This window comes from Gorilla gorilla, chromosome 3, assembly GCF_029281585.2.
Source record: "Gorilla gorilla gorilla isolate KB3781 chromosome 3, NHGRI_mGorGor1-v2.1_pri, whole genome shotgun sequence".
NCBI lineage: Eukaryota > Metazoa > Chordata > Mammalia > Primates > Hominidae > Gorilla > Gorilla gorilla.
This window is the reverse complement of record NC_073227.2, coordinates 20,755,417-21,862,062: the sequence shown is the minus strand read 5'-3', so window position 1 is coordinate 21,862,062 and position 1,106,646 is coordinate 20,755,417. Positions and strand designations below refer to the sequence as shown.

Genomic DNA, 1,106,646 nt, shown 5'->3' with positions numbered 1-1,106,646 from the left:
ACTCCAGCTCCCACTTGTGAGTGAGAACATGCAGAGGACACCCTTTTTCTTTATGAGGTCGGGGCAGGACTGGAACAGAACTCAGGCTGTTCCAGCCATCTCCCTCTTTATCTCAGATGCTACATTCCTGGCACATTCTACAGTTATTCTTGAGAACTACAAGTGGAAAAGCAGTAAAAACTGGGTTGGTCCAAGGCCACCTGGAGCACTGTCCTGCAAAGAGTAATTCATTCCTCTCTAGTTGAGTGCATTCAAGACATAACACGTGTAGACATAACACGTGTAAAAGTGTCTACCACTCTCCTTATTTTCAATAGCTATTTGTTTCTTCTAGACAAATTTCACACTCCATTAGCTCTGACTTCCCAAAACAAAGCTGTGTCAGTGATGGCAAATTTGTGACATTTGTGTTCCTCAATGCCCCCTCCTGAGCCTTGAAGGATATGGCTAATCTACTATGTCACTCTTCCCTGCTGACCCTTAAAATCCATCTCAACACAGTACTCCCTGAGGCTGCACCACTTCGTGAGAGCTGGGCATGAAAGAAAACGTATTTGCCATCCTGGCCTATGTCATATTCATCTTTGCTTTGGCTGTAGTATCTGGTACAAGCACTTGTCAAGCTTGTGAGAAATGAAAAAAGAGCTGATATTTATTTCACATCTAAACTCAACACACTGAAGCTGGAGATTTTTTTACATGTCGTCTCTTAAATCCACACACAAAAAATTCTGTGGGGGCTCATGCCTGTAATCCCAGCACTTTGAGAGGCTGAGGCAGGCCGATCACAAGGTCAGGAGATCGAGGCCATCCTGGCTAACACGGTGAAACCCCGTCTCTACTAAAAATACAAAAAAAATTAGCCAGGCATGGTGGCGGGCGCCTGTAGTCCCAGCTACTCGGAGGCTGAGGCAGGAGAATGGCGTGAACCCGGGAGGTGGAGCTTGTAGTGAGCCGAGATCGCACCACCACCCTCCAGCCTGGGCAACAGAAAGAGACTCCATCTCAAAAAAAAAAAAAAAAAAATTCTGTGGGGGGAAAAGAAGCATAATTCTTGTTAAGAAATAAAAAAATCAAGCTTATTTAAATAAGAAATACCTGTCCACAGATGACGGATGGTTAAGCCAAGTTTAAATCCAGGTTTGCCTGCCCCAGATGCCCAAGGTCTGTCCACCATGGCATGCCACACTTCATCAACTATGGACACCCAGTGCAAGTCCAACATTAAGAAAGTAGATATGTTCTCCCTTCCTTGGCACTGCCTATGGAGGCGGCAGCCATCTCCTCCTCAGCATCATGGCCAACTTCATACCCCCTGTGAAGCCCAAAATAGTCAAAAAGAGAACCAAGAAATTCATCGGGCACCGGTCAGACTGATATGTCAAAATTAAGCGTGACTGGCAGAAACCCAGAGGTATTGACAACAGGGTTCATAGAAGGTTCAAGCTCCAGATCTTGATGCCCAACATTGCTTATGGGAGCAACAAAAAAACAAAGCATATGCTGCCCAGTGGCTTCCAGAAGTTCCTGGTCTACAAGGTCAAGGAGCAGGAAGTGCTGCTGATGTGCAACAAATCTTACTGTGCTGAGATTGCTCACAATGTTTCCTCCAACCACCCTGGCCAGCTTTCTTTGGAGCAGTTATCTATTGGACAGATTGGGGTCCGTTAAAATTCTAAAGTATTTCCACTGATAAAAAACAAGCCTAGAATCCAATGAACTATCAGTCTTTCTCAAGGCGTGATGCAGGTCCCACTAGGGAGATACGAGCTTATATGTGATACATGCATGAACATTTTAAGTTTTCATAGTTATATTTATTTTAAAGTCTATTAGGAAAAAATATATAACCATCACATCAAATATGTGATTTCATTGATATTATTGATTAAGATGAGGCTACATTTAATTGAACCGCAAAGCCATCATGGAAAGGGCCACCCAGCTGGCCATCAGAGTCACCAACCCCAATGCCAGGCTGTGCAGTGAAGAAAATGAGTAAGCAGCTCATGTGCATGTTTTGTGTTTAAATAAAACTGTAAACACACACACACACACACACACACACAAAACAGAAAAAAGAAAGTAGATATGCAATATCTACTGTCTTCCCTCAACAATAAAATCATCCAGAATTCAGAATGAGAAAAATAGATGTGTTATCCTATTAGAAGTGAGTTAAAAAGAGGATATAGGAAATTATTTCATGCCAAGAAGTAAATAAAAATAAGTGAGTTCTGATGGTTAAAAAAGAGCAAGACAGAATCAACAGCCTGCAAGACTAACAATTCACTGGCTGCTAATTCTGCAGATTGGCTTTTCAAATACAAGCACATTACGGATTCTGCTAATGGAGCCAAAAGCACCTTCTCTAATTCCAAGTGAAGTGCAGATAGCCGCTCTCTGCCGAGCCTTGTTTTTCTTGCTTTCATTTTGGTTTGCTTCCTGTGGGTTTCATGTACCTCATCAGAAACTGAAGATGGGAAAACAGAGCTGCCCCCTGACCAAAGTAAAGCTCTCGTAGGGAGGGCCAAGGGGACACACCGAGCACAGACCTCATGCATGTCAAGGCCACTGTTTTGAATCTGAAAGTACACATTGTAATGCCCTCTCTGCTGAGGAGGACATGACCACAGAGAGGAAACAAGAGAAAAGATGGGGAGGAGGAGGGATGCTAGAATGTCAGAGCCAGGAGGGCCTGTGGAGGTCACTTTGCCCATTTTCCCAAATGTCAATCATGTTGGCCATAATCCTATACCACCTGTACTATTACTTACTTATTCTCTTCCTTCAAGTAAGCTCACTCATTCAATTAAATGTAGCCTCATCTTAATCAATAATATCAATGAAATCACATATTTGATGTGATGATTATATTTTTTTCCTAATAGACTTTAAAATAAACATAACTATGAAAACTTAAAATGTTCATCCATGTATCACATATAAGCTTGTATCTCCCTAGTGGGACCTGTCCCACACCTTGAGAAAGACTGATAGTCCATTGGATTCTAGGCTTGTTTTTTAGCAGTGGAAATACTTTGGGGTTTTAATGGACCCCAATCTGTCCAACAGATAACTGCTCTGAAGAAAGCAGGCCAGGGCGGCTGGGAAATCTGGCCTCTTAGCATCTACATTGCTGACCACCTTGCTCAAGACCCCAGAGGTCACTTGGCTCAAGGCTCAATAAGAAGCATTTGAGGCTAGGCACAGTGGCTCACACCTGTAATCCCTGCACTTTAGGAGGCCAAGGTGGGCAGATCGCCTGAGGTCAGGAGTTCGAGACCAGCCTGGCCAACATGGCGAAATCCTGTCCCTACTAAAAATACAAAAAATTAGCCGGGTGTGGTGGCATGTGCCTGTAGTCCCAGCTACTCGGGAGGCTGAGGCAGGAGAATCACTTGAATCCAGGAGGCAGAAGTTGCAGGGAGCTGAGATTGTGCCACTGTACTCCAGCCTGGGCAAAAGAGCAAGACTGTCTCAAAAAAAAAAAAAAAAATTTGAAACTCTGTTCCAGCTCCAGCTCTTGTTTTACCGAAAAGTAAATTAAACCATGAAGAAGAGAAATGATGACAAGAGGTTGCACAGAAAGTTACTGCACAATAGATCTGGAAGCCAAAGTCCTTAATGCACATCTAGAGATCACGGCACTACCCTGTACCCTGGAAAATCTTCAGCATGGGCCAAAAAGATGGCACATAATCTTCCTCCACCTCTCTCCCTCCACACCTACTGGTTTGAAGAAACATTTGAGCTGAGAGGAGAGGAAATCTGTGGCTAGGTAGAAAGGCAATGAGGTAGAATTTGGACAATTAATTGCTAGGGTGCTACTCGGGCTGAAAGTTGTTTGGACTGAGAATAGAAGACCAATGCATGGGAGTGTCAAGCTGACAGACACAACCCAAATGCACCTGCATCATGTGGACACCTTTGTTTCCCCAGTTTTCTTCAACTGGCTGATGCATCTAGAAATGCACCCAAATGCCCAAATCCTACCTGAGAAGCTCTGAAGAATAATTTGATGCAAATTCTACACCTTGACTCCTTTCTCACCTGCAGCTGCTCCCTCACCCACCTCTGTCCAGCCATGCCCCTCTAGCATCTTTGTGGGGTCTTTATGTTTAGGGACATCCAGCATCTCCATGTAGAGCAAATTTTCCATTGCAGCATCTTCAGGTCTCCTCCCCATCCATCGTGCTGATCCACACAACACAGGCAGTGCAGCCCATTCTGCTGGTGATGAAGTCTTCCTCCTTCAAAGGCTGGAGAGGGGGTCATAAATAATAACACTTTAATAGTTTTTCTCATCCACCACAGCCTAGTTCAATATAAGAAATCATTTTCCAACAGCCAGAACTTCCCCCAAAAAGCTGAGTTGACCACTACACACAATGATGTGCCTCCACCACTAGGGGATTGCTTGAAGGGGCACCATTGGGAGATTCTGGCCTCATATGAGGAATTGCACCGAATGACCACTAATATCCCCTTCCAACCCTGTGTTCTCTGGTTCTACAAGGGTTTTGTGGCCTTTGGGTCACAGTGAGGGGGATTATGAAATATACGGCAATTTGGGGGAGTATTTTTGATTGAGAAGCATCTTTGACTCTGGAACAGGAATCAGGAAACCTTTTTCGTAAAGAGCCAGAGGGTACAAATAAGTTCTTATTGCAATTATTCAATTCTGTCATTGTAGCATGAAAGCAGCCATAGACAATATGTAAACAAGTAAGGGTTGTAATATTCCAATAAAACTTTATTTATAACACAAGTGGCAGCTGCGTCTTAAATCATTTCAAAATAAAAAGTTAATAAATGCTGACAGCAGGTGAGATTTGACCTGTTGGCTGAGGTCGGCCAACTCTTGCTCTGGAGGAAACCTGTCTACCTGGATAGCTCCCCTCTTCCTTCCTGCTTCACCCAGTCAATCATTGAGTGAGCCTAGTCAGTACCACCTCCTGAATATTATGCGACCACCCATAAGAGAGATAAGCCAGTCTCCTTAGGTAATCAAACCCACGTCATCCATGAGGGAGGATCCCAAACTGACCTCCCCTTTTAGAGACATGCACACATTTCTTAAAATGTCAATGATCCAGCCTGGGCAACTTGGCAAAACCCTGTCTGTATGAAAAATACAAAAATTAGCTGGGTGTGGTGACACATGCCTATAGTCCCAGCAACTTAGGAGGCTAAGTTAGGAGGATAGCTTGAGCCTGGGAAGCAGAGGTTATAGTGAGCCAAGATGGCACCACCAGTGCACTCCAGCATGGGTGACACAGTGATGCCCTGTCTCCAAAAAAAAAAAAAAAAAAAAAAAAAAAAAAAAATCAATGGTCAGTAAAACTCCAGGTTGGAAGTGTTTTAGTCTTTCAATCAGGAGAACTATTGTCTATTTAGAAATGCTAAGTACAACCCTCCTCCCTTCCAGATTCCTAACTAATAGAGGGCAGAGGCAAGGAGCTCCATGAAAATCAAGAGACAGTACTACACTTCCGTTAGGGAAGGCAAGTACAGAATAACTCCAGTACTTAGTGTTTTGGCTTTACTCTGTTGGAGAACATGGATGAATACAGACCTTCTCCAGTATTCTCCTCAACCCCTGAAGACCTTTAGGCCAATCCAGAGGAAAACCAAAGCTCAGGAACCAACCCGAAGTCTACCTGAGCAAGAGCCGCTTTCTTGAATTTCTCTCATAACCAAAGCAGGAGACAGCAAGAGAGCAAGTACCACTGATCCCACAGCCCTGCATTTCAATGCAGAGGCCCCATCACCCTGGTTACTGTGACCATAATCTTAGTGGTGATGTGGTGAGAACCTGGAATCCACTGGATTGTATTGACCAGAGGTCAGGGCCACTACACTGACTACAAGAAGGGGGCAGGAGGAGTAGGAGTAGGGACGTTCACTGCCCACAGGGGCAATTCTAATGAGATGCTGATTAGCTTAACCAATTAGCAACAGTGTCAGTAATAAAATATTGCAAATTGATCTATCTACATCTTATCTCATGTATTATTCTCAACAACCCCGGGAGATCAACATTCATATCAACGGTATTTACATATAATGAGTTTACTAGTGGAGAATGAATCCTAAAACTGGTTGAAACTAAGAAAACCTGGGTGTTTCATATGTTCATGGTGAAAACTTGAACTTACCTTTGGAGTCGTCCCACTGTTCTGGAAATAATCACTCAGTGATCCCTTTGAGTTACACCTGGGTAAAGTAATTTCATTCCTACCCACTGGTTTTGGAATAGGGACTTTTTATTATTGGATATGCAGCTTGGAAACAGCATGGGTTTAGAAGAAGCTGATAAGTAAATTGATGAAAGATCCTTTTTCATGCTTTTTTTACATATATGAATCTACACATATATGTAGAAGGAACCAAGGACGCTTCCGGAAGAAGAGAGTTTAGTATTTAACTATTTATTAGAACACATCTGATGGACAAGAGTGGACCCACCTGGGGCCAGGTGGTGGGAAGAAATGAAAGAAAATCACCAAGAGGAAGAGGGAGTGTGGTCTGGGCAACCCAGACCTATGTTTCTGGAACAAAATGCTGGTTCTAGGCAGTAAGTGGATGGTGCTGTAACTCATTGCAGTGTGGCTCCGCAGGTGCTGAGCTGTGCCTTGGGAAGCCTGGCTTCACTTAGGTGAAGTGGAAGACCTGACCTCTTACGGTCAGGTCTTATGGTCAGGTCAGGTTACCTCTTATGACATTGATCAACTTACCATTTCTAAGCTTCTGTTTCCTTGTCTGTAAAATGATGATATTAATGATACTGTCAAAGCAGTTTCTCAGATGAATACTCTCTTCCCTGGCAACCCAGGCCAATTGGGGAGAGTATTCTTGACCAAGGATTACCCAGAGAAAGACCAGCAACCACTGTTCTCAGATGAACCACTGCAAAAGCTGGCATTTCTCCAGACCACGAGGCCTTCCAGCTTCAGCAAGGGAACAAGGATCTCAGTAGCTATTTTTCTCATCTGCAGAACACCATCAGGGGTTCTTGGGCATTCCATGAAAGGGCTCCTGAAGACAAGAAGTTAGAGATGACTGCACTGCCTGCCAATCTGAGCAGGTGGAGGGTTGGAGTTACAAAGTGACCGTTAGCAGTGGTTAGCAGTGAATTGTTTTGTATTTTGTATTTACATAAGCTGTTGTGGTCCAGGGACATCCAGGTAATGAGCATGGGGGCCAGACGGGGTCCACAGAGGCTTAATAAGAGAAGCTCAGCAGTTCTTAACACTCACTACACATAGTATTTCACAGAGAGTTTCTAAAATAGATGGATGTTTGTGCTGAAACCTAGTCCAATTGAATCAGTCTTTTGGAGCAGAGCCCAGGAATTAACTATTTTTGAAAAGCTCCGCAAGTAAATATAATGTGTAGCCAGGTTGTGAAGTACAGAGCTAACCCAAGACAGATAAAGAGAGAGAGAGAGAAAGAGAAAAAAAAGAGATGCATTTTGTAGATCAGGAAGCTAAAGATTAGATATTCAAATGACCATCACAAGGTCATTCAGCTGATAAGTAGCGGAATCACATGTCATATTCAGGTCTGTCTGATTGCTGACCACATACTGATTTAACTCTGACATGGTCTCTTGGGGATTCTGGAGAATGAGGAGAGAAACTGACAGACAAAAGGGAGGAGAAAAGCACACCTTCTCCAACCTCAGCTTTCTCCTTGACCTGAAAAAAAAATCCTTGCAGTAAATAAAGGGGGAATCTTGCATACAGACACAAAATACTATTTCTGCATGTCAATGAAAAGCCATCCAGCCTAAATCAACATATTTCAAGAAAAGTCTCTTCTCACACCCACCCCTTCCCCCCACCACCACTTATTTATAGCTGAAAAAGTTGTCAAGCTCAATACACTTGGGGTATCACTGGAAGGCAGGCACTGAAAGGAATGGAGAAAGTATGTGCCCGGTGTGACTTGGAATGTACTGGAACCACACCTGTAATGGGGCTCCCAGCCCACATAGAGCACAGGCAGAGAGCGAGCGAGATATTGAGAGAGAGAGAGACCTCAGTGGGAAAATGCTGCAGATCAGACTGGTTCAGAGGCATCAGACATTACCAGAAAGGCCTTTATGAAATAGTCGTTTACAAGTGCTCTCTGTTAAATCAAGTTTAGCATAAAGCTGCCTCCTTACATATTTTAAGTTCAGCCTAAGGATTTCTCTGTACATCATGAACTATAACAAGTGGAGGTGTAAACGACCATAACCTACGCTTGTGCCAGTCACGAGTTTTGGTCAAGCAAATGTACAACTGTTCAAACCACGTTCAAATAAAGCAAACACCAAGCTGTAGCCAAACCAATTCTGTAACTCACTTCTGTTTTCTGCACCTCACTTCCATTTTCTGGGCATCACTTTCCTTTTTCTGTCCATAAATCTTTTTCCACCACGTGGCTGTGCTGGAGTCTCCAAGCCTACTCTGGCTGGGAAGACTGCCCGATTCGCAAGTTGTTCGTTGCTCAATTAAACTCCTTTAAATTTAATTCGGATGAAGTTTTTCTTTTATTACCTCTGAGCATGTGTGAGAACTTACTGAATAATATAATTAGAGCTATTATTTATGGACAGCCAATGCACCAAGTCTTCAGCAAAGACTTTAATGGGAACCATATCATTTACCACCCCATCCCATCCCCAACACCCCCCACCCCGCAGCCCACACACAGATACATCTACACACAATGAGGTTGGTGGTATTATTCTTATTGTAATGATGATGAAACTGAGCCCTAGAGATGTAAGTAAACTGATCAGCCCAAGTCCCAAAGCAAGTAGTTATGGAGCTGGTATTCAACCCTAGGGGGAAAAATGATAGCAAACCTCATTTGTTACTAGGAGTGTGGGGTCGATTTGACTACAGAACTTCTGGCAATTTCTGATGGCAGTAAAAATGCAGGCAAGAAGCCAAAAAAAAAAGCCTATTGGCAGCCTCCCCTCTTTCCCTACCTTCTCCTTGTCCTATAACTAGGAAAAAAACAAGGAGAACCTGCAAGGCACTTGCACTGGTGTACTGCTATAAGCAGATTGAGAAGGTCTCCAGAGACTATAGGAACTCAACTGGCTTTACCAAAGCACCTGCTTTACAGCTCCCTCTCTTAACAGCCTGCTTGTTTCAGGCCCCGTGTGGAATGCAGTCCCCTAGTCAGTTGAAACCAGTTTCTGACAGACCCTAGCAACTTACAGATGAACCCAAGTGAACTTTCCTCATTACCATGCTAATGTCTCCCGCCCAGAAGGAGCTATAAAGCAGAGGACCTATGTGCTGGCGTGATGACTCACTGCATCTGCGCCACTGGGACCCCTTCCCTGCATGAGATGACGCACTCTCTCCCCCTCCATCGCACCATAAAACTCTCCTGTCACTTTCCCTCAGGGAGACACTGCTTTGGAGAACACTCCCAGTGCTCTCCTTACTTGTGATGAGTAATAACACTCCTATGGATCGAAACCTGTGTTCTCGTGGAGAGTTGTTGGTTGCTTGCCAGGAAAATTAACCCGAGTTTTGTTTGGGTAACATTGCTAAGTGTTTAAAAACAGACTCTATGGGGAAAGAAAGCCCTGATCTGTGGCATTTGCCAGTTTCTGTGGCATAAATACAGCCACCATGGCCATTTTAAAGCTACAAAGTTGTCATGAACTATTTCATAAATTTCCTGAAAATGTAACAGGAGTTGATTGAACTGACTCCAGTACACCATGGAATTGATTTCATTCTAAGAATATAATGCTCGTTAGTTAGAAAAGGGATCCCCCATCCTCCAGTCCAAAAGCATCCAGATTGTTTTAGCATCCCTCAGTGATCTCATTCAAGGTTCTTCTCACAAGAACCAATGAGTAATTTACTTCAGCTCAGCAGACCCACACAATCTGGTTGAGTTGATTGCCATAAGCCATATACACTAATGAATTAAAGCTCCAGCCTTGATGGGCTGAAGATCCAAGGAAGTGGCACTCTAGACCATAAAAATAGATTAAATGGCTCTTGATAAACTGGAGAAAAGTTTCACCCAAGTCAAGATTGGGTTCAGTTACTGAAAGAGCAAATTAGAACTTTTAAAAGTTAGAAAGCAGAGTGAGAATGAACTGCACACATACATCTTGGGCGCAAAAAGAAGGCCCCAATGAATCACAGACTACCAGTCTTTACAAATCAATATGAAATAAAACAGATAATAATGGGATTCCAGTAAAAGAAATGAGTGCTTCTTTTTTTTTACTGGAGACTGAGACCTCTCGGGTTCAGATTTGCTTTGTTGCTTCCTAGAATGCTGGGTTAATTTGCTCTTCCTGTGGGAAAGTACGATGGAGTGCTTAAATGCACAGGCTATGGTTTTCTTGTCTGTAAAATAGTGATATTAATAATACTGTCAAAGCAGTTTCTCAGATAAATTCAATGGAACATTGACAAACGTTTTATTTCAAACTTGGTGGAAGGGAAGAGACTTCAAAAAAAAACTAGTTCAAAAATTTACTTTTGGGAGGAAAAAATGACTTAATAAATACTATTCAACTGGCATTTGAAAAGAGGAATATCTGGTTTAAAGATTATTAGGACAGCATAAGGCTTAAAGAGTGTTGTGCCCTTAAATGTCTGATTAAAGGTTACTGAACACATCTAAAAAATAACAGCAGAGTGGTGCCAATCTAGCTGCCCAGAAGGACTCTAAATCTCATTGAAATCCATCAGTAAGGCCAGGCATGGTGGCTTATGCCTGTAATCCTACAACTTTGGGAGGCCAAGGTGGGCGAATCATGAGGTCAGGAGTTCGAGACCAGCCTGGCCAACATAGCAAAACCCCTTCTCTACTAAAAATACAAAAAATTAGCTGGGCATGGTGGTGGGCGCCCGTAATCCCAGCTACTCGGGAGGCTGAGGCAGGAGAATCGCTTGAACCTGGGAGGCAGAGGTTGCAGTGAGCCGAGCTCGCGCCACTGTGCTCCAGCCCAGGTGACAGTGCGAGACTCCATCTCAAAAAAAAAAACTATCAGAAAAATACTACAGTGCTTTATCAGGAATGCTAGATCCTTCCCAAAGAGGCTGAAAATCCTATTAGCCTACAAAGTTCTGCCCCAGCTCAGGTTTGGGATAATTTCCTTTCATAGTAACCATTACATAGGGCTGGTGTGAGGATTAAATGAAATGGCAACAGCTAACATACACTTGGGTGTTTCTCTTGTGCCAAGACTGGCAATGAGCTCCTTACATCTGATATGAAGTCATGCCACTCCCCACTTTAAAATTTTTTAGGGGCTTTGCATTGCACTTAGTACAAAACACACTTCCTTATCCTTGTTTTCAAAGCCCTACATGATCTAATTTCATCCACTACCACTCTGCCTCTTGCCCATTAACCTCAGCTGCAATTACCTTATTTATGTTCTTCAAATACATTAAGCTGATTCCTGCCCCAGGACCTCAGCACCAGCTCTTCTCCCTGCCAGGGCTGCCCCTCCTTATTTTCTCATGGCTGATTTCAATGTGACGTTCGGAGGTGAGAAAGGCCTACCCTAACCTGTAAGTTGCTATCCAGTCACCCTTTATCATATCACTCCACTTAATCTTCTACAGAGTACTTATCTCTATCTGATATTTCAGTTGTGCATTTCTTTTCTGACTAGCAATTCCAGTAGAATGGAAGCACCTTTAGGGAAAGGGCTTTGTCTGTTCTGCTCAACTGCTTCCTCTCCCATTCCTAGTACAACACCTGGCACATAATAGGAGCCCAAAACATATTTGTTGAATGAAAAAGTGGTCTCAATCAACCGTCCCTAAAACCCTATGGCAAGGTCTGTTATTGTTACAATTTCACAAGAAAAACGGCATAGAGAGGTTGAGCAATTTGCTCATGGTCATAAGCTAGAAAATAACAAAGCTGCAATGCAAAGCTGAAATTCAAAGACCCCAGGCTTCACCTCTTCATCCTTATGCCTGTAAAAATAAACTTCTTCACCGATTCTTCCTGTTTTATATTAATATATTTCACATTTAGTCTAAGAAATTGAAATATGTCTGCCTTTGCTTTAGATTTCATTTAAATTAGTTCCTCTACCATTCATTAATCAAAGAGCTAATGTTTTCTGTAAATTAAGAAAACGGAATATACCCATGAATGTCTGAATATATATTTTCTTATGACTGATCTTGAAAATTAAGCTGCTTATGACTTGTTCCTGTCTTCTCCCCATCATGTGGTTCAAGGCCATTTTCTCCAGAGTGCTTCATTGGTTAGCTTACCCCATCTCAGCCACCCTTCTATTAGGTTGGTGCAAAAGTTATTGCGGTTTTTTTCCATTGAAAGTAATGGCAAAAAAACACAATTACTTTTGCACCAATACATAAATGCACATCATTTTCTACCACTTTGTCCTCATTTCTACTTAACCAACTACTCCTGTTGTATTTTTTATATGTATTGTGTATATAAGAAGCATGTTTTATACTTACAATTAGCACATTGGCTCCCAGAGACTGGGGCACATGCCCACTGGGCTTCCTATCCTAAGCACATCTACATGGGCACCAACAAGACGGTAAGAATCCCTGTACAGTTGCCTAAAAACAGAAAATGTGAATATATAAATAAAGTACATCTCCTTCTCCCTTCTCTGTTGAAATGCTTTAATGAAAAATTGTTTAACCACCATTATAATTTGTTCAACGTATTTGCCACATCAAAGTGCATTTCTAATAACTTAAAAGAGTAGAAACTTAAATTTGTGTCCAATCAAGAATCATAGCTGTCACTCAGTCTTTTTGTAATGATTATTTGAATCTCACCTTTCAATCATCGTCTCTTATTCTTGACACAGAAAAAGGGATTCATTTAATCACAATCATTCCACTTAAATATAAAAATGTACAATTGTCAATTTAGTATTCATTATCTAAAATAATCACTGATGAGTATTTTTATTCACTTTTCTCTCAAGAAATAGGCATATCTTCTTTTCTTTTATTATTTATTTATTATCTTAAAAAATGAACAGCCTAATTCCAACTTTTGAGGCATATGGTTAAAGTCCATAGAAATCATTCCTGAATCAAATCTTTCTACCAAGACAGTTCTTGTTTTAAAAGACTTGTCCCCATCCAATCCATGGCCTCGAGGCACCAGTATGAAAAGAACAATCCACCTGGCTTGAAGAATATCAGACTTCTATTGATGTTTTGATGCACGCCAGTACTGGTGTGTCAAGCCAATGTTCAGTTTGCTTATAAAGGGGTAAATGATGCTGGTAAATGTTGACATTCACTAGATGCCTATCCACACTGCACAATTCCTCACAATCCCTTCCTGTGTTAGTTTCCACCCATTACCATAATAATGCGCATTTCCCATTAAAAATAGGACTTTTATTAGTTGTGAATTTGTTTCACATAATCAAATGACAGTAGAAACAAGCATACCTGGCCCTCAGGAATATGTGGACCGCAGGCAGGGTGTTCGTTGTCCATCCTCATCTGTGCTTCGCTCTGTGGATTAGTGGATTTTTTTTTCTTGGCAGATTGGCTTAATACACATGACAGAGGATCTGGTTATTACCGACTCCAGACACCTGCTTAGAATGTAGCTGAGATACCAATTACCTTCAAAAATCCCAAGGAAGGGTTCTAATTGGTCCATCTTGGGTCAGGTCCTCATCTCCAGCCTATTCCCTGTTGTCAATAGACTTCTTTGTCTTTTCCTAGTTTTCTACAAGAAAAACTTTCTTTTCCTAGTTTACTAGTAGTCTACTTATTCTCTACAATTTAAGTTGTAATCAAGACAACTTACATTTAAAATATGGCCAATAAAATTAGATGTTAGGTAAGCTGGTCACCCTGACTGGACCCCCACAGCAACACTTCAATTTGTTGACCATAGTGTGGGGTCCAGCCTTCAGTCTTGCAAGGCAAGAGGTGACTATCAGTACAAAAAGAATAGATCTGAATCCTGGGTGGTTTCAAAATTCGCCAAGCTCTTAGGGTTTTATGCATAAAAATCATTCATGGGGAGAGATATAACTACCAAGTAGACAGCTTCCTATATTTACTACTCAGCACTTTTTCTTCCTATAGGCAAATCCAAATGTGAAGCCAAATGTGATCCAAAAGTTACTTAACAATCACAGAATCAGAGGAGAAATGAATGAGATCATCTTAATGGCTGGCACCCAATAGCAAATGCATGCTCTCCAGAGACAGTGCCAATTCTAGACACTTTGAATTCCTTCCTTTCATATATGCATGCCAACCACCTCTTACTCTTAAAACACAAAACAAAACAAAACAAAAAAAAAACAACTCTTCAAATGTAGAACACAATCTTTATTTAGGTATACAAATTTTTATTTATATTTAAATAAATCCCTCCCAGAATTTCTACCCAGATGATCTGGATTAGATTCGAGATATTCAGATAATACTACATCATTTCTAGAGACCTCCCTCCAATTTCTACTTTTCCTAATTTTATTCCTGGAGATGTGACTTTCAGTTTTCAGAATACCATGTACCATCTAGAATATTCAGGAAACACACACACACACACAGACACACACGTTAAGGCTATTTTTAAAATAAGAACAATTTTCACAAAGCCTAAATGGAAAATGCTAAATGCAAAGCTTCTTTCCATCTTTATAAGCATATAAAAGATACCTTGCATTTCAAGCCATCTGCAATATTGACATCTCAATTTTCAAAATAGCCAGCAATTCAGTAGCATTAATAGGCACAGGCTACCTAACTTCATAATAAATCTTACTTTTATAAATCTGATTGCTATCACTACCAGGAGTTTAAACCTTATGAGCAAAGAAATGTATAAAAATTAATGGTACTTGCATAAAAGGAGTATCATCTTACAAAAAAAAAGTTCAAACTAGCAAGTATGGTTTCAATAAAACTTTGTTTATAAAAACAGGTAGACTGGATTAGGCCTGTGGGCTGTGATTTGTCTAGTCCAGTGTTTCTCATATAGCGTTCTATCAGCATTCGTTAAATGCATTTGTTAACAATGGAAACTCTCAGGCTCTGTCCCAGACCTATCCAATCAGGGACTCAGGATGGCGCGCCTAGCACTCTACTAGGAGATTTTGGTGTAGGCTAAAATTTGAGAACCACTATTAGTCTTCCAGATTACCCACAGAGGAATCTCCCATCCCATAAAGTATTAATAACTAACGTGACTGATAGGTCCAACTTCACCAAATACCCCCCACCACTCTATTTCCCTCCTCTTCTGAAGTTCCTACTCCAATATCCCAGGGGCTTATGTATCCCAATCCTCGTCTCAGTTGACATTACTCCTGTCTTGCTGCCCCAGACACATCCTCCTTTTTCCCACCAACTAGAACTTGGCCACTCTCTTGAATTCTGCAGCTCCTCAAGGTAATATATTCTCACAAAGCCACCATTTCCAAAGCACCCCTACCCTACAACACTCCCAGACTGGCAGGGAGCTGAAGTTTCCAGTCTCTGCCAAATGTCCCAGAATCACCCTTCGTCCTCTCTGCCTTACCGTCCCCCTGTACCACTCCACTTCTATGCCCTGACCCTAGGGCAAGTAAATTCTTTCAAGGGAAAAATCAGTACCCGCTTTTCACATTAACATTGTATAACACTCTGCAGCCCCACCATCATGGTAGTCCTGCCTTATTTGAGGTTTTGCTTTCTGCAGTTTCAGTTACTCATGGTCAACTGTGGTCTGAAAATATTAAATGGAAAATTCCAGAAACAATGAAAACATTTTAAGTGTTGCACCATTCTGACAAACATGCTGAAATCTTGCACCATACCATGCCATCCCTTTGTCCAGCATATCCACTCTGTGTATGTTAGCTGCCTGTTAAGTCACTTAGCAGCCATCTTGGTTATCAGATCAGAAAAAAACATAATATACACAGTATAGACTTTTGGGGTTTTTGTTGTTGTTTTTGTTTTTGAGATGGAGTCTGACTCTATCACCCAGGCTGGAGTGCAGTGGCACGATCTCGGCTCACTGCAACCGCCGGCTTCCGGATTCAAGCAATTCTCCTGCCTTAGCCTCCCAAGTAGCTGGGATTATAGGCACGTGCCACCATACCCGGTTAACTTTGTATTTTTAGTACAGATGGAGTTTCACCATGTTGCCCAGGCTGGTCTTGAACTTCCGCCTTCAGGTGATCCACCTGCCTCACCCTCCCAAAGTGCTGGGATTACAGGTGTGAGCCACGGAGCCCAGCCCATGGTATAGTTTGGTCCTCCACGGTTTCAAGCATCCTCTAGGGGTCTTGGAACATATCCCCCATGGATAACAGGGCACTACTATACTGCAACAAAAACAGAATATGTGTGACCATGCAGCTTGCATTGGAAAGACAATAATATTAACACATGTCCTCTCCCCCTCCTCCTATGTTTTCCGTTATCACTGAAAAACGAACTTTCAAAGTTTCTACCAAGCTTTGGGTTGATGGAGATTTAGGAAATATTGATTTCCCTTTGATTATGAAAAGCCTAGTCAGGAATGGAGATGCCAAAGAGTGGGGATCCCATGGGGGTACAAGGGGAAGAAAATAAGGAAACAACTCTGACAAATAATCAGATGGGATCCCTGGGGTTAGGAAATCAATGTTTGACTTTCACTGGACAAGCTCACAGAAGCAGTCTGGAGGACTGGGTAGGGGTGGGGGACAGGCTGGACTGTAGAAAGGAGAAGAAATTCCTGACAAAAACCATTTGTCAGGAATCTGGTGCCTAACCATACACATGGCTACCAGTAACAGGGGCCATCATCACCTATTGTTGCTTCCCTAATTCGCAAACTATAAACTCTGTCACCTTGACATCAGACTTGGGGAACAGAATGAGAGTCAATCCTGTTAGGGGAGAAAGTACCTGACCTTTGTTGGAATGTTCTGAACTCAGACAGGCATAGAGTAGGAGAATGATGGCAGTTTCTTTTGTGAAGATCTCACCTCTTCTATGCCCTAACTACTGCTAGAAATTATATACTCTTTTCCTTTCAGCCGGAACCGCTGTCTTCCAGTAATTCGCCAAAATGACGAACACAAAGGGAAAGAGGAGAGGCACCCGATAGATGTCCTCTAGGCCTTTTAGAAAACATGGAGTTGTTCCTTTGGCCGTGTATATATGAATCTATAAGAAAGGTGAGGCCAGGCTTGGTGGCTCACACCTGTAATTCTAGCACTTTGGGAGGCCGAGGTGGGCGGGTTGCCTGGGCTCAGGAGTTCAAAACCAGCATGGGCAACACAGTGAAACCCCATCTCGACTAAAAATACAAAAAATTAGCCAGGCATGGCAGGGCACACCTGTAGTCCCAGCTACTCAGGAGGCTGAGGCAGGAGAATTGCTTGAACCCAGGAGGCAGAAGTTGCAGTGAGCCAAGATAGCGCCACGGCACTACGGCCTGGACGACAGAGTGAGACTCTCTCTCCTGTCTCAAAAAAAAAAGTGATATTGTAGACATCAAGAGAATGGCTACTGTTCAAAAAGGAATGCCCCACAAGTGTTACCATGGCAAAACTAGAAGAGTCTACAATGTTACCCAGCATGCTGTTGGCATTGTTGTATACCAGCAAGGGCCTGATTCTTGCCAAGAGAATTAATGTGCGTATCGAGCACATTAAGCTCACTAAGAGCCGAGATAGCTTCCTGAAACACATGAAGGAAAATGACCAGAAAAAGAAAGAAGCCAAAGAGAAAGATACCTGGGTTCAACTGAAGGGCCAGCCTGCTCACCCAGGGAAGCACAGTTTGTGAGAACCAATGGGAAGGAGCCTGAGCTGCTGGAATCTATTCCCCACGAATTCATGGCAAAATAAGTGTTAAAAAAATAAAAGACCTCTGGACTGCAAAAATGTTTCTCTTCGGCTGGGCGAGGTGGCTCATGCCTGTAATCCCAGCACTTTGGGAGGCCCAGGCAGGCAGATCATGAGGTCAGGAGATCGAGACCATCCTGGCTAACACAGTGAAGCCCCGTCTCTAATAAAAATACAAAAAAAATTAGCCGGCCATGGTGGCGGGCACTTGTAGTCCCAGCTACTCAGGAGGCTGAGGCAAGAGAATGGTTGAACCTGGGAGGCAGAGCTTGCAGTGAGCCAAGATCGCACCACTGCACTCCAGCCTGGGCGACAGAGCAAGACTCCATCACAAAAAAAAAAAAAATAAAATAAAAAAGTTTATCTTCATTGAGTAGAAGTGTGGTGTCTTCTCCCTTAAAGAAATATTTAAAGCACATTTTAATTGTGTCCTAATTCATTATGTAATGTCTTTACTGTTCAAATTTAACGTATTTCTTGCTGAAAAATGTGAGGTAGCTTATTGTGGAACAAATTACTCAATTGGTTAGAAAATGGCAAGATACTATTTATGAAATATTTGTACTGGTTTGAATATAGTCCCTGTAAATCATCATGGAAGAAATAAAATAATTTACCAAAAAAAAGAAATTATATACTCTTTTCTAGAGAGACAATCAGGAGGAAACACAGCAAAGACGTCATTGGTAGGAAATGCCGACTGCTTGAAGCAGTCTTTTAAAAAGATTTAAATGTATGCTTTTTGTTGTTGTTTTTCGGGTATTTAAAACACTCATCCCTAGGACCTGTATTCATACGAAAAGAAAATCACCTTGGAACAGCCAAGGCAGTGCAGATCGGTGACCCAGATTCTTTTCAATGTATCTAGAATATTTTTCAAGGCTACAAAATTGTTCAAGTTGCACTGCAACCAGTATAATGTGTCTACCCAGTGTAACTTGAACTCAGAGATACAAAGATGTATCTTTTAGATACAGTGTGTGTTATTCAATAAGGCAATTAGGGCACATTTGAGAAAATGGATTGTGAACTATTATGAAGTTCTCATCTTCTTGCATTGTAGAAAACATTTAAGATTTTCTATATACTGTTCACAAAACAAATTATTTATTAGCCACTGACCCAATTCATTTTTAGCAGTAAATACCTTATCATCTCATTAATTTTTTAAACTTGGACATTATGCCTAATTAAATTTGTAAAGTTTTTCAGAACTTTTATGGATGATTTCTACTTAGTTATTCCCAAAAAGCTGAATAAATTTGATTCACACATCCAAATATACCAAAGAAATACCATGTCTTTTTATCATACTACACACTTAAAAACTTATAAACTTAGAATATAGCAACATATATTATATTGCATTGTTGGTAATTAAGTAAATGTTGTAGTCTCACCTTTTCATAACTAATTTTTATTTTTTTATTTTTATTTTTTTTTTGAGACCCAGAGTCTCACTCTGTCGCCCAGGCTACAGTGCAGCTGTGCGATCTCGGCTCACTGCAAGCTCCGCCTCCCGGGTTCCCGCCATTCTCCTGCCTCAGCCTCCCAAGTAGCTGGGACTACAGGCGCCCGCCACCACGCCTGGCTAATTTTTTGTATTTTTAGTAGAGACGGGGTTTCGCTGTATTAGCCAGGATGGTCTCGATCTCCTGACCTCATGATCCGCCCATCTCAGCCTCCCAAAGTGCTGGGATTACAGGCGTGAGCCACCGTGCCCGGCTCATAACTAATTTTTAAAATGACTAAAACATTTATATTTTACGCTATTTTAGTCTTGTAATCTTGACTGCCTTTTTTTTTTTTTTTTTTTGAGACAGGGTGTCACTCTGTCACCAAGGCTGGAATGAAGTGGCACCACCATAGCTTATTGCAGTCTTAACCTCCTGGGCTCAAGCAATCCTCCCACCTCAGTTTCTCAAGGTCTGCAACATCACACCTGGTTACTTTTTTGTTTTGTTTTGTTACTGGTCTTGAAGTGGCTTCAAGCCACCCACCTGCCCCAGCCTCACAAAGCTCTAGGATTACAGGGGTTTGCTGCCACGCCCAGCCTTGACTGCGTATAGTAATTAATCTTTTAAGATTCATATCCATGACTTTCTCCTCTCTGCTATCTTCATCAAACTCCTCAAAACACACAGGATACTCTGAATTGAAACAATGAAGTCAAATTGTTTCTGATTTAAAGTAAATCTGATTTTTCTAGTTTGACCATGAAAATGGGCTCTGTTAATTAGGTTATAAGGTAAACATTTAACATTCTTAACAAACCTTTTTTTTTTTCTTGTTTTTGAGAAGGGTCTCACTCTGTTGCTCAACCTGGAGTGCAGTGGCCCCATCATGGCTCACTGCAGACTTGACTTCTTGGGCTCGGGTGATCCTCCCACCTAATCCTCCCAAGTAGGTAGGACTACAGGTGCACGCCACTACACCCCCTAATTTCTTTTATTTTTTTGTAGAGGTGGGGTCTTGCCATGTTGCCCAGGCTGGTCTTGAACTCTGGACTCAACCGATCCTCCCACCTCAGCCTCCCAAAGTGCTAGGATTACAGGCGTGAGACACTGTGCCCAGTGACAAAGATTTTGAACTTGAATGAGCTAAATCTGCAGTTGCAAATTTTGACAAAAACATAATTTAACCACCTGATAACAAAAATAAATCTTATCCAAAACTATTTATGAAAATGAAAAATGTTTAGATATTCTCCAAACTTTCAGTATATCAGGTGAAAGGTACACCTCATTGAAAAAATCAGATCTAATTCATAGTCATTTGGTATCTTGGTAAAACCTATCTGGTATATTTCCCAGAATCTGAAAGAGTGAAAAAATAAGGATTAAGTAAACAAATCCTTTGGCAAGCCAGGTGGTTTTCAGCTCTTTGCTTTCGATAAAATGGAAGGAGGGCCTAACTGAAGTCAGCTCATAGATCATCAAATCTAATTTTTTGAGGTCAAGAATTGAATGATATTGCTACAACAAAACTCTTCCATTCCTAGGCACAGTACTTGTTTATATGAACAAGGTTTCTCAGGGCACACAGCTATAAAAATTACAAATAGGAATAGAATTGATGCTCAACCCTTCTTTTCCTACTAATAAGACATATTCAGCCACAGATGTAGGAACTTTAAAAAGCAACAATATGCATTTTTCAATAAAGTTACATATACTATTTAGTAATTATGAAATTTTCTAATATTTATGTTGCTTTGACCACTAATAATAATTTCAAAGATGATGCAGTCGAAAAGCAGGTGATTTGCTAGCTGTGTAATCTTACTCAACACACTTAATTTATCTGAGCCTTGGTTCCCTGATTTGCAAACTGGGGACAGTAATCAGACCTAGCTCTTAGTGTTTGTCCAAAGATTAAATGCGTTAATACATGTAAAAACACTTAACGCCACGCTTGGTACATAATATGTGCTATAGATGTTTTACCTGCTATAATCATAGTAATCAATAGCAAATCTCCTAAAAATAAAAGCCTGTCGGTTTGTCTTCACAGATAGGAAGAAGGGGCTGGAGGGATCGGGTCTAATCCACAGGCACACTGCCAGAAACAAGGGACCCCCACGGGGAAATGGGATGTGCAGGCAGAAGAGAGACAGAAGGAACTTGGAGCTACCTGCTGGGACAAGAATAGTGCAGGATCACAGCCTAAGAACGAAGAGGGTTGGGCGAAGTTAGAATGAGCAGACCCACGTAGGGTTCGCATTATAAATGTCTATGGATCTCTATGCACCGCTCCGGGAAACTGGAGCAAGAGAGGAAGGCCTAAAACGCCGTCACGGATGAAGCGGGGCCAGAAACTCACTACCCCCGCTCAGACCTAGGGCCCCAGGTGTCGCGCGGGTCGAAGCCCTAACCTCCAGGGACTCCAGACCCCTGCCGGTGACCTAAACCCCACAACCCGCGACCAGCACAGCCTTGTCGTCTCCGTCGCCACAGTCGCCGCCACTTCCGGCGCAGCTCGGCCTCGCGAGGGCGCTTGCGCCCGGCGACGGTCGAAACTGGCTCCTCGCGGCCTCCGTCGCCGGACTTTCGTCAATGTTGTCACCGTCTTTTCCTCCTTTCCCCCAGTTCCCTTTCACTTCCGGGGTTGCTCTGGATCCGCTGGTTCCGTAACAACATCCCGTTGGCTTCCCTCAGGCGGCGGGACCAGTGCAGCCGCCGCCTCCCAGGATCGTCCGCCGGTCAGGGCCCTTGCCCTCCCCGGCACAGGCCACCATGGCCACCAACCCACAGCCGCAGCCGCCTCCTCCGGCGCCGCCGCCTCCCCCGCCGCAGCCGCAGCCACCGCCGCCGCCGCCGGGCCCCGGGGCTGGCCCCGGCGCGGGCGGGGCGGGCGGCGCGGGTGCGGGCGCCGGGGACCCGCAGCTCGTGGCCATGATCGTGAACCACCTCAAGAGCCAGGGGCTCTTCGACCAGTTCCGCAGAGACTGCCTGGCCGACGTGGACACCAAGGTTAGGAGCGCGCCGGGTTTGGGGGTCTGCGAGGGAAGGGGAGGACCCAAGGGCGCGCTTCTTTTGCAGTGGCTTCCTCTTGGAGCTGCAGCTGTGTGCCACAGACTGTGCAAAGCACAGAGTGTTCATTCCTTAGCATGTCCTTTGGTTCGTTTTACCGACTGGTGTTTAAGTACCTACTACGTGCCAGTCATGGTTTCGGCGCAGTGATTACCCCGGTCTGATGAGCAAGACTAAGGCATTGTTCTTACAGGAACTGGTTTGGAAACAGTGGCGCTAACAGTAGCCAGTTTTGTATTCATTCTCATATCTGATGATTTTACTTTGTATCGAAGTTATGTTTGCCTTCTTTCTTGAAGGTTTTTGGGCGGTAAGGGCCTTTATCCTTTGGAGAAATGACTAAATGGTAATTGAATCAAGTTATGTGTAATATGCTTTGCTGGACATCGTGGGGGTGGGAGCGCAAAGATAAGGAGGCAAACCTGAGACAGGACTTTAGTATTGTTTCTAGCAGTGACTGCCTGATTTAGGTAACTTAGGCCATGTCACCATTCTAAGGTAAGAAGGGACAGGAAGGTGGGGTAGAGAGAACCGAGTCATTCAGTGGAGAAAAGATGCAGGAGAGGTGATAGCAGATACTGAAGTGGAGAAAGGACAGGAAAGAGAGCAGATTCAGGAGAGTAGTGTAGAGAAGGGAAAGGTCAGCAACGAGGTTCCCTGTCCAGAAAGAGGCTGGAAAGGGGAAGGGATTTTGTACCAAATGTCAGAGTGAAAGGGACATTAGCAGGAACAAGTAAACTTAGCTGGATTGGCAGAGAATTAGCCAAAGACACCAGGAAAGAGCAGTCAGTGAGATGGATGGAAAACCACAGTACAGTCTAGAATTCTGGAAGCAGAAAGCATGTTGGAAAATTAACTGGTTTGTAGGGGTTGTTTTTGTCTGCTTGTTAAATCTGGTTGGGTCGATTGGATTGGAGTTTTGATGAAATGAGGGTTTCCTTTTTTTTTTTTTTTTTTTGAGACGGAGTCTCGCCCTGTCGCCAGGCTGGAATGCAATGGCATGATCTCGGCTCACTGCAACCTCCGCCTCTCGGGTTCAAGCGACTCTCCTGTCTCAGCCTCCCAAGTAGCTGGGATTACAAGCGCACGCCACCACGCCCTGCTAATTTTTGTATTTTTAGTAGACACAAGGTTTCACCGTGTTGGCCAGGATGGTCTCGATCTCCTGACCTCGTGATTCGCCCAGTAGGCGTGAGTCACCGCGCCCGGTCGAGGGTTTTCTCGTAGTGTGTTTAGTTGTTCTGAGGAGCTTTGTATCTTTGAGAAATGCATGTTTACAACATCCACAGTTTCTTCTAAAGCTTTCAGGTGAACTGCACACAGTTCCACTATGTCTTCTGGGGAAACTCTCTTGAATATCCTGGTACATCTTCCTTTATAAGGACTCATACTGGGCCCACTATGTAAAACGTGGTTTTTCAGGATATTGGAGGTTTTGCACCACAGAGAATTCAATTCACCTGGGAGTGTTCATCTATTTAGGAAGTATAGTTTTTTTTACTTTTGTCTTCAGGAATATGCACTGCTACCTTTTAGAAATAATTTCTATTGCCTTTATTATTTTTGTTGTTATTTAATGGGAAAAGGTTAGACATGGCCAGGTAAATGTTACCAAATAAAGTTGGTTATTCGTATTCAACAAGTGGAATTTTTACTTTGCTGTTCTCAGAAACCCATGAATCTGTGTGTTATCATTATGTATACAAATTAAAAATTGTAATGTACTGCTGCAATGTCTAAGGCTCAACTTTTTTATTATCCTAGTCCCACAAAATGTTATTGGTATGTGTCTATAATATCCCTGCCAGACCCTTCAAAGTAAAGGATTAAAACCTTTTTTGGAGGGAAGGAGGGAAGCACAGTATCTCTGATCATCTAATGAAAGTTAGGACCTTCTCTCAAGAAAAATGCGCAAGTAACACATTAAAACGCTGTTTTTCTACTTCAAAATGGTCCACTATAGGCAATTTCATGAGAATCAATCTAATAACATATACAGTTTCAGTGAGTTCAGGAACCATGGAATAAGAACCTATTTTAATGTTCTTAGCCTCTTTTTTGAGGTCAAGAATTGAGTGATATTGTTACAACAAAACTCTTCCATTCCCAGGCACAGTACTTGTTTATATGAACAAGGTTTCTCAGGGAACATGACTATAAAAATTAGAAATAGGAATAGAATTGATGATCAACCCTTCTTCTTCTAGTAATAAGACATATTCAGCCACAGATGTAGGAACTTTAAAAAGCAACAACACGGCCAGGCACGGTGGCTTATGCCTGTAATCCCAGCACTTTGGGAGGCCGAGGCGGGCGGATCATTTGAGGTCAGGAGTTGGAGGCCAGCCTGACCAAAATGGTGAAACCCCATCTCTACTAAAAATACAAAAAAAGTAGCCATGTATGGTGGCACATGCTTGTAGTCCCAGCTACTCGGGAAGCTGAGGCAGGAGAATTGCTTGAAGCCAGGAGACAGAGGTTGCAGTTAGCCGAGATTGTGCCAGTGCACTCCAGCCTGGGAGACAGAACAAGACTTGGTGTAAAAAACAAAAATTTTTAAAAAGCAACAATACACATTTTTCAATACAATTGCATATACTACTTAATAATTATGAAAATTTCTAATATTTCTTTTGCTTTGAGAAATTAGAACTGAAATGACACCCTCCCAGACAAAAAAGGACACTCAGCTATGGTTGAAGTTCTGGTGCTCAGACGCTAGCTTAAACTCTCCCACAAAATCTCTCTCTCTCTCCCCGTCCCTGCCACTAACCTCTGTACCTGCTCCTGGTTATGTTACAGGTTATGTTCTGGTGCTTCCTTTACCCCATGACTCTCTCCTTCTCTTCCACTCCCTTAGTTAGCAATTAGGTAGATTTTAATTTGATTTAAAAGATTTTTTCTCATTGAATACCATTTTATACTTCATTTTCTTATTTGAAAAAAAAAATGTATTCCCCCCTGCTTCCCAAAAAGCCAAAGTTTTCTTCATCAGAACATAACATTCATATCAATATGATGAGTGGGCCAAAGTAGAAGATTCCCTGTTCATGCAAAGAACCATCACTTTAATGGAATCCTTGAGTTTCATCTGCCGCTTGAACCTCAAAGACTGACCTGCTTTCTATCAAAAAGTCTTAACTTGTAGCATATAGAGTTATAGTGGATTATGTCTGTCACATGCATATTTAAGAATGAAGACATTTGATACCTGCCAGGTGCTAAGAGCAAAACTATCATCCAGTTTAGTGTGTTTAAACCAGGATGAGAAGTACCAAAGTCTGCTGCTACACCAGAAGACCATAGAACCCCCCTCCAAACTGTCCAGGGTCATTGATAGTCTTTAACCAGGAGAGAGATCTGACTGTAACAGACCAAATCAGCCCTTCCCACCCAAAGAAATGGAACCATGGGCAATCCTAAGCTCCAACTACTGCAAAGACTCCTCCGTTATAGACTACCAGTTTCCAGATCTCTGGAGCAAGCTTAGTGGTTACAAAGCCATTCTGTCTCCTTTGCACTGATTAGCATCTGGAGCGTGTGAGGAGGGATGATCAAGAGGCCCTTCAGGGAGCTCACCAGCCAGGTAAATATGGTACCTCTCTTGTCAAGTAAGAAAGTCTGATTTTTTGGACACTTTCTTAGTTATAAATGGCCCCTGGTCAATTTATTCACCCAACAAACATTCACTGAGCAACTCTTATGTACCAGTCATTTTTTTAGGTGCCAGGGATACAGCAGTGAACCAAACATCCCACTGTTATGGAGCTTACATCCTAATGGAAAAAAAAATAGACAACAAATAATGTATGGTAGGTCCTATGGAAAAAAGCAAGATGAGGGATGGATGGGCTTACTGTTTTATTTCGAGTAAGCTGTTCAGGGTAGGTTTCAATGTGATGATACTTGAGGCATCTGTGAAGGAATTGAAGGATCTATGCAGCTGTCTGGGGCTTGAGCATTCCAAGAAGAGAGCATAGCAAGTATAGAAGAGCTGAGACAGACCCACTAAGGGGAAAGTGACAAGAGGTGAGGTAGGTATGCCTTCACAGATCTGGCAGGTCTTGGGAGCCATCAGAAGAGCTTGGCTTTTACTCAAGCTCAGAAGCCATTGGCAGGTTTTGAGCAAAAGAAGGACATGATCTGACTTCCATTTCAGATGGGTTGACCACGTGTAATAGCTTCCCCTTTCTTGCTAAGTTGTGATTTGAATGGGTCAATAAATTACATGGTTACCTGATTTTTAGAAGACTTAACTTTGTTGTAGGTAAGGATAGAATTCTGCATGAGGCCAGTTGTTATAAATTCAGACAGATGAGAATGCCTTGGAACAGAATGAGGTCAGTAAAGGTAGTGGGAAGTGGTCAGATTCTGGGTGTATTTTCATGCTACTGTTGAGAGAATTTGCTAATAGTATGCAGGTGAAGTAGAAGACAAAGGGAGGACTCAAGGATAGCTCTAAGGCTTTTCACCAAAGCACTGGAAAAGGAAGAAAGGGTGTAAGTATGTGTAATATGTGTGTGTGTGTATATATGTGTACATGTGGGTACATATGTGTTCCTAGGAGAATACTTCTCAATGAATACTTAATATTTCTCTAGTTGCTCAACTTTTTACTGAAAGGAGAGCTTGAAAACAAGGAAAATTACCTGTTGAGTAGTTCAGATTTGAACTTGTTATGGGAAGACTAGACTAGAATGCCAAATGCATTGTGATGTTAGAGCCTAATGAATGTGTGTTAGATTTGGGAATGCCGGAAAGAAGAATTAGGCCTTAGAATCATTGGGGAGAAAGAATTAAGAATTAGTTTTAGGGCTGGGTATGGTGGCTGACACCTGTAATCCCAGCACTTTGGGAGGCCGAGACAGGTGGATCACTTGAGGTTAGGAGTTCAAGACCAACATGGCCAATACAGCAAGACCTTGTCTCCACTAAAAATACAAAAATTAGCCAGGTGTGGTGGCGCATGCCTGTAGTCCCAGCTACTCAGGAGCCTGAGGCACTAGAATCACTGGAACCCGGGAGGTGGAGGTTCCAGTGAGCCGAGATCGTACACCACTGTACTCTAGCATGGGCAATCGAGCAAGACTCTGCCAAAAAAAAAAAAAGAATTAATTTTAGTTCATATCGATTTTGGATAAATGGACAGGCACATAGGAAATGATCATGTAGGACAGGAAATAAGTATCAGCAAAGGCCTGAAAATTGGAACTGATGAAAGGACATCAGAGGGATAAAATGTTTGTCATTCTGTGTTAGAGATAGTTACCCGTTCAGCTAACGACTATATTTTAATTGCTCATTTGCCAAGCAGTGTGATAGGCTATATGAAAACAAATTGTAAGAGAGATAGAGGAGGAGGCTTACACATCAATGGAGGATAAATATGCCTTGCTCCAGAAAATACAATGTAGTGCAAGAATTGCTCGAATGGTAGCATGCAGAGAAAACAGTAGGAGCATGGATGAAGAGCCCATAAGCCTACCTTGGGTGTCAAGATGATTTCACAGATTAGGGTGAGCTCTGAAGGTGAGAAGTTTGTCAGATGGACAACCAGAGGGAATGGTAGTTGCAGGATGGTAGGTGCACATATGAGAATTTCTCACTGGAGTATAAACTTTGAAGCTAAAAGGAGGCAAATGGCAGAAGGTGAGGCTATACAGTGCTTGCTTAATATCAGTCAGGGACACTCAAACTCATCCACATTAAAAGCTGTATAGAAGAAAGGTAGAAAGAACATCAGTGTTGGGAGACAGCCTCTAGAAATGGAGTGCAGTCCTGAGTGCGTGGTCACATATTCCTTCCAGGCAATGCCCCTTCAAGTAGAGATGATGTAATATGTGTTCCCCTCCATGTTCCCCTCAGGGAGCACATCAGCGGTTCTCAGACTCAGCACTGTCGACATTTGGGGCTGGATAGTTCTTTGCTGTCGGGGGATTGTCCTGTGCATTGTAGGATCTTCAGTAGCATCCTTGCCCTTGACCTACTAGATGCCAATAGCACTCTCATCAGTTGTAACAACCTGAAATGTCTCCAGACATTGCCAAGTGTCCCTTGGGGGATGGGAGTGAAATCCTTCTTGGTAGAGAACCATTGCCTTACCTCAGATTTAATGCCTAGCTCAAGTAGTTGTCCCTCAATAATTTCTCTTGGGTCTATGCCATTAGCTGGTTTCTGCCACCCCAGTACAGACCTTCCTCACTGTAGTTTATTGCATGCTTTCCTAAAGTATTTTGTGTCTCTTTACTCTTGCACTGTAGGATGATTAACCATCAGAAAGCTTAGCTGTTCTATCACTCTGCCCATATGTGCAGTGGGCTCCCATTCTCTACCCTGTAATTCCAAACTTGTACAAGTAACCAAAGCCTTTTAGCACCTGGCCCCAACCTCTCTGTCTTAACCTCATTTCTCTGCTTTTTGTATTCTCTTCTATAGCCAAATTGGACCACCAATTTGGAGGCTCACTAAATGTTCCTGGCTTCCAGTTTTCTCGTCCACTTGCTCTTTGTTTACATTGATGGTATGAGCAAAGCCAGCCATTCCCATTCCCAGCTTCCTTGTGCAATTGATTTTTCCAGCTCAAATGGCACATTTTCAATGAAGGCATGCTTCCTCAGCTCTTCTCCCTTTTTTACTCCAAATCATCTAATAATAACACTTGTTTGTGTCTTATTTTCCAGTCCTTTGTCTATAAATAAGAGGTGTATCTTTCTTCTTTATATTCCTCATATCTCCAAACACCTTGTCTTACACAAAATAAGTAGTATTTGAATGAGCGTAAGTTATCTTGAAGCAGAATTGTCAGAAACTGTGAAACTTTGTTGTCCCATGGTAAAAATACTTTTCTGAGAGGTGAATATTGATACTGTATAACATTGAAGACTTACCTTTTTTTTCTCTCTCTAGCCTGCCTATCAGAATCTGAGACAGCGTGTTGACAACTTTGTTGCAAATCACTTGGCAACTCACACATGGAGTCCCCATCTCAATAAGAACCAGCTAAGAAACAACATTAGACAACAAGTCCTCAAGTAAGTCTCAGAAATAGAGTTCTGGGCAGGTTTTAAATGTCCTAACCTACTTTGCCTGAAAGCGGCGGCATCACATACATGTTTGTTCACCTAATGATGTTGACAATTTTACTAGATTTGGTGTGGCTATTTCGTGTGATGTAGCATAATTTTGGATTTGGGTCTAATCACTTCACATGTTCTTATACATTTTAACAGTCTGATTGTTCCTATAGACCTTTGGAAATATTTGAAGGAAGGAAATAACAGTATGACTTTCTAAAAAATCTAGATATAATATTAATAGATGATATATACGGTTGCCTTCACAACTATTTTCTTGACCCTAAGAGAGCAAGCAGGCTTTATTATTCTTATTTTACAAATAAAGACATTAAAGATTACTGAAATTAAAATATTCTCTCTTGATTTGAGGCCACGTCTTCTTTTAATAGAGTGCCCCCGTCTTTTGCATTTTACTATGACTTTTAACTGCTGTTTATGAATGATATAGCTCCCCACCTCCCCTCAAAGTGTTTGGACTTGTCAGAGCCATTTTGAGTGAACATAAGGTAACGACAATTATAAGAACTCGAATATTTGGAGCATCCTTAGGAAACTAGATTTACGGTCTTCTACTTTTTTTTTTGAAGAGTCTCATTCTGTTCCCCAGGCAGGAGTGCAGTGGCATAATCATAGCCTACTGCAGCCTCAATCTCCTGGGCTCAAGCAGACCTCCCAACGTCATCCTCCTGAGCACCTGCCACCATGCCCAGCTTATCGTATTTTTTTGTAGAGACAGGGTCTCATTATGTTGCCCAGACTGGTCTCCAAATCCTAGGCTCAAGGGATCTTCCCTCCTTGGCTTCTGAAAGTGCTGGGATTATAGGCATGGGCCACCTCACCTGGCCACTACTTGTTCTTGAATGTAAATATTTGCAAAGACAAGAAAGCCTTCTACCCTTGCTATACCCCTCAAAAAAAGGGTGACTAAGTTATTTAGAGAGCATCCAGTCTCCCTGACTTGACGAGTATTTATGTTCAAGTACATCTTTGAGAATGAAGTGTAGCTTTTTTTTTTTAACAGTTAAACAAATCTGTTTTATACCTGCCACCTCTTAATTTCCTTTTGTCCCATAGGAACCTCTCGAAAGCCTATCTAGTCTGATAGTTTCAACCAACAGGAAGCCCCACAAATCAAAATTCACACCCTAACTAAAAGACAAACCTATGTAGCCACAGGTAATACTAGAAACCAGAAGCCTGGGGGCTCAGACAGTGTCTCCTTGCGCATAAGAGAAGAGGGAAATTCACAATAGCTTTGTTGTCTACATTTTAAAGGATGTCTGAGGAACCTGTAAAAGAGTCCAGGTGAGATCAAAAGATGCCATTAGAAGGCTGCATAATAATACCTGGTGGGAAAAGGTCAAAGCTGTTTCTAGAAAAAGTAGAAACAAAAAAGATCTATTGGGTGACAGGCCCGCTGCCTGTAGTTTCCACAAAGGCTTTCAAAGAGAACAATGACCAAAATAGCTTAGGACTAGGGGATAAGGGAGTGGAGGTAGCGTAGAGCACCCCTTCACACACATTTATACAGAGCCCTACTGATTACTTTCATTCAATGATTTGCATAGCCACCTCCCTGTTCACAAATGATTGCATTGCTTTAAAAGCATGTTTTTTTGGGAGTCTGGCATTTTTTTTCTTCATATATTGACACTCAGATTGAAGGCAAACTTCTTAGAATTGCATTTACTTTTATAGCATATAAAATCTATAAGGTAAGGGAGCAGTCATTCTTTTATTTAAGGGAACTAAGTCTTACACATGTGAAAATTAAGCACTTAAAATTATTGCTGTACCAGTAAGCTATTGTGATCACAAAATCATGTTTGGTGCGAGGTCAGGGGTTCTTGTGGCTGTGTCAGTGATTAAATGCTGGAGCAATTTGCCTATGAGTAATGAGGAATCTCTTTTTCTGGAGACATTTTGAAAGAGGGAAGACAGCTGCCTTCTCTTGGATGATACTGAGAGTAACATTTTAAAGCTTCCTTAAAGAGATTATTTAGTTGTGTTCAATCTGAAGATATAGGGGTGGACTAGCCCCTGTAAATAAATATAATTTCAAACAGTTTTTCATACGTATGCTTTGAGACATACTCACCTGACTCCATTAGGTTGAGCTATTTGCACTTGCCATTTTTCTAAGACAAAAATGGTCTAATACCAGTAATTTCAGATGGTTCAACTTAATAGCTGATCTGCTGACTCAGTAGGAGGGAAAATTTTATTCTACTTAAGCTTTTATTTGTACAACAGAATCTGAAAATCCTAGGTAACTGAATAATGAGCTTAGCTAAACATAATTTGAAAGGAAGACAAGGAAGTAACTTTAACCAGAAAAACGCCAGCTGTTGGCATTTTGGCTTTGCCGTTGACCTAGGGCTATAGCTTCTCCCCACTTGGGTGAGGCAGTTATGGCCGCTAAGTGCAGTATGATCATTGGTACTGGACTCCATTCCATTTTTCTGTAAGATCAGAGCTGACCTCTGTGTGAGAAAGGACTAAAGTAGAAGTGTTTTGTTTGTTTGCAAAACAAGAGGCTAGAACATAGGCAAACAGAGAAAGAGACTAAAGCAAAAATTTGGGAGTGGATAGTTTAATTTTTTTTTGGTACTTTTTTTTCTATTTTCTTTTTTTTTTTTTTTTTTTTTTTTTTGAGACGGAGTCTCGCTCTGTCGCCAGGGTGGAGTGCAGTGGTGCCATCTCAGCTCACTGCAATCTCTGCCTCCTGGATTCCAGCAATTCTCCTGCCTCAGCCTCCCAAGTAGCTGGGATTACAGGCACGTGCCACCACACCCAGCTAATTTTTGTATTTTTAGGAGTTTCACCATGTTGGCCAGGATGGTCTCGATCTCCTGACCTTGTGATCTGCCCGCCTTGGCCTCCCAGAGTGCTGGGATTACAGGCGTGAGCCACCATGCCCGGTCCTTTTTGTACCTTTTTACTTGTACCCTAAAACCTTTTTTAAGATTGCTTTTTCTTATTTCTTTTCTACCTACTACATTTTAAATACACCTCTAAGATGTAACAGTGTTTGCAAGATTTGCATTTTTTTTGTAATCTTTAAAAAGCAGGTAACCTACTTTGTGCTGAGTTGGCTCATTTTTCTCTATGGCCCACATAAGTAGAATTATAGTTTCACAAGGCGACAAGGTGCTTCCAGAAATGAAAAACTAATCCATCCTGCACTCCAGATGGAAGTGCACTCGAAAATAGCATTTGTAAAGTGTAAGGAAAGATGGCTCCTCATCCATTCCATAGAGAGCAATTGAGGCTTAGAAGCTAGAAATGACTAGCACTTTGATCTTCCAGCACTATCCCGACTACCTTGACTCCTCCACTTCTTTTTTAGAAAGAAACAAGATTTAAGTGTGTTTCTTAAAATAAATTCATGTTCTCTTATTTTACTCAGATGCCTTTGTGCAGAAGCACATTTCACAGATTGTTGTCCTCATCGCTCTTTTGTCTCTTGTATATGATATTTCCTTAACTCCATGTATCTTTCTTCCCCTTCTCTTCTGTAGAAATGAAGACTTGGCTCAAATGTCTTCTCCTTTATGAAGCACTCCTAAATTATCTTCGACATATCTAATAATTTCTTATTCCTCTAATAAGCAAATAATTTCTTATTCCTCTCTTTTCCTATAGTACATGTTATGTACTAGTGCCTGTCATCTCATGTCTTAATTGTTTGTGTCTACATCCCCATCCAGAACAGGGACCAGGTCAATTTGTAGCTGTCAGTGGCCAGCATAGTGCCTGTTATATAGAAGACACTTATAATGTAATTGTTGAATGAATAAATCATCCAGTTTTTACAGCAGGAAGATAATAGAAAGCCAGAAGTCTTGTTTCTCCAAATTTTTTTCTCTAAAGTTTTCCTTCTTTCATTTTGCAATTTGATGAAATTATATTTTGTATGTGTTGCTTTTTTTCTGGGGACTCTAATGCTTATAAAAAGCTTACATTTTTTCTGTTAAAAAAAGTTGTAGAGACCATAGGTTTATTTTATACCCGGAACTCAGCTTTTTAATGAGCATATTCCTATATGCCATGAGCAGAGTAGGGGTGAGATAAGCATCACCTCTATACTGGACCCTAGGCAGTGTACTGTGTCTAGTTCTAAGGGTGTTTTGTTTTGTCTGTTTCAGTATTTCCACTAGTGACACAGTGGTAGAAAAGTTTACAGACTTTTATAGTATGGTGTATCTAAATGCTACTGTAGCATGAAACTTAGTTTCCATTGTCTATCTATATCCAAGTAAATGGATTGGGACAATTTAAGGTTGGATGGATGGATAGATAGATGACAGATTATAGAGTGTTATTTTAAAGTAATTAATGCAAATAATATATTATTTTTTCACCTTTCCATAAATTATCTTGTGTTTCAGATCAGGAATGTTGGAGTCTGGTATTGACCGAATTATTTCTCAGGTTGTGGACCCAAAGATCAACCACACATTCAGACCTCAGGTAGAGAAAGCTGTGCATGAGTTTTTGGCCACGCTAAATCACAAAGAGGAAGGAAGTGGCAACACAGCTCCCGATGATGAGAAACCAGACACTTCCCTTATTACACAAGGTGCTTTGCTTTTACTCTTGGTCAGTTCCATTGTTTTTCTTCTTGAACTGAATATCAAGTTAGGGATACTTGGCTCTTTAACACATTTTTTAATTTGGCTATTCCAGTGAAATTGTACTTTAAATATCACCTAAATTCCTCAATTGCCATAACATTTCCTTTTTTAGATTAATAAAAATAATAAGCATTTTAGTAATGTGATGTGTGTGTGAGTATGATAATAGAATAACTAAAATAATTAGAGAATATAGTCTTTTTCTAGGAAGTAGACAACTCCTCAGATTTGCATGGTGCCCTCCCTAAGATAATATATTAGAGAGGTAGATAATTCAGAATATGGTATATACTAGTACTGGTACCTGAAAGTCTAAAAGAATATACAGATGGTCTGCACAGCATATGCATCATATAAAGATGACAATGGCATGTGGTATTGATTTAGCAGAGGTATTTTCCTTCTGATTAAATGTATTCTAAAACTTCTGTTTTTCTTTAAGGTGTTCCTACTCCTGGGCCCAGTGCTAATGTAGCCAATGATGCCATGTCGATATTGGAAACCATAACTTCTCTTAACCAAGAAGCCAGTGCTGCTAGAGCTTCAACAGAAACATCAAATGCTAAGACCAGTGAGAGAGCATCAAAAAAACTTCCATCTCAGCCAACCACTGATACTAGTACTGACAAAGAAAGAACTTCAGAGGACATGGCTGATAAAGAAAAATCTACAGCTGACTCTGGAGGTGAAGGACTGGAAACAGCCCCAAAGTCTGAAGAGTTTAGCGACCTCCCCTGTCCAGTCGAAGAAATTAAAAATTACACAAAAGAGCATAATAATTTAATTCTGCTAAATAAGGATGTTCAACAGGAAAGCAGTGAGCAAAAAAATAAATCAACAGACAAAGGTGAAAAGAAGCCAGACAGCAATGAGAAAGGAGAAAGAAAGAAAGAAAAGAAGGAAAAGACTGAAAAGAAATTTGATCACTCAAAAAAGAGTGAAGATATACAGAAAGTTAAAGATGAAAAACAAGCAAAGGAAAAAGAAGTAGAGAGTTTAAAACTTCCTTCAGAAAAGAACAGTAATAAAGCTAAAACTGTTGAAGGGACAAAAGAAGGTATATAAAAACTTGCAAACATCTACAAAGTTTAAAGAACAGAGTATTTTGGGATCAGGGAAGTATCAAATTTGCCTTCATATTTTAATAAGTTTATTTAATACTTTTGGAAACTTATATCCCCTTTGCTTAAGAAAAAAAGCAATAAATATTTGTATTTTTGTATACTCATAGATCTGTTCACAGAGTAAATTAACAGAAGTTATTAATTTATAATTTGTCTTATAATTTATTCACATACATTATTTTAAGCAACTTAGTTCATAGTTGGATATCCTAATCTTTATTAGGTAGTAAATACTTCAGTTACTTAAAATTCATTTTATTATTATATCATACATTATAAATTAATAGTTTAGTTATTTTTACAGAAGTCTACTTTGCCTTTGTATTTTCTTGAAACCACTCTGCCTTGTTTGATAGTTTGACACGTATTTAAAGCAGAAAATTTTAAGTGTAATTTAGTAATTGAGCTCTGAGTATGTTCTTATAATAAGATGATTTTTTTTTTCTGTGTTTTATTTTCCTCTTGAAGATTTCTCTTTGATAGATTCTGATGTGGATGGACTTACAGACATCACAGTTAGCTCTGTTCATACCAGTGACCTTTCATCTTTTGAAGAAGATACTGAGGAGGAAGTTGTAATGTCTGATAGCATGGAAGAAGGAGAGATTACGTCAGATGGTAAAGCATTTTACATAATAATGCCTCTGAAGCATCCTGTCAAGCATTATTTGTATATTCTGATGGCTATATCCTGAGAAACAGTGTGGTATAGTAGCAAGAGCATGGGGTTTTGTAGTTGGAAGATTTGTTTCTGAGTCCCAGCTTCAAAGTTGTCTGTCTGAGCAAGCTTGGTAAGTTACTAAATCTCAACAACCCTTGGTTCTTCATTCCTCAACACTATCCCCTAGTATGATTATTAATTTAAAATTTAGAGGAGATAAATATATGAAGATGCTTTTTATTTGTGTGTGTCACATTTGGGGGCAGCGTAGTCCACAACACTGCCCTCAATTAATGGCACCAGTTGCAAGTTCAGGGTTCCCTAAGACCACCTTTAGATTTGATGATTTGCTAAAAGGGCTCATAGAACGTAATTACCGAAAGGTGGTATACTCACAGCTGTGGTTGTTTACAGTTAAGGTGCTCAGATTAAAATCAGCCAAGGGAAGAGGCACACAGGGCAGAGTCCAGGAAAGTTTCAGACAGTAACTTCCAATTGTTCCCCCTTGAATTACTTCCTCTGCATTGATGTCTGACAACATATGCAGAATATTGCCAACCCGGGAAGTTCACCAGAGCCTTGGGATCCAAAGTTCCTACCGAGGCTCTAGCATGTAGTCAGAGTTGGCTGCCCATATGGCTGATCTCAGTCTCTACCCCCTCTAGAGGTCAAACTCTTACTCCATGACCCAACACTCCGACCCTAAATCACATCGTTAGACTGTTTAGCTTGACTCAAGAGCCTTCGCACTCTGAAACACTCCAGTCAGGCATAGCATTCCAGAGGCTTAGAGATTACCTCCCAGAAGCTAATGGTAAAGGCCAGACCTCTCTGGGCAAGGCTGAATTTTTTATAATACAGTTTGTTTTTCAGAAAACCCCTCCTGAGCACTTCCTGTCTTCCAGGCACTGTGCTAAGGACATTCGTGTAATAACTCCTGTAGTCCTCAGAACCACCCCAGGAAGTAGGTACAGACAAGGAGACAAAGTCACAGAGAGACCATGTCTTGTCCAGTTATGTAGCTAGTGAGCGCCAGTGCAGATTTCAAACCTGAGTCTGTGCTTCTTACCAATATCTTATGCTGCTCTTACCACATGATTAAATTCTGTTTAGGACTATTAGTTTAATAAAAATATTGAGTTTTATTTGCAATTGCCTGTAGAGAGCATCTTATAAATTTGTTGCCAGCTTTCAGATAGGCTACCTAGAGAGAAAATCAGAGAGGAGAAAAAGTATAAGCTTTTAACACCATAGAGGTATTTCTCAGTGCCTCCCATTTTTTTTTCTTCAATTTCACAAACTAAAAAAAGCAGCAGCAGTAATTCCTAATTGTCATATCTGTCCTCATGAGGTCAGTTCTGCATTACCTGTGTAGGAAGAGTGCTCCCTATCCTGTGAACACTCCACTTTCTCTGCCCTAACTAAAATTAATTCTTGTTGCCTTTTTGGGTCTTCTTAAGTTTTTTCCTGGTAAGACTAGATTTTATATGTATGGGATTTAAAAAGTGAGAAGAAAATGGCTATTTTAAGAGTACATGGTAGGAAGTGAAAACCTTGTTTACTTTTTTTTCTTCTTGCTGTGTCAAAGCGAAGCAAATTACCTTCCAGTTATTAATTCCCACCTCTTCCCTAAATGAGAAATTCAGAGGTGGTCATTAAAATCTCAAGTTTATTTTAAAGTACAACTTCCAGTGGATTTGTTGAACTTAACAATGGTAAAGCATAAATATCAAGTCCAGTGACAAATAAGAATTGTTTGTCAAGAGAACACTGAGGCGCAGATGGAGGCTGTTAGGCTGAGAGAGAGCTCCAGTGCCTTGGGTTCCTACAAAGGCAAACTGAAGCCCAGTCTAAATAGTAAAACAGAATTTAAACCTAGCTCATCAGAAACCTCCAGTTAACCTCTAACTCTAGGGACTTTCCACCAGATCATATTCAAATAAGGCAAACACCTGGCTGCAGCCAGTCCAGTCATGTGTCTCCTCTGCTTTTGTGTTCAGCCTGTGAAAGCACACTGCTGGTGTTGCGAAGCACAGCTCTCAGAACCTCTCCTGGTTCCAGTGTCTGAGTCATGAATCATTCTTTGCTCCAGAAAACTCTGTTACATTTAATTTGTCTGAAATTTTCCTTTTAATAGCATAAGTAACTATAATGTCTAATTTTTCTTTGTCTTATTTATGTGTGAGAAGCTGATAAGAAATAAAAATATGAATTATAGCTTTTAAAAGTCAATTTCTGAAATTTTCACATCCTGATATTTCCCCTTTTGGACCTCCAATTCATGTTGCCTTTACTGCTTGTACAGCATAATGTTGATTTTATGCTAATTCACAGACATACTCCTCTTTCTATTAACTTTCTTACAGATGAAGAGAAGAACAAACAGAATAAAACAAAAACTCAAGCTAGTGATTCTAGTGAAGGAAAAACAAAAAGTGTACGGCATGCGTATGTCCACAAACCATATCTTTACTCAAAATACTATAGTGATTCTGATGATGAGCTTACTGTAGAACAACGACGACAGTCCATTGTAAGTCCAGTTTGTTCTGTTATTTTAACCTACTACATCAGGTTAAGAAACTTAAATAGTCTATCTGCAAGGTACTGATGTGCATATGAAGCAGAGACATACAGGATTTGCCTTCAGGAAACTTGTCATTTAACTAGGTAGAGTAGATGTAAACATGTGACAGAGATGTTTGTGTCATCATTACTAATACAAGTGAATATCCCTTATCCGAAATGGGTGGGACCAGAGGTGTTTCAAATTTTGGAATTTTTCACAATTTGGAATATTTGCATATACATAGTGAGAAATCTTAGGGATGGAATGCAAGTCTAAACATGAAATTCCTTTGTGTTTCTTATATGTATATGCACATAGCCTGAAGAGTATTCGATACAATGTTTTTCATAATTTGATGCATGAAACAAAGTTTTGACTACATTTTGACTGCCACCTGTCACATGAAGTCAGGTGTGGAACTTTCCACTTGTGACAGCATGTCAGTGCTCAAAGAGTTAAGATTTTCAGATGAGGGATGCTCAACCTGTAGTAGTGAAACTGGTAACAACCTGAATGCTTCACAGTATGGAAATGTTTAAATCAAGTGTAGATCCAGTCCTGCAAAAATATGGTATGCAGCTATTAACATACTATTGATATGGAAATGCTATTTACCTATTTCTTGGATTCAAAAATATTTCCAATTATAAAATGTACCACTGAATTAATAACAGCTTTTTAAAGAAAATTACTACCTTATTGTTACATATGTATATTGGTTTTAAGATAGCTTACAATTTCAGAAACATTAAAATATGAAAAGTTGTAAAATATGAAAAGTTCAGAATCAGGAAATATTGTCACATAGGAAAATGATTTGAAGAAACTACCCCAAAATGCTAGTAGTGATTAGCCTTCCCTTAAGGCTTATCTTTTGAAAACGTTACTTGGTTAGAAGTTATGCACCTGCTTAGGATTTTTGGCACTCTGAGCCAGAAAGAGATAGTAGGAATAGCACAATGACTGTGAATTCTTTCTGCTGTAAAAGACAACAGCTGCAAGTCCTGAGTCCCTTGGGTCCCAAGCGTATAACCAGCAAGTCATATATGTTGTAGAACTAGCCTATCACTTGAATTTTTATTTCAACTGTTTTCTATAAGAATAGTTGAAAAGTTATAAAAACCTACCTATATATACTTGATGTTCATAGATATTTTCACAGCTATCTTTTTAATTGAAACAACCAGCTTATTTAATCACTTTTCCCCAAAATAATACCTTTCCCTTTCTTTAATGGCATTCTTAAAGAGTAATGGCAAATTTTCACATCTGTTTCTTTTATTCTGGTAGCTTCTAGATTGAAACATACACATACATATGTATGTATACACACACAGATAAATGTGTGTATATATATATGTAGTGTATGTGCATTTTTTCAGAGCCCATTAATTTGTAATCTGAAGGGTATACTAAAACTTTAAAAAAATACAATTTTTCAGTGTGTTTTTGCCTTTGCCTAATAATCTGTTAGGGTATTTTGTGGTTTTAGGCCAAAGAAAAAGAAGAGAGGCTTTTAAGAAGGCAAATCAATAGAGAAAAACTTGAAGAAAAACGAAAACAGAAAGCAGAAAAGACAAAGTCTTCAAAAACCAAGGGTCAAGGTATAGATGTCAACTTTTAATATTTTAAACTATCTCATATATTTCATTATTTTCTGGGTACTCTTATATTACTTATGAGACATGAATATAAAATAAAATGATCTAGTCTCAAATGTGGAAGATTTCCTTACGTTTTAATCTCATGTGTTTTGTCATTTTTCTTTTTTATTATATTGCTAAATCTAAATTAAACATTTTACCAGATACCAGCTTATGCAACTCATTTGTTAGCAGTATATTTTTCTGTAATGATTGAATTATCACTGGAAAGTAGATTGTTAACACATAAGTTAGCAACCCTTGCTGGTGATTAATGAAATTAATCTATGCTTATGTTAACTAAAATGTCAAACATTTCCCTGTAATATTGTGTTGAACAAAATTGTATTCCCTCTGGGCACTAATCCTATGTAATATATGAAATCACACATACACACACTTATGTGATCATTTGAAATAAGAGAGATAAGACTTCTTCATCCAAAATATTATGTCTATTCCAGCACAACTTAAGAATATTAAAGCCATTTTGGCTTTAACAATGATTAGAAAAATCTTAATGAAAAATTAATATTACATTGTTTGTAAAACTTTTCTGAAATACGTTTTATTGATTGCTTCTTTTCTAGGCAGGAGTAGTGTGGACTTAGAAGAATCATCAACAAAGAGTTTGGAACCTAAAGCCCCCAGAATTAAAGAAGTCCTTAAAGAACGGAAAGTTTTAGAAAAAAAAGTAGCCTTAAGCAAAAAGAGAAAAAAAGATTCAAGGTACATATTTTATCTGGTCATGTTTCCCTTATAACACTCCCCTGCGTGCTTTCAGAAGAGAGGAATTGAAGTGACAGTAAAGAGTTGTACTTTGGTTGTGTATGTTACTGCATGTTTATGAAGGACCTTAGGGTTTCATATTTAGTATCAAAATGTTAATATCTATAACATTTCTAAGTAGTGTATCCTAATCTTTTTGGGTGTCCCAGATCTTTTTGATAATTTGGTGAGAGCTTTAGACCCTCTCCCCTGAAAAATGTACATGCATAAGCTAACAATTATCCCTAGACTTTCAGAGTTTATGAATCCTCTAGAAGTTCCCTGGAGGTATTCCTCTTGTTGGTGTTCAGTAACCACTTATTTACAATTATTATTTCCAGTCTTTCCATGCCGTTATTTTTACCAGTATTCCATAATTCTCCCCCAACCCACAATCTGGGCCAGATTCCTTGTTAACACTGCATTATCATCGTTAACTTTTTAAGAATTAGAAAGCTAAAGAGACTCTTGAGGGTAGCTATGAAGTCATGTGAGCCATGGGCTGCAATTTTGCTATTCCATCAAGTTGCATTTATGTAAATTTATCACAGACTTCAGGATAACTGATTTGATAATTTGCAGAACTTGGTAAGAGTAGTAAGCTCTCAAATTTCTTACTATGATTACATCTCATCCTTATTTATCTGAATAAATAAGACTGCCCTCTTTACTCAAAAGATAGTAATTTTGAAGTGTAATTATAGCCCATTAAGCATTCATCTTTAAGCAACAAATTAGGAATTTTTGTTTCAGCTGTACTTTCCTTTAGCACCAAGAACAGTTCACGCCATGTTTGGGATTGTGCTCTCCTTTGTTGACCAATAATTGATAGGATTTAAATTGAAATGTAACAAGTCTCCATTTATCGATCAAGTGTATAAATTATAGTAAATGGCTGGGCGCGGTGGCTCACGCCTTTAATCCCAGCACTTTGGGAGGCAGAGGCGGGTGGAACACATGAGGTCAGGAGTTTGAGACCAGCCTGACCAACATGGTGAAACCCTGTCTCTACTAAAAATACAAAATTAGCCAGGCATTGTGGCGTATGCCTGTAATCCCAGCTACTTGGGAGGCTGAGGCAGGAGAATTACTTGAACTCAGGAGCGGAGATTGCAGTAAGCCAAGATGGCGTGATTGCACTCCAGCCTGGGCAACAAGAGCAAGACTCCACCTCAAAAAATAATAATAATAAAATAAGATAAATAAAAATTATAGTAAAGGAAAGATTTTTATTGTTTTCAACCTTCCTGAAAAATTTTCGTATTTGATTCACGCTTTATATTTGACTCTTTCCCCCTTAGGAATGTTGAAGAGAACTCCAAAAAGAAACAGCAATCTGAAGAAGATTCCAAAGAAACCCTTAAAACAAGTGAGGTATGCCTTAATAAAACCTCATTTCAAATGCTGTTTTGTTAGATATAGGCTGTTTATTCCTTTGGAATAAAACTTAGAATGTAATTTGACTTTTTTCAAGTCAAATAAAAAGTCAACTTACATTCAGCATTTTTGAAACCCCATTTTGTTATGCCCCAAATTGCCCATTTTGTTGAGTTGATTTATATATTTGTCGTTTATCTAGGTAATAGCTACTTTTCTTCTCTTTTCCCATTTCTTATAATTGCAATAACAAAAATGCCAGTAAGGACAAAAAAAGAAAAATGGAGGCTAAAATTAAAATCTAAAATCCCTCCACTATAACAAATTATCCTTTTTATTCCCTTTCATTCCTTATCCACGGGTCCACATAATTTTTTAGAGTACAAGTAATCTGGCAAACTGTTTTTAACATTTTACTCATTTCATGTTACCTTCTAGGCATCCTAATTATTTAATGATTGTCTAGTGTTACATTTAATGTACATACCATAATTTATTTAAGCATGTCCTTATATTTTAGCGCTTAGGTTGTTTCCAAGATTTGATCATTTTAAACAGGAAAAGTAACGTACAATGTTTTCTTCCCTCTTTCAGGATTATTTTCGTGGGACAAACTTTTGCTTTCACTGTCTTAAAATTCTTTTTTACAAAAACCACATTATCTGTAGTTCTGTAGCTAAACTATCTTAATATTTCCAGAGGGAAAAAGCAATGTTAGTGATTATTTGTTCATCATCAGCAAACATAAATTTAATTTATTTACTCAGAAATTAAAGGCATATTTAGAAGTATATAGTGATGGCTTAATGACATATTTTTAAATATTTAACTTTCTTTTATGATAATTCTCTATAAGAAATTATCTCATAAAATAGTATTTACATTGCTTAGAATTAGTTTTTTATTGTGAAGTTGATGCAAACTCCTGTTAGTTCTTTGAGGAATTTTATTTTAAGCTATTTAATAAGGTCTTGTTATGTCCTGGACCCTGTTATTAGTAGAAGTACATTAATCTTTGTGTTGACATTTAAGGAGATGAAGTGTTAAACTGACCTAGAGGCACAAAGGTCCGTCTGAACTTTGGCCCATTATTTGCATAAGAATAATTATAGCTAGTAGTCAGTGAGTATTATTGAAGTGGATTTAGTCAACATCCACTCATTAATATTAATCGCCTACTTAGTGCCAAACCACAGGGCCAGAAGGAAGGTTTAGATGCTCTTGTCTCTCCGTATCTTTTTTTCAATACATAAACATATACGTGTTATATATGATATGGTTACTGTGAGTTATTGTGTACATTTGAAGCTTCATGTGTAGAATGTTGTACAAGTAGCCTAAATTCATGAGGTTTCCATACATAATTCAGCTTTTTAAATTAAAATATAGGAAATCTATATTTCAGTATATTTCAATTTTAAATTGCCTTCATGTATTATGTTTTTGACTGAAAAGGACATTTGACTGTCATTTATTCAGCTCATTTACTACTGAGTACTGGGCATTAGTGAGCTCTAGTGATTCAGAATTGAAGAATTCATAGACAAATCAGTGCCTGTGATATACTGGAAGGAGTACTAGACTCGGAATGAAATAATCTAAACTCATTTCTAACACACCTACTTGTGGTCTGAGTGTCAAGTTATAGAATCATGCTGAGCTACAATTTCCTGATGTTTTAATGGCATATTTTTAAGTATTTAACTTTATTTTGTGATAAATCTCTATGAGAAATAATCTCATAAAATTGTGTTCATATTGTTTAGAATTAGTTTTTTTATTGTAAAATATGGTTGTTGCAAACTCCTGTTAGTTCTTTGAAGAATTTAGCTTCTTAAAATCAAGTTAATAATACCTATTTTTTAAAATCAGGTGAGTTTTTGACACCTACACAGGCTGTTTGTAAGAATTAAGTAAGATGTTACATATGTGGCAGCACTCAACATATTAAGTCCACCCAAATGTTATGTTTTAATCTAAAAATTGATTTTGGTATTTCTCATATTTTAACCTTTGTTTTCTTTCAGCATTGTGAAAAGGAAAAAATTTCTTCTTCAAAGGAGCTGAAGCATGTTCATGCAAAAAGTGAACCAAGTAAACCTGCCCGGAGACTTTCAGAGTCTTTGCATGTAGTTGATGAAAACAAAAATGAATCCAAAATAGAAAGAGAACATAAAAGACGGACATCTACCCCTGTTATCATGGAGGGGGTACAGGAAGAGACTGACACAAGAGATGTAAAAAGGCAAGTAGAACGCTCAGAAATTTGCACCGAAGAGCCCCAGAAACAGAAAAGCACGCTTAAAAACGAAAAGCATCTAAAGAAAGATGATTCTGAAACACCACATTTGAAAAGCCTACTTAAGAAAGAGGTGAAATCCTCCAAGGAGAAGCCTGAAAGAGAGAAAACTCCATCGGAAGACAAATTGTCTGTGAAACATAAATATAAAGGTGATTGTATGCATAAAACAGGTGATGAGACTGAGCTTCACTCTTCTGAGAAAGGTTTAAAAGTAGAGGAAAATATTCAAAAGCAAAGTCAACAAACAAAGCTTTCTTCAGATGATAAAACCGAACGAAAAAGTAAACATAGGAATGAAAGGAAATTATCAGTATTAGGCAAAGATGGAAAGCCAGTTTCTGAATATATTATAAAAACAGATGAGAATGTTCGTAAAGAAAACAACAAAAAAGAGAGACGCTTGTCAGTTGAAAAAACTAAGGCAGAGCACAAATCAAGAAGGTCAAGTGATTCTAAAATTCAGAAAGATTCTCTGGGTTCCAAGCAACATGGTATCACATTACAGAGAAGAAGTGAAAGTTATTCGGAAGATAAGTGTGATACGGACTCCACTAACATGGATAGTAATTTGAAACCAGAAGAGGTTGTTTACAAGGAGAAACGACGAACAAAGAGCTTGTTAGAAGAGAAACTTGTGTTGAAGTCTAAATCAAAAACTCAAGGCAAACAGGTAAAAGCTGTAGAAACAGAATTACAAGAAGGTGCCACAAAACAGGCAACCACTCCAAAACCAGACAAGGAGAAGAACACAGAAGAAAATGACTCAGAAAAACAGCGTAAGTCTAAAGTTGAAGACAAACCTTTTGAAGAAACTGGTGTTGAACCTGTATTAGAGACTGCTTCTTCTTCAGCACATAGTACACAGAAGGATTCTAGTCATAGAGCCAAGTTACCATTAGCAAAGGAGAAATATAAGAGTGATAAAGACTCCACTTCCACCAGGCTTGAGAGAAAGTTGTCAGATGGCCACAAAAGCAGAAGCTTAAAGCATAGTAGTAAAGACATAAAAAAGAAGGACGAAAATAAATCAGATGACAAGGATGGTAAAGAAGTTGACAGTAGTCATGAAAAGGCCAGAGGTAATAGTTCACTCATGGAAAAGAAATTAAGTAGAAGGTTGTGCGAAAATCGGAGAGGAAGCTTGTCACAAGAAATGGCCAAAGGAGAAGAAAAATTAGCAGCAAACACTTTGAGCGCTCCCAGCGGTTCCTCCCTTCAGAGACCAAAAAAGAGTGGTGATATGACATTGATCCCTGAACAAGAGCCAATGGAAATTGATTCTGAGCCAGGTGTTGAAAATGTGTTAGAAGTATCTAAAACCCAAGACAACCGCAATAATAATTCTCAGCAAGACATTGACTCTGAAAATATGAAACAAAAAACTTCTGCCACAGTTCAAAAGGATGAATTGAGAACTTGCACAGCAGATTCAAAAGCAACAGCTCCAGCTTATAAGCCAGGCCGTGAAACAGGAGTTAATAGTAATTCTGAAAAGCATGCCGATCATAGAAGCACCTTGACCAAGAAAATGCATATCCAAAGTGCTGTGTCCAAAATGAACCCTGGGGAGAAAGAACCCATTCATAGAGGAACTACTGAAGTGAATATAGATTCTGAAACTGTTCATAGAATGTTACTGAGTGCCCCATCAGAAAATGATAGGGTACAGAAGAATTTGAAAAACACAGCTGCTGAAGAACATGTTGCTCAAGGAGATGCCGCTCTTGAACATTCCACAAATTTAGACTCCTCACCATTCTTAAGTTCAGTGACTGTTGTGCCTCTGAGGGAATCGTATGATCCAGATGTAATTCCTCTGTTTGACAAAAGAACTGTTTTGGAAGGTAGCACAGCCAGCACCTCCCCTGCGGATCACTCTGCTCTCCCTAACCAAAGTCTGACTGTTAGGGAATCAGAAGTCCTTAAGACAAGTGACAGCAAAGAAGGTGGTGAAGGTTTCACAGTAGTAAATACACCAGCAAAAGCAAGCATCACTAGCAAAAGACACATTCCAGAAGGTCACCAGGCTACTTTATTGGATGGTAAACAAGGAAAGGTGATCATGCCTTTTGGAAGCAAGTTAACGGGCATGATTGTGGAAAATGAGAATATTACCAAAGAAGGTGGCTTAGTGGACATGGCCAAGAAAGAAAATGACTTAAATGCAGAGCCCAATTTAAAGCAGACAATTAAAGCAACAGTAGAGAATGGCAAGAAGGATGGCATTGCTGTTGATCATGTTGTAGGCCTGAATACAGAAAAATATGCTGAAACTGTCAAACTTAAGCATAAAAGAGGCCCAGGTAAAGTAAAAGACATATCAATTGATGTTGAAAGAAGGAATGAAAACAGTGAGGTAGACACCAGTGCTGGAAGTGGCTCTGCACCCTCTGTTTTACACCAAAGGAACGGACAAACTGAGGATGTGGCAACTGGGCCTGGGAGAGCAGAAAAGACTTCTGTTGCCACTAGTACTGAAGGGAAGGACAAAGATGTCACCTTAAGTCCAGTGAAGGCTGGGCCTGCCACAACCACTTCTTCAGAAACAAGAGAAAGTGAGGTGGCTTTGCCTTGCACCAGCATTGAGGCAGACGAAGGCCTCATAATAGGAACACATTCCAGAAATAATCCTCTTCATGTTGGTGCAGAAGCCAGTGAATGCACTGTTTTTGCTGCAGCTGAAGAAGGTGGGGCTGTTGTCACAGAGGGATTTGCTGAAAGTGAAACCTTCCTCACAAGCACTAAGGAAGGGGAAAGTGGGGAGTGTGCTGTGGCTGAATCTGAGGACAGAGCAGCAGACCTACTGGCTGTGCATGCAGTTAAAATCGAAGCCAATGTAAATAGCGTTGTGACAGAGGAAAAGGATGATGCTGTAACCAGTGCAGGCTCTGAAGAAAAATGTGATGGTTCTTTAAGTAGAGACTCAGAAATAGTTGAAGGAACTATTGCTTTTATTAGTGAAGTTGAAAGTGATGGAGCAGTTACAAGTGCTGGAACAGAGATAAGAGCAGGATCTATAAGCAGTGAAGAGGTGGATGGCTCCCAGGGAAATATGATGAGAATGGGTCCCAAAAAAGAAACAGAGGGCACTGTGACATGTACAGGAGCAGAAGGCAGAAGTGATAACTTTGTGATCTGCTCAGCAACTGGAGCAGGGCCCCGGGAGGAACGCATGGTTACAGGTGCAGGTGTTGTCCTGGGAGATAATGATGCACCACCGGGAACAAGTGCCAGCCAAGAAGGAGATGGTTCTGTGAATGATGGTACAGAAGGTGAGAGTGCAGTCACCAGCACGGGGATAACAGAAGATGGAGAGGGGCCAGCAAGTTGCACAGGTTCAGAAGATAGCAGCGAAGGCTTTGCTATAAGTTCTGAATCGGAAGAAAATGGAGAGAGTGCGATGGACAGCACAGTAGCCAAAGAAGGCACTAATGTACCATTAGTTGCTGCTGGTCCTTGTGATGATGAAGGCATTGTGACTAGCACAGGTGCAAAAGAGGAAGACGAGGAAGGGGAGGATGTTGTGACTAGTACTGGAAGAGGAAATGAAATTGGGCATGCTTCAACTTGTACAGGGTTAGGAGAAGAAAGTGAAGGGGTATTGATTTGTGAAAGTGCAGAAGGGGACAGTCAGATTGGTACTGTGGTAGAGCATGTGGAAGCTGAGGCTGGAGCTGCCATCATGAATGCAAATGAAAATAATGTTGACAGCATGAGTGGCACAGAGAAAGAAAGTAAAGACACAGATATCTGCTCCAGTGCAAAAGGGATTGTAGAAAGCAGTGTGACCAGTGCAGTCTCAGGAAAGGATGAAGTGACACCAGTTCCAGGAGGTTGTGAGGGTCCTATGACTAGTGCTGCATCTGATCAAAGTGACAGTCAGCTCGAAAAAGTTGAAGATACCACTATTTCCACTGGCCTGGTCGGGGGTAGTTACGATGTTCTTGTATCTGGTGAAGTCCCAGAATGTGAAGCTGCTCACACATCACCAAGTGAAAAAGAAGATGAGGACATCATCACCTCTGTAGAAAATGAAGAATGTGATGGTCTCATGGCAACTACAGCCAGTGGTGATATTACCAACCAGAATAGCTTAGCAGGGAGTAAAAATCAAGGCAAAGTTTTGATTATTTCCACCAGTACCACAAATGATTACACCCCTCAGGTAAGCGCAATTACAGATGTGGAAGGAGGTCACTCAGATGCTCTGAGAACTGAAGAAAATATGGAAGGTACCAGAGTAACCACAGAAGAATTTGAGGCCCCCATGCCCAGTGCAGTCTCAGGAGATGACAGCCAACTCACTGCCAGCAGAAGTGAAGAGAAAGATGAGTGTGCCATGATTTCCACAAGCATAGGGGAAGAATTCGAAGTGCCTATCTCCAGTGCAGCAACCATCAAGTGTGCTGAAAGTCTTCAGCCGGTTGCTGCAGCAGTGGAAGAAAGGGCTACAGGTCCAGTCTTGATAAGCACTGCCGACTTTGAGGGGCCTATGCCCAGTGCGCCCCCAGAAGCTGAAAGTCCTCTTGCCTCAACCAGCAAGGAGGAGAAGGATGAATGTGCTCTCATTTCCACTAGCATAGCAGAAGAATGTGAGGCTTCTGTTTCCGGTGTAGTTGTTGAAAGTGAAAATGAGCGAGCTGGCACAGTCATGGAAGAAAAAGACGGGAGTGCCATCATCTCTACGAGCTCGGTGGAAGACTGTGAGGGCCCAGTGTCCAGTGCTGTCCCTCAAGAGGAAGGCGACCCCTCAGTCACACCAGCGGAAGAGATGGGTGACACCGCCATGATTTCCACAAGCACCTCTGAAGGGTGTGAAGCAGTCATGATTGGTGCTGTCCTCCAGGATGAAGATCGGCTCACCATCACAAGAGTGGAAGACTTGAGCGATGCCGCCATCATCTCCACCAGCACAGCAGAATGTATGCCAATTTCCGCCAGCATTGACAGACATGAAGAGAATCAGCTGACTGCAGACAACCCAGAAGGGAATGGTGACCTGTCAGCCACAGAAGTGAGCAAGCACAAGGTCCCCATGCCCAGCCTAATTGCTGAGAATAACTGTCGGTGTCCTGGGCCAGTCAGGGGAGGCAAAGAACCGGGTCCCGTGTTGGCAGTGAGCACCGAGGAGGGGCACAACGGGCCATCAGTCCACAAGCCCTCTGCAGGGCAAGGCCATCCAACTGCTGTTTGTGCGGAAAAAGAAGAGAAGCATGGCAAGGAGTGCCCCGAAATAGGACCATTTGCAGGAAGAGGACAGAAAGAGAGCACTTTACACCTCATCAATGCAGCAGAGAAGAATGTATTGTTGAACTCCCTTCAGAAAGAAGATAAGAGCCCAGAGACAGGGACAGCAGGGGGCAGTAGCACAGCAAGTTATTCAGCAGGAAGGGGCTTAGAGGGGAATGCTAACTCACCTGCCCACCTGAGAGGACCAGAACAGACGTCTGGGCAGACGGCTAAGGATCCCTCTGTCAGTAATCGCTATTTGGCAGCAGTAAACACCGGTGCTATAAAAGCTGATGACATGCCACCTGTTCAAGGGACCGTGGCTGAGCATTCCTTTCTTCCTGCTGAGCAGCAGGGGTCTGAAGACAACTTGAAAACCAGTACCACCAAATGTATTACTGGCCAAGAATCAAAAATTGCTCCTTCCCACACAATGATCCCTCCAGCTACTTACAGTGTAGCTCTGTTGGCTCCTAAATGTGAGCAGGACTTGACTATAAAGAGTGATTATAGTGGCAAATGGACTGATCAAGCATCTGCTGAGAAAACAGGAGATGATAACAGCACAAGGAAATCATTCCCTGAGGAAGGAGACATAATGGTTACTGTGTCTTCTGAAGAAAATGTGTGTGACATAGGTGAGAATCTGTACCTAATTGCAAATTTTAACATTTACAAGGATGATTGTACAACAGAGTGCATTTAGGACAGTCTTCCAAAAGATGGTTTTGGTTCCAGAAAGATAAAATATCTATAATTTTTTTTCTCATATCATAATGTTGCAAAATAACTCTCATCAAACTTGAAGGTCAAACTTCTCTAAAAGCTACTTGTGTTTAAAAGTTTAAAGCCTTTGGCCCATTTCTCATGTGTGGGGAGAGAAAAAGCAGGAGGCTGAGGCATGGGAAGTCCACATGTTATTTACATGACTGCTGCAACCTACTAAACCTCTTTGATCTACAGGTTTTTTGTCAATCAAAAAGAAGAATACCCTACCACAACCCAATGAAAGCAATATTTTTTTTTTACCACCCTCATTTTACAAATGAGGAAATAGGGTCAGAAAATTTAAATAGCATTCATGGTCCTCGGGTGACTTTTAGAGGAAAAATCAGTTTCTGAGCCTCCATTTCTTGTTGTATAAAATGCGGATAATAAGATGGGATGATAATACAAAGGCAAACACGATTCCAACCCTCATCTGATCATAGGTTTGCAGTATTTATTTGTTCAGTCTGTTAGTTCCTTTGAATCAAAGGAGCATGGCATGTTATTTTTAACTGAGCCTATTTTTCAGGTGAAATGAGTTTCTAGTTTAGAATATATTTGAAAATGAAAAGAAACATTTTTCCCTGCTGACAGATTTTGGACAGTGCTGGTCTTTTAGAAATAGTTAATAACTTTCAAAGATATTATCTCAGTCATGCCTTATACCGTCCAACTTCAGATACTTTATATCAGTCCAGATAGGAGAAAAGTGGACAGTGACACTTTAAAGCATGACAATTGCATAGACTGGGATTAAGCACAGGATACTGTAGGAACCAAAGGGTCCTCATGGGCTGGACTTGAAGGGACAGAGGAATTCTTTTCCAGTCTGGCTATATAAATTGTAGCATCCTGGACTTTTAACTGAAATAGACCTTAGCCATCATCTAACCCAGTCTCAGGAAGCTGAGGCTAATAGATTTAGTCTTGTTCATTATAGAGACTTAGGAGACTTTAAGAAATGCTCCAAGGGTTGAAACAAGTAACTTTACAAGTTTCTGTTGAATTTAGCCTGGAGTAAATTGAATGCTCCAGAAGTTTTTATGACTCAATCATTGCTACAATTACTCATTCCTCCTTTTTTCCTGAAGAAGTGAAAAAAGAAGGGTTTCCACAGAAGCTTCTACACAATCTACAGAAGGATATAAGAGGCAAGACCAGAGTAGAACTGAATCTCTCCACCTGAGAAAATTTTTTCTTTTTGTCTACCTCACAGTTTAACTTTGTGTTCAATTTTTCTGTGTTCAGTGTGAAGCAAGTAAAGTGAATCTGTTAATAAATCACCTTTACTGAGAATAGACCTTAGTGACTCAGAATATTTTTAAGGACAAACTTGATGGAGATCACTGCAGAAAAATACTTGGAAATGAAGATGTCTCCACAGATAATACTTTTGTCATTCTTTCTGGGCAGTTATCTTACTGTGCAAATAAGAATTTCACTCACCCAAAATGAGCAAATAATCCCTGCCTTTCATCCAGATTCTTTTTATACAACATATTCCTTTTGATCATTTTCTACTGACAGCAAAATAAACCAGAAAAGGAAGGTGCAACAGCATGTCAGATAACCACATTCCATTACTTTTTGACCCCGGATGTATTTTGCAAGCAAATTCTTAAACTGTACTAAATGGCTTGAATTTTATTAGGCAATGAAGAGTCTCCATTGAATGTTTTGGGAGGATTGAAACTGAAAGCCAACTTGAAAATGGAGGTATGGCTTATAATTCAGCTGTGCTGAACTGTAAGTGATTAAATACTGTTTCATCACATATACACATATATATACTTATGTGGTATATAGGTCCTGTTCTCATTGTACTTATGATATTTAGTGTTGTTATTGCCATATCCTGTGGGGGGAAAGCTAAGAACCTCAGTAATCTTAGTAAATAGCGCTATCATCAGTTCCATTTACTCAAGCCAGAAACACAAGAGTCACCCTCAGTTTCTCCGTCATCCCACATTTAATCTATCGCCATTTCTTACAGGTTCCATTTCCAAAATATAACATGAGTCCATCTATTTCTATTTCTACAGTCATCACCCTAGGCTAAGCCACTACTTCAGTAGCCTCTCCATTAGGCTTATTTCACTCCAGCCCTCCTCCAGTGTGATTCACACAGTCCTGCAGGTAGTCATTAGAAACATAACTTAGGCCCTGTCATTGCTCTGCTTAAAATTTGTGGTGGCTTCCCATCATGCTTAGAATAAAATCTGCTTTTTTTTTTTTTTTTTTAAGCATGGCTTTGATGCTTTACACAGTTTAGTCTCCATATCCTCTTTCTAGCCTGATCTGAAGGCACCATCCAAGTATATGTGACAAAACAGCAGTGAACATGGGGGTTATGAACACTACAGAGGAAACACAGCTTGCCCAATAGTAGCAATAGGCAGGTAGACAGGAGGGCTTGCAAGGAGGACACTGGAATAGAATTTTGAAAGTAGAGTGGAAATTTCCCAGAAAAGAAAGAAAAGAGCCTTCCAAGCAAAGAGAATGTTGTGTTCTAGACTCAGAGACAGGAGGGCACGTGGAGTGTCTCAGGCGCTGCAGTGGTTCATGGTGAGCTGTGGTGAGACTTAAGCCTGGAAGGGAGTGGGAGCTCATCAGGAAGAGTCTTGTGTGGTGTGCTGAGTTGGGGTTTTACCTTTAAAGCAATAGAATACCCATTGATGGATGAAATACGAGATTAAATTGATTTTTTACTTGGCTTTGTTTTTAAAGGTTGATGTATTTATTTTTAAGTTTTGTGTACTCTTGAAAATAGGCTTTTATATTGTTTCAGGATGCTGGGGTTTTTTTTGTTTAATTCACTTGAGATTAGTCTTCTTGTAAAAACCCCGGTTAACTTATTTTTATGGTGCTTTGGATTTTTTAGGCTTATGTGCCTTCAGAGGAAGAGAAAAATTGTGAAATTCTGGCACCACCAGAAAGTCTGTGTGGGGGAAAGCCAAGTGGAATAGGTGAGCTCCTTAGAATGGTTGTTCACATTGTTTTTGTTTTTGCCTTGCATGTGGTTTTACCTTTCTAAAAATCAATAGCTGATGCATAGTAACATACAGCCTCTATTAATTGGCCTCTCACTTTTTAAAATAGATTAGGGAGAATTCTTTACTATTTTATTTTTAACGTACACTTTTCCTCATGAAATGTCAATCAACATTATGTAGGGTAATTGTTTAAATCTGATTACCCCCAAATAATAATGCAAAACGAAAGTTGTTTTGGAGCAAACGCTTGCTCTATCCCAGAAATGTTTCTCCATACCCCTGCCTGTCCCCAGACGCTATTGCAGCTTACTTCCAAAAGGCTAGTCTGAGCATAAGGGCCCACTTTACACCATCTGCTCTTGTCTCTTGCTCAGGCTTTTGCCCCAGTGGCTGCACAGATACTGCTCTCAGCTTATATAACCTCATCTCAGTCTCTCTGTGCAACATTCTTCACTGTGGACTACAGATTTTAAGGGAGAGCCTCAATATCAGAAAGGATAAAGGCAGGAGCTCTTAAACGTTTTGGTCTCAAGGACCAAAAATTACTGAAAAATTACCGAAGACCCCAAAGAGATTTTGTTATATGGCTTATACCTGTTGACGTTTGCCAAATAAGAAATTAAAATTGAGAAAAGTAAATATTAAGTCACTATTAATTCAATATAATTAACTCACTATAAGTTAACAACTCTTTTTTCATGAAAAATGGCTAGATTTTCCAAAAAACCCAATTAAGTGATAAAAGTGACATTGTTTTGCATTTTTGCAAATCCCTTTAAGTCTGGCTTAATAAAAAACAGCTGTTTCTCATATCTGTTTTCACATTCAGTCCTGTTGCTATTTATTGTTTTGGTTAAAGTAAATGAAGAAAATCCAACATTACAGATAGACGGTTGGGTTTTTGTTTTTTGTTTTGTTTGAGATGGAGTCTCACTCTGTTTGCCAGGTTGGTGTACAGTGGCGTGATCTTGGCTCACTGCAACCTCTGACTCCCTGGTTCAAGCTATTCTCCTGCCTCAGCCTCCTGAGTAGCTGGGATTACAGGCACACACCACCATGCCCAGCTAATTTTTGTATTTTTAGTAGAGATGGGTTTCACCATATTGGCCAGGATGGTCTCGATCTCCTGACCTCGTGATCCGCCCGCCTTGGCCTCCCAAAGTGCTGGGATTACATGCATGAGCCACTGAAAGCCACTGCGCTCGGCCAATGGTTGGGTTTTAGTAGCCTTTTCAGATAATTATGGGTACATCTTAGCCTCTGGAAAATTCCATTGAGCACTCATGAGTCTGTAAGACAAATAATGTTAGTTTGGCCCTTGTGGATTCCTTGATGGAAAGCCTCAGGAATTCCCCAGAGAGGCTGGACCATACTGGCTTAAGGAAATGGAAATGAGAAGAACTGTGACAGTGAGGAATTATTTCTAATTCGTATTGCAAACATGATTGTGTATTTTCTTCTGTTTCCCACAATATTTTTTTCTAAGTACTAGGAACTATAGAGTATGTGACCAAATTTAAGCCAGTCCTCAATTTTTTTCCACAATGTTAAAATGTCCATGCAAGTCAGGTGGAGTAAACAGTCAGGGTGATTTTTGTTGTAAATACTTAAAACAAAAAACTCTATAGGCATTTGCTTAAAGGGACTTTATTAGCTCACAAAACTGAAAAATTCAGGTAAAGCATAATCCAAGAGGATGCAGGTAGCTCCAAAGACACATCTAGTAGAAACTCCGTTTTATATCTTCTTCCTTATCCCCTGAATAAGGGTCATTGCTTTCTCATTCATAGCCTCTACTTTTAGCTTTGGCTTACCATTCCTGGCCAAAAACCTGAGACTTATTCTGATTTAGCATAAGTACATGTGTCCACCCTAAACAAATTACTGTGACCAGAGGAATGTAGCTTACTAGTTAACTTAAGTCAGGTGCTGTGTTCCTGGATCCACATGGTATTCCAGACCACAGTCTGGGCTCTTGGGAAAGGTGCCAGGAGGGCAACTGTAATGTCTACTGTAGTTGGATTGGCTCTTTAAATTATTTCCCTGACAAACATCAAGTCTGCTACCTGTGAGTACTAGGGAAATCAACATGGAAATGACTGATGGAAATAAGTCATTCACTGAAATCAACGTGCAAATAAGTAAGGTACTATAATAAAGATACGTACTTGACTGTGGGAGTCAGCTTCCCTGAGGTGGGGCCTCAGGGAAGACTTGTGTTGGCTCAATCAATCTCTTCCCCCACCCCCTCTCCTTTAATTATAGAAAGTAAGATATACAGAAATGCATAAAAAGTTTCCCACTCCCTATGAGTAACCACCTTCAGTACAATAAAATTATATTTATATTGTTATAGAATTTTTTTTCACTCGACCATGTATTGCAGGCACCCATCATTACTTTATTAGCATATACAGATCCACTTTCTTTGTTTTGATAGCTAAATAATCATCCCTAATACCAATTTTAGGTCTTTTAATGGCCTCGGGGTTTCTACTGTTACAGGGCTGCAACAAACTTTCATAATGCATATCACTACATGTGTTTTACCAAGTATTTTCATAAAATTGGATTGGGGGAGGGAGGGTCAAAGAATATACAGGTTAAGTATCCCTAATCCAAAAGGCTTGGGGTCAGAAGTATTTCGAATTTCAGATTTCTTAGGGTTTGGGAATATGTGCATTATACCTCATTGAGCATCCCGTATCTAAAAATTCAAAGTCAAAGTTCCAGTGAGCCTTTCCTGTGAGAGTCATGTTGGCACTCAAAAGAATTTCAGATTTTGGAGCATTTCAGATTTCTCATTTTTGAATTTGGGATGCTCAACCTGTATACGTTTTGAATTTTTATAAGTACTTGTTACTCATTTGAGGCTAAATATTGAATAATGAGTAGGTATGCATTAGGTGTACAAGGCAAAGAGAAGGGCAGTAGATGTGGAATGATTCAGATTAAGTGAATAGTGCATAGAAATCCTCACCCATGACTATCTGGGGAGGTTTGGGGAGTGGGAGCAGTTGAGTACCTTCTTACACAAAACCATCTGAAAGGGTCTCAGAAGACTCGTAAGAAGTGTCAGCCAGTCCTGGAAGACCACACCAAGACTTGGTAAGTCATTTATACTGACATGTTAAAACCCTGAAGATGACTAATCTATTCAAAACTTGGAAAGATACATTAGTTAAAATGTGCATGGGTGTTTTATACTACAGATAATTAACGTCTCATTTGTTAATTGTCAAGAAGCTAACATTTTTGGGTTCTGAAATCCGTTGTTCCCACAGTTATATTTCAGATAACTTTACTGTGTTTAGGTACAGTTCAGTAAGAGATCTACTTACGTAAAAGGAAGTTGTTTAAAAGAAAAATGTGTGTTCTGTCATTGTTGAGTAGAAACAGTAGACTTTGTACTTCATGTTTCCAAAGAATATAAACAGACCATTGCTGTTTGAGGGGATAGGATCTAACTTTTCATTTGACGCTATTATTTTAAATGAACCAGTGTTATACTGCAGCTTAACAGCTACATTAAGGTCTTTTACTTTTTTTTCTAAGCTTCAGATCACCAACATAGTTAAATCACCATAGTGATGTAATATACCACTGCCATTATTATAAAAAATGCAGGTAACATTAATTTATGTTGTCTTTTTCTGGTAGTATATTCTGGTAGTACAACATGGATTGATTGTGGGAAATAACTGGTCAGATTTTTATAATTTATGAAAGCAGCTAAGCCACTTGGTGACATAGGATAGGTTCCCTATCCTAAAAATCTTCAAATTTGTTTCTCTGCATTTCAGAAACAATATTCGGTTTCTTTACATCTCATTTTTATTTTTGAACAGCTGAACTCCAGAGGGAGCCTTTGTTGGTGAATGAATCACTAAATGTAAGTCACTGTAATGGTTTTGATTTTTGTGGTTATTGGATTTTTTTATTTTATTTTTTTGGAGAGCTATTGAGGAGGAGCCATCTGAAGGGGTTGCCTGTGTATTTCTGTAGTAGCCAGGAGGCATTTGGTAGTGTACTCTTCATTTGAGTTCAGCATCCTGACAGCAGCTTTCACTAGCTCTTTTCCATGTTCACCTATACCCACTGACAAAGAACTTTGAACTTTCTATTGTTTATTATTATAACGGGATTGAAAATTAGATTTTGATGTCTTAAATCATCCTGGTGCTATAGACAAAATAGATTTTAGTTTGAGAATTAAATTTCACTTTATGTTTTTAGAAAGCTTTTCTAAAGATACTAACCTGTAACTGCTATGTGTACATATTTTTTCCCAGATGTGGCTCTCATAATCCCGTTCATTCTTGAAAGAGTCTTGTTTTTGGTCTTTCTGTCTTAATGTATTTATAAGGAACCTTGTATTGTACCAGGAGTGAACATTTTATAAAATGTTTCCAAATGTGCAGACAACTGCATTCTTTCCAATGCTCCTAGAGAAATTGGGGTACTATCAGTGAACCGCGGGATCAGAGTACTTCCTCATCAAGCACCCTGTTTTGTAGCTAGAAACTCATACACCATATGCTGAATAAGAAGAAGGAGAAAAGCACCACTTGGTGTGGTTCCAGTTTGCCATCCAAGAGTTAAAAAGATTATGGCTGGGCACAGTGGCATGGCCTATAGTCCCAGCTACTGAGGAAGTTGAGGTGGGAGGATCATTTGAGCCCAGGAGTTTGGGTCCAGCCTGGGCAACATAGCATAATTTTTTATTTAAAAAAAAAAAATTTTTTTTTTAATAAAATACACTTTAAAAGTTAAAAAGACTTTAAATGGGGTTGGAGCTTACCGAGCCAGCTGGCATGTTCTCCATCCTACCTCAGTCCCTTGAGTCCACCAGCAGCTGTCTTTTCCCCAGTCGAGCATAAATGTCCTTTCCAAATTTGTGCAAAAGTCTGTAGCTGGGACTTAGGATATTATAGGATATTCTGAGCCTTTCCCCTCAGTTTAAAAAAAGAAAAACAGTAGAATTGATAAGATTTGCCAAATAGGAAATCTTATTACAGAATCCTATAGAGTTTTTAAATAAAGAAGAAAGAAAATCATGCAGGATTTGGATGGGAAGGGAAATTTATGGAATTCAGAAAATTTTTCTCTTATTTATTCTTACTCTTTTGCCATGGCTGCTTTAAGGACAGGCAGAATAAGCACAATAATTTGTTAAACTGAAACTTTTTCAAAAAGAAGATGCTGCATGCTTTTGAGCTTCTGAGTGAAATTAAAAAGAATATGTACCCCAATTCCTTTTGGCATTTGTACAAATAGCCAGGTTATGTAAATTACCTTCTCTCTTCTTTCTTTTTGCCTTTAAATTTTTTGTGAGACTATCCATAAATATCTTTTATATTGTATATTTAGGTTGAAAATTCAGGCTTCAGAACAAATGAAGAAATTCATAGCGAATCTTATAACAAAGGAGGTAAGTTAATGAATTTCATAGTTATAGTTTTAATATTATAGTTACCATTTATTGAGTGTGGTCTGTATACCAGGCCTTGTGTTAATTATTTTACATACTTTCTCTCATTTAATTCATAAAAATTCAGTAAAGTGATGGTTAACAGCATCAGGAGTATAGTTGAGGAGAACGAGTCTTAGGCCAGGTGACTTATTCCAAGCCATACAGCTTAAAAGTGACGTCTTGCTTTAAATAGCTACTAGAACTTTGCCATTAATCTCCCAGTTGACTCAATCCAACATAAATACAAAACGAATAGCCCCCTGTGGATTGCAAGTACCCAACTGTGAAATGTGTTAACTTCTGACAGGCAGTTTAGGATGGTAGCATATCAAGGATGTCACATTTATGTGGGTCTTCTCCCAGGAGTGAGGTCTGGTGGCCACACAACCCGTGCAGGCTGCCAACTCTGAACAGATAATTCCCTTCTCAAACAGAACACAGAATTTTCTTGATGCCTACTAATTTTGTTAATTTCCTATTATAGGAGTGGGGAGAGAGGCTTATTTACTTAGACAGTTATTTTTATAACATATACCATATTTCAAACAAAAGTAAAGCAGTAATAAACACCTATGTGCCCCCAACCTAGTTTTGCCCTATCTTACAATTTAATATATTTGCTTCACATACCTTTTAAAAAATGTTAACAGTTATGGTGGAATCCCCATTTACACCTTCCCAATCCCAATCTCTTTCCCTTTAATCCCACTCCAAAAGGAACCACTATTCTGCATTAATTATATATAGGTCCATAAACAATACGTAACCTATGTTGCCTGCTTTAGGTAAATATGTGGTCTCATGTTACATAAACCCTCCCCGCCTTATTTGCTCATTCAGCAGCGTTCTAAGATTTTGTTCTGTTGATTTGTATTAACTCTAATTATTTTAATTGCTTTTGAATATACCACAGTTAGTATTTTTTGCTTCATTTGTACGTTATTTTGCACATGTAGGTATTTTGAAACTTTTCCCAATTACAAAGAATGCTACTGTGTATGTTCTCATACCTTTCCCAGTGCTTATGTAGTGTACTTGTAATTCTGGGTATGGAATTGCTCAGTTATAGGCACCTCTTCAACTTTACTGCATGTGCTAAATTAACCCCAAGTGGTGTACCAGTTGTCACTCCACACCATCTCCCATATTTGGTATTGTTTGGTGAATGTTTGTTAGCCTGATGATTATGATGCAATGATTCATTATTTTCAGTGATGCTTCTTAATACTGTGTTGCTACACAAACTGGGGGGAAGGGCCTTGAAGTCTTCTGTGTAAAGTCCAGTGTTGTTACCCCAGACATGTTAATGACCTTCTTGAACCCCATTCCCTCACATCTACAAGTGGAAAAAAGGGAATTTAACTGACAGAGTTGTGTGGAGGATCCCATCAAAAATCATTTGTGACTATCTACCACAATGCCCTGTATATAACTGGTACTCAATAAAGTTACTAACTCAGTTTTCTCCCAGCCCCCTAACACATACCTAAAATAAGTATTGGAATATAAAAATATTTAAGATTTTTTTTTCTTTTTTGTATTTATTACTCAGAGATATCCAGTGGTAGAAAAGACAACGCAGAAGCCATAAGCGGTCACAGTGTTGAAGCAGATCCTAAAGAGGTGCATTTTAATAAACTCAAGTGTTTGATATTTTATACATAATATTTTCACTGTACACAAAGAAGGGCTTTAGAAAGGCTTTACTTCTTTGTATAAATTAAATATTAAATGGGTATACTGAGAGTTCCACATGTCACTTTTACCTGTATATGCCCTTTCAATGTTTAGGCAATTTGGCAGTTCCCAGGACTGTTTGGAAGTGCCCATGTTGTACAGTCAGAATGGTTTTTCATGCACCTTTCATCAACCATAAGAAGTCCATTTTTAGTAAGCCACTAAGACAGTAGAAAAATACTAATTGTGATGTGCCATCAGTTGTAAGATATATATAGCTTGACTTCAGAAATGGTGAAATGATAAATAATTTTTTAAATGCGTTTTATAATTATTGAAATATAGTATGTAGGTAGAAACAGCATGTTTTGTATGAATTTGCATTCAAACCCAGAAAAGAGACTAAAGCTTACAAAATTAGTCTAATCCAAATCTAAATATCAAGTGTTCTAGATTTTTTTTTTTTTTTTTTTGAAACAGTCTCCCCCTGTTGCACGGGCTGGAGTGCAGTGGTGTGAACGCTTCTCACTGCAAGCTCCGCCTCCAGGGTTCACGCCATTCTCCTGCCTCAGCCTCACAAGCAGCTGGGACTACAGGCACCCGCCACCACGCCCAGCTAATTTTTTTCTGTATTTTTAGTAGAGACGGGGTTTCACCGTGTTAGCCAGGTTGGTCTTGATCTCCTGACCTCGTGATCCGCCCACCTGGGCCTCCCAAAGTGCTGGGATTACAGGTGTGAGCCACCGCACCCGGCCAAGTGTTCTAGATTTTTAAAAAATTTATATATCAACTTATTCCAAAGGTTAGAATCTAGTACAGTGTGCTCCTGTTTCAGTTTATTTGAATAAAGATTCTATGGCCTTTGATATAGTCATTCTTAATTCCAGGTTGAAGAGGAAGAAAGGCATATGCCTAAAAGAAAAAGAAAGCAGCATTATCTCTCTTCAGAAGATGAACCAGGTATTTATATATATGTTTCTGTTTTAGACATCTTTGAAAATCATTATTTTTATATCCAAAAGGGTGAGCCAAAAACATAGAGAATTTTTGAGGATAGTAACTGTCTACTTCACAAGTCTTGAGGCTAATTTGTTTCTAGACTGGCTTGATACCTCCAGAGTCCTTTCTGGACCCCAATCTAGAAACTAGATTGTTTCCTGCAGAAGACCCAACCGCTGGATCTCAGACAAAGACAGGCTCTCTCTGGAACCACACGCTGGGGCCCAGCCATGTGCCACTACAGTCTGTATTTTATATCATAAGCAGATGCCCTACAGAGCTAGTGAAGCACTTTAGTCCAAAAGTGCCTCTGACACCCATTCTGTGCTTCATACTGTTGATTTTCTCATGGTCTGTAACGGTGCCCTCTAGTAGAACTACAGTGATGGAAGTCTTGTACATTTATTTTGTCTCATACAGAAGCTACTAGCCACATGTCACTATTGAGCACTTGAAAGTGGTCAGTAGAAATGAAAGACTGAATTTTTAATTGTTTTTTAATTATTTTATATTTCAGTAGCCACATGTGGTTAGTGACTATCATGTTGAACAGTGCAGTGACCTTTAATACTTGACACAAAGGAGAAGTTCAATACTTACTGAATGACTACATGAGAAAGAATGAGTGAAGAATGAAATATTTATATTTTATATTATTTGGTAGCAATTTAATGAGTTCCTGATGTATTCAGGTACTATCCATGGTACATTATACACATTCCCATTTAGTCTTTACAATAAACCTGTAAGTTAGGTGGTGTTGTCATCTTATAGATAAAGAGATTAAGGTTCTGAAAAATTACGACTTTATCTTCACCACATAAATCTGATTCCAAAGCCCATGGTCTCAATTACTAAGCTATACCTCTTAGGTGGTAACTCATTTAGAAAGTTAAAGTATCTCTGGAAACTATACGCTAAGCCCTTCCCATAGAACCCACTACTTCATTGGTGTCATGTGAACATATGGGCATTTTTGTATTTTGTTTTATTTTTACTTTGCCAGGGCGAAAGGCAAGTGTTCAGTGCTCAAATCACATGATATTATAAATATAGAGTAACTTTTGGCTTCTCTGTATCACAGGCCTAAGAAAGAAGGCTCAAACAGTCTTAAAATAGAACTATGCATTTCATTTTTCATTTAGCTTTTGTTCCTTTGTGATTCTGTCTAAACTGATTTATAGATGATAATCCAGATGTCCTGGATTCCAGAATAGAAACAGCACAAAGGCAGTGTCCTGAAACGGAGCCACATGACACAAAGGTATTTTTTCCACATATTAGTTTTAAGTTTTGGGTGGGGGTAGGGAGGCCTAATTACAGCATTGTAAATACTTATTATAATATTTTTTTCATTTTACTATCCCTCTTTATATGTCTCTAATAATAATCACTTTATTATAAAAGGTGTCTATTTTTTAGTCTCCTCCCAAAAATCAAATGTTGCACTTTATAACTCTTAAACTGCAAGATCGTGTTAATTATTACAATTTAGGTATAACATTGCTTAGGTTTTTGTTCAGTAGTAGTATTGATTTCTTGAGGTTTCTAAATGCTTTCTTCCAAAGTATAATGTGCTTTATCACAGATATACTTGCACCAAAATATTGAAATACAGTTATTATTAGTACTCTGCTCTCTAGCTTACCTCCTGTATTAGTCTGTTCTCATGCTGCTAATAAAGACATACCTGAGACTGGGTAATTTATAAAGGAAAGAGGTTTAATTGACTCACGGTTCCACACGGCTGGGGAGGCCTCACAATCATGGTGGAAGGCAAAGGAGGAGCAAAGTCACGTCTTAACATGACAACAGGCAAGAGGGCATGTGCAGGGGAACTCCTCTTTATAAAAGCATTAGATCTCAGGAGACTTATTCACTGTCAGGAGAACAGCACAGGACAAACCTGCCCCCCAATTCAATTACCTCCCACTGCATCCTTCCCACTACAAGTGGGGATTATGGGACCTATAATTCAAAATGAGATTTGAGTGGGGTCACAGCCAAATCATATCACCTCCTGCCTCTAAAATCTGGGTACTCTAAGGATTGGCCTCACCATTGCCTTTTTTCCTATGGTTTTATTTTCATCTTATGACTCACAGAACCTCCTCACAAATTTGTATTTGTGTTCTGCCGTCTCTTGTTGTAGGCCCAGATTGTTTCATTCCCTACTAGATACCTCTTCTTGGGTGTTCTTCCATTTCTGAGACTCAGTACTCTAAAATTTCTCATTATCTGTCTAAAGTAGTTCCATCTTTTCCTCTCTCTTTCCCTAATTTATATTTTTATAAATTATTAAACGCCTTATTCCAAAACTGTTTAAGTCCAGTTATGAAAATATTTGAGCTGACTTCCAGTTCTCTAAAACCAGACTTTGGTCTCTTTTTTTCCCCAGTAACCGAAGAACTAAATAAAAAGTAGGAAAAGGTTTAATAACCTAAGAGGGAAAATGGCATATTGTCATGAATTTTAGTTGGTTGTGACCAAAGGAAGAAACAGGCTCTTAAACTATCCCTCACCCTGCCCTGTCCAAAATCAAAAATCCTGAGACAATACTTCTAAATTTGAAGAAAAGCAGATTGAAGGGGTATCATTTTATTTTCTCTTAAATTTCGTGATTTTTTAATGTTAAATTTAAATAAAATCAATTTATTTTCATTAAGCAGTTTTATAGACACAGTATTTTCAGTTACTACAAAAGAATCTTACATGGAAAGCTGTCTGCAATAGCATTTATTTAATATCATCTTAATATTAGTAATTTTTGGACAGTAAATTGGGAGTGATTTCATCATTTCTGTTAAAGTTTTCTGTGTAGTAAATATGTACCATTTTATAAAATCAATAAAGTCATTATTCTAAAATGTGTATAGTAAGACCAAAAGAAGACCAAAATTGAATACGTGAAAAAATTCCAGGCACTGGAAAAATAAAAGCAGGAAATAAAAAGTGAGTTGCATGCGTGTCATCAGGATCTGATTAAGTGCTTACAGGACCAAGTGTTGGCTCTGAAAGAGCCAGTTCAAAAACAGAAATGCAGTTCGTCCAATGGTTTGAAGACTTGTGCAGGACATCTTCAGCCCACTATTGAAACAGATAAAAGTGTAGATGTTCTGGCTGAAATGAGGGAGAAGACCCCAGAAACTTCTGCCTGCTCCTAAACTCCCTCCAACACACACACACACACACACTCTCTCTCTCTCTCTCTCTCCCCGCCACACACACACACATGCTGCCTCTCTCCATCTCACACACTCTCTCTCTCTCTCTCTCACACACACACACACACACAGCACTTGAAGAGGTCCTGAGCTGAAAATGGCAGTGCAGCATGAGTGTCTCAGTGAAGCCTCAGTGTTGATGTGTTGATAACAGAGCAAATAGGTTTCTCCTTGGCTTTCCCAAACGAGTTGACCTTCCATCCTCTAAATCAACACCCTCCCAAATTGGATGTACGACAAGCCATCAGAATGTGAGAAGAAATGGTAGAACCACGATTTATATATGCCTTTTATCTAAAAATCTTAAAAAGTAATCTCTACTAATATTTACTGTATAGATTGTTGGCCCTGGTGCCATCACTGAAAGTGAGCTCTCCTCTGACATCACCTGTTAGTCTTGCACATTATTGCATGTCTTGGACCTAGTTATGTAGTACTGTCAAAGTACCTTAAGGGTAGCTGGGAGTCCCACAACACAGAGGACTTGAGAATGAGCCCCTCACTTGTTTGTTCACTTTCAGCATTATATGACTTAATAGTTTACAGATGCTCAACTAAATGAATTTGCAGAGTTTGTTTACCTTGTTTTAATTGAATTGACCCTCCCAATACCGACACTGGTTTGAAGTTTCGGCAAAAATAACCACAACAAAAAACCCCATAAGACAAAGATAATATTTGTAATGCAGATACAAACAAATAATAAGAGAAATGGCTGAGCTGACACTTCTTTTACTAGGAAGTAGCAGAAGCTCTGTGTCATCCTCATTGTTAGGTAAAAAAGAATGAAGATCTAATCATATCTGACATGAAGTGGGCCAGAAATTCCACTGTTTCAATAGACTGTGTGAAATGTGGAGTTGCTTTTATATCCATCCCCTTCCAGTCCCTGAAAGGCTGTATCAAAATCCAATGACATTGAATGCATCCAAGTAGGGAAATCGGGGGTGAGTGCATTTCATTATAGACCCCTTTAAATTTTGAACCACAAGAATATATTTCTATTAAAAAATAAGTAAAATTAACATTAATAGAAATGAGGATTTACAATTTTTTATAATAGGCCATTAAAGTAAAATTAAAGCTTTAGTTTCCTATTTCATCTTGATCTTATTCTACTTTATGTATTTTTGTTTATATACTATATTAGTATTATAGTTGAAACGTTTTGGCATTTCATGCTGAGAACTTTCTTGCCACTATGGGGGGATAATTTAATTGCTGAAAGATCACTGCTCCAAGTCAGCCCATCTGGATACCCAGAAATTCCCTTTGGCACCTCCCAAATTATTGCTTCCCCACATCTCTCCCCTCCATCACTCCACAAAGATAAATATCTGTTGCCAATATCTGTCCATTCTTCCTTTGGAGTTTGTCTTAAAAAGACAAAATCCAAGTAGAGGGAGGAGAAGAACAATTTCTATTTTGCAGGAAAGAAAATGGCCTTGATATTTTATACTTGAACCTTATCTCATGCTTTTCTGTTCTCAGAATGTTTATTTTTTTTATAGTCTCACTAGCAGCAATAATAGTTACACTTCAAAAACATTTTTTAAAAACTATCCTTAAAAAGAGCTAGGAAGTTTTTTTGAAATAGAAAGGCAAACTTGTGTGGGGAGGATGAATGGACGAAGGCTTCAGTTTGAAGAAGGTTCTAGTCTTTTTCAACTTCTCTATAGGAAGAGAACTCCAGAGATCTGGAAGAATTACCTAAAACCAGTCCTGAGACAAATAGCACTGCCTCAAGGGTCATGGAAGAAAAAGGTGAGTAAAATATCTGCTTGGGTAAATTGACTGAGCCTTCAAAGCAGCCAGCATATCTCTCAACCGAAATGTCTATTTTGCTCATTTACTTTTCCTGTATAATAAAGTGCCTCATGCTTAAGATTAATAGGGCTAGGGAATCATTTTTAATTTGGATCCTGCTATACCCAAAGTGTGCTGTTTACTAGTCACCCAAACTCAGGCTTGTTAATTTTGATGGTAGAAACATGAAAATGGAGTGTGTGGTTATGTGTGGCTGCAGCTGTGTAGGTCACCTGGGTAAAGGTGGGGAAGGCTGACCATGGTCACTAGCAGTGAACAAAGTTCTTCTTTTCTACAGATGAATATAGCAGCAGTGAAACTACTGGTGAAAAGCCAGAGCAGAACGATGATGACACCATAAAATCTCAGGAGGTGAGATGTGCTTTTCATATTTATTTGTTCACAATTATTTAAGCACTAACCAAATTAAATTCATTAAATACTGTTATCTTGAGTTTTTCTTAAGTACTTTGAAGAAGCTGCGGTTTTTTTAGTGCAATGGAACACCATTTCATACAGTGCATTTTATCAGTGTCATTTTGATTAATTTTGTTCTCTTCATCTTTGTTTCTTCAAAACGTTTGTATGAGACGCACTTATGTCATAGCCAGATAGGATCAGCTTAGTGCTCTACATCAGCGGCAATGTCAGGTTCCTGGCCTGGCAATGCTGAGCTGCCAGGCCAGGCACATGGCAGCAAACAGGAGGCTGTCTGAGCCATGGAGTCCAGCTAGGATGAAATAGGAACAGCAGCAGGGTGTGCAGAAGGCATGCAGGGAATACTCGAGGGGACCTAGTTCATGAGGCAAGGTCATGGATTCCTGGAGGCTGCATGCACAGACAGAGCATCCCAGCCCTGCCTGCTGTAAGCCCATAGATTTTCAGGGAGCCTGTGGAGCAGAGAATTGCAGTGGCTTGAGACTGAGCACCATAAATCAAGAGACACAGCCTGTGCACTAGCCAGGTCTAGATAACCATTGCCAGGTTTTCCCATTGTTAAATCATTTGTTGTTGTTCTCACTTCTGTCTGTATGATATATTCAGTGGACCCCTTTATTTTTTATAAGGGTATCATTTGGTCACAACTAACTTGGGCCAAATCCCAGTTTAAATGGACATACATACTTATTACAGAAGTAAAAGGTTACACTTTGATTACTTCATTGTCTCAAAATCCTCACGGCTCCATTAATTTATGACAGTTAGTGATATTTATCAGGTTGAAGAAACAATGGTGAGATCAGTAAATAAAACACTAAGCCTTACATCACATATTTTTAAAGTGACAAAGCTAGGATTTGAGCTGTCTTAGACAGGAACTCTAAATCTGATTTTTGAGAAAACTTTGTATAATAAAGGATAAAAATTTTTTTCTTATTGCTGTTGTTGTTTTTTATTTCCCCCTTAGGAAGATCAGCCAATAATTATTAAAAGGAAAAGAGGAAGACCTCGCAAATACCCTGTAGAAACAACGTTAAAAATGAGTAGGTACTTGGTGTGTTTTCAGTTCACACACAAGAAATTTTCGAACCGATTTTCTAAGTGAATTTTTTTTTTTTTTAGAAGACGACTCCAAAACAGATACTGGCATTGTCACTGTAAGTAACTGCAAAACATGACAATTTCAAATACTTGCTCTTAACCTGAAAAACGGTATAATGCAATATCTAGTATTTTGAACTTTATTTTTTTAAGTACTTGAAAAGCTTTAAAAGACTGAGTAACCATTCATATATTTTGATTACTAGTATCTTTGTGTAAACAGAGTTATATTAGTTGTTCTTCATTCTGATTCCATTCTAATTCAGGAGTTTGATTATTTAAAAATTATCTAGGGATTTATCTTCTTGTTGCCACCCTTGGTTAAAATATACAAATTAGCTATTTTATATGATTTTGAGATAGTGGCTTCTTTATAGAGACTTGTGAGTTGTCTTGCCATCTTACTACTTTCTTTGGAATTCTTTTTGACCTAAAATATTCACTGAGTTCAGTGCAGGAAACTCCTTAGTGATATTTTATGTTTGAACGTTCTTTGTCTTTGACCCTGACGTATACCCACCAAAATCATTGTATCAGGATTCCATCGCATGCATTTCAATGGATTATTATAAGGAGGACATTACAAGAAGAGCATTGTAAGGAGGACAGACGTGTGTTCACTGACCTAATAAAAGAACATGGGATTCAAGCCTCAGCTTTGTCACTTATCCCGAGACCTGTGACTTAGGGCCAATCATGGGACCCTCTGGTGACTCAGTTTCCTTGAATATGAAGTGGTATGATGCCTGCAGTACTTATCTCATAGAATTATTATAAGACAAAACCAGAGAAGCACATGTGAATGTATTTAGCAACAATGGTTTGCCTTGGGAAACATTAACCACAGTGGCCATGCTGCATTGCCTCACTTCTCATCCTGTAGCATCACAAAAGGGAAGTTACTTATTGGAAAGTCTGTATTTAGAAGCTCAGGCATCCATGTTTGCTAGGTATACTTAATCAATTACAGAAAATAGGTCTCAAATATGCCTATGTAAATAAAGATCCTATACCACCTTTACATCATTGATTGCATTTCTATGTGATGATTATAAACTGCTGATGTAAAATTTTTGTTTGTTTGTTTATTTAAACATAGGTAGAACAATCTCCATCTAGCAGCAAACTGAAAGTAATGCAAACAGGTATGTACCTACAGCATTCCTCTGTGTTATCTGAGGGAGGGGCAGGAGAGGCTGGCTGTTGGAGAAGGTTTGGAACTTCCATTCTGCCTCTCATTGAAGTGGGTGGCCCCCTTGGTAAAAATAATTGTCCTTGTATCTGGGAGAGACTATATCTATTGGCTTACAGAGCCCAGGACTCAAGAATTGAAATTGTTTTGACTATTTTTCTCCTCATTCCAAGGAGAAGAATATATTCCAAAATGTTGATAATGATTAGCTCTGGAGGGTGGAATAATGGGAGCATTCCATATTATTTGTCAATATTGCTTGCATTTTCCAGATATTTTTGCAATGTGTATGTATGCATTTTGTGGTCTAAAATTTTTTACATAAAACAAGAGGCGCCATTAGTGAGCTTTGAAGTGTTGATATCAACAACAAAGATTAATGTGACAGCTATTTTGTATCAAATAAATAGTATGGTCAGATTGAGAAAGTACATATTCTGATCAGCAAATAAAGCAAATAGGTAATATATAGTTGTTTCCACATTTAACTATGTGTGATCGTACTTCATTTTTTCTTGTGTCTTGGTAAATTAAGGTTCATTTATTTTTTGAAAGAGGAAGGAGATTCTGCACGTTTGGTCTTAACCAGTTTTTATTAATAATTTTGTAGTATTTTGAATCCATGCAAGAAATCTTTATAACTTCAGTCCCCTTTAAGGACTCCAATTAAAGCTGTGTTATTCAGAATGTTTTCTGAATGTGGGTAAAATGATGACCATTTTAAGATAGTCCTCTTTGTTGACATTTCTATTGGGTTAACTTTTTCATCTTCATTGGTATTTTAAACTTGCAAAAAAGGACAACTACTACAGTCACTAAAAAGAAGTACCTTTGAGTTTTTGAGTGCCTGATGAACATCCCCGTAATTTCAGCTTCAACTAGTGCATTGAACTAATCTTTACTTTTCTTACCATGATACAGTCTCAGAAAATTATAACATCTGCAGAAAGCAAATGCATAAAGAATGTATGTATGCACCCTACAAACAGGTCATAAAATGTACTTTTTTAGCTACCATGATGTATTTGGAGTCAAAAGAATTCTACCTGTCACTCTACTTGTTAGTTATGTGACTCTAAACAAATTACTCAAGCCTGGTTTGTTCAGACTATAGGCTGGGATCATAATACCTGCAGAGCTACATTGAAATTGAAAAGTCCATATTAGCCAGGTGTGGTGGCTCACACCTGTAATCTCAGCACTTTCAGAGACCTCCACAGGAGAATCACTGGAGCCCAGGAGTTGGAGGCTGCGGTAAGCTATAATTGCACCACTGCACTCTAGCCTGGCCAACAGAGCAAGACCCTGTCTCATAAAAATAAAATAAAAGTACCAGTTATATATCCTTATTCAAAATGCCTAGGGCACCAGAAGTGTTTCAGATTTTGAATTTATTCAGATTTTGGAATATTTGCATTTCCCAGTTGAGCATTCCTAATCAAAATTCAAAATGCTGCAATGGCATTTCCTTTGAGGGTCATGTTGGTGCTCAAAAAGTTTTGGATTCTAGAACATTTTAAATTTTGGATCATCAGATTAGGGATGCTCCGCCTGTATATCATTCCAACTTGCAGTTACTGGTACATATTGTGGGCTCCTTATATGCCCCTTTTTTCTTCTTTTTGGGGGTCAGAACATTTAAGCTGAAAGGGAATAAAAGTAGTCTAACCCAGCCGGGCGTGGTGGCTCACACCTGTAATCCTAGCACTTTGGGAGGCCAAGGCAGGCAGATCACCTGAGCTCAGGAGTTCAAGAGTAGCCTGGCTAACATGGTGAAACCCCGTCTCTACTAAAAATACAAAAAATTAGCTGGACATGGTGGTGGGCACCTGTAATCTCAGCTACTCAGGAGGCTGAGGCAGGAGAATTGCTTGAACCCAGGAGGCGGAGGTTGCATTGAGCCAAGATCACACCACTGCCCTCCAGCCTGAGTGACTGAGTGAAACTCTGTCTTAGAAAAAAAAAAAGTAGTCTAATCCAACTTCTTATTTTGCAGCTGAAAAAACTGAGGGTCAGCAAATTTAAATAAAATCTGAAATGAAAACTTATGTTTCGTGACTCACAATCCAATGTGATCTCTGCTAGGTATTCTGATTCTATCTTTGCTTGACTGATACAAAATAATGATGAAATGTATAACAGTGTATTAATACTGATACATTGACAGACAAGCCAGGCTGATTGTTGAAATTTAAATTTACAGTAATAAAATATTAATGCAGAGATTTCCCTTTTCTTAAAGATGAATCCAATAAAGAAACAGCTAACCTGCAAGAAAGAAGTATAAGCAATGTAAGTGTTAAATTTCTTATCAAGATATGTTGTTTAGAAATCAACTTAAATGCTCAGCTGACCACCCTTTTGACTTTAATTTTATTGCTTCTAGGATGATGGTGAAGAAAAAATAGTAACAAGTGTGCGTCGGAGAGGAAGAAAACCCAAACGTTCTCTCACTGTATCAGATGATGCTGGTATGTTTCTAGCAAATTCTTAATAAGTCTTATTGTTTCAAAACCACCTTTTTAAAGAGTTTTTCTTTGAGGAAAAATCCAATGGGTACAGCTAATATTAATATTATATAAATATGTGTGAAATAGGTCTAATCCCATGTCAGAAATGGTACACCCCAGATGCTTTTCTAAGTACATGTCAATTTTTTATGAACGCTGGCTGTGAACTGCATATGTAAACTATCCAAAATGTGTTTGAGATTAAGTTAAACAGTTGTGAATTGCAAGTGCTGAAACAAAAAGGAAGTGGAAAACCATTTCTCTGCCTCCAAGTCCCTAATATCCTAAGTTCTAAACTCCATGACTCTCTCTCTTGGAAGTATCTTTGGGAATTGTAAAATCCAGGTGTTACCCTTCTATTTGAACAGAATCCTCAGAGCCAGAAAGAAAACGCCAGAAATCAGTTTCTGATCCAGTGGAGGACAAGAAAGAGCAGGAGTCTGATGAGGAAGACGAAGAAGAGGAAGAGGACGAGCCTTCAGGAGCCACCACAAGATCCACCACCAGATCAGAGGCTCAGAGGTAATGGGGGCAGCACAGAGCTGCCAGAGACCTTCACCAGCTTCTCCATCTGAAAACTGCTCTGGGTTTCCTGGGATTCTCTTTGAACTGAATCATTCATGCTGCAGTGGAAGTTCTTCCCTTTCATTTTTATTGTTAGCAGTGGGCACATAGTTCTTGGAGAACACATTTTCTGTCCTAAACCGTTTTGGGGGATTGCCTCAAAGTCTTTACCAGGTTTTAAATGCCTATTTGGTGGAACCCATTCAATTCCTTACAAATATTTTTTGAGCATCTGCCATCCTTCAGATGTCGTATTGAGCACCATTCATGAATATGGACATACATAAAACATCATCCCTGTTCTCAGCATACTTAATTCAACCCAGAAAGCAGGAGGAACCAGGCCCACGCACCACCGTCATCACATGCATCTCACCAGTGCTATGCAATAGGTTGATCATAGGAAAGTGCCCAAATTTGACCATTTTTGAGGTAATTTCATATATTTCCCAAAATGTGTTCTCTCAAGCCCTATTGTAGCCAGAAACCTCTGAGAAAAAGAGTACCACGGTCAGATGAGTTTGGGAATGTCATTGAATTCTCTCTCCTTCCTCAGTTACATGTTCATTAAAATATTAAGGGTTTGGCAAACTCCAGGGCTGGGCGCGGTGACTCACGCCTGTAATCCCAGCACTTTGGGAGGCCGAGGCAGGCGAATCACGAGGTCTGGAGATCGAGACCATCCTGGTCAACATGGCGAAACCCCATCTCTACTAAAATACAAAAATCAGCCAGGCATGGTGGTGGGTGCCTGTAATCCCAGCTACTCGGGAGGCTGAGGCAGGGGAATTGCTTAAACATGGGAGGCGGAGGTTGCAGTGAGCTGAGATGGCTCCACTGCACTCCAGCCTGGTGATAGAGCGAGACTCCATCTCAAAAAAAAAAAAAAAGGGTTTGGCAAACTCCTAAAGGAAAGAAGCCTGTTGAACTTTGTTTAAACAAGCATTATTTGCTGATACCCCTTTTCTGTTGTTGGCCTATATCATTATACCTGTTCACATCATCCAGTGTTCCTTTCCCCATGGCACATTTGAGAAATGGTACATAACTGTGTTGTCTCATCCTAACCTTGTTAATCACTTTCCCAAACATGAATATTTTCCAGGCTGAGCACGGTAGCTCATGCTTGTAATCCCAACACTTTGGGAGACCAAGATGGGAGGATCACTTGAGCCCAGGAGTTTATGAGACCAGCCTGGGCAACACAGGGAGACCCCATCTCTACAAAAAAATTTAGAAAATTAGCTGGGCATGGTGGCATGCACCTGTAGTCCCGGCTACTTGGGAGGCTGAGATGGGAGGATCGCTTGAGCCCAGGAGCTTGAGGCTGCAGTGAGCTCTGATCGCACCACTGCACTCTAGCCTGGGTGACGGTGAGACTCTGTCTCTGAAAAAATATATATTTTTTTAATTTTTAATTAATGTGATTTACAAACTATTAATCTTGGTATCATCTTGTTTAATTTCATTATTCAAGATTGATCAAAAAGTTCAGGAAGATTTATTTCAAAAATAACACTAACAGCATAATATGATAGTATCTTGTGTTTACATAAAGAACTAAAATCGGGGCTGGGCACAGTGGCTCACGCCTGTAATCCCAGCACTTTGGGAGGCTGAGGCTGGCGGATCATGAGGTCAGGAGTTCGAGACCAGCCTGGCCAATATGGTGAAACCCCATCTCTACTAAAAATATAAAAAATTAGCCGGGTGTGGTGGCACGTGCCTGTAATCCCAGCTACTTGGGAGGCTGAAGCAGGAGAATCGCTTGAACTCGGGAGGTGGAGGTTGCAGTGAGCCGAGATCACGCCATTGCACTCCAGCCTGGGTGACAGAGTGAGACTCCCTGTCTCAAAAAAAAAAAAAGCAATAACAAAAACTTAAAATCAATCTGTTTCTAATTCCTCCAAACTTAACACAGTATTAGCCTTTTGTGCCATGGTTTGATTTCTCAAAGAATCAGATTTTAGAGCCAAAGGACTCTAGAAGCCCACACGGCTAAAGTTATAAGGTGGTCTCATATTTGTTTTTTAGGTGGAGCAGCTCAGATAAATAGAAAAGAAGTCACAGAATCCAAATTGCTGCTGCTAGGAGAGGGTGAGGGTGCTGGAGCCCAACACCCATGCATTTGGGTATAGCATCCATCCCACCAGAATTACTGCTTCCCTTTAAAACAGTTGTGGAAAGTAGGGCTCAACTCAGAGAAAGTTCCATAGGCCTTCTAGCCATCTTCGAGTGAGTGTCTAGAAATTGATCTCAGATTTGCCTTTTATAAATTCTTTAAAAATAAATCTTATTTGATTTATATGGTTCTGTAATCACCTGGATTATCAAAGCTCTTCCTTCATGCACTTTATAATATAAACTTTTGATTTACAAATGAGTTGTTTTCTCTCTAGTTTAGATTCCTTGGCATTGGTTGATCAGTCCCAGGGCTCTGGTGTCTTCATAATTTCACAAATTGTCTGAGTTGGGTGGGCTTTCAGTGGTCATGTAGTACCAATAGCCAGTCAGTGCCTGAGTCACTGCACCTGCAGCTCCTCTGAAAGGGTCTTCCTGCTTTTGCATGGACCTCAGTGGCAGGGAAAGCCACATCCTCCTTAGCATTCTCTGACTTATGTTCAGTAGAAGCTGGCCTCCCTGTGGCTTCTACTCTTGATTCTAGTTCGACTTTCAGAACCTTCTGTCTAATTTTCCCTTACGTATTTGAGGGCAGCTTCCAGGTCTTCTCTGCTTGCTTATTGAGCCCCTTCATCATCCCTGTTTGTGCTCATCAGTTACCTTTATCCTCTTTTAGAAGCAAATGTGCAGCTGGGCGCAGTGGCTCATGCCTGTAATCCAAGCTACTCAGGAGGCTGAGGCAGGAAGATTGCTTGAGGCTGGGAGTTCGAGACCAGCCTAAGCAACATAGCAAGACCCTCTTAAAAGAAAAAAATAAATTAAATTAATAAAAAATAAAAGAGGCCACGCACAGTGGCTCACACCTGTGATCCCAGCACTTTGGGAGTCCAAGGCTGGTGGATCACTTGAGGCCAGGTGTTCAAGACCAGCCTTGCCAACATGGTGAAACCTCATCTCTACTAAAAGTACAAAAAATAGCTGAGCATTGTGGCAGACTCCTGTAATCCCAGCTACTTGGGCAGCTGAGGCAGGAAAATTGCTTGAACCCGGGAGGTGGAGGTTGCAGTGAGAAGAGATTGTACCACTGCACACCAGCCTGGGTGACAGAGCGAGGCTCTTTCTCAAAAGAAAGAAAGAAAGAAAGAAAGATAGATAGATAGATAGATAGATAGATAGATAGATAGATAGATAGATAGATAGAAGCAAACTCTGTATACCAAGTGTGGTCTAATGAATCCAGAAGAGGACTGTTCTACCTTATTTTCTGGATATTGTTCTTCAGTGTGCATCCTCATTACTGAGCCTCAAATTGAAAAATACACCAGCTAAACAAGTTCCTTTTTCAGTGTTTTTACTGGAACCAGAATTCCTTATCTGATTCTTGTGCAGTTGACTACTTGGGCCTTAACACTTAGCCTTGTGAATTGTACTTTCATTAATCTTGGCCCTTTATAATACCCTGATGAGCTCTTTTGTAATCTTTATTTTGTCGGCCAGTATATTTTCTATTTTTCGCAGATACATTTTTTTTCTAAATCACAATAAAATATCATGCACAGTAAGAACAAAGATAGTGTCACACAAGCAGAGGTAGTTGTAGATGACATTAAGATCGACTTATCAGCAGTGGTCAGGAAAACCAACCATTTTTCTGATTTTAGTTCCTATTGTTCTGACTTGCCCACAAGGAGCCTCATACTTCCTACAGAGTTCCAGGGACTGGAGTATTCAGTGCTACCATTGCCCAGTGTTTCTATAATCTGTTTCAGAAAGCAACATAGCAAGCCATCTGCACGTGCAACATCCAAACTTGGCAGCCCAGACACAGTTTCTCCTAGAAATCGCCAAAAATTAGCAAAAGAGAAGTTACCTACCAGCGAAAAAGTTAGTAACTCTCCCCCATTAGGAAGGTAAGTCCCTGCTTACACTTCAAGTCATTTTTAACCCCCTAAGACTATTTTTGGTAAAATAATGCTTTCTTCCTAACTTCCTTTAAGATTTTGTCTCACCAAATAACTGTTTTTGGGGATCATTGGTTTCCAAGAAGAATAGGAAGGGCTGCAGGTGTCTGTGTGGCCTCACCAGTCTGGCCTTGCCGCAGTGGACTGCCACACAGGCTTGTCCTTGACACCTGTGAGCCTTATCTGCCTTCTCCCATCCACCAAGACCAAAGGCAAGGCAGTGTGGTAAAGCATTTAACAGCCCAGAATCATTTCCGTTTTAGCTAGAGCATTGGAGAGGTGATGAGGTGATAAAGCTTCCTCTTTCAGGCACGGCCCCTGCCAGCTTACACCTTTCACTGCAGCCTTACTGGTCTTACTGCTTCCCAGAGGTGGTCCTGAGCCTTCCTTTCTTGCCTTTGCTTGAGCCAGTGAGTGTCCTCACCACCAGCACCCCTAGTAAGTCAGATCCTTTCCGTCCCGCTTCAGCCCATTTTCATCTCTTCTTGCTGCACTTCTGGTCAGTACTGGGCACTTGAGATGCCACATAGCATTGGTTTGGTATATTCCTTTTATTTACCCCTCTGAGCTCTAGGTTTCTTTCTTGAGATAGGAATTTATCATACTTTCTATACATCATATTCAAAAATAAAAGACTCTTCACTGTACACAAAAACTGTTTTGACCTCTTACCACATTTTCATCTTCACAGCATACTTGTATGTATGTGCTGTTTTCCGCACATTCTAGAAACGAAAGCAAACTATAGTGCCAGGCAGTTTCACATACATGCTCTCATTTAACCCTCAGTGAGTGAATTGTAATAGTTACTCTTATTTTATATGTGAGGGAAAGAATCTCAGGAAGGTTTCCATGCATACTACTCAAAATTGAACATGCAGTCGAATCACTTGAGGCTGTTGGTAAAATGCAGATCCTGGGTCTGTAAGTCTAGGCTGGGGCCTAAGAGTTGGCATTTCCAACAAGCTCCTCAGTGACCAATGCCCCTCCTCACAGACCACATTCTGGATGGACTAGAAGGGCCTGTATAAACTACGAAGCTCACATGGCTGGGGAGAAGCAGCCTGACTCAGAGCTTCTGTTGGTTGCCACTTGGCCCCCAGCACAATACTGCGCACGGCACCTTTACTGAAGAGGTGTTCATTGAGTGGCTGGTGGCTTTCCATGGAAACAGTTTGAAATGGATTATCAACAAACACATTTTCAGTCATTGTCAACACATGCCAAAACCACATCATCTGCAACAATTTTTGACTCAGTTTATTTACTTTTGCTGTCAAACAAGAAACGTAAGACGTGTCTTCATATCACTAAGAGTCCCATTTCTCCATCTCCTGCAATTTTGGTTTTCCAAGTCTTTGATTCATTGACAGGACATTTACTGCCCGCTTGCCATGTGTTGGGCATTGCACTAGGCACTGGAGTTAGAAAAATGAATAAATCTCAGCAGCTGCCCTAGAGAATCATCGTGTCTAATGGGAGAGATATATGTGTGTAAGACTTTCAAACTTTTTTGGCAACAACCCACTATAAGAATATTTTGCAATACAGCTGGTGCTCACATTCCTGCTGCTGTAACTGAAACAAAATTTCATGAGTCAAATTTAATAGATGTGATATGAGTGGTATTTTCTGTTGTGTCCTATTAACATGTTGTTTTAAAATATTGATTGTAACTTGCAGTTTGAAAAAACACAGCAGATAAATCACAATGGTAAATGCTGTGGTAAAGACCTAAAGTCTTCATATCAATAAAGTCGCATTTCTCTGTGGGGGATTCCAAAGATGGGGCATCTTGCTTTGTGATGTGGAAGGTGCAGGACTACAGGCCCAGATGGTGCACAAGTAGAAGGCAGAACTATAAAAGGCTCTGGATGATTTTCTCCTGAAAGCATCAGAGACCCAAGAGGAACTTCATACATCTCTAGGACAGTAACATGATTAATTGGAGTTTCCAACAAATAATTTTAACCACAGACTATATCAACAGGGTATGCTGGTGATAGGGAGATTGGTTAGAATGTTCTTAGAATGTTCTTCTGAAATTCCCGTGCCTTTTCTAACACAGCTATTTTCTGTAATACTGTGCTACGAAACATGATTTTGCACTTGGTCCAGCCTAGATTGCAGTCCTGCTGTGTTCTTGCTAGTTGTTTGAACTTGGGACAGTCTGTATATTGGTGGGACCCGCTGTTGATGTCTTTGTTTTCTAGATGAAAGAACTAGGGCCCAGAGAAGGAAGTGGATTTGAGCACCATCAGCACTTAGAGTGTGGTAGAGCTGGAACCAGAGCACAGGCTTCAAACTTCTCTTCCAGTGTCCTGTGTTTGTGTGTGAGGTTGACAGCAAATAACCAATTAGTTCAAGCTCTTCGCGAGGTAGCTCCTTTTCGTGTATAAATGTTACTGGGTTTTTCTCTTCTTAGCTATCAAGTTCAAAACTCTTCTGTTTTTTTAAGGAACTCCCAAGTTATTTGAAGCAGCTGCTTTTAAACCTCACCATTGCCTTGACTTTGCTTAATGCAGATCAAAGACACAGCTCTCCCCTTCTATCAAGCGCAAGAGAGAAGTCAGCCCTCCTGGGGCCCGAACAAGAGGCCAGCAAAGGGTGGAGGAAGCCCCTGTGAAAAAAGCGAAGCGATAATCCTGACCACTGCTGCCCTAGGCTTATGGAGGAACACGGTGGAGAGGAAAGAGACATGCCTTGGTGGCCATAGGCTTCTCTTTAACCAGGAAAAAGATATGCATGTGCTGTAAGTCCCTAGGTGCAAGCTTTTTCTTGTTATGTTTTAAACAGCTTTATAAACTATTGTTCATAGAAGATATTATGTACATTTATTTCAGATAAAGGACAATAAGTTTACTTTGTATCTGAACTCAAAACAAAGTAGTTGTATATTTTAACATTCAAAATTGGGATTTCCCAATGTGACACATCATGAATGCAAACCCCTCCAGCCCATCAGACGCCAGGCTGCCTACTGGTAATCTGTGTATAGTATATAAACATGTAAAAATAGGTTGTATTTTACTCTATGTATGATGCTAATCAATGAACACTTTATTTATTTTACAGAGAAAACTTATCTGTGAACTTTACTATATATCTGTTTATTTTACTTATTATTTTTTTTTAAATAAAAAGGGTTTTAAATGCTATGCAGTCATTAGTAGAAAATTTTTTAGGACTCTGCCTGCCCTGTAACTATCTTAATATGATCTGGCAGAAACTCGCATGTATCCAAGTAAAGTAGTTTAGCTAAAGAAAGGTTCTTCATTGCTTTTCTGTTCACAATTGTGGCTCTGTTTTTTAAGAATGTAACTTGTTTTTAGATTATACTTGCATCTGTGACTTTACTACCAGCCGCATTGACACAAAACAGGTTCTGGTTCAGGTAAAGTTGCGTCAGTCACCTGCAGCAGAAATCCCTCTTCATTCCTCTTCTCTGTGTTCATTCCTCTTCTGTGCTGTTCTGAAGCTTCTACCAATACTCTTTCCATATTGTCTTTTTCAGTGAAGAGAAATGCATTCAAGATTAGGTCCCTCCTGTCTATCCAGTTTCAGGATTTTATGTTGTTTTATACACAGTTATTTCAGTATAGAAACTGGCTTTATTGCCAAGTGTTTTTTTAAACATGTTTTAACTCTCATATGAGCAAACTGTCCAACTTCAGTTTTTCATAAGATTAAACTTCTTACGATCAAATTTGTCTCTTGCAATGATGTGATGAGTTGCCAAATAATTGAGATTATTTTAAAATGTTTTGTTCATATTCTTGTTTTATAATTAAAATTTACATTCAGTGTGTATGGTTTTTTTTTTATTTTGACTCTTAATGTAAGGTGGATATTTCTGTCATTTTACATGGTTTCTTACTGAGATTTTATATATAAATTATAAAATGTTTACCAAAATTTGAGTGGTAAGAATTTTATTTGTGTGTTTTAAAATGTGTCTGCATGAAAACCATTTCTTCTCTCTAAATAATTGGTCTTAGCTGTATCATTCCATGCTCACATTCAAATTGGAGTCAGTGATGGCCTTTCGGTAGAACTGAACTTGGAAGAACTGAACTTTAGATCCAGAAAGGCCCTTAGAGATGAGGAACATGAGAGTTTCTCATTTTTATGTATATGGATGATTTTTAACCAAAACTCAAAAATCTAAAGTGATTTGTCTTAAAAGTAAGAAATGCAAATCAAAGCCACAGTGATGTACCATCTCACACCAGTTAGAATGGCTTTTATTAAAAAGTCAAAAAATAACAGATGTTGGCAAGAAAAGGGAATGCTTATACACTGTTGGTAGGACTGTAAATTAGTTCAGCTCTTGTGAAAAGCAGTTTGGAGATTTCTCAAAAAATTAAAATTAATTACCATTTGACCCAGCAATCCCATTACCAGGTATATGCCCAAAGGAAAGTAAATTGTTCTACCAAAAAGACATCTGCACTTACATGTTTATCACAGCACTACTCACAATAGCAAAGACAAGGAATCAACCTAGGTGCCCATCAACAGTGGATTGGATAAAGGAAATATGGAACATACACACCATGGAATTCTCTGTAGCCATAAAAAGGAACAAAATCACGTCCTTTACAGCAACACCGATGCAGCTGCAGGCCATTATTCTAAGTGAATTTACTCAGGAACAGAAAACCAAATCTAAAATACAAAATATAAGTAAAAAATGTAAAAAGTAAAAGGGTAGAAGCTGAACTAGTTTCCAAGGTTCCTGATTCCTTTGGTCACAGTCTTTGCACTGTCAGTTTTAGATTGGTTCACCAGGAGTGCATTCTGAAAATGCAGTCTTACTGTGACACTGATGTTATTCAGTTTAGTAATGGCTGCTGTGGGCATGACCCTATAGGGACCGAGTAGTTGGAGTGTGAAGAAATGCTGCCTCTCGATAAAACTGGAACTAAATCGTGGAAATAAATGAAAAATTTTATGATGGGGAAGTCAGTTAGACCACATACCTTCCAATGGTTCTAATACAAGACTTTGGAAATAGGTGGAAGCAATTCTTAGTCATCACAATGATTTGCTACTACTAGTATAGAGCAGAAGGAAGGAGGTCAGGAATGCCAAACATCCTGCAATTTACAGGACAGTCCCTGACTCCAAAAAAAAAATATCCAGCCTAAAATCCAGTAGCTTCCACTAACTCACTGAGAAGCACTTGCAGACCATCTCCAGATTTGACATTTCTCAGGCCTTGGCTTGTTACCACTGCCACTGCCTCACTGCTTCTCCATGAGCAACCTGAACAAGAGCCCACCTGCTCTTCCCAACCCAGAGTTGAGACAAGGCTAGGAGGATCACACAAGACTTAGTGAAGGCAGCAGCGTGCCTTGTGACTGAGGGCCATGTGGCTTACAACGATGGCCGGTTCCTCCTCAGCTGAAGTAGGTCATCCACAACCACAATCCTTCCCTGCCTGCTTCAGGCCTCTTTCCTCAGGGTGGTACCACTTGACCCCTACGACCTAGACTTTACTTAAATACTAGAATCTATTAACTGAGGTTTACCATAACCACACCAATTAGGAATGGCCATCAGGTAACACTCCTCTTCCCAATGAGATCTCATGGCAAGTTGGTGGCAACACAGACTGAACTCTTTGTCTTCTAACCCCCAGGCCAGGGCTCTTTATATGAAAGTCCATGGGAAGGAGGCATTGATCTTTCCACCTCAACAGCAGGCTCACTGCTCTTAGGACCATAATATATCAGAGCCCTTCCCCAAACATCTCTGCCAATGATAAAACCTAACTGATTTGAGGTCAGAGGGAGATAGTTCTAACTAGAAGAAATGCTGGGAAAGGTTGCTTTTTTATTTTTTGGTTTTTTGGATTTTAGGATGTCTTGTTCGTCATTTGTACGAGAGTACCTTACATTTACTAAAATTACTGTGTAGCCATCTTTGTATGACTTAAATCAAGAACAAGATGCTTTTCAGAATACACTGACAGATACTGTTCTCAGGGGAAGAAAATAGTTCTAGAACCAGCACTTTTCCCACTGAAACTGCTGTGCTGGGAAAGGACACATTTGTTGAGCTACCACTCTGCCCAGCACTAGGGACTCAAATGTTGGCTCAAGTCTCAAGGGCACAACCACATGAAGCAAACAGCTGGGCTGCACTTGCATTGTCACAGAACAGCAAACGGGAGAAGAATACCTTCCTTAAAGAAGCAGGACAAAGGACTAACTCCTGGCAGATCAAGGGAGGAGTTTATTTTTAAAAGTGTAAAATGGAGTTTCAAGCAAGGTTGGAACCTAAAGAGAGTATTTTGGAAGCTGAAGAGCGGGGACGACTGGAGACAATAATGGATGCCATTTTTACCAGTAAGTCAACCTTTCAGAAACTTCCTGGAGGAAGATACAGACAATACTATCAACATATCTTGGCATTACACAAAACACTAGTTCCAAGAGATGCTTCCTCACATGATAGCCCTTCTTGGAAGTTCGTTGTGCACATTAGCAAATATAAATTCTAAGAAATTATGAGAGGAATCAGGTTAACTTTGTTGAACCCAGAATTTTCCAAGGTTATTAAAGCTTAGAATACCTGCTTTCTTTCCCTAAACCACACACACAGAAACTTATTTAACATCCATGGAAATTGATGTTGCACAAAACTTTGAAAACCCTTAAGAGTTTCAGAATAGCCCTGTGAAAGAGTATCATACACCCAATTTCATAGTTGGGAGAATTTAAGCACAAGGCCATTACGTAGCTTGCTTAAGAACATACATATGAAGCATAACTAGGATGGGAACCAAGGTCTTGTTTGAGGATATCCTCCACTTCATTCACCTAGCGAATGCCCACAACAGATCTAAGTGGAAACAGCTTTCCCTTGACATTCTCTTGGAATATGTTTGATTTAAAAAAAAAAAAAAAAAATTGCAGCGGGCATGGTGGCTCACACCTGCAATCCCAGCACTTTCGGAGGCCAAGGCAAGCGGATCACTTGAGGTCAGGAGTTCGAGACCAGCCTGTCCAACATGCCAAAACCCCATTTCTTATGAAAATACAAAAATTAGCCGGGCGTGGTTGTGCGTGCCTGTAATCCCAGCTACCTGGGAGGCTAAGGTGGAAGGATTGCTTGAACCCAGGAGGCAGAGGTTGTGGTGAGCTGAGATTGCTCCACTGCACTCCAGCCTGGGAGACAGAGGGAGACTCCATCTCAAAAACAAAACAAAACAAATGTTATAAAATCTTAATTTTTATTATGTAAGCAATGTTTTGATTGTAGAAAATTAAAAATAAACAATAAAGAGGAAAAAAATCACTGGTAGTCCCAAAGTCAGATATTATCACTATTAACAGTCTGATGTGTAATTCTTCCAGGCTTTTTTCTATTTACCTATATGCAGAACTCATATACTACAAATCATTGAATCTAAAATGCTATTGACTATAAAATGCCCATGCACCATTACTTTGTATACTATTAGGAAAGAGAAACACCGTAACACAAAAATTAATGATATTCTTAATGGCATGCATGAATCAGTTATATCAGCTTGTTGCTTTAAGATGTCTCTCCTCAGTTACAAGGGATTTGGTGATTTCTCCACCTTTAGCTATATGATTTGTCATGTTTTAGGCAATTCTTTGCATATATCTCAGGAACAAAATGTAACAACATCACCTACTTGTAGATATCTTCCTTTCTTAAGTCACAGAAAGCACTTGGCCGTTGCTTTCTGAGAAAACATAGAATCATACTTATTTCTCCTTTCCAACACTGAATATTGGCCTCATTGATATAAAATGTATTTCTCAGTCCTGTGCCTTTCCGAGTATACAGTAACTCTGTTTTGATGCCAAGTCATACTCTAACCTTTTAAAAAACTGTAATTGGTGTTTAAAATCAAAGGATCTAGAACCAATGATATACATAATTCAGTTGAAGTGATATATGAATAGTTAGGAACAATATCAGGCATGGCAATGACAACTATATCATAATTGTCGCTTGTTCAATAGCAATTTCAAGACACATTCTAACTTCAGAGCTGTTAAAATACAGGGGAAAAAGCTGCCTTTGAATTAATGAAATAGTAGATTCTTTTTTACATAAATGAGATTTTACATATCCACCTTTTTGCCCTTTTAAAAAATATGTCCATCCCGGGGCCGGGCACAGTGGCTTATGCCTGTAATCCCAGCACTTTGGGAGGCCGAGGCGGGCGGATCATGAGGTCAGGAGATAGAGACCATCCTGGCTAACATGGTGAAACCCCATCTCTACTGAAAAAAAAAAAAAATACAAAAATAAAATATGTATGTCCATCCCTTATCCCAATTGTACCACTCTTTTTCCCCCTCAAGATTACTACCATTCTAAATAAAGGTTTATTATTTTATAGCTGTTTATCAGTTTTACTACATATGTATATATCCCTAACAATATATTCAGTTTTAAATTTTTTTGCTTTCCAAATAGAATCATTTTTTGGATCATTTGAGACTTGCTTTTGTCTTCTACATTATGTTTTAAAATTCATCTGTGTTAATATGTATAGCTCCAGTTGGATTCATTTTCACTGCTGTACAGTATTCCATTGAAGGAATATATATTATCTCAGTATACTAAGCCATTCACCTCTTACTGGTCCTTGGATTATTCACAGATTAATTTGCTTTGTTTTAAACATTTTTATGAAGCTTCTCTATGGTAGAGTTTCCTAAACTTACAAATTTTGTTGTACATATAGAAAGTGGTATTTGTAGGCACAGGATATAAGTGGAAGGACCAGGCTGGTTGCTGCCTAAAGAGACTATCAGCCTGTTAACCAGAAAAGCAGGCCACTCAGCTACTTTGAAGCCAGGGAATTAATATATCTTTACACCTGCATCCATTCTTTGCACTAAGATATATACAGCTTTCTGCTCCATGGTACAACTGCTAATTCCTAGGATAAGCATATTTTCCGTTTTGGAAAATAATGCCAAAATTTTTCCCAGATGCTTGTACCATATTGTACTCATACCAGTAGTGTTTAAAAATTACTTCGCTTTCTAATATTGAGTAGTACAGGACTTCTTGATTTTCGCCTATCTAGTAGGGATAATATATCTCATTGTGGCCTTTATTTGCATTGGTTACAAGAAGGTTGAGCATGCTTTCATGTGCTTATTTTCCAACCTTATTTCCTCTTCTGTGAAATGCCGGTTCATGGTTTTTGTCTATTTTTCCATTTGGTTATTTGTGTTTTCCTTATCAACTTTTAGGAGTTCTTTACATATCTTTATATATTCAGGATATTAATCCTTCATGTATATGTGTTGCGAACATATCCCTTCCCCAAACACACACACACACACAAACACACACGGCTTATGTTTTCACTTTCTTTATGGTACTTTTTGATGAATGGTTTTTAACTTTAATGTAATTGATATAAATTTAGTCTTGTGGCCAGCTTTTTTTGAGTCCTAAAGACTCAAGATCAAATAGATATTCTAAAAGTTTTAATGTTTTGCCTCACATTTAGTAGACAGAGAGGAAAGGAAGAGCTTTGGCAGCAAGCCAAGTATATAAAAGAATCTATGTCAAACTCTCCCAGGTACCCCTAGATACTAAAAGATGGTCCAAGGCCAGAAGGCATCTTGCTGAAGACAACTCTCCACCTGTTTCTTGAGTCCTCCTCATGCAGTCTGGACTGGCTGCCATCTCATCCTGGAGGCTCCTCTAATCATTGTCCTAGGGTTACCCTTCACTTCTCTTCCCATTGGATCTCCTAATACCTGTATCCTATGTCTTCCTCTTGCTTGTGTACTCCTGTATTTTACTGAAGCACCTGTAACATTCTGAGCAAAGGTCTATGCAGTAGCATAAAGGATTAACTGTTAAATCAGACTCTTGAATCAGAGATCTTACCGAGCATCAAGCTTTACAAATAAGTTCAAGGATATAAGTAGTTGCTAGGCACAAGTGAAGCACACAGGTCCAAGCTAGCCAACTTATTCCCAGGCCCTTTCTCATCAGGACACACATGTGCCTAGATTAAAACTTGAGGTCTCAAAAAAAAATCTGGGGCTCCATTACTTAGAAGAAAGCCATTTCAGTCACAGAACTTCTCTATTCAGATGGCTATATAACTTGTGTGATACTTTCGAGGGAGCCATGTCCCACATATAAATAGATTCTAAGGGATTTTATTTGGTTTTTTGTTACCATAAGCAATTCTGAACAGACCAGGTATATCTTGCTAAAAGCATTTCATAAGTGCCAACTCTCCTACTAGTAAACACGATTAGCTGTTTTCCTGGAGGTCTATCATTATTAGCAAGTTTACAAGGATTCGTAACTAAAGGTCACCTTTCTTTCAGAGGGGTGTACCCCTGGTATTGGATGCAAGGCCTGATTCTAACTATATTCATGTTACCATATTATAGGAAATAAATTTTGGACCTTGTTTCAGTTATGGTCCAGTCAGTTATTAGAAACTGCACCAGCTATTTGAATAAATAACTGCTGTTTATTTTAATGTGTCCTCCAAAGTTCATAGGTTGGGAACTTCATCCCCAGTGCAACAGTGTTGAGAGGTGGGACATTTAAGAGGTGATTAGGTCATGAGGGCAATGGATTAATGTCATTAACATGGGAGTAGGTTCGTTATTGTGAGAGTGGGTTTGTTATAAAAGCGAGTTCAGCCCCCCTCTTGCTAGCTCATGCTCTTTCCTTTCTGCCTCCCACTTTCCATCAAGAGATGGCTCAGCAAAGAGGCCCTTGAAAGATGCCAACCCTTTGATCTTGAACCTCCCAGCCTCCAGAACGATAAGTAAATCTCTGTTCTTTACAAAGTACCCAGTCTGTGGTATTCTATTATAGCAGCACAAAATGGATTAAGACAATACTTTAATGGGAACTAGTTAAATAGCTATTAGAGAACTAAGAGGGGAAACGGTAACACTGATATAATACAGAGTTATTTCTGAAAGCAACCAGGACTATCTCCGGGCTTGGAGAACAGAAAGTAAAAGATTGAGGTTATTAGAAGTTTGAAGAAGAAGCTCCAGGGCTGGGATTTAGAACCTAAGGAGAGGTGCTACCCAGAGAGTGCTGGTTATCTTTGAGAGAGGACAACGTGGCTTGTCCTAGGAGAGTGGGTGGAAAATTGGAAACTGGAACAAAGTGCAACTGCCATCATCTGCCATTACTGAGATGAAGAACTATTGCTGGAGTGATGCTAACAAAAGAGTGACCAAACAAGAAATAAGACGTCTTTTCAACCTCAGCCTTCTGGACTTCTTCAGCATCCCCTATTGACTGAACTTAACAGTGGTCCTGCTGGCTAGGGAGAAATCTGGCTTGCAGAATCCCAATCCTAGCACTGTAAAGCAGAATATAGAAGAGTGAGTTTGGAGTTAAGAGACAATAGCTTAACTATCAGCACAGCCACACTTCTGACTCTTCTCATCTATCCCATCTTTGAATACATATTTCAACTTCAATATAACAAGAACAACCTGTGGCGGCCAGGCACGGTGGCTCACGCCTGTAATCCCAGCACTTTGGGGAGGCCGAGACGGGCAGATAACGAGGTCAAGAGATTGAGATCATCCTGGCCAACATGGTGAAACCCCATCTCTACTAAAAATACGAAAAGTAACCGGGCATGGTGGTGTGCACCTGTAGTCCCAGCTACTTGGGAGGCTGAGGCAGGAGAATTGCTTGAACCTGGGAGGCAAAGGTTGCAGTGAGCCGAGATCATGCCACTGCACTCCAGCCTGGCGACAGAGGAAGACTCCATCCAAAAAAAAAAAAAAAAAAAACCTGTGGCTAGTGGATATCGCTTATTCTTTAGTAAACCCAGCAGTGCACATTAAGTGTGCAATTCAAGTATGTAATTAATCCAGCATATGGGTGTTTCGCTGCAGTAGGGTCATTATAAGTACCTAATATTGCCATGCTATGTAAAGTGGAAACTCCAAATACATTTTCCAAATTCTCCAGAAATCATTTGTGTCCTCATTTGCTCAGTTTACATCTGAAGGATCAGCTTCTCAATTAGCTTTTAAGTAATGCATTCCTCATGACCACTAGTAGAATTTGTTCAATGCTGTTTTAAAAAATGTCATTGATATGGTTTGGCTCTGTGTCCCCACCCAAATCTCATCTGAAATTGTAATCCCCAAAATCCCCACCTGTCAAGGGAAGGACCTGGTGGGAGGTGATTGGATCATGGAGGTGGTTTCCCCCTATGCTGTTCTCATAATAGTGAGTGAGTTCTCATGAGATCTGATGGTTTTATAAGTGTGTGACAGTTCCTCCTACACATGCTCTCTCACACCTGCTGCCACATAAGACGTGCCTGCTTCCCCTTCTGCCATGACTGTAAGATGCCTGAGGCCTCCCCAGCCATGCAGAACTGTGAGTCAACTAAACCTCTTTCCTTTATCAATTACGCAGTCTCTGGTAGTATCTTTATAGCAGTGTGAAACAGGTTAATAAAGTTATCCTTTCCAAAATTAGTTGTTCTTATTTGAAGACACCAACTTGTCAGTCTTCAATGAGTCTTACTTAAAATAGTTAAACTTTTTTTCAGCCAAAAATAAGTACAAGAAGAGCTTCCCTTTCCTTCTTTGAACATTGATGTTAATTTCATCCTTGTCATTTTGGGTTCTCCGGCTCTTCAAAAAATTATTTTCCAGTAAACACTGACGGAGTGTCAGAGGATATAACTGATCATTTCTAATTCCTAAAAGTAAATCGATGGGAACCTACTGGGCCCCTACTTCCTTCTGACCCAAATGCAGATTGACTTTAAAGAGATGACTTGGACAGAGGTGCCTTTGCTTGTCCTTTTGATGCTTCACTCACAACTCTTTTTGACTTCACAGGAAACACACATCCCCATCCCCACTTCACCTGCATTTGTGTAAGGATTCCTCTGAAGGCTCCTCAGACTTCCTCCTTTGACAGTTGCCAGGACAGCTCCAACCCATCTGTTCATCTGACATTCCATTAAGCCCGTGCGTTACCACAATATCCTGTTTTTCCCTTCCTGTTTCTAGCCACACTTACTCAGATGGAATGACAGAGTTTGCTGCAAATTCCTTGACATAAATCTCTCCAGTGAGCTTTCTCCCCTTACCTTAAGCCTTTTTTTTTTTGGAAAGCACAGCCCTCTGGCCCTTTCTCTTTCAAATCCCAGTCCAAAATATCCCATAATGGAAATAAACATCTCCAAGTTAGGCCCCAGAATATGATTTAACAACAACAAAAGAAACTAAAATATGCTATTCGTGCTAAAAGGCTGAGGGAACAGCAATGTTACTTAGAATGATGGCGAGTTAACACACATTTCACAGAGCTAGCTGTTTTAGCAGGGATCCTAATGTAGTGACCATGATCAGGGTGAAAGGGAGCAAATCACTTGACCTCTCTACCTCTCAGAAATTCTGATACCTGCCCCGCCAATCTCATGGGGTTGTACTGAGGGTAAAATAAGACCGTTCATTTAACAAATATTTGCTAAGAGCCTACCATGTGCCAGGCCCATTCTAGGCCCTAGGGACGTGACAGTTGAGTCATCTAAAACATTGCATTTATGAACTTCCATCATATGGTTGCATGTAGATTTAGACTGGTTGTTCTCATTGCTATATAATATCCCATTCTGTGAGTATACCACATTTGATTTATCCATTCCACTGTTGAGCATTTGCATAATTTCCAGATTTGGAGCTGTTATCAAAAAATGAGGCTATGAACATTCTGGCATATGTCTTTTGGTGAACTTATGTATGCATTTCTGTTGTGTCAATTCTCTTTTAATCTGGCTAATCATGTCAAAGGAAGGTCCAGGTTGGTGCTAGCATTCGGTGACATCTCTGTAGCCCTTGTCAATGTGTCCTTATAACAAATAGCCAACTTCATGTCCAGAGCCTTCAGCATCACACTGTAGCTAGCTAGAGATTGTAAACACTGTTTTATTTATTTAGTTAGTTTTGAGATAGGATCTTACTCTGTCACCTAGACTGGAGTGCCATTGCTTGATCTTGGCTCACTGCAGCCTCGAACTCCTGGGCTCAAGGGATCCTCTAACCTTAGTCTGCCAAATAGCTGGGACTAAAGGCACGTGCCACCATGCCCGGCTAATTTTTTTTTTTTTTTTGAGATAGGGTCTCGCTATGTTACCCAGGCTGGTCTCGAATTCCTGACTGCAGGCAATCCTCCCAATGTGCAGGGATTACAAGCGTGAGTCACCACACCCAGCCCCAAACATTGTTTGGTCTGCATTTTTTTTTTTTCTTTTTAGAGTCGGCGGTCTCACTCTGTCATCCAGGCTGGAGTACAGTGGTGTGATCATAGCTCACTGCAGCCTCAACTTCCTGGACTCATGAAATCCTCCCATCTTAGCCTCCCGAGTATCTAGGAATACAGACACAGACCACCATGTCTGGCTAATTTTTATGCCTTTAGAGATGAGGTCTTGCTATGTTGCCCAGACTAGTATCAAATTCCTGGCCTCAAGAAATCCTCTTGCCTCAGCCTCCTGAGTAGCTGGGATTACAGGCACAAACCGCCTCCTCCAGCTTGCTTTATTTATAAGTTTAAATTACATATGGCAAGAGATTAATTGTACTCTATTTACTTATTATGTATAAATATATCTATATTACTCATACGTTATTTATATAAAGGTTCCTTAGAAAATAAGTTCTTATCAGACTTAACAGCAAATTAGAGATGGCAGAAAAAAGAATCAGTAAACTTGAAGGTATATCAATTCATCTGGCAGTTTTTAAAAGTAAGTCATTTTAAAAGATCCATCTGTCTCACCTTCTCAAGGATTTTCCTACTGCAATTTTCTCTTCTGTCTTGGATTATCAATTGTCACTCTCTATTGGCTTACTTACTAGCATGTATAACAGTATATTATACTATCTTCTATCTAAAAATAAATCTCTAGAAGCAGGATCCCCTCCATCTTCCATCTCACTGCTTTGCTCCTCTTCATGCCAAATTCTTTAAAGAGTTACCTGTATTCACTAACTCTGCTTCTACCTGTACTATGTTCTCCTCAATGCATTCCAATCTGATATGCTCCCTTCACTCTGCAAGATGGTTTCTATCAAGGTGACCAATAACGTCCATTTTACCAAACCCAAGGGCCATTTCTCTATCACATTGCTTGACAGCAGCACATTTTACCACTGATCATTCTCTCCTTATGGCAACAGTTTCCGGTCTCAGCTTCCTCAAGTTCCAACCTCCCCTGGTTCTCCCTACAAAACTAATGATTCCTTCCCAGTTCCTTTGGGTGAATGTCCCTCTACTAATAAATCTGTAAATGTTGAAAGACCCTGGTTCCTGCACCTGTAGTTCTCTCTGGCCAGGCTACAATCATTTTCCTAGGTGACCACATCCAGTTCTATCAATATCACCTATCATCTTAGTGCTCCCAGATTTCTATTTCTGGCATTGAACTTTTCTTGAAATGTCATTTTCACTGCTGATTATTTTACACCTCCAAATGGATGTCTAATAAGCATCTCAGACGTAATACATCCCAAACTGAACACCTGCCTCCCACCCTCGCTCCCACCAAGTCTTCTCAGGTCTTTCCTACCCAGATCAATAGTACCACTACTCACCCAATCTCCTAAGTCCAAATCCAGGAGATACCTTGGATCTCCTAGAGTGAAGGACTCTTTCCCTCATCTCCATCTAATCTATCTAGTCCTTCAAGAATACTGACAACTCACAGAATGGGAGAAAAGATTTGCAAACTATGTATCTAATAAATGATCAACATCCAGAATATATAAAGAATTCCTGAATCTCAACAACAAAATAATAAACAACTAAATTCAAAAATGAGCAAAGGCATCATCACTGGCCATCAGAGAAATGCAAATCAAAACCACAATGAGATACCATCTCACACCAGTTAGAATGGTGATCATTAAAAAGTCCGGAAACAACAGGTGCTGGAGAGGATGTGGAGAAATAGGAACACTTTTACACTGTTGGTGGGACTGTAAACTAGTTCAACCATTGTGGAAGACAGCGTGGTGATTCCTCAGGGATCTAGAACTAGAAATACCATTTGACCCAGCCATCCCATTACTGGGTATATACCCAAAGGATTATAAATCATGCTGCTATAAAGACACATGCACACATATGTTTATTGTGGCACTATTCCCAATAGCAAAGACTTGGAACCAACCCAAATGTCCATCAATGATAGACTGGATTAAGAAAATGTGGCACATATACACCATGGAATACTATGCAGCCATAAAAAAGGATGAGTTCATGTCCTTGGTAGGGACATGGATGAAGCTGGAAACCATCATTCTCAGCAAACTATTGCAAGGACACAAAACCAAACGCTGCATGTTCTCACTCATAGGTGGGAATTGAACAATGAGAACACTTGGACACAGGAAGGGGAACATCACACACCGGGGCCTGTTGTGGGGTGGGGGGAGGGGGGAGGGATAGCATTAGGATATATACCTAATGTAAATGACGAGTTAATGGGTGCAGCATACCAACATGGCCCATGTTACATATGTAACTAACCTGCACATTGTGCACACGTACCCTAGAACTTAAAGTATAATAAAAAATAAAAAAGAAAAGAAAAAAATGAGCAAAGGACTTGAATAGACGTTTCTCCAAAGAAGATATACAAATAGCCAAAAAGTACATGAAAAGATGCTCACCATCACCAGTCATTAGGGAAATGCAAATTAAAACCACAATGAGATGCTCTTCATAATGATTAGAATGACTGCTATCACAAAAACAGAAAATAACAAGTATTGGTGAGGAAGTAGAGAAATTAAAATCCTTTTGCACTGCAGATGGGAATGTAAAATGATACAGCCGTTATAAAAACAGTATGGAGGTTTCTCAAAAAATTAAAAATAAAATTATATTATCTAGCAATTCCATTTCTGAGTACATATCCAAAAGAACATTAAGCAGGATCTCTAAGAGATATTTTCACACACATTTTTATTGTAGTATTATTCAGAACAGCCATAGGAGGGAACTAGATCAGAACCTGAATACTAGCAGGCAGGGACCACTGGGGGCCATTTTGGAGGCTGGCTACCATACGAGGTACCTCCATTATATAAATGAGAAAATTAAGGCTTAGAATATTTAACCAATTTGTCCAAGGTTGCATAGCTATTAAGTGGTGCCATTATTACATAATTATAATGTATTCAGCAACTTATTTTCCTTCATAAATGGATGTAAGATTATAGAATGTAAAACTTCTTTAATGTTTCTATCACTTGAATTCTGAAATAGGTCTTTGCTTTAAAACTATAACAAATATTAATTAGGCTAAAAGCAATATATCATTGCAAAAGACTTTTTCAAAGTGCTTATACATATATTATGGCATTTTGAACAACATCACTGGGTTCTAAAATAGAACCCATTTTTCGTTTTTAGGAATCTTTCAAAATTTATTTTAGTTCAACAAAATATCCTAAATGGTAATGTTGCAACCTTGCTCCTTCTTTCATTTTGCTGTAAGTTTCCATTTTAATATTTCATATTAATTTATTTTGATAAATAGTGTAGTTAGAAGTCTTAACCCAGTTCATAAACTGTCTTCTCCTCTCCACCCCCACCCCTGGTAACAACCGTTTTACTCTCTATCTCTGTATATTCAATTTTTTTTACGAGTCTATATATAAATGAGACAATGCAATAAAAAAAATAAGAATAGCCAAGAAGTAGAAGGGGCATTAATTCAACCCAAATGGACGAATGAGTGAATAAAGTGAATAAAGAAAATGTGATATATACATGCAATAGAATATTATTCAGCCTTCAAAAAGAAAGAAATCCTGCCACATTAATGCTACAATATGAATGAACCTTGAGGGCATTATTGTAACTGAAATAAACCAGTCATAAAAATATAAATACTGTATGATTTCATGCATATGAAATATCTAAAGTAGTCAAACTTATGCAAACAGAAAGTATAAGCTTGGTGGTTGCCAGGGGCTGGGGTGAGAGCGAAATAAGGAGTTGTTGTTCAATGAGTATAGAGTTTCAGTTTTGCAAAATAAAAAAGTTCTAGAGATCTGTTCCACAACCATTTGAATAGGTTCAACCCCACTGAGATGTACACTCAAAAATTGTTAAGATGGTAAATTTTATGTCATATGTTTTCTCCTACCATTAAAAAAATATAAAATAAGAAGCGTTGGGAGGATGTGGAGAAATGGAATCCTTGTGCACTGCTGATGGGAATGCTAAATGCTGCAGCTGCTGCGAAAAATCATATGGTAGTTCCTCAAAAAATTAAACAGAATTATCGTATGATCAAGCAATTACATTTCTGGGTACACACACACACACACACACACACACACAGATGAAAGCAGGGTCTCAAAGGGATATTTGTACATCCATGTTCATTGCAGCATTATGTACACTAGTTGAAATGTGAAAGCCACACGTGTCCATTGACAGATGACTGGATAAACAAAATGTGGCATACATAGAGAATGGAATATTATTCAGCTTTAATATGGAAGGAAATTCTGACACACGCTACAGCATGGATGAACCTTGAAAACATCATGTTAAATGAAATGAGCCAATCACAATAGGACAAATATTCTGTGATTCTACTCATATGAAGTACTTAGAGTAGTCAAATTCATAGAGACAGAACATAGAATAGTGGTTGCCAGGGTCTGGGGAGAGGGGGAAATGGGCAGTTAGTGTTTAATAGGGAAAGAATTTTGGTTTTGCAAGATGAAAACGTTATGGAGATGGATGGCAGTGATGATTGCACAACAATGTACTTAGTTTCTGATGTGCACACTTAAAAATGGTTAAAATGGTAAATTTTTTATATTTTTTTTTTACTTGTAGGATATTTTAAAAAGAATAGTGCCAAAATAGGTGGCAATTCTGGCCATTCTCTCCATCTCCAACACTACCTAATCCAAGCCATCATCATCTCTTGTTTGGACTCTTGCACGAGCTTCTAGTTTGTCTTCCTGATTTTCCTTTTTTCACCCCACAATCATCTTGTCATAGAAAAGCCAAGGTAATTTTTTTAAAATGTAAATCATAGTCTGGTTCCCCTTTGTGTACAATTTTCCATGGTCTCCCATATACTTAGAATAAAGTTCATGCCCTTCACTGAGGCTTAAAAACCCTGCTTGATCTTGGACTCCAACTCTCATCACTCTGCCTCTCTCCCACTGTCCTCCGGCCACAGGAGCAAGCTGTTATGTCTGTGAGAACACTATGACTGCATCTTAGTCAGCTAGGGTTGCTATAACAAGCATACCATAGACTGGAGTCTTAACATTTATTTCTCACAGTTCTGGAGGCTGGGAAGTCCAAGATCAAAGTGCTGGTAGATCCAGTGTTTGGAGACAGATGCTTTCTTGTTGTATCCTCACATGGCAGAGAAAAAGAGAGAGACAGAGACAGAGAGAAACAGATAGATGGGGGAGAGAGGGAGGAAACAATTCTCTCTTGTCCCTTCTTGTAGGGGCACTAATCCCACTCATGAGAGCTTCACCTTCATGACCTAATTATACCCTGAAAGCCTTATATCCTAATCCCACCACACTGGGGATTAAGATCTCAATCTATCACTTTGAGGAGAACACTTTCAGCCCATAATGGAGGTTCCCACCTAATGTTTATTGCACTATTTCTTCCTCTCTCTGAAAATCTCTTTCTCAGTCTTCACAAGGTATCTCTTTCAGATTTGAATCTCACCCATGAAAAGTAGCCTTAAGTCACCCTCTATCATATCACTCTGTTTTTTGTTTCTATTTTCATTTTTAGCTTTTCTTTTACATACAGAGGTACATGTGCAGGTTTGTTATATAGGTAAACTCATGTCATAGAAGTTTGTTACACAAATCCATCACCCACATATTAAGCCTAGTACCCAATAGCTATTTTTCCTGATCCTCTCCCTCCTCCCACCCTCCACCATCAAGTAGGCCACGGTATCTATTGTTTGCCTCTTTGTGCTCATGTGTTCTCATCATTTAGCTCTCACTTATAAGTGAGAACATGCAGTATTTAGTTTTCTGTTCCTGAATTAGTTTGCTAAGGTTAATGGCCTCCAGCTCCATCTATGTTCCCACAAAGCACATGACCTTGTTCTTTTTTATGGCTGTGTAGTATTCCGTGGTGTATATGTACCATATTTTCTTGTCCATTCTATCACTGATGGGCATTTAGGTTGATTTCATGTCTTTCCTATTGTGAGTAGTGCAACAGTGAACATATAGGTCCATATGCCTTTATGTTAGGACAATTTATATTTCTTTGGGCATATGCCCAGTAATGGGATTGCTGGGTCAAATGGTAATTCTATTTTTAGCTCCTTGAAGAACCCCCACACTGCTTTCCACAGTGGCTGAACTAATTTACACTCCCACCAACAGTGTATAAGTGCTCATTTTTCTCTAGCTTCTGTTATTTTTTGACTAGTAATAGCCATTATGACTGTTGTGAGATGTTATCTCATTGTGAGTTTGATTTGCATTTCTCTAATAAGTGATACTGAGCTTTTTTTCATATGCTTGTTGGTTGCACGTATGTCTTCTTTTGAAAAGTGTCTGTTCATGTCCTTTGCCCACTTTTCAATGGAGTGTTTGTTTTTTGCTTGTAAATTTAAGTTCCTTATATATGCTAGATATTAGACTTTTGTCAGATGCATAGTTTGCAAATATTTTCTCCCATTCTGTAGGATTTGCTCTGTTGTTTCTTTACTCTGTTGTTTTGTTTATTCTGTTGATAGTTTCTTTTGCTTACATAAGCTCTTGAGTTTAATTAGATCCCATTTGTCAATTTTTGCTTTTGTTGCAATTGCTTTTGGCATCTTCATCATGAAATCTTTGCCCATTCCTATGTCCAAAATTGTATTGCCTAGTTTTCTTCCAGGACTTTTGTAGTTTTGGGTTTTACATTTAAGTCTTTAATCATCTTGAGTTGATTTTTATATGTGGTGTAAGGGAAGGGTCCAATTTTAATCCTCTGTATATGGCTAGCCAGTTATCCCAGTACCACTTATTGAAAAGGGTGTTATTTCCCCATTGCTCATTTTTATCTGCTTTATTGATGATCAGATGATTGTAGGTGTGTGGCCTTATTACTGGGCTCTCTATTCTGTTCCATTGGTCTATATGTCTGTTTTTGTACCAGTACCACACTGTTTTGGTTACTGTAGCCCTGTAGTATAGTTTCAAGTCAGTTAGTATGATGCCTCCAGTTTTGTTCTTTTTGCGTAGGGATCGCCTTGGCTATTCAGGCTCTTTTTTGGTTCCATATGAATTTTAAAATAGTTTTTTCTAGTTCTGTGAAGAATCTCATGATAGTTTAATAGGAATAGCATTGAATCTAGAAATTGCTTTGGGCAGTATAACCATTTTAATGCTATTGATTCTTCCTATCCATGAGCATGGAATGTTTTTACATTTGTTTGCGTCCTCTCTGATTTCTCTGAGCAGTGTTTTGTGGTTCTTATCATAGAGATCTTTCACCTACCTAGTTAGCTGTATTCCTAGGTATTTTATTCCTTTGTGGCAGCTGTGAATGGGATTACATTCCTGATTTGGCTCTTGGCTTGGCTGTTGTTGGTGTATAGGAATGCTAGTGATTTTGGCACATTAATTTGGTCTCTTGAGACTTTGCTGAAGTTGTTTATCAGTTGAAGGAATTTTGGGCAGAGATTATGGGGTTTTCTAAATATAGAATCATGTTGTCTGCAAACAGGGATAGTTTGACTTCTTCTCTTCCTATTTGGATGCCCTTTATTTCTTTCTATTGCCTGATCACCCTGGCCAGGACTTCCAATACTATGTTAAATAGGAGAGGTGAGAGAGGGCATCTTTGTCTTATTCTGATTTTCAAATGGAATGCTTCCAGCATTTGCCCATTCAGTATGATGTCAGCTGACATCACTCTTTTTAAATTTTCTTCATAGTATTTATTACCACCTGATGTTTTTTTCATTGTTTTGTTTAGGCATTTGTCTATTTATAGGTGTTCTTCCAACAGAATGTAGCCTGTTGAGAGTAGGAGTTTACAAGACCTTGAACTACAGATCCTAGAATAATGCCTAACACAAAATAAGAACTAGCTGGAAATTTCCCAAGGAGAACTTGGCTTAGCACTGCAAGGGCTTTCAGAATAGTGTTTTAGAGAAAAAAATATATAATAAATCCAGAAGACTTTCATTTTGTTTCACAAGCATCTGAAACTCAGCACAAGCAATTGACCACAGCATGTGTCTCTTTACCTATTCAAGCTGGCTCCTCCCCCTGCTCTCCTCCTCAAGCCCCCGAATACAAATGCCATCCACCCACTGTCAAATAGACAACCTAAATAAGAAAATAAAACCCTTCCAGGCGCGGTGGCTGTAATCCCAGCACTTTGGGAGGCTGAGGCGGGCGGATCACTTGAGGTCACGAGTTCCAGACCAGTCTGGCCAATGTAGTGAAACCCCTTCTCTACTAAAAATACAAAAATTAGCCAGGCGTGGTGGTGCATGCCTGTGGTCCCAGATACTCAGGAGTCTGAGGCAGGAGAATCGCTTGAACCCGGGAGGCAGAGGTTGCAGTGAGTCGAGATTGTGCCACTTCACTCCAGCTTTGGTGAGAGAGTGAAACTGAGGTTTGTTTTCAGTGCCGGAAATTTCTGATCTTTAGGGTGAAATACCTCAGTTTCTATCATGAATAAATTAGTTTCTAAAAAACCATTCCTAGCCGGGTGCGGTGGCTCACGGCTGTAATCTCAGCACTTTGGAAGGCTGAGGTGGGCGGATCACCTGAGGTCAGGAGTTGGAGACTAGACTGGCCAACACGGTGGAACTCTATCTCTACTAAAAATACAAAAATTAACCAAGCGTTGTGGCGGGCACCTGTAATCCTGGTTACTCGGGAGGCTGAGGCAGGAGAATCGCTTGAACTCGGGAGACGGAGGATGCAGTGAGCCGAGATTGAGCCATTGCACTCCAGCCTGGGTGACAAGAGTGAGACTCCATCTCAAAAACAAAAACAAAAACAAACAAAACAAAACAAAACAAAACATTCCTTTGGCGCCAATAAAACACACAGGGATGCCTGTGCCCTAAATGATCATCCAGCGAGAGCTTTGGTTATATACTCACAGCAAGCAGCTGTGGAATGCAGGATAGGGTAGGAGGTGGGCCAGGGGCTTGCTGTGGCCTCCGTTCTGAAACTGATCCCAACATGCCCGCGTCCTGCTCCAGTCCCTTCCCCTTGGCCCTGGAGCGAGGTGAGTCTTCAGTGGAGGTGTTGATCGTGCCTGGGTGAGTTTTTTTAAAATGAAACATCTCCGCTGTTAGATCTCTGGCAGCGCGAGGCTGTGTACACGAAACTAGAAGCAAAACAGTCCGTTTCGTGTACTACTTATTCCAGTACCTCCCCATAAAAGTACGCCCAACCCTAGAGGGATGCCCGCTAGGTGGCTCTCGTCCTCCACCATACGCAGGCGGGTTCGAGGCTGGCACGTCTTTTTAACACCCTGAGAGGTGATCTCCAACCCTGGCTTTTTAGGTAAGAAAACTAAGCCCCAAAGAGGGTCTTGCGTGAGGTCACTTGGCTACGTCTCAGAACCGCGCGCACAATCTGGTTTCTGAACCTAATGAGTTTCCATCACCTGGCTGTCTCACTCTACACACGGTTTAGTTTGTTGATTATAATAAAATGGTGTGTTTCCTTCTTTCTACACAATGAGGTTTACGTTCAGATCCGCAGGCCTTGGTGTGATTTGTTTTCAAATGCGTGGAACAGAAAAAAAGTCATTAGATTTGTCTAAATTTTTTCTTTGATTACCTTAAATCCGAACGAAGCTCCTTTTCCAAAGAATAAGCAATTAAAAATGGGTAAGGTCTATGATGGGAAACAATTAATAAGGTTAATGAGAAAAGCCGATTAGAGTAGAAAATCCAACTGGATTTGACATCACACAAAGCCTGATTTAAATCCTGACTTAGCCACTTACTGATAGTCAGGAGTCTCAGTTTCTTCATCTGTAAAACGGGCATAACAATGTTTTCTACTCATTCCAGTCCCAAGGGTGTGTACATTCAATGAAACAATAGGCTTTGGTTCCTGGCACACTGTCAGTGAGCAATATTTGTTAAAATATAAAACTACCTTTTATATTATTATTTATAGTATTATAAGCTGGCCAGTTACAATACAGCCTCTCTCTGCAGTCTGATATATTTGGATCGTGTGCATGAAAAACGCTGCAGGGCTCTGGATTACTCAGGAACGCAGGCGCGGGTGCTGGACGCTTGGGATGCTTAGGCAGTTTGGATCGCCCTCGGGAGTCTGCGGATTGGGACCGACGGTCAGTGCTGGGCGCGACCTCTGCCTGGACCTGGCTCTGGGGAGCCTGCAACGCTGCCCCTCCCTCCCCTCGCCCCCGCCCCCACCCCAAAACACACACACACACCCTTCACTTGCTCACTCAGTGAAGCACCGGCTTCAGAAGGCACCGGGTCCAAACCCTCGTTTTAAAGGACTGGAAGCTAGAGAAGGCAGGTGACTTCAGTCAAGGTCACCGGCATCTGAGGGACGAACCCCGCATGGCCTTTCGTTGCTGGGCAGCACCCGGCGCGCGCGACCTCCGGCCGCTGGCGTCAGGGAAGGCGGCCCAGGGCACAGGTGGCGGGCGTCGGGGGCGAGGCGCGCGGTGGCGCCGCCAGGAAATCCCGAGCCCACTGGGCGCCCCCCTCGGGAGCGCGGGCACGTGCGCAGCAGCTTCCGGCGCGCCCCCGAGGGCCGGGGCTTCCCCTTCCCCGCCCCCTTGGCTTTCGCAGTCAAATCCCGCTCTTCGCCCGCCGCCCGCGGAAGTCTCACCGCGCAGCAGCACCCCCCAGCCCGGGCGGTTCCGGGGACCGAAAGGCGCGGCGCGTAGGGGGCCCGTAGGATCCAAACTGCGGAGGAGGAGCAGGAGGAGGGAGGAGGAAGAAGACAAAGGTGTGGAGGAGGAGGGGAGGGAGGAAGAAGGAAGAGAGGCAGAAGACTAGGAAAAAATGGGCCCGTGGGCGCGGAGGGGGCGCGGCGGGGTAGAGAGGCGCGGACGCTGAGCGAGCCCGGTGCCTCTCGAAAGCCTCGCCGGCCGCCCGGCCGGGCCGCGCAGCTCCGCCAACTCCCGGGCCGGCCCAAGCCCGAGCGTGGCGCCCGTCGGGAGGTTGCAGAGTTTCTGGAGCTCACAGCTGAGCCCGAAGGAAGTCGCCCTCGATGGGCAGGAAGCGGGACCCAGGCACGCCCGCGCGGTCGCGTCCAGATCTGCGGTCCTCCGACAGACGCAGGCCTGCTGCGCCTTCGCCACACACCGCCACTCTGGGCCTGGACTCCGTAGTTACGCCGGGATATCTCTGGGCATCCAACCACCTCCCCTCCCCCACAGTCTTTTCATCTCCACCCGACCCCTTGCTAGGAGCAGCTTCTAGTTGCAGCTCAAGACCCGCGAGTTCACCCTCCGCGCCAAGCACCCAACTCCCGGCTCTGCCTACAGTCACCCACAGACCTAATGATCGACTAAGCGCCGTAATGGCCCGAGATGACACCAGGAGACTCCCTTGCTGTGCGCCTCCGGAAGACGCGGAACGTAGCCCCTTTCTCACACTCCTGGGACACAAAAATACCCGACAACTCAAAGTCGCCAAACCACATCTTTTCATGCTTTGAAGACTTCTGCCCAAGGCTGTGGCAGGAGTATGTCCAACTGTGATTTGGGATTCTTTTTAAACATCGAATCAAAGGGAAGAGGGGAGGGATTCGCAACTAAATGGTAGCTGTTTTCAAGCAAGTCTTTACGTAGCCCCAAACCTACTCTAGTATTCGGTGATTCAGCCCCAAAACATGTCTGCCTGCCTTTATGTTCGGATCTCACTCCATTATTTGTCAGCACCAAGTCCTAAACCCACAAAGCGATCGCTGTACGGGACACCAAACCCATACCTGCCCGTCCCCTACCTTCCAGGCAACCAGTGTCAATCTCCTCACTATACATAATTCCCAACATCCCTGCCCGAAGTGAGGAGAACGGTAATTTAAATAATACAGCGCGGGAGGAGAGGACACACTGTTTTTGAAAGACTGTAAGCATTCTGCTCTGTTCCACTCTGCGTCCTTACACTTGCTGAGCACTGACACCAAATTTAAATGGCGTTCCTTCAAAACTGATGTAAAGAGCTGTAAAGGGCAATGACCTCAAGTGGATGTTTTTTCCCAGGTACCCTACAAGGTTTGCACAAAGCAAGAAAGCATCATGTAGCCGAAATGCTGAAAAGTATAGATGCTGCAAAACCTCATTCTGAGACTGAGAACTATGAATAGTCAGTGTATTTCCTTCTGCGGTGCAGAAAAAGAACAACCAAAAAGAAAGCAACAAGGGGAGATGTTATTTATTTTAATGACACCAAAACTACCAATCCTAGCAATTTAATAAATTAAAATCATACTCCTTTAAATGTATTTAATGGTTCAAGTTTGTGTATTTGGTGTTAACTCTCTGGTAAAGTTTATGGAAAACAGTGAAGTACGTTAAATGAGCAAATTTTATATTAAAAAAGGAATAACACATTTAAAAATGTTTTTATATACCCACAATATTTGTGTTTCTTAGCTTGGTTCCTACTATTACATAATACAATGCATTTCTTATTTTTTAAAAAGCAAAAAGTGTTGTCACTTCTGGATCACTTTATGGTAATTCCTAGGTATACTTCTAAGCAAACAAACATATCTATTTATAATTTTATTCAACTCACAAGTAAGAGATATTAAAAAAAACAAATTGAAAGTTTTTTTTTTCTTCCTGATGCAAAACTTAACAAACTCCAATTAAATTCAATATTGGTCTGCCAGGGAAACGACCATAAAATTTACAGAAATTCTCCCAAAGATGCCTTTCAATTCTTCTACTGACTTTAGTTCTAACTATACCATTTTTTTCTAATTCCTCTATAAAAATCGAATCAAATCAAAGACGACGAGGAAAGAAAAATATTTCTAGAGTGATCTTAATTAACTGATCATTTCAGCAAAGAGCATTAGCAATGAAGAAGCGGCGAAACTGTAGGGAGAAAAAAAAGATGCATTTTGTTCTTCGTGTTTATAATCCTTCCTAGAGAACAGAAACTACGAGCATGATTTATGGAACTGCATTATCTTGGATTTTCTCCGCAGATTTGACTCAACTTAGTATCAGTGTTCTGTTAAAGCGCTGGAATAAGTGGATACATCTGCAGAGGTAAGAAACGTGGTTTGGGGCGGATGAGCCTCCTTGTTGCTGGAGGGTGCTTCGAGGACCAGGCTTAGGAGAGAAGGGGTTAAGTCAGACCCTGTCTTTAGCGGCGCAACTTGCCCGGTTTTGTCTGTTAAAGTCAACGTCGCCCAACTGGAGCCAGCCAATGGACGGCCGGGAGCGCCCGGGACAGCCCAGTGGAGGGGTGTGGCCTCAGGCTGTCACTCAGCAGTGAGGAATGACACCCGGGCGGGAGGGGGGTGGTACAGTGGAACGCAAGGGAAGGAAAGAGAAAAGAAACAGATAAAACCAGGGCAGGGGGTAAAAAGGTGCCCCGCGCCTCTCGGAATCCAGCGGCCGCGGCCGCGGCTGCCGCCGCCGCCGCCGGGGGTGGGCTCCGGAAGAGCCTGCCCAGCAGGGAAGGGGAGGACGGGCCAGGAGCGAAATCCTGCAGGCGAGGAAGGGACAGACGCGCAAAGAAAAAGTGACTCGGGCCGTGCGCCCCGGCGGCGCTCGGGAGGGGACTGCTGCCACGGAGGGGCCCCCGCCAATCCTCCTTCACGTCCCCCGAGGGGGCAGACCCCAGCCCGCCCCTAAGGGCGAGAAGCGATGAGATAATCCAGCTGAGCTGCGAAAGAAGAGCGTCTGGCTCTGGATTCGGGGGGAGGGGGTCTCCGGGCGGGGTGGGCCTCTAAGGTGGGGGCGAGGGTCGGCGCAGATCCTGGGACGGAGTGGGGCGGGGGCTGCTGGGCCGCGCAGCAGTGGGCGGCGGCGGCCTCGCACACCCAGCTCACTCGCGCTGCGGCCGCCGGCGCTCTCTGTCCCGCTCGGAGCTGCTCGGCGCCCCAGCTGCCCGCCCCGCCGGCCGCTCCGGCCCGCGGCGCAGATGGCTGTGCGCGGCGCCAACACCTTGACGCCCTTCTCCATCCAGGCGATCCTCAACAAGAAAGAGGAGCGCGGCGGGCTGGCCGCGCCAGAGGGGCGCCCGGCGCCCGGGGGCACAGCGGCATCGGTGGCCGCGGCTCCCGCTGTCTGCTGTTGGCGGCTCTTTGGGGAGAGGGACGCGGGCGCGTTGGGGGGCGCCGAGGACTCTCTGCTGGCGTCTCCTGCCGGTACCAGAACAGCTGCGGGGCGGACTGCGGAGAGCCCGGAAGGCTGGGACTCGGACTCCGCGCTCAGCGAGGAGAACGAGAGCAGGCGGCGCTGCGCGGACGCGCGGGGGGCCAGCGGGGCCGGCCTCGCGGGGGGATCCTTGAGCCTCGGCCAGCCGGTCTGTGAGCTGGCCGCTTCCAAAGACCTGGAGGAGGAAGCCGCGGGCCGGAGCGACAGCGAGATGTCCGCCAGCGTCTCAGGTCTGCTGCGGCTTCGCGGGGATGGGGGCCGGGCTGAGGGGATGGACGCGGAGGGCAACCACGCCGAGTGGGGTGGTCGGCTTGAGCACCCTGCGCCCTGGGGCTCGGAGGCTGGCCAAATCCCGAAGTTCTGCGCTCTGGCGCGAGCTGCTCTATCACTTCGGGAACTGAGCCCTCGAGAGACCGGTGTAGCTCCTCAGAGCCCTGCGTCCTGGGGCGAGGCCTGAGACATCCTGGGCCAATGTGCATTAGACTGGGTTGGGAGAACCGCTGCCCCTTGCGTTCGGGAGTCTTTGAGTTCGTCGCCAGTGCTTTCTGCCGTGTCTGTCCCCAAATCCCCAAAATCAGGGAAGCGGAAAAGTGAGGGGTTCAGAGACCTCAGGTAACCAGTGACCTAGCTCTGGACCAGAGACCTGCCAGTTCAAGGTCCCAGGGCCGGGCCCCACAGTAGGTGGATAGGTGGTGAAGAACACCTCCGAGTGGGCCAGAGCTGAGAATCTGCAGAACTAGAGCTTTGGGGAAAGGGCTGGTTTGGCTTTCTCAGACCCCAGGTCTGGGAGAGCAGCCCTAGGCCGAGGATCACGGATTGGGTCTTTAGTTCATCCTAGAGGCAGGAGAGAGGCCTCCTCAGCCGTGGCCTGTCCTGTCCTGTGGTCTGGAAGACCCGGGTGCCCGCCCTAGTTGGGTACAAGCTTCTGTAGGTCTCAAGCACAGGGGACCGCTGGACCTTTCTGCTGGAGTTCTTCGGAAGGGCGGGTACGAGACCGAGAAACTGGTGTGGGATCAGGGTCCAAAAACTCGATGCAGGGGCAACCCTCCCTCTTTACTCTCCAGTCCATCCTCTCATCTAAGGCCTCGGCTCAGCCTGTTTCCATGTCTCTCACAGCAATCCCAGGCGGCTGAGGGTGAAAGATTCTAAATACCTTTGGCCCCAGGATCCGCCTCCACCTTCCCTTACCTGCACCAGACAAGTGTGTGCTGCGAGGACGCGCGCGTGTGTGCGTGTGAACTAAGTGTGGAGAGGCGCGTGAACCCAAGCAGAGAGACGGAAATGCAGTCTAGAATCCCAATGGTCAACGCTGAGAGCCGGGAGGGCTTTCGCGGATGCTCGGGTCGAGTGCCCCAAGTTACTGAGGGGAGCCTGGGGCCCAGAGAGGGTGGGGAGCTGGTCTCGACAACACAGCGTTGACACAGCGGCTGACTCTGCCGCCCTCCCCAGAAGAGGCCTAGATGGGATTACCCAGTGGGGCAAGATTCTAAGACTGGTCTCCCGGGCCCAGGGCCTCCCAGACCTCCGCTCCGCTTGAGTGGGATCAAAGTGTATTTCCGCCCCACTCCCGTGACCCCTGCAGTTGAGGCCCGGCCTCACCTCGTCTGTGGCGCTGACAGTCTCTTGTTTCTGTTCCCACCGGGGTCCGCAGGCGACCGCAGCCCAAGGACCGAGGACGACGGTGTTGGCCCCAGAGGTGCACACGTGTCCGCGCTGTGCAGCGGGGCCGGCGGCGGGGGCGGCAGCGGGCCGGCAGGCGTCGCGGAGGAGGAGGAGGAGCCGGCGGCGCCCAAGCCACGCAAGAAGCGCTCGCGGGCCGCTTTCTCCCACGCGCAGGTCTTCGAGCTGGAGCGCCGCTTTAACCACCAGCGCTACCTGTCCGGTCCCGAGCGCGCAGACCTGGCCGCGTCGCTGAAGCTCACCGAGACGCAGGTGAAAATCTGGTTCCAGAACCGTCGCTACAAGACAAAGCGCCGGCAGATGGCAGCCGACCTGCTGGCCTCGGCGCCTGCCGCCAAGAAGGTGGCCGTAAAGGTGCTGGTGCGCGACGACCAGAGACAATACCTGCCCGGCGAAGTGCTGCGGCCACCCTCGCTTCTGCCACTGCAGCCCTCCTACTATTACCCCTACTACTGCCTCCCAGGCTGGGCGCTCTCCACCTGCGCGGCTGCCGCAGGCACCCAGTGAACCCGCTTGGGCTGAGGCAGCGAGTGATTCCCGCGCTCCGGCTCCGGACCGGCGCTGACAGCTGTAGGCTGTAACCTGCACGGGACGCCCCGCCAAGGAGGCACCTGGAGGTGAAACCCAGCTCCAGCTCCCGTTAGCCAGGACTTGTCCCCTGGCAGCTGGGCTGAGTCTGCCCCGAGGGGGCGCCTTTTTCTAATTTGAACAGAGGCACCCTATGGCCTAGGGGCCCTGATCGCCCACCTGTCTGGAAGCCCCTGGGCTCTATTTATTATGACGACAATGTTGGAATTAAATTTTGATTCGAATATGTCTGCCTGGGGGTGGGGTTTTCCCTGAGCGGGAACTCCTGGAGACCACATAGCCTGAATCCTCAGAATTTCAGGCCTGCTGGGAGCTTTCTGCACTAGGCCACACTAGTTCATGGTATCCATGCTACCAATCTATGTGTATCTACATATCTTTTATTTTTGGAAATTGCATTTGTAACCAAGGGGTGCGAAACCCTGGCAGTCCCAGGCAGCACCAGGCCAGGGGTTGATTTGAAACGTGAAGGATTGGGTTTTCAGGCCCTCTGCTCCACCCCTCCTGTGTGTCAGAGCTAGGGTGGGGTGCCCGATTCGGGTGCTGAATGTAAGGAGGGGAGCCTCCAAGTGTGGTGCAAGCCGGGGGTCTCCACATCTTCCTTCTCTGAAGTCCAGGTACCTGCACAAGCAGGAAGCGCCTGGGAGCCCCGGAAGGAGGAGAGCGCACACCCAGGCAGCCCTCTGCGGAAACTTTCCTTGGTTTCTTTTTATTTGTGTAAAGGAGGTTAAGACGTGTCGCACTTTTCAGTTGTTTGTATTCAAATGACGATTATTTTTCTACTCAATGTGAATATCCCTGGCCAGCCTTTCCACGGCGCCCACCGCAGTGCCGCTGCCTGGCCCTCAGTCTCTACCTTCCGCCCTCTGCGACTCCTGTGCTCTGGCCCGGGACTCCCCTATCCGCCCCTCACTTACCCTTAAACAGGTGATCCCAGCTGTCTTGGTCAACCTCGCCGCTTTTCGCCTCCTTAATGGCACTGTGCACTCAACTAGAGTATTAACTGTAAAAAGATTTGTGAAGTTTGGAAGCTCTATTCGCTGTATTTTTTCTTTAATTTATAAACTTTTAGTTTAACATGCCCTCCTGGACGCCGCGTTTTCTCTGAAACTGTCTTTTCCCGACTTTTGGGGAACCAGTAAGGCGAGCTGGAAATAGCTGGGGCTTTTTCCAACCTCATTTCAGTCTCGGACCAAGGATGCTTAGTCTCTCCTGGGAGCAGCCCTGCTGCCCGCCCACTCCTCAGGCAGGTTATAAACCTGGGCAGCTCAGAAAAATCATGACTTCGGGGGCTTTGCAGGAGTCATGGATGAATCCCACTGAAACCGGGAACAAATTCCTAGGATTTCTCCCCATCCTCCCTGTGAGCATTGGTTTCAGAGCCTAGTAAGAGTCCATGGTTGAACCCCCAGCCAATGTCCATCCCCCATCCCAATGTACCGACCCTTTCATCTCCCCTCACCCCACCCCACCCTGTTCTCTGCTTTCGACTTTAGGAGCGTTTCTCTACCTTATCTAGTGTTTAGTTTTGAGAGTGGTTTAGTGAAAACTCCCGCTAAAATTCTGAAGCGATTAGTTGCAAACCAGGCGTGAATAACCTGTCTCTCGGAGAAGGGTCACCCGAGCGTTTTCCTCGGACGGGTGCAATTGGGGCTCTACAAGGTTTCAATGCGCTTCCCCGCACTCAGTGAAAGGGCGTCATTTGGTACGCGCCGAAGCCCACCCGGGGAGCAGAGAATGGGCAGGGCACCGTTATTTATTACCCCATTTTACAGATGATCATACGCAGCTGGCGCTCCCAGACTCCCCAGAATGCTACGGATTCACTGGAGCTAAATGCTCACCTTCACTGGCAGCTCAAGCCGAGTTCCCGGCGAGCAAGGAAGAGTTAATGCCACATTGCGGGCGTTGAGGCCTCCAGTCCGCTGGACCCGAGTCGGGAAACACCAAAACCCTGGCCGAGGCTTCTTTCAATTTCACCTGGGGCCGAAAGGTCGATTAGCTCTCCAAGGCAACCGCGACTTTTCCCAGCCCCCGGGCCTCCAAGCTTTGGTACCCTAAAGGCCTTGGCCTGGGGTCCCTCAAGCCCTCGGATCCGGCCCGGGCGGAGCGTGGTGACCAGCGTTTTACAAAATTATCCCCGCTTCCAGAAACAGCAAAATGTAAAGGGAGAAGCAAAGGCCCTCGGGATATGCACACTCCCACCCGGTCCCCCACTGGAGTCCAACTACCTTCCATATGGTTCTTGCAATCATCTCGTTTCTTTATAAATGCAATCATCTCGTTTCTTTACAAAATGCTTTACAGTTCTATTTAAATTATACAATTAATCATGACTGTGTTTTTCTTGTAGAGAGTTGGAACATTTCCGATAATACTAGAATCTCCTCCCTTCTTCTCCCCAGGGATCACTACTTACTGAGGGCTTTTTTAGGAGGAGGGATTTTCTCCCTTTCTGAAAAGGCAGTTGCTTGTTGCTGCGTCTTAAGAGGGTAGTTTGTTCTCCATCTTTGCCGATTGGGCGGTGAAAGAATCCGGGAGTTTCTTTAGAGTAGGAAAAGCCACGGAGGTCCCGGTCGCACCCCTGGCGGCTCCATCTTCCACCGCAGACTCCACCTACCCTGCGGACCCGGGCGCCCCTTCCCTTTCTCTCCCACTCTCGGGCCCCCTGCCTGGGCCAGCTCCGCGGACTGGCTCCGGCTGCCCGGGGAAAATGACTCAAATGAATTCAGTTTGATCCAGATTATGGCTGTTTCCCTCCAAGCTGTCCCGCGGTTTGCCTTGGCGAGAATGCCCTGAGGTCTGATTCTGGGAGCTGGAGGCGGCCTCTGGGTCCAGCCTGTCCTCCAAGGAGTTCTCGCCGCATTTTGCGACCCAGACCAATGTCTTTACCTGGGTCTTCTGCCGCAGACGCGGCTCCCGTTGAAAATTTGCAGTATTACTTTCTTCCTTTACTTTCTCCTCTATCCTCTCTCCGCCTTTCTCTCTTTTTTCTTTCTTTTTTCTTTTATTTGGAAAGATGAAGAACAGTCCTGCTCCCTACTCGAGGGTATCTTTGTTCACCCACTGCCTGCATCCCTGTGCTGCGCTGAGCCCTCTCAGCCTTGCTACTGCTTGGTCCCCGGAGCAGTAGCAACTGCCGCCTGGGCCCAATGAACCTTGGGCCTCTTCATCGTTCTCAGTCCCTTTGGCGGTTAGCGAATCTTAGAACTTGGCCTTGGGGATTTTCGAATTAGATCCACCCACTCTACAGATGGGTAAACCAAGGCGAGGGGAATGGCTGGTAAAGGGGGCGGAACACCATGTCACTTGCACTGAAATTGGTCCCAAGGATTCAGGCCGAGCCCACAAATCTTACTCCCAGCAGCAAATTTGGGATCAACCAGCTGCCAAATGTAGCTGGTGGGTCTGCGTGTGTGTATGTGTGTGCGCATGCGTGTGTGTGAGAGAGAAAGAAAGAAAGAAAAAGAAAGAAAGAAAGAAAGAAAGAAAGAAAGAAAGAAAGAAAGAAAGAAAAGAAAGAGAAAGAAAGAAAGAAAGAAAGAAAGAAAGAAAGAAAGAAAGAAAGAAAGAAAGAAAGAAGAGGGAGAGAGAGAGAAACAGACCTGGCTAGTCCCAAACCACATCTCATTTCAAGAGATTGGGTATGAGGGCCTCTTGGATCGCCAGAGAGTATCTTAGATGAGCACGGTGAGTTGAGACTGGTTTCCTGTTTAGAAAATAAATGGTTTCCAGGCTGCACCGAATCCCAGCACCCTCACTGCTCCCCCACGCTGGGAAAGGTGACAGGGTGACAGTGAAACATCATTCGAGAAGATTGTAATCGGGCTCAAACACGAGTGCCTGCCCTCTGAGTTGGGGCTCAGGCATGTCAGTGCCCAGAACCCTGAGAAACTGGGCCCGTGGAAGGGTGACATCTGGGGGCTTTTGAGGAGAGGGGAGTGTGCTGAATGCCGGCTCCTGGTTTCCTCTCAGGGAAGCGCTCTGGAGCAGACCCCGGCAATGGCACACTGAGCATCCTATAGAGGCAGAACCTCATCCCGGGTCTTCAGAAGTCCTGCCAAGCGGGGGTTCTAGGGCTCTAACTCCCTAACCGGCCGCTGGAGCTCAGCACCAGCCAGGCCAACAATCCACTCTCCTCTACCCACATTTCAGTCCGTGTTTGGGAAGAAAATGTGGAATATGGCTTTCTCAACGCAAAGTTCACGAAGTTTAACTCGCTTTACAGAAAGGCTCCTGCGTTGCAGAGGGAATATGAACAACAGAGAGAATCAGACAGTTCTCCTAAACCGGGGAACTGTCGAAGGAGCTCCTGGACCCCAACGGAGGAACAAGGGGCGTTTGGGCAGCACTCTTTCCCAGAAGCGTGGCAGATCCAGGCAAGGGCCCAGGCAGCTGCCCGGGTACTGCAGGGCTTCAACCTTGCAGGCCACCCACTTCAGCCTGCCAGCCACCTTACTTGGCAACCGCACAGACCTGCGTGGGGACTCCAAGAGATGCCAAATGCTTGATGGCGCTTTGTAAGTCGGAAAACGCTGAAGGCAGGTAGCTGCGCCGCTGGTTGCAACCGCTCTGGGCCCACAGCTGCTGCGGAAACCACCGCGATGGGTGAAGGCCCGACCGTAGCCTCGAAGGAAGCAGCAGCAGAGGCTTCTAATCCGAGGGAGGGCCGGGGGAGCAACCAAACAATACTGAACAATAAGAAGAACAACAAAAACAACTCCATTCGTTTGTCTGGAACGTTACAGGTGATGGGTTTTCCAAATCCTGTTCGGATCCGGTTCGCAGAGGCTCCCTGTAGCCTGGTGCACATGACATCCATTTTACAAATGGGGAAACGGAGGCTTAACGAGGTGATGTAACTTATCCATTGCCGCAGTTCATTTAGAAGCCAAGTCATGGTCGTCCAAAGCGTATGGCAGGGTAGATTGTCCTTTCGTGCTGGCATCTGCCAGCTTTGTTTCTGGAATGGCCAGATCACAAAAGTGTGCAAACATTTTGAAAACCATCAAACACTGTACAACTGGTATGAGCTCATTGTTATTTTTACTATTATTATTATTATGAACTTCTGGGCAATGCTGGATTGGCTGGCGTAAAGCAATCTGCCTCGAACTCCTGTGTCCTTCAGGGGATTGCAAGGGTCCTGTAGGTTGCTGAGCTTAGGATCTCTCAAAGGTCTAGAGGCCCTGGCCTCTGCCAGTTTTTGCTCTCCCGATACGTTTTAGAAAGGAAGAAATGCCAAAGTACGGTGCAAAAAAATTGTGTTGTGTTATACACGCTTACATCACCTAATAAACAGGGGGTTTTGTAGTCACATACAGGACTTATTCAACCTAAATTGGGTCGTTCAAATTATTAAAGCATTTATAAAAGATTGATTCCCAGGCCCCTGCAGGCAGGGGTGGTCTAGTGTGGGGTATAGGTTTAAGTTGAACCATGAATTTCTTTTAAACATGTTGGGTGTATATCTGAGGTTGTGCCTGCTATGAAGAAAACGTCAAAAGTCTAAATGTGGGGCAATTCTGGAATGTAAGAACTGGGCAAATGGTCCTGCAGCCCCGCACTCCACCTTGAGTCCTGCCGTTTCTGCTTTTTGCTTGGAGGCGGTCGGGAAAAGGTAGGAGCGCGGCTTCTGGCCACCCAGAGCCGACCCGGAATCTGCGGCCACTGCGAAATGCACCACTCTGTTCCTGTTGGAATTTAACGGTTTAAAGGGAACGCACGGTAGCTGCGGGAGTGAGGGTGTCACCTTCCCTTGAGCCTCCCGCGAGGTAAGCTCGCTCCTGAGCTCAAATGTTTCCTCCAAGCTTGCGTGAACGTGCGTGACGAGTTCTCCAGGCTCAAAGCCCGCTCTCATCAGCTTTCCCTCCCACTCCATGCCCCTGCTCGCAGTCCCTGGTGCCGCCAGCCGTCGCGGTTTGTGCGCCCGCGGAGCCAAGAGCACCTAGTCTCCGCAGCCCTCCTGGTCCCCTGTGAGCGCCTGCATTAATCCGCACTGCTTCTGCAATCTCGACTTTAAACTCTCGGCATGAGGATCCGGCGCTGGGTTCTGTGCTGCGGACCTGGGGGGCTTTTTGGTGAGTTCTTTCTGTCTCTGTCCCGGCCCCCTTCTGTGGCTACACTCAGCCTCTCTCCTTAGGACCTTGGTGTGTGCCCTTGCGCCTAGGGGGAGGATGCACGATGTGAAAACTTCTCTGCTGCCTGCACACTCGAGAGTGGGAGGTGGTCGAATGGGGCTCAAAGACCCCATAGGTACATGGAGTAAGGCCGCCTGAGGACCTGAGGGGGCTCCTCAGGTCTGAGGCAGCTCTACCACTGACTTGGTGAATTTTACGCAATTAACTTCTCTTCTCTGGGCCCCCATTAAAAAAAAAAAAAGTTGTAAGACTCCTGAGTAACGCTCGGAGTTCAGACTCACCTCTGGCTTGTAGTGGAGTAAAGGACAAAGGCTTTTTACTTTAAATATTGAGTCGTGCCTTTCCTGAGCACAATTTTTGTTTGCGCGAGGGGGTCGGGGGGTTGTTATTTTAAAGATTTGGGTCGCCCCAAGTTGCTGCCCCGCAGATCTCCCCAGGAAGGTCACTGTATCTTTGGGCCTCCGCCATCAGCCTTCCTGGGCCTGAGCGGTCAGCTGTTTCGGAAAGTCCAGGTTTTCCTCGGGGAGGACTTCAAACTCACTGCGCTCGGTAGGGAGAAGGCCTGAGGCTAATCCTCCTCTGTGGCCGCACCAGTCTCTGGAGAACCGGTGAGTCCCCTGTCCTTAGATGAAAAACGCGCTAAGACAAAAAAAAAAAAAAAAAAAAAAAAAATCCCAAGTGCTTTCTCGCCAGTGGTCCACCAGAAAGAGAGGGTGGGCAGCCCGCTGTAAAAAGAGAGCCAATAAAGCCGCTCATTTTAATAAGCTCATTAACATTTTTGAGTGGCTTTCCTTGTGCGCACCAAGGCCTCCCAGGGAGGCGCGGGAGAGCTGGGCAGCGGGGTGATTGCGCACCAACACCCACAAGCACAAGCGCGCTGGGGTGCCACCGCTTTCCGCACAGAGGACCTGGCCGGGCAGGAGTGGCTGGGCAATGCCCACAATGCCAACTCGGAACCTCAGCGTCCCCCAGCGGTCCAACCTCATTGTGCGCCGCACGCTGGACTGTGGCCATTGGAGATTACCAGGCTGCGTGGGTTCAGAGGTCGCTAAGGAGCTTGGGTGACCATATAAATGGCCCTGAATTGTCCCCGAAGCTTCGAGGGATTGGCAGGCCTGGGGATTGTCCCGGTCTACTTCCTTTTGGCTTGTGTTTTTGGGAAGGGCGTCAATGGATTTGATGCTCTTGAGAATTCAAAAACCAAGTAGTAAATCTGCTCACACACACGGGTCGAGAGTATTCCTGCCAAAGTCAGGCTGCAGCAGGACGTCCTCCGTGTGCATCCTGGACGGGGTGCAGAGCTGTCACCAAGGTGACTGGCTTCCAGGAATCCCTGTTTGCGGAGGAGGCCGGGGGCACTGCCCCTCCTCTTTTCCGGAGAAGTTGAGCAATGCATTCTTGGACCCTAGGACTTCGAGAAAGGAAGCTAGAGACACACCCACACAGAGGTGGTGAGAAAGAAAAAGACGTTCCGGGGCAGAGCAGATAGAGAGAGCGGGCTGCAGGGAGGGCCTCACTTGGCCAAGTTCTCCATATGCCTTCAGGTACTGATTTGCAGGTCTTAGGTCTTCACTGAGTCACCCACTCCCCTAGTTTGAACTAACAGTCCCTCCTGAGCAGGTCCCAGGGTCCTGACCCTTATCACCTGGGCTCAGTGTCGGGCTCTGCTGCTGTCTGGCCTAGGGACCTCTGGGAATACAGGGATGGGACCTCATGCACTTACTACCGCCACAGCGCATCTAGCACGGGGTTTGTTGCTTTTTGGCGTCCAAACCATACCGGAAGAACACATGAATAAGGCCAGGATCCTTCAGCTTCATCTATGTCTGTTGCCATCACACCTTTTCCTACCTACCCCTCTGAGGGCCTGGAGACCCTTGCAAAGCTGGTGTGGGGGCGGCAGGACCAGCTAGCAGTCTCCAAGCCTGGCCAAGTTCTCATTCTTGTTCTTCTGGACTGCTGGGGGCGGGTCCTCGGGGGCAAAGGCCCAATGCAAGAGCCAGACTTGTTTCTGGGTCAAGTTCTCCGGCCTCAGCCCTCAGAATTTTTCCTGGCGCCTAGGCAGGGAGCAAACCTCATATGCCATCATTTCATACTTGACCGCATTAAAATGCACATAACTTCCCCTGACCAGCTAAGGGCTGAAAAACAAGGTCCCTGAAAATACACTCCCCGTTTCAGGTTCATATTGGAAAATGGTTTTAAAATCGGAAAGATACTGTGGTGCAGTGTGGCAGCTGGGGTGTGTGAAGACACCCTGGGAGTGGTTGTGGCTGGCAGTGGAGTATGGGGACTGTGCTGGGGTGGCCGAGGCGTGGGTGGGGGGCGGGGGGGGGGCCGGTGCAGGGAGGGGGAGGAAGGGAGGCAAGGTGCGGGAGGGGATTAGACCTCTTGGGGTCCTGGCAGAGCAGCTTCTCCCAGATGCCTTGTTGAGGTTAGCGGGATTTAGACCCCCGTACCCATTGGGATCACGAGCTTAAGCCAGTGCTGCATGTTGGAATAGTTGTTTTCCAGCAATTGCCCTTGCTCTCTGGATTTCCAGCGCAGGGTTTGACACATAATAAGCCCTGAAATGTTTTCAGAGGAAATATTCCTACCTGAAGCATTTTAAGTTTCAAGAATGGATTCTCCACGCGGGCGCAGTGGCTCATGCCTGTAATCCCAGCACTTCAGGAAGCCTAGGCCGGCGGATCACTAGGTCAAGAGATCGAGACCACCCTGGCCAACATGGTGAAACCCCGTCTCTACTAAAAATACAAAAATTAGCTGGGTGTGGAGGTGTGTGCCCATAGTCCCAGCTACTCGAGAGGCTGAGGCAGGAGAATCGCTTGAACCTGGGAGGCAGTGAGGTTGCAGTGAGCCGAGATCGTGCCACTGTACTCTAGCCTGGCAACAGAGCGAGACTCTGGATGGACACCACCTCAAAAAAAAACAAAAAACAAAAAAAAAGAAAAAAAGAAAAACAAAAACAGAACAAAAAAAACAAAACCAAACAAACATAAAACAGATTCTCTGCCGCCACTTCTTTTGAATCTGAAGGCAGGTAGTATTGATTCCCTGAGAGTCAGAGAAGCAAAAGAAGCTGATGACTCGTCCAGGAGCAATCATCTGGAAAAGCTGAACCCAGCGACTCAGGCCTGACATCTTTTTGATACTCCAAGAGGGAAGGCAATGAAAGCTTCCTCCTGAAAAATCCCCATTGAAACAGAGGTGGATCTGGAGCCAGGCTTTCCTGAAGACCTAGTTCACAGTACTTTGCTGAAAAAATGAATACCTCCGTTTACAAATACAAAGATGGGGTAGTGAAAGAATTACATGCTTCTTGAGTATTTGGCACCACTAAATACTTGTAGCCTAGCTGATAATAAGTTTTGCAAAGTTAAACAAGGACATGTACCATTTAAAAAATATATTTACGAAGATGGTAAGAGGTGGACAGAAAGTGTGGAGAGACTGTAACAAAAGCCCAAACAGTGAGAAGTCAGCCCCCACTGGAAACCTTTGATGTAATAGGTTATGTGTATCCCATCCGCAACTGCAATTGTGGTTTAAAAATAAATTCAATATATAGGCTTTTAAGGTTTAGAAAAGAAATACGTTGAGGGGGAGCTTCATTTTCCAGGGCATTCCCTCTGTCCAAAAGAATCTGCAGAAGAATTTTTAAAAACAATTCTTTCCTAAGATGTCTAATATTTTATTTATATTATTAATTGTTTTCCATGAAATACTGCCTGCAGTGAGGCACTTCCTAAATACACTTGTCTCATTTATAAGAGGCTTGAGCCCTGCTGTCAGGGCTCAGGCCTGAGGAGAATTCAAGCCAAGCACACATTGGGAAGGTGGCCACAGGATGCAGGAAGGAGAATTGGAGTCCTGTCCTTCAAAAGGTGGCCAGACTGGGGAAAATCTCAACAATGAGCTCCGAGGAAATGCGTAAACAGAGATTTCTTTAAAGAGAAATATCTTTGTTGTGAAATCCTTGTCTGTTCTCTCTTTCCTTCTTTCTTTGCTCGTTCATTTATTTAGTGCTCAGATATTCAGCAAAAGTAGCTGAAAGCCTACTCTGTGCCAGGGATGCAGAGAAGAAAGATTGCCTGCTTGGTGGAGTTTACAGTCTAGTGGGAGACAAGAAATGGCAGTGCCAAAAGAAAAATAAAATATGCTGCGTATTAGCGCCTGTGAGGCGCAGTATTATTTAGGCAGTTAGTGAAGGAAGGTCACTGGAATATCAGATGTTTGTAAGAGCGCTTTTTGCGGCTGCCGATCCTAAGGCCATGTCACTATCTCTCTGTCTCCATGTCTGCCTGACTGATCGTCGCTATCCTGGACTTAGTCTCTGTCCCTCTGTGTCCCTACGTTTCAGTCCTGATTCGCTGGTTGCCAAAGGCAGGGCGGTGGGGGCAGACGCCAGGCCCCAGCTCTGGGTGCTAGCCGTTCCTCCTTACCCCGCCCCCTTTCTTAACGACCGGGCCTCTTCCGGAGGCCTGCGGCAGAGTCGCCTAAGCATTTGAATGTACCTCAGCCCTAGGACCCTGGCGCCCTCGGAAACCGGATCTGAGGTCCGGATCACTAACGTTCAGAGATGCGAGGGAAGCCGAGAAGTTGCCGAAAGGGGCTGAGAGCTGCTTCTCCTTCTCCCTGGGCAGCAAACCTCCAAGCCTGTGCGGGCCAATCTTTGCATCCTGGTAACCAGCGCTTTATTTAGCGCCTAATCGCTTTCCTGTCCTGCAGTAAGTGCTTTCCATGAATTATTTCATTCATTCCTTCCAGCAGCTCAACTTCCATTACCCCACTTTGGGGATCAACACTACCCTGGCCGCGGCTATTTCCGGTGGAGCTAGGGTTCGAACCTAGTCTGTCTGGCTCCAAACTACTCAGCGCGGGCCACACGTGCGTTGGTTTCCCCAGGCAGCGATAAGGGTACCATTTACACAGGAGAAAAATGAGGCCCGGAGAGAGTAAGTGACTAAATGGGCATCAATGTGATGTCAGGCACAGAGCTGAATGTTTTACCTTTAGCGCATTTCATTTTCCTGAGCCCTTTGAGAGGTGGAATTTGAGGGTCCATAGGAACCACGAAAAAGCCAGATAGAAGACTTAGTGGGTTGAAGCCTTGCAGCTCCAAATGGCAGAGTGGTGAACAGGCTTTGGTGGCAGGGCCAGGCTTATCTTCCACTTCTGCTTCTTCCCAGCTTCCAGACCCTCGGATGAGTTCCCTAAACTCAGGCCCTCATTCTCCCCTAGGAATAAGGAGACTCATAGGTCGGCTTGGAGAGAAAAGGAGATAATGTAGTTAAAGCCCTTTGGAGTGGGTGCATGGCACAGAGCAAGCTCTTAAAAGATGATCAGGCACACAAGGCTGGATGGAACCCGCCTTTCTAGACCCTGCTCAGCCTCTTCTTCCCTTCCTTCCTGTCTGCGGAAGAGGGAGATGATCTTTCCAAAACTCCCTACTGTGAATAGTAAATGGCTTTTTTTTTTTGTCTCCAGTGGAGACCGGGGCAGCAGCCTGAAAGGGAAGGTTTTTAATCCTGGCTTCATTTACCACGTGCCACTCCTTGGTGACAGTGCAGATCCTAGTGTGCAGGTAGCTCTGGCGGGCCTCACAGGCAAGGCGGAGGACCCAGGGCAGTTCTTCCTACCTGGGGTGACAGAAAGGAGGGTACAAGGCCCAGCAAGGCACATCAGTTGCTCCGTGCTCACCCTCCTCAGTTTCAGAGATTCTGGCCTCCTTGCTTAATGCCTGATTGGCAAGTTTCCCTGTTCTGGGCACTCAATCCCAATGCTTCAGCCCCAACACACACACAAACACACACACACACACACACACACACACACACACACACTGCAGTCCCCACCAGTTCACCAGGGTAAGGCAGAGACTGGAGCTCCAGGAAAGGAAACAAGGTTGAACAGATCCTGCGGTTTCCACGTGCTTGCACTGACCATACCTTTCGGTGAATCCTGGGGAGAACCCATGAAGTGAGTGGGATTATACCTTTTTTACAGAGCAGCAAGCAAAGTTCAGGAGGGTCAGGTGACTTGGGCAGGGTCACACAGCTTGGAATTGGTGAGGCGGGAACTGGCCCGGGGGACCTGTGGGACTTCAAAGCCTCCAGTTAATGTTTGCGACGCCTCTGCGCCCCTCCCACTCCTAGGGTGGGGACCAGGCTGTGGGAAGAGGAGGGGAGAATCCCACAGGGGTGCGGGGAAGGGAGTATTAATTCTCTGGACAGTTTCCTATTAAGAAAACACCGACTCCGGCTGCCTCCTCCCGAGTGCCGCCGCTTGGCCTCCTGAAGGCGAGGCCTGTGTATTTGTAGTTTGATTCTGCCCGTCAAGGCTAATTTCTCCCTACAACTTAATGGACTCGGCTTGACATGCGTAATGATTCCTAATCACGAACATTATTTTCGCTAGCGCGGAGACATGTTCCAGTTGTTGTGACAGATCGCATTTCAGCCATAATGACGGAAAATTACCATTTCTAATTCTCCGGTTTTTGACACCTAAATCCACAGACCATATGTGGCGGCGGGAACTCTGGGCCCGACGGTCCTCCTTCCCCGCCGCAGCGAAGCTGTGCTGTCGCCCAGGGCTTCCACCCCCGAGCCGCGCCCAAACGGGTGGAGTGGGAGGGGCCCACGGGACGGACCCAACTTTAGCCTTTGAACCCCTTCCTCCAACCTGAGGGCCCCCTACACCAAGGAGCAAAAACCAGAGCTTGGACGGGGCCTCAGAGACTGTTGCATCTTCCGTGACTTGTTTTATAGATGGAGACTGAGGGGCAGAGGAGAGTGCAGCTTATCCAAGATCTCAAGGCTAGTAATTGGTGAGAAAATTCTGCACAGAACGATTCCCAGAGGTGAGACTGTTTTTGTCCTTCAGCCCGGGAAAGGCAGACCTGGCTCCCTCCTTTTATTTGCAAGCCTCAAAACCATCAAGCCAGGCAAAGGTTTTTTTTTTTTTTTTTTTTTTTTTGCGGGGGTGGTTTGGAGGGTGTTTCCGGGAAACATTGACAACGTGCCAGGAAATTTAGGCACAGAGAGGGTAAGTAATTTGCTCAAGATCACAGCGCTAATACGAGATGATGCAATTCACCTTCCTCTCACTTTCGGCACTCACACAAACCAGGTGTGAATAATTATGGCCACTTCTGGTGTGAGGAAACTGAGGTTAGTAGACGGAAAGCCGAAACTAAGACTCTCACATCCGTGTCCCCGCGTGTTACCCAATTTAGTAGGTCCAGGGGATACTGCGAACCCTACTATATACCAACATTTTGTAGGTTGTTTTGGGGGTCACTTCCTCTCCCCCATTCCTCCCTCCTCACCCTCTACCCACTTGAAGCTAGACTCCGGGCGAAGCTCTTGAGATACAGAAGTAGAGACGTAACCCCATCTACCAGGGCCTCACTGTTTAACTTGAAGTTCTAATATAGATCAATGCATTTTTTTCTTGGGGAGTAGGGAGATCCACGCGGGGGCCAGTGGAGTTAGCTCAGAATTTACTAACCCTGCTTTTAGGAATACATCACAGAACCTCAGATACTGCCTGTGTAAATGGGGTTAAAGATGCCCCACTCCAAAAATGGTTGCAAGCTCGATATGGCTCCTTTCCAGACACTCGAAGGGCGCGGACCTTCGCTGAGACGCCACCCACGCAAGTGGAGGAAGCACTTGCGCCACTGCTGAGCGGTTGGAAGGGGAACACTCAGCTACGCCCCAGTCAGGCAAGGAGGCAGGACCAAAGCCCTGAGCTCTCCGGAGGCTGGCGGGGAATCCCGAGAGGCTATCTGTAGTCCCGGCTGACCCCTGAGCGGGTGAGGGGGCGGGGGGCGGGATGTGGGGGTGGTGGGGGGCGTTGAGCGCTGAGAGGATGTTGTGGGCGAGCCGCAGGCCCTCCCTGCGTAGCCCACCCTGAATTTGCGGGCGCAGCTCGAGTCTCAGAGCACTTCTCCTTGTGTAAAAGCAGCGATGACCCACGAGGGTCAACGAGACCAGGTGCCCATTAGGGAAACAGAGATGGAGAAGAAATCACGCGCCAAGGTCTGAAATTCGGCGTGGCTCTCACTCGACATCTCCCCATTGTCGCCACCCGTGCACCCGCCTGCAGCGGCACACCGGGCTCGGTGCTGCACCTGCCTCCTGGCGCCTGCGCCACTGCCCCCTCGCGGGTCCCACCGCGCAGGACGCCCCTTCCTGCTTCCGACGTCTGCTGTGGATCACACGCGGTCGCTGCCAAAGCCTCCATTTCGGTTCTGACCCAGTGACTTTGGGGACGCCCAGGGAGGAGATGTGGAGAGGATGTGGCCAAGGTGAACCAGCCAGTGTAAGTGCTAATGCTTCTGGCTTCTCGGTAACACCTACCCTGCCCCACCACCCAAATCGGGCCTTGATCAAAAAAGAAGCGTCTTGACAATACATTTTTAGACATAAATAAGTTGAAGGTGCCCACGGAGGGAGGTTGAAAACATTTGATTATCAGGACAGAGTAGAAGCCTGTTTGGCTCATCCTTTTGGCCAGCTCTAAAGCAGCAGTGGACACTTCTTTGCGATTTTGCAAGGATGTTTGTGAATGCGCTTTGTAACTCCTAGAAAACAGGCAAAAAACCGTGAGTGGATGTAGTCGCACCGCTGGCACCTGTAAGAACGCGCCCTAAAGCTGTGGAAAGTCTGGTCTTACTGCTATTCAGGTTCCAGGCACACGTCTTAAGCCTCAAACCTCCAAGAGATGCCTTAGCTGCTCATTTTACTGGTAAGAAGACGGAAGTCAAGCCTGAAGATAGTGGCTCTGCTGTTTTCTTTAGGCTGCTTGAAGCTTTAGATAAGCAGAAAAATTCCATCAAAGAAATCCTTGTATGTAAATTGGGAGAAAAAGATATGATGAATATTAATGCAGAGGCCTCTGAACAAACGGAACCTCCATTTTCACATCCAGCACAGGATCATTTGCAGCCAGACAACCTGAGAGTCAACCCCAACTCTACCTTTTACTAATTGCATGATATTGGGCCTCAGTTTGCTCATCTGTAAATTGGGTGCAGTGATAGAATCTATCCCACAGGGTTTTGCTGAGCATTAAATGAGTTTAAACTTGTAGATGGCTTAGAATAATGCCTGGCATATAACAAGTACTCAGTTACTGGCCCCTGGTGTATATAGTAAGTACTCGATATACATTAACTATTTTTCAATGACACCACAGCTCACCTGGGAAGGAATCTCAGGTATTTGCCTGAGATTCAAGCAAACAAATATGGAAGCTACCAAAGGCTCATGAAGCCTGAAGGATCCTTGCAGAGAGATGTTCTAAATGTTGCCTAGAAAAGCAGTTTGGAGGGAGGCCTCTCCAGTCAGAGGTCTGGATGCTAAGTTTAGCTCTGCCACATATTAGCCAGGTAATTTTGAAGTAATAAACAATCTCTTTGTGCCTCCATTTCTTCTTGTGTAAAATGAGGGGCTGTTGTGAAGATTAAATAAATACATGTAAAGCATTTAAAGCCAGACCTGGCAGAAAGGGTGCTTTATGTTTGCTTTAAAAATATATATGTACAACATTTTTCTCTATGCCTGACATTCAGTAAGAGCTCACTATTGTCAGCTCTTATTCCTTCTTGGTATGTAAGCGGCCTTTACAGACATTACCAGTGTAGGGAAAGATGAGGTAGTTAGTAAACGTTCTGGTAATTGTGTGTGATTGCTCAGAGACAAGGACTTTAGGGATATAATCTGAGTTCAAGACTGACAAAACCACTCACTAGCTGGGTGGCCTTGCATCAGTCACAGCCTGGCGGAACTGGCTGCCACCTGTTCAAGGAAGATAACAATTTCCACTTAGCAGAGGAGGCTCCAGAATTTCCCTATAGGAAGAGATTGGGGTCTGGGGGATGGTTGGAAGCTTGTCTTCAAGCTGTTCTGGCAGAGAAAACAGGCTCTTGTCTTAGATTGATTGTACGCTTGTGATCTACTGGAAGGACTTCAGGACATGGAGCGTTGCTTTAGCTGCCCTTTGCTGCCCAACCTATTCCTAAAGGGCAAATTGCTATGCTAACATTCCTATTGTAATTATCATAATTCCCCAGATCTCTGGGTGAGGCAGAAAGACTGCCTTAAAGTCTGATTGAGAAATTGAGTGGGACATTTTGTTCTTAGTCCTTCATAAGAGGCCAGTGGAAGGGCAGAATTCATTTGGAGTTCACAAATGTCCCTTCTGGGAAGGCAATCCTGATCAGAAATCCTGATTCTTATTCCATCTTATCAACCACTTACTGTGTGAGTGCCAGGTATGGAAAGATCCACAGGCTTAGTATCTATTTTGTAGACTGAGATTAAAATCATGTAAAATGGTTGGCAGTGTGCTTGGCGCACACTGCTGGAAAAATGGGAGTTCCTATATTAAGTCAGATCATAAATGCCTGAAAAAAGGGTGAGGCGGCCAACAGGACCTTCTGGGACATAGTCACAAGAAGGCTCAGGTGTATTTTTAAGCCATCCCAGAAAAGCTTTCAAAGCACTTGTGAGGCAGCTTCTGTCCATTTTACTGAATAACGTCCTGAGGCAGAAGGGGCTTTTCAACTGGAATTTCCCTCCCTCTCTGAGGCTACTCTGGAAATTTTAATTTAAAAGCTCCTCTTGGCGCTTGCTCCCCGGCTCCCCAGTGCTCAGCGCTGGTGTCCGGGAAAGCTGGGAAGAGCCATGCGGTTGGAGGCCCCTGCGGCCCCTCCTGGCTCCGTTGCGTCTGCGGAGGTGGTTAGTTCTGGAGCACTTCAGTCTGCGCCGAGTGCGGACCTCACTGACTAATCGCCTCGGCGCGTAGCGGCGACCCAGCGGCTTGGGAGAGCGAAGGGGGTCACTGTGCTTTCAGCTTTCCCGGCCTGTTCCGGAGAGCCCAAGTTTGGCTTCCGCAAGAGCACCTCGGCATGCCGCCTCGTCCTTCGGTTCTTCACGTCTGCATCTCCTCCCTTTGGTCCTAAGGAAAGGTTGTCAGCAAGACTGGGGGACACATGCGCGGTCTGAAGCCAGGTAACACGACGATAATTGTTGAGCTTTCCATAGGGCCAGCCCACCATGGCAAGCTATCTATGCCCATTAGATAATTGGTCTCGTCCATTCTATGGGGGTTGTAATATTACCACTCCCATTTAATAGTTGAGGGGGCCGAGGTACCAGGGACTGGATTTCTCCATGGTCCTACAGCTAACCAAGTGATGGACCCTGAATTTGAAACTCGTGTCTGGCTTGAGAGTTCCCTTCCCTATCCAGGCCTGTCTGCTACCTTCTCCTGTGTTTCAGGACCCAGAATGGTGCCTGGTATCTGGTAGGCTTCTCTGAATATTTGTGGAAAGAGAAGGTATCGTTCTCCTACTGTTACAGATGGTGAAGCAGCTTGCAAAGAGAACATTTCTTTCTCCAGGGCACGGAGCGAGTGAGCGGAATTGCTGAGCTAATCCTGGCCTCTCCAAAGGGAGGAGGCCAGGAAGAGGCCCAAGCCCGCGTTGGCGTGCGTCTTCCCCTCTGCGTCTCGAACGGGAAACGGTGATCACAGTGGCTCAGAGCCGCTAGCCGGTCACACCTTGCCTTCAACACCCGGGTCCTTCTTTCCCAAGCAGGGCACTGGATCTGTGACATCCGCATAGAGACAGGGCTGATTGCACTCGAGACCCGGCTCCTCGACGCTGAGGGTTCTCGGCCTGGAGGGAGGAACATGCGGATTTAGTTTTAGTTCTATCACGCTCCAGTTACTCACCACTGACTTCACACTTTCCATTCCCTAAACGCGGGATGTCCAAGGTGCCGGAGGCCGAGAGCGCGAGCCGGGAGTGTAGGGCTGCTCCGCGGCGGCAGCGCGATCCCATTGATGATTCCAGCAGAAAGGACAAGGCCAGGAATCTGGACGCCCGTGTAGAGATTGCGGTAGCCAGCACCGGTGGAGTGGGTGGGTGAGGGGCATAGCCCTGGCACCCGTGGAGTGGAACCCCGCGATGGGGAGGGACGGGGGCTCAATGGGATAAAATGGGCTAGTGGCCGCAGGCGGGGCGTGGTTTGGATGGGATGGGATTGAGAGGGGCAGCGAGGGATCCTGAGAAGGCCACCTGGCAGTACCACGCAGCCAGGCCAGTGTCCCGCGCCCCCCTACCCCGCACCCCCCCACCCCACTTCCCTCTCGGCAGAAGCAGCCCCAGGTGAAGCTGGCTGTAACCGGCTTCTGCCCTCGACACTGGGAGCTCTCTTTCCGCCCCGCAACAATCACCCCATTCCTCCGAACGCCAGCAAGTGCGGGGGGTGGGGGCAAGTGCGAGATAAGTTGGTTCAAGTAGGCGGGAGAGGGGACCGTGAATTTCCCACATCCTAGCAGCGCTTGACCGTGCCGGACGCTGCGTTTGCGGAGGAGCCACGTCCTGCGTGGGTCCTTGAAAAGCCCCCAACCTTCTTTCTGCCGCAGGTCCTTCTGTGAAGACGGAGCTGGTAATGTCCACCTCGTGGTGAAGCTAAAGAGGGATGAGGGCGCTTCCAAAATGAAAAAGCCCGGTGCAGTGTTAGGGCCTTGCAAGCCCCAAACTTCAGCGCGCGAGAAAATACAGTGGAGAGATTGCTTGGTTTCAGCAGATGAGGGCGAGGCCCAGAGATCTGCACTTTTACTTTTCGGGTGGTCCTGGTGCATGTGGTTCGGGACCTCACAGCAAAGCCTAAGGCTGTAGGGCGCGTAGGCAAGCGAATGGATGGTGTCTGGCCTCTGCTCGATCAGCGTGTTCTGGGGGTCACTGTGCCATGGGCGCTGGGAACACGGCATGCCCAAGGCCTCCTCTCAGGGAGGTGATCGTTTATCTAGCTGGGCGTCAAGCCTGGAGCCAGGACTCTTCATTTAAGCCACTTTCTCCTGCGAGGCCACCACAGCAGCGAAGTCCGTAGCCCCAAGGTGCCTCCTCGAGCCCCTGCTCCCGGGACCTCTCTCGGCCTCCCAGTAGTTTTCGCATCCTTAAGCCTCGTGGCGCACGCTGTGCTAGGCCCCGGCAGCCCTGGCGCCCCCAGATCTCCCAGAGGAGAGGGAGCTGCCAGGCGCCACGGCTTCCCTGGGGCTCTGAGCGCTTTGGCGAGCGTCTTTGCAGCCACCCAATCCGGGTGCGGTCTTAGAGGGGCGACAAGGCATCTGCCAGCTTGGGGCAGGGGCGAGACGGGGGTGTGGATGGGTGGACGGCAGCCTGCTGAGTGTTGGGGGTCGAGTTCTGCCTCACTAGGACTTTGCAGCGGTTTGCCCCGGAGCACAGTAGCCTGGCTGCGGCCGACACCCGGAGGCCGCCTTCTTCTTGCGGAGAACCCCGGCGTCGCTTCCTGCCAGCCTTGGCGGGCGGGGGTCACGTCAGGCTTCCCAAGCCGGCGGGTTTGCGCCTTGCCTCGCTGCCAAGGAGAGCCACCTGCGGAGGCCTGTGGCGAGTGCCGAGCTGAACCCACACCTGGAACGTGCTTCTCCCCAGTTCCCTTCTCAAAGCCCTTTCCTTGCAGGTCTGAAATGGAGCTAGAGGCTCTGCCTCTCCCTCGGGAGGAAGGTAGGGAAGTTGTCAGGGATTCACAAGCAGACAGTGTTTGCTCGCCTTTACCTATCCAGGTGAATTATTTGCGGTGATTTCTCATTTCCTTCCCCAAAGAAAACCATGTCCTCCCATCTTTCCATCCCTTTTCCCTCCTTTAGCTTAAATGCTTATGAAAAATTAATGGAAAAACATCTTCAGTGGCCTTTGGCTTGTCCTAGAAAAACAACCCAAACCCAGAGCTCACTAGTAATAACGAAAACTTTAAAATTCAACTCTTTATTCCAGGCTTCCCTAGTTTTCAAACTGACAAACATGTTTGGATTTCAAAATATCAAACTCGGTATCTGGCTGTTGTACAGAGATAACTTGGGTGAGGCATGACAAAATGTGAAATGTTAGTGCCCATAGATTTGGAACATTCCATGGGGCTTTTTCCTTTTGCTAAGCTATAGGCTTGCCGAATGATCATGCTAGAATTGAAAGTTTTGTGTTAATATATTGGCAGTTTATAGGGGAAAAAAGGTGGAATATCGAGCTCATGAAATTCAGTAAGAATACCATTAGAATTTTGCCATATTTGTCGTTCCCCCTTGGTTTCTTTTACATGAAATTCCATATAAAATATAAACTATTTATATAAGTTTGCAGTTTTACACTAACCAAAAATATAGAGAATTAAACAATTATGGAGCAAATATAGGCATATTAATTAGCCCACCTTGTACATGCACCTATATGTTCTACATGGCATTTTTCATTACTACATGAGCTGTTAAATATATAAAGTAGGTACATTTGTGGGCACATTAACACACTATGAGAACTTGAACTTGTTCATTTCCTGGCTTTTATGGGCCTGGTTGGGCTGTGTGGGCATGCTTTACACATGCTCATGTGCCCTGAACTCCCATTGACTTCTAGAGTCCCACCTCCATGGATGGAGGGAGGCAAATAGAAAATGGCAGCATTGAGTGTAAGCTGGCCAAATCTGTGTTATCTGCATATGAGTAATAATAACTGCATCCCACAGTGATCCTGGCCCCAAGACATAAGGAAGCTCTAGACTCCTCATGACACTGGGCCAGTGTCCCTTCCTTCACCAAGTGGTCATTTCAGGGACCACATGGGAAGTCCATCATTATACTGGAAAGGTTTTTGTTGCTGTTGTTGTTTTGTTCGTTTGCCATTGGCTTGCCTGAGCTATACTCAAAACTGTGTTATAAATATGAAAACTAAATTGAGGCTGCCCTGCTCCCTTAATGCAAATGAGTTTGAAATAATTTTAACCCCCTCCTCACACAAAAAGCCATTTGTACCTTTTATGTTGGATTTCTATACTCCTTTATTCTCAATCATAAAATTGAAAATAATTGTAATAAAATAATTATATCCCTAGAAATGGATTTCTTGGTAAAGAACAGGCCTGACATAGAAATAAATACTCTTGGGTAATGATGGGTGTTGCAGTGTAAAAGAATTTATATTACCTGTATTTAAAAAAATTGCTTATGTGTTCAAGAGAACTGAAAAAAAACTGTACGAACTACTATCTCCCATATATATTTTTCACAGATTTTTGTTTTATTTTGTTTTTAGTAAATAGGAGTCTAGCAAAAAAGTAGTTTGAATCTGGAATTAAAATTAAAAATAAGACTTTAGAATTCTACTTAACTGTGGACCATGTAAGAAAAAAATTAAAGTCAGCTTCAAGATGAATCTTGAAATAAACGTTAAAATACCATTTGGTTTACATGCAAGTGGCATAAAAAGAAAAACATACTTGTTTTTAAGATGGCAAAAGGCTGGGAGAAAAGTGAAAAATGCCATTTTTCATTTTTATGTTCTGCCACAGGAACAGATAACCAAATATTTTGGAGGGAAAAAATCATCATTTTTTTGTAGAAGAGTATTTTCTTGCATGATCCAGGTTTTCACCTTTTACCTGGTATGTATAGGCAGTGTATGATTAATCAATTAACATCTGAATTAAATATTGATAAGTGAGCTTTAAAAAATATGTAAATGGTCGTTTTGCTCTAATTATCCTATTTAATTAAAAAAAAAAAGTCCGCTTGAATATAGAGGTAACACCTGCCATTAACTAGTGCTTGCTTCATGCTAGGCTCCATGCTTGGTGTCTTCCACATATTGTTTCATTTCCTCCTTAAGAAAGTTGTTGAGATCATTCCCACTTAACAGATTAGGAAATTGAGCCTTAGAGAGTATAAGTGACTTCCTTAAGGTCATATAGATAGTAAATAGTAAGACTAGGATCAATTGACTTTGTGACCTAAATTTTAGCCACTACTCTAAACTGCATCCTTCCATTGATATGAATAGCCATGTTTCACTGAGAAGACAAATGAATTCACAGAACCTTGATATTTTATAAAAAATGCTTACTAAATTAAAATGGTTCAAGTTGAAATGGTAGAATTGGCTATGAACTTAGACTTTGAGAAAAATGACCTGGCTTTCAAGAAGGTGGTCTTATTTGCTAGGCCTAAAATGTTTTACTTTACTGTTCTGTTTTGAAATGTTATTTTTTGGAACAAAACCAGTGGTAAGGTTTAGAAATGGAAATGCCAATATAAAGGACAAATTGCTGGAACTTTTTCAAGCTATAAACCAGAGGGAGCTCAGCTGGGAAAATTAATATGCATATCAATTTCATGTCAGACAGTTCATGACACCGATAGATTTTGTGTAGTCTCTCTATTGAAAAAATATATTTTAAAAACATTTGTTTGCTAAAAAGTGTAACTCTAAGGTTCACATTCCCTGGCTTGTGTACTGAAGATATTCAGCGTTTGAGTGTTAAGAAGAGCTGCGAATTAATCCCTGAGACAAATTCCTTCCATTTCCAAGTCTGCCAATACAGGATTTTCAGAAAGGAGAGTTGACCAAGGAAATTAAACTCCCTTTTACTATGCAGATGTCAAGAAAGAGCATACTCTTCAAAGCGAAGCTATGAAACACAAGAATTTTTTCTTCACTTTGAAATATATTTTCCTCTTGAAGTTCTTTCAAAGTTTTAGTTTCTTTATTCTTTGTTACTCTGCAGTACTGATTATTTATACCCGAGGAACGTAATGTAAAGGCAATTTAAAAATTTGGCGACAATCTCTAATTCTCTACAACTGAAAAAAAAAGTAATTGGAATTAACATACATGCCATTAAAGGGTGGGTTTTAAATTTGGTCCTAACAGTCCCAATATTTAGAAATGGCAGAATTATTTTGCCATCGAAGATTCTTTATTGAATAGTATTTATTGAATGCGATGAATGCCTGTTAAGCAGGTTAATGTGCTGCCTTTTTAATAGGGAGCTTTTCTACTGGCTTACCTTCCATAGGCATGCATTGGAGTTGTTTTTCAGTGCCGTGAGAGCTAATGAAGGCCAATTTAGAGCAATTTTCTTGAAGATTGCTGCTCAGCCCTGTCTGACTTGTAATTCCAACACTTATGCCAGGCTGAAAGGAGTAGCAGGAGGTTAGTAAATACAATTATATTAATATTGATGTTATTTTAGTTACTTAAAGTTCAGTTATCTTGAATGCAACCAGTCAGATTAATAGAGACCATATATATCCAATGCATATATTACACCAATCAACCTAGCATTTAAACAAACATTGAAATCAAGTGTTTGAGAAAAGGTTTCAAAATAATGTTTAGCCTGAGCTCGCCCTGAGCTAATGACTGAGGGCAAAAGATCCTCTTCTCTTATATTTTTTACTCTAAACTAAATTTTTTACATTTATTAGTCAATGAGTCATTGGCATTTGTTATCTTAGATATGTCACTGCTATGTTTACCATACTTTTTGAAAAAGTGAGATTATCTTACTCTGTTATAGATATTATTTTCATCCACATATTCTGAGCAGTGTGTACTATTTCAGAATGGACTTTTTAACAGGAAAATCAAGTAACTTAAGTTGTAGAGAATGAACATACATAATTCAAATAGAGGCCCGTTATGTGATGTTGGCACAGTGAAAACTCAGTAGGGTTCCTTTAGCTCAGTGATTTCATTATTCAGGAGGAAAACAGAGAGAAAAGATGACTTACACATTCTCCTTTTATTTTGTAGCCTCTCAGACATTTTCAGATTTCACCTTTCATTTTAAAAACAAAAATTTTCTAGGCCTCTTTCCAAACTATTTAATTCACCTCTGGTAACTACAAATAAAAAATGAGGTATAAATTGCTTTTAAAAACTTAGAAAGGTATTACTAAACATATTATTGCATCAGACTTAATTGGCTATAATATATTTTATGCCTTCAGTTCTTTTGAGACAAAAATGAAAAAAAATTGTCTTAGAAGCAAAAGACACAAAAGTGATTTCAAAGGCAATGATTAAAAGGTAATTTTACAAAATAAGGTTTTTGTTGTTGTTGCTCTTCCTTATTTTAAATAATGTCACCTTGTCTAAAAGAGGATAAAAAGTTCCAGGGTGGACAGTTTAAGGTTATCTAATTTGCAATCAAAACTAATGCTTAGTATTTGTAAATTCTTTTGTAACTTTTGAGCTGTAAAATGGAGATTATTCGGTTTATCAAAGACATTTTGTGGGACTTAACATACGGAAAGAAAATGGACTATGAGTGTCACATAAATTTTGACATATGAAGAGAATTACTTAACCTGTTTTGTCTCCAAGTTGCAATTTATATCAGCACATTATAATTTGTCCTTTTATATGAATGCCACAATTATAGAGATAATTTAAATAATATTTAAAATGAATCAATTTGAATTTTCAAAGTCACTAATTTGCATTTAGTACAATAACTTAATTTTTCATATTTGAATAATGGCAAGGTAAATCGGCATGAATTTTCTACTTTCGGACTCTTTTTCCCATTTTGTATTTTGACTTAAATACAAAACAAATGCATTCTAAAAATTAAAACTTTGAGTTTGGCATTCAAAATTTCCTTGAATATTAAGGAAAAATTAGATATTCATAAGTGTAGTGAGCATTTTTTTCTGATGCTCATTTGAAAGGAATATTGGATTAAAATTGACAGGAGTTTGAAGACATTTTATTAAAGGTGGTTCTTATAAAGCTGTGAGAACACATCCCGTCAGAGTTTCTCCTTGTCTTTGCATTTACATGGAAAATAAGGAAGTGTGTATAATTTATTACTATTAAGGAACTTTATGAATGGTCCTTCTCATATTTCCCCCTTGGAAGCCATTAGATAATCTGTTTTTGTAATACTGAGTCAAACATTTAGTTTAATATTCTTTTTCAGAACAGACCACATAATCATAGGATTATTAGACATCTCATAATTTTTAGAGGTGTCTAAAACCCATGCAGGTTTATTCCTGTGCTGAGAGTTTCCTAAATTACAATCTTTAATTCTTGTTCTCAAAAGCAAACAAACAAAAAAAATGTTACCCAAGATGCACATAAAACATGCATTAAAGGGGTTTCCTACTCTATGTTTTTTTATTATCCCTCTACCTTACCACCCACCAGTGTTGTGGATTTAAGAGAGTCGACATAATTGAGTAAGTAAATTACCAAAAAACCAGGCAGCTGCTGCAGACACCTAGCAATAGACTGTACCTTGGATCTAATGTTCTCGTATTAGCACTACAACAAGCAGAAAGGGGCTCTTAATTATGTCTTGCTTTATAGGAGCACAATAAATTCCTTTTGTTGATCTTACTGCAAACTCAATGGTGTTTTTGTGCAGTGTTGAATTAAGAGATATCAAAAGTCATAGATTGAAGGATTATTCTGAGTATTTAAGGAACGTGTAAGTAGGTAGTAATGAACCCCCTACACAACCAAATCTGCTCTTCTGAATGCAAAAGTACCAGTTATTCAACATTTCAAACTGACAGCTTGTAAATGTAAATTTTATTAAATGCACAGCAATAAAAATTTGTAGGTTTCTGTCACTTTGAATTTTAGTGGCTTAAAATGAGGCCTCTAGCCTTTTAAATCACAGCAGGTAAAAGCAGAGCTCTCTAGCATTCAGCATTTAAAAACTGGAACCTTTTTAGGTTTCACTATGTGCATTTGCTCACATAATATCCTTTGCAGGATTCAAGAATGGATGTGTTATGTCACTAACAGGCCTGCATTTTCCATCACCTTTATATCACAGTTCACAAAATGTTTCTCTTACAATTCTGGGAGAGAGAGAGAGAGAGAGAGAAAGAGAGAGAGAGATGAAGTGGGAGAGATTTAAAATTCAATTATTTAAAATAAATAAGAGATAAAAAGAAAAATTTTAAGAGAAATAAGAAACAGTATCATAATATTTCACAGCATGGTTTAATTTGTACATTTTAAAAAACTAGTCAAGCTCATTCTTGTGCAGATTCTGGAATATAAAACTGAAGTCATATAAAATAAGCATATAGTAAGAAAATATTGTGGAGGACAAAATCTTGCTTAAAATTTTATAAAGATTTCTAAAACTTAGAAAGAAAATTTAAAACATGCATATATCAAGGCTCAGTTTATTGGCCAAAATGATAATTGATTTTTTCATTTAAGGAAAGTCCAATGCTAGATTTAAATTACGATTGTTTTCTATGTTCTAGCTTTGGTTAATAACAGGAACATTTCATTTCTATATTTTTTGTCCTACAGAGAGGTAGCTTTTTTTAATTTTTTTTTTTTAATGTAAAGACTGGGTCTCGCTATGTTGCCCAGAGAGAAGCAGTTTCAACTGATACCTGACAAATGTCAGAGTTTAAACATAGTAATTGAATATGCAGTTTGTCAAGTGATATTACTTTACCTTGGTGAATACTGTTGCTATAAATGACTTTTCTGATGAGACTTATGAGAAAGCATTTGGCCACCTGCAGTTGTTAAATATCCCCCTGGCACTTTTTCTAAGAGTTGAAGTATTACCCCGTGTTTTGGCCACATTCCAGTTTGGGCTAATGGCATTCGTCCTCGGGAAGTTTCCTTTGCAATTTTAATTGGATTTGACCCTTTTCTTCACTGTAAGGAGCCTTCCCTTGAAACAGTCCCATTCTGGCAGAAAGAGAGCAGACAATCATCCTTTCTTTGGCTAAATTTTTGGAGGGTATTACAATGCATTATCAAAGTGAATTTCAACATTGTACATGAGTATTAGAGGGCTTTAGTAACTATAATTACAAGTATTATGCGATGTATGCATAGACTCTTCTTTCAAAATATTCACTTTTAGGGTACCTTAAAGGATGATGTAAAGCAACTATTTTAACTTCAGACTCAACAGCTTGTTTTTAAAATTGTGGAAACCAAAAATCCCTTACAATAATTTATACATATTTAAAAAATATGATTACCAAGATAGTAATCACGTTTTAGAAGACTAATTCTCCTTTCCATATTAAAAGCCAAAATCCTTTCTCAGAGACCAGTGTGGATCAACTAACATCTATTTGAAACTATTACAAGTTGAGTACTTCTTGCTGTTGCGACATCTACTGAATCGAAATTAGAGTTAAGTATAAAGGACATACTGAATAAGTTCTTAAGGTTTCCTTAGCTAACATGTTTAAATTTGAGGGACAGTCATTTCTGAGATTTTTTTTTTTTTGAGACAATGTCTTACTCTGTCACCCAGGGTGGAGTGCAGTGGCATGATTACAGCTCACTGCAGCCTCGACTTTCTAGGGCTCAAACAATCCTCATTCCTCAGCGCCTTGAATAGCTGGGACTACAGGCATGCACCACAACTCCCAGCTAATTTTTTAACTTCTGTAGAGACAGGGTTTCACCATGTTGCTCAGACTGGTATTGAACTCCTGAGCACAAGCAATCGGCCTGACTTGGCCTCCCAAAGTGCCGGGATTACAGGTGTGAGCCACTTCACCTGGCCACTTTTGAGAATATTTCTATTTCTGGTTTCTCACCTTCCTCTATCACTTCAGGTTGAATTGGCTGCCAAGGTCAACCCCTCATCTTATAAGGGTTACCAATAGTTTGGCGGACCACTGTGGAAGAGAGAGAGGTGGAGTTAAAATAGAGGAATGGTCCTCACAATCATGGCATTTCAGAGCTGAACTTTCGGATTTCACATTTAGTAACTTTACATTAATCTACTTTATATTTATTATTTTTCCCTCAAATTACATAAGTAATATGTGGCTATTAAAAATACATAAGCTGTATAAGGTAAAGTAATTCGCTTTCTTCTCCCCTGCCCTGCTTTCTTTCCCAATCTTAGACAGGTTTCTTTGGTTTTTGTCCTTCCAGACAGAAATACGTTTTCGTACATAGTTTCGTGTGATTTACTTTACAAATAAATGGAATCATACCATACCTTTTAAGCAAGTTGCTTTTTTTGTGCGTTGCAGTATTACTTAAAGAGCTTTCTATAATTAATACATATAGATATATCTAATTCTTTTAAATTGGGGCGTCCATACTATTAAGCACCCAACCCTCAAATTGCTGAATATTTCATTATTAGAACCATGTCTCTCAGATGCCCCTTTTTATGCATATGTGGTATTACTTCTCTGGAATAAATACCTGTTGACTGTGCTGCAGTTACCTTGTTTTGTGACTGAGGCAAACTGTCCATAAAGATAAAGTGATCTATCTAAGGATACACAGTTTTGGCAAAGCCAGGACCAAAGCCCAGATCTCTCAACATTTAGTTTACTGAACTTTCTGTTTGATATCATGTATAGTGGCCACTCTGGTGCTTTGCCCATATTCTTCGTCTATTGTAAGTGTCCTTATCCTCAGAGGTTGGGGCGTCAGCTTTCAATAGCTCATGGGTGCACCCCTCACTGAGAATTGTTCATGGCTGCAGGGCACTGTTTTGGCCAAGGTTATGCTTCCTTCCAGAGCTTCTCCCATGATAAATGATTCACTGATGCAGGAATAGAAAGATCTGGCTCCTTTGGTTCTATTTGGAACAACTTTGAAGAGCCGCTCCAGCTCCAGAGCACCTTGTAGAAGGGCTGAGACCTCAGCTATAACTGTATTCAGGAACAGCTTCTCACTCTGCCCATTTGGAACTTTCTTACAAGAACGCCTCACAGGAGCACTTGCCAATAAAACTTCTGCAAATGACTCTCTGGCACAGAGTCTATTTCCAGTGTAGAGGAGAAAAAAATTTATTTTCCTACCATTCTATGTTCTTGGCTGGGCCCTCTATAACAAAAGACAGAGTGATGAGAGAAAAACAAACAGAAGTATATTAACATGTATATTTCAAATATACATGGGAGAAAATCAGGGATGAGTAACTGAACAAGGTAGCTAAAATTTGAGCTTATGTACTACTACCTTTGGCTAAAACAAAGGAAGAAGGTTTGGGGAGGCAAGTTACAGGAAGGTGACCAGGAAAACTAGAATGTGGTTTGTAATGCAGATTTAAATCAGTGACTGAGACTCTTATCCATAAAGAAGGCACCAATTTAAAACTGCATTACAGATTTAAGAGAGGAGTACAGAGAGGGAGACAGCCTCACAAATGGTAATTTCCTTTACAAAAGATAACTTACACTCTGTTTTCAGAGCTTTTCCTGTCTGTGTTGTTGTCAAAATAATCAACTCAAAATAATTATGCTAAAGATGCATGTTTGCGGTGCCATATTTTGGTCTCTTACACTAGAGAACACAATTCAAGACACCAGATGGTTTCCCATAGGCCTTTCTGAATGTGAATTGGAAGTGGAGCGACAGAAAAAGAAATGATGTTTCGAACTGGTGATGTCAATGGAATGAGTAATTCCTGTAGAGTTTAGAGCCACCATTAAGGCTAAGCATCGACTTAGCCAATACTGGAAGAAAAGGTGCAGAAAGGGAATAAAGAATGAAAAGGATATGTAAAGATGAGGGAAGCTGCTTCAAATCACTTTTAAGAAGAGAGAGAATAAACATCAAATATTAATAAGTGAATATATGGAGAAATTTTGTTCACCAGCATACCTTTTAGGTATAGTACTATATTTAGGAATAATATAATAAGTGTGATGCTTTCCCATTCCCCCACCCCCACCCCATACACACACACTCAACTCTAACACATAGATGTAAGCTGACACCAAAAACACAGAGAGGGAGAATGATTGGGATACAGACAGAGGAAACTAAAGTTCTAGCAGAAATGAGAAAGAAAGAAAAGGAAGACAGGGTAGTTGGCTGCTACACAGAATAAGACCAAATGGAGAGATCCAGGTTAGAAGGGAAGCTCAAACAACTTTTGAAGGAAGGATAGTGTAAAAGAAGATTTGTGGCCGGGTGTGGTGGTTCACACCTGTAATCCCAGCAATTTGGGAGGCCGAGGCGGGGGATCACCTGAGGTCAAGAGTTCGAAACCAGCCTGGCCAATGTGGTGAAAGCCCATCTCTACTAAAAATACAAAAATTAGCCAGGTGCAGTGGCAGGTGCCTGTAGTCCCAGCTGTTTGGGGGGCTGAGGCAGAGAATCGCTTGAATCCAAGAGGCAGAGGTTGCAGTGAGCTGAGATTATGCCACTGTACTCCAGCCTGAGTGTCAGAGCGAGACTCTCTCTCTCTCTCTCAAAAAAAAAAAAAAAAAAGATTCGTCCCCAATGGAATGAACAATTTAAACCGTGTTGCCATCACTCCTTCTCAGACTACTGTTCTTCCCTATACAGGACCCTATCTAATAACCCTGCCCCCAGCTCAAGTTGATTTGACCTGGAATGAACCCCTGAGCCAAACTGAGCCAGTCAGATTCTTTCCATCAATAATCTGGAATTGGGATTCACTCAGAGACAGATAATTCATTAAAACAGCAATTGGAGTTACAGTATTGTAAGTCTGAGAGCTGGGGCATGGCTGTCTTCCAGGATGGGACAAGGAAACAGAGAATACCAGGATGAATAGAGAGAGTGGATTGGAATAAATTACATAAATGAAGAAAAATTAACATGAGAGGTAAAATACTCTCGGGTTTCCTTATGGATATCTGGGTCCTGCTTAAAGTCTCTTGTGAGGCTTAGCTGTATTCTTGTCCTTTGGTTTTGTAGGACATTCTTGTAGCCTGGTGACAAATTACTAACTCTATTTTTTTTTTTTTTTTTTTTTATAGACAGGGTATCACTCTGTTGCCCAAGCTAAAGTGCAGTTACATGATAATGACTCACTGTAACCTCAAATTCCTGGGATCAAGTGATCCTTCTGCCTTGGCCTCCTGAGTAGCTGGGACTACAGATGTGTACTACCATGCCTAACTTTTAAATTTTTTGTAGAGATGGGGTCTTGCTATGTTGCTGGTCTCAAACTCCTGGCCTCAAGTGATCCTCCCACCTCGGTCTCTCAAAAGTGCTGGGATTACAGGTGTGAGCCACCGAGCTCAGCATATACTACTACTTTAATAAAGATTTTAAACCAAGGGTATTGGTACTAGGGGTTGGGTTGCAAACATTAACCCTTTGAAGAAAATGTAGAATTGGCTTAGTTGAAACGATATGAAATAGGAGTGAATAATGAGGATTTATCCTGAGTGGGCCAGGGAAATAGCTTGATTTTGTTTCACAGATTTTCACTAATGATGATCAGAACAGGAAGGAGAAAAATGCCAAGAGAAAACCATTTAGCATAATCCTATAGAGACCAATAGAGAAAATAACTGGATATGGAAACAAAAATCCAGTGAATTTCAGGTCAAAAGTGTTCAGAAAATAAGTTGATAAAAATATCAATGTCTTCAGATGGAGAAAATATAAGAAGTAAAACATGCATTCACTGCAGTGTCTAAAAAAAGAACAAAAAGAAGTAAAGCAAAATTCACATTTTAGTGTAATTAAATATGAGAACGTATAAGTGAAAAAATAAAGTGTAGAATGGTGTATACAATATTTATGTTAAAAAATGAAGGGATGGTGTATTAGTTTCCTTGGGTTGCTGTAACAAAGTACCACAAATTAAGTGACTTAAAACAATGGAAATTTGTTGTCTTACAGGTCTGGAGGTGAGAAATGCAAAATCAAGTTGTTAATAGAGCCATAATCCTTCTGAATGCTGTAGGAGAGAATCTTGCCTTGCCTCTTCCAGCTTCTGATAGCTCCTGGCATTCCTTGGCATTTGGTAGCATAACTCCAATCTCTGCCTATGATTCTAAAGACTGTCTTCCTCCTGTGTATCTGTGTTTTCTTTCACATGGTATTCTTCTCTCTCCTCTTCTTATAAGGACACTGGTTATCTAGAATTAAGGGCCCACCCACATAACTTCATCTTAACTCCATCATCAGCAAGAATCTCATTTCCAAATAGTCACAGGTACTAAAGATTAGGGCATCAACATATCTTTGTAGAGGATGCAGTTCAACCTATCACAAAAGGCATGTTAATATATATTTCATTATTAAGTAGACAAATGTTTGTCTTTTTGGTTATTTAATTATTTTAGAGACAGGGTCTTGCTCTGTCTCCCAGGCTGGAGTTCAGTGGCCTGATCATAGCTCACTGCAGCCCCAAATTCCTGGGTTCAAGCAGTCCTCCCACTTGATCCTCCTGTATCAGCCTCCCAAGTAGCTGGGCCTACAGGTATGCACCAGCTAACTTTTTTTAATTATTTTTTTAGAGATAGGGGTCTCACTCACTATGTTGCCCTGGCTGGTCTCAAACTCCTGGAGCTGCAGCTGGAGCAGCCAGGATGTAGGGAACATTGTCTCAAGCCAGAACAGGGCAGGGGGGCCCTAGGCCTGGCCCAGGAAATCATTCAGTTCTCATAGGCCTCAGGGCCTGTGATGAGAGGGGCTGCTGAGAAGATCTCTGAAATGCTTTTGAGGCCTCTTGCCCATTGTCTTGGCTATTGGCACTTGGCTCCTTTTTAGTTATGCAAATATTTCTAGCAAATGGTTGCTCCACATCCTGCTTAAATTTCTCTCCCAAGGAAGCTTTTACTTTCTTTGCCACATGGGTAGGCTGCAAATTCTGCAAACTTTTATGCTCTGCTTCCCATTGTATAAGTTCCAACTTTAAGTCATTTCTTTGCTCCTGCATCTGAGCATAGGTTTTTAGAAAAAGCCAGGACAGATCTTGAATGCTTTTCTACTTTTTTTTTTTTTTTAATGTCAGATACTCTAAATTATCACTCTGACATTCAAACTTCCACAGAACCTTAGGTCTTGAATGCTTTTCTACCCTTTTTTTTTTTTTTTCTGTCAGATACCCTGAATTATCACTCTGACATTCAAACTTCCACAGAACCTTAGGGGCAGGGCACAATGCAGCCAAGTTCTTTGCTAAGGCATAACATGAGTGACTTTTGCTCCAGTTCCTAATAAGTTTCACATTTCCATTTGAGACCTCATCAGCCTGGCCTTCACTGTTCATATCACTATCAGCACTTTGGTCACAACCACTTAACCAGTCTCTAAGAAGTTTAAAACTTTACCTCATCTTCCTGTCTTCTTCTGTGCCCTCCAAGCTCTTCTAGCCTCTACCCATTACCCAGTTCCAAAGCTACTTTCATATTTTCAGGTATCTTTACAGCAATGCCCCACTCTTGGTACTAATTTCCTGTATTAGGATGTTCTTGTAATGCTGTAAAGGAATATGTGAGACTAGGTAATTTACAAGAAACGTGGTTTAATTGGCTCACAGGTCTGCAGGGTGTACAGGAAGCACAGTCCTGGAATCTCCTTCTGGGGAGGCCTCAGGAAGCTTTTACTCATGGCAGAAGGGGGACAGGAGCTTGCACATCACATGGCAAGAGCAGGAGCAAGAGAGAGTTGTACAGGAGTTGCCACACCTTTTTAAATGACCAGATCTTGTGTGAACTGATCAAGAGCTCACATATCACCAAGGGGATGGCCCAAGTCATTCATGAGGGATCCACCCCCGTGATCCGAAGTCCTCCCACCAGGCCCCACTTCCAACATTGGGGATTACAATTCAACATGAGATTTGGATGGGGACAAATATCCAAAGTATATCAGGCATTAATCCTTTCATGAGAGTGCAGCCCTCATGACCTAAAACACTTCCTATTAAGCTCCACCTCCCAACATTGTTGCATTGGGGATTAAGCTTCCAACACATGCTTTTGGGGGACACATTCAAACCATAGCATCTATATTTTGGGATTTGACATAAAAATTTAAATAATGCCAATTTGCTATTTAAAATGATCACACTTAGTCACTGCAATTTAGAAGGCAGTGATTCAGAGATGTAATTGTTTAAATAAAATGGTCAGTAGGAGAGATGTGAAGGGAAATCTACAAACTCAAGGACAAATGCCAAAAAGAGGATTTTTGACAATGAAAGAAAGAGAGAAAAATAAGTATTTGTTGTAAGAACAGATTCCAGTTTGCAAAGCCAGCTGGAAGCTAAGAGAATTTGTTCTTGATAGACTACATACAGGAAAACTGGCCAGACAGAGTTTAGCAGGGTGGTTAAGGAGGACTCTGAAGACAGACAGGACTTGGTTTGAATCTTTGCTCTGCCATTTTTATCAAGGTAACCTTAGAGAAGTCTCATCATCAACCTAAAATTCACCATTCTCATCTATAAAATGGGGATAGTACCTATTTCATAGAGTTGTTAAGACATTAAATAAGCTAATATGCATCACCTAGCAAAGTGTCTAGTCCATAAAATAAGGCCAAGTATAAATAAATAAAAGTAGAAAACTCAAAACTCCATTTTAATTCTAAACAATTGGGAAAATTAGCGTGAAATTAAAATTTTAAGATGGCTCTCAATATCCCCACACCCTAGTTTATACGCCTTGCATATGACTATGATGAGATAGTCACTCCCGGGATTAGACTCTGTTCTAAGGTACAATTGACTTAAAGAACAGATTATTCTGAATGGACCTAACCTGATCAGCTGAATCCTTAAAAGGGACTGTGCTTTTCCTAGTGAAAGATTTCAGAAACATGAGAGGGATTCAACACAAAAAAAGATTCTCTTGTTGGTTTTAAAGATGGAGGGAGCCACAGGGTAAAGGAAGCAGTTGGGAAAGTTGCCCCTAGCTGCCAGCCAGCAACAGAATGAAGCCTTCAGTTCTACATCTGCAAGGAACTGAACCTTGCCACAGCCACAGGAACTTGAAAAAGGACACTGGGCTCCAGATGTGAAGGTAGCCTAGCCATCACCTTGATTTCAGCCTTGTGAAACCCAGAGTAGAGAACCAGTTATATCGTGCAAAGACTTCTGGCCAAGAGAACAGTGAGCATAAAAATTGGTGTTGTTATAAGCCACAAAGTTTGTGGTCACTTGTTACGCACTGAAAGAAAACCAACACATTTTTGTTTTATAACTGATAGGATCTTTGGAAAAGTGTGACCATGCCCTTTGGAATTTGGAATTTGGAGATGAATATAATGTTTTTTTAACATTATTATAAAATGCTGAACTATTATCTAAGTTAGTTAAATCAGTTCGCATTTCCATCAGTAGTGTATGATAGCTCCTCTACATCCTCTTCATGATTTGGTATTGTTAGACTTTTAAATTTTTTCCCATCTGCTAGTTACAAAGTGATAACTGCTATTTTAAATTACATTGTCTTGATTTCTAGGAAGATAAATACATTTTTATATGTTTATTGATGATTTGAATTTCTCCTGTTTCAAAGTACCCATTCTAAATCTACTGCTCATTTGCTTATGGATATATGTCATACATTCTGGGTACAAGTAAGTCTTTTTTTGGTTTCTTATTTAGATGTAAAAATTCTATCTGCACTACAAATATTCTTCCCCACTCTGGCTTGTCTTTTCACTCTCCTTGTGGTATCTTCTGATAGACAGAAGTTCATGATTTAAAGTAGCTTTATCAATCACATTTTTATTTATAACAATGCTTATTATGTTTGATTTATGAACTATTTCTTTCTTCTGAGGTAATACAAATATTTTTCCTGTATTAGCTCCCAAAATTGTATAGTTTTGCTATTTATGTTGAAGTCTTTTACTTGTTATGTGTAGGGTGTTAGGTAAGGGGTTCAGTTTCATTTTTCTTTTATTTGATTAGCCAATTGAACCCCCTCTTAAAACAGCCTATATTATTTAAACTTTTTGTTATGAAAATTTTCAAGTATATATAAAAGTAGCCTTGTATATCTTTTCTCAGATATATTCTTAAGTGCATGATACTTATTACACTATTGTGAAAGTTACCTTTGCCTTTTTATTTAATTTTCTACTTAGTAGCTGGTATATAGCAACTAACTGCATTGATTTTTGAGTATTGATTTTTGTACCCAAGAGATTTGCTAAACTCACGTTTTAAAGTTAATAATTCATCTATAATTCTTTTGGATTTTCAGTGCACATAATTATATCAGCTTTGGATAATGAAAGTTTTATTTCTTCATTATAATTACTTCTTTTTCCAAAGTTATGTTACTAGCTAGGATTGCCAATATATCATCTTAATCTCAGTGGGAATACTTCTGACATTTTACCACTAAGTATAATATTTGTTGTAGACTTTTTGTAAATTACTTTTATCAGGTTAGGGGAGTTTCTATTTCTAGTTTGCTAAAAGAATTTTTGAAAAATCATGAATACATGTTGAATTGTACTGAATTATAACTATTTCCTCCATCTATTGAGATAGTCATAATTTTTATTCTTTAATACATTACATTATTTACTTTTTTAAACTTTTGAGATGGGGTCTCACTCTGTCACCTAGGCCAGAGTACAGTGGCATGATCATAACTCACTGTAGCCTCTACTTCCTGGTCTCAAGTTATTTTCTCACCTCAGCCTCTCAAGTAGTTGGGATTATAGGCACCTGTCATTATGCCCACCTAATTTTTAAATTTTTATTTTTTATTTTTTTGCAGATATGAGGTCTTCCTATGTTTCCCAGGGTGGTCTCAGACTCCTGGACTCAAGCAATTCTTTCACCTTGGGCTCCCAAATCTATGGGACTATAGTCATGAGCTATCATGCCCGGCCACATTATTTAATTTTATAATGTAAATGTAAGCCAATCTTACATTCCTTTCCTTTGTCATGGTCTCACTATGTTGCCCAGGCTGGTCTGGAACTCCTGGGCTTAAGTCGTCCTCCCACCTCAGCCTTCTAAATAGCTGGGACTACAGGTGCCCACCACTGTGCCCAGCTATGACTTTAAACCACTTTCACTCCACTTATGCCTTTCTTTCTTGAGCTTATATGTTATTATTGTCATGTATTTTAATCCTACCCTTTCAAACACCACAGGATATTATTTTATATACTCAATGTTCACTTATTTATCCACAAAATTATCACTTTCTTTGTAATTCACATGGGATTGGTTTTTCCATCTAAAATCTATCTTTTAAAATTTCCTTTCGAGTGAGTCTAATGGTGGTAAATAATTTTTTAGTAGCCTGAAAATATCTTTATCTCCATTCTTGCATAACATTTTCTCTGTTTATAGAAATCTAGAATATTATAGATCCCATTTCTGAGTCTGAATTTCACTGTGGCTGTTGAGAAGTCAGCGGTTAGTATGCCACATCTATAATGATAATCCAACTTTAAGGCCCTCTCTGACTTTGAGGTTCTGCATTTTCGTAGGATGTGCCTGGGTGTGGATTTCTTAATTTTTTTTTTTTTTTTTTGTTCAGAGACAGGGTCGCCCAGTCTGGTGTGCAGTGGTGCAACGATGGCTAACTTCAGCCTTGACCTCCAGGTCTCAACTGATCTTCCTACCCCCTGACTTCAAGGGATCCTCCAGCTTCCCAAAGCATTCGGTTTACTGACATGAGCCATGGTGCCGTACTCAGATTTTTAAAAATTTCGCTTGTTTGAGATTCACTGTGATTACTGAATAAGTAAATCAATATCTTTCATCAATTTTTGAAAAACTCTCACCCCTTATCACTACAAATATTGCATCACCCCTATTTTTTCTTTCACTGTATTCTGTAACTAAGATTGAATATTTGTTAGTCACTTTATTCTACGTGTCTTTCAACATTTATTTCATGTTTTTCTTCTATTTTTGTGCTCCATTCTGGATACTGTCATATAGATCATCTTCTAATTAAAAAATTCTTTTTTCATCTGTGTTAATTCTGTTGTGTGTGTGTGTGTGTGTGTGTGTGTGTTTTATTCTTTTTTAAGAGAAGGTCTCACTCTGTAACCCAGGCTGAAGTGCAGTAGTGTGATCATGACTCACTGTAACTTCAAACTCCTGGGCTTGAGTGATCCTCCCATTTCTGCCTCCCGAGTAGCTGAGACTACAGGTGTGTACCACCTCACCTGGATAATTTTCTAATTTTTTGTAGAGACGGTGTCTTGTTTTGTTTCCTAGGCTTGTGTTTTTAATTTCAATTATTTTAATTTTTGTGTTAAGAAATACTATTTGATTTTTTAAATCTGCTACTTGCTTTTTAATAAATCCTTACAAGTATGTTCAAGCTTGTCTTTCATTTCTAAACATAATAAGCATGATTTCTTCATTGCCTGTGTGAACAATTTCATTATATTAGTCATTTTAGATGTTCATGCTGTTTGTGGTTTCAGCTAATTGTCATTTACAATGCTTTATTTCCATGTGTTCAGAGCTATCTGCGTCTGTCAACTGCCCATTTTTCTAAGAAAATTAACTGGATTCTCTGTGGCATAGACTAAAGGTGCCTTCCTCCAGAAATGATTGCTTTTATTTCTTCTGTAAGTCTAGGGGCATTAAGATTGGAGACCCACTTTCAGCTAATTGTTGGCTTGAATTTCATCAGTGATGTAAGTGTCATATGTCCTCCCTCCTAGTTTGCCTTTTAACTTTGTTTACGGTGTTTTTAAAAATTGAACTAAAGTGTTTTTTTAATTTTAACATAGGCATATGTTAAAATATTTAAATATTTCTAACTAAACATACCCGTCCTTCATAGTTTTGTTTGTATGTCTTAAGACTTCCTTCTCTACTCCAAGTTATATATTCTTTATTGTCATCTAAAATATTATAAAGTTTTGATTTTCTCATTTGTAAAATATTTTTATTTACACTGTGAGATAGAAACTTTATTTTTTTCCCTATAGATATCCATTAGTCCAAGTACCATTTACTAAATACTTAATCCTTTCCTCACTGAATTGAAATACTAAATTATCATGTATGTCTGAGTCTTTCTGGGTTTCTACTCTGTTCTACTGATGCCTTTACCTCTATGCTGTCTGCAGGCCTTCTTCTTTTTCAAAATTATTTGACAACCAAAATTTGGGATCATTTTTTCAGTACCACATTAAAACAAGATTACAATCTTAATTGCAATTGAATTTATGTGACTTTATATAGAATTGGGACTATTTTACCATAATAACTATTTTTTTTTTTTTTTTTTTTTTTTGTGACAAGGTCTTGCCCTGTTGCTTGGGCTGGAGAGCAGTGGTGCAATCACAGTTCACTTCAATCTCTAACTCTTGGGTTCAAATGATCCTCCTGCCTCAGCCTCCCAAGTAGCTGGGACTACAGGCATGTGCCACCATGCCCAGCTATGTCCACAATGTTTTTGAACATCTTTTGTTTCTCATTACCTTACAGTTTTTGTGTTTGTGAATGATATCGTTTTTCTTTATACTTTCTGGTTGCTTTCACTGGTGTAGCTGGTGTTTAGAAATATCACTAATTTTTGTATGTTGATCTTGTATCCAGCAAGCTTAATGAACTCTTTTTGGGTCTATGAGTTTATTAAGAGATTTGCTTGTCTTTTCTATCATGGTGATCATATCATCACAGAGACAGTGTTGTCTTTTCCTTTGCAATGTTTCTTCCCCATATGGTGGTGAATACAGAAGATAATAGCAAGCAAACTTGCTTATTTATTCCCAATTTAGAAATGCTTCAAAAGTTTTCCCATTTGGCGTGATGTTTACAGAGGCTTTTGCGAGTTATTTTTAAAAATCAGATTAAGGAAGTTTCCTTCTATTCTTCATTTTCAAGAAGTTATTATTTTTTAAAATCATGAGTGAATACAGACTTTTGTTGAATGCACTTTAGGTCTCTGTAATTTATTTTAATGAATAGATAGAATTTATTTCAGAAATTATTAACTCAATGTACTAAACAACATTAATAGGAAAAATACTCACTAAAAAGTTTGATAACATTTAGTATTTATTTAGAATTAGGATTAGAAAGAAAATGTTTTAATGTTGAAAACTTTCCCTCTGATAGTGAGATGATACAAGGATGCCCACCATTTATACAGCACTGTTCTATAGTTATTATTGGTCCCTGTAATATTGAGTTAAATTCATTTGTCTTTTCAAGAAGACCTGAAGTCATTTACACCCATAGTTTCAGTTTTATTTATTGCTTTTTTTTTTTTTTTTTTTTGAGACTGAGTTTTGCTCTGTCGCCCAGGCTGGAGTACAGTGGCGTGATCTCGGCTCACTGCAACCTCCATCTCCCGGGTTCAAGCAATTCTCCCACCTCAGCCTCCAGAGTAGCTGGGATTACAGGTGCCCACCACAACGCCCGGCTAATTTTTGTGAAATTAGTAGAGACAGGGTTTCACTATGCTGGCCAGGCTGGTCTTGAACTCTTGACCTCAGGCAATCAACCCACCTCAGCCTCCCAAAGTGCTGGGATTACAGGCGTGAGCCAACGCGCCCGGATATTTACTGCTTTAATCTTCTGATTCACTATGATTTGCATCTTGAATTGTTTTTATACTTTCTCTATTTAATCTTATATGTTCATAGTAGAGGAGATTGCCTCAAATCAAAAGCTTCTATAAGCTTTTAACTAAAAATCTGATAGGTGTATTGTGTTGAATTAGGACCCAACCCCACAAAGATATACTCATGTTCTAACCTCTGGAACCTATGAATGTGATCTTACTTGAAAATGCATCTTTGCAGAAGTGATTCAGTTAAGAATCTCAAGATGAAATCATCCTATGTTATCTAGGTGGGCTGTAAATCCAACAAGTGTCCTTCCAAGAGACACACAAAGGAAGAACATAGGGCAGATGGAAGAGAAGGTCAAGTGCAGATGGAGACAGAGACTGGAATGATGTAGCCACAAGCCAAGGGGTGCTTTCCCCTAGAGCCTTCGACAGCTTGATTTGGGACTTACTACCTCCAGAACTGTAAGAGAATTGATTTCTGTTGTTTTAAGCCACTCAATTTGTGGTAATTTGTTGTGGCAGCCTTACGAAAGCCTAGTGAAGTTGGCATTCTTTATTCTGATTATTGATTCTTTTTCTATTTTACATGTTGTAAACCTCTTCTATAGTCTGTCATCCTTTAAATTTGCATAGGGGTGATTGTCATCTCTTTTCATACAATAAGAGTCTCATTGCCTTCTAAAACATCCCTTTTTTTTCTGGAATGATTTGAATTCTTTTTCTGAAATTAAGGTAAAGGAGGACACATAGTGATCTTGTGGAAGGGTATGTTTAGTTAGAAATACTTAAAGTAGAGAAGTTAACATCGTCTCCGCATAAGCACAAATCAACTTCATATTTGACCTAACATTATTGACAGTATTAAATGAGGAAGGACTGAGCCCATTCACGTGGAACACGAACAGGACATTCTTATTATCCTAGCAGAATCAGGGAGGGAAAATAAGTCTGTAAGATTTATGGAAAGGCATCTGAAAATCTATACAATCAGGTAGTCCTCAGGTGAACAATTCTGTATATGTTCCTCTGTGTGTTTTAAAGAGCCGTTTCATTTCTAATATTTAAGATGTGACTTTTCCTAACTCTTAGTATGATATATAACTTGGTATTTATAAATATTTTCCTTTGTACCTTTTACCTGCGAAATCTCAAATAATGTGGCTCCACTGTTAATAGATAACTATTTAGTAACTGAAAAATTAAGTGTATTATCGAATAAATAGAAAATCATTTTCAAGGTTTCTAGGATGGGTTTTAAATTGCCAGTACACTCTGAAGGCATGAATCTCCCCTGCGTGGGTCACCAGTCAAGGACCTGCACGTGCATTCACATCATTAAGTATTTTTCTCATTAACTAAGAAGAATATTGATCTTTGGGTGAGGGCTTTGGAGAGGAGAAGCAGGAGTCTTGTAGCTTACTGTGTCATACAGTGGAGCTCTGAGATAGGTATTTTTCCCTTCAGTACTTCAGCCGTGACCTGAACTACTGGAGTTCAGCTTCAACATAATTGCAGCACAGCAAGGAGTCCCTTCTGGAAACCAGCTGCTTGATCAGGGATTCATTTATCAGGGGGATTATGACTCCAAACATTTTTCTAGACTGTTGTGGCCATTTAAAGGGGGAAAAAAAGAGGAGTCTGGGGAACTAATTAGGAAGGAGTGGCTCCCCTCAGAGTCTTGACCTTAACCCTACTAAGAAAGTATGGGATTTACTTTACCTAAGTAAGGAAAGAACATAAATAGTTGGCAAAAATGCTTTGTGGTATGACTTCCAGCAAGTAATGAATTGGCCTGATACAGAGAGAAACATACACACACACATACACACACGTGCATGCATGTACACACCTATAAGAAAAACAACAAATGCTTTAAAATTGCAATTAAATGTATCATTATGACATATGTTATTATTTTGTATTTTCCTGGTTACAAGAAAAATAGATTAATTTATGATTAGCATATAGAGGATTTAATCTGTGACTAGCATATACAGGATATAACCTAAAAACTTTTTTTTCACATTTTGGTAGGTTATGGAATGTTAATACAATGAATTCAGGTGTCACTTTCTATTATTCTGCTTAGAATATTGTGTTTTGCTTATGTGCATTTAATGTCCTTCATTAATTCTAGAAAATCCTCAGTCTTTACATTTCAGCATATTGCCTCTTCCATATCCTTTCTCTCTTCTCTTTCTTCAACTGTAGTTGCATGTTACACCTTCCCAGGTTATTCTCCATGTTTTTCAATCTCTCTCCCATTTTAAAAAAATATCCTGATACATCTGTGGTACATTCTGGGTGATTTCATCATATTTATTTTCCAGTTACTGAGCTGTTTCAAATGTACTACTTAATCCAGTCACTAAGATTTTAATTTCAATGATTATAATTTTCATTTCTAAAAGTTTCATTTAAAACAGCAACAGAGGTTTAGTTTGAAAAAGTTTTTGGTTTAGTGTTGAGAAGAACTTAGAGCTTGTATACAGTTTGCAGAATTGCAAAAACTTCAGAAACTTGGCTTTTATTGACAGCATTGTCTTGTCCTCTCCCTTGCATTTCTTTAAAATACTAGTATTTTGATCTTCATAATACCCTTGTGAAGTGTTTACTCTTACTACTATTTTATGGGTAACAAAACTGAGGCTAAGAAGCCTACCCAAGGCCTATAAATTAGTAATAAGTAGAGCTGAAATCAAATTCATGTTTTATTTCTCTCCTTATAGCCATATTTTTTCTTCTTTAGGTATATATTGTTAAATAGTTGTCATGAATATACCATGGAGTAGTGGAGGGTCAAGTAACTAGGGAAAGATGTGCTAAATCCATTATATAAAAATTAAGATTTTTTTTGGGAAAAAGCTAAGTAGGCTTAGCCCAGGATAACTCAAAATATTTCAGTTTCAAAGTAATTTCTTTTTCCTACTTATTTTGTTCATGTCTATGAATTTCCTCACTTCTTGCTTTATTTTTTCTATATTTGTATCCCTTCTTTCGGGGTCTTATATTCTGTAAAGTAATTCACAAATTGCAGTTTCTAATATTTAAGATTTACTTCTTACTTTTGTTGGATCATTATAAAGATGAAGTTAGACAATATAAGCTAAATTTCCTCATGAGGTGTCTGCTTCATAATGGGTACTCAAAAAAAAGAGGAATTGGAAAAATTCTTTCATTTGCAAAGGCAGCATAAATACTAATCAAATAAAGTCATAATTCACCTTGGTATCCCTCACAGCATGTATCAATCAGGTTTCTCTGGAGAAACAGAACCACTTTGTGTGTGTGTGTGTGTGTGTGTGTGTGTGTGTGTAGTGACAGAGAGCAAGAGAGAGAAGAATTTGAAAGAATTGGTTCATATGATTGTGGGTGCTGGCAAGTCTGAAATTTGTAGGGCAAGCCGCTGGCTGGAAACTCAGGCAGGATTTCTAGACTGTTACAGTTTTAAGGTAGAATTTCTTCTTCTCCAGGAAACTCGTTTTTCAAAGTTAACTATCACACAGCAGGTAGTATTAATCTATGGCTTTGTGTATGCAGGGGCTATATCTAGTGTTTTTATTGAATTCAGTTAAATTTCTTCAGGAAAATGATTCTCCTGTATCATACCAAACTTTAATTTATCCACATTTAGTCAGAAAGCTTACTCTTTCTGCCTTTACTCACCTCGCAAAAAAAGATATTTGAAAATATTAGCATCACTGGTTTAACTGGATAGGTTGCCATCGCGAAGGCTTTATAGACAAAATTCATTTGAATATTTATGTACTAATGTGCTTACTTGATATGAAAACGAGACACTTTAATAAAAGGTTCTAATATAGATTTAGTGTTATACTAAGCACTGTATATGTATTGATAAGCTTTTTAATAATCCTATTAAGTACTATTACTATAATCTCTATTTTATAGGTGAGAAAACTGAAACTCACAAAATTTAGATTACTTGTCCAACGTCATAAACATGACTACAAATGTAAATCAGATCTATTCAAATCTATGCTACTGCTTTAACCACCACGCTTGAGCTTCTCTTCATGTTCTTATGATACTAATTTATTTTAGTAATAATGACTAAGGCACTGAGAAAGTTTTAAACATTCTGAATCAAAACATTTGTATATCATAATACTGAGATCCCCATATATTTAAGGAGAAATTGAAACCTTTTGCATATGAGCCCTTCTATAATGAGGATTTAAGTATTAGAACTAAGTTTCTTAACTATGCATATGATTTATTTCTTTTCTGGAACTTTTAAAAGTAGGGCTTCTAAAATAATATTTTATGTGATATTAGTTATATTAGTTCTATATATTAGTAAATATTATTTAGAAAATGGGTTCTTTGGTCAAATAAGTTCAGGGAATTTCCAGAAATGTATTTGACTAAATAACCCTTTTTCAAGTAATGTTGGGTTGTAAAAGGTCAACAGAGATTATTTATTGCAGTATTTCTCACAATATAGTCTGTTCAAGTGCATTGTCACCTTCCAAAAGTAGAGTAGCTATAGCTGTTTTCAAACTAAACAGCAATTCATTGGACTAATGTCCAAAGAACTCACTTTTGGGAAATGCCCTCTCAAAATTAAGATAACACTTTATAGCAGTATCTCACTTGTCTGAATGTCTTAAACTTGAATTTTACAACGTAGATAAACTGAAAACCCAGATGACATAGCTAAGGACCATCATAGATAAAGCAGTTATGCAATGGAGGAGGGCTGTATAAAACAAGGTTTCAGAAGAGATCAAAGTAAAGGATATTAGGAGTTAGAGAACATTTGCAGCGCTGCCATTCCATGGACTCCGGAAATGCCATTTCCCTAGTACCACTGGAATCTTTATGCCGGCTTTTGATGGTGAAGGAAATTCACACCTTCAAAGCTCCCACAATCAAGCTTCAAATAATGTTTTGTGTTTGTACCACAACTCCTATTTTTCAGAACACTTCTACACATATTACCTTATCTAACCATGCCAGCCTTGCTGGTGAGTTGTGATAGGTCTGGTTTTTACAGCTGTAGAGGTGATTTGAGAACTCTTCTGCTCTACAGATTTTTGGTTTTGTCTGGAGCTATGCTTTAGGAATCAATGAAGCACGTCCCCATGCAATGAGGCAGAACTGTGGACAGATGGAAAATTGCAGCTCACAAACCAGTTTGGGGTTCTGTTACAAGCAAGAGTTATTTCTTTTCAAACAAAGGCTTTTAGATGATTATTAAACTAGCAGGTTTTGTATGTATTAGCAGAATATACTAATCATATGACAAAGTTCTCATCTACCTACTGTGAAAAGGACTGTTGTTTATTATTCGTCTTTTGTTACTGTTGAACTATTTTTATCCTTTCTTTTCCATTTTTAAATCAAATTTATGTTCACTGTAACAAATTTCATACAATATCGAAATGTTTAAATGGAAAGGGATAGTTCTCTATAATCTCACTACTATTAATAGCTATTCATAATTTGGTTTGTATTAGTCTAGATATTTTATATGCATTTGCTATCAATTATATATGTATATATTTATAATTATATAAGAAAAACATACAGAAGATTGTACACATCAAGTTCATAGCTAAGTGAATTATAAGAAAGAACACACATCCATGTGACCACCATCCAAGTCAAGAAATAGAATGTTATCAGTAATTCGAAAGTACTGGTACCTCACTCATAGGTAGCCAGTACTTTACTTCTAATACCAATGTTTTGTTTGTTTGTTTGTTTTTACCTTATGAAAACAGATTCACAGAAGATGTTCTCACTTGTGTCTGGCTTCTTTCACCTAACATATTGTTTTTTTTTCATATTGTAATATGTAGCAATTCATTCATTTTCATTGCTGTATAATATCCCACTGTGTGAATATGCAACATCTCAATTGTTGATGGACGTTTAGACTGGTTCCAGTCTTGAGGTATTATGCATAATACTGCCATGAACATTCTTGTACATACCTTTGGTTGCATTTTGTTTGGGTAGATACTAAGAAATCAAACTGCCCAACTGTAGGTTGTGTATATTCAGCTTTACTAGATGATGCCAAACAGGTTTACAAAGTGGTTACAGAAATATATACTCCTATCAGCAGTGCATGGAAAATTTAATGGTTTCACATCTTCTCCAATTCTTGGCAATATCAGCCTTTGTAACTTAACCATTTTGGTGTATGGGTAGTGGTAACTTATAATAGTTTGCATTTGCATTTAACTGATTACTAATGAAGTTAAGAACCTTTTCATGTTATTGGCCATTTCATGAAGTGCCTATTCAAGCCTCATGTCGAACATTCTATTGGGTTATTTGTGTCAATTTCTTATAGCTGCAGGTAAACTTTCCAATTCTAGATACAAGTGTCTGCATTATATGTACTGAAAATATTTTCTTCTGCTCTGTGGTTTTCATTTTAATTTGCTTAAATGTATCTTTTGATGAGAAGAATTTTAAAATTTCAATGTAACTCATTTACTCAACTTTTCCTTTAAAGGTTGGTTTCTTCATTTCTTCTTTAAAAAATCTTCACCCACTGCAAGGTCGCAAAAATATTTCCCTATGTAATCTTTTAAGAAGTTTCTCACCTTCAGACTTAGCTTTATGAAATGGCCAGAACTGATTTTTCAATATGGTATCACGTACGATTCAAGATTCACTTTTGTTCTAAATGACTATCCAATTGGCCCAAGACAATTTATTGAAAAGAGGGCCCTTATGCTGGGCATGGTGGCTCCCACCTATAATCCCAGCACTTTGGGAGGCTGAGGCGGGTGGATCACAAGGTCAGGAGTTCAAGACCAGCCTGACCAACATGGTAAAATCCCGTCCCTACTAAAAATACAAAAATTAGCCGGGCATGGTGGTGCGCACCTGTAATCCTAGCTACTCGGGAGGCTGAGGCGGGACAATTGCTTGAACCCGGGAAAGGAGGCTGTGGTGAGCTGAGATCGTGCCACTGCACTCCAGCCTGGACGACACAGCGAGACTCCATTTCAAAAAAAAAAAAGAAAAGAAAAGAAAAAAGGGCCCTTTTTCACTGCTCTGAAATGCCAACTTTGTGATGAATCAAGAAAACAATATATCTCTCGGAACTCCAATTATACATTTCATACATGTTTCTTACCGTATATTCTGTATTTTCTATTCCATTGTCTTTGTGTCTGTTAGTCTGAATATTTTATTGACTTACTTCTACCTTATTATTTCTCTCTTTGGCTATGTGTAACCAGGCATAACACTTATTTATTGGGTTAACTTAAGTTATTATATTTTTAGCTAATTTCCATTTGGTTCTTTTTTATAATTTGAACTTCCCAGACCAAATTCTCAGTCTTGTCATTTAATCCCATAAATATATTAGCTGTTTAAAGTTCATGGTTTATATCTCCATAATTTAGGTCCCTGTGCCATATTTCTTTTGTTCACAATTTCTTTTGATTTTCAGTCAGAAAGTCTTGAGTTCTTCAATGCAACGTTTTTGATTGAGTGCCAGATATTAATTATGGAAAATTATAGAGATATTTTTCTATTATCTTCTTCCAGAAAGAATATGCTTTTACTTCTTGTATGTGATTCACTTAAGAAAATTAGCAACCCGAGATTATCTTAATGAAAAATTGAGATAACCAAAAATTTGGCTTCACTTCCTATGGGGACTGCCTATTTCTGGTTCACTCACTCTTTCTTCTAAGACGTAGCTTTTCAGGGTCCCAACCCAAAGAATGTAGGCTGGTTTACTAAGGCTCTTTCCTCCTTGGCGTGGCCTGAACTCCCATGTTTACTCCTTCTCCTCCCAGTTTTATGAGGCTGTTAAAAATGCTACTTATCCTATGTCTCAATTCTACTTCCTGAATCAGCAGATACTATCTGGGGCAGTTGCCCCTAAAGCTGTCTCCTGCTCTTTGGGCTTTTTTCTTCAACTAAATCTTAGCCCCATAAATTCTCATGTCATAATTTGGTAACTCTGATAATTTCAAGCAGATTAAAAAATATTATGTCTAGATTTTCTGGGTTTCCTCAGCAAGAAGACTGGCACAAATCTGTCTTTGCTGGAAGTTTACATGATCCTAATAGTGCTTTTGGCCACATGAATATTTAAAATTTTATGTACACACATTATCAGTCTTTAATTTAGTGACTTGACCTTCATGCTATGCTTAGAGGAGTTATTTCCACTTCAGATTACAGAAATCTATGCACTTTTTTTCTAGTTTGCTGTGACTTCATTTAAGAAATATGATTTAACTTCATGTGGAATTCATTTTGAAGAAATGAGAAAATATTGTTTTAAAAATTACCCCCATGTTTTCCCCACTGATTAGAAATATCGCCTTTACTAACCAGTTAATTTCTTTGTATATTGAGACCTTTCTAATCTTTTCTGTTGGAAAAAACCCATCTATTTCAATGCCTAGTCCACACAGTTTTAGTGTTAGTTTAATAATACTTTAAAAAATATCTGGAAGTTCTTATTTCTTTTTAATACTTGAAAACTTAGGGAAGCTTCACTTATTTTTCTTTTAGATATATAGCAAATAATTTAATAAAGTTATGAGTAAGTTACATGGCATAATAATATAGTGAATACTTGTGAAATCATCATCTGTTATGGTTTGACTGTGCCCTCCAAAACTTCTTCAAACTTAATCACCAAGGCTGTATTGAAAGGTGGGGCCCTTAAGAGGTGATTGGATCATGAAGGCTCTGCCTTCGTAAATAGACTTATCCATTCATGGATTAATGTGTTAATGGATTAATGGATTATCATAGGAGAGAACTGGTGGCTTTGTAAGAAGAGGAACAGAGCCCTGACCTCATACGTGAGCACACAAACACATGAACACACTCAGCCCTTTCTCCATGTGATACTCTGTGCTGCAAGAAGGCTCTTACCAAATTCAGCCCTTTGACCTTTGACTTCCCAGCCTCCATAGCTGTAAGAATTAATTTTTTTCTTTATGTATTATCCAGTTTCAGGTATTCTGTTATAAGCAACAGAAAATGAATTAAGATAACACACAACCTAAAAAAAAATTATAACCTGTATCTCCTTTTCTGTTTCTTCTTTTCCATCTTCTTTTACCTTCTTCTTTATGGACAGTTTTATTACTCATACATGTACATGTATAAGTATATATACATTTACTTTTGTGCTCTTGTTTTAGAGCTTGATAAATATGGTATCATACATTAGGTAATCTTCACCCCCCCTCTGCCCAACTCAATATTGTATTTCTAAGATAAATCCCCGTAGCTGGAGTTTATTCATTTTCCCCTGCTATATAGTATTTCCTTGTACGAATATGCCAAAATCTATCCACTTTGTTGTTGAATGGCCTTTGGATTATTTCTCTAATGAAAATGAGCCTACGACAATTTTTGCACGTTTCGCCTGCTGCATTTTTACACGAGATTTCCAGGGTACGTACCTAGGAGTGCAATTGCTGGGTCACCAGGCTATGCACATCTTTTAACTTTACAAAGTAATGACAAATTTCTTTCTTTCTTTGTTTTTTTGGGAGGGAGTCTCACTCTGTCGCCCAGGCTGGAGTGCAGTGGCTCAATCTTGGCTCACTGCAACCTCCGCCTCCCGGGTTCAAGCGATTTTCCCGCCTCAGCTTCCGGAGTAGCTGGGATTACAGGCACCCACCATCATGCTTGGCTAATTTTGTTGTATTTTTAGTAGAGATGGGGTTTCACCATGTTGGCTAGGCTGATCTTGAACTCCTGACCTTGAGTGATACGCCCACCTCGGCCTCCCAAAGTCCTAGGATTACAGGCGTGAGCCATGAGCCACCACGCCTGGCCCAAGACAAATTGTTTTCTAAAGTGATTTCATGTATTCCCTTTGTTTGTTTTTGTTTTTGTTTTTGTTTTGGATGGTGTCTGGCTCTGTCGCCCAGGCTGGAGTGCAGTGGCACGATCTCAGCTTTCTGCAACTTCCACTTCCCAGGGTTCAAGTGATTCTCCTGCCTCAGCTTCCCAAGTAGCTGGGATTACAGGTGTGCGCCACCACTCCCAGCTAATTTTTGTATTTTTATTAGAGACAGGGTTTGCCCATGGTTGGCCAGGTTGGTCTCGAAATCCTGACCTCAGGGTGATCCACCCACCTCGGCCTCCCAAAGTGGTGGGATTACAGGCATGAGCCACCGTGCCCAGCTGGTTTCATGTATTCTCTGCAAGGAATGTGTCAGAGTTCCCACTGATCCACATTCTCTGCAACAACTGGTATCATGCAGATTGTAAAGGTATGTACTGACTTATTGATGGAGCTAGTAAGATCAAAACTATAGCTTTTTGTTTTTGTTTTTGTTTGTTTGCCAGCTTGCGTCCTTTTGGTTTCTGCTAAGGTTGGGTACATGAGAGAGTTTGGAAAGTAGGAGGAGGCATAAGGGACTATCTTTCTTGTTTGTTTGGCATTCTTGTCAATGTAATTCCAAATATGGGATCTCACCTTAGCAGCAGCAGTTGGTTATAGCTGTGGTTTTCTAGTTTCCACCTTCTTTCTAACTTCACGAATGAGCATCACTATTGTGCTCACTTGGAGGCATGAGAAGCAGCTGAGCAATATTCTCTTCTCAGAGGTGAGTTCCAGCTCTGTGGGAACCCTCCTCTGATCTTCCAAAGTATGGCCAGTAGCAGCCAATGGAACATCCTCCTCAGAATTCTCTGTCTTGCTCCTTGGGTCCTTCTTCTGTACTCCTGAAAAACAGTAGCAGTAAGGCAAAAGTCTGGGTCCTAACTCTCTAGTTTGTCTCTTTCAGCTTTGAAGTTAGGATAACCCCTACCACTTTCTTTCGTTCCTCTAGTCTAACAGGTAAGAGGTAGTAACTGCCTCCTGCAGTAACTTTGTGCTACACCCCTGTATTTCCTTTTATTTTTTTCTGTACTTCAACACCATGTAACAAATTCTCCATATTAATTCTCTCTGTTAACATAACTTTATGTTTTTCATTTTTTTGACTGATATATTGTTTGACTTCTTAGTTTTTGCTAATCTACAGGTATGAAATGGTACCTCATTAAACCCTTTTTGTGCTTTTCTGGTTACATTAAGAAGGGCTGAATATTTTTGTATGTGTTTATTGACCACACTGTTTCTTCTTCTGTAAAATGTCTTTTAATTTTATTTGCTCATTTTTCTGTTTTTTTTTTCTTACTGGTTTGTAGTTCTTTGGAGGTTCTGGATACTAATTGGTATAAGTTTTATGTGTTGAATGTATCTCCTCCTAGTTTGTGGTTTATACTTTCACTTTATCGTATATTTTGATAAACAGTTTTAAATTTTAATAAAATTTTCTTGATGTTCTTTTATGAAGAATTCTTTGTGTCTTCATTATGAAATTCTTCTCCATCCTAAGATAAGAAAGGCAGTCTCCTCATGGTATTTGAGGTTTCTTTCACATTTAGATTCGTATTCAACTGGAATTTATTTTTTTTTGTGTATAATGAAATGTAGAGTTCCAATTTCATTTCTTTTCCTATATGTTTCCAACTGTCACCCCTTTCCTCTTTGATACACTACTGGATACGCTCTCTCATATATAAAGTTTCATGTATCTGGCAGCCTATTTCTTGGCTCTCCAATGTTATTGTGGTGAATTTGTTTATCCTTGCACCAATAATATACTGTATCTTAATTATAACTTTATACAAAGTCTTGATATACGGTAAGGAAAGTTCTAGGATCTTCTTCTTCTGGAATATCTTGCCTGTCCTTGGATCTCTACCTTCCATATGTGCCATTTCAAATTCTATGAAAAATCTTATTAGAATTGCATTAACTTTGTAGATCATTTGGTAGAATTGATATATTTTATTGTTTTTCTATCCATGGATATGAGATGTCTCTCCATTTATCTAGTTTTTATTTAATGTATTTTATTGTTTTTAAAATTTTCCCCCATAAAATACAATATTTGCTTTGAGATTAATTCCAGACATTGCACAATACAGTTGCAATTATAAATAGTCCTAAAAAAGTATGTTGCCCATTAATGATCCCTTCATGTCTTGCCCCTCCTCTTGCTTCTCCTGGCTATTGTCATGTGTTTATTCTTACACATGAAGTTCAGCATCATTCTGTCAACCAGAAAAAAAAAAAAAGTCAGGAAGGTTTTGATAGAAAGTGGGCTCTCTCTCTATATATATATTTATGTGTATATATACATATATTTATGTGTGTATATATATATATATATTTTTTTTTTTGAGACGGAGTCTTGCTCTGTCACCCAGGCTGGAGTGCAGTGGCGCGATTGGCTCCACTGCAACCTCTGCCTCCCGGGTTCAAGAGATTCTCCTGCTTCAGTCTCCCAAGTAGCTGGAACTACAGGCATATGCCTCCATGCCCAGCTAATTTTTGTATTTTTAGTAGAGACGGGTTTTCACCATGTTGGCCAGGATGGTCTCAATCTCCTAACCTCGTGATTCGCCCGTCTCAGCCTCCCAAAGTGCTGGGATTACAGGCGTGAGCCACGACACCTGACCGGGCTTAATATATTTTTGTGTACGGAAGTCATGTTTTTATAATGGTGACAACAATATGTGAAAATTGAAGTTTCAAGTAGAGACCATGAGATATAGTAGATGAGCTACTCCTAGATTAAATCATCAAATGCAGATGTCAAAACTTATGTCCAAGAACCAGTTCCATGACTGTTGTTGCATGCCTCACCCATCTCAAGAGTATAAAATGTAGATGGAGGATTTGTTTTTTTTTTTTTTTGAGAGAAGAGTGCTAATTGTGGACAGAGATTTCCTTTGGAAGAGTGGTAGGCTGTACTGAGGAGCACTCATCATAGTATTCCCAAATTGGGAACAACCTGTATGTCCATCAACAGTACAGTGGATAAATTGTAGTGGATTCATACAATGGAATAGTACATGGCAATAGAAAATATACACTTCTGATGCACATAACAACATGGATGACTTTATAGAATACTATTGAGTGAAAATAGCTAGATGCCAAAGAGAACATACTACCTGTAATCTATTTGTATGACGTTTACAAGCTGGTAAAACTAATGTACAGGACTAGAGATCATAATAGTAATCTTTGAGGAGGTAATAACCGAGAGGTGGCATGAGGGAGTCTGCTGGGATTCTGAATTGTTCTATGTCTTGATTCAGATGGTGGTTAAACATACAACATGCACATGTATATCTATGTAGATGTGCATACAACCCATGGGAGAACAGAATTTTAGGAAGAAAGCCTTATTTTTTTAAATTTTGTCCTCAAGGAGTTTAACAAACCAATTAATTCTAGGGATTAGTTCTATATTTTTCTTAGTTTTTCAGCAGAACTATAGAAATACAGAAATACCAAGTGTACAACCTGGAAGCATGGCCAGTATTTAGCCTTACTCAGACATTAGTCCTAGGATCTACATCTTCAAAATTGTGAAATAGTGCAAAAAGATGAAGAAAACTGATGGATGACATTGGATTTGTTAAGAAGATGTCAGAGACTGGTAGTTTCTGAAATTAGTTCCTTCCTTGATTCATTTACCATTTTCCCACCTTCATTAGTGATGAATAATAATGTTAAGATATTTTTACTCTATTTCATCTGTCACCTGTTTTACTATCTTTTTAATGTACCAGAATCTGAAATTGTCTTGATGATTTACTAAATATCTGTGTTCATCCTTATATTAGTTATCTATGGCTATTGTAAAAAATTACCATAAACTTGGTAACTTAAAAGAACATAAATTTATTCTCACAGATCTTGAGGTCATAAGTCCTAAATCAGTGTCACTGCACTGAAATCAAAGTGTCAGCAGGGCTGGGCTACCTCCAGAAGCCTGAGGATAATTTGTTTTTTGCCTCTTCCAGCTGCTAGTGGCTGCCAGCACTCATTGGCTAGTGGCTGCATCATTCCAGTCTCTGTCTCTGTGGTTATATTGCCTTCTCTCTTATAAGGATACATGTGATTGCATTGAGGGCCCACCAAATAATCCTGGATAATCTTCCCATCTGAAAATCCTTAACTTAATCACACCTGAAAGATGCTTTTCCAAATAAGGTAACATTTACAGTTTCCAAGGATTAGGACCTGATATCTTCATGTGGCTATTATTCAGCCTACATATCCCTCTACCAGAATGTAAATTCCATGGGAACAGAGCTTTTGTATATTTTTTTTCACTTATGTGTTTTCAGTGTTTACAGAAGTTGTGAACAAGAATGCCTGGTACACAGTAGACAGTCACTAAATATTTGTAAATTTAATTAAGTTTTGTTTGTTTGTTTATTTTTGGAGACAGGGTCTCATTGTGTCATCCATGCTGGAGTGCAGCGGCATGATCACTGCTCACTGTAGCCTTGACCTCCCAGGCTCAAGTGATCTTCCTACCTCAGCCTCCCAAGTAGCTGGGACCACAGGCGCCTACCACTATGCTTGGCTGGGTAATTTTTGTTTTTTAAAGTTCTTTTAGAGACAGGATCTCCCTATGTTGCCCAGGCTGGTCATGAACTCCTGGGCTCACGTAACCCTCCTGCCTCGGCCTCCCAAAGTGCTGGGATCACAGGTATAAGCCACCATGTCTAGCAGTCACTAAGTATTAATGAATCACTTTGATCATCTTCCTGTGGAACGGGGAGTTTTCGTTTTATTGAGAAAGACATACCTATTACCATTAGCTGTAATTTATAGTGATAAATTTTGGCTCATCATCAGAGATAATATTTTAATAACCAGGCCTATCCATCTACAGGCCAGGTTGCTTCATAAAGGAAGAAACTCCTTGAATGTGGACGTATTCAAATAAGGTTTGAATAATCATCTGTTAGAGATGCTATAAAAGATATTTTATACAATGTCTAGAATTCTTATAAACCTTTTGTCTATTAGTTTTAAAATGACTGAAGACCATTCCTCTAATTTTTGACCCTGTTAAGAGCATTGTACATGAGAATCCACAAAGATATATTCTTTTTGGTGGATCAGCTCTATGTTTCTTTAGGATGTCAGAGTATCATACTGGAAGCTCTCAATGCTAACATGGTCCTCCTCACATAGAGTTTTTTTCTCTTTTTCTTTATAAAAATGGCTCTAAGTCTTTAAATTCTAACTTTTAACCCAGAAACTTGCCATATGTGTAAAATATGACCACTAAAATAGTGCAACTTTTTGTTTTATATAACACTATCCTATTGATGTACCCATATCCAAATGAATGTTGTCTCTCAATCAAAGCAGTCATCTCAGAAATTGATGAGTGGAAAATGAGAAGCTCTCTTCTAGATTTCCCTTCATATAAAACCACATATGAAAATCAGGCCTATGAGTTCAGCTAAATCTAGTTTTTGGCCGAAGTAGTTATGTCAGTTGGAATTTTTTTGTTTGTAAGTAACACAATTCATCACCAAAGTACCATATTATTATTTCCCATAACAAGAAACCTAGAAGATAGAGTGAACAAAGTGTAGTAGTTCCAAAAATCCTGTTCTTACCCAATAATGACAGCAAAGGAAGGGAGGAGGAGGACTCTCCTGTAACTCTCCTTTTTTCTTTTCCTTTTTTTTAAATGGTGGGGGGAGGGTTCTTTTACAACTGTCTTCCAAAGGACACTGTCTTCTGTCTCATTAGTCCGGTGGATCACATAGCCAGCTAAGGAAGACTGGAAAAGAAATTGTCTTGCATTTTAACTGTCCTCATGGACAAGAAGGGGTTAAGTCTGTCCTCACTGGAAGTAGATTCTTCACACTAACAAGTACATATCCTCTTTCTTCTAATTCTTATGAACAAATCTGGTGAATAGAAAATTGGTGGTGGCAATGGTGGTGGGGGATTGGGGAAAGAATTGGGTACTAATACTTAACTGGGTACCTATAATTGTGGGCCAGCCCTCTCTGCAGATGAAGAGACTGAGGCTCTACATAAGAAACTTGTATAAGGTAAATTGGCTAGAAAGTAGTGACACTTCCAACACGGACCATCATCTAATTATGATGATGATGAGGGTGATAATTACACTGGTTAATATTGAGTGCTTACTACACACCAGGCATTGTGCTATCTACTTTATGCCGATTATTTCATTTAATTTTCAAACCTACACAAAGGCAGTAGTTTGTTTTACAGATGAACAAACTGAGGCTCGAGGACAGATATCTAGTAAACCTGTGATTAAACTCCAGTGTTGCCTCTAGGTCTGGGCATTTCTTTACACTGTTCTGCTTTCCTGTTCTAATGCCCATATGGTCTCCAAGACTACTGCCTCTGGGCTAAGCATTTTGTTAACTTAAGATACTTCATCTGCAAAACGGGGATAATTATACTTTATAATTCCTAATAGTAGTAAAGGTAACAATAAATTTTAAGTGATTAACAATGAAACAACCATAGCAGGACAGCATTATTATTTTTGAATTTACCTCACTAAGTTGTAAATTTCATTTATGCCGTTTACCTAACGCTCCTGGACTGAGATTATCCAGGGCAGCAGTTCTTAAATTTTTTGGACTCAGGGCCTCTCTATAATGTTAAAGAATTACTGTGACCTCCAAAGAGCTTATGTTTATGTGGGTTACACCTATCACTACTGCATTGAAATGAAAACTGAGAAATGTTTAAAAACAACAAACGCAAGCTCCCTTAGCTGCCAGTGATGACGTCGTACACAAAGCGTATCCTCCAGGAAACGGTATACTAGTGAGAGAAGGAACGTGAGAAAGACAGACAAGGTGTCCGTATTATTATGAAAATTGTTCTGAGGTCATCGGGATTTCCAGAGGTCCCTAGACCACACTTTATGAGAACTGCTGCCTTAGGGTAAAGATGGGGTGCCAGGAGGTTGGCGCTCAGTAGCGTCTGATGAACGAACCATGGGAGCCTGGGGTTGTTCAGATGAGGAAACCAAGAGTTAGGCCGAAATAAGCAGCGCCAGAGCTCCACTGTATTCACGGCCGCTACTGAGGCTTCCCAGCAGCCTCGGCCCTTAGCAGCTGTCCCCTCATCCGCCCCGAGGTACCCTCTTCACTGGTCCGGTTTTTCAGGGGCCCTCTCTGGCGCTCTCCGCCAGGCTACGGGAGTCCCGGGTGCCCGGAGACAGGCCCCGCCCCGCCGCCGGTCCTCGAACTCCTGGCTGCCAGGCAACCCTGGCGCGTAGCCCGGGCGTCACTGCTCCACCCCGTCAGGCTGAACCATTCCCTTCAGAGACTTTCTTAAGAGGGAAGGAGAAAAGGGAATTTGATGGAACGCCTGAAAGCTGCTCTGCTCCCGTTTTCTCTCCTTAATTTGAACGAACACTTCTTTTCTTCTTCTAGCCAACTGTCTCCTGAAGGGCAACGCAGCGCCTCGCCTCTCCCGCCGGAATGTCCCCCACACCAGTCCAGGGCCGCGAGTGGTTCGGCTCGTCAGGCGGGGCCGCCGGTCGGCGCGGGTTGGCTCTGAGGCGGGGGCGCGCGCCCGACGTGCGCGTAGGGGGCGGGGCCGCGCGCAGAGGGCGGGGAGGTGGGCAAGATGGCGCCTGCCGAGTGATTCTCCTCGGATCCCTCCTGCCGGCGCGGAGACACCGGGGCGGGGGTCCTGCCGCAACTACCTCCCTTCCTCCTCTCCCCCGCCCCCGGAGCCTTCCTCCTTCCCTTCCCCCCTCCACCTCGAGGGGCGGGCCTGGTTTCCGGGACACCATGTCGGACTCTGAGGAGGAGAGCCAGGACCGGCAACTGAAAATCGTCGTGCTGGGGGACGGCGCCTCCGGGAAGGTCAGTCCTCGAGCAGGCCCGCCGTCCCAGGCCTGCAGGAACCCCGGCGGTCCCCGGCCTCCTCCCCGCCGCCCGGCGTCGCCTCGTTACCCCGAGCCCTCGGGCTTCTAGGCCCGGGCCCTTCTGGTTGTGTGGCCTGAGGCCGGACACGAAGTGGGCGCTTGGTGAAGGCCGACGAGAGCTGTCCAGCTCCCCCTTAAAAAAGAGTCACTTCCTAACTCCCCGCCTGGATTGCGAACTCCTGCAAGACTCGGGCCAGCCTTTCAGCTTCCCGCCTCTCAGGACTGGCAGGGATTTGCCAAGGCATCTTAGCTCCTCTTACTTGTAGTCCGGGTCACACTTACTCCTCCCCTCCCACCCCCTTTACCGTTTCTGATGTTTCTACTGCACCGTGAGCTCCCAGGAGCGTAGCTCTGGAATCAGTATTCCCCGGGTGAGAATTGGGGCTCTGCCACTTAGTCGTCGGGTCATTGGAGGGCAAATTGCTAATCAGTTTAAGCTTCATCTGTAAGATGGGTATTGAAAAGGGCCGCCGCAAAGGGAGAAATGTGAAAATACATATTAAATGTGAAAATACACATAAAACCTTTAGAGCACAGTGTCCACTCAGTACACTCTAGTTGCTATTTTAATATCATACCTGTTCATCACCTCTGTTTCCAGCTCAGCACTCGATATAAGCAGTCAGTCAACAAGTGTTTATGGAGCTCCTGTTATGGGCAGGATGCTGAGGGTAGAACTGCTTGCGTGACAAAAGGGATCCCCTGGTCGAATGAATGAATGCGGGCTTGAGAATATCAGGCAGCGTCAGTCTTATTATCTCCTAAGCAGGGGCTCCTACCCCAAGGTTGTGGAACTCCTGAAATGGAGTAAACACTGCCCGGTACGTGCTCTGGGGAGAGGGTCCATAAGATCTCAGAGGGGTCTATGATCCCTCCACCAGCAAATAGTGAAGAGCCTCTACCCGGATGCCTTCTTACCCATGCTTCTGTCAAAGGCGCCAACACTTTCTGGGAATATTGCTAAAGTTTATCACCCCTGTACTCCCCTTCCTTATCCCAACCATAGTCTAAAGAAACCCAGGCTTTTATTTCCTGTTTAAGGCTTCACATTTCCCTGTTGCTGGTTGCATTTCGGACCCTGGTTTCTCTGGTGACGACTTCTCTTTGCATCCTCCCTGACAGTTGGCACCGCCCAGATACCTGCTTCTGCCTTTGGTTCTGACATTTGAGTTTCGAGGTCACCTGGGAAAGATGTAAAATTTTATATGCAAAATTTGGAGTATTTTGTTGTTTCTTTCTTGTCTTCTTGGATCCTTTGTTACAGATTTTTAAAGCTGAGGAAAACAATATGCTATGATTACCTTTAAACGTTGGGGGAAGAAAGGAACTTGGGGTAACTTTTCTTTATAAAGTATATTAATTTTTGTATACTTAGTAAACTTTTCGAATGAATGAATTGCTATAAATAAATCATCATTGTTTCTAACACCTTTATTCAATAAAAAGTTTGTTAGATTTTTATAGTTTTCTCATCATTTAGATTTGAAGGCCGTCTAAGGTTTTGGCTCTTAAATTTTACTGTATTCAATTCATAACTGATCTTATTTCCCATTTAAAATGATAATGACAACTCATAACAATACATTTGTAAAAAGACACAAAAATTGCTGGTTATCCTATATGCTATCATAATTCTTTAAACTGTTGTTCATTTTTCTAACAGTATTTATTGTACATATATTACTTAGTGAAATTTGTTCATAATTTTACGTCTGAGTTTTTTATTTAGCCTATCATACACGTTTCCCCTTTGTTGCTAATTTAGTGTGAATAATTATGGTTTTTTATCTCTGTTTAAAATTTTTTCTTGTATAGGACAGGATAATTTTTTCACTTCCATGTTTTTGAATTAGTATTATCATTCTGCTTCAAAGGATAACAGTAATATTTTTTATGGTGCTCTGACTTAATCTTCATAATCTTGACTAAATAACTTATTTTAAAACTGTAACAGCTTTTTCTAACAGGAACTTCCAGACACAAACATCTGACACCTAACCTTCTTTCATTATTCTTAAATCAAGAAGTTTTTTCTCCATACCCTATTCAGTTCTCAAATACTTGGCAGCCACCAACATTCCCATTCTTTTTCCTTTATTGTTCTTTTCTTTGTGAACTCAGCCTCTCTTTCATTCTTACTTGTATCCTGATTTAACTCTTGGCTCTTTTTTCCTAGCATTTGTTTTTCCTGCTCAATCTAACTCTGAGCATTTTTCAACACACTGACAGATGCAATAGAGTATTGAGATGATGACTAACAGTTTCTCCAAGAGAAGTTTAGCTCCTCCCTCCAGTATCACGTGTTTCTATTTCTTTCCTTTTCTGATTCATATTTTTTCTTTTATTGCATAATCTCTTAAGAGCTTTTTGAGGCAAAATATTCTTTTTTTTTTCTGTCTTTTCAGTGTTTGTAAATGTAGCATGGTTAAAAAATGTTAGTAGAAATTTACCAAATCAAAAATGTTAGTAGAAATTTTCCAAATCAAAAAATATAAAGATTCAGATAAAAATATTTCCGATATGGGAGCTAGTTGTTCACTTAATACCTGTAATTAAGAAGGGTATTTATACAGTGACTTGAGAAATTATTGAATGTGAAAGGTAGCATGCAGTCTAGATAAGTGAAGAGAAAGTGACCCCCACTGATTCAGTTGATTCTCTGTTCAATTTTTATCTCAAGACATCGGGAGATGATATAGTAAGAACTTACTTTAATACTCTGTATGTTCCCAGTAACCTGTATTTTTGACAGTTTATACTCGATTCCAGTTGAAAATCCTAGCTTTATGTTTGCCTCAAAAGTGTGAAAGCAGGGCTTTCGAAATCTAGAAGTCACTTTTTCAGGAAAAGAGACTTTCTTAGAATTTTTCTGAATATTCCTTAACATGAAAATATTGAACTCTGAGATTCTTTAAAGTGAAAAATTATCTCAAATGACATTACCTGAATGTTACACATGCCTTGAGTTTCTCTTTGACCTTTAAGTATTTCAACCATCAGTCTATTAAATATTTTGAAATATCTGTAATAGTATAAGTAGTGATAGTTATTTTTTTCTAGAATTCTGAACCTCTTCAAAGATGATTTTGTGGTCTAAGTTAGATAAGATCAGTAGAATAATATAGTGTAGATGAGAAACAATAGTCTGTAAAAAGAAATACCTATCTTTTCAATTCTGATCTCTCAGTTTTGATATTGTTACATGTGTCAAAAATATAACAAATGTGTTTGTTTCTAGATGTCTAGCAGAATACCCTTCATATGGTAGGGCTCAACAAATACTTGGCCAATTATCTTCGAAATTTATTACAAATGCTGGGTATTTAAACACAAAAATATTTGGAGTTATGGTGTCCAAATTGCCATTTGTGTGAAAAATATGGTTCTGTGTAAAAGGAATTTTAGATGATCTTGCTAAAAGGAATTGAAGTTTGGCCAAATTTTCTTTTGCGCTATTGTGCTACTTATGTCATAAGGAACTGTAATAAGCTATCTTGGAAATTTATCTTAGTTTTCATTATTTTAAGAGTTGACATGTAATTTTAACTTTTAAAATAAAAAACGGCTATTTTCTCTTAACGTAGGGAGTCTGTCTTGAAGAGCATAAAAGCTTAGTGAAGTTGCCTTTCTCTCTTTTGGAGGAAGTTTATAAATAAAAATAGTGCATTTAAAATGTTTAAGAATTTGTTAAGTTATTGTTATTCAGTTGTTACTAGAATAATTATTCTTTTGCTTTGATAAGAAATGGTACTTTAAAAAGAAAACTCCAGAGTTTTTGACTAAAACTTTCAGTTTCTATTAAAAAACAAATGTATATCTGTTCTGGTTATGATAGCTTGTGACTTCTTGGCATTGTGGTTCTTGGATGGAAAATATTCATTTTGTCTGCTTTATATTAATCTTAAAAATACGTTTATTTAAGAGGTACATATTGTCACAGTCTTTCTTTAGAGTCATTTTCATTTAGCATCTTTAAAAATAAAGAAAAATTACATACGGTGCTTTTCTTGTGGGAAAAAGAAAAATTCTGTAAGCAGATTTCTCCCTCCTTAATGAATGCTTCTTATTATTAGCTTAGTGCTCAGCTACCCTCAGAATATTTAACCTCAGAAGCTGATCTAAGTTAGATTAGATCTTTAATTATGTTTTAAAATAATTCAGATCTTTATTTATTTATTTTTTAGTTTTTTTTTCTGTTGATAACTCTCAAATTATAATTTTCAGCAAGGAAAAGGATCTTGACAAGCAGGGGATTTAAGGAGATCTAACTCATTAGTTCGTTGTCCCTACCGATAGCTGCTGGCAAGTGAAATTTACCTGGTGGTGTTAAGTCTCTCCCCTCCTTGTAACTGATTAGAACTGCTTAAATTTGCTTGTTGGATTAATTGCAGTATACGTGTTAAGATTCCTTAAGATTTATAGTGGTCTTATGATTACATTTCTTTAATGAATTAATTTTGACATTCTGTGCATCAATTTTTTAGACCTCCTTAACTACGTGTTTTGCTCAAGAAACTTTTGGGAAACAGTACAAACAAACTATAGGACTGGATTTCTTTTTGAGAAGGATAACATTGCCAGGTAAGAGACTAAAAAGTCTTAACGTAGAAGATTATAAAAAAATCTTAACAATAAGTGGCGTAAGAAAGAAATGTGTAAAATTTTGGGGCTGCTTCTACATGAAGATGTATATAATCAGTAAATTTATCTTAGGGATGTTAACTTTCATCACAATCTATCATGAAGGCATATTGTACATGGGTATAAGAAAAAGTTTATATACTCTCCCACTCCTTCCCTGTTTTTGGCTACTATACATTTTTTGAGGATAAACAATGGTTGCTTATAAAATTGTGAAAAGCTTTTAAAAAATTAAGTGCTATACATTTGTCAACAGATATTGTATTAACAAAATGTGAAAAGATTGGGAAGGATTATTTTTTTAAAATATTATTTTGATTTGCCTCTGTTTTAGTTTTTTGTTTAAAGTTGGAACAGAAGTATAATGTAGCTATGGAACTTCTGTGCTCTAATATGTGAATGCTGTTTTATGCAAGGCAGCATGAAATTGCTGGCATTTAATAGACCACTAAAATTTAGGGTCCCTAGGCACTCATAAAAATACAGTTTGAGCATTCAAGATGTTTCACTTCACCATGCAAAGAAACTATTTAGATGCCAGTTGCAGCACATTTTGTGGGAAATACGGGGAAATAATAACAAAGAAAGAGTGGTTTATGTTTTAAGTTAGTTTCTGAACAATTGGGGCTTTAAAATGCTGTCCTTTCAATTTCAATGGTTAAATTATATGTTTAAAGTATTTTATTAAAAGCAGTTTATCTTGATTGACTTTATAAACCATCCATCCCTCTCCTCTGTGAGGAAGCACATTTGGAGAAAACGGTTGCAAGTGTAATGTCAGATTCATGTACTGAAATGTGAGTGATGCAGTGGGAAGGGGTTTAATACATTCCAATTATTATTGAAATATGTTAACCTCTCAGACACCCCATCTATCAGACAACTCCCCATGAAAGTTTTAGAGTAGGTAATGAAAACTCTTGGTAATGGAGGTATTCTTCTTATCTCCTTAGTAATATACTCTGCTATATTTTGTGATAGTTTGTATTTGGCTACCAGTGAAAAATAGATTAGGAGATATCCCATGAGAAAAAAAAGAATTCCAATTTTTCCATTACTGGGTTATTGTTCAGCAAGAGGTTTAAGGAGAAACATATGCGTACTTTGTTTCATTTGTATTTTCTTTTATTGTATCCAAAACTGAAAATGTCATTTTAATTTTATTATTCTCACTCTTATGGATAATCTATGCTGCATTCAGAATACTTAACAGCAGTCACTAGCTGAATACATACACAGATCACATAATATAGATGCTGGAAGCTTATTTTTGCAGGAGTTTTTTTCACAGATGCCAGTTGTACACAGAGAATCTCAATATGGCATTTCATTATTAGCTATTTTGTTTTGATGCTTAATTTGAAAAGCCACCAACTTTTTGTCTCATTACTTTTAATATTTCTCATTTTTTAGTTGAAAAGCTTAAATAAACAAGTACCTACTCAAATATTAAAAACAAAGACTGGTTTTTAGACATTTTATACAGGCGATATGATGATTTCTGACCTGTGGCCCAGCACTACCAATTTAAAAATTTTGATTACTTTGTAAAAAATATATGATATTCTTGAAATCGAGATTTATAGTATAATATTTTAGACTTAGTACTTAGGTTAAAAAATGACATTAGGGCATGTATACTAATGAATGTATATTTTAATTTTCCTAATTAAGTTTTTATTTTGATGGCAAAGTTCCAGAAAAAAACTTCTATTTTTTTTAAGGCAGTTGGTTTTATGCTGCTTAACAGACTCAAACTTATGGTAGAAATTTCAATAAGAAAAAATATTTTAATGTATTTTGTTTTTATATAATTAATAGGTATATTAAGAAATGAGGTGAATAAATTACAAGGTTTATAATTATCCTTTATATACTTTAATGTACATTCATTATAAGTGTCAAATGTAGGATGATTAATGTATCATTAGCTGAATAAAACATTACAGGTAGCTTTATTGAATTTATAGCATAGTCGGTGAATCTAATATTTGTTACTAGTCTGGTAATTCCTCTGACCAGTTAGATTGTTAGGGGTGTAAACCTCCTGTCCATCTATTTACATTCTCTTCATGCAAGTTTTCAAGATCATTACTTTGCAAATACTCATCCATTTTAGTATATTTCATGATCCGGTATGCTGTATAGTCTGGATGCAACCACTGTGCAGATTTTACTGCTTAAAATAGTGTATCTGTTAGTCAGAGATTCTGCTGATAGAGCTTCTTAAGAGCCTTAGTCAAAATACTTTCAGGAAGCTTGTGGGTACAGTCCAGTAAACAGCGTTCTACTGTGAAAAAGATTTCTAAGTCTTTAGTACAAGAAGTGGGCAGACTTGTGTTTTTAGTTCCATCTTGACTATGCAGCACTTTAAGTAAGGTTAACCAAGGCACCAAGTGTACTTTTACAAGGTCACTGTTGAACCCTCTTGGTGGCTTTAATTCATACCAAAAGCAACTTACCTGTGTTTTGTCACCTCATTTATTTTATTTTTTCTCCTAGTTACATGTCATTTCTTACAGAGGAACAGGAATTTTGCAGCATTTTGTGTTTGGGATTAGATTTCTGACAATTTCCTTAATGTTCTTTATTGGTTGGAAATTTGTATTAGATAGATTCTTGATTTAAACAAAATTATAATATTATTTGAATATTCTTATATAGCTTTATAGGTATGTCATCTTGAAAATATACTAGGAGAATTCATATGTTTATGCCTGCAAAAATGAAAATGAATATTGATTTGAATCATACCCTCATGGGATTTTGCTCCTCAAATAAGGAATCCACATTTTATTTTTAGTTTTATGTGTTAATAATCCTAAAATTAAAATGTGGAGTTAAAAATATATTTCTAGATATAAGAAGTAATATTAAAATATCATTTGTTGAAACTAAAGATAGTCATTTTTTGTTAGCATTCTATATTAGTGGACTATCAGTAATTCATAGCTGTTTTTATTTCTGAGTCACTGGAATTTGTATGTTAAAAAATACAGGCAAACACTGATAACAGGGTTTATTTAGAAAGGCATGCATTTAAAAAGTATCCTCAACACATGACTATGAACCTCTTAGATGGGAGACAGTTGGATAGATAGATGATTTAGGGTCTTGATATGATTGTAGTCAGAATTTGAAAACATGTAATGAAGATCATGTTCCTAAAATTACCGTCAAAGTGTTCACAACACCTAATTCAGATAGGATCTGAATATCAGAACTTAAAGAAAAAAGCTTTATATTTCTTGATGTGAGGTTAAGCAATAAGGACTATTGGCTCTGAGAAAAATGGGATTAAACACCTTTTAGCACTTACTAAGTATTGCCTAAAATCTTACTCTGTAAAAGTTAGTATTGTTAAGCACTGTCTTTTGAAGTAATCAAATAACTCTAAAGAGTTGTGCAAGTAAAATAAATAGACTACTGCCTGCTTAGGGGTTTCTGAAACTATTTTATATACTTCTTAGTGATGGCTAGCCCTTTCTCATCTGCTTCATTTGAGACAGCATTATAGAAGAATTCAGCCTTGAATCTCAAAAAATTTAGATTTTTGAGAAATTCGATTTGTACAAGTTTTTGGACAAATCTTAGTCTGTGACATTTTGGTTTTCATATTCATAGGGCTTTAAGAACATTTTGGTCATTAGTCTAAGTGTTGAAAGTGTGTGTCCGTGGTAATAATGATGGTGATAAAACATTAGCGCTCATTAATGCTAATGGAAGTTCCTCATGGAAATCCTCTGCACGGTGGCAGATGGAACAACCTGTGTTTAAATAATGGAAAGATTGTAATACAAACCCACCAAAATTTAGAAAACTGTGCTGGTTAATCAAATGTCTTTTTCTTTTCAGTTGCATAGTTAAATGGTATGACTAACGTTCTCTGATTTTAGTATTTTATGTTGGCTTATAAATTTATATCTTTATAATCTTTTTTTGAAGTGAGATCATTTTTCAGTTTCTAATCTTTTATTTTCTTTTGATTTGCAAATCATTCAAAAAGTGCTAATTGAAACTGGAGAAAACTGCATAACTTTATGAGGGGAATAGTTTAAAATGTTCAACTAAAAAGCATAGTTTGGCTTTTGTAAGCGTACTCATCAGTTGCATTGAGAAGGGAGAATAGCTTATCTCATAAATTTTTGTATCAACCAAATATTTTATAAAATGCACAAAAGGATTTTTAAAGATTGCCTTTTAGAATGCTTTTACAATGCTTGTATGGGGAAGATGATTAGTTACAGTATTTTGTGAAGGCTTGGAAGTATACATAGTTTGTTTAAATGGAAATACTTTGAACAGGTTTGAAAGCATTGTAATATTTAGTGATATACATGGTATGTATTCTACGTTTGTTCTGAATAGGGCTATCAAATGCGTTTCTATTTTGTGGGTTAAATTTGAAAACGTAATTTTTTGACTATGTTTGCCATATCCTGTAGTAGCTGACAATCACATTATAAAAAGATTCATTAATTTGAGCTGAAATTATGGGTGCATTTTTGTAGTTTGCTATTATTCCATGAGTTTTAGAAGCCACAGAGTTTAGAACCTACGACAGAATTCATATGTATAATTGGATGGTTGAGTATATAAAACTTCAGTTTTTATTTTTAAAGTATATTTCTTGCTCCATGGACATGTGCTTCATTCTGTTCTCTAAGAAAAACATTTTTCTAAGGCTTAAGTTTACAAATTAAAGCTTACTTTATTTTCTTTTGTTTTGAAGGTGATTGTAAATATGGTTCCATGGAAATGGAGTAAAAAGATAAAACTAGATTCTCCACCATGATTTCTTTTGACGTTGTTTTTACAGTTCCAAATATCATGTGAGCCTGCACATAAAGGCAAATTGGGCTCAGAGTTTCTTATTGTGACTTAGTATTCTGTGATACTGTGTCAGTTGTTGTATTGTTACTTAATTTTTTTGGTATTCTTATTTTTATATTCATTTTTTATATTCTAGGAAACTTGAATGTTACCCTTCAAATTTGGGATATAGGAGGGCAGACAATAGGAGGCAAAATGTTGGATAAATATATCTATGGAGCACAGGTATGATATGAATTCTGATTATTCCAGTATTGAAAGTATACCACTTACAAGCACACATGCAAATCTACTCCCAAATGCACACACACGCATACATTCTTTCTAACTTTTTATCTGATATGTAGAGAGAATAATTTTATATTTGTGCTAGTTCTTTGGTTTCATGCTCTCCTAATTATGTTTGGAGTGATTTGGGTGAGGGAACTGGAAAACTCTGAACAGCTTTCGTATGTTATTTATATTACTAGGTGTTATTGTTAGCAGTTCAATAAATGCAGTGATAAATGATATTTTGATATGTATTAGCTGGTTTTGTTATAGTGACTGCTTTCAAATAAACTGAATGAAAAACACAGGGATGAAAATTTAACTTCATTTTAAGTTACAAGGACTGAAAGTATATCTATATGTCTATGTTTTTGTGCAATGAATATTGATAGCTTCTCAGATTTAATAGATATGTCTGTATTTTCTATCAGATAACTAAATATGACAGTGTATATGTGAAACACATACAATAATTTACTATGATAATGCTGTATTTTCAGAAGAAAATCCATGTAGAGCAAGAAAAATGAAAGTGAAAAATGACCTGAATAATTACATAAATTTGGCAACGTGAGCTTATATTCTCCATGAGCTTATATTGATATAATTTATAAGATTTTAAATAAAGTTATACAAATAGAAAATACACAGGGTAGTAATATACTTTAAAAGTTAATCATTTCTCTCTGAGCATGTTCAGTGAAGAATTGTCTTTTTAATATTTGGCAGATTGCTTTTGATTAAATGACAGACTTTAGAAATGCAGTAATACCATTGAAAGTAATCATCTGATGAAGTAGAGAATATGGTATATAGCCGAATATTAAGTACGTTGTGCTTACTGAGCTCTGTATGTAATACTTGATGTGCTATTTCTTTATTTTTGCTTTTTTTCTCTACTTTTAATTAGTGTGTATCTTCTACATCATCTGGAGACTTAGGGGTAATAGTAAAAATTTCTAGTTCTTTATTGGAGTTTGGTATTTTAAGTGAAACAAATACAGCTTGGTTATGTGGAAACATGTTGGTCATAATAAATGATTCTATAGGATGGAGATGTAGTATATTAAGCACTCTGCTGTACAAAGTTTGGTTCATGTCAAATACCGTTGCCTTGATTTTGGATGAAAAATAGATTCTGATTTATTTTGTAAAATATTCAGAGAAGGACAGTATGGCTATAGAGGCTAATATGGTTCTGAATCACATGTAAAGGCCCCAGAGTTTTGATTTTTTGCATTGCTGATGCAGAGATTTGGCTCTTAAAGCTCTTATCTTTTATACATTGTTCTTTGTCTCCTGCAAATTTTTTCTGTTCACATTTATAGCATTTTCTTCTGTGGTTAAGTGACTTGATATTTTATGCATGTTCATTTTTCTCTTAAAAAGTACATCTCAGAATTTTGTGTATGGCTTTTTTGTTTTATTTATTTATTTATTTATTAATTTTCTGTTTTAAACTGATTAAAGTGGATACTAAGCTAGAGACAACTTGCTGGACAGAGATTTGTGGGAAGCCACAGTTCTTGTTTCATTCATGTGGTTGATAACATGGGAAAATAACACTCTTCTCTTTGTTCCATAAAATCTGTCTTCAAGGCTACATATATGATTTTAAGAAAATGAAGATTAGATCTAACTTCTAATGAAATTTGCCTCTTGGTGTCAAATAGAATAGTCTTTTATGATTTATAGGTGTAACCAGAGTTAGTGGAGAACAGGAGGACTTTATGCATTTCAGGGTAAATAATAATATATAATTCAATTAATATATTTTTCTTCACTTAAAAATTAGGGGAGTATTATGCCCATGTGTTGAATTCTGTTAATTCTATCTTCAAGTCATTTAAAAATTTATTATCTAATTTATTTAAATTATTTGAAATTTATTACTATTATATAAAAATTAATATTGATGTGAAATTTGTGTATTATAAAGTTAACCATTCTAAAGTGTATAATCAGCTAGGTGCAGTGGCTCATGCCTGTAATCTCAGCTAACTGAGAGGCACAGGTGGGAGGATCACTTGAGCCCAGGATTTTGAGGTTGCAGTGAGCTATGATCACACTACTGCACTTCAGTCCGGATGACAAGTGACACTCCATCTCTAAAAAACAAAATAAATAAAAAAATAAAGTATATAATCGGTATCATTTAGTACACTCACAATATTTTGTGACCATTTCCTTAAGTCAGTTTTTGACAGTACATATTTTATGTTATTACAAAGCTGCCTACAGTAAGCAGACATTAATGAGAACATTTGTAGAAATTTCAAGAATTTCCATCTTTTTTGAAAGTCCATAAGTTTAGTAAAATGTCTTCATTATTTTTTAAGGTACTTTCTTGGGAGAAAGTGAATGTTATAGTTCTTAGAACTCGTTGTATAAGGTTTCTATCTTGAAGGTACATATCGACTTTTTTCTCTTTTGGTGGTGCATTTTATCGTTTACACTTTATGATTGCTGTGACTCATATTATAAGCATGTACTGTGTTTTTATTAAACAATAATTTAGTACAGTATTTCTGAGAAATTCATGGATCTTTTTATGAAATTGTCTGACAAAACTGGGAATTCTGAGATGATGAAATGCATTGTCAAAAATAGATGATAGGGCATGGTGACAGGCACCTGTAGTCCCGGCTACTTGAGAGACTGATATGGGAGGATCACGTGAGCCCAGGAGTTTGGGGCTGGAGTGAGCTATGATCATGCCACTTTACTCCAGCCTGGGCGAAAGAGTGAGACTCAGTTTATAAAGAAGAAAAAAAAAGGATGATAATATAATAACTTTTTTCTGCTTTCCAGAGATTCCAAATAAATGCTATGTTAAGTACATAAAGTACATTGACCAGTGGTCTATTTTGTTAAACTATTTTTAAATTCTATATCCAGGCTAGAGAAGCTGTGACTCACTATTTACTACTATAAATTGGAGAAAATGTTACTTTTCAAAACCAGTGCTTTCAAAAACATCCTAATAGCATTTTAATAAGCTCAATATCTTTATATAATCATATAATTATTCTTCAAAGTACATCTGTATTGCTTCTGGAGTTATAGATGCTTTATATTACCTATCTCATGAATACTTTGGATTTTGATATACTACAGGACAGAAATCTTCCACAGAGATGTTGAGACAAGCTTTTTCAGGATATCAGTTTAATGTGTTATTTAGGGTTTTGTTTTAGGTTCTCTAACTTCTGTATTGTGTATAGAAAGAATTATACATGTCTGGGTCATTAAACTAGTCAATCTGTTTCTTTAAAGCATTTCTTAACATCTGCGTAGAAGTTTATATGTAGGCTGGGAGTTAACTTGGATCCAAATAAAACTGATTATTTTACCCTCTTCAGTCCCTTTGCCCCCAGCAACATTAAATGTTAGCAATAGCCTGTTGAAAGTGTTGATGAAAACTAAATTGAATTGACACCCCAAAAAGAATTAGTGAGGTATTTTGACAAGAACTAGTTCTAAGAATTGAAATATATCCCAGTTAAATTCCCAGATTTTAAATTAACTTAAAAATTTCTAGGAGTCTTTAGAAAGATGTTATAGGGGATTTTTCATAGTGGTTAGGAGCAAACACACAGTACATAGTGTTTAGTGCCCTGTAACCTGTGGCTGACAGAGGCTAATAACAAACCTCAGAGAAGGACTGGATGTTTCATTTTTGTAGCTCTTTCTGTCCTGGAATCTAAGTGGTTTGCAAACACTGACCCACTGAGCATAAACTCAATGAAGTGTAGTCACTTGTGAGGTAGAACATAACTACTATTGTGTGCCAGTGGCCCCACACAGATGAGCCTACTTTTTAAGTACCAACGAAAGGATTTGGTGCCTACATGACAGCTATGGAGAGAGTGCATCTCAAAACTGGACTCTCCAAGACCTTCTGCTCTCTTTTACTGTAAGTTTTTTAGTTGGATATTTGCCAACTTATAACTGATTATGTTTGTAGACTTTCTTTGTGTTAGTGTTTCTTACGGGTTATACTTATAAAGCAAGATCTATGTTGTTATGGCTATTATATAATCTGTATGATTTAATTCATTTCTATATGTAACTAAATAACTAAAGCAGATTATTTGTCTTGTGTATCAGAGAGAAAACAAATAACCTGCATTTTGGGAATGGGAGAACCTTTCATTTTTTGAGAAGGTTAAATAGTGTGTGTACTGTGTTTAGCACGTGTTACACTGAAGAACTATTATCTATGCAATGCTTTACAAGACTGTTACTTGGTAGGCACCAGTGTTTGTTCTTTCAAAACTTCTGTCAAGTCCAGGCCATTGGGTCATTCCTGTAATCCCAGTGCTTTAGAGGGCCAAGGTAGGACAATTGCTTGAAGTTAGGAGCATGAGACCAGCCTCAGCAACGTAGTGAGACCCTTTCTCTACAAAAAAATTTAAAAAATTACCTGGGCCCTGTGGTACACGCCTGTAGTCCTAGCTACTAGAGAGGCTGAGATGGGAGGATTATTTGAGCCCAGGAGTTTGAGGCTGCAGTGAGCCATGACTGCGTTCCAGCCTGGGGAACAGAGCAAGACCCCATCTCTTAAAAAAGAAAATTGCTGTCGATTATTACCTTGAAAATGGCATCCATTTGATTTACTCACTCATCACGCTTATTAGATATGGTAGTAAGTGAAATAGATGAAAACAAAGTACTATATAAACTAACATTATATAATACTTACTAAAAATCTTGAAGTTTACAAAATACTACGGATGGTAGTATTTTCTTGGAAGTGAAGTTGGAGGAAGGCAGTTAAGGCATAAAATGAAGGAAACTATTGTTGAAGAGGGATTTATTAAACTTGAAATCTGATTTCCAAAGGTCATGTAAAAGATTTGGGAAGAAGAACAGCAGCTGGAACGTAAATTGAGAAGTGGAAGGAAAGGATGGTATGGGGATGAAGACATGAAGACATAGGAGAGAGATAAATGTCAGATATGTGGTTGATAACAAAAGTTATCTGGGACATGAGACATGGTGATGGATTTAGATGACCATAAGATTGCCAAGAAAATTAGATCCAGGAGTTCCCAAGTAGATTGCAAGATATATTCCATGTTTGAGGAAGTTTTACTTTCTTGTGGCTTGGAAGATTCCAGTAGTTTTCTGGAAGGGGTCAGAAGAGTTCTGGGTTGATTGACGTGGTCAGAAACTTAGGGATTTGAGGGTGCTTGTATTATGGCTCCTGAAGAGGTGAGTACTTAGAGGTCTGGCTTTGAGGCTGGTGAGTAGAGGCCCCGAGAGTCAATAGTTTTGGTAATGTGTGTCTTTTAAAGATTTGGTCCATTTTATTTATATTGTCAAATTTGTGGTCACAAAGTTGTTTATATTATCTTTTTAATGTCTATGGGATCGGTAGTGAAAACCCATATTAATTAATGTTGTTAATATGTGTCTTCTCTCTCCCTCCCTTTGTTTTTGGTTAGCCTGACTAGAGGTTTGTCAATTTTATTGATCTTTTTTTTAAAAAAAAAACAGCTTTTGGCTTTGTTGATTTTCTCTGTTGTTTTCTTCTTTAATTTCAGTGATTTCTTCCCTAATTTTTAATTACTTTCTTCTACTCGCTTTAGACTGAAATTACTCTTCTTCCTCTAGTTTCCTACAGTGGAAGCTTAGATTATTGATTTTTTTGCTTTTCTAATATATGCATTCAATGCTAAACACTTTCCCTAAGCACTGCTTTTGCTGTATTCCACAAGTTTTGGTAGGTTGCATATGTTTTTTTTTGGTTCAAACTATTTTAAAATTATTTTTGAGACTTCTTTGATGCTTGTGTTATTTAGAATATGTTGTTTAATCTTCACATACTTTGAGTTTTTAAAACTATTTTACTGTTACTGATTTCTGGTTATAGTTTGAGAATGTGGTTTGTGTGATTTCTGTTTTTACAAACATATTAAGGTATATTTTATGGCCCAGAATGTAGTTTATCTTGATGAATGTACCATGAGAGCTAGGGAATAGTACGTATTCTAATGAATACCGTAGTCTATAAATGTCAATTAGATGAAGTTGATTGTTAGTGTTGTTCAGATCAACTGTACCCTTACTGATTTTATGTTTGCTTAATGAAAAAAGTCTTCAACTCTAGGGGGATCTGCAGATTTGGAACTCCTTGCAGTTCTGTCAGTTTTGGCCTCTTATATTTTGATGCCCTCTTATTAGGTGCATATATAGAGAGGATTGTTATGTCTTCTTGGAGGACTGACTTATTATGCCAGTCTTTAAACTTGATAATTTTCCTTATTCTGAAGTCTGCTTTGTCTCAAATTATATAGCTACTCCAACTTTCTTTTCATTAATGTTTTCATGCTATTTTTCTATCCCTTTACTATTAACCTGTTTGTGTCTTTATATGTAAGGTCAGTTTTCCGTAGGCAATATATAGTCAAGTCTTGTTTTCTCATCTCCTTTGACAATATCTCTTTTAATTTGTGTATTAAATTCACATACAAAGTGTTTATTGATGTAGCTGGGTTAACATCTGTCATGTTTGTTTTCTATTCTTTGCACATGTTCTTTGTTTCTTATCCCCTCTTTTTCTGCTTTCTCTGGTTTTATTTGAGTATTTTCTCTCCTGTTTTAGCATATCAATCATACTTCAGAATTTTTTTAGTGATTGTTCTAGAGTTTGCAATATACATTTTTAACTAAATTTAGTGTTAAATGACACTGTATTGCTTCATGTGTAGTGCAAGTCCCTCAGAATATTCTCAGTTCATCCTTTTTGTCCCTTATGGCATGACTGTCATTCATCTCACTTATCTATATGCTATAATCATCCAGTGCATTATTATTACTTTAAACAGTTGTATTTTATATCAATTAACAATAAGAAAAATAATTGATATTATGTTATCTTCATTTTTTCCTTTTGTGATACTCACTTTTTTTCATTCTGTATGATTTTATTTAAAAAATGTTAAATTTTATTGTAAACTGGAAGTTTATAATCGGTTATATTTATGGAGTACAGAGTGATGTTATGATTTATGAATACAATGTGAAATAATTAATTGAAGCCAATTAGCATATTCATTATCTCAAATACTTACAACTTTTTTATGTTGAGAACATTTGAAATTTAGTCTTTTAGCAATTTTGAAATGTATGATATATAATAATTATTAACTGTTTTAACCACACTGTGCAATAGTTCTCAAAAAAAATCTTTATATCTCCTGAGATTTTGTACCCTTTGACTATACTAGCCTCTGCATCCACCAGTCTACTCCCTACTTCTGTGAGTTTGATTACTTCAGATTTCACATAAGTGAGAACATGCGACATTTGTCTTTTTGTGCCTGGCTCATTTCACTTAGCTTAATGTTTTCCAATTCTATTCATGCTGTTGCAAATGAGAGACTTTTCCTTTTTTTAGGTTTATGGTATTCTGTTATGCATATATACATCATTTTCTTTATCCATTCATCTGTTGATGGACACTTAGGTTGATTACATAGCTTGGCTATTGTGACAGTGCTGCAACAAACACGGGAGTGCAAAAACCTCTTTGACAGACTGATTTCAGATCTTTGGGTAAATACACAGAAGTAGGATTGCTGGATCATATTCTTAGTTTTTTTGAGGAACCTCCATACAGTTTCCCATAATGGCATTCTTATTTACATTTTCACTGAGAGTGTACAGAGGTCCCTTTTCTCTATATCCTCACTGATACTTGTTATCTTTCATCTTTTTGATAATAGCCATTCTGACAGGTATAAGGATAATTTATTTTGCTTTTAATTTGCATTTCTCTGATGATGTTCAGCATTTAAAAAAATATATCTGTTAGCCATTTGTCTTCTGAGTAATGTCTTTACGGGTCTCTTGCCAATTTTTAAATTTAGTTTTTTGTTTTGCTTTGGAGTTGTTTGAGTTCCTCGTATATTTTGGATGTTAACCCCTTATTGGATGTATGACTTGAAAATATTTTAATTTGTAGGTTGTCTCTGCACACTGTTAATTTTTTCCTCCTTTGCTGCTTTTTAGTTTAGGGGAAAGCTTTTTAGTTTTCCCCTTTGCTTATTGCTTTTGTTGTCTGTGGTTTTGGAGTCAAATTCAAAAAATTATTGCCCAGACCAATATTTTGTAGTTTTCCTCCATACATTTTCTTGTAGTAATTTTGTAGTTTCTGTTCTTACTTTGAAATCGTTAATCAATTTCGAGTTGGTTTTTGTATATGTTGTGAGATAAGGGTCCAATTTTGTTCTGCATGTGGATATCTAGTTTTCCCAAAACCATTTATTGAAGAGGCTATTCTTTTTCCATTGTGTATTTCTGGCTCTGTTGTTGAAAAATCAATTGACTGTACATGTATGGCTCATTTCTGGACTCTCTAATTATGTTCTGTTGGTTAATGTGTCTATTTTTTGCCGGTACCATGCTGTTGTAATTACTATAGCTTTGTAGTATAGTTTCAAATCAAGTAGTTTGATGCCTGCAGCTTTGTGTGTGTGTGTGTGTGTGTGTGTGTTCATGATTGCCTTGGTTATTTGAGCTTTTTCATGGTATTCATTTTTTTCCTATGTAGAGTTTAGTTTCTGACCCATATCATTTTCCTTCTCCCTGAATAACCTCTTTTAATGTTTCCTTCAGAGCAGGTTTGCTGACAATGAATGCTCTCAGTTTTTGTTTTTCTGAGAAGATCTTTATTTCTCCTTTACTTTTGATAATTTTTATGGGTATAGAATTCTAGGTAGTTTTTTTTTTTTAAATTTTCTGTCAGTACTTTAAAATTTCACTTTGTTCTCTTCTTATTTGCATGGTTTCTGATGAGGTATTCTCTGTAATTTTTATGCTTTTTCATTTATAGATAAGATATTTTCCCTATTCTTCTAGCTTCTTTCAAGATTTCTCTGTTTTTTTTTCTTTTGAGCAATTTGAATATATGCCTAGGTATAGATTTTTTGGTATTTATCCAAATTGGTGTTCTCCGAGATTCTTAAATATGCGGTTTGGTGTCTAATTAATTTTGGCAGTTTCTTAGTGGCTGTTACTTCAAATACTTCCTAAACTTGATTCTCTCTTCTTCTGATATTTCAGCTATGCATATGATGTACCACTTGGGACTGTCCCACTGTTCTTTAATGTTCTGTTTTATTCGCTGTTTTTTTCTTTTTGCATTTCAGTTGTAGAAGTTTCTATTATCCTGTCTTTAAGCTCAGTGAGTTTTTTTCCTATGCCGTGTCCAGCAATGTACCCAACAATGGCATTCTTTATTTCTGTTATAGTGTTTTTGATATCTAGCGTTTTGTTTTTATTATCCCTTGTTTTATTATCCCTGTCTGTGCTTGCATGTTGTTTTCTTTTTCCTTTAGAACCCTCAACATATTAGTCATAGTTACTTAAAATTGCCTGTCTAGTAATTACAAAATCTGTTTCATATCTGAGTCTTGTTCTGATGCTTGCTTTCTTTCTTCAAATTACCTTTTGAAATTCCTTGTAATTTTGTATTGAAAGCTGGACATGATATACTGAGTAATAAGATTCAGGTAAATAGAATTTTAGCGTGAGGCTTTACACTGTGCTGCATTTAGTGTTTACTTTAGCTGTGGGTGCCAGAGGCATTGATTCCTCTAGCATCCTTGTTTTTGCCTCACAGTCTTTTTTGGTGTCTCCAAGAACTCTTTAGGTGAAATCTGTCTTGCAACTCTTTCAGATGTTGGTGCCCTGGTGGTGTTGTGGTAAAGTATGGGGGAGGAGAAGCATACTACATTCTTATGATAAAGTTTTAGTCTTTAGTGGGCTTGTATTTCGGGACTGTGACCTTCACTAGTGTTTCTTTGCTCCTCCCAGTTAGATGAGACAGACTGGCTACAGGGGGCTGGAGTTGGGAACTTCCCTTTCCAGATGGAATACAATGTTCTGATTAAGCCATTTATTCTGCAGAGTATGCCTTTTTTATGGATAATGCTCTGGGCATATTTCACAATGGTTACTTTTTTCCTCTCTTCATGCCAGAGCCTTGAGAGGATCTTTCTTGGCTCTTTACTGATAATCTGGTGGGATATCTGAATCTGGTGGTATATCCATGCAAGTGTGGAGGTAGCCCCTAAGACTGAGGGGGCCCCTAGGAGTTCCTCACTATTAAGCTAAACCTCAGTCAGCCTCCAGCAGTTCGTCAAAATTATCATTACTGTTTCTAGTGGCTGCTACTCCAGGTAGGCAGATCTTGGCTGTAACTTTTTGGATTTGTTTGTCTCTCCAGATTTCAGGGTGATGATTTGCCTTGCAATATCAGTTTTCTGATCAGTCCAAGAAAAGTCACTGATTTTTCAGTTTGTTCTGCCTTTTTCTTATTGTAAGGTCAGGAGTGATGACTTTCATGGTTTTTTTTTACATGTCAGAGCTGAAAGTGAAGGTCCTATAATTCCTTTTATATTTTAATATTTTTAGTTTTCTCACTTTTTCGTCTCAGAATTTCACCACAGTGGTACTAATTATGATGGCAAGAACAAGGAAAAATAATAGTTTTTACATTATAAATGGTACTGATAATATGAACAGGGAGATGTTTGTGTTGCTAGATAGCTAGGTGAGTGAACAGGAGTTTATCCTTCTATATTTTTTATGAATATTCCTGGAAGATTTCTAGGAATCACCAACTGAAAAATGTTGGGACCCATTTGTCTAGACCAGAGATTGGCAGATTTTTCCTGAAAAGTGCTAGATAGTAAATATTTTATGCTTTGCAGGCCATGTTGTCTCTGTTGTAGCCACTCAGCTCTGCAGTTGTAGCACAAAAGCAGCCATTGATAATACTTAAACAAATGATTGTGACTATATTTCAGTAAAAGTTTATCTACAGATACACAGTGTGGGCCAGATTTGACCCATGGGCCATAGTTTACCAATTTGTGGTCTAGAACAACAGTTTTTAATGTTTGTTCCCTATCTCTCATCCTGTACTGATTATCAGTAGATGGTGGCCATGTTTTATTTGCATATATTTTACCATATTCAGGTATTATCCCATGTTGGGATAAAGGGTTTCATATATTAATCAGAAGGGTTCAAAAAGTCTTAAGTGGCATAGGTCTAGGCTTTATTTGTGAGTTTAAAACCTACCTCAAAGTTGCCATGAAAATGTGATTCTTGTTCACTTAGTATGATAACAAAAAAAATCTACAATTGCATGTGGTATGTTAATTTTAAAATAAGTACTTTTATTATTTCACTTTATAATGTAGGCATATCAGGTATTTTAAAAGTGAGGTAACAAATGTTGCCCAAGATCAATAGATGGGGCCAGGACTGGAATCCAACAGCAACCTGAGTTCCAGCGTAGAGCTCTTTTCAACAAATAATTTATCACCCATGGCAGTTGGAGGTGGGGCCAGTAGATTGAAGATTAATCTTCTTCAGATATCAGTTCTGGGGCTTCATTCTTAATAAGAAAGTGAGATACTCTTCGTTTTAGATAATTCTGTGTTGGGCATTATTTCAAAGCGTCTTGGAAGACAGACAGATGTTCAAGTGACCAAAATGAACCAGACGAGTGATTTTGCATATTATAGAATATTTAAAGCCAAAGGGATCTTAGAGACCATCTAACTCAAATATCGAATTTTAGAGATAAGAAACCTGAGACCTGGAGAAGCTAGGTAACTTGGGGGCCAATATGGTTTAATAAACGAGAATAATAATCCTGGAAGGTCATAACAGAAGTATGCTAGGGCTGGCTTGCTCTAGCTTCAGAGAGTTAATTGTTAAATTTTTAGCAGTTTTTGTGAGCCAGTTATTAAAAACTTTCACGATGAAAAATTATGTATAAAGTAACACATTATATTAAAACAAAGGTATTATATGCCTAATCTCTATCACTAATTATTTTAGTATGTATTTCTGTTATCTGTGTTCTTGAGGTTGTTTACATCTGCTGTATCTATATGGTGGAAATGTTTTATAATGGTGACCTCCCCAACTCTGTTCAGTGGTATCACATTGATAGCTTAAAAATGACCGCAGGCTAGCATTTGCACCATGAAAATTGGCAAAGATTATGGCAAACTGTCACCCCTGCTGGGCCCTGAACCCCAAGCCAATTGATTAATATTTACCAGTGTCTCACTAGTTATGACTACTGTGTTCTATAATTGTTTGTGTGTTTAGTTTTGCTGCAAGACTGTGAGTTCCTTATGGTTTGGAACTTAAATCTGTAGGAATCCAGCACAGTGCTTGGAGTTTAGTTGACAGACAAATGTTTTTAATTATTTAGTCTTTGGTTCAAATCCTGGCTCCATCACTTACCTATCAGTATGACCTTGGTTATTTTAACCTCTGTTTATTGTTTAAAATGGGAATAATAATACCAGCCTTTCATGATTGGTGTGAGGATTAATGAGGAGACCTTGACGTGTGTCTGGTATACAATAGGTGCACAAAAGTAGTTGATTACTACTGTTATAACCTAAGAAGTCGACATAAATGCCATTAGGGTCTGGGCTTATACTGTATGTAGAGCTTTGTGTTAAGTGTTTGACCACAAACTGGATGAGAATCAAGAATGTGGTAGTTATTTCTGTGTGCATATATACTTCTCCTTCCCACACAAAATAATGAGATAAATTAAAAGGAATATGATATATAAGAGGCAGGAAGCAATCCTTCTGTTGTATTTGGCATTGCTGAGACTCTTAGTACAGTATTACGTCCAGTTTTACATTGCTTATTTTAAAGAGGATGTCAGAAAACTATATGTAGTGTGTCCTGGGAAGAATCAACAACTATGATTAAAGGGATAGAAAAATAGGCCCTTCGAGGCAAGTTTAAGGAACTGAGTCTGTTTACTCTGGAAAGGAGATGGTAAAGGAGTTACTTAACTCTCCTCAAGTATATGAAGGGTTAGTTTAAGACAGATACTCTCAAGGTCTCCAAATGCACAGTGGACTAAAAGAGGAAAATCGACATTTCATTTAAAGAAAATTGTGTTAAACACTTAAATTGTCTATCAAGGGATATCATGGAATCTCTGTTTTTGAAAATATTTAAAAAGAGTAGCAGCAGATGATTATTTATTGAAAGGTTTAAATGTTTGACCTCATGAAAGTGAGAGGTAGGATTGTAGATGTTGTAGCCTTTTCTACTTCTTTGATATGATTTTCTTATATTTACTGTAACTTACCAAGCATATTCCAGATATCTTATTGGAAGACCACTTACAATTTTGATAAAATTATGTTTTAGCTTGCATTGCATCTTAGTTGCTGGATTTATCTTGAATGAAAACATTCAGTATTATCAATCTGCTAGTAAGCAATTTAAATGGAAGTTTATATATAAAACACTACACATTTGTATTTTTATACCCATTTTGACATATCTGAAGCATTACTGAAGTATTCATTAAGATTTTTTCACCAAATAATACATTACAGATATTTTGTAACTCTTTTGTGACAGGGAGTCCTCTTGGTATATGATATTACAAATTATCAAAGCTTTGAGAATTTAGAAGATTGGTATACTGTGGTGAAGAAAGTGAGCGAGGAGTCAGAAACTCAGCCACTGGTTGCCTTGGTAGGCAATAAAAGTAAGTTATTACTGTTTGTTTATGTATGGTACAGTTTACTTGCTGTTGTGGACAGAATGTTTGTGTCCCCCCACCACTCCCAATTTATATGTCAAAGACCTAATCCCCAAAATGGTGGTGTCTGGAGGTGGGGTTTTGGGAGGTAATTAGGTCATGAGAGTGGAGCCCTTAAGAATGACATCTGGCAGGGCGCAGTGGCTAATGCTTGTAGTCCCAGCACTTTGGGAGGCCAAGGCAGGGGGATTGCTTGAGGCCAGGAGTTTGGGACAAACCTGGCCAACATGGTGAGACCCTTGTCTCTATTTAATTAAAAAAGAGAATGGGATTAATGCCTTCATAAGAGACATGAGAGAGATAATTCTCTCTGCCATGTGAGGATAGGCAAGAAGGTGGCTGTCTGCGAACCAGGAAGAATGCCCTCACTGGATACTGAATCCGTCAGTACCTTGATCTTGGACTTTAGTTACTGAAGTTTGAGAAATAATGTTTGTGGTTTAGGCCATAGTCTATGCCATTTGTTATGGCAGCCCAAACAGAGGACTTATTGAGACATTTGCCTATCCTGTAGTTTTAATTCCTACAAAGAAATATTTGATATTTGGAAACAGCTTTTCTGGAGTGAGCAAATTATTTGAGTAGAAAATTCCTAAGAGTGTGTACAATCTTTTCAATAACTGTTTTGATGCGTGGTCTATTATAACTGCTCCGCTGCTTTGGTCAATTCCTGTGAAGGTAAGTTTAGTTCTGACAGTGTGTGTTTTGGCTTCCTGTGGTCTAAGAAAGCAGCATGGATTATGAAGAACAGCAACACAGCTGCAGATTTTATGATACTGCATTGCAGTTTCAGCTCTGTCCCAGAGGTTTTGAGCGATGCATTTCATTAAATGATCTCCTATTTTAGGGAAGAAAGAAGTGTCTACATTGGAATTTTATATTCATTGTTTCTTGCTCCTGTCTCTTATAAACTTCCTCTTCTAAATTTTTGGTTTTTTTCTGAAATATAATTTTTTTTTTTTTTTGAGAAAGAGTGTACTAGGGAGAAGAGTGGTTCTTGGTGAAAATTATGGGTTTGTTAGTAATTTTGAGACCTGTCTCAAATGATAGATAGCAGAGAAAAATTATAAAACTGAACTCAGTACATGACTGGTTTTTGGTTCCTAGTTCTGCAATGCAGTGACTTAGAAAAAGAGACATTAATAAAGGTTTTCAAATATAGTCATGTGTTGTTTAACAACAGGATATGTTCTAAGAAGTGTATTGTTAGGCAGTTTCATTGTGTGAACGTTATAGAGTATATATTAGGGTTCTGTAGAGGGGCAGAACTAATAGGATAGATGTATATATGAAAGGGAGTTTATTAAGGAGAATTGACTCACATGATCACAAGGTAAAGTCCCACGATAGGCCATCTGCAAGTTGAAGTGCAAGGAAACCAGTAGTGGATCAGTCCGAGTCCCAAAACCTCAAAAGTGGAGAAGCCAACAGTGCAGCCTTCAGTCTGTGGCTGAAGACCTGAGAGCCGCTGGCAAACCACCAGTGTAAGTCCAACAGTCCAAAAGCCACAGAACTTGGAGTTTCATGTTCGAGGGCAGGAAGCATCCAGCACAGGAAAAAGATGGAGGCCGGAAGACTCAGCAAATCTGCTTTATTCTAGCCATGCTGGCAGTTGATTAGAGAGTGCCCACCCAGATTGAGGGTGAGTCTGCCTCTCCCAGTCCACTGACTCGAATGTTAATCTCCTTTGGCAACACCCTCACGGACACATGCAGGAACAATACTTTGCATCCTTCACGCCAATCAAGTTGACACTTAATATTTACCATCACATAGAGTGTATTTACACAAACCTATATGGTATGGCCAACTACACACCTAAGCTGTATGGCACAGCCTATTGCTCCTAGGCTACAAACTTGTATAGCATGTTACCATACTGTAGGCAGTTATAACACAATGGTGAGTATTTATGTGTCTAAGCATAGAAAAGGTACAGTAAAAATACGGTATAAAAGCTCCATTATAATCTTATGGGACCACCATCATATATGTAGCCTGTCGTTGATAGAAACATTGTTATGCAACACATGAATGTATGTGAAATATTATATGATTCGTTGTTTTCTAACTTATTTGAGGTCAGAAAAAGAGAAAATGATTTCAGATTTTACCACGGAAGGTTTAGGTCAGGTATTATTTCCTGACAAGAGTTGTTAAATCAATACCTACATACGTTACCAAGAGAATTATCTTTTCCAAAGGTCTTTAAAAATGTAGTACATTTTTTTTTCTCTGTAATTGTTTAGGAAGCAGTGCTTCCTGAAAGACCAAACCAAGATTTCTGCATTATGTGGCTTTGCACACTAGATGAGCATTTAATAAGTTCAAGCTTAATTTAAAACCATGATGACACAGGTGTGAATGTCATTTCTCTGAGGAGTTAAAAATACAGGCATTATCATACTATCATACACTCTGGAAAATGGTATTACATATCATAAAATGTTATGGCTTGGGTAGAAATTGTAGTTTGCTTTTTTAAAAGCTTTAGTTAAATTTTGCTCATCTGTTTTGCAAATGATTCTTTTTAATTGAGTGAATCAGATGCTTTTCAGTTCATTGAAAATCCGCCTTTGACAAATCATGTTTTGATGAGCTTACGTTCTGTTTCTGGGTTCAGCTTCTCATTTTAGTTGTCATACAAAGCATTGGCTTATATTATGGTTAAGTATGTGCTTTATTGGAGGTTTCGCATTACCTTATGAGAAATTATAGAGTGTTTGTGGGAGAGGCGTTATGATTTGTTTTAATTTTTTTCAGGATATAATCTAACTACCACTAGGGATAATGTGTAGTGGTACATAATTATATACATTATGTTATATGTATGCTATCCTGTGAGGCATCCATCATTGGTCACTGTCAAAGACAGGCTGTTAGAGTAGATGGGCTATTGGACTGGACTGGTGGTGGCATGCCCATGTTCTAAAAAAAAATATTTGTACAAGTTATTTGAATTTATGCAAGAAATTAATACAGTGTTATGTTGGAGATTTAATAGCATAAAAGACAAGAGGTTTTTTTTTCTTTTTCTTTTTTTACTTTTGGCATAGCTGTAACCCCTTTGTATGTATTTATAATACACTCTTTCAGTATGAGATTATATATTAGTATATGCAGTCACACAGAATGTTATATATGTAAGATAAAGACATTATAGATAAATATTTTCCTGAATATTATTTACTACATAATCTGTCACTGGCCCAATTTCATGTGATCATGTAATGAAAGATCCTTCTGCAGTTAAGCCTATTAGGGCTTTAACCCTAAGTCTCCTGAATATATTTTAATTTCTATTTCCAAATTAATGTTATATTGGTATGGTATAATAGTATGTACTTATTTTCTTTTGGGAGGGATATAATTATATTAAAAAGCAATACAATTAACAAAGATTTTTCACACTGGTTAAAGGCAAAGCAAGAGATGTGATGGAAAGACATGTGAAGCTGGATTATTATACTCATTACATAAACATAGTGATCTTCTTCCTCAATGTGGTTTTAAAATTTATCATTGTGTCCCTTTCTTTACCACTTAGATAGAATGCATATGTTGAAAAGAAATGTGTAGGCTGTGGAAATACTGGTAGCAGTAGCCAGCTTTTAGTTACAGTTAGTAGAAGGAGGGAGAGAAAAAGAGAGGGTGAATACACATTTCCATACAAGTTACAGGATTATTTGCTTTTTATTAAAATATATTAAACCTTCAGAAATTTGGGCTGAGGATAGAGGATATTCTGATTATGGACTTATTTTTATTAAAAGTTAAATTTTATGGTTAACTATCCAGAGTAACTAGAGTAGGTTAATGAAATGGCAAATAGAGGAAGAGATTTCTTTTAATGAAATGAAAGAATGGCAACTAGTACGTTAACTATTTCAATATATAATTCTTAAAAATGTACAGTTATTAAAATGAATTATTCCGTGTTCTATTTTTAAAGGCTATCAGATGCTAATTAGTGTTATTTTGTTTTACTATTTAAGTATTAAATGAAATAATGAGGTCATAGAGCTTTGGATTTAGACAGACTGCTTACAAGCCCAATTTCTTCATTCAAGAGCAGTGTGACATCATACAAGTTACTTTACGTTTTTATGCCTCAGTTTCCTGCATCTGGAAATCAGGGTAATAGTTTATGTTGGATAAAGCTGATTTAAAGATTAAATGAGATATTGTGTGAAAAGCACTGTACTTGTGGTCTTTTGCATAGTAAGTGCCCAGTAACTATGAATTAGTTTATTAACCATAATGGCCTTCTAAAAGTACTGAGCATAGATAGCTTCAACTTGATTTATCACAAATTGCAAATTAGTAGAGCTAAAATTCATGTTCTGTGAAACTTTCCTGGAGAAAATGTTTATTAGAGAATTTCCTTATTACCATCTTATTTCTGTTCTCCCCTACCCCACCCCACCAGAGATTGATAGTTCTTATATTATGTGTTGGGTAGGGCCATTCTTTCATTGAACATTTTTGAGAATCTGCTATGTGTATTAAGCTAGCCATTGTAAATTTGCTGAAAGGTTGAGACAAAGAGAGTCTTTAAGGAGTGATGGGAACCTGCCAACCTAGATCTTAATCTTATTCTCTGCCATCTTCAAATTAAAAAAAAATTTCTTTGTTTTGCTGTGTCTGGTTGTTGAGATTAATAAATACACTTATGGACTTTAGCAAGATGAGTGAATAGAGACACCTGGCACTTGGTGATCGGAAGCCCAGAAGGGCAGTGTGGAGACACCCAGCCTCTGCAGCTCCATCTCCCCTGTCCAGATCAGATTGGTCCAGAGACAGGAGAGACTTCTCCTTGTGGGGAAAAGGTAAGCAGAAGCTTCCTACTCGTCCCCATTGCCACCACAAACATCTACATTCCTTACTGCAGGAGAATCCCACAGTTCTTGCAAGTCCTGACTCTAGTTTGGAGAGATCCTAGGAATTCACACAGCTGCCTTGCTCCGGATTACTAGCACAAGATGTGCATTCCTCACTCCCCACCTACCCCTTGTGAGTCAAGCTGCTGCAGCATGGTGCCATCTTGAGACGAGAGCCACCTCTGGGGTGTGCACTCTTCTGGGGGTCAGTAGCCTTTGGACCTCTCCAGCACTGGGATTCCATCTTCATTCCACCAAGCCCAAATGTGTGGCTGAACACCACAGCCTCAGCTGCTCAGAGCCTGGGCCCGTGATCGGCTGTGACTCTGGTCCTGCACAGCAGGGAAACCAATCCCCACTGCTCACACTCAAGTAAGAGGAAAATTCTGGCAGTCCTCCCCAGGGCAAACCTGCCCTTGAGCCAGCCAAACTGCTGTGTACCTTCCCCTCAGCAGGTGAGATCCTTGGACCACTGAGTGGCTTACATACCCTCAGGCTGGTAGAGTGGCTATGTGTCTGTGCCCAGGTCCCGAGAAACAGCCCATTGGGTGACTTCTGGCAGACACAGCTCCAGGCTGACCGAGCATCTGTGTGTCTGCATCCCCTGCCTGAGAAACAGCTCCATAGGCTGCCCCTGGCAAATACATCCCCAGGCTGACCTAGCAACTGTGCATCCTTGTCTTAGGTCTGAGAAACAGCCCCATGGGCTGCCCCTACCAAATATCCTCCTAGGCTAGCCATCAATATTCTGGGTCTGAGAAACAACCCTGCAAGCCACCTCTGTCAGAAATGCCCCTAGGCCAGCTGAGCAGCTGTGTGCACCTGTGCCAGGCCTGAGAAATAGCCCTGTGGGCTACCTCTAGCAGACACACACCCAGGCCAGCTGAGAAGCTGTGTAGCCATGTACTGGACCTTAGAAACAGTCCTTGGCAGGTACTCCCCCAGGCTGGACTAGCAGCTGTGCACCTATGCCCCCAGCCAGAATAACAGACTGCAAACCAGACCTTAAGTTGGCCAACTTACCATGTGCATGCATGCACCCTGACCTGAGAAACAGCCCAGCAAGCCCACCCATGGCAAAGTTGCACCATCGCTGCCACATACTCTCTCAGCCTTGGCCACCGAGCTACTCATAAATGTCATGAATGTGGATTACAACTGAAGAAACTGCATAGAGAAACACTAATGTGTCCAACTAGAAACAAACCCAATGCACCTTCACTAAACTGACACCCAGGGCCCATCTATATGAGTAAGTCTCTTCTTGTCCTACTCCATAAAATTAGAAGAGGTGACTCTTCCACCAGATGCATAGAAATCAACATACGGACACATCAAACATGAAAAAGCAAGGAAACGACACCTTAAAGGTATATAATAATACTTCAGTAATAGACTTTAATCATAAGAAAATATACAAAATGCCAGAAGTGGAATTCAGAATAATAATCTTAAGGAAAGTCAGTGAGATACAAGAGAATATAGGTAGAAAATTCAACAAAATCAGGAAAATAATTCATGATATGAATGAGGAATTCAACAGAGAGATGGATATAACCAATAACCAATCAGAAATCTTAGAGCTGAAGAATTTAGTTAATGAAATAAAAAATACTATCAGGAGCTGCAACAACAGATTTAGACCAAGCAGAAAAAAGAATTCTGCAACTTGAAGACAAGCCTTTTGAAATAGCACAGACAAAAATAAATAACTAAAAAAAGAAAAAAAATGAAGAAAACGTATAGGATTATTGGGGCAAAAAATATAGGATTATTAAATGAACAAATAATTATATTATGGAAGTTCCAGAAGGAAAAGAGAAGAGAAAAGTTGTAGGAAACTTATTTATTGAACTAATAGCCAAAAACTTCTTAATTTTGAAAGGCAGATGAACATTCACATCCAGGAAGCTCAAAGAACCTGAAGTAGATTTAACCCAAAGAGGTCCTCTTCAAGGCACATTATAGCCAAATTGTCAAAAGTCAAAGAGAATTCTAAAAACAGCAAAGAGTAGTGTCAAGTCACATATAAGGGAATTGCTAGTGGACTAACTGTGGATTTTTCAGCAGAAACCTTACAGGCCAGGATAGAATGGAATTACCAATTGAAAGTTCTGAAAGAAAAAAAAAAACCTGTCAGCCAAGAATATTAGAATATTAAACCCAGCAAAGCTGTCCTTTTTAGACAAGCAAGAACTGAGAGAATTCATTGTCACCGGACTGGCCTTAGAAAAAATTTTCAAGGTACTCTTACATCTGGAAGTTCAAAGACAGTAACCACCATCATGAGAACATGTGAAACTATAAAACTTGCTGCTAGAGCCAATACACAAAGGAAAAAGAGAAAGAAAGAAATCTTTCCCAACAGAAAGCCATTCAACTATAAGAATAAGCAATAAGGAAGTAAGGAACAAAGGGTATACAGAACAACCAGAAAGCAGTCAGTAAAATGACAGATATAAGTCTTCACCTGTCAATAATAACTTTGAATTTAAACTAATTACATTTCTTATTTAAAAGATAGACTTATTTAATATATTAAGACAAATAAACAAAACAAGACCCAACCATATGCTGCCTACCAGAAACTTAAAGACACACATAGACTGAAAGTGAAAGGATGGAAAAAGATATTCCATACAAACAGAAACCAAAAGCAATCAGGAGTAGCTATACATAAATCAGACAAAACAGACTTCAAGTCAAAAGCTGTACAAAGAGACAAAGGAGGACATTATATAATAATAAAAGGATGAATTCAGCAAGAGAACATAACAATTGTAAATATATACATATCTGATATCAACACTCAAATATATAAAGCAAATATTAAATCTAAAGGTAGAGATAGACTCTAATACAGTAATAGTTGTTGACTTCAGCACCCTACTGTCAGCATTGGACAGACAACCTAAACAGAAAATCAGCAAATAAACATTGGATTTAAACTGCATGATAGACCAAACTGCACCTAACAGACATTTACAGAACATTTCACCTGCCCAACAACTACATAATAAACCTTCTTTTCATCAGCACCAGGAACTTTCTCAAGGATTGACCCATGTGTTAGGATACAAAATAAGTGTCAAAAAAATTTTAAAAAATTGAAATCATATCAAGTATCTTATCTGACTATATGGAATAAAACTAGAAACCAACAGTAGATGAACATTCAAAACTATACAAATAAATGGAAATTGAACAATATTCTAAATGACCAGTGGGTGAAGGAATAAATTAAAAAGGAATTTTAAAAATTTCTTGACAGAAATGAAAGTAGGAACACAATATACAAAAAGTTATGGGACACAGCAAAAGCAATACTAAGAGGCAAGTATGTATCAATAAATGCCTGCATCAAAAAGCTGGAAGGATTTCAAATAAACTGCAATGAATCTCAAGGAAATAGAATGCAAGGACAAACCAAACCCAAAATTAGTAGAAGGAAAGAAATAATAAAGATCAGAGCAGAAATAAATGAAACTGATACTAAAAAAACAAACAAAAAAAGTTTCAACAAAACAAAAAGTTGTTTTTTAAAGATATAATCAACAAACCATTAGATACACTAAGATAAAAGGGAAGACTCAAATAAATAAAATCAGAAATGAAAAAGAAGATGTCACAATAGATACCATAGGACCAAAAAGGATCATTAGAGACTCCAGTGAACAACTATACACAGTTTTGAGCTTAATAAATAAATAAAGCAAGCAAGCAAGCTGAAGATCTGACTGCTAAAGTTGAAAACATACTACAAAGCAGTAGTAAGCAAAATGGCACAGTACTGGCATTAAAACAGACACATAGACCAACGAAATGGAATAGAGAATACAGAAATAGATTCACATGTTTACAGTGAATTGACTTTTAACAAATGTTCAAGAACACTCAGTGGGGAAAGGACACTCTCTTCAATAAATGGTGCTGGGAAAATTGGATATCCATATGCAAAATAACAAGACTAGACCTTCACCTCTCACCCTATACAAATACAATAAATATAAAATCAATTAAAAATGTATCAAAAACCTAAATGCAAGATGTAAACTAAAACTACTAGAGGAAACATAGAGAAAACACTTCAAGACATTTGTCTGGGAAAAGATTTTATGAATAAGACCTCACAAGCATAGGCAACAAAAGCAAAAATAAACAAATGGGATTATTGCAAATTTAAAAACTTCTGAATGACAAAGGAAACAACCAACAGAGTGAAAAAGTAATCTACAAATTGGGAAAAAAATATTTGTAAACTACTCATCCAACAGGGGATTAATAACCAAATTATAGAAGGGATGCAGACATCTCAACAGCAAAAAACCAAAACAAAAGACAAAAACCAAAAAAAAAAAAAACCCACCCCAAAAACCTAATCCAATTTAAAAAATGCGCAAATGGTCTGAACAGACAAAAGAAGGCATAGAAATGGTCAACAAGTATATGAAAAAAATGTTCCAACATCACTAATCATCAGGGAAATGCAAATCAAAACCACAATGAGGTATCATCTCACCCCAGATAGGATGGCTATTATAAAAAATACAGAAGAAATAACAAATGCTGATGACAATGTGAAGGAAAAGAACTCTCATACACTGTTAGTGGGAATGTAAACAGTATGGATGTTCTTCAAAAAACCACAAATAGAACCACCATATGGTCCAGCAATCCCACTGCTGATTATTTATCCAAAGGAAAGGAAATCAGTGTATCGAAGAGACATCTGCACCCCCATTTTTATTGCAGCACTATTAATAATAGCCAAGATATGGAATCAACCTAGATTTTCAACAACAGATGAATGGATAAAGAAAATGTGGTATATTTGCATAATGGGATACTATTCAGCCATAAAAAAGAATGCAATCCTGTCATTTGTGGCAACAAGAATGTAACTGGAGGACATTATGTTAAGTGAAATAAGCCAGGCACAGAAAGTTAAACACCACACGTTCTCACTTACATATGGAAGCTAAAAATAGTTGATCTTATAGAAGTCACAAATAGATCATACTAGAGGCTGGGGAGGGTAGGGGAAAGTAAGGGTTAGGGAGAGATTTATTAAAGGATACAAAATTACAGCTAGATATGAGTAATAAGCTCTAGTGTTCTCGACCACTGTGGGAGGACTATACTTAACAATAGTATATTGTATGATTTCAAGTAGTTAAAAGGAGGATATTGATTGTTTCTAACACAAAGAAATGATAAATGTTTGAGATGATGGATATGCCAATTACACTGATCTGATCAGTATACATTATGTATAGAGAGCAACATCACCATTAATATGTACAATTATTATACCTCAGTTTAAAATATTGGAAAAAAATAAATACAGTTATGTTCAAATCTCCATCGAAGGCCATGCTTTTATTTTAGTGAGGTAAAAAATAAATTTCTGTTAGGTAAATTTCACAATGGGTAAGAGGGTTAGTCATTGATATATTCTGTGCATATCACAGAAGTTTGGCTGAAATTTAACAATCTCTTCAACTCTATGTGGTGTGAGATGTCTGAAAAGCTACAGATGCAGCCACATAAACACCCAAAAACAGTTATATTTTCATATTAGACAACTTCTGCAAGGCAGGGAACCAGGCCTAATACTGGCCTTCCTGGCTTTTGCCATCTTGCTGTTCCAGCATTGGGGCACTCTCACTTGGTAAGAGCCTGCACTATGGAGCCTAGAGATTTTTTAATTTGTGTCCACCTAAGGGCTTATCATAGGTGAACCTGGCCATGGCCTAATGTACACTATCACATCTCATATAAACTACAACAGTAGCTTCTTAAGTGGTCTTCCTGCCTAGACTTGCTTTCCTACAGTTCTGTTCCCAAATTGCAGATCAGATTATAAGACTTCTCTGCTTAAAACTCTTTGGTTGGATTACATCAAATGAAATCCAAACTCCTTACCCAAATTTACCAATGTTAGGGGATTGAGCTCTTACCTACTACTCAGACTTCATCTTCCACATGCTTCTTCGCCCATTGTAAGTGCAAGGCATGTTTATTTTTTTTTCTGTTTCCAAAACATTCCAAATTCATTTGTATCATACTTAGAATTTCCTGTGCTTGAAATGATTTTCCCTCTTGTCTTTGCTTTTAGGTAGCTCAATTTTGTCATTCACATCTCACCTTCAACATCATCTTTTTAAAGTTGTGTTCTAAAGGAGCCACCCAGTCTTCCTTTCTGTCAAGCCATTAAGTTTCAGTTATCTGCATATTCTTATTGTCATCTGATATATTGTTTCTTGTCTGTATTTCCCCGCTAAAATCTAAACTCTGAAAGCTAAGGATCTCATCACTTACAACAGTGCTTTAACTAATACCAAATGAATGAATAAAAGCCTTTTCATGCAGACTATTGGAATTATAAGTGTTTATGGCCCTGGATGTGTTATTCAGGGAAAACGATTTTTTTAATGAGGGAAAATACATATGTAGATAGGGAATCCATTAGATGGCCTTTAGGGCCAAGTGGCCTATTGAATTCCACCCTGATGAATAATGTCAGAGGGAGTTCCATGGGAAATACATCATAGTTTTATACTAGATCATGTTTGAAATAAAATTTCATGGATTTTATGTTATAATTTTAGGTTAAATAAATATGAAAGACTTAGGAAGTTTGCTTCTTAAATCCTAACTTGTGGCTTTTACATATATGTTAGAAGTCTAAGCTTTTGACTTTTTATTTACAATTTTTTGTGTTTAGTTAAAAAATCATAATCTGCACTGAATTACAGTTTTAATTTTTCAGTGTTTCAGGCAAGGGTATAATTGAAATGAAGTGGAAATTCAGGAATATTAACTTTTAAAAAATTAATTTTTAAAAAGATTAACTTTTTAAAAAGATTAATTTTAAGTTCAATGTTTTATAACCACATGGCATTTTAATTTGTCATTTTGTTATTTTCTATCTTTAATCCGTTATGCCTTTATACTATCTGATCCATCAGCTAGTTTCTCCCCTGACTAGCTAACATTCTCAGTTGGATAGATTATAAACAGAATTAACAGGGGTTACATAGAAGCTGCCCTCTTCCTGATTTATAGCTTCTTAGTTAGTGGAGGGGTGGTGGTTATCGGTAACTTGTATTGGGGGTGGGAATTACCATGCTCCAGTATAGAGTGGATGGATGAATGATTTCTACTCTTAAAGATGTTAACCAGATCCTTTTGCAAATAAAGACTAATAACTCAGATTTTTAAACAATCTTCATGACAGATGAGGGCATAGAGAAGAGTGCATCAACACTAATTAAGAATGTTGAGTGTATATTCTTCTTAACAGTGATTGATAGTTCTTGGAGTACTATCTCTGCCCAGGAAGTGATGTTTTACATTGGAAAGTTTAAAGGTTACGTTTTAATGTACCCTATAAGTTGTGTTCCCTGAACTCAGTGAAAATGTATTAGTAAAATAAGTAAACTTCAAGTTGAAAATTTTACTTATGGTCTCAATACAATTATCAGCAGGCTTTTAAAAGAGACTTTTTTCCTCAGTAATAGGGAGGTATAAGAAATGGTTATATGTCCAGTTTGAAAACCATTGGAATTTATATGAAATTACTTGCCTATACTGTGACTCTTTTGAGTCTTCAAAAATTCTTTATCTGTAAAATAGACATATGAAACTATTAAATTGGTAATATTTAATTTATTTTGAAGGATTCATATCAACTTGTATAAAATTCATCACATATAATATTATACCAAAATGAACAAGTCATTGTTACCAATTTGTTTAAGAGAGCTTATAATTTGTGAAGCATAAACAGAAACTCTTTCGGGGATTTGAAAAGTTCATTCTCTTTATACATTTTAAGCTAAAACATTCTGCCCTTTTAACCATTTCTTTTAGTACTTTGCTTCTTTTTTGTTCCAGATAATACTAATCCCAAAGTATCAGAACCAAGTGTCTTTTTCAGATGGAGCTAATATTTCTGTCTCTATTGCTGCTGCTGCTGCTGCTTTTTCTTTTTTTAACTTCTTTTCACATGTAAATTTTTCAGATAGAAGTGTGATCATTTACTTACTGGAACATACTGAGATCATTCTATATATTGAAAGAGAAAGTATTTTGTTATATATACTTAAAGCTGTTCCCTCACATGATACTTCACACTCCTATTGTATTTTAAGGACATGTTGATAGCATTTCAAGTTTAATTGGCTGAGTAGTATCTTGAAATCAAATGCATAAGCTTGCCTTCAGACTGTTGTTGTTACTGACAACTGTTGGGGAATAAAATACCAAATGAGTGCTGTTTCATAATATCAATCAAAAACTGTTTTTCATCTGACAGTTGTTGTAGTGATGTTATTTTGTTATTTCATAGTTACTTTTTTGGATAGCCTACCCCAAACCATTTTGACAGTACTGTAATTTACTTTGTCTAAGCAGTATTATGGTTTTTGTGGTTATGTTTTCGTTGGTTTTGGAGGAGTTGTATAAGCATTTTGATCATAACAATTTGTTTATGTGATATCTCTCCATCTTCTTTTTGTCATAATAGAGAAGATTTATTAAATGCTAATGAAAGCATAATTCATCTTATTTGTTTTAGGATGAATCTTTGATTTTAAATTTTAGAAGAAATTATTAAATGTTAGTATCAAATAAAGAACACAGAGCTATAGAAACATTTCTTTGTGAAAAAGGAATTTGGAAAATTTTATTAATATAATTTAAGCCCCTTTAATAATGTATTTTAGTCTGTATTTGCAGTGGTTGTGGAAAAAAGCCAAAATAATTGAAAGGAATACTAGACTGGGTATCAGAAAACTTTAGATATTTTTCTAGGTGCTGTAATTTTATCAAGTTACGTGAGGTTGGACAATTCCCTTAACCACTTATGGTCATCCTCTTGTATAAAATGAGAGGATACTACTGAGTAATACCTAAGTATCTTTGACTCCTAAAATTTGATGACCCAAACTATGTTTAGTTTAAAGTTGCTTAATTGAACATGGTTATTGCCAGACAGTTTTAAGAGCATTTAATTTTAACTTCATTTGTAGTTTAAACCTTGTCTTCTTAGTTTTTGCAGAGATGACTGTTTGGCTGTATTTTATCATTCAATTGTTAGATTATTAAGATCCTGTTTGCATGTATAGTGTATGATGGATAGGTACATATACATCATCATAATAAATATAGCTATTAATAATAATAAATCTGGATTTATTGAATTCTTACTATTTGCCAGGCAAACCCTGGACATATGGCCAACTTTAGGGTATTTTGGGGGCTCTAAAAATCGCTTTTTTAAAAAAAAATTTAAATTGTTCCTGAAGTTAGAATTTAAGTATTTTCCACTTTATGTGACGTTGTTTTCTGAAATTTCACATGAATGTGTAGTTTTGCAGTGTAAGTAAATCAATTCAACAGGTATGGTCTTTCTCTCTCTCTCTTTTTTTTAATAACAGAAATTTATTATCCCAAGGTTGAGAGGTACAAACCAGGTTCAGAAATATGAAACTAAGGCGCAGGCAGGGCTCTTTAAGATATAAAGAGGGAAGGATCTAGGAAAAGGACAGATCAAGAAAGACTTTGTGGGCCATCGTACGGGCTTTTGGCTTTTACTGCAAGTGAGATGGAAAGCCTTCAAAGGTTTTGAATAGTGTGCAGTGATTTAACTTGTATTTGGAAAGGATCACTACGGCTCTTGTTTTGAGAGTATGCTATAGTGGATAAGAGTAGAAGCAGGGAGAGCAGATAGGAGGCTTTCGATGTAATCTAGGTGATAAATAATGGTGGCATGGACCAGAGTGATAGCAGTGGAAGTAGTGAGAAGTGGTTGGCTAGGAATAATAGATTCTCTCACAGTTGGTTGTGGAGTAGAGGGGAGAAGAAGCAACGTAATGCCAAGATTTGGGGCCTAAGCATCTGGCAGGCTAAAGTTGCATTTACTGAGATGAGTAAAACTGTAAGAGGAATAGGTTTTGGGTAAGGATTAAAAGTTTGGTTTTAGATATATTAAGTGTGAGGTGCTTATTAAGCATATATGTGGAGATGTTTAGTAAGCAGTTGGATGTATGTATCTGTAATTCCAGGGTAAGATGTAGTCTAGAGGGAGGGGCCAAAATGACCGAATAGAAACAGGGTCCTGTCTGCAGCTCCCAGCGAGAGGAACACAGAAGGTGGGTGATTTCCGCATTTGCAGCTGAGGTACCAGTTCATCTCATTGGGACTGGTTAGGCAGTGGGCGCAACCCACGGAGAGCGAGCAGAAGCAGGATAGGGCATCGCTTCACGTGGGAAGTGCATGGAGCCGGGATCCCCCTCCCCCAGCCTAGGGAAGCGGTGAGGTCCTGTGCTACCTACCCCGGGTGCTACGCTTTTCCACAGATTTTTACAATCCATGGATCAGGAGATTACCTTGTGAGCCTACACCACCAGGGCCCCGGGTTTTAAGTACAAAACTGGGTGGCTGTTTGGACAGGCACTGAGCAGCAGGAATTTTTTCATATTCCTGTGGCACCTGGAACTCCAGTGAGACAGGAAAACTGTCCACTCCCCTGGAAAGGGGGCTGAAGCCAGGGAGCCAAGCGATCTTGCTCAGTGGGTCCCACTCCCACAGAGCCCCGCAAACTAAGAACCACACTAGCTTGAAATTGCCACTGCCAGCACAGCAGTCTGGAGTCGGCCTGGGAGGACCAAGTTTGGTTGGGGGAGGGGCTACCGCCATTACTGTGGCTTTAGTAGGCGGTTTTCCCGACGGTGCTAAGGAGACTCGGAGGTTTGGACTGGGCAGAATTCACCACAGCCAGCAAAGTGACTGTGGCCAGACTGCTTCTCTTAATTCCTCCTTACTGGGCAAGTCATCTCTGCAGGAAATCCAGCAGCTCCATTCAGGGGCTTACAGATAGAAATCTCATCTCCCTTGGATAGAGCGGCTGCAGACTCAGGTTCAGGGGACTTAATCTTTCCTGCCTGCTGGCTTTGAAGAGAGTGGCTGATCCTGACAAGGGAGATTCTCCCAGCACAGCGTACCAGCTCTGCTAAGGAACAGACTGCTCCCTCAAGCAGGTCCCTGACCCTGTGCCTCCTGACTGGGAGAGACCTCCCAACAGGGGTTGACAGACACTTCATACAGGAGAGCTCCAGCTGGAATCAGGTCAATGCCCCTCTGGGATGAAGCTTCTGGAAGAAGGAATAGATAGCAATCTTTGCTGTTCTGCAGCCTCCACTGGTGATACCCAGGCGAACAGGGTCTTGAGTGGACCCCCAGCAAACTGCAGCAGACCTGCAGAAGAGGGGTCTGTTAGAAGAAAAACAAATGGAAAGCAACGATAACAACAATATCAACAAAAAGACCCCACAAAAACCTTATCCACAGATCAACAGCCTCAAAGAGCAAAGGTACATAAATCCACGAAGATGAGGAAAAACGAATGCAGAAACGCTGAAAATTCCAGAAGCCAGATGCCTCTTTTCCTCCAAATGATCGCAACACTTCTCCAGGGCACAGAATGGGGCTAAAGCTGAGATGGATGAACTGACAGAATTAGGCTTCAGAAAATGGGTAATAATGGACTTCGCTGAGCTATAACCCAATGCAAAGAAGCTATGAACATTGATAAAAGGTTACAGGAGCTGCTGACTAGAATAACCAGTTTAGATAGGAACATTAAAGACCCGATGGAGCTGAAAAACACAGCATGAGAACTTCGTGAAGCATACACAAGTATCAATGGCTGAATCGATCAAGCAGAAGAAAGGATTTCAGAGTTTGAAGACCATCTTGCGGAAATAAGGCATGCAGACAAGATTAGAGAAAAAAGAATGAAAAGGAATGCACAAAACCTCCAAGAAATATGGTACTATGTATAAAGACTGAACCTACGATTGATAGGGTTACCTGAAAGAGATGGGGAGAATGGAACCAAGTTGGGAAAAACATTTCAGGATGTTATCCAGGAGACCTTCCCCACCTAGCAAGACAGGCCGACATTCAAATTCAGGAAATACAGAGAACACCACTAAGATACTCCACAAGAAGATCAACCCTAAGACACATGAGGTCTAGAGATAAAAGTTGGGGAATATATTTAGAGCCACTGGGATTGGATGACCTTAAGGAGTGAGTTTAAAAAGAGATGAGGTCTAAAGATTAAGCTTTGGGTTACACCCATGTCTTATTAAAACCACAATTAAATATCACCACACACTTCTTAGATGGCTGTTATCAGAAAGACAAAAGGTAAGTATTGGCAAGAATGTGAAGAAAAACAAACCCTTGTATACTGTTCGAAATGTAAATTAGTACAGCCATTATGGGAAATAGTGTGGAGGTTCCTCAAAACATGTGATCCAGCAATTCTAGTTCTAGTTATATATTTAAAGGAAATGAAATCAGTGTGTTGAAGAGAACTTTTACTCCCAAGTTCATTGCAGCATTATTCACTATAGCCAAGATATGGAGTCTGCCTATGTGTCCATCACTGGATAAATGGATAAAGAAAATGTGGCGTATATATATATATTTGTATACACACACGCACACGAATACTATTCAGCCTTAAAAAAGAAGGAAATCGCGGCTGGGCGTGGTGGCTCAAGTCTGTAATCCCAACACTTTGGGAGGCTGAGGCGGGTGGATCATGAGGTCAGGAGATCGAGACCATCCTGGCTAACACGGTGAAACCCCGTCTCTACTAAAAATACAAAAAATTAGCCGGGCATGGCGGCGGGCGCCTGTAGTCCCAGCTACTCGGGAGGCTGAGGCAGGAGAATGGCGTGAACCCGGGAGGCGGAGCTTGCAGTGAGCCGAGATCGCGCCACTGCACTCCAGCCTGGGTGACAGAGCGAGACTCCGTCATGATAAAAAAAAAAGAAGGAAATCCTGTCATTTTTGACAACATGGATGAACTTGGAGAACATTATGCTAAGTAAAATAAGCCAGGCACAGAAAGACAAGCACTGCATGATATGACTTGTATGTGGAATCTAAAAAAGTTGAACTCTTAGAAACAAAGAATAGAATAGTGGTTGTCAGGGGCTGGGCCAGCTGGAGACAGTGGGTAGATGTTGATCAAAGGGTACAAAGTATCACTTAGGATGAATAAGTTCTGGGGATCTATTGTACAGCATGGTAACTACAGTTAATAAAAACATAGACGTGAAAATTGAGAAGAGAGTAGTTCTTTGTAGATCTTAAATGTTCTCACCACAAAAAATGATAAGTATGATAAGCGAGGTTATGGGTGTGTTAATTAGGTTGATTTAATTGTTTACAAGTATACACATGCCAAACATCATATTGTCCAAGGTAAATATATACAATTTTTATGTCAGTTATACCTTAATAAAGCTGAGGGAAAAATAAGCACCTCACTTAGTGCTTATGATTTAGTAGCACATAAGATTATGTAAAAAGCATTTTGGCCAGGTGCGGTGGCTCACACCTGTAATCCCAGCACTCTGGGAGGCTGAGGCAGGTGGATCATGAGGTCAAGAGATGGAGACCATCCTGGCCAACATGGCGAAATCCTGTCTCTACTAAAAATACAAAAATTAGCTGGACGTGGTGCCGTGTGCCTGTTGTCCTAGCTACTCAGGAAGCTGAGGCAGGAGAATTGCTTGAACTCAGGAGGTGGAGGTTGCAGTGAGCGGAGATCGTGCCACTGCACTCCGGCCTGGTGATAGAAGGAGACTCCATCTCAAAAAAAAAAAACCAAAAAAAACCAAAAACAAAACCTTTTATATTACACACATAGTTGTTGTTTTAAGATTTTTATTTTTTCTCTTTCATAGCCCTAACTTGAAGCTCAACAATTGTTTTGAAAATTAAATTATTAGCTCTAGCTAATCTCTTAATTTTCATTCAAAATTTCAAGTTTAAAAGATGAGAAATGGTAATTTCCTATAAGGATATTTATTTTATACTATGTTCTGCCACTTTGATATCTCTAATAGAGGGAGACAGTGTGGATACTGGTTAAGGACACAGACTCTTAATCAGGACCACATCAATTCTGATACGGGTTCAGTTACTAACTGTGTGACTGTGGTAAGGTCCCTACCCTCTTTGTACCTTAGTTTTCTCATCTGTAAAGTGGGACTAATTATAGCACCTACCTCATAAGGAAATTATTGTACGAATTTAAACTATATAAAGCTTCTAGAACCATATCTGTTATATAATAGTGCTATATGTGTTAGTTGTTATTGTCTTCCCCATTCTTGCTTCAAATCCTGTCTTCTCTTATGGGTAATGGGAGGAGGTCCTGCTAAAGATATATATTTTTCTAATATAAAGATTTAAAAATAAAAAACTTGACAAATATTATGAAATATCTATGAAATACATAAATAATGATTAAAATTTTGGTTATAATTAATATTTAGAAGCCAAGCCTTCATTTAAATTATAGTTTAGAAGTTTTTTTTTTTTTGGACATTTGCTTAAATTCTGCTGATGGAGGTGATATAATTTGATGTCTAATCTGAATGGTGAAAGCTCTTGTGCTATTGCCATGAATTTTTATCTCAAGTTTATTTTGCTATGCAGACACGTGTATAATAAAAAAAAAGATGCTGCATAAACCATCATTTGAGTTTGAATGTGCTTCTGTTTTTGGTTGAGGTACAGATGTTATTTCTGGCTGTGTCCTTCATACTTAGCTCTTCTTACAACAAATGGAAAGTCCTTAATTGTACCTGAGGGAATAGTTAATCCACAGTGGACATATGGTGGACAAAAGCTGAGTCTACTAAATGAAATAAAATTATAAATGGTGAACGTGAGTGCCTACAAAGTCTTGCAGCCATGTAGGATTGACTATTTGAGATTACCCTGTTTTATGTATAACATAGTTCTTTTTTGGTGAGTTTGTGTGGTATATGTATTATAAATTTGATTTTAAAACGTGCTCTCAAGTTATGTATAAAGCATATTTATCTTTTTCACTGTTCATTGAGTTCATGATGTGACTTTGATGTCAACAATAGAGGACGATGAGCTCACATTTTTGGAAAGTTACTGCTCTTTTGATTGGGGGCAGTTAATTAGCATTAACCCAGAACAGCTCTTGGGCTTTATGGACTTGGGTGTTATGTGGTTGCACTGCTCCAGCTAAAGGTTAAGTATTAATGGAAAATGGTCACAGCCCTTTTACTTAAAGAAAACATGTTACTTGTAAGTTTTCTTTTGATTTTACTTTTACAGTTACATTGAATGTCTTCATTCATTTAGCCATCCATAAAGCAAATATTGTTGCACATGCAATGGATAATAAGTCTTTTTAGGATTGCTTGTGTGGTATGTCACAGATCATTAACTGCAAGTAACCACCTGACTTGAGGGAAGCCTGGAAGCATCATTATAGTGAAATAAGCTTTTATTTAGGTATCACTGTAGCACATTGGTTTACAGAATTGTCACCAATGGCTACTTTGAAAATATATTGTCATTATCATTTAAGGAATGGTAGAGATTAATTGCTGTAGACTGTAACAAAGTTATGTTGATTACAGTGGAAAATATAAGAAATATTGTGGTCTGTAATTACTTTTTAAAGGATTTTTAGGTAATTAGGCTAAATCGAGTGATTCTTTAGGATGCTTTCAACTTTGTGTATGATTGAATATATGTATTAAAGGCATGTTTTCAGTTTTCCTTACTTTGAAATGCCTTTAAATTAAGAAGCATAGCAAGAGCGTAGCAAACTTTATGTAACTATTTAACACAGTTAATGCATATTAACTTTCCTTTGTGAGTACATGGCATTATGTTCATCTTACTTCCACAACAAGACTTTAAGTCTACAAAAGAAAGACAACATCTAATTTAGTACTTTTGTATCACAGGGAGGGAAAAAATCAAGGATTTTTTCCTTCTTTCCCATTTATGTATTCAAACCCTACCAATTTTGCAAAGCTCCCGTTTGAGTTCCACATTCCTAATCTGAAATCTTATTCCACATTCCTAATTGATTGGTTTCATCCTAAGGCCTTTCTCAGTGGCATGTATGTAGCTGTCTTCTCCTTTTGTCTTCTCATATTTTTTTTTTCTGTGCATGTCTGTGTCCTTATCTCTTCTTACAGCGCTAGTCATAGTGAATTAGGGTCCATGCATATGGTCTCATTTTACCTTAATTACCTCTTTAAAGGCCCTGTCTCCAAATGGACTCACATTCTGAGGTACTAGGTATTAGGGTGTTAACATTTAATTCTGGGGTGATACAATTCAGTCCACATCAGAGCCATTGTGATCTGATGTTATAAATAAATCTCACATAATCATAGAATGTTGAAGCTAGAAGCATGTAGAAAGGTAATACTTTCTAATCTTGTAATTTTATTTTCTAACGAGGAAACCAAAAATAGAGCCCTTTGGTATGAAAAAGGGAATTAAATTTTTAGACAGTTTTTACATATATAAAAATATTGATTATTGTGATTAATTTGATTACTTAAGTTATTTAAATAACTTTTTTGATAATAGTAGAATCAAATACAGATGCTGTGCAAATTAAATAAGAAAATGTAAATGTAAAAGTAAATGGTGCCTCCTCACTTTTTTTTCTATCCTCATACTTCTAATGGATGCCAAAAGAAGAGTGAAAGTGAGTTGATTCCAAAAGCTTGGTTATTTCTCTTCTTTTTGAACTATTACTTTTCTAATGACTTGTATCATGCTTAATAAATATGAAGCATATGAAATATCTTTAAGTTATTTTTGGAAGATGAGGTATAAATTAAGAATCTATTGGACACAATAAATTCATATTGTTACAATCTTTCAGTCTCTATATAAACAAAGGTTTTGATTTAGATACTTTTTTTCCAAGTGGATTGTCCTGGAGAAAATTTTTAGGTGTAGCAAGGCAGTCATGACACATTTAATATGTTATGATTAGTTGTGTTCTGTATTATGAATAATTTACTAATAATGTAGATGGAAATATATAAATAATGCTACTTTGTATTCTGATATAATTTCTAAAGAGAGAAATGGATGGAGATAACAGCTAGTGCTTTGGGAATCGTACGTATATAGTTGTGTTTGAGGGCATCATGGTACTAGGCTCACTCTTTGGGTGATGGGTTCAACAGAAGCCCAAACCCCAGCATTATGCAATATGCTCATGTAACAAACCTGCATATATGTGTTCTCTGAATCTAAAGAAGATAACAACAACAAAAAATGGATCAAAGGCCTAAACTTAAGGGCTAACATCATAAAAATCTTAGACGAAAACATAGGTATAAGTTAACATGACCTTGGGCCAAGTGCTTATGCCCGTAATCTCAGCACTTTGGGAGGCTGAGGCAGATGGATGGTTAGGGGCCAGGAGTTTGAGACCAGTCTGGCCAACATGGTGAAACCCCATCTCTACTAAAGATACAACAATTAGCTGAGCATGGTGGCACACTCCCAGCTACCCATGAGGCTGAGGCATGAGAGTTATTTGAGCCTGGGAGGTGGAGGTTGCGTTGAGCAGAGATTGTGCCTCTGCACTCCAGCCTGGGTGACAGGGCGAGACTTTGTCTGAAAAACAAAAACAAAACCAATATGACCTTGAATTAAAACAACAAGTGCCTTAAATACTTAAATATAAAACCTAAAGCACAAGCAACCAAAGAAAAAATATTACATCAAAATTAAAAATTTGTGTGCATCAAAGGACATTAGCAAGAAGATAAAAAGTCTGTAGAGAGAGAAAATATTTACAAATCATGTCTGATGAGTATAATATCCTATAGAAAATACTTGAACCTCAACAATATAAAGACAAATAACTCAATTTAAAAATGGACAGCAGATTTGAACATACATTTCCCCAAAGAAGGTATACAAATAGCCATTAAGTACATGAAAAGATACTCATCATTAATCATTGGGAAAATGTCAGTGAAAACCACAGTAAGACAACATGTCACACCCAGTAGGATGGCTATAATTAAAAAAAGAATAGAATAACAAGTGCTGGTGAGGCTGTGAATAACTTGGAACCCTCATATATTGTCCAGTAGAAATGCAGCTGCCATGGAAAACAACTTGGCAGCTCCTCAAGAAATTGCAGTTAGGCAGCGCCTCAAAAAGTCAGAGTTACCTTATGACCTAACAGTTCTACTCCTAGGTATCTTCCCAAGAGAAATGAAAATGTATGCCCACACAAAAATTTATATACAAATATTCAAAACAACATTATTCATAGTAGCCTAAAAGTAGTAACAGCCCAAATTTCTATTAACTGAAGAATGGGTAAATTGGAAACAAAAAGTAATATTATTCAGCCAAAAAAGGAGTAACATACTGATACATGCTATAACATGTATGAATCTTGGAAAGATTATTATAAATAAAAGAAGCCAGATAGACAAGGCCACCCATGTATTTCATGATTCTATTTATAAGAAGTGTTCAAAATAAGTAAATCCATAAAGACAGAAAAAGTAGATTGGGGCTGAGGAGAAAGCAAGAAGGGGAGGGAAAGGTAGTGACTACTAATATCTATAGGGTTTACTTTTGGTGTGATGAAAATGTTCTGGAATTAGATAGTGGTGATGGTTGCACAACCTAGTGAATATGCTAAAAACTATACACTTTAAAATGTTCAACTTTATGACATGTGAATTACGTCTCAATTTTGAAAGATTGTATAACTATAACCTTAAACAATTTAAAAAATAATATGGTTTATAGTCTTATAGGGTGATATAAAGTGTTTTGATTTGTATTTTACCAATCTGGATTAATACATGGACAACAAAACTTTGGATCATGCATACGAAACTCCAAGATCCTCTCTTAATCTTTTAATTTTTCTCCAATACATTTGACTTAGGGTAATGGCCTCCAGGTGCATCAATGTTGCTGCAAATGACATGACTTTATTCCTTTTTATGGCTGTGTAGTATTCTATGGTGATTATTTACCACATTTTGTTTATCCAGTCCACTTTTGATGTGCGCCTAGGTTGATTCCATGACTTCACTATTGTGAATAGTATTGTGATAAACATAAGAATGCAGGTATCTTTTATGGATGAATTATTTTCCTTTGTGTAGATAGTAGTGGGATTGCTGGGTTGAATGGTAGTTTTATTTCTAGTTCTTTGAGAAATCTCTGTACAGTTTTCTGTAGAGGTTGAACTAATTTCCATTCCCACAACAGTGTATAAGTATTTCCTTTTTTCTGTAGCCTCTCCAATGTCTGTTATTTTTTGATTTTAAAATAGCCATTCTGATTGGTGTGAGACGGTATCTCATTGTGGTTTTAATTTGTATTTCTCCGAAGATTAGTGATATTGAGCATTTTTTCAGGTTTGTTGGCTGCTTGCGTGTCCTCTTTTGAGAAGTGTTGTATGTCATTAGTCCACTTTTTGTTGTGGTTATTTTTTTTTTCCTTGACTTAAATTCCTTACAGCTTCTGGATATTAGTTCTTTGGCAATGCATAGTTTGCAGGTATTTTCTCTCATTCTGTAGGTTGCCTACTTACTCTGTAGACAGTTTATTTACCCATGCAGAAGGTCTTTAATTAAGTCCGATTTGTCAGTTTTTGTTTTTGTTGCACTTGCTTTTTGAGGTCTTAGTTATAACTTTTTGCCTATGCCAATGTTCAGGAGGGTTTTACCTATAGTTTCTTCTAGGATTTTTATAGTTTGAGGTCTTATATTTAAGTCTTTAACCCATCTTGAGTTGATTTTTGTATGTGGTGAGAGGTATATGGCTTCTGTATATGGCTAGCCAGCTTTCCAGCACCATTTGTTGAGTAGGATATCCTTTCGCCATTGTTTATTTTTGTCAACTTTGTCAAAGATTAGTTGGTTGTAGGTGTGTGGCTTTATTTCTGGGTTCTCTATTTTGTTCAATTGGTCTGTGTGTCTATTTGTTAACCAGTACCATGCTGTTTTGGTTAGCATAGCCTTATACTATAGTTTGAAGTTGGGTAATGTGATGCTTTTGTTGTTCTTTTTGCTTATGATTACTTTGGCTATCCAGGCTGTTTTTTTTGGTTCCATATGAATTTTAGAATTGTTTATCTAATTCTATGAAAAATGGCATTGGTAATTTGATAGGAATTGCTTTGAACTGGTAGATTGCTTTGGGTAGTATGGTCGTGTGGTCATTTTAACAATATTGATTCTTCCAATCTTTGAGCATAGAATGTTTTTCCATTTATTTGTGTCATCTGTGATTTATTTTAGCAGTGTTTTGTAGTTTTCCTCAGAGATCTTTCACCTACGTTGTCACATGTATTCCCAGGTATTTTATTTTATTTTATTTTAGTTTTTTTCAATTTTTATCTTTTTTTTTTATTATACTTTAAGTTTTAGGGTACATGTGCACATTGTGCAGGTTAGTTACATATGTATACATATGCCATGCTGGTGCGCTGCACCCACTAACTCGTCATCTAGCATTAGGTATATCTCCCGATGCTATCCCTCCCCCCTCCCCCCACCCAACCACAGTCCCCAGAGTGCGATATTCCCCTTCCTGTGTCCATGTGTTCTCATTGTTCAATTCCCACCTATGAGTGAGAATATGCGGTGTTTGGTTTTTTGTTCTTGCGATAGTTTACTGAGAATGATGATTTCCAATTTCATCCATGTCCCTACAGAGGACATGAACTCATCATTTTTTATGGCTGCATAGTATTCCATGGTGTATATGTGCCACATTTTCTTAATCCAGTCTGTCATCGTTGGACATTTGGGTTGGTTCCAAGTCTTTGCTATTGTGAATAATGCCGCAATAAACATACGTGTGCATGTGTCTTTATAGCAGCATGATTTATAGTCATTTGGGTATATACCCAGTAATGGGATGGCTGGGTCAAATGGTATTTCTAGTTCTAGATCCCTGAGGAATGGCCACACTGACTTCCACAATGGTTGAACCAGTTTACAGTCCCACCAACAGTGTAAAAGTGTTCCTATTTCTCCACATCCTCTCCAGCACCTGTTGTTTCCTGACTTTTTAATGATTGCCATTCTAACTGGTGTGAGATGGTATCTCATAGTGGTTTTGATTTGCATTTCTCTGATGGCCAGTGATGATGAGCATTTTTTCATGTGTTTTTTGGCTGCATAAATGTCTTCTTTTGAGAAGTGTCTGTTCATGTCCTTTGCCCACTTTTTGATGGGGTTGTTTGTTTTTTTCTTGTAAATTTGTTTGAGTTCATTGTAGATTCTGGATATTAGCCCTTTGTTAGATGAGTAGGTTGCGGAAATTTTCTCCCATTTTGTAGGTTGCCTGTTCACTCTGATGGTGGTTTCTTTTGCTGTGCAGAAGCTCTTTAGTTTAATTAGATCCCATTTGTCAATTTTGTCTTTTGTTGCCATTGCTTTTGGTGTTTTAGACATGAAGTCCTTGCCCATGCCTATGTCCTGAATGGTATTGCCTAGGTTTTCTTCTAGGGTTTTTATGGTTTTAGGTCTAACGTTTAAATCTTTAATCCATCTTGAATTGATTTTTGTATAAGGTGTAAGGAAGGGATCCAGTTTCAGCTTTCTCCATATGGCTAGCCAGTTTTCCCAGCACCATTTATTAAATAGGGAATCCTTTCCCCATTGCTTGTTTTTCTCAGGTTTGTCAAAGATCAGATAGTTGTAGGTATGCGGCGTTATTTCTGAGGGCTCTGTTCTGTTCCATTGATCTGTATCTCTGTTTTGGTACCAGTACCATGCTGTTTTGGTTACTGTAGCCTTGTAGTATAGTTTGAAGTCAGGTAGTGTGATGCCTCCAGCTTTGTTCTTTTGGCTTAGGATTGACTTGGCAATGTGGGCTCTTTTTTGGTTCCATATGAACTTTAAAGTAGTTTTTTCCAATTCTGTGAAGAAAGTCATTGGTAGCTTGATGGGGATGGCATTGAATCTGTAAATGACCTTGGGCAGTATGGCCATTTTCACGATATTGATTCTTCCTACCCATGAGCATGGAATGTTCTTCCATTTGTTTGTATCCTCTTTTATTTCCTTGAGCAGTGGTTTGTAGTTCTCGTTGAAGAGGTCCTTTACATCCCTTGTAAGTTGGATTCCTAGGTATTTTATTCTCTTTGAAGCAATTGTGAATGGGAGTTCACTCATGATTTGGCTCTCTGTTTGTCTGTTGTTGGTGTATAAGAATGCTTGTGATTTTTGCACATTGATTTTGTATCCTGAGACTTTGCTGAAGTTGCTTATCAGCTTAAGGAGATTTTGGGCTGAGACAATGGGGTTTTCTAGATATACAATCATGTCGTCTGCAAACAGGGACAATTTGACTTCCTCTTTTCCTAATTGAATACCCTTTATTTCCTTCTCCTGCCTAATTGCCCTGGCCAGAACTTCCAACACTATGTTGAATAGGAGTGGTGAGAGAGGGCATCCCTGTCTTGTGCCAGTTTTCAAAGGGAATGCTTCCAGTTTTTGCCCATTCAGTATGATATTGGCTGTGGGTTTGTCATAGATAGCTCTTATTATTTTGAAATACGTCCCATCAATACTTAATTTATTGAGAGTTTTTAGCATGAAGGGTTGTTGAATTTTGTCAAAGGCTTTTTCTGCATCTATTGAGATAATCATGTGGTTTTTGTCTTTGGCTCTGTTTATATGCTGGATTACATTTATTGATTTGCGTATATTGAACCAGCCTTGCATCCCAGGGATGAAGCCCACTTGATCATGGTGGATAAGCTTTTTGATGTGCTGCTGCATTCGGTTTGCCAGTATTTTATTGAGGATTTTTGCATCAATGTTCTTCAAGGATATTGGTCTAAAATTCTCTTTTATGGTTGTGTCTCTGCCCGGCTTTGGTATCAGAATGATGCTGGCCTCGTAAAATGAGTTAGGGAGGATTCCCTCTTTTTCTGTTGATTGGAATAGTTTCGGAAGGAATGGCACCAGTTCCTCCTTGTACCTCTGGTAGAATTCGGCTGTGAATCCATCTGGTCCTGGACTCTTTTTGGTTGGTAAACTATTGATTATTGCCACAATTTCAGCTCCTGTTATTGGTCTATTCAGAGATTTAACTTCTTCCTGGTTTAGTCTTGGGAGAGTGTATGTGTCGAGGAATTTATCCATTTCTTCTAGATTTTCTAGTTGATTTGCATAGAGGTGTTTGTAGTATTCTCTTATGGTAGTTTGTTTTTCTGTGGGATCGGTGATGATATCCCCTTTATCATTTTTTATTGTGTCTATTTGATTCTTCTCTCTTTTTATCTTTATTAGTCTTGCTAGCGGTCTTTCAATTTTGTTGATCCTTTCAAAAAACCAGCTCCTGGATTCATTGATTTTTTGAAGGGTTTTTTGTGTCTGTATTTCCTTCAGTTCTGCTCTGATTTTAGTTATTTCTTGCCTTCTACTAGCTTTTGAATGTGTTTGCTCTTGCTTTTCTAGTTCTTTTAATTGTGATGTTAGGGTGTCAATTTTGGATCTTTCCTGCTTTCTCTTGTGGGCATTTAGTGCTATAAATTTCCCTCTACACACTGCTTTGAATGCGTCCCAGAGATTCTGGTATGTTGTGTCTTTTTTCTTGTTGGTTTCAAAGAACATCTTTATTTCTGCCTTCATTTCGTTATGTACCCAGTAGTCATTCAGGAGCAGGTTGTTCAGTTTCCATGTAGTTGAGCGGCTTTGAGTGAGATTCTTAATCCTGAGTTCTAGTTTGATTGCACTGTGGTCTGAGAGATAGTTTGTTATGATTTCTGTTCTTTTACATTTGCTGAGGAGAGCTTTACTTCCAAGTATGTGGTCAATTTTGGAATAGGTGTGGTGTGGTGCTGAAAAAAATGTATATTCTGTTGATTTGGGGTGGAGAGTTCTGCAGATGTCTATTAGGTCCGCTTGGTGCCGAGCTGAGTTCAATTCCTGGGTATCCTTGTTGACTTTCTGTCTCATTGATCTGTCTAATGTTGACAGTGGGGTGTTAACGTCTCCCATTATTAATGTGTGGGAGTCTAAGTCTCTTTGCAGGTCACTCAGGACTTGCTTTATGAATCTGGGTGCTCCTGTATTGGGTGCATATATATTTAGGATAGTTAGCTCTTCTTGTTGAATTGATCCCTTTACCATTATGTAATGGCCTTCTTTGTCTCTTTTGATCTTTGTTGGTTTAAAGTCTGTTTTATGAGAGACTAGGATTGCAACCCCTGCCTTTTTTTGTTTTCCAGTTGCTTGGTAGATCTTCCTCCATCCTTTTATTTTGAGCCTATGTGTGTCTCTGCACATGAGATGGGTTTCCTGAATACAGCACACTGATGGGTCTTGACTCTTTATCCAACTTGCCAGTCTGTGTCTTTTAATTGGAGAATTTAGTCCATTTACATTTAAAGTTAATATTGTTATGTGTGAATTTGATCCTGTCATTATGATGTTAGCTGGTTATTTTGCTCGTTAGTCGATGCAGTTTCTTCCTAGTCTGGACGGTCTTTACATTTTGGCATGATTTTGCAGCGGCTGGTACCGGTTGTTCCTTTCCATGTTTAGCGCTTCCTTCAGGAGCTCTTTTAGGGCAGGCCTGGTGGTGACAAAATCTCTCAGCATTTGCTTGTCTGTAAAGTATTTTATTTCTCCTTCACTTATGAGGCTTAGTTTGGCTGGATATGAAATTCTGGGTTGAAAATTCTTTTCTTTAAGAATGTTGACTATTGGCCCCCACTCTCTTATGGCTTGTAGGGTTTCTGCCGAGAGATCCGCTGTTAGTCTGATGGGCTTCCCTTTGAGGGTAACCCGACCTTTCTCTCTGGCTGCCCTTAACATTTTTTCCTTCATTTCAACTTTGGTGAATCTGACAATTATGTGTCTTGGAGTTGCTCTTCTCGAGGAGTATCTTTGTGGCGTTCTCTGTATTTCCTGAATCTGAACGTTGGCCTGCCTTGCTAGATTGGGGAAGTTCTCCTGGATAATATCCTGCAGAGTGTTTTCCAACTTGGTTCCATTCTCCCCGTCACTTTCAGGTACACCAATCAGATGTAGATTTGGTCTTTTCACATAGTCCCATATTTCTTGGAGGCTTTGCTCATTTCTTTTTATTCTTTTTTCTCTAAACTTCCCTTCTGGCTTCATTTCATTCATTTCATCTTCCATTGCTGGTACCCTTTCTTCCAGTTGATCGCATCGGCTCCTGAGGCTTCTGCATTCTTCACATAGTTCTCGAGCCTTGGTTTTCAGCTCCATCAGCTCCTTTAAGCACTTCTCTGTATTGGTTATTCTAGTTATACATTCTTCTAAATTTTTTTCAAAGTTTTCAACTTCTTTGCCTTTGGTTTGAATGTCCTCCCGTAGCTCAGAGTAATTTGATCGTCTGAAGCCTTCTTCTCTCAGCTCGTCAAAGTCATTCTCCATCCAGCTTTGTTCCGTTGCTGGTGAGGAACTGCATTCCTTTGGAGGAGGAGAGACGCTCTGCGTTTTAGAGTTTCCAGTTTTTCTGTTCTGTTTTTTCCCCATCTTTGTGGTTTTATCTACTTTTGGTCTTTGATGATGGTGATGTACAGATTGGTTTTCGGTGTGGATGTCCTTTCTGTTTGTTAGTTTTCCTTCTAACAGACAGGACCCTCAGCTACAGGTCTGTTGGAATACCCTGCCGTGTGAGGTGTCAGTGTGCCCCTGCTGGGGGGTGCCTCCCAGTTAGGCTGCTCGGGGGTCAGGGGTCAGGAACCCACTTGAGGAGGCAGTCTGCCCGTTCTCAGATCTCCAGCTGCGTGCTGGGAGAACCACTGCTCTCTTCAAAGCTGTCAGGCAGGGACATTTAAGTCTGCAGAGGTTACTGCTGTCTTTTTGTTTGTCTGTGCCCTGCCCCCAGAGGTGGAGCCTAAAGTGGCAGGCAGGCCTCCTGGAGCTGTGGTGGGCTCCACGCAGTTCGAGCTTCCCGGCTGCTTTGTTTACCTAAGCAAGCCTGGGCAATGGCGGGTACCCCTCCCCCAGCCTCGCTGCCGCCTTGCAGTTTGATCTCAGACTGCTGTGCTAGCAATCAGCGAGACTCCGTGGGGGTAGGACCCTCCGAGCCAGGTGTGGGATATAATGTCGTGGTGCGCCGTTTTTTAAGCCGGTCAGAAAAGCGCAATATTCGGGTGAGAGTGACCCGATTTTCCAGGTGCGTCTGTCACCCCTTTCTTTGACTCGGAAAGGGAACTCCCTGACCCCTTGCGCTTCCCAGGTGAGGCAATGCCTAGCCCTGCTTCGGCTCGCGCACGGTGCGCGCACCTACTGGCCTGTGCCCACTGTCTGGCACTCCCTAGTGAGATGAACCCGGTACCTCAGATGGAAATGCAGAAATCACCCGTCTCCTGCGTCGCTCACGCTGGGAGCTGTAGACCGGAGCTGTTCCTATTGGGCCATCTTGGCTCCTCCCCTATTTTATTTTTTGTTACTATGGCAAATCTGATTTTGTTCTTGATTTGGTTCTAAGCTGGAACATTATTGGTGTATAGAAATGCTGATTTGTGTACATTGATTTTGTATCCCGAAACTTTACTGAAGTCTCTTATTGGGTCCAGGAGTCTTTTGGAGGCATCTTTAGGGTTTTCTAGGTATAGGATTATGACGTTGGTGAACAGTGACAGTTTGACTTCCTCTTTACTGATTTGGATGCCCTTTATTTTTTTCTCTTGTCTGATTGCTCTGGCTAGGACTTCCAGTATTATGTTGAATAGGAGTAATGACAGTGAAGTTCCTTGTCTTGTTCCAGTTCTTGCGGGGATTGCTTCCAGTTTTGCCTGTTTAGTGTGATGTTGGCTGTGGGTTTGTGATACATGGCTCTTATTATTTTGAGGCATGTTTCTTTGATGTCTAGTTTGTTGCAGGTTTTTATCATTAAGCGATGTTGCATTTTATTGAATGCCTTTTCTGAATCTATTGAGATGATCATATGGTTTTTGTTTTTATTTCTTTTTATGTGTTGAATCACATTTATTGATTTGTATATGCTGAACCATCCTTGAATGCAGGAATAAAGCCCTTTTAGTGAATTATCTTTTTTATATGCTGCTTGATTTGATTTGCTACTGTTTTTGTAGAGGATTTTTGCTTCTATGTTTATATTGGCCTGTAATTTTCTTTTTATGTTGTTCTTGCCACATTTTGTTATCAGGACGATACTGATTTCATAGAATGAGTCAGGGAGGTATCCCTCCTTGACTTTTTGGAATAGTTTCAGTAAGATTGGTACCAGCTCTTCTTTGTATGTCTAGTAGATTTTGGCTGTGAAATGCATCTGGTCCGCGGCAGTATTTGTTTAATATATTTTTTATTGCTGATTCAGTTTTGTAACTCGCTTTTTGTCTGTTCAGGACTTTAATTTATTTCTGGTTTAATATTGAAGGTTGTGTGCTTCCAGGAATTTATCCAATTCCTCTAGGTTTTCTAGTTTGTGCACATGGACGTGTTTGCAGTAGTCTTTGGGGATCTTTTGTAGTTGTGTGCTGTCAGTTTTCTTCTGCTACCTTTGTGTTTAGTTTGTTCTTGTTTCTCTAGTTCCTTTAGGTGTGACATTAGTTGGTTAATTTGAGAGATATCTTTATTCTTGATGTAGGCATTTAGTACCATAGCTTTACTCTTTGCACTACTTTTGCTGTATCCCAGAGGTTTGGGTATATTATCTATTTTCATTTATTTTAAGTAATTTTTGGATTTTTTTTTGCCTTAATTTTGTTTTTTACCCAAAAGTCATTTAGAAGCAAGTTGTTTAGTTTCCATGTATTTGTTTGGTTTTGAGAGTTCCTCTTTGTATTGTTTTCTTTTTTCTTTTTCTTTTCTTTTTTTTTGAGACGGAGTCTTGCTCTGTGCCAAGGCTGGAGTACAGTGGCATGATCTCGGCTCACTGCAACCTCCACCTCCCGAGTTCAAGTGATTTTCCTGCCTCAGCCTCCTGAGTAGCTGGGATTACAGGTACCTGCCACCATGCCCGGCTAATTTTTGTACTTTTAGTAGAGACAGGGTTTCACCATGTATGCCAGGCTGGTCTCAAATTTCTGACCTCAAATGATCCTCCCAGCTCGGCCTCGCAAAGTGCTGGGATTACAGGAGTGAGCCACTGCACCTGGCCTGTGTTGTTTTCTAATTTTATTCCATTGTAGTCTGAGAAGATGCTAGATATGATTTTGATTTTTTTGAATTTTTTGAGACTTTATGACCAAGCACATGGCAGTATTAGAGGATGTTCCATGCATAGATGAGAACAATGTATATTCTGTGGTGGTTGGGTGAACTGTCTATAGACTATGCCAAGAGTCTAATTTAATTCCTTTGTTAGTTTTCTGCCTTGATCTGTTTAATGCTGTCAGTGGGTTGTTGAAGTTCTTCACTACTGTTGTATAGTTTTCTGTCACTTTACTTAAGTCTGGTGATATTTGTTTTATAAACCTGTGTGCTTCTATGTTGGGTGCATATGAATTTAGCATGGTTAAATCTTGTCAAATTGAACCCTTTATCATGATGTAATGCCCTTTTGTTGTCCCAACTTTTATTTTATATTTGGCGGGGGCGCATGTGTAGGTTTCTTAAATGGGCATATTGCATGATGCTTAGGTTTGGGGTATGATTGATCCCATCAGCCAGGTACCGAATGTGGTGCCCAGTAGGTAGTTTTTCAGCCTTTACCCCACTCCATCTGTCTCCTCTTTAGTAGTCTCCAGTGTCTTTTTCTCCCTTCTTTACGTCCATGTGTACCCAGTCTTTGGCTCCCACTTGTGAGAACATCTGGTATTTGGTTTTCTGTTTCTATGTTAGTTCATTTAGGATAGTGGCCTCCAGTTGTATCCATGTTGCTGCAAAGAACATGATTTAGTTCTTTTTTATGGCTGCATAGGAGTCCATGGTGTATATGTACCACATTTTCTTTATACAGTCCACCATTGATGGGCATCTAGGTTGATTCCATGTTTTTGTTATTGTGAACAGGGCTTCAATGAGCATATGAGCATATATATATATTTTTTGGTAAAATGGTTTATTTTCCTGTAGTTATATACCTTCATAATGGGATTGCTGGGTCTAATGGTAGTTCTGTTTTTAGCTCTTTGAAAATTCTCTAAACTGCTTTTCATAGTGGCTGAATTAATTTCCGTTCCCACCAACAGTATATAAGTGTTTCCATTTGTCTGCAGCCTCTCCAGCATCTATTATTTTTTTTAACTTTTCAATAATAGCTGACTGGTGTGAGATTGTATTTCATTGTGGTTTTGATATGTATTTCTCTGATGATTAGTGATGTTGGGCATTTTTTCTTATGTTTGTTGGCTACTTGTCTGTCTTTTGAAAGTGTCTGTTAATGTCCTTTGCCTACTTTTTAGTAGGGTGTTTTCGTTTGTTTGTTTCTTTGTTTTGCTTGTTGAATTAAGTTCCCTATAGATTCTGGGTATTTGACCTGGATACATAGTGTGCAAAATTTTTTTTGCCATCTTGCAGATTGTCTGCTTTCTGTGTTGATAGTTTTGTTGTACAAAAGCTTGTTAGTTTAATTAGATCTCACTTGTCCAGTTTTGTTTTTCTGTTGCAATTGCTTTTGAGGACTTATAAATTCTTAGCCAAATATAATGCTGTTCTTTGTCTATTTTTTTTTGAACTGTTGTTGGTTTAAAGTCTGATTTATCTGATAAAAGAATCGCAACCCCTGCTCTTTTTTTTTTCTTTTTTTTCTTTCATTTGCATGATAGATCTTTCTTCATACCTTTACTTTGAGCCTGTGGGTGTCATTAGAGGTGAGATGGGCCTCTTCACAGCAGCATAAGGTTGGTTCTTGTTTTTAAATTCAGTTCCTTGTTACTTTAAATTCCGTTTCTGTTTTTTTTTTAATTCAATTTGCCACTCTGTGTCTTTTACATGGTTTAGGCCATTTACGTTCAAGGTTAATATTGACATATGAGGTTCAGTTTTTGTCATAGTATTGTTAACTAGTTTCTTTCTAGTCTCGATTGTGTAATTGCTTTAAAGTGTCTTTGAGCTTTTATGATAGCAAGTATTGTTCTTTGGTTTCTATGTTTAGAACTCCTTTGAGCATTTCTTGTAGGGACAGCCTCATGGTGAAGAATTGTCTTAATGTTTACTTGTCTAGAAAAACTTTATTTCTCCTTTGTTCATGAAGCTTAGTTTCCGAGATATGACATTCTTGACTGGGGTTTTTTCTTTAAGAAGTCTAAAAATAGGCCCCAGTCTCTTTTTGCTTGAAAGATTTCTGCTGAGAAGTTCACTGTTAGTCTGATGGAATTCCCTTTTTATGTAATTTGACCCCTTTCTCTAGCTGCCTCTAAGATTTTTTTCTTTTGCATTGATTTTGAGTAATCTGATAACTATATGCCTTGGGGATGGTCATCTTGTAGAGCATCTCCCAAGAGTTCTCTTAATTCCTTTCTCTGGATGTTGACCTCTCTTGCAAGATTAGGGAAATTTTCCAGAATAATTTCCTTAACTATGTTTTCTAAGTTTCTTACTTTTTCTTTTTCTCTCTCAGGAATGCCAGTTTGTCTTAGGTTTGGCCACTTTATATAATCCCATATTTCTTGAAGGCTTTGTTTCTTAAAGTTCTTTTTTGTTTATTTTTGTGTGACTGGGTTAATTTGAAAGACGGGTATTCAAGCTCTGAAATTCCTTTTTCTTCTTGGTCTAGTCTATTGTTAAAGCTTCCTGTTGTATTTTGAAAACCCTGTACTTAAATTTTCAATTCCAGAGGTTCCACTTGGTTTTTTCTTAATATAGCTATCTCATCTTTCATATCCTAAATTGTTTTTCTGGTTTCTTTGTATTGGATTTCAGCTTTCTCTGGATCTCAGTGAGTTTCCTTGCAATCCATAGCTTGAATTTTTCATCTGTTATTTGAGACATTTCAATCTGGTTAGGATCCATTGCTAGAGAGGTAGTACTATTCTTTGGAGGTGTCAAAACACTCTGCCTTTTTGTACTGCTTGAATTCTTCTGCTGATTCCTTCTCATCTGAGGTATTGTCGCTTCTTATTTTTGAATTTGCTGTTGTTTTGTTGGGCTTTTTACTTTTTTAATTCTTTTTTTCCTTGAGGGTATTACTGTAGTGTATATTGTGTATGATTGTTTGGCTTCGTTTCTGGGTGCTTTCAGGGGACCAAGGCTCTGTGTGGGCTCCTTGGTTGTGGGTAGTTTCTGTGTGGTGGCTTTCTCAGATGCTGCTTGTTGTAGCGATATATTGGATATAAGGGCTGACACACTATCTCCTGTGGGCCTGATGGTGTGGAGGTCTCCAGAATCTTATCTCGTGGACTAACACTAAGCTCTTCTGGTAGCAGGTTTTTAATTTCATGGTGCAGTTCTGGGTATAATCCAGTAGATGGCGCTTAAAAATAAGAGCTGGCAGGTAGGCTGGTGCCATGTGGATGTGCCCACCCTGATGGGGTTGGTGAGAAAATCGTGAGGGCGTGCACCAAGGTCTTGGGAGAAGGGGCAGCGGGTGCACCAGCTCTTCATCTTGAGCCCTTAGGAATGTGATTTGCTTCTTTATCATGCCCTTGTTGCAGGGCTCATAACCTTCAGTTGTTTCTGGATTCAGTGTGGCTGTGGGCCACAGATAAGCCTTTCTGACTACTACTACTAAAATGGGGCTGAGGAGACAGAGCTTCTTTTCCCAGTCTAGGGCAGGCAACTCTGTGTTCTGTCCTCTGTTGCTGGGTTGCTGCCACTTTTTGTAAGAGGGTGGTGTTCAGCTCGTCCTTTGTGAAAGCCTGAGTGGTCATGGGCTGACGGTGGAGCTACCATGAAAAGCACAAAAGACACTTTCTTTGAGGCATGCCCACTAGCCTGTGGCAGGAAGAACACTGCTGCCTCCACAACAGTGTACTGGGGGAGGCCAGGAGATGACCCTCTCTCCACGTCTCTTCATGGGTGTCAGTGCTGGCCCATTCAGTGGTTGGTGCTGCACCCATTTCCTTTGTCCCAAGGTGGGTTTTGGTGGGCTGCTCTTCCCTCTTCCTTTAGGGGTAGCACAGGCTTAGGGTTAGATCTTTGGGGTACCACAGCTCCCTGGGGAGCTTCTGGTCTCCTGTGCTTGCCAAAGTCAGTGGGTTATGGGTGTATTTGTGGTGCATCTGGTGAGACAGTGGCTCAAGGGTGGAGATACCCTTGGCACCATGGGTGGAGATTGCTAGGCAGGGTTGTGGCACCATGGGTGCACAACCATCATGACACCCACTGTCTCATTTCAGGTCTGAAGGGAATGTGGGCACATCTGTGCAAGCTGGTCACCTGGTTCTCCATTCCCGCTAAGTACTCAAATCGCCACCAATAGTGTTGCCCTGGGTCATGAGGACAAAGAGTCTACCCAACAGTTTGGTGGTCAGCAGACTGTCACAGAGGTGAGGGGAGTGGAGAAGCACCCCCACCTACCCTTTCCATGGGACTCTGAGTTTCTTGGGTGTCAATCTCTGTTATCCTCATTCTGCTTTCCTTTTTTTGCACCCCAGCTTCTTCCTTTAGGCATTCCAACAGATCCTGCTCCCTTCCTTTAGTTTTCCTTTTGGAATGTGTCTATTCACTGATACCTTTGGTCTTCTCTCTGAGGAGAACTGACACCCGATGTCCCTAGATAGCTGTTTTCTGCTCCTTGTTCTCTTTTGATCCATTTTGAGTAAAAAAAAAAAATTTTTTTTAATATGATGTGAGCAGGGGTTCTGTTTTTTTGCATACAGATATCCTATTTTCTCGGCATTATTTGTGGAAATGACTATGCTTTTCCCACTGAGTGGTCTTCACATTCTTGTCAAAAATCAATTGACTACAGATGTTTGGGTTTATTGCTGGACTCTCACTTCTGTTTCATTGACCTATATGTCTGTCCTTATACCAGTATAACACTGTCTTGATTACTGTAACTTACTGTAGATTACTGTATCAGTTTTAAAATTTATTAGATTAGTATTGAATAAACTAGATTACTGTAGTAAGTTTGAAATCAGGAAGTGTGGTTCTCTCTACTTTTTTCAGATTGTTTCGACTATTCTATGTCCCTTACATTTCCATGTGAATTTTAGGATCAGCTTGTTATTTTTCTGTGAATAAGTCAGCTGGAAATTTGATTGGTACTGTGTTGAAACTGTAGATCAGTTGGGGAATATTGCCATCTTTACAATATTTTCTTCCGATCTATTAACATGAGAAGTCTTTCTATTCATTTAGTTTTAAAATAATTTCTTTCAATAATGTTTTTTCACTTTTGAAGTATAAAATTTGCACTTGTTTTGTTAAATTTATTCCTGTGTAATTTATCATTTTTAATGCTGTTGTAAAGTTGTTAATGGAAATGCTTTCTTAATTTCATATTTGAATTGTTCATTGATAGTGTATAGAAGTAAAACTGATATTTGTATGTGGAACTTGTATTCTACAACCTTGCTGAACTAGTTTATTTCCTCTAATAGTTTTTTTTGTGGATTCTTCAAGATTTTCAATATATAAGACCATGTCATCTGCAAATAGAGAAAATTTTACTTCTTCCTTTTTAATATGGATGCCTTTTAATTTGTTTCTTGTTTAATTGCCCCAGCTAGAGCTTCATTGAATAAAGAGTGAAATTGGCCAGGTGCAGTGGCTCATTCCTGTAATCCCGGCACTTTGGGAGGCTGAGGCGGGTGGATAACTTGAGGTCAGGAGTTCAAGACCAGCCTGGCCAACATGGTGAAACCCCTGCCTTTGCTAAAAATAAAAAAAATTAGCTAGGCGTGGTGGCAGGCGCCTGTAATCCCAGCTACTCAGGAGGCTGAGGCAGGAGAATCACTTGAACCTGGGAAGTGGAGGTTGCAGTGAGCTGAGATTGTGCCACTGCACTCCAGCCTGGGCAACAGAGCAAGACTCTGTCTCAAAAAAAAAAAAAAAGTGAAATTAGAGTATTAGAATTTTTGCCAAATGCTTCTTCGGCATTTATTTAGATGATCATTTATTTTTTTCCCTTTATTTCAGTGTTATTATGATATATATAGGTATAAATCTCTTTGAGTTTATCCTACTTGGAATTTCCTGAACTTCCTGGATGTGTGGATTAATGTTTTTCACCAAATTTGGGAAGTTTTTGGCTGTTATTTCCTCAAATAACCTTTCTGCTTTTTTCTTTCCTCTACTGGAGAGGAATACTTGGTGCTCTCCCACAGTTTTTTGAGGCTTTGACAATTTTAGTTCACTTTTTTTCTTTCTGTTCCTTAGACTATAATCTCAATTGATCTATCTTCAAATCCTCTGATTATTTCATCTGCATTCTAGAATCTGCTGTTGCGCCTCTCTTTAAAACTTTCATTTAAAAAGTGCTTATTGATTAGTTCAGTGATTTTCATCCTTTCTGGATGTTTCTGACTGATTTTTATCCTGTTTATTGCTCATATTTTATTGTACTTTACATGTGTAATACCCTTTTATTGAGTCTTGAACATTTTATACTCTTGAGGACTGGATTTTCTTCTTTTTTACTTTGGCAGACACTTATTTGTGGCTTGATACTTTAAGGCTTGTTTTCATGCTTTGTTAGGGTGCTTATAAGGGAGGAGACCACCCCTCATATTGTCTTATGCCCAATTTCTGCCTCCAAAGAAAGAAGAAGTAAAAACTGAAAGACAGAAATGAAATCCACAGGCAGACAGCCCGGCGGCGCGCCCTGGGCCTGGTTAAAGATCGACCCCTGACCTAACTGGTTATGTTATCTACAGATTCCAGGTATTGTATGGAAAAGCATTGTGAAAATCCCTGTTCTGTTCCTTTCTGATTACTGATGCATGCAGCCCCCAGTCATGTACCCCCTGCTTGCTCAATCCATCACGACCCTCTCACGCGGACCCCCTTAGAGTTCTAAGCCCTTAAAAGGGACAGGAATTGCTCACTCGGGAGCTCCGTTTTTGGAGACGTGAGTCTTGCCGAAGCTCCCAGCCGAATAAAGCTCTTCGTTCTTTTAACTCGGTGTCTGTGGGGTTTTGTCGCGGCTTGTCTTGCTACACTTGCATTCTAGGGTTACTTTAGCCCCATTCCAAAGGTGTTACTCTTCTCTGTTCTCCACTGAATGCCCTGAGCATTCAATGAGTTTCTTCCTCTCTCCCAGGTCTGTTTGCATTCTGGGAATTTTTCTGATTGCAGCTTCCTGGTTCTTATTTGTTCAATCTCATGGAGTTCTGCCATATTCACGTGCAGCTTAGTAGTAAAAAAATATACTGAAGGAAACCCATACAGATTTCTGGACCTTTTATCTCTGTAGATCTCTCATTTTTGGTAATTTGCGCTGCACAATCCCATGTGTTTCCACTAATTTTTAATTGTTACGTTGGCTTCCTCTATTTGCAAGCTCATACATACTCTCCTTGTTTTCTCCTCTTTAGTAGGTCTAGAAAGTACCTGTAGGTAGAAGGAGTGACTATAAAGCTTACCTTGTTTGTTTCTTGTCTCAGGGATCACATGCTTGTCTTATCTGACGTTCATTGTGTGAAATCAATTGCATTATATATTTTGTCCAATTTGCCATTTGTTTATAGCAAGAGGAAAATCTTGTCCTAGTTATTGTGTCAAAGCTGGAAGCAGTAGTATTTTAAGAAGGCCCTTAAGTCTTCAAATATTTTATATCTTCAGAATGTTCATATCAAATACAATATAGATTTCACCTACCCACCTTTTGGGGTAGCTGTTTTAATGAAGAGAATTTCAAAAACTAGAAACAATGAGAAAAACCTCAATAATGGAAAAGTTTGCTTTAAAATATCAGGTCTATGGGGAATTCTGATCATTTGGATCATGAAACAGAGCCATTTTCTTACACTATACACGTCCTGATTTCAGGCAAAATAAGGAGGTAGAGGAGGATGTTAATGATGATTAATAACCCACACAAACCAAACTTTTATTAGGCAGTTGCCTTGAAAACTCAGACCTCTAAAGTACATGTTATATTCTCTGAATCAAATTAAACTAGGTGTATGGGTGAAAATATTCTCATTAGTCATAATCTTGAGAGTAAAGGTTACCAACACTAAAACTAATAGTAAAATATTTTGAAGGTCAGCCAAATGTTTTGATTAACCCTGTTGAATGTGAATGTAATCTCATCAGTATAATAAGGTAATATATTTATTTAGCAAATACCTGTTGAGGACCTGTTATTTCTAGGAATCATGCTAAATACTAGGAATTAAAAATGAATAAGGCATAGTTTCTATTCTTAAGGGCCTGATAGTTTTCAAGGTATAGCCATAAAAATATGAGGAAGGTTGGATTTGTAGTATTAAAAATGGACAGTTGCCAGTTTATGGACATGCAAGGGAAGGTGGGATATTAAATGTGAATCAAAGTAAAGGATCAGTACTTTGTAAATATTTTGGAGCAAAAGTCAAAGCTGTAGACATGGATATAGCATGCTTTGAGGTCTTTTGAAAGCATCTATTTTTTTTTCCTCATAATTCTCATTGTTTCAAGTTGTCCCTTCATGGTCTCCTCCTCAGAGATTCGTTTCTGATGTTGCATCCTCATTAGTGTGTGAATCTTATAAAATTGGATGAGATGAGCTGGTAACCTGAGACTAAGAAGAGGATGAATTTCTTTTTGCCCTGCCTTCCTCAGTAAGGCTTTTGCATTGAATCTTTATGAAAATCTCATGAGAATTTTGTCAAAAAGATGAAAATGTCAGAGATGATCTCCAGTTTTAAGTTAAGCAATTAGGCAAATTTTTGTTCTCTTCATTTTAGAATATTATCTCAAGTTTAAATCTCCAGAGATAAATTTGATGGTAATACAGCCATAAAACTTAAAGTTATCAATGTGATGTTTAAAATCTCATCTTGCTTTTAACCTAACCTTTAATTTCTTTTTCTTTTATATTTCACTGCTATAAAACAAGCAGGTGTTGAGCAGGAATGGTTGCAGGAAGTAGTACCTCAAAGTGCTAATCCTATGAGGACAATCACATGTGTATTGTTTAGAATTGATGCAGTTCCAAACTATGATTGCTGTACTGTCATATTTTTGTTGCCACAGAACTTTGTATACATGTGTTACAGCCAAACCAAACCAAACAAACAATACAACTAAAGCAAATATAAGCAACTAAAGCAACAGTACAACTAAAGCAAAACAGAACAAGACTGCCAGGGCCTAGAAAAGCCAAGAACTTTGCCAGAGGTTAAATTAATCCCCCTATAATGACAGTATCTTCAAGATCTTGAAGAAATGCATATGGACCAAATTTGCAGTTTGCTAAGAATTTCTCCTTTTCAATTGCATGTGTACATATGTGTGTGTATGCATGCACACACCCAGCCACAACTTTAATGTAGGATCTTGAGTCCTTTTCATGATGCTAGATTGAATATACCAATGTTGGGGTTTCTGAAGCAGAAATATTGTGTTAAATTATTGTGAAGGACTTCTAGGAAACAGTGTTTGTTGAAATAGTTTTACATGGAATTCAGTCTTTAATTTTAGTATTAGTTTAAGGGAACTTCTTTGATTCCAGAATCAATTGCCTGCTTGCTGATCTTCTTGATAAAATTCATATTGTAGCATCAAATAATTTCTTAAAAGTACTACATTTGGTACACTTCTAAAACATCAAAAAATGTTTCTTGTCTAGTTTTGATACCAAGAGTGGTGGTATCAAAAATCTTTGATACTGAGTGTGTAACTCTGGAATCCAGATGAAGAAAATGTTCCAAGGAGGAAGGATTCAATATGTCAAATGCTGCTGATAGGTAAATAAAAGAAGATCAATAATTTACTGCTGGATTTAGCAACAACTCATTTCTTATCTGTATAGAGCAATTTTGGTAAAGTGGTGAAAATAAAAGCCAGATTAGAATCAGTAAGTGTAGATGATTCTTCTGAGGAGTTTGTTTTAAAGAATTCAGGTAAATTGAAGTGGAGGTGGGGGTCAAGAGTTTTTAAATTGTTTTGCTTTCAATTTTAAGATAGGAAAAATATGTTTGCATGCTGATAGAAATGAAATAATAGAGAAATTGATGTAGGAGAGAGAGGGTAGAATTGCTGGAGTGATGTCATTAAGTAATTGAGAAGAAGGTAGGATCTAGTGTACAAAAAGAGGGTTTAACTTCAGGAACATGGATCACTTATTGGTTCATAACAGAAGTATAGGCAGTTGCCTGTATACTATGTTCGGTGTATAGATCTGTGACATTTGGAAAGTCTCTTGACTCTAGTTTCTCAGTGAAATAGGAACCCTAGTCTTTTTGTATGGGTTGAATTGTCTCCTTCCAAAAGAGATGTTGAAGTCCTAGCCACTAGTACCTGTGGGTGTGATCTTATTTAGAATTAGGGTCTCTGCAGATGTAATCAAGTTAAGATGAGGTAATATTTGATTAGGGTGGACCCTAAATCCAATGACTTATGAGAAGAGAGACATTTTGGCTGAGACCCAGACACACAGGAAGAAAGTTATGTGAAGATGGAGGCAGAGATTGGAGTGATGCAGCTACAAGCCAAGGAATGCCAAAGTTTGTGGGTAACTGCAAATAGCTAGGAAGAGGCAAGGAAAAATTCTTCCTTAGAGCCTTCAGATGGCACTTGGCCCTGTCAACATCTTGATTTGAAGTGTGAGAAAATAAATTTCTGTTGTTTTAAGCCACACAGTTTGTAGTACTTTCTTATGGCAACTTTACGAAATACAGTCTTCAACTGAAAATGAGGAAAGGATTGATACTTGATTTCTCATAGATACTTAAAAAACTTTTCGTTTTTTCGTCCAACACTTTACATAATAGTAAGCTTCCTTGACATTTTTATTGGCCGATGAATAGAATGTTTTTAGCTTATTTTTAACGAACAGAGCATTTGTTATACATTCCTAAGCTTTTTACTAGTCTTGGTATAGTTTTTTTTTTAAACTTTTGTACCTCCAAGCTTATGACTTTGTCCAAATAGGTTTTCAAAAAGCTGGTTGCAGCACTTAGAACTGATAGAACTCCCCTTCCCTCCCCAGTGATCCACTGTAGAATCAGCTTATAATTATTGCTTTGATATTTTTCAATATCCTATTAAAAATATCAAACATACAGAAATGTTGGAAGACTTTTACAGTGAACACTTACTTGTATTTTCACTATCTAGAGCACAGGTTGGCAAGCTTTATCTGAAAAGGGCCAAATAACAGATATTTTAGGCTTCAAGGGCCCTACAGTGTCTGTTGAAACTCATCAGCTGTCCCATTGTAGTGTAGAAGCAGCTATGGACAATACCTAAATGAATGAGTATGGCTGTGTTCCAACAAAACTTTATTTATCGACACTGACATTTGAATTTTATATTTCACATCATGAATTATTGTTTTGACTTATTCTCACCTTTATTTTTTTTTTTCCCCAAGACGGAGTTTCACTTGTTGCCCAGGCTGGAGTGAAATGGCGTGATCTCAGCTCACTGCAACCTCCGCCTCCTGGGTTCAAGCGATTCTCCTGCCTCAGCCTCCCGAGTAGCTGGGATTACAGGTACCCGCCACCACGCCCAGCTAATTTTTTGTGTTTTTAGTAGAGACGGGGTTTCACTCTGTTGGCCAGGCTGGTCTCGAACTCCTCACCTCAGGCAATCCACCCTCCTTGGCCTCCTAAAGTGTTGGGATTACAGGCGTGAGCCACTGCGCCTGGCCTCTCACCTTTTTTAAAGGTTACAACTGTTCTTAGCTCATGGGCCATAACAAAAAGTGGCAGATTTGTCCCACAGACTACAGTTTGCTGCCCCTGATCTAGAGTCCACAATTAAAAGGCTGCTTTGTTTGCTTTTTCATATATGTATCCATCTAAACATCCTTCTATCAGTCTAGTAGTTGACCCTCTCTTTGATGCATTTCAAAATAAGTTGCAGACACTATACTTTAAATACTTCCTCGAATGTATCATTACTTAGAGTTTAATTTTTTCTTTTGAGGTAAAATTTACATTGAAATGAAATAAAGTTTGTGTACTTTTTTTGATAGGCATTTTATTTTCTTTTTCATTTTTAAAAATTATACTTTAAGTTCTAGGGTACATGTGCACAACATGCAGGTTTGTTATATAGGTATACATGTGCCATGTTGGTTTGCTGCACCCATTAACTCGTCATTTACATTAGGTATTTCTCCTGATGCTATCCCTCCCCTGTCCCCCATCCCATGACAGGCCCCTGTGTGTAATGTTCCCCACCCTGTGTCCAAGTGTTCTCATTGTTCAATTCCCACCTATGAGTGAGCACATGCAGTGTTTGGTTTTCTGTCCTTAAGATAGTTTGCTGAGAATGATGGTTTCCAGCTTCATCCATGTCCCTGCAAAGGACATGAACTCATCCTTTTTCATGGCTGCATAGTATTCCATGTTGTATATGTGCCACATTTTCTTAATCTGGTCTATCACCGATGGACATTTGGGTTGGTTCCAAGTCTTTGCTATTGTGAATAGTGCCGCAGTAAACATAGGTGTGCATGTGTCTTTATAGTAGCATGATTTATAATCCTTTGGATATATACCCAATAATGGGATGGCTGGGTCAAATGGTAATTCTAGTTCTAGATCCTTGAGGAATTGCCACGCTGTCTTCCACAATGGTTGAACTAGTTTACACTCCCACCAACAGTGCAAAAGCATTCCTATTTCTCCACGTCCTCTCCAGCATCTGTTGTTTCCTGACTTTTTAATGATTGCCATTCTAACTGGCATGAGATGGTATCTCATTGTGGTTTTGATTTGCATTTCTCTGATGGCCAGTGATGATGAGCATTTTTTCATGTGTCTGCTGGCTGCATGAATGTCTTCTTTAGAGAAGTGTCTGTTCATATCCTTTGCCCACTTTTTGATGGGGTTGTTTGTTTTTTTCTTGTAAATTTGTTTAAATTCTTTGTAGATTCTGGATATTAGCCTTTTGTCAAATAGGTAGACTGCAAAAATGTTCTCTCATTCTGTAGGTTGCCTGTTCACTCTGATGGTAGTTTCTTTTGCTGTGCAGAAGCTCTTTAGTTTAATTAGATCCCATTTGTCAATTTTGGCTTTCGTTGCCATCGCTTTTGGTGTTTCAGTCACGAAGTCCTTGCCCATGCCTATGTCCTGAATGATATTGCCCAGGTTTTCTTCTAGAGTTTTTATGGTTTTAGGTCTAACATTTAAGTCTATAATCCATCTTGAATTAATTTTTGTATAAGGTGTAAAGAAGGTATCCTGTTTCAGCTTTCTACATATGGCTAACCAGTTTTCCTAGCACCATTTTAAATAGGGAATCCTTTCCCCATTTCTTGTTCTTGTCAGGTTTGTCAAAGATCAGATGGTTGTAGACGTGTGGTGTTGTTTCTGAGGCCTCTGTTCTGTTAGATTGGTCTATCTCTCTGTTTTGGTATAGTACCATGCTGTTTTTGTTACTGTAGCCTTGTAGTATAGTTTGAAGTCAGGTAGCGTGATGCCTCCAGCTTTGTTCTTTTTGCTTAGGATTTTCTTGGCAATGCAGGCTCTTTTTTGGTTCCATATGAACTTTAAAGTAGTTTTTTCCAATTCTGTGAAGAAAGTCATTGGTAGCTTGATGGGGATGGCATTGAATCTATAAATCACCTTGGGCAGTATGACCATTTTCACAATACTGATTCTTCCTATTCATGAGCATGGATTGTTCTTCCATTTGTTTGTGTTCTCTTTTATTTCATTGAGCAGTGGTTTGTAGTTCTCCTTGAAGAAGTCCTTCATATCCCTTGTAAGTTGGATTCCTAGGCATTTTGTTCTCTTTGAAGCAATTGTGAATGGGAGTTCACTCATGATTTGGCTCTCTGTTGGTCTGTTATTTGTGTATATGAATGCTTGTGCTTTGCACATTGATTTTGTATCCTGAGACTTTGCTGAAGTTGCTTATCAGCTTAAGGAGATTTTGGGCTGAGACGATGGGGTTTTCTAAATATACAATCGTGTCATCTGCAAACAGGAACAATTTGACCTCCTCTTTTCCTAATTGAATACCCTATATTTCTTTCTCTTGCCTGATTGCTCGGCCAGAACTTCCAACACTATGTTGAATAGGACTAGTGAGAAAGGAACCCTTGTCTTGTGCCAGTTTTCAAAGGGAATGCTTCCAGTTTTTGCCCATTCAGTATGATATTGGCTGTGGGTTTGTCATAAATAGCTCTCATTATTTTGAGATACGTTCCATCAATACCTAGTTTATTGAAAGTTTTTAGCATGAAGGGCTGTTGAATTCTGTCAAGGCCTTTTCTGCATCTATTGAGATAATCATGTGGTTTTTGTCATTGGTTCTGTTTATGTGATGGATTACATTTATTGAATTGCATATGTTGAACCAGCTTTGCATCCCAGGGATGAAGCCGACTTGATCTTGGTGGATGAGCTTTTTGATGTGCTGCTGGATTCGGTTTGCCAGTATTTTATTGAGGATTTTCACGTGGATGTTCATCAGGGATATTGGTCTAAAATTGTCTGTTTTGTGTGTGTCTCTGCCAGGCTTTGGTATCAGGATGATACTGGCCTCATAAAATGAGTTAGGGAGCATTCCTTCTTTTTCTATTGATTGGAATATTTTCAGAAGGATTGGTATCAGCTCCTCTTTGTACCTCTGGTAGAATTTGGCTGTGAATCCGTCTGGTCCTGGCCTTTTTTTGGTTGGTAGACCATTAATTATTGCCTCAGGCTCAGAGCCTGTTACTGGTCTATTCAGAGATTCAACTTCTTCCTGGTTTAGTCTTGGGAGGGTGTATGTTTCCAGGAATGTATCCATTTCTTGTAGATTTTCTAGTTTATTTGCATAGAGATGTTTATAGTATTCTCCGATGGTAGTTTATATTTCTGTGGGATCTGTGGTGATATCCCCTTTATCGTTTTTTATTGCATCTATTTGATTCTTCTCTCTTTTCTTCTGTATTAGTCTTGCTAACGGTCTATCAATTTTGTGGATCTTTTGAAAAAACCAGCTCCTGGATTCATTGATTTTTTTTTTTTGAAGGGTTTTTTGTGTCTCTATCTCCTTCAGTTCTGCTCTGATCTTAGTTATTTCTTGCTTTCTGCTAGCTTTTGAATGTGTTTGCTCTTGCTTCTCTAGTTCTTTTAATTGTGGTGTTAGGGTGTCGATTTTAGATCTTTCCTGCTTTCTCTTGTGGGCATTTAGTGCTATGAATTTCCCTCTACACACTGCTTTAAATGTGTCCCAGAGACTTTGGTACATTGTGTCTTTGTTCTCATTGGTTTCAAAGAACATCTTTATTTCTGCCTTCATTTCATTATTTACCCAGTAGTCATTCAGGAGCAGGTTGTTCAGTTTTCATGTAGTTGTGTGGTTTTGAGTGAGTTTCTTAATCCTGAGTTCTAATTTGATTGCACTGTGGTCCTTAGAGACAGTTTGTTGTGATTTCTGTTCTTTTACATTTGCTGAGGAGTGCTTTACTTCCAACTATGTAGTCAATTTTGGAATAAGCTTAATGTGATGATGATAAGAATGTATATTCTGTTGATTTGGGGTGGAGAGTTCTGTAGATGTCTATTAGGTCTGCCTGGTGCAGAGCTGAGTTTAACTTTTGGATATCCGTGTTAACCTTCTGTCTCGTTGATCTGTCTAATATTGACAGTGGGGTGTTAAAGTCTCCCATTATTATTGTGTGGTAGTCTAAGTCTCTTTCTAGGTCTCTAAGGACTTGCTTTATGAATCTGGGTGCTCCTGTATTGCGTGCATGTATATTTAGGATAGTTGGCTCTTTTTGTTGAATTGATCCCTTTACCATTATGTAATGGCCTTCTTTGTCTTTTTTGATCTTTGTTTTTTTAATGTCTGTTTTATCAAAGGCTAGGATTGCAACCCCTGCTTTTTTTTGCTTTCATTTACTTGGCAGATCTTCCTCTATCCCTTTATTTTGAGCCTATGTGTGTCTCTGCACGTGAGATGGGTCTCCTGAATACAGCACACTGATGGGTCTTGACTCTATCCAATTTGCCAGTCTGTGTCTTTTAATTGGGGCATTTAGCCCATTTACATTTAAGGTAAGTATTGTTATGTGTGAATTTGATCCTGTCATTATGATATCAGCTGGTTATTTTGCCGGTTAGTTGATGCAGTTTCTTCCTAGCATTGACGGTCTTTACAATTTGACATGTTTTTGCAGTGGCTGGTACTCGTTACTCCTTTCCATGTTTAGTGCTTCCTTCAGGAGCTCTTGTAAGGGAGGCCTGGTGATGACAAAATCTCTCAGCGTTTGCTTGACTGTAAAGGATTTTATTTCTCCTTCAGTTATGAAGCTTAGTTTGGCTGGATATGAAATTCTGGGTTGAAAATTCTTTTCTTTAAGAATGTTGAATATTGGCCCCTACTGTCTTCTGGCTTGTAGAGTTTCTGCCAAGAGATCCGCTGTTAGCTGATGGGCTTCCCCTTGTGGGTAACCCAACTTTTCTCTCTGGCTGCCCTTAACATTTTTTCCTTCATTTCAACCTTGGTGAATCTGACAATTATGTGTCTTGGGGTTGCTCTTCTTGAGGAGTGTCTTTGTGGTGTTCTCTGTATTTCCTGATTTTGAATGTTGGCCTGCCTTGCTGGGTTGGGGAAGTTCTCCTGGATAATATCCTGAAGAGTGTTTTCTAACTTGGTTCCATTCTCCCCATCACTTTCAGGTACACCAATCGAACGCAGATTTGGTCTTTTCACATAGTCCCATATTTCTTGGAGGCTTTGTTCATTTCTTTTTACTCTTTTTTCTCTAAATTTCTCCTCTTGCTTTATTTCATTAATTTGATCTTCAGTCACTGATACCCTTGCTTCCACTTGATTGAATCAGCTATTGAAGTTTGTTCATGCCTCACATAGTTCTTGTGCCCTGTTTTTCAGCTCCATCAGGTCATTTAAGGTCTTCTCTACACTGTTTATTCTAGTTAGCCATTCGTCTATAATCTTTTTCAAGGTGTTTAGCTTCCTTGCGAGGGGCTCGAACATCCTCCTTTAGCTCAGAGAAGTTTGTTATTACCAACCTTCTGAAGCCTGCTTCTGTCAGCTCGTCAAAGTCATTCTCCATCAAGCTTTGTTCCGTTGCTGGCGAGGAGCTGCAGTCCTTTGCAGGAGAAGAGGTGTTCTGGTCTTTAGAATTTTCAGCTTTTCTCCTCTGGTTTCTCCCCATCTTTGTGGTTTTATGTACCTTTGGCCTTTGATGCTCGTGACCTATAGATGGGGTTTTGGTGTGGATGTCCTTTTTGTTGATGTTGATGCTGTTCCTTTCTGTTTGTTAGTTTTCCTTCTTAGAGTCCAGTCCCTCAGCTGCAGGTCTGTTGGAGTTTGCGGGAGGTCCACTCCAGACCCTGTTTGCTTGGATATCACCAGCGGAGGCTGCAGAACAGCAAATATTGCTGCCTGATCCTTCCTCTGTAAGCTTCGTCCCAGAGGGGCACCTGCCTGTACGAGGTTTCGGTTGGCCCCTACTGGGAGGTGTCTCCTAGTTAGGCTACATAGGGGTCAGGGACCCACTTGAGGAGGCGGTCTGTCCATTTTCAGAGCTCAAACCCTGTGCTGGGAAAACCACTGCCCTCTTCAGAGCTGTGAGACAGGGACCTTTAAGTGTACAAAAGTTTCTGCTGCCTTTTGTTCAGCTATGCCCTGCTCCCAGAGGTGGGGTTTACAGAGGCAGCAGGCCTTCCTTGCAGAGGTGTGGTAGGCTTCACCCAGTTTGAGCTTCCTGGCCGCTTTGTTTACCAACTCAAGCCTCAGCAATGGAGGATGCCCCTCCCTCTGCCAGGCGGCTGCCTTGCAGGTCGATCGCAGACTGCTGCACTGCTAGTGAGCAAGGCTCTATAGGCATGGGACCTGCTGAGCCATGCACAGGATATAATCTCCTGGTGTGCCGTTTGCTAAGACCATTGGAAAAGCGCAGTATTTGAGTGGGAGTGTCCCGATTTTCCAGGTACAGTCTGTCATGGCTTCCTTGGCTAGGAAAGGGAAATCCCCCAACCCCTTGTGTTTCCTGGGTGAAGTGATGCCCCGCCCTGCTTCGGCTTGCCATCCATGGGCTGCATCCACTGTCCTACCAGTCCCAATGAGATGAACCATGTACCTCAGTTGGAAATGCAGAAATCACTGTCTTCTGTGTTGATCACACTGGGAGCTGCAGACCGGAGCTGTTTCTATTTGGCCATCTTGGAATGGAATCTTCGTTTGTGTGCATTTAATGAGTTTTGACAGATCATATACTTATATAATCTAAGTTCTTATCAAGATATAGAATATTACCATTACTTCAGAAAGTTTGCATTCAATCTTCATCCCCACCCCCATTCTTAATTATTTACTCCATGGGTTGGTTTTGCCTGTTCTAGAATTTCATATAAATGGAATCATACATTATATTGTTCTGCCTTTAATTTTTCTCTGCATTTCTATTCTCTTAGAATTTATCTTTTAAACTTGGCTATGTTGTTAAACATACTGTGTCCGGAATTGGTGGGTTCTTGGTCTCACTGACTTCAAGAATGAAGCCGCGGACCCTCGCGGTGAGTGTTACATTTCTTAAAGGCGGCGTGTCTGGAGTTCGTTCCTTCTGATGTTCGGATGTATTCGGAGTTTCTTCCTTCTGGTGGGTTTGTGGTCTCGCTGGCTCAGGAGTGAAGCTGCAGACCTTCGCAGTGAGTATTACAGCTCATAAAGGCAGTGTGGACCAAAAGAGTGAGCAGCAGGAAGATTTATTGCAAAGAGTGAAAGAACAAAGCTTCCACAGTGTGGAAGGGGACCTGAGCAGGTTGCTACTGCTGGCTTGGGCAGCCTGCTTTTATTTTCTTATCTGGCCCCACCCACATTGGTCCATTTTACAGAGAGCTGAGTCTGTTTTGACAGGGTGCTGATTGGTGTATTTACAATCCCTGAGCTAGACACAAAGGTTCTCCAAGTCCCTAACAGAGTAGCTAGATACAGAGTGTCGATTGGTACATTCACAAACCCTGAGCCAGACACAAGGTGCTGATTGTTGTGTTTACAAACCTTGAGCTAGATACAGAATGCCGATTGGTGTATTTACAATCCCCTAGCTAGACACAAAGGTTCTCCAAGTCCCCACCAGTCAGGAGCCCAGCTGGCTTCACCCAGTGGATCCTGCACTGGGGCTGCAGGTGGAGCCGCCTGCCAGTCCCATGCTGTGCGCCCGCACGCCTCAGCCTTTGGGTGGTCTTTGGGACCAGGCACCATAGAGCAGGGGACGGTGCTCATCGGGGAGGCTTGGGCCACACAGGAGCCCACGGGTGGCGCGGTTGGAGGGGGTGGGGGAGGCTCAGGCATGGCGGGCTGCAGTCAGCTAAGGCCCGGCAAGAAATCGAGCGCAGCGCCGGTGGGCCGGCACTGCTGGGGGACCCAGCACACCGTCTGCAGCCGCTGGCCCAGGTGCTAAGCTCCTCATTGCCCGGGCCGGCAGGGCCGGCCAGGCGCTCCGAGTGCGGGCCCGCTGAGCCCACACCCACCCTGAACTTGCGCTGGCCTGCAAGAACTGCGCAGCCCCGGTTCCCGCCCACGCCTCTCCCTCCACACCTCCCTGCAAGCTGAGGGAGCCGGCTCCGGCCTCGGCCAGCCCAGGAAGGGGCTCCAACAGCCCAGCGGCGGGCACTTCCTCAAGTGCTGCAAAAGTGGGAGCTCAGGCAGAGAGGCCCCGAGAGCGAGCAAGGGCTGTGAGGGCTGCCAGCACGCTGTCACCTCTCAATACTACTTACATATTTTCAGCATTTATATGTGATTGTGAATTGAGTCAGCATATTTTAAAAAGTCAGTCTCTGATATAGTCTCTGTTGATGATGTGATTATATCTGCAATTAATGATTCTTCTTCCTTACCTATAGCTTACGTCTTATTTTTATCTTACTGAATTGTCTAAAATTCTTGAACAGTTTTGAATAACTACTGTGATACCAAGAACCCTTAATACTGACTTTATAAGAATTGCCTTATTTAGTATTTTATCATTAAGTAGGAATTTTGTTTTTGGCTTCTAATTGGTATTCTTTATCAAATTAAGGAAGTTGGTTTTCATCCTGTCCTATTCATCTTCATATTAAGAACATGAGTTAAATTTTATTTAATGAAGGCATATATGATGTGTTCCTCATTTTGCTTATTCATAATGGATTACATAAAAAGATCTAATTTTAAACCAGCCTTGTAATTCCTAAATTAAACTTTTTTTGTCACAGCATATTTTCTTTTATATATTGCTAGATACAATTTAATGTTTTATGTACAATCTTTGCTTTTAAATGAGATTGCCCTGAAGTTTGTACCAGCCTTGTCTGGTTTTAGTACCAAGATTATGTCAGCTTCATAAATGAATTGGGAAATACCCCATATGTTTCTGTTTACTGTAGTTGGTTGAAGTGACATAGGAACTATATTTTTGGAAGGTGTGGTATAACTTATTTATAAAATATCAGGATTTTGGTACCTCTTTTAGAGTTAGATCTTTTACTACCTGTTATAGTTCCCCTTTGATATGAGAATTTGGTGCTGCTTCTTTTATTCCCAGTCAGTTTGGGTTATTTATATTTTCATGGATGATTTGATCTAGATTTTTGAATTATGGGTGCATGGCCAAATGACTTTCCCTTACAGCTTAAGTGTCTGATCTTCAATTAAACAATGTAGCTCTGTTCCCGTGGTAACCTGTTAAGGTAGTATGTGTCGATAACATTACTGCAAAACATTTTTATGATAAAAATGAACCTGATTAGTTAATAACAGCTGGACTGGGAGGGACCAGAGGTGAACTATAAATACTGTTAGAAACCGTAGCTTTTGGGCTTTTCTGAGCGCGGAGACTCGTGCGTGGCTTGTCATTTGGAGGGGCTCTGGAATCTTTGCTTATGGAATGTTACAAGAGAAATTGGCTCTTGTGGGACGGGGCTTCTGAGCTAACCATATACCCATGTGTCATTGTCATATGCTCATATTTGTGCTGTCACTTGAGGAGAGAATAACTCCTAGACTGCTGTGTAATCTGTAGTTTCCCTCTGAGAAAGACTAGATGCTGGCCAGCTGGCAAGCTATAGTTCTTGTCGTCTATATTTTGGAATAGACTTATGCCAAATGTGGCCTGTGGTCATTTTTGTGGGTCTGAACATTTTAGCACAAGTTTATTGGAATAAAGTTATACTTGGCATTCTCTCTCTTTAAAAATCCCTTCCTCATCTGGGATTATATCCCCTTTTTTCCATTCCTAATTTATAAAAAAACTGTCTCTTGTTTTCTTATTTATTACTATCTTTTGTTTTTATACATCATGCATAATTTTTAAAACATTCATTTTCTCTCTTAAAACGTTATGCTTTTTCTCTGCGGGTTCATTAATTTTGGGTTCATTTTCTCTCTTAAAACTTTATGCTTTTTTCTCTGCGGGTACTATTAAAGAGTGTGACGAGAGCCGAGTAAAGAGTAGTCTTCTTTTTATAAAGAAGGGCTGCTAGGATCTTTATTCCTTGAGTTACTGCATGTGCAGAAATATTCTTGGTTTTAAGTTTAAATAACATACTGGCTGGACAGCAGATTAGTTTGCCACACTTTATTTCCTTCAGAAGTCTGTGTCACCATGCTGTTTTTCAGTATTGAATTTCAAAAAGTCCAAGGAAAGTTTGATTTTTTAATATTATAATTAATGACTTAAATTTTTTGTCAGTATGTCCCAAAGGTTCTTTCTTAGATTTCAAGATAAGATACATTGATATGTATTGATTATTCTGTATCTGTTTATTGGGGTGGAGAGATTGATGGATAAAATATACCTTTCAAACAAATAGATTTAAATCCTTCCATTTTTTTGTGAAATTATTTTTTTCTCTTCCGTTATTTTTTCTGGGACACCAGTTATCTGCATATTAGATATTTGCTTGTCTTCTATATTTTTTTCTCTCCTTTTTACACTTTTTAAATTTTTATTTCCTTGTAGTTGTATTTCTCAATCTTGTCTTTCATGTCCCTTATGTTTTCAGTAGTGTCTTTTTCTGCTGCTTCTAATTTAGCTTTGATTTCTTCAGTATCTTTTTAAGCTATTTGCTCAGGTTTCATCACTTCCTATTATCTTACCATAACTTCCCTGAGTTTTTGTATCTCTGCTTTCTTGTTTTATAGAAATAGTTGTGTAATTAAGTTTTAAAAATATATGGTAATATTTAGTCACAACTTTCATTTGCTCCATGGCTACTCATTTCCTGTAAGTCTCTTTGTCTTTAGTTTTTTTCTTATTCTTTTTGTTTTCTTGTTGTGCCTTTGTATAAAGTCTGTGCTGATTCCTGTATTATTATTCTTCACTTTTTAGTGAGGTAAATTTTTTCCCGCAGCAACTCACCTTCCTCCTACTCCCCCAAATCTTCCCTACTTCTCTCTCCTTTTTTGCCAGTCTTTTTAAAGAGGCTCTTAGAACAGAGAGGTCAAGTCCATGTTCTAGGTTAAGAATAATTTTTCTTACGACACAGGGTTGTTTGTGTGAGAATATATATTTTAATTGTTTTTCCCCCCAGCCACAGATTGACATTAGATAGTTGCTTGCAGTGTATAGATCCCCACTTCTACTCCCACCCCCAGCTCTCCTGAATATATGAACAGATTGCTTACTAGCAATCTGAGCATTGATGCTTTGGTCTGTTGTGATCTAGGGAAACTCTTGCGGCCACCTGGATCTCAGAAGTTCTAGATGTTCTAAAGGAGTTTTCTGTGTTTTGCAGTCTGGATAGCTCTCCTCTGTTAGCTTTTACGCTCTTAACCATAGTCATCCTTTCTTGATTTTACATGTGTCAGCCCTTTTTGTTTACCTTGACTGAATTTGCTCCCTTCTTCAACAAATTGTGGTGTAGGGGCTGTAGATGATGTTTCATAGGTTCAGCAAAGGAGAAATTTTCATTTTTTTTTTTTTTTTTTTTTGACTTTTGAATGGAAAACTATCTGACCCTGACACAGTAAAATCCTAAAAACATTTTAGAATAATTTTGTCTCTCATAATTTATATAGATAAAAGCCTTGTGTTTTGTCTTTGCCTGTTAAGTGGGTTATTGAATTCATTTCATTAATTAGATCATGGTATATTTGATCTTATTTTTCAGTCTATTATTTGTCTAATATATTTTTCTTTTTTCTCCTCCCTTGTTTTTGCAATCAATTAACATTTTAAAAACTTTTTTTTTCTCCCTAGAGATTTGGAAATTTTTCTTTTAAATTATATTCTTTATTTTCCAATTATAATTAATCTGATTTTATTTTTAAAATATGTTTTAACAGTAAATTATTCTTAAATAACATTTAATATTTGTGTTAAATTATTACATTTAATATGTAATTTGGAATTTCCCTAGCAACATAAACAATCAGTGTCTATAGCCTTCAGCCAAAATAACACAAGTATGCTTGTACTTTTGATTTTTACCTTCTACTTCATATTTAGATTTTTGTTAATCTTAATTTTTCTTGTCAGATTGTTATTAAGTTTACATTAGTTTTACAATATGCTTCATATCATATCACATATCACTGGGTTTCCTTGGCTTCTTTTTTCATCAGCTTTGTTTGCATTCAATGAACTTTTTAATGGACCAACTTTTTGTTTTGCCTGAGTACATCAGCTATTTATTCACAAAAGTTGTATTAATTAATGTTTCTTCTATCTTTGTTGTCTGAAAATTTATTGTTTTGCCGACATTTGAACAATAGTTTGGGCTGTTTTTTTGTTCAGAATCTTTTTCTCCTTATAACCTATAGTCATTGTTCTGTTGTGTTTTGGTATTTAATATTGAAAATGAAAAAAATCTGATAGTAGTCTTGATTCTTATGTATTTTTCCCTCTCATTGAGTTTATAGGATTTTTTTCTCTGTTTCTTTGGAGTATTGGGAAATTTATCATGTTGTTTGGATCTTTTTAAAATTAATGCCTGTGGTATCTGGATGGCTTTTATCCGTCTTTAAAACCTGTGTCTTTATATCAGCATGAAAATTTAGGTGCACTTGTTTTATTATTTCTCCCTTTCTTTTATTTTTTCTTTCTATTACACGGGCATTTGAGCTGCCACAGACATTCTTTATGGCTCCTAAATTAACCAGAACAGTACAGAGACCTTTAAGTTCTACAGACTTTTCTTATTCCTATTTAAATATGAACATGGAACCTTCTTTTCCTTACCTTAGCCTGTTCTTGCCTTATTTTTACAATGTTGATTGTAACGCTACCACACACACAGTTTTTTCTGTTTTTTCTTTTGCATTGTTATTTTCTTTATTGACTGTTTGCTTGAGGGTTGACAGCTCTGTGGCCTCACGTTCATATTTTTGATTGTTTAAGATCTGATAGGAGCTGATAAGGCTTTTAAAATTTATTACCAAGGTACCTGTTGAGTTTTATTTATTTATTTATTTTTTTGCAGCTCTTATCTTGAAAGCAAACTTTCTAAGTTATTACCTTAGAAATTTTTTCCTGAATGCTGACTTGTGAGGTTTGCAATATATTTCACCCTGATTATAGAGTATTGGTAACATACCGGCAATCAGGCTTCTAATGGTAGGTAGGTACTAGATTGGCAAACTAAGACCCTTATCCGTAGTAGGAGTCAGGAAGGAATTTCCTTGGACTGATTTAGGGGATTTTACTGCTCTATCCAGCTGTTCTTCCTTTATACCTGTTTATCAGCTTATTGTTTCATGGGGATACTATATTAGACTGTTCTTACACTGCTATAAAGAACTACCTGAGACTGGGTAATTTATAAAGAAAAGAGGTTTAGTAGACTCAAAGTCCCGTAGGCTGTACAGGAAGCATGGCTGGGGAGGTCTCAGGGAACTTACAATCATGGTGGAAAGCAAAGGGGAAGCAAGCATGTCTTCACATGGCAGTGGGAGTAGGGGGAGGTGCTACATACTTTTAAAACAAGCAGATCTCATGAGTATTCCATCACGAGATAGCACTAGGGGGATGGTGCTAAACTATTAGAAACCACTCCCATGATCCAGTCACCTCCTACCAAGCCGCACCTCCAGCACTGAGGATCACAATTCAGCATGAGATTTGGGTGGAGACACAAAGCGAAATTATAGCAGGCAGGGACCTGTTTCTTTCTGTGGTGGCACTGTATTTGGTTAATTTGGCTAAAGTGGAAATATGTTTCCAAAATTTCTTCATCTGTATTGTTCTGGTTAGCATTGGTCACAAAGACATTTTGCATGATTTATAAGGAGGAAGTGTTAGGCATGCTTTTTGACCCTTTGAGGGTCAGTCCTAAGTAACAGGTATGGTAGTAGCTCTCACTCCTTGTAACTGATTTGCTAGCTGACCTTATAGATGTGAGAAATCATGTGGACCAGCAGTTCCTGCATTTCCTCCAGCTCCTGCCAGATCTCTCCCATCAGCTTCTCTGAGTACTTGCACTGCTTGTGCAGCTCCCCAGTGATTGGTGCAAGCTTCTCTCATAGGTCACCCTTGGTATCAGGATTAGAGTTGGTGAGAGCCAGGTGTGAGTTCAGGTTTGTCATTGCTAGTTCTTGTTAACAACTAACATTCAGACATATTTTTACGTTATGCTATAGACATATAATGTATTATGATGGAATCAATTATAATGTACCGCCTAAGACTTATCTTTTTTGGTGAGTGTGAAATTTGAGCACCTTTTTCAGTGACAAGTGATTCTTCGTTGAAATTGATTTCAGTGTCTTGTTTTTTCATGATTATTTACTATCAGAGGTAATGTATTTTGCTTTTTGAGGGTGACTTGGATTTGTTTGAAATAGGCAGAATTGTTTGTAGGAATACTGGTTAAGTAATGTCACTTTTGACCCCAGATGAGATTTTAGTATAATGCTTTATTTTCCTCTGAGGTGCTTATGTCTAAAAGACAGTATAATAAAGCAAATAGAGAGGTCCCAAAATATTAAATTTTAATTAGAATTACTATTAAATATTTGTGGAATAACTTCATAACTTCTTAGCATGCAAGATATCATTAATATGCTTTTTAATTAACTTATCAACATATATTTATATCATTGAAATGTTAGCATGGCAAATTATTTAAAATATATCATTTGTATAATGTGTTCTAAAACATTGATGGAGTGGGAATTATTCTTTAATTATTTTGTAATGCTTTTTTAGGATTTTAAAGTAGAGAATGATCAGTATATAGTCAATTTATAAAATTTAGAAAATTCAGAAACTTATGAAGAAAAAAAATCACTCATACTTGCATCTCATACAGCCAATCACTTGTTAGTACTTGAATTTTTTTCATTTTTTTTGCACATGCAATTTTTTTCCCTCAAGGATTTTAGCCTGCTTTTTTTTCTTGTTATGCAGAGTTTTAAAAAGCTCTGTTTTGCTATTCCAAGCAATAGAAAAAGTGGGACTCCTCCCTTAACTCATTTTATGAGGCCAGCATCATCCTGATACCAAAACCTGGCAGAGACACAACAAAAAAAGAAAATTTCAAGCCAGTATCCCTGATGACCATCAGTTTGAAAATCCTTGATAAGATACTGGCAAAGCAAATCCAGCAGCACATCTAAGAGCTTATCCACCACGATCAAGTCGGCTCCATCCCTGGGATGCAAGGGTGGTTCAACATACGCAAATCAATAAATGTATTCCATCACATAAACAGAACCAATGACAAAAACCACATGATTATCTCAATAGGCGCAGAAAAGACCTTTGACAAAATTCAACAACCCTTCATGCTAAAAACTTTCAATAAACAAGGTACTGATGGAACGTATCTCAAAATAATAAGAGCTATTTATGACAAACCCACAGCCAATATCATACTGAATGGGCAAAAGCTGGAAGCATTCTCTTTGAAAACCAGCAAAAGACAAGGATTCCTCTCTCACCACTCCTATTCAACATAGTATTGGAAGTTCTGGCCAGGGCAATCGGGCAAGAGAAAGAAATAAAGGGTATTCAAATAGGAAGAGAAGTCAAATTATCTCTGTTTGCAGATGACATGATTGTATATTTAGAAAACCCCATCATCTCAGCCCCAAATCTCCTTAAGCTGCTGAGCAACTTCAGCAAAGTCTCAGGATACAAAATAAATGTGCAAAAATTGCAAGCATTCCTGTACGCCAATAATAGACAAACAGAGAGGCAAATCATGAGTGAACTTCCATTCACAATTAAACTCCCATTCAAAAAGAAAATAAAATGCCTAGGAATACAACTTACAAAGAATGTAAAGGACCTCTTCAAGGAGAACTACAAACAACTGCTTAAGGAAATGAGAGGACACAAACAAATGGAAAAACATTCCATACTCATTCATAGGAAGAATCAATATCGTGAAAGTGGCCATATTGCCCAAAGTGATTTATAGATTCAATGCCATCCCCATCAAGCTACCATTGACTTTCTTCACAGAATTAGAAAAAAAACTACTTTAAAGTTCATACGGAACCAAAAAAGAGCCCATATAGGCAAGACAATCCTAAGCAAACAGAACAAAGCTGGAAGCATCACGCTACCTGACTTCAAATCCTACTACAGGGCTGCAGTAACCAAAACAACGTGGTACTGGTACCAAAACAGATATATAGACCAATGGAACAGAACAGAGGCCTCAGAAATAACGCCACACATCTACAACCATCTGATCTTTGAGAAACCTGACAAAAACAAATAATGGGGAAAGGATTCTCTATTTAATAAATGGTGTTGGGAAAACTGGCTAGCCATATGCAGAAAACTGAAACTGGACCTCTTCCTTACACCTTATACAAAAATTAATTCAAGAATGATTAAAGACTTAAATGTTAGACCTAAAACCATAAATACCCTAGAAGAAAACCTAGGCAATATCATTCAGGAAATAGGCTTGGGCAAAGACTTCATGACTTCATGACTAAAACCCCAAAAGCAATGGCAACAAAAGCCAAAATTGACAAATGTGATCTAATTAAACTAAAGAGCTTCTGCACAGCAAAAAAAACTATCATCAGAGTGAACAGGCAACCTATAGAATGGGAGAAAATTTTTGCAAATCTATCCATTTGACAAAGGGCTAATATCCAGAATCTACAAGGAACTTAAACAAATTTACAAGAAAAAAACAACCCCATCAAAAAGTGGGCAAAGGATATAAACAGACACTTCTCAAAAGAAGACATTTATGCGGCCAGTAATTATATGAAAAAAGCTCATCATCACTGGTCATTAGAGAAATGCATATCAAAACCACAATGAGATACCATCTCATGCCAGTTAGAATGGCGATCTTTAAAAAGTCAGGAAACAACAGATGCTGGAGAGGATGTGGAGAAATAGGAACACTTTTACACTGTTGGTGGGAGTGTAAACTAGTTCAACCGTTGTAGAAGACAGTGTGGCGATTCCTCAATGTGAACCAGAAATACCATTTGACCCAGCAGTCCCATTACTGGGTATATACCCAAAGGATTATAAATCATTCTACTATAAAGACACATGCACACCTATGTTTATTGCGGCACTATTCACAATAGTAGAGACTTGGAACCATCCCAAATACCCATCAATGATAGACTGGATAAAGAAAATGTGTTATATACACACCATGGAATACTGTGCAGCCATGAAAAAGGATGAGTTCATGTCCTTTGCAGGGACATGGATGAAGCTGGAAACCATCATTCTCAGCAAACTAGCAGTGTAACAGAAAACCAAACACTGCATGTTCTCACTCATAAGTGGGAGTTGAGCAATAAGAACACATGGGCACAGGGAGGGGAACATCACACACCGGGGCCTGTAGCGGGGTGGGGGGCTAGGAGAGGGATAGTGTTAGGAGAAATACCTAATGTAGATGACGAGTTGATGGGTGCAGCAAACCACCATGGCACGTGTATACCTATGTAACAAACCTGCATGTTCTGCACATGTGTCCCAAAACTTAAAAGTATAATAGTAATTTTAAAAAGGCTCTGTTTTGTAGAGCTACCTAGAGTTTCCATTGATTGGATTTCCCATACTTTTCTCATTTTTCTATTTGTAATTATTTTTGAACTTAAAAAATAACTTTTACAATATATTATAAAGGTGAAAATGAATCAGAAGGCAAACTTAAATGAATAATAGATCTCAGTAAACCAAGAAAGTGAGAGAATTGGCTGTTGAGGAATAGAAAATTCTTGTTAGTGCTCTAACATGAAAAGCTATAATGTTTATTTGTTCTAAATTCTCACAGTGTAATCTTCCTCTGTTCTTCAAATAGTGAATATTCTGAAAAATGGAAATCAGGGTTCAGTAGTTCCTCTTTTATTGCTCTCCCATGATTACAATATTTATTGAGAAATTTATGAATTTTATTCATAAATGCTGATTGTATTTCTGACAAATATTGGGAAGGACGCTTGTCAAGTTTTCTGATTTAAAGTTTTTAATCTTGTAGTAGTCAGTGAAAGGAGTCTATGTTATGAGTTTCAATTAGGACTAGATGATCCATTAACATAAGAACAGTTACCTATCCAAAGAACTGTAGTTTTCAAGTATATTATCTTTAGTTTCTTTAATTTACTATAAATTTCTTATAGGCTGACAGCTTTCTTTTACTGCTTTCCAGTATCAACTCGTATTTTTATTGTTTCAGCTTCATAGAACATATTGCACCCATGAGATATACTTCTCGGGCTTAATTTTAAATAAGCACAATGTGCTATATGTGTTTCAAAGTTAAAATGTATCATTTAGTAATATAACCCAGTAAAAGAAAGAAGGACTGCTAGTTTTAAATCAGATATTCTTAGATTGGGATTTTGGCTGTGTTTTTCTCCTCCCAATTTAGAAAATTTTCAGCTGATCTTCCAGCACAAACCATTTACTTCTCAAGTATGGGTTTAAATTCTCGTTAGGAGACAGAGATAGTCTACACAAATATGTTGGATCTTTTAAAAATAAATACCTGAATGTGGGGTTTAAAAATCTTTAGGAGTGATTATTAAATTCTGTTTTAGAATTTTCTGTAATTTGGGAATAACCAAAAAAAAAAAAAAAAGTACAGAGTGACAGTTCCTTCTTAACAAAAACGAAACAAAATGGTGGGTAACTGAAAACCAACAAAAAAACTGGTTAGTATTGTTAAAAGATATTAACTGAATTTGTTCATTTTAGTTTCTGTAAAAAAAGTATTCTTTGGTTTAAAAATGGACATCAGAGTTGATTGGTATAATTTTGTTTCCTTCCATATTCCAACTTCCTCCCTACCACTGCCATGTATATATCCATAAGTTATAATTTGATATGCTAATATATTGAGACAATGAACTGAATTCTTTGCAGTGGAGATGTTTGAAGCCTAGAATATTTCTAGGTTTGAAATTAAGCTCCTTCTTTCTTCAGGATTTTTTCCTTTTTATGCAGTATAGTTTATTGATCATTATTCTATATTTTGATAAGAATTTGTGAAAATTGATTAAATTTTGTATTTAATTTTAGATTGAGGAATGGATTGTTCCTCTTTCAAAAGTGGTTTTCTGTTAGGAATATCTTTACTTGTAACTTTTCCTTAAGTAGATCCATTATTTATTTTATTTTATTTTATTTTATTTTCTGAAATGGAGTTTCGCTCTTGTTGCCCAGGCTGGAGTGCAATGGTGTGATCTCGGCTCACTGCAACCTCTGCCTCCCAAGTTCAAGTGATTCTCCTGCCTCAGCCTCCCAAGTAGCTGGGATTATAGGCATGCGCCACCCCGCCTGGCTAATTGTGTATTTTTAGTGGAGATGGGGTTTCTCCATGTTGGTCAGGCTGGTCTCAAATTCCTGACCTCAGGTGATCCTCCCGCCTTGGCCTCCCAAAGTGCTGGGATTAGAGGCTTGAGGTACTGTGCCCGGCCAAGAAGATCCATTATTTTTTTAGAGAAATCATTTTCTTGAACAGTTGTCTTATTATTTATTTATTGGCTTATTGTCATATTGAACTAGCACCATCTTCTGAGAGTTTGTTACATTACAGTTTAATATTAAAATCTAAGGAATATTTTATAATTGAGACAATGGTTTCATTTTTATGAGAATTTAAAAACTTTTCTAAAATTAATTTGGCTAAATGCATTTTGATGATTATACATGTATAACTATGTTGGAATTTGACTTTGTTCTTATGTATTATAAACATTTGGACACATTCAATTTTCTTAGATTTTAAAGTATTCATTCATTTATTTACTCATTCATGATTGCCTTTTATATACTAAGCATAATGGTAGGAGACACAGTATGATAGCATTATCTTAAAATGATGTACTTGGTACGCCGGGGCACTTTACAGGAAGCAGTGGGCAAGGAAGATTTTATAGCATACATAATACTGAAACAGAATCTTAAGCAATATGCAGGAATATGCCATAAAGAGAAGGGTGAGAAAGGACAGTCTAAGAAGAAATAAAAGAATGAATAAAACTGCTGAAGTTAGCAAATAGTCTGGAATATAAGGGGACTTCGCAACATTTTGTGATAAGTGGAACAGAGTGCAAGGCAGGAACAGTTGAGAAATAGACAAAATCGTTTAAGGAGTTTGGATTTTTCACAAGAGCTATAGAAAGCCACTAAAGGTTTTTGAGCCAGAGGTATAGACACAAGTCAGCAAACTATGACCCATGACCTGTTTTTCTATGACCTGCTATCTAAGAATGCTTGTTACATCTTTTAATCGTAGGAAAAATGTAAACAAAACGTGTAATTTTTGACACCTGAAAATTATATGAATATCAAAATTTAATGTCCATAAATAGTTTTATAGGAATAGAGCCACACTTATCTGTTTCTGTCTTTCCTAGGATTGCTTTTTCACTAAAAAAGCAGAATTCATTAGTTACTTCAAAGAATATGTGAGCCAGGGGCCGGGTGCACTGACTCACACCGGTAATCCCAGCACTTTGGCAGGCCGAGGTGGGTGGATAATCAGAGCTCAGGAGTTCGAGACCAGCCAAGGCCACATGACAAAACCCCTTTTCTACAAAAAAATACAGAAATTATCCAGGTACAGTGGCATGTGCCTGTGTTCCCAGCTACATGAGAGGTGAGGCGGGAGGATAGCTTGAGACTGGGAGGCAAAGGCTGCAGTGAGCCGTGATCATGCTATTGTACTTCAGCCTGGGAGAGAGCGTGAGACCCTGTTTCAAAATAATAAAAAAAAAATAATATATGAGGCAGAAAGCCTAAAATATTTACTATCTGGCCCCTTACAGAAAATGTTTGCTAATATCTGGTCTAAATATATCAATTAAAATATAGAAATAATCATATTGGATAGAAAAGCAAGACCCAACTACTATATACAGTCTATAAAAATCTACTTTAAATATGAAGATACAGGTAGCTTAGAAATAGTAGGATGGGAAAAGGTATATTTTGCAAAGACTAATCAAAAGAAAGTTGAAGTAACTATATTAACATGAGAAACAAGGAATTTAGTAGAGATAAGGGAGGACATTACATATTGATCAAAGGGTCGGTTCACAAAAAGGTATAACAATTCTAAATGTATATAAACGCAGCAGAACTTGCACAAAGCAAAAACTGATAGAACAGAAAGGTTAAATAGACAAATCTACCATTGAATCTGAGATTTCAACAATCCTTTATCAATGTCTACATGTTTTATCAATAACTGGTGTAACGTGTAGACTGAGAATCAGTAGGGATATAGAAGGCATGAACAACATCGGTCAGCTAGACCTAATAGACATTTATAGAACGTTCCATCTGACAACAGAAGAATATATGCTTTCAAGTGCAGATGAAGTATTTATCAAGATAGACCATATTCTTGCATATAAAAAGAACATTAACAAATTTAAAAGAATTTAATGTCTTCTCTGACAATAATGGAATTAAGCTAGAAATCAGTAACAGAAAAACATATTTGTAATATTCCCAAATATTAAGAATTTGAACAACTCCTAAACAGCCTGTGGGCCAAAGAGGAAATACATTGAATTGAACAAAAATAAAAAGACTACATTTAAAACTTTATGGCATGCTGCCAATGCAGTGTTTAGAGAAATATGTCTAGCATTATTAAATGCTTATACTTGAAAAATGAAGTTTTCAAAATCGGTGATCTAAGTTTCCACCTTAAGAATATCGAAAATGAAAGGCAAGTGAGCAGAAAAAGAAAAAAGTAAAGGTAAGAGTAGAAATTTAAAAAATAGAGAAATCAATGAAATCAAAAGCTGATTCTTTGAAAAGATTAATAAAACTGATAAATCTCTAGCCAAAATGACAATTAAAAAAAGAGAGAACATACAGATTACACTGTCAGGAATGAAAGAGAAGAAATCATTACAAATTATTAGGCATTAAAGGGAATGTAAGCGAATATCACAAAACTATTTACTTCTGTTAATTGACAATTTAGATTAAATGAACACATTCCTTAAAATTTTTTTTTTAATTATTATACTTTAAGTTCTGGGGTACATGTGCAGAATGTGCAGTTTTGTTACGTAGTTATACACATGCCATAGTGGTTTGCTGCACCCATCAACCTGTCACCTACATTAGGTATTTCTGCTAATGCTATCCCTCCCCTAGCTCCCTCCCCCCAACAGGCCCTGGTATGTGATTTTCCCCTCCCTGTGTCCATGTGTTCTCATTAAATGAACAAATTCCTTTAAAGACACAAACTAAGTTCACTCTAGAAATAGATAATCTGAATACTTCTGCATTTATGAAAAAAATTGAATTCATAATTTGGAATGTTTCCACGAAGAATACTACAAAGAATACTGTGGATCCAGATGGTTTTACTGGTAAATTCTACCAAACATGTATGGAAGAAATAATACTAATTATATATAAACTTTTCCAGAAAACCAAAGGTGTTGGAATACCTCCCAACTTATTTTATGACACCAATATAATAATCTATTAAAATCAGATAAAGACACTGTAAGAAAACTACAGACCAATATTCCTCATGAACATAAATACAAAAGATTCCTTTACAAAATATTAACAAATTGAATCAAGCAATACAAAGGGTACTATATTATGACCAAGTGGAGTTTATCCTGGAAATGCAGTGCTGGTGTAATATTTGAAATTATTTAATGTAGCTTACCATATCAGTAGGCTAAATAAGCCATATGGTGATCTCAACAGAAACATAAAAAGCATTTGATAAAATTCAGCATCCATTTATAGTTAATAAAAGTCTCAGCAAACCAGGAATGAGAAAATGAGAAGAAACTTCTTCAACTTCATAAATGGCATCTGTGAAAACCCTACAATTAATGTCATACTTAATGATGAAATAGTGAATTTGCTTTCCACCTAAGATTAGGTACAAGGTAAGGAGATTCACTTCCACCTCTCCTATTCAACACTATTTTTAAGGTCCTAGCTATTATAAAACTGCAAGAAAAAGGTATATAAAACATACAAATTGAAAAGGAAGAAATAAAACTACAAAATTCTCAAATGATAAAACAAGACCTAAATGAAAGACAGCAAACACCATTTTCAAGGATACAAAGACTCAATATTATAATTAAGATGTCACTTCTCTTCAGATTGACTTATCCATTCAGCATAATTTCAGTCAAAACTCCAAATGGTATTTGTGTGTGGTATTTAAGCAAACTGTATCTAAAATGTATAGGGAAGATTAAAAATCCAAGAATAAGAATATGCTTCTGAGAAGCATTTGCCATGCCAATTATCAAGACTTACTAGCAACAGCTTTTATAAAGACAATAGGGAATTCATCCAAGTAAACAGGATTGAGACACTGGAAACAAATCCTCACATAAGTGGAACTTGGATATTATAGTGGAGGTGATATAGAAGATCTTTGAGAAAGAAGAGAATGCTTAATAAGTAGTCCTAGGATAGCTGTTATTTTTATAGAGAAAAAGAAAATGGATATTACCACGCACAAAAATCAGTTCCAAATAGATTAAGGGCTACAATGTTAATGGCACAACTTTACAGAATAAAAAAATAAAAGAATATCTTTTCTACTTAGAGTGTGGAAGGGTTTCTTAAACAATACATAATTGCTAAATTTAAATATGGGATATATTAACTACAGAAGATAAACATTTGTTTCTATGAAATGATACAGTAAAGAATTAAAGACAAGCCACAAACTGGGAGAAGGTGTGTGTAACACAAAATAACTGAAAAAGACTGGTATACTTTTTCAAATCTACAAGAAAAAGGCCGTTCATTAAAAAAAGGACATAAAACATAAATAGAAATTTCATGGAAGAAGAAAGACATATAAATATAAGTGCAGTCTCATCACTAATCAAGGAATGCAAAATAAGAACATGAGATTCTTATGCTTTCTAGATTGGCACAAATCTAGAAGACTAAGAATAACAAGTGACAGATAATGTCAGTCTACAGGAACTCATAGTCACTACTAGATGGATTATAAATTGGTACAGCTACTTTGAAAACAATTTGACATTCTGCAAAGTTGAACATTCATAGAGTATGATTCAGCAGTTCTCTGCTATGTATATCTTAGACAGCTAGGCATATTATCAGGTGACATGTACTGAGTAAGAATATTCATGGCTTTGTTGTTAGTATCTTAACAGTTGGGAACAACTTGTGTTCATCAATTGGAGAAAATATTTATAGATTGTGGTAGACTTATAAAAAGGTATGTTATATGGCAGTACAAATGAATGAACTATATATATACTTCATTGGGATGACATGGATGAAACAATATGCACGAAAAATGCCAGACGCAGATGACTACACATATGAAGAGAAAGCAGTGTGATAGCTAAGAATACAGACCCCGGAGCTAGACTGCCTTGGGGGTGAGTTGTGGCTCCACTACTTACTAGATGTGTGCCCATATATAAAGTCTTTTATCCCTTTCTCTGCACCTCAGTTTTCTCATTTGTCAAATGATGTTTGTAGTGAGGATTAAATGATTTAATATGTGTAAAATGCCTATAGAATAGTGTGATGCTGGTAAGTGCAATTCTTATTACACTGAATTCTGTTGTGATTGGGCAGTTTTCTGTTTACTCTTTACTTTGTTGTTGCTTTAGATAATGTTCTATCACTCCCCATCTTCCAGTAGGGCTAATTATAATATATGGTCATTGTTGGTAATGGGAAAATATAAAGAAGAATTAAATAACCATAATATAATTGCCTAATTGAGGCAATCCTTTTTTTTTTTTTTTTTGAAACGGAGTCTTGCTTTGTCACCCAGGCTGGAGTGCAGTGGCGCGATCTCGGCTCACTGCAAGCTCCACCTCCCGGGTTCACGCCGTTCTCCTGCCTCAGCCTCCCGAGTAGCTGGGACTACAGGCGCCCGCCATCACGCCCGGCTAATTTTTTATATTTTTAGTAGAGACGGGGTTTCACCGTGTTAGCCAGGATGGTCTCTATCTCCTGACCTCGTGATCCGCCCATCTTTGCCTCCCAAAGTGCTGGGCTTACAGGCGTGAGACACCGCGCCCGGCCGACAGTCTTACTATGGCTTGTGTACTTTGTGAGATGCCAGGGTATGCTAGTGTCTAGGTAAGACAAACACACTCTTTTTTTTATGCAATTCTATGTATAAATGGTATAAGTGAACTTGGGCCTTATTGTATCTACCTAGTATGTGGAAGTTTGCAAATGAACCTCTGTAGCACTGTGCCAATTTGAAATTGTCTGATAGGAATTCCTGTGGTAAATGCCCAAAACATGAATAAAATAAAAAGACAGTTTATTAATTTTCCAGTTCCTTTAGGCTTTTGATAATATATGCACAAATTTTATATAAGCAACAAAAGTTGTAGATAGCCACAAATATAAAAAAGATTTACTTACTAAATAGTGCTTTTAGACCTATTATTTCCTCTAACCTGAGGCAAGAGGAGAAATAGTTATGCATTATCCATTACTAAAAGGGATTTGGGTAACCTAATTGATGAAATTGAGGAAATAATGTGAATTCTTACTTGCTCCCTCCTCTGTCTGCTTGATACTGGCTGCTGCTCTTGGTGGTGTTTTGGTGACTCTTTTGAGTTATGAAGATTCATTATGATCCCCTTAGAATCTTTATAGGTTGGTTTGTGGATATGTATGTGATTGTACACTATAAACGCAATGCAGTTTGAGTAGGAAAATCTTGCAGCAATATGCAAAATCTATAGAAGTGCTGGAGAATTGCTAGAAGCAAAGAAATTAACAAATGAATATCTGGCAGAGTCAGGTGATAATAATTGTAGAGAAAATCCGCAAGTTTCATGACATGTTTAGATAGGTCACAAGAGTATGATTTGAGGATTTAAAGGATTAATCATGGTCCTTGTGAAAAATAATAAAAACCATGAATAAATATTACAACAGTGACCTTTCTTTATGATCATGTAAGAAATTGGATTTGAAGAGAAGAATGTCATATTGTTATATTTTTAGTAGGACTTTTATAATTAGTAGGAATATATGTTAGTAGATTTAAATTTAAATTTTAATGGAAACTTTTATATATGTTCTTCTGTTTTACATACAGAAGAATATGGAAAGTGGTTTAAAGAATAACTATTCCCAAGTCATGAAATAGAGCATTGCTAGCACCCCAGAACCAAACAGGTGCCTTTATCCATCTCCTTCTACCTTCAGAAGTAACTGCTATCCATAGTCTTGATCTTTTTCTTGCTTTTCTATTTTCATAATATGTGTATGTGTCATCAAATAATGTTGTTTTTCCATTTAATATTTTTATATAAATGCAATTATTTATGTGTATTCCTTTGCATGTTGCCCTCACCGCCTTTGTGAGATTCATTCTTATTGTGGTGTGAAACTCTAGTTCATTAGTTTTCAGCCCTGTGTAGTATTCCTGTAAAATGCAGCCATGCATATTATTTTAGACACAAATGATCATTTGTATTTATTTTAAGAGCCTAAAAATATTTCTCTTCACTCAACAAATACTTTGTGAGTGGTTGTTTTATTATGTGCTTTGTTAATTTGTTGGTTTTTGTTTTTAGCTGCATGTAACAAAACAACCAAATAAGTATAGGCTAAAAGTAGCAACCTTATTATCTCAGAATATTTGACTTCATAAAGTCTTAATTTCTATGTCTCAAAACCCTCATGAAACGTTTAAAAGGAGAATGCCAACCTAAGGTGAATGTTTGGAATGAATATGGCAGATATCCTTAATATACAAAGTGCTTACACAGATTGATAAGGTAAACACTTAAAACCCAGTTTCGAAAGTGGGAAATAAGAGGCATCTTATAAAGAAATGTAAAAACTAGTATACAGGAAAATTTTTAAACTACATTGAGGTCTTTAAATTTATACCAGAAACAAAAGTACTTTCTCTGATGAGAACTTTTTTCTTCATCTGTTTGTGGAACACGTGGATTTTCCAGGCAGTTATATTTGTAAGAAGGTTGGTTTAAGAATCTACAGAGTCAAAATCAAGTTCTGCTAATTTTTTATTTTCTTGCATTAGCAATTCTTCTAATATGGCATGATTTACTATGTCATCATAGAAAGACAGCATTAGAGAGTGTACATGGCAGGGTAAAATTAAACACATGCTCACAATCAAATTAATGTATTTCATCTGTCTTCAACTAATAACAATCTGTCATGTTATCTATCTGAGTAGGGGCATAAACAGTTTATTTTGTGTTTGGAGTAACTTCCTGGAGGTAGTTAATGTGACAAGTAGTTTGTTTGAATTGAGTATAACCAGATCAACACTCAAGATGTTTCCTTGATAACCTAAAAATTACTGTGAAATCTGTACAAGTGCTATATTTATATTTTGCTTTTACTTCTTTTAAGTTAGACAGTGACATTTTTTACTATTTTGCTTTTACTTCTTTTAAGTTAGACAGTGACATTTTTTACAATCATTTCACTGAGAATACTCTGTTCCTGCCATTATGTATGGACTGAAGAGCAAAAATAGTTTATAATTTTAATTTTTTTTCCATCGACAGCAAGTAGACATTAATAATACAATTAATTGATAATATATTCCCTTTTTAAAATACTTGGAATAACATTCTGGTTTGAATGAAAAAGTCTTGTTCATTATAGAATATGTTCTTACAGCATGTTGAAAAATAAATACTTGGGAAACTAGGAACATTGTAAAGCCTCAGGCCAGAGTAATATAGATACTCTTACAAAGTGCTTCAGAATTTTAAAATTGTACTTAAAACTTCATAACATTTAGTCTGATCAGTAGCTCTGATCTGTGAAATGTACAGAGCTGATACAAATCTATCAGTAGCTCTGATACATTTGATATGTCTAGTTTAAAAATATTTATTACATTTAATACTGTATCTTTTAAGACTGTTCTCTCCCTTGTTATCAGTAGTCGTATAGGTGGATGCAGTGGAGATCCTGAGTAAGGAATCTTGAATGCCAGTAAACAAATAGTACCTAAAAAGAAAAGTAATTGTATACTTGGCTGTTTGTATTAGTGTGTGTGTGTTTTAGAAGTCAAAGTGTATATATAATTTTAACCACATGTGAATCAAATTTAATAAATTATTAAGGGAATTTTGCTTGTTATGTTTGGGCTAATCATGGATCATTTTTAAACTTTATGTAATTTCACATGAAGTTTCACAACTTGTATGTACAGCTGCAGGTTCTTTTTAAATAACTGTGTAATCAAGTGATAAGGCAAAGCATATCTTATGTTCGGTAATGCTTATGGGCCAGTTTTTATGATTTATTGTTACTAATTAATACTTTTAATGTTTTACAGATATAAAACCAGCTATATCATAGTGCATATTTTTAAAGTAGTGATTACTTAAAGTTTGTCTTTATTGTTTTAATTAAAAATCTAAATAAAACTTAGACTGTTAAGTGACTGTTAATTCATCCCTAAAGTTGATGTTCTTTCTTCATTGAGAACCTCCAGCTGGATTTGAATCAGATAGCATAGTTCTAATTCTGGTGCTACTGATGACTAGATTTGAGACTTTCGTTAAGTCATTCTAAACCTCAGTTTTTGTGTGTGTGTGAAATTGGAATAATGCTTACCTATTCGCCAAGGTTGTTATAAGGCCCCAAAGGGTTTTGTAAATGTCTAAACAGAGTTAGATTGTTTCAAAAGTCTCTTAAAGTGGTTTCTCTGCTTGTTTTTTTGTCCTCAGACATCCTTTCTCCTCATGGTAGCTAGAGTAATTTTTTCAAAATGCAAAATCATATTGTGCTGTTGGTTACAACCTTACAATGGTTTTCCATTATTGTATTTGAGTAATATCCTCATTATGCTATAGGTACCACTCTTGCTTATTATACTTCGTTTTCCTCAATTGTACTCCGTCTTTTTCCTTTTCCAGGTTTTCATCCCTGTCCCATTGACTAAAACAGTTTTTTCGTCCAACTACCTCTTAATTTGTTTGGTTTATTCTTACCCTTTAGATCAGGGGTTCCCAACCCCTGGGCCATGGACTGCTACGGTTACATGGCCTGTTAGGAACCCAGCCATACAGCAGGAGGTGAGCAGTGGACAGTGAGCATTACTGCCTGAGCTCCACCTCCTGTCAGATCAGCAGCAGCATTAGATTCTCATAGGAGCGTGAACCCTATTATGAACAGCACATGCAAGGGATCTAGGTTGTGTGTTCCTTATGAAAATCATTACTAATGCCTGATGATCTGAGATGAAGCAGTTTTACCCCAAAATTATGCCCCCCTACTACCCCATCTGTGGAAAAATTGTCTTCCGTGAAACTAGTCCCTTGTGCCAAAAAGGTAGGGTCCACTGCTTTAGATCTCAGATCAAAGAGGTCTTCCATGGCTATCCTATGTAAAATTGTCATTGCTATCCTGATTCCTACTCCTCTCTTTCACTCTGTTACTCTCTTATCTGGTCGCCTCCTCCACTTTCAGATTATGATAATTGTAGTAATTGACTCATTTATTTACATGCTCACTTATTATTCTTTCTACCTCATTAATGTGAGGGTAAAGATAATGTCTATATTGCTCCCTAATTTATCCCTTGTGCTTACTAGCACAGTACTTGACATATAATAGGCGGTCATATTTATTTAATACATTCGAAGTATTGTTTTACTTCTTTTAAAGAAGTGCATGTACTGTTTTTTTTTTTTTTTTTGTAGCCTGTGATTTTATAGCTCTACAGTTAATCTGAATAAACTTTAGGTTGATTAGTGTGCAGAACTGTAGTAACTTTCAGGAGGAAAAATAATCAGCTGCATGTATATAATATGTATAAAACTTGCCATCTTCTATTTTTAAAGTTATGATATAGTTAATTATTTATGCATACAAGATGGGTAAACTGAAGAAAATGTCATAATCAGAAAACCTATAGGAGGGTAACATTTTTTGTCATTTAAAATTCCTTTTAAATAGATTCTAAATTTGGAACAAAGAGTTTTCAGTCCGTGTAGTCAATGAAAGTAATTTAAATCCAACAAGGGAAAATGTAAGGTTTGCTGATATATGTCACCTGCAAGAATTCCCTTTTTGTGCTTATATATATATTTTTCTTGGGTAAGCTGGAATATGTGAGTAACTTGTAGATGATCACCTATTCGCATGTAAACTTCTTAACGCACACAAAACCCTTAGGCCTAGGCCCTGCTGATTTCACTAGCTCTTGGAAGCCAGGTTCTTTCAGATGCTTTTGTACATATTCCTTTTGAGAAGAATGTACATCCTCTCTATCCTTAAGGCTATCTGACTAATTTTTTCTCCTCTTTCAGTATGTAACTGAAGCATCACTTTCTCTGTGACATGGCTTCTATCATCCCTAAGCAGTTGTAGAAGTTTCCTGTCTCTGTACTCCTGTTATAGATTGTCTTATACAGATCTTTGTTACTCTCATGATTTCAGAATTTCATTATATAGCATCTTTTTACTTGTGTCCCTCTTAGCCTTCCCAGCTTTTAGCACTACATAAATAGTTGGTGAGTAAATAAATGCACGGACAAACCACAATGACACTAGCTAATACTTATTGAGTATATGCCAGGCACATACAATATGTCTTGCTATATGCTAGTCATTGCTTTTTGTGTATTTATTCATCTTATCCATTATAGCAACCTTATGAGATAGGTATTGTTATTGTTCTCATTTTATAGGTGAGAACACTTACTATATTTATTGTTTACAGCATTATGTTTTTAAATATGTGTACATTGAGTAATGGCTAAATCAAGCTAATTAACGTATGTATTTCCTCACATAATTATCATTTTTTTTGTGGTGAAAACACTTAAAATCTATTCTCTTAGCAACGTTCAAGAAAATACTTATTTTTTTTTGTGGTGAGAATACTTAAAATCTATTCTCTTAGCAACTTCCAAGAATACAATACCTTATTATTAACAAGAGATTACAAGTGCTGGCCAGGATATGGAGGAAAGGGAATGCTTGCACGCTGTTGGAGAGTGCATTCTTTATCACTCTGCACTACTTTCTTTCCAGATGAATCTGTAAATAACTGAAGAACTATAACTATATTCAACCCAAGTTTCTTCTGTATTTACCTTAATGCAAAGTCAAGAAAAGTTATTTCTTGTATGGGACAAATTCTTGTATATAATCTATCATCTCTGGATCGGTAAAATAATAACAGAGGTCATCTCTTGGGATATGAAAAAATTTTACTGTTAGGACATTTTGTTTATAAAGATATTTGATATAATGTAATTTTAATCAGAATTATTTACTATTTAATATCATAAACTTCCTGTTACTCATCAAAATCTGTCTCTATATCCTAATATACAGGCCACTTTATCCTGGAAGTTATCCAAGTGAATAAATTCTGAACCATCACATAAATTTAGAGAGTTAGTGTTCCACTAGAACCAGCTGGGCCAAATGGAGGATAAAAGTGACAGCTTTAGATTCAGAATTTTTTAAAAATTTATACTTTAAGTTCTAGGGTACATGTGCACAACATGCAGGTTTGTTACATAGGTATACATTTGCCATGTTGGTAAATGTATACCTAATACATTCCTAATGTAATGAAATTCCTAATGTAAATGCCTCATCATTTACATTAGGAATTTCTCCTAATGCTATCCCTCCCCCAGCCCCCCACCCCCCGACAGGCCCCGGTGTGTGATGTTCCCCACCCTGTGTCCAAGTGTTCTCATTGTTCAGTTCCCACCTATGAGTGAGAACATGCGGTGTTCGGTTTTCTGCCTTGTGATAGTTTGCTGAAAATGATGGTTTCCAGCTTCATCTGTGTCCCTGCAAAGGAAAAGAACTCATCCTTTTTTATGGCTGCATACTGTTCCATGTTGTATATGTGCCACATTTTCTTAATCTAGTCTATCATTGATGGACATTTGGGTTGGTTCCAAGTCTTTGCTATTGCGAATAGTGCCACAATAAACATACATGTGCATATGTCTTTATAGTAGCATGATTTATAATCCTTTGGGTATATAGCCAGTAGTGGGATCACTGGGTCAAATGGTATTTCTAGTTCTAGATCCTTGAGGAATCGCCATACTGTCTTCCACAGTGGTTGAACTAATTTGCATTCCCACCAACAGCGTAAAAGCGTTCCTATTTCTCCACATTGTCTCCAGCGTCTGTTGTTTCCTGACTTTTTAATGATCGCCATTCTAACTGGTGTGAGATGGTATCTCATTGTGGTTTTGATTTGCGTTTCTCTGATGACCAGTGATGATGAGCGTTTTTTCATGTGTCTGTTGGCCGCATAATGTCTTCTTTTGAGAGTGTCTATTCATATCCTTTGCCCACTTTTTGATGGGGTTGTTTGTTTTTTTCTTGTAAATTTGTTTAAGTTCTTTGTAGATTCTGGATATTAGTCCTTTGTCAGATGGGTAGATTGCAAAAATGTTCTCCCATTCTACAGGTTGCCTGTTCACTCTGATGGTAGTTTCTTTTGCTGTGCAGAAGCTCTTTAGTTTAATTAGATCCCATTTGTCAATTTTGGCTTTTGTTGCCATTGCTTTTGGTGTTTTAGACATGAAGTCCTTGCCCATGCCTATGTCCTGGATGATATTGCCCAGGTTTTCTTCTTGTGTTTTTATGGTTTTAGGTCTGACATTTAAGTCTTTAATCCATCTAGAATTAATTTTTGTATAAGGTGTAAGGAAGGGATCCAGTTTCAACTTTCTAGATATGGCTAGCCAGTTTTCCCAGCACCATTTATTAAATAGGGAATCCTTTCCCCATTTCTTGTTTTTGTCAGGTTTGTCAAAGATCAGATGGTTGTAGATGTGTGGCATTATTTCTGAGGCCTCTGTTCTGTTCCATTGATCTATCTCTCTGTTTTGGTACTATTACCATGTTGTTTTGGTTACTGTAGCCTTGTAGTCAGTTTGAAGTCAGGTAGTCTGATGCCTCCAGGTTTGTTCTTTTTGCATGCAGGCTTTTTTTTTTGATTCCATGTGAACTTTAAAGTAGTTTTTTCCAATTCTGTGAAGAAAGTCAATGGTAGCTTGATGGGGATGGCATTGAATCTATAAATTACCTTGGGCAGTATGGCCATTTTTCATGATATTGATTCTTCCTATCCCTGAGCATGGAATGTTCATCCATTTGTTTGTATCCTCTTTTATTTCCTTGAGCAGTGGTTTGTAGTTCTCCTTGAAGAGGTCCTTCACATCATTTGTAAATTGGATTCCTAGGCATTTTATTCTCTTTCTAGTAATTGTGAATGGGAGTTCCCTCATGATTTGGCTCCCTGTTTGTCTGTTATTGGTGTATAGGGATGCTTGTGATTTTTGCACATTGATTTTGTATCCTGAGACTTCGCTGAAGTTGCTTATCAGCTTAAGCAGATTTTGGGCTGAGACGATGGGGTTTTCTAAATATACAGTCATGTCATCTGCAAACAGGAACAATTTGACTTCCTCTTTTCCTAATTGAATACCCTATATTTCTTTCTCTTGCCTGGTTGCTGGGCCGGAACTTCCAACACTATGTTGAATAGGACTGGTGAGAAAGGAATCCTTGTCTTGTGCCAGTTTTCAAAAGGAACTTCCAGTTTTTGCCCATTCAGTATGACATTGGCTGTGGGTTTGTCATAAATAGCTCTTATTGTTTTGAGATATGTTCCATCAATACCCAGTTTATTGAGAGTTTTTTAGCATGAAGGTTGTTGAATTTTGTTGAAGGCCTTTTCTGCATCTATTGAGATAATCATGTGGTTTTTGTCATTGGATCTGTTTGTGTGAAGGTAGATTCAGAATTTTAATTTGTTGCTTCTGAATAAAAGCTGTAAACCTCAATGAAATGAAAACAAAACATGGTACTAAAATATCTATGCATGTAGTGATATATGTGTTCAATTTGCCTTCAAATAATCTGAGAGTGGTGGTATGGATGAAATAGGATTGGTCATAACTTGACAATTGTTGAGGGTAAGTGATGGGTACTTCAAGAGTCATTATACTATTTACTTTTGTATAAATTTGAAATTTTCCATTAAAGTATTTCAGAGTGGTGGATTATCAATAACTGTAGCTTTGGAAAGCTATGTTTTTTCAAATTGTGGTTAAAAAACTACAAAATTTACCATCTTAACCATTTTAAGTGTACAGTTCAGTAGTGTTACTGTAGTCATATTGTTGTGAAACAAATCTTCAGAACTTTTTCATCTTGCAAATCTGGAATTCTATAGCCATTAAACAACAACTTCTCTTTTTCCTCTGCCTACATCCCCTGGCAACCACTATTCTACTTTCTGTCTCTGAATTTGACTAGTTTAGTTAACCTCATAAGAGTGGAATCATATGATATTTGCATTTGGTGACTTGCTTATTTCACTTAATGTAATGCGCTCAAGGTTCATCCATGTTGTAGCATGTGACAAGATTTCCTTTCTTTTTAAGGCTGAATAATATTCCATTGTATATATATACACTGCATTTTGTTTATCCAGTCATTCATCAGTGAACATTTGGATTACTTCCATCTCTTAGCTATTATGAGTAGTGCTGTTGTAAACTTGGATGTGCAAATAGCAAATATCTCTTCAAGACCCTGCATTCAGTTCTTTGGGATATATACCCAGAAGTTGGATTACTGGATCACAATCGTTCTATGTTTAACTTTCTCAGAAACCCCATACAGTTTTCTGTAGCAGTTGCACCACTTTACAGTCCCATCAACAAACATTAGTGTTCCAATTTCTCTACATCTTTTTCATCCTTGTTTTTTTAAATTTGGCCACCTTAATGGTGATATTTCTTTGTGGTTTTGATTTCCATTTCTCTGATGATGTGTTATCTTTGAGGAAATATCTATTCAAGCCTTTTGCTTATTTGTAAATTGTGTTTTTTGTTGTTGAGTTGTAGGTGTTCTTTATATATTCTAGATATTAACATTTTGTCAGATATATGATTTGCAAATATCTTCTCCCATTTTGTAGGTTGTGTCTTCACTGTGTTGATTATGTGCTTTGATACACTGAAATTTTTAAGTTTGATGTGGCCCTGTTCGTCTGTTTTTTCTTTTGTTTTTCTGCATTCGGTGTCATGTCCAAGAAATCACCACCAAGTCCAATGACCTGAAGCTTTTTCCCTGTGTTTTCTTCCAGGAGTTTTACAGTTTTTGGTTTTTATGTTAAGGTCTTTAATTGATTTTGAGTTAATTGTTGTGTGTGGTGTAAGATAAAGGTCCAACTTCATTCTTTTACATGTGAAAATCCAGTTTTCTCAACATAATTTGTTGAAGAGATTGTCCTTTTCCACACTGAGTTGTATTGGCCTCCTTATAGAAGAGCATTTGGCCATATATGTGAGGTTTATTTCTGGGCTTTCTATTCTATTTGGAAGACTACATTTTAAACTAATAAACTGTTGCTCTTAATTAGCATTGCTTTTATGGTGTATCCGACTCTCCAAGTAAATCTTGCTGTCTGAAAGCAGAGATGTTAGAATAACACCATGTTTGTTAAAAGATCTTACAAAATACTGAATGATAGTGATGGGTGAAAATTGACACTGGGAGTTCTTGGGTTATCAAGTTTATAATTTGACCTGGGGAAAGTCAGGGAGGAAAGATGAGCAGATCCCTCAACAAGTTTTGCATTGTGGGGACAATGTCTTTAGAAGCACATATACTTTTTCTGGCATTCGAAAATGGTGGTGCTATCTTTTCAGAATTGTATTTTCATTCCAGTCAAAAGTATCCACTCCATGCAAATAAAATTTTTTTTGAAATTGAAGAATCAATCATGTTGAAAACATACATTTTTTTCTTTAATTCTTCACAGACAGCTATTTTCTTCAGATTTCATTGTTGAAGGAGAATCTAGCAAATACCAAAAGATGTCATGTTCAAGCCATCTGTACTTTTACCTAAATGTGTAGCAAACCTCCACACTGTATAATTACTTCTCATACTTCAGCATTGCTTTCCTTATATCTTCCAACAAACTGTGTTGACAATGAAGTATGGATTTTTGTTTTTGTACTATTTTCCATTATCACTTGAGCCATTAAAGGGCAACAGAAATAACATTTCTCCAATGGTACAAGTTTTGTTAATGTTTTTCCCTAATATGTAAAAATGTAAAATAGGCTTCACAATTTATAATTAAATTTAATGTAATTTTATGACTATTTGATTACATGTGAGATGACCAGAATAGCAGAGACAATTATGATGCTTAGATTTTCATTGTCTTGCTAATCATGTTAACTTCCTATATTTTCTTTTAACTTTTAAGTTCGTGGATACATATGCAGGTTTGTTACATAGTTACACTTGTGTCATGAGAGTTTGTTGTACAGATTTTTTCATCACCCAGGTATTACACTAAGTACCTATTAGTTCTTTTTCCTGATCCTCTGTCCCCTCCCACCCTCCATCCTCTTGTAGGCCACAGTGTCTATTGTTCCCCTCTATGTGTCCATGTGTTCTCATCATTTTTCTCCTACTTATAAGTGAGAACATGTCATATTTGATTTTCTGTTCTTGCCTTAGTTTGCTAAGGATAATGGTCTCCAGCTCCATCCATGTTCCCACAAAGGACATGATCTCCTTCTTTTTCATGGCTGTATAGTATTCTATGGTGCATATGTACTGCATTTTCTTTATCCAATCTATCAATGACAGGCATTTAGGTTGACTCCATGTCTTTGCTATTTTGAATAGTGCTGCAAGGAACATACACTTGCAAGTGTTTTTAAGATAAAATGATTTATATTCCTTTGGGTATATACCCAGTAATGGGGTTGCTGTGTTGAATGGTAGTTCTGTTTTAAGTACTTGAGGAATCACCACACTGTTTTCAACAATGGTTGAAGTAATTTATACTTCCACCAACAGTATGTAAGCATTCCCTTTTGTCTGCAATCTTGCCAGCACCTGTTATTTTTTGGGTTTTTCCGTTCTGACTAGTGTGTGATGGTATCTCCTTGTGGTTTTGATTTGCATTTCTCTAATGATCAGTGATGTTGAGCTTTTTTTCATGTTAGTTGGATGCATGTATGTCTTCTTTTGAGAAGTGTCTGTTCAGGTCCTTGGCCCACTTTTTAATTGAGCTGTTTTTTTTCTTGTAAATTTGTTTAAATACCTTATAGATGTTTGATATTAGATCTTTGTCAGATGCATAGTTTGCAAACTTTTCTCCCATTCTGTAGGTTGTCTGTTTACTCTGTTGATAGTTTCTTTTGCTGTGGAGAAGTTCTTTAGTTTAATTAGGTACCATTTGTAAATTTATGTTTTTGTTGCAGTTGCTTTTGGCATCCTCATCCTGAAATATCTGCCTGTTCCTATGTTCAGAATGGTTTTGCTTAGGTTGTCTTGCAGGGTTTTTTGAGTTCCTTGTGTATTCTTGATATTAATATTTTATCATAGTTTATAAATATTTTCTCCCATTCTGCAGGTTATTTCTTCACTCTGTTGATTGTTTCTTTTGCTCTGTAGAAGGTTTTTGTTTGATATAATTCTGTTTGTCTATTTTTGGTTTTGTTGTCTGTGCTTTTGAGGTCTCATCCATAAAAATCTTTGCCCAAACCAATGTCTGTAAGCATTTCTCTTGTTTTCTTCTAGGAATTTCACAGTTTCTGGTCTTAAATTTAAGCCTTTACTCCATTTTGAGTTGATTTTTGCTTATGGTGAAAGGTAAGAGTCTGTTTTTATTCTTTCGCATGTGGATGTCATCATGAGGTTAGCTGGTTATTATGCAGACTTTTTTGTGTGGTTGCTTTATAGTATCACTGGTCTGTGTACTTAAGTGTGTTTTTGTAGTGGTTGATAGTGGTCTTTCCTTTCCATATTCACTGCTTCCTTTAGGAGCTCTTGTAAGCCAGGTCTGCTAAGAATTCCCTGAGCATTTGCTTGTCTGAAAATGATCTTATTTCTTTTTTGCTTAGTTTGGCCAGATATGAAATTCTGGGCTGGAATTTCTTTTCTTTAAGAACACTGAATATTAACCCTTCTGGCCTTTAGGGTTTCTGGTAAGAGGTCTGTTAGTCTTATGGGCTTCCCTTTGTATGTGACCTGACCTTTCTCTCTAGCTGCCTTTAACATTTTTCCTTTTATTTCAACCTTGGAGGATCTGATGATTATGTGTCTTGGGGATGATCTTCTCGTGAAGTATCTTACTGGGGTTCTCTTCGTTTCCTGAATTTGAATGTTGGCCTCTCTAGCTAGGTTGGGGAGATTCTCATGGATGATATCTTGAAATATGTGTTCCAATTTGCTTCCAGTCTCCCCATCTGTTTCAGGGACACCAATGAGTTGTGGATTTGTTCTCTTTACATAATCTCCTATTTCTCAGAGATTCTGTTCGTTCCTTTTCATTCTTTTTCCTTTATTCTTGTCTGACTTATTTCAGGAAGCCAGTCTTCAGGCTCTGGGATTCTTTCCTAAGCTTGATCTATTCTGCTATTAATAGTTGCAATTGCATTATGAAATTACTGTAGTGTATTTTTCAGCTCTATCAGGTCAGCTACATTCTTTTCTGTACTGGCTATTTTGTCTGTCAGCTCCTGTATCATTTGGATCTTCCTTGGATTGGGTTTCAACATACTCCTGCATCTCAGTGACCTTCGTTTCTATCCATATTCTGAATTCTTTTTCCGTCATTTCAGCCATCTCAGTCCAGTTCAGAACCCTTGCAGGAGAAGTAGTGCCGTCATTTAGAGGAAAGAAGGTACTCTGGCTTTTTCAGTTGTTAGAGTTCTTATGTTCATTCTTTCTCATCTTTGTGGGCTTATGTTCTTTCAGTCTTTGATGTTGCAGATCTTTGGACTTTTTTTCTTTTGTCCTATTTGATGACCTTGATAGTTTGATTGTGGTATAAAGTGGGTTCAGTCAACTGGCTTCATTTCTGGAAGATTTTAGGGGGCCAAGCCTCAGCTCCCAGCTCCTGGACTGCATGTTCTAAATCTGGGGGACTTGTATCCAGCCCCACATTTGTTCTCTGACTCCTCGAGGTTAGGAACCCACTGTGCTGGTGGGACCTACGTATTCCTGGACCACTGGTCATTACACTTCAGTAGGTGGTACTAGCCAAAGTGTTTCGTAAGGCAGCAGCAGTGGGATTTGTCCTTGTTTGCATGTGCTAGCAGCAGCAGCAGCACGGTGGGGTACATACTCATCAACTGCAGCAGGGTGCTAGCAGATGCCTGCCTCCCTGCAGGCATTCACAGCAGCAGCAGAGGCAATACTGCTTTGAGGGCCCCTGCTGGCTACTGTGCTGGTGGTGGTATTAGCATGGGGGTCGGGTGCTGGCGGGTGCAGGTCTGTGCCTGCCCTCTGTGCATGATCACTCAGGTGGGGTGGCTGCTCAGGGTAGGGGAGGTCCATTGTTCTCCCTTCCTAGTTTCACTCTTGCGGCAGTGTTGGTGCAGGGGTGAGGCTCTGGAGGTGGTGGGGTTGGCAGGGTTCACTGGGGCGAGGGAGGCTGGTGCGTGGCGGTGAGTACTACTTTCCACCAGTCAGGTGCAGTGCACCAGTGCAGGAGTATAATGTGGACCCCCAGTACATCCAAGACTGCACTGCAAGCAAGTATGGCCAGGCTGGGACCTCAGGAGAGGGCAGCAGACCAAGGGATGCTGAGGTTGGACTAGCGCTGTGTGATAGGCAAGACTGCCCTGCATCATTCAGGTCTGACAGTTCCCCTAGGGCTAAAATCTCCTGTGGGAGCACAGGCACGCCTTACATGGCGTCAGGCAAGATGGCATGTGCGGGGGAACTGCCCTTTATAAAACTATGAGATCTCATGAGAACTTATTTACTATCATGAGAACAGCACAGGAAAAGCCATCTCCATGATTCAGTTACCTTCCACCAGGTCCCTCCCATGACCTGTGAGGATTATGGGAGCTACATTTCCAGATGAGATTTGGATGAGGACACAGCCTCCCAAGATGAGATTTGGGTGGGGACACAGCCAAACCATATCACTACCTGCCACAATACCTGGCATATAATAGATGCTCAATAAATGTTTGTTGAATAAGTCCTTTTTTTTTCAATTGAACAATGGTACTACTAGTCTTTCCGTGGTTATATTTGTTAGGAAAAAAACTTTTGTTTGAGTAGTAAGTGATAGATGGAGATTTGGAAGGAAGGAGAGAGAAAGAGAAATAAAAAGCAATAAACCATTAGAAAAAACAAATGTACACACACATTAAGTGACACAACTTTTATTTTTATTTATTTATTTTTTAATGGATGGTGATTTCAATGGGTGGCGATTTCAATGGGGATTTTTCCTCGCGACAAGATTTGTTCTTACTCTTGTTGAATTAGAAAAGTTAGCTTCAATATTTTGATAAATTGGATATATAAATGTCAGTGCTAATAGCTTAGTATTTTAGTCTTCCACAAATTGATGCCTGTGGTATCTGGACATTCCTTGCCTGTTCTTGTAAATAAGGAGATAGTGATGTTTAAGGAATAGCACTCTGGCCAGAAGAGCAAAAAAGCAAAACAAAGCAAAACAAAAAGACCAGGTGCTGTGGCTCACGCCCGTAATTCTAGCACTTTGGGAGGCCGAGATGGGCGGATCATTTGAGGTCAGGAATTCAAGACCAACCTGGCCAACGTAGTGAAACCCCATCTCTACTAAAAATACAAAAAATTAGCCGGGCGTGGTGGCAGGCGCCTGTAATCCCAGCTACTTGGGAGGCTGAGGCAGGAGAATTGCTTGAACCCGGGAGGCAGAGGTTGCAGTGAGCCGAGATCATGCTGTTGCACTCCAGCCCGGGTGACAGTGCAAGACTTTGTCTCAAAAAAAAAAAAAAAAATTCCATATTTTCCAAGGTAAGCAATATAAATGGGGCTCAGGAATACCCCATTAGATTAAAAAAAATCTCCTAGAGAGAGAACCCTTGAGCCTACAAACTAAAGACTTTCAATATAATTTTAAATAAAGTCTTTTATGTAGTATGAGTGCATTTTTTAGTTGATAATCAATTGGCACTATTATGTAGGCTTAGTAGATTTGCAAATTTACAAGTTTTTACAAGTCAGTTGGGTCCCTTCCTCAGGAAATCAGTTTAAGTTTTTTTTTCCCATATTGACTCAAAGAGCCTAGTTGTCCTTAAATCCTGTGAATATATTTGCCTTATAATTTGACGGCATTGAATAAACACCCTTATAGGGTCTGTAGTGTTGTAAAAAGAGAAACTGTTAAATAAAGAATCACATTTGGAAAAATAGACTGTGCTGGATAAAACCAGTATTGGATATGAGTATTGTGCTTTGCTTTAAAGCACCTACAACTATTTAAGGAAATACATCCTTGCCCCTTACTCTCAAAATGGATACTCTAGATGGAAAACAACTGAACTATGTCTTTGTGAAATTAAAATATGGGTATAAATTAATGTAAACACACAATGTAATATTGATCTCTTAAGCAGAAAGTTATGTCTTTGTGCTAACATTCAAGCTTATAGAGATTACAGAGCTAATTATTAAAGTAATTAAACTGTTTCAAGCCAAATATGCTTGGGTAAGTACAACTTGCCTTCAATTAATCACCATGTTTAAATATACTATATTAAGTAGATCTTTGTTGAGCATCATCAGTGTGCCTGAACTTATACAGATGATAATAATTAATGATAGCGCACTTTTTTTTAGCACTTATGTGCTGGTCTTTGTGCATTATACATAGATTAATTATCAAATAACTCTCTACAAAATAGGTATATTTATTATTCCCAGTTTATAGATGTGGAAACTGAGTCATAAAGAGGTTTAATAAATTGTCCAAGGTTGCACAGCTAATGTCGAAGCTGGAATATAATATTGGAATATTGGAATATAAATATTCCAATATTGGAATATTGGAATATTGGAATATATTGGAATATAAATTTAAACATGTTAAAAATGTTTTGATAGACTCTAATATTGAATTATTTTCTCTCTTTAACACCTTTCTAGTTGATTTGGAGCATATGCGAACAATAAAACCTGAAAAACACTTACGGTTTTGCCAGGAAAATGGTTTTAGTAGCCACTTTGTCTCAGCCAAGACAGGAGACTCTGTAAGTAAAATAATGAATACTGTATGTGATGTTTTCCTTTTATTTACTAACATTCCTAGGAAGTATACTTCCATTATTTAACTTTTGGAGCAAATTAATTCCTATTGAAAACTTGAAATTCCTTGGATTAGATATAACATGTTTATTCTGGTTATATTACTTTTATAATTTATTTAACATAATTTTAGTTATTTTTAAAAGGGGAATTAAAATGAATATAAACCACCGGTAATGTCAGTATCTAGAGATAACCACTCATAACCTCATATGATTCCATCTAGTCTCTTTTCCTGATGCTCACACTAGTGCTGCTGCCTGTGGCTAGGAGATGGCATTCATTGAGTGCTTACTTTATTATAGATATTGTACTACTCTGATTATCTCCATTTTATAGATGAGTCTTAGAGAAATTATGTAATGGGGTCCAGATTACACGGCTAATAAGTGGAGGAGAGAGGATTTGTGAAGGCAAATAGTGACACTCTGGGGCTCACAGTCACAACCCTATATTTATTTTTAAAAATTAAGATTATAATATAGAAATAATTTTATATTTTACTTTTTACTTAATATTTTTATTGTTCCCATGTCATTTAATAATAGATTGAATAATTCATTTAATAAATGTTCAGAAATTTATTCAATCTTATTCTTATTGTGGAACATATAGGTTGTTAAGTTTTGAACATACTGTTCTAATGTAAAATTTTGTCCGTAAGCTTTTGGTGTTTTGATTATTTTCTTTAGGTAGATTCCTTGAAAGGAGATTGAAACATTGCCAAATCACCACCAGAAAGACTAAATTCATGCTATCACCAGCATTGTATGATTGCCATAACTACATCCTTTTAACATTCAGGATTTATCTATGTATTTATTTTAAAATCTTTGTCAAATTGGTAGGCCCCAAAAAAGAAAAAAGATACTTTACTATTTAAATCTGAATTTCTTTGATTATAATTGAGGTTGAAATTTTAAAAGTTTTATTAGTTATTCACTTTCTGCTTTTTCCTTGTTATAACTTTCTATTGCATTTGGAAATTTTCTATGACCATTTTTATATTATTGCTAATAGTCATGTATCATAATTTTTTCAAATAATCCTCACTGACCCCCATTTGACTATTTTTCCAGTTGACATTTTTCAACTAAAAGAAGTTTGAAATTTTTCTGTGGTTTAAGATTTTTGGTGTTTTTCTCTGTAATATCCTTTATAGTTTTACACCTAAAATAAATAATATGATGGGGGTTTATTCTTTCTTTTGGTAAGACCCATTAAAAAATTTGGCCTCCTGGAATCCTTTCCCCTCAGACAATGTGAACATGGGCACATACTCACCCATCCATGCCTTTTTAAAAAATGTAATGTCAATAATTGTAGATAAACTCATCCATGGATTCACTGGGCTTCTACCCTCACTTAATCTTCCCAGGGGCTTTTTTTTTGCCATTTCAGAATTATTTTAACTTGTAGTATTTTAGCTTGTTTTTTACCACTTAGTATTTTTTTGCCACTTAGTGTTTTTTGTTTGCTTATATTGAACCACTATTAAAAAACTTCATTTTTTTTTAAGTGGTACTTTGAAATGGTTTGTTCTTATGAAATTACTTTAAGACTTGTAATCATTTCTAGCTCCAGGTAACTTTCTCATTGCTTGAGGAGATGAGCTCCTGGGTTGCTATACTTTCTCTGATATTCCTGTGTCATAATTCTTAGTGATTTCAGTATCCTTGTTTCTCCCTGATGTCACCTTAGTCACTCTTGTATACCACAGATCACGTCATTACAAATTACTGTGGCTCTTCTGTTATCTCAGTATCAGGCATCCTAATCACTAACCACCAACCATCTTCTATTTCACACCTTTGAGTGTCCTAACACAACCATTCTCAACCCTAGCAAGACCTACAAGACATTGATCCTAACACCTTTGCAAAATCTTAACCTCTTTTCATGTCTTCATTTGTCTCTCTTCTGAACTTAAATCTCATGGCCAGTCCAAATCATTGCCATGCATATACTCTCAGTTTCCTTTTCCCTCTTTCATTTTGTCAGATCCGCTTGGCTAAACCTTAATTCTGGTTTAAACCAAGTCTCCACTTTTTCATGGGTGTACCCATGAACATGACCAGAGAAAAACACAGAGGCATGCTGGAGTTTTCACTTCAAGTTCACAATCACTAATCTCAAGTGGGCCCTTAATGCTGCTCAGTAATTATGCTCTATATCCCTAGTCTATCACCTCTTCCCCTCATCTAGGTGACTTTTTTTTTTTTTTTTTTTTTTTGGAGACAGAGTTTCACTATGTCCTCTGGACTGGAGTGCAGTGGTGCGATCTCAGCTCACTGCAGCCTCCGCCTCCTGGGTTAAAGCAATTCTCTGCCTCAGCCTCCCGAATAGCTGGGATTACAGGCACCCACCACCACGCCTGGCTAATTTTTTGTATTTTTAGTAGAGATGGGGTTTCACCATCTTGGCCAGGCTGATCTTGAACTGACCTCGTGATCCACCCGCCTCAGTCTCCCAAAGTGTTGGGATTACAGGTGTGAGCCACTGCGCCAGGCCGATGACTATTTCATAGCTTCTCTTCTCTCTTCAGATGTTCAAACTATCCTCCTCTATTCTGTCAGCTGATGACCTTGTTTCCTATTTTATAAGAAATTTGAAACAAACAGAAGACAACTTCTACATACTGCTGCTACCAGGTCTAACCTCATCCTACTTACCCCATCTGTTCTCATATCTTCTGTCTTCTCTGTGGTTACTATGGGATCCATTCTAGCTAGGGCCAACTTCTCCATTGTGTACTAGTCCCATTTATCTTTGCTGAATCAAGGATATTGCTTTAGCAGTTCTCTCTGTTTCATATGTATTATTTTTTTTCATCTACTGGATTATTATTTCAGCACAGAAAATATTATGACTTCTTTTATCTTAACAAGAAAACTCTTGATGCCGCATTTTTTCTCTAGCTGTTGCCTTATTTCCTTCCTTCACTTTCCAGTGGATGTTTTAAAGAATTGTCTCTAGTTCTTCTTTTGCCAGTTTCTCTTCCAGTTCCAGCAGACTTTTGCCCTCAGTATTTTACCCAAACTGCTGTTATTCACGTCATCAATGGCCTCCTTTTTGCTGAATCCAATGGTCAGTACTCAGCCCTCATCTTATTTGATTAAGTAGCAACATAAATAATTGCTGATCACTCTCGTCTCTTTGAAATACTCTCTGCACTTAGCTTCCAGGTTACAACGCCTCCTGGTTTTCTTCCTGCTTCACTAACTACTCTGTCAGTCCCCTTGACTAATTTTCTTACCTCTCCAGCCAACTAAGGTTCAGTCCTTTGATAATCTCTTTTTCTACACTTATTCCCATAATGGCTTTATTTAGTCTTCTGGCTTTGCTCAGGCTTTTCCCCTGAACTGTAGACTCTTATATCCAACTGCCCGCTCAGCATCTCCTCTTAGATGTCTAATAGGCTGCCCAATTTAACATGTTTAGAACTGAGCTCTTGATATTCCTTCCTCAAATCTCTCACAGTCTTCCTCACTTTAATAAATAGCAGATCTACCAGTTGCTCAGGCCAAAAAAATTTTGGAGCCTTTCTTGACTCCTCTTTTTCTCTCACACCCCACATCTGTCACCAAATCCCCTTGGCTGTACTTTGAAAATATATCCAGAACCTGGTGACTGTTTCTTACTTTGTCCACTTCTACCGCTTTGGTTCAGCCTCCATAATATTTTACATTAGTTTCTTTGCTGATTCTGTTTTTGTACACTTGGTCTCCTATAGTCAATATTCAATACAAACAACCAGACTAATGCTGTTAAAATAAAAGTCACATTGGGCCACCCTCCCATGCCTTCCATTTCATTTGGAGTAAACGCCAAAGTCCTTCCAGTAGCCTACCAGATTTTACATGCTTTGTACTCCCTTCATCTCTTTGCTCATCTTCTTTTATAACCACTCTTTCTCTCCACTCCACCACAGTACTTTTCCTGTTGTTCCTTGAACATTGACCATCAGTGAACTAAAATATGCTTCTTAGGGTACAAGTGGCATAAGGCTATCAGGAATATGTATCCTTTTTTGTTAGAAGGAAAAATTAATAAAGTTTTGATAAATATTCTATAAGCATGTGATGAATAGGGATAAGAATATGGTAGGACATTTATGAAGAAAAGATAAGTTATACTACAGTAAATGTCAGGATTGGAACTCTAGTAATTACAGCGGACCTGACATAAGCTAACTATGTGTGGAAAGGCTATTTATAGAAAAATATTTGTCTATTTTTGTTTAATCGCAATGGCATATATTTTTCCTTTGCTCTGAACTGATAAAATATAGTAAACAGTACCAAGTTGCTTTACTCAAGATACATGGAGAATTTGTTGGAATGATATGAAAGGCACAGAGAGTATTAAAGTGTTAGAAACTAAGACCTTTTGAGATAGGCCAAAGGCGGCTAAAAGGACCAAGATAAAACCGACAGTGAAAACCTGGGTTGGTAAAGTATAGATTATTTTTATCTTCTTCAGGAATTATGGGAGTTTTTATACTAGTAAGTAAGATTGTTTTGTTGTTTTTTAAAGTGGTAGCTGTAATCATCATGTTAAATCTTTCATGTGTGTGTTTAGAGAAAATGATCAATTCATTGAATTGCATGGAGTTTTAAATTATGGCTTTATAATTTAAAAATTATTATATTTAAAATGTTGCTACATTTGACAAATAAAGCTATTTTTGGAATCACCTGCTATATCATATTTTTGCAATTATTGCTGTTTATCATTTTTAAGAAAATTCTGTTTATTTGAAAATAACTTAAGCATGCCTCTTTTAAATCATTTAAACCCATTTTTGTTATGTAGGTCTTCCTGTGCTTTCAGAAAGTTGCTGCTGAAATCCTTGGGATCAAATTAAACAAAGCAGAAATAGAACAGTCACAGGTGATTACCTTGAACTTTATATTTAAAAAATTAATGAATTTCTTACAAGACATTAATTTTCACCCATAAATTCTTTCCCATTTATGCCTTCTGTGTACATATCTCTAAAAGCTTTGGGAATAGATTGTATGTATGAATCAGTGTTTATTGCAGAAGATGGAGAATGTTAACTTTTTGCCAAATTATGATACCCTTGAAACCTCATTTTGTCTCTTTTGTTGGGAAAAAGATACTAGTATAAGAAAATTTTTATTAGTGGTTAACTAATGAGTTAAGGTGCTGACCACATTGTTTGGCACTTCTTTATTTAAATCCTTTTGGAGCCTCTATTCAATTTTAAAACATCCTTGACTGTAGTGATATTAGTTTTTGATGTTATTTTATTGTCAGTTTAGTAGTGTTATTAATTAGTAAGGATTTCTATGTTTTTTCACTATTCCTAGATAGTTTTCTTAGGCTAAGAAAAAAACGTGCATAGCGGCAGCCAAGAAATTTAAAGTACCACTGTAATTTCCCACTAATTCATGTGTTTGATAGAATGAAAAATCAGAGTAAGAGCCTATAAAGTTATGCTTCAGAAGTGGTTTGGTTAGAAGTAACAAACTAATTACATTTTTGCTCAATTTCTTCCACCCCATTCGCACCCTGTGCAACTAAAAAAGTATAATTATCTTTTCCCATCTTTAAATTTTTCTTTAATTCTTTTAGAGTTAGTTCTGTATCTTTTTCTCATGGTCTCTCTCTCTCTCTCTGTGTGTGTGTGTGTGTGTGTGTGTGTGTGTGTTTTAAAACAATTGAAGCAAATATTTGAAATTGTTACACTGATATGGCTGTTTCTAAGACTTGATTAAAACATTTGAAACTCTAAACGTTTGCTAGTTTTAATTCCCATCATTCAAAGACATTTGTTTTAGCACTTGGTATGGCCAAATACAGTGCTAAGATACTTTGTGATGTTTAAATAGCTCCCAGACACAGAAAAAGTGGTTACTCGTTTTGGGCCTAGGAGAATATAAGAAAGAGAAGTCACCATGATTTGCTTGATCACACAGACCTTGGATCCCAGAGGTCAAGTAATTCCTTTGCTTTTTAGCTTCTCTGTCTAAATAATGTTTGTCTCTGCTTAGTTAGAGAGTCTGTGATTATCATAAGTGATTTATTGGTCATACATTGTAAACTCAGTATAGTGGTGGGTCTAAAAAAGAATTAAAAGACTTTAAAATGTCCCTGCTTTCAGTAAAGAAAATTAATAGGTTATGTGCCAGGGGGACTGTGTTATCTCAGTTATCCTCATAATAACTCCCTGGATCAGGTGAAATTTTATCATTTTATGATCAGGAAGCTGAGACTGTGGAGAGATTCAGTAACTTGATCACTAACCATTAATTGGGCAGTGGTGGAGCCAGAATTTGCATCCAGGTCTCTCTGACACCAATGCCCTTGGTATTTCCACTCTGCCATACTGGGGGAAAGTGTACTGGGCAGTTTGGAGTGGGAAGGGAGAAAATGGCTGAAAGAGGAGCTGGTATGAACAATATACCTGGGTAGAAAAGGTTAGGTTGTATTTTGGAAACAGAAGAGCAGTTTGGTTAAAATAAATGACCATTTGTGTTAGAGTATAAAGAGTTTGAGAACAGATTTTGGGGATTTATGAATGCCAAGTTGATTAATTTTATTAGACCTGTAATCATTTTGAGGTAGGGCAATAAATGAAACCAGTTTTTAGGTAGAATTAATCTAATCGGATATTTTTATATGTCGTTGGATGGGAGGGAGATTGAGGTAAGGAGACTGAGTTACTGCTACCATGTGAAAAAGGCCAAAGTCAAGATGGAATGGAAAGGTCGGATGGATGTAAGGGAGATTTTAAAGAAGAACCAATAGGGCTTGTGGAATTATTGGATAGGAGAGGATAGAAGTCCGAGATAACCCTGAGGTTTCTTGCCTGGAGGAATGAAGACAGGAGAAACCCAATGATTGGTTGTCTTTCTGAAAGGGGGAATGGTGGGCTGGTGCTTCACAGGTGAGAGGGCTGCACTGAGGAAGGATTCCTTGTACTGCCTGAGCTGTGCAGCGGTGATCAGATACAAGGAGACCTCTGGAGAAATGAAACAACTGGAGGCAAAATTTGGGGGAAGCTTTATTAACATTAGGTCCCTCGTGTTGCAAGATCAACAGGGTTACTATTTTGACTTTAGATATGGGCTTAATATCCTAGCGTATTTTAAATAAACAGATATTAGATGTGTTAACTACATACTTCCCTACCCTCCCTGCACATCTACCTTGTTTATTATGCTTTGAGGTTTAATTCTATCTTCAGTTTGTTGGTGGCATTTACTCTTAATGCATTCATTTGAAGGTGAATTCAAGTTACTGCAGCACTCTTCTGTATGTTTGTCAAAATTCTTTGTGTATAGCAAGAATCCTTATTAGTCTTTCTTGATCCTGATGAATTTGGTGTTTTTGCCAATTAAATTATTGATTTTACAATTCATATTTCTCAGTGGAAACATTTTGGCAAGTTCATCTAAAAGACTAAGAAGTGCAGATTATATATATATACACACATATATACACACACACACATACATACATACATACATATATACATACACACATACACACTGCATGTGGTTGTTGCGACATTTGAAAGATTACTGGGGGGATTCAAGGGAATGTTTGAAAGTACTTTGTATTATTCTATAGAGAAGGAGTTAAATGGCAGACTCACCAGTCCCATTGATGTTGATGCTCTACTATAATAATTTAGTTTGTGACATAAATATTTACAATGAGGTTTTAGTCCTAGTTTCATTCACTGACTATTTAAAGAGATTCTGCTAGTTTATTTCTAACCTAGATTGCTCCTATTTGGGAGTTATATAAAATGAGTTATCAACACACTTTGCAAGCTTTGCAAGGAAGAGGAAGAGAGAGAAAAGAAAGTGAATGCAGTTTATTAACACAGTAACCATATTTTGAGGGTCTGTGTAATGCCAGGGGGCCACACTAGAATCTGGGGATACAGAAATGAATAAGAGAAAGTCCCTATCCTCAAGGAGCTCCCAGAATAAGTGGGGCAGCCAAACATTTAAACAAAGAACACTATAGATCCATTTTTCACAATTCCCAATTTGATTAATAGTTTCATTTGCATCATTTATGTAGTCTTCCCCTTCTCCACTACCAACCATTATCCTCTAAGATAGTGTAAGAATTGATACTGTTGTTAACAAGTGTTCTAGTTTCCCAGGTTGTTCAGATTTTTTATTTGCAAAGTACATAGACCTTTAGGAGAAAAAATAAATTTACAATAGCTGTTGTTTAGGAAATCCAGCAATCAGCTCTTTAAGAATGCATTAGATAATTGATAAAGAAAAAGCATAGTCCTTTCAGTCCTGTCTTGTGTCCTTCAGTCTGAATTGCAAGGAAGTTATGCCATATCTACTTGGTGTTAAGAGTTCTTAATACATTTTTAAGCCTCAGCATTTTTACTTGCCAATTAATAAACTGTGAATTTCTACTTGGTTTGAACTAGGTATGTATTAGTTTTTAAAAAGACCAAAAATTTCTATCATGTCTGAGATATTCATTAAACTTGCTAAAAAGATATATTCCTTATTGTCCCCTCAAATTATTTTCAGACTGTATCTGAAAGTATCTCATGTAGGGCTTGGCATGTAATAGACATGCTCAAGATTTTAGTTATCTTAATTGGCATATCATTGTACAGTACAAGTACCCATTTAACCTTTGGTATTAAGAATCCTTTCTGCTTTTTAGCTTTACCTGAATGTTGATCTTCCTCAGGTTCTTCTTACCCACATGTTAATTTTTTACGATCATTTTCTCCAGTATGTTTATTAAAACTGTACTGGGATTTCTTTCTTATCCTAAAGACCACTTGTTTTCTTGAGGAGGATATTTTCTCATTTTGTACATACTACTCTAACCCTCAGATATTGAACGTTGCTTAATGGATTTTCATATTACATAACATTTTTTCTTTTTCCTATTCACCTTTTAAATTAATTTTTTAAAGAAAATTTCAAAACCAGATGGGACTTTAGAGATCATGTAGGTAGACCTTGTTTTTATAGATTAGGAAATTGTGAAGACAGAAGACGTGAAATAACTTGCCCAATGTTTTGTTACTGGCAGCATATAACGGCCCATTCGTTATATAGAAGAGTAGCTTTTAAAAAACTCCCACTCTGTGCAAAGTACTGTGCTTTTTAACGTTATATCCTATATCCATGCTTTAAATTGTATTCTGTAATCTTGTTGCACTTTGAATGTATGCCAGTCAGAATATTCTGTAGTAGTTTACACATCTGTTTTCTGTGCTAGACTCTTAGCATCTCAAAAAAACAGAGATTATGCATTATTTACCTAAATGTCTGCAATATCTGGGATGGTGGTTGGCTTTGAATGAATGACAGTGACAGATGTTTTAGCCTTCAGGGTGTGTTTACTCCATAACCTGGCCATGACAAACTATGGCTTTTGCACAGAGTCCATCTATACTCCTTACACCTTGTGCCCCAACCCATAGGTTGCTTTCTTGCTTATGCCCTCCATGGCTACCACTTCCATTTCCAGTATACACTTGGCAAATGCTCTTTGAAAATATCAGGGTTAAGCTTGTATTCACCCATATAACTCTTTTCCTCTTAGGGCCACTTCATTATTTTCATTTCATCAACTAATAGCAGAGAATAATTGAGTGTGCTTTGTGGCTCTAAAAATAAAGGTTGGTATTTTATAGGTAACATTTTCTCTAAAAACATCAATAAATGGCTTTTAAATAAGCTGACTACAGTGAAACCACCTACCATGAAGTTTATGACATGGAAATTATGTTTTTCTAATCATAGAAAGTGAAATTTGGAATCTGCAGAGCCTTGGTTATGGCTTACAGTTCGGAAACATTTTACAAAGCTTTATGTCAAAGAGTCAAAGCCCCTGAGAGTGATGCTGTCTTGTTAATTCTTCATTAATTTGATGAAAATTAATAATGAAATCCAAGTCATTTACATTAGTCAGTACTTGGACCAAAATGTTTTGAGCACAGGACAGTAATCTGGTTGTGTTTATAGGATAAGACTTAAACCAACATTTTGTTGGATTAATGAGTTGCTTACTGATTATGAAAATCCCATCTCTTCATTGTAACCCATAGTTTGGCATGAAACAGTTAGGTTTGGGGAGGTTAGATAATGGTATACAATATTTCACTGATGTACCCCCCGACTCATACCTCATTTGGCAGTTGGTAATGCTTCTGTTGATAGCATCAGGCAGAGTGCCTAGTAAATCATGAGTCTTGTCCAAAAGTTAATGCTGCTTGTTGCTAAAGAACTTAAGCAGAAGCCATCCAAGGCTAATATGTTCGTATGCCTCAGCATCCTATTCATTTACTCTCAGTTGTTTATAGGATCTTTATTTATAAATGTAGTCACAGACAGCAGCTCATATTAAGATGCTTTTCTATCTTAATAAATTAATAGATGCTATTATGAAGGATGCGTGTCCCAAAATAAGTTATTTGCAATCACATGGATAGCGAGGATAGGTCTAAATCTAAAATATTTGGGTAACATGTTATCTGTGTCATACATATTTGTCACATATGGTCTTTTTATCCTAACGGTGGCAGCAATTAAGAATATAACAAGGTAAAAATAAATAGTTTCTTATTTAGTAAAACTCTTAGATATTTGAAAGCAACAGTTATTGTACTTAAATATTGTACCTTGTGATTTTTTTTTACATGACCTGCAACTGCATTTTGAACTTGTTTGTTTCTGTATGGAATTTGGAAGTATGGAGGTTAGGATCGGGAGGAATGGGGGAGCGAGCATCATAAGGAAGTCTTGGACAAGTAATAAATAGTATTAAATATAAAAATTGTAAATGGCATATGCCTTCCTCTGATGTCTTCATTCCTCTCCCCACCTTCAAAGATAATTAATTACTCCTTCCTCTGTGTTCCCACAGCATATTATAAGTCCACTAGTTAAGTGTTTAACTTGTATGGCAATTAGTTGTATATGTGTTTCTCTTTCCATTAGGTCCTCAGCAACTTGTGAATAGATTCTGTGTAAGTCGCCCATACTTTCACAGTATAGAGCGACTGGCACATAGTATATCTTCAGTAAAGCTTGTTAATGGAAATGGAATTAATCCTTTTATTGCACTTTAACATAGAAAAACCTCATAATTCTTCACAGTCTTCTGAAATTCTGGGCATTATATATGTTATATATAATTGTGTTATCAAAAATGGAACTTACAATTTGGGAAGTTCAGTGGTCATATCTATTTCAGTAATTAAATACAATTACAAAGAATAATGTTTCTTGGGTCTTTGTTCCTTTCCTTTTCTTTCCTTTTGTATGTGTACATTCTGCTGTTTGTGTGTGCGTGTGTGTGTGAGACATGTTTACATGTATATGTTAATTTTATTTTTCTACTTTGGTGTTTCCTTCTATATTCAGTCATTGAACATACTTTCCATTTTGTCTTCTTTTTTTTAATTCTTTTTTCTTTGTCTCATTTATGTTGTATGGAATTGACAGCGTATTGTCAGGGCAGAAATAGTGAAGTACCCGGAAGAAGAAAATCAACATACCACCTCTACTCAGAGTAGAATCTGTTCAGTACAGTAGTGCAGGTATTAAGTGATAAATTATTACAGTTTGGGGAGGTGGGAAGGGAGAACCATTGAATGCTATCTTGTTCTTTATTCCCTATGAATAGGGAAGTTCAGATGATTATTGTACATTATTGGAAGTTAATATCATGTCTACGTCTTGATTTAGAACTAAAAAGTTGGTCCTCTGCCAGGAGACATGAATTAAGAAATTGGGAACAAATTAAAATAACATTTCAGTTACTTTTAAACATATTTGTCTTTATGGTTGTGTTTATTACATGTGCAGTGAAGTGGAGAATTGAGGCAGTTATTTCATTATTCATTCCTTACCATTTTTCCTGAAATAGCTTGGTAATTGAAAGAGTATTTTTAAAATTTGCCTTGAATTGCCCTTCTTTGTCTGCTTGTGTGTGCAGACTTTGCAGAGTTGAAAACAGTAAAGGATTTGTTTTAAAGTATTACTTAGAGATGAATATTAAGCATATTGCTAAGTGTATCATTTTAGATGTTCCTTGAAGTGTGTGTTAGAGGGAAGGAGGGAAGAGTTAAAATTATCTTTTGGTTTAAATTATTTTAAAAACATGAATATGAAGTAATTTTCTAAATTTTTTCATCATACTCTTTTTTGTTAGAGTTGTATTCATAACCAATAGTGAGCCATTTGGAAATAGGGATTTTGGAGGAAAGGTTTAGAAATTGGAAAAGATTTAAAAATGGGTTGCTCAGAATATTTCTGCTTTATATGTGAATCCTCTTTAACATTTAAATGTCTTCTTACAAACTCACAAACTGCTGTAAACATTCAATGAAGAGTTTTCGCTAAATATAATGGCTTATGGAAATATTAATCAATAATGCTATTTTTTACTTTGAAATGATGAGTTCTTTTCTATGATTTAAAATATATGTGAATGATTAATTTATTTTGCTCTAAATTATTATCAGGGTTTAATTTTTCATTATTGATTTGTCAGTTTTTCATTAGACTTACAATAACCTCAAGTTACTGTCATAAAACCAGGAACAACTCAGTAGCTGAGTTGCCATTCTCTTCTTGAAAAAAAAAAAAATCCATTCTTCATTTGTTTGTCTGGCTTATTCTTTTAATATCAACTCCTGCTTCATTTATGGTGTCCATCATCAGAAGTTCAGCAAAGTTCAGAAAATAAAAATATACTTTAAGGAGCTCTTTCTAAATGTTCTGATGTCCTGATAATAACTCTGTTTTCTTTTATGACAGAGGGTGGTGAAGGCAGATATTGTAAACTACAACCAGGAACCTATGTCAAGGACTGTTAACCCTCCTAGAAGCTCTATGTGTGCAGTTCAGTGAGCGCATTTTTCTTTTGTGTTGATAGTTCTGGCTGCCCTTCACCTCTGGGTGGGCCCGAGGACTTCTAGGAACTTGTTTTATCAGTGACCATCTCTGTAGTTCAGTTAACACTTTACTCCCAACTTGCTTCATCATTGCTATTGCCTCACAGTGGCAGGCAGCTCCTTGGATTTGAAAGAATTCAACTTTGGGACCACACACTTTGAATTCAAAATGGAAAACCCATTCCCTGGAATTAGACTGCTTCATTGCAAAAGAATGATGTTGCTTCTTTGTATGTCCTTGCTTCTTTTTTCATTGATGTAAATTTTTTTAACTTAATATGAAAACTATCCAAGTCTTGATCATCAGCCAGGATTTTGCCACAGCAGTTTCATTCTCTTATCGGAACTTGTATGTGTCAAAGTATACTTCAGAGTGCAAACATTAAGCAAGTAATATATTTTACCTACAGATACTTATGAAGACATTCTTTCGCTATCTATCGTGAGTAGAAGTATATAAAGCTGTTTCTAACTGAAAATGCTTGAAGTAAGCCTGTAATAGAAATATTTTTTCATTTTTTAAAAAGGGGCCTAAATTGTTTATATTGTAGTTTGTAACTCACAAAGTAGTGAGTATTTGATATTGTATTTTTATTACTGTATCGTTGTCGTTATGTATTGTGTAATACTCAGGTTTGAAGGCTTTCTGAATTCTGATAAATGTTCAGCTGATGCTCCACATGGAATTTCTCTTGCAAACTGCATAAGAGTACTCCCGAGACTGAGTTATGACATTGTGGATCAGACTGTACCTGATGTTCAGATGTTTTTCTTTCACAAATAAACTTATTTAAATTACTTCTTTTGGCAATTTTCTTTCAAACGTCTTCCTTTTTGTTACAGAAAGGCAGTGTGCATTTGGATACAAAATTAGTGATTCTGTGAAGTTTGGTATATAGTCAGTCACTTAGAATTGTTAGATTATTTTGTTGGACCAATTAAAATCCAGACTCCATAGCTTGGCATTTCAGGGGCTCCACATCAGCTGCCTCCTGCCTTTCTACCTCTTCTCATGCCACTCCACTGTACCATCATCACTTCTCTGCAAACAGAGCTATGGACTCGTTCCTATTTGCTTTGTGATGCTCCACAGGACTCTGTTTGTCTTGGTCATAGTTGTGTTTTTTTTTTTTCTTTTGTGCTAAGACACGGTGCCTGGCATGACTGGTGCTCCATATTTGCTACATTGAAGTGGGAACAAAAGCCACCCTTCCACAAAGCCAGTGCTTGTCTCCACAGCTCACAGTTCCACATCAGTACCTCTCTGATAGCCACTGCCCCTTTCTGCTTTGAATCGCTGCTATTTATGCCCCTGTTTTTTTTATTGTTTAACAATCCATGAGCTCATTGAAGGGCTGCTCTGGTCTCTTCTCTCTCATGTCTCTTATGGTGCCTGGCAGCGTGCCTTTGTCATAGATTTGCCACAAGTGTGTGTAGAAATTTGGATACCTAATTTTAGAGGTGTAAGGGATTTTGGAAAACTTTGTTCCCTTCCTTACATGGCTAAGGAAACCGAAGTGTGGACAGAAAAAGTAACTTGCCAGAGATCATTAAATCATAGAGCTAGACTTGATAGATCTGTCTCTAGGCTGAGAAATTAAAAAAAAAATAATTAAAAAATTTTGAAAACTGTGACTCTACTTGTTAGTGGGTCCAGCCTCTTTCTATTTTGATTTTTATATTTTTCATTTTATAATAATTTAGCAGACTTTTAAGACCTTCAAGTGATAAACCCTTCAAGCTATTGCAGCTTATCTTCCTAATATGTGCAGGCCAGTTGACTAGGGATGTTAATAGAATATAAAGTTGAATAAATGAGCTCTCAACCCTCGAGGACTTTACAATCTAGTGGGAGAGATGTTTGTTGTTATTGCTGCTATTTTAAAAGCTGTGATTGATTGAAGCCTTCTATTAAACTAAACTTGCCCAAGGCTTTACATTTAGTAAAAGGTGAGGCCATGCTCCGCTTGGTCATTTTGTGTTGATTTCACCTCCATCTATGTGAAAACTGAAGGATTTAAAAAAAATTTTTTTCCGGCCAATACGATTACTACAGTACGATAAAGTATGACTTCACACATATGTATGAATTTCAATTTGCAATTTCAGAGAGAAATTGCAAAAGGTCTACAAGACCGAATTTTTTTAGTGGTGTGTTTATAAACTTAGAGCACTGCGTGGGACTGAGCAGGGGCCAGGGAAGAAAATGACGTTGGTAGGCGTTCTTTGGCCTGAACATTTCTAGGTATTTGTTACATGGACTGTTTTACTTTCACACCCGTCTGTGAGAGGGGAATTATTGCCTCCTCTCATAGAGGAAACCGAAGCTGAGACTAAGTGATGATACGAAAGGCCTTCCTTCAGTAAGGGGTAGAGCCAGGGGCTACACAAATTGGTTCTGTGACAGAATGGACTACGCTGGTACTGGTTTTAGGCTGCCTTTCATTTGTGAAGATCACATAACTGACGCCCTTCCTGAGAGTTAAATAGGTCTTAGTTTAAGCTGTTCTTTTGAGAAGTGGCGATGGGCCTGTGTGGTCCATCCGCCCTCGCACAGTGACTACCTTGACCAGTAGCATGTGTCCACAGGGGCTGGTGGTGGGAAGTTTGCCCTCTGATCACTCAGATGAAACAGGAATTGCCCCTCTGTACCCTCCTGCCTGCCTTTAGTCTCGTTGGCATTATGTCTCTCCCAGCTGAGCATGACTGGTCATTGAGAGCCTTTTGCCTCAAGGAAAGCAGATGCAGTACAGCATATGGCCAAAGCGGATTTCTGAATTCCATATTACAATTTTCCCCATACCTCGGGTTTTATTTTTGAAACAGAAATGCAGGATTCATGCTTATTTTACTTTGTTACCTCTCCTGTCTGTAGTTTTTAATTTAAAAAATTACAAGTCTTTCCATCTAGTTTTAGGCACTTTGTCTCCTGAAGACACATGCTATAAAGTTTCAAACACATTGTGGTCACTTCTGCTGCTTATTGAGCTTTTGAAAAACACAAAAGTCTTCAACCAGAACTGGTCATTGGATGCTGCCTTTCAAGTGCACCCTATATTATGTGTGGCCAACCACTCTGGAGTGGTTTTTGGAGTGGCCCAAAGAACTCCTGTGACTGCTTTATTATTCCAGGAGGAGGTAAGCCAGGGCCCTTTAAAGTTGATCACTGAAACAATGTGATGGAGCAGAATAGTTTGTGTGTGGTCTAAAAATAGAAAAGTTTTCTGGCCATAACCTGTGCTAGTGGTTGCTGTAATCTCGGATATCGTGAACAACAGTTGCAAGATTTAAAGGAAACTGAAATGCAGACCTGTTTAACATTACGGTAGACATCCATGGGTCACCTCCCCAGCACACATGTCGCCTCTCCAAACAGTTTCCTAATTTCCTGATAGAACCCTCCCTCAATTTTCAACTGCTTCTAGCTCCTCATGAGGGAGTCCTCACTGAATTAAACCCATCAGGATATTAAACCCCCTCGCCCCAGTAATTCGCTCTGAAATGAACTGATAACTCCATCATAGCTAATGAAATTGGAGGGGACATTTGCTAAGGTTTCTGAAAAAGGAAAGAAAAAAGAAATGTTTGCCCCCATAAGTTTTCAGAAGACTCTTTGCCAGCTGGACTGGAATGAGAAAGGCTGTGGCTCTGAGTGACACTGGCAGCCATCTTGAGGCCTCAAGGGGAGAGCTCGACCGAGGATGGTGCTGATGACAAGAAAGCAGAGGTGGAAAGTGGCGATGATCGAAGTCCCTGTCACCATCTTTGAGCCCTGGATCCAGCCATGCCTTGAACTGTTCAGCAGAGAGTTAATTTTTATTTATTTATTTATTTTTGTCATTTAGACCAGTGTTATTTTATTTTTTGGTTACTTCTTATATTGGCACCTATTATGTACTAGGGCCTTTGCTTGGTACCAAAAACAGAGATGAATATGATCTGTGTTTTGCCCACAAATTCATAGTCTAGGACTCATCAAAATATAATCAGATTGTTACATGCTGCAATCAAACTAATATAAGAAGATGTAACTTAGCAGTGAGTGTGGGAAAAAAACAGGAATTTCAAATAACAGGAAACAGGGATGACAGTGTAACACAGTTGCTCTCACAAACTAGCATAATCGTAGCCTGCATTAATTAGGTGTGTGCATATGAATCACCTGTGGATCTTGAGTCAGTAGGTGTGGGGTGGGTCTGAGGTTGTGCATTTGTAACAGGCTCCCAAGTCATGCAAATGCTACTGGCTTTTGGATTACACTTTGAATTGCAAGGGATTAGACCATGCCTGTATGGATGCCCCTCTTTAAGGGGATAATAAGTCACATTCAGAGTATAGTGAGGGGATTCAATGTCATAGGAAATAGTGGAAGGAAGACAGTATGTTTAATATGGAAAAGAGAAGGCCTCACATAGACTCTGCTGATAGTCTTCAAATAAATAAGAGAGTGTGCTTTAGAAAAACATTGTATTTGTACTATAGGACCTAGAGTACCCCAGAAATAGGAGGGGTAGAGAGAGGCTATGGGAAGATTTCCATTCAGCCTAATAAAGAACCTTGAAAACAGTTGCTTCCCAAAGATGGAAGGGATTGCTTTATGAGGTTTTGTATCATGTTGCAGGGTTTTAAACTTACAAGCCTTCCGGGGCTAGGTGGTAAATAAATATAACAGAGGTTAAGAGTGTAAGACCATAGGGAGTGGTGGGGATTGACAAGCTGGAGAGCATGTGCCCTGCCTAAAGTCATTTTGATTCAGTTTTTAAAGTTATATTGACCAGCTAAAAACTATGTATGGATAGGGCCACGACTAGCTTATACAGAGCTTTTGTGCCAGTTAGAAAAAGTATGTTTCCTCCTCAAGTCATTTTATTTCCTTCTTTTAGAAAATTGTCTATTTCTTTTTAAAAACAAGGCATTTTATTGTCCTGGAAAATGGGTGATAAAAGTACAACATTGGTGGCCCTACGGTTGGTAGGACCCTATGGATGGACTAGATTCATAGCCCTATGGTAGTAGCCCTATGGATGGGCTGGATTCAGCCCTCTGGAGCCCAGGTTACAACCCTTCTGACTGTAAACCTGTTTCTGGATGTAAAGCTGATGAAATTAGGAGAGAAAAGTATTTGTCTAACATTTTCAGAGAGCAAAATCATAGTGTTCAGGCTAGGAAGGCCCTAGGAACATGGGAGGCACAGCGTCTACCCTCGGGGAGGTTTGGGGCTGGAGGAGGAAGCAGGTAAGTTAGCAGGGCATTGTGGCACTCGAGGTATCAAGAGAGAATCCATCTGTGGTATGTGTATTCAGGGCAGACAGCAGGTCAGTTCTACCTAAAGAGTAGGGGGACAGATTTAATAGAGGAGGTGAGGCTTGGAGAGAAAACCTTGAGTGTAACAACCTTCACATTGTAGCATCCTCTCTCCTGGGAAGTGAGCCTTTCAGTAGAGGAGGGCCCTTTGGGCTGAGCTCAGAAGCACGTACATTCCATTTTGCCTAGCCTTTTGTAGCATCAGTTTTTCATGCTGGAGAGCTGGAAACGAGGAAAGGCAGACTATTTGTTTTAAAGCCCTTCTTCCAAGTCATATTGAATGTTCTTAGGCCTCCCACATGGTAGATTGAGGCTGACTCAGGCCTGTAGGCTGGGCAGAGATCACTGGCACAGCCTGTACACCAGCCTTTAGCTGCCCTCACCTAAGCCTCTTGACTTGGTCCCTTAATCCTTAATTAATCTGGAATCCACAGGTTACACAGGGATATGATTCCTAGATACTGTGACTCTCGAGCCCCTTCTCCTTTCCCACTACTGCTGCTTGTGTCCCCAGATGCCTGGACTTCTCCAACAGCCTTTCTCTTTAGAGACCTCCACAATCTGCTGAATACACAGCTGTGTTTAGGTCACTTTTGCATTCACAACCCCTCAATAGCTCCCTACTTCCTTTCCCATCAAAGGAAGACAAATTCCTCAGCCTGACATTCAGAATCTTCTTAACATCTTCCCTACCCTTCTTTCTAAAACATCTGTTCGTCTTCAACTCTGGTGAGCACTTTGCTCTAGCAAGTGGTTCCTCAGTCTGCATCTTTGCAGAGATTTTCTCTACGGGAGGAAAGACCTTGGATAGGGCAAGGTAGAAAACCTGCTTTTTCTCCTAGCTCAAAAACCAACTCCATGTATGACTAGTCAAACCACTTAACCTCTCTGGGCTCAGTTTTCTCATCTGAAAAAAACAGGACTTTGGACAAGAGCAGGGATCTGGGACCTATTTGTTGAGTACAGTTATATGCACTCTTTCTCATCACTATGGCTTATTTATTATGGGTGCAGTACAGGTGCACTGAGCTCTTTGTAAGCATTTTCTCATTTCACATAGGTGGTAGTCAGCCTTCAAGATGGTTCCAATGGTCCTTGCCTCCTGGTATTCACCTTTGTGAATCCCCTCTCACATTAAATCAGAACTAACCTGCCATCCATAGAATACTTACGGATGTGGTGTGTGATTTTCGAGGCGAGATCATAGAAGGCATAGTCAACTTCCTCCTTGGCCCCTTCAATTGCCCCTTCGGAGGAAAGCCAGACACCATGCTGTGAGGACACTGAAGCAGCAATGTGGAGACCGCTATGGAGAGAAGACCTCCCACCAACAGCCACCACCAACTTGCCAGTCCTTTGTTAACAGCCAGCTTGGAAGCAAATCTTCCAGCCCCAGTTAGGCCTTCATGTGACTGCAGCCTCACCAAAGACCCAGAACTAGTTGAACTGCCCCCCAAATTTCTGATCCAAAGAAACTATGAGATAATAAATGGTCATTGTTGTTGTAAGCCCCTAAGTCTTTGAGTAATTTGCTTCACAGCAATAGATAACTAATACCATGGGTATTTGTATTATCTCTGACAGATGAGGAAAATGAGGCTCAGAGCAACTGAATAGCCCATCTGAGGTTGTGAACTGGTGAGTGATGGGAAAGGGATGCAAATCCAGGTCTGCCTGACTTCTCACCCATCACGTTATACGCCTCATGCCGCAGTGTCCCCCTGTCAGGTTCAGAGTAAGTGCTTATTACATAGTTTCAAGTGAACGAACAAACTGTTTTCATGACTGAATATATAAATCAGTTACACAAGTATATATTTAGAAAAGGAGCCCATAAAAATAAAGAATGAATATTTTCAATCTCATTAAATCAGGTTGAATTTTCCTGTTGCTTAGGACTAATTTCTTCAAAAAGGTTAGTCTCCTAAAATGAAAACTTTATGCTCAAGAATAAAGAACAAAAAAATTTTAGTCTCCAATGAAAGTAATCCTATTATTTGTTCTGATTACATAAATATTGTAAAATAATACACAGAAAAATAAATTAGAATCACCCCCTCTCCTGCTCAATATTACTAACGTTTTGGTTAAAAGCCATCTTCCAGGTTTCTCTCTAGATATAAATACACATATCTGGAAGCTATATTTACACGTAAGTTGCATTATATTAAATAACTAATTTGAAATTTGCTTTTTTCACTGAGTGATACAAGCATTTTTCTACATCCCTAAGTATACATATCCATCATTATTATTGACTTAATGGTTTTCAAGTATATAGTTTAATGATAATTTAGTTCATCATTCTCCTATGTCCCCAAGTTTTCACTATTATTAGAAACTATGTTTTGTTGAACACCGTATGTATATCTTTCTATATTTTCTTTTATATATTTACCCTCAGGATAAATTCCTAGAAGTAGAATGGCTTGTTCAAAGAGTATTTTGAAAGTATCTTGTATCTTCATAAATTTTGCCAAACTGTCTTTCAGAAATATTGTCCTAACTTATATTGCTAATTGCACATGAAAGTGTCCACTTCCCTGTGACCTTGGCAACAGTAGAAACAGTAAATTCCGCATGTAAAGTTTAGTGGGTGTGCTGACCTGTCTGGTCTCCTACACGGCACTGATGAGAACTGACTTTCGTCAATAATTGTGAGCAGAGGCAGATATGATCTTTGCACGGTAGTGAAGATCCATGCCTAGAGGGACGTCTTCTTGTGCCTCTATTTTGGTCTGAACATATTTTAGTAATGTCAGATTGTTTCTTTTACAGCCAGTAAATATCCTTAGAAACCTTTCATTCAAAATCGTTTATTCTAACTTGAGTTGTATAAAGTCATAGCACACCAGTGGCTTATTAAAACAAAAGTAACCAACCTTCCATATAAGGAGGCTTTGTTTTCCTGATGTTTTTCTCCCTTCCTCTGAAGCCTGCTTGTCAGAAGTTACTCCTCTTACACCCCCTTGCTTGTATATCATACCTCCTTCTCTGGTAGCACTGTTATGCCATCCTGCAGCCATAAGGCTACTTGTCCCATTTTCTTTTAGACCATGAACTCTCTAAGGCCAAAAATCTGGCGCCTGGCACCAAAGATGTCCCCAATAAAAGTTTATTGAATGAATAAAACCTATCTATATTGTAGGTTGTCATGAGTAACTAAACAGCCCATGGAGTGAGCTGGCAAGAGCTCTGTCATGGAGACAGTAAGCTGAAGGACTAAACTTGTCTCAGCCACTCATTTGAGTGACCTTGGGCAGATTCTTCCACCTGTGTCAGGCTCTGTTTCTTTCTGCAGTTAGTTTGTTGAGTGATATCAATGGTCTCCAAACCTGGTTGGTCATCAGAATCACCTGGAATCCTCACTGGGTGCAGGGCTCTGGGTTCTTTTAAGAACCACCGGACAAACTCATCTTTATATCTACCTTTCCATTACTTGACCAAGAACATATTGTCAGCAGTGAGCTTCAGTTGGCAAATCTATAAAATGGGGATGATAACCATGGTGGCTGCCCTGAGAACTTCATGGGGCTGAGGAGAAGTTCTAATTATGGGGAGAAGGACCTCGAAACATAGCAGTTCTAAACAAGTATGTGAACTGCTGGTCTTTTCTGTCTGCTTTTTTCAATGGGACTTGGAGTGCAGTTTTGACTAAACAACCCTAATTGAGAACTCGTGGCTCCCTTGATTATGGATAGGAAATCCTTTGCTGAGGCCCTGTCTTTTGCTTCTATCACTAGCAGTCCAGATTCCCTTGAAATATTCCCTCCCTTGCGGAAATCCGCTCTAACCTGGGTGTGGAAGATTATCTCTCTCCAGCTTCCCAGAGACGCTTGGCTCTTGAGCCAACTTAACCATTTCTTCTCACTCCACTCTCCCCCTTCTGTCCCTTACTCTGATCCTCTGACTTTTTGTCAAATTTGTCTTCCACTTGGCAGGTGGCCCACTAGCAGAATGGCTAGCTTCCCTATGTTGGGTCAGGGTATAGGGATGATGCTGTAGAAAGCTGCCAGAATGCGGAGCAAACCAAGATGTGGGTGCTGTCTCATTACTCCTTTCACAACCAAGTACAGAAGGACCTCATCCTGTTTGGTTTTGGTTCTGTCTTTGGAGGCCCACCCCTGAAGACAGTTGAAGATGAGGAACAGAAAAGGGAAGATAGAGGGAAGGGCTGAAAGATTTATCAAGTAGCTGCTGTGCACCAGGTTCCATGCTGGACCCTTTGTATATATTTTAATAACAGCCAACCTTGATAGCACTCCTGGTTTGCCAGGCAACTTACACAGAGTATCTGATTTAATCCCTGTCCCAGGCCTGAAGTGAGAGTTGTCATTCTCATCTTACAGATCAGGAAGCTGAGACTTGGAGGAGGGAAATGTCGTGTCCAAGGTCACACGGTCAGCAAGAGCCAGAACCAGATTTTGAACCCTGACCTTACTGATTCGAGTCTGTCCTGCCTGACAGAAATGGCATTTTTTCAGGCTCCATATTTAGCATTCAAATTTCCAGAGAAAGACCTGAACCTAGAATGGGATTTCTTTTCAATTTTTGGAGCCAAAATTATTTTAATTTTATGGCTAGGAAAATGTAAACTTACATTTTCAGCAGACCAGAGATGATAAAGTATGCATTTGTCAAATAAAATTCTTTGCTGTGATAAAGTAAATCATTCCTTGGCGTTGTAAAAAATTAGGCCTCACTTGAACTGTTTTCACTTCGGCCTTTGCTAATATTTCTGTTATCTCCATTAGGGATTACAATGATGAATGCCTTTTATTCGCATAGTTAAGCACTTCAGTGAATGTGTGAACACACAGAGCTTCATAAGTCATAGGGAGATGAAACAACATGGTCACCACAAGAAATATCTTGACAGTCTGACAGATTGGGGTTAGCATCCTGTCTCTGCCACTCATGCGCTATATGACCTTGGCCAAATTCCTTAGCTTTTCTGGTTCTCAGTTTCCTAATGTGTAAAATATGGATAATAATACATATCTCCCTGGGTAATTTTAAGGATGGAATGAGATGACTTACTTATAGCACTTTGCACTGTATAATACCTGGCATGAAGTGAATGCATAATAAATGTCACAGTTATTATTGGAATAATTCTCAAGGCAACTAGTTATTTAATGGCAATGCCCAGGGTTCACTGAACTTAAAGTTTTTTGGCCATCAAGACTGAGTCTAGGTCGTCTTGTTCCGTGAGCCCCAGCTGCTGATGTACTTGTGCCCCTCTTAGAAATAGTGCAGGCAGTAAGCAGGTGAAATTCATTAGTAGCTATCTGTTGAGATTATTTTGGCTGCAAATAATAATACCCAACTTAACATGTCTTAAATTAAGAATATTAATCGGCCGGGTACGGTGGCTCACGCCTATAGCTGGCAGATCATTTGAGGTCAGGAGTTTGAGACCAGCCTGGCCAACATGGTGAAACTCTATCTCTACTAAAAATACAAAAATTAGCTGGGTGTGGTGGTGGTGCACACCTGTAATCCCAGCTACTTGGGAGGCTGAGGCAGGAGAATTGCTTGAACCTGGGAGATGGAAGTTGCAGTGAGCCAAGATTGTGCCACTGCACTCCAGCTGGGTGACAGAGTGAGACTGTCTCAAATATGTGTGTGTGTATATATATATATATCACCTCTCATAAGAAGTGTGTTCAGGGTAAGGTGATCCCAGAGTTGTTTAATTAACCTGCCCAAAGATTCCACCAAGTTCCCATTTTCTTTCCTTTCTTTTCTGCCATCCTTAGCCTGTGGCTATTAGGCTGGCTCCTTCATGATCCCAAGATGGCTGCAATAACTCCAGGCATCACATCTTTATATCACAAAATGCAAAGGTCAGAAAGAGGAAAGATGGCTCATCCTATCCTCACATCTCTTTCAAAGACAGGAAATAAATTTCCCCAAAGCCCCACCTCCCAGAAGATCTCTCATCAGTTTTTTGGGCCAGAATTTTATCAAATGTTTATCCCAGACCAGTGGTAAGGGAAATGGGCAGGGCCAGCAATTCTCAATTCTAGCTGAGAACAAATTGGGGACCTTTTAAAATAATTACAGATGTCTAGGTTCTGCCCTTAGAGGTTGATTTAATTGGGTTAAATTAAATTTAGATTTAATTTAATTTAGTTTAATTGGGTGAGGCCTTGTACACAGATGTGTGTGTATGTGTGTGTGTGTGAACATGTATACACTCTGGGGAGCTCTGATGCGCATGTAAGATTGAGAACCATTGGTTTAGACCATCGAAGTTTCACCTTCTGGGAAAGAGAGCATTTTAGCCTTCACTGAAGCACATGGCCACAGGATAGCTGGACCAGATTGCCGTTCTAGAAAGAGGACCATGACTACTGGGTGAACATCCAAAAGAATCTGAAAGAAGCAATGGGACAGGAATGGATAACCTCTCCCACTGAGACCGTGCAGTCCTGGAGTGAATGATAACCCCTAAAGGAATGAAATGCTTTCCAGTCAACCAGCACTAGAATCAGTGAAGCTGCTTATTGTTGAAAATGCATATCCCTGGGCTAAACTACAAATCCACAGTCTCTAAATCTCTGGGAGTTTGCACTTTCCACAAGATCCCTAGTTGATTCTTATGCTCACTGATGATTAAAAATAGTTGCCTAGTGGATTTCACTGCCAGCCCAATCACCACAAGCATTCTGGAAACAACAAACATCTCCTTCTCCTAGAAAATTTAGGATATCTGGATTAGGCCATGTCGTATTGTGAAAAGAACATGTGTTCAAATCTGACTGATCTGAGTCTGAATTCCAGTTCTGCCACCTGTACATTGCACCATTTTGGTTAACATCGTCTCTTTGAGCCTCCATTGTCTTATCCACACAATCAAGAGAGTAATACCTACTTCTTAATTTTGAGATTAAATGAGATCAAGGAAATGAGAGCAGTTGACACAGATTAGGGCACAATGGATGTCAGTTAGAATTTGGGTCTTCTAACTTTCAGGCCCACACTGCCTCCCAAAATAGTTTACCGAGGTTCTTCCAAAAGCAATAGAATGGGAGCACTATGCCCTAGGCTGCAAAGAGCCAAAGCATTGAAGTTGAGACACTTCCCCAAAGTGAAATTGCTTGGTGTTTTAGCCTTAAGGAAAAAGCCTTCCTGGGAAAGCAAAGCTAAAAAACTAAAGCTTCCTGGAGGGCCAATTTTTTTAGTCCAGATCAGAAAATGTAATGGGCCTGCCCTGGAGTCTCTTTGGCTTGTCTGACATGGTTGTGACCTGAATACATGATCAAAGCAACAACAGTACTGTTCCTCTGGGTTGTTAGGCAGGAACCTTGGCATGAATTGTTCAGAAAGGGTCATAGGCAGGGTTGGGTGGAAGGTTTTCTATCACTATTTAGGAAAGAGTGAAGTGTGAGGTCTGGCTGTATTCAAGGCTATGCCAGACTCCAAAGAGCCCATGCTTAACTGCTTAATGGAAGCTCTGGGCTTGGCCAGCCTCCTCCCTGTCAACCCGGTGGCCTCTCTATCTGCCTACTGTACAGGGAAAGAGTCAAGTGTAAACTAACACTTCATGTAAATGGGCTGTCAGGTCACTGAACCAATATGTTACAGTTAATCTGTTAAAAACAGCAAGGTCCCCCATTTGTAAACATCCCCTTGATAAGCTCTTCATAGCATATACAACCTAGGAAAATGAATGGCATCCCACCAGCTGCCCTGGAGTCAATGCCCCTCTGTGCTCGTCCAGATGACCTCTCATTTCAGCTCAGCCCAGACTATCCCAGTCCAATTCATGTGGACACACCTGAGCCGAGCTCTGTACTGTTCCTGGGGTGGGGGTCAGGGGTTCCCAAGGGAGAGCCAGAGAGAACCTCCAGCTTTAAATGACTTAGATAATGGGAGATGTGGTAACTTTGGAATACTGCCTGGTGTAAAGGCCGGAATTGTGGACTGAAAAGTTGCGCACCCCTGGCCTTGGATCCTAGTTCCCAAGCTCAATGCTGTATGGCTTTGCCAAGTTAATGAGTCACATCTCATATGTTTTTAACTCCTATGGATTTAACTCCATGCACGTAGTAAAAGAGAGTGAGGAGAGAGACTGCTATAAATAGTGTGGATGATTTTGACTTCCAGTCTATTCAGTGAACAATATAACCTGGAATGAGAGGTGGGAGATGTGGAACTCAGTTGTCTGAGTCAGTTTTGGTCCTTGCTTGTCACTTATGCCATTAATATCTTGTGTTGGGTGTGATTCAAGTATTTAGGGCATACATAGTTGGCTATAGGACTTTTTTGCCTGGCTTGCTAACTTCAGAATCCAATCCCTGTGTAAGATTGGATTTCATTCTATCTACCCAACATAGTGGTGGCACTTGTCAGGCCATATTACGTCATTTTCCCTTTTAAAGTGGGAGGCCCTTTGAGGGAAGAATCTGGTTCTTCAATTTTCTGGTTCTCTTGCTTCCCTTCTCTCCCAGAACCTAGCACAGAGCCCTGTACTTAATAAATAGTAAAATTAGCACTTGGTGCCTACAGTGGTCCTCTCTGCCCCTACCTCATCCTTAAATGGAAGCAAAAGCAGGAGTACGCCAGTGTGACTCACCCTTTCTAGCCAAGGTGGTCAGCTCAGGGCTGAATCCATTTCTAGGATTACAGAACTTAAGAATAACACAGTGGCTTGGAAATGAAAGATGGAGGTAGAGCTTTTGATGGCATTCAAATCCCTGGTTCCATTGTGTCCTGGAGTTCAAACATGTATCTATGCTTAAGTTCTCTGAGGCCCAGCAGCCATGTAAAAAGCTCATAGGCTTACCTAAGCTAGTTCGGGGCAGGTTTCCTTCACTGCAACTAAAATAGTCCTAAGCAACACAATAATTTAGATTATTAAATGGTCCTGTGTCACTTGCGTCAAGAGTTCAAGATAGACTCATTAGCAGGGATTCTCAGAGCAGTCCTGCCTTAAGAATAAAGTTTGTTTATTCTTAAGTGGCCACAGAGCTGAAACAATTAGTTGATAGTCATAGGCCCAGGCCATCACTTGTTTGAACCAAACCTTATACAAGTATACTCTAGAAATGAAAATTCCTCAGGCCAACCATTGCGATGCACTGGTTACCTGTCCTCAAACATAAGTAAAGGATGAAGTGTAGAGACTGTTAGCTTTGCTTTCCCAGGAGGACTTTTTCCTTAAGGCTGAAACACCAAGCAATTGCATTTTAGGGAAATGTCTCAACTTCAGTGTTTTGGTTCATTACAACCTAGGGCATGTCACTCCCATTCTATAGCTTTTGGAAAAACTTCAACAAACTATTTTGGGAGACAGTGCGGGCCTGAAAGTTAGAAGACCCAAATTCTAGTTTGCTATATGATTATGAACAATTTGCTTCATCTTCCAGGCCCTCCATTTACTGGTTTGTAAAATGAGGGCATTAGATTAGGAATGAAACATAAGTTTTGTCTGGCCGTCTGCCTTCACACTTGCCAGCTAACTCCACTTTACCTTCCCACCCAAATTACCATGTAATGTTCAGTGCACAAACTCACAAACTAAGGAATGAAAGAAATATTCCTTTATTTTTGTCTGAAGCCCTTCTTGTACCTGTGTGTTCTGTCTCATTTATTTTCCCAGGGTCAGGAACAAGTTCTGGAAGCTTTTTAGAGAGGCAGGTCCATTTGGTCTTCACAGGCATCCATCTTCACCAGCATCCACAGAGACACCCCCATTATCCTGTTTCATCCTCAGTCATTGGTCTGAACAGGTTGCCTTGGAGATGTCTCATTGCCCTGAGTAAGGGTCCTTCAAGCCAGCAGTTCTGTCCTCTACCCCTGGGCCACTCATGACACATGTGTATCATTCTGATGCTACCAAGGCAGTCAGACTTGAAGAAATCAGTGGGTTGTCTCAGTCTGATTGCTGAGACATCTCCACAACCATGTCTATATTCAGACCTTGCTGCTACCCTGGTTCTGATCCAGGTGAAGAGGAATAAATCTCCCTTTCTCTCGGATCCAACAAAGTGTCTTTGGGACTCATTCCAAGAATCAAACCCAGAGCCTTTTTTCAGAGACACTGCACCTCTTCCCACTCCTCACTTTCCTTCTGACTCACTGCAATTTCTTAAATTGGAGTATCTTTATCATGCAGGTGTGCACCTCTGTGTAATTCCTTTTGTCCATTTTGCTTTCTCCTCAGTCTATTATCTATGCTGAATCTTATCAATTTCTTTCACAACCTAGGATCTTAACACTGAAAACCTAAAAAGACACTTTTTTGGCCTTTTTTTTTTTTTCATGTAACTTCCCTAAAATAATGGACACTGACTGGTGCTACTTTTGATGGAATACGAAGAAGGAAGGCACACATGTAAATAAGAATATGAGAATAAAAACCCAGTTCATTTTTCTAAATATTATCCCACAGCACAACAAAGTGAAGTGTGAGCTGTGCTCCAAAGGAAGCACTCTCCCCATTTGCATCAGTCGGCATCTCAGTTGCAAACAACAGAATCCACTGTGTTTTAAACAGAGAAAACATTAATTCATTGCCTTCAGAGTCTTTGGGAGGTCCAGAGAGCCATGCTCAGGGATAATGCAAGCAGGAACACTCACATCACATCCCTCCATGGTTCACAGCTGCGATCTCATGGTATTGGGGCCCAGATACCACAATTGACACCATACATGAATACGGGGCACTATTTCTAAGATCTCTGCCCCTCTGCTGAAGTGTCTCTGCCATATGCTGCTATTCTCACCCTGAAGTTGATTCTGCGTGGCACCTCATTCCTCACATTGCTCCCTCTGGATAGAAAGAACATGTCTGATGGACAGAGCTGAGGTCATGTGATGATGTCCTAACTGTAAGGAAGCCTGGGAAGAGAAGCTTTCTGGCTTAGAACTTGAAGAGGTGGGACTCATAATGTAGGAAATTACCAGAAAGTGGGAAAGATATTCAAAAGATGATGAGTGCCATTGATAACAAGTGTCACAATGCTCTTCTTTGCAGCCAAGCTCAATATTTGACCTGCTCTAGGGAGATTTCCCTGCATAAGTCTCTATCATATGCTTCCTCTCTCCAATTTGTCATAGCCTTTATAGTCTGACACTATAGGGTTTTATTCTCACTGCTGGCTGATATGGTCTATAACACGTCCGCAAGCTGGCATAGTCAGTTTAGTTTAGTCAGTGTTAGTCAGTGTTCTGACTCTAAAATAAAAGATGACTTGAGAACAACCTTGTTATGCCTGCTAACTCTGGAGACTAAATCTATGTTCCTGATTGTAATTGTATTGGTTTTGTAAAAAGACATAGTATTACCCTTTTTTTTTTTTTTGCTTCTTCCATGTGCTAGGCACTTTTATAATAATAAAAGCCACTTAGGCTGGGTTCAGTGGCTCACGCCTGTAATCCCAGCACTTTGGGAGGCAGGTGCGGGCAGATGACCTGAGGCCAGGAGTTCAAGACCAGCCTGCCAACATGGGGAAACCCTGTCTCTACTAAAAATTTAAAAATTAGCCAGCCATGGTGATGTGAATCTGTAATCCCAGCTACTTGGGAGTCTGAGGCAGGAGAATCACTTGAACCCAGGAGGTGGAGGTTGTGATGAGCACTCCAGCCTGGAGTGTCGCCTGGGTGACAGAGCAAGACTTCGTCTCAAAATAAAATAAAAGCCATTTATTAAACAAAGTGTCAAATGGAACATAGGCTAACTTCAGGGCTGACTGGCACCTCGGGCACCTGCCCTATGGTGAGAACAGGTTTCCAGTGGTTTGGCCACAGGTCTCTGGACACACTGACTAAAAACTTGTATTCATGCCAGGGCAACCTTCACATTCTCCAGGGGAAGGACTGTGAAAGAAAAGGTGAGGAGATACTTACGAGGCAGAAGAGAAGATTTCATCATGCGTTAACTTGAAGAATGGGAGAAAGATTTCTAGGGAAATCTTTAGAGGGAAGTGCTGCCTGAAGCTCTGATTCTTGGATAAATTCATGTAAAAGAATGAGAACTATTGCAGATGGAAAATTTGACTGTCGAGTCAGTCCAATTTTAACTGTTTTTTAGAATTTTCAGAATGAAGTTAAGAAAATTGTAGAAAACAAAAATGCACTAGAAGCACCCACAAAACCTCTATACCTTAATGGTTGTACCTCACAGTTGGTATTAATATTTTTATTCTAGAACTTGTATTTATAATCTTCCATCCTTTTCACTTCCTGTCAGTTTGTAATGCCTTTTAAATATGGCCAAATAGTTTCATAATTATTATTTTTAATGAGTTAAAATGTTTCTTTGAGTAAATATGTCATAATTATACAACCTTTATCCTATTTTTGGAGACAGAAGGTTTCCTCAACTTTTTAGGTATGGTAAATGATGCAACTTCCATCCTCTACACTCACAAATGAGTCTTCCTGCCCACCCTGTATTTGCTCAGTCTCAGGCAAAGCTGCATCACCCATTCTGTCTCAGGCCATTACCTCCACATGTGTTGCCAGTCTCCTGCCTGTATGAGGTCTTACAGAGTATTCAATCCCCTATCTCTCCTATATTTTCAACTCTGAAACACCTCCAGTCATGTGTGAGGCTTTCCTGTCTTAAAATAAAAGGTTCCCTTGGCCTTGATTCTCCCTCTTGCCCCCAGAAACCCTCCACTCAAGCCCGGGTTGCATCTCAGGGCATCCTGGCTCCTGTCCCTTCCAGCCCATGGGAACTGCCCTTGCAAAGGCCCCCAGAGGGCTCATGCTGACCTTTCTCAGGCTATATCATAAGACTTGGCTTCTTCATCTTATGATATCCCTGCATCCTTGGCTTCTGCTCCTCTCCAATGGCTCTGTGTCTTCAGTCTCTATCTCCTTGCACATGTCTGCCTTTCCTTACATACTGGTTCTCCCAAGGATCCCATTCTTGGTTTACTTCTCACCCAAGAGATGTTCTCTCTTTCTCTGGAGTTTTATTCATTCTCAGTTTCAACCACTCTCGGTGTCTTAGGAGTCTCCAGAGAAACAGAGCCAATTAGATAGATAGATAGATAGATAGATAGATAGATAGATAGATAGATAGATGACAGATGATCTAGGAGATTAATTATGGGAATTGGCTCATGTGATAATGGAGGCTGAGACACCCCAAGGTACTACTGTCTTCAAGTAGGAGAATCAGCAAAGTCAGTGGTGTCATTTGGTCTAAGGCTTGAGAAACTGGGAGGTGGCTAATGTAAGTCCTGGAATCCAAAGGGCTGAGAACCAGTAGCTCCAAGGGCAGGAGAAGATGGATGACCCAGCTCAAGGAGAGAGAGTAAATTCACTCTCCTCTGCCTCTGTGTTCTATCTGGGCCCTCAGTGGATTGTGTGATGCCCACCCACATCGGCAAGGGCAGATGTTCTTTACTCAGTTTACTTACTTAAATGCTGCTCTCTCTGGAAGCATCCTCACAGACACACCCCCATAATGTCTACCAGCTATCTAGGTGTCTTTATCCCTCTCAAGTTGACACATACAATTAACCAGCACACTCAGTGAGTTGCTAACTCTGAAAACCTCTATTGCTAATTCTAACCTTTCTCCTACCTTATCCTTCTCCTATAATCAGGCTTCCATCCTTCCATTTTGCAAATATTTGTCAAGGCCTTTTGTGTGCCAATATTTTTTCTAGATTGCATTCAAAGACAAATCAAGCAGAATCCTCCATGAAAACTCATACATCCATTTGCGGTTGGATATCTCCAATTGAATGACATACACTCAACTTACATTGAACTCATTCTATAACTCTTCTCCCACACAGATCAGCTCCTCCGCCTGTGCTTAATTAATGGCACCACCACCCAGCTAGTTGCCCAATCCAGAAACACAGGGGTTATTCTGGGCTAGCTCTAACCTCAATCCCTATATCTTCATGATTCAGTCAACAAATATTCCTGAATCTCTATGCTAGCCCTCTCCCCTCCCACCACAGCTATGTCCTTTGTCTGCATCCAGTGCTTATTGTTTTGCAATGACCTCTTAATGGATCTCGAGGCCTCTAGGATGATTCCTAAACACCAACATGGCTATGCCACTCCCTAATGAAAATTACCAGTGGCTTCCCATTACATGTGGGATACAGTCCAGTTATCCTAGTATGATGTCCAGGTTCTCTCCTGGCTTACCCCTCTAGCCATCTTTCTGCCTTCTGTATCTTACACTTTACGGGTTGTGACACTGAACTACTTGTAGTTTAACCTGTTTATTGCTTACTAGATGCATTTCCTCTTTTTCTATAATGACCTTTTCTACTTTCTCACCATCCAGTTCCATTTTTTTTCTATAAGCCCAACCTCAGGCATCTTCTGTAGAAAGCTTTTCCTGATCTCTCCTTTCCCACCTCCCTGGGCTTAGCTTCAGGTTCTGTGTGATCCTAGTAGCCTGTACGTCTCCTTTTAACTATACACATGATGTTGTTTATCTGTTTATATGTCTGTCTTCCTTAGGAATTCAAATAAATGTTGAATACATTCATTTTAAAATCCTATATGTGTGCCTAGCAATTCTATGTTAGTTACTCAACACTCTTGTTCAGTATAATTTGGTGGGTTTTTCATCATAAAACCAGGGGAGAAACATGTCTGCAGGATTGTCCAAGATTTCCCAACTGGACAGAGAATTGCTACTTCACCTTTGACCTCTCAACCTCTCATCCCAGTCACTGACTTTGAGACCACAGCAAAGCTCCCAGAATTTCAAGCACTGGACAGTCTCTGACCAACAGATTAATTTTAGAGTCATTGAAATTCTGCCAACTCTGGGGGGAATGATTGGGAGCCAGGCTGACAACCAGCAAAGGAGGAAATTACTCTCTGTCTCTTTCAAGATGAGAGAGTTGTAACCACGGTGCCTCCCCCGGTGATGCTGTTCAAAAAACATAAATTTAATACTTTTATGAAACTCAATCTTCTAACCATAAGCATTTCAGGGATCTCTTTGATGTTCAGGAAAAGCAGCCTGGTGCCAGTGTCTTTTGCACATATGGTGAGGACCCCGCCTTGCACATGAGCTGAGAATTTTGGGTCCCCCAACGCTCTGGAAGAGTTATATTTTGTTTAAATGATTCAACAAACATTTATTTAGCCCCTACCATGTTCAAAACACGTTTTTTTCTTTCCCCTGGAGAATGAGCACAGATTTCTGAATCAGACAAAAGCAAGTTCAAATCCTCTCTTGGCCCCTAACTGGCCACAGATCGTTAATATACCCCTGGATGACTCAGTACTGGTTTCCTCATCTGTGAAATGCCGTTATAATATTTACCTTTCAGGAAAATATCAAGGATTATGTGAGGTAGAATAAGAAAGAGGCTGCCTTGCCCTGTGCCTGATACCTAAATGTTTATTTAAAAGAGAAACCAGGAGAATCCAACTTTGTATAAATATTATTTGCATTAACAAATTGTGGCTTTACTATAAGAAGCACGTTCAGTAAGAAGACTTTACAAACCATTATGGATGCATCAGTTAGGAATGTAGTTGGCTGCAGAAACAATAAGCCAGTGGCAGGCCAGTAAGTGTTTAATAATGGACTCTCTGGGGGAAAAATAAATCTGATTTTTAGTGTTTACTGATTTCTGTAAAGTAAATACTCCCACCAAGGCTGATTTCAAGCTACCAATGTGGTGTCACTGAATGCAGAGTTGGGAAGATATATGGTATCTAGTATATGGTATATAGCAATGAAGATATATGATATCTCCACCATTCATACACAATAGATGCACATAAACCCAAGAGCAGAGAGAACAGACTAGAGCACAGTTATAGATAATAGTACATTTTGTGAAATATTTAGGAAGCAATGAGTTTTTGAGTATTTACAACCTTCATTTTAAATATAATTTAATTGTAAGATTCCACAACTTAATTTTTAATAATATCTGTGTTAACAATTGACTATAAAGTTCTGAAAAATTTAACAATTACCTTTCACAAGTTGATGAGAGTCAGCTCTGACACACTACTACATAAAATCCTAGTATAGTGACTTAAACACAACACATTTCCTTTGTTTTGTGTGACAGGAAGTTCAGGGATGAACATCTGAGGGCTGGTGGCTCATCAGGAACCAAGACTCTTTTTTTCTGCTCTGATATCCCAAGCACAAAGGCTTCATCCTTATTCAAATGGCTTCCAGATTGCGAGGTGGCTGCCATCCACTCCATGTCTGCATGCCATGGAGCAACAAGGGAGGAGGAACAGGGTGAAGTGTGTTTATTTGGTAAAAGACACTGTATTCGTTTCCTATTGCTGCCATACTGAATTATCACAAAACTTAACGCAAAACAACAGTGGCTAAAAACAACGCACATTTGTTATCTTATTGTTCTGGAGACAGGAAGTCCTTTGTTAGGAGGGATGGGCTTCTTCTGGAGGCATTAGGGGAGAATCTGGTTCCTTGCCTTTTCCAGCTCTAGAAGCCACCCTAATTTGTTGGCTCATGGGCCTTTTTTGTGTTGAAAGCCATCAATGGACAGTTGAGTCTCACATCACAGCACTCCGACTCTGCTTTTGTTGTCACTTCTCTTCCTCTGACTCTTCTGCCTCCCTTTTCCACTTATGAAAACCTTTGTGATTACATTGGGCCCACCTGGATAATCCAGGATAATCCCCCTGCGTTAGTCCATTTGCGTTGCTAAAAAGGATTCCCTGAGACTGGGTAATTTATAAAGAAAAGAGGTTTATTTGGCTCATGGTTCTGCAGGATGTACAAATATGGTACCAGCGTCTACTTGGCTTCTGGTGAGGCCTCAGGAAGCTTCTAATCATGGCAGAAGGCAAAGGGGGTGCTACTGTGTCACATGGTGACAGAGGGAGCAAGAGAGAAAGGGAGGAGGTGCCAGACTCTTTTAAACAACCAGATCCCACGTGAACTCATAGAAAACTCACTCATTACTGCAAGGACAGCACCAAGCCATTCATGAGGGATCGATTCCTATGACCCAGACACCTCCCACTGGGCCCCACCTCCAACACTGGAGGTTGCATTTAAAGATAAGATTTGAAGGAAATAAAACATCCAAACCATATCACTTACCATTGAAAGATCCTTACCTTAATTCCAGCTGCAAAGTCCCTTTTGCCAAGGAAGGTAACATATTCACACGTTCCGGGGATTAGAATGTGAACAACATTGCGAGTCATTATTCTGCCTGCCACAGACACTCTCCTCAGGGACTATTTTCCATATCTCACTGTCTGGAGGTGTGCTGCCACGAGGCCACCCCTAGTTGCATGGCAGGCTGGGAGAGCAAGTTTTAGCTTTTAGAGCAATTTTGAAAATGTAGGTAAGACATTAAGGGCTGGAAATAATATTTGAGTCACCCAACCAATATTGGCTGCCACACTAGGAAATAATACATAGTCAAATGGGTCTACACCTCATAGCCTGCTGCTTGACTCAATGGAATTATGTTTTAAAAATAGACTATTATCCCAAATTAATAATTGTTGGGCTGACTATACCGAAGGTCATTGCTCACGCATGCTTCCTTTCTTCCTCTCCACCTCTTCCCCTCTCTTCCCCTCTCTTCCCTTTCCCTCCCCTCCTTTCTCCTCTCCTCCACCTCTGTGAGCCTGCAAGTTTCCCAGTCTGTCTTTTGACTTGTAGTAGACCAAAGACATTAGTTTCTATGCTCACTTTTGTGTCTGACACAGAGTGGTGGGATGTTGTTCACTATCCCTTCAAATTATGGAACACGGAATCGAATGCAGCATTTTCACCAGTTGCCTTCATCAATCCACAATTAATCATGTTGGAAAATTTATCCCACATAACTCTTCTGCCTGTTTTTCAATTTTTGGACATTTTAATGAGAGAGGACATTGGATAAGGGCTTAGGCAGCCACAGACATCTGATAGCCAGGTATGTTGACTTAAACAGTAGAGTTACCTACAGGGAGGAAGAACTTTATGGTTCAGGCTGATAAAATAGCTCCTTACTGGCTTTGCCATGGTACCTGAATTTTTCAACATGATAGGAAGTATGGCATGTTGTTTCTACATGACAGGAAATATAATATTATTATTGAAAGATCTTTTGATTTCCAACTTGGCCACTGTAAAGAGGATAGACTCTAAAAGAAAATGGTCTTGTGATGTCACTTAGGTAAGTCTCCAATAGGAAAAGAGTAGATATTGGAACAAGAACCAGATAACATTTTTCATATTCCATAGGAGTGTTGACAGTATCCACCATGCCATTGAATGTTCCTTTTATAAAAAGGTGAGACATTTTAGAATTTACTACCCACAAAAGCTTTACTTCACCTCCAGAAACATAAGTTTAGATGTTGAAAACAGGAGGTGTTTCAGTTACACGCTTGGCATCTCTATATAGTGCTAAGGTTGGAGGAGGCCTGGAAAGAATTTTCAAGGAAGACATATTATAGACTTCCTTCCCCTTCGAGGGATTCATAAACAAGGGCTTCATAAACATATGGAGTGATGTGAGGAGTTTTTGCTGTTGCTTCTCTTTCTTGTAAACCACATGTGCTGCATATATGAAGCCAGCATCTATGAGAGATAACTGAACAGGATAAGAAGTTTGTTGACAAAATACCTGGCCCCTGGAGTAGGCTCCAAGTCTCTAATGGTGCCTCCAGCCACTCAAGACAGCAGGGGCTTAACATTTTGACATTGTTGTCTAATTTTTCTTTGTCTCTTCCTGTTCTCTGCCACTTGGTGGTAGCCTAGGTTGCACAGGATCATATGAATCCACTTAATCACATCTGCAAATGAGAGCCTTCGAAGTGTAAACTTTATTCATCAGTGTGATTTAAGCCACATCTTGGTGACAGGGCATCCATCTCAACAAATGGCATAGGGCCAGCAAAAGTCAAAGACTCAACCAACATGCATGATCATTGTTCAAAGACATGTCAAAATGAAGGGAAGTACATTTTAAACATTTTGGTATATACATAACATAAAATTTACTATTTTAACTATTTTTAATTATGCAGTTCAGTGGCATTAAGTATATTCACATCCACTGTTGTTCAACCATCACCACCATTTATCTTCAGAACTTTTTCAGTTTCCCAAACTGAAACTCTGTCCCCATTATACACTAGTTTTCCATTTCCTTCCCTTCAGCTTCTGGCAACCACCATTCGGCACCATCCTTTCTGTCTCTATGAATTTGACTACTCTAGGTACCTCAAAGTTAGTAGAACTATATAAGATTTGTCCTTTTGGGTCTGGTGTATTTCACTTAGCATAATGTTTTCAAGGTTCATCCACATTGCAACACATGTCAGACTTCCATTCCTTTTTATGGCCAAACAATATTCCATTGTATGTATATACTCTATGTTGCTGATCTATTCATCTGCTATGCGGTATAATCTCATTGTGGTTTTGTTTTGTGTTTACCTAATGATTAGTGATGTTGAACGTCTTTTCTTGTGCTTATTGGCCATTTGTATGTCTTCTCTGGAGAAATGTCCCTTCCGTTCTTTGCCTATTTTTCAGCTGTTTTTTTTTTATTGTTGTTGTTGAGTTGTATAAAGTACAGATTCTCGAATTATAGACCACGTAACAATGATAACCATGACTTGGAGAGTATTAATTAACCAACAAACTGACCTACCCACCCTTCCCTCATTTCAAGCCCAGGGTTATAAAGTATCATTTACATCGATGCGTGTCTGCAATCTTATTTCAACACCTTGACAGTCACCAGGTGTTTCTGTAAAAAGGCATCCGTACAAACTGTAGCATCTGTTTAGAAGTAGGGAATCCAGAGAGGAGGGAAATTTAGAAATCTGGCAGCTGGTCTCAGTTTGAATATTTAATGTCAATTTGGACAGTGGGCCTGAAATGCTAGAACCCAAACAAAGATTTCCATGTTCTAATTATCTTCCGACCACTGTTGTGCTAAGCTGTACTTGGCTTTCCTTACTGGCACTTCAACTCTCCAGGCTGTACCATTTTGAGGGAAAACAGGGTGGCTCTCTGCATAAAATGCCATGGAATATGAAAAGTAAAGCAGCTTTGTCTGCTTTACCAGGGGAAAACTCCAGACTTTCTCAGGTATCCTTCCAAGTTTTCCAAATAGTTCTGAGAATACTGAGAAGCAGGTACATCTTGTATGCTCTAGAACCTGTTCTCTTGGAATTGTTGCCTTCAGCTTGTTCCTCTACCACTCTTGATTTCTGAGGCAGCATGTCTTCTGCCCAAGCTTTCACAACAGCTGCTAATACCACCAGTGCCTGCATCAAGGCTGCAGAGACTGGTCACAAACACATCATGTCCAACTGCTGCCTAGGCCTTTGGCTTCAAGGTTTCAGACACCTTGCACTTAACTTGTCTTATGCTTTTAACTTGTATTGCTCTTTTACAGCATCTGCCTTACCACAAATCAGGCCTGAGCCCTGTGTACAAGACTAGGGGCTGTCTGATAACATGAGCGGCCCTTAGACCCCCTACTGATGCGAACACATTGCTCTCTGGCCAAAGTTGCAGAAAGGAGTGTACAGTCCCTAGGGTGAATTTTTCCCTACTAGGATACTCTTATTTTCTCCCGTATTAAATGATATCCTGTTGGGTCCACACTCTTCCTCCATCATTGCCAGCTATGAATAAATCTCAGGGTGGGGATACAGACTGGGATCCTACTCCATGATTTTGAAAATAAAAATACTATATTTCAGCTACAGTTATTCATTCACTAATTTTTCTCTTGAGATGAATCTAGCACAAAGGTACTTCCATGTTTTAAATAGCAAAATCTAAATTTTATTTTTCCAATGAGAATATTCCAACATATTCTGGCATTTCATCTTAAAATTCTTTGCTTTGCTTTTTAATAGGTTTACATATACATATTAACACATTCATTTCCAAATGCTCCTAGGGAGATTGCTGAACTAGAAGATTGAATTGAGATTGGAGTCTTCCTGGAATAAATAAAAGAACAGCCACTAAAGGGTAATGTGATACACTTATTATTCTGCCAGGCTCCTCTGCATACTATTCTAACAAACTCCTTGGGTGAATAAGAAACCAAAGCTAGTCTTTATAACACTGGGACTCACAGATGGGGGATGGGAAAAGTGCTGTGCTCATGGAAAAAATATTTCATTTGTTGACTCGGCTTTAAATTGTATTACAGTTGAAAATGGGAGAAGCACTTGTGGTTAATTTAACAGATCTATTAGTGAAAGGACCCTTAGAAATCTGTCAAAACTTTTTATTATATAAATAGGGAAATTTTTCAGATGGGAAAAATAACTTGCTCCAACTCAAATCGTAAGAGCCAAATGTCACTTGTTCATCATTTTGTGGCCAAACAACTCTATGCAGGTTGTTCTGAATCATAATTATTATCCTTGGACTGTTTGTTAATGGTTGTTACTGACTATTAATGGTCTGTGGTGTTTACCTTCCAAGGGTCTAACATTTTTACATGTAAAAGAACCTCATAGCGTAGGAAGAAGAAGGTTTCGATGGTAAAATCAACCCTAAGGCCACCTTGTAAACTCAATGAGCAGGGGCTCTTAACCTGAGGTTCTTAGAAGGGCTTTAATCTGCTGGGTGCGGTGGCTCACACCTGTAATCCCAGCACTTTGGGAGGCCGAGGCGGGTGGATCACCTGAGGTCAGGAGTTTGAGACCAGCCTGGCCAATGTGGTGCAACCCCTTCTCTACTAAAAATACAAAAAAAAAAAAATAATTAGCCGGGTGTGGTGTCAGGTGCCTGTAATCCCAGCTACTTAGGAGGCTGAGGCAGGAGAATCACTTGAACCCGGGAGGTGGAGGTTGCAGTGAGCCCAGATCATGCCATTTGCACTCCAGCCTGGCCAATAAGAGTGAAACTCCGTCTCAACAACAACAACAACAACAAAAGGGCTTTAAGCTTTGATATTATATGCATTAAGCTCTTGGAATTATATAAATTATGCATGGGTAGTTATATGCATTTTCTTTAGAGAGGGTATCTGTTTAATTCTGGACTTTCTTGGCTGGATAAGACAAATCTTGAACATAAAAGTAATTTATTGGCTTATTTTCCTGGAGCTCATATCCGACTCTGTAACAGCTTCCAGCGTGGCTGAATCTAATTGCGTTGTTTCTGTTTTTGTCTACCTTGCAACTCAGTTTGCCCCTGACTTCATTCTGATTTGGAGATCTTTTTACTTTGTGAACAAAAAAGCCACAAGGATGACTCCACACACTCACACCTCTCAGCTTGGTACTACCCACTGGTAAGATGACTCTCAGTCCCCACATGGGTCATATAGATGGCCATCACCACTCCCTGGGTCTAGGGTGTTGAGCCATTCTGGTTGATCAGCCTGAGTCATCTTTGCACCCTTCCTCTAAACATTGATATTGACATTCCTACAGAACACATAGAGTGGGGGAAGAGTTCTCTAAAGGTACCAGGAGAAGGGGGTTGGGAAGCACATGGAGCAGATAAAGCTCTAGCAAACAGATTTCTGTGGGGTCCACCATTCCCCAGATTCTCAAGGGATCTGTTTCAGAAAAGTCAACGAAAGTGTTCTTAGGAGTAAGGGCTGTATTATGGGTCTCCCAGTAGATTACAGAGTACTTGGTTTTCACACAGTAACATATTTTTTCATCTATACGATTGTGCTTTGAATACTCCCTCTGCAATATAAATGCGTTTGGCCTTTGGGTTCACTTCATCTGCACAGCCTACTGATAGGAAAGTTGTCAATTTACTTGGAATAAATAAAGACAATTCTGTTTTCTGTAAAATATAATTTGCACATGATATGATTTGATCATGGCTGCCCTTCTGTGAATGTGCGTTCCTGAATGACTGTCACGAATTTTATCAGTCAGAACTCAGGAGAGCACTAATCCAGAGAGATGTCAAATCCACAGTTGTTTGTTCTTGGCCTCGGTCTCAGTGCCTGGGAATTCTTCAGTAGCAGCACATGCACCATGGCTTAATACCTTTACAGAATTATGTGAACACTCAACTTTTTGGCCTTTCTTTTTGGAATTAAAATAAGTAATATTTTAGGCCATTCTAAAGTGGGGACTAATCTTTCCCAGGACTGATAAAATACTTCTCCCAAGGAAAATAGAAATGAGACAATATTTTGTGCAGAGGGGGCCTTCAAAGAGAAAAGAGTCGGCTTCCATTGCTCTTAATTAGGGGGTCTATTTTAATCCTCCATTGAGGCTCTTTTTGATGGCACATTAGGGTCCTTGGGAAGGATATTAAGCTCCAGGATATTCTGTGTTGGAGGTCAAATGGGATGAGTTGGCATGATTGAGCAGCAAGGAAGAGAGGAAAAGTGGGAAAAGATCCTGAAAGCCAGGTGTATTGGTTCCAGTGCTGGTCAACCACTTTGTCTGAGGGGAGCAATGTTGTATCAATAGCCCACCAGCTGTCCAGTCCTTCATGGAGTAGAGTTCTATAACTGGGAGAATTCTACCTGCTATTTCCTCAGGACAACTGTAACATTCAGGGGACCTGTGGATACCTAGGTGATAAAGCTATATTTCTCAACTTTGGGTGGAAACTGAGCTTTTGGGCTTACCCTGAGCTGTGATAATAGGGAAGGAACTTTACTTTCCATATGCAACATTTTCAATTGAAAATTGCAGGGACTGTGCAATTGACTGTGCAGGAGAGTCGATTACCAATGTCAGCGCCATTCCCATTCATCTGGGATAGACTCCATGCTCTTCCCTAAATCACAGGGGCTGAAGCCTGGGGATGATATTTTCCAGAATTTCTTGCAGCAAGATTTCAGATTAGAATTAATCCATGAAGGGCCCTAAAGTGTGATTAGAAAGTGGGCAGATGAGATCAGATGGGTTCAGGGTGGGAAAAGATCTGTGGAAGGACACAATATTACAGCTAGATAGGAGGAATAAGTCCTAGTGTTCCATACCACTGTAGGATGACTATAGTTAACAAAAATATATAGTTTCAAATAGCTGCAAGGAAGATTTGAGACGATGAATGTGCTAATGACCCTGATTTGGTTGCTCTAATTTATACATACAGAAACATTACTATGTACCCCATGAATATGTTCAATTAAAAGTAGTTTATAAAATAGTCCAAAAAAAGAAGAAGAGCAGAAGCAAAATCAGTATTATTGCTCCTCTGGCAGTTGTGGGCAGATGCATGGGTTTTGGCCTTTGCTTGTGAGCCTCTGCAGTGGCCTGCAGGTGTTAACCTCGAATGACCTGTCTCTTGCTGCTGGCAATTTTTCTATCAGTGATTGTTCTGAGACTTCTTTTTGTATAAAAATGACATATTCTTTATTTTGCATACTGTAATTTCAGAACAAAATGAACAAAATAAACAAAAAACCTCATAATATATAACATCCAATCCTGCTATCAGAGTAGGGAGGGAATGGGGGCTTGACACCCTTGTTTCTTGCCTTCAACACAAGTACAGGAGAGAAAAAAAAAACACTAGACATCAGCAGGGGGAGCAAAGTGGGCACTCGATGATGCCATGGGATCCATGGGGACACTTTACAATGGCGAGTTTTCCAACTATGAACTCTTAATCTACTTCTTCCATGCGAGATGCATCACGCATCCTCGTCACCCTCAAGAGGGGTGATCTCATCAGGAACCACAGCACTGTGTTCCTCTGCTGTCACTTAATCTTCATCGATACCTAGACCTAGCTTGATCATGCAGTAGATGTGGTTGGAATGGGTCTGGGGATCCTCAAGGGAAAAGCCAGAAGACAGCAAGGCAGTTTCTAACGGCAGCACCACCAGGTCCTTGACTGTCTTGTCATTCTTGTGTGCCTCAGCCTTCTGCTGCAGCGTCTCCACAATGGGGTGGTTGGGGTTCATCTCCAGGTGCTTTTTGGCCATCATATAGCCCACGGTGGAGTTGACCCGAAGTGCCTGGGCTTTCATGATCTGCCCCATATTGGCTGTCCAGCTGTAGGTGCTGGTCACAATGCAGCAGGATGAAGACACAAGCCTGTTGGAGACTGTCACCATCTCAACCTTCTTATCTAAGGTTTCTTTCATGAACTTGCAGAGGTTCTCAAACTTTGCCTTCCTCTCTTCCATTCTCTTCTTCTCCTCCCCATCCTCAGGTAGCTCCAGGCCCTCCTTGGTAACTGAGACCAGGCTCTTCCCATCAAACTCCTTGAGTTGCTGCACACGTAGCCATCAATGGGCTCGGTCATATATACCACCCTGAAGCCCCGCTTCCATACTTGCTCCACAAAAGCTGAGTTGGCAACCTGCTCTTTGCTCTCACCAGTGATGTAGTAGATGGACTTCTGTATCTCCTTCATGCGAGAAACATACTCTAACAAAGATATCATCTCATCTCCAGACTGGGAGGTGTGATAACACAGCAGCTCAGATGGGTGGCATCAGTTAGTGGAGTCCTTGTGGATTCCAAGCTTGAGATTTTTAGAGAATGCCTCATAGAATTTCTTGTAATTCTCCTTGTCTTCCACCAGCTCAGCAAAGAGCTCAAGGCACTTCTTAACAATGTTTCTGTGAATGACTTTCAAGATTTTGCTCTGCTGGAGCATTTCTCAGGAGATGTTCAGGGGAAATCCTCAGAGTCAACCACACCACGGATAAAGTTGAGACACTCTGGTATCAACTCATCACAGCTGTCCCTGATGAACACACGATGGACATAGAGTTTGATGTTGTTCTTTTTCTTCTTGTTCTCAAAAAGATGAAAGGGAGCCTAATGAGGAATGAATAGCAATGCCCTGAATTCCAACTGACCTTCTACAGAAAAGTACCTGACTGCCAAGTAGTCTTTCCAGTCATTGGTGAGGCTCTTATAGAATTCTCCATACTCCTCTTGGGTGATGTCTTCAGTGTTTCCGGTCCAAATAGGCTTGGTCTTGTTTAGTTCTTCCTGATCAATGTATTTCTCTTTGATCTTCTTAGTTTTCTTCTTCTTATCCTTACCACTGTCATCCTCCTCATCTGAACCCACATCTTCGATCTCGGGCTTTTCTTCATCATCTTTATTTTCCTCTTCTTTCTCACGTTTCTCTTCTTCTGCCTTACCATCACTAATTTCTTTCTCTCGTTCCTTCTCCAGATAAAGGGTGATGGGATAGCCTAGGAACTGAGAGTGCTTCTCCACTACTTCTTTGACCCGCATCTCTTCTAAGTACTCTGTCTGATCTTCTTTAAGGTGGAGGATCACTTTGGTACCCCTACCAATAGGCTCACCATGGTCAGCACACACAGTGAAGAAACCTCCAGCAGAAGACTGCCAGGCATGCCATCATCATTAGGCTTTGTGATCACAACCACTTTCTCTGCTACCAGGTAGGCAGAATAAAAGCCAACACCAAATTGCCCAATCATGGAGATGTCTGCACCAGCCTAAAAAACCTCCATGAATGCTTTAGTACGAAACTTGGCAATGGTTCCCAAATTATTTATGAGATCAGCTTTGGTCATGCCAATGCCTGTGTCTACCAAAGTCAGGGTATGTTCCTGAGTATTGGGGATGATGTCAATTTTCAGCTCTTTACCACTGTCCAACTTGGAAGGGTCTGTTAGGCTTTCATAGCGAATCTTGTCCAAGGCATCAGAAGCATTAGAGATCAACTCCCAAAGGAAAATCTCCTTGTTGGAATAGAAGGTATTGATGATGAGAGACATGAGTTGGGCAATTTCTGCATGAAAGGCAAAAGTCTCCACCTCCTTCTCTCCATGGTGCACTTCCTCAGGCATCTTGAAAAGAAAAGGCTTACACGTATTAAAGAGCAAGGTGGGCTGGCTCTCCAACACATAGGCAGCACAAACGCTGTGCCAGAGTGACTCCAGAGCCGTTCTGTGACTTTTTCAACTTCCAGGTCCTCCAAAAGCTGGGGAGAATCTGAGAGCTGGAGGGAGCTCTCTCTAGTTCTTTCCTCCTATCTCTTCTAAGGATTTTGTTAGCAGCTATGTCCCTTTTTATGTGAAATACGTGGACTGTATTTTTCTTTTTTATTTTATTTTTATTTTTTAGTTTTTATTATTATTTTTATTATTATACTTTAAGTTTTAGGGTACATGTGCACAATGTGCAGGTTTGTTACATATGTATACATGTGCCATGTTGGTGTGCTGCACCCATTAACTCGTCATTTAGCATTAGGTATATCTCCTAATGCTATCCCTCCCTCCTCCCCCTACCCCACAACAGTCCCCAGAGTGTGATGTTCCCCTTCCTGTGTCCATGTGTTCTCATTGTTCAATTCCCACCTATGAGTGAGAACATGCAGTGTTTGGTTTTTTGTCCTTGTGATAGTTTGCTGAGAATGATGGTTTCCAGCTTCATCCATGTCCCTGCAAAGGACATGAACTCTTCATTTTTTATGGCTGCATAGTATTCCATGGTGTATATGTGCCACATTTTCTTAATCCAGTCTATCGTTGTTGGACATTTGGGTTGGTTCCAAGTCTTTGCTATTGTGAATAATGCCGCAATAAACATACGTGTGCATGTGTCTTTCTAGCAGCATGATTTATAATCCTTTGGGTATATACCCAGTAATGGGATGGCTGGGTCAAATGGTATTTCTAGTTCTAGATCCCTGAGGAATCGCCACACTGACTTCCACAATGGTTGAACTAGTTTACAGTCCCACCAACAGTGTAAAAGTGTTCCTATTTCTCCACATCCTCTCCAGCACCTGTTGTTTCCTGACTTTTTAATGATTGCCATTCTAACTGGTGTGAGATGGTATCTCATTGTGGTTTTGATTTGCATTTCTCTGATGGCCAGTGATGATGAGCATTTTTTCATGTGTTTCTTGGCTGCATAAATGTCTTCTTTTGAGAAGTGTCTGTTCATATCATTTGCCCACTTTTCGATGGGATTGTTTGTTTTTTTTCTTGTAAATTTGTTTGTGTTCATTGTAGATTCTGGATATTAGCCCTTTGTCAGATGAGTAGGTTGTGAAAATTTTCTCCCATTTTGTAGGTTGCCTGTTCACTCTGATGGTAGTTTCATTTCCTGTGCAGAAGCTCTTTAGTTTATAATGAGATCCCATTTGTCAATTTTGTCTTTTGTTGCCATTGCTTTTGGTGTTTTAGACATGAAGTCCTTGCCCATGCCTATGTCCTGAATGGTATTGCCTAGGTTTTCTTCTAGGGTTTTTATGGTTTTAGGTCTAACGTTTAAGTCTTTAATCCATCTTGAATTAATTTTTGTCTAAGGTGTAAGGAAGGGATCCAGTTTCAGCTTTCTACATATGGCTAGCCAGTTTTCTCAGCATGATTTATTAAATAGGGAATCCTTTCCCCATTGCTTGTTTTTGTCAGGTTTGTGAAAGATCAGATGGTTGTAGATATGCGGCATTATTTCTGAGGGCTCTGTTCTGTTCCATTGATTATCTCAATAGATGCAGAAAAGGCCTTTGACAAAATTCAACAACGCTTCATGCTAAAAACTCTCAATGAATTAGGTATGGATGGGACGTCTCCCAAAATAATAAGAGCTATCTATGACAAACCCACAGCCAATATCATACTGAATGGGCAAAAACTGGAAGCATTCCCTTTGAAAACTGGCACAAGACAGGGAAGCCCTCTCTCACCACTCCTATTCAACATAGTGTTGGAAGTTCTGTCCAGGGAAATTAGGCAGGAGAAGGAAATAAAGGGCATTCAATTAGGAAAAGAGGAAATCAAATTGTCCCTGTTTGCAGATGACATGATTGTATATCTAGAAAACCCCATTGTCTCAGCCCAAAATCTCCTTAAGCTGATAAGCAACTTCAGCAAAGTCTCAGGATACAAAATCAATGTACAAAAATCACAAGCATTCTTATACACCAATAACAGACAAACAGAGAGCCAAATCATGAGTGAACTCCCATTCACAATTGCTTCAAAGAGAGTAAAATACCTAGGAATCCAACTTACAAGGGAGATGAAGGACCTCTTCAAGGAGAACTACAAACCACTGCTCAAGGAAATAAAAGAGGATACAAACAAATGGAAGAACATTCCATGCTCATGGGTAGGAAGAATCAATATCGTGAAAATGGCCATACTGCCCAAGGTAATTTATAGATTCAATGCCATCTCCATCAAGCTACCAATGACTTTCTTCACAGAATTGGAAAAAACTACTTTAAAGTTCATATGGAACCAAAAAAGAGCCCGCATCGCCAAGTCCATCCTAAGCCAAAAGAACAAAGCCAGAGGCATCACGCTACCTGACTTCAAACTATACTACAAGGCTACAGTAACCTGGAGTGTATTTTTCTGACTGATGCTGACTCTCCTTAATAAGATTTTACATAGGTAAGCAAGTCTATGAGTGAGACAGAATGTGAAACATCAGATGTTTCAGAAAGACAGGAGCCTGAAGAGGGCTTTGGAAAAATATAACCTGCCATAAATATTGCTTTTGATAAGGCAGCTATTTGCGGGACAGAGAGGCTATCAGCATTTCTAGGCAGTCACTGGTTCATGTGAAAGAATGTACAAAATTTGGAGTGCTACAAAAACAAAACAAAACAACTCAGAATACTGTTTTGTTAATGGAAATTCCTGAAAGCAAAGCTCAACAAAATCTTGGGAGGTGGTGATACTTGAAAGTCAAAAGTGATTCTAGAGGATTTTAAGGAGAGAGGGCCAAGAAAGAATTTTACAATCTCCACTGGTCTGGGGATGCTCCCTTACCTTTTTCAGCCCTATGTGCAAATGCTCTCTTGTCAGCAGGGTCCTTGCTGAATGTTGTTTGCAATAGCACTCACCTTTCCCCTCCACCTTCACATCTGGCCCCAGCTTCCATCTCAGCTTCATGTTTCTCCATGATATTGGTGGAGTGTCTTGACTACAAGTTGTCCAGGTTTTTGGTGTTTTGAACAACGAATTGGACAAAATGCACAGGAAAGCAAGGAGAGAATGAAGCAATGAAAGCAGAGATTTACTGAAAATGAAAGTATACTCCATAGGGTAGGAGTGGGCTGATCAAAAGCTCAAGGGCCCTGGTTACAGGATCTTCTGAGGTCCAGATATTCTCTAGAGGTTTTCCATTGGCCACTTGATGTACATCCCATGCAAATGAAGTAGTGGCCCGAGATCAGTCTGCTTGATTGTGGAAAGCAACCAATCAGAGGCTGAAGTTACAAATTTATAACCATGCAAATGTCTAATTGCCAATTAGAGGCTAAATTGAAGTTACAAAGTTACACGCCTATGCAAATGAAGACTTGGCACACAATTAGTCTGACTGGTTGTGGAAAGCAACCAATCAAAGGGACTTTCAATTTTCCATCTGCCATGCAGTAAAAGGGGAGGGAGGGAGTTGCAAAGGGAGTAGCCTCTGGTCCTTTTGTTACTTAGGCGTGAAAAGTTGGTGTTTTCCTTTCAATTTAGTTCTAGGAAGTCAGTGTGAATCAGCTTTAGGTTCCCTGCCTCCAGACCCTATTCTTCTGCCTCAACCATGGTACATGGAACAATCTGATACACTAACTATGTATTTTGCTGCTTGTCTCTCCCCGCTGAATTCCATAAAGTTAGACATGTTGGTCTGTTGTGTTTCAGTGCCATATCCTCAATAACTTAAATTGTACTTGGCACCTAGAAAGCACTCAATAAATACTTGTCAAACAATTGAACCCCACTGCCCAAGATATAACCACAGCTAATTTGTTTTCTTTCCTTCTTATATAAATGTATATTTAGCAGTTCTATATGGAGGGAATCTTGGATTCTTAGTTTGTTTCTATTTATATTTTTCCCCGACTCAGCCTGAAGGAGTGTACCTCAATGGAAAAGAAAATGAAGATGCTCATTATTTTTCAAGGACTTTAGGTGTGGCGTGGATGGGTGAGTGTAGCATGGTACTTAGCACTTGGTTAGTCTTCTTGCCCTGTTTCTTGCTGGGCTCTTATGATGGTGTCTGAAAAGGGAAAGATACAACAATTAAAAATAAAGTAAAATTACGTGTTGCTGAAATGCCTGAAAGATGTTGCTTAATGAGACAAAGCCATACAGATAGTAGGTATTTCTTCTACTTTAGGAGGCAGCAATCTGGCTTCTCCAGGCTGGGGTTAGGCACAGGGGCCTGAGTGTGAGCCAGGGGATCCATCACCTGGAGCAGGAAGTGGCAGAGGGTGTCACCTGAGCGGGTCCAGCAGGGGAAGACAGCATGACAGGCTCTGTCCCACAGCCAAGAGGACTTGCTTTCCAAACAACAGCCTGTATTTTTTCAGGCACACAGGAGACACTCTGTGACTTTCTGAATGGGTTGAAAGGAATTTAGGAGGCAGGGGCTCCCGCAGAGCCTGACAGTCCTGTTTTCTCACTATTATTGTGGACTCTATTTCGCTGTCAGGCTCGGGTGGCTTGAGAAGCCACAGATGATACCTTTGCTGCTGCTGCTACTGCAATGGTTGCAGATACTTTACCATGTCCCTTCCCCCACCTGGTGTCACCCCTGTTCTCCCACCAATATGGTACTATGGCACCTTTTAATATGGCTGCTGAAGGGAATGTATTATGCTGATTAGATACTTGGTTCTCTTTAAGTTCTTTGTCAAAGTGGTATTATTGAGCTCTAATTTGTCAGTAAACACAAATCCTAATTGGAGGTCCGAAATCTTATGGCAACACGTGTTGTCCAAACAATCCACATGACTGAGAACAGCCCTGTCTGATAGAACTTTCTGCACTGAGGAGTGCAACAGCCACCAGCCGCATGTGGCTGTTGAGCCCTTGTACTGTGGCCAATGGGATAGAACTGGAATTTAAACTTTATTAATAATTTTAATTAATATGAATTTAAAATGTTAGTATCCACATATGGTAGTGCAAATCTAGAATATACATTTATGTTTTAAAGACTATAAATGAAAACACAACAATTAAATGCAAATGTAATTATTGGAGGACAGTAGTCTAGGCGACATCTGGCTTGAGACCTTCTGTACTTTGTTCTCATGAACATGTGATGATTTTGATGGCTGATCCTTGATATTTAGGAAAGGGATGCTTTTGTCTCATCCCAGGAAAGGGATAAGCTTATTTGCAAATTAAGAAAATGACCACAAGGTAATCCCAGCACTTTGGGAGGCCAAAGTGGGTGGGTCACTTGAGGCCAAGAGTTCAAGCCCAGCCTGGGCAACATGGAGAAACCCTGTCTCTACAAGAAATACAAAAATTAGCCAGGCATGGGGGTTTGCTCCTATGGTCCCAGCTACTTGGGAGGCTGAAGTGGGAGGATTACTTGAACCGGGGAGGTGGAGGTTGCAGTGAGCTGTGGTTGTGCCGCTGCATTTTAGCCTGGGCAACAGAGAAAGACCCTGCCTCAAAAAAAGAGAAAGTGACCACAGGATAAAGAAATTGTTATTAGTCAAGGTTCTCCAGAGGAACAGAACCAATGGGAAACACACACACACACACACACACACACACACACACACACACACTCTAAGAGATTTATTATGAGGTTGGTTCACATGATTAGGGAGACTGAGAAGTCCCATATCTGCTGTCTGCATGCTGGAGACCTAGGAAAAGCCGGTGGTATAGTTCCAGTCTGGGTCCAAAGGCCTGAAAACCAGAGAAGTCAATAGTGTAGGTTTTAGTCCAAGGGCAAGAGAAGACCCACGTCCAAACTCAGACAGGCAGGAAGCAAAAGGGGCAAATTCCTCTTTCTTCTGCCTTTTTGTTATCAACACATTGGAAGATACCAGCCCACACTGGGGAGGGCAATCTACTTTATTGATCCACCAATTTAAATGCCAGACTCATTCAGAAACCCCCTCACAGGCACACCGAGAAATAAAGTTTAATCTTGGCACCCCATGATGCAGTCGACAGGGAATTTACTTTCATACCATCCATCCAGTGTATCAGCAAGAGACGGATTCTCTGGATGTGCTGAACCAGTTTCTAAAACTCAAAGACTGATGACCAGAGCCGGGATCGTGATGCATTCCAGCAGGAGATCCCCCCTGAGGGCCCGCAACTGGCTGGTCACTGTGTGATGTCATCTCGACTTCACTGCCTGTAACTGTTTTTAAAAAAATCAGTGATAATCACTGTAACTAAGAAGACAATTACTGCATATTGAATTGCCACTTTAGACCAGGCATTCTGCCAGGTGTTTCACTATGAGTCATTTTAGTTTTCATTTAATTCAAGTTTGCAATGAGCAGTAATTTTACCCTTATGTATACATGAATCAACTGAGCCATTCTGCTGTGGTCTCGTAGCTAGAATGAAGCACTTGGCCTTGAACTTGGGACTTTGGTTCCCAAAGACAGGATTCTTCTTCTGTGCCACCTTGACACCAAAGATGTGCTGAAGGTAGCTTGGGGAAGTCAGGAAATGTAGTTTTATGCACTTGCATTGAAATGAGTGAGCTCTTCTAAAGCAACAAAGTATAAACTACCATAGTTCCTCTAAAGCATACACCCACTTAGCTTTTCGGCTTCCATTTTATAGAGCATATGTTTAAAATGAGATCCTCTGCAGAGTCCTCTTGTGAGCACTTTCGTTGTCTTTGAGAGATTTATCAAAAGATTCTTGTTTCTACCAGGCTCTTGTCTACAAAGAAACTATTTGTTGTTCACAGAGGCCCTCCAGTTGCAGGATGGGGGAAAAACCATAGTATTTCCTGGATAGTCTGAGTGAGCCAGAAGTGGGTCCTCTGGGCACACAGGTTATATTTGATCTTGGACTTTGCTCAAGTGTCAGAATGCCAGAGCAATGATGCTGCCTTTTGCAGCTGTACAATAAAAGAGACACAAACCAGATATTTGATGTGACTAGAGGTAAGGGAACAGAGTGGTTGACTTTTTCCCAGCAGTCCTGGCCCCACGAATTGTGGGTGGGTTATTGACAATAAGCAGAGAATGCTGCTGAGAGGAGGCATTCCCAGAGCATCTGATGTGATGTTTTCGTTTTGAAGACATGCTTAAGTCACCTTGGTCTTCAATCTGGGGAGAAGCCTGATGTGATTTGGCTGTGTCCCCACCCAAATCTCACCTTGAATTTTAGCTCCCATAATTCCCATGTGTTGTGAGAGGAACTTGGTGGGATACAATTGAATCATGGGGGCAGTTTCCACCATATTGTTCTGATGGTAGTGAATAAATCCCATGAGATCTGATGGTTTTATAAGGGGTTTCCCCTTTCGCTTGGTTCTCATTTGTCTTTTTGCTGGCCGCCATGTAAGACATCCCTTTGCTCTTTCTTCCTCTTCTGCCATGATTGTGAGGCCTCCCCAGCCATGTGGAATTGCGTGTAAATTAAACCTCTTTCATTTATAAATTACTGAGTTTCAGGTATGTCTTTATCAGCAGTGTGAAAAAGGACTAATACAAAGCCCTTCTGTGATGTGCTACGTGTGATCACATTCCTTTGAGCTTCCTCTGAACAGATTCTGGATAGTGCCCTCAGAAGTGCTTCTGACTCAGATTTTACTCAGCAACCATTTGGATCTGAGATGAGCTTTCTTTATTTTCAAGAGTCCTTTCTGGCTGAGTGGGTTGTGGTGGGAAGAGTGTGGATTTTGGAGTTGGGCAAACCTGGTGTTCATCCTGTCAATGTCCTTGCTTAGCCCTATGACTTTGGGGAAGTCATTTCTCCTCCAGCTTTATTGAGGTGTAATTGACAAATAAAAATTGTATATATTTAAGGTGCACAATGTAGTGACTTGATATATGTATACATTGTAAAATAATTATCAGGGTCAAGCTAATTAACACATGTATCACCATTTTTTGTGTATGTTATGATAATGCTTAAGATCTACTCTCCTAGCAAGTTATAAGTGTACAATACAACATTATTAAGTATAGTCATGCTGTACATTATATTTATGCTGTACATTAGATCCTCAGAAATTATTCATTTTATTTCTGCAAGTAGGAAAGTCATTTCTGAATGGACAACTGTAATAGAGCCTTCTGGTATTATCCATATCTAGTTATTAGACCATGGAGGCGAAACAAAAACTGAGAAGCTTTAAAAACACAGTAATCAGAAGCACATGTTTCTTAGCGGTCCTAGTGCTCATGCCATCACATGTCATGTGGCTTCTGGGAAACTCCACTGTACCCTTGTGAGGAGATGAGAATGAAAAAGGCAAATAACATGTCAGTATTATTAAGAAAGAATTTTGACCTTGCAGACTCTGAAAGGATCTTCAGCACCCCAAGGAGTCCCCAGATCACACTGAGAACCACTGTTGTAATATTTCAAATCTGTTTTAAATACAGATACCTCCGAGCCTTTGCACAGGATGTTCTCTCTGTCTGCAACACTCTTCCTCAGAAATTTTCATCTCCCACTCCCTTAGCACCTTTGCATAAGAAAGGTCTTTGCTACCTTTCTTAATAAAGCTTATCCTGACCACCCCATTCAAGTTGCAATTACTACCCTCCTACCATCACCACTCAAATTGTTCCTTATTCTGCTCCGTTTTTTCCACAGCACTTACCACCTTTTAATAGTATATTATTTATTTATTGTAATATTATATAATTTACTTATTTACTGTCTATTCCTGTTAGAACATGAGTTTCCTGATGGATTATTTTGTTCATAGATCTATTCCCAGCAACTGTAACCATATCTGGCTTGTAGTAGGTGCTCAACAAATATTTCTGGGAAGGAAGGAAGGAAGAGAGAAAACTCCATGAGATTAGACATGTTTAAAAAATATTTTTATTGACGAATAATTGTATATATTTATTAAGTACAATGTGACATTTTGATATATGTATACATTGTAAAATGTTTAAATCAAGCTAATCAACATATCTATCACTTTACCTACTTACCGTTTTTTCATAGTGAGAACATTTAAAATCTACTCTTTTAGTAACTTTTAAGTGTAGAATACATTATTATTAAGTATAGTTGACATGTTGTGCAATAGATCATGAAAACTTATTCCTCTAGGCACTTTTTTTTTTTTTTTTTTTACTTTAAGTTCTGGGATACATGTACAGAACATGCGGTTTGTTACGTAGGTATACATGTGCCATGGTGGTTTGCTGCACCTTTCAACCCATCATCTAGGTTTTAAGCCCCGCATGCATTAGGTATTTGCCCTAATGCTCTCCCTCCCCTTGCCCCCCACCCTCTTGACAGTTCCCGGGGTGAGATGTCTCCTCCCTGTGTCCGTGTGTTCTCATTGTTCAACTCCCACTTATGAGTGAGAACATGCGGTGTTTGGTTTTCTGTTCCTGTGTTAGTTTGCAGAGAATGATGGTTTCCAGCTTCATCCTTGTCCCTGCAAAGGACACAAACTCATTCTTTTTATGGCTGCATAGTATTCCATGTGGTATATGAGGCACTTTGTTTTATCTGTTGCTATTATCTCCAGTGGCTAGAACAATTCTGTGAGCATACTGGTGAATGAACGAATGAACAAAGTGAAAATCCAGTCTTTTTAGGTTGTCAGATCCCATACTTAAAACCTCTAGATCTTAGAGATGATTCAGAAAGTTTTTACTGGGCCATGTTTTACTAGTGGTGGGATGAAATACAAGAGTTTCTGCGTGCTTTTAAGTCTCATTTTACTTACTCATTTATTATCAAAGGAAGCATAAATTGAATGAGGATGAAAAACCAACAGATGCACCTGGCCTGTAGGTAGCCTGGAACCCAGCAATGTTAGTTCCGTTTCTTTTTCTTTATTTTTTTAAATTATTCATTTTTAATTTTTATATTTTCTATTTTTTTTGAGACTGAGTCTTGCTCTGTCACCCAGGCGGGAGTGCAGTGGTGTGATCTCGGCTCACTGCAACCTCCGCCTGCCGGGTTCAAGCGATTCTCCTTCAACCTCCCAAGTAGCTGGGACTTCAGTGAGTACCACTATGCCCGACTAATTTTTGTAGTTTTAGTAGAGACAGAGTTTCACTGTGTTGGCCAGGCTGGTCTTGAACTCCTGGCCTCAAATGATCTGCCCGCCTTGGCCTCCCAAAGTGCCGGGATTACAGCCATGAGCCACCACACCTGGCCCAGTTCCCTTTCTTTTTCTTCTCATTTTCCTCTTTGTTTTTTGTGATCTTAGTGCTAAGAGGGCCTGCATTCTAAGGTGTTCGGGCCTTCTTAGAAGAGAATGCCTTTGAAAGCTGATCAGCAGGGCAAGTCGAGTCTTGAGTATAAATGCTGTTGCTAAAAGCCCATTAAAGTTGGCCTGAAAACTGCGGCATGAGGTGCCTTAAAAGAGCAAAAGGCCTGCCACTTCCAATCAAAGCTGGTTTTCTCTTTGACCTCTCTTACAGTTCACTTCTCTGCACTTCCCTAGGGCATGTGTGTCAGAAGCCAGTGGCAGCCAAGCAGTGAGTGTTAGGAGTGAAGTCTTATCAGTTGTTAGCAATTGCCACGCAAATGTACAAGGTCGGCATTGTCATTTCCACATATGTTAGGTGGTAGAAACAAGGGCTCGTTGAAAAAGAGCTCTTTAAATGCCAATGTCTAAATTAGATACTAACTTTAATGGTCCTTAGACTTTTTTATGTTTATCATAATTATTTCTGTACATTCTTCCTCTGGAGTCATTCTTTTATTTCTATTATAAGTCCACATTAGACTTGCATCATTCATTCAAGGAAGGGAGAATGTAGAAGAAAGACTAGGCAAGACTTGTACCTAAATGATAAAAGATCTGTGCTGTCACTGCTGCTCACAGGGACCACTCCATGGGAGCTTACTTTGTGTCAGACTCTGGTCTAAGCCTTTACATACATTAATACTGTACATTTATATATATATATATGAATAACTTTAATGCTTATAACAAGGCAACTGGAAAAATATTATTATCATCTCTATTTTACAGATGAAGAAAGTGAGCACAGACAGGTTAAGTAAATTGTTCAAGGTCACACAGCTTGTGAGCAGGGAAGAGGTTTCCAGCCAGGATTCAGAGCCTGGATGTTTAACCAGTAGAGATTGAAAAGATGAAAGATTCTGGAATTCTATTATACTGAGGGCTATATGGCTTTCATGTGGAAAGAATGTGGCAGTTAAGATGGTGACCTGAAAGGATAAGGAGGATTGGACAGGTAGAGATGGGAGAAGAAAGGGCACTTTACAGAAATGTTGTCCAGTAGCACATTCTGCAGTGTTGAAATTGTTCAATATCTGTCTCATCCCATATGGTAGCAACTAGCCACATATGCCGATTGAACACTTGAAATATGGCTGGTGTGACTTAAGAATGAACTTCTAACTTTGTTTAATTTTAATTAATTTAAATGCAAACAGCCACACATGAATAGTGACAGTCATATTGATCAGTGTAGCCATAGAAAACACCAGCATAATGATCATATCGTAGGATACCAAGAGTCCTTTATTTGTAGGTGTGAGTAGGCTGAATGAAGGATAGTAAAAGAGCTGAGGGAGAAAGGCTGATGGTTGTCTGATGACAAATGTCATAAGAAGAATCAGATTTATTCTGAAGACAATGAAGGGCTGGTCAAAATTTCAGATCTGGAAAATAACTTGATAAGCCATGTGCTTAGGGAAGAAACAGAGGGCAGGATACATTGACAGATGAACAGGTGGGAACCTGGGTGGCAAAGCTTGACAGTATTGCAATCAGAATTCTTTATGAAGACTTTTAGTACTATTTTTAGATTTATTATACAAACCAGGGAAAAATAATTGGTAAATAACTTAGGTAGTGTCTTATTTTTCATTCTTTTGGGTAGTGTAGCCTTATTTGCTCAACTGTAACTATAATGTTTAAATCTTAGCACAAACTGTTTATTGCAAGTAACCAGCATGAGTGGGCTTAAGCAAAAATGGGTCATTGTTAAAAAGACAGTTAGGTAGTTCTTGGAATCCAGGAGCAGTGGGGCTCTGAAGGGACTGGAATTAAGAATTGGAAAGTGAGCAGGAACCTAGGCAGTCCTTATTCTCCTCTCATTTTTGCCTCTTTGTACATCTGTTTTTATTCTCTCTCCGCCAGTTGCTTGCCCTGCTTCTCTCTACTGCAGTGGGAAAATGATGACTATTTTCAAGGTCTTGAGTTTACATCTCCTCGGTTGCAACCACATGCAAAGACTGTCTCAGAATCCTAGTTCAAAAACAAGGAGCTTGGATCAGGCATCCATTTTGGTTCCAGCAACCACAGACAGAGATGTAGAGTCAGAAACACAAACATGTTTGCCAGGGCAGCAGGAGAGGAGGTGAATTCTCAGAAATAGAAGGTCTTTGTGACTTGGGCAGTAGCATAAATGGTGCTTATTACAGTTCACTATTGCTATGAAAATGTTGACTGAGCTTGGGTCCCTACTGAGAAACACAGAACTAATAGGCATTTGGGCCTACAATAAATACAGACGGGAGTTCAAGCCACAATGAGAATTGGCAGTCAGAATTTAAACAGAACCCTGACTGATCAGCATTGCTAATTTTTCTTTCCTGCTGAGCCCATTAGCTTATCTTTGGTCTAATTTTTGTAACGTATGCTCCAGTCTTAGAAAAGCATTTTCCCATGGTTAGGATAAAGACTGCTCCTGATATTTCACAAGTTACACAGAAAGTTTCTGAGCACTTTATAGTACAAGAAATAAGATCTCAGAGATTGGTCCTTATTTTGCAACATAATGGAAGAAGTACAGAAATGACTGCCACATGTTGAAAATCACCTCTCATATTTCAAACACCTTTTTAAAAAGGTGCTGAAAATTAATTATATATTAATAGTAGTAAATGCAAGTAGAATTATTTAAATAGAAGTTTGGAGAAGGTAGAGACCATGGTGGTGTCCCTCTCATGTTATTTTGAGAAGGACAATGACTCTGCCATTTTAGGCATGCCTTAATCCTTTAAGAAACCAGGTGAGAAAAGTGCTACATTTACCACTTGTAGAGTAAAAAGATATTTTTTAAAATATAAAACAATGTAGATTTTTAGGGTGTGGGCTCTGTAAGCATGAGGTCAAGATTGGAAGGAACAGGGTCATCAAGATGGCTGACTAAAGGTGCCAACACTCACCTACTCCATAAAGAAGAACCAAAACAACACATAAATAACTGTACCTTGAATAGAGTGTCTAAGGGAGAACACTGGAACTCAGCAAAGAAGAGATGAAAACCCTCTGAAGCACAGAAACTCAAGATGACAACATAGACAAGGAAGCAAAAACACCCAGCTGAAATTGGCTTGGAACCAAGAAAGACTTTCCACTGTGGGGAAAAAGGTAAGCTGGGGAAAAGATCTCCAGAATTACCCATTACCAATGTGAATACTTGCAATTCCAGCTACAGCAGAGCCTCATAATCTTGGCAGGCTTTGAGCCCATTGCAGGAAGCTGCCTGGAGTTCATGTGGGTGCATTACTCCAGAGAAGGAAGTCATGCTAGGTCCTCCTCACACTCCACCACAACACACTCCCTGGAATGCAAGTTTTTATGGCTTGGTGCCATTTTAAAAACAGAACCACTGCTGGAATCCATTCTGTTCTGGAGCCAAATACCATCTGCATCTCCACATTCTTGGGGTTGTGCTATCATTTCACCACACCCTCAGAAAAAGCTGAAATGCCATGGACCCAGCTAGAACCAGCAGTACAGCTGCAACATTGGTACCTGAATACACACAGCACCCTATGCTCCAAGTAATGGGCAGCTCAACACAGTGAAGAGGAGGCCCCTAAGACTGAGACAGCTGACACATACTTTCCACAAGGTCTGAGAACTGGCACAAGAACTTGTCCAATGCCTGCAACTGCCAGCATTCTCACTCTCTGAACTGCCTGAGCCACAGTGCATTGTTTGCACTCTTCAGTGACTTGGATACAGCCCACCGGATGCATGCTACCACCAATAACCTTGCCCCCACAACCAGTGTATCCACTGTGCCTGGCACACCCCAACTCCACCAGGGCTTGAGAAGTAGCCTGATTGAGAGCCCCCAGCCCCAGCAAAGCCACACTGTTGCTTCCACAAACACCCACAGTCTAAGCCACTGAGGCATTTGCAGATACTGCTGACATTGATAACAGCCAAGAAATCACAGGGAGACTACGCTACTGCACCCACCCAGAACCAAAGCCAAAGTGCCTTACCCAATCAACAGTGTAGGACACATCTATAGGAAAAAGTCTTTCCCTATGAAAACTACTCCATAAAAGTGGAAGAGGCAACTTTCACCAGATGTGCAGATATTGAGAGATATAAAAAACTATGAAAAATCAAGGAAATATCATACATCCAAAGGAACACAATCATTTTCTAGTACCAGACCCCAAAGAAAAGAAAATTGATAAAATGCCTGAAAAGGAATTCAAATAGTGATTTTAAGGAAACTCAGAGACATACAGAGAAAACAAATAGACAATTCAATGAAATCAGGAAAGCAATTTATGATCTGAATGAAAAATTCAACAAAGAGGTAGATATCATTTAAAAAACCAAACAGAAATCTTGTGGCTAAATAATTCAATGAATAAAATAGAAATACAATTAAGAGCTTAAACAATGACTAGATCACACAAAAGAAAGAATTTCTGAACTTTAAGACAGGTCTTTTTTATAGCTGCATAGTATTCCAAGGTGTATATGTGCCACATTTTCTTTTTTCAGGCTATCATTGTTGGGCATTTGGGTTGATTCCAAGTCTTTGCTATTGTGAACAGTGCTGCAATAAACATACGTGTGCATGTGACATGGATGAAGCTGGAAACCATCATTCTCAGCAAACTAATACAAGAACAGAAAACCAAACATTGCTTGTTCTCACTCACAAGTGGGAGTTGGACAATGAGAACACATGGACACAGAGAGGGGAACATCACACACTGGGGCCTGTCAGTGGGTGGGAGTCTAGGGGAGGGATAGCATTAGGAGAAATACCTAATATAGATGATGGGTTGATGGGTGCAGCAAACCACTATGGCACATGTACACCTATGTAACAAACCTGCATGTTCTGCACATATATCCCAGAACTTGAAGTATATATATATATACACACACACACACACACACACACACACATATATACACACACACACATATATATATATACACACACACACACACACATATATATATATAGAGAGAGAGAGGTCTTTTGAAATAACCCAGTGAGACAAAAACAAACAAACACAAATATTGAAAGCCTATGGGGTTTATGGGACACCATCAAGTGAACAAATGTTATGTAGTTAAAGAAGAAAAGGAAATGGGAAAAGACATAGAAAACGTATTTAATGAAATAATAACCAAGAAATTCCAAGCCTTGGGAGAAATATGGTCATCCAGATTCAAAAAGGGAATCTGTGATTCAACCCAAAAAGGCCCTCTCTGAGGCAAGTCATAGTCAAATTCCAAAAAGTCAAAGACAGAATTATAAAACAACAAAGAAAAGCATCAAGTCACATGCAAGGAAATATCCATTAGACTAACAACAGCTTTCTCAGCACGAAACTTACAGGTCAGTAGAAAATGGGATAATATATTTAAAGTGCTGAAAGAAAAAAAACTCAGCCAAGAATACTATGATCAGCAAAGCTATCATTCATATATGAAGGAGAATTAAAGTTTTTTTAGACAAGCAAAAACTGAGGAAATTCATCACCACTAGACTAGCCTTGCAAAAAATGCTTAAGGGAACCCTACATTCAGACATGAAAGGGTGATAACTACCATCGTGAAAATACACACAAGTATAAAACTTACTAGTAGGGAAAATATATAAATGAGAAAGAAGAAGGAATAAAATCTTATCACCGTAGAAACCCACCTAACCACAAAGATGAAAAATAAAAGACTAAGAAAGAAACAAGAGATATACAAAACAACCAGAAGACAACTAACTAACTGACATGAGTAAGTCCTCGCCAATTAATAATAACCTTGAAAATAAATGGATTAAATTCCTAAATTAAAAGTTACGGACTAGATGAACCGATTAAAAATATCCAACTATATACTGCCTAGAAGAAACTCACTTCACCTGTAAAAACACTGAAAGAAGATACTGAAAGAGAAGGGATAATAAAAGATATTTCATGAAAATGAATACCAAAAATGAGTAGAAGTAGTTAGATGAAATATACTTTAAGACAAAAATTGTAAAAACATACAAAAAGGTCATTATATAATGCTAAAGGGGTCAATTAAATAAGAAGATATAATAATTGTAAATGTATGTGCACCCAACATAGGAGCACCTTGATATGTAAAGCAAATGTTATCAGATCTAAAGGGAGAGATAGACTCTAATACGATAATAGTTGGGGATTTCAACAACCCACTCTCAGAATTGAGCAAATTATTTAAACAGAAATCCAACAAAGAAACATCAAGTTTAAATTGCACAGTAGACCAAATAAACCTAACAGATGTCTACAGAACATTTCATCCACTGGTTGCATTGGGGAGATATACCTAATGCTAGCAGAATACATATTCTTATCAGCACACGGGACGTTCTCCAGAATAGACCATAAGTCAGGCTACAAAACAAGTCTCAACAAATTGTTTAAAAATTAAAATCATATCAAGTGTTTTTTCTGACAAATATGAAATAAAGCTAGAAATCAATAACAAGCAGAACTTTGGAAATTGTACCAAAACATGGAAATTGTACCAAAACATGGAAATTAATGGCCAATGGGTGAAGAAAGAAATTCACAGAAAGAAATTAAAAAATTTCCTGAAATAAATGAAAATAGAAACACAACATCAGAACTTATGGGATAGAGCAAAAATAGTATTAAGAGGGAAGTATATAGCAATACATGCCTATATTCATTAAGAAAGATTTCAAATAAAAAACCTAATAATGGATCTCAAGGAATGAGAAATAGAAGAATAAACCAGTCGCTGAATTAGTAAAGAAACAGCAATGATCAGAGCAAAAGTAAAGAAAATAGAGACTAAAACTCCAGAAGATCAACAAAATAAAAGGTTTGTTTTCTGAAAAGATTAAAAAATTGACAATACATTTTCTAGATTAACTAAAAAAAAGAGAGACATTCCAAATAAATAAAATCAGAAACAAACACATTACAACTGATGTCACATAAATACAAAGAATAATTAGAGACTGTTATGTACAATTATATACCAACAACTTGTGAAACTAGAGAAAACTGATAAATTCCTGGACACATACAAACTACCAGCATTGAACTAGGAAGAAATAAAAAATTTGAACAGACCAATAATGAGTAACAAGATTCAATCTGAAAAAAAAGTCTCCTAAAAAAGAAAAGCCCAGGACAGGAGGGCTTCATGGCTGAATTCTATCAAACTTTAAAAAAAATTTTTTTTCTCAAACTTAAAAAAAAATGAATGAAGGAAATTATTCCTAATTTGTTCTATGAGGCCAGGCCAGCATTACCTTGACACCAAAACCAGGCAAGGACACAATGTAAAAATAAAACTACAGGCTGATATGTATGATAAACATAGATGCAAAAATCCTCAAGAAAATGCTACAAACCAAATCTAACAGCACGTCAGAAAGATTATATGCCATGATCAAATGGGATTTTTCCCAGGGATGCAAGGAGATTTCAACCTATGCAAATCAATAAACATGATACATCACATCAATAGAATAAAACCCAAAAACCATATTATCATCTCAATAGACACAGAAGAAACATTTGATAAAATTTAACATTTATTCATGATAAAAATCCTCCAAAAATTAGGTATAGGGGAAATGTAGCACAACACAATAAAGGCCATATATGACAAACCTACAGCCAACATCATGCTGAACAGGTAAAAGTTGGAAGCTTTCTCTCTAACAACTGGAACAAGGCAAGGATGCCCACATCAACACTCTTATTCAAGATAATATTGGAAGTGTTAGCCAGAGCAATATGACAGGGAAAGAAATAAAGGGCATCCAGAATGAAAAGGAAGAAGTTAAATTGTTCTTGTTTGCAGATGACATTATCTTATATTTAGAAAAACCTAAAGACTTAAAAAAACTTCTTGAACTGATAAAAAATTCAATAAGGTTGCAGGATATGAAATCAACATAAAATAATCAGTAGCATATCTATACACCAATAATGATCTAGCTGAAAAAGCAATTAAGAAAGCAATCCCATTTACAATACTACAAAAAAGTCTAGTAATAAATTTAACCAAGGAGGTGAAATATTTCTATAATGAAAACTATAAAACACTGGTGAAAGAAATTGAAGAGGACACACACACACACAAATGGAAAGATATCCCATGCTTATGAATTGGAAGAATTAATAGTGTAAAAATGAGCACTGTACAGATTCAACGTAATCCTATTAAAATATCGATAACATTCTTCACAGATATAGAAAAAAATCTTAGAATTTATATGGAAACACAAAGGGCTTTATATAGCCAAAGTAATCCTGAGCAAAAAGAACAAGGCTGGAGGCATCACACTACCTGATTTAAAAATATGCTGTTCTACAAAACTTTAAATCACACTACCTGATTTAAAAACATGATATTCTACAAAGCTATAGTAACCAAAATAGCATAGTACTGGCATTCAAAAAGATACATAGACCAACGGAACAGAATAGAGAACACAGAAATAAGTCCATGTATTTACAGCCACTTGATTTTTGACAAATTCACCAAGAACATGCATTAGGGATAGGCCAGTCTCTTCAATAAATGATGCTGGGAGAATTGGACATCACAGAAAAATAAAAATAGACTCATCTTTCACTATAAGCAAAAATCAACTCAAAATGGATTAAAGGCTTAAATTGAAGACCTGAAACTGTGAAACTACTAGAAGAAAACATAGGAGAAATGCTTCAAGACATTGGTCTGGGCAAAGGTTTTTATGGATAAGACCTCAAAAAGGCAGACAACAAAAGTAAAAAATAGACAAATGGAATTGTATCAAACGAAAACCTGCACAGCAAAAGAAACAATCAACAGAGTGAAGAAATAACCTGCAGAAAAGGAGAAAATATTCACAAACTATGACAAAATATTAATACCAAGAATACACAAGGAACTCAACTCCACAACAAAAAATCAAATAATCTGATTAAAAAGGCAAATGAACTGAATAGATATTTATCAAAAGAAGATATACAAATGGCCAATGGGTTTATAAAAATGGTCTACATCACTAATTATCAAGAAAATGTTAATCAAAACCACAATGAGATATCATCTTACCCCAGTTAGAATAGCTATTATTAAAAAGACAAAAAATATCAAATGCTGACAAAGATGTGGCAAAAAGGAAACTCAAATACATTGTTGGTGGGAATGGAATTTCATACAGCCACTATGAAAAACAGTATGGAGATTCCTCAAAAACCTACAAATACATTACCATATGATCCAGCAATGTCATTAGGGGGTATATGTCTAAAGAAAAGGAAATCAGTGTGGCAACAAAATATCTGCAATCCCATATTTATTATAGCACTCTTGTAGCACTATGAAGAAAACACAGGAGAAATACTTCAGGACATTGGTATGGGCAAAAATTTTTATAAATAAGACCTCGAAAGTACAGATAACAAAAGCAAAACATAGACAAATTATATTATATCAAACAAACACCTTCTGCATGGCAAAAGATACAATCAACAGAGTGAATAAATAACCTGCAGTATGGGAGAAGATATTTGCAAACTATGCAAAGTTTGTACATGTGCAATGTAGCATGTGGATTGTGCATGTGGACTGTAGCACCATAGCCAAGATACAGATTGAGCTTAAGTATCCATCAACAGATAAGTAGGTAAAGAAAATGTGACACACACACACACACACATACCCAATGAAATACTTTTCAGCCATAAAATTAATGAAATACTCTCATTCACAGCAATATAAATAAGTCTGGAGGACATTAGATTAAGTGAAATAAGCAAGGCACAGAACAGCAAGTACCACACAATCTCACTTATATGTGGAAGTTAAAACAAATTGATCTTATAGAGAGTAGAATAGTGGTTACTAGATCCTGGGAAGGGTAGAGGAGAGAGCAGGATGGCAAGAGTTTCGTTAATGAATACAAAATTACAGCTAAATAGGAGGGATAGTTCTAGTATTCTAAGCACCTTGGAGTGACTATAGTTAACAATAATTTATTGTGTATTTTTATATAGTTAGAAGAGTGTATTTTTAATATTCCCAATGCAGAGAAATGATAAATGTTTGAGGTGATGGATATACCAATTATTCTGATTTGATCATTACCCATTGTATACATGTGTCAAAATATCACACTGTACCCCATAAATATGTATAATAACTATATGTAAATTAAAAATAATTTTTAAAAGATGAGAAGGAACAGAAACAAGGAGTGAATGCCAAGGTTAAAGGACCAGCATTTTTAACTCTGCCATATTTATATGAAGGTTACATATACTTTGCTCCAATTTAATGATCTTCACAGCCTTTATCTATGGTTCATTTACTTACTCAGCAAATATTTCTTGAGCATCTACTATGTGTCAGGTGCTATTCTAAGCAGGTGAGAAATATCAGTGAGTAAAACAGAAAACATTCTTACCTCCTGTATGCTTTCATTCTAGTGTATGTTGACACCATGGGGGAATACATACAATAAACAGTAAGCATAAAGAATAAGTAAATTATGTCATATTTCAAGGTAATGCTGTGGGGAAAAAAGTAGGGTGGGTTAAGGGGATCAGGAGTCCTTTTGGTAGAAGGATGAGTGGGTTGCATTTTAAACATGGTCATCAGCCCAGACGCTGTGGCCCACACCTGTAATCCCAGCACTTTGGGAGCCCGAGGTGGGTGGGTCACCTGAGGTCAGGAGTTTGAGACCAGCCTGACCAACATGGTGAAACCCCATCTCTACTAAAATTAAAATAATTTAGCTGGGTGTGGTGGCAGGTGCCTGTAATCCCAGCTACTTGGGAGGCTGAGGCAGGAGAATCTCTTAAACCTGGGAGGCGGATGGAGGTTGCAGTGAGCCGAGATCATGCCATTGCACTCCAGCCTGAGTGACAGAGTGAGACTCCGTCTCAAAAAATAAATAAATAAATAAATAAATAAAAATAAGCATGGTCATCAAGGTAGAACTTATAGAGAAGATGACTTTTGAACAACGATTTATAAGAGATAAAGGAGGAAATGATTTGAGTACCTGAGTAAAGACCATTCCAGGCAGAGGGAAAAGCCAGTGCAATGCCCGGAAGAGGGAGACTGGCTGGAATCTTCAAGCAACATCAAGGAGACTGATGTCGTTGGAGTGCAGTGAACAAGAGGGAATATATAAGATGTAGTCAGATAACTGAAAGGATGGGTGGACAGCACTGAAGTGGGGCAGATCATTTAGGGATTTTGAGGCCACTAGAAGGTCTTTTTTACTTGAAGTGAAATGAAGAGCCATTGAACAGTCATGAGCAGAAGAGCGATGTGATCTGACCTATGAAATTTTAGAGGTATATTTTACCTATAGTAAAATGCACAGGTTTCAGAGTATCATTTGATATATTTTGAAAAATGTGAAATCTATGAGACCATTACCTAAGTCAAGATATAGAGCATTTCCCTCTAAATTTCTCTCATTACCCTTCCTATGGTCTGAATATTTGTGTCACCTTAAAATTCATATATGGAGGCCTAATCACCCAATTAGACAGGAATAATAGGTTGGGCCTTTAGGAGGTGATCAGGTCATGGGGGCGGAGTTCTGTTGTAAAGGATTGGTACTTTAAAGAAGAGGCTAGAGGGAGCTTATTCACCCTTTCTGCCTTTTGAGGACATAGGAAGTGCCATTTATGAGGAATGGACCCTCACCAGACACTCAATCTGCTGGTACCTTAATCTCCCCAGTCTCTAGAACTGTAAACAATACATTTTTCTTATTTATAAATACTCAGTCTAAGACATTTTGTTATACCAGCGCGAATGGACTAAGACAATCCTTTATTGTTTTTATTATTTCATTATGTGTATTATTTCCTTCTATTTTCTTTGTATTTAATTTGCTCTTCTTTTCTAGCTTCTAGAAGTAGTGGTTTAGATTAGGGTTGACAAAAGTTTTTTTATAAAGGTCTAGATGATAAATATTTTAGGCTTTTGGGGTCATACACTCTGTTGCAACTGCTGAACTCTGCCATTGTAGTGCAAAGCTGTCATAGACACTGTGTAATCAACTGAGTATGGCAGTGTTCCAATAAAACCATTAACAAAAATAGGCAGCAGACTGAATTTGATCTGGAGGCCATAGTTTGCTGACCTCTGGATTAGATCATTGGTTTTTGAATCTTCCTTCTTTTTTATTTTTGCCATTGCATTTTTTTAGTTTTAAAATTTCCATGTAGTTTTTCTATTTCCTTATTTATCTGCTAGATTCTCATTTGTTTCGGGAAAGTTTATAATTGTTCAATGAAGCACGCTCATAATGGCTGATTTAAAATCTTGGTCACATAATTTTATCATCGGTGGTCATTTTGATGTGGGTATCTGTCGTTTGTCTTTGCTCATTCAAGTTGAGATGTTCCTGGTTCTTGAAATAGTGATTTCCTATTGAAAGCTGGGCATCTTAAGTGTTATGTCATGAGAGTCTGGATCTTAATTAAATCGATTATAGTTAAACTCTTCTCTGTTAAACACCACTGTGGTGGGAGAGGAGGCAGTCTACCTTCTTCTCTCCACCATTCAGAGTTTTGTCACTTTTTTTTTTTTTGTATGGAATACCCAGGGGTTTGGCCGTATTTAGTGGGAGAAATAGGGAAGAGGACACATGCTGCATCTTAAGAGAATGCATTTAATGTATCCATTTGTTTATTTATTTTGAATTAAATTTTTAAATCTTTTTTAAGTTCAGGGGTATAAGTGCAGGTTTGTTATACAAGCAAACTTGTGTCACGGGGGTTTGTTGTACAGATCACTTCGTCACCAAGCTATTATGCCTAGTACCCATTAGTTATTTTTCCTGATCCTCTCCCTCCTCCCACCTTCCACACTCTGAAAGGCCCCAGTGTGTGTTGCTCCCCTCTGTGTCCACGTGTTCTCATCATTTTACTCCCACTTAAAACTAAGAACATGTAGTATTTGGTTTTTCTCTTCCTCCATTAGTTTGCTGAGGATAATGGCCTCCATGTCCCTGCAAAGGACATGATTTCATTCTCTTTTATAGCTGCATAGTACTCCATGGTATATGTGTACCACATTTTCTTTATCCAATCTGTCACTGATGGACATTTAGGTTGATTCCATGCCTTTGCTATTGTGAATAGTGCTGCAATAAACATACGTGTGTGTATCGTTATAATAGAACAATTTATATTCCTTTGGGTATATACCCAGGAATGGGATTGCTGGGTGGAATAGCATTTCTGTTTTTTGGTCTTTGAGGAATTCCCACACTGTCTTCCACAATGGTTGAACTAATTTACACTCTCACCAACAGTGTATAAGTGTTTCTTTTTCTCTGCAACTTCACTAGCATCTTTTTTTTTTTTTTTTTACTTTTTAATAATAGCCATTCTGACTGGTGTGAGATGGTATTTCATTGCGGTTTTCATTTGCATTTCTAATGATCAGTGATACAAGCTTTTCTTCATATGCTTGTTAGCCACATGTGTCTTCTTTTGAAAAATGTCTGTTCATGTCCTTTGCCCCTTTTTAATGGAGTTGTTTTTTTTTTCTTGTAAATTTAAGTTCCTTATAGATAGACCTTTGTCAGATGCGTAGTTTGCAAACATTCTCTCTCCCATTCTGTAGGTGGCCTGCTCACTCTGTTGATAGTTTCCTTTGCTATGCAGAAGCTCTTTAATTAGATCCCCTTTGTCAATTTTTGCTTTTGTTGCAATTGCTTTTGGCATCTTTGTCATGAAATCTTTGCCCATTCCTATGCCCTGAATGGTATTGCCTAGATTGGCTTCCAGGATTTTTATACTTTTGGATTTTACACTTAGGTCTTTAATCCATCTTGAGTTAATTTTTGTATATGGTGTAAGGAAGGGGTCCAGTTTCAATCTTCTGCATATGGCTAGTCCATTATCCCAGCATCATTTATTGAATAGGAAATTCTTTCCTCATTACTTATTTTTGACGGATTTGTTGAAGATCAGATAGCTGTAGGTGTGTGGCCTTATTTCTGAGTTCTCTATTTTTTTCCATTGGTCTATGTGTCCGTTTTTGTACCAGTAACATGCTGTTTTTGGTTACTATAGCCCTGTAGTATAGTTTGAAGTCAGCTAGCATGATGCCTTCAGCTTTGTTCTTTTTGCTTAGGATTGCCTTGGCTATTTGGGCTCTTTTTTGGATCCATATTAATTTTAAAATAGTTTTTTTCTAGTTCTGTGAAGACTTTCAATGGCAGTTTAATAGGAATAGAATTGAATCTATAAATTACTTTGGGTAATATGGCCATTTTTATTATATTGATTCTTCTCATACATGGACATGGGATGTTTTTCTATTTGTTTGTGTCATCTCTGATTTCTTTGAGCAGTATTTGTAGTTCTCCTTGTAGAGGTCTTTCACCTCCCTAGTTAGCTGTATTTCTAGGTATTTTATTTTATTTTATTTTTTGTGGCAATTGTGAATAGGGTTGTGTTCTTGATTTGGCTCTTGGCTGACTGTTGGTGTGTGGGAATGCTAGTGATTTTTTCACATTGATTTTTGCATCCTGAGACTTTTAAAAAGTTGTTTATCTGCTTAAGAAGCTTTTGGGCTGAGACTATGGGGTTTTCTAGATATAGGATCATGTCATCTGAAAACAGGGATAGTTTGACTTCCTCTCTTCTTATTTGGATATCCTTTATTTCTTTCTCTTGCCTGATTGCCCTGGCTAGGACTTCCAATTCTATTTTGAATAGGAGAGGTGAAAGAGGGCATCATTGTTTTGTGACAGTTTTCAAGGGGAGTGCTTCCAGCTTTTGCCCATTCAGTATGATGTTGGCTGTGGGTTTGTCATAGATGGCTGTTATTATTTTGAGGTATGTTCCTTCAATACCTAGTTTATTGAGTTTTTTTTTTAACATGAAGAGGTGTTGAATTTTACTGAAAGCCTTTTCTGCATCTGTTGAGATTAAAATGTGGTTTCTGTCTTTAGTTATGTCCATGTGATGAATCACATTTATTGATTTGGGTATGTTGAACCAACCTTGCATCCTAGGGATAAAGCTGAGTTGGTTGTGGTGTATCAGCTTTATTATGTGCTGCTGCATTTGGTTCACCAATATTTTGTGGAGGATTTTTGCATCGATACTCATCAAGAACACATATTCATTTAATGTCATAAATTTCCCTCTAAGGAATGTTCTAGTGGAATCCTATAAATTTTAACATATTATGTTTTCTTATTATCATTTAAATGAAAATATTTTTCCATTTTTTTAAAATTTCTTGTTAAACCTCTGGATTACCTAGCAATAATTTACAAATATTTAGGGATTTTCTAGATGTCTTTTGTTATTTATTTCTAATTTAATTCCAGTGTGGTTTGAGAATGCACTCTAAATTCATTATTTCTTTTGAATTCATCGAGACTTGTTTTATGGTCCAGCATATGATCTATTGTAGTTAATGTTCCATGTGTTCCTGAAAAGCAAGTATATTCTGATGGTCCTGGATGTGGTAAATGCCAGTTAGGTCAAGTCAGTTAACGGTGTTGTTCAACAAATGAAACATTCAAATTTAAACCCAGAGCATAGGGATGATGACATGTTGGTTGTTTACCGAGGAGAATTGGGATACATTGACTTTGAAGCAGTTTTCATGGTGGTTGAAGGGGTTTCAGGTCTCTTTAATGCATTACCCCTCAGTTGCCAGGAAGCTATCTTTACTTAGTGCCCCATTGCTTAATACTCCCTATGTCCGGTCAATAGATGAAGTTCAAGTCCCCTTAGCTCACCTCCAGGTTACTATGTGACCAGGTTACCTGGATATCTTTAGCCCTCATCATCCCCACCCTACCTCCCCTGCACAGAGACCACTGTCCTTCTCTTTTAAATGCCTCATAGGTCTCTACACGCCTGTGTTTCTCTCTCCTCTAGGTCTTTGCATAGAATTTTTATCTTCCTGGAGTGACTTTCTCATGAGAGAACACCTCATCTTTCAAAAGCCTGCTTAGTAGAGCCTTCTGCGATGCTCCTTATAAAGAATGAATCTTGTCACTATTTTCTGGAGGATTTTGTAAATATCCCATTATAGAACTTCAGCAGATAAGCCAAGGGAATCACCACTATGTGCTGGGCACTGTGCCAGGGGCTAGGACTCACAGGTGAATAATATTTGGTTTCCGCTCTCAAGAAGTTTGTGGCTTGGTCTTCTTACTATGCCATAATGGAATTTTTAGCATATATGGCTATCTCTTGCTAAACTGCTTCCTGCTACACCTAATGGGGACAGACTTCTGCCTTCTAATATTTCTCTTCTGAGCACCTAGCATCAGACATGACACATAATAGGGGCTTACACACAAGACCAATCAAGTCATGCTGAGAATAACACGTTCACTCTTAAGACTTGTTACCATCAGTGGTGGATTTGAGGACCAAATTTATACCCTCACAAATTAGAACTAGTTCCTCTATATTCTGGAATTATACTTAAAGAGTCATGCACTATAGGAACTTCTTTGAGAGATCAGTTAATTAATCCAATATTTCTAAAAATATGCTTTTATGTTGGACTGATGGAATACAAGATAACTTTTGGTAGTAGATGGATTAATTTTTTAATATTTATTTTGAATGTACATTAGAAAAATATACATGGCATTCTTATGATTTCACAGATTTTTTTTAACAAGTGTCTAAGCATAAAGACAAACATTACATAATTATGTTTTCAAAAATAGAACGGGTTATAGGAAGGAATGGTAGAAATCATGAAGGCAGTACATGAATGAGAACAGTTTACTTATTTTATAGATGCCTAAACTAAGGCAAGAAAGAATTTTACTCAGGGTCCCAGGGCTTGAGAGTGGCCAAGCAGGAATTAAGTCTCTGACCACATCACCCTGGTTTCCAGTTGGAGAACTTTCTGGGCCGTGGTCCTAGCTCCGGGTGGCTGCAGAGAGAAGGACAGACTGGAGTGTAGGAATTTGGGTGTAGGCACCAGGTGTCCCATTTGGAGCTGTGGAAGAGTGTGGGAAAGAAAGAGGAAACCAAAGGGAACAGAGAGGACTGGGGTGTGATAATAAGCCTTCAGTTTCAGCTGGATAGCCGACACCGGTGGGTGGCCTCACCCCTGGTTAATGCTCCTCTCTGCAGGGCCGGGGTAGAAGCTTTGCTTCAAGAGAGGCTGCTGCCCTTACCTGCATATTAATGTCAGTAGACCCTGGTACCAGAAAAAGGCCAAGTGAGAGATTTTTTTTTCATTCATATCCAGACAGTGTCTCTTTTCAATTTTGTTACACCATGTAGTACTTTTTGGTGTCTTTGGAATAGAGGTATGTTTTCATCCTGCTGGGGAAACTTTTCTTTGGGGATTGGATTGGAAGGGATAGAAGAAAAGAATCCCACTGTCCTTCTGTGTGCTGCACCCCACCCCACCCCTGCCAAAGACTGCAGTGAAGAGCAAACTTGGCTCTACCCAGAACTAATTTTTGAGAGGCATCTGACCTCATCTTTGGGGATCTGTGAGCTATCTTTGTGCTGGAGTTGGCTAGCTCTCCTTGGAGTGAATGTTGATTTTGGGTTCCTTGATTTCCTTGGAAGGGTCTCTTCTTGAATGGTTAGATCTTTTAATCCAAGATTTAATGCCAAAATACCTGCCCTCCAGGCTCTCACTGGAGAGCACTGCATTTTTCATTTGTTCAATAAATTTATATTAAGTACTTGTAAGTCAGGTGCTATCCTGGGCCATAGGGATATGATGGAGAAAAAGCAGGTAAGATCCTTATCCTCTTCTGTTCTGGTGGGGAGACACCAATACATGGATAAATGCATAAATAGTGTTCAGATTGTCATTGGCCATGACAGGTGAGCTGGCAAATGATGGAGAGGCCTGTTTTAGAGGGGTGGGCAGACTCTTTGGAGGAAGTGACTGTGAATTGTGACCTGCAGAATAAGGGGGCAGCGGCCACATGAAAAGATCAGGATGGAACCCTCTCAGAGAGTGAGCAAGTACAAGGGGTGGGAGGTGGGGGAGAGTTTGGCATCTTTTCCAAAGGCCAGTGTGGCTCGAGTGGCGGTGGGAAGAAGACCCTGGAGAGGTGAGCAGGAATTAGACTGTGCTGATCTTTGCAGGCCATGGTAGGGAGACTGGACTTTTGTGAGAAGAGCAGCAGGAAGCCTCCAAAAAAATCTGTAACAGTGCTTATGGAGGAGGAAGTGGGCAGTGCAGCTCTGCTGGGGCTGACTTAGTCCCAAACATCAGAAAAGTGGACTTGAGGCTGTGTCATCTTGTCCTCTCTGTCCTGCTGGATTTTGAGTAATATTTGCATCTTATATAGATAAACTCTCCAATATTAGCCTTGTAGATCTCATTCTATATAATGAATCTTTTTGAAGATTTAAAGCTTTGTTTGAAATAAGTCCAATGAGAAATTTCCTTTAGAGTCCAATACTAGGAAAAATTATTCCATCTTCTGAAAAACAGTATGTGTTTTTACTTCTCTTTGACATAAAAACAGCATAGAACTGCCTTTAGTTTCCTTTCTTCTTTGGTTGCCTGGATGCTCAGGGTAAAATCTACAACCCCTGCCCCCCAAACAGCTGTAATATAGCCTTCATGATCTGCATATTCGGATTTTCCTATTTTAGTCTTGGCTTCAGTTTGGGAAAAAAAAAATTCTTCCAGTCCTGATTTTTTTTTTTTTTCAAACCCTTTCTGTATTAAAGCAGGCATACATTTCTTTCTTTCTTTTTTTTTTTTTAAAGCTCACTTTCACAAATGGTCCTCTTAATGAATAATGCTGTCCTGCTGTGGCCCAGGCCAGAATCCTTTCCATTCTTTGGCTTCCTAAATTCCCACTTTGAGGGCCAAGGAGGTCCCATGTCCTCCAAGAGCCCCTCTGAATTGCTGCTGCCCTCCAAACTCCTGCAGCTCCTCTGATGAGCACCATGCTGCTTAGTCCTGGGCCAAGCTCTGACTTGCATTTTTCTTAAATTGTTTCTGGTATGTTAGTCTTCTCTTTCTAATTAGATTATATTTTTAAAGTCAGGGACCAGAATGTAATAAAACTCCCATTTACTGAGTGCCTATTCAGTGCTAGTCTTTATAAAAATTTGCTTCCTAATGCTCTCAGTCTATGAGGGAGGGATTGTTTCTATTTATAGACAAGAAAACTGAAATTTGGAAGTTGACTGTAAATGTGACCAGAGTACAAGTGGGTAGAGCTGGGAGTCACACCCTGCCTGGCTCCAAAGCCCATATCCCTGGGGCCACAGCATTCTTCACATTTCTGAACTTACCGTGGGCTCCCAACAAAAGCTGCCTCTCATGTCACCATGGGGCCATCTCCCACCTTCTTTTTGTGGCTTGAGGTTCTTCCAACAGAGAGTAGATTTTCATTTAGGGCAAGAAATTATATTCTAATGCAAATAACCCTACAAAAAAGTCACATTCAACACTTCAACATAGAGTTTTCAGGCACCTAATGGGAACTGGGTCCCATCTCAGATGCTTGGAAGGATACAGAGGTGAATAACACATGGTCTCTGTCCTCAAGGAGCCCATAGTCAAGGGCTCAGAGTAGGTTCTTTCCTGAGCATTTGCTTTAGGGGCAGTGAGAGGGTGCTGCCCTTGTTAAAGTGACAGAGAGTCAGGGGCAGGTCGAGAGGCCACTGGTCAAGACCTGGGTTATTCTTCAGTTTATTCATTCAAGAGGTATTTACTGAGTGAGTGCCTGGTGTCAGCCAGGTTGTTCCTTGCACTGGGGAGATGGTGAGGAACAACCCATGTCTACATCCTCATGGAGCTGATGGTCTGGAATGGATAGAAAGATCAGGAACAAAACAATTAAATAGACCATATTCTACATGAGGGGTTGATATGTAGTGTAGGAAAGTAAAGAGGAAAAGGGCATATATATGTGCATGAATGTGTATGTGTGTAGGGGGGTGGGGAGCAGCAATTTTCAGTTCAGGAAGGCCTCACTCAGATGGCGTTTGAGTAAAGAACTGAAGGAGTTGAGAAAGCGAGCCACAGGGATCTCTGGGAGGAAAAGCATTCCAGGCAGAGGGGAGTGATGGTGGGACAGGCCTGTGGCAAGAGTGTGGCTGGCATGTTGGAGGAACAGGCAGGCAAGTGTGCCTGGACTGAAGTGCATAAAGAGAGAGCAGTGGGAGATGAGGGCAGGGATGAGGGCCAGATAGCTCCGCACCTGGTAGTCCCCTGTAAGGAGTTTGGTTTTCACTCAGAGAGTGACTGAGAGTCACTGGAGGCTTTGAGTGGAGGAGGAACATGACATAACTCACTACCTATGTCTGCCGGGTTGAGAATGGACCTAAGTGGTGCTATGCAATGAATTATGTCCCCTCAAAATTCATGTGTTGAAGCCCTAACTCCCAATGTGATAGTAATTGGAAGTGGGGACTTTGGGAGGGAATTAGATTTAGATGAAATAGTGGAGATGGGGTGCTGATGCTGGGATTACTATCCTTATAAAAAAGGGAAGAAAACCAGAGCTCTGTGTCTCTGCCCGGTGAGGACAGAGACAGAAAACGTCTGTCTGCAGCCCAAGAAGAAAGCCCACACCAGGAACCGAGGCTGCTGGCACCTTGTGCTTTGACTTCCCAACCTCCAGAATGGTGAGAAACATATGTCTGTTGTTGAAGCCACCCATTCCGTGGCATTTTGTATGGCAGCCAGAGCTGACTAAGACAGTGCGGCAGAGCTGAAAGCAGGGAAACCCATGGGGAGATAAATGATGGTGGAATAGAGTGTAGCAGGGGAGGTGGTGAGAAGTTTGATTCTGGATATATTGGAAGGGAGTGATATGGGTTGTAAAACAGCAGATTAAGGATAACTTTGAGGATTTGGACTGATACCATGGAAGGATGGAGTTGCCATTAATGAGATGAAGATACCAGGATGAACACATCTGGGGGAAAAGAACAAAGGCTTATTTGTGGGTATGTTAATATTGGACAACTATTAGCTATTTTAAGCAGAGATGTTGAGCAGGTTGGGGGTATATTTGTGTGGAGTTCAGAGGAGAGGCTCCAGACTGGAGACAGAACCTATGCTAGGATTCTAGCACCAGCATTTGGGAGATTCATATACTCTGAGCCTTATCTTCCTCATCTATAAAATAAACATAATAATACCCTTAATAGTAGAGAGAAAGAGGGAGGATAGAAAGGACAAATGGCTGTGATGTTTAAAAAGGTTTTGCTTTGTACAAATGCAAAAGATTGTCATCATTTCCCCATCTGCCCACTTACCAGTGCAGGCAAGTGAGGTCAATTTAAGGCTTACTCTTTTCCTCTCCTCTCCTCTTCTCTCCTCTCCTCTCCTCTCCTCTCCTCTCCTCTCCTCTTTTCCCCTCTCCTCTCCTCTCTCTCTTTCTTTCTCTCCTCTTTCTTTCCTTCTTTCTTCAGGGTCCTGCTGTCATCCAGGCTAGAGTGCAGTGGCTCAATCTTGGCTCACTGCAACCTCTGCCTCCTGGGTTCAAGTGATTCTCGTGCCTCAGCCTCTTGAGTAGCTTGGATTAAAAGCGTATGCCACCACTCCTGGCTAATTTTTGTATTTTTAGTAGAGTTAGGGTTTCACCATGTTGACTAGGCTAGTCTCGAACTCCTGGCCTCAAGTGATCTACCTTCGTTGGCATCCCAAAATGCTGGGATTACAGGCGTGAGCTACCACGCACAGCCAAGGCTGTGCTTTTCAAAATACACCCCAGGTTCTGCCTACATTAGAAATGTAGATTTTTTTTTTGTTTCTCCACAAGAAATGCAGATTCTTGGCCCATTTTGACTTACAGAATCAGAATTTCTGAAGATGGTACTCAGGAATTCATTTTCCTGCCTCTCCCCTGGCTAATTTTCATGCACCCAAAAGCTTAAGAATTATAGGTATATAGAGAAAAACACTTCCACCAAGATGAGGACATCTTAGATTATAAAAAGTTTAAGTTGCTTCAGAGTCTAAAGAAAATTTCTTTAAGAAGTGAATATGCTTAGAGGATAAGCAGTGTCTTCTACCATGCAAAGGTAACAGGCTAAGTTAGGAGTGGCTGGAAGACATGGGCAGGCTGACCTCTGGGTGGGGGCACAGGAGTGGGTATTAGTCAGGCAGGGGTCAACCTGAGCAAATCAGGGGTGGTAGAACCTGTTAGTGGTACAAAGCATGACCATGGCCAAGTCAGGAAATGCAAATTAAAGTTTTAAAAGTGAGCATGAGGCTAGAAGCTGAATGGGCTGTTATTAGGATACAGCAAGAAAGCAAAGTCAGGAACAAAGGAAGAGAGTCCAAGAGGGGCCAGAGGGTGGGCCTAGAAGGAAGGCAGCTGGTGGTGCTTGCACTGGCTTCCATTGACAAGATGCACACAAGTGGGATGGGCTGGTTTCATGATTAGAATGAAAGCTCTCTGAGGGCCAAGTTCTCTCTGCAGTAGATTAGCCCAGGGTGATCATGCTAGAGGTGCAATCAGATCCATCTCATTCTTGCCCAGCCCCAGCGGCTAGGCCTTCTTGCAAGATCAGCTTTTCTTTTTTCTCCTCAGTTCCTGCCCTCTTCTTGCTAAGTGCTCCTCACCACCACGTAGGTGGCAATTGATCCATAATAGACATGTTTTTATAATAGTAATAGTACCACTTTCTGCAAAAAAGAGCAATGCAATTTTGTTAATGAAAGTCATGTGTTGAGACAGGGTTGGATGGGAACTTCTGGATCTGGCTTGGCTCTGGCTCAAAACCTTCCGGGAAAACACAAACTTTCAGGGACACACCCAGAAAGCCCCATTTACCTCTGTCAGGCCCATCTGCTTTGCATTAGAAAAACAGTAACAACCCTCTCCCAGTGCCCTTTCATAAATATAAAATGTGTAATAAAATAGTTATTAGAAGGTAATCAATGGTGCTAATGTTTTCTTTTGTGAGGACAGTGATGGTAAATTCCCACGTAATCCCATCAGCAGCTGGGTCTGCAGGGAATCTTTTCTGTGTGACTGGCCAAAGCCCACTGTGCTCTATGGCTCTTGGTAGGTCAGAGGACAGGACCCCTGACATTTCCCTCTCATTTCCAGTTCTATAGATCTTCATTCACATTGGTGAGGAGTGAGAAGATTGACTTCAGGGTTCCCCCAGGGGAAAACCATACCTACTTAGTAGCTTTAAGATTGGAATGAAATGAATTAACATTGATAAAGGGTTTAAGCCCTAAATATGAATCATATTGCCAGGGCTTAGTTCCCCTTTCCTCACGTCCCCATCTTACCTCATTTAAATTGTTGGGATAGTGCATGGCAACTGGAAGAATATTAAGTAAATTAAAGGCACTTTTCAAGAAAGTCCAAACTTACCCTATTGAGGAAGCCTACGTGACTTTCCCTTTCCCTCTCAAAGCATTAATTGAAGGTCCCTCACAATTCAAAACTTAATCAAATAAGATAACCTACGAAGGCTAGTAGGGCTTGATCCATGGTATGTGCTCGGTATGTGTTACTTTAAAAGGCTTTGTTAGATTTTATTTTTTGACTTATTAATTTAAAATAATGATATTTGTCTTTATCACCAGATTGCAAAATCCTTGGAAATAAAAAACTGTGTATTTTTTTCACTTCTTCTTTTTTTTTTTTTTTCCAGTATCCAATAAGGTATTGGGTGCATAGTAGAGATTAATAAATGTTTCTTGATTGGTCAGTGATGGCAACAACCATATTTAATTGTTTATATATGTATATTTATTTTAAGTTCTGTAAACCTTTATTGACAGGCATTTTGCCAGGTACAGAAGAAACTCATATAATAATATGAGCTTTGAGAACTTACTCCATGCTAGAACATTATGGGTATTAACCCTTTAATCCTCACAATAGTCTTACAAGTGTCTGACTCACAGACTAAGCAATGAAGATAATATGACTATAGCACAGTGCTCTTAACCATTGCAACACAGCTGTTTGATGAGTACCTGAGGTCTGGTCCTGCCTCTCAAAGGGCTTCCCATCAAATGTGAGTGAGGGCTGGGAGTGGAAGAGATAGGTAAGTAGACATATGCTGGTATCATGATGTTTAGTGGGATGGAAGGCTGAAGAGACTGGCAGGGACCATATTCTCAGGGCCTTGAATGCTCAGGGAAAAGTTGGGTCAGCTGGCCTGGAAATTCCATAGAATGAATTCCATAACCTTCAGAGATCTCTTCTTTGTTTGCTAATGATGGGCTTCATTTTTCCCTTGTGAAGTCAACTGGCAAAGTTGAGGAGTTGCCTGGGTGTCATGTTGGAATCACAGACTCTGAGAGCTGCATTCCTTAGAAGGTGTGGTTGGGCTCCCATTCAATGTACTCCTCCTGGGAGAATGACACCTATCTTTGCTTATAATATGGTTTGGCTGTGTCCCCACCCAAAATCTCATCTTGAATTGTAATCTGAATTGTAATCCCCACGTGTTGGGGGAGGGACCTCATGGGAGGTGATTAGATTTTGGGGCATTTCCCCCATACTGTTCTTGTGATAGTGAGTGAGTTCTCATGAGATCTGGTAGTTTTATACGGGGCTTTTCCCCACTTTGCTCCACACTTCTCCTTCCTGCCTCCATGTGAAGAAGGACATGTTTGCTTCCCCTTCTGCCATGAGTGTAAGTTTCCTGAAGCCTCCCCAGCCATGCTAAACTGTGAATCAATTAAACCTCTTTTCTTTATAAATTACCCAGTCTCAGGTATGTCTTTACTAGCAGTGTGAGAATGGACTAATACAGCTTACATGCTCTCAGTATTGAAGACCTCACCACTTCACCAGATGGCCTATTCCATCACTGGACAGTTCCAGTCCTGAGCTAAAATAATTATCTTTCAACAATAACATGATGGTGCTCTGCCTTTTCCCATATGTCAGCTCTTTCTGGGTTCCCTGAAGCATGTCTTCTCCAAGGCAACATTTACAGATCCTTTTATTGTTTCTCACAGGATGTGCTTTCTAGACTTCATTCATCCCTTTATTCATTCAACAAACAAACACTGGGTTAGATTCTGGGAATGCAAAGATGGTTTAAACCTTGGCCTGCCATCAAAGAGTTTACAATAGTTAGAGAGAGAGAGACATCAAAACAAAGATTCCCTGGGCAGTTTGATAGGAGTGACACAATGGCTGCTCAGGTGAGGCCCTGCAGGAGCACAGAGGAGAAAATCCTTCTCCTAGGAATGTTATCTTCTGGGCCTCTCTAATGAAAGTGCTCCCCCTGGCTCCTTCCTTAAAGTGCCTCCATTCTTTTCTTTACATCCTCTTGTCCCTGGAAGTCATCACAAAAACCAATGGCTTCAAGGAGCCCATACATGCAAATCAACTCCAAAATCCCTCTCTCTGGTTCAAACACCTCTGCTGAACTCCAGATCTGGTTGTTTATGTGCCTTCTGGATCCCACAATTGGTGATCCCAGAGCCACTTCCAGCTCAACACATCACCAACAAAATTCACGTCCTTTTCCCCAAAACATTCTCAGAGAGGTTAAGGCAACTTGGACTGTCAAAATCCTCACTTTTTCTGCCACTTGCCACAGACTTTGGGATAGGAAACGAGATGGAAGATACCCAGTCTTTCCCTCTTGTTTTGTGTATTTTCTCTGTGGTGCCCTCTTCAACCAAACTCCATTCAATATTTCAGTGCCCCTTTCTGGGAGCCTCTTGTGTCAGTAAGAAACCAAAGCTGGTGACGTATCCTTCCCTGAGGCTTTGGACAGCTTCTGCATGTGAACCATGACAGCAGAAAGATGTATTCTCTGGGCATAGAGGCCCTTTCAACCCTCACTAGACATACAGTCCTGTTATTCTTTTATAATAGCTTTCCACCAGATACTGAATCTGTTTTAGTCTCCAATGTATCCCCTGGTTTGGAGTAGCACTTGGCTTATAGTTGATACTCAACATCTGCTTAGTGGTTGAATGAATTCTGTCTCTATACCAAGCCATAATATTTCTTTGAAAGTGCATATATTTAAAAGTGAGCCTTAGAATGCTGAGTTTGAGAGTCAGGCCAATTTTTGAGATGCAATTCAATTCCACATCCATTTATTGAGCAATTACAGTGTCCCAGACACTGTGCTGGATATGGGGGTTTCATCTAGGAATAAGACACAGCCAGGGGTTTCAGGCAGCTCATAGAAGATGAAGGTAGGAAGTGGCAGGAGAGGTGGGACAGTGCAACACAAGAGCTGTATGGCAGTGTTATTGGTGCAAGATATGAAGTGCTGACACAGGGGAGAGGAGGGGGCAACTAACTCTGTGGGTTTGAGGGGAGGTTAGTGGGCTGCCGAGGTTCGGCTCCACAGACCCTGAGTTCCTCAGATGACTTTCTGAGCGCTGAGGATGCCTTTCTCCGTCTCTCTTGGGTGGAGATGAAACTTCTTTTAGTTTCATCTTTCACCTTAAAGACAAGTAAAATCTCGAATTAGAATACTTTAGAGAGAAAGAGCTGTGAGAAACATTGAGTCCCCTGGATTTCCATCTTCCTTTTCGTAGCGGAAACTCCAACCTAAATCTTACCAGGATACCCATTTTGTAACATGGATCCAACCAGAGTCTCTCTGACAGCTTGAAATCCCTGATCTAGGCCAACTCTCATTTTTCAGGTGAGAATAATGACCCCTAAAGCCCCAGAGCACACGATTGGCAACTTTGCAGTGGCGGAGGATCTGAGTCCATGGCCCTCGCCCTGCACCCGGGTGTGGGCGGCTCAGGTTGAGAGCCTGTGGGACAGCCCATCCCGCCTGAGATTAACCATCAGGTGGGAAAAGCAATTACATTTTGCACAAGCCAGATCTGCTCGTCCCATTCTCCCTCCCTGCAGGCGATGTCAAAACACGAGGGCAGGATCCTGCTTCTTCTCACGTTTTAAAAACATACAGTAGACTTGTGTTTACAATACTGCCAAGGGATATGACGCGGAACGGCAGAGCGCACCGCCCCCTGGAAGGAGCCACCCTCTCCTCGCCGTGGCTCTCTCCTTCCACGACCACAGCGCTCTCCTTTGGGCTCCAGTTCAGAGATTCTTGCCAGGGGATGTCGCTGAGCTTCAGGACTTAAACAATACTATATGTTGTGCGAACAAACAGCACCAATAATGATCTGCCCCTTGGATCAGAGCCATGGCTGTCTGGGTCACCCAGCCTGGGATTCTTCCGGTGGGGAAAGCAGGTTAGGAATCAGAATTCCAGTTCCAGACCCCGTTTTGTGCTTCTGTGGGGCTTACACATGGGCTTTTTAGTTTTCTTGGCCTCAGCTTCCCCATTGGAGAAATGACAGAGCTATGAAGCTTTGAGCTCATCCACCGGTTTTCATATTTGTGTGTGTTGCAGTGAGATTTCTTTTTGAAATGGAGTCATGCAGGCAAATTTAAAATATAAAATTGATGAAAGCCAAACGTTCTGGTGAAGGCAGGAGGAGACGTCTGGGTTACCATCCCTTCTACTCTGGGGGCTCTTCACATTCTCTCTGTGGATTTCTTGGGTCCTCAGAACATGGTTGGATAGATGAGCTTTCAGATCCTTCTGGCTCAAACATTCTGTGATCCCATAAAAATGCTATAAATGCTAAGTCACAGTTGTGATTGTAAAAATATGTGTGTGTGTGTGTGTGTGTGTGTGAGGGAGAGAGAGATTACAGATTACAGATTATAATTGGGCATTTTATTTTGATCAAGACATTGTATTTTTAACTTATTTTTTCTTGATTATAAAGGTAAGACATATTGATTCTTAGAAATCAGATTACTATAAAATAAAAATCACATGAAATCTTGCTCTTCTGAATTGAAATTATGTTGAAAGATGTCTCTGCCACTTACAGGACGTTCCAGGTTAAATGAGCGCAGCTTAAAAGACAAATGGCTGAGGCCACTTGGCTTTGCTGTTTGGGAGATGATCATATTTTCTTTCATCTGTGCATTCCTTAACAGTAAACAAATTATGTCTGTGTACTGTGACCCAGTTGATTCTTAAAACCAAAGGGAAGAGAAAGATAAAGGAAATGTGTTTCAGAGAGAGAGAGAGAGAGAGAGAGAGAGAGAGAGAGAGAGAGAGAAGATGCCCAAGATCACACAGTGAGAAAGGGAGGAGCCCAGATGAAACCCCTCAGGTGGCTTCTGTCTGAGACAGCGAACCCTTCCCTCACTGCTGCTTGGATTCCTTTCTTTCTCTTCATCTTTCTTTTGTTTTGCTGCAATGCTGGGCAGGAGCTTTGTGTTTTCATCTTGACCTGGATTGCCACCTCTACCCCAAATTTATTCCTACACCAATTCCCTGTCCTCAGTTCTCCAGTTCATATCTCAGACTTTCAGAGACCAGGAGGAGAGCAGCTTTGAAAGCAAATTCACTATAGGATAAATGATGAATGTGGTCATTGGCACTTAACACCAATACCATCCTTCTGACATGTGCCATCCTGCACCACATAAAGAATGACAATTCCCAGACTCCCTTGCAGCTAGAGTGTGAGCTATGTTTCAGTTAGTAGATACACTTGCTTGACATTTGGAAGGTGGGAGTGAAGCAGCAGCTCCCTGTAATTGGTGGCAAATCAAACACAAGTCAAGAAAGCTTTCTACTTCCCCTTTAAAGTGTTTGAACGGGCCCTTTGAGGTCAACTCCTTGAACAACCATCCTCTGCCATACACATGATCTCATTGACTTTCCTGAGTTTCACTTAGTTACCAAGCCATAAAGTGGAAGTAAGAAGAATATCTACTTCTAGGGGTTTTTAAAGTCAAATGAGATGATGCCAGGGAAGTAGTCACATGTGGTTGACAGTATAGGAGCTGAGAGATTTAGTTCCTTTTTCACTCTTTGCTCCAAGCCTTGACAAACCGTACCCAGGGATCCAGTCCCTGCCTGAAGTAAACTTAAAGCCAATACTGGAACAGTGTTTCCCAAACTGTTCCACAGAAAACGTATTACCATCTCCTCAGATACTAGGGTTCCAAGCACACAGTTTGGGAAACACTATCCAAGAATATTATTCCCAGAGAGAACCTTAGAGATCTTTTAATTTACAATCCGTTATTATAGGGAGACTGAGGCCCCAAAAGGGAAAAAGACCTGTGTGAGGTTACCTAGCAAGCAACTTGCAGGAGCATCCTGGTCTTCTAATTTTTGAGTCAAAGTTCAGGTGCAGTGGCTCACTCCTGTAATCCCAGCACTTTGGGAGGCTGAGGTAGGAGAGTCACTTGGGGCCAGGAGTTTGAGACCAGCCTGGACAACATAGTGAGACCTTGTCTCTAGAAAATAAAAATCAAATAATTAGCCAGGCATGGTAATGTGTATCTGTAGTCCCAGCTACTCAGTAGGCTGAGGTTGGGAGGATCTCTTAAGCCCAGGAGGTTGAGGCTGCAGTGAGCTATGAACATGCCACTATCCTGCAGCCTGGGCAACAGAGCAAGATCCTGTCTCAAAAAAAAACTTAAGGTCAAGAGGAAAAGTTACCAAATTTCTCTGAGCTTTAACTTTCCTATCTGTAAGATGGTTATAATAATGCCTGTTCTTCCTACCACATGTGGGATAAGTGACAATAAAATGTTATTGTGAAAGTGCTTTAGAATATATAAATATATGGGGGGAGAGAGAAGAGACATCCACACACACACAAGCACATTTAAAAAGACTTTATGCAAAAGTACGGCTTTGTTAATGATTTGATTTTGATTTGTTAATTTTGATTTTGATTTGTTGATTTGTTAATGATTTGATTTTGATTTGGTAATTAATTAACCACAGATTTATTGAGCACCTGTCAGTTACTATTTCAGTGCTGGCCATAAGTGGAGAACAAGAGAGACATGGTGGCTGCCTTCCTGAGCTGATATTCCGAACGAGGTGGAGCTGGATGGCAGAGGGAGAGACAAAGAGGACAAATATACAACAGATAAACAAGAGAACGTTGGAAAGTGCTGAATGCACTGAAGAAGTTAAGTAGGGTGTTGCAATCAAGAGAGATGTGGTGATTTCAGACCAGGTGGTCAGGACGGCCTCTCTGAGTGGGACCTTACATTGGTCTTGGAAGCACATGGGAGGGTCTAGGAGCAGAGCAGTTCAGGCAGATGGGGGGCTGGAGCAGAGGCCTTAGGTGAGGCAGCAGTCATGTCAGCTGAGATCCTATAGGGAAAAGGACCCCACATCGCTGAAGGCCCTGTAGCCCAGGGCAAGTGGCACGGAGAAAGGGAAATGGGTAGCAGTTTGGAGACCTAAGTTCTAATCCTAGCTTTGCCACAAAGTAGCTGGGTTGCCTTGGACACGCCATAGTATAGCCCTGGCCTCAGTTTCCTTATCTGTCAAATGGGAACACAAATCCTGCCCTTTCCTAGAGGTACGCTATGAGGGGGCATGGAGTAGGCGTGACCTGCCCTCAAACACCCAGCTCCCATATGTCCATGTGTAGTGATAAAAGCCAATCTGTCTTAGGCCCCTCCAGGAGTCTGGGCTGCAGGGATGAGGGGCCTCCAGGCCATCCACCCGCATGCACAATGCAAGCTCTGTGCTGGCCCCATGGACAACAGGCGCAGGAGAGAGGGTCTGCTTTTTCTTTTCATGGACTTGAGGCTTCAAGCCTTTGGACTGAGTGCCAACAATAATTCATCAGGAACGCTTTACAACTCAGCATTACAAAACCTGTTAGGAGACAGATCGCCCACAGGACAGCCTTTGAGAAGGAAATGTGTTCAGGGCTGGTGACCTCAAGATGATTAATGATTTTTAACAGGATGAACTCTGTCCTCCCCCTCCCATGTACTGTGTTCGCACTCCCTGCCTCCCCTGACTTGTTTGCAGGAGAAAGGGGAGGGTGAGAGGGAGGAGGGGAGGGGAAGGAATAGGTGGGAGCAGGGGATGCTTGAAGGCAAAGCCCACCAATCATAAGGAAAATGCAGGAATAAGAGCACTCTGTCAGAAATGCAGAAATGTCTTATTGTTATTGTTTTACTTTTTCTTTTTTTTGGCAAACACAGCATTGGAGGCTTTATATATTGAAATCTGTGTAATGTGTCACAACTCCAGTAAGCTTTTTTGTGTTAGGCTTTTTGCACAGTGCCTTGCGCTTTCAGCCATTATTATTATTATTATCACCTCTCCATCCCCATGGACACAAACCTTGATGTTATTGAATGTGGGATGTGTTGGAAAAGATAATGATGATTTTAGTTTTTGATTTTTAAAGTCATGGTAACTTGACTTTTATGTTACTAGATTTAAAAAATTACAACAGTGATATATGCAGTTTTAACAAACCAAAAATACAGAGTTACTGGAAGAAAAATTTCTAATCTTTCCTTATACCCTTCTTTAGTCTGAAACCCCTGAGATCATCAATGTCAAATCAGGACAATCCTTTGTAGTACTGTATACATATTAATCCAGAGTGATGTCCTCATATATGATCCTATAGAACATGGATGTTCAGCTGCAAACCAAGAATAATGGCAGGCGTTTACAATTTTGTGGGAAAAGCAAATTTATGATGATAAGGAGATGATAGCTAATATTTATTAACTATTTATATTAAAGATACTCTTACATTAACAGTATTCTTTAGAGTACCTTTATATTAAAGGTACTCTGTTCCAGTGTATTACGTGTGTTATTTAGATGATAATTACTATTTATTGATTATTTACATTAAAGGTATTCTGTTCTAGTGCATTATATGTGTTATTTAGATGATAATATTTATTGGTTACTTACATTAAAGGTACTCTATTCTAGTGCATTACGTGTTATTTAATCCTCATAATAGCCATTGAAGGCATTTAGAAATATTCTTCCCACTTCACAGATGAGGAAACTGAGCTATGCAGTCAGCTTGGAAGTCTTAGAACCAGGATTGGAGTTCAGGAGGTCTCACTCTCAGCCCTGTGCTCTGCTGGATGAGCTTTTCTTAGTTTTAAGTCTTTCTCCTATAATCTTTCCTAAAACTCTGTTGACCTACCTGAATGTCTGCTTGCAAGTCTTTACAGACAGCAAAATAAATGAGAGAGTAGCAAGTGAGTGATTAAGGATGAAGGTTCCGCTCCCCCATACCCACTGTGATGGCTACTTCCTCTGTGGATCCTCATTCTGGGTGAGACTCAATTTCATGAACGTGTATATTTATCTGCTCCTAGAACTGTTTGTAAAGTCTCATTAACTGTAAAACCACTTCTTGATATCTTGCCTGACTTTCAGGTGCTTCAGCAACATCGAAACAAGTTTGAGAACCACTCAACTTGACCCTGAGATTTTGTATGAGATGAGGTGTGTAAAACTCACTCGTCAACATGCATCTTGTGATTGTGTTATAAAAGCAGCCAAAAGGTCAATATACAGCAAAATTTTTAAGAGCACGTTATTTTTTTAACCATTTATACTTTCAGTTTTTTTTTTAATTTTTATTTTTTCCTTCCAACTTTTATTTTATGTTCAGTGGGTACATGTGCAAGTTTGTTACATGGGTAAACTGCATATCATGGGGGTTTGGTGTACAGACTAATTCGTCATACAGGTACATGAGCAGAGTACCCTATAGGTAGGTTTTTGATCCTCTCCCCCCTTTTACTCTTTACTTTCAAAGAGGCTCCAATGTCTATTGTTCCTTTCTTTGTGTCCACGTGCACTCAATATTTAGCTCCCACTTATAAGTGAGCATGTGGTATTTGGTTTTCTGTTCCTGTGTTAATTTGTTTAGGATAATCCTGCTGCATCCGTGTTGCTGCAAAGGACATAATTTTGTTCTTTTTTTACGGCTGCATGGTATTTCGTGGTGTATATGTACCACAGTTTTTTTATCCAGTCCACTGTTGATGGGCATCTAGATTGATTTCATGTCTTTGCTATTGTGAATAGAAGAGCACATGATTTTGAGTTAGGATCTTGTTAAAATTATACCTCCTCCATATAGTAATTATGTGACGTTGAGACTCAGTTTCCTCACCTGTAAATTGGAAATAATTGCACCATTTACTTTATAGGGTCGAAATCAGGATTATTGGAAATAATGTCTGTAAGTAAAACACTTAACACAGGGTGTGGCATATAGTAAGGACTTAATGCATAGTAGCTGCTGTCAATGAAATCATTGATTTATGATATCTGCTCATATTTTTCCCTCTACTTCACTAATCCAGTTGGAAGAGCCATCATCTGAAATTCACTGACAGTTTCACTTTAGACTGAGTTGATATTACATGACCTTTTGCAAGTTTTACAGACCTTGATGCAACTTGGCAGACATTATGGAAAAAGAAAACTGGGCAACTTGTAAAGCACATCATCTGTATACTTTTTAATTGAGGAGCCAGAAGCTAGGAGAGAGGCATGGAGATTCTTTCTGACAGCTATCAGAAGGAGCCACCCTAACAACACCTTAATGGGTTACTCCCACATTGGCCAGATCCTGTCGAATGGATCAGTTGAGGTGGGAGCTTTAGTTTAGTTGTTGGATGAGATGTGTTTGTTCTAAAATAGTTACTAGGCTGGGCCACCCTTTGGAGGATAGAAAAGTTCAACCTAAATGTTAAACATGCATGCTTAGTCTCTGAGGAATAAAGGGCTATGGGTGAATGAGAGTTTGAACTCGGTTTTCATGGTTTTAGGGGGAGACCTCTCCAGGTTACTCTGGTAATGGGAGGTTTATTTTAAGGAACTCACAGTGGACACACTTTCACAGGAATGCTAGTTTAGCCAAATAAGCAAGATGTTCTTGATCGCACAGTCCATCAGTAAAAATACTTGAGACTGCGTGCTAATATACAGCTCTGTGTGTGTATGTGTACACTTACTTATAAATTATGTACTATTATAATGTACAAATGTAGCTAGTATCATTAGCTAATATTTCAAAGTGCATTATCCATGAGTGAGGTTCCTCATTAATGATAGAGGATCTAACTCTATGTTTCAAATAGTCTTTGTATCAGTTTTCTGGGGGCTGTCATAACAAAGTACCACAAATTGAATGGCTTAACCAACAGAAATTTATGAAGAAAGGCAGACCCTGCTGGTGAGGTGGGAAGGAGTGAGTTGTAGCTGTTTGCCACAGGTACGGTTGTAATTGCGGTGATGGGAGCAAATGCAGGCAACAGAGGTATCACTTGGAGAGGTCTATCTTTAGTTCATCTTTTTCCTTCATTCCTACTTCTGCTGCTTTGGTATTGCATTCATCTTGTATCTCTTGGTCCCTTCCAGCTGGTGTCTCTATCTCTAGGATTCATATCCCACTCAGCAGGTTGAGTGATTTTTTGTCTAAAACAGAGTCCACCACACTGGTCCCTGCTCTTTTGGTGTCCAGTTGTCTGTAGGAGTGGGGCTACCACAGGGATGACAGTCGTATGGGCTACTGCTCAGATATGCCAGGCTGGGGATTAACTGTACTTCCCTAAGAGTTAAGAAAGAAAGCACATCAGAATGGAAGTGAAAACATTAACATTTTATGAAGGATGGCCTTAAATATGCTCTATTATAAAATAAAATAAAAGCAAGAGAAAATCCAAGATGGCTGACAAGATGTAACCAGGAAGTGCCCCTCCCACCAAGAGACAAGACCATGGAGAAGAACAGTACACTCTGAGCAGATCTTTGGAAGGAAGGCATTGAGAGTAGATGGAGGGAGGACACAGACCCTGGGCTGAAGGAAGAGGAAGCTGGAAACTCTGCACAAAGTTGCTGAGTACCAGAACTTGTTCCTGGCCCCAAGTGGCTCCTGGGAAAGAGGTAAGTTAAGTAGGCATGGAGTGGCCCGTTCTCACCACGGATCTCTGGAATTCCAGCTGCAGAAGACTTCATAACCCTGATGGACATTTGAGTTGACAGGGAGAACTTCTTGGAGAATAAGCAAGAACCAGACTCCAAGCCTGTGTGGAGCCCAGTGTTTGGAGTTGGCATGGCTGCAGTGGAGCATAGCCAGGGATGCCCATTCCTCAAGGTTTGCCATGCTCTTCTAGGTGGCTTTGGCCTTTGTTGACTGTCAGACATGGATGAAACAGGGCTATCTTGCCTGTGGGATGAGACCAGTTTGATCTGAGCACCCTCTATCTGCTGGCCCCTCCCAGGGTCCCTGTGACTGGCCACACCTGCATGCAGTACAGCCTCAGCTGCCCAACTGGGGTGCTTCCCAGTGGCCCTCTCCATAGCATCTTCACCAGCAAACCCTGCCTAACCATCAGAGAGCTTTGATAGAGACATCCCTGCCCTCATGTGCTCACCAACAGCTTCCCCTACTCCTTTGCCAGTGTGTGTAGATCTTGCCACCACTACCCTGCCCCTGCCTTCAAAAACATGAATGCAGAGACCCCACAGTGCTGTTGCCCTGCTGCTGCTGGTGTGTGCACCCAAGCATGGATCTTGCTTTTGCTAACCCCAACAAAGCACTTTTGCTGGCACTCCCCATCAGAGTGTTGTTGCCAGTGAACTGGAAATACCTTGGCCCCTCCTTGCTCAACTACAAGGGGCTAGAGAACAAAGCCATGGGCCTGGTCCAAGTTCTCCAGAGTTAGAGCATGCAGCCCAGGAGTACTGAGCTGAGCCCTGGCCTCCTGAAATCATCCAGAAACAATGGCAGTTGACTGAACTTAAATTATACAACAGTCACACCCTCAAGGGCTTAGAAAAATATATAAAAGCAAAAAGCCCCATCCAAAGGAAAGCAACTTCAAAGATTAAAGGAACAGCCCACACAGAGGAGAAAGAATCAGTGCAAGAACTCTGGAAACTCAAAAAGCCTGAGTGCCTTCTTTTCTCCAAATGAGTGTACTAGCTCCCCAGCAATGGTTCTTAAACAGACTGAAATGGCTGGAATGACAGATGTATACTTCAGAATTTGGATGACAATGAAGATCATCGAGATTCAGGAGAAAGTTGATACCCAATCCAAGGAATCTAAGGATTCCAGTAAAATTATAGAACAGGTGAAAAATGCAGTAGCATTTTAAGAAAAAAACAAACTGATCTGATAGAGTTGAATAACTCACTGTAAGAATTTCATACTATAACCCTAAGTGTTAATAGCAGAATAGGCCAAGCTTAAGAAAGAATCTCAGAGCTCAAAGACCAGTTCTGCAAATCAACTCAGTCAGAAAAAAAGGAAAAAAAAAAAGAATGAACAAAACATCAAAAAAATATGAGATTACATTAAGAGACCAAACCTATGACTCACCAGTGTCCCTGAAAGAGAGGGCTATAGAGCAAGCAACTTGGAAAACATATTTGAGGATATTGCTCATAACAATTTTCCCAACCTTGCTAGAGAGGTCAACATTCTAATTCAGGAAATTCAGAGAAACCCTGCAAGGTACTAGACAAGATGACATCCCCAAGACACTTAATCATCAGATTCTTCAAGGTCAATGCAACAGAAAAACTATTGAAGGCAGCTAGAAAGGCCTATATTCAGCATTCTTAAAGAAAAGAAACTCTAACCAAGACTTTCACAACCAGCCAAGAATGCTTCATGAGAAGCCTGAGTGTCTTTCTCCGTAGCTTCCTAAGCTAAGGAGAAATAAAATCCTTTACAGACAAGCAAATACTAAGGGAATTGGTTGCCACCAGACCTTTCTTACAAGAGATCCTTGAGGGAGTGCTAAACATGGAAATGAAAGACTATTACCAGCCACCACAGAAACACACATAAGTACATAGACCATTGACACTATAAAGCTACTACACAATCAAGTCTACATAACAACCAGCTAACATGATGACAGGATCAAATTCACACATGTAAATATTAACCTTTAACATACATTGGCTACCCTGCCTGCCCCCACACTTAAAAGACACAGGCTGGCAAATTGGATAAAGAAGCAAGACCTAACTGTATGCTGTCTTCAAGAGACCCATTTTACATATGATGACACTCATAGGCTCAAAATAAAGGGATGAAGAAAAATCTATCAAGCAAACGGAAAACAGAAAAGAGCAGGAGTTGCTATTCTTATTTCAGACAAAACAGACTTTAAACCAACAATAACAAAAAAGGACAAAGAATAGCATTGCATAATGATAAAGGGTCCAATTCAACAAGAAAACTTAGCTATTCTAAGTATATATGCACCCAACATTTGAGCACTCAGATTAATAAAACAAGTTTTTAGAGATCTGTGAAGAGACTTAGATAACCATACAATAATAGTGGGAGATGTCAATACCACACTGACATTATTAGACAGATCCTTGAGGCAGAAAACTAATAAAGACATTGTGGACCTAAGCTCAGCACTTGACCAAATGGACCTAAGAGACATCTATAGAACTTTCCATCCAACAACAACAACAACAACAAAATATACATTCTTCTCATTTACACATGACATATACTCTAAAATCAACCACACATTTGGCCATAGAACAGTTCTCAACAAATTCATACCAACCACAATATCAGACCACAGTGCAATAAAAATAGAAATCAATACTAAGAAGATCTCTCAAAACTATACAATTACATGGAAATTAAACTATCTGCTGTTAAATGACTTTTAGGTAAATAATAAAATTAAGGCGGAAATCAAGAAATTCTTTCAAACTAATAAAAAAAATACAACATTTCCAGAATCTCTGGGACACAGCTAAAGTAGTGTGAAGAGGAAAGTTTCTAGTGGTAAATGCTAACATCAAGATCTCAAATTAATAACCTAACATCGCACCTAGAGGAATTAGAGAAACAAGAGTAAAACAACCCCAAAGCAGGCAGAAGACAAGAAATAATGAAAACCAGAGCTGAAATGAATGAAATTGAGATGTGATAAAACATACAAAAGATTGGCCAGGCACGGTGGCTCATGCCTGTAATCCCAGAACTTTGGGAGGCTGAGACGGGTAGATCATGAGGTCAGGAGATCAAGACCATACAGGCTAACATGGTGAAACCCCGTATCTACTAAAAATACAAAAAATTAGCTGGGCGTGGTGGCAGGCACCTGTAGTCCCAGCTACTCAGGAGGCTGAGGCAGGAGAATGGCGTGAACCCTGGAGGCGGAGCTTGCAGTGAGCCGAGATCGTGCCACGGCACTCCAGCCTGGGAGACAGAGCGAGACTCCATCTCAAAAACAAAACAAAACAAAAACAAAAACCATACAAAAGGTCAATGAAAACCAAAGTTGGTTTTCTGAAGGAATAAATAAAATTGATAGACCACTAGCTAGACTAATAAAGTAAAAAAGAGAGAAGATCCAAATAATCACAATCAGAAATGACAAAGGAAACATTTCCACTGATTCCACAGAAATACAAAACACCCTCAGAGACTATTATGAACTAGAAAACCTAAAAGAAATGACTAAACTCCTGGAAACATGCAACCTCCTAAGATTGAACCAGGAAGAAATTGAAACCTTGATTAGATCAATAATGAGTTCCAAAATTGAATCAGTAATAAAAAAACTACCAACCAGAAAAATTCCTGAACCAGATAGATTCACAGCCGAGTTCTACCACATGTATAAAGAAGAGCTGGTACCATTTCTATTGAAACTATTCCCAAAAGTTGAGGAGGAGGAAACTCCTCCCTAACTCATTTTATGAGGCCACAATCATTCTGATACCCAAACCTGGCAGAGACACAGTGAAAAAAGAAAATCTCAGGCCAATATCCCAAATGAACATAGATGCAAAACTTCAACAAATTACTAGCAAATCAAATCTAGCAGCACATCAAAAAGCTAATCCACCACAATCAAGTAGGTTTTATTCCTAGGATGCAAGGTTGGTTCAACACACACAAATCAAAAAAATATAATTCATCACATAAACAGAACCAAAACCAAAAACCATACAATCATCTTAAAAGATGAAAAGGCTTTTGATAAAATTCAATATCCTTTCATGTTAAAAACCTTCAACAAACTAGGCATTGAAGGAACATACCTCAAAGTAATAAGAAACATATATGAAAAACCTACAGCCAACATCATATAGAATAGGCAAAAATGGAAACATTCCCCTTGAGTACAGGAAAAAGACAAGAATGCCAATTCTCACTACTCATATTCAACATAGTACTGGAAGTTCTAGCCAGAGCAATCAGGTAAGAGAAAGAAATAAAAGGCAGCCAAATAGGAAGAGAGAAAGTCAAACTATCTCTCTTCCCAGATGATATGATTCTATACCTAGAGAATCCCATAGTCTCTGCCCAAAGACTCCTAGATCTGATAAGCAACTTTGGCAAAGTTTCAGAATACAAAGTCAATGTACAAATATCAGTAGCATTTCTATACAACAGTAATATCCAAGTTAAGAGCCAAATCAAGAATGCAATCCCATTTATGATAGCTCCAAAAAGAATAAAATACCCAGGAATACCGCTGACCAGGGAAGTGAAACATCTCTATAACAGGAATTACAAAACACTGCTCAAAGGAATCAGAGATGACACAAATAAATGAAAAAATATTCCATGCTCATGTATAGGAAGAGTCGATATTTTTAAAATGGCCATAGTATCCAAAGCAATTTACAGATTCAGTGTTATTCCTTTTAAACTACCGATGACATTCTTCACAGAATTAGAAAAAAAACTGTTTAAAAATTCATATGGAATGAAAAAGGAGTCTGAATAGCCAAGGCAATCCTAAGCAAAAAGAACAAAGCTTAAAGCATCACATTACCCAACTTAAAATTATACTACAAGGCTATGGTAAGCAAAACAGCATGGTACAAAAACAGACACATAGACCAGTGGAACAGGTTAGAGAACCCATAAATAAAATCACATACCTTCAGCTATTGATCTTTGACAAAGTTGACAGTAATAAGCAATGGGGAAAGAACTCCCTATTCAATAAATGATGCCAGGATAATTGGCTAGTCATATGCAGAAGACTGAAACTAGACCCCTTCCTTTCACCATATACAAAAATTAACTAAGATTAATTAATAACTTAAATGTAAAACCTAAAACTAAAAACCCTAGAAAACCTAGAAAATGCCATTCTGGTCATAGGCTTTAACAAATATTTCATGACAAAGACTCCCAAAGCAATTACAAAACAAAAATCGACAAGTGAGACAGACCTATTTAAACTAAAGAGCTTCTGTTCAGCAAAATAAATTATCAACACTTTAAAGAAACAGTTTAGAGAATAGAAGAAAATATTTGCAAACTATGTATCTGACATAGGTATAATATGCAGAATTCATGAGGAACTCAAACAAATTAACAAGTAAAAAACAAATAACCTCATTAAAAAGCAGACATGGGACATAAACAGACATTTCTCAAAAGAAGACATACATGTGGCCAACAAACATATGAAAAAATGCTTCAGCATTACTAATCACTGGGAAATGCAAATTGAAACCACAATGAGATACCATCTCACAACAGTCAGAATGGCTGTTATTAAAAAGACAAAAAAATAACAGTGGCAAAGTTGCAAAGAAAAGGGAACAGTTACCTACTGCTGGTGAGAATGTAAGTTAGTTTAACTACTGTGGAAAGCAGTTTGGAGATTTCTCAAAGAATTTAAAACAGAACTACCATTTGATCCAACAATCCCATTACTGAGTATATATCCATGGAAATATAAATTGTTCTACTATAAAGACACATGCAAATTTATATTCGTCACAGCAGTATTCACAATAGCAAAGATATGGAATCAACCCAGATGCCTATCAATAGTGCATTGGATAAAAAAAATGTGGTACATAGATACCATGGAATACTATACAGCCATAAAAAAGAACAAACCATGTCCTTTTCAGCAACATGGATACAGCAGGAGGCCATTATGCTAGGCAAATTAATGTAGAAACAGAAAACCAAATACCTCATGTTCTCATTTATAAGTGGGAGCTAAATATTGGGTACATATGGACACAAGAGAACAATAGGCATCAGGGTTTACTTGAGGGTGAAAGGTGGGAGGACTGAAAAACTACCTATCGAGTTTTATGCTCATTACCTGGATGAGGAAATAATCTGTACACCAAACCCTCATGGTATGCAATTTACCCATGTAACAAACCTGTGCATGTACCACCTGAACCTAAAATAAAAGTTGGAAGAAAAAATGAAATAAAAAAGCTTTTTTTCTTTATTTTCTTGTGATACAACCTCCTGACTAACCAGTGTGTTGCAGCCTTGTGGTGGAGAACTACCTACATCAGCACAGAATCCAAACTCCCTGGGTTGGCCAAAGATGCCCTTCATTATTTGGTAACTGCTACAGTTACAACTTTGACTTTGGTGACTCCCAATTTACCAGTATTTGCACTTACTTTGGTAACCACCTTGCTCTAAGCTGGGTCTGTGGCTGCTTCAACATGGCAGAAGTGATGCTGTCATATTGGTTTCAAGTGTAGCTAGTAATTGACATGGCAGCTTCCATATCCTCATTCTTGGGATGCTTGCTCTTGGAATGCTTTATTTTGGAATTCATCTTCCATCAGTGGAGCAGCCCAAGCAGCCATGTGGAAATGACCATGGGGAGCAGAACTGAGGCCCCAGCTCCCATCCCTAACTGAGCTTCCACTGAAGCCTCCAGATGACTGTAGCCACCTCAGGGGCTTGGCCAACACTACATGGAACAGAAGAACTGCCCAGTCAATGTGTAACTTACAGCAGGTAATATGTTATTGCTGGAAGCCACTCAGTTTTGCAGTGGTTTGTTCCTTGCAATAGAAAAATAAAATAGAGCCAACTGACCTTCCCTAGTGCTGTCAACCCATCTCTCCCCTTCTTCCCATCCTGTGCTTTAATCAATTTGAGTGACTTGTCAGTAATCAAATCAGCCACTGGGCCTTTTCACTTGTTCCTCTCTTGGCCCAGAATGTCCTATCCTCCCTTCTCTACAGAGAAATTTTCTATGCATCAAGACAAATGTCACCTCTTCTCTGAAGTCCCCTTGACACATTCTTTTTCCTTCCAGGCAGCATTAGTATCCCTACTCTGTGCCCCATGGCAGTTTATGTGTTCTAGAATGTTATATAACCTATAGTTGAACCTATTATATTTTAAAAAATACATTGAATGGCTTGTCCATCCTCCTAGGAAGTGAATAGGAGTCATGGGTGTATTAGAAAGTAGCATGGGCTCTGGGTAAAGACATTTCTGGATTTGAATTCCAGTTTCTAAACTCAGCAGCAAGAGTTTATTTGGATACCTCTTTAAGCTTCAGTTTTCTAACCTGTAAATGAGGGTAATATTTGCCTCCTCTTAGGGTCACTGTGAAGATTAAATTGTACTGCTGCATGTCAAACACCTGTCACAGCAGCTGGCCTATCAGATGTTAAGGAATTCTAGAAAGATTCCCACCCTGTCATGATTCAATGTTAAGGATGACAACTCACCCCAGGCACCTTCTCTGGCCTCTCCCTCATCCCACATACCTCCTGTTTTAGGTGTCCTGCCTTGTGCTCTTGTAATCCCCCTCCTTACTGTGGTCATGGATTTTATCACACTGTGAGCCATCTCCATTGACAGGGAGCTCCTGCAGGTAGGCACCCACTGTTTCTTGTTACTATTTCCTCAATCCCAGCAAAACAGCATAGCACCCAATACCTGGTAGATGTTCACTAAATACATCTTGAATTAATAGTCTCAAAATCTAGGATTTTATGTTGGACTACAGCTGAGTTAGGGAACTGGGGCAGTTTCCCTGCTTTTGAGTCAAGATAGTTTAATGTATTCTATTGGCCACATTCTGTTGATGAACTCATGTTGTTGAGCTTAGCAAATGTAATAGGGCTACCTGGGGGAATTTTAAAGGTATCATCAGCAAAAAAAGAGCTGCTTTTGTGTGAACTTGAGTAAGTCCCATAACCCAGTGCTTCATTTTTCTCATATTGAGGCATAGGATCTGTGGGATCTTTCTCAGTTCAAGCATTCTGATTTATAACTGTTTTAAATTTAGTGAAATCTTTCTAATCTTAGATTCCACGGACTTAATGTTTCTCACCTCCTGTCAATTCATCAGGAGCTTTTAGGAAAAGATTTGTAGCAGGGATCCTAAGTTGTCAAAGAGAATGTTTTATAACATTAAATAATGATGATACATTAACTATGATATTTTACAGAATCAGGAAATATTTAGCTTATGTAAATGAGTGGAAACGCAGACAAATATTTTTGTAGAAGCCACTTGATAGTGTTATTTATCATCTGGAAAAACTGAAAGCACCCTAGAAGTCCAACTTTAAGAATGGTTGGGTAAGTTTCTAATATATGAATTAACTAAAACTGAGCATCTGCTCAGTGCTGGCCATGTCCTTGGTATCATTTAGTACAGATAACCCTTCCAGGGTCTCATGGTTTTGTGAGAGCAACATCAAGTGAACAGAGACAAGTTTCCCAAGTGGGGAAGTATGCAATATTATGGGGCATCCTTCCCAGACGTCAAGGCGGGAGAGGCAAAACTTGTGGGATCAGGGAAGATTTCCAGAGGAAATGCAGGCACTTGTGTTTTAGACAGAGACAAGAGCTTCTGCAAAGGCCACCTGGGAAAGGTGAACTAATGCATTTTGGAAACAGAAAGATCCTCATGTGGCTGTAGTGCAGAATATGGTGTTTTGGAATCATAAGGGATGGTGCTATAATGGTAACCATGGTAAAATATTTTGATTCCTCCTGTAAGAAATGGGGAAGCACTGAAAGTTTCTTATTTTTTCTCCTCCCATGAGAAGAGAAAACCGTATTTGTGAAAAACTTTCAAGGATAAAGGAAAATAAATATGATAGGATATTAAAACAACAAAAATATTACATAATTCTGTATCTACTGTGATCTGTTTTATGTAAGGATAAACAGTATGCATGAGAAAAAGCCTGAAGAAAATAATGGCAGATGACAGCAGTGGTCTCCTTTGGGTGGTGGGAAAATGGGTCACTTTTCTTTCTGTGCTTTTACTGTTTCTTATACTGTCTAAATTTTCTTTCTCTTTTTCTTTTTTTTTAGACGTAGTTTCACTCTTCTTACCCAAGCTGGAGTGCAATGGTGTGATCTCAGCTCACTGCAACCTCTGCCTCCCGGGTTCAAGTGATTCTCCTGCCTCAGCCTCCCAAGTAGTTGGGACTACAGGAGCCCACCCCCATGCCTGGCTAACTTTTGTATTTTTAGTAGAGACAGGGTTTCACCATGTTGGCCAGACTGGTCTCGAATTCCTCACCTCAAGTGATCTGTCTATCTTGGCCTCCCAAAGTGCTGGGATTATGGGCATGAAACACCGTGCCTAGCCTCTTATACTGTCTAAATTTTCTACTGTATGCACGTGTGATTTGGGGTGTCAGAAAAATACAGAAAAAAGATCTTGAGGTTGATGAAAGATAAATGCTGTCCACACATTTGTGGAGCCTCCAGGTGTCCTGGTTTTGGACCCATCCTGAACTGACTTTCTCTTGGGGCTTTTCCCCCAGGCAGAGTGGGGGCTGGCATGTGCCTCCCCTCCATTTGTGTCTTGACCAGGGCTGTGCGGTATGTCTGAACACAAGCCTCACTTCTGCCTAAAGAAAACGAGAGGTTTAGACAGACCAGAGAGATCTAGTGAGGAATGGTTATGGAGTGTGGGGAATTCAGGGAGAGGCTGGCATGAACAGTTAAGCACTGCTGAGGAGAGCTCAGTCTCTGTGGGCGCCACTGAATAAAGAAGAAAGAAAGAGAAGTGGGCCCTGACACAGTAATGGGCAGGAAGGATACAGAAACAAGATAAGGACACAGAGAGGAACAGAGGAAGGAGAGGGATAAGGAGAGAAAGAGGCAGAACTAAATAGAGAGGTAACACATCAAGGTGTGTGCAGTAAATGTGTGCATTTTTTTTTTTTTGTATATGGACTCTACCTCCATAAAGCTAAAAAAAGGATCATAGATGAAAACTTAACATGCGACACTGTGAAATTTTTAACGAAAACACAGGAGAAAACTTTTATAACCTTGGGTTTGTGATTTGTTTTTAAATACAATACCAAAAGCGAAGTCGATAGAAGAAAAAAATAAGTTGAATGTTACAAAAAATAAAAACTTCTGCTCTAAAAGCAGTGGTGCTGCAGGGTGGGAGGGCAAGAAAGAAAGACAGTGAAAGGATAGAAACATAAGAGAGACAGAGATGAATAGAGGAGGGAGTTATAAGGCCATGGAGAAAGAGAGACAAAAATGGAAGCAAAAGAGGCAGCAAGGCAGGCGCTGACTGGTAACAACAGGATTAGAAAGGCAAAAGCTGTGGACACAGAGACACTGTAACCAACAGCAGAGGACGGAGGAGCTGGAGAGAAGGAGGGTAGATGCTCAGACCCAGAGATGATCTGGAGACACAGAGAGATGGAGATAGAGATAGGGCTGGCAAGAAAGGCAAGGATGGGATGATGGTGAGCAAAGAAAGTTTTTGCAAGACACATTAAAGCAGTGGTCCTCAACCTTTTTGGCACCCAGGACCTGTTTCATGGAAGACAATTTATTCATGGATGGTGCAGGTGGGGACGGTTTTGGGATGAAACTGTTCCACCTCAAATTATCAGGCATTAGTTAGATTCTCATAAGGAGCACACGACCTAGATCCCTCACATGTGCAGTTCACAGAGGGTTTCGTGCCCCCATGAGAATCTAATGCCTTCCGTGATCTGAGGAGAGGTGGAGCTCAGGCAGTAATGCAGTAATGCTTGCTCACCTGCTGCTCGCCTCCTGCTGTGTAGCCCAGTTCCTAACAGGCCACAGACTAGTACCAGTCCACAGCCCAGGGGTTGGGGAATCCTGCATTAGAGGACCTTTGTTTTCTGTGTCTGCATGGTAGTTCTGAGCAAGAACGTTTCAAAGACATGCAGACGTGCAAACGGCTTGTACTGAAACTCATTTCTTTCCTAGTTGCACTCTCAAAATGTTAGCAATATTATAACAAGATGAGAAAACTATTTGTATAGCCGTTTACGATTTATGCATCTCTTTAATTTCATCATTGTTTTACCCAATCAGTAGTCTTTTAATTAGATTTTTAGTGCTCATTTTACTTATGGAAACTGAGGCTCAGAGAGGCTAAGCACCTTGTCCAGGTGGCATAACTAGCAAAGAGCTGAACAGCAATGAAAACCCCAGCTGTCTGTTCTCCTAATTTAAGGCATTGGTGGCTATTTCATTTTCCTGTCTGTTGTCAAGACTTTAGTGAGCTAGGTGCATAGGGGCTTCTGAAAACAATTGAATGTATCAGTAGTCATTAAACACCAACTGTGTGCAAAGGTATTGGAGAGGTAGTAATTCAGCTAATCAAGATTTGATTTCTATCCTCAAAAAGCTTATGGGAAAACTAAATTAATGAAAATACACAAAATTAACTCAGCTCTCCCTTGGGACTTCAGGTAGACTTAGTTTGAAGATCCAGTCTTTTTGGTGGTGAGAATCCAGAGCCTTTTCTTGAAATTTCTGCAAATTCTTGATCATCCTTCTCATGGCCTCCTCTGTTTCTGCTCCTGCAACTCTGGGTACCATCTGGGATTGGATCTGGGCCAACTGGGAAACAGACCTTGGCTCCTTTGTCATTTTATTTATTTTATAAAATCTACTCGTGTGGGTACATTTTGTGGGTTTAGTAACTTTAAGAAAGATTTGAGAGTAAAGGATAAGAATTCTGGTTTTTAGCACCCAGCTTTTCCCACCTTGTAGGCTTCCCACATTAGGTTTGATGTTTTCTAAATCCCCCACCACAGACAGGTCTACACCCCATTGTACATGACTCCCTTAGTGTAAAAGGTTCAAGCTCACTTCATTTGAACCTCAACCTCACCTGGCTGGCCTAAACTTCCCCAGATCTCCTGATATTGAGGGAAATGCATTTTCCCATATTTCATTACACATGAAACAGTCAGAGACCCACCAAGGTATCAATGATGAGGTCACTGTGAGGCAAAAGGAAATGAGGATGATGGGAGCCAGTGGGGCAGGAGCACTGGAGGAGATGGCACCAGAGATGGGTTTCTCGAGAGCTTCCAGAGGTCTCAGAAGGGAGGCAGAATGTGCTCCTTAGGATGTGCAGGCTACTGGGACAATACCCAACCCATGCTCTTCTTTCTCTGCATCATTAGATCCTGGCTGGAGGGTAAGAGATGCAATTCGTACTCAGTCCTGGCCTGGAGACTTTTCTCTCCCTGAGCAGTTGGCTGGGAATGGTAGGAGGTGGCAAGGAAGCTTGCGCTTGTCTATCTGGAGGGTCTGAGCTCTCTCTGTTTTTGTTTTGTTTTGTTTTGTTTTGTTTGAGATGAAGTCTCACTATGTTGCCCAGGCTGCAGTGCAGTGGTGTGATCTCAGCTCACTGCAACCTCCGCCTCCCGGGTTCAAGCGATTCTCCTGCCTCAGCCTCCCGAGTAGCTGGGATTACAGGCACCTGCCATCACGCCCATCTAATTTTTGTATTTTTAGTAGAGACTGGGTTTTGCCGGGTTGGCCAGGCTGGTCTCGAACTCTTGACCTCAGATAATCCACCCACCTCGGCCTCCCAAAGTGCTGGGATTACAGGCGTGAGCCACCGTGCCCAGCTGAGCTCTCTCTTATGTATTTACTTTAACTTTCAGAACTAAGAAATCAGTCTCTCCCCAGACTAAGACAGAAAGGCAAAGGTGTTCATGTCACATCTGTTTCCAGCTGCCTTTTAGCATAGCTCATCCTTTTACACATTGGATGGCTTGATATTTACCAAATGCAACAATGCATGCAGCCCTGAATGGAAAACACAACAGCCTGATTCCTGTCTCCAGGGCCTCCTTCCTGGGAGGGTATGATCTCACTCGGGGACCCTTGAAGTCCTTGGGCATGTCTGTCTTCTGTGTGCAGCCAAGTGAGTTTTTTGTTAACATGTGTAAAAAATGTTCCTGAAATATGTCCGCAGGCTTTCCACTGACTTCTGCTAACACAGGTGTTATGTCTTCTGGCCCGGGCCAAATCCACAAGTTTACATTTTAATTTTTCAGTCATTCATTTTGATATATGCTTAATATTCATCAGTCGTAAGTGAGTTTTAAAAATAAGACCTTAGAAAACAGAGGGAGAAGAAAAACATGCAGGCAAGAGTGCTGGGTTAGAGTCCAAAGACCTGGGCCCTGGGCTCCTCCGCAGCCTCATCCTGCATGTAACAACTTGGGCACCTCGATTTTGCTGACCTCCATATCCACATCTGTGAACTGTGGATAACAATAATCTCCTCTTACTACATTTACAGGCTAGTTGCTGATGTACTTGGGAGTGCTTTGAAAACTTTAATATATGAGACAAATAATACTTGTTAAGCACTCTTTGCCAGGAAATGTGGGAAGCATGTTGCAGAAATTATTTAATTGAATTCCACAATAACCATATGTGGTAGGTACTATTAGTTGTATACAGGTGAGGAAACTGAGACTTTGGGAGATTCAGCAAATTATCCAGGATCATACATTTTACTAAGAAAATATTAATATAAGCCTTTTAATCCTTTAACGCATCAGTTTTTTTATCTTTCTTCCTCTTTTTCCTCTTGTTTTTCTTATTCTGTTCCTCTTTCTCCTCCTTTTTTTGGTCTTGTTCTTTTTCTCTTCCACCACCATCTACTCCTTTTTCTTCTTCCTCTGCTGCTGCCTTCCTTCCTTGTCTGTGTCCCTCTCCTCCCTCTACTCCTCCTTCTTTTTCTTCTTCCTCCATTTTACTTCCTCCTCCCTCCTTTATAAAGTGTATAGGGAGCCAGGTGCGGTGGCTCATGCCTGTAATCCCAGCCCTTTGGGAGGCGAAAGCGGGTGGTTCACAAGATCAGGAGTTCGAGACCAGCCTGGCCAACATGGTGAAAGCTCGTCTCTACTAAAAATACAAAAATTAGCCAGGTGTGGTGGCGAGCACCTGTAATCCCAGCTACTTGGGAGGTTGATGCAGAAGAATTGCTTGAACCCAGGAGGTGGAGGTTGCAGTGAGCTGAGATCATGCCATTGCACTCCAGCCTGGGTGACAAGTGCAAGACTCCATCTCAAAAAATTGTATAGGGAAGTGTGATAATCTTTAGAGCTGTTCACCAAATGCTTCTCCTCATGGTAAATGTGTACTTCCTGGTCCTTTTTGAAATCAGCTATGGCCATGACTTGCTTTAGCCAATACAATTTGAACAGAAGTGGCCTGTGTCCCTTCTGGGCAGAAATTTAAAAATCCAGTGCAGATTTTGCACATTCCCTTTTCCCGTTTGCAAGCATAGATTTGGTGAAGCATCCCTCAACTTAGATGGCTGAGTGATTAGGATGACAGAGCCCTCTTTCCATTCCCTCCCATATCTACCTGCACTGGAAGTGTGCATAAGGGCAAAATATTAATGTGTTTGTACCTCAGAGATTTTGTGGCTGTTTGTTACTGCAGCATAACTGAGGCCATCCTGACTGATATGAGACACAAACCTGCTTGGACAAGCAGTAACCGGGAAAAGAGTGGATTGTAATAGGAATAGTACTGGTTGGAGTGGGAGTCCCAGATTTGTCAACTTATGTGGTGAACTTGGGCATCTCAGTTTATTATACTGGAAATCAAGGAGGAATAGATCCCTATTTCTCAGTCATGCTCTGGAGACAGAGCTCTTGAAGGTCCTAGTATTCCTAGCAGAATTCAGGAATTATTGTGTTAAATGAAAAATAACTGTTCATTACATTCTGCTAAGTCTCATTCATCTAAAATGAAATAAAGACAGGAGACAAACATTAAATATGGTAGAAAACTGCTTTTTAGGAAAACTTAAATTCAATAATTATTAATATACTTATTTAATTCCCCCTCACTCAAACCACACTACCTACAAACTAGGAAGATTTTATGAATTTTTGGATTTCCTACTGGAGCATCTTGCCTAGCACCAAGACAGAAGCATTTTGTGGGGCTGTGATTCAAGAATTTCCAGACTATATGAATGATTTCCTATTTCTTTTCTGCTATCATGCCCCAGAATTCTGAGTCTGTGAATCCCAAACCTTTCCTAACGTGTTTTTGGAGCTCTCTTTTAGCGAAAAATGCCACTTGTGGCTAGTGAGGTGATAGATGACTGAAATAATTGACTCCAAAGACTTACAAAAAATGATAAACAAGCTAGTTAAGAAAACAGAAAGACAGGCCAAGGTGCTTGTAGGTAGAGTGAGTGAGGAGACAGGTATAATGTGAACTGCAGAGTGAGCACTGGTGGTTCCAGGTCTCTCCATTTCTCCAGATGGGCCTACTTCTGTCTATTACCTTGGCCACTGTCTACTCTTATCTGATCTGTTTTCCTAATTTCCCCAAAAGTATCCTTGCTGCCCAGGGCCAGGACCAGGGTGAGGTAAGGTAGGGAGCTGGGGCATCACATTTAAGTAAGCACTCACTCTAAGGTAGAGGGAACAGCACACGTAAAGACCCTGGGGCAGAAGTGGCCTTGCATGCTCAAGGAATGGAACGGGCCAGTACATTTGATGTGTTGTGGGAAAGATGGGAGATGGGAACAAAGTCCAGATTACGCAGTGCCTTGGAGACCACAGAAAGGGCTTCAGATTTTACTCAAAGCACAGTGAAAAGATATTGAGGAAGCTTTTGCAGAGGAAAAACATGGTTAGATAAATATTTTAAAAATATTGTTCCATCTGCTCTGTGGAACATAGTGTGGCAGGGGCATGAGTTGACCAAAGAAGACCAGTGAGAGGCCACAGTGATATTCAAGGTGAGAGATGCTGGTAGTCTGAACCTGGGTGAAAGCAGGAAGAAGAGGACAATTGCAATATGTATTTTGATGAAATAAAAATATGTAATTGATTTCATTGTTCAGACATTGTTGATTATTTGAATGTGAGTATGTATGTGTGTATAGTGGGGAGGGTTTGGGGAGGGAATGGAAAGGATCATTAACTCCTTGCCTAAGTGAGAAGACGGGGATGCCACAGACTGAGGAGAGAAGTGGGGCAAGGGAGGGGAGGAACAGGTTCAGACTTGGGGCAATAAATCAACAAGACTCTTCTAGGCATTCTATGTTTGACGTAATGATTAGGCATCTGAATGAAGCTGTCAGATAGATAACTAGAGTGTGAGGAAGAGGCAAGGGCTGGAAGTATAAATTTGGGAGTGAACCACGTAAAAACAGATTATATTTAGGAGCAATTTCTGTTTCTGGCCAAGGTGGAATAACAGGGACCAGATTTACCTTCAACATAAGAAAATGGAAAACTGTAGAGAATATAAGAAAATGCTTTTCACATGCTAGACATTAGGCAATGCAGGGCAGTGATCCCTGAGAGTAGGGAGGCACGTGAGGTGAGCTATGATTTTCCCTGCTTACTCCCTGGAGATAGTTTCCAGGATGTGGCGCAGGGACGGGTGAGCTGAGCAGTCTATGGTTTCCCTAGTTGAGATGACAGAGCTGGGAGTTCTGGAAGGCCAAGGCGAATGGACGCTTGTGTTGGAGAAGGGAGAACTGCATAGAGGGAATGTGCTGGTGATCTACAGTGGACCCAGCTGGCCTCAGGGCTGCCTCTGCTTCTGGCTGACCCAGACAGCAGTTTGATATCTGCTACGTAGCTTTCTTAGTCACCTTTTATGCATGAAGTCCCAGGTTTCATGCATTGAGTCTGATGCTGGATCCCATCACACTCCGTGGGCCTCTGCCCATCTCAGTTATGAAGTCTTGGTTGCCCCTGCTGGCTTTTGGCCCAGTGCTCTATAGATCTCACTTCTCTCACCACTTATTGCTAGGTGCTTCTCTTCCACGTGTGGCCTACAGGGGTGCATACCTTGTTGAAAAATATGATTATTTTTTCAAGTCTTTCACCTCCTTTGTTAGATGCATTCCTGGGTATTTTTTTTGTAACTACTGTAAATGAGATTGTGTTCTTAATTTGGTTCTCAGCTTGAACACTGTTGGTTTATAGAAATGCTTCCAATTTTTGTACGTTGATTTTTTATTCTGAAACTTTACTAAAGTCATTTATCAGATCTAGGAGTCTTTTGGAGGAATCTTTAGTGTTTTCTAGGTATAATCATATGGTCAGTGAACAGAGATAATTTGAATTCCTCTTTTCCTCTTTGGATGCCTTTTATTTCTTTTTCTTGCCTAATTGTTCTGTCAAGGACTTCCAGTATTATGTTGAATGGGAGTGGTGAGAGTGGACATTCTTTTCCTGTTCCAGTTTTTAGGGAAAATGCTTTCAGCTTTTGCCCATTTAGTATAATGTTGGCTGTGGGTTTGTCATAGATGGCTCTTATTAATTTAAAATATGTTCCTTTGATGCCTAGTTTGTGATAATTTTTATCAAGAAGGAACATTAGATTTTATCAAATGCTTTTTCTGCATATATTGAGATAATCATATGGTTTTTGTTTTAAATTCAGTTTATGTAGTGAATTACATTTATTGAGTTTCATATGTTGAACCATCCTTGCATTCCAGGAATAAAGCCCACTTGATTTTGATGAATTATCTTTTTGAGGTATTGCTGAATTCAGTGTGCTAGTATTTTGTTGACAATACTGATGAAATAACTCAATGATGACACAAACAAATAGAAGTACATTTCATGATTGTGTATTGGAAGAATCAATATTTTTAACATGCCCTTACAACCCAAAGCAATCTTCAGGTTTTTTTTTTTTTTAATTTATACTTTAAGTTCTGGGATACATGTGCAGAACGTGCAGGTTTGTTACATTGGTATACACGTGCCATGGTGGTTTGCTGCACCCATCAACTGGTCACCTACATTAGGTATCCCTAATGCTATCCCTCCCCTAGCACCCCATCCTACAACAGGCCCAGTGTGTGATGTTCCCCGCCCTGTGTCCATGTGTTCTCATTGTTCAACTCCCACTTACGAGTGAGAACATGCAGTGTTTGGTTTTCTGTTTTTGTGTTAGTTTGCTGAGAATGATGGTTTCCAGCTTCATCCAAGTCCCTGCAAAGGACATGAACTCATTCTTTTTTATGACTGCATAGTATTCCATGGTGTATATGTGCCACGTTTTCTTTATCCAGTCTATCATTGATGGGCATTTGGGTTGGTTCCAAGTCTTTGCTATTGTGAACAGTGCTGCAATAAACATATGTGTGCATGTGTCTTTATAGTAAAATGATTTATAATCCTTTGGGTATATACCCGGTAATGGGATTGCTGGGTCAAATGGTATTTCTGGTTCTAGATCACCGAGGAATCACCACACTGCCTTCCACAATGATTGAACTAATTTACACTCCCACCAACAGTGTGAAAGCATTCTAATTTGTCCACATTCTCTCCAGCATCTGTTGTTTCCTGACTTTTTAATGATCACCATTCTAACTGGCATGAGATGGTATCTCATTGTGATTTTGATGTGCATTTCTCTAATGACCAGTGATGATGAGCTTTTTTTCATATGTTTATTGGCCACATAAATGTCTTCTTTTGAGAAGTGTATGTTCATATCCTTCACCCACTTTTTGATGGGGTTGTTTGGTTTTTTCTTGTAAATTTGTTTAAGTTCTTTGTAGATTCTGGATATTAGCCCTTTGTCAGATGGATAGATTGCAAAAATTTTCTCCCATTCTGAAGGTTGCCCATTTACTCTAATGATAGTTTCTTTTGCTGTGCAGAAACTCTTTAGTTTAATTAAATTGAATTTGTCAATTTTGGCTTTTGTTGCCATTGCTTTTGGTGTTTTAGTCATGAAGTCTTTGCCCATGCCTATTTGCTGAATGATATTGCGTAGACTTTCTTCTAGGGTTTTTATGGTTTTAGGTCTTATGTTTAAGTCTTTAATCCATCTTGAGTTAATTTTTGTATAAGGTGTAAGGAGGGGACACAGTTTCATTTTTCTGCATATGGCTAGCCAGTTCTCCCAACACCATTTATTAAATAGGGAATCCTTTCCCCATTTCTTGTTTTTGTCAGGTTTGTCAAAAATCAGATGGTTGTAGATGTGTGGCGTTACTTCTGAGGCCTCTGTTCTATTCCATTGGTCTATTATCTGTTTTGGTACCAGTACCATGCTGTTTTGGTTACTGTAACCTTGTAGTATAGTTTGAAGTCAGGTAGCATGATGCCTCCAGCTTTGTTCTTTTGGCTTACGATTGTCTTGACTATATGGGCCCTTTTTTGGTTCCATATGAGCTTTAAAGTAGCTTTTTCTAATTCTGTGAAGAAAGTCAATGGTAGCTTGATGGGGATAGCATTGAATCTATAAATTAATTTGGGCGGTGTGGCCATTTTCACAATACTGATTCTTCATATGAATGAGCATGGAATGTTTTTCCATTTGTTTGTGTCCTCTCTTATTTCCTTGAGCAGTGGTTTGTAGTTCTCCTTGAAGATGTCCTTCACATCCCTTGTAAGTTGGATTCCTAGGTATTTTATTCTCTTTGTAGCAATTGTGAATGGGAGTTCACTCATGATTTGGCTCTCTGTTTATCTCTTATTGGTGTATAAGAATGCTTGTGATTTTTGCACATTGATTTTGTATCCTGAGACTTTGCTGAGCAATCTTGAGTTTTAGTGCAATTCCTATCCAATTACCAGTGTAATTTTAATAAAATTAGAAAAAGTAATTCTAAAATTTATACAAAACCAAAGAGCCTGAATAGCCAAAGGAATCCTAAGCAAAACAAAAACAAAATAAAAACAAAAAACAAAATAAAAAAAAAAACCCAAAGCCACAAGTATCACATTACCCAACTTCAAACTATACCTCAAGGCTATCGTAACCAAAACAGCATAGTACTGCCACAAAAATAGATATATAGACCAATGGAATAGGTTAGAGAACCCAGAAACAAAGTCACATACCTACAACCAACTGATCTTTGGCAAAGTTGACAAAAATAAACAATGAGGCAAGGAAACTCTATTCAATGAATGGTGCTGGAATAACTAGTGAGTCATATGTAGAAGAATAAAACTAGAACACTACCTCTCATGATATACAAAAATTAACTCAAGATGGATTAAAGACTCAAAGGTAAGTCCTCAAACTATAAAAATCCTAAAAGAAAACCTAGGAACAACTCTTCGGAACATTGGGCTAGGCAAATAATTTATAACTAAGACCTCAAAAATGAATTCAACAAAAACAAAAACAAAAACGAAAAGACAATTGGAGCCTAATTGAGTTAAAGAGCTTCTCCACAGCAAAAGAAGCCATCAAGAGAGTAAACAGACATCCTACATAATGGGAGAAAGTATTTGCAAACTATGCATCCAACAAATAACTAATATTTAGACTCTATAAGGAATATAAACGACTCAACAAGAAAAAACAAATAGTCCCATTAAAAAACGGGCAAAGAGCATGAATAGACACTTCTCAAAAGAAGACATACAAGTGGCCCACAAACATATGAATAAATGCTCAGCATTGCTAATGATGAGAGAAATGTAAATTAAAATCATAATGAGATATCATCTCACACTAGGCAGAATGGCTATCACTAAAATGTCAAAAAATAATAAATGTTTGTGAGAATATGGAGAAAAGGGAATGCTTTTACACTTTTGATGGAAACGTAAATTAGTTCAAACCTGTGGAAAACAATTTGTAGATTTTTCAAAGAACTAAAAATAGAACTACCATTTGACCCAGCAATCTCATTACTGGTTATCTACTGAAAGGAAAATAAGCCATTCAACAGAAAGGCACCTGCCCTCATATATTTATTGCAGCATGATAGCAAAGTCATGTATTCAACCTAGGTGCCCCAAAATGGTGGATTGGATAAAGAAAATGTGGTACATATACTCCCTGGAATACTATATAGTCAAAAGAAGAATGAAATTGTGTTCTTTGCAGCAACATGAGTGCAGCCGGAGGCCATTATCCTAAGTGAACTAATGCAGAAACAGAAGATCAAATATTGTGTGTTCTCACTTGTAAGTGGGAGCTAAACAATGGGTCCACATGGATATAAAGATGGAAACAATAGACACTGAGGATTCCAACAGTGGGGGAGGAGGAAAGGAGGCAAGGGTTGAAAAATTACCTTTTGGATACTATGTTCACTATTTGGGCAATAGGTTTAACCCCAGTATTATGCAATATATCCATATAACAAACCCATAGAGGTACGCCCTGAGTCTAAAATAAATTTTAAAAAATATCTTTTATGTCTGCTGTTGCTGTTTTTATTTAGACAAGAATGAGTGTTTAAATATTACTTCACTCTCGTCTTGATTGGCAAGTAATGGAACAATCTCAGTCTTTGTCTTCCTGGATCTTGCTGCAGTGTTTGATCCTCTTTCTTGACATGCAGTCTTCTTCTAGCTTTCATGATACCATTTCTCCCAGTTTTCTTTTACCTCCCTGGCCTTTCTCAGTCTCTGTTAAATGCTCCAGAGATCCACCCTTGGCAGTCTTTCACCCAATTCCACTGCTGCAGGTGCTTTATCATTGCTACTGACTCCAGCTCAGGCTACTCTACTTGCATGTTCCTTAGGCACTCCCACCTCAACAAGTTCAAGATCATTCCCTATAACATTCCCCTCAAAGCTGCTCCTACACCTGTATAATCTAGTGTGGTAAGTGGCACCCTATAAAATCATATATTTAAGATAGAAACTTGAGTGCTATAACAGATTCCTCCTTTAAAAAATATCTGGCTCAGCTACTCAATCACTGTCTCATCAGTTTTGCACCTGTAACCCACTTGTATCTTGGACTGTTGGCTCTTGTCTCAATGTGAGCCTTGAATTGTAAACATAGACAAATAAACAGCAGTCTGGAAACAAAAAAAGCAGGACAAATAAAAATGAAAACATTTTAAACTATTACTTAATCTTCTAAAGAATCCCCCCAGAATATCCCACCCATAATGCACAGCGAACTTTGAAATATGCTTTTCTCATTTTTGTCTTTCTCTGTTTTTATCTTTATCTGTAGCTACATGTCTTTCTCCCTCTATCGTATACCTGAAGAGCTCCTTTTTTCCCTTTCCCTGAAAAACTTCCTCTCTTCAACCCCAGCTTGTGACTATCCCCAAACCCAAGATCTTTTACTACCCCTTCTCTTTTGTTGTTTCATGGTTTACTCTGGACTCTTTCTGATGTAAATCAATTCCATAACCTTCTGTACCTTTCAGACTTCTCTCTCATTCCTACTGCTTTTAGCATCACAAAAGACTAAGAATTGAGTAGATTCACAGACGTGTTCTTGGAAAGGAGTGATGTATTAAAGAGGAAAAATGCATTTATTTCAAATTTAATATTTTTCTTTATTTACTGTCCAAACCCAGTCAAATTTCTTTCCTGTTCATTCCCTTCTCTCCATTCCTGGCTGTAACAATTATAGCCCAGTGTCAAGGACTGTGAAGGGACTGAAATTTCCTCCTAATTGTAAGTGAACGAGACAAACTATCACAGTTTCATGGATGCTGGTAGAAGACTCAAGACCGAGGAGTCAAACACAAAGGACAATTTATTGTTCACAATATAAGCAGTCGCCAGTGTCAGCATTATTGTGTCATTTTCCCGAGCACCGATTCCCACAGGATAATGCACAGAGAGCCAGAAGACACCTGCATACACAGTGAGGTGCAGAGCAGGAGAGATATCCTGAGTTTAGGGAGGAAAAGCCTTTTATGATGGGTCGTAAGCATGCCTACTCTTTGCTGCAGAGCAGGGGAGAGTTAGATACTACCGCTATCTTCCACAGCTGTAAGCACACCTTTCTTTTTTTCTGGAGGAGACACTATCTATTATCTCCCAATGCTGTTCAATATACAAAAACCCTTGAAGAGATGGTCTGGAACAGAGAGCAATCAAGGCCTCATTTACAAGACTTGTAGAAACATAAAGAGACCCATGAAGGATTCTCTCTCCTCACCTCCTCAGGACAATTGACATTTATTGTCGGAATATTAAAATATCTGCCCAAATGCCCAAGTTGTTCCAAGTCTTACCCTCTTCCAACGCATCCTCCCTCTGCTGCAAGGGTAATCTTTCATAATGCAAGTAGTGTCATGCAAGTAGCATTGCTTACAATTATTCAATGACTGCTTATTTTCTACAAGATAATTTCCGTAATGTGCCACATAAAACATTTTTTGATTTGACATTTGCCTACCTTTTCAGTCTTCTTTTCCATCCTGTACTGAAAATATTTGGCATTTAAAACATGATTATAATCTTGCATTTAATATTATAAATAACTTTTGGCGCTACTTCTACAAAGAAAGCAATTTACAAGTTATTGGACTTGAGATGGCCTTTGTAAACCTATAAGCTATTCTTAGTAAAGTCCACTTCAAATTCTATTTGTACTGTTTGTGTGTAAATATGTGTTTTGCTGTGTGTGTTAATGACAAAGGAATTTAGAAAGAAAATTACTCTGTAAGACCAACAAATAGAAGTACTATATATTCTCTATTTATTTATATTTTTTCTACAAGTATTCTAGGCCTTGCATAGATCAACCGTAGTCGAACTTGTCTCCTGTCTGATTCTAACAATGACCCCTTGCTCTGGTTTGCCACTGGGGTTTAAAACCCCTCTCTCAAGTTCACACAACTGTCCCTTCAGGGGCTTTGCATTTTTTCTCAGTCTGAGCTCTTTTAGACAAATGTCAGTTTTTTTGCCATTAGCCTTGTGAGAATTCCTGAAAATAAATAAACAGCTTGGAGAAGGAGAGCCACTCTGGGAGCGGAGAATATGAGTCAGTGCCATGGTTGGTGGGGGGAGAAATGAACTTTTAGCTTATGTTGTGGGTCTCTTACTTTGAGACTTGACGCTGGGAGTGGTCTTGGAGTCCTGCTTCCTGACATCTACCCCCAGACTGAAGTCCGTGCCAGGAAAGGGGTGATAAACCAGAGTTTATGGGGACCATTTATGATATATTGACATGTTGAGGTGATCTTTATAACGATTTTAAGCTTATTGATTTTTAAGAAGGATTGAAGCATTTTATATCTGTTGCATCAAGAGAAACCCAGGTCTCCTGTAAAATGGATGTAACTCCACTGCCTCCTATTTCCCATTACAATCCATGAAGGATTTATTATTCCTGCTACTCACTGAGTGACGTCGGGTGAGTCACTGTCTGAGCTTCAGCTTCCTATCCATAAAATGGGAATAGCAATGCAATGGGATTGTTGTGAAGATTGAAATAAAACAAACAATGTTATATGGAAGTGTTTTAAGCTATAAAATGCTATAAAAAACTAGGAATTTGTGTTCTTTGGCTCCTGAAGTCCAAACATTCTGTCTTATGCTACTGAGGTTTATCTTCCACCTCCAGCAGATTTATGTTCACAGAGCAAAAGTCGTGAACATTTATGAAAATGTGTTTTGTTTTTTTTTTTTCCCTCAACTGTGGGGAGATGTTGGCCAAAGTGTAGGAAGTTTCAGTTAGACTGCAGATCTATTTTACAGCATAGTGACTATAGTTAATAATCATGTATTGTACAATTGAAAATTGCTAGGAGAGTGGATTTAAAATGTTTTCATCATAAAAACTGGTAAGTACATGAGGTGATGGAGATGTTAATTCAATTGATAAGTCATTCCACATTGTATACATACATCAAAACATCAAGTTGTATACCATAAATATATCCAAGTTTTTATTTGTTAATTAAAAATAAAAAATAGTAAGAATACAATTAAAAGAAGAGTTTTGCTATTTTTAAAAACTGTATACATGTAATTTAAAAAGATGGGTAGTATTAGTATTAATTTTAGTTCTTTCCCTGGAATAGTATAAACTTGAGCAGGTTATTATCCAGATTTGCCTCTTCACTCTTACTAGACTATGAGGTCCTCAAGGGCTGCAATTATCTTTTCATTCCCCAAGTTCAGCACAGTGTGTCTATGAGTGGATTGTCAGTAAATGTTCATTAAAAAAAATGTACAAACTGCAACTTCTCCATCTTTAAAGAATGAGAATGGGGGCTGGGCGCAGTGACTCACACCTGTAATCCTAGCACTTTGGGAGGCCGAGGCCGGTGGATCATGAGGTCAGGAGTTCAAGACCAGCCTTGCCAACATGGTGAAACCCTGTCTCTACTAAAAAATACAAAAATTAGCTGGGCGTGGTGGTGTGCGCCTGTAGTCCCATCTACTTGGGAGACTGAGGCAGGAGAATCGCTTGAATCTAGGAGGTAGAGATTGCTGCGAGGTGAGATTGCACCACTGCACTCCAGCCTGGCAACAGAGCGAGACTCAGTTTTAAAAAAAAAAAAAAAAGGGAAAGAGAGTGGGACTCTATCAGGTTTCTTCTAAGCAAGGCGTGTGACTCATCGGTCAGTTGTGAAGGTGGTAGAGTAAAAAATTAAAGTCAACTACACATAGCAAGGTAGGGATTGCTTTGTGAAACCTGTTTCAGCTGTGTGTGTATGCGTGTATGTTTGCGTGTAGTGTATACAAGTGGCAGAATAGATTTCTTACTGTTCATTGTGGCCAAAAATGTGTGAAAAACAGTGGACTGGTCCTTCTATCCCTAATGTTACATTACAGCTACTACCACCATCATAATATTTTATTTTATTTATTTATTTATTTTTGAGACAGGTTCTCGCTATGTCGCCCAGGCTGGAGTGCAGTGGCACGATCTTAACTCACTGCAAGCTCAGCCTCCCGGGTTCACACCATTCTCCTTCCTCAGCCTCCCGAGTAGGTGGGACTACAGGCATCCGCCACCACGCCCTGCTAAATTTTGTATTTTTAGTAGAGATGGGGTTTCACCGTGTTAGCCAGGATGGTCTCGATTTCCTGACCTCGGGATCCACCCACCTCGGCCTCCCAAAGTGCTGGGATTACAGGCGTGAGCCACTGCATCCAGCCTATAATATTTTATATTTGATTACTACTTTACATTGTACAAGTACTGTTTATCTGTTTATACCCCCCCTCATATAGTCCTCTGTTACAACCTAGGGTGGGGAGGAATATGTTATTACTCTTTCCATTCTTCTTGTGGTAGAGGAAAGACTTGTATCCACAACTTCCCCTTCTAGGATGGACTGTCTTTGTTTGGAGAAACATTGAAGTAAGTCCTGGGAAGGGTGGCTGAGGAAGACATGCTCTGAGGACAAATGGAACAGGTTACCGTCTTCTCCAGGTGAAAATGTTGTGGGAGGCAGGTGCCTAGGTGTGGAGAGAGGCCACTGAGGCTGCCTGGAGGAGGGGAAAAGCTGAGAGAGATAACCCTTAAAGTAACCCTTGGAGAGTACGGGTTCTTTAGTGGAATGTTTGCATGATCTGACCTCCTTCCCAGGGCTCTACCAGTCTTTGGATAAGATCTTTGCAAAACCATGAACTTCCAGCTGTGACTGAATTTCTTGTGGAGTCTGGCACAGAAGTCGATGTCTTCATCAAGTAGTTGCCAAAGTCAAAGCAGAAACAGCATGTATGGATGAAGAGACAGTGAGCATCTGGGTTATATAAAGATGAAGACACTGAGGGTCAGGGAGGCTTTCTGACAGAAGCTAAGTATTGACTACAGGTGCTTAGTATGCTTGGAACTAGATGACATGGAAGGATTAGTTCAATTTTGTTTCTTTTTAACTGGTATGGCTCTATCTCTCTTGGTCATGACGTAGTGTTTTCTTGAGATTCTGTTGTGGTATCAGCTATGGATGGGTACATGAGTGGGGTAAAAATGATTCACACATGAGTGGGCAAAAGGTCAACAAGAAAGCCACAGCCTGCCTCAGGCAGGGAACAAACATGTCTTTATCTCTCTTTTTTTCAGTACTGGAAATAATACAGAATTGTTGATGTATGTACAGTTGGGTGGAATTTTCTGCTAGTGCTGAAAACCAGGCAATCCATATTATGTCTCCTACTACTGCACCACAGAGATGAATAGTGAGACGTCGCCCTCAAGTTACAGATAACTGCAGCAGGCATCTTTGCGGAGTGTCTACTGGAGGATGGAGGGTGTCCCTGAGTTTTATCATTGTAAGGAGCTATGCTATAGCTATTATATTAGGAAAGCAACAGTAAGTACCATAAAAATACATCTTAAAAAACCCAAAACAAACAAACAAACAAAAAAAACTATGCAATTTCAGACGAAGAGATAAAATTCTCATCAATTAGGCACTTGAGTCCCAGGGTCTGTTTCTACATCAAATGTCTGTTCCTATGCAGACTGGGTTAAAAACAGATTATCATGGGACATTGAGAGGACTTGAGACTGTAGTATTAGGGCAGCAAAAAGGTGCAGGCACTGAACAGGCTCTGATCAGAGAGGCAGGGCTAATGTCAAACCTCCTCTGTCCTGCAATGATTCCCAAATTGCTGTAGTGGTGGGGGGTAAGTGTTGCAACTTCCAGGAAGACTTTATCAAGTGACTTCTGCTTCCCCAATCCTGAGAGATTTTAGTAAATTTCCCCCCTGTGTCATCCCTCTCCCTACCTTCTTTTCCCTTATCTCAACTGGCTGAAAATTACTACATGCAAAGGAATATTACTCATGGGCATGTGTTTTGTTTTTAACAGCATGGTGGCATGAAAAAGTCCAAGAACTCATGCATTTTTGTAGTGTAGACATTGTTTTATATCACATGTGTAGAGACCTGCATAGAGTTCTGTTTTCCATGGATTTATTTACTCTTTTTATTTTTCAGACAGAGTCTCGCTCTGTCACCCAGGCTAGAGTGCAGTGGCGTCATCTCGGCTCACTGCAACTCTGCCTCCTGGATTCACATCATTCTCCTGCCTGAGCCTCCCAAGTAGCTGGGACTACAGGCACCCGCCACCACGCCCGGCTAATTTTTTTTGTATTTTCAGTAGAGACGGGGTTTCACCATGTTAGCCAGGCTGGTCTCGATCTCCTGACCTTGTGATCCACCTGCCTTGTCCTCCCAAAGTGCTGGGATTACAAGCGTGAGCCACCGCGCCTGGCCTGGATTTATTTACTCTTAGCAACTCCTATCAGGTATAAAGATCTTCACTGACTGCTGGAGTTGTTTGTTGTGTCCAGAGTGGGCAAATCAGGTGAGCAGCTTCTGCCCCTGAGAGAATCACACCTGAGCAAGGCCAACTCTTGTTGAGGTGCTCTACAGTTTACAAAAACACCTTTGTAAACCCCCAAATGCTGTTCAAATGTAATTGGAAATTATTTCTGCCTGGCCCCAACCGTCTTCTACACTCAATCAGTCACTGCATGCACAGTGGTCTCTTTATGAAATTCCCCATCCTGCATTTATGAGTATGTAACTTGATACAGCTTTTTGGTGCCTTCTTTGTCTGTAGGTAAATAGCTCAGGGGGAATTTACAAGCCTTTCCCCATGCCCCAAGAACAGTCATCACCAACCTGTGAGTCTTGGATTGGGGCTTATCCCATGCATTCACGTCTTTTATTTCTGAACCTCACAGAATCCCTGTGGTAGGATAATGCCTATTTTATAAGTAAGGAGGTAGGATAATGCCCATTTTATAGGTTAAGAAACACAGGTTGTAAGAGGGCAAGCTACTTGTTCAAAGGCTTTAAGTTGAGGTCCACTGACCCCCAGCATGCCCCAGAGAGTCATTAGACTGTCAACCTATGAGGTCAGGAATAAGATCTGTCCTGTTGATTGTTGCAACTTCAGAATGTAGTGTGGACCAGTGCTCAGTAATGCCTGCAGAATGAATGAATGAGGGAATGAATGAATGACTGAGTGAGGATCAGCTGCAGTGTTCAAATCCCTCGGCACCTAGCCTGGTGTCTGTCAGGCAGTAATGCTCAGTGGGTATTTGCTGCAAGGATGGGTGAATAAAGAAATGTGTGGGTGCCTCTCTGAGGGTCTGACATGGGGGCTGGAAGTTCTGTGCTCACTTCTCTGCACTCACCTCTAGGTTTTGCAGCTAAGGATATGTCTTTGGCTCATTTTTGACTCTTTCTGATAGTCTAGTAGAAGGCTCACCTGTGGTGCCTGGGAGCCTCGCTGGGCTCAGCACACACAGTGAGGCAGCAGGAACACACACCTGTCAGAAACATCTTTCCTCTGCAGAAAGCAGACCTGGAATGTGACTTGAGCCTCCCAGAAATACATTCTCCCCACCTCCATCTCCTGGGGCTATATGTGGGAATCTTCTACCCCATAGGCCAGCAATAAAAAAATCAACTTTCCCTCTTAGAGAAGGGGCATCTCTGGGAGCTCCAGTCCTGAGGCCTGGGTCTTATTTATTGCCAGCCTGCTTCAGAGCTTCCAAATCCCAGGGAGGCCTCACTGCTCTGCTCCAAATCTTCAAAGGACTGTTGATATTTGATCTCCTGTCCCAATTAATCAGCTGCTCCATGCATTCACAATGTCATCCCTGTTTGCAACTGCATGGTTGGAATGCTTTTCCTTGATGTGGCTTTGCCACTTCTATGCTGAAGGAATGAGAAAAAGATACACTCTTCTTTTGTCCTGCCTGTTCTTCCTGTGTCTGGAAAACGCAGACTGCTTTTGGATCTACTCCCACTGCCTAGGGTTCAGCCTTACTTTCCCACTTTCTGGCCAGTTGATGACTCAGTTTCTTTGACCATAAAATGAGGACCCCAGGACTTGTCCTGCCCATCATGCTAAATATTGGTTTTCTTTTGAATTATTTTTGCTTCCAGGACATGTCTAAGAGTGGCTTGTTTCAATAAACTTTTCTTGTCATTTCCCATTTTCTCCTTAAATGATTAAGGTGCAAATGGTTGATGCTAACCAAGGATTGATGGATACGGTAATTACTCAGTGCCAAACTTTTTAAGAAGCTACCCCCAAAAGGTCTTTGCTCATTCTTTGAGTTTCTAAGGGGGAATGAGAGGCAGTTAACATCGTTCACACCTACTATGTGTGGAACATATTAGCCTGTTTGTGCATGAGCTCTTACATAACCTCCAGGGCAGTTCCTTGGATAGCATAATGATCCTTTTGTGTTGCTGAAAACACTAATGCTCCATGAAACCAGTAAATTTTTGAAGCTCATGCTATGAATATGTGTGGAAGTAAGGGATGCACCCACATCTCCCTAACCTCAAAGGTACAACTGTCATCTCTGCCTTATCCATCTTTCCAGAAAGAAATGAATAATAGACTACGTGTATGAACTAGTATCATCAATGCCATCAGGCCTTGTGCCCAAGGGGATCTACATACAATCTTTTGAAACAGGATTAAGTTACATGATTTATCATGTTGTCCAAAAGGAAGAGTTTCTGTACATTTTGAAAGGAGAAGGTGCTGAGTGTGTGCCCATGTGTAAGCTCATGAGTTGTGGCATTAATATTAATATAAAATAATACATAATTACTAGAAATAAATATTAATTAAAATATTAAAAATAATAATATTAATGAACACCTACTATGAGCCTGTGATAAGTATCTCATTTAATCCTCTCAATAATCTTCCCAGATCAGTATGCCATTTTATGATATTTTCAATTTTAGCATGACAATTTTCAAACATATGGAAAACTCGAAATAGCATAATAAGCACCTATGTTTTCCTCATCTAGATTAGCAGTAATGCTCAATTTTCTACATTCATTTTTTTCCCCTGCTAAATTATTTTGAAGTATACTTGTTGTGAGATTTCATTCCTAAATATTCCAATATGTATTTCTAAGGGGTAAGGGATTTTCCAATATAATTTTAGGACTATTATGACCTTAAGAGAAAGTTCCCCATATTAAGATGAGAAAATGTTTAGAAATGCATTGAGCTCCAGCCAAGTAGACTATCTTGGGGCCCTGGAGCATGGCCCATTATTTCCTCATCATGCTATGTGCTGAGTTAAAGAACTTCAGTTTTGGAGGGTGAATTCCTGAAGTGCCAAGTTAGGAGGGACTGGGGATAGTGGTTAGAGAGAGTATGACCTGACTTCAGCCTCTAGGTTACACCTGTATTTGATGCTTTGCATTTTTCATCCCTGCATTAGTCTGTTCTCATGCTGCTGATAAAGACATACCTGAGACTGGGTAATTTATAAAGAAAAAGAGATTTAATGGACTCACAGTTCCACATGACTGAGGAGGCCTCACACTCATGGCAGAAGGTAAAAAGCACGTCTTACATGGCAGCAGACAAGAGAGAGAATGAGATCCAAGTGAAAAGGGTTTCCCCTTATAAAACCATCTGATCTCGTGAGACTTATTTCACTACCATGAGAACGGTATGGGGGAAATCACACCCATGATTCAATTATCTCCCACCAGGTCGCTCCCACAACACGTGGGAATTATGGTAACTACAGTGCAAGATGAGATCTGTGTGGAGACACAGCCAAACCATATCAATCCCCTTTCACACACATTATGCCACTCAAAGTGCAGATAATTTTTAGGCCCTCTGCTCCAGTGAGAATCTGGGCAGCATAGCTAGATGTGGCCTACTTCAAACTTAAAAATCTTTCCTTAAGAATACTGTTTATCTTTAAAAATATATAATTCCTGCTTCATAATCTCTCCACGTGTGTTTTTAATATGCACTCATGAATTTATTTGCTCATTTGTGCAACAAATATATATATATTTGTATTTTTAGTAGAAACGGGTTTTCACCATGTTAGCCATGCTGGTCTCGAAATCCTGACCTCAGGTGATCTGGTCTCAGCCTCCCAAAGTGCTGGGATTACAGGCATGAGCCACTGTGCCCGGCCAAAGAATATTTTTTTGAGGACAAACTATGCCCAAGCACAGATACATGTTCGTGAACAAGTCAGACTTAAGTGATGGGTATTTTTGTTTTGAGGCTGCCGATCTCAAGAAGCAGAAGGTGTCCAAGGGCATTGACCAATGCACCTGTCTGGTGAGGCACTGTACTTGTTAGTTAACTGCTGGTGGCTCTTCGTCTAGTTGGCAGAGAATTGAATTCATTAGTTATTCACACAGCTACTGTGTATTGGACTTAATAGTGAGACTTTGAGATGAATGAAGTTGGTTCCTGGGCTCTGGAGAAGGCAGATGTGTAGTAGACTAATTATACCATAATGTTATAGGGCTCTTTGGTGCTCACAACCTCCAGTCTTGTGTTTCATAGGATCTACTATAATTCATTAATTCATTCACTTAACATTTATTTATTGAGAACCTCCATTATACGTGCTGGAGATAATGAGCAAAGTAGACTGAGTCCCTATCCTTGTGATGCTTACCTTCTGACATGGAATCATATTAATCCCTTTCACAAAACTGTGTTTGCTAAGTGGCTTATAGTTTCACAATGCTTACATACTTATCTAATTTTCATACAGTATTCCATGGGCTAGGCAAGGTAAGTCTTCCAGTCCCAATTTTACAAGAGAGGAAATTGAAGTTCCAAGAAATTAAAAGGCTTGTGGATAAAGCAACAGACTCAGAATTTCAAGTAATGCTCTTTTTTTCTCCATCACATGAATACGCATACTGGAATACCTGGGCCATGTGTTGCCCTAGGCTCTGTCCTGGGGATACAAAGAGGACTGATCCTGAATATATAAATTTAGTCCCAACTATTCTGAGATTCAGTCTCATAATAAAGCCAACAGAGAACATTTAAGTCTCTTCCTCTCTCCTTTCCTGTATTCATTCCTTCCCTATTTTCCTCTTCAGCACCACAATTCAACCACTTGGTCAAACCCACATTCTAGGGTTAGCCTTAGTTTCTCTTTTATCACATTTACCTCCCAGATCTTGCCAACTCAGCTTCCTAAATAATTTCTGAATGTATCCAGTTCTCTCCATTGCCACTGTGACCTTCATAGTCTAATCACCATTTTCTCCCATTTGGACCTCTGTACTACCCTCCAAGAGATGTGCTGGTACTGTCCTTGCCTTCCAAAATGCAGACTATGAACGTTGAGAAAACAAGTCATTGTGCTTCTCTGTTTAATATCGTATAAATAACTCAATTCCTCTTAGAACAAAATCCCACGTCTTTCCTATGCCTTACAAGGTACTGCATAAGCTGATTTCTTCCTTCCTTACATGCATCCTCTATTATCCCCTTCTCTCCCTGAGATTCCAGCTACACTTTCATGCACCCACACTGGTGCTCTTTCTGACCCATGAGAACTCCAAGCTGATTTCCATTTTAGGCCCTTTGAATGAGCTGTTCCCTCTGCCTGGGTTGCTCTTTCCCTTGATTTTTACCTGGGCCAGAACCCTCTTATCACCTGATTTCCAGATTTAATGTCACTTCCTTAGAACGGCCTTCTTTGACCACCCTATCTAAAGTAGACTCCAGTACTTTATCATGCCACCCTATTTTAATGTTCTGCAGTGTACCTATCGCTATCTCATATTCCGTCTTGTCTACTGGCTTGCATACCTATTGCCTGTATTCCCTAATGGAACATAAGCTTCAGGAGAGTGAGAACATTGCCCATGTTCTTTAATCTCTGTATCCTCAATGCCCAGAACAATAGTAAGTGCCCAAAAAATATTTTTTGATGGAATGAAATAAAGAAGTCAGGACTGTTGCTCTCCAACTTCGAATAAACTTTACCAGCTCATTGCTTAAAGCATTTGGTTGTAGAATCTGACCAGGTCAGAGCCCATGTGCATAACTCTTTGGGACTGGTAAAGGAGCAGTCTGAGAGGTGAAAGCACTAATTCTCCATTATGAACCTAGTGAGTGTTCTATTGGTAAATCTTGTCACTGGCTTTTAGGTAATAAATATTCAATGAGGAGCCACTTCAGGTTCAGTGGTTGCAAGTTTGCTATCTTAAACTCAGGTAATAACTCTGACATGAAATGTAACCACTTTATGGTAGAGCTGAGAAAGTGATACTCAGGGACATGAGTTAACCTGCTCACAGTTACATGTCTAGTGAGAGCCAGAGCTGGGATTCGAACCCAGGGCCATCCTACTTGAGTCATCATCTTGCTCTACTGCCCTGAAAGCCAAAAACACACTTGACAGCAGGTCTTTTCAAGTTGAAGAAAAAAATATACAGGTGACCAGGAAAGCCAGGACACATCGGAGTGGTTGGTATTGAGACCTGTGGTGTGAGCAGAGGAATCATCTCGGACAACCCTTCATTTGAGTGTTGTTTCTATTTTAAAAGAGCAATTCCCCTACAGGGTTTGGAAGGGCCTTCCTTAGAGAGGGCCCAATTACAGGGGCGCCACATTCAAAATGCAAGAATGCCTGATTTGTGCTTTTTTAAACAGTAAAAAGAGCTCTGAAACATATTAAATTTTTATGAGGTGTGTTGCTGACTAAAAATTTTTTTGAGCAAATAATGATACAAAAAGAGTAGACCACATACTTAAAATTAAAACCTCCAAACAAGAAAAATATTTATTAAATAAACTTACACCAAGCCACAGTGACCTTTTGAATAGGCTTTCTTCCTGAAATATTGAGCCAATTCAATTTTTGGAATAATTTTAGTCAACAAGTTGATGGGTCGTTATTAGAGAATGACAACGTGGGAGGTGTCACCTATTGTCGAGTGGGAGAATCCTGGCCTCAGAGTGAGAAGATCTGGTGAATCTAATCCTGTCATTAACTGTGTGACCTTGGGAAGCTGGATAACCCCTTTAGACTACAGTTTCTCCATCTTTAAAATGGAGATATAGTATATCACCTTGCTGCCTCTTAAGGTGATTATGAAAATCAAATGACTAATGGATGCAAAAGCACATTGAGAGGCATAAAATACTTATTTATGATATTAACAGAACTAGCTAATTATTCTAGCAATACTAATAAGTGGATTTATTTGCAATGCCCAAGAGATGGAGGCTTTTATTCTTAGAAATTATTTCAATTTCCAAGAACTTTCAAGGCTTTCATCCTAGGACACATCATATTTGTTATTTGGTCCCCGATGCAAATCTTATCTATTTCCTTGGGCATGGCTATTTGCCAGACTTCTAAAAATTCTTGCCTCCAGCTTTTTTTTCCCTCCAGGTCATCCTGTTATCTCCATGTTATCTGCCAGCTCAAACATATTCCATGATTCCCTATTGACCATCAAAAGCCTACTTACTATATGAACTTCCAATTTGATCACCTCAGTTATCCATCATTCAGTCCAACTTCGCTCCAGCTAGATGGACTTATTCTTTAACTTCTGTGTATACATTATATTTTTCCATTGCTCTAGCCTGAATATTTGTGTTCCTTCAAATTCATATGTGAATCCTAACTCCTGAGCTTATGGTATTAGAAAGTGGGAACTTTGGAAGATGATTAGGTCATGATGAAAGAGCCATCATAAATGGGATAAGTGCTCTTTTAAAATGTACTCCAGAGAGCTGCCTCACCCCTTCTACCATGTGAGGACATGGCTAAATGGTGTCATCTGTGAAGCAGAAAGGAGGCCCTTGCAGACATTAAATCTTACGGTGCCTTGTTCTTGGACTTCCCAGCCTCCTGAAATGTAAGCAGTACATTTCTGCTCTTTATAAGCCATCCTATCTAGGACATTTTGTTATAGTAGCTCCAATCTTTATATCTGCTGCTCCTCTTCCTGGGAATACTCTCCTTTCTCCCAAATGTCTATCTCAGGCTTAGCCTGAGGCTGCACCTTTCCTGCTATTCTTCCATTTTTTCAATTATTTCATGACTTTGGTCACCTCTTGTTTGATGCATTCTTTCATTTATCTATTGAGAGCCTGGACAATCAGGCTTTTCTTCAAAGTTTTCCCAAATTAATTTTAGTGGCAGTGCTTTTCAAGTCCTTGACACAGCTCACAGTAAGTAATATATTTTACATTAAGGCTCAGTACACACACACACACACACACACACACACACACCACACTTAAAGTAAAAAAAAAAAATCAAGAAGCATAATGATCATTATGTACAACAGACCCTGGTGTTTTATTCTATTCTTGTCCCTCATTTAAAAAATCTATTTGCAACCTACTACATTGATTTTACAACTCACCAATGGATCGCAACCTGTGGTTTAAAAAACACTAATTGACAGTATTAACTTTATGAATAGAATTATTTAAAGGCCTGGCTCTTGATTTTCAAACCTAAGCTATTGGAGTTAAAATAGAAGTTTTCTCTCAAGATTTGGTCTTGCATTTGAAAGTCTTGGCTTTATAGGCCATTTTCTATATTATGAGTTAATAATAACTTATTTAGAAATTCCATTCATGACTTTGATTATCTCCTGGGGCAATGGATGCCACTGATCCAGGAAAGCAAAGCCTCAGTTATTTTGTCAGAGTTTCTTTTTGTCACATATTCATTGCTGGTGGTGGAATTTGAAAAGGCCCAACAAATAGCATTTTTCTTCCCTGACCGAGTTACACCAATTTGAGATGCAGAGGCAGGAATCAGGTGGAAAGGGGTCAAATATCATCTTTATTCTTGGCCAAGCTGTTGGAATACATGGTTTGGGTGCTAGAACCCAGTAAGCTTGCTTAAATGCCCACCGTGAATAAAATTACTCTTGCAGGCATGAGGAGCACTAGGGAGCCACAGCCTCACTCATCCCCAAAACCAGGTTTCTTGCTTCACTAGAACTTGATGACATTTTTAATTGTTTGGATTAACCAACCCTACAATTCTTCCACCTTTGGATTTTCTTTATATGTAAGATCATAAAAATATTCCTTATTTTAGCAAGTAGAATTGGGATTTTCTGTTACTTACAGTTCAAATCATAAAAACAGGGCATGTTAACCTAGGGCTGAGAAACCACTGTGGGCAACTATGGGATGTTACATAACATTATCTTAAATGGAAAATAAAGGGAACTTTCTTTTAATTAATTCTATATCACTTATGTCTCCCTTTATGAGTTCTAAATTATTTATTTGCTACCTTAGTTTAGAAATATTTATTAATTGATTGGAAGCATGGTAAATAGAACGGAATCACCCTTGATCTTTGAACAAGGATTCCCATAAAACTACCATGAGACAATGATTCTCATACTAAAAACTCCCTTGACTGTTACTGCACTTGGTTTCAGTCTTATAACTTCATTTCTTTTTCATAGACATACCTCAATTTTTTTCTTTTGCTTTCTTCATCTTTTTATCTCTTTTATTTTTTCTTATTTATCCTTACAAGTATTTAAATAAAAGTCACCAATATTTTCCTGATTTTGAAATACAGTGAGCTCTTTTAAAATCCCATATTTCTTAACCACTCCCTACAGTTAGGTACAATTAATCACCCCTTCCTTCTCATCTCTAGTTTCAGTGGCACTATGTTAACCTGAGTTTCCATTTTATCTCTTGGGTCACTCCTTCTTATATTCCTGTATGGCTCTTTCTTTTCTGCTTGATGTTAAATGTTGGTGAGTCTTAGAGATCTGCCTTTGCCCCATTTTCTCTTCTCATTGTATCCATTCTCCCTCCATAATCACCTCTATTCTTGAAACTCTTTAGGCTGATGACTATTAAGTTTACATTTCTGGCTAAAATCTCAATAAATAATCATTTAATAAATGGAATGAATGAAAACAAATTCTATTCTACATCTAGAATCAAACATCAAAGGTACTTGGACTTTCATTTTGATGTCTCATAGCACCTAGAATCCAGCACATCTCAATAAAGAGTCATCTTTTCTTCCTCCCTAGGTCCTACTCCTCTTCCTGTGTTTCCTGTCTCAGTCAATGACTTCTAGAAGGCTAGAAACTGCCCTGAACTACTCCCTTCACTTCTCATTTAATTGCTTACCACCTGCTGTCAGTTCTAGCTACTAAATGTTGGTCAATTTTTCTCCTCTTCACCTTACCTATTGTCACTCTGTTCAGAGCCTTAGCATGTCTTGCCTAAAATATACCATTGGACCCTCAGCTGGCCTGCCATCCTCTAATACTGTCACTTTTCCTTTGATTCCTTCATGATCAAAGTGTTAACTTTACACATTGTGTTTTATCAACTATAGGATAAATTTTATAAGCAGCATATAAGTGCTCATAATATGACCCCAGCACATTTATTTTTAGGTCTATTCATAGGAATTTAAAATCTTTTTGTTATTGCCAAAGGGATTTTTATATTATATTTTATAATATATTATTTTTGTTATATAGAAAAATTATTTAAAAATATGTTTTTCAAAATTGGTCATATTATTGAACTATCCTATTAGTTCAACAGTTTTTCATTCAATTACTTTTGTGCTTTACAGGTATGCTATAATATATTTTGTAAATAAATATATCTCTCTCCTCTATTTTTAACATTTATAAGTTATTTCTTTATTGCAGTGTATGGTATTGTTTAAAAGTTCCGTAGAATGATAAATAAAAGTAGAAGTACTCATTGTTCTTGTCTTATCCTTGACTTTAATTGGAATTTATCTGAGGTACCACAATTGGGGATGATTCTGTTAATTAATTTTAAGATCAATACCATTTATCTTGTTAAGGAATATTCTATTCTCTTTAATTAAGATTTAAGATAAACAATGAATTTAAAATTTTATCACATAATGTTTAAACATTTGTTGAAATAAATGTTTTTTTCTATTAATTTATTGAGGTGATCAATTATATATAAACAACATGTTGTTACAGATAACGTATGAATCTGGAGCAACATTAGCTGGGAATTGGTTTGAGGAACTGGGAATACCAGAGTCTTATCTCAAGTTATTTCCGCTCTTCCTAATGAAGTTTCTAAGAAGAAAATATGCACAAGGGATAATTACAAAGAAGATCATATTATAATTTAAAGAACCCTGGAGGGTAAGGGTGGGCCATAGTAAACACCAACTTTTCCTAAGTTGATTTTGCCTGCTAAAGCAGGCAACTGTTCTTTCTATTTTTATTGTACTCAACACCCAGCCCATGTGTCAGATCTTTACACTCTTGTCCCATGAAAATAAAACATAGAAGAGAATAGATAGTGTTCTTTGGAGAAAGGCATAAGTTAGCTTGTGAGTTCTATTGCGTAGATAGAAAGGAATAAAATGGAAGGCAAGTCTATTGGAAATATTTCCTAATATTAAGGCAGTCTCGCTTTCTGGAATAAATTTGTTAATGAATCCTGTTGGTTCTTCAAAAATACGTCCAGGATCCGATATATTCTCAACACCTCCACTATTCCATCATGGTCCTGGGAACCATCGCCTCCTGCCTGTATTGTAACAGTAGCCTCCACAGTGCTCCATTGCTTTTGCCCTTACCCTGAAAATCTATTTTCCACTCAGTATCCAGAGCGACTATTTTAAATTAAAACATAAGTCAGATTATGCCACTCCCGTGCTTAATATCCTTCCATCATCCCTGTCTCACTTGCAAAAGCCAAGGTTTTTCCAATGGCTTATAAGTCCCCACCTGAGTTGCTCCCCAATACCTCTCTGATTTTGTGTTTCCTATTCTCTCCTTGATCACTACAGCTGCATTAGGCTTCTGGAGTACACCAGGCACATTTTACTTCAAGATCATTCTTCCTCCTGCCTTGGATAGTTTCCTCACATGCATGTGGTGATCAGTACTCTGCTAAATTCTCAACATACATCCTTTGAAGATCTTCAGAATTTTCTCTCTGGACAGTTCTGTTCTTTCTGATACTCTTTCCTAAAAACTTTAGTGGCCTTGGTCTCTCCAAACTCTCAGCATCACATTCTCAAATCAGCTCTGTCTCTGTTCTTTCTCTCTGCACCCCAGTCTAGAGACTCTCCAAGCAGTAACCTCACTTAATTTGTTTTCTGTCACTCAGGGATCACTGCCATTTGTCACCAGTGACTTGAAAACCATTGTTTCATATACTTCCCCCCACCCAGATTTTTAGTTATTTTAAATGGAAGGGTAAATCTGGTTCCTGTTATACCATATTGCCTAAAAGCAGAACCCCTCAGCACTTCTTAATTCGCTATCCTGCTTTAGCTTTTCTCCATAGTGCTTATTAACATCCAACACATTCTCTATGTTACCCATTTATTTACCTGCCATCTGTCTTTCCCCTCACTAGAATGTAATTCAACAAGGGATCTGTACTTGTTCACAGATGTATCTTTGGACCTAGATCAAGGGTTGGCACATTGTAGGCACTCAGTAGTTATTTGTTAAATGAATGGAGGAAGAATGTACTGGAACCAGGAAGAATTTACTCAGGACCATTAGGCCATGGTTCTACTTCTACAAGAAATCCCCAATGTCAGCAGGATCTGCTTCTAAGGACTGGATACTCAGTCAGTGGCAAGAGTCTATCACCTCCTCCATCAACACTTCTCTTTGTAGAACACGTTCTCCCTCCTCTTGCCATCTCCCATAAAGGGCTTTGCTTACCCAACACTCCTTAGCTGGATCACAACTCTGAGAAGCATAGCTGGAAGGTTTTAAGTTTCGTTTCAAAATATAATCATTTTACAACCAAGCATATATGTGTATGTGTTTCTTCTCTACACCCAAACCTAAGCAGCTGCTACTTAATCCTCATCTCTTTCTTTGTATAAAACATGCATGTAAAAGGCCTTTTTAGCTCATGAGGGTGGAAGTTCAGGTGGGAATGAATCCAAGGGAAACTTTGGACTCACTCAGCAGGGGTGGGCTAGCTGAATAACAGCACCTTTCCCCACAGACTTCCCCTTGTCATAGCTCTGTGCAAGGATTTCCCATCTGTCAGCTGGTGCATCCAGCAGTTACTCACTTGAGGACTCTAAGTTAAGTGTGGCATGTGTGGGAGTGTGTGCATGTGTGTGTGTGCGTGTGCGTGTGTGTGCATGTGCGTGTGTGTGCGTGTGTGTGTATGTGTTCATTGGAATGTGTGGGGGTTTCTGGGACAACTTTTCTCTACTTTTATTTTTATCTGCCTTTCGTTTAGTCTCTGCCTTTGTCCCACTTTGATTTTAATTTTGGTCTCAGGCTTTTGTCATGGGAGTCTTTGCTTTATTGGTTCCTTTTCATCCTTAGGTCTCAGTTCAAATGTTTCTTCTTTAGAGAGAAATTTTCCTTTCCCACTGATTAATAAACAAGTTGCTCCTGTTTCTATCATTCCATTTACTCTCTGCATTGCAGTTACAGCATTCTGTAATTATTCAGTTTATTTATCTATTTACTTGTCTCCATCTCTGTATATAAAATCCACAGGAAGAAAAGCCTTGTTGGTCTTATTCACTTTCTTTTATCTTGTGCCTTGCATAGGGCCTGACACATAGTAAATGCTTAGAAAATATGTACCAAATTAATTAATTGATTGATTCACTAAGGGAAGAAGGGACAAGAATACTAATGAGACTATGCAGAATTGATATGGAATTGCACGTATTTGTATGGCTGGGCTAAGATCTGCAAGGGCGAAGGGGAGATTTAAGGCCAAATCAAGCAGGCCTTGTATACTCTGCCATGACCAGGATTGGGCTTTATTCTGGAGATAATGTGAATCTATGGAAGGACCTACATAAGAAAAGATGAAGTCAGTTTTATGTTTCAAAATGATCAATGTGTCTGGGGGGGTGAATGGATTAGAACAGAATCCATGCTGCAAAGGGACCTGTTTGGACACTGTTGAAGTTATCTGGGTAACAGATGATAAAACCCCTACTTAAGGCCAACAGCAGTAGAAGCAAAAAATATTTGAAAAACTTGAGATAGGAAAAACAAGTCTTGATTGAAAGTGGGCAATGAAGAAATTGGAATAAAAAAGAGTATAAAGAGCAGCCAGAAGCTTAAGTGGGCCAAACAGAGCAAAGAAACACTGACATAAAATAAGTCTGGTTTGGGTATCAGTGAAAGTGGTAGAATAAAGGCCTCTGAAAGTCCTCTCCTCCATAAAAGCAATAAGAACAAGGGCAACAATTTTCAGAATTAACTTTTTTAAAAAACTGTAGACATTAATAAAAGATTTGGGGAAAATTCAGGGAACATTTAAGAAAAGCAGCTGAATTTTGGTATAAAAACCTGATATGAACAGTGCAGTATTAATTTTTCCTATTCTCATCCCTTCATTTCCAGCTCCATGGTAACCTTGAAAACCAACAAGCTATGACCACAGTAAAAACTTGAGACTTGGTTGCCACTAGAGGGGGCAAAAGAGGGTTGGAACTCTTTCAAAATCCTGTTTCTGGAGAATTTGTTATTTTTTTTGACCTGCCTGGTGGTTCCCTGGAAGACCCCATTCTCAAAGTAGTCTTATTTAACTGATTCAGAGATCATCTAGTATGAATAGCTTTTTTCTTGGGGTCATTTATTGAAAACAATTAAGAGCATTTGTTTAGATTATGGCTGCCTGTGGTAGTGAATAATAGTTGGGGCAAATAATAGCTTAACAGGAAATGCTTGAAATTGATGTCCATAAAGCGCTCTGAAGAACTTTGACACATTCCTGAGAATCTAGAAGGCCATGTGCATGCTGTGGTATGTATGAACGTTCAGGGAATGCTTGAGAAGGCTCTAAGCTCTCACCAGTGTCTCACTTTGAGGCTTCACTTAGGGGAAAGTGAAAATTAAAGCAGAGTAGTTAACTGTCTAGCTAAATGTTGAAGGCATGTTCAATATGCATGTAGAGCCATTTGTCAAAGATTTGGGGGCTTATTGATTCCAGGCACTTAAGGACATCTCTGTCCAATTGACAACTATGTTAACAAAGCAGAGACTTCTGTGTTGGTACATGTAAAAGAATGCAGATTTTACAGCACTAGTTCAAAAAATTACTAAATAAACAACAGCAATAACAACAAACAGTAAAAACAACAAACCCTGGTTGGGGGCAGGGGGTAGAATCCAGAATTGCCATATTACCTAAAATGTTCAGTTTCGACAAAAATTATGAGATATGCACAGAAACGAGAAAGTATGACTCTTACACAGGAAAAAGCAGTCACTAGAAACTGTCTTTGAGGAAGCTCAAATGTTGGACTTCCTAGACAAAGACTTTAAATCAGCTATTTAAAGTATATTCAAAGAGCTAAAGGAAAACATGTCTAAAGAAATAAAGGAGAGCTGAAGAATGAGTTTTCAACAAATTGAAAATATCAGTAAAGATAAAAATGATAAAAAGCAGCCAAACCAAAATCATGGAGTTGAAAAGTGCAATAACTGAAATAAAAAGTCACCATGGGGGCACTTGAACAGGTGGGAGAAAGAATATACCAAGTTGAATGCAAGTGATTGAAATTATCTGGTCTGAGAAACAGAAAGGGAACAGAGCAACAAAAAATGAAAGGAGCTGGATAGACCTGTGGCATACCAATATACACATAATAGGAGTCTTCAAAGAGGAGGATGGGGAGAGAGAGGGGGGGAGACAGAGGAAGAAGAAGAAGGAGGAGGAGGAGGAGAGGGAGGAGGAGGAGGAGAGGGAGGAGGAGGAGAAGAAGAAGAAGAAGAAGAATGAGAAGTGGAAGGAGAAAGAAGATGGAGAAAGAGGGAGAAGAAGAAGAAAGAAGAAAAAGAAGAAGAAGAAAAAAGAAGAAAAAGAAGAAACAGGAGGAGGAGAAGGAGGAAAAGAAGAAAGAAAGAAAAGGAAAGAAAGGAAAAAGGATGAGAAGTGTCAGCAGAAAAAGGGAAGTAGAGGAGAGGAAAGGGGAGGAGAGAGAGAAAAAGGGAAAGGAGAATGGGTGGATTGGATATTTGAAGAAATAATGGTTGAAAAGTTTCCAAATATAATAAAAATATATTAATGTAGACACCCAAGAAGCTCAATGAACTCCAAGTAGTGTAAACTTGAAGAGATTCACGCTTAGGCACATCACAATCAAACACAAAGACTCTTAAAAGCAGCAAGAGAAAAGTGAATGGCCACGTACAAGGGGCCCTCAGTAGGATTAATGGCTAAATTCTCATCAGAAACTGATTCTGGAAGTTAATTGAATGTTTATTCAAAGTGGTGAGAGATAATACTGTGAGCCAAGAATTCTGTGTCCAGTACAACTATCCTCCAAAATTGAAGGTGAAATTAAGATATGACAAGATAAACAGAAACTGAAAAAATGTGTCACTAGCAGACCTGTTGTACAACAAATACTAAAGGAATGCTGTAGGCCAAAATAAATGACACTAGAGAGTAACTCAAATCTGCATAAAGAAATAACATCAGTAAAGGTAACTAAATAGGTAAATATAAAAGACAGTGTAAATGTATTTTTTTGTTTGCAAATTCTTTCTTCTGTATAATTTATAAGACAATTGTATAAAGCAATAACTATAAATCTATGTTGATGGTGGTACAACACATAAAGGCAATTTCTATGACAATAACTGCACAAAGGAGGGATGAGGGAACAAAGTTTTATATACTATTGAAATTAGGTTGATATTAATCTGAGCTAGACTGTTATAAGTTAAAATACAATACTGTAATGACCAGAACAACACTAATACATGACTTAAAAAAAAAGTGAAAGAAACAAGGGGATTAAAATAGCAGACTAAAAAAATACCTACTTAACACAAAAGAATGCAATGATTTAAGGATAGAGAAACAAAAAAGACATAGGAAATGGAAAACAAATAGCAAAATGGCATACATAAATCACACCTTATCAGTAAATACATTAAATGTAAATGTATTAAATACTTCATTTAAAAGGCAGGGATCCTCAGAATGGATAAAAATTATCTAAATATATGGTGTCTACAAAAGACACGTTTAAATTCAAAGAAGCATATAGGTTGAAAGTAAAATAATTTAAAAATTTATACCATCCAAACAGTAACCAAGAGAGCTGAGTGACTACATTAATAACAGACAAAAAGGCTTTAAGTAAAAACCTGTTACAAAATACAAATAATGGCATTATATATTAATAAAAATGTTAATTTACCATAAGATATAATGCTTATAAACATATAACTAAAATCAACCTGAAAATAGTGTCCCACAGCACATGAAACAAAAACTGACAAAATTGAAGGAAGATACAGGCAATTCAATAATAATAGTTGGAGATTTCAATGCCTCAATTTGAATAGGACAATTGGGAAGAAGATCAGTATGGGACTAAACTACTTCATCAATGCTAAAATTCAACTAGATTTAATAGGCATACATGGAACACTGCCCAAAAAAAAAATCAGAATAAAATAAGTCTGAAGTATGGAATCCCGTATGAAAAATGTAATGAGTTGGGACTGAGAATAATTAGAGAGTAGAAAATAGGAAGCCAAGATGGGTTTAAGCTAAAGGAATTTGTAAAAGGCAAAGTGGTTCACATGTTTGTGTCTTCAGATCTTGAAGACATCCAGCTGAGTTTTCTGACACGATTTTCTTTCATCAGGATACACCCCCTACCCCCACTTAATCACCCAAGTCATAACCTCTCCTTCCCCTTTACAGATAAACCCTGGTGTCTAACACATTCTACTTTCATCTCTACCCTCATCAAGAGGTAAGCTTGCAAAAGTGTTGAGACTTTGAAAGACTGAAGATAAATAGCTCAGAGATATCAAATTTGGAAGTATTTAAGAGATTACTAGCCAGTTCTAAGAGGATGGCACCTAAACTGGCAGTCCAGAAACTGCCAGTGTGTTCTAAGTACTCTGACTTGCATTTAAAGCATAGGTTTGTTTTCCATTGCAATATAGAGATTCAGCACTATCCATGCCTATGGGTGCCTGAGAATTTTGGTACAATGGTTAAATGCTAAGTTTTCCCTGTAGAACCACATGTGTATAGGGAATTAATTCTGCCACTTAACATATGTGTAGTATTGCACAGCTTAATCTCTTTAAGCCTTAGAATCTTTATTTGTAATAATAATAATGTCTATCTCATTGTGATGTTGTGAGAATTAAATGAAATAATATTGTAAACTATTTAGCTGAGTGTCTTTTGTGTAAGGAGTTAATATCCTTATCCAGATTAAATGTTCTTCAAAGGAACTCAGCCTCCTTAGACTGGGATTTAGATCTCTGTCCAGGAGAAATCATTCTTTTAATTTAGGCAAATTTTTTTCTGGAGCCTTATTGCAACTGGTCAAGCTATATTAGAAATGAAAACCTATTGTACTAACCGCTCCCCAAGGACTCATTCCTCCCTGCTAATGTAGTCCAGGGAGCAGAGGCATGAAATAGTTAAATAGGAAAAATTCTGACTTGCTCCACACAAGGCAAATGCTTATTAACATTACACAGGAAATATCAAGTCACTCTGCTTCCAGCCAATGGAGCAAATCCATTTGTATGTTAGACCTCCCTCAGTTGACCATTTTACAAAAAGTTGTCAAATATAAAACTAGCCTTTTATTACCACAGCAAAAAAGCTTAGAGAAAAGCACAAGCTGAAGCTGAAAATATGACCTTGACTCAGGAAAGGAAGTGGCAGATCACCAGAGAAGAGAACAATGTGAGGCCCTAAGAGGATTAACATAGCCTGGAGGAAGACAAAAAATCCAGAGTGGACCAGAGCTGGGAGTCTTTCTTTACTCTGTCCAGCTAGAAACTTTCTAACATTTCTTAGCAAGGAAGAACTAAAATTGATTGTTTTTTTAATGGATACAAGCTTAGATTGTCAATGGAGAGAACTGTAGCTAGTTTTCAACGTAAAGCATGGAAGTCAATCTTTTAAAATTAACTGTTATTATAAAATCCTGAGTTTAAGACCCCTCCAGGCATTGCTCTATAGAGACACCTGAGCTGCTTGAACAGAACTGTCTATTTCAGTTAAGATTCTGGTGCCAGAGTGAGGAAAACCATGTGGGGAGCAGTTTTCAGAGTACTTCTTTAGCCAATTTACTTCTGCTTAATGACAACAGAGGACTTATTCTCTTGTACACCCTCTGTGTACTCCACTGTAATGAGAAACCCAGACAAATAACTTCTTAAGGTACCCCAGGTTCTAGAAGCCTCCGATACTGCCATAACATTGACATAAAACTTTTAATCCCCACCTGGTAGTGAATCTAAGTAGCAAAAAAAAAAAAAAAAAAAAAAAAGCAATGTGAAGTGAGTTCCTCCATCCTGGGGGAAGGAAACTCAAACAATTTCCTAGTGACCTCATACAGCTTGGGCACAGAAAGGAGTAAGGAATAAAAGGTGATAGAAATAAGATTTACATTGATATATTAGGTGAGGGTTACTGGCCGTGGTCTGCCTTTTCAGTGGAGTCAGAAGCTGCTACAGGATATTTTACCAGTTACAACCTACGTATGTGAGAAGGAGCCTCCTATTGGGAACTTTTCCAAGGTCTAATAAAGCTGTGCTTTGCTCTTTTTGACCTTGGCCCAGGGACAGGTAAGTCCCACAACTTCTACCACCTTATAAACACTGAGATGGGCCATGAGAAAGGAATATAGAGGCTCTATTTAGAGGATTAGGTCAACAAGCAGGCAGAAAAATGTCAAAACCACTAATCTAATTTACTGATGCTCTTAATGGGAGAATATAGGAAAATTTTTTGCCATGTACTACAAATATGCCTTCAGCATCTTCATCCAGAGAACCCCAAAGTTAAGGAACTGCACAAAGAACAAGTAGTGTTACTGACCCAGGCAGAGAGTGGAAATGAAGGGAAGAACTCAGAGGTGAGCTTGGGTAACAGGCTTCTCTCCTTTCCTTTCCTTTCTCTTCCCTTCCCTTCCCTTCCCTTCCCTTCCCTTCCCTTCCCTTCCCTTCCCTTCCCTTCCCTTCCCTTCCCTTCCCTTCCCCTCCCCTCCCCTCCCCTCCCTTCCCTTCCCTTCTTCCCTTCCCTTCCCTTCCCTTCCCTCCCCTCCCCTCCCCTCCCTTCCCTTCCCATTTTCTTTTCTGTCTCCCTTCCTTCCTCTCTCTTTCTTTTGTGTTTTAGATGTAATTTGAGTGTTTACTGTATACCATGGTACTATGTTAAGAATTAGTAATAGAAAGATTAATGGTGCAAGTCTTGCCATTGACTTATTAAAAGAATTTTATCAAGAACCTGAGTAATGACTAATGAACAACACCTAGTTCCTACTCTTTGAGAACCCTCAGTTTGCTTTAGCCAACAATGTGCAATATGGTGGATAAATGGGTACAGTATCACAGGAATAGAGGAAGTAAGTCACTTTCCAAGGGCAGTGAGAAATAGTTAACTAACATGATGACAGTCAAACTGGGTGAAGGTTGATTTGGAGATTTTTATGTGATGGTGTGGAAGGAAGACTTTCTGGCCATGTGGCATGGTATGATAATACAAAAAAGGGTGGTGGCTTTGGAGAATGGTGTGGTGTTTAGTCTTACTGATCCACAGGGTTAGGAGGAGGATGTAGGAATTATTAGAAGATAAAGCTGGTTATATCTGCTTGGTGCGAGATAATGGAGGGTCTTCCCAATTAAATTCTTCAGAATTAATTCTGGCCATAGGAGATCAGAGGAGCACTTAAGTAGGGATGGAGTGGGGTGAAGACTTGAGTTGCTTTGCATTTTACAAAGATCATTCTGATAACTGGTGGTGGTTGGAAACCAAGAGATCAGATAGAAAGTAGTTGCAGTGGTATGTGAAAAGAGGGGTGTGGGAGTGAAGCAGGACAATGATGAAGGGACAGCACTCTCTGTCCACAAGAGGAAATAGACATGTGTATGATTAACTGTAATAGAGTTTGGAGTAAACACAGAGAATTAAAATGAATGCAAGGGGCACAACACCCCTAATGTTGAGGTTCTTTCTAAGCAACTCTTCATGGGCAGAAGCCTTCTTGATGAAAGAAGTCAAGTGACAACTGCCAATAAGTCTTAGATAAATCTCAACATAGTAGATACCCTGGAGCTTCTGGAAAATCTTAAGATCAGTTGACTAGCAAACAGATTAATAACAAAGATCTCTTTTCTGGCACTAAGGGAATTTTTATGGCTTTCAGAAGCCCTTCTTACAAAAACACCCAGAACAAAATAAAATTGACATTTTTTTTTGCTTTGTCCTGGAAGCTAATGGTGGTTTTGAAGAGGATAGAGAGAAAGTCTGTACATCTAAGCTGACCTCTCAGTCAGCTGTACTTGCAAACCTCAGGCCTTAGTTTCCCCATGGATGTGAATGGTCAGCAACACTAGGTTCTTCTAGTCCTAGCTATGCTACTTAAGTAATTTATGGCTGTGGGTGCGTAACCTCCCCTCTCAGGATGAATCCGTAACAACAGGAGGTTGTAGTAAGTGCTCTTTTAGATTTTCTCTGAAATGCTTACTCTTTGTCACTCTGGGTCTAGCCTGGCATGCACTGGGAGTCCCAATAAAGGTTTGAAACACAAGAATAAATAAATGGAGCCAGGTGCCTTGGTGAGATCACTTGAAAGATGTTAAATGCTCATATTACAAAGCCCTGGGGCAGCCTCCCTGGTGGCAGCATCCCTTAAGGTTTATGTCTGTTTTCAGGGTGACATTCTTCTCTCAAGGTTATGGGGATACAGGAGGTGAGAGAAGAGTTTATTCCTGAATCATGGAAATGAACACACTGAAATCAGATCTTCCTTCCTGGTGTGGATTTGTTCCCAGGTGTCAGCCTGCAGAGTTGGGTCACCAACCAGTTGCAATGCTGCACAGGTTGTATTTTTTTCTTTGCAACATTCGGTGGAACGTTTCAGGCTGGGGTGAGGGGAGGATTATCTGAACCAGATGTTTGGGGGCTATCTCTCTGACACAATTGAGGAATTAGTTTTAAGTGATTATCCATGTGACCAGTCTTGGAGCACTCACCTTTCTGGGCCAGGAAAGCAGGGCTTGGCTGACTACATTCTAAGGAGAAGAAGCAAGGGGTGTTGAGGGCTGTGTGCATGGATATACTTGTGCTTGGAGACTGTTTCCAGAAAACGGTTCATGAGTCAAGTAAAACCAGCTACAAGGGGTTCCCCGGAAGATGGGTCTCAGATAATTCTGAAGAGACCTAGAGCCAGTGTGGCTGAGGAATTGTAAACTGATTCTATGTGCTCAGGATAGCACAGACTTACACGAAAGTCACTCTTAGGAGGAACTACTGATGGCTAAGGGGGGGTCCTGCAGGAAAAACTACTGAGAATGAACCTGGTTGCTGAACGTGCCAGCTGAGGAGGTGTGGTTAGGTGACAGTCAAAGGCCACCTATCCTGCTACCCTCCCAGCCTTACGTAGTCTCTATAGCCTTGGTTCAATGTGAAACTCAAGTTGTGCTTAAGATACCAGGCAGAGAGGGGTAAGGAATCCTATATTGACTGATATGAGCCTCATGGTGTGAATAGGGGCTTTGAATAAAAACTACATAGAATTCTACAAGAGAAAGGCACATTTATTGCATACATGGATTCATGTCTTTTGATTTGCATCTGCAACAAAAATGAGTACAATGAAGTGAGAGAGTTGCAGTGGCTGGAAGCCCCAGTGGGGTGTTTCAGGCACACTAAAGATGGAAAGGCTTCACAGACAAGGCCAAAATCAAGATTAAAAGATGGCTTCAGCTTAGGTTTTAACACTATGCCAATAAAAATCTGCCCTTTGCCCCTTATGTTAACCTCAAAAGGCTATATACAAAGAAGATGACTTTAAACCTGTAATGGCGGATTTTGGCTTCCATGGGAGGAAATACACAAGGCATTATTCTGCTCGTCTTTATTCCCTCTGTCCTCTCTGGCCTGCAGTGGAGCATATTCCCATTTTCCTCGTGCTCTATGGGAGGGAGCATAAGACATTTCACTGGAGAGCAACAGCTCATTGAGGGAGGGTGGCGTTCACTCTGAGTCATCCTCGTTGAGGCTTTGTGGGTTTGGTTTTATTCAGCCTGTGTTGCCATGACAAAGTACCATAGAGTGGGTAGACTAAACAACAGAAATTTATTTGTCACCTTTCTGGAGGTTGGGAAGTCCAAGATCTTGATCTTGGTGCTGGCCAATTTGGTTGCTGGTGAGAGCTCTTTTCCTGACTTGCAGACAGCCACCTTCTCACTGTGTCCTCACATGACCTTTCCTCAGTGCTTGAGGAGAAGGAAAGCGTGAACTCTGGTGTCTCATTCCTTTCTTATAAAGACATTAATCCTGTTGGATCAGGGCCTTACTCTTATGATCCTGTTTAACCTTAACTACTTTAAGTTAGGCCCTGTCTCCAAATGTAGTCATTGGGGGTTAGGGCTTCAACGCATGAATTTTGATGGCACAAACTTTCAGACTGTAGTATCATCCCTGTGTGTGACTAGAATATAGGACACCAGAGGGTGGGCGGAGAGGAGAAGTATTGGAACTTCTTTCTTCTACCCTCTAGCAGGCAGGAACACTGTTTGCCAGCATGCCACTTTTGGTTCTTTACCAAGACCGAAGGAATTCTGAGCCATTTTTATGGGTAGAGCACTGTAATATGTTCTTAATATATTAACATTTTAAATCTCACAACAACCTCATACTGAATAAACCATTAGTATTCCAACCTAACAGCTTGTAGATACAGAAAGGTTAATGATCATACAACACCAAGACTTATTCTAAGCATGTTATATGGGTTAATGCATTTAGTCTTCCCAATACCCCTAGGAAGTTATGAAAAAAAAATTAGCCAACCCTTAGAAATCAGGCAAAAAGAGGGTTGCACGTTCTTTTAAAGTCACACTCAACATTGTCAGATGAGACTGCTGTGACAAGCAGAATAATAGCTCTCCAAATATGTCCACACTCTAATTCCTGGTTCCTGTGAATTGTTGTGTTACAGGTAAAAAGGACTTTGCATATGTAATAAAGCTGATAGAATTTAAGATAGGGAGAATATCTTGGGCTATCAATGTGGACACAATCTGATCAATTGACCCTTTAAAGGCAAAGAACTTTCTTCAGCTGGTGTGCATCAAGAGCAGAAGGGGAAGTCAGAGATTCGAAGGGCGGGAGGGACCTGAGCTGTGTTGTTGGAAAGGGGCACATAGAAAGCAGGAGAAAAAAATGCAAACAGCCTCTAAGAGTAAGGCCACCTGGCTGAAAGCCAGTAGAGAAACCGGAAACACAGTCCTACAACTAAATATCATGGAGCCTACAAGTGCTTTCTTCCTAGAACCTCCTGATTAGATAGAGCTCAACTGGTTGACACCTTGGTTTTGGTCTTAGAAAAGCTGAAGCAGAGAAACTAATTGAGCCGACCTGGATTTCTGGCCTACAGAGCTGTGAGATAATGAATTTGCGTTTTTTTGTTTGTTTGTTTTTTTGTTTTTAAAGCTGCTGTTTACAGTAACTTGTTTCAGCACCAACAGAAAGCTAGTACATTCACTTGAGAACTCTCTAGGGCCAGTGCTGTCCACTAGAACATTAAGCTATGGCCGAAATGCTCCATTCTATCCTCTCCAATACAGAAGCCACTAGTCACAGCTGGCTACTGAGCACATAAAATGTGGCTACAGTGACTGAGAAACTGAATTTTCAGTTTTATCTATTTCTATTTAACTTACATTTTAACTTAAACAGCTACATGAGGTTAGTGGTTACCGTATTTGACAGTGCAACTGTAGGGTGTGTACCCGTATGTCACTTACTATTGACTAAATAGGGCCCAGACTCTTTAAATTATTCATCAATGTGTAAGTTTTTGTCTGATAGAGATGTAAATGTTTTCTGTCTAGTGGAAAAGATAACTCCAAAGCTTAGGAACATATTTCCTATATGACATTAACCAGTTTTGTATCTAATCTAACAATCTTATTCTGATATTCTAGTGTCTATAAAATGTCAGTTCTTCAAATGCTCTTTGAACTACTTTTACCCTGTTGGTTTCCTACTTAATGAGTTAGAGCTTTGACATCTGTGCAATCTATATTTGTATGTGTCACATTTTTAAATTTTCTGTGAAAATTATGCTATTATTAGATGCTCCTATTATCCTTATTTTACTCATGGTCAAACTGAGACACAGAGATGTTAAATCATTTTTCTTTTTTTTTTTGAGATGGAGTCTCGCTCTGTCGCCCAGGCTGGAGTGCAGCGGCGTGATCTCGGCTCACTGCAAGCTCCACCTCCCGGGTTCACGCCATTCTCCTGCCTCAGCCTCCCGAGTAGCAGGGACTACAGGCGCCTGCCACCATGCCCGGCTAATTTTTTTTGTATTTTTAGTAGAGACGGAATTTCACCGTGTTAGCCAGGATGGTCCCAATCTCCTGACCTCGTGATCCGCCCGCCTTGGCCTCCCAAAGTGCTCTGGGATTACAGGCGTGAGCCACCGTGCCCGGCCTGTTAAATCGTTTTTCTAAGGTAACATAGCTGATGAGGTACAGCCAGTATGACTCCAGAGAGCACACTCGTAACTAGTGCACAAAAATGTCTTGGTTTGTTTGAACATTGATTGAAAAACACAACATCAGGGCATCTATGGGGTATACTTCCTGGAATGTGTTTCAAGGGAGCCCTGGAAACAGTGAATGTTCATAAGGCAGAGAAATGCCTGGCTGTGTGGGGTAGTTAGAAGCATGCAGGGTCTAGCACATGAATATTTGAAGGTTGTGCTAGGGAAGGGCTGAGGCTATTTCGTGCTGGCTGTTTTTCTTGATCTGCTAGGGCTAAGTTATTTTGGCTTGGTCTTGGTGAGGAAGCTGTAGAGAGAAGGCATCAGAGCTAACAGCAGTAATTTAACAGTTTCCCATTTCATGTGTTGTGACATCCATTTGCAGAGTTACACCCAAAACTTGTTGGAAAAGATTTCCCTCCTCCCATCCTGATAACGTAAGTTGATGGAAGTTGTATTTCTCTGGGAGGTGGCAAATCTATGGAAGGGTGACTTGATCTGTTGCTCTAGCCATGTGTCAGGAAACTCTACCACCAGCAGATGAGAGATGCTCTGCTCTCCACAATTAGTCTAACTTTGGGTTTCCCCATGCTTCTGTGCTACTTTCAAGCCATGGTCTTTGGGTGACATTTGATAACTCTGTCCATTTCCCTTAGAATTCCAAAGGTTATTCTCTTAAAGGTGGACCACTATGAAACCGACTTTATCTTAAAAAGAGAATTGATTTGTGAAGTATATGGACTTTTATTTATTAATAATTAACAATTAAAAATCATATATATTTTGGGGTACAATGTGATGTTTCCACACACACACACACATTGTGGGATGATTAAGTCAAATTAATTAAAATATGTGTCACCTCCCATACTTATCTTTTTTTGTGCGTGGTGAGAATATTTATAGTCTACACTCTCGGCAATTTCCAAATACACTCTACGTCATTTATTATCTGTAGTCACCATGCTGTACAATAGATCTCCAGAACTTACTCATCCTGTCTAACTGAAACTTTGTACCCTGTGACCAGCATCTATTTGCCCTCTTTCCCAGCTTCTGGTGACAATCAGTCTATGCTCTGCTTCTGTAAGTTGACCTTTTTTAGAGTTCACGTGTAAGTGAGGTCATACAATATTTGCCTTTCTGTGCCTGTCTTATTTCACTTAATGTAATGTCCTGCAGGTTCATTCATTTTGTGGCAAATGACAAGACTTCCTTCTTTTCTTAGGCTGAATAGTATTCCATTGTGTTTGTATACCACATATGCTTTATCCATTTATCCACTGATGGACACTTAAGTTTTGTCCATATCTTATGTATTGTGAATAGTGTTGCAATGAACATAGGAGTGTGTATAGCTATCTTTTTGACATACTGATTTTATTTCCTTCAGAAGTAGGACTGGTGAATCTTATGGTAGTTCTGTTTTTCAATTTTTTGAGAAACCTCTATACTGTTTCCATAATGGCTGTACTTACACCCATTAACAATGAACAAGGGATCTTTTATCATCACATTCTTACCAACACCTTTTTTCTTTGTGATAAAAGCCATTCTAAGGGGCGTGAAGTGACATCTCATTGCACTTTTAATTTGCGTTTCCCTAATGATTAATGATGTTGAACATTTTTTCATATACTTGTTGAACATTTATATGTCTTCTCTTGAGAAATAGACATTTCTATACTTAAACAGACATTCCAGTGCTTCACACACTTTTTATTTACTTTTTCATTTTGTTTTATTTTAAAATTATTTTAAGTTTTCAATTTAATAGATGTTAGAGTACAAGTGGTTTTTGGTTACATGGATGACTTGTATAGTGGTGCGCCATGGGATTTTAGCATACTCATCATCCAAGTGGTGTACCTTGTACCCAATAGGTAGTTTTCCATACCTCACCCTCCTCCTGGCCTCCCCTTTTCTGAGTCTCCAATGTTCATTATACAACTCTGTATGCCTTTGTGTACCCACAGCTCAGTTCCCACTTATAAGTAAGAATATGTGGTATTTGGTTTTTCATTCCTGAGATACTTCACTTAGAATAAGGGTCTCCAGTTCCATCCAAGGTGATGCAGAAGACATGATTTCTTTCTTTTTTATGGCTGAGTAGTATTCTATGATGTATATATACTACATTTTCTTTATCCACTTATTGATTGATGGGCACTTAACTTGATTCCGTATCTTTGCAACTGTGAATTATGCTGTGATAAACGTATGTGTGCAGTTATCTTTTTGGTATAGTAACTTCTTTTTCTTTGGGTAGATACCCAGCAGTGGGATTGCTGCATCAAATGGTTGATCTACTTTTAGTTCTTTGAGAAATCTCCATACTGTTTTTCATACAGGTTGTACTAATTTACTTTACCACTTACTGTGTATTACGCATTCCCTTTTCACCATGTTCCCACCAACATCTATTGTTTTCTTTTTGACTTTTTAGAAATAGCCATTCTGGCTGGGGTAAGGTGGTATCTTATTGTGGTTTTAATTTGCATTTCCCTGGTGATTAGTGATGTTGAGCATTTTTTCATATTTGTTAGCCATTTGGGTATCTTCATTCGAGAAATATCTATTCATGTCATTTGTCCACCTTTTAATGGGATTGTTATTTTTTTTTTGCTGATTTGAGTTCCTTTTTAGATTCTAGATATTAGTCCTTCGTCAGATGCATAATTTGCAAATATTTGCTTCCATTCTGTAGCTTGTCTGTTTACTTTGATGCTTATTTCTTTTGCTTAGCAGAGCTTTTTAATTTAATTAGATCCCATTTATTTATTTTTCTTTTTGTTATATTTGCATTTGGGGCCTTAGGCATAAATTCTTTGCCTAGGCCAATGTCCAAAAGAGTTTTTCTTAGGATTTCTTGTAGAATTTTTATAGTTTCAGATCTTAGATTTAAGTCTTTAATCTATCTTAATTTTTGAGTATGGTGATAGACAGAGATTCAGTTTCATTCTTTTACATGTGGCCATCCACTTTTCCCAGGACCATTTATTGAATACGGTGTCCATTTCACCATTTATGTTTTTGTATGCTTTGTTGAAGATCAGTTGGTTGTAAGTATTTGGCTTTATTTCTGGGTTTTTGATTCTGTTCCATTGGTGTATGTATCTACTTTTATACCAGTATCATGCTGTTTTGGTAACTATAGCCTTGTAGTATAATTTGAAGTCAGGTGATGTGATGCTTCCAGATTTGTTCTTTCAGCTTAGGATTGCTTTGGCTATTCAGGCTCTTTTTTTGTTCTATATGAATTTCAGCAGTGTTTTTCTAATTCTGTAAAAAATGATGTTAACATTTTGATAGAAATTGCATCAAATCTGTAGATTGCTATGGGAAGTATGGTCATTGTCATGATATTGATTCTTCCAATCCATGAGCATGGAAACTATTTTCATTTGTCTGTGTCATCTATGATTTCTTTCAGCAGTGTGTCGTAGTTCTCCTTGTAGATATCTTTCTCCTCCTTGGTTAAGTGTATTTAATTTTTTGTTGCAATTGTAAAAGGGATTGAGCTCTTGATTTGACTCTTAGCTTGGTCATTGTTGATGTATAGCAATGCTATTGATTTCTGTACATTAATTTTGTAATCTGAGACTCTACTGAATTCATTTATCAGATTAGGGAGTCTTTTGGAGGAATCTTTAGGATTTTTTAGATATAAGGTCATATCATCAGCAAACAGAGATGGTTTGACTTCCTCTTTTCCAATTCAGATGTCCTTTCTTTCTCTGGCCTGATTGCTCTGACTAGGACTTTCAGTACTATTTTAGGTTGCCATTAAAAGTAATGGCAGAAACCGCAATTACTTTTGCACCAAACTAATATGTTGAATAGAAATGTTGAAAGTGGGCATCCATGTCTTGTTCCAGTTTTTAGGGTAAATAGTTTCAACTTTTGCCTATTGAGTATGATGTGGGCTGTGGGTTTGTCATATATGGCTTTTATTATTTTGAGGTATGTCATCTATGCTTAGTTTATTGAGGTATTATTTTGAGGTATGTCATCTATGCTAAGTTTATTTTTATTATAAAGGGATGCTGGATTTTATTGAATGCTTTTTTTGCATCTATTGAGATAATCATATGGTTTTTGTTTTTAATTCTGTTTATGTAATGAATCACATTTGTTGATTTGCATATGTTGAACTGTCCCTGCATCCCTGAGATAAAACCCATTTGATCATAGTGAATTATCTTCTTGATGTGCTATTGGATTTGGTTTGCTAGTATTTTGTTGCGGATTTTTTGCATCTGTATTCATAAGGTATATCTGTCTGTAGTTTTGTTTTTTTAATGTCCTTTCCTGGCTTTTGTATTTGGGTGATACTGGCTTCATAGAATGAGTTAAAAAGGATTCTCTTCTTCTCAGTCTTACAGAATTATTTCCGTAGTATTGGTATCAATTTTTCTTTGACTGTCTGGTAGAATTCAGCTGTGAATCAGTCTGGTCCTGGTTTTTTTTGTTGTTGTTGTTGTGTTGGCAGTTTTTTTAAATTACTAATTCAATCTCACTGCTTGTTATTAATCTGTTCAGAATTTCTATTTCTTCCTAATTCAAGCTGGTGGGTCGGGGGGGAAGTGTTGTGTGTATCCAAGAATTTATCCATTTACTCTAGGTTTCCTAGTTTGTGTGCATAGAGGTGATCATAAGAGTCTCAAGTGATCTTTTGTATTTGTGATGTCAGTTGTAATAGCTCCATTTTCTTTCTCTCTCTCTCTCTTTCTCTTTCTTTCTTTCTTCTCTCCCTCTTTCTTTCTTTCTTTCTTTCTTTCTTTCTTTCTTTCTTTCTTTCTTTCTTTCTTTCTTTCTTTCTTTTCTTCTTCCCTCCTCCCTACCTTTCTCTCTCTCTCTCTCTCTCTCTTTCTTTGTCTCACTCTGCCACCCAGGCTGGAGTATAGTGGCACGATCTTGCCTCACTGCCACCTCTGCCTCCTGGACTCAAGCGCTCCTCCTGCTTCAGTAGCTGGGAATACAGGCACATGCCACCAAGCCTGGCTAATTTTTAGATGGGGTTTCGCCATGTTTCCCAGGCTGGTCTTGAACTCCTGAGCTTAAGTGATCTGCCTGCCTCAGCCTCCCAAAATGCTGGGACTACAGGCGTGAGCTACCATGCCTGGCCTCCTGTTTTCATTTCTAATTGAGCTTGAGTTAAACTATCTTCTTGGTTAATCTAGCTAATGTTCTATAGATTTGCTTACCTTTTCAAAGAACCAACTTTTTGTTTCATTGAACTTTTGTATTTCTTTGTTTCAATTTTTTTGGTTTCGACCAAATGAGGTTCTTCTTTGATCTTTGTTATTTCTTTTCTTCTGCTAGCTTTGGGTTTAGTGTGTTCTTGTTTCCCTAGTTCCTTGAGGTGTGACATGAGGTTGCCACTTTCTGAACTTTATGCTTTTTGATATAGGTATTTAGTGCTATAAACCTTCCTCTTAGCACTCCTTCCTCTTATGACTTGCATGGGGCCTGTAGTCCTTTTGTATTGGCCAATTTCTTCCATTTGAAATGGGTGTATTTACCCAATGCCTGTACTCCCATTGTGTCTAGGAAGTAACTAACTTGCTTTTGATTTTACAGACTAGTAGATGAAAGGGACTTGCCTTGTCTCAGATGAGACTTTGGACTTGGACTTTTGAGTTAATGCTGGATAGAGTTAAGACTTTGGGGTACTTTTGAAAGGGCACGATTGTGTTTTAAAATGTGAGGACCTGAGTTTTGGTAGGGGGCAGGGGCAGAATGAAATAGTTGGGCTGTGTCCCCACCCAAATCGCATCTTGAATTGTAGTTCCCCTAATGCCCACGTTTCATGGGAGGCCCCTTTGGGAGGTAATCGAATCATGAGGGCAGTTTCTACCATGCTATTCTTGTGACAATGAGTAAGTTCTCACAAGATCTGATGGTTTTATTAGGGGCTTCCCCTTTCACTTGGCTCTGATTCTTCTTCTTCATGCCACCACATGAAGAAGAACATGTTTGCTTCTCCTTCTGTCATGATTGTAAATTTCCTGAGGCCTCCCCAGCCCTAAGGAACTGTAAGTCAATTAAATCTATTTCCTTTATAAACTACCCACTCTCAGGCATTTCTTTATAGCAGCATGAGAATAAACTCATACATGTGGTCTTATTTCTGAGATCTCTGTTCTGTTCCATTGGTCTATGTGTCTGTTTTTGTATCATTACCATACCGTTTTTGTCACTGTAGCCTTGTAGTAGAGTTTGAAGTCGGGTAATGTGATGTCTTTAGTTTTGTTCTTTTTGCTTAGGATTGTCTTGACTATACAAGCTCTTTTTTGTTTCCTTATGAATTTTAAAGTAGTTTTTTTCCTCTGTGAGGAATGTCAATGGTTTTTTAGTGGGAATAGCATTGAATCTATAAGTTACTTTACAGAAAATGGCCCCTACCACCAATTATCATGATATTGATTCTTTCTATCCATGAGCGTGCAATGTCTTTCCATTTGTTTATGTCCTCTCTGAGTTCCTTGAGCAGTGGTTTAGATTCTCCTTGAAGAGGTCTTCATTTACCTTTTAATCTGTATTCTTAAGTATTTTATTCTCTTTGTAACAATTGTGAATGGGAGTTCATTCATGATTTGGATCTCTGCTTGTCTATTGTTGGTATATAGGAATGCTTGTGACTTTTGCACATTGATTTTGTATCCTGAGACTTTGCTGAAGTTGCTTATCAGCTTAAGAAACTTTGGGGCTAAGGCAATGGGGTTTTCTAGATATAGGATTATGTGATCTGCAAACAGAGACAGTTTGACTTCCTCTCTTCCTATTTGAATACCTTTATTTCTTTTTCTTGCCTGATTGCCCTGGTGAGAATTTCCAAGACTATGTTTAATAGGAATGCTGAGAGAGGCCATCCTTGTTTTGCCCAGTTTTTAAGGGGAACACTTCCAGTTTTTGCCCGTTCAGTATAATATTGGCTGTGGATTTGTCATAAATGGCTCTTATTATTTTAAAGTATGTTCCATCAATACCTTGTTTACAGAGAGTTTTTAACATGAAGGGAAGTTGAATTTTATCAAAAGCTTTTCTGCATCTATTGAGATAGTAATATGGTTTCTGTCTTTATTTCTGTTTATGTGATAAGTTACATTTATTGATTAGTGTATGTTGAACCAGGCTTGCATCCTGGGGATGAAGCCAACTTGGTCATGGCGGACAAGCTTTTTGATGTGCTGCTGCATTCGGTTTGCCAGTATTTTATTGAGGATTTTTACATCGATGTTCATCAGGGATATTGGCCTGAAGTTTTCTTCTATTGTTGTATTTCTGCCAGGTTTTGGTATCAGGATGATGCATGATGCTGACCTCATAAAATAAGTTATGGAGGAGTCCCTCCATTTCAATGGTTTGGAATTGTTTCAGAAGAAATGATACCAGCTCCTTTTTGTATTTCTAGTATAATTCAGATGTAAATCTGTCTGTTCCTGGTATTTTTTTCTGTTTTTGTTTTTGTTTTTTGGCTGGTAGGCTACTCATTACTGCCTCAATTTCAGAACATTTTATTGGTCTATTAAGAGATTTAATTTCTTGCTGATTTGGTCTTGGCAGGGTGTATGTGTCCAGGAATTTGTATATTTCTTCTATATTTTCTAGTTTATTTGCATAGATGTGTTTATAGTATTGTCTGATGGCTGTTTGTATTTCTGTGGAGATGATGGTGATATCTTCTTTATCATTTTTAATTGTGTCTATTTGATTCTTCTATTTTTTCTCGCTTATTGGTCTAGCTAGTCTATTTTATTTAATTTTCTTATTTTTTCAAAAAAACAGTTCCTGGATTCACTGATTTTTGAAGTTCTTTTTTTGTGTGTGTGTCACTCTCTCCTTCAGTTCCACTCTGATCTTAGTAATTTCTTGACTTCTGCTAGCTTTGGGGTTTGTTTGCTTCTCATTCTCTAGTTCTTTTAGTTGTGATGTTAGGGTGTTGATTTAAAATCTTTCTCACTTTTGATGTGGACATTTAGTGCTATAAATTTCCCTCTTAACACTGCTTTAGCTGTGTCCCAGAGATTCTGGTCCATTGTGTCTTTGTTCTCATTGGTTTCAAAGAACTTCTTCATTTCTGCCTTAATTTCATTATTTACCCAGGAGTCATTCAGGAGCAGGTTGTTCAATTTCCATGTAGTTGTGTGGTTTTGAGTGGGTTTCTTAATCTTGAGTTCTAATATGATTGCACTGTGGTCTGAAAGACTGTTTGTTATGATTTCAGTTATTTTGCATTTGCTGAGGAGTGTTTTACTTCCAATTATGTGATCAGTTTTAGAGTAAGTGCCATGTGATGACAAGAATAATGTATATTCTGTTGATTTGGGGTGGAGAGTTCTGTAGATATCTATCATGTCCACTTGATCCAGAGCTGAGTCCAAGTTTTGAATATCCGTGTTAATTTTCTGTCTCAATGATCTGTCTAATAGTGACAGTAGAATGTTAAAGTCTCCCACTGTTATTGTGTGGGAGTCCACCTTTCTTTGTAGGTCTCTAAGAACTTGTTTTATGAATCTGGGTGCTCCTGTGATGGGTGCATATATATTTAGGATAGTTAGCTCTTCTTGTTGAATTGATCCCTTTACCATTATGTAATGCCTTTCTTTGTCTTTTTTTATCTTTGTTGGTTTAAAGACTGTTTTGTCAGAAACTAGGATTGCAACCCCTGCTTTTTTATGCTGTCCATTTGTTTGGTAAATTTTCCTCTGTCCCTTTATTTTGAGCCTGTGATCTTTGGACGAGAGATGGGTCTCTTGAATACAGCACATGGATGGGTCCTATCTTGATCCAGCTTGTGATTCTGTGTCTTTTAATTGGAGCATTTAGCCCCTTTACATTTAAGGTTAATATTGGTATGTGTGAATTTGATCCTGTCATCATGATGCCAGCTGGTTATTTTGCGCATTAGTTGATGCAGTTTCTTTATAGTGTCATTGGTCTTTGTACTTCAGTGTGTTTTTGCCATGGCTGGTACCAGTTTTTCCTTTCTATTTTTTGTACTTCCTTCAAAAGCTCTTGTAAGGCAGACCTGGTGGTGATGAATTCCTTCAGCATTTGCTTGTCTGAAAAGGATTTTATTTCTCTTTCACTCTTGAAGCTTAGTTTGGTTGGATATAAAATTCTGGGTTGGAAATTACTTTCTATAACAATGTTGAATATTGGTCCTCAATCTCCTCTGGCTTGTAGGTTTTCCACTGATAGGTCCACTGTTAGCCTGATGGACTTCCTTTTGAGGTTACCTTGCCTTTCTCTCTGGTAGCCCTTAACATTTTCTCCTTCATTTTGACCTTGGGAAATCTGATGATTATGTGTCTTGGGGTTGATCTTCTCAGGGAGTTTCTTACCGTTTTCAATTTGAATGCTGGCCTGTCTTGCTAGGTTGGGAAAGCTCTCCTGGTTGATATCCTGAATTATGTTTTCCAATTTGGTTCCATTCTTCAAGTCTCTTTCAGGTACCCCGATCAGTCATAGATTCAGTCTTTTTACATAATCCCATACTTATCAGAAATTTTGTTCATTCCTTTTTATTTATTTTTCTCTAATCTTGTGTACCTGTCTTATTTTAGCCAGATAATCTCCAAGCTCTGAAATTCTTTCCTCTGCTTGGTCTATTCAGCTATTGATACTTGTGGTTGCATTATAAAGTTCTTGTGTTATGTTTTTCAGCTCCATCAGGTCATTTATGTTCCTTTCTAAACTGGCTATTCTGGATAACAGCTCTTGTAAGGTTTCACCGTTGTTCTTAGCTTCTTTGCATTGGGTGAGAACATGCTCCTTTAGCTCTGTAAATTTCATTATTACTCACTTTCTGCAGCCTACTTTTGTCAATTCATCTATCTCAGCCTCTGTGCAGTTTTGTGCCCTTGCTGGAGAGGTGTTGCAATAATTTGGAGGAGAAGAGGCACTCTGGCTTTTTTAGTTTTTGGTGTTTTTTTCATTGATTCTCTTTCATCTTCATGAGTTTATCTAGCTTCAATGTTTAAGGCTGCTGATCTTGGGATGGTTTTTTTGTGGGGACTTATTTGTCGATGCTGTTGTTGTTGCTTTCCATTTGCTTGCTTTTCTTTTAACAGTCAGGCCCCTTTTCCGCAGGGCTGCTGTGGTTTGCTGGGGGTCCACTTCAGATCCTATTCATCCTCACCAGGGTCCCTCTTGCACCTGGAGGTGTCACCAGTGGAGGCTGCAGAACAGCAAAGATGGCTGCCTGCTCTTTCCTCTAGGATCTCCATCCCAGAGGGGCACTATATTAGTCAGGGTTCTCTAACAGGACTGAACCAATAGGAGATATATATACATACATACATATACATATATGTGTGTGTGTGTGTATATATATGTGTGTGTGTGTGTGTGTATATATATATAATTAACTTAGACGATCACAAGTTCCCACAATAGGCTGTCTGCAAGCTTGAGGAGCAAGGAGGACCACTCCAAATCTCAAAACTGAAGTACTTAGAATCTTATGTTTGAGGGCAGGAAGCATCCAGCACAGGAGAAAGATGTAGGCTAGGAGGCTAGGCCAATCTCACCTTATCACATTTTTTCTGCCTGTGTTATATTTGCTGGTGACTGATTAAGGGTGGGTCTGCCTTCCCCAGCCCACTGACTCAAATGTTAAACTCCTTTGGCTACACCCTCACAGACACACCCAGGATCAATACTTTGCATCCTTCAATCCAATCAAGTTGACACTCGGTATTAACCATCCCAAGTCCACCCCTTGTCAACTTGAACCCATACACATCTCCTGCGATCATACATAATCTTCAAATAAAGACAATAATAAGGTCATAATTATGCCTAACATGATACAACTATCCTTCATGCAACCGGAACTGCAGCAATCCCCAACCCAAATACTGTTACAGAACGTTAACAATACTTAAATGCCTATATGAAGTCAATAAACTTATGTCACATGATAAAGGAAGAGGAAATAAAATGAAGATATTTTCTTAGGACAAGTGTATACATGCACAAACATGTTTTTAATAAAAGAAGGAGGAAATATTCATGATATATATAGTCCTCATTTCTGCAGCTGGTCACATGGTCATAGTTGGTATTGATGACTACCTTCTTCTACTGCCCATTCTGTATTCCCTTTGCCTTCAGCAGGCTCCTCAGCAGGTTGTGGTTTTTTTCCTGGTGGAGTGACCCAAATATCCATTCCTGAGGGGTCTGGACCATTTGTAGTCCTGCCTGGATTGGGCTCCTCCTTCTGGCAAAAAAGATTCATCAGAGTTTACACACTCAGTGACCCCAGCTTCATCAGGGTCCTCGCACATGTCCCCATTCCAAGTTGCAGGGTCCCATTCTTTTGCAACCAATGCCCTCACTTTAACAATATACACCTGGTGAGGCTGTGCATGCATCTTTCATTTCAGGTCAGCCACTTGTATGATAAGAGCTTGCGTCTGTTTTTCCACAATTTCAGCTCTTTGCCTATGGGAGATAAGACTCTCACTCAGGGCAATCTTAGCAGATTTGAGGCTCAGTATCTGCTTCTGAAGCCGGGAGACAGAATCGGTGAGTTCTTCATTTTCTTTCATTGTTTTGTCCACTGAACTTAGGAGCAACCAACCAGCTTCATTATGTTCCTTGGTTCTCCACATATGGCCAAAGGTGTTATGTATAGAGTCACTAAACTCTGCCTCTCATGAGCAGTGAATCAAGAATGTCAAATTAATTTATTTTGCATAACTCTCTAAACAGTTCACACCAAGGACTACCAGTGTTCTCCATACTATTAGAAGTAGAGTCCTTAGCATTTCGGGGTCTAATCATATCAAGCAACAAACACCCTACTCCTGGTAGCAAAATCTGTATTAGTCAGCGTTCTCTAAGAGGCAGAACTAATAGGATATATATCTATATCTATCTATCTATATGTATTGTGTGTGTATAGATAGGTAGATAGATAGACAGGAGCTTATTAAGTATTTACTTACACAATCACAAAGTCCCACAATAGGCTGTCTGCAAGCCTGAGGAGAAAGGGGAGCCAGTCTGAGTCTCAAAACTGAGGAACTTGGAGTCTGATGTTCGAGGTCAGGGAGCATCCAGCATGGGAGAAAGATGTAGGCTGCGAGGCTTGGCTAGTCTCGCCTTTTCACATTTTTTCTGCCTGCTTTATATTTGCTGGCAGCTGATTAGATGGTGCCCACAAGATTAAGGGTGGGTCTGCCTTCCCCAGCCCACTGACTCAAATGTTAATCTCCTTTGGCAAGGCCCTCACAAACACACTCAGGATCAATAGTTTGCATCCTTCAATCCAATCAAGTTGACACTCAGTATTAACCATCATAGGCATCAACTAATGCCAGCAGGAACTCTACTGTATAAGGTGTTTGGTGACCCCTGTTGAGGGGTCTCACCCAGTCAGGAGGCACGGGATCTGGGAGCTGCTTAACGAAGCATTCCAGCTACCTGCTGGCAGAGCGGGTGTGCTGCGCTGGTGGGAATCCCACTTGTCTGGACTGCCTGGAGTCCTCAGAGCCAGCAGGAGGAAAGACTAAGTTTGCTGATCTGTGGATACCACGGCTGCCCCTCTCCCCAGGGGCTCAGTCCCAGGGAGATCAGAATTCTGTCCCTAAACCCCTGGCTGGAGTTGCTGAAAATCCTGCAGGGAGGCCCAGCCTGGTGAAAAGGGATAGGTCAGGGTCCAGCCTAAAGAGGCAGTCTGGCCATGATCTGCCACAGCTGTTGTGGTGCGCTTGGGATATTCCTCCTGACTCCAAACCGTTGAGTCTCCCTGGCATTGGCAGGGGAAAGTCAGCAGACTGGAACTGCCTTAATGACTGCTGCCCCTCCCCTCTGGGAGCTCAGTTGCCTTAGGCTGAAGGGAGCCATGGTGATGGCCACTGACTCTTCCCTGGGGAGCTCAGTTACCTTAGGTAGCAGACAGCGGCAGTGATGGCAGCCACCCCTCCCTCAGGAAATCAGTAGTCTTAGGCAGCCTCCAGCTGAGTGGCCGCCAAGAATCTGCACAGCTCTGTGCTTGGATCCCAAGGCCCTTGTGGCATGGCCCCATGAGGGAGATCTCCTGATCCGTATGTTGCACAGACCCATGGAAAAAGCATGGTTTCCTGGGTGAGGTAGCATAATCACTCACCACCTCCCTTGGCTGGGGGTGGGAGCTCCCCTTGCCGCATGTGGCTCCCGGGTGGGCCATGGCACCACCTTTGATTTTCCTCTTTCTCCATGGGTCGCACCAACCACCTAGTCCATCTCAGTGAGAGAACCTGGATATCTCAGTTGCCAGTGCAGAATTCACTTGCCATTTTCATTCTTCTTGGTGGGAGCCTCCGACTCCAACTGTTTCTAGTCGGCCATCTTGGCCCCTTCCCCTGATGGTTTTTATTGAAAATGTCTATCTGTTTAGAAAAGTTTTCATTCATATCCTGAATTTTAAAAAAATGTCTTTATATTGGCTTTTACCTTTCTCTTGTATTACCTTGAGTAACTTAATGATCAACCTTTTGAATTATTTCTCTGGTATTTCAAAGATTTCATTTGGTTTGGATCCACTGCTGGAGAGTTAATGTGATCTTTTGGGGATGCTATAGAACCACATTTTTTCATATTGCCAGAATTACTTTTTCTGGTTTCTTCTTATGTGGGTAGACTATTTCTTGTAATTATTCTTAAATTTATTTTTGATTTTATTGGGTGTTTAAAATTTTTTTTTCCCCCGAGGATGTGACTTATAGTTTATTGTCATCTAGTTTCAGCTCTAGGTACTTTCAGCGGCAAAGACTCTGTATATGTTTCTTGGTTATAGAGAATCTTTGTGCAATGGCTTTCATACATACTGCTTGTAGTAGCAATGTGTGGGGTGTGTGAGCAGATTCGCTGTCTCCTGTGGGGCTAGAATGTTTGCCCACTTTTTAATTGGGTTGTTTTCTTGCTATTGAGTTGTTTGCATTCTTTAAATATATTGAGTATTAACCCCTTGTTCCGATGTATGCTTTGCAAATATTTTCTTCCATTTTCTAAGCTATCTCTTCACTTCATTGATGATTTCCTTTGCTGTGAAGAAGTTTTTAGTTTTATGCAATTTCATTTGTCTATTTTTGCTTTTGTTACCTGTACTTTTGGGGTTATAGCTAAAAAAATCTTTGTTATGACTGATGTCGGGTTTTTTTTTACTATTTTATAAGTAGTTTTACAGTTTCAAGTCTTATATTCAACTCTTTAATTCATTTTGATTTAATTTTTATATATGGGGTAAGATAAGGGTCCACTTGTATTCTTTTACATGTGAATATCCAGTTTTCCCAATATTATTTATTGAAGAGACTGTCCTTTTCCCATTGTTTGTTCTTGGCATCTTTGTCAAAAATAAGTTGACCATAAAGGTATAAATTTATTTCTGGGCTCTCAGTTCTGTTCTGTTGAGCTATATGTCTTGTTTTTATGCCATTAAGATGCTGCTTTGTTCACTACAGCTTTGTAGTAGACTTTGAGATCAGGTGGTGTGAGGCTTCCAGCTTTTTTTTTTTTCTCCTCAAGATTGCTTTGGCTATTTAGGGTCTTTGTGTTTCCACTCAGATTTTAGAATTTTTCTTTTTATTTCTGTAAAAAGTGTCATTGGGATTTTGATAGTGATTGCATTGAATTTGTAGATCGCTTTGACTCATATCTATTTTTGCAAAGGGATAAAAGATTAAAAATGTTTTTTGAGGAACACATGGTATCAGTGAGAATAGCTACTATTTTGGGGGCTTATATCACATGATAAGCACACACTTACCATTTTATCTACATCGTCTTACTTTTCACAAAGACCATAAGGAGTATTTTCTTCCATTCTGTAGATAATGAAACAGAACTATAGGAGTTGATGTGGTAACAAGGGTAGGATGCACCTCTTGCTGTGTATAACCCAAAGCCTGTGCTTTCTGTGTATTATATAAAGTATAAAATTAAGCTTAGGATTCACTTTTGTGTTCCTCATACCTAACACAATATTTCAGTTTGTTGGTGCTTCGTAAATATTTGTTGAATAAGTGCTCAGTGATTGAAAAGTATGCAATTAATTAATTCATTCTTTCTTTATTCAATAAATATTTATCTGGCACTGGCTGTGTGCTGGGTGCTAGGTGCTTTGGCTTAGAAACTAGGGGTACAAAATGAAACAGATGCTTTCACCGCCTGTAAGGAGCTCATGGTCTGAGGCAAAGGGCAAGGGGATTTTTCTTATTGAGAGCTTATCAGTTCTGATGATACCAATTCAGATACAACTCTTTAATAAATTTATGAAAATTATAATTTTCAGTAGGCTGATTATTATTATTTTTATTATGTCTTCCCTTTTCATCCCTGATCTTAGAGTTAACATGACACTTCCCAGACTTAACATGTACATGACCCACCTGGGAATCTTGGTAAAATTCAGTCTCTGATTCAGTTGGTCTGGAGTAGAGACCAGAAGACTGCATTTCTAACCAATGCCCAGGTTATGCTCAGGAGCTTTGGGGCTCAAATAAATCTTTAAGAATTAAAATGATAAAATGTCACCCTCTCTACTGTGCAAGTTCCACTGTTCTCTGTTCTTTTGCTGCAGAGGATGGAAATACAATACTTATGATGGAACCCTTAACTGAAATATTATGATTTCGTTGTATTCTTAGGCTAAGCTAAGAAACAAACAGCATTAGAAATTTAAGGGCCGCTTCTCTGTCAGTTTTGCTAGGCTATAAGTTTGGCATGTCACCAAAGTGTGGTATATCAAAGCTTTGTTTTTCCTCACATCCCTGTTTGCCTTCTTCACCCCTGTCTTTACCGTCTTCAGGGGTCAGTGGCTCTGACAGATGTGGATTAGGGTAACTCAATTAGGACCAATATACCTGCATCACTTTCAACATCTGGCTGATACCCATTTTCAGAATAAATATATCATTTTATTTTTGGTAAAAATGCTTTTCAGAGGAATATGAAAATTACAATGGGAAATTGTGGCTGGCAAGGGAAAAGAACCATTTTGGGTAATATCTCTCATAATTGGAGTAATTTTGACAAACTCAGACATTGTAGAATTCCCACACATCCTCTCCCGCAACCAACTCCCTACTCCCAACGGGTCAGAGAGGAGTGCTTTCTAGCAGGCAAAAGCCTAAGCTATTCTTCCTTCTCTGGTCCACAGAAATGATGTTGAGATTCATGGCAGTCAACCTTACTGTTCCAAACAAACATGTTTTATTCCAATGACCAATTAGAAGTTTTATGGCTTAAGCCAGGAGCAGGGTAGAGCTGAGGCCAGGGAGTTGGGCATAGTATTGAATCATAACTTTGTTTTTGATTTCTACATTGACATAAAATGTGTACTATATTCTCTGGGAACAATTTGATCAATAACTTAGGCTAAAAGTAGAGCAGATTTCTTTTAGTCACCTGTTCATATTGGGAACAGTTACAAAAATGGTTTTTCCTTTTAAAATATTGGGTTACCCTGTGATCTCTGACATCATTGATGCCTGGTGCTCTTATAGCAGGGGAGGGCTTTTTGTGATGTTGATGTGCATATGTGTACATGTGTACATGTGTGAAGATGTGAACCTGCCAAACCCCCCCATGCTAGTCTGGTGTGTTCATGTTACTAAAGCAGCCCCTTCAGTGGTCTTAGGTCTCAAGGGTGCTGGTGTGGAGACTTATCTTATGGATTCAAGTATCATTGGTAGAGTTGTTTGTTCCTACAAGAGGAGGGGTGATGTCAGCAAGTGCTGTAGAACCAGACGGACCTTAGTTTGGATCCCAACTCTGCCACTACTGTGTTATGTGGACAGCACTAGGGTGAGGCAAGGAGGACTTGTAGGATGTACATTTTAAGGTGGTCACACTCAGGTGACAACGTTGCACAACACTGAGGGTGCATATCTCCTTTAATTTTGCACTTAGCTGCCTTGCTTTCCTTACCCTAGTATGGCCCTGGTGTGTGACCTTGGACGAGTCACTGGTCTCTGTTTCTATTTCCTGATCTGTAAAATGGGTGTGATAAGAATCATCTCATGGGATTGCTATGAAGCTTGAATTAAAAAAATTTAAAATTTATTGACAAATCGTCTGCGTCTGCGACCAAAAAATGGTAGCTATGATTGATTTTTTTTTTTTTTTGAGACAGTGTCTTGCTCTGTCGCCCAGGCTGGAGTACAGTGCCGTGATCTAGGCTCACTGCAACCTTCACCTCTGTATTCAAGCGATTCTCGTGCCTCAGCCTTACGAATAGCTGGGACTACAGGTGTGTGCCACCATGCCTGGCTAATTTTTTGTATTTTTAGTAGAGACGGGATTTCACCATGTTGGCCAGGCTGGTCTGGAACTCCTGACCTCAGGTGATCTGCCCACCTCGTCCTCCCAAAGCGCTGGGATTACAGGCATGAGCCACCATGCCCGACCCGATTGATTTTAATTAATCTATTGCTGGGCATCTTGGCTAAACCCCCTTTAGGATAGCTAGAGTTAATTCCCTTTATCCTAAGGAGGAAAAACAGAATTGAGGAATATTTAGAAGTGCCTTCTTTTAGGATATTTTTTTCTTTTGAGTTATTTTTTTTTAGGAAATAATTTATCTAAAAGCTAGTGGTACACATTTCAACTACTCACATTCAAGCATAAAGTGTTGCACCAGTAACGCCAGGAATGAAATGTGTGTGTATATAGTTACAGGCAAGGCAGGTCTGGAGACTCCCCTGAGAGCGAGCACTTCATTTTCAGGAGGCCGGGAGACCGAAAGTCTCACCCGCAGAGTGAAGCACCCCGTGACTTAGGCTGGATGCATAAAGCGCCTGCTCTCCCCTTGGTCCAGGATGGAGCCAGAATGCATTGCCAGCTCCGACTGATGGTGCCCCATCACTGTGATCACTCACTTAGCACACACTCACAGCAGCTTAAATTTCTACTTGAACAGCCGTGCACTTTTTTTCTTCCTGCCTAGTTTTTCTTTTGTTTTGCTTTTGGTGGGAAGCTGACCAAGGCATTCATGGTGGGGATGAAGAGGGAAATCTGTTAGAATACTGGCGTGGTAAGATGAGAAGCTCTGAGGGGCTTGATTCTCCCAACTGATATTCTTGCCATGTTGCTCTGAAGAAAATAAAGCCTCATGATTTTTTAAACTCCCATTTTTATTTTACACAGTTAACTACATAAAGACCAGTTAACTACTGATTCCGCTGGATACCCTCTTCCCTCTTTTACATTTGGCTTCAAACTTGGTTGCTAAGGGACAATGACAATGATTGAGTTATATTCTTTACCTCTATTCCATCTGAATGTTTTTTGCCTATCAATGTAGGGGTTCTCTATTTCAGTTTCTTGATCTTTAAAATAGATAACTTAAATTCTGGATTATCCTTTTGTAGGATGAACAAATTCTGAAGCCACTCTGTGTGTGTGTGTGTATGTGTACATGTGTGCGTGTGTATGTGTGTGTGTGTGTCTTTGGGGAATGTCTCCTAGACTTGGAGGCTATCATAAGCCTATGTTTATTGATTGATTTACAAGCTATGCATTCAGTTCTAGGCTAATTATCATTTAATATGAGTCAGGACAATTTCACTGCTCTCTAGTCCTGTTTCTGTGTCAGACATTGCTAATCAATCACTGCACTTTTTTGTTAAGCCTGGATTCTTGCATTCTGGAGCTCTATACAGCCCCTACCGATTGATCAGACTTGTTTTACAGAACGGAACTTCTTTGCTACTCTGAGCCTAGAGGGTCTGAGAAGGGGAAGGAGAAAACTTTCTTGGCCTGGAGAAACCTGGCAGCTAGTTTGATAGGTGAGACCGATGTAATACCATTTAAGTAGATGTCAAAGAAATGCTTAACAAATGTACAAAGACATGGGAGATCGTGGGGGCATAAACTAAGATCCCAATAGAAATTCAGAGAAAGCCCATCTGAGCTGGAGGATGTCACTTAGGTGGCCAGCTTCACTGGGATCATTCAGGTGGTGTTGGAGGGCAAGTGAAGGAGAGGCAGAGATGAACTCCCAGACAGGGAGAGCTGTGGCAGGTAAGAGCCCATAGTGGGGATCAGTGTGAGGTTGACGATGGTCATTAATTGTTGTTAAGATAAAAATACATGTTACTCAATTAAAAAATATGTAAGTTAGATTGATCTATTTTGATTAAATGTGACTAAATTAAAGACTATGCTAGATCTATCTACTTTAAATGCTTATTTAATTGTAACCTACATGTAAATTTATTCTCAACACTGTTAAGAGCCTTTGGTCAATTATACATATGAAATTTTATACCTGGGCACCTGGGACAGATTAATATAGTGCAAAGAGCAGGGTGTCTTAAATTAGAATAGAAGAAAAACTGGGAAGTTATACAAAGTAACTTCTAATTATCAGACACTGTCCTGGGCAATTTGCATATGTCATTTAACTGATTGATTTATTCAGCTATTTGACTACCTAATACACGCCCTGTGCTGGAGGCAGGGACCCAAATAGGAAAGAAATAGACCTTCTCTAAGACTGTCTCAGTCTAGTGAGGCAGAAAGTCTCATAAGCAAACTATCGGTAACACCTATATTACACTTGCAGGTAACTAGAATGTCAGAAACATGAAGGGTACACTAGGGAAAAAAATCTCTCATGTCCCTATGAGTTTTATGGAGTAAATGTTACTATCTCCATCTTATAGATGAGGACACCTAGGCTCGGAGAGTTGGGAACTAGTCAAAGACTCCAGTTAATCAGTCACGGCTGGGAACTAACCCTCCACCTGAAGCTCTTTCCTAAAAGTGGATCGCTTGGATTCAGGCCTAGCTTTGTTACAAGCAAGGGCGGGAGCATATCGTTTCACTTCTCTGGGCCTCAGTTTCCCCTTTTGTTAAGGTAAGAAGCTGAGATGTGATAGTATCTAAAGTTCCTTTCCTCTATAATATGGGATAACTCACCTGTAGTCCAGATTTGATCTCAGTTTAGCACCACTTTTGGAAAGTTATGGGCTGCTCCTCATATTGTACAGACAAATTCTCTCTGCTCAAAGACCTGATAGGTATTTCTCAGAACAGGAGATAGTTGCCTTTGGTGAGGGCTCTAATCCAGGACCATTCATTTTTTAGCCTGGCTTTACTGATGTGTAAATGGGAATTAAAAAGGCCTGCTTGTAGGGCTGGGAAATAAAAGAGAAGTAGTTTAAACTGTTTATGAGCTATAGCTTTATGATGTCTTTTCCACATTCTCTCCTTTTTTTGGCTGGAGATTTTCCCTAATTGGGGGCATTTGTTTTAGAATTTGGCATCTCTGAGCCTTGAGAAATGGAGCGTCTTTATTAAAGAGCAGAGTATGCCACAGGCATCTCAGGCCAAATGGTTTAGACTTCTCTCTCAGGATTCAAGTTGTAATTAGGGGTGTAGATTAATTGTAACAAGGTGTCAGAAAATGGCTCATAAATAAATATGACAAACTGAACTCAACACACTGAATTTATAAAAAGTTTAAGTCAGATTCCTGAACCAACATGGATCCTTCTGTGTTTCAGCTGAAAGCTAAATTTGTGCAAAGCTTTGCATGAAGGCAGTCCCAACTGGCAGGAACTTGAAACATAACCCAATATGCTGCCCTAATGGGGAAATAGAACAGACTGCTTATTGGGGTCATTTGTAAAAAGAATATATAATCATTTTCTAATCTCTCTGATACATATTTCTACAAATAACACTGGGGACAAGTGAAAACTTTTATGGTTCATAAGGAATCAACTCCATGAAACATGAGTTTCAGACTGGGCTGGCCTACACATGTCTGAATCCCAACAGAATCTTTGAAAATAAGCACAGGCTTCCCCAGAGATATCAGAGGTCTCTTATCTGTCCTGTGTTTTATGCGCCTTCTTTTCTCCATGCCTCACAGCAGACAAAGACAACCAAAGAAAATCGAGCCAATTCAACATTTGCTACATTTATTCTTTCTCTCTAATTCAAATATAGTATTCAAACAAAATGTTCCCTCTCTCTCTCTCTTGTTTTTTTGGCTTGGCCAGAGTGAAAATGCTAACTCATTTTAAAGGGAAAGTAGGCGGTCATAAATGGCAGTGTGGTGTTGTGGAAAAAATAAGAATGGCTTTGGATTTGTGCCTGGCCTGAAATGTTGGCTGCTCTTTCTACTAGTTGAGGGAAGCTCTGGCATGCTACTGAATGTCTCTATGCCTCCATTTCCACCTCTGCAAAATGGGAAGGATAACAACTAGCTGGTAGATTTGTTGTAAGAATTAAATGATATCATAAATTATATATTAATGAAAAATTTCTCCCCCAATCCTTAAGGTTTTGATGGTTACATACAGTAAAACCACGGTGGCAAGAGAAGCAAGAGACAGAAATGCAAGGAAATGGGAAGGGATTGTATTTCTTCTGGGCTGGAATATTCAATTGCTAGGTAAGACTCTCCTGAGCTCCCTTCCTTGCAGCTGGCTACCTTTGAGGCTGTGGCTGCCTCATTAACCTGGTCCCCAGGGTGAACTCTGATTAGCCGAGCCCTCTGCTGACCTTGATGGACATGTAGTGTGATCAAAAAAATAGATCTCTGCCACTTATTTTTTTTTTTTTGAGACAGAGTCTCGCTCTGTTGCTTAGGCTGGAGTGCAGTGGCTCAATCTCAGCTCACTGCAACCTCCACCTTCCTCAGCCTCCCGAGTAGCTGGGATTACAGGCACGCGCCATTACGCCCGGCTAATTTTTGTGTTTTTAGTAGAAGCCGGTTTCACCATGTTGGTCATGCTGGTCTCGAACTCCTGACCTTGTGATCTGCCCGCCTTGGCCTTCCGAAGTGCTGCAATTACAGGTGTGAGCCACCGTGCCCAGCCAGATGTCTGCTGCTTTAAACCACTAATATTTGGATGTTGCTTGTTATCACAGAAGAACGTAGCCTATCCTCACTGATACAGTTCATCTTCAGATTGCTGAATTTCTCTTTTTTGAAAATCATGTATCTTTATGGTAGACCATGTTCATCATCTTTCAAGTTTCTGCTCATAAATTCTGCGTGTACTATTTGGAACAATAGAGTGATTTGGCAGTGACATGTCCAAGAGAACTCTTCTCAACGGCAAAAACTTTTTAATTATTTGAAGTAAGCAATACTGAGTTTTTTGGCCAGTATGTGCTCCAGGAAGGCCAGTCAAGGTTCTCTGAAAAGACATTTTATTCTGACTTTATATGTTAAGGTCTCTTTGCTTTGTATATCTGATCTTAATTCTCCTTTGGAATGTAGATTTCATATTTATCCAATTAATGGCTTTGTTTGAATTTTTATAGGCATCTCAAACTTACCTTGGCTAATGCACTGCTAATTGTTTCTGAAGTTGTACACCACCCACTCTGCACTTGCTCTCTGCTAAAGTTCAAATGAAATTTCAATTCCTTACTTGGCCTACAAGACCATGCCTGTCTCTGATTCCTCCATCCTCAATCTCCTCCTTGTACACTAGGATTTAGTCAAACCGACTTTACTTCTGATTCTTTTTTTTTATTTGAAACCTATGTTTTATTTTATTTTTATTTTAATTTTACTTTAAGTTCTGGGATACATGTGCTGAATGTGCAGGTTTGTTATATCGGTATACATGTGCCATGGTGGTTTGCTGCACCCATCAACCCATCATCTAAGATTTAAGACCCGCATGTATTAGGTATTTGTCCTAATGCTCTCCCTCCCCTTGCCTCCAACCCCATGACAGGTCCCAGTGTGTGATGTTCCCCTCCCTGTGTCCACATGTTCTCATTGTTCAACTCCCACTTATGAGTGAGAACATGCAGTGTTTGGTTTTCTGTTCCTGTGTTAGTTTGCTGAGAATGATGGGTTCCAGCTTATTCATGTCCCTGCAAAGGACATGAACTCATTCTTTTTTATGGCTGCATAGTATTCTATGGTGTGTATGATTCTTAAACACAGACATGTCATTGCAGTCTCTGGTTGTCTCCATGTTCTGGCTCCTCTGCTTGGCTCAATACTGGAATATCCAAGATGTTTGTGTAAGTTTTCACAGTCTGCCTCCTCATCTTTCCTTAGAATGTAAGTTCACTGAGGGCAGGGACTCTATTGTTTTCACTTCTGTATCTAGAAGTGAAAGGTCTAGAAGAGCACTTTCCTAAAACATAGAAGATGTTAGTAAATACTGGTGATGTAGGCTTGGGTAGGCACAGGAGTGTAGCTATGCAGGAATTATGTATGTGAATGCTCCTTTCCCCCATGACAACTTTGAGGGCAAGGAATATCTATTGTCTGAAATATAGCAAGTGTTTAGTGAATTCAATTAATGACATTTATTAAAGGAATGCCTATTAGGAGGTATTAGGAGCTAAGGCATTGGGCACAGAATGAGTCTTATCTCAGCCTGACCCCCAAAACTCTCAGGATCCGATAATATCTACTCACAGTTTTCAATTATTGTGTACATTTTATGTATCAGGCACTGCAAAATGCAGTATATGCATTGTCCCATTTTACCCTCATGCCTACCCTATGGAATGTGTTTCCAAATATATCCTGGCTTTTTCTCCTTTGGAACATGGTATCATGGCACTTCCTGATCCCCGTATTGGTGGGTGGGGCTTTGTGACTAGTTCTGGCCATGAACTATGAGCCAAAGTGGCAGTGGGGCACTTGATTGCCACCTAGAGGCCTTCTGGAACTCATGTTCCCTTTGGCACAGCCACCAGAAATTTATGAGCCCTACCAGCCTGAGCTCCTGTTGATGTGAGGAACAGAGCTCCTGAGCTGACCCATGGTGGACATCAGTATGATCAAGGAACACCCCCATTGATATTTCAGGACATGGAGAGCTGGGGATGATTTGTTACTGCAGCATAACGTAGCACACCCTGACTGATTTTAGATGAGATACTTTATGTTTAGAGAGGTGACTTGCCCAGAGTCACTCTACTAGCAAGTGGGCCACCAGGACAAGACTATTTTTTACTGTTTACATGGTCACTGTATTTTTGACAAGTACATAATGTAGCTGGTACAAATTTTACTAATTGGTTTTGTAAGGAATGTCATATTTTTAACTTCGCTAAATCAGTCTTAATCTGACTTCAACCTCCCATCTCACATACTGGTGGGAAATTCAGGTTCACTGAGGAAATTCAATGTTACTCTGATTATTGGGCCTCTGCTTTCTCTTCCCTGGAATTTCATCTCTGGAAGGCATAGTTTTGAGAAACCTACTTGATGTCATGATTATCCCTAATGGGTTGCATGGTCCCTGAACTCCTGGAGACATTACTGGCTCAGTGCCCCACTTAGGCATAGGAATGAGCTCAGTCCTGAATACTCTTGGGTCCAGAGACTAGATCCCTCAAAGGTCCTGAAACCTCCCTTAGGACTGCAAAAGAGGGGGCTTTACATTCCCATTACTCTTCAGATCTCAGTGTTCTTCCCTGCTTCTTCACTCTGTTCCTCCCTCTGTTCCTTCCCCCAATCTTTGTTGAGTGCCTACTGTAAGCCAGGCACCACCTTTCAGGTTGAGGATAGAGAAGGGGGAAAAATAGAAATTCCCACCCTGATGATGCTCAGTGGCAAGAAGTCAGAGAGACAGATAATAAATGAAACAAATAAGTGAATTGTATCAAAATTTGAAAGTTTGATGATACAGAGAAGCAAAGTAGGGAAGAGGGATGAGGGTGTTAGGAGGAAGTCAGGGTGGGCCTCACATTTTGCTCAAATGCAGAGAGCAGGTGATAAAGTCAACTGGGGGCTGTCTGGAAGCAGAGACTTTTAGGCAGAGGGAAAGGGACCTGCAGAAGCCAAGGGGCTGAGGCGGCCGGCAGGTGTGCCTGGGAAGAGCGAGGGGCCTGGCTGGGAGTGAGATGAGGGCTCCGGGGCAGATCAAACCCCACCTTTTATTTGGAGGGAGGTGGAAGCCACAGAAGGATTCTGCACTAAGGTGTGATGTGATTCGATTTCCATTTTAAAATATGGGTCATGGTATACAGGGCAAGAGCGGCAGCAGGGAGACCACTTAGGAAGCTTTTCCAATAATTTCTTTCTAGTACTGAGCCACTTCCTCCTCTGTCCCCTTCAAAGGCCCCCTGCTCTCTTCCCCCCACCATCCTGGAGAGTTGGCTGCCCTGTCTAAAGTGAAGATTTTTGCAAAAACCAGAAGGGACCTCAGCACCTGCAAGCACCTTCTGAATGAAGTGTGGCCCCTGAGGTTAAGGGATGCGATGTTTAGCTGACCTTGGAGAGAGAGGGAAAAGTGCAAAGACCAAAACACAAAAAGACCTCATTCTTTCTGAATATTTTAAGCAGCAGCAACAAAACGCTAATCATCTCAATAAATATTCTGCCCCACAGATGTTGAGTGTTAACAGGAGCTCAAAGTTGATATGGGTACCTGAAGAGGTAGAAGGAAGTCAGGAAGAAAAAAAGTCATGAAAGAGAAAGAGAGTGTGTTTCTGTGTAAGTGTAGGTGTGTAGGGGGAGCCTCTTAAGGAAATTAAGGTAGAGTTCCAAAGGTAAGGTATTTCTGATAGTGTTGTCAGGTGAAATGCAGAAGGACCAGTAAAATTTGCACTTCAGAGAAGGAGCAAATGATTTTTAAAATGAATTTGCTTCTAGTGTTTCATGGAATGTAGGCTGAAAATATTTATTGTTTTCTGAAATTCAAATTTGCATTTTTATTTGCTAAATCTTGCAACTCTAATCTCACATGATGTTGATACCAGCCATGGCTGAAGATTACAGCCTGATTCCCCAAAAATGTGTATCCTCTAGATAAAGAAAAGGGGCTGAGGAGAATGGTATTCTTGGTAGAGGAATGATATCTGAACAATGGCAGGGCTTGGAATAGCCTGGCCCATTTTGAGGTGAGAGAAGAAGAAAATCACGTAATTGCATGAATGCACTTCGCCAAGTGCCTATGTGTAAAATGTACTTCAGGTCCATTGTTTTCTCCTTTCTTACTTTCCCTCCATCTAGGAGAAACATATATTTGTTAATGACCAGTGCTAACATCAACAATGACATGGTTTATTTGTCTGTACATTGCATTTTCAATTTAATTTGATAGTTGGGATATGGTTACTTCATGAAAAAAACATCCCAGTGTTTTCTCTTGGGTCCTCAGATGGTGTATATTAAATTAAACATTCACCTAAGCATTGTTGACACAAGAGGAAAGTTTCTGACTCAAAGGACCCCAAACCGGGAAAAGGAGACTTCAGATGAATGGGGTATCTCTCTCCCTGTTACACAGGCAGGGTCTCCTGTGGCCATTTATTGTTGATGGGCGAAAACAGCCATACTTGAGGCTGGTAACTATCATCTACCTACTGGGAAGCCCATTCATAACACAAGCATTTCAGATGTTTCCTGCATAGAGCATTTATCCTTTTAATACTTGACCTATAGCACACATGTGTGATGACTCTCATCTATAATGTGTTCTGGCTTCATGGACTTCTCTTTGCTCCAGTGGAAGCTATTTTAAGGGACTTTTCTTGGACTCATGAAAATGCTCAGTTTAAAGGAGAGTCCCTGAAGTGTCTGTCTCCTTAAATTTTCCATACTACAAGGAAATTGGATGTTGCACATCATCCAGTTTGTTCAACTTTGGCTGGGTAAGCATTTATTGAATGCCTTCCAGGTGTTAGCCCCTGGGCTTGGGAGACAGGATGGGGAAATGGGAAGGCCTTTGGTTATTTCACAGATCATGATTAGAATTCAGGTTTCAAAGAAATTTCTCTCTGACACTAGCTAGTTTTGATTATAAACTAGGATGTCAGTCCTAATCCTAATAATGCAAATACTAATACTAAGCTGATACTTATACTGACACCAGTGCTAATACTTCTACTAATACTGATGCAGATGCCGATAGCAATAGAATTGCCAATAGCAATTCCAATAGCAAGACCCATTCAAATACTGTGTATTAGTCAGGGTTCTCCAGAGAAGCAGAATCCACAGCATATATATAGAGAAAAAAAATATAGAGAGAGTTGTGTATATAGAGAGAAAAATATTTAAGAAATTGGCTCACACAATTATGGAGACTGGGAAGTCCAAACTCTTCATGGAAGGTCAGCAGAGTTGAGAGTGAGGGAATAGCTAATATGGAGTTCATGTCTGAAGGCCATCTGCTGACAATAGTCCTCTTATTAGAGGCAGATCTGTCTTCTCTTCTACTTAGGACTCCAACTGATTGATTGAGGCCCACCAACAGAATAGAGGCAGTCTGCTTTACTCAAAGTCTACTGATTTAAATGTTAATTTAACCCGAAAATGCCCTCTCAGAAACATCCAGAATAATGTTTGATCACATACTTGGACATTGCATCCCAGCCAAACTGACACATAAAATTAACCTTCACACACTGCTACTGATACTGACACAAAAATAGTGTATTAATGCTATATCAGTCAGGGTTCCACTAGAGGAACATAACCAGTAGGAGATGTGTATATAGACGTATATATTATATATCACACATAGACACTACATATGTATGTATATACGTATAAACACACACATCTATATGTTGAGAGAAAAAGATTTCTTGCAAAAAAATGCCTTACAGTCATTGTGGGGGCTGGCTAGCCAAGTCTGAAATCCAGTGTGGCTATCAGGGATGACACTCCAGTCCAATGGTAGAATTGTTTTTCCAGGAAATCTCAGCTCTGCTCTTAAGACCTTCCCACCAACTGAATCAGGCCCATCCGGATTTATTTTTAGGATAATTGTTACTTAAAGGCGACTGATTATAGAGATTAATCATATGTACAAAACACATTAGCAACAACACCTCACTTAATGTTTGATTGACCATTTGGGTGCTTTGGCCTAGCCTAGTTGGCACGTAAAACTGACTGTCACAAACATATACAGTTGGCCCTCTGTATCTGTGGGTTTTATGTCCGTGGATTCAACCCACCACAGATTGAAAATATTTAAAAATTGAGCCTGTACTGAACAATGGCAGAGTTTTTTTTCTTGTCATTATTCTCTAAACAATATTGTGTAACAACTATTTACATAACATTTGCATTGTATTATGTGTTATAAATATTCAAGAGATGATTTAAAGTATATAGGAGGATGTGCTTAGGTTATATGAAAATACTATATCATTTTATGTAGAGGACTTGAGCATCTGTGGATTTTTGTATCCATGGGAGGTACTAAGACCAATCCCCCATGGATATTGAGGGACACTTGCCTAAAGTAGTAAGCACTGTACTTGGCGTATATATGCCAGTCATTTCTAGTGAGAATAGTGAGAGATACAAAGGCAGACTGTATATTAACCTTGATTTTAAGAAGCTTATGATATAGTAAAGAAGATATGATTAGACACAAGTATGTACATGACTAGTCTATAAATAAACCAACAGCTTACACTTACTGAACCTTAGGATGCACTAGTCACTGTGTGAAGAGCCTCACATAAATTTTTGTTAAATTTGTTTTTTTTTTTTTTGAGACAGAGTTTCACTCTGTTGACAAGGCTGGAGTGCAGTGGCACAGTCTTGGCTCACTGCAGCCTCAACCTCCTGGGCTCAGGTGATCCTTCTGCCTCAGCCCCCTAAGTAGCAGGGACTACAGATGTGTGCCACCATGCCTGGCTAATTTTTGGATTTTTGTAGAAACAGGGTTTCACCATGTTGCCCAGGTTGGTCTCACACTCCTGAGCTCAAATGATCCACCTGCCTCAGCCTCCCTAAGCACTGGGATTACAGATGCAAGCCACTGCACCCAGCAGGTTTTACGTTTATTTTTTATACCACTCTATGAGATACATGCTATTTGTATTTTGAAGTGGAGGGAACTGAGGCTTGGGAAATTTAAGATATTTGCTGAAGATCATGTAGCTAACAAGTCCCAGAGCGAGGACACTCACCTGGAACAAACCAGCTGTCTTAGCCAAGATAGAAAGAGCTGCATTTGGCAGCAAGGAAGCAGATGAAATGCTCAGGAGAGAGTCAGAGATGGGACAGTCTTGGGGGAGATGGGACAGTCTTGGGGGAGGTGGCAGCGAGCCAGGCCTTATGATGGGGGGAGGACTTGGGTGGCTAGAACTGAAATGAAGGGCTGAGGAGGGGCAGGGGCCTCTCTCAGGAGGAGGCCAAAGACCTGCAGAGAGGACATATATGTGAGAAGCGGGGGCCATTGCCCAGTGGCATTGTCCTTCATCAAGGGGATGTGAGAGATGAGACAGGATGCATGGACACAGCAAATTTGGTGAAATCTATCAAATTCATGACATTTTTGTGTTTTTGAGTAGATTTCTCAGGGAAACCACCAAGGAACTGAAATTGGTAGCTAGGTTATCAATGGGGCCGCTGGAGAAGCACGTTTAGACCCGGAACCCAGGAGGCTGAAGCCATTCGTGGTGTGGTTAATTAATGTTAATGGTAACAGTGAGAAGGAAGAGAAGATGAGGGTGAAGAAGGAGGGAGAACTCTGAGAAGGTCACTTTTGCACAGCCTGTAATTTTTGTGGCTCATTTGTAGGAAAGTGAGCTTGCATGATGTGCTCATGTAATGTGTAACGTTTCAGGACACGTTCTCATTGTTTTCTTAAGTTCCTAAGCCATAAGAAAAATCACGGAAAAATGGAGGATTTGAGTATCTGAAAGCTGTTAGTCCAATTTGGCTGAGGCAGCTTTTTGGGTGCAAAATTTATAAAATGCCTTGAAAGTATTTTCCACGGCACATTCGGTGACTTCACTCAAGTCCTGCTTAAATGGTCTATTTTGGTTTTGAGTTCATAAAGCCCCTCTCTGCCCCCCTCCTTTCCCTGCTCAGGTTCACGTCCAGATAAAACAGCTAGCTCAAATATGGTGTAAAAATACAAGTTCCTTTTAGCCTGGCCTTTCATGCTGCGCCCCAAAGTGTGCCTGGGTGTTGAAAGTGAAAAGGGGTGGGGCTGGGGGAAGGTGTTTTTCCAGCTCAAGTTATGAGAGTGGGCACTTTCTTGAGCTTGTAGTGAGAGCAATTGCACCATTGCTGCAGTGGAAGGCATTCAGGATGATGCCTGCGTGCAGTGGTCGGTTGAGAGCTGGAAAATCTGCCAAAGTCAGCAGCCGGAGTAAGTAGAGTAAATCAAGTTAAGAGGGAATGGGACAAGATTTTGGAAAAGGAAAGAATACATGGGTCAAACCATTAACCAGACCTGCAGGGTTAAGATGATGAGATATAAATTGACTGGTATTTCCTGGGTTTAGGAAAGGAAGTCTGGATGGGATTTATATCTGGTCCTCTGGCCCTTGAAGCTCTCTGGTGCCTCCCTTCCCCACCCGCCTGCCTGCCTGCCCAGTGGGCCTCAGGTGTGGGGCAATTAGAGCAGGACAGGGCGCAAGCCAGAAAGCTCTGGGTTTTGCAGCTATAAATACATTTATCCAACCTGTCATCCTCAATTAGTCCTGGAGTACCCATAATGCAATGCTCTTCATGCAGGCTGCACTGAGGACTCCATGGGGCTCTCAGACCTCTCCTTTCTGACATTTTTAAACCTTTGCTCTTCACATTCTGACAAACATCTGTGGAACATGGCTCTGCCCCTGTTGGAACCCTGACAGCCAGAAATAATGGCAACGTGGGGCTTTGTGAAAAGGGATTGTGGCTTCAAGCAAGCATGGAGGTTGGTTTGGTCACAGAAGGACACTTCTCCTCTTACCTGGTTTTGCTGACTCAGATCTTGGCAGAAGAGCTGTGCTGGAGTCCATGTTGTCCTGAAGGATGACAAAGCATTTTTTTTACTCATCTGTTTTTTAATTTTTTTTTTTAATTTTCCAACTGTCTTGTGACAGAAGTAGCAGTGCTTCATCTTACAGATCAGGAAATTGAAGCTTAGAGTGTTTAGGTGTCTTGCCCATGGTCACACAAGCCAAATGCAGCAAAGGGTGGATTATGAGGTTGATATAATTATCCCCATTTTACAGATAAGTAAACTGAGGCTCAGAGATGCTAAAAAAGTAATACAAGGGAAAATGGCGAGTGAATGTCAGAGCTAGGTCTTAAACACAGGTCTGTCTGACTCCATGGCTCAGTGAACTCTACCAGCTCTCAAGCCCTGTCCTCCCCAGTGCTGTCCTCCTGCAAAATGCCTGACAAGGACTCAGGAAGTGAGGAACATGGTTGCTGCTTCTCTTACCCACCCCATACACATAGAACTGCTCTATGCTTTGCTTCTCATGATCGTTCTGTTATGTATCTATGCATTCATTGATTAATTCACTCACTCAATCATCACCAAGTGCTCATTGTGTCAGAACCTGAACTGGGTGCTTGGGACCTACCTGTCAATAAACTCCAAACCTAGAAGTCAGGCTTGATCCTTGTTTTTCCTTATTCTCAATATCTCCACACCTACTCCATTTCTGATCCTGTCAGTACCACCTCCAGCCTGGAAGCCATTCCTTTCTTTCTTCTCCAAAGCTACCGTCGTAGCCCAATACCTCATCATTTTAGTGATAGCCTCCTAACTCCTATGTCCACTAATCCACTCCCCACACAGTGGCCAGAGTGGGTTTTCCAAAAGCTAGATAGGCGCATTTTACTCCTGTGCTTCAAATTACCCAGTGGCTCTTCCTTGCACTTGGGAAAAAACAACAAACAAACTCCTTACCACAATGGGTAAGACCTTTCATAATCTGCCCCATTCCCATATATCACTGATCTCATCTCCTAGCAGTGCTGCTCATGCTCTCCCTCCTGAGCTCATCACACTGGCATTGCATTTGTCACAGCTTTGACCCCAGCCATCCCCCTGCCTGGAAGCCTCTTTACTGCAATGTCTTGCCGCTGGCTCCTTCTTATCATTTATGTCTCGGGTCTAGTGTAGACTCTTTCTAGAAGTGTTTCTTGTCATCCTACCTAAATGAGCTGCTCCATCTTTTGCATTCCTCTATTTTTGATTCTCTGGTGTCATTTATCACTCTCTAGTACCATTTGCAATTTGTTTACTTACTTTTTCTGCCCATTAGAATGCAATTCCATGGGGCAAAGGCTGAGTCTTCACTGCTGTATTCTCAACACCTAAAACAATGTTTGTATGTAGTAGATAGTAAATATTTGTTGAACAAATAAGATGCATAGTTATGATCCCTGCCTTTATAGAGTTTACAATCTGGTTGGAAAGAGGAAAACATTCAAGTACAGTATTTGTTAATATTACCAGATGCTTGCTAACCCATTTCAGAGTCTCTCTCTAATTCTGACTGCTGTTTTCAGCAGCTGTGCTTTATCTCCATTGCTTCATGCTGGCTCCAAGTGCCCTTTGTTCACATTTCAGGAGAAAGGAATCAGAGCATAGCTACTCAACAGATTTTTTGATTGGCCAGTCACTGTGAAAGACCTGCAGATAACTAAAACTTGAACATCCCTGTTCTATGGAACCTAAAGACGCAAATCTTAATGTCCTTTGTGAGCTTGCACCTAAAAGTCCTAGTTCTGCTCTTTGTAGTCTCCTAGAATATGTCTGAAGTCCTTTCTGCATGAAACCTCTGAACTAATACCTGTTCATTTTCAAAATTTTGTAAAACAGTCAAGTATAAAGAAGAAAATAAAATTACCTATACCCCCAACTGCCAGAGATAAAGGATATTAATGGTCTTTATCCTTCCTATATAAATCCATCTGTCTCTATCTGTCCATCTAGAATTTTTCACAAATTTGGGGTCATGAGGTGTATACAAAGTGGTATGTTTGCAGAACAGGAGAATCAAAAGGAGAGACTGGAAAGAGATAAGGGCCGTGAGGCCAGGCTCATGTAGGGCCCTGTAAGCCACAGGTGAGAAGGTAGGCTTTGATTCTAGGTGCAATGGGGAGCCATTGGAGAAGTTAAAGAAAGGGAATACCACAATAAAATTCATGTTTTGCACAGCCCACTCCCACTCTTTTCCCACAACGGAGGCAGGAAGTCAGTTAGGGGCAGTTACGGTAGTCAGAGTGAGAGATGAAGGGATGAGAAATTGAGAGGTGGACAGAAGTGGCAAAATGTAGAGGACTTGCTACTGGATTGGCTATTGGGATGTAAAAGAAAAGAAGAAAATCTTTATTGGCTTTCATGTGATGATGCTCTAGGTATTCTAACTATTTTAAGAATTGCATCTGATTAAAGACACATTCAAAGATATTAGAAAAGATTTGCAAACTTAGCAGACAAGGCTAGAACCTGAGCTGCAAGAGTTTGATATATTGCCATGATTAACTACTTTCATAAGAAAAGATGATGATGATTTGATCACTTCATTTTAAGAAGGGGGAGGTGCGTAGGTGTCAGTAAGGGTCCTTCTGTCCAAATAAGCATGATTAACTTCAATTATGGCAGCCTTTGGAGAACTGTGCCAGTCTTTTAGTGTGTTTCAAAGTATTTCATTTAGACATTTAGAAAAACATACATCTGTATTCATAGTAATGGTTACTGTTCTGATTTATAAGTTCTGTTCCACTGTAAATCATTCAAAACTCAAAAATTAAATTTTATGGCATAACACTTCGATGGCTGTATGCCTGAGCAAAGGGCAGGAGGAATGCAATTTTTCTTACTGCCAATTACGATTGGACTTCTTTTCGTTATGTCTTTAAGAAAAAATAGAGCAGATGGTTTAAGTGCCATGTATAAGAGAGGCACACTAATGCTCTGTTAAGAAAAACATTCAAAACTTGACTTTTAAAAAATGGTATGCTTTTCATCATTGGCTCAATCTTATTTAGTTTTAGAATTATGTATCCTAAGCATACTAAAAATTTAATATAAATTCCCATGTCTAAGGCATAGATGGATGTCTGTGGGACTTGGCCATTTAATTGCTTTGGGTGCAAACATGAATTATTCAGTTATACCTACATGAGCAGGAGTGGGTCTTTATACAAATGCGCCCTCTCTTTCCTGACATTGCACAATTCTTTCTTCATACATATTTTTCCCTCCCTTATAGGAGGATGGGATTAGTTGGGCTTCCTCATTTGAGGGTCGGAAGGAAGCCACATTTATTGAATGACTACTGTGCTCTAGGCCTGGGCAGGCTCCTTTATATGCCCTCTCATTGAATCCTCTTTACAATCCTGGAGTTGGGCCTAAGAGTCCTAGTTTTACAGATGGTAAAACAAAGTTAAAAAGGTTCAAAGACTTATTTGCTTACTTACCAGGGGCCATGGTCTGAATATTCGTGTCCCTTCAAAATTCATATGTTGAAATTCCAACCCACAAGGAAGGGGCACTTTTGGGAGGTGAATCACGTGAGTAGAGATTTCCTGCGCGGAATTAGTGCCCTTAGAGGAGAGACCATAGAGAGCTCCCCTGCCCCTTCTGCCATGTGAGGACACAGTGAGAAGGCATCTTCTACGAGGAATAGGCCCTTATCAGACCCTGAATCTCCCCTGCTGCCACCTGGGTCTTGAACTTCCCAGACTCCTCAGCCATGAGAAATAATTTTCTGTTGTTTATGGTATTTTGTTATAGCAGCCTGAATGGGTGGAGACACAGATTCTGAATGAAAGACTCAGGATTTGAACTCAGACCCATTGGGTGCCACCCAGTGCTATTTCCTCTTCACCATGCTAGAAATGAAATGTGGTCCCTTGTAGCCACTGTTCTCACTTTCAGCTGAAGCCACCACCATGTTCCTGCCTGTTGGCCTGGCACATAATACTTGAGGATTCCTTTCTTAGAGGAGATTTAGTGTTGTAATTTGCTATCCAAATAGTTAGGGGGAAAGTAAAGGAAAACTGAAAAGAAGTAATTTAATCAACATTCACTGGGCAAGTTCTGGACAGCATGCTCTTTGCTGGGGGAAGTGTTTCCAGGGGTTACTAAAATGGGTTCTGTGAAGTCTCTGCTTGGCGGACAATGCTAGTCAGAGGGAGAACTAACTGCAAAGAAAATGCAGTGATTTTGTGATAGAGGCTGGGAGCAGGGAGAAGATAGCAGACTATTTTGCTTAGGCTTGGGGAAGGAGGGCTTCATGGAGGTGGCATTTGGACTGGACTTTGAAGATAAGTAACAGAGAAGGAGAGCAAGGAGGATGGGAGTTTAGGTTCAGGGACCAGCCCGAGGTTTGCTTGCCCCTGAGTCGTTGAGGATGCGTGTGTTTACTTGTTCTCTTATCTCTTGCCTCTTGCTCAGGGAGAAGATTCTGTCAGGTTCTTGTCTAAGAACAGAGGAGGTCAGAGCCTGGAGACTGGGTCTGGGATTGTGTCCTGAGGAGACACAGGTTTCCAGAGAAGCAGGCTCACCTTATGAACATTGAGGTCAGTTACAAGGAGAGTCTGATGCCCAGCTGCTGTGCTGAGCTGGATGGCCAATGAGTGCTGTCAGTTTACCAAACTCTGGCCATATATAGATCATTTATTTTAGCTTGGAACCACTGTTATTATATATTTTATGAGAATATATTTATATAAATTTACATTTCATGTTGATATGAGTAAAAATATTTTGCATCCCAATAATCATCATCACAATCACAATACTCTCTCTCTCTGTGTGTGGTGTGTGTGTGTGTGTGCGTGTGTGTGTGTGTGTATTTAGAGACAGGGTCTCACTCTGTCATTCAGGTTGGAGTACAGTGGTGCTATCATAGCTCATGATGGGCTCAAACTCCTGGCTTCAAGCAATCCTCCAGCCTTGTCCTCCCAAAGCACTAGGATTATAGGCACATGAGCCACTGAGCCGAGCCTATGGTATACATCAGTCAAGTGCATATTTATCACGGCTTTTTAAAGACATCCACATATCCCTTTATTTACAACCTTCATTGTTCAAGAAAGGATTTGCAAAGATTAGACAATATTTCTAGAGATAATAAACTTAAAATGAATTGGAAAATTTAGGCAAAAGGAAAATAAAAGTCAAAAAAGGAGATGGTACCAGAAATGGTGTTGGTACAGAAAAGATATGCAATAATATCCTGTACTTTTGTGAGAGAGAGGGTTACAAATTTGATTCTAAAATTTTGGTAGCTGGTGATACTATTTCATTAGATTGGTTATTTAATATGACACTTACCATTCTCAACAAGAATATTATTTTCCATGTTCATATATCACCCCCCATCCTTGACTGAGAACCCCCTGGGGGCAGGGCCCATAGTGCATTCATCTTTGTACCCAATGCGTTATATGTTAAAATGATTGAAAGAAATGAATGACTAGATGGATAAATAGGTAATTTGGACAATACAATTAGTATTGTTCCCATTTTACAGATGAATAAGAAGGGGTGGATCCAGGTCAGAAGTAATGCCATTTAACGCCTAGTTCAGTGCTTTAGCTTCTGAATCCATGATCATTTTTGTCCTCAGTCAGCCTTTGCAAATTCTGCAAATGTTGAGGAATGAGGTGTTACTCAGACAAGGCTGAGCTGTTTGTTGCACATGTCTGCATTTGGCTGAAATGTGTATCATGGGACACAAGCTCTTTGATATTTTCATTTTATTTTCTGGGTTTCTTTTCTTAAAGTGGGGAATTTAGTTTCTCTCAGCCTTTGTTCTTTTTCCATAATCATGCATTGCCGAACAGCTTTTCTTCAATGACCATCACACCAAATAGCAAATATTAAAGAGGGAATATCAATGAGTTTGTGAATCATGTGGTGTTTATGTAGAGAATCTTCCAGAACACATAGGCTTCCAGAATGTGCAGAGTTCTGCAATCTATTAAGGCTCTCTAGTGTAGTTATTATCTTTTAAGTCAGTCTTTGCAGCCACTTTGACTTCAATGACTATAAACACTCTTACACAATAGGTACCTTAAGGCAACAGCTTGTGCCAGCCCAAGTATTGCAAATGCTCTCAGTCTCATGTTTGGTTCTTCCAAGAAAAATCTGGATTCTGGGCTGATGGATCAAAAGTTATTTTCCGTGAGCAGAAAACAGAGTGGAACTTTTAACCTTTGCTTCATACATTCCAAGCAAGGAGCATATCCATCTTTTTGTATTCTTAATGCAAAGGAAGTATTTATTTTATGGGGACTATTAAAATGGGTTTCCTATGCAATGTGCTTTCTAGAACACAGACCATGTATATTACATAAAACAGACATACTCCCATCCCAGGAGAATATCTGGTCTTCTCACCCCTCTGAGCTTTGATCTTGACAGAGTGATGCTTTTGCCTCTAGCTGGAAGATTCATAAATCTGAGGGGAGGAAGAGGCTGACTTCTTGGCTCTTCTCTCTCTTAGAGACTCACGCTCAATTTATCAAAGGCTCCTTCCATGAACACGCCTGTAACACCTCAACATCCTTGTAAGGATTCTGTGAGCTTTTCCCCTCTGCCCTTTTGGGTTTTAAAGACTGACACAGCTTCTGGTATGAAGGGGATTTGTGAGGTTAATGGGATACCACTAGGAGGTTTAAGTTTTTGCCTGAGTGTGTGTTGAATGGCGACTTAAGAGGAGTGTGTACTTTTGTTGCAAGATGATTCTTTAAGCTGAGATGGGCTATAATAAGGGCCTGGGCTTGTGTTTTCTGCAATAAGAGGATCTCTTTCAGGCAGTTGTCCTGGGGCAATGTAGCCCTATTCTAATTTACTCATAAAATTTTGACTCTGGAATTTTATCTTTCAATTTTAAACATCTCTTACAAAGCCCACTGAAGTCCAGAGCCCTGGGATTTATAACGAGAAAACCTATTTTTGCTGAACTTCAATTTTTCCAAGGAGATCAATAAAACTCTCCCAAGTCAGACATTGTGCAGAAACATTCTGATTTCTCTCTTTTACTCATTTTGCTGAACTTCCTCTTCTCCTAGGCCTTAAGGTTCATCTGCCCGAGTTTGCCTGACTTTAGCATCTCCCTGACACTACAATAGGGTGTTTTGGGTTTTGTGAAAGGTTGGTGTGGCAGAAAGAGTTTTGAAGCTAGGTAATTTTGGTCATAGTTATGGCTTAGTCATTTCCTAGCTCTGTAGTTTTGAACAAGTTACTTAATTCTCTAGTTTTAAAAAAATTCTGTTGAAGAGAATTAATAATCCTGGCTTTGCTGGGTTGCTGTGTAGATGAAATGAGATAGCACATGAAGAGGCCAACACAAAGTAGGCACTCAGTGAATGCCACTTTTTTGCTTCCTGTGACATTGAAGGAAGGGTTAGAGTAAGAGGAAGGGGATGGTCAGATTTGTGTTTAGAGCCATCACTCTGACTGTGCCATCGTGTGCATTGGAGGGGTGTATGAGTCACCTTTCGCTGTGTAACAAATTAATTTAAACCCTTCAGTGGTTTAAAACAACATACATGCATTAGCTGACAGTTTCTGTGGATCAGGAATCCAGGAATGACTTAGCTAAGTCCTCAGAGTTTCTCATGAGGCAGCAATCAAAGGGAAAGCTCAAGTGGGGAAGAACCGAAAACTCACTTCCTGGCTTGTGTAGTGGTTGTTGGGATTCAATTCTTCGTAGATTATTGGATTTCAGACCTTAGTTCCCTTTTGGCTTTCAGCTGAAAGCCACTCTCAGTTTCTTGCCACGTGGGCCTCTCCATAGGGCAGCTCAGACATTGCAGTTTGTTTTATCAAAACCAGCAAGGAGGAGAGTATATCAGTAAGGCAAAAGTCAGAATCTCGTGTACCCTATTCATGGAAGCAGTACTCCATCACATTTGCTATACTTTATTGGGTAGGAGCAAGTCACTCAAGGAGTTGAGCTTACACAAGGAGAGGCGATGTCACCAGGAGGTGGGAATCATTGGGGGCCATCTGAGAGCCTGTCCGTTACTGAGAGTGTAAGTGAGAGATAGAGATGCCAAAGTTAGAAGACTGTTGAGCCTCCCAGGTAAGCAATGGCAGTCAGAACAAGGATGGTGACAGTCCGAGTAGAGAGAGAGGCACATATAAGTCATTCATTTAGGAGACAGATGAGATGGGAATGATAAAGTGAGGATAAAGGTAGCTCCCAGGTTGGTGGCTTACTCATCTGTGGATGAAAGGTGATGAGAATCTCTAAAGGGGAATTAAGAAGGTTGAGAAGTGTTTGGGAGGGGCAAAATGATGAGTTTAGTTTTAGTCCTATGTTTTAGAGACTACAGCTGTCATGTTTGTGGCAGGGCTGGAAAGCCTGGCAGTCACTCCTGTTCTAATGAAATGTTATGTGGAATCCCAGAGTATAAAACAATAAAGACTGGAGTTGTTCTGGTTGACTCTAGGATGGAGATCTGTGGGGTAAAGCCAGCTGAGACCCCCTTCTCCTCTGCAGCAGTTCCTTTGGAACCATATTGGTTTTGGATTTAAATATACTGACTTGGGGTTTTAGCTACTCCACACATCCTTTTTAAATCAGTATGGTATAAACTGTTTTAAAATAGTACAGAAGCAAGGGAGGGTACTGGAAATTAATAAGCTTTTGTGCAAACTGCAAGTGTTGAGAATCTGTGTGTACAGAACAGACTTTTCCCCTCTCTAGGTAGAGCCCTGTAGCAAATAAGGCTCTATGTATATGACTTGAGATGACTTTATCTCTCCGTTTCTCCTGTGATCCTAAGGAGACCATAGTTTTCTGAAAAGGAGGTTTGGAATCATTGCTTCTACCTACTAGACTCTGTGATCTGCCTACCCAGTTTTATGGTTAGTTTCTGAATTCACCTTTCGCATACTCTTCAGCTTTTCATGTAGCTCTAATGGGAAGTAATTATTATCTTATTATTTCAGTGTATCGTCAACTATTGCTACATAACTAGCAACATAAACTCTCATACAAAAATCAGCATTTATTTAACTTGCATGTCTGCAGGTTGACTGAAGGTTGGCTGAGCTAGATTGGTCTGACTACTTGCAGATAAGCTACAGGTTGAGGTAAGGTCTGTTGCATGTATCTTTCAACCTCCTTGGATCAGTAGGACAGCCACATTGTATTTTTTTTTGATTGTGATGTTAAAAGCATGTGAAAGCACATATTGCTTAAGCATATTTTTTTTTTTTTTGAGACAGAGTCTCGCTCTGTCCCCCAGGCTAGAGTGCAGTGGTGCGATCTCTGCTCACTGTAAGCTCCGCCTCCTGGGTTCACGCCATTCTCCTGCCTCAGCCTCCCAAGTAGCTGGGACTACAGGTGCCTGCCACCACACCCAGCTAATTTTTTGTAATTTTTAGTATTTTTTATGTGTTAGCTAGGATGGTCTGGATCTCGTGATCTCGTGATCCACCCACCTTGGCCTCCCAAAGTGCTGGGATTACAGGCGTGAGCCACCACGCCCAGCCCTTAAGCACATGTTTAAGCCCCTGCTTGTGTCACATCTGCTAACATCCTGTTTATCAAAAGAAAGTCACAAGTCTAAGTCCAAAGTCAAGGTGCGAAAGTACAGTCAGCCCTTTGTATCAGCAGCTTCAACCAAATCCGAATAGAAAATATGGTATTTGAGGGATGTGAAGATACAACAGAAGGTTGACTGCTCATACCCATGGGTTCTGCAGGGTAGACTATGGGACCTGAGCATCTACAGATTTTGGTATCCTGGGAGCGGAGGTGGCTAGAACTAATCTCCCCTAGATGGTGAGGAATGATTGTATACTTCCATTTATGCTTCAGGGAGGGAGTGAATATCTTTGAACAGTAATGTATCATCCTTAGTAAATTACATAAAGAGTGTGAAAATTCTTAAGATCTGATATGTGATAAATACCTAATAAATATTAATCTATATTCTTCTTCCTTCCTCTTCAACCTTGTTCTTTTTCTTTCAGTTTTTTTTTTTTGAGACAGAGTCTCCCTCTGTCGCCCAGGCTGGAGTGTAGTGGCACGATCTTGGCTGACTGCAAGCTCCACCTCCCAGGTTCACCCATTCTCCTGCCTCAGCCTCCCAAGTAGCTGGGACTACAGGTGCCCGCCACCATGCCCAGCTAATTTTTTGTATACTTTAGTAGAAATGGGGTTTCGCCGTGTTAGCCAGGATGGTCTCGATCTCCTGATCTTGTGATCTATCCGCCTGGGCCTCCCAAAGTGCTGCGATTACAGGGGTGAGCGACTGTGACCGGCGCTTCGTTTTCTTTTTACCTATTCCCCATCTAAGCTCTGTCTTTTTGCACACAGTTGACCCATATAAGCAAACAGCCATGGTTTTTAAGTGGTTGACACAAGTATGAGATTGTTATTAAACTGTGAACCACTCCCCACATTGAGAGAAATGCCTCAAAGGGATAAAGAATCACTTTAGGGAATTAGAATGTGGTTTTTAGGGACCTGAGCATGAATTCTGGTTGTACTAAGTCCTAGCTTGTTTTACTATTCACAGTTCAACTGGAGAAGTGGAACTGGTAGAAGATTAAGAGAATTTACTGTAAGGAATTTACTTACCTGATTGTGGGAGATGCTAGGCAGATCTGAAATCCATAAGGCAGGCTGTAATGAAGGGCAGAGGCACCTTGCAGGCAGGAGCTGAAACTGCAGTCCACAAGCAGAATTTCTTCTTTGCCTGGGAAGCCTCAGCTCTGCTCTTGAGGCCTTTCAACCGATGGAATTAGGCCTACCCTGACTATTTAAGACAATCTTTACTCAAAGGCAACTGAAACAGGAACTAGTCGCATCCACAAAATAATTTCACAGTAACACCTAGATAGGTGTTTTATGGAATAACCAGGAACTATAGCCTAGAAACGTTGACCCACCAAAGGATTGTCATGCTGGGTAAATTTGGGGAAGCCTCTGGTTCCTTATCTAGAAAGGCGGAAGTGAGAATACCTACCTTGCAGTGTTACCAAGGATTAATTGAGATAACTTGCTTCTTTTTCCATTCCTTCTGTCCCTTCTTGCCTTACTTCAAGCTTTGCTATGAAGACAAACCTGCCCATCTCTACCGAATTGTAACATCTTAGTGATGCTGAACTTTTCATGATAAAGAAAGTGGAATTCACATTTGTGCTGAAAATGTCCATTTTGCTATTTACTAACATCCAAATAATTCCAAATTCTTAGTCTGTGTGGGTACAAAGTTTGCTTGAAATCTATGTAAGTAATGAATTTCACCAAAGTTCTGTAAGTTTACTGACATAGACTGTCACATGCATATGCATATGTCATTATCAGTGATTCAGGTTATTTCAGGGAATATGGGAAAGTGTTTCTGATGATCAGAATCCCACACAGACAGTGGACCGAGGAAGAAAACCAGGCCGGGGTGAAAGCTGACAGCAGAGGAAGCTATGGATTCCATAATTTTTTCAGGATTATAAAAATGATGAAGGGAGCCAGGTGTGGGGATCAGATGTGGCCTGTCACTTCTCCCCTATGTACTGTAATTTCCCCTTCTGCAAAGATGAGCATGTTGGCTGAGGTGACCATATAGTTTGCTGTCTTATCTGGTGTACTTATGATGGTGAAAGAGGGCATTGTTAATGATCATTCCAGGACATTCGCTCTAAATTGGCTCTGTCCAGGTTGTACTGGGTCCTGTGGTCACCCTCACATTGAATAAGTTCCATGAGCCCATGAATCTCTAGGGAAGATGAACATTTACTAAGCCCCTTCCATATGCCAGGTCCCTTACATATCATATAATTTACATACCCACCAAATATTGAAATGATCTATTTGAGGTTTGCCTTTCCCACTGGTCTCGGCACCCCTCAACATCAGGGCCACATCATGCTCTGTACAGTGCTTGGCATGGGAGAATTTTCCATCAATGTGTGCTGAGACCCCTTACTTCTCACATAACCCTGTGGTGTAGGGAGTCATATTTCCTCCCTGGGGTTGGGGCAAGGGAGGCGTGCAGGGATTTCCACCCTGGGGAGGGTGAGCCTGTGGCATGTGCCAGGCTGCCAGTCAAAGCTGTGGTTCTCTGGGCTCCAGGCCTGGGCTTCTCCCACAGGCACGTTAGCTCTGATTGATATTAAAGGTCGGGCAAGGTCCTTTATAGGCCACGGGAAGTGAAGCTTAGTTCTTGCCAGGGGAGTTATTATGGCTGGTATCACAGGATTTACAGGCCCCTGGAACCATGTCATGGGGCTTTTGAGTTTAAATGGAGGCAATTCATAGGATCCAGAAGACCTGTAATGTTTATAAGAATCGCACAGTTAATTCTCAGGTGCCTCAATTCAAGCCTTCGTTTCTCGGCTGTTGTAAGATCCAGGCTGTCAAAGTGAGTATCATGCTCTAATTTCTGCGAGAGACCACAGAACTAAATACAATCTCAACACTGAGCTTACAACACAATTCTCCAGACTACTCTGAAAACGTGAAAAATGACCTTTATTCCTATTGTTATCCTAGCTCTTAGAGTAAATCAAAGCTTACTGCCAAGACATGGAACTTGAGAAATTACAGTAAATAATGTAATTTTGGAAGACAAATGAAATATCAAATGTTTAGTAGGAAACAGCCTGGAATTGTGTAACTGACTATCAACTTTATGTTTATAATGGTTTAAATCTGTGTGTGTGTGTCTGTGAGAGTGTATATATGTGTGTATGTGAGTGTGTATATGGTTGATGTATGTATGTGCATATGTGTGTGAGTGTGCATGTGTGTATTTGTCGGGTATGTATGTGTTTACATATGTGTGTATGTGTGTGAGCATGTTTGTGCATGTGTGAATGTGTATGTGCATATATGTGTGTGTGTGTATGTGTGTGTGTCTACTTTCACTAGAGACATCAGGGAAGCCCTCTCTGAGAAGCTGACACTTTGTATGAGGGAGACAGCCATGCAAAGACAGAGGGGTTATTAAGTTCAAAGCCCTCAAGCTGGAAATCAGTGTGCCATGCGCAGGAATATACTGAAGGGCAGTGGGGCTAGAACAGTGTTCCAGGTCGGGGGAGGGGAAGAGATCAGAGGAGTTGCAGGCTTAGATCACACAGGATCCTATAAGAACTCTGATTTTGACTAAGGCTTATGAGACACCTTTGGAGGATTTTGAGCAGGAAGCTAATATATTCTGACTTAAAAAATACCACTTCAGCTTCTGTAGGAAGGCTAGAGAGAAAGCAGGAAGGCCAATTAGGAGACTGCTGCTGGAGTCAAGAAGGGATTTGTGTAGGAGGAAGTGCTGAAGATAGTGGGAAGGGCCTAGACTTGCATTCTACTTTGGAGGTCAATAACTATGCTGATGAATCGAATGTGAGGGGTGACAGAAAGAGAAGAACAAGAGATCATGCCTAGGTTTTGGTCAGTAGAGCAAGGTAGTCAGTGCTACCCTTGGCAAATATGGAGAACACTAGCAGCAGAACTAGTTTATGGCTGGAGGGTGGTGGAAATCAAGAATTCTTTAGCCAAGTTAACTTTGAGAAGCACCTTCCCTTCTATTCCCTGCCCTCCCTCCCTAAACTGATTTCCTCTTTTTTCTTTTTCTTCTTCTATTTCTTCCCTGAAGGCCTACCCACTATTTTGGATGCCAGAGGAGAAAGTGACAGAATGGAATTGTTGCTTTCAAGTAACTGATAAACTAATGGGAGTGGCAGATGCATAAATAGTGTGGGGTATTGAGATAAGTGCTCTAATAAAGGTTAACTCAATTACCATAAACAGAGAGGGAAGGAAGTAGCTAGCTCTGGTATCTGCAAGGAATCACATAAAAAAAGATAACATTTCTTGAGTTGTCTGAGCTCTCCTATCTTGTACTAAAATTCTTTACATTTAAATTTTTTTATTATACTTTAAGTTTTAGGGTACATGTGCACAATGTGCAGGTTTGTTACATATGTATACATGTGCCATGTTGGTGTGCTACACCCATTAACTCGTCATTTAACATTAGGTATATCTCCTAATGCTATCCCTCCCTCCTCCCCCCACCCCACAACGGGCCCTGGTGTGTGATGTTCCCCTTCCTGTGTTCATGTGTTCTCATTGTTCAGTTCCCACCTATGAGTGAGAACATGGGGTGTTTGGTTTTTTGTCCTTGCGATAGTTTGCTGAGAAGGATGGTTTCCAGCTTCATCCATGTCCCTACAAAGGACATGAACTCATCATTTTTTATGGCTGCATAGTATTCCATGGTGTATATGTGCCACATTTTCTTAATCCAGTCTATCGTTGGACATTTGGATTGGTTCCAAGTCTTTGCTATTGTGAATAGTGCCGCAATAAACATACGTGTGCATGTGTCTTTCTAGCAGCATGATTTATAATCCTTTGGGTATACCCAGTAATGGGATGGCTGGGTCAAATGGTATTTCTAGTTCTAGATCCCTGAGGAATCGCCACACCGACTTCCACAATGGTTGAACTAGTTTACAGTCCCACCAACAGTGTAAAATGTTCCTATTTCTCCACATCCTCTCCAGCACCTGTTGTTTCCTGACTTTTTAATGATCACCATTCTAACTGGTGTGAGATGGTATCTCATAGTGGTTTTGATTTGCATTTCTCTGATGGCCAGTGATGATGAGCATTTTTTCATGTGTCTTTTGGCTGCATAAATGTCTTCTTTTGAGAAGTGTCTGTTCATATCATTTGCCCACTTTTTGATGGGGTTGTTTGTTTTTTTCTTGTAAATTTGTTTGAGTTCTTTGTAGATTCTGGATATTAGCCCTTTGTCAGATGAGTAGATTGCAACAATTTTCTCCCATTCTGTAGGTTGCCTGTTCATCTTTTACTAAAATTCTTATTCCATTCTTTTGATGCTTAACTTTTAACCTGGCAGCTGCTCATTGATTCTTTGGTTGTATGCATTCTTATATTTCCTGGATTGAGATTCTTGTTACCCTCCTGGCTAAGTTTCAGCCTATTCACTTCAGAGTAACAGCCAGCTGAACCTGACCTCTGGTTCCTGTCTTCAAGCACATGTTCCTGCGAGTGGACCCTCGTGGTCCTGACCTCATGGGCAGGGTTTGGGGAAGGCTTTACGGAAGAAGGTGAGTCTTGAAGAAAGCATAGGAATAAGCCAGGCAAACAAGGCAAAGTCCTCATGGTTGCCTGGCTCCACCTCTGGGTGTAAAAAAGCACAACACCTTTCTCCTTTGGTACATGGCTTCTCTCCGCCAATTGCCACTAGGGAGAATAAATGATTAAAGTTGTGTAGTAAGAAGGCAGCATGGTCTAGTCTGCTAGGTTTTAGGCTAAGTACAAGAAGATGATAACAAAGGTACTTAGGATATTTCCAGCTTTTGAGGAATTCGACGTTCAGCAGAGGGAACAGCCAGGTAGATTGTTGATCCTGTGACCTGTGATACCTGTTGCAGTCAATCTCTCTCTCTATCTCTCTTCTCTCTCTCTCTCTCTCTCTCTCTCTCTTCTCTCTCTCTCTCTCTCTCTCTCTCTCTCTCTCTCTCTGTGTGTATTTATTATGGGAATTGGCTGACATGATTATGAAGGCTGAGAAGTTCCATGATCTGCCATTTGCAAGCTGGAGACCCGGGAAAGCCAGTGGTGTCACTGAGTTTAAGTTGGAAGGCCTGAGAACCAAGAGTGGGGCAGAGGAGAGGATAGGGAGGTGCTGATGTAAGTTCTGGCATCTGAAGGTCCAAGAACCAGGAGCTGTGAAGTCTGAGGACAGGAGAAAGTGGATGTCCCAGCTCAAGAAGAGGAAGCAAATTTATCCACTTGCTGCCTTTCTGTTCTAACCTGCTCTCAACAGATCGGACGATGCCCACACACATTGCTCAGGGCAGATCTTCTTTAGTAAATCCAATGATTCATGCTGATCTTTTCCAGAAGCACCCTCACAGACACACCCCAAAATAATCTTTTAGCAGCTACCTGGGTATCTCTTAACCCAGTTGAGGTGACACATGAAACTAACCATCACACCTGGGGGCACTGGGGAGGAAGAACTAAATCTCCTGGGGAAATCTGAGGAAGTTGCCAAAGAAGAGAAAATAATTAGTTTGGACATTGAAGGATGGAGATGAGAGAAGAGGATGAATTCCAGTCAGAGGAAACAGCAGGTGCAAAGACACAGAACTAGGAGAGGCGTGCATTCAAGGACTGGTGAGGGCTGGGCACAGTGGCTAATGTCTGTAATTCCAGCACTTTGGGAGGCTGAGGCAGGTAGATTGCTGGAGTCCAGGAGTTTGAGACCAGCTTGGGCAACATGGTGAAACCCCATCTCTACTAAAAATACAAAAAACTAGTGAGATGTGATGGCATGCACCTATAATCCCAGCTATCCAGGAGGCTGTGATGGGAGGATAGCTTGAGCCCAGGAGGAAGAGGATGCAGTGAGCTGAGACTGCACCATTGCACTACAGACTCCAGCCTGGACAATAGAGCCAGACCCTGTCTTAAAAAAAAAAAAAAAAAGGACTGGTGAGAAGCTGAATGCCGAGGGACTGTAGGGGATGGAAAGGGGATGTAGATAGAAAGTAGATTAGAATCAAATTGCGTAGAAACTTTAGTGCCATACTTGAGAAAGAGGTCCGAGCCACCTGTACAAAATGATGAGCCTGATAAGCCTCTAAGACAGCTGTGGGTGTTAGTATCCCTGACACCTCCCGTGTTGAATTCCTCAGGTAGGGGGCAGGCAGAGGCTATTCTCCTACCACCTGGGGACTTTTGTTGAGATGTAGCACTGTTTGTTTAATAAATGAATGAATCTACCAATTGATCATTCAACTCTGTGAAAATAAAGTTTTGTTTTCCTTGATTTATAGCTTCATAGTGCCTTGTATTCTATGGATGTGTTCCAAGCATGTGTAGTTTTTCTGTTGTGGAAAGTTATCAACTCCTCCCTCCCACTTCCTTCCGTTCCCTCCTATTTTTTCCTTCTATCTTTTGTTTTTCCATACACTTTAATCAAGCACCTATTAAGCATAGTTTCAATGCTATCGAAGGACACATGATACAATGAGGTCAGTGTACCAGGTTTATCATCTGGGTTCATATTCCTGCTCCTTTACCTTGTAAGCTGTCACTTAATCCTTTATAGTCTTTACTGCTCTGAATTCTATCCTGTGGATGATAATACTTGATTTTAGGATTTGTTGGGGAAACCAAGCATGGGAGATATTTAATGAGCACTGATTAAATTGGTTAAATAATAATGAAATGTTTTTAGGCCAGTATTTTTAAATGGTATAAATTGGAAAGATTTTTTTCAGGATTAATTCTATGTAGGGTATTCTATATGTGGTAAAATGTCAAGTTGAAGTATTTGAATAATTCTATTAAATTCTATAATAAACGAAAAGAACCTGGAATAATGCTTGGCACATAGTCATTGATGATCAAATTTTAACTTTTATTACATGATTATCCACAGCAGTAAGTTCACTTGTTCTTGCTCTAATGAAAATTGTGAGTTAGGTGAATTACCTCTCAAATAATTTTTCCCTCCAAAAATGTGCATTCCATAAATTGGTCTTATTTGATCTTTAAGTCAACAAAATGTGTGTGTATATACATATGTGTGTGTATCTTTAAGTCAACTAAATGTGTGTGTGTTTGTGTGTGTGTGTGTCTGTGGGGTGTGAAACCATGTCAAAAAAGAATGGGAGGCAGTGGTAGGAGAGCTACAAGCTGATTGTTCAGCAGTAGCCACTTTTCTTCCCTTCCCATCATGGATGGAATATACTTCTTAGCCCTTTTGATGCTGAACTTGGTCATGTGGCATATTTTGGCCAGCTGAATGTCAGAGGATGGAAAATGAGCAGAGACCTAAGTGTGCTTGTATAAACTGGCTTGGCTTTCATTTCCAGTGATCACCCTGAAAAGAGCATTCCCCAGGAGAATGAGAGACATGTGGTGTGGGCCTGAATCTTACCTGTGGCCTGAAGGAGGGTTGCCCCAGCTGACCTGTGGACCCCTGAGCATGAGAATACATGTTTATTAGTGGTAACCACTTACATTTTGGCTGTCTTGCTATGCTGCATTATTGAAGAAAATAATGCATTAGTTGACTAATGTGCTGCACCTGCATCTTTCTTATCTGGTGATTGGGACTCTGCATCTCCGTGTTCTCAGGCAACCCTACATCGCTCCATGCCTGTAGCTTGAACTTTGTGGACCAACTTTTATATGATTTCACACTAACCTAAACAAAATCAGCTCTTCAGTTTTATAGGTAGAAGTTATCATAAAGTCATTTAGTCCAACTTTATTGTTTGATAAATGAAGGAGGCAAGAGAAAAGACAATTCGGTAAAGTCTTGCTGTTCTTAGAGGCTCAGAGAGGATCCAGGCATTCTGGACTGCCCTTCTGTGTGTCTTTTCATTTTGCCAAATGACTTTTAATTTCATGAATTGGGTGTTTCCAGATGCTGCAAATCGACTTTTAGCACTGGAAGAAGAGTCGATAAGCAGACGAGAAGAGAAAGTGAAAGCCCCAGGGAATTGTGCTGCTCAAAGTTGAATGAAAGTGATGGGTTGGTCAGGCATTTGCTGAGGCTGGAAATAAAGATTCTTCTGAAGTGTACAATAATTGGACTTGTTCAAAGAGTTTCTCTGGGAAGAAAAAGATGAAATTAAACCGTGGAAATTTTTGGCCAAGTCATGAAAACACATTTTCCAAAAGAGCTGTTAATTTGACAGTGGAATGAGTCACAGCCCATGGGCAGGTCTGAAAGTCCCATCAACTGAATTACTGAAAACTTAACTGGACAATAAAAAATGTATGGTTAAGGCAACCATCCCTGAAGGGCTAGGCCAGAGAGACACCGTGTCCCTGTTTGAACTTTTCCTTTGTATTTTCAGTCCAAATTAACATGGAAAATTACCTGATACTTCAGATCATGAGAGTAGCAGGGCCAGATTATTTCAGGATGGGAGGTGTTTCCTATTTCACTTGTCTTCAGGGTCAAATTCATTGAATGGTGACCAGACTTTCAATGTTGCTATGACGGCAGGTCTGGCACTAACTAGTTGATAGTTGGAAAATAAAGTTTCTCATGGAACTTAAACCTTGAATTTCCCAAGTTATAGAAAGGTATGGTACCATTTAATAACAATGGCACCTGAGTGTAACTTGCTAAATAGAAGTGGCCAAGAGTGATATTTAAAATCTAGTTTTATAAGCATTTTTCTTTAAATGTATAGCGGTCCTTCCACTACCTCCTCCTTCATTATTGGTTAAAAAGAAAAAACGAGGTGTGGTTCTCACATCTTGACACACTATGAAAGGCCTGGTAGCTCAGCTCAACTCTTAACTCCTCCGGGAAGCCCTTCCCACCTCCTTGGTTCAGGGAAGGTAGGATGCTGGCAGCAATGAATTCCTCTCTCTTTTTTTCTTTTTTTTTTTTGAGACAGAGTCTCACTCTGTCACCCAGGCTGGAGTACAGTGGCATGATCTCAGCTCACTGCAACCTCCGCCTCCTGGGTTCAAGTGATCCTCCTGCCTCAATCTCCTGAGTAGCTGGGATTACAGGCACCCACCACCATGTCCATCTACTTTTTCTATTTTTAGTAGATATGGAGTTTCTCCATGTTGGCCAGGTTGGTCTTGAACACCTAACCTTAGGTGATCTGCCCACCTCAGCCTCCCAAAGTGCTGGGATTACAGGTGTGAGCCACTGCACCTAGCCCAGTGAATTCCTCTCTTTCAGGGTATTCATTTCAGTCTATAACTGTGTATTCATTCATATGATTATTTCATTAATGTCTGTCTTCCTCATTAGTCTGTAAGCCTCTTACTTAGTAGAAGGCTCAATAAGCATCTTTAATTCCAAGGGAAGATGAACTCTCTTAGTTTTCATTTACAATTTCCTTTGCTTAGGCTGAGCGTGTTCTCTCATGCCTGTAATCCCAGCACTTTGAGAGGCTGAGGTGGGAGGATGGCTTGAGTCCAGGAATTCGAGATCAGCCTGGGCAACATGATGAGACCCTATCTCTACAATAAAGAAAGAAATAAACAAACAAATAAATCCATAAATGAAAAATTAGGCAGGTGTAGTGGCATGTGCCTGCAATCCCAGCTACTTGGGAAACTGAGGCAGGAGGATTGCTTGAGCCTAGGAGTCTGAGGCTGCACCACTGTACTCCAGCTGGGGTGATAGTGTGAGAACTTCTTTCAAAATAAATAATGCAATAAATTTAAAAATAAAAAATACTTTATTTTTCTTCATCAGGCATCTTTCTATACCACTCCTTGTGTATCTTCTAACATAGACTCTTCAAAGGCTAGTATTGTCCTCAGGCTAAGTTCAAACTGCTGCATGTGGCCCTGAAGACTTCCTATGCCAGGAGCTCTTGCTACCATCTAGATTATTCCCTTTCCCTCTACTTCCTACCAGGAACTCAACCTTCCAGAAGCTTCTGAATATCTTCCATTTCTCCAATGGAAGGCAGTGATTGCACTCTGTCTTTTCCTCCTACCTCTATCTTGCCCGTGTTTCTCTCAGTTTCCATTAGTTTCTTGTGGCCACATTAACAAATTATCACAAACTTGATGCTCAGAACAACATAAATTCATTCTCTCACTGTTCTGGAACCCAGAAGTCTGAAATCAAGGTCTCCACAGGACTGTATTTCCTCTGGAGACTCTAGGAAATAATCAGTTGCTTGCTTTTCCTGCTTCTGGAGCTGTTGGCATTCCTTAGCTCCTGGCTACACCCCTCTGCTGTATTTTCACATTGCCTTCTCCTCTGTGTGCCTTCTCTGTTGTCGATCTAGTTTACAAGGATACTTGTAGTCTGATAAGAGCCCACCTGGAAATCCAGGATAATCTTCTCATCTCAGGATCTTTAATTACATCTTCAAAGACCTCTTTTCCACATGTGATAATATTTATAGGTTCCAGGGATTTGGGTGAGGGCATGCCTTTTTTTGGGGAAGGGGCACCATTCATCTCACTACAGGCTTTGATATTTTTTTCTTATGAATCTAAATGACTTATTTTTTTCTCTATAATGCTTAATTACCCTTTGCTGTATTTCATTAAAAACATTTTTGGCAATTAGTGGTTTGTCTTTTAATTCCCTTATATTATACTGACTTGTGGTCCTGTAGAATTCATGCCTGACTAGGTTATTCTTGAGGTACACTACAATGCCCAACATTAATTAAGAAGACTCCCAAACCTTATGCACGTCTCTAGAAAAGTTAAAGGGGATCCTGTTCCTAATGTTCACAACATGTTTCCTATTTTCTTTTTACATCTTTCAAGTTTTCTCATGCCCTACACTACTCAAAGACTTCATTCTCCAAAAATTCCCCTCTCTCACCAAAGTGTCTTTCTTCCCATTTTAGAAATGATAGAAAACTTTGAATAGGGGTTGTGAGTCACTCAATATAAAGACTTGTTAATTTTATTAGGTATGATAACATGGAGATTATATTATATCCTTATCAGTAGAGATGAACACTCAAATATTTGCAGGTAGAATGACATGATTTCTGAAATTTGCTTTTACATGCTCCAGCCACGAAAGGAGTGGTGGTGGGAATTACATAAAATAATATCCATACGATGTTGATAAATGTAGTTAGTGATGGATCCATGGGGGATCCATTATACTCTTCTCTCTACTCTTGAATATGTTTGAAGATAACCCTTTCTCCTGCCAACCTGTCCTCAGTTTTTACTCTGCAGATTATCCTCATGTCTCCCTTACTCCTCGCCCTCTGGTCTCATTCTTCTCTATCCACTTACTCATTTTGTACCCTAAAGCCTTGGAGCAAACAAAGCTGAGCCCATTACTTCTTAGGAGGAGGTTGAGAGGAGAGGACAAAATCAAAACACAATTGCCCACAGTCTCTTTGGCAGCCGTGGGGTAGTCCATGAACATTCCCATATTAATACTTTTTTATATTACAATAAAAATTTTTAACCTTCACCTAGTCAAATCTATAGATCATGCCTTTTGCATCTTCACTGATTACTTCAAAGCTTGAAAGGTTGCATTTAGTTCAGATGATATGGTCTTGGACTCATTGATATCTTTCTTTGATATTTTAAAGACATTTATTCAAATCAACAGAAATTATTTGAGGACCTGCTGTATTGTGGGTGCCATAATGAGAACAAGGGATATAGAAATAAAGCCACAGGCCCAGACATTAAGGATGTCAGTGTAGAAGGGAAGATAGACAAGAAACAAATATGTGGCATATAACACGGTAAGTGGAAATGTGTAAGTTTGTATACACCTCAAAACTAGCAAGAAGGAGGAAAGCATCTATACCTTTAAATACATAAAGCTGGCATTTGAGGCCCTGCAATTAGTTCTCTACATGACTTATGTTCAATGCTCATAATAACCTTTCAAGACAGATGTTATTACCGTGCAGAAGAGGAAACTGAGGCTCAGGAAAGTTAAGACCTTGTCCAAGATCACAGTTAGTAAGTGGTAGATATGAGGTCCTTTTCATAGTTTTCTTTTTTGAGTACTTGAATTTTCAAACATTTGCTTTAGTTGATACTAACTTTTAAAAAGTATGCCGGGCATGGTAGCTCATGCCTGTAATCCCAGCACTTTGAGAAGCTGAGGCTGGTGTAACCCTTGAGTACAGGGATCCAAGACCAGCCTGGGCAACATGGTGAACTTTCTTTACCAAAAATAGAAAAAATTAACATGGCATAGTCCCAGCTACTTGAGAGGCTGAGATGGGAGGATCCTTGAGCGCAGGAGGTTGAGGGTGCAGGCTCACTGCATCACCAAATGGGAGAAAATTTTTGCCATCTATCCATCTGACAAATGGCTAATATCCAGAATCTACAAGGAACTTAAACAAATTTACAAGAAAAAAACAAACAACCCCATCAAAAAGTGGGCAAAGGATATGGACAGACACTTCTCAAAAGAAGACATTTATGTGGCCAACAAACATGAAAAAATGCTCATCATCACTGGTCATTAGAGAAATGCAAATCAAAACCACAATGAGATACCGTCTCACACCAGTTAGAATGGCGATCATTAAAAAGTCAGGAAACAGCAGATGTTGGAGAGGATGTGGACAAATTAGAATGCTTTTACACTGTTGGTGGGAGTGTAAATTAGTTCAACCACTGTGGAAGACTCTAGTGATTCCTCAAGGATCTAGAACCAGAAATACCATTTGACCCAGCAATCCCATTACTGGGTATATACCCAAAGGGTTATAAATCATTCTACTATAAGGACACATGCACACATATGTTTATTGCAGCACCGTTCACAATACCAAAGACTTGGAACCAACCCACATGCCCATCAATGATAGACTGGATAAAGAAAATGTGGCATATATACACTATGGAATACTATGCAGCATTAAAAAAGGATGAGTTCATGTCCTTTGCAGGGACATGGATGAAGCTGGAAACTATCATTCTCAGCCAACTAATACAGGAACAGAAAACCAAACAATGCATGTTCTCACTCATAAGTGGGAGTTGAACAATGAGAACACATGGACAAAGGGAGGGCAACGTCACATACTGGGGCCTGCTGAGGTGGGGGGGCAGGTAGGGGAGGTATGGCATTAGGAGAAATAACTAATGTAGATGAAGGGTTGATGGGTGCAGCAAGCCACCATGGCATGTGTATGCCTATGTAACAAACCTGCTCATTCTGCACATGTATCCTGGAACTTAAAGTATAATAATAATAATAAAAGACCAAAGAGACAGTATTTCTGGGATGAAAATTGGGACTTCCAAAGAAGTCATCCATCACAGTAAATTCCACATGGACCAAGTATTCATCAATTTATAATACCATGAAAACACTCGAAAGAAATGCAGGTAATTCTCTAACTTCTAGATGCATACTACCTTTCTAAGCAAACAAAACAAAACCCAACAAACAATGGGAGGAACTGCAAATGTAAAAGAATATGCTAATTTACCAACATATTGAAAATTTCTACATGTCAAAAACATATGCCAAATTAAAATGCGAATGAGAGTGGGAAAAGATTTTCAATACAATTACAAAGTTTTGATATCCTTAATAAAGAGTTGATATTGCTCTCCAATATACCCAGCTCCTCACATTAACAGGGGCTAAACAAAGAATTAATTAGACAATACGCTTCTCCCAATACATTTAACAGGATCACCAATAGCAGTGGGAAGAAAAAGCAAATTATTGAAAGTTGGTGGTGAAATGCCTGTTGAAGAAGAAAGCTGTCTTGTGTTTAGAAAAAATCATTTACAGGTCATTTAGTTCTGACAAGCTCTGTTTTCTTTTTTTTCCTTATATTTTTACATCACTGGTATAATCTCTATAACAAAATCTAATACTTTACAAACCCAAAGAAATTAAACAGTCGTTCTGAAAGATTCTCCAGCCACCTGATGCCACCCAGCCACATGTGTCTGTGCTTGTTGTCATCCTGTGACTGTTTTCTCCATCTGTGCCTCCTTATCAAATCCTTCCAGGAGTAAATCCAGATTGATCTCTGTGATAACACATTTATTATGTATTATTAGGTTGGTGCAAAAGTAATTGCAGGTTTTGCCATGACTTTCAATTGCAAAAACTGCAATACTTATGAACCAGCCTAATATTTTTGAAGATTCTGTGAATTAATTGGGCTCAGCTGGGCAGTTCTTCTGTTTCACATGATATTGCTTAGAGTCAAAGACATCCAGAAAAGCTAATCCAGAGCTGGAACCTGCAGGATGGCTCATTCTGTCACTGGCAGCTGGGCTGGCTGTTGGCTGTGAGTTCAGCTGATGTGCCTGGTCTTCATCATATGGGCCTCTCTGTGAAATTGCTTCGGCTTTCTCACATAGTGGTGGTGGGATTAAAAAAAAGGAGCCTTCCAAATACATAAACAAAAATGTTGTGAGTCTCTTAGTGCTTAGACTTGCATGTTACTGTATTAGTCTGGCTCTCCAGAGAAGCAGAACCAATAGGGTGTGTGTGTGTGTGTGTGTGTGCATGTGTATGTGTGTGTGTATACATATAAAGAAATTTATTAGAAAGAATTTGCTTATGTGATTACAGAGGCTGATAAGTCCCAAGACCTGTAGGCTGGAGAACCAAGACAACCACTGGTATCTTTCCAGTCCAAAGGCCAACAGGCTGGACACCAGGGAAGGGCTAATGTTTCAGTTAAAGTTCCAAGGCAGAATAAAACCAATGTCGCAGCTCAAGGAGTCAGGGATGAGAAATTCCCTCTCATGAGAAGATCAATCAGTCTTTTTGTTTAATTCAGGCCTTCAATGGATTGGATGAGGCCAGCCCACATTAGGAAGAATAATCTGGTTTACTCAGTCTACTGATTCAAATGTCAATCTCATCCAAAAACTCCTTCGTGGCACACCCAGAATAACATTTGACCAAATGTCTGGGCACCCTGTGGGGCAATGGTTAACATAAAGTTCACCATTGTGGTTATGTAGGTCGCTTCTGCCACAGGCTATCAGTCATAGCCTATGAGAAGCCCAAATTCAAAGGGAATGGAAAGAGACTCTACTTCGTCAGAGTCTGTGTACTTCACAATAGAAAGGCAATGAAATCTGCGTAAAGTGTGGATGGCTGGATCTTACCTCATACCTACTAATTTAGAATCAAGAAGATGAGGCCAAGGAATCTACATTTTTACAAATCTTCCTTGAGTATTATTGTGTCAATCATAGTTAAAGGGCTCATGTCCTGGGCAATGGGAAACAATCTGTCCAAGGATTTGAATTCTTCAATCCACATTTTTCTTTAGGATTTAGACCTTTGTATCTGGCTGTACTGTCTCTGCCTTTATCTTTATTTCTGCTTTTCTTACTCCGTGTCGGTGTTGTCATCTCAACAAGAATCCACTTCATTACACAAAAGGATGGCAGTTTCTCTATTTCTTGTTTGGCCATTTTCTCTTCAACCTTGAGAGGTTTAAAATAAACTTAACTCTTAGAATATTTTATAGAAAAGTTACAAAAATAATATAGAGTATGCCCATATACTTCTCACCCATTTTTCTCTATCTCTAGCATGTTAGCGTGGTCCATTTCTCAAGACTGATATAGTAATATAATTACTATAAGATATAGTAATTATAAGCTCCAAATAAAGTCTATAGTTTAGTGAATATATTATAGTATAATATACATGAGTTATATTATACTATTCTATTCACTAAAATATACACATATAATATCTACATGAATATATGATTATATTTACATTCTATTATACTATTCACCAAAGTATAGATTTCATTTGGAGTGAACTAGTTTTTCCATAGTGTCTTTTTTCATATTACAGAATCAAATCTAGGAAATAAATTTATTTAGTCATTAAGTCTCCTTAATCGCCTCTGGTCTATGGCAGTCTCTCACTTCCTTGCTTTTTCATGATCATGACAGTTTTGAAGATAAATGGTCAAGTGTTTTGCAGAATGCTCCTCAATTGGGGTTTGTCTATTTTTTTTTTACATGATTAGATTGGGCTTTTGTGATTGGGAGGGAGAATTCTACAGAGGTGAAGTGCCCTTCTAATCATATCATGTCATATCATGTCATATGATGTCAAGAAGTACATGAGGTCAAAATAACTTATCGCTGGTGACAGTAACATTCACCACTTGATTAAGGAGGTGCCTGCTGGTTTTCTCCACTATAAAGTTACAACTTATCTCTTTCCATATTCCATTCCTTGGAACTGAGTCACTAAGTCCAGCCACACTCAAGGGGAGGGGAACTAAACTCTACCTCATGGAGAAGAGAGTATTTACATGTATTATTGAGAATTACTCTGTAAGGAGGATTTGAAATAATACATATTTTGTCATTTAGATCCAGGAATTTTCAGAGTAGGGATATTGAATAAAATGGATAATTATAACAGTGTTGCTAAGGACAAACTGAAGTCCACTTCCTCCAACCTGTACAATAACTACGTGCCTTTTTTCTTTACCTAGGCCTGTAGCATAGGAGCTATCTCTAGGATCTATCAAAATATCCCTTGCTGGCTTGATAAAGATTGTTTCCTGAGTTCTAAGGGGCCCCAAGCAAGCTGCCTAAACCAGACTTTTACCAAGTGAAAAAGACCATGCCACAAAAAGTACAATTGCCAGCGTTTCCATGGAAATTGGAATACAAAGAGGCGGTTTGCCTGGAGAGGTCTGTTTATTTTATTTTTTTTTTAAAACTATCAAGAATAACACTTTGAGATGTGACATTCTGTTTTCACAAGCGCACTCAAGGTGTCAGACAGAGCCCAATTTTATATTCCTTGAAAACAGAGCGTACTGTAGTGTTTGTCGGACTTTTCAACATGTCACTTTCAACCAATTTTATATACAAATGGGTTACAGTCCCATGAAAATATTCAGAAAAAGAGGAAACTGTTTCAAAAAGGAGTATTAAGTATTATTACATCGAAAGCCATTCAGAGTGGAAAACCTTCCCACTCGGCTTCCAACCTTTCTGAGGCCCAGGGAACCAGAATATTTGCATAAAATGGCAGAGTCCCTCTTTACCATCCAATGGTCTGAGGGGAACCGCTTATGAAATTGGCCATTCTTCTCCCCTCCTTTACGATCATGCTTGCTTTGGTGATATGATCTTGGAGACGCTGTCAAAGGCACACTTGTCTGCTTCCCTCTTGTAGTATGTGTTTCAGTTCTCTCTTCAATATGGCTCCGGGAGGCACGGGCTTGCCCCAGACCAGATCTTCGGACCTGGGGAGAATTTATTACATGAGATTTATTGAGAACGTTGGATTACAGGGTATTCCAGGAGTCATTTCCATCTTTGAAATAACATATTCATTTAGAGTACCGAGGGCTTGCTTCTTAGATCTGTCATTTTAAAATATGTTTCCTCTCGCACCGATGCAGCTTTGATGCAACCACGTCTGAGCAGCAGGCTTTCAAGGCAGTATCAAGACAAGAAGGGGGATAATTTAAGGTGACAGGGCCAATTTTAAAACAGAGGCCCAGTGTTTCTTATTTTGAGGACTGGGCTCAAACTGAGGTACTTTGTGGCCTCTAGAGCTTCTTAGAGAGTTTCTCAAGTTTTACTCTCTACTCCCAAGAAAATGAGGCTTTCTACCAACAGCACAGATGGAATCTTTGCCCTGAGCAGATTTCACAGACTTCAAATCTAGGCTACCATGTGAATTAGGGGAGGTTTTTGTTGACTCCCCTGACTTTATTTTTCCCTCTTGGCAGACTCTTTGCATTGTAAATATTTTGGACACATGTATTCTGAAGTACACATGTAATTTGTGCTTCAAAATGAATGTGCCCAACATTTATCTTACTGACTTATTTATTGAAGTGAGAGTCAGAAATGGAATCACCATGGCCAACTCTTGGAGTAATCATGACCCAGGTGGAGGAGTCACACTTTCTCTCCTATAGACAATTCCCTTTTTTCTACCATCCAGGCATATCTGTTGTAGTACTTAAGGCAGTGGCCCCCCAAAAAGCTATGTTCAAATCTTAGCCCCCAGTACCTGCAAATATGACCTTGTTTGAAAAAAGTGTCTTTGCAGATGTAATTAAAGATCTCAAGATATGATTATTCTGGATTAACTGAGTAGACTATAAATCCAGAGACATGTGTCTTTATAAGAGACAGAAGAGGAGAAGGCATAGATACAGAGGAGAAGGCAAAGTGAAGATCCATGAGAAGATGGAAGCATGGACTGGATTTGTGCTTCCACAAGCTAAGGAACACCTGATAGCCCCAGAAGCAAGAAGAGACAAGGAAGAATCTCTCAGGATCTCCAGAAGGAACCAATCCTGCCAGCATCTCCATTTCAGACACCTGCTTTCAGAACTGTGAGGGAATAAGTTCCTGTTGTTTTCAGCCACTAAGTTATGGTAATTTGTTCTGGCTGCCACGGGAACTTAGGACACCTGTGCTCTCAGCAGCATCTTACCACTACTGACTCTTGGGAAACCTGTTTTATTCATTTACTTTGCACTTACCATAGACTAGGCTCTGGGAGCATACATACCAATACAGGATGTCAGTGAATTTGAGGGGCTTACACTCTGGGAATGACGGAAAAGGGAAATGGGCCTCTAATAGCCTTAATAAGCTGCATCAGACACCTGCTGATGCCTAAGCTAACCTGTGCCTTCACACCTCTATGCCTTTCCTATGGAAGGATTTCTCAGCCTTGAAATTACTGATGTTTGGGAAAGATAAATTTTTTGACTTGGGACTGTTCTGTGCATTGTAGGACACTTAGCAGCATCCGCGGCCTTTACCCACTAGGCACTAGTAGCAAGTCTATTCTTCTCTGTTGTAACCATGAAAAATGTGTTCAGACCTTGCCAAATAGGTATCACCTGGGGGAGCAAGGCTGCTGTTGGTTGAGAACCACTGACCAATGGCATTCTACGCCTGGAATGCCCTCACGTCATTGACCAGCTGGCAAACTCTTGAAGCCTTTCTTGATTCTCAAAGCTTGGTGCCTCTTCTCCTTCATGCCTGTGGAACTTTGTGAGTGTCAACTTGATTGGATTAAAGGATGCAAAGTATTGATCCTGGGTGTCTCTGTGAGGGTGTTGCCAAAGGAGATAAACATTTGAGTCAGTGGGCTGGGGAGGGCAGACCCACCCTTAATCTGGTGAGCACCATTTAATCAGCTGCCAGCAAATATAAAGCAGGCAGAAAAAATGTGAAAAGGCCTAGCCTCCCAGCCTACATCTTTCTCCTGTGCTGGATGCTTCCTGCCCTCGAACATTGGACTCCAAGTTCTTCAGTGGTGAGACTTGGACTGGTTCGCCTTGCTCCTCAAGCTTGCAGACAGCCTATTGTGGGACCTTGTGATCATGTAAGTTAATACTTAATAAACTTCCATATATATATATCCTATTAGTTCTGTCTCTCTAGAGAATCCTGACTAATACAGCAATGATCTTACTTTCTGCATCTTTCTGTCTGCACCTCTGCCTTCCTGCAGAACTTGAAGTTTTGCAAAAAGAGGTGTGTCTTTGCATCTCTGTTTTCCCCTACACTTAATATTTGTTGTGATAAGAATGAAAGACCTACCAGAGTCACACTGTGAGGCCCCAAAAGGAGACAGATGTTCAAGACCCAGCTACTGAGCACTTCATTACTAGAAAGGGCTTTGTCTCCAAACCTCAGTGTAGCCTCCTGAGGCACTGGACTGGGTCTTATGTGGACCACAAAGGCTTCTTTTGTGCCCCTGGCCTGAGGCCAGCAATTTGAGCAGCTTGGGCAGTTGGTGAGATCCCTTTTCCCTGAGCCAGCATTCCCTAAGCTTGTTCTGTGGCTCAGTAGCCCCTTGAGATGGTCCTTGAAAAAAAAGGATGTTCATGGTTGTAGACATTTAAAAAAACTTGCTTCCTAGATTTCCCTCTCAGCAATTTACACTGCATATTAGTAAAGAGTAAAGATTAAGATATTTGTTTCACATTACTTAGATCGATTTTCTAAACTTATTGGACCATGAAGCCTAAAGCACCTAAGAAATTTGTATGTCATAATATAAATCTTAGGAAATGTTAACTTATATCCACACCCTAATCTGATATGTCCAAGGCAGCAATCATACACTGACCCACATTGTTCTTAGATTTAAACTAACATCTAGAAATCAAGAGATTTTACATAAAAAATGTGTCCTGAGGCTTTAAATTCTTTTCCCTTTTGGTGTGAATTGGCTGGAGCTGAATGGTGTCTGCTAAGTTGAAATGAGAAAAGTGTTCTCCAGGTCATCCAAATACCCACCATTCCCTTTTATTTATCTCCTGACAGGTGCCTCTTATTACATACTATGCTCTCAGTTTTGCTGTAAGTAGAGGAGTACTGCTGTCTTGGCAATGGAGATAGAGGCTTGGAGGTTGTGTTTCAAGAAACAAGGAGAGCAGGCATTTGATTTTCTTATATCTGGGCAACATCACTGTTTACACTGGGATTTGCATGCTTTCTGTAGAGAAAGACAAAAATGGGAAAAAAGCTCCAGGCAAAGCTCATCAAGGGAATTAAAAGACCCCTTTACTCGACGGCCTGAAGCTGCACATCTCAGCTTTCAGAATTCCCACCAGAAGTGGGCTGCTCTTCTACTCCCTTGGAGGAGACTCTTTGTAGAGCCTCCCCTAAATAGGGAATCCCCATTCCCCAAAATGAGGAATCTTTGGGGCTGATATAATTAGATGGCTGGATATAAGGAGGGGGACTTCCTTCTTGCTGGACTGGATGGTGCAGGCACAAATCAAGAGACTGGAAGTTGTAGGGTGTGTTGAGCACATTTGTGGCAAGACCCGTGGAGAAGCTCTGATGAATTTGTAAATTTGCTGGACTGTAGTAATCATTTTACTACATACATGTATATGAAAACATCGTGTTTCATACACCATATGAATGGTGTTGTACACCATAAATATATACAATAATAAAATAAAGAGAAATTGTTACATGGGTCTAGGGGAGACGAGATAAAGATTTGGCAATGAACACAGGAAAGGGTAATGGGAGACACAGTTCATAACGTTCCACAGGATTGGATAGATATTAGCAGATTCTCAGTTATCCCTTTCTGATACCTAAAACTTACAGATTCATTCACATTAAGGTGCAATGACAATTAGAGAACTACAAAGACTTAAACCTAAGAAAATGTCTCTAATGGAGGAGTAGCAGGCACCAGAAAGAGGCTGGGGGTTGAGTGGGGTGGGGGGGGAACCTTAAATGTAGACTCACCTTTTGTGTTCCTGTGGCCCGACTGAGGGACTAGGTGACACAGATTTTGTGTTTTCAGGCCAGCTGGGCATCTGGCCTTGGGAATCAAGGACAATGATAATGCATTCTTCCTAATTTCACCTTCAGGAAATTGTTCACTTTCCCATGAAAGAGTTAATGTGGCTCCTCAATGCAACCATGCAATTAAAACGTCATTCCGACACTTGGCTCCAGGTTTTAAAGGGCCTCCAATAAGACCTTGTGGGCCCTTTAGGGAACGAGATAACATTGTTATTGGTGTGAAAGGAGGGTGAGAGAGCACAGGGTCATGGTCTACCCAGGGAAGATAAATCTTCCCATGCTGAGCAGAGGCCTGGCCATTTCCCTGTGATGTGGATTTTATATACAGGATCTGACTGGAGATTCATTAAACCATTCCCATTTTAGCCACCCGTGCCCATGAAGGCAGATCTGTGCAATCTCATATTCCAGGAAGTCATTGTAACATCGCAGGCCAGTGGAACTGACTGGTCTGACAGGAACACACAAACAACCAGGACAGGGCTGCACCCCGCATCCCCCTGCCGTGTTTATTTAGGAGTGGAGCTCCATTAAGTGCTCTGTGATGGCCTTCTGATAACACCCCCACCTTTGGAGTGCCAGCCAGAACTGGCTGTCTGCCCTCAAACGTGACAGCTGACATTTTTGGATACACTTAAAGATGGGCTTGTTCACCACAGTGCAGAGGACAGAAACCACACATTCTGAAGTTATAGCCCCTCTAGCTCATTCTTAGGGCGTTCATTTATGTGGCAGGTCTCTTTCTCCTGTGATAGTATTGTAAAACTTGATGCTAGGGTTTTGGCAAACATTTATTGAATGTGTAAGAAAAAATCAGATGATAAAATACATGGACTTTATTAATAGTGTAAACTTTGAGGGATATGGAGGTGAGGCAGAGACCCCAAATTCTTACCATCTTAAACTTTGATTCTTAGGAGTCAAGGATCTGAAGCTTTGAAGAGTAAATTGTGGTTTTAAAGGCCTTCTTCCTAAGTTGTATTCCTGTTGGTTCCCTCCGAGGTTCCCAATGCTTTCCCCACCCTAATGTCATCCTCATGCCTTTATTCATTGCCCCAGTCTCCTATCCTGCTATCTTTGTTTTTTTTTTCATTAATTTACCTAATATTACCCATGTACCTGCCCTGGTACAGGGGATACTGCAGTAAACAACCCAGAAAATTCCTTGCTTTTGTGGAGTTGAAATTCTGAGGCAGGGCAGGAAGAGAGATGGGTCATGTAATAAATAAGTAGTCAATGAAGAAGAATTTTAAGAGTGATGAATGCTGTGGAGAAAATCAAACAGTGATATGAAAGGGAGTAGTGGTAGAGAGGATGCCTGATTTAAGTTGGGTAGTCAGGGAAGGCCTCTCTTAGGAGGTGACACTGAGCTGAGATGGGAATGGTAAGAGGGAGCCATGTGGCTTGGAGGTAGATGGTCCATTTGGAGAGGAGCCAATACCTCAGGCAGGAGAGGGCTTAGATTGGTTGAGAAACACTGGAGGCCTGGGAGTCAGGGAAGGTGTGAGCCTAGGGGGTGTGGAGGAGGTAAGGTCAAGGAACTAGGGGGAGCCAAGGTTGCTCAGGGCTGGAAAAGTCATGGTTAAGGGACTGAATTTTATCGAAGATACAAAGGGAAGCCATTTAACAGGTTTAAGCAATGGCATGATATGATCAGATGTACATCAAATGAATACTGTGTCTCTGATCTTTTTAGGGCCCAATTCAAATGTAGCCTGCGCTGTGAAACATTTATAGGCAAACTGAATAACTCCTGGAGTGACTGTTGCCTGGTTGGAGGACCTGGTCTTCCCATCCCACTGCCTGTGAGCCCTGGCAGGGTGGGGATCATGCCCTGATTAGCTCTGCTTCTCCGTAGTGCTTTGCACATATTACCCAGTCAATAAATGTCTACTGCATTGACCTTAATTACAAGCTCCTGGAGGTTAGTCATGTTGCCCAATTTATATTGTAAAATTCCAAAGGGCCCTTAATAAAAGTTCTTTGATGGTGAATTGGGCTCTTGAAGCAGCGTTATTAATGGATCTTCACACAGGTGGCTCCTAACAAATCGGGAGCTAATTAGTGTTAACTCAACCAAAAGAATTTATTCAAATTACTTCCCTTGGTCAATTAGTTTCCTGCAGATGATTTTAGCATGTTTCTTAAATGTTTCAGTGTTCAGGCAATGAATTCAAGATTAAAAGCCCAGACTCCGTGTTGTAGGTCCCAGAAATAACGTACATTTTAATGGCTGCTTCCCCAACTTCAAAATTAAACATATTGCATTCTTGGGAGTACGATTTCAGCTTCTTTACATTTATGACACAAATGGAGCCATTCGCCCTCACTTCAGTCTATAAAGGCAAGACTCATTAGAAGGAGGAAATTTCCTTTATCATGAGTAGGCCACGCTCACATGATAAAAAATGTCTCCACTTCTCCCACCTCCTTCTCCAAACTTCAATTCTCATTTTAAGCAGTTCCCACATAGACTATTTATCTTCCACATTTTCCCAACTCTCAATGGCACCATTATATCCTTTATTTGGAATCATAAAACTTTGAGAATAAAAAAGAAGCAAATTAATCCTCCCAGGGGGGAAAAGGAAGACGGGTCCTGCCAGCTTTTAAATTGTAGGACTGGACTGGCCTGGAAACACAGTTTTCTTTTTCAGCAACTTAGCTGGTGGGGGGAAATGAATGGTTATGACAGTGAATCCTGAAATAAAATGCAGAATTATGCAAACACGTTAAAAACTGACATCTTGAAATAAAAACTGTTGAAAGCCTGAGGAATAAACAATGCGGGCTGGAATGGGAACCTTTCGAAGCTACAAATGGGATACTCTGCTTTTATTATTCACAGTGGAAAAATAACCTCCATCATGATGTGAAAACCACAATTTCCTTTATTTGTGGATCATGCCAGATTAAAAAGCATTCAGGGAAGAAGTGCGGCTGGGAGAGTTGAATGCTGTCCGGAGACGCAGGGACTGAGTGTCCAGGATCCTGTCGTGGACGCTGGCTTGCTCCATCCAATTGCATAAGTCACTTAACCTCCTGATGACTTCTTTCCCATCATCAGGCTGGAATTAAGGAGTTGGCCTTCCCTCTGGGGCCTGGGATCTGGATTTCCTAACTGCCAATTGGATAACATGTTTTGCCTTGCAATTTGCTCTAAGGAGTCTCAAGGTTGTTGTGAAAACAAATGATAAAAGTCAGTTAACAAGCCGACTGCCACCAGAACAGCCAATGAGAAAACGCAAGGCCACAGAGTGCCTCAAAGTGAGTCTCCAGGTTCGGGGTTCTGGAAATAGATTCTACAACTAGTAAAGCCTTTATTTTATTTTATTTTTTAAAATTACTTTTTAAATTGGGTCATACAGTCACTGGATAATTGGTGAATATTGTGTTCTCATAAAGTAAAATGAAAATCATTGAGGTGAGAAACAGTATACATGTATAATAGTAAAGTCCGAAGGATCTTGGGGATAATCTGGTCTAGACTTTCACTTTGCAGGGGAGGAAATTGTAGATGCAGAAAATTTAAATGACCTACCTGAGCTTCTGGAGCTATAGATCCAATGGATACTGTCAGCTTTGAAACATAATTGTGACTGTGATTTAATTGCTCCAATAAGTTGATGGAGAATCTTCCAAGAAGGCTGATAATTCTGGAATTTTTAAAAGAACAGTCAATTTGATATAAGCCGGAGAGATCCCTACACAATATTGGATAATGTCTTTCATTATAAAAGAAGTGTTTAAATCTTAAAGGAAGCATCTTTTAGAAAAGCGAGGAGGGCACAGATGTTGACTGCAATGTTTAAATTGCAATAATGTTTAAGTTTAATCTAAATTTTTCCATTATTTCCTTCCTCCCTTCTTCCCTCCGTTTCCTCCCTCCCTCCTTCCTTCTTTCCTCTTTTTCTCTCTTTCTTCCCACATTTTTTTTTTAATTTGAAGGAAAGTTCTGGAGAGAAATTAGAGTAAATCCAGGCCATGGTGACCTAGCATTGAGAGAAAAACTGAGAAAGTGAAGAGAGTCACATGGTGGAGAGGAAAAAGCTCCCTGTGATTTACTTTGACTTGTTAATTTTCAGAAGGAAATTAATAAAATTGATTCCAGCAAAGACTCTAAGTGGACAAATAGAAGAAAAACAGATTGAGAATTGTGAATATTTAGGGCAGAGAGAATGTTCTTAGAGAAATCTTTCCCTTAGGGAGAAATAAATATTTAGGAGAAATCACTAACTCTAAGGGTCGTTAAAGCAAAGATCACTCATAGGATGGGAGCAACCCCCCCCCCCCCACCAACTATTAATTCCAATTCCTAGACTTGGTGGCAGTGACATGATTAGTTATTGTGGGTTCTGGAAGAAAGCAGGACCTTTGGCAATAAAGCCTTGGAAATATGTATTTTTAAGTACTATAAAAGATGTGAAAAGCAACTTTTCTTTTCATCCTGGGGACTAGAAATAATACACCTGCAAGGACAGATGGATGGCATAATGTTGACATTCAATGGGGCATTAAACATTTTGCACCACGTTTGTGGGGTTTTCCTGTCATTAATTCTAGGTAAAATAAACTTCTAAAAAACGTTTTGTTGTGTTTTTGGATCGCGTTTATTTTCCACCAACTTGTTTTTCTTTGCCCTTTTCTCCTGCCAGCTTTTTGTGTCCATTATGTTTTCTTGTGTCCATCATGCTCTTGGCTAATTTCCTAGCTGGCCTCCCTCAAGCTATGAGGCCTTTCTTTTTCCTTCCCCTCTTCCCCTGGCGTCCTTTTTTTTCAGTCCTGCGGCACGTGTTCAGGCCTATGGCAGGGTCAGATGTGGTTGGTTCCGCTGGCCGGAGTCACTGTGGTTTGCCTGTGGCGCCCTGGGATTGGCAGGGTCTTGAAAAGACTGTTCAGGGCCTGCAAAGATTGAGGCCACCTGAATCTCTGTGTTATGAGGGTATCCATTCTATAATTGACTGTGATGGCAAGGCCTTGCATTTCTTCCTAGTTGAATTTGTGGACATCCACCTTCATATTTTTTTGCCTCCTTTAAAAAAGTCTCCTTTCCCATAAGCAGTACACACACTTTTCCTTTTAAATCGGGTCAAATTTACAGCTAAGGGAGGAAGGATGGTGTTTTGGAAAGAGCAAAGGAATGGGAATCAGAATACCGGTGTCTTTGTTCTGCCACTCACAGAGTGCCTGTGGCACGTCAGTGAAGCCACTGAACCCTCTGATGTTCAGTTTTCTGAACGGGATGTTCTCCTGAGACATATAACATAGCCAAACTCTCCCTTGGGCTCCAAGAATGTAGAATAGGGAAGTAAGAGAGTGCAGCAAGAATGGAGCTGAGCAGGACACAGTCGTGATTAAATGGAACTGAAACTCCAAGGGGTAAAATGTACCCTGATGATCTAAGGCCAGTGGCTTATAGAGTGTGGTTCAGGGACTAGCTCTATGGGGCTCCTTGGAGCTTCTGTGAAACATCTATCAATTCACTCAGTCAATGACTATGGGATACTTACTATGTGCCAGGCTCTGTCCTAGGTGCTTGGCACGTAGCAGCAAACAGAAAAGACACCTCCCTGGTGTCATGGGACATGAGGATTAATATTCATAAGTAAAGAGTATTTCAGGTAATTAATATTTTGGGGAGTGGTAGTGCTAAGAAGAAAGTCAAGCATGTTAAAGGGAGTAAGATGCGATTGCTTTATATAATGTGGTTAGAGAAGGTCTCCTTTAGGAGGCGGCATTGGAACAGAGAACCAAATGAAGAGGAGCGATCCTTGTTACTGTCTAGGAAAGGAGCATTCCAGGTTGGGAGAACAGCTAGTGCAAAGGCGTTGAGGTCACAGGTAAGTCTGAGGAATAGCAAACAAGACCAGTGTGGCTGGTGCAGAGAGGGTGGGACTCCGGGGCTCTACTACCACATCTGTGACTGTGTCCACAGGCTTAGAGTTGGGCTACAGTCTGGAAGCTAAAGAGGTACCCCAGTTATTTCTCCTGCACATTTAATACTTGACCCTAAAGCCTGGTGACTGGGTAAGAGTTGATGGATCTTCTAACTCTGGATCCTCTGAGTCCCTTAGGCCAGTCATTGAGCACTGTATTGACGATGGATCATATATGATCTTAATAGTCTGTGTTAGCTTCACTGGAATCTTGTTTTGGTATTTGGGGAGCAATCTCCCCCTCAATTACAGAGAATTCACCATCATTACTGTTGGCTGTCACTATGGACATTGGGCCATTTCCTGGGTTTCAGGTCTCTTCAAATCAGCATTGGGGCAATGAAGACATGTTCCCTTTTCCCACCCAGTGCAGATGCTCACACTGGATTTAAGGAACACTCGAGTAGTCACTTGGACCCTGAAATCCACTGAGAAATGTGTGTCAAGTTTACTTAACTGAATTGATCCAACCGATCCAATGTAATTATGGACTCTTCCGGCTTGTGATGATGGGTAACTGAATGGTGCCTATTGAACTGGGAAGTAGGTTGAGCAGTTCCATGAGTTTCTCCACTTCACAAACGACTCCGAGGGTGTGGCAGTTTATCCTCATATCTTTGTTAAGACCCTTCCCAGCCCCAGGAAAAGATCCCTTTTAATTCCTGGACACAAATAACCAGGCATTGGGGAAAAAGTATTGTTTGTTGCATTAAGAACATTAAAGATCAGAATTTAATAGGCCCCTCACTGGCTGGTTAAACATAGGGTCATCTTAGCTACCCTTCACAAAGACAAACTTCTGGAAAAGAGGTGTCCACTTTCATCTGAGTGGTCTTGTTCTCATGGACCCCCATGATAGAGGCTAGACTGCCTAGTGAACAAACAAATGTCTCGTGGCTTCTCATGCAGAAAATGTTTCCCAGATGCACAGCCATCCCTCTGCTCCCTGAGGTTGCTTTTGCAGCTGTGATGTCAGCTGTGGGCTTTGATTCACAAGGCTTCTCAGCCAGGAGTCTCTCCTCTCTGCTGTCAGCAAACCCCACTGTCCTTCAGGCTCAGCTAACCCTTCTACCTTCCATGAAGATGCCTCAGATATCTCCCTTCCCTGCCTCTTCAGAAGCCCTGGAGCAGTCCCTGGCTACACCCACCACTTTGAACTCACAGTATGGTCCTTTTCATGTTCCCTCTCCCTCTCTTGGGTGAAAGTATCTTATAGTGGGAATTCCGAGTTTATCTTGCATGACCAACCATCAGACCTTTTCCCCAGTCGTTGTTTCTTGAAGCTGTGTCATTTTCTTTTGGGTGTTCCCAGTGCCAGCATGGTGACACATCATGGGTGATCCTCAAGTATATGCTGCCAACATGAGTATAATGAGCTAAATGAATTTAGGTCTAGTACAGATGGTATGTCCGGCACAGGATTTATCACTATGTTATGAAGAGCTAGTACAAAGAAACCAAAATGCTATCAGCATACCAAGAGGTGCATGTATAAAAGACAAGATGAAGTAATTCAAAGCCATTAGATTAGTAAGCAATCTGTGGCTTTACTAGTTAAAGTAAAATGAACATGCCTTTTGCTTGAAATTATGCATGCAATGCTGGCAGCAGCATACACTGGTGCTTGTGATTGCATGTTGGTGGTGTGTATTATGTCATAAAACATTCACATGCTTTGACACAATAATCTTGCATCTGGGAATTTACAACAATAAAATAAAAAATAACGAGAAAAACTACAGTTTTTTAAATGGCTATGCTTTTTACAATCTTAAAAACGAAGCTGCAAACTCCATATCCAATAACAAAGGGTCAGATAAAATCTGATACATATATATTCTGTGGAATACTATACAACCCTTATGGGGCCAGGCACAGTGGCTCACACTTGTAATTCCAGCACTTTGGGAGGCTGAGGCAGGAGAGTTGTTTAAGGCCAAGAGTTCAGCACTAGCCTGGGCAACATAGGAAGATCCTATATCTAAAAATTTTTTAAAGGATTGGCTGACATGGTAGCCCATGCCTGTAGTCCTAGCTACTCAGGAAATTGAGGTAGGAGGATGGCTTGAGTCTGGAGTTCCAGACTGCAGTGAGCTATGATTGTGTCACTGCCCTCCAGCAGCCTGGGCAATAGAATGAGATCCTGTCTCAAGAAAAGCATTTATGGAGGTTTTGTATAAATTGAACTGTAGTTTTAACTATAATGTCTAATGATAAAGCAGCAGAATATTTTCATCATTCAGTAGCTACACTGACTAGAGGAAGGAGGGCTGAGTTAGAAGAGCTGAATTCAATGGGTGAGGGCATTTTTTGGCTTGTATTTTTTACCTTCCTTATCCTTGTATTTTTCATCTACAAAATGGGCAGGAAGATTTTTATGTCCTAGGATGAGATACGTGTGCAAAATCCAGGGTCTGAGCATGAAGGGTATTCTCAATGAATGGAGATATTATTATTAGCAAAGTTTACTACATGGATAATCCAGTCCAGGAGCCAAAACTCTGACAAATAGCTCAGGATGAGTGGAAGAAAATGGGCTTTGATGTCTCTCACAACTGCAGTGGGAATTTTAGGAGGGACAATTTGCCAAGAAGATGGGGCAGGATTTGAAAGGATTTGGGAGGATGGGGAGTGGTGTGCAGAGAAAGTTGTAGGAAGGAGGGTTGGCCCAGCCTGGTGAATGAGGCAGGAATCTGTATGGGTTGTGGGGAAAGGAATGAGCTGGCTTAATTAGTAGAGAGGGGTGTTTATGTTAGAGAGTGGTGCAATAGTTGTGGTGGGCAAGATTCTAAAGTTCTTTGTCTGTATCCATATTTTAAAGGAAACATCCTCAAGCGAAGAGAATATTTATGTGGTAAGGTAATTCTTGGCAGAAGACAGAAGCCTCTGAAGCTTACTGATGGAATGGAGGGAGTCAACAAACTCAGATCTGACTCTCTGCATCCCTTTGTATCCCAACACCTTGTCAGGAAATAATCTAGGATCAGTCATTTGCATGTCAGTGTGAATTCAAATCTACTCATTCCTATTTTCAATAATCATCAAAAACTCATTAAAGATTTATTTGAAGTATTTGCATTTTGAATCTCATTGTTTACTATAGAATGAAATACATTATTTTATGTGACAGGAATTCCAAGCAATAGGGACTGTGGGAAGAGGCGCACATTTCGTGCTAACATTGGATATGTAAATTGTCAATAACTCTGTCTACATATAACTCACCCCAACATACATTTATCACTTTGCTTAGTTGCTCATTAATTTATTCAATCATCTATTCATCCATCCATCCATCCATCCATCCACCCATCCATCCACCCATCCATCCACTTATTCAGCAATATTTTACCAAGCATGCATCTTGCGCAGTGCCAGGCATTGGGGTTATAGAAGTGACTGTGATGTAGTCTCTATTCTTGAGGGTCTCAATGGAAGATTATGCTTGAAAACAGACCTCTTCGAATACTTTGCAAAATATTTTCTGTGTAGAGTTAACAAGATGAAAGAGTGAAACAATAAGAATATTCATGGGTATCTCTTGTCTAGAGTTTTTGAGCACAATGGATAGCCATGAGCCAGCTTACATAGGCCTCCAAGTCGGATATTGTGTGTAAGGCTCCTCAACATTTGGTCCCCAATACGTTCCTCTCCTCCTGCTGCTCCTCACCACGTGTAATCCACATTCAAGTTTTCCTGAACCAGCTTTTGCTCCTGACCATGCTAACATTTTCTCACCTCTGTGCTTTTGTGAACATGCTACCTATGTATTCTCAGTCTGGAAAATTCCTCTCCTCATCTTACTACTCCTTCCCAATCCCATTATCATACCATTTTCTCTCAGAAGCCTTCCTGGTCCTTCCCAGGTAGAACAAGCCCTTATCTCATATGCATTCAAGAGAACTTTAGAGGTTCCCCTGAGCATCACATAAAATAGCAGACTTGGGGTGAAATGGCAAGCGAGTGTGATTCCAAGGGTGACAGATTTGACCCTGAATCCTGGCTCTGACCTCACAGACTGCTTGACCTAGGTCTGGTTATCCTTTGTCTCTAAATTCTTGCCTTTCTGATCTGTAGAGTAGGTAACCAGTAATGCCCCACTGAGTTACTGTGGGGAGAACGGAGGTGTTGTGAAGAGAGAAGCAGGCCTCTGCCTTGCCCATGTGAATGCTCTTGCTCACCTGGCCTCCCATTGTTAGTCTTGGTGTCTCTGGTTCCATTATGGTGCTGCAACTGCCTAGAGGACAGAGACCACTGATGACCACGTTTGCATTTCTGTTGGCATCCAGCACATACTTGCTTCCGAGAAGCAATACAGCATTGTGGCCAGGATCAGGGATGCTGACACTAGACTGCCTGGGCGATGCCTGATGCTACCATTTGCTAGCTTTGTGGACTTGGGGAAATTTTTTGCTCTCTCTTTGACTTGGTCTTCTCATCTGTCAAATGGGGATAATAATAGTTCCTGCCTCATCAAGATGTTATGAGGTTTACATAAGAGCCTGGCCGTGGTAAGCCCTCATCAAGATTGGCTATTATTAGTAGGTGCTCAAGAACTGTTTATTGAAAGGCCAATGAATAGATTTTAGTGTGCGATAGTTTCAGGAAGTCTGGCTAACATGAAGGTGTTTATTTGGTTCGGAATGCCTGTTTCTTGACCTACCTATAATTAGTTTCTATTGCTAGGTTATTATTAATTCGAGAGGAATTACTTTCCTGTGATGGTCAATGTCCTAAAATACTGCATGTTAAAGCTACTGATGCTTCTAACATCAAAGTGGAAATTATTTTGTGGGTTTTAGTAATATGGATGAGTTCTAAGGTGAGTAGTTGGTTAAAAGTAGAGGTTTTCCTATAAAGCAGTGACCAGAAATATCTGGCCGTGGTCTCTGGGGAATGTTTGAAAACATTCTCTTCAAGTCTTAATTCTTCTATTCTAAAAGAATTTATGCTGCTGGCCTTTTGTGGAGGAAATTCAACTCTATGGTTAAACCTCTGAGAAAGAGGCCTGTCTTATTTTCTTGTTTCCCGTTTAACTTCCCGAACAATTCTGGGCCTATTGCCTTGACCAATAAAGACCTGTACATTAATCGTTTAAAAAAGTGAAGTGTTTTCGTCTTCCTAGCCTAAAACTCATCCTCTGAAATTTTCATGTGATCATCTCTGGACCCTAAGGAAAGCATTATCAATCATTTATTTATACTTTTTATTTTTGATTATGAGATTTAAAAAAATGTGAAACAACTTTTTTTTTTTTTTTTTGAGAGAATTGCTTAGGGAGACCTGTGACTGGATACCATCTCTGCCTTCAGTGAGTTGAGTGACCCTAGTCACACCCTTGATTGCTCTGAACTTCCACTTCATCGGCTGAACGTGAAGCAGTTAGCGATTCATCGTGATAATGGGCACCGTTTTGAACGCTCGCCATGTGATGGCACCGTGCTAAGTCAGAAGCACCCTTGCATTAGCAGCACTCTTGCATTTACTTTCCGTAACAGTCCCCAACAGTAGCTTCGTTTACCCTCCTTGTGTTACAAGTGGGGAATATGAGTCTACAGGAGTGCAGACATTTGCCAGAGGTGTAAATAACAGGCTCAGGATTGGAGCCCAGGCTTGTTTATATTTCATGAACCTATGAATAATCATTGATTGGTGACAAAGAGCCTTAACATGAATGGGGTTTTTCAGGAAGGATTAAGAGGTGACTTTCCTAGTATATTAAAAAAGTACCTCCTCCCCTCCCTCCTTCACTTCTTCCCGCCCTTCCTCCTTTCCTCCTCTCCTTTCTTTTTCCCCTAGAACTCCTTCAAATCCTCTCTGGCTTCTCTACTTTACTGAGTGGCAAGGTTCTCTGCTTACTCTCCGACTATGGTACCTTGTGCTTCTCCTTCGGTGTACTTATTATAATTGTACTTCAATAATTAATTATTCACCTAGTTGTTTAATGTCTGCCCCTGGCTAAAATGTAAGCCCTGCAATCACAGGGATATCTCTGTATATTCAGCCTGAATAGAGTTCTCCTAGTCCAGTAAACTAGCCCCACAAAAAGTGTTTGTTAAAAGAATGAAAGAATGAGCACCTACTTTGTGTCCCACAGTGGGGGAGGTCAGAATAAGGGAAGATGAGTAGATGATGAAAGATAGTAACATTTCCATGCAACACCAGGGCTTTCTAATTATATACTTTCCCTGCAGTGGGTGGTAGTGAGACAGTAAGCATGCTTCATTGAACGCCAAAGACTGTTCTGCAGGAGTGTTCTAAAAGACACACTCTGAATTGGACGGGAGGTCATGTTTGATGAATGTTAAAGTCCCTTACAATGTGAACATTTGTTCATTAGTTTATTTGTTTGTTCATTCAGTCACTCTGTTAGGCAATCATTACTGCCGCAAGCATTTACTGAACACTGTCCTAGTTGCTGGTGGCATAATTGTGAATAAGAGCTGATCATCTAGTAGAAAAAAATACTAACTGCCATGTACCAAGTACCTTTCATGAGTCAGACAGTGTTGATGCATTATCGATGGTCTTCACAATGATCCTGCAGGTTTTTATAATGTTGCTGTGAATGAGAAAACAGACTCAGGGAGGTTAAGTGACCTGGATAAGATCAGGCAGCTAGAAGGTAGCAGAGCTAGGGCTTGACTAATAGTGATTTTAGAATTCCATGAAAATAAAACAAAGTGCAACTTCAGAGTGGGTAGCATGTTTCTGAAACTTTGAGAATTAATAAAGAAACCTGTTCAGGTATTTGTGCAAAATTTGCCTTTTAAGGTGCTGCATTGATGCACAGAACCCAACTTCTACATTTAAGGAGGTATCTCTGTAGATGGGAAGAAATGCAGGCATGCTATAGCTGGGATGCGTCCCTCAGATGGCTTCATGGAGGGGTCACATGGACATACCCTGATAGGAAACAGAAGACCCACAGATGGGTGGGGGTTAAGGAGAGAGAGCTTTCCAGGCAAAGAAAAATAAACATATAAACCTTTTATTTTGAAGAAGAAAGGGTTCTATGTTGCTTTTTGATGCTATACTGAACATTCACCGTATCTTTCCTCATCCCCACTTTGGTGACAATACTGAATGATAATATTCCCTCTGGCTGCACATGAAGAACATTTTAGAAGAGGGTAAAGTGCATTTAGACAACTGTTACCTATCATGATTGAAAACCGGACAAAAAAACTAGCCAGCAATTAGATAATTTTTTCGCCATTGAAGCCCAAATAGGGTTGTGTGGCAGCCTAAGCATGGGTTGAGTGTAAGGAGCTCTGGGTTCTGGCACCAATGTGTCCTAGCTGTGGGATCTGGGTGTCTTAGTTTGTTTAAGCTGCTATAACAAAATACCATGAATGGAGTGGCTTATAAACATGAGACATTTATTTCCTGGTGTCTGGATGCTGGGAAGTCCAAGATTAAGATGCGAGGAGGCTCCGTGTCTGGTGAGGGCCAGCTTTTTGGTTTATAGATAGCCCCTTGTCACTGTAGAGGCAGAAGGGAGAAGGCAGTGCTCTGGGACCTCGTTTGTAAGGACATTAATCCCATTCATGAAGGCTGAGCCCTCATGACCTAATCATTTCCTGAAGATCCCACCTCCTAATACCATCACCTTGGGGGGAAGGTTTTGACCATATCAATTTCTGGGGAATACAAACGTTCAGGCCATAGCACTTTTTCATGTTCAATAATTTTTCTGTGTCTTTGCTCCTTATCCCCAAAGTAAATGGGGTAGACCAAATCACAGGATTTTGACTATGCTACGAGAAGCTACAGTGATTCTGGGAAAATGCCTTGTGGAGCAATGTGAAGTCTGAGGGGGATGCTGAGGTGGAGAAGATCTGTTTCCCCAATGCCTGCTTTAATCCAAACAGTTCTGCTCTTATGTGCCTTCTCCATTGGCATCTTGCTTAAGATTTCATTTGAACAAAGGTTCCAGTTCTTTAAAAGGGATGCACTGGGCTCCAGGCACTATGGTACCTCCAAGCCCTCTTCCACTAACTCTGTGTTTGGCTAAGGCCTTTGAACTACCCTTTACTTTAGAGTCACTTCAGTTATTTTAGAGACGTGCAGGCCTGCTCACAAAGTGCTGAGAACTGGGATTTGGCTTTGGATCAGGAATACTGGTGCTATCAGTGTGGGCTGGGGTTGGAGCCACAGGGCCTTCCAGAGAGTGACTTTCTGGAAAGATGTGGAGGAAATTTAGCAAGTCATTAAGGAAACGACTGGTGAGCAGTTCGTGATCTGTGGCCAGCATTGGCTTATTTGCATGACGGATGGTTGAAATAGGATCCTACCTGTAGCTTCTCCTCCGATGGCTCCAAGCCAGCCCCTCCGCAGTCTGTTGTGACTCAAAAGCTTCAAGGTCTCCATGCATCCCAGATTGCTGGGACAACTACACATTGGGTGGGCCAGAGTCTGAGGGCATCAAAGAAGAAAGGATAGACCCAAAGAAAGATGTCCTTTGTGGTTTTTCTCTCTGACAGATGGAAGTCTGGGAAATGCTATGCTAAACTCCATGTAAAGCGGTTTCACTGAATATAGCTCAGTGACTGGGCTGTGTGACTCTAGACAAACTACTAAACTCTTCTGAGTTTCCAATTCTTCATTATAAAACAAGAACAATTGTATGCACTTCACAAGATGGTTTCAAATTTTACATGATAGAACACTGATGTGGCACTTAGCGTAGAGCCTGCTATAAAGAAAAGCAGTTTTTCTTTTCCTCCATTATTTGGTTCTCTGGGACTTCACTCTTTATTCAATTAAAATGGTGATAAAGACAATAAGTGAAGGTGTCACTGGCTTTTGTGCTTGAGGACAGTGGCTATATGTGAAGTGTGTGTGCATGCTGGTGTATGTCCTATGTGCTCAGATATTACATAGGAATCATAGAAATAGATATGTTTGAATTTAGGCTGTATAGTGTTGTGTCTTTTCCAACTGTGACAAAGAGATAAGAAAATCCTTGCAGTCAGGACATGCCAAGCTCTGCTCATTTATTTATTTAAGGAGTCCTTGCATGTCTTCTCCATGTCAGCCATCATGCCAACTGCTGAGGATGCACACAAGATTCATAACTTAGTGGAGATGACTGGAACAACTGGATGAATGCTTATCCACCCCTTCATCCAACAAACACTTATTCAATGTCTATTTTACGTCTGGGATTGTTCTAGATGTTGCTAGAGATTGAAAGAAAAAAAAGATTGGGTCTTTGCTCTGAAGAAACTTATATCCTGCTAAGAGGAGGAGTAATTTGTAGCAGCAATAGTTACAGCACTACCAGCAGCTCATGGAGAGCTCTCCTGATTCAGGCTTTATGCTTGTATGACCCATTTGGTCCTCACAAGTGGTCCTTCTGCATAAAAAGGCTGTTTCCAAGGCTGACTTGACAGCTGTAATATCAGAAATACAAAAGACTAGTAAATTTCAAATGAGACTAACTCTCATTCAAATTTTGTTTTAAATACATTAAACAAAGCCAAATTCAGCAGGCCCACTAGTCACCCATGTTTCTTATCTGACTTCATTTCCAGTTCCATAAAATGGAGAAGACTGTCCTCAATTACATCAGTGAGGAACCTGAAGCTCACAGGGATTTTATGTCACTTGCCCCAAGTAGCACTGAGCTTTCTTGGCAGAGCTGAGGATCGAGGCGGGGGCACTGGCAGCAGCAATTCAGGGGCTTCCAGGAGGAGCCTGGCCTCTTACAGCCTCACTTAGAGAAAATGATACTCCCTGACTGATCGTATTCTTGTTTTCCCACTTCTATCCTCAGGAGCAATTCTGAATCTCTTTAGAGTCATCTCTCTTTGGTGGCCAATAACCCTTTTTTCTGGTGACTGTTTCTGTTTCGATCTCCTGTATTCCAGCTGCCTTCTCGGCTGTGGCTCAATAGATCATTTCTCTCCCAGCCTTATCCATTGAGATAGAGTCTTTCTATCCCACTGGGTCTATTTTTTATTTTCCAAAAGCTCTATGTGCTAGAATTTTAATACTGGAGCCTGTTTCCCGGTTGGGTCTTGTCTCAGCTAGCCAATGATATCATGTTTCTTTTAAACACATGGCCGGTGTTTTCATTCTCTTCCACATTTGGATGCTGTTTATGGCTTCTGTGAGGGAAAGGTTAATTTCCCTTCTTGGTGTCTGATTTTCTTCAAAGACATAAATAGCTGGCTTGGTTTAGTTGGAGTCAGATATCTTTGTGTTGACCTAAGCTCTCAGAGCCTCTGAATAATGCTCAATAATGCTTGACCAATAATTTGGTAAGCATGTTTTGCAGTGATGGCTCATATTTATTTTGGCATTCAAGTCCTATTGTGCCTACCTCTGTCAAAATCTTTTGTGTCTGCTCTCTTCTCTCCATCCCCAAAATTCCTCTCCCCATTCAGGATTCTGTGCCTCTCTCAGGCAACCACTGTGGCCTTATAAATGATCTAGCTGCAATTCTTTCCCTGTGTCCCTCCATCTCACCCATTTATGCAAGGTGAATCTTCTGGAAGCACAACTCTGATCCTATCACATATCTGCTCAGAAACCACTCATGACTTCCCATTCCTTAAAACATAAAGTCCAAATTTTTATATAGGTCCTCAGTTCAACCTTGAGCTTTCTGTGAGACCTTGTTAGTCTCTAAGTCAAGCAGAACATCTGGGAAGATCAAGTCTTCTAAGAAGTAGTTTCCTTAACTGGTATCTTCTTGCCAATATGGTTATGGTATTCTCTCTGCCTAGGATATTTTTCCTCTTTTCCTACATCTGTCCAGAGCCTTGGTGTCCTTCAAGACTCTGCTCAATCCCATCCCCTCCAGCTGGTGCACACCCATCTTCCCCAGGCCACCCCCACATCTCTGTGTCATTCTTCTTCGTGGCTGTGGTGATGTTTACCAGCTAACTGGTTTCTGATCATTTCATCCATGAGCCACAAAATCTACCAAATACACTATCTCTTCAGTTGGTCTGACTGTCAAACTTGACTTCAGATTATAAACTGGCTACTTTATACTTAAAGCTGACATAAACTTTTCCACCTAGACCCTTATAGGCTAGAGACCAGTAAAAGATTATGGTCGGTGAAGCAGGTATCTCAGCAAAGCTTTACTTCCTCTGGCCTAAGCCTGATCAAGGGATGCCTGTGCAAGCACGTAAGGCTCAGACCCTCACACATCTCCACCAGCTCATCCAAACTCTGGCTACACGCACAGTCTGCAGCTGGACTACCCTACAGGCTGAACTAGGCACTTGGAAACACTGTTTCAGGCCGGGCATGGTGGCTCATGCCTGTAATCTCAGCACTTTGGGAGGCTGAGGTGGGCAGATCACCAGAGCTCGGGAGTTCAAGACCAGCCTGACCAACATGGAGAAACCCTGTCTCTACTAGAAATACAAAATTAGCCAGGCATAGTGGCGCACGCCTGTAATCCCAGCTACTCGGGAGGCTGAGGCAGAAGAATCGCTTGAATGCAGGAGGCAGAGGTTGTGGTGAGCCAAGATCATGCCATTGCACTCCAGCCTGGGCAACAAGAGTGAAACTCTGTCTCAAAACAAAAAAGAAAAAGAAAAAGAAAAAGAAAGCACAATTTCTGTCCCTTGAGGCTCTTCTGAATTCACTGGCAGTCTCTTCGGCTCTTTCTCATTTATTGCCATCAAGCTGTGTCCTGGGCATGCTCCTTCACTCATTGCACCTGGTGTCCATTTCCATATCCCTCCGCTCCCCACCTGCTGCCACCATGCTGGGGGCCTTCCGTGTTTACACATGTGTGCTGTTGCACTCCTTGTTCTCTCATTTCCTTGCTCTTCTCACTTCTAGTGGCTTCCCATCCAAGCCACTTCATTCACCCACTTTGGTGGCTACACCCTAGGCTTGGTCATATTCTGGAACTTGTCCACCTTGGAAGTCATAAAATTCACACCTCCCACTCTCTGACCACAACCTTCCTCTCCTTCCAACTCCTTTCCTCGCTTACTCCCAACTTTCTGGTTCTTCAGTTGGAACCTCAGGTTCCTGGACCTTCTACTTTGACCTACACTATCTGCTGCTGTTATCTTTACTCTAGTCCCTATTTACACAGATCCCATTGTTTGTCACTTCAGCAATTCTCTTCACTTTAATGCCGTGGCTCTGCAGTCTTCCTGTCACATGTATATCACAAACTAACCACAGGAAATTCCAATCATCTGCTTTATCTGCACCCCTAGCCAGGATGTTGAATTCCATCAAGGGAAAATCTCCAGCCTGCAGGTCAAGATCGCTATAAATTAATGCATTTAAATTAAGGCACCTCAAGAGATGCCTCAATGCTGCCCAGAAACTACATGCTGCTTCACTTTTCAGGTTTCTTGTTTGTTCTCCAGTAGATATTTCTAACACTCTTCTCTCTTTTTAAACCTCCACCTCCACCTGTAGTAATGCTTATCACATAAAAAAGTAATCATCTCCACTTTTGGTTATGAAACCTAAAAACTGGCATGCATCCTTGCCTTGCCTTTCCTCTTTAAAATGTTCTCGGCGGGGCGCGGTGGCTCACACCTGTAATCCCAGCACTTTGGGAGGCCGAGGCAGGCGGATCACAAGGTCAGGAGATCGAGACCATCCTGGCTAACATGGTGAAACCCCGTCTCTACTAAAGAAATACAAAAAATTAGCCGGGCGTCATGGCGGATGCCTGTAGTCCCAGCTACTTGGGAGGCTGAGGCAGGAGAATGGCGTGAACCCGGGAAGCGGAGCTTGCAGTGAGCCGAGATCACAGCACTGCACTCCAGCCTGGGCGACAGAGTAAGACTCCGTCTCAAAAAAAAAAGAAGTTCTCATCCAGCTTTTCTGACCCTCTCATGACCTTCCTGTTTCATGTATTTCTTCTCTGATGCTTTTGTCGACAACCTGTTTTCTTGATTGGTGCTTCCTATCAGCATGTAAAAATATTCATTTATTTCCCATTATTTAAAAAGTCAACAAATATTTTCTTATACTTTCTTAACTCTGTGTGTCTCTCTACCTACCACCCTCATCCCATCTGTCAAGGATATGGAATCAGAACCTGGAGGAACAGGAGGAAGTTCCATTTGAATTGAGCATGTGATGCTGGGGTGGAGGGTGGAGAATGATGCTTAGTAAACATCAGTTAAACTGCATTAAATGAACAGAGGTTTATAAGGGGCCAACATTTTGTTGAGTAAATATGCCAAATATTTGCTAGCTACCCAGAAATATGACAGCATCATTGCTTTCAAAGAACAGATCATCTAGTTGGAGAAAGGAGTTATCAACCCTTGAAAAGGTGGCAGCACAGGGGAGATGCAAACTGACCTGACTCAATTTTGAATATGTATCCTGGATCTGATCCTTTCTTACTACCTCTCTCTCACTATGTTGTTTTAATTCAGTATCTTCCTTCCCTGCATTATTTTATTAGCTCCCCTAGTTGATTTCCCTGCTGATATTCTTTCCTCACTTTGCAAATTTGGCTTTTAAAATACAATCATATGTCACTTAACCACTGAGATACCTTCTGAGAAATGTGTCATTAGGAGATTTCATTATTGTTCAAACATCACAGAGTGTACTTACACACACCTAGATGATATAGTGATATGGTTTGGATGTGTCCCCACCCAAATCTCATCTTGAATTGCAGTCCCCATAATCCCCACATGTCGTGAGAGGGACTCAGTGGGAAGTAATTGAATCATGGGGTTGGTTACTCCCATGCTGTTCTCATGATAGTGAGTGAGTTCTCACAACATCTGATGATTTTATAATGGGCTTTTCCCCTTTTGCTAGGCACTTATCTCTCCTGCCACCATGTAAAGAAGGACGTGTTTGTGTCCCCTTCCGCCACGTTTGTAAGTTTCCCGAGGCCTCCCCAGCCACATGGAACTGAGGTCAATTAAATCTCTTTTCTTTATAAATTACGCAGTCTCGGGTATTTCTTCATAGCAACGTGAGAACAGACTAATACATATAGCCTACCACACACCTAGGCTACAAACCTGCACAGCTTGTGATTTTTGTATCTTAATATATCTAAATATAGAAACAGTACAGTAAAAATATGGTATAAAGGATTTTAAATCCTAGTGGATGCTGGGCTTAATAACTGGGTGACAGGATGACCTGTGTAGCAAACAACCATGGCACACATTTACCTATTTAACAAAGCTGCATATCCTGCACATGTACCCCTGAACTTAAAAGTTGGAAAAAAAATTGTTGAGGGAATTTTCATTACTAAAATAGCAAAGTAGATGTGAATACAGTCAAAGAAACATTTTGTTTTACAGTTGTTTACATTGTTTAGCAATGACTAATATATATATGTATGTATGTATATATGTATATGTATATGTACATATATGTATATGTATATGCACATATATGTATATGCACATATATGTATATGCACATATATGTATACGCACATATGTATATATGTATATATGTATATATGTATGTATATGTATATGTATATGTATATGTACATATATGTATATGTATATGTATATGTGTATATATAGCCATTCTCCTGCCTCAGCCTCCCAAGCAGCTGGGATTACAGGCACACGCTGCCATGCCTGGCTAATTTTTTGTATTTTTTTAGTAAGAGATGAGGTTTCACTGTGTTAGCCAGGATGGTCTCGATCTCCTGACCTCATAAGCCGCCTGCCTCAGCCTACCAAAGTGCTGGGATTACAGGCGTGAGCCACCGCGCCCGGCCTATTTTTATGTAATTCATAGTGTTACAATATAAGAAAAAATAAGTCAGTTAAAATATCTGCCAAATTATCAATGAGATACTGTAATTTTTATTATCTTCTTTTATAAATGAGTCATTCATTAAAGTATCCTAAAATTGTTAATTTTGTTAACAAATTTAATTTTACTGTATAAATTATAAATGTCGATTAGACTAACCCCCCCTTAAAATAAAAAGAGAGTTATGTACCTGATGAACCACTGTAACACCAAAGGGTTAAACTTAAGGGTGATGTTAATTCTGTAGGAAATCATCAGCTTTGAAAATTTTGTGTCTTCAAATTATTGAGAGGCATGCAATTTAGTAAAATCTTACAAAAAAGAACAAATGAAAAAAATTTAAAAAATGATATACCTATATAGGACATTTACCATGAATTGAGCTTACAGGGCTAGAAGTTGCACTGAGTGAGTCAGTGAGTGAGTGGTGAGTGAATGTCAAGGCCTAGGATATTACTATACATTACTATAGACTTTATAAATACTGACACTTAGGCTATGCTAAATTTATTAAAAATATTTTCTGGCCAGACACAGTGGCTCACGCCTGTAATCCCAGCACTTTGGGAGGCTGAGGCAGGCAGATCACTTGAGGTCAAGAGTTTGAGACCAGCCTGGCCAATATGGTGAAACCCCATCTCTACTAAAAATACAAAAATTAGCTGGGCATGGTGGTTCATGCCTGTAATCCCGGCTACTCAGGAGGCTGAGGCACGAGAATTGCTTGAACCTGGGAAGTAAAAGCTAGAGTGCAGTGAGCCGAGATCATGTAGCTGCATTCCAGCCTGGGTGACAGAGTGAGATTCCGTCTCAAAAAAATTTTTTTTTTAAATATCTTCAATAATAAATTAATCTTAGCTTATTGTAACTTGTTACTTTATACATTTTTAATTTCTTAAAAAAACTTTTTGACACTTATAATAACACTTAGCTTATAACTGAAAAACATTGTATAGCTGTATAAAAATATTTTATTTTTTATATTTTTATTAAATAAGCTTTTTTCTTTTTTTAGTTTTTTAAAATTACTTTAAAAAATTGTTTTGGTTAAAAAGTAAGACACTAACACACACATTAGCCTAGGCCTACACTGGGTCAAGATCATTCATATTACTGTATTCCACCTCCACATCTTGTCCCGCTAGAAGGTCTTTGGGTTAGCAACATGCATGGGAGTGTCATCTCCTATGATAACAAGGCCTTCTTCTGGAATACCTCCTCCAGGACCTGTCTGAGGCTGTTTTACACATAACTTTTTTTTTTTGAAAGTAGAAGGAGTATATTTTAAAGTAACAATAAAAACTATAATATAGTAAATATAGAAACCAGAAACTTGGTTGCTTATTATTCAAGTATTATGTACTGTACATATTTTTATATTTTTGTATTTTTTATTTTTCCAAGACAGAGTTTTACTCTTGTCGCCCAGGCTGGAGTGCAGTGGCATGATCTCGGCTCACTGCAACCTCTGCCTCCGGGGTTCAAGCGATTCTCCTGCCTCAGCCTCCAGAGTAGCTGGGATTACAAGCACCTGCCATCATGCCTGGCTAATTTTTATTTGTATTTTTAGTAGAGACGGGATTTTACCATGTTGGCCAGGCTGGTCTTGAACTCCTGACCTCAGGCGATCCACCTGCCTCAGCCTCCCAAAGTGCTGAGATTACAGGCATGAGCCACTGCACCTGGCCCATATTTGTATGTGCTATACTTTTATGTGACTGGCAGCTCTGTAGGTTTTTTTATACCAGCATCACCACAGACACCCGAGTGATGACATTACGAAGGCTACAATGTCACTAGGCAATAGGAATTTTTCAATTCCATTATAAACTTTTGAGACCATCATATATGTGCTCCATCATTTTCCAAAACATTGTTATACAGTGCATGACTGTATATCAGGTCCTGTCTCTGATCTGCTCTGATATGGTTTGGCTCTGTGTCCCCACCCAAATCTCATCTTGTAGGTCCCATAATTCTCACATGTTATGGGAGGGACCCGGTCGGAGATAATTGAATCATGGGGGTGGGTCTTTCCTGTGCTGTTCTTGTGACAGAAAATGGGTCTTGTGAGATATGATGGTTTTAAAAATAGGAGTTTCTCTGCACAAGCTTTCTCTTTGTCTGCCACCATCCATGTACAATGTGACTTGCTCCTCCTTGCCTTCTGCCATGATTGTGAGGTCTCCCCAGCCACGTGGAACTGTGAGTCCAATTAAACCTCTTTCTTTTGTAAATTTCTCAGTCTCAGGTATGTCTTTATCAGCAGCGTGAAAAGGACTAATACAGTAAATTGGTACCAGTAAAAGATACCTGAAAATGTGGAAGCGACATTGGGACTGGGTAACAGGCAGAGGTTGGAACAGTTTGGAGGGCACAGAAGACAGGAAAATGTGGGAAAGTTTGGAATTCCGTAGAGGCTTGTTGAATGGCTTTGACCAAAATGCTGATAATGATATGGACAATGAAATCCAGGCTGAGGTGGTCTCAGACGGAGATGAGGAACTTGTTGGGAACTGGAGCAAAGGTGACTCTTGCCATGTGTTAGCAAAGAGACTGGAGGCATTTTGCCCCTACCTTAGAGATCTGTGGAACTTTGAACTTGAGAGAGATGATTTAGAGTATCTGGTGGAAGAAATTTCTAAGCAGCAAAGCATTCGAGAGGTGACTTGGATGCTGTTAAAAGCATGTAGTTTTAAAAGGGAAACAGCACAAAATTTCAGAAAATTTGCAGCCTGACGATGCAGAAGAGAAAAATCCATTTTTTTTTTTTGAGAAAATTCAAGCCAGCTGCATAAATTTGCATAAGTAGCAAGGAGCCCAACGTGAATCCCCAAGACCATGGGGAAAATGTCTCTAGGCCATGTCAGAGACCTTGATGGCAGTCCCTCCCATCACAGATCTGGAGGCCCAGGAGGAAAAAGTGGTTTCGTGGGCTGCACCCAGGGTTCCTGTGCTATGTGCAGCCTTGGGACTTGGTGACCTGTGTCCCAGCCACTCCAGCCATGGCTGAAAGGGGCCAACGTAGAGCTCAGGCTGTTACTTTAGAGGGTGGAAGTCCCAAGTCTTGGCAGCTTCCACATGGTGTTGAGCCTGCGAGTGCACAGATCTCAAGAATTGAGGTTTGGGAACCTCCTCCCAGATTTCAGAAGATGTATGGAAATGCCTGGATGGCCAGGCAGAAGTTTGCTACAGGGGGTGGGTACTCATGGAGAACCTCTGCTAGGGCAGTGCAGAAGGGAAATGTGGGGTTGGAGCCCCCACACAGAGTCCCTACTGGGGCACTGCGAAGTAGAGCTGTGAGAAGAGGGCCACCATCCTCCAGACCCCAGAATAGTAGATCCACCAACAGTTTGCACCATGTGACTGGAAAAGCCTCAGACAATGCCAGCCCAGGAAAGCAGTCAGGAGGGGGAGTATACCCTGCAAACCCACACGGGCACAGCTGCCCAAGACCATGGAAACCCACCTCCTGCATCAGCATGACCTGGATGTGAGACATGGAGTCAAAGGAGATCATTTTGGAGCTTTAAGATTTGACTGCCCCACTGTATTTCAGACTTGCGTGGGGCCTGTAACCCCTTTGTTTTGGCCAATTTCTCCCATTTGGAATGACTGCATTTACCCACTGTCTGTACCCTCTTGTATCTAGGAAGTAACTAATTTGCTTTTGATTTTATAGGCTCATAGGTGGAAGGCACTTGCCTTGTCTTGGATGAGCCTTTGAACTGTGGACTTTTGAGTTAATGCTGAAATGAGTTGAGACTTTAGGGGACTGTTAGGAAGGCATGATTGGTTTTAGAATGTGAAGATATAAGATTCGGGAGGCACCAGGGGCTGAAGGATATGGTTTGGCTCTGTGTAAGATGTGACTTGCTCCCCCTTGCCTTCTGGCATGATTGTGAAGCCTCTCCAGCCACATGGAACTGTGAGTCCAACTAAAGCGCTTTCTTTTGTAAACTGCCCAGTCTCAGGTATGTCTTTATCTGCAGCATGAAAATGGACTAATACATGCCCAAAACACCCCCCATGGATGCCAGTCTTGATCACAGTACAAGTCAAATCCTCGCTATGATCTGCACCCAGCACTGACCTTCTGATGTCATCTGTTGGCCTCTATCTTACTCATTTTGCTCCAGCTCCACAGACCTCCCTGCTGCTTCTTCAATGCACCAAGCAGCCTTCTGCCTCAGGGACTGGGTACTCACTACCATTTCTACCTGGCAGGCTATTTCTCCAGATATCTCCTTGGCTGCTCTTTGATTTCTTTTAGGTCTCTGCTCAAATGTCACCATATCCAGGAGTCCTTCCCTGATAACACTACGTAGAAAATGATGCCCTACTCTCTCCTTATCCCTTATCACCTAACCTTCTTTTATTTCTCCTCTAGCACTTATCACCATCCAGCAAGTGATTATTTTTTTCATTTATATATTTTCTTGTCTTCCCATTATAACAAACTTCATGAGGCCAGGGTCTTGGTCTGGTTTGTTCCTTAATGCATCTCCAGACCCACATAATAATCACCCAATAAATGGTGAGTAAATGAATAATGAATGACAAAAAAGAACCTAGCTCCATCTTGCTCTGTGTGTGTACTCATTAATTCGGCAGATATTTATCAAGCAACTACTGTGTAGTTGATACTTGATAACTAATATCTTTGAGGAGCTATGCAAGAAGTAAGCCACAGAAACAATCTGAGTGTTTCTCTGACAACCAAAGCAGACCAAGATGATGCAGATGTCTTTGGTTCAAAATTCTTGGCTTGGTGTCCTCATTCCAGATCCCAAACCCCGGGGCTGGTTAAAGCTAAATTACTTACAAGCGGCAGATTGTGGAGTGAGCATTCACATCCTCCTGATCTACTTGGTGCAAACAGAGGCTGGAAAGGACATGAAAACAACCTAGACCAAGGCCCTCATTTTACAAATGGGGAAACTGAGGTTCAAGAGGAAGGAAGTAGCCTCAAATTAGCAAGAATCCCTGGGTTCTGGCTCACAGGCTGGGTGGGGATCTTTCCACTGTACCACACTGCCTCTCCTTGCCACTCCCTCCCTTGCTCCCCTCCTTACAATGTCCTCCTTTTCTTCTTGACAGTCAGCACCTTGTTAGGGATCCGGGCAATGTGAGCTATGAAAAGCAACTTTATAGCTCTGTGCTGTTATGATCATATTTTGGGGGGCGGGGTGGCGAGAGCAGGCAGGAAGGAGCCAAGCAGGCTTGCCTGCATGACTGCTCTGTATTTTAATGGGATCCCTGCTGGTCACACCCTCTCCCAGGCTCCCACACCCCGAGGGCCACATCGCGGTCACTGAGCAGTCAGGGAAATGAAAACAGTAATCTTAGAGTCTAGAGCAGAGCAGAAGGCAAGACCCTCCCCACCGCCCCCACCCAGAGGCTCAGACAAGGCAGCAAAGAAGAGGAAGAAAGAGAGCAAGAGCAGCAGGGACCGTCTGAAAGGAGAGATAGAGAAATTTGTTTTTTCTCAGAAGCCCACAATAAAAGCCTGTCACCCACACAAGGGTAGTGATAGCTGCTGGTCTTTGGCTAAGTGGTAAAACAAATAGGAGAAGAAGAATGAAAAGGAACCTACTATGTGACAAGCTTAGCTCAGCTACTTATAAAGTGTTTATCCTCAAAACTGCTAGAGGTAGGGCTTAAGAAAGCTGCGTTACAGGAAGAAATTGATGATTTAGTGAAAAAACACCATTACAGAGCCCTGAAACAATAATATTGTAGCACTTATTGAACACCAAGTGTCAGCCACTGTGCTTATGCCTTACGCACATACTGAATTTCACCCTTCAATGCTGTAAGGGAAAAGTACTGTTATTAGCCCCATATTATGAATGAGGATATAAAAGCTCAGACAAGTAAATAGTTTGCCTCAAGTCACACAGATAGGAAAGGCTGGCACCACAAGTCCAATCTGGTGATGTGACTTTGGATGCCATTCTATGTTCTGTAGCAATATTGCTATATTCCAGGCACTGGGAATAAAGGATGCAGAGTAAACAAGACTAACACAGCTCCTGTCCTTCAAGATGAAAAACTCTGCTAAAGTAGCCAACTTCTAGGTGGCAAAGCTGAGGCTTCATTTTAAAATGAAGGCAGATTGACTCCCATGTTTGTGTGTTCCCCATTTTGCCTGGACTACTTCAACACTGTGCAACACAGACCTGCTTGTGCACTACTGGACTGGAAGCCACCCATGCATGGTCTAGTCACACTGACCCCCAGACACTCCCCAGCATGTCTCTACACTTGCACACTCTTTTGCCTCTGCCTGACGGAGCCTCCCATCCTTCCCATCCCACCTCCTGGTGGAAATGTTCCAGGATCACCAGAGCCCTGGGTGATTATCCCAAGACTAGCTTGACCCTAGCTAGGAATACGGCCGAGGTATTCTTTCAGAGAGTGGGAGAGGCAGAATATTTGGGTACATCTGCAGGCAGATCAGTAGATGTGCTGATGAGTGTGTGTGGAAGTGCTTTTTTGATTGTTTCTATTTTCTCAGTGAAATAAGGTGTTAAGTATATCATTTGAACATAATAAGAGAGATGGAAGGTTTGGGGTTTTCAGAAGGGAGAAGCAGGCATGGTAGGTTGTTCAGGACAGTAGAAGAATGGACACCAGAGACAAATGTCGTAGGCGTGCCAGGCAGCATCACAGACATGCTTGGGAATGGCTGTCATATACTTCGAGTGGGACCCATCACCATGGTTTGTGTTTTTCCCTAGCCACATTCAACTTCCCAGGTGCAAGGCAGAATTCAGTCTAACTGGGGCTTGGGTTTTTCCAGGTGACTGTAACAGAAGCCAGGAGAGCAAAGAAGCTGAAGACTTCTGACTTAGCCTATGGAGGTTAAGTTAGGCTAGAAGGCTAGATGGGAACTGAGGAAACTGCAAAGAATCACTGGAGAATGGACACTAGAGACAGTGAGGTGAGCCATGGGGAGGCAGAGGGCAGGAGGAAATTGAGACTAGAAAGGGGCTACGGCAATTGATCAGGATAGGGTCTCAAGATGTTTGAGGTAGATGGAAGACAAGATCTTGGAGGAGAAGAGGCTAGGGAATGGAGAGACATTATTAGAAGGACTATTTTTGGGGATAACTGACAAGAATTATGACAGTAATGCTAGGAAAACAGCAAGCCAGAAGCCAATCTCATCAAGAAATGGTTGGGAGTGGAAGAGAGTAGTCCCAAGGGTCTCCAAACGATGGGATGGGGTTGGTGTGTGCTGATGGCGTACATTTCCAGGCAATGGTGGGGTGTGGGGGAAGAGAAGGAGACAATGATTTGAAGTAGCAATAGGGAACAAATAGGACACCTACTCCTCCTTTAGCCCTAGAGGGTTTAGTAGAGAAACAGCCACCATTGAGCAGACTGCAGGGAAAGCAATGCGGTGTCCTTAGGGAAGAGCCAGGCCTTAGTTAGAGCAAAAGACGTATGGAATGTTCAGAGAAGAAGCACAGTTATAGGGGATCCTGCTGATGACAGACTGTGGCTTGTGTTGGGCTTTGTAGAACTAAATTCTAGTACGGTGTCTGACCTGGGCTGGGAGGATTTCAGACCTCTTGAGCTTTCCTGAGCTTCATATCTTCAACCTCTGGCTCATCACTTACTGGATGGATGAGTGAATAAATGAGTAAATGGAGGCCTATGAGCTGGCTCAGGTGGAGCTAAAGACAAGTGATAGTGTGTCTGCTTCTACTTGAGGTGGGGTTGTCAAACACAATTTTTCCTACCTGACTTGTTCAAGGTTCTTTATATTCTAGCCCATTCCAACCTATCCTTTCTTGTTTCCTATCATTTCCAAATTCAGATGACCTACCAGACAGTTTGGGTTCCTAGCTGTCCCATTAAAACACCAAACTCATTCCTGACTCTCAGCCTTAGCTTAGGAATTTCCTTCTGCTAGAGTAGCCTATTGTAGTCTCGTTTCCCCAGCCAGCTCTTTGCTGTCCTTCAAGGCCGTGGCAAGTCAAACTCACCCATGAAACCTTCCTTGATGTGAAAACCTGCCCTTCTCAGATTTTCTGCACCTCTTATAAAATGTACCACATACCACAGAGTGAACTATGTCTTGTCTTTTATTAATTGTTATTTTGGAAAGAAGATTAACCATGCTTTTCCAGGTACACACTGTGTTTCTTAAGGGAGGGAGTATGTCTTCTGCTTTGGGCACTTCCTTTCTTGCAGTCTCTTTCCCTTTGCCAAGCTCAGCATCCTGCAGACTCTCTTAACCGTGGGTTGTTTGAGCAGCTTCTATTAGCTCCATCTTCATCCTCTGATTAACCTAAGGCTACCGATATCCTCTTTGCCTTGGCTTCCTCACCATTACAGTGTGCTGGTTCTCCTTCTACCTTTTTTTGGCTGGCTGGTCTGCCTTCTTGAATATAGGGTTTACATAGCTTAGTTCAGGATCCTTTTCTTTTCTCGCTTTGTACCTTCCCCAGAATGTCATAGCCATTCTGAAATCTTTACCAGTTACCTTTATGCAGCAACTTCAGAAATCATCTTTCAACAGACCAGTTACTTCTGTAACTATGAACTGAATGAACATTTCCACATGGATGGCTTGGGTGACTCCTCCAATTCAACACACTCAAAATCAAACTCTCTATAATATTCATATATTTATATATAAATTTAAATTTATATATAATTTAAATTTATATAAATATATATAGTTTTATTTTAAGCACGTATATACATATATAAATATATATTATTTATTTTATATATACATGTAATATAAATTTGTATTATATTATAGTTATGTTAGAATATAAATTTAATGTTTATATATAAATGTATACTAATATATAAATGAGTGTGTTATATATGTATATATGTGTGTATATATAGACATATATGTATATACATTTGGATATATACATGTATATATTTTTGGTATTAGTTCTTTATCCCAAGGCTTTTATTTCTATTAAAGATGCTGGCCTGCTTACAACACTGGAAACTTCTGTTAGGTTTCTTATGGCCTATGGGGCAAAATTTACATTCTTTGTCAAGATGCATAAGAATCGTCATGATTTGGTCCCCATTTGTCTCTCTCCAGCTTCACTTTCCTGACCATACAACTTAGAACTCAACTACACTTGAACTTCTCCAAGTTTCCCAAATATGACGTTCAAGTTCATGTCTTCATGTTCTTGTACATACTGTTCCTTATGCCTAGATGACGTTCCTTCCATCTCCACCTAGGGAAACTTTTAGTTTCAGCTCCAACTTTGCCTTACCTCTGGGGGACTAGGTCCCATTTTCCAGAATTTCACACTGCCATATTCACAGTTGCTTTGTGTGCTGTTACTAGGCTTCATGGAATATGAGCTCTTTGTTTATATCCTGTAGCATAGTATCTGGCAATAATAAGTGCTCATTAAATGTCCTTTGAATAAATGAGCAAATGAATACAGTTGACCCTTGAACAACACTGGGGTTAGTGGCACTAACCACCTCCCACATGGTTAAAAATTCATCTATAACTTTTTACTCCCTAAAACTTAACTACTATAATAGTAGCCTACTGTTGACTGGAAGCCTTATGGATAACATAAACCATTGATTAACACATACTTTGTATGTTATATGTATTATATACTGTATTATTACAATAAAGTAAGCTAGATAAAATGCTATTAAGAAAAGCATAAAGAAAAGAACTTACATTTACAATACTGTACTGTATTTATTGATATCATAAAGTTTATATATAATTTAAATTTACAAATTATATATAATTTAAATTTACAAGATGAATCATCTGTCTGGAATGGCAGGCAACCTTAGCTACAGACCTCAATCTATGGTATATATCAAGCAATTCAACTTTTTCTTGTAATGTCATGACTTTTCTCTGCTTTTTGGGAGCGCTTCCAGCATCCCTAGTAGCACTTAGTATGTGTCCTGTGGTGTTTTTCAAGGTTTATGGTACTGCACTAAACACGATGAAAAATACATGGGAACAGAGACATCACTTTTTACTGCCACATGCAACTTACTGGAGAGATGAACTGCTCACATGGAGATGATTAGTGTCACCTGGGGTTTCAAGTGGGTACTTAAACACTTGAGCTCATCACAATAGCAACAGGAGGTGGCTGCAAAATTATCACCGTAGTATACTACAGTTATAATTATGCAGTTATTTTAATGCAGACTACAGTTAATTTTATGGAGTTATGTTTTAATACTGCATCTTTACATTTGCTTACATTTCTCTTGACTGCAAATAGTTCCATATACTGCCTCTGTGTGTATAAATTTTAATAAATTTTGACTTTTGATAATAGATTTGTGTATATTTTAAGGTAGTAAATGATAAACTAGTGTCTACATATATTTTATACATTCATGATATAGTTAATTTTTCTTATTTTTTTCTGCATTTCTAGTCTGTGGTTTATTGTGACTTTTAAAAAGTTGTGGCAAATCTCCAAAATATTTTTCAACATACGTATTGAAAAAAATCCGCATATAAGTGGAACATGCAGTTCAAACCCATGTTGTTCAACGGTCAATTGTACATTCTTCCAGCCCCCAGCCTTCAAACTCCAGGTTCAGATTTGACTTTCTCCTATCCTTTGCCTCCTGTTGCCTCTGGCTCATTGATTTTAAATCAGACTGAAAATTCTCCATCCAGTTCGTTGTCTTCATGTCTAGAAAATTATAATAAAAGCAAAATATCCATATCTCTGCTTCCACTTCCCATTCTGCTTTCTTTTTCTGTGCACAGCAGATTCCGGAGATAGTACCAGCTTTGCTAAGGCCACTCGCTGCTAAACACAAAATCCACCTGTAGCTCCCCTTTTCTCATAGAACAAATTCCATGATTTGTAAGCTAACTGCTCCTCTAGCACCCTAGAACTCTTGAATAAGACTTGTGTCTCAAAAACACTTACTTTACTCTACAGCAATTTTTTTTTTTAAATCTAGATATTTATTGGGCGTATACCATTGGAGATTTTACCATGTTTTTTTCTTAATCTTAAAAACAACATTTTGGGCCAGTCGTGGTGGCTCACGCCTGTAATCCCAGCACTTTGGAAGGCCGAGGCGGGTGGATCACAAGGTCAGGAGATCGAGACCATCCTGGCTAACACGGTGAAACCCCGTCTCTACTAAAAATACAAAAAATTAGCTGGGCGTGGTGGCGGGTGTCTGTAGTCCCAGCTACTCGGGAGGCTGAGGCAGGAGAATGGCGTGAACCCGGGAGGTGGAGCTTGCAGTGAGCCAAGATCACGCCACTGCACTCCAGCCTGGGTGACAGAGCAAGACTCCGTCTCAAAAAAAAAACAAAAACAAAAACAAAAAACCAACATTTTGAATTGGATAGTATTCTCCCTAACATTTTACATGAGGAATCTAATTCTCAGAGAATTTAAGTAACTTGTCCAAGATTGTACTCACTTTATGGATTTTACAGTTCCTGACTGGCACTCTTTTGGAGAGGTTAAATTTTCTTATGTATGTGTCTTACTTGTCCACCTCGAGTTCTTTGAGTATAAGCATCATTATTAACTAACTCAGTCCCACTGATTTATGGAAGAAAGATTAGGCACTCATGGCTGATGTACTGTGAGGAGCTAGTAGGCCATCCTCTGGGGGCATTAGCTAACTACAAGTTCAAAATGAACATCCTTAAAGCAGTCTTTACAATTCTGTATAAAATTAAATGATATGCAAAATTAAATGGTAAGAAGAGATCTTGGGCCGGTCGCGGTGGCTCACGCCTGTAATCCCAGCACTTTGGGAGGCCGAGGCGGGTGGATCATCTGATGTCAGGAGTTCGAGACCAGCCTGACTAACATGATGAAAACCTCTCTCTACTAAAAATACAAAATTAGCTGGGTGTGGTGACACATGCCTGTAATCCCTGCTACTAGGGAGGCTGAGGCAGGAGAATTGCTTGAACCCAGGAGGCAGAGGTTGCAGTGAGCCGAGATCATGCCATTGCACTCCAGCCTGGGCAACATGAGGGAAACTCATTCTCAAAAAAGAGATCTTGAAATAGTTGTGACAGCTAAATGAAAATTGCTGGGCTGCCTTGTTCACCATCATTAATTACTCATCATTTCCCACGATCGTGGGCTTTTGTATACTTTCTCAGGTGGTGCAACCTGATGACTGATCCACCTGATTATCCCTCTGAACATTTGAGATTTATTAGGTGCCGGCCAGTCTTTCAGCTACAGTTTAATTGTGTTAACTGCAAATGCAATTAATTGTGTCACCTTTGGGGAAGAATTTCACAGCTACCTTTGGGGGAGGGTGGTAATCTCCTTATTAAAGTAGTATGTGTTGAAACTCTCCCGAGAAAACCCAGATTCTATGATTTTTGTGAGGCTTGATTGTATCCATCTTTTTTATTTATTTTTTATGGCTCTTTATCAAGGCAACTGGTAGCTGCTTGCTTGTTGCAATTCAATTTTGGGAATATTAGCAAGCTGCAAGTCATGTTACTTTCTGTAATAATGGCTGTCAAAATTAATACCCCTTGCCTCCCTCAAAACATAGTGGTACCTGTTCTCCTGATGTCATTTGCTCATGCTTAGAACTCTTCATCCTCTCTCACATCCAGGATCCTTGCCTGATCCTGGTCTCCTCAGGAAGGTTTCAAATGCCCTTTCCTGCTTCCAGCCTTAGCTTGACTCCCGCCTGTAGTCACTCCTGGTCAGCACATAATAAATCACTTTAACGTGTTTCTAAAACAAGGTCAGATTGTGCTGTAACTTTTAAAAAGGCATCTAAAAATCTCGATTTAGGCGCAATTCTCATGGTAGACTTTATGGCCAGAAAAAGGACAGTGAGAGGATTTCTAGGGGGGAGATGTGCACGTGTGTGTGTATTGGGAGAAATGAGTGTGCAGGGAAGGGAGGGGAGGGAATATCCTCTTGCTTTGGCTGAAGAATCTTTGCAATGTTTGAGTGGGCCTCCACGCCATAAACATTGAGGGCATTTAACATATCAAACGCAAATAAAAATGACACGCAGATGGCTCACTTCTGAGGCAGCCTTGTGCAGTTTTGGGAATCCTCCATCACTGCGGTTTTCCGAAATATTGTAAGTATATATTCCCGATTAAGCTCGCTGTTTTCCTCTCCATGCATTGCCTTTCAGCCAGAAACTGTCCAGGCCGGCCTGAAGACTCACGTCCTATCAGCGAAATCAAAGGCCAGCCCCCAGCTCAAGAGTCATTTAGGATTTTCTGTGGTGCAATTAAGCGTGTGCAGCGCCCCACAGCCACCGAGGCGCTGTTTATTCAGCGAAAGTGCTCTGTAATTTATTTAAAATAATCCATCTTTCACAAATAAAGGGGCCATTGATGGTCCCCCAACTGCCGACCTCTGCTGAAAGGCCCCCTCTTGATGGTCTGTTTTGCTGGTCACAGCTAAATACCTGACAAAAGTGATTCAGGCTTTTTAAAATTTTTGCCTTTCTCTTAACTCTCACTTTTTTTTTTAAATGAGATTTTACTAAACCTGCTTGTTTTCTTTTACACCAGTAATCAGATGAGGCTCTCTTTCCTCCCCCACATGCCCACCTTTTTTTTTTTTTCTTTTAAAAATAAAAAAAAAATACAGATTGGCCATTAAAAATGATTAATGCCAGCCAATTTGATAATCGCTGAGCGGGAGGTGCCAGCCATTTTAGGATTTAATGCAGCCTCGGAACCAGCTTCTTTATAGCCCTTGGCTAATGAGGAATCACATTAGGCTTTTTACTGTATATGAATTGATTAGCTGAAAATGAGATTACGTCCATGGTGCAACCCTGGTGACAAAGAGCTCTTTCTTTTCAAACACTTTCCAGTGCCAGGTCACTGCTTGAATTTTAAAATGTTCTCTTTCCCTGGTTTTCCAGAAAAATATTGGATGAGCTCAGGTGTGACTTCCACAGAAATGGGGTTATCTATGAAGATCTCCAAAACAAGCAAACAAGCAAACAAAAATATGATATTGACAAGGATTCACACTCGGAGCTGTGGATTTGACAGGTTGAGGAAGCAGGCAGAGGGGGAAGAACATGGGCTTCGGAGTTAAACTTGCCTCAGTGGGAAGCTGGTCTCTGCCACTCCCTGGCTCTGATGTGGGACCTACCTTGTAACCTCTTGGAGCTGTGCTCTCCTCATCAGTACAATGGGGATAACACTTATTTTATGGGATTATTAGGATTAAATAAAATAGTATGTGTAAAACATTAGCACAGGGCCTGGCACATGGAAGGTCCTTATAAGCCTGACTTTCCTCTTTCCCCCTTCTCCCTCTTCCCTTCTCCTACATCCTCTCTTCTCTCCTCCCTCCCTTCTCCCCTCCCTCTCTCCCTCTCTCCCTCCCTCCCTCCCTTCCTTCCTTCTCTCCCTCCCTTACTCCCTCCCACCAAAATTGATTTGAAATGTTCATCTGTGAATGCTTATTTGTGGTGACATTTTATATATTTCATCTTCAAAAATGTATTCTTTTTTTGATTTTTTTCAACCATTTAAACATATGAAGAGCATTCTTTGCTGTTTTGTTTTGAGCTGCTATAACAGAATACCATAAGCTGAGTAGCTTAAACACAGATATTTGTTTCACACAGCTCTGGAGGCTGAGAAGCCCAATATTACGGTACCAGCACGGTCAGGTTCTGGTAAAGTCCTACTTTCTGGCTTACAGATGGCCATCTTCTCTTATTCTCACATGGCAGGCAGAAGAGAGAGGGACAGCAAGCTCTCTGGTGTCTCTTCTCTTAATGGCACTCATCCCATTCACAAGGTGATATATGGTTTGGCTGTGTCCCCACCCAAATCTCACCTTGAATTGTAATAATCCCCATGTGTCATGGGAGCAACCTGGTGGGAGGTAATTGAATCGTGAGGAAGGGATTTTTCCATGCTGTTCTTGTGATAGTGAAGAAGTCTCACGAGATCTGATGGTTTTATAAAGGGGAGTTCCCCTGCACATGCTGTCTTACGTGCCACCGTGTAAGACATGCCTTTCTCCTCCTTTGCCTTCTACTATGATTGTGAGGCCTCCCCACCCACGTGGGACTGTGAGTTCATTAAACTTCTTTTTCTTTATAAATTACCCAGTCTCGGGTATGCCTTTATTAGCAGTGTGAGAACTGACTAATACATAAGGTCTCCACCCTCATGATCTAATCACTTCTGAAAGGCCCACCTCCTAATCCTATCACACTGGGGGTTATGGTTCCCACATATGAATTTTGGGGGTACACAAATATTAAGTTCATAGCATTAGCTAATGGATCACACTATTAAATTAAGTTTAGCCTAAAGTTGCCTCCTTATATATTTTAAGTTTGGCCTTGTATTAGTCCATTTTCACACAGCTATACAGATACTACCTGAGACTGGGTAATTTATAAAGGAAAGAGGTTTAACTGACTCAAAGTTCCACATGGCTGGGGAAGCCTCAGGAAACTTACAATCGTGGCAGAAGGTAAAGGGGAAGCAAGCCTGTCTTACCATGGCAGAACAGGAGAGAGAAGCACAAACAAGGAACTTTCAAACACATAAAACCATCAGATCTCATGAGAAGTCACTCACTATTATGAGAACGGCATGGGGGAAACTGCCCCCATGATCTAATCACCTCCCTTTCTAGACACCTGGGGATTACAGGTCCTTCCCTGAACACATGGGGATTACAATTGGAGATGAGATTTGGCTGGGGACACAGAGCCAATCCATATCATTCTGCCCCTGGCGCCTTCCAAATATCATGTCTTTTCACATTTCAAAACACAATCATGCATTCCCAATTGTCCTCCAAAGTCTTAACTCATTTCAGCATTAACTCAAAAGTCCAAGTCCAAGGTCTCATCTGAGACAAGGCAAGTCCCTTCCATTTATGAGTCTGTAAAATCAAAAACAAGTTAGTTCCTTTCAAGATACAATGGGGGTACAGACATTGGGGTCAACTTTAGTGCTTAATCCCCAATTAAACAAAATGTTATCCCTCAAAAAAAGAATTATATTTTTCTCATACATTGATATAAAAACATGCTCAATTATTATTGTTTTAAATTTCATCCACAAACAACTTGTGAAAAACTTTTTCTCACTAGTGATAAGTGTACCTGCATAATATCTTTGATTTTATCCCATTGCTGGCAAAACCTAGAATATTTACTCTTTGGCCTTTTACAGAAAGAGTTGGCTGCCCCTACTACAGGGAAGTCTCCTGTCTAGTTAGCAGATGACATTTCCTTTTGGGGGAATTAGTTATTAGTATGTGTGTTGAGGGCAGGGAACAGAGGATTGTGGGGTTTTAAACTCAAATACAAAGTTGAAAAGGTATATTTATATGCTGAGCATATTGGCTGGTCTCTGTCATTTCTTTATGCTACCCGTGTTCTGTAAATATAAATCAAAAGTGATTCTAGCTTTACTTAGTGGGAGGCAGAAATAGTGACTCAAACAGGGGGAGGAGATACAATGTGAGAAAACAAATAATTGTGCCCTAGTTGATTCCATGGCTCTTTCTTCCCGTAGGTAAAATTTATGGAGCATTTATAAGGTGCTTACAGTGTAGACAGGGTACACACATTTCCCATCAGAGTGTAAACTGTCCTGTTTTCTGCTATATTCTTGGACACTGGAGTAGTGCCTGGCACTTTAGCAAATATGTGATTAAACATATGTTAAATTTTCTCATTTATTTCCACCTCTTTCCCTTCCTTCTCCCATTTTCCAGGTTGGAACACCGAGGCTGAGTCTTGCTTTCCCAGAGAAGGGGAGGAGACAGTATTGGGGTCCCTTGTGCTCCTGTGAAGGAGGCAGCATCATTTGCTTTTTAGGCACAAATTAGCTCTATTCAGTGATGGAGCTGGGCTAACATTCAAATCCCCTTAAGCACTTAAGCAAAAAAGAATTCACTTCAGCAGAGACAGGTGGCTCTTGCCTGAGTTGGTAACTGTAACATTTTTCCAATGACGTCTTTACCACCATCTTCTGTCTCTCCACTTCCAGTGCTGCCTCTTTGGAAGCAAAGCCTCACCACCTTCTCAGGTTCTGGCCTCAGAAAAGATCTTGGAATGAAAAGCTGGAAGGAGTTTGCAGTTTTAGCTCTGACACTTCCTATCTGAAAGCCCTTGGACCACTCCCTCCGCCTGAGGTCAGCCTTTGTTCTGTTACCAAAAACTGCAGTAATAATCTCTATCTTGAATCGTCACACACTTTCAAGCTGGGCCTTGCAAGGTAGTCAGATAACAGAGGGAGATGGTTATTTTAGTTCATTCTGTGTTGCTATAACCTAATACCACAGTCTGGGTAATTTATAACAAAAAGAAGTGTATTTCTCATGATCCTAGAGGCTGGAAAGTCCAAGGTCAAGGGGCCTGCATCTGGTGAGGTCCTTCTTGCAGCATCATCCCACAGCAGGAGGCATAGGGTGAGAAAGTGCACATGACAGAGGAAAAGGAATCTTCTCATCAGGAACCCAGTGTTGATAACTAACCTACTTCTGTAATAAAAACATGAATTCAGTCATGAGAGCAGAGGTCCTATGACCTAATCACTGGGTGAAGGCCCTACCTCTCGACACTGTTGCATTGTGGATTAAGTTTCCAACACATGAAATCTGGGGAACATATCCAAACCACAACAATGTTCTTTATTGAGTGGCACTGTGCACACAAACACACAGTGATACATACGCAAACACATACACAGACATACAGGTGTAGACACAAATACACACAGACAAACATACACACAGACATACACAGAGACATACTCAAACTCAGACACAGATACACAGAAACACACAGACACATACACAAACACGGACACACACAAACTCATACACAAAGACACAACAGAGACATATACACACATACAAGCATACATGTACACAAACACAGAGACATACACAAACACACATAGGCACAGACACACACTCAGAAAAACACACACAGATATACATAGGCAAACACAAACACAGACACACACAAACACACACATACGAACACACACAGACACACACACAGACATACACAAACTCACATGCAGGCAAAGACATGCCCTCAGATAAACACACACTCAGATATACATAGGCAAACACACAAAAACAGACACACACACACACACACAATAAAACACAGAGACACAAGCACACAGATGATGTGCCATCATTCTTTTCAGGAATTCTGGCCCTTCCAATTTCATGGCAAAGCTGATGAAGTGGGCAATGATAAGACCTATGCTAAGATGGTGAGCAGCACTGTGAGCACCTTTTATGTGCCTGAGCATTCACACATGCGACTGATGGTCCTCACACTAATCCCATGAGGAAGGTGTCATGAGCCACATCACAGTTGAGGATGCTGAGATGCTGAACATTAAGCAACCTGCCTGGGCCACACAGCCAGTTCCTAGAGGAGTCAGGATCTGGACCCAGATCTCTCTGTCCTTGAAGCTAACACTCTTCTCTGGCCATCATACCACACTGCCTTCCTGGTTTACCCCTGGTGCTGTTTTACCCTTTTGGTTCCTGCTCTGACACCCAGGCTGTCAAGAGGACCCAGCCCCAGGAAACTGCAGCCATTCAGCACCCATGTCCAACAGGATCTGGCTCAAGATAGCTGATTAATCTGAGATGCGAGTAGCTACTGATGGACTCTGTCTCCCCAGATTGTCAGATAAGAATTATCAGGTTTAGGTGTTGAAATACAAATGTTCAGATTATGCTATTCAGGACAGCACCTTACCAGATTTGATGTCTTTCTTTTTTCTTGCAATTAATTTATGTTTCATCCAATCTTGTACACTTTTTAAACTTCTCTAAGAACCTGTGTTTCTTCATTGCAAAATACCCACAGACAAACACACACACACACATACATACACACGGACATAAACAGAAACTCACACACAAGCACATAAACACCAGACAATAATACCTGCACAGGCCACAGGTGGGTGTAAACGTCTCATGCAGCAACATGTGTGAGGGAGCTGAGCAGTTAGCAAATGCTCCAAAAGTCCTAATGAGGGGAAGCCACCCACAGAGGCTTAACTGTCAGCTGTTTCTACTCATCTGACCTCTAAAGAAAATACCATTGCTTCCTCTCCTGGGGACCTTCTTGGATTTCTTCCTCCCAAACTCCATCTGCTTCAACCTTTCTCTCTTTCTTATTAGAGCAGTAACTTCCTATCTTATCTTTCTTTTTGCAGGTGGAATACACTCTATTTCTATTACTCTCCACTCTAGAAGTTTTGGTTTTCTATTCTAAGACTGTCAGTCTGTTAATGAAACCTTCTTTCCCCATACTTGCTTTCACCCTTCCTCAACCTGCAGACCCTTGACCAAGCGGAAACTAGCCCTACGGAGACATCACAATAGAGTGGTTAGCCATCCTGGCTCTCACGTTGACTCTTGAGGTTCGAAGCTTTAGCTATCCTATTTCACATGTTTGAGATCAGCTTTCCTATATGTTCAGTGGGGCTGATAATTACACAGCCCTTATTGGGTTGTTGTGAGAATAAATGAGAAAATAATTTAGTAAACGTTTGAATGCAGTGTGTGGCACAGAGACAGCCTTCACTAAATTGGTGGATATAATTACCTTGTTCTGGTTCAGTTGCTATACTTCATGTTGAGGCCCCTAGTTTTCTAGAAGGAAACTTGAAACCATGAAGGTGACACTGGGAACCTGAGGGTCTGGTAAGTGAATATTGAATGTAATAGCAAGGGATTGGGTACGGGATAGGACAGATGCTTTCCCCAAATTTATTTCTATGTTTTAGTTTACTTTTTTACCACTTTCCTGACTAGGAATTTTCCCCAGATTTATTTGTTTCTTGACATTCTACTCTGTGTCAGGCATGGTGCTAGGTGTTGAAAGTACACATCAAATATAGCTCCTGGCCTCAAGGAGAGGTGTTTATAGTACTCCCTGGAGGTAGTTTGTATTTCTGTGGGGTCAGTGGTGATATTCACTTTATCATTTCTTATTGTGTCTATTTGATTCTTCTCTCTCTTCTTTATTAGTCTAGCTAGTGGTCTATTTTTGTTATTTTTTTTTTTTTTCAAAAAACCAACTCCTGGGTTCGTTGATATTTTGAAGGGTTTTTCATACTCTGTCTCTTTCAATTCTGCTCTGATCTCAGTTATTTCTTGTCTTCTGCTAGCTTTTGGATTAGTTTGCTTTTACCCCTCAAGCTCTTTTAATTGTGCTGTTATGGTGTTGATTTGAGATCTTCTAGCTTTCTGATGAGAACACTTAGTTCTACACATTTTCCTTTTAACATTGATTTAGCTGTGTCCCAGATATTCTGGTACGTTGTCTCTTTGTTCTCATTGGTTTCAAAGAACTTCTTGATTTGTGCCTTAATTTCATTACTTACCCAGGAGTCATTTAGAAGCAAGTTGTTCAATTTCCATGTAGTTTTACGGTTTTGAGTGAGTTTCTTAATCCTGAGTTTTAATTTGATTGCTCTGTGGTCTGAGAAACTGTTTGTTATTATTTCAGTTCTTTTGCGTTTCCTGAGGAGTGTTTTACTTCCAATTATGTGGTCAATTTTAGAAAAAGTGCCATGCGGCACTGAGAAGAATGTATATTCTGTTGATTTGGTGTACAGACTTCTGTAGGCATCTACTAGGTCCACTTGATCCAGAGCTGAGTTCATGTCCTGAATATCCTTGTTAATTTTCTGTCTCGTTGATCTGTCTAATATTGACAGTGAGGTGTTAAAGTCTCCCGCTATTATTGTGTGGAAGTCTAAGTCTCTTTGTAGGTCTCAAATAACTTGTTTTATGAATCTGGGTGCTCCTGTATTGGTGCATATATATTTAGAATAGTTAGCTGTTCTTGTTGAATTATTCTCTTTAGCATTACGTAATGCCCTTCTTTGTCTTTTTTGATCTTTGTTGGTTTAAAGTCTGTTTTGTCAGAGACCAGGATTGCAACCCCTGCTTTTTTTTTTTCTTTCCATTTGTTTGGTCAATTTTGTTCCATCCCTTTATGTTGAGCCTGTGTGTGTCTTTGCACGTAACATGTGTCTCCTGAATACAATATACCAATGAGTCTTGACTCCTTATCCAATTTGCCAGTCTATGTCTTTTAACTGGGGCATTTAGCCCATTTACACTTAAGGTTAGTATTGTTACGCTTGAATTTGATCCTGTCATCGTGATGCTGTTTGTTTATTTTGTACACTAGTTGATGCAGTTTCTTTGTGGTATCATTGACCTTTATATTTTGTGTTTTTGCAGTGGCTGGTACCAGTTTTTCCTTTCCATATTTAGTTCTTCTTTCAGGAGCTCTTGCCGGGCAGGCCTGGTGGTAACAAAATCCTTCAGCATTTGCTTGTCTGGAAAGGATTTTATTTCTCCTTTGCTTATGAAGCTTAGTTTGGCTGGATATGAAATTCTGGGTTGAAAATTCGTTGCTTTAAAAATGTTGAATATTGGCCCCCAATCTTTTCTGGCTTGTAGAGTTTCTGCTGAGAGGTCTGCTGTTAGTCTGATGGGCTTCCCTTTTTAGGTGACCTGGACTTTCTCTCTGGCTGCCCTTAATAGTTTTTCCTTCATTTTGACCTTGGAGAGTCTGATGATTATGTATCTTGGGGTTGATCTTCCCATGGAGTATCTTAATTTTTTTCTCCATATTTCTGGAATTTGCATGTTGGCCTGTCTTCCTAGGTTGGGGAAGTTCTGGATAATATCGTGAAGTGTGTTTTCCAGCTTGTTTCCATTCTCCTCCCATCTACTTCTGGTACTCCAGTCAATCATAGGTTCTTTCTTTTTATGAAGTCTCATATTTCTTGGAGGCTTAGTTCATTCCTTTTTAATCTCTTTTCTCTATTTTTATCTGCATGTCTTATTTCAGTAAGGTGGTCTTCAAACTCTGATATCCTTTCTTCCACTTGGTCGATTCGGCTGTTGATACTTGTGTATGCCTCACGAAATTCTCATGCTGTGTTTTTCAGCTCCATCAGGTCATTTATGTTCCTCTCTAAACTGATTATTCTAGTGAGCAATTCCTTAACCTTTTATCAAGGTTCTTAGCTTCTTTGCATTGGGTTAGAACATGCTCCTTTAGCTCAGCATAGTTTTTCGTTACCTGTCTTCTGAAGTCTACTTCTGTCAATTTGTCCATCTGATTCTCCGTCCAGTTCTGTGCCCTTGATGGAGAGATGTTGCGATCATTTGGAGGAGAAGAGGCACTCTGGCCTTTTGGGTTTTCAGCATATTTTCATTTATTCTTTCTCATCTTCATGAGTTTGTCTAGTTTTGGTCTTTGAGGCTGCTGTGGGGGCCTTTTTGTTGTTGTTGTTGATGCTGATTTTGTTGCTTTCTGCTTATTTGTTTTTCTTTCAATAGTGAATCCCTCTTCTGTAGGGCTGCTGCAGTTTGCTGGGGGTTCACTTCAGGCCCTGTTCATCTGATTCGCTCCCATGCCTGGAGATGTCACTCAAAGAGACTGGAGAGCACCAAAAATGCATGCCTCCTCTTTCTTCTAGGACCTCTGACCTCTAGGGGCACCAACCTGATGCCAGCAGGATTGCTTTTCTATAGGATGTCTGACAATCTCTGTTGGAGGTTCTCACCCAGTTGGGTGGCATGGGGAGCAGGACCTGTATAACAAACCACTTTGTCCCTTGGTAGACGTGGTGTGTTTCACTGGGGGGGACCCACTTGCCTGGGCTGTCCTCAGAACTACCTGGAGGAAAGGGTAAGTTTGCTGGTCCGCAGAGACTGAGGTCCCCCTCCCACTATGGGCTCAGGCCCAGGGAGGCCCGAATTCTGTCCCTGAGCTTCTGGCTGGAGTTATTGGAGATCCTGTGAGGAAGCCCTTCCCACTGAGGAAGGATGGGTCAGAGTTAGGCCTGAAAAGGCACTCTGGCCGAAGACTGCCACAGCTGGTTTGTTGGACTATGGGGACAAGTCTTGGGATCAAGCAGTCCCACCTCTCTGGCTCCAGCAGGGAAAAAGTGCAGCCTGGAGCCATAGAAATGGGTGCTGCCTACTGGCAAACCGAATCCAGCAGCACATCAAAAAGCTTATCCACCCTGATCAAGTGGGCTTCATCCCTGGGATGCAAGGCTGGTTCAATATATGCAAATCAATAAATGTAATCCAGCATATAAACAGAGCCAAAGACAAAAACCACATGATTATCTCAATAGATGCAGAAAAGGCCTTTGACAAAATTCAACAATGCTTCATGCTAAAAACTCTCAATAAATTAGGTATTGATGGGACGTATTTCAAAATAATAAGAGCTATCTATGACAAACCCACAGCCAGTATCATACTGAATGGGCAAAAACTGGAAGCATTCCCTTTGAAAACTGGCAAAAGATAGGGATGTCCTCTCTCACCACTCCTATTCAACATAGTTTTGGAAGTTCTGGCCAGGGTAATTAGGCAGGAGAAGGAAATAAAGGGTATTCAATTAGGAAAAGAGGAAGTCAAATTGTCCCTGTTTGCAGATGACATGATTGTATATCTAGAAAACCCCATTGTCTCAGCCCAAAATATCCTTAAGCTGATAAGCAACTTCAGCAAAGTCTCAGGATACAAAATCAATGTACAAAAATCACAAGCATTCTTATACACCAACAACAGACAAACAGAGAGCCAAATCATGAGTGAACTCCCATTCACAATTGCTTCAAAGAGAATAAAATACCTAGGAATCCAACTTACAAGGGATGTGAAGGACCTCTTCAAGGAGAACTACAAACCACTGCTCAAGGAAATAAAAGAGGATACAAACAAATGGAAGAACATTCCATGCTCATGGGTAGGAAGAATCAATATCGTGAAAATGGCCATACTGCCCAAGGTAATTTACGGATTCAATGCCATCCCCATCAAGCTACCAATGACTTTCTTCACAGAATTGGAAAAAACTACTTTAAAGTTCATATGGAACCACAAAAGAGCCCGCATCGCCAAGTCAATCCTAAGCCAAAAGAACAAAGCTGGAGGCATCACGCTACCTGACTTCAAACTATACTACAAGGCTACAGTAACCAAAACAGCATGGTACTGGTACCAAAACAGAGATATAGATCAATGGAACAGAACAGAGCCCTCAGAAATAATGCCGCATATCTACAACTATCTGATCTTTGACAAACCTGAGAAAAACAAGCAATGGGGAAAGGATTCCCTATTTAATAAATGGTGCTGGGAAAACTGGCTAGCCATATGTAGAAAGCTGAAACTGGATCCCTTCCTTACACCTTATACAAAAATCAATTCAAGATGGATTAAAGACTTAAACGTTAGACCTAAAACCATAAAAACCCTAGAAGAAAACCTAGGTATTACCATTCAGGACATAGGCATGGGCAAGGACTTCATGTCTAAAACACCAAAAGCAATGGCAACAAAAGCCAAAATTGACAAGTGGGATCTCATTAAACTAAAGAGCTTCTGCACAGCAAAAGAAACTACCATCAGAGTGAACAGGCAACCTACAAAATGGGAGAAAATTTTCACAACCTGCTCATCTGATGAAGGGCTAATGTCCAGAATCTACAATGAACTCAAACAAATTTACAAGAAAAAAACAACCCCATCAAAAAGTGGGTGAAGGACATGAACAGACACTTCTCAAAAGAAGACATTTATGCAGCCAAAAAACACATGAAAAAATGCTCACCATCACTGGCCATCAGAGAAATGCAAATCAAAACCACAATGAGATACCGTCTCACACCAGTTAGAATGGCAATCATTAAAAAGTCAGGAAACAACAGGTGCTGGAGAGGATGTGGAGAAATAGGAACACTTTTACACTGTTGGTGGGACTGTAAACTGGTTCAACCATTGTGGAAGTCAGTGTGGCGATTCCTCAAGGATCTAGAACTAGAAATACCATTTGACCCAGCCATCCCATTACTGGGTATATACCCAAAGGACTATAAATCATGCTGCTATAAAGACACATGCACACGTATGTTTATTGCGGCATTATTCACAATAGCAAAGACTTGGAACCAACCCAAATGTCCAACAATGATAGACTGGATTAAGAAAATGTGGCACATATACACCATGGAACACTACGCAGCCATAAAAAATGATAAGTTCATGTCCTTTTTAGGGACATGGATGAAATTGGAAATCATCATTTTCAGTAAACTATCGCAAGAACAAAAAACCAAACACCACATATTCTCACTCACAGGTGGGAATTGAACAATGAGAACACATGGACACAGGAAGGGGAACATCACACTCTGGGGACTGTTATGGGGTGGGGGGAGGGGGGAGGGATAGCATTGGGAGATATACCTAACGCTAGATGAAGAGTTAGTGGGTGCAGCGCACCAGCATGGCACATGTATACATATGTAACTAACCTGCACATTGTACACATGTACCCTAAAACTGAAAGTATAATAATGATTAAAAAAAAAAATAGAAATTGGTGCTGCCTTTTCCCAGCCCAGAGAGCTTAGCGTGTTAGGCAGTTGCCAATCCCAGTGCTGGCTACTACCCCTCCCACAGGGAGCTCAAATGGTTTAGACAGCGGGCAGCCGCAGCCCTTGCTGGTTGCACCCCGCCCCGCCACCTCCTCCCCAGGAGTTCCCTAGCCTTAAGCAGATTCCAGCTGAGAGGCTGTAAGAATCTGCACATTCTGGGGTTGGGAGGATAGGCCCTAGTGGTGTGGGTTCAGAAGTGGGATCTTCTGATCTGTGGGTTGCACAGTTCCATGGAAAATGCACATTAGTGTGCTCACTCACTGCCTCCCTTGGCTCGGGGGAGGTTCCTCTTCTTGTGTGGCTCTGAGGTAGACCGCTGCACCATACTACTCATCCTTCTCTCCCTGGGTCACGCCAGCCTTCTATTCGATTTTGATGAGATAACCTGGATACCTTGGTTGCCGGTGAAGGATTCACTTGCTTATTATGTTTTTTTTAATTATTTTTTTGATGGGAGCCTCCGAAAGCCTCTGTTTCTTCTAGTCGGCTCTCTTGGCCCTGCACCTGTAGTAAACTTTTAATAAGCATTGTTGATATTCATATTTTTACCATCAGGCTACCTGCATTTCAATTCTGGCTGGGGCCAGCTGAGTGGCTATAGGAAATAAGTTATCCTTCCCTGTTCCCAGTTTCCTCACGTGTAAACATGGGAATAACAACAGCATCTCTCATAAGTTTTTTGTGAATGGGACAACTAGGTAAGCACCTAGTAAGCATTCCATGGCAATCTTCTGCTGTGGTCTGTCTGTCTTGTTCCATAAAAGCATTTAGCTCATGTCTCTATCTTAGGGTCACTAGAAAATTGGAATTTGCTTTGTAGAAATTGCTTTTAGAATCAGTTTTGTTGGAACACTTCTATTTCAGAAAGGGAGATATCTTAGCTCATTTCATAAGGTTTTTTTTTTTTTTCTATCCTTCTTTCACTTAAAAGCAATCTAGTTGAAGGGCCATAAATTGTTGAGAAAAAGCTTGGACTCTCAGTCAGTCAATGTTGATCTTGATTTTCTTCGCTACCTCACATGGGATGGGGAGTCTTAGAAAGTTACTTGTCTCCCTGACCCTCAGTTTCCTCGTCTATAACATAGGGATGATGAGATGAAGTAAAGTATAGGGACATCCCTCCCAAGAACTTGCCACAGAATTATACGAATGAATGCTTACTTCCTTATTTGCATAGACATCTTCAGCTGTCTGTTTCTGTCACCTTCTTTTCCTCCACATGTAGTACCATAATCCTTGTAAGCATTTGTAAATTCTGCTAGTTAATTAGTTTCATACAGTGTTGCTGGGTGGCTTAATACCCTTTCCTAGCACTCCTGAGAATATATGAAATACAAGACATGCATTCTTACCATAAACTTATATTGAGGAATTTAATGAACAGAAAATGCCATATACTTTCTGTATTAAAATTAAGTATGTAGCTTGAATATAGACACAATTCCTGGGCAACCTTGTTCTGTCAAACCTGTTTTCTCTGCCTGTCCAAGACTCTTGGAAGCATGAGATGTTTCCTGATGTTGGCTTTGTGGTTTGCATGTTATCAGAGAATGCTGCTGAATGAAGGGACTTTGATCTGTCCAGAGCACACATTAATAGTGGATTAAGCTATGTCCCATTAGCCATTATCCAGGCATAGGGTCTTATTTTGAATGAAGGGAGGCTGAAAAAAGTCTTGTGTGTTGCGGAAAAAAAAATGCAGCTGTGCTTTGAACTCATGACACGGTCTCGACTGCAATGGGGATGCCATTCTACCTTCTGCCGAGGTTTCGATAATTAATGAGTAAATCCACGTAAAGCATTCAGAGCACTCCTGTGCGTAGCAAGCCCTTTGCATGAATCCGTTACTCTTATGCTCACTCTCATCATTAGCATTACCATCAGAATGGTCTCATGACCTGTGCATACTCATTGCAGGGAATCTCAGAGAAAGGTGGTAAAACTCTTCTTGGAGTCACCGTCTAAGGGCTCCTGCCAGATCATCTCTTGGGGATGTGAATAAAATTCACTCAAGTTGCCATCTTCTGGGAATTTGTACCCCTTGCCATTGGCTTAGGCTGTTCAGTTGGCCTTAGGCAACTGGTAGTTCCAGGCTAACTTCTTGCTGATTTTATGGGTGGGGAGAGCAAGAAGGAGACCTTAATTAGCTTTTGAGGAGAAGTCACCAATTTTAACCTTTTCCATTCCTTTCTTTTGTTTGAGGGTTATTTTCAATCTCTGTTGGGTTCTCTGTTCTCCCGTTAGTCTGCCAAAATTTCTTAGGCTACTCGAGTTCTTCATTCATCCATTCATTCACTCACAATCATCAAAAAAGCACTTATTGAGTGTCTGCTGTGTACTAGGCATTGCTACGGAATGTATCAGTGAACAAAAGATACACAAGTCTTCCTCCTGATGAGTCTTGCATTCTAACGTTGTGGCTGTGTCAGGAATGGGGTGGGGACTGACAAACATAAATACAAATATAATCATGCTACATCAGATAGCTATGAATGCCACAGTAAAAACAAAAACAAACTGGGTACAATCTGTTAGATGTGCCAAAGATGTGAGGAGCTGTAGTTTAGAAAAAATTGACTTTTCTGAGGGCAGTTTTAGTTTTATAGATAAGCTGAGTAGAGTATGAGAGTTTCCATATATCTCTAAACAGTTTTTCCTATTATTAACATCTTGCATTAGTGTAGTACATGTGTTACAACTGATGAATCAATACTGATACGTTATTATTAATTAAAGCCCATAATTTAAGTTAGGGTTCACTGTGTACAGTTGTATGGGTGATGAGTAGTGTTTTGTTTTGTTTTGTTTTGTTTTGAGACTGAGTCTCGCTCTGTCACCCAGGCTGGAGTGCAGTGGCGCGATCTCGGCTCACTACAACCTCTGCCTCCTGGGTTCCAGCAATTCTCCTGCCTCAGCCTCCTGAGTAGCTGGGACTACAGGCACGTGCCACCATGCCCAGCTAATTTTTGTATTTTTAGTAGAGATGGGGTTTCACCATGTTGGCCAGGATGGTCTCGATCTCTTGACCTCATGATCCGCCCTCCTTGGCCTCCCAAAGTGCTGGGATTACAGGTGTGAGCCACCATGCCCGGCCAATCAGTAGTTTTTTAAAGGGTGATGTAACAGACACCTCCTGTGCCTGCCTGGCATTATCTCAAGTCCCCTTTCTATTCCCCTTTAATTAAGCTGCAGCTTCTCTGCCTGCTGCCTGAGGTACCTGCCGGGCACCACTCAGACATTCTGATGAGGGCACATGCAAACCTGGATGTGCAAGGGGATTAATTTCTAGCATCTCACAGGGAAACTCTCCACTGATGAAGGGTGAAAGTTGGTGGATAACAGCCCCCTCTTCTGTCCCCTGGGTCACAATTCTGAGGTGCTTTCTACACAGCTGCTCAGAGGGGACCTAGCAGAGTCCACCCAGGTGCTTTTATCTCTGTTGCTCTCCTTACAGCCCCACTAGCCAGGCACACTTCTTGTGATCACTTATCCAAATAAACTGCCTCCAAGGAAGCCCTGGTTTCAGGTTCTGCTTTCTGGAGGACCTGTGCCTAGTCAGCTCCATTTCTTATCTATGAAGTGGAAGCAATGATTACACTTCGCTCGTAGGACAAAGCACTGTTTGTTTAGGTAGATTTAGAACAGTGCCAGGCTCATAGTAAGCCTTCATTAAATATTAGTTGTCATGATGAGAATCCATTATATTTGTATATGTGTTGTTGTTTGTGGAGCCTGTCCATACACATTATTTTATTTTAGCCTCATATTAACCCTGTGAAATAGATGATAATAATTATCCCTATTTTGCAGACGATGAAACTGAAAACCAGCTTAGGGAAATGACTTGGTCAAGGTTATGTGATTGAGAAGCGGAACAGCCAGGCCTGGTAGATGCCTCAAACCATAGAACACATGAGCTGAAGTGGAGCTGATGTTTTCACTGAATACACGATGACACAGGCACAGAGAGGTCAACTGATTTCTCAGGGTCACACAGCTCTTCAGCAAATATTCTGAGGCTAAGATCCTAGACCTTCAGGCTTCTAGTACAGAGCTTTGTTAGGGTGGGAAATTAATAGAGATGGGGCATGCTGTCTGGGTTTCAGTTGAATGCACAGATCAGAGATAATAATTCTGTTCTCCTATCCTCCTGCCTCAGTTTACATTATTTTTTCCTTGTTATTCTTGCTAAGCAATGTATTCAAACTTTTATAAAAGGCAAAGAAATACCTGCTTTTGAAAGAGCAGTTTCCAGTGACTTATTTAGGAGGAAATCTGCTTATGAACCAGGATGTTGGAAGATTGAATAATTTGAACGATGTTTGTTTTTCTGACCTGGATTTAGCTCTTGTGAAGTTTTCTGCATCAATAGCTCAGGAGATTGAAATATTATTTTCTTTCCTTTATATTCCCCAGTGAAGGTCGCAGGGACTGACCTTCCATCACCCTGAGATGCCACAGCATGACTCGAAGGTGACCCAGACTGACCACATCTCGGGGTTTTTTGAGCCATTCAGTTTCCATATTCGTTTAGTCACTGGGCTTTTTATGTGTGATTTTTGGTGACCATGAAAATGAGAGATGAAGAGGCTTGCCTGCTGCCAAAGACTGTGTGGCGAAGGCTCCGTGTGAGTTCCCCTCGGTTTGCCAGCGCACTTTATTCCTAACTTTGGGCTTTCCTCCCTCTCTTGTCCTCAGCCTTCCCAAGCAGCACCAGCAATGCTCAACAAGGCCTAATTGATTTGCAAGGTCCAAGAGTCATGGGTTTTAGCAATTAGGCAGAACAACTGTCCCCTCATGTGACCAGAAGTATGTGTTAAAGTTGTTTTTTTTTGAAATCACTCTTTTATTTTTAAATACAGAAATAAGACAGAAAGAGTTAATAGTATGACCTCCACAAATCATTTCTTAATTTTTATAATGTAATAGCAAGTAACCTTTATGTGAGGCTTACATGGAGCAGGCCCTCTTCTAAGCACTTTGTATATAACATATCATTTAGTCTTCACTACAACCCTACGAGGCAGTATCTATCATCATCCTCAAAGTCTTCCTCATTATTGTGGTTGTTATTTAACAAAGAAATAAACCAATACACTAAAGCACATAAAGGTGCACTGACAAACCTAAGATCACACTCTAGTAAGTAAATGGTTGGGATTTGAACAGCCTGGCTCTAGAGCCCATGCTCTAAACCATTATCTAAAAAATTAGAAGGGAAAGGAATCATCACAGCCAACCCTCTTGTTCACTCATGTGGAAATTTACTCATGTAGCACAGACAGGGGAGTTAACGCTTCTAACATCACACAGCATGTTAATGGCTGCTTGATTCCAGTCTGAAGTTCTTTTGCCTTCTGCAGAGTGAACCTCTATCTGTGAAGTTTAGGGAGGAAACCTAATGCATTAGACACTGAGATTGAAGCAGCTATTAAATGACTTTTTATTCGAGGTAGGATAAGCAGCCTGCATAGAAAGGCAAGAAGGAGGTGGTGGCGCAAATGGGGAGTATGTGTGTAGGGGAAGGAGGATACTGAATTTAGAAATTGTGTTGCATTAGGCTCTGGCCATGTTCCAAATATTTTCATTCGTTATTATTATTTTTATGGGAAAAGGAACCTGCAACAGTTTAGGCTCGGCTATGTGCCTTCAGGCATTGGTTTGTCAAATTTGGATCCAATGCCAAGTCAGCACAGTGGGTGTTCATGGGTGGTGTGTTTATGTGTGTGTGTCCATGTGCTCAGGTGTTTGCGTGTGCCTTTCTCCGTGTGTGTCCGTGGTGTTGGCGTGAAAAGCAGTCCATCCTAGGACTTACTCGCTGTTTCTTACCTCCAGCCCACCTCCCTAATGTGTCAAGAATTATAAATTAATCACCTGGCTGGTTTGCACCGAACTTACTAGTGTTTATGAAAGGGAATTCATTGGGATATGCCTGTTAATGGAACACGTGTAATAATACTAAAGCCTGTGATTAAAAAGAAATTTAAGACCCATGAGTTTTTAATAGAAAAACATGTCATTTGAGTGTTTATTTGCTGGTGTAAAATGGGTGATGTTTAAGGGGGGGAGGTTGCCTATTTTAATTTTTGGAGGACCATGTTATTCACACAGAAAGTTGGCAATGCTCTTGCAGAAGTCGTTTTAGATTGTGTTTAGTAGAGGACTCTTTCAATAAAGTAGAACATGTTTATTGCTTCATTCTTCAATGGAAAATAAATTGCAGAATAGTTCTGCTCATGGGTTTTATTCATTCATTTACCCAAAATTTATTTCTTACCTATCACTTATCAAGCACAGGGCTATGGTGTGATTGATTGAGAGATGAATATACTTGGTGCTTGAATACATGTGGTCCTCAGATGGCCCATAGCCTGATGAAGGGTGGACATATGAAAATATGATTTCAATGCTTGCTCCGAGGGAAGTATGAAAAGGGCAATGTGAAGTCAGAGGCTTCCTAGAGAAGGCAGAATTTAAACAGCCTTATCCAGTTAGTCAAGACAGGGGAGACCATTCTAAAATGAAAAATTGCATTGCAAATTTATGGGGTCTTGGGAGCAAAATGTGCTTGGGGAGAACTGTAAGTTGTTTCTACACTCAGAGAATAAGTGCTGGTTACCTAAAAAGTAATTATTGCTTGAATTCTCTCATTCATTCCCTTATTCATTCAGTTGCATGAAGATGCAGTTCTCATTCATGTGTGTGTGTTTGTAGACACACATGCATATATTTAATATTCCTTGGTGAAATGTGGTACCTTGATTTTCTTACATTTTAACGAGATTTAATCATCCACATTATCTTATAGTGAGGTGTAGAAAGTTCTGCATGTAAAATGAAACTAGTTGATTTTGGCTTTTCAGAAGTTTGCCTGTGGGTTTTTAAAAAATCATTTAATTTTCCAGAGAAAGTTAGCATAATTTCTCCACAAATCCTATTTATCTTTTGAAATGGCAAGGAGAACAAACTGCTTTGGATTTCATGGTACTGGAAGACACTGCAAAATCTCTACATATTTTGGGGACATCTGAGTACAGGTTTAGAAGCTTGAGATGTCTTTAAGAGAAAAGTTCTTTGAGTTTCACTTTTATTTTTAGCTTTGCTAGTAGATTTCGGAAAAGTGGAAATAAGGCCCTGTGTTTTTGGACTTTTTAAAATTCAAGCAAATAAGCCTTCATTAATTTTTCATTCACTACATGTTGATTGAGACTTAAGAGAGGTCATGGGATGAAATCAACCCAATCTCTGCTCTCACGAAGTTCACAATCTGTTGAGGGAAAAGAGCAAACAATGGGACTGGCAGAGATAGTTGAGGTTGTCGTGAAAAAAAAATCTCGAAAAAGAAGAGCGATGCACTAAGTTTTAAAGAACTGGAGGGCAGAAGCTGGGAGCAACATTCCAGGCAGAGGAGTAATCATGGCCTAAGACAGAGAGGAGAGACTAGGCCACCATCTGATTTTTGAAGGATGGGTGACCTGTTAGAGATGCTAAGTTTTTGCTTTGAGACCACTTGACTTTTCTGCTTCCCAGATGTAGAAATGGTAGATAAAATATAATAAATGGGAAGAAACCCACAGTGATTCAAAAATAGAATAAACATTTCTGTGCTTCAGAAAATGAAAAGAAATATGAAGCTGAGAGGGTCAGGGAGCCCTGATGGTCTCTGAATTCCCAAAAAGGCAGGAGAGCTTGGAGTCAGACTCTGGTGGGTAACTGGGACTAAATCACCCTAATGGTCCAGGATCACTGCTCCTCAACAGTGCTGGGATGTGGTTCTTCTTGCTGATGGAACTGCTGCCTTTTAGTTTGTATGAAGTTATACACCTTTTAATTATGGGCCAAGCACATCTCCTGTCTCAGTGACTACATCTGTGAGTGTTTCTGAAGGCACGGGCTCCTAGCTCCCATATAAGAATAGTTCTGGGCGGAGGCTCCCAGGATCGCAAATGAAAGCAGACAAACCTGGACATGGAGGGAAAAATGAAAATGCAGCAGATGCCTTCCCTCCCACAGAGAGAAGCAACAACACCTCCCATCCAAAATATACCTATAAACAAAAGTTACAAAACACAGAAAAAAAATTAAAGGCAGTCAATAAAATTCATGGTTCAGTGTGTCATGGCAAATGAAATAAAAATAATAAAACTGTCTGAAAAAAATTAAAAAGTTAATAGGGGATAATCAAGAATCTATAAAGAAATATATCATGAACCAAAACAGGCGACTAGTTAAACAGGAGCATGTGTATATTTTAAAAATTGAAAAGTTAAATTGGAAATTAAAGATTTAATCATAGAAATAAAAACAAGTAATTGATGGAATACACTCTAAACTGAATAAGGCAGAAACAGTTAATAAATTGGAAGATAATACTAATTTACATAAATACAGAAAGAGCTATAAAAATAAAAATTATGAAAATGGTAGAAAAGAGGTTTTTTGAAAGTACAATGGCTGTAAATTTCACAGAGTTGAAGAAAGGAGAACTGAGTCAGGTAAATAAAAAGAAAGCTAACCATCATAGCAAACCATCATAGTAAAATGGTAGAATATTAAATCTAAAAATTAAAATAAAAACCCTTAAAGCTAAAAGAGAGAAGAGATAGATTAACAACAAAGTTATTACAGAAGTACAATAATTTCTCCTTATCAGAATAGATGCTAGAAGGCAGTAGGACAATGTCTTCAAAATAATACAAGAAAATAACTGTCAATTTATAATTTTATAGCCAGGTAAATTATCATTTGAGAGAGGGTGAACTAAAGAAAATTTTAGACAAGCAAATATTAAGGGAATTTACCTTCCACAGCTCTCACTAAAAAAGCTAATGAGGAATGTACTCAAAAAAGAAGAAAAGTAAACACAGTACGAAGAGATAGTTGTAAGTAAAAATAGTGAGCACAGAAATGAACAGAATATCTTGGTCTTATTAAAGATGAAAAACATCAAAAAAAAGAAAAATACAAAACTAAATGTCAAGGTAACAACAAAAAAGAAGACACTGGGCTTTAAATGGGTAGTTGAAACTTGATAAATTTCTTGACTTGTGTGGAGGGGGCTAAAAGTAGTAATTTTAGATTTTTTAGAAAATTATAAAGTTTAATGTTAGGCACTAAAATTGAAACACAGTTTAAGATTGCAAGCAAATTATTAGGGTGAGGGAGGAGTATAAAGCGGGGTTCAATCCTGTCTGTAATGCTTTACTTTTTTTACAATAGCCCATGAAATATGTTCAATCTGGGTGATGGGTACAAAGGTATAATTATTTTCTGTATTTTAACATTTGTTTAAATATTTCATACAGAGTATTTCATTGGTGTGAGGACCATGTGGCAAATGTCTCTTTTCACTGTTCCCTAGCTGTGATTTTTAAGCCATGGTGGAATGTCTGTAGAATCCTTCATCTATGCCAGTCTTCCTCATTCACTTCTCTGTTAGGTCTCAGTCACCTAAAAGAGAAAAAAAAATTTAAAAGATGTTATTTTCATGCATCAAATTAGCCAACTTCTAGGTAAGACCTTACTTTCTATAAGCAACTAAAGAAGACCTTATATACTGAATACTGTCCTCAATGTCTATCACTTTTAATGGCCGATAAACTCCGTGAAGGTTGAGACTCTGCCAGGTTTGTTTAACTTTGCATTATCAGAGATGGTGACCTGGCGTGAATACTGGTTTAATAAATATATGGACAAAAGGAAGAACTGCTGGATTTACCCAATAACCAGTTCTCTACTATGCCCAACTCTTCCATGACTTTGTGCTTTTTCACCAGCTATTCTTTTTACCATCTAGAAATGACTTTTACCTCCTAGTTCACTAGGAAAGTTTCCCTTCCTATTATTTCTGTTCCTAGTAGACTAGAAGCTCTATTAAGGCAGAAATCTTGTCTTTCTCCAGTGCTGAATGTTGATCACCTGTTGCATATGTAGAATAAACGTTTTCTTATTTATGAGCCCAGAGTAGACATCACTTGTTCTTAAAGCCTTTCTTGACACAGTTTCCTTTACCTCCATGCTTTCTATCCCAGATGGAGTTAATTATGACAATTTTTAAGATGATATATACTTAGTGTATATTTCCATGGCTGCAATTAGTAGATTGTATTTTAAGTAATTGTCTCCCTCACTGGATATTAATTCTTCAAGTACCAGTTTTATATATTTTTATCTCCATAGTCCTATGTTGCTTGTCCATTGTGCAGAACAGAGCAAGCCTTCTAAATTTACTAGCCGAATTGAATTATATCCATTTACAAGCAGTGGTCTACACATTCCCTGAAATACTCAAAATCCACCTGATGGCACTTCCTGTCTCTAAGAGATGGCAAAGGGATCCCAGCACACAGTTAAATCATTTGGTGCATCTGAGGGAGCCTGGAATTAGTCATTTAAGATAGATGCCTAGGAAAGGTTAAGATAATGTGAAAAGTGGGGAGGACAATTGGTAATTAACCTCATCTTATCTACTCAGGTCAGTGACCAAGGAGTCACTGAGGATCCACACAAGCCCTCCTGCAGGGAGGACTCTTTTGCTCTCTCAGTCCCCTACTGCTGCCATCTGTTGATAATTACTGTCCAGTCTCTGCTGAGAATGTGTGATATTTAATATTTCCTCACCACTTGAATAAACATGTGGCAATAACAGCAAGGTACTTGGCCACAGGGGTAGAAAGATGTATTTGCATGAAAGAGTCAGTGTACACCTTGGACCAGGCAAACAACTGCCTTCTCTATGCGAAGTTACAAGAAGTCCCCATGTTTGAGAACCTGGAGAATAAGTACATTGAATTAAGTAGTATTTTTGGAAGAAAACTCTTAAAATCCAAAATATCAAGAAGATTGGAAAACAAAACAGAACAGCCTCCTTTTACAACTAATGTGATTTTTCTGTTAATGAGCAATCCTGAAGTTTTCCCAGGTAACTTTTCAGTATTTTAGAGAAAGTTGGGATTCTTGCCACACAGCTAAGAAAGAAGAAATGTATTTTATATTTTGCACACTTGAAAAAAAAGCTATTCTAATCAAAAAGCCTTTATTCCATCCAGTCCTTTTGGAGGTTTGGAGGGAAGAAGTTTCTAGTTTCATTTGCAGGCAGGAAAGTTCAACTTCCTGTTTCAAAATAACAAGAGGATTCAACAGGGATAAACTCTGTCTTGCTTTGCTCAAACAATAACCTCTACGTTACTGATGTCATTAGAAACAGACTGATTGGGTTCATTAAGCATTTGGATCTGAGACAGAGTAAGGTGGAGCCACCAATGGCATGTAGATAAATAAACACAGTCCATTGGTCCATTGGCCTCTTGAGTGAGGTTGCAGCTGGGTTTGTGGCGTGAGGCAGGAGTGGGCATTGTTGCTAGCACTAAAAGAGAAACTAAATCATTCCCTGATCTTGTTTCTCCTTATCATTCATTTCCATTTGAGAGTGCCAATACTTGTCATGAATGTTTTTTTCTCTCCTCAACATTTATTATGAAAATTTGTAGACATGCAGAAAAGTTGAATGAATTTTAGAGTGAGCACAACACCAATATACCTACCACCTAGATTTTATCACGAGCATTTTACTCTACTTGCTATATCATGTCTATCAATCTATCTCCTCTTATAGCCTTTAATCAACCCACATTATTTTTTGATGCATTTTAAAATATATTGCAGGCAGTCATGAATGCCTTGACCATCTACTGTCATCCAAAATAAAACCTGTTATTTTAGACTCTCTTTTCTTTATTGCAAAGGTCTGCCCTAGAGATTACAGCAGGAATTGTTATTCTTTACCTTGCTATCTCCCAAATGACCAGTCCATAAAAGTTACTGGCTATTTGGGAGATAAGAAATAATTAAGACAAGTATATACACAATTACACATTATGATCAGAATCATGAAAGAAAAAGCAGAATAAAATGGGATTTTTAAGATGGTGTTTTTCCCTTCAATTCACCATCTTCTACAGTGCCACCAAAATGAAATCTTGGAGTACAGCTTGGATCATGCCACTGATTTTACATGTCTGGCAGGATAAACCCAAAGACTATTAGCAGGACAGAAATGTACTTTCATGACATGGCTAGATAAAGTTTATTTCCATTCAAGAAGTATTTATTGGCTCCCTATAATATGCTGAGTGCATTATGATAGATGTTGCACATGTTAGAATAAGCACATTACGGTCACTACCCTTGAAAAATCAGGTTGAGGAAACAGATAATTTCAGTATGATGCTTAAAATGCTATGCAAGCATGAAGGAGGAGTGACACAAGCTATAAATCATTCAGAATTTACTAAAGCATACATGGTAAAGTCAAGTGGATAGTGACGAGTCTTGAAGGCTGGCTTATGGAGGGACAGAATAATGGGTAAAGAGGGTGGATGCTTTGCTGTAGGGAAGGAGGAACAACTGAAGCAGTTGGAAATATTAGGCAAAGAATGGGTCGGAGGGTGGTAGGAGCGGGCAACACTGTAAGCAGGAAAAGACGTTAGGAGCGCTGGAGTAATACAGATAAAATGAGCTGAAGTCACTGGTTGTAAAAATGAAGAAGGCACTAGTTTAGAGTAGGATTAGAGGGTCAGAAGCTTTTAAAAATGGAATGGCTAAGCTCAGAGCTGAGGCAAAGGGGAAGGCCAAGAATGAATCCCGATTTTCTGACTTGGGTGGTTGAGGGAATGGTGCATCCAATGATTGGGACTGAAAATATTAAGAAAGAGAAAAATATTAATTTAGTTTTGAAGGCTAAATTTAAAGTGCCTGGAAGCCATTCAAGTGGAGATGCCTACAACATGGTGGCCATGTGAATTTGAAGCTCAAGAAAGAATTGGGGCATCTAGGTGGATTCTGGTTAAAAGCATAAAAGTGGATGGAACACCTCAGAGTTATCTCACACAAGGGGTGAGAAATTTCTAGTAATTTTGTACCAACTTTCAATGGTCATTGACGAGGGGTCCTGGAAGTGGAGTGTTTTACACACATCTGGCCTGCCTTTATAGTTAGATAGCCACAAGAAAATAACAAGTTCAAATTCCTTTATTTTACTGAGTTGACTTGTTTAGAACCCAGCTCTACTAATTTTTATTTTAGTTATTTTTCCTTTGCATTCATCTCCACTCCATTCTCAGTTGTACACTGCCCATCCATTTCTCCTTCCAGTCATTCATTCGTAACCTTAACAAGCATGTAATAGGTACCTCCCACATGCCAGGCAGGACTAGGTGCTATCTCTGGAAGTGTTGGCAATGGAACCTTCCATATACACATTTTTTAAGAACCTCAACTTCACTCACTTCCAATTGTCTTCACTTCCTGAAAGAGGGATTGTGTTTAGACTTAGAGGAAGACCTGAAGGGTAGGAAAGCTGGAATGACACCTCTCAAGGGCCTTGAGGCTTGAACGACACGGTGATGAGGTGATGTGGAAAATGATCCCTCTCTGAGAGAGCATGTACTACTTCATCTTATGCAAGCTGTAAAGAACTCCCTGTCTGTATTCGTGAAAGGAAAATTCATGTTTCCTATGGCCTTTAACTCCTAATCTTTACTGGTTACGAGAGGGTATTCCAAGCAGCGGAGTGCTTAATAAATATTATATTGTTTGCTAATGGCAATGCTATTTGGGGGTGATATTTCCTTCTGAATGTGCTAGCCTGGTTTAACAAATCTGCTGTGTGTAGTTTTACCTTTCATTGTGTTGGTTGAGATGTCTCAGGGGCACCTTCAGCAGGGGCTGAGAAACAGTTCAGAAATGCAGAAGTAAATGAGTCTGTTGGATCCGTTAATAGTTTTTGTCTGTGTTGACTTCTCCTCTGTTGAAGGAATGTAACAAATACCAAGGGGCTCTGCTATGTTAAGTAAATGTTTGTGTGCATTCTCACTGTGAAGATATGTGATGCTTGGAGGGCCTGCAGAGTATTTCTCTGTGCACTTATTTTGTTTTTATACACTTTTGTATGCAACTATGGTCAGTCCTGACATAACTCATCCCTTATCTATACTCAGCTTCTTAGAAATGCCTTATTTAGGCCTAGTGCGGTGGCTCACACCTGTAATCCCAACACTTTGGGAGGCCAAGGCAGGTAGATCACTTGAGGTCAGGAGTTCAAGAACAGCCTGGCCAACATGGTGAAGTCCCGTCTTCACTAAAAATAAAAAAATTAGCCGAGCATGGTGGCGCACACCTGTAGTCCCAGCTACTTGGGAGGCTGAGGCAGGAGAATTGCTCTAACCTGGGAGGCAGAGGTTGCAGAGGTTTCAGTGAGCTGGCATCGTGCCACTGCACTCAGCCTGGGCAACAGAGCCAGACTGTCTCCGTAAAAAAAGAGAAACAAATAATTTATTTGAACAAATGACAAATGGTATGGGTACCCTTTTCTAATTTCCCTTTGCTCTCACAAGAACTGAATGCCACTCCTGGGTAATTATTACCTGTGATGTGTTAAGGCACAGAATTTAAGAGCATGGTATATGGTGAACCCAAACAGACTGGATTTCAAATTCAGTTTCTTCCAGTAGCTTTTCTTTCTCAACCTTAGTTTCTTTATCTGACACTTGGGGTTTGTTACATGAAGAAAAAATGAGATAACTACCAGCACGTGGTGTAAATGCTTAGCACTTAATTAAATCCTTCCTCCTTTACTTTCTCTCTCCCTTCTTCCCTTCTCTCTTTTTTCCCTTCCAATGTATGTTGAATCTTTCTTTTTCTTTTTGGTCATTTTTATGAGCTTTTAAATGCATGCACAAGAACATTCATCTTAAAAACAGAAAAACTTTTTTTGATACCGTGTCTTACTGCTGCTATCTCATTTTGCTTTTGCTATGATAGTCAAATTTCTTAAAAAGTTATCCATATTTGGTGTCTATAATTCCTAATTTCCCATGCATTCTTTAGCCTTCTGCAGCTTGCCTCCAGTCCTTATTATTTCACTGAAAATGCTCTCATCAAGATGGGAATATTCTCCTCGTGAAAATATTTCCTGTAAATCTATTAACTATGATGTTGCACTTACTGAGGCACCTTTGACTTGATAGTATTTTTTACTTCTTTATGGTTTTGTATTGCTAGTTCAGTTCTTGGGAGGAAACTTATTTTTTTTTGCTGGATATTCTGCATGTAACGTGGGTAAGCTCTCTTGTCTTAGATGGGCCACTAGTTATTGTTCTGGAATATGAACCTGTGGGAGTATCAGAATCATGGTGAATGGGAAATAAATAAGCCTGCTTCAACACTCACCTGCACTTTTTATAAAAAATAAGAATAGCATATTAAAGGATCTAAGCACTAATCATATAACATTAGCGCAAACAATATATTTAAGTAGGACACCAAACTAAAATCAAAATATAAAGAAAACACACTTTTGTAGAATAATGAGTTGTTTTCACTGATCGTTTAGCATTCTCCATCATTGTTTAGTCTAGCTCAGGTTTTCAGGTTGACTTAATTAATTATTTACTATGAATGTTTCCTTCAACTATCACAGACTATTTATACTTCTTAGTGAAAAGCTCTGCTTGGATATATAAACATGTGCCCCTTTATAGGCAAGACTTTTCGAGTGTACAGCAAAAGGTCATGAGGAGAAATTGTCTGTGAACTCATCTTGTTGACTCTCCAGTTAATCTAGGCTATTTATTTCAGCTCTCCTTGGATCTAGCAAACATAAGAGCTCTAACTGCTTCCATACAGCATTTGGAGGAAGGCTCTCAGTTTTCCTTCAAACTGCGGTTCTTACTTGTTTTTATTTTTAACTTAGTTTTTGTCTTTATGACAGTTATGTGGCCAATACCATTTGAAGATGCAAGTAGCTCAATATGACAAGAACAATATATTCTCTCTCCCTGACCCCATCCACTGCCCATGTTTACTGGACTCATCCAAAAGCAGTAGCTCTCATTACTTTTGTTGTTCCTTTTGACATTTCCCTGTATATGTTGAGTTAACATGTTTTCCCTGCTGTTTCTGGACTTGTCAGTTTCAGGCGTTACTGACTGATTTCCTTCTATGGAAGATGAGGAATTAGCTGTCTTTTATCACATCCTTGGCCAACATGTATAGGGCTCACCAACCCCTAACCCCAACTTACTGTTATGTTAGGTAGAACTCTATGAAATTGCCATTGTTCTTAGTCAAAAGTGTTTGAATGTTAGCAATTTTATAATGTATAGTTACGTCACATTTTTTGTTAAAATAATTTGGTATTTATCATAGCTGAGCTATGTAGCATGTTATCAATACTATCTCTCTATTGCAGAACTTTTAATTTTGTTTGGTTGGATGTTTGGCTTTCAATTTTTAAATTTTTTTAAAAATGTAAACTTTTTAAAAATTTTAAAATGTTTATAGATTAAGGGGGTACAAGGGCAGTTTTGTTACATGGATATTTTGCATAGTGATGAAGTGCAGGCTTTTAGTGTACCCATCACTCAAATAGTGTACATTATACCCAATAGGTAATTTCTCATTCCTCACCCCACTCTCACCCTATCACCTTTCAGGGTCTCTGACATCTACTATTCCATTTATATGTCCATGTGTACAATTGTATAGCTCCTGCTTATAAATGAGAACATGCGGTATTTGACTTTCTGTTTCAAGTTGTTTCACTTAGTATAATGGCCACCACTTTCATTTTTGTTTCACAAAATACATGATTTCATTCTTTTATATGGCTGAGTAGTATTCCATGGTGTGTGTGTGTGTGTGTGTGTGTATATATATATATATACACACAAAGAAAATGCAGTGTATGTATGTGTGTGTATATATATATGCACACACACTGCATATACACACACTGTGTATATATATACATATATATGTATATGCGTATATACACACACACACATACACACACTGCATTTTCTTTATCCAATCATTCATTGATGGACACTTAGGTTGATTGAATAACATTGCTATTGTGAATAGTGCTCCCATACAAGTACAGGTTTCTTTTTAATATAATAATTTTATATAATAATTTCTTGTCTTTGGGTAGATACTCAGTCATGGGATTGCTGGGTTGAATAGTATTCTAATTTTTTAGCTCTCTGAGAAATTTCCACACTCTCTTCCATAGAGCTTCTACTAATTTACATTCCCACCGACAGTTTGTAAGTGTTCCCTTTCTCTGCATTCTTAACAGTATATGTGGTTTTGTTCCTTTCCCATAATAGCCATTCTGACTAGTGTAAGATAGTATCTCACTGAGGTTTTAATTTGCATTTCTCTGATGATTAGCGATATTAAGCACTTTTTCATATGTTTGTTGGTGGCTTATATGTCTTCTTTGGAAAAATGTCTGTTCAAGTTCTTTGCCCACTTTTTAATGGGGTTACTTGGTTTCTTGTTGAGTTGTTGTGTGAGTTGCTTGGAGATTCTGAATATGAGTCCTTCATCAGATGCATAGGTTGAAAATATTTTTCCCATTTTGTAGATTGTCTGTTTACTCTGTTGATTATTCTTTTGCTATGCAGAAGTTTTTTAGTTTAATTATGTCTCATTAATCTGTTTTTGTTTTTGTTGCATTTTCTTTTGTGGTCTTAGTTATACATTCTTTTTCTAGGCCAATGTCCAGAAAAATTTTTCCCAGGTCTTCTTTTAGGATTTATATAGTTTCAAGTTGTATATTTAAGTTTTTGAGCCATCTCGAGTTAGTTTTTGTATACAGTGAGAGGTAGAGATCCAGTTTCATTCTTCCACATGTGGCTATCAAACTTTCCCAGCAGCATTTATTAAATAGGATGTCCTATCCCCCGTGTATGTCTTTGTTGACTTTTTGGAAGATAAGTTAGTTGTAGGTACAGGGCTTTGTTTCTTAATCATCTATTCTGTACCACTGATCTATGTGTCTATTTTTATACCAAAACCATGCTGTTTAGGTTTGTAGTATAATTTGCAGCCAGGTAATGTGATGCCTTCTGCTTTGTTCCTTTTATTTAGGATTGCTTTAGCTATTCAGGCTCTTTTTTGGTTCCACATGAATTTTAGGATTGGTTTTTGTAATCTGTGAAGAATGACGTTAGTAATTTGATAGGAAGAACCCTGAACCTATAGATTACTTTGGGTAGTATGGTCATTTTAACAATATTGATTCTTCCAATCCATGAGTATGGGATGTTTTTTCCATTTGTTTGTGTTATCTATGATCTTTTTTCATCAGTGTTTTGTAGTTCTCCTGGTAGAGATCTTTCACCTCCTTGTTTAAATGAATTCCTTGCTATTTTATTTATTTTTTTGTAGGTATTGTAAATGAGATTGAGTTCTAAATTTGATTCTTAGCTTGATTATTATTGGTATATAGACATGCTACTGATTTTTGTATGTCGATTTTGTATCCTGAAACTTTACAGAAGTCATTTATTAAATCCAGGAGTTTTTTGGAGTCTTGAGGGTTTCTAGGTATAAGATTATGTTCTCAGCAAACAATAATTTGATTTTCTCTTTTCTTGTTTGAATGCCTTTTATTATTTCTCTTGTCTGATTGCTCTAGCTGGAACTTCCAGTACTATGTTGGATAGGAGTAATGAAAGTGGGAGTCCCTATCTTGTTCCAGTTCTTAGGAGGAACACTTTCAACTTTTTCCCATTTATTATGATGTTGGCTGTAAGTTTATTGTATTAGGTCGGTGCAAAAGTAATTGCGGTTTTTGCCATTAAAAGTAATGGTAAAAGTAATATTTGTTTCATGCATCTGAGTGCTCTAGTGTTGGTGCATATATATTTAGTCTTGTTATATCTTGTTGTTGAATTGATCCCATTATCATTACATAATAACCTTTTTCACCTTGTTTTTACTGTTGTTGATTTAAGTCTTGTTTTATCTGATATCAATATAGCTACTCCTGTTAACTTTGGTTTTCATTTTCATTAAAAGTAATGGCAAAAACCGCAATTACTTTTGCACCGACCTGATATATATTGTTTATTGTACATTATTTTGAAGTATGTTCCTTCTATGCCTAGTTTGTTGAGGGCTTTTATCATGAGGAGATGCTCAACTTTATGAAATGCTTTTTCTGCATTTATCAAGATGATCATACAGTTTTTCTTTTTAATTCTGTTTGGTGAATTACATTTTTTGATTTGTGAATATTGAACCATCCTTGTATCCCTGCAATAAAATCCACTTGATTACAGGGTATTATCTTTTTGATATGCTTTTTGCTAGTATTTTATTGAAGATTTTTGCATCTGTATTCATCAGAGATATTGGTCTGTAATTTCATTATTTTATTGTGTCTTTGCCTGGCTTTGGTATCAGGGTTATGCTCGCTTTGTAGAATGAGTTAGGAAGGATTCTTTTCTTCATATTTGGGAACAGTTTCAGTATATTGTTACCAGTATTCTTTGGATGTCTGGTAGAATTTGGCTTTGAACCTATCTGATCCTGGGCTTTTTTTCTGGGGTGGGGAGCTTTTTTATTATTACTCATTCAATCTCACTATTCATTATTTGTCTGTTCAGGATTTCCATCTCTTTGTGGTTCAATCTTAGGAGGCTGCATGTTTCCAGGAATTTATCCATTTCCTCTCAGTTTTCTAGTTTGCGAGCATAGATGCATTCATAATAGTCTGACTATCTTTTGTATTTCTGTGATATCAGTTTTAATGCCTCCTTTTTCATTTCTGTGTGTGCTTATTTGAATCTTTTCTGTTTTTTTCATGGTTATTCTAATATCAATTTTATTTTTCTATCAGTTTTGTTTGTTTTTTTAAAGAACCGACTTTTCATTTTGTTGTTCCTTTACATTGTTTTTCTATTCTCAATTGCATTTAGTTTAGCTCTGATCTTTGTTATTTCTTTTTTTCTGCTAGATTTGGGCTTAGTTTGTTCTTGTTTATCTAGTTTATCACATTAGGTTGTTAATTTGTGACCTTTCCTTTTTTATGTAGGCATTTAATGCTATAAACTTCCTTCTTTGCACTGCTTTTGCTGTATCCCAGATATTTTGCTTTTTTTCTTCTATTTTCATGCAATTCGAAAAATTCTTAAATTTCCATCTTAATTTCATCATTAACCCAAAGACCATTCAGGAGTGGTTTTAAAATTTCTATGTATTTGCACAGCTTTGAGAGCTCATCTTGGTATTGATTTCTAGTTTTATTCGACTGTGGTCAAAGAAGATACTTAATATGTTCTGTTTTTAAAAATTTATTAAGACTTGTTTTGTGGCCTAAATACGGTCCATTTTGGAGGACGTTCTATGTGCTGATAAGAATAATGTATACTCTGTGATTGTTGGGTAAAGTGTTCTATAAATATATGTTAGGTCCATTTGGTCTAGAATCTAATTTAAGTTCAGTGTTTCTATGTTGATTTTCTGCCTCAATGATCTGTCTAGAGCTCAGTGGGGTGTTGATGTCCCCTACTATTATTACATTGCTATCTATCTTTTCTCTTAGTTGTAGTAATATTTGTTTCATGCATCTGGGTGTTCTAGTGTTGATGCATATATATTTAGGCTTGTTATATCTTGTTATTGAATTGATCCCATTATCATTATATAATAACCTTTTTCACCTTGTTTTTACTGTTGTTGATTTAAAGTCTGTTTTATCTGATATCAATATAGCTACTCCTGTTAACTTTTGGTTTTCATTTGCAAGGAATCTTTTTCCACCCTTTTACTTTGAGACTGTGTCATATCAGTCGGGGATTTCTTATAAGCAGCATATGGTTGGATCCTCTTGTTAAAATCCATTCTACCAATCTATATATTTTAGGTTGAGTTTTTAATCCATTTGTGTTCAAATGGACTTTCCCACATCTTTACGGATAGATCTATAGATTCAATTAACATTATGACAGGAACAAACCTCACATAATATTGATATGTTATAATGTTAATTGTTATCTATGTGCTTTGTAGCCTCAATTATATAATTGCTATATAAAACCTGTGAGTTATATACTTTCATGCATTTGTATGGTTTTAAAATATACTTTGTTACTGCATTTTTTATGAGTTCTCTCCCAATTTGCTGAAACATCCTCTCAATACAAACAAATCTAGAATTGGATTTTTATCGCCTTGGAGCCATCTCTCTTGGAAACTTCTGATTGGATCTAGAAGACTAGTTATTCTTTAGAATGGTGGCTGGGATACCCCTAAACCATCATGCTAAGGATACTCTTGTCTCTTGTGTAGGAATCTGTTTTCTAGATTCTATTGCTTTTGCATTATTGGTCCATTCTTGGTGGAGCCCTCGCTCTTTTAGTTTTCTAACAAAGGGAGAAAATGAGGTATTTTTTTGTGACCTGACATGTCATTATTCCCTCTTCACACTGAGTTGACATTTTGCGAGCTTAGTTGGTGTATTAGTCAGGGTTCTCCAGAGAAACAGAACTAATAGTACTTATTTATTTATTTATAGGAATTGGCTCACACAGTTATAGAGTTTGGCAAGTCCCAAGTTCTGCAGGTTGAGTTGGCAAACTGGAGAACCAGAAAAGCCAAAGGTTTACCTCCTCTTTGAGTCTGAATGCCTAAGAACCAAGAGAGTCTATGGTGTAGTTTTCATTCAAAAATCTGCAGGTTTAAGACCCATGAAGAACCAATGGTCCTTTTCAGGTCTGAGGCGAGAAAAGCTCCAATGTTAACAATTCAAAAGCAGTTAGGCAGAGTATTTTCTCTTACTCAGATTAACAGTCAGCCTTTTTGTTCTATTCAGGCCTTCAACTGAGTGGCTGAGGTGCACCCACATTTGTGAGAGCAATCCTCTTTACTCAGTCTACTGATTCAAATGTTAATCTCATTCAGTAACACCTCCAAAACATACCCAGAATAATGTTTGATCAAACATCTGGGCACTCTGTGACCTAATCAAGTCAACACATAAAATTAATAATCACTAATAAACTAAGACAGAAAGTTTCTAAAGGAAAGTTAGAAATAACTTTCCCTGAGTAATTTGAAGCCATTTCTTCATTGTTTTTCAGCTTTAGGAGCCCCTCTTGAGAAGTCTGATGCCTAGTTCATACTTGGATGCAATTTTAGGCATATGACTGGAATGTTTGGCCCTGGGCCTCATTGTCAGGTGCTGTAGCTAGAATAAATTGTAAGAGGATCCCTGATATGAGTATCTTTAGGTTATTTTTCATGAAATGGCCAGATTTCCTGGGGAATGATTTCCTAGTGTATTGGTTTGTACAGACTTAGGAATCAAGGAGATATAAACACTTAGAACATAATCTTTACTTCAACTTCTTATGTTTAGCACACCAGACATAAGCTTTATTCAGTGTCCTCTAGTCCATACATCCTCTATTCTACCTTTCTTAGACAGCACATCTGCATTTGCAGCCAGCATTGGAGTGATGGACAGAATATGGATATCCAATGACTTTGTAAAGAGATCATCTATCTGCATACCCATTTTCATCTCCACATTTATGTCCATCTCCATGAGGTCCTGAGGATGCTAATGTCTGAACCTTAGGGAGGTACCACAGTGCAAGATGGAAAGCTCTTATCTCTTTGGTGCCTTGCAGGTCAATTACACTTGTCTTTCTGCTTCCTAGCTTTAAATATTGTGTTGTTACTGTCTCCTTTTCAATATTTTTGTACTTAGTGTTTGCTCTGGTTTAATATGTCCCCTAAAGTTTATGTGTTAGAAACTTAATCTCCATTATAACAGCTTTAAGAGGTGAAGCCTTTAAGAGGCAATTAGACCATGAGATTGCTGCTCTCATGAATGGGTTAATAATGTTATTGAGAAAGTTGGTTAGTTTTTGCAGGAGTGGGTTCCTAATAAAAAAAAATGAGCTTGGCCTGATCTTCTCTCTGTTTCAACTGCTCACTTGCACCTTCTGCTGTCTGCCATGGGATAATGCAGCAAGAAGGCCCTCATCAGTTGCTGACACCATGCTTTTGGACTTCTCAGTCCTCAGAACTGTGAGAAATGTTTTTCTTCTTTATAAATTACCCAGTGTGTAGTATTATAGTAGCAGAACATAGACTAAGACAGAAAATTGATATTGAGAGGGAGTTGCTGCTACAATAAATACCTGAAAATGTGGAAGCAGTTTTGGAATTGGATAAAGGGCAGAAGCTGAAAAAATTTGGAGGAGCAAATAGGCAGAAGCCTGTATTGCCATGAACAGAGCATTAAGGATTATTCTGCTGAGGGCTCAGAAGAAGAGAGCTGTGAAGAACATCTAAATCTTCTTAGAGATTACCCAAGTTGCTGTGACCAAAATGTTGGTGGAAATATGGATAGTAAGGGTCATCCTGATGAAATCTCAGATGGATGTGAAGAGCAAGGTCTTGAAAATTAGATTGTCGGTCATCCTTGTTATAAAGTGGCAAATACATGGGCTGAATTGTGTTCATATCCTAGGGTTTAATGAAATATAGAACTTAAAAGCATTGAAATATGATATATGGTGGAAAAAATATCTAAGTGGCAAGGCATTCAACTGCTGCATGGCTACTTTTAACCATGTACAGTGAGATGCAAGAGCAAAGGAAAGACTTAAAGATATAATTTACAATTAAAAGAAAAGCAGATTGGAAAAAAATGCAGCCTGGTCACGTTAAAAAAAGAAGTAAAAGTGTGTTTGAGAGAGAATATTATGAGTGTAACCAAGTGACCATTTGATAGAAATTATGGTGAATGGGAGGGATCCAGATGCTATTCATCAAAACAATGAGGAAAATCCCCAAAGGTATTTCAGAGATCCTTGAGGCCACCATGGTCATCACAGGCCTAGAGCTCTAGGAGGGCAGAATGGTTTCAGGGGATGGGCCCAGAGTGTCCTCCATGGACCCACTGCCGAGGTCTGCCTCAGGACTCTGCTCCCTGCATTCTAGTGCAGCATGCCTCAGCTGCCCTAGCTATGGCTCAAGCAACCCCAAGTGCTACTCAACCTACCATTTCTAAAGTACAAGTGATAAACATTGATAGCACCTATGTGGTGCTAATTCTGCAGGCATGCAGAATGCCAAGTTGTGGGGACATGGCTTCATCCACTTAGCCTTCAAAAGATGCCTTGGACACCTGGGAGCCCAGGGAGAAACCTGGCACAGAGGCAGTGTTGACTCAGAGTTCTCACTGGGGTAATGCCTAGCAGGGCTGTGGGAGTGGGGGCCATCCCCAAGACCACAGAACTGTAGGGCCACCAGAGTGCCCCCAGCCCTAGATAGCCAAAGCTTGGACTGAGCTCAGCAAAGATATAGGAACTAGGATGCCCAAGGATTTGCCCCCACTCCCACTCCCCAGGTTGCACAGGTTGCAGGACATGGAGTCAAAGAAGATTATTTTCCAGCTTTAACATTTAATGTTGTTTTATTCTATTGAGTTTTGGACTTACTTAGGACAAGTTACCTCTTTCTATTTGTCTATTTCTCCCTTTGAAATGGGAATGTTTATCTTATCCCCACCATTGTATTTTGGAAGTAGTTAACTAGTTTTGATTTTGCAGGCTTACAGCTGGAAGGATTTGCCTCTGGAGAAGTCATGCCTTGACTCTCACCCATATCTTATTTAGATCAGACTTCAGGCTTTGGACTTTTAAATTGATGCTGGAATAAGTTAAGACTTTGGGGCCATCAGGATGGAAAAAATATATTTGTGCATCATGAGCAGGACATAAAGTTTGGGATCCAGAGGCAGAATGTATGGTTTGAATGTGTCCCCCACATTTCTTATATTGGAAAATTAATCCTCATTATAACAGTATTAAGAAGTGATTAGGCCATGAGAACATTGTTTTCATGAATGGATTAAAGCCATTATTACAGGAGAGGGTTGGTTATTGCAGAAGTGGGCTTGGCCCGATTTTCTCTCTCTGTCTCATGGGCTCATTTTTTTTTCTTGTTTTTTTTTTCTTGTTGTTTTTTTTTTTTTTTTTTTTTTTTTTTTTTTCGCTGCTGTTGTTTGTTTGCTTGTTTGAGTTGGAGTCTCACTCTGTTGCCTAGGCTGGAGTGAAGTGGATTGATCTCAGCTCACTGCAACCTCTACCTCCCAGGTTCAGACAATTCTCCTGCCTTAACCTCCTAAGTAGCTCAGACTATGAGTATGCACCACCAGGCCCAGATAATTTTTTTTGTATTTTTTAGTAGAGACAGGGTTTTGCCATGTTGGCCAGTCTGGTCTCGAACTCCTGATCTCAGATCTCAGGTGATCTGCCTGCCTTGGGTTCCCGAAGTGCTGGGATTACAGATGTGAGCCGCCACACCTGGCCTCATGTGCTCACTTCTGTTTTCTGCCATAGGATAGCACAGCAAGAAGACCCTCACCAGATGCCAGCAACATGCTCGTGGACTTCTCAGCCTCTAGAACTGTGTTTCATGCCTTAAAACATTCCTTTACTGGTATTTCAGTGAGGTCTTCAGATGGAGAGATGCTAATTTATTTGTTCAGTCTGCATCTTCATTTGAAAGCTAGAGCTTGCTTCTTTCCTTACTCTCTGGCCAGTGCATGGGAAGTGGGATAAAATTACCTGGTAGTGTGATGTTGCTAAAATTCAGAATTATTGTCTTTCTCCTAATCAAAATGAATAATTTTTGCTTTTTATCACCTACTTAAATAACCCCAACATTTGAACTGGATGTTTATTAGAAAAAACATGTAGGTTTCCTTATTAAATAATGAACTCTACAATAAAACTCTACAATATAATCAGAACTTTTACAATTAACCCAAAACCATTTCCTAAAAATTCATCATGAACAAAACTTGGTTATCTAGCTATATTCTCAAGCATTTTGTGATCTGCTGTGACAAACTGGTCTGTAAAGTAAAAAGAAGTTAGTAATCAATTTAATAATATAAGTAATTTTATTAATTTCTGCATTACTACATTCAACATACCAAAACGTAAACAAAATGTCCTTTATGAAACCACGTGATAACCTTCTCAGATTCTGATTCACTCACCAGCCTGGAAGAAAGGATACTTGACAATGATTAAATACTTGTTTAGTGTGTATTTGTGATTTCTACCTCTTTGGAACTCTTTAAATTAAAACTGTGTCATCTCTCAGAAATGAGTAAAGTGTGGCCCAATCTAGAAGTGATGGGATTTTTTAGTGACAATTTTTATTATGATTAGGTTCATCTGCATGTGACAAATAACCTCAAATTTCCTAAACATGGCGATTGTATTGCAATAACCAGACTTTCTTATTTAGGTAAACAAAGTGTCTGGTCCAGGACGCATGGTGCCATAATTATCTGGCACCAGGATCCTCCTGTCTTACCTCTTCATGCTTAGAATGCCACCTTACTGTCCATGATGACAAGAACAGCTCCAGGCACTATTTCTTTATTCCAGACAACAGTAAAGAAAAAGGGAAAAACAAAGGGCTACCTCTTCATGTTGGGGATACTTCCAAGAAGCTGCCCATATTGGGGATACTTTTATTCATTGGTTAATAGTTGGTCACATGGTCATAATTACTTGCAAGAACTGGTGGAAAATGCATCTATTTCAGCAATGCACTGAGTAACTCTCAGAGTTTGTATTTATAAGGAAGAAAAGAGAGGAGATATTAGGAAATAAAGAGCAGTGTTTTTCACGGGGGCATTTATATAGAACCAGCTTGTGATTCCATATTTTTTGTAATCTACAAAACACAGGGATGACAAAGAGGTGGTGGCAAGTGACCTGAGTGATGGACATCATGTCAATGGCAGAATAACAATCAGATATTACTTGTTTCATGGTTACTAATCATATGCTGATATCCAGCCTGGAAGTGAATAAATACTATTAAAAATTAATCATTTTAGTAATAAGATATCTCAAACATAGAGAAGGCTGAAATCTGTCATCTGATACTACTCAATTTTTTTAGATATTGCCATATTTGCCTCAGATATGTCTTTTGTCTTCATAGGAAATGGAAGTACCATCACCTTATCTGTCCCTTTTCCTTTTCGAGTGTTGAATCTTTACCAGTGATGAGGGCTAGTCACACTGAAATAGAGTTTATCTCACTCTCAGCACCTTGTAGGTACCACATGGTGACTGGGAGTAGCTTGGCTAATAGGGGACCAAAAAACAATGTTTTATCAGGTGTGATTACTGATCGTAGAAGACATAATCCAGTTAATGAAGCTTAGTTCTATTAAAAATATCTTTTTCAGTTTAAAAAACTAGAATATACACATAGTTGAAGGATATGACCTATAATTTAAAGAAAAATAAACATCTTTTTATATATAATAAATATATATATATTTATTAAGTAATCTGCTTGACTACATATTTTACTTTTCTAAATCACTGCATATTGGATTTAATATTTTCTGTTTAAAAATAGTAATAACAGATCTTACAGTTCTAAGTGGCACAGTTTCACCCACCTGACTTAGGTCAGATTCTGCAGGAAGTAGACACTGAGACTCTGCGGTTTGCATGCAGGTGCTTCCCTGGGGAGTGTGAGGGGGTAGGGGAGGAAGAATTGAGCAGAAGGGAAAATTAGGCTGAAATGCAGTTGCAAAAAAGTTCTCAGCTCGTCTCACAGGGGCTCTGGAGCTGGGATGCTGAGATGAGTTGTTCCCTTAAGGCCACCGTACCCTGGCAGAACCCAGTGGTGAGACACTGGAAGAGAGCTGTCCATGGGGAGGAGGTGTACCCTTGGTGGAGGGGGCGCTCTTCCACAAAGGCTGCGGGATCTCAGAGTCAATTCTTCTCCAACCTGAGGGCAGCATCTAGCAGCACATGGCCCTCTCCACTTCTGAGTGCGGAGCATTCCCAGTTCATATGCTTTAACCAACAAGGCTCTTTTTATATTCTGTTGTACTGTTGGCCAATTCTAAGTCAGCCAACTAACTCCAAAAACATGGATCATTTCATTTTCATTGAGCACATGTCAGTGTAATATTGTTTAAACTTCTTTGAATAGAAACCTGATAAATTCCAATTAAAAATAGATAAAGGAGATGAACTATTTATGACTGATTTTAAAACATTTTTTATTATTTGGTGGAAAACATTATTGTTTCTGGAATTCCTGAAACATCTTTAAAAGGGCAAGATTTTGAGACTCTGGTGTATTAGAAAGAGCCTGCTGTTGGAATCAGATGTACCTGAATTTGAATTTAGACTTCCACAGTTACTAGCTATGTGACTTAGGCAAGTCATACAACCTCTCTGTGCTTCAATTTTCCAAACATAAAGCATCACTTCTTCCAAGTTTCCTTTGGACTCTGAGACCCTCTGATTTATGAGGAAATGTAGGCAGTGCCACCAGCAGAGTGAATCTAAAGACCATAGTAGGCCTGACCAATTTCCTGGCCGTCTGTCAATAGAATTAAGTTATCATCAAAGTTTCCTTCACGAAGAAACTCTCACACTAGCGGTGCCACTGGGAGACTGTAGAATGTGACTTCATGTCCAGGCTGCCTTATGGCCAAGCCTGCCTTAGGAGAGGCTTAATTCTTTGGCTCAGCCTGAAGTAGGGAGCAAGAGGGAGACCTGAGAGGAGCACATACAGGTGCCAGCAGCAGGAGGTGCAAGTTCAGAACCTGGGTCAGGACCACATTGCAAGCACAGGGATTTGTGTAATCGAGCTGCCATTTGCCCAGCACGCACTCATTCTGGTTGCCTCTATAGAGTGGCGCCCACACTCCATTGATGTGGGGGCATAGGAGACTTTAATTAAGACAGAGGGGCTGCCCACAGGGTTGGAGTCTGTTCAGCTTCTGAGCTCAGTAAGCATGACTCATCCCCCCATGGAGTTGGGGGTTGTCACTTGGAGACTTGAGTCCTTGCCATCAGGTTTCCTCACACATACACTCACCTTTTTTTTCTTTCCATTTCTAATTGAGAGAAGATATGCTTTATTTGAAGCGAGAATTCCCCTGTGTCCATGAATGTCCTCCACTCCTGAAAATTATTGCAAAGGGAATAATAATTCAAATAGTGCAGACAGAAGGCAGTTTAGTGATCTCATAGAGGGGTCCACCAGGCAAAGCAGGGGTAGGGGAATTAGGAGAACTTGGCTGCATAACACCAATTGCTGAGTGGTGCAAGCTTTCTTCTCCACGCTTAGAGCAAGAAGGAGACTATCCCACACTCTCTCTCTCCTGGGGCTCTGGGGTCGGCACATGGCATGTTAGACATAAAAGGGGTCGCAGCCCATGGAAATTCAAGATCAATCAATCTGTCAACAAATCAACGGGATATTTATTGAACATCTGATAAAAGAATGAAGGAAACCAATACACATTATGATTCATTATTTTAAAATATCCTTTCAAACATTCAGAGGGGAAAAGAAAAGAATTTGGCTACTTTAAAAACTAGCAAAATTGAGAATTTAAAATTGGTTGGAAATTTGCTTATGTTTAGTGTGGTCAAGCAATATCTTACACCTTGTTTTTTTGTTTGTTGTTTGTTTTCTTGAGGTAGCATTTTAATTTATTTATTCAGGTATTTATAGAACACTTACTATGAGTAGTGACTGAGTTGGGTGCAGTGGCTTCGTCAGTACCATCCTGATCTCTTACCTCTAAACCCCACTGAACTGCAGGGCCCTGCTGGCATCAAACTCCCCTGCCTTAATGTTTGTCCAAGCTTTGTACCACAAAGACAAGATAGAGGCTGGCATGTATGCCCTGCTCATCCTGTGAACTCATTTTCAGCGAATCCCTTGGTCTTTTCCGTCTGAAGTAAAGAAAGTGTTCTACCTTCTTGCCAAGCCTAACTCTACTCAGGGCTGGTGACATATTTTGCAAGGCCCCTGGAGAAACGGAAAGTGCCAGTAGAGGTAGTCAGTCTTTCTCCTATGGCCTGGTGCCACAATCCACAATGGACAGGAGACTCTCTAGTGACTGCAACCTGCACGGTGGAATGCACTTGGTACCTGGGTCAAAGATGAGTGAGAGGCCTTCACTGCATTGCCCACTGAGCCCCTGTGCTGCCGTGCCCTGCCCCAAGATGCTGTAGGGCAGACACCCAACCCTGAACTTTTCCATGCTCTGGCTCCCAGTGAGACAAGAGGGTGATAGCAAACAGGGCTTCCTCTATCAGCACAACCTGGCCCCTGCCTTGTCTGAGGGTGAAAGTGGTTGTCGAATGGATAGGGAACACCAGGGGGGCTCTAGGGCCCTGGTAAGTAGCTAAGAACCTATACCAAGGAGTGGGGAGGTGGGACCACTTATTTGCCAATGCTCCTTGTCCCCATCCCATGCTCCATTGCCCCACTGGACTTTACTTGCAAGAAAAAAATCAAAGATAAAATTATTAAATATTTTGAGACAGTAATCACAGATCTTTAAACCAAGTACATGGCTCTTCTGAGCGAAGGTCTCTGTGAAACTGCATGGGTCGCATGCCCATGAAGCCAGTCCTGACCGTACCTCTCCTCTGGAAACTATCCACTCACATATTCCTCAAGGGGTCACTGTGTCCATAGTACCCTCCCTTTCCTGGACCTCACTTCATCGCTCTCCAGTGATTCTTCATCCTTAGAATACATGGTAACATTCTCCCTTTTCTTTAGCCTCTCATCTACTTTTCTCTCCATTTCCCTTTCGAAGTTGCTCTGACTCTTTGTTGGTAGAATTATTGAAAGAGGAGTCAGCATTTAGTGAGTGCTCTGCTGCATGTCTCACTCACCCTTAGTTGCTTCCAATGAGACAAACCCACCTCTTACTCCACTAAGGAGCCCCTTGCAAAGATCATCATCAAACTCCTTATCATGGACATCTCTCTTCATCTCTCTTCTGTTCCCTTCTCCTCAGTTTACTCTTTAGATTTTCATCTCCTGGGAATTTTCTCACTTTCTGAACTCCATTCTGTTGATTCTGTCTACACATTTGGCTGTGATAGCAATCCTAAATTTGCGTTTCTTACTTGGCCATCAACATCAAGCTCAAATATTCAACTATCTAGGAATACCTTCAGGTCAAAGAGTCACCTTAAATGCTAGATGTTCAAAGTAGAATTCATCAGTTTTCCCCGTTTGTTTTCACTTTTGAAAAATCATTTGCTGTTTGTGATTCCTTTATAAATCATGTTGCTTAATTTACTACTATTATTGTTAATAATAGTATTAACAAACATTTACTGAAGGTTGATTGTACCAGGAACTGATATAGAATATTTGCTTTATTTAGCAAACTTCTTTCTAAGCATTTACCATGAGACAGATATTGTCCTAAGCACTTAACGTACACTAATTCACAGAATTTCTGCAATAATTCTATGTGATTATTTCAATATGTAATCAAAACAACCCTATGGGATGGATATTATATTATATTATATCTCTTTTACAGATAAGAAAACTAAAGCACAGGAATGATGAGAAATGTATCCAAGGTCACATAGCAAAAAGTACTGTTGGAGTTGAGCCTATGTTCTTCGTTTCCATGTCTCTGAGTCTTTTCTTAAGTATATGAAGTGTTCTAGATAGTTTGTTCTCTTATCACTTACATCCAATCAGTTACCAAATCCAGGAAATCCTACTTTATAAATATCTCTTAAAGCTGCCATTTTCTCTCCCTCCCTTTGCTACAGTCGACATTGAAGACTTCACTGTTTACCTGATATGCTTCACTTGTCTTCTACTGATTCATTTACCTTTGAAAAATTAAGGTCGAAATGCCAATGCTTGGTGAATAGATGGCTGCTTGAGCCTTTGGAAATAACTGTAGCATCCCTGGTGCTCATGATTCCAGTTTACTAGTTCAAAACCGCTGATTCTGAGATCGAGTCCAAATGTCTTGTTATGACATATGTTATGGTTTGGCTCTGTGTCCCCACTCAGATCTCATGTCAAATTGTAATCCCCACTGTTGGAGGTGGGGCTTGGTTGGAGGTGATTGAATCCTGGGAGGGGACTTCCCCCTTGCTGTTCTTGTGATTGTGAGTTCTCATGAGATCTGGTTGTTTAAAAGTGTTTTGCACCTTCCCCCTCACTCCCTTCCTCCTGCTTCAGCCGTGTAGGATGTGCTAGTTTCCTCTTCACCTTCTGCCATGATTGTAAGTTTTCTGAAGCCTCCCCAGTGATGCTTCCTGTAAAGCCTGCAGAACCGTGTGGCAATTTCTTTATAAATTACCCAGTCTCAGGTAGTTGTTTAGAGTGATATGAGATGGGACTAATACAGCACATAAGGTTATTGATCATCTGGCTTCCATCTCTGGTTTGTTTTTACCTCCTCTCATTCCTCCAGGGTGAGTGATTTAGAAGCTAAGAAATCAATAAAAATTTCATTATAATGAGCCCATATTCAAAGTCAAGTAGGGGAAATAAGGGTCAAAAATACAAATAACTAGCATACAAAGAAGAAAGTACTCAGTTATGTAAAAGAGGTATTGGCAAAGAATACCAATGGAATCCAGAGGCAGAAGTCATTTTTTTATTGTTTAAATTGGGAAGGATCATAGAACTCATCATCAAGAAGGTGGTATTTGGGCTTAAGATTGAAGTACGGGTATACCATGTAACTATCAAAATTTAGGATATTAGTGGGAAGACATTTAGGCCAAAAAACAATGCAGAAAAGTATGGAGATATGTGGAAAACACCAAACAGCTCACTTTGGCTTTCCTTGGGCTACAGGATCAGCAGTGGGAATGTCAGCTTCAATCAGCTCATGGAATACCTCGAATGTTGGTTTCAAGTGTGGGATTCATCTCACAAACAATGGGGAACAAAATCTGGATTTTAAAACAGCAAGAAATTGCTGCAAATAGATGGAAAGAAATCTCCTTACTGGACAAATGCTGTTTTGACAAGCGTGCTGCGATGGCCACTTGGAGCTCCACATTTTCTGACACAGTCCTAAAGATTTCTGAGGCCTGACTGCAACATGGGCTCTGAGACTGGACAGTACCCAGACTGGACAGTCAGCACGTTGTTATTGTATCCCCTCTTGCTCCTGTTGGCTTCAGGGGTGAATCCTTGCCTAATTAGGCCAATCACAGCTGAAGTCTCCATTCCGGGATCTTTAGGCTCTCAGGGAAGCACTTTTTATTTTTTTTCTGATGAACTTGGCACGATAATGTGGGCCTGGAGGCTTCATGTGGTGCTCAGAATGAAGCCAGCTGAGTAGAAGGCAGTGCTGCGATGGAGAGAAATGTGTCCTGCACGTCAGCTTCAGCCCACATCCAGCTGTGCCCAAGTCAAGTCCCCGCACTTTTCTCTTAGGAAAGCAGTATGTTCCCATATGTTTAGACAACTTTGAGTTGGCATTTCTGCCCCTTACATTCAAAAGAGGCTTATTCAAGGCTGGGCACAGTGGCTCACACCTGTAATCCCAGCACTTTGGGAGGCAGAGGCAGGTGGATCACCTGAGTCCAGGAGTTCAAGATCAGCCTGGACAACATGGTGAAACCCTGTCTTTATCAAAAAATACAAAAATTAGTTGGGTGTGGTGGTAGACACTTATATCTCCAGCTACTTGGGAGGCTGAGGTGGGAGGATTGCTTGAGCCCAGGAGGTCAAGGCTGCAGTGAGCCCAGATAATGCCAGTGCACTCCAGCCTGGGTGGCAGAGCAAGACTCTGTCTCAATTTAAAGAAAAAACACACAAAAAGAGGTTTAATTGACACAAGCTATCCAAGCCCTATTGGGGCAGACATCTCTTGGGTCTAAAACAGAGGTGTGTGAAGGAAAGAAAGGCATTTTAAGCAAAAACCAAAGTTCTCTTTTAAGGAAGTATAGGAACCACTGATTTTTAAAGTTTTATTTAACTTTAAATAACTGAGAGAAAATCCTCTCAGTAGGACAGTCAGCATTCTCAGCAGGCATTTAACAAAGCTGAGTAGGAAGAGATATCAACCATTCTCAGGCCAGGTTTGAGGCTTTGTGACTCCTGAGGTACCACACTGAAAAGAGGTTAAGGTCTTGTATGAAAGCCCTTTGTATAAGTTAGATCAGCAGCAGTTTGTAAAAGTCAAAGGACACACAAGAAACAATCTGAATACTACTCATCTCTTCAGCAAACATATTTAGATGTGGTCCGTGTTTTTTACTTTATTTTATCATTTTGCTTTATTTTATTTTATTTTATTTTATTTTGATTTAGGGAGTAACACGTACAAGGTTTGTTACATGAGTATGTTGCGTAAGGGTCCCGGTTCTTAAGGACTTTCCAACTAATGGAGGCAGAGTCAAGCAGGTAATTTCAGTGTTGAGGGAAGATGCAATGACAGAGCACCCCAAATGATAGAACTCCCCAAAGAGGAGTGACATGGTTTGGCTGTGTCCCCACCCAAATCCCATCTTGAATCCTAGCTCCCATTATTCCCATTTGTTGTGAGAGGGACCCAGTGGGAGATCATTGAATCATGAAGACGGTTTCCCCCGCACTGTTCTCATGGTAGTGAATAACTCTCACAAGATGATATCTGATGGTTTTATAAAGAGAAACCCCTTTCACTTGGCTCACATTCTTTCTTTGCCTGATGCCATGTAAGACATGCGTTTTGCCTTCCGCCATGACTGTGAGGCCTCCCGTGCCATGTGGAACTCTGAGTCAATTAAACCTCTGTTCTTTACAAATTACCCAGTCTTGGGTATGTCTTTACTAGTCATGTGAAAACGGACTAATACAGAGGACGAATAGTTTTTGGTGATATGAGATATTCAAGGCAGGGGGAGAAAAGGCCCAACAGGGACCAAGGATGCTGGCCTGGTCATGAAACTGCAGATAAGATAGTGGCAGCAATGTTGAGGATAGAAAGAGGAGGGTTACGGGTCAGTAGGAGCTGGAATGTGAAGGAGTTCGAATGTCAGGAAAAGCATCTGGGGCTTGGTTCTTGGGATATTGTGCAAATTTATCTATTGGCAGCTAGTAATTTTATAATACTTCAATATCTTCTATTAGGTTGGTGAAAAAGTGATTGCAGTTTTTGGCATAAAAAGCGATGGCAAAAATTGCAATTAGTTTTGTACCAACCTAATAATAATGCTATATTGCTTTTATTCAGGGATTCATAGCAGTGAATGTTTTTGAACCAATAAAAAGTTGAAAATAAAATCCAAGACTGGCATTAAGTGGGCACCATGACTTTATCTTATTTAAAAGAAGAAGTAAAAAAAAATTTTGAAGATAGCATCTCTGGATTTTGTGGACCAGTAAAAAGTTTCCTTTCGATGCATGTATTTTGAGCTGAAATATACTCCAAATACTGAGTATGGTCGTGACCTGTAGCTCCCAAAGTGAGAAAAACTCCTTCAGAGGAAAATTCTCACACACACACTGAAAACTTTTCATCTTTTTCATCCTAATCTAATCTTTAACATAATATAACCCCATCCACCCTACTGGGGAGGAGCCTCCCTTACATGTGGCAGGGAGTTCCTAGGGCTGAGTGGAAGGTACTCTTAAGCTGTCCTACAGGCTGTCTCCACAAATGCCAGCAAAGGGCAGTGAACCCAGACTTCCAAAAAGATGATCTTTGGGAGCCTCCAGTGCTTCACTGTATGCACACAGTTAACCCTCCACTGTAAGTGTGAGGAACATGTGCCCTGAGGTTATTATTCTGCTTTTAAGGTTTGGAGGTGGAAGACATTCAAGGGAAGACAAGTCTATTTGCATAACTAAGTGGGGCTGTATCAAATGATTTTTTAAATCTCAGAACATAGAGGGAATTTGCCTCAAAAATAAAGTTGAGTTTGTAGTTCTAAGAGGGAAGGAAATTATTTGCACTTTATTTGAGATGAGGTCTCCGTATGTTGCTCAGACTGGATTTGAACTCCTAAGCTCAAACAATTTTTATGCCTCAGCCTCCCGAGTAGCTAGGATGTTTGCAACTTGTAAATGACAGTTTTCCCAGAAAAAAAAGATTACTACAAAAGTTGAGAGTCCTTCTGCCATGGTTTGGATCTGTGTCCCATCCAAATCTCATGTTCAGTTGTAATCCCCAATGTTAGAAGTGGAGCCTAGTGGGAGGTCATTGGATCATGGGGGTGGATTTCTCATGAAATCCCTTGGTACAGTTCTTGCAATAGTGAGTTCTTATAAGTGAGTTCTGGTCATTTAAAGGTGTGTGGCACCTTCCCCTTTGCTCTCTTGCTCCTGCTCTGGCCATGTGATGTCTCTGCTCCCCCTTCACCTTTTGGTATGATCATAAGTTTCCTGAGGCCTCCCCAGAAGCCAAGCAGATACCAGCACCATGCCTCCTGTACAGCCTGCAGAACTTTGAGCTAATTAAACCTATTTTCTTGTAAATTACCCAGTCTCATGTATTTCTTTGTAGCAATGCAAGTTCAGGCTAATATATTTTCTCATCCACAGCCCATTTGTAACATACACACCCCTATATACGTATATGAAAAACATGGTTTACATGTGACATTTTATGTTTTTCACCCTTTAGAATTTTAGCTGTTTGCTGTAGAAGCTCCATTTGGGGGTCTTTGCTCTGCCATTTCTATAGTATGAATATTTATCTCCTCCAAAGTCATAAGTTGAAACCTAATCCCCATTGCAATAGTATTGAGAGGTGGGGCCCTTCGAAGGTGATTAGATCAAAAGAGTGGAGTCCCCATCAATGGGATTAGTGCCCTTATAAAGGAGGCCTGAGGGAGTGTGTTTGCCCCTTCTACCCTGTGACGATGCAGCCAGAAATTGCCATCTGTGAGGAACAGGCCCTTACCAGACACCAAATCTGCTGGAACCTTGATATGGAACTTCCCACCTTCCAGGACTGTGAGCAATATATTTCTGTTGCTTATAAATTACATAATTTACAGGATTTCACTGTAGCAACCTGAATGGACTAAGACAACCCACTCAACTGGCAAGTAACACAAAGTCTCTGAGACTCAATTTTTTCCATCTGGAAAACAGGCATATAAGATACTTCCCTTGTGTCAAGATAGTTATGAAATCACATTTGGAGGTTGTTTTGTAAAGTGGGCAAACAGTGAAAGTAACATTGTATATTAGTTCCTTAGGGCTGCCGGAGCAGAGTACCTTAAGCTGGTGACTTAAAACAACAGACATTCCTTCTCTCACAGGTCTGCAGGCCAGAAGTCTAAAACAAGGAGCCAGTATGACCTTGTTTCCTTCCTCAGCTCTTCCGGTTTTTGGTGGCTTGGGCATTATTTGGCTTGTGGCAGCATAATGCTCATTTCTGCCTCCATCTTCCCTTGGTCACCCTCCCTGCATGTGCCCCTCTCTCTTCATATAGCTTCTTTTGACCAGGACACCTGTCATGTTGGATTAGGCACACAACCTACTCCAATATGATCTCATCTTACCTTAATTAATTACATCTGAAGTGACTCTATTTCTAAATAAAGTCACATTCTGAGGTCCTGGAGGTTAAGATGTCAACATATTGTTTTTAGGAGGACACAGTTGAAGCCATAACACATTGTAAAATTAAAATAATCTTGATGATAAAATACATGTGATTTAATTTCTAAAGCTTCAATTTATTTATCTATACAATGGATATAATAATGCTTGCTCTGCTAACAACACGTATTATAGATCAAACTGAATAGGAGGTCATCAAGAACTCCAGTACACTTTGCAAATAATGCAAATATATTTATCGTGATTATGAACACGATCCCTTTCATTTCTTCACAAGTGCTGGGCTGTGCACTCTCAGAGACACTGAGCTTTCCATTCAAGATGTGAAAGGTACTGGCCAGGGATCGCAGTGTACACCAAGGCTTTGTTTTCTCCAAAATGCCTTGGCAGCTCCAGGTTTCTCAACTCCACGTTTTCCAAGCCAGCAGGTACTACTGAGCTGTGAAACAAGATGAGATTTCATGCAGAATGGAAGAGCATATTGGAGGAACAGCAGAAAGGGGAGCAGAGGGACCAGGGCTTTCCTTAGCGGGCCTGAGAGCCAGGGCCCATGACAAAGTGCAGCATTTGCTGGGCTCCCTTCCCACTCTAACTGCTGGTCTCATAGTTGGAGAACTTTGGTCAGCCAGTCTTTGTTCTGGTCCCTGGGAGAGTCAGGCCTTTGGATAGTCAAATTAGAAGTGCTTTAGGGTATCTGCTCAGGAACCCACATCAAGATAGCCTTCCTGACTGTACCTGCGATAAGCCCTGCCTCATTGCTGTTGGAAGGCAGAGTGCTTTGCAGGCTCTCAGTAAACAGGTCTCCTGCACTCAGAACCCTCTTGCTATACTTCTTTCCAAAATTTCCTCCCCTGTTAGCCTGGCTGTGGTGCCTGAGTTCCACCATTACTCACACTCAAGTTAAAGCTTCAAGCTCACATGTCAAACAGCAAGACAGAATATGACATATCAGTGACTGAGTCCATCCCTTGCTCACTTCAGCTGCTAAATCAGGCAACATTTGTATTATGCCGCAAGCTTTGTCCAAATTTTTCCAAGAGCAGTAACTAAAATGCTCTCCAGGGGAAAAGGTTCTCTGACAGCACATGGAATTGGGTGGGAAAACAGCTTCAGATCTTGGCTGTTTCACTTACTGAGTCATCTTGGCCCTTACCTTGGCTTCCTTGTCATAAAATAGAGATTTCCTGACTTCAGTGGTGCTCAGCAAGTAGTGAAAGGAGAAAAGGAGATAAAGCACAAGTACTACAAGGTGCTTATATGGTGTCTGGCTCACACACACACACAAACATGCGCACACACACAAACATGCGCACACACACGAGTTTAATTGCCTACGGAACTATGTTTGAAAAGCAATATGTTAGTAATTTTTAATAAGAACAAAGCAGAAGTGTGTCCTGTTGTCCTGAATTATTTTCCCCATTTCTAACTCCCTTTATTCCTCACCATTGCAGATCATCACTCTGCTATTAGCTGACCCTCTTCTCTTACGCAAATTTGCTCTCTGGTGAAACTGGGTTTTCAATTGGCTTAATACAAGGTAGACTGTTCTGTGGCCAGAGCTGCTTAGAGATGGATTGGGTTGCCTCACAAGATACCCACTATTATAAGAGGAGTGTGAGCAAGAGCCTGGATAACCACTTGTCAGAAATATCCATTTTATTTATTATTTTATTATTTTTATTTCCATAGGTTATTGGGGAACAAGTTGTGTTTGGTTACATGAGTAACCTCTTTAGTGGTGATTTGTGAGATTTTGTTGCACCCATCACCTGAGCAGTTTACACTGCACCCTATTTGTAAGCTTTTTATCCCTCACCCCCTTCCCACCCTTTCCCCCTGAGTCCCCAGCATCCATTGTGTCATTCTTATGCCTTTGCATCCTCATAGCTTAGCTCCCACTTATGAGTAAGAACATACGATGTTTGGTTTTCCAATCCTGAGTTACTTCACTTAGAATGATAGTCTTCAGTCTCATCCAGGTCACTGTGAATGCCATTAATTCATCCTTTCTATGGCTGAGTAGTATTCCATCGTATATATATATATCACAGTTTCTTTATCCGCTCGTTGATTGTTTAGCATTTGGGTTGGTTCCACGTTTTTGCAATTGCAAATTGTGCTGCTATAAACATGCATGTGCAAGTATCTTTTTCATATAATGACTTCTTTCTCTCTGGGTAGACACCTAGCAGTGGAATTGCTGGATCAAATGGTAGTTCTACTTTTAATTCTTTAAGAAATTTCCACACTGTTTTCCACAGTTGTTATAATAATTTACATTTCCACCAGCAGAGTAGAAGTGTTCCCTGTTTACTGCATCCACGCCAACATCTACAATTGTTTGATTTTTTGATTATGGCCATTCTTTCAGGAGTAAGGTGGTATCACATTGTGGTTTTGATTTGCATTTTCCTGGTCATTAGTGATGTTGAGCATTTTTCATGTGTTTGTTGGTCATTTATATATCTTCTTTTGAGAATTGTCTATTCATGTCCTTAGCCCATTTTTTGATGGGCTTGTTTTTTTTTTCTTGTCGATTTGAGTAACGTCCATTTTAAATTATTTATCTGACAAATATTTACTGTATACTAACTGTATACCAGGACTTGTATTTAGTACTGTGGAAAAAATAAAGACTGGGGCTTTAGCTAGTGCCCTGGACACAGTGTGCTTTTTTCTCAGAGCTGAGCCTCTTTTATGCTTTTATTTTTTCCATTTTACTTTGCTAACTACTTAGTGCAGGCATCATCCCTTCTAGAAAGTCTTATCTAAATTGCAGGCTATAGTCCTTGATATACTGTGGATATTTTGTGATCCAGTGGGATAATCTTTTATTATGCTTAGTATCCCAGCAGCTAGCATGCAGGGTCAATGTACGACTAGTGTGTTTAGTTTGAATGTGAAATGAGTTACACCTGGTCAGACAATGGCCAGATTAGAGAAGTCATATTCTTTTATCCTTATGGCATCCCACTTTTCTTCTTTCTTTTTTCTCCTCTAAATAATTTTTGAAATAAAAAAATCCATACATGTTTCTTAAAGAAAATTTTTAAATATCCCTATAAAGAACAGATCAAGAAAATTAAAATCTATTTGCAATCCCACCACCCAAACAGACTGATAACATATCCTTCTCTCTATATTTTTATGCATGACTTTTAAAAGCTATTACATATTCATGTATTGCTATGTGCTGTAATAGAGTAGCACCCAAATATAAACAGGTTAACCAATAGAATTTACACTTCCCTCAAATAAAGTTCAAATGGGTGACTCTGATTACAGGGTGTCTCTCCTCTCAGCAATAGTTCATAGACCCAGGATTTTGCCACCTTGCGATTCTGGCATCTTTAATCCAGGGCTTCCAAGATTGCAGGTGTAAGGAAAAGGGCTGGGGGATCTTCAAGGAATATTTTATTGGTGGAGCTGGAAGTAGGCACAGTGCTTTCTTTCATAGTCCATTGTCTAGAACTTAGTAGTAAGTTGGTAGTACATTAAGTAATAAGTTGGTAACATGATCACCACTAACTCCAAGAAAGACTGAGCCATATCGGGTAACTGAGAGCAAAGAAGAAAAAGGACACAGGTTTGATGAACTTCTCGCAGCCCTTCCACAATGTAAAATAATTCTCTGTGTACATTATTTATAGGTTATGTTTTTTATTAAAAATTATCACAAGCTTTTGTCCATATTACTACATAATTCTTCTAAACAGCAGATAAAATTTGGGTCCTAATATTACAAATGCAGACTGAGTGGTGTAATAACTTCCCTGAGGCTCTTCAGCCAATGCCTGGCAGAGCTGTTCCTCAGCCCTGACTTCTTTTGCAGTGCTGTGACAACAGGCATTTGGAATTGCAAAGGGAAGAAAAAAGCAAAGAAAACAAAACTGCTGTCATGAGAGAAACCAGGAAGATAATCTAGAGAGCGTCTTAAAACTTGATTAAGAGAGACCACTGCTCAGATATTTCAAAATGAAAAAAGATAAACAAAAACTCTCAACAAAAATGCAATATGGATGAGGCTTGGTGGGTTGCAAGTGTTTAGAGAGCTCATCACTTAAAGTAAGTGGTTGGTTTGGCCCATGGCCATTGTTCTTTGAGTTAGCTTTGACCCTTAACAACTTAGTTGACTGATTGGCTAGCATGCCAGGCCATTCAACCCAAGCCTGAGATTTACAAGAGAAGAGAACTAGCCTCTCCTCTTTGTGAATACCAACATTGACTCTTGGAACCAAGAAAATGTTTTGTTAGGCTATTTCTTTTTCTCACAATATCCCATGGAGGGTCATGGGTTCCTGAGGTGTGAAAATAACTGGGAAAATTCAGAATTCAGCTAATACCTATGTGCCGAATTCTGAGCACACATCAGGCTTGTAGAAGCCAAGAACATGTTTATCAACACACAGAGCAAAGTTTCAAGCTTCCTGTATAATGACCTCTCAATGTGATATATGTATGTTGAGTGCCCTACTGTGACTAAGAGCTATCTAAAAAAGAAAAAAATATAGCCACCTCCTGAAGCATGTATAAATTGCTTTTTTAGACCCTATAAAATTTTAGCTAGCACCAAACATAGAACTTCATTCATCATCCTACAAGTGAGGACTGCCAAGGGAAGCCAGCTCTTCCTGAGCCGAAAGTGGCAACACTCCAGGATTGGCAGAAATCAAATGAATCATTTCCTGCTTTTAGTTTTAGATAAATAATCAGAAAAGATTGTCTAGATTATGATCCAAAAGACATTTTTCATAACTCTGAAGACCTAGAATCCTTAAGAACTTCATGTGGAAGCCCCCTATTTCTAATTATTTTTTGTACAGTACTGAAACAATGGCAGGTAAATCCACAAAATCCAAACTAAAATTTTAGTACAGTGAAGACTTATGAAACTCAGGGTGGTGAGTGTATTGAACCTGTCTTTTTATTTTTCATATTTTGATGCTGTGACATCTGAGGCTCACTGACACTGGTGGGGCATCTCCTCCCAGGGTTAGCTAATTCCTAGAGATGGTAAACAACTTGCCTGAGAGCCTGTTCTTAAAACACAAACCAACCAATCTAGAGTCCACCTCCCCAACCACCTCTTCTATCCAGCTGTCACACTCTGGGCCACTACTGACCTGCTCTCATCACCCCAGGGCTAGGTACCAGACAACTAGGGACATCCTCTATGCCCCAGGACCACTGAAATTATTCAAAATAGCCAATTTTAATCCTGCTTGCCCTCCCTAACTCATTTCTTCCTGCAGAAACCACAGTAAAGGTTCTTGTCCACATTTCCCTCTACTCCCTCGGTATCCCGACCCATACTGGTGCCTTCCCATGTGGCTCCCTCATGCTACGACGCGCCCCTTCCTCTTGGGATCTATGAGCACAACAAACTCTCTTTTCAATGGCAGCTTTCTCCTTAACTGTTGGCCTTGTCATCCCTGAATAATAATAAGACCTACATTTTAAAACAGTGAAGTGAAAGAGCGTGAAAATAAGAATTGAGGACATGGGTTCCAGTCCTGATTGTGTCATTGCTTTCCTAGGAGACCTTGATCAAATTTCCTAATTTCTCTGGGTCTCAATTTCCTTGTCTCTAAAGTGAGGCAACTGGATTTCTCTAGATGAATCCTAAAATGTCTTTAAATGTTCAAATTCTATGAATTTAGTCTTTTAGCAGGTAGATAGGATGTTTATGATAGAGACTTTCAAATAATGTGATATTTTCATGAAGCATTTACTGAGTACCTGCTATTTGACAAGCATTGAGCTAGGCACTAGGAATCCAAAGATGGCTAAGAAAAATTTCCTGCTTTCAAATTTCCTGGTTTTCAAAATTTCATACTTTCAAATACATAATGCTATTTTCACATCTATTGTGTTGCTTGTAGAGATTTACAAAACATGTCTGCTAGCTTTCCTGAGAAGGCCTGCCATGCAGCAAAGACAGTGAAAAGCACTCATGTTAAAAGATTAAATATAAGCTGAGGAAATATAAAATTGACATTAAATATACAGAGTAATGTATACAAATATCATGATGAAATGCCTCCCAAATTCCCTTTCCCATTGCATATGTGCAGACATTTATAAACTGCATAGTTAAGCAAGAAAAAAGGATGTCATCTGGCCCCAGAGGTGGCATGTTGCTTAGGCTATTCCCGAGCTTCTATTTGATATTGGAACTTCCTTAATTTTTGATTCTTTGTAATTGTACTTACTGCTCAAGCCCTCTGTGTTCCTTGAGAAAATGCTTTTCATACCATAACACCTTCTATTTTATTGCATCTACAAAAGTGTCAAATGCTCTCTTAACACTGTAGTAGAAGAAATCTTCCAGAATTTCTAGCTTTAATATTTTTTTGGTGAGAGTAGGACAGATTCCATTCTGAATTCTACTTTTTGGAGTCTTTGTCCACGACTTTTCCTCCCCCAATTTTATATTTTCTTTATTTTTTTGCAGCCTCCCCCCTGGCATTAGCCACAATTAAAACTTTCTACTGCTGTCTCACTGGAATTTTGCTGTTCTCCTTTTCAGGTATACTTTCCTATGTTTGCAGCAGGGATAATATTTTCAAAAAAATATTAAAACAAGGTATTTTTCCTTCCCCATAAACTGTGTTGCCTAGCAGTTTCCCCTGCTCAATGAATCAATGCCATTCATTCCTTTCAGGAGATTGTGGCTACCAACCAGAACAAAGAATTCATTGCTCAATTTTGAGTTTCATATTAGATTTTTTGAGGTGCATAGTGAGATAATAGTCTTGACAGTCTCCTTTTCATAGAGAGATTATTTTTCTTAAAGTTCCCAATTTTATGTATAAAAGACAAGGCTGAATTTCTGAGCTATATTTGCCGTTAGCCTTTGTGTAGGGATGATAAGAAAGAATATGTATGTTTATTTCAAATAGGAAAGGAAGAACCATGCTAACATGGGGAAGAGAGCCAGGAGATGGGGATGAAGATGCTGCCTAGGGCTTCCTAAAGCAACATTCACTCCTTGAATTTCTAATCAAGTTGGGTAACATGTTAGACATATTATTGATAGGCTGAGAGAGAAGCTGAAAGAAAAACAGCTTGCCTCAATTTCTTTTTGAAATTTTAGAAATAGAATGACTGAGTGTCTAAAATGCATAAAAGGAGACAGTAGTCAAGTAAAAGTGGGGTTCAGTTGAGGCTAAAAAGGGTATCTACAAGGTCACCTCCAATTTTCCTCAAAGACGGTGGGTGACATGGAAGGAATCTCCAAGTTCGGAGGTGACCCTGTTTGGGACAAGGAAGGTAGTGAGAAGTGAGAGACTGGACTCTGTGTTCAAGAAGCATGGGGCAAGGGCCCTCTGTAGAGGAGGTTACAGGATGGAAAAGCCCAAAGAATCCAGCCAGATGAACAATGCAGGAATGTCAGAGAGTTCATAAAGGAAGCAAGAGCAGAGACGGAGGGTCCACCCGTCAGGGGAAGATGGCTGAGCTTCTGGGAGAAGTCACTGCAAGGAGCAGCAGGTACCTCCCATGCAGCAGCTCTGAGAGTAGAGTCCAAGGATTAGACTTTATAGTAGCCTAGACCAGGAAGCATGAGCTACCCTTAGGCCAGAAGTTGGTGGGAACCAGCAAAGAAGCTAACGCACAGCCCAGATCTCCACTCCTGTTTCCATACTGAGATAAGCTTTCCCCTATTGTCCAACTATGTGTAGAGATGGAAATGGGAGGGCTCTGGGGAGAAGCACTAAAAATTGAACATTTACCTTGAAAAGTCCAAGTTTGCCTATGTGATGATTGTCTTACATTCATTAATTGGTTATCATTTGTAGCACACTTTTTAAAAAATCTTGTGCAGGCATGCCTTGGAGATATTACAGGTTTGGCTCCAGACCGCCGCAATAAAGTATCTCCGTGAAGCAAGTCACACACATTTTTGATTCCTCAGTGTACATAAAAGTTATGTTTACACTATACTGTAGTCTATTAAGTGTGCAATAACGTAGAGCCTTAAAAACATTTACATATGTTAATTTTAGAATACATCATTCCAAAAAATATTGCTGACACAGAGACACGAAGTGAGCACATTCTGCTAGTAAAATGATGTTGATAGGCTTGCTTGATGCAGCATTGCCATTAACCTTCAATTTTTTAAAAATGCAGTATCTGTGCAAAGTACAATAAAATGGGCTATGCAGGTATTTAGTGGAAGAGATAAGGGTCTTAACATACACATTAAAATCCACATGTGTTTGAAAATACACATCTAGACAACACATAAATGCAATGAGACCTTATGATCCATGAGCATCATTGCACAGCCATGAAAGCTGTTGGCATGCCTAGATCTAGGTTACAAAGCTAGTTCACAGTGACTCCAAGATTAGACTCAGATGATGAGGCAGGAAGCAGGGGGCTGGGAATCTTCTCATCTGAAATGTGTACAATGCTCATTTTGGTTGTGGCAGGTTTTCTATCATTCTCATAAGATTTTATGAATTCTTACAATGTTTTATAGTATGTTTTCCTAGTTTTACTCCTTAGAGAATTCTAGACACACCTAAAATGAAAACACTTTATTATCATGGTAGTACTCACAGTGTAGTCCCCAGAGCAGCAGAATTGGCATCACCTGCATGTATGTTAGAAATTAAAATGATCAGACTCCACCTCAGAACTACTGAATCAGAAACTGTGGGGGTGATGGGTCCCAGAAATGTATTTTAGCAAGGCCTCCAGGTGATTCTGATGCACAAGGAAATGTGAAAATCTGCTGTGCTAGTATATTGCAATGAGCAGTGTATCCAGAAAGTCATCTATTTCTTCTTGCTAAGGGCTTATAAGTAAAACTTATATAACTACTTTTAAAACAGAGATGTGGCTACCTGTTAAATTCAATAGCTAAAAGAGCATTTCTGTCTTTATCACTTTCCTCAATACCCACTGGAAAACAATAAAAGAAGGTAAAACAGAGAGAAATAATAGAAATATAGGTGGATGTGTATATGCTAAATGCTGGAAAATGTGAATTGGGTCAAGAGAGGTATTGAGCTAGGACGTATTTGATCTCATACTTTGATTAAGACACAGACTTCCCTAAAGGTTAGTGTCAAAGTCTTGGAAAATCTAGTCAGTAACTTCTCCTGAGTGCTGTAAGTCTTGGATAAAGAAGGTCCCTATTTGACACTGATGTGATAATGGAATGAAACTGACAAAAGTCAATGAACTCATTATCTAGTGAGAAGAGAGAGAGACAGGAAACAAATTGAATAAATAGATCTTATAAGATATTAGAAAATGAGAGATGTGGTGAAGAAAAATAAAAGATAGAAAGTATTAGGGTTGAGAACTTGCCAAATTTTACATGGGTGATCAGTGATATCCTCACTAAAGAGGTTTTATTTGAATAAAGACAAAGAAGGTGAAGAAATGAGCCATACAGACACTAATTGCTGATATGCTCATTGCATATGCTCATTCATTGCACGAATAGCTGATGCAAATGGCCTGTGGTCAGAGTACACTTGGCGCATTTCAGATGCTGAAGGAAGGGCAGTGGTACCAGGTGGGTAAGTGAGAAAGACAGAGTTTCAAAAAGTCATAGAAATGAAAGGCAAGGTGCTATAGGTCCTCCAGCACACTGTAAGGACTTTGGCATGTACTGAATAACAGAAGAAGCCAGAGAGCTTTGAGCAGAGGGGGACATGATGTAGCTACTGAGTTGAGAAGAGTCTGTGAAGATGAATTTGGTGGCCTTTGCAACAATTCATGTGAGATATAATGCTGTCAGTGGTGGAGGTGAATACTCAATTTTTCCTCACAATAGGACTATTCAGTTTACAAGTTTTCACCATAAAACCTCTTCAAAAGGAATCTCTTTTTTTACATGGTTCCTTTTCTTAGGTATATAACAACTCTTACTTAAAAAACAAACTAAATAAACATGCTGTAAATAGTTTATTGCAATGTTACACTTTTATGCAAATATATGTTCCACAGTTTACTCAACCTAACAGCTTCTAATCAGAGAATATCATATGAAAAATTAGAATTGCACTGCCTGTTTGCAGGGACCAAAAATGTTTTGTGAGTGAAATGAAGAGGTTGGTGTCTTTTAGGCTTCTTAGTCTCTTGTGTGCACACTTTATGTGCAAGTGTTTCTAAGAAACTTCAAATTTAGCCTTAATTTGCTCTGAAAATGTTCCCTCATTCTAAGTTTATTTATTTTTTTGTTTAACAAAAATGGAGATGGGGTCTCACTGTGTTGTCCAAGCTGGTCTTGAACTTCTGGACTCAAGTGATCCTCCTGGGTTGGCCTCCCAAAGTGCTGAGATCATAGGCATGAGCTACCATGCCTAGCCTATAAGTTTATTTTCAAGAGCAGTTTAAGTTCAAGAGCACTGGAATGTTGAAACATTAAAGTACATGAAGAAAATATGCCAAAAGAGGAAGAGACTTCCTAAAGAATGACACCCTCACCTTCACATGCTGCCACCACACTGTCAAGATTTCTCTTCCTTTTTTGGGGGAGTTCAATAAGTTATGTCTATGTCTTGGTTGTGTTAGCAGTTTGTACTAGCAGATTGTGACTGATATGGTTTGGTTCTGTGTCCCCGCCCAAATCTCATCTCAAATTGTAACCCCCACATGTCAAGGGAGGGACCTGGTGGGAGATGATTGAATCATGGGGGTGGTTTCCCCCATGGTGTTCTCATGATAGTGAGGAAGTTCTCATGAGAACTGATGGTTTAAAAGTGGCAGTTTCTCCTGTGCTCTCTGTCTCTTTCCTGCCACCTTGTGAAGAACATGCCTTGCTTCCCTTTTGCCTTCTGCTGTGATTGTAAGTTTCTGGAGGCCTCCACAGCCATGCAGAACTGTGAATCAACTAAACCTCTATCCTTTATAAATTACCCAGTCTCAGCAATGTTCTTTATAGCAGTGTGAAAACAGACTAATGTAGTAAATGGGTACTGAGAGTGGGGTGTTATAAAGATAACCTGAAAATGTAGAAGTGACTTTGGAACTGGGTAACCGGCAGAGGTTGGAACAGTTTGGAGGGCACAGAAGACAGCAAGATGTGGGAAAGTTTGGAACTTCCTAAAGACTTGTTGAATTATTTTGACCAAAATGCTGATTGTGATATAGACAATGAAGTCCAGGCTGAGGTGGTCTCAGACAGAGATGAGGAACTTCTTGGGAACTGGAGTAAAGGTCACTCATGCTATGCTCCAGCATTTTGCCCCTGCCCTAGAGATCTGTGGAACTTTGAACTTGAGAAAAATGATTTAGAGTGTCTGGTGGAAGAGATTTCTAAGCAGAAAAGCATTCAAGAGCTGGCTGGTTCTCAAAGTGTTCAGTCATATGCATTTACAAAGAGATTATCTGAAACTGGAACTTTTGTTTAAAAGGGAAGTAGAGCATAAAAGTTTGGAAAATTTGCAGCCTGACCGTGAGGTAGAAAAGAAAAAACAATTTTTTCTGGGGAAAAATTCAAGCCTGCCGCAGAAATTTGCATAAGTAATGAGGAGCTGAATGTTAATAGCCAAGACAACAGGGAAACTGACTCCACGTCACTTTGGAGATCTTTATGGTAGCCCCTTTCATCACAGGCCCAGAGGCCGAGAAGGAAAAAATGGTTTCCTGGGCCAGGCTCAGGGCCCTGCTGCTCTATGCAGCCTCAGGACTTGGCACCCTGTTTCCTAGCCACTCTAGCTCCAGCCATAGTAAAAGGGGCCAATGTGGAGCTCAGGCTATGGCTTCAGAGGGTGCAAGCCACAAGCCTTAGCAGCTTGCATGTAGTGTTGGGTCTGCAGGTGTGCAGAAGACAAGAGATGAGCTTTGGGAACCTCCACCTAGATTTCAGAGGATGTATGGAAACACTTGGATGTCCAGGCAGAAGGCTGTTGCAGGGGTGGAGCCCTCATGGAGAAACTCTAGTAGGGCAATGCAGAGGGGAAATGTGGGGTTGGTGCTCCACACAGAGTCCTCACTGGGGCACTGCCTAGTGGAGCTCTGGGAAGAGGGCCACCATCCTCCAGACCCCAGAATTGTAAATCTACTGACAGCTTGCACTGTGCAAGGCTTTGTGTCCCCACCCAAATTTCATCTTGAATTGCAATCCCTATATGTTGAGGAAGGACCGGTGGGAGGTGATTGCATCATGGGGCGATTTCCCCCACACTCTTCTAGTGATAGTGAGGGAGTTCTCATGAGATCCGATGGCCTGCCACCTTGTGAAGAATGTGCCTTGCTTGCCCTTCACCTTCTGCCATGATTGTAAGTTTCCTAAGGCCTTCCCAGCCATGCGGAACTGTGAGTCAATTAAACTTCTCTTCTTTATAAATTACCCAGTCTCAGCTAGTTCTTTACAGCAGTGTAAAAATTGGCTAAAAAGTGACTATATGTCAAAACTCACAACAAAGTACAGCAAAAAGGGTGAATTTTATTGTATGTGAATTATTAATAAGAGATTATGTGAATGGTAGGTATATATATAGTTGGAGGAGAAGACCTGGAGACAGTGATCATACCTAGAAGACTTAGCCACAAAGTCAAGGGAAACTTCAGGACCCAAGTAGAGAAACCAAAATTCAACAGAGGCATTGACAACAGTGCCTCCCTAAGGGGATTTGTTCTAAAGGTGAGCAGAGATAGGGAGTCAAAGCTTGAAAATAAACTAGATATTATTTTTTAAAATTAGATAAAGGAAGGCTATGGAAGAATTCCAGGGTGATGGGAATTATCTAATATAGTGGAGAGAGTAATGATGTGACGGAGAGAAGGAAGACTTGCTAGAGAAATGGAATGTCCTTCAGTATGCTGGAGGGGGTGTGGTCCAGGGCCCAGGAGGAGGCTGGCCTTAGAGAAGAGCATAGCTAGTTCAACCATAAAAATAAGTGCTTGTGGTTGGGTAGAGAGGTAGGTGGGTGGAGGGAGCATGTACAGGTTCTCTTCTGACTGATTTTATTTTCTCAATGAAACAGAAAGCCAGAGAGAGGAAGCCAGAAGGTATTGAACTGTGAGGAGAAAAGAGAAGGTAGGAAACAGTTGCCCTGAAGGGTGTGAGATGGATATCAGCAAATGTAGTGTGATCCTAAGATACTGGAACTATGAGTTAAAGTGCATTCAGAGAACATGAATCTATGGTTTCCTTCAGCTTCAGAGAAAAAGATACCTTGGATTGGTTTTGTCATGAGAGTACAACAGATGGTGAGAATGACAAGATGAGAAGGTGATTTTAATGACTTGGCTGGCCTCATTAGTTCCAACTGGAAAAATCCCTTGCTATGGACTGAATTGTGTCCCCCAAATTAATATTAAACCCCTAATCCCCAGTATGATAATATTTGAAGATGAGGCCTTTGGAGGTAATTAGGATTACATTAGGTCATGGAGGTGGGGTCCTCCTGAAGGAATTAGTGCCCTTATAGGAAGAGACAGCAGAGAGCTTCCTCTGGCGTATGGAGAAAAGGCCATGCGAGGACATGGGAGAAGGCATGAGGATGACCCTTACCAGAAACCAAGTCTGGCAGGATTTTGATCTTGGACTTTCCAGTCTCTAGAACTGTTGAGAAAATAAATGTTTCTTGTTTAAGCTACTCAGGCTATAATAGTTTGTTATAGCTGTGCAAGATGATAGAGACATCCCCCTCTTATTTACCAAACATGTTGAATACACTCCCTCTCAAGACATCTGTATTTTCTTGCTCCTGTGCTTGAGAATACTTCTAATTGAGTATCTGCATCTTCAAGTGTGTGCTCAAATGTCACGTTTTCAATTAGGTCTTTGCTAGATGAAACTTTAAACCTATTTAAAGTTTCAGTCCCTTCACTGTATAACACCCTCGTATTCTCTGCCTCCTTTACCTGCCTTATTTTCATCATACCGTGTAAGCTTTTTAATGTTCTGTATACCTTACTTATTTAATTTTTATTGTCTCTCTCCCCATTAGATTGTAAACCTTACGAGGGTAGAGATTTTTGTCTTTGGCTCACTGCTATGTCTCTAATGCCTCTTAAAGACCTTGGAGCATAACAGGCACTCAGTAAATATTTGTTGAGCCAATGAATGAAGTCAGAACATTTTTACTATTTGACATTATGTCTGAATTAGAAATCAACATTCAAACATTTCGCACTGTTGTCAATGCCTCCGTTGAATTTTGGTTTCTCTACTCGGGTCCTGAAGTTTCCCTTGACTTTGCGGCTAAGTCTTCTAGGTATGATTTTAGGTCCAGCCCACCTAATTTCTTAAGGCTGTATATTAGGACAGTATAATATGTGGTTCCTGTACAGAGCTCTCATTAGAGAGAGTATCCAGGGTTCAGTTGATTCCAGTTCCATTTTAATCTGTGGTTCTTTCTTGCAATTCCAAACTTGAGGTTGACTTTGGAACATCGTCTTTCTTGAGTTCCCACAATATTTGCTCTAGACTAATGAAAAAATGAATGATCATAAATATAATTACTCTGAAGGCCTGAGGATATTTTTGGTACACTTGGAAGGAAGATGGGTTTGAAAGAAAAGCAATTGACTGCAGAAGACTTTAGGTATTTTTCTCTGTTGAAGTTTAGGGGTACCAAAAATAAATAGCATTTCCTATCCCCATTTGGGTTCTGAACAAATGGAGAATTAAAAAAATAAAGAATATGACTCATGTGGGCCAAAATATCATTTTAATTAACGCTAAAGATGAAGAGATGGCTCAGGGTGAGGGCCAAAGGGTCCTGTGTCCAGGACAAGGCAGATGCTACTACTCTGCCACTGCTGTGGGCAGAGCTGGTTTTGACTCAGTCAGCAGGGGTAGTACTGTCTCCAGCAGACAGCATTGGCTCCTCACAGCCAGCCTGCTCCAAAGAGGAAAAACTGGGAAGGGCGGAACTATAGTCAAGGAGCTCACATGATGTTTTTTTCTTGTGAAGAGAGTATTTCCCAAACTTATCTGTTCATGGAATCTTTGTCATGTAGGGTCTTGCGGGACTGGAGAAAGTCACTTTGAGAAATGCTGGCATCGATAATTGAGATGCCTTTCACCTCTAATATTGCACAAAATTACACAAGTATCAATTCTCTTTGTGAAGTTCTACTGACTCCTTTCATTGGCATACATTTAATAAACCCCTATAATATGCCAGTCAATGTGCAAGACATTGGATGGCTAAGAACAGACAAGACAGACAAAGATAAGTAAGATAAGTCCTTGCTTTCAAAGAACCTATAGGTATGATGGCTACATGCATTTTTATGACCACTTGTGGATGTAGTTAGAAAACATGTTACAATAGCATATTGTGAAGGATGCATTGGTCATTGGCTACGTGGCTTGAACAAGGGATTTTTGAGTTTGTTTCTTGATATGATCTCAATTCTAAGAATGGGAAGTGATAGAAAAAAAAAATCCAGTTATTTGGCTGTACCAGAGAGTCGAATTTAACTTACTTCAGATTTTTACCAGATTAAAATGTAAGTAAGTGGAAACACCAAGTCATATCAGGTCAAACCTTTTGCAACCTGTGGGCCTCAGTCATGTAGAGTCAACAAAGCGATATGCATTCAAAACTCATCGTCACAAATAAGTGGCTGCAGGAACTTGGGCAAACCGTTCACCCTTTCCAAAAACTTTGCTTGTCCATTGGCAAGATGACACTATGACGAGAGCTTTCTTACCTTCTAGCACCCTGAAGGGCAGGTGGAAAAAGGGATGTGAAATTCATCTGCAACTGTGTTAATGATATGCTAAACTAATATAATTACATCATTATATGCTCATGAAGTGTTCTGGGACTATCTGAAAAGTAGCCACAGCCTCATTTAATATCCTTGATTCTGAATTTTAATACAATCTGGAAATATACAGATAATATTCACATCAACTAGTTTCATTTTCTGTCCTAAATCTTGGGGTAAGATCTATGATTTTTAAGAAGATGCTTTTAATATGTGAATTATTTAAAAAGCATAGAGAGGGTTGCACTAATATCCTATGAGAAAAATCTTTGTTTTATAATCAATTTCACAAAGTCAATTCTTTAAATGTATTAATACTAAAAAATAAACCACCAACAACCGAAAAAGGCATCTGGAAAGAGAGATATTTTACCTGTAATATCAACATGAAGATATTTTTATGGTTGGGTAAAAAACCTCTTAAATTAGGGGTTGTAATGGAAAGTTTGACAGGCTCAAAGAAGGCAGTTCAAAAATATATTCTTAACACTTAACACATACTGTACATGAAGTGTATTTTTAACATGCTATAGGTTTATTACAGATTAAATACTTAAATATAAAAAAACAGCCGAAATGTTTCTTCAATATTTGCTTAATATAGTCAGAACACGTTGGGAATTGTGAACATGAAGAGTACACGTTAAGTGTTTAACATCAAATGCAATAAAATGTTTCATTTGAAATGTTAAGCAGGCGATAAAAATGTCATGTGAGATGACATAGCACAGTTTCACACAAAATTCTTTCTAATTAAGGTGAAACTATGGAGAGACTCTTGATTGGCTCAGAGTTGTGATCTTGTGAATACTCTTGTCTGATTGGTGCCTGGATCCATTTTCCCTCCAAGCTGTCTGTTTTTAAGGGCATCTGAAATGGAATTTTTCTTTAAGATGTCACCTCCTCTTTGAAGCCCTTCCTGACTGCTTTCAGAAAAGTTTAGGAACATCTCTTTTCTGCACCTTATGCCAACCTCCATGCCATTATATGCCATTTATTTTATCATATTGTTAGACATCATCAATTTGTTGGCAACCCTTTTGTTACTACTGTGTGACCTTGGGCAAGTTACTTATTAACCTCTCTGTGGCCCAAGTTCTCCTTCTGTAAAAGGGAGGTGATCATAGAACTTAGTTCGTTGGATTATTGTGGAGATTAAATGAGTTAAAATCTGTAATGTGCTTAGAATAGGTCCCAGCACAAAGTGTTAGTTAAACACTTAACATGTACACTTTGTTCTTAAAATTTATGATGTGTTTGGGAGGCTGAGGCAGGTGGATCACCTGAGGTCAGGAGTTCAAGACCAGCCTGGCCAATATGGTGAAACCCCGTCTCTACTAAAAATACAAAAATCAGCTGGGTGTGGTGGCACATGCCTATAATCCCAGCTACGTGGGAGACTGGGGCAGGAGAATTGCTTGAGCCCAGGAGGCGGAGGTTGCAGTGAGCCAAGATCGCACCACTACACTCCAGCCTGGGTGACAGAGTGAGACTCTGTCTCAAAAAAAAAAAAAAATTATGATGTGTTCTGGATATGTTAGGTAAATATTTAAGAAGCATTTGAGGTTTTTCCCTCGTTTGAAAGTACTTACAATACAATAAACATATAACATGTTAAAATACTTTTCATGTATATGTTAAGCATTTGTTTTTTAAGTGTTTGGGATTTTCTATTTAAAAGTTCCGTTTATATCCCCCACAGGACCATCATTTTCAGCATATTTTATGCCCATTACCACTGTTGGCCTGTGGTAGGGGCTTATAATTGTTATCAAACAAATAAGTGAACGGATGAATGTAGTCACCCTACCAGATGACCAGATAAACGTTTGACTTATCAGTCTGATTAGGTTATTTCTCTCTCTCTTTTTAATAGTTTCTAGAGCTTCAGAAATTCCCGATTAAATGTCATTAATTAGAAAACCACTTCTAAATCACAAAAGTCTTGCCTTTTGAACTGAAAAAACACCTTGCAATTAATTCGTCCATAAACTATTATTTCAAACAAGGAAAAAGGAAATGAGCTTTGGCAACTTCTGCAAACATTAGAAAAGCACTTTCTAATTCTGTGAGTGTGGTTAGATATGCAAACTCTCCGTGCCTTAGTTTCCATATCTGCACAGTGGGAATCATAAAATATCAACTACACAGGCTAAATGCATTAATATTTGGAAAGTGCTTGGAACAGTGCCGAGCACATAGTACATTCTCAATAAATATAAGTTATTCTTACCATATTATTATCATATTTTAACATTATAATCATAATTATATAAGGTATATTTATAATAAAATATATAAATATATCATTACGTAGTGTTGCCACAATTATTTAGCATACTGAAGATATTCTGTGTCGTTTTTGCCCCTGTATATTTTCATTTTTGTTTTTCATTTCTATCTTTGTCAATAAACCTGGAAGAAGAGGAATTATGTGCTTTAGTTCTATTGTCTCTTCTCAAAGTTCCTCCCCATGATTCTGACCGGCATAGGTTTTTGAAATATGATCTAGTTTCCCATATCCCCCGGGGCCCTCAGCACCCCACCCCCCCAGCACCCCACCCCCCAACAAATAGTCCCACAGAGCAAGGATGGAACTCCACTACAAATAAAAGTAGACATTACTAAGCAGAATGTCAGTGTCTTAGATGAAAAAGATGTTAAGATAACTGATTAAAAATCTTCCTCCTTCTGGCCGGGCGCAGTGGCTCAAGCCTGTAATCCCAGCACTTTGGGAGGCCGAGGCAGGCGGATCACGAGGTCAGGAGATCGAGACCATCCTGGCTAACACGGTGAAACCCCGTCTCTACAAAAAATTAGCCGGGCATGGTGGCGGGCGCCTGTAGTCCCAGCTACTCAGGAGGGTGAGGCAGGAGAATGACATGAACCCGGGAGGCGGAGCTTGCAGTGAGCCGAGATCGCGCCACTGCACTCCAGCCTGGGTGACAGAGCGAGACTCCATCTCAAAAAATAAAAAAATAAAAAAAAGTCTTCCTCCTTCTTTTTAAAAGAAAATATTGGTGGCTTTAAAACAAAAGTGAAACTAGTAATTGAGTCCAGCTGGCTCAGCTGCCAACAAAAGTCTGTCTCCTAGAGTCGGTGTGGCTCAGGGCACTTGGAAATTAATGGTGCGAAATTAGTTTGAAGTTACAGCAATTTTGTGCACAAGTGTTTTTAATTCTAAGCTCAAATTTGAAGATTGTTGTGTTGCCTCTGACCTCAGTTTTTAATCTGTGCACCATTAATAGGCCCATTATTACATTTAGAAAATTTTCAGGATTTATCCTCATTCTTGATAAGTTATCACAGTTTGTAATGGAATCTTTTCTTTTCTCAAAATCCTGTGTTACTATTTAACTTTAAGAAGATTTTCTATGCCTTTATTTCTTTACCCTAAACATGTCAGTGATTTCTAGAACTGTGGGCAAGAAGTCATACAGTTTCTGAAATCCAGCTATTAATTCCTCAGAATGCTCTGCTTTTAAGGCAAGTGCAGAGAAGGAAGTAGATTTCTTGGATTTTAGGCACTTTTCCTAATACGCACTTGACAAAACTTAGGAAGGGGCATTGGGAACTGTGGAACACTATACACATGTAACAGATTTTTAAAAATAACAGCTTTATTGAGATATAATCACATACCATAAAATTCACCCTTTTAAAGGTGTACAATTTAGTGGTTTTTAGTACGTTCATAGAGTACTGCAACCATCACCATTATCTAATTTCAGAACATTTTCATCACTCCCAAAAGAAACATGATACCCATTAGCAATCACTCCCCATTTCCTCCTTTCCCAACTTCTGGCCACCACTAATCTATTTTCCATTTCTATAGATTTCCTATGAATTTATATAGATTCTGGACATTTTATATGAATAGAATCATATGATATATGGGCTTTTGTGCCTGGCTTCTTTTACTTAGCATGTTTCATTCATCCAAGTTGTAGTGTGTGTCAGTAACTCAATTACTCAATATTATTTCTCAACAATATTCTATTGTGTGTCTATAACACATTTTCTTTATCCATTCATCAGTTGAGGGGCATTGGGTTGTTTCCATTTTATTTTATTATTTATTTTTTTACTTTTATTTTTTATTTTTTTGAGACGGAGTCTCGCTCTGTCGCCCAGGCTAGAGTGCAGTGGCACAATCTCGGCTCACTGCAAGCTCTGCCTGTCGGGTTCACGCCGTTCTCCTGCTTCAGCCTTCCGAGTAGCTGGGACTACAGGTGCCCGACACCATGCTCGGCTAATTTTTTTGTATTTTTAGTAGAGACGGGGTTTCACCGTGTTAGCCAGGATGGTCTCGATTTCCTGACCTCGTGATCCGCCCACCTTGGCCTCCCAAAGTGCTGGGATTACAGGCGTGAGCCACCGCGCCCGGCCGCCATTTTATTTTTTAGCTATTGTGAATAGTGCTGCTATAAACATTTATACACAGGTTTTTGTGTGGATATATGTTTTTATTTCTCTTAGGTAATTACTAAGGAGTAGAATTGCTAGGTCATATGTTAATTCTATGTTTAATGTTTTAAGGAAGTGCCAAACTGTTTTCCAAAATGGCTCACAAGTCACAGATTTTAATTCTTCTTTGTCTTCTTATTACTCCTGCAAGTGAGAGGACAAAAAGGAAGAATGCAAATATGACTGAATTTGCTGGTGTAGATGGTTTCATTGTGGTATAGTTCATTAACTCAGTAACATAAGAGGAAGAACTGGTTTCAAAAATTGAGTGGGATGTTTGGTTTTGGAAGGCATGAAGTCATAGTTGGGTTCTTGAGGAGCCTCAAGTAGGATTTTTTCTTTTTCTTTCCTTTTCTTTTTTGAGATGAAGTCTTGCTCTGTCACCCAGGCTGCAGTGCAATGGCAAGATCTTGGCTCACTGCAACCTCTGCCTTCTGGGTTCAAGTGATTCTCCTGCCTCAGCCTTTAGAATAGCTGGCAGTACAGACACGTGCCACCATGCCCAGTTAATTTTTGTATTTTTAGTAGAGATGGGGTTTCACCATGTTGGCAGACTGATATTGAACTTTTGACCTCAAGTGATCTGCCTGCCTCGGCCTCTGAAAGTGCTGGGATTACAAGAGTGAACCACCACGTCTGGCCTAGGTAGAGGTTTTTAGGAGTTAGTTGAACATTCAGGATTGGAGTTCAGGAAAAAAATCTAATCTGGAAATTGGATTATGAAGATAATCCAATCATTATCTGATATTTCTTTCTTAAATCACATTTGCTTTTCCAAATTCCTTCCTCTGTCTCCCCATACCTCTATTTATATTCTTCCTTTTTGAAGTTCATTCTTCAAGTTTCTCCAGCAATATAGTTTCTTCTTGGCTCATTAATAAATTTATCATATTCTTTTTTTAAATAACTGAGTACTGGTACAGTGATTTGTAGCTTTTGGTAGGAAAAATCTGGACGTTAGGATAATAAACCAGGAAGATTCTGTGGCATGTGGGAAGTCGGGAGACACCAGTAGCACCTGATTTCTTCTGGTAGAATGAGCTCATTACCTCCTTTAAAAATTTGATAGCTTTTTGTTTGTTTGTTTAAAATTATTAAGACTGACAACATGATAGATGCTTGAAAACTATCCCCCATTTCAGCCTTATGATAGCTATGAGATCTAGGTATTTTTATGCATCTTACAGCAGGGATTCAGGTCTTTTTTTTGTCCACTCATTTATCCCAAGTGATTATAACAATGCCTGGCACATAGCAAGTGCTAAAAGAAGTTTTGTTGGAAGAGACACAGCTCCAAGAGGTAAACTTACTTGTTTGCATCAAACTCCTAGGTGGTAGAGAAGAATCCCAGCACCATGTCATGTTAATTTTAAACTCTGGGCTGGGCGCAGTGGCTCACTCCTGTAATCCCAGCACTTTGGGGGGCCAAGGTGGGCGGATCACGAGGTCAGGAAATCGAGACCATCCTGGCTAACACGGTGAAACCCCGTCTCTACTAAAAATACAAAAATTAGCCGGGCGTGATGGCAAGCGCCTGTAGTCCCAGCTACTTGGGAGGCTGAGGCAGGAGAATGGCTTGAACCCTGGAGGCGGAGCTTGCAGTGAGCCGAGATGGCGCCACTGCTCTCTAGCCTGGGAGACAGAGCAAGACTCCGTCTCAAAAAAAAAAAAAAAAAAAAAAAAAATTTCAAACTCTGTGCGTGTTACACCATTCCACATTACCTCCAGCTTCCTTATCACTCTAATGAGGGGAATATACAAGATCAGAGTTTCTGATGTTCAGTCTGCACAACTTGATTCATCTCTGGGTTCATCAAGGCTTTGCTCCAATAAGTCGAGGAATGCTGAGTGATTCAAAACTGATCAGTTTCTTTACTTTAGGGCTGTTCAAAGTCTTTCATATGTTAAGGTCCATCGTGAATCACTGAAGGGAACAAGAAGTATGTTTATAGGTTTCTCCCATATCCTCTATCCTTGTTCCTTGTGCACGTGTGCGTGTGTGTGTGCATGCGTGCATGTGTACATGTAGTGTCTTTTAAATATCTCCAAGGAATGCAGTTTTAGAGTAGATGGTCTCAATTTCTTGACTTCGTTTTTGATTGATTTTCTTCTGGTCCTATAGTTTGTTGATTTGCATTGTGGCAAGAGAACAAATTAAGGTGAAATCCTATTACAGCAAATATGGTTGGAAAAATATTACTATAACAATAATATTTTAAAGACCTGGCCATAAGCCTAGAGTAATAGAGGCTTGCTGATTTCTCTAGAGTAGAAATCACTGCTCCAAATGAGTACAATAAATGCTTTTCTTCTGCTTCATTTTTACAATAGAGTGAAAAAAAAAAATCCCTAGAACCTTAGTATTTGTTGTTTACCCTTCCAACAAATATTCATTGACTGCCTCCCAAGCACTGCAGTTCCCCATGGGGAATACCAAGGCATTCCTGGCCGGGGATTCCAGATCTTCAGGTATTCACAATTTGTTGAGGTAGTGAGAAAAATGTAGAATCACAGAGTTAGTGGCAGAGCAAGTAATAAATTCTCCTCTGTACCAGACACACTGTACAATGTAAGAAATTATTGAAGACAACAAATGAAAAGCTACAACAAGATTGTTTAGACTTCAAGGGGAAACAGACGAGGTTATAAGCTTTCTGAGGGCAGCACTGATGTGCTGTGTCATGTCTGAGCTTGGCCTGGAGTCTGCAAAGAGTGGTTTGGAGGGACACAGCACTGAATAGATGACCACCTGCTAGCTGTGTACTTCCTCTTTTCTCTGTGCAGCGCTCTTCACAGCTGAGTCTGCTGATGGACCTCACTGAAGATCCAGTCCTGCTTCAGCTTCTGATCAAACACCTCCAACTTCTGCTCCTCTCCCAAGCCCTGAGGCTTGAGGAAAGTGAAGTGTATGGGCTCTGCATTCCAATATAACAGGGCATCAATCCTGATGCCACAACTTTTTCTCTCAGCCTCCCTGAACTTCTCTTTCTTTTACTGTGAAATATATGTAACACACTTTAAAGTTTTATGGCAATGATTAAACAAGATGATGCATGGAAAGCCTGCAGTCCAGTGCCTGTCCATGAGTGACAGTAGATTTTGCTATGGGGTTATGTATTTAGACTCAACCATGGGTGCTGGGCTTCTCTCTGCCCAGTCTCCTTTCCTGTCTACCTGCTATGGCAGAGCAGGAGTCTGAGCACTGGCACCTCAGAATCACAGCCCTTCTTTTTCCCTGCTGGTGGAGTCATTTTTGCAAGCCAGACTTATGCCTGTCTTTCCTTGTTTAGTTTCTTTGCAGCTACCCTGCTAGGACCTTAGCCCATCCAAACTAGAGTTCCCTGCAACTGTGTGTGTGGGGTTATTTATAGTAGGCAGGACTCTTTGCTGTAAGCAATGGACACCACTCAAATTGGCTTAAAAGGATAGTAGTTATAGGCCAGGTGTGGTAGCTCATGCCTGTAATCCCAGTACTTTGAGAGGCTGAGGCGGGCAGATCATCTGAGGTTAGGAGTTCAAGACCAGCCTGGCCAACATGATGAAACCCTGTCTCTATGAAAAATACAAAAATTAGCCAGGTGTGGTGGCAGGCACCTGTAATCCTAGGTACTCGGTGGGCTGAGGCAGGAGCATTGCTTGAACCCTGGAGGCGGAGGTTGCAGTGAGCCAAGACTGTGCCATTGCACTCCAGCCCGGGCAGCAAGAGCGAAACTCCATCTCACACACACACACACGAAGAGGAAAAAAGAAAATAGTAGTCATAGTAACAATGCTGCTGTTGCTGATACTAACAGGAAAGTGTAGACTCATGAAAATGGGAAATCATGGCTACATTGAGGGTTGCAAATAGACTGGAAGACTCCATTGTTCTCCATTTTGTAACTCTGCTTTGTTCTGTGTTGGCTTTCTGCTTTGAGCCGCTCTTTCCCTCATGACAGCAAAGATCATTTTTAATAGCTCCAAGCTTATAACATTTCAACTGGTAATGATCCTAGAGAAAGTAATATAGCTCTCTCTTCCCCGTCACCTGTATCATTCCCCTAAAACTAACTCTAATTGGCTCAACTTGGGTCCCTGTTTCATTAGATTATCAAACCTGTCCAGGACCCAACGTGTGTAAGAAACACTGCCCTAGAAGTGGGTCTCCGTATGAATTCATCAGTACAATGTGCTAAGTGTGTTCTGAGGCACTGGGGTGCAACGTGGCACAGGGGAACGCTTGGGAGTTCTTAGCATGGGGAATCTTTTCCCTTCCAAGTGGGTCCCTGCTGCCAGTGGGAAACTTGAAGGCAAAGTTGGCTTTACAGAGGCAAAAGGGAATTTGTGCCAAGGTTAGAAGGCCCAGTGGGACTTTGTGGCAAAAGGAGACAACAAATGAAACAAATAAGAGGTTGTGTGTGGGGAGCTGAGGACACGATGCTGGAGGGAAGGGCAGGTGGATTTTGGTTTTATTGTGAAGACTTGAATGCCTCACAAAAGAGTCATGGGATCACAGAACATCGGAGCTGTGAAGACCTTTAGACATCATACAGAGGAAGAAACCAAGGTGCAAAAAGGTGCAATGACTTACTTAGGTCCCACTGGGCTAAGAAGGAAGACACCAAATCAGAATTCTCATCTCTTCCAGCCCAGCAGCTCTCTTTTTGCCGTATGATGCTGCGTTGGGTCTCTTGGCAAAGATTTATGCAAACCTTCATGTGCCTGGTGAAATGCCATTGTTCTTTGCTCCTTTTGCATTAATCCTCTCTCTATGTGGCCAGCTCCAGAAAGAATGGGTAGATTCCATAGAAATAACTCAGGAGTGAAGGGTGTAGATGTCACCGAGAAGCTGACCAGGACACCCAGGACTCAGTGAGGCTGGACCACCATCTCCTGGCTCCTTCTGCAGGTCTCCCATCTGGCAAACCTCCTTATTGCCCCTCGCATCAAGGGAGACCCTCTCTAGGCACGTTTTCTCCAGGCTCCTCTAACAGAGTCAGAAAGAAACAGCATGCACTTTTGATAGTCCTGGTCTTGTTCCAAATGAGAATGCCTGCTGTAGAGAAATGCAGATGCCTTCTCTGTCTATTTGTGCCAAAAAGGTACTCTCTACCTGCAAAATTACAGAATTATTAGTTCTTGAAAATGCACGACTTCTACCCCTTCCACCGAAATGTAATCCAACTCAATTAAAACATCGTGGCAGCCTCTACAAGGGCACAGATGCCCTGGAAAATCATTTTGGGGGTGTTTTCCCTGGCTGTGAATGGTTCCTCAATGTGGAGGCGACCACCCATGTGCTTAAAAATGAAAACAGTCCAGATGGTAATGGAGCAATTCAATAATGTTAACTTGCCTTTACAGAGCAAACTTCTTTTTAAGGTTAATTTTGGTTGGGTTGATCATGAACAGAATATAGCCTGGGCTTTGTCTCAGCTATAAGCTCTTATTTTCTCTTTGCTCACTCTTCTTTCCCTGATGACTGTCCTCCTCTGTTTGCTTCTGTTTCTCTCTTGTTCTTCAAGGTCTATGTACAGGTGACTCACAAAGAAGCCACAGTGACTGATGCTGTAGAAATTCTCTGTCCAGCCAGTGTTTCAAAGGGGCAATAGACAATATTGGTGACCCTACACTGGTATCTACCCCAAGACCCATTGAATTAAGGCTCTATCTTCTTAATAGGCTGAGCTACTTATCACAGAGCAGAGTGCCAATCCTTAACATTTTGGCTTCTGCACACTGACCCTCACCCATCTAACTTCTGGTGTCCCACAACTTTAGTCAGACCTGGACTTTCCTGCTTTTACCCTGGAATCAGAGCCTAGGTAACTCCACAGTCTCCTCCCCAACTGTCAAAATCCTTCCCACTGACCATGACTATATGTCTTCACCCTTTTCCCTTCCTGGAGCCCTCGGTGAAGTTTCTATAATTTCTCACCATCTATTACCACTGCCCCATACTACTGTGCTTGTTTTACTGTTTGACAGTGTATCTTGCTTTCAGCTGGGTGTAAGATCTTTGAGTTAGGAATAGTTTATTATATGGCCTGATATTCTTCTCCCTTATGTTTTCTGCACAGTAAGTGATGAATAGCCATTTGTTGATTCCTTGATTTTTTGCAAACTGAAACTGTCTTCTCAGTAAACAAAGATTTTTGGAAGTAGATTTAGACACACATGAGGTTCTGAGATTTCATTATAAACTCTCAAGACCACAACCCAGTTGGAGGGACACGGTAAGGGCATGGGGTCTGGAGTCTGCAGGTTGGGACTTGTAGCTGGGCTCTGATATAAATTAGTCATGAGATGCTGGTGAATGCACTGCTCTTTGAACCTATTTGCTCATTTATAAAATGAGATAAGAACCACAACAAAAAATGCCTACCCCCGATTGATGGTGAGGACATAATAAAAGCATAAAGCAGTGCTCTCAAGAAAGCATGGGGTCTGGAGTTCACTTCCTAAGATCATCTCTACCACTTTCTAGCTGTGTGACCTTGGGTAAATTACTTAACCTCTCTGTGTCACAGTTTTTTTTTTTATTTACACAATACCTTCCTCTTAGGATTTTTATCAGTATTGAATGACAGTAATTAGTAAAGTGATTAGAATGTTGCTTGGCATATTGCTTGTTAAATAAATACACATCTAATTAAAAATAAAACATATAGCTGAGCACACAGTTTACTGCTCAGTTACTGTTGGACTCTGCTACTTCTATAAGGAAAGCTGCTGCTGCTGCTTCCACTGCACATGAGTGTTTGGCAGACAGACTCATTTGCCTGCTGACATTGATCTTGGTAGTGGAAACTAAAGTTATACTGTAATTCAACTCCAGCCCAATCAGCTGTAGTCCCAACTTAGTATGACTTGCACAAGGATCCAGAGAAAGACTTGTCTATTTGTCCCACCAGAACAGATATGCTGGTTTCTGTCCCATAGTAGATTCTAGAGGGGCTCTGTCTTGTTTCTAGCCCGGGAGTTATCCCATTCATGCAGAGAACTGTTGCAAAACTCCTCATCTGTGCCACCATGACAGCCTAGCCAGCTTCCATCTCACATTAGCTCCTAAAGGGGTTCTGAAGCTTAACTTCAGACCCTCTTTGGTGCAGCCTGTGAGCAATCCCAATGACATGGGGAACTGCTGGGCAATATGCCCATCTCTGCCAACTTGATAGGCTTGTAGCTTCCATCCCACAGTGGATCCTGAAGGGACCCTGTTTCTCTGCCGCAGACCCAGAGTTACCAACACTGTGCAGAGAACTCCTGGGAAATGCATTTATACAGGCTTGCTGGCCTCCATACCATAGAAGTTCCTGAAGGGGTTCTGAATCTCACCTCCACTCCTATTTAGCTGTGGTCTATGAACAGTCCTGCAAACACAGGAAACTACTGGGAGTCTTGTCTGCTAGTACCACAGTTGGGCTTGCCAGTATCCATCCCATAGCAGGTTCACAATTAGCCCTCAATCTCAGTTTCAGTCCCTTCTATCTGTGGTCTGGGAACCATTCTGCCAAGTTTAGGTCCCACTGGAAGATGCACCCATGAGTCTCTATGGCAGGCTTGCAAGACTCTTTACCTCAGTGTATCCTTAAATGGCTCTGGAGCTTGCTCTCACCCCCTGTCAGTGATGGACAGAGAGCTGTTCTGCCTGCCTGCAGGTCTGGAAAGAGGCATATCCTGCAGGCTGATTCCCTGATCTCAGTTCCACTGTGGATCTTAAAAGAGCCCTATAAATTGGCTGTAGCCCTTCTGAAACAGTCTGAGAGCAGTCTTCCTCAATCAGGAACTTACTGGGAGACATGAATGTTTGTGATCCAGGAGTCAAGCTTGAAGATCTTGGTCTCAGCTGTGGACCTGAAACAACCTTGTATCTCAGTTCCAGTCCATCTCAGCCACAGACTAGGCAGTATGGGCAGCCCAGGGATCCATTCTGTGATCCAACAGGGACACCCTCAGAGACACTGAGGAAGCTACATCTGTCATTGCACTTGGTAACAGGCCTACTGCCTGTGAACTCTGAAGCAGACACTCATCACAGCCTCACAGACCAAAATCCTGGAGACAGTCAAGTCCTCCTAGGTCCCAGGTAGGCCCCATACCCACCAGTTCCCCTGAAATAGGCCAAACAAATGTGGCCTTCACTTCAGACAAAGCATCAACCATATGATGTGGATCCAACCCCATTCAACTGCAATTCCAGAGGCAATCCCATTATTCCAGAGACCTAACAGGAAAATACTTCACCTTGCTGAAACCAGTCTGTAATGACTAAAAGAGGGGTTTGCTTCTTCAAATTCATGAACTCCAGTGCAGGACTATGTGGATAGCAAAGAATCAAGCAAACATGACATCACCAGATGGACCTTATAAAGCCCCAATTGTCAACTCGAAAGAAGAAATGAAGAGATACTAATTGCCTACAAAAAATTCAAAATAATCATCTTAATGAAGTTCAGTAAGATGCAAGAAAATACAGGTAGAGAACTAAATAAACTCAGAAACACAATGCATTAACAAAATGAGAAGTTTAATAAGGAAATAGGAACGATAAAAACAAACCAAACAGAAATCTTAGAGCTGAAGAATACCATGACAGAACTGAAAAATTTAAAAATTTCAACAGCCGACTTGATCATGGAGAAGAAATAATTAGTGAACTTGAAGACAAGTTATTTGAAATTACCCAGTTAGAGGGATGAAAAGAAAACAAGATTGAAAAAGAGTAAAAAAAGCATAAGAGACATCAGAAAACATATGAATATCTGTATTACAGGAGTACCTGAAAGAGAAGGGGTGAAGAAAGCTTATTCAAAAATATATTGTCTGAAACCTGAATCTTGGGAGGGATGTGAAAATTCAGACTCAGGATTCCAAGCAACAAAATTCAAAAAAGAATACTCTGAGAGACCTTAAAATCAAATTTTCAAAAGGCAAAGACAAAGAGATATCTCAAAAGAAGCAGAAGGAAAGAAACTCATCACATATAAAGGAACTCTTATAGGGCTGTCAGTGGACTCCTCAACAGAAATCTTGCAAGCCAGGAAGGAGTGGGATGACACATGTGGAATGCTAAAAAAATTGCTAACTAAATAAATTTTATTTTATTTATTATTTATTTATTTATTAAATTTTATTTATTCAATAAAGCTGCCCTACAGAAATGAAGAGTTAAAGACATTCCAAGATAAACAATAGCTAAGGGAGTTCATTACCATGGTACCAGTCTTACAAGAAATGCTAAAGGATGAAACAAAAGGATGACAAGTAACAGTATAAAAATATATAAAACTATAAAACTCATTGCTAAAGGTAAATCTACAGTCAAATTCTGAATAATAATCTAAAGATGGTGTGTAAATCATTCTTAAGTCAAGCTGATGAGTTAAAAGACAAACATGTTAAAACAAGTATAGCTATAAAAAACTGGTTAATGAATATACAACAAAAACAGATGTAAAGCATACTATCAATAACATAAAATATAGGGGCAGAGAGAAGTAAAAGTTTAGAGTCTTTATGTGCAACTGAAGTTAAGGGACTATCAGCTTATGTATAGCCTCGTGGTAACAACAAAGAAAAAAACTTTTAGTAGATACACAAAAAGTAAAGAAGAAGAAATCAAAGCATACGACTACAAAATAATGCAACAAGTCACAAAGAAAGACAATAAAATTAGAAGACAGGAACAAAATAACTACAAAACAGTCATTAAAAATTAACAAAATGCTGGCAGTATGTCTTATGTATCAATCATTACTTTAAGTGTAAATGGATTTAATTTTCCAATCAAAAGAAACAGAGTGGCTGGATGAATTTTTTTTAAAAAAGTTAAAAACAAGATCCAACTCTACGGTCCCTAGCAGAGCCTTACTTTAGCCTTGGAAACACAGACTGAGACTAATTGTTGGAAAAAGTTATTTCAGGCAAGTGGTAACCAAAGAGAGCAGGACTGGCTAAACTTCCATCAGACAAAATAGTCTTAGCTCAAAATGTAAAAAATGACAAGGAAGATTATTATATTATGATAAAGGAAACAGTTCATTGAAAGGATATACATTATTAAATATATCTTCTCAATATTGGAGCATATAAATACATAAAGCAAATATTAATAGTTCTAAATGGTGAGATAGACTGTAATGCAATAACAGTAGGGGAACTTTAATATTCCACATACATTCAACAATGGGCAGATTATCCAGACAGAAAATCAGTAGAGAGACAGTGGACTTGAACAACATTTTTGGCCATGTGACTCTAACAGACATATATAGAACATTCCATCCAACAGCAGCAGAATGTACATTCTTCTTAAGCACACAAGGAACATTTTTCAGGATAGATAATATGTTAGGCCACAAAACAAGTTTTAAACCATTTAAGAAGAATGAAAGCATATTAAGTGTATTCTCTGATCAAAATGGAATGAAACTAGAAATTAATAAAAGGAGAAATTTCAGAAAATTCACAAATATATGGATATTAAATAATTTGCTTCTGAACAATGGATCAAATAATAAAAGAGAAATTTTAAAAATATAATACCTTGAGAAAAATGAAAATGCAAACACAACATTGAGATGAAGCAAAACCAGTTTTCAAAAATTGCCTTTTAAGCAACTCTAAAAGGAAAGTTGATAGCAACATATACCTACATCAAAAAAGGAGATATCAGATAACCAACTTAATGTTATTATACCTCAAGGAACTATAAAAAGAACAAACCAAACCCAAAATTAGCAGAAAGAAGGAAGTAATAAAGGTCAGAGCAGAAATAAATAAAATAGATACTAGGAAGAAAATAGAAATGATTAATGAAACTAAGTTTTTTTAATACAAAATTGATGAAATTTTAGCTAGACTAATGAAGAAAATGAGAGAAGACTCAAAAATAAAATGTAAAACAAAAGAGGATTGCAACTGATACCATAGAAATAAAAAGAATCATGAGAGACTAATATGAACAATTATGTGCTAAAAATTAGATTACATAGCAAAAATAATTTATGGAAACATACAACCAATCAAGACAGAGTCAAGAAAAAATAGAAATTTCGAACAGACCAATAATGGGTAAGGAGATTGAATCAGTAATAAAAAATATCTTATCAAAGAAAAGCCCAGGACTAGATGGCTTCACAGTGGAATTGTGTATATATACATATATACAAGTATATATATACAAGTATATACAAGATATACTTGTATATATATACACAAGTATATATATATCTACAAGTATATATATACAAGTATATATATATCTACAAGTATATATATACAAGTATATATATATCTACAAGTATATACATATACAAGTGCATATATACACAAGTATGTATATATACAAGTGCATATATACACAAGTGCGTATGTATACACACAAGTGCATATATACACAAGTGCGTATGTATACACAAGTGCATATATACACAAGTGCGTATGTATACACAAGTGCATATGTACACAAGTGCGTATGTATACACAAGTGCATATGTACACAAGTGCGTGTGTATACACAAGTGCATATGTATGTACAAGTGTGTATGTATACACAAGTGCATATGTGTGTACAAGTGCGTATGTATACACAAGTGCATATGTATGTACAAGTGCGTATGTATGTACAAGTGCATATGTATGTACAAGTGCGTATGTATGTACAAGTGCATATGTATACACAAGTATTTATGTATGTACAAGGGTGTATATGTATACACAAGTATATATGTATGTACAAGGGTGTATATATATATATACACAAGTATATATGTATATACAAGTATATATATTATTCTTGTCGAACTCTTCCAAAAAATTCTTGTCGAACTCTTCCAAAAAATTGAAGAAGAAAAAATACTTCCAAGTTAATTTTACAAGGCAGCATTACCCTGACAACTGATTACCCTGAGAAGCCAGCCACAGACACTAGAATAAGAGAAAATTATCCCGAACAATATCCCTGAAGAACGTAGATGCAAAAGTTCTATACTAACCAATGGAATCCAACAGCACATCAAAAAGATAATACACCATGATCAAGTGAGATATATCCCAGTGATGCAAGGATGGTTCAGCATACAGAAAGCAATGTGACACCATATTAACAGAAAGAACAAAAATCATATGGTCATCTCAATAGATGCAGAAAAAACATTTGACAAAATTTAACATCTTTTCATGATAAAAACTCCCAACAAATTAGCCATAGAAAGACTGTACCTTAATACAATAAAGGCCACCTATGAAAAGTTCACTGCTAACATTACACTCAACAATGAAATGCTGAAAGCTTTTTCTCTAAGATTAGACACCCGATAAGAACGCTCACTCTCGCCTCTTCTATTCAACATCATAGTAGCAGTTCTAGAAAGAGCAATTAAATAAAAAAAAAAGTAAAGGTATCCAAATAAAATAAGAAAAAGTAAAATTTTCTGTTTGTTATGACGTGTTCTTATATATAGAAAACCCTAAAGATTCCAGCCAGTAACTGTTGTCACTGATATACAAATTCAATTTGTAGGGTACAAAATAAACATGTAAAAATCAACAGCGTTTCTTTACACTAATAATTAACTCTCTGAAAAAAGAAATTAAGAAATAAGCCTCATTCACAATAGCATCAAAAATTAAAATAAAATTCTTAGGAGTAAATTTAACCAAGGAAATGAAAAATCCGTTTATTGAAAACTGTAAAACATGGATAAAAGAAATTTTAGATGACACAAATAAATGGAAAAGTATCCCATTATCATAGATTGGAAGAATTAATTATGTTAAAATGTTCATACTACCCAACATGATCTACAATCCCTGTTAGAATGCCAATGTCATGTTTCATGGAACTAAACAAACAAACAAAAAAAACAAACCAAACAAAAAAACTTTGGTATTCATATGTTACCACAAAAGACCCCGAATAGCCAAAGGAACCTTGAGCAGAAAGAAGAAAGCTGGAAGCATCACACTCCCTTACTTCAAAACCTACTAAAAGCCATAGTAATCAAAACAGCATGGTGCGGGCATAAAAACAGACACATTGACCAATGCAATGGAATACAGAGCCGAGAAACAAACCCACACATTTATGGTCAATTAATTTTTGACTAAAGTGTCAAGAAATATAATGGAGAAAGGATAGTCTCTTCAATAAAGGGTGGTGGGAAAACTGGATGTTCTGCAGAAAAATGAAATAGGACCCTTATTTCACACCACATACAAGAATCAACTCAAAATGGATTAAAGACTTAAATGGAAGACTCAGAATTGTAAACTACAAGAAGAAAACATAGAGGAAATGCTCCACAACCTTGGTCTGGTCAAAGATTTTTTGATATGACCCCAAAAGCACAGGTACAAAAGCAAAAATAAACAAGATTACATCAAAGTAAAAAGCTTTTGCAAGGCATAGGAAACAATAGAGTGAAGAGACAGCCCATGGACTGGGAGAAAATATTTTCAAACCACACATCTGGTAGGGGGCTAATATCCAAAATACATAAAAAACTCAAACAACTCAATAGCAATAAAACAACCCAATTAAAAAGCAGACAAAAGACCTGAAAGATGCTACTCAAGACATACAAATGGCTGATAGATACATTAAAAAGGGCTCATCATTACTAATCATCAAGGAAATTCACATTAAAGCTACTATGAAATATCTCTTCACACCAGTTGGAAACGCTATTATCAAAAGGAAAAATGATAACAAGTGGCAAGGTTATGGAGAAAAGGGAACACTTGTGTACTATTGGTGAGAATGTAAATTAATGTAGCCAGTATGGAAAAGAGTAGAGAAGTTCTTCAGAAAACTAAAAGTAAAATTATATGATCCAGTGATCCTACTACTGGATACATGTCCAAAGGAATTAAAATCAGTGTTGCAAAGATAAACCTGCACTTCTATATTCATTGTAGCATTATTCACAATAGCTATGGTATGGAAGCAACCTAAATGTCCATCAACCAATAATGGGATAAAGAAAATGCATATATACACAATAGAGTATTATTACTTACACAATGGAAGCCTTAAAAAAGTGGAAAATCCTTTAATTTGTGACAACATGGTTGAATCTGGAGGACATTATACTAAGTGAAATGAGCCAGGCACAGAAAAAGAAACACTTATTGAATGGCTACATTATGTCAGATGCTACAGGGCTCTAGAGATGCACCAGTGAACACTACAGTTCAACATTCCACATTCTAGCCCAGCCAGTCAATAACCGTGAAAGATATGCATCTGATCGTTTGTCAGCAGGAGAGAGAGAAGGAAAGCAAGGCACAGTGACGGGAGAGTCAGGAGGGTGTGGCTTTACATGTGTTAGTCAGGAGAGCCCACAATGAGCCGGTAATATTGAAATGACTTGAAGTGGTGAGGGAGTGAGCCATGGTCTTTCTGGTGGAAGAGCCATAAGTAAGTGCAAGTGCAAAGGCTCTGAGGCCAGAGCTTGCCTAGTGTGTCTGGGGATCAGCAGAGATTCCAGTTTGGCTGAACAGAGGGCTTGATGGTGGGGGTGGAAAGAGGTTAGGTGAGAGAAGGGAGAGAGTTGAAAGGTGCACTTTGTCAACCACTGAAAGAGCTTTGGCTTTTATCAAGACCGTGATAGAAGGCATTGAGAGAGTTGTTAGAGGAAGCATGGATGATCTGACTTGGCTTTAACAGAATCTCTTTGGCTGCAGGGTTGAGCATAGACTATGAGGGAAGCAAGGGTGAAGGAAGGCAGAAAGGTTAAGCTTTGCTTTTGCATTAATCCTATTGCAGATGATGATAGCTTGGATGAGAATGGAGGAGATGCAGGTTACATGCAGGAGGCTGATTCTGGGAATTTTCTTGCCGTGTGCCCTAGAGCTTTGTCGTTTTTCTTGTCCTCACTAACACTGACTTCAGCAGCAGAAAATCTGTAAACACATAGGTTCACAAGACCTCTGGAGGATATAGTATAAGTTGGAAGGCTGGATGACAGAACAGGGATCCATTATTTTTAAAACAAGCTGGAGCAGTGGACTCAGGATAGATTATTCTGTGGCAAATGCCTGGCTTCCCCAAACCAACCATATAGATAGATGGATTATGTTATCAAATTGGCACTCTGACAAATTTAAATTAGCAGTAAGCTCAGTAGGTATGATGTTCCTCTCAAGAAGTGAATGCTGGCCAGGCGCATTGGCTCACGCCTGTAATCCCAGCACATTGGGAAGCCGAAGTGGGTGGATCACTTGAGGTCAGGAGTTTGAGACCAGCCTGGCCGACATGGTGAAACCCTGTCTCTACTAAAAATACAAAAATTAGCCGTGTGTGGTGGCATGTGCCTGTGGTCCCAGCTACTCAGGAGGCTGAGGCAGGAGAATTGCTTGAAACCAGGAGGCAGAGCTTGCAGTGAGCAGAGATTGTGCCACTGCACTCCAGCCTGGGACACAGAGCAAGACTCTGTCTCAAAAAAATAAAAAAAAAAGAAGAAGTGAATGCTATATTAATATAGTACTTAAGAAAAGGGAGGAGAAAGCTCATTTTTTTCCCTACTCTAATTAAACCATGTCTCGTATATGGACATTGTAATGATTTTCATATTCTCAAAAGGTTAGGCAAACTGAACAGAATTAAGACAAATATAAACAGAGTGATTATAATTGTCATGTAATTATAATTGTAATCAACTATGTAACATAAAATATGATTCAAAGAATTAGAAAAAGAGATCTGAAAAAGAGAAGAATTTTGCAGGGTTGGGGAGAGTAATGAATAGTTTTAAATAATTAGCTGCTCTGCCTCTGGGGTAGCCATTCTTTTATTCTTTTATTCCTTTACTTTCTTAATCAACTTGATTTCACTTAAAAAATTGATGGCTGTCATGGCTAGCAGAGAATACTTGGATTTTCCTGTGAGACTCCAGTGTGGACATATTGGCAGAAGCCACAAACACGTAGTTAAATTTCATGTAAAAAAAAGTCCACCATCCAGAGTACTTCAAAGATGAAATGGTTTAATGTTAACCGTTGTGAGTTATCTATCACTGGAGGTGCTCAAGTTTAGGCTATAACCCTGGATGATCCTGCAGAAATCTCCCATCCTAAAGATCCTATTTTTCTATGCTTCTACTTTGCTGGAACTACAGCACTTGTATCTTATTTCCTGAGTTGGATTGTAAATTCCATAAAGGCAGAACACATTATTCATCTTTGTTTTTTTCCACAACACCCAGAACAATGTTTTACTTATTTTTGATGCTAAAAGAATTCTTGGAGAAAGAACAAGCACGTAGTTTGTGAAACTGTTATAGATTTGATTTCAACACTGTTTTAGACACACACTGGATTTGTCAAGAGGTAGTATAGGGATATACTACTTCTATTTTTGACTGACATATCCCAGGAAGAGGAAACAGGGTTCATTTTTAATTTTAATCTCATAGCTGAATTTTTAAGCCTCTATTTGCTTTCCTTTTGCCCACAGCCCTCCTTTGGGAGGATCTGCCCAAGCCAGGAGCCAGATAGCCGAGGAGCCAGTGTGAGGGTGTGATGGTCTCACCAAGACAGCCAGGGACTGGGGGTAGCCAGGAACAGTGCTCAAGCTACAGTTCTCAGGGCCTGCGAACGGTCAAAACTGTGTGTTATCAAGTCAAGGGCCCAATTTATGAAGCTACAGTAGGGCCCTGGCTAGAAGATAGGTCTGAGTGTGACATGCCAGGTGGACCTTGCTCAGAAAAAGACCAAGCTAAAGTAAGGGATCTGCAATTGCTGCAAACAGCTGTCAGTGGTGTATGGGGGATCAGATTAACTTATGGCATGAGACATCCTTGATAGGAGCTACTTTGCCTAGTCAGCCTATGACCATGGACCTGGAGTGAACTTGTGGTGCTCAGAATGGGACACAAGCCTTGTTCTGTTTTCTCTCCATCTTTCTGTGTCTTCCAGGAAGCAATAAAAGAGGACCAATTCTGCAATTGTCCTTAGAGGACAGATGCGATGCCATATCCAAGATCCAAAATAATGTCCTTTTGTGTTTCCTTCTTCTTTTGTTTACGAGCGTGATGAGAATCAGGGAAAATGGGTAGACAGTCTTCTTGGTTCTATCTTGCCAGGGCTTATATCCAAGCTTGCACACTCACCACACTCACCACAGTCCAGGCATCTGCTGTTCATTATAATTATTTAAATGAGCATCTCCAAAGTTTTGAGGCCATGTCTTCTCAGCCCCCATGGGGTACCTGGAAAAGAACCATTTCTGGGTCAGTGTTATTGATGAGGCTGGGGCTTGAGGGTCGCAGCCAGGTGTCCAGAGCCTCGTTATCACCACAGACCGTGTCTGCCATTGGGGAACACTCTGTTTATTTTTGAATGATTCCTTTCCGCTGTTGTACCATTTCCCTTAAGTTAAATGATGGACTCTGAGAAGGCCTACTATTCATCCAACATCTGTTTCTCTGATTTTCTAGGCTCCTTGTTGTTTTGGAGTGCTCAAAAATCAGTGTTTTAAGTGCATGTGGGCATAATATTTAGTATATTAATACACACTAGAGACAGTCCTGCCTACTAGAAAGCCAGGTACTACAGGGTTATAAAAGTCATTTGATACCTTGTAAAGCCCAAGAAATCTCGCCAATGCCCAGGCCCCGTTTCTTGATGTAGTCAGGTGATAACACGTGTACACTTGTACAGCCTTCTCCAGCAAGTGCCAAAAGTTCATGCTAAGTACTACATAAATTGTCACCTAATTAAGTACTGTTATGGTTTGGATCGGGGGGAAGTGTAAACTTGATTCTCCTTGGAGAGCAATATGCAGAAATATGATGTGGAATTAATTGTATGGGTCCAGGTCAAAGATCAAAGTACAAGTGGAATTGCCTTTGCAAAGGGAGAATTTGTAAAAGATTTTTGTTGGCATCTCAATTATTTCATTTTTTATTATTTGATTCCTGCCAGCCTACAACCCTTTCCCTGTCTTTAAATCTCTCCTTCTGTATCTTTCCAAACTACTTTGTATAGCATTTTGCATACTAAATAATGTCAATTGTCTGGCAGAGGCTAAGCTATTGTGTATAATTCTCTCTCACCATGAAATTTTCTTAGTTCCTAAAATGTAATTTAATGCCTTGCAATTCAAAGCCTTTGCTTTTGCACATTTTCTTCTCTCAAATGGAAACCTCATTTTCTTCTTCTCTGGCTGGCATTTGGGGACATTCTTAACGTTTAATTCAAAGGTCTTTTTACCTGTAAATCATTTCCTTATTATCTTGAGGTCTGAGGCAACACCTTTGCATTTCCAAAACACAATGTGTTCCTTCTGATCTATAATTTCTATAAGTTCAATGTAGTACATATTATAACTTATCATATTGTATGCTCCGTGATTTACTTGTTAACCCCTCTATGAAATACACTGTTTGGGATAAAAGATTTTGTGTTCCTGGCACTAAATATGCTAATTGTCACACAGTGATACTAGTAAATATTTGTGAAATGAATAAACTAATGCATGAATAAATGAAGTTATATCCAGGGACCATGATGAGTAGAGATAAGATTCATTTTCCCAGTCTGAATCTTTCTATGAACAGAATTCATCTGGTTGTGTTGCGGTACTTTTCTCATTTTCAAATTCAGCTCCATTAAAAAAGGTATATGTGGAGGAAGGAATGATGGGAAAAAAGAGAAACAACTGTATGTATACATGTCAGTCTGACTCACCTTATTTGCTATAATGCCCTCAGGGACAGTGGTGGAAATGTTTCACTTAACTTGGCAGGGCAAGAAGAATGAGTTTGGAGAACACATTCAAACATCAGCAGCTCAGCTGAGGGAGATGGAGTCTTTATTTCCAATCCAAGAACTGAATATGTTCTCATGGTGGGAAGAACAGAGTGTAATAATTTTTTGTGAAACTCAGCTGGCAATGCTCATGAGAAAACGCCTTGCTCAGGTTTGAATGGCCTGAGCTCAGGAAAGGCCCTATGAGGCTGAGTCTGTTTAAAATATCTCTCTACTTGAATCATCTTGGTACCAGATTTTTCAAACTCATGGTGCCTTGGATAGCTTCCTCTCTCTGGAATTAAGTGTGTATGTTGGCCAGGGCAGGCGAGGCAATGGCAATCCTGGCTTAGCTGATTCCTGGAGGAATGTTATAGCTAATTGGATAACAAAGTTGAAAGAAACCACTCAAAAGAACAAGACATTGCCTTCAAATAAGTTACCTTCCATTAAGGTTACCTTCATTTACCTGGAAGCCATCTTTCAAGTTCTTGAAAGTAGCTTAGGCTGAGGCGTACAGTCCAGAAGAAATCCTGCAGCCTATTATAGAAAAACAAAATCTGGAGGGGAGTGTTAGGGTTTAAGAGATGGGAAAGAGCCATAAATACTGCCTTGTTCCTCTGCTCTGGCTTCCTTATCTGGGCTGAGAAATAAGACAAAAGAGTAAAGCAAATAGAGCCAGAACACTACCTTTTGATTGACAGTGACAAGAGTGGAGGACATGGCTTAGTGAGACAGAAAGACTGCCCAAGTCATAGACAATGCATAGGATTTCAAATCTTGGGGTGAAGAGTGACCAAGGAAAACAAGTATACCCTAAGGGCAACTTTCTCCCAAGAAGGAGGGAGAAGTAAGAACCGGTATAAGCATGCCTCCCTTTATTTCTGTAAAATTGACACATTAGACATATTAGACATATCTTTCCTCTTCTGCTAAGGTAGTGTGTAAGGGGACAGTGAGACCAAGAATATTCTGTTGAGAAGTCTCCTTTCAAGTGGAAGGAAAGATCAGAAATGGGACAAAGCATTCTACCCCTACCCCATCACAAAGTCAACACCCACCATGTGTCCCATATGTTGCTAACATGAGCCGATGTGGCCCTCACTACAACCCACTATGTGCAAGGTACTGTTCATATCCTCGACTCGGGCACACATCTGGATCCAGATTGTCTGGGATTGTTATCTGACTTCCTGATTTGCTAGCCTTGTGACTATTGCAAATGACACAACTCCCTGTGACTGAGATTCTTAAAGGACAAAATGGAGACAATAGAAGTGCTTCTCTCACAGGTGTCATGGAGATTAATTAATTAGGACATGGAATCTAGAACTATAGTCTATGTCATACTGAATTTAACAAGCACTGTAAATGTGTGATATTATTATTTTTGTAGATTAAAAAGCAAAACCAAAACCACAGAGAGGTCGAGTAATTTATTCACAGTGCCACAGATAACAAAGGACATTCAAGAGGTTATTTGAATTTGGGTCTGTCTGGCCCTGGTGCCTATGCTTTATGTTGCTTCATTATACATCTCTCAAATGGTTGTAAGCATGTGAGGTAAGAGCGAAGTCCACATGAGATAGATATGCTAACATTTAAACGGATTAAATTGATCCTCCGCCCACTCCCATGGGGATCAATGCTACCTTCATTAACTACAAGGTGGGTACTGGAGTCCCATAAACACACACATTATATTATTTTAATTACTCTTTCTGTATGCCATCTGAGCAGAAAAAATTCCAGGAGCCAGAGTGCCTAACAGGCCTTTGTGGGACCCTTCAATTAAGAGTTATCAAATGTACTCTTCCCTTTGTTGGGCCCATCTATGTCTTGAAATAATTACCATTAATCTTTTTGTGTCCTGGACCCATAGGAAATATGTTGGTAGCTATGGCCCTTCTTCTACACACATATCAAAAGTTGCCTACATATTGGGAAGAATTCAAGAACCCTCAGGGTTGATAATCATGTTTCTTTTCTTCTTCTCTGCCCTTTGTTCTCTCCTCAATTAACCCAAATGATACCTAAACTCTCATGTCCCATCAGCTCAGGTTCTCCAAGGAATCCTCTCCCATCCTTCAGGCCACTGTGGTCTCCTTCATCTCTGTTTTCTGGAAGCTCATGAAGTGTTTATTACAGGGTCTGGCCATTGTCTTGTCTTCTTGTTCAAGCTGCAATGTTTTGTGTTACCCATTTCTCTTTAGAGGCAGTTTTAGAATTTCTTTCTCTGCTAAACCAAACAATTAGTGCCACAAACATAACAGGCACTGAAAATGTGAATGTGGAATGAACAAGTGAAAGTATTATGAAACTGGCCAGGTGCTGTGGCCCACACTTGTAATCCCAACACTTTGGGAGGCCAAGGTGGGTGGATCACCTGAGGTCAGGAGTTCGAGACCAGCCTGGCCAACATGGTGAAACCCCATCTCTACTAAAAATACAAAATTAGCCAGGCATGGTGGTGACACCTGTAATCCTAGCTACTTGGGAGGCTGAGGCAGATGAATCACTTGAACCCAGGAGGCAGAGGTTGCAATGAGCTGAGATCACGCCATTGCCCTCTAGCATGGGTGACAAGAGTGAAACCCCGGCTCAAAAAAAAAGAAAGTATTATCAAATGATTTAATGAGAAAGGTGGGATGTATAACATATTAGTGCATGGTGTTTCATGTTCTTTCCTTTCTTGGGGACTTTATTAATATTTGTATCTCTTGCCCCTGTATCTGCTAATCCACCAAACTTTACATCAACCTGCTTCTCTCCCTTGAATAACTCTAGGATTTACCAGCTCATGTGGAGAAATGAGGTCACATTAACATTGATAAACACATTTCATTGGCTTAAAGTTCCAACTTCATACCTTCATAACTGTAGATCCCTACTACGGAGCCTCTAAATTACTTCCAGCAGTCACAATAGATAATGAAATGTGTGCTCAGAAACACACCTCTTCATGATCCTTGTCTCCATGCTGTTTTTTGGGGTCTGATGAGGGACACACCACACCACTGTTTTGCTGTGAGTGTGTTGATGAGACTGCACTAGGCTAGGTGCCCTACTTACTCCCACTGCATGGCACTTCTTTGCTGGTGGCCACTCTCCAAGGCAAGAATGAACTTGCACCAACTCTGTGTCATGCTTCAATATCTGAACCCTCGAATAGCACCTTAGGATCTCAGAGAATCTCCCTAAACCACTTCTTCTTCTTCTCTCTCTTTCTCTCTCTCTCTTTCTCTCTTTTAATATAGAACACGTCACAAATTTGCACGTCATCATGGAAATAGTGCGTAGTGGGCCATGCTATTCCTCTCTGGATCAAATTTGCACAGAGGCCATGCTATTCTTCTCTGGATCACTCCGGTTTTAGCATATGTACTACTGAAGTGAGGATCCCCAAAACCACTTCTTAGCCTTCTGGCTCTAGCTGAATTTTATATAGATGTTATGATTTTGTTCCCAGGTTTGATTGAGAAACAGATGACTTCCCATTCTCATCCTACTTCCCATCTCTCCTTCAGGTGCCCATGGTCAATATTCTTTCCTTCTCCCTCAGAAAAACATAAGCAATGATAGCAGCTAATGTTTAGTGAATGTTAAGTATAGCCAGATTTTTTTTTCTGTATTTTCATGTATTAAAGTGTATTATCCTCACAACTTTCTGAAGTAAGTAATATTATTTTTCCTTGTTTTACAAAGAAGATAAGTGAGGCATAGAAATGTTAGGAAACTTGCCTGAAGACTCACAGCTAGTAAGCTGTGGAGCTGAAATATCAACCTAGACAATTTGGCAGGTTGCAAGATGTTAACTACTGGCTATGTTATCTCTCATAGATAACTAACTTGAGGCTTGCTAGCACATTCCTGGGTCTCAAATGCACATCCCCAATTCGTGTTTCATTCTCCATTCCATGTACAATCTCCTACTGCTATTTCCAGATCCAGATTTCATTCTTGTCTCTAGACTTTCTGGCCTCTCTCTACCAGGTTTGACTGCTTCCTTCTTGGTGCCACTGTCACTCCTGTCAATCATTTCAGTTATAACACTCTTATTACCGGGTGTATTTTTTTTATTAATAAGATGCCATATTTCACTGACGTATACTTTACATTCAGTGAAATATAAAGATCTTAGATATACAGTTTAATCACTTTTGATAAATGCAATCATCCATATAATCCACCTCCCTATAAGATACAGAATTCCATCACCTCAGGAAGTTTCCTCATGCCACTTCCAGCCAACTTCCACACATCCTTCTCTCTTAAACCAGCGAATGTTCTGATTTCTTTCACCACATGTTTAGTTTTGTCTAGAACTTCATATAAATGAAATCATATAGTATATGCCCTTTCATGATTATTTTTATTTCACTCAGAACACTTTATGTGAGATTCATTCATATTGTTGCATGTATCAGTAGTGTATTTCTTTTTTACTACTATGATGTAGTATTCCATTATATGCATATATCAGAATTTATTTATTCAATGAATATCATGAAATTTATATTTCTGTTGGGACATTTAAGTTTTTTTAAGTTTTTGGCTTTTATGAATAAAGAGTTCAGAATAGTTGTGGGAAAATATTTTTGTGGACATAGAACCTAAGTTTTTATTTCCCTTAGGAAAATGCAGAGAAGTGGAATTCATGGATTGTAGGGTAGAGTATATGTTTAATTTTCTAAGAACCTGTCAAATCATTTTCCAAAGTGGTTTTACTATTTTACATGCCCACCAACCATGTGTGAGAGTTCCAGTTGCTTTTCATCTTCATCAACTCTTGTTATTGTCAGTTTAAAATATTTTAGCCATTTTAGTAGGTGGGTAGTGGATATAACCATGTGGTTTTAATTTGAATTTTCCTGATGACTAATGATGTTGAGCACTTTGTTACAGGCTTTTAACCATTCACATATTTTCCTCTGTGAGATGTCTGCTCCAGTATTTCGCTTTCCCCCTTTCTCCGCACTGCCATTTTTATGTAGTTTGTTTGAATTTTTATTTTTGAGTTGTAGGTGTTCTTTATATATTCTGGATACAGTCCTTTGTCATATTTATTCTGCAAATATTTTTCTTCCACTGTGTGCCTTGCCTAGTCATTTCTATTTTTTTTTTTTTTTGGTGGATAAAAGTTTAAATTTGATCAAGTCCGATTTATCAGTTCTTTTCCTTTTTTGACTAATACTTTCAGGGTTCTGCCCAGAAAATCTTGCCTATACCAAAGTCATGAAGATATCCTCTTATACTTTATAATCTCTCTCCTACTTTTAGGTCTATAATCTATTTTGTGTGTGTAGTGTGAAGTAAGAGTTTATTTTTTATATATACATATATATGATATATATTTTATAATATATATAAATCTTTACCTTATGAATATTCAGTTGTTTCAACACAATTTTTTGAAAAAACTTTCTTTCATCATTAAATTACTTTGAATATTTCATCAAAAATCAATTGACTGTAAGAGTGGAAGTATATCACTTACCTTATTCCCACTCTTAGGGGAAAAGCTTTACATTGACTGGATTTTGAATGTTAAATCAACCTTACATTTCTTAAATGAACCTTGATTGCACTCTTGATCATGCTGCGTTGTCCTTCTAATATATGACTTTTGAATCGCTTATTTTATTTAAAAATAATTTTTCTATGTTTATGTGGGGTGAGAATTAGGAGAAGTCTAAGCATGAATAAGGATTGAACTGTTGAGTAGTGTCTTGACCAGTTACTTTCAGTAACTGAATGAAGGTTGTTTTATGGCTTAATATAACTGGAGGACTACAAGAATAAAATAAAAAGTTATGTTTCCTGACAACTTTTCATCTTCTTCTCCTGAATACATTTGAAAAAGGCAATAAAAGGTGAAAAAGTAATGTTTTTAAAAAATCATATCCAATGAATTGTGCTTATCTAATTGACTGGCTACATTTTGAAAATGCTCTTTAATTACTAACAGCTATTTCATAGATTTCCTATCCAATTCTCAGATCAGATAAATTCTGTTCAAAATCATCTATAGATCAACACAAATTTGAAGCCTGTTGCACTTAGGAAGTCAAACATTTTACAATCTATTTGCCAAGGTTGTCCCATGACTCAAGCCTGGATATTGAGGTACCTGGGTGTCAAGGAATCACTTTCTCTGCTCCAAGATCTTTGGTCAGAGATCTTGAGAAGGCTTATTATATTGGTTTGGTGGGAGGTTCACCTAAATGACTTGGAAGTTTCCTTTTGATGTTGAAATATTTTATTCCACAAAGGCAGGGATGGGAAATGGGAGCAGGAACTAAAGAGCCCACTAATGATGATGGACAGGTAGGCATGAAGGCTACACTAGAAGCTATTTTTGGTGACTTCAGTTGCACAAACTGCCTCTCTTAGCTATTTCTTGGGTAAATCTCTCCAGTTCCACTTGGAAAGGCAAACAGCATTAAAACTAAAGAAAGTTCCATAGCTGACTCTATGGGCATTAGAATTATCACCCAACAAAATTGCTATCTGCAGCCAAAGGACACCTTGTCATAATGTCGGAGCAAGTGTGGCCAAAGCCATCTTGGGGAAAAAGAGAAGTCTGTCTAGACAGATTGGAACAGCTGGTGTGCCTAATTAAACAGTCCCTCTTCACACAGCCAGTGCTGTGTGAAGAGTTTGCTTGTTTATTAATTACTTGTGGAACACACCTTTAAAGAAGTGCTATGCACTTTATCCGCTTCCATGGATTCATGGAAACCAGGGGCCCAAAAGGGCTGTAGAAATCAAATAATCCAGTCCTGTAAGTTTCCAGAAGAAAAACTGAAGATAAAAGAGATAAAATAACAAGGCTGAGCCATGAATTCATGGCAACAACAGCACTGGAATCCAGGTTTCTGACATTTGGTCCAGAGCTCTTTCCACCATGCCAGTCTACTTGCTATGTAGACGGACAACGTGACCACTCCTGGAGATGCTTCTGTGCAGGCTCTTTATTGCAATTTATTCCCCCTACTGGACTATCTTGTTTATTAACATTCTCTCATTCTCCAATTGTCAGACTAGATTAATTCTGTCAGTATTAACTATAGATCAACACAAATTTAAAGCCTGTTGCACTTAACGAGTCAAAGATTTTATAATCTATTTGCCAAGGTTGTCACATGACTCAACCCTGGATGCTGATGAATCTGGTTTATGCCTTTGGGCTGTTGCTCTGCCTGTCTGCTTTTAACAGTTAAATGCACCTGAATGGCATAACACAACCTAGGCTTAGATTCCACTAGAAGCAAACCCCGAGATGAGGATTTGGATGCAATAGTTTATTTTAGAGGTGATTGTGGGAAAAAATGTGTCTTAATTCATTTGTGCTACTATAACAAAATACCTGAGGCTAGGTATTTTATGAATAATACAAATTTATTTCTTAAATTTCTGGAGGCCAAGTTTGAGATCAAGGTGCTGGCATATTTGGCATCTGGTGAAGGCCCTCTTTGTCCTCACGTGGAGAAATGCAGAAGAGCAAAGAGGGCCTATGCTAGTTCTCCCCAGCCCTTTTGTAGGGCATTAATTCATTCATGAAGGTCCTCATGATTTAATCACTTCCTAAAGACATCTTAATAGCACCTCTTAATATCCCCAAAATGGGGATTAAATTTCAACATGAATTTTGGAGGGAACTTATTTAAACCATAGCAACTGGCTTGGGAGTGGGAAAGAGACAGGAAAGACAAGGAAACCAAGAAAAGGTATGCATTTGAAAAGGTGACTGCTATGGGCAACCAAGGTTCAATCCCTTTGGGAAACTCTAGAAAGACATGTTGACTACACTATAGAATTGCCCATTAGAAGAGTGAGAAAATCAGGGTACTTTTTCTCAACTCCCACCTGCCATTGGTGAGAGCTACTTTCAGGGGACATTAACACTGTCTTCCTGTCTGCCGTGCTAGGGCCAAACTCTCAGGTGGTCTCCAGAGTTTGTAGTAGGTCTCTATGGATGTGTCCTGGAACAGGATAGGGTTGAGGTACAGAGAGCATCTGCTATAGTGTTTCTATCAATCAGTCCTTCCCATCTTGCCATAAACTAGACTGTCTGAATGCTTTCACCAATGATATCTAATTGACGATAGAGTAGTAAGGAAAATAATAGGTTTTTTTGAAGGTGGCAGGAGTTGTGATGAAGGATTTGGGTAAACAGAATGCTGCCTGGAGAATAGCAGGCGCACATGGTTTGAGATGAGTTTGCAATGCTGTGCTCTGGAGATTTCACCTGTCGATAGTTCTTCCCACATCTTAATGAATTACAGCCAGCAGTGGGCAGTCAGCAGCCTCCCTTCTAGCCTCCTCTCTGCTTCTCCCACTCCCAATTTTACACAAAAATGGGTAACTCAGGAAGTAACAGACACCAGAAAACTTAGTTTAATTTAAATTATTTCAATCTAATTTAATTCCAGCCAACCATTTCCATTCTATTTCATGTGATTTAATTCGATAAAATTAAAAATTTATTGATTATCTTTTATGTGCTCAATAAATGTGCCTTCTATGACTTTTCTTGGAGTAAATCACCTTGAGATAGCTTTGTCTTTTAAGACTGGGTCATCTTGGGTCTCTCAACTGATTTCAATCTTCAAATATGTTCCCAGTCTGTTCATCAATCAGGATTGCTTAGGGGAAAGCAAATTGGACTTGAAATCAACTTTAGTCCTGAGGCACTGCTCAGTACCTATTTAGTAAGTTCGTCATTGGGTAAGTCAGTCTGCATTGCTGAGCCCTTTTTTTTTTTTCTGAAAAATGGATAGTCCCTTCTACTACATATGCCTCCCTGTGTCCTGTGAAGGATAAATAAAATAATAGATAAGAAAGCATTTTTTGTAGCCTATAAAGCCCTCATACTTATTCTAAAAACATTTACTTAGTGTCTACCATACACCAGTCACTTGTATATGGTATATTGCATATGGTATATGTGACAGTTGCTGAATATATGGTGATACACTGATCTTCACCATCATGGGGATTACAGTCTAGAGATATTAATTGTTATTGCTATGTTTACAACACAATGGGGAAGGCACAAAATTCTGTAACTTATTATCTCTGTTTTTATGGAGTTTAAAATCTAGGAAAGTAGAGGGAAAATTAATGAAGAATAACAAGGCTGTATACAGGGTTCTAGTATAGTGCTGAGGCACATAGAGAAAGAATTATGTGAATGTTGGTAGGACTTCAATAAAATAAACTGGTAAAAATCCTATGTAGAATAGCAGACACTGTTGGAACTCCACTCAGGTCTCCTTGGTTCCCTATAACTGGCTCTCCATTCCTTTCTCTCGGCTTCCGTGCTGTTTTGCCTCTAAAGCCAGCACCTGTGTCTCTTCTTTGGCGGCCTAGCCTTGGCTCTACCCACACTTGTGGAGAGCTGCAAGTACCTGGGAGTTTACATCCCTGGGGCAGCCCTTAGTCAATGACTGATTAGTATGGGTGTAATTTGGAGGGATAATTTACACTTAAGAGCTCCCCAGTGGGATTAAGCTGAAGTTACCCTCTCTTATACTTTGCCTGAAATCACACCCTTGCTTGATTTCTCCTGTCGGTCATGCTCCTCACTCTTCCCTGGTTTCTCTTGGGCATAGTTTCTTAATAAATTGATTTTCCACAAGTTCTTGTCTCAGATTCTGCATCCGAGAAATGCCATCTAAGACATATAGGATTTTAGGTGGAATTAACAGCTTGGGGCAAACTGTGAGTTTGGGAAAATGGAAGCAGTGATTGGGGAACAACAATTTTCATGGTTTATGGCTTGTGGGTAGAAGTTATAAATTTGACATTGAAACATGTCAAATTAATTCATTCAAGAAACATTTATTGGGCAACTCCCATGCGCCAAGCACTGGTTTTAGTCTTTGAGACATGTGAGTGGGGAAAAAAATAAAATTCCTGCCCTGATGGAGCTTCTATTCTAATTGGAAGAAAACAAGACAACGAATAAATAGAGTGTGTTTTATATGCAATGTGTTAAAAGATAAGGGCAGCATGGGTAATATGGAGAATCACTGGTTTTACAGAACTTTGGGGAAAATTTTGCCAATGAGTCGTGGTAAGTTGTGATCTTGGCTTTTCAATTGTTCTTTATCAATGATTTTATTTCAATAGCTAGACTTTTGAGGTATGACTTATGATGTGGTTTTGCTCTGTCCCCACCCAAATCTCATCTTGAATTGTAGCTCCCATTATCCCCACGTGTCATGGGAGGAACCTGGTGGGAGTTAATTGAATCATGGGGGTGGGTTTCTCCTGCACTGTTCTTGTGATAGTGAATAAGTCTCACAAGCTCTGATGGTTTTATAAAGGCAGTTCCCCTGAACACACTCTCTTGCCTGCCACCATGTAAGATGTGCCTTTGCTCCTCTTTCACCTTCTGCCATGATTGTGAAGCCTTGGCCTCCCCAGCGATGTGGAACTATGAGTCCATTAAACCTCTTTTTCTTTACAAATTACCCAGTCTCGGGTATTTCTTCATAGCAGTATGAAAATGGACTAGTACACCTTAGCAATGACTTATGGAGAAACTATCTTAAAATTGGGAGGAAGATTATTGTCTTATTTACGTGTTGCTGTACAACAAATAATCCCCACATTTAGCAGCTTCAAAGAACAGTTATCATTTCATGGTTTCTGTGGATGAGTAAATTTGGATGAGGATTAGCTGCATTCTCTGGCTCAAGGTCTCTCATGGGCTGTAGTCCCATGGCTGGGGCTGGGGTTGGGGCTGGGCCTGCACCTGCAGTCTTCTGATTGAATTGTTCGAGTTGGGGAGAACCTGCCTCCATGTTCACTCACTTACTGCCTGTTGGTAGTCCTCACTGGCTGTTGGCCAGAGAAATCAGTTTCTTGTCCTGCGGCTCTAGCCATAGAAGCAACTCACAAAATTGCAGCTTATATCTTCCAAAGTGAGTGTTCCAGAAAGAGAGAAGGGAAAGGAAGGGAAGGGGAGGGGAGGTGAGGGAAGGGCAGGGGAGGGAAGGGAAACAGGATGGAAGTTACAGTTTTTTGTACGTAATTTATGAATGACATCCTATAACATTTGCTTTTTGCTATTCAGTACAGGCAAATAACTAGGTACAGCCACTCACAAAGTATTACCCAAAAAGGTGAATGCCAGGAGGCAGACATCCCTGGGGTCCATATTATTGGCCACCTACCACAACGATACTTTGTTTATATTTGGAGCATTATAACATTCACTGTCTCCTTGCTTTCTGAGAAATGGGTACATCATGTCAGGGGATCTCCAACATATCACTTGGTGGAAACTTGACACAGAAGATGCAAGGCAAATTATCACAATTCAAATTATCTATCTTATAATATGATAATGTGAAATTCCAGAAAATCTAGTTTATTCTGCAAATATTTATTATACAGATACACCTTTGCATGTGTTAAGAGTGAAAAGTTGAATGGTTAATATAGAATTTTAAAAATTATAGTACGTTACCTTGGGGAATTCTTCAGTGTGTACTGAAGTTGGTGCTACTTCTGAAAAATCAGAGAATAACAAAGTTTAGACTAAAAGTGGGTGCATTATTTCTTAATGAATGTTGCTGTTCTTTGGGATCTTATGCCCCGATGTTTTGACGAGGTCAGTGTTTCAATGAGGCCACCTTCCGTGCCACCTCTGGATTGTTCATTTTGATAACAAACTTGATGTGAGCTTTAGCCTCATGACTGGCATTTGTTCCAGCTATTAGGTTTCTTAAAAAGGTGGATTTGGGTCATTTCTATGAAATTCTTATTTATAATGAAAATTATTGTAAAAGCTAAGGATTTAAAAATAAAGCATTGAGAATCAATGGTTTCTGAACTCCCACAATCTTGCTTTGAGACATATAAAAGCTTAATAATAAACATCACATTTTCCTGAGCTTCATACACTGGGTTGAGTTCCGAATTTTGGCTTGTCATTGGTAGGGGCCCTCACAATGATCGTGTGTCACAGCTTGTTCCTCTAGAACACTTGGCTTATTGCTATTATCACAGTACACTGCAAGTACTAATTTAAACATGTCCTTCCCAGGGAAGCCCTCATAGGTTTCCCACGGATGCAGTCAGTCCTCATTAATTTCTATGTCCCCTTAGTTCCTAGTAGAGTGTCTGCATTGCAATAGCTCAACAAATACATTTAATGAAATATGAAACAAACAGACATGTCAAAAAGAGACCCAGGAGATCACTAGGTAGGTGTGCTTGGTTACCACACAGAATTCATCTGGTAAGGAAAAAGGGAACAGGGAGAAGTCCCAGGAAGAAAAAACAAAACGGGATTTATGTCTCACTATCCCCCTGCCTTCTCTTTCCCGTTGATCAAAGTTCATCCCAAAGGGTAGCTAACTCTCTCTCTTCCATGTTGAATCATCCGGACTGTTGGTGGCTGATCAGATCTCATGTCCCCATTGTAGAATTTTATCAGTCTCCAGAAGTGGAGGCATAATTGGCCCATCAGGAGCTCTGCCTAAGAGAGAGGAAGAAGGGGGTGATGGAAGAAATCTGAGAAAGTGTAAGCAGTGTATATTTCATGAAACATTTCTTTTCCCTAAAATCTTATTTAGCCACAGCGTAAGTGGGATTTTCTCTCAGCCTTTCCCCGGGACCTTTTCCCATGTGCCCACTGGTCTCTTTGGATCCCTCTCTGTTCCTGCCATTCAGAAGCCTAGTACCATTCCATTACCTGTCTCATGAATAGCAATTACCCGCTTCTCTGAGGTTTGCGGATTTGGAAACTTCTTTGCTCTACAGGGTCTCCCCATCCCAGATGGGTGATTAGGGTATTTTTCCTAAATAAATCTTTTGTCTTTAAGAAAATTAAAAAAAAGTTGACCATTAAGAAAATATACTTATCCCTACCTCATCACCCAAATGACCTGTCCTGGGCTGGTTACTTTTACTTTGTAAATTTCCCTCTCTTCCCCACATATCCACAGATAGAAATAACTTTAAACTGTGGGGCCGCTTTCAGGCACAGATTTTGGAAGTAGGAATTGAGGCTGGGAGTTACTTTTCAATCTAACCTTCTTCTTAATGAACACACATTTGGAACTGGTGGCCAGTTGAGAGGTTGTGTAAACGAATGTGGAACATCAGGGTAGGCAAGGAAAACATGGCAACATGAAGCAGAAAGGCAGGGAACATTTCTGAAGGCAGAATGTAAATCAAGGGCTTCTTTTTTTCCTGTGAGAAGAGGCCACCCAGATGGACAGAGTGCCTACACCAGTCGTGATGTTGTGAGAAATAACAATGGAGGCTGCAGGATGTCATAAGACAAACACCATCTCAAACTGGGGGAAGGCTGCCTCCAAGCCCGTCCTTACACCCTGCCCTCTCCTGCTGCCTGGCCCCTTACTGTCCTCTTCCTTTCTCCCTACACTTACCCCTTGCTGGTTTCTTCACATGATCTGCATTGAGCCTGGATGGCCCCCAAACACCTGTTTGAACAATAAACACGAATGACTGTGGTGGTCCTGTCAGCCCCCGCTCTTTGTAAAATAACTGCTGATCTACAGCCCTGACTGGAATTGATTTCCCAGACTATTCTATGTCTTTTCATTGACAGGCATTGAAATCTGCCTAACACTCTCCTCCTCCTCATGATTATAAGATCTCAAGTAGCCAAGAGTTGTGAGGAACACATCTCAACATTGCCCCTAGAGTCAGTTACAAATCAAACACTGTGCTTACAAACTCTTACATTTTGAAAAGAACACTTTGCAGTGATTAAATATTTATGCATGGCACACACTTGTAACCTTGATGATTTATTTAGACTTTATAACTTGTAGTAAAATATAAATTCTTTCCCAGCATGACACACACACACACGCATATATACATATACATATATAATATATTTATATATAATCTCTTTCCCCTGCATATGGGACATCCAGCATACTGGATGAAAAAAATGCATCTGTTTTCTTGTGTGTGTGTGTGTTTTTTTCTTTTAGTGGTCTCCATAAATCTAGGGGAGCTCCTTCTTGGACTACTAGCCTCTTTCAATAGAAGCATGTTTTCACTGGGATTTCCACATTCATAATTATTCCTCTCATTTCTCTGCCGTGAGAAGACAAGCTGGTATTTCACTGCTTTGGGGAAGTTAATAATATGGTAGGCAAAACATCAGGAAAAATTATAATGAATGAAGCTATACAAATCGGAGGGAAACACATGTCGCTGTTCTGAAATGTTCCTGTCGTAAATCCTGGAAATTTCACTATAGTCACAAGCAAATAACTCCTTAACGCATAAACACTCAATTAATTAAATGTAATATGCCATATAAGCTTGAATGAGTTCTAAATAGAAAAATGGTCAAATAATAGTACTGGAGACCACTGACTAATAGGTGTTCATCTCAGCCATCCAAAATTTCTCAACTGGTCTCAGACTAAAATGAGCCCCATCCATGGCCCCCTTTAAAAGAACTATATGTTCTATATATAAAAGTAATATTAACTCGTTATTTAGTAATAGTGATTGAGCCTCACACTCAGACTTTTAAAAAAATCTTGTCTTAAATTTCTATCTCTTGGGATGTCTCTAGAGCAGTTGTTTGAAGAGCTCTGTTTTCTCCATTATTTCCAATTTATGGAAGCCTTGGTTTTATTATCCTCCTGCCCCTCTTAAGTTTCTTGAACCATTTTTATATGGTGCTTAAGGGGACACATCTCACCTGACTGATATTTTGTAATCCCTAAATAGCTACTCCTCAAATATGACTCTGAAAATACTTCTAATAGATGTGCAAATATTTTGAGAAGTGAAAAGCCTTTTCCAACACGAGGTTGGGTCAAAGGGTCAATTTGAGTTCTTATATGTGTAGGTTTTTATATCACCCCATGCCTTTCTCTGTTGCTGTACTCACTGTATTTTATTGAAAGTAACTGAAATTGTATCTTTTCCACTTGGGGGATCTTAGTGGCTAACACTAAGATTTTTAGCCTGAAACACAATGGTGTTCAATATTTGTTTCCTGCACATGCTCATTCAGTCACTCAGTCACTCAGCAAACCTCTATTGAACACCTTTTCCATGCCTGGTACTGGGCCAGACATTGGAAAGCTACAATAAACCAGACATGAAAGGATCCTTTGGAGCTTAGGGTTCACTATGTTTTTATATGTTTAGGCAAACTGAAATGAAATAATTTTATAAAAGGAAAGGACCTTGGAGATTTGCTCTTCAACTCTTTAATTGTAAAACAGAGATACTTAAACCTGAGTAAGAATAGGTCTTATTTTTCATTTCAGAGCTGACTAAACCTAGAATTCAGTTATTTTTCAATGTTTTTCTCCCAAGCCATGTGGCCTCTACTTGCTATCTTTTGATAGTAACAAAACAATGTAACTGTCTTGGAACAGATGGAAGAAAAAGGAAATGAAATCAGTCCTCATTAATTTCTGTGTCCCCTTAGTTCCTAGTAGAGTGTCTGCTCTTTTAGGAAGAGTTGTTGAGCCACTTTTCTTTTTATAGAAACTGGAAAAATCAGACTCATTTTTACAGAGGCATTGACTAAACCTTAAATTTTTTAATTTTTAAAATTAATTATAGAAGTGATAGCTCTTCATATTAAGCTTAATGCATAATGTGGTATAGAATTTGGGAAAGTATAAAGTATTTTTTTGTGAGACAGAGAGAAAGGAGGATTTGTATGATGTAGTTTTGTTGCATTTACAAGCCCCCTGCCACATCTCAAATGTCATAGGACAATCATTTATTTCCTATGGCATCTGTGTTGGCATCTGTGGGTCAGCTGCCATTCAGAAACCAGGATGAAGAAACAATTCTTATCAGGGACCTGCTTTTTTTTGTGGGAAAAAAAGTGTAAAAGAGAGTCTGTAGAAATATATGCAGTGGTTTTTAAATATTCTTAGAAATAATAAGTATCAAGTCAATTTGCAAGTGACATGGCCGAAGCCAACATCAGTGGGGTTGGGGAAATCTACTCTTCCACAGGAGACACTGTATCATGGTCTCAGGTGGCGATGCCTAAGTCACACACAAGAATGGACAGAAACTTCGATTGTTAGGACAACAGGAAGAATATTATATTGTTAGGAAGAACAATAAAATCTACCCCACAAAGGCAGTATTTGTGAGCTGGAGTGATGTGACTTTTCACTTGCCCTTTCCCTGCCCTGAATAGCCTCAGCTCCTCTTCTAGCTGGTAAACTCCTACTCATCTTTAGGACAAATATGGACATCTGAGGAAAAAGCATTAGTCTCTCATTCCTTGGTGTGCTTGGGTCCTGACGTCTCTTGTGAAATTTATCATAATATATTGTCCAGAGGAGCTCTGTTTTGTTCTCTTTCCCAAGAGCTTGGCACTGTCTCAAATATCGTATGTGGTCTCCTGTATTAGGCCATTTCTGCATTGCTGTAAGAAAATACCTGGCACTGGGTAATATATAAAATAAAAGGCTTGGTTGGCTCACAGTTCTGCAGGCTGTACAGGAAACATAACGCCAGCATCTGCTTTTGAGGAGACCTCAGGAAACTTACAGTCACGGTGGAAGGCAAAGCGGGGACAGGAGCAAGAGAGAGAAAGCTGGTGGGTGAGGCGACACACACACACTTTTACATGACCAGATCTCATGGGAACTCACTATCAGGAAGAGAGCACCAAGCCATGAGGGTCTGCCCCCATTATCCAAACAACCTCCTACCAGGACCTACCTCCAGCACTGGGAATTATAATTCAACAGGAGATTTAGGTGGGGACAAATATCCAAACTGTATCAGCTCCCTAGAAATTCTCTTTCTCTCTCTCTTGTTTCTTTGTTTAACTTTTAAGTTTAGGTGTACAAGTGCAGGTTTGTCACATAGGTAAACGTGTGTCGTGGGCATTTGTTGTAGAGATTATTTCATCACCCAGGTAATTAGCTTAGTATCTATTCATCATTTTTCCCGATCTTCTCCTTCCTCTCACACTCCATCTTCTGAAAGGCCCCAGTGCATGTTGTTCCCCTTTATGTGTCCATGTGTTCTCATCATTAACTTCTCCTTATAAGTGAGAACATGCGATATTTGGTTTTCTGTTCTTGCATTAGTTTGTTGAGGATAATGGCCTCCAGCTCCATCCATGTCCCTCCAAAGAAATGTCCTCATTCTTTTCTATGGCTGCATAGTACTCCATGGTGTATATGTTCCACATTTTCTTTATCCAGTCTATCACTGATGAGCATTTAGGATGATTCCATGTCTTTGCTATTGTGATTAGTGCTGCAATAAACATTTGTTTGCATGTGTCTTTATAAGAGAATGATTTATATTCCTTTGGGTATATACCTAGTGATGGGATTACTGAGATAAATGTTATTTCTGTCTTTAGGTCTTTGAGGAATTGCCACACTGTCTTCCACAATGGCTGAACTAATTTACATTCCTTCTAACAGTGGATAAGCCTTCCTTTTTCTCCACAACCTAACCAGCATCTGTTATTTTTTTATTTTTTTTAATAATAGTAATGCTGACTGGTATTAGATGGTATCTTGTGGTTTCGATTTGCATTTCTCTTATGATCAGTGATGTTGAGCTTTTTTTCATGTAATTGTTGGCTGCATGTATGTCTTCTTTTGAAAAGTGTCTCTTTATGTCCTTTGACCACCTTTTTATGGGGTTGTTTGCTTTTTTCTTGTAAATTTGTTTAAGTAGAGTATAGCTGGAACATTTGTAATTAGGAAATGGCTTTAAAGTAACCATATTGTGGTTTAGGGGATAGAAACAAGGAGTACAGGTGATTTTAGAAACAAAGACTCGTATTTTATAGTTCTCTGTGCTAGAAAAGTTTCCTTTGTGACTGTCTTTTTCTAATTCCTCTAAGAACATAGGCACTAGAGAAGGAGAATTTGTTTTTCTTCAGATGTATTTTTACGGTGTCAAGCTAATAACCAAATAACCAGAAGTACTCAAAGAAAAATCACCCCCAAAGTACTTATCATGCAACCTTGTACATAATAGGTCCTTCATAGATTTTTAAAACTAATTTGCATCTGATAAAGAAAAAGAGAGAAGCCAGGATTTTAGTAATAAATTTAGTGGTAGGGACTGAAACACTTTTTGTCAGAAGGAGGTAAGAAATTATAGGCATTTCTGAGGCCACTTTTTCCTAAAAAATGAGAAAGAAGGAAAAGGAGAAGGAGAAAGAAAGAACGTATTGCATGGAAAAGGTCTGAAAGTTTAGTAATTAACAGATCACTGAGATGTATTGTAGATATCAAGCATGTTTTGAGCACCTGAGTGACTGAATTTGAAAACATGGATTTTCAGGGATCCATCTTCCTGATTTTCTGACATCTAGGGAGGTATTCCAGGGTTCTTCAGCAAGCACAATGCTACAAGTTAGGTCTATTATTGGCCCCATGCTCTGTTTACTGAACTCTTCATCTCAACTCCTGCTGAAATTCCTTCTAGACCAACTTCTATGGGCAAATATTTTTCCTCATGTCATAAGTGCTTTGAAGTTTAAAGGGATGCTGTCTTAGGAGGAAGAAAGCAAGCAAACAAGAAAAAGTAAAGAGGTGAAGAGATGGGAAGGAGAGAGCTTACTAGGTGAGAGAAGAAGGAAAGAGGGATACATAATGATGAAGATGCCGATTTTGAATTCAGTGAATGAAGTTCTAAATCGTGATATATGTGTGTATCTACTGTGTATGGAGGGGAGAGGAGAGGGAGAGAGAGAGACAAAGGTATGGGGAGAGACAGTGAAGTGACAGAACACAACCAGCCCTCCTGGAAATTTACCCTTTCCCAGGTGTTAGGACAATGAAAGAAACAAAATTTCCATTTATCAAAAGACTTCCTGCATTCCAAGTAATTTCCTAGATGTTTTACATCAATTACCTTATTGAATTTCTATTTTCCAATGTAAGTATTACAATTCCCTCCTAGAGGTGAAGAAACTGTGGCTCAGGAAGTTTGAATGACCAGATTGGGAGGGTAGTGAATGAGCCCATAATATTTTTCCCATTGCCTTGGGGCTTAAACTTAATTAAATAATGGCCTAATTAAATAGACATGATATACATTATTTAAATAAGTGTATAGACCAGAAAAGCAGGGAAGAGACCCAAAGAGTATGATATTTTCTGCTGTCTGGATTCAGATCTACTCGACACTCTTCCCCTAATTGACTTCGCACCACAGAGAGTGACCTTTGCAACTTGCATGGCCAGGCAACCTTTATCAATTGGCCAATGGGAGGCCCTTTCAGGAAGCTGAACAACAGGGAAAGGGACAATGCCAAGGTCTTTCTGCCTGCCTCTTTTTGCTTCAAGAAGCATCTCTGGCCATAGTCACAGCTTCCCCTGCTGTTCCAACTCCCGCTGGGCAGCCCCTCACTTCAGAGTAGCTGTAGGTCCTGAGCTCTAGTCATGCCTCCACCATTTGATGCTCTGTCCACAGCAGGGATGGTGGCTTTCTGCTGTTGCTAACCTCTGGGTGGTCTCACCATCTCCTGTTTGCTCTTTTAGCCCTCCCAGTGCTGTAACTAGTTCCCATATTAAATTACCTCTAGTGTACTCTCTGGCACGGCTTCCATTTTCTGACTGAACCCAGAATGATACACCATCTGAATGAGATGTCCTAATAGAAGACACCAGACAAGATGGGGGCAGATCAGAAAGGCCTTTGTAGTAAAGGTGACTAGAAACTATCCTTTGAGAGACCAGCATTGATCACACAAAGCAAAAAAGGGCATTCTAAATAAAACTAATAGTAAGTGTAGTTTGCCTTTCCTTTAGTGCTCATTGGGTAGAATTGCTTAGATAGGAGTGCTGGATCCAGGGAGTGAATGTACACGCATATGATATATGTCCAATTATAGTTTGTATGTATTCTAGGTACGGTGAGAAAGCCAAAATATCAGGGAAGCAGGGAAAGGTGAACTCAAGAGACAATAAAAGAATGTGTCTAATTGGAGCAAAGAGAACAGCCAGAAACAGGCACATGAATTTAAAAAAGGCTTTTGAAGACCAGAGCCAATATTATTCTGTTTGTATTGCTCTATTATTGCTTTTAGAGGGTTCATGCATCTACTGTCATACATAACATGTTTGTTCCTTTATTTAGCCAACATTTGCTGAGCCCCGGTGCTATGTCAGGATCTGTGCTAGGCATGGGGCACCCAGAGACAAAGGAGACTCAGCCCTGCCTTTCAGTGCTTGGAGCCTAGTGGGAGAGATAGAAAAATGAAGTGGAAAATGAGAAGCAGCACATCACGATGCCGTATCATGAGCATGCTGGCAAAAGGGGTAGACCTGGAGCTTCCTGGGCAGTTTTAAGAAGCATGCAGATGGAATTGGCAAGACTTGGTGATCAGTCTGGAGTGAATGAATAAGAAAGAATTAGAATTGACATTTCAGAGTTTCAGGGTTTGCCATGTGTCGGAAGATAGTGGCATGTGGCAATCCTGTGATAGCTATTGGATCACTGAGCAACTGAGGCAAGGCTAGAATTCAAAACAAGAGACAAAGCATTGACCACTAGCCTTTTTAGAAAACTTCATTTTTTGTCTTGTTTTCATCTTATAGATTATTTGGAGTGGGAAAGGGATGGAGACTCAAGACTATTGGCTCTTGAAAAAAAATACATATTCTATTTGTAAAGGGCAAGAACTTTAGTGCCTTATCTAGTTGGTGTTAAAGTCCAGTTCACCCACTTAATTATTATGTGGCCTCAAGTAAATTGCTTCTCAGATCCAACTACCTGGCCTCTGAAGGGCAGTATCACTGGGGCAGATGACAGCTCTCCAAATGCTGATGTTTGGATCGCAGAGATATTGGAATGGAAAAGGCCTAGTCACCTACCTGGCACATAGAAGAAGCTCCCAAAATATTGATTTCCATTTCACACACTCTTTGTTCTTAAAATCTCTGATATAAGGTTCAGTATCTTAAAATGTCAAATGCATAATTATCTTTGCTTTCTTGAAGATGCATAACTATTCTTCTCATAAATAGGCTGATTAGGGAGAATTTCAATGAAATTTTTTTTTATTATAAATGAAAAAAAAAACAAAGGCCTTAGGGTATGTTCCAGATAATTAGGCATAACAAGAAATTTTAAAGACTAAAATTAATGTTAAAAAATGCTCAATAGGTCCCTTAAATATTTGGAGTTATTTTCAGGTATTTGAGGTTCTTCCATGTGTGGAATACACACTGTTTTTGTAATGCTGGTAATTTAGTGACAGATGCTGTTGAGCTTCAATGTAATGGAGTATGTAAAAATGAGGAAGCAATTAAGGAATTTTTAGTTCCCTCTGAGGCTTGCAAAAATTGCTTAAATATAGCTATCCAAAGCAACATACATTTTTTATCAAAGCCAAATTTGAATGTTATTTAATGCTCAACCTTTGGCCAGGAATAGATGTCAAGTTTTTCTTTTTATTGTTATTTTTAATTTAAACAAATGTTGCCTTGGATTGCTTTCCCTTTAGCAGAATGTTTGTGAGTCTCAAAGGAAACTCCTAGAATGCTTTTTTTCTTGGTTTAACATTTACAAAGCATACTGGATCTCCGGCTGAAGGGAATGGTGCAAATACCAAATGCATGGCATAGCAAATGACTTGGTCATTTCCTACTTTCTTTCCCTTCATGTTTCTGCCATTTGGAATCCCACCCACCTTTTAAAGCCCAGCTCAGAAGCTTTGTAGTGGAAAGAGCCTAGACTTTGCTGCCAGAGAAAAAAAAATTGTAACAGTGATATTCTTGGGCTCCAAACTCAGGCAAGTACTCCATTCAAATCCCTTGGACTGGTTGCTTAAACTTGCCAAGACTCGCTCTTCCCTTCCATTGAATGGAAGTCCTAGTACTTCACAGCGTTGCTGAGAGGAGACCATAGGTTATGGTCAGCTGTTGTTACACTGCCCAACATCCATGGCACTTTCTTCTGGTAACAGCAGTCCAAATGCACTTTGGATATTCCGATAGTGAGACGTTGATCAGTGGTCATGTGATCAAGGTAAGGTCAATCAGAGGCCCTTTCCCTGGAATTTGAGCCTTGCGGGAGGAGCACCAAGATGCAGAGCACGTGGAGCTCATCACTATTGGTGCATGTAGCCTCCAGTCACTACTACTCACTGCCTGGGTTTTCAGAAACTGCCATGTGTCTTGCTCTTTGAAAACTGGTTCTTCAGTTTTCTCTTCAACTTGGTGAGCTGCTCCTTGTATTCCTGGTAATTTTTTTTCCTAAATTATGCATAATTGATTTCTGTTGCTTATAATGAAAGAACTGCCAATAGACATTAGAAATATTAGACCCTTCATCATTTTCTTACCAACACAAACTCTATGTGTTCTTCTCCAAAGTCAGAGGTCTGTTTCCTTCCCCAAGATCAGATAGCATTGTTTATACCACTGTGTGATGGTTAATATTAGGTGTCAACTTGATTGGATTGAAGGATGCCTAGATAGCTGGTAAAATATCATTTCTGGGTGTGTCTGTGATGGTGTTGACAGAGGAGATTGAAATTTGAGTCAGTGGACTGGGAGAGCAAGACTTACCCTCAGTGTGGGTGAGCACCATTCAGTTGGCTGCCAGCGCGGCTGAAACAAAGCAGGTGGAAGATGGCAGAATAAGCTTGCTTGCTGAGTCTTCTGGCTTTCATCTTCCTTCTGTGCTGCATGCTTCCTGCCCTTGGACATCGGACTCCAGGTTCTTCGGCCTTTGGACTCTTGAACTTACACTGGTGGTTTGCCGGGGGCCATCGGGCCTCTGGAAATAGACTGACACTGTCAGCTTCCCTACTTTTGAGACTTTTGGACTTAAACTGAGCCATTACTGGCTTCCTACCTTCTCACTTCGCAGATGGCCTATCATGGGACTTCACCTTGTGACTGTGTGAGTCAATTCTCCTTAATAAACTACCTTTCATATATACATATATCCTATTGGTTCTGTCCCTCTGGAGAACACTGACTAATACAGACTGTTAATGACTTATAGCCCTTTATGCCTTGCAGGGGCATTCACCTGTGACCCTAGTTCATCCAAAGACCCTATTCCTTGTGGGGAGGGAGTCATGCACCCCCTCAAGACTCTGTGCCTGGTGGAACCTTTGTCTTACTGCCTTGCTCATCCATACAGGTGTGGGCCTTTCAGGAGACCATGCTTCTTTAAGGACTGTTTCTCAAACAGAATGGCATCCAGGCCCAATGTCTTTGGGAAATTTTGCATTCTGCTGACACTCAGGCTGAGAAATCTTATGATAAAGGCAAATCAAATCAAACAAAATGGAACACTTTGAAATCAGGATTTTCTAAATCATTTTGACAGTAGACACTAACCTCTACATTTAGTATTTGTTGGCACAGGGGTATGATTGAGGAGTAGGGAGAGTAGGTTGACTGAGAACACATAGCTACAGCAATGGCATTTTGTGGCCTTTTGGAAACTAGGATTTTCTAAGCCAGTGTTTTGGATCACCCCAGTTTTCTCAGTAGCATCCAGTTTGATTCATGACCATTTCATTCAAGTACTATTCAACAAATATTTATTGAGGATCACTTTATTCAACAACTATTTTGTACTAGGCCTGCACTTGGGTCCTGGGATGCAAGGAATTATAAAATGCAGTTTCTACTCTCTAGGGGCTTACACAGGGGTAAGCCTGAGACACAGGTGTGATCGCCACCAAGTCAGGCAAGGCTGCGACACAGCAGACATGGGGGGATGTGGGGGCACAGGAGAAGGGCTGTTCCACTTGGGTAGCCATGGTTAGGAGAAGGTGTTCTGAATCACACTGCACCCGAGCTCATTCTTGAGGGATGAATAGGAGTTATTTGTCTTTAGTAATAATATCGTCAGAGTTTGGCTAACATTACGAAGTGTTTACACTGAGAGAGGCCCTTTATGTGTGTTTTTAAATTTAATCCTAGGCCAGGCGTGGTGGCTCATGCCTGTAATCCCAGCACTTTGGGAGGCCGAGGTGGGTGAATCACCTGAGGTTAGGAGTTCAAGACCAGCCTGGCCAACATGGAAAAACCCCATCTCTACTAAAAATACAAAAATTAGTTGGGCATGGTGGCACATGCCTGTGGTCCCAGCTACTTGGGAGACTGAGGCAGGAGAATCGCTTGAGCCTGGGAGGCGGAGGATGTAGTGAGCCGAGATCGCCCCACTGCACACCAGCCTGGGAGACAAGGTGAGACTCCATCTCAAAAAAAAAAATAAAAAAAATTAAAAAAATAAAAATAAATTAATCCTCACGGTGACCTCACAATAGGTACTGTTGCTATTCTCATGTCACTCATGTGGAAACTGAGGCGCAAGGTGAAATTCATGTCTGAGTTGCATTCCCCCAGGCCCAAGAAAAAGTTAAATATTTTTCCTTTCATAGCACTTCATACTCACCATTTCTATGGATCGCCTAAGGTCAGGAGTTTGAGACCAGTCTGGCCAACATGGCAAAACCCCGTCTCTACTAAAAATACAAAAATTAGCCAGGCATGGTGATGGATGCCTCTAATCCCAGCTACTCAGGAGGCTGAAACAGGAGAATCGCTTGAACCGGGAGGCAGAGGTTGCAGTGAGCCGAGATCATGCCACTGCACTCCAGCCTGGGCGATAAGAGTGAAACTCCATCTCAAAATAAATAAATAAGTAAATAAAATATCTTACTTTTAATAAATCTGAAGGCTTATATTGTAGTAACTGTGGTTTTTTTTTTTTTTTTTTCTAATTAGGTTGCTTAATCAGGGACACTGAGATTTAGAAAAGCTAATTGACTTCCTTGATAAAATGTTGGTATATTGTGATTTGGAAGACCCTCTCTTAGTTGCTGATATTTATGTTGTACAGTCTCTTACCTGACACATACTCTAGCAAATTGTAAAGAAAGAACAAGCAGCTGAGGATGTGCTGTAGCAGCTGAGCTTTAGCCTAGAAAAAGTTGGAAACGGAGTACACATTTCCCATGTTGGCTCCCTTTGATGTTATAGTGCATTCGACCTCAAGAAGCTCAACTCTTAAGTTATGTAACTTAAAAAAAAAACATATTCACATATTCTCTGTTCCTCTCCAATGTCTTAGGTTTCTAACATTTATAATGTATTACAGTCTTGGATTGTAATTACCAAGATAAATGACGAACATATTTTTTAAAAAATATATTCCCTGGCTGAGCAACCTGACAGGCTGCTTTGGTCTATTTCCATGTGTCCTCAATGAGGTGCGCTGGCAGGAACCTCTGATGAAACTTTCATCTCTCTTGATCCTCATCATGATTTTCTGCAAAATGTCTCTACAAATTCCATATGGGGTTTTCACATTTTCCATATCTTCCTGGGGCCAAAGCAGTACAAGTCTAAAACCTCGATCAGCATTTTCTCCCTGAGATATTGGTACTGCCATCATTATGGGATACATTACCTTCTCTTTATCCTCGATTTCTACCTCACCAGTGATCACTTCTGCACATAGAGACACATACACATATACGCATCCCCAGAATGGCAGTGTACCTGGAAAGTCACAAAGGAAGGCAACTTTAATGTCTAGATTCCTGGACTAGTAGTAATACGTACTTGAACGTCAGGTAATGTTTACCCATTCTACCCCTGAGCGACCCGAAAAAACACTTTACCTATAAATATTTCACGTGACAAAGACTGGTGTTAAAATAGAATACTCCTGCCCTTTTCTCAAGTTCCTCCATGGACCCTTTCCTAGGCCTTAGGGAGCAAAATCTATAGGAAAGGACCCAAGAATCCCCAACTCAGTCCTTACATGGCTGCCTAAAGTGCCCTGTGACCTGAGACACATCACTTAATCCTTCTGTTTTATCAGTTTCTTCAACTTTAAAGGAGCCCTTGTTCTACCTTTTCATAAGTTGTAGCATTAAAATGCAAATTCCCGGCCTGGCGTGGTGGTTCACCCCTGTAATCCCAGCACTTTGGGAGGCTGAGGCAGGTGGATCACCTGAGGTCAGGAGTTCGAGACCAGCCTGATCAACATGGAAAAACCCCCTCTCTACTAAAAATACAAAAATTAGCCATACATGGTGGCATGCACCTATAGTGCCAGCTACTTGGGAGGCTGAGGCAGGAGAATTACTTGAACCAGGGAGGCGGAGGTTGCAGTGAGCCAGGATGGCACCATCACACTCCAGCCTGGGCAACAAGAGCGAAACTCTGTCTAAAAAAAAAATAAAATAAAAAGTGCAAATTCTCTTGGGAAATGTTACATACTATACTTTAAAAATCACACTTTACTATGAGCAAGTAATCATTTAAGTTTAAGAGGTCTTGCTTGTCAAAAAGTGAAATTCTCATCTTTTAATTGTCTTCTATCAACAGATTGGGAAAAAAGAATTCATTTTAAATGGTGCAGCAAAAACAGCTGTTTTATATGCATATCAACCTTCATTTATGAAAAAGCAGATAAGCCTAAAAATGCCAAATAAATAATAAAATAGAGAAACATGTTGGTTGAACCTCCTCCTTAAGGTAACTGTATTACCCTTGCCTCCATCCTTTTTAATTTGTTTAGTGTTTACATAGTCAGTGTGCATAGATTTTAAATGTGTTCTTGACTTTACATAGTATATGGGAAAGTGGCCTGGGTGGGTTATATGTTTTCTTATTGAGTGCCTGGATTAATTGGCTAGCCTGAATGCCTAGGAAAATGCCTGCTTCATTAAGATGGTGACATGCCTCATTGCAAAGCATTGTAGGCCAGTCAAATGGCATATAAATGCAACATTTTGTCCCATGGGCTAGACTTCTAATGCAATTGTCTGCTTTTTGCCCAGAGTCATCGAACTAGAGTCTACATTGGTGTTCCTCCAAGAACAATTTCCTTTTGGAACAACTTCTTTTTAACAGCAGTTTGAATAATAATGTTTGCTATTGGTTAAATTTCATCTTCCCAAAACTCACCAGTCGAAGTGCATCTCCCTATTCCTCAGAATGTGACATCATTTAGAATAGGATCTTTGCAGAAGTAATCAAATTAAAAAGAGGTCATTAGGGTGGGCCATAATCCAACATGACTATTGTCCTTATAAAAAGAGAAAATTTGGACACAGAGAAACACATGAAGGGAAGACAACACAAAGACAAATCGGGAGAAGATGGCCATCTACAAGCCAAGAAGGGAGTCCAGAAACAGATGTTTCTCTCCCAGCCTTCAGAAGGAATCAACCCTGCTGACATGTTGACTTTGGACCTCTAACCTCTAGAACTGTGAGATGATAAATTTCTGTTGTTTAAGTCATCCAGTTGGTGGTACTTCGTTACAGCAGCCATAGCAAACTAATACAGTATAAATAGCAATATAACTAATATTGATGGTCGGTTCTAGCTAATGTGTATTGAGTGACCACTACATTTCAGGTCCACTACATACATCATTGTCACTGTGTTACCTAGTCAATGAAAGTTTCCATCAGAGTGTGGCTATAGAGGTAAATTCCGGGTAATAAAAAGATGCTACCTTTTTGGATGATGGGGAGGAAAAAAACATTCATAGCAGAGGGAATGGTAAATTCAGAGGCTTTGAAGGGGTATTAACAGAAAGGTCAGTGTGGTTTGATTAAACTGATTGAGGAGGAGAAGGATACCTGTTGTCTAGGTTAGAGAAAAACTTTTTCAAAATCATGTAGGGCCCACTCAGGTATTCTAAAATATGCATGGCTCAGCTTACTGATATCAGCTTACATATGGAAGACCTCTTTCTAGAGTCTTTTCATATCAACACATTTCCACAAAGCATTGGGTTTAAATTTGGAGAAAGACATTCACTTAAAGAGAAGCCCTTTACATCCAATACCTTAAGCACTTTTTTTCTCAAGCCCTGTGACAAATTAGGGGGAAGTCAAGAAAAGTATCCAGAGGAATGGGATGATTATTCTTTCAAATGAGAAAATCAAGGCCCAGATAACTTAGACACACTGTAAAGAGAGACTGAGCCAGCCCTGGAGCCCATAAGTCCTCAAATCCATGTGACCGTCTTTCTTGCTTTTATAGATAAGAACAAGACTAAGGATTTAGCAGAAAGTGACCTGCATCAAAAATGTCCAGCTATTGAACTCCTATTTATTCTTCAAGGCCCCAGCACTACACTACTTCATCCAGGAAAGCTTCCTGTTTTTCCACTAAATCCAGTACCTCCCTCCTCCAAAATCTACCTCTCTAGGACACCACTTTATACCTTTCTATGTGCATGTTTTATTTCTCTCATAAGACAGTAAACTTCACTCATGTAATATCCTTCCGTAGGGCACAAGTGCCTTATATAGAGTATATAGCCAATGAATTAATTAGTATGGAAGGATTGAATAAAAACATTAAACAGACCAGCAATTTCTCTTCTCCTTTTTGGGTCCCTTTCCATACCCAAGAGGAAAGGAAACATATCTGCACACAGATTTGAGTGTTCATAGCAATTTTATTTATAATAGCCCTTAAACTAGGAGCAGTGCAATGCCCATTGACTGGTAAGTGGACAGACAAATGTGTTATTGCCATGTAATGGAATAAAAAGGAATGAACTACTGATGCACATTATATTATGGATGAAACTCAAAAGCATTATGTTAAATGAAAGAAGCCAGACATGAGAGACTACATATTATATGATTCCATTTATATAAAATGTCTCAAAAAGGAAAATTTATAGAGACATAAAGTAGACTAGTTTTCGCCTGGGGCTAGGGCTGGGTTGGGGATTATTGTAGTTGGGTGTGAAAGATCTTATTGGGGATGAAAATGTCCTAAAGCTGATTTATGATAATGGCTGCACCACTTAATAAATTAACTAAAAAATTATTAAATTGCACATATGAATTGGGTGGATTTTATTGTATGTAAAATACGCCTCAATATACCTGTTAAAAAAAGAATAAAAATAGTATTCAAGTAGATTGAGAGATAGGATGAAGGTGAAGATGGAAGAGAACATAACTGTCCTCCCTCCCCAAATCATATAAAGATCCCAACACAATACTCCAATATACTAGAGTTTAAAAATTACAGAACAGTCTTGTATTTCATATACTGTCAGTATCTGAAATCAGTTTTATAAATGTGAGTCTATTTTGTCTGCTGTGGGATAATATTCATATTTCCTCCTCTTAATATAAAAAATAAAGACTTGACATGCCACCTCCATGTGATCTATGGTCTTCTCCCAGGGTAATTTTTTTTAACTTGAAAGTAAAATCAATGAGTCCTGATAGCACTTAAAAGAAGAGATTAATTCTACCAATAAGAAGGCCCACTGGAGAAGATGGTATTGGAGCTGGCATCCTTGCTCTGAATTTATTCATTAAATGCTTTTATGATGATGACTGTATGTGGTATGCCTTTTCTAGAAATAACTCATTAAGGCTTTAGCATAATGGATGGTGAGGTAGTTTTGCAAAAGAAAACATAATTAGTCAAGCAATCTCATCTTTCAACCTGAATGACAGGACCATTTCCTAAAAAACAAGGCCATTCAAATAGCATTCAGTGCACTCTTTTTTAGTAGAAAGAAAACTTGATCTTTCCACCCTAGTGCGCTTCGACAATCAAAGTCAGAATTCTCTTAGATTCCAAGAATTGCCCCCCGATCTACAAACTTTCTATCATGGTAGCTTTTGAGCTATTTCAAAAAGGAAATGCTTTCAGCCAACTGCAAAAAATAAACAAACAAACCCAAACTGTTCACTACTATCAGTTAGAAGAACTTATTATTCTTGAGAGTATCAGCAGTACTCTGTGCTGTGGTTTACCAGCTGACTTCCCCGTGATATTGAAGTAATGCTTCAAGCAAGTTTCTGAGTCTCTGGCACACTTTGCCCCAGCCAGGTTCACTTTCAATTTTGAGAAAGAGTCCAGTGATCAATAGCATTTTCTGATTTTGTCTTTTTTCTGCAGTGTTTATGACATCATAACACCAACTATTTCAAAAATAGTTTAAAAATCTTTTTTATAATTTGAAATTTAATTGTTGCATACATATTTCTACTTATTGAATGGGCTGGGAATTGTGGCATATGGATTATGAGACAACCAGAATGCAACTGCTTGTTAAAGCAAAGTAAATATGGCCTGAGCAGGACTCTGTACTTCTATATTTGAGTACTTGTAAACGAATTGTAACCCAACTTAATAGGAAGACAGGGTTGAAAACCTAACTTAGGAGTGTGTGCCTGTAACAATAGCTGAGTCTTGGCCAATCCCAGAAGCCATACTTCAGCCACTCGTACACTGCTAAGTGTTCAAGCTGTGTTCAATAAGGCAAATGCCAACCTGTAACCAATCCAGCTGTTTCTGTACCTCACTTCTGATTTCTGTACGCCACTTCCTTTTTTTGTCTATAAATTTATTCTGACTATGAGGCATCCCTGGAGTCTCTCTCAGTCTGCTGTGATTCTGGGGGCTGCCCGATTCATGAATCGCTCATTGCTCAATTAAACTTGTTTAAATTTAATTCAGCTGACGTTTTTCTTTTAACACTATAGTAATAACATTATACATTGTGGAAGGCAAGAGCTGTTTTTAAAGCTGGGTTTTGGATATCTAAACCTAACTCTTTCATTTCAGAAAGAAAACTTGCGGCCTGGAGAAGCTGACTGCTCCCTAAGGTCATACACATCATATTAGCAGCAAAGCCAGCACTGGTGTGAAATTCTCTAGACTTTCAGTTCAGTGCTTTTTCCGCCACATCAGGCATCCTGCACCTCTACTCCTTCTTCTTAGCAGTCTTCCCTCAGTAGACACATCAATACCTTCTAATAAAATTTGTATCCATTCGCCCATTGATTTCTCCATATATTTATTCAATAAAGATGTCTTCAATGATGGCTATGAGACAGATGTGGTATTAGGGTCTACTGATAGACACTTTAAAGTAATAGTAAAGGCAAGCATTTGTCCCTTGCCAAATAGCTTTCCATAGGAGTCATTTTGACTGTTTATTTTGTGTATGAAGCGCAAGGATGGTTCCTTGGATTCAGTACATTGCTCAATCATGATTAAAGAATGTCTAATGCTCTTTAAGGAAAACTTAGAGAAATTATCTAGGTCATACATTAAATTTTTTTGCCAAACACTGTTCCAGTGTTGGGTAAGTTCCTATGTGAAACACTCTTGTCAAAAGCACCTTTTAATTATAGCTTTTATGAGACAGTAACATGCCTGGAATGGAGGCAACTGGCTGAAGGAGGAGCCTGCAAGAGTGATCACTTGGAGCACTACTGATTCTGAACATATTGATGACTAGGTTCAGGACTTACTCATCCTTCAGTCCCCTATACTTATCAAAGTGCCAAGGATCTACAAAAGTTTGTGGAGTTGAATAGAATCCAGAATCTGGAGAAGTAAAGATGATTTCTACAAGAGATTCCTTGACATTGGTGCTCAGTAGAATAACCTGTGATTTCAGAGTTAGCAAGGCCAGAATTGGCACAAAGAAAATATTTGTAGGAGGGAAATTGCATAGATGTTTTTTCAACTTAAGCTTTAATTTTAGATACAGAGGGCACACATGTAGGATTGTTACATAGTTATATTGGACCCAGGTAATGAGCATAATATCCAATAGGTAATTTTTCAGCTCATGCCCCCACTTCTGGTAGTCCCCAATGTCTGTTGTTCCCATGTTTATGTCTGTGTGTGCTCAATGCTTAGCTCCCTCTTATAAGTGAGAACATGCAATATTTGATTTTTTGTTCCTGTGTTAATTCACACGGTATTATGTCCTCCAACTCCCTCCATGTTGCTGCAAAGGACATGATTTTATTCTTTTTAATGGCTGCGTGGTATTCCATGGTATATCTGCACCACATTTTCTTTATTCAATCCACCATTGATGGGCATCTAGGTTGATTCCATGTCTTTGCTATTGTGAATAGTGCAGTGATTAATATACAAATGAATGTTTCTTTTCGGTATAATCTATTTTCCTTTCGGATATACCTAGTAACGGGATTGCTGGAAAAATAAAAAAAGGACAAAAACAGACACTTCTAAAAAGAAGACATCCAAGCAGCCAACAAACATATGAAAAAATGCTTAATATCACTGATTGTCAGAGAAATGCAAATCAAACTGCAGTGAGATACCACCTCACACCAGGCAGAATGGCTATGATTAAAAAGTCAAAAAACAACAGATGCTGGCAAGACTGTGGAGGAAAGGGAAGGCTTATACGCTGTTGGTGGGAATGTGAACTAGTTCAGCGACTATGGAAAGCAATTTGGAGATTTCTCAAAAAATTGCATTGATTTCTTTATATTATTATTATACTTTAAGTTCTAGGATACATGTGCAGAATGTGTAGGTTTGTTACATATGTATACACGTGCCATGGTGGTTTGCTGCACCCATCAACCCATCACCTACATTAGGTATTTCTCCTAATGCTATCCCTCCCCTAGCCCCCCACCCTACCCCTGACAGGCCTCAGTGTGTGATGTTCCCCTCTCTGTGTCCATGTGTTCTCACTGTACAACTCCCACTTATGAGTGAGAACATGAGGTGTTTGGTTTTCTGTTCCTCTGTTAGTTTGCTGAGAATGATGGTTTCCAGCTTCATCCGTGTCCCTCCAAAGGACATGAACTCATCCATTTTTTATGGCTGCATAGTATTCCATGGCGTATATGTGCCACATTTTCTTTATCCAGTCTATCATTGATGGGCATTTCGGTTGGTTCCAAGTCTTTGCATAGATTTTTTAAAAGCATGGTAGAGTTGTCTCTTTACAGAATGACTCATTTTAAGAAATTTAGTTTACATTTTCAATCTATTTAAAGTACCTGTAATTTTCTATAGTCACCAGAACAAGTTATATAGAACTAATTGAGGCTCATAACATAAAATATTTGTATTCATTTACATAATAGATATTTTAAAATGCATTTTATGGGCCACCATGCTACAGTCTAGAGACAGAATCGAGTGAGAAAGCAAATGTGTTTCCTATGCATCTTATTCCTACCTTATGGAGTTTGGTGGAAGAGATTAACTTTGAGATAACCACACAAGTAAATGGAACACTACAACTGTGGTACGTTTCCTAAGGAGAGTTTTGGTTGCTCTGGATCTCTGAAAGGTACAAGGTGCTGTAAGAGCTGATGACGAGGGATTTGACCTGGTCGAGGATGTCAGAGGTGTTGTCCCTGAAGCAGAGATAACTGAAGTGAGAAGCAGGAGTTCACGTCAATTGCAAAGGTTCCATTCTGAATAGGCAGGTGATCTTAAGCATGAAGAAGCGAGTGACATGAAAGGAAGCCTAAAACATTGAAGGACTTTTTATTAAAAGAATTATGGGAATACATTAGAGGATTTTGGTCATGAGCATGGAATAATTAAAATTAGCTGCTTCCAGGTCGAGCACAATGGCTTATGCCTATAATTCCAGCACTTTGGGAGGCAAAGGCAAGAGGATCTTTTGAGTCCAGGAGTTTGAGACTAGCCTAGGCAACATAGGGAGACCTCATCTGTATTAAAAATTAACAACAACAACCAAAATAACTGGGAGTGGTGGCATGCAGCTATTGTCCCAGCTACTCTGGAGGCTGAGGTGGGAGAACTGCTTGAGCCCAGAAGGTCCAGGCTGCAGTGAGCCATGATCATACCACTGCACTCCAGCCTGGGCAACTGAATGAAACCCTGCCTCAAAAATAAATAAAAACATAAAAATTACAAAAATAAAATTGGCTGCCTCTTGAATAGATTGTAGAAGAACAACGGTGTGAATAGATCACTTAAGAACTTTTTGTAGTATTTTATGCAAGAGATCATGGTAGCTTGGTCTTAAAGGTGGTAGATATAGGGGAGAGTGAAGAGTGAAGAACTATTTAAGAGTGACTACAAAAGGGACAATAATCGTGGGATTTGACAGGGATGGAGAGGGAGGGGCCTAAGAGAAATGCTAAGTATCCAGCTTATATTCCTCAGTGAGTTATAGTATTATTTACTGCAACCATGAGTACTGGGAAATGATGACTTTGAGCCAAGAGTTGGCTCAAAGGTGTTGGGACATAGGAGACTATAGATATAGATTGTCCCTCTTTCCAAGGTTGGCAGTGTGCTGCTGATGGACTCTGAGATTTATATCTTACACTACTTGCCCAGCAGAGAGAGTATCCTTGATGTTTCTGGTTCCAAGACCAAAAACCCTGGTGAAGATTCTTGTTGAACTCATTTGCATCATGCGCCCATACTTGATCAAAACAGCTATAGTAGGAAGTAGATGTAGATAGGGTGGTGGAATAACTCGCAACTTCCATGAGAGCGACATAGGTTTTGGAAAGCGGCAATTATCAGAAGCAGAGGAAAGAAGAATACAGATAATATTATAAAATTCCACTGCAGTGGTACTATGCTGATTAAATGTATGAAATTAACTTTGTGGTAGTCTACATTTCCAGTGTTTAGATACTTCCGAGAGCTCTGGGATATGGAAAATGGGAGAACAAGATATTGAAAAGTGGTAAAGGCAGCCTAGGAAAATATACAAAGGGATGCTCTACCATAAGTATTTTATTACATGATATTATCATTATATATTTATGTACCAGTCTACTTTAACAGGCTACAAAATTCCTAAAGGCTCAGATCATTCCTTATGTATTCCTGTGCTTCAACTGAGTAGAAAATAGCAGCCATTTTGAGCACTATCCATGCTCAAACATTCTCCAATGACTTAGTTGTTGAATAAATGCATTCATAAATGCACATATTTAAAAAATTGACAATAGTATGACTTTGAACTAGCTTCTTAGCCTTCCTAGACCTAAGTTTTACATCTGTATAATGAACTTCTTGGTATCTATTCTATGATATAGTTCTAAAATCCTATTTGTTCTACTAAAACATGTTTTTGTGGAATTTTAAACTCTTAATTATCTGCATAGATAATTGTCCAAGTAGTTGATAATTTCAAATTCTGTTAGTTTTCTAGTCTCGTATATATTGTAAACTGAGGTATTGGAGAAAACACATGGGCTTTGCATCAGATGCCTGTAAGTTCAACTCACAACTTCTCTGCTCACCAGCTCAGTGCCTCTGGGTAATTTATTTAATATTTATAAACCTTAGTGTGTATTTTTCATTTCCAAAATAAGAATAATAATGTCTAAATTCCAAGTCTTTTGTGGTTATTGGAGGGAATGGATTTACAGGCACAGAAGGAGAGAAGGCTCCTAATACACATGGGTTATTGTTTTTCTTACCTTTACGCCTTGGTGCAAGTGCACATCGGGTTTGGGTTGTAGTAATAAGAATATATTTGCTTATCAACTTTTCTTAAGTTAATTAGGCTTCATGTTTTTACCTGCTGCGTGTAGTTTTGGATATTTCCAACAAATTCTTAATCAGTGTTTCCACAGAATAGCGGTATTCTACAAATTTATTTGATAATGTCAAATAAAACTGATCTTTTCCCAATGATCGGGAAAATATTACAATTTCCCCCCACCCATTTTATTGACTTGTGATTGACAAATAAAAATTGTATGTATTTAAGATATTTTATGCCATGACATTTTTATATATGTATACATTGCTAAATAATTGCCATAATCAATCGAATTAACATATCCATCACCTCATGTAGTTGTGTTTCTTGTGTGTGTGGTGAGAACACTTGATATTTACTCTCTTTGCAAATTTCAAGTATATAAAATATTTTTATTAACTGTAGTCATCATGTACATTAGGTCTCCAGAACTTATTCTTCTTATAACCAAAAGTTTGCACCCTTTGACTAACATCTCCCTTCCTTTGTCGCCCTTCTTCTCCCAGTAACTACCACTATACTCTTTGTTAAGATAAGTTCAACTATTTTTTAGGTTTTGTGTAAATGTGATCACGCAATATTTGGCTTTCTGTGTGTGGCTTATTTCATTTAGCATAATGGCCTCCAAGTTCATCCACATTTTTGCAAATGGCAAGATTTTCTTTCTTTTTTTTTTAAGGCTGAATAGTATTTAATTGTGAATTTTTACCACATTTTCTTTATTCATTCATCCGCTGCTGGACACTGAGGTGATTTCCACATCTTGCCTATCGTGAATAGTACTGCAGTAAACATTTGACACACTGATTTTATTTCCTTTGCATATAGACTAGTTGTAGTTGAACTACTGGATTATATGGTATTTTTAGTTTTATGTTTTTTGAGAACTCTCCATACTGTTTTCCATAAAGGCTGTACCTATTTACATTTCCACCAGCAGTGTACAAGGGTTTCCTTTTCTCCACATTCTCACTGACACTTGTCATCCCTTTTCTTTTCGATAATGTCCATTCTAACAGATTTGAGGTGGTATCTCACTTTGATTTAATTTACATTTCCCTAATAATTAGTGATGTTGAACATTTTTTCCTATGCCTATTATCCATTTGTATGTTGTCTTTGGAAAAATATCTATTCAGGTCTCTTGCCCATTTTCTAATTGGGTTAATTTGTTGTTGATGTTGCTTTTGCTGTTGAGTTGTAGGAATTTCTTATTTATTTTGGATATTAAACCTTTATCAGACATATGGTTTGCAAGTATTTTTTCCCACTCTGTAAACTGTGTTTTAATTTTGTTTATTGTTTCCTTTGCTATGCAGGAACGTTTTAGTTTGATGTACTCTTACTTGTTTATTTTGCTTTTGTTGCCTGTGCTTTACTTATTTTCTTCTAGGTGTTTTATGGTTCCAGCCTTTAATCTCTCTTTTATATATATTATTATATATAATATATATAATATATATTATATATATATTATATAATATATATACACACATATGTATATACACATATATATATACACTTTAAGTTCTAGGGTACATGTGCACAATGTACAGGTTTGTTACATATGTTTTGAGTTGATTTTTGTGTATAGGGTAAGATTAGGTCTAATTTAATTTTCCTGTGTGGATCTCCAGTTTCCCCACACCATTTATTAATGGGACTATCTCTTCCTTATTGTGTATTTTTGGTACATTTGTTGAAAATTGCTTGACCATATATGTACAGTTTTATTTCTGGGCTCTCTATTCATGTCCATTGCTCTACATGTCTGACTTTATGCCAGGAACATAGTGTTTTGATTACTATGACTTTGTCATATAATTTGGTATCAGGATGTGTGATACTTACAATTTTTTTTTTTTTCTGTTCAAGGTTGCTTTGGCTGTTTGGAGTCTTTTGTAGTTCTGTACAAAGTTTAGGAGTATTTTTTCTATTTCTTTGACAAATATCATTGGGATTTTGATAGAGATTTGTGGAATCTGTAGATGGCTTTAGGTTGTATGAAAATTTTAACAACATTAATTCTTCCAATCAATGAATATAAAATGTTTTTTGTGTCTTCTTTAATTTATTTCATTACTATCTTATAGTTTTTAGTATACAGATTTTTCATATCTTTTCTTAAATTTATTCATATTTTATTCTTTTTGATGCTATTGTAAATGAGATAGTTTTCTTAACTTCCTTTTTGGACAGTTCATTGTTAGCCTGTACAAATACAACAGATTTTTATACGTTGATTTTGTATACCAAAACTTTACTGAGTTTGCTTATTAGTTTAAACAGTATTTAAATACTTGGTTTAAATAAAGGATTTTGGTTTAGATTAAGAATTTTCTATACATAAAATTATGTCATCTGCAAAGAGAGACAATTTTCCTTCTTCCTTTCTGATTTGGATGACATTTATTTCTTTTTCTTGCCTAACTTATCTGGCTAGGACTTCCAGTACTATATTGAATAAAAGTGGTGAGAGTGCCCATCCTTATCTTGTCCCTGGTCTTAAAGAAGGAAGCTGTCAGCTTTTCATCATTGAGATTAATGTTAGCCATGGGCTTGTCATATATGGCTTTTATTGTGTTGAGGTTCATTTCTTCTATATTTATTTTTTTTAGAATTTTTGTCATGAAAGGATGTTAAATTTTGTCAACTTTTTTTGGCTCTATTGAAATGATCATATGATTTTTATTCTTTATTTTGTTAATATGTTGTATTATATTTATTGATTTCCATATGTTGAGCCATCTTTGCATCCTAGCAAAAATTCCACTTATCATGGTGTATAATCCTTTTAATGTGCTATTGAATTTGATTTGCTAGTATTTGGTTGAGAGTTTTTACGTCTGTCTTCATCAGGGATATTGGCCTGTAATTTTATTTTCATGTATCATCCTTGTCTGGTGGTTTTGGATCAGTGTAATACTGGCCTTGTCAAATGAGTTTGGAAGTGTTTCTTCCTCTTCATTTTTTTTTGGAAGAGTTAACTAAGGATTGATACAAATTATTCTTTACCTGTTTGGTAGAATTTTTCAGTGAAGCCATCTGGTACTGGAATTTTCTTTATTGGGATATTTTGGATTCCTAATTGAATCTCCTTACTCATTATTGATCTGTTCCAGTTGTTTATTTTTTCATAATTTAGTCTTCAGAGGTTTTATATTTCTAGGAATATATCTATTTCCTCTAGGTTATCCAAATCATTGGTGTATAACTGTTCATAGTAGTCTCCTATAATCCTTTGTACTTCTGTGACATCAGTTGTAATGTCTCCTCTTTCATTTCTGATGTTATTTGGGTCTCCTTTCATTTTTTCAGAGTAGCTAAAGACTTGTCAATTTTGTTTCTTTTCAAAAAATCACCTCCTAGTTTTATTGATCTTTTTTATTTTTTTAGACTCTATTTTATTTCTGCTCTGATATTTATAACTTTATTATTTCCTTCCTTCTATTAAAATTCAGCTTAATTTGGTCTTCTTTTCCTAGTTCTTTGAGGTGTAAAGTTAACTTGCTTGTTTGGGATATTTGTTTTTAAAAACAGTAGATGTTTATCATTAAAACTTCTTGTAACTGTTTTTGCTGCATCTCATGAGTTTTGGTATGTTGCATTTTCATTTTTATTTGTCTAAAGCTTTTTATTTCCCTTTTGACTTTATTGTTTGGCCCATTGATTGTTTAGAAAGGTGTTGTTTAATTTTCATGCATTTGTGAATTTTTGAGTTTTCCCCTTGTTATTGATTTCTAGTTTCATACCATTGTGGTCAGAAAAGATGCTTGATACAATAATAATCTTTTAAAAGTTATTAATACTTGTTTCGTGCCCAAACGTATGCTCTATTCTGGAGAATGTTTTGTGTATATTTGAGAAAAATGTGTGGTTTGCTGTTCTCAGATTGAATGTTCTATGTCTATTGCTTAGGTCCCTTTGGTCTACAGGTTTTTCAATTCCACTGATTCTCTTTGATACTCTGTCTGAATGATCTATTCATTCCTGACAATTTAGTATTGAAGTCTCTACTATCATCGTATTGCTGTATATTACTCTCTTCAGATCTGTTGATACTTTGTTTACATTTATATTAAGTGCTCTGATATTGGGTGAATAGAAATACAATTGTTATAGCCTCTTGATTAATTGGCCTGTTTATCATTATATAATAAACTTCTTTTTTAGTTGTTACAGCTTTTGACTTAAAGTCTATTCTATGTAACATGAGTATAGTTACTGCTGTTATCTTTTGGTTTTTATTTTAGTGATGTATCTTTTTCCATTCCTCCACTTTCAGTTAATGTGTGTCCTCATGCAGGCAGCATGAAGTTGGGTCTTGTTTATTTCTTGTATTCATTCAGCCACTCTATGTCTTTTGTTTAATAATTTAGTCTGCTTACATTTAAAGGAACTATTGATAGGTAAGGACTTATTATTGCCATTCTGTTAATGTATTCTGTCACTGTTTTGTAGATCCATTGTTTCTTTCTTCCTCCCTTACTGTTGTCCTTTGTGATTTGATAATTTTCTGTAGTGACATGCTTTGATTTCCTTATCTTTTGTTTATCTATTATAAACTTTTGCTTTGTGGTTATCATGAGGTTTATATAAAATATTTAATAGAGATAACAGTCTATTTAAAGCTGATAACAACTTTAGCTCCTATTACATGCAAAAACTGCACTTCAGCTACTTACTCCTCTTTGCCAGCATTTTAAGTTTTGGATGTCACTGATGTGAGGCAGTGGGAGCTGGCAGCAGAGCTTGCAGTTAACTGCATGCATGCCTATGGCTGTGGGGTCAACTATGGGTGTACATACAGCAGTGGATGTTGGAGCCAGTGACAGGAGTTTGAGCCATCTGCAAGCATGTCCACAATGACTGAGCTCAGTCCTGGGGCTGGGCCATCATTTTTGGTGACAACTAGGATGACTCTAGTATGAGAAGTGGGAGTGGCTGGTGGCTCAGGCAACTGGTGTCTGTGAAGATGAAAAACTATGGGACTCTTAGCAGTGAGACTGTGGGGAGTCCATGGTAACTGTGCTGGCTGCTGGTTTCCTCAGTGATGAATGCTGCTAGGGTCCTGTATGGAGCAGGCTACTGGGGTCCATGGCTGCAAACACTGTGGGATCATCAACAGTGAAAGCTCTAGGGGGTCTGCTGTGGTTGCACAGACTGTTGAGGATCTCGACAGAAAAGGTTTCAGGAGTCCTCTGTAGAGCAGGTCATTGGAGACCACTGTGGTTTCCACCACTGGTTAATAGTGACAGCTCCCTCCCTTCTTTGTTCCAACCTGTTTCCAGACACCTCAGCTATGCCATTAGTCTTGGTGTTCTCAGTGACATGAAACAGAAGGGGAACCTTGGTCAGTTCCTGAAAGGCTGGAAAAGCTGATTGTTCACCCTGCTCTCCTTTTCCCTACCAGGAGAAATCAAGGGCAGGGGAGTTCTCTCTTACTGCTGAGCAGCTCTGACCTGGGGGACAGAACGATGCAGGCAAAACTAAACTTTACTATCTATCATTTTATTGTGTAGTTACCCTGGGGTGTTTGGCTCTATTGTGTTACTACAGCTTCTTAACTGGGTTCCTGAGATCTTCCTTATGGGGGTCAAAGGCTGGGATCTCCTGCTCCACCAGTGATATGGTTTGGCTGTGTCCCAAACCAAAATCTCATCTTGAATTATAATCCCCATAATCCCCATATGTCAAGGGAGAGACCAGGTGGAGGTAATTGAATCATGGAGGCAGTTTCCCCCATGCTGTTCTCCTGATAGTTGTCAAGAGTTGTGAAAAGTGGTATTTCCTCCTGCATTCATTGTCCTTCCTGCCACCTTGTGAAGAAGGTGCCTTGCTTCCCCTTCACCTTCCGCCATGATTGTAAGTTTCCTGAGGCCTCCCAGCTATGCTGAACTGTGAGTCAATTAAACCTTTTTCCTTTATAAATTACACAGTCTCAGGCAGTTCTTTATAGTGGTGTGAAAATGGACTGATACACCTATCTTGCCCAAATAAATATTTTTTTAAAAAAAATTCAAGTTCTTATGTTACGTATTTTTCTTTAAAAAAATTTGGGACCTCAGGCTGGGTGCGGTGGCTCACGACTCTAATCCCAGCACTTTGAGAGGCCGAGGCTGGTGGAACACAAGGTCAGGAGTTCAAGACCAGCCTGGCCAAGATGGTGAAACCCCATCTCTACTAAAAATACAAAAAGTAGCTGGGCATGGTGGCGGGCATCTGTAATCCCAGCTACTCAGGAGGCTGAGGCAGAGAATTGCTTGAACCGGGGAGGTGGAGGTTGCAGTGAGCCAAGATCGCGCCACTGCACTCCAGCCTGGGTGACAGAGTGAGACTCCATCTCAAATAAATAAATAAATAAATAAATAAATAAATAAATAAATAAATAAAATAATAATAATAATAGGGACTTCTTAAGACAACCAATCAAGGCTAACTGAAAGTCTCATTTTTGTGGGTCTATGCTATGTCTATAACACATTTCTGAGTGCCTGCAACATAGCAACACTGTGATATTTGACTGCAGATACAAACCTCCATAAGACTTGGCTTCTTTCTTTAGGGATACCATAACTGAGTGTGTGGTGGAGGCATGAGTAGAGAAGAATTTTTTGAAGTGACAGGGAACCCGTGTTGAGTTTTGAAGATATATCTAAGTTAGATGGATGAAGATGTGGGTGCAGAACATGCCAGGAAAGGGGCAAGCAAGAGAGAGGTGGGGAGGTGTGAGTCACCCTCTCCAGTCATGGTAGTAGCTTTAGGTTATAAACATATAGTACTTTGCTGCCAATACGATTAGGGTATTATTAGCGTTCAGGGCAGATCAAATAGACAATGCTATTCCTAAAGGGGGCCAAGTGAGAACCACAGGTTAAATCATATCACTCCTGGGTGAGTTTATGAAAATCTCATTTGTGTTGTGCCTGATACTTTGGCATCTTCTTTCAAAGCTGAAGTTTTCCGAAGTATCAGAGCACTGCTTTGATGCAACATGATGTAATCTGATGTATTCTTGGCTTTCTGTGTGCTTTTGGTTACTGTGAGCATTCATAAGCTAATACAAAGATTTCTATAATCTTCACTCTCTTTAATAATTTGAAAAGGGATAAAACATACGGAAACTCATGATAGTGGCAAAGCACCAGAATCAGATTGAAAACACAAACAAAGGGAAGCTATACTAGAACATATTCCAGAAAAGTTATAGACATTAAAGCTATAAAGAAAATATATATTGATAGTCTCTTTGTGTCAGACTTTGTATCATTTGATTGTCATCTTAACTCTATGTGGTGACTACCTGTATTCTTTCCCCTTTAGAGAAGAAAAACTGAGACACAGACAGGTTAAGTAATTTGTCCTATGTGGCATAGATCGTGAGTGTTGGAGCTAGGATTTGAACCCAGGAAGTCATGTTCCAGAGTCTCTGCTCTTAATCCCTATTTCTATACATTCTCACTTTATTTGAGGTTAATAACACTTTCTGCTTTCATTAATTAATTGATTAACATGATCATCGGCTCAGCATTCCCTGAACACCATTCATGTGTCAGTTACTGAGCTATAGGTACCATTCATGTGTCAGTTACTGAGCTATAGGTTGGACCAGGGGCGAGTCATGCTGTCTGCTCTCAAGGAGCTCATTCTAGCTAGGCATGTAAGAAAATGTTTACAAGATATTTTTTACCCATATTATGTTACATGAGCTGCACAGGTGGTCAGAGGGTGGCATCAATTTCCTTTTTGGTATTATTTCTAAGAGAAGAAGCTAAGGCTGAAAGAAGCCATATGACTTAGAAGATTTTCCAGCAATTAGCGTCAGGGTTAAAATCTAGCTTTTCTAACCAGGAGTCAATGTTGTTGAACATTTCCAACAAATAAAATGGTACTTGTGAGTCATAATTGAATTACTGGGTGATCTTGAATAAGTAACATCATTTGGAGGATCTCAGCTTTCTCTTCTATAAAATAAGAGGCTTAATGACATGATTTGAATTCTTTTTTCTATTTTAATTTATTACAATTATATAGACCTACTCATAATTCAGGATATTCTTATTGATGATGATTTAATGTGTGGTTTTGTTTTGATATGTTACATTACTAGCTTGCCAATTCAGTGTAAGAAAAGAATGATCAGTAAGTCTCTGGTTACAAGGATCTGAGTGTTATGGGACTGAGAGATGCAAAATATCTAACTGTAGCTTGAATCCAGGTTTGAGCCTATATTTGAATATTTTTAGAAATCAGAGTCCTGGTGATATGCTAGGGAACTTCTAGGTGAGATGGGCAGAAATTTTCATAAATGAGGTACTGAGGTATCTTCAAGGGAAGGAAATGTTCTTCCCGTAGAAAATTTTGGCTTGATGACAAACGCAAAGCAATCAGTCTAATGAAGTTCTGCAGATCAGTCTGTTCATGGCCTATGTCTGAGTCTTAGAGAAATGGAAGCTGCTAGTAAGAAACTAAAAGAACCTTTTCATCCCATCTGTAACTAAAACCCTGAGACATTGGAGAACAAGGCAACTCTGCTTTAGAACCTGCTGTTGGAGGGTAACATAAATGCGAGCAGAATTCTGGTTGTTACATTAGCAGAGGACATTGTACCACGCCTAAAAATAGTCTCCAAAAAGATAAGTCTAAGTTCTAATTCCTGGAACCTGTGAATGTTGCCTTATTTGGAAAAAGGGTTCTTGCAAATGTAACTACGTTAGGGATCTTGAAATCAAGACATCAACCTGAATTATCAGGATTGTCCTCGAATCCAAAGATGAAGTTTTTTTTTTTTACAAAAACACATATAGAAGAGAAGGCAATGTGAGGATGAGGACAGAAATAGAAGGCAAGGAAGTGGGGGAATTCTAGCAGCTACCAGAGCTGAAAAGGCAATGAAGGATTCTTCTCTGGAACCCCAGAGGGAGCACAGCCCCAAGGACACCTTGATTTTGGACTTCTGCCCTCCAAAATTGTGAGAACATAAATTCTGATTGTTTTAAGTCACCCAATTTATGGTCATATTTTTACAGCAGCCATAGGAAGTTAATATAGACATCAAGGCCTTGGGCAAACATGATGCCCAGTAGATATGGAAAGACCCACTAGAAGTGAAAGTGGTGCTCATTTGAGGAAGCTATGGTCACCAAAATGATGACTTTTCTGGTGAATATTTCATGGCAATTATACATGGGAACTACCCATTGGAAGCCCAATCACAACCTAATGGGGAGGTGGGAGGACCTCTGTTCAAGTGAGGACCGTGAATGTTTCCCCAATTATACCAAGGGATTGGCAAAGGGTAGAAATCTGGGGAAAACCTTTTTAGAACACAAAGCAAAGCGAACTCTGAAGTGTGGTCTCATAGAAAGGTATAGGTCATGAACACAAAAGACTCTTTGTAGCAGACAACCCCCGCATCCTTAATATTAATATCGTATTGCAATATTTAATCTCTTACTAGCACATAATTCTATGAAGGTGAACTTGCTCTACTCCATCTGGTATTACATCACCCGGTACATGTTTTCTAGGTTCTCTGTAGCTGGAGAAGAGAGAGATGAAGGAAGCATGTAGACTCTCAACTTCCTTTAACTGAAAGTAATACACATCATTTCTGATTAGGGTCCATTGACCAGAGCCAGTCAAATGGCACCAAGCTAACTGCAAGGCAGGCTGGGAGATGCTGGAGAAACCATGTATATTTGGTAGGATTAATGGTCTTTGCCACATACAGGCAAGAATTTTTGATCTTGACTGATTTAATTTTCCACAATAAGACCTGGGCTGCTGTTGGGCACACAATGATTACCTCTTGACCTAATTGGTTCAAGTGTAAAATTGTGCAACTTTATATTAAATTTGAGGCCTGGCACAGTGGCTCACCCCTCTAACCCCAACATTCTGGGAGGCTGAGGTAGGACGATTTCTTGAAGCCAGGAGGTCAAGAGCAGCCTGGGCAACCTAGTGAGAACTTGTCCCTACAAAGAAAAAGAGAAGTTGAACTCATGGTGTATCTAAAAGTCTGACATGAAGCTTCTAATTTTCTTAAATTCAACTTAAGAAAGTAATCATTGAGGCCAGGTGCAGTGGCTTGCGCCTGTAATCCCAGCACTTTGGGAGGCTGAGACAGGCAGATCATGAGGTCAGGAGATCGAGACCACCCTGGCTAACATGGTGAAACCCCATCTCTACTAAAAATACAAAAAATTAGCTGGGCGTGGTGGCGGGCGCCTGTAGTCCCAGCTACTCGGGAGGCTGAGGCAGGAGAATGGCGTGAACCCGGGAGGCGGAGCTTGCAGTGAGCCAAGATCATGCCACTGTACTCCAGCCTGGGCGACAGAGTGAGACTCCATCTCAAATAAATAAATAAATAATCATTGAATACTTTCGATAAAAATAAATAAGATGAGAAAAATTCCACTGATCTTAATGAAATTAGAGAGTTGCTGGAGTTTCAATCACCTTTCATAGATGAGGCCATTTAAAAAGATAGCGTTATTAAGGGTTGTAAGAACAGTGACGCAAGAAAAAGTATGGCTTGCTCTTTAGTGAAGCGCATTCCACACAGTAGGCTCAGCGCTGGTCCAGTGGAAACCAAAAAATGCAGATTTGCTGTCTATCACAAAGATAAAGGAGGGAGAAATGACTATTTTATGTGTTGTCTACTGTTGGAAAGCACTGTTGCTGGGTACTTTATATTTAATTATCCTGTTTTGTGATCACACCAATCCTGTTTGGTAGGCATCATTCTCCCTAAGATACAACTGAAGAAACTGAGGCACAGCGGTTATAAATAGCTGGTAAATAGAAGACCAAGTCCTCAAACCTGATCTCTCTACATTTGATTTTCTAATTTTTTCCTGCAATAGCTCCTTGCCTCTCTAGTTAGAAAACCAGTCTCTTGCACTTCATTGGCAGTGGGTGCTGTTGGGAGAGTGGGGTTGCTATTGTTTCAGCACTTCGTGATAGCAAAAATGAATCTCAGATCATAAACTGCAGAAAAACCTGACCCCCCCTTAGAGGGTCTTTTACAAATAAGCTATTTGTTTTTGTCAAGGACAGGTTTTGGTTTCATGGGATACAACTTTGTTTTCAACGACTCATTAAAGAAAGATGACTTACTGCCCTGTTTTCTAAATCTAGTCACAGACCACAATCACTTGCAGGAAATGGAATGTTTACTTGAGTTTATTATACAAGGCTCTGGATATGAGCTGTGGGATTTTTACACCTCATAGCAACGGTATTACAATTTATTTACAACTTCATGTTGGCAGCTGCACAAACTCTTATGAAAAAGGACAATCACACCTTGGGGACCAGTAATTACAGGCAAAGGTATAAATTGGGCAAAGCAGCGTAAGCATTTGGCACTTAAGTTGAAGAGAATAGAAATGGCTCTGGAAATTGGACAGAAAGCCAGTCTCTTGTTCGTTATGAGGCCATGAACTAATTAAACTGAACTTGTCAGAATAGACAGATGAATAGATTGAATTGGATTTTGGCACTGACTGGTCCCACACTCATGAAAACCAAGTTGTTTTAGTGATGTCATCATTTGGAACTTCTAACTATGATATCACTTTTGACAGAATTAATGTGGAATTAATACCATATGTACAAGCATTAATAGGAATTGACTTTGAACACTGAGTGGTTATTTGAGGTTGATTTCTAAAGGGAAACTTTGAGATAGGTTTTCCTTGCATCCGCAGTTATCAGACATCAAACCAAGATTTGACGTAGATTTCAATATGTTTATTAGAATTCCTCTGAGACAAATCCATATATGTGTTTCTAAAAAATATTTTATAGGAACATGGGTTAAAACATGTTTTATTTGTAATAATATTAAGCCTGGGGATGAAGGGATTTAAAATGAAATTCACAGTTAACTTAAAAGGAATTGCCCAGAGGGTTTTTTTTTTTTTTCAGTGAAACATTTGGATTTTAGGTAAACTTAAACCTCAGGCATGAGATGCTCTTCTTGATCAAGGTGTAGTGATTGTGATTTCTAGGTTTCAAGAGCAAGTGGACTTACTCTCTCCCTTTTCTCACACTTGCAAACACTGTCTGGGTAACATCTTTTTGTATCCATTATGACTGGTTCTTTTGAATTTGGGGAGTGGTGTGGGGTATAGCCATTCTTATTCAGCAAGCAAATAGTTATTTAATGCCTTCTATGTTATGGTAACTATTTATATATCTTCATATTCCTTAAAATTAGTTCCTTGCGTTTGTAGAACTGGAAATCTCGAAAGTGTTATTGCATTCATTGCTGTACGACAACCTTAATTAACAAGCAAGCAAAGGAAGGTTTAGTAAGCTCAAAATGGCACCCCTAATAAATGGTGGAGGTAGAATCAGGCTAGGTATTTTGAAAAATAATACAACTAGTTTAGCAGAATTTTCTGTGGGTCACTCTTTATAGTTTACATCAGTAATACTCACAACAATCTGCTTTACAGTGATATAGACTTAGGGTCTGATAAATTCTGAGAATTGAACGCATATCAGCTCAACTCCTAAAGCCATGCTTTTTCTAATAGGATCCTGTGACTATCAAGGGCTTTTTCTGTGTTCCAGGTAAGGAACAGATGTATCAGATGCAGAAGAAGCAAGTAAGGCTTGTGTTTATGAGAGGGGAACAACACAGTGGACTGGGAACTCTTGGTTCCAGTTCTGGCATGGCCACATGCTCACTGTTTGAACTTGGCAAATCCCGCAGCCTTTTCAGTTGTGTTCCTCATCTGAGATAGCAATGCCTGTGTCTGTTCACACGGGCTCCTGTGAAAACCTGAACCAACATCAGGAAGTACTGTGAAATACAATTTAAATATTTGTCATTATTATTGAAGTGTTACGTTGTTTCTCATTGGGCAAGCCAATAGTCTTTGTTGGCATAAATGAGCATCCCATAAAGCAGACATGGTTTCTGAGAAAGTTCAGCTACTCAGTACAAAATCATTATGAGGGGCTTCCTTTCTCTTCATAAAAATTAGAAAGAAAGTGAAAAATGGAACCTACATAGCCCAACACTGTGAACTTTGGAATAAGTCTGTTCCACTAAATTCGCCAATCACTAACTGTGGTTCCTTAGGCAAGAAAATCAAATTTTCTAATGATGAGTTTTTAAAAGAGTGGAATATCTCACTCTTCGGGTTGTTATATTAGTTTGCTAGAAATGTCATAGGAAAGTATCATAAACTCGGTGGCTTAAATAAAGAAAATGTATTGTCTCACAGTTTTGGAAGCTGGAAGTCTAAGGTCAGATTGTCAGCAGGGTTGCTTCCTTCATGGGCTATGAGGGAGAATCTGCTCCATGCTTTTCTCCTAGATTTGGTGGTTGCTGGCAATTTCTGGCATTCTTTGGCTTGTAGAAGCATCACCTGGATCTCTGTCTTCACTGTCATATGACGTTCTCCCTGTATGCATGTCTGTCCAAATTTCCCTTTTTTAAAAGGACACTAGTCATATTGGATTAACGTCCACTCTAATGCCCTAATCTTAACCTAATTACATCTACAAGGATTCTGTATCCAAATAAGGTCACATTCTGAGGTACTGAGCTTCAATATATGAATTTTTAGAAGAAACAATTCAACCCATAATAGTTGTTTGTGGATAAAAGATGAGGTAATGCACACAAAATGTCTTCTACTCTTGACTTATAGCTGGAGCGCTGTGCTATGGGGGCTTTGCTCCTGTTGGTTTCGAATTAGGTGAAGAATTTAAAATGTGGAATTGATCTCTTTATGGCTCTCCACAGAAGACGAGGACTGGGAGCACAGAGTTTGTAGTCATTAATTACTGTTTTCTCACAGTTCCTTGGACGTTTCCCTGAGTTTGTGAGTTTTTGAGGGAAGTCCAGCCCTTCAAACAGACTAATATGTCCTGCCTAGCCACCTGCTTTGGATTCAAGACTTTTTTTTCCAGCAAATTCCCAGGGGTTTTATAACATATGTGTAAAATATTCCAGGCTACCTTTTCATCATTTATATTAAAATAAAATAAAATCTATACAAAAAGTTTTCCCCGATGCTTTCTATACAAAGGGCATATTAGTGCTTTATTAGAAAGAACACTTTAAGATTTACAAAGGAATTAACAAATAAATACAAATAGTAACCACAGAAATAACTATTTATTGGACATCTAATCTCATCTAGTCATGCAAATATATTGAGTTATTCACACAACAACCACAGAAGGAGTTGTAATTGTTTTTATCTTAACAGATGAGGAAACTGAGACTTAGTGTGAATATACCATTGAAGGTCAATGGCTGGCAGATGCCTAAAGCAAACCTTGCCATACCTTATGCTTGCTTAGTCTATGCTCATTCCACAATTCAACAGCAGAAAGGGTGGTGTGAATGTTCACTGGGTGACAGGATATCCTGTTTCCTGGGACCACGTCTACTACCGTTGTCATCTAGAGTCTCTGAATCTCAATTTTCTCATCAGAAAATGGAAACAATAGTGCCATTTGCGTGGAAGGTTTTTATAGGGATCAGATGTTCAGTTGTAGGAATTTATGGGACAGAATTTTTCTCATGCCTGAGGCTCAACACGTTTTATTGAAGACATAAGACAATGAACGAATGAATGAGTGAATAAGAAAATGCATGGAAAGGCTGTGGAGGACCAAACATGAGTTTATGAGCCAATATCAGGGAACGCGATTGGGCATAACAGCTAGAATTAATTTTCTGTTATTCTTGAAGACATTTAAAAGGCAGAGCCTATTACCAAAGAAACCAATTCCAACTTTGAAGCTCTGCTTGAGCATTTGCTGGAGGCAAAGCAATGTGCTAAAATGTTGCATAGGGTCTTATCGATCCCCACAATGACTCCATGAGGCAAACATTAGCACTCAGTTCCCACTTTCTGCATCACCAGTCTAGAGATGAGGCACAGGGAAGTAAAGTGATTTGCCTAAGCTACCCATGTTGTACATGTTATGGAGCCAGACTGAATCAAAGCAGCCTGGCTTCAGGGGCTGCTCTCAACCACCATGTTCACAGCCTACCTACTGGAAACATCAGTGTGTACTTGAGATCAGGAGATATGGCTTAGACTCTCTGACTTGCTTCTTAATAGTTTGTGCAGCATTGGACAAGGTGCTTCAGCTTTCTGGGTCTTATTTCCTTTTATATAAAATGAAGATTGTATACTATCTACTTCTTAGGGCTTAGGTGACAATCAAATGATTTAATTCCTATGAAATGTTAAGAATATTTTCTAGCACATAGCATGTGCTCAATAAATGTCAACCATCAGAGTGATTATTATGTTGAGTTATGTGAGGGAGTTAAAGTGACAGTATGGCATTAGATAAAGTTCTCTAGTCCCACTCTCTGTTGCAAAACTAAGAATCTTTAGGAATACCCAAACATTTTAGAACCAGGATAGGCTGCTTAACTCAAAATCTTAGAGCTCAGTAACCTGAAAACAATAGTCTACAAAGAAAGAAAGCTGCAGATTTTCCGGGTAAGCTTTCCTATAGAAACATCTTTTCAAATCTTTATATGGCATTAGGCTAACTTACTCTCTTTTAACAATTTCCTTTGCTAATTTTGCAAAGATAAGTATTCACTAACATTTACTACATTCCAGACACTTTTCTCAGCGCCATGCATGTATTACCTTATTTAAATCTTAAAGCAAGCCCATGAAATCATATTTTCATATTCTCCATTGTATGGATGAAGAAACTAAGGTACAGCTGGTCTGAATAACTTGCCAAAGTCACTCAGCTGATAAGTGGGAGGGCTAGGATTTGATTCCCCAAAGTCTGACCCCAAAACCCATTCATACACCTACTCTGTTTCTGTAATACTATGATTCATATTTATCCAAATGAAGATAACAGACATGCTTTTCTTTTATATAAAATCAAAATTAAGTCAATTTTCTATGGTTGGATAAATGAAGTTTTTAGTGGACTGGACACATTTACCCCAAAGTGTCTGGTCTAAAGAATCCCTTAATTTATGATATTCTCCATATAGTAGCCTGTATGATACCCCCTTCCCCCCCCCACACAAAGATGTTCACATCTTACTGTCATAATCCCCAGAATCTGTGGATGTTACTTTGCATGTCAAAAGGGACTTGGCAGATATTAAGTTAAGGACATTGAGATGAGATGATAGTTCTGAATTATTCAGGCGTTCACAATGTAATCACAAGGATTATAATAGGAAGGAGGCAGGAAAGCAAGAAAAGGAGCTGTGAGGACAGAAACTGGGCAGCAGGGTTGGAGAGAGAGAGAGAGAGAGACAGAATGAGAGCGAACTGAAGATGCTATGCTGCTAACTTTGGAGATGGAGGAATGAAGGAAGGAGATGCAAGTGAAGGGATGCAGGCGGCCTCAAGAAGCTGGGAAAGTCAAGGAAGGAGGTTCCCCTTGAGTCCCCAGTAGGAAATCAGCTCTGTTGACCTATTTTGGAGTTTAGACCTCCATAACAGTACATTTTTTTTAAAAAAATGCACTGTTTTAAACTGGTAAATTTGTAGTAATTTGTAGCAGCAGCAATGGGAAATGAATGTACTCCCATATGACACTGTCAGTGGTTTCAGCACAAACTGTATGGATTATTGTCTTCCTCAGCACCCCCTAGGTTTTCCCTTTGCTCAAAAATAAAGGAGAATGACCCCACAATTCCACTCCTAGGTTTCTTGGAAAAAGAAATAAAAACATATTCACACAAAAACTTGCACACAAGTGTTTATACCACTGTTATTAACAATTACTCAAATGAGAAACAACCCACATGTACCACGACTGATGAATGGATAAGCAAAATATGCTTTATACATATGATGAGACATTATTTAGGACTAAAAAGGAATGGAGTACTGATAAATGTGAAAAGACGGAAGAATCTTGAAAACATTATACCGAGTGAAGGAAGCCAGTCACACAAGACCACAACTGTAGAATCCCATTGATAAGACACATCCAGGATGGGCAAATCTATAGAGACACAAAGTATATTAGTGTTTCCTAGGAGCTGGGGGGCAGGGAGGGAGAAAAGGGAGTAACTGCTAGTAGGCATGAAGTTTCTTTCGGGGGTTATAAAAATGTTCTAAACTTAGCTTTGATGATGGGTGTACAACTCTGAATATACTAAAAATCACTGAATTTTATACTTTAAAAGGATGATTTTTACAGAATATGAATTAAATCTCAATAACGATGCTAAGAAAAAAAAGATGAGAAGGGAGGCAGGTATTTATACTGTAAGCAGTAGGTACTCCCATGTTTTATTTGATTGGTGTATGTTACTCAGAATACTCCAGAGAAACAGAACCAGTAGGAAATATGTGTGTGTGTGTATGCATATTTATAGATGTGTGTGTATGTGTGTGTGTGTGTGTGTGTGTGTGTGTGTGTGGTGTGTGTGGATTGTATAGATGTACAAAATGAGATTATTATAGGGTATTTGATCATAGCATCATGGAAGCTGGGAAGTTCCATGATCTGCCAAATACGTGCTGGAGACTTAGGAAAGCCAGTGGCATAGTTTGAAGGCCTGAAAGCCAGATAGTTGGTATAGTTGCTAATCTGTGTTTGATGTCCTAAGGACCAGGAGCACCAAAGGCAGGATCAGTGTCTCAGCTCAAGCAGTCAGGTAGAAAGCAAATTCAACCTAGCTCTGCCTTTTTGTTATAGTCAGGCCCCCAGCAAATTGGATGATATCCACTCATATTGGTTACAGTGGATCTTCTTTAGTACTTAGTTTTCAAATGTGAATCTCTTCCTGCAACTCCCATACAGATACACCCAGAAATAATGTTTACCTAGATATCTGGGCATCTTATGATCCAGTTAAGTTGAAACATAAAATTACCCATCACAATTAGCCTCATATGATCTTCTTTGCACTTGTTTTTTACTTACTTTTTTCTTGTAATAGAGAAACCACCCAGTTAGGGAATAATGAGTGGGATCCAAGAAAAGAAAATCATTAGCTGAATTAGACGTGTGTGAGGTGGTTTATCTGTGCATCTCATTTCGTCTTTAGAAGAACTCTTGAAAGACGTTAGTGTCATACCCATTGTACAGAAGAGAGACTGAAGACCTAAGTGATACCCAAAGGAATGTAAGGAAAGTGATGAAGCCAAGATATGAACCCACGTTTTGCAACTTCCAAAGCCCTTGCTAATAGAATTAGTGTTCATTTTCCTTTACCTTCACTGGATTGCTCTTAAGAAACAATATTAGAAACAGCATGTATTAAAAGAATTATTTAGGAGAAGAAAAATGACCTAGGAAAAACCATAATATGTTGGGGTAGGCAGTGGGTAGAATGTATCTAAGGGTCTCTGGCTGGGTTCTATGTCTATCTGAATGTACTACACATGCCTCAGTCTTATGTATCTCAGCAACAAAAGAAGATAATAATATTACCTAGCACTTAGGGTTGTTGTGAGAGTTAAATTATGATTCATAGAAAGCATTTACGCTAGTGCTTGACACATAATATACATTGCAGAGGCAGCAACTCATATTACTATTATTATCCCAATCTTACTCTATATGTCACCCAGTAGAGTTGATTTTTGCTTTAAAAAAGTATTGTATATTTTAAAATAGCTAGAAGAGATGCTTTTGAATGCTCTCATCACAAAGAAATGATAAATGCATGAAGTGATAGACATGGAAGATACACTTATTTGATCATCATACACACATGTAAGTATCAAGATATCAAACTGTGCCCCATAAATATACACAATTACTATCTTTAACTTAAACATTAACTAATTAATTTTTAAAAGATGAGATATAATGATAATACCAATCATGTCTCGCTTACAGACGACATAAAGAAGCCAGCTCCAAAGGGAGATGGTCTAGCTTCGCTCTCCCAGTGTCAGTGATGGGGAAACCCAGCCTTGCAGGCAGCACAAATAACTCCCTCTCTCAGTCTCCAACTCCAACTCAGCTCCCAGGGGTTTTTTTGTTTGTTTGTTTTGTTTTGTTTTTGAGACGGAGTCTCCCTCTGTCACCCAGGCTGGAGTGCAGTGGCGCGATCTCTGCTCACTGCAAGCTCGGCTTCCCGGGTTCACGCCATTCTCCTTTCTCAGCCTCCCCAGTAGCTGGGATTACAGGTGCCCGCCACCAAACCTGGCTAATTTTTTTTTTTTTTGTATTTTTAGTAGAGACGGGGTTTCACCGTGTTAGCCAGGATGGTCTCTATCTCCTGACCTCGTGATCCACCCACCTTGGCTTCCCAAAGTGCTAGGATTACAGGTGTGAGCCACTGCGCCCGGCCTCAGCCCCCAGGTTTTATCATTGCCATCTTGTGTCATTGCATCTATGTCAATGTAACTTTTTTTGGTAACGTTTGTCTTTCTTATGTATTATAATCTTAATGAAATGATATCTCATATTCCTTTTCATATCCTGAATTGGAAACTATGTTGCCTTGAATTCATTCATTCATTAATTCATTTAATGTTTGCGGGATAAACATTACACATCAGAAACTGTGCTCAACGCTAGGCAGGAAGAAAGAGACCCGATGTGTACATCTGTTGTCATATATTTTACAGTATTGACATTCATTGAAAAATTGAAAGAAAGAATGAATAAGAGTAATGAAAGTGTCTAGAGAACAGAAAGAAGTAATATACCTAATTTTTATTATCTGGTGATTGTGATAAACTATGGATTGAGTTTGGACAATATAAAGTATTAATAAATATTTGTTCCTTTCCCTAGGAAAGAGCAGAGCTGTTTAGGCAAGTGATTTCCTGAAGCACATGACCCTGGAGAGCTCAGTGATGTAGTTAAAAAAAGACCATTTGTGTCGTGATCTGACTACAAGGATGCAACCTTACCCCTTAGTTAACAAACTGTAAAATGGGGTCTTAATTCTCTCTGTCATTACATAGCTGTATGAAGTCCTAATTAAAATAGAGTATTAAATGAACTAAATTTAGCTTCTAACACCAGCTGTTTCACTAACCATCTTTCCTGTCTTCAGTTTCCTCATCTGTAACATAAACAGATAGGAATTAAGGATTTCTAAGGATTCATTTCAAAGTAACATTTTTTGTTTTGCTATATGACTAGTGTCTAGAGGATTCTTCTGAGAATTTTCAGATATCAAGAATTAATATCATAGTAGTTGATATTAATTTTTAAAGTGTTGAAATTACTAAGACTTTCTGGAGATGAGAGAAAGGCTGGGTGAAAGTAAACAATCTTTTAGTAGAGTGGCATAACAGTCCAGTTCTTTTCACCCCCAGATCCATGTCATGTAACTTTAGAGTGTGTCCCACTTTCTAACTCCGGTCTTGCTTTGGGACAATGTGATGTTGTTGAGTGTGATACAAGCAGAGACGTAAAAACTCTTGCACGATTGCAATTGATTATCTTGCCCTCTACCAAGATCATCCAATACTGTTCTTGTTGGTTCTGACAAGAACTATACAAATAAATGCCAGTTTCAGAGTGAAAAGATGACTTGTTGTTCACATTCGGATTGCCTCCAAGCAGGTCTAGGATACATGTAAACCATGAAATCCAAGATTTTACACACCTGAGAGGAAAAATATTTTTGCTGGCCCCAGTTAACCTTCTTTCACACGTTCCACAATATGTGATATTTTAATCAATGTCAACCTGCTGCCTTTTCAGAACAGAGGCTTTGAAAATGCCTAATATCTTTTTCTTTTAGTTGTCCTCTTAGCATTTCACTCTACAATAAAGATAAATGCTCCTTTCTTCACTGTATGCCACATAATAAATTAAACACTAATTAAAGAAGGTCTTGAAAATTTAGACCTGCACTTATTTCATGAGTCTCCAAAAGACAAGGAAGAAAATTTTGCCACTGAAAACAAGGAACGTCAATACTGTGCATGAATATAAACTTGGCTATGAAAGGAATAGGGAGGATGACAATAAGAATAGAAAAAATACATTATGTGGTTGGCAGGGCTTGGGGAAAAGAAAGGGAGAGTAGAAAAGAGGGCATCTGATTTGTAAAGGAAGACCCTGACTTTCCCTCCATGCAAAGCCCTGCTAAGGAGATTCCACCTTTGCCCCCCACTCTATCCTTTACCCTTTCCCACAAGATGTGGCTGTTATTACTCAGCCCTCCCACTGAGCCACTTCCCAGTGGGAGGAAACCTATCCTTCCTTATCCCACTGGTGAGTGCTAGAGGATGGGCACTTTTATTTTAAATCATCAAAACAAAGTGGGACTTTTATAGCCCTCTGTTCTAGACAATAAGGTATTTTGCTCTTAAATCTACCTTTCTGAGAGAAACCACCCTTAAAGATGTCAGGGTGCATTAACCTTTCTGAAGGAGGGAATAATGGATGGAGTCACATCACACAGAAGGTTGGAAGGGCAAGAAATGGAGTAGAGAAGATAGGGTTAGTGTTGGTACAAAGGAGGGACATGTCTTTATCTAAGACAGATGGGAAGTTGGAGGACAAATGGAGACATAGAACGATGAGGCAGAGAGATAAGTTAGGTATTACCTTTTGTGTAATTATTTTGGGTGGACTAAACAAATGATAAAATACTGTACTTAGGTTCAGATTTGTATCAGCTGCTAAAATAATGCTGTGTAACAAATCACCCCAAAACTCAGTGGTATAAAATAATAAATATTTATTTCTAGCACATCAGCAGGGATCAGATCATCTAGGCTGGGCTTGGCATGTCTTGGCTGGGCTCACTCATGTGTCTGCAGTGTGGCCGGGTTTGCTCATGTGTCTGTGGGTTGACTCTGCTCCACACGTCCCACATCCTCTTCTGAGGCTAGTGGGATAACTTGGACATGTCTTTTGTGTGGTTTTGGTAGAAGGCAAGAAAAGCAACGCTAATCATGTAAGATTTTTTGAGACTCTACTTGTATCATGTTCTCCAACATCACATTGTCCCAAAGCAAGTCTTGAGTCAGAGTGGGACACACTATAAAGTTACATGGCATAGGTCTGGGAATGGGAGGAATTGGAACCATTATGCTACTCTTCTGAAAAATTGTTTACTTTTATGTAGCCTCTGCTTTTATCTTCAAAAAGTCTTCAACACACAAAAAATTAGCAATGCAACTACTGTGATATTAATTTTTAGGACATAAAAATTCTCAGAATAATCCTCTAGCTACTAATCATATTGAAAAGTAAAAAATATTATATTTAAAGGGATCCTTTGAGATCATTTATTCCTATTTGTTTATGTTACAGAAAGGGAAACTGAGGACAAGAGAGATGTTTAGTGATAAAAACTGGTATTAGAAGTTGAATTCCAATCCATAGAATTTATGCAGCTATGTAATGGCAGAGCAAATTAAGACCCCATTTTACAGATTGTTAACTAAGAGATGAAGCTACATCCTTGTGGTCAGACAGCAATTCAGGGCCTCTCTGTTTTAGCTGGCCAATTGTACGTTCCATTCTCCCTCTCTCACCATAGGGTACCCAACTAATTTTGAAAAAGGAAGAAGTGAATGTTCACTTGGAAGCCACAATGCTTTGAAACTGAGGTGTGATATAGAACTTACAAATTAGATATTAACTTGTAATGTGATCTGGCCATGAGGAAAGCCGACTCGGCTGGGGTTGGCCTGTGCGAGGAGTCAAGCTGCAGGAAGGGGAATAATCCCCCTTTATACGACACTGGTGAGACCGCACCTGGAAAACAGGCCCCTGTTCCAAGCCTCGGTACCCAGGCCATGTGGACAGGGAGGAGGAAACTGTATGATTCATTCGTAGCTGGAGGAAATGACCTAGAGGGGAGAGATTAAAGAGCTTAATGAGCTTGCTTTCCTCCCCTCTAAAGGGACCCCTGACAACTGAGAGGTGCCTTGGCTGGCCCACTGTATTGAGTTCTCTGGGTCTTTGAAGTAGAAGGCCCTAAAATATCTGGTTCTGTTGTTCCAGGTCCATATCAAGTCCACTGCCCTCTCCACATTAGGTTCCCTTCACCTCTATGGGCTCTTGTCTTCTCAGATTTTTAAATAAGTCTTTCCCACCTTTCAGCTTCTGTACCTGTACCTCTTTTTGTTTGGCAGCTGCTTCCTGCTTTCACTTTTAGATGACAGCCTCAATATCACTTCCATGGTGAGTATTCCCCTAATTCCCTGGTGGTGCTGGGGGCTCCTGTTACCTGTTCTCTTAACACCTCCCTATCTCTTGTCTACCCTTCAGTGGCTTGCTCAGTGTCTTGCTCTATGGCATCAGAAGTTGTCTCTATTTTTTCACTGCTGTATTATATCCTGGCACATTACAGAAGTCAACAAATTCTGCCAAGGGAAAGAAAAGCAACCGACAGTTGTGCCTGGTGGCAATGCGGCAGGCCTCAGGTTTGTGCTATTCTTGTGCCACCTACCAGGGATGCTCTGCTTCTTTTCTGGTCTTGTCTAGAGGCAGCAAGAAAGGTGCTGGACTAGGATGCAGACAATGTGGATTTTAGTCCAGCTTTCCTGTTTATTAGCCACATGATTAGAAGGAAGTCACTGACCTTTGAGTCTTCATCTCTTAGTTTGTAAAATGGAGATATGCATGCTTTTCCTGTGGGGATGCTGTGAGGATTAAATGAAAGTCCCTTCTTAACCAGTGTATGTTCATGAACCCAAGGCCAATCAGATCTTCAGTCTGACCTTTGCTCTTTACTAGTCATGTTACTCAATTTCTCTAAATGTTTTGCTTCTCTTTTGGGATATGAAATAATCATTTCTGTCCCATATCTGCAGGGATATAGGGGAGATGGAAGATGGTGGTGAAAGTATAGTTAGCAAGGGCAGAGGTAGTCACACCCTCCCCATACGCTCTATGCCTAACTCTCTTATATGCTCTAGAAGGCTCTTACAAAGAACTGTGCACCAAGACAAGCTCGGGTTACTTCAAATCCTCAAGGAGGTCTGGGCTGGAATCACAGACACTGCCCCTGTGATCATTAGCCCAGTGCACCCCTTTTAGTATCCTCAGAAAGAGCTAGGCCTTTTTCCTCTTATTGGACTGATATGACTGCTGAGATACAGAGATCCCCAGGTGCTTGTACGTGTATTTAATTAAACTTTATTCTCTTCAACTGAGTACACAGGCTGTAGGAGGGTCTTGGAGTCAGCAGCTTTTATCATTTGTGCAGCTGCTGATTACTCACATGCCTGGTAACTGTCTCCATCCCCCCACCACCATGGCAGTGCCTTGCACATAGTAACTGTCATCTGTATTTGGCAAGAAGAAAGAAATAGTTGCCATTTAAAAAAACTGATTCTAGAGTCTTTCTGTCCCTCAGGGAGTGTTTGAATTAATTTATGCTCATGCATATGATTATTTTATTTAGGAAAGCACATTGATGGGTGGGCCTGGCTCAGGAAAAGACCTGCAGACTGTCCTACATCCAGGGAGGTGGCTGAGAGCAAAGACTTTGAATTACAACACTGGGGATTAAATGCTGGTGCCACCCTGACCAGCAAGGCACTTCGTTCATCTGCAGTTACCTTATCTGTAATATAGAAGTGGGAATTGTCCCGACTTCTGTGGGTTCTTGTGAGAACCATATAGAGTTAATATCTAAAGAGTGTAGAATAGGGCTTGGCATGCAGTGATTGAATAGTAGATGTTAACTATTATTATTATTTTGTCATTATAGCCAATCCTCCTTATTCATGGATTCCATATTTATGAATTCACCTGTGCTATACTTTTGTTTGTTTTACCTCCCCATATCTTGTGTTGAAATTTGATACCCAGTGTTGGAGGTGGGACCTAATTGGAGGTATTTGGGTCATAGGGTGGATCCCTCATGAATGGCTTGAGAGCTGTCCTTGCAGAAATGATTGAGTTCTTAGACTATTTGTTCCTGCGAGGGCTGAATGATTTAAAAAGCCTAGCACCTCCCTCCTCTCTCTCTCTCTTTCTGTCTCTCTTGCTTCGTCTCTCACCATGTAATCTCTGCACATGCTGGCTCTCTTTTGCCTTCTGCCATGAGTGGAAGCAGGAAGTCAAGCAGATGCTTGTGACATGCTTCTTGTACAGCCTGAAAAATCATGAGCCAAATTAACCTATTTTCTTTATAAATTTCTCAGTCTCAGGTGTTCCTTTATAGCAATACAAATGGACTAAGATAGGAAATTGGTACTGAGGAGTGAAGTGTTGCTATAAGGATACCTGAAAATACAGTAGTAGCTTTGGAACTGGGTAATGAGCAGAGGTTGAAAGCATGTGGATGGCAAAGAGAGGATAGGAAGATAAGGTAAGGTCTGGAACTTATTAGAGACTGCTTAAGTAGTTGTGACCAAAATGTTGATAGAAATATTGACAGTAAAGACCATGCTGACAAGGTCTCAGATGAAAATGACAAACTGATTGTAAACTGGAGCAAAGGTCATCCTTTTTTACTCCCTAGTAAAGAACTTGTCTACATTCTGTCCATGCCTTAGGGCTTTATGGAAGGCTGAAGGGTGATGACCTAGGGTATCTGGTAGAAGAAATTTATAAGCAGCAAAGCACTCAAGAAGTGGCGTGGCTGCTTCTGATAGCCTACAGTTAGATGTGGCAGCAAAGGAATGACCTAAAGATGAAATTAATAATTAAAAAAGGAGCAGAGTATAGAAATTTGAAAAATTTGCAGCCGGTCCATATGATAGAGAAGGAAAGTGTTTTGAGGAGAGGAAAAAAATGGTTGCTGCTAAGAAACCACTTGCTAAAGAGATTAGCATGACTAAAAGGGAGCCAGGTGCTAACAATCAGGACAATGGGGAAAAGGCCCTGAAAGTTATTTCCAAAACCTTCAAGACTACCCCTCCCATCACAGGCCCAGAGGCCTAGGAGCACACAGTGGCCAGGGCACATCTGCCCTGTGCCATCTGGGAATGATGATCCCCACATCCTGGCCACTCCAGCTCCAGCTGTGGCTGAAAGGGCCCCAGGTACTGCTCTGCCTCCAAATCGTGAAAGTGGTAAGCCTTGGCAGCTTCTATATGGTGTTAAGTCTGCAGGTGCACAAAATGCAAAAGTCATGGAGGCTTTTTAGTTTCCACTTGAATTTCAGAGGATATACTGGAAAGCATGAGAACCCAGGCAAACGTCTGCAACAGATGTGGAGCTACCACGAACAGGGCAGTGTCTAGTGGAGCCATAGGAGCAAGACTGCTACCCTTAAGACCCCAGTATTATAGAGCCACCAGTAGCATGAATCTACAGCCTGCCAAAGCCTCTGGCATTTCACTCCAACCTGTGAGAGCAGCCATGTGGTCTGTGCCTAGGAGAACCAGGGGACTGGGGCTGCTTAAGGCCTTGGGAACCCACCTTTCACATCAGTGTGCCCAGAATGTGGAGCCCAGAGTTAAGAAAGATGATTTTGGGGCTTTAAGATGTAATGTCTGTCTTGCTGGATTTCAGACTTGTATGGGGCCTGCTACCCCTTTCTTTTGGCCAGGAGTGACGTATAACATTCCCACTTCAAATGTAATTATACCCTGTGAAATAGGAATGTTTTTCCAATTTCAGAGGTTGGAAGCATTTGGAGGGCTCAGAATAAGATAGTAAGTCTCCATTTGAAATGGGAATGTTTACCCAATTCCTGTACAATCCTTATATCTTGGAATTATATAATTTCTTTTTAAAATTTTATAGTCTCATAGCTGGAAGAAACTTGCCTTGAGTCTCAGATGAGACTTTGGACTTTTAAGTTGGTATTGGAACAAGTTACAACTTGGAGGACTGTTGGGAAGGGATGGTTGTATTTTGCATGTGAGAAGGACATGAGATTTGGGGGGCTAGGGGAAGAATACCATAGTGGTTTTCATGAGAGCTGGTTGTTAAAAAGAGCCTCTCCCCTTACACACTCCTCTCTCACCATGTGATCTCTGTTCGTGCTTGGTCCCCTTTGCCTCTGCCATGAGTGGAAGCAGCCTGAGGGCCTCAACAGAAGCTGAAAGTCTCACCTACTTGTGAAAATTTATTGTAATCTTCAAATCAATACTCGTGGCACTTTCATAGTCATCTGTGGACATGTGCAGAGGGGTGAAAAATAGGAATTGCCTGATGCACACATTTCCAGCTGAAATCAAACAGAGTAATACCCTGCCTCATATTGTAAACAAGTGTCCTTTCATGGTCTATCGAATGCTATGTTTTTGCATTTTTGTGCCTTTTTGTTATTTTAGCTATTTAAATGGCCCTCAAGTGTCGTGCTGAAGTGCACCTAGCATTTCCAAAGACAAGAGGACTGTAATGTGCCTCACAAAGAAAACATAGTCATGTGTCATTTAACAATAGGGATATATTCGGAGACACACATCATGAGACAATTTTGTTGTTGTGTGAACATTACAGAGTATGCTTACATAAAACTAGATGATATAGCCTACTAAACAACTAGGCTACATGGTCTAGCCTGTTTTCCCTAGGCTACAAAACTGGACAGTACTTTACTGTATTAAATACTGTATTAAATACTGCAAAATAATGGTAAGTATCTGTGTATCCAAACATAGAAATGATACAGTAAAAATATATTATAATTTTACCAGACCACTGCTGTATATGCAGTCCATCATTGACTGAAATGTTGTTGCACAACGCATAACTGTACATGTTGTAGGTAAGCTTTTTTGTAGCATGAGTTACAGTGCTGTCAGCCACGAGTTCAATGTCAGTGACTCAACAATACAAAACAAATAACTTGTCCTTAAACGACATAAAACAAAGTTGAGTATTGCTCGATTGATGAAAATGTTGTAACCAGAGGCTTGAAGGAAACAAATCCCATAGTTTCTCTAAAAGCAATGGTTCAGTATTTGCTAATTCAGCCTTTGTGATGACTTTATAGAACACAACAACCACAAACAATGGGAATCAACAGTACTTTGATGTCTGTTCTCTCACAAAAATGATTTTGTGGTTGACGTTTAGCAGAATGAGAAAGATGTAAGAGTGGTATCTCTCTCTCTCTCTCTTTTTTTTTTTTTTTTTGAGATGGAGTCATGTTCTGTCACTGAGGCTGGAGTGCAATGGCACAATACAGGCTCACTGCAACCTCCACCTCCCAGGTTCAAGCAATTCTTGTGCCTCAGCCTCTCAGGTAGCTGGGACTACAGGCGCCCGCCACCATGCCCAGCTAATTATTATAGTTTTAGCAGAGATGGGGTTTCACCATGTTAGTCAGGCTGGTCACGAACTGCTGCCCTTAAGTGATCTGCCTGCCTCAGCCTCCCAAAGTGCTGGTATTACAGGGGTGAGCCACCACACCCAGTCAAGAGTGATATCTCTTAATCTCTCTCTCTCTGTCTCTCTCTCTGTCTCTTTCTCTGGTGTGTGCGTGTGTGTGTGTGTGTGTGTGTGTGTGTATCTCCGTTCTGAGAACCAATGGGAGGCAGAAACCCACAGAAGGCTTCAGAATATAAAAATTCTTCCTGCCTGTAAATGACACATATCTGAAGAGAAAAAGTATCATTATCTTGATAAGGTAGAGATCAGTGAGTTCTGACCAGCAGCTGTTCCTCTGGCCCCTATCTGTTGTCGAAAATCACCCATTTATCCTGAAAACTAAGTGCATCACATAGGTTTGCAGTTCACCCAGTACTGATGTTATGCTGCTTTCATAATGTTTATATAGTCTGATCCACACTCATGACTTTTGTTGGAGAACTAGGGAAAATGAAAGCAAATTTTGCCTGCACACTCTTAAATTGGCTTTTGCACCTAAGAGGTAAAATTACTGCATTCATGCCAATTCTTCATCACTTTCCAATTGGATGACATAAGTCCCTTTACTTAAACTAAAGAACAGCTCTATGTCTTGTTTTTATTCAACATCCCAATGTGGGGTTGTTCTGAAGACAGCAGTGAGCCTTTAGAAATTTCTGTCTAGGGACTGTGATGTGGGATACAGATTCTAACATGACTGGCGGTACTTTAAATGAAAGTGTGACACAAGAAACTGATATGGCTTGGGGTCATTCCTATTGGACCTGCTTTATTGGAGCCATCTTTGTTACTACTTATGCCATTTCATATAATATGTATGATTATGATTTTTGGATATTAGTCCAGCCACAAAAATACAAATGCTGGGCTCCTAAATTAATCTTAGTTCCCAATTCCCCTCTACCATCTTTCCTTTGTCTTCCATTGTGTGCCCATCCCAGCTTATACTTCATTCATTCCCTCTCATCTCTGTTGAGCATTTACCACCTAAACTGCTAGGTTCTGACCAGCCAAAAGTCTTGTCTTTTGGCGACAGTTTCATTCAGTACGATTATTTTCTCTTGGCTCTATTAGAAATTTCTTTTATTTTTTCCTCCATTATGTATTCTTCCCCTTCTATCTCATTTAAAAACCATTTTCCAAGTGTTGGAGAGAGGAAGGTCAGAGAATTAAATATAATGGGATTGGGGAGAGAAGGATTAGATTAAAAGTCAATGACAGTCTTGGTCTTCAAGTAATTCATAATCTAGTGAGTTTGCATCTTATTCCCCCAGACTATACTTTAGTGCTTTATTCTTCTTACATTTGCATCTTTGTGTATGAGCATCGCCTGAATTTTTGTCATTCTCTCTCGTCTCCTTTCCCTCTACTCCCTGCTTAGGCAATTTAATTCCACTTCCATGGTTTGCATTATCAGCCTTTTAATCGCTATCCAAAATACTCCTTTAATCCTGACCTCTCTATCTTTGCCAAGGTCTGGACCTGTGTTTCCATCTCTCTGTTGTGCATTTTCCCTTGGATAAGACCACTGAATTCTTACATGCTGTACTGCTTATGAAGACAGGGCTTGGGAAGGAGCCTATTAATTGAATGACAAACCAAGTTCTTGATACATTACTTCAAGGACTCAGGGAAACTTACCAATCCAAACACTCTGCATTGTTTTTTTTTTTAAATAAATATTTCAGTAATGTAAGCACTTGAGAAGACACTGGAAAACCTGAAGTAAAATGAGGTTTTTATGATGAACAATGGAAAAATTGCTCATGCTTTGGTTTTTATTAAACATAATTGCTCTAAGTCAAAGAAGTGGATACATTTGAGAACAAACAATAAAAAATTGGAACACAAAGTTCCTTTCAAAATAGAAATGCAAATTTTAATGTGAGTACACTGAAGTCTTCCGTTGTATATGAAGTATATTTCTATAATCCTACTATCAGCGAGCTTATAGTAAATGCTCTTGTTTGATCTAAAGATTTCAAGTAGGCTGGGCATGGTGGCTCACACCTGTAATCCCAGCATTTTGGGAGGCAGAGGTGGGCATATCATCTGACATCAGGAGTTTGAGACCAGCCTGGCCAACATGGTGAAACCCCATCTTTACTAAAAAATACAAAAATTAGCTGGGCATGGTGGCAGGTGTCTGTAATCCCAGCTACTCAGGAGGTTGGGGCAGGAGAATCACTTGAACTTGGTAGGCAGAGGTTGCAGTGAGCTGAGGTCACACCATTGCACTCCAGCCTAGGCGACAAGAGTGAAACCCTGTTTCCAAATAAAAACAAAAAAACAAAACAAAAAAACACCAAAAAAAAAAAAAAAAAGAAAAACAGATTTCAAGTAAATGATTCGACATTCTAAAATCTTTACCCACCACCACCCCCCGCCCCCCTACCCCGCCGCCCGCCACTTACATCTGTTCTGCTTCCTCTTTTTAGAGTATTAGTTGATAGCACTATAAAAATAATATATGCACATTCTTTGAATAATTGAAAGTCAGTAGTAAGTAAAAATTAACATTTCTTCAGTCCCTATTTATACCCTCCTTTGTGAGTCCCATTTCTTAGTAGGATTACATATGCTTTTATTTCTTCTAACGGTTGCTAAGATAATATTAAACAGTACATTATTGTACATTTCTTGACATATCTGTTGACTCTTTGCTTTGACAAATAGGACCGGGCTCACAAACACTACTTCCCAGTTTTGTTATATAGTATATTTAAAATTGTGTTTCTTGTTCTATCAAATTTAGAGAGTATATCTTGATTCCTCATTGCTTCCAATAGGGAAATTAGGGCCACAGCACAACTACTGACCTCTCTTCTCCTTTGTATTTCCGAAGTTGTTTCAGCTATACAATTATTTATCCTGTATCAGAATCTTAATATTTAAATTCTGTTTTGTGATTATATTTGTTTTATTTTTTGCTTTTTAGAAAAATGATGCTAAAAGTTTGAAAACAAACAGTCTTTATAATATTATGATAATGTCAATGTAAGAATTGTAAAGATGATTTAGGAGCAAGTGGTAGGTTTGTAATCACAGTGAAAGAAATGTAATTCTATGTTCTTTAGGATTGACAGAGAATGTTTCCAATGTTAATAAATTTAAACGGATTCTCCTTTCTTCTAATTGCTCAATATCATATCACATTTTAGTTCGCTTTCTACTTGAACAGTGATGTTCTTATACATCCTTTAATTTTTCTTGTTGATTCTGATTGCTGTTTTTCACTTGCTGACAAAAGAAACACACACTTTTTCTACCAAGCCCATAGGATTTCCTGACTTTTCAATTCTATTATTAAATATTTAATGGTCTTCTTCCTTCTTAGAGATTAAACCATTAGGGTGCCCTGAATTACGTTCAAATTTGGATTTAGTGCTTTATGAGCCTGCTGCAGAGCTATTTTTCCAGAATTTCTTCCCATTTAATTATTTATTAATCAGGCTAGTTTAAATGTTGTAGCATCTCCAAATGTCAGATGCTTAATTTTATAAGAAGTCTACTTTTTTTTTTCACTTCTATCCCAGTCCACCTAGAACCAAAAGGGAGTTCCACTCCATTCAGACACTCTGAAACGGAGATTTCCATCAGGTGAGTGAGCTATCTTCTAAGTCTGCCTTCACCTCTGCAATCAGCCAGTGGAAAAGGGAGGCAATGCAGAAAGCACATATGCTTTTAATCTTCTTTGGCTGGAAGTGGCACTTGTGACTTCTGATCATATTCGATTGTCAAGAGCAGTCACGTGGCCTACCTTGATGGAGAGATGACAGAAAATGGATCCACTGTTTGCCTCAGAAGAGATAAAGACTACAGGCTCTACTCACACTCCTGAGTTATTCCCATGGGTTGCTCTTTTCACATTTTCTTTTGTTGTGTTGAAGTACATTATTAAGAATTTTTTGGCCTGAGTCCTTTCCTGTCTGGAAATTTCTTTATTTTACTCTCACACTAAGTATTGTGTCTAGGTGTGGAAATCTGGGTTAAAGATAATATTTTCCTTAAAATGTTATAGTTATTGCCCTGCTGTCTTGCAGAATCTCCTTCATATTCTGTTCTCTTCTCTAAAACTCCTTTGGATAGATGATGATTCTGAAACTGGCCCAATCATCCATAGAACTAATATCTACACTTTTTTGAATAAACATACCAATTGAAACTCCTGGTTTTGAAACTTGAAACTCATTTTTGTCTCATCTGAGTTCCTTCCTCAGGAAACTAACCCTCAAGCAAGCAACTGAAACTCTTCAGATCACCACATGCAGACAGTGAGATGCTAGACGCTTCATCCCTCGTGATTGCTTCCTTATCCCTCTTTAATTCTTGTTTTCCTGCCTTCTCTGCTATGCCTCCTCAGTTTTTGTCAGCTGGGGAGATGGATTTGAGACTTTATCTCTCATTCTCTTCAGCTGCAACACCCGATTTAAGCCTTCTTCCCTGGCAATACTCATTGTCTCAGTGATTGGCTTTCTGTGTAGTGAGCAGCAGGACCTAGACAAAATCCCTGACATTTTGGTAACAATCCTTCTGGACTGATCCTTTAAAACTTTACTTTTATATTTTCTTTTCTTTTTCTCTGCCTTATGTTCTGTGGTATTTTTCTCAGGCCATGCTACCGATTTTTAAAGAAATTTCAGCTATCATATTTTTAATTTCTGTTAATATGTTCTTATCTCCTACTCCTTTTATATCAACCCATTAATATTATTTTATTGATTTAATCTGTTCCCAAAGACTCTGAGAAGTCTCATTAAAGTAGTTTCGAGAGAACTAGGCACAGCAGCTCACACTTGTAATCACAGCACTTTGGGAGGTTGAGGTGGGCAGATCACTTGAGGTCAGGAGTTGGAGACCAGCCTGGCCAACAAGGTGAAACTATCTCTACCAAAAACACAGAAATTTGCTGGGCATGGTGGCATGCACCTATAATCCCAGCTACTCAGGAGGCTGAGAACAAGAATCACTTGAACTCAAGAGGCAGAGATTGCACCACTGCACTCCAGCCTGGGTGACGGAGTGAGACTCAAAAAAAAAAAAAATACATAGTTTTGAGAGATCTCATATTCTGTAGATCATCTGTGTATTCCAGTATCAGGCATTTTGTGTGTGTTTGTGTCCATCTTGATTTTTCTATCCTGTCTTCTTTTTCTCTCAAATGTTTGGAGACAGATGATTAAAAGAAGTAACTTAAATGAGCTTTCTTTATGGCTTAAGTCTGCTTTTCTGATTTCTTAAATGTTCCTTATATAATTCTGCATATAAGGGAGACATTTTTCAGTACTAAGGCTTTTTGTACAGTATAGACCTAGTGATTTAAGAAAAAATATGTTTGGTATTTGCCCCAGGTTCCTGCTGAAGAGCTATTAAAACTGGGATAATAAAGTCAATGGTAGCTTGATGGGACTAGTATTGAATCTATAAATTACTTTGGGCAGTATGGCCATTTTCACGATATTGATTCTTCCTATCCATGAACATGGAATGTTTTTCCATTTGTTTGTGTTTTCTCTTGTTTCCTTGAGCAGTGGTTTATTGTTCTCCTTGAAGAGGTCCTTCACGTCCCTTGTAAGTTGTATTCCTAGGTATTTTATTCTCTTTGTAGCAGTGGTGAATGGGAGTTCACCCACAGTTTGGCTTTCTGTTTGTCTATTATTGGGGTATAGGAATGCTTGTGATTTTGTATCCTGAGAATTCGCTTAAGTTGCTTACCAGCTTAAGGAGTGTTGGGGCTGATGATGGGGTTTTCTAAATATACAATCCTGTCATCTGCAAACAGATACAATTTGACTTCCTTTCTTCCTATTTGAATACGCTTTATTTCTTTCTTTTGCTTGATTGCCCTGCCCAGAACTTCCAATACTATGTTGAATAGGAGTGGTGAGAGAGGGCATCCTTGTCTTATGCTGATTTTCAAAGGGAATGTTTCCAGCTTTTGCCCATTCAGTATGATATTGGCTATGGGTTTGTCTTAAATGGCTCTTATTATTTTGAGATATGTTCCATCAATACCTAGTTTATTGAGTTTTTTTTTTTAGCATGAAAGTGAGTTGAAATTTATCCAAGGCCTTCTCTACATCTATTGAGATAATCATATGGTTTTTGTCATTGGTTTTGTTTATGTGATGAATTACGTTTATTGATTTGTGTGGGTTGAACCAGACTTGCATCATATTTTTAATTTCCATTAATACGTTCTTGTCTCCTAATCATTTTATAGTGGTGCTGGATTCAGTTTGCCAGCATTTTATTCAGGATTTTTGTATCAATGTTCATCAGGGATATTAGCCTGAAATTTTCTTTTTTTGTTGTGTTTCTGGCAGTTATTGGCAGCTACCATTGAGTTTCTTCACAGAATTAGAGAAAACTACTTTAAATTTCATATGGAACCAAAAAATGGTCCATATAGCCAAGCCAATCCTAAGAAATAAGAACAAAGCTGGAGGCATCATGCTACCTGACTTCAAACTATACTACAAGGCTAGAGTAACCAAAACAGCATGGTACTGGTACCGAAACATATATATATATATATATATATATATATATATATATAGACCAATGGAACAGAACAGAGGCCTCAGAAATAACAGCACACATCTATAACCATATGATCTTTGACAAACCTGACAAAAATAAACAATGGGGAAATGATTCCCTATTTAATAAACTGTGTTGGGAAAACTGGCTAGCCATATGCAGAAAACTGAAACTGGACCCCTTGCTTACACCTTATACGAAAATGAACTCAAGATGAATTAAAGACTTAAATGTAAGACCTAAAACCATAAAAACCCTAGAAGAAAACCTAGGCAATACCATTCATGACATAGGCATGGGCAAAGACTTCATGACTAAAACACCAAAAGCAATAGTAACAAAAGCAAAAATTGACAAATGGGATCTAATTAAACTAAAGAGCTTCTGCACAGCAGAAGAAACGATCATCAGCATGAACAGGCAACCTACAGAATGGGAGAAAATTTTTGCAATCTGTCCATCTGACAAAGGGCTAATATCCAGAATCTACAAAAAACGTAAACAAATTTACAAAAAAAAAACAACCCCATCAAAAAGTGGGCAAAGGATATGAACAGACACTTCTCGAAGACATTTATGCAGCCAACAAGCTTATGAAATCTTTATACACCATGGAATACTATGCAGCCATAAAAAAGGATGAGTTCATGTCCTTTGCAGGGACATGGATGAAGCTGGAAACCATCATTCTCAGCAAACTAACACAGGAATAGGAAACCAAACACCTCATGTTCTCACTCATAAGTGGGAGTTGAATAATGAGAACATATTGACACCGGGAGGAGAACATCACACACCAGGTCCTGTCAGGGGGTTGGGGCAAGGGGAGGGTAGCATTAGGAAAAATACCTAATGCATGCAGGGCTTAAAACCTAGCTAATGGGTTGATGGATGCAGCAAACCACTGTGGCACATGTATATCTATGTAATAAACATGCACATTCTGCACATATATCCCAGAACTTAAAGTATTAAAAAAAAAACTGAGATAAGAATGTCTTTTGTATGCTAACAAGATAACTCATGGTGGGAGGCCCTAGACAGCTTTGGATGGGGATTGATTGCCAGGAAAATCAACCATGTGATTAGATGGTTAGGACTTTCAGCCCTACTCCCCAAATGAGGGACTGGAGATTGAGTTTAATCAACAATAGTAATGATTTAATCAATCCTACCCACTTTAATGAAACCTTTATGAAAACAACAGAGTTCAAGGGCTTTCTGGTTATTGATATACTGGGAGGGTAACTCTCCCTGATTCTGCAGGGACAGATGTTCTTGCACTCAGAACCCTTCTGAACCATGACTCCTGTGCCTCTTTATCTTAGCTGTTCATGTGTGTCCTTCAAAATAAATGGTAATAGTAAGTATAGAACTTTTCTGAATTGTGTAAGTTGTTCTAGAGAATGGTAAAACTTGAGGGTGCATTGCAGACACTCACAAATTTGTAGTTGATTGAGCAGAAGTGTGGGTAACCTGGGGACATCACTTGCACCTGGCTCTGAAGTAGGGACAGTCTTGTGAGACCGAGTCCTTAACGTGTGGGGTCTGTGCTAACTTTGGGTAGTTAGTGTCAGAATTAAATTTGATGATACAATACCCAACTGGTGTGGGAGAATTGAATTGGTTGGAGCTGCGAAAAGAAAACACAGTTATATAGAGCCAAAAGTTAGCCTGAGCTCTTCTCTTAATATTCTGTGGAACTAACACACTAGGAGCCTTAACTTTTCCCTAAAACATCTATCCATTTTCCCCAAAAGCAAAGGTCATCTTATTTGGTGTCAGTGGTAGGCAGAATAATGGTCTCCCAAAGATGGCTGCTTTCTAATCTCTTGTGAATATGTCATGTTGCATGGGGCAAGGTGGAAATTAAGGGTGCAGACAGAATTGAGATTGCTAATCTGCTGACCTTGAGATAGGGAGATTTTCCTGGGGTATCCTGGTGGGACCAATATAATCACAAGTATCCCTACATGTGAAAAAGAGGTAGGAAAGTGAGTGTTGATGCCTGTATTAGTCTGTAGATATACCTGAGACTAGGCAAGTTACAAAAGAAAGAGGTTTAATGGGCTTACAGTTTCATGTGGCTGGGGAAGCCTCACAATCATGGTGAAAGGAAAGGAGGAGCAAGTCATGTCTTACATGGATGGCAGTAGGGGAAGAGAGAGCCTGTGCAGTGAAACTCCCATTTTTAAAACCATCAGATCTCATGAGACTTATTCATATCGCGAGAACATCATGGGAAAGTTCCACACCCATGATTCAGTTATCTCCCACTGGTTCCCTCCCATAACACATAGGAATTATGGGAGCTACAAAATGAGATTTGGATGGAGACACAGAGCCAAACCATGTCAATGCCCAAGAGAAATTTGAAATTGTTACACTGTTGGCTTTGAAGATTTAAGAAGGGACCATGAGGCAAGAAATGAGGGTGGTTTCTGGAAGCTGAGAAAAATTAGAAAACTGACATTCCCTTAAAGTTTCCAGAAGAAACACATACTTGTTGATACTTTAACTTTAGTTTATTGAGGCTTATTTCAGACTTACGATCTCCAAAACTGTAAAATACATTCTTGTAGTTTTAAGGCCCTAAGTTCATGGTAATTTGTTATAGCAGTAGAAAACTAATAGAGTCTTCAATCAGTGTTTCACCCAGTTGAGTATTTGCTATGTATTTTTTAAAAATCTCCTTTCTTGGATGCTATGCTCCCATGTCTTTCTGTTTTCTTGCCTCATTTCTGATTCATCCTTCTTTGTCTTCGAAATTTCTTTCTCATAACCTGTAAAAGTTGAAGAATTTCATGATTGGGATAGAGACACTTTTGTATCTTTCTATGTCCTCTTCCTAGTTGATTTCACTGGTACTCTTGGTTTTAAGTATAATCTTCATGTGCTGGTAACTCCGGAAGTTTCTTTTTAGTTGAGCCCTCAATACATGTACATTTATGGAATTGTGTATCCAATTTCTTACTTGATATCCTCACTTGGGTGTTTCACAGTTCTCCTACATTTGACATTTGGATATTGGACTTATGATTTTCTTTTGAATCTTTTGGTTCCTGCTTCAGTTAGTGTCTCACTTCATTTAGTGTTGCTCTAAAGGAATGCCTGAGGCTGAGTAATTTATAAGAAAAAGGAGGTTTATTTGGCTTATGGTTCTGCAGACTGTACAAGAAGCATGGCACCTGCATCTGTTTCTGGTGAGGCCTCTGTTTGCACTGATGGCAGAAGTTGAAGGGGAGCCTTTGTGTGCAGATATAACATTGTGGGGGAGGAAGCAAGAGAGCAAACAGGGAGATTACAGGCTCTTTTTAACAACCAGCTATTGTAGGAACTAATAGAGCAATAATTCATTCATTAATGTAAGGATGGCATCAAGCCATTCATTTGAAATTTGCCCCAGTGGCCCACACATCTCCCACTGGGCCCGCCTCCCAACACTGCTACACTGGGGATTAAATTTCAACATGATATTTGGAATGACCAGTTATCCAAACCACAGAAGTCAGCTATGGCCATGGTAAGGCTGCATGATAAACTGCCCCCAAATTTAGTAACAGTACACATTTATTCTGACATGCACAGGTCTGTAGAGGTTGAGTCATTGTGATTCCAGATATAGACTAATAGTCGAACTCACCTGTCCCCCAGAAAGTTTTCTTTTCCCAGGAAATGCCTTTGCCAATTACGTTGTTGCTCAAGCCAGAAATGAGGGTATTGAACTTCATTTGTCCTTCTCTCTCCGTCTTTGCATCCATTTGCTCTGTAAGTCCTTTATATTTGCCTCCAAAATAGATCTCAAATCTGCCTACTTATCCTGCTGTCTCCACTTTACCACTATATCCAAGCTACTGTAATATTTTCTTCTGGAGTACAGTTATCTTTACTCATTCTTTTTTCATCAGTAAATATTTATTGATAGAATGTCTTTTCAGTGCCACATAGAGTACTTTTCTTATTGATCCTAAGTAAGGCTTTGCCTTTATTCACCATCAGAACTTGCTAATTTCTTGGGACATCTTTGTTTTAAGAACCACAGAGATATTTTGAATAAAACTGGTGCAACTCTTTGCCTTCATGGAGCTTATAATCTAGGGAGGGGAGCAAAATATTTTACCTGTGTTTCTTGTTTCCTCTTTTGCCTTCCACCATTCTATCTACCTCACTGAAGCCAGAGTAATTTTAATAGTGAGAGAAGAGTGTTGCTTAGATTCTTTAATGGCTTCATATTGGGGGTGAATCAATATCCAGATTCCTTTTTGGGGCCTACCAAGCCCCATGTGATCTCTGCTCAAGCAGCTCTTACCTGATCTCAGTCCCTTTCCATCTCATGTACTGTGCCCCAGCTACAATGAGCTCCTTTTCAATTTCTAGACTCCATCAAGCTCCCATGTAGCCTAGAGGGTAGCACATGCTAGTTTCCAGCTTAGAATACTCTGTTCCTGGATCTTTGCAGATCTCTGCTTAAAGATTATCTTTTTGGTGGCTTTTCTAATGACCTTAATTAAGACTCAGACTTCTCGTTTCTTAGAGTGCTTTGTTCACTAACCTTACAGTGCATGTCTGTGTGTGTGTGTGTATATATATATATATGTATTTACCTATTTAGTGTGTTTCTGCCAGCTATATTCTGCATGGGGTCTATGCTTGTTTTACTCACCCCTGTATACTTAATTCCTAGTACAGTGTCTGGCATAAAGCAGGCACACAAAGCATGCTTGTAGATTAAATATACTCAGGAATGGTGGTGTTTCAGGTATTGGTGCAAAGTAGAGTGGGGAGATGTAAATATCATGGAGCTGGGCCTAAAGTCCTAGTGGTGCCGTCTTAGCAACCCTCAGACCACGGAATGCAGGCTTACTAGTAAGCTTGTCCTCATTAAAAGAAATTATTTTGTAATTAGGCAAAAATAGGGTTGGGCAGGGTGAATGACTTGTTTAGGGTAATACAGGAAAATCGCTGTGGAGCTGGGTGAGAGCCAGCAGCCCAGGCCCATCCGCTGGAGGCTAGGTCCTCACATGTAGTTCCCATTATAGGCCCCACGGGATAACTCAGCGTCCCAACCCCGCTGTGACCCACTCACCTACGAGGGGGGCCGAAAGCGGAAGGCTCACACCAGGCTTGAGGGTTTCCAGGCCACTTTGCTTATGACCTGGCTTATGGTTCCTGCTTCTCTTCTTTAATGCTCCTTGAGCTCCTGACCTTAAATCAAACTCTCGGGCTTTTCTTCTGCTCAGAATGAGCTGGTGACTTTTAATTGTATTTTTCCACTCGAGGTCTTTGAAATCTGCATTGCTTTGCATTTGTGGGTTTAACGTGACCTTTAATGTTCTCTTGGCAGATTTCTGTTATTGGAAGGGATGGGATTTTTGATTTGTTAGAAAGAATGGAGTCTAAGCTTTGGACTTCAGACCCTTAAGCTTTCTGTTTAAAACGAAGGGATGACTAATAACTATTTAGTATGTAATGATGGCTTAGCAGTATTTGCCACTGATTTAGGTTCTCTGGCTCCGTTGCCTAGAATATTTTTCTGACTTAAACGTTTCTCAGTTCTTTAGCCAGCAGCTGTCCACATTTTTTTAAATCCCCAAACCTCCAGAAATTATGATTTCACATTTCTAATAGGCTCCTTTCACTTTTCAATCAAAAAGCCCTCTTGTACCTTGTAGTATGTGTCCCAAAGTGAATTTAATACAAATCACAAGTGGAGAACACAAACAAAGGATAAAGCCTAAATCTTCCCTAATGGGGCCCACATCCAGCACCACTATCCTTTACTCTTGGCTATGCCTGAAGTAGGTGTGTGGAAGAAATAAGCGGTAAGCACAGAGAAAAAAAAAAAACACAAGAAGCAGCAGCTCTCAATGGAGTAGGAATGTGTGATTAAATCTTCCTCACCTTCATCAGTTGCTGGAGTCTCTTTCCCAGTGAGAGAGGAGAGAAGCCCACATCAGAACTCAAAGGTAATTATTCCCTTAGGATATTATTTCAAATTAATGCCTTAGAATAGCAATTATTTGTTATTGAGACATCCAGGAAATATGAATTGATTTGTGGGTGTAAAGACAAGAGAGATAGTCCCTGGTCTCAGTGGCACATGGATGTGTGTGTGTATGATTTTAAGTTTATAGTATGAAAAGGCAGGCAGTAGTGAAGAAAACACTGGAGGTTCAGAATCCTGAGGTTATAATAATAGTAATCACAACAATAAATAATTCCATAATATGGGCCATGCACAGTGAGGTTTCCGTGTGATAGAAACTATGCTAATTGCTTTATAACACTTAATTCTCTTTACAAGCAGAAGAGGTAGGCACTTCCAGGACCTCTATAACACAGCTATGAAAATGAAAATCAGCAATATTTTTCATTTGCTCATGGCCTCAAAGCCCAAAATTGATAGATTTTAATCCAGATCTTTCTGAATTTCCATTCTATGCTTTTAACCACAATATTGTTAGAAAATCTGGAGGGGTAGAGGTTGGGATTTCCAATGACTGTTCTGACTTCATAACTCTATGACTTGGTAAGATATAGAACTCTATCAGTGGAGACCCTGAGAGATGACACAGGTTTTGGGCATCAGGTCTGTGAGGTGGGGAAAGTAGAGCTCTGAGCTTGGGGTTAGACGGCTGTGGTTTTGGTCCTGACTCTACTTTGTGGCTGTAAGACCTTGATTTCTTCTTCTTTAAAGTGATAGTTGTCACACCAACTTTGACTACTCTTGAGCAATGGGGAAATGGGAAAATGAGCTAATGGGTATGAAAATATTTTGAAAGTGTATTGAGTTTGCAGTTGTAAGGAAAGACCATTATTACACTCACATAAGACACTGTTAGATGTGGCTTCTGGTTCCACGGACAAATAAAATTATAAAGTAATCACAGCTGCCATCCGTTGACTGCATATTGTGTGTCAGGAAATTGACCTGGTATTCAATGTTTTAATTTAATCTTGGAAGGCAATTCTTCAAGCTATATATCATTACACCCATTATAGAGAAACACACAAGCTCACTGAGGCCAAGTAACTAGGCTATTAGAATGAGGCAGTAGATAAGTTGGGATTCAAACTCAGTTTAGCCTGATTAACAGTCACTGATCTACTATGTGGCTTTTCTTGGCCAGATTAGTTTTATCTTCTTTTTTAAGTTTCCTTTTTTGGTTGGTCAAGTTACTTTTAAAGGTACACTGAATGATAAAACTGGAAGCTATCTTAGAGATTGTTAATCTGTCAAAACACCTACTAAAATTTCTTAAAAAGCAAATTCAAAGGCCAATGCTTGCCTTTAGTGTATAACCCACGGATCTTCTGGTTTCAAGTAGTAGAATCCCAATAGAAACTGGCTTTACTAGAAATGAAGAAGTCATTTCAGGCCTGGCTGAATCAGAGGACTCAGTCTGTATCATCAGAGTTCATGACTTCCTTTGTGTTGGCTTGTTTTCATGTTCCATGTGATGGCTCCTAGCAGTTCTAGGTTTACATCATCCTTGTTATGGGTAGTACCAGGAGAAGTCTCTCTCAAACCTAGAGCTAATTCTTACAAGCCTCAGATGGATCATGCCCCCATCACTGAGCCAGTCAGTATATTCAGAGGAAAGACCATGTGGTTGGTTGGGGCTTGACTCCCCTATCCACTCCAAAACGATGTGTACCACGTGTAGGGGAGAAATTCTTCCCAAAAGAAAAGTTGGACTGATGTTTCTGGAGGAAGTGGGTGTGAATGGTGGATGAACAAAAACAACAGATGTTCCTCCATGCCTATGAAGGTACAAATTTATGTGAGGATGTCATTCAAGTTACTTCCTTGCTTGGCCTCCATCTTGTAATTTCCTCTTGACATCTCAGAGGTAGATTCCATGGCTCTTATGTTGGCATAGTGCTTGCTACCTGATGCCTCCTTACTCACACACAGTATAGTACCTGCAAATGTTGATATGCCAAGCATAGGAAAGATTCCTGTAGATGAACTAGTGGGAAGACAAGCCAGACATGGTAGAGTAGGAGAAACATTAAGCATCATATATTCCTTGCTGGTATTGTTGAACAATGACAATTACTGATATAGGTGACATAGAAATTGAGGAAGAGTGAAGATGCTCTTTCTGTTCAGACTACTGAATATCTCCAGGTAAAAAGCACTGATACTATTTTCTCTGTTAGAAATCCTTATCCAAGTGAAGCTTTAGAGATATTAAGTTGGAAGAGCTCTATAGAGAGACCTAGCTTAACTCACTGTCTGGATTTTTGACCAAACTGAGTGATATGGTTTGGCTGTGTCCCCACCCTAATCTCATCTTGAATTGTAACTCCCACAATTTCCACATGTCATGGGAGGAACCTGGTGGGAGGTAATTGAATCATGGGGTCAGGTCTTTCCTGTGCTGTTCTCCTGATAGTGAATAAGTCTTATGAGATCTGATGGTTTTTAAAATTGAAGTTTCCCTGCACAAGCTCTCTCTCTTTGCCTGCCGCCATCCACATAAGATGTGACTTGCTCCTGGCTTTCTTCCATGATTGTGAGGCCTCCCCAGCCACGTGGAACTGTAAAACCATTAAACCTTTTTCCTGTATAAATTACCCAGTCTTGGGTATGTCTTTATTAGCAGCATGAAAACGGACTAATACACTGATACTGAGTGAACTCAAGTGGCTTCCCTAACATCACACGACTAGTGAAAAACACAGCTCAGCCAAGAACCAAAAGCTCTTGACTTGATACTCACTGAAGGATGACTGGCTAATGCTGGTCCTCTGTAGCACATCATATATGAATAAGTGAGAAGCTGTACCCAGCAAGGATAGCAGTGTCCACTGAGGACTCACATGTTCTTTCTTTCTTAGCCTTGAATGTTCTCATAAACATTTCAGTGTTGAAGAAATGGTTACAGACCCAGACCTCAATGTTTGTGCTGCTGTTCTGCCTTAGATTAAGTTAAATATTGTTTGTAGATGATACAGATAAATTGGCTCAACTGTGAGCCTGTCTAGATGGTTAAAAGGATGCTGTTTATTTCTCTAAGGAGGTTGCCCAGCTGGGTAAGAGGGCTGTTGGATTATTGCCTTATTTTACCCACAGCCTTCCTATTCATTTCAGGAATTCGCTTCAGAGAATGCACTTAACTAGTCTGCCTGGTTGTCATCTGTCATGCTTCTATTGGATTCAAGTGCCCCAATTCCAATGACTTTGTCATCTTCCTCCCTCCTCACCACTGCCCACCAGTGCCAAGGATGGTGCCAGCAATCTGTGGCTGTTCCATCAACGGAAACTAAATTTAGTATATATAAAAGTATGATTGATTAATTAGAAAATTAGAAGCGATTCTCAGGCTTCAAGTGTCTGAAAGTGTAATAGATGAGTGACAGGGAACAGTTGGTCCCTGTGTTCATTCAGGCAAAGAAAACAATAAAAAGAGATTTATATAAAGCCAGTTGGAATGTGGATCAGCCATTAGGAAGGATGTACTGGCAATGATTATGAAACTCGTTGAAAAACTTTTGGTTGCTTTAAGGAGACTAGATTTAAGAACCTGCTCTGCCTGTATTAGCAGTATAGCATTTGGAAAAATCACTGACTACTTCGTCTTCTCCTCTGCAGAGTGGTTTGAGATGGAAACTAAACTCATGAGGTTGTTACAGCAATCAAAATCAGATGATGTATGAAGACTCCCATCCAGGGTTCATACCCAGTAGTTGCTTTATGCGTTAGCTCCTGTCTTTTTCTTTCCTTTTTAAATGTTAATATTTAACACTTTTTATTCAAATAAAATAGGCATTTAAATAAGAAAGTAATAGATTATGAAGGCTTGGAAGAAGGCAGTATAAATGAAGAGGGCGACAATGATAAGGATTGAAAAACACTAAGAAAGTTGGGTTGACCAGATTTGGGGTGTGAAGGAATGTGGAAGTTAAGGGAGAAGAAATGTCAGTGTCATTCCTAAAGATGGTGCACTGGCTGGAGGGATGGTGTGTGACACTATCCAGATGGACTGACAAAGTAATAATCATACAGTCAAAGGAAGAATCTACCTTCTCATGCATGATATCAAATCATCTTAGAGTCACTTTTGCATACTGAGGAGCCTAAACCAGAAGTGAAAAGGTTTTATTCCCCACCCCCCAACCCCTCAACCCAAATGCAGTGATGCTCTACTGCAGTGATTTCCACTCCTGGCTGTGATTCTTCAATGTACAGCTTCTGGGCTCTGCCCCCAGAGATTCTGATTCAGTGGTCTTGTGTGTGTTCGTGGCATCTGCATTTATACACAAGGTGATAGGAGTGCACAGCCAGGATGGAAGAATAGAAACAGGAGATACAGAGTTCACTGTCAATGTTCTATCAACCCAAGCCATGTTTTCAAAGCCTATTCCCTATAAAACGCCCTAGGGTATTCTAAGAAGGTAAGTTCTGCTAATTTGCACCTGTCTTTTTGATTACTGTGTGGCTGAGTTAAACCACTTTTCATTTTCTCTTTCCCCAGTCTCTGGGCCTGGATTCCCTTGGTCCTTCTGGGTTAGAGCATCACTGGTGGGGAGGATAGGAGATTGATCATTCATCAATTTCTTTAGGACTGGCACAGAAGCTAGGGGCATCTCTTTTGGCCATCTCCATACCCGAGAGCAAGTGAACACCCATAATTACACTTTTATTAAAGCTCTTAAAAATTTCTGTTCTGTTCACAAAATAGGTATTATTGTGCCTATTTTATGGATGAGAAAACTGAGCCTGAGAGAGTTCAGTAGCTGTCCCAAGGTAATCCAACAATGAAATGGGAGGCCATATTTACATCTGAGCTTCCTTCCTTCCTCCCTTCTCCTTCATTTCCCTTCACTTCCCTTCCCTTGCTTCTCTTCCTTTCCTCTTCTTGCCACACCATCCATCTGCTTCTTGCACCACATTAGAAGATTTCTGAAGACAGGGCTTATATATTCAGTTATATTTTTTTTCATAACTACACCATACTTTGCACATAGTAGATATTTATCAAATGTATAGTAAATAAGGAAATAACTCATTTTCTTTTCTTAATGATCACAATGAATATGTACTAACTAAAGTGAAAATCCCAGGAGCACAAGGATGTTCTCATATCCTTCTTGGTTTTACCAGTGTGTGTACTTGAAAAATTGTACAATTAATATCAAATGTTCAGAAATACTTGTGAGATGAGTATAAAAAGAATATCTGGCACAAAAAACCAGACATCAGGTCCTATTCCCCCATTAAAGCCTTACTCCAATGAGCTATTGGCTTAATGCAAACACGAAGTGGGGTCTGGGATCCATGCCTGCCTGAGTGCTGGCAATTGCCAAGACTCTCATGGTTTCCTTTTGTGCGCTGAAGCTATCAGAAATTGTAGTTATAGAAGTCATCCCCTGTTCAAAGGCTGTCTGCATCACAGCCAAGTATTGCTCTCTCCTGAATCTATTCTGGCTACACAAAGTCTTGCTCTGGCCTCAGAGTGCATGCTTGGTGCCTACAAGGAAAAGGGTGGACCATGACAGGAGACTGAATCTTGCTCTCTGCCCAGGGCACAGCATGGAGCTTATGACCTGGACTTAGCTAAAGCCCATGTCAGCCTGAGTGGCGTCATTGTGGGTACAGACCTTGAGTTACCACTTTCATAGCCATACCAATCCCAGCTCATTGTGCAAAGGTTGCTTGTGAAAAATAATTCAATATTAAGCACATGGGTCTATCTCAATTGCAGTTCTACCAATCTTCGTCAGGCACTTTCATCAATAAAATGTGACCCAACTATGATCTTAAAAACACTTTAGGCATTAACACTCTTTTAGAATGGATCTAGCCCTTGAGATTTTCTTAGGTGGGCTCCATCTTTCTCATTAGCTTTCGTCATGTATAATATATGTGCAAATGCCTTTGCCATAGTCTACCAAGAATTATTCAGGTCCCTTATCTTAGATCCTAAAGACTATGAGTTATAAATGGACAAAGGAGTACAACAATATATTGCAAAATGATGGATTTCTATTATCATTAGTATTTTGATAAAATAGATAATATTTTGTTTATGTGTTTATGTGTGTATGTATGTATTTATTTCTTTTTAGAGGTGATGTCTTGCTACACTGTCCAGGCTGGACTTCAACTTCTGGGCTCAAGCATTTCTCCTGCCTTAGCTTCCTGAGCAGCTAGTACTACAGGCATGAGCAACCATGCCCAGGTAAGGTATGTAATACTAAATATGTATTTCAAGAGCAAATATTGAATGTGCACTCTGGGATTATATTATTTGGGATTGAATCCTCAGTCTGCCATGTATTAGCTTAGTATTAGCTTAGTATTTCTCAACCTCAGCAGGACTGACATTTTAGGCCACTTAGTTCTATGTTGAAGGGGAGAGGGGCCTGTCTTACACACGGTAGGATATATGGTAGGATCCTGGGTTTCTACCTTCTAAATGAGAATAGCACCTGCCCAGTTACAACAATTCACAATGCCTTCAGACATTACTAAATAACTCCTGGCTTGGAGTGGGGTGGGGGTAGCAGGTGAAAAGGGTACGATTGCCCAGATTAGAGAGCCACTGCATGAGGTGATGACCTTGGGAAGGTTTAGATCCTTCTGGGATGCTATTCTTTTTACCTGTAAATTGTGTATAATAAAACCCAACTTACACTATTGGATGTAAGCACAGAAATTCATTAGCATACACTTGGTATAGGAAAAAGCACAAAAAATATTACTTATTTATTAGACATTTACTATTGTTTTATGAAAGATACATACTGTAGCTAGGTAATACAGGTCTATGTGTGTATGTATCTGAAACTGAAATAAAGACCTTAAGTGGTTTTTCCTAAATTTATGTAGGAAGTTTGAATCACAGTCAGATTTAGAACAATCAGATCTAGATTTTCAGCAGGAAACAAAGCCATAAAGTGGATGTGACTTTCACGGCAAAAAGTTTCTTTTGCCTCTGAAAGCACCTCTCAGAAAGGACCCAGTGGGAGTGAAAGGATGATGTTGACCATAACCCTGTTGCTTTGATTTGGGGAAAACTCATAAAACATGAATTTCCTGGTTTTGGTAGTCCCTCAGTACCCAATAATTTAGAAACTGTTCCTTTTTCCCCAAAGAGTAAGTGGTGCACTCATATTAAAAAAAAAAAAAAAGAAGAAGAAGAAAAAAGAAAAGAAGAAAAAGAGAATTCAAATCTCAGAGGCAAATTAAGTTCAGTGGTGAAACCTTAGAAGACATAGTATTGTTTTTCTTAAGAGCATGCAGTGAGAAAATAATTAGTTCCTGTTTAAGAATCAATTACTATTAATACATTAGCCTTACCCTTGATTCATTATAATAGTATTACATTTATTTTTATTGTTATTAATGCCATCATAAAGCTCATGCTGGGGAAACAGAAAAATAATTTCCAGAGGGTTATTCTTTAGTCTTATAGGGAGAATAATTTACTTAGGTGATCTGGATTATTGCTAGTGTGTCATCAGGCTCTGTCTGTGAGACATAAAGTAGGGTAAACCTGAAAATAAAGTTTTACCTCCGGCTTGTAGCTAGACAAAACCAGAGAATCCAGAAATCTGCAAGAAACAGATGCTGGTTGAATAACAGACACTGGGAGGGCAGAACAGGTAACCTTGATTGAAGTTACAGCAAGGCATGCTTCATTTCAATTAAAAGGTTTCAATAATTTCCATTGTTCAACAATGATAGGGTAGCCAACACCCTGCTTGTTTACTCAGGACTCAGGGCATCCCTAGGATGTGGGATTTTCAGCCTTAAAACCAGAAAAGTTCTGGGGAAGTCAGGCCACATTGGCTACCATAACAACAGATTGAGAAAGCCTTTAAAGTAGTGAGTGCTCCCTCACTAGAGGTGTTCAAGCACAGGCTGACTGATCAATTCTCAGGGATGTGTCAGAGCGGTCTTTGTTTCAATGAAAGAGAGTGAGCTCAACAATTTCTGCAGGAGCCATCCAAGTCTGAGACACTGAGAGCGTCTACAAAGAAAAGTGATCTGTGCTAGACCCAGCCTTATTGCTAAATCCTCTGGATTTATAAATCCTTTCATATTTAGAACTCAAGCGAATTGAGTTTTCCAAGAAGCGCCTTAATCCCTCGGAGAAATTTCTGCAAAAAATCATCAATCACGAAAATATTTTATACAGAGGCAGACATTCAGAATATTACAATGATAAAAGCAAAGGATTTGGAATCAAAAGACTCATGCTTTAATTCTAAGTCTAGCACTCACTAGATTTGGACAATTTGTTTAATCTCCGTGATCATTGATCTTCTCACCTCTGAAATGAAGATAATAATGTTTACCCTGCCTATCTCTTGGGGCTGTTGGAAGGACCATACAAGCTAGTGTATATCAAAGCATTGTGAACTGCAAAGCACACTCATGTTAATTGCAGATTTTTTTTGACATGATTCTGCCTATCATTCTAAGGTGTTGACAAAGCTTGTATTGTGCTCATAAGCCAAATAGGTGTGTACAAGTTGTATTACTTAAAATAGGCTAAACTATGGCACCAAAATAATGACAAAATATAAAACAGATCAATCCCAGTGCAGGTATTTCTGGTTGGCATTGATTGTTTATTGCAGTAATTCATAGGCCCAAAGATTGTCTATGAATTACTGTGTCTTTGAAACTTTCTAGTTTTTGGCTCTGACATTCCCTACAGTTTCACTGCTCTCATCACTGCTGGTAGGACAGTGAAAAGAAAATATGGAAATGGAATATTTCTCAAAAGCTATATGCAGAAATGATACCTATAAGTTCACTGACATCCATTGGCTAGAATTCAGCCACCTCGCTAAACCATACAAGGGAAGAATCTGTCCTAATATGTGTTCAGAACTGTTGGAAGGACCATGGGAAGTAGGACACATCAAAATATTTTGAGCTGTAACGTTCATGCACATAAGCTTTAGTTTCATTCATTGTGACTCTTCCTACTATCCTGGGAAGCTGAATATAGCTTTTAATTTTAATGAACAGTAATCAGTTTCTGCTTTAAAATTTCCATGGCTGTACCACATTTGCAGCTATTGCTTAACAAGTTCTCATGTTTAGATTTAGTTCCTGGCACCAATGTAGACCCATACACAAACATGCTATAAGCAACTGGGAAATGCCTAGATGAGACTGAGAATAAATATTAATTTCTAGATCTCTGGTGTCTTTCAATTAATTAGTTCTGCATTTACAGAGTACCTACCATGTGTCAGGCATGTTGCTGGTGTTGGATACTCCAAAATGGGCAAACCATGGTACCTGCTCTCAAGAAGCTCACGGGCATTGTTTCATTTACTTTGCTTTCCCCAGGGAAAAATTTTTCTTTCTCCCATATTGCCCACTATGCATAAATATTTAAACTTTTCACTCAAACGTGGGGAAGAAGGGTTTAACTTCATCTTACAAAACCAGCCCATGTTTCTCTTCCATCATATTTCTTAGTCCTTCTCTACCCAATGAATATCTGTTGCTTTAAGAAAAAAAGTTTCAGCCAGGCGCAGTGGCTCAAGCCTGTAATCCCAGCACTTTGGGAGGCCGAGGCGGGTGGATCACGACGTCAGGAGATTGAGACCATCCTGGCTAACATGGTGAAACCCCGTCTCTACTAAAAACACAAAAAATTAGCCGGGCGTGGTGGCGGGCGCCTATAGTCCCAGCTACTCAGGAGGCTGACACAGGAGAATGGCGTGAACTCGGGAGGCGGAGCTTGCAGTGAACCGAGATGGCACCACTGCACTGCAGCCTGGGCGACAGAGCGAGACTCCGTCTTAAAAAAAAAAAAAGTTTCAGTTCAGTGACAGGTACAAAGCAATATCTACAAGAAATGCTCAGGGGATAGCAATTGTGAGTTACGGTGTAAGGCTTCTTTCCACCTTCCAGTATCAATTGGGATGCTTAGCTCACCGCTAAAGAAACCTATTTTCTCAACTTACCCAGGAAGTAAGCAAAAACTGATATTTTCTCTAAAGAGGAGCCCAAAGTAGGGCTTGGACAATTCACTGGTGCAACTTTGACATCAAGGAAGAAAGATGTTTGTGTCAACATTGTCACCCCGTATGTTCCTTTTGAGTCACAGATGACTTCTTTAATTCTAGGTGTCTAGACAGAATACCTAAGATAAGAAGAAAGGCCATCTCATCACAGCTGTGCCATTATCGGAGCAGGAAAATTCTCTACAGAAGCCCCCTTTCACATTTCTTCTTTGGCCATGATGGCGTCATATTCCTAATCAGTATTGCAAGGGGGATGGAATTCCTATGACTGATCTAGTTAATTACAAGGCTGGGTGTAGGAGAGTATATTTTCCAAACAAAATATTTCTCCTAACAAGAAAAAATGATGGTATTTACCTTTGGTTTAGAAAATAGCACTGTTGGTTATACCATCAATACCCAGTTTCGTCCTTGAGGGTCTCTTTACCTGCTCTGGTTTTATTTTCTACTCCTTTCCTGTATTGTGGTTTGGCGATTCTCTCATTTCTCTTTTTCACACTATTTACCTTCTATCTCCTTGCTATACTTCCTGCCTTGAACTCTTTAGACTTGGCTGTCTCACTTTACTGGTACATAAAAGCAAGCCACAGAAAGTGTTCAGAGACCGCACATCACATACTCTGCTGAGACAGATAACGATTGTGGCATTTGTGAAGAATACTGAGTCACATGGATGTGAAAGGTGATAGAACATTGCCTTCAATAAAACAAGCTCTGAGTTCTGCGGGTAAAATTCCTCATTCAGGAGCTTTAACATCTCCCTTTTGACATGCTCCACCACAGAGTACTCATAAATGAAATCTTAATTCTACAGTTGAGAATTGGTGTTTTTCCTGGAAGTTCCACAGCATTGCAGCAAGGGCCTCCAAAGGAATAGGTGGATTTGAGCAGGAGGCCTGGAGCATTCCCCACATATTCAATCCTGTCTCATGTTTTACCCAGAATATCTCTGCTTTATCTGTCTCATATATTCTCATATATATATATATATATATATATATATGTCTAATTATATGTATATAATTAGACTACCACATAGTACTTCTTTTGAACAAAAAACGACTCTTAAAGACAACCATTTAGGAGTTCCTCATTCTTTTTGGCCTAAACCTGTTTGTACTGTATCTTATTTTCTCACTCGCAAACTCTTGTCTCCAAAGGCTATCTTTGATCTTACCTTCAGACAGACTCTTAAAAATCTAATACATGTTCTGTTTCTGCCTCTTGGCTCTTCACATAGGATTTCTCTTAGTAGGCAATCGTCCTCCTGTCCCTACCATCTCCCAAAGGCCAAATGTCTTCCGTTATCTATAATAAGAACCTACAGAGGCCGGACATCGTGGCTTATACCTGTAATCTCAGCAGTTCAGGAGGCCAGGGTGGGTGGATCACTTGAGGTCAGGAGTTCGAGACCAGCCTGGCCAACATGGCAAAACCCTGTCTCTACTAAAAATACAAAAAAATTAGTCAGGTGTGGTGGTGCACACCTGTTGTCCCACCTACTTGGGAGGCTGAGGCATGAGAATCGCTTAAGCCTGGGAGGCAGAGGTTGTAGTGAGATGAGATTGCGCCACTGCACTCCAGCCTGGGTGACAGAGTGAGACTCTGCCTCAAAAAAAAAAAAAAAAAAAAAAAAAAAAAAAAGAACCTAAGGCTTTGATTTTCAGCTCACCTCTTTTTTTCCACACCTTAGCTAGTTCCTGGTGACAACTGTTCCACTGTCCCCTGTAGCATGGAGGAAGGATCTGAACACTGACAGAGAATTTTTCTAGACTGATTCTTGAAGCTCCCTTGAAAACAATTCTGAGGGTCCCTTAAATCTTTGTTAACAGCTCACAGCAATTCTTCTTTCCATCTCAGTTGTGATTCTCCCTCTGCCTCAAGCTGTCTTTTACTGGGAGAATTTTTACTTTAAAAAACCTATACTTATATTTCAAAGGCCAAATACAGTTTTTTTACTGACTGAAATCTCTACTATGTCTACTTTTGGCTCTTTAAATATGGTAAATATCTTGCTTCCAGAATCTGTGGAATTTTTGTCTCTTGAGACATGTGAAATTGAACTGGACTTGGTCTTCAAAAAGATGATTGTTGTGTTGGTAAGAGGATGGAAGGGATGACCTGGAAGGTCTACTCCAGCTCTGATTCTGATGATGTGATTCTAACCAGATGGGGCCAATGGCATATTAGACGTCTATTGATGCTACCTCTGTGCTTTTCATCCTGGGTTTATTCTTCTGGTAACTGTATATTTTTCTTGGCCAGCCTCTCCATTTGTGATGCACAGCATGTGCGTCACAAAAGCTCTTTATGTCCCACATGGAGGAGGCTGCAAGGATCTTGTGAAGGAACTGAGCAAATCAGATGTCTGCATCTACATTTTCGTTTTCTTATGGAAACCCTGCGATCCTTCACAGATTGCGGATTTTAGTGTATATTATTTATTTGAATATGGCCAAAGACATGACTTCTTAATGTTATGGTGTCATGTCTGTGTCTGAGTAAAAATAATAAACCATAACACAATATCACACCATGTATGATTTTTCCTTAATAAGAGCACAAGGTAGTTATTAAACAGTAATTTAAAGACAGTTGGACAGTCATTAGATAAATATAACTTGTTTGGAGACCAGATCTTTTATGACTTTAGCAATTATATTTTAGGCATTACATATTCTTGGAAAAATGTGTACTTCTATATAGTTTTTTTTTTTAATTCATCTGCTCATGCTACATGGGGAAAAAAAGTGAAAAAGAAGATGAAATCTATTGGTGATATTAGCTGAGGGATTTTTTGTAGCATATTGTGTAGGTCATAACTACATATCATTGTGTTTCATCACGGACCCAGCCATAAACAGAACATGAAGGCTGGCTCTAGAGGTGAAAGCATTTGTGCTTAGAGAGAACTGTGCCAGTTATTATGGGACATTGCTTACGGTAAGAAAAATCTTATCTCTCCTATTTATTTTCCACGTTGAAAAGCAACCCATGACACTCACTTGTCTGGCCATCTTCTTGTGCTAGAACTTCCTGCCTCACCATTTCATATAGGATAAAATTAAAATTTCTTACATGAACACATCATGTTTTCCTTCATTTTACATCAATTTTTTTTTCTAGTCTCATTATATCTTGATATTTCTCCCTAAATGGTAAGCTAAGAAACCTAAAACTGTTTGCCATTCCAAAACACTTTCTAGCACTGGTCTACTTTTTTTTTTTCCTTTGGTTTCTTACCCCAGTCATCTGCTTTTAGGCAACTCCTATTCATTCTTTGAAACATAACCTAAATGCCCTTCTGTTTCATTCAAAGCATTCATCAGACATCTTGTATGTGCTGGATGCTAGGGGTGTCCTTGCCCTCATAGAGCTAGTTTAATCAGGTAGAAAACACAGGAGACATAATAAGCAACTGCAGCACAGGATGCACTTTATGATGAGTTATCTATGCTGCTCTGAGATGGCATGAATGTAACATGGTTTTATAAAATTCTGTGTTGATTTAGTTTTGAAGTCCCAGCTGGAGGCTGGTCAGTTTCTTTTCTTGAACAGCTAATTAACTCCATACCCCCAACCACTTCCTTATCAGGCTTTCACATGCCTGAACACTATCCACCAGCCTAATCGCCCCAGGGCCAGGTACCAGACAATCAGGGATGACCCCATGCCTCAGAGCCTGCTGAAGGTTTATTCAGACTCGCTAATTCTGAGCCCGTGTACTCTGTATTCCCTGTTTCTTCCCATGGAAACCACCATAAAGGTACTTGGCCATGATTTTCCTTTCTCCCTCTGCTTTGACCCTGAGTGGCATGTAGTACTCTTACCCAAATCCTGTAAGGTACACAGGAAGAGTAGTCAAGAGATCACAACCTTCTTTTTAAACTTATCATCACTGGCCTGAATCCTTGATTCATTTGTCTTGTGTTGTCTGCCATATTACAAACTCCTTTGGGCAGAGACTTTATTATTTATCTTTATGCTCTGGGACCTCACAGAGCCTGGCATACAGTACATGTTCAATAAATATCAAATAGTAATAAGGTAATAGAATAAATGAATACCATGAAATGGCACTATTTTTTTGGTCTTGTCTTTTTGAGAGTTGTCTTTTATCCAATTCTGCGCCATGTTGATTGTCTCAATTACATGAAATTTAATATAATACACTCTTTTTTTCAAGTTTAAATCATTTCCACAAGACCAGTAATTACTTTGTAAGAATAATGCCCAAATATTCTGAACTTTCCTCTCTATTCTGAAAGTGAAAATTATCAGTGAATGAATTAAGAATTCATTGAATGCTTTTCTCTTAAATGAATGAGATTTCTAGCAGATGTTTGAACTGTTAACAGTTTTTGCCATGACCCTATCAAACCTGACTGCAAGAAGCCTCTGAGAAATTTCTCACCCATTTCTTTTCTCTGGCTGGGGGCTGCAGTATGCTCTCACAGTTTTTCACTTCACTGTGGCTTGTATCTTTCCAACATAATTTTATGTCCAACAATGAAATGAACTTCCTTGGAAGTACTGATGTCTATTGCTGGATGTCTGAAGCTGCAGTAGTTCACTTCTATCAGGATAACTTTCATCAGCAGGCAGATTAAAATAACACTTTTAAAATGTTTTTTTTCTATATATAAAACTTAAGCAATTCTCCACACTTTGAGGGAGGATGAACTCTTCTCAAAATGCTGTTAGTCAGAAGCTGAATAAGACCCCATACTGGCATCAGGAAAATATTTAAATGATTCCCTTCTAGTTATTTTAGCAATAATGGAATTCAGCTCAGGAAGTTTATGTTAAATGTAATCTCACTGGAGTTTTCAGTGAGCTTTTCACCTTGCCTGATGGATGATAAAGAGTCAAGGCCTCTTTCGGCGGAACTGTACTCTTTTTTTATTACCCTCTCTCCTATTCTGACTAAAGAGCACATTTGATATAAATGGAGAGTTTCATTTAAACAGATCACAATCCAATTTGAATTCTTCTTATCAGATTGGACTACTCAAAAATGGTGCAGCAAGAGATTCAAACCTTGCTTGCTCACAAGGTTAATATTTACAAATATTGACTTCTGTTGAGCCCTTTGGAACATAAAAAATAGTCTCTTGATTTCTCAGTGATAACACAGGAGGGATTTTGTTTTTTTTTTTAGTTGGGCAGTGCACAATTTTATATTTTTACTCTGAAAGCTGGTTTGCAAGGAGGTGCATAAATATTATTTGCCAAATTACTAGCATTTTTTGCAATGCAACTTATGTTTTTATAATGACACCAGATTAAGAAGAGTGAAAGAATTGAGCTGCAAATCCAAGCTTTGCACTCCCAATCTTATGTTGGAATAATAAATTCAGTTCAGCCATAACTTACTGAATATGTCTAATATTTCTGAAAATGTCTGAGATATTACTGGATATGTCATAGAAGAAATATGGAGAAATGGAAATTAGAATGATCTGTATGATTCTAGGTAAGTCTTATAATCTTGCTGATCCTTCTTTTTTCTCTGTCAGATTCAGAGAACAATTTCTGCCTTGTTAGTTCTATAAAGTTAGAGTAAAGCTCACATATGACAGTGAATGTGGAAGTGACATGCAATTTGGAAAATAAATCAGGCTTATTCACTCTGAAGTTGAGAGAGACTTGGAAGCAGGATCTGGCTCAAAGTAATATTTGTACTCAAACTGACTAGTCAACAATAAGGTATCTTTCATTTGATAATCAGCCTCAGGGAATGTGCAAATCCATACATTGCTTGGACCTTTTCTTTTCCATTTCCTATTTAAGAAATTTCCATCTTGGGTCACATTATTTTGGGAAAGTTAACTAATCAAGTAAACTTATTTAAGGTGAAGTGTTAATGCGTGGTAGTGATTGAATGCTATGTATTTTCATCTGTACACAGGGATGGCAAAGCTTCAGAAAAGCTACACACACACACACACACATCCATAGATGTCCATACATATACACATATTTAATTTAATTCATAGATATTGAAAAATAAAATTCTTATATTAAAATCAATATTGACAAATTTAAATTACGTCCATAATTTAAAAAACAAATTCACATGAAATTTTAAGATTTAAAAAAAAACTTCAAATGAATTGCATGCTTTTTGTAGGATGCTATGGTTGTGTTTCCACAACTTCCAAGGGCACAAGTAACTTTTTTCTGTCATTAGACTTCAAGGAAAATGTTTTACAAATACTGGCTTAAGAATTGACTCCTTAAAAATAATCTATTTATAGAGAGGGAATCCTAGAAGCCTCATCTTCATAAGTGAGGACTCATACAAAGTTTAGTGGCAAGACGCAGGTATTTTAGAATATGCAGACAACTTATAGAGAAACAAAGATGCAGAAACAGACAGTGAGAATTCAAAAGAGAAATGGAGAGAGGGAGCTAGGAGAGAGAACTTTCAGATCCATTCAAACCATATTAATCTGGAAAATCATTTGACTATTTTTTTTTGTTTTTTTGTTTTTGTTTTTGCCCAGACTTTCTAGAATGAAATTAACCAAGACTGAGCTCTTTCCAGAGTAGATTTCATAATTTTTGTATAGGAGAGGCTTGGTGGGATAAAGCTGTTGAAAGGGGTGCTTTAAGCTGAGGGTACATGCTGTGAATATATGTCTACTGTTCATAAAATGAAATGGAGAGATGGCAGGATGAAGGGGAAGGGAGATAATGATGGGGATATTTAAAGTCTTTTAGCGCTTTGTCTCTCTTTGGGCTATTTTGAAGCTCTTGTATATTTTGACACTTTGGATATCTCTGGAAGGTAGAATGGTGAGTCAGGGGATGCAGACCTCGCTTGCTCACAAAAACCACCTGGTGTGATTGTTAAAATTTCACAAACTTAACCCAGACTTATCCAGATGAGATCTCTTAGACAGAGGCCTGAAAATGTATATTTTTATTAAGTGCTTCAGGTTATTTTTTGAATCAGAAACACATAGGAAATACTGGTTTAGTAGAAAAAGATAGAGGTTTGGAGCCAGACAGACCAAATAAAAATCTCAGCCACTTAGTAGCTATGTGACTTTAACTAAAGCAGTTTATATTTCTCTAGAATGAAAATTATAAATCCCTTTCTTATAGGATTGAATCAAGTCACAGAAAAGCATCCTGCGGACAACCCCTGACATAAAGTAGACATTCAATACACATTTGTTTTCCTTTCACTCTTCCGGGAACCTGATGTTTGTTTTTCTGTTTTCCTTTCTGTGCTGGCTGCTTAGCACTGCTCCATCACTCATGGGAAGACCCTGCCCTTTCTCTTCAGTGAACATGGATGAAGTTCAGGCAGCATCAGCATGAACAATGAGTGAAGCAGAGATTCCCTGAGTTCAGTAGAATTTTATCTTAGACAAATGTCTACACTTATTTTGTGTTTTGTATACTATCTTTGCTGGGGTTGTTTTAAAAATTAGAAAATATTTTAGTATTAAAATCTCAAATAGATCTCCCCAAATAAAACAAATTAAAAAACCTCAACCCAAAAGATAAACCTCTACCCATGCCAACCACATCTTATTTCCTCATTATTTTACAAAAGATTCAAACTGAAAGATGATAAATAATGGCCACTAGAAAGAAATGCAGCGAGAGGGATGAATATTTACATACTAATAAAGTGGATATCATTGTTCCATTGACAAGGTGATTTTTTTAAATGGAAAGATCAGTTGTGCATTCAACACACACTTCAGAAACACCTATCAATATCACTGTGTAGCAGGCACTGCTGAATACTAGGAATAAACACAGTTTCTCACTTCAAGGATTTTACAAATGTAAAGGTAAATATATGATAGGATTATATTATATTGGTGGTGTGAGTAGTTTTAACAAGTCTTTATTTCCATAGGTTCGTACTAACTCAAGAGTTTAGATTCCAGATAAGTTTGGAATCTAAAGCCTTTTGCATAGATATGCTGCCATTATAATCAATATCATTGCATTCCTCTCAATCAAACCAAGTTATATACACATTATTAGTGTTCTACAAAAAAATGCATAAAAGTTCTCAACTCACTTTGCCAATACGTTTTACATAGCAGCCGCTGTTATTAACTCACTACTCTCTGCCAACCCTTATTAAATACTTGTTCATAAATAGATTGCAAAGGTCTTCTATACCCCAAGGTAAAAGAGGGAATTAACATTTATTGAACATCAACTAGGTGCCAAGTTTATTACACTTATTTTCCATCCTCAAGGCTATAGCAAGTTGTCTTCTAAGGACTTGGGAACAAGGAACACAAGATTACCTTCTGAAGGCTCAACTACAAAGTCAGCACATGATGGAGGAAATTAGCCCTAAAAGAACCAATCTAAAATAACAGGGTGGAAATGCCTCAAGAGGTTAGTCAATCTTGAGGTAGCTCTGGACCTAACAAAGACTAGGCTACACCTGCCCAATAAGGTTGAATCACAGGCAATGATACTAATAAACTCTAGGAGAGAAAACATACCATCTGAGGTTGGTCTGAATATGTGTAATTAGTACATCCAAGAGAATGTAAATAAGGACCTGGCCAATTTGTTCTAGCACTGCATGGAAGACAGGGAATCTTGGTCAACTAGAAGTTGTGTAGGTCATTCTTAAATTGCCAAAGTCCCAAAGTCGTTCCCATTTTATAAACATATAGAAGATATCTTAAAGGATACCTTTTCCCAAGATTATTACATTTCTATGATTCTGACTTTCTACCTACCTAAGTAAAATTCTGATTAGGACTTAGCTTCCTAAGGAGAGTGATGGCAGAAAATAGGCATTCATCATGAAGATTTCAAATAATTGAATTCCTGGAATACATTTTTTTCCTGATTAAAGTTTTATACTTACATCTACCCCTTAGAATCTAGATAAGATTGTTTCAGCCTCCCACTTCATGCTTCATTTAAAGTTTAATGCTGTTTCTAATATTTCTGTGAGTTCATACTGAGGCAGAGAGGGCAGGTTTACATTCATAGGATTACGTTTGGTTCTAATTTGCTAAATTTCCCCACTTTGGATCTTCTAGTTTTTCCTTTACATCTTCTCAGCCATTGATCCAGGAAAATCAACCTCTTTTCTTCATAAACACACAAAAAATGTCCAATATATATAAGGCAAGAGTAGGCATGAGATCTTCCCTGAAGTTTTGAGATAGTGGAACTTTAGGGCAGAGCAAATAACATTAAACTGAACCTAAGGTATCCTTGTTTCCTTTCATTATCCTAGTGGTTTCTTCTTTGAAATCCCCTTCCCCCATTCTCTACTCCTTCAGTCTTAGACCGGACCACATACCTACCTGGAGAAACACACACACACATGCACACACACACGCACACACACTTTCCCATTTTCTTGAGAAGATATTTTAGCTTTCTCCGGCACCTACCTAGAACCCAACTGAAGTTTTGAAGTATCTACCAATGCGGATATTTTCAAAATAGGTCCTCTTTTACAGCACAGTTTTGAGATATGGTTCAAGATCAGATTTCCAGTTACAGCAGCATTCTGTTGTCTGCCTCCATCTTCTGTATGTTTTAGTGTGTTTCTTATAAAGTGATCACCTCTAGGGCTGTCATAGACTAGATCACTTGGCTTTCAGAGCAGGGGCCTAGATCCAGGATTTGAGGTCCAACTCAGCCTTGGCTAGACTATCTGCCATTCACAGTACAGGCTCTCTTCTCTCTGCCATAGTTCCTTATACTTATGTGTTCAGTTATCTCTAAGGCCCTGGTTTCCAAGGCAAGTAGCTTAGATAATGTCTTTGAATAATTACAGCTTCTCTAACACCTACAAATGCCAGAAATTATTACTATTCTCAGGTTACAGCTGATTGAACTGAGGCTTAATGGAGTTTAGGTACTTGCCCAAAGCTGCATAGCATGTCGCAAAGCTCAATTTATCTTCAGGTCTAGCTCCATCCTTGTGATCTTTCTGTAGCACCAATGAAGCTTGCATTTTACTAAGACCCTGTTTCTGTGTCTAGTGCTGCAAATATTCCTTAAAGTACAAATGATTTTTTAAAAAGTCCCTTCTATAACTCTGCTGAGATATTACTCTAATGTGGGATCTTTAAAATTGTTCTTCAAAAGTTCAAAGAGACATCCTTTGTCAAAAGGACTAGCAAAACTACTGTCACTTGTCTATTTCACTTCCAAGACACATAATGCAAATGCACAAAGACCAGTTGTCGCATTTTCCCAGAGGAGGCATGAGGTCAGCTACATGTGGTTATTTGGAGTTAACGTGTGACAAAGTAGAACATCATATTTGTGGCAGAAATATGTAGCTCAGCCCAAAGAGATCCACTGCAGTTGCACTTAATACTTTCAGGAACAATTTGAGAAAACTGAGCTGAAACTGGGAAGTAGGATGCATAGAAGATCTTTGGCAGCATTGATTTATAATGATTTGAATTGCTGTATTCAATCATATCTATGGCTATGGTTCCAAATGCAAATTTCTTGATAAATGCCCAAACTACATTTGGGGAGAGGAATAATTGCACATTTTTAGGGATGTGGTCAGTATTCACTGCCCCTCTAGAGAGTCAGCTCTTTCTAGTTTAAGCTTAGAACAGAGTCCAGGGTCAATAAATATTTGAAGAATGAGACTTCAGTTGGAAATTTTGGGGGAAGGCTTACACATTGTAAGAAAGGCAGGAATGGAAATCCTACCCTCATTCTATAGAGTATAGAGAGGCTATCAATAGACCATCTTTATTTTATTCCTTAATACTTAGCTGGAATGGGTTTCTACAAAGTCATTGCTTATTGCAGCTTGCCTCTGTAATTCATGATGTTTCCTTTCTGACACAGGTCTTAAAGGAGCCTGAGTTATCATATAGGATGAACAGAAGAAAAGGTGAGCATTAAAGGCAAAATAGATGGCAAGGTCAGAAAAAAATCTGGTTATAGGAGGGGAGGAGTCTTTTGAAGAGCAGTGAAGAGCTCAATGAGGCAAAGGGAGTATATAGATGACAGAGTGGTGGGAGAGAGTGAGGAAAAGAGAAAAGTTTGGAGAGATAGGCAAGAATCAGACCACGGAGGCACTCAATGTTATGTTCAAGAGCCTGGCCTTATCTTATAGATAACACCTACTGGTCAACTAATCATAATTCCTATTAATAGAACTTTCCTCCTAATCAGTGAGGCAGAAAAACAAATAATCAGCAAAGATCAGGTAGGGAAATAGAAATAAAATAGGTTGAGGTAGAAAGAACAAAATTATTACAGTCAGAAAGACCTGATTCAGATCCCAGGTGTGAGCTTAGACAAAGCATCAGTTTCTTCTGATAACAACAACAATTCCAATGTTACTTGTAAGAAATAAATGATGGATACCCAAGTCCTTGTCTATTGCCTGGCAAGTAATAGTTGCCCCCAAATTACATCCACTGAAAGATCTATATGATGGTGGAGTCAAGGGTAAGAATGACATGCATGCAGGCCAGATAATTGCTTTTATTGTGACAACAACAATTACCTTAATAATAATACTAGATAATATGTATTGAACACCTAGTACATGCCAGGTACTGTTCTAAGCACTTTACATGTATTGACCCATTTCACTTTCATGACAGTTCTATGCATTATGCATTATTATCATTCTTTTGCCGATGGGAAAACTGCAGCAAGGTGAGGTTAGGGAACTTGGCCAATATCAGACACCTAGCGAATGGCAGAGCTAGGATTTAGGGCACCCTGCCTTCATATCTACACTCCTAATCACTATCTCATACCATATTATGTTTGCATAGTGGCTTCTAGCAAAATACATGACACGTAGAAATTACTCTGTTAATATTTATTTAACATGTGGATCCAGGATCTATGTTGAAGGTTATCTTTTGAGATAAACACACATTGTTTCATTTTATAACTGGGTACACTGAGGCTCAGTTTGCCTAAATAACTTAGAAAGGTCACAGATATAGTAAGTTATGGAGCTGTGTCAGGAAATTGGGTTTCCTCTATTCCAGTCCAGAGCTGACTCTCTTGGTTGGTATGGGAGAGCACCTGAAAAAATATTTCTCATCATCAGAAACAGTCGTTTGGGACACTCGAGATTTTGTAAGGTACTGCCTTCACTTATAATTGCAAAAAAGGTAAGATAGCATTAGTTATTAATAATACTACTTTTATTACATGTGAGTGCCACTTTACAGTTCACAAGATGTTTTTGCAGACATTTTCATTTAATCTTCGTCATTGCCTGCACTGACCCTGGACTTTAACACTAGGTTGATTCTTTGAGAAACATACCTCTGTAAACAAACATCCATTACAAACAAATATTCAATGCTACTAAATGTCTGCAGTTCGAGGCAATAACTTTGGTCCTTTCTTCTCTTTCCGAACTCCTCACATTACCTGTAGTTTGATTTTACCTTCTTAGTGCTTACTTTTATTCCATTTCCATCCCATCCAAAAATACCTCTTTTCGTGACTCAGTGCTTAGCATTTGGACCTCCACTCTCCTGCCTGGGTTCTAGTTGAATCTGTACTTTGTGTCTCAGAAGCTCACATATTAAAAGAATAAAGTCCCTGATTCAGGCACCATCTGTCCCAAAGCTGATGATCAGTCAGGCCAGCCTCAGCCCCAGTCGAGGCTGTGGGGTTAAAATTCATGTATTCACAGATGAAGAAACAGGCTCAGCAAGGTCATGCAACTTGCTTGAGATTGTAGCAGAGATTGTTGGTTGTCTCTCAAAACCCGTTTTTTTTTTTTCATTATTCTTTATTATATGACTTGTGATTTTTAGCTGGGCACATGCCTGAAATAAGACCCAGCCTCCCTTGAAGTTAGTTGTGGTCACATGGCCAAGTTTTAGGGAAAATTTTGTAAGTGGCAGGTAGATGTGGTGACACAGAGAACAGCTGCCCTACACACTCTTCTTCCTTTCTGATGGTTGGAATGTGGACAGGGTGGCCTGGAGTCCAAGAAACTATCTTAAGATGTGAGGTGGAAGCTGCATGTTGAGGATCAGTATAATAGTGGTGCAAATATTCTATGAATTAAAATACAAATGCTCTTTCACAAAATCCCTTCCACATCTCTGCTAAGATATTATCTAAGAAAATGTGAGGAGCTGGATCCCTTATGATCATTCTTATCTTATCTTGGATAGCTTACTTCTGGACTCTGTTATATTAGAAATAAATAGACTTCTATTTCGTCTGAGGCACTATTATTTTAGATTTATTTTTTGTCTCTCAGAGTTGACCTAAATCCTAACTGATAAAAGACCACACAGCTAGTTAACAGTAGAGCTGCACTTAAGGTCAGTTCTTTTGACTCCAAATTCAGTTGTTTTTATTTTACCCTATGGAAACTGGAACCTTCATCCACCTCACTTTCAGGGGCTCCTGTGAAGATGAAATAAGGAAACACGTAAGAGAGCTCTTTGTAAACGGTAAGGCCTCATTTATATGCGAGCAGAAGCAACATTTTGCATTTGTGGAGAACCGTGGAAAAATACTTAATGTCTCAGCTTGCTTGTTGGTTGAACAGGTAGGGAAAAAAAAATTTAAAAAGCAAAAAGCCATGTTGTGCTGAAGACCTGGATTCCGAATGATCCGGAAACTCCTTTGGCTGATTCTTGGGCAAAAGATGCCTTTCAAGTGGGGAAGGATGACTTACTCCTGAGCATCCAGGACCTCTCTGACTAGCTGTGGTTTAATGCTGCCCAAACTTTTGTGTAAATACACCTACAGCTTAAGTAAAATAGGAAGGATTGGGAATCTGAATTGCCCTGGTTGGGATATTCTCTGTGTCCAACATCTGCTCATGAAGGAAATTGTATTAGTAATAAGTCAAATTCCTAGTGTTGGAATTTGAGTTGCTTCAGTAGTGAGTGGCCAGGTTTTCAGAGGCTTGTTTGCTTTATGAAGAGTATTGAGGCAGTCTTTGCTGGCCAGAAGTCTCTCACCAAAGACCGATTTTCACACAGGGCTTTTCATAGTTTTTGCCTTGAGCCAGGTTCAAATACCAAGTAGTCTCTTGGGGATATTTTTGCAAGTTTGCTCTTTTTCCTTTTGCAATTGGCAAAGGGCAACAAAAGCCAATGCTTAGAAGGTATGCATATGCCCCGAACACTTTGTTGGGCTCCTTTGAAAGGTGTTGGGTTACATCTCAAAGCAAACCACTGTTTTGGAATATGCTGAAGTTGTTTTCAGTCTTCATTGCATAATTCAGGACTGGTAGTGCCCCAGTGTGAAAAGATAGGGTAAAATACAGTCATGAAGCAGAGATAGGTCAAGGAAGACAGAGACATAAAAATGAGATGAAGAAATCATGGTGATAATAATATGTAACATTCACTGAGTATATTTATGCACCAGGCACTGTGCTAGCACTTTACGTATGCTGTGGTAATTAATCCTCCTAATGATGCCACATGCCAGAATAACATTTAAAATATTTAAGAGCAAGTAGAACATAGATAGCATCAATGGGTGAAAATAAATGTTGCCTTAGTGCTGGGTCTGGGTCCTGGAAGCTCCATGCCATGGCAGATACTAGCCCTATTGTGTCTGGATTGCGGAGGAGAGAATTAGGGTGAGAAGGAGAGTATGCTTACTGTGCCAATCTTCTCCATTTGCTCCCCTCTCTGCTCCTCTTATCCCATCAGTTCTTTTTCTCTACTTCCCATTGCCTTCTAATCAAGCATTCTGGAGAGTGAGAGAGTGGTTCTCCCACACATGGACTATACTAGCAGGGACTTCCAGCTATGATCTTGAAATAAAGAATATGAACCTAACTTAAAGCAAGCTGGATTCAAAGAGCAGGGGAAAGGAGCATAAAAGGATTATCAATGATTTTCAGATCAACAGCTCTCAAACTGATCTCAAGATTCCTTTTAGTTTTAAAAAATATTGAGTACCTCAAAAAGATGTTTTTAAATCTTTATTTGTTGTATATTAGAAGTGAGAGTTTTTGAAAGTTTATTAACACATTTAAAACCAACAAGTATGATCAGTTCTATTAAAAATCATCATTTTATATTTTTGCAAGCCTTTTACTTTGTTTTTTTCATTGCAAACATTTGTAATACTTGATTTAAAAGAAGACAGCTCCTCTCCTATCTGCTTCTGCATTCAGTCAGTGTGATAAATTGTTTTGGTTGAAATATATGTAGAAAATTCAGTCTCTCTCACACAAACACACACACATAGTTGAACTTATAATCAGCTTTTCAAATAATTATTGATGTTCTTCTTTTGTACTATATCAACCTTCCAAGGATAATTTGTAAAAGATTAGTGTGTAATCTGAAATGATATTGATAAACTTTTGATTTTCTATTATACTAAAAGCCATTGTTTATCTTGATTTTTGAATGGATATTTTACCCATGTTTGATTTTGTAATATTGTTCAATACTTGAAAATTTGGTTATTTGAATTATTCAGGTTTTCTAAATTAACACTAAGATTTATATTTGTTAATATCACCACCAACCTCATCAGAAAAGTCTGTAAGTATTTAGAAGCTGTCAATCTCATGGTGGAGGATACAGGGTTTCCAAAATTCTAATTTTGACTCGAAAGCTTGAATTTTATTATCGACAACAAATACCGTCATTTGTTTGCCTTGACTTGACAGCTTCACTTCGTTCACTTTCAGGAAAATGTTTGCCAAATACCCAAGTTTGATTAAATATAGTTCGTCAGTTTTTATTTTGAATAAAAATGACGTTCTGTGAAAAACAAAAACAAAATCAAAAAAGCAGTAGTTCAGCTTGCAACTCAAATAACTGCAGCCGTGTTTGTCCTGGAGACAACCATCAGACTTCATTCTGTAGCCAAGTGTTTTATGCATACTTCACATTTTACCACACAAAATATTAAAACGTGGCTTATAATCAAAAATTGAGATTAATAAAATCAATGTTTTAGTGCTTTTTCTAGGTTATTCTTAAGTGACACTGGCTTCTTTTCCTCTTTTAAAATTTCTTGCAAATATATAATGGTGAAAAATTGCTACTCAAATATGTAATAAAGATATTCACTCGGTTTTATTTTATTTTATTTTATTTTATTTTATTTTATTTTATTTTATTTTATTTTGAGACAGAGTCTCACTCTGTCACCCAGGCTAGAGTGCAGTGGCTTGATCTCAGCTCACTGCCACCTCAGCCACCCGGGGTCAAGGGATTCTCCTACCTCAGCCTCCCGAGTAACTGGAATTACAGGCAAACGCCACCATGCATGACTAATTTTTGTATTTTCAGTAGAGGCAGGGTTTCACCATGTTGGCCAGGCTGTTCTCAAACCCCTGACCTCAGGTGATCTGCCCGCCTTGGCATTCCAAAGGGCTGGGACTACAGGTGTGAGCCACCACTCCCGGACTAACTCAGTTTTCATATTTGCAGCTACATCTTTAATTTCACAAGTTACTGTAACTTGTGAAAGTGTGGTGCTGTGATTTATTTTACTGACTTTTCATTCAGCAGGCATTTTGAAAATGTCAACTCTACATGGTTTTATTAAGCTCTTAGTTATTGAGTGTCCTCCTTTAGCCAATGCAATATATAATTTATCCTATAAGATGCTTCAGTAGCTTTGTTTGTTTGTTTGTCTGTTTCTGAGATGAGGTCTTGCTATGTTGCCAGACTGGTCTCGATCTCCTGGGCTTAAGTGGATCCTTCCAGGTAGAGAGGTGGGGCTACAGGCACACATCACTGCACCTGGCTCGGCTTTTTCATGTTAGTTTGAAAAACTGTAACAGACAGTTGTTGGCATAAGGAGCTCATTGTGCATTCATTTAAAATATTTGGTTTTCTTAAATTCTGAATGATTGATCTCTAAATGGCACCTCAATTTAACTGTCACCATGATACTATTAAAAAAGTATGTGTTGCTTAAGACACAATAAAGTAAAACACTTTTTGTTATAGTATCACTTTTTATTTTAGTTTTTTAAACATAATTTTTTATATTATAGTTTTCCCAGTTTCTTTGGTGTAGATTCCTCTCTTGCATTGGTCAGAGAACACTGAAAAATCATTTTAATTTTTTTCAGAATGTTTAGATGTGGATTGAAATAGTATTTTAATCTCCCTTTTTAAGCAAAGGATTTATCTTCAAATACAAATGTAAGTTAAGTACACAAATGCGTACTATTTCTTGTTGTGTTTTATGTAATTATAAGAAAAATTTTGGAATTTTCAACAAATGATTTTTTTGACAATAGTGAGATTACAATGATTTTAGCAGTTACAACCAAGTACAACTAACAGGAGCACAGTAGAGGTTCTAGGAATAAATCTAGTTATCTCTGAAAATGTACAAATTTATTCTGTAGCACTACATCAGAAAATTCTAGATAATATAATATACAAATGCACATTCCATTAGCCATCAGAGTGATGACAGTATTACATATTATAAAGAATTTGAAAAGGATTACTAAGGATTTCTGTATAGTTGCCCAAAACTGAGAATAAAAAGGTCAAATAACTTAATAGTACTACAAAAATAGTTTTGGCGTTACAGATCTCCTGAAAGGGTGTTACAGAACATGGGACTACATTTTGTTTGAAAGTATTACTAGCATTTTAGGTTGAAGTATTTTTATAGACTGAAAGAAACATAACATATGAATTGATCAATGTTATTAATTGCATTTTATCCCTCCCCAAAAGATATGCTGAAGTCCTACCCCTAGTGCCTCAGAATGTAGCCTTATTTGGAAATAGGGTCATTGCCAATGTAATTAGTTAAGAGGAAGTCATGCTAGAATGGGGTGAGCCTACTCTAATATGTTTGGTGTCCTTAGAAGAAGAGGAGAGAATCATACTGTAAAAAGATTGCCATGTGACAACGGAGACAGAGATTGCAGGGTTTCAGCTGCAAGCCATAGAATGCCAAAGATGGCCAACCATCACCAGAAACTAGGAGAGTGGCATGGAACAGACTCCGCAAAGCCCTCAGTAGGAACCAACCAACTCTGCTAACCTGGGATTCAGCCTTCTGGCCTCCAGAACTTCAAGACAATATAAACATCTTTTGTTTTAAGAGTTGCTGGTACTTTGTTGTAACAACACTAGGAAACTAATACAATTAGAACACAATTAGCTTATCGTAAAGAGCCATAGGTGAGATAGACATTCAGGGTCTGGAGGTCCATCCTCGTTACCCAGCAGCTCTTGGGTTTCCACCAAGAGATGTTACCATTGCCAGGGCCCTGGGAAACTGTTTCATTCTTTGGGGTCCTGGGGCCGTTTAAAAGGAAAAACAGTCCTCCCTTGCTCACAGAAACCTAAACTAGTATACTAATGTTCTCTTGATGGCTGCCTGGATAGTATGGGACCAACACATAGGGTCTGAGGCATGTTTTTTCTCTAGCCTAGCTTCAAAGTGGATATTCTGAATAATGCTTAAGGCAGGAAGAAAAAAATAGCGTTCACTTTCATCACTCATCCAGCTGAGACCTTCATCCTGAACCCATATGTTTGCCTCAGGAGATCTCTTTTGATATTCTCCCTAGAAATCTTCCATATTTTGTGACATTCAGTTTGACATTTTGGGGTTTGGTTTTCTCCCCTGTGTCTAACATTCATTGATTATATCAAAATCAACCTATCAATTTACCAATCAGTAAAGGGACCAGTGAAGGCCAATTTCCCTTAGGAAAAGTGAACTGCAGATTATCACCAGCTGGCTGTGTTTAATAGACAGGGAAACTCAAATGACAGAGAAAGACACTTACATTGATTAATACTGGAACACAAAGAGAAAATAAATACTATCCAGAAAAGCACCTATTGCTTTAACCGGCAGCCCCTCCTCCCTCCCATAAAACAACCTCGTTTCTATTGAAGCTGTCTTCAACATGAGACCTCCCAATGACTTTAGCTTCAGAGGTTAGGAGCTTTCCCCTGCAACAAAACACAGCCTCATGCCTTTTTTTCCTCCTTTTTTTTTTTTTTTTTTAACTAATTCATGGTCACTACATGTGGGTTACCCTGGTATTACTCTTTCAGTACAGACACAAACTATTTTGCCACAATTAATGTTTTGGTCAACAATGTGCAGACTTAAAGCCCTGAGTTATATGACTAGGCAAATAAAACCAGACCACAAAATTTGGTCTACCCTGGTTGGCTATGATTCACCCATATGGGCAAGCCAGCAGCAGGCTTGCTGCTATCCCAACAACCCTAGGAAAATCAGACTGTCATATTATACTTCTTTGTCCCTTTATACAGATGCAGAGTCAGTCTGTTGAAATTGTGGAGCTCAAATATTTAACTTGTGTAATGCAGTGGAACAGTTTCAACAGGTAGAGATTAGTCAAGTATCCAAACTGAAAAACATTCACACATCACTTAGAGAAGTGTGAGGTTCTGGCCATTATCGCAGGAAGGGAGCAGCTTGGGAATCCACGATATTTACGGATTCCAAAAAATTAGTTATAATAGGTCTCTCATTTTTTAGGACGCTCAAACTGAAAACTGAAAATTATTGATTTTATGAATAAATATATTTTCTTAAATGATTTAGAAAGCTCTGTTTATTCATTTACCAACAGTGTTTAGAATATATAGTAGCCAGTATGTCTGCAGATATATTTATGTTGGACTGTTTGGCTTGGCTTCACCTCTGTAATAATTTATAACAGTTTCAATGTAAACCCACCACTGAACAGGTCAAGAAGGTCCCGGATTTTAACCATCGTCGTTGTAGATAAACCCCCAGCACTGTTCCTACCACAGAGTTCCAGCCCATCCCTCACTATCAGGCCTGTGAAAAGTTTTCACTTAGGAAAGTTTAAATGTTAAGGAATTTTAATTCATTTTCTTGTTTCACATCTTTGTGTTCCCTTTTAAAAGCAGGTTATATTTAGTTTTAAGAAATAGATCTTTAGAGACCCTATTGAATTAAAAATTTTATTTTCTCATAATTTTTAAATTGATGAAAAAGGCTAATCTTTATGCATTTACTTATGCTGCATCTGAGTAATTGACAGATACTGGCCTTAAAAACTGAGAAAATAACTCACTTTCGGACATTCTCTTAATATGTATCATATTCAATCAGCTGATGAGACTCATCAGTGTTTGGACTATAGTTTTGCTGTCATTAATTTTTCTGGATTTTCTAGATATTTTATATTAGATTTATGTATACTTCTAGATATAATGTTGACAGACTCTTACTGTCAAAACATCTTTATTGTTAATATCTTATATCTCAGTTATGAAATCAGTAAAACTCCTTTAATAAAATTTAAAAATGTTTGTTTTAACTACCCATATAATATATGTATTATTTTGGCAAGTAGAAGAAATAGTGTCTTTCCCAAGGAAGAAAATCCAACTTTTTAAATAGTTTACAATATGCATTTGAGACAGAATGAACATTTTAGAGGGAGATTAAGCTGGTAAGAAAGGACTACTTAGCAGTGAGCAAAATGTATAGAGTCCTGGATCTTACGGTGAATAATCCCTGTAAAAGATGTTTCATAATTAGGAAACTTTTATATCACTAGTGTGTTGACAAACTGGTTGTCACACTCTGTTTAGGTAACATTTATTGTTCCTACATTTGTGTATCTACTTATTCAAAAAATATTTATTAGGCATCTATTCTAAATTCTGGCAGCATTTTCTTCCTGCATGGTTTTGGAAAGTAGGCGTTGTTACCTCAGGTTTGTCTTGCTCTGTCGCCCAGGCTGGAGTGCAATGGTGCAATCTTGGTGCAGTGCAACCTCCACCTCCCCCGGTTCAAGTGATTCTCCTGCCTCAGCCTCCTGAGTAGCTGGATTTACAGGCATGTACCACCACGCCTGGCTAATTTTTGTATTTTTAGTAGAGATGTGGTTTCACTATATGTTGGCCAGGCTGGTCTCGAACTCCTGACCTCAAATGGTCCACCTGCCTCATCCTCCCAAAGTGTTGGGATTACAGGCGTGAGCCACCGCGCCCGGCCTCCTAGTTTTACAGATGATGAAAGTGAAGATCTGAGAGATTACTTAAGTTGCTCAGTATTCACACAGCTAGGACACAGCAGAGTAGAGACTTGAACAAATACAGGCAATTACAGTCTGTCTGTTTCCAGAACAACGTCGGGTGGTTGTAAAGCTGGGTTCGAAATTAAACAGATCAGTACATGAATCCTGGTGAGTCTACTCGCCAACAGTGTGACCTTGGTTCAAGTTGTTCAACCACTTAAGACTAGTTTTCTCCTGTTTACATTTGCATTCATTTGCTCCCTAATCAGCTGAAGACCCAAAAAGCTAGGTTGAGCGTGGTTGCTCACGCCTGTAATTCCAGCACTTTGGGAGGCCAAGGCAGGCAGATCACTTGAGGTCAGGCGTTCGAGACCAGCCTGGCCAACATGGTGAAACTCCATCTCTACTAAAAATATAAAAATTAGCTAGGTGTGGTGGTGGGCACCTGTAATCCCAGCTACTTGGGGGGCTGAGGCAGGAGAATCGCTTGAACTGGGGAAGCAGAGGTTGCAGTGAGCCGAGACTGCACCACTGCACTCTAACCTGGGCAACAAAGTGAGACTCCATCTCAAAAAAAAGAAAAAAAAATCCAAAAAGCTGTACTCTGAGTGTGGGGCTGGATCTAGGAGTCTTTAACTCTGGGCATTAAACTTGAGAGGCAAAAGGAAGTTCATGATTACTGACTGGTTTACCAGGATAAGATATTCCTTAAGAATCTAAAAATTAAAAAACAAAAACTATAGCATTAAAATTAGATGTGTAATATTTCATAAAATTAACTAAAAAGAAAAACATAATAATAATCTAATTTTCTACTTTTTTCCACTATCGACCCCTAGTATTTTTCCACTAACTACCCTCTCTATATATGTAGATGCCTGTGTGTGTGTGCATGTATTTACACAAGTAGAATCACAGTGTAATTTTCATAAAAACTGTGATATAGATATAATATTTCCAAATGCATAATTTTAATGGCTATACAATATTGGATATATGGATGGACTATTCCTCATTTAATGACTATCAAATTGATAAAACTTTAACTGCAAGAAACATTCTTATGTATTTTCTTGCTTGTATGTTAAGCATCGCAGGAATAAATCTTGGAAATGAGATGTCTGAATCAATGTGTATGCCTCATTGAACTATTAATGCAAAATGCTCTCTAGAAAAATTGTGTGAATTTATACTAAGTATCCATTTTCTATTAACACTAAGTTTCTGTACCTTTCAAAACCTTTTGCCATTATAATATGGGAAAAATTATAACTTTAAAAAAACTATTTACTTAGCACAATGAGAATGAATATCTTTTAAAAACGTGCTTTTTATTTTAGAACAATTTTAGATTTACAGAAAAAATTTGAAAATAGAGAATTCCCAGACCTATGTCTCCTATTATTAACATCTGACATTAGTATGGTACAGTTGTTAAAACTAATGAACCAGCATTGTTACATTATTATTAACTAAAGCCCATGCTTTTTTCAGATGTTCTTAGTTTTTACCTAGGTCCCATTTTCTGTCCAGGACACTATGTTACTCTCCGTAGTCATGTCTCCTAAGTGTCCTCCTCATCTTAAGAGTTTCTCAGACTTTTGTTGTTTTTGATGACCCTGACACTTTTGAGGCATATTTGTCAGATATTTGCAGAATATCTCTTCATTGGGATTTGCCTGGTATTTTTCTTATTATATTGAGATTATGTGCACAACAAGAAAGGTGAAGTGCTTTCATCAGAGTATATCCAGGGCACATGCTCTCAACATGACTTATAAATGCTGGTGTTAACCATGTTCGCCTGGAAGAGGTAATGTTAGTCAGTTTCTGCACTATGAAGTTACTCTGTTTTTCTCCATTTCCATACTGTACTCATTGGGACGAATTCACTATGAATAGCCGCACACTTAGGGAGAGAGAAGTTACCCTTCATCTACCTGAGAACTAGGTATCTACATAAATTATTTGGAGTTCTTCTGAAAGAGAGATTTGTCTATTATACATTTATTTATTTATCCATTCATTTATATATTTATATCAGTATGGCCTCATGGATATTTATTCTATACTTTGTGTTATTTGATCCTATTTTATTTAATATTTTGCTCAAATTGTTTCAACTTTGGCTATTGGGAGCTCTTTCAGTTGGCTCTTATGTCATCTTAATATGACCTCAGCTAACTTCCTCCCTCCCTCCCTCCCTCCCTCCCTCCCTCCCTCCCTCCCTTCCTTCCTTCCTTCCTCCCTCCCTCCCTCCCTCCCTCCCTCCCTTCCTCCCTCCCTCCCTCCTTCCCTCCTTCCTTCCCTAACTCCTTTCCTTCTTCCTTCCTTCCTTCCTTTTTTCCTCCCTCCCTCCATCCCTCCCTCCTTCCCTCCCTAACTCCCTTCCTTCTTTCCTTCCTTCCTTCCTTCTGAGCATTTGTTTTTATTTGCTGGCACTACAAGGTGTTCCAGGCTCATCTTTTATATTTCCTGCCCAGACTGAAAATATTTTAATATGTAATTCTAGTATTACTGTTTTTCTGAGAGTTTTTTCATTTAGTTTATTTGCTTATTTTTTCATTAAGATATTTGTCTGTTTATTGATTGATTTTAAAGATTTTTAAAAACACCTTTAAGGCAATTAAATGGCCTTAAATGAAAAGCTGCAATATAGTTGTTAAACTCCCACACTGAGATAGTTATAATAGTGGTAGTTGTGGGTGGATGGGTAAGGGAGAAGGGAGAGAGAAAGAGAGAAAGAGAAATTTTCTTTCTTGAACTATTAATCTTTAGGTAATGTTCTGCTTTTATCATGCGCTTATCATCTAATACAATTAATTGTTTGTTTCCTACATTTATGGAATATTGCTCTTTCTGTCACAACGTTAAAAGTATATTTTTATTTATTTTCTCCTGGTATAATGGAAAGTGCACTGCATTCACAGCCATCACTTATTGGAACATCTATTTTTTACTAAATAGAATGCTGGCCCTTTTATATGTATTATTAGTAAATGTCACAAGAACTCTGAAAGGTATGTGTACAATTAGCTTTGCCATACAAATAAGAAAATCAGGTCTTCGAGAGGATGCATTGCACAAGGTCAAACTTTTACAACATTGCAGATTTGGGATATAAACCAACAATTCCCTGACTGCGCTAACTATGCTCTTTGTTCTTTTCCATGCTGACTAATTATCAGAAGATATAGATATAGATAGATATAGATTTTTTTTTTGACAGAGTCCTGCTATGTTGCCCAGGCTGGAGTGCAGTGGCACAATCTCGGCTCACTGCAACCTCCAACTCCTGAGTTCAAGTGATTCTCCTGCCTCAGCCTCCTGAGTAGCTGGGATTACAGGTGCATGCCACCATATCCAGCTAATTTTTATATTTTTTAATAAAGATGGGGTTTCACCATGTTGGTCAGGCTGGTCTTGAACTCCTGACCTTGTGATCTGCCTGCCTTGGCCTCCCAAAGTGCTGGCATTACAGGCGTAAGCCACCACACCCAGCCTATATGTTTTTAATTTTAGTAAGAAACATTCAATCTGCTTCAACATCAGGAATTCATTTGTCATTGTTAATTTCCTCATTATAAAATGAACTACTAGAAATAACACAGAATATAGTGTTTGTCATTGAAATGTGATGTTAGGTAATTGGGTAAACTGGCCATACAGTTTACGCATACTGTTGCTTCTGTGTCTGGTGCTGGGACTGAATTCAGCAGGGCAGAAAGGAAGGAGGATCTGTGGGCCCAGCTATTGCTCCATGGTAACAAGGGAAGCAAGCAAACCAGTGACAACTGACACTACCCCAACCAGCAATCCCATTACTGAGTATATCCCCAAAGGATTATAAATCATTCTACTACAATGACACATGCACATGTATGTTTATTGCGGCACTATGTACAATAGCAAAGACTTGGAACCAACCAAAATGCTTATCATTGATAGACTGGATAAAGAAAATGTGGCACATACACACCATGGAATACTATGCAGCCATAAAAAAGAATGAGTTCATGTCCTTTGCAGGTACATGAATGAAGCTGGAAACCATCATCCTCAGCAAACTAACACAGGAACAAAAAACCGAACACCACTTGTTCTCACTCGTAAGTAGGAGTTGAACAATGAGAACATATGGACACAGGGAAGGGAATAGTGATGACACACTGGGGCCTGTCGGGGGGTAGAGGGCAAGGGGAGGGGGAGCATTAGGACAAATATCTAATGCATATGGGGCTTAAAAGCTAGATGACAGATTGATAGGTGCAGCAAACCACCATGGACATGTATACCTATGTAAAAAACCTGCACGTTCAGCACATGTATCCCAGAACTTAAAATAAAATAAAATAAAATAAAATAAAATAAAATAAAAATATGGCTGAAGCTTTACTTTTGCCTTCAAACTTGGCTCAAAATTCTGTCATGGCCACCCTAATCCAGACCCTCAAAAGTAAGGAGATTCTATGAAACAGAGCTCCTGCTTAGCTGAGTTGACACAATACAAATAGTCACTATTTTGTTTTGCATTCTTTGAAGTAGAAACTGTGGGACAATTGCTCACTATCCATCTTCTCTTTTGTTGACACCAAGGGACCCCTGATTTTCATTCAGAGTAATAATGTTTACATCTAAAATAAAATAAAAACAAAACAAAACAAATAAAACACCATCCTCCTTTGTGGGTGGCCCTGATTGGCAATGGTAATTTGTGGTAATGGCAATGAGTTCTAGTCAATGAAATGTAACCAGAAATCACTTTGTAAAACTTACACAGAGCTTAAGCTCATATGGTCCATAACTTTTGTCCTTTGCCTCTCTTATCTCTTTTTGAAAGACTGATACAATGTTGGAGGCAAAGCAGTCATTTTCAGCCCTTTTGCAACCTCAGTGAGATAAGCATGAAAACAAAAGCCACACACAGAATGATGAAGCAGAATGGCCATGGACCATGTGCCCTGCATGAAATAATAAAGCCACTGAATCAGCCATCAAGCGTGGTATACCTATCTTCTTGTTTTGTGCAAAGATTAAAACTTCTATTTGGCTAAGTGAATGTATTTTCTTTTCTGAAAAATGCCACTGATCATATACTTCATTGACACACCATTGTAGATAAGAAATAAAGAGAACTATTAATAATATGGCATGAGTTAATAAAGAATATTTGGACTTTGGTGGGCTATACAGTATTTGTTTTATTGAGAAATGCTGGAAGGGGGCATTCTACATGCAAAGCAATTTATCTAGTTCAAACTAAAGAAGAAAGTAGTGGTGATGGAGTTGGAATGCTATAGTAGGAGAAAATATTAGATAATTTTTTTATTTATTGGAATGGGGAAATCAGGCATTTTAAGTCTGCACAGACTACTTTTGGTAATGAGGTATTAATCACAAACATTCATAAGAATATGAGAGAAATGAGGGATATCATCTCTTTAGCTCTTCAGATACTCTGGGCTCTGTGTTTGCAGACTGGAATATATGAAAGATATGAAGAACTGAAATAGCACATCCATATTATTTGATTCACGCCCCGCATCCAAGTCACCTTACTTCTCTTTGTTTACTTAACGTTTATTCTTTGCAAAAGGCTTGATTTCATCAGGCAGGTTTGTCACTGCCCTATACAAATGCCTTTATTGGAATGAGATTAGCACCAAGTCATTTCAGATATGGCTGACCTCTGTCTTGTCCACCCCTACCTAGTTAAGTTTAGTTCACTTATGGCTTCAATCACTTGTGGACAGGGAAGCAAAATTGTTTTCTTTCATAAGTGTCATAAGCCTTAAAATTTGTTAGAGTTAATTAAGTTTTTTTTTTTTTTTTTTTTAAAAATGGCAGTCTTAGTTATGGTAATCTCCTGGGCCCCATAAGATCTGCCTATAGTGGGTCAAGTACAAGGATATTGTAAAGCGAAAGGGGAGAGTCAGTAGAGACAGAGAGAGTGAGCACATGTTCAGAAGCAGGTGGATGACTGCTTCTGAGAACAATAGCTAAGAGGAGGCAAGAAGTGATGGGATCAACCTCCCAAATGAGCGGGGTGGCTGGAGCTCACTTCTTGTTGAGAGTGCAGATGGTGTGGAAGCTAGTCTCTAAGATGGCCCAAATGATTTCCACATCTCAGTACTAACTCCCTAGTGTAGCCCCCATTGAAATTACACAAATGTCAATCTGTGTGGCCAGGAGTATGTGGTAGAAGTTTTAGTATATTATTTCATGATTAGTTTATAAAATGCTGTAGCATCCCTCTTAGGTATACTCTCTCTCTCATCACTTTGTTTGTTAGGACAGACATGCTGGTGCTTCTTCCTCCTCTTATAAGGATACTAGTCATATCGGATTAGAGCTTTACTTGTATAGCCCAATTCAGTCTCAGTTACATTTTTAAAGGCTGTATCTCAAAATATATTCATGTTGGAAGTTAGGGCTTCAGTATAAGGTTTTGAGGGGACACAGTTCAGTCCATAACACTTTGGGGAAATCCAGCTACCATTTCATGAGAATACTCAGACAACCTAGGGAGAGGCCTACATTGTGAAAACCAGAGGTCAATAGCCCAACCAATAACCACATGAGAGAGCTTGGAAGAGGCTCCCTCTGCCCTGTCAAGGCTTCACCTAACTGCAGTTCCAGTTGATAGCTTGACTGCAACACCATGGTAGACCCTGTCTACCCATGTCCAATATTATCCAACTAAGTCAGTCCTGGATTTCTGTCCTTGAAACTCTATGAGATAAATGCTTGTTGTTTTAATCTTCTAAGTTTTGGGGTAATTTGTTGCATTGAAACAGATAACTGATACCAATGGGTATGGAAAGAAGTAGATATACAGATGAGAATACTATTGCTTAACTAATGCTAGTTGGTCTCAGATTTTCCATAAATAAGAGGATAGCGATTTTAGTAGAAGGATTAGACCTGAATGATGAGTTGGGAGTTAGCACAATGAAAAAGAGCCACAAAACAGAAGAGTAGAAAAAGATCCCTGTGGGTCCAGCTGATGTTGCCGACCATCCTTCTGAGGTGTCCAGCCACCTACATGTAGAGTTGGGGTTTTGCACCTTAGAAGTGGTAGAAGGCAGAGAATACAAAGGGCTTGAGGATATTGATGAACAAGAACTATAATCCATCATGGATACTCTGCTTAACTTTTGCTGAAGATTCCTCCACAGTTCACCATGTGTACATCTTGTGCATGCCTGCTTCACTTTGACACAGGGATATGGGCTCATCTGGATACTTGCCTCCTCTTGACGGTAGCATCTTACTTTTTTGTTCTGGTCTCTGTCATCCTGGGCTTATCACTGCTTTCTGAACTCGCATTCTAACAGCACTCTCAACAATCCTGTGAGGTCTGCAAGTCATGGACTGTTTTCCTGAGTTGAAGCCCAGGAAGATTAAGTGATTAATCTAGACTTCCACAGCTAGCCAGTGGCAGAACCAGGCCCAAGACTTGGAACTTCTGGCTCCTTGTCTTATACCATGGCTTTTAAATTTCTTGTTTAGGTTTTACTTATTCTTACTGTAGAGGACCAGACACAACAGGTACGTTGGGAACAGGCCACTGAAAGATGAGCAAATTGAGCTGCTTTTAGGATTTGTGCATCCTAATATCATAAAATATTTTTCTAACATTTTGGGTTTGGCATAGCACATTGTGCCAACATTCCTTTCCTTTCATTTTTAAACCCACATGTATTTTCAGGGAAATTAATCTCATATGTTTCTGATTCATTTACTGTATAACTCATCAAAATATTGTTTTATAACAGTTCTTGGCAGTCCATGAAACCATTTAAAATATAGACTTTTCCCCTCTTCCTACCATAGAAGCCATGTTTTACTAAGAGCACAGGACAAATTCACTCCAAAGGGTTTTCTGGATAACCTTTACATGAACACTTAAAGACTCCATTGGGTTTTCTGTGACCATCTAGAATGCAAGTCAACAAATATCCACCGAACATGTGCTATGTATATGTGAAATGTGTTGGAATCTAGAGGTATAAAGATAAATGAAAGGCGGCCCTGGGTTTTCAACGACTGCAGTGATGGAGTTAGAGAATGGTGACAGTCAAAATATTTGTTAAGCACTTTAAATGTGCTTGCTACTGGGGTAAGCCCTTTATAAACATCTCATGTAATGCTCTCAACCGCTATATGTGTTGCTGTCCCTATTTTACCTATAAGGAAACTGACGCTTGGGTAGTTTATCAAGTCAAATCCTACAGTGGTTGGCCGTGGATCCAGGATACAATCTCTGGCAGTTTGGTTGTAGAGTTCAGTCTTAAGCTGTTATATAGATTAAGAAAGGAAGACCAGAGAGGCTGAGCTTCATGCCTAATTTGTTGGAGGTAGAGATGGAACTTCAGTGAGTTTCATTACCATTAATGACATATAATTTACTTCTCTTTAAACTTTAATTTTGACCACAAGCTTATTTCCTTCTGGGTTCTGTGTTTGTATTGGAGGAATTCTTAGGTAAAGATCATGATCATGCAACAAGAAGTCCTGCTCATGCCTTGTGCGTGGCTTACCTGACATGTCGGCTCCATAATTACGTGAGCAAGTGAGCCTTCTCATGTAATGAGGCCCTCTAAGAAAAACTCTATTATGTGCACACTTTACAGAACAATCCACAATGTGTTCTCTCTAAATTAATTTAGAGAGAGTAAAAACATCATTATTTATATTAATATTATACTAAGAAGATTTTGAATATTTTCATGTATTTTGAATGTTTCTATATGCCAGACATTGCTAGATGCTTTCTTTAAATTACTCAGTTTTATCCTCACAAGAGCCCCCATGAGGTACATAGAGTTAGTCCCTCATTTTTCAGAGGAACTGAGGGACAGTGCAGTGAAGTAACCATTAAGAAGCAGTAATCTCTCATATTCAGTGGCATGGGATTTGCAAGTGAACTAATGATAAAGCATGATTAGGAATAATCTGGCTAGTTATGGTATGGAATTATGCATCTTTAGAATATTGGAGTTTTATGAAATTATAAGATATTTGAGATGAAAAAGACCTACCTTAGGGAGCTGATGCTTCCCAATGGGCAATCTGAGAACTAGTGGTATAAAAATAAGAAAAATTTTGTATATACATATGTGTGTGCATATGTATATATATATGTGTATAATTTACATAAAATTTATAAGATTTGTATATGTGAATATATGTGTGTATACATGTATATATATAGTCTGATGATGCATAATAATTAAATAAGCACTAATCCAAGGTCTAGTACATTAACAAAGCCTTTCCATGCACCTGTGGGTCCCTGTCCTAACTCAACTCCATGGTAACCAAGACCAGGTAATCACTGTGTTTATCCTTGTTCTTCCTTTTTCATAAAATAATTTAATGCCATATATATACATATATATATAAAATAAATAACATGTTGTCTAATGTCACTTATTTTTGAGCTTTTTATAAATGGTGGATATTCTATATATTCTTCAGTGACTTCTTTACTCTAGATTATATTTCCCAGAATAAACTATGTTTTGTGCAAGGAATTATATTTCAGTCATTTTCACTGTCTTGTAATATTTTAGAGAATATATATATTATATATATATATAGTTTGCCATGTTTATTATTAGTAATTGTCATTATGGTCATTAGGATTATCTCCTTTCTTTGTATTTTGTTACCAACTTTTAAAAAATATGCTAATTATTGTAAAAGAATTTGTTGCTTGAGGGCAAGAGTTTCTCACAGTAATATGATTTATACCTGCTGCTTATGCAAATGTCCACAAATGTAAAATAATGCTAAATCATTCTAAACTTGTTATTTTAATTTACACTCCCAGTAGAAGAGTATAAGAGTTTCTTAATTCTGTAGCTATGTGAACTATTATTTACTTTTTGTCAATTTGGTTGCTGTATGATCTTAATTTTTATTTCCTTCTGATACTATTGAAGTTGGACATCTTTTCAATCTTATTGGGCATTTCTGTTTTAGTCAAGATCTAATGAAAAATACAAAACTGACTTCAAGTATTTAAGCAGAGGATATTATTGCAGAGCATTAGTTACGTAGGCAATGGAGTTGCCAAGAGTTGAACAAGAGATTCACAACATCACAAAGCACTGTAACCCCTAGGCTGCCTGGCAGACAAAGGCAGGAAATCTTGTAATCAGCACCAATGACCTGGGGCCTCTTCAGGTCCCTTGTGAATCTCTGGCTTAATGTTGAGTCTTGGGTTCAGCTCTCTCATCTGTCCTAAGGACAGAAGAAACCTAAGGGACAGTGAGAAAGTAGTGAGTTCAATAGTTTGGAGGTCTAGTGAGGGTGAAGAACTGACAGGAGGGTCACTAGAGCAAGGACACCCAAGAATGGAAATGGGGATCAGAAAATTCAATCTTTAAATGAAAGATTTTGAATGAAGTGCAGTTCCTGGTGACAACCCTGTGCTTATGACCCATGGGAGTGAATATGTAAAGTCAAGTGGAAAGAAAAGTCATTGGAGATTAGGAAAGTGAGGAATGGAGAGGTGAAAAGGGCCACTGTGTTGTACAACTCCAGGGGGAGCCCTTCACATAGTCAGCCTGACCCTGTTTAGGCTAAGACACAAAGGTCCTCTCCCACATACACACAAGTATGTGAAAGTAGAAATGTTTCCTTTTTTTTGTTTTGTTCAACACTGTATCGCTAGCAACTAGAACATGGTCTGTCAACAGGTACTCAATGAATTTTTGTGGGATGAATGAATTAAGGCTAATGTCAGTGGCAATGAGAACAAGATAATTAAATTCACAGCTAAAGGCTTTAATAAATGAGGGAAGTTGACTTGGAGGTCAGTAGATGACAGCAACAAATTGGCAATGATGGAGATATGACAGAATGGCCTGACCTTTATAAGCAATGGGAGTTCCTTTGCTTTTGGTGTGTGTGAGGTGGATAGTGACCTAGAAGCTGTAATGACAAGCCATCCCTCTCCTAAGCCACATGAGATGTGAGATAAAAGATGGTTCACTTGAAAACACTGTAGGAGAAATGAACTCAGAAGTCAGAGTCAGGTAGATTTTTAGATAAGACAGTAGAGTAAATGTTCTGGGAGGAGACCAAGGATCAAGTAGAATTTACTGATTATAGATGGGTAGTTCCAAGGCACCACAGACAGCAATAGGAGGGAGGACATGTTGGTCAGAGTCCGGACAGATAAACAAATTTGACTCAGATGGTTCAACATAGAGATTTTTAATGACGGAGGACCATTTAGCCGTGTGTAGGCAGGGTTAAGGAAACCAGCTAGAAAAGTGAAGGTATCCTGAGACTAGCAATGATTGACAGCCATTACTATTCCTGAGTCTAAAGTGACAAGGACAGGAAACTCTGAAAGAGCCTGGTGAGAGCCAGAATCATAGAGGCAGAAATGCCTAAGGGAACAGAGGTATAGAGCCACTGCCTGGACCACAGCAGAGAGCCAGGGAGGAAGCAGGGGAGAATAAGGCCCCCCTCCATTCTGTCTACCTAACCCATGATTTCCTGCTTGGATCTTTCAATGGCTGTACTCACCTGCAAATTAGAGGGCAGGGAGCCTGGAAGCTGCCATTCATAGGAGTTTGCTTCTAGGGCAAAAGTGGGGCAGATAAAAGCAAAGCATGCATTTGGGGTGGTGGTGGTGGGAGAGCATAGACTAGCCAGCAAAGAGGGAAAAGAAGGAGGACTGAGTAAGAGGAAGGATAAATAAAGAACACTAGAGATGGGAGTCTGGCTGGTAATAAGGGGCTGAGTTAAAGTTGAATGGGGAACGAGATGGTTTGGAGTATGCTCTAAATGTGCTAGAGAGGGTGCAAGCACTCCCCTCCTTGCTTTAATAAAATCTAGCTCACTCTGAGGAGTCTACGTTTTACTTCATGTCTTTGTGATGTGTTCGCTGGGAGCTCATGCTTTCTTAAGTACTCATTAGAAACATGTGCTATAGTGGAGGCTTTGGAGCTGGGACATGGTCATGTTCTACCATTCCTGGACAAGAACAGAAATGGATAAGGGCAGGGCCATGCTGATTAGAGACAGATGTTCCAGACTGCTCCAATTGCTTCCCAATTGTACCTCCAGAGTGCTACAGAAACCCTGCAATATACTTCCACCTGGAAATAACACAAGCCATTTGGCCCAGCTAAGCATGATCACTTCATAAGTCTTTTCCATGTCAAAGACTTTCTTTTGCTCACCATCACAATGCTGCTTCAGTCTATCATCCCCTCCTAAGTAAAATGTGTCCTTTAATATGCCCTAGATTACCACATATTTCATGCAGTTTTCCTGTTAAAATTCCCAGATAGAAATGAACCTGTTTTTCTAATTAAATGGACCTAATTAAAATGGGTTGCTTTTAATTATGATCTTGTCCTTAATTAATTAAATTGAAAATCAAGTAATTGATTGTTGGAGATCCTATAATGAGAAGAACACACTGCAGTATGTAGAAGACCCAAGTTCTGCTCTAGAAAGCTAGGGATCTGTGTATGTGTCTACACAATGACCTTTGTGTAAAAGAGATTATTATCTTGACAAGGAAAGAAATGTCAAGGCACTTAGGATGATGGTGTCATTGGGGAAAGGGCCTAACATTTAATATTATTCACTGATACATTCCATTCCAAAGGTTTGCACTTGAAACTTGGAGTTTCTTCATCTGTAAGAGGAAAGTAATACTACCTATAATGCTTAGGATTATAATTCCACTTCCTCTAAGCAGCCCTACCTCGTTAAGGGATATTTGGTAATACGTTAGGTGTTTTTTGTTTTTATCAATGATGAGGGATGATGCGGGCATTAAGTGTTTGGGGAAAGCATTAAGCAACGTTCCTCAGTGTGAGTACAGTCCTGTCCAATGAAGGATTGTTTCATCCAAAATGCTAATAGTACTCCCATTGGGAGGCACTACATCAATTACATACAAGCAAGGGGTTTTCCGGTCTCCTGGTTCTGTGTTTTTCAGCCAGCAGTTGCTTCTCCCCATTCATGATCTATGCTCCCACCCTCACTTCTCCTATGGGTCCCTGGTCACTTTTCTGCTGGCTGCAGTTCCTACTGATGGTGTGAGGGATATAGTCTGACCTTTGGAGTTGGATCTATTTAAGTAAAATTTCCAACTCTGCTACTCCTTGGCTGTATGCTTTTGACAAAATCTATCTAACTGTTCTTAGTTTTAAAATACTTCTTCAAAGAAGATATTTAAGTGCATCTTATTAGTCTTGTATCCTTTTGGGGCTCTAGCAGAGTATGCACAAATTTAAAATAATTTCTGACTCACAGAGGTCTTATGAAAATTAAAGAGATGATATCTGCAAAGAGCTTTATATAGAATATGACACATGGAAGGCATCGAATAAATGGTAATTATTGTTTCCCGTCTGCAGAGTCAATGTATCTGGTATTTCATGCCATGGTGAGAAACGCAACAGTTAGGCCCCAGAATATCTAGTAGATCCTAGCAACAGTTTGAAAATTTTTGGCAGCTAAAGGAGGCAAATATAAGTTAAATTTTATAAATCTGAATAATGAAATCATTTTAGAGGTGGCTGAAGGTTAAGAGGCTGAATTGAGGAGGAAATGTTATTCTATCTGAATGCATTCACCTAAATGTTATTCTATCCGAATGCATTCACCTAATCATACACATTTTAGGATAATGCCAGGTTGTATTCTCCTGAATAGAGGATTTTATGTCTAATTTCCACCACTTGCTTGCAGAGAATGGCATCCTATGTAATAGTTCCACTATGCTATCTTACCCTTGCTGAAAGCTCTAAAGATGGAGCATTCAGGCTTTATTTTGAACTTCCTAGATCGAGAAAACTTTCCCAAGCCCAAAATGTTGTTGTAGCATATTTGAGTGTGGATTTTAACAAAGTACAACTCTTCTGAAATAATTGACCAGCACTAAAATGTTCACTCTTCAAGTTAGACTTTTGTCATTCTTGAAACAGGAAATGGTTCTCTGCAAATATTTAGAAATGCTGTGGAAACTCTGAAGTTCACAGCCATGGCAACCCTCAGGATTTCAGGCTGTAAAAGGCATCATGCCTTCCTTAACATAATTATTTAATTTCCAAATATTTGTCATAAGTGAAAATATGGGGGCTGTCTTAGAAGAGGCAAGCTCTTCCAGTCCATTTTCAGAAGGCCCTGGTTGGCCTCTGACCCCCACAGTCCTATAAACAGCAGCAGAAATTCCCTTTCCACTTAAACTGCATCTGCTAGGCAAGGTTTCAATAAAGCAGCAATTCATGAAAAGGTTTCCCCCTTACTACAAGTGTCAAAGTTCTCCTTGTTTAAGCTAACTGTTGGCAAAGTGTGCCTGTCCTCAGCTGTGAACTTTGCCTCATTGCTTCATTGACAAAAATAGACTTCACATCCAATTGTAGTATGTACCAAAGCTCTACATTTATATGAAGATGATGTGAACTGGAATAGAATGAAAAATAGTATACATTTTATAGGTTCCTGAAATGAATCTGGTCACATATAATCAATTTTATCTGAAAGTCCTTGAAAAGTTGTATTTGCCTCTGTTTACTTGAGTAAATATACAAAGATGAATATACCAAAAAATACCAAAAGAAAATGTACGAAGAAAAGCCATTTGGCTTGGAATCAGGAATTTTGGTTTTAACGTCCACCTTTGCTTCTTTATTGGCTAGCATTTTATTGATAAACTACATAGGTTAAGGATACCTTCCCTTTTTTTCTTTTTCACTGTGTCATTGAAGAGATAGACAGTAGAGCCATTTAAGTTGGAGAAGACAGAGGAGGTGGAAAATAATACAGGTGAGAAAGAACTCATTTTATGAGAAAGATAATTATTTTAATTTGTAATTATATTAAGCTTGAGGCCCCTGTGGAGTGTTTTTGATGAAGCTGGATATGGTCATGTGACTTTCAAACAGGAAATAAAGTTTGGGTATTATTAACATTTAGATGAGAGTTGAGGTCTGGGTATGGATGTAGTCACTGAGGTGGGTTCTTGTTTGGTGAGAAGAAAAGAGGGCTAAGGCTAGCACCTTAGCTTAAGAAGTGAGGAAAGCAGAAAAGCCAGTGAGGAAGGCTTACTGAGAACAGGTTCCCTGATAGGTGGAGAACTGGGAAAGCCTTGTCCAGGGAGACATCAAAGGAGGAATGAATTATGCCTGCTGGATGCATCTGAGGAGTTTAGTGAGGTAAGGGTGGCAGTTGGAGCACTTTTGGTGAGAGCGGAAACCAGGCTGCAGGAGGGTGAGGAATGTAGTCATTTAGCCCAGAGAGAAGAGGGATTATGGCTGCCTTCAAATAGTTGATAACTTCTTATGGAAACTAGCTCTCATCTCTTTACCTTTACAGGACAAAATAATGAGCAATGCAAGGTCAGTTTGAGTTATATTTAAGTAGATATGCCTAGCAGTTAAAATTACTGAAGAAGTAAAGTAGCAGCCTTAGAAATTGGTAAGGTTCCATCACAGGGGTCATTTTGGCAGAAAACCAACAGAGAAACGAAACATAGAGATGGTTCATTGCATTCCACCTCTTTGATTCTGTGATTCTGTGAGTCTGTCCTGAAACCATCAAAGAGCAGGGGTGATACCAGCCTGTTCATTGTCCTTGCAACCTTAGGTAGCCAGCAGCTTATACCGTTGTCCATCCTTCCCAGGCCACAGACGCCTGTAGGACTGATTATTATCTTTTCCTGTAATGTCCAATATCAATGGGACAGAGTTCACTGGGACGGCCTTGTGGTGAGCTGTTGAGTGTTGAGCTCAGACATGAGAAAGCCCAGGACTGTCTCAAACTTTGCCAGGACTCACCAGGGGATCCTCCCAGCATCTCTAACCTCATTTTGCTGCTGTTTTGGGAGAAGACCCTTGGCATTTATGTATGTCTGTGCTGCTTCACTAGTTGATTAAAGGAAAAATAAACACCACTGGGTTGGAGGTCTGCCTTTTACTTGGGACAAGACTACATATAGCTTCTGGGTTTCTCAGTGGGTATTTCAGAGGTGGCTAACCATTGTGCTAGTGCAGAGATTTTTCAGGTTGTGAGAGCTTCTCTTAGTAGGCATTGCAAACGTACAAATTAGGTGTTTTGACAGCAAAAAAAGTCTAAAAACTCTAATTCAAAGGACGAAAGAAGCAGGAGCTCGTGCAGAAAAAAATGTGGAGAGACAGCCAAAATAAGAACTTCAGGGACTATGAGCAGCAAAGAATTATGAAGCCCCATTCCCCTTCTTTTCTATGAAATTCATAAACAATTCAAAGACATGCAATAATTTTAAGAACATCAAATAAAGTTTTTATTTTTATAATGATAATGATTCTTATATTTTAAAAAATCCAAAACCTTTAAATAATGGTATTCATGCAAGGTTTGCTTGTACCTATTGTTGAAACTATTCATGTGTCTATGTGCACACAGCACATGCTTGTAAGTTTGGAGACTAAAAATGTAACAGCAGCTTTAATAACAAGGAATTATATATCTTTCATAATTAATTAATTGATAAATTTAAGTGCTTAAAATACTAGATGGAGGGCTATAGATGTGAAAAAGACAGTTAACATCACTGCCTCAAAAGACTCCCCATCATTTTCTCTTTAAGTGACTTTATTTTTTTGATGTATACAACATATAAGCCTATAAGAAAAGATTTCCACTTATTCCTTCTTTGAGTTGCTGTGAGTCATATTCTTTTGAAATAATTTAAAAATATTAAATTTAGGAGACTGCAATTATAATTCTGATGGCTATTTCAAGTAAAGTCAACTCATTAATGTACAAAAAATTCTCGTAAGTAAAGAGTTTCAGAAAATAGCTTATTTAATATAGAAAAATTTTGATGTTTATGTGGGAAAAATACTCAGTTTTCCATAAGTCTCCAAGTTTGCCAATACTATCAAAGCTCATAATGTCAACCAAGACATTTAGCAAAAATTGGCTGGGTGCAGTGGCTCATGCCTGTAATCCCAGCAGTTTAGGAGGCTGAGGCGGGAAGATCACTTGAGGTCAGGAGTTTGAGACCAGCCTGGCCAGCATGGCAAAACCCCATCTCTACTAAAAACATAAAAATTAGCTGGCCCTGGTAGCACACGCTTGTAATCCCAGCTACTATGGAGGTTGAGGCACAAGAATTGCTTGAACCCAGGGGGCGGAGGTTGCAGTGAGCCAGGATCATACCACTACACTCCAGCCTGGGTGACAGAGCAAGACTCTATCTCAAAAAAAAAAAAAAGACATTTAGCAAAAATAAATAAATGGAAAAATATATATGTACATATTTATTCTTATGTATATTTATGTACTTGTATGTGTACAGGAATAAACTTTTTGGAAAACAATGAACCTTAAGTAAACTGTGGACATCAGCCCATCCTTCTTATACCTTTTGCTATGAACAGAATGTTGTTATCACCCCAAAATTTATATGTTGAAGTCCTAATCTCCAAAGTATTTGAAGGTGAGGACACTGAAAATAATTAGATCATGAGAATGAACCCTTTATGAATGGGATCAGTACGCTTATAAGAAGAGACATGACAGAGATCATCTCTCTCAGCCATGTGAAGATACAGCCTGAAGAAAACTGTTTTAAAACCAGAAGGATAACCTTCACCAGGCATGTAATCTGCTGGCACCTTGAACTTGCACTTCTCAGCCTCCAGAACTGTGAGAAATAAATGTTGCTTAAGCCATCTAGTTTATGCTATTTGTAATAGCAGCATGAGCAGACTAAGACAATAATTGGTACTGAGAGTAGAGGTGCTACTATAACAAATATTTTAAAATGTAGAAGTAGCTTGGGAACTAGGTAAAGGGTAGAGTCTTGAATTGCATGCTATAAAAGCTGATATTGCCATGAAGAGACTTTTAAAAGCAACTTGAGTGAGGGCTCAGAAAAGAAAGAGGAAAGCTGTAGAGAAAGTTACTCATAAATAACCATGTCTAGAATGTTGGCAGAAATATGGATAGGAAGGGCCATTTTGACGAGGTGTTAGGTAGAAATGCAGAATGAATTACTGGACAATAGAGAAAAGGTGATCCTTGTTGTAAAGTGGTAAAGAAATCGGCTGAATTATGTTCATGTTCTAGTGTTTTGTGGAAGGTAGAAGTTGTAAGCGATGAAATTGGACATTTAGCTGAGGAGCTTTTCAAGTGTAGTGTTGAAGGAGCTGCTTGGGCCCTTGTGACTGTTCATAGTAAAATGAGAGAAGAGAAAAATAAATTGTAGACAAAATTGTTACACAAAAATATTCCAAAACTGAAAGATTTAGAAACTTCTTAGCTTGTCTATATTATACAAAAATGAGAAAGTATGTTTGGAAGAGAACACCAAGGACATGGTGGGTCAACCATTTGATAAGGAGATTGTGTGGGTGTGAATCAAAGCACTAGTCAGTCACCCGAGCAGAACACTGCCAGTTTAAATGAAAGATAACTGAGATGAGGGAGGATACAGGAAGAGAATCAAACTTCTTAGATTTTTACAGGAAGGGACTATAGAGTTATTTGACTGTGAATGTGCACTGTTCTTCAAGACAAAAGACAAACAGCCATAAAAGGTGATTAATAAATCATCAGTGTTACCTCCTTGATTTCAAAAGAGAAAACCATCATCTTGATTTCGGTAGGCCAGGCAGCCTCCACAAGAAGCCTTGGGGTGAGGCCACCCAGAGTTATGAGTGTGGGACACCCCATCCCTCACTGGGCAAAGCCCTGGGGACCAGACCCCTATCTTCAGAGATGTAGAGCAGAACCTCTGCCACAGTGGGTCTGAAAGGCAGAAAATAGAGCCAAGAAAAATTGTTCTTCAGCCTTAAAATACAATGCTTGCCTTGCTAGGTTTTGGACTAGCTTGAGGCCTCTTTCCTATTTATCTTTCTTTCCTATTTATCATTTTTGAAATGGGGATGTATATCCTATGCTTGTCCTGCCATTGTATTCTGGAAACACATAACTGGTTTGGTTTTATAGGTTCACAAATGGAGAGGAATTTTGTCTCAGGGTGAATCAAACCTCAAGTGTCACCTTTATCTGATTTAGATGATATTTACATGAGACTGTTGACTTCAGACCAGAATTGAGGCTGAAATGAGTTAAGACTCTTGGGGCTGTTGAGATTAAATGAATGTATTTTGCATGTAAGAAGAAGATAAATGTTGGGTGGACCTGGGACAGAATGCTATGGATTAAATGTTTGTGTCCCTCTCAAATTCATATGTTAAAGTCCTAATCTCCATTGTGATGTTATTTGGAGGTGAGTCCTTTGGAGCAAGCTAATCAGATCATGAGGGTAGAACTCTCATAAATGGGATTAATGCCCTTGTAAGAAGAGGCATAAGAGAGATGCTATCGCTCTCAGCCATGTGAGGACACAGCAAGAAGGAAACCATCTTCACAAAATGAGGAGGGCCCTCCCAACACATTGAATTTGCAGGCACATTGATTTTGTATTTCCCAGCCTTCAGAACTGGGATAAATCAATTAAACCAATATTAAAACAGAAGATATTCAAGAGAAACTTACTCAGTAAGATGTAGAAGACCATTGTGCTATAAACTGTGAGACACCAGGGACTAATTCTGCTTTGTTTCTCTTTGCATCCCTGCCTTTGAGCAGAGCTGGCATGTAGTTCTCACTCAATAAATATTTGTTGAATAACTATGTTGATTAATTGGTTAGTTATGCCAGTTTTACAAGAAATGGGTGGAGTTGTGTAGTAAATCCTCATTAATTACTGAGTATCTGAAAGTAAGATGCTAAGAAGTAGGGCACAGGATTAGAATTACAGTGATTCTGGAAGCCAATACCCAGAGGCTCAGAAACTAGTAAGGCTGAAGAGGCATTGTCACATGCAAACAAAAGGAAATATGTATTTTTGTGTGTCTAGTATTTGAGTAGTTTGGAAAGATATGGTGCAGACGGCACAGCCTGGTAATCTGATCACCAACCACCCTTTTAATGTCATATCCAAGTATCTTATAAACTAGTACTGTGAGCTGCTAGAAATGTTTGTAGGAATGAAGGCTTCAGATTGATCATTGTGGTGCTAGAAATAGTGGGGAAGTAAAGAAAGCATTGATAGAACATAAAGGAACTTGGCTCCTGAACACCTATGTGTGCTATGATACTTCCTAGGCTGGCAGGGGGGCTTGGATTTATCCTGGCTGTGCAATTGAGACGTCTGTTTCTATCATGAGGGATGCAAATATTAAAGCTAGAAGCATCATCTCTACCAAAAGCTCATGGGATCTTAAATAAACACAGGAAAGTGTCAAGTGTGTGAAGAGTGATATTGGTACTGAAAAGCAAAGACAACATTAAGGGAGAGCTAACTATCCCTTCACCTTTCCAATCCCTCTGTTGGGAACACTATTCGTTCACTACTCTGCTTGGTAAGTTACTCTTGAAGATGCTGCTCACGTGCCCTAGGTGGAGATTACCCCAGTTCCTCAGTTAGAACTAATTTCTTTTTCCTCTCCATTTTGGAGAGAGGTTTATATATTTTTTTAGCAAAACAATTAGGGAAGTTTCTGATATGGCATCTATCATACAAATTTTTTATGTGCTCTCAGACAAAGTCACTTGTTACATAAACAAGCCATCCAGTCAACCCTAGTGATTATTTATAAGTAAGTGAATCACAATACCATTGTTTTGGTCATCCAGACATTTGTAATCATCTTTGATGTTTTCTTTCTCAACTGCATGATTCATATTTGATGAATTGAATCAAATTGGAACCAAAGTTGTGTGTATACCGAATAACAATGATACATACAGTCTTTTATGATCTGCTGCTAGGAGGTGTGTTGGGTTGCATCTCAAGAATTTATCATTCAACATTTATTTAAACAGGTACTTATTGAGCACTTACTATGTGCTGGAGATAAATCATCAAGAGAACACAGTATACTTCCTGGCCTTGAGTGCTTAAAAAATTTAGGAATAAATGATTCTTATTGGAATATATCAAAGAGAAATGCTAGCGGGGGTGTTTAAGTTTGAAGAACAGTGGTATTTCTAATGGATATAATCTGAACATGCAAATGTTGGACTGGTGGTAAAAAGAAATTCTATTATTTAATAACTCTATGAGAAAAGTCTTGAATGCCATAAAAATCAGGAAATAAGCAGAGGATAGAAATAAATTCTATTTGGCTCTAACATAAAAACAAAGCATGGGTGCCCTTGACTCTTCCACATCTCTCCGCCTAACACCCTACTGAGTTTTAACTTACATTTCTTGAATTCCCTAGGGCATTGACAGGAAATAATATAAATTTCAGAAATGTTTCTCAAGTGCAGCTGAATAAATTTTTTTAAAGTTTATTCATGCTTGCCATCATTTTGAAACTCATGCTTGGCTTTCAGAAGACAAGCAAAGAATAACACAAGACAACTCAAGATGACAGAGTAAAAAGTGATCTGACCTGATTGCTTGACCAGTGGTTAAATTCAGTCTAATAGCCACATATTAGGAAATACTTAAGTGCTTTCTTTTCACTTCCCTTTTCTCTATTTCATGTAGACTCAACAGCCCCAGTTGATAGCGTCATGGAGGTGCTGACAGGCTCCCAGTGGTGGTGTGGTGTGATTAATTCAGTGTGTTGCTGCAATTAGCCCATCAAAGTCATCGGGAGATCAGTGTTTCTCCTACTGTCACAAGGCAAAAATGAGCTGGCTTGTCAGTCCTTGTCTGGCTGGGGCCCACTGTAGGTGTGGGGATGTCACAAAGCAAATGGTCACTGTGTCTGTAAGCAATGAGAGTAAACAGGTCCCTCAAACAGGTCTCTGCTTGTGAAATTGAGTGCATGTTAAGCTAAGCTGTCCTGTACTTGACTTGGAGCAAAGCTCCTTTTCCTGTGTACATTCATTTTATTTTATGGCCATGTAAAAACAACTCTGTGGTGCTGGCTGCAGTGGGAAAATCAACAACAACGCTATAGAGGAACCCACAACCAAAAACAGCTGAAGAAAAGAGAAAACACCAGGGAAAAATATGGAAGCAGATCTTCCAATCACCTCCACAAGCAATAGCCATGTCAACACTGAGAATAATTGATTCTGACAGGGAGGAAAGTAGTAATTGGAATGAAACTTGTTTGAATAACAGCGTAAATGTTTCTTTCCTTGCTCTCCAGATTACATGCACTGTAAAGCCAGATTTCTTTCTCCTGGTTAGCTCACAGTGGACATTCTGTATCCAGGGGGCTTGTGAAAAGAAGGAAAGAAAAAAAAAAAACTTGTGAATTTGCCTCTTTCTGGATGACTGTTGAGTTTGGATTTCAGGCTCAAATAGATAATTTCTTGACGCTAAATCCCAAATTTTGTCTGTTGCAAACATCCCTTATAGGCTATTTTTAAGATATTGAGAGGCTGGATGCTATCTGGGTCATAGCGTTTCATCCACTCAACTGGCTAACAAAACTAAAGTTAGAACTTTTTCACAGTCTGGCTCCTTTATATCAGTATCCAGTTACAGTGAGGGGAATAACATTGCAGTTTTCCAGGTGGTATTAGTCAGGATTTTTTAGAGAAATGTAAGCAATAGGAGATAGCTATCTATCTGTCTGTCTGTCTGTCTGTCTGTCTATCTATCTATCTATCTATGTATCTATCTATCTATCTATCTATCTATTTATCTATCTATCTATCATCTATCTATCTATCTAGATTTATTATAAGGTATTAGCTCACACAAATATGGAGGTTGAGAAGTCTTCTATTCTGCCTGGAGATCCAGGGATATTAGTGGTGCAATTCAAAGGCCTGAGAGCTGGAAAGCCAATGGTGAAGATTCTAGTCTGAGTTAGGTCCATGAACCAGGGAATGTCAAAAGCAGGAAAAGATCAATGTCTTAGCTCAAGCTATCAGGCAGAGGAGGGACAAATATAACCTTTCTCTGCCTTTTCATTCTATTTGTGTCCTTAGTAAATCAGATTCTGTCCACTCTAGTTGGGAAGGGCCATCTGCTTTACTCTGTCCACCAAATAAAATGCTAATCTCTTCTGGAAAACGTCCTCACTAACACCCAGAAATAATGTTTAACTAGATATATGGGCACCCTGTGGCCCAGTTCACACATAAACATCACTATCACACAGGTGAAAGTCCAAATTTCACAGTGAAGCTTGTTGGCCCTTTATAATCTGCCTTGCTGGCTACTACTGTAGTTGCTCCATTCTGTGCCTCTACTGTGTCAAACATTTGTAGGATTTACATGATCTGGCCACTTCTCCTCTCTTTGATCATCTCTCTTTCCACCTAATCCCCCACTCACAATCTCTACCCATGTGGGCCTTTGACCTATATCTTGAGTCTTCCAGGTCAGTTCCAGTCTCTGAATGTTTTCTCTCACTGCTCCCTTTGGTCAGTGTTCAACCCCCTTGTCTTCACATGTTAAGAATCCTTCTTAACTTTTGGGTTTGGCTGTCATGGCCAAAAGACACGTTCCATGATGACGCTCCCATCTCCCAAATAAAATAGTTCTGCTGGAACTATACCATTTAGCTCATTTTATTTTTTACATTGCATATTTGTTTTCTAAAAATACCTCTATCATTTGTTTGTTTATTATCTATGTTGCCCCTCCTCCACAGCCACATGAAATCTTCATGACAGCAGAGACTTTATTATTCACTCTTGTATTGCATGCATGCTGGGAGCTCAATAGACATATAAATACCAGGTTCTCCAGACACAATGGGTTTTGCCATGCTTGCTTTCCTTTGTCAAGTCAGTGTTTCTCCCTCCACTTAGTCAACTAGCTCAGTCAGCCCTTTCTCCTGCTTCAAAGAGCCGGCTCACATGTTCTCTTTTACTGGAGTCTTTCTTCACATGGTGGAGCAAGGTGCTTCTTCTACATTCACCTGGTCCCATTCATTACAGCAATTAGCATGTTGCATTCCATGTGTTTATGGATATAGCTTGGCATGGAAATGGATGTTTTTTGAAGTCAGGAATTATGTCTGTTTCTATAAATTAACAAGGCTAGTGCGGTGAATGTATATAGAAGATGTTTAAAAATGTTTGCTGAGTAAATTAATAGTCATTGCCTCAGCTGACAAGACTTCAAAACTATGGCATTATTTTGAGGCTCTCTTTTTGTTCAGAGAGTCCATGATTCTGAGTTTTTTCTCATGTTCTCTCTATCAGATGTATTCCCACCATTTAAAGCAAAAGCATAGTTTGGAAGCCCTTAAACTGGCCAAGTATAATAATTTCCTAACTCATTATTTTGGGTCTAATTTCCCTTTCCTCTAATATCCTAAGTAAGACAAATTCGCAATTTCTTATCCCTGGCGTTATTCTTTAATTCTCAGATAAAGGAGAAGAAATTCTTAATCTGATTGGTTAAATTAGCAAAAACTCTTTTAGGCTTCCTCTAATATATCTCAACGTTCTCTGCCACTCTGTCTTACTCTGTCTCTGCTTCTCTGAAATGGAGAAGTGGCAGAGTGAATGGACTCTGGAACTTCCAATAATTCTTATCCCCTTGCTGTAGGCCAAAGGGTTAGCTGTGATGGGGGCTAGGTGAGTAGAGGTTTGGCTTCAGCCTTGAGCTTCAGCTTCAGGTGTCTAAAGAATTTTCAGCAGAGCTCTGGAAATGGGTTATCAGTTGCTGATTTCACTGTTAATAAAGTAGTGTTTGACATCTATATTTCTATTACCCTTATATGTATAAGTGACTTTTGTATGCTCTTCATATATTTTTGAAGGAAAGAACTCCTGCTATATTCATCTTTATTTCTGGCAGATTACACACTAGGCCATTAACATGTTTATTGAATTTTACCAAAAGAGAAGAGCTAAGTGACTTTCTCCCTCTCTTAGGAGCACAGTGATGGGCATCTGATAGATGCATAGTATCTGTTGAGTGAATGGATGGATTGATCAATACCTTCTGATTCTTCCTGAATTGCTAACTTAACTCCATTTCCATCTCTGCTCCCCTAATCAGTCTGTTCTGGAGAACCATGGTCTCTGCAGATACACTCTTTAAAACCACCAGACAGGCCCAAGTGTTTGCCTGTGAGGATTGAGTATCCGCTTGAATTTTATCACTTTACTGAAAATCTGTAACACCTTCTATCTGGTTCATCTGAAATTGAAGACATCTGACTTCACATCTAGCAGCTGATAATTTGAGGATGGTTTTTAAATTTATATAAGAACCAGACGAAGCAACATTCAAAACTTCTTCTTAAGGGTGGATGGTTAATGGTCAAAAATTAGGAAAAACTTGTTACTAACAAGTTGGACTAAGGAAAATCACTTCTGACATATCCAAGACATCCTAGCCAGCAGGAATGATATTCGAGGAGATGAGTGATTTCAACACCAACTGACATCATTTTTGGCATGTTGTGGTAATGTCCATAAGACATCATTCTTGCCTTTTAAAATATCTTCGTAAGAAATAAAAATGCAAGATGACTGAGGTGATTTTTCTACATGTACATATCTGAGCAAGTGGGAAGAACAAAAACATTCTTTGGGCAACCTTGCCTGCCTGTTAGAAATTAGTTCAAATTAAGTTTTGATATACTCTGTGCCCCGAAGTGCTTTTAGACATGGTACTTTGGAGCTAAAATGAAAATACAACCAACTTTACTTTGGATTCTTCAATGTGCGAGGTGTTTTTACATTTATTATCTCACCACGTTCTCATAGGCACACTGTGATTTCAGTATTATAAGCCACATTTTTATAAAAGAGGAAACAAAAGCTCAGAGGAGCAAAGGGACCTCCCTAATATCACATAGCTAAACAGTGAGTGACAAAGTTAGGACTTGAATGCAGATTTTTTTTGTCTTTGCCTCAAATCCAGTGCTCTTGGAACCATAAGTCATTGCTTTAGAGATCATTCTTGCCAATTCTCCTTTTTATAGATAAAAAATTAAGGTTCAAAGAGGATGAATACCTTCCTGATGCTCTCAATGGTAAGCACATTGATTCCATAGAGATTCAGTTTGCAAACCTCAAAGAAGGGTTCAGTTCCTGTTTACCAAATACTTGTATATGGGCTGCTCTAAGTATAAAGTTTCAGCACTCCTATAAAAATGCAGAATTTGCAAAGAAACAAAAAAAAAACACCAGAAATTGTGATTCATTTGTCTTGGAATGCCAACAGAATACTTCCTGAATACAACAGTAATATGAAATGTTTTTGTTACCTGGTACATAAAAAGTGACTTATTTGATTCTGCATACTGTTATCATAAACATTATACACTTATCTTAGTTTGCAGGGCTTTCATAACAAAGTTTCACAGACTGGATGTCGTAAACATTAGGAATTTATTTTCTCACACTTTTGGAAGCTAGAAGTTCAAGATCAAGATGGTTGTTTTTTTCTGAAGGCTGTGAAGGAAAGATCTGTTCTAAGCCTCTCTCCTTGGCTTGTTGAGAGCCATCTTCTCTGTCTTCACATAATTTTTCCTCTGTGTATGTCTGTGTTTACATTTCCTTTCCTTATAGAGACAGCACTCATATTGGATTAAGATCCACCCTTATGACCTCATTTTAGTTTAATTATCATTTTAAAGACCCTCTCTCCAAATATGGTCATATTATGAAATGCTAGGGGGTAGGACTACAATATATAAAGTCAGGGCAATAGCACAATTTTCTCCATAACACACACAGCTAAGCCTCGGTACAGAGATGCTTTCAGAGCTAGTTATTTAGAAAGTATAACTTTGAGGGGTGGAGTTGGGGATGGTTAGTGGGTAAAAAAGAATAGTTAGAAAGGATGAATAAGACCTAGTACTTAATATCACAACAGGGTGACTATAGTCAGTAATAACTTAATTGTTTATCTTAAAATAACTAAAATAATATAATTGGTTTGTTTGTAACACAAAAGATAAATGCTTGAGAGGATAGATATTCCATTTTCCATGTGATTATTACGCATTGCATACCTGTATCAAAATATCTCATGTGTCTCTTAAATATATACACCTACTATTTACCCACAAAAATTAAAAATAAAAAAATAGAAAGTATAACTTGGATTTTTCCAAGCACAATATGTACTATTGGAAATCTTTGAGCTCTTGGTCCTGATTCTTTTCATGAGTCAAGATTTTGTGAAGAAAAGAAGTAGAAGAGAATAAAAAGGAAAACATATAAGAAATTGTAGATTTCATCTTATACATGACAGGTGGCCAAGAAGAGACCTGGGTGTGGAATCATGAAGCCTCAGCTGGTGTTGAGCTCTATTGCTTGGCAGCTAGATCCCAAGCACCCTGCAAGCTTGCCATTTTTTCTTTCTTCTGGAGAATAACATCTTGACATAACATGGCCATTGTAAGAATTAAGTGAGTACACTTTGTACACTCTATAGAAAAGTTAGAATTTTAAAGATGGGCCCCTTTTCTTAATGGCAAACTTAAAGCACAAACATAATATTTTAAAGAAATGAAAGCAAACCTGCTCAGTTCAAAGAGGCAGTGAGGAGTGCAGCTGGAAGATGGTGCTGAAATCGCACACCAAGCCCCCACCTCTACTAACTGAAGTTTTGTAGGAACTTTGGGGCTACTATTGAGCGTATTTTTTAAATAATTACTTTAGGGTCCTAGACAAATGCTAGTTATATTTTATTATATTTTTTGTTTTTGTTGTATTTATATTTTTTCACCACTCTTCTCCTTTATTATTACTTTTTATTGTTTCTTGAGCCATGTGAGGTAGAATCACTTATTGTTTTCAGTTTTTAAATGTGTAGAGGCTAAAATCCAGAGTGGTTAAACAACTGCCTGATATCCTGTGGCCTAGCATTTCTTAAAATGATCTATAGGGGGATACCTTTTTTTTAATTTTCAATTTTCATGAACTGATGCATTTGTGAAACACAGTAAACATGAATTACTAGACAAAGAAGGCCTATAAAAAATAAGCCTAATTTTTTATTAGCTTCAACAGACAGAAAATAATTCTATTGAATTTCTATAAAGATTTCTATAAGTCTATTCTCATTGCATATGGTTAAACTGTATGCGACCCATGCTTTGGGTAGCACTGCAAAAAAAAAAAAAAAACAAAAAAAAACGTGATATGCCAGTGCTCAAATACATGTTTTGTATTTGGGTCAGTATTCTTCTACTTTACATCATCATCTTTTCAATCTAAATGTTCTGAGCCCCAATTTATATATCTATGAAATGCACATATTAACTCGACTCTTGTGGAATTCACAGGATTTTAAATACATTTAGAAGATATACAGTGGAACTTTGAAAGCTATAAAGAGCAAAAATATATTAATAGTTTTGGCCTGAAAATTTTATCTTGCAACAGATATAAGCTGATATAAGCAATGTTACTAAAGAACACTTAGACTTTACACACTACACTGTCCTGGTAAAGTATCTCAAGTAAATTGTTTGCAAAATACACCCCTTGTGAGAGATATTTGATTATCTATATGTTGAGTTTTTAGCTACATATAGGATGATCTGTGTCCAGTTTGCCTGGGGAATTCCTGGTCTATGTCTGTTGTCTCAACTAATTATTGTGCATCTTTTTCCTCTTAAAACTCTTAGTTTGGGCAAAGAAATTATATGGTCATCCAGTCAGATGATAGATGCTGCAAAAATGTATGTTATTAGTAACAGAATGGGTGCTTTGATGGCTTTTAGCCATTGATTTTAGAAGTAATCAGATGCCTACAATAATTTCCCTACTGAAATAGTATCAGGTTGAAAACAGACAAAAAAAAATGATCTGTGCTTTATGAAATTAAAGCCAGATTTTAAAAATAAATATTTAGACAATGGAGATTAATAAAGAAAGAGGATAGAGAAAGAGACTAAGACTTCAAAAGAGTAAAGAGGTGAAATCTCAAAGAACTTGTGGTGAGTGAATTGCCTTTGGTCAGTTCAAAAATCTACGTTTGGTTGTTTTTGTCTATTTTCTTCCATTTCATTTCCACTTAATATTCAGGTGAACCCAACTTGTCTCAGCTTTGAAAAAAAGGAAGAAAAATATATTTTGGGGCCCTCCCATGCTTGAAAAGAAGGTGAAAAGGGAGAGCTGGTACCCACCAGGGGAACCAGGTGATGTCCCGTCATGCAGAGGAAATTCAGGGAGAGGACTCCTAGGAGAAAGCCAACCTAAGTAGGGTGAGTCAAAGCTTCCACTAACCCGGGGGCTCTGGCATTTACCATCTCTTGCCAGATGATGTAATGACCTCTGAATTGTCTCCTGGCTTCTTCCATTCTTCTCCCTTTGGATCCATCTGCTACAAAATCATCACACGGATCTATCAGGTTATGATGATCTTCTACTTAAAGCCTCTCAGTGACTCCCATATTTTCCTAAGATTTATCCAGATATCTTAACATGCTAAATTAGTCCATCCCAAATTTGGTCTATTCCTTTGTTTCCAGCCTTAAGAGCTCTTCCTTTTCTGATTTCCTCTTCACATTTTATCAGTAACTATACAAAATCTCCATGTAAACAGATCAAAAGCAGTCAAATATTAGCATCTCATATGGTTCAACCTATTAAAAAGACAGATGGCTTTGAAGTTTTTCAAAAGGGCCATTGATTTGTCACCTGTCCCTGTCACTTGCATCTATTCATGAGGTCCTTTCAGCATTCATTCACCCCATAAATATTTATTAAGTGCCTCATGTGTGGCAGGGTCTCTTCTAAGAGTTGGGAAGGCAGTGACAAATATGATACATAGAGTCCCTGAGATTTTACATTCCTGTGGATGAGTAGTCGATAAACACATGAGTATATATGTACCATAATATCAGGTAGGTGATAAGAGCTACTAAGAGAAATGGAGGAGAGTGAGGCAATGGAGGCTGATGGAAAAGGAAGAACAAGTTATGGTTCTGTGCCTGGAATACCCTTTCTTCCACCTTAATTCCTCAGCTTTGTTAGATCTTCAACATTCTGCTGAGGCCTCACTTTTTTCATGGGTAACACCCCTGCCCCACCCTGACACACACAGACATAGTAGGTCCTTCTTTTGGAGGCTAATGCCATGATGCCCTCTAGTTCTTATATATGGATTTGGATTTAGACATATGCTGTGTCTAATTGTTTCATTTTATCTGAGTCTCAGTTTACTCCTCTGTACCATTAAGATAATAAAACTCCTTTTGCTTCATGAGGTTTCTGTGAGCTTCAAATGAATGAAAGCACTTTGAAAATTACAAATTACATTGCTAATTTTAAAGTATTATACAAATTTAATCAGCTGTTAGTATCATCTTGCTACAATGATGAACTGATGATGGTTTCAAGAGCAGCAAGGTCATCTGAGCTCTCAAGACACTTTTAACTAAATGATGCAGTCATTCATTCCAAAAGTATTGTGTATGTGCTATGTGGCAGTTTGTGTTCTAGGCATGGGACACAAAAGCACTTTTCCTTCATGAAGTTCACTTGCAGTTTATTTGGATAAAAAACAATTTTAAAATATACAGACTGTTATAGTAGATATTGCTAAATGCCATGCATGATATTTTCTAAACTCAATTTGGCTTTCTCTAAGCCTTCCTCTCACATTAGTAATAATATATAAGTTTTTTCCTCCAATTAAATCTATATGGAACCATCCAGTATTAAATTATATGGCCTCAGGAGATAAAAAATAACAAATAATTATTCCCAATAGTAGTGTCAACGTTTCTACAAAGTTAATTAATCACTGCAGATGAATGTGGCTGGAACAGATGACAGATTGATGCTGACTGAAAAGTAACAACTTTGAAAATCCCAAGCAGATAACATAATTTACTGGTGATAATCACAACACACTCATAATTAGTAAATCTTTCAGAGTACATAGGAATTGAAAGAAAGGAAAACAAAATAAACATCTAATTTATATACTGAAAATCCTTGTTATCTGAATATATTATTCCATGTTTAATAAGGTTTGCTGAATTTGATAATATATTACAAAATATTTTCAACATGGAGATTTTTATTTTCCATTTCAAAAAAAGTTTTGGAAGAAATGTCTATCAAATTTTGTTGCTCAAACTCCAGCTTCGTTTTCAAATTGTGCACAAAATTTAATCCAAGGGACTGGCCCTTTTATTACAAAATATTAAGAGGATAAAAATGATAATTAAAATGGAAATACGTATGGTCTATCATCAGTAATATTCTTCAGCAGTAACTTATTTTTCTTCAGTACTCCAATCTAGTTAAGTGTTAATAAAACTTACCTAATAACATCTGTAAGTGGCTGGTTTTGATGACAGACCAGCATTCCATTGCTGTATTTGACGCTTCTAAAAAATCTACTAAATGAATGAGATATTTCTTTCCAGAATCCATGGAAACATGTCAATTTAGTCAATTCTATAGTTATTATATATCTGATTTTTCATGATGTAGTGTCAAGAATAAATGATTTAAAATTAGAAGATGGGCTGTGAGTCTGTAATATTTGACATTCAATACTTATAAAACATAGAGGATGAAGATCATAATCATAGTCATTTATGCTTTGCCTACTTGAAAAAGGTGCTCATTTCTTATTAAGACATTTTTTTGCCACTGATAAATATGTGTGGCACTCTTATTATATGTCAGAACTTGTGATGATAATTCAAAGATAAAATGCAATAACTGAACTCAACAAATTTACAGACAGGCAAGAAAGATTTCTAAAGAGAATAATCAAAGAGTTTAATAAGAACTGCAAGAGAGTTCCTAAAGTAGCCCAGTGAGGAGAAAACTTAAAAATCAGATTCAAGGATTGAGGGATCATGGACATTTTAATAAAGAAAGTAACAGTGATTTACCATAAGCTTTAGATTTTCCCCTGATCACCAGGTTGTTTACTTGATTTATTAGTTTGTTTTTAAGCTGCTGATAAAGACATACTTGAGACTAAGTAATTTATAAAGAAAAAGTTGTTTAATGGACTCACAGTTCCATGTGGCTGGGGAGGCCTCACAATCATGGTGAAAGGTGAAAGGCACATCTTACATGGCAGCAGACAAGAGAGAGTGACAATCAAGTGAAAGGAGTTTCCCCTTATAAAACCATCAGATCTCGTAGGCTTATTCACTATCATGAGAACCACCCCCATGATTCAATTAACTCCCACTGGGTCCCTCCCACAACATGTGGGAATTATGGGAGCTACAATTCAAGATGAGATTTGGGTGCGGACATGGCCAAACCATATCACTTGACATCTCTACTTCATAAACTAATGAACAACTCAAACTTAACATAAGGAAAAGAGCCACCTAATTACCAGCCAGACTTCCCTATCCTATTAAACAAAACCTACATTTTTTCAATTACTCAGCCAAAAATGTAGATGCTGTTTTAGACTTTATTATATTTTATATTAAATTCAACATCATACAATAACTCTACTACATATTCTCATTTTGATAACTCCTTAGTGTTCCAAAGCTACAACCCCAGAGCAAGCCATTTTCTCTCTCAATCACCTGAAAGATTGTGGGAAGCAGTCTCCTTATTACCACTCTCCAATAGTCCTTCCTCTACATAAAACTGCCTTTGATAAAGGGTAAGTTAGATCACCTTGCTCCCCAGCTTATAACTCTAATCATCCCTTTTTATATTAAGAAAAATAAACAACAACAAAAAATCACCAATTCAACCTGACCTGTTAAGCCCCTGCTCATCTCCTCTGGGAATACTTGTCTGAACATCATCAAGAGAACTCAATTTAGTCCCACCCCAATTCCCCAGTCTGTGCTCCCACGATGTGCCATGCACATCACACCCTTTGCACTTTCCACAATGTACTGCAATGATCTGTGCATGTTCCTAAAAGGCTGAGAGTTCCTTGTGTGTCTAACATGCTGGGAGATTTATGAGGGCAGATGTCAGGTTATTCCTTTATATTCCTAGTACCAGCATAATTTATGAAACCTATGATGGTTATTATTTCTGCACCTATATGTTTGTGAAAGTTTTAACTTGTCTCTAGCTAGTCATGACTTCCTTGAATAAAACTCAACAGCTCCCTGAATCTCTGTAAAAACATGGGAGTAAAATTTTTGATCTGACAAGAAGTTATTATGATGGCTAATTTTATGTGTCAACTTCACTGGGCCATAGGATGCCCAGACAGCTGACTAGACATTATTTCTGGGTGAGGACGTTTCCAGAAGATATTAGCATTTGAATTAGTAAACTGAGTAAAGCAGGTGGCTTTCCCCAGTGTGAGTGGACCTCATTGAATCCATTGAGAGACTGACTAGAACAACAAGGTGCAGGAAGGCTGAATTAAATCTACCTGACTGATTCAGCTGATGAATTCAGGGCATTGATCTTTTGCCCTCAGTGCTTCTGATTCTCAGGCCTTCAGACATGGACTGGAATCTACCCCATTGGCTATGCAGCTTTCAGGGTTTTGAACTACACCACCAGCTTTCCTGAGTGTACAGCTTGCAAATGGCAGATATTCAGCCACCATAATGCAATTTTCAGCCTCCATAATTATGATGTGACCCAATGCCTAATAACTGCTTCATATTGTTATAAAAAGATCTTTTCTACTGTCTAAGTGCTCATTCTTTACCCTTTTTGCTTGTTTGTCTCCACTCTAGAAGAAGAAAAAACCTTAAAGTCCTGCCTCTCTTGCAGCTAAGAGCAGCCATAACACACAAGTCCTGTCAAAATGAAAGTGGTAGTCTGCTGGGGGTGTGTATGATGTCAGTTTCTATTCCCTAGGAAGATTTTATATATATATATATATATATATATATGCATGAAGTAAACAGTAATTTGATGAGTACTGATTCTGAGTTCAAAGTGCTCTGTAAATTATTAGAAGGAAGATGCTGTGGCAGATTAAACTAGAAAAATACTGATCAAAGTCCCAGGATATAAGCTGGGCTATGAGGGATATGTCAGAAGATAGGAGGATGGCAGGTATTTTTAAGTCTTAAAGTTTTGTTTTTACCTCTGTGATGAGATTGGAGGCATTTCAAATGAGAGTAACACTTAATCAAAAACAAAACAAAACAAGAAAAACAAATAGATGGCAATATAAGTTCAAAATTAATGATTGAGAACACATACAAAATATTCATTATGACGTGTGCTACTACACAAAGCTTCTCTGTTGTAAGCTGTCTCTGGTTTCTGACTTTTTTTTTTTTTTTTTTTTTTGAGATGGAGTCTCGCTCTGTTGCCCACGCTGGAGTGCAGTGGTGCGATCTCGGCTCACTGCAGCCTCCGCCTCCCGGGTTGATGCCATTCTCCTGCCTCAGCCTCCCCAGTAGCTGGGACTACAGGCACCTGCCACCACGCCCGGCTATTATTATTATTTTTTTTTTTGCATTTTTAGTAGAGACGGGGTTTCACTGTGTTAGCCAGGATGGTCTCGATCTCCTGACCTCGTGATCTGCCCGCTTTGGCCTCCCAAAGTGCTGGGATTGCAGGCATGAGCCACCGCGACCAGCCGGTTTCTGACCTTTTGAATTTTTTTTTCAGACACTGCCTTAGTTTTTGTTTCCACAGAAGCAGAGTTTGATCCAGGGACTTAGGTATGGGTGGTTGATTTGGGAAATCATTACGTGAAGCATGAGTGAGAGCCTGAGGAGACTGAGACCAGAAGAAGGAAAAGCCAACAGGAGTGGCATTGCCACTGTAGGCAGTAGGGGCTTGGTTCTACTGGGGCCTCTGAAGAACCAATGCATCCCAGAATTTCTGCCCGAATAATGGGAAATGGGGGGCATTTATCCACTGGCTCCTATACTGTGTTGGTTGAGGGTGTTCTTTGGGGTATGAATAAACCTCTGGGCTGCCCTTGTGCATGGGGCCCATTGACTTCTTCAGCCTCAGAAAGAGCCCTTTTCTAAGGCAGATAGTGGCAAGACTGGCTTGAGAGGTGAGGCTTTGTTGTAATCTGAGTGTGAGCTCACCTACAGCTGTCCATCACGGTGGTGAATGCAGAGGCTGGCCAAGAGGGGTGTGCTGTGGGGCACTGAGAGCATCTGCTACTGGCAGCAATCCCTACCCTTTGAAAGTCACTGAGCTCCTTTTCCTCAGTTCTGGCCTCTGCCATTCCCAGACACATGGGTGGTTCAGAAAAACACACTGCCTTTCCCACCCATGGCCTCATGAATTTCCAAAATTACTTCCTCCTGACCTTGAAACTCTCTGCAGGACAGACTCATTCAGTAGTTGAATGTCACCAGTTCTGAACACTGACCCCCTGCCACCCTCAAAAGTAGAAGATGAGCTACTAAAGCAAGCTGGGGCCTGGAGCCTTCCCTCTGCCTCACTTCTTGTCCTGGAGAGCTCTGGCTTTTATTATAAATATCATTTACCTAGAACTGCCTGTGTCACTGATGTCAGGTGAAATGATTCATAGATGTGGCCTTATTTTATCCTCATATCATTCATTATGAAATGATCATCATGCTCCCCATTTTATAGCCAAAGAAACTGAATCCAAGAAGGAAACCATGCTGAGTTAGCAGGTAGCAGAATGAAAGTTTGAACCCAGTTCATGAAAACTGCACAAATCACCATCTCAACAATACCATCATGACTGTTCGTTTGCACTCTTCAACTCCCAATCTCGCCCCATGCTGCCTTCACACCTTCAGACTGTGCTCTGCTGTTAAAGTTGAGGTCTTGTTATGCTTCGTTCATTGAGGTCCATTAGCGTCCTGCTCCTTATTTTCCCCCAGGAGGCCCTTCCCCTGTGACGGATGTATATCTGTTCTCTGCCTCAAATGCCCCCAATTAGAGTGACTTCATGGCTTCTCCTAGCAGTCTGTTCCATTGCCTAACTGCTCCCAGTGGTCTAACATTTTCCCTGATATTTAGCTTTGATACTCCTCACTGCAGCTTACAGCTTGTTAATTCTCATTCTGCCCTTGCTGATTAATAAGAAGACTGATCCCTGCCCTTCTCACAATATCTTTTTATGAATGTGTCGGCAGAATGATGGCTCCCTTCAGCAGCCCTTCCTCAAGCTTGAGCTGCTCCAGCTCTATTAACCTCCCCACAGAGGTCTCACTCTCCAAGCCTGGGACTATTTGTGTCCCTCTCCTCTCAACTGTGTCAATTAACCTATGTCCCTGGATAATTTATAGTGTCCAGAAGGGAGCCCAGGATTGGAGAGACAGCCAACTCCAGGCAGAGACAGGCACAATGCTGTTGAAATTCACTTACTCCTTTTGCAAAGTGATATCTTAGTTATTTTTTCCCTGAGGCAGACAGCCAAGATTTCTCCTTCTCAATGTCCTTTTTATGAACTTGGACTAATAGAGGGTGGAAGCTGATTGGGACTCACTGGATCATCTCCTTTATTTGGAAGTGAGTAAATGGAGGCATAGAGGGAGTGAGGACAGTGCCCAAGGCTACTCAGTGGCTCAGTGATCCAGAGAGAGTGAGGACCAGCTCTGCAGTTTTCTAGGTCAGTATTCCTTTCATTGTATCCATGAGACTGGACTTCTGAAAATATGATACAACTGGTTCTACCAAAAGAAATAGAGCCCAGGAGTGTGTTGCCATTGCAGGCAATGGAGCAAAGAGGTGTATGGAGAAGAGCAGTGTGCAAGATCTGATGTCAAGTAAGGTGTAGACTGATAAGGGACCAGTGGATTTGGCAGTGGAGAATCACACGATGATTTGGGGGACATATTTTGTGAAAAAATGCAGGGATGAATGAATGGTTTTGATTTGACATGCTAAGGAGTGGAATACTGAGGAAGAGGCAAGCGGGCTTTTGACCGGCTTCTTTGAGAAAACATTTTAAGATAATGGTGTAGTATAATCTAATAGTTAAGAAAACAGACTTTGGATTAGACAGATTTGATTTCGTAATCAAATGCTAATCCTTTGGATTAGGTAGATTTGACTCCATAATCTACCATCTACTAGCTGTGTATCCTTGGTCAATTTACCTAACCTATTGGAGTCTGTTTTCTCTTCTATAAAACAATAATAGCATAATAAAAGTAAACATCTATATGTTTACTTTTAAAAATATATTATTTATATATAATATATAACATACCATATGTCTATATGTGACACATTTATTATGTTACATAAAATATCTGATACTACACATAATATATTATTATGTTTTGTTACACATAATATGTTATTATAATATAAACTAATGACAATTGAAAATAATAATGAGATCTACTTCTCAGGGCTGATGTGATAGTTATATGTGATAATAACTCCAAAAAATGATTAATATTATATATATGGTTCATGGTAAATGCATAACAAATATACTAGCTACAGCCATTAGCATTCATTGCCCTTACTGTCATCGTCATCGTCGTCGGCATCATCATCATCATCATCATTTTCATCACCATTATTGCAGTACAGGCGAACTAACACCTTGACCTCTTTCCTAGAGTCATCTTTCAGACCACCTGCCTTCTCACTCCTAGCAAGTGATTCTTCCTCCCTCCCTTATTTCACAGAGACAACAGATCATTAGATATGAAATACTTCACTTTGCTCTTCTTACTACTGACAAATTTACCAAGTCTCATGCATCCTTCTACCTTCATTTCTCTTCTTATTGGAATAGCTGTTTTCTTTTTAGTTTTCTTCTAAGATGTAATGTTTGACACTACCTCTGGCTCAATGCTTTTTCTATGAGACTTCATTGTCCTATTATAATATCCATCTTCAGGATATTATATTGCTGCAAGCTGGCCTTCCCTCCAGACTATACATTCCTAACAATGGACTGCATTTTTTTTTTATCCTCTTTTACAATGCGGATAGGCTGAATATTTCCTAAGTCAACAAATCCTGTTTCCTTTTTGCTAAACAGTTTTTTCTTCAATTTATCTCTTTTCTCTTGCATTTCACTATAAGCAACAAGAAGAAACCAGTCTGTGTCTTCAATACTTTGGCTGGAAACCTCCTCAGCTAAATATCCAAGTTAATCAGTTTATCACTTACAAGTTCTGCTTTCCACTCAATTGTAGAACACAATTCAGCTAAGTTTTTGGCCCCTATAAACGAAGATTGGTTATTTTCCAGTTTCCAATAACATGTTGCTTATTTCCTTCTTGAGCATTCAAGATGAACGCTTATACATTCTAACTGGTGTGAGATGGTATCTCATTGTGGTTTTGATTTGCATTTTTCTGATGGCCAGTGATGGTGAGCATTTTTTCATGTGTTTTTTGGCTGCCTAAATGTCTTCTTTTGAGAAGTGTCTGTTCATGTCCTTCGCCCACTTTTTGATGGGGTTGTTTGTTTTTTTCTTGTAAATTTGTTTGAGTTCATTGTAGATTCTGGATATTAGCCCTTTGTCAGATGGGTAGGTTGCGAAAATTTTCTCCCATTTGGCAGGTTGCCTGTTCACTCTGATGGTAGTTTCTTTTGCTATGCAGAAGCTCTTTAGTTTAATTAGATCCCATTTGTCAATTTTGTCTTTTGTTGCCATTGCTTTTGGTGTTTTAGACATGAAGTCCTTGCCCATGCCTATGTCCTGAATGGTAATGCCTAGGTTTTCTTCTAGGGTTTTTATGGTTTTAGGTCTAATGTTTAAGTCTTTAATCCGTCCTGAATTGATTTTTGTATAAGGTGTAAGGAAGGGATCCAGTTTCAGCTTTCTAATATGGCTAGCCAGTTTTCCCAGCACCATTTATTAAATAGGGAATCCTTTCCCCATTGCTTGTTTTTCTCAGGTTTGTCAAAGATCAGATAGTTGTAGATATGTGGTGTTATTTCTGAGGGCTCTGTTCTGTTCCATTGATCTATATCTCTGTTTTGGTACCAGTACCATGCTGTACTTTTGGTTACTGTAGCCTTGTAGTATAGTTTGAAGTCAGGTAGCGTGATGCCTCCAGCTTTGTTCTTTTGGCTTAGGATTGACTTGGCAATGCGGGCTCTTTTTTGGTTCCATATGAACTTTAAAGTAGTTTTTTCCAATTCTGTGAAGAAAGTCATTGGTAGCTTGATGGGGATGGCATTGAATCTGTAAATTACCTTGGGCAGTATGGCCATTTTCACGATATTGATTCTTCCTACCCATGAGCATGGAATGTTCTTCCATTTGTTTGTATCCTCTTTTATTTCCTTGAGCAGTGGTTTGTAGTTCTCCTTGAAGAGGTCCTTCACATCCCTTGTAAGTTGGATTCCTAGGTATTTTATTCTCTTTGAAGCAATTGTGAATGGGAGTTCACTCATGATTTGGCTCTCTGTTTGTTGTTGGTGTATAAGAATGCTTGTGATTTTTGTACATTGATTTTGTATCCTGAGACTTTGCTGAAGTTGCTTATCAGCTTAAGGAGATTTTGGGCTGAGACAATGAGGTTTTCTACATAGACAATCATGTGGTCTGCAAACAGGGACAATTTGACTTCCTCTTTTCCTAATTGAATACCCTTTATTTCCTTCTCCTGCCTAATTGCCCTGGCCAGAACTTCCAACACTATGTTGAATAGGAGTGGTGAGAGAGGGCATCCCTGTCTTTTGCCAGTTTTCAAAGGGAATGCTTCCAGTTTTTGCCCATTCAGTATGATATTGGCTGTGGGTTTGTCATAGATAGCTCTTATTATTTTGAAATACGTCCCATCAGTACCTAGTTTATTGAGAGTTTTTAGCATGAAGCGTTGTTGAATTTTGTCAAAGGCCTCTTCTGCATCTATTGAGATAATCATGTGGTTTTTGTCTTTGGTTCTGTTTATATGCTGGATTACATTTATTGATTTGTGTATATTGAACCAGCCTTGCATCCCAGGGATGAAGCCCACTTGATCATAGTGGATAAGCTTTTTGATGCGCTGCTGGATTCCATTTGCCAGTATTTTATTGAGGATGTTTGCATCAATGTTCATCAACGATATTGGTCTAAAATTCTCTTTTTTGGTTGTGTCTCTTCCTGGCTTTTGTATCAGGATGATGCTGGCCTCATAAAATGAATTAGGGAGGATTCCTTCTTTTTCTGTTGATTGGAATAATTTCAGAAGGAATGGTACCAGTTCCTCCTTGTACCTCTGGTAGAATTCGGCTGCAAATCCATCCGGTCCTGGGCTCTTTTTGGTTGGTAAGCTATTGATTATTGCCACAATTTCAGCTCCTGTTATTGGCCTATTCAGAGATTCAACTTCTTCCTGGTTTAGTCTTGGGAGGGTGTATGTGTCGAGGAATTTATCCATTTCTTCTAGATTTTCTAGTTTATTTGCGTAGAGCTGTTTGTAGTATTCTTTGATGGTAGTTTGTATTTCTGTGGGATCGGTGGTGATATCCCCTTTATCATTTTTTATTGCATCTATTTGATTCTTCTCTCTTTTTTTCTGTATTAGTTTTGCTAGCAGTCTATCAATTTTCTTGATCCTTTCAAAAAACCAGCTCCTGGATTCATTGCTCTTGCTTTTCTAGTTCTTTTAATTGTCATGTTAGGGTGTCAATTTTGGATCTTTCCTGCTTTCTCTTGTGGGCATTTAGTGCTATAAATTTCCCTCTACACACTGCTTTGAATGTGTCCCAGAGATTCTGGTATGTTGTGTCTTTGTTCTCGTTGGTTTCAAAGAACGTCTTTATTTCTGCCTTCATTTCATTATGTACCCAGTAGTCATTCAGGAGCAGGTTGTTCAGTTTCCATGTAGTTGAGCGGTTTTGAGTGAGATTCTTAATCCTGAGTTCTAGTTTGATTGCACTGTGGTCTGAGAGATACTTTGTTATAATTTCTGTTCTTTTACATTTGCTGAGGAGAGCTTTACTTCCAAGTATGTGGTCAATTTTGGAATAGGTGTGGTGTGGTGCTGAAAAAAATGTATATTCTGTTGATTTGGGGTGGAGAGTTCTGTAGATGTCTATTAGGTCTGCTTGGTGCAGAGCTGAGTTCAATTCCTGGATATCCTTGTTGACTTGCTGTCTCATTGATCTGTCTAATGTTGACAGTGGGGTGTTAAAGTCTCCCATTATTAATGTGTGGGAGTCTAAGTCTCTTTGTAGGTCACTCAGGACTTGCTTTATGAATCTGGGTGCTCCTGTATTGGGTGCATATATATTTAGGGTAGTTAGCTCTTCTTGTTGAATTGATTCCTTTACCATTATGTAATGGCCTTCTTTGTCTCTTTTGATCTTTGTTGCTTTAAAGTCTGTTTTATCAGAGACTAGGATTGCATCCCCTGCCTTTTTTTGTTTTCCATTTGTTCAGTAGATCTTCCTCCATCCTTTTATTTTGAGCCTATGTGTGTCTCTGCACATGAGATGGGTTTCCTGAATACAGCACACTGATGGGTCTTGACTCTTTATCCAATTTGCCAGTCTGTGTCTTTTAATTGGAGCATTTAGTCCATTTACATTTAAAGTTAATATTGTTATGTGTGAATTTGATCCTGTCATTATGATGTTAGCTGGTTATTTTGCTCGTTAGTTGATGCAGTTTCTTCCTAGTCTCGATGGTCTTTACATTTTGGCATGATTTTGCAGCAGCTGGTACTGGTTGTTCCTTTCCATGTTTAGTGCTTCCTTCAGGAGCTCTTTTAGGGCAGGCCTGGTGGTGAGAAAATCTCTCAGCATTTGCTTGTCTGTAAAGTATTTTATTTCTCCTTCACTTATGAAGCTTAGTTTGGCTGGATATAAAATTCTGGGTTGAAAATTCTTTCTGGGTTGAATATTGACCCCCACTCTCTTCTGGCTTGTAGAGTTTCTGCTGAGAGATCTGCTGTTAGTCTGATGGGCTTCCGTTTGAGGGTAACCCGACCTTTCTCTCTGGCTGCCCTTAACATTTTTTCCTTCATTTCAACTTTGGTGAATCTGACAATTATGTGTCTTGGAGTTGCTCTTCTCGAGGAGTATCTTTGTGGCATTCTCTGTATTTCCTGAATCTGAATGTTGGCCTGCCTTGCTAGATTGGGGAAGTTCTCCTGGATAATATCCTGCAGAGTGTTTTCCAACTTGGTTCCATTCTCCTCATCACTTTCAGGTACACCAATCAGACATAGATTTGGTTTTTTCACATAGTCCCATATTTCTTGGAGGCTTTGCTCATTTCTTTTTATTCTTTTTTCTCTAAACTTCCCTTCTCGCTTCATTTCATTCATTTCATCTTCCATGGCTGATATCCTTTCTTCCAGTTGATTGCATCGGCTCCTGAGGCTTCTGCATTCTTCACATAGTTCTCGAGCCTTGGTTTTCAGCTCCATCAGCTCCTTTAAGCACTTCTCTGTATTGATTATTCTAGTTATACATTCTTCTAAATTTTTTTCAAAGTTTTCAACTTCTTTGCCTTTGGTTTCAATGTCCTCCCATAGCTCAGAGTAATTTGATCATCTGAAGCCTTCTTCTCTGAGCTTGTCAAAGTCATTCTCCATCCAGCTTTGTTCCGTTGCTGGTGAGGAACTGCATTCCTTTGGAGGAGGAGAGGCGCTCTGCTTTTTAGAGTTTCCAGTTTTTCTGCTCTGTTTTTTCCCCATCTTTGTGATTGTATCTACTTTGGTCTTTGATGTTGGTGATGTACAGATGGGTTTTTGATGTGGATGTCCTTTCTGTTTGTTAGTTTTCCTTCTAACAGACAGGACCCTCAGCTGCAGGTCTGTTGGAGTACCGGGCCGTGTGAGGTGTCAGTCTGCCCCTGCTGGGGGGGTGCCTCCCAGTTAGGCTGCTCAGGGGTCAGGGGTCAGGGACCAACTTGAGGAGGCAGTCTTCCCCTTCTCAGATCTCCAGCTGCGTGCTGGGACAACCACTGCTCTCTTCAAAGCTGTCAGACAGGGACATTTAAGTCTGCAGAGGTTACTGCTGTCTTTTTGTTTGTCTGTGCCCTGCCCCCAGAGGTGGAGCCTACAGAGGCAGGCAGGCCTCCTTGAGCTGTGGTGGGCTCCACCCAGTTGGAGCTTCCTGGCTGCTCTGTTTACCTAAGCAAGCCTGGGCAATGGCGGGCACCCCTCTCCCAGCCTCGTTGCCACCTTGCAGTTTGATCTCAGACTGCTGTGCTAGCCATCAGTGAGACTCCATGGGTGTAGGACCCTCTGAGCCAGGTGCAGGATATAATCTCGTGGTGTGCCGTTTTTTAAGCCCGTCGGAAAAGCGCAGTATTCGGGTGGGAGTGACCCGATTTTCCAGGTGCTGTCTGTCACCCCTTTCTTTGACTAGGAAAGGGAACTCCCTGACCCCTTGCGCTTCCCGAGTGAGGCAATGCCTCGCCCTGCTTCAGCTCGTGCACTGTGCGTGCACCCACTGACCTGCGCCCACTGTCTGGCACTCCCTAGTGAGATGAACTCAGTACCTCAGATGGAAATGCAGAAATCACCTGTCTTCTGCATCGCTCACGCTGGGAGGTGTAGACGGCAGCTGTTCCTATTCGGCCATCTTGGCTCCCTGATCAATTTCTTTAAAAAAAAAAAAGTAACTATTTTTGAAGTTATCTTCATTTCACAGTATTTTTTTTAAGTATAGATGAAAATATCTATGGTGTTAAGACAATTATTAGCATGAGCACATTAAATTGCTCAACACTGTGGTAGACATTAGATATGCATAATCTTGTTTGATTTTTAAAATGAACTTCTTGGTCAGTATTTTTATACCCATTTTAATGTTAAAGGAAAAGATTGATAATCTGCATAACTAATACATGGTCTACTAGAAGTTAAATTGGAGTTTGTCTGATTTTAAAACCTGAGTTCTCCCTAGGCCTAGACTACTCTGTTCTATGCACTTTGGTATTAGGGCTTTCTGGAGGCTTGAGGTATGTCATCCACAAAGCAAACAAAGAAGGCTTAGAAGTGTAAGTCTCAAGAATGACGTACATTTTTTATTCAGTTTCTTTCAACAATGGTGCTGCTGTCACTCATCCTTGGCAGTCCATCATACATGTGTGTGGCCACGGGTGTACTTTCAGCTGACCACATTGGTCACCAGGCTGTGACCACACAATTCACAAATGGAGTTACAAGCTCAAAGAAGTCTTCATACACACAGGGCCTTCTCAGAAATAGTCTCAGTGACCACACCCCATCTATCTTCCTGGGTTCAATGGGCTGAGTTTAGGGAATATCTTGGTGTGGATATAGCCTTCCATTCCTGTGTAATTACCCAGTTTTTTTAATTCCAGTTGTCCTGAAAAACATGTCATGGTCTTGCTGTGGGAAAAGGAAATATGTTCTTGTTTACATAAAATAGGAGCAGGAAGTGCTATCTAAAGCTGACAGGATAGGTAGAGATGAAGCTTTAGAGAATGCAGATGAAGCAGATGAGATATTCAGCTTTTGGGGTAGGTTTCAGGAGGAAATGGTAATTATGTGTGACCTCTAAATATAAGTAATATTTGGCTGCATGAGGATTGTAAGATATGGGAAAAGGCATTTTGGTTAGGCTCAAAGACAAGAATGCATAGTGTCTTCAAGAAAACAACAGATTATTCATTTGACTAGAGCGCAGTGAAAAGAATAAAAGAAGAGAGGGTTAAGGTTAGAGGTATAGGCTCAGGATTGTCAGATTGTCTTTTGGATTTCAGATTTAATTGTGTTTGAAATACAAATTCGGGACAGAGTAGTCACATCATCAAGAATATTCTTAGTGCCCCAATAATCTGACAATTGGTGGAATGAATAAGACAGAAAGAGACTACAGGCAAGAGAAAAGGGTAGGAGGCCAATGTTCAGGCAGGAGGTAATGATAACTTAAACTAGGGCAGTAGCAGAAAGGGAAATGAAAGAAAAGAAGACCAAACATATTGTGCAAGTAAAACCCACAGACTGCATCAACTAATGGATAGTGTTGGCTAAGAAAAGGTACTTGAATTCAGAGTTCTAGCTTACTTGACTGAGGTACAGACGTACTAGCTAGGGTTATTTATAAGTGATAGAAACATACACTGGCTCACTTTAACAAAATGTCTTTTTTAAATGATTTTTAAGGAAGGATTTGGAAGTCACTCAAAGATTGAAAGGACATTAAAATGAGGCCTCCAAAAAGGAAAGAAATGAGAAAACTCTAGGAATTAAAGGATAGTCTACTAAGACTTTACCCTTCAGGATAAATCAGATTGAATCATTTAGTCTACTTAGTCTAAAGATTGAAGTTCCACAGAATAGGGGAAGAAAAAGAGAGAGAGAGACAGAAAGAAAGAAAGAAAGAAAGAAAGAAAGAAAGAAAGAAAGAAAGAAAGAAAGAAAGAAAGAAAGAAACAAGAGAAGGGAAGGGAAAGGAAGTCCCATTTATTGGTTGTATGCCTACTCCCTGGCCAGTGGGCAGGAAGGCTTGTTAGGCCATCAGTATTCTATCTGACAGGTGAGAGATAATTTCCCAAAAAAATCTTGCCAGAAAATGGGAAGGATGCTGACTAAGTAAAAACTGAGGATATCCACCTCTGAGGGCTAAGAATAATACAGAAATTTCAGGCTTCAGAGCCAGAGCTTGCTCTGTGGGATATCAACTCTTTCACCTGCCTATTGAGTAACCCTGTGAAAATCACTTAAGCTCTCCTACTGAAGAACATTAAGAGCAAATGCAGATACTAATGAAGGTATTGTGATTTATCTCCTGTTTGATTTTAAGGGAAATATTTGGTTAGAGTAAATTATATTAAGGAAAAATTATTCTATTCCTAGTTTACTAAAAGTTTGTTTTCTGGGTCATGAACTATTGTTAAATATATACCTGACAGTAGTGTATTATTTTACCATACTGTGTGCTAAATATGCTAGAATTTTATAGAGGATGTTGGGATCACAACTCATAAGTGACAGTATCTGTGGCTTAACTTTTTAATTCTTTTATTATAGGCTCACTTTGTTAGGTTTCTACATCATGGTTATACTTATATATCTTCTGGAATTTAGAGGTGTTCCTCTTTGTATTCTCTGAACCAGTTTAAATGATGTATAAATAATCTATAACTTTAACTTGAACAGTGTAGTCATAAAATTATGTGAAATTAGAGTCTTTGGGGAAGTAATTTATTTTTGCCTTTCAACAAATTCCATAGTTATTGAGCACTTTAGGCTTTCTAAATTTTCATGTGTAAGTTTTGGTCATTTATTTTTTTTCAGGGAAAGCATACATTTCTTCAAGGTGTACAAAATTTTTTGCATAGAGTTATTTAGACATAAAGGAGAAAGAATATTTGACAAGATATTTGAAAATGTACAAAATTAAGGGAGTGTCAAATTTGTGTATATTTAATGAGATTGGGAAGATCACAAATAAAAAGGCAGGTAGAGGAGGGTGATAGGGTTGAGTAGGAGGCTCCAGAATTTGGGGTTGAAGCACTAAACCAGATAGGTTGCTTGAAATAAACAAAACTAAAGATAAAGTCAAAGTCATAGTCAGAAAGAAACACTAAGAATAGAGCCAAGAAATTGGAGACTGAATATCATCCTTAAATGCAACCGAGGAGATCAGAAGCCAGGAAAGTAAAACTGAGTCTGGGTGTGATGAGTGGAGCTACAGGTGGTCAAGAACCAAGATTATGGGAGAATTCTTGAGGCATATTTCAATGTCCTGTGGTTCTGTGGGTTAGAGATGTAAACACAGAAGAAAGATGCATTTATTCATGATTCTTTGGGTTTTAAAAAACACAAATCTGCCAACTTACTCAAAAAAATGAACTAGCTCATGTGACTCAAAGCTATTTAAGGGTTAAAGCTATCTGTGGGAAAACTCTTTTCTCTTTATCTGTTGTATCCACTTTCCATTGTGTTGTTTTCAATCTCAGGCAGGCCATCTTTTTGTTGTATTAAAAATGGCTCTGGCAGTTTCAGGCTTTCTCGTTCCATCATTTCTGTGTAGTCTCAGAGGTTACAACCACGTCCTTTCCAGATCATTGCACAAAATTCTCAGGGAAGATTTTGGCTCTGCATTGGTCAGGTTATTATGCTGTGGCCAGGGAAATGGATATATGCTCACTGGCCAGTCCTGGTGCACATGTACAACACTGAAGTGGGGAGGACTAACTAGGAGAATTAACAGTGGGAGAGGTCAGTCTCCCAAATAGATGAGTAGACTGCCCTCCAAATTATATGCGTGTATGTGTGTGTTTGTTTGTATACATGGAGCTTGCTGATTCCAAGCAACTATGTATATACACACAGGTTGCTGATTCCAACTACATATATATATATATATATATATACACACACACACACATATATACATATACACACGCACACACACATATATACACACACACATACACACACACATATACACACACACAGACACACACACACACATAGTTGTTCCTTGGTATCCATGGAGGATTGGTTCCAGGACCCCCTGGAGATACCAAAATCTGTGAATGGTCAATCTCTTATGTTAAATGGAGTATGTGCATATAAACTACACACACCTTCTTATATACTTTAAATCTTCTCTATAGATTACTTATAATAACTAATGCAATGTCTACACATCACTTCATTAGCATGGATTCAACATAGGTCTTGGTGCATGGCAAATTCAACTTTTACTTTTTGGAACTTGGTAGAATGTTTTTATCCAAACATTTTTGATCCTCAGTTGGTTTAATCTATTGATGTGGGACCAAAAAATATGGAGGGCCGACTGTATGTACATGTGTGTTTGTGTGTGTGTGTGTGTGTATGTGTTTGTGTGTGTGTATGATGAAGGAATGGATAGAATAGATGAAACACAAAGCACCAGGGAAGTTTTGTAAATTAATTAGTTAAGGATTTGACTATACAAAGGACCCATGAATATGTAGTAGAAGTAGATTAAAACTTATGGTGAAAACAAGTATGGTAGCCAGATTTGTGTACCCATTCATCTCATTTTCCTGCAAAATAATAATAATAATAATAATTTAACAAGTTATTTCTTGCTCCTGATAAACATGGGGCACTAAAAGAAGCAGCTTTGGTCAAGGATTTAGAAGATTTTTTCCACAGATCTGTTCTCCCGTGAATTAGCTGCGTGACTTCAGATAAGTCATTAACCTCTCTGTGCCTCAGAGGCATGATGATTCCATATTTTGTGGGATTGTTGAGAGAATTAAACAAGATGCAAGGGTAAATAAAACTGGAGATGTCTAGACATTGCTGGCACCCAAAATATATTAGTGAATTGAAAGGGGAATTTAAAGATGGTATTTTGTTTATTATTATCATTATTATAAGTCCCAGTTCTAGTAATTACATTGCCAATATATTTTTTTATTTACATTTTTCCTTTATGGGGAAATATTGGAACCATTTTAAATTAATTTTTCTGACTGCATTTCCATGGCTCCCTTAAGTAGCCGAGTAGGATCTTAGACACATGAAATAATGACCCAATTTAAGTTGCTGTGTTTTTATAAAGCACTGGAAAAGAGGAAAGCACTTCAAAGTAATTAACATGAACATGCTCAATTACGTTTCTGTATGACATGCCAACACCACTGACTGGAAATTCTGAAATTAGGAATCTCAGAATCCTCAATTGCTAACACAATGAAGTCCTAAGGTGTCCCCTTCTTTCCTCTCAGGATGGTCTTTTAGAGAATTATTAAGTATTAAAAGGTTAAAAACTAAGAAAACAGTAGCATTAAGGGGTAAAAAAGTTCTCCCATCAGGCCAATGGGTGGAAGGGTAGGGTCACTGAATGTAGCCTTATTTCTGCTGGCTGGCCATGTTTCTTTCCTACCCAAGCTCCAAAGTAAGCGGACTGTGTAAGCGGGAATGAAATACACAACCCCCTTGTGACTGTGAGCAGCAAAGCATTCTCCGTTTGTGGTTTTCTTCAAATGAGGCTGCTTGGAATATGTGTTTGAAAACACTGAGACTCTTTATTAATCAAGCACTTCACTCTCCCTGCCAGCATAACGTTTCATTGATGTCAAAACTCCCTTAAAAATGGTTTTGGAGCCACTTCTTGTACACAGACTTCAACAGAAGAAATATTTTTGGAATTGTAAATAGAATAATTGAGGCAAATATTTGCCCATTTGGAAAGCTTCTGTAATGGCTTTAATGTCCAGTTGCATTTTAAATATGCAGATCTTGTTATGGGTGGTAGGTACAGGGGCAAAGATGAAGCAGACCCCAAACTCTAGGTTTCCCTTAGAGAGTTTAATCGCAAAACGGGCTGGATGAGAGAAGACATAGGAAAAATTATTTTGAAAAGATAAATTTGTTTCCAGGCAGGAGCAAGCAGTAACGAAATGGGTTAACCTACAAGAAAAGATATGTCAATCAGAAATGGGCTTGCTGAGCAGAAGCTAAGGAGAAAGAGAGTCATAGAGACACACATTGGCAATGCGCATCCAAGAGCTGCACTGAATAGAGGATGTCTGGGTCTTGAGATACCAAGTACCAAGATCTAGGAGAAGGTCCATTTTGATTATACAGATGGTCACATCAGGGTACTACTGTTATGTAAGATGAAACATTTGAGTTATATAGGAAATACCCCTATTCTAATTCCATGTACTTGGAAATCTCTTCCCAAGTCAGTCTTCTTGTAAGAAGGTAACATGCAATTTAGGCCACTTGGAGATTGCGAGTTTGTGGTATGAATTGTGGTACAGCATCTCTTTGTAGATGAGTAGATAGGCATCTTGTGTTTCATGGATCCCTGTGAATTTGTATGTGTCTACCAAAAGACATGGATGTGTTCTCTGTGTTGGTATATCAGGTTTCTGGGCCTGCAGGTTGAGGGCTAGAACCTGGGCAGTGGTAAATCCATTTAGGTAACTGATTTCTCTGTGAGGACGTCTGGCAGAAGAAAAGATGGGTTTTGCTACTGACGACTTCTGCTGCAGAAGGCATAACCTTGAGTAAATTAACCTCTCCAAGTCTTACTCTTCTTACCCTCTTCCCTCTGGGGAAGAGACACTTACTTTGCAAGGACGCTGTAAGTTTTTGGGATATTATCAGTGCTCCTGATAATGCTCTTGAGAAGCCTCTTTCTGTTCTAAAGTTATATGATGCTCCAGATAGACATCTTGGGATGTCTACTAGTCTGTGACCCTGCTTTGACAACCTCTGCCTCTCATTCCCCAGAGTGATTCCTGCAACAATGTTTTCACTCTTTGACTCTCATTCCCTACAGATAAAGACACTTGGTTCAGTAGAAGTAACACTGGATCAATCAGTTTATTCCTTCCATAAATATTAGTTGGCTACAGTTGCTCTATCCAATCTCTGTTGAATACCTTAACTGGTGGGATGTTTAGGGTCACCTGCTTCATAGTTATGTGAAAGCTACACACAAGAAACGGTGAATGGATCAAGAAGCACAGATAAAACAAAACACAACCAAAAAACCACTAACACAAAACTATGAAGCTGAGGTAGATGGAAAGAACGTGGTTCTCAACCCTAAAAATTTTTTATTGACCTCAGTGACTTATGGTACCCAGCCACATTCTCTGCTCTTGTTTTCCATGAGATATTTTTTAATATTTTTCCATTACTCTCATTACTCCCCAGTGACGTGCAGATAATTTGAGCCTGGTTTTGTTACATGACAACCAGTGAATCTCAGTTCTTCAATCTTTGATTTGAAACCATGAGAGGCAAGGCAAATGTCACACCCTTGGTGTGGAAACTCTTTAAGGAAGGACAGGATAATCAGCTCATGAAAAAGAGCTGGCAAGTAATCTCTCCTTCATGGGAAGGCCTGCCCTCTCAGAACGATTTCTATTCAAACACATTTCTGAGGAGCCACTGAAAACACAAGCTTTGGACTTTGGGTACCTTAGAAAAAGATCGGTGTTGTTCTAACAGGCCCAGCTGAAGTTTGCATCCTCATGATGGGCACATTTGCTATTTTTCTTCCATCACACTCTACACTAGACTGGGGAAAGGCATTCTCCTGATGCTTGTTCAGGAGTGTTTCTGCAGAGGCAGACACTCTGAGCCTGACTGTGGCCTGATAACGCAATGACACCATGGCCCCCTCAGTTGTCGAGGGCCTCTGGAAAAGGCCCACTAGCCAGGATCTCTGTACAGAAAGGGAAGAACTTATGGCACGGAAATCCTCAGAGTCCTGTACTCAGCACTACGGAAGGTCTCCAGAGTGAGAGCAACAAGCTCCATCCTTCCAAGCTTTTATTAGCCTACTTGGTGAGGGTCCTGTTCATTCCTTTCAGATATTTCTGTAAAGAGACAACCTGGTGAGGAATGAGAGTTGGGCAGAAGACCTGGGTTGAGGTGCACAACTTATTGGGGGTCTGGCCACGGGCAAGCTGATTAACACCTTCCAGCTTTAATACCCTCATATGTAAAAATGGGAACATGGTGGTGATGAGCAAGTAAGATAATGAAAATGATAAAGAGTAATAGAAATTAAGAGTATGCAATCTTCTTCAAATCTGCCTTTGATTACTCTTTTCCCCTCCATTAGTGAGTAGTTTTCAATTGATTTTTCTGCTGGAGGATTTGATTATCTTTGCTGAATCATTGCTGTTTCATAAATATGGTCTCAAAGAGCCTCTGATGTTTCTGTTATTATAAACTGGAGTCTGATCCTATGTTTTTTGTATGGCTCTTGAGGGCATATCTATTTTCTTAATTCTAATGCAGTGTAGACCCTGGGACAAGATACTAATAATTGCTATTATTCATTCAATTTCTACTAGATTCAAGGCATAATGCATTCATTAATTCTCCCAGCAATACTTTAAAGTAGGTGCTATTGTTATCTGCATTTATGTTTTAATTCAAAAATACACATAAAAAGCAAGCCACACAATAGGTTAACAACTTGTGTTGGAGCAGAGAGATACTAAATAGCAAGGATAAGGCTTAAACCAGGACTACTCAACTCCAAATATCCAACTCATCTCACTGTGGCATAGAATATCATGAAACTTTTGTCATTATAGGGATATTGAATACATAAAATAATAAGTCACTGACGCATGATGATGAAGGGGAATGAGGGTGGGAAAAGGTAGGAGAACAAAGTGGTGTTGAGTAGACTCAGAAATTGGGTGCTACCACAAAGCAGAAGTTTGTCTGAAGCACAAGATCCAAAGGCTGTCCCATGCTCAGAGGTAGGGCAGTGAGTGTATGGGTCTAACCCAGTGCATAGATCATATAAGCAAAAGATACATGATTGTCAGTGGTTAATGTTGTGAGGCAGATCCGTGTTAGGGCACTGAGAGATGTGTCACAGCAGGACGTCAGCCAGCAGCTAGGCACATGGAGACATGATTCAGTTATTTAGGGGAGGTAGTAGGACAACAGCAAAGAGCTGATGGTAATGAAAGGCTTGTTTAATAGACATTGGGTCCATGGCAGAGTAATTGAACAGATTCTGAGGTAATTGAATCTACTGTCCCCATAACAATTCAACCCTTGGAGAATTTCTTACTATCATTGCTTTCTACCAATAGATGAACTACCACCATACCTTCTGACTCAGAGAAAACCATTGCGGTGTCTATAAAGAGGGAGTTGGTTGGAAAGTTTAGTTCAATTCAGTTCAACAAATATTTATGGAGCACCCGCTCTGTGCCAGGCACCATGCTAGGCACAGGGACACAGAGATGAATAACACACAGTCCTTACCAGGAATGGCAAATACACAGCACAAATGCTGCCACTCCCTTGTCCTCCACTGCAGCAGACATTATTAATCAATCACCACACTGCTTCCTGCTGAGTCTGCATCTGGCCTCCACTCTCCTAAGCAGGCAGCCACTATCCATCAATAGGAGATGCCAGGTGAGCCAAAATGAGTTGACACTTTTGCTTCAAAAGGTTGTTAATTTTGGTAAGGGAGAGAGACTGAAATATGTCCCTATGTATATTAATCTGCATGGTTTGGGCTCAAGGGAATAGAAGAGAAGTTTGAGGAATCCTGGGGTCTTAAAAAATGTTTGAGTTTCCTTCATGTCTTATTGCTATTATTTTGAAACGATAGGGTGGCTGGGTGCGCTGGTTCACGCCTGTAATCCTAGCACTTTGGGAGGCTGAAGCAGGCAGATCACCCGAGGTCAGGAGTTCGAGACTAGCCTGGCCAACATGGCAAAACCTCATCTCTACTAAAATTACAAAAATTAGCTGGGCATGATGGTGCATGCCTGTAATCCCAGCTACCAGGGAGGCAGAGGGAGGAAAATTGCTTGAACCCAGGAGGTAGAGGTTGTAGTGAGCAAAGATTGTGCCACTGCATTCTAACCTGGGAGAGAGAGCAAGACTCTGTCTCAAAATAAATAAATAAATAAATAAATAAATAAATAAATAAATAAATAAATAAAAGTAAATAAACAAAGGGATAGGGTGAGGGGAAAATTTCTGTTAATAAAGACATGGTATCTCGAGGGAAGCATTTCTCCCTATGCAGAGTTATTCTCATCAGAGAGAGCTTCTCTTAACATACAGCTTGAGGCAAAATTTAAATACAGAAACACAGTTTAAGAGAGTATGAACTCTTGCTAGAACTGCAATGTATCTACCCCAGGGGTCCTAAGAATTTGCTAACCCCTAACTGCCAGTTCTTCTCCAGCCAAGAAAATCAAGCAGCTAAGAACTCCTTGGGGAAGGCAGGGTGGTGAATGGAGACCTATTATAAAATATACACCTTCAAGAGAACAAGAATTACAGGTAACCTCCCTCTTCTCCAAAGCGAGTGGTGGTAATAGAACTCCTCTCTGTGGACACTAAGAAGGCCTTGCTTGTTCTGTGGCTTTGACCATTTATATTTAATTTATGGTTTTAATTTTCTGGAAAGAGCCCAAAGGAGCCCACTGCCCAATGGAGTGCATGATACAGGTTTGGTAAACACAAGTTAAAATAAAATAAAAGTGCTCCAGTGCCTTTGGATGTGTCTAAAACAACAGAATTAAGAGACTCTAAAAAGCAGGGTCATAATTATCTTTCAGTTTATCTTAAATGGCAAAGTGTAAGGGAAGAAAGGTGAGTAAAGAAAGAAATGGGAGAGAGCTTTAAAATGACAGGATATAGCATTAAGCATGGTTGAACCAGACTTAAATGTTGGCCCTACCAGCCTTCCTGAAAATGGAACATTATAGCCTTGCAAAATCTGGATTTCACAGTGAGAAAAAAATCAAACATAACACTTCTCACTCTGAATCACTTTACCCAAAAGAGGGTTTTGAATTGAAACCTTCATTACTGCCAATAACTGAGTTTACCTAAATAATCTCTAGCACTTTGGAAAGAGGGTAAGGCCACTGCTGTTTGGCAGATTTAAAAGAGGCAGGAGTTGTGTCCTAGAGAAACCTTTTCTTCCCTTGAGCTTTTTCAGAAAAGCTCTCCTGCTTTGGGCCCTCATCTCCAGAGGAATCCATTGTGCAAAGTGTAGAATATGGACCTATAGAAATATTGGCTTATTAACATGTATTTTTCTTTGGCATTGCCCATGCATGCGCTAAATGCAGACTTTTCATTTTTGGGAAGGGTAAGGTAAGCTATTTAAACTTACTTGATTTCAGGAAATATCCTCAGAGACATCCTAGACCCTCAAGAACCTTGCATCTGTGTTTAAACAGTTGAATTTAAACAAACAGATAACATTTTGAATTATATTTTTAGGTTCCACACTTATTGAGCAGTGGCTAAGAGCAAAGGACTATGCATAATGTACTGTGAAACTTAGTAAGATTTTTGTTCCTGCAATTCTGTGTGAGCCACTCTTAACCTGACTGGAATTGTGTATGGGTTCCCAAATTGAGACTTTCACTGTGCTTGTACAACAACAGATGCAGTCAACAACAAATAATATTCAACAGCCCCTGGGTGCATTGGTGTTTATATAATTCTAACAATTACAATAAGTACAGACACTTTAAAAATTCCTACTATGTACCAGCTTGTGTCCTAGGCCCTTTACTTGCATTAATTAATTTGATCCACATAACAATCTTACATGGTTATGATATTAGTTTCCTAGGGGTGTCTTAATCAATTGCCCCAAACTGGGTGGCTTACAACAACAGAAATTTATTTTTTCACAGTTGTGGAAGCCAGAAGTTCAAAATCAAGATGTCAGCAATGTGTGTCAGTTCCTTCTGGAGTCTCGAGGAAGGATCCGTTGTATGAGTCTCTCCTTCCCTCTGGTGACTGCCTAGCAATTGTTGGCATTTCTTGGTTTCTGACTGCACCTCAGTCTTTGCCTGTGTTAACATGGCCTTTCCCTCCATGTGTCTCTGTGTCTTCTCCTTTTCTGTGACTTAAAGGATAGTCATGAGGTTTATGGTCACGCCAATACAGAATGATCTTATCTGGATATCTTTATATTAATTATATCTAAAAAGATCCTTATTCAAAATAAGGTGACATTCTGAGATTCCAGATGGCACTTATTTTGGGGAGTCACTATTCAACTTACTATGGTCTTCCCTGCATGGATGAGGAGGTAGAATGTCAGTTTAGGAGGCTATACAAGGTCACAGAGCAGGTGAGAAGGAAAATCAAGGTTTGAGCCTAGGTGTCTGAATCCAGAGGCATTGATCTTCACAATCACAATATCACACCATTCTGCTATGCTATGCTCTTTTTCTCCTCTACACTTTACTGTGGGGAAAGAGGTCATCCAGTATGGTGACTAACTAAATTCCTGCAGTCACTGCAGCATGAAGCAATGAATTAATGTGAGACCACATAGATCTGAATGGTGCCAGGGGTGAACTGCAACAGTTGCTGCTGGTTCCCTACAGATACACCAAGGTCCTCTTAACTAGTTTGGTTATCGTGCTCCAAGTCCTGCAGGTGCTTCTGCTAATGGCTCACATCTGCAGTTTTCTCTAGGAGATTGTCCAGTAATTGAAGCCACATTGCCCAAAGGGTGTTGAGCTAAGGCTCCTTCTCCCCTGCCATACAATAGTTTTGACTGGTTGGGGCAGGGGCACAAAAGTCTCACTCCCTTATTTCAAGACAGGATTGAATCCCCTAGTGAGCTAGACTTAACCCGACCCCACATTCTTGCATCTCTCCATCCCCTTCCTTACCCTGCTGCTCTTCCTCTTCCCAAGGTTTTCCAAAGAGATCTCCATGAATAAATCTCAATGTACCCAAATCCTCAAATCCAGCTGTGCTGCTTGAATCAGATAACATTTTTCCTAAGTCATTTCATTTAGTGACAATAACTTGAAAGGTAATCCTAACTATCTCTACTTCAGAGATCAGGAAACTGAAATTAAGAGAAGTTCAGGGATGTGCCCAGGACTTCATAGAAGTATGTGATGGAGCCGAGTTTCAAAGTCTGGTTGTCTGCAAGCCCCACTTTCTATTAAACTTTCCTGTCTACTTAGCAAAACACTCAGGCTCAAGAAAATCATGCCCGTGGGAATGGGTCTGGTCTAATGAAAGTTTTTTGGGCATTTGAATCAGTCACAATTGAGTACTTAATAAACAGAGGCTATTCCTTTAAAAAAAATTGACATTTGAAACTTTTTTTTTTTTTTTTTGAGATGGAGTTTCACTCTTGTTGCCCAGGCTGGAGTGCAATGGTGTGATCTCAGCTCACCGCAACCTTGGCCTCCTGAGTTCAAGCAATTCTCCTGCCTCAGCCCCGCCGAGTAGCTGGGATTATAGGCATGTGCCACCATGCCCGGCTAATTTTGTATTATAATAATAATAATAATTATTATTATTATTATTTTAGTAGACATGGGGTTTCTCTATGTTGGTCAGGCTGGTCTCGAACTCCCAACCTCAGGTGATCCACCTGCCTCGGCCTCCCAAAGTGCTGGGATTAGAGGCATGAGACACCGCAGCCAGCCAACCTTTTTTTTTTTTTTTTTTGAAAAGAAACTTTTCCTGACTATTTTCTAAGGCTGTCAGAATTGTCTGGGGTGATGCACATTTGCACATTAAATGCATCGCAATGCACTTGGTACATACAGCACACTCAGACAAGGCAAGAAAATTAAATATTGTTAATTTCACTCCTGTCCAGTGCTGCAACTTCTGAAACCTGAAGTCTGTGACTCACCAGTTCTAAGCCCCAGAGTCCTGATGGGGCACCTCAAGGAGACACTTCAGCCACCTAAGTCAGCTGGACCACCCCATGACACAGTCATGGAGGTGCCAGTCTGAATTCAGAGTCAATGATAAGGGAGGCTTCCGTGGCAGAGTGAAAAGCACACACCTGAGAAATGAAAAGAAATGGCAAAGGTCACACGTCTCAGGATGAATTGCACTGTGTGTGACACCCTAGCTGAAATCCTATCCCACAGGACCATCAGGTGAGCAATTAAAGAAAGTGGCTGAAATTGCTTCCATGTTCTTTTTTCTCTTCTAAGAATATCTATGCTGAGACTTTTTCCCCGTGCGTGTGTGTATATGTGTGTGTATACACGTGTGTGTATACATGTGTGTGTACACGTGTGTGTATACATGTGTGTGTACACGTGTGTGTATACATGTGTATGTACACGTGTGCAGCTGCCCATGCTTGTGCAGGCCTCTGTGCTAAAGTTGGTGTCTTCATTCAGACTGCACTTCATTATGGTTTTGCTTGATGTCTGCCTCTCTCTTCCATTGCCTTTCTTCTAATTCATGCTCTACATTGCCGCAAGAATGCCATTCCTCTGTTTAATGTACTTTCATGGATGCTCATTTGTCTAGACACCTTCTCATGGGACACATTCTGCCTTCTACTTATAACTTATTTATCTACCTTCTTTTGCACAGTGACCACTTCTTCCTTAAAGATACAGTGTTGACATCATCTCTTCCATTCACGGAGGCTTCCCAACTCTTCCAGGCAGAGTGAGTCATCCATTTCCCTGGGCTCCTCCGGCATCTCATAGAGACTTCTGTTGTGGATTCCCCTGCTCTGTGCCACAATGATGTGTCGACAAGTTTGTCTCTCCCACAATATACACTGTGGGATTCTTTAAAACAGAGATGGTGTCATGAATTTCTGGTTTGGCAGGTTTGAAAATATTATGCAGAACATTAGTTTTTTTAATAAAAGAAAAATGAATAAACAGAAGGATAAAGCATTAAGCTTAACCTCTATATATACAGAACTCTGTATCTGTAAAAAGAGGATAATAAAGATACCCAGTTGTGGTAGATTAAATGATTAACTGCAATTCTTTACTCTTTCCTTTTGTGCCACATGGGCAGAAGCTTGGGTGTGTTGCTCACTTTGGCAAAGAACACGTGGGTAGACATGAGACGGTGCCAGTTCTAAGCCTGTACCTTAAGAAAAATCACAGTGTCTCTTTACCTCTTTCCTTCTGCCATTACCATGAGAAGCATTCTCTCTGGATACCTGTTCGTATTATCCCTACAGCCTGGATTGCAGTATGAAGATATGTGCAGAAGAAATGCCCAAGCCGACCCCAGACCTACAGTGAGAAGCAGAACAGCCCAGAGAAGCTCAGCCTAGGGCAACAGAGACAGCCTAGTCAACCTACAGATCTGGGACAATAAATGCTTCTGCTTTTAAGCCACCGAGTTCTGGGAGATGACTTCTTCCACAGCATTATAGTGGCAATAGCTGATACTTCAACCTCATTTAGTTTTTGTAAGGGCTAGATCTGATAATTCATGTCAAAAGCCCTAGAACGTGGTAAGCACAGATATTAGGATTCACTATTATTAATATTTGATCTTTATTAGCTTATAAAACTAAGTATTTTATGGGAAAGAACAGTTGGAAGAAAAAGAAAGCAAGAATCTATTTATCAATTCGATGAGATTCTCATAGCTGAACTTGGCAATTTCTTTGATATTTGCTAAAAGCCTTTCATAGAATGTGAGGCAAGATGATGGGAGGCCTCAGAGGATTCGAATTTAAGCAGAAAGAAAAACAGTCTTGGCACAGTGGCTCTCCAGCATGGGGGGGGTGCATACCTGCTTCTGTTATCATTGGGATGATCCACCAGCTTTCCTATGGCGTTTTCATTTTGCAAAGCATTTCATTTAACAATCCCTCACTTAACCACTCCTTGGAGCCAATCTGTACACAAAAATAGACAGTTACTTCCTAGAGACTGCGAAAAAGTGAGACTTCTAAAGCTTTAGCCAGTAGCCTCTCTTTGTTCATTGAGGGGTCCCATAGTCCCATCTTCACCCCAAGCTGCCCTTCTAATCTCGAGGCTAAGATGTCTAATTGCTGCCAGATATCCACGACATGAGGTCCCAGGCTCATGTCACGCTTAAGATGTCAAAAACAGAATCCATCATCTTCTCTCTGTATCTAGGGCCTTGGCCTCAAGCTGTGGCTCCAATTGTGTCCATATCTCAGTACCCAAACCGGAACCTGGTGGCATCCATGACTCCTCTCTCTCATTCTTCCTTTCTCTATTCCTTTCCCCAGGCATCCAAGTTCTAATTATTTCTCAGATCACTCCACCTCACTCCATCATCACTTCTTTCACATCACCTTTTGCCTGGTTAATAGTAAAAACCTCCCTATTTGTCTCCCTGTCTCAACTTCTCTATCGTTTGCTCTTTCTGCTTTTTTTCATATTACTTATCATTGATCACCATCTTTTTTTTTACTGTGCATATCTGTGTGTGTGTGTGTCTGTGTGAGTGTATGTGCATGTGTGCGTGTTTTCCTAAGTATACTTCATTCTCCCTATTGGATTGTAAATTCCTTGTCTTTAGGAGTCATGCCTAGAATTTTGTTCACACTCAAGAAAAACTTGATAGACCTAATCAAAATTCAGATTAGATAAGCTCTCTGGATAAATGTTTCTACTCCTCCATTCCCATTCGTATTGGTCCATTCTCACACTGCTAATAAAGACATTCTTGAAACTGGGCAATTTATAAAGGAAAGAGGTTTAATTGACTCACAGTTCCACATGGCTGGGAAGGCCTCACAATCATGAATGAAGGTGAAGGAGGAACAAAGTCATGTCTTACATGGTGGCAGGCAAGAGAGAACTTGTGTAGGGGAATTCCCCTTTATAAAACCATCAGATATCCTGAGACTTATTTACTGTCTTGAGGACAGCATGGGAAAGACTCGCCCCAATGATTCAATTACCTCCTACTGGGTCCCTCCCATGACACATGGGAATTATGGGAGCTACAGTTCAAGATGAGATTTGGGTGGGGACACAGCCAAACCATATCACATTTATTAAAGCAGAACTATTTTGAGGGGGAAAGGCAACAATGAGTTCAGAACAAATATCGTTCTACCAGGGATCAATTGAATCCCAGTTCAGAGTATAGCTGTTTATAATAGCTTATGTAGGAAAGACTCTTGATAAGAGTAAGGGTTGAAAGGGACATCAAAAAATAAGGTGAAAGAGTGGCCGGGCGCGGTGGCTCACACCTGTAATCCCAACATTTTGGCAGGCTGAGGTGGGCGGACCACTTAAGGTCAGCAGTTTGAGACCAGCCTGGCTAACATGGTAAAACCCCGTCTCTACTAAAAATACAGAAATTAGCTGGGCATGGTGGTGCACGCCTGGAGCCCTAGCTACTCAGTTGGCTGAGGCACAAGAATTGCTTGAACCTGGGAGACGGAAGTTGCAGTGAGCCAAGATCATGCCACTGCACTCCCGTCTAGGCAACAGAGTGACACGCTGTTTCAAAATAATAATAATAATAATAATAATAATAATAATAATAATAATAATGATAATGTGAAAGAGGAGGAGACATAACATTACAAAACACATGCTGATTCCCAGGTGCTGCTAAGGCTGTTTCTCCCCCTTTATCTGATTCATCTTCAGAGGCTGGGAGGTAGGAAGAAGGGCCAGCAGGAATTTGAGAGATGTAGTCCATCTGCAAAGGTCTGCATCCACAACATGCTAGCTACATTGTTCATCATGTTTATAATTCACTTATAACACGTGTAATACAGGGATGATTATAAAAGTACTTACCTTTAAAGTCGTTTTGAGAAATAAATGAAATAAAACCTCATACAGTCTTATGCAGTCCTCAATGCCACTGTTTAGAGATTGTTAATACCCATTTTACAGACGAGGTAAATCTTGTCAGGACGGCTTGGTAATTGATACAAATGAAGAGTAAAGTTGAGAATCCAGTCCTTATTGAGCCTAAAGTCCAAGTACCTTCTGCCTTTCCAATATTCTCTCAGTCTGGGATTGGAAGGACAAGATGGGAAAGGACATGCAGGGATAATCTCTAGGAATTGCCCCGTTGTAACTCATGACCGTCCCCCCTCCCTGAACACCTTTCTCCACACATTTACCTATTTCATCTGGCTAAATGTTTTCCCTTCTTTGAGGACCACCAGAAATATTGCTTCCATGGTTATGTCGGCTAAGCTCATGGTGCTGCCACGTGGACTCTAACTCAGACCCTGATCCTATTACAGTCTTTCCAAACCTTGAGATGACAGTAACACTTTGGACTGTGATATATGGCGGGGCCGGGGGTGGGTGGGGAGGGGGCTGTCGGAAGTCAAAACATTATTTACCACAAGGGGTTAATTTTCTGAGGACAAAATCTTTTAGTCCTTTTTATTATGCATCGTTTTTCAAGGAGGATGTTGGGGATTATAGTGATAGTGTGCACAAATGAAATGACCTTGGTGCTGCTGGCAAAGACTTGGATCTGCTCTGAGTTTAAAGGGAGAAGACAAGGATGCTCCCGGATACGTGAGCAGGCTGACTATGCTAAGGGGGAGAATGCTTGAGTCCTAACTATGTTTTAGATGTCAAGTGCATTTTTTTCTCCCCTGAGAAAGAGAATGTTTTGTTTATGATGTGGCTTGGGTGGATTAAGCTGGGCAGGCAGCACACAAAAGGAATCCTCTTAAGCCTCATCTCCTCTGAGGCCCGCTGTTTTCCACTTTCTGACAGCACTGGCTGTGACTTCAGTCTTGCTACCTGCCTGATCTTTCACCCTAGGACAGAAACAAAGGTGATGAAATTGAAGGCTCAGCGAGGGAGCCTGGCTTTTCACCTTGCAGGTGTGAGGAAGAAAAGGCTGGTGTGGGGGAGGGAACTGCAAGGAATGCTCCTACACGCTGTGGTCTACTCTCCCATACACGACCCGAAAAGCCCGTGTGGAGTCACACATGTACCCCATCCCGCCCTCCGGCAACAGCACAACGGGTTTATGGGTCAGAGTGGGGGAAGGGACACTTTGTGAATGCAGCTGGTCGTCATTTTAAATCTTACTAGAAGAAGAAAAGGTGCAGACAAAGTGAGCTGTCTGGACAAACCACTAGGTGGATTAGTAATGCCTGAACTTGATGGAGAAGCCAGAGCCCAGGGTCAAAGGATAAACTGATTGGGGGGACCTTTTTGATGCCTGAATTTTAGTGAAGTGATTAGTGCCAATTAGAATGACACTGGAGAAGAGGCTGGAAAGCTGGGGCCTCCGGAGCGTGTCAAGAGAAGGGGTTTGTCGGCTGAGGCGCAAGGGAAGATGTGTGATTAGGAAACATAATTTGCTCAATTACTTGTGATTTGGCTCAAGTTGGTTTTTGGGACTGTTTTTGTAACCTGAAAATAGGGGCCTTAGAAGCCTTTGAAATGTAGAGTGAAATAATTTCAACCCAAAGCAGACTTTAAGAACATAAAATCTGCCCGGCTAGTTTGGAACCACCATGGGCCCAAGCTGCCATTTTGTCATTGACAGGGGCACCTGGGGCAGGAGGGAAGTGGATAGGGAAAGGGCTGAGCTGTCAAACACAAGAATTAAGGGAGTACCTGAGATTTTTCCAGCAGTTGTCTTAGTCCATTTACATTGCCATAAAGGCATTTCTGAGGCTGGGAAATTTATTTTTAAAAAAGAGGTTTATTTGGCTCGCAGCTCTGCCAGCTGTACAAGAAGAATTATGTCAGCCTCTGCTTCTGTAGAGGGCTTCAGGAAGCTTCCATTCATGATGGAAGGCAAAGCGCAGCTGGTGAGCACACATCACATGGAGAGGGAAGAAGAGAGTAAGAGGGGAGGAGGTGCTAGGCTCTTTTTTAACAATCAAATCTCTCAGAGACTAATAGAGCAAGAACTTACTCATTACCTCAAGGACTGGCACCAAGCCATTCATGAGGAATCTGCTCCCATGACCCTAACACCTCCCACTAGGCCCAACCTCCAACTCTGGGGATTACATTTCAACGTGAGATTTGAAGGAGACAAATATGCAAACTATATCAGTGGTCTATCACAGACTGTCACCAAAATCAGCCACTGAAGCTATTCCCAAGCTATCATTGTGTTTGCCTTTCCTGCCTTTTGGAGTAAAATTGTGGTGTGTTGACCTGATCCCTTACTAGTTGTATGGACTCTGGCAAGCTACTTAAGTTCTTAGTATCAGCATCCACATTTTAAATACAGGTCAAATAATAGCTATTCTTATATAATTGTTGTGATCAGTAAGTGGGAAAATAATAAAATATGGTTAATAATACTATAGCACTTACAACTTACCACATACTGAACTAAACAACATACACATATATTAGCTCATTCCTCCTCACACTAACTATGAATCTGGATTTCATAAACCCCATTTCAGAGCATAGGGAATTGTTCATTCTATGACTGGGCTTACCTTGGGATCAGAGCTAAGAGCTTGGTGGCTGTGGGGCTGTCTTTCAACCTTTGTGTCTCAGGATCTGCTCAACTCACAGAGTAGAGGGTATGAGTGAATGGACTGGTTCTCACTTCAGTTTTAGTTGTTTCAGAAATATGCATTCTATCAGTTGCCTGAAAGATTGGGCAATTCAATGTGATAGAAGCTGAGACAGTTGCATGCACATTAGCCCAAATAAGAGTCTTTTCTGAGAAATAGAAATAGCTGGCCTCAAACTGTATTTATAATCACTTTCTCCTGTGCTTTGCACACAGAGTCCAAGAACCACATTAACCAAACTGTATAGAATAAATTAAGATATTTGAGTTTAACAGACAAAATATTGCCTTTTAAAAAATAACTTGAAATGATATTCCAGCGGTTGCTTCAGTCTCACTTTGTTCCTTCAAAAATATATATATATATATCTTGTTCTGAAGAAAGCTGAAATATATATATATTAAAATATATAAGAAATATATATTAAATGTATTAAAAATATATATTAAATGTACATGAAATACATATTAAATATATTAAATGTATGAGAAATATATATATGAAATGTATATATGAAATATATGTATATGAAATATATAGAATATACAAATATATACTATATATGAAATGTATATGAAATACATACACAAAATATATATACAAAATGTATATGAAATATATACATGAAATATATATATTTCAACTTCCCTCAGAACAGGGTGGGGCCTAAAATATAGGAATCTTTAAGCTTTTACATAATTCTTTCCTCTATGTTTTCCGCATGTATGGAAGAAAGCATATGTGTTGCAGTAGGGCCATTTTATTTCTAGTGATTGTCTATTCCTAGACAACTTGATTTTGTCAAGCCAGATGGAAGAACTCATTTTATATAGTGACAATAGACATGAGTAAATTATCTGTTAAAAAGGCACAGAGAGAACCAAGAACTAAGTTGAGCTGTCACCAACAAAGATGCAAAGTTCATTGAATGTTAAAAGAGTTGGGCTGGCTAACTCTGGTCATCTGACTTGAACATTAGAAGGGTTTAACTATTAAGCTGCAGCAGAGTTTCTCAGACTGAGCACTACTGAGATTTTGAACTGGGCGATTCTTTGTTGTAGAGAGCTGTGCTGTGCATTACAGCATGTTAGCAGCATCCCTGACCTCCTTCCATCAGATGTCAGTAGCACCATCACTCCCAGCTGTTACAACCCAAAATATTCTAGACATTGCCAAATGGCTACTATGAGAGCAAAATAACTCCTCTTAAGAATCAGATTTAATTTATATTTGACTTACATTTATACCAGAGATTAGCAATTTTTTTGTGTGTTTGTTTGTTTGTTTTACGAAGCGTAATAGAGTAAATATTTTAGACTTGGGACCTATTACTATACTGTGTCAATATTGTGCAAAAACATTTACACATAATATACAAATAAAAGAGCATGCCTTTGTTCCAAAAAACCTTTATTTAGAAAAAGATAAAACCGGAAGTCTGACTGGATTTGACCTCTGATTTATTTCACTGAGAAATAACAGGGCATAAGATTACATAATATGTTGCTTGTAATGAGTGAAAAAGAACACTTCTACTCAAGAATCAAATAAATGTCACTGATAGCTCCATTCAGAGATATCTGCTGCCATCTTCTCAATATGAGTACACACACACACACGTGCATACATACTTTTTTTGTTAAGGACACAAATTTGAAATCTTACTATATAAGTATAATGTTATATCTGAATGTTTACTTCGTCACATTATTTATAACGTAAGTAATTTTTGGTGTTGTATATTCTTTTTTTTTTCTTTTTTTGAGACAGAGTCTTGCTCTGACACCCAGGCTGGAGTGCAGTGGCACAATCTCGGCTCACTGCAAGCTCTGCCTCCTGGGTTAACGCCATTCTCCTGCCTCAGCCTCCCGAGTAGCTGGGACCACAGGTGCCCACCACCACACCCGGCTAATTTTTTGTATTTTTAGTAGAAATGGGGTTTTACCGCATTAGCCAGGATGGTCTTGATCTCCTGACCTTGTGATCTGCCTGCCTCAGCCTCCCAAAGTGCTGGGATTACAGGCGTGAGCCACTGCACCCAGCCTGTATATTCTTAATAAACACAACTTGTAATGACTGGGTAAGTCATTCATTTTATTGATATACCACAGTTTATTCCCTATAATTGGATATTTTTCTTTTTCCCATTTTTTCCTATCATGTGAATAAAAGTGCAATGAATATCCATTTATCTGATAATTTGTATAGGACAAATTTCTAAGAGTAGATTAAAGAATAAAAATAGTTTTAAATTTTCTTGATCGTTTTTACAAATTGACATTCAGAAATTATCCAATGGCTTATATTCCCATCAGAGAATTAGATATTTTGAATTTAGTTGCATCCTTGATTGTCAACTTCCAACAGGCAGTGTGCACAGCTTTCCACCTTAACCATTCCCCATAGTACCCTGCACAATGTCTGCTATAACCCTCCATATGTAGAGCAGAACACAGAATTCCAAAACCGAGATATATGCTATTGTAAAAAATGTAAAATTTATTTTCACATCTTCAGAACAACTCTGGTTTGCGGTCCATGGGAGTGACTGGTTATATATGGAATGTTCCTGCAAGTATGGGACAAGCAGTAAAGGCCACAGTCTCAGGATCCAAGTTGCATAAATGGACATGTCACAGGTTGAGTGGGTGTAAAAAAATGACATAGGACTCACATAGTAGAGTTATTGACATGAAAGGAAGACCAGGAGGGGTCCCATTTCCTTGAACAATTCTAGGGTTGTGTCCTTTAAATGTGCAGAATATTACCATTAGGCAAATATCATTTATGTGGATCATTGGATTTCCTGTTTTCAATCCCTGCAAGCATTCTGGCAATCTTCAGAGGTAGCAGAAACCACAATCATGCTGTACAGAATCTCGAGCTTGCCTAGGCCACCCAATCCTGTGGGGAAATTTCTTATAACCGGTTCTTTCTCACAATTCCTCCATGCCTAGGTGAGGCAGCTGACCAAACTGCAGACCTGGGCTCTGTTGAAGGAATGAGGAAGGCTAAAATCTAGCACGTCTTGTGTTTTATCCTCCAGGGTTGAGTCCAATATGGGGTGAGAGGTCTGAGCCACACAAATTTTTCCACAGAAAAACTGGAGAGAACTAATGCTTTGCCTCTGAGTGCTTATTTCTGTGGCTCTTTGGCAGTGTTCCTTGAGCTCATTTCACCAGAACAGATTGTCGATATTAGACCAGTCCTCAGAAACCTCTGGCTTTCAATCTCAGCAAATTATGTGTGTGTGTGTATGTGTGTGTGTGTGTGTGTGTGTGTGTATACGTGTATACCTGTATGTAGATATTTATATATAAATATCTATATCTCGATATATATCTATATCTCAATATCTATCTATATATCATAGATAGATGGCAGCACATATCTATCTATATATGTCTCTATCTATCTATCTATCTATCTATCTATCTATCTATCTATCTATATCTGCAGGTGTGTTTGAAAATCTTAAGATCACGATGATATAAATGATGAACCCAGAGCCCTATGTTTACAACCTTATCACTCTGATCATGTGGTTTTAAATGTTTCAGTTACAGATTATTTGGCCAGGAAATCAATATTTTCTTCAAAGAGCTTTATGCACTATTAGCTCTCAGTGGTACTGGTTACCGGATGGGCACAGAGAACCCATTCTGAAAGAACTGTGACTGCTTTTGGCGAAAATGAGTAAATGTGACCTAGCATTGTGAAAAGAACACACGTCACCCATGTCAGGCTCTCTGCTTGGACTGACACTCTTGGAAGCGTCTTAAGGCACTTGCAGCCTGTCAAAACCCTTCACTGAAAAAGTGACACATGATTAAAGGCCTCAGTTCCGTTACACACTTACATAAATGCCATATTCCTGGATGAGGCACTTCATGCTGCTGCAGCTAAAATTGCAGCCCGTAACCCACACTGAGCACTTTTTATTTTTTTTCTTGGCTTTAGTTTCCCCTGTAAAACTGATCATAAGTTAACATGTGATAGATTGACTTATTTACCCTGAGTATTGACTGTCTGCCTCACTCAACTGTAAGCTCAGCAAGGGCAGGTTTTGTGTGCTTGTTTCTGTTTTTATTTGCTGTGTGGAACCATCAGCTAAAACAGTTGGCAATGTACTTTGATTGCAGGGCACACAACGGTAGCTGGATAAGCTTCCTTCTTGGATAGCTTAGAAGCTTCCGAGGGCAGTCATTATGTATAAGAATAGTGAATGTTTAATGTATTATTGTGATTTTCCTCGATTTGGTCCTGAAATATCTCTCTGGAAATAGCCTTAAGCTATGATAATCGCTTTCTAGGAGAGTCTTGGTGGGGGAAAGTTACGTTGAGGTATATTGATTAGGTGCAAAGCAGGGCAGGCAACACAACAAGACAGAAAATAAAAGAAACATTTGATCACTCACAGGTTCACGAGAGAAGAGGTGTGCTCAGGAGGGCTGACTGGAAGTCTGAAGACAGCATGGCATACAACCAGTGGGTGGAGAGCAGGAGCCAGAGATGACATATGGGATGAGGCCTTCATTAAGGTCCGTGGGTATTATCTATCAGGCTTTCCTGTAGGGATTGTGGATTGGTCAATTTAAAGAAAACACTTGTGAACAGGAGTGCTTATCTACATGATTCTGACATTGATCATTGAGTTTTATCATGGAGGACAGTAGCTGTGGGATTTTAGGCTAGTGAGATAGGAATAAGCAGGCCATATTGCAAACAACAACAGGGGCAAGAAAAGTTTTAACTAGGCCAAAGGTGAAGGAATATAAGCAGGTTTCCAACAGTGGATACCAGGCCTAAACACGGATGCCAAGGCAACAACTATATTAAACAACTTTATGACACATACATTTGTCATATAGATAGTCCTCTTGTATGTAGAGAAAAAGAATAATGATTAATATGTAACATGTTCAGATTTTTGCCTAATGGATCTGCTTTTAAGTGAAGAGGTTACATATTCTAATCTGCTCTATAAGCCACAGTCTCTGTACTTGCCAACTATTATTTCACCTTTATAATGGCCCTCTGAGGTCAGTTTTATCGGTTTTTTTTAACAATTAAGAAAATGGAAACTGAGGCTGCAAGATGTAAAGTGATTCCAAAGATTAGTGAAATGCACAACTTTTCCACTATATGAGGCTGGCCTAAAGAATTCCTCAAAAGACGTGGAGTAGGAGTAGCTTTGCATTTATTATGAAGTCCCACAGGCACAAAGTGCCCTCTAAAGGCATGATTTTTTTTTCCTGACAATTTTTATTGGGTCAGGACATAATAACATGACATTTTTATGGGACTTTCATCTCAGAATCCCAAAGCAATCCCAAAGCACTTAGAACACATTAATTAGCTCTCACAACTTAAAAGGTAGGTAGCAAATTATTTTGATAGGAAATTAACTATAATAAGGCTGGCAACAACAGCATAACAAGTGCTAGTGAATTGCCTTAAAGGAATGCAAAGGACTCATAAACATTTCCTAGGTTAGAGGAGAGGCTACTTATTAAAGGAAAGTGGAGTGGGAACAAGATTTGAGAAGATTTAGGATCTCTTTCCATGGGTGGATGTCTTAGAGGTAGCAATGTTTCTTGTGCTGTGATTAGTGAGGTTGACTATTAACTCTCAACAAACATATGGTCATGTCTTCAAAAATAATTTTTTTGAAAATATAGCTAAAGAGTAGAGTTATGGACATCATTCAGTTCAACATTTATTTTACACCACTATATAAAGCTTGTGGGATGGATAAGATTTGGCTATTTTTTAAAACATTATTTCTTGTCTACTCCTATGCATGGCATCTGAGTAGAAAATGCTGAAATGAGTTTTTCCTGTGCCAAGATTCCAAGATATCTCTTTTCTACTGTAATGATAGCAATATTTATTGAAAGGCACATTTGTCTTTTCACTTCCCTCTTTACTGAAGCCTTGAGAATAATTCCCAAATAGAATCATAGCGTGCCATTAATCTGAGAAACTCTTATGATTACTCTATTATAAAGTAGTAACTGGGTTATCCCCTGAATAATGAAGAATCATTAACTTAGTCCAGGTCATTAAAGATGATCTGATGTGGAAGACAGGTGAATTTACTCAAGTAAAATAGAAACACACAGAGATAAGTGGCTACCAAAGTTCCCACAGCTAAATGCTGGTGGAGATGGGATTCACCCTTTGATCTCTGACTCAAATCTGGTGTTCTTTCTCATTCATCCCACTGATAAAGAAAAATGGCTTTGATTTTACTTTCTTTTTGCCAAGGGCTTATGCAATTAACTTACTGTGTACAATTGATAGGGACAGGGGCAGCGAAATTCTAGGCAGAAAAAGGCAGGTCTCCAGCAAAACCACACGCTGAAGCTGGAAAGCCTGAAACCATGGCCCAAAGTGAGAACTTATGTCTCTGTTTTCCTATTTGAATGTTGCCTTTTCCTCATCCACCCATGGCTCTCCTCCACCTTATCCTGTGCCTATAAAAACCCCAGACTCAGCCAGCAGATGAGACTATGGCTGGACATCAGAGAGAAGCAGCTTGACTTCAGAGGGACAGCTAGACCATGTAACTTTGGAGAACAGTCTGGCTGGATATGGCTGGACTTCAGGGAAAGATTACCTATCCACCCCATGCCTTTTTGAGCTCCCCTTCCCACTAACAGCCACTTTCATCGGCAATACAATCCCCCTCATTTACCATCTTTCAATTTGTTCATGCAACCTCATTTTTCCTGGATGCCAGACAAGAGCTCAGGAGCCGCAAGTGCAGATACAAAAGGCTGTCACACTGGCCCTTTGCCCTTGCTGGCAGGGAGCAGCTGTCTCACACAAAAAGGCAGAGGACCCACTAAGCTTTTAACACTTAAGCCGTCCATGGATGGCAGAGCTAAAAGAGCACTGTGAGGCTTCACGGGTCACAGGCACCCCTGCCTGGACGTTGCCATGGGGCCTACATGGAATTTGCTCTTGCTGGCACTAAAGCATCTGGCTGGTTCCTGCACCTGCTTACCTGTGTGCTGCCTCCCACAAGGAGTAGAACACAGTGTGTTTGAGTGAGTGAACTTTGATCCCACTGGTGCTGAAGCAGCCAGCTGGTTCTAGCTCTCATTCACTCCAGTTCCCATACCCATTTGCTCACACTCTCGCTCCTGCTAGTTGAGAGTGGTGGGCTGAGTAAAAGAGGCTCTCCTGTCGTGAGTCCTGTGAAGGCGTCAGGGAAATATTCTGCTTCACAATCACAGTTTTTCTTTGCTTAAGTGTCCTCCTGAACCTTGGGACATTATTTACTTGATCTTTCAAAGGGATCACCTGACCTGAGGTTTAGGGATTATGTCTGTGGACTCAGGTTGGATATATTTGTTTGCTAGGGCTGCCATAATAATGTTCCACAGACTGGGTGGCTTAAACCGTGGACACTTATTTTCTGGAGGTTAAAAGTTTGAGATCGAGGTGTCAGCAGTGTTGGTTTCTTCCTAGACCTCTTCCCTTGGCTTGTAGATGGCCACCTTCCCCCTGTGTCTTCATATAGATTTCCTCTGCATCTGGGTCTTCCTTATCTCTTTTCTCATACTAAATTAGAGCCCACCTAGAGGACCTTATTTTAACTAATTACCTCTTTAAAGACCCTCTCTTTAAACACAGTCATATCCTGTGGGGGTTAGGACTTCAACAGGACGTAAATGAGCCCATAACTCTGGATGTGTGGAAACACTGAGCTCCATAACTTGGAGGCAAGATTATGCCTATCATAATAATAATACTATGTATTTTAAATTCAAGTTCCACCACATGACAGGGAATGGACATGCTTTATCCCATGTTGTGTCATTAAAGCCTCACAAATCATGTCTTACTGGGCCTGTTTTCTAGGTTAGGTAGCTAAGAGAAGGTAAGTGATTTCCCTGAGGTCACACAGCTAGTAAGTGGCACAGGCTGAGATTCCCAGTGACCTCCAAAGATCCTGTAGGTTTCTCTCCAGTTGGATTCAAATGCTGCAGCACTCTCAAAGGGATGCCCTCGCTGAAACACAATGCCAGGCCTGTCACTCAGAGCCTGAGTGTTCTTAAGCCATGAGGGTGGAAGCCTCAGTAGTGAGGGGAAACAGCCCCGACCAGAGGCACTGCAACTCTCAATGCAACACCAGGAGCCTTTCATGAAAGGCCACTCAGCCAGGCCCAGGAAGGCTGAAAGACATTTAAGTACTGCATGTTCTAACATGCAAAAAGCAGCAGCTCTCCACCAGGCAGGCCTGAAATCAAAAGCCCAACACCATTGCCTCTCTGAGGGGCAGCCTGTCTCCCAGGAATGTGGCCATGATAAACGAGAAATATGTATAAAGTGTGAGCCCTTGCCCCAAAGGGTGCTGAATAAATGCCGGGTATTATACTATTGTTTATTTGGGCTACCCAAGTGCATTGGACTGAACAAGAGTATTTCTTTCACTGACAACCGTGGTCATTGTGGTGAAAAGATTTATGTTAGGACGTATGAATGATGCCTCTGTGTACATGTGTGTGTTTATGTGTGCATGTGTGTGTGAGTGTGTGTGTGTGTGTGTGTTGCTAATATTTGGTGTGCTTTGTAGGGTAATGGGGGCTGCATTTATCCTGGAAAATGAGCTGGAAATTTCAGGAAAGTTTTGGTTACCCACAACTCCCATTTGATGGCCTTTCCGAGAGTTTTAGATTTAATCACAGAATCTTTATTTGAAGAGGAGCTCAGGGATTGCCTAATCCTTGTGTCCACCTAGTTTCAAGTCTTTACTATAACATTCTGGAGATGTGGTTAAACAACTTCTGATTGAACGCTTCTGCTGATGGTGGGCTCACTACCTCTGGAGGGACATTTGTTCCTTTTGCTGACAGCTTAAGGGAACAGAGGAAAGGAACCTTTATAGGGCACTTTGAATATTTCAGGCACTGTGCCCAAAGCTTTACATGTGTCATTGCATCTACTTGTCTTCATAACACTTGAGGTAGTTTTTATTTCTATTATTATTATTACTACCAGGAGCAAGGCTTATTAGGAACCACATACACTTCTTTGCACTTTATATATAGTAAGTCATTTAATTTTTCCAACAACCCTCTGAAGTAGCTACTTTTATTTCTCTATTTTATAGATGATGAAACTGAGGCTCAAAGAGGTTAAACAGCTTGCCTGAGTTCACATAGCTAGAAAGTGAATTTGAACACTGGCAGTAGGTCCAGAACTCACACTTACATAGTAATGTTCTGCTGCCTCTAATTATCCTCATTTTAATGACAAGAAAACTGAGTCACAGAGCCTTTGTGACAGGTCACAGGTTACACAGTGAAAAAGTGACAAAATGGTGATTTGAATCTGGTTCTGCCTGACTCCAAATTCTTGGTTTCATAACTCCATATGGCCTTCAGGTATGACAATGTGCTACTTGTACCAGCTGGGTCAAAATTGACCCCCCTTAAATCCTGTGCATGGACCCTTCAGGGTCTGCTGTAGAATTAATCCACAACAGCATTTCAGATTTATAAGCAGCTTAGGTTGGCTTCAACTCTAAATATATGCAGTTCTTTTGTTATTCCTTGCTCTTTAAAAGTTCTACATTCTGTAGTCTCATTGTCTGCTTCCAAAAGAGGAAAATTTGAAGTCGGGTAAACATCCTTGAGCCCCAATCATATGGAGTGATGTGAATGGACCAGAACGAACAGAAATATAATATACCCCTGCTCATTTATTCAGTTGGTCAATTACTTGGCAAGTAAATAAAAGTGCATTCAATGATCTGTGAAATATCAATGATTGGCTGTCATATATATATACACACACATATATGTATATATATATACACATATATGTGTGTGTATGTGTGTATATATATATATATACACACACATATATATGACTACTTTGAGTTGTGAAATATTGGTCTGTTTAGTCATGCACTTGCACCTAGTATTTTTATAGCTATTGCATTTTAAAAATACTGATGTGTGATGACTAAATCCCCCTCTTTTTTTTTTCAAAATTGTCCTGTTAGTCTTAGTCACATATGTTTCCCTGTTAATTTCAGAATAATTTTTTAGGTTTTGTAAAATGTCCTGTTGATGTTTTCATTGTTAGTTACTACACTTAAATTGTAGTTTCCTGACACTTTTTTTATATTCAATCTTTTAACCCATAAACATGATATCTCTCATGGTTTAAGTTTTGTTTTTTCTCTTTGGGTAAATGTTAAAGGTTCCCCTATAAAGGTTTTACGTATTTTCTTAGATTTATTTAAAGGAACTTTACACTTTTAGTTGATGTTTTAAAGGTTATCTTATAATACTGTTTTTGAACATAAGTTTTTAACATTCTAATATTTTTTGTGTTTTATTTGCATTTTGACAATTACGTTTTCACAGTATGTTTTGTGGAATCTTTGGCTTCTGGGAAGTCACAGCAACTCCAGGAGTCTTGAGGTGGGAGTGAATTCTGATGCAGAGAGAGCAGGACTCAAGATCCCTCTCCTCTAAACCACTAGGATTTGCTCCATTCTAATTGAAATTATATATTAGAAATTCAGGTGTGAAAACCATGCTACTGGGAAAATCTACTGTCATATATATATTACATTTTATATATATATATAACGATGCTACCAGAAAACTACTGTCATATATATAATATAAAAATATATATAAAACTGTATATATGTGTGTATATATATGTATATATATGTACCCAATGTACACAGAGAGAGAGAGAGAGACTGTAGATAACACTTCTGGACTCTGATTACACCATTTTATTTCTTTTGTTTTCCAAGAACTTGAAGAAGTAGCCACCTTTAGTGATTACTAATCTCTGTTCCACATCATCTTCATCCTCTTTTTTATTTATCTTAGGATTTCTAATCCAATTTAACAATATTACCAAATTAGACTCGCAAATTAAAATCCACTGCTTGAAAAAAAAATAGACACTTTAAAGCTATGCTGTGCTGTGATAGTCAGTGATTTACAAAAACAAATGCTTATCTCTCACTCCTGTCATACATTGGTGCCTGTCTGTTGGTTCTGGCTCCATATGTATCTTTACTCTGGGATCAGGCTGAAGGAATTTCCCCGCTTAACCATACCACTCTCATGTCAAAAGAGACTGATGGCTGGACCATGCTATGGCTCTCAATGCTAAGACGTCGTGTTCTCCATGTTACGCATGTTCCATTGACCAAAGCCTGGTGTCAACAGAGAGGAAATATAATCTGCTTAGTAGGAGACAATGCAGGTCATATGGCAGTGGGCAGGTAAGTATTATCTTCTTCCAATGAAAGCTATGAATAATTGAGGACAGTAAACTGTCTACCACCACACATAGTGTCAAAGAAATTAATTCAGTTTTTATTTTAATTTTTAAGATACATGTAGAAGATTTTGCAAAAATGACTTTAGTAGCAGCAACTTTTTTTAGTTTTTTGAAATTTTTGCATAAAAATAGAACAAAAAATAGCAAATCCAAATATGCTCCAACAATTTTACTTGCAAGCAAGATACCAAGGTATCCCTGTGAACCCCAAAATGCAAATGAATGGGGACCTACTGCCACCAACCACAAAATCTGTGTGCCATTAGCATCTGTACAGAAGAGGGAAGCAACTGAATGGGGCTGAGCAATGAGAACAGAAGAACCTCCGCAATACTGCAGGTATTCCCTGGAAAGTGTGGTGACCAAATGAACTGAAGAATGCAAGGGCCCACAGTGGGAGGACTGAGGGGTGGGGCCATCTGACTGCTAAGAACATTCTGAAACTGACCTTCTGAGGTTCCATTCTAGGACAGGCACCCACACTTGAGAGAAACTTCTGGGAGTGGAATCAAAATTTATGAAGCTAGAAATAATAGAGACAAAAGAGAAAGTCTAGACCAAAGAAGGCGAGGGGAGGTTGCGGAACTAGAAAATCCAAGGAACCAAGGCTATGCATTTTAGTGCACTATACAGAAACAGAAAGGTACTTAAAAAGTTTGAAAAGCTTTCCTGACCACACCTCTTCTCAATTCTAAAAGATCACAAAAATTTATTTCTTATAAAAATGTACATCGGTCAGGCACAGTGGCTCACGCCTGTAATCCCAGCCCTTTGGAAGGCCAAGGTGGGTGGATCACCTGAGGTCAGGAGTTCAAGACAAGCCTGGCCAAAATGGTGAAACCCTGTGTCTACTAAAAATACAAAAATTAGCCGGGCGTGGTGGCAGACACCTGTAATCCCAGCTACTCGGGAGGCTGAGGCAGATAATTGCTTGAACCCAGGAGGTGGAGGTTACAGTGAGCCGAGATGGTGCCACTGCACTCCAGCCTAGGCAACAGAGTGAGACTCTGTCTCAAAAAAAAAAAAATGTACATCAGGAAAGTACTGAGGTAAAATCTCATACAGAGTTACTATAATAATACAATGAATAAGTAGCAGAATAACATTCCTACGGAGTGAAAATATCTGAGGAAGATAGGCTTACAATACACAATAAAACTGTAACTTATCATTTGAACATGAGCTAAAATACATTATGAAAAAAAGACATGAAAGAATAACAAATCAAAATTATAAGAACTCAAATTAATTGACAGATCTCAGGAAAGAATTAGAAATAAAATTTAAAAAATTAGAATGAAGGTAAACTAGAAGAGAAATTGAACACAAGATATAATGCCTGAAGAGAACTAGAAAGTGAAAAATAAAAAATGTTAAAAATAAAAAAGAAATTCATAAAAGAGGGAAAAGGATTCAAGAGAAGGGGATAAATATTGAGGAGCCAAAGAAGATCAAAATGCAAATAATTAGAATGCTTGAAAAAAGAAAATCAAAACAGGAAGCAAACAAACCATTAAAAAAAATAGTTCTCAAAATTTTTCTGAAAAAAAAGAATAAGACAATATATTGAAAGTTGTAACTGAGACTACAGACCCAGAATGATCAAAACCAAAATACAATCTGATCAAATTATTGGACCTGAAATAATCTTTAGGCATCTATAATGAAAGAGCAAATTACTTTTAAGGGAATAAGATTGAATTTTCATCAGACTTTTTGACAACAATGCTTTATTGCAGAAAAAAATTGACTAAGACACTCAGGAAAAGAAAATATCTTTAAAATGAACCTGACTTTCAGTATAAAGGACAAAAGCTGTATTCAACCTGTAAGCACTTGGGGAGTATTGCTCCCATGAGCCTTCTGAGGAATTTACTTGAGAACAAACATTAGGAAACCAAAATGACTAGAGACGTAATGACATCATAACTGGTGGTGAGTTTTAAATATATCAGTATTTGTATAAATAAGACTAAAGGAGGGTTATCAGGGAAAGACAATGTAATATCTATATGTTCTGAAAATGCAGATGTAGCACAACTTTCTACATATGAGGGGGAAATGGAGATCATATACAACAATCATTTTAAATGGTGTTAGTCATCATAGGTGATAATGGTTTTGTTATTTTGAGACTGTTGCTTGTGTAATATGAGATGAAATAAAACAATGCTATGAAGCATTCTAATTTTATTATCCCCTGTGTCCTGAGAACCAAACGTTTCAATGTGAAGGACAGGTATACAGATGTAATAGGGAAGAGGTTATGTAAAAGCTCTGTAATTTTGATTTTGAATTCAAAGTGTCAATAGGTACTTATGTATGTACATGAACACATGTGTGTGTCTTCTTTGCTCTGTTCACTAAAAAGTCCTCAAGGCAATTATCAACCCAGTGGCAATAAGCATTCCTAGTGCCCAGATATTGATTTTGACATAGAGTTTTATGCTAAAAAAGTACAGCTAATTGTAAGTCTCAGATGAGAAATGTACAAGATGATCATGGAACTATGGAAAATTATTAGGGTCATGTTAGAAGACTCAAGACCCAATTTGAATAGGTTTTAACTGGCCAGATATGGCACTATTTGAGTTTCACTAATAAAAATAATTGCAATGAATGGAAACTCATTAAATATGTTTATATCCATGTTTGAATAATGATTTTTATAAGAGGAAGAATGATTGATCACCTTATGAAGATGATAAGGAATCAATCCATCATTTTGAAAACTAGTAAAAGGACACTTTAAGCGTTTATTTTACCTTTCCTGTATAAACAATATCACTAGCTAACCAAGTAGACAATGAAGGCAAGGGTCTCTTTATACAAGTATTCAACTAACTAAAAAGATAATTTGTTGAATTAGAATTTCAGCAGTTTGCAATGAATTAACAGACACAGCATCACATATCAACAGATGGTAACCATGAAAAGGACAAAACAAGAATACGTGTCTCCGATAGTCTTGCTAAACACCAGCAGTCTTTTCAAGGAGATCAAACCTGAGTCTGATCAAGTCTTTAGGTCTACTTACCAATTGGCAGGAAACCCAGAGGACAGAGGAACATGCTGATCTGCACCATGTGTATGCAGTCAACAAATTCAGTTCAAATATATCTTGGATCCTTCAGCAAATAATGTATAAGGAACATAAAAGGTAGAGAGAAAAATCTATGGATAAAAGGAGACTTAAAAGAAATGTCAAAGTTTAAAAATAATACAATCCTAATTATATTTGGTAAACATGGATGTTAGAACTGTTTTTAAAAGCTGGAATGTCATTACTATAAAAGTCAGGAGTGATTACCTGTGTGGGAAGGGAAGGGGCTGTGATGGGACTGATGCCTTGGTGGTTTTAGATGGTTGGTAAAGTTTTATTTCTTAACCTGGTAGTGGTTCTGAGGCTTTTTGACTTAGTATAACTCATTAAACCACACATTTATTTTGCATGATTTTCTCTGTGTTTCATTTTTGAACAAAGAGATTATTTTTAGTACTACATTGTCATAGAAAGAAATTCAAGTATTCTGTAATAAAATAAAATGTGAAAGATTCCTACTGTAGCTAATTTTTAAGTTTTACTTTCCAGAAAAAGTCACTGGGATCAGTTGCTTAGAAACCCTTTTGGATATTTCCTGTGTATTTGTTTTACATAAGTGGGATGACATCATTCATATTGTTTCAATATTTTAAAAAATATTTACTAAATATATACTATTTCCTGGCTGGGCACGGTGGCTCACACCTGTAATTGCAGTACTTTGGGAGGCTGAGGCAGGCAGATCACAAGGTCAGGAGTTTGAGACCAGCCTCACCAACATGGTGAAACCCCATCTCTACTAAAAATACAAAAATTAGCTGGACATGGTGGCTTGCACCTCTAATCTCAGCTACTCAGGAGGCTGAGGCAGGAGAATCGCTTGAACCCGAGAGATAGAGGTTGCAGTGAGCTGAGCTCACGCCACTGCACTCCAGCCTGGGGGACAGAGCGAGACTCCGTCTCAAAAAAAAAAAAAAGTGTATATATATATATATATATATATATATATATATATATATGTGTGTGTGTGTGTGTGTGTGTGTATATATATGTATGTATATATACGTGTATATATGTATGTATATATATGTATGTATATATACATGTATATATGTATGTATGTATACGTGTATATATGTATGTATGTATACGTGTATATATATGTATGTATATATACGTGTATATATATGTATGTATATATACTATTTCCTTATATTCATACATGCTTACTTCATTGTATATTGCATCCTTGTTTACACACTTTCACACTCATTTGAAATATTTGTATTGGATAATTGAATGATTAAGTTTCATGAAAGGATTGACAGCTATTAATTTTTTATTTCTTCTCTAGTTCAGAATTCTGAGTCTGAACAGTGCGGATCTTTATAATTCCCAACTCTACCCACAGCTCCACCGAATGACAACAAACAGATCATTTATTTATTTATTTAATGTTTTTTTTTTTTTGAGACAGGGTCTCCCTCTGTTGCCCAGACTGGAGTGCAGTGGTGTGATCTTGGCTCACTGCAAGCTCCGCCTCCCAGACTCAAGTGATTCTCCTGTCTCAGCCTCCCAAGTAGCTGGGACTTCAGGCGCCCGCCACCATGCCCAGCTAATTTTTATATTTTTAGTAGAGATGGGGTTTCACCACGTTGGCCAGGCTGATCTTGACCTCCTGACCTCAGATGATCAACCTGCCTCGGCCTCCCGAAGTGCTGGCATTACAGGCATGAGCCACTGCACCCAGCCCTAACAAATCATTTAAAATTAACTGATGTGTATCTACAGTTAAAAAAATAAAATAAAATCATGATACCATAACTATACCTTCATTTGTAGTAATCAGGGTATTCAGTTACCATATTGAATTTATTAATTGCTCTTAATACAGTTTGATTTGTATTTGCAAATCTATATGGAGCTTCTTCTTTGTTCCAGGGACTATACTAGGCACTGGGTTTCTCAAGATGAATAAAGCCTAAAGCTTGGGTTCACTAAGAATACTGATACTTCTTTTCTAGATTTCTTACTTACCAGGTCTCATGTATTCTTCCTGGACTTTATTCTGTCTTCACTCTAACTGGTTAATTACTTTTTGCTTAAATAATTGCAATAGACTTCTAGCTAGCTTTCCTGTTTTGATTTTGAAGTCATTCTCCTCACTTATGACGAGGGGATTTCTCTAGTTCATGAATGTCCCTATTCTTATGCCCAATATTCTTCAGGGACCCCTTATTGATCACGGTAAACTCGTCATGTGGAAACCTGCATGCTCTTTCCTCTGTCCACACAAACAGCCTTAGAGTTTATGACTCTGTTACTTGCAATATACTCCAGGAATACTGTACAACTTTTAGATATTAGAACATGTACTTTCTGCAAAGAATGCCTTTCCTTTTACTCAACACACAGATCCCTGTTCATCCTTAAGTAGCTTTTTTCAGCACTGCCTCCTCTGGGAAAATGTCCCTGTCTTTTTGGGACACACTTGAGTACTTTCTCCATGATCTTACTGTACTTATGACATTTCTCCATCATCATGTTACATTTTAAACTTTCTTTGCAGGATTATCTTCTTTCTTAACTAAAAGTAACTTGAAGACAAACACCATGACTTTTCACCTTTTTACTTCCTGCTACTGGTGCAGACCTGAACATAATGCACTCAATAAATATTTCATTCATTAACTTGACAGATATTTATTAAGTTCTTAGTATCTGTCACTAACAATCTAAGTTCAGAGGATACAGCAGTACAATACAGATAAAGATCCTGCTCTCACAGGGCTTATGATCAGAAGGGATAGAAATGGGAGAGGCAAGATATATAAACAACTGAACACACAAAAATATCCATTATAAGTGCCATGCAGAGAATTTATGTAGAATGTTGTGATGAAGTGTGATTGCAAGACATTTCTAGGTTGGATTTTCAAGAAAGTTTTCTTAGAGGAGGTGTTATTTAATCTAAACTGTAGCTGAATGGATGGATCCACCAAGGGAAGACCAGACCAGGGCCAAGGGTGCAGGGCAGAGACCTTAACACTGGAACCGGTTTGTTTCAGGACAGGAAGGCAGGCCAGTGTGGCAGGATCTTAACAAGCAAGGAATGAGGAGTGGGTAAGAGTTGAGGTCAAAGGAAAGAAGCAGCCAGATCGTGGAAGGCTGTGTAAGTGGTGTTATGGAGTTTGTATTTTATCCTATGGAAAATTGGAAGGCTTGGAAAATGTTTTAAGTAGATTAGGGAAAGAGTCAACACAGGGAGCTCAATTTCAAGTCTCTTTCAGTAACCATTACTGGTAACAATCTTCATTTAGACCATGTGGAATACATATACTCTAGTGGAGGTGGGGAATGGAACTAGCATTGGATGTGTTTTGTAAATACAATTGACAGGATTGGCGGATAGATCAGATGTTGTCATTAGTGGAAAAGAGATCAAAGATGTCTAAATTTTTGTTTCTAATATCTTGGTGGATGATGATGACTTTAGCTAAGTAGAGAAAAACTGAAAGAGAAGCAGATGTGTGTGTGTGTATGTGTGTATTTATGTGTACATGTGTCTGTGTGTGTGTGTGTGTACAAGAAAGATAAAGGAGAATGAGAGCAAGATAATAAAAAGTTAGATATAAAAGTCCAGTATTGGAAGATGTCAGAGGTATAGAGAAAGATTTGGGCAGCCAACAAATACATACTGATAAATATTTTGAAATCTTATAAGTGTTAACAGATGGGTATGTTACTTGGCTGCTGGAAAGGTCATGTTACTGAAGACAAAGCAGATACCTGTTACCACTATTTTAATGGTTTGATGATTCAGAGGCACCGTGTTAAACATTTGACACCTTAACACAATAGTTTATATTATACTTGTATATAGTAATACAATTTTATATTGTTGTTTTGTTGTGTTTTAGAAAATTAGTTGTGAATTTGAGATTGACACACAACATATTATAATTTTCCTATCTAAAATAATTGGGTAAGGACCTCCCAGTTAGCATTTTATGCTGACATTCTGTGGGAGGTACCCCTAGATACTCCATGATGCCCAACAGAGCAGGTGACTGGTTGAAGTTGCCCCGGAAGACTTTATGAGCATAGCAAAGAATAAAAGTCAGGATCTTAGCCCTGAGGCACTCCCACTTTGAAAGGACAAGCTAAAATGGGGAGTCACCAACAAGGAATGAATGAAGAAGATATAGCCATCTAGGAGAGAAAAGAACCAGGTCAGTGTGATAAGGAGAAAGGAAAGAGGAGAAATTATTTCTATAAAGAAGTAGGAATGAAATAATGATGAACTTCAATAGCAGAACACAGAGGTCATTGCTGGTGTTTGTAAGCGTTGTTCCTGGGAAGAAGTAGAATGAAATTGGAATAGTAGTGACAGCCAACTTTTTCAAGTTTTGCTGTGGTGGGAGTAGACAAATAGAGTTAGAGCCTTGGTGTGAATATGGTATCAAGAGAGGGTTACATTTGAAGATAAAATACAATGGATCATGCAGGTCAGCTGATGAGATTCAGCTGGTAAAAAGGGAATAACATATTGTAGAAAAGAGAAGGAAAATTTTCAAGTGCAAAGTCTTTGCATGAGCAGAGGCTGTGGACTTAAAAAGGACTGGTTATCTGTAGTAATAGATAAATAAAATAAATATCAATAAAGATAAGGTGGGCTTGCAGCCTTAATAGTGAATTTTGTTGAATAAATTAATAAATTCATATATGCAGGATTTAATAAGACTAAATAATACAATGTGATCAGTAGTTATGTCAACACTGGTAGAAGTAAATAGAATAGACTTTAGAGAGGAATTAAAAATTGGGCAGAATACTTAAATAATAATACTGATATTAATACTATTACCAATATATTAGGTTGGTGCAAAAGTAATTGTGACTTTTGCAATTAAAAGTAATGGCCAAAACCGCAGTTACTTTTGTGCCAACCTAATAGGAAGAAGAGGATACAATTTTAAAAAGAGGAGTGAAAGATGATATAGAAGAGCTCCATTTTCTTGAGCACCTTATATTCTCAATCTTATTTGATCATCACAAAAACACTGAGAGGTGTTAGGCATATTCTATGAATGCAAAAAATGAGGCACAAAGAGCTATAGTAAACTGATGAAGGTTATACAGAATCTAAGTGGAGAAACTATGATTTGAACCCAAGTCTGCCTGGTCTCAAAGGCTGCCTTCTTAAGTAGTCTGTACTTACAGGGTACAGTTGGATAGATAGGGGGTTGGAAGGTCTCTTTAAGGGTTTGGAAAGGTCATATTCTAATTTTATGACCTTTTAAGAATTATAACTAAAATTAATCAGAACATATGAAATAAGTAAAAATCCTTGATTTCATAATGACAATTAAAAATTAAACAAACTTTTGGCCTGGCATGGTGGCTCACACCTGTAATCCCAGCACTTCGGGAGGCTGAGGCTGGAGAATTGCTTGAGCTCAGGAGTTTGAGACCAGCCTGGAAAACAAGGAGAAACCCTGTCTCTATAAAAAACAAAAAAATTAGACAGGCATGGTGATATGCACCTGAGTGAAGAAGATGTAGCCATCTAGGAGAGAAAAGAACCAGGTCACTGTGATAAGGTGTAAGCAGAGAGAATAAATTATTTATACAAAAAAGGAGAAATGAAATAATGATGAACTTCAATAGCAGAACACAGAGGTCATTGTTGATGCTGGTAAGAGTTGTTCCTGGGAAGAAGTACAATGAAGTTCGAGCAGTAGGAAGCTCAGGAGACTGAGGTGGGAAGATCACTTGAGCCCAGGAGGTCCAAGCTGCAATGAACTGAGATTGCTCCACTGTACACCAGGTTGGGTGAAAGGATGAGACCTTGTATTATTAAAAAAAAATAATTAAACAAAGTTTTCACCTTTGAAGGTACTAAAGAACCAAGTTATTATTCTAAATTGATAAATAAGGGGACATCAAGTATTTCTCTGCCTCTTGTTCATTGTCTATACCTTAGTATAACCAAATAGTTGATGAGAGGAAATTTACTCTGTAGTATATTTCAGCTTATTCCTGGAGAAGAAACAATAAAATTAGAATATGACCTTTTCAAACCCCTGAAGAAGCCTCCCATAAAACCCTGTTTTGCGTAAGTCCCCCAGTTGAGTCCCTCTCACGTCATTGGCCAGAACTATACCACCTTTCTTTGCATAATCTAAGCACTGATAATAGTAGGGATCTTCAACATTTGGCTTAAGCCAAATAAAATGTATCTCTTGGGTTGTGGATGCTACTAACCTTCTCAGGGAAATGTGGCTACATGAAGGAGGCTGGAAAATGTAGATATAATTCAGGGCTTTAAAATAAAAGAGCTAATGGTTATTGTGTTAGTAACCATCAATGTGTGCTTAAATAAGGAGCTAGTGAACAATAAAAATTCACTCAAGAAAGTTCAAGAAGTTCTTTTTACAAAGTATGCCATGGGTCTTAAGAAAAAGTAAGATTAATAATTTGTATATGAACAGTCAGTTTGGGGGAGCTGTATATGGGAAACCGTGCAGGCATCCTCCCCACTCTCTTATCATGGTCTCTCTGCAAAGCTTCCATGGCCTCTTGTTTCTCTGTAAGTATTCACTACCTCCTGTCTATAAACTACTTTTTCTCTTATTTGTATCAGGTTGGACAAGGCCTTTGTTGTCACACTGGTCTCAATTATATGCTGTTGTCTGGATCCAGCTGGCTACATTCTCTTAGTTTCCTTATTTCAAAATTCCAAAAAGCTTGTGATGATTTACCTAGTTCATGTTTTCCTTGCTAGCCATAGAATTTTAGTCAGCCTTTGGGTAAGCTGAACTTGAGCAAGTGCCCACCATGATCAATTGACTATGACAGCTGAGGCTGTGGGTTGGGGAAATTCATCTTTAGCAAGGACAGGTAATGTGAGAGACAGTCACTTGCAAAACATGTCTAATACAATTATGTTATTTTAAGATTGTGCAGAGTAAATAACATTATTTATAAAGTGAGCACTCAATGAATTTTTATTCTTTTCTCATTCATTCATTCATCAAACATTTATGAAACATCCACTTCCTTTTAGGCACTGGAGATATACACATAAAAATAACAGAGTGCTTAAAGGAGACACAGCTAGCCAGATAAGCATTTGTAAATAGTCCAGAACACCATGGGAGTGTGAACAGAACATGAACACCTACCTCAAGCTCAAGCCAACTCTTGATCTGAATCTTAAAGTCTCAGTGGGAGTTAACTATGCAAACACAGATGACAGAGGAAGGGCATCAAATTATGATGGAATAGTGTGGACACATGTAGATGCAAGAAACAGCCTTTGTGTTTCACAATTCTGAGAAGTTCCGTTAACATTTTATTCTGTGTGCACCAATTTTTGCAGGACAGCAATCATGTGGGAAACAGCATAATTTAATTTCATTAGATTTTGGAAAAGAAAGAGCTGGAGAAGTAGGCAAAGCCTACCCATAGAAGAATGTTCTGGATTTTAGAATAATGAACACAATGCGGGGGATTCAGATATGGGAAGGATGAAGTAAGAATACTCCATCCTGGATTTTCCATGGAAAGCAGCTATAAAACCTGGACTGAGTGAATGGAGAAGATACTTTGAGTACTCTAAAAAATAACTAGTAGCAGGAGGGGTGGCGAAGAAGGCCAAAATTCAATGTATCACTGAATCAGCAGTGAGTTTTTCATTCTTTTTTACTTTGGTATCCACGTGGCCTGGTGCAACCCACCCCAGAACCTGAAAGAACTCAAGAGAAGTACTCTAGTTACAGCTTGAGTAGTAAGAACAGATTTCCTAATGGCCAGAGAGAATACAGTAAATGCTTATTTGCAAAATATCTTATATTTCAGCCTGTAGCTTCTCACAAACACCTAGAATTCTGAGTAGAACCTTCCTATTGGATAAAGAAGCTGTGCTTTGAAGAGGGAGGAGAAAACTCTTATTTCTATACCCCCACCCCTACCTTTTCTGTCCTCCACAGCTTAACCCCAGACCTGTGCACAGCAAAGGGGAGTATGGAAGACTCCGGTGAATAAATCAGCTTTTGGAATAGTAGGCTAAAAAGGGGAGTCCTAGGAAATGAGAAGATTTTGAGATTTCAGAGAGGAAGGACTTCCAAAAATTCACCTAAAAATTATTTGTGAATTTCTGGACACACCCCAAGCTGTGCATGCATGGATCTACTAAAACTAAAAGCTTAAGATTATCCATATGGTTTAAGCAAGACTTAGTATCTCATAAGGTAATACTCAAAATATCTACAACACAATCCAAGCATTACTCAATATATAAAGAATCAGGAAAATCTTAACTCGAGAGAAACAGAAAATCAACAAATGCTAGTTGGAATTATCTGACAGACTCAAAATAGCTATTTTTAAAATGCTTCAATAGGTTAAGGTAAACGTTGTTGAACTAAATGGGCAGGTAGAAAGTCTTAACAAAAACAAATAGAAGATATAAAGAAGAAATGACTGGAAATTAAAAACAGAAAAACACATTAACCAAAGTAAAAGTATCACAGAAGGGGCTTACTAGCAGAATGAATACGCTAGAAGAAAAAGTCAGTGAACTTGAAATATGTCATTAGAATTTATTTAATTTGAAAAACACAGAGAGAAAAGACGGAGAAAAAGGAACAGAGTCTCGGAGACTAATGGGAAAATAAAAAAATCTAACATTTATGTCAAAGAAGTCCCAGAAGGAGATGAAAAATAGTGTGCAGAGAAAATATTTGAAGAAATAATAGTAAGAAAGCCTCTCAAATTTGACAAAACCCATAAACTTACAGATTTAAGAGGCTGAACGAACTCCAAACAGAAAACAAATGAACAAACAAACAGAGAAATTCACACTTGGAGACATTATAATCAAGCTGCTGGAAAGTAAAGAAAAAATATTGAAGACGACAGAGAAAATGATGCATTACTTAGGAGAGCAACAATTTCAATGACTGTAGATTTCTCATCAGAAACCACGGTAGCCAGAAGGAAGTAAAAAAAGCATTTTTAAAGGGCCTAAAGAAAAACACAGTCAACCTCCATCGAATGAAAAATTCCTGCAGAAATGACAGTGAAATAAAGCTGTCTCAGATAAAGAAGAACTAAGAGAATTTGTTGCCAGCAGACTTCCTCTAAAATAACTGTTAAAGAATTTTGTTTTCAGAACAAAGCTTTTCTTTTAAAAAGAAAACTATGGTTAACATTTAGCTATATTAGTATCAGACAAAGTAGACTTCAGAGCAAAGAACAATAGGGATAAAGTGAGACATAACATAATGATAAGGTCAATTTATCAAGAAGACATAAAAGTCCTCAATGTGTAAAATAAGTACTGACAATAGAATTTCAAAACATATGAAACAAAATTTGACAGAACCGAAAGAAGTATACAAATCCACCATTATATTTAGATGTATTACCTCTGCTCTCAGTAATTCAACCTCCGTTCTCAGTAATTGATAGATTCCGTGGATACTGAGTCTGCAAGGATATAGAAAAACTGAACAACATCATCAAAGCTGGATGTTTTTACACTGACGTTTTACATATCAACCAACAACCGAAGAATGTACATCCTTGTCTTCAAGTGGACAGAGATCATTCACCAAGATAGAATGTATTCCAGGTCACAAAACAAATTTAAAAATTAAAATCACTTGAAATCATACAAATGTTACTCTTTCATTCTAATAGATTAAACTAAAATCAATAACAAAGATTACAGAAGACTCTCAAACACTTGAAAATTAAATAGGCTGGGTGCAGTGGCACATGCCTGTAATCCCAGCACTTTGGGAGGCCCAGGTGGGTGGATCACAAGGTCAAGAGATCGAGACCATCCTGGCCAACATGGCAAAACCCCATCACTACTAAAAATACAAAAATTAGCTGGGCATGTTGGTGCGTGCCTATAGTCCCAGCTACGCGGGAGGCTGAGGCAGGAGAATCGCTTGAACCCAGGAGGTGGAGGTTGCAGTGAGCCGAGATCGCGCCACTGCACTCCAGCATGGGGACAGAGTGACACTCCGTTTTAATTTAAAAAAAAAGAAAAAAGAAAAGAAAATTAAACAGCATGCTTTTAAGTATTTTATGAGATTTAAAAAATCTTGTATGCATCTCAGGTGCAAAACATTATGTTTTAATATAAATAGTGAAGTAGTTGCTATAGCTAAGCAAATTAAGATATCCATCATCTTGCATAGTGATGCATTTTTGGTCTTAAAATAGTCTAAAGTCCACTGTCTTAGCAAATTTCCTGTATAGGATACAATATTATAATTAGAGTTATGTGCTACAAAATGATGTTTTAGTCCATGACAGACCATGTATATAATTGTGGCTCCATAAAATTATAATACTATTTTTTACTGTACCTTTTCTATGTTTAGATACACAAATACTTACCATTGTGTTAAAATTGACTGCAATATTCAGTATAGTAACATGCTGTAAGGTTTGTAGCCTAGGAGTAATAGGCTATATCATATAACCTAAGTGTGTAGTAGGCTCATCTACTTTTGAGTAAGTATATTCTGTGATCTTCACACAATGACATAATTGTCTAACAACATGTTTATCAGACTATATCCCAGTTATTAAGCAACACATGATTGCATATTCTTCATGTTGCACGTTGTATCTCTCGACTTACTCATCCTACATATCTGCAAGTTGCATCCTTTAAGCTTCATCTTCTCATTTCCTTTCTCTACCTCTATCCTTGGTAACTGCCATTTTATTCTCTGTTTCTATGTATTCAATTTTCTTTTTTTAGATTCCAGATATCATTGAGATCATGCAGTATTTTTCTTTTTGTGTCTGCCTTATCTCACTTAGCATGATGCCTTCCAGGTCCATTCACATGGTAGCAAAAGGCCAAATTGCCTTTTTTTTTTTTTTTTTTTTTCTGAGACGGAGTCTCGCTCTGCCCCCCAGGCTGGAGTGCAGTGGTGCAATCTTGGCTCACTGCAAGTTCCACCTCCCGGGTTCCTGCCATTCTCCAGCCTCAGCCTCCCAAGTAGCTGGGACTACAGGCACCCACACCATGCCTGGCTAATTTTGTTTTTGTATTTTTAGTAGAGATGGGGTTTCACTGTGTTAGCCAGGATGGTCTCAATCTCCTTACCTCATGATCCACCCGCCTTGTCCTCCCAAAGTGTGAGCCACCACACCCGGCCCCAGATTGCCTTCTTTTTCAAGGCTGAATAATATTCTTATGTGTGTGTGTGTCTGTGTGTATCCACACACACATATATGCATATACATATTTATATATATAATTTCTTAATCTGTTTATCCATCAATGGATATTTACATTGTTTCCATATCTTGGCTATTGTGAATAATGCTGCAATAAATGTGGGTTTGCAGATAGTTCTATGAGGGCTGATTTTATTTCCTTTGGGTAAAGAGGAAGTCCCAAGGAATTAGAACAATATTTTGAATTGAATCAAAATGAAAATAAAACATATCAAGATTTGTGAAATTCATTTAAGGCAGTTTTTAAAGAATAATTCATAGCATTAAATATTTATATTAGAAAGGAAGAAAAGCTTCAAATCAATATATCTGTTCTTACCTTAAGAAACTAAAAAGGGCAAAATGGACCCAAGCAAATAGAAGGAGGGAAATAATTTAAAAATAGAAATCAATAATGTTTTAAATAGAAGAAGAGTAGAAAAAAGTTGAACAATAAGCTGGCTTTTCTAAAGATCAACAAAATTGATATACCAAAATAAAGCTGGAAAAAGAAAGACAAGAACAGTTTGGATAGAACTTACTAATGAATAATACACCTAGCAGTTGGTAATACAACAGGGTTACTGTAGTCAATAGTAATGTAATTGTATATTTTTAAATAACTAAAAGAATGTAATTGGATCGTAACATAAAGGATAAATGCTTGAGGTGATGGAAACCCTTTTACTCTGATGTGATTATTATGTATTGCAAGCCTGTATCAAAATATCTCATGTACTGCATAAATATATATACCTACTAGGTACTCCCCAATAAAAAATAAATAAAAAATAAAAAAACTGGGATATTCCTTCAGAACTCATAAATATTAAGAGGGTAATAAAAAGTACGATAAATAATATGTACATGAATTTTATAACTTAGATAAAATTACCAATTCCTAAGAAACCAGTATAAAACTTACTCAAAATATCATAAATAACTCAAATAGTGCCACAATTATTAAACATTGAATTCATAAATTAAAACCTTTCAATAAAGAAAACCCCTGATCAAGTGGATATACTGAATAATTCTACCAATTGCATAAAGGAGTAACACCAATTCCAGACAATCTCTTCTAGAAATAGAGGAGTGAGCACTTTTTGACTTATTTTAGGAAGCTAGTATTACTCTAATACCAAAACCAGACAATGATAGTACCAAAACAAGATATAAAACAAAAGAAAAAATTACAAACCAAATCCCTTATATAAATAGACACAAAATTGACAAAATACTAAAGAACCAAATCTAGTAATAAATATTAATAAAAATAATACAGAAGACCAAGATGGAATTTTTTAGGGAATGCAAGGCTGATTCAATATTTGTAAATCCATTAGTGTAATTCATTATGTTAACAACCTGCAGAAGAAAAGGAGATCATATCAATACATATAGAAAAATCATTTGGCAAAATACATCATTTATGACAAAAATTGTCAGACAACTAAAAGTAGAAGGAAACTTTCTTAAACCTATAACCATCTCCAAAAAACCAAGAGCTAGCATCATACTTAAGGCTTCTAAAATTATTACAGAAAGGTTATAAATGGTTAAAACAGTAGAATAAAGTTGTAATACTCATGCTACCTGATTTTAAGACTTACTATAAAGCTACACTAATTAAGACATAGTGGCATTGAAGGGATAGACACACAGATCCATCAAACAGAAGATAATCCATAAATATACCCACTCATATGTAGCCAACTGATTTTTGACAAAGATGCAAAGGCAGTTCGATGGACAATAGATAATCCTGTCAAGAAATTGTTTTGTGAAAATTAACCATTCAAATACAATGTAATGAACCTCAACGTCAGTCTCTTACTTAATATAAATATTGACTCAAAATCAATCACAGATTTAAATGTAAAACATTAAATGACAAACCTTTTTGAAAATCTTTGTGACCTAGCATTAAGCAAGATATTCTTAGATATCATTACCAAAACACAAATCATAATTATTTTTAAAAAGTAAGAAATTGGATTTTATCAAAATTAAAAAAGCAAAGCACAACAAAACTTTTGCTCTTTGAAAGGTACTGTTAAAAGAATGAAAAGCAGAATCATAGACTGGGAGAAAATATTTACAAATCATATGTCTGACAAAAGATTTGCATACAGAATATAGTTTAAAATTATTGAAAACCAACAATAAGAAAACAAAACCTATTTTGTTTTTTATTTTTGTTTTTGGTTTTTTGGAAAAAGGGTAAAATATTTCCATGGACACTTCACCAAAGCAGGTGTATAAAATATAAGCACAATTAAAAGATGCTCAGCATCATAATTCATTAGAGAAATTTAAGTTAACACTACAATGTGGTAACAGTTCATAAGTATTAGAGTGCCTAAAATTGCAAAAAAAAAAAAGAGAGAATTATGAATTACTGTGATGAGCATGTGGAGCAACTGGAACTCTCATACAATGCTGGTGGGGAAGCAAAATGATGCAGCTCCTCTGGAAAATATTTTGGCAGTTTATCGTATAGTAAAACATACACTTATCTGATGACCCAGGAGTTGTCCATGTAGGTATTTATCTTATAGTCATGAAAATTTATGTTCATACAGAAAGCCTGCATATGAATGTTTATTGCAGTCCTATTTGTAATTGTCTTAAACTGAAAACAACTGAAGTATCTCTCAGCAGGTGAATGGATAAACAAATTGTGGTACTTCTGGTGTGGTTTGGCTGTGTCCCATCCAAATCTCATCTTGAATTGTAGTTCCCACAATCCCCACATGTCCTGGGAGGGACTGAGTGGGAGGTAATTGAATCATGGGGGTGGTTATCCTCATGCTGTTCTCTTGATAGTGAGTGAGTTTTCATGAGATCTGAAGGCTTTCCCCCCTTCTGTTGGGCACTTCTCATTCCTGCCACGATGGGAAGGACATGTTTGCTTTCCCTTCTGCCAAGATTGTAAGTTTCCTGAGGCCTCTCTAGCCATGCTGAACTGTGAGTCAATTAAACCTCTTTCCTTTATAAATTACCCAATCTCAGTATGTCTTTATTAGCAGCATAAGAACAGACTAATGCACATACAATAAAATATTTTTCAGCAGTAAAAACGAATAGACTATTATAGATGCACCAAACAACTTGGAAGAATCCCCAAAGCATTATGCTGAGAGAAGACAGTCTCAAAGTTTATACGCTCTGTGTTACATTTACATAGCAGTCTCAGGTCAAAACTGTACTGATGAAGAACAAATCAATGTTCACCAGGTATAAGAGAGGAGAGAGGTTTGGGTGTTAAGAAATATCAGGTTTTTTTTAGTGTGATGAAGCAGTCCTGTATCTTGATTGTGGTGGTGATTACAAGAATTTATACATATGTTGACATTCACCAAAATAAAGTCAATGTATTCAGTGCAGTGGCTTGTGCCTGTAATCCTACCTACTAGGGAGACTGAGGTGGAAGGATCGATTGAGTCCAGGAGTTTCAGGCTGCAGTGAGCTATGATAACTACACTGCACTTCTGCCTGGGCAACAAAGTGAGACCCTGTCTCTAAATATAGGTAAAGGATGAATTGGTTTGGGGGCAAGACATGGGCATTTTAACCCCTTACATTTCTAGAATTGCACTAAATGACTTCAAACCTTCCAGTAGGAAGATTGAAAATCTGTAGGTATTTTTCATGAAGTGTTTTCCTTCTGTGCAAAGGAAATTTCCCTAGCTGTAAACTCCGTTGTTAAATCCTCCTCTTTGTACATGGTTATTATTTTTAAATAGGAGCCCTTCCCCTCCCTAAGCCTCAGTGCTGTGAGGAATGGTGAGTTAAACAAGCTCAAAGTTCCATCAACAGAGAAGTTGAAGACTTGGCTGGGCCCACAGCAATAAGTGATAAAGACCCCAGGTGTTTTATAAGGCAGTGACATATCAGCTACATCAGCTCATGAAATGACACAGTGCAGTGGGCCTAGGAGCCTGCCTATGTACACAGTGACAGACTATGCTTTATGGACTGAACAAAATGCATTACAAATTTTGGGGGGAAATCAGGTAGAATTAGGCATTTGATTGGATCAACTCTACAATGTTAAGTGAGACCAAGTGGACAAAGATAGTTTTGTGGCATTTTCCTAAATTTTATGAATGACAAGATGTGACACAGTATGTTTTCTCTACAACTGATTTGTTTGTGAAGTCGTTAGGATCATATTTATTCACTCATCTAACATTTCATGAGCCAGTCCTCTGAGCCAGGCATCATGGGAGACATGGAGAATAGAAAGAAATCAGTCCTTTAAAAAGCTCTGTCTACCACCCTGATAAATCCTGAAGGATCTCTGTGGTCAATGGGACACGTCGTCTCATCTGACCAAAGGGTGAGGTGAGGCCACTTCCCCAGGAAGGAGTGATAGCTTTTTCCACATTCACAGATAAATTCCAGGTCTTCCACTGACAGGCAGTAAGCAGAATGATTAGTCATGAACTCCAGAGCTACGTTGTTTAGTTTTGAATCCCTGGTCTGCAATCACTTCCTGTCTGATTCTGGGCAGGTGACTTAAACTCTCTGTGGCTTAGTTTTCTCATCTGTAGAAAAGGGATAGAAAATAATTTTTTCTACCACACACAACTCTGATCAGGATAAGAATAAAGAATGGAGACATCTAAAGTCGTCCCAGCACATGGTAACAGGTATACTCAGCACACAGCAAACATTTAACCAGTGCTAATTCTTACTATCGAATCCCTGCCTAATGATCTTGAACTAAAAACCAACTCTTCTGAGTTACTCTCTTGTTTCATTCCAGATTTGCCCAGCTTAGGTAAATAAGGAAATTTTGTCTTTAGCACTTGGTTTTTCTGCTTCCTTTATCCTATGACTTAAAAAAGCTGTTCCTCTCTGGGTCTTGGTTTCTTTTAGTGCCGAAAGGGAGAGGTCAGAGGAGCTTGACCTAGATGGGTTGCAAGCTCCCTTCAAGCTTCAGGATTCTACACTCCAGGAAGGGAAAAATGACGCAGGCCATGGCTTTGTAATTCCTACTCATTGCTTGAGGAAACTGTTCCCTAGCGGACTGTGACTACTTAGTAAAAAGAGCAACATTTCCCTCTAGTGGTTATTTGAAAGCAATAACTTACCTTTCAGGAGTGATTCTGTTAAAAAAAAATGCTTTTAGTGTGGGGCAACAGGTAGATAACTGTAAGGTAAGATTCTGAGTGATACATCAACAAGCGCTTCTTAATTGTACTATTGGTAATTTACATTTAAAATACACGGGAAGAAACAAACAGTGCGTCAAATTTAGTTGATTGCATGGATATATCATTGTTTGTTCACGGTTCCAGTAGAAAAAAAATGAGGCAATTCAAAAATGATAACTAGTATTCCAGTTAATAGTTTGGAGATTGGACAGATATCTTAAAGAGGAAGCCTGGAAAACAGTAGTTAATTTCCTTTTTATTTTTATCAAAAGTAAACATGCATATGGTTAAAAAGGATCCAATGCAAGACTCGTTAAGAACAGCAGGTCTGCTCCACCTTCTTCCTAGTGTCGGCTGCTTGTAACTTTTTCAAGCTAATTCTGTGATATTTGCCCTGTATTTTCAAATGACATGGCTATACTTCTAGATTTTGTTTCAGGTGTTATATACTGACTTCCCAAAATAGAAGATGCGATTTTGTTCTCTTTCACCCACCCCCCCACTACCACCATTTTCCCCTTGACTTCTCATTCTCTCTAATAAATTCTATTGCTTTATCTTCCCCATATATTTATCTAGCAATTTTGATTAGGTAAATACTGATTATGCCCTTATTATTAATGTACAAGTGCTATTTTATGTGATCCATATAATGTAATTATATTTACTTTCCTGCATAGGAAATAACCCATGAAGTCAACAATTTGGCTTATTTTCTATGTGCTTAATGATTAATTCAACTCTCAATTCTCTTCCAGCTGTCTAATTCTCCTTTGAATATACAAAAATACTTTAGACAAATACCTTCGATAATTTAAAATGTCATCTTCTTAAGGAAATTTCTTCTTGCCTGCGTCTGCCTGGCCTCGTGGCTCTCTGGAACTGCACAGGCAACCCCATTAGTTCCCTTCACTGTGGTAATCAATTTTGCCTCTCTCTTTTGTTGGATCTCCTCTTTGGATTTTGGATCATATTTCCTGGTTTATTTCCTCATTTAGAGAAAAAGAAAATCAAGTCTGCCAGGTGATTGCTGAGAAATAATTGGAAAATGTGAGACCTTTTCTCTCCGAAAATATCTTTATTGTGGCTTTTTTTTTTTTAAATTGAGACAAGGTCTTGCTCTGTTGTCCAGGCTGTAGTGCATTGGCACGTGGCTCACTGCAGCCTTGTTCTCCTGGGCTCAAGAATCCTCCTGCCTCAGCTTCCTGAGTAGGTGGGACCACAGGTGCATACCACCATGCCTGGTTTATTTAATTTTTTTTTTTCGTAGACATAGGGTCTCACTATGTTTCGAGGCTAGTCTCAAACTCCTTGGCCCAAGTGATCCTCCCACTTTGGCCTCCCAAAGTGCTGGGATCAGGCCAAGCCTTTATTGTATTTTTATATGAAATTGAGAGATCGTCTGTGCTTAGGGGACACATCAGTTTCCCTAGAAATTTTTAATACATTTTCCCATTTCCTTCTAGCTTTATGTGTTGACAGTGACAAATGCGATATTATTTGATTCTCGTTATATATCTTTTATGTAAATATCTTATTTTCTCTTCAATATTCTGAAAGTTCTTCATGTCTTGGTATTGGTTTGCTCCCATGCAGCGTGCTAAGCCCTTTGAAACAGAAATTCATGTACTTCAGATTTGGGGAAACTGTGTTGAATTTTTTTTTTTATGAAATCTTTATCACTCAATTTTCTACTCTCCCTGACTGGAATTCAAAATATTTGGATGTTGAACCTCTTGGATGTGTCATAATGTTTTTTTCTCTTGTCTTTAATTCATTTTTCATTTCTGTCATCATGTTCAACTTTTTACGTAATGTTTCCTGAATTTTATCTTCAAAAGCCTCTGTTGGACTTTTCTTTATCTTTTTCTTCCATATTTCTATATATTTTTTTGTATTTCTCATAATTCTCGGATTTCTTTTTAATCCTCTTTGAGAGTTCCTATTTCATAGCTTCCTGTTCTTATTTGTAGATTAAATATATTCTCTTATTATCTGAAAGATACTAATGACAGTACTTTGTAAATTCTCTCCCCTCTGGGTTTATGTGTTTTGTCTTTCTCCTCTCCCTTCTCCTTTTCCTACCTCCTCCTACTATTTAGTTTCTGACTTTTACATTAGATATTATTTTTCAATATCAAATGACGTTGGGTGATTACCAGTTTCTAAGAATGGGCTCTGATAGTTGGTGAGAAGTTTCATGTGTGTCAAAGGGGTCTGTCCTTTCAATTTTTCAAAATAGACTTAGAAGCCAGGTGTTTTCCCTTAGACTAACTCGGTGCTGTAGAGAAGATTCTTTCAGTCTCCAGGACATATCTGGCTGCCAGCCCTCCAAAAGCTCCACGTGGAGAAAAGGCAAGCAGGTCTCAACATCTCAACAGTATGCAAACTTTCACTGGTTTGCCATGTTTTCACGATGACATTCCCATTCTCATATCTAACTACGCCTATCATTCATCTATCAACTGACCCTTTGTTTTACCTTTCCTAAGGAATAAGCCCTCCTTCTACCTAGGTGAGGGGAATGCTATATGAACAAGAGGAGCTATCTAGGGATCTGATTGCCTTTGACAGTGTTTCAACTGCATCTCTTGCATGTTGCCCCATCTTCTCTCCCGTACTCAGAAGTACATGATACAACAAACTTCTGAGCCTTTAATAGGTTCGATGGTGTAAATCAACTTGTTTCTCAGCTTTCCTCACTGCCAGCAAAAAGATCGGTTTCTGTGTGCCTGCTAAGTTAGTTACTGCAGATCAGGCATCTGCTTTCCAGCTTTCAAAATTGTTGCTCCATTCTCTCCACTTTGTCCTACAGATTTATGCCTTTAAAAATAAAAATAATTTACCTGTTCTTTTAGTGGTTTTCTTTGGAGTGGATGTTGGGAGAGGAAGACTGAAGTAAATATGTACATGTGATGTGTATTTGTGGTTGTGTGCCCGTGTTCTCTTACTATTATTTTCAGGATTCGCTTTTCATTCCTTGGTAAAGCAGTTTTAGTGGCAATTTTTCTACAGTGTGACTAAAATAAATATCTAAAAGGCAGAATTGTGCGAATTATCTCTGGGTGTTCTTTGAAAAATGCATAACGATTGAACTCTAAATGTGATTATCACAGCCTCAAAGAGGTTGTAGGAGGAGACAAGGATTTTTTAGAGTCCTCACTGTGTCTAACACTATGCTCCACTCCTTAGGATATGCTATCAAATTACAGTTTAATGTAGTAAAAATTCCAGGAAGCAGATATTACTATCCTTGTTTTACAAAGAAGGAAACAGAAGATTGCCCATAGGCTAAAGAAATACACAGCTATTGAATAAAAAATAAAGACTCAGCTAAGGTCTGCTTGAAACCTATGCCCATAATCTTGCCACTGCAGCAAACTAAATTCATTGTGTGGCTAAAACTCCACAAAGTAATTGAATTGTGCACTGTTACCCACAATTATCAGAATTCTTTCTTGTCAGCAACTCATGCTCGACTTAAAAGAGGGAAAGGGATGGCTGAGAATGTGGTCTCTGATTGGAAATTCTAACTCATGCTGTGACCTTGGGAACATTGCTTTACTTTCAGGGCCTCAATTTCTACATCAATAAAACAAGGTCATCAGAATAAATGGTCTGTTACATTCTGATGATCTATCCTGCAGATGGTGAGCTGGAGGTGCTGAGAGCTTCAACAACGCACCCAAGTCAGATGGGAAGTCAAATGCTTGGCCACCCTCAAACTCTCTGTTTTTACTCTGCAAGAAACTTCCCAACAGACAGTTCGACAGCCTCCCAAATGCCAATGGGCATGAAATATGGTTTTCTCCCAAGTCCCTCTTCAGAACTGAATCTTTCCATGTCTCCTTCAGGGACTGCAGAGCCTCATCTAAACTTAAGATAAATAAATACCCCAAGATGTGGGATAGAAATGGAAGTCAAAAGGAGAGACTGGGGAAAGGAGTTAGCGAACCTTGGACCTTTTACCATATGGCCTCAGCACTTTTGATTATTTTATAAATGCATGAGGTGACACATTGGTTTCTTTAAAGCCATTTTTACACATACATCCCTTTTAGGGTTATAATTCATGTGAATTTAGATAATGAGGTAATTGAATTTAATGACTGTAGCAGTGATTCAGGAAGGAGAAGATCTCAAATTATTTACAATAATAATTGATACTAATACTTGTATGGTATTACCAAGGCAACACTAAAATGGTAATAACTTCCATTTGAGAGATGGAAGGAACCATAGACATAATTTTGCCCAAGCCCCTGTTTCAAATATCTAAGAAATCTAAGACTCAGAAAGGCAATGTGACTTAAGCAAAGAATTGACCAATTCAACAGCGATTCTTAATTCAATGCTTTCCCCTACAATACACCATTACTTTATCGCTTATAGTGTCAGCACATCTCCCTCTATAAATATCATAGTGTGGATTTGGAACACCACAACTGACGTGTACTTGACTGGATATTTCTCAGTTTCCTGATTGCTTTGGTTAGTGATGGTGTTCTAGGCAAAGTAACTCTTAGATCATTAATAGGGAAAACAGATTTTCAAAAAAGATATGGTGATAGAATCATAATTTTAACATCAGAAGATGTCTGCCCACAATTTTATTTTCTTAAAATGAAATAAGACCATTTTATATTATGATGTAAAATAAACAATTTTAATAAGGTATGTTTTCGTTTAGTCATTGCATGCTCTCTATTTAAATACATCAGGCATTTTCTATATGCTTTGAATGGATTGTCTCATTAAATCCTCATAACAGTAAATGAAGTAGATATAATTAGTATTCCCATTCTCTGGAGCCCAGTGATATGAGGGAATTTCTTAAGGTTCACACCTAGTATTTGGTAGAGTTGAGATATAAGCACATGCAGACCTATCCTGGAGCTCAGGACCTTTGCATCTGACCTATCTTCCTACATTGAGAACTTTTACGTGAAGCACATTGAAGAAAGATCTTACAAATCTTTAAGGTAAGCCATTTTATTACAATTTTCTCAGCTTTATCACCACTATGTAATCTGAGACAAATGTTTCACTCATTTTGGTGGCTATTTGTTTGGCAGTGTCTTTTTCAGCTTTTTGGTCTCTACCTTCTACCTATTTGTCAACAAACTGCCTGATAACCTCAAAGTGGTCTATGACTTCTTAGGTCATTTATACATTTGTCAAGAAACATTTTGTTTGTTTGTTTAAGACTAATTTACCCCAAATGATGGCTCATTGTAATTTCTTATTGACACCCCATCATCATAATATTTTCTGAAATTTTCAATTGCCTTGTGAGAAAGAAAAGGTCAAAATTCCAACACCTGTAAGACTTGTAAAAGTAGGCAAATTCTTCAATGTCTTTGTTTCTCAGCTTCATTAGTTTAAAAATAAATAAAATAAGATCAAATGAAATGACTCATTCATTTATTCAATAGTCATTATTTGCATTTTTAATTACAAATAAGTGTATACTGAGTTGTTAAATAAATGACCTATTTAGAGAGACATGGGTTTAAATGCTGACTTTGCCCGTTACTAAATGGTTTCATATATGTTTTCTCATTTATAATTTGTGAAAAGCAGTACCATTTATTATCACTTCCCCTCAGGGTGGCTGTTTGGATGAAATGAGATCACATGTGGGAAGAGTAAACCACAATACTTGTCACATAATTGGTGTTAAATAATTGTTTCTCATTCATTTACCCAAACATATTCCCGGCCAAAACTGCCCCTTTCTAATGTAAGGCCTTGTTACTGAGTAAGCAGATTGCTTATACAAGGTAAGCAATTCCAACATTTGCCTGAAATGTTTTCTTTCTCATTCAACATTGCTTGTTTACATGGTGTCGATCAAATGGAAGAGAGAAGAACAATGTGATTCATGATCTTCCTCCAAGGAGGCAGCTGCAGCATAAAGGATGTCTCAGGAAACAGGATAATCTGTTTACGTGGCCACAACTCTGTGATCCCTGACCTGTCTTAATCCTCGGCAGTGGATATGTGTGGCACATTTGCCCCCAGGTGGAATTGAATGTTGGGGGGAGAAAACACTCTCTGTGTGGGTACTTTCCTTATATTGTTGCTGATAGCTTGAAAACCTGTAGTCAGTGTTTTAAATCATATTTCTCTTCATCATGCTCAAGAGTTCACATCTCTTGCTTTGCAAAAGAAAGAGATTTTCTTGAAATCCCATCTCTCTTGAGGATTTGGGATGCTCTTGGGTATCTGCCACAGTAAGAAAACAAGCTGAAGGAATGTGGAAACGTGAAGCCATCTGGCTGCTGGTCCACTTTCACACCGGCTCTAGGGGTCACTGAGAGCCCTCCAAGGGCTGTTGAGACCCAGCTCTGACAGGAAACATTTGATCTCATCCCAGCAGTGCCCGGACATGTGTGCTCAGATATGTGGATTGTCTCCAAACTGGGTGGTGAGAGAAGATTTGAATTGGGGAACTTGAAGGAGAACTATCAAAGTTCCAATTCCCAAGAGCTTTGATTAATATCACATTTCATTACAAGTCCATTTTTTTTTTCTTGAGTGTGTTTCATTGGAAATTGCAAACAGCATAGGAGGGAATTTGCTTAATGTTAGATGCATGACAATGAATAAATGACATACAGTCCCTGCTTTCCAAGGCCCCTGGTAGTAGGCAGACAAATGAGCAGGCATTGACAATATGGGATGATGTGTTAAGACAGATTCCAGCAGAGACAGGTTAAGACATATTCATTCATAGAAGAGAAGATGGGTACCTGTTTCACTTCGCAGGATCCAAAGTGACTAGACTTGTCATTCATTCAATAAATAATGAACACCTGACTATATATTGTACTCTGTGTACTAGTCCCTGGTGTGCTGCTTTAAGGGATTTGTTAGACTGGTCCAGCAGCTATAAGAGAATACCATAGATAGAGTGGCTTGCACAACAGAAATGTATTTCTCTCAGTTTAGAGGCTGGGAAGTTCAAGATCAAGGTGGCAGCAAGGTAGATTACTTCCTGAGGCCTCTTCTCTTGGCTTGTAGGCAGCTGCCGCCTCACTGTGTGCTCATGTAACCTTTTCTTTGTGCATGTGTTCCATGGTGTGGGGAGGGAGCGAGAACACGCCCTCTGGTGTCTCTTCTTATAAAGACAGTAATCTTACTGTATTAGGGTCCTCCTCCTTTTTTTTTTTTTTTTTTTTTTTTTTTGAGATGGTGTCTCGCTCTGTCACCCAGGCTGGAATGCAGTGGCGCGATCTCGGCTCACTGCAAGCTCCGCCTCCCCGGTTCACGCCATTCTCCTGCCTCAGCCTCCCGAGTAGCTGGGACTACAGGCGCCCGCCGCCACGCCCGGCTAATTTTTTTGTATTTTTAGTAGAGACGGGGTTTCACTGTGTTAGCCAGAATGGTCTCGATCTCCTGACCTCGTGATCTGCCTGCCTCGGCCTCCCAAAGTGCTGGGATTACAGGCGTGAGCCACCGCGCCCGGCCTAGGGTTCTCCTCTATGGACTCATTTCATCTTACTTACTTCCATAGAGGAACCTGCCTCCAAACAGCTGCACTGGGAGTTAACACTTCAACATATGAATTAAGAAGGGTACAAACAGTCAGTGTCTAGGGGTGATGGGGATTTATTTAACCGTATAAAGTGCAGAAAGGTGACAAGTGAGAATTTTAAACATAGCATGTGTATATCCATGAGGGATTGGAGTAGGATTGACAGATAAAGCAGAGAGTACCCAGTTACATTTGAATTTTAGATTAGCAACAAATAATATTTTAGCATAAGCGTGTCTCAAATATTAGAGGAGGCATACTTATCTTTATAAAAATGTTGTTTATCTGAAATCCAAATGTAACTGGGTGGCCTGTATTTTGATTTGCTAAATCTGACAATTCTTGTCAGGGAACTGTTACATTCAGGGAGCTCCTTATGGCATAGTAAAACTGGCACATTATGTAGGATAGGAGAATGCAGTCAGGGCCTTGTTACAGTTTAAGGAGTGTTGGACCATGAATCATCACAGCATAACAGCCCATGTGCCTCTCCTCTCAGACAATTTGGTAAAGTGAATCTATGTTTTCTGATTCTGTGGTTTGTATAGTCTCAAAGACCATGTAAAAGTTACCTAGTCATTTTTGTTTAGTTCTACTAGGCTGGACTATGTCTTCCAAAGTTCATACGCTGAAGTTCTAACCCCTAGTACCTCAGAATAAGACTGTGTTTAAAGATAGGGTTTTTAAGGAAATAATTAAATTAAAATTGGGTAATTAGGGCTGGTCTTGATAGAGTAGGACTGGTGTCCTTTTAAGAAGTCAAACTTTGAACAAAGAGTCAAACATAGAGGGAAGGCCACGTGAAGATGTGGGGAGAAGATGGCCACCCACAGGTCTCAGAGAAAGGCATAGAACAAGTGCTTCCTTCATGGCCCTCAGAAGGAACCTACCCTCTGTCGCCTTGATCTTAGACTTCTAGACTTTAGAACTATGCAGAAATATATTTGTGTCACTTAAGCCACCGTGTAAGTGGTGCTTTGTAATGACAGCCCTAGAAAACGAATACACCTACTTTTACAAAATAAAAAAAGAAGACATATTGGAGTTCATTTAATTTTAGTTAGAAAGCACTTTCTGAACCTCCCGTGGTGAGTTAAGCATCAGCTGCAACAGCTGAAAGGGCTTTTACAAACCACCAAGACCTGCTTTTACCACCTTTACCTGAGCTTCCACTTTTATGATAAGATAAGAAAATCTCTAACTCTGAGGATCACAGGGCTAGAGATTTACCTAAGAGCTTGTCCTAAATACAGAAAAGAATCTGAAGAACAGGAATATTTGTAGATTAGTAATATTGGAATGAATGTGCAAATGGAGGTGAAACTTTTTTTCACAAGTGGGTGAGGGAAATTCATTAGACCTCTGGCTATGGTCTGAATGCTTGTATTCCCTCAAAATTTATGTGTTGAAATCCTAATCCCCAAGGTAATGGTATTAGGAGTTGTGGCCTTTAGGAGGTAGTTAGGTCACGAGGATGAAGCCCTCATGAGTGGGATTAGAGCTTTTATAAAATAGGCACCTGGGAGATCATTTGCCCTTCCCACTATGTGAAGACACAGTCATCCATGAACCAGGAAATGATCCCTCACCAGACTCTAAACCTGACAGTGCCATGGTCTTGGACTTCCCAGTCTCCAGAACTGTCAGAAATAAAGTTCTGCTATTTATAAACTCCCTAGTTTATAGTATTTTGTTATAGCAGCAAGAATAGACAAAGACAACCTCTAAAGATAGGGTTGAATTTGCATTTTTATAGATAAGAATTAATTCACATTGCTATAAATTACCTACAATTTACAGAGTTGTAAAAGAGCTTGAAGACAAGAAAAGGCTAGAATCAGATAATTTGGAGGGTAAGCTATGTAGGCAATGCATAGTTTTCCATTGACACATGCATTTTTCTCTACACAAGAATTCCTAGTTATCATATAAAATTTGGAAACAAAATTCATTACTTTGTGTTGCAGGGCAAAATAATATGTATGATCAGCTGTCCAGAAACCAGGGCATGTGAGAATCTAAGGAGAAAGGGGAAAAGCCACGAAGAAAGACATCTCTCTCTGGCCATCTTCTATTGGAGAACTTATAGAACCACCAATATTAGAGCTAGAAGGGTCTGGAATATTGTTCTATGTGCTCATGTTATGGTTAAGGAAAGGGAGGTGCTAACTGTTGAGTTGACATGGTCCAGTTACATGGGGTGGGATATCTGGGCTGCCAAGGCCAGGCAAGAAGCTTCTCCATGATATTCCAGGTTGTTGGTGTCTTTTACAGCTTCCTATACCCTCTTTTTTTCCCCCCCTGAGACAGGGTCTCACTCTGTCACCCAGGTTTGAGTGCAGTAGCACAATCATGGCTCATTGTAGTTTCTACCTTCATGAGCTTAGGTGATCCTCCCACCTCAGCCTCCCGAGTAGCTGGGATTACAGCTGTGTGCCATTACACCCAGCTAATTTTTGTATTTTTTTTATAGAGATGGAGTTTTGGCATGTTACCCAGGCTGGCCTCAAACTCCTGGGCTCAAGCTATCGACCCTCCTCGGCCTCCCAAAGTGCTGAGATTACAGGCATGATCCACTATGCCCAGACCCTATGCCCTCTTTAAAGTGGTGTACAAAATAGACTTTTATTTTATTTTTATTTTTTGAAATGGAGTCTCATTCTGTTGCCCAGGCTAAAGTGCAGTGGCATGATCTTGCCTCATTGCAACTTCTGCCTCCCAGATTCAAGTGATTCTTCTGCCTCAGCTTCTGGAGTAGCTGGGATTACAGACCCCGCACCCCAACCACGCCTGGCTAATTTTAGTCTTTTTAGTAGAGACAGGGTTTCACCGTGTTAGCCAGGCTGATCTTGAACTGCTGACCTCTGGTGATCTGCCCACCTCGGCCTCCCAAAGTGCTGGGATTACAGGCATGAACCATCATGCCCAGCCAAAAATAGACTTTTTACATGGAAAAATCACAGGCGAACTGTAGCAAAAGTAGAAGTCGAGTGTCCTGGTGTCTGTTTTCTGAACCTGGGAAGCTGCTTCAGGAAGCTCTACTCCATGTGTCTTTTGTATGCTGAGAGCTTTCTGCTCTTCTATACCTTCACTTTGCTTGTTCTTCCTGCCTGCAGTGTGGTGCTCTCCACTGCCACACCATCCCCTTCCTAAATCCACCATTTTCCTCCAAACTTCAGGCACTTTGATAATTGGCTTTATTTGTGCCCAAGCTCTTTCTTCCTCTATTAGACTCAAAACAATTCCTTGAGGGAAGGATCCATGTCTTAGGAATCTTTTCTTACTTTTTAAGTCCAAGAAAAATTGCTCATTTATTCGATCACTGTGAGTGCCTTGTGGGGACTGGGCCTATGTCATGAGCAGCTAATACAGAGCAGCCTGGAATAGAGCAGGTACTCCTTAAATGTTCTTAGAATGAATGACATGCATGAGTTCTTTTTTTTTTGGGGGGGGGGGGTTGTTTATTTATTTAATTATTTTATTATACTTTAAGTTCTGGGATACACGTGCAGAACATTCAGGTTTGTTACATAGGTATACATATGCCATAGTGGTTTGCTGCACCCATCAACTCGTCATCTACATTAGGTATTTCTCCTAATGCTCTCCCTCCCCTTCCCCTCACCCACCCCCCGACAGGCCCCAGTGTATGATGCTCCCCTCCCTGTGTCCATGTGTTCTCATTGTTCAGCTCCCACTTATGAGTGAGAACATGCAGTGTTTGGTTTTCTGTTCCTGTGTTAGTTTGCTGAGAATGATGGTTTCCAGTTTCATTCATGTCCCTGCAAAGGACATGAACTCATCCTTTTTTATGGCTGCATAGTGTTCCATGGTGTATATGTGCCACATTTTCTTTATCCAGTCTATCACTGATGGGCATTTGGGTTGGTTCCGTGTCTTTGCTATTGTGAACAGTGCTGCAATAAACATGTGTGCATGTGTCTTTATAGTAGAATGATTTATAATCCTTTGGGTATATACCCAGTAATGGGACTGCTGGGTCAAATGGTATTTCTGGTTCTAGATCCTTGAGGAATCTCCACACTGTCTTCCACAATGGTTGAACTAATTTACACTCCCACCAATAGCGTAAAAGCGTTCCTATTTGTCCACATCCTCCCCAGCATCTGTTGTTTCCTGACTTTTTAATGATCGCCATTCTAACTGGCGTGAGATGGTATCTCATTGTGATTTTGATTTGCATTTCTCTAATGATCAGTGCATCAGTGTGTTGTATTCAGGAGACTCATCTCACATGCAAAGACACATGTAGGCTCAAAATAAAGGGATAGAGGAATGTTTACCAAGCAAATAGAAAGCAAAGGAAGCAGAGGTTGCAATCCTAGTCTCTGATAAAACAGACTTTAAACCAACAAAGATAAAAAAAAGACATTACATAATGGTAAAGGGATCAATGCAACAAGAAGAGCTAACTATCCTAAATATATATGCACCCAATATAGGAGCACCCAGATTCATAAAGCAAGTTCTTAGAGGCCTACAAAGAGACTTAGACTCCCACACAATAATAGTGGGAGATGTTAACACTCCACTGTCAATATTAGACACATCAACGAGGCAGAAAATTAACAAGGATATTCAGGACTTGCCTGGACCATGAGTTCTTTATTACATATTTTTTTTCAAAATTTTTGGAAGAGCTTGAGAGCCTGTTGATGCCTGGTGATGGGTGTAAAGGTGGAGATGGAAGATCATGAAGAAACAATCAGGGAATAATTCAGAAATTAAGTGAATGCTCTCTCTTCTCTGACCACCCACATCTTTAGCTATTCCTGTCTACTAGCAGAGCTCATCAGTGCATTTTGGCTTGCACGTTACTCTACTTAAATTGGATCAGTTTACTTAAACTAAATCTGTACTAATGTACTTAAACTTTATTTACACTGAGTACTTAAATTTGTACCCTACCTAGTGAAATCAGTGTTTAACGTAAGTACAGAACTCAAATGAAATCAATAATAGATACAATTCAAGTATACTTAATCAGAAATGAGTATTTTCTTCTCTTTGCTGAATGGAAAAGTTCAGCCCTGTGACTCTAGCTACTCATGGAAAATATAGATTTGACCTTGGCCATGAGAGCTTTGTCAAGTGAGGAGGATGGAAATGACTCTCCTTCATGCTTTACATATGTTTTATTTAAGATGAGACACAAGCCCATGAGATTGGTGCTTTTACCCTCATTTTACAGATACAGGGTACAGGTGACCTGCCCAAGTTTAGCCCGTTGATAAGTGTAGGACACAGGATTTAAAGTCAGGGCTGCCTGACCCATGTCACTACTAGTTTTACCACTCTTCCTGTCTTCCCAAATCTCATAAATTGTCCTTGTTTTTTGTCCTGTGTGAAGAGTCCATGGATTAGCTAAATTGTTAAATGACACACAGAGAGAAAAGGAAGAGCAGATTCAGCTACTGGGCCCTGGAACAATGAATGTCCACATCTAATTTCTCTCTGAAAGTTGCCTGTGAAAGTTGCTTCTGAGGTTCAGTACATTTTTGCATGTATACTTCTCCAAAGCATCTAGCAAAGCCAAAGAATAATAGTGTGTGTTGTTTAAAGATTTTGATTGCATTTCTTGATTCATTCCCACCACACTCCGATGAAGATGATTAATTATCCCAGTCTAACAGATCAGGAAGTTGATTCTCAATTATAATGATTATAATGACAGGATTAGCTAACACTTGTTAACTGTTTCTTGTGGGCCAGGCACTGTAAAAAACACTTTACTTGCCTCAGGACATTTAATTGTCTATGGGAATAGATACTATTATTATCCTTGCTTCATAGATAAGGAAACCAAGGCTCAGATGGTTACTGGATTGTCCAAGGCTTCATAGCTAGAAGTGGTGGAACAGAAATTCCAGCTCAGGTAGATGGGCTGAGAGCTCACATTCATAATCCCTGTACAAAGATGTTGAATAACTTGCTTAGGGTAGAAAGATTGGCACATGGGAAATGGTAGGGAATGGATCTGAATCAAGGCTCTGGCTTCAATGTCCATATACTTTGTAACATCCTCCCCACTATAGATTACATAAGAATACAGGTTTGGAGATAGAGTTTGGTGTATTACCTTCCTCTGTATGGTCCTGGATGAATGTCATAAGCTCTCTGTGCCTCAGTTGTCTCTCCTGTTAAATGAAAATAATCATGCTCTGGTCTGGGTGTTTGTTTTAACCCAAAATTTATATGTTGAAAGAAATTCTGACCTACAAGGTGATGGAATTAGGAGATGGGGCTTTTGGGGAGGTGGTTAGGTCAGGAAAGGAAAGCCCTCATGAATGAGAGTAGCACCCTTATAAAAGAGGCCCTGGAAGGCTTGTTGATTCCTTCCACCATCTGTGAACCTGTAAGTGCCTTGATCTCTAAATTCTTAGCCTCCATAACTATGAGAGATAAATTTCTCATCTGTGCGTGGTGACTCACATCTGTAATCCCAGCACTTTGGGAGGCAGAGGCAGGCAGATCATGAGGTCAAGAGTTCAAGACCAGTCTGGCCAACATAGTGAAACCCTGTCTCTATTATAAGTACAAAAATTAGCCAAGTGTGGTGGTGTGCACCTGTAATCCCAGCTACTTGGGAGGCTGAATCAGGAGAATTGCATGAACCTGGGAGGCAGAGGTTGCAGTGAGCTGAGATTGTGCCATTGCACTCCAGCCCGGGCAACAGTGCAAGACTCCGTCTCAAAAAAAAAAAAAAAAATTACACATAGTTATATGTGTGAAGGCTTAGTATATATAGAAAACTAATAAATGTCAGCTGCAATGATTTTTAAAAATAATTCAATTATTTTGCAACATTCCTTCAGTTAATTTGACAACATTCATGTTTATTAAATCATATTTATTTTCATTAAAATACAAGGTATCTGCAGTGAGCCGAGATTGCACCACTGCACTCCAGCCTGGGTAATAGAGCAAGACTCTGTCTCAAAAAAAAAAAAAAAAGAAAAGAAAAGAAATACAAGGTATGTCCCTGTAATGAAAACTGTCATGGGAACTGGAAGTCCCGGGCTTGCTCCTGGCTCTGAAAATAGTATGTGAAAGCGCCTTATTTTCTTATTGAAATAAATGGGAAACACCAAGAGACTATGTTTCTGGAGGAAGCTAAAACAAAACCCAGACAGACCATCCAAGGCTCTTGTTGAATGCCAGGGCTTAATCTAGGTGCCAGGGGCATCTGTGAGGTAACCAGGTGAGAGTGGCATCCTCAGAACAGAAGAGAAAAGTAAGGCTGGAAAAATTGCTTTATCTAACATGAGTAACTCCAGCTTTTTTGAGGCATTTGTGACCTCTGACAAGGGTAGTAAAGGTAGCATTAAAGAAACCTAACTTCCACAGAATAAGAGTTTCTTGAGATCTGCCTTTCCAAGGTAAGAAGCCATAGGGAGATATGGGCAAAGATGTTGACAGAAATAACAAATAGGCATTGACTATTAAGTTTCTTATGTATGCATGTATTGAGGAACCAAGAAAGGTGTTTCTATAAGCAGCCTCCTCTGATAGCGATATTAACACTAAAAACAGAAATATCCCTAAAGCCAGCTATAATGATCTAATTTGATTAAACCCAAGTTGCTTCATTTGTAAAGTGAAAATAGTAATGCTTACTTTGTGGATTTTTAATGGAGATAAATAGAATGCAAAGTTTCAGGGATGTCACTGGTGCTCAAAAACAATAGTATTATTGTTATTAAACAATTAATTTCCAAGAAATAACCATCTTCAACATCTATCATGTGGTTTGCTGTGATAAAATTTGCTGCAGCTTAAATAGATGGATAACCCAATCAAACTCTTGTCAACAAGGGCCAAGATGATAAATTAAGATGAAGCCAGTGGGTCTGGTATGATGGCTTCTTGGGGCTCATCTTGAAGTGCTTCGGTGCGGTCTGTTTTGTTTTACTCTGTTTGGGATCATTTCTTTTGCCACTCCAGCTATGTAAAGATAATAATCGCACCAATAGAACTGGTGACCTTTCACCCTCTCTCCCTTTGATAAAGTCTCATTTTCTAGCAAAACTATGACAAATGTTTCTTCCTTCACATTTAGTAAACTAGTAGATAATCTATCTATTATGCTTAATAGCCTTACCCCCAGAAGTCATTGGTATTTGGTTTGGATCCCTCTGAATGAGGTGAACATTATATCTCTAACCTATGAAAAAGCTTTGCTCCTTTGCAGTGTTGGTGGAGTTAAATTTGTTTTCACAGCTGGTTGTACTTGGAGAAGGGTTAGCTGCCGTCTTGAAGGTTCTACCACACCAGTTCATCACTAAGCCTGCTGTGTGGTGGGGGCTTTGAGCTGTTAACGGGAGACGTGGAGGGAAGTCTAAATTAATCATTTATGATTTATTTATTCTTTTTTTCCATCATGCAGTGAAACGAGCAGATGCCAACATTTCTAAGGCCAGGGCTGTCTAGGTGATGTGATGTTTGATAACTAACACCTACTATTTATCTGCCAACAGGAACAATCTGTAGTATTAATAACCAAACCATATACTTAAAGGCCACTTCATAATTTACAGCTTGATTTTCCTATTCTTGGTCTCAATTGATTCCTATTAAAAATTCAGTGAATTAGGGGCTGGATTATTTTATGTCATCATTTTCCAGGTGAGGAAACAGAAGCCCAGAGGTGGCTCTGTGGTTACCTGAGATCACACAACCAGTAAACAGTAGGTAGGTATCTTGAATCTCGGTCACCTAACCCTAAGATTTGTACTATTTCCATTTCTGCACTGAAGGGAAGGCACAATGTGGTGGCTGTCTCCGCCATAGAGTTCTATAGTCTGAATGTTTGTGTCACCCTAAAAGTCATATGTTGAAATGTAACTGCCAAGGTGATAGTATTAAGAGGTGGGGCTTTTTGGAGATGCTTAGATCAGGAAGACTATGTCCCTATAAGTTAGATGAGTGACCTTATAAAAGAAGCCAGAAAGAATGTGTTCTTTCCTCCATGTGAGGATGCAGCAAAAATAAGCCATTTTTGGCAGATCATGAGGTTAAGAGATCGAGACCATCCTGGCCAACATGGTGAAACCCTGTCTCTACTAAAAATACAAAAATTAGCTGGGCATGGTGGCATGCACCTGTAGTCCCAGCTACTCAGGAGGCTGAGGTAGGAGAATTGCTTGAACCCAGAGGCAGAGTTTGTAGTGAGCCAAGATCGCCCCACTGCACTGAAGCTTGGCAATAGAGCAAGACTCTGTCTCAAAAAAAAAAAAAAAAAAAAGAAGCCATTTTGAAACAGAATGTGAGCCCTCACATGACACTGAATCTGCTGGCTGCTTGATCTTAGACTTCCCACCCTCAGGATTGTCACCAACAAATTTCTGTTGTTTGTAAATCACCCAATCCTAAGAATTTTGTTATAGCATTCTGAGAAGACCAAGACACAGAGATAATAATTCCCATTGTCCCGTCATTCAGTGCTACCTTTAACTCAAGTATTACAATCAGCCTTTATGAGTACCTGTGCTGCATCAGAAACTTGCTGGGTACTCAGAACATTGGATGAACTGAGACATAGAGACTGCCTTAAAAGAACATTCACACTAGAGCTGCTTTATCTAATATGGTGGTCACTAGCTACATGAGGCTACTTAATTTTAAATTATAGTTGATTCTTGAACAAAGTGTGTGTGGAGGTATTAAGGGCACTTCCGCTTCACTTTGTACAGTTAGAAATTTAGGTATAACTTTTGTCTACCCCAAAGCTTAACTACAAATAGCCTACTGTTGATCAGAAAGTTTACCAACACATATGTTGTATGTTATATCTATCACATACATATTATATATATTATATTACAATAAAGTAAGCAAGGGAAGGGAAAATGTTAGTAAGAAAATTGTGAGAAGGAGGCCAGGTGTGGTGGCTCATGCCTGTAATCTCAGCACTTTGGGAGGCGAAGGAGGGCAGATCACTTGGGGCCAGGAGTTTGAGACCAGCCTGGCCAATGTGGTGAAACCCCATCTCTACTAAAAATACAAAAATTAACTGAGCATGGTGGTGCATGCCTGTAATCCCAGCTACTTGGGTGGCTGAGTCATGAGAATCACTTGAACCTGGGAAGTGGAGGTTACAGTGAGCTGAGATTGCATTACTGCACTCTAGCCTGGGTGACAGAGCAAGATTCTGTCTCAAGGAAAACAACAACAACAACAACAAAAAAAAACAGAAAAAAGAAAATCATGAGAAAGAGAAAGCATATCTGCTATTTATTAAGTGAAAGTGGATCATCATAAAGGTCTTCATTCCCATCATCTTCACATTGAGTAGGCTAAACAGGAGGAAAAAAAAAAAGAAGGGTGGGTCTTACTGTCTCAGAGGTGACAGATGGAAATCTACGTATAAGTAGACCTGCATTTTAAAACCTGTGTTGCTCAAGGGTGAACAGTAATTACAATGGAATAAAATTAAATATTTACTTCCACATTTGCACTGGCCACATTTGAAGTGCTCATTAGCCACATATGGCTAGTAGCTACTGTATTGGACATCACAGAAAGTTCTTTGGAACAACATTGGTTTAGAATAAAAACAGGTAGTCAGGACCAAGGAGAGGCTGCTAAGGAAAATAGTCTTGAAAACATTATATTAAGTTTATATGAAACCTGATAACTTCTCCCACAAATTTTGAAGTTTTTCAGCCCTGTGCTAGTCAATAAGATGATGTGATTAAGCATTCAATAAACAAATAGTTTAAGTCTCTAGTATATGTACTTTTTGAGCCACTGGGAATATAATGATGAATAAGGCCAACAAGGTTCTGCTTTATATCAAAGAAAATCCAACAATTAAAGGAAAAATAAGCAAGGAAAATACTCTATGGTAATGATTAGGGACAAGTAGAAAATTAAAATATGGTGCTGTTTTAAAGAGTGCCTGTGCAAGACTTTAGATTAGACTGGTCAGGAAGATGTCTCTGGTGAGATAATATTTAAGCTGAGATTTAAATGACAACAAGGAGCCAACTATGAAGAGAACAGGGAAGACCAATGTAAGTAGTGGATACAGCCAGGAAGAACATTCTTGGTGTGTTTAAGGGATTGTAGAAAGGAAAGCTTGTCTGGAGAATAATTTAAAAGTTGGAAAATAGTTCTATATATTGAATAAGTAAGCAGGACTAATAAGAGTAAGGAGTTTGTACTTATCCTAATGAGATGGGAAACTTTTAAGGTTAAAAACCTTAAAGCAGAGATATGGCATAATCTGACTTATAATTTAATGTATGGCTGACATGGTGTGGCTGTATCCCCACCCAAATCTCATCTTGAATTCCTACTTGTTGTGGGAGGTAATTGAATTATGGGGGCAGGTCTTTTCTGTGCTGTTCTCATGATAGTAAGTAAGTCTCATGAGATCTGATGGTTATTCTAAGGGGAAGTTTTCCTGCACAAGCTCTCTCTTTGCTTGCCGCCATCCACCTAAGATGTGACTTGCTCCTCCTTGCCTTCCACCTTGATTGTGAGGCTTCCCCAGCCACGTGGAACTATAAGTCCAATTAAACCTCTTTCTTTTGTAAATTGCCCAGTCTCGGGTATGTCTATATCAGCAGCGTGAAAATGGACCAATACAGGAAATTGGCACCAGTAAGTGAGGCATTGCTGAAAAGATACCCAAAAATGTGGAAGTGACTTTGGAACTAACAGGCAGAGGTTGAAACAGTTTGGAGATCTCAAAAGACAGGAAAATGGGGGAAAGTTTGGAACTTCCTAGAGATTCATTGAATGGCTTGGACCAAAAGCCTGATACTGATATGGACAATAAAGTCCAGGCTGAGGTGTTCTCAGATGGAGATGAGGAAATTGTTGGGAACTGGAGCAAAGGTGACTCTAGTTATGTTTTAGCAAAGAAACTGGAAGAATTTTTTTTCTGCCCTAGAGATTTGTGGAACTTTGAACTTGAGAGTGATGATGTAGGGTATCTGGCAGAAGAAACTTCTAAGCAGCAAAGCATTCAAGATGTGACTTGGGTGCTGTTAAAGGCATTCAGTTTTATATGGGAAGCAGAGCATAAAAGCTCAGAAAATTTGCAGCCTGACAATGTGATTGAAAAGAAAAATCAATTTTCTGAGGAGAAATTGAAGCCAGGTGCAGAAATTTGCGTAAGTAACGAGGAGCTGAATGTTAATCCCCAAGACACTGGGGAAAATGTCTCCAGGGCATATCAGAGGTCTTCGCGGTGGCCCCTCCCATCACAGGCCCAGAGGCCTAGGAGAAAATGGTATTGTGGGCTAGGCCCAGAGTCTTCGTGCTGTGTGTAGTCTAGGGACTTTGTGCCCTGTGTCCCAGCCATTCCAACCTGACTAAAAGAGGCTAAGGTACAGTTCAGGCTGTTGCTTCACAGGGTGGAAGCCCCAAGCATTGGCAGCTTCCACATGGTGTTGAGCCTGCCGGTGCACAGAAGTCAAGAATTGAGGTTTGGGAACCTCCACCTAGACTTCAGAAGATGTACAGAAACACCTGGATGTCCAGGCAAAAGTTTGCTGTGGGGGTGGGGCTTTCATGGGGAACCTCTGCTAGGACAGTGCAGAAGGGAAATGTTGGGTTGGAGCCCCCACACAGAGTCCCTTCTGGGGCACTGCCTAGTAGAACTGTGAGAAGAGGGCTATTGTCCTCCAGACCCCAGAATGGTAGATCCACTGACAGCTTGCACCATGCACCTGGAAAAGCCGCAGACACTCAGTGTAAGCCAGTGAAAGCAGCCAGGAGGGAGGCTGTACCCAGCAAAGCCACAGGGACAGAGCTGCCCAAGACCATAGGAACCCACCTCTTGCATCAGTGTGACCTGGATGTGACACATGGAGTCAAAGGAGATCACTTTAGAGCTTTAAGATTTTACTGCTCTGCCGGATTTTGGACTTGCATGGGGCCTGTAGCTTGAAGGGGCTTCCACTGTGTCCCAAATCTGGGAGAAATTGAGCATCAAAATAATATTATTGAATTTTAATCCACTAATAAAGTAGAAATCCAGGAGTCTATGCTAATACAAATGAATTAATAGAGAGAAGAGAAAGCTCTTTCTAAGAGTAGAATCCCAAGTAACAAATTTATATGGAGGGATAGAATTATGAAATTACTGTTTATTAACCATCATACGAATAAGTGATTAAAGTATGAATCATCAACAATGCTAAAACTAATGGGTGGAAGTTTCATGAGAAATAGGATATCTTAATAGTCTTAAAGTAGCTCCCAACAAAATACTAATTACAAAGGAAGAAAATTACTTTACAGTGGAGAAACTTAGAAGATGCCAATTTAATCATGTGGTCATTGTTTACTTTGACAATGCTAGAACAAATCAATATTGTATACCACCTATTAGGGTACTGAGAATATAGCATGATTTCTGTGATATTGCTGTTCAGAAATGCATGACCTAAATATAATTATGAGAAATATTGAATCAATGTTGCTTTTCTGATTTGAGGGCAATAATGGTAGGGTTATATTGTAGTTTTTGTAGTTGTGTGTCTGTTTGTGTGTATGTGTGTGTATACTTAAGTATTTAGGATACTGGTATATTGTGTGTACAAATTAATGCCAAATCATTTAAAAATAGTATGTGTTAATGTAACATGGAAGAGAGAGAGAGACTAATAACATTAATGTGGTAAAATATTATTTTTTGAGAAATCTGGGATTTTTTTTTTGTATTACATCCTTCTTGTTAGTTTGAATTACTTACTCAGTAAAGTAAATCTGAAAAACAAAACAAAACAGAAAAAACAAAGATGGTCAACTCTGGTGTTTGCCTAAACCCAAACTAATGTCAATTTTGGTTTTGTTCTAATACCAGAAAAGATGAAACTAACTACTTAGCCTAGGAGCAGTAGACACATAGCTCAGTTCAGGCCAGTGAGAGGAAGGAACAATGAGCTTCAGAAGCCTTTGGGGAAAGATTCTCCTCCATAAAAAGAAGCCCTGGAGGGAGAAACATTCTGCCTCATGATCTACTTCTCCTTGCCCCCATACCCAAACCTGCCTCTGAATGCAATTGTGAAAGTATGTGATTCTTGGAGCAGTTGCAGCCAGAGATAATCAGGCAGTCAAGTGAATCTTAGAATGCTAACCCAGAGCCCAAATATTTTGACACTAAACCAAAACAGACCTTTCACTGTTAGAGAAAAACGAAAACTTCATTTCATACTATTTCTAGTAAGATATTGTTACTCGCAAGTGAAGTAATTCCTAACCAATACAGACAACTATAGCCACAACACAAATGACTTCCAAAAAGGGCTTGGTGGAAAGATGTGAGCCATCACTCTGGAAAAGCATAACCTGAGTTAGTATCGAATAAACTGTGTGCAGGATTTCCTGTGCAGAACGATCGACTTACTTAAAGTGTGATCTTGTAGACACCAAGATTGGTTAGAGTCTTTAAGAAAACAGCTAGGCATTCTGGCTACATAAATCTCATTGCTTTAAAATGTTGTGGGAATTCTGAGAACTTTATTGAAACAATGTGAAGAACACACTGAGCTTTGGGAGGCCGAGGTGGGCAAATCACTTGAGGTCAGGAGTTTGAGATCAGCCTGGCCAACATGGTGAAACCCCGTCTCTGTTAAATTACAAAATTACAAAAAAATTAGCTGGGCATGGTGGCAGGCACCTGTATTCCCAGCTACCAGGGAGGCTGAGGCATGAGAATCACTTGAACTTGGGAGGTAGAGGTTGCAGTGAGCCGAATTTGCGCCACTGCATTCCAGCCTGGGTGATAGAGAGAGACTCAGTCTAGAAAAAATAATAAAATAAAATAAAATACACACTGAGAACACTTACATGAGGCCAAATTCAGTTTTACAACTGCGGTCCATGTACCCTGTGCAGGGACGTTCAAGAAATACCTCCAAAATTTTTGTAGTAGGATCACTACTGCCTAAATATTAGGAATGAACTTTCATGCCAGGAGATGGTCATCTGTTAAGACCCAACAGTTTTTATTGAATTTTTGTGAATTAATTTTTCCTCCTCTCATTTTTGAGTAAACTTTATGTAAACTTAAACTGTCCCATGTTCTCAAATAACCATTTAAAACATTAGACTCGGCGTTATTTATTTTAAGGATTCACATAATCAGTAGTGAAAGACAGGCAGCTCCTGTGTGGCATCTTGGAATTAGCATAAGAAAACAGAGCAAATATTTCTAATAATAGAACAAATCTATAATAAACTCTTCAGTTGAGAGGAAAATGTGGTGTGATTCCACACAGTAAATTCTCATGGGAAAGTAGAGATTCTTCTTTATATATTTATTTTTTTATCCAAAGAAATTTTGTATCAATAAACCAACTTTTACCTGGATGATATGGCTGGTATGTGACAGGGCTAACACTCAGACCTGTTATGACCCTGACTCTGATACTCCTTTGACTTCGTAACTAATGATGTTTATAATTTATTCATTATACTTTTCTTGTTTATAAATATAAGTTGTTAATAATTACTCTATATCATGTGACATACCACTTAATGCTCTATATATTTGTATATATTGACTTACTAATTGTCATAAAAATGTTTTGCAATAGCCACTATCATCTCTATTGAATGGATGAAGACGTTGTTAAACAAAAATCTTTAAACAAATCGAATTTAAGTAGCCCCCAAACCAGAAAAGGCTCCCAGTAACTTTAGGGCTGCCACTGGTTGAATAATATTTATGGACAGAAAAAGGAAATGAGATAGAGAGACAGCTAGCTAGCTGTTCAGTTGCTATAATTTGATGATTCTCCGTTATTACAAAAGCAAATTCGTAAGTTGGGTTTTCAGTTCGTTTATGTATCGAGTTAGGATGCAGTTTGTTACATAGGACTTATATGGAGGCTTCTAAGGCCTAAATTTAGATTTATTTAAAAATTCTTTCCTTTTGGTCAGCCTCTTAATTTTGAGGGATTGACCAAAACTTTGAACATTGATGTCACTCTCTGTTATTATTATAAATGGACATATTTGGTCTCAGCTCCCATTGGGCAATAACGGAACAGTGGGTTTTGCATGGTGGCAACAAGAAAACAGAACGATAAAAAAACAGAACAATACAACAACAAAAAAACTGATTGGTCAAGATAAGGCCACCTCAGGCCATTTCTCTGCAAAGTAAAAGTAGAGGAGACTTTCTTACGCTCACTCAGGCAGACAGGAGTCTCCTGTTTTCAGGAAGAAAAAAAAATATGTTTTGAGATCTCTCTGCTTTCTTAAAGTTTCAGTTTGATTATGTGGTATTTAGCATGAGTGACTTCATTTTTGTTTAATCTAATTTGTTGGGGCCCACTTCAGAAGCTCAGTCTGAAACAATGGCTCCCCATAATTTTGTTTAACAATTTCTTCCTTTTGGTCAGGTTCTCAGCTAAGAGATTGTGACCAAACCTTAGGCCATTAATGCTACTCTGAGTTACCATAATTTTGGGGCTTTGGTCTCAACATGCCATTCATAGGTTATGATGTTCTCATGATCACATATTTATTTGGGATTCTGTCATTCCAGTACCAGAGAGATCATTTGACATTCTTCAGATGGCTACAAGCACACATTGAAACTTTTGAGAGAATACAGTGTGCCCAGCAGATTATTATGATTCTTAGGCGGATGATAACAAGAGTTTGGAATATGCTCCTTAGCCAGGATCTCTGTGAAGCAAACCAGGAAAAAACAAAAAGATAAAAAATGATACAAAGAGTCTACCTGTTTTAACCAAGCAGCCTGTTTATTAATCCCCTTCAACTGAGTCTCTATAATACCAGCTGTGCTCATGCATGTGCAGTAAGAAGTATCAGTAACAGCATAGATTTTTTTCTATTTAACCAGTAGGTGAGCTAGAGAAATTCTATTATCCAGTACAACTCTAACAAGAGAATTTTAAAAGTCTGTTGTGCAACCATAACTTTTGCATTACAATCTACTGTAAAGCCAATTGTGAGGAATAAACTTCGAATCATTGCTTCATTTATATTTACTCCAAGCCACAGGGGAGAAAGACTGACTTAACAAACTGATGCCCATTGAGAAAGATTAATGACCCCTGGCAATGTTATTTTTAACCTATGATGTAAGTTAAGAGAAGTGGACCAATGTTATGTTTCTGATTGATTATAGAGTAGTAAAGACACCATTAAAGTTCTTAGAACATTGGCCCTTCAGCTTCCATCCATGAAGGCATAAGGTTTTTAGTGCATAAGTTTCACTCTGAAATCCTCCACAAATAGAAGTATACCCCATGAGTGCACACAAGGCCTCTTTTTCAGTTCTATTATTCATGGAGGCATTACTTTAAATAGTGAAATTTGCAGTTTCTATCCAAGAATCTAAGGCAGAGTTATTACAGATTAAAAGAGAACTATATTATCCTGGCACATAGGTCAGTTTTCGAAGACACTCCATTTGGGATGTTGGTGCAAATCTGTCTTGTGATATACTTATTGGTCTAGGTTCTTGTATAGAATGACTAGGTTAAATTAAAAAAGTTTACGAGAACAAATAGGTCTAGGAATCTTACCTCACTAGTACAATTTGAACAACAGTTACATTAGAGATGACGCCAAAGTTACTGGCTGAACTAAATGATTCTTTAGATCATGCACAGATCTAGGTTTGGCGTGAAAGATTCAACTCTTCATCAATTTACCCACAGATGCTAGTGATTGCAAAATTCTAATTACAGCATTATCCTGCCAAGCCAAAGAGATGGGCATAAGCAAGGAAAAAATTCAGATGGGCAAGAGTTTCATGATGGCAGAGAAGTCTTGATCTGTGATCTTGGAAAAGCTGTCGGTCTACGATGCTGTCTGCTTTGGGGGAGAAACTTCCCTGCTTAGCTTTACATTAAGGTCTCCCATGAATGTACAGTTCCAAGAACATGAGAAACCCTTTTAAGTTGTGAGATGCAGACCCAAGATTTGAGGCCCCCAGGGGTTTTGTTTTTTCAGTTTGTGTGGTGAGAAAAACTTTGTATGGTCCCTTTCAATGGGGTACAAGGGCAGGTTTTCTTTAATGTAATTTATAGAAGACCTAATCTCCAGGTTTTAGATCATAAGAGGTTTGATTATCCTTGATCAGTAGATCACAGAATGCTTCTCTTACCTAAAGAAAATATGCTTTGGTATAATGCAATAAATCCTTGAAGCATTTAGTCATATTAGAGTTCAGGAGAGCAGGAGATACATGGCATTCTATTATTAGGAACATAGGCCATGCAGTGACTATACACGGTCAACTTATATTTCTATTGGAAATGAATCTTATTTCCATCCACTGGCAGTGCCTTTGACCAAGGAAATCCAGTTAATTCAGTTAGCTTTACCTAATACTATTCCATTTGTAATTCCTTATTTAACTGTTTTACAACTTGTACAGTGAAGCAAGTACTTCCATTGCTGGAGATTTCTCCAGGAATGCCCAATGAGCAAAACATATTTTCTAATAACCTTTTAACTGCTTTTATAGCATCAGCCTTCATGCATGAAAAAGCTCATATACAATGAGAAAACATGCATTGAAATGGCAAATGAATGAAATTCCTCTATTAATGTTCAAATGACCCATCAGGTAGCAGAAATGAACCAAAAATTTTCATTGAATTTCAAGGATTATAGATTTGACAGGCCAAATGTGGGTCATAAACATTGTAGCAATTTTAGAACAGTCACTACACAATTTTTTTCATAATTTTGATAATTTTATATCTTCCATGATGAGTCATGGATTGGAGAGTTTTTAGTAGTGAGAGTTTTAAGGACTCAGTAAAACCAGAAAGCTGTCCAGGCTCTTCATGAGTTCACATTTAACATTTGATTTATATCATTTTAAATATCAATTTTGATTCTCTAAATTGGGTACATAGAACTGTTTATTAAATGGGTTATCATAGGTAATTTGATCATGAAGTTTATTTAAATCACTTAACAACTTCAGTATTGGTGGACTTAGCATAAAAATCTGCCTAACTATTTCCTTTGTATTTAATTCATTCTTGTTCTGCTTGATGTTGGGTTAGTTTCATAAACCATGTGGTCTCTTCATTAGAGTTCTGGGAAATCTTACCAGTCCAATTGTATAATCTTAAGATTATTTAAAAAAACTGTATTTATCAGATTCCCTTCCATCCTTTCTTTCTATAAATCTCCTTGAACAAGAAGAAATTTTTGACTGTAGTTGACTGCAAATGCTTTTACAGAAGAAGCAAAACCACTGTGGATGACAGTGACTTAGGCTGTTCAAGGTTAAAATCTGAGAGTTAATTTTAACCAGCACTTGACAAAGAAATTTGGTTATTTCTGTGGTAGAAAACATTTTAACATGGTAATCAAAATTATGCTCATGTTAGATTTATAGAAATCCCATACTTTTTTAGAACACTCATATCAATAATATACCAATAAATATAATCTTAAAAATTTAGCATCACTTATCATTTGGTGATGCTTTCTATGTAATCCAAAATGTTAAATTAGCACTATTAGTTTAGTATCTCTATTTCACAAGGTGAGAAACATATGTTTTATTGCTGCCGGGGAGCCAACTGGAAAATACCAAAGTCAAATCAAGGTCAAGAAAATGACTTAATTTAGAATTTGATTTTGTGCATCTGTCAAAAAATCAAATATTTCAAATACCTGGTCAAAGTGGGATCACAGATCACTGTGAAATAATACCCATCCATTTAATGAGAGTGATAACAAAAAGAATTTAAAAGTAAATACAGTAAGTTACATAGTGCTGGAAAAACCTTAACTCTTAGAGAGGACTTAGGTTTTTTTGTCATCAAAACTTAATAAAAACAACATAAAGCACAAGGATTCATGTTGATAAAACACAGAATCTTTTTTGCTTTGGCCGGTTACTTAAAAGGTTAAAAGAAAAAACTTTCACTATTTTCCATGAATAGCAGATCAATACTCCAGGAAAATCTTGTTGCTTTAATAGAGAGGACCAAATTCCAGTTTTGTACTGTATATTTTAGATATTAATGCTCAATTTTTAGAAAAAAACTTTTCAATAATTCCCTTGTAATTTTAGCCAGCATGATCATACATAAAATTTCCTTTACAAGATTCATCTTCCACAAATCTTTTCTCTTCCTCACTTTGCAACCATCAGTCTATGTTAGAAAAAAATTACCTTTATTTTTTCCTAACCTAAAACACACCTACCATGTAAGCTTCATTTACCAAAAACGTATCTTACTTTGTCTTACTTTCCTCACATAAGGAGTTATTTTTAATGTTAATAACCTTACTTTTTAGTGAAAACTTAGGAAGTAAAAAATTTTGAACTATTTTATATCACCATTTTGCAGACAAGAACCATTTTATAACTTGCAGAAATATGTTTTCTCATAACACATTTTTTCATGGTTATTAACAGATCCAAATATATTCATATTTTCTGTATTGTATACAAACAAGATGTTGATGCTGCAGTTTGAATGTTTGTCTCCTAAATCCTCATGTTGAAATCTGATTCCCACTGTTGAAGGTGTGGCCTAATGGGAGGTGTTTGTATTATGGGGGTGGATTCCTCATGAATGGCTTGGTGTTGTTCTTGTGGCAGTGAGTGAGTCTCACTCTAGTAACTCCTATGAGAGCTGGTTGTCATAATACAAAGAGCCTGGCACCTCCCAACCCTTTCTCTTGCTTCCTCCCTCACCACGTTATCTCTGCACATGTCAACTCCCCTTTTGCCTTCTTCCGTGAGTGGAAGCAGCCTGAAACTTTCATCAGATGCCCAATATGTCAGCAGAATTATGAGCCAAATAAACTTTTAACAAAAATTACCCAGTCTCAGGTATTCCGTGATAGCAATATAGAATGGACTAAGACAGTCAAAATAGATATATTCTAAACCTACATTCAGCAAGTAATGTTTCAATATTTTAAACTACTTAGGAATGACTCAGACATTGAATGAGTATCTATCTGTTACTTATTCTAACCTGATGTTAAGACTTCAAATTACTGAAAAATAATTTTGAAACTGTGACATGTTTTTCTGTAAAATTTTATCTCATTCCAACAAGCAGTTAAGTCAAAGGACTATTGCCCTTTTCTTGATTAATCTGTGTGACTATAGTTCTAAGCAATTGTTAGCTAGTTTGCTCATTGTAATTTCTGCCTTATACTTTTTAACATTTTTCCAAACTAGGGTAAATAAAATGCATTGGTTTGGGGCCCTGTAATGTTGGAGGACCAGTAGAGATCTCTTTGATCCATAAGATCTTTGATAGATTTAATCTTTGTTTTAATCTCATCGCTGTTTGCTGCACTTATCCCATTTTTATAGCCATCTAAACATTTTTTAACCTAAATTTGAACTTTTTAACTGATAGCTTAAGTAAAACAAGGTAGAAAGTTAACATCTTAATGGCACAAAGTTGAGACTTTTGGTCTGAATACCATCATTTGCCCAAGCCAAGAAATAAGAGTATAGATAAAGTTCCCAATAATACAAGATGGCCAGTAAAAGGACCTTAATCAAAGACAAGAATTGTTATCTAAATTTAAACTAATGCATTTTCTATTGTATGTGTTTCTAATGACTTAGTCCTCTGACTATTGCCTGTGATACAGAGAAGCGGACATCCTTACAAATGAAGATTTCCTTTATAGATGTATGTTTTTGCCAAAGTGTTTCAAAATAGCCAGCTATACATCAGAAAAGTTGATTTAGTTCACCAGGAAGACTTTTTACCTCATCTAAAATCACTGAGGAAAAGGCAGAGCTCATTCACAAATAGGGCAAATAGAACATCCATTATGCCTGGATTCAGCATGGATATCTCTGATAAACAGAATCAAATCTACTTTACCCGAGAACATATCTTTAATAAATATTTTATACAATGGGTTACTTTACTTTTTTGTCTTTGGTGTAGCATAGCAAGCCAACAGCCTAGCAGATTTTATATTTCTTATTGATTAGTAACCTAAGGTTTTTATTTGCCTTTTGTCAAGTTTTTCAAAAGAGGCAATAAACATTTTGAAATTGTTTTAGAAGCTTCTACACATCAATAGGTATCTCAGAATGAGACTAATTCAGGAATTCTCGTTTTTAAATGCACTTCTTAAAGTGTAGTGTTGTTCATTTGGAATGTTTTACATTCTGACCATGATAATTTTAAATTATCTTTTTAGTAATATTTCATCACTCTTATAAGAATTTGCTGCTTCCAGGGCCAAGAACTTATTCATGTAAAGGTAGGCATAGTTAGAAGGTGAAATACTTGGTTCTTCAGAAATTAAGGATTCTATAATTCTGTAGAATCTTGGCTTTGGCTCTGAGATCCCCTCGATGAACTTATCCAGTGCTTTTTTTCCCTATGTAAGTGTACAAGAAAAAATAATAGAGCTCAAAGTACATGTCAAATTCTGAAAGCCAGAGTTTGCACCCCCTGCATTAGTTGCCATTTACTGCCAGTTTCTGTCTGACCCAGTCAGATATTTGAGGACTTTGGATCCAAGTTCAGTTATTCACTGAATCCATTTCAGTCCTTGAGCCAGTCCAGTTTCTGCTGTGACTTACAAATCCAGTCGAGATGAAAAAGTTGTTCAAATAAGCTTAGATAGATCAAAACACAAATCCATGGAACTTCAGAATCCAAGTGAGAGCTGACTCGTAATTCCCAGTTGCTTCAAGACACCAATGGGCACTGTGGACCTGGTGGGTACTTTGTTTGCTCACTCAATGATTGATCCTAAGGCTTGGTGGAAGATCTAGCTTAGATCCTACTTCTGACACCAATTTGATATTTAAAAAGCAAAAAATTTAACTTTTTTTTTGTTTTGTTTTGTTTTGTTTTTGAGACACAGTCTCGCTCTGTCGCCCAGGCTGGAGTGCAGTGGCAAGATCTTGGCTCACCGCAACCTCCATCTCCCGGGTCCAAGCGATTCTCTTGCCTCAGCCTCCCCAGTAGCTGGGACTACAGGTGCCAGCCACCATGCCCAGATAATTTTTATATTTTTAGTAGAGACGGGGTTTCACTATATTGGCCAAGCTAGTCTCGAACTCCTGACCTTGTGATCCGCCCACCTCGGCCCCCCAAAGTACTGGGATTACAGGCATGAGCCACTGCGTCTGGCCAATTTAACATATTTTAATTGAGAAAAGAACGATTCAGGAATCAGGCAGTCTCCAGAAACCAGAGTAGGTTCAGAATGACTCTGGGGCTGCCCATGGTTGTACAACATTTATGGACAAAAAAAGGCAATGAGGTACAGAAACAGCTAGTTGGCTGCTCAGCTGCTGTGATTGACTGAGACGCAGCTATTACAAAAGCAAATTCCTAAGTTAGGTTTTCAGTTTGTTTATGTACTGAGTTATGTTATAGTTTATTAGGTATGACTCACACAGAAGCTTCTGAAGCCCAAATTTAGTTCAATTTAACAGAGTAAGGTGTTTAAATGATATGTACAAGTTAAAATAGTTATTTAATAGCAAAGCTGAAATTCAAACTTAGAATGTCTGGCTCTAGAATCCACACTTTTAGCTACAAAGCCTTCTTAACAACTAAACGGCAATTTTAAGCCTAAGATACCTGGCTCTATATAAAGTCTACCATTCCCTTTGCTGTCTACAGTCCTACTTTCTTTATGTTCTAGCATGCTAAACCTACAAGGAATCCTTAATGTTCAATAGTACTCTAATTTTATATAGAAAGTTAATTAGTTCATAATAAAACCGTGGTTTCTAGCTCCTAGTTGGTTAATTTTTAGATTCTGAATCTCTGGAAGTCTTCTTTTTCTTTCTTTGTAGATCTTGAATGAATAGCATAAAAATATTGAGGACCTCATTATTTCTTCTCCCTAAATTCAAGTATCTAGTTAGAATCTTCACTAAGGTGCAATTCTTTGTCATTTTCGTTGTTTTCCAGGTGGTCCACTGGTCCTGACTACTCCCTTTAAACTGATAGTCTCACAAACAAGGTATTCCAGGCCATATTCTTTCACTCAACGTGGAGGAATTAGAAGAACTATTCCAAGAGGAAACTTTGATCATTATGTTTCTCCCTGTGACCTCTATGGATGGGGTGTACTTGGTTAACTTGTTTTCTTGGAGAAGTTGAGGAAAGGCAGTGATGGTGAGATACTATGGCCATTTCCTAGTCATTTGATTTCACTGTTCCATGAGGTCTGAAAATTCTACACAACTTTTATATAATTTCATAAATATGCCAGGATTAAACCCAGATTACTTCTCATCTATTTAGAGATGCACTATCCCAAACCTTACAACTGAAGATTATTGACTCTTTCTAATCCATGAATTCTTACAATAGTCAGTGATTCATTTCCATTCACACATGCCCTCATTTCTACTCTCCAACATCTTGTCTTCTGTCTTATGAAATCTTCAATGCATATATAACAGTGCATAACACTTAATATCTATTGAGGTTCTACTGTGTGTTCATAAATGAGTGTTAGCAAGTTTAATAACTTGCTCATATTTACACAGCTATTAAATGACAGAATCTGGGAATAGGGTGGTTTCAAAAGGAAGAATCCACGGAAAAGCACTCTTCTTACATTATCTTCAACAGCTCCTAAGGTTTGCAAGCCTAGCATGTTCTCAATTCTCTTCTTAGAATGTTTTCTGTATTTCCTGCATTTTATTGAATTCAATTATGAAGACACTATTTCATCTGTAGTCCACTAAGGTTGTTCATTCGTCCTTATAATTTGGAGGTTGGGTTCATGTCCTCTCTGATTCCCAGAGGTGTTCCCAGGAATTATTTCCTGGCCACCTTTTAAAAATGTCATATTCTTAGGGGTCTGTTCTATTTAACTGCACTGTGGTACTTATTATCAACCTTCTGAGCACTTCCCATGATTGGTAGATTTGGCATATGGTCCTGTCATCTTCTCTTCAAGGTCGGCTTTTATATCCTACAAAACACTCTGAGGAGCCTGCCAGCATTGTCACCATTCTCCAATACCCACAGGCAGAGGATTTCTGGTACTCAGTGAGGTGAAGTGCTCATAAGCTACTGCTTCAGATGAGTAGTGTAAAGCCTAGACACAGTATAGAAAACAATCACTTAAAAGCACTTGAAAATATCCAATAACAGAAGCCAGTAAAGAGTTTATTCCTTAAAAATTCCAACTGAAAATGGTAATAATTGCGTTTGTGCCTTTGTTACTCCAGGGCACACTTCATTACTGTGGCAGCACAAAATAACTGCCTTACTAGCTTAAGATGTCAAAAAACCGAATCTGGTTTTGGAAGAGAATTGGACCTAAAATCTGACTATACACTACGTGGAAATTCTTGACTGATCTTGCATACTGGTGGGAGACTCAGGAGACTCAATGAAAATGCAATTAAATATGGAAAAGGATAGAACTGTACTGTGTGAAAGCTATGAGTCTGCTAATTTTTTAAAATAAATGCATTTTCCAAATATGTAGCTCTCATCATGAAAATATGAAGGCTTACTGGCTTGAGGGGTCAGGAGACAGAGACTGAAAAAAGAATGAGAGAAGCTGAAAAGTGGTGGGGAAATTTTCAAAAATCAAGGGAATTGAGAAACGGTAAACTGAAAAACCTGAGTAGAAGCACCACCCAAATCTTTGTTGATGATTTAGTAAATTATAAACGTAAAGGGGGGACCTCAAGAGAACCAGGCTAAAAGAGCAGCAGCTTGAAGCTAGAAGGAGTGTGTAGTGATTTCAGCTGCTATATACAATTGAAGAGATAATGATTGCAGTCTGGGTTCAAGCAAGTTAAATGCCTACTAGAACAAAAACATAAAAATAATAATCATCAGAACAATATGAGGGGATACGAAATAGCTATACAATAGTATCTTAACTGTCTAGTTTAAAAACAAAAACAACCAAACCAAAAACATAGAAACAGTGTGTGATTCATACACAGTGTGATCTATACACAGAAAAAAAAGACACAGTCAATAGAAACCAACATTAGGCATGTCTATATGTTATATTTAGCAGAGAAAAAAATCTTCAAACTATATACTGGGAATACATTTTAAAAAAGCATTGCCTTGGCTGTTCAGGCTTTCTTTTGATTCTCTATGAGTTTTAGAATAGTTTTTTTTTTAATTGTGTGAAAAATGGCATTGTTAGTTTGGTAGGAATTGCACTGAATCTGTAGATTGCTTTGGGCTGTGTGGACATTTTAATGGAATTGATTCTTCCAACCCAGGAGCATGAAATGCTTTTCCATTTGTTCGTGTCATCTCTGATTTCTTTCAGCAATGTTTTGTCATTCTCTTTGTAGAGATCTTTTATCTCCCTGTTTAGCTGTATCCCTAGGTATTTTATTTTTGTGTGTATGGCTATTGTCAATGAGATTGTGTTCTTCATTTTGTTCTTAGATTCAACTTTATTGGTATATGGAAATGGTAATGATTTTTGCATGTTGATTTTGTATCCTGATACTTTGCTGAAGTCGTTTATCAGATATAGGAATCTTTCGGCAGAATCATTGTGGTCTTTTGGCATAGAATCATATCATTAGTAAAGAGAGATAATTGATTTCTTCTTTTCTTACTTAATTGCTTCTTTTCTTATTAAGAGGCCTTTTATTTTTTTCTCTTGCCTAACTGCCCTGACTAGGATTATCAGTATTATGTTGAATAGGGCTGGTGAGAGTGGACATCCTTGTCTTGATCTAGTTCTTAGCAGGAATGCTTCCAACTTTTCCCATTCATAGCTAAGGCAACTCTAAGCAAAAAGAATAAAGCTGGAGGCATCACATTACCCAACTTCAAACTATACTACAAGGCTACAGTAACCAAAACGGCATGGTACTGGTACAAACACACACACAGGCCAATGGAATAGAATAGAGACCCCTAAAATAAAGCTGCACACCTAAAACTGACAGATCTTTGACAAGATTGACAAAAATAAGCAATAAGGAAAAGATATCCTGTCAATAAATGGCCCTGGGAAACTGGCCAACCGTATGCAGAAAAATGAAACTGGACCATCATCTCTCACTCTGTACAAAAATTAACTCAAGATGGATCAAAGACTTACATGTAAGACCTCAAGGATAGAAATCCTAGAAGAAAACCTAGGAAATGCTCTTCTAGCCTTTGGCCTAGACATAATTGATGACAAAATCATGAAAAGCAAATGCAACAAAACCAAAAGTTGACAATTGCTACCTAATTAAATTAAAGAGCTTTTGCACAACAAAAGAAACTATCAACAGAGTAAAAGTAAGCAGACAATCTACAGAATGGGAGAAATTATTTGTAAACTATGCATCTAATAAAGGACTAGTATCCAGAATCAATAAATAACATAAACAAATCCACAAGAAAGAAAACAAGTAACTCCATTAAAAAGTGGGCAGAGGTCATGAATAGACACTTCTCAAAAGAAGACATAAAAGTGGCTTATAGATAATAATAATGGCAGTGTACAGAGCAAATGAGGTGCCTAAATGGATCATTAGGGACAGGAAAAGTTCCCTGGTCTTCCATTCTCCCCCTGTTTCCCTTCTCTACCAAGAATGGAAACTTGGTTAGCAGGAGACCAGTTTGATTGGCTGTGGTTGGAAATGGGGAGCAGGGATTGAGCTGTGTGTGTGATAATATAACATGTATGAGGGATTTGCCAACAGTATATTTTACAATGAGATGTGTGGTCTCTATCAGATGGGGGTGGAAAAATGAAACAGGAAAAACAGAACCATCCCCAAATTCTCTAAACTAATCAGGGACAGAGCCCCTTTGTGCTCATTGCATGATCAGATTCCAAAGGCTTCCAGATAATAAGAAAACTGGACCCTATCTCTCACTCTGTATAAAAATTAACCCAAGATGGATCAGACTTAAATGTAAGACCTCAAGGATAAAAATCCTAGAAGAAAACCTAGGAAATGCTCAGCATCACTAATCATCAGAGATGCAAATCAAAACCACAATGACATACCGTCTCACACCAGTCAGAAGGGTTATAATTAAAAAGTTAAAATAATAACATGGTGGCAAGTTTGTAGAGAAAAGGGAGTGCTTATATACTGTTGGTGAGAATGCAAATTAGTTTAGCCCCTGTGGAAAGCAGTTTGAAGATTTCTCAAATAACTAAAACTAGAATTACCATTTGTCTCAGCAATCCCATTACTATACTCAAAGGAAAATAATCATTCCACCAAAAAGACACTTGCACTTGTATGTTTATTGCAGCACTGTTCATAATGACAAAGACATAGATTTGACCCAGGTGCTCATCAGTGGTGGACTGGATGAAGAAAATGTGATAAGATATACACCACAATGGTACACAGCCATGAAAAAGAAAGAAATCAAGTCCCTTGCAGCAACATGGATGCATTTGGAGTCCATTATCCTAAATGAATTAAAGCAGGAACAGAAAATCAAATACTGCATGTTCTCACTCATAAGCGAGAGCTAAACATTGGGTATACGATGGACACAAAGGTGGAAAAATAGACTCTCAGAATTCCAAAAAGGAAGAGTGAAGAAGGGGAACAAGGATTGAAAATACCCATTGGGTACTATGTTTGCTAATTGGGCAACAGAATCACTAGAATCCCAAACCTCAGCATCATGAAGTATATCCATGTAACAAACCTGCATGGCTACTCCCTTAATCTAAAATAAAAAAGAAAATAAAACATAACATAATATTAAAGTGAGATCTATAGTAGTATCTTATATAGTAGCAACACATTTTCCTATTAGTAAATTTGAGCATCTTTTTATATGTTTCTGGTCATTAGTATTTGCTATTTAATAGTACCTACTAATATATTTTTGTCAATTTTTATTTTGGGATTTTTGTTTTCTTATCTTTTCTTTATGATTCTGTCAAGCTTGCAAGATATCATTGTTTTAATTTTGTTTTTGTTTTAGAGTATTGCTCTGTTGCTCAAGCTGGAGTACAGTGTGGCATGATCATTGCTCACTGTAACCTCAAATTCTTGGGCTCAAACAATTATTCCACATCAGCCTCCCAAGTAGCTGGGACTATGGGCATACACCACCATACCTGGCTAAGTTTAAAAAAAAATTGTAGAGATGGAATCTCGATATATTGCTCAGCATGGTCTTGAACTCTTGGCCTCAAGCAATCCTCCTTGTGGTGGGATTACTGTGCCTGGCCCTAAGATCATTATATATATATAGATCATAACACATTGTCTGTCAAATGTATTTGTAATCTATACTTTCTCTATATTATATAGTCCACCATGTCACTTTCTTTTTATAGATTTTGGAGTTTCCGTTTTAATTAGGAAAGTTTTTCTCAAATCCTGGATTGTATTTTCAGTTTCACAAGTTATTTATTATAATTTTTATTGTTCTTTTTAAATCTTAACTTTTTAATCCATTTAGAATTGAATTCTAGAGTATGATATAAATTGGAAACCAATTTGAATTTCCTTCAGGTGAAGAGCCAGATGAGCTAGTGTCTTTGATTAAATCAACTTCTTTCTACTAAGTGGATAAAAAGAAGTAAAAAATATGCTCAAAGAATTAAAGAAAAGAATAACTTTAATAAATGAAGAGAAGATCTCTGCAGAGAAGCAGAACCTATATAAAGCCATGACTGGTAATTCTGCAGCTGAAAACTAGAAAAAGAGAATAAGTGTTTACAAGATAGGATCAACAGATTCCAAGTGTTACATTTGAAAGGACAATAAGGTGAATGAAATACACCTGGAAATGAGATAATGGGATGTGTCGTTGTAGTACCCATTTCTGACAGGTTCAGAATAGAATAGCTGTCTAAGCTGCTGGGCGATGTCTGTAAATATACAAACTTTACTGCTTACCAAGACTCAGTTTACTTATATTAGAAACAGTTTGAACTAGTACTCTGTGCCATTCAATTGCTTGGGAAGATGTAAGGTATTTTATGTACAAAGATTTAGGAAGTAAATGATACAGTTAATATTACTTAGTATTGTACAATTGAGTGTTTGTTGTAGAATGTGTTATTGGCCCCAACCTATCACCTTTCCCTATATCTATGTTCTTTGCTCTTTAGTTTTATAATATATTTATACCAAGGAAAATGGACTGGAGGAGTACATTTCTACCCTTAGTCTTGATGTGAGATTTACTTTGGCCAAGTAAGATGTTTACAAAATTCAAGCAAGCAAAATTGTTTAAAATGTTTGCATATGAAGCTTGCTTGCTCTTGTCCTTCTACCATTTCCTTGCAAAGAACATGCCTGAGATGGCTCACGATTACTGGGAGGAGGATGAATGACATGTGAGCAGAGTTGTCTTAGTTAAGTTGCCCCAGCCAATACCAATCTAGAGAAGGCCGCAATCTAACTTTCAGATGCATGCATGAGTCTGGCCATGGGGAAAGGATTCCTTATTTAATAAATGGTGTTGGGAAAACTGGCTAGCCATATGCAGAAAACTGAAACTCGATCCCTTCCTTACACCTGATACAAAAATTAACTCAAGATGGATTAAAGAAGGACCTAAAACCATAAAAATTCTAGAAGAAAACCTAGGCAATACCATTCAGGACACAGGTATGGGCAAAGACTTAATGAGTAAAACACCAAAAGCAACGGCAACAAAAGCCAAAATTGACAGATGGAATCTAATTAAACTAAAGAGCTTATGCACAGCAAAAGAAACATCATCAGAGTGAACAGGCAACCTACAGAATGGGAGAAAATTTTTGCAATCTCTCCATCTGACAAAGCACTAATATCCGGAATCTACAAATAACTTAAACAAACTTACAAGAAAAAAAAAACAACTTTCTTTCTTTCTTTCTTTCTTTCTTTCTTTCTTTCTTTCTTTCTTTCTTTCCTTCCTTCCTTCTTTCTTTCTTTTTCTTTCATTGGCAGGTAACATTGTACGTATTTGCCATGTACAACATAATGTTTTGAAGTATGTAGACATTATGTAATAGCTAAATCTAGCTAATTAACATATGCATTATCTCACATAGTTATTATTTTTGTGATGAGAACACTCTACATTCATTCTTCACATTCTTCAATAATACAATATATTGTTAACTATAGTTACCATGTTGTACAATAGATCTCTTGAACTTATTCCTTCTACCTAACTGTAATTTTGTATTCTTTAATCAGCATCTCCTGAACCCTCCCCTCATCCAAACTACCCCAACCCTTGTTAACAATTATTTTACTCTGTACTTCTATGAGCTCAGAACTTTTTAGGTTTCTATTGTTTTAACACACTGAGTCTTAAGGCAGTTTGTTCCAACAATAGCTAAATGATAAGAGTATTTAAAATGTGTCAGGCAATGTGCCAAATGATTTACATATATTATCTTGTGTAACATTTTTGAGTATTTTGACACACTGATGAAGTAGGTGTTAGAGATTTTTTTTAATTTAACAGTACATTTTCAGATGAGAAAATATGGATCCCAAATGCTTTTTTACTTTCCAACATTACAGAGCTATAAAGAAGTGAAGCTCTAGTATTCAAATTTAGGCAGCCTGTGTCAGATATTCTAAGTACAGAAGAATTTTTGTCAAATTGGTCTTGTCTGTTGGAGATTTTTCTATCTCCAAATTGTCAAGATTGCATGCTGAGAAAAAGAACCAAAAATAAACTATGTTGTAGAAATATAGAACGTTTCAAAATATGTTGTAACAAGAAATTTCTTTTTAATCTTTCTCTCTTCCTACACCACTGACATATACAAAACATCTTAATAAAAATGCTTAAAGTAATGAAATACCAACTTATGTGTTTGCTTACCTTCAGAGTGAAAGTATGCCAGGAAAAACATATGCCTGCTGCTGTGGATGGATATTAGTTCCTGGACTTTCAGGATGCCTCCTACTAATTTATTTTCATCACAGGCAGTTTAAATTATATTTCCCTCTCTTTTTCTTAATCATTTAGCACTACTTACAAAAAGTAGAAGAAAAAAGTAAAAGCTTTCACTTCTAAAATTTCAAACATATGGTAAGATTGAGCAGATTATGTGGGGTTGGATGGCAGGGGACCTGAACTCTTGACTTGTTCCTACCACTAAGTAACTATAATTTGCTGGCAAACCTCTACACATCTCAGAGCTTTGATTTTCTTTTCAGTCAAATGGAGTCACTACTAGCTCTGGGAGTCTATAAAACTCATTCACTTATTCATTCCTTCAAAACTCGATTACTGTACACTAGCTATGTGTCAGGTACCACACCCCTCATGGATGACAGAAGAAACAAGACAAGCCCTTGCAAGAATTCTCAGTCTGAGAATTAGGGATGGAGCCAATGAGTACATAGTTCCTGAAAAATATAGTAAGTGTTTATTATTCTTTCCTCAAAAGCAATTGTAGCAAAAACAAAAATGGACAAGTGGGAACTAATTAAACTAAGAACTTCTGTAGAGCAAGAGAAACTATCAACAGAGTAAACAAACAACCAATAGAATGGGAGAAAATATTTGCAAACTACGCATCGAACAAAGGACTGATATCCAGCATCTATAAGAAACTTACATGAATTAACAAGCAAAAAAACCCAAATAATCCCATTAAAAAGTGGGCAAAGGACATGAACAGACACTTCCCCAAAGAAGACATACACGTGGCAAGCAAACATAGAAACAAATACCCAACATTAGTAATCATTAGATAAATGCAAATTAAAACCATAATGAGATAGATAGTATCTTATACCAGTCAGAATGGCCATTACTATAAGGTCAAAAAACAACAAATGCTGGCGAGGCTGTAGAGAAAAGGGAAAGCTTATACACTGTTGGTGGAAATATAAATTAGCTCAGCCACTGTGGAAAGCAGTTTGGAGATTTCTCAAAGAACTTAAAGGAGAACTATCATTCAACGCACTAGTTGCATTGCTGAGTTTATACCTGATATGGTTTTTGGATATTTGTCCCCTCCATATCTTATGTTGAAATGTAATCCCCATTGTCAGAAGTGGGGCCTAGTAGGAGGTATTTGGATTATGGGAGCAGATCCCTCATGAATGGTTTGGTGCCTTCCTCATGGCAATGAGTGAGTTATTCCTCTGAGTTAATGCAAGATATAGTTGTTTAAAAGGGTGTGCCACCTCCCCCGTCTCTCACTCCCTCTCTTGCTCCCCCCTCACCTTCCACCATGATTGCAAGCTTTCTGAAGCCCTCACCAGAAGCAGATGCTGACACCTTCCTTCCTGTACAGCCTGCAGGACCATGAGCCAAACGAAACCTCTTTTTCTTCATAAATTACTCAGCCTCGAGTATTCCTTTATAGTGATGCAAATGGACTCATGTAATACCCAAAGGAAAATAAATTGTCCTTGATGTGGGCAGAGCCTTCCATGGCAGATACTGGGTGCTTAAAATCACAAGTGATAACAAGACAGTGTCTCAGTGAAGAAAGTTGCTGTGAGCTGCTGAAGCCCTGCCCCTTTACGGTCACAGAATCCTCAGGTGAGGACTCATAGAGGAACAGTTTGCCTGTTTTATGTCCTTATCTGGTTGGATGTAGTCTTTATTATTATTTTTATTTGTTTACCAAGCAAAACATTTTGTCCTTGTTGGCAAAGGGCCCTATGAAATCAAAATGAAGTATTTTTCTAAGCTGGAATTACTTATGTCAAGGGTGCTCTATATAATCCGGGAAGTATAGAACAGCAGAGCATAGAATGACATCAGAGAGCACAAATAAAAATAATCCTAATGAACATCACGGACTCAAACTTTCCTGCCAGTGGGTATTAATTTCCAGAATGGATTAAAAATAAAATAAAATTATATTTGTTTAGAGAAATACATGTGATCAAAATGATTCAGAGAAAAAAGAACCTAAAAAAGAATACACAAGATTTTTTTTCACTCAAGCTTAAATGTAGGAAAGTAAAGGTGCCAATATTAGAGTCAGATAAATTAGAATTAAATTAAAAGAATTAATAAAAAGCTTTAAATTATGATGAAAGATATTTAATTATAAAGTTGTGACACCAGTAAGCATAAGTTGAATAGTACAAAATCTGAATATATGAGTAAGTAATATTAGAGACATTAGAAGAAACTGACAGAAACAGAATTGTAAAAGGAGATTTTTACTTTGGTATGATTGAATAAAAACAGCCAGTTATACTGAGCTATTTCTATGTGCCAGTCTTCCCTCCCCTACCCCCCAAGCTATATATGAGTTAGGTCCTTGAATCTTCCCAATAAACTTAAGAGATAGATACTAAATATAAACAATGGGGAAGTCACATATAATTAATGACATTGAACTAATAATGTTCTAAGAAATTCTGTGGCTAATTAAAAATGATTATATTCACTGTACAACTATACACAGATTGGATTATTTATAAAAATTGACCTCAAAGGCCAGGTGTGGTGGCTCACACCTGTACTCCTAGCACTTTAGGGGGCCATGGCAGGCAGATCATGAGGTCCGGAGATCGAGACCAGCCTGGCCAACATGGTGGAACTCCATCTCTACTAAAACACAAAAAAATTAGCTGGGCACGGCGGCGTATGCCTGTAGTCCCAGCTACTCAGGGGGCTGAGGCAGGGGAATTGCTTGAACCCAGGAGGTGGAGATTGCAGTGAGCCGAGATTGTGCCTGCACTCCAGCCTGGTGACAGAGCAAGACTCTGTCTCAAAAAAAAAAAAAAAAAATACTCAAAATATTCAAAAGGTAAAAAATTTATAAGTCACTTTGGCTAATGACCAATATGTTTAAACACAAAACATTCAACATTTAAAAAAGAAACATCATCTCAAAAAAGAAATCTGGATTAGGTGGGTAATCCAATACAAATAAACACAATACAAAAAAATTGAAAATAACAAATATGATGTTTTATTTTAATGTCAACAGGCATATCTTATGGAGAAATTGAAAGGCAGTTAATAAATGTATTTTCACTATGAAATAAGAAAAATTAAACTTTATTATTTAACTTGTAACATTAGATTAAAACAAAAGTCATGCATTGTTTGTAAGAATGTAAAATGGTGCAACTTCTTTGGAAAACATTCAGCAGTTTCTTAAAAAGTTACCATATGATTCAACAAACTCACTCCTAAGTATAAAACCAAGAGAAATGAACTCATATGTCCACACAAACCTTGTATCTAAACGTTCATAGTTTCATGATTCACAGTAGCCAAAAAGCAGAAACAATTGAAATGCATAAATATATAAACATAATGTGGCTTATCCTTGGAGTGGAATATTATTACTTGGTCATAAAAAGGAGAAAAGTATTGATGCACACTACAACATGGATGAAGTTTGAGAACATTATTCTAACTGAAAGAAGCCAGTCACAAAAGATCACACATTGTATAGTTTTATTCATATAAATGTCCAGATTAGACAAACCCATAAGATATAAAATAGATTGATATTTGCCCTGAGCCAGACAGGGGAGAGTAGAAAGTGTTTGGGGAATGGCTGCTGAAAGGTATAAGGTTCTTTTGGGGATAATAAAAACGTTCTAAAATTAGATTTTGGTGAATATTGTAAAACTTTGTATATATACTTAAAGGCTCTGCATTGTACATTTTATATGGGTGAATTCTATGGTATGTAAATTATATCTCAGTAAAGTTGTTAAAATTAAAGAGGGGAAAAAAACTAAGAAAACTAAAACATAAAAGTTTTGTATCTGTGATTTTCCCTTTTGTTATAGAAAGCGATTGCCAAAGTAATCCTTAGGTGTGATTCAGTTTACTTTTCAGTGCACATACCCAATAGGACTTCATCCCATGACTCACACATGCTCTGAAAATAAGTCTGCTGGTTGTTTTGTCTTCTCAGATACACTTCTTCAAATATGCTGATTAGCATTTATAATGAAGTGGCTCAGAGCTGATATTTATTTTCACGTGGATTAGACTAGCTGCACTTCTTCAACCCCCCAAGCTTGTGAGGATTATTGTCTCACTTTTTAAAACGTTGATATAGATATAGATATATAGATATAGACACATACATGTACATATATGTGTGTGTGCATCTGTATAAAATAAGGGTACATACTTATATACGCCTCCCAACAATTGTAAAATGGGATATGGCAGGGCAGTGATTGCTTTACATGATAAAACTGAGACTCAGTGATGGAAGCTGCCTGCTCATGCTGGACAAGAATCCTGGATTTCTTACTCTTTGTCTTGCCTCTTTGTAAAATAAAATGTCTATAGTATCTTCCAGTTTCCTTGTTACCCACCCCTGTGTCACCTCTCTATATACACCCCTCCACGAGAAAATCAATAAAAATGTTTAATACTTTGTTTTCTGGGTCAGCTTTTCCCTTCACCTCTATATTCAAGCACATACAGAGAAACATTACTTTTAGAGAAAAAGTTTAATTAATTTTTTTTTTTGAGACAGGATCTCACTCTGTTGTAGGAGTGCGGTGGTGCCTTCTCACCTCACTGCAACCTCTGCCTCCCGGGCTCAAGTAATCCTCCCACCTCAGCCTGCCCAGTAGCAGAGACTACAGGCACACATCACCATACCCAGCTAACTTTTGTATTTTTTTGTAGAGACAGGGTTTTTCCATGTTGCCCAGGTTGAAAGTTTAATATTTTTTATGCAGAAAGAGAAAAGAAACAAAGCCATGAATACAAAACAACTCTTTTCTTGGATCCTTTCAATTTTTGCACATACTTCTATGATATCATGTGTTAGTGTGTTTCAATGAGAGTGCATCTGCCTGTCTCCTCGGGTAGACCGTCATTTATCTATGTTATGCTGTCTATCTACAAATGCACCATGTGTGTGACAGTAGCATTACAGTAACATTGGTCTAACAGACTCTGTAGCTATCTATGTTCTACATTGATAAATAGAGGAAATCATTTTGTAAAGGTAGCACCAGTACATTCAATTGCCTGCTCAGCAGCTTCTAATAGACAGTAAAGCTTAATTTAATCTATTCAATGTGTCAGACTTATATAAGGTGTTTAAATGAAGACCATGGTAAATATTGTAGTAGTGGCAGAAACTAAACTTAGACACAATCTTGGCCGAAATCTTGGCAGCCTTTCCCATTCTATGGTTTGATGTAGGAATGATGTGAAAGGAAAATAAAGTATATCTATTGGGATGCTTTAGGCAGCAATTAATGGAATTTAAACTGTAATGAACCTGAACATTATAGAAACATATTTGTGCAAGTGAGACAGAATCCAGACGTAGCATGAACTTTCAGTTTGGTGGATCCAACAGTTAATGTCATCAAGGTCAACATCATGTTCATCCTAAGGTAGGTTTCCTCATAAATGCAATATGCCTGCCAGTTGCCCAGGGTGCTAAGTTTCCTTATCCATGACTTGTAGGAGGGAGTAAACCTGGCTTAAGTTCACAAAAGCCAGAAAGCTTATCTCTCACAAGCTCTCAGCTAGAACTTCTTCTCATCATCCCAAAATGGCTTAGGCTTGCTTATCCCTGAATGAATGATGAGTAATGGGGCTTAGAGTAATCAGCTTGTGTGGAACAGATATTCGGAAGGTAGTACTTCATTATGGAAGACTTCCTGCTAAGACCTGAAGCCTATTTTGATGGACTCAGGCACACATTGCCTTTCTTCTTGATGTCAGCAATGTTCAACTCTGCAGCCCTAGCAATTTGTGTAGCTGGATTATCTATATTCATCCCTCCAAAGCGCCAAATTTAATGTTCTAGAGGAGCAGTTGATGGCTAAAAATAGACATTTCTTTGAGTATCTGAAAGAAAACATTACTTTTAGATATTCAAGCAATTGAATGTATACACAGACAGTCATTTAAGACTATATTATATGTATATATAAAACCTTCCTTTTTGTTTATAGCAAATTAAGTGTACATTTTCTAAGGGAATTTTATTTCATCTTTATCTACCTGTACACTTTTTTAAAAAGTCTTATTTTATAGCCCTTTAAGTCACCCTTGAACACAGCTTGATGTGTTGGTTAGCAGAGATAATGATGCATTGTGCCAAGTTTATAATATGCTTGGAACACTTGCCCCTGGGGAATTTAACAGATTGAGCTCCAAGTATGATTTTTTTTTGATCCCAAGAAAAAGGTTTTTTTTTTCTAATGGGAGGAAACATTTTGGACATAAAACTATACTAACCAAATGTGTGTAAGAATGAAGTGCAAAGAATTCTGAAGCATAGAGATTGAGTTTTCTTGGACATTCACATGAGTTCAAAATTAAGAGACAAATTGTACACAGTGCACTTGGCCAGTCCTAATTTATTTATTAGGGAGTGAAAATATGTATTTTGTGAACATGTGGTTTCAAAAATAATTTACCAAAACACCTTATTTTTTCATTTCTGTATTTATCAATGTATCAAATAAAGCATATAGTTGGCAGTCATTTTATTTGTAAATAATTCAGATAATGTCCAAAATATGAGCTAATTTTGAGTGGATTAATGAAAAACTTGTTCTGGATGAACTTCTGAGGCAGCTCCTCCTAAAAATTATATTGTTTTGTGGAAAATCTGAAAGGAAATAAAATACACTCTTTCCATTACACCTAGGAAGCCATTACAGAGCTCTCTAAAAATCATAAAACAAGATTTAAGGACTTGGTGCATCCAACAAACTTACCATCCAGTTTCTGTCCTGGTGTTAGGGTATTTTTGGTTTAGAGTGGTTTGTCTCTTGTCGTTTGTGCTGAGAGAGACTGCATTTGCTGATCTGATCAGTGATGGATTGTGTTTAGTGCATGAACTGAATACCTATGAATAAGAGGGTATCAGAATGATCTGAGGTGGCTTATTGAGTATGCTGTGTACTTCAGGTACTGGTTTATAGATGGTAATTAATGATATCTTCCTTTTGGGTTGATCAAAGAGAGAGCACTTCCCCTGAGCTCAGGCAGTTGTTTTCAGCAATGTTGAATTGTTCCTATTCTCTGTAAAGAACTCCTATATGTGCCAGTCTTACTAACACTGAAATTCAATTTACTTTTACCAGTGGAATAATATATTCACTACCAGTCTTTTCATACATTCCTGCTACAAATTTCTAACACTAAAGGTAAGCAGTGCATTTAGAAGTTTAAAACATTTAATAAAGCTGACAGTTTCCCATTTTGCTTGTTAATTTTTATTTATGTAGAAATAGTTGTAGATTACTAATACATCTTAATATAATATATTGATAATATTATTAAAAAACACAAAAGAAAGCTGGTTGATCTCAGGAGTGCTGGGTAGGGCATGTGATAGGGACTTAAAATGCTGGTTAATGTTGCCAGATTTTATTTTGTAAGTCTTTTCCTTACAAAAATCATATGAAAAATTATCTGAGCAGAACTTGAAAAGATGGTGTTGCTGAACTGGTCTTGCTTATGTTATCCCTTCACTTATCTCCAGGTTGTGTAAAGGAAGGTGAATAGCTTGTTAAGAGACAGCTTGGTAATGGGAACTTCTGGAGAGAACACTATTTTGGGAGTGTGATGTTTTCCAAAGAGCAAAGGAGAGGTGTATTCCCCCATTTGTAAGTCCAGGCTGCAATGTAAATGAAGTAAGGGAGTTTTCGGAAAACCATTTGGAACTCAATACGTGTCTTTCTTTTTCCAACTTTTATTTTAGATTCAACAAGTACATGTGTAAGTTTGTTACATGGGTAAATTGCATGTTGTGGGGTTTGATGTACAGATAATTTTCTCATCCAAATAATCAGCATAATAATTGATAGGTAGTTTTTCGATCCTCCCCCTTCTCCCACCCTCCAACCTCCTAGGCCCCAGTGTCTACTGTTCCCTTCTTTGTGTCCATGTGTACTCAGTGTTTAGCTCCCATTTATAAGTGAGAACATGCAGTATTTGGTTTTCTATTCCTGTGTTAATTCACTTAGGGTAATGGCCTCCATTTCCATCCATGTTGCTGCAAAGGCCATCAACATATGCTTTGAGTGACAAAGAGACTGGAATCTTAATCAGCCCTAAAGAAAAACAAAATAGCACTCTAAAGGAGAAACTGGAAGGATATGCTTCATAACAGCACAGCAAAGAGAGAGGGCTCCATTGAGAATGTCTGTACATCCAAAGTTTGGAAAATTTCCAAGTTGTGTCCTTCCCTTGGGCAGAATTGTTGGCAGAATTCATCTTCTTGCAATTGAAGGGCTGATGGCCCTAGCTTCTTGCTGACTGTCAGATGGAATTCATCCTCATCTCCTTGCAATATGGGCCTCCCAAGTTGGCTGCTCGCTGCTTCTAAGTTGTCTACAGAGAGAATCTCAAGAGTAAGTTTACCAGCAAAACGAAGTTCTATATAATGTAGTGTAATCACGGAAGTGGCATCCCTCACCTTTGCCGTATTCCGTTGGCTAAAAACAAGTCATAGGTCCTTGTTTGTACATTTTTATTGTTCTATTGGTCTGTTGTGAGTGTTTGCTCACACTCAAGGGGAGGGGATTATTCACACAAAGGCGTAAATACCAGAAGGCAGGAATCACTGGGGTTACCTGTGGGTCTGTCCCCACACAGCCCTTTGAGTTCAGTTCTGTAACTTATTTGGGCCAATGGAATGTGAGCAGAAGTATCTGAGGGCTAGTTCTAATCCTAGTTGGTAAGAGAGATCTTGTGTTTTCATTGTCCTCACCTGTATGTCTGCCTTCAATCATCATGAGAAAATTTCCTGAGTAGTCACTTGTCCAAAGAAAATGAGAGTCACCTAAAGTAGCCTTGGACACAAACTACATCTTGAAACCAAGAACAGCCTGTATCAGTGAGCTTCCACCTAATTCACAGGTTCTTAAGAGTAATAAATAATTATTACTTTTAGCTACTGGGTGTGAGGTAGTAAAATATTGTAGCATTATTTTAGCAATAGCTAATTGCTATAATACCTGAGTATAACTTAAATGGTTTGGAATCTGCTTATGATTTCATGCCAGAGGATGGAAGAAAGCTCAAAAGATGAATTGACAATATAGTGATGAAAAAACATAACATTGATTTTTAATTGACCTCCGTAAATATAGCTTATTCCATACTTAATTTCAATATTAAGTGGCCAAGCTAGGACTTGAAGTCATTTCTTATGATGCCGATTATTGGCTATTTTTACTAAATCATGCAATCTCTTATATCTGAATAGCAAATAGCGAGTGTTTGATCAAAATAATGGCTATTTCATGATGATGTACACATCTCTTTCTATAATTTTTTTTGTAAGGTTGATGACAAATCAGCATGGTGGAGAGAGAGAAAAAGCATCAGGTTATCTTCTTTGATTTTCTATTCTGTAGTAAGAAGAAAACGGCACTCACCTTGCATGTCATTGTGAGAATTAAGTGAAATAATACAAGTTTGCATCACAGCCGGTGACGCATAAGGGGAGCTCAGCATTTGCTGGTTTCTTTTTCCTGCCTCTCTTTTCCTTTGAATCTATTTTTGCTTCCTAATCAGTCAGTCCCAAAGAATTTCTAAAAGGTTACACTTGTTAGGAAGAGGTCTTAAGTCAATGTTAACAGGTTAACAAAAAAGAAAGAAAGGAAAAGTAAATCCATAATAAATGGGAGAGAAAATCTCTTAATTCATTTGCTCTCATTGCATTTTGGAGAAGCAGGTTCCACTTGCTTTGGACAACATAGTGCCCATCTTCCTCCTTTTTAATGAAGCTGTAGAGAAGTTCCAAAATATCAAACAGTGAAATGTTTACCTGAGAGCTTAGGTGAAGGCTGAGAAAATAAACACTGTACATGTCTTTGGTGTTAGGGTGGAAGGCACTGGGTCTCTCTCTTTCGACTTGTGGAGTCCCTGCCAACACCTTGCAGCTCTGGTATCTTAACAGGCCTGAGCTTAAACGCTGAGTGGAAGGGGAAAGTGTGGGGTGTTTGTACAGCTGAAAACAAGATGAAAAACCCCAGGCCCCCTCTCACACCCCATTAGACCCTGAAGTCCACGGAGTGTTGCACTCAACACATAAACACTCTGCTTGGGGAAGCCGTGGTCAGGGTGTGAGAGGGAGGGACACCGTCTCAGAGAGGAACAATGGCATCTCTGTGAGGAGCCAGGAATCCCTGCTCCTGCAGCTTCTTGGCCTGGGATACATTAATCATTACTTCCACCTTATGCATTTCAGTAAACCTCAAGGCCTTTGGGGATTGATAATGGGACAACAGGTAAGGAGATACCCTATCAAAAAATAAACACTTTGGGCCAAGGATTCAACATCACTGTTTCTTTCTCCAGGATGTCAGAGGGAGAGAAAGATGGAATTTGGAGTAAACAGTACAGAGTTCTATCACAGCTGGTTGTGGCATTGTGGGCAACTGATGAACTTCTCTGGCCTTTCTACACCCTATGCCTTTGCCCACATTGCTCTGTCTGCCTGGAATATTCTCCAGTCACACACACTTTCAGTGGGACATAGAGTCTTAATCGCCTTTTTAGATTAAACTTGTTTTTTACTCTCTTCTTTAAGGACAGCCATCAGTGAATTTAGAGAAGCCTTTTCATTTTCTGGTCTATGCTGCGTTATTCAATCCCTCCCCTGTGTTCCTACAGCATGACACGATCAGGCTCTTACTAAAGTATTAGATTGGTGCAAAAGTAATTGCAGCTTTTGCCATTACTTTTATGGCAAAGACCGCAATTACTTTTGCACCAACTTAAATACTTTTCATGGTGTATTGGAATTTGTATGTCTGCATTTTCCCTCGGTCTCTCATTAGACAACCATATATTTCAGTTTGCTGAGGTCATATAGGCTGTGTGAGTCATGGACCCTCTTATTTCCTGCCTTAATCCCTGCAATAGTAACTATACATATGCATCCATTGTGTGTGCTGCTGTTCTAGGTCTTTCCAAAAAAGATATTGAAATCCTAACACCTGGCATCTAAGAATGCAATTTTACTTGGAAATGAAGTCTTTGCAGAGGTAACCAACATGAGATGAGGTGAAATTGAATTAGTAAAAGGCGAAAGATTTATACGATTTGAAGAGAAACCAGAGCGTAATGAAATTGAATTAGAATAGGCCCTAAATTCAATGACTGCTTTCCTTAAAGATGAGGGAGATTTGGAGACACAGAAGTGTACATAGCGGGAAGGCAGTCCTGTGAAGTTGGAGGTAGGCATTGTAGTGACGCAGCTACAAGTCAAGGAAGGTCAAGGATTTCCAGCAACAACCAGAAGCCAGAGGAGGCGATGAAAGGATTCTCTGAGGCCTTCAGAAGCAGAGTGGCCCTGCCTAGTCCTTGATCCAGACACACAGTCTCTAGAACAATGAGAGAATAATTTTCTGTTGTTTTAAGCAATCCAACTTATGGCAACCATGGGCAACTAATACAAACATGAAGCCCTCTCCATTCCTTTGTTTCAACTCACCTTTTCATTCTTCTGATATTTCCTGGGATGTAAAACCAGAACCCGACTTAACATTTCCCTTGGAATTGGAAAAATGGCTTCTTCTCTATAGCCAATGTAAATGCTTGAGTCTCCCATAACACAGCAGCAGCAATGCCCTTCTGGGACTCTAAGTCCCTGTGTAGGTTAAGAAACACCCTTCTCCTTTCCTTCACAGATAAATTTAATTTTTTGTTCCACCTAATTCTATGGATATTTCACCTTAAACTTTTCATGGGGTCTATTCCTTCTATCCACCTTTATTCATTCAGATGGTAGAGTTCTGAGCTCAGTTCTCTTCACTTTTTACTCTGCAAACCTTTCTTAAGCAATGTCATCTTATTCAATGTCTTCAATGACCATCTATTTGGTAATGAACCACCAATCCAGGCTTCTAACCACAATCCTTAACTGTACTAAACTGTAGACTAACTAGTCAAATAGTAAGTGCTTATTTCTCTATATAACTCAAGGTCAATATGTCCATACTTTACTGTGTTTTGTTCCTTACTGTTTTCTTCTTAACATCTCAATATGGGACAATGGCAACACCATCCACTCAGTAATCTATGAAATAAATGTGGGAGTTACTCTGAATGATTCCTTTTATCATCTTTCACATGCGGTCAGTGATGGTAATCCAACAACTCCACCTCTTTAAAATATCTAACATCTGTATTCTTCCTATCTCGTTGCTCTGCCTTAAGTTATGCCTTCATCATCTCTCTTGAATGACAGCAACAGCTTCCTAACTGGCCCTATTGCCACTAACCTCTATCTCACAAGTCCACTTTTCCTGATACTACTGGAGTGAACTTGGTAAAACGAACATCAGGTTGTGGCATCTTCTTGTGTAATACACATTAGAATCTCCTTTTGACCAGTTACAGATTAACCACTATAATTTGTTCTTCACCTCTTCAACCTCTCTTCTCCTCCACGTTTTTCATATCCTACTTTTTGTTGCACACTATGATTCAGACATGCCATAGTACTTTTAGTTCCTGAGTAATAGGTTTTCCATCTCTCTATGGTTTTGTGTGTTTTGTTCTCTTGGTCAAGAATTCCCTGCATCTATTAGCTATCTAGCGAAAAGCTCTCATCGCTGAAGCCGGAGCGAGCATCAGTCCTTTCCCTGTTCACCCTATCCCCATGTAGGATTATCTCATTCTCTGTATCCTCAAGACAGTCCATAGCTGCTTTGATCATAGAACTAGTACTGCATTTTTTTTCTGTTTGCATGCTTATTTTTTTCCACTAGACTGTGAAAATGTTTAGGATAGGGCTATAGCTTGCTCATATATATATTGTCATTGCCCGTCACAATGTGAGGCACATAATCGACAGAAAATGAGTTAAAAAACAAGTGAATTAATATATAAATTAGTGTATGAGTGAACTAATCTACTAAGTGGAGCTAGAAACTTTTATTCCATGTTCTTTTCAGAGTTTATTTGTTGATAAAATGAGATAATGGATATCAAAAAACACCTTGTAAACTGTATTTAACTACAGACCGCTAAGAAATAAATAATTTTATATCTAGTCTTGAAAGAAAGAGAGAAGACTATCATATTGCCATTGTTACCCTAGAATTTTCACTTTAGAATGTTCTTTGGGAGAATCTTTAGTGGGGCACAAATTGAACAAAAAATTCATCTCTTCTCTTTGATGTCTGCCAGTCTGGGGAAAAATTATGGACTAGATTGGGGGACAGGAGATATGAGATCTTGTGGGACCTTGAGCAGTTTGCTTTCATTTTCTGGGCCTCAGTTAAAAGATAAGTTTTAAGATTCATTGAAATAAAGTATATATTATATATATTATATATAAGTATATAATATTACGTATATATATGAATATATATTACGTATATATATGAAATATGTATGCATATAATATATAATATATACGTATATATTATATATAATATATATGTATATATAATATGTATATGTATAATATATGTATATGAAAAACTGAAGCTTGGAGAAATTAAATAAGTTGTTCAAGGCCACAGCATTTAAGGAGCCAGGATTGGAAGAGGCTGCCTGGATTTTGTGTCCATGCTCTTATCTACATGCCCATGCCACCTTTCATGGAGTTTGTATTGATTGTAAAAGAAACGCTAGGAGAAACACTGAGATAATACTCTAATTTTTGAAATAAAATTAAATTATGTAGTTTTAAGTCAGGTTATTTTCATGAAAATGGATTTTTTTGTTCTTCTAGGTCTCCATCTTAGCCTAGGTTCCTCCAAAAAAAGCCCAAGGCAAGAAGAATGTGGTGTTGGGGGTTTATTTTGGGAAAAGACCCCAGAGAGGGAGTGTGTGACTGCATATGCGAAAGGGAAAGAAAAGCCAATTTAAAAGTATGTTTTCAGATTGATCACACAATCTGATGGGGGGTGGGTGCTGAGGCTCAATCCCACTGGAGACCCCCTGATTAGCCTCATGCCCTGGTTATCAACCCCTTTGATTATGAATTTCCCTAACGGTAGGAACTTTTTTCTCCAGCACTTCCAGGGTAGGGCATGCTTCAGAATGCTTGAGTGCATTTCTGGGGATTCTCGAACTACAGAGGCTTAGAAGTCCTGGGGGCAAGACTTACACAGTGTGGCAGAAGCAAGGCATAATCAGGTCACACCTGTCTGCAACTGATTGCTGAAACAATGTCTAGAGTAAAAGGGTAGGTAGAAAAAGATGTGACACGGAGCACAAGAGATACATGTTGTTTTCCCTGTCAACATGTATTAACAATGGAGCCAGGGAGGACACTACAGAGGATGCCCCATCTGCCTGTGAGGTGATGGGTCACTCCATGGAAGAGTGCGTAGAAGAAACAAGAAGAAAGCTTGACCCCGAGGGATGCAATTAGACCCATGACTACTCACTTCTCATCCCCAGGCTCAGAGAGTGTAAACTGTGGTAGATACATTGAGTATAGCAAGGAGGTCCAGAGGCTCTTACTTCAGAATCTCCATGTGGCCCAACACAAAGTGCATAATTTAAATTATAATTTATAAATGTGTCTTTCCCTGAAATAGTGTAACATAGTGGCCCACCTTGCTTTTCCATTCATTCTGGGGTTCAAGGATAAAACTTTCTCAAGGCTGAGAGCTCAGAAGCTGGACACATTCCCACGTAGGCTGACAACATGGGCAGGCCAAAGAGAATCTAAGCTGGCTGCAGTTGCCAGGAGGACTTTTGGTATGTGGAGAAATGTTTGGCCTGTTGCAGAGCTGCTCTGTCAGAAAGAATTGACTCCATGACAAAGGACATGGTTAGAAGCTCAGGCTCTGGAGTCATATCCAGTGGCTCCTAGATGGAGCTTGGTCTACCAGGGCTATCTTGGCTGGGTCTCCGAAAAAGCATTGCTAAAAAAAAAATAGGTCCCTAAATTTACTAGTTACAGACTGCAGCATAAGAAGCTGCAGGATTAGGTGACTGAGAAGGTTAGGGACAGTTTCACAGAAATCAGGCCACCACTGTGTACCAAAAAACCAACAGAGTCCAGGGGTATACCTCACCTCCTACCCCATATACGCAGTTGATTATGTCATGTAGGCTTTCTCCCTCATGGACCCTTCAGGGAAAAAACATGTGGAGAAGAGGAAAATACCTGAGAGATGGAGCACTTCTGTACTTTTTAAAAATTATTTTGTTTTAAATTCTGGGGTACACGTACAGGATACGCAGGTTTGTTACATAGGTAAACGTGTGCCATGGTGGTGTGCTGCACCCATCAACCCATCACCCATGTATTAAGCCCAACCGGCATTAGGTATTTTTCCTAATACTCTCCCTCCCCCGACTCCACCCACCAAGAGGCCCCAGTGTGTGCTGTTCCCCACCATGTGTCCATATGTTCTCATTGTTCAGCTCCCACTTATAAGTGAGAACATGCAGTGTCTGGTTTTTAGTTCCTGCATTAGTTTGCTGAGGATAATGGCTTCCAGACCCATCCATGTCTCTGCAAAGGACATGATCTCATCCCTTTTTATGGCTGCATATTATTACGTGGTGTATATGTGCCATGTTTTCTTTATCCAGTCTATCTAGTATTGATGGGTATTTGGGTTGATTCCATGTCTTTGCTATTGTGAATAGGGAGCACTTTTATTCTAATCAAACTGGAATGACTCAGAAAGATTGCTTAAGTGATTGGATGATATTAAGCTAACACTGAAAAAGACTTAATAGTTAATTTAGTCCAAAAATTGCACATGGAGGTTTAGGAGGAAGACTCAATTACTCATAGTATTGAACAGCCAAGTGAAAAATCTTGAGCGAGCCTAGAAGGCCTAGGTGGTCCAGCTCCTGCCCCATCTCCAGCCTCTCACCATCATCCCCCGAGTCTCTGCCATCTTCCCGCCATGCTCTTCCCTCAGTGGTTTGAACAGATATCATCTACCATGAGAGGCTCCTGTGAATATCTCATGTTCCTCCTGGGCCCCTTCTCAAATATGACCTAGTAATCGTCAAGCGTCATCTTTATTCCTTCTCCCTCTCTCCCTTCTCTGAGTCTATAAATAGTTCTTGAGTTCCTGCGTGCTTGGCACAGTTCCCAGTTTGGGGGACACAATGGTAAGCAAAAATAGACAAAGTGATGTCCTCATGGATCTTAGAGCATATTTGTGTAATTACACACATACTGTCTGCTTATTCTCCTAGACTGAAATTCTATGAGAACAGGAAAGAGGGGCAATATCTGTTTATTTTTTTCACCAAAGAATTAACATGCTACTTGCTCTAAGATCCTTTTGAGCCATATTTTTGCTACCTCCTGTGTCTCTTTCAACATGCCTTCCTGTTGAGACTTTTTAAAAAAATTCTTTTTCTGGTAAGCTGCTGTATGGCTCATGTCTCTCAGAAGTCCTTTCAGGTACCTCTGGCCATGCTGTTGCATCAGAAAGTGTGGGCCCAAATTCCTCTACTCTCCTCTGCAATTTCAATTTGGGGAAATTTTGACTAACTTCTGCATTGCCAAGTGAGCTCTGCAGGACACTGGAATTTTGTGAGGAAGAAGAGCCAGTGTGGCTGGAGAAGCTGAAAACAGGATTTTCTGGAAAGAGCATAGGACACTTGGAGAAAATGGTGAGGATAAAGAGAAAGAATTCAGAAAAAAATTTCCATATAAAATCTGGTTTTATGGGTAAAATGGTAGTTCCTTTTTTAGCTCTTTGAAGAATCACCATACCGCTTTCCACAATGGTTCAACTAATTTACAATTCTACCAACAGTGTACAAGTGTTCTCTTTTCTTTGCAACATGAGGAATATAAGTCATTCTACCATAAAGACACATGCATGCAAATGTTCATTGCGGCACTGTTCACAATAGCAAAGACATGTAATCAACCTAAATGTCCATCAATGACAGATTGAATACAGAAAATGTGACGCATATACACCTTGGAATACTATGCAGCCATAAAAAAGAATGAGGTTATGTCCTTTGCAGGGACATGGGTGGAGCTGGAGGCCATCATCCTTAGCAAATTAACACGGGAACAGAAAACTAAATAATGCATGTTCTCACTTGTAAATGGGAGCTAAATGATGAGAAGTCATGAACACAAAGAAGAGAACAACAGACACTGGCGTCTACTTTAGGGTGGAGGGTGGGAGAAGGGAGAATAGCAGGAAAAATAATTATTGGGTACCAGGCTTAATATCTGGATGATGAAATAAACTGTAAAACAAAACCTTGTGACACAAGTTTACCTATATATTAATAACAAACCTTCACATGTACACCTGAACCTAAAATAAAAGTTTAAAAGTGTTGAAAAAATTCTGATTTGTATTAACGGGTAAAATGTTTGTGTCCTTCCAAAATTCATATGTTGAAGTCCTAAGCCCCAGTGTGACAGTATTTGGAGGCAAAATGTGATAGTTAATTTTATGCATCAACTTGACTGGACTAAGGAATACCCCAATAGCTACTAAAGGATTACTTCTGGGTGTTTCTGGAAAAAATTAGCATTTGAATCTGGAGACTGAATAAAAAAGATCACCCTTACCAATGTGAGTAGGCGTGATCCAACCTGTTGAAGTCTGAATAGAATAAAAAGATGAACAAAGGGCAAATTTGTTTCTGTTTGAGCTGAGACATCATCTCCTGCCGTCAGATACCGGCTCTCCTGATTCCCAGGCCTTTGGGCTCACACTGAATAATATTGTTGGCTTTTCTGGTTCTTCAGCTTGCAGAGGTCAGATGGTGGGACTCTTTGGCCTCCATAATAATTTGAGCCAATTCCTATAATATTATAATATGTATGTATGTATGTATGTCTCCATCTATCTATCTATTTACTATTTATTCTGTTTTTCTGGAGAACACTGACTGATACATGGGACCTATAGGAGGTAATGAGATTTAGATTAGGTCGTGAGGGTGGGACCCCCATGGTGGAGTTAGTGCCCTTATAAGAATAATGAGAAGAAAGAGATCTCTCTCCAGCTTTACACACAAACACTGAGGAAAGACCACGCGACCACACATCAAGAAGGTGGCTGGCTGCAACCCAGGAAGCACCCTCATCAAACACTGAGTTTGCTGGCACCTCTAGCCTCCAGGACTGTGAGAAAGAAATGTCTGCTGTGTAAGTCACCCAGTCTGTGATATATTGTTATGGAAGCCTAGTCGGCTAAACCATGCAGCCTCCATTTCCATCCCAATCTCCTCATGAAAACTTCAATAAAGCCTCCTGTTGAGACAAACTTCAAGGTGGGTGCAGGGCAAGAGAAAGAGCCTCCCAACGGGTTCACCTAGGAAATTCCTAGCTGTCCATAGTATAGTCAGTCCCTCACCATTGCATCCAACCCCATCCCATCAAGATTGAGTCTGTAATGGGAACGAGTCTGGCTTATACATGTATTTACTGTACTCAGCATTTTATCAGTTTATGTCTTTAAAAGAGGACTCAAATCAGAAAAGCTTGCAAAGGAATAAAGATCTATTGGCTTGTCAATGTCTTGTTTTCCGTATTGTTTACAAATACTTCCATATGAGGCGGCAAAGCAGACAGCTAAATTATTTATGTATATCAACTACCTACATTTTTTAGCCTTCCTTGCTCATAAGAATGGCCAATGAGACCTAAGGGGAAATTATTAGGTAGAGCCTCTGGTAAGTTTTAAATAAAAAGACCTGATTTATTTAGCTGGGAGGTAAGCTCTGCTCAGTAGGAATGTTCTCCTTCCTGCTATCTGTAGTGCAGAGATAATAGGTACAATTGCAAAAATCATTTTTGTGACCTTGAAGCAACACTGAGGATGAAAGTCACCTGTTAAAATTAGTGGGGGCAGATAGAAGTTGCTTGGGTCTCTGAGATATCTTTGACTTGCCGTCATGCTAGCCTGATCTGCCTGTTTCTGGACTCATTTTACCTAAGAGAAAAACTGAACTCTCTTTTTTTTTTTTTTTTTTTTTGAGAAGGAGTCTCACTCTTGTTGTCCAGGCTGGAGGGCAATGGCACGATCTCAGTTCACTGCAACCTCCGCCTCCCAGGTTCAAGCTCTTTCCCTGCCTCATCCTCCCAAATAGCTGGGATTTCAGGTGAGCACCACCACGCCTGGATAATTTTGTATTTTTAGCAGAGATGGGGTTTCACCATGTTGGTCATGGCTGGTCTTGAACTCCTGACCTCAAGTGATCCACATGCCTTGACCTCTCAAAGGGCTGGGATTACATGTGTGAGCCACCACGCCCAGCCTGAGTGTTGAGTACACTGTTACATGCAGCCAAATTGAATCCTCACTGATACGTCTCTGCTCTTAGTAGTCAATCCATTCTGGCCTCTCCAAACAATGAGAGCTGACTTCTCTTTTTTAGAGGGTTTGTTTAAAACAAAAGAAGCAAACTCAATCATCTTCACTGAAATTAGTAGCAATGTATTATCTAATACTAGACGAGTACAAAGTTACAAAAGAGATATTACCCACAAAAAGTGAAAAATATGTCATTTACTATGAGCAAGACCTGCCCATATTCTCTCTAGCATGACATCTTTTCTGTTATGGTTGCCTAGTTTTCCCATGTCTAGCATGTGGCTTGTGAAGGAAACTAGAGGGAAATTAGAATTAGTTCTCAGGTGGGGAAGTAGCAGTGACCTATGGTCTCTGACCTGGGAGAAAACTTTTCTTTCTTTCCTTTTTTTTTTTTTTTTCAGTTTCTGTAGGACTAAACAACTGAAAAGCTAAAAATGACCTTTAGATATAGCTCTTTAATGGTAAGCATGCAATTATTATTTGTCAATTAAAAATAAAATTAAAGCCTGGGAGCGGTGGCTCATGCCTATAATCCCAGCACTTTGGGAGACTGAGGCAGGCAGATCACAAGGTCAGGAGTTCGAGACCAGCCTGGCCAACATAGTGAAACCCTGTCTCTCTCTATTAAAAATGCAAAAATTAGCCAGGCATGGTGGTGGGTACCTGTAATCCCAGCTACTCAGGAGGCTGAGGAGGGAGAATCGCTTGAACCTGGGAGGCAGGGGTTGCAGTGAGCTGAGATCCCACCGTGGCAGTCAGTTGAGATCCCACCATTGCACTCCAGTCCGGGTGACAGTGTGAGATTCTGTCTCAAAATAATAATAATAATATAAAAATTAAATTAAAAAAATCAAAGGTTCTCTCCTTTGATTTTTCACTCCTTTAAAAAATTAATACAATAATAATAATAAAGGGAGGGAGCTGTTATTTCTTGGTTCAAATCAAGTGGCAGAAAATTCTGGAATCACTGCCTTGTTGCCAAACTATTTGACATCAATAAATGGCAAACAGTCACTAAAATTGTATTTATCTTCCAAGGACAGAGCAATCAAGAGGGATGCTATGCTGCCAAGATCTGTGTGGGCTGAAAATCAAACTGTAGTACCGAAGCCTTAGGGGACCCAATTTTCAAAATGGCAAATAAGAAGCTGGGTTAACATCAAGAGTGCTGACCGTTAGAAAAAGCCTCATGGCATATGCAAACAGAAAGTGGATTTGGATGCAGAATTAGGTTTTTAAGTTGGGAAATGTACCTCAGCAAAAATTTTTAGCTACAATATAAAACCACTGATTTAAAAAAAAAATCAATTTAGGGCCAGTCAGGGTGATTCATTCCTATAATGCCAGCACTTGCAGAGGGTAAGGAGGGAGGATGGCTTAAGCCCAGGAGTTTGAGACCAGCCTGGGTAACACAGCAAGACCCTGTCTCTACAAATTTATTGATCCCAGGAGACTGACATTGCAGTGAGCTCTGATTGTCCCACTGCACTCCAGCCTGGGTGACAGAATGAGATTCTGTCTTAAAAAAAAAAAAATCAGTTGAAATTAAACAAGATAAAAAGTAGCTAATATTTATTACATGCTGAATTTATGTCAGGCCCTGGATGTTTTATGTTTATTATTTTATTTAAACTTCCCTAAAATCACACAGCTCAAATCTGGAAAGCATAGCTTTGAACTTGGGTAGCAGGTGGTTTGCCTAATGACTTGTGTGGACTCTGCTGTAAGCACGAACTCCTGGAGAGTGCTACCACCATCTCATGATAGTATGCCTTCCTAGGTGCTGTCCCTGCGCAATACAGTCAGCCCTCAATATCCCGGGGTCCAGATTCGCAGATTTAACCAACAACGGATCAAAGGTATATGGAGAAGAAAGAAAACAATAGAACAACAAAAAGTAATACAAATAAAAAACCAATACAGTATGGCAACTATTTACATAGCATTTTTACATTGTATTAGGTTTTATAATTAACCTAGAGATGACATAAAGTACAGAGAAGGATGTGTGTCGATTACATGCAAAGATTACATGATTTTATATAAGATACTTCAGCATCCAAGGGTTTTATTATCAGTGATTCCCCTGGAAACAATCCTTGGAGGATGCTGAAGGAAGACCGTAATTATCAGGTAGTTGTAGGTCATGGGTATTGTGTACGACATTTTAAGTCTTCTGTCTTCTCACAAAGTTCTGTTCATCTGCCACTGGTAGACTTCCTTCTTTCCTTCCTTTCTTTTGTACTTACTAAGCACAGAGAGCCAGTTCTCAATATCAACAGTAGTTACATTCACAAACACTGAATTCACGAATGCGGAAACATTGCTTTTAGGGGAAATACAGAGCTAGGTTTCTCTGTCATGAGATTTTCACCAACCTCTGGTCACAAGATTTTCACCAACCAATCAATATATAGTCTTTGTTTTCTGAGCACTTTCTTTAAAGACACTTTACTAATTGTGTATTGTTGTTGCATTAACACTGAACTCCCAGCCAACAGCACTGTAACTCATGCCTGATCAAATATATCTATTGCATGATGTTTTCTCCATAAGGCACATTACAGCCTTCTTGCGCTTAGGAACACTAGACAGCACCTCGCTTTGGAATTATTTATATAAAGAAATCACCAACAAAACACACATAATTGCATAACACAGACACTAGGTAGACGATGAGAAAAACACTTGTCTATAGTATGAGAGCTGAAAGAAGAAGGCAGAGTGTCACCTTCTGTTGACCTTGGCTGAGAAACCGAGACTGTGTGTCAGGAGACTCAAATTTTATCCCTGTGCAGGTCTGAGACTGACTGTGAAGGCACTATAAGTATTGATTTTGGGATCACAAATTAATTTTAGTCAGTAGGTGAATCCTCAAACATGAAATCGACAAATAATGAACATGAACTGTTCTACGTTCTGTGTACCGTGTGAGGCACGGAAGATCCAATAGTAAGCACATTATAATAACTGTTCCTTCTCATTAACTTAATATATAGAGGGCGGCAGTTAATAATGAACAGTCCCGTAAATATAAAGAGCTCTCGGAAGTATCATACTATATGACTTTTTGATTGACTTATCAGCTAATTCATTCATGTAATTGTCCATTTATTTAAGAGAGCATTATTATCTCCCTACTACATGCCAATCACTGTTAGGCAGTCAATATATGTTAACGCTGCCAATTTACTTGTTTGGCCCCCTCCCTTGCCAATATGTAAGCTATCTGAGACATGGAGAGCACCTTAATTATTTTTATATTTCTTGCATGCATAGAGAATTATTTAATGGACTGGAGAGCAGAACTCCCAGTTTTTCACCAGGGCTCTGTTATCATCTCTGTAAAATAAGAAAGCTTGACTAGACAGTCTCTATAGACCCACTGAAGTCTGAGTCTGTATGAGGCACTCTATAAATATTTGCTGTATTGATTTATGGGAAGTACTCTCCCAGTGGTTGCAGATAAGACATATAGTGGTAAAAGTCTCTGATACCTCAAGTAGAAATGGCGTGTTTAAGTAGCAACAGAGTCAAATATCTGGCTCTGAAGAGAGAATCTCTGACTTATCCTGACCTGGGGCTCCATAACTCTGAGTAAATAATAAAGATGCTATTGTAAGCAGAGCAGGAGGTTCTCACGGTGAACGTGAAAGCCCAGGAGCCATATTCCAGCATATTATGGGTGGTTTATGGAGCACATCAGTTCATAATGTGAGACAAATTGGCACCAGAGACTCATGGCTGCAGTCCAAGTGGACCACAAAAGGAAGAAAAATGAAGGGAATGCCAGAAGGAGAAGACTGCAATCTCCCCTCTTTAGATCTTGAGTTTCTAATTCTTCAAAGTGTTTCTTTAGCAAAAGATTTTCACTCCAATCACTTTACAGTTTATGACTCTTGAAATAAGACATGTAGGTGTTCATTTATTCATTCATTCATTTATTCATTCATGCATTTAACAAACATGAGTTTGAGCTCCTACTAAACGTCAGGTAATGCGATAGATATGGAGGTTACAGTGGTGAAGAAAACTCCGTATGGTCTCTGCATGAATGGAGTTTAGAATCTATTGGAAAGATATGCACTGGGAGAAGGCATGCTGCTATGGGAGCACAACCTGGAAAAACTAACCTTCCCCCAGGGGCCCCCCTCATGGCCTTTGGCTAGAGACAAAATTGGCATGATGTGTAGAAGTATTGGGATTTGGAAGGCGGATGGAGAAAAAACACTCTAAGCACAGAAAATACCTCTATGAAGAGAGAATTTGGCCCTGCTGAGGTATTAACAGACAAGACTGGAGGCTAGAGAGATGGTAGGAGGCGGTTAAGACACTTGGGAAATGGCCTGGTGTGGTGGCTCATGCCTGTAATCCCACCACTTTGGGAGGCTGAGGCAGGCGGATCATGCAAGGTCAGGAATTCGAGACCAGCCTGACCAACATGGAGAAAACCCATCTCTACTAAAAATACAAAATTAGGCTGGGCGCAGTGGCTCACGCCTGTAATCTCAGCACTCTGGGAGGCCGAGACGGGTGGATCACAAGGTCAGGAGATCGATACCATCCTGGCTAACACGGTGAAACCCCATCTCTACTAAAAATACAAAAAAATTAGCCGGGTGTGGTGGCGGGCACCTGTAGTCCCAGCTACTTGGGAGGCTGAGGCAGGAGAATGGCATGAACCCAGGAGGCGGAGCTTGCAGTGAGCCAGGATCGCGCCACTCCACTCCAGCCTGGGCGACAGAGGGAGACTCTGTCTCAAAAAACAAAACAAATTAGCCGGGCAAGGTGGCGTATGCCTGTAATCCCAGCTATGCGGGAGGTTGAATGGGGTTGAAGGGTTGATTAAACCATCATTTGTCTATGAGCTGACCTCAATTTTAGACTTGACAATAATCTGTAAATGAGTTTTTTATTGTCACAGAAATACACTGACAAGATTGAAGACATTAATCATACATTTACATTTTCCCAGTATTCCAATTCTAGTGCAAATTTCATGTCATTGGCTTTAAATATTATATTTTTAATTAATCTTGGATTTATCATGTAAATAGTACAATTCTATGTAATTACACTTTATTTTTATTTTTATTTATTTTTTATTTTTTATTTTTTTTTGAGACGGAGTCTAGCTCTGTCACCCAGGCTAGAGTGCAGTGGCGCAATCTTGGCTCACTGCCAGCTCCGCCTCCCGGGTTCACACCATTCTCCTGCTTCAGCCTCCCGAGTAGCTGGGACTACAGGCTCCCGCCACCACGCCTGGCTAATTTTTTGTATTTTTAGTAGAGACGGGGTTTCACCGTGTTAGCCAGGATGGTCTCAATCTCCTGATCTCGTGATCCGCCCGCCTTGGCCTCCCAAAGTGCTGGGATTACAGGCGTGAGCCATCGCACCCAGCCATTATACTTTATTTTTATAATTATGTTTTAGCACTGCTTTAGTTTTTAAGGTACCTCCAAAACCCAAAGAGATAGACGTCATACAGGAAATAATAAGAGATATAAAGGACCTACAATGCAAATAAGATTTCTACGTAACATCAAATAAACATATAGAAAATAATCAAACACATGACATGAGGAAATTTTTCTTTTGAGTTGGAGAAAGACTCGAATCTGTAGAATGGTTTGATAAAAGATGATACATACCTAGGCATTTCCTGATAAAATTTATGCACTTCAGGGATAAAGATGAAAAGGTAGATGAATAGACAGAGAGATAGTTGGAAATGTAGACTCCAGAAACAAAGACACCCCCACTTCCAGAAACAAAGGGCAATTTAGCTACATAAAAAAAATCAAGAAACCAGTTTGGTAATTGGACAATGTAAAGGAAAGAGTAGAAAATAGAAGATAGTAAAATAATATCTACAAATATTTATGGAAAAGTAATGTCTCACTAACCATATTCCATCACCCCAATAGGGGAAAGGAAATGATATTTGCAGCTACTAAAATATTCAGAGCCTATCACCTACTAATACCACGGAAGAAATTACTAAAGCAAGGACTATAATCGAACAACAAATTATTTAGGAGAGAGACCTCAAAACTGAAATGAATAAAGATGAAAGAGAACAAGGGTGATTAGTATTTTCTCTCTGCTTCTGTTTTTATCATTGGTAACTGGTAGAAAGACTTCGGTTGAATTCCAGTTTTTCCTAAACATCTCTGATAATAAAAATCAGGGATGCATCCCTAGGTAATTTTATGAATTCAGCAACTTAATAGAAAAATCTGACTAACATAGCTCAAAAAAAAAAAAAAAGCTCACAGTATTTAAACACAAGCAGTATAGCTCAGGGCTTGCATTGCATTCCTAAACACTGTGTTAATGAATTTTAACACCATGTTGGACATATACATATATATAAAAATCAATATCAAATTCAAATGACCAGCAAACATATGCAACTCCTTTGTGGGTGGGTAAATGCAGATTAAAGCAAACGAGATAGTATTTTCCATTTATTATTATGAAATTATATATATATGCCAGACATTATTGATAATATCTATTTTTTTCAAGAATACAAATAACCTATATTCACATATAATCAATGGATGTGGATTATAATGCTCTTTTGGAAAGGCAATCTGGAAACATTTACTAAAATATGTATATAACTTTCAATGAAACAACTCCATCTTCGTCTATTCTTTTTTTCTTTCTTTTTTATTTTATTTTATTTTATTTTATTTTATTTTATTTTATTTTTGAGACAGAGTCTCCCTCTGACACCCAGCGGCATGATATAGGCTCACTGCAACCTCCACCTCCCAGTTCAAGCTATTCTCCTGCCTCAGCCGCCTGAGTAGCTGAGACTATAGGCATGTGCCACCACACCTGGTTAATTTTGTGTTTTTAGTAGAGACAGGGTTTCACCATGTTTGCCAGGCTGGCCTTAAACTCCTGACCTCAAGTGATCCACTTGCCTTGGCCTCCCAAAGTGCTGGGATTACAGGCATGAGCCCCCATGCCCGGCTTGGACTATACTTTTTAACAATTAAATAACAATGTGTGAAAATATGTCTACTGCAGACTCTTTATAATGGGAATAATGGAAAAGTATTAACAGTTCATGAAAAGTTGAAAATTTGACTTAGCTAGTTACACCAATAAATACAGTACTCCAACAAAAGAAGTAAATTAGGGTTATATTAGTTTACTAAAAGATATTTCACAAGATTTTTTAAGTGAGAAGCAAGATGTAGTGTAATATGTGTATTATACTTTGTATTAATCTGTTTTCACATTGCTGTAAAGACCTACTTGAGACTGGGTAACATTAAGAAAAGAGGTTTAATTGGCTCATGGTTCTGCAGGCTGTACAGAAGGCACGGATGGAGAGGCTCAGGAAACTTACAATCATGGTGGAAGGCAAAGGGGAAGGAACCACTTCCTACACGGCTGGGGGAGGAGAAAGAGAGAGAAGGAAGAGGTACTACACACCTTTAAACAACCAGATCTCATGAGAACTCAACCACTATCACAAGAACAGCAAGGGGAAAGTCTGCCCCCATGATCCAATCACCTCCCATCCAGACCTTCCTCCAACACCGGGGATTGCAATTAGACATGAGATTTGGACGGGGACACAAATCCAAACCATATCATTCCTCCCCTTGACCCTCCAAAATCTTATGTTCTTATATGGCAAAATACAATTCTTCCTTCTCTACAGTCCCTAAATTTTAACTCATTTCAGCAGTAACTCAAAAGTCCACAGTTCAAAGTCTCACCTGAGACAAGGCAAGGTCCTTCCATCTATGAGCCTATAGAATCAAAAGCAGATTAGTTACTTCCAAGATACAATGAAAGTGCAGGCATTGGGTAAATACACTCATTCCAAGAGGAGAAATCAGCCAAAAAAAAAGGGGGTTACATGACCAATACATGTCTGAAACTTAGCAGGGCAATCATTAAATCTTCGAGCTCCAAAATAATTTTCTTGGACTCCATGTCTCACATCCAGGACTCACTGATGCAAGGGGTGGGCTCCCAAGGCCTTGGCTATAGTTCAATTTGTATAAAATAGTGACAACATTGCCCTATATATTTATAGGTTCATGCATATATATCTGTGTTTAGATGTGCGAGAATATATTTGTCCTTTTATAATTACATGAACATGGAGACAATACAGAAGAATTTATAAATTATTTACATAAATTAAGATATAAATGATAGAGATGAAGAAGGATTGAACAAAAAGTTAGCTGTGACTAATCTCAACTATCTGCAGCCCTGTCAGCAGTGTTTCAGTTTAGGCTCTGCAAATGAGAGACATTTGTACCCTATCCAGAAGATAAAAAGGAAGAAGCCATTATTAACCTTGGAGAGCATCATGTGGACAGACTGCATTGTGAATTTTGCCTTGCTTCTTGGAAAGCTTCCACCAAATGAAAACCATCTCCTTTGGTGGGCAAGCGGCTGAGAATGTTGATAAGTGAGTGGTTTCTCTTACTCCTGCGCTTGCTGATTTCCTAAAGCTGGTTATGGTTCTACCCAACACCCTCCAGTAGTTTTGGAAACGTCTAACTCCGTGTGATAAAGTTTCTCCTAATGAAATAGCTAGAATGCTTCTCCTTTCTCTGATTGAACCAGTATTTTATTGCCACAATAATGCTGTATTATAAAAGACCGAAAACCAAATAGCTTAAAGCAATAAAAATGTATTATTATATAAGTATACATGTGCAATGGTGGTTTGCTGCACCCATCAACCCGTCATCTAGGTTTTAAGCCCCGCATGGGCTAGATATTTGTCCTAATGCTCTCTCTCTCCTTGACCCCCACCCCCTGACAGGCCCCAGTGTGTGATGTTCCCCTCCTTGTGTCCATGTGCTTTTATTGTTCAACTTCCACTTATGAGTGAGAACATGTGGTGTTTGGTTTTCTGTTCCTATGTTAGTTTGCTGAGAATGATGGTTTCTAGCTTCATCCGTGTCTTACAAACCTGGATGTTCTGCACATGTATCCCAGAACTTTAAGTAAAATAAAAATAAATAAATAAATAAATAAAAATGTATTATTGCTCATGAATCCACAGACCAGTTTTTTTAGGTGTGTCCTGGGCTAGGCTGATCTCAGTTCAGCTCATTATGCAGCTGAGGTCAGTAGGTGGGTCAACTGGGATTAGATGGTGCAGGATGGCTGGTCTAGGGTGATTCTCTTCTACATGGTACCTCATCCTCTAATAGGCTTACTCAGGCTTTTCACATAGTCAGTTGAGCCTAAGAGGTCAAAGAGAAGTACACAGGCCTCTTGAGAGCTAAGTATGGAATGTGTACACCATTACTTCTGCCATATTCTTCTACTCAAAGTAAATCACAAGGCCAGCCAAGATTCAAAGCAAGGGGAATCATCTCCATGTGATGATGAGCAAGGCTGCAAAGACACATTGCAAAAAGGATGGATACAGAAAGAAGTGAAGAATTTGAGTCACTTTTTAAAATCAGTTGACCACATTGCCCAAGCCTTCTGTTAGGGAGGTAGAGGTCAACAGAGAGAAAGAAGAAAGGGAAAGAATGCAAGAAAGCAAAGCATATAGAAAAAGCACAGCACATTATATAATCTTATTTATTTATTTTTAATTAAAAACATTTTAGAGATGGTGTCTTGCTGTGTTGCCCAGGCTGGCTTCAAATTCTTGAGATAAATCAGTTTTCCTTTCTTAGCCTCCTGAATATCTGTGACTGTAGGCATGCTCCACTGTACCCTGCCTATTTATTTTGTAAAACTATCCCTATGTATATATATGCATGCATGCATAAGGAAAAAACTTTAAACCCCAATCTTTTAAGAAGAAATATAAAGTAAAATATTTCAAACCAGGGTAGTTTCTATATGGAATAGGATTGTGAGTGGGACTGTAATATAGAGGGGCTAGAGAACGAATGAGTTTGGAATGCCAGATACATCAGAGAAGAACAACTTAGTTCTAACTGGGGGATTTGTAGAATAATGTTATGGACTAAGGTGAAGGAGGCAGGACTCAGCTAACTGAAGAATTTGTGAATTAGGGCTAAATGGGGATTCATGGGATGACTTCAATAGGAGAACGTTAAATTTACATTTGAAGTTCTAAAATATCACTTTGTGTACTGTTTGGGGAACAGAATGTAAGAGACATGATAAAATATGAGACATGGGTTAGGAGACTGTTTTAGGAGTCACATGAGAGATAACAATGGTGAGAAAATGAGTGCTACTAGTAGAGGTCGTGAGGACTGCATGGGATTGGGATATGTTTTGAAGTAAATTTGACAAGACTTGTTAATATATTGGATTTAAAAGGAGACAAATCAAATGTAACTCCTAGATTTTTGCCTTGAAAAGCCTGGAACTGCTGAAGTCGTTCAGTCAGATGATGAAGTGTGAAGAATAGGCAGATTTTGGGGAAAAAATTAGGTTTTCTACTTTGATCATGGTAAGTATAAAACGATTATTAGAAATTTAAGTGGAAATAAAGAAGAAGTGTGAAGCTATAGGAAGTTACAAGTAGAGGTAAATGGTACCCTTGAGAGCAGCAATGGTGAAAGGAAGTGGATAGTAAAATCTGGGGTCACAAGCATCCAGTGATCTTGGGTTTTAGAAGAAACATGCAGAGGTAGAAGCAGGGGTAGAGATTTAGCCTACTGATACTATTTAAAAGCGCAGGGATTGTTGAGATAACCTAACGAGAGTACACAGAAAGAGAAGATGCCCAGGAGAGAGAACAGGGAAGCCAACACATACAGTTCCATCAAAAGAAGCCAAGAAAAGGCAAGTAAATTAGAAGTAAAACTAGGATAAAGAAGTGCCACACAATCCAAGAGAAAAAAGTGCTTAAATGAAGATGGAGTTCTCAAGTATATCAAAAATTGATGAGAGATCAAAATGAAAAGTAAAGAAGAAACATTGATTTAACAAAGTTCTGACACTGGGGGATCACCATGGCAAGGGCAGTTCATTTGACTAGTTAGAATAAAAAGGAGGACATAAAAGGAAGCAAGAAAACCGTACACAGGAAAAAAAACCACACAACACTTTTGATACAACCTTATTTATTTATTTATTTATATAAAATTATACATGTTAATCTGAGTATACATAAAAACATCTTTCAACCTAAATGTTTTAAGAGGAAATGTAAAGTAAAATCTTTTCAAGTAGGGTAGTTTCTGTACCGATAAGGACCGTGAGTGGGATTATGGTGAGAAGTAGAAGTTGTGGAGATATTCTGGGTTGAAGTTATAGCAGCCTCTATGAGAGACAAGGCTTTTCAGAAATTCTGCTGTAAAATCTTGCAGAGATATAGAATAGTAATGGGTGGGGAATGTGTGTTCAGGACAGAAATATTTTAAAACATGTAACATACTAAATCATGTTTACATACTCATGGAGATGACTGAATAGAAATGAAAAAAAGATAAAAATAAAAAGAAGATACAAAGGTAAAGTGGAGAAAAAAGATGGGATTCAGAAAAAAAACCATTGGCTTTTCCTAGAAGCAGGGTCTCTTCATCTATAACAATAGAAAAAAAACGACTATACTGAAGGCAAAATGAAAAAGGTCCTCTTCAATTACTTGTATAAATAAGAAAGGTAAGGTCATCATGAAAGAACAAAGAGAGAAATGCCTATAGGAGATTTGAAAAGAAAAAGGAGCTATGAAATAATAATTCTTTGGAGATTGGAAAATCAAATGTATTTGGGAGATATGATATAATTTATTGAAGTAATAGTATCTGGAATTTTAATTATTAATGGACTATAAGACCATAGACATAGCATGGTTCTGTGCCATTGTTGTTTTCCAGCAATAATCCACTACTTAGTTACAAGAAGAATAAACAATTATTTTCTTTACCAAGAATTTAAATTTTTACAGGAGGAAGGAAAAATCCAGGAGGGTGGAAGTGTTTATAAAGAGGAATCTTAATGATGGACAATGGAATCTAAGCTGCAAGGAAGGAAATAAGGGCAAGGTGGGTGGTTAGTAATTAGAAAATGGCCAAAAGATTGAATTTTCCATGAAAGAAAGAAGTAGCTAGAGATGGAAGATGGATCATAGGAGAGGCAAATCTGGAATGATGGTAGGTGATGGTCATGGGGTAGTGTGCTTACACTTGATATTTCAGAGACAGTGCTATTATTGCAACCATGGAAGCAGGTTGCAATAATGTAGGTTGCTCCTACAGCCAGGGAGACATTGGTGTGGGATCACCTACAGAAATGAGGAAGAACACCTACACAAGAATGGCAATAAGAGTGGATCAAAAAATACAATGGGTCAGGTGCTAAAATAATCAATTAATTTGGAGAAGTAAAGGGGGACTCTTGGAGGGCAGCAATCGTGAAAGACAGTGGGCAGTAAAATCTGGTGTCACAAGCATCCAAGGATCTTGGGGTTTGAAGAAAAATGCGGGAGATATCATTTGGAAGAGCAAAGGGTAGTAAAGAGGTCACCTATGTTTCCTGCAGTGTTTCTTGGGATGTTAGAGAATAACCAGCCTTTACTAGAAATGGCTGCTCACCCAGTGGTAAGAGATGTCCCAAGAGCATCTGGTCAAGGAACTGCTTCTTGAACAGCTGGGATAAGAGAACTTACTATGACCAGAGTGGCAATGTCAGGGGACATCAGATTCAGTAAATGTTTGAGAAATGGTTGAGGATATCAGAGAGTTTGCTGGCCATTAATAATAAGTTTAAAGGATTACGGAATAAGGGCTTGCACCTGACCGAAGGCTCTACATAGCATCACGTGGATGAAGTTAGTGATAATCTGGGAGGCACAGGTGTCTGCTGTGACTGGGATGTGAACCACAGGCACATTAGACTCACCTTAGACGTGCTGGGTAACCAGTTTCAATCGCATGCTAGGGAGCCATGCAGTCTACTCTCTCCAGCAGCTCCTGATGAGGTGAAGGTTAGCAGGTGAGCAAAACTATCTGGTAGAAATTGCTTCCTTGGGCAGCTGGGACTTTGAATATTTATCCACTACCACAAAATGTTGTTAGTTTAAAATATATGAAATTCCTTAAATGCAAAGTTTGTATCATTTTTCTTTCTTTGTGCCTTTAGCAGCCCATAGCCCAATGTTAGTTTCTTTTTTTATACTTAGTTTATTTAATTAAAATCTGTATTGTATTTTTATATATTAGTAGCAATCTCCTATGCACTTTAAAAATATTAGCCTATTTAATCCTAACAACAATTCTCAGATATAGATATTATTATTATCCTGAAATTACCAATGGAGTGCCTGAAATATACAGAACTTATAAAACTTATCAAAGTCATGGCTCAAGTGGCAGAGCCAGTATTCAAATCCACACCGTCTTGTTCCAAAGTTCATGCTCTATCTACTCTTCTATGCTGAAAGAAAGAAAGAGTGAAGGAATGAATGAGTGGTAAGAAACATTGGAAACTTGCTAGAAGTCCTGTTAGCTAAAAGGGACTGGCCAGTTTATCATTTTAAACATCTCTATAGTATAGATGAGGAGGCTGAAGCTCAAAGACATTCAGCAACTTTCCAAAATGTTCTCAGTAAGAGGTGTTAGAATAGGGGCTCACACCAGGATTATTTCACTGAAGATCAAAGCATATAACTGCATTTTTATGTTACTTTTACTATCAGAAGACCAGATTATGATAATTAAAAAACATTATACATTCTGAATCAGTTGAAATATAATGCAAAGGAGTAAGGCAGATATTGGCTAAAATATCACTTCTGTAACAAATAAAGCTCATATAAGAAAAATGTATTCCCTCTGTTTGGACATATGACTCTGTATTGCTGCACTTCAGCTTCAGGCAGATTCACGGATCACCAGCATAAGGGCTGACAGGAAGTCATGAGCTCTGTGCTATGCAAAGCAGAAGAAAAAAGGAAGGGAGCTAGCCACACACGCCCAGGTTCTTTTTTGTTGTCCTTTGTACTGCATCCTGTAGTTTTTATCTTTACTTTTAAACCATTTTATTGAGGTTTAATTGACACTCAGAAAGTAAAGCTGTACATATTTAATGCATACAACTTGATGAGTTTGGAGGTAAGTACACATCCATGACTGTCAACCCAATCTATACAATCTATGCAATAAACCTACCCATCCCCTCCAAAAGTTTTCTCCTACCATCTTCATAATAATTATTGATTTTGTGATAAGCTTACAATAAGATCTACTTTCTTACCACATTTTTAAGTGTGAATACAGTGTTGTTAACTATAGGCACTGTGTTGTACAGATACATGTAGGATTACTCATCTTGTATTAATATAACAGAAACTGTGTACCCTTTAAATGAAACCTCCTCATTTCCCCCTATCCCCAGCTCCTGACAATTACCATTCTACTCTCTACTTCTATGAATTTGATTATTTTTGTTTCATCTTATAAGTTAGAATCATTTCGTACTTTTCTTTCTGTGTCTGGCTTATTTCACTTAGCGTAATGTCTTCCAGGTTCATCCATGTTGTTGCAAATGACAGGATTTCCTTCCTTTTTAAGGCTGAATAATATTTCATAGTATGTATATACCCCATTTTCTTTATCCTTTCATCTATTGGTGGATGTTTAGGTTGCTTCTATGTCTTGGCTCTTGTGAATAATGCTGTAATTAACATAAGAGTGCAGATAGATACGTCTTCGAGATCCTGATTTCTGTTCCTTTAGCTCTATACCCAGAAGTGGGATTGCTAGATCACATGATAATTAAATCACCAATTAGATAGTCACCTCCTCTTCCTAGAGCTATAAAGAAGACAGAGGGGTCAGAGGGATTGTGCTAAGGTAGTTCTTTCCACGGAAAGGGATCGTCGGAAGAGGGATAGATCCCATTTCATCACTGCAACACAGGGAAACAAGGCAGGACAGCACTCGGTGAAAATTGGCTTCATGGTACGTTCAACATCATTGTCTTGCACACTGGATACCTGAGTCTTCTACATTCATATTGTGACTTTTATCGTACAGTCTAAATGGTTAATTTAATGGAAATGTAAAATGAAAATGTCAGTTCTGGTCATTAGAGTTGCGTGACCTTTCTCCCTTGTCACTTGGCAAATTACTGTCTATATTTACTACTCTTGCACAAATATTATTTCCTCCAAGAGAACTTCTCTGAGCACTATGCACTAGTCACCATCTCACCCCCCAACTTCCTTTGATCCAATACATTTCATCTCTCCCTGCTCTGTAACACCTATGAAGCAGGTGTGTGTTCTGTACTGCACATGTGCACATACAATTGCATCCTAAATTATTCACCTGATTCTTTGGCTCTGAGATCCCTGATGGCATCAGTAAGAGCTTCTATATGGTAGGCATCCAACAGAGCCCCCAGCAATTACTAGGCCCCTACACTGGACTCTTGATTGAATGACTGAATTGTGAATATTAAGTTGAATCCCATGAGATCGTTAGTTCAGTTCCTGTAGAAAGGCATAATTGTCTGATTGATTCAAATGAAAGGTGAGGAAATGGTGGTAAGTCAGAATGAAATAAATAAAACAATTAGCAATAACTTTCCAAAAGGAAGTTTTATTTTCTATTTTAAAGGAAAAGATGATACATATACAACAGAGTATTATATTCGACACTTTCCCACTTGAAAATTCAGTGGCACAGGGGCTAGACACAGTGTGTCACACCTGTAATCCCAGCACTTTGGGAGGCCAAGGCAGTTGGATCACTTGAGGCCAGGAGTTCGAGACCAGCCTGGCCAACATGCTGAAACCCTGTTTCTACTAAAAATACACAAATTAGCCTGATGTGGTGGCGGGCACCTGTAGTTCCAGCTACTCAGGAGGCTGAGGCACAAGAATCGCTTGAACCCAGGAGGCAGAGGTTGCAGTGAGCCGAGATTGCGCCACTGCACTCTGGCCTGGGCGACAGAGCAAGACTCTGTCTCAAAAAAAAAAAAAAAAAAAAAAAGAAACAAGAAAAAAAGAAATGGCTGGGTGCGGTGGCTCATGCCTGTAATCCCAGCACTTTGGGAGGCCGAGGCGAGCGGATCACGAGGTCAGGAGATTGAGACCATCCTGGCTAACATGGTGAAACGCCGTCTCTACTAAAAATACAGAAAAAAAAAAAAAAGAAAGAAAAGACAGAAAAAAAGAAAAAGTAGTTGGGTGTGGTAGCACACGCCTGTAGTCCCAGCTACTCAGGAGGCTGAGGCAGGAGAATTGCTTGAAAACGGGAGGCAGAGCTTGCAGTGAGCTGAGATTGCACCACTGCACTCCAACCTGGGTGAAAGAGTGAAACTCCATCTCAAGAAAAAAAAAAAATCTCAGTGCCACAGTATAACAAGTATAGTATAGTAGATGCACACCAAATGATTGATCTATTGGTTAGAATATCTAATGTGTCTAGTTACATTTAAAATGTCAAAAACTAAGTGACTTATTCTATGACTCTTCCCTCATCATTTTTCTTCACCCATATTCACATTAGAGAAAAAAATATTCCTCTTCTACCAGATGGTAGCATAAATTTTCAGGTCAAGTGATATTAAAAATAGATAATAGCCAGGACCCCATGAGTCTCTACAGAAAGACTAAACAGTCACAATGGGGAATATCATTGTTTTGGCTTTCTTTATGAGCTTTTATGTACTCAGCTGCTTCTCAGGCAGACTTTTACTGCAGTGGGACCTGGATCATTCTGAATTCCGGTTCCACATCACTTCCCGTCCTTTACACTCTCTCAGCTCTGTGCCACACAAGTCAAGGGAAACAGCCTTGCAGCTGCACTTTGGTTCTGAATGTGCTCTCCCCCAAGGAGCTGGCTGGGTTTGAGTCTTGGAATCAGAATTCTCTAAGTTTTGTCTCTAGGTGCTGCTGTTTACAAACATTTTTCTATGTTAAGGAGCTTAGACTTATGTAAAAAATATAAAATGTGAAAATCAAGTTATTTCAAATCAACTTAAAGAGTTCATTTGGTTTTTCTTTAAAATGTGTAGTGATTATTACTGATTTTGATGAATAATTACTCTTGGCTAATATGTTCAAAACACATTTCAAGTGTTACTCCTTTTAGGAAGCTTTTTCAAATCCTCCAAACATTGTCTGCTCTTTCTAACATCCCATCCTTTCATCTGCATTTACTCGTAAGTCCAAGAAACACTTGCTCAATAGAGCAGTCTATGTCTGATTCTTCTTAGTGTCTCTTTCAGTGGCTGTGGAAAAGGAAGAAAGCACCAGCTTACGTTGGCTAATTTTTATTGAAATAATCTATGATTTGTTCATAGTTTTGATGCTGTATATTTAAAATCTTGAGTTACTAATGGTGAAGTTGGAACCACCATTTTATTATTTTAATGCAGATAATCTTTACTTTTAATTACCAATATTTATTTCTAGTGTGCTTACTAGAATCACTACTAAAATTTAAAAAATGGAGACATGAATTAAAAATGGGATAAAACCAAATAATAAGTAAAATATTATCAAAGTTTCATAAAAGGTATAATGTAGATGGACCCTAGAGATACTTTGTAGAATATTCTTACTTTATGGATGAAAAATATAAAGGCGGGAGTGTAAGTGAGTTATACCAGATCACACAGTAAATCTGTGCTTGACTCTAGGCTAAACTGAGGTTTTAAGAAAAACATTACCTAATGCAGTCAGACAGGCATGAGTTTTCTTTGAATTTTATTTCTATTGTGTGTCCTTGGACATATGATTCGAAATCCTAAAGATTACGTTTTTCATTTGCGAAATAAGGCAGCAATGCCAACTCCAAAGCATTCGTATGAGGATGAAATGATATGACATACAGCAAAGCACCTGGTGCTCAGTAATAGATGTTAAATAATTGTTAAGCGCTGTGAGAACATTAATAGCTCATATAATTAAGTGGCCACCATTCATATAGGTTCTGATACTCAATAAACATGTCCCTCTTTAATTCTTCCTTTGTGTCTGATACCTACCTTATAATCAAACTTTGCCAAGCAGCCATGGCTTTTTCCTAAGAAGTATATGCAGCAGACATGTCAACCACTAACTTTAGTAGAGAGACAATACTTCATACATAGCCTTCAAGAGGTCCCACCCCTTACACCCATATAATTTATACCACCATTGATTGTACAATAGGTGACGCTGATCCAACATGGCAATGGAATCCTCTCTGAAAAATTAAGAAAAATAGCACTGAGAGAAGGAATTGATGAGAATAGTGGACATGGAACCAAGAAGTCACATAGAGTTGGATCCATTGTTGGCAGTATAAGAAGCTAAAGCTTCAAGGAAGGAAGAGAAGAGAGGAGAGGAGAGGAGAGGAGCTGTTAGTGAAACAGAGAAAGCCAATTGCAGACAAAAGCAGAATGGAGAGGCTAGAATGAGAGACACAAGACAGATAACAATAACAGCAGCTTTTAGAAAATAGATTGGCTTTGACATGAGAGACTCAGCAGTGTCTTTTTAATAAAGCATGCTTCACTTAATCAGAGCAGATTCTCCTTCTGGTAACCAAAATATTATGGCTATAACTGTGTATTAGTGGTACAGATAACTTTTCAATGGCAAACAAGAGAAAGAAAAGATTCATTCCAAGTCAGAAATGTACTGGCACCACTCACTCTAACTCAGAAATGTTTACTTTAGTCCCTTTCAAATGTGACATCTCTTAGTTTCTTTATAAGCTTACAGGTTTTTGGTACAGGAAACAGCTCTTCCACCCTCCCCCATCCCAAACCTGGCCCCTTCTTGTTCCTTCTCTGAATTCTTGAATGGCGACCATGTGAGCTATCACCAAATGTGTGGTCTGAGCCAGCCTTTGAAGATTGCCATAATGATCTTTGCTGACTTCTGCCCTGTGCTTTTATTTGGAACCCCTGGTTGGCTGTTTGCTTTCCTAAATGTTAGCAGACTCGAACTGATGAGTTTTAAGTGCCTGCAGTGATCAACACCAGGTCCTTTAGTTTTGTATTTACTGTATATATTAAAAAGTAAAAGAGAATATGTCAGTATAGAGAGCATCCCATGTCCTCCCTCTTTCCCTTCCTTCTTCTCTTTCTTCCTCCCTCTGTCCTTTCCTTCCTTCCTTCATTCCTTTTTCTCTTCTCCTTCCCTTTCAGTCTCCCTCTCTTAATTTTGCCATTTCCCAGTTTTGAACATAGCTATGTGATAATAATAAAAATGTGAACTTTTTCCTATAATTTCAATAAAATATTTATTATAATTTTTTTAAAAATTGGAAATATAAAGAAAAATAACAATTTTATCATGCAGAAAAATTATACTTAACACTTTAACGTATTTGGTTTTCTTTCCAGGATTTTGTCAGATAGATAAATAGATAGACGCAAAAGGAACAGTGGAATAGTATATATTTTTTGTTTTTTGTGTTTATTACTTTTCATATGATATGCATATTTCTCAAAGTTAAATATTCCTCTTAGAAATTATTATCTTTAATAGCTGAATATTTTATCATATAGAGGCACCATAATTTAATACATGTCTTACTTTAGCAAATAATTCTTACTTTTTTAGATATATGAAATGTAATGAGCAGTTTTCATAGTTTTTTAAATAAAAATTCAATGTATATTTGATGTTCCCTAGGATAAACTAATACAGTACAAGCAAATTTACAGGTTTATGTTTTATAAGCCTTTTAGGCACTATTGATATGCATGTACAGACTTTCACAAAGCTTACTACAGGTTAAATTTGAAAATATCATTAAAAAGTACATATCTCAAAGGTAAGATATTAAGTGTAATTAGTAATCATTAATTTGTTTCAAAAAATTATTAATAAGAACAAATAAACATGAGGAAAATGTCAACTTCCATATAACAAATTACATCCTCAAAGTATTTATAGTACACTGATAGAGAGTCTTGCTAGAGATAATTTTATTCTTAAAAATAGTTTCAAGAAATAAGAATATTTTTATGTCAAATAAAAAATACGTTTCAAAACATTTTTGTGAATAGATGCTATACAGTAATAATAGACATGCATTTAGATGGTAGTAATGAATGAGCTCAGACTTTGGAATAAGATAGATAAGGAGAGATTAATACTTGTTTTAAGGTAAGAAAAAGAAAATTGCCTTCAAATTAACAATGACAGCATAAGCATATGAATCATCTTTATTTTTCTGTTCCAGAAATAGATTAATATTTAAAAACATATATTAAACGTACATGGCCATGCATAAAAACCAGAGCAAAATTGTTTTGAGCTATCAGAAAATCCACAGTGGTGAGTAATAAATAAAGAATAATAAAATTGTTTGAACTAAAACCTCTATAAATGAAAATGTAACAATGAAACTAAAAGCTCAATGGATAGATTAAAGAACAGATTACATAAAGTTGAAGAGAGAAATTTTAAAGTGGAATACAAAGCTGAAGAAATAACTTAGAGTGTGGTTCAGAGAAGCAGAAGAACACCACGAAGAGAAGTTAAGAGGCATTGAGAATAAAATGAGAAGCTCTAACATGTTCTTGTCAGGGTTGCAGAGGCCATACCAAAGATAACAGGAAAGAGACAATGGTCAGAATGGTAGAGGATAAAAACCTCACAGAATCGTTGAAAAAAAAAAAATCTTTAGATTATAAAAGCACAATGAACACAACGCAGGACGAATTGAAGGAACTCTTCACTTATAAAACATTGAAAGACCACGAAAAAGAGACCCTAAGAGCAGCCAGGAGGGAGAAAAAGAGACTAAATACCTACAAAAATGTCTATAAGACACATAATGGACTCATTTGTAGCAAAAAATAAAGACAGAAGAAAGTGAAATAATTTTTAAATATGCCGAGGAAGTAATATTTACCAACCTAGAATTGTATACACATGTAAAATATCTTTTAAGAATCAGAGTAAAATGAGACATAAAAACGAGAACTTACCAGTTACTAAAGACAATTCTGAAGGATGTAGTACTTTAGGCAGAAAGACAATGGTTCTAGATACAAAATCTCAAATGCAAAAAAGAATGGCAAGAAAATATACCAGTTAGTTTGTGGATAATTTCAAACAAACACTGGCGTAAAATAATGATAATGTCTAATTTGTGAGAAAACACAGAAAAAGAACTAAAATACTAAGCAAAAATAATATATAATTTGCGAAATAGCGAATGGATTTAAAGTAATCTAAGGTTTATTATTGTAATTAATTGTCATTTTATTATTTTGAAAGAGAGTGAAGACGCTGATTAATTTTAAATTTGTTAGGTCAAGGATAGCTAGTCATATAGTTCCTCTAATCACTAGAATAACATGCACAGACTATATTATTTACAAACAAGTAGAGGGGAAATATGGAAGGAGAAAAAGAAAAAAAATCGATCAACACAAAAAGATGGCTAGAAAGGAAGAGAAGTGAGAAAAGATGAGGCAGAAAGAAAACACACAATAAAATAGTTAAACTCAATTCAGATAAAATAGTTACTGTAAAAAATGTGCAGGGACTCAACAATTTAGTTAAGGGGAAAATTGTCACTGTGGATTTGAAACAAATTCCAACTTTATGTTGTTTAGAAAAGACATATGTAAAATACACAGAAATAAAAAGGTTAAATTCAAAAGATGAAAAAACATTTACCATGCACATGCGAAACAAAAAAGTTGATTTAACCACATTAATATCAGACATAATATAATGAAGACATGAAATATGAAATAAATAAGTTTTTAAAGTTTAATAACTCTAAATAGTATATGATTGTTTAGGATATTATATATTCTACAAATAGGCTATTTATGTTATATACTATATAATATATATTCTAATAATTTTCTTATTTTAATATATTCCATATATATGGAATATATATATAGCTTATTTATAGAATATAATTATAACTATATATATTCTATTTATATATGGAACATATATAAATGAGGAAATTATTAGAATGAATTTAGGTTAGGTATTAACTCCAGTGGCAGTGGCAGGGATAAAATTCAGCAGGGAAGGGACCTGAAAGGGGACTTCCAAGAGACTGGTAATATACATTTTAGTCAGTACAGTGTATATAAATGATAATTTATCTTTAACTCAAAATTTAAGTTTACATTTAATTTTTTTTATATTTTTTCAAACATAAAATAGTATTCTAAAGGATGAAATGTTTTCTTTAGAATGATTCAAGGAAACCATCGACCAAAAATTGGTACATTTGAGAAAGAGGCAATTGACAGCCTTGGAAATGGTAAATGTACCTCGTGAAATATTTTTTAAAAATAAGCTGACTAAGTATTGAGAAAAAACAGCACTGATAGTAGAGTTAATGGGTTTTACACTAAAACTGAAGATCCAAATGCAACACAGATTCATAAAAATATAAAAAATATTAAAGAGAACTCAAGACATAGTTTGAGAAGCTCTATCATAGATCTACTAGATGATGTGGAAAGGGAGAAAAGTTTAAAATCTGTACATTGAAAAGTTTTCTCAAGTGTGAATAAAATATTTTTTAAAAAATACATATTTGGATGCATTGTATAAAATTATAGAACCATAAAAATTTAAAAAGAATCCTAAATACAATGTAAGAAAATAGACTTATAAATGTCTATAGAATAGTAAATTCAGATTAAAACTAGATTTCCCATGAGAAGTGATGGATGCTGAAGAGACAGATTAACAAGGATAAAGTAATCAGGGTAAACAACTACACCAAGTTGTGATTCTGAATCCCTTTAATAGCGAAGGCAAATTAAAATAATATTTAGACACACAAATAACAGAAAATAATTACCCACAGATCTTGGTTGAAAAAAACTACTAAAGGACGGTTTTCAGCAAAAATAAAAATGGAATATTTTAGGTTTAAGGTATCAATCCATCAAAAAGATGCACTTCAATTTGTATCCTCTTGTTAAGATAGCTTCATAATACATGAGTCAGAAATCAACAGAAAAAAGAATAACATTATAATCACGTTTGATAATTGTGTTATATACATCTTCAACATTCTGATTAAATTTTGACTGCTTTACATGTCATTTACCAAAAGATGTGGTTTAAAATCTAAAATCTCCCACTATGATGGGAATTTGGGTTTCATTTATATATATGTTTTAAATCTGACCATGTGCATACCTTATTATAACCCCACAATTTTAATCACCAACAAAAATGCTTACATACATAAACCAAAACTTATGTTCAAGCATGTTCATAACAGATGGGCGCAGTGGCTCACGTCTGTAATCCCAGCACTCTGGGAAGCCAAGGCAGGAGGATTGCTTGGGCACAGGAGTTTGAGACCAGCCTGGGAAACATGGTGAGACCCCATCTCTATAAAACAAACAAACAAATAACAATTATCCAGGCGCGGTGGAGTGCACCTGAGGTAGGAGAATCACTTGAGCCCAGGAAGTGGAGGCTGCCGTGAGCCCGTTCGCACCACTGCATTCCAGTCTGGGCGACAGAGCAAGAACCTATCTAAAAAAAAGTTCGGCCGGGCACGGTGGCTCACACCTGTAATCCCAGCACTTTGGGAGGTCGAGGCGGGCGGATCGTGAGGTCAAGAGATCGAGACCATCCTGGCTAACACGGTGAAACCCCGTCTCTACTAAAAAATACAAAAAAAATTAGCCGGGCATGGTGGCGGGCACCTGTAGTCCCAGCTACTGGGGAGGCTGAGGCAGGAGAATGGCGTGAACCCGGGAAGCGGAGCCTGCAGTGAGCCGAGATCGCGCCACTGCCCTCCAGCCTGGGAGACAGAGCGAGACTCCGCCTGAAAAAAAAAAAGTTCGTAACAGCATTATTTGTAAGGTGTCCAGATGGAGACAACCTAGGTGTCTAACCACCGAAGAAGGGATAAATTAATTCTAGTATATTGATATAATGCAATACTACACAACAGTGGAAATAAGCACACCTCACATACATCATAATGTTGAATTAAAAAGCTAAATAGTGTATGATTTCGCCTACATTTAGTGCAAACACAAGCTGTACTAATCTGTGGGACTCAAAGTTAGAAAAGGGGTTGTATGTTGGGAGAAGGTGTTAGTTCTAGGTGAGAAAAATGAAGGAGATATTTGGGTGTCTTAATCTGGCTGGTGGTTACTGTGTTACACACTCAAGTTGTACCAGGGCAGTAAGTAAAATATTTATTTAAAAAATAGAGGTATATGGTTTAAACAGTCAGCTAATTCTGTAAGTTTTATTTTATCTTACAAAATGGCAGCCCATAGTCCTCCACTTCCAGTTTCATCATCCCAGCCACTTTTTTTCAACTCATTATTTTTGTATTATGTGTAAGTCTCTAAATATCATATGTTTATTGCTACTTTCATTTTTTAGTATTCTGTATTATCATTTGACACGCACCAAATAGATAAGAAAATAACTTCCTTTCCAGATGACACCATTTCACCACATATACACATCCTTAACAAATCCCTATAATTTCAATATAGTTATAATGTAATTTGGTTAAATCAATATTCAGCATTTGTAAAATTACAACTATTTAAGTGCTACTCATCATTGAGCCAAATGGTAAACCTCAGTAAAAATTTCCCCTGCATAATTTTTTTCATCAAAATTAATATTTGTCATTTATTTACAATTCAAAAATGTTTTGGAGATATTCAGATGAATTAGGTATTCTGTCAATTTTGCATTCCTAATAAAATGACCACCACAGTTAACCTGAGCTCTGTCTTCACCGTTTGGTGTTTCTCTTGCCTCACATTTCTCTTGTGACCAGATCTCTTATTTCTATAAGTCATACATTTCTTTATCTATAAGTTGTATGTTACTCTTTTATTATTATTATTATTATTATTATTATTATTATTATTATTATTATATTATTTTGCTGAGCAAATTCTGAAGTAGCTACCTGAAATGAGAAGGGTGTTTTAGAGATTATTCTGAAGAACATGCATCTATAAAATGATCTTTCTTCCACCTTGACAATTAATTTGTGGCTGAGTATAGAATTCTAGTGATTGAAAATCACTTTCTTTCAGGAACTTGAAGGCTATTTTTTTGCCGTCTAGATTCCAATGCTGTTATTTAAAGCTTAAGCTATTTTGATTCTTGATTCAGTATATAGGACCTAAATTATTTATTGGTCTAGAATCCTACAGAAATTCCTCTTTGTCCTGACTGTTTCAATATTTTCTGATGTGCTTTGCCCTAGGTAAGAGAATGGCAAAATTTTTCTGTAGAGGGTTTGATATAGCTTGGCTCTGTGTCCCCGCCCAAAATCTCAACTCTCATAATCCCCACCTGTCAAAGGTAGGCCCAGGTGGAGATGATTGAATCATGAGGGTGGTTTCCTCATGCTGTTCTCGTGATAGTGAGTGAGTTCTCACAAGATCTGATGGTTTCATAAGCGTCTGGCATTTCCTCTGCTTGCACTCGCTTTGTCCTTCCACCCTGTGAAGGTGGCTGCTTCTCCTTTGTCTTCCACCATGATTGTTAAGTTTCCTGAGGCCTCCGCAGCCATGCAGAACTGTGAGTCAATTAAACCTCTCTCCTTTATAAATTATGCAGTCTTAGGTATTTCTTCACAGCAGTGTGAGAACTGACTAATACAGGGTCTGGTAATAGATATTTCAGGCTTTGTGGGCCATGCAGCCTGTGCTACAACTACTCAACACTGTCATATTGTAAAAGCAGCCCATGGACAATACATCATCACACGGGCATGAATGTGTCCCAATGAAACATTTTTATTTTTTTAAATAGGTGGCAAGCTGGATTTGGCCCATGGGTCACATTGGCAACATTTTACCTAGGTCATTGTTTATTGTTGTAAGCATTCTGTGGGTCTTTTTAATTGAGAAACTCGTATCCTTTAGTTCTGAGAAAATGTTGTTATACTATTACATTTTTAATTTCCTGCTTTTAATTCTTCTTTTTTCTCCCTCTGAAACTCTTATTATTTACATATTTGTTCTTCTGAAATGAACTTTCCAATTTTATTTTGCATATTTAATATCTGTGTTTCATTTTTGTTTTGACAAAATTATTCATATTAATTTTTCCAAATTTCTATTGAGTTTTTAAAAATTTCATAAAAATAAAAATTTTCAAATAGCTCTTATTTTATAATAATTGTTGTTTTAATACACACTGTTTTTCTTTTGTGACTGTAATATCTTCTCTTAACTCTAGAAACATAAATGATATCAATGCATAATCTTATTTCCTGCAAGTTTCTTGTCTTCTGTTTGTTTTATAAAAATCTTTTATATAAGTTTTAATCAGATGATTTGTAATTCTTATTTGTCAAATATTATTTAAAAATTTGGGATTTGGAAGCTTTAAATTATACAGTGGATCCTGTGATATATTAACCTCATCCAGAAGATATCTAATAGGGCCTGTTAGTTGTAAAACTTTGAATGTTAACACCTTTGTGCCTTTTCTCTTGGGCTGGTGAGACTGCCCAGAAATTTCGCTAAAATCCTACTTGGAGAGTGAAGCTTCTGGCAATGGTGGTGGGAACATTGGTTTCTAAGTAAGAAAAGCACACCAGGATGCTCAACAGCCAGACCACAAATACTAACTAACTCTCCTTGTTTTCCCTTTTCTACCTCCAACCTTATTAATACCTCCTGGCCCCAAGACCATAGGCCCTTTTCTCCGGAGAAGTAATATACAATATTTTGCCAGACCAAAGCAAGAGTGGTCATTTAACTTTATGAAATGAGTGGGGGATGTTTAGAACTATAAAAAACTTTCCACCAATTGGCTTTATTACAGCCATGTTATCTTTCTTTCCAGTGACTCATTACCAGTAATCAAGGGTCACAGATTAATGAGCCTTATATAATTTTGGTTGTATAATGCATTTTGATCTCATTTTTCCTTCTACTGATTTATGATTGAGTTTCCCTGGAGGTGTTGATTATTTTATTATCAATTCACCTGACTTGTAACTTCTCAGATTGTGCTAATGTTCTATCTTCTTTCATTTTCTACATACTTGTGGGTTTACTGCTCATTTAAATTTGGACATACCAACAATCACACAAACATCAGTTTTAAATTCCCATTAAACAGTAGAATCTCAGAGTGGTTAAATACAACCAGGCTATATAATAATTATAAAATATATGCTTAAAGCCAAATAAAAGAGAACTTAAAAATAACTGAATACAAACATATACAAATAATAATGGAAATAAAGTTTATTGTTCAATTTATTAAGACTTTACAAACACTGTTAATAGATCCATTTTATTTGTATAGGTAACTCTCAATAAAAATATAATAGTCATAAACATATTTGTTCCTAACAACATTGTTCCAACAATGTTGTGAACATTTGTTCACAACAACATAGACGGCTGTGTGTGAAGTAAACACTTAACAGAATTCATGGGAAAAAGAACAGATCTTATATCATAGCAAGAGATTTTAACATACTTCCTTCAGAATCTGAAGATAAAATAGAGCAAAAGTAATACAAAGAGTAACTTTATATACACTCATGTGCTGCATAACAGCATTTGGGTCAATGACAGACTGTGTAAATGATGATGTCTTATAAGATTATAATAGAGCTGAAAAATTCTTGTCTCTTAGTAAAGTGATTGGCATTGTGACATTGTAGCACAATGCATTACCAACTTGTTTGTGATGATGTTGGTGTAAACAAATGTATTAGTTCATTTTTATGCTGCTAATAAAAACATACCTGAGGCTGGGTATTTATACAGGAAAGAGGTTTATTGGACTCACAGTTCCACATGGCTGGGCAGGCCTCACAATCATGGTGGAAGGCAAGGAGAAGCAAGTCACATCTGACATAGCTAGCAGCAGGCAAAGAGACAGCTTGTGCAGGGAAACTCCATCTTATAAAACAATCAGATCTCATGAGATTTATTCGCTATCTGGAGAACAGCACAAGAAAGACCCATCCTCATGATTCAATTACCTCCCCCCAGGTCCCTCCCACAACACATGGGGATTGTGGGAACTACATTTCAAGATGAGATTGTGGAGGGGACACAGTTAAACCATATCAACAAATGTGTTGTCATTGTATGAATTATATAGCACATACAAGTATGTAGAGTACATAATACTTGATAATTATAATAAATAGCTATGTTATTGGTTTATGTATTTACTATACCATATGTTTACCATTATTTTATAGTGTACTCCTTTTACTTATTAAAAAAAAGGTTAGAATAAAACAGCCTCAGACAGATGCTTCAGGGAGTATTTCAGAATGCATTGTTTTCATAGATGATAGTTGCATTTGCATTCTTCCTGAGCACCTTCCAGTGTGATAAGATGCAGAGGTGGCAGACAGTTATTGATGATCTCAGTCTTGTGTAGGCCTAGGCTAATATGTGTGTTAGTGTCTTCATTTTTTAATAAAAAAGCTTAAAAAGCAAAAAAAAAGAAAAACAAAAAGAAAAGCTTATTGAATAAGGATATATAGAAATAAAATATTTTGCTACAGCTATACAGCATGCTTGTATTTTAAATTGTTATTATGATAGAGTCAAAAAAGTTAAAAAAATTGAAAAACATTATAAGGTAAATGTTATAGTAAGCTAAGGTTAACTTGTTTTTGAAGAAAGAAAATATATTTTAATACATTTAGTGTAGCTTAAGTGTACAGTGTTTATAACATCTACAGCAGTATAAAGTAATGTCCTCGGCCTTCACATTCACTTACTGATTCACTCAGAGAAACTTTCAGTCTGCAAAGTTTTATTTATGATAAGTGACTGATATGGTTTGGCTCTGTGTCCCCACCCAAATCTCATGTCGAACTGTAATCCCCACATATTGGGGAAGGGACCTGGTGGGAGGTGATTGGATCATGACAGCAGTTTCCCCCATGCTGTTCCTGTGATAGTGAGTGAATTCTCACAAGATCTGATGGTTTAAAAGTGTGTGGCAGTTCCCCCTTTGCTGTCTCTTCTGCCACCAAGTGAAGAAGGTGCTTACTTCCTCCCCTTTGCCTTCCGCCATGATTGTAAGTTTCCTGAGGCCTCCCAGTCATGCTTCCTGTTAAGCCTAAGGAACTGTGAGCCAATTAAACCTCTTTCTTCATAAATTACCCAATCTCAGGAAGTTCTTTGCAGCAGAGTGAAAATGGATTAATACAGTGCCCTATACAGGTGTAGTATTTTTTATCATTTATATGGTATTTTTATTATACCTTTTCTATGTTTAGATATATAAACACCTTTTTTTTCTTTTTGAGACGGAGTTTTGCTCTTGTTGCCCAGACTGGAGTGCAATGGCATGATCTCAGCTCACCGCAATCTCCATCTCCCTAGTTCAAGCAATTCTCCTGCCTCAGCCTCCCGAGTAGCTGGGATTAAAGGCATGTGCCACCTCACCTGGCAAATTTTTGTAATTTTAGTAGAGTTGGGGTTTCTCCATGTTGGTCAGGGTGGTCTCAAACTCCCGACCTCAGGTGATCCACCCACCTCGGCCTCCCAAAATTCTGGGATTACAGGTGTGAACCATTGCACCTGGCCTATCATTGTTTTATAATTGTCTGTAGTATCAGTGCAGTAACAAGCTGTCCAGATTTGTAGCCTAAGAGCAACAGGCTATATCATATAGCTTAGGCATGTAGTAGGCTACATCCTCTACATTTTATGATGTTTGCACACTGACAAAATTGCCTACATGATGTTTTGCCCAGCGTGTAAATGTATTCCTGTTGTTAAGTAACACATGCCTACATATATATATATTTATATGTGTATATATATCTGTGTATGTGTGTGTGCATATATGTATACACACAGAGTTATATAGATACATATATAAATAAATACACACACACACACACTTATCTTTTCCCCATGTATATTTTAAGAGTAACTGTTTAGGCTATGTGGTTATCTTGCAGTGGGACTAGAGTGTAAGAAGAGCAAATTATGAAATTAGTGATATATCCTACTTCTATTTTTCCCTTCTGTGCTCAACTTCGTTTGTCTTATTTTCCTTCTGCAGAATCTTTGTCAGGCACTTAATTTGGCTAGTTTGGATTTAGTATAATTATTTTTGAATTCCTCAAGGTAATTTAGAAGCCATTCTTCAAAATTTAAAAAAAAATGGAAATATCAATTCTCACTTTTTAGATGTATTGAAAATATAAAACATTTATTATATTCTCTGTCCATTAATAAAGACAAACATATGAACAAAAAAACTGAAATAAGTCTCTATGTGCATAACCACATGGGCATATATAACCACATGAGCATACATAACCACATGAGCATACATAACCACATGGGCATGAATGTGTTCCAATGAAACACTTTTTTTATTTTCAAAAATAGATGGCAAGCAAGATTTGGCCCATGGGTCATATTGCCAATATTTTACCTAGGACATTGTTTATCTATTGTTTTAAGCATTCTGTGGGTCTTTTCAATTGAGAAGTTCATATCCTTTAGTACTGAGAAAATTTTCTTATACTATTACATTTTTAATTTCCTGCTTTTAATTCCTCTCTTTTCTCTCTCTGAAACTTATTATTTACATATTGGTTCTTCTGAACTTAACTTTCCAATATTTTATTTTGTATATTTATTATCTTTGTGTTTTTTATTCAGGCTTTTATATATGCCTCTCAATAAATATTTGTTTACTGAGTGAAATCCAGATTTGCTTATTGCTTTCTCTTTTCTCTTTGTATGGAAGAGAGATTTATAAACATATTACAAATGGTTTATTAAAAGACTTAGTTATATTATAAATTATTCATTGTTATAGGATTACTCATCATATCTAATCACCTTTTTTTTTTTTTTTTTTTTTTTTTTGAGGTAAGGTCTCACTCTGTTGCCCAGGCTGGAGTGCAGTGGGATGATTGCAGCTACTGCAGCCTTGACCTTCTAGGCTCAAGTGATCCTCCCACTTTAGCTTCCCAAGTAGCTGGGACTACAGGCAGGTATCACCATGCCCAGCTAATTTATTTGTATATATTTGTATATATATACACAACTATATATACAACAGGTGGGGTTTCGCTATATTAGATTCAAGCTATCCACTGGGTTAAATCTATCTTCTGGCCTCAGCATCTGAAAGTGCTGGCATTACAGGCATGAGCCACTGTACCCAGCCTAACCCATTTAATCCTAATAACACTAACAAGGTACATATTACCCTCTTTATCTTAAAAGAAATAACAATTCACAGAGTTTAACTAACAAATCTAAGAAGTAGATTATAGATACAGGATTTGAACCAGAGCATTTGTGTTCTAAATCCATACTCAGCCGATGTTGTATCACACTTTGCAGAGGACAATGTATGAATATGTCATGTCTATATTGTGTCTAGCAATAAACCTGGGCTTAAGACAGCAGATATTGTGACAACTTTAACTTCTTGGATTGCTAAATCTACAGAAATTTTCTTTGTTCATTTTGTGCTGCTTGAACAAAATATCTGAGACTGGGTAATTTCCACAACAGAAATGTGCTGGCTCATAGTTTTGAAGAGTGGGGCATCCAAGAGCAAAGGGCTGATATCTGGCGAGGGCATTCCTGCTGTATCATCTCGTAGTGGAAGGTGAGAATATTAGAAAAAAGCAAGAGCTCACACTCACATCCTTAAGCCTTTTTATAATCATCATGAATCCATTCCTAAAGGTGGAGCCCTCTAGACTTAAACACCTCATGTTACACCCCATCTTCCAGCAGTGTTGCATTAAGGCGTAAGTATCCAATACATGCTTTTTGGGGGGACATATTCAAACCAAACCTGAAGAGATCTTTGCTAATATAATATATGCAGATTCATTTTCTCTTCTGCTTTCCACTTCGACTCACTCAGTATTTAAATATTACATTTGGATAAATCTGTATGCATGCCAGTAATTTGTAAAGACATGAAAACAAAAGTCACCTTATGATATTGTTTTAATTATATAATATTAGCACTAGAAGTGATTAAAGTTTATCATAATCTTATTTAATAACCATATACTTATTTAATTCCCTTGTCACTGAATTTGAAATACTGGTATTTCTTACAGAATAATTCAAATTATTGAAATGAAATGCAACTTCCTACACAATTCCAATGATCTAAATATAATCAGTGAGATGTTAATTGAAAAGATTTAAAATTTCCTTTTAAATGTCAATATTTCAAAACAACAAAATTGGTTTTGAAAGCTATTCTAATATTGTGCAATTCTAAATTTTAAAAACATTCCATAATCTTTACTTGCAAAAGAAGAACAGCATATTAGATTGTAGAAGACAAAGCCTGGCAGGGCGTGGTGGCTTACGCCTGTAATCCCAAGACTTTGGGAGGCGGGCAGATCATGAGGTCAGGAGTTTGAGACCAGCCTGGCCAACACAGTGAAACCCTGTCTCTACTAAAAATACAAAACGTTAGCCAGGCATAGTGGTGAGTGCCTGTAATCCCAGCTACTCAGGAGGCTGAGGCAGGAGAATCACTTGAACGCAGGGGGCGGAGGTTGCAGTGAGCTGAGATCATGCCATTGCACTCCAGCCTGGGTGACTGAGCAAGACTCCATTCTCCATCTCAAAAACAAAACAAACAAACAAACAAAAAACAAAAAAAGGAAAAGAAAAAAAAAGCCTAGCACCATTTGCTAGCAGCCAACCTAAAGACTCTATTTTTATTTTTTACATTTCAGTAAATTCTTATGCTCATATGCTCATATTTAATTTGTATAGTGCCTACTGTAGTGTATATTCAATTGCAGGTCCTATCTTTTTAAAACCAAATATGTATCGTAAGGACTATTTGTCTGTTAGTTGTTAAAACCTGTTTTTAATTTTGTAGCATTTGACTGAGTGAATAAAAACATCACTTAACATCACTTAAATTAGACTTTGCTTTAAATTTAGTTAACTTCTAATATTTTTCATTAATTACCTCTTCATTAAATTTGTCAGTAATCGTATGGGACAATCACCACAAGGTATAGTTATATCATATATGCTAATAAGTATATATAATACCTCTTGGATTTATAGAGCACTGTTTTTTTATTTATTATTATTATACTTTAAGTTTCAGGGTACATGTGCACAATGTGCAAGTTAGTTACGTATGTATACATGTGCCATGCTGGTGCGCTGCACCCACTAACTCGCCATCTAGCATTAGGTATATCTCCCAATGCTATCCCTCCCCCGCCCCCGCCCACCCCACGACAGTCCCCAGAGTGTGATGTTCCCCTTCCTGTGTCCATGTGTTCTCATTGTTCAATTCCCACCTATGAGTGAGAATATGCGGTGTTTCGTTTTTTGTTCTTGCGATAGTTTACTGAGAATGATGATTTCCAATTTCATCCATGTCCCTGCAAAGGACATGAACTCATCATTTTTTATGGCTGCATAGTATTCCATGGTGTATATGTGCCACATTTTCTTAATCCAGTCTATCATTGTTGGACATTTGGTTGGTTCCAAGTCTTTGCTATTGTGAATAATGCCACAATAAACATACGTGTGCATGTGTCTTTATAGCAGCATGATTTATAGTCCTTTGGGTATATACCCAGTAATGGGATGGCTGGGTCAAATGGTATTTCTAGTTCTAGATCACTGAGGAATCGCCACACTGACTTCCACAAGGGTTGAACTAGTTTATAGTCCCACCAACAGTGAAAAAGTGTTCCTATTTCTCCACATCCTCTCCAGCACCTGTTGTTTCCTGACTTTTTAATGATTGCCATTCTAACTGGTGTGAGGTGGTATCTCATTGTGGTTTCGATTTGCATTTCTCTGATGGCCAGTGATGGTGAGCATTTTTTCATGTGTTTTTTGGCTGCATAAATGTCTTCTTTTGAGAAGTGTCTGTTCATGTCCTTTGCCCACTTTTTGATGGGGTTGTTTGTTTTTTTCTTGTAAATTTGTTTGAGTTCATTGTAGATTCTGGATATTAGCCCTTTGTCAGATGAGTAGGTTGTAAACATTTTCTCCCATTTTGTAGGTTGCCTGTTCACTCTGATGGTAGTTTCTTTTGCTGTGCAGAAGCTCTTTAGTTTAATTAGATCCCATTTGTCAACTTTGGCTTTTATTGCCATTGCTTTTGGTGTTTTAGACAAGAAGTCCTTGCCCATGCCTATGTCCTGAATGGTAATGCCTAGGTTTTCTTCTAGGGTTTTTATGGTTTTAGGTCTAACGTTTAAGTCTTTAATCCATCTTGAATTGATTTTTGTATAAGGTGTAAGGAAAGGATCCAGTTTCAGCTTTCTACATATGGCTAGCCAGTTTTCCCAGCACCATTTATTAAATAGGGAATCCTTTCCCCATTGCTTGTTTTTCTCAGGTTTGTCAAAGATCAGTTAGTTGTAGATATGTGGCGTTATTTCTGAGGGCTCTGTTCTGTTCCGTTGATCTGTATCTCTGTTTTGGTGCCAGTACTATGCTGTTTTGGTTACTGTAGCCTTGTAGTATAGTTTGAAGTCAGGTAGTGTGATGCCTCCAGCTTTGTTCTTTTGGCTTAGGATTGACTTGGCGATGCGGGCTCTTTTGTGGTTCCATATGAACTTTAAAGTAGTTTTTTCCAATTCTGTGAAGAAAGTCATTGGTAGCTTGATGGGGATGGCACTGAATCTGTAAATTACCTTGGGCAGTATGGCCATTTTCACGATATTGATTCTTCCTACCCATGAGCATGGAATGTTCTTCCATTTGTTTGTATCCTCTTTTATTTCCTTGAGCAGTGGTTTGTAGTTCTCCTTGAAGAGGTCCTTCACATCCCTTGTAAGTTGGATTCCTAGGTATTTTATTCTCTTTGAAGCAATTGTGAATGGGAGTTCACTCATGATTTGGCTCTCTGTTTGTCTGTTGTTGGTGTATAAGAATGCTTGTGATTTTTGTACATTGATTTTGTATCCTGAGGCTTTGCTGAAGCTGCTTATCAGCTTAAGGACATTTTGGGCTGAGACAATGGGGTTTTCTAGATATACAATCATGTCATCTGCAAACAGGGACAATTTGACTTCCTCTTTTCCTAATTGAATACCCTTTATTTCCTTCTCCTGCCTGATTGCCCTGGCCAGAACTTCCAAAACTATGTTGAATAGGAGTGGTGAGAGAGGGCATCCCTGTCTTGTGCCAGTTTTCAAAGGGAATGCTTCCAGTTTTTGCCCCTTCAGTATGATATTGGCTGTGGGTTTGTCATAGATAGCTCTTATTGTTTTGAAATACGTCCCATCAATACCTAATTTATTGAGAGTTTTTAGCATGAAGCGTTGTTGAATATTGTCAAAGGCCTTTTCTGCATCTATTGAGATAATCATGTGGTTTTTATCTTTGGTTCTGTTTATATGCTGGATTACATTTATTGATTTGTGTATATTGAACCAGCCTTGCATCCCAGGGATGAAGCCCACTTGATCATGGTGGATAAGCTTTTTGATGTGCTGCTGGATTTGGTGTGCCAGTATTTTATTGAGGATTTTTGCATCAATGTTCATCAAGGATATTGGTCTAAAGTTCTGTTTTTTTGTTGTGTCTCTGCCCGGCTGTGGTATCAGGATGATGCTGGCCTCGTAAAATGAGTTAGGGAGGATTCCCTCTTTTTCTATTGATTGGAATAGTTTCAGAAGGAATGGTACCTGTTCCTCCTTGTACCTCTGGTAGAATTCGGCTGTGAATCCATCTGGTCCGCGACTCTTCTTGGTTGGTAAGCTATTGATTATTGCCACAATTTCAGATCCTGTTATTGGTCTATTCAGAGATTCAACTTCTTCCTGGTTTAGTCTTGGGAGGGTGTATGTGTCGAGGAATTTATCCATTTCTTCTAGATATTCTAGTTTATTTGTGTAGAGGTGTTTACAGTATTCTCTGATGGTAGTTTGTATTTCTGTGGGATCAGTGGTGATATCCCCTTTATCATTTTTTATTGGGTCTATTTGATTCTTCTCTCTTTTTTTCTTTATTAGTCTTGCTAGCGGTCTATAAATTTTGTTGATCCTTTCAAAAAACCAGCTCCTGGATTCATTAATTTTTTGAAGGGTTTCTTGTGTCCCTATTTCCTTCAGTTCTGCTCTGATTTTAGTTATTTCTTGCCTTCTACTAGCTTTTGAATGTGTTTGCTCTTGCTTTTCTAGTTCTTTTAATTGTGATGTTAGGGTGTCAATTTTGGATCTTTTCTGCTTTCTCTTGTGGGCATTTAGTGCTATAAATTTCCCTCTACACACTGCTTTGAATGTGTCCCAGAGATTCTGGTATGTTGTGTCTTTGTTCTCATTGGTTTCAAAGAACATCTTTATTTCTGCCTTCATTTTGTTATGTACCCAGTAGTCATTCAGGAGCAGGTTGTTCAGTTTCCATGTAGTTGAGCAGTTTTGAGCGAGATTCTTAATCCTGAGTTCTAGTTTGATTGCACTGTGGTCTGAGAGATAGTTTGTTATAATTTCTGTTCTTTTACATTTGCTGAGGAGAGCTTTACTTCCAAGTATGTGGTCAATTTTGGAAAAGGTGTGGTGTGGTGCTGAAAAAAATGTATATTCTGTTGATTTGGGGTGGAGAGTTCTGTAGATGTCTATTAGGTCCGCTTGGTGCAGAGCTGAATTCAATTCCTGGGTATCCTTGTTGACTTTCTGTCTCATTGATCTGTCTAATGTTGACAGTGGGGTGTTAAAGTCTCCCATTATTAATGTGTGGGAGTCTAATTCTCTTTGTAGGTCACTCAGGACTTGCTTTATGAACCTGGGTGCTCCTGTATTGGGTGCATATATATTTAGGATAGTTAGCTCTTCTTGTTGAATTGATCCCTTTACCATTACGTAATGGCCTTCTTTGTCTCTTTTGATCTTTGTTGGTTTAAAGTCTGTTTTATCAGAGGCTAGGATTGCAACCCCTGCCTTTTTTTGTTTTCCATTTGCTTGGTAGATCTTCCTCCATCCTTTTATTTTGAGCCTATGTGTGTCTCTGCACATGAGATGGGTTTCCTGAATACAGCACACTGATGGATCTTGACTCTTTATCCAATTTGCCAGTCTGTGTCTTTTAATTGGAGCATTTAGTCCATTTACATTTAAAGTTAATATTGTTATGTGTGAATTTGATCCTGTCATTATGATGTTAGCTGGTTATTTTGCTCGTTAGTTAATGCAGTTTCTTCCTAGTTTCAATGGTCTTTACATTTTGGCATGATTTTGCAGCAGCTGGTACCAGTTGTTCCTTTCCATGTTTAGTGCTTCCTTCAGGAGCTCTTTTAGGGCAGGCCTGGTGGTGACAAAATCTCTCAGCGTTTGCTTCTCTGTAAAGTATTTTATTTCTCCTTCACTTATGAAGCTTAGTTTGGCTGGATATGAAATTCTGGGTTGAAAATTCTTTTCTTTAAGAATGTTGAATATTGGCCCCCACTCTCTTCTGGCTTGTAGAGTTTCTGCCGAGAGATCCGCTGTTAGTCTGATGGGCTTCCCTTTGAGGGTAACCCGACCTTTCTCTCTGGCTGCCCTTAACATTTTTTCCTTCATTTCAACTTGGGTGAATCTGACAATTATGTGTCTTGGAGTTGCTCTTCTGGAGGAGTATCTTTGTGGCGTTCTCTGTATTTCCTGAATCTGAATGTTGGCCTGCCTTGCTTGATTGGGGAAGTTCTCCTGGATAATATCCTGCAGAGTGTTTTCCAACTTGGTTCCATTCTCCCCGTCACTTTCAGGTACACCAATCAGACATAGATTTAGTCTTTTCACATAGTCCCATATTTCTTGGAGGCTTTCTTCATTTCTTTTTATTCTTTTTTCTCTAAACTTCCCTTCTCACTTCATTTCATTCATTTCATCTTCCATCACTGATACCCTTTCTTCCAGTTGATCGCATCGGCTCCTGAGGCTTCTGCATTCTTCACATAGTTCTCGATCCTTGGTTTTCAGCTCCATCAGCTCCTTTAAGCACTTCTCTGTATTGGTTATTCTAGTTATACATTCTTCTAAATTTTTTTCAAAGTTTTCAACTTCTTTGCCTTTGGTTTGAATGTCCTCCCATAGCTCGGAGTAGTTTGATCGTCTGAAGCCTTCTTCTCTCAGTTCGTCAAAGTCATTCTCTGTCCAGCTTTGTTCCGTTGCTGGTGAGGAACTACATTCCTCTGTAGGAGGAGAGGCACTCTGCTTTTTAGAGTTTCCAGTTTTTCTGCTCTGTTTTTTCCCCATCTTTGTGGTTTGATCTACTTTTGGTCTTTGATGATGGTGATGTACAGATGGGTTTTTGGTGTGGATGTCCTTTCTGTTTGTTAGTTTTCCTTCTAACAGACAGGACCCTCAGCTGCAGGTCTGTTGGAGTATCTGGCCGTGTGAGGTGTCAGTCTGCCCCTGCTGGGGAAGCCTCCCAGTTAGGCTGCTCAGGGGTCAGGGGTCAGGGACCCACTTGAGGAGGCAGTCTGCCCATTCTCAGATCTCCAGATGCATGCTGGGAGAACCACTGCTCTCTTCAAAGCTGTCAGGGACATTTAAGTCTGCAGAGGTTATTGCTGTCTTTTTGTTTGTCTGTGCCCTGCCCCTAGAGGTGGAGCCTACAGAGGCAGGCAGATCTCCTTGAGCTGTGGTGGACTCCACCCAGTTCGAGCTTCCCAGCTGCTTTGTTTACCTAAGCAAGCCTGGGCAATGGCGGGCGCCCCACCCCCCTAGCCTCGCTGCCGCCTTGCAGTTTGATCTCAGACTGCTGTGCTAGCAATCAGGGAGACTCCGTGGGCGTAGGACCCTCTGAGCTAGGTGCGGAATATAATCTCCTGGTGCGCTGTTTTTTTTTTTTTTTTTTTTTTTTTTTTGAGACGGAGTCTGGCTCTGTCGCCCAGGCTGGAGTGCAGTGGCGCAATCTCAGCTCACTGCAAGCTCCGCCTCCCAGGTTCACACCATTCTCCTGCCTCAGCCTCCCGAGTAGCTGGGACTACAGGCGCCTGCCACCACGCCCGGCTAATTTTTTGTATTTTTAGTAGAGACGGGGTTTCACCATGTTAGCCAGGATGGTCTCAATCTCCTGACCTCGTGATCCGCCTGCCTCGGCCTCCCAAAGTGCTGGGATTACAGGCGTGAGCCACCGCGCCCAGCCTGGTTCGCTGTTTTTTAAGCCTGTCGGAAAAACGCAGTATTTGGGTGGGAGTGACCCGATTTTCCAGGTGCCGTCTGTCACCCCTTTCTTTGACTAGGAAAGGGAACTCCCTGACCCCTTGCACTTCCCGAGTGAGGCAATACCTCGCCCTGCTTCGGCTCGCGCATGGTGCACTGCACCCACTGACCTGCGCCCACTGTCTGGCACTCTCTAGTGAGATGAACCCGGTACCTCAGATGGAAATGCAGAAATCACCCCTCTTCTGCGTCGCTCACGCTGGGAGCTGTAGACCAGAGCCGTTCCTATTCGGCCATCTTGGCTCCTCTATCCAGCACTGCTGTTTTTAATAAGCTTTTATATGCATTTTATTTTATCCTCAGAGAATTTTGAGGTAAACAATATAGATATTATTCTTCTCATTTTCAGTTAATAGAAAATCAACTTTAGTGGATGGGCACGCCTGTAATCCCAGCACTTTGGGAGGTTGAGGCGGGCAGATCACGAGGTCAGGAGTTTGAGACCAGTCTGGCCAACATGGTGAAACCCTGTCTCTACTAAAAAAATACAAAAATTAGCCAGGCATGGTGACATGTGCCTGTAGTCCCAGCTACTTGGGAGGCTGAGGCAGGAGAATGACTTGAACCCAGGAGGCAGAGGTTGCAGTGAACCGAGATCGTGCCACTGCACTCTAGTCTGGGCAACAGAGCAAGATTCCGTCTCGGAGAAAAAAAAAATCAACTTTAGTGAATTTGATGTGATTTAAGATCACACACTTAGTTATTGAGCGAGGACTAAAAACTATCTTTTATTCAGACTCTTATAGGTGCCTCTCAGTAAATATTTGTTTATTGAGTGAAATCCAGATTTGCTTATTGCTTTCTCTTTTCTCTTTGTATTCTTTGTAACTGAAACATATATGGATATGGAGAGATTTATAAACATATTGCAAATGGCTCATTAAGAGACTTAGTTATATTACAAATTATTCATTGTTACACACACACACACACACACACACACTACATGGGATCAACTAACGACTATGATCTTGTAGAATCATCTGTATTGCATATGTTTAAATACATTTTCCCAAACATTTCCTGAGGAATGTGTGTGCGCTACTGACTGGGAGAGGTGCTAGGGACAACACAGAAACAGAGACAAAGCTCCGCCCTTATGAAACAGCAAGAGAGAATGAGGTGAGGAGCAGGCAACTGAACAGTTAGAATTCAGTGTTTTACAAAGTGATAGAACCATGGAGAGGATACAGAGTGGGCCCCCGAAAGGTCAGAGGGAGCTGTAAAGCTCTTTGTGGAGGACGTAGAGTTCTGACTGCTGTTCTGGAAAGATGAATAACTCAGCAAGGGAAAATAAAAGGAAGGAATTTCAGGCAGATGAAGCTAAAGCAGAAAAGGCATAGTTATGTGATGCTTTGCAATCTGTCTGGGGAGCAAAGTGGACAGTGGGTGGGAGGCAGAGGGCTTGCTGGGAGGGACAGGCGCTGCACCCCAGGTACTTGCCACCTCTTCACTGGGCTCCTTTAGCCAGTCAGTCCTGCCTCTCCAGTGAGATGGCTCTCCTTGTTGCTTTGGTCTCCTTCCAGGCTGTGCAGAATAGAAAACAAGGCACATAGTCATGTTGGCAGGTTCTGACTATCATGCAGTGATAGGAAATTAGTTTTGCTCTATGGGACTGAGGTTCTTAGAGCCCAGATATAAGGGTATGAAAAACAAGACAGAAACTGGAAGGGAAGAAAAATCCCTTGTACTGGATGTTTGCTGTGTGCCAGAAACCAAGACAAACTCTTTTGCATACAGTTTTGTATTTCCTCTTTGCAATAAACAATGCTGGTACACTCGGCTATCACCATTTTACACTTGGGGACACTGAGGCTAACGAAAGTCAATCAAGGTCACACAGCTTGTTAAATGGGGTGGCTAGGATGTTTTGGGGGTTCCAAGCTGAGAAGGCTTTGGCTTAATTGGTTCTGATGTCAAAAATCAGTTGCTGCTTGTAGCGGGGCAAGATTTAGTACTTCCCTGACATGTGAAATGGAGTCTGTGCATTGGGGGATGACCAAACATTTATGTCGTCGCCTGCTATTAACTCTCTGGGCAAGGAAACACGCGTCTCCATTTATACTGAAAGTCTTGGCGGTCGTGCCGAGGCAGTGCTGGGGCATGTGTTTCTCTGTGTCCATGGCAGGAGGCCACACGCCATGCCTAGGTGCACGTTAACATGACATAAATGTTAATGTCCTGTTCTAAAACCAAAGCCTGCAAGAGAGAGGAAATACCACCCCCACCGTACCCAGGCCCCGGTGTTTGGATACTGCAGTCTATATTTTGACTCCAGAGTGTGATGACTATGTAACTTTTCACAAGGATTTCATTTTTTCCCTGTCAAGCCACATTATTTTAAGGGTGACAATAACTTGGCTGCAAATGAGCTGAAACCATCAAGGTGATAAATGAGTTTCTGGGGGGAGGGAGGCATCGCCTGGCCTATACTTTGCAGGACCACACACCTCCGTCGTCCTTCTTCCACCTTCTCAGAACAATATGTCATAGATCTCCCCTCCCTGCGTCCCCCAAGGCCCCTTCCTTGCCGGCCTCCTGCTTCTTAAGGTGATAGAGAACCGTAAGCACTTGACTTTGGAAAATGTACCGTATTTCACAGAGTTTGGGAAGGGGGGAGAAAGAGTTGCTATTTTCCTTTGGCTGTTAGCAAGGATCTGATTTATAAAACTGCCTTGGAGACAACTCCTCACCTAGTTTATTTTCTCTGTCAGCCAGGTCTGTCTCTGAAGTGGGGCTACCCCTGGTCAGCTCAGTGGTCAGCCTGCTTTTCTGAGTTGAAATCCAAGAGTTATGTCCAGAAGCGCCTGGTGAGTTGGGGAACTGGATTTCTTGTCAAGAAAGATGACTTTCATACTATTTTACTGGGTGGAGCAGGGGGTAGGAGGCAGGTATGCTGTGAATTTTATATACAGAATCTCATTTGCTGTTCACTCATTTAACATAGCCAGATGAAGCAATTTGCTAAGGGATTTTCCCTGAGACTTAGCACCAGGATTTGAACCAAGGGCTGTTGTGCTCCGAAGCTTCTTTTACTGCTTTCTCCTTTTTGTCCAGTTCCCCATTCAAGTCAAGATAACCCCCATGCCATCAAGTACTGGGAGAAAGTGAGCTTACTGCCCATTCAGTGGTAAGGAAACACTCAGTAACAAGGCTTTGTGGTGGTCAAGAAGTGTAAAGCAGGTTAGCACTGCCTCACTTGAAGCTATGAACTTTCTATTTGCTATTATTATATTTGTTCCTACTTGCTATTCATATATTCCTATTTGGTATTTCTATTATGTCTCTGGTTGGGAAGGGAAGAAGGCCTTAGGGAGTGGATTGACTTCACATATTGCAGTTTGTTTGTGCCACCAAGCAAAGCACAAAGGCTTCACGCTGGTTAAAAACCTTTGTGTCTAGCAGGCCAACGACACAGTCAGTTAGAGCAAAGAGGAGTAGAAGTCAGCTGACAGGTGTGGCAAAGGGATGGCCTCTCTGTCAGAACAGCCACTGTCAAGGTAGAGTTCCAATGCTATGAATGGCTGAAAAAGCAGTGTAGTTTATTGCTTTCCTCTTTTACTTGTGTTATTTAAAAAAAAATCTTTCATGAAATTTGAATTCTAAAGTTACAGGTTGAGGTTTAAGTCCATTAATTAGAATGTATATAGTACAATTATTTGTTTACATTGCTTAACACATTCACTAGACTTGGAGCAGCTTGAGGGCATAGAGTTTGTCTTATTCAGTTGTCTTTCACTAGGACAGAGGATAGTTTCGGGCACATGCCCAGTGAATTCTGGGAAGTTAATTACAGGTGAGATAGATGAGCCTTTTAACTCTCTTGAGCCTCAGTTTGTTTCATTATAAAATAGAGATTAAAATGCTGGCCTGATTGGGCCACTGTGAGTATCCAAAAATGATTTCTTTGTTAAAGTCATTGTGTGAATTATAATACAACTCCTGAGAATATATATAAAATATATGAAAGTAATTTATTAACAATAATTATAGTACATACACCAATAACTTCAAAATCAATCTCTGGCCCCACTCTGACTTCTAAACTCTAGATTTTAATAATTAACTTCCTCCTTGATATTTTCACATGATTGTTTTAATGGCATCTAAAATTTACAAAAGTAATATTGCATTCTATACCCTCCTCTCAAACTTGCTCCTTTGGAGATTTTAGTCTAACAAAATGTCATCTATATTTACATAGTTGCTCAGATCACAACCCTCTGAGTCTTCCTTAACCCACCTCTTTCTTCACATCCACATCATTATAAGCAAGCCCAGTCAGCTCCACCTTTAAAGTGCATCCCAAACCCTACCTCTTCTTAAAACCTTCATGGAGACCTCCATGGTTCAGGCCACCACCACTTTTCTCTTAGACTCTGGCATGGCATGCTCCTCCTGCTTTCACCCACAAGAGGGTCCTTTTCGCATGCACATCAGGTCACAGGACTCCTGCTTGGACATTCCCAAAGACTGGCCTCTTACCACAATGAGATATCATCTCACGCCAGTTAGAATGGCGATCATTAAAAAGTCAGGAAACAACAGATGCTGGAGAGGATGTGGAGAAATGTGAACACTTTTATACTGTAGTTGGAAGTGTAAATTCGTTCAACCATTGTGGAAGACAGAGTGGCGATTCCTCAAGGATCTAGAACCAGAAATACCATTTGATCCAGCAGTCCCATTACTGAGTATATACCCAAAGGATCATAAATCATTCTATTATAAAGACACATGCACACGTATGTTTATTGCAGCACTATTCACAATAGCAAAGACTTGCAACCAACCCAAATGCCCATCAATGATAGACTGGATAAAGAAAATGTGGCACATATACACTATGGAATACTATGCAGCCATAAAAAAGCATGAGTTCATGTCTTTTTCAGGGACAATGGATGAAGCTGGAAACCATCATTCTCAGCAAACTAACACAAGATCAGAAAACCAGACACTGCATATTCTCACTTATAAGTGGGAGTTGAAAAATGAGAATATATGGACACAGGGAGGGAAACATCACACACTGAGGCCTGTCAGGGGGTGAGGGGTTAGGGGAGGGATAGCATTAGGAGAAATACCTAATGTAGATGGCGGGTTGATGGGTGCAGCAAACCACCATGGCACATGTATACACCTATGTAACAAACCTCCAAGTTCTGCACATGTACCCCAGAACTTAAAGTATAATCATAATAAGAAAAAAGACTGGCCTCTTATCACAGCACAATTTACATGTAGGGCATGTCTTCCTCTTGGCTACGTCTTTCTTCATTCCCGTTATCAGATTCTCGCTCATTCTTTCTCTGCTGTTATTCTTTTCCTTGCCTACCTCACATGTTCTCTTAAATAAGGGACTTTATATCTGTTATTTTTATCTGTTTGGAATCACCTTCTTTAAAATATTTATATGGCTTGCTCTATCATTTTGTTCACGTTTCTCTTTAAATATCACCCCATGGTGGAATTCATTGATGATTGTAAGAACCCATGCTACACAGCTCATCATTTTCTTATCTTGATTTGCTCTATTTGTCTTCCTAAAATTAGCACTTTCTGTCATCATATTATATATTTGTTTATTTTATTTTGCATGTCTGCTCTTAAGAGAATGGATGTTCCATGACATCAGGTCCTTATTCTGTTTCATTTACTACTATAACCCAGCAGTTTTCACCTATTTCACATCTGTTTGTTGAATGTCTGCTAGATGTCTGACAATGTTTTAAGGAATGTGGCAGTAAGCAGAACAGACAAACATTTCTGCTCACATGGAGTTTATATTCTAAAGGGAGGAGATAAACTATAACCAGGTAATATAGCAGGATATGCCAAATAGCATAGTAAGTGCAATATGAAACATAAAGCAAGCAAAGATAGAGTTGTGGTCAGCATGAAAATTTAAATTGCATGGTTCAAGTGGAGCTCATTAAAAAAGTGGCATTTGATCAAGGACCTGAAGAATATAGGAAAGATATTTGGGAAAGATGTAGGAAAGAAGAGCATGCCAGGAAGAGGGAGTAAGGAAAAAAAACACCCAACAACATTTTTTTTTTTTTTCAGAAAAAACATAGAGTTCAGAGTGGCTAGAGAAGAATATACAACATGAGTAATCAGAATATTATGTTGCTGGGTGGGGAGGTTCACATTATGTAGGACATTGTAGAATAGCATATGAATATCAGCTTCTGTTGTGTGTTAAATGGAAAGTCATGGAAGGTTTTGAACAGAAGACTGATATTGTATCTGTTACATTTTAAGATCATCTGTTAAAAAATCAACAGTAGAGGGGTAAGCCCAGAAATAGGGAGAATAATTAAGGAGGCAATTGTAGTAATCCAAGTGAAAAAAGATGGTTGCTTGGATAGCATGGGGGCACAAGGGATCACAGAGTTTGTGAGAGGCGGTCAGATCATGTGCATTTTAAAGTACAGCCAAGATTTACTGATGGATTGTGTATGGGGCTTTTATAGCTAAAGATGACTCAGATGACACCATGTATATGGGCCTGAGGAAGTAGAATAATGAAGGTTACCATTTGTAGAACAGAGGAAGATCATGAAAGAAGCAGCTTTGGGGTTTGGTTTTGGTTACCTATGAAGATAACTATGAAGATGCCCAAGGGAGATGTCGAGAAAGGAGTTGGAGAAACAGGTGTGCAATTTAGGAGAGAGGGATTAAGCTGAAAATACAAACTTGGAGGTTTAGGGCATACACACAGTCATGAGACTAAATGAGTTCATCAAAGAAGTGCATATTGATAAATAAAATAAACCCAGGCCGGGCACGGTGGCTCACGCCTGTAATCCCAGCACTTTGGGAGGCTGAGGTGGGCGAATCACCTGAGGTCAGGAGTTCGAGACCACCCTGGCCAACATTGGTGAAACCCTGTCTCTACTAAAAATACAAAAATTAGCTGGGTGTGGTGGCAGGCGCCTGTAATCCCAGCTACTCAGGAGGCTGAGGCAGGAGAATCGCTTGAACCCGGGAGCCAGAGGTTGCAGTGAGCCAAGATCGCACCATTGTACTCCAGCTTGGGGGACAAGAGCAAGAATTCGTCTCCAAAGTAAAAAATAAATAAATAAAAATAAATCCAAAGATTGACCCTTGGGATAGTTAATAGCTGAAATAAAATTGTAATCTATTTTTTTTTTATAATCATGACATCTCAGTAATACCCCTGCATCTCTTATGCAATACATATTGAGGACATTATTTTTAATAAGATCATTACTATCATCATGTAAGTTGTGTGTGTGTGTGTACATTCACTACACACAGACAGACACACATATAACTTTTTACTAATTGATTTTACTAATTAACTTGATCGTTTGATCTTTAAAGTAAAGTGACTCACCTTTTTCATTTAAGTAAATTTAGTTTAAAGCAAGCTTGTCCAATCTGTGGCCTATGGGCCATATGTGGCTCAGGACAGCTTTGAATGCAGCCCAACAAAAAATTGTAAATTTCCTTAAAACATTATGAAATTTTTTGTGATTTATTTTTTTCAGCTCATCAGTTATTATTAGTGTTACTGCATTTTATGTGTGGCCCAAGATAGTTCTTCTTCTTCCAACGTGGCCTGGGGAAGCCAAAAGATTGGACACCTCTGTTTTGTTTTATTTTATTTTATTTTTTATTATACTTTAAGTTCTAGGGTACATGTGCACAACATGGAGGTTTGGTATATAGGTATACATGTGCCATGTTGGTTTGCTGCACCCATCAACTCATCATTTACGTTAGGTATTTCTTGTAATGCTATCCCTCCCCCAGTCCCCCAGCCTCCCACCCCCCAACAGGCCCCGGTGTGTGATGTGTCCATGTGTTCCCATTGTTCAACATCCACCTATGAGTGAGAACATGTGGCATTTGATTTTCTGTCCTTGTGATAGTTTGCTTAGAATGATGGTTTCCAGCTTCATCCATATCCCTGCAAAGGACATGAACTCATCCTTTTTTATGGCTGCATAGTATTCCATGGTATATATGGCCCACATTTTCTTAATCCAGTCTATCATTGATGGACATTTGAGGACACCCCTGTTTTAAAGGAAGATATATCACTACAATAGATTGTATCACTCATCATAAGTAAAAATACTTGTAAAATAAAAATTACTATTTATTAAAAATGTTTGTGCACTCACTCTGAATATTACCAATGGTACATATATCACACTTTAATAAAAACTGATGTAATGAATGATTAAAAGGGAAGATGATATGAGCACTAATATGGCCTCACTCAGCTCCTCTGGATGCTGGACAGAGTGGATGACTTTCAACATCTGTCTTTTCCCCTTCCCCTACTGATAAGCCACACATGTGGTTTGGAGAATTTTACCAGCTTAAGAGGGGGGCCTGAGTCTAAAAGGTGATTCAAGCAGCTTTACCAGAGATTTTCAGACAGAGAGCTATGACAGAATTCTTATCAATGAGACATGAAGAAAGAGTTGCTAGAGTTTCCTTGGATTTTTTTTCCTCACTCTTAGACCACTCATTCCCACTAAACATGAGGAAAGATGCATATCTCTTCAGTTGCTGTTGGCAGTCCTCTTATAACCATGAACACTAGGCATGATATCTCCAAACTGGAAGGCATAAATGCTCATCAGTAGTAAAAGATACAAATTGTAAGGAACATATAGTAGGCTTAGACATCATGGCAGAATGGACTACTGCCACACCTAGCAATGTGGATGAACACCATGGGCATTAAATTGAGCACAGAAAGCAGATCCCAAAGGGGAAGTACCCTGTGATTTCATTTACACATGGTTCTAGAATTGGCAACACCAATTTGTATAGACATCAGCATAGTGCCTCCTTTTGGAATGCAGACATGTTTGGGGCCTCTATGGTGATGGAGTGATCCTGATTTGCTTTGTGGATACGTGTGTGGAAAGGCATTGAGCTGTGCAATCATCATTCATGATTTATGCACTTTACATTACACGTAAACAAAATTAGCAAAAAGTTAATATTGAACTCTATCACAGGAATTTTTCTTTCAGTTTTTTTAATTTTTATTTTTTGAGACAATGTCTCACTGTGTTGCCCAGACTAAAGTGCAGTGGAGCGATCTAAGCTCACTGCAACCTTTGCTTCCTGGGCTCAAGTGATCCTCCTGCTTCAGCCTCCTGAGTAGCTAGGATTACAGGCATGTGCCACCATGGCCAGCTAATTTTTGTATTTTTTGTAGAGACAGGGTTTTGCCATGTTGCACAGGCTTGTCTGAACCTTCTGAGCTCAAGCGATCCACCCACCTTGGCCTCCCAAAGTGCTGGGATTTCAGGTGTGACCCACTATGCCTGGCCTCACAGGAAATTTTTTTAAGAATATGGTAAACAGAAGAGGCTCAGATAACATAAATTTTTAAAAACTCACATATATTCCTTTGTTTGCTTTTAACAAACATAAATTTTAAAACTCCTGTTATTAGTTGAGATGTGAATACAACCCATTATTCCTTAGTAGAAGTTGATATTTTCAACATTTTCTATTATTTTATGATCATATTATCCTCAAAGTTATTTTTTAGGTATGTAATGTTTGTGCACAGTTCAAAGTCCAAATGATGCAAATCGCAAATAGATGCAAATTTTAATTAATGTTTTAGAGGTTATTTGTATTATTAGTAATTTTTCTGGGTTATGTGATTGGCCTAGCAGTGTTCATTATATTTCAAATAAATTATTAAAAACAAATAATACAAATTACAAAATGGAAAAGATGGCAATGTGTGAAGCAATAATAATAATATGGCTTGAACTTAGGGTTATGAGTAATTCAATTCTATCTTTAAGTACAACATAAAATAATAAAATAATAAAACAACAGCAGCAAATTCTGTTAAAAAGCAATTTTACCTCTTAGTTTTTCTTCTCCCCTTATGTATTATTTTAGAGAAATTCTGATATATTTTATTCTTTGTCTTTGATTTGCCTTTTCCGCTTAACACTGTGTCGTGATCTCCTTCCATATTTATTCATATGGTAGTGCCTCACCCTTTTGAATGGCTGCTTAGCCAATTATTGTACAAATATGCCATAATCTATTTAACCAGTATTCTATTAATGCACATTTACATTAGGCTCAATAGTGTGATATTATAGACAATAATGCCCTTAATATCCATGTGTATATAAATGTCTTTGTCCACAAATGTCAGGGTATGTAGAGGACACATTTCTGCAAGCCAAATAGCTGAATCAAATGGTACGTGCATCTAAATTTTGGTAGCTACTGCAAAATTCCATATAGTTTGAACCAATTTAAATTTCCACTAACAATGTACAAGTATATTTTTTCCTTTACCAACAGTGTGTGTTCTCAAACTTTTTGATCTTTGCCAAGCTACATCAAAAATGGTATTGCATTGTATTCGTTCCTTTTCACACTGAAATAAAGAACTACCTGAGACTGGGTAATTTATAAAGGAAAGAGTTTTAATTGACTCACAGTTCTGCATGGCTGGGGAGGCCTCAGGAAACTTACAATTGTGGCAGAAGGTGAAGGGGAAGCAAGGCATGTCTTACATGGTGGCAGGAGAGAAAGAGAGTGAAGGGGGAACTGCCACACACTTTTAAACCATCAGATCTCATGAAAATTCATTCATTATCACAAGAAGAGTATGGGAGAAACTGCCCCCATAATCCAATCACCTCGCCACCAAGTCCCTCCCTCAATACACAGGCATTACAATATGAGATGAGATTTGGGTGGGGACACGGAGCCAAACCATCTCATGCATTGTTGTTTTAATTTGCTTTTTGCATATAACAAGTAGTACTGAGCATATTTTCAGGTATATAAGAGCCATTTTTAAATTTCTATTTACCATCTGCCCATATATATGTGTGTGTGTGAGTATACACACACACACACTCACACACAGCTGAAATCATCAAACCATATAGAGCTTATTGTGATGAAAGGAGTAGGATGGGGACATAATTTGATATTTATTCCAGTTTATTCCACTATCATCTATGGAACAGGATCTCTTTATTCTACTGACGTACAATGTTACATTTTCATACTTTTTTTCTTTATTTTTTCTAAAAAAAAGGGACCTATTTTCATATTCTAAGCTCTCACATATGTTTGAATTTCTCTCTGGATGCTCTCCCGTTGATTTGTGTCTGCATATACATGTGTCATTATTACTGTTAATAAGCTCTGTGATATTTAATATCATATAGGACCTGTCCACTGTATCACTCTCCCTTCCACCCAGAATATTTCTGGTTGTTGTTGTTTGAGAAAGAATCTCCTTCTGTCACCCAAGCTGGAGTGCAGTGGAATAATCACAGCTCAGTGCAGACTCAACTTCCCTGGGCTCAAGTGATCCTTTCACCTCAGCCTCCCAAGTAGCTAGAACTACAGGGGAATGCCACCAAACCTGGCCAAATATTCCTGGTTCTTTTAGAATGAGGTATGTTAGTTAAACTTCTGGACTCTGAAGACAGAATGTTTGGGTTCAAATACAGCCTTTGTCATGTACTAACTGTATAAACCTGTACAAGTTATTTAACCTCTCTGTTTGTTGAAGTCATCATATATAAATATGGGAATAAAATAATGTTATTGATGAAAGTGTATCATTTAATACATCTGTAATGCTTAGAAAAGCACTTCAGGGAAATGCAACAGTACATTTATTATCATTCTTGTTTATTTGTTTTTCCACATGAAACAGATTTATTATTGCCTAGTTCTAAAAAAATATACTTTTTTATTGTTATTGCATTAAATTTATAGATTAATTTAGAAAGAATTGAAACTCTATGATATTGAGTCTTTTTATCCAAACACAAGTATGCTTTTTCGATTATTTTAGTCTTGTTATGGGTCTCTCTTAGTAGTTTATTAAGTATTTTCTCATCTCGATCCTGCTAAATTTCTATAAAAATTTATCTATAGGTAATTATTCTTTTACTGTTGTGGTTATTTTGTTGTCTTGTATCAGATTTTTTTCTAGAGAAACTATTGTATATATTAATTTTATATGCAGCCACCTGTAATATTTACTGTAAAAAGTGAATTTGACATGGTATTTATTTTAATAAATCACTTAAAATATTGTTTTTTTTATTTTTTAAAATAAATGTAAACATTTAACTCAAAAGTTAGTTAGAAATAACAATTAGATACCACCAGACACCTGTTAGAATGACCAAAATTCAAAGCACCAACAACACCAAATGTTGGCAAGGGCAACCAGCACTCTCATTCACTGCTGGCAGGACTTTAAAATGCTACAGTCACTTTGGAAGAGAGTTTGGAAGTTTCTTACATATAACAGGCTTTTGCCATAACATCTGACAATTGCACTCGCAAATATTTACCAGAATGAGTTGAAAACATATGTCCACACAAACTCCTGCACACTGACATGTATAGCAGCTTTACTAATAATTGCTAAAACTTGTAAGCAACCAAAATGTCCTTCAGTAGGTGAATGGATAGACTGTGGTACATTCAGACAGTAGAACATTATTCATCCCTTTAAAAAATGAGCTATCAAGCCATGTAAAGATAAGGAGAAACCTTAAATGCATCTTACTAAGTGAAAGAATTCAATCCAAAAAGGTTACATACCATATCATACCATGTGCTTCCAACTATATGACATTCTGGAAAAGGTAAACCTATGGAGACAGTAAAAAGGTCAATGGTTGTCGAAGGTTAGGAAGGAATAGATGAGTACGTGAAACAGAGTATTTTTAAGGCGGTGAAATGGCTCTGTGTGATAGTATAATGGTAGATACATGCCATTTGTCAAACCCATAGAATGTACAACGCCAGGAATGAACACTAATGTAAACTCTGGACTTCCAGTGATAACAACTTGTTAATGTAGGTTCATCGATTGTGAAAAATGTACCACCCTGGTGTGGGATGTTGATAGCAGGGTAGCCATGCCTGTGTGGGGGCAGGTGCATGTGGAAACTCTCAGTACTTTCTGCTCAATTTTGCTGTGATACTGAAACAGCTCTTAAAAAATAAAATCAATTTAAATTGTAGGACGGGCGTGGTGGCTCCTGGCTGTAATCCCAGCGCTTTGAGAAGCTGAAGCAGGAGGATCACTTGAGCCAAGCCTGGGCAACACAGAGAGACCCTATCTCTACAGAAATTTAAAAATAGCTGGCTGTTGTGCGTGTCTGTAGTCTCACCTACTCTAGAGGCTGAGGTGGGAGGATCACTTGTGCTAAGGAGGTGGAGGCTGCAGTGAGCTATGACTGCACCATTGCACTCCAGCCTGGGCAACAGAGGGAGGGAGATCCTATCTCAAAACCCAAGAAAATTAAATAGTATCTACAAGAAATATTTAACTTAACATTATTACACAGAGATAATATCCATATACAAATGCATGGGTAAATATTATTAATTCATCAAGCATTTGCTTATCCTCTTCTATGTTCCATCTGCAGTTGCAGATACTAGGGCTCCTCAGTCTAATAAACGGTTAAAATTTCAGTGAGAATAGCAGACAAGTAAATTAACAGTTATAACACAACTTGATAACTATGATGAGGAAAAGTAAGCATTCTCTCCTCTTTTAATCTTTCTGTTCCTGGCTTCCTGTAAATTCACATAGTCAAGCCTAGAAGACAAAAAAAGCTGACCTTTCAGTTGTTTTGATTTTTCTTCTGTGCCGCACCTGTGACCTCAAAGCTTTCAATGACTAACTTTGGCCACTGGGGAAGTTAAACTGACTCGCCCTGACCTTTCATGACCTACCTTGAGACTAAATCCAAGCCTAGAGAAACAGTCACTGGTGTGGGCAGAGCTCTAGTTCAGCTGTGTTTATCAAGAGAGGGTCTCAGGGGTGTCTTTCTGCAGTGCAACCTCTGTGGACTCCATTTTTAATGACACTTGGAGTCATTAATACGTTCGTTGCTTTTACTCTAATCCACCGTTTAAAATACTATATGACTTAATGACTAGTGGTAGGTAGTGATTCTGCTCTAACAATTTCCTTAGAGCAAGTGAAAGTAGGAAACAGAATAGAATCAGTTAACAATATTTATCAGCCTCACTTGATGGGGACAGCAGTCTCAATCAAAGTGGACAGGATGCCAGTTCTGATCACAGGTGTCTAGAAGGGAAAGGAGGGACAGATTATGCAAACTATTTTCTGATCCACCACTCTCTCATAACTATGGACTTCAATAATTACTATTGATCTGTCCCTGGTGTTTAGTATTACCTTGGATAAGTCACTTAATCTCTGTCTCTCATTTACTCAAATGAAAATATTACCCTAGTTCAATAGTCTTCAAACCTGGTTATATGCTAGAAACCTCTTTTGACAAATGATGATCTCCAGGCTCCATCCCAGAGCAACTAAATTCAGACCTCTCAGATCTGGGCTTAGGTATGGGCATTGGTGTTTTTGTTTGTTTGTTACCTGCCCTGGGGATTCAAATATACAGATTTCACAGAGAAGCATTTGGAAAGAGGATCTTAAAGACCCTTCTAACTCCCAGGATCTCTGAATCTATGGACTGTTCAAGGCCTAAAGCCACTCACAAGAATGAACATGTTTCCCTCAAGCACATTGAAACAAATCAGTTTATTTTCAACTTTTTAATTCGTTTAACCAGATACAGATTGAGAGTGTGTTGCAGGTTAGACCCTGTGGGAGTCATTGCAGGAAAATGCTGATTCCTAGACCTGGCCACAGAGTTTCTGAGGCAGAATTTGAAATGTGAGGCACAGAAGTGGGACTGACTACATAATTCGTGTGCCCCAGGGAAAAATGAACATGGGGATCCCTTGTTAAAAAAAAAATTAAGAATTCCAAGATGGTGGCAGCAGTGCATGAACCCAAATTCAAGACTCTTCTAAACATGCAGCCCCATGTGACCGCACAGGTTGTACACTCATGAAGTTGCCCCTGCACCAAAATTTGTTACAGAAATTCCACAAGTCATCTTGATAGGTCACTCAGTTTGGTAACCACCGTTATAGGAAATTAAAAGATGAATAATTAATTGCATTTATCATAATATAGTGGGAGAACAGGTCAACACAAGTCAATGGGCTAGTCAGTCACCTTCGACTGAAGAACATAGACTCACTTAGGATTTTTTAAATATAACAGAATTTTACAGAGGAAACTGGAAAGAGGAGACACTTAAAAAAAAAAAAAAGAACTTCTAGTGCAGAAATCTAGTGCTCACTGGGACCAGCCATTGGTGTCCATTGGAGATCTAAGGAGCTCTGCAAACCAGCCACACCAGTTACACCTCTTCTGCTTGCAGGAGATATAAAAGTTAATCCACTTTCTTGTGAGAAAATGACATTGGCTCACGTGACAGAAAAGCCTGTATGTAGGGCTGACTTCAGACGTGCTTGACAGGACCTGGTTCTCCATTCTTTACTTGACTCTAGTCTCCTTATTTTATTGGCTTCTTCCTGAGACAGGTTCTCTGTATGGTGTTAAAATGCTGTTGCAGCCATTCTAGACTTTATGGCTGGTGGTAAGGCGGGCAGCTCATTTCCCCAAGAGTCAAACTGTCTTCTCCTGGTTGGCAGGGATCCAAATTATTCCCCCTCCTTGAAGATGAGACATGCTGATTAGCATAGGTCCCCATCTGAGTTCTTTGAGGGAAAGCTATGTTTGTCTTCCTTTTACAGATGAAGAAATTGGAGTAGAGAGGGCTATAGCTTGCCAAGGTCATAAAGCCAGTGAAAGCGAAGCCTGGAATTTGAATGTAGGCACCTGACTTGAGGACCCACTTTATTAGCCACTTAATTGTTTTAAAATTTCTGACTAAAGAGACTTTTCATTTTTAGCTTCCTCTTAAATTCAGCTTTCCCGTAACTTCAGAACACCGGTGGCCCTCACGACTTACACGCTTCCATCTGATATATTGGCACACGCTGCCAACTCTGTAATTTTCTGTGTTTTTTGTCTACTCAGATTCTTTTTTTTTTTTTTTTTTTTGAGATGGAATTTCACTCTGTCATCCAGGCTGGAGTGCAGTGGTGAGATCTCCGCTCACTGCAACCTCTGCCTCCCGGGTTCAAGCGATTCTCCTGCCTTAACCTCCTGAGTAGCTGGGATTACAGGGACATGCCACCACACCCAACTAATTTTTTGTATTTTTAATAGAGACCAGGTTTCACCACATTGGCCAGGCTGGTCTCAAACTCCTGACCTCAAATGATCTGCTTGCCTCAGCCTCCCCTCCCAAATGCTGGGATTACAGGAGTGAGCCACCATGCCTGGCCTTATTCATATTCTTGATTGAGAGAATATGATCAGTCTAGTTTGACCTTGTTTGAACACAACTTTATATGTCAGGCTTCTTCACTGGCCACGAGACAATTATGATGGGTCAGGGGCTGTCTCCTGGTCTAATAACCTTTATGAAGTGAAGGCTGGTCCTGATGATGTAATGTTCAGGCAGTCTCTCCTTCCCTCTTTCCTTGCCTACTATTCCTCCACACCCAGCTGGCTTGGAGCATGGCTAGGTCTCTTAGAAGTAGACTTTAAGATTTACCTGTGAAATACTACACACTACATGTGTGTAGTGGGAAGTAAACTATGAGGCAAGTAAAATGTGGGTAAGCCTGGCCCAAGCACAGTTCTGTGAAAACTAAAAGGAGAGGCCTCATTTTGCATGGTCTTTTGAGATGTGGCCATAGGGTGGGTCTTGGAGATGAGTAAGAATGATCAATCAGGTAAAGGGAACTGCAGGAACAGGACATGGGGGTTAAAAGACTTGCCTGTTCCAGGCATTGCATGTTTGTTTTAGACATCGTGATCAGTCACTTCTTTTCTCAGGAGACATATTGAACAACTACTGTATTCTCAAAGATGTGTGTCTGTGTGTGTGTTTCTGTATCTGTGTCTGTATGTGTGTATATCAAAGAAGTCAACATTTGCAGACTTCCAGACTTCTTACTCTATGGGCCACAGTGGGTTTTATGTTAGTTGTGAAGTCCTGCAATCTAAACTCAAGTGCCCTCTGTGACAACTGATCTTTGACTTTTCCAAGAAGATTTGGCCAACTTGCCTACATGATGGCGCAGGTCCTTTGAAAAGCAGATACCATAATGGAATTCAATTGCAGGAGATTTATTGGAGAAAGTGTTGATGAGGAATAAAGGGTAGAGGGAACAGGAGAAAGTTAAGGAGAGCCTTTAGGTCATGATGCAGTTCTGATACCTACAAACGGGGAGAGGGAGAATGGGTTGGGAAGAAAGAGCTTCTGACCACAGTGCAGCTCCTAGAAGGTGCCACTAGGGCAAAAGGAGAGTCCGGAGTAGAGGCTGCCTATTAGAAGAGTCTTGCATTGGGCAGGAGTGTCCTGGACTGGCACATCTCCAGGAGAGTGTGACTTTGAGTGAACATCCTGGTGGATCTGGAAGTAACATCTGAAGGCTGTGGGCCAACCACTCATCATAGCAGATACTGTCTTAAAAAGAGATTGGAGCAGCCCCCACCCTGGCTTATACCTTCAAAAAATAAGACTTTTTATTTGTATGTCATATTATTCAAGTTAAAAAATACATATTTTTCACTCCTGAATGATAATTGTTGATATATTTGGCCCCACTAAATTTAGCTCCTTGAGAAGAAAGACTGTATTATTTTTCCTTTCTGAAATCTCAACATCTAGTAAAGCACACAGTATTCAGTAAATAGTTATTGAACAAATGAATGAATAACCCAAGCAATTAACCATTCAATAAAGGGTTTTCAGTGAAGAAATTAAATGATTGAAGTCAATCTTTTGAGAGGTTATTCTGGCATTGCTGTAAGCTTAGTGGTGCAATAGAAAAATGTGGACTCTCCAGTCAGAAGGTCCTAGGGCTAAATCACATTTTAAACTGCTTGTTAGGTTTATATTTTTGGTCAAATAACCTGGTTTTTCTGAGCCTCAGTTGCCTCATGTATAAACCTAGAATAATACCTACTTAATGGCTTTTTCTGAGCATTAAAAGAGATGATGCCTAATCTGGTTGGGCTGTGTCCCCACCCAAATCTCATCTTTAATTGTGGTTCCCATAATTCCCACATGTTATGGGAGGGACCCAGTGGGAGATAATTTGAATCATGGGGGTGGTTTCCCCATACTGTTCTCATGGTAGTGAATAAGTCTAATGAGAGCTGATGGTTTTATAAGGGGAAACTCCTTTCACTTGGTTCTCATTTCCTCTTTACCTGCTGCCATGTAAGACGTGCCTTTTGCCATGATTGTGAGGCCTCCCCAGCCATGTGGAACTGTGAGTCCATTAAACCTCTTTTTCTTTATAAATTACCCAGTCTTGAGTATGTCTTTATCAGCAGCATGAAAATGGACAATGCCCAAAATGGCTGACACAGAGCCTGGCATACAGGAGAATTCCTGTAAATGCTGCCTCATTTACCTCCTTCCTAGAATTGAATCTCCAATTTGCTACTAAAGAGAGTAACTTTATTTCCCTATTCTTCACAATGAGGCTGAAGGAGCAAGGACTGATCCCAACAGTGACCTCAAAAGTCCAATATTTGACATAATAATCTAATTGATATACAGACTAGGTATATTGTCTTTTAGTTCTCTTAACAGTCTCTTTATAACTAATGCAACAAAATGAGGATTAATGAAACAAAATCTGCATTAGCATGATTGTCGTTTTCAGAGCGGGAGACTAAAGGTCACAATGTTAAATAATTCACCCTAGGTCACATTTCAGTAAAGGAAATTACAGGATTCAAACCCAAGTCTGTGTTGAGTTTGAGCTCCTAACCATTATACTGGCTATGTAGTAATGGACAAGCAGTTAGGAGACCTTTGTAGCCCTTGAACCAAATCTTGGGTTCTGTAAGGGTGTTCCCAAGATCCCAAGAAATTAGCATGAACCAGGCAATAATACCACCTGAAGAGAGAGCATTAGGACTTGAGACACATGTCTCCCTTTTGTTAGGGTGTTCTGCCCTCTGCTGGTTGCTTTTAATATTTTTATACATTTGGGTCATTGAAAATGCCAAGTATTCAGGTCCTCTTGGTAGTAGTCAAATTAGTGAAAGAAAGAATACTTCATATTATATGTAATTAGCTTATAAATATATGACTATTTGACTACTTTCAAGTATGTGTGTGTGTGTCTCACCCACAAAGCTATAAAGCCTAATACAGTGCCTGTCACACAATAGGTTATAAGCAAATGCTGTATAAATGAATGGCTGGGAACTCACACACAGAAAGAACACAAAAAAGTAAAGTGTAGGATTGAATATAAACATATAAAATATATATTCTGACAGGTTTGGTGCTCAGTGTTTCTTGAGTGAATGAATGAATCCATCAATTGACTAATCTATCAACCAACATTGACATTTCTGTGATTACAATAGAATCATGGTTGACAACCTGTGTCCTCTTTTGAGCCTAAAATTGGTTTAGTCAACAAACAACTTCTTTTCCTTATTTCTTACTGAAATCTTGTAACCTTCTATTTCTTATTGATAAAAGGCAGCATGGTGACAGGAAGCACTTCTTCCCCAGGTAGTGATAATTTGGAGAAAATACTTTTAAGTATGAAAACCTTGAAATGTGGCTGAAAAATTCTGATCGTTTGAGATTTAGGAATTTTCTCACTCATTTCCTTCTTTTCCGTCCTTCCTCTTCACTTCCTTTCTGTTTAACAAAAAATAAATTTGAAACCCTTGTTTTTTTTAATTTATATTTTCTCTCGTTTTCTCTCTATTAGTGGAGCTTTCAAGGATATGGTCACTCTTTGAAAGCAGCAACAATGGGAGACATGTTAGATTTCCTTCCCCCACCTCATCCCACCCAAAAGTAGAGCAATTATTATGGAAATGATTCCAGTCGTTTCCCCCTCCAGTGTCAACTATTAATAATTTACTATTTCAGAACTGGATATGCAAATTCATCACGCAGATCAGCAAAACTGGGAGGCTATCCATGGGCACACAGACTTAATGAGTATTTTATTACCTTCCAAACAGCGCTCCCCAGCCTGCCTGTTTAGCATTTGCTGAACACTTGCTTGGAACTAATGAGATCATCCCAAACCTCAGGTGATCATTACCAGGGGCTTGGCTCTGCAGTTCCTCTGGGAAAAAATGAAAAATGCTGGAGAAAGAGGAATGAGGGCACTGTCAGGAGTGATGACATCTGCTTTTCTTAATTTTCAAAATTGTTTCATATCTTTTGGATTCTAAGTAAAAGACATCTTGGAAGATAGGAAAATATCTCAATGACATATTGAGGGCATTTTCCCCCTAAATTCATATTTTAAAGTGGAATATAGGCATATCTATCTATCTATCTATCCACCTAACTACCTATCATGACTTAAGAAAACCTGTGTTCTGATTTAATACTCTGAATCACGATTGACTACTTTGAGTCAACCACAATAACAGCAAAATTGTAGTCCCTCAATTCAGTTCAATGTAGCTGATTCTTCCAATCAGTCACAGTAAAGGGGCATTGGGTGTTTTCCACAATAATAAAAAAATTAAATGTAGTATATTCATATAAAATATATAAAATTGTATTACATTTTAATATATAATTACTAATAGTAATAATAATGTTATTATTCTAAAAGTTATAAAGGCATTGTATTTCAGAAATTCAGAGAAGAAAAAAGAAAAAAAGCATTCCTAATCCCACCATAACACAATCACAATGAATGTTGAGTTTTATTTTCTTCCTGTCTTCGTTATACACAACCATATTTTATAGGCCTATATACAGCGATCTTGTAATTTTGTATCCTGAGTTTTTTCACTTACTATTTGTGCATACTATTACTATTTTAAGCATTTTTTATACTATAATTCAATATTTATGATGATTATTTTAATACCTCTGTAATGTTTCATCAAGTGAGCATAGCTTACTTGCAAATCCACTGTAGTGTTTCTCGTTAATAAATTTCAAATGTAGAGATTTATATGCTCTGAAAACTAATGCCTAGAATCCTACACCAAGTTTTAACAAATACTGTTCTTTTTTACATATGTTAAAACCACAGTGTGAAAGGGGTTGTTAGTTGACCCAGGTTCTATAACTGTCTCACCCATTTGTACTACTTTCAACATCTTTCTGAATGCTAATCGTCCATGTCTATAAAGTCGGGCTTAGTATACCTATTTTAGCTTACCTAAAAACCCTGTGGTGAGTACTCCATGAAGGAAAGCACTTTTAGATCTTGAAAGCATGTATGCAGTTTACGACGTCACTTGGTTGATTTTCTAAATGTTATGTTATGTAAGCCCTTTGCTATGCTCTTAATCTTGGAATGGCAGGATGGCCTCAGCAGCTCCACTATAGAAAGCTCCAGTATCAATCCTAAAAATTGAAAGCAAGCAGATCATGTTAGTGGTTAGCTGGGGTCCTGAAAAATGTACAGAATAAGGCATGGTGGGCTTTGCTTGCAACTTTTGGGGCTGCCTAAGAGGTGCCTTTTCTTGGACCCTCAGAAACTCTCTGCCTTGGGGTTCATCTTTCCCTGACTCTCACATTGTCATTTAGACCTGATCCTCTTCCAACTGGGGTCTTGCCATTTTCATCCTAGGCTTGATAGTTATTTAATTCCAACTGGCTTTCTTCTGTTTTGAGGTTGAGAAGACTTCAGACACATGTGGGTTTTGGAGAAGGTGAGGGCAGCCCAAGCTACCTGGCTTTAGATGCAATCACTTATATAATTAAATAATCAGATCAATGATAATTTTATACTGCTGATAAATTTGGGGGTGTGATTTCATTCACAGATCTTTCTTTCTCTCTGGTGCGCTCTCTGTCAAATTTGGGGGTGTGATTTCATACACAGATCTTTCTTTCTCTCTGGTGCGCTCTCTGTCTCTCTCTTCCTTCAGCAAGTGTGACAGTGTGGGAAACAAAAACCATTTTGCCATCTTCATATAACCACAAACCAGTAGGCACAATTAAGTGTGACATACCAGTGAATACAATTATAACGAGAGCCACAAAACAACAAAGCCTATTTAAGAAATCGTTGATGAAGGCAATATGCAATACTATGAAAGTAACAGCAAGGCGGTTCCCGGTGTGCTCAAGTACAACTCTAGAAAAATAAAGCCGTCCCTTTTTCTTTTTTCTTTTTTTTTTTTTTTGAGATGGAGTCTCGCTCTGTCACCCAGGCTGGAGTGGAATGGTGCGATCTTAGCTCACTGAAACCTCCGCCTTTCGGGTTCAAGCGATTCTCCCGCCTCAGCTTCCGGAGTAGCTGGGATTACAGGCACCCGCTATCATGACTGGCTAATTGTTTTTTTGTATTTTTGCAGAAACCGGGTTTCACCATGTTGGCCAGGCTGGTCTCAAACTCCTGACCTCAGGTGATCTGCCTGCTTCGGCCTCCCAAAGTGTTGGGATTACAGGCATGAGCCACCACACCCAGCCAGGTGTGCATTTTTATTTTACTAGCGGACATAATGCAATGTGCAATGTTAAGGGAAGAATTAGTATTCCTTATGAAAATGGATATTTACCACTCACCAACCAGTGTTTTCCTAGTAAGAGATTATTCCATTCTTTTTCATTTGTCGATTTTCATAATTATTTTGCCCAAGTTTTCAGAGAATGCAAACTCATAGGCAATCTGTCACTTATGTTGATTTTGTCCCTGGTGTATAATTAGGCTCCCTGCATCTGATGCCACTCCCCTTGTTTCTCTGCCTCCCTTGCCATTAGATGGGGCCACAGGACCAATTCCAGTCAATGGCCTGAACACCAAAGTGACTGTTAGGCCTGGCATGCCTCCCCCATTCTTTCCTCTCCCTTTTGCAGCAACCTTGGGGGTCATGCCTTCCAGATGGAGATTCAAGATGAAACAAGGTACAGGATAAAAAAACAGCTGTTGAATCCACATCAAACTGTGATACAAGTGAAAAACAAACTTATTGCATGAAGCCACTGAGATTTCCGGGCTTCTCTGTGGCAGCAGTTAGCATTAATTAACCTGACTAATACAGCTCTACAACAAAGTAAGTTGAAATGCTCAAATGGTTTGGGCAAGGGACACATCTGCATATCTTGCCAGCATTTCACACATCAAATTAGAGAACTGAGGCCGCTGCACAGAGAATTTAAATTCAATGCTCAATTATTTCCAAGTAACCATTTTTTATAATGTGAAATTTGCACAGTGGCCATGATGATCTCCTTGCTGCTGCTTAGGATGTCTTAGTTCTGCTTGTGGTCATCTTTTCTAGGCTGTTACCAAATAGCTGATATTATGTGATTAGTTTCCATTACCAGCATGACCTAATAAAATGCTCTGGCAGCATGTAGTTGCCAAATATGTGTTTTACGAATGAATGAATGAATGAATTAGTTTTAAGCATCTATCTGATATTTTAAATATCTATTTGATTTCCAGAAATGTAAATGACAACTTAGTAGCTTGTTGTCTCATAAGACAGACAGACAAGTTTTCCTAGGGGTATGCCGTACACTGAGAAAAGAGGAGGATGTGGAATCAGAAGTTCTGAGTCTCGAATCTCACCTCCACAGTGCCAGCTCCAAGGCATTCTGCAAGACTTCTATCCTCCTTCAGCCTGTTCCCCATTCCCCACAAGACTAGAAAATAAGGTGATGTTTCATTGCATTGTGAAAATTAATGAAAATACCTGATATCTCATCAGAAAAAATAAAGGACTTTCTCCATAAATGTTAATTACCACTTCTGCTCTGGGAAATCACAAACTAAGAGATAAGGAGAAAAAAAAAATCCTCTAGTTCAGACGACTGATGATATATGACCACAAGGTGACAGCATTGAGTCAATACCATCTATTTTTCTGGCATAAAGGAGGAAAGAGTGTCAATTCTGAACGTCTAAAAATGTATATTATCCAGTGTGAACACACAACAGATAGTTGCTAAAAACTATAAGATATGAGCGTTATAATCTCAGGGGCGTTGCGCTGTGTCTCCACATTTTTATTGCTTTCTAAGGCTTAGGAAATCATTCGCGTTGACATGTTGTTGTTAATGTTGATAGGCAATGGAAATGGGGAAGTTTTTGTTCTCTTTGCCTGGGGAAGTTTTTGTTCTCTTTGCCTAGAGAAGTTTATCAGAGGATTATCAGGCTTTTTACAGAGAGGAAAGAAAAGTTTCCAATTCTTTTTCTGGGGGGCATTTCAATTTTTCTAGTGCAGAAGAAAGACTCTTCCCATAAAGATTGATTACTGAGCAGTAGGACAGTTACCCCGCTGCCTCTGGGAAGCAGAGCAATCTCAAAAGTTCAGATACAGCTCCCAAAGCCTGGCCGTCCTTTCTTCCAAACTTCTGGGGCTTCCCAAGAGTAGACCTTCCGTTTGTCCCTCAGAAACTCTCTACCCTAAAATTCAACTCTCCTCATAAGAATTTCACTCTCTTCTAGACCCTGTTGCCCTTCCTGCTGGGATCTTGCCGCCCCTCACTTTGTCCTTTGGTCTTGGTTGAAAGTAATTTTGTTCCTGCTGTTTTTCTGTTGTGTGAACTTGTGAGGGCGCCAGATTCCTGTGTGCTGACGAGAGAATGGAGAGACACTGCATGTCTTAAAAAAAAAAAAAATTGAAATAGTTCAAATATTGAGGAAAGTATGGAATACATCAACACCTGTGTACTCGTCAGCTAAATTTAACAAATGCTATCATTTCAGCTCTTAGAAAAACAACAACAAATCATTACAGAGAGCTGAAGTCTCCACGTACTATCTTATTTTCTCTTTCCATCACCAAAGATAATGATTACCCTGGTATTTTGCAGTTCATGTTTTAATTACTGGGCTACTTATTTATGTGTAATTATGGAGGTAATTCTGAACTGTGTGCATACTTACCCTGCTTTGGAAATGCAGAGAATGAGATGGGCAGGGGCAGAATCATTCTGCACTCACTTACCCCTCTCTCCTGCTTTCTAGAGACCCACATGACTTTCTGTCTGGCCCCGTCTTTCTTTCATGTTCTCACTTCTCAGAATGCTGGTATTAAAATAGCATGCTATTTAAACTCAAAGGGCATGGGGTTGGAATCCCAGTTCTGCTATAAATGAGCTAGAAGACTGTGGGCAAATCACATCATTTATCTGAGCTGTATCAGGTTATCAATGTAAAATGTATGAAATAATACTATTTCCATGGGGATCATTAATTTACTCTAATTACATATTGTAGCTTTTCATCAAAATTGAAAATTGCACATTTCTTGTGCTTGGCACTAGAAGTGCAAACACAAATCAAACACATAGCCAGGAAAGTAAATCTTATTTTTGAGAGGAAAACAGGTGCATTAACAACAATTATTATCCAACATGATTAGTATGACAAGACAGGTGTTTACAAACTGTTATGGGAGTCCAGGAAAGGAAAATATCAGTTCTTTACTTAGACATCAAAGGGAGTTTTGTTCTTGTTGTTTGTTCATTAGTTTTTCCACTTTTCATCTCTTTTCTTCCCCAAGGTGATAATTTGATTTGTGCTGTATACATATGATGGGGAAGAAAAAGGAAATCCACATTTGTTTGGCATTTTTGAAGTTACAAGTACCAACCATATCCGATTTTACTTTCTTTTGCATCTGTCAATGTATATTTTCTAATTTCTTTATCTAGCATTTATATAGTATCTGGCATGTTTTTAAAACAATATTTTGACCTTGTTTTCCAGATTAAAAATCTGAGACTCAGAGAAGAATCACAAGGCATCCAAGGTCACATGACAATTAACAACTACCAGCAGGTCCCCACATCCTCTCCTGACCCCCATGGAGGGGGGCTGGAGGTATGGGAACAACCTCCATTCATTCTCCTCTCAATCAACATTATTTGGGGAGATCTCTTCCAAGTCAAAATTGGTCTTTTTTTTTTTAATTTTTTTGAGACAAGGTCTCACTCTGTCACCCAGGCTGAAGTGCAGTGGCACCATCTCAGCTCACTGCAATCTCTGCCTCCCCAGTTCAAGTGATTCTTGTGCCTCAGCCTCCCAAATATCCAGGACTACAGTTGTGTGCCACCATGCCCAGCTAATTCTTGCATTTTTAGTAAAGACAGGGTTCCACCATGTTGGCTAGGCTGGTCTTGAACTCCTGTCCTCAAGTGAACTGTCCTTCTTGACCTCCCAAAATTCTGGGATTACAGGTGTGAGCCACCATGCTCAGCTGGCCCTGTTTTATTGGCCATCTTTGCCAGCATTTGACAAGGTGACTTTTTTCCTCCTCTTCAGAGCTCTCAGCTACTCTAGGAGCCTACCCTCTCCTGTGCCTCTCTGAGACCCATGCCTTGTAGGATCCTCTCAGCTTCTTCAAAGAGCAGTAATTTTCAGAATTGACCTTTAATTTATTGCTACTTTAGTTTACTTATTTTTATCACAGGTCCTTATGGCTGTTCTCACAGTTTCAACCCCAACCTACATGCGAAACGCTTCTTACCCAACTCGCTGGTTCTCACCATTGGGTTTTACTTGAGAGTTTCTTCATCAAAGAAGCCTTCCCTGCACCTGACAGAATCTCAATCTTATATCCTCCCACCATTTTCCTTCATAACACTAGTTATGATGTTAAATTATACAATTTCATGGGTTGTTTAGGATTTTTTTCCTCTTCAAAACTTCTAGGAAGATAGAATATATCTGTGTAACTTAAAATTGTATATCCATTGTCTAGTATGACAAAGTACATAGTAAATGCTAAATAAACATTAAACACACACACACACACACACACATACACACATACACAAGGCTGGGCATGGTGGCTGACCACTGTAATCCCAGCACTTTGGGAGGCTGAGGCAGGTGGATCTCCTGAGGTCAGGAATTCAAGACCAGTCTGGCCAACATGGCGAAACCCTGTCTCTAATGAAAATACAAAAATTATTATCTGGGCATGGTGGCGGGTGCCTATAATCTCAGCTACTCAGGAGGCTGAGGCAGGAGAATCGTTTGAACCCGAGAGGTGGAGGTTGCAGTGAGCTAAGATTGTGCAATTGCACTCCAGCCTGGATGACAAGAGCGAAACTCTGTCTCAAACAAACAAAAGCAAACAAACAAAACACACAAAAACAAATTCTCAGATACTCATCTTTCGTTTGTAACTTATCACCTTTGTGAACTCTAAGCCTATAAATCTGGCTTGTTACATTAATATCCAATAGGCAGGGCAGACACAGGAGGAATGCTTGCATCTAAACACAATTTCCCCTGTATTCTCTAAGCGACTAAAAGGCTTTGGGTCCCCACTGTCCAAATGGACAATCACCAGACTCGGTTCTCATTCATCAGATGCCTTCTTTCTTTCCTTCTCCTCCATTCAAATAATCACCACTCATGCTGACTGCCCTACTAAGTATTTTGCAAATTGATCGCTCCTTCACATCATGCGATTGTGGACCTACTTTAAATCTCATCTTCTCCTGTCAGTATCACTTTCAACAGCCTTATTGAAAGCTACCCTTGGTAGTTTGGTTTTCTAAACTTCCTACATTTTCAAACCACCTCAGAATTTCTTCTGCTGTGTTCATCATATATCTATAGCAACTCCACTATTATTCATGTAGTTAAAAATAGACTAATCTTTTCAAACTTAGCTAAAATTTTGCTCAACAATATGAACGAAAACATCAGTTTCATATGAAATTATAATTTTTCCAGTATACAATGAGTACATAGTTATTAAAAATATTAATTTAAATGCCACCTCAAATTTCATCATGTCACACATCCCATGTCACACAACCCTCCCAACACTGACTTGGTCCTTACCGTGTACTGTTCGTGCTGGAGGGACTTCCTTTACCTTATTTAATTGAATATACTATGTCTTTTCTAATTGAGTCATTGTAGCAAATACTGTGGTAAGTATTATTATGTCTATTTTGCAGAGGAGAAAACTGGAAGTTAGAGAGGTTAAGTGATGAGATAAGTCAGCTCTGGGCAACAGAGCCCACCTTTACCCAGGGCTCTGACACCCCTAACCAGGCTCTGTTATCAGTCTTGTTCCCCTCAATCTTTATCACTTGAATTCCTCGCTTCACACCCTTCAATGTCAACCTGTTGCTGATAGGAAAAGCCCACACATCTTAGCAGGGTACATCAGACCCCATTGGAGTGGTGCCTTTCTACCTATTCCGTCTTGTCTTTCAGCACACACTGACTAGTGCTCTGTGCTCCACGATCTCTGACCAGTTGGCTGGAGTACATTCCTCTGGATTCTCAGTGTCTGCTGATGCTATCTCCTAAGGTCGAAAAGCTTCTCCCTCTGCTGCTCTACCTTGTCCTATTTGTCTTACATCTTCTTCTACTTTACAATTTTTTGCAACCTCCCCTACTTTCAAGGCACTTCTTGTTATCTCCTATCCCCCATCTGCAGAGTGGCTTGCTTGATTCTCCTCTGCAATCCTAACATCGTGTGTGTATTTCTATTGCAGACCTCACATCATATTACAACTGCTGTGCTCCCATCTCCTTCTTATAAGGTGATATCTTTTGCAGAGAAGACCTGGGTGTCCCTTGTCTCTGTATCTAGCAAACCTAGTGAGCACCAGGTTCAAAGAATCATCATTAAATACATGAACTGATTCTATTTAATGAGAAACTTTGTGAGAATAGGAACTCATCACCATCTTTGTATTAGTTTCCCACAAGAGACGTAAGTATTTATTGAAATAAACTATTTAAAAATTTTCTGCATTTGGAACATTGTCTTGCTATTCTGACCTAACTTAAAACTAGATTATTTTTTCAAAGGAATCTAGTTGGGTTCCAAGGGCGATATGAAATCACTTTATTTTTTATATTTAGGTGCCTTTTTATGTAGAAAGTGGAATTCTGTAGGCCTCTTCTATTTGTTCCTTAAAGAATTTAACTCTTCAGCTTTCCGAGAGGCACACTGCCTGTTTCTGTTGATGAAGACATTGCGGAGGCAAAGCACCTTCCCAAGTTCTGACTGTTCAGCTCTTGGATTTGCACCCTGTCTTCAGTAACTCTTTTTAATTAGCCCCTTGGTAGTTTTCCTTCACTCCAAAAATACCATTTTGCTGTAGGGAGACAAGGACAATCTCTTTTCTCTGAGAGATAATCCTAGATTTCCACTGCTGAGTCAGATAAAAGTAGTAACATATTTCAGAGGGTGCTTTTTATCTAAACATGTGTGCTGAACTATCTTTGCAGATCTCTGCACGGTGAATACAGTTCATTAGAAGCCTATGCAAGTGACATATTTCTACATCATAGTCGATTTTGAATTAGGGTATTTTTATAATCATTTTGATCATCATTTAATTCCCTCCCTTCCTTTCAGTAGATTTGCTTTTTATCTCCTGGATGAAACTTTACCAGACCTGAAGATTTATCAAATATCCGTTCTTCTCTGGTCTTCTCTTATCCCATTCACTCTACCTTGGTTGGAACAATTTTCTTCCGAATGGGGGAGTGAAGGCCTCACTGTATTTCTATTTCTATGAAAACTTCCTGGAACTGAGCTTGGTATATGAATTCCTCCTCTGCTGGGAAGCAAGATACTCAAGGACACAGAGTATGGTTGTCTCATAATTGTCTTGTCAGTGCCTGGGTGTGTATTCATCCATTATTGCATTGCTACCAAGAAACACCTTAGACTGGGTGATTTATAAAGAAAAGAGGTTTAATTGGCTCATGATTCCACAGGCTGTAGAAGCATGCTGCTGGGTTCCGCTCAGCTTCTGGGGAGGCTTCAGGAAACTTAAAATCATGCTGGAAGGTGAAGAAGGGGCAAGGCACTTCACATAGCCAGAGCAGGAGCGAGAGAGAGAGAGAGACGGGGGAGGTGCCACACGCTTTTATACCACCAGATCTTATGAGAACTCACTTACTATTGTGAGAACAGTATCAAGAGGATGGTGCTAAACCATTCTTGAGAAACCTGCCCCCATGATTCAATAACCTCCCACCAGGCCCCACTTCCAAAATTAGGGATTGCAATTGAACATGAGATTTTGGTGGAGACACAGATCCAAACCACATCAAGGTGCTATTTAAGTATTTGTTGCGATGAATGAAAGCAAAGTGGTTGGTTTCTTTGTCTCCCGGTTTTCCTGGCCTGACAAAGGAGAGCTTCTGGGATCTGAGGTGAGTGCTGCTGTCTTCCTCTCTTCTCACTCCTTGTCTGGCATCTGAGCCACTTGGAGCCCACACAGAGCTGCTTGAGCTGCATCCCCAAGCCCACCCTGCCCACATCCAACTCTGCTATGTGTTCTGAACATGACTTGTGTTACTCATACCCTAACACTCAACTACTAGGCAATAGGATCTTTGACGGCTGAGAAGAAGGTAGATTCTCTTATTCAAAGTCATCTTTTTGATACTTTGTATAGCATATGACACAGACTAGGTTCCAAGCCAATATTGATTAAATGAATGAGGGTACATTAAGGGATCTATATCCTCCCATCTGCTCCCAAACCCAGATTTATCTCTGCGGTTTAGTTCTAATACAGTTTCTTGTGGAAGGCTTCCAAGATCGTTTCCGTACCTCTTGGATATGGTCCCACTCTTTTGTAATCCCATAATGTCTTCACAGACAGATAAAGATATTTCTTTATCACACCATGTTGCAATTCTCTCTTTATTGATCTCTGTTGCTCTCCTAAATAATTATGGGCTCTGTGAAGGTGATGGTTTTAACTGAGTCTTCCTAGTTTTCCTGACTCTTGGGGCTTTACTGGCAATAGACACTGAAGATATATTTGTTGTATAAATAAGCAAGAAAGAAATATGTAATGTTTTGCAGCATTATTATATCCTTTGAAAGTGGGAAGTTATTCCCAATAACAAGCATTCGTTGAAATGCCACTAGCTCTCTGAAGAGGTGCAACTGGGAAGAAAAGGAATAGCATAAGCAAAGAAGCAAATTATAAGATGTACCAGTCCTTGAGGTCTAGAAAATGCCTTTGCAAAGCGTCTATTGATTCCCAGAAACCTGTTAACACTCAGATGACAATAAAAATTGTGCAGACAAAGATAGCAAGGAAAATGAAGCTCCTTAAACACATCCAAAGCCATAAGTTTTGGGTAGGGATATTGGGCAAGTAATTCCTTGGGAGAGATGGCCACTACTGATAAATGGCGTTTGCATGAGAAAGTGAATAACAAGTTGTGTTTCAGTGTAAGAATGCTTCACAATGTCTGACTCTTAATTATTGTTCTTGAAAAAATGGACATTTTAAAAACTCATACGTGTTGTATATGACACATACACATACACACACAAATAAAAAGATAGATCACATATATACATTGATCAAGGTTACCTGGCTAATAAATGTTAGACTTATGATTCAGAAATGTCATTCTGTGTCTCAGGTTGCCAAATCAATTTGTTCATTCAGAAACACTAGTGGCTCAAAGACACCTACCACAGGCCAAGTACTCTACAAGGCACTTAAGGATTAGACCTCGCCCTTGCCCTTAAGTAGTTACAATCCAGTAGGAACAGTAAATCATATCAAAAGAGCTATTATGAAATATATAATGCAGCAGGATCTCAAAGTGGGGGCACTTCCAAGTGTGGGATCAAAGTTTCTTCCCATTCCCACAAATCAATAAATACATGAGTGTAGAACTGAATTGAAACAGTATTCCTTTTGTGTGGTATTAGACTATCTTATTTTGAGTTTTATTCCGTAGCCGTGAGTTAGGTGGATGAGTCAAATGAAACTCAAATACTCAAAATTACAAGTTTACCTCTGTTTAAAATATGTTAAGTAAAATATGCTAGGTTATAGGAAGCTTAACGTTTAAAGTCTTAGAAAGAAAGCTCTTAGCTTATAAATTTTAAAAATTGCCTTTTCTTTCTTTCTTGTTTTAACTTTTCTTTTAAGTTCAGGGGTTTAAGTGCAGGTTTGTTACATATGTAAACTTGTGTCATGAGGGTTTGTTGTACAGATTATTTCATCACTCAGGTATTAAGCCTAGTACCCATTAGTTGGTTGTCGTGATTCTCTCCCTCCTCCCATCCTCCACTCTCTGAAAGGTCCCAGTGTGTGTTGTTCCCCTCTGTGTGTCCATGTGTTCTCATCATTTAGCTCCCACTTATAAGAACATGTAGTATTTGCTTTTCTGATCCTGCATTAGTTTGCTAAAGATAATGGCCTCCAGCTCCATCCATGTTCCTGCAAAGTATATGATCTTGTTCTTTTTTATGGCTGCAATAGTATTCCATGGTGTGTATGTGCCACATTTTCTTTGTCCAGTCTATCATTAATGGACATTTAGGTTGATTCCATGTCTTTGCTATTGTAAATAAGTGCTGTAATGAGCATATGCATGCGTCTTTATAATAGAATTATTATTATTCCTTTGTATTTGTATACCCAGTAATGGATTACCAGTTTGGATAGGGATATTTAGCAAGTAATCCCATGACAATCCTAGTAATGGGATTGCTGGGTTGAATGTTATTTCTGTCTTTAGGTCTTTGAGGAATTGCCACACTGTCTTCCACAATGGTTGAACTAATTTACACTCCCACCAACAGCGTATAAGGGTTCCTTTTTCTCCATAACCTTGCAAGCATCTGTTACTTTTTGAGTGGGTACAGGACATAAACAGACACTTTTCAAAAGAAGACAAACATACAGCCAACAGTTATATGAATAAAAAGCTCAACATCACTGATCATTAGAAAGAGGCAAATCAAAACCACAATGAGATACCATCTCACACCAGTCAGAATGGCTACTACTAAAAAATGGCCTTTATATAGCAGTTGGCTAAAGCCAAATGTTGGTGAAGTGTTGTTGGCAAATCTCAAGTGTGCTATGAGATATTAGACTTATGAACGTCCATAAGTTGAATAGGCGTAAGTGGCAGAATTCTAACCAGCCAATTTAAAAAAAGATGAACTTTTACATTTCATTAGTCTTTGTATTAGTGAGGGTTCTCTAGAGGGACAGAACTAATGGGAGGTATATACATATATATAATACAATATATATAATTTATTATATAAATATATAATATAATATATAAATATATGTAATGTAATATATATAATTTATTATGTAAATATATATGGTATATAATTTATTATATAAATATATGATATAATATATATAATTTATTATATAAATATATGATATAATATATATAATTTATTATATAAATATATGATATAATATATATAATTTATTATATATGATATAATATATATAATTTATTATATATGATATAATATATATAATTTATTATATATGATATAATATATATAGTTATACATGATATAATATATATAGTTATACATGATATAATATATATAGTTATACATGATATAATATATATAGTTATACATGATATAATATATATAGTTATACATGATATAATATATATAGTTATACATGATATAATATATATAGTTATACATGATATAATATATATAGTTATACATGATATAATATATATAGTTATACATGATATAATATATATAGTTATACATGATATAATATATATAGTTATACATGATATAATATATATAGTTATACATGATATAATATATATAGTTATACATGATATAATATATATAGTTATACATGATATAATATATATAGTTATATATGATATAATATATATAGTTATGTATGATATAATATATATAATTTATTATGATATAATATATATAATTTATTATATATGATATTATATATAATTTGTTATATATGATATTATATATAATTTGTTATATATATGATATTATATATAATTTATTATATATGATATTATATATATTATATATATGATATATATAATTTATTATATGAATATATATGATATAATATATATAATTTATTATATAAATATATATGATATAACATATATAATTTATTATATAAATATATATGATATAATATATATAATTTATTATATAAATATATATGATGTAATATATATAATTTATTATATAAATATATATGATGTAATATATATAATTTATTATATCTATATATAATTTATTATATCAATATATGATATAATGTATATAATTTATTATATCAATATATGATATAACATATGATTTATTATATCAATATATGATATAATGTATATGATTTATTATATCAATATATGATAATATATATGATTTATTATATCAATATATGATACTATATATGATTTATTATATCAATATATGATATGATATATATGATTTATTATATCAATATATGATATGATATATATAATTTATATCAATATATGATATGATATATATAATTTATTATATCAATATATGATATAATATATATAATTTATTATATCAATATATGATATAATATATATAATTTATTATATCAATATATGATATAATATATATAATTTATTATATCAATATATGATATAATATATATAATTTATTATATCAATATATGATTTAATATATATAATTCACTATATCAATATATGATATAATATATTAATTCATTATATCAATATATGATATAATATATAATTTATTATATAAATATATGATATAATATATATAATGTATATACATATATGATATAATATATATAATGTATATACATATATAATATAATATATAATTTATATACATATATAATATAATGTATAATTTATATACACATGTAATATAATGTATAATTGATTATATAAATATATAATATATATAATTGATTATATAAATATATAATATATAATTGATTATATAAATATATAATATATATAATTGATTATATAAATATATAATATATATAATTGATTATATAAATATATAATATATATAATTGATTATATAAATATATAATATATATAATTGATTATATAAATATATAATATATATAATTGATTATATAAATATATAATATAATAGATAATTGATTGTATAAATATAATATATATAATTTATTATATAAATATATATTGTCATACATATAATTTATATAAATGTGTATTATCATACATATAATTTATTGTATAAATATATATTATCATATATAATTTATTATATAATATATATTATCATATATATAATTTATTATATAATATATATTATCATATATATAATTTATTATATAATATATATTATCATATATATAATTTATTATATAATATATATTATCATATATATAATTTATTATATAAATATATATTATCATATATATAATTTATTATATAAATATTATCATATATGTAATTTATTATATAAATATATATTATCATATATAATTTATTATATAAATATATGATACATAATTTATTATATAAATATAATATATATAATTTATTATATAAATATAATATATATAATTTATTATATAAATATATGATATATAATTTATTATATAAATATATGATATATAATTTATATATATATAATATATAAATATTTATTAATATATAAATATTATGTATCATATAAATATACAGTTATATTCTATATGTAATATATAATTTATTATATAAATATATTATATATAATTTATTATATATATTATATATAATTTATTATATATATTATATATATAATTTATTATATATATTATATATATAATTTATCATATATATTATATATAATTTATTATATATATTTTATATATATAATTTATTATATATATATTATATATATAATTTATTATATATATATATTATATATATAATTTATTATATATATATTATATATATAATTTATTATATATATATTATATATATAATTTATTATATATATATTATATATATAATTTATTATATATATATTATATATAGTTTATTATATATATAATATATAATTTATTATATAAATAAATAATATATATAGTTTATTATATAAAGATATAATATTATATATAGTTTATTATATAAATATATAATATTATATATAGTTTATTATATAAATATATAATATAATATATATAATTTATTATATAAATATATGATATATATAATTATTATATAAATATATATTTATATAATAATTATATAAATATATAATACATATAATTTATTATGTAAATATATAATATAATATATCATTTATGATTTAAATATATAATATAATATATAATTTATGATATAAATATATATTATATATATAATTTATGATATAAATATATATTATATATATAATTTATGATATAAATATATATTATATATATAATTATTATATAAATATGTAATATACTATGTATAATTTATTATATAAATATGTAATATAATATATAATTTATTATATAAATATGTAATATAATATATAATTTATTATATAAATATGTAATATAATATATAATTTATTATATAAATATGTAATATAATATATAATTTATTATATAAATATGTAATATAATATATAATTTATTATATAAATATGTAATATAATTTATAATTTATTATATAAATATGTAATATAATTTATATAATTTATTATATAAATATGTAATATAATTTATATAATTTATTATATAATATATAATATAATATATATAATTTATTATATAAATATACATGATATATATGTTATATGTAATATATATGATATATATGTTATATGTAATATATAATAAATATATAATATATATTTATTATATAAATATATAATATATAATAAATATTTATTATATATTATATTTTATTATATAAAATATAATATATATTTATTATATAAATATATAATATATAATAAATATTTATTATATATTATATAAATATATTTTATATATATATCCTAACCATTCTAAGCAAATCAATGACCAGAACATATGTGTTTTGATTGTATGGTTCTATTGTTATCATTGTTTGGATTTCAGCCATTTATCAAACACATTTTCAGTGCAATTCTCAGTCAAGATGGTTTCTCATTTACCATTTTCTAACTTATTAAAATCTATCCCACGGCTCATTTTTGTTCTACAAGTCTCAGTTTAAATGTCTTATCAGTCACGACAGCTATTGCACTATAGTTAAAAAGAATTTAAGTGGCTTAAAGGAGCAAAGGCTTACTTTTTGCTTCTACTCTGTCCCCATTGGCGGGCATCTCAGGGCTCTGTTCTAAGTGCGCTTGCTCCAATGCCTAGGTTTATAAAATACCTGTGATCCAGAAGGTGCCTTGTCCCTATGCAGAGGGAAGAAGAGTACTGAAGGTCTCCAATCCCTTCATTCAATTCTGTGACTTTAAGTCGCACACATCATGTCCACTCACACCCTAGCTGGAAATAATGGCAAGGCCCCACGTAACAATGAAGAGGCCAGGAAGAAGGACTCCACTATTTGCCTGGAAGATGAAAAGCTAGAAATGCTCGCTGAATATCCTTGAGGACCTTCACAGTGACTTACCCAGAACAGACTCAGAGCGCCCTCCTCCTCATCCTCACCAGTGACTGCGTGCCTCCACTTGAGGCCATAGCTAGTAGGATCATGCTTTCTGCTAGGTCCTGGTAAAGGCTCCTTCCCTTCCTGCTGCTGCCAGTCCTTGGCTGCTTTCTCATCTGGAGCTGGTTTCCCTAACCATGCCAACCACCTTGTAGATTGTTTTGTTTGTTTGTTTGTTGTTTTTGTTTTTTGTTTTTTGTTTTTGTTTTTTGACACAGAGTCTTGCTCTGTCACCCAGGCTGGAGTGCAGGGGCATGATCTCCACTCATTGCAACCTCTGCCTCCTGGATTGGAGAGATTCTCCTGCCTCAGCCTCTCAACTAGCTGAGACTACAGGCTTGTGCCACCACACCCGATAAATCTTTGTATTGTTAGTAGAGATGGGGTTTCACCATGTTGGCCAGGACGGTCTAGAACTCCTGTCCTCAGGTGATCTGCCTGCCTTGGCCTTCCATGTGCCCAGCCTTCCAAAGTGCTGGGATTACAGGCATGAGCCACTGCACCTGGCTGATAGTCTCTTCATTAGGCTTTCTTTAGTTATCCCCTTCAGTGCTATCTCTTTCTTCTTCAACCCCTAGTGTCCCCAAATCAGCAAGCTCAGATCTCAGCTTAGATCCCTTTCCTCAAAAGGGAATTGATTAGTCTCTCCATACCAAAACCTCCACTCTCTTTCTGACGTGCTACACCACGTTTTCTGCCTATTCTGCTCTCCCATGAAGGTTCTGTCTAAAGTTACATGTAATCTCCATATACAAAGTAAATGGATGAAGTTATGTTTTTGTCTCATTCCAATTCTCTGTCCACCTGCACAGATAAGAGCAGAGCAGATCAACCCATCTGCTGCCTAGAAGCAGATGCCCAAGAAAGGACATGGATAGTAGGCTTTCTTTAGTCTAGGGACCATTTGGATTACGGTAGGGTTGGACCTATGGTTGCGAAGGAGAGCAGGCGGCATCACACTACCAAAACCACCAGTAACCCCTTTCCTTGTCTTGGCCATCTTCATATACTGATAGAAATTTGGGGATGATAATTGAGATGCTGGATTTTTGTTGCCTTGAAGAGGTTCTTACTGCAAATGTTTGCAGCTATTCTTAGAATGTGTGAGTCCTGTATATATCTTTGTCCTCAGATTTGGTTTCTAATCCCTGATTTGGAGTCAATGGAACAATCTTACTAAATATATGCTTTTATCTTTTCTTCTGATTGTCTATTGCTGTAGAAAAAATTACCAAAACTTAGTGTCTTGGAGCAAGAGACATTTTATTATACCTTATGATTTTGTGAATCAGAAATTTGAGCAAGACATGCTGGAGTTGGCTTGCGTCAGCTCAGAAGAGCCAATTGTTAAATATTCAAGAAATTTGTGGGCTTTATAGCTAAACCTTCAGTAGCATAAAGCCAGCCATGGTGGGGGTATTTATATCACAGAAGTCAGAAAACACTAAACTCATTTTTTTTTCCTCCGAGGGCATGTTTACCAGCATACCACTTCTTTTGTTCAACATTTTATTGACAGTAGCAACTCAGGAATATTCAGCTGGCAGGAGGACAGGTCTGGAGGTTCCAGAAAGGCTTCGCTCACATGTCTGGCATGCCTGGCACCTTGGAGGCAACAGCTAGAAAACTCAGCTCGGACTGTCTATCAGAACACCTACACATGGCCTCTCCAGCATGGTGGTTTCAGGGTAGTCAAACTTTGTTTTTTTTTTTTTTTTTTTTGAGGCAGAGCTTTGTTCCTTTTTGCCCATGCTGGAGTGCCATGGCACAATGTTGGCTCACTGCACCCTCCACCTCCTGGGTTCAAGCAATTCTTCTGCCTCAGACTCCTCAGTAGCTGGAATTACAGGCATGTGCCACCACCTCCAGCTAATTTCGTATCTTTAGTAGAGACGGGGTTTCACCATGTTGGCCAGGCTGGTCTCGAACTCCTGACCTCAGGTGATCCACCCACCTCAGCCTCCCAAAGTGCTGGGATTACAGGCATGAGCCACTGTGCCTGGTTGTCAGATTTTTTATATGGTCACTCAAAGCTTTTGGAGCAAGTGATACAAGAACCCAGACAGATGCTACAAGGCTTTTTATGACTTAGCTTCACTGGGTACATGAACTTGTCAAGCAAGTCCCTGTACACAGTCTAGATTTAAAGGAATTAGACTCTGTTTTTCAATGGAGGGAGTAGTAAAGAATTAGTGACTATCTTAAGTCTTTTACACACACACACACGCGCGCGCGCACACACACACACACAGAGAATATAATTGCTTTATCTATATCTCAGCCTCAGTGTTTCAAGGGCATCTCTAATTCATCATGTTCAAAACTTAATTCATAGTCTTTCATCCCATATTAGAATAATTCCTGTTAGTTTCTGTGACATGCAAACCCTGAAAAGTTAAGTACTCGTTCTGTCTTAGTTCAAGGTGATCATGGGAAGGCCAGCCTCCATGGAGGCATTCAGGGACCCAGGCTATTTCAGTGCTATACCTCTTCTATATTTCACAGGAGGCTTTAAGCTTCAAGTTCCTTTTTGTGGGATGGCAGAAAGAAGAAAAGGGGCAGGGACACCACTTGGGATTTTTTTAGAGACAAGGCCCTTTAACCCCACATGTATAGCCAACTTTACCTTCTCCCCAGGGGCAGTGACTGAAAGTCCCACTTAAACAAAGCATCCATTCCAAAGCCCAGGTCTGTGAGAATACATGGTCTTTTCCATCAGAGTAGATACTGTTCCTTGCAGTTCAGTGACTCCTGAATGAAAATGTGAGTTATTTTTCTCTACAAGTCCCCACTGCCAGCCGTTATAGAATGATGCAGGGAAACTGCAATAAAACTTGCATTTGGTCAAAGGAGATGGAAGGAACATACATCAGTTCCTGGGCCGTAGTAATTCTAGTTCTTACTGAATTAAAACTTTGTAAGTTTTCTACCTTAAGAGGAATGAGAAGTTCCTCTTTGTGTTTTTACTCTGGTCTCATATAGAAAGTCTTCTGCTCATTGAAGTCTGAGGACACCAGTTCCACCTTCTAGAGGGTTCCTTTGTACTATAATCTCCCTTGACTACATCTGAAGAGGAATTAGGAATATTTTCTTCCTGAGAACTTCGCAGCTTTTTTAGCCTGATTCTGCTCATGAAAGATAGGTGGTTGCAGAATTATTTTGAGTGTTGAAGATACTTTTTTCCTTTTATTATTATTTTTATGCTACCTTCATTTTACTTTTGGCAAAACAATTTCCTCACAATTTTGCAGATGTCTGTTTATTTTTTCAGTCAGTGTAATGTGGCAGTTACCATACCCAAAGTTCTCTCCAAAGTCATGATTCTCTAGTCTGATTTATGCCTTTGCTTCTTTGCTGTGACGTCTCTTTCTTTCTCTAGAAAAGGATAGTTAATATCTTGATGCATTCTGAGACAATACATAAGAAGGCTGCATCCTTATTCTGATCTTTGCCACCGGAATGAGTATTTTTGTTAAATTAAGAAGTTGTTTCAGATCTTTCACATAAACCCTTTAAAAATTTCATCTTTTACACTTGGGGCCTGTTAATAATTGGCTTTTTCAACGCTGTACTATTCTGAATGTTTGGACTGTTGCATTTTCTTTCTTTTCTGCTTACTAACCAGCTAATTCTTTTGACTTTTTTTTTTCTTGTATTTAATTCTTGCCAAATACAACCAATAACAATTTGTACACAGTAGTAAAATCTGTTTATAACCACTTTTTAAGCTCATGGAATATCATGCCCTCTAAATATCACGAAATTTTGCCAGATTATTTGCTACTGTAAAGCATGGCTCTCTAGACATTCAGCCAGCCATATCTTTCTTGTCACCTGTGATCAGCTGCAAAGGAAAGGACATTAATTACATTGATTTTATTATGATGAGTTTCTACTGTTGATTGTTTTGTTTTGTTTTTACAATAACCCCCTATTTCTAATTTAGTTGGGGCAGGCTACCTTCTATTGAAAACATTATCACACCTTACACCTTACAGGCTTAATACAGCAGAGAATTTTTCCTCATTCACCTTATGATCTAGTGCATGCTGGGTGATTCCCTTTTCAGTAGTGATTCAGAATCCCAAGCTTCTTCCATTTTGCGGCTCCATTGTCACCCTGGAGTTCTCCTACTTGGAAGCCAGGGTGAAAAAAAGCATGGAAGTGCCTGTGAGAGATCTTATAGGCTGGTCCTGGATGTGGCATTCCCCGTGTATGCCCACATTTCATTAGCTGGAACTTGGGCACACAGATCTGCAATTCAGTCTTCCTGGGAGCCTCAGAGGGAAAGTAAACAAGTTTGGTGACTATACAGCATTGTCTCAATTACAGTTCCAAAACTGCTCCCTTTTTACAGTTCATATGTAATTGAATATTATTATTTACTTGGCCTTGGACACAAAGGTAAAAAAATAAGATTTCTGGTTGGGCTTGGTGGCTGACGCCTGTAATCCCAGCACTTTGGGAGGCCAAGGCGAGTGGATCACCTGAGGTCAGGAGTTCAAGACCAGCCTGGCCAACGTGGTGAAAATGCATCTCTACTGAAAATATGAAAATTAGCCAGGGGTGGTGGCACACACCTGTAATCCCAGCTACTCGGGAGGCTGAGGCAAGAGAATCAGTTGAACCTGGGAGGCGGAGTTTGCAGCAAGCTGAGATCATGCCACCACACTCCAGCCTGGGTGACAGAGTGAGAGACTCTGTCTCAAAAAAAAATAAAATAATAAGACTTCCATATCCAATCATTCATGAAGTCCTAATCGTCTTGATACCTTTTTCCGTGATGTCTTTGTATTCTACTGTGACAACTACTGTCTTAGTTTAGAAACTCATTTTCACTCAGTGGAAACTTTTGCAGTCACCACCTACCTAGTCTGCCTACCTTCCATTAAGACTTTGCCAGTCTAAGGCACACTCTGCTGCTAGACTTATTTTAATGAAGTGAAAATAGTACCATCTTACTCTTGGGCTTAAAACCTTTCTGCCTATCACTCCCTGTAATAGATACATCATTTCTGAGAAACACAAAGCCCCTTAATGATCTGCTTGTATTTGCCCATCTAGGATTAACTTTTGCCTCTCTTCTCTCTCTACTCCTCATTCCAGCTAATGCTAACCACTATTTTTAATTGAACTTTGCTTTAAATTTTTGAGATATTATAGATTCACATACAGTTACAAGCAATAATACCTTAACTACTTTTAACTCATGAGATTTACTGTGCCTCTGCCTCCCCCACAGCCCTCCAGAGACATCTTTCTACCTGACTATTACTTGCAATTTAATCATTATTTCAACTATTACCTTCAATGGGAAGGCTTCTCCTGTCTCCCTTCAGTGTTGCCGGATGCTGCCTTTGCCCTACTTCCTCACTGTGCATGTCTCTTTACCTTCATGTACCACTTGCAATATTGGTTTGCTGTTCAACAATGACATGCTAGTCAACAGTGACTTGCTAGTCAGCCCATCTTACCATAGCAGGGAATATTTCTTTTTCAACCTCATAACCCTTAATATAAGGCACACTCTTGGCCCACAGAAGGTACTCAGCAAAGGGCTGTGGATTCCTGCTTGGCAGAATCCATAATGACTAAACATTCAGGCTCTGGATTTTGTCTGGTTGGTTTTTGTACAGTAAAGGATTGGCCCAGCATGTCAGGGGTGTTCAAATTCTGCACATTCCAAAGAAAAGACTGGCTCATGACCAGATCCTGGGAGATAACTTCTAAACCCTTGGAAAACCCTGCCTGATAAAAAGGTCTTTGTATACCTGGGGACTTTGGCCACTCTAGTTTATGCTAACAATGCTATTTTGGGTGGGGACCTTGACCTATGCTGCGTCACTTTGACATCTGGAGGGGCAGGAGACTGAGTGACTAAGGTCAGCCAAATGGGTATCCATGCCTATATGACTGGTTTCTAATGGAAACCCTGAATACCAAGGCATAGGTGAGCTCCCCTGGTTGGCAATACTCACATGTTGGGAGACAGTTCGGCTGGAAGAATTAGGCCCTGTCTGTACTACCCCAGGGAGAGAGGACAATTGGAAGCTTGTGCCTGGTCTCTCTTGAACTTTATCACATTTGCCATTGCTGATTTTTATCACTATACTTTTGCTGTAATAAGCTGTAACTGTGAGTATAATAGCCATTTTGAGTTCTGTGACTCCTTATAGTCAGTAGGTGACTTCAGGGTGGTCTTGGGGACTCGGCACAACGCAGAATCTGGTTTCAAAACTAATCTGACCGTGGACAGATCTCTCATATTTTATAGGCTTTAGCGTTGTCATCAGATATGTGCTGATAATAAGGATAATACCACCTTACTGAGATTATGTGATGCTTCAATATTGCATGTAAAACATTGGACAAATTAATGATCAATAACTACCACCTGTTCTCATGGTCATTATTACTATGCCATGAGCATTTCCATATTATAACAAATTTGTATAGTCTTTACGAATATCATTTTAAAATATCTGCTATTTCATTAAAAGATAACTCCCCTCTTATTTTTGAACATCTCTGTCTTATCTAATTATTTCCTTCATCATAAATGACATGGTACTTGAAATACACATTGTAATTTCTACATTTAGGATTATTTCCTTAAGACACATACCAGAGATGAAACTTTTGGCTCTAAAAGATTAAGCATTTTTAAATTTCTTGATGCATATTGACAGATTGCTTTGCAAATGTCAGTGCTATTTTTCATTTTTAAAAGCAAAGTAAAAATTTATTCATTTTCTTAGACTCATGAAGGCATAGAAAAAATGATTTTTTAAAATCAAATATCTCTGAATAACATCATCTTAATGTGACCATAAATTTCTTAAGAACAAACTGAAAAAAATAATTTTTGCCTCCTCTTGTTCTGCAGATGGAAGGGCCACATTTTCATATACTGAGATTAAGTATGTTCTCTATTCACTCATTACGCACAAGGTAAGAATCCACTGAATAAATACAGCATAATGTGAAAAAAATAACTTCTATTAGCAAATCTGCCTCTATTACGGATGATTAAGAGGGAAGAAAAACACTTTTACCTTGGTTCCACAGAAGGAATTAATTCATTAGGCAGAGTTATGCTAATCAAATTCATTTGTAATATGATAGTCTTGTCATTAATGTTTGCAAGAATCTGAGGCAGAAAATGAATATTTTCCCAGAGTTGAATTTTAATTTTGGGTTCTCCAAATGTATCACTGCCAGTATTGCATTTTCACCTTTCCTACACACCTCCTAGAATAAAATGGAGGTGACAGGCCAAATAAAATATACAGCAGCACACATAACTTTTATCCTTTCATCTTTCTATCGGAGCTGTCTTAATGTTTCAGCTCTAGCTGATTACTGCCACGTAGGAATGCCATACAGATTTCTTCTGAACTCCAACTGGTAGAGGAAACTGGAATGTCCTGAGGTCATAAAATGACATTCTGGTCATCTATAGATGTTTTCAAAAAATGAAGACTTTGCAGCCTCAATTTGCTCTTCCCTTTACCAGTTAGCAGCAAAGAAACTGAAGAAAGTGTACTGAGGATGAGAGCATCTAGGGGTGCTGGACAGACGCTCCAGCTACCAAATAGATACAGAAGCTGGCAGGTGCATCCTACCCAAATCACCAAACTTACCACCCACTTTTCCTTTAAACTATCCCTGTCTCTTGGACTTGTATTAAATGCTGCCCCAGAGCCCATGTTCAGATTGTTCCTGGTGCCTGTGTTGTCTTCCTCACATCTCTGTACAGCCATGCCCTAAATATCCCTCCAGATTCTGCTGCAATGAATCTCTGGGAATTTTCATTTGCTCAATATATTTGGGCTTATGCTATAGTAATTCCTGTACAACTTCTTTCTTATGCACTATCGAACTCTCAAGGAAATAAATTTTGTCTCATTTACCTTTGTATTTCCAATAGAGACCTACACATCACAGTTAGTAAAGGAGAGCATGTTGAATGAATAGATGAGCATGAACGGATACTCAGAAAAATAAAGGCTATGGTGTAAATGTGCACTACAGTAGGAAAAAATTTCTGGCTTTAGGGACAGTCGTTCCTTTTTTAATTAAAAAAATATTTGTTGAACATCTGCTTCATCTCAAGCACAGCTCAAATCCTGGATTTTCTAATAAGCTGTGCAGTTTTGGACAAAGTGCTTAACTTCTCTGAGTGTCAGTATCCTCATTCACAAAGTGGAGATTGTAGTCTCTAAGTCACAAGGGTTTCATTAGTACTCAGTGAGAAAAATTACATAAAGCTCCCTCAGTGCAGTATTTGCTGAAAGTTTGGCGTATTCCTTCTTCCTTGCTCTTCTATTTGACATTTTGTTTTCAAATAAAAAAAACAGAATAAGAAAATTAGTTCTCAAAAATAGTCTCTAGCCTCATCTTGTGTTCTAGGACATATAAGGATTATTTCTAATACTAGAATATGTAATGATATGCAGGGTAGGTATAAGAAATACATCATGATTATTTCTAATACTAGAATCTGTAATGATATAAAGGGTTTATATAAGGAATATAAAGGATGATTTCTAATACTGAATATGTAATCATATACAGGGTAGGTATAAGGAATATATCACAATTATTTCTAGTACTAGAATCTGTAATGATATATAGGGTTTCTATAAGGAATACAAAGGATTATTTCTAATACTAGAATATGTAATGATATACAGAGTATATATAAGGAATATAAAGGATTATTTCTAATACTAGAATATGTAATGATATAAAGAGTATATGTAAGAAATATATAATGATTATTTCTAATACTAGAATATGTAATGATATACAAAGTATATGTAAGGAATATATAATGATTATGTCTAATTCTAGAATATGTAATGATATGCAGAGTATATATAAGGAATATAAAGGATTATTTCTAATACTAGAATATATAATGATATACAGAGTATATGTAAGGAATATACAATGATGATTTCTAATACTAGAATATGTAATGATATAGAGTATACATAAGGAATATAAAGGATTATGTCTAATACTAGAATATGTAATGATATAAAGAGTATATGTAAGAAATATAAAATGACTATTTCTAATACTAGAATATGTAGTGATATACAGAGTATATATGAGGAATATATAATGATTATGTCTAATACTAGAATATGTAATGATATACAGTGCCCTTACATTTCTGTGGCATACCATTCTCAATCTTGTGAGTAGGAAGGGGCTTAATATTATTTTTCACAATGTGGAGACTGAGGCTCAGAGAAGTCAGGTGACTTCCTTATGGTGATGTAGGCAGGAAGCCTCAACGCCAGAAGGCATACCTCCTCCTCCTGATACCCAGCAGAACTCTTTCCAGTCTGAAATGTCTGTCCATAAGAAGTGCTGCTGCCTAAACATGCATTTCAGTAGAGACTTCTCTCATCAGAAGCCTTCGCCCTATTAGTTTCCCAGAGAGCTCAATTTCCAGCAGGCCTCTTCTTTTTTGAGCTTCTGGCCCTCCTGCTTCTGGAATTCTGCAAGCAAGGCTTGGTAAATATGTCATCGAGGCAGTGTGTCATAAATCCGTCAGCCTTCTCCACGTCTGTCATGATGCTGCGGGAACCCTGCGAGCACAGCCCAGGTAGATGCTGTTCAGCCGTAATAGGAAAACAAATGAGCCTGCTTTCAATGAGCTGGAACCTTCTGCCTGAGTTAATGTTGCAGTGGATTTGTTTGTTTCCTGCAGCTGGCTAAGCAGTTTTGGTAACTGTGACGACACTTTTCACGGATTTGTTTTTACCCCTCATCAGATTTTTCATGCAGCCATTCAATTCTACAATGTCCATGCTGGAAGTGCTTTGTGATGAGGTTTAAACAGTGTGCCTGGACCACAGCTCTGAGACTAAGCACAGGACACCTGAAACTCCTGCATGAAAAAAGGGGACTCAACACACCCTTCACACTTTTCTGAATTGGGGCTGTGTCATAACCTGTGCAGACTCCATAAATATTTCTTTTTTTCTTTTCATATTCTTTTTTATTTCAACAGGTTTTGGGGGAATAGGTAGTGTTTGGTTACATGAATAACTTCTTTAGTGGTGATTTCTGAGATTTTGGTGCACCCATAACTCAAGCTGTCCCCAATGTGTAGTCTGTTATCCCTCATCCCCCTCTCATGCTTTCCCCCAAGTCTCCAAAGTCCATTGTATCATTCCTATGCCTTTGCATCCTCATAGCTTAGCTCCCACTTATGAGGGATAAAAAACGATGTTTGGTTTTTCATTCCTGAGTTACTTCACTTACAATAACGGTCTCCAGTTCCACCCAGGTTGCTGCAAATGCTGTTATTTCTTTCCTTTTTATGGCTGAGTAGTCATGCGTATTTCTTTAAAGGATGCAATGTACTTAAAGAACTCTGGCCTGGGAACCTGCAGAACTGGGTTTTAGTTCTTCTCATAGGATATTACCAGGTAACCACAGACAATTCACTTAAACTACAAATGTGAGTGGCCATAAGATTCATTTGGGACGATGATTGCTTTTAAAAAGTAATACAGATTCTTTGGCTTATCTTCAGATTATTAAATTAGAATCTCCAAGGGATAAGCCTAGGACCCTGTATGTTTAACAAGTGATTCAGGTGATGCTTGCAATCAGATATATTTGCAAAATGTTGGCCCCAGGATCTCTGTGTCCCACAGCATCTCACACTTAACAATATATGGAAGAGCTACTGCATAAGTGGTCTGTATTCCACCCGTTTCAGGTTACTTGTAAGGTTTGCTAAAGATGCAAATTCCCAAGCTATCTTGAAGACATGCTGAATCAGAATCCTTGGGAACATAACTCTTGTGCTTTTATAAAAGGTTCTTAAAGTGAATTTATCTACACCAAAATTTGGGAACCACTAATAGAATTTATTTATATAGTTTATAATGTTTGGAAGTATTATCAACGTTATAAGGCAATTGTGAGGATTGCAAGAAATAAAGTATTTGGCATAGATTCTGCCATGGGTAAGTTCTCGATAAATGTTAGTAACACCAAAAAGTGTTGTGCACATTTCTTGGGCAGGAATTGCATCTTATACTTCCGATTTCCAAATCAAGGTAGAAGGGAACATGGTATCTGTTCAATACATTCTTATTGATCAAAGCTGCTTTTCGATTTCAGAGTTTATGCTGTCTTTTCTTTTTTGGTTCTTTCTTCTCATGTCTATTTTTGGACTGGAAACATCTCAGAGAAATGAGAACTGCACCTTGACCAAAGCTGCTTTGGTCACTGTGAAATGTTTCATTTGGAGTATCTTAAGCAGTGTTTTCTGAGATAAGTAGAGTGGCTATTATTAGTCTGGTTTCATGTATGAAAATACAGATCAGAAAACAAAAGGTGACCTTGTGCAGATACTTTCTTGGTTAAAATTAAAAAACAAACAAACAAAAAAGACTAGAACTCAATATTTCATTAGAATCCTTTCCACTTCACTATACTGCTTTTCACAGATAGCAGTACAGCACCATAAATAAATTCAGTCTTTTCCCCATAGGTCTTCATCTCTCCTCTTTTTGTCTTTATTCTCTGTATTCACCCTTCAGAGATTCCATTTTTCCACACTGTTCTTATTTTCAGCTAATATGTGATAAATTAATCACATCAAAGTGCTAGACACAAAGGAAATTCATCCCTTTGTCCCTTGTGATTGCTTTTTGAAAAAAGAGCAATATAAACGGAAGGTCCTTGATCCAAGCCATAATCATGGAATTTCAGACAGCATGTCACCTGAAGAGATCAAAGGAAGTCATGTGGAAGTTCTTCCCTTCAGATCACAATTCTGAATGCACCTTCCTTCTCTGTAAATGTTCTAAGGCTGCTACTGACAACACAATTATAAAGCTATCTTTTTTGTAATAAGGGATCTCCAATCTTATAAACTTTAATTTTACTGAGATAAAAGCACAGATTCCACAGACCATTGAATATCTTGAGAGTCATTTAAGACCCATGCTCCTTTCTAAGTACCAGTGTGAGGATAATGTTGGGAGCAGGCATTGGAGTAGAGACCCCATCAGGAGATCAGGTCCAGCTCAGAAACCAATACCCTGATATCAGCCCTGATATCTTGCCTTGGGCCTCTAGACAGAGAAGTCCACCCAATGGCTGAATTTGTATAACCTCCTTCTAGTGTTTCATACGGTGGAATGTGTTACATTCACACATCCTTTTCTGGGACAGTGTTTCTATTTGGAATTTTGCAATATTATTTAATTTATACTTTACATTTAACTACATAAATTTATAGCCATTCAATTGTTCTTATCATTCTGATTAATTAAAATGCATTTCTTCATTATTTTGTATGAACTACTCTTAGCTATTTTCTCACTACAAATAATAGCCATCACCTCCTGAGGGACTACCCTCTCATCTGTTCTTCCTACTCTTCTTATTTGTGCTTCATTTGTTTTCTGGAAGTTGTCATCTCTGTTGTATAGAGTGATACATTAAAACAAACTAAGTGTTAAACATACAAATGCAAATATTTTTAATATTAACATATAGGAATTTGGAGTCTTCCAGTGGTCAATGGTGTTTGATGCAACTTCCTCCACTTCCATCATTTTACATTTATGTGTTCTCGAGGCTGTGTTTAGACAATATTATTTTATCTCGCATACTACTCTTTGGCACCTCTCACTTCACACACAGATTCAGGCTACAACTAGCAGAAAAGTTGCATCTTCTGGTAAAAACCAAAGTCAGCGATGGTTAGATGAGCCCTCACTGCTGTTCCCAAGATGCAGTTCAAATCTTTGAATGTACTAAAGGATGTCCTAGTGCTATGTCTTCATTCCCCAGTGGAGGACTGCTCCAAATTCAGATAGACTAGGCTGGGGATGTGGGCAGTGGAGCTTCCCTGAGCAGCCTCCTGGGAAGGTAGCCTTTTAGGAGATGAACTATCCCAGGTGCAAAAGCTGAATCTTGAGACAATGCCTCAGTGACACAGAGGGCATTACTTTGAGTATCACAAAGGCCGTGACCATCTGGTAACTGGCACATGCTGTTTCTGGTTGTAACTCTAATCAAAATGTGTGTAAATCTTTTAAAATTTTCTAGCCGTGGTGATAAAACACGTATTGAATGCCTTAGTCTGCTCTGGTTGCCATAACAAAATATCATAGACTGGGTGGCTTAAGCAACAGACATTTCTCACAGAGTAGTAGGCTGGGAAGTCTGAGATCAACGTGTTAACAGGTTAGGCCTCTGTTAAGGGCCGTCTTCCTGGCTTGCAGATGACTGCCTTTTCAATATGACCTTACTTGGCCTTTCCTGGATGTGTTTGTGTGAGAAAACACTGAGATTTCTCTCTTTTTCTCATTGTATATGAGCACTAACCTCATCAAGACAGACTCATTCTCATGACTTAATCTAATTACCTTCCAAGGGTAATTAGATTACCTCTAATTACTAGATCACCTCTAAATACTCTCATATTGGGGATTATTAGGGCTTTGACATATGAATTTCAGGAAGACAAAAACATTTGATCCATAAAGTTGAATAAGAAAAAGAAAATGTACTATACTCTTGTTACAGGAGAAGTATTATACAATTTTAAAGATTTTGTACCAGAAACAAAAAATACTTCAAAGATATTTCCTTTGTTTTCTCAAAGAAGAACAAGAAAATGTTAACTCTGAAACAAAATTAAAAAAAATAGGAGAAAAAAAACACACATTGAATTGAAGAAAATGGTGCCTAATAATCAGACTGACTTGGAAAAGGAGCTGAAGAAGTGAAAGGGAGCTTGAAATTAGAAACTGAATAGTAAAATTTGAATTGGTATTGGAAACAGCAAGTGTAAGAACTGATAATGCAGAAATCAATCATCATTTCTGGATAACAAAGTTGACTAGAGAAAAACGGTTAAGGAGATGAAAATCATGACTGAGAAGATGACAGATGTAGAAGACTAGCAATAAAGATGCAATCTACAGGACAGGTGTCGGGGCTCACACCTGTAATCCTAGCACTTTAAGAAGCCAAGGTGAGCAGATAGTTTGAGCCTAAAAGTTCAACACCAACACGGTGAAACCCTATCTCTACAATAAATTGAAAAATTAGCTGGGCATGATGGTGCACGACTGCAGTCCCCACTACTTGGAAGGCTGATGCGGAAGGATCTCTTGAGCCCGAGGAGGTAGAGTCTGCAGTGAGCCAAGATTAAGCCACTGTACTATAGCCCGGTTGGTGACAAAGTGAGATCTGTCTCAAAAAAAAATTTAAAAAAAGAAGAAAGAAAGAGGGTGAGAATAACAATTAAGATATAAGTAAAGAGAACTTTCCTGATCTCAGAATGCCTATATTTATTGGTTAAGAATATTTGTTGAATATCAAGAAAAAAATTTAAAAAGCAAACACCTAAACATTGTTGAGTATTTCCAATATTTTATTATTAAACATTTCCAGCATATAAGACAATTGAATGAATGTTACAGCGAACACCAAATACACATCACCTTGATTAAATTATTAGCAAGAAAATTAATTGGAAGGCTCCAAGCTTTAGGTTGCTAGTAAGCAAACTGAAACTCAATGTAAGCAGTAAAACAAAATTAGAGTCTTTACAATTAGAAATCAACAACCAACCTCTCAATAGGGACTTTCCACTCTAACCAGTCAGATATGTTTTCTTGTTCTTGCTTCCTCAAACATCTTATAAAAGTTTCCTCTTCCAGTAGTGCACTAAACTGCTTGCTGACTGGTCCTTCAAGATTCATGATACATTGAATGCTCAAATAAAATTTTAAAATTTTAACATGACTATGTTTATTTTTAACAGTATGGATTGGTATTTTATTTGTTTATTGCATATCTATCCATCTATTCCTCTCCCCATCCATATGTCAATCTGTCTTATTTTTGATTCATTTCAAAGTAAATTGCAGACATTTGTGCACTCCCCACTAAATACTAAATAATAATATATTATTAACTAGGGTTCGAAATTTAGTAAGAATGTTTTTATCTTTAGATATGCAGTTTAGGTTCTATATAATGAGCAAATCTTACTATACATTCACTGGGTTTTGACAAACACACATACCTGTTTTTACCCTATGCCATACTTTCCTTAATCACTACCGTCATCCCCCGTCTGAGGTAATTACCATTCTGATTTTTTCAGACTACATTAGTTTCACCTGTTCTGTAATTTTATAAATGGAACCACACATATGGACTCTGTTGTGGGAGTCTTCTTTCATTCCCCAAATGTTTTGAGATTTCTCCTTGTGAGTGCTTGTATCAGTGTATGTTTCTTCTTATTGCTGAGTGGCGTTCTGTTGTTCTGATGCAGCAGTTTTTATCCAATCCCTTAATTTCAGTTTTTGTCTATGAATGAATAAAACTTCTATGAGCATTTGTGTAAAACTCTTGCTTGTATGGTTGTGAAAGTATGTTTATATTCCTCTTGGACAAATGCCTAGGAAAGGAATTAATAAGTCATACAGTAGTTGTGTATTTGATTTTATGAAAACTATAGAACTTTTCCCTAAGTGGTTATACAATTTCACATTCCCTCTAATAATGGATGATAGTTCGAGTTGCTCCTCATCTTTGCCAAATTGTAGTGTTATGTCTTTTTAAATTTAAACATTTTGATACATGCGTAATGGTATCATATGGTGGCTTTCATTTGAAGTTCACTTATGATTAATGATGATAAGCAGATTTTCATGTGTTCGTCGGCCATTTATATATCTTCCTTTATGGAGGGCTCATTAAAATATTTTGCCATTTTTTAAACTGGGTAATTAGACTTCTTAATATTGAGTTTTGGAGTTTCTTATTAATCTTGTAAGCCAGTCTTTAGTATGATACATGTTTTGCAAATATTTTTTCCAAGTCTAAGTCTTCCTATTATTTTTCTTAGTATATTGTGATGAGCAGATATTTTAAATTTTGATGAGATATGATTTATGTTTTTCTTTAATGAATATTATTTTTTATGTCCTCATACATAAACTTTCATATACTAAGTTGTGAAAATTGTTTCACTGTTCTCTGGGTGGCCAGGCTGTGTATCCAAGGACAAAAGGCAGATAAATCTCTGTCAGGGAAGAGACTACTGCATGATATGATGATATGGATAACAGACAAAGCACACACCAGGATTAAGTGATATGGCATTTATTTACAGCAAGAGGGTAGACAGTGTGTGCACAAGATCCAGCCCCTGGCAATGCATTGGTCTCCCATGGCCAGGGGATCCACTCTGAAGCAGATGAGGTGATATGGCTGCATGCACCTTGTTTCATGCTGCAGCAGAAGAGCTTCTCCCCCTCTGCCACCAGGATCTAAAATACGGAAACTGGCATTTGTGTTACTGCCGACAAGAAGGTGTTATTTCTTTTTTTCACTAGCTGACAACTCAGGGCATGCTTAAGGGCCATCGACACATGCACTTAAGCAGGATAAAGGATTATGTATCAAGCGTGGAGCAGGGAAAGATGTTCCCTCATGAGAGACCAGCCTAGCACTGATGATGAGGACACTTTATCTGCCAGTAAAGTCACACACCCAAGACCACTTTTATGGGACAGTGCAGGTGGCAAGCACTGCACAGAACTGCCTTTCCCAACAGTCAATCCTCTAACTCATGCCTGGCCCCTGAAATAGCAGACAAAGCACATCCAATCTGGGAGGATAACTGTTTACACTGAATCTGGAGGCAGAGCTGGGTCAGATGGGAACCATGAACAAACCTTATGGATGCTGTGGATGAGATTTTCTTTTTTTGCAGAGTACCTCTGTCATTTTGAGATAGTGCCTTACCAGGGTCACCAGGAGAACCAGTCCCAGGAGGATGTTCAGTTCTCACTGGAGAATAGTCTTCAACCGGAAGCCTCAAACTCAGTGAAAGAGTCTAAAACAAGAGTCTAAGAGAAACTGCAGACGTATAGCTGACAATCATTCTGCCTGAGCTTAGATCATCTCCAGTTGGGTTTCTGCCTTCCTCCAATTGTTAATGCACACACGTCTATGTCACCAATAATATAAATGCCTTCTTCTTTCACCAGCAAACAACTGAGGGCTATCTGGTTGCCCATCACCACCTTGGCTAGTGAGTTTGGTGAGTTCTGTTGGCCTTGGAGCTTGAGGAAAGTTAAAGTCATTGTGTGTAGGGCAGGTCATTATAATGGGAGTGTGGGACCAGAGGGACTTCGTGCTGGGATGACAAATCTAGCTTTGTTTGAGTTCTCTGCTGCACATGACTGTGCTGATTCTTATCAGGGTATGGTCCTGCTTGGCAAGCAAAAGCTTCTGTAGGAATGAAAAGAGGAAAGATTAATGTTTCCACTCTCCTACCACTCCATGAACCTCCCAAGGCCAGGGATGCTTTCATCTATCACTTTTCCCATTGTTCTTGTTACTTGATCCAAACTTTTCAGTCCTCATCGTCCAACCAGGGTAAGCAATTTCCATCCTGAAGAAACTCCCCATACCTATAACATCACCCACTTGTAACATCATCCCTTTCTACAGGATTAGGAATCTTTAGTGGGACCAGGGGAACCCTAGTGCCCCAATGTCTGTCATCACTTCCCCATCAAATTGGGGTCCCACTGTTGGGACACTCCCAAAGGTAGCATTGCCTCTTAGTTTGAATTGGGAGGTTCTACTGCTGGTACCATTGAGGCCTGGACCACAAACCACACCCCCGGGAGTAAATTTCAGCAAAAAATAAAAATAAAGGAAAGAATAGTTGGCTACACTGAGACTAGGGATTCTGCAGGATCAGCCTAATTAGGTGAATGCCTGGTCCTCCACCTCTTCCAAGCATAGTAGTGCCCAACTTATGTGGGGGTGCTGTTTCTCTTCCACTGGGTATAATGATTGATACCCAAATGGCTTTTGGTAGGTAGGCCTAACACCAGGTAAGTTGTTCTTCTCTTGGCTGTTGCAAAGTTGTTGCTTGAGTTGTCCATTCCTGCATTCTATCACCCCATTTGCCTGGGGGTTATGGGGAGCAAGAAAGATCCATGTTATGCCATGGGAGTGTGCCCTTTGCTGAATTGTCTGGGTTTTACATGTGGTGATTTCATCATATTGGGATCTTAAAACTATGTGTTCGTGGCAGAGAGGCACCACTAGAATCTGTGGCTAGGCACTGGCAGTCAAGTGTGGTCAATTTGCCACGTTTGCACGGGGCCTATGCAAACGTGTTGTTGATGAGGTTGATGAGGCCTAACTCACCATGCTGCATGCCCCCAGGTTTGGTGGCAGAAGTCAGAAGACTGTGTCCCATTCTTGGCTTCTTTTTCTTGTAGAGTTAGTCTTTGTGATTTAGTCAATTTTTGCACCTGAGTTGCATTTCTATGTCCCATTCTGTCATGGACCCAGCAGGCAATCATGGTGATTTACTGAACACATACTAGGTCAACAAGCAAGTTCAATCCACATTCCCTTTTGAATGGTCATTTGCCACAGGTGTCAATATGAGTGACAAAAAGGTCTCCTTACCAGTTTTCAAACCACTACCATAGTTCCTGTTCTTACACAGGGAGGCTCTTAATTGTCCAGTAATTAATCTGCAAGTCACTGGGCCATGCAGTTAGCCAATGGCTCATGAGTCTATAATATGCAGCTGGGAAATGCTGTTGGAGTGGACTGAAGATTCATCATAACTGCACATAAGTCTCAGTCAAAATGTAGGAACCCTTAGAGTGAATGGCCACAGTGGCCTTGGGGACTCCATCAGCTTTGGGTTTTGCAGACCCATCCATGAACCATGTCAAATCACCTGTTCTAACCTTGGGCCCCATTGGCTAATGGAAGGACAAAAAGCATTCCTTATATTTTTTCTCTGATATCTTCATAATTTTAGCTTTTGTGTTCTGATATTTTATCAACTGCAAATTAAATTTTGAGTATGGTAGGAGGTAAGGGTCTAGGTTTATTTTTTTCTGTATAAATATCCAGTTGTCCTGGTACTATTTGCCAAACAGTTTTCTTTTCCTCTTTTGACTGCTTTAGCACCTTGTCAAATATTGAAATTATTTTGGATGTGTGAGTCTATTTCTGGGTTCTTTGAAATGTTTCAATGATGCATTTGTCAATTTATATACCAATATTACACAGTCTTGATTACTACAGCTTTATCATGTCTTGAAATCAGGTAATTTAAGCTCTAATTTTTTTCTTATTTTACAAGATTGTTTTGAATATAGTAGATCCTTTGCATTTTATAGAATATTTAGAATTGCCTTGTTTACTTCGTTAAAAAAAGAACCTTACTGGAAGTATGATAGGACTTGCATTTAATTTATAAATAAATCTGGAGATAACTGACAAATTCAGTCTTCCAATCCGTGATCATAATATGTATCTCTCCATTTATATGGGATGTATTTAAGTTCTCCAAGAAATGTTACATTGTTTATAGCAAAGGGAACTTGTAAATTCACTGTGCATAATTATAATAGGTACTTTAAATTTATTGTGTGTGAATTCTAATATCTGAAGCAATTTTTAAATTGTTTTTCTTTGTTTCCTTTGATCATGTGTTCTTATTTTTGCATGTATTGAAAAATTTTGGATTGTATATATAGCATTTCAAATATTATGGTCTAAAGACTGTATTCTGTTGCACGCCTCCAAAGAGTTTTGATTTTTTGTTGTTGTTGCTTTAATAGTCAATTAACTTAGAGTTAAATTTAAAACTTTGTCTTTTCAGCAGCATCTCATATCTCAGTTCAATTCTTTCATTTTTAATTAGAAAGCTTTCAGTTTGCCTTACACATGCATATTTCAGGGTTTAGTCAGAAATCTCAATAGAGTTTAGCACAGAGTTTGAGTCATTCCTCTCTTGCTTTCTCATTTCTCATGCTTCTTTCTTACTTTTTGGCAGCTGTGTTAACTCTAAATTCTTTCTATTTATTAGTTCTTCAAGGCAAAAATACTGCAATCTTCTGTCCGAGATTTAGCTGTCCCCAAATGACCACTGCAATCTACCCTTACACCAAAAGTCATAAACAAGGGCAGCTAATCTCATGCCATTGCATTTTTCCAATTGTTGATGCTTGTCCAGAATTTTCTACTTTTTTTATTTTTTTACTCTCCAGTATTTTCAGGTGTAGTAATTTGTGTTGTGTCTGTTGTTTACAGTTTTATCTATGGAATGGTCAATTTATCAGGGATGTATTTTTCCATACCAGAAGGGCACAAAACACAACTGAATTGTATTTTGTGTACGAATTAAATACAAACTTACCTGAATTCTGGAAGGAAAAGAACAAGACGCAGTTATAAAAAGTTTCATGCAAAGTAATAATTAATCTTATTTTATATTTCTTGTCTGCAATATGAAACTAGAATACATTGAATAAGTAGATGCAATTTTGAGTAAAAGGATTCTTTAAAAATAATCAAAATTACAAAATCAAGAAATAATTTTAGAAGCTTGGTGGTATATATTGAAATGTTTATTCATAGGTTGTAAATTTAAATGCAAATAATAGTAATGTAATATGAAAATGAGATAAATGTACATATATTAAAATATTAAATGTATTTGATACTGTCTAAATACTTTTTAATTTAAAATGCAGTTAATAAAATTGAAATAATTTGTTTTTAACTTCCTAACTGTACATTATATCAATGATTAAGTTGGATTCATAGGGATAATTTTTTCCTGGACTTTGATAACAGGCAAATAAAGACTGAAAAGCATTTTTAAAGCAAGGAGCATCCACTAGTAGAAGTAAAAACTGGTTGCGTAGTTTCAAAATCACTACTGTAAGAAGGATAGATAAACAAAAGGCAAGATAAAATGCAGAGTCTATAATATCAAGAAAAATATGTTATTATAAAATGTTGCTGTGCTTATTTCCCTGTGGTAGTAGAGGGGAGATGTCATGTGGGAATTTTGTGTCCCTTGTATCTTTTTATATTACTCAAATTCTTAGTGCTTAGCATTAATAATTGTAATAAAAATGAAACATTCTGTTTAAAAACTTGGAAAAAGTGGAGAAAAAGTAATTTATGTTTTGAACAAACTCTATGACACGACTTAATTCACTTACAAGATTATCCTCATAGAAAGTATTACTTAATGCTGTGGAAGATTGTACTCTGTACTTCACCATTGCCCATGGAAAATTCATTGTAAGCCCCATAGCATTTCTTATATTTACTTATGGTACTGTTTTACAGAATGAGCATCATACCTAATCAACACCAAATAATACATATTCTAGATTTGTTAGAAAAAGGTAAAACTTTAAAGCATTAAAAAAATCCTTCAATATATTCACATACCACAACAACTTGAGGAAGATACATATTTACATATAAATTCAAATTCAAAGGAATGTGTTGAGAATCATCTCTTTGGAATCTTATACTCAGCTTTAGACTAAGATGGCAACTTTTGAAAGCAGAACCCATCACAAGGGAAGCAAAATGTATCATTGCTAAAAGGGCAAAGTCAGCAATAGTTACATGGGCCCTGACTGTTGTTCTAAGATGCATTTAGAATTTTTGAAGTTCTAAAGAATGTCCTAGTGCTGTGTCCTCATTCTGTGATGGATGACTGCTGCAGCTTCAGGTAGACTAGGTTTGGAGGGCCAGTGAGATTTTCTTGAGAGGCCTCCTAAGAAGGCAACCTTTTAGGAGATGAGCTATCCCAGGTGCAAAAGGTGAGTTTGGAGACAATGCCTCAATGTCAGAGAGGACATCATTTTGCATATTGCAAAGGCTGTGCTGGTCATCATACTAGTTTTCCCACAAAGGACTAGGAAAGGGTAAGGTAAAGATACATATGTGACCAACAAACTTTCTAAGCCTTTAGGAGCCAAAGGCAATGCTGCTTCTCTGACAATGTAATAAGTGAAATAAGGAAAAATGAGGAGCAAGAACATGTTCTTTATGTGATCATCTTTGGGGCACCCTGGACTATGCTGTAGGAACACTTGACATTTGTCTGCACTGAGAGGTGAATCAGATGATTTTGGAGGAAGGGATCAGGAAAGCCATATGTCTAAATTTGGTTGATTATGCAAGGGTTCCTCAGAGCTGTACTGGTGGACTACATGAAGGGAGCAGGACAGACATTCCCAGTAACATCCTCATCTAGTTGGAAAGAATTGATGGGGAAGTGAAGTTGGGAGTTCTTCAATCTTTTGTGCTAAATGTGAATGACAAAAGATAAACCTTTTTAGAAGGAAATTGCTCCTCCTCTTTTTTTTTTCTCTATATTATAGCATAGAGAAAATAAGTTCCTGTAATTTCTCTACCTTACAGGGAAGGGCATAGAAGACATATTACTTCTCTCTGTTCCCCAAAGCAGGATGAGTAAATAATCTGACCTGTGTTGGGATGCATTTCAATAGAGAATAGAAGCACTGTGGAAAGGTCATGCTCTTGGCCCTCTGACCACTCGTACTGGCCTGAACCCAGACTGAGTGGATGCTCACATGATTTTGCCTTCTTGCTTGCTCTTAAATTTTCTTTCTTCTGTATGTTATACTCATCCGGCCTGTCAGGGCTTCCAGGATCTCTGCAACTTTGCAACATTTTACTGGTGTAGACGTTTTGTAAAACATGCATTGTGCACCTAGGGGCATTGAAGCTGGAGGTGAAGATAGCTTTGTTCAAGGATTGTCCTGTGATAAAGTGTATCAGAAACTATGCATTTAGGAGTGATTATGCTTTGTTGAAACATTAATAAACCTGAGACCTTCAATTCTAATAGATACTGATTCCTATCTTGGTTTGTTGGTTAGAATTTCAGTGGGAAACAGGGTTGAGCTTGTTTCCATCCCAAATCTCCAGCAATATTTTAAAGATACAGTATTAATATCTCTTTCTTAATAAAGATATATTTTGATATTTAATCAATTGAAGTATAGTAAACGTGTTAACATTAGAGCATAGATAACTAAGCTGAATGAAAATTTTAATTATTTAATAAGAACACTTAGTGTCTCTCAAAACATTGCATTTAATATGATATCAATTGTTAGCCACTAACTATATATTCCAGATGTGGCGAGAACCTACTGATGTGTTTATCCTGAATGGCGTCTACTTCTTCTGTGAATTGCTTCTTTGAAAAGTTTTCAAAAAAATATGCCCTTTTCTATCTCCTTGTCCAGCATGACTATATCTGATGCAAGACAGATGAGTAAGAATTCTTTCCCAGAGTTTTTCATACTGGAGCTACAGGAAAAGAGACATTTCCATTGATATATTGATATCATGTTAGTGTGAGCCGGTAAGCTGTCTATGACCGCATATGCCTTGCTATATGGAAAAGCCGGTTTGTGGTAGGGGAATATGGAATCAACAGGCACCCCAAAAGAAGAGTGGAGGTTGTAAAAGAGAAGGTACTGTTTTCAGTCCTGTGATCTCCATTCCGCTCTGGCTCCTGCTTTGTGGAGGTTTGGTTGTTCAACCCATCTGTGTGATTTTCCTGTATCCTTCTAATAAATCCTCTTGTCAATTTGTTTGAATTGTGTTGCTCTCTATTGCAACCAGAAATACTGATTAAATATACCAGGTACTTGAAGGTAATTTCTGCTATATTTGTGAAATTTCTATAAGATAGATATTTATTCCATTTATATATGAGGAAAATTAGGTTAAATCACCTGTATCATTTCAAAGTCTATGTTATTTTCACTCCACCTTTCTGCTTTTCTAATGAGTTTTGGAAGTCCTTTTACTGAAGATAACATAATAAAGGAAGCAGTTGATCACAGGCTAAGATGACTGATTAACCTGAAGCCTTATGGTAGAAAGACAGTAGTTATCAAAATCCACATAGTCTATCTACTAACTACTATCTTGAATTCTATCTCTGCTATGCATTTTTACTATCACAGTTCTAATTATTATTATTATTATTTTTTTTAGATAGGGTCTGACTCTATCACCCAGGCTTGAGTTGCAGTGGCATGATCTCAAGTAGCTGGGATGACAGGCATGCACCACCACACCTGGCTAATTTTTGTATTTTTAGTAGAAACGGGGTTTCAGTATGTTGCCCATGCTGGTCTTGAACTCCTGGACTCAAGTGATCCACCTGCCTCGGCCTCCCAAAGTACTGGGATTACAGTCATGAGCCACCATGCCCAGTCTACTGTTCTGATTTTGTTTCTTAAAAGATCTTGCCCATAATTTCTTGCAAAAATCTCCTAACTTGTATTCATCCTCATTGTTTTGCTCCTGTTCAGACAACCGTCCATCATAGTCAATCATACTATAATGGAGAATATTTCAGAATAACATAGAATTTTTAGAATGCAAATCTGATCAGATCTATTTCCTATGTTGAGAGCATCCAGTGGCTTCCAATGGTTGCAAGATGAAATCTAAATTGTAGTTGTGTTATCTTAGTCCATTTTCTGTTACTGTAACAGGATGCTTTAGGCTAGGTAATTTATAAAGACTGTAACTTTATTTAGCTCATGGTTCTGGAGGCTGGAACATCCATGGACATGGTGGCAGCTTCTGGCTAGGACATTTGTACTGTGTCATAACATGGCAGAAAAGTGGAAGGGCAACTGTACACATGTGAAAGAGACTGTAAGACCAAACAAAGCTTGCTTTTATAACAATCCACTCTTAAGAGAATGAATTTACTCGCAAGAGAACTAAATTACTCCTTATAGAATTTACTCACTCCTGAAATAATGACATTAATTCATTCCCCCTGTTACATGTCCCACCTCTCAATACTGTTACCTATCTGATGCAGGGCAGGTCAGTAAGAATTCTTTCCCAGAGTTTTTCATACTGGAGCTACAAGAGAAGAGACATTTCCATTGATATAATGACATCATGTCAGTGTGAGCCGGGAAGTTGTCTATGACCACATATGCCTTGCTATATGGAAAAGCCAGCCTGTGGTAGGGGAATATGAAATCAGCATACCCCAAAAAAGAAGAAAAAAAAGTTCATATGTTTCCAACATATTACATTTTGGGGGACACATTCAAACCACACCATGCGTGTACTTAGGTGTCCACTAGATTCTCCCTGCCCCTTGAGATTGAGATAATAACACCTGTACTCTCAAGGTAAAGGAAGCTTGAGAATTGCTAGAAAAATCAGAGCATTTGGGTCTGTGTAGATAACTGTAGAAATAATTTCTGTGTAGAAATAACTATGTGACATGGTTATTTCTATGCCATCGTCTTCTTTCTCTATATTGTCTCTTTTTTTATGCAGTCTCTGGTACTGCATGTAAGAAGAGTGTCAACTCAGCCTTTACCTTGGTTTTTACAAACACAAACAATACCTACTATCATAAAAATGCATGAGAGGAGTAGAATTTGTTGAAAAATGGGTTCACATACACACACACCCCTCTACCCCAAGACAAGTAATATAAAAATCTAATAGATATATTAGTTTTCTTTTTTTTTTTTTTTTTGAGATGGAGTCTCACTCTGTCCCCCAGGCTAGAGTGAGGTGGTACAATCTCAGCTCACTGCAAGCTCCGCCTTCCAGGTTCATGCCGTTATCCTGCCTCTGCCTCCGGGGTAGCTGGGACTACAGGCGCATGCCACCACACCCGGCTAATGGCTGGATTGCAGTAGTACAATCTCAGCTTACTTCAACCTCTGCTTCCCAGGTTCAAGCAATTCTCCTGTCTCAGCCTCCCATAGCTGGAATCACAGGCACACGCCACCACACCCTGCTAATTTTTGTATTGTTAGTAGAGACGGGATTTCACCATATTGGTCAGGCTGGTCTTGAACTCCTGACCTCCGCCCGCTTCAGCCTCCCAAAGTGCTGGGATTATAGGTGTGAGCCATTGCACCCGGCCCTATGGTCAATAACTTTTTGCTAGTAAGTTGAAATCAACCATGGTGGAGAAATTTACACCAAATAAATCTTCAAATTCTGTAAATCATCCTTTTTTCCCTCCCGTAGAGCAATTGCTAAACATTTACTGGATCACCAGGGATATAAGGGAAATAGTGATGAAAATATCGTCTATTTTATTATTATTATTTTTTAGAGGCAGGGCTCTTGCTTTGTCACCCAGGCTGGAATTGTAGCTCACTGCTGCTTTGAATTCCTGGGCTCAGTGATCCTCCAGCCTTAGCCCTCCAAGGAGCTGGGATTACAGGTGGGCACTACCATGCCCAGCTAAATTTTTATTTGTTTGTAGAGATGAGGGTCTTGTTATCTTCCCCAGGCTGGTCTCAAACTCCTGAATCTTCCCCAGGCTGGTCTCAAACTCCTGAACTCAAAGTAATCCTTCCACCTCGACCACCCAAAAATGCTGGGATTACAGTATAAGCTACCACACCTGGCCAAGAACTTTTCAATAACGGATCTTGTGTCCTAATGTCATCCTCAAAATTAGGTAGACTAACCCACCCATTTGTGAGCAGAGCAGTGTTGAGGAACCATAGATCTTTCTGTAGGGGCCCAGGACTTTATCAACAGATTATCACAAGCAGAACAGAAAACACGATATCATTCTGTGAGGACAAAACTTACTCAGTGTCTCTTCTTAAGCTCTGCAACCAGTCAGACCTCTTGGAGAGGATTGAGGATTGGGAGATGAGACACCATGAGTCTTAACAAATGGATATTTCCTCTTCATCTTCACAAAGGCACTCAAGAGAAAGAAAAGAAAAGGAAGTTTCCCTTTTTTTTCTCCAAACCAGCCTGCACATTCTATAATTATACAATTCATTGCACTTCTTGCAACTTGGTTTACCTACCTGTCTCTCCTACTGGACTGCAGTTGTCTTGATGACAGATCCATTTGCATCTCAGAAATCAAAAGCAGTTTCAGGAGCATAGTACGTGCTCAGTTAATTGTTGAATAGATGGTAAGGTCAATCACTGATGGGCTCATGAAAATGTGGAAATTTACCTGAGCCCTACGATCCCGGAGGGCTTAAATGGGTAAATCAATCCCTCTACCTTTTGTGTTCTTTTTCTCCCCTCTTGCATCAATCTTTTAAAAATAAGGTCTCTCCTTACATAAGTCTGGATTTGTTTTTATTTGACACTCATCACACAGGTGATTTTTATGTTTAATAATAGCCACAAATATAACACTCTCTTAATTCCTGTGATGAGGGGCAGGATCTGTTACAAGATTCTGAGCAGGGAATACCTGAGGCCCAAAGAAGGTGGTAGCCAGAGGGGAGGGGAGGGAGCAAGGCAGGTGAGTAACAGAAATTGAATTTATAGCTGTGATTTTCAGAAATACCATGGAGCATTAATCAACACCCCTACCCCAGACCTACCACATCAGAATCCTCAGGCTGGGGACCAGGAATCCATATTTTAAAGGCGCTTCCCAAGTGATTTACATTCACAATCAGTTGAAGGAAACTTTAAAACTTTTACTCCTTCATTTGAATCCTCTTTATTGAAACTGCCAGTGTTTCAAAGTATGCACTTCAATATTAACAGAATTGAGCTGTGCAATTTAAATTTCTAATCCCCAAACATTTACAACCAGGCATTAATTTCCAATTTGTGCCCCTCTCCTTTGAATGTGACCTTTATTTTAATAGTGATGAAATTTATGAAGCATGTTTCATTTGCCTGATTTACTATAACATAGCTAAATTCATTTTGGAAATGATTGGGCTGTGGCTCCATATTAAATCCTTAATATATACACACAAGTGAATTATTGGTTCTCATAGTCCACCCAGTTAAAAACACAGATAATGGAAATCAAATGTCCAGTCAAATTTCCCCTTTGTACAACTCAACAGAGCTTGTCATCACCATTCAAAATCCATGAACAGATAAAGGAAAGATGGCAATAATTGTCAGATTCTTGATGGCAAATGAACAGTGTGAGAGATTCTCTTTCAGTGTGGATGGGTTGTTTTGGCACACTACAAATGCAGCCTCAGGCTACCTAAAATGAGTGACCAATTCCAGTAGATGATTTGGCCCCAATTTATGTTTTCCTTGTTCCATATTGCTTGCCAGCATGGTAGGCAGTGAAATACAGTGGGAAAATTATGAAGCCAAATAATAAAACAAAATACTGGAACACCTCTTGGGGTCAATTTTGAATCCATAAACTGCTCTTAAAATTTCCAATATTTATTCCAAAGAATGTTAGTGGTCACGATGGCATTCCCGAGTCCTCTCTAGAGTGGACAGAGAAGGACAAAAGTAAAAAATGGTGAGGTGACATATATTTTCTTATGGAAAATGAATTCCAAAAGTACAATCTCAAACAATTATATGGAGGGAAGACAGAATTGGAATGACTGAACATTGACTACATATGGACATTTTTCATCAAGTCTTTGATTTAATCCTCACAAAATCTCGCAAAGAAGGTGTTACAACTCATAATACAGATGAGGAAACTGAGGTTGAGAGACCTATGGATACTTGCCCATAATTACAAATTTAGAAGGTTATAGGGCTCAGATTCACAGCAGGATCATAAGATTCCAAAGTCTACTGCTTATCCGCTCAACTGCAATACCTGCTGGAATGTGCAGGGGACTTCTGCGCACACATCCTCATTTGGCTTTGCAAAATGGTAGATAACGGCCCTGCCAAAATGGGAAGGGTCACTATTGAAAGAAAAGGGAACAAATAAATGTCTTCCCCTATTCTACGTTACCTCCCTAGAAGAATATGTTTATACTTAGTACATTTTTATTTCTCTCAAGTTTATACAGTCCAGATATACATTTTATATATCTCATCATCCACATAGCACTGTAGCAGCCTCCTCAAAAGAGAGCAGACTTTGGAAGGAGAAGATCTGGATGTGAATCTCAGTTCTGTCTCCTACTGTTTATTAAGTGTGGTTGTTTCTCTATGAGATTCAGAGGTGCATTTCATAGTTCCTGGCATAATTTGGGTGCCTGCAAAGTACATATTTTAAACATGACAGGGACTTTGGTCAGGCTCAAACTGGTTGGGAGCCAGAGTGATGAGAAAAAGGGCTGTTGTGTTGGCTGCATCCTAAGACTGGATGGGAAACCAGGAATGAAGAACATGGGTTTAGCCAAGGGTGTGGTAGAAGCTGTGTCCTAGCAAGGACTGTCTCTTCTAAATTGTTTTTTTTCTGAGGCAATATTTTTCTTTTGACACACCTTTGGACCTACCTATTATAGCTTCTTCACTCTGGGCATGGACCTTGGCCACTCTATCCATCACTTTTGTTGACAGAACAGCACCAGCTTCGTCTAACAAGAGCATGGTATTGCTTTCTCCTTCCTACCTGGCTGCGGCTTTTGGACCTTTCCAAGCTTAAAAAAGAAAAAAAAATAAGAAAGCAAGTTCAATAAAATATATTTCATCACCCTGGTAATATTTTGAACCAAACATTCATTGCAAAATAACTGGCTTACTTCTTTAAGTAGAATTTGAGAAGAAGTCATATTCAGCTATTTATTGTACAATAACATTTTAAAATTTATTTTTATTCATGCTATATTATAAATATTATTATGTAAATGAAGGTAAGTAACATGTACCAGAAAGCCACTACTATGGATAAGGTACTGTGCTTAAGACATTGTATTGGTTTGTTCAAGCTACCATAATGAAGTACCATAGACTGATGGCTTAAGCAACAGAAATTTATTTTCTCATAATTTTGGGATCAAGCTAGCATCAAGGTTGGTTTCTTCTGAGGCCTCTCTCCTTGTCTTATAGACTGTCATCTTCTACCTCTGTCTTCACAGAGGTGGTCCTGCCTCTGACTATGCCTGCATCTTAATCTCTTCTTATGAAGACACCAGGCATATTGGAATGGGGCTACCCCTATGACCTCATTTTAACCTACTTAGCTATTTAAAGACTTTGTCCCAAGTACAGTCCCATTCTGAGGTTCTGGGGTTTGGGAATTCAATGTGTGAATTTTGAAGAAACACAGTTCACTTCTTAACATTGATGTGGATTATTTTATATCATTATTTAAAAATTTCATATAACTAGTTACATTTTAGGATGAGCGCTGAGCATCAAATATGTTGAATGTCTTTCCCAAAGAGCTGAAAAATGACGTAACTAGAATTTAAAGCTCTGTCTGGAAAACTTCAAAGCTCATAGTAACTATTCCAGTGTTTTGTTCACCCTCTGTCATATCTTATTTCAAGGTGCTCCCTCTGAATATACATTAATATTCACCTCTCTCTCCATGCTCCTGCACTAGCTGACTCATTGTAATTGTTGCTATAGCCTGATAACATCTTGCTCAAGTGATGCTAAATTTTGCCAGATCAATGGACAGTTCCCTTCAGGCATTATGCAGCAGCTGTCTTCGCTAATTTGATAGTATGTGATGAAAGTGGAACTTAAAAGTGTGTTTAGTTCAATTTCACAAAGTTTGAAGTAGTTTTGGGTTCAATACAAGCTGCCTGATTAAATGATGCTGAATTGTTGTTCGTTCATTTCTTAGCCAGGGCTGCTATAACAAAATTACCATAGACTGAGTGGCTTAAACAACACAACAGAAATTTATTTCTCATAGTTCTGGAGGCTGGAACATCCAAGACCAAGATGTTGGCTGATTTGGTTCCTGGCAAGGCCACTTTTCCTGATTTGTGGATGGATGACTTTTTGCCTTATCCTCTCATGGAGAAAAGAGAGAGAAGAAGTGAGCTCTTTCATGTCTCTTCTCATGAAAGCACTAATCTCATCATGAGGGCCCCATCTTCATGACCTACTTACCTCCCAGATGTCTCATCTCCAAATATCATTACATTGTGATATGTACTTTAAGGGGACACAGACAGTCCACAGCAACTCATGAAAAAGGGGCGCTTTTGACAAATGCATGGCATCACTTTCACATGGGCTGCCTTATCTGATCTCATCACAAAAGTGTTCTAAGATAGAAAACACCAGTATTGTTACTGCTTACTTAATTTTTTTCTTTTTCTATAACTAGTTCATTTCGTGTTATATCCCCTTCCAAGTATCTCAATGCAGTGATCATACCAGACTTACAGGTGGTTAGAGGACAGATAAGGAGATGACCACGCCAGGATATAAAAGACTAGCAGTGGCAAGCCAGGTTAATGGCCAAGGGGTTTGGGGGAGGAAAGATGAAGAGAACAGCAAGAAAGGGAGGTGAACTGATGACAGCAGTTTTGGAAAAGGGGCTTTCAAGGGCGTATTTTTGACCATGTTTATAGGCACACCTCACTTGTGTAGGATCCTGTTGGCTTCCATCGAGGCTTTTTGTAAAGACATAGGCCCCAGACTCAGAGAGAACTCTATTAGAGAAGATTAGACAGTTGTGCACAGACCTACAATAGAGGTAGGCATGCAATCAAATTACAGTGAATGTTTAAATAATTTCCTGTAGAAGTGTTTTAATTGTGTTCTACTTCTGTAGCTGGAGCTGGAGTCAATTTTATCTAAAGTGATCAGTTGTGGCAAAGAGAAATTTGACTGAAACCTGAAGGGTATTAAGGGAAGGTTATGAATTCAAGAGGTGAGAATGAGAGAGAAGGATTCTGTGATGAGTACATAATAGAAAAACTGGTGGCACAACCTGAGTTAGAAAATGGCAAATTATAGAGAAAGGTATGTCAGGAACTAGAAAGTGACAGAACTGGCCACAGATGTTGTTTAATATCGTTTATTTTGGGACGAAGGAGAGAACTTCCTTTGCAGATTAAGGAATTATGACTTTATTCAGAAGAAAGTAGGGATTCTGTTTACCTTTCACAACACAATAATGTCTCTTTTCTGGAAAACTCATATGATTCTGGAATAAAATTACTGTCATTCATCTTCTTCACCTTCCAAATTTTCACATCAAACTTTTATCCCACAGCACTTGAAGCACAATTTTATTTTAAAAGAAAATCTAAGATTATTCATAAAGAATTAAAATTTGTCTTGAATATTTAATAGACACTTTTATGGAATTGTGCAGAAACAAGAAAGCTAAAATACAGATAAAGATGGTCATCATAGCAGTATTATCTATAACAGTGAAAAATTAGAAATGCTTTATTAGGGGAATAGTTAAGCAAATTATGATAGGCCTGTACAATGAGATATGATGCATCCATTTATAAGATTTTGATAATATGTGTAAAATTGGAAGAAAGTTCAACAAAATATTAATAATTTTCTTCAAGTACAGGATTCTGGGATGTTTTTAAAATAAGTTCCTTTATGAATTTATTTTTCAAGTTTCACAAACTGGTCATATATTTATTAGATAATCAGAATAAAAATTAAAGTATGGCAATATCTTTGGAATAGTCTATGGTAACCTTGGGAACTTTGAAGAGGACATTGGTCATCAGCGCAGGTACATTCTAGTCACCTAACCATCTAATCCCTAGACTTGCGTTTGGCTAATGTTATCTCTAAATCTTTATGAAAAAGAGAAGTTATATCCTATGGCCCCATTTTGGCCTTCTGGTTGGAGGATAATGTGAAGATCTGATTTATCCTTACACCTCGGTATCTAGAACTGTGCTTGACATATTATAGATATCAAGACATTACTATTTATTGTACACAAGATCTGGTCAAAACATTTGTTCTTGTCACAAATAGTGTACGGTTAATCTCAGAATTTTGGCCGTATTTTTCTTGGGTTTTTTCCCTATCACATATTAAGTGTATCTATTTTTGTCCTATTGTATGCATTTGGCTGAAATTTCCTTGTATATGTGTGAGGGGGTTCGGGGCGGGTCTCAGCTATACTCTTTACTGACTTTATGGCTGTGAACAGTAAATTATGTTCTTTTATCTTAATTTTTTTTCAAAGGATTGGCTTTAGGGTTAAGCTAAAAATTATACGTAGAAATACCTAGGAGTGGAACAACAGAAGTAGTAAATGAAGATTACTTGAGTTTGAGTCGACTGCTACTTGGTAAACACGATTGACTGCAAGTCGTTTTGAAGAAGCTCTGAGCTGGGGAAAGGACAGACTTAGCATTCATTATTGCAATCTACAATAATGAGAGGTGGGGATGTAGACCTGACTACCCTTAGTATCAGAAAAAAAGTCATAGCTGGTTATAGGACCCACCGTCTGCCTCCCAAGCATGTCAGCACAGTAAGAAGCAATATATCACTTTTGAGAGGCAGGTGCAATCTCAAATTTAAAGGGACATTTTTAGTGTTGGCTAATTCCTGACAGTTCAAGAAGTGCCAGGAATGAACAGTAAAATCTGGATACATTTACAAAGTAATTTTCTCAGCATATTCTGCAAATGTTTCATTGTCCATTTTAGAATGCTATGAAAGCAGAAAAAAAGGGAGATTAATATACATGTATCTCAAGGCCACAGAGTGTGGGTAATATCAATCCTAACAATGCCCCTTGGGAAATGAGCCCCAGACACCCAGGCGCGTAGGAGAGAGAGTCCTTTGCTTTAGATCTTCTATGGATTACAGAGACGTCACCATCTAGTGGACAGAGCAAGAATTCAGGAATAGGAAGATGAGAATCTTTAACATCTCATTTTCTTCATCTGTAAAATGTGATTAGTCACATTTCTTAAAGGGAGGTACACTTTATATCAAGTAAATTACATGCACCATGTATGTATTATATCATGATATTATATATGTTTAAATAACCCTCACATTACATGAGAAAACTGAAGTTTAGGGAAATGAAGCAACTTGCCCAGTATTACACAATTCTAAGTGGTAGAGTTGGACTTGCAGCCACGTCTGGTGGACATTCAAATCGCAAGAGAACACTCTATATTCCACGATGCCACACACGTGGTGAATATCAGATGCAGAGAATGCAGTGGTCTGGCTGCTTAGAGCTGGGATTGAGTTTTGGCTCTGATGCTTACCAGCTGGGTGATCTTGCACAATTCATTTAATTTCTGTAACCTTTGAGGTTATTCCTAAATAAAAAGTAAATATTAAACAAGATCATCTGTTTAAGTACTTTATAAATTCTAAATGTTTTGCTTTATCATTATAATTGTAGTCATCTCTATTTTGGATTCTTTGACTCTTTGGTTGAGAAGCTCAACCACCTAAAACTACCTCCACCAGTACAATCATCATAACATTACAATGAGAACTTAGCCATAAACTTATTGAATCCCTTGCCCCCAAAAGATTAGCACCCTTTTTCTGGCCATTAATGAGAACCTAAAATTATTTTGCAATATTTTAAGTATATGACTGGGGGCTTGACTTTTATTTTTTTACGATCTATTTTACCTTTTAAAAATATTGTTAGACATAAGAATATGCAAGCGAGACCATGTGTGGTTCACAAAGCCTAAAATATTTAACATCTGGCTCTTAATAGAAAAATATGTCACACCTTGTTCTAGAGAAAGGGACCATATTTCATTAATTGTTACGTTCAATATGTGTTTGATAAAGCAAAAAAAGGATAAAGAATAGAAAGGCTGGAAGATGTCCAAGAAAAACACATGTAAACACTGTGGAAGGAGCAATGAATTCTGTTCATGCACATCAAGGAAGGATTCTAGTAGATCTTTAAAGATGGCGGTAATCTCAATGAAGGAAGATGTTTTGATACATTGTGGTTTGGAACTCAGAAATATTTCACAGAGGTTACTGAAATATATAATGACAATTTTATAAATTTAGTAAATCCAAATATTCTCTAGGTTCAGCAGGGTCAAATCCTAGGTAAGAAAAATGTCCCTTGGGTCTCATTATTGTCCTGTAGGGTAGAAACTATTGCTCTATTTTTTTATAGAAGAAGAAACTGAGGCTCAAGGGTTTGAGTTACTCATGGTTTCATAGCTCACAAATGGCAGGATAGAGACTCAAAATCAGATGTGGTCAACCAAACTATCTCCATCCTCGTTTATCCACCACATAGCTCACCTTCAAAGGTGAGATCTCATAACCCCGTCTGGCTCAGTACCCTCCCTCTGATTAGGAGGACTGTTAAACAGACATGATTCTGGCTTAAAGGGTCAACATCAATCATGCTCTAGACTTAGAGCTAGTAACTAGAACTTAGCCCTGAACTAGTTACACAATTTGTGTTTTTCCTCCAGTCACAACTTCCTTGTCCTCTTTCTATAATGCTCTGCATAGCATCCATTCCCTAGTGCCTGCCCTGGATGACTTTCCAGGACCCCACATCCTCAGCAGCTGGTGTGGTAAGTTTCCCTACACAATCCTGGGTCTGTAGTCCCATCTGTGAGTCCATTGCTCATGATTTGATCTCATCTTACTGCCAAGAGTCTTCTCTTTTAGATCTGGATCTCTGCCTCAAGTCTATTGCCAGTGTTCATTTAACTCTGACTCCCTACCTCTGCCAAAAACAGTGCTTTTAACAGTTTTCTTGTTGAAGCATTGCCTTTTATTTTTCTATTGCCTACTCTGCCCCTAAGAATATATCTTTTAATTCATTCCTCTTTGTCTTGACCATTTTACTGCATATAGTCCTCATTGGTGGCAATGCAATGGAGGATTAAGCAAAAGCATCAAAGGGCGATGTTTCTGATTGTGTAAGTAAATCACTGTTAATATTTGACGTTGTGTGGTGTTTCTTTGTGGGGGAGTAAACGTGTGTGTGTGTGCACGTGTGTGTGTATATATATGTGTGTGTGTATGATCTTGCTCTGTGATAGAGGCGCCCCAGCTGTCTTGGTTCAAAGAATGCTTCATTTTACAGTAATGTTTTTCATGGCACTTCCAGGACAAAATAGATGTCTAAAATTTTGATTTATCAAATACTTACATAGTTATTAAATATATTAACTTCTAGAGTCAATAGGTGTATGCAAAGTATATAGCGATTTGAAAAATAATGCACATAAATAAAAACAAAAATAATATTTTAATTTGATTTATAAATAATAACAATTATTCACTAATAAGATTTGTCTATCTGCTAACACTGCATAGTTTTGTAATACTGGAAATAAAATTGGATACCACCACCCTAATTTCCTGTTTCATATTGGTTACAAATAACTTGCTTTTAGCAACTATTAAAAACCCAAATTTATAAACATATGTCATTATCAAGAGGAATGTAACATGGACTATTGTTGAAAATGTGAACTACCTTGAGCTAGTAGTTTGTGTAGTATTCAACAGATTTTGACTAGGACTGTATTTCTATAAAAAAAGGCACAATATCCTGCAGTACTGAGAGTTTGATGTGGTAGTTCAGGTAACTTTTCCTTTTAGTCAGAGCCTCACTCTATCACTCATGCTAGAGTGCAATCAGGGCTCACTGCAGCCTCTACCTCCAACCTCCAGGCTTTAAGTGATCCTTCTGCCTCAGTCCCCTGAGTAGCTGGTACTACAGGTATGTGTCACCACTCCTGGCTATTTTTTTTTTATTTTATTTTAGTGGAGAGGAGGTTTCACTAAATGTTGCCTAGTCTGGTCTTGAACTCCTGAGCTCAAGTGATCCTCTCACCTCGGCCTCCAAAAGTTCTGAGATTACAGGCATGAACCACCATGCTCAGCCTCAGGTAACTTTTAAAAACAGTTTAGGAACAATGGTTATATGGGGTTTTGAAATTTGCTATTGTTACTGATTGCACATAATATTAAAAACATTCAAAAAACCATTTTATTGTCTCATTTAAAAAGTGAATCTTTCTCAGTGATGTAAATTTTTAAAGAATACTGAGTTTTAACAGATGCCCTATGCCGTCTTGGCTGTATAACCTACCAACATTTGTATGCCCTGATTGAGATAATATGGTTTCAGAATGTTTGAACCCTGCTTTTGTTCACTTAGTATCCCATCTCACTTTTGCTCCTAACCAGTAAGGAGTAACAGGGACAGGATTTGCCCTCTAGCCCAAAGGTACTGAAAAAATTAAACAAAAAATAATATGGGGCAGTTTGTTTTCAAAACACTGAACATAAAGCAAGATAAAAGAATAGTGATCAATTAGAAATAGAAAACATGAGTTGAACCCTATGATTTTTCCATATTCCTGGCCTTGAAGAAATCTCCAGTCCATGACCTGGGGAGAGGAAACTGTGATAGAGCTGAGAGTCTATGAAAGCAAAGGTGGCTAACATTTGCAGGAGAGAATATCAGAAAAGAGATAACTGCAACCCTTCTGAAGAGGGTTCCATTCTGCAGAAAATTGATCAGAGCACATGTACGATGAAACTGTCTGAGGCTGAAGAAAGGCTGTTCAAAGGGTAATTGAGAAGAGTGCCTGACACTCACACTAGACCAGGAATACTGCCTATTCTCACCAGTCGTACTGGACAAATTTATTTTCATCTCAGCGGTAGGAAACATTAGCCTTAGTTTGAGCACTGCGTAAGGCCTTCCTAACATGTGATATAAACAAATCCAAAAGTACCAAAAGTTTCAAAGTAACTTACCCACATTATAGTACAAAGCTCAAGATTATGTATAAGGCTACATACAATATAGAACCAATATAGTTGGATCTTGCTTTTCTGAAGATCCAATTTGACAATCTCTGCCTTTTACTTGAGGTATTTAGAACATTTATATTTAATGTGATAATTTATATAGTTAGATTAGGTCTATCAATAATTTTGCTGTTTTCTATTTTCTCCATTTTTCTCTTTGTTATATTTTTCTTTTTTACCTTGTTTTAGATTATTCTTATTATTTCACTTTGTCATATTTGTTGGCATACTAGCTATATAACAATTAAACTACTCACCTAAACATATATTCCCCATTGGCAGCCAGGTGGTGAGTGACTCAGCTCAAAACCCATCTTAGCTTCTACTTTCATGAATCACTACTGAAACCAAATAGCTCCTGTTAGATTTCTCAGAAGGCAGATTCTGAGGTAGTCCAAGGTTCCCGGAAACTGTGTCAGCAAATTTTTTTTACTGAAGGCAGATATGGGCCACATATTACAGTGCCTATAACAGTATTTTAGATTAGAACTTCTCAATCTATTTATTTATATGACTTACCTTTCCTTTCTCATGATTTTTACCTATTTATTTATCTGTGTGATTTTCTTGGTGAATTTCTCTTTAATGCTGCATAATTTACTTCTTCTTCCAGACTAGAGAAGTGTCCCAGAAGTATCGAATTACTTTCTAAGAAAATTATTTTAAAAATTGTGGATACAATTCTGAACTACTAAATTTTTTTATATTCACCTTCATTTGCTTCCAATTATTTCTATTACTTTTTGTTCGAATGTTTTATTCATCTTGTTCATGCTTTGGAATATAACTGTTTTTAAGTCCTTTGAAGATTGTGCTATTTTTTCATTTCCTCAGAAGTATTTTTTTTTTGTCTTGGGTTTGTTGAAATTTGTGGGCCTCATAAATTTTGAAATTTTATTTCAACTTGAGGGAAGAGAGTGGTATTAATTTTTATTTTTAACTTCATACTTACTTCTGCATGTAGTGGTTTTATGCTTTTTGCCTTTTAATTGATTGCCTCAGTTGGAACTAGATCTCTCATTGGTGGCTTTAGCTTTGTTTCACAGCATTGCAGGTAACTATTGCTCTTTAATAAACCACTTTAATATTTGGTAGCCTAAACAACAATCATTTATTTGCTCCTGATTCTCCAGTTTTAACCTGGCTGTTGCTTATTTTTGCTCATGTGATATAAGATAAAGATATGTATTTGCATCCAGCAAGGAGCACAGTGGAGACTTCCCAGCTGGAACAACCAAGGAGGTTGTTCACTACATGTCTGACTTTGGGACTGGCTATCAGTGGGAGGACTCTGGTTCTCCTCTAGGTAGCCTAGTGGAGACTACTGTGTGGATGTTAGCAATCCACACAAGTTTGCTTACATTATAGAAAAAGGAAGAGAAAGAATTGTTGGTAATTATCTTTAAAGATAATTTACCATACAGAGAAATGCAATATAATTAACTGTGAGTCAATACACCTTCAGCAATTTTTTGATGATAGGACTGTTGTTTCACTTTCCTACAACCCCAGACAACCAACCCATTATTGTCTACTCTTGGACAGAGGTTTCTGCAATTATCAGTATCTTTTTCTAGCTACTTCAGGCCCCTATTTCACACAGCAATCCTATCTCTGATCTTTTATCATGTGGAACCACTTTGAATCCTTGTTACTCTTTGTATTGCAGGGTAAGGATTCATCACATTCTCTTATATTGCCCAGAAATCCAAGAAGGGTTCTAATAATTAGAAAAAAACATAAAGGGCTCTATTTAAGATACTGAGTCATCAACTATTGATAGCATTCAGGCAGAATTATACAACTATATTTTGGGCCTTCTTGTCTAGGAATAAGGGCTAAGGCTAGGTAATTTTTTAGTTTTCTGTTATTTTATTTTATTTTGCCTATCATTTAGATTTTATTTTCTAAAAACATAACATTGATTTGAAGAAAATTACATTAAAAACAGGGCTTAGAGGAAGAAAGTCTGGAAACTTTCCTATTTTACCCTTCATGGCTGAGAAAATTCTACATAGATAACTGCAGTGGTCTGTGGTTGTCACAGGCTGTGCCAGTCCCACTTTGAATGTGCTCTGTGTCATGTCTGGCTTGATTTGTGAATGAATGTTCCTATTAGCAATGTAAAACTCTCAATTTTGACTATTAGTAGGACAGACAAAAGAACACAAATCATGAAGCTCTTTAGTGTTCATTGACATAAAGGCTCATGGCAGATCATTTCTTTCACCTTCACTCTTGTCTGAGAAATATGTCAGATGCCCTTCGACATGCCTATGCCCTATGTAGAAACAAGTCTATACTTCTAGCATTTTAATAGCATCATTTTCCTCAAATGAACATTTTATGTAGACTCATAATACATTAGTGGTAGAAAGGATTTTGAATATAACTTACTCTAAAGCGTTCTTCTTACAGATGGGGTTATGTTGCTTAGTTGAGAGGTTATGAAGGTCCTTTATGGCAATGGTAGAGGATTATAATAATGACGATTATGGCAATTCCCATTACTGAGCTCCTGGTATGTCCCAGACAGTATATTCTTAATGGTTAAGAAAAATTAGCTCTTAATACTTACCATAAACCTCTGAGGCTAACCCCATTTCACATGAAGAAACTGAGGCTTGAACAGAATAATATACCAAAGGTTATAGTTGTCAAGCAGCACTGGGGTTCAGTGAGACCTCATATGTAGAGAGAGTGTGGTTCTGCCAGCTAAAAAACATGGAGACACAGATATGTTAAAGGCCCAGTGTAGAACAAGGAGAAGACCACTGGCTTTGGATCCAGGAAGAGTTGATATTGAAAACTACTTTGCTTATGCTGTGTGATCTTGAAAAATTACTTAACCTCTGTGAACTTCAATTTCATCATCTATCAAAGGGTGATAGTGAACATTTCTGTTTTATCAGGCTCTAGAAATAACTAAAGATGATGTACTGAGTGTAAAGTTCTTAGAACCATACTATACAGTAAGAACCACCCTTACTATACAATAAGCACTAAAGCTGGAAAAATAACACACATAATATGTGTGTGTGTGTAGCATTATTATGATCATACACAGATACACATGTACACTATTGACCCTTGAACAGCATGGATTTGAACTGCACAGGCCCACCTAAATGCACATTTTTTTTCAATAATGCACTTAGTTTATCTCCCTCTCCTGCCTCCTGTTACACTTCTTCCACCTCTTCAGTCTCTGCCACCCCTGAGACAGCAAGACCAACTCCTCCTCCTCTTCTTCCATCTCCTCCTCCTCTCACTCCTCCTCTTTCTCCTCCTTCTTATCCTCTTTCTCCCCCTCCTCCTCCTCCTCATCCAACTCAATGTGAAGACAAAGGTAATGAAGACCTTCATGATGACCCACTTCCACTTAATAAATAGTAAATATATTTTCTCCTCCGTGTAATTTTCTTAATAGCATTTTCTTTTCTCTAGCATAACTTATTGTAAGAATACAGTATATAATGTATATAATACATATAACACCCAAAATATGTGTTCATTGACATTTATATTATTGGTAAGGCTTTTTGGTCAAGAGTAGGCTACCAAGAGTTAGGTTTTTGGGGAGTAAAAACTAATACACAGATTCTCGACTGAAGTAGGGGGTCAGCGCCCTTAACTTTAGTGTTGCTCAAGGGTCAACTGTGTGTTATTATTACTTTCAGGTTTTTGCCTGAATGTTGCGGCTCAGTGAGCCCTTCCCTGGACACCATATTGAATGTGGCAGACTAAGTTCCCTTCCAGCACTTGCCACTCCCTTCCTGACTGGACTTTTCTCCATATAATTTAACATCAACCATGCCTCTTATTTATTGTTTATTATTTATCTTCCTACATTGGCTTACCAGAACTGTCCCTTTTATCTGTTTTATTCACTTCTCAGTTTCTAGAACTATAGTTTGCTCAATAAATATGTGTGGAATAAACTATTAATATTATTATATTTATTATTTTTGTTATCCAATAATTAATCTCTTTTCTTCAAAGGTAATTATTATGGACAGAATTAATATGTTTTTGGAAAATTCATGTGCTGGAGCCCTAACCCCTAAGACCTCAGAACATAACTGTATTTGGAGACAAGGTCTTTAAAGAAATAATTAAGTTAAAATTAGCTGTCTTTGTCTGTTTGCACTGTTATAATAGAAATATTATACATTGGTGGTTTAAACTACATAAATTTATTTCTCATAGTTCTAGAAGCTAGGAAGTGTGAGATTAAGATGTCATCCCATCTGGTGTCTGGTAAAGACTCATTTACTGGTTTCCCAGGCCATCTTTTCGTATTCTCATATGGCAGAGAACAGAGAGAAAGGGGGCAAGCTCTCACATCTTTTCGTAAAAGGGCACTAATCCCATTCATGAGGGTTCCAGCCCCATTTTCTAATTATCTCCCGAAGGACTGACCTCCTAACTATCACATTGAAGGTTAGGATTTCAACATGTGCGTTTTGGGAAGACACGAATATTCAGTCCATAGCATGAGTTCAGTACAGTGGGCCCTTCTCTAATATGACTGGTGTTCTTGTAAGAACTGAATATTTGGTTGTATATGCACACAGAGGTAAGACCATGTGAGGACACTGAGAAGCCAGACATCTACAAGACGAGCAGAGACTCCACAGAAGGAGCCAACCTTGCAAACACTTTGCTCTTGGTGTTTTTCTAGAACTGGAAGAAAATAATTTCTGTTGTGTAGGCCACCCAGTCTGTGGTGCTTTGTCATTTATGTCAGCCCCAGAAAACTATTATAATACAGTCACTTTTCTCTGGTGTAGTTTGGAAATATGAGATTTGTGCCCCATCTGCTCCTGAGTTGTGTGCTTTAAATCTGCTCATATGAAATGCACACTATTGTGACTAATGTTCAGTTTCACAACGTCCAACTGCACTGTGGTTATGGCAACAATACACTCCAGTGTGTCTAGAAGTGCCCTAGTTGAGAATGCTTTGCCTTTGTACAATGGTTAATATCACAGCCATTTATTTTCTAAAATGCATCTGTTTGCACAATAATAATATAATGGACAACTGCTCTTTTATTAATTTTAATTTTAAGTTCTGGGGTATGTGTGCAGGATGTACAAGTTTGTTACACAGGTAAAGGTGTGCCATGGTGGTTTTCTGAACCTATCAACCCATCACCTAGGAATTAAGCCCAGGATGCATTAACTATTGTTCCTAATACTTTCCCTACCCCCACCCCACCCTGCAACAGGCTCCAGTGCGTGTTTTTCCCCTCCCTGTATCAATGTGTTCTCATTGTTCAGCTTCCACTTATAAGTGGGAATATGGGTGATTCCTCAATGATCTAGAACAAGAAATACCATTTGACAACTGCTCTTTGATCCACCTGAAAGTTTGAGATTTGAGCTCCTCTTCATACATAGCCTTTGGTAAAGAGATGATTGTTAAGGAAGGCTCATTGCTTTATTTCATTTTATTTATTTGCTTCCCTATACTTTTACTCTCTATACTGAAAAGCTGGCTGTACATATACAGTAGACTTCTATCAATGCTTAACGCAATCAGGGCATTTACAATATAGCAACACAAGTTAAAATGGAATATTAGACATGCTTGTCCTTGAAAATTCCCTGTCCTTTCTTCACCATAATGTTGTCAGGGGTCACCCTTCTCCATAAAAGAAAGACCTCGGCCTCTTTCTCCTACCTGAGTTCTTCCTCTTTTCTGTTTATCCTCATGCCCTTTATTCCAAAATTATCATGATATTTATTCCAAAATATAATGAGTTTTATGCAGCTCAACATAACTCCTTTTTTGTTTGCATTATCTTTCCAAATCTTGGCCCTCTAATTCCTTTGCTGAGAACTTTGGTGTCAGTCAACATAACTCTTGTTTTCTTTTTAATTGTTTTCTTTTATCCCACTATTGTATTATTAATAAGCCGGCAAGTAGCCTGCTGACATAGCAGAGGTTTAATCCCCTCAGTTCCCACCTAGATTGCTGACTACTCTTTAGTGACTTCTTGTTCACTAGAGTGTAGACCATTGTTACTTAAGGAGTGATGCTAGTAGCATCAGCATCTCCTTGGAACTTAGAGGAAACACAATTCTCTATCCCATCAAAACCTACTGAACCAGAATATTTGGGGATGGATTCCAGTATTCTGCTTTAACAGGGCCCCTAGGTAATTATTATGTACTGCATAGGAAAAAATGGCCAAGTTCTACTATAGGCTATCTACAATCCTTCACTGAAGCTGGTTTTGTCTAGCTGTAAGTACCGTAGAAAGGTAAGGATCATGTCTCATGCTCTTACTTCATATGCAAGGACCTGATCCAGGGTTGAGAAGTCAAAGGCTTATAAAAATTGAAGACATAATTTAAAAATAAATATAAAAATTATAAATGAGGCCAGGCATGGTGACACATGCCTGTAATGCCAGCACTTCGGGAGGCTGAGGTGGGTAGATCACCTGAGGTCAGGAATTTGAGACCAGCCTGGCCAACACAGTGAAACCCCATCTCTACTAAAAATATAAAAATTAGCTGGCCGTGGTGGCAGGCACTTGTAATCCCATCTACTCGGAAGGCTGAGGCAGGAGAATTGCCTGAACCGAGGAGGCAGAGGTTGCAGTGAGCCGAGATCACACCATTGCACTCCAGCCTGGGCAACAAGAGCAAAACTCCATCTCAAAAAAAAATTATAAATGTAAAATTAGGTTCAAAGATAAATATTTAATTAAAAGGAGAAAAACTGACAAAAGTCACATTTAAACAATGATAAATACTGTCATCATCAAAAAGTTTAGGAAAATAACTGCTACGGTCTGAATGTTTATGTCCCCACCAAGTCCATATTTTGAAACCTAATTTTCATTATGATAGTATTAAGAGGTGGGGCCTATTTGGAGGTAATTAAGTCATGAGGGAGGGGCCTTAATGAATGGGTTTAGTGCCCTTATTAAAGAGGTCCCAGAAAGATACCTTGTTTCTTCTACCATGTGAGGTCACAGGAAGAAAACACCATCTATAAAGAATGAGAGAGCTATCACCAGACAAATCTTCCAGCACTTTGATTTTGTACTCCCTAGCCTCCATACTGTGAGAAATAAATGTTGTTTATAAGCCACAAAGTTTACAGTGGTTTTATTAGAGCTGCCCAAATGGACAAAGGCAATAGCATATTATTTTCACTGGTTAATTTCCTGACATATCTCTTATAATACTTTTTTTCTAAATGTTTGGCTCCATACTAATTACTACATTATATGACAAAAATTTGGTCATATAATTTCCATGAAAAGAATAAAAAAAGATAATTCAATATTTTCTTACTACCATCGTTGTTCAACATTCGGCATCTCCATGAATGATCATGTAGGAATACTTCAGACTAACAACATAGTAGAGGTATTATTGTGTATATATATATATATAAAATATATATAATATATAAAATATATATAATATATATAAAATATATATTATATAATATATAATATATATAAAATATATATTATATAATATATAAAATATATAATATATATAAAAAATATTATATATAGATATATAATATATAATATAAATATATATAATAATATATAATATATAATCTAAATATATATAATGTATTATATATAATGTATATTATATATAATATATTATATGTAATATATTATATATAATATATTATATATGTAATATATTATATATAATATATTATATATGTAATATATTATATATAATATATATATGTAATATATTATATATAATATATTATATATGTAATATATTATATATTATATATAATATATATTATATATAATATATAATGTGTAATATATAATATATATAATATATAATGTGTAATATATATTATATATTATATATAATATGTGTAATATATATTATATATAATATATAATGTATAATATATATTATATATGTATTATATAATACATATAATATATAATATATAATATATTTTATAATTATAATTATATATATAATTATAATATATTATATATATATATTTGGGATTTTTGTAAAATTTTGCAACACTGTCACTGAGTTTCTTTCAACCATAAGCTGCTGCAGACATGTTTGTAATTTGTAGAACTACTATAAATCCATGCCATATCAACACAGGAATTCTGATATATTCTGTTATGTTATTCCCACAAAAAGATTTTTAAAATTTACAGTGTATTTTTAATTATATATGCTGCATTATTTAGTATATTTATGGCAGTAGTAAATCAGTTTTGACAACCCAACAATGAAAATAAAATCTGCTTACAAATTCATTTATCTAATGATTGGAAGAATTTTTCACAGACTAAATTCTGCCTCTGTAAATTACAGTTATTTTTCTTAGATTATCAACGTACTCCTGGTTCTGGGTACTACAAGACACATTTATCATGGTAAGAATTTCTTGCCCTTAATTATCATGTTATATATTCATGTTATTGGCAGTAGAGAAGTAGGATTATTTCTGAAAGCCATTTCCTAACTGATACCATGGAATTGGTTGACATAAATGGATCCAACTAATTTAAAAATAGATGAATCCTGGCTAGGTGTGGTGGCTCACACCTGTAATCCCAACACTTTGGGAGGTCAAAGAGGGCAAATCATTTGAGGCTAGAGTTGAAGATTAGCCTGGCCAACATGGTGAAACCCCTTCTCTTCAAAAACACAAAAATTAGCCAGGCGTGGTGGCATGCACCTGTAATCCCAGCTACTCTGGAGGCTGAGGCAAGATAATCACTTGAACCTGGGAGGCGAAGGTTGCAGTCAGCCGAGATTGTGCCACTGCACTCCAGCCTGGGAGATAGAGCAAGATTCTGTCTCTAAATAAATAAATAGGCCAGTTGTGGTGGCTCATGCCTGTAATCCCAGCACTTTGGGGGAGGCAGGTGGATCACCTGAGGTCAGGGGTTCGAGACCAGCCTGGCCAACATGGTGAAATCCCATCTCTATTAAAAATACAAAATTTAGCCAGCCGTGGTGGTACACGTCTGTAGTCTCAGATACTCAGGAGGCTGAAGCAGGAGAATCGCTTGAACTCGGGAGGTGGAGGTTGCAGTGAACCAAGATCACGCTACTGCACTCCAGCCTGGGTGACTGTCTCAAAGAATATATATGAATAATTGAATACATAATACATAAATACGTATCAATCCTCAACATGTCCTCTTTATATGAAGTCCAAAAATATCCAAGTTTACCTACACTCATCCAATATGAGGAAAATGTAACAGAAGCAAAGTCAAAGAAAGTGACTTATTTTCAAGCAATTAAATGTATTTATTTTGAAAAAAAATCCAGAAGCATAGTCAATGTGAACTCACGTGCAAAGTTCTTCCCAGAATGTTTTAAGAAACCCACACAAGACGCCGGGCGTGGTGGCTCACGCCTGTAATCCTAGCACTTTGGGAGGCCTAGGAGGGCAGATCATGAGGTCAGGAGATTGAGACCATCCTGGCTAACACAGTGAAACCCCGTGTCTACTAAAACAAAACAAACAAAAAATACCAAAAATTAGCCAGGCATGGTGGCAGGTGCCTGTAGTCCCAGCTACTCGGGAGGCTGAGGCAGGAGAATGGCCTGAACCTGGGAGGCAGAGCTTGCAGTTAGCCGAGATCGTGCTACTGCACTCTGGCCTGGGCGACAGAGCGAGACTCCATCTCAAAAAAAAAAAAAAAAGAAAAGAAACCCATACAAGAAGCCCTGAAGCGAAACTTTACCATCTTGGGATACATCTACTCCTGTCCACATGAAACTTATCTTGCTAGATTGAGCCAGTTTGGCATAAGGACAATATAAACAGTAAACCCATTTAGCAGCTGTGATCTTTGAGGAAACGTAGTAACATAAAGAGGGAAGCTTTATGCTCTGGCTCGCGACATAAGAAATTATACTGATGTCATCTCTGCCATCTCATATAAGCAAGACAGTGCACATATTCAATCTAGTTCCAATATATTCATTTAAACAACAATCATATAAGATAAAAACAAAACAGAGTAAGACATCCCATCTTCCCCTGCAAGGTTGTCTAATCTTTTCATAATTTGGGTCACTTTTTACCCCGTAATCACTGATGAGTTATTGGCAAAGGGATCAGCCCATTATGCCAGCTCTTGTCCCTGGTCCAGACAAGGTTTGTTCTCAGAGGTATCTTTCTTGTAACATCTTGGCATCTTTTGCTTTTTTGTACTGCTTATGAACACAAGAGTTTCTGGGCTCTTCTCAACAGCTTGGCACCAGAAATAATGCTTAACCTTTCTCTCATTTCTAGAATGAATAGATGAGAAAAAAATCCAAAATTACATGCCTCCTAAATATTAATTAGGGGAAAAGTGAAGGCATGACTTTACAAGACAAATGAAGGTCGAGTTATAACAGCATTGTCCTATTTAATCAAAAGAAAATGAAGGGTGACAGAGGGCTTTAACACTGTATGGAACTGAAGACCACAGGGAGGGATAAATAGCTAAAGAAGCTGTGATTTTCCATATTAATGCTTAAGAGAGGAGGGCAATACATTTCCCTTCATTTTGAAAGAAATGATAATTAGCCAAGGGAGGTATATTGAAAAGAGGCTTGAATAGAAGGTAAGAAATTATGGCTTCTAATCTAAATTGTGCAACAAGATGGGTAATGATATGGCTTGGATGTTTGTAATCCCCAGTGTTGGAGGTGGGGCCTGGTGGGAGGTGTCTGGATCATGGGGGTTGATCCCTCATTAATGGCTTAGCACCAGCCCCTTGGTGATGAGTGAGTTCTTGCTCAGAGTTTAAGTAAGATATGGCTATTTAAAAGCATATGGCACCTCCCTTCTCTCTTCCTTCCTCTTTCTCTATTTGATGTGCCTGCTCCCACTTTGCTTTCCGTCATGATTGTAAACTTTCTGCAGCCTCACCAGAAGCAAATGCTAGACCTATGCTTGTAATACTTGCAGAAACATTCGCCAATTAAAACTCTTTTCTTTATAAATTATAAAGCCTCAAGTGTTCCTCTATATCAATGCAAAAACAGATTAGCACAAGTAATAATGGAATAATCACCATTGTCTATTTGCGTTAGAATTGTTGTATATGAAATGGGGTTTTTACTAAGCAATATTTAAGGAGATAAAAGATATGGACATCAAAACTAAAAATATGAACACTAGTATTGCATGAGTAGAGGGTGTAGGAATAGAAGAAGAAGCTATCTTAAAGAAAGTCCCAAAGTTTCCAAGAAAGTAATATTATCTTACCACATAAATACATTTTGTCTAAAATGTATCAAACACTCCAACAGGCCACTTTTGCTAAGTTCTCACAGGGACTTGAGGGAACTCAAGTCGCCACCCTGCTCTGGGTAACCATAAACAAGTTATAACAACTATTTTGTCTTCAATTTCCCCGAAATGAAGGTCTCAGACTTGCTGACCCTCAAATTCATCTTTAAGAACTAGCCAGAAAATGACAATAGAGCTGATAAAATCTGTGTTTCTGCAGTTTTTATTCAGACTTCAAATATATTATTGTGGGATAATACAGAATTTCCTGATGCCAGGAAATTAATGTGTCTGTGACTTTACGGGGAGAGAAAAATGGATGGTTTGAGGTTGGTACTTTTCCTGGAATCTGTCCTATAAGTCTCATCTCTTGGCTGATTTTGATCTGCATTCTTTCTGTCTAATAAACTATACCTGTGAATGTAATAACTTTCAGCAAAATCTGTGAATCTTTCTAGGAAATTATAGAACCTGGGGTAGTTTGAGGAACCATCAGAACTTGCAGTTGGTGTCAGAAGTGAGAGCGGTCTTGTGTAGACTCTGTTGCTTAACTTTGCAGTTGGCTACAACTCCTGCAGGGCTTCAAAGCTATGCCTCAGGGGACTAACTATATTAGAACACAGCTTGGAGAATTCTATGCCTAATGGCATCATAAGAGAAAAAATACATACACACACAATGGAGAGCTTGGTAGAGACACCATTGACTGGTGGAAGCTATTAGCTCCATGATCCAAGCAAAACAGCAGACCAGCCAGAAGTCTAATAGAGAGAAGCAAGGAAAGAGAAAGTTAAGAAAAGCTTTTCTGGGTTGAGAGTCTACACTGGAGGTCAGAAAGTTTGTGCACACATGTTAGGCTGCACAGATTCAGGAGGAATCCTTGTAAAATATGGGACAGACTTGAGTGCTTCCCCAAGCCACACATATAGACTCCAATCACCACAGGCCAGAAGCCTCAATGGCACAACCTCTGACCAAACACTAAGAGAACAATTGGCTACTCTGGTCCAGGGAGGACTCCTAAGGACACGAACATAAAAATAAAATCACACTTATCCTTGGATGTCTGGAAGGACGATGTGCATGATAGCTTTATTCTGTCACAAGTGATTGGCAAAGGAAATGGCAAGTGACTCATAAGTTTCTGGCTTAATGTGAGATAAAAACTGTTAACCCCTGAACTGTGATAATAGTCTTGAGCCATACACACATCCAATAACTAAGATGTCAAATGAAAGACAAGTGTTGATGAAGATGTGTAGAAATTGGAACACTTACGCACTGCTGGTGGGAATGTAAAATTGTGCAGCTGCTTGGAAAACAGTTTAGTAGTTTCTCAAAATGTCAAACATAGAGTTACCATCAATCAGGTCCAGCAGTTCCATTCCTAGGTATATATCTACCCAGTAGAAATGAAAACATACCTCCCTACAAAAAATTACATATGAATGTTCATAGCAACATTATTCACAATAGCCAACAAGTGGAAATAACTCAAATGTCCATCAGTGATGTATGGTTAAATACAATGTGGCATATTCATACAATGGAATATCATGTGACAATAAAAAAGCCAGCCACAAAACACTATATGTTATAGGATTCTAGTTCTATGAAGACTCTGGGATTGTCACATCTAGAGAAAGTGAAAATAGAATATTGTTTTCCAGGGGCAAAGTTAGGAGTTTGGGAGTGAAGGGTAATAGTAAGTGAATACTAATTAATATAAGGGTTTCTTTTCTTAAATTTTTCCTTCCTTCCTTCCTTCATCCCTCTCTCCCTCCCTCCCTCTCTCTCTCATTCCCTCCCTCTCTCCTTCCCTTCCTTTCTCTTTTCTTTCTTCCTTTTTTTCTATTTTTCTTTATCCCTCTCTTTCTCTCCTTCTCCCTTCCTTCCTTCTTTCCTTTCTTGATGATATCCAAGAGACAAGAAAAGGAATGCAGTTGAATGAGGATAAAAGAGGCAAAGAGCAGGTTTGTGCTGAAGGGTAAAATGTACCCATATATCCAAAGGGAGGCTTTAAAAATAACAGAAATATTTAGGAACTTAAGGGGCAACTGTTCATGGACTTTTTTTCTGCCGTGAGTGATGAAAATTGTTTCCTCATGTTTCTTATGGAATGTACAGAGAAATGTTTGTTACTCATTGATATAGCTATTTTTCTTCTTTTTTGTGTTGCCTTTAAAATTATTCCATCTAATTTTAAAGTTTTGTGGCAAAAAATATTATCAATCCACCATGGAGAGCCACAGTATGGTTTCTATCACATCAAATAATAACAGAGTGCCTAACACTCAGAACCGTGTAGCAATACATCTAAGTGCTTCAAGGTAGTCAAGAAGACACTAAAGAACTATCCCTTAAAAAGCTGCGACAAATATATACTAGATTCATTAGGTGATTTCAGTTTCAAAATGATTCCAATTGCTGTAAATCCTAACCCTCAAGGTGATAGTATTAGGAGGTAGGGTTTGGGGAAGGTATTAGGTTATGATGGTGGAGTCTTCCCAATTGGGATTAGTGCCTGTATTAGTCTGTTTTCACACTGCTGATAAAGACGTACTCGAGACTGGGCAATTTACAAAACAAAGAGGTTTAATGGACTTACTCACTATCATGGTGGAAGGCAAGGAAGAGCAAGTCACATCTTATATGGATGGCAGCAGGCAGAGAGAGCTTGTGCAGGGAAACTCCCGTGTTTACAACCATCAGATCTTGTGAGACTCATTCACTATCAAGAGAACAGTGCAGGAAAAACCCTCCCCCATAATTCAATCACCTCCCACTGGGTTCCTCCCATGATATATAGGAATGGTGGGAGTTACAATTCAAGATGAGATTTGGGTGGGGACACAGCTAAACCATATCAGTGCCCTTATCAAAGAGATCACAGAGAGCTCCCTAACCCTTTCTACCATGTTAGTAACACAGTAAGAAGGTGCTAGGAAACAGGACCTCCACAGGCATTGAATCTGCTGGTGACTTCATCTTTAAACTTCTCAGCCTCTAGAACAGTAAAAAAAAAAAAAAAAAAAGCTTATCATCTATAAATTAACCGCTTTGTAGTAACTTGTTACAGAAGTGCAAACAGACTAAGACATTATTTCTTAAACTCCAAGACAGTCCTTGTAAAATTAAAGCTTTGGCCTTTGACTATCATTACCTTGAATAGAAAGACAGCATTTCATACATTTTAGTTATATCTGTCCTCTTACTCATAGTGCATTAGAGTATTTAAATATAATTTTGAATGAATGATTGCAGAGGATTAGAAGTTGAATTAATGATCTACAAATATAGGATATTAGGCTTTTTCTAGAGTCTCCATAGTCTGGGAAATGTTATTTCAATTCGGAGAAATGTTGCCTTCCCTATATTTCCAAGACCTCTACCTTATTTGATTCTACTCATTGCTCATCTGATTGAAATCCTATTATTTGACAATCTCCCTATTCTCTGAATACAATTAAGAGCACAGGAGAAAATGGCCCCTGGGCTGACAGATAGTTGTTACAAAGAAGAAGTCTTCTGAAATACACCTCACACAGCAGCCTAGGGGGTTGGGCACTGCCATGATTACTACTTGGTTTTGAGACTTTGAGGTAGTTTAGGATTATTCCAGAATATACTCTCACTGTTCAGATTGTGTAATCACAGCACATCCTGCTGTTTTAATCAGAACAAGGCCACAGTGTGTGTTGGACCCCTGAGTTGGGGTTACCTGGTTTTATTTTTAACGCACTATGTCTAGTTCCCTGAAGGATTTAGCAAACATCATGTGCTAAAATTTTTGAACTTTTAGTTTACAAAAGAAAATGGGCAGCTCAGACATAGGATTATGTATCTACAATGAAGCCCAGGTGTCAGAAACACTTATGCAACCTATAAAACTCCCTGATGAGGGTTTCTTTCCCTAGCATCACAGAGAGTTCAGTTTGTGTTTACACAAATGAGAAAACAAATCAGTAGTTAACAGGAACACTGCTGTGCTGACACATTAACATTCACTTTATAAGCAGAGGATGTCAATGAGTGCAGGTTAGCCCAGTGAGGACCCTGCCAGGCAGAGGAATGTGCAGAGTGTTCCCCTCCTACTGGGATGGCAAAAATAGATCCATCTTTGTCAGCCCAAATCAACACAAAAGTGGAGTGGCTTTGTGCATGTGGATTGATGTAATATATTACATGCATATGGATGATTGGATATAAAGTTATGCACAAGTAGCAAAGATCCTAGCATTAGTCTAACTGTATGTATTAGTTTCCTGAGGTTGCTGTAACAAATTATCACAAATTGGGTGGCCTAAAACAATAGATGCTCATTCTCTCCTGTTAAAGGAGGCCAGAAATCTAAATCAGGCAGGCTTGGGCCTTTCCAGAGGCTCTGAGGGAAAAATTCTTCCAGGTTGCTCTCCTAGCTTCTGGTGGCCACCGGCCATTCCTAGCATTCCTTGGCTCAAGACAGTGTAATTTAAAACTCAGCCTCTGCTTACACATGGTTGTATTCCTTTTGTTTGTGTCTGTGTCCACATTTTTCTCTTCTGATAAGGACATCAGGTATTGGATTAGGTTGTACCTGAATTCAATATGACCTCATCTTGAATTAATTACATCTGTAAAAATTCTATTTCCAAAAAGCTTACCTTCACAGGCACCTGGGTCTAAGACTTCACAACATTTATTCTAGAATCTGATCACCTTGAACACACATGAGGGCTGGTGAAAAAAGGGCTCACATTCTATGCCTTGTGAAAGAGTAGCAGGGAGGGGTAGTGTGTGAGGCATAAAGAAGGCACTGGGATAGAGCTAGGAGGAGCCCAAAGAAGGCCTATATCTGCATGAGGCTGGCCCAAGGTTGGGCTGTCAGTCAATAAATCTGCATTAAATTTCACCATAAGTCAGACACTGTGGTGTGTATTGGCAATACTATTGTGCACAAGATATACAGGTCTCTGGTCCCGAGTGGGATAGGAGAAGAGAGGCTGATTACACATATAGCATGGAGTCTGGTATGCACATTGTCTCTGGTCCATTTTCCCGTTTGATTTATGCTAAGACTCAAAGACACTGAGCTAGGAGTGAAATCAGAAACAGTGAAATGTGAACGTGCACAATGTGCAAAACATCAGAAGCAAAGGACAACAGTGTCGTAGGTTACAAAAGGCCAGGATAGTTTTGATGCATTTTGCTTCAAACTAGCATATAGGGGAAGCATGTTAGTACAACTCCTGTGACAATGAAACTGGCCAAGAGGCATTTGTGCAGGCTGGAAACAGCACTGTATTACTTCCCTATTGCTGCAGTGACACATTGCCACAAACAGTGGCTTAAAACAACATGCATTTAGTATCTCACAATTTTGGAGGTCAGAAGTCTGAAATAGGTCATGCAGGATAAAAATAAGATATTATCAGAGCTGTGGTCTGGATCCTCTAGAGGATAATCTATTCCTTGATTTTCTAACTTCTAGGAGTGGCCCACATTCCTTGACTTGAGGCCGCATCTCTTGGATTTCTGCTGCTGTCATCACTTCTTAATCTGCCTCTGCCTCTTCTGCTTCCCTCTTTCACTTGTAAGGACCCTAGTCATCTCAGTGGATACATGTAAAAATTTAGGATCATCCCCTCTGGATCATCTCAGGATTCTTAACTTTATCACATCTTCCAAGTCTCCTTTTCCATGTAAACTAACATATGTATAGGTTTAGGGATTAGGATATGGACATCTTTTCATGCCCCTTCTTCTACCTACCGAAAGCACTCTCAGTCAACATTATCTGAAACCTGGACAGCAGAGGCCTCAGCTGGACTGGTTGCCAAAATTAGCAATCATTTGATCAGGAAAGGCTCTGGACATTGGTCCCCTTTATCCTTGGAAGCCTCTTTGTGTTCAGGTAAATATTAATTTACAACAGATACTTGTGGCTGGTATTGTTCATTGTGTGTGTATAAGCTCCTGAGAGTGGAGATAAGGGATGCTTTCATGCCCCCTCTTCAGGAATATTCAACTCTAATCTTAGTACAGGCGTCATGTTTAGTTTTCTGCATATACAACCTATGCCCAGTTCAAATTTAATCCTGCCAAAATTCCCTGTCACACATACAAAATATAGGAACATATTGTGCATTGTGCATATCATGTAATTAATATATAAAAATGTTTATATTCAATATGAATGATATATTTATCATTGAAATTGTTATATGTAATCTGTATAATGGATATATTTTATAATCATTGCAATTTATAATGTGAATATTGTGCTGATACTAATATGAATACTATTATTTATATACATATATCTTTATAGAACTATATTAAATATATATAACCCATATGTATTTATTTTCTTAATATAGCTTTTTACATTCCTTTCCTAGGATGATCAAAGTGGATTGAACAGACAGTAGTATAAAAAGAATAACAGACTTTACAGTAGGCTGTGGAGCACAAAGTAAAATTACAGACAAGAAGCATCATGCATTGAGAAATTGCTTTATATCTTATATTGCATTGTTTAATCCTCTTATAATTGTAGGGGATGGTTAAATCATGATTATGTCCATTTTACATATGAGAAAACTGTAACTGAGAAGCCAGTGGCTTTTCTATGATCAGACAGCCAAGCATGTGTCAGAATGTGAGCTGAATTCCAGATTTTCCGATTAATCCAACTCTGTCACTTAACAGCACTCTAAACTTGGCACATTTGTGCAACTGTGAATAGAGGTGTTGGTGATAATAGTTCATTCACAGAGACTGTTAAGGGTTAAAGTCATAAAATGAAATAACATATAGAAGATTTGATCAATTGTAAAACACCATGCAATTTTTTGATAGAGAGCTTGCCACTGAGTGGATATAATGCTGTGTTAAATTGGGTGGAATAAGCTATTTCATTTATAGAAGTTCAGAAAGGGATAATGTCAAAGTATTACGCAAGAGATTGTTACCAGTGCAAAATAATCTGCTTTGATTAATTTAATTTCATACTCAAAATTTCTTATTTTGTTATTAATTCCATTGTAGAGTTGAAAAGCAAGAGTTCAGCAAGGATAAATAATCTTTTTTGATAGTGACTGGGTTCAAAATTAGAATGTCTCTGGAAGCTATATTCTTTTTTTTTAATTAATTAATTTATTATTATTATACTTTAAGATTTAGGGTACATGTGTACAATGTGCAGGTTAGTTACATATGTATACATGTGCCATGCTGGTGCGCTGCACCCACTAACTCGTCATCTAGCATTAGGTATATCTCCCAATGCTATCCCTCCCCCCTCCCCCTACCCCACAACAGTCCCCAGAGTGTGATGTTCCCCTTCCTGTGTCCATGTGTTCTCATTGTTCAATTCCCACCTATGCATGAGAATATGCGGTGTTTGGTTTTTTGTTCTTGTGATAGTTTACTGAGAATGATGATTTCCAATTTCATCCATGTCCCTACAAAGGACATGAACTCATCATTTTTTATGGCTGCATAGTATTCCATGGTGTATATGTGCCACATTTTCTTAATCCAGTCTATTATTCTTGGACATTTGGGTTGGTTCCAAGTCTTTGCTACTGTGAATAATGCCACAATAAACATACATGTGCATGTGTCTTTATAGCAGCACGATTTATAGTCCTTTGGGTATATACCCAGTAATGGGATGGCTGGGTCAAATGGTATTTCTAGTTCTAGATCCCTGAGGAAATGCCACACTGACTTCCACAATGGTTGAACTAGTTCACAGTCCCACCAACAGTGTAAAAGTGTTCCTATTTCTCCACATCCTCTCCAGCACCTGTTACTTCCTGACTTTTTAATGATTGCCATTCTAACTGGTGTGAGATGGTATCTCATTGTGGTTTTGATTAGCATTTCTCTGATGGCCAGTGATGGTGAGCATTTTTTCATGTGTTTTTTGGTTGCATAAATGTCTTCTTTTGAGAAGTGTCTGTTCATATCCTTCGCCCACTTTTTGATGGGGTTGTTTTTTTCTTCTAAATTTGTTTGAGTTCATTGTAGATTCTGGATATTAGCCTTTTGTCAGATGAGTAGGTTGCGAAAATTTTCTCCCATTTTGTAGGTTGCCTGTTCACTCTGATGGTAGTTTCTTTTGCTGTGCAGAAGCTCTTTAGTTTAATCAGATCCCATTTGTCAATTTTGTCTTTTGTTGCCATTACTTTTGGTGTTTTAGACATGAAGTCCTTGCCCATGCCTATGTCCTGAATGGTAATGCCTAGGTTTTCTTCTAGGGTTTTTATGGTTTTAGGTCTAATGTTTAAGTCTTTAATCCATCTTGAATTGATTTTTGTATAAGGTGTAAGGAAGGGATCCAGTTTCAGCTTTCTACATATGGCTAGCCAGTTTTCCCAGCACCATTTATTAAATAGGGAATCCTTTCCTCATTGCTTGTTTTTCTCAGGTTTGTCAAAGATCAGATAGTTGTAGATATGCGGCATTATTTCTGAGGGCTCTGTTCTGTTCTATTGATCTATATCTCTGTTTTGGTACCAGTACCATGCTGTTTTGGTTACTGTAGCCTTGTAGTATAGTTTGAAGTCAGGTAGTGTGATGCCTCCATCTTTGTTCTTTTGGCTTAGGATTGACTTGGCGATGCGGGCTCTTTTTTGGTGCCATATGAACTTTAAAGTAGTTTTTTCCAATTCTGTGAAGAAAGTCATTGGTAGCTTGATGGGGATGGCACTGAATCTGTAAATTACCTTGGGCAGTATGGCCATTTTCACGATATTGATTCTTCCTACCCATGAGCATGGAATGTTCTTCCATTTGTTTGTATCCTCTTTTATTTCCTTGAGAAGTGGTTTGTAGTTCTCCTTGAAGAGGTCCTTCACATCCCTTGTAAGTTGGATTCCTAGGTATTTTATTCTCTTTGAAGCAATTGTGAATGGGATTTCACTCATGATTTGGCTCTCTGTTTGTCTGCTGTTGGTGTATAAGAATGCTTGTGATTTTTGTACATTGATTTTGTATCCTGAGACTTTGCTGAAGTTGCTTATCAGCTCAAGGAGATTTCGGGCTGAGACAATGGGGTTTTCTAGATATACAATCATGTTGTCTGCAAACAGGGACAATTTGACTTCCTCTTTTGGCTAATCTCCACTCACTTTCAACAATGTGCATGTCCTCAGTGGGGAAAAGATGCATTTGCATTTATTAGCACTCTGGAGGACTCACCCATTATTTGAAGGGAGGCATGGTCCTGCAGGTAAAAAGGAGATGGACCCATATTCAGATGATTATAATATAAAATCCTAATTATTTAAATGAATAAAGCCTTATCAAACTGACTTCCTAAGGCTCTCAACCATCTGTATTTTCGTTTTTTCCTGCAAGTGCAGTCTGGCTTTTCAGAATTCTGACAGTGGTTGCAGGGAAAGCCAGGAGTATTGAAAAGAGAAGAAAGTTCTTTTAAGGCCTCAGGGCAAGCTCTGAGTTCTCTAGGTGGATTTGCTTCACATTCTTTGGTGAAACCTCTGTGCATATCAAAATCTTTTGCAAGACACCATTCACTGTCCCTTCAGATACATAGTTTAGTGATGAATGTTGACCATTTCTCCACTTACATGTGCATATTAGTAACAAATTCCGATCTCCAAACTCTAAAATAACAAATACAGGTTTGCAAATTTTCAATTTTTTTTTTGTTTTTTATTTTGAGACAAAAGGTATTATTTTTTAATCACTTGAGTTTACATTAAATTTTAATTTATTTAATTCCCAAGAATCTGCCTGCCACAAGCACCTGGAATGCATTCTTTTCTGGTCTGGAATATAGATGCTTCGGCCACTTGCCACCCAGGTGCCTTTTGTGACACCTACTCATTGTAAACGGTTACTCTTGTTACCCCACTCAGAATGTCTGCTCAGATAACCTTTTCTCCCAGAATGAGTTGGTTATGTTTTGTTTTTACAGAGAACCCCGAGCTTATCTAAAACATTGAGAAAATTGAGGGTGGAAAGTTTGTTTTTAAATCTGTAATGCCTCCCATAGAATTTGAATCAAAGAGGGAATCACTTTAAAAAATTAATTAATTAATTATCAGTAAACAAATGGAGAGCCAACAGAACAATCTACAGCCCAATTGGAACATTGTCATGAACCACATGAGTTTCACACTGAGAAAAGTTGTCGTGCCGACCTTAAACAATTAGGTAACACCCTTTCAGTATGTTGGACTCTAGTTCTGTCCTCCAGTATTTCCAGTTTTCTTCCTCTGGGCATAGGGCCAGATTTTAGTTCGCCCATGCAGTCCAGTTTAGATATGACCAGGATACTTATTTAGGTCAAGGAAGTGCATGTGTCTCCTCTGGGCAAAATAATTTAAGGGCTAGTATGTGATTCTCCATATTGCCTTTCCCTGTGATATGGAGCCATGTGATCTTCCAAATTGGTGAGACCATATCCAAGCCTGAACTCTGATTAAGTCAGATACAGAGTAAACTCCCATCCCAGCCAACCTGCAATGGCTTGTGAAGAATAAACACATTTTTTATTACTTTAAGTCACTGAGATTTGGGGATTATGGCAGTAAAAACTGCTTTTTTTTCTGAGTAACATGATTAATATTGTTTATAAGATTGACATTTTAATGTAATCATCTTGGTGTAAATTGAAAATCTTTCATTGTTCTTATTCATAGTGAATGCCAGAAGATATTTGGATAATTCTGCTTCTTGGGCTCTTATACATTTTCCCACCAAGTGCAGTGGCTCAAACCTGTAATCCCATCCCAGCACATTGGGAGGCAGAGGTGGTGTTATAGGGCTTTTCCTTAGTTCACATATAGACAGGTCCTTATCACACAGCTGTGAAAATGTAGGCTTGCAGACAATTTGAAGGTTGAATAAGGCAAGGTTTCATTGGGTAAAAAAGAAGAAAAGGGGAAGCAGAGACCCTCCACAAAGCCAGAGTCCCTGCTGGTGCCCTTCCCACCTAGCAGGTTGAATCTCAGATTCCACACAGGAAGAAGAGGGGCCAGACTCCTCCCAGCTGCAAACAGTGCGGAGTTCTGTGGCTCCACCCCAATGTTCATTCTTCCCAGTGCGCAGGCCAGCTGGAGTTTTGCCAGGAAGCCCTTCCCACCTTTGTGGCTCAGTGTGAGAATCACATGAGAGTGGGAATTTGAGACCAGATGGGGCAACATAGTCAGACCCTGTGTCTACAGAAAATTCTGAAAAAAATTAGATAGGCCGGGTGCCGTGGCTCACGTCTGCAATCCCAGCATTTATGAGGCTGAGGTGGGTGGATCACCTGAGATCAGGAGTTCAAGACCAGCCTGGCCAACATGGTGAAACCCCATCTCTAATAAAAATAAAAAAATTACCTGGGTACAGTGGTGAATGCCTGTAATCCCAGCTACTCGGGAGGCTGAGACAGGAGAATCACTTGAACCCGGGAGGCGGAGGTGGCAGTAAGCCAAGATCACGCCACTGCACTCCAGCTTGGGCAACAAAGAACAAAACTCTGTCTCAAAAAACATATATATATATATATATATATATATATAGATGGGCATGGTGTACACCTGTAGTCCCAGCTACACGGGAGGCGGGGAGGGGATGATGGCTTGACTGCAGGAGTTTGAGCCTGCAGTGAGATAGAATAGTGCCACTACACTCTAGCCTGGGTAACAGAGGAAGACTTTGTCTCTAAAAAATAAAAATACATTTCCTCCCTCATCTGTGACCAAATGCACATGGGAGCTCCTCTTGAGCTGTGCATTCTATAACAAAAGGAAGGTCCATTTCACTCATTTGAGATTTTTTAAAAATAATAGAAGGCTATGTTTATATAGCATACTGTACCTTGAAAAGTTTTGCTTGCTTTGGTTTGTAGCATCTCTGGTAGAGTCTATCAAAAGCCCAAATATCTGTGTTCTAAATGAGAAAGGAGTAACCATAATCGAATTTCATCACTTTGGTCATCTCAGGAATAAAGTAGCGAAAGGAGAAGTGGTCATTTCAATAATTAGAAGTGATGACTGGGTGTTGTACATTGCGCTTGACTTTGGATAATAAACTCCCCAGAACCCCCACCGCCAAATTCTCAATATATGTGGAACAGAAATTCTGCTAAAATCATTAACATCGTTTAAGAAGAAAAATCTCATGAGCTGAGGGCCAAAGAATCAGTCAAATCTGTGATCTATTTGTTGTTTAATGTTATTGTATTAGTCCATTTTTTCACTGCTATAAGGAGTTCTCAGAGACTGGGTAATTTATGAAGGAAAGAGATTTAATTGACTCATAGTTCTGTATGGCTGGGGAAGCCTCAGAAAACTTAGAATCATGGTAGAAGGGGAAGCAAGCATCTTCTTCACAAGGTTGCAAGAGAGAGAGAGAGAAGCAAGGAGGAACTTCCAAACACTTATAAAACCATCAGATCTCATGAGAACTCACTCACTATCATGAGAACAGCCTGGAGAAACCGCCTCCATGATCCAGTCACTTCCTTCCCTTGACAAGTAGGGATTACAGGTCCCTCCCCTGACAAGTGGGGATTACAATTCGAGGTGAGATTTGGGTGGGAACACAGAACAAAATCATATCCGCTATTTTGGTGAAAATAGATATTTTGTTAAAATGCTTCTGAATTGCCTTTAAGACTTCTGAGTTTTCTCTCACTGACCCAGTAAAAACAAAGTAATACATATTTGGATCTACTTATTTCCCCTTCCCCCCAAAATGGCTTCTTTTCTAATTTTAGCTAAAAATTCCTCTAAAACAAGGAGGTAGCATACAAACATGAAAAAGCCTTCAAGTTTTGACATTGAAGAGGAGGTGCTAGAAGTAGTTACACTGACTGTGAAAAAGTGTTAGACAGGCGAGACCTCGCTATAAAAACAAAAAACACTAGGATGGCATAGTACAGAGGTAATTATCTCCTGCGAAAGAAGACTGCCTCATGGTAATTATTGTGGTAATAATAGCTAACACTTTTTGTGTGTCAGTAACTAAGAACTAGATATGTTGATTAATTTAATACTCAACAGTGTGAAATATTAGCCCATTTTACAGATTCGGAAATCCAGACACCGAGATAAGGTAAGTTGTTCAAGGTCATATACATATGGCCGGTAAGTGCTGGAGCTTGGATTCAAATACAGACATAGACATCTGCTATTATTAGAGTAAAATTCATCAATAAATATTCATGATGATATTAAGAAATTATGACAACTTTAAAAGGTGTTCAGGGTAATATTTTGGAAGTTAGAAGATATTCAACATTTTAGCTATGTTTCTATCTAGTATTTTTTTGTTTGTTAAATGGTAAGTACTTAGCTTTTTATACAATTCAGCCTTTCACAGACATATATACATACACACACATATACACATATATGTACACATAAGTATATGTGTGCATATATAAATGCAGCTATACATATATGTGCTTTATAACTTTATTCCATTTGTATATGTGTGTATGTGTATATGTGTATACATATATTTATCTGTGTATATGTATATATACATATATACATATACGGGCACATATGTGTGTATGTGTATATATACACGTATATATATTTTATATGCACACATATGTATATATATTATATATACACACATATGTATATATAATATATACACACACGTATATATAGTGTGTATATATATTATATATAATATATATACTATATATTGTATATATATTATATATACACACATGTATATGTATTATAAACACACATATATATTATATATACACATATGTATATATTATATACAGCATCAAATATATGTATTCAAAAATATGTATTTGAAATATATATATGTCTATATATAGCTTCTGTGAAACATATGTACACACACACATATATATTTCCCGCTCAGAGGCTATGTATAGACTAAGTTCAGAGACATTGAGAAATTTAAGGTCACAAAATCTCAGGGGTTAGAAACACCAAAGTTTGTTCCTTGTTCAAAATATTTATTGGTTAATTGTGGCTGTGGTCAACATTCCTTCTTCATTCTTTGATCCAGACTGAAGAAAGAACTTCTAGTTATGAGTCCTTTTTTTTTTTTTTTGCAACAAAGAGAAAAGAAAAAGTGTGGAAACAAATAGTGATTTTAAAAGATTGTGTTCATTTGGATGTCATGTTCCATTGACCAAGTGAGTCACATGGCTGACTAGGCATTAATATGGTGGAATTTTTGTTTTTCTATAGGAGCAGCACCAAGGAGGTCTTGAATGAGTGGATGAGGTAGAGACAAGTAAATATTTTGAACAAATAATACAATCCCCTGTGCATAGAAAGTTGGCAGCCAAACTGTCTCTCAACCTCAATACCTTTAATTTCAAGTGTAGTTTTAATTTGCACATGAGCTGACAAGCAACCAATTTGATAATGGCAGTCTCAGAAAACAAAACAACTGCTGTTGGAGAGCTGAGAGTATTGCTTTGCCTCTTATGCACTGAGATCTCTTATATATTTCCCAGTTCACTGTGAAAAAATTCAATCTCAACAAAAAGATAATTATTATCCTTGAATAAATAATATGATGTCAAATATTAGGTAGACCCGTAAGTCTGTGTTGATCTATTTGCTAGAGGTTTTTCATTCCCTTTTTCCCAGATACACTCATGAGAAACATTTGTCTTAAAGTTTCCCTGTTTCCCATAGTAATGAATTCATATTGGTTTACTCAAACTAGGTATTACACTCAGTCTCACTTTCTGTCACTTAAGGCTGCTCCCACAGTGGAAATAGAATAACTTTAAGGATGTCTTAGCCATTCTCCTTTTCTGAACCGTGACAACAATATACTATATACATAAGCCTGCTATTGACTTGGGACTTAGCCTTCTTTATCCAGTTTGAACATGACAAAATCCTTAAAAGGAAACTGAGGGATATTTTCCCAGCCTTTTAATCATTATTCTTTTTCTCTGTGGGAGTCTCGCCAAATCTTAGCTCTGGGTCTGACCCTAAATATCTGAAGGCATTTTCAAATTTAAGTCCCTCTGTGGTCTCTTTCCTGGATTTATCCCAGATTCCAAAATGGAACTTAAAAATAAAAAAAGTAAAGAGCGAAAAAAGGAATTAGTGTTATGCATTCCACTCATTCTTCTTTTTTAGACTTTTAAATATGCACAGATTACAGTCTTTTCTTATTCTTGTCACTTGGCCAAGATTTGCAACGCATATGAAACTCATTGCTGTTATACTTTTTCATTATGAATCAGTCTTTCTACTCACCTGCGCTGTTATTCCTGGAGCTGCTTGTTGGGTTCTTTCAATGTACAAAGTTCAACCTATTATTCCAAGTGTATAGCAATGTTAGTGTCAAAGAGGAAACAAAACATCCCTGTAGGAACACAGTGAGCCTTGGGACAGAAGGTGAAGATGACAAGGGTTTCTTAGTGCCTGTATGAGTCAGATTTCTCCAGATAAACAGAACCTATAGGATATACATAGATATATAAGAGGGATTTGTTATGGGAAATGACTCACATAATTACGGAGGCTAAGAAGTCCCATGTCATTTGTAAGTTGAAGAATCAGAAAAGCCAGTGATAAAATTTAGCCTCAGTGCAAAGGCCTGAGAACCAGGAGTTCTGTTGTCGGAAGGCGAGAGAAAATGGATTTCTAGCTCCAGAAGACAGAGTGAATTTACCTTTCTTTCAGCTTTCTATCTGGGCCCTCAATAGATTGGCTGATGCCCACCCTCGCTGGTGAGGATGACCTCCTTTACTCAGACTCCCGATTCAAGTGCTTATCTTTTCCAAAGACACACCCCAAAATAATGTTTACCAGGTATCTGGGCACCTCTTAGTAAAGTTGACACATCAAATTAACTATTACTGTGTCTGAGCTAAAATTGATGAATGATTGCTACCTGAAGATTCTCCTTCCCACCCATTCACAGAACTTATCTTTGCTCATTATGTATAAGAGGCAATATGCCCCAGTAGTTAAGGGTCCAATTGGAGAACCCAGCCCACCTGGGTTTGAATTCTTACTTAGTTGCTTGACTGATCTTGATGAAGTTATGTAGCTGTTTTAATCCTCAGCTTTCATTTTTTAATAAAGGGGTGCATAACAGTACTTATATCTTAAGGTTATTATCTGTATTAAATAAAACAAAAAATAAACATTTTATGTCATGTTTGGCACATAATGAATTCTTATTAAATGTTAAGTATCATGGATAGCAACTTGGATTAGGACACTGACCTTCCTTTCTTTCCCTGCCCTGTTATAGCTGTTTTGATACTATAATTTTATTATTTTTATTTTTCAATGATTTCATTTAAATGCTGTATTAATAAATTTTCATTCTGCTATGAAGAAATACCCAAGACTGGGTCATTTATAAAGAAAAACAGGTTTAATGAACTCACAATTCCACATGGCTGGGAAGGCCTCACAATCATGGCAGAAGGTGGAGGAGGAGAAAAGCCATGTCTAACATGGTGGCAGGCAAGAGAGTTTACATAGGGGAACTGCCCTTTATAAAACCATCAGATCTCATGAGACTCACTCACTGTCATGAGGACAGCACAGGAAAAACCTACTCCCATGATTTAATTATCTCCCACCAGGTCCCTCCCAAGACACGTGGGGATTATGAGGGCTACCAATTCAAGATAAGATATGGGTGGGAACACAGCCAAATCATATCAAATGCCATCCAAGAAATCATGTTTGGCACATTATATTCATGTTATAGTCTCAAAATCCCTATAAGGGAGTAGACAGAATTGCTCCTACAGATACAAAAGCTGTATTCAGGCAGGTTAGGTAACTTATAAGAGATTTAAGTGACAAGGTTATTATTTTATTCTAAATCTGTTTTATTTTAGAGGATTCATACCTGTTGCTATGGTTTGAATGCTTCCCCAAGGTTTATGTGTTGGGAAACTTAAATTCCAAATTCACATGTTGATTGGAGGTGGGGCCTTTGGGAGGTAATTAGGACTAGATAAGGTCATCAGGGTTGGGGCCCTGTGTTGGGACTTGTGGCTTTATAACAAGAGGAAGAGAGACTCCGAGTTGGCACATACGCTCTTGATCTCTCATTATGCGATGCCTTCCACCATGTTTTGACACAGCAAGAATGCAATCGCTGGATGTTGACCCCTCAATCTTGGACTTTCCAGCCACCAGAACATAAAAGATAATTTTTTTCTTTATCAGTCTTTGGTATTTTGTTATAGGAACAGAAAATGGACTAAGACTCTCTCTTTCCACCATACCTCTTTACTTTCCAAAAAATAGCAACACAGGAATAACAGTTTTTTAATGAGGAACTTCCTTTCCCATGCTTCTTGCTTCCTCATGAAGGGAAACCCATGAGTGTGACCTTCCTTTCCTGTTCCAAGTTTCCACATCCTGATCCCATTGTTGATGACTTATGAAAAAAATGGGAGCAATTTTGGCTCAGTTCTTCATTTTTCTCTCCTTTCAGGATCCTGCCCATTAACAGTGAGGGTGTGGCTTGGTGTGCTGGAGGGCCTGTAATAAGTCTAGTTGTAAAGAACTCACCCCAGACAAGAGCTACTTATGATTATTTGGGCAGGTCTGCATAATTCTGGGAAGGCTTTTAGGAAACTCACTGTTCCTGTACAATTAACCACATCCACCTACACAGTTTTTAACAATAGCAGAGAAAGTATTTTCATTTCACTTGACCTTATTTCTAACTCTATCTCAGTTGGTTTTAAATTGAAACAGTGAAACCCTCATTTTATTGAGTCCTTTCATAGGTGATTGTCAAGACTGACCTTTTAAGGTGATTCAAAGGACAGATGGTTTCATTGGTCATTTGGAAGGCAAAATAATTGTGAAAACAGGTTTTACAAAAAGCCAGAGTTCTCAATGTCATGTACAGGTTTGCTCAAACTTTTCCCCCAGCTTTTAGTGCTAGAGCTTTTCAAAGTTAGGGCTAACTTCATGAATATCTCCTGTCTCTGAGGTTATTGGCAAATAATTTTCAGATATTTGATCCCATTTTTTTTTTTCTAAGTAAGTGCTTGTCCAATCTGGTGGGTACAGAGATCTATTTTATAATCAACCAAAAACTGTGTATCTTTCATCTTCCAAGTGAAATAAAAAAGTAAAAGCAAAATCATACAGTTAGTTTGCATATCTTCTATTTATATATTTAGCTGTCTTTTCACTGTTTGTGAAACTCCTGTTCTATGACAAGAGCTTTAATAGCACTGGTGATATAATTGTGAGTAGGTATAAAGGATTTTTATGGTTAGAGAATGCAGGTAGGAAGTCTATATGATACCAAATACCTGCTACTAGTTTATTTACTTTATTTATAAAATCTGGCCCTAGTTAACTTCAGAAAAGAAGAAAAATATGTCGAGGACACTCGAATGTCTGCTGGAATAGGTTAGGGACATCAGTCTCCTGGAAAGGAAAGAAACCAGGGAGACTCCAGGACATGGGAGAGGTAAAGTGATTGGATTCTCTACCTGGAAAGCTATCATCAGTGTGACGAAGCTTTGATAATTTTCAGTCTCTCTGTCTTTCCCTGCACTTGGTTGGATATTTGGGTGGATCAGACTGTGTTAGGTGCTTGCTTTTGATTCATTACCTATGGCTCCTATGGCATCTATGGCCATGAAAGAGTTGGTTATAAAAACAGTGCCATGACCACAGCCAGGTGAGAGCTACTTCCAGAAAGGGCAGAATTATTGTGAACTGAACAGCCACTTCAAGAAGACTCTACGGAACAGATGAAATGGCTATTTTGTAGGTCAAAATAGTAGACTATCATAAATTTTATACAGTACCACCTAAAACTGCATTTGGCATTTTGGGCTGAGTACATTTACACCCTCTTCTTTCGCATGTTCAAAGATGTTACCAACTAAAGTGATTCAACAATTCCACAGTAACCCTCAGGACTCCACAGGAATAGTGGTCATTCTACTTTCTGCTTTATGTTTAAGAAACTATATGCTTGTTTCTCATGGAGGAATGAGAATAGGAACTGCATGGATGATTTACTTCAGATGCCAGGTGGAATATATAAGCAGACTACGTGGCTCAGTCGCAGCTCAAAGAATGTTCATTGAAGAATAGAGAATTTATTCAACAAACCAGTCACTCTTATTTGCTTGGGGCTGAGATGTTTCCAGTGTTAAAATTGGAAAGTTCTAGGTGAATAGAGGCAAGCTTGTCACCTATGGCTTAAGCCAGTATGTATGTGTAGTTATCCTATCATGCACAATTTGGGAGAGGAAAATAACTACAACTAGCAGAGGAGTAAAAAGAAATGTATTATGTTTCAAGTTCCCGTGATAGTGGCTGACACACAGTTGCTATTTGATAGATGAGATTCATAACAAAAATAAAATTAATATATCTTTCAAACATATTATATATGATACATTGCATTAAAAGAAGTAAACATGCCATCTCAGGTTATCCTTTAATCACCCCTTCTATTACCATTTCTCAAATGAGAAAATTGACTTAATCTCATACAAATTAATCTAAGAGAGAGTGGGTAACCTAACAAGGGTCATGGAGTTTATAAGTAGTGGCACTAGGATATTAACTGAAATTTCTGTGACTCAAATCTTGTCTTTTAAGGAGACCTGTCTGTGTTCTTTCCTCCTGTTATTTTGGTTGCTTCCCCTTGTTTTTTTCCTGACCTTGAGTCTTGACTCTTGATTCGTGGCATTTCTCTGTCTTGAGTATTGTTCATAATTTTCTAGCTTCTAATTTGTCTGCCCATGTGACTGTCATTACACTCTATATTCAATCACTGATTTTCATTACTTATTAATTTATTCAATTATTCTACCAATCTTTATTGCATGCCCAGTTTGTGTATAAGTCAGGAAACTTGACCCCTATCCTCCTAGTAGTAGGAGAATCTTCATGTGTGGCAGGGGAATTTTACTGTATTCAGCATTACAACCTCAATCATGTTCTAACAGTCTATATAAGATTAATACCTCCCAGGAAAAGATTCTACTTATTCTCCAAGGACTAGATCTTTATTCTGTTGACTCAAGACTCAGGGCTCAAAGCTTAGGTCTTATTGTCCATGTTAGTATGTTCTCACACTGCTATAAAGATACTACCTGAGACTGGGTAATTTCTAAAGGAAAGAGGTTTGGTTTAGTTGACTCACAGTTCTGCATAGCTGGGGAGGCCTCAGGAAACTTACAATCATGATGGAAGGGGAAGCAGTCACCTTCTTCACAAGGCAGCGGGATAGGGTGTCTATGACTACAGGAAAAACTTCCAGTTATAAAACCACCAGATCTCATGAGAATTCACTCAATATCATGAGAACAGCATGGGGGAAACATCTCCCATAATCCAATATCTTCTCCTCCTTGATATGTAGGGATTACAATTGAAGATGAGATTCGGGTGGGAACACAGAGCCAAACTATATCACTGTCTAACCTGTTTTCCTCTACTGTACTGAAAGATATATTTTTTTTTTTTACAAAAGATTATTACAGCTACAGGCAAAACTCTCACACTGAATGGTTATTTTGTTCTTTTTAGAAAACAAATACCACTTGTGCAACCCATCCATATACAACCATGACAGTCTTTGAATAATCAGTAATAAAACAGACACAGGCTCAATGTTCCATGGCATGACTGTAAAGTGTAGAATAATAAAAAACGTGATCTGGAAAAATGTTTGCTGAGAGGAAAGTCATTCTGTTGTCTGGGGCTTTGTTTTCAAGTTCATTTTCACTGAAAATGAACTAAGGTTGTGGGTTGTGACTTCTTCATTCCAGTCGGTTACCAGCCTTGGCTGGGAAGAAATTCTCACTTTGGATTTCTCACTGGCTAAATGGGACCACAGAGACAAAGACCCAGTAGAAAGTGCTGTTCTCAGAAGCCAGGTGTAAAAAATCACAACACAATATTTGGAGGCCTAAATATTTAGTTACTTCTTTCATGGCAATTGTAACTCTGGTACATTGTACCAGTAAATTTGTGTTTCTATTTATCTTCAAATACCCTCCAAAAATATACAGTATGACATATTTTTGAAAGCCTAACATTTCGAAGAGGTATTTATTGCAGTGAGTATTTGAGGAGGCAGAATGGGCTGAGGCAGAGCTCCCACTTCATCTGACTCCCAAGTCTCTGGGTGTGACTCACTCTTTCTAGGCTGATCCTAAGTTGGATCTTGTTCCTCTTGATCACCGTCATGCCCGAATCTCTGGCCACAAGAGATCTGTTTCTCAAGGAGTAGTCACTGAAGCAGTTAGTTGTTCATCCCCATAGTTGTGCTCATTGCAGAGGACAGGCAGTCTTTGGAGTTACTTTGGGGAAAATGCAGGTCATCCATGAGAGCTTCTCCATCTTGGCAAAGCAGACTTGCTCTGAAAGGGGCAGGTCATTGCAGTGAGGATTTAGGTTTCAGATCAACCCAGAGATTAGTCTACGTTTGGTGAGAACACTTGGATTGCCACAAAGCTTGCTTCCATCATTGGGAATGATTCCACTGGGGTCATGAGTCAAGATGTTGTGGTTGTACTTGAAGTATTAAGCAAAGCACTCATCTCAGGCAGAGTTGGGTGCTGGGGAGATGAGGTAAACATGAGCGCTGGAGGGGATTTACAGCCTGTTACGGATGATCAAGGGCATCCTTTCACCTTCTGCAACAGACATGGTGGTACCTTGGGCAGCAGCAATGCTGAAACTCTTTCTCTAGCTATGTAAAAACATGCATCTGCCTCTGATAGGGGCCAGTGACTGGGTGGTTATGGAACATAGAAAACTTTTGTCTCAGCATTGATCAATGTGGGCAGCCAAGAAAGAAGGGTAATGTAAGCCCAAGGAAATGTCAATGGGAGGCTGTGGCAAGAATAGAGATAGTGGTGTGGCTGGATGTGGGGAGATGTTTCAGCAAAGCAACAGAGATGTCATTGCCATCAGCACCAATGGCTTGTGTTTTTTCATAAACTTGGACCACAGAACTGAATCAGGGTACCTCCTTTGACAATCTCTTCATAGTCCAGCTAGTTGATGCATCATCAGTAGAAGCAGTAGCAGCAACAATAAGAGACAACACTCTGGAGAGGAAGGTGGGAAGAGTAGTCTGGAACAAGCTGAAAAGCTCAAAGGTCATTTGTCGTGAACTGGAAAGCATGTCTAGCTCACATTTTCTGGGGAGGCTTTTGGGAAATACTGTCCAGTTAGCTGGTCTATTCTAAACCACAGGTCCACTCAACTTAGGGAGTACTGGTGTCTTCCTCTGCTCAATTAGGAACATGGTGCCCTCTTGACCCAGTAAACGCAACTCCACTTCTTTCTATAGGAAGATGCAGGGTGGTGGGCACCTCTCCTTAGGGGAGAAAGCCTTCCTTGCAGGGAGAAGTTTCTACTTCCTTTTGTTCCACAGATAGTTTTCGGGAAGGCCAGTCCATAACTTTCCAGTCTTCTAAGGAAGAGTCTTTATAGGAGAAATTCACTTTACGCTATTTTTTAGAGAGAGGGGCAGACTGAAAGATCTATGGTGACCTGCAGGGAGGGCACAACAACCAGGGGAGGGGAGAAAAGAGAAAGAAGCTGCTGCTCAGGGAGCATCTTCGGGTCGCGGGAGACATTTCTTTTTCCACAACCCCTCTGCTTTGGAAGCCACGCCTCCTTCAGAAACGGTTATGGTCAAACAGGCCAAGACCAAGACTGCTCTGGATAAGGTCCCTACCTTTGCAGAGGCTTGGTTCAAAATGGCCCAGGAGGTTGGATTCCCTTTGAAATTCAAGGACTGGGAGGTTGGCAGCCTGCTTCTCTGGATGTGAATACTGTTCTTTGTCAAAAATGCATCATTTTAGCCAGGCATGGTAGCTCAAACCTATAATCCTAGCACTTTGGGAGGCTGAAGCAGGAGGATCACTTGAGTCCACAAGTTTGAGGCTGCAGGGAGCTATGATAGCACCATTGCACTCCAGCCTGGGTAACAGAGTGAGACCCTGACTTTCAAAAAAATAAAAGTACTTTGTGTCTTCAATCACATGGAATTCCATATCAGACAAGAGTAAAGGAAATGAAGACCACAAGTATTTATTAATCAGATATGATATGCCAAACATACTGCTTCATGACATATGGTTTCATTAAGCCTTACATTTACCCAGGGAGTTAAGTCTTTGTACCCCACTTTACAGATGAGTACTTTGAGCACAACCTAGGCTCCTGAACTTAGAGGGGTTTGAATTCAGATATCACTTGTTAGGGGCAGACTCTTCAAATGGATTATATACTTATAGCTCTTTTTCTCTTGGGGTGACAAATTTCATGGACTGCAAGTCATTTTAAATGAGAGCACCTATTATTTAAAATAAAAATAACCTCTTATAGTTTTCTAAAAAGCACATGAGGGTAGTCAATGGGTTTATTTCATCATAATTTATGAGTATCACTTATGACAGAGGCAAGAGGAAATAATTTACCTAAGGACTTCAGTTTTTGTTCAATGAAATAATAGTCTTGAAATTTTCTTCTGCATCTCAATGTATCTCTCTTTTTACTTTATCTTGCTCGTTTTTGTTGGTTTGGGCTTATGAATCAGCCAGACCTGTGTTTGGATTCGAGCTTCACTACTCCTAGGCTACATGGCCTTGTGAAATACTGATCCTTGTTGCTTCAACTAATTGCCACTCTTAAGAAAAGCCCTTAAAAACAGAACCGCTGTTTGATCCAGCAATCCCATTACTGAGTATATACCCAAAGGAATATAAATTGTTCTGTCATAAAGATACATGCACGCATGTTCATTACTGTACTACTCACAATAGCAAAGACATGAAATCAATCTAAATGCTCATCAATGTTAGACTGGATAAAGAAAATGTGGTACATACACACCATGGAATACTATGCAGCCATAAAAAAGAATGAGATTATATCCTTTGCAGGAACATAGGTGGAGTTGGAGGTCATTACCCTTTGCAAACTAATGCAGGAACAGAAAAACCAAATACCACATGTTCTCACTTTTAAGTGTGAGCTAAATGATGAGAAAACATGGACATATACAGGGGAATACAACACACTGGGGCCTATTGGAGAGTGTAGGGTGGGAGGAGGGAGAGGATCAGGAAAAAGAGCCAATGGGTACTAAGCTTAATACCTGGGTGACGAAGTAATCTGTACAACACACCCCCATGGCACAAGTATACCTATTTAACAAACCTGCACATGTACCCTGATATGGTTCAGCTCTATGTTCCCACCCCAATCTCATCTCAAACTGTAACTCTCACAATTCTCACGTGTCATGGGAGAAACCTAGAGGAACCTAATTCCTCTAGGTTTTTGAATCATGTAATTGAATCATGGGTGTGGGCCTTTCCCATAATAGTGAATAAGTCTTATGAGATCTGATGGTTTAAAAATGAGTGTTTCCTTGCACAAGCTCTCTCTTTGCCTGCTGCCATCCATATAAGATGTGACTTGCTCCTCCTTGCCTTCTGCTATGACTGTGAGGCTTCCCCAGCCATGTGGAACTCTAAGTCCATTAAACCCTTTTACCTGTGTAAATTACCCAATCTCAGGTATGTCTTTATCAGCAGCATGAAAACAGACTAATACATACCCCAAACTTAAAATAAAAGTTTTACAAAAGGAAAAGGTCTAATGATGCCTTCCCTATATGGTGGCTCTGAGAATTAAACCAGGCAAGCTCTGTGATGTGTCATCCACATAGTAGGCTCATCACCAGTGGATCTATTCCTATATGCCTAGTAAAGTGTCTTCTGAGTAATGCAAGTTAAGGTCAATACAGTCATACTTAACTGAGTACAGCACAACTGAAAAAGACATTTTTCAAAGGGCTTTTACAAAATATCACAAATGCATGTTTCTGAAATTAAAAAATATTTTATATAGTGTGCCACATGACCCCATCCCTGGGTATGCACCTGAGGAATTCAGTGGAATCTTCAAAAAAAGAGCATGTCAGTGTATGCCAGTTCCATAGAGGTACACTGAGTCTTGAAAAACTTAGGGAAACTGATTATTGGTGACAAGGCTGATATGGCAGCAATAGCACTGAAAATTAGCTTTCCTGATAACTTGGGCATTCTTCTTTGCTAGAGCAGTTTTCTGCTCTTCCCTTTACTCTTTCTTATTTATTTCCCTTTATTTATTTTTAGTTAGTTGCACATGGGACTTTATCACCTCAAAGAGATGTGAACAGAGTTTTAGACGGTGACATCATTGTAGAGCTCAGATGTGTTCATTGCTATAAGCAGAAAGCTTCTGGCAGGCTGCAGTTTAATGAGGCAATCTCAAAGCCGCTTAGACCATTGTTTGCCTTTTGCCTTTGTTTGCAAATTCAGCACAAATTCATGAAATCTGCCAGAAAATGACAAGACTCTAGCAAAATTACTCATAACTCAAGGGACTGGGTGAAACCAAACTGGCATTGCCGCTTTCTCTGGCAGTTTGAGACAGCCAATGAGACAGGCACCTGCATGGTGTTTACAAGGTCAGGATAACAGCAACTTGGTGTGGACAGCATACTCAGCAATTGTACCTTTGAGACCCAGGATCCTGGATTCCACAGAAGTTATTGAAAAATCTCTGCTGCCCAGAAAATTGCCTCTAAAAGTCACTTTCTGAAAATTGCCCTGGAAAATAGGGTTTCAGTGAAAGTGAAGATTAGCACTAAGTTTCCAAATTAAAAAAAAAAAAGAGCTAGCCTATTTTTTCTTAGACATATAGCAAATTACAACAGGAAGGGAGGAAGGAAGGGAGGAAGGAAGGAAGGGAGGGTATTAAGTAGTTAAAAAGAGAACAGAACTCTATAAGGGGTCTCTAAGACCTCACATGATTTGGTCCCCTCCTTCCACTTCAACCTCATCTTGTTCTGCTCCACCTGCTTCCACCGTGCCCCAAGCACACTGAACTCTACCATTCCCTTCAGCAATAAACATCTCAACATTTCAGAGCTTTGCAGTTTCACTTCCTTAATCTAGAAATCTTCTTCCAGCAATGCCAGGAAGGACACCTTCTCATCCTTTTTATCAATTCTCCGTAAAGGACTTTACTGATGACTTCATCTAAAATATTCCACTCTCAACCCAATCTCAGTATTTGGTGTGTTTCCTTCATAACTCTAGTTATAGCCTATAATTAAGCTGTTTCCTTAAAAGTAGTAACAAATAAATACTGGCATTTACTATTTATATATGCGTGATACTATTTAATGTAATGAAACTTAGTTATCACAGCAACTTTAAGACATAGAGACTACTGCTATCCCCTTTTAGCATATGGCAGAAAATTGAGGCATAAAGAGGTTAAGTAACTTGTCCACAGTCACATGGTTAGGAAGTGGTGGGCCCAGAACTCAAACCCCAGCCCTCTTGCTCAGTTACCTTGCTGTCCTGTCTCTCCTGCTTTGTGTCCTGTCTCCCTACCCAAGAAGGGATGTTCCCAAGGACAGAGACCTCTCCTGATTTCACTGTTGCATCTCTAGCGCGTGGAACAGTGTGCGGCACATACTCTGTGCTCATATATTTGTTGAAAAATTGAATTGAAGAAAAAGGGAACATTTCAGAAGAAGAAACATGAGAGGTTAGGTCTGCAAACACACACACATGAAAAAACAAAAACAAACAAACAAACAAAAACCTACAAAAGACTCATATAACAGATACGAGGGATAAAACCTTTCTTCTATATTCTTGATTGTAATTCTGGGCTTTGTGCTTACCTGACTCATGCTTTATTTTTCTCAGTGTTATAAATATTGTAGTTTATGGCAAACACCTAGCAGGATACAGCAGAACTTCAGTATATGGCAGTAACTGTGATGAAGAAGGAGAGGAAGAGGGAAGAATGACCAAAAAAAATACAGAGAGAAATACAAAGCTGGTTCATTTTTGGGAGACTATACATGCATAAAAGTCTTGTTTTTTTTAAACTATGAACTGCTATATAAACCTCACCTAGACTTTCCCTTAACTCTTGGGTAGTGTGGTTTATTAGAAGAAGATGCCTTTTAAAGTCAAATATTCTTAAACTTTTATCTTTGCATCTTAACCAGTGGTGTGCTGGCGTATGTTTAACAACCAGGCAGGCACAGGGACTTTTTTGCAGCAATTGCTCATTGACATGCTATAAATAATTCTACTGTGGCTGACTTCAAGCTGCCAACATGACATTACTGAATGAAGAGTTGCCTCCTATAAGCCAGTGTGAGCTCATTCCAGTGCAACCCTGTACCTCCCACAGCGTGACCTTGCAGAAATAATCTCTCTGAGACTCGGTTTCATGGTCCATAAAAGGGGTCTGCCAATAAGTGTCTTCTAGGGCTGGACCTGTTGGGCAGATTACATGTGAAAATTAACAGAAATGCCAAGCACAGTGCCTGCCACACAGCTGTGCCCCATAAGCATTGCTTCCTTATTTTTTAAAGATAATTAAGTTTAACATCCAAAAAGTTTCTTCAAGTTTGTGCTGGTGGGGGAGAAGTTGGGAGAGAAACTGGGTCTCTTAGGCAAAACAACATTAATCTTACTTTTCCACTTTCTTTTATATTCTCTCTCTTACAATGATTTTATCTAAACATTTTTTTCTTGGTTCTCATTTTGTCTGACTTAAGCTAGATGGTCAATCTCCAAAAGAACAAAATAAATGAGAGGTAATAACTGTGGCCTTGCTGTCATGTTTACTTTCTAAATGGAATGAATCTTTCAGAACATTTTGCCTAATAAAATGACATAGATGGGGACCTGAAGCTGAACTCACAAGATCCTTAACATACAGATTTAAGGATTTTAATAAAAAGTATTAATCCCTTGATTTATTGCAGAAGTTTTAAAACAACCAACTGAACACATATGCTTAGATATATGTACACACTCAGATACATTATAGTCTAATGTAGATAATGTTTGCTGTGCACCTGCTGTGGGGCAGACACTGTGCTCAACACGTATACATACGTATATATCTATGTGAGACTACAATTTTTCTCCATAAATTTATATGTAATTTAGAACAAGGTGACTCGAAAATAATTAGTTTTTGATTGATTTACTTATTCATTTATTTATTCATTCCCTTAAGCACTCATGCATCAAATCTTTGTAGAATACCTGCCATGTGTCAAACCCTGCTCTAGGCAAGAGCGTATACATAGATGAATTATATGGGTCCCCTGCACCGCGTGAGTTAGTTGGCTCCTGGGGAAGACAGACGTATACAGAGATAATCACAAAGTGAAGGAGGACAAAGCACCATGATGATAGTAAAAGTGGAAGACACACAAAGCTCTTCATTTTCAATTTTGTAAAGTAAGAATTATACAGAGGAAAGTGTGAAGGGAAGTGTCACCTGTTATCTATTAATGGTTATAATTATTTGATTATATTTTTACATTGAATGATAATTCAACATAGGACAGTCTCTTCGAGATCACATCGCTGAGTATCATCCCCCAAGGCTTCTTAAATTCAAGGTCTACTGGCACCTATGCGGCAATACACATTGTGGCCTGTAGATGGCAGGCGTCGCTCACTGTTTCGACGGATCTCATCCACACCTGACGGATGATGCAGCCTTAAGCTTTGGGCCACAGTCGTCTCGCAGGTCTGCCTACCGCTGCTCCACAAGTGCAGAGCTGCATATTTATTTACTTCGTTCATCTTAAAATCTTGTGATGTAACACATTTTTCATGTCAGAGATTTTTAATGTTCCTGAACATTTTGTGAGCAGAACTTAATGCTTGTGGGAAGGGCTTCAACTTGAATGACTTTTGATCTTTGGATATAAATAAAGAATTATTTAAGAAAAAAAAAGTCGATACTGTAGAATAATCAAGTAAATTAAAAATAGAGGCCACTAACTCTACGTATAAATGTGCCTGCTAAGCATAGACGGTATTTGCAATACCCCACCACTTCCTTCTCCGAGATCATGGCAATGTTAGCACCTTGGCCCCAGGGCTAGAATTATTTCAACTAAGCAAGAATCTATTGGCTTCTTACTGTGTGCAAGACGCTGCATTGGGTAAGGGGATATATAGTTGAATAAGCATAAAACCTGGCCTTATAGGACTTATAATTCGGGGGAGACAGCTAACAACAGTGCAGAAATTCTAGCAAGTCGCTGTGAGAGTGGAGTTGTGGAGGATATTACACCCAATAATGGGTAGAATAATTGTGGAGAAAATGAAATTAGAGTCAGCTGTGGGGTTACCCAGAGAAACTTCACAGGCAGTTTTGAGGAGAAGGCACCTCAAATATTTTGATCAGTTTAGGCAAAACTATATTTTACAAGCCCCCTGGAAATATAAATTGCATACCTGTTTTTGTTTTTAAATTTGTGTCCACTTCATGTAACACATAATTACATGTGATAATAAATGGACTCTGATTTTAGATTTCACAGCCAACAAATCTATATAATCCCCAAATAAATGAGTCTATGTCCTCTGTGCAATTTACTCTGTATCTTGAAATAATTGTGTATTTATATCACATTAAAATAAACCTAATTGACAACTTTATAATTTTAACATATGCTAATCATTTTTAAAATTGCAAAGTTCAGAAAAATTTAGACACTAATGAAAATAACCTGTAATCTCAACTTCCCAATAAAGCTATGCCTAATATTTCTGTGTTAAACAAAATCTTAATGATTACATAAGAATTCTAATAGCAAAATGTTTGTATTTATAAAAAGCTAGTAAAATCAGACTAAACTTATTGATGCTTAAAGCTAGTCATGAGCATAATGACATTTTCCTGCCTTGTTAAGAATTGTAAACAATCAATGAAAACGATTTACATTTTAAAACTGGAAAAAAAAAACTAGTCTCCGCTTTGGCCTTTATATCGAACAGATTTGAGTTTAAACCCCAGCTGAATTGAGTTTTTTATTGAGTAGTAATTTCTCTTTCTGAGGTCCTATTTCCTGTTTTGTAAAATGGAGTTACAATGTCTATCCTTGGTTGTGAGGTTTAAGAAAAGTCATGTGCTAGACCTGGTACATGGCAGGTGCTTAGTTGATATAACTTTTCCCCAACTCTTTATATCAAGGAAGTTCCTTTTCTCTCTCCTGTTGAGAATCCCTGAGAAGCTTTTAAACACACCCTAGTCCAGGATTCGTTAACCGAAGGGCTACGGACCTTTGGGGTCTGATAAATCTTCGTTATGGGAACTATAGGGTGTTTGACAGCATCTGTGTTCCCTATTCAATAGATGCCAGTGGCAACTCCCATATCTGTGGCAACTTCCCTATTTTTGGCAACCAAAAATGTTTTCAATCATGGCCAAAATCATCTCCTCGGGGCAAAATCTCCTCTGCATGAGAACCACTGCCCTAGTTCTTAAAGAATGCCCAAGAAATCAATATCGCTGGACGGGAAGGACTTCTTTCCAGTGTGCCCATGCTGTACACCACAGACTGCACAGCTGTAAGTCTGGTTGACTTGCAGGCACTGCTACCCTTTCCCGCCTTTGCAGTTATCACCTTGGTTCTGGGAAGTCCTGGACACAGCAGCTCGTGTCTTAGCATCTTTTTTTTCCCCAAACATCTCATGGAGTCTATGACACTCTGTTTTGCCGTAAGTCCATTATCTGATTTGCCTTGAGTGAATGCTTCCCTCACTGTATCACAGCCTCCCCAACTGCATGGCTGCCAGATCTGCTCAAACAGTCTTCTGCCTTGGTCCTGCTTAGTAGTCTGGTTTCCCACCGGTATATTGCCCTCATCCCCAGGTCACTTGGCTGAAGCTGGGGCATCTTTCCTAGTTTGCAGTAATCACCCAGGAACCTGGACCGAAGATCCGTATATCCTCAGTGGCTGACACAGAACACGATCCTTGAGAAAAAGGGTCATGGTTTAATATATCGTGGTGGATATCTCTACAAGACAATGGGAATGAAGTAGAATTGGAATTTAAGTTAAACCTCACTATTTATACTTGTCCTTTTATTTTCTGTCTTGATTATTTTTATCTGCCATTTTATGATTTTACAGAGTATACATGATTGTGGTTTATTTTATCTTCATTTTTGTAGCCGTTTTCATGCATCCTTGGCAGTTCTACCATGTTTTTGACTATAAGAGCTCCTGCTGCATATGAAGGCAAGAGGCTCTGCAAAACTTCTAGTGAATATTCATCTCTTCTTTGCAGTGCTATGATTATCATGCTTGGCTGGACTTGTAGCTAAAAACTGTCTGACCTCAAGACTTAACTCATTGGTACCCCAAATTATAAACATCATCTCACCAAGACCTCCTTATTTTAGTACTTTAGTACCCACCAATTCTATTGGGGTATCCTTGGGTTTCAAATTCATTGCCATTAGAGCCAAAATGCTTACCCCTCTATCTACTGAACTTCTAGAATGGCCTCCACTCCAGGCAAACTCTAGCCATATCAAATCCCTTTCTCTAGGTTTTTTTCTAGATTCTATCTTTATTTTTTCTCCCATGAGTTCTAGGTCAGAATGTTAGTCAAGATTTCTCAAAAATTAGAATCTTAGGCAATGGCTTGCATCACCTAATTTATCTGAGGAAGTAATTCCAAAGAAAAGAATGGGAAAATAGGTAAAATGAAACAAGGAAGAAAGCAAAGAATATCTTAAAGGTGTTATTGGGATTGTCGCTGGCACAGACCTCTTGAGCTAAACCCTACTTGGAAACTTTTGAGCCATGAGTCATGTAGAATGCTCCTTGAACTTTTCCACATGAAGGACAGGAGAGAGCTGGATTTATCCACTGGCTCCAATCTCCCATTGGACAAGAATTGTCCCATAGAGTATTGACATGGTTCGGCTCTGTGTCCCCACCCAAATCTCATGTTGAATTGTGATCCCCAGTGTTGGAGGAGGGGCCTGGTGGGAAGTGATTAAATCACATGTGCAGCCTCCCTGCTTGCTATTCTCATGATAGAGTTCTCAGGAGATATGATTGTTTGAAAGTGTGTATCGCCTCCCTCTTCACTCTCTCCCTCCCCTGCTGGTCATGTGAAGAAGTGCGTTCCTCTTCATCATCTTCCACCATGATCATAAGTTTCCTGAGGCCTCCCCTGAAGTAGAAGCCTGTATAACCCACAGAACCATGCGCCAATTAAACCTCTTTTCTTTATAAATTACCCAGTTTCAGTTACGTCTTTATAGCAGTGTGAGAATGGACTAATACAAGTATTAACTCCATCATAATTCCATATTTGGCTATATGTCAAAATGGCTTAACTCATTGTCACAAGTGACTCATGTGGCAGCATGAGATGTTTGGTGCAACAGAGGGGTCATACCATAAGATTCTACCTACTTGCAACTGATTGCGCTAGCAATGGCTGGAGCAGAAATATGAGTGGAGAGCATACGAGCAGGACACAACTATCTCATATACCTGGCAGGTCCAAATTTCTTCAGGCCATGAGGTCATGGTCCTGGGTAAGAGCCAGAGTATGTTACCAGTGCCAAAACTCTTGTATTAGGGATACTGGTTGCTAGACTGCTGGGTAACTATAGAGTTGTGGCTTCATCTGATAAACAGTAACTCAAGAAAATGTATTATCCAGATAAAGTCAAAATTATTGAAGAAAGACAAAGTCTCAAGATGACCTCAAATGTGCTATTTTTGTTCAAGATTCAGGTTATAATAAGCCCACGTTCCCACATTGGTTTTCCAATCTTTTGTTTTTTATTTAATCTCAGTTCATGTTGAACTGGAAGGGGAAAGGGCCTTCTTCCAGTTCAACATAGTAAACTCCTATATGGTGGGTGGTAACATTATCAAAAGAGAAAGGTTAAATCATTTTGCTACCATTATCTTCACCTTCTGTCATGGAAATTTATATCATTGCAATCAGTACAGAAGCTGAACTTTTTGGTGGATTCTACTTATATGTCCAGATAAAAAGCAACATTATATAGATCCCACTTATGGTTTTATGAACTATGGAAAGAATTGTGATAAGCGGCTTGAAATAATGATTTGGGGCACCACTGAGGGGTTCTCTTTTATAGACAAGGAAATTCAAAATGTCAACTGAACATTAATTAATATGGAGCATCTATGATTTCAGCTCTTTTCCCCAAATTGCTGAAGCTTCCCAAAATACATCAGCATTTAACATTGTCTGCCAACCCTCTGTGTGAACCTGTGGCAGAACATTGTCTCAAATAATTTTGTAGTGAAGTACCACAAGATGAATGTGTACACATTTTGCATGTGTGTGTGTGTGTGTGTGTGTGTGTGATAAATGTTGACGTTACATGATGTTATGGGTTAAAGGAGGAAGGATCATCTTAAGTTGTCTTCCTCCATAGCAGAGTAGGAGGCAGATTTAAATGCAAGCAGTGTCTTGGGTCATCCCAGGAAACACTGGTAGGGAGCAAGGAAATGAAACAAAGAAGGGAAGGAAGCTATGTTATTCCAGGTCCTCTGAGAAGCAAAACGTCAAGGAAGGATTACATGTATAAGGATTTTATTAGGTGGAAATACCTGAATAAAAGAAAACGGGAGGGAGCAGGAGATGCTAGGGGAGCAGTCAGATTGCAGCTGAGGTCTAATCCCTAGTAAAGGGAGAAGGAAAAAGGGACTGTTGGGTGGAAGCATCTTAAATTGCTAAGGAAAGTTTGTTAAAGCCTACAGACCATCCTTGGGCAATGGTAAGCCATCAGAGGAATGCCACCTCTGCCTTAGTATACCTGCTTCTCTCAGTCTTTGACTCAGAGAGGTCCCTGGAAAGTATGGTCTCAGTGCAAATGCAGTGTTGGATTTAAGAACAAAGCATTTTAATGGGCCAGGTGTGGTGGCTCATGCCTGTAATCTCAGCACTTTGGGAGGCTGAGGCAGGTGAATCACGAGGTCAGGAGATCAAGACCATCCTGGCTAAAACAGTGAAACCCCATCTCTACTAAAAAAAAAAAAAATACAAAAAATTAGCCAGGCATGATGGCGGGCACCTGTAGTCCCAGCTACTTGGGAGGCTGAAGCAGGAGAATGTCGTGAACCTGGGAGGTGGAGCTTGCAGTGAGCGGAGGTCACGCCACTGCACTCCAGCCTGGGTGACAGAGCGAGACTCTGTCTCAAAAAAAAAAAAAAAAAAAAAAAAAAAAGAAAAGAAAAGCATTTTAACGTTAAAATGGCCATACTGCCCAAAGCAAGCTACAGACTCAACACTATTCTTATCAAACGACTAATGTCATTTTTCACAGAATTAGATAACATTATTGTATACTTTCATATGAAACAAAAAAAGAGCCCAAATAGCCAAAGTAATCCTAAGCAAATGAACAAAGCCAGAGTCATCACATTACCTGACTTCAAACTATACTGTAAGGGTACCGTAACCAAAACAGCATGGTACTGGTACAAAAACAGATACATAGATCAATGAAACAGAATAAAGAATCTGGAATTAAAGCTGCACACCTACAACCATCTGATCATTGACAAAGTCAACAAAAATAAGCAATGTGGAAAAGACTCTCTATTCAATAAATGGTTCTGTGATAACTGGCTAGCCATATACAGGAGAATGAAACTGGACCCCTACCTTACACCATGTACAAAAATTATCTCAAGACAGATTAAAGATTTCAATGTAAAAGATTTTAAAGATCTCAAACCATAAAAATCCTAGAAGAGGCCAGGCGAGGTGGCTCATGCCTGTAATCCCAGCACTTTGGGAGGCCAAGGTGGGTGGATCACAAGGTCAAGAGTTCGAAACCAGCCTGACCAACATGGTGAAACCTTGTCTCTACTAAAAATACAAAAATTAGCCGGGTGTGGTGGAGCACACCTGTAATCCAAGCTACTCGGGAGGTTGAGGCAGGGGAATCACTTGAACCTGGGAGGCAAAAGTTGCAGTGAGCTGAGATCATGCCACTGCATTCCAGCCTGGGTGACAGAGCGAGACTCCATCTCAAAAAAAAAAAAAAATTCCTAGAGGAAAACTTAGGAAATACCTCTCTCAACATCAGCTTTGGCAAATAATTTATCGCTAAGTCCCCAAAAAGCAATTGTAACAAAAACAAAAATTGACAAGTGGGATCTAATTAGACCAAAGAGCTTCTGCACAGCAATATAAACTATCAACAGAGTAAACAGATAACCTACAGAATGGGAGAAAATATTCTCAAACCTTGTCTCCAACAGAGGTCTAATATCCAGCATCTACAAGAATGTAATTGTATTGTTTGTAACACAAAGGATAAATGCTTGAGGGGATGGATACCTCATTCTTCAGGATGTGGTTATTTTGCATATATATTTGTATCAAAATATCTCATGTGCCTCATAAATATATACAGCTACTATGTACACACAAAAAATAAAGGCAAAAAATTAAAATAAGATATACAAGCTGCCAACAAACATATGAACAAATGCTCATCATCACTATTTATTAGATAAATGCAGATCAAAACCACAATGAGATGCCATCTCACACCAGTCTGAATGGCTATTATTAAAAAGTCAAAAAAAAAAAAAAAAACAGATGACGGTGAGGCTATGGAGAACAGGGAATGCTTATGCACTGTTGATGAGGTTGTAAGTCAGTTCAGCCACTGTGGAAAGCAGTGTGGAGACTTCTCAAAACACTTAAAAAAGAACTGCCATTTGACCCAGCAATCCCATTACTGGGCACAGACACAAAGGAAAATAGATCATTACACCAAAAAGACACATGCGCTCATATGTTCATCACAGAACTATTACAGTAACAAAGGCATGTAATCAACCTGGCTGCCAATCAAGGATGGATTGGATAAGGAAAATGTGGTACATATGCACCATGGAATAATATGCAGCCATAAAAATGTATGAAATCATGTCTTTTGCAGCAACGTGAATGCAGCTAGAGGTCATGATCCTAAAACAATTAACACAGGAACAGAAAACAAAATACTGCATGGTCTTACGTATAAGTAGGAGTTAAACATTGAATACACATTGACACAAAGGTGGGAACTATAGACCCTAGGGACTACTAGAGTGGGGAGAGTGGGAGGCATGGGCTACAATGTTTCCTGTTGGACACTATGCTCAGTACTTTGTGACAGAAGCATTTGTACTCAAAACCTCAGCATTACGCAATATACCCATGCAACAAACCTGCACCTGTACCCCTGATCCAGAATAAAAGTTGAAAAACAAAAATATTAAAATTATTTTTAAAAAAAGAGCAGAGCAACTGGAGCTCTCAGTCAATGTGCAGTCAGAGATCTGGCAGGTGTATTCTCAAAGCCATCACAGATGCCAATACAAAGTGCATTTAAGAATGTAAACTGAGGCCAGGAGCGGTGGCTCATGCCTGTAATCCCAGCACTTTGGGAGGCCGAGGCGGATGGAGCATGAGGTCAGGAGATAGAGACCATCCTGGCTAACACGGTGAAGCCCCGTCTCTACAAAAAATACAAAAAAAATTAGCTGGGCGTGGTGGCGGGTGCCTGTAGTCCCAGCTACTTAGGAGGCTGAGGCAGGAGAATGGTGTGAAACTGGGAGGCGGAGCTTTTAGTGAGCTGAGATTGCACCACTGCAGTCCAGCCTGGGCGACAGAGCAAGACTCCTCAAAAACATAAATAAATAAATAAAAGAATGTATTACTGAGATGGGCACTGGGGCTCAATCTTCTTCAGGACCTGTGGAGGCCATGAAGAACAGACCTTGAAGTTTTCCTGCTGCAGGGATCAGGAAACTGAGATGCTTATCCATCACTTGCCATGTGGCATTACCGAAAGACTGCTTTCAGTATCATCCACTACCTTGTATCTCTGGCCTGCCCCATGCTCAGCAGAGAAAATCTGAGCAGAGAATGTCAGGTGCTTTGGGCAGAAGGCATTGGCATACATGGGGTGGTAAGTATAATATCAATGGGGTATTGGCAGAGCACAAGCAAAGAGTCCAGTACAGTGAGGTAACGAAAAAGAGAAGCAAATTCTTCTTAACACTAATTATTTCTTCTCCAGCCTATCTAAGATTCACTAGATTTGGGAGCAGTCAAGTAGCATTTTCTTTCTGTTTATGATTTCCCTCTGAGACTATCATTGCTTTAGGCAAATGCATTCATGTGAAGAATCATTTTTCTCCATGTCTGAGCCTGTAATAAATGTCAACCCTTTTTTGGCAACTGCAACTAATGCTGCAGACCTACCATTACTAAAAATGAAATTACACATGTTAGGACCCCAGATCAATTTATTTCAAGGGACATTTAAGATCACTCTGGACAGGCAACGGAATCTCTCCACCTCTGTAGCTATGAGCCTCCTTCTGGAAAAAAAGATAAAATTTTTACTTGATTTTTTTTCTCTTTCTCTTAGTGCTTGGATCAAGTAAAAAAATGCAAATGAAATTTCTAGCCTTGTTAATTCCCCTCAAATCTAGGATCCTCTCTAAAATACTTGGTAAAACTAAGCACCCAGGAAACAAAGTTTAAAGTCTTTAAGGTGTGCTCAGTGTAGCCTGTAAGCTGTTTAATAAATAGCCCTTAAATTTGCATAGGAATCATAGGCCACTGGAGCAAAAAGTAAGCTCAGGCAATGTCACAGAAAATGCTTCATTTTACAGGTGAGAGAAATGAATCCCAGAGAGAATTGGTTTGCACAAAACTACACGTCCATTTAGTGGCACAGCAAACACCAGAATTAAGGTGGTCTGACACTCATTCCAATAATTTTCATGGTTTTTTATGTTTTAAGCTTTGATAGAAAGACTTTTGTGCATTATCTCATTTAAAGAAACTAATGAGATGGTAAGTCATTTACAAGTCAGTCATCTGGGTAAGAGCAGGGGATCCTCTGGGATCTGAATGCTTGGGTTCAAATTCCAGCTCCAACATGTGTCACCTGCATGACCCTGAACGATCTTTCTGTGCTTCCCTTTTCTCCACGGTAAGCAATGGCATCTATCTCAGTACCCTTAAAACGATTGCATGAAATACTGGTAAGCAATGACAACTATCTCAGTACCCTTGAAAGGAGTGCTTGAAATGCTACAAGCAAGTGTCTAGAGAGTGCCTGGACCACAGTTAGTACTCCATAAATCTGAAGCGACATGATGTCATCTTCACAACAGCTCTCGAAGGTGGGTGTTATCATCCTCATTGTACAAATGAAGAAACAGAAATCTACCAATGTGTCTCAGTAGCAAGTGGGAGAGCTGTACCTCAAACTTGGGAGGAAATTCCCTAAAGCTTTAACCACTGGAGACTTACCACTTTTGCTTTTCTTTTTTTAATGTTAATTTTTATTTTAAGTTCTGGGGTACATGTGCAGTATGTGCAGGTTTTTTACAGAGATAAACCTGTGCCATGGTGGTTTGTTGTACCTATCAACCCATCACCTATGTATTAAGCCCAGCATGCACTAGCTATTTTTCCTAATGCTCTCCTTCTCCCCACTGCCCCCCACCCCTGACAGGCCCCAGTATGTGTTGTTTCCTTCCCTGTGTCTACATGTTCTCATTGCTCAGCTCCCACTTATAAGTGAGAACATGTGGTGTTTGGTTTTCTGTTCCTGTGTTAGTTTGCTGAGGATAATGGCTTCCAGCTTCATCCATGTCCCTGCAAAGGACATGATCTCATTCGTTTTTACGGCTGTGTAGTATTTCATTGTGTAAATGTACCACATTTTCTTCATCCAGTCTATCATTGATGGGCATTTGGGTTGATTCCATGTCTTTGCTATTGTGAATAGCGCTGCAGTGAACATTCATGAGCATGTATCTTTGTAGTAGAATGATTTCTATTCCTTTGGCTATATACCCAGCAATGGGATTGTTGGGTCCAATGGCATTTCTAGTCCTAGATCTTTGAGTTGCCATACCTTTATTTATTTATCTATCTATCTGAGACAGGGTCGGTCTCTGTCACACAGGTTGGAAGAGTTCTCACTATCTTGCCCAGGCTGAGAGAGGATTGCCTCTCTCCTCAGCCTCCCAAACTCCTGGAATTAGAGGCTTGAGCCACTTCACCTGACCTCTTTTTCTTTTTAATTGCAGATACTCATGCAGTGATGATATGTGTCAATCATTTGACGTCAAATTTATTTTTCATTCCATCTGGCAAATTATATCCTTCTTCTTGAATGGAATTCCTCTGTCACTCTGGGTCTTTCAATTCACCTTGAAGTGTCCAATGAGTACTGTTCTCATTTTATACCCTTCACTGGTTTGGCATAGCCATGGATCGAGCACAATATTATTCCTTTTCAAAAATATTGCATCTGCAATTCCTCAAATTTCAACATAATGATATGAGTTTTTATTAATGATATTTTAAGACCATTTTTCGCCTTTTTCCATGTGCTCTACAAAATGCCTACCACTAGCTGCTCCTTTACATTTTGCCTTATGTAGGGTAGTTAACTTCCCTCTATGTCTGTACTCAACTGGCCTTAAATTTTGTTCCTGTCATCAAAGAGTTCATAATTTAAGAGAAAACTTTGGGCATATACAAAAATATCTACAATAAGGCAAATGTCAATGGAGTAAAACATGTTACAGACTTACATATAGATAATACAATGGGAAATAATAAAATGTAACATACATTTTATTTATATAAGGAGAATTTTAAGATTAAAGCTAGAAATTATAGAGTATCAGTGCTTTTTCTAAACCAAAATATGTAGCTTGGAATAGAGGGAAATTAAGCTGTAAGATAACATATTAAAGACAATGCAAAAAATTGTAAAATGTCCTGAAATGGAGGGTGGTTCCTATGACAACAAGATGTAAGAGTAACATTTCTGAACATATTAATATACTTACAAAGCAATGTCTCAATCAGAATGAGGTTGGATATGGCAGGTAACACACAAAGAGAAGAATCAGAGAAATTAATGTTAGCAGTGTCCAATCAATCACTTGCCATTGGCAAGGACTTACTGTAGATATATAGCTCAATTACCATTGATTATGGAATTCTAACTTTTTATGGGGTCCTTGTTCTTTCTGTATTTGCCAAGGGGTATCAGGAAGATATTGCACTAATGACAAAGATTTTAAACGTTGCTATTCCCTGTCATAATGATTTCTCATAGTTAATTAATAACAGTTCCTAGTTATAATATGGGTTCCCAAGTTCATTGGCCACAGAAGAAGAAAAGATACACAAGATATCTGAATATCTCTGGCCAACAAGATTGTTACATTTATCGTCATAAATTGATACTCTGAGAACATACCAGTTTTGTATTGTGTGTTCAGTGAGTCATTATCTCAGTGCCTTATTGTGCCTAGGTGCTGGTAAAAGTCTGAGCCTTTAAAATAGAGTCAGACCCAGCAAGACTCTCTCTTAGAAGTCATCAATATCAGGTTCATGTCTGTCTTCTATTGATATCTATACTTTAAAGGCAAAATATTATTTTACAAGCCCTATCAGTGTTCCTTGGAGGAAATCAATTGCCCTTGATGGCCACATTGATGTTGAAATTGAGGGTTGAGAACATGATGTAGAAGAAACAAACTTGGCATGTGAAATCAACATAGATTTAAGACTGATGGGGAGAGAGGCATGACAGAATGCAGGTATGGAAGATTTAAAGGTGCTCATTATCATGGAGGAAATCTCAATCTCTATTGGCATGAATGGCCAATAAAATTTTTTTATTTCAATGATACATTAGAAGCCTTGTTAGTCTTCTAGGCAAATAAAGGCTAATAGAGAGCTATGTGGCTGTTATTGTTGTTGCTGGACTTAAGAGAAGGGAGCTACATATCAGATTTGTTTTGACATGAGCCTAAATAGAGACACCAAATGCAAGTGACTCACAAACAAAATTAAATCAGAGGAAACAGAAACTGATCATCCGTAAGTCACCCCTGCACCATTCTAGAATTCCTGGAATGCTTGGGGAGGGTGATTTTTCTACTGCTTTTGAATTTGAAAGCACAGGATGTTCAGTTGACCTTTGAATTTTATTAGGTAAAAAAATACTCTTTTACTTATAATCACAGGAATGTATTAATAATAGAAAGGAGATATCATATCATATTGGGGAAATCAGAGAACATTTCATGGATGATGCAGCAGCCAAGTGAGGCTTTGAATTATAAGCCATATTTGATAAGCAAAATAGATATGGGTGGTTAAATAGAGGAGGTGGGAAAATAAACTTCGTAGAAAGATAGTTCTGAGCATTTGTAAAAATAAAAGAACTGCTTGGTGATTATAGGGAAGACCATTTAGTTGATGGAAGAGCTACTAGCTATGGAGCTGAAACCAAGAGGTCCTAAACCCATATCATATTTGAGAAATCATCATAAGGCAATTAATGGAACTTGTGAGCCACTGAAAAACTGTAAAACAAGAAGCCAGAAATTGTGCGTGAACTCAGGGTCAGGGGGAAAGCAAACATGAACCTCTCGGGCTTTCTCTTGAGTATCAGTGGAAGATGGGCCCAAACCACTGAAGGCTGCTTCGCTCATGTAAGTGGTATAGCTCAGGAGGGTGGGTGAATAAATGCCTGCAAGTGAATTCCTTACTACTGGGGAATGGGAGCCAGGGAGTGGATGCTCTCCTTCCATCATTCAGAGAGATAATGCTGAAGCTCATTCTGGCAGGTTCCATAGAAAGTTCCCAGGAGCACAGAGCCCCAGGCATTCACCATAGGAACCTGGTTTATAATGCACTTTTCCCTTTCCATGTCTCGATCTTCCCATTCCCTCAGCCCTGTTTCCAGAGGTCACCTCCCAAATAAGTATGCTCACACATCCTTGTCTAAAGATCTGTTTTATGATATGTATAAATTATGAAAATATTTGAGAGGACTGGGTGCTGTGAGTTGCAGACAGGGTAAAGCTGTAATATTCTGTATCCTAATCAGCTAATGGTGCTTAAGGAAAGGGTGAATTCTTGGGGAGTTGGGGAAATAAGTCTGTATGAATAAGTTGGAATCAGAATGCAAAGGGTCTAGATCCCTAGATTAAGACTTTGAAAATTTAAACCATTGAACCTACTAAAATTGGGAGGGAGAGGGCTCAGATCTAACAGGATACCTTTTCATTTTGGGGCGAAGATTCACATGCTTAGAGTTGAGAGATGAATTTAGAAAGACTCAGAGAGCAAAGAGACAAAAGTCTCTTGCCATAGTAATAAAAAATGGATGACATTTTTTCATTATCCCCTCTCAGTTTAAATTCTCTATGGCATTAAGGTATTTACATTTGTAGTCTTAGGCTAAATAATCAATTTTCCTGCAATGAAAAGAAATTCCTTTTCCTTCCTGGGTGTATATATTAAATATGTCTTTGTAATCCTCTTACTGACAAAAAAATTCTTAATATGCCTTTGATTTTGGACTGAAGTTCTAGCAGTTGATTTTGGGAGAAGGCATTTAAAAACCCTCTCAGATTATCCTGGCTCATTAGATTACTTAAATTATACTAGTTACATTATTTATATACCACTAGTTAGATTATTATACTAGTTATTTGATGAAAGGTGAAGACTAGCCTCTTCTTTGGAGGACTTGCCTCCACAATGGTGAAACACATGAAAATGGGAAATGTTTTAGCTTAGAATTGCTTAACACAGGATCAATATTTATCATGGAGTTTGCTGACATCCCATTAAGAAAGGTTCAACTGCAATTTGGAGAAATGCATTTGGTAGGGTTGAGAGGGAAATCGGCTTTCCATTGAATGCAGAAGGCAATTCATAATGAAATTCAAAACTGAGTAAAATTGGTCCAATCTAAAAACCCAGGAAAGAAATTTAAGTCTTTTTAGAAGAACTCAGTCAAGTTTCAAATCAATAGGAGCTGATTTATTATTTGAGGCATATAATAAAAAAACAAATTTCTGCTGGGCTTCAAAGTGCCTGTGCAATTAGAATTTCTGAGCTTTGGCAGAATCTGGAAGCAGAGACAAAGAAATAAACAGAAAGGCAGGAACAAACATCACTAAAAATTAGTTTGAAGAATTTTTAATGTCTTCCAGTTCCTTGCCCTGGAATCCAAAGCCCACAGGTCTGATCCTTAGCACACGTTTTTAACTGTGTGACAGGATTTAAAATAAGACTTTTTTTGGGTCTTCTCTGAGGCATCTAAAAGCCAAGAATAGAACAAAGAATGGAAGAGCAGGAGCTCCTGCATTCCACTGTTGGCTTCCTGTCCTTTAGACCTCAAGTTTTGTCTTTGACAAGCCAGGTGGAAGCATTTCCTTAGAGATACTGAGTTCCAGAGTGTTCTCCTTCCTTTCATGGTGGTGACAAAAATTATGCTTTTCCTCTCACTTCAACTCAGATGAGCAGAGATTTAAGGGGACTCCTTGCAGAACTATAAGCTGAGGGCCACAGAGACAGACTGGAGTGTGAGAGAGACCTGGTTGTAAAAGAAGCTAATTATACCCTCACTCATGGCATGGGGACAGGAAGCACAGGTTTTCCACATGGGTCACTGGGAGAGATGGCAAGCAGAGCCACTCTTGTTTCTACCTTCAGGTTCCTCATCCCATGTATTCTAACCACTGACACTGCAACATATATACAATTGTGAGTCAAAATAGCAAAACATGTGTTATGAAAAGTGGATCCTGTAATCAGGGGTCTACACAAAATTACCCTGAGGCCTTGCAAGAAGGGAAGGAAAACCGATAACTAAACCCAGAATACATGTGTATTCATTTGTCTCCTCTTGCCAAGATGAATCGCTGACTTCTAAGAGTGGATGGAATCCAATGTAGATATCTTGCTATCAAGTGGCCACTTGGTATCCTCAAGAAATGGTGACATATGGAGAGTAAGAATTGGACTCTTGATGATAGGTTGAACTCTGGCCACGGCAATAGCTAGACCAGCTTTGGCTAACAGCAGGGCTGGGGGTCCATGCTGTGGGGCCCATGTACATCCTTCCTGTCTGTCACCATGGCTTCTTCATTTATACTCCAATTCTTCCAGAACTGGGGTGGCCAGTATAGAAGCTGGCTTACCCCATGTGGCCAAGGTATTTGTCTCCTTAATTGGTTAGTGCCTCTTTCATGGCAAATGCTCACTGGTGAAAATCAACTTCCTGCTTGGTGCTCTCCTCCATCTTCTTGTCTGTCCACATCCCTCTACCCTAGACCTACTTGTTACTGAACTTCCAATCTTTTTTCTTCCACACTCCTGCCAGTCAGCCAGGTCATTTGCCACTCTCTAAGTTTCATATATAATCTGACCTCAGGGAACTTCTTTTTTGATATAAAATAGATAACCAAATGCACCACCTGATATGGTTTGGATCTGTGTTCCTGCCCAAATCTCATGTTCAACTGTAATCCCCAGTGTTGGAGATGGGGCCTGGTGGGAGGTGACTGGATCATGGGGACAGATTTCTCATGAATGGTTAATGCCATTCTTCATGGTACTGTCCTCACAACAGTGAGTGAGTTCTCATGTGAGCTGGTCATTAGTGGCTCACACTTGTAATCTCAGCACTTTGGGAGGCCGAGGCGGGTGGATCACCTGAGGTCAGGAGTTCAAGACCAGCCTGGCCCACATAGTGTAACCCCGTGTCTACAAAAAATACAAAAAAATTAGCCAGGCATGGCATCGTACACCTGTAATCCCAGCTATTTGGGAGGCTGAGGCAGGAGAATTGCTTGAACCCGGGAGGCAGAGGTTGCAGTGAGCCAAGATCGTGCCACTGCACTCCAGCCTGGGTGACAGAGCAAGACTCTGTCTCAAAAAAAAAGAAAAAAAGAAAAAAGTGTATAGCACCTCTCCACTTGCCCTCTTGCTCCTGCTCTGGCGATGTGATGTGCCTGCTTCCCCTTCCCCTTCTGCCTTGATTGTAACTTTCCTGAGGCCTCCCCAGAAATGGAGCAGATGTCAGCATCATGCTTTCCATACAGTCTGCAGAACGGTGAGCCAATTAAACCTCTTTTCTTTATAAATTACACAGTCTCAAGTATTTCTTTCTAGTGACACAAGAATGGCATAAGACACCACCCAAATCTCTGCTCAGTGGGATAAATTTCCCTCACAACTATCTATCAAGACCATCCCTGAATAGGTGTCATTCATTCACATCCCTTATAGGCTTATATTCATACAGTGAAAGCTTACCCACTATCAACTTATATGCATACTAGAAAACCTCAATTTCCTGATCTGCCAGCTTTATACTCACCTCCCTTCATTCAGTCACCAGATGCAAGCTGCCTTGCAAAGGACATGGCCTTCATGAAACAGAGATCTCCCCAGCAGGGGCAGACTCTGGAGAATATAGCAGCTGGAGACTGTCACTTGACCACACTTCCTAGGGCTGGATAATGCAGCCTTAAGGGGATCTGAGCAGTGCGTCTCCAGGCCCACTGCAGAACTCTACTGTGAACATCCATACTCATCTATCCATGTGCATTCAGGGAACTGTTCCGCCAGAATTCTGGTGGCCTCTCCTATTGAGGGGAAGCTGTAAGATGAAAGTTAGAGGACACACTGGAGCTAGAAGGCTTCAGCTCCAGTGTGTCCTTCAGGGCTGTGATTGATACTGGTCACCTCCCTCCTTCATTGTCCATTCTAGGCTCCTTCTCTCACCAGCTACCATCACCTCTGGTCATGAGGGCTTACAAACCCAGACCCTCATCCCTGAGAGACCGACCGCCTGAGTATTGTGTGCTTCTCAGTCAGTGGCTGCTCTGCCTATTTTTTTTTACCCTAATAATTAGAGAAGAGAATATACTAAGAGGTGCTCCAGTGAGTCACGGGGAGTCCTCATGGATTCCTTTCTGCCTGCTTGAGGGCATGGATCAGACCTGCAGCTATATCCTTTACCCAGTGCCGGGCACATACTCAACAAATATCTGTGCAATGAGTAACGATCTTCTCGTATTTATGAGTACTGGTGCCTTCACCTGTAATTCATGCCCACACCAAATTCCTAGTCAGTATAACGATTTATTACTTAAATTGCAGCCCAGAAGATCTGTATTATTAATATTACTAATAAAGAGAAGACACAATATAAACTATGACTCAAAAGAGTTTTCCACTAGTTCCTGAAAGCTACATTCTCTCATCTCCTTTTTGCTCCAGATTAATTTGTACACCTCCATGCAAAGATATTGCAAAGCAACTATCCTTATTTATATCTCATGGCTTATTAAAATTAATTTCTGCACGTGAAACTATTTGAGACTATTCCCTTACAAACTTTTAGAAAGTCTAGCAGGAGCTACAGCTTCATTCAGTTAATACATTAAACACCATATTATCAGTAACTTATTATCTCCTCAGCTGGATTGGGGAATTGGAGGAATAATAAATAAAAAGTGACCTCTTTCTGTAGCATACAATACCTGCAGAAGGAAATGGTAGGTGCCATTATAGAATATGCTACAGAAAAAGACTCAAGGAGAGAGTTATCAACTGAGCCAGCAGGAGGTATGGAGCTCAGCACACAGGAAGGGAGGATTCCCAGAGGATGAGTGAACTGGTCTGGGAATGATGATCAGCTTGAGGAGAAGATTTCAGGCAGAGTGAAAGCACAGAAGCCTTGAGAAAGAAGTAGTACACCATCACCAGGGAACAGTGAGTAGCTTGATACTGTGTGTATAGAGAAGAATACAGACCATGGGGTGCCTTCGGCAACACACTGAAGAATTGTGAATTAGAGCATGAATGATGATAATGTCAGAGACGTTTGAACCAGAGCAACTCCATTGTGAATAGAAGGTGGGTAAAATGAGGCTGAGACCTACTGGGCTGCATTCCCAGGCAGTTAAGGCATTCTGAGTCATAGGATGAGATAAGAAGTCAGCACAAGATACAAGTCATAAACACCTTGCTGATAAAACAGGTTTCAGTAAAGAAGCTGGGTAAAACTCACCAAAACCAAAATGGTCACAAGAGTAACCTCTGGTCATCCTCACTGCTACACTCACTCCCACCAGCACCATGACAGTTTACAAATGCCATGGCAATGTCAGGAAGTTACTCTATATAGTTTTCAAAGGAGAGGCATGAATAATCTACCCCTTGTTTAGCATATCATTAAGAAATAACCATAAAAATGGGCAACCAGCAGCCCTCGGGGCTACTCTGTCTATGGTGTAGCCATTCTTTTGTTCCTTTACTTTCCTAATAAACTTGCTTTCACTTTATGGACTCTCCCTAAATTCTTTACTGTGCAAGATCCAAGAACCCTCTCTTAGGGCCTGGATTGAGACCCCTTTCCTGCAACAATAATACTTAAAGGCTTTAAGCAAAGATGCAATGGAATATAATATATCATTATAGTGAAAATGTGAAAGATGAATGGAATGAAAGATTGTGCAAGTGATGAGGCACTAGAGGGGAAACAAAGAACAAAAAGAAAGAAAAGAAGGAAAGGAAAGGAAGGAAAGAAAGGAAAGGAAGGAAGGAAAGGAAAGAAAGAAAGAAAGAAAGAAAAGAAAGGGAAAGAGAAAGAAAAAGAAAGAAAGAAAGAGAAAGAAAAAGAAAGAAAAAGAAAGAAAGAAAGAAGGAAAGAAAGAAAGAGAGAGAAAGAAGACCCATAGAATTTAATGCTGGATAGAGATAAAAACTAAAACACATCTACTGGAATTTGTGGTGAGATGTTCCCATAATATATGTGAAGTGGTGAATGCAGAATTCACTGCAATGGACTGGAAACAAACTGGGCCCAGTGAGCCTATGCTTGTCTTTTTAGAAACTTCTATTTTCTCCACAAATGCTGAGTGTCCACAATGTGTTAGGCATTATGCTTAAGTTAGAGAAATAATGTAATTTTTTTCCCAGCAAAAATTCAGGATCCAGTATTCTCTAGGGGAACATTTTAGCTAACTAAAGTTTCTTAAGTGCTTATTATTATTACCGAGATCTGTGCTAGTGTTGTATTTTATCCCATTCATTTGAAGTAGGTATTGCTGTCCTAGTCTTACAGATAAGGAAGTGGGGAGTCTGCAAAACTGAGAGAAACTAATAAATTTACCCATGATATTTTAATACTAGTTGTACCTGGTGTAACCAGAGTAGGTTACAAATCTGGTGTTTTTCCACTATTCTGTTAGGTGCATACCTTTATTATGTTTCCCTCTAAGCCCTAGATAATTGGGAAGTGAAAAAGGAAAAAAAAATGCAGAATAAATATGTGTATGGGCCTCAGGTATATTTTAGCTCTAGGCGATAAAGTCATATATTTCTGTATGGCTCATACCCTCTATCAAAGGCATGGGTGTCCACAAAATGATTAGTGTTCGGCTCAAGTGAATTGTCTGCAAATATTAAAAATTCTAGTTTGGGCTAAGATTTATGTGTAGCTTAACCCAAACTAGAGTTGTTAATACTTTCAGAAAATAAAACCTCCCCAATGTAGACTATTTCTCCAATAGACATTTATTGGGCACTTGCTACGTGACAGCCCTCTCTCCCACCTGTAGGCAATGGAGTTCTCTGTTGCCTTCTGTGCTTGCCTTGATAAATGAGTTCAAACATTTTTCATTGCAGCTTACAAAAATTCAATCCAAACTAACTTAAATTTAATTTCAGTTAAAGTGGACTATTTAATTAAAATACAAAGTCGAGAGGCTGACTAAATTTAGGCCTGACCTCACAGAAATGTTCCTGCAGTGTCTTTGAAATTTGATCTCTGTTTTGCTAGCTCAATTCTTCCTTCACGGATATTGATTTCATTCTTAGGTGGACTCTCCGTGTGTGGTCGAAAGATAGCTCCCTGCAGATCTAGGCTTACATTCTACCACCCAGACAACTCTAGAGGGAAGAAACTCTCACTTGCCTATTAGTTCCTATCAAAGTCCCAGAAGTAAATTTAAATATCTTGTTCAGCATATGCACATCCTGAGGACAAAGCTTTGGGGTCAGGCTACCTGAACCAGTGGTGCCAAAAGTAGAGAGGAAAGTCTGATTCTTCAAGCAAGTAAGAGAAAAATAATTGAATGCTTCAAAAACAAAGCCATAGCTGTCCATCCCGTTTCACAACATTGATCACACTAATCACGCTGTATTTCTGTAGTCTATCTCCCTCACTCGACCCAAGCCCAGCAGGTTACATTCATACATCTCTTCATCATTTATTTCTCCTATAGACATTTATTGGGCACTTGCTATGTGACAGGAACTCTACTAAATTCTGAGGACACAGTGATAAATAAGGTGAACAGTTTCTCTGGCCTCACAGAACTTACAGTCTATTGTGGAGGTAGACATTGAAAAAGGGTGACAAGTCTTATGAAAGAAGAACGATGAAGTCCTAGAGTCCTCTAGTACACTATAACAGAGAGATTTATATTACTCTAAGAAGTCAGGCAGGCTTTCCCAAGTAAGAAATAGATATAAGTATAATTATAGCTATAGATCTCAATAGATGTTTCCTAAATAAGAAAATAATTGAACATGTGGGTACTATCTTATTTTTTAAATTTAATTTAATTTTAAGTTCTGGGATACATGTGCAGGATGTGCAAGTTTGTTACATAGGCAAACATGTGCCATGATAATTTGCTACACCTATCAACCCATCACCTAAGTATTAAGCCCCACACCTGTTATCTATTTATCCTGATACTCTCCCCCCACACCACAGGGCCTAGTGTGTGTTGTTCCCCTCTTTGTGTCCATGTGGTCTCATTGTTCAGTTCCCACTTATAAATGAGAACATACGATGTTTAGTTTTCTGTTCCTGTGTTAGTTTGCTGAGGATAATGGCTTTCAGCTCCATGCATGTCCCTTAAAAGGACATGATCTTGTTCCTTTTTATGGCTGTATAGTATACCATGGTGTATATGTACCACTTTTTCTTTATCCAGTCTATCATTGATGGGCATTTGGGTTGATTGCATGTCTTGCTATTGTGAATAGTGCTGCAGTAAATATACATGTGCATGTATCTTTAAAATAGAATGATTTATATTATTTGGGTATATGCCCAGTAATAGGATTGCTGGCTCAAATGGTATTTCTGGTTCTAGGACTTTGAGGATTGTCACACTGCCTTCCACAATGGTTAAACTAATTTACATTTGGGGCACTATTTTAAATGGCTATAATAATGTCTCACGTAAGCTATTTAATTTTGCAAAAGACCTAACATTTGCTCATACACTATGCACGATGCATAGGAAATATGCATATATGTGTGTATATTTATCTACTGTTCATTACATATTTGTTTTGAGTAAGTGTAAAAGATCAATGATACAAGCGTGTACACAGTAGGGAGACTGGGTCCTGATGAGGCTGGAGAACTGAACAGAGGCACTATCATAGGATCATATGACAAAACTAAAGGTTTGCGATACCAGGAGCCCTTGAAAGGTTTTAAGTTAGGGAACACCAGATTTGCCTTTTGGAAAGGTCATTTGGCTACAATGTGGAGAGTAAATTGCTAGGGAAGGTTGGGTATTAGGAGTGGAAACGAGATCATTATCCTCCCAATAGACTCCCCCTGAAAAAATGAACGCATGGCACTTTTGGCCCTACCATTCTGCATGGATTATAAATGGCTGACATGTCATCTTATTTAGGGATTTCATTTTCTATCACACCTTCACCTGTACTTACTCACTTACTTCAGATAGATAATGTTGAGAAAGGGTCTAGCAATTTTTTTTCAAAGCCACAAGACTAGGAATGCCCAGGTGCCTGACATCGTTTACAGTCCGAGGAGACGCGGGCACTAGACCTGAAACTCACCGTCCTCCTATGTGCAGTCAAGGCAGCTTGAGACAGCAGAACTTGAGGCACTCCTTCTGCCAGTCTTGATTTGTAATCTTTGTAATTCATGCTCCTGAGTTTTTGTGCTCCCTCCCTTCCATAAAAGTGGGGTACGAATACAATTTTCTGTGCTTTCACTCGGCAGGATAATTGTACTCATTAAATGGGAAAAGGTGTGTGCAAGTGCTTTGTGAATTCATTCATTCTTTTAACAATTTATTAAGTGCCTATTATACATCACAAGCTGAACCACATACTTATAATACACATTCAAATAAGAGTACAAAACAGAAATAAAAGCAATAATTAAATTACAGTGTATCCGTTTTTATAAAAAAAATAAGCAGAGAATGCTCTCATAGATACACACCATCAGGAGAAGCCTTTCGTCCATTTCATATGGGTGTGGGGCATGATCGGAGAAGGATGCCTACAGGAAGGCGTAACTCAAGCTTAATTTTCAAAACACTGAATGTTTATTGATATTTTCAATTATTTTTTATTCTGAATTAATATTTAAAAGTACTATTTGTCTTATTAGCTGCATGAAAGAGGACTTTAGAAGAGTCTGTTTAGATTCTTTTAGCATGCAGTTATGGGGACATTTCCTCAGAGTGGGTCTTCCCACTCCTATGCAGATGGTTCCCAGCGAGAGGGCAAATTCCTTTCCAGAGGGAACCTCGGTGCAGCAGCTGGCACTTCTGATGTACTTGCGTAACTGTCAATTTTTACCCCAAATTTGTTTCCTCTGTGTACATGCTATAAATCACCTGGATTTTATTAGGGAGGTCTTGTATTTCTTAACAAGGTAACGTCTTTGGGAGGCAAGTCTGTTTGCCTGGGCCGTGAGCAAATGATATTTAAATCAATGTCCTCCGAGCTGGTACTCTGGTGAGATCAAATGGATTGAAATACAGGACGAAGTTTCTTTTATAAACCAAACCTCATCTTTTATGACTCTCATGCTTGCCTCTGGACTCTGAAAGATTCTAAGCTTGAAATAATCGAAGCAATAAGGGGTATTTTCTACTTGCAAAGGAAAGTTTTAGTTTATTTGCTTATTTTTCCCCCTTTTCCTTTCCTTTTTTCCTTTTTTTTTTTTTTTTTATGCCAGAGCTTATAAACATGCAGATAAATAATCGAAGCAATAAGGGGCGGGGGGAGGTGGGGGAGACTCAGGCATGGCGGGCTGCAGGTCCCAAGGAGCCCTGCCCTGCAGGGAGGCAGCTAAGGCCCGGGGAGAAATCGAGCACAGCAGCTGCTGGCCCAGGTGCTAAGCCCCTCACCCGGGGCTTGCAGGCCGGCCGGCTGCTCTAAATGCGGCCCGCCGAGCCCTCGCCCACCCGGAACTCGCGCTGGCCCGCAAGCGCCGCGCGCAGCCCCGGTTCCCACCCTCGTCTCTCCCTGCACACCTCCCCGGAAGCTGAGGGAGCCGGCTCCGGCCTTAGGCAGCCCAGAAAGGGGCTCCCACAGCGCAGCGGCGGGCTGAAGGGCTCCTCAAGCGCGGCCAGAGTGGGCGCCAAGGCCGAGGAGGCACCGAGAGCGAGCAAGGGCTGCGAGCGCTGCCAGCATGCTGTCACCTCTCAAAAACAGCATTGACATTTTGTGCAGCTGAAGGCAGCAGGCCAGATGGACAATGTGACTAATATGGAGTCACACTCCAGAAGGAGTCAGATGCATGCATTCTGCTTCCTAGGTCAGTGTTCTTCCCTTTCATATTGCTTTTATCTTCATTTTTGTGACTGAGTGCAAACTGCTAGCTCACTTAAGTGCTTAGTGCATACTGTCTTTTTGGTTATTTTCCTTTGTGGTAATATCTCCTCAGGGATTCATCTGAGTCTTTGAAATCAACCTAGCTACACGTTAAAAAAATGCAGTGAAAAATGCTATATTCTATGCCTATATTCTATTCTAGAGACAATTTTAGAATGAAAGGAAACTATCTCTGTTAGAGCCTTCGGGGAGCTTGGATTTCTGATATAAAAATGGGAAGGCAGTTTTCCTCTATCTGCCATTTTAGGACTTCAGCTTCTATTATTTTATTGCTGGCAACCTAGAAAAGGGAAAAAGGAAAATAAAACCATGCCATTCTAGAAATAGTGACCTAATTTCAGACCTAGAAAAAAGTAAGAGTCAGAGGAAAAAAAAAAATCCTCAGGAAGAACAGGAATATCATGATTCAGAATTAAGGTATGTTAACAACATTCTCTTATGGCAGAGGCCGAAATGGTAAGACAGAGAAGAGATTATTTGACCTGCGTACAAGCACCTGGCCAGATTTGGGAAGGGGACCTGACAGCACTCCGTTTATTGGACCTGTATCTTGCCTTTAGCCAAACCATGCTAATTAAAAGTTAGCAAATGAATGTTGGGAACTCGAGTTCTAAACACAGTTCTAAACTTGGGAATCTCTTAATAAGGACCACTGGCTATGCCTTTGGGGGCATCAGATCCCAAAAGCAAGCCCCATGAAGTCTAGAAACCAGAGAAAGAAACTGTTTATCAATCTGTAGTCACAAAAACATTGAGCAAAGACAGGTGTCTCTTCCTAGGAGAAGCAAACACAGAGTCACAAGAGAAAAGCAATTGCTGCATTAATAAGTAAAAAGGAAACAGAAGGATTTTTCTTTAGAACGGATGCATGGGATTTTCTTTGGTGATGTAATCTGTATTATATACGGGTTCACGTAAGAATGAACTCCTTGGAGTTTGTGTCTGGATCTCAGGCAAGTTGGAGGGTAAGGTCAGTTCCACAGGCTTAAGGCAAATTTCCTCATCTGTAAAATGGAATAGGAGGATCTTTCTTGCAGAGTTTATGAGGATGGAGTGGGTTACACTAAGGTCCTGGTACAATGCCTAGTACAGATATGACAGTTAACAAGTTACTTCTCTTCCTTCCATTAATGATGGCAAAACATTTAAAGTTGTGCCAGAATGCTGGGCAATTATTAGGGAGATAAAGGTGGATACAAAAAGAAAGATCAGGGGAAAAAAGAACAACCTGAGAAGAATAGAAAACTGGATATAACAAGTTTTATGTTTTTACACTTCTGATAAGAGTGTTCCTTTTATCAGGGCTTTGCAAGTAGGGACTGGGTATTATTTCCCAAAATGGTGAGTAAAGAAGCAACTAGATGCATCTGAGCTTTCAAAAAGGTAAAGACAATTAACCACATGTTAAGGTTTTATTTTTGAAAAGTTTTTAGAAAATTCCTAAAAAGCTTGCCATGCACTGTGGTTGTAATTGCCAAATTTCAGGTGTAGTTGCTCTCAACTTCTATATCCCGTTCAAATTCTTGATCATTTGTTTGACTTTTCTTTCTCCATAACTTTTAATTCATCACTTGCCTGTGTACTTGGGAAGTTCCTCATTTTGGCCTCTCTCAGGGGACCTCTCTCCATGCTAGGCAGGCAGACATTGTGATGTGTATCTTAGCCCCCCGGTTTTCCTTTTAAGGAACCCCTGAGAATGGTAATATTATTATCCCTATTTTACAGAAGAGTTGGCTTACATTTAAAAGCAGTAGTAGTGAACCCCAGAGGCACCTTGCCTGGCTTTAAATTTTGGTCCCCTATTTACTAGCTGTGTGATTTTGAGCAAGTTGCTTAACCTCTCTGTGTCTCAGATTCCTGATCTGTTAAAAGAGAATAATACTTTTGCATTATGGTTATTGTAGAGCTGATAATGCATGCTACGTGCTTAGCAGAGTACCTTGCACTAAGCGAGTTTAGGATAAATATTAGCCATCATTATTGTTATGAGAGAGGTTAAATATCCTGCTCCTAGAAATATCAGCAGCCCCTGTAAAAGGCATGTCAGCCTGTTTCTGGAGCCAATGTTCTCCACCACTCTAGGGTGTATGCACCTCATGTGTTGTGTTATTTTATGAATCAAATTGAAGGCCAAGTGCTATAGTATTTGGAAAAAAATTATTACAGCTTAAAAAAGATCAGAAAAATTTATTTTAGAAATTTGAAGGTATCAGAACATTGTAAATATTTGATTCATCCTATAACTGAAATTGAAGGATGGATATATATGATTTGCAAATAAAATAAAAGTACACATAAAGTGATTTAGTTTGAGTATCTCCAATAATGGAAATAGCAAGAAAGTGGCCTTTCTTGCAAGGATAATGAACAATTTACAAGAGAAGTAAATACAATCTGTAGCTCATTAAAGTCTTAGCCATAAGCACCTGTGGTAAAAAGAAACTTATTAGGGCTTGAATGCGGGCTAGACTAGGTGTGGTGACGGATGACGCTAAGAGTTTTATGTGGGGGGTGGAAGGGCAATTCAAGAGGGATAAAGTAATATAATGGTAATAGGCTGCCTCTTTCTGTGGTTCTGAACAGAAGAGGAAAGAGCCATTTAGGAGAGGGAACTGGCCAGCTTCCCTTCTCTGAAGGCATATGCCTCAAGGATGCCCTACTTAGCACTGACATTGCAGAATTGTTCTCCTGTTTCTCCGAATTTTTTAGAACAAAAAGATTTAAGATATTTGAGCCCCTAGATGAGGTTCTGCTTATTCGGCAGCTCTTTCTTGACTCTTTCTATCTCACCCTTTCTAAGGAGCTCAGAGTCTGAGCTTGATTTTAAAATCTGTGTAACTGTGTGATATTATAACAATCACTTCTCTGGAAAAATGTTGAGCACAATGGAAGAACAGAGGAAAAGCAGCAACTCTGTCTGGGATTGTGAGAAACAAGATCACTTCCCCAAGTTTCTTGTCATATGCGTAGGAATTTGTTAGGTAGAGGAGAGAAAAGGAACTGCATGTGAAAGGGAATGGTGAGAAGTGCATTTGGGGGAGGTGGCTGGGAAAAAACACGTTTATTATCTCCTCTTTGAAATGTGGGGGTCCAAGCCATATGTGCTTGAAAATTTTGAATTTTTCAGATTTTTGAAAGAACTTTGTTCAGTTCCTCCAAGTTTAACTGTTCTTCCCTCATTAAGACATTTTTTTTTCTATGAGCACTGGCCCGAATCAGCGCTTCCTCAGGTTATAGCTTTTATGAATCATTACATTTTCCTCGTCTCTGTGGGAATTGGCCTCTCCCCAATTTCCTGCATTGGTCTATAGTTTTCCTTAAAACTTGAAAAGCAAAAATTAGACTTTGCTGTATAGAATAAGTGGTGAATGAGCACATGCACCAGAAATCAACATAAGAACAAGTCCTTTTGAGTGTTCAAAACTGGTGTATTATTTGTGACTCCGACTCCTTAAATTTCGTTTACATGTAGCAATTTACTTTAGAACTCAGTATTCATATGTTCAAACAATTTTTTGTCCCCTCTGTGTTCTCTCCAACCCCCACTCCCATCCTATTAACAAGCACTTCCCAAAGGCCCGATTTTATTGTACTTATCTAATTGATAAATGTGCTCAATTTATATCAGTGACAGTTTAGCATATTTTAGAAAATTTTACATTACATGATTTCATGAATTGGAACAAGACAGGGTTCATTCAGCATTGTACAAATGAACAAGGGGTGGGTATATATGTGTGTTGCTCACATTACTAAACTATTACAGTGTTATTCAAACTTGAACATGCATCAAGCTCACCTAGAGGTTCTTATTTCCAGAGTTTATCATGCAGGAGGTCTGGGATAGAGCCTGATAATCTGTATTTCTAATAAGCTTCCAGGCGATGCTGCTGCTGCTGTCCCAGAGACCACACTTTGAGAACCACCAGCCTTTAGCAATCTAGGGGGATAATTCACTAGGGGGAGTGAAGGAGGCTCCACCAGCTGGCTGTTGACATTCACTGAAGGAACGGAGGGATGATAGGCCTGAATGCTCAGCAGATGAAAGAAATAGAAGGATGGTGAACAAATGTGGAATTAAGAAATATGCCTTAGACCCTTCTGAAGCACAAGTAGATGACTTCTTGGGGCTGGGAAGCAATGCAAGGCAGGAGGCAGAAATGGAGCAACTGAGGTTCAGTTATGACTTCTTGATGAGGACATTATAGGATGATAGGGAAGCAGGAGAAGGAAGGGTACAGAGATCAAACTTCCACACACAACAGCCCTCGTTTCAAATCCGGGGGTCTTCCAATTTACCCAGGTGTTTAGATGTTTTTATGAGTTAACCTCCCTGACTCTCAATTGTCTTCTCTGTGAAGTGTGGGCAGTTGTGGTGACCTCATGGAGACTAAAACTGCATCAGACACTAGCTACAAAATAAAATATTAAAATACTTCTTTTAGTCGTAATGAGAGGATCAGCTAATGACGATCACAATTCTGGACCCATGGATCACATTTGATATGTATTTGTGTCCAAGCAGAACTTATAATGATTGGATTAACATAATAAATTTGAGGTATAGCAGATAATTAAAAACTGCAGAAGAGCCAGGTCCCTCACCTTCTATTACTGGGAATGCAGAAGAGTTATGGTTGAACTAAAGCAAAAAAAACAATAATAATAAAGACAATAACAGCAATGAATATTTACTGAATTCCTTCTGAATTTCTATGAGCCATGCCACCACAATTTTAAAATGTGTATATATACACACTCGTGTGTGTATGTGTTTGTACAATCCTTCACAGAACTCTATAATAAAATAGGCATTATTAGCAGTCCAACTTACTTTGAGAAAAACTGAGATACAGGCAAGGTATAGACCATATAAGAAATACCCCAGAGGCATAAAATTTAACCTTTAGCATTAAATAAGTTCAAAGGTATTGAGCTTTCCTTGATCCCTGTGTATCTTGCCCTGTCTTTGTTTGTTCCATAGTATCTCTTTATTGTTCCAAGATCTTAAATATTCCATTAAAAATTTCTATAGCAATCCATTTGCTATGTTCACAATCCCTCACCATGTTTCTGACATTTTCTCTCTGTTCCTGGCATGCTGCTTTTTTCTAAATGTGTGATTAATGGTAACCTCCAAAGACCAAGGTGGTGCAACCAGTTGTGGCTGTGCTTGTTTCCTTTCCATATCCAATCATGAAGGGCAGGGCATAATACAACATCAGCCATCCTGTGGGAGAGTGGAGGTCAGCACTGCCTCCCTGGCTAGTCAGACTGACTTTTTCAGAAAGAGTTACCAACCTGGTTTCCATCAGTGGACCAGGCTTCAAAGGGAACACTAGCCTGGCCTACTCACAGAGATTGCTCTGCTTTCAGAGAGAGGAAAGTTGACAACCAAACACCCTTGCTATTAATCACCTCCTAACTCAAACTCTGACTCCTGAGCTGGCGTAGCATCTCATTATCTAGCTATGTCTTCCTGCCTTTCATTGTTTCTCCTTACCTCCATCCCTAGCTTCAGGAGACTCTCCACCTTTTTCACCTGTGCCCTGTTGAGAATGAGCAATGCCCTAGTCTAGAATACCAGAAAATATAAGAATTTAGTAAGTAAAACATATTATTCTAAGGGGATCAAGTCAGTATAGTTTGTTGCTTTAAGCTAAAAGGCTGTAAGAGATAATTGGCACCCTATATTGAAATAGAAAAGTTGCCACTATTTCTAGAGGTTGTTATGTGGGTGAAATTGCTTAAACTTCTAAATTAAAGTCTGTTTGAAATTTATAATTTTATGGCTTAGGGCATTTTAATGATACTGTTGAGCAAACAATAACATTCTCACCTTGCAGGAGCGTTTTTTAAGATATGATAGATATCCTATTTTTTTTTGGATATGAATATAGAAGAAAGATTCCCCTTATTTAGGGAATCCTTCTGTTTTGTTTTCTTTCTTTTTTTGTTTTTTTGAGATGAAATTTCGCTCTTGTCCCCCAGGCTGGAGTGTGATGGTGCAATCTCGGCTCAAGCAATTCTCCTGCCTTGGCCTCCCAAGTAGCTGGGATTACAGGCACCTGCCACCATGCCTGGCTAATTTTTGTGTTTTTAGTAGAAACTGGGTTTCACCATGTTGGCCAGGCTGATCTAGAACTCCTGATCTCAGGTGATCCACCCGCCTCAGCCTCCCAAAGTGCTGGGATTACAGACTTCAGCCACTGCGCCCGGCCCCCTCTCCTGTTTTCATAGCTTTTTCAATGCCTATCTTTATTACTGAGCTTATAATAATACACTGAAATAATCTACTTACAGCTACTTCTCACACGGGCCTATGAGTTAGTGGGACCCTGTCTTATTCATAACTGTATCCTCAGCATCTAACTCAGTGCTTGGGGCATAAAATGTGTCTTAAAGAATGTTTGTCAAGTAGAACTCAATTGAGGTGGGACTAAAGACATTGGTAGGAGGGGTTGTTTTCAGATTAAGGGATATTATGAATGTTTGTGGTATTACAGCTGTGATAGTTAATTTTATGTGTCAGTTTGACTAGATCATGGAATGGCTAGATATACAATTAAATAATAATATATCCGTGCAAAAGTAATTGTGGTTTTTGCCATTGAAAGCAATGCTTTCAATGGCAAAAACCACAATTACTTTTGCACCAATTATATGGTTTGGCTGTGTCCCCATCCAAATCTCATCTTGAATTGTAACTCCCACAATATCCATGTGTCATGAGAAGAACCCGGTGGGAGGTAATTGAATTATGGGGGTGGGCCTTTCCTGTGCTGTTTTCATGATAGTGAATGAGTCTCATGAGATCTGATGGTTTTAAAAATAGGAGTTTCCCTGCACAAGTTCTCTCTTGTCCCTGCCATGTAAGAAGTGCCTTTTGCCTTCCACCATGATTGTGAGGCCTCCCTAGCCTCATGGACATGTAAGTCCACTTTTAAACCTCTTTCTTTTGTAAATTGCCCAGTCTCAGCTATGTCTTTATCAGCAGTATGAAAATGAACTAATACAACTGATCTAATATTTCTGAGTCTCTCTGTGAGGATGTTTCTATAAGACATTAGCTTTTGAATTGATAAGACTGAGTAAAATGGATTATCTTCTCCAATGTTAGTGGGCATCATCTAATCCATTGAGGGCCTGAATAGAACAATAAGATGAAGGAAGAGAGGATTTGCTGGCTCTCTGCCTGACTGTTTGAGCTGACACATGAATCCTTTCCTGCCCTTGGACTGACACCTAAACCATTGGCTTTCATGCTTTCAGGCCTTTGAATTATGCCACTCTCCTGTGTGTGTCTCTCATTCATAGATGACAGAATTTGGAACTTATTAGCCTCCATAATCTCATGAACCAATACCATATAAATATATGTGTGTTTGTGTGTCTGTGTGTGTGTATGTGAATATATGTGTATATATGTGGTATTTTTAAAAATCCTATATATGGTAAATATTGTACATTTTTAAATATATATACCATATACATACCAAATATGGTATTTATAGTGTGTGTGTATATATATATATGGTATTTTAAAAAATAAGACATATAGACAGATAAATAGAATCTCCTATTGTATGTGTATCCCTATTAGTTATGTTTTATTTTATTTTACTCTATGTTATTAAGTTCTGGGGAATATGTGCAGGATGTGCATGTATGTTACATAGGTAAAAGTGTGCCATGGTGGTTTGCTGCACCTATCAACCTGTCACCTAGATATTAAGCCCAGCATGTGTTAGCTATTTTTCCTAATGCTCTTCCACAACCCCCAACCTCCCTTGACAGGCCCCAGTGTCTGTTGTTCCCCTCCCTGTGTCCATGTGTTCTCATTGTTCAGCTTCCACTTATAAGTGAGAACATGCAGTGTTTGGTTTTCTGTTCCTGTGTTAGTTTGCGGAGAATAATTACTTCCAGCTCCATCCGTGTCCCTGCAAATGAGAGGACATGATGTCATTCTTTTTTATGGCTGCATAGTATACCGTGGTGTATATGTACCACATTTTTAACATCCAGTCTACTATTAAGGGGCATTTGAGTTGATTGCATGTCTTTGCTATTGTGAATAGTGCTGCAATGAATATACGGGTGCATGTGTCTTTATAATAGAATGATTTATATTCCTTTGGGTATATACCCAGTAATGGGATTGCTGGGTCAAATAGTATTTCTGGTTCTAAATCTTTGAGGAATCACCACACTTTCTTCCACATTGGTTGAACTAATTTACATTCCCACCAACAGTGTAAAAGTGTTCCTATTCCTTTGCAACCTTGCCAGTATCTGTTGTTTCCTGACTTTTTAATAATCATCATTTTGACTGGTGGTGTGAGATGGTATCTCATTGTGATTTTGATTTGCATTTCTCTAAGGATTAGTGATGTTCAGCTTTTTTTCATATGTTTTTTTGGCTGCATGTTTGTCTTCTTTTGAGAAGTGTTAGTTCATGTCCTTAGCCCACTTTTTTTTTTCTCAGAAATTTGCTTAAGTTTCTTGTAGATTCTGGATATTAGACCTTTGTTAGATAGATAGATTACAAAAATTTTCTCCCATTCTGTAGGTTGTCTGTTTGCTCTGATGATAGTTTCTTTTGCTGCACAGAACCTCTTTAGTTTAATTAGATCTCATTTGTCAATTTTTGTTTTTGTTGAAATTGCTTTTGGCAATTTCATCATAAAAATATTTGCCCATGCCTATATCCTGAATGGTATTGCCTAGATTTTCTCCTGGAGTTTTTATGGTTTTGGGTTTACATTTAAGTCTTTAATCCATCTTGAGTTAATTTTTGTATAAGGTATAAGTAGGGGTCCAGTTTCAATTTCCTGCATATAGTTAGCCAGTTCTCCCAGCACCATTTGTTAAATAGGGAATCCTTTTCCCATTGCTTGTTTTTGTCAGTTTGTCAAAGATCAGAAGGTTATAGATGTGCAGTTTTATTTCTGAGTTCTCTATTCTGTTCCATTGATCTATGTGCCTGTTTATGTTTCAGTACCATGCTGTTTTGGTTGCTGTAGCCTTATAGTATATTTTGAAGTCAGACAGCATGATGCCTCTAGCTTTGTTCTTTTTGCTTAGGATTGTCCTGGGTATACAAGCTCTTTTTTGGTTACATATGAATTTTTTAAAAGTTTTTCTTAATTATGAAAGAATTTAAAAATGTCAGTGGTGTTTAATGGGAATAGCATTGAATCTACAAATTGCTTTGGGCAGTATGGCCATTTTCATAATATTGATTCTTTCTATCCATGAGCATGGAATGTTTTTTCATCTGCTTGTGTCCTCTCTGATTTCCTTGAGCAGTGGTTGCTAGTTCTCCTTGAAGAGGCCCTTCGCCTTCCTTGTTAGCTGTATTCCTGGGTATTTCATTCTTTTTGTGGCAATTGGGAATGGGAGTTCACTCATGATTTGGCTCTCAGCTTGTCTGTTGTTGGTATATAAGAATGCTTGTGATTTCTCCACATTGATTTTGCATCCTGAGACTATGCTGAAATTGCTTATCTGCTTAAAAAGCTTTTGGGCTGAGTTGATGAGGTTTTCTAGATATAGGATTATGCCATCTGCAAACAGGGACAATTTGACTTTCTCTCTTCTTATTTGAATACCATTTATTTCTTTCTCTTACCTGATTGCCATGGCAAGAACTTCCAATACTATGTTGAATAAGAGTGGTGAGAGAGGACATCCTTGTCTTGTGCCAGTTTTCAAGGGGAACGCTTCCAGCTTTTGCCCATCCAGCATGATATTGGCTGTGGGTTTGTCATAAATTGCTCTTATTATTTTGAGGTATGTTCCTTCAATATCTAGTTTTTTGAGAGTTTTTACTATGAAGGGATGTTGAATTTTATCGAAGACCTTTTCTGCATCTATTGAAATAATCATGTGGTTTTTGTCTTTAGTTGTGTTTATAGGATTAGGATGAATTATGTTTATGGATTTAAATATGTTGAAACAGCCTTGCATCCCAGGGATGAAGCTGACTCAATTGTGGTGGATAAGCTTTTTGATGTGCTGCTGGGTTTGGTTTGCCTGTATTTTATTAAGGATTTTTGCATCAATGTTCATCAGGGATATTTGCCTGAAGTTTTCTTTATTTGCTGTATCTCTGCCAGGTTTTGGTATCAGGATAATGCTAGCCTCATAAAATGAATTTTGGAGGAGTTTCTCCTTTTCAATTGTTTGGAATAGTTTCAGAAGAAAAAGTACCAGTTCTTCTTTGTTCCTCTGGTAGAATTCAGCTATAAATCCATCTGTTTCTATGCTTTTTTTGATTGGTAGGCTATTTATTACTGCCTTAATTTCAGAACTTGTTATTGGTCTATTCAGGGGTTCAACTTCTTCCAGGTTCAGTCTTGGAAGGGTGTATGTGTCCAGGAATTTATCCATTTCTTCCAGATTTTCCAGTTTATTTGCATGGAGGTGTTTACAGTATTCTCTGATGGTTGTTTGTATTTTTGTGGGGTCAGTGGTGGTATCCCCCTTATTATTTCTGATTATGTTTATTTGAATCTCCTTTCTTTTCTTCATTAGTCTGGCTATCAATCTATTTATTTTATTGATTATTTTCAAAAAAGCCAGCTCCTGGATTCATTGATTTTTTGAAGGGTTTTTCATGTCTGTAGCTTCTCCAGTTTCACTCTAATCTTGGTTATTTCTTGTATTCTGCTAGCTCTGGTGTTTGTTCTTTCTCCTCTAGTTCTTTGAGCTGTGATATGAGAGTGTCAATTTGAGATCTTCCTTGCCTTTTGATGTGGGCATTTAATGCTATAAATTTTCCTCTTAACACTGTTTTAGCTGTGTCCCAGACATTCTGGTACATTGTGTCTTTGTTCTCATTAGTTTCAAAGAACTTCTTGATTTCTGCCTTAATTTCATTACTTACCCAGAAGTTATTCAGGAGCAGGTTGTTCTATTTCCATGTAGTAGAGTTGTTTTGAGTGGGTTTCTTAATCTTGAGTTCTAATTTGATTATGCTGTGGTCTGATAGATTGTTTGTTATGATTTCAGTTATTTTGCACTTGTTGAGGAGTGTTTTACTTCCAATTATGTGATCAATTTTAGAGTAAGTGCCATGTGTCGCTGAGAAAAATGTATATTCTCTTGTTTGGGGGTGGAGAGTTCTATAGATATCTATCAGGTCCACTTGATCCAGAGATGAGTTGAAGTCCTGAAAATCTTTGTTAATTTTCCACCTCAATGATCTGTGTAATACTGACAGCAGGGTATTAAAGTATCTCAGTATAATTGTGTGGGGTTCTGAGTCTCTTTGTAGTCTTTAAGAACTTATTTTATGAATCTGGGTGCCTCTGTATTGGGAGCATATACATTTGGAATAGTTAGCTCTTCTTGTTGAATTGAAGCCTTTACCATTATGTAATGCCCTTCTTTGTCTTTTTTTACCTTTGCTGGTTTAAAATCTATTTTGTTAGAAACTACAATTGCCACCCCTGATTTTTTTCTGCTTTCCATTTGCTTGGTAAACTTTCCTCTTTCCCTTTATTTTGAGCCTTTGTGTGTCTTTGCATGTGAGATTTTTTTTTTTTTTTAAATACAGCACACCAATGGGTCTTGTCTGTTTATCCAGCTTGCTATTCTGTGTCTTTTAATGGGGAATTTAGCCCATTTACATTTAACGTTAATATTGTTATGTGTGAATTTGATCCTGTCATCGTGATGCTGGTTGGGTAATTCTGTAGACTTGTTAATGTAGTTGCTTCATAATGTCGTTGATCTGTGTACTTCAGTGTGTTGTTGCAGTGGCTGATATTGGTTGTTCCTTCCCATTTTTAGTGCTTCCTTCAGGAGCTCTTGCAAGGCAGACCTGGTGGTGACAATATCCTTTGGCATTTGCTTGTGTGAAAAGGATTTTATTTCTCTTTCACTTATGAAGCTTAGTTTGGCTGGTGTTTTAATGTGTTCTCATGCTGATGATAAGCACAGGTACCCTAAAACTTAAAGTATAATAATAATAAAATAAAATAAATACCTGAGATTGGGTAATTCATAAAGAAAAAGTGGTTTAACAGACTCACAGTTCCATGTGGCTGGGGAGGCCTCACAATTATGGTGGAAGGCAAAAGGCACGTCCTACATGGTGACAGACAAGCGATAATGAGAGCCAAGTGAAAAGGGAAAGCCCCTTGTAAAACTATCATATCTCATGAAACTTATTCACTGCCACCAGAACAGTAGAGTGGAAACTGCCCCCATGATTCAATTACCTTCCACCGGGTCCCTCCCATGACAAAGGAAAGTTGTGGGAGCTACAATCAAGATGAGATTTGTGTGGGGACACAGCCAAATCATATCAGCCATATATGAAATTCTGGGTTGGAAATTTTTTTCTTTAAGAATGTTGAATATTGGCCCACAATCTCTTCTGGCTTGTAGGGTTTCCACTGAGAGATCTGCTGTTAGTCTGATGGGCTTCCCTTTGTAAGTGACCTGGCCTTTCCCTCTGGCTTCCCTGAACAATTTTCCTTCATTTCAACCTTGGAGAATCTGATGATTATGTGTCTTGGGGTTGATCTTCTCGTGGAGTATCTTACTGGGGTTCTCTGGATTTCCTGAATTTGAATGACAGCCTGTCTTGCTATGTTGGGAAGGTTCTCCTGGATGATATCCTGAAGTGCGTTTTCCAACTTGGTTCCATTCTCCTCATCTCTTTCAGGTACTCCAATCAGTCATAGATTTGGTCTTTTTACATAGTCCCATAGTTCTCAAAGGTTTTGTTTCTTCTTTTTTATTCTTTTTCTCTAATATTGTCTGCCTGCCTTATTTTGGCAAGATAGTCTTTAAGCTCAGATATTCTTTCTGCCACTTGGTTGATTCAGCTATTGATACTTGCGTATGCTTCATAAAGTTCTCATGCTGTGTTCCTCACTCCATCAGGCCATTTATGTTCCTCTCTAAACTGGTTATTCTAGTTAATGGTTCCTGTAACCTTTTATCCTGGTTATTAGCTTCTTTGCATTGGGTTAGAATATAATCCTTCAGCTCAGAGAAATTCACTGTTAACCACTTTCTGAAGCCATCCACCTCAGCTTCAGCCCCACTCTGTCCCCCTGCTGGAGAAGTGTTGCAATCATTTTGAGGAAAAGAGGCATTCTGGCTTTGGGAATTTTCAGTGTTGTTGTGATGGTTTTTCCTCCCTTCATGGATTTATCTACCTTTGCTTTTTGAGGCTGTTGACCTTTGGATGGGGTTTTTGTTTGGTGTCTCTTTTTTGTTGATGCTGTTGTTATTGTTGCTTTCTGTTTGTTTCCTTTTCTTCTAATAGGCCCCTCTTCTTCAGGTCTGCTGCACTTTGCTGGGAGTCCACTCCAGACTCTGTTCATCAGGATATCACCAGTGGAGGCTGCAGAACAGCAAAGATTGCTGCCTGCCCCTTCCTCGGGAAGTTTCGTCCCAGAGGGGCACCAACCTGATGCCAGCCGGAGCTCTCCTGTATGGGGTGTCTGGCTACCCCTGTTGGGAGTTCTCACCCAGTCAGGAGGCATGGGATCAGGGACCCGCTTAAAGAAGGAGTCTGGCTGCCCTTTAGCAGAGTTGGTGCGCTAGGCTGGAGGAATCTCCCTTGTCTGGATTACCCAGACTCTTCAGAGCAAGCAGGCAAGAAAGATTAAGTCCACTAAACCTGAGACTGCAGCTACCCCTCCCCTGAGGTGCTCTGTCCCAGGGAGATGAGAGTTTTGTCTGTGTATCCCTGTCTGGAGTTGTTGGAATTCCTGCAGGGAGGCTCTCGCTGGTGAGGGGGGATGGATGGATCCAGGTCCCACCTAAAGAAGCATTCTGGCCATGATCTGTCACAGCCACTGTGCTGTGCTGTGGGGAATACTGCCCAGTCCAAACCAACCAGCCTCCCGAGCACTGGCAGGGGAAAACCGCCGACTAGAGCCTCAGTAATGGCAGTGATGCCTTCCCCAAGGAACTCAGTCATCCCAGGCAGACTCTAGGCTGTTGTCCTGGCCAGTGGGGATTCCAAGTCAGTGGGTCTTATCTTGAGGGGTTTCGTGGGAATGGGACCCGCTGAGGGAGGCTGCCTGGCTCCCTGGCTACAGCCCCCTTTCCACATGAATGGACAGCTCTCCTGCCTCCGTGGAGTTCCAGGAGCTGCTGGAGTATGTAAAACCTCCTGCAGCTCAGTGCCTGCCTGAATGGCCACCGACCCGAGCAACTGTTGTGGGTCTGCCAGTTTCGTGCTTGGGACCCAAGGCCCTGGTAGTGTAAGCACATGAGGGAATCTGCTGATCTGCAGATTCCAAAAATCCGTGGGAAAAGAGTAGAACCCCAGGTGGGTAGCACAGTCCCTCACCACCTCCCTTGCCTTGGGCAGGGAGGTCCCTTTGCCCTGTGCAGCTCCCGGGTGAGCCATCACCCAAACCTGCTTTTCCTTGCTCTCCATGGGTCACATCAACCGCCTAGTCAGTCTCAATGAGACAATCTGGGTACCTCAGTTGGAAATGCAGAAATCATGCCGCCTTTTGCATATGTCTCAGTGGAAGCTGCAGACCAGAGCTATTTCTACTAGGCCATATTTGCCCCCCCCAAGTTTTTTTTTTTTTAAACCCTAACTAATATGCCAGCTCTCACTAAGTCATAAAAGCTAGGGTAGATCTGTTAATAGGCATAGTGTTTAGAACTTATGCTTAATGACTGCAATGTCGTCTGATATAAACACTCAAATTTCAGTCTTCCAGGACCACACTAATAATGGGTCTATAAATTCTCTGTGTTTAACATTGAGATGCCTTTCCCATTCAAGACGGGTCATTATTAAAAACCTCTAATTAATACTATCTCCTACTTCCAACATACAGTTTATCTTACCCTGCTTCATCCATCGCCATATGTTTGTTTAACTGAAGAAACTCAGGCAGGGTGTGATATAAAGAAACATAGACTTTAGGCTTGGCTTTTCAAGATAATTGGGGTTTTAGGGGGATGACGTTGGCATTTTAGCTGGAGTCAGTCAAAGGGAGATATAGAGGCCTTCACTGAGTGGGGTCTCTCCATGTTTTTCCTTCTATAAGCTTTGTGAAGACAGATGACAAGTCTGCCTTTGGAAAGTTCTTAGATGGAAAAGAGAGGCTGTCAAGCCAATTAGGCCCACAGCGAGCAGGCAGCAGAGAGCTATTAAAATAAGATCAGGCCTAGTCCCCCCTTAGTTATCTCCGCAGCACGCCCTGCCATCATGATTTTTGCTATCCATGTACATGATCCCTTTCACTCCTGGATTATCTGAGAGAGGACTTTCACTTTTGCTACAAACTCAAACATTCCTTGATAGGCAAAGTATATTTTCTAATATGCAAGTTAGATACCTTGGAGATCATTTTCTCCTTGACTTTTGAAAAATGCATCTCTTTTCTTTCAAAGACAAAACATTAAGGACACACTTAAAACTGTCAAGTCTGATCCAAATTTTTTTCTTGACCCCCTGATGAGACTACATTCAAAACCAATTAGCTGTTTCATGACTTTCACCTTTGATGGATGGCAATGGTTACTTTTCTCCCCCCAGGAGTAAAAATAAGAATCAGAGGGCTGAAAAGGATAAAACAGCTTTTGAGTCAGAAATCTTCAGGGTTTACTTATTTTAGTGATTACCCAGGGCAAAACTGTAGCATTTTTCTAGTTGATAATGGACACAGAGAGTAAGTAGCCCCAGCATCTATTGTAAAGATAAGAGAGCCGTTTCAGTGTGTTAGAAGACCTGTTCCAGGTGACTGATTCAACTGTGGCTAAAATAGAAATCCCGGGATTCTCTATTCTACACGGTTTTTTAACAGACTGAGTTTTCTCCAGACCCAGTGCCTCCTTGGTGGGTTGCACACAGAATATGTTCTTTGGCATGGAGGAAAAGTGTTTGGTATTGAATTTCAAAGTTGTGCATATTTACTCTGAAGCCCTGGTGAGTCATTTTCAGTGCTCACTGGTGTCTCTTTCATTTGCAACTCTCAAATGATGCAGAAGAGACACCTTTCCAACAGGTAGTTCTCCCAGAAAGGGGTCACCATAAGCATGTTTACCATAGAAATGTTCTAATCACCCCTCTCTCTGTGTTTCTATCAGTCTTTGCTCAAGATACTTACTCTAAGGCTGCCTGGAATTCTCCTGTTGCTCTCATTCTTTAGAACTAAATCAAATGCCACCTCTTCTATTAAGACTTTCTAAATATATGTAACCTCACGCCCCTGTAACTCTTGAGGCTGTGGTTTATCGACATTTGTAGAACACCCCTGCTAACATGATATCTAGGAATGGTTGATTGGTGCTTCAGAGGAAGCCTCAGGCTTAGCAGTGAACTGAGTCACCATACTCCAATGTTGCACGACCGCCTCTTGATCATTTATGAAGTAGAGTGTGCTGCTCTGTCAGGCTCTGTGATGAGCACTTATTGTATGTAATTGTATTAGTCTGTTTTCACGCTGCTGCTAAAGACATGCTTTAGACTGGGCAATTTACCAAAAAAAAAAAAAAAAGTTTATTGGACTTACAGTTCCACTTGGCTGGGAGGCCTCACAATCATGGTGGAAGGTGAAGGGCTTGTCTTACATGGATGGCAGCAGGCAAAGAGAGAGAGAGAGAGAGATTGTGCAAGGAAATTCCTGTTTTTAAAACTATCAGATCTTGTGAGACTTATTCACTATCACAAGAACAGCATGGGAAAGACCCACTCCCGTGATTAAATTACCTCCCACCTGGTTTCTCCCACGACACGTAGGAATTATGGGAGTTACAATTCAAGATGAGACTTGGGTGAGGACACAGCCAAGCCATATCAATAATTATTTAACACTATAGCAGTCATGCAAGTGTGACTTGAAGACCTCCAATAATAGAGTGCTTACTTGACTAGGTCAGACACCTGTTGGCTCTGTAATCTATCCTCACATTTGTATGGAGGCCACTCTTCCCATGGGCATGTTCTTAGCCAGTGACTGAGTGTGGCAGGGATACTAAGGCAGGTCCATTCCAGGAAACGTGTATGTTGAGTATGGATAACTGTGACCCAGGAACCCCGGACAGTGGACTTTGATCTTGCTGAACCCTCTTTAGGATTCATGCTGGTCTGGGATGCTTCCAGGAGTGTTTCTTCCCTCTCATCTTCACTAGCATCGGGCTTGTTTCCCAGCCTATCCAGCTTCATATTTTCTTTCTCATGCTTCTCCCCTATTACATATTTGGACATTTATTGCAGTATTGGCATTTGTATCTTGGAGAACATGAACTAATACAAATGCTTAGAATAAGTCTGTGAGGCAAGTGCTGTTTTCCTTATATTTAGATGAGGAAAAACTAAACCCTAAGAACCTCCTGAGGTCCTACTGGCCTGTTACTAGAGGATAGCAGATCTGTAGTTAAAACCCAGGTCAGGATGACTCCAAACCCACAATTTGAATGACCACTCTGTTTTCTTAGCGTACCTAGAGGTGAATGGCACTCAAAAACAAGCAGAACAAAAGTTCCTAGATGGGCTAAAAGTGGACTAGATAGAGCTGAAGAAAATATTTATAAATTAGATGATAAAACAGGGAAAAATTATCAAGAATGAAGCTTAAAGTGATAGAGATATAGTGTAATACTTGACATATAGCTTACTGAAGTTGCAAAGGGAAAGGATAGAAAGAATGGGGGTAAGAAAGAATTTGAGGAAGGAGTGACTACTCTTCTTTTTTTTTTTTGAGACAGAGTCTCACTCTGTCACCCAGGCTGGAGTGCAGTGGCACTATGGTGGCTCACTGCAATCTCTGCCTCCCGGGTTCACGCCATTCTCCTGCCTCAGCCTCCCGAGTAGCTGGGACTACAGGCACCTGCCACCATGCCCGGCTAATTTTTTTGTATTTTTAGTAGAGACGGGGTTTCACCGTGTTAGCCAGGGTGGTCTCAGTCTCGTGACCTCATGATCCGCCTGCCTCGGCCTCTCAAAGTGCTGGGATTACAGGCGTGAGTCACCATGCCTGGCCAGGAGTGACTACTTTTAAATGAGTTCTTAGAAACTGTGACTAAGAACATTTAAGAATTTAGCTAAGGGAAATAGCTGAGATGCATCTCTGAGTTTTTCTGAGTCTGTAGCCAGGCCCTTTTCCAACACATTTGCAGCCAGTTGGCTCTTCAAGTCATTTTCACAAACTCAGTAATTAAACCTTGTTTTTCATGTTGGATATTTAATCAGTTTGGTGTTAACCTCTTATGCTGACACCTGTTTTCGTTTATTTGTTTGCCTGCTTTCTAATGTTTTCTTATAAAATCCATTTTATAGTTAACCCATTTTTTTAACGTATTGATCTAATTTTTGGATATTAATCTGTTATTAAATATATTTGGACTTATTTCTAGCTTTATAGCATCCTCTAATAGGTTGGGTTAACATTCTGAAACAAGGTCAGTATTTGAAAAGTCACTAAGATTATGCCAATTTTCTATCAGTAAGTTTATATTACACAGTTCTACTGTTTACCAAACTGTGCTAATCACTTTGAGATTGTAAAAGATAATTATATGTCATGGTTCCTACCTGAAAAAGTATGTCATGTTGAATCTACAAAATGGCAAAACAATAAGCTAATGCATTGAGAAAATAAATCAATTTGGAAAATACATAAGTCCCACTTTTATATAGGTTAATTAAAAATACTGTTTTTATAAATATTTCATTGATAGAAGACTTAATTATTTTTTCATTTTTTAAAGTCCAATCAAATTACTTTCTTATCTGTTACATTTGATTTTTTCCACTCATATATCTATATTACTGATACATTTTTAATTTTTAAAAATTAAAATACACTTCATATATCATACATTTACTCTTTTAAAGTGTACAATCCATGATTTTTAGTATATTGACAGTCTTAAAACTATCACCATAACTAATTACAGAACATTTTCATCACTTCAAAAAAAACCTAATTCCTGTTAACATTATGAACCATTCTTCCTCTCTCCCAGCCCTAGAGAACCACTCACTAACTAATTTGTTTTCAAGGTTCACACTAATAAAATTTTAATTGTAAACTTCCCTTTCATCAATCTTTGTCACAGAAAAGTAGACATGTTTCCAACTGTAAACCTTATTTCTTATATTATTTACCTTGAATTCAAATCCAAGTAAATAACAAACCAGTGTACAAATTCAAATTAATGGTGGTTACAGTCATCAATCTTTAACTCAGAAAACTAATTTCACCTTTTCCACTTTGGTTCAACTTTTATTGGCTGGCTGGGGAGGAAAGAAGAAAGAATCACTGATGGTAATTACAAAGAGTGAAATATTTGTATAAAATATGATGCTGGTCATATCTTCCATTTTGCTCTAGGCTTCAAGATGTTCAAAATAAAATTTAAATCTATATTTAGCATTCAGTTAAGGCTTTGTAACTGGTACTTTAAAATTCTTTATCTTTCTCAGATTTGGGCTACTTATTATTGTTTTCATTATCATTACCATAATTTTTTTTTTTTTTTTTTTTTTTTTTTTTTTTTTTTGAGACGGAGTCTGGCTCTGTCGCCCAGGCTGGAGTGCAGTGGCGCAATCTCAGCTCACTGCAAGCTCCGCCTCCCAGGTTCACGCCATTCTCCTGCCTCAGCCTCCCGAGTAGCTGGGACTACAGGCGCCCGCCACCACGCGCGGCTAATTTTTTGTATTTTTAGTAGAGACGGGGTTTCACCATGTTAGCCAGGATGGTCTCGATCTCCTGACCTCGTGATCCGCCCGCCTCGGCCTCCCAAAGTGCTGGGATTACAGGCGTGAGCATAATTTTTATTATTGCTAAATTATCTATCTTTATTGGCTTTTTTCTATATTTTACATTATAAAAACATTATATAGGTTTTATAAGCTACCTATGATACCCTGAATCCTGAGGTATGCTATACAAATTTTCAGTAAAAACATTTATTGAGAGGTGAATTTGTACTATAAAAAAGTAATATTCTGTGATTATACATGTTATGGAAAATTATTTATTTTTAATGATTTTATTTATCTTACCTAAGGTTCTTTTATTGAGTTTTTGGTGAATGTGAATGAAAGATGGGAAACTTAAGAAAATGGACAGAAAAGAACAATCTATTTGGAGCTGGGACCTCATTTTAATCACTTGCTTATTTTCAGAAGCCATTGCCCCAGACCACGGGAAAGGATCAGTCAATATTTACAGGAGATAGAATATCAGGTTTCAGTTTGGGGTCTGAATTGAGACTGTATAGATTGCAGAGAAGGTTTTTGTTTTCTTATTTATTTTCTTCTTCTTTTTGATGGCCCTGTTAGATTTTTCTACCTCTAAACTTGGTTATCATCTTTGCTGACTATATTTTCTTTCAAGGTTACTTGAGTATTGGCTGTGCTAACAGCTTCAAGTGGCTCGTAACTCGGGGTCATTTTCTCCCAGGGCACACTTGCCGATGTCTGGAGACAATTTGGTTGTCACAACTGGAGAGCAGAGAGTGCTACTGGCATCTCATGGGTAGAAGCCAGGAATAATGCTAAATATTCTATAATGCACTGGATGGCTCCCCACAACAAATAATTGTTCTGGCCCAACATGTCAATAGTGCCAAGACAGGGACACTCTAGTTAAATCCTGATTATATTGATTATATGAATAATTTGAAAGAAATAATCTTTACAGTAGTCTGTCTTACTTTCTCTTGCATCATTTGCTTTGGAGAAATCCATGTTATAAGGGCATTAAAACAGTCCTGTGGAATGGCCCACATTGGAAGTCCTACCAACAACTGGCCAGTAGTGCCGTCCCTGTGGTTGAGTCATCATGGAAGTGCATTCTTTCTCTTCATCAAGGCGAGCCTTTAGCTGACTCAAGTCTGGCCAGTATCTTGACTTCAAGCTCATGAAAAGCCCTGAGACAGAAATGCTCAGCTGAGGAACTCCCAATGCCTGACCCACAGACTCTACTTGTGATAATGAAACATATTTGGCTTCAATCCTCCATGTTTTGATGTACATTTTTATGCAACACTTGGTAGTTAATATATTGCTGCTGACCTGCCATGTTTTCAATACCCACTCAATTTCATTTACTATCTCTGGGAGGCAGTGATTGTTTAAGATTTCTTCTGAAGTGTGACATTCGGAATCTATGCAACAAACTCTCTACAACCAGAGGGAGTTAAAAGGGGGATGGAAAGAGTGGAGTTTACTCCAAGGATAATAATTTAATCAGTTCAGAGAACTGAGTCCATTGTTTTTCTCAAAAACATCTAATATGGTGGACTATTGGATTATTAGCTAACTCTTTTTAGTCTACAGGCCCAATCAACCTATGTCATGGAAAAATCTGTTTTATAGAAAACATCAAATTCTGTTACACCAGTAAAGATTAGCTCTTTACCTTTTCCCTAGCGGATTTGTATGGTTTGAACAGAATACCAAACTCATAGATATTTCATTATTTCTGAAATTGTGTTACTGCAAAGGCACTTTTTGTTCTCACAGAACTTCATCTGTCTAGAAAAGTGTTTCTATTTCTCTTTCTAATCTCAACCAGAGAGTACATTAATTCAGAAGACTAGTTCTTATTTTAATCACATTCAAATGAGCCCTTCTGGGATGTGACACACTGTTAACATTTATAGTATAAATTATTATTTAACAACCAACAACTTGGTAATAACTGAAATGTGTTGGTGTTAAGATGATAATAGTGATTTGATGAACACTGTGATAATAAGCTGAGGGTTTTTTTTTAAAGCTAACAGATCAGTTTGGAAAACAATAAATATAGAGATAAGGAAATGATTGTCTTGTATGAGCTACAAAGGACAGCTGTCTGACAATAAAATCAAGTGTGTTTACCATAAAACACAACTAAAGAATTTTGGCAGGAAGGTAAATTTTTTAGAATTCCTTTGGACATTCTACAGTGAAAATAATTTCATTCAAAATTCTCTGAATTGGAATATAGAAAGCCCTGCAATTGAATTGCAGGTAAAATATTAAGACTGTCAGATTCCGGGTCCATGTTAGGATCACCAGCCTGGACATTATGTATTAAGGTTAATCTAACTCCTTGTTCAAGTATGTCCATCTTACAGTTAACTCTGGGTCCCTGAATGACATGCAGAATGCATTATTCATCTTCTGTTTATGCTACATTGTTGACCAAACAGAAGGCACTCAACCAATGTTAGTTAAAGTTAGAAATAAGGGCGGGAAGAGGGAGAAAGAGAATGTCATAAAATAAAACATAAAATGGTCCACTCAGTGATGGATCTTGAGAATGTTCTGTCATTGATGTATAAATATTCACTGAACATTTACAGTTTCAGAACCTAGGTAACAAAGAGAACATTCCCTAGTCCTAGCCTTAAGTAGTTTATAGGCAGAGGTAACTGAAAATAAATACATCACAAGCATATAGTTAATATTATAATAGGGGATTAGGGAATACAATTATGGAAAGACAAAGAAGGTACTAAATACTTTCATCAGGGAAATGAATCTTCCTAAAAGTTGCCAGGTAGCAAAGGGCAGAAGGGTATTAGAAAGAGGAATAGTGTCTGCAAGGCCGAGAAGTATGTAAGAGACTGATTCTTTTGGACTTTTGGAGACAATAGCACATTTGCGGCATTTTTTGTTTGTTTTCCTTACTTGTTTCTCTCCTTTCTGTGAGATAATTTGCAATTCCAAGTGTTTCTATGTGACTTATGGTGCCTCAGTCTAGTAGATGTAGACAGCTGCACACCTTTGATGTCAAGGTTGGCCCTGTGACTTGTGTTCAGTGGAGAGGCAATGGAAGTGACCTTGCCATATCCAAACAGAAGCTTTCAGAACCCTTGCCTGGTGTGGATATTGTTTTCTTTTCCTTGTACCGTGAGACTGACTGAAAGGTTGGTTTTCAAAGCTTGATTGCAGAGTGGAAAGAGACTGGGAAGAACACAGCAAACTACGGCTCCTAAGATGTAATACAGGAAAGAAACTTTTGTTGCTGGAAGCCACTGAAATAGAGGAGTCATTGTTTATTATCATAGCATAATCTAATGAAAGCTTACTAAAGCAGTGATCAACATTATAAAACCTTACAGATTGCCAACGGCTATGGCCATTCTAAGTGTATAATTATGCTGCCTATGGTCATCATTGTGAGAGTATAAGCACACACACACACACAACATTCAAATCGATGTGCAATTAAAGTGCAAACCAAATGTCTTGAATAATTCATGCAGATATCTCACTGGAATCTCACATTTACATGTCTTTGCCAGTTATGGCCTGTATCTGTAAATCTCACAGAAATTGTTTCTGTTATTTATTAATAAAAATCACAGACAATCGTGAATATACTGATTTTAAATTTAATTTCAATGAGCTATCCTGAATTATAATATAATTATGAGTTAGAATATAAGGATATTTATTTTAGGTTTAAGATTGTAGATTAGAAGATACCTAGAGTGCCTAAAAGAACAGCTGGGGTGTATTGGATCATTTAGTTAAGAAGGAGCTGGGATGCATCCAGGATTGACTATAATGGCTTGTGATGGTCATCCAGGTTCATGGAACACAATAGGGTTAAAGCATAAGGCCAAGCTGACTCCATCAAGAAAGATCTCACCCACTTATATTCATGCTTTGAACAATTGAAAGTTTCTCAATATTTGTAATTGAAATACCTTTTCTCTAGACAACTCATTGTGTACCCAGTAATGTGTATCTACATTGTGCATCCTATAAGCAAATGACATGCACCTTCATGAAAGTCTGTTGAAAGCCCAAAGCTGAGTAAAGCAAGAAGAGGAGAGGACATCTAGTTACAGCATCATATAGCAGGCTTCATGGTGGTATCCGTGGCATTTTTAGAATACTTTAAACATAAAGCAGATCCCCTTTTCCTTTTAATTTTAATTCACATATAAAACAACTCTACTTTTTAAAGGGGACAACTCAGTGGCTCTTGGAATGTTCACAAAGTTTTGCAGTCATCACGATAATCTAATTCCAGAACATTTTCATTGTCCCAGAAAGAAATGCTATACTCAGGCCTGGCTCAGTGGCTCACACCTGTAATCCCAGCACTTTGGGAGACCAAGGTGGGTGGATCACCTGAGGTCAGGAGTTCAAGACCAGCCTAACCAACTTGGCGAAACCCCGTCTCTACTAAAAATACAAAATTTAGCCGGGCATGCTGGCACACTCCTATAGTCCCAGCTACTCGGGAGGCTGAGACACAAGAATCACTTGAACCTGGAGGGCCGAGGTTGCAGGGAGCTGAATTGCACCACTACACTCTAGCCTGGGGGACAGAGTGAAACTCCATCTCAAAAAAGAAAAAAAGAAAAAAAAGCTGCCCTCATTAATGTCACACTCCATTACTTCCTCTCCCAGACCCTGCAAAACCACTAATCTACTTTCTGTCACAAAGGATTTACCTATTCAGAAGAGTTTATATGAACGGAATCATACAATATGTGACCTTTCATGTCTGGTTTTTTCATTTATAATAATGGTTTCATGGTTCATACATGTTATAGCATTCATCAGTACTTCATTATTTTTAAGGCTGAATAATATTCTATTTTATGGATGTTTGTTTACGCATTCATCCTTTGATAAACATGACTTAGGCTTGTTTCTGTTTTTAGCCATTATGAATAATACTGATCTGAATATTTGTGTATGACTTTTTTATGGATGAACGCTTTAACTTCTTTTGTGTATACATGAACAATTGCAATTGCTGGGTCATGTAGTAACTCTATGGATAATATTTTGAGGAACTTTTGAACTGTTTCCCAAAGTGACTGCACATTTTTTTTTTATTTCAACCAGGAATGTATGCGGGCTCCAAATTCTCTACATCCTGTCTATAATAACACATGTCATTGTCCACCTTTTTGATTATGGTCATCCTACTATGTGTGAAATGGTATCTCATTTCAGCTTTGATTTGCATTTCCATGATGACTACTGATACTAAGCTTCCTTACCTGTGCTTCTTGGCCGTTAGTATATTTTCTTTGGAGAAATGTCTATCTAAACATTCACATTAAAAAAAAAAACTGGGTGATTTTTCTCTTTATTTTTTTAATTGCATTTTTAAAGATTTTATTTTTTAATATAAGCTTCTGGGTCACAGCAAAATTGAGAGGAAGGTACAGAGATTTCCTGTATATCCTGTTCCCACACATGGATTGTCTCCCCCGTTAGCAACACCCCAAAAGGCACATAATGTTTGTTCCAAACCTGCATTGACACATGGTTGTCAGCCAAAGTCCACAGTTCACATTACAGTTCACTCTTGGTGTTGTACATTCTATGGTTTTGGACAAATGTATAATGACATATACTTACCCTTATAGTATTCAGAATATTTTTACTTCCCTAAAAATTCTGTGAGCTCTGCTAATTCATTCCTCAGTCCCCACTAGCCCCTGGCAACTACTGCTCTTTGTACTAGCTCTACTAGTTTTGCCTTTTTTCACAAAGTGATATAGTTGTAATGTCTTTTATTCTCATATTGTAAAGGTTCTTTAAGTATTCTGGACAGTAGACCCTTATTAAATATATGATTTGCAAATGCAGTCTTCAATTTTATGAATTATATTTTTACTTTCTTGATGTCATCCTTTGAAGCAAATTTTTTTTAAACTTGGTTTCTATTTCTTTTTTCCCATTTTTGCTGTTGACTTTGGTGTCATAACCAAAATTTAGTTTGTAATCCAAGGTCACATATGCTTATTCACCTTTGTTTTAAAAAAATTAATTGTTTAGTTTTGGTTCCTACATTTAGGCCTGTGATTGCTTTTGATTAAGTTTTTGTGTGTAGTACGAGGTGGAGGTCCAACTTCATTTCTCTGCACATGAATATTCAGTTGTGCCTGCACCATTTGTTAAAAAGACTTTTCTTTCTCCCATTGAGTTGTCTTAAAACCTTTATCAAAAATCAATTCACCCTAAATATATCAGCTTAATATGGACTCTCAATTCTATTACATCAGTCATGGAAACATTATTTTTGGAAGGAGGGATGGGAAAGAGCCACTGTTTCTCACTGAGGTGGTCTCATGACAGTAGAAAGAGGGAGGATTTGAGTAGTTGCTGTAATCAAGTATTGGTGACCAGCACACAGGGGCGATTTCCTCTCTTCCTTTACTTTAGTTATTCCCACAGGGTGAGTTCATCACTGAAAGGCATTTCTTAAAGTGTGAGCACATATTTCCTCAAAAAATGTCGCAGACACATAAAATGTTCATAAATGTCATGGCAGTGGGCAGAGCACCACACAAAAAACATAGGAAGATTATTCAAACAGAATATTACCTGGGACACAGCTTGAATTATTTGTGATGACATAAATAGCTTTGTAGACAAAAGATAAAACAAAAAGTAACACATTTTGTACCCATGATAATATATTTTATTTTTATAGTGTTGTTACATTAAAATACAGTGACTATATTCAGATTATAAAAATTTATAAAATACCAGAAAAGTAAATATGAAAATTTAAATATATGCATAATTTAACTGTCAGTGTGCTGTTGTCTTTTATTTTATCCCATGTTCTCTTATGTTACCTTATAACCAGGCATTATATGCACATTTTTACTTCTATTTATATGTGCATTTATAATTTAATAAAATTGACATCATACTATTTATATATTATTTTCTATCTCTTTACTACATTATTTGAATATGTCTAGATCAGTTAATATTTTTGAAAAATATTATTCTATACTTATCTTTAGCTTACTAAATTATTGCTTGTTCAATCTTTCCCTCTGAGGGATTATGAATTGTTTTATTTTTTAATTTTGCTAATATAATAAAAGCAGAAATATTTATCACTTTAAGATAAGTTAGCCAAATTTTTAATTTTTAATGGTATATTCTTTAAAGTGGTTTTTATCTTTTGGATGTTATTTAAAATATTTTATTAATCTGGGGAACTAGTTCCATTGCTAGCAAAACTGTTTTATCAATCACACTGGAAATTATCAAATATTCTATTTACACTTTAGCTTTTATGTCATCATTATTTTTCTCCTAGTGTCACTGTACACTGTGCATTTTCAGTATTTTTTTTCAGATGTTTAAATATTAAAATGTTCTAAGTCTTAGTTCATAAACTGTTCTTTGTCAGCTTTTACTCTAGGTCATCTCATCATCTGAATGTGCTTCTGTGCTGCTTTAACCATGATGACTCCAAAATGTGTATCTTAAGTCCTGATTGTTCTCATGAACTGACACTCATGTATCTAGTGGTCTCTGATAATCTATCCAATGTCTAATACACATCTCAAACTTCACATCCAAAATTCAAGTCTTCTTTTCTACCTGCACTCAAATCTACTCCTATCTCAGTTATCTCCCTCTCAGAAAATGGCGAGTCCTAACTTTTGGTTTACAAGGCAAAAACTTAAAATCATTTCGGTCTAATTTCCCTCCCAATATTTACAGATAATTCATCACACAGTGAATGCTTTTAGCTTTACCCTCAGTTGTCTCCTCGCTGATCAATTTCCATAATCTTCACTGTCACCTCCCAAGAAAAAACAGCACCACTGCTTAAGTGTATTCTGCTGCAATTGCAAGCTAGCTGTTGCTTTGCTTCAGTCCTGATTGCCCCTCTCACAACATAACACACAAACTATTTTCCACATAGCCACATGACTGAGCTTTTTAAAAACAATCACATCTGCAGCAATCATCCAATGTTATCTTTTCTCACTAAGAGCAAAGTCAAAGTTCTTACAGTGTTCTACAAGGTCCCAAGTTTTGGGAGCTACTCTTTGTTCTCTCTACCCCCACTAAAATAATCTTCTTGCTACCTTACATACTTCCTCAGCCTATTTCAGTGTTTCAGAAAGTAATATTATGGGATCTCAGTGGCTGCAGAGATTAATTTGTAGAGTTTTAGCATCTTTACATTATTGAACTTTCCCCTTCAATGAATGAGTTATATATTTTTCTCTATTTTTTCTAAACGCATCCTATAATGATGTTTTATTAAGTGTTCAATAAAGAGCCTGCCCATTTTTATTGTATTTGTCTTTATGTACTTTATAGCTTTTGTTGTTATTGTTAATGGGTACTCATTTTTTTCCAATTATATTTTTTAATTACTATCTGTCTATATCAGGGTTTTCCAACTTTGACACAAGTGACATTTTGAGCCAGGTAATTAATTGTTGTGAGGGGCTCTCCTGTGCATTGTAGGATGTTTAAAAGCATCCCTGGCCTCTACATGCTAGATACCAATAGCATTACTGCAGTTGCGATAACTTCAAAAACCAAAATGTCCACAAATATGGCCAAATATCCTGTGAAGCATAAAATTGTCCCTGCTTGAGAAGAATTCATGTTTATGAAAGTACTGATAGTTTTTTAAAAGCCACAAAAAGCCTATTCTTGTTTGTTCTAAATATTTCCCATGTTCACTTTCATCTTAATCAGGTCTTAATTGAAGATCTTATGGTAGCTGACATATTGTCTGTAACAGAGGGACATGCCAAGTGATTTCCTCAGGGTCTCACGCAGATTAAGTCTATGATTCCCGGTAATCATAAACTCACTAGTTTATGTGATGTAGAAAGCACTACGTAATAGGAAGTACGTACACACTGGGGACAAATAGCCTGGGTGTGACTCTCAAGTCACTTATTGCAGGTATACAGTTTCACAAACATAATTTAACCTTTTTACGTCTCGGTTTTCTGATCTATAATGGAGGCAGATACTTTACATTGATATTGTGAAGTTTAATATTGATGTGTATGGTCAGTAGTACACATTAGAAAATATGTGATTTGGGCTCTTATTAGTTCCCTAAAATCAACCAACTAGCAATTGGGGGCTCTTCATAAGAACTGAAGGAGGGGCTGCAGGGGTGGGAAATACATGGTATTTGATCAAGCTTCACTGGACAACACATTTTTTGCCAGGAACATTTATTGAATGCTCTGTCTAGGGATTATGCAAGAAACTATCTTCAAATGTGTGAGATCAAAACTCCATCTTAAGAACTTCACTAACAAAAAACAAACAAACTGAAACCAAAAAGAAATAATAATGACAATACAAGGTGTCATGTTACCATAAATTACTGAATTTGACCAGCACAGGGAACAGAATCAGAGGAGCAATATTTCTGAAAGGCTTCATCTTAAGTTCAGAACTGATGTGATTAATTAATTAAAAGGAATTAATCCATGTATCATATTTATATGAAAATATTAATTTGATAAAATAATGATTGGTTTATAATTCCAAACTTTCTGTCAATAGACTAAGTCTCCAGAAATTTGCTTTTGGGGTTGACTACTTGAGCTGTTTAATAGGTCCTCTCACCCAAACTCCAGAAATACCTTGGAGGGAATAATACAAGAGTTTTTTTCTTAGGCTACAAAATTGTACAAAGTAATTAATTAGAGAGTTAGGAGATATTTGTGGCCATTTGGCGAAGTTAGAATTAGCAGGAGATAAAATGAAAATAAATAATAGCCTGCTGAATGTTGAAGTCTGGTCTCGATAAGGAGAAAGATCTGTAATATACAGCTGAGAACAGGGATAGATTTATCCTCCCAATAATCAATATTTTAATCATTAGAAACACTTCAAAATGCTTCATATAATACTTTTTGTTGATATTTTATTAAAAGGAAGACTCTCTATGCTAATTCTCAAATTTAAAAAATCAGAGTCCAGGAAAAGGAAAAATAGTAACACCACGTAAATACATCACCTGTTCCAAGTTCCCAATTTTTAAGAGAGACCAGGTGATAAAGTGATTTGCTCAAGGTCACACAGATATCTTTATTCAAAGCTAAAGTGAGAATATATTTCTCCCCAAACTTAGCCCATGATTTTTTTCACTATACTTTGCTCCCTGTCCACGTACTTTGCTCTGTCATCTTTTTCAAATGAATGTGCTCCGATAAGTTTCAAAGACAAACACACCTTCAGCTTCATTTCAAGAGTTTGTCCTATAATTGTCACACCTGATCTCTATCCCCGTGCCTGAACCCAATCACAAGGGATAATTTGAATCGACTGAAATGCCTGGAGTCTGTGTGTGCTGCCATTGACTCTCCTCAGTCAAACTATGCCATTGTGATAGCCAAGGTTGGTCACTGCCACTTTAAATTAGTGGTTTATCTTGAGTCCTGGAGAATGGAAGTCGTTTCAGGGGGAAAGGATGATGAATCACACGGCAGGGAACAAATGTAACTGTGATTAATGGGACATTACACAACAACAAAAAATTGAGCCAACTGTGTGCAGAGATAACTGGAACCACGAAGACCAACTTATTGTCTAAGGTAATGTAATTAACTTCCAGCCCCTCCATAGCTTGGATGGCTGATTCTAGCGTGCCTGGTTCCATTGTACTAATAATAATGACAAGGTTGTGGCTTCTTATTTTAAATACTACCCTATTAAGGAGCATTTTTCTCCAATGCATGGCAATGATAAAATGTCAAAGACTAAGATTTGGCAATTTGAAGTAGCACAATTGTAAGCAACTGCTCAGATTCATTCAACTTTCTCTTTTTCCCAAGGAAGACAATGGAAGAAAAGACCAAACGTTAGACTTATGATATATGAGCTTCTTCAAATGTGTAAGAAGGGCTCACTGATTATCATTTTTTGGTGGTTCTTGGGTTAAAAAAAAGTTTTCAGAAAATGTATTATTACAGTGCCTATGATAAAAAAAGATTTATTTTTGCCTCTCTCTTGTCAGCACCCGGTAGGACAACCTGTCTAATTCATGAAGGTACATTTCTCTCATTCTTAAGAAATAAGTAATTGCTTCGTCGATTAGAAGGAATAGTTCATTTGGGTACTTATGACAGTCTTACGAGTTCAGAAATTATTCTGCACATTTTAAGTAAAGAAAATCATTATTGTGAGCATTTTCATCAATTGGAAACTTGTCCACCTTCTTCAGGTGGCAAAGTTGGATAGAGAGTCCACATTTAAAAAGCTTGCTGACTCCTTTTGTAAAATTTGGAGGCTTTTCAAATATTTGATGCCTGCTTGAAATGTTTTTGGAATTGTTTGGATACTTTCACAAGCAAACATAATAGCAAAACATTCCTCTAAAGTTATGAGTAATGATATATTTGGAATCCCAAATTGCTTCCCAACTCTCAGGTTTGCTTTTCTCTTCCTGACTTTGAAATAATATTAACATCTTATATTTTGTAACGTGTTTATTTTTTGTGAATAACACTAACCCATTTGGTACTACCGGGATGGCTTTTAGAGAGTAGAGATGTGCTGTAAGTGAAACAGCAGGAACTTTGGGGTCACCTATAACGGTGTGACTTTCAGCTTATTTAATTATTTATGAGTATTAGGTGATATATTTGCTCTCTCTGGATCTCATTTTTTTCATTCATTAAAACAGGATAAAAATATTTACTTCATAGAAGTGTGTAAAGACTGAAAATGACATGCATGCGTGGTATGCTATGAAAGCACTCAATAACTATTCCTTTCCTCTACTGTCACCCCTTTCATATAAGCTACTGGGAGAAAGCATTATGTTTGTTACCATTGTGCTTCTCAAGAAGGAAATGTATATATAGTTTTTATCAAGAACCTACCATGATTCAACCTCTGTTGTAGCTCATTTTATATACATTAGATTATTCAAAAGATATTGCCTCATTTTTTTCAAATAAGAATACCAATGTTTGGGACATGTAATAAGTGGTCTAAGATAATATGGTGCCCAGACCAGTGCCTCACATTTTTTAAAATACTTTTTGAAATAGAACACGAAATGCAAGTGTGACATCTGAGACACTATGGGTAAAATTCTCCAATCTGTGTCTGTATCAGGCGCCGTGCTGACCCTCCAAACAGGCATCAAGCTCTGCCTAAAGAGGCTGCTCTAGCACATAGGTAGAGTTCCAGCCTTAGCTCTACCTGAATTCTATCTACCCACCACTCTTTTTTTTTCCTTGAATGCAATTCCACTCTGCTACTGTTCCCAGTGTCATCAGTCTTGTTCCTCATTCTTCAATTTCCACACTTGCTGGGCCATTTGCTCTTAATAATGATGACTGTTCCCCAAGCAATAACTTTTATTCCTATTATATTCCTTTTATTCCTTCACCAAACTCCCTGTATCAATGACTACTGTGGACAAACACCTTTCCAGATTTGACTTGCTTTGATAATCATCTTTGTCATTACTTACCACTTTGATAAAACTCACAGCTAACACATCTTGGTCATGTAAAAGGGCACTAGACAGATGAAGGAATGGAGTGTAACAAAACTGGTTTGTCTCAGGTCACCCCATTCATTGTGATGGAGCTAGATCTGTTACCTGCTGCAGCCTGGTCTATTCTATTTCCACTAGATCAATGTTTTTTTTTTTTTTTTTTGACAGGATCTCACTCTGTCCCCCAGGCTGAAGTGCAGTGGCACAATCACAGTGCACTGCAGCCTTGCACTCCTGGGCTCAAGTGATCCTCCTGCCTCAGGCTCTCGAGTAGCTGAGACCACAGGCACATGCCCCCACACCTGGCTTTTTTTTTTTTTTTTTAAGATAGGGGTCTCACTATGTTGCCGAGGCTCGTCTCGAACTCCTGGGTTCGAACGATCCTCCTGCCTTCGCCTCCCAAAGTGCTAGGATTATAGGCATGGACCACTACACTCAGCCCCAGTGTTTCTTAATTGGGAATGATTTTTGTCCCCCAGAGGACATTTGGCAATATTTGCAGACATTTTTTAGTTGTAATGTTACTAGGATCTAGTGGATAGAGATAAGAAATGTCGTTAAACATTCTGCAATGCATAGAACCCTTGCCCTTTCAACAAAGAACGATCTGGACCCATATGTTAACAGTGCCACAGTTGAGAAATCCTACACTAAATTAAGGTGCTGCATCATGAGGAAGCAGGAAGAAGTCTCCTTCAAGTGATTTTATTGTTTTTTATGCATGTGAGAACAACTTTGCAGAGCCATGATTAAAAATGCAAGTCAGGAATCTTGAGTTCTATTTATGTGTTTCCCTTTGATTTACTTTGTGCCTTCGTGTTCATCACTTCACTTCCAACAACAAACATTTGCTGAGAAGTTTATTTGTGCAACTATAAAGATGGCATCAGGAAACAGGGTTTTCCTATCAGCACTGACCAGTTGTAAACTTGCAAACATTACCCACCTCACTGTTTATCTGCCCTTTGAGATATAAGAAAAAATATAAATTCTCTAATTTCCCACTAATATTATAGCTGTAAGAGTCACAAAGACAGCACCTAAGTACTATATGTGCTGTTGGCCAAGTATTTAATAATGCAGTGTAAATTAACAATGTATTATAATGAAATATTCTTGATCAACATTATATTTATACTCCTTTATTAAGCTTTTTTGCTTGCCTCCTTTATTTTTTTCTTCCTCTACCCTCCTGGCCCAAGTGTCCTACTAATTACTTGCCAAATTTTAGTTAATATCTATCACTTCTTTCTAGCTTGTATTTCTTCTCTTCTCTTAGTCCTGGTTTTTCTTTTTTCTAAAGTTGATTTTTGTTTTGTTGTGTCTTTCATCTCTACTTAGCCCCTTTTCTCTCCTTTTCCACTAAATATTTTCCGCTTTCTTAAATGTGTTTTTTTTCCCAAGAGAAGTTATAAAATAAAAGAGGGACATGTTAAAAGGGAAGATGACTATCAATCTTACAGCTACTTTCTTTAGTTCTCATCCTCAAAATTGCCGATCATATTTTTAGGAACTAGACAAGTGTGACAACCTGGCAGCCCATACCAGAGAGAGTAAGAGAAACTTACACAAGCTCTGTTTCCTCAGAACATGGAGAATAAGCCTGTCAGGCTGTTAGATAGCAAATGTCTTTGAGATCAATTCCACATTTACACAGGAACATGTAAATATGGAAGCTAATTTTGCTACTGCTGGGCTACTTGCTGCCTGAAGAATAAGGCCATTTAAAGTTTGATTTTTACCTCTCTATTATCATCATCTACGTCTTGGAACCAAATACTCCTCTCTGCAGCTGGCCTGAGACCCACGACGTTCCCTGATTGTACCATGCGGGTTTCATGTCTTTATGTCTTTACACCTAATGTTTTCCTTTGCTAGGACTCCCTTTTCCTGGTTCTCTGCCTAGAACATCTCTGCTCATCCTACAGTTTTAATTTGGTCCAAGTGTTCTTTGGATATGACTGACTCTCTTATGCCATGTCTTATTTGGGATATTATTTGATGTATTTCTGTCATTTCTTTTAATTCCAGTTTTCTTGGTCTACGTAATGACTCATCATTTCCGCCACTTACAACTTAACTCTCAGGCCCTTTCTTGCCATCATCCCTTCCATTGGTTGGGGTCACCTTATTCCTCCAGGCTGCCCTTTTTGGTGGGCTCAAGACTGCCCTTTCTACCTCCTTTCTGCAGGGTCCATATTTGATCCGACTGGAAATGCTTTGCCAGACTCTGTTATTGCATGATACTCTCAATGAAGACTGTCTCCTCTATGCTGCTGATAGTGAGGAATTCTCAAAGCAGGTGTCAAATGCTGTTTTCTATATTCCTCACCCTCTTGGAAATACACATCAAGGTCTCTAAATGGTCACTGGGCCTGATTAAGGTAAGCATCTCTCATCTGATTATTCACTTTTGTATTGACTGATGAGTCACAGCACTCTAGCAATGAACCTCAAGGAAATCTTGTCATAAGTTATTGTGGTTTTTTTCCCTTCAGTGAAATGGATGTTTTCTTATAAATGATTTTACTTCTTAATTCTACGCTGGGATGACCTGGTTGAAACAAATCATTCTATGCTTGTGACCAGAGAGGAGAATATTTTGTACTTTTAGTAGCACTAACATAGGATTTCAGCCTAAGCTGCCACTGACATCTTAGAAGGGCAATGCCCCTCTTTTTAGGTTTTAGCTGGATAGAGCCTGATAGAGTTTGGATGTTTGTCCTCTCCAAATCTCATTTTGAAAGTCAATTCTTAATGTTACAGTAGGGCCTAATGGAAGGTGTTTGCACTGTGAGGGCAGGTGCCTCATGAATAGCTTGGGGCCCTCACCGGGTAGGGTGATTTGTCATCTTAGCTTCTGAAAGACCTGGCTGTTAAAGAGAGTCTGGCACCTCCCCCCTCACTCTCTTCTTCCTTGCTCTTGCCATGTGATGTCTTATTTCCTTCCCCTTCCACCATAAATGAAAGCTTCCTGAGGCCCTCGCTAGAAGCAGATGTTGTCTCCATGTTTCTCATACATTCTGCAGAATTGTGAACAAAATAAACCTCTTTTCTTTATAAATTACCCAGCCTCAGGTATTCCTTTACAGCAGTGCAAATGAGGACTGAGATAGAGCCTCATGAATGAGAAAGGTGATCAATGATCCATGGCAAACAGTAACTTTTTACAAAATTAGTGATGAAAAAGACCGAGTATATGTTAGCTTTTGCTACATAACAAACTCCCTTAAAAGTTACAGTTGAACAAAATAACCACTTATTGGGCTTATGATTCTTCACATTGGCAATTTGGACTGGGCATGACTGGGTGGTCCATCTCACCTCTGTTGGATTCACTCATGTAACTGTGAATAGTTACCAGTTTTGCTAGAGCATTGCTGGTGGGGGATGACTTATCTCTGCTCCACATGACTTTGCATTCTTTAGCTGACTAGACTCAAATTTCTCACATGGTAGTGACATGCATCAAAGAGAAAGAGGAAAGAAAGTAGTGCACATTCTTAGAAGCAAGATTCAAAGCTGGCATATTGCATTCTCTTGCCAAAGCAAGTGGCAAGATTGACTTGGGATTTAGGAGTATGGAAATAGATTTCCCTTTGTGAAAGGACAGGGATATGGGAAGGGAAATGATTGCAGCCATACTGTAAGCAATCGATTAGACTGTCACAGACTGTCCAAGATACTTTTCTTATCCTGTGTTGATTTCCAAACTTCTCTTTATCACTGAATGTGAGATCTACTAGCCAGAAATTATAAATGGATGAGTAATGTTTTCACATATGAGATGTAAAATTTACTCAGATTATTTCGGAACCAGGTAAACAAAATAGGGAGGTAAAAGCCAACAGTGTCTGATGTTCTGTGGCTGTGCTTTATGTGAGTTCGGTTTTGAAACAATTAATTTTTGAATTTTTTATGGTTATTATAGATTGGTTGCTTTTCATCTCTCTATCTAAAATTGGAGAATTTCCCTATAATTCTCAAATTATGAGAATTGGTTTTATAAGCCCTGCCCTGAGAAAATGTTCAACATATTGTAACTAATGAATAAGAGGTTTAAGAAAATGTTCAACATATTGTAACTAATGAATAAGAGGTATAAACCTATCTGTGGAGTTTAGCAACTGAAATGTGATTTTCCTGGAGACTTAACTGTTTGTTGGTCTTTATACTTTAGATTGGAAAATCCCAAAAGATATGATCTTATACTCATTTTGCCCTGATTTCCCTTTTGATCAGGAAGTTTAGTATATGCATTTTACATATCCTGAATTCTTCTACAATAATCCGTTACCAATAAGCCACTTACTACCAATATTACTGTGGTTTAGTTATTGCAGGTTTAATTGTCAGATTGTGAATATGACTTATGAATTATTTACAAAGTATGCCTATTTGAAGGAAGAAATCTAAATGCAGGCAATACAAAACTATGTATGAGTTTCATATAATGCAGTTCAATATTTGTGGAGCCTATCTTTTAAATATACGACAGTTAACATGACTTTTTACTGTATCACATATCTGGCATTTTCCTTCTATTACAAAAAGTGTCTTTAGAATTCAAATTGTGATAAAATATTGACAAGTAATATAGAACTTGTAAGTACATTGAGTATTATTTTTCCTATTGAATTAGCAAACCTTTTCAAAGTGAGGTAGCTTAAAAGAAATAGTGCTATACTTTAAGAGGAAGAGGAATACGTTGTCAGAATATGGAAATATGGATCAAATGCCTAACAAAGCCCCAGATATTTTGTTTGAATTGAGGGTTCACAAATAAAGAGCACCCATCTTTTCTATCAGGGTTATGAATAAACTGAGAAATAAGGTAAATGATTCAGCAGAGAGAGGAAGGTATATGCCTTTACTGCTACCAAAGGCTAGAATGAAAATATATCTTTATATTTCTAGGCAATTAGGCCTGCTAAGATTGAGGTCCAAAATTAGACACTCTTATCAAACCCATCATAGGCATAGCCAGAGCTTTTTTTATGTAAGATTGGAGGAAAAGGCAAGAATTTATAACAACTCAGGCCACCATCACATCAAGGTTAACTCAGCTATGAAGCATGGTCAAGCAGTGCAAAGGATGGACACTTAGCTCACACCTGCAGCTCTGCTTTGAATCAAGCCATAATAGGATGAGATGTCCCCATAGCAGAAGCTAGGAAAGGAGAAGGCTGCATGGGTGAAATACCAGATAATTACATCTACACTCTTGCACTCTTGCAGAATAGACTGTAGTGTAAATGCAAGCAAAGCCAACAGGGACAGGTAGCTGCATGCAAAATCATGGGGAGAGAGTAACTCTTTGAGAGGCTACACATTTTCTCTAAGAGTATGAACATAAAATATATAGGACATGTTCACGTGATCAAATTGCCTTGTACTTAATAATAGATTGAATAATTATTTTTAACCCTTCCAAGATGCAGGTGAGCAGCTTGGAATGAAAAAAGTAGAGAGGTAAAATAAACAAAACAATCCACATTTATAAGAACAACAAATTTGAAATATGAATTAAAGTTTTTAACTACATTATGTTAAGTTTGTGGAAATAGAGTTAGGTTAGAAACCAGGAGTCTTGTGTTTAAAATTTGGTGTATCTACCAAGTAGTTGTGTGATCTTGAGAAATAACCTTAGCCATTCATTCTGAAGTTTGTTCCTCTCTTTTTTATTAAATTAAGGGGTTGTCCCAAATGACCTTTAAGGATGTATTCTAGCCTATGATCCTAGATATTATTTTTAATACATCTCTAATGTGAACTAATGCCATAATAATAAACATTAGCACATTTCTATTCACATAAATGCCTCTGTTTATTAACTTTGACCTCTCTTTGTATCTAATTCACAGTGGCTCATTTTCAAATGAATGTCATTTTCTAAATAGGTGACAGATATGTATTTCTGCAATGTATTTCATCTTGGAAAGATCTCTTTAAAATGGTGAAAGAAAGCATGCCAAAATATAAACCAAAAGAACTTGTTCTTATTTTTCACAAAATTACTTTTATTCAATCGCTCATAAATTAACTTGTGCTTCTAGTCATGCTTACACCTCTAATCATACTCATACTATCCTGTCCAATGTCCATGCACTTAGGAGAACCAAATCACCAAAAAACATCTATTAGGAAGCAGAAAAGAGGACAGAAAGAGTACCAGCTATAAAGGTAAAGCTCGTTTGGATGCTATTGATTTGTGTTTGGTGTTTCTTTGATAATTTTAGTATTCTTTATTACTTTCTGCCTCAACTTCAAACAACTGTTTCAAATCTCAAACATTTCCTGACCACTAAGGTTTAGAACATTGCCTTCATGCATAAGTGCTGATTAGCTCTTCAAGGGTTCTGAAGGTCTTAGTACCATTTGTTGCATGATGCTGTTGGAATCTAGGTGGCTGTCAAGAAATAATGCCCCCATCTTCTTCTCCCAGATTCAATCCAGTTGAGCAGTTGTCTGAAGGTAGAATTCTTCACAGGTCCTGGAACTCAGAAATGTCATCGATTAGCGGTGAAAGAGGAAGATAATACACAAAGGTCTTTCTTGTAATCCCTACCAGGTCTATAAATAAACCATTTCATTCAACAATTTCATCAAGAGGATGGAGTATTCCCAGCCATTTTTACAAATCTTACCGGAATGGAAACAAACTTTTTGCTTTCAATGAATATATGGCTTTCTTTTGCCTTGCTTAGGATATCAAAGAATACATTATTCCATAATCCATTCACACACACATACACACATGCAAATAATAATAATAATAATAAATAAGATTGCAAAACAAATGATTTTGAACAAGGGGTTTGCAAGTCAATTTTCCTACTTTAATATTTATGTGGAAAAGTGTCAGCAACTCTGTCATTTATTCCTAAACACTAGACTTCACAATTTATATGTCTTATTTGGTATTGGGAAAGGGCACAATCATTACATGGTGAGAGGTATGAGGTTTCATTTGAGTACTTTTCCAGAGATTACTCTGTAATATAATATTAAGATAGAATTTCTTTCTACACAGACGTTGCTTCTTATTCATGTACAATGTGCGATATTTTCCCCTTTAGATACTTTGAGGCATTAATGTGATAACTCAAGCAACGTGGTTGTGCTTTTGATAGCCCCTCTTTAATTCTGGTTTTGGAGGAAACTTTGACTTCATCACAGAGAAATCCAATAAAACTTAGATACAATTAGGACTATTAGCACTAAAAAGGTCCACAGAATTCTCAGCATTCTATTAATCCAACAATAACAACAACAAAACCCTTACAAGTCTACATGGGCATTTTTCTCTAAATGCATTAGATAATTAGGTTGCATCATTTAGATAAAGGAATCATTTAATTATAATTATGCATAAGGACATTTACTAAGTTATTGCAACTATCAGTATAGACACATTGATGAGATAAGACATTTGCTATCCAGGAGTTCACTGACAAATTAAGAAAAAAAATCCTTATATATGTATTGTTAATTCTAGGTAGCTAGAGATATGATTCTTAATTAAATAAACCTCTCTTTTCAACTATAATAGTCTGACTCTATTTTTTGATGACAACTTTTACATCTAACCCCCTCTTTTCCCCTGTCCCTCATATCTGGGCTAGCTAAGATTAAAGCCTAGGTGGTACCTTATTTGGTGCCCATGAAAGATTAAAACCCATGCAAGCTTTTGCCTACATATAAGGACCCTCACCCTAGCCCCACCCTGAAATCACAATAAAACCCAGAGTCGGTCTCCTTTTCTGTTTCTCTCAAGGCATTACAAGATTTGAGAGGCTTGCCCAGCCCTTCCCAGGACCTCAAAAAAGTAAATAATAAACATTTTCATAACTCTTCTGGTGTGTGTCACATCATCAGTCTCAACATTCAAACCAAACTTTGAGTGCAGGTCTATCCTGCCTTTGGGAGGGAAACACATCTACTCAGGTTTGAAACCAGTTGAAATGTCACAGGAGTGAGACTCATGGAAATCCAAATAACAGCTGTTCTACAGATAAAATGATGAGATGAAAGACATTTTTAGACATGACTATATGAAGTGATATCTCATCCTCTATCCCATGCATCAATCAAAATAGTCTAGGTTACACTGGGGTAACAAATATTTCTAAAATATATACCTGGCAGTTAATTCGCCCTAATTATAAGTACTGCTGGAAAATCACAGGTTTCTGTCATAGCAGTATCCTCACCTAATAAAGAGCAGAACAGAATATGGGTGTTGGGGGGAGAGAGAGAGAGAGAGAGAGAAAGAGAAAGGAGAGAAAGAGAGAAAGGGAGGTAAGAGAGAAGAAGAGTTACATAAAAGAGAAGACTTATCTCTTCTAAACCTACCAATCCTAGCTTGGTGCAGTGGTGCCAGCTGTAGACCCAGCTACTCAGAAGGCTGAGATGGAAGGATTTTTTGAGCCCAAGAGTTCAAGTCTGCAGTTATCTATGATCACATCACTGCACTCCAGCCTGGGCAACAGAGCAAGACCCCATTTTAAAACCTACCAATTACCCTGTAGGGAGGATTAGGAGAACTGAATGGTATGAGAGCAAAAGTGTCACCAGTAGAAATGTCAGCAAACCCTCGACCAAATCCAGCTGCAATCTGCTTTTGTAAATAAAGTTTTATTCAAATGCAGTCATGCCCAATCATTTATAAATCATCGCTGCTTTCATGCAACAACAGCACAATTTAGTAGTCCTGAGAGAGACCCTAGGCCTGCAAAGCCAACAATATTTAACCTCTGACCTTTTACAGGAAAAGTTTACTAACCCTTTAGATGTCAATCTATAAGGACATTCAAGGACAGATAATTGAAGACAAGCAGTAAAATCAAAATATGAGAAAAAAAGAAAACAGGAAAATGGTATTTCTCTTATTATTATAATCTGAGTAAAACTTTGGCCAGGATGAGTCAGGGAAGGATATTATGGGCAAATCATGGACCTACAGCTTGAACAAGAGACAAGAGGAGAGAAGGATCGGCCTTCTAGTAGGAACCCCGATTATCACATTCTGGCAAAGGAAAAGCACAAAGGAAGCAAAGGTGGGAAGCTAGAAATACAAGTCAAAGAGAGTAGTAGCTGTGGTACAGAACTTGAAACCATGTCACCAAAGTTGCTAATGAAAATACTGGGCATCTCTGCCCTGGAGGAAAGACTAAGGGGAAATGACCTAATGACATTTTTTTTTTTTCAAATTGAATTTGAAAAGCAGATAAAGAGAAGTATGATATCCTTAAACTGTTTAACTTAAGTGGCTCCTGGGTTTTGGAATTTGTGAATCATTAATGAGAAATGAAATGGGAGACTGAAAAATTGTTGCCAGCATTAACTTTTGCCAAGCAATTACATATATCGTCATATATGTGTGTGTGTGTGTATATATAAACATATATACATATACATATATAAAATATACATATATACACATATATATCTGATAATCTGGCATTACGTTATAAATTATAAGTCATTTTAATATGAATGGATAACAATTACATAACCTTGGAATAAAAGAAAGTCTTTTTAATTAAACATGCTTTTATTTATTACAAAATAAATAATTTTTATTTCCATTCTTTTAATGACTAATGACAGTTTTATCACAGACCTGCACCAAACTCCTATAAGTACAGAAGACAATCATGGAACCAGGTGAAAGGAAGATAAACGAAGGCTAACTTTGATTATGTAAAAGAAATTGATTATATTGATTATTTCTTAAATAAGAATGAACCCTCCTCTTTGAAAAAAAGACCAGATTATTAAAAAGTGCTGCCTTATCTTAGGGTAGTCTCCCTAACACAGGACAATTCAATAAAAGGCTGTATAATGAACTCTGAAATACCCAAGGGAGTGTGAGAGAATAGCAGCATTCAGTAGATGCCTTTCAGGTATCAGACACAGTACTAGATCCTGCATATTTATAATCTGCATTAGTGCTAAGAGAAGCTGATGAGTTTGCCCAAGGTCATACAGCATGTAAATGGAAGACATGAGATTAAAATCTGGGCCCAACTGTGTCTTACCATTTCTTCATTTTCCTTCTTGTGTTGAACCCAAGTATGACTGGGAAATCAGACAGAATCCTCACAAATATCTCTACCAGTGTGAAAATTCTAGATGTTGCCAACCCACACTGTGCCAATCATAGAGAAGAGAGTGAATATATCAAACGACAACTGAGCCAAAGCCACTCTAACCAGAGAATATGTGACAGAGGTCCACCTAACACATATTTAATATTGTATAGCTAACTGAAGACATCTATGAATCCAAGTCATTGTATAATCCAGGGTGGCAATGACAGAACTGCCTAGTATAACAATCAGGTCAGCTAGGAAGGCAGCCAGAAGACGGACTGGAAGTATTATGGAACGATCCCTGTAAGAGACACAGCAGGGTTCATGAAGTATAGGAACAATTTGGTCAATAGGTGATGAACCTGGAAGGAATTACATTTTCTTCTCTCCAGTCCCTGTTCACATTACAACACAGCTCACATGTAGCTTTCCTCTTGAAACATGTCTCAAATCTCATTCTTTCTCTTTCAGAATTACATGTCTTCCACTTTGCAAGTGCTATGGTTGCTACTTGTGGACACCTATGTCTTAGCTATCATCTATTATTTTTCTCTGTCTTCCACTATAGTCATAATTGTTACTTCCTTAAGGAAAATGATCACATCAGTTACAGAAATGTGTTTGTATAGGTGTATGTGTACTTCCATTTGCAGTAAATAGCAGAGTAGTCGACTTGTGATAGCAGTTTAACACAGTTTTCATGCCTTGAACAAAGGAAAACCTTTCACAGGATGAAAAGAAACAAAACCTTTCACAGGATGAAAAGAATGCATTTGTTGAACATAGGATTGGACCAAATACTGAGTTAGGCAATTCCACACCTAAGAGGTTGCAGTCTCCACTCAATCCTTTTACAGATGAGAAAATCAAGACCCATAGAGTGTAAGTTGCCTGCCCAAGTTAGGACAACTGGTAAACAGCAAGACAAATAATTTCATTTAGGTTTGTGAATCTCAGGTCCTTTCAGTTGTATGACCCTGCGGGTCTGCTGACTGCATGGTTGGTCTGTGGAACAGAAGAAAGTAGTTTAACTGTGGTATTTGAGCCCATCTTGGAGTTGCCCTACTCCTTCCTTAAATCATCTTGATCCTTTTCTTTCTCAGTGGAATTGGGGTCAGCAGGTACTTTTTGTCTCTGTGCAAGGTTCCGCCACCCCACCAATCTTCCTGCTGCTTTTCTCGTGGCAAAGCTCCTCTTTTCTCTATACATAGCTAATGCCCCTGGAGTCCTGCTGTAGATTACCCATGGAGCTGAAATGCAATCATTCTATGTCCTTAAGGGCTCTTAACTTTACACTCTTCATTCATATTCTTCCAAGTCACAGCCTCGGTTTTTGTGGAATGAAATTTTCAGGCTACTTTACAAATGTCAGTCCCATTCCATTTTCTTATCAGTTTAGTACGAAGACAGCAGAACCAGAATCTGCCACTCAGATTGCATTTTGTTTCTACTGAGGGCACAGATTTGAAATAAGCAAAATAAAATTTTCTTTCTCATTTAAAAAGAAAACTTGGGGAATAAAATAGAATGAGGAAACAAAGAATTATTTTTAGTGACTATTGTGTCCTACAAATCTTTCGAAAATCAAAAGAAAAAGAAGCAAATCCTAAAAATCACCCGTATATTGAAAATATAATTAAAAATAAAAACAAGTATAATCAAGAATATAGATATATTATGTATATATTTTACAGACATGATGTATACAGCATATATTTTATATATTGTATGACTTTCTGATTATGCAGGTTGTACATATATATATTTATGTATGTTTTTATATATATTTACATCTATAGTCCTACTAACTAGAACAGCTTCCCAAGAGTGGGCTCCAGATCACCTGCATCTGAAGCCCCGAGAGACTCGTTTAAAAATGTAGATTGTTCCTGAGCCCCTCTCCAGATTCACCGAATCAGAGATTTTAGGCCTCTAGACCAGAAATCTACATTCAGACAACCTCCTTAGCTGCACCCAAGTTTAAGAATGCAAAACATAAAAATATCCATTTAAAAATGTATTTTGGAGCGTTTCTGTCTGAGCTCTTTTATGCATGCTTTTTCAGCTAGATCCTGTGTGTATCACCTAACATTGCATAAAAATTATTATCACACAACTTTGGCACATATTTGTAAACATCATTTTTAACGGCTGTATAATATAACCTGTAATATAACCTGTAAATATATAACAAGTAAATATACTCTAATTTACTTGTCATGTTTTTCAACATTTAGATTACTTCTATGTTTTTGCTTTATAAAAAATATTGGTATGAATCTCTTCAGACATACAATTTTCCCCCATGTGTATCTATCCATCTCTGTGACTACTGTGCTGTACAGACTTTCCAGCACTGAGTTATCACAATTTCTCTAATAATTTAAACTTGAGAGTCCAATTTATATGATTTTTGACTTGACATCTTTAAATGATTGCACAGTGCTGAATATTATTATAACCATTATTTCCTATTTCATGAAGTATCTGTGAACCTTACCATTAGTAATTCCTGTTTATTTTTCCCACTGAACAACTTATCTAAAGAGCTATTTATTAAGAATATTATGTCTTTAATGCAGCTGTTGCACACTTATTTGCTATTTTTTGCCTTTGAATTTTACTCATTATAGCTCTTGCAAAACACATTCACTTTAGTTCTTTTGAACTTAACATTTTAGAACGTTTCTCTATTTATTTATTTTTTATTATACTTTAAGTTTTAGGGTACATGTGCACATTGTGCAGGTTAGTCACATATGTATACATGTGTCATGCTGGTGCGCTGCACCCACTAACTCGTCATCTAGCATTAGGTATATCTCCCAATGCTATCCCTCCCCCCTTCCCCCCACCCCACAACAGTCCCCAGAGTGTGATATTCCCCTTCCTGTGTCCATGTGATCTCATTGTTCAATTCCCACCTATGAGTGAGAATATGCGGTGTTTGGTTTTTTGTTCTTACGATAGTTTACTGAGAATGATGATTTCCAATTTCATCCATGTCCCTACAAAGGACATGAACTCATCATTTTTTATGGCTGCATAGTATTCCATGGTGTATATGTGCCACATTTTCTTAATCCAGTCTATCATTGTTGGACATTTGGGTTGGTTCCAAGTCCTTGCTATTGTGAATAATGCCGCAATAAACATACGTGTGCATGTGTCTTTATGGCAGCATGATTTATAGTCCTTTGGGTATATACCCAGTAATGGGATGGCTGGGTCAGATGGTATTTCTAGTTCTAGATCCCTGAGGAATCGCCACACTGACTTCCACAATGGTTGAACTAGTTTAGAGTCCCACCAACAGTGTAAAAGTGTTCCTATTTCTCCACATCCTCTCCAGCACCTGTTGTTTCCTGACTTTTTAATGATTGCCATTCTAACTGGTGTGAGATGGTATCTCATTGTGGTTTTGATTTGCATTTCTCTGATGGCCAGTGATGATGAGCATTTTTTCATGTGTTTTTTGGCTGCATAAATGTCTTCTTTTCAGAAGTGTCTGTTCATGTCCTTTGCCCACTTTTTGATGGGGTTGTTTGTTTTTTTCTTGTCAATTTGTTTGAGTTCATTGTAGATTCTGGATATTAGCCCTTTGTCAGATGAGTAGGTTGTGAAAATTTTCTCCCATTTTGTAGGTTGCCTATTCACTCTGATGGTAGTTTCTTTTGCTGTGCAGAAGCTCTTTAGTTTAACTGTAGACCGGAGCTGTTCCTATTCGGCCATCTTGGCTCCTCCTATTTCTTTTTAAAAATACATTTTGATTGTGCATATTAGAGGTATAAAGCATAATTTTTTTTACATTTGTTCTTAACTCCTGATTAGATCCAAGATTTGACAGTTAGTAATTTACTTAATCTTCTAGACATTTTGTGTGTGATTTTTATGTTTTGTTGTATTCTTTGGGATTTATTTTTATGCATATTTGGGGGAGATGACTAGCTCATCAGCCCTATTGTGATGGACTTGGGATTCCATGGGAAAAATATTGATTTGATTGTTTGTTACTGAGAACAACCTTTAACAAGCCACCTCCTAGAACCAGGGCCCCCACCTCTGGGCCAGGCTGATCTCAAAGGCACAAGTACTGGAGCTCCTACATGTGTATTAGCCAGACACATGGAAAAGGTAAAGGGTCAGAGAGCTCTCTTGAGAGAAGAAACCCCAAATGGGAGTTTAGATTCAAGGGAGGCTGCTACTGTCTACCCCAGAAGGTCCCAGCTTTTGGAAAGACTCAAACAAATATTTGAGGAAGGGCCTGGAGGTACAGGCTTGCTTTGTTTAAAGATAGAACTGCAGAGGCGGAGAATCAGGCACAAGAGCAATGATCAGTGGTGAGGCGCTTTACTGGTGTGCTTTTTATTAGGTTTGTTTTAGTAGAAAATCATATCCTAAAAGAGTGTGTCTGGCTTCCTTGAATCAAATTCATTGGGCATCAGCAAGAACCTCACTTTTATCAACAGAGATATTTTCATAAAGAAGATATTTATCAATAGTATACATCATTCAAGCTATGATTGAAAGGGACTAAAGAAGGTTAACAGTAGATATCTTTCCAGCAGTATGTAAAATTATGCATGCAAGCATATCTTCTCAAACATTTATCTTAGCCCAATTTTTGGTTCATGATAAGCACCTCAAATTATTTAACTTCCTCCCAGCCCCATTGGGCATACCACCCAACATCCATCCTAATGGAATGCCAGTTGGTACTCATTTTCCCACCCACTGTATAGTAAACAGCATTTCTTTTCACCAAGGATAAAATATTGAGTCTGTTGTAAGTAAGTTAATCTGTGTAGAACAGGATAAATAATGTATTTCATTATTTAACTGAACTTTCTGAATTATGACATATACAAATATTTCATGACCAGTTTAAAGAGTGTTATATTGAAAGATGTATATTTTCATACATAAAGAAAAATGGACGTCAAAGTAACTATGTTTGGGTGATAAGAATATGGGTAATTACTTTCTTCCTTATTTTCCCAATAATTTTATACCATTTATGACACTTTATCAAATGGAAAAGTTAAAAAAATGAAAATGTAAACATCTTACAAAGACATTTCAGTGGTATCACCTTTTGCAAAAGTGAAAGAGGATTTTCTGTCTCTAATTTAGTGAAATTCGTAGCCAACTATCCCAGCAATTCTACTCTTTCTGTTTGCGAATTTCCTTCTTCCCATAATCTTCTGCACCAACAGTAGACCTCCTCTTCTTTTTTTTATTTTTTTATAACAACAGAAGTTTTTTTTTTTTTTTTTTGTGGAGTGAGCTGATAAAAAGACCATTTTGTACTTTAAATTTTATCTCTATTTTCTCATTTTAATAGTTTCCTTTCCCATCACTCATGAAGGTTTCTAAGTTAATCTCTGCTGCTGGATTTTAAAATGACTACAGTTTGCCAGACTTTTGAAAAGGAGTCACATGCAGGATTTATAATTAAGTGATGGCAGAGAGGTCCTCCCTCAGAAGGAATAAAAGCAAGTCTCAGCATGAAGCTGTGCAGTTGGGGAGAACAAAAGATTGATACTGCCAAGAGTAAAGGGTGTGAAATTAGGGAGTCTCAAAATTCATTCTTTAAACCCTCTGGAGCAATCTCCAGAGATTACTGAAGTTACAAGGTACTGGGTCACTCAGACCTTCATCCTCATCTGTGAAATGGCAAATGATTCTTTGTTCAGTCTAACCCACATGACTGTTGTGAGAGGCGAAGATAAAACATTTAAAATAGCACTGAGATCGCTTAAGGGCTTCAAAATGAAGGGCATAGATTTTTTCATTCTATCAACCCACAAAGAGTATAGCCAGCATACTGAAATGCACATTGGTTGAAGGTTAAGGACTTCTACAACTATCGCTGCTCAGCTGAAAGGAGATAATGAACAAGAACATCAATTTGTGCAACAAGCTTTTGACTAGGAGATAAAGTCTTGGAACCAGTTTTGTGGGGGCAGGTGAGCCAGCTAATGCTGCTACCAAATCTAATTAATTATAGTGTTGATTTCTTTATCAACAAATAGAAAATGACATCTTGAAGCCCAGCTTTATGTCCCTAAGAAATATGTCTGTTTTACAATGTGTAAACGCCATAGAATACTTACTTTGTCTAAGCCAAGCAGTGCCAAAATCAGCCTTTAAAAAACGCTATTGTTGTTGGCAAAATTATAGTTGTTGATGTTGGCAAAATTACAGCTATGTGAGCAAAATTGTCTGCTATAGAGACCTTTGGAAATTTTAAAATCCCAGTTTTCTTTCTGTGTATTTAAAATATCTAGCAATCCTGTTGTTTTTCATATGTAAACAAAAGTATTAGTTTCAATGAAAAAATCAAATATACTGTGCTACTAGTCAGTATGTTTTGATTAATTGCTTGCTTGATAAATTAAATGACATCAATAGTTATTAGCTTCATAAAGCTGTCATACAATAGCCAGAGCTATTCCTCCATCTAAAGTCTTGTATAGAATTTTTTTTTTTTTTTTTTTTTTTTTTTTTTGAGACGGAGTCTCGCTCTGTCGCCCAGGCTGGAGTGCAGTGGCGCGATCTCGGCTCACTGTAAGCTCCGCCTCCCGGGTTCACGCCATTCTCCTGCCTCAGCCTCCCGCGTAGCTGGGACTACAGGCGCCCGCCACCACGCCCGGCTAATTTTTTGTATTTTTTTAGTAGAGACGGGGTTTCACTGTGTTAGCCAGGATGGTCTCGATCTCCTGACCTCGTGATCCGCCCGCCTCGGCCTCCCAAAGTGCTGGGATTACAGGCGTGAGCCACCGCGCCCGGCCTTGTATAGAATTTTTGAAAAATAAAATTGACCCAGGCATATAATTTGAAAATTAAATGGTCAGAAGTTACTGGCATGTTTGTCCTATACTAACATGGCCTTATGATAGATGTGAGGTGGGGTGGGGTGAGGGGAATGGGTGTATTCTTTCTTCCTCCAACACCTATTAGGAACCTTGGTTCTATCAGGCATTGAGACCTGTTCTGGAATATTTGATAGGGGCTTGTTATTTTACTACATCTCAGAATTGCATTTTACACCATTCATTCAGTTGCCATTTAAAAACTCTTTATTGAATACACTACGTTTATATACTTATTAGAAGTAGAAGTTTTGGGTAGGGGAGGCATTTATTTTGTCAATTTTTTGAAGACAGAACTGTGATTGTTCCCCTTGCAACTTCTGCAGCAAACAGCAAAAATCCTTTGCACATAATAGGCATTTAGTGTTTATTAGTTTAATTAAATTAACAGAGTTTGATTGGACTTAGATGTTAGACAGGTTCTTTTTGTAAGAAATATTGTGATTTCTTAGGGCAAGGACAGTTGCAATCTGTCGTCCATCAAAAAGTATGCCCATAGAAAAATGTAATATCTTAACTCTAAAAGGCAATAATGGGTGGAGTACAGTGTATGGAACTAGATGTAGAGAACGAAGGAAGAATAACTGACATTTGTTGAGTGCCTCCTACATTATGGACCCTGGATGGCATTGAGATTAGTATCCATGTTTCTAGCCCTTGGCTGGTACATTCTTTGGTCACACCAACCTCTCACTTTGCAAACTTTATGTAGCACATGTTTATATAAACTGCTTGGTTTCATTGTGTCACATGCTCTGTGTGACCTGACCCTTCATTATTTCTCTATCTTTATTCTCTATCATGTTGTGCCTATTTGACATAATTAGAATATTTGTCCCCACCCAAATCTCATGTTGGATTGAAATCTCCCAATGTTGGAGGTTAGGCTTGGTGGAAGGTGTTTGGATCGTGTAGGCAGAGTCTTCATGAATGGCTTGGGCCAACCCCTTGTGATAAGTGAGCTCTTAACTCTGAGTTCACATGAGATCTGGTTGTGTAAAAGTGTGTGGCACCTGACCCCCACTTTCTCCCACTCTCACTGTGTGAGACGCCTGCCCCAGTTCACCTTCTGCTATGATTGTAAGCTCTCTAAGGCCTTCCAGAAGCAGATGCTATAGCTATGCTTCCTGTACAGCCTGCAGAACTGTAAGACATTTAACCTCTTTTCTTATAAATTACCCAGTCTCAGGTATTTATTTATAGCAATGCAAGAGCAGCCTAACATACCATCTCCACTTAATTGGCCAACCCCGTCATTTTGGCCACTTTCTCAAATATGCCAAGTTGTTCTTCATGCTAGGACATTGAACATGCTATTTACTTTTATTGGAACATAAATACACAGCTCTTTGAGTAGCTGCTTTCTAATGTTTAGATTTCAACTAAAATGTAATTTTCCATCAAAGTGATCTTTCATTACTATCGTAAATAATTCCCCATTATTCTTTATCTCAGTCACTAATTTCATGCCTTCATCAAACTTACTGAGCAAAAATGTTTATCGTGTCTGTCAGTTTAATTGTTTTTGACTGATATCCACTTGGACCACACTCATCCCTCAGAATGCAGGCACCAGAAGTATAGAAGATACAGAAGACTTGATGGCACATGTATTTCAGGGGAAAACCTGGCATATAATGGGTAATTTATAAAGGAAATAGGTTTAATTGACTCACAGTTCTGCATGGCTAGCAAGGCCTCCGGACACTTACAATTATGGCGGAAGGGCAAGCAAACACATCGTTCTTCAAGTGGTGGCAGCAAGAAGAAATGCCAAACAGAAGAGGGAAAAGCCCCTTAAAAGTATCGTATCTTGTGAGATCTCTCTCACTATCACAAGAACAGCATGAGGGTAACTGCCCCTTGATTAAACTACCTCCCACAGGTTCCCTCCCATGACATGTGGGGATTATGGGAATTACAATTCAAGATAAGATTTGGGTGGGGACACAACAAAACCGTATCAACCTTCTTCACAACCTTCTTCACAGGATGAAGCATGTTATGAGATAATATGTGTAACAAGCAGATAGTATGTACTCAAGAATTTTGTTCTTCATAATGTACAAGCAGACTATTGCTTATAGTCTTTTAAACAATTGAATCTTAATGAATGTTCCTTTGCCTTTCATTTTAGTTGTGGATTAATAACTTCTTAACCTATAACTAAAGTGGGTATATACTATGATGCTATTTGACCATTTTATAAAATCAGGTTACATTCATTCTCAAGCATAAACATCTCAATGCTAGAGTGGGCTTCCACTGGATGAGGCACAGTTAACACGCAGTTACGGCCTTTCTCCTGGTTTTCTTGAAAGATTGTCATAGTCAAGGCTTTTGTGTAAAACATTTGCTGAAAATTAAGAATTGGGCAAGACCTTGAATAGAATCCATCAGAATATTAGGATTCACATTATGTTAGGGATTTCCACAGCTCTTTCTTTATTAGTAGGAAACATGCACCCTCCTTCCTCATCTCTCAGTTTATTGTTTTTTATTCTCTAGGGTTTGGTTAAAATGCTATGGTTTTTCTGAAATTTCTCCTGACCTCCCTAACAATGGTCAGTCAGGTCGAGTTAATGGCTCATGCCTCACAATCTCACTCTACATTTAATTGAATGACTGATTTCACACTTATGAACTAGGCTGCAGGCTCCTTGAGAGTAAGTTATTCTATTTTTTTCTCTATATGTATACATGTGCTAATGAACATGTGTTATGTATGTCTACAAATAAAAGGTCAATGTGGTTGTTTAGTGAATGACAGAAAATGTGGGAAGAGGTCAGAAGACAGGTTGTGGTGCACATGTTGGCCAGAGTAAACAGGGTTAAAGCCCTTAAAGTTTTTTAAACAGTGGAGTAGAGCAAGGAGAAGGGTTATTTGGACCTCTGGAGTGGGTTGAAGGGTGTCTGCCAAAGATATGTCCACATCAAATCCCTGATGCCTCCACATATTACCGTCATGTGTCGCTTAACGATGGAGATACATAAAGCTCAAAAAACTGGACTGAGTGATTTAGGTCAGTGAGTTCATAAGAGAGTTCTGCAATGCCTCTAGTCATGTGGCATTTCCATCTGTATGTACCCACAAGGTTCGACTCGATGTTGTGAATTTAGTACGTGCTCAATAAATGCTTAGGAAATTCAACTGATTTTAAACTGTGCTGATCCTCCCAACCCAGGTATTTTGATGTCATTTACATTCATGTTTATTTATATATTCCGATGATTGCTCAAAAGTGCTTTGCAGTCTTACCACATCCATGCAAATTTATTAAAAATAGGGACTCTCAGTCAATCTCCAGATCTCCAGTCACAGCTGACATTTACATTGTCACAATATTTGTCTTATTCCTTTAGGTTGTAATAGATATTTCATCTTTTTAAAAAAAATTTAAAATAAACCCGAAAACATACAATCAAGATATAATCTGTCTATTTGAAAACAAGGTCTTATAGTTGTAAAGTGTGCCGTTTTTGGCCACTTATTCTCATTTTTGAAGTTATACCATTAAATTTCAGAGTCCCGAACAAAAGATTAAGGAATAGAATAAAAAAAAGCCTTAAAGTTACAGCATGTTACAGAGAGTACTTTTATAAATGACAAATTAGAAATTTGGTAGAGGAAAACAAAGGCCAAGATGGAGATTCTACCTATAATAAGAGTTGTAGAGAAATTAAGAAAAAAAAACTTTAAATCTCAAAGATTGAGATTCCATCTGTAATCAGAGTTGTGGAGAAATTAAGAAAAAAAGTTTAAAAAGCACCTTTGCAAATCAATGTACTAACTCATGAATTAATAATAACACAGTATTCTTTACTCACAACAACTGTAAATAGCTAAATGTTTGTAATTGTATTTGAATAACAAGAAGGATTAATGAATTTAAGTAACATTCAAGGCATACAACTATTCATCATTCATTCCTTTATTTTTCATTCTTCAACAAATTATTGAATATCTACCACATACTAGACATTATTAATTTATGCAAGGATAATTTTGTTTTCTTGCTGTTGTTGTTTAGAGAATGTTGTTAGAGAATGTTGTTGTTTAGAAAATGGGTACCTATGCTATAAGTGGAATTTAATACAGAGATTGACACTGGAAATTGTGCTGAGTGTGCCAGTTTGATTAGGGACTTGAGATGGATGGATCACTGGTCCCAGTTCTTCACTCTTCCCTGCATCACTCCATTGCTGTGGCCTCATCCTGGGTGTAGAGTGTTCCCACCTCTTGACTCTGGACGTGGCCAAGTGACTTCCTTTGTTAAATAGCACAGGGGTGGATGTGACAGTGTGCCAGGTATGAGTCTAGGTCTTAAGCAGCCTTGTGTGTTTTCATCCTCTCTCTCCTTTGTGCTTCTGCTATTGCCTTGAAAAGAGTTTTCTCTGTCATTTCTGTCCCTTCAGCCTGGGCCCCAGGATAAGCCTACATGGAGTAGAGTCACCTCATTCAGGCATAGCCAAACCTGCAGGTTGAGGCAAAGTCACTCAATTGAGGTCAGCTTAGATCATCCAATACTCATCTGAGATTCACATGCATGTGAATAAGTGATTGCTATTTTTGGCCACTGAGTTTGCATGAGTTTTGTTTGATTCAGTGTTTCAGTGGCCATCTCTTAGCCTAATACTTTTGACCTCTTCTCATCCTATCACTTCCTTCTCCCTGTTAGTGAGGAACTTCCTGATTGGTGAGTTTGGAAGAAGAAATCGGAGATGCATAGTCAAGCCATTCCTTCTTCCATTATGCTTGGATATAAGATCCCTTCAGGACTATATGTTCTGCTCTACTTCTTGTTGTCATAAGTTGTACGGATGAAACACACACATACATACATGTAAACACATGAAACATGTGTAGAGAGACCTGTTCCGGGTAGGGGTAGTCACACTGAGTGGGTAAATTCGTTAAATTTAAGCGTCAGTATTGCAAAGCCTAGAGGAACACAAATATAAGCCACCTTCACTAACATCAGCTTTCTCAGTAATAAAGTTGGTATTTTAGTCTCATCTGCCTTACTTATCTTATTTCTTATCTTATTTCTCTGTTCAGAACTAAGAGAAGTTGAGAGGGATGCCAAATCATTGAGCCTCTTCATACCCCAACTTAAGGAGTATGGGCCAGAAGGATTGGGGCAGATGGTGCCATGCAATAAGCTGTAAAAGTAAAGCTGAAGGAGTAAAGGCTCTTTCTCTAAGATATTGGTGATGGCAGTGAAGGATCTGAAGTCTAAGTGGTGACCTCATTTCATTGGGTGAATTCATCTGGCAACTTTGAGAAATAGACTATGATTAATTAATTAATGTATCTATGTACGCATACATGTATGTATGTGTGTGTGTAATATACTTAACAAATACTCATAAAGAACTATGTGCATTACATAAATGAACTTGTTTAATCTTCATAACAGTGCTATATCATAATGCTTATCATAGTCTATTCAGGCTACTATAACAAATTACCATAGACTGGGCAGCTTATAAACAACAGAAATGGATTTTACGTGTGGAGGCTGGTAAGCTCAAGATCATTGCACTAGCAGATTTGGGATACAGTAAGAGCCTGCTTCCTATTTTCCTAGATGGCTGTCTTCTTGCTATGTCTTCATGTGGTAGAAGGGGGAACTGTGGTCTCTTCAGTCCCTTGTGAGAGTAGCAATACACAAAAAATCTACTGTCATGACCTAATCACCTCTCTAAGACCTTACTTCCTAATACCAACTCATGGAGATTATGTTTCATCATATTAATTTTGTGGAGACACCATCATTCATTCTATAGCAATGTTATCATACAATATAATGTTACTGTATTAGAGTGTTATCCTTATTACAGTGAAGAGGATTTTTAAGTGCAGATAAAGGAGGCAAGTTGCCTAATGTCACATACCTAGTAAATGGCAGAGCAAGGATTCCAACCCTGGCATTATGTCTACAATATTAATATCCTTAACATTAATCTTTTTTGGGGGTCAGCATATCTTATGTTGGTCCTATTGTGTGGGTATGGCATTTTAAGCCTCATGATTCACACAGGCTCATGCTGAAATACAAGGCTACTTTTTTTCTATTGGATTTTATCTACTGCTTTGTGAGCATTCGGCTTAGACCTCAGAGCACATGACACGTAGAACCTAATTGATTTCTGTAATTTAGGGCAATTTTGTGCAAAGACAAGATGTTTGTTTTGCAGAAGCAACAGCGTATATACAAGCCCTTATGCAATAGGATCCTGGACTTTATTTCTTTTAAGAAAGGGGAAACCTTAGGAGAGGCATGGGCCTCAGGACTCAGGAAAAGGATAGACATTGGAATCAGTAGTGGAATAGAAGTCCTGGGATGGAACAAAATCATGGAGGATATGGTCTGAGATGCAAATATTGGGCATGTTAGCCTCAGCAAAAATGAAGACTTCAGTAAAGCTGAGGACTGCCTGCTCAATTTGTGGGAAGCACCCAGTAGCTCTTAGACTTTGATCGCAAATTCCAAAAGCTTTGCACTTAGTACCCTGCCGACGACATTGGCCACAGCAGTTGCTTGCTCCATAAAGCCTAACCACAAACACAGACTACACTACAACTGGCCTCAGGAGACGGTGGGCAAAGCTGCTACATCTTGATCTTGAGCTATGACTCAGCTTTACCCAAATAGCTTTAGCCCAGGCAAACATTTCACAATAAGATGAAAAGTCTTCTAGGCCTTTTAGTCATTCAGGGATAGAGTAATATTCTCTGCCTTCCAATTTTAGATACATGAGTTGTCCATGAACTGCACTGAAATACTGGGGCCTTGGCTTCAAATTATTATTTCAAAAGTAGGCAGGTAGGGTTAAGTCAGGTGCTCCAGATGCCAGTCTTCTTTCAGGGACAGGAACCACAGACACACTTCTGAAGATGTGTGCTGAAGCTAAGAAACACAAACTCCTTTCCAGGCCTCTCTGAGAGTTTTCAGCGATGTATTCATAAGGTCATATATTTTGTAAAATTGGCAAAAGTAAGACATTGTATCCACAATTGGTTGTGACGACTGCTTATTTGGACTCCATCTTCCCCTTCATCTCTCTTCCCCAGTAGAAGGTTGGGAAGAGAACAGACATGGACATTTCTGGGATCCGACTAAGGGGAAATTAAACTAGACACAGTTTTAGTTTGAGTTGAGTGGGATATATCTATGTGGCTTGTGATCACTTTCATGAAGGGTCATGTGTTGTTAGACATTCTGGTGTAGGCATGGCTTCTAAGAATACCCCTTCCATTCTCTGTGCTGACCCACCCAAAGGCATTATACAAAGGAGCGGGACAATGTTAATAGCTGATTTTGTTATCATTTTATATTGTTTGATGTGTGTGTGGCAGAGGATGCTTCCAATGGTGGAAACTTCATCCCCCATGGGCCCTGAACTTGACCCTATCCATAAGCTTATCCCTGCCAGATGGCTTTGGATTAAATAATTTTTCATAGGGAAAAAAAAGTTGGTCTAGGAGATAATTCCACAGTAAGGAGCAGTAGAAAGTCAGGGCGTGGTGGCTCACGCCTATAATCCCAACACTTTAGGAGGCCCAGGTGGGCGGATCACGAGATCAGATGGAAACCATCCTGGCTAACACGGTGAAACCCCATCTCTACTAAAAATACAAAAATTAGCTGGGCATGGTAGTGTGCACCTGGAGTCCCAGCTACTCGGGAGGCTGACACAGGAGAATCACTTGAACCCGGGAGGCGCAGGTTACAGTGAGCTGAGATTGCGCCACTGCACTCCAGCCTGGCGACAGAGCGAGACTCCGTCAAAAAAAAAAAAAAAAAAAAAAAAAAAAAAGCAGTAGAAGGGGGTATTGAGCCAAAGGACTTAAAAAGTCTGAACAGGAAAGACTGGGCATTATGTCTCTGGAAAATATCTGCATGTTGGCAATTGTTTTCAAGGATAAAAGAAAAATGACAGATGGATATAGACACAGGTATAAGTATGGAAGAATATATGTTCATACATGTGTGAGTGCATGCACATATAATACAGGAAGAAAAATTATTTAAATATTTAACATGATCTGTCCTGCCAATGTTGCACATTTCTAAACTTTGTGAGAAGATGGAAATATCTCAAGTGACACTATCTGTCAGACGGCACTATACAATATTGTAAATTTTATTTGGACTCTTTAAGAAATAAGACATTTTCCATGGATCTAAAACAAAGAGTTAGAAAAAGAGGGAAGGAAAGAAAGAGAGAGAGAGAGAGAGGAATCCCGAGGAAACTGAGCCCATATAGGAAGTTGAAAGAGTGAATTTTAGACTTGAATTTTCTTAAACTTTAATAAACAAAAAAGAAAAATTTTATTTTAAGCATTAATTCCTTTGCTTAACTTTCTAAGTTTCATAACTTGTGAAGTTATTATTTTAATTTTTGGACTTTAATTTCTTCCAGAAATTTTGGGATACAGTTAAGTTTTAATTTAAGAACATCTTTACATCATTTGCATTTTGGTCATTCTATAGCATTTAGTCTTACTGTAGAATCACTAATAAGATGTATACAACATGGCTGGACGTAATTTGAAATGAAAAACTAGCAAACAATATGAATTTTTAATTTCAGGTTCTGATCATGATGGAATGAAATAGTCCAAAAATGCTCTCTTGCAATGTTAAACTAAATAGACATGGACAGAATGTAGAAAATAACTATTTTAAAACATTGGATAACATGCAGCAAAAAAAGTGACCCCTGAAAAAAGGAAAGAAAACAACGTGAGTCTCAGGATTGCTGTAGCTTTTGACTGGAGGAAATTACTGAATGAGGGGGAGGCAGCAGAAACCAACCAGATACCAGCAATCTTGCTGAATAAAGGAGGCCTCGGTCAGAGTTAAAGGAGGAAAAAGCAGCTAGACTGTGTTGGAGGGAGTGCCCCAAACAAGGGAGAAGTGTAGAAATGGAGTCCCAGATATTTTCACATAGGTCCTCGTGAATCTTTATTTGAATATAACCTGTTCATGTATTACTAGATAATTTTGGCTGGCCTAGTTTAGTGGATCTTCAGTGTATGCTATGTGGTGTTCTGTTTAGGTATAGAATTAAAACCCACAAGGTCAAACAAGGAAAGTTCCCAAGAAAAGAAACATTATAATCCAAAAGATTATTACAGATAGCATTATATTGTATATCATTAGGTGTCCAGCAGAGACCTTGTGGAATAAGCAGTGCCATCAGTAGTGACAATAGGGGAGCCACGTGCTTAGTATTCTTAAGGGGGTTAATATTTTTTAGAATAAACACTATTCTAACTTCACCTATCCACCACCACCCCAAAATACTCTTAAAAAACAACTGTCAAAATTATTAATGTAACACAAAAATAACTAAATTACCTGCCAGATAAAGCCCAATACTTTTTAATAGAATAAAACCTAGCAATAAGGAACTTAAAATTCATAAAGTATAGCATTTAGTTAAAGAATATTAGTCTATGAAAAATTATGAAAATTAGTCTATGAAAAAAATATTAAAAATGTAACGCATTGGAGAAAAATTTTCCTGTAAAAACCCAATCTTAAAATGACAGAGATCATCACTAGCAGTAGATGACCAACAGTAGTTTAGACACTTATAAAGAAAAGATTAACAACATGAAGACAGTGCCAGAGAAATTATCTAAAATGAACCACGAAGAAAAGGAATACTATATGATAGAGATAGAGGGATACAGATATAGATAGATACAGGTAATTTCAAAATAAAATTATATTCACTTAATAATGTGATTTTTAATGTACTTATTGATTTTTGAAAATTGTATATATAATTTGTATTTTATATTATAATTTACTCATATAAATTATAATAAAATAAAATGAATTATGATTAAAATAAAAAGTATATATATGAATTATATATTTAATTAATAGCTATAATTAAAAGTATTTATAATATAATACATATTTATACATATATACTATATAGCAAATATCATATATTTATGATATTTTACATGTAATAAAATTATCTTTATACACTTAATAGTCATAATATATACTATCTATCTATAATCAGTGGGACAACATTAAGTGATGTAGCATGCTACATTGAAATAAATTAGCGGCAAAATAAGTGATAAAGAATAATCTTTAGGCATCCAGAGAAATAACATACATTTAATACAGAGAAACAAAGAAAAATGTAGAGCCAACTTCCTACTTCTTTGTCTTATATCTCATTCTGCTTCAGAATGCAGCCAGAGAACCAGACTCTATTAAATTTTCTTAAATCTGGCCAAGTTAAATGTCAAACACAAGAAGCATATTAGTAAAACAGTAAAACTTCAAAAGTAGAGAATTTGATCTCCTCCCTTGTTTATTTTCATTTTTCTTATTGTGGCATCAGGTACTTTAGGCTGGCATAGTTCATGGATTTGCAGTATATATTATCTAGTTTATGTGAACTAATTGTCACATGATAACAAAAAGTGGCTTAGAAATCCCAGCCAAGAATCTAGCAGAGTTCGTGTTTGTCCTCCTGCAAATACAAGTTCATCTTTAGCAACAATATATCTGTAAAATAATAATGATATTATCTGATGTAAGAAGCTACCAAGTAATTTTAAAAATGTCCAGAAAAAATTATTTGAAATAGAGATTTATATACTTCTTTCTAACAAGCTGGCTGCTATGATACAATACTGGGTGCCGTAAGCAACAGTCATTGATTTATTACAATTCTGGAAGTTGGAAGTCCGGGATTAGGACGCCAGAACATGAAGTTCTGGAGAGGATTCTTTCTGGCTTGTAGATATCTGTGTTCTTGTCTCATATGGTGGAGAAAGAGAGAGTAAGCTCTGTGGTGTCTCTTCTTATAAGGGCACTAATCCCACCATAAGGGCTCCAGCCTCATGACTTCTCTAACCTTAATCACCTCCCAAAGGCTCTCTTCTAAACACCATTGTGATGAGCTTTAGGGCTTCAACACATGAATTTTGAGGGTACACAAACATTCAGTCCATAACACTAGGGATTGTACCCACTGTCTTAATTATGTTTAGAGTTTATTGATGATTACGAGTTTTCATGGGATTTATGTATGCATATTTTATGCACACACTCATATGGGTTGAGTAAAATAAATAAATAAGTTTGGAACCCAGTGATTTTTATGTCTTGTTTGAAATCAGATATTACTGTGTTCAAATCCTGGTAGAGACACATACTAACTGAGTTATGTTGTGCAAATTCCTTAATCTTGTATTCCTATATTCCTATTTGTAGATTAGGAATAATAAAACATCACTCAGAGTTAATTAACACATGTATATATACAATTATACACATATATGCACACACATGTGTGTGTTTAGTACTAGTGCAATATCTGGCACACAGTGCTCAGATATCTTTTATTGCAAATAGTAATAGCATATCATTTTAAAATAACAAACTGCATTTTTTTATACTGTTCTTTTTTACTTAATACATAAGAGATTTTTCTAAGTTAATAAATACATTTACCAGTCACATTTTTATGTAGACTAAGATAATTTCATTGTTTGGATTTACCATAAATTAACTAATCCCCTATTTTTAATTACCTTTAAGTATTTTCCAAGATTTCAAAAAATATAAATGATGTTTCACATTTCATTTCTATATCCTGATATTTCTATCTATCTCTTTGGGATAAATAAATATTCCATGTTTTAATAGTAGAATATATAAGAAAATATTAGAAACCTACCCTATGGCAAAAGTGTGCTGACTGCTATACTTGCTTATAAAAGTACTTGTTCCTCTATTGTTAAATATCATTTACTCTCCTTTATTCACACACTAGAATAACATAATATTATTTTTTACTTCTGAAAATTTTTACTGACAATTCAATAAAATATTTATTACCTATTTATGTTACTCCATTTACTTATTTAATAATATACTTTACCTATTATGTATTGATGTTTTTAAATTTTTTTATCCATCTTAGATTTTAATCTCTCCTACATTTTAGCTAGCAAATCTTCCCTATCATGTGTGAAAAGTATTTTTTAAATTCTATGTACTACATTTTTATTTTATGATAACCTATTAATTATCGACATTTTTAAAAGTGAGAAGATCAGTCCCAGAGAACAGCCTCTAAGACTCAGATTTAAATCTTATCATCAAGTGGTAAAGATGGAGTTTGAATATAGGTGTTCCAATTATAAAATTTTTGCTCTTAGTTTCCATAATACTCAATGGTTCTACACAACTCAATTAGTTTCTCTGAATTTCTTCATGTGAGGTAAAGATACCAATATGTCTCTTCTAGGGATTGTGAGATGTAACAAATATAAAATATAAAGCACTGAACACATGGTAAGCGCTGAACAAATGTAAGTATTCTATAGTCAACAATAAGACATTAACACTCCAAAACAGCTAGAAGAGAGAATTTTAAACGTTCTTACAAAAAACGATATCTTTGAGATCACAGATATGCTAATCACTTTGATTTGATCATTCTACAATGCACATATGCATCAAAACATCACACTCTACCCCATAAATATGTACAATTATTTGAACTAAAAGCAACATAAAACATATAAAAAATGTTAAAATTAACATATATTTTTGGAAAACTCAAATTAACTCTGTAATCATAAAAAGCATACTGTTACCCAGTAAATCTTCCAATTTATATAACTTAAAATTTCAGTTAGGATGACCTCCTGCTTATTTTTTCCTCCCTCAATATCTGAAGGGCCTGATCATAAATATAACAGGAATCAGAAGTGGAACCATTTTTAAACGTCTCTGAGAGCTGTGAAAGAGAGATTCTTCATTTGGTGAAGGAAAAATCTTCCATTAGAGGCAGATAATGGCGTTCTTTATAAAGCATTTCACATTAACCAGTTCTACAAAACAAGCTCCTGTGGATGCAGTCACATTATCTGAGCCACTAAGTCTCCTGTGAGGCCGGTTTTATATACTCGGGGAAGCACCAAGCCCAAGCAGTTTTGAATACCAGTGGAAAAACAAGACTCTCAGCAGTTCCAGGAAAAATAAATTATTAAAACTGAAAGAGATGGTGGAACAATTCATCCCTCAAATGTACAAAGGATTCTTGGGAAGGAGGGAGGCAAAATGCTTTTTTTCTTTCAACCAGTGCCTTTAAAAATAAAATTTACATTTTACTTTAGAAAACTGGCTTTCCAAGTTGAAGGTTGTGACATTTGGCCACACACCTTTACTTATACAAATAAACACATTAATCTCAATGGAACTATGAATTTGCTTCTTTTGTATTAGTGCCAACCTCAGAATGTGCCCTCAATGCCTGATTTTAAGGAATACAGGATGTTAAAATTGGGTGAGATGAAGCTTGCAGGTTAATGTAATTATTTGGAGTCAGTATTAGAAAATCACTCTTCTATTTAAGGTGGTACCTGATATGAGAGTTTTACATAGTTTTTCAGAAGACTGTTTTATAAGTTTAGGTTGCCAAGAGTTTCCCTCTTTAGGAGTTTCCCTCCCTGATATTCTTTGAGGGAATAGTCACTGCTTCTATCTGATTCCTGTTATAAATTTCATGAATACTTTATTGTATGCTACCGGGCTTTCAGGAGAGAAGATGCCATTTTACTTGAGGTTAGGGACAGATCTCCGAAGAAGGGTCCGTCGTTAGTGATGCCAGTTTGTTGGGGAGATTCTTGCTTCTCATACTAGAAAGCAAAACTAAGAAATACTTCTGCATAGGAGTGACATTCTTGGTCTTGATGAGGAAGGGGACAAGATGATCAGAAGGGTAATAAAGACAGGCTTTAGGTGCTACTTATAGTTTGGGAGGCTGCACTCAAATATGTGTGCCTACCAAGGTTCATGTTTCTTTTGATGTCTCCAACCATGTGCAGAGGACAAAAAACAAATTCTGGGAAGTTCCAAAGGTTATACTTTTCAATTAGGTTGTTTATATTCCATAATAGAGACAACAAAGTGACATATTCAAGGCCACAGAGCTTAGAGAAAATAGCCAGTGAATCCATGAATCGTAGTTCCTTGGCTTAGCATTGTTCCTCATAGACCATATTGCCTTTTCTACTATTTCTTTGGCTCCACTTGGTCAAATTTAAATTTTCCAGCTTGTTGCTTTTTTTCTCTTCTCAGCAAGAAGGAATTACATGTATAATTAGCATTCAATGAGTAATCCCTTCGTTCTCAATCTACTCCCTTGTTTTTCACAAGTTCACAAGGAAAGCTTCTAGCATTGACAAATTGAGGTTGACATTAAAATAAAATTCGCATGTCAGGCTTTCAATGTAGGCAGAACAACAAAGAAAGGGCAAACAGGTAGACTTAGCAAAAATCCTTGGGGGCACTGGAGCAGGTAAATGTACTTGAGAAACAGAAAACATGCGCTATCTCTGAGGGTCCCCACCGAAGTTTGGAGCTGAATAAGGGCTAATAAAACCAACATATCTTCCACTAGCGGTTCCTTTGGTGAAAAAGGGATATAGATGGTAGAAATATAGATTCATTTGTCACAGCTGAGTGAAAAATTCAATGTAGAATAAAGAATGTAGGCATTGGAATTATATTGATATGTATTAGAACACTGCCCCCCTCTATATCTCAGCTTAGCCCTAATTTAGCTCCAGTCCCCTAATCAATATATTGGGGTTAAAAATAATACCATAGAGCTGGGAAGGCTATCAGCTAAACCAAACCAGAGGCCATCAAATTACAGCCCATGGCCAAATCTAGAGACTGCCTTTTCTTATTTTTGTAAATAAAGTTTTATCAAAACATGGTATGCCAACTTGTTTGCGTGTCATCTGTGGCTGTGTTTCTGCTGTAATAGCAGAGTCGGGTAGTTGTGACAGAGATCATATGTCCTGAATTTCAAAATGTTTACCACCTGGCTCTTTACAGAAAAATGTTGCCAACTCTTGGATTAAACTATTTAAAACTTTCATTAAAAGTACCTGGCACATAAAGTGCTGCTCACTCTTGGGTAGCAATTGTTGACTTGTTCATTATCTCTGGATAGAGACTCTGTTTTGTATTAGCCAGCAGATGAAAGCAAATGTTATTGTGTTAATCATGACTTAAATCCTAAATCCTAAATCACAGAGAGCTTCATTAGCTTTCTGTCCTTTTTGCTAAGTCCATAAGCCACTTAGACATATGGACCAATCATACTATTTATTACAATTTACTATGCAGTTCCTAGTTCCTATTCGTTTCCCATCCTGTGAAACAATTCCAGACCATGTACTGGCATTGAGAATATGATTTCTTCCTCTAACAAAATGTTGAGATTTCAGGTCAACCTGAAAGCCCTTTTTCTCTATTTTCTACCTGTTTCTTTCGAACTTTTCTCTCCAACTGCGAGAAAATTTTCCCTCCAATCAATGAGAGCAGGAATCCCTTTAAGTACTCCCCAAATCCCCAGACACTCACTCTGGTCCTGCTCAGGCATTGCAAACGGTAGTGAAGTACCTAGAGTTAGTCTGGATCTTAGTTTTAGCCAGGGTTATCCAGAGGGAAACATGTACATTGAGAGAGAGAGAGAGAAGTGAGAGATGGGATTTATTAGGGGAATTGACTCACTCACTTATGATGGCAGGACAGTCCCAGGATAGGTTGTCAGGAAACTGGAGAATCAGAGAAGCCAATCCATGTTTGAAAGCCTTAAAACCAGGAAAGCTGATGATGTAACTCAGTTCAAAACCTAAGGTCTGAGGAACTGTTGGCCACTGGTGAGAATCCTGGAGTTCAAGAGCTGAAGACTCTGGAGTGTTTGAGGAACAGTTATGAGGTCATTGTGGTTGGGTTACAGTGGATGAGAGAGTAGCTCAATAACAGATGAGAGGGAGGAGGGGCAAGCATGCACTGTCTTATAATTCACTGTTAGTTGGATTTTATTTTGAGTAAAATGGAAGTCATTACAGATTTTGCAAAAGTGTTAAGTGATCTGACTCAACTTGGCTACTATTTGCAAACAGATTGAAAGGGTCAAATGCAGAGCATGTCATTCCCCTATGGGAAAATGAAACATAAATCAAAACTCCAGCTGGCTTAAAAGACTGTCCCATATGGCCCCAAAATACCTTTCCAGCTTCATCTCTTCCCAGTCCCTCTATGGGACCTTTACTGCAGCCACATCATCTTCAGACTTCCCTAAAGGATCCTGGACAAAGTGCTACTCCCTCCGTGTGAATTTCCTTCTCCATCTTCTCAGAAAAAAACAACGTCTACATAGCTTTTCAAACCCAGCCCAGTGAATCTGGACTGTTCTGCCGGAAGCCCTTTTCAGCTCTCTTACATATGGTGACTTTTCTGTAGGATCTCCTGCATCACTTTGGGCATGCTTCATCTCCTAAGCTGGCTCAGTGAATTAATTATCATTTATTCAAGTGGCCACTTGTGCAGCCAGACTCCGACCATATAGGCAACCAGTCCCTGGGTGGGAGTCAGTGCTCAGTGTATGTAAATGAATGAATAAATAATTAAAAAAAAATTAATGATGTCAAAGTACATCCTTTTCAACCATCATGTTCCCTATCCCCATGATAGTGATGTTCTTAAACTCCAACATGGCAATGGTTACTCCAGGGTCCCATTTTTTATTTTCACCCACCTCCACTCCTAATGGCCTTGACTGGGGAGCCTCAGCCAATAAGCCTTTGCCAAAATGTTTTTCAAAAATATGAAGGACACAGATTCCATGTGAAAGAACTGTTTGCATTACCAATATGTAATGTGCCTTTTCTTGAAGAAATTTGAACACCTCTGATAAAGTCGATATGTTTTTTGTCAGTTGAGAGTCTTTTATTTTAAATACATTTCTGAGGTGTCATATTTACTTCCCTCAAAGGAAGATAGCAACCTCTCACAAAGAGGGAAAAGAGAAAAATGAAAAAAAAATCAAAATGCATTAGCTAATAGCTTATACAGGTCCTCTGCCCTGGGCCATTAATTACAACCTGTGGAAACGTCCCTTTTTCCCTCTGTTTCAATCAAGTCATCTTTACTCCAAGCTACCTAATACAGTTTTTGTGTGATTTTTCTAAGTACCATGAGATCATGAGACCATAGAGGAGCAGAAGTAAAATTACATGAAGAGTGGAGGGGAAAAAAAGACATGAAAGGTTATTTTGTTTGATAAAGGTCAGTCTGGCTGGGCCCCCACACATTGATTTTCTTAGCTGCTACAGTTAAACAAGTCTCAAAAATAAATGTATTATAGGTAATGGTGTGTTTGCAGCCATCAAGTTGAGCTTTAATTCCAGAATGTAATCAATATGCCTTTGTGTTTCCATAACAGAACATGAGCAAAAAACCTGTGATTGGGGCATATGTGTTTGTATAGTTGCTGGTATTTCAGGCCAATGACTGCTTTGACAAATGATACCTTGCTTTCAATCAATAACTCATAAGCCACAATTTACTTTTTCCTCACCTTAAACGATAGCTAAAAGAGGCACACGTCATTATAATTTCCACTTAAAACATGGGTAATAGGGTAAGAGTTGATTGTGGATATGTGCATATATGTGTGCACGTCTATGGCTCAAAGGGCAAAACAACCACCAAGAGCAGTGGATTCTGCTGTTAGGAACAGTTTGAAGGCTCATATAATTGGGGAAGAAATACTGCCAGAGAAATTTGGCAATATATATTA

At 39.0% G+C, this 1,106,646-nt stretch overlaps 3 protein-coding genes, 4 long non-coding RNA genes and 1 pseudogene across 18 annotated transcripts; 4 read left to right on the top strand and 4 right to left on the bottom strand.

Moving 5' to 3' along the window:
- Positions 1 to 21,942: 21,942 nt before the first annotated feature.
- On the top strand, positions 21,943 to 80,508 carry BOD1L1 (biorientation of chromosomes in cell division 1 like 1). 7 transcript variants are annotated; one of them, XM_055385155.2, is made up of 27 exons: positions 21,944 to 22,317; positions 29,284 to 29,408; positions 33,845 to 34,035; positions 34,533 to 35,147; positions 35,683 to 35,832; positions 38,242 to 38,408; positions 39,937 to 40,048; positions 40,678 to 40,816; positions 42,157 to 42,229; positions 44,260 to 50,401; positions 52,183 to 52,247; positions 53,413 to 53,497; positions 57,373 to 57,416; positions 58,895 to 58,955; positions 60,550 to 60,620; positions 61,562 to 61,634; positions 62,858 to 62,937; positions 66,577 to 66,661; positions 67,002 to 67,075; positions 68,112 to 68,187; positions 68,270 to 68,301; positions 69,345 to 69,390; positions 71,680 to 71,729; positions 71,824 to 71,908; positions 72,316 to 72,469; positions 76,402 to 76,542; positions 79,119 to 80,508. In XM_055385155.2, the coding sequence occupies exons 1-27, from the start codon at positions 22,081 to 22,083 to the stop codon at positions 79,234 to 79,236; spliced, it is 9,291 nt and encodes a 3,096-aa protein (XP_055241130.2). In that variant the 5' UTR covers positions 21,944 to 22,080; the 3' UTR covers positions 79,237 to 80,508. The 7 variants fall into 7 exon arrangements, with proteins under 7 accessions (XP_004038496.3, XP_055241130.2, XP_018881173.3 ...); XM_019025628.3 differs by having other exon boundaries at positions 68,267 to 68,301; XM_063705207.1 differs by having other exon boundaries at positions 68,267 to 68,301; positions 79,052 to 80,508.
- Positions 80,509 to 104,587: 24,079 nt separating this feature from the next.
- NKX3-2 (NK3 homeobox 2) lies at positions 104,588 to 108,350 on the top strand. Its single transcript, XM_031010378.3, has 2 exons — positions 104,588 to 105,230; positions 106,652 to 108,350. The coding sequence occupies exons 1-2, from the start codon at positions 104,765 to 104,767 to the stop codon at positions 107,185 to 107,187; spliced, it is 1,002 nt and encodes a 333-aa protein (XP_030866238.1). The 5' UTR covers positions 104,588 to 104,764; the 3' UTR covers positions 107,188 to 108,350.
- A 25,370-nt stretch (positions 108,351 to 133,720) lies between these two features.
- On the bottom strand, positions 133,721 to 158,131 carry LOC134758298 (uncharacterized). The gene is made up of 3 exons (XR_010133333.1): positions 157,939 to 158,131; positions 134,826 to 134,906; positions 133,721 to 133,956 (listed from the first exon to the last, which is right to left on the bottom strand). It is a non-coding gene; the product is annotated as an uncharacterized lncRNA (long non-coding RNA).
- Positions 158,132 to 159,390: 1,259 nt separating this feature from the next.
- Positions 159,391 to 164,572, bottom strand: LOC129533159 (uncharacterized). Its single transcript, XR_008679203.2, has 3 exons — positions 163,875 to 164,572; positions 162,951 to 163,117; positions 159,391 to 159,566 (listed from the first exon to the last, which is right to left on the bottom strand). It is a non-coding gene; the product is annotated as an uncharacterized lncRNA (long non-coding RNA).
- A 329-nt stretch (positions 164,573 to 164,901) lies between these two features.
- Positions 164,902 to 288,566, top strand: RAB28 (RAB28, member RAS oncogene family). 6 transcript variants are annotated; one of them, XR_010133332.1, is made up of 9 exons: positions 164,942 to 165,203; positions 169,750 to 169,846; positions 174,876 to 174,964; positions 188,441 to 188,570; positions 274,679 to 274,782; positions 279,653 to 279,730; positions 284,411 to 284,486; positions 286,315 to 286,409; positions 287,632 to 287,671. XR_010133332.1 is itself a non-coding variant. In XM_063705206.1 (8 exons), the coding sequence occupies exons 1-7, from the start codon at positions 165,129 to 165,131 to the stop codon at positions 284,453 to 284,455; spliced, it is 618 nt and encodes a 205-aa protein (XP_063561276.1). In that variant the 5' UTR covers positions 164,982 to 165,128; the 3' UTR covers positions 284,456 to 284,486; positions 287,632 to 287,751. The 6 variants fall into 6 exon arrangements, 5 of the variants coding, with proteins under 5 accessions (XP_004038493.4, XP_055241127.2, XP_063561275.1 ...); XM_063705206.1 differs by lacking the exon at positions 286,315 to 286,409 and having other exon boundaries at positions 164,982 to 165,203; positions 287,632 to 287,751; XM_063705204.1 differs by lacking the exon at positions 284,411 to 284,486 and having other exon boundaries at positions 164,982 to 165,203; positions 287,632 to 287,693.
- A 4,391-nt stretch (positions 288,567 to 292,957) lies between these two features.
- On the bottom strand, positions 292,958 to 294,549 carry LOC129533158 (uncharacterized). The gene is made up of 3 exons (XR_008679202.2): positions 294,418 to 294,549; positions 294,245 to 294,319; positions 292,958 to 293,294 (listed from the first exon to the last, which is right to left on the bottom strand). It is a non-coding gene; the product is annotated as an uncharacterized lncRNA (long non-coding RNA).
- A 19,368-nt stretch (positions 294,550 to 313,917) lies between these two features.
- LOC134758297 (uncharacterized) lies at positions 313,918 to 808,442 on the top strand. Its single transcript, XR_010133331.1, has 3 exons — positions 313,918 to 314,013; positions 684,649 to 684,761; positions 807,415 to 808,442. It is a non-coding gene; the product is annotated as an uncharacterized lncRNA (long non-coding RNA).
- LOC101136820 (heat shock protein HSP 90-beta-like) lies at positions 317,587 to 319,769 on the bottom strand (annotated as a pseudogene).
- Positions 808,443 to 1,106,646: the final 298,204 nt, after the last annotated feature.

Bases quoted from the DNA above. Each gene is read 5' to 3' on its own strand.
- BOD1L1 (XM_019025628.3), top strand. From the start codon at position 22,081: ATGGCCACCAACCCACAGCCGCAGCCGCCTCCTCCGGCGCCGCCGCCT. The intron at 53,498-57,372 runs GTGAGCTCCTTA...ATTTTTGAACAG, and splicing joins GGGAAAGCCAAGTGGAATAG to CTGAACTCCAGAGGGAGCCT. The intron at 68,188-68,266 runs GTAGGTACTTGG...TTTTTTTTTTAG, and splicing joins AGAAACAACGTTAAAAATGA to AAGACGACTCCAAAACAGAT.
- NKX3-2 (XM_031010378.3), top strand. From the start codon at position 104,765: ATGGCTGTGCGCGGCGCCAACACCTTGACGCCCTTCTCCATCCAGGCG. The intron at 105,231-106,651 runs GTCTGCTGCGGC...CGGGGTCCGCAG, and splicing joins GATGTCCGCCAGCGTCTCAG to GCGACCGCAGCCCAAGGACC.
- RAB28 (XM_004038445.5), top strand. From the start codon at position 165,129: ATGTCGGACTCTGAGGAGGAGAGCCAGGACCGGCAACTGAAAATCGTC. The intron at 165,204-169,749 runs GTCAGTCCTCGA...TCAATTTTTTAG, and splicing joins GGGACGGCGCCTCCGGGAAG to ACCTCCTTAACTACGTGTTT. The intron at 274,783-279,652 runs GTAAGTAAAATA...TTTGTTATGTAG, and splicing joins CAGCCAAGACAGGAGACTCT to GTCTTCCTGTGCTTTCAGAA.